At 39.7% G+C, this 1,127,500-nt stretch overlaps 11 protein-coding genes, 2 long non-coding RNA genes and 1 pseudogene across 16 annotated transcripts; 9 read left to right on the top strand and 5 right to left on the bottom strand.

Moving 5' to 3' along the window:
• Window positions 1–88,959: 88,959 nt before the first annotated feature.
• LOC135706971 (uncharacterized) lies at window positions 88,960–95,946 on the bottom strand. The gene is made up of 4 exons (XM_065228660.1): window positions 95,824–95,946; window positions 93,235–95,770; window positions 89,175–93,001; window positions 88,960–89,121 (listed from the first exon to the last, which is right to left on the bottom strand). The coding sequence occupies exons 2-3, from the start codon at window positions 95,552–95,554 to the stop codon at window positions 89,310–89,312; spliced, it is 6,012 nt and encodes a 2,003-aa protein (XP_065084732.1). The 5' UTR covers window positions 95,555–95,770; window positions 95,824–95,946; the 3' UTR covers window positions 88,960–89,121; window positions 89,175–89,309.
• Window positions 95,947–104,913: 8,967 nt separating this feature from the next.
• On the bottom strand, window positions 104,914–107,165 carry LOC135706970 (uncharacterized). The gene is made up of 3 exons (XM_065228659.1): window positions 107,106–107,165; window positions 106,428–106,453; window positions 104,914–105,935 (listed from the first exon to the last, which is right to left on the bottom strand). The coding sequence occupies exons 1-3, from the start codon at window positions 107,163–107,165 to the stop codon at window positions 105,317–105,319; spliced, it is 705 nt and encodes a 234-aa protein (XP_065084731.1). The 3' UTR covers window positions 104,914–105,316.
• Window positions 107,166–141,239: 34,074 nt separating this feature from the next.
• Window positions 141,240–173,853, top strand: LOC135706959 (NACHT and WD repeat domain-containing protein 2). Its single transcript, XM_065228652.1, has 16 exons — window positions 141,240–141,430; window positions 145,986–146,074; window positions 152,721–152,911; window positions 152,984–153,113; window positions 153,173–153,317; window positions 153,371–154,038; window positions 154,097–154,297; window positions 154,355–155,200; window positions 155,269–155,661; window positions 155,767–155,951; window positions 168,088–168,317; window positions 168,382–168,569; window positions 168,644–168,957; window positions 169,010–169,228; window positions 172,567–173,656; window positions 173,718–173,853. The coding sequence occupies exons 1-16, from the start codon at window positions 141,328–141,330 to the stop codon at window positions 173,850–173,852; spliced, it is 5,127 nt and encodes a 1,708-aa protein (XP_065084724.1). The 5' UTR covers window positions 141,240–141,327; the 3' UTR covers window position 173,853.
• Window positions 173,854–242,018: 68,165 nt separating this feature from the next.
• Window positions 242,019–254,549, top strand: NAT1 (N-acetyltransferase 1). Its single transcript, XM_065228646.1, has 4 exons — window positions 242,019–243,344; window positions 252,078–254,025; window positions 254,095–254,260; window positions 254,338–254,549. Exons 1-4 carry the CDS (start codon window positions 242,599–242,601, stop codon window positions 254,520–254,522), a joined length of 3,045 nt encoding a protein of 1,014 aa, XP_065084718.1. The 5' UTR covers window positions 242,019–242,598; the 3' UTR covers window positions 254,523–254,549.
• Window positions 254,550–262,883: 8,334 nt separating this feature from the next.
• LOC135706968 (SET and MYND domain-containing protein 4-like) lies at window positions 262,884–264,693 on the top strand. The gene is made up of 2 exons (XM_065228658.1): window positions 262,884–263,306; window positions 263,361–264,693. The coding sequence occupies exons 1-2, from the start codon at window positions 262,912–262,914 to the stop codon at window positions 264,691–264,693; spliced, it is 1,728 nt and encodes a 575-aa protein (XP_065084730.1). The 5' UTR covers window positions 262,884–262,911.
• A 791-nt stretch (window positions 264,694–265,484) lies between these two features.
• On the bottom strand, window positions 265,485–265,871 carry LOC135706966 (uncharacterized). The gene is made up of 2 exons (XR_010518196.1): window positions 265,645–265,871; window positions 265,485–265,574 (listed from the first exon to the last, which is right to left on the bottom strand). It is a non-coding gene; the product is annotated as an uncharacterized LOC135706966 (long non-coding RNA).
• Window positions 265,872–268,019: 2,148 nt separating this feature from the next.
• Window positions 268,020–274,061, top strand: LOC135706967 (uncharacterized). The gene has a single exon (XM_065228657.1). It carries the CDS (start codon window positions 268,020–268,022, stop codon window positions 274,059–274,061), a length of 6,042 nt encoding a protein of 2,013 aa, XP_065084729.1.
• Window positions 274,062–280,926: 6,865 nt separating this feature from the next.
• Window positions 280,927–756,800, top strand: Mob2 (MOB kinase activator 2). 4 transcript variants are annotated; one of them, XM_065228651.1, is made up of 6 exons: window positions 280,927–281,424; window positions 293,455–295,104; window positions 712,843–713,003; window positions 732,060–732,156; window positions 755,771–756,058; window positions 756,124–756,800. In XM_065228651.1, the coding sequence occupies exons 2-6, from the start codon at window positions 295,100–295,102 to the stop codon at window positions 756,668–756,670; spliced, it is 1,098 nt and encodes a 365-aa protein (XP_065084723.1). In that variant the 5' UTR covers window positions 280,927–281,424; window positions 293,455–295,099; the 3' UTR covers window positions 756,671–756,800. The 4 variants fall into 4 exon arrangements, with proteins under 4 accessions (XP_065084723.1, XP_065084720.1, XP_065084721.1 ...); XM_065228649.1 differs by lacking the exons at window positions 280,927–281,424; window positions 293,455–295,104 and adding exons at window positions 461,701–462,681; window positions 522,222–522,948; XM_065228648.1 differs by lacking the exons at window positions 280,927–281,424; window positions 293,455–295,104 and adding an exon at window positions 338,632–339,275.
• LOC135706965 (uncharacterized) lies at window positions 600,671–601,887 on the top strand. Its single transcript, XM_065228656.1, has one exon. The coding sequence runs from the start codon at window positions 600,943–600,945 to the stop codon at window positions 601,804–601,806; it is 864 nt and encodes a 287-aa protein (XP_065084728.1). The 5' UTR covers window positions 600,671–600,942; the 3' UTR covers window positions 601,807–601,887.
• LOC135706960 (uncharacterized) lies at window positions 756,651–758,690 on the bottom strand. Its single transcript, XR_010518195.1, has 2 exons — window positions 758,328–758,690; window positions 756,651–758,281 (listed from the first exon to the last, which is right to left on the bottom strand). It is a non-coding gene; the product is annotated as an uncharacterized LOC135706960 (long non-coding RNA).
• Window positions 758,691–784,604: 25,914 nt separating this feature from the next.
• Dhc62B (Dynein heavy chain at 62B) lies at window positions 784,605–826,691 on the top strand. Its single transcript, XM_065228644.1, has 9 exons — window positions 784,605–784,777; window positions 794,228–795,658; window positions 795,713–796,122; window positions 796,177–796,357; window positions 796,414–799,620; window positions 799,673–799,906; window positions 799,968–805,810; window positions 805,871–806,009; window positions 826,440–826,691. The coding sequence occupies exons 1-9, from the start codon at window positions 784,625–784,627 to the stop codon at window positions 826,632–826,634; spliced, it is 11,793 nt and encodes a 3,930-aa protein (XP_065084716.1). The 5' UTR covers window positions 784,605–784,624; the 3' UTR covers window positions 826,635–826,691.
• A 9,115-nt stretch (window positions 826,692–835,806) lies between these two features.
• Window positions 835,807–849,114, top strand: LOC135706964 (retinoid-inducible serine carboxypeptidase-like). The gene is made up of 4 exons (XM_065228654.1): window positions 835,807–836,008; window positions 847,661–847,890; window positions 847,952–848,516; window positions 848,582–849,114. Exons 1-4 carry the CDS (start codon window positions 835,948–835,950, stop codon window positions 849,064–849,066), a joined length of 1,341 nt encoding a protein of 446 aa, XP_065084726.1. The 5' UTR covers window positions 835,807–835,947; the 3' UTR covers window positions 849,067–849,114.
• Window positions 849,115–849,152: 38 nt separating this feature from the next.
• Window positions 849,153–849,605, bottom strand: LOC135706963 (uncharacterized). The gene has a single exon (XM_065228653.1). The coding sequence runs from the start codon at window positions 849,545–849,547 to the stop codon at window positions 849,179–849,181; it is 369 nt and encodes a 122-aa protein (XP_065084725.1). The 5' UTR covers window positions 849,548–849,605; the 3' UTR covers window positions 849,153–849,178.
• A 26,090-nt stretch (window positions 849,606–875,695) lies between these two features.
• LOC135706962 (uncharacterized) lies at window positions 875,696–876,839 on the top strand (annotated as a pseudogene).
• The last annotated feature ends 250,661 nt before the right edge of the window (window positions 876,840–1,127,500 follow it).

The raw sequence follows: 1,127,500 nt of genomic DNA, 5'->3' as shown, positions 1-1,127,500 counted from the left end.
TCCACTTTCGGTCACAAGTTTTCGTCCTCCGTACCGCCACAGTATTCCGTTGGCCGATGCCATATCGTATCGCCTGATGGTCGCTATGGGTATATCCTTCGCACACTCTCCAATCCATGTTTGCCATCAGCGACAGACTGCAGAAAGTAACGTCGATAATGGATTCTCGGCCATCTCTGCGAAAAGTGCTGCTGGTGCCTTTATTGGCCAGCATAACTTCCAGTTTTGCCAGAGCTTCCAACAGACTGTGCCCTCTTGCATTGGAACACCTACTTCCCCACTCCACTGCCCAAGCATTGAAGTCTCCTCCGATGACTACCGGTCGTCGTCCGACCAGCTCTTCGGTAAGTCCATCCAGCATCTCGTGGAACTTCTCCATCGTCCATCTGGGGGGTGCGTAACAACTACACATGAAGATTCCGTTGATTTTGGCGATCACGAAGCCTTCGTATGAGCTCGCAACCACTTCTTGAATGGGGTATCTGCCCATAACTTGTATAGCTGCCATCCCAGCTCTATCCGCAAACCAGTTACCGTTATCGGGAGGGACTCGATACGGTTCCGCAATGATTGCAACGTCGCACTTTGTTTCTGTTGTCGACTGCCACAACAGTTGCTGAGCAATGTCGCAATGATTGAGGTTTATTTGGGTTACCTCCATTACTGTTGGCCTGCCATCGCCTTTTTGTATGCTAGGCATTTGAAGCCTCCCGTCGTATGATCGTTACCGTCCTCTTTTTTGCAGAGCATACACCTCGGATGCTTCGTGCAGCCTCTTGCAATATGGCCTTTCTCTCCACATTTCCTGCACAGATCAGATCTGTCAGGGCCATTGCAGTTCCTCGCCTGGTGACCGAATCCCATGCACTTGAAGCATCGCTCCAGTTGCTTGGTAACCCGAGGAGTGGCTTTCAGCGAGCACAATGACCAGCCAACCTTGACCTTGCCCGTCTCCAACAGCTTATTCGCTGCAACTGTCGAAAGCCGTATAACCGCCGTTTGCATGCCGCCTTACGCGTTCCTCATGCGGATTGACATCGGGACATCTCCCAGATCGCAGTGCACTCTCAACGCACTTCTTAGCTCCTCTTCTGTGGTGATCTCGTCCAGGTCCCTGCACTCGACCACTGTCTCCTGAGATAGAGCTCTCACGCTCGCCCCTTCGCCAAGAGACTTTTTGACGAGCTCCTTGAAGGCTGAGCTCTTGATAGCAGGATCCTTCTTCAGCTCAAAGAGGATCTCGCCTTTCTGGGTTCGCCTGGTTTTCACCACGTTTTCCCCTAGTTGCTTCAACTCCGGATCCTCTCGTACCTTCCGGAGGAGTGCTGCATACGACGTTTTGTCCTTAGCTTCGACGATCAGAGCATCGCCCTTACTTCGCTCCCGACGAGTCCTGGGTATCTCCTTCTTCTGTTCAGCTTTCTTCTTCACGTCTTTTTCCTTCCGTTTTTTCCACTTCTCCTTCGGCTTCTCGACGGTACGCCAGCCTTCCTCCTTGTTGTCTTCTTTGTCGTTCTTGACTTTTTTCAACTCCTCTTCCTCTTCTGGCGTTTCCCCTTTCCTCTTCTCCGAGCGTGGATTTCGAGGTCCCTTTGGCGTCTCCTGTATTTCAGCTGCTGCTTTCTCCTTGGCCTCGATCAGTGCCCTTTCGGCAGTCACGGATCTCGTCCTCAGCGCATCCTGTTCACGTTTGGCAGCAATAATGGCGGATTTGATGCCCGTCACCATTTCCTTTATTGCCTTGTGGACGTTGCTCTTATCCTTGATGAAGTCATGGAGTTCATTGATCCTCCTCCTGACCTCCATCAATTTGGTCTTCCCAAGCTGCAATCCTTCTTGGGGTGTGCTACTGCTGGATTTCGGTGTGAACACCTGGCTTAGCATAAGACCTAGCTCTCCTTGGTGTCCTTGCTGCTCACCTTGGGGCTACCCAAGTAACAATTTCCAGTTGAAGAAACGCTTTCGTTTTGATTTTGTTCAGCTGCATGTTGAATAATAATTGCACAATGTGTTCACCACAACTTTTATAAAACCCTTGTTTACACTGGTTTGGAGAACCTATACAACTGCAACACAAAGGTGTTGTCTAACGTATTCAGTAAAACGTTTACCCAAAATCAATTTCTTGTTGAAGAAACGCTTCCATTGTGATTTTATTCAACTGCATGCTGAATAATAACTGTACAATTTGTTTATTACAACTTCTGTAAAACTCTTGTTTACACTGGTTTGGAGAACCTGTTCAACTACAGCATTATATATATAAGCGGTATAGTAGTAGAAGCAACTTTTATACAACGTTTATAGATACATATTTAAACTCAGGCTTTATTATTTTGGTGAAAGCTCTTATACAACGTTTGTAGACACTTTTTGACAGCTGCTTTGAAATTTAGTAGAGAGTAAACCTGAGAGGCGTTTGTTGCACTCTTTTATGACTCCTAAATAATCATTGTACAGCAAGCGGTGAAAAGCGTTTATAGCACTTTTCAATGACTCCTTAACAACCGAATAGAAGCAACTTTTATACTATTATTCAATGTTTGATCAACTCAGGTGTTTTATAAGAGCTTCCAATGGTTTGTTTTGATGCGTTTATTTCACGTTCTATATAGCTCTTGTCAATCAGTTTAACAAAGGTGCTATAAAAGTTATCGTAGGTCTTATAAAGCATATAGTTAAACCGAACGTAAACAATCATTTAAGAGTGCTCCAACAGCTTTTAAAACTTTTAATCAAATGGCAATACAACTACATTCTTGTTCAACTCTGGAAGCTATTATTCAACGTTTGATCAACTCAGGTGTTTTATAAGAGCTCTCAATTGTTTGTTGGCTACTGCTGCTGCTGGAACTCGCTGTGGCCTCCAGGTTCAACACTGGTGATCTCTGCAATATCCCGCTCCTTGCGAACACGTTCGCTCCTCCGTTTTCAATTTCTGGCGTCTTGCCGTCGTCCTTCATATTTTTTTGGGTTTTCTCATTTTCTTCTTTTTTGTTTTTTTTCTCCGTTTGTCTCCATTCTGTTGGGTCCCCCCTCCGGGCCGCTATCTCCACTCGTTGTATGTAGTCGCCTATCGTAATCCCATGGTTATCTATGCAAGCAGGGAGGCCATGCTAGGGTTGACACGGTCCTTCATGGGGGCCGTGTTCAGAGCCAGATCGGCGTAAGTCAGGAATGTTACATCTGAGCCTACAACTCACCAATCACCAATTGGTGACGAGTTTTGAACGTATCCGGAGGCCTGCCAAGGTTTTACCGGGACGGGGGCAGCCGCACTATTAGCCCACTCGCCATTTCAAGAAGGTGTCACCCTTCTTTACTTAGGGAGCAGAATAGCACGACTGTCAGCCCTGTAGCGTGGTATCCAATCCATTGTGCCGTGTCGTGTCCATGCCGTATCCAGTATGCCGTAATAAGGATCTTACTGGCGTCGATCCTAATGTGCCGGTTGGCACTCCTGCGGGTTGACGAAGCATTTCCTCGATCGCCGTGTTATGGTTACCGCGCCAGTGTTCGCGTCGCACCCCCTTACTTTGCTATTTTCAGAAGGGCAACATTGCCCAGGCTACACCACGGGGAGGTGTGAGGTAGGAACTTGTGAGGACCAGAGATAGGAAAAACGCTCTTCCCAGGTTGTCAACTCACCATTTGTAGCCCAGAGAGTGTGTGTGTGTGTATGTGTATGTATGTGTGTGTGTGTGTGTCTGTGTGTGTGTGTCTGTGTGTGTGTGTGTGTGTGTGTATGTGTGTGTGTGTGTGTGTGTGTGTGTGTGTGTGTGTGTGTGTGTGTGTGTGTGTGTGTGTGTGTGTGTGTGTGTGTGTGTTTGTGTGTTTGTGTGTGTGTGTGTGTGTGTGTGTGTGTGTGTGTGTGTGTGTGTGTGCGTGTGTGCGTGTGTATGTGTGTGTGTGTGTGTGTGTGCGTGTGTGTGTGGGTGTGGGTGTGGGTGTGTGTGTGTTTTTTTTTTTTTTTTTTTTTTTTTTATAGTAAGGTTTAGGAAAGCTTCAAGAAGCCTGGCCTGTAGTGAAGGTGGCACGGTGTGGTATCCACTAGTTGCCTAGTGCAGCTCCACTAAAACCCATTCCTTACTCTCTCCTCTGCCTGGATCCCCCCGGGACCACTGTGAAGCGACTACTTCGGGGGGTGGCTGTGCTCATGCACTTGTCGTACTCTCAGCGCTAGCTGGCGTTGCTAGATCGCTGCTCTTCTCTCCATTTACGCTGCAGCTCTGACATAATCTGCGTGACTGCCCTGCTGACGGCATTCCAAGAGTCCTCCTCTCGACACATTTCATCGACGACATTCTCCACGTTAAGGACGGGCATCTCCGTTCGCACTGCCTCGAACCTTGGACAGTCAAAGACCACATGCTCCGGCGTTTCATCGACGTTGCCACACTCCGGACAGAGGGGTGACGCTGCGTGTCCGAACCGATGCAGGTATTTCCTGAAGCAGCCGTGGCCAGACAGGAACTGCGTTAGGTGGAAATTGACTTCTCCGTGTTTTCTGTTCACCCAGGTCGAAAGAATCGGTATTAGTCTATGTGTCCATCTACCGTTCTCCGTCGTGTTCCACTCATGTTGCCACTTAGCCAATGACTCCACTCTCACAACTTTCCGTACTCTTCCGGCTTCTCTCTGCCTGTAGCACTCGCTGTCCTCCGCCAGGGTGATGCCGATAGGGATCATACCGGCGATAACGCATACTGCTTCCGACGAGATGGTTCTGTACGCACTCACGACTCGCATGGCCATGAGCCGGAACGTACTGCTCAGTTTCCTGTGGTTCTGCTTCGTTTCCAGCGCTGGAACCCAGGCTGGACCTCCATATCTCAGTATCGATGATGACACGCTGGCCAGAAGACGCCTCTTGCTACTGCTGGGACCAGCGTTGTTCGGCATGATTCTAGCTATCGCGTTGATGGCCTTCGAAGCCTTCTCACAGGCATATTCGACGTGGCTGTTGAAGTTTAGCCGGTCATCGATCATCACTCCCAGGTATTTTAACACACGCTTCGAGGCTATGGTGTGCTCCCCGACGGTGATTTCTGCCCGCTGTACCGCTTTACAGTTACTGACCAATAACACTTCCGTTTTGTGGTGGGCTATTTGCAGCTTCGCTCCTTTCATCCAGTTACCAATCATGTCGATTGCCTCGGTTGACAACACTTCCACCTCTTCCAGCGTCTCGCCTGTTACCGTCAAGACGACGTCGTCCGCAAAGCCAACGATCTCAACTCCTTTGGGCAGTTTCAGCGTTAGCACGCCGTTGTACATCCCGTTCCAGAGCGTTGGACCAAGGATGGAGCCTTGTGGAACTCCCGCTGTGATCCTAATCGATCTCTGTCCCATGTCTGTCTCGTAGACCAGAACCCGGTTCTGGAAATAACTCCTCAGGATCCTGCACAGGTAGTCAGGGACCCTCATTCTATGCAGTGCTTCGGTGATGGCCTCCCAGCTGGCGCTGTTGAACGCATTCTTGACGTCGATCGTTATCACGGCGCAATATCGATCTCCTCTCCGCTTCTGTTTGGACGCCTTTTCAGCTCTCTCGACCACTGTCCGAATTGCATCCACCGTCGATCTCCCTTTCCGGAATCCGAACTGCCTCTCCGACAATCCGTGCTCACTCTCCGTGTATTTCGTCAGCCTGTTTAGGATGATCCTCTCCAAGAGTTTTCCAAGTGTATCCAGCAGGCATATAGGCCTGTATGATGCTGGATCCCCCGGCGGTTTTCCTGGTTTCGGCAACAACACTAGCTTCTGTATCTTCCACCTGTCAGGGAAGTGACCCTCGTTCAGGCATTTCTGCAGCACCATCCTGAACATGTCCGGGGATGACTGGATCGCCGCTTTCAACGCTACGTTGGGGATTCCATCCGGACCGGGAGCTTTCTTCACCTTCAATCCTTTCGCCACTACTACGAGCTCCTCGTTGGTGATTTCGACGTTATCTCCCTCTCCTTCTCCGTACGGTGTAGGTGGCCAGGTTGTTGGGTCGTGCTTCGGGAAAAGTCCTTCCACGATGACTTTCAGCTTCTCTGGGCACATTTCAGCGGGCATCGTTGGACCTCTGATCTTCGCCATCACGACTCGGTATGCGTCGCCCCAGGGGTTGGCATCAGCGTCTCGACACAGCTCCTTAAAACAGTTCGACTTGCTCTGCTTAATCACTCGTTTAAAAGCGGCCCTGGCCGCTCGAAACACTTCTCTTCGTTCCTCTCTGTCTGCTTCCGTTCTTGCTCTCTGAACACGTCTTCTGGCTCTGAGACAACTAGCGCGGAGAGTACTAAGTGCCTCGTTCCACCAGTAGACTGGACGCCGTCTGTTATTTGGCTCCAGTTTCCTCGGCATGGTCGTGTCACATGCTCTCACTAACGTTTCTGTCAGCTCGTCCGCATTTAGATCTACGGGACTCCCGTCCACACGAAGTGCCTCAACGAACAAATCCTTGTCGAAAGCTTTCGTCTTCCACTTTCGGTCACAAGTTCTCGTCCTCCGTACTGCCACAGTATTCCGTTGACCGATGCCATATCGTATCGCCTGATGGTCGCTATGGGTATATCCTTCGCACACTCTCCAATCCATGTTTGCCATCAGCGACGGACTGCAGAAAGTAACGTCGATAATGGATTCTCGGCCATCTCTGCGAAAAGTGCTGCTGATGCCTTTATTGGCCAGCATAACTTCCAGTTTTGCCAGAGCTTCCAACAGACTGTGCCCTCTTGCATTGGAACACCTGCTTCCCCACTCGTGTGGGTGTGTGTGTGTGTGTGTGTGTGTGTGTGTGTGTGTGTGTGTGTGTGTGTGTGTGTGTGTGTGTGTGTGTGTGTGTGTGTGTGTGTGTGTGTGTGTGTGTGTGTGTGTGTGTGTGTGTGTGTGTGTGTGTGTGTGTGTGTGTGTGTGTGTGTGTGTGTGTGTGTGTGTGTGTGTGTGTGTGTGTGTGTGTGTGTGTGTGTGTGTGTGTATGTGTGTGTGCGTGTGTGTGTGTGTGTGTGTGTGTGTGTGTGTGTGTGTGTGTGTGTGTGTGTGTGTGTGTGTGTGTGTGTGTATGTGTGTATGTGTGTGTGTGTGTGTGTGAGTGTGTGTGTGTGTGTGCGTGTATGTGTGTGTGTGTGTGTGTGTGTGTGTGTGTGTGTGTGTGAGTGTGTGTGTGTGTGTCTGTGTGTTTTGCTATAATACTACAAGCATCCATGAAACTTTAAATCTCCACTAACCTCGAGTCGACCGCGAGTACTTGTTTCAATTTCTTTAACTCCAACTTTATTCGATTGTGCCTGTTTCAATTAATTTACAAAAAAAAATACATTATCTTGGTGCAGCGAGCTTTGGACATAACTTTTGATTTTTCTGGTTCTACTTCCCCCAGTGTTCAGTAGTTTGCGAGCTAGGAAGAATCTTTTATTTCCAAAAAAAATTCGTCCTTTCCAAATTTTATCCATGATTTTGTTTTCCTTTAATAGTAAGCTGAAATTGTCTATAATGGTGCAAAAGCTTGAGGCACCGGGGCAAAACTCAAGTCAAGTCTCAAACTCTCGTGAGCATTCATAAATGTCTGAAAAGTGTTTATTCCCTCTACACCAGGCCTCCCCAACAACGTACGGCCCGCGAGCCAAATCCGTCCCGCATCTTTGTTTTGTCCGTGTTGCGATGAGTTAGAAAAAGTAATCGTACCCTAGTGGACTGTTCGATCCAACTCATGTGAATCCTAGATCCTGTTTTCGCTTTTTTGAAAAAAAAAAAAAAAGAAAAAAAATAGGCCAGCAGGTGACAAAAATCAAATAATCGAATTCTTTAACCGTTATTCTTCGATGCAATCGATGTAAATATTTACATTATTTGACAAAAATTTAAGGTAATCATGACAGCAGTTGGTCTCTTTTCTTCATTCATATGGTTTTCAATAATCAAACGTCAAGATTACCTGGGTTTTGCCGAAAAGGTAAATATTTACATTGTTTGCACCAAAGAATGTACGTGAGGTTTTTGTTTTTGACTTCATGGTGATATTCAAGTGGGAGCTTGGTATCCGGGTACCCCGTCACGCACATAACGCTTTAGTTTTCTCAAACATGTTAAAACATGATCATTGGCTTGTTAGACAGCAATCTTGTTGATTTTATATTAATTCCACTATAATGTGCAAGTTCATGTTGAATTCTATTTAATGCATCAAAGACGTTTGAGCAAAAAATCGCTAAAAGTTGAAAGTTGATTAATATTTGCATGGAAGTGACATTAGCGTTTATTGGGTGATGTTATTCAGTGCGACTGACAAATTGAATAATAATAATGAAAAAGTTGGTTAAACCTTCTCCAAAACTATTTTGCAAGCTTCTGCTTGTTGCTGTATCTGCAGCTTTGTTTCAGCTACTTTACAGCACAAAGCTGGAAAAGTTGGCTTATAAAACTGAAAATGGTAGTTGGGTAACCCAACAGTGATAAACTATGCGCTTCAGAAGAGCTTATTTGGAGTTGGAAAGATTTTGATGCTGATGAAAAGTGTCAGCTTGTGTTAACAATTGATTCTTGAGTCAGTTTAGGCATCACTACAACTCCTCTAAAACTTTGTTTGACCATCATTTGTATAAATATAAACAGTCGTTATCTGTGATTTCACAGAATGAAGTGTTAAAATCACAAATTACACAGTTTTGCAATACTTACAATTTAAAATGAAAGGAATTCACCTGTAGAGTAGTTCCACACAGATTCGCAAATCGTTTCAGATCGATGTTTTTAGAATTACTTGTTATTTTACACAGTTGTTTATTATTGTCCAACATGTCATTTTACATATTTGGTTCCCTAGTTTTGAACACGACTAACACTTGAAAAAGTGCTTATGCAAAAATGATACGCATCAATAGAAAAACATTTATCTCGCGAACGATTTGTTCGATCGAGATGGTGTCTTCGGTGAAGTCGCGGACAAGTATTGTGCCTTTATGAAAAATATACACTGTAAACAATTATTTTATTACCCAAAAAAAAAATCTAATTTATAAAAAAAAAATAAAACTACTCAAATCGCATATTTTTTTTATTTTTTATTTTTTAAACTTATATTGTAGTTTAGATTAAGTGCTACTCACTGACAATATGTATTTTCTGGGCAATTCACATACAAAAAAGTTATAAATTATTGAAAAAAGTAATATTTTCCAAAATACTACATACAGTTATCGGATACCTTTAAAATTGTGTTTAATAATTAAATTTACAACAAAATTAAACATTAAATTTACAACAAAAAAGCTCTCGGTGCTTAATTGCCCAAAGTTGTTATTTTCGCGATACTCGTAGGTTAAAATTCACTTATCGTATAATTTGAGCAATTTTCACCATTTTGAGATGTTATTCGTGAGTGTCCAATCTTGAAAATATTTTTAACAAAAAGCCCAATTAATTTCCTTAAACTTTGTAGTTCACAGTTTTGCAATCATACGCATGAGTTAAGATATAATTAATTATAAGTAAGATGCCGTATGGGAAAATTATATTTTCCTATTTGGCCCCATATACGGCTAGCTAGTTTCGAAGGCCACGGTGGAATAAAAAACAACCATGAGAAGTATAAATAAAGAGAGAAGGATTAGTAATTTCATACTCGTATACGAGTATTAGTACAAGACACTGAAGAAGTCTGCACATTGCAAAATTGGAAGGAAATTAATTGGGCTTTTCGTTAAACATATTTCCATTATTGGACACTCACGAATAACATCTCAAAAGGGCAAAAAATACTCAAATTATGTGGTTAGTGAATTTTAACCTACGTATCTCGCAAATAACAACTTTGGGCAATTTAAGCACTAAGTGCTTTTTTGTTGTAAATTTAATGTGTTTTAATATTAACACTATTTCAAAGATATTCGATAACTGTAGGTAGTTTTGGGAACATAGTACTTTTTCAATCATTCATAACTTTTTTGTTTATGAATTGTCCAGCAAATACACATTGTCAGTGAGTAGCACTTTATCTAAACTACAATATAAATATAAAAAAAAATACTAAAAAGATGTATGCAATTTGAGTAATATTATTTTTTTTTTTAAATATATGTTTTACAGTGTATATTTTTGTTTGCTTTTTTGTTGTAAATTTAATGTGTTTTAATATTAACACTACTTCAAAGATATTCGATAGCGGTAGGTAGTATTTTGTAAAATAGTACTTTTAGTACTCTCGATCATACAATTCGTTCGTGAGATATACGTTTTTCTATTGATGTGTATCATTTTTGCATAAGCCCGTTTCAAGTGTTAACCGATACAAAACTAGGGAACCAAATATGTAAAATGGCATGTTGGACAATAACAAACAACTGTGCAATGTTTCAGCAAATCGTAGAAGGTCGATCAAAAAATTAAAAAAAAAATCGTCATTTGAAATGGAACTGCTGTGTAGTTTTACACGATTTCAATTTGTAGCAAACCCAACTGCGATTTAGTGAATGAGAATTATCTAGAATTATGACAAATTATGGTAGGGGAAATGGATGTAATGTCGGCCTAAATTCCCCTAATTTTGGCCCATACATAAATTCAGCACTCGACTACATTTTAAATAGCGTCCAAAAATACCCATTAGCACCGTCCTAATGACGACTTCATCCAGATAAAATTGATAAATAGCAGATTTTTAGTGATGGGCCCAATCTTAGATCCATTGGCCAACATTAGAGCCATTTCCCCTACATCAGATTGAAAATTGTGATTTTATACAAAAAGTATACGTATAACAGATTTTTAGTCGAATGGCAATTAAAAGTCAAACGTTCGGTTTGATAATTTCACAATTTACAACCGCACAAGGTGAAAGAAGCCAAACACCACTTTGCCAAGTAAATCATCCTAATCATATTGTTACACTCAGGAGAAAACTCAATTACAAGGTTCAAAAGTTAATAGGAGAAAATTAAACCATAAAAAGCAATATAAACGTCGCTATTAGAAAAGCTTTACACCTTCAATTTTCTCAAATTACATCGACGACGATGATAGGGAATATGGTGCCCGGCTGCTGATGAGAGGATCTTCGCCTTTTCTTTTGACGAGGGAATCCACAACCCTGTTGTTTTCCTTGCGGCGAGCCACGTCTTGTTCAGTTGAGGACAATGTCGGAGAGCTGCAAAACGAAGACGGTGGTAGGTACTACCAACAACAACGGTGTGAGTATGTTTCGGCTCACTTAACTTGTTTTGCTCTCACCCGACATTAACTTTTAAGTAAATAATGAGGCATAAATTTATCTTTCGGCTTCAACAAGGTTGTTCCTTTTGCTCTTTTCTCTGGCTGTTTCTCTCTGTCTCATCTTCTCAAGGATCAGTGCTATTTTATTTGCCGTAAGGATTTCACCTACCATGGAAGGCGATGAACGATTGTCGATTCAAGAATGCGAGTGTAGTATTGTAGGACACGCACCGAATTTTCATACAAACACGGAAAACTCAGAAGCGGAAACGACGAAATGGGATCGATATATTGAAATCATTGTGGTTTGTCGCTCGTCTGCCCGGGGCAAAGTATTAAAGTTTAGTTTTAAATATCTCTTGACTTTTCGGCTTCATTCGGAATGGTAAGAAGTCACTAGCGAGAAGGGGAATGAGGGGGTAATGTAAACGATGCGAGCCAAAATTAAAAAGTTCCAGCATGGTCATATTTCAAGCAGGGGAGAACAACCGGGAGAGAATGTCTTTTGTATTTCACGTAAAAGGTTCCGCGAGCCTTCCCTGATAGAGTAGACGATTTAAAAGCCGCATTAGCTATTTTCTCGTTGATTTTTTATAAAGCCGTATTGTATTGGAAATGATCCATCTGCTAGTAAATCTGAACAATATAAAATTCAGTGACACCGATATGTTTGTCCTATGAGGCATTTTGGCTCAATGACCACCATCCGGACGAATTAAAAGCACATCAACTGAATTTACAAGCAATTAAGATTTAATGCAGGCATTTTGTTTGTTGAACATAGTCAAACTAGTAACTTTTTCAATGTCGTACGAAGCTGCGTTTTGGAACTAAAATCCTGCACACTGCAATTCAGAAAATGACTGCATTATTGACGTAGGACTACGAGGTTAACTTTGGTGCTACATTCAATAAAATTATCAAAATGAATGATTCATATAATCAAGCAAATTTCAATTCATTATTCAAAGTTTTGAATTAAGGTGACATTCAATTTAAAAACAGGTAAACTTCGATATAACATGCATTTTGATTTCACGAATGTATGTTATATCGAATTGTATCATATATCGAAGCATGATTTTTAAATTAAGAAACACATTTCATTTTGCGTTATTTTGATAAATTATAAGAAAATATAGTATATTTTGGTAATATTGTTCACCTAGAAGTGCAAAATAGCCTTTCTTAAAAAAAAATCATATTTTTCTTGCACAAAAGGAAACCCCGCCGGATATAAGCTGCAGTACAGTCTCCTGTAGGAACAACAGCTTTGTTTTTTTCAGTTCACAATACAATTATTACCAATAAGGCGTGATTTAATGAATGAATCGGTAATTACCGTTGATAGAAACGCGAAATTGAGATATTAATGAAATATTATGTAAGCGGTGATTAGGGGTAAAGTGAAAAAAAAAAAAATAAAAATCAAAAGAGGCTTCTTTAGCAATTGTTGGAGGAGTAAGGCGAAATTTTTTTAAACATCACTATGAATCATACAAGATGCACACATTTAGCTTAGATGTAAATATATTCTTAGATGGAATTTACCAGTGGAATAAGCGTTTTAAATAACAAATGCATGGTCCTATTCAAATTTATTGATTAAGGTTATTGATAATAATCTATGATAAGCATTATACTTTCCTTCGAAAATATATATTTAGTAACATTCAACTTGTTGAGAATTCAATGGAATTTATCATATCGTGTAGTTTTTCGAGTTAAAAAAAATCAGTTCAGAAAATTAAATAAAAAGTAGAAGTGTCTGTGCCTAGGGGCACGAACGGAAGCTTGACGTAGGACCGCTAGTGAAAAGCATAAATGTGAAGAGCATTTAGTTCTTTTAATTGATCAATTATCTATTATCTCAACTCTTTCCGTTTTTGAATTGTAGGCGTACCAAATTTGTAGTATTTTTTTTTTCAAAGAGAAAGTTGATTAAGAGAATCAATCAAAATCACTTGCACCCCTGCTTCCAAGTTTGGTTACAAGATTACAACTCTGGAGAGAATTTTGTGTGGTCGTTGGGGGCTTGTGGTTCTGAATATGGACAAACAAGCACAGATAAATTCTATTCCAACTCTTTACTGATGTAAGCTTGATGGCCCTGAAAAGGACCGTTTTATTGAAGAGGACATCCATGGCCACTTACGCTTGGCGTGTTTAGTGTAGGTGACAGCATCACGGACCTCATTTTCCAGGAACACCTTCAGCACACCTCGTAGATCAGACCGGAGATATGTTTGACACCACCACGGCGAGCCAAACGACCGATGGCGGTTTTCTCGAAGAACTTTGCGATGACGCTTGGCGCCTTCTTTGCCACGGCCAGTCAATTGTTGTTTGTTAGGTGTGAAGGAGTGGACTAGCCACCACCTTTCTACTGCTGCTATTGCTGTTCACCACGCCGTCCGAAGCTTAAATGAGCTAATGCCACACAGCAGCGCTTTTTTATATCTTTTCAGGTTAAAGCAGAATGATGTGCAACCAAGACTCCTCCCATTATGAGTAGTTTGCTATCAAGTAGCGACACTGGCTCTTTTCCTTTTGCGTACACGGCGAATGAGAACGACCCAAATTTGACTTTAGTTCACTCATAATCGCCAAAAGTGCAGGAACTCAGCGATGAGTAAATTTTTCTCATGGTTTCTTGTGGAAAACCTAAAAAATCTGCCAGAAAATGAGGAAATTGACGAAAATTTGATTAAGTCTCGGAGTAGTACCAATAGAATGAGTGAATCCAATCTTTACTTTTCTCAAATTCGGGAATTTTTCCCTGGAAAACCCTGGAAAACCCTGGGAAAACATGAGGCAAATTTACTCATCGCTGAGTTCCTGCACTTTATTTCTTATTTCTGAGATAACTAAACGCAAATTTGGGTCGTTCTCATTCGCCGTGATATCACCTTGAAAGATATCGGCGCCGGTGGTTAGCATGATTACCTCTCACCCCAGCAGGCCTGGGTCCTATCTCAGTCGGCGCCACCGGCATGTTCTAAGGCATAACATCTCTGATCACGCCTTCCTTCGGGAAGTAAAGTCGTTGGTCCCCGGTTGAGTTGATGGGTCGATTGGTAGAGTCCAGGTGGCCTCCCTGGCGTCGGTAGCATTGGAGCTCAGTACGGAAAACAAATCTCGCGTCCCTTTTCAATAGGTCCTATCTACATTGATCGATTCTCTTCATCGACACTCTCTTTCGTAAATAACTCGGCTTCACAAATGTTTCCTGCCATCTTTGTCGAATAAGATGCTAGATTGTTGCTTCTTCCATCGAAAATATCCGGCCGTGGCGATTCAAAGTTGATCAAGGTTGATCAAAATAATTTGTACCCCTGCTTCCAGTTTGATTACATGGGGATTTTGTGTGATCGTTGGTTCTGAATATGGACAAACAGGCAGATGAATTCTATTCCTACTCTTTACTGTAATAAGCTTGGTGGCCCTGAAAAGAGCCGTTTTGTTGCCAAAGTTGGTGATGATTTAACCTCCGAAACCAAACAGAGTGCGTCTCTGTCACTTCAAAACGTAGATGACATCCATGGCCGCTTACGCTTGGCGTGTTTAGTGTAGGTGACAGCATCACGGATCTCATTTTTCAGGAACACCTTCAGCACACCTCGTAAATCATATCGGAGATACGTCAGACACCGCCACGGCGAGCCAGACGACGGATGGTGGTTATCTCGAAGAATTTGCGTTTGGTTCTGAATATGGCGATGAGTGTGCAAAATATTACGCAATTCCATCCTCCCTATTCGCACGCGCCCGAGGATCAGAGGCGAATGCCACTTCGACTTGTTTCGTCTACTTACTACTCTCTGACGACTGTGCTGGGGAAGCAGCATATGCATGTAGGTAATTGGTGGATTTGTTAGTTAATTCGAAACTTTTGGACAATGCTGGACAATTACCAGTTTTTCAATAGTTTCTTGTTGAAAATCAACATTCGTAGCCATATTTCTGATCGATTGGTGATAAAATTATTTAAATTGGACCAGGGGCAGCTGAGTTATTAACGTTCAAAATCTTTCTTAATTTGTTACATGTTCCATTTTCAGTTTTCACAAAGTGTACCCCCATATAGAAATCAAAGACGTAGTCCTACGTCAAAAACCATTCATGTTTACATAACAAGCAATACATCAAACAAGATATTCACTCTTGAGATTTCTCAAGTCTTTATAGTAACTATGTTGTTCAAGATGTCTTCTCTCATTTTACGCAAAGAAAACTGGGTGTTCAGCGACCAACCTTGCTCTTCCGCATACCTAAGCAGAACGTCAGCTCCATTCAAAGCAGCTTGAACAGAAACGTTAAAATTTTCAACTTCAGGATCATGAAGGCGAACCAGCCCAAGGCTGAAAGCCTCCCTAATAAAGATAAATAATAATAATAATAACTTCAGGATCAACCGATGTAGAAAGATGATGGTTATCCTCATGATCTTGGTTTGTTGTGTAAGAGAAGTCATCAACTGATGGGTTGAGTATTTTCTCAACGATTTCATCGTCCTTCAGGATCTCGAACTCTGCGTTTTCCTCGTCAATTGTTTCCAGCTGGTTAATATTATTCATTATGTTCCTCAGCCTTTCTTGCAATACGGACAATGGCAAGTCGTCCTCATCATCACCCGGTGTCTCCGTATACAATATTTTCCAGGACTTCTGAATGGCAGATTTCGGAACAGCTTCCCATGCTTGGGCAATCCAGAACATGGCATCTTTGATGTAGATGCGTTTGACGTTATCGTGAAAATCATCACCTCTTCCAAGAATCTCGTTTGTCATGATCTTCTTGTAACGAGTCTTCACCATCTGAATAACATGCTGATCCATCGGTTGGATTACAGCGGTGGTATTGGGTGGCAAAAACTTGCAAAATATGGCTCCGTCATCTGTTCGGAATTCCTCTGTACTATAATGAGCCGAACAGTTATCCAATACGAGAACAGCTTTCACAGGATGGCCTAGTCCTTTTAAAAAACCAGTAACTAGCGGGACGAATTGCTCAAAAAACCAATTTTTGAACAACTCCTTCGTCATCCACGTATTTTTGGATGCTCTGTAGTAGACAGGAAGATGCTTTAGGTTCTTCAGTGGTCGAGGATTTTTGTATTTTCCAATTAACATGAGTGGAAGCTTCAAAGAACCGTCCATAATTGAACAGGGCATAAAAGTTATGCGCTCCTTATTGACTTTTCTATCAGGAGCACTGGCAGAATTCCGGTCGACGTATGTTGTCGATGAGATTGCTTTGAAATATAAGCCACTTTCATCAGCGTTGAAAATTTGATATGGTTGCAAGTTACGACAACGCATTTCTTGCGAGAAATCTACAACATATTGGTCGGTAACCGCAAGGTTGCTGGACAGTTTTTCCCCAGTTATCTTAAGAAGGCGAATATCATGCCTTTTGATAAATTTGTCAACATACCCACGGCAACCATATTCACCTTCACCAATCATCTGTGAATAGAACTTCTGAGCCTGTACTTGAAGCATTTCGTGGCTTACAGGAACGTTAAGCTGCCGTTTTTGCAGGAACCAAACGTATAACGCCTCGTCTACCACTGGATATCGAGGCTTCTTGAAACGCTTTCGATTAGCTGTGAACCGATTGACACATGAGAAATTGTTTAGAGTTTGACATGAATGCACTTACCAATATTTCCTTGAACTTCCGCAATATTCGACATTATTTTCTCCTTCGCACGAATGATGCCACTAACTGTCGCCCGCGATTTTATGTTGTATTTATGCATTAGACGGATTCCATCCAAAATGAACTGAAAAAACCTGAAATCGTGGTCGACCATCTTCGATTTGGATGATACATTGCCCATATTTTCAGTATGATAGACCAAGTATTTTCCGCAGGAGAGGAAACCCTTTTGACTCAAGGGTAATTTTTGAAAAGGGCCTATGTGTTTTTGCACACATACTTTTAAAAAAAAATGTAGTTCGAAAACAGTTGGTTGTAGAAAAAAATTTACTAAGAAGGAGCTGTAGGAAACTAATAAGGCTTTATAAAAAAATATACACGGAATTCTTTTTTTCGTTTTTCTACAAAAAAAAATTAAAAATAAACCTCAAAATTCAAATAACAAAAATAACATATTTTTGATTTTTTTTTTTATATTTTTTTAATAAAAACTTGAATAGAAAACAGAAGTTTTGAAAACAACTCTAGGATGGACAAATTTCAATAAAAAAGTTTTTCTAAGAGCATCTTTTGAGGCATTATTGAAAATTTCATTATTTACGGCAAAACGTTCAGTTTGATGTTAGTATATGATTATAAAAATCATTTCAAACGATAGTGCTCATATCAATGAACTTCCTAAATATAACCGTTTTCGAGATATTTCAAATTTACTTTCATCAAAATCATTTCTTTTTTGTAGAAAATAAGCCATTTTCATAAGTTAATCGTGATTCTCCATCAGTATTGATAAGTTAAGCAAGATACACATATATTTACCTTCAATTTGTCTTTTGACGATTGAACGATCAGACAACCCGTTTAGAATTTACAGGGGAAATGAAAACACTATTATTTTAAATATAGAAACCAACACAAGTTAAGTTGCACTTATTTTCATTATCAAGCGTAGTATCCATCCAAATGAATATCCAAATCGTACCTACGTTTGTATATAAGCATGACCATCCTTTTGAAAACAGACATCACTAAAAAAATCTTATTGAGTGAACAAGTATAATTTGAATATGGAATTCAAGAAGGTCGAGTGTTGCAAGCCGTTTCCTAATAAACGGTGTTCGTCAAAGCTTCGTAAATTATCCGAAAATTTGAGTTCCTAGAGTGGAAATTTAATTTGGATACATCTCTATCAATCTGTGATACGTGTCGCTTGAATTTAGATAGAATCGAACCATGTGCTGAAAATCTGGAACTAGAAGTGCAACCGTCAGTCATGGACATCGCGGAGCCGCAGCCATCTACATCTCGACATGGCCTCGAAGAAATACCATCAACTACGTCAATAACAACAGCATCATCTCAGGATAGTGGAGAGCAACAATTTTCCAGGACGCATAATATTGAGCTTTTCAACAAGGGCATACCCTAGTGGCACGCTTCTCACAAATCAATTGTAGAAACTTATATACGACTTATTTCAGTCATAAACAAGTTGCTGTAACTGAAAGTGTGCTACTCGGGTAGCTAGTATCAACGTATCGCCAATATCGACAAAAAAATTCCAGAATGTTAACTATCCCCGGAGAAAGTATATGGACATTACCAATGGCAGTAAGAAACGCATCTTCGGTTTTCAAGCGGAAGAAGATGACCTGGAGCAACTAAAATTAAAAGCTGCGGAACACAATGAGATGATCGGACAACTGAAGGAGAGATTTGCTGATCCAGGTTCATCGAGAGACGATCAAATAAGGATTCTGACGATTTTGCCGAAATCTTGGTCAACGCAAACGGTAATGGACGAGTTTGAAACAAATAAATACATTGTATTGGAAGCTCGATGCTTGAAAAACGGGACAGGAGTATTGACCACCCCCAACGAAAGGTTAGTACACGGTTTGGATACCGAAATTAAAAACGAGGTATTGCAGTTCTTCGAAAGCGACCAGATAAGCAGAGCCACGCCAGGACTAAACGATTACTTTTCAGTGAAGAAGGAAGGTAAGAAGATTCATATTCAAAAAAGACTTTTAGTTTGTACATTGCGAGAAGCTTTTATTAAATTTCAAGAAGTTAGTAAAAATAGCATTGGATTTAGTTCATTTGCAGCACTAAAACCAAAGCATTGCAAATTACTTGGTAGTTCAGGTTCTCGCAATATTTGTGTTTGTACCATCCATGAAAATATTAATTTAATGCTTCATTGTCTTAGAAAATATTCATTCGAAAAAGATTTCAACCATTATTTTGAAGAAATATTATGCAGCTCATCATCCAGAACTAAACATTATTATCTCCGCGAATGCGAACGTTGTCCAGGTCTCTCAGATTTTGAAAGAAGCTTTTCAGAAAAATTCGAGGAACAGGGTATGTCTGGAATATGTTTTGAACAATGGGTTTCAACTGATCGATGTAGTTTCGAGAAACTGGTAAAACCAGTAGATGGATTTGTTCCTTATTTTTGAGAAAAGTTGGAAAAACTGGTATCCCATGATTATATTAAAACTCAGCAGTCTAGTTTCTTGAGAAATACAAAAAATGCTCTTAAAAATGGAAAAGTTGTCATAATTTGTGATTTTTCCGAAAATTATTCATTTGTTCTTCAAGATGCTGCCCAAAGTAGTTACTGGAATAATCAACAAGCTACTATTCATCCTTTTAGCATTTATTATTCAGAATCAGGTATAATTAAAAATTTAAGTTTGATCGTAATCTCTGAAGTTTTAAAACACGATACAATTGCGGTGCAAGTATTTATTTCAAAATTACTGACCTTTTTGCAAACAAAAATACACGTAAAAAAAGCGATGTTTATGTCTGATGGAGCTGCATCCCAATTTAAAAAATGCAAAAATGTTGCAAGTCTTTGTAAATTTCAAACGAAGTACAATATTGATGTTCAATGGCACTTTTTTGCAACTTCGCATGGCAAGGGACCATGTGACGCGATTGGTGGCACATTAAAACGAATGGCAAGGAACGCAAGTGTGGCTGTAGAACACGAACATCCAATCACAAGTGCAGCAGAGTTATATGCAGAAGAGTAATGATTATTTAACAAAACTGTCATTTTGTTTTGTGTCACAAAAGGAATACGAACAGAGGGCTGCAGAATGGAAAAGCATTTTTGAAAAGGCCAAAACGATCCCAGGTACAAGAAAATATCACTGCATTGTTCCGATATCCGAAAATAAAATATCAGCGAAACTATTTTCGAATGACGAAGAACGCACCATTCATAACATATAAAAACATGCCAATCAAAAGTTCATCAAATAAAAATATATCCAACGAAAAGGTTTATGTACAAATTATTATTATTAAAGACGAACGAAAGTAATAAATGTAAGATGCAAATAAAAACGCATGGGTATTTCATTTATTTATCTTATTTATCTTATAAGTTTAAAACCAATTTTCCAATAGTCTATTGGTGCAAGGGTAAGTTGAAGGTAAGTACATGCATATCTTGCAAAACTTATCATATTTGATGGACAATCAAGTATAACTCACGAAAAGGGTATATTTTCTACAAAACATTGATTATGATGAAAGTAAATTTGAAATATCTCGAAAACGGTTACATTTAGGAAGTTTATCGATATGAGCAATATCGTTTGAAATGATTTTTACAATCATATACTGACATCAAACTGAACATTTTGCCGTAAATAATGAAAGTTTCAAAAATGCCTTAAAAGTTGCTCTTAGAAAAACTTTTTTATTAAAAGTTTATCCATCCTGGAATTGTTTTCAAAACTTCTGCTTTCTATTCAAGTTTTTATTAAAAAAATATAAAACAAATCAAATAAACTTTTTTTTGTTATTTGAATTTTGAGGTTTATTTTTAATTTTTTTTTTGTAAAAAAACGAAAAAAAAATTCTGTGTATATTTTTTTTTATAAAGCCTTATTAGTTTCCTACAACTCCTGCTTAGTAAATTTTTTTTTTCTACAACCAACTGTTTTCGAACTACATTTTTTTTTAAAGTTTGTGTGCAAAAACACATAGGCCCTTTTCAAAAATTACCCTCGAGTCAAAAGGGTCTCCTCTTCTGCGGAAAATACTTGGTCTATCATACTGAAAATATGTGCCAAGTATCATCCAGATCGAAGATATTCAAGTTTGGTGACTGGCCGATTTGGCGTGGAATTGGTCATTATTGATTTTATGGAAATCCCTTGTTTTGCATCCTGAATTACTTTTACTTTGTCGGTTAAAACAACAACGGAACGTTTCCTTGTTTTCTTACAAGTTAATTCTTTGGGAATTTTTGGAGCCATTTTTGTGAATTTGTTTCGATCTGATTTAAACTTTGAATGAATGCGTCCTATATCAATAACTAAGAGGAAGAGGAGACAATTGCCTTCTTACTCTTTTATTTCTATCTCTATCTCTATCTATATCTATCTCTATCTCTATCACTATCTTACGCACTTCAAATCGACCAATCACGAGCTGGTTCGCGTTTGACAGAAACGTGGTTAGTTTTTGCCTCCGTATTGTCTCCTCTTCTCTTACACTGTACCAAAACATCATGCTCTGTTTGAATGAAACCTCAGACCATTCGAATATTGCTTTTTCGAATGATAGCTGCATACGGACGACGATTGTTGTGTAATCAGATGATGCTCCTCTCGAATACAGGATGAACATTGATACGAGAAGCGAATGGACCTCAGTTGAAATACGTAATGCTCTCTGTAGAATGATTGTCATCGCAAATTGAAATGCATATTGTACTGATTTAGCCCTATAACGCAAATCCTCCAAAACGATGATGAAAAGCGTAGGAACCGAAGATTGTCTATTTCGTGATGGAGGAAGTTTCCTCTACCAACAAAAGATTTTTGTATCCATGATGGAATGGCTGTTCCTGGCTATTCAATATGGAAATATAAACAAGCGAACTATCAACCCAATTTTAAGCATTTGCAAGGCATCCTATTATTAAACTGATATCCTCTAAGCACTGTATGTTGTTCCACCAATTTTCAAATAATTATCATCCTTTATTTAGAGGACAGTCATATGGATACTCGTCAGCCGATGACGAATTCAACCATAAGGCAATCATCCAAAATTCGAATGCATATTGCTAAAGGGCTCGACCAATGCAATAATCATTCGAAGTATTGCGGATGTTTTCGTTCAGTGTAGATCAATAACAGTGTTTGACAGAAGCTTTCATGCAAGGTGTATATAAAACTTAGTAGAGGTGGGAATATTGTAGCGCTGCCATTTATTTGTTTATTTGTTTATTTGTTCTTCGTCTTCGACAGTGTCGTACAGACTAGTTTAACTTATGCTATGTTTTTAATCCTATTTTTAAAACAATTTTTGGACACATTAAAATCGAACAAATCACTAACATTGTTGAAAGCTCTGAGGCAAGAACTGAGCGGGTTGTTATGACCATAACATGTTCTATGTGCGGGAACTGCGATAAGTGCTGAGTACCGCAGCTGACGCTGTGGAACGTTCAGTGATACTTGCAGGAGAAGATCCGAACAGTCGACGTTATTCTGGACGATATCGAATATAACCAGCCGCTGCAATTTCAGCCGTCTTGCCGATAGCAGTTCCAGATCAATTAGTTGACATCGTTCTGGATATGCAGGTAGATGGACAGGATCATTCCACGGTAGGTGCCGAAGAGCAAAGCGAATGAATGATTTCTGCACACGTTCGATGCGGATCACCTGAGATGTATGGTACGGTGCCCAAATGGGAGCAGCATATTCCAGGATACTTCGCACTAAAGCACAGAACAAGGCTTTTAATGTGTGCACGTCGGTGAATTGAGATGCATTGCGGCGAATGAACCCAAGAACGGAGAAGGCTTTGGCAGTAACGGTGGATATATGTTCGTTGAATCGAAGCTTACAATCCATGATAACTCCTAAATCACGGATAGACTGCACACGTTCCAGCGGAGCAGTGTCAATATTGTAAAGATGATTGATGGGAATCCAACAACGGCTAAAAGTGATCACCTTGCACTTATTGATGTTCACGCACATTCCATTTTCCTTGCACCATCGTGAAAGGGCATCGATGTCAATCTGCAGAGCAACACAGTCCAAAACAGACTTGATGACTCTGAAGATTTTGAGGTCGTCGGCAAAAAACAACTTTCCAGAAGATATTTGCAGGCACAAGTCATTGATGAAGAGCACAAAGATCAATGGACCTAACACACTCCCTTGTGGAACTCCAGATGGAATGTAGAAGGTCCTGGATCGTGCTGAGTTCACCTGGACGAATGCTTTCCTACCAGTCAGGTAAGACATTAGCCAGTCGGCTATCCAATCGGGAAAACCCATATGTCTCAGCTTTTCCACGGCATAGCTATGCGGAACAGTATCAAATGCTTTCGAAAAATCAATGTATACAGAGTCCACTTGATTCCGGCTTTCAATCTCACGAAACAAAACGTTGGTGTAGCATAATAAGTTGGTTGTTGCAGAGCGATGGGGAAGGAATCCATGCTGGTATTCCGAAATTATCGGTTTTGCTGCAGACAGTAAGACCTCGTGGACCAAGGATTCAAAGAGCTTTCCCAGGCAACAGAGAATCGAGATCCCGCGGTAATTTTCAACGTGCCGCACGCTACCCGATTTGTGGATGGGAATCATTTTGGCAGTTTTCCATAAACCTGGGAATGTTTTTTCATTTAACGATCGATTGAACAGTATCGTTGAAGGGTCCAGCGCTTGGGATTTCAATCCAGGGTCCAAACCAATTTTGAAGGAAATAAACGTTAGGTTCGATACGTCTTTTCCTTTGGGCACTAGTTTGACTATGTCAGGATTTTCACTGAGATTCAGGTTTGCCTTCACCATCCCCAGAACTGACTCGTTTGCCACGTCAGGCCTGATTCGTGACAGGTAAAGCCAGAATTTCTTCGGCTCCGAGTACGTTGGGACGCATACGACATCCTGGCACGATGCTTTGGATCCAGACAAACAGTTGTCAACGATGCGAGGCTTCTCAACTTGCGGAATCGGCCTAGGCGCAGGCGGCGAAGCGGTACTGGTAGAATTAGACGCCAACTGCTTGATTTCGGTGCGCAACTCACTGATGGCCTGAGTGAGAGACACGAGCGGAGCAGTATCGATGGGTTTGATTGCAATAGATCGAAGGTGAGAATTTTCGAATAATTCCACGCATTTGTCGCACATCCAATAAAGGTTGCTTCGGTGTGTGGTGAAGTATCCCAATAGCGCACGAGACACTCCGGCGCAGCCCATGTGGAACGATCCACCGCACAATCCACGACAAGCAACCTGCTCAATGCCAACGATGGCAGAGTCACATTTCGAGCAGTTTTTCTCCATCTCGATGTTGATCACGTCTGAATGCGCCTAATGATGTACTCTTCGCTGTCCTTCGATGAAAGATAATTCGAACGCTGGTTGCAGGAGAACAGGCGCCACAACCAATGTCGACTAAAGCGGCAAAATCAGTGACGTGGGTGGTCGATGAGTTACGTCAATAAATTTTGGATCACAACAGCGTGAAACAAAACCACACGAATTCACACGGGACAACTAGTGTTTGCACTGAACTTCACGTTGCTCTTGATGTTTATGGAGAACTCAAGCCAGCAAACGTTAACACAAGAAAAAAGTCACAAAATATACACGAGAAAAGCAATAAAATTGAAACAGCTAGTAAACAAACTTAACCGTAACTCAAGTGCGAGTGAGTGACTAAGATTTATCTGTATTATACAGATTTTTTTATCTTAATACAGACCCGATACAGAATACAGATTTATCACAGATTTTTAAATTACAATACAGATTTATACAGATTTTTATAAAATGCTTGAGAAAAAAAAAATTCAAAATTTATAAAAACAAAATACCGTGCCGATTCAAATTTCGGACACTTAAACTCGAATTTCGGACACTTTTAAAAGTTGATTATCTCGATCGAATATGATCCACATGTCTTGTAAATTTTAAATTTTTTTGATTATTGCCCTCCACGATCATCTAACATTATTACTTTGTTTCTAACTGGATGTAATATTTAATTAAAAATGAAAGTGTCCGAAATTTGAATCGGAACGGTAACTTGCTCGATTTTATCAGCGTACCCCCTTCTCTCCAAAATTAATTGTTGTGCTAAAAACCATATTTTTTGCAGTGGGATCTGCTCGAGGCGTTGCTGTTTCTTTTATGCTTCTCTCACTCCCTCCAACGGAAAACGCAGTTACGCCCGTCACGGTAGTTTCGTTGTAATACTTAGCTCTCATTTTTGTTCTGTTAGCCATCAACTCCATCAAAATGAAATCAATTTGAGTTATCAGGAATAATGAAAACAACATAATTTTTGTTTTCATTTTGTTCTCACCCTCTGCTCGGGAACCTATCAAATTTCCATCGACAATTAATCATGTTATGGTGTTTTTGACAGCATTCACAACCAGAGGACCAACCGCTTTCGGATGCATATGGAGCTGGTAGTAAACGATTTGAGATTGTATGGGGATTTACAGTATTAATTGAATATTTCCTATATAAGCATTAGACCTGTTCATTTTAAACGAAATGTTCGGAATGTAACGGGTCAACCGTGATTACTGTTCGTCATGTTAATTTGAACTTCTGTGCAAATTTTCAGCAAAATCGGTGATGATTTAGAGGTGCTTCAAGTTAATTTTATGTTTTTAAGGTAATTTACGGCTTACAATATTTGTATCTCGAGACTGAAACAACGACAGCTGCTGCAACAACTTTCATAGCAAAGTTTAATGTGTTATGTATCAACTTTGTAACCAAAGGTTGACTATTCGAAGTGATTTTATTGAAGTTTGACTTAGTTTCATGCTCGAAGATATCTTAAAAAGTGAAGAATTTTAAAGTATTTGTTCTACGAATTTTCCACCCATATGATATAAAAATGTGTAATGTACGGCATAATGTTCCTCATATTGTTCTAGAAGTTTCGTTCCAACATAGTTTTCGTGTATATTTCATAGATTGAGAGATAAAAATCAGAAAAGAGGCCGTTTAGCTAAAATTCACAAGACAACAGAACCAATAAAAGTCAATTAGATTGACAGAACATAGTTGCATTGCTTCCCGCATAAACGCGAACCATAAATTGACCTTACCTAAAATGGTTAAAAATTGTTTATAATCCCTGCTAAACTTTAACTGAAATGGTTATGGAACTTTACATGAACGTTTAATGATAAAGTTTCAACCTTATGTATTATGGTTTTTTGGAACTGGACCTTACAAATAATGGGTTGTTAAGAACCATTACCGTTCCAAATTCTTGTTTTCTCCATACATTTTCGGAAAGAGAACTATATTAGAACCTTTTAACTTATGGTTTGAGAACTTTAATGGTAATGGTTATGGTAGTCAGTAAGGTCCACGAATGGTTTTGTAACATCGATCAACTTTATGTGGAATATATCGCGAATTTGTTGCCTGTAATTTACTGATTACCAATTCACGATATATTCCACGTAAAGTTGAGCGATAATACAAAACCATTAATGGACCTTACTGACTACCATAACCATTACCATTAATGTTCTCAAATCATAAGTAAAAACGTTCTTATATAGTTCTCTTTCTGAAAATGTATGGAGAAAACAAGAATTTGGAATGGTAATGGTTCTTAATAACCCATTATTTGTAAGGTCCAGTTCCAAAAAAACCATAATACATAAGGTTGAAACTTTATCATTAAACGTTCATGTAAAGTTCCATAACCATTTCAGTTAAAGTTTAGCAGGGATTATAAACAATTTTTAACCATTTTAGGTAAGGTCAATTTATGGTTCACGTTTATGCGGGTTTTCAATGACGACCGATGACTGTTTCATTGATATATGATTTTTTCATAAATATGAATCCTCAGTAGACGTGTTTTTTTTTTATCAAAGGCAAGTGTCACTCGAGCCATTCAAATGTTCGTTATTTTATAAATTGCTGTTATGGTTCGAGTGACACTTGCCTTTGATAAAAAACACGATTTTTACGAAAAAATCATATATGAATCCTCAGTAGACGTGTTTTTTTTTTATCAAAGGCAGGTGTCACTCGAGCCATTCAAATGTTCGTTATTTTATAAATTGCTGTTATGGTTCGAGTGACACTTGCCTTTGATAAAAAACACGTCTACTGAGGATTCATATTTATGAAAAAATCATATATCAATGAAACAGTCATCGGTCGTCATTGAAAAGCAATGCAACTATGTTCTGTCAATCTAATTGACTTTTATTGGTTCTGTTGTCTTGTGAATTTTAGCTAAAACGGCCTCTTTTCTGATTTTTATCTCTCAATCTATGAAATATACACGAAAACTATGTTGGAACGAAACTTCTACAACAATATAAGGAACATTATGCCGTACACTACACATTTTATATCATATGGGTGGAAAATTCGTAGAACAAATACTTTAAAATTCTTCACATTTTAAGATATCTTCGAGCATGAAACTAAGTCAAACTTCAATAAAATCACTTCGAATAGTCAACCTTTGGTTACAAAGTTGATACATAACACATTAAACTTTGGTATGAAAGTTGTTACAGCAGCTTTCGTTGTTTCAGTCTCGAGATACAAATATTGTAAGCCGTAAATTACCTTAAAAACATAAAATTAACTTGAAGCACCTCTAAATCATCACCGATTTTGCTGAAAATTTGCACAGAAGTTCAAATTAACATGACGAAAAGTAGTCACGGTTGACCCGTTACATTCCGAACATTTCGTTTAAAATGAACAGGTCTAATAAGCATGTATGTTAAATACAAGAAAAGTGCCCGAGCACATTAAAATGGTACAAATACAAGTACTCGTAAACATTTTACTTGCATTGAAAATGTATTTCGTAAGAAATTGCGGATTTTCTGATATTCTCCATACTGCAAAAATGATTTTACCAGCACTGGCGAGGCGACATCTCTCGACTTTTCGGTGTAACTACCACACAAATGATGTAATTAATTGTATTCATCTATATTAAAAATATCAAATAGTAATGAACTCGTGCACTTTTTTGCATTTAAAACTGCTTATCAGGAAGATAATGAATAGAAACTAAAATCTCCATACATTTTCAAACGGCTTCATATCACTCTTATAAATAAGTACGGACAATATCACAAATGGCGCAATTATATCCCGTATGGTTAGTACGATAGCCCGAATAGGTGGTTAAGCACTTTTTATGGTTATTTTGTATGCACTGTATTTGTAAAACAACAAAACATGATTAATTAAGAAAAAAATCGTCAATACAGAAAATACAGATTTTTTAATAGAGTGGATACAGATTTTTTATAAAACCACCTGGCAGCTCTGGCTGATCTGACTATATTTAAAAAAAATCAGTGTCAACTTCAACTGCTAATTTCTCGTGAGTAAAAGCTCATACACATTTTATTTAAATGAACAGATAATGTTAATTTTGAACAATGTATCGTTTTTTATACATCATCTAAAAGAGCTTCGTTTTCTGAGCACAGCGATAATTTTTTCGAACCTATACATTTTAATCTCGATTTTTAAATCAAGATTTAAAGCAAAATAATAACTTCACTGTTTGACACTAGACTAACAAACTGACAGCTCGCTCCCATACAAAGTGAGGGGCGCTCATAAGGTGATTTTTGCAAATCTAATCATACTTATTTGAAATAGTTCCAGTGTATCAAAATTGATGAAATTTTGGGTTTGGTTTCCATTTTTAATGCAAATTACGAATATGCATTTTCCTCAATACCCTTAAAGAACCCAATTGAGGGACATCAAAACACGAAAACTCTTGCTTTCCTATATCCCCCCACCTTTCATATGTCACCATTTAATGTAGTCAACATGAGAATGACATTACTTCATAGGATGGATGTACCGTATGCTCGGTAATGACGGTCTTCGTGTAGGGGAGAATGGTATACAACGCACCCCCTGGGCAGAACGCACCAGCTGACTTTCATTTGTGTTTTTCATGGCTTTTACGTAACTTTTTTGCTGTCTTATCAAACAACACTTCTAGCATAGCATCTGAACTCAAAATCCTGCATGATAAATCCTAGAATTGGATTAAAAATTCCAAGAAAAACTCAAAACAAAATGAAAAAGTGCGTCTTACCCCGGGGGTGCGTTATGTACTGTTCTCCCCTATATGAAAAGCGTTCTTTACAATGTTTGACAGCTGCTGGTTAAAAAGCTTTTCTCCCCTCTTCACTTCTCAGTGGAACAGATGGAAAAGGACCACATTTCACCAGCGTATTCAGAGATGCCAGATTTACAGACATGTCTGTGAATTCACACACTTTTATTTTTTTCACAAACTTTTTTTTTTCGTTGCAGACATTTACAAACTTTTTAGTTTTTTCACAGATATTTACACACTTTTGTAATCAAGGGAAAATTTTAAAATTTTGTTATCTTTTTATTGTTAACTTTTAACGTATACAGCGTAAATGTTCAATGCTAACTCCAATTATGTTCAATTCGTTAAAAGCAGGTCGTTTTTGTTCGAACATGACTTTTACTGATATTTAAAATTTTGCATCTTTTTCATGACCACCACCACGCCCCGTCACACGCAAAACTGCTGCTAATTTTATACATTTCTGAAATTCACAAACATTTCTGAAATTCACAGATATTTTTCGCAGACTTCTTTAAAAAAAATCTGGCATCTCTGAGCGTATTGCATCCAGCAGCTGTCAAAAACCAATAATGAAGGGCCCTTTTCATGCACTCGAAGGCTGCCATTACCGAGTGTCCCGCATAAACGCAAACCATCACTTGACCTTACCGATAATGGTTATAAATTGTTTATAATCCCTTCTAAACTTTAACTGAACTGGTTTTGGAACCTTACATGAACGTTTGTGTGATAAAGTTTTAACCTTATGTATTATGGTTTTTAGGAAGCGGACTTTACAAATAATGGGCTGTTAAGAACCATTACCATTCCAAATTCTTGTTTTCTCCATGCATTTTCGGAAAGAGAACTATATTAGAACGTTTTTACTTATGGTTTGAGAACATTAATGATTATGGTTATGGTAGTCAGTAATGGTAGGACGCCGTGATCAATGGAACGATGATGCTCTGGGATTCCGCGAATATCTTGCGTCAAAGATAAATCAAAATTAACTGAATTGCCGAAGTCGGAGGAGCATACACGATAAGGGTTATGCTGTGACGGGCTGACATCCTGTGTTATGTATGTCATTGTACTGTAAAAAGAGTTTTAGAGTTTAGGTCAAGAAGCTTCTCAAAGTTTGCAATCATCACTGGGTTCATAATTTCACAACGGCTGAGGAGCCTGAGGGACAATTCCAAAAACCCATCAGATAGTGGCAACATGCCCGCCAACACTACGAGACATCACCGTCAGTTTTGCCGCTGTCAGTATGCCCAAAAGTGTCAGATTGTCCAAAAATGTCAAAATCATCTGAGCTATGGTGCATCTATGCGTGGTTGACAGGGGTAGGGTCCCCCTGATCCTAACGCGATACGAAGACAGCGATACTGGATACGTTCCAGTTTGATGATGTGAGTTTTAGTCGCCGACCGAAAACAAAAACTACCATACTCTAAAACCGAGCAAATCGTTGCCCGGTACAACGTTAGATGATCTTGCGGATGAGCTCCCACCACGTTCCGGTAATTGTTCGGCATTTCCACTTCAGATACACACTTAGAAAAAATCATGTAAATTTAGGTGCTCTGAGAGTGACATATACGAGCGTCAATTTTGACATAAATTTGAGTCATAACAAACGCAAAATCCAACTCAATCAAACGTACTTTCGAACATTTCAGTCTCGGAGCACTTAATTTTACATGACATGTTTGTTTACGTCTCATCCTTTATGTCAAAGATGGATTCCGTCACGTGTAAAATTAATTATATCTAAGTGTGTACTTAATGTGGGATCTCCAGGTACATTTGGAATCGAACCAGACCCCAAGATATTTTTTTCTTTCCTTTATTTAACGTCGGTCTCTGTTCCGTAATCTAGTGCCAATCACTGACGGACATCGATTGCCATCCATTGTCGGCAATCGAATGTGCAGGAAGGCAGCTTCCACACCTGCGTAAGATATCGCACCCATTCATCAACAAACATGGGCCGGGACCAACGGCTTTACTTCCCTTCCGAAGGAAGACGTGACCAGAGATTTTTATGCCTCAGAAAAATCCCACCGACCTCGACTGGGATTGAACCCAGACCCATTGGGGTGAGAAAGCAGTCACGCTTACCACAACACCACCGGCGCCGGCGCCCCAAGATATTTGAAGGACATAGAATGAGTGGGCGGGCCTCATAGCCTATTCAGTAGAGGCACGGTATTACCAAGCCGGAGGCGGCGGGTTCGATTCCCATCCAGTCGAGGGAATCTTTCGGGTTGGAACTTTTCTCGATTTCCCTGGGCACACACTTAGAATATTTCACAGATTTCGGTGAAATTTTACCGAAATCTCAACAGCTGAACGTTCGGTAAACAGTTCGGTGTTTTTTAAAATCACCGAACAATCTGTGAAATTGCAAAAAACTTATCTGTCAAAATTACCGACAAGTTCTGTGATTTTTCACAGTTTTTCGGCAATTTTCCACAGATGTACTGTGATTTTTTTGTTAAAATAAATTTACTGAACGATTCGGTATTTTTCACAATAAACTTAGAAGTTTTTTCTTCGAAGTTGTTTGGTTCTAATGAACTAAATACTTTAAATCTATGTTCTGACTGGTGTCCAAAAGTATACACACAAGACTTTTATTTGTGAAAAATTTGTGTTAAAATTTGTTTTAGTTTTAATAATGCATATTTAGTATACTTACGGAACATACCGATAAATTTTTCGTTGTTCTTCTGCAAAAAAATTCTTGCATATTATTTCATTTTGGATGACGGATGACTTTACACATTGTGTACAAAAACTACAAAAACTGAAACTGTTTAATATGGGACGCTTTCGACTGTCAATATGGCTGACAACTGTATTTACAGAAGTTCGGTGAAAAACACAGTATTCGGTAAAAAATTACAACGTCACCGTACGATCCGTAATTATTTCACAGATTTTTGCAGACCTGTTTGTTTTCACCGATCTTTCGGCGAGTTTATGAGAAAATAGTGGAAAACATATCGATTTTATAGAAAAGTCTTTGATGTTTTCGTTTACAGATCAACTTCGGTATTTTTTTTCAATTTTTTTTTTTTCATGTATTCTGCGATCTATTCTAAGTGTGCATAGAGTATCATTGTGCTTGCCACACAATATACAAATTTATGCATTGGTATTGGCATCAAAAGCTCTCAATTAATAACTGTGGAAGTGCATTTAGAACACTAAATTGAGAGCACGCACGGCCAACCGCCTAATTTATGCGCTAAGCAATAGCTTGAAATGCGAATAAGGAGAAGAAGAATGAGTGATCGGTTACCCAAAAGTTGTGCTGGGCTATGTTTCCTAGAAAAAACGACCAACTCAGTTTTCTCTGTGGAGAATTCGATACCTAGCTATCCTGAAAGGGTCCTTGCAGTTTGACCCTTTTGGGCCCTGCGACAGACACTACGCCTTCATCTGCAAGTTGTCTCAACGTGCAGTTGTCACTAAGACAATTATCAATTTCTCTGACGTAGAAATTATACAAAAGTGGATTTAAACATGAGCCATAGGGGAGACTCATGTAGCTAAATCGAAAAGCTGTAGGGTTTCCATGAGAAAAGCTCATATGTTTCTCTGACAGCAAATTGTACAAAAAGTTATTGATTAATAGAGAAAGACCACAAACGTGGAGTTTGTCTGAAAGGACTTCAACTGAAACTGAATCAAAAGCCCCCTTGATATCCAGGAAAACAGAAACCATTTGCTCTTTTTTAGCAAAAGCCAACTGAATTTCTGTGGAAAGCAACGCGAGACAGTCATTCGTGCCCTTACCCCTACGGAAACCAAACTGAGTATCTGAAAGTAGGTGGTTCCCCGAGCAAAGTCGGTTAACAAAATGAAAGCAAATCGATATTAAAGTGTGCAGTTCCTATCATAATGAAAACTCATTTTGATTTCAAATGTTGCGACATATTGTGCTTTCATTATGCAGTCAAGACTTTTTATATGAAAGCAACTTAACTTGAAGTTCTGCTGTTTACTTCTTGTTTAAAATTTAATTGAAATTTATCTGTCGTTGAACTAATGATTATTTGATTTGTTTAACACATTTTAGGTCATTCGTGACTTGCCCGGGGTGAGATTGGAGCCCAAGTCTTTCAGCTTGAGAAACATGAATGGTAATCATTTACTCCAGGCCCGTATTCAGTTAAACATTATGAATGCAAAATCAGTAATCAAATTGATTTCATTGAAAGCAGGATTAGTTTTCCGTTTGCTTCAACAGTGTAAAATTTTGCTCTCATTTTTGCTGTGTTAACCGTTAAGTCAACCAAAATGAGATCAACTGGAGTATTCAAAATAAGTTACATCATAACAGCAAATTTTGATTTCAATTTGATCTTCAGCTTTGCTCGGGTCGTCTCAACCCAGGCAAAAAAGGATGATTTTCTCCATTAATTTTCTGTTTGAGGCAATTGATAGAATAGAGTTTAATCTTTTTATAGATACGTAAAAAAAATGATATTTTAATTTTAGCATTAAACTGTGTTTGATTTCGCGTTGCAAAAATGAAGTGAGAAATGCTCGCTGCACATCTCGGATTTTAAGTGCAAAAATTGATTGGTGTTGAATCATATGATAAGAATTACCTACTCTTTGCATGTCTACAGTAAACTATGATCCTAATCTATCAATTACTTTAAAGAACACTAAATTTAAACAACTGAGTGAAAAGTTATTAACAAATAAGCAGTTGGTGTGTACAACTGTGCATGCCAAGCATGCCTGCCTCCAATCATCCGGAACAATATTGAGCTCCAGGAACTGACAAAACAAGTTCAACATGCGCCCCTTAGCGACGTCTGGGAGGTTCTTCAACAAGTTGAACTTGATCCTATCAGCCCCCGGAACCGAATTGCCACACGATAGGAGCACGAGTGAGAGCTCCAGCATTGAAAAAGGCTGGCTGATCTCATCTACCGATTGCAAGGTTTCGCGAGGAATCATCCGTGGCGGCACGGAATCAGGACACACTTTTTGCGCGAACTCGTGAATCCAACGATCTGAGTACTCCTCACTCTCGTTGTTTGAAGACCGGTTACGCATCCTTCGTGTCGTGTTCCAGAGCGTATTCATCGACGTTTTGCGCGATAATCCGTCCAGGAATTGCCGCCAGTATCCGCGTTTCATGGCTTTGATGAGGCTGTTGAGTTCGCATTCAAGAACCGAATACGCTTCGAAATGCTCGGGTTTTCCACGTTTCCGGAAAAGTTTAAACGCGTTGGACTTTTCACGATAAACCTCAGTACATTGCTGGTCCCACCAAGGGGAAGGAGGTTTCCTACGGAAAGACGTTCCAGGAACCGGCCGAGTTTGAGCTTGAAGCGCGCTGTACAAGATCAGATCGGAGAGGACGTTATATTCCTCCAACTGAGGAAGCCTTTCTACTGACGATATGGCTTCATCTATCGCGATCTTGAACGTTGTCCAATCGATATTACGAGTGAGGCCATACGCGACGTTAACGGGTTCCGATGGATTGAACCCACTGGCAACTTAAATTTTGACCGGCAAGTGATCACTACCGTGGGGATCTTGGATAATATTCCACGTGCAATTCAACGATAATGATTTAGAGCAAAGGGTGAGGTCTAATGTACTTCCATTCGAGGATGGACCAGCCAAACGTGTTACTTCTCCTTTGTTAAGAATTTTCATATTGAAGTTGTCACAGAAGTAGAATGGCTGTCATCATACAGTAACCCCCAGCCTGTACCGTGGGAATTAAAATCTCCCATAATCAACCGTGGAGTAGAAAGAACAGAACAGATATCTGAAAGTTGTTTTCGATTAACCGAAACTCGGGGAGGAATATACATAGCCCAAGCAACACACATGTTCTATAACAGTTCATATAACCTTTGTATGACTAGTTTTGGTTGTTGTTGTATAGTAGTTTACTCAACATAATGCTATGAATTTGAGTTACTCGGGAGAAGCAATACAAAGGCTCTTGCTTTTAATAATAACCTGACAGCCGACAACTTCAATACTGTAAATTGTGGAAGATTCACTCTATAGAAGGAATGTCTCTTTTTGATCCCCAAAAGTACCCCTCTTCCACGTGAATCCTCACGATCCAATCGAATGATGTTAAAATCATAAAAAGGAAGATCGATATCTGAAGAGAGCCAAGTTTCACAAAGAGCAAATGCAACACAATCATAATTTTGAACTAAAAACTTAAATGAGTCTAATTTATGAATAAGACTTCGACAATTCTACTGTAGAACAGTGATCAAATCCCCGACCTCGTTTGGAAAATCATCCATCGAAGGAAATGATTGCTGCAAGGAAGGGTCACTTCAATTTCAATTGCTTCAAGAGGGTCTTCACAGTAGGAAGCATTGCTAGAAAAATGCTTTTCATAGGATCAGGGGCCTCCATTAGCTCAGTCGGTAAAGGCGCAGCTACAAAGCAAGACCATGCTGGAGGTGGCTGGGTTCAATTCCCGGTCCGGTCTAGGAATTTTCCGGGTTGGAAAATGTATCGACTTCCCTGGGCATAGAAGTATGATTGGACTTGCCACACAATTATACCAATGCAAAAATGGTACAGGCATCGAAAAGCTCTCAATTAATAACTGTGGAAATGCATCTAGAACACTAAGTTGAGAGCACGCAATAAGCTAATATGCGAAATGCAATTGGCTTGAAATGCGAAGAAGAAGAAGAAAGATCAGAAATATCGAAATACTTGAGGATACCGTCCACAATGTCACCAAATGAGAACAGCCCCGATGAAGAAGGGGCTTCTGTTCTTAAAATTGGGGCATCGGGGGTTTTTGATGTTCCCGGGAGAGGTGGAAAATCCTGGGTATAGTCAGTTCTGTGGAATCCAGGAGGAGTAGAAGTCTCCTTTTTCCCACCACTTCTTGAATTGAGCAAGCTGATTTTGGGTTCTTGATTTGCAACTTTCCGCGAACGGATGCGTTCTTGTTTCCGGTGCAGAACCTTCCGGAAAACTGAAAAAAGATCCCTCCTCAACCAAGTCAGAGTCAGTCTCGTCATCTGACAAAAGAGAAAAGGGATTTTTGTCGTTGGTCGATGGCGTGGCCGTCTTACGCATTTCTGCAAAAGACCGCCGAGAACGTTTCTCAAGTGAGCGGTGTAGTTTCTCCTCGCGTTGTGTGTACACCGGGCACGACAAGAGACCATGAAGAGTTCCCTTACAGAAAACGCTTTTTTTTTTTGCAGTGACTGTGCAGGCGCCATCCTCGTGCTTCTACCCGCATTTGGAACAGCGTGCCTTGCTGCCACAGTGAGAGGTCGTTATTCCCAACTGCTTATAGTTTTGGCAGTTCATGACCCGGAGAAGGAACAAGCGCACAGGTAGTCGAAGTCGAAGGGCTGAACCAGAAAAGGTCACACGAAACGAGTCCTTGGGGGTAAAACTTTTTTAACCCTCGCTGACAGATACTGAGCCCAGTTTTTGGACATCCAGTATCTTCACCGGGGGAAGCAAAGGGTTCTTGAAACGGCCAACCGCCTGCTTCTCCAAGATCTCGGGGGTCAGACTCGTTTCGGTGACCACACCTTCAATCTCCACATCACGCGCTGGGATGTAAACTCTATACTCGAGCGTGAAGAGCTGGTAGGCAGCAATCTCGTTAGCCTGCATCAGGGTAGAAACGACAACACAGAAGCACAAACATAAAATTTAACTGATGGGCGAAAGAAAGAAACAAGAACAAAAACTTATCTGATAATCCTATACTACTACCACCAAGCGTTTACACAGCAGCAGCGGAGCGATGCGCAGCATGGATGATCTTCAATCCGCGTGTGTGGGTGGTCTTTGTTGTGGTGTGCTAGGGTCGGCACTCAGCTGAACAGACGAAGATAGATTGACGATAGATTTATTGACGACACTATGCTTGATGGGGCCAAGTCTTTCACTTAATCGTATTATCTCACTTACATAATTCATGCTTCTGCAGTATAGGTTCTATTTTAGCAACATGTCTCGAGTGTGTTTTATCTACAATTAGGGATCCAAACCTAGTTAACATTATTCTTTAAATTGAAGTTACAAATGCTCCTGTATAATATGAAATTAAATTGAATGTTTCCATATCGTATCCCATTGATATTAAAATTGCACATGAACATACCGATTCATGAGTCGCCTTATATGTGGATCCTGAATATTACTACATACTTCGTTATATTGTTTTACAACCTGTAATGTTTCTGGAGCGCGCAAGGCGTTGATTTATCTAATTGTTGCTTGATAACAATGCACTAACAGGATGAGAGAAGGAAGGCACCTTTTTTATTGTTCACTTTATTGTATTTTTATTGTATTGTATTACTCATCGAAATTAAAATTAAGCAGATGAAGCAGAGGAAGCAACAACAATACTTAACATAATATGCATATAATTATTATACAGGTACCCTTTTAGACTAGATGCTACCATCGACCAAAACTTGTTTATTTATTTATATTTTGCATTTCACTATTACTATTAGCCTAATATTTCAGTTTACCCAAGCAAGTCATCGAAATTAATATGAAGCTGATGAAGCAGGGGAAATAACAACATTAAATAATATTATATGTAGGGGAAATGACGGCTTCGGCATGACATGCTATTTTCGGCAACCCAAATTGAAACACTATTTTCACTGGATTTTCTTACGAAAACACTTCGCTTTATGCATGCAAACGATTCTTTATGCTTTCAGCTTCAATTTGACTATATTTTTACCACTGAGAAAAAGCAATCTAGCAGGGTTTTCTTGAAATGAAACACACGCTCTACAAATTGTAGCTGATTTCGAGTTGCCGATAATAGAACAGCAGATTTACATGCAGTTCAAATGGAACGGTTGCCGAAGAAAAACTGGTTGCCGACAATACTCGCTCTCACTAGAGAAGATTTGAGCTTTGTAAAAGCGTTTCAAAACAGTTTTTGACAATTCTTTCGACTGAAATTGTTAGAGCAGCTGGCAGCAAAAGATTGTAAACAAACCAATACTGCATATGTGTGCGTTCCATAGAGAAAAAGGCTATAGAAAGAAGGTCGCTGCTTAGGTTGCCGAGAATACGTAAATTCCCCTATATAATTATTAAGCAGGTTATTCATCACAATTTTTAGCATTATTGTTAGTATCATTCGAGCAAAATATATTTAATTGCTTAATATATCCTATACATTTCAGTGTTGCATCCACCTGCCATTGTGAGCTGAGGAGGTATAGAGCTGCATCTTATTATATGGAAAATACTTCTTCATTGCAGTAGCAACTATATTATCCATATAAATGTATTTCATTGTGTCATAATTTAATGTTCTGATATGTTTCATTTCTCCATTGCATATATTTTCATTATATAAATAAATACTGGGTTGGGAGGGAGCATCAGGGTATCATTCAAACTGAAACTGGACGATGGTATGATCGACAGCCGGAGTCTAGGAGGGAATAAACACTATCATTTTCTTTATCCTACCGATTCAATTGTGGTGGTGTGAATTCTACTTCAACAGTTTCAGGGCGATTGACGCGCCCTTCTTAACAAACCATCCAGTAGGAAGCTTAATAAGTATTGCGAATTGTGTTATTCGATTTGTTGAAGCGTATCGTTGGAAGAAGATTCTTAAATTCCCGTGGATTTCGTTAAGTGTCTCTGCTTACGGGTCCACCCTTCCGTTTTTGGCCCTTCATACAGCGATATTGTGAATTCAGATCGGTAGCTCAAATTGATCTTGCTATTAAGTGGAGCTGCATACAAGACAAGATCTATGAAGGAATGGTGGATACCTTACATCCATACATACAAAAGGGAAGATCTCACCCAAATTAGCTGCAATAATCCTGTATTTCCATGTTTTCGAAGCTGTTCCATGCATCATTTACACCGATGCATTGATGCATTGCGCCCCAAAAACAATTTTTTTTCGGCACGTTTTCATTTTTCCCAAAATTTTGGGAAAATTCATCAAAAATCCAAGAAAATTAGTTCCTTCCCTAGATTCTCGAGAAAATCCACATGCAAAAACACTTTTTCCATCTCATCATGAAAAAAAATAATGACCTCTCAGCAAAACCAAAAGGTTCATGATTTGTGGTTTTTTGAGTCCAACTTTATGCCATGATGGCCCACAAAAAACACCTTCGCATGCAAATACCCCGTGGTCAGCACTCATACTCTCATCACTAAACGGTTCTTTTCCAAAGTCGACGACGCATCGACCGAAAGAACTGCTGATGAAGAACAATGAGGAAGACCACACAATAGACGAGTGCGCGGGTGAACTTTTGTTCATCTACTGAACAAAAATTGACACAAATGCGGAGCCAATTGTTCACTAAAAATGAACACATGAATAATGCTCGCGTAACATTTGAAAAGGGCCTATCAACTTTTGTAAAAAACTTGCAAGGTCCTTTTCACCATAACCGAAGTACGCCCACGCAAACCAAGAGAACTATCGGGAATAGGAGAATTTTCCCCTACCCAATAGTGTTGTTAGTTTGCGTGGGCGTATTCGGTTCACGCGAAGAGGACTAAACAAGATTTGTGTACAAAATTTGATAGGCCCGTTTCAAATGTTATGCTAGTATTATTCATGTGTCAACACTTAAAGCGCTAGGAAGAAGAAGAGGACCAAGAAAAGTTCTTTGTATGCTTGTGCACCACTTCAACGGAAAGAAACCTAACCCCGTGGCGAGAGGAAGTTCATCGGAATATTGATAGGATAACGCTTACGAAACTGCTGGATCGAAATGACTCCATGTTGACATTCAACAACCTGCTTATGCAAGAGAAACCCATGGAGTTTTTGTTATTTCGTGAACTCCAAGCGAAAAGATAAAGTGTCACGTCACGGGATGTAAGATCTACCACGGATTCCTAGTCCTGACTACTTCAAACTTGGGGAACAGGAGACTCGGTTTGTCCACCGAGGATGATCTTGAAACAAGGAAAAAATTAGTTAGTCTTCATCTATGTGATTCCTAATATCCTATTCGTTGTTCCCTAGTTTGAACCACTTCAAAATTTTAAGCGGCGCCGGTGGTGTAGTGTTAAACGTGATTGCCTCTCACCCCACCAGGCCTAAGTTCAAACCCAGTCGGCGCCGTCGGGATGTTCGGAGGCATAACATCTCTGATTACGCTTTCCTTCGGAAGTAAAGCCGTTGGTCCCCGGTTCATGAGTTGATAGGTCGATAGGTGATAAGATCCAGGTGTGGGAGCTGCCTCCCTGGCGTCGGTAGCATTGGTGCTCAGCACGAAAAACAAGATCAACGGAAAACAAATCAAGAAAAAAAATCAAAATTTCCGAACCAAAAGCCACAATCTGTGTCTTCATCGATGCGATCTCAAGTGCACCTTCAGTGAAAATACTGGATTTAACGTAAGCATTATATATTAAAACATAAAAAAATCCCAAAAGAGCAATCTATCCCTGACTGTACTAGTGAAGAGGCACTACCGTGACACAAATTGTTTTCGGTAAATTAAATTACATCTAGAGTGACGCGGCGGCCCGGTGACTTTAAACTGTTTATAAACAATGTTTTACTGACTGTGAGTTGAGCGTGCGTTTGATTCCACTGTCACTGCTGTGTTGTTGAGAATACTTTTCTTCAACCGTATTGAACCACCCAGCAATTATTATTATATGAATAAAAATTTCACTTTGTAAACTCAACAAAATGATTAAAAACTTGTTTTATTTTTTTTTTATTAATTTTATGATTTATTGTTGAAAAATCATATTTTTTTTTAAATTTGCAAGACTTTCTGTCTTAGGCTGGTTCATCTCGGAGCTGAAAAAGAATGTTTTTGCTTGATATGCCGAATTGAGGCAACCCTTAAATAATTTTACAATGCACGATCATATCTAAAAGATTTAATTTACATTAGTCTAGACCGTTCAAGGATTTTTTCTGACTTTTCAGGGACTTTAAAATTTAAAAATTGATGTTTAAACCATGCAGAACTTCATTTCTCATGGGTGAAAATCAATAGATCATTCCATGGGATGGTTTCGATCTTTTGTCGCTTGGATAGCACCACAACATTAGAAAAGTGAAAACAAACATCATTTTGATGGACAAGTAAACAACTGTATTCTGCTTCTGAGCGGTCCAAACGTAACGCATCACAACTGGACTCTTCTTCTCAGGATGTTACACCATCACCGTGTGTGTCGACAATGCCCAAAACGGACAATGCGGCTGCGAAATACTTTCTGTAAGGAAGGATACGTAGTTACCTTCCAACAATCAACCACTAAGCGCCACCACTCCACGTGTGCTGATGAAGTGATGAAGAGAGCGACGATAGCAACGATGACGAAAGATAGCACAGAGGAAAGATAAAGTCCATTAGTGCTGGGTTTCGAAGAAAAAAGTCCTAAGAAAACATTGCATCATCATCGGTTGGACCAAACAACACGGCGCTTGAGATATACACAGTCGTGGTGAACTGATCAATGCAATCTCACGACGAGTGCAAAATTTGTTTTTAATCCTGGATATAGCTGCTGCTTTCGTAAACCAAACAATCTGCCAAGAACCGAGTGCTTGTTTAGGAAACACCACCGTGGAAAACCGCTAGAATTTGCAAATTACTTTTCTTCATTCGTGGCAGATGTGCACGGAGGCCATCGGTCGGAATGCTCTCCCATTATTGCTCACAACGGCAATGGAAGACGAAGGGCTATCATCACGTTTCAACGGTCTAAAAAAAAAGTTCATGTAAAGTAGAAACATCGTCTGGAAACAGTTTTCCTGATCTGCCCGTTTGAGATCCATCATACATTCCGTTCATAATATTGTAATATCGATTCTTGAAACGTAACTGGAATAGTAATCAATAAGTAATAAAATTACCATATTTATGCAATAAAAAAACACGTGACCTTTTCGAGCTTCCTGTCGTTTGAAATCCTAAACGAGTTAGAGTATTTCGAACAGTAGAAGTTCAATAAAAGAGAACATATTGAACTGATGAAAAAGCACATTGTTAAGGCAGGTCAATCTTGTTGACTCACCGGTTTACGCGAATTAGAAGACTGACCTACAATTGGATAAACGTTCTCCAATGCCTCTAGACTAGTAAAAACCACCTCAACAGTAGATAGGTCCAACTGGCTGTTGCAAGCAAAACAATTCCAAAAGCGAAAAGCCCCTTTTAAAACGCTTGATAATCGTTCAATCTGAAAAGCCGTACATGTACCGTTTATGGTGCACTCTGTTGCTCCAAAGTCGAACATGTTTTCCCCCGTGTAGCGGTGTATGGATGGAAGCGCGTCGTTCTACACGAAACGTTCTGCCCTGGGTTTCTGCATTTGTTTGTTTTATCGTGTCATAAAAAATATCCTTCCATCATTCAATGGATGCTGTACATCGGCTACGTCACTACGTGTACCTTTAGCACCACACGTGAACGGTGCTCCGCACCTAGGGGTTGATTTAAATAAATTTGATGTACCTCTTCAACGATATAGAAAAGTACAAAAGCTCATATGGCGTTTTTTTTTTTTAATTGGGGCTTGTGTTGCCGTTTAAAGCATGGACCAGTTAGAACCTGGTCGGCAGAAATCAGCTCTATCTCGGGATTGGTAAGACGTATGACAAATGTTTGGTAATATTTTTTTTTTTCATTTTTATTGTAAAAATTCATCAGAAAATTATTTTATTGAATTTATGAAAAATACAAAATTTTCATGAAATTTCCATCGCTATTTTCAGCACTCTCTGTTGGTCAACCTCAGAATGCCTCAGTGGCCAGTTTGTACCTGCACCTGTGTCTGCAAGTTACCTTGCCAGTCTTCTTCAACTTCCGCTTAATTTTTTCGAATGGAAGCGATTGTGTGGAAAAAATGGGGGTTATTCCGAGTCGCAGTGACACTCCTCCGGTAATAGTTCCTCCTCACAAATCTTGGTAATCTCGTGCGGTGCTGCAGCATTCTCGACCATGCTGCATTCTTTTCCTGCACGCTTGCATTCGTCGTCAAACCAGTAAATTCTTCAGTTCAGAGCCGTCGTACCTAGTGCCGCTACTTCAGTGTATCGGATGTTCCTCCAGCCATTTTCAAGAATAGCTTCGCCAAGCTACTTTTCTGTTGGCAGATGCTGCGTCCAGCTGCTGCACATATTCTTGGGTATTCCGCGTCCCGTAATTGCTCAATGTTGTTTCACAGCCTTTGATTTCGTCGCATGTTATACACCATCAAGAGTTTTCGATGTATACTGCAACTCGATAGTGATCCGAACCTATATTCGCACTGTGGTAGGTGTGAATGTGTGGGCAGTGCACGTTGATGATGCTGAAGCCAAAAAACGGCCCTTGATCCTCAGCTTGTACACCCTCGCATTGATCGGATACCACCCAATCACGCGTGGGCGTATCTTATCAAGCACTACAAAGCCGGTATCCAACTCGTTTGTGGTGCCACAGCTTTCCATACCTTCTGACCGTGGTAAGTCACAAACACATACTTTACAACCTCTTCTCGTATAACTTGCAAGTACAAAATATCATCAGGACAGGACAGTAAATTTGACAAGCTGAGTAGTATTTGAGAGTTGTTCAAAGGTATAGGGAGCATAAGGCCGCTTCTTTCTGTAAAAAAGTATTTGCAATCAATACGACCACCTCCAGTTTTTTTATTCTTTTTCTCCTCTGCTTGGGACATTAAACCGGAGTGACCAGTAATTTGATCTATTGCGTCCTTAGTTTAGTGAATGTTGTGCTACTCCACCATTATTGAGAAATTATGTAGTATTCGGATTTGACTCAATTTTCATTCTTGTTTGCTCACTAACTCTTTTTTATCTGTTTCTCGGTGGAGCAACCCGAGTCTTGTCACTTTTAACAAGGCATACAAAGTAACAAGGACGACGTGTTGGGAACTCGCGATATCTGCTATATGCAGTCGGTTTATGTGTTTCTTCAAATGTCTAGTACAAGAATTTAATTCCTTTGTCTTTTGTCTCTCTTTAATAGTTTCTGTTTGTCTTGTCCCCCCATCTCGAGCCTCATCGTCGCCCACTGGTCACCATAGCCGGTCGAACTCCAGACGAAACTAGAACCGCACTACATTCATACTGGCGACAACGCTCTGATGAGACAACGAAACCTTACCCCCAAGCTCCTCCCCTGATCCTATACTTCAACAATGTAGCTCTCTAACCTCGAGTAAGCCGCGAGTATTCGGCCCAACTCCTACTAGACATAGAATACACACTTATAAATACCTAATTTTACACGTGACGGAATCTATCTTTGACATAAAGGATGAGACGTAAACAAACATGTCATGTAAAATTAAGTGCTCCGAGATTGAAAAGCTCGTTACTCGACGAAAAGTACGTTTGATTGAGCTGAATTTTGCGTCTATTATGACTCAATTTTATGTCAAAATTGACGCTCGTATATGTCAGTCTCAGAGCACCTACATTTACATGATTTTTTCTAAGTGTGTAAGGTGAATTTTGTTACAAACAAAGAACAATGAACTATCGGCTCCGTAAAGTTAACGCGATTGAGCCTTTCAAATAAACGAACTAGTTAAAAAAATGTAACAAGGACTAAGATGTGTACCTTTGATTACTGAAAATTTCTGTTCCTCTAGTTTGAAGTTATCAGGACTAGGGTTCGGCGGTATATCTTATACCAGTAACGCATCATGAAAAGGTGATCTATCAGTGTTACTGGTTGCCCTCTAGTTTGATTCATAACCCAAAAATATGAGCAAATAATTGAATTTACTACTATCGCGTAAAACGGCTTGAAAATTAGTGCCAATGGTACTTCGCGTACCTGCCGGTGTTAAATAGACCCCAATGTGGTCCCGAGTCCACGCCTTAGCCTCTTGTCCATTAAATCGAATCCCTACCTCCCACGATGTCGGCTGTAGTACGAGTAATCATAGAAATTGCATATAATATTATTATAAAAATCATCCTCAGGCTTGGAAACAGTCAGAATCATCCGTTCTGTTTTAGATTCATCCGAAGAGAACCAAGTAGATATTGTCCAACTCGACCTGGTGCTTAGCAGTACCCTTTCAGAATCCAAATAACACTAATTACGTAACTGTGACTTATTAGATGTCTTTGCATACTTGTTTTCCGAAAAGAACATCAAGACAACTTTTTGGTACACACTACGAAAAAGACATGTAAATTTCAGTGTCCTGAGACCGACACATGCAAGCGGCCTTTTGACATAAGAATCAGTTGAAAAGGATGGGAAAATCAATTCAATCAAACGCACTTTTCGTCAAGTTGCATATGTTTCAGTTTCAGGACACTTAATTTTACATGCCATGTTTGTTTACGTTCCATGATTTACGTCAAAGCTGAATTACGTCTCGTGTAAAAATAATAATTTCTAAGTGTGTATGGTATTAGTTTTAAATTTGTTTTCACAATTTAATAAATTAAAGTAACCAAAGTACGCCCCCGGAAACAAATCTTCCGGTTGGAGAAGTTCTCTCCTTTCCGATAGTGGTAAAAATAAAAGCATTTAAAGATTGCATCGTATACCTCCCTTTGAGAATCTTCGAAATAATCATCACTAACGGGATAATTTTGTTTTCTTTGATTTGTTTTCCGTCGATCTTGTTTTCCGTCGATCTTGTTTTCCTGAGTATGAATGCTACACACTACGAAAAAGTCATGTAAATTTCCGTGCCCTGAGACCGAAACATGCAAGCGGCCCAAATGACATAAAAATCAGTTGAAAGAAACGAGAAAATCAATTCAATCAAGCGTACTTTTCGTCGAGGTTTAGGAACACTTAATTTTACATGATATGTTTGTTTACGTTCCATAATTTACGGCAAAGATGGATTACGTCTCGTGTAAAAGTAGTTATTTATAAGTGTCAGTATTCTGACGCCAGGCAGCTCACACACGTGGACCATACCTATCGCCCCATCAACTCATAGACCGGGGACCAGAGATTTTATGCCTCCGAACATCCCGGCGGCACCGACTGCACACTTAGAAAAATTCATACAAATTTAGGTGCTCTGAGAGTGACATATACAAGCGTCAATTTGGACATAAATTAGAGTCATAACAGACGCGAAATAGAGCTTAATCAGACGTACGTTTTGTCGAGCAACGAACTTTTCAGTCTCCAAGCACTTAATATTACATGACGTGTTTGTTTACGTCTCATCTTTTATGTCAAAGATGGATTGCATCACGTGTAAAATTAGTAATTTCCAAGTGTGTGGGATTGAACCCAGACCTAGATATTTAGCAGTTACATATTAAATGAAAGTAATAAGTAATGTAAGTAAGTAAGTAAGTAAGTAAGTAAGTAAGTCATGCTTTAAGCTGTGCCAATATGGTCTAGTTGTTGCACTACCAGGAAAAAACCACTTCAAAGGATTCAGAAGTTTTTGAAGAAGTTTTGAAGTTGCCTCCCTGGTACAGTTCTACCAAGGTACATATAATTTCAAATGTTGAGACTTTAGAACAAATGCCCAACAAAATAATTAATAATTTCAGGGAAAAATCGTTGAAATCCTCAATTGCAATAATTAATTCCCTCTACACTTAGATTATTTTTAGTTTCAAGATATTAATGTTTATACTGACATGCAGGTTTAAAAAAACTGTTTAAAATACTTAATTGACAAGGCAGGAATAATGTAAAAACACTTAGATATATATTATAACAATTAAGGCTGGTAAGTTACTGTAGTAACTGGAGCACCTAGGTTAAAATTAAATGCAATTTATTTTGAATCTGGAACAAATAAAGAGTTAAAAAAGGTCACTTGTTAAATTACTCATTCAGAAGAGAAATGAGATAGGGTAAATGTTGGCTTCGGCACCCATTGACTGTTTTCGGCAACCTAAATTTAAACGTTAATTTCACTATGTTTTCCCATCAACGCACTTCCCTGAATGTGTCCAAACGATTGTTTAGCCTTTCAGCTTCAATCTGATTATATTTGAACGATCGAGCAATCCAGTAATGCTACATTTTTCTTCAAATAAAGCATACGCACTACAAAATGGGGTTGATTTCGAGTTGCCGATAATAGAACAGCTGGTTAACACGCAGTTCTAATGGGAAGGTTGCCGAAGAAAAAGAGGCTGCCGACAATAGTCACACTCACCTGAGAAGTTTGGAGCGTTGTAAAAACGCTTTCAAAACGTTTTGAAAAATTCTGTCGATTGGAATGGATAGAGAAGCAAGCAGCAGATGAATGTAAACAAACAGACACATCATATATGTGCGTGACGCTGAGAAAATGCTAGTAGAAGTGCAGACGCTGCTTAGATTGACGAGAATACGTAAATTCCCCTATCTGTTGCATCTAAACTGTTTTTTTTTTATATTTTGGAAAATATAGGGGGTGTTCAATCTGCGCCGGGTGTTCATAATGCCCCTAGTTCTCTTACTATTTACAGAATGAACTGCCTTAGGAAGCATTCATAAAGGATGTCCACAATCAAATTGTACCACTTAGAAGTACTCGCCAAAAATAAGTCTCTCAACCGATTCTCATGAAATTTTCAGGGAATGTAATACTATATGAGGGATTCCATCCAGAATGAGCTGAAAAAACCTGAAATCGTGCTCGACCATCTTCGATCTGGATGATACTTGGCACATATTTTCAGTATGATAGACCAAGTATTTTCCGCAGGAGAGGAGACCCTTTTGACTCAAGGGTAATTTTTGAAAAGGGCCTATGTGTTTTTGCACACAAACTTTAAAAAAAAATATAGTTCGAAAACAGTTGGTTGTAGAAAAAAATTTACTAAGAAGGAGTTGTAGGAAACTAATAAGGTTTTATAAAAAAAAATATACACGGAATATTTTTTTCGTTTTTTTACAAAAATAAATTAAACATAAACCTCAAAATTCCAATAACCAAAAAATAGTATTTTTGATTTTTTTCATATAAATTGAAAATAATTAATAAAAACTTGAATAGAAAGCAGAAGTTTTGAAAGCAATTAGAGGATGGACAAACTTTTAATAAAAAAGTTTTTCTAAGAGCAACTTTTAAGGCTTTTTTGAAACTTTCATTATTTACGGCAAAATGTTCAGTTTGATGTTAGTATATAATTATAAAAATCATTTCAAACGAAAGTGCTCATGTCAATAAACTTCCTAAATATAACCGTTTTCGAGATATTTCAAATTTACTTTCATCAAAATCATTTTTTTGTAGAAAATAAGCCATTTTCATAAGTTAATCGTGATTCTCCATCAGCATTGATAAGTTTAGCAAGATACACATATATTTACCTTCAATTTGTCTCTAGACGATTGAACGATCAGACAACCCGTTTAGAATTTACAGGGGAAATGAAAACACTATTTTTAAAATAATAGAAACCAACACAAGTTAAGTTGCACTTATTTTCATTATCAAGCGCAGTTTCATCCTATTTAAGTTTCTTATTATTATCTTATTATTTTAGGTACATTATAATGTCTTCCATGGTATTTTTCATGAAAAAAAGAGCTTCTCTGTTAGAGTAGCTTCAATACCAAAACAATATTTGGATACCTGAATATCCAAATGGTACCTACGTTTGTAAATAAGCAGGACCATCCTTTTGAAAACAGACATCACTAAAAAAATCTTTTTGAGTGACCAAGTATAATTTGAATATGGAATTTAAGAAGGTCGAGTGTTGCAAGGCGTTTCCTAATAAACGGTGTTCGTCAAAGCTTCGTAAATTATCCGAAAATTTGATTGAAAAACATAAGTTCCTAGAGTGGAAATTTAATTTGGATACATCTCTATCAATCTGTGATACGTGTCGCTTGAATTTAAATAGAATCGAACCATGTGCTGAAAATCTGGAACTAGAAGTGCAACCGTCAGTCATGGACATCGCGGAGCTGCAGCCATCTACATCTCGACATGGCCTCGAAGAAATACCATCAACTACGTCAATAGCAACAGCATCAAGCAACAGCATGGAGAGCAACAATTTTCCAGGACGCATAATATTGAGCTATTCAACAAGGGCATAGCTGGTATCAACGTATCGCCAATATCGACAAAAAAATTCCAGAATGTATCCAGAAAGTATATGGACATTACCAATGGCATTAAGAAACGCATCTTCGGTTTTCAAGCTGGAGCAACTAAAATTGAAAGTTGCGGAACACAATGAGATGATCGGACAACTGAAGGAGAGATTTGCTGATCCAGGTTCATCGAGAGACGATCAAATAAGGATTCTGACGATTTTGCCGAAATCTTGGTCAACGCAAACGGTAATGGACGAGTTTGAAACAAATAAATACATTGTATTGGAAGCTCGATGCTTGGAAAACGGGACAGGAGTATTGACCACCCCCAACGAAAGGTTAGTACACGGTTTGGATACCGAAATTAAAAACGAGGTATTGCAGTTCTTCGAAAGCGACCAGATAAGCAGAGCTACGCCAGGACTAAACGATTACTTTTCAGTGAAGAAGGAAGGTAAGAAGATTCATATTCAAAAGCGACTTTTAGTTTGTACATTGCGAGAAGCTTTTATTAAATTTCAAGAAGTTAGTAAAAATAGCATTGGATTTAGTTCATTTGCAGCACTAAAACCAAAGCATTGCAAATTACTTGGTAGTTCAGGTTCTCACAATATTTTTGTTTATACCATCCATGAAAATATTAATTTAATGCTTCATTGTCTTAGAAAATATTCATTCGAAACAGATTTTAACCATTATTTTGAAGAAATATTATGCAGCTCATCATCCAGAACTAAACATTATTATCTCCGCGAATGCGAACGTTGTCCAGGTTTCTCAAATTTTGAAAGTAGTTTTTCAGAAAAATTCGAGGAACAGGGTATGTCTGAAATATGTTTTGAACAATGGGTTTCAATTGATCGATGTAGTTTAGATGTAGGTTTAGAAAGCACGAAACCACAATGATAGAATAGGACAGCTAGAATGCGGGTACGTAAGCTGTACACACAAATATTGACAAATCCAATATATCGTGGATGATGAAACATACTTTAAAGTGAACTTCAAACAAATTCCGGGAAACCAGTTTGTGACTGCGAAAGACGAGTTCGATGTTTCAAAGTCCCTTAGAGAAACTTGTAAAACCAGTAGATGGATTTGTTCCTTATTTTTGCGAAAAGTTGGAAAAACTGGTATCCCATGATTATATTAAAACTCAGCAGTCTAGTTTCTTGAGAAATACAAAAAATGCTCTTAAAAATGGAAAAGTTGTCATAATTTGTGATTTTTCCGAAAATTTTTCTTTTGTTCTTCAAGATGCTGCCCAAAGTAGTTACTGGAATAATCAACAAGCTACTATTCATCCTTTTAGCATTTATTATTCAGAATCAGGTATAATTAAAAATTTAAGTTTGATCGTAATCTCTGAAGTTTTAAAACACAATACAATTGCGGTGCAAGTATTTATTTCAAAATTACTGACCTTTTTGCAAACAAAAATACACGTAAAAAAAGCGATGTTTATGTCTGATGGAGCTGCATCCCAATATAAAAAATGCAAAAATTTTGCAAGTCTTTGTAAATTTCAAACGAAGTACAATATTGATGTTGAATGGCACTTTTTTGCAACTTCGCATGGCAAGGGACCATGTGACGCGATTGGTGGCACATTAAAACGAATGGCAAGGAGCGCAAGTGTGGCTGTAGAACACGAACATCCAATCACAAGTGCAGCAGAGTTATATGCATGGGCTAACCAGAAGAGTAATGATTATTTATTTAATTTTATTTTGTGTCACAAAAGGAATATATGGAAAAGCATTTTTGAAAAGGCCAAAAATATCCCAGGTACAAGAAAATATCACTGTATTGTTCCTATTTCCAAAAATAAAATATCAGCGAAACTATTTTCGAATGACGAAGAACGCACCATTCATAACGTATAAAAACATGTCAATCAAAAGTTCATCAAATAAAAATATATCCAAAGAAAAGGTTTATGTACAAATTATTATTATTAAAGACGATCGAAAGTAATAAATGTAAGATGCAAATAAAAACGCATGGGTATTTCATTTATTTATCTTATTTATCTTATAAGTTTAAAACCAATTTTCCAATAGTCTATTGGTCTATTAAAAGTATGTTTGCAAAAACACATAGGCCCTTTTCAAAAATTACCCTTGAGTCAAAAGGGTCTCCTCTCCTGCGGAAAATACTTGGTCTATCATACTGAAAATATGTGCCTAGTATCATCCAGATCGAAGATAGTCAAGTTTGGTGACTGACCGATTTGGCGTGGAATTGGTCATCTGTAAACTTGGTTTACGTATCTTTATTTCACTCTATTTCTTCACCAAATCCAAATGCCTAAACTTTCTTCTTAATTCCATTCATAAGGCTTTTTTTTACAACAGTTGAATCGACATTTATTTCTGCTTTCAATCATAATTTCAGCATTTCCTGCTTCGTAGTGACAATTTTAGGATGCTTACGGAGTTCGTGCCATTATAGCCAAGTATCTTCCGATCGGCCGCAACTCCGGTGTGTTTGGGGGATTGAGATCCTTCGGCACGAAATTGAGCCCATTCGTCTTGTACCACTCCAGAACGTCCTTAGAGTAGTGACAAGAGGCTAAATCCAACCAAAAAATTTTAGGAAAAAATGTATGATTTGACAAACGGAAGCAGTTGTTTCCTCAGGCACTCACTCATGTAGACTTGGCCATTTACGGTTGTAGTTGTTACGGAAGGCTTGCTCCGTTTTTCGCACGAACAAATCATCTGCCAAATCATGAATTTTTTGGGGAACTTCGACATTTTCTGTTTCCTGAGGGACTCTGAAACATCGAACTCGTCTTTCGCAGTCACAAACTGGTTTCCCGGAATTTGTTTGAAGTTCACTTTAAAGTATGTTTCATCATCCACGATATATTGGATTTGTCAATATTTGTGTGTACAGCTTACGTACCCGCATTCTAGCTGTCCTATTCTATCATTGCGGTTTCGTGCTTTCTAAACCTTGAATGAACGTATTCCTGCTCGTTTCTTGGCTTTCTGTCAGGTGCAGTTTTTTCGTGACCTACCGAACGGGATAGTTGGGTTTGCGTTTGAAGGTAGCAACCACTTGCTTGTGACCTTCAACGCAGTACCGAATACTTTTTCTTGCACTCACTAGCTTTCGATCGACAGTTAAACGTTTTATGACACGAGAAACAGTAGGTTGTTGGATTCGCAACATCTTTTCAATGGCTCGGTGTGAAAGATGTGGGTTGTTGATTTGCAAAATTTTCTCGCGTACGCACAGTTCCTTCGACTCCTTTTTCATAACTACTAGAAGTTTCACAATGAAACTCACGCACTGAAAACAATACACGCTGAGGCCTTCTTGCCCAAGATTTCGTTAAAATTAACCCAAAGGGCAAAATTTTATAGCCTTTTGAAAGTGATGCTATTTAAGTAGAAACCCCTTAGTTTTTAAGGAACGAATAGATTTTTACTGTTTTCGACACTTACCATTTTTTTTTTTCTTGAAAAAGCTTAATGTTTTAAAGGAAATTTCTTTTCAATCTTATCACGCTAGTTTGAAATGGTAAACATTGCTATTTAATGGATGGTTGAAATAATCTCTAAATTGTCAAGGGTGTGCTCATGTACTCTTATACAGCTTTGTATGTATGGATTTAAGGTATCCACCATTCCTTCATAGATCTTGTCTTGTATGCAGCTCCACTTAATAGCAAGATCAATTTGAGCTACCGATTTGAATTCACAATATCGCTGTATGAAGGGCCAAAAACGGAGGAGCGGACCCGTAAGCAGAGACACTTACGCGAAATCCACGGGAATTTAAGAATCTTCTTCCAACGATACGATCCAACAAATCGAATAACACAACTCGCAATACCTATTAAGCTTCCTACAGGATGGTTTGTAAAGAAGGGCGCGTCAATCTCACTGAAATTGTTGTAGTAGAATTCACACCACCACAATCGAATTAGTAGAATAATAAAATGATAGTGTTTATACCCTCCTAGACTCCGGTTGTCATACTACTCCATCGTTCAGTTCCAGGTCAAATGATACCCTGATGCTCACTCCCAACCCAGTATTTATTTATAGAATGAAAATATAGGGGAAATGGATGTAATGTGGGCCTAAATTCCCCTAATTTGGGCCCATACATAAATTCAGCAATCGAGTAAATTTTCAATAGCGACCAAAAATATCCATTAGTACCATCCCAATGACGCGTTCAACTAGATAAAAATGATAAATAGCAGATTTTTAGCGATGGGCCCAATCTTAGATCCATAGGCCAACATTAGAGCCATTTCCCCTATGGAATGGAGAAATGAAATATATCATAACATTAAATATGAAACAATGAATATAAATTTATATGGATAAAAAAGTTGATATTCTGCAATGAAAATAATAAGTATGTTACATAAAATAAGATGTAGCTCTATGTTTCCTCAGCTCACAATATCAAGTGGATATAACACTGAAATTTCAAGGTTATATTAAGCAAATATATATTTTTATCTCTAATTATACTTATATTCTATATTATATTATATTCTCTCCTTATAATAATGTAAGGATGTAGATGTAAAGTGTGATGTATAACTAATAGGACTATTAATAAAATGGGAATCTCATGTAAATTATGCTATGCACGACGAGAAATAACCTGTATAATAAATATTTGCATATAATGTTATGTATTGTTGTTGCTTCTTCTGCTTCATTCGCTTAATTTTAATTTCGATGAGTAATGCAATACACCATAACCACACTTAGAAACTATTACCGACCCCGACAATTTCCTTCGAAATCACGGATTTTAATTCAACAACAAAGAAAACTTCACCGCGATGGCAAGCCTCGTTTATTTAAACAAGGCTGACAGTGTTTTGAAATTAAAATCCAGTGAAACAGTTTTTTAAATCAGAGTCAAAGTTTTACCGAACGCGCAGCCACCGAAACCCCGACTAAAAACTAACAGTTTCCAAGTTTGAATATCCAGTTCCAGTTACTATTGGTTGGCTAGATCTTCTAGTAGTCTGCTGAAGGTTAATTATTAATTTTATGATTTACTCTACTCAATGACGTGTTCAGGGAATTATCTGTGCAATAGATCCATCAGTTTGGCTATCATTTGGGTATGGTATTTTTTAGGCTTCTAAAATCTGCTATTTCAAAATGTTATGTTAGTTAAATAATTATAATAAAAACGATACACCGCTTTAAACGCCACGCCGGATCATGCCGTGTCTGAGCACCGTAACCCTTAACCTTAAAGGTTAAAACTCTAAACACCAATTGAGTTCTTTAATTTTGAAAAAATATATCAGTTTTTATTTATCATCAGAAAAAGCTTCGTTTTCGTTCCACCTAAGATAAAATGCGGTTATAAATAATAACAAAATTGAAAGCACAAAAACCCAACTGTTCGACAAAACATAACTGACTACTTCAGGGATAAATTCTTAAACTGGCACATTCGACTCTGTAAACAAATACTCAAACGCCAATCTTCCGAAATTTCCAGCCCATCCATTTTAAAATTAGGAAGCAATCGTGTTAATATTCATAATATTCAAAATTTCATTTAATGGGTAGCAATGCAACACTTATCTTATTTATCCAGGTATTCATCATTCTGGCAACCTTGACTGGAAGTTTCACGATACCACAGCGGATCACAACCAATTACGTTTATATAAGGTCTGGGCCAAAGGGCTTATTGGTGTTAGTGAAATGTGCAAATGGTTAGTGGTGTTCGTATTACATTGCAATGTTTATCTTTTTACACGAAACAGCTGTTGGCAGTGACGTATTTCTATCTGGTCTCAGTATGTTGGCAGTGACGTATTTCTATCTGGTCTCAGTATGTTGGCAGTGACGTATATCTATCTGTTCGCAGATGTTCAGCAATGTTTACAACATTTTTGCTTCTAACACCAGCAAGCTGCCTGTTGGCCCAGACCTTATTTAAATGTCATTGGATCACAACCGAGCACAACGGTGTTGAAACTAATATTTCGACAGTGAGCATTCATAAGGTCGAATACGCGATGATCGATTCTCTTCATCGATTTTCTCTTTGCATTGCTACAGCTAGGCGAAACAATTTTCTAGAATTTGTTCAATGCAGAGTAGTAACAGGTTGTATTGGCTATCGAAAGCAACAGCAAACGCACCGAGAAACGTTAAATCTAGCGAGTTATTAACAAAAGAGAAAATCGACGAAGAGAATCGATCATCGCGTATAGGCCCTTATGCATGCTCACTGTCGAATTTCTTCTATTCAACTACTCACACACACACACACACTTATGTTCTTCGTGTTTCTACCCATACTAATTCATCTCACGGCAACACCATTTATACTCTCCTTCCCTCCGGTCATCCCTCGACCAAAAATCTATTGTCCATTTTATGAAATGACAGGAGCTGGTTTGCCTGCCAGAATTGGGTTCTTTAATTTTGAAAAATGTATCGTTTTTTATACATCATCTGAAAGAGCTTCGTTTTCGGAGCACAGCGATATTTTTTTCGAACCCACACACTTTCATCTCGATTTTTAAATCAAGATTTAAAGCAAAAAATAACTTCACTGTTTGACACTAAACTAACAAACTGACAGCTCGCTCCCATACAAAGTGACACCGAGGGGCGCTAATAAGGTGATTTTTGCAAATGTAATTGAACTTATTTAAAATAGTTCCAGTGTACCAAAATTGATGAAATTTTGGGTTTGGGTTCCATTTTTAATGCAGATTACGAATATGCATTCACCTCAATACCCTTAAAGAACCCAATTTGATGATATTGATATTGCTTCTCACAACCGTTAGGTAACCGCCTCCTGTCAAAGTTCATTCATGAGTTGAACCAGAAACGTCTCATAAAATGCTCTATTCACCAAACACAATATTGATTGTCCGAATCACAACCCTAAAGCGAACCCCACACGGTACAAAATATTGTCAATACTTACATGTATTGACAATAATATTGATGATGTGAATACATCAATATTGTCAATATCGATGTATTCACGTAAATATAGAATGTATTGACAATACGATTATTGTCAATAACAATTGTCGTGTGGGGTGCACTTAAAGCAAACCCCACACGCATCAATATATTGACGCGAAGGGGAATTATTGACAATAATATTGATGATGTGAATTCAGAAATATTGTCAATCTCGATGTATTGACGTCAATATAGAATGTATTGACAATACGATTATTGTCAATAAAAGTAATCGTGTAGGGTCCACTTAATAAACGGGTACCATACACTAGCGATATCATAGATGGTGCGACCATACCACATGAAGTTGGGATTATATCCCGAATTGGTTGTAAGGCGCTTCTTATGGTTATTGTTTATGTGGGAACGCTGCTTCTACATCTAATTACTTGTATTTTAACGTTACCACATCACATCACTTAATTAATTGGATCGTCGACATCGCCGACACCTTGCAACCAAAACATGACCTAAGGGAAAATGAAAATCAAATGGAGAGCAACAAGCACACGTCTACTTCCACACACCTATCGAACCGAACTGGTCATGTACCCTTATCCAGTTTTATTGATAAAATAACTATCAATTTACTCACCGTCCTATGTTGTCACTAGAAGTCTGCTTGTTTGGAAACATTCGGAAAACTTGATTATATACTTTCAATCTGTTTGAGTTATTTACTTAATTAACAACAATACCGTAGGGTAAAATCGGAAAACAAAAGAAACAGCACTGCATTGCTTCCGTTCGATGTCGCCTTTGCATGATATTAGCGTCGTCGTTGCGTTGCTCCCATTCAAATTTCGACGATGCTGACTGACGCCTAAACGGCGACGGAGTAGTCTTCAGCCAACAACGTTGCAAACACCGACACAGAACGACACCCCTCACTCCCATAGCTGGAACACGGTGCCTACGCAGTCAACATTATACTTCTCATAATTTCATCAAGAACATCTCATCCATAATTTATTCTCCGCGAGGAAAAATTTTCTGCTTGTGTATGCATAATTATAAATTCATCCTCAAAAGGTAGGTAAATCAACTTAGAATGTAGAGGAAAAACAGCGGTTTTACTTATTTAGCGCACCGCTTTTCCTTTGATTGCTGGAAAGAGATTATCCTAATTTCGAACCCACAAACACTGGCATTGTTTTGTGGTGGAAAATCGTTGGTGATAGGAAAAAAAATCGTACTCATCAAAATTACAAGCCCCTCGGGAACAGGATGGTGATTGTTGCTTGATTAAGGAAAGTCTCACCGCACAGCGACAGCTTACAAGAAGTGAATTAATAATGTGACAGATTGTTAGACGCGACTCACGAGGAAAATTATCAATAGGTAGGGTAGCCAATCGGACCTGTAAGAGTGGGGGGAGAGTGGACACACTTGATTTCCTGTTGATTCGATTTCTTATAACTGGGATTTGCCAAATAATTTAAATAGGAAATCTTCTCAGGTAAGCTGGCGGCCCAGATTCCCAAGAATACGTAAAATACTCTATCGTTCGGGAATTCTGATAAAAAACAAAAAGTGTATTAAGCCTTTTATCGACTAACTAGCAGTTGAGACTAATTTTATTGCATGCCTTCGGATCTGCTAAAAATGTTAAAGGGTTGTGTCCTAGACACGACCGCAGTATGACGTAGAACCACACAAAATTGATGTTTTTCATGCATTTTTGACTATTATACTTTATCTTAAAATTTTCAAGTATTTCAATGTTTCGGTTATGGTTGACTCAAAACAATTTACACATTTTTCTTGACAAATATCCATATGAAATTCCACATGATTTTCATTTGACCACACATAAACAGAATCCACTCAGAAGTACACATGAAATTTATACGCAAATGAATAGTATGTGTGGTCACTAGACTGATGCAAAATTTGAAATTTTCGCTCCACAGTGCTTAAACGATTCCAAATTGGGTCTGTTTAGCCTCCTAAAATTTGAACTACTTTAGTAAGAAACTGACTTGGCACAAACAATTTCAAGTTTATATGGGAATGACTATGGGAAAACTTATGTTTTTGTTCATATCTATCTAACAATTCACCACATCACTATGCTTTTAAAAATGATAGCTGTGATTGTTGAAAATTTTCTCAGCTACAACTTTGTTCAAAACTACTTTTCAATCAAAGGTAAGGAACAAAAGTTATTAATGATTCAAGTCACTGATGTCTTATGATTATGCTCGATCAACTGTTCAGCAGGCAACATTGGTGTTTCTGGTGCAAAGAATAGAGCACAAATATCATGGCTACTATGTCACACTGCAGAATACAGTGTTGCCCACAGAACAGCTGCTTGATCATGCCATAAGCTTAATAAGCAATCTCTTAAACAATTAATAACATTTTAATTTGACATTTGGCTGAAAAACTATATTGCGCAAGTTGTAGCTTAGAAAATTTCCCGTAAGAATAGTTATAGAAATGGGTAGAAGACAATGAACAAAAAGTTTGGTTTTACCATAGTAATTTCCATACAAACTTCGAATAGTTTGTGCCAAGTCAGTTTCTTTCCAAATTAGTTTAAATTTAGGGAGGCTAATCAATCACGGCTTATTTGAAACCGTTTGAGCACTGTGGAGCGAAAATTTCAAATTTTGCATCAGTCTAGTGGTCACGCATGGTTTTTATATGTACATATATTAAGTGTGTGGCCGACACATAGATATTGATTTGTTGATCACGTTGCAACAACTCATGTGTGGGATATGATTGGTGAGGGGGGGTGGTTAGGAGAGGTTGTTGATGAGTGGGGGGGGGGGGGTTAGGAAAGGTTGTTGATGAGTGGGGGAAGGTTTAGGAGAGGTTGTTGAGGAGGGGAGAGAGATTGATGTGAAGGGGGGAGGGGGAGAGGTTGTTGTGAAAGGGGGAGGGGGTTTACATCATTACTTTTCCTCATTGTGGTCACGCCGTGATCCACCTTTAGCCGCTGATGTGGTCCTGCTTACTGCAGGACGAAGTGCCACGCCGTCCGAAGCGACAATGAGCAAACGCATGACAGCAGCGCTGTTTTATATCTTTTCAGGTTCAGGATTTCCCGCCGTTTTTTATGAATGGGGCGGAGCAAAAAGTTTCTTTTGCTCAGAATATGTAAAAAAGGATGGACTTTGGATGTTAAAATAATTGCATATATAGAGGTACCAGATATGTTTTACAGTCAGTCATTCGCTGCCAGACTGTTGAGCAGTTCAGTCGATTTGAATTCTCTCTAGTTTCGTTCGTACGTTCGCAAGTCGAATTAGCTCCGCGTTGTATAGTGACGCTCTCGCTGACCCAGCCATGGGTAAGAAATCGCGCGGTAACGCGAGTGCCGGCTTACCGGGAAAACAGACTCTCCCAGGAGACGGCGTGACCACCGAGCCAGCTCAGAAGAAGCTGAAGAAAACCCCATTGCCCGTCCCGACAGGCGTTGCGGACCCGCAGCCGGGGCCTCCCGGAGCTAAACGACCCAGACCTGAAGACATCAGCGCCACCGCATCGGCAGCAAAAAAGCTGCTGAGCAACAATCCGTTCTCCGCCCTGCAGAACGGAGCCCAGCCGCAGTCGGACCCTGAGACGGTGCCTAAAAAAAGTTAAGTTGCCACCCTTCTATGTGAAGGGCTTCCCTCCCGGGCTATGGGAGCAGCTGGATTTCTACATTAAGCAGGGCCTTCGCTGCACCATTCAACGGTGCACGGAAGGCTACAAACTGATGGTCTCGGCCGAAAATCACTACAACGCAGTCCAGGCCCTCTTGGACAGGATGAAGCTGGAGTACTTCTCCCACGACGTCGAGGCCACCAAGCCGCTGAAAGTGGTGCTGCGCGGGCTCCACGACATGGACACCACCACCTTAATGGACGAGATTAAGGCGAACGGCCTCAAGCCGGTCGAAATCCACAAGATGACCCGCAGCAAGGCCATCAAGTATCGTGACCAGCTCTACTTGGTCCATCTGCAGAAGAACTCCACAACCGTGAAGGATCTCCAGACGACACGCACACTGTTCCACATCGTAGTGAAGTGGGAGCGGTATAAGCCAACCCACCGTGGCGTCACTCAGTGCTCGAACTGCCTATTGTTCGGGCACGGCACCAGGAACTGCCGCATGGCCAGCCGCTGCATCAAATGCGGCAAAAACCACAAGATCGACGACTGCGACAGCATCGAGGAAGCCGCTCCCACATGCGCCAACTGCGGTGCTGCCCACAAGGCCACGAGTAAGGCCTGTCCGAAGCGGGCCGAATACGCCGAGATCCGGAAGAAGGCCTCGTCCAACAACCAGCCCGGTCGCAAGAAGGTCCCGGAAAACAACGCGCAGAACTTTCCTCCGTTATCACCGGTCCAACCACGGCCAATTCCAGTGTTGGCGCCGCTCCCGCTCAACCAACAGTTGGCTGCTGCCCAGTCGGCTGCCGCTGCAGTACCCAGTCAAGCCTCCGGCCCATCGACGGATCCCCCTGCTCCGGGATTGGCCGGTACAACCGGTGAAGCTACAGACGATTCTCCGCTGTCAACGGATGAGATTGTCACACTGTTGGCCCAGGCCATCATCATCAAGCGCACCTGCGCAACAAGAACACAACAGCTCCAAGCTATCATCTCCTTCGTCGCTAATTATGGACCGTGAACCCATAAAGATCGCCAACTGGAACGCTCGCTCCGTAGGGGCGAAAAACATTGAGCTTGCAGACTTCCTCCGCAAGCACGACATCGACGTGGGCCTTCTCACCGAGACCCACCTCAAGACCGGTGACAGCTTCTGGCTGCCCGACCACAGCATTGTCCGGCTTGATCGCACCAGCTCCAGGGGGGGCGGTGTCGCGGTCATCATCAAGAAAGGCATCAAGTACTGCACCCTACCCCACTACCGCACCTTCATCATCGAGGCCGTCGGCGTTGAGGTGGAAACATCGACCGGAAACGTCCGGTTCATCGTTGTCTACTGCCCCCGGCAATGTACCGTTAGCAATGGTACAGCACAGCAGTTCAAGAACGACCTTGCCATCATAACCCACACCAATGCCCGCTTTGTAATCGGAGGGGACCTGAACGCCCGGCACGAGGCCTGGCGGAACTACCAGCAGAACCAGAACGGCCGCCTGCTATTCGACCATTCCCAGCATGGTCTCTATTCCGTCTGGTTTCCGGACGAACCAACCTTCACATCACCGACGGGCAACCCATCGACGCTGGACCTGTTCTTGGCAAACACCAGATTAGCCAAGCCGGTTGCCGTCAACGACCTGAGTTCGGACCACCAACCGGTGCTGACCGAGCTGGGCTACAACGTGGCCCCTGCACCGTGCCAGCGGAAGGACTACCATCGAGTCAACTGGGTCCAGTTTCGACGCGTGGTCGACCGCCACATCGACGACAACCCACCGCTCGATACAGTGGAGGACATCGACCGGGCCCTGGAGGGTCTCCATCAAGCCATATCCGTGGCTGACGAAGAGTGCGTTCGACGAGTTCCTGTGAGGGGTAAGTTCCAAGCAATTGATTCCCACACCAAACTCTTGATTCGGCTCAGAAATGTTCGTAGACGCCAGTTTCAGCGGACTGGGGATCTGCAGCGTAAATACGAAATGGTCGATCTGAATCGGCAGATCGCTTCCAGAATGGTCTCAATCCGGAACGAGAGTTTCGGGCGGCTCGTTCAGAACCTGGACGACCGTTCCAGACCATTCTGGAAGGTTGCCAAGGTGCTGAAGTCTCACCCCAAGCCCATTCCACCACTTAGAGTCAATGACGAACGGCTTATCACCAACGAAGAGAAGGCCAATGCAATTGGGGAGCACATTGCCCAGTCGCATTTGCTTGGCTCTACAATCCCAAGTCCACTCGAGAACCAGGTTGTGCAGTGCGTCCAGACGTTAGATGCCTCCCCTTGTGCCGTCCCTCCAGAAGAACGGATTACAGAGGAACAAATTTGCTCAGCGCTGAAACACAGTAAGAACATGAAGGCTCCCGGGTTTGACGGAATATTCAACCTAGAGTTGAAAAATCTCAGCGCGAGGGTGCACTCGCTGCTGGCTGCCATCCTCAACAGATGCTTGGAGCTGCACTACTTTCCAAGCATCTGGAAGGTGGCAAAAATCATCCCGATCCGCAAACCTGGGAAAGACCCTTCACTACCGTCAAGCTACAGACCGATTAGCCTGCTCTCAGCGTTGAGCAAGCTGTTCGAAAAATTGATCCTCAGCCGACTAAACAAGTTTGTGGAGGAACATGACATTCTTCTTCCGGAACAGTTCGGGTTCCGCAAGGGGCATTCCACCAATCATCAGCTAGTGCGGGTGATGAATAACATCCGAAGTAACAAAGCTGTATCCAAGTCCACAGCCATGGCCTTGTTAGACGTCGAAAAGGCGTTTGACAATGTCTGGCACGACGGACTTATATACAAGCTTTGTAACTCCAACTTTCCACCATACCTTGTGAAAATCACCCGTAACTATCTCCAGCAAAGGTCGTTCAGGGTGTCGTTGAATAGTTCCCTTTCGGGACAATTTCCGATCCCAGCAGGTGTTCCGCAAGGGAGTCTGCTGGGACCACTGCTTTACAGCATCTACACGTCGGACATCCCTCCTCTAGGAGACGGTTGCGTGTTCTTTCTGTTTGCAGATGACACCGCGATAGCCGTCAAGGGTAGGATGCCTCGTGAAATTACGAACAAGCTCCAACGATGCCTTGACACCTTTACTGATTATGCCACCACGTGGAAAATCAAAATCAACGCCTCGAAAACCCAAGCAATCATGTTCCTTCACAGACAATCGCCAAAACTTAAACCGTCTCCCTCCTGTACCGTAATAATGGATGGTACAAGGGTCGAGTGGTCCACTGATGTTACTTATCTCGGGATGTTGTTCGATGAGAAGCTCCTGTTCCGCTCGCACATAGAGAAAACCCTAGTTAAGTGCTCCGCCTTGGTTAAGTGTTTGTATCCGCTCATTTGCCGCAGATCCCGCCTCTCAAGGCAAAACAAACTGGCTGTTTACAAACAGATCATAGCCCCCGCGATCTTCTATGCCGCCCCGGTGTGGGAATCGTGCGCTCAGACCCACAGGAACAAAATCCAGGTTGCACAGAATAGAGTGTTGAGGATGATCCTAGATCGTCCATTCGACACAAGAATAGCAGACCTCCATCAAGAGGCAGAAATTCCCAAAGTAGATTCCAAAATTGATGATATGACAACTAAATTTATTCAAAAATGCAATCTTTCTGAACATGCTTTAATAAGCAATTTGTACATAGTAGGTTAAGTGTATATAGTAGAGTAGGTTAGTTTTAAGCTGTAAATAGTAGTATTAAGTAGTTTCTCTTCAAATTCTAAAAACAAAACAAACCGATCCCACCAAGGTGGTCGACCGTGTACTAAGTCTAGGACTAATTCTGTAAAACAAATTTTGAATTTTGCCCATACCTAAAGATGAAGAAAGCAATTAAATCACTTAGTAAAAATTTATATGGTAATCGTCCAAGTTAAACAAAAATAAAGATCATTTAAACTTTTACAGTCAGTTGTTGGTAATTCATCCAGTGTATGTCTCCTATTAAGCAATGTTTTTTTTTTGAAAATGTTGGCTCTGCATGTAAAAAATTAATTGTTCATACATCATTAGGGTTTGCTTAAAATTTATTTCCCGAAAAAAAAAATGATCGTCAAAGTCTATGTCTTTTTTGGGTTATTGTTAAGGGGGAGGGGGAGGGGTTGTTAAGCGGGAGGGGGTTTTACATGCACGTTTTTTCAAGTCTCATTCCTCATTGTGGTGGACACGCCATGATCCACCTTTAGCCCCTGACCTAGTCCTGCCTGATGCAGGACCTAGTGCCACGCCGTCCGAAGCGGTAATGAGCAGAGGCATGAGAGCAGCGCTGATTTATATCTTTTCAGGTTCAAGCAGAATGATGTGCAACCAAGTGGTATTCGTTTATGATGACTGGGTTTGGGAAAAAGGCTTATTTCATGAAATCAGTGATAAAATTATCATTTGTACAGTTTCAAAAGTTTAATTACAGAAAAATTGGAAAATTACATTTTAACAGGTTTGTAATGTAATATCCTATCGATTGGCGTATTTGGATTTTAATTTCATCTATAAATGACAAAGTTACAAGCGTTCAAAACCTAGCACTCCTTCACCACACATATTTTTTGATTTGCACCCCAGTATAGTCGACAAAGACGTAGTTCTACGTCAAAAACAAATTGAATGCGTCGAAAATTCCAAATCCCGCAATACACGCTAAAACAACATTACAACACTGTACCATCGCAGACAGTTTTAACTGTCCTTCTTCATTGGCTACCTTCATTTTTCGCCCAAATTGATTTAATTGAGAAACAGGTTCAGGAAAAAAACAGGCTTTGGAATTTTGTTTGGAAAATCAATTTCAATCTTACAACGGCCTCCATCACAACCATCGGCGAGCGGCAGTCCATCAGTGCACACAGAGTCTACCAAATTCCGTTGAGAAAACATCGCGACCTCCATCGAACAATTTCCGACTTCCGAAGCACATACTCACCACCCAAAAGCCAACCATCACCGCTGCTCTGCTCTTCCTACTAAAAAGTAAAAATATTTGCTTATCCATCGTATCGGTTGTTTATTTGCCTTTGTTATTTTGCGCCACGGACGGCTGTCCATCTCACTTACCTTTTCTCCGAGGCATTTTGCAGACCTGTTCCAATACTGCTCTGGACCTAAGGATGGGATGAGAACTCGTCTTTTGGTACACAACTCGATGGACGACGGCTGCCGACGGATGGATATCGTCAAGAGCACTTCTGCGAACGGCACTTTATGGCACATGCGGTTCAATGAAAGAGTGCTTATACTATCAAGCCAGCAAGAGAAGTGGATTTTGTAGAAACAACTATGTGAACGGTGTTACTGCTACGTTCTTTATCGAATATTTAAAATTTTTCAACACTTTCAATTGCTTCCCAATAATGAAATTCGCCCCATGGAAATAAGATGATAGCAGTATTTTAATAGGGGATAATTGATTTTTCCTATCTGTATGTTTTATTAGCATTGTAAATTTTCTAGTATTGAAATGTGACTCAAGGTAATGTGTTCCCAACAAACAATTTGAGTTGATTAAACAGCTGAAAAAGTTTTTTTTTGCTGAAGAAGTTTATTTATGCCTTAATAAGCTCTTATTCAACAAACAATGTTTGTTGGGTTTCGTCCATTGAGAAGGCCAGCAAGGGTTCGTAAGTAACTTGCCTTTCCCCATTTTATTTCAATTTTTTTTGGATTTCACCAATGTTTTCGTGTTTAGAATCCATTCATGTGCTACGTGGTCGTGCGGTTATTGTGTGTACCACTAAGTGCGGGTTCGATTACCTATCCAGCTTGTGGAACTTTCCGTAGAAAAGAAATTTCCCTATTGCATCTCCTTTTTTATTTCCAATATGAAATAGGGCTACCCCATTTGTCATAAAGTTGATTGACATAAATTAATTTGGCATGAGATTATTTTCAACAAAAAGATATTTTGTATCACTATCATACCGCATTTATTTTGTTATTTTTGTCGCTATCATACCGAAATGCGAACAAAATATCCGAACTTCTAATGTTATAACGAGGAAAGTAAACATTCAAAATGCGCTGTGTTATTTCCTGTTTACCCACGAAACATGTCCGATAACCGAGTTAAACCAATTGCACTCTTTCGATGCATGGGAAATGCAAATAGGTGGTACGGTAAATTCACCATTTAAGAAAATTGATAGCGTATGGAAAAAAAACTTATTAATGAACCATTCCATCATAATATTTTCTATAATGATTTTTAATGGTTTTTAAACATTCAACATTCAATTCGATTCCAAGACGATACCCGGATAAAACGCCTGATTCATGGTGCATTATGCACCACAACATTAGGGTAAGATGCACCGCTTGGAAGAGGTTAGCTAAAACCTGTTTATAAGGAATACAAATAATTATTCCTTTATTTTACATTAAAAATTATGTCGGAATAGAGAGTAAAACTGCAATTCACAAAGAAAAATATCAAAAATCCGGTGACAAGTGAATTATCTTCAAATTTTTTTGATATATGCTGTTAGAAGCTTAATTTTTTGTAGGTAATTTTCAAATTTGTGTCATATTTTGCACAATACCAATTTACAGAAAAATCAATGAGTTAATGCATGATTTCTTAACCAAGGCGTAGTACCCACAAATGACTCTCACGTATGGAAGCAAATGGAATAAATTGAACATTTCTCAAAGTTTGTAATAATATTCATTAAAAAAAAACTAATTCCATAGGCTCACAAAATGTATTAATCATTTTTCACATATACCACTACTCAAAATTCCTCCGTTTTAGTGCGACAACGTTCCGATGTCGGAACTCAGGCAAAAATTGTTCGACTACAAGAAGTAGTTAGAGTACTTAGAGTAATGGCATCTAAATTTAATTATTATTTTGTCGACAGCGTCGTTGATTCAATCAATTGAATATTCGATGATCCTGACGAAATAAAGCAGCCAGTTAATAGTAGTTGTAGATTTAAAGGCTTTCACCCAATTAGAGTTAGGGCTTAGATCTAATTTTGGGACAACTAAGCACAACCTGCCCTTTGCCTCTATTTTTGGAGTGGATTTTTTTTTTCACAAAATGGAATGTTGAAAGATGATTACTAAATTTATTTACCTTTCCGTACATATTGTAATATTTTCTAAAGAGAAACAAATGGTTGAGATATTGTTAAAAATTTACACTGCTTCTTGACCCCAAATTCGACCTACGGCCTACTATACTAGGCTTAAGCATTGAAACGCCATTCAAACGCCATTGAATTCACTTCGGCCTATCGGATGAAGATAAAAATTGTTTCGATCCTTCGCTTCTTTAGTGTGTAAACATTCATATAACGCGTTCTAATTGACTTCGTTCCGTAGCTTTTGAACTAAAGTTTCATACCAAACGCATAATTGACTTGTTAACTATGAAACATTGGATTTATTTGATATTTTTTGCTCGATAGGCCCAAAATCGACGAATTAGTGCCCTACACTATTGCTTTCCGTTAGGAAAATCGGCTGGAGTAAAGTTATTCAAAATTGCTTTCATGTCATCGGCCACATCTTGCTGAACCTTATTAATGAATAATTGCAGTCTGAACATGTGTCACACATTTGGAAGGAATCCTTAGTGGTTTATGTAGTAGATAGAGTTAGTGTTAAATAAATAATGAGTAGAATCGAGTGAGCGTGAAGCCTGATAGTCCATATGTAAACGGAATCTCATTGGTTAGAGAATTTTGATAGGTTAGCAGGTATAAATATGAAGTACCTAAGCTCGTTGAAGAGATTTTTGTAACGAATTTTGAAGGTGACGGACCACCAGCAGCAGCAGAAACAGCAGCAGCAGCAGCAATAGAAACAGCCGCACTCTTGGGAGCTGCATCGCTAATTTGCGTAACCGTGGCCGAGGCTGGAAACCTCGGTCCGGTCACGACAGTTTCTATTCAAAAAATTCTGGAACGATTAAACCAAAAGAGTTTCATCCCATCTACATGTTGTACACATTAGAGACAATTTTAGAACTTGTTGTTAAAAGCCAGCTGTTGGAGTATGGCGTATTTGAATAGCAACTCTTTGTTGATACCAGAATAATCAGGATATCGGAATGGTCATTCTTGTGAAACTGCGTTGAATTTAGTGTTAGCAAAGGGGAAAGAACTTGGAGCGTAAAGATACGACTATTTCTGTTTTTGACGTAGAACTACGTCTTTGTCGACTATACTGGGGTGCAAATAAAAAAATATGTGTGGTGAAGGAGTGTTAGGTTTTGAACGCTTGTAACTTTGTCATTTATAGATGAAATTAAAATCCAAATACGCCAATCGATAGGATATTACATTACAAACGAGTTAAAATAAATATTTTTCCAATTTTTCTATTATTAAACTTTTGAAAATGTACACATGATAATTTTATCACTGATTTCATGAAATAAGCCATTTTCCCAAACCCAGTCATCATAAACGAATGCCACTTGGTTGCACATCATTCTGCTTGAACCTGAAAAGATATAAATCAGCGCTGTTCTCATGCCTCTGCTCATTACCGCTTCGAACGGCGTGGCACTAGGTCCTGCATCAGGCAGGACTAGGTCAGCGGCTAAAGGAGGAACACGGCGTGTCCACCACAATGAGGAATGAGACTTGAAAAAACGTGCATGTAAAACCCCCTCTCCCTTAACAATAACCTGAAAAAGACATGGACTTTGACGATCTTTTTTTTTCGGGAAATAAATTTTAAGCAAACCACAATAATGTATGAACAATTAATTTTATACATGCAGAGCCAACATTTTCAAAAAAATATTGCTTAATAGGGACATACACTCGATGAATTACCAACAACTGACTGTAAAACATATCTGGTACCTCTATATATGCAATTATATTAACATCCAAAGTCTATCCTTTTTTACATATTCTGCACAAAAGAAACTTTTTGCTCCGCCCCATTCATAAAAAACGGCGGGAAATCCTATCAGGTTCTGAACCTGAAAACATATAAAATCGCGCTGCTGTCATGCTTTTGTTCATCAGTTGATTCTCTGCTTGAACGTCAAGCAGTACAGTTCGGTCTTTGCTCGCTCTGTCGAGTTGTTCTAAAGTTTCTAGTTTGTTCCAAACATTCGCAGTTTAATCGCGCCGTCAGTAGTGTCGGTCGCTTCGTGTGATGGGAAGACAGCGCTCCCGGAGCAGGCTCCGAGAGAAAACGGAGAAGAAGAACAGCGGTGAGGGTAGCTTGAGTGTACCTATTTCGAATAAGTACGCTACTCTTCCCACCGATGTAGGGAATCCCACCTCAGCCACGGTGAAGCGGTCTAAGAAGAGGAAGAAAAATCAAGGCCAGTCCGATGGTGCGAGTGGACGGGACGATGCCACCGCGACGAACGTCAGCGTGATTGGTGATTTCGGCGACGCCGTCGACAACGAAACTGCTGCCAGCCCGAGTGCAGCAAAAATGAAGCTTCCTCCACTGGTGGTGAAGCAAGTCCCACTCAACACGCTGATTGGCGATCTTTCATCGCTGGGCGTTGCAGCTGAGTTTAAGCTCGGCAGGATCGGCACCAAGGTGATGCTCCGAACCAAAGCGGAGTACGAAGTGGCCGTGAAATATCTGAAGGATACCAAGGCGGAATTCTTCACGCACGACATCCCCGGTGAGAAGCCCTTCAAGGTAGTCATCAGGGGTCTACCAAACTTCGACCCCAAGATGGTCGAAGCCGAAATCAACCGGTACAAGCTAGCCCCAATCGCTGTCTTCCGAATGACAAGGAGAGATGAAAACGTGAAGACGTACCCGGATTGTCTTTTCCTGGTGCACTTCCAGAAAGGGACGGTGACGCTCAATGCGCTACAAGCCATCTGATCGATCTATTCCATCATCGTACGGTGGGAGCCATACCGTGGTGGTCATCGTGACGTAACGCAGTGTCAGAGGTGCCTCAATTTTGGACACGGTACCCGCAACTGCAACATCAAGCCACGCTGCAGCAACTGTGCTCAAGAACACGCCACTTCCAACTGCCCTGCGGATGAAGCCGTGGCGATAAAATGCGCTAACTGTGGTGGTGCACATCAAGGCTCTGACAGACAGTGCTCCAAACGCGAGGACTTCATACGCATCCGAAAGCTGGCGTCAAGCAACAATCAACCAGGACGCAAGAAGGTCAAAACCCCATCATTCAGGACGGAGGATTTTCCGCCTCTTCGTGCTCCCCAGCAATGGCAAGCGAATTCGCGGGTGCAACCCGCCCCCCCTCAAGAAGCTTCCGGAGATTCTGCTGGTCAAAGCTCTCCATCCCCCCCTGGATTCTGGAGACAACCAACAGCGCAAAACAACAACCCCAATCTGTTCTCAGCGGATGAACTGATGGAAATTTTCGTCAACATGTCCGGTGCTCTTCGTAAGTGCCGCAATAAGCCCGAACAGATCCAAGTGCTCGGTAAGTTCATCATCCAGTATGGCGTCTAAACCGCTAACTATCGTCACCTGGAATGCTTGCTCTGTAAGAGCAAAAAAGATTGAGCTTGCCGACTTCCTCCGCAAGCACAGCATCGACGTGGGCCTTCTAACCGAGACCCATCTAAAGTCCGGCGACAGCTTCTGGTTGCCTGACCACAACACTATCCGGCTTGATCGCACCAGCTCCAGGGGGGGGTGGTGTTGCGGTCGTCGTCAAGAAAGGAATAAAATACCACACTCTGTCCCATATCCGCACCTCTATCATCGAGGCCCTTGGTGTGGAAGTGGAGTCGTCGACTGGATACGTCCAGTTCATCGCCGTCTACTGCCCTCGACAGTGTGCCGCCAGCAGTGGACTAGCGGCTAAATTCAAGAAGGACCTGTCCACCATCACCCGTACCGGTTCCCGCTTCGTAGTTGGAGGAGATATGAATGCTCGCCATGAGGCCTGGCGGAACTACCAGCAGAACCAGAACGGTCGTCTCCTGTTCGACCACTCACAGCATGGGCTGTATTCCGTTTGGTTTTCGGATGAACCAACATTCATCTCACCGGCGGGCAACCCATCGACGCTAGACCTGTTCCTGACAAATATCGGCTTGTCCAAGCCGGTAGCCTTGAACGAACTCAGCTCCGACCACCAACCGGTGGTGGCTGAACTGGGCTGCAACGTGACTCCTGCTTCAAGCCTGCGCAAGGACTACCATCGCGTTAACTGGGCCCAGTTTGGACGCGTGGTAGACAGGCACATCATCGACAACCCGCCGCTTGACACCGTGGAGGACATCGAACGAGCGTTGGAGGGACTCCACCAAGCCATAACCGTGGCTGACGAGGCGTGCGTCCGACGAGTTCCTGTGAGGGGTAAGTTTATTGCCATTGATTCCCACACCCAACTTTTGATTTGCCTGAGAAATTTTCGTAGACGCCAGTTTCAGAGGACTGGAGATCTGGGCAAAAAACGTGAAATGGCTGATCTGAACAGACAGATTGCTTCCAGAATGGACTCACTCCGAAATGAAAGTTTCGGGCGTGTTGTCCAGAATCTGGACGACCGCTCCAGACCATTCTGGAAGGTAGCCAAGGTCCTGAAAACTCATCCCAAACCCATTCCACCTCTCAGAGTCGAAAATGATGACGATCGGCTTTTAATCACCCCACAGGAGAAAGCAAATGCGATAGGCGAGCATGTCGCTTCATCGCATTTGCTTGGCTCGAATATCCAAAGTCCGCTCGAAGATCAGGTTGCGCAATGCGTTCAAAACCTAGATGCCTCCCCTTGTGTCGTGCCTCCGGCGGATATGATTACAGTACAACAAATTTGCTCAGCGCTGAAATGCACCAAGAACATGAAGGCTCCCGGGTTTGACGGTATATTCAACTTGATCTTGAAGAGACTCAGCATGAAAGTGCAGTCTCTTCTAACCTCTATCTTCAACAGATGTTTGGAACTGCACTACTTTCCAAGTATCTGGAAAGTAGCAAAAATCATACCAATCCGCAAACCCGGTAAGGATCCAACATTGCCTTCAAGCTACAGACCAATCAGCCTCCTTTCAGCGCTGAGCAAATTGTTCGAGAAACTCATTCTCAATCGTTTGCTCAAGTTTGTCGAGGAAAATAACATTCTCCTTCCGGAACAGTTTGGGTTCAGAAAGGGGCACTCCACAAATCACCAGCTAGTGCGGGTGATGAATAACATCCGAAGTAACAAAGCTGTATCCAAGTCCACAGCCATGGCCTTGTTAGACGTTGAGAAAGCGTTTGATAATGTCTGGCACAATGGGCTTGTATACAAGCTTTGTAACTTCAACTTCCCATTACATCTGGTTAAAATCACCCGTAACTACCTTCAGCAATGGTCGTTTAAGGTATCGTTGAATGGTTGGCTTTCCGACACGTTTTCCATCCCAGCAGGAGTGCCGCAAGGCAGTCTGCTGGGCCCCTTGCTTTACAGCATTTATACTTCCGACATTCCTCCCCTTGGAGACGGTTGCGTGTTCTTCCTGTTCGCAGATGATACCGCAATAGCCGTCAAAGGAAGGATGCCTCGCGAAATAACGAACAAACTTCAACGATGCCTTAACGCCTTTACTGATTATGCCACCACGTGGAAAATTAAAATCAATCCCTCCAAAACACAAGCGATCATGTTCCTACATCGGCAATCGCCCAAACTGAAACCGGCTCCATCTTGTACTGTAATCATGGATGGCACAAGGGTTGAGTGGTCCGCCGAAGTAACCTATCTCGGGATGTTGATCGATGAAAAGCTCCTCTTCCGTTCGCATGTAGAGAAAACTGTAGTCAAGTGTTCTACCTTGGTTAGGTGTCTGTATCCGCTGATTTGCCGCAGATCCCGCCTCTCAAGGGTGAACAAACTGGCCGTCTACAAACAAATCATAGCACCTGCGATCCTCTACGCAGCTCCAGTGTGGGAATCATGTGCTCAGACTCACAGGAACCAAATTCAGGTCGCTCAGAATAAAGTGCTGAGGATGGTTCTTGATCGTCCTTTCGACACTAGAATAACAAATTTACATGAAGAGGCAGGCATTGCCAAAATAGATTCCAAAATTAACGAAATTAAGACTAAATTTGCACAAAAATGTAATTTATCAGAACATGCTTTGATAAGCAATTTGTATATAGTAGGTTAGGTGTATATAGTAGTTGTAGGTTAGTTGTAGTTGTAAATAGTAGTTATAAGTAGACTCCTTTTTCCAATTCAAATCATACCAATCCCACCAAGGTGGTCATACTTTAAAATAGGCCTGATAGGACTAGAAACTGTAAATAATAATTAAAATCTCACTGTACTAAAGTTAAAAAGACGCATCTGTGTCACTTGAAAAATTCATACATGTAAACCACACAAACACAAGAAATAAAGATCATTTAACTGTTAAAAAAAAAAAAAAAAAAAAAAAAAAACTGCTTTTGTTCATTATCGCTTCGGACGGCGTGGCACTTGGTCCTGCAGTAAACAGGACCAAATCAGCGGCTAAAGGTGGATCACGGCGTGACCACAATGGGAAAAGTAATGCATGTAAACCCCCTCCCCCTTTCACAACAACCTCTCCCCCTCCCCCTTCACAACAATCTCTCCCCCCCCCTCAACAACCTTTCCTAACCCCTCCCCCCCCCCTCAACAACCTTTCCTACCCCCCCCCCATCAAAAACCTCTCCTAACACCCCCCCCCCATCAAAAACCACTCCTAACACCCCCCCCCCCCCCCAACCCCTTAACAATAACCCGAAAAAGGCATGGACGTTACGATCACTTTTTTCCGGAAAATAAATTTTAAACAAACCACACTTATTAGTAAAAACAAGTTTTTCCCTTAATTTCTTCCCACACCGAAATTTCAAATGTGAACAAAAAATTGCTTGAAAGACATGTTCGATGACATTCAGTTGGTGAATTACGCACAACTGACGGTGAAACATATCTGGTGCCTGTATATATGCAATTATATTAACATCCAAAGTCCACCTATTTGAGATATTCTGCACAAAAGAAACTTTCTGCTCCGCCCCATTCATAAAAAACTGCGGGAAATCTTATCAGGTTCTGAACCTGAAAAGATATAAAACAGCGCTGCTGTCTTGCTTTTGCTCATTGTCGCTTCGGACGTCGTGGCACTTGGTCCTGCAGCAAGCAGGACCAAATCAGCGGCTAAAAATGGATCACGGCGTGACCACAATGAGAAATGCGATACTATGGAAAAAGCAATGCATGTTAACCCCTCTCCCAACCCCCTCACAACAACCTCCCTCCCCGCAAACAATAACCCGAAAAAGACATGGACTTTGACGATCACTTTTTTCCGGGAAATAAATTTTAAACAAATCATAATTATTAGTAAAAACAGAAGTTTTTCCCTTAATTTCTTCCCACACTAAAACTTTCAAACTTTAACAAAAAATTGCTTGAAAGACACATTCAGTGATATTAAGTTGGTGAATTAGAGGCATAGTGAGCAGTACGACGAGCAACTCCGAGTGGCTGATGGCTACGGCGATATCTGTGCTGCTGAAATTGTTATAATGGGCACTCCAACATTGCTGGTATCGGTGTACATTATGCCAAGTAAGGTTTCATTAGGAGAAACGTAACTATTTGTCAAATAAACTATATATTTTCAACCGAAACATTGAAATACTTGAAAATTTTAAGATAAAGTATAATAGTCAAAAATGCATCAATTTTGTGTGGTTCTACGTCATACTGCGGTCGTGTCTAAGACACAACCCATTATTATTTATTTTATTTTTTGAGTCTGAAACGCACTTTTGAAACAATTGCTTAGCACTTTAAGTACAATCGCGCGCTTTGGAATTACGAGTACTGCATATAAATGATTCGAAAGCTATTTATCAGACAGAACTCCATGGACTGCACACTTAGAAAAATTCATGTAAATTTAGATGCTCTGAGACTGACATATACGAGCGTCAATATTGACATACAATTTAGTCGTAATAGACACGAAATACTACAGATCAATCAAATGCGTTTTTTCGCGAGCAACGAACTATAGCCTTAAAGTGACCCAGGGAAGTGTATTAGAGCTAATTTTATTTATTATGTATATTAATGACTTGCACTTGCGACGTTTTTTACGATTTTGCCACATTAATCTTTTTGCAGATGATACTGTGTAATTCATTGCAACTAAGGATTTATAAGAAGTTGCCGTCTCACACTTGAATGAAGATTTGAGTTATACCAGTAGATGCTTGAAGTGTAAACAGTTGAAATTGAATAGGGTAGAGCGCTACTTCGTCGTAATCGCCCATTTCCGTTCTATCGATCAGAAAAGATCAATTATATCAATGATTTCACCTTGCACAAATCATACAATAATACACAGATAAAAATTTTGTGGTGTAAACATTCACTCTCGTAAACTTGTATTTTATTTCACGCAACCGAGCAATTTGTAAACAGTGTTGTATACAATATTTGCTACATTACATGAAATGTATCAGAACAGAAATAAATATGGTATTATATGTCGATTGAAAATGATTTAACTATTACTGAGGGATTCCATCCAGAATGAGCTGAAAAAACTTGAAATCGTGCTCGACCATCTTCGATTTGGATGATACTTTGCCCATATTTTTAGTATGATAGACCAAGTATTTTCCGCAGGAGAGGATAGCCTTTTGACTCAAGGGTAATTTTTGAAAAGGGCCTATGTGTTTTTGCACACATACTTTTTAAAAAAATGTAGTTCGAAAACAGTTGTTGGTTGGTTTGGATCCCGAAATTAAAAACGAGTTATTGCAGTTCTTCGAAAGCGATCAGATAAGCAGAGCCACGCCAGGATTAAACGATTACGTTTCAGTGAAGAAGGAAGGTAAGAAGATTCATATTCAAAAGTGACTTTTAGTTTGTACATTGCGGGAAGCTTTTATTAAATTTCAAGAAGTTAGTAAAAATAGCATTGGATTTAGTTCATTTGCAGCACTAAAACCAAAGCATTGCAAATTACTTGGTAGTTCAGGTTCTCACAATGTTTGTGTTTGTACCATCCATGAAAATATTAATTTAATGCTTCATTGTCTTAGAAAATATTCATTCGAAAAAGATTTCAACCATTATTTTGAAGAAATATTATGCAGCTCATCATCCAGAACTAAACATTGTTATCTCCGCGAATGCGAATGTTGTCCAGGTCTCTCAGATTTTGAAAGAAGCTTTTCAGAAAAATTCGAGGAACAGGGTATGTCTGAAATATGTTTTGAACAATGGGTTTCAACTGATCGATGTAGTTTAGAGAAACTTGTAAAACCAGTAGATGGATTTGTTCCTTATTTTTGCAAAAAGTTGGAAAAACTGGTATCCCATGATTATATTAAAACTCAGCAGTCTAGTTTCTTGAGAAATACAAAAAATGCTCTTAAAAATGGAGAAGTTGTCATAATTCGTGATTTTTCCGAAAATTATTCATTTGTTCTTCAAGATGCTGCCCAAAGTAGTTACTGGAATAATCAATAAGCTACTATTCATCCTTTTTGCATTTATTATTCAGAATCAGGTATAATTCAAAATTTAAGTTTGATCGTAATCTCTGTAGTTTTAAAACACTATACAATTGCGGTGCAAGTATTTATTTCAAAATTACTGACTTTTTTGCAAACAAAAATACAAGTAAAAAAAGCGATGTTTATGTCTGATGGAGCTGCATCCCAATTTAAAAAATGCAAAAATGTTGCAAGTCTTTGTAAATTTCAAACGAAGTACAATATTGATGTTCAATGGCACTTTTTTGCAACTTCGCATGGCAAGGGACCATGTGACGCGATTGGTGGCACATTAAAACGAATGGCAAGGAACGCAAGTGTGGCTGTAGAACACGAACATCCAATCACAAGTGCAGCAGAGTTATATGCATGGGCTAACCAGAAGAGTAATGATTATTTAACAAAAATGTCATTTTGTTTTGTGTCACAAAAGGAATACGAACAGGGAGCTGCAGAATGGAAAAACATTTTTGAAAAGGCCAAAACGATCCCAGGTACAAGAAAATATCACTGTATTGTTCCAATTTCCGAAAATAAAATATCAGCGAAACTATTTTCGAATGACCAAGAACGCACCATTCATAACATATAAAAACATGCCAATCAAAATTTCACCAAATAAAAATATATCCAACGAAAAGGTTTAGGTATAAATTATTATTATTAAAGACGATCGAAAGTAATGAATGTAAGATGCAAATAAAAACGCATGGGTATTTCATTTATTTATCTTATTTATCTTATAAGTTTAAAACCAATTTTCCAATAGTCTATTGGTGCAAGGGTAAGTTGAAGGTAAGTACATGCATATCTTGCAAAACTTATCATATTTGATGGACAATCACGTATAACTTACGAAAAGGGCATATTTTCTACAAAAAATTTATTATGATGAAAGTAAATTTGAAATATATCGAAAACGGTTACGTTTAGGAAGTTTATTGATATGAGCACTATCGTTTGAAATGATTTTTATAATCATATACTGACATCAAACTGAACATTTTGCCGTAAATAATGAAAGTTTCAAAAATGCCTTAAAAGTTGCTCGTAGAAAAACTTTTTTATTAAAAGTTTGTCCATCCTGAAGTTGTTTTCAAAACTTCTGCTTTCTATTCAAGTTTTTATTAAAAAAATATTTAAAAAATCAAAAATATAGTTTTTCTGTTATTTGAATTAAAAAAACGAAAAAAAAAATTCCGTGTATATTTTTTTTATAAAGCCTTATTAGTTTCCTACAACTCCTTCAAAGTAAATTTTGTTATACAACCAACTGTTTTCGAACTACATTTTTTTTAAAGTATGTGTGCAAAAACACATAGGCCCTTTTCAAAAATTACCCTTGAGTCAAAAGGGTCTCCTCTCCTGCGGAAAATACTTGATCTATCATACTAAAAATATGTGCCAAGTATCATCCAGATCGAAGATAGTCAAGTTTGGTGACTGACCGATTTGGCGTGGAATTGGTCCAGGTAAAATTCAGCTATACAAATTACTCCTCTCTCCTCTTACATTTGCCCTTCCATTTTATTTTTGGCCAATGAAACACAAATATCGAGATTACAGCGCTTGCGTTTTATTTTAAGATATAATAGATTCACTTCCTTAATTTGCTGATTGCTTTAAAATGGTTGTCGGTGAAGCCATGAATTGTATATCTGAGCTGATGTTCATTTTTAAAGTAGTTAACGGTTTGCTACCTCGATATTTGATTATTGATACAATACTAGAAACACCAAATTTCTTGACTTGTGCTTCACAGAATTTGAAATTGTATGTCAAAGGAATATAAGTTTTCAATTCAATGCCTATACATATTAAACGTACAACAACACTGTTTTTCATGAATTGACAAATTATGTATCTTGACGCAGTTATCTCTAACGGTTTTTTAAGCTTTATTATCGAGATTTTTAGCTACATCTAACGGATTATTTTGTATGGACGAGTTTTTAAGAATTATTGTAGCACAGCAAAAACTATTTGTTCGCCACAATGGTATTTTTTATATTTGACTTAATGCTAGTAGTTTAAAAAAAGTAATTTTGAATAGTCTACATAGAATTGAGCCTCACGCGCATACCTATTACGGGTATAGAGGACTGAATTTAACATTTGATACGAAAAATGCCAGCTCAAACCTTTGTAGGGGTAAGAGGTGGGACCGTCATCATCATCAACATGCTCCAGGAACAGGCCCCATATTTGTAAATAAAATATCCAGCGACAATGGCTCTCGCTGGTCACAAAATTCTTCTACGAGGGATTGTGGCAGGTGTGTCTACAAGATTTACAAGTCTGATGAACATTGCCCGACTAGAAATGTTAAATCTCGTATTTACAATTACGTAGGTAAATGTTCAAGAAATGTACATCGATTCCCAAGAAGCATAATGTCGAAGCGCAAGAGTCAAGAAAACGGAGAATCGGAGTTCCGGTTAAGTACCAGAACCACCAACGTGTCCAGAGTCAACGCCATCGGCAATTAAGAATCTTCCGAGCGTCAAGGTTCAGATTCGTTCATTTATTCAAACAATCTGTCGGCATACGCTCAGCATGGCACTTTGCATATTATGTACACTTTCTTTGCCGATGTCACAGTTGTCAAGGGTAAGGATCACAGTTTTTCAACCAGCTTCTACACAGCAAAAAATAAATTTTAATATTACATCGAAGAGGATGCACTTCAATCATGTCGAAAATCTCATGTAATTTTTATGGCCACAACAATATACAAATGCAGTAATAGCAGCGTAGTGTCAGTTCATGCACTGTATTAATGATAATTATGTCCTTTTTGGCAAGTAATATTTCACCATATTTTCGACACGATTGAAGTGCATCCATTTTGATGTGATATTAAACTTAATTTTCTGCTGTGTACGTAGTCAAAGGTGGCTAGCAAAATTTGCTAGATCGAGATACATCTAAACAGTGGAGAATTCTGCTGATTGGATTACCAAGCGTCATTAACACCGAGCCCGTTCATAATGTGCCCAAGGAAACTGTCGAACAGTTCCCTGTATGTAATTAAAGCTAGTTACATTGAATGTTGCTAATAAAGATATCGGCTAATGGTTAAAAATCACTAAAATACGTAACAATTTCAATGAAAGTGTCACACCGGTGGCTCAGCACGTCTATTGCGTTCCAATAGCTGTTCGTTAGCGGCGCCGGTGGTGTAGTGGTACGCGTGATTGCCTCTCACCCTAGTAGGCCTAGGTTCAATCCCAGTGGGCGCCACCGGGATGTTCTGAGGCATAAACATCAAACCCGTTGGTCCCCGGTTCATGAGTAAAATGGGTCGATAAGTACACGCAAACCAAAAATCTTTTACAATGAATGTTAGTTCCGTTTCCTATCATCCTCTGTTCATGAACATCGCAACGAATGTTAGAGATTGACCATGCAGGCGATGTAATGGTTTTTTGTCTTTTTTATTTCGTGTTCTATCTACGCTTTGGACTATACCAGTAAGCTTGTAGAATGACGCATTTTTTAGCTATGTGCTTTACCTATAGGTGAGGCAGTGCCTCTTACGAATGTATTAGTAAGCAGGGCAAACTTTATGGGTGGTAGTGTGGTCCCGTGTACCCGAAGCTTCAGGCACCGGAGACAATAAATTTGCGACGTCACAATCACGATTTTTGTTCGGAGAGTTGGTTCTTGTGTCGTCACCACTTTTCATCTCCGAAAATGTTTCGTAGTATTGCTCTCAAAAACAAACAAACACTATCATCTCATTGATATTATAGAACATTGTAGAACGACGCACACACTTGCCTCGAATCGCTCCAGCAGAAAAAGCATACGAAGTCGAGTATGCGAGAAAATTAGCGCTTCGTGTTTGTTTTAAGGCTATCCATATTCAGAAGCATGGAGAGAGCAGTGGAAAAAGCACAGGTCTGCTAATCGCAACGTTCATGGTTCGAGTCCAGTCGGCGGCAACGTGATTCCTATTTTTGTCGACATAACTAATTTCACTCACTAATACCTCTACATTTTTCGGTCTCCAATTTTCTTGCATTGGACCGCAGCTAGTTATATCGCATCCTCGGTTCATGCGGTCTCCACTTGCATCCTCTGATGATGAATCCCACATAATTGTAAGCGAGTCTTACATCCCCCGGTTGGGTGTAGGGTCCAGGTGTGGGAGCTGCCTTCCTGGCGTCAGTAGCATTAGTGCTCAGCATGGAAAACAAATTAAAAAAATAAATGTCCGTCAGCAGGTTGAAGATCAACTTAACAGACTTCTTAAGTTAGGTATCATCGAAAGAATAGATGGACCCAGCCATGTGTTTGTTATCAAAAATAACGTTGATGTACGGTTATGTATTGACATGCGACGTGCAAACATTGCATTCCCAGTATACCGACGCTGGGCGATCTCCTTGCAAGATAGTAAAATCAACTTTGGTAAGGATGTAAAATAATATCAGGTTAAATGGTTCCAAATGGTTCTCCCGGCTCGACATCAAAGATGCTTATTACCAACTAGAGTTGCATATATTCTGCTAAAATCGTGGACAAGCATATGGGATTCCACGGCTTGGCCAAGATTATGTGAATTCACAAAGTGTTGACCAAAAGTATTGGCCTTTTCAACTGAGGGTAAGAGTAGGGGTGAATCTGTATTCTGATTAAGAGGGGAATGGGGAGGGATGGGCCACGGCTTAATTTTTTTTTAAATTTTTGATAGCTTCCAGAATGGCTTAGCACAATCTGGGAGAGCGAATCTTATTTGCAAAATCATTATTTCTTAGATCCACCATCCTGGTTTGGATGATTTTTGTTAAACTGCTACAATTGGTCTTCAAGTTAGGCAGACCCAATACGTTGAGTTACGGAGCCTAATGAGGTCTTTAGTTGAGCTGTCAAGGTTCAGAGTGTTACTCACCTGTCTGGATACTGACATGTTCTGTTCCCCGGTCCGGGAAATCACCTATTCGATGGTATGCACACACCGGAAAACATCGACTGATGTGTGAACGCAGTGTTGAAATCGATCCTTGTTGTAACGATAGTAGATGCGCCGAAAAGCATCGAATCAGTTCACGGAGTTGTTGCTGATGTATATATCGATGGTGGAGTGAGCCACGGACCTACTTAATCTCATCAGGCTTGAGGTTTGACGTTCAGGTCGCCAGCGATGATCTACTTTTTACGCCGTCGGGTTGGCTTGATGATATCTCTTAGTAGGTCTGCTGCTGAACCGTCCCAGATGTCAACTTGCTTGGGGCATTAAGCCATAATGATGGTGATGGAGCCAGCGACGTGCTGACCCAGATGGCTTCGGTAATCTTGAGTTGGAAATTTCCGTTTTTAAAACTTGAATTAAGAATGATGATTTTCAATTCGAGGGAAACACCCTTTGCTGAAACGAAAGTTCGAAGAGAAGGAAGCAGTTCCACACCAAATGATGAATCGATCAGACACAACCATCTCCGATTCACATCAAACTTTGCATAATTGTTTGTTATGGGCAACCTTTTGCGTTTGTGCTAAATTTTGACTGTTTTGGAATTTAATATTTTTTTTTTCAAAATGGTGTATTTTACATTTTTTTTCTAATAAATCGTAGCACGAAAACGTCACTTAAAATCACAAAGATGTCTGAAACAAAGTTATGTTTCGAACAAATATCATCAAAACAAATATAAAATAAACCCAATCAAACTAACGTAATATAAAAAAAAGAGAGAAGGATTAGTAATTGTCGTGACGCTTGGAGGCCATTTTTACTTCCGCGAAATAACTGTTCGCTCCAGAAATCGTATACAGAATGACTCGTACAACGAGCTGTCGATCAAGACCAGGCTTTGAGAATCCAGAAACTCTCTTACTCTCTCATTCTCTCTCGTTATACATACAATATTATCCGGCTCTCGCGGTGATATTTTTTTTTCTCTCGTGCGTAACTTACTTCGTATCCACTTCGGCAATCATTTATTAACTTGTGGTCTCCGGTAGCCATTGCGTTTGCATTTCACTAGACAACATTCCGTTTTATTAACACTGGTACCTGAAGTGATCAAGAATTGGGTTGTTTTTAAAACCAATAAAGCAAGTGAGTAGGTAATGGTGGTATATATTTTGAACATGTCCACTATAAATGTAACCCACTGGTGGTTTTCTAAACCATTTCGAGAAGTGGAATAATACATGTTAACCTCAGTTTAACAATGCTCATTATATATCCCACAATATTCCCCTTCTCTACTCTGACTTAATGATTTGCTTTTTTTTTATTCTGTATCTACAAATTTTAGTTGTTATATCACCACTGGAAGATTCTGTACATAAGTCTGATATTGGTTTTGCATGATTCTCATCTGACTTATTTTAGAAGATTCGAAGATTTATGAGTACAGTATTTGCTACAGTATATTTTATTATGTTTCAAATTACTTACATCACGCATTCGAACCATGAAGAGATAACGATAAATAAGTAAGCTAATAAACCCAGAAGCTGAAATATATATATATATATATTTTTTGTTATTTTGCTTAACAACGTGTTTGGGAGCTCTTCAAATCGTCCTTTAAATCTGTGCATTAAATGCACTCCTTGTCTCATTGTTCCCTTTATCTCCTTTTGTTCTAATTCGTCTAAATTAAGATTCGCTAGTCACTAGTCACTAGTCATGTTTACGTTTGCAAATTTATATGCCTATTTCGTTGTTAAAATCACCACGATTGTAGTGATTACACTAATAAATCACCAGAGACTCCATATTTCTGCTCTTAGAACGAGAGAGGCAACAGTAGGTACCTGACTAATTTGTTTTCAGCAGCAATTTCCTGATGCTGAGAAACCTCCATCTATCGTCAACGTCTTCATTTCGTCTGATCGAATACTTCAGCTACCAAATTTACCAGTCAACAGGATTCGGAAGGATGAACTTGAAGTAAATTGGACTGCTGGCCATGGCGATATCACGGTTTTAAATGGAGTACAGTAGAAGAAAACTGCTGGCCAGAATGGGCTCTTCAATCTCACTAAGTTTAACAAGGACCAAGTTTTCTATACGATTGTATAGGCTTATTGACTGGATGATACATAGTTGATATTTCGATGAGTTTCTCATCAGATCTCGGTTCTGGTAGTAAGTTCTTACTGGCATTACAAATTGATGTTTTCTCTTTTGTTTTAACATTATGATTTTAGAGTAATAATTTGGATATTTTCATTGGAAGATTCTGTAAATGAAGTCATTGTTAAATCTAGCAGGTTTCTTCCCCGTCTTCCTCGGACGCAGATTTGGTCGGACCTCACTGTTGTTCTGTTCTTGATCATCTTCTTTCTCAGCTATGCTGTTATCTGATCCAACATCCTCATCGAAATTCAACATTGCTGGAACATCTGTTGATGGAGAACACGGAGCTTTCTTGAGGTCGTTAACACTTCTTGCATACTGAACTCCGTTACTGCTAGCAATCACCATCTTCAAACCCTCCTGAGCCACAACTGTAAATCGCTCAGGGGAGAACGTAGGGTCTGACTTAGTTTTTTTTTTTGCTGTTTAATGAAGACCATGTCACCGATACGAATATCCGAGAATGTAGCTCTACGTACGCGGTCCGCATGCTTGGAACTGGTCAGCTTTTGTTCCGCGTCCTTCTCTCGAATGTCTTCCCTGTCTATCACTTTACCTACGTTGCTCCAGAGACTTGGAAATGTGCCTCTGAATTTCCATCCTACGAGCAACTCGAATGGCGTTACATTCAATCTGGAATGCGGTATTAACGTGTTGTGGTTGTGAACGAACGCTTCTAGTGCTTTTCGCCAATTTCTGCCCTCAATCTTCGCTGCGGATAATGTCTTGATTATAGGTTGATTCTGCCGTTCAACTAACCCATTCGTCTGTGGGCACATCGGGATCGATTTGCGCACATTCACTCCTTTTTCTTGCCAGTAATTGCAAAATGCTGAGCTTTGAAATGGAGGTCCATTATCACTCTGTATTACATGGGGAAATCCCCATTGCTTGAAGATGTCTTGCAGAGCGGCATTTGTTGCTTCAGCGTTTATACGATGCATCTCAACTACGAACAAGAACCTGGAATACGTATCAACGACCATAAGGAACTCTCCGGATCCAAATCCTGGAACCATGAGAAAGTCTATTTAGATTATATCCCATGGTCCATTAGGAAGTTCACGTGATACTAGCGGTACTGGTGAATTCTTCCTTGACAGTAATACACACGTCTCACAGTTTTTGAGGAACTTCTCTGTTTCAATGCTCATTCTAGGCCACCAAAAAAATTCGCGCATTATGCGCTTCATAGCAACTTCACCAATATGTCCACTATGAGCCGATTTCATTGCTCTTGTTCTCAATTCTTTAGGCAAAATGATTCTGTCTCCTTTGCATAACAATGCTCCAAGACTGTGAATGTTCTTCTTGTGCGCTTCATATTTACGTAATTTGTCAGGCCAAACGTCGTGCATCAAGGCAACTCGTAGATTTTCCATTTCCTCGTCTTGTTCTGAACTTAGCTCTATTTCGCTCAGCGTAATTTCCATGCAACCTGCATCCAAAGTGCATAATACATGGCATACATATTCGTCTTCAAATGGCACTGCATGTTGAGAATCACGGATCAATCTAGATAGCGCGTCCGCTACGTTGTCTTCTCCTCTGACCCTTTCCAAAACGTAATCATACGGTTGGAGTCTTAATGCGTAACCTTCAGCTCTTGTAAACGTTCGCTTTCCAATTCTATAGTTTGAATGATAAATAAACTCGTTTGCGGAAGCATCAGTCCGTACGACGAAAGGTCTACCGGTAAGATAAAACGTGAAGCGTTCAATGCCCCACACAACTGCCAATGCTTCTCTGTGAGACTGTGGGTAATTCTGCTCAGTAGTTTTGAGTGCTTTTGAAGCATAGGCAATTATCCTAGGGGTACCATTTGAGTTGTACTGGGCCAATACTGCCCCCAAACCTACAGTTCGGTTTTGTCGGTGTTGCTGAAGTACCCTAACGTCTTTATCGCTTCCAACATATCGGTCTGTAAAGAAGCGAATTCAGCTTCCTCCGTGTCGTTCCAGTAAAACTTCGCAGCGTTTGCTAAAATCCTCAGGTGTTCCGTCTTCGTTGCACGATGGACAAGAAACTTATCAACGAAAATGATTAACCCAAGGAAGCTTTTAACCTCTGCATACGATGTAGGTCATCTGAAATTTTTGATTGCACTTAGTTTCTCTTGCTCAATCCTCCAACCAGCTGCATTGAGTTCGAATCCCAGGAACTTGACTGTTTTGCTGCTAAAAACGCACTTAGATGAGTGGATCTTCACATTATGATCCTTGAGCCTGGTTTGCACTTCTTGAAGATTCCTATCGTGTTCTTCCTTCGTTCTTCCGGAAATCAGGATATCATCGAGGTAGTTACATACGCCTTCACATCCTGCTAGAATCGTTCGTTCCATTACCTCCTGGAAAATATCAGGCGAATTGCATAAACCGAATGGGAGTCGTGCATAACGGAACATACCAAATTCTGTCATAAAGTTTGTTAAATGCCGTGAATCTTCATGTAGCTCAATGTGGAAAAATGCACTAGTTAAGTCTATGGTAGAAAACCATTAAGCACCCTCTAGTTTTGCAAGGATTCTTTCTAGGCTAGGCATCGCATACGGACTACGAAGAATATATCGGTTTGGCCCTCTGAGATCGATGACCAAGCGAAAGTCGTTAGGTCCTTTTGGTATGACGAGCATCGATGAACAAAACGAAGTGTCCATGGAATTCGTTACGCGTTCAATGATACCTGCCGATGTAAGTTCATCAAGTCGCTGACTAACAACATGTTTCATAGCAACTGGAACATTCATAAAAATGTTACGGCATGGTGGTTTTGAAGAATCATAGCTTATCTTGATTGCTGGTATGTTGAACTTCGGGAAAGATTCTTCGGAAGTAACGAAGGCAATATTATGACATCTATTGCCGCTATCCGTAGAAACACTATTTAAGGGAACTTTTAATCCGAGGAGTAAGACGCTATATCGGATCACTGTAGCCCTGCTAAGCAGTGAACGCAGCTCTCTGACCACATAAAATTTCTCGAGCAAAACAGGGCGATCATCCGAGATGTGCAGATATGCTTCAAAGTTGCAGAGTACTTGTATGCCATCCGATGATGCGTATGCTATCAATGGTCGATCAGTTCCTTGTTGAATGTTGTATAACCCTTGACTGTACTGGTCATTTGCGATTAATAGTTCAAATACATACTCCGTCACTGTGTTGACCTGGGCTCCTGAATCGATCAGTAGCTCGCATGTCATTCCTGCTACTCTGGCCTTTATAATACCGTAAATCTCTTCACCCGGCACAATCAAAGTAGTTTCTGAACTTACATTTAGCGACATGGGAACCTATTAAAAATAAAATAATTAATCCAACGCTCAAAATATCACCTGAATGGGCTGAACTACGGTTAGGGATTGCCACGATATAATCTAAGGACAATATAATAAGTATTTGTGGAATTATTTCCTTTATTGATTTCAATTAGGTATAGAAAAAAGTCAAACAGAAGATCATTTAAAGTAATTTTGGCCCACTTCATGGCGATTTAGATGAAACGTCACTTACGGGTCTCTCGTTGTTGTCCTCGTCGTGTGTTGCTTCCTGTTTTGCGCTGAGCACTGCTACTTCCAACGAAGCGCTACCTGGCTTCCGGGAATCGAAATGACGGCTAGTTCTTGGTGCCAATGGTAACTTGCAGGCTCTTAGAAGATGACCCTTACCGCCACAGTTGTGGCAAGTCAATTGGATTGCGAAGCATCTTTCTACGGAATGATAGACGCTGTTGCATCGTGAACAACGTTCCGGAATCTTGAGAATTCGAACCTCGCCAGGAGATACCACCTCGGAAGGCTCCTCGTCTTCTTCCACCTCGAAAGTTCGTCCTTTGATTTGGAACTTTACCGTAGCCTGAAGATGGGTGACTAGTACCATAGTCTGATGGTCCAACAATAGCCCGAACAGCATTGACTGATGCTACTGATGTAGCTGTAACAGCTTGCTTTTTGGAAACATACTCTTCGTTTAGACGTATCGTTTTTATTTCGCGAACTTTGTCGACCAGGTCTGCTAGAGATGCTTTACGACTCATCATTTTCAGCGCTGCTATTCTCACTTCCTTGTGTTTCGCTTGCTCGGCCACAGTGCTCAATATCTCCTCCAACTGTTTCCCTTCCGCCCAGACAACCAGAAGTCGTATAACAATGTACAGACAGTATCGTAAATTGCTACAGTTTAAGTCAAAATCGCATATAAGAATGGCAAACCTCGCATTATGTTTAAGTTAAATCGTATAGAATGCAAATTTCCGACTTATATGCGATAAATCATTTTTCCGTCGTACTGTATCACAAATTAAATCGGATTACATCGTAAGACTTTTCAAAATGAGTATGTTATTACAGATTAAATCGTATATGATGTTAAATCAACTCGTTTAAAATTAAATTAAAATATGCACGTATATGGCCTCCACATTTGTGCGTATAAGCCATTTCTTTGCATTATATACGAATTGTTTGTTTGTATATATGTTTGTATATCACGAAAATAACTTTGAATATACGTGTATTCTGGTTGTCTGGGCGTGTACTCACACTGGCTTGTCGCTAATTCTACTCTTCGAATGAATACCAGGTCCGGCTTATTCGACTTCTGTGACATGAGTGTGAGCTTCCTGCGCTGAAGCATCACATCCGAAGTAGAAGCAAAGTACGTTTTTAGGTGGAACTGTGCATTTGAAAACGGGTGTGTTTCTTGGCTCAGGGCTTCGCCTGACGACTCGGTTGCTTTGTACACTTCCAGAAGTTTATGTCCGGCTTTAACCTTGAATACGATGTACTGTGTTGCCTCGTCATTGATACCTGCCAGTATCATCGTATTTGTTAACAGATCCATCCATGAGCTAAAGTCCAGTCTGGAGATGTCCTCGCCTTCAGCACTTGGCTTGCACTCTGGCACACTGATTGATGCCAAGGACATCTGGTTCATCGAGGAAACGAACCGAGATAATTCGATCGTGGGATCGCTCCGGTGCCCAGTCTGTTGCGTTGTGCTGCTGGCTGCAAGATCGTTCTCAAACTCAACGCTGTTGACTTCTCCGCATTCGCTTCTCGCGGAAGACAGACTGGTTTGCAACGAGCGGATCGTTTCCTGTGCTTTGACTAATTCGTCAGAAAGTACGGCATTACTGGAATTGGCTTGTGACAGTTCTTTTAGAGCTGCGTCGAACTTGGAGCTCTTCCTCTTCCTGAAAATTTGCACAATGTGTCATGAGCTTTGAAGCTTTTTTTTCTAATTCGCAGCCTATTTATGAATCCGATAAACGATAACAAAGACAGATCCCGCTATGTCTCAAATGGCTTACCTTCATTTTTTGCCATTTGTCTATTGCTCGCAGGCTTATTTTGCTTTTTTGCCTTTAGTCATTCGCTGTGATGTTCATCGCCATTTTCTAGACACTCGGCTTACTTTTTTTTTTGCCAAGAACATTTCATTTTGCCATAACCAAATCGGCTTATCTTTCTTTTCTTCTTTTTTTTTGTGTTAATAGCTGCAATGTTATCGTAATCGGTTCACAAAATTGCAACTTGTCACACAATCGCCTGCTTTTCTGCTTTCGACTTAATACTTACTTGGGGAGAGCGTCAACCACGCCATTGTCGTGACGCTTGGAGGCCATTTTTACTTCCGCGAAATAACTGTTCGCTCCAGAAATCGTATACAGAATGACTCGTACAACGAGCTGTCGATCAAGACCAGGCTTTGAGAATCCAGAAACTCTCTTACTCTCTCATTCTCTCTCGTTGTTATCAGAGAGAGCAGGGTATCCGTTTGAGCTTGTTCTGACTTTCGACAGCTTTATTATCGGTTGCTTCAAAACTAAAATAGGTGTACAATAATTAATAAACTGTTAATTTCCTCCATAACCTTACTTACGATTCAGTAGCCCAATTACTCGAATCCACTGCTCACTTCAACTATGCTTTACAGATGGTCCTGGACCTAAACATATTCAGTAATTGAGTAATATTTTTACGTTAATACCTATATATTACCTATTCCAAATTTCTATTTATCTGCAATAAACCGGTAATATTTTAATTCCAGTATCCAACAAATTTCACTAGTAAATTCAATATTTTCTCTTAGAACACGTTATATTAATAGTTTCATTGGCGTCTGCCCGTATATCATTGTTCGTCGTTCCTTTTGTCATCGTTGACAGTTAGTCCTACCGTCACGCATGGAGAACGCAGCTTCAATGCTCGGTTGCGTGGCCGGGCTCCCAGCTGGTCTGTCTTTGTGGCATCATTCTCCCCCCGGTGGAACCAGTGAGCCTCCTTGGTTCCATCTTCCTTGGCCACATCAAGAACTGCAAGCTTGGAGACCGGTCTTCTGAGTATACCTCCATTCGTTTGAACGATCGCCTGCCGAACTCTGCCATCCGCAGCAGTTATGGCTTCCAAAACGCGACCACGCGTCCATCCGTTCCTTCTGGTATCATCTATGATTATTACTAGGTCCCCTGCTGCAACATTCCTCTCCGAGCCAAACCATTTCGTTCTTCTAGTTAGTGTGGGTAAGTACTCCCGTACCCACCGCTTCCAAAACGAGTTCAGCCGTTCTTGGATCATGGCCCACGATCGCTTCAAGAGTGCGTTGTTATCTTCGTACTGCACGACTGGTTGCTTGACGCCGGCTGAGCTCCCTAGAAGGAAATGGTTAGGGGTGATTGCTTCCTGCTCCGCAGAGTCCAGCGGAAGGTAGGTCAACGGCCTGCTGTTGACTATGGATTCTGCTTCTACAATCATCGTGTGCAAAGCATCATCGTCTAGTTTTTCATTGTTATAGGCTGCCGTCAGCGCTGTTTTCACGGATCTGACCATTCGCTCCCAGGCGCCGCCCATGTGAGGTGCACCCGGGGGAATGAATCGCCAAGCTGTTGTTGAACTGGTGAACGTAGTCGCAAGCTTGGTATTGATTTGCTCACGTAGTAATCGCTCTGCACCTTGAAAGTTGGTGCCGTTATCGCTGTGGATTTCAACGGGAAATCCTCTACGGCACACGAATCGACGAACGCACGCTACACAGGATTCAGTTGTCAAGTTGCTCGCGATTTCCAGGTGGACGGCTCGTATCGTCAGACAAGTGAAGAGCGCAATCCACCTTTTCACTTTACTACGCCCAACTTTCACAAGAAAGGGACCAAAATAGTCTAGTCCAACGTAGCTGAATGGACGGGTGAATGGTGATAATCTGGCTTGCGGAAGTGGGGCCATCTGTGGAATGCTCGGTCGTGCTTTCCGTATCTTGCAAAGATTGCACCGAGCTGTGACGAAATTCACGAAAGAGCGAAGCTTCGGAATATGAAAACGTTGACGAATCTCATTGACTGTGGTCTCTTTGTTGCCATGCTTGAGTTGACGATGATAGTGATCCACCAGAAGCGCTGCCAGTCGATGTTTCCTCGGAATGATGATGGGGTATTTGGCATCAGTTGAAGCACATTGCGCTGCCGCGATTCTGCCGTTCACGCGTAGAACTCCAAATTCATCCAGCATTGGTGTGACCTGGTAGATAGTGCTGGATTTCTCTAACGGTCGTTGTTGCTCTGACGGGAGGAAACGATTTGTAGACAGGGTGATAATCTCGTCAGGAAAGGATTGCCACTGAACTAGTCGGAAAATTGAGTTTTCGGCCATTTTCAGCTCCTTCTTCGTAAGAACCTTGGTGTTAAGGCGAACATTGCGACAGTTGTTGGTGAAACGGTGAACGTATGCCATGACGCGTTGCAAATGCGTCCACTTCGAGAATCGTTCGATGTCTACAATACATTCGGGAACATGTATCTCCCGATGAACGTAACAAGCTCGTAGCTCTTCTTCTCCTGATTTTTCCGGATCACCTCTCTTCCAATCTCGCTCAGGTAAGTATAGAAATTCAGGTCCGCTGTACCAGATGCTGTTGGAATTGAAATACGGTCCAGCTCCCCACTTCGTAGCCTCGTCAGCTGGATTATCTTTCGATGCTACCCAGCGCCACTCGGTGCGGTCGGTCGCTTCCAATATTTCGGACACTCGGTACGCTATATAGGGACTGTACTTGTGAGGATCCGCACCAATCCAACTGAGGGCTGCACTTGAGTCGCTCCAAAATACCCGCTTTTTGATCGAGTAGGAATGGCCGTCGATAATGTATTTTGCGAGACGCGTTCCCATCACGCAGGCCTGAAGCTCCAATCTCGGAATAGTGACTGGTTTCAGCGGAACAACCTTCGTTTTTGCGGAAACTAGCGCTACTTCCACTTCTCCATCTTCGTTGACAACTCGAAGGTACGACACGCAGACACAAGCGTCCCGGCCTGCATCGACGAAGGTATGTAGTTGAACGTTTGCTAAATTGGTGGCCCCTGTCTTTCGAAAGTAGCATCTTGGAATCCGAACGCTATTGATGTGATCGATCATCTCAGTCCATTTGCGCCATTGCTCGAACAACCGATCGTCTACTTTCTCATCCCAGCCGATTCCTAAACGCCAAGCGCTTTGAATGAGTACCTTGCCGAAGACCAAATATGGGGCGAGGAATCCCAGTGGGTCGAAGAGAGACATCACACACCGAAGAATCTGTCTCTTTGTTGGCTTGTGGCCGTTCTCGATGATGGATGCGACATCTCCACGCATCGTAGCTGAAAAACATAACTCATCGGACTTTGTCATCCAACGCATTCCCAGGACGCGTTCAGATTGCTCCTTTTCATCGAGACACATTTGCTTCACCGGATGCTGTTGACTCTCCCCTAAATGCTGAAGAACCGTTGGGCTATTCGAACACCAATTCCGAATCTCGAACCCTCCTCGTTTGTGGATCTCTCGAACTTCAGACGCAACTTGTTTCGCCTTATTCTCGGTGGAGAAGCTATCCAGATAGTCGTCAACATAGTGATTGAAAACTATCCCCTCAACAGCTCGTGGTAACTCCTTCTCGAAAGATCTTGCGTTAGCGTTCTTGACGTACTGTGCGATGGCTGGTGAACACGTCGCACCAAATGTAGCAACGTCCATACGGAACACTTGAGGTTCTTCCGAAGGGTCGTCACGGAACAGGAAACTTTGTGCAGAACGATCCGCACCTCTCGTACGGACCTGATGGAACATCTCTTTCACGTCTGCACTTACGGCTACAGTATATTGTCGGAACCGAAAGACTACGAAGCACAGTGGAGTTACCATGTCGGGTCCTTTTAGTAGAACCGAGTTTAAGGATATGCCATCCACTTTTGCGGACGCGTCCCAGATTAATCGAACTTTCTCTGGCTTGTTCGGGTTGGTCACCGCTCCGAGGGGGAGATACCATGTGCGACGAGGGTCCGTTTCTGCTAATTCTTCCGCTGTCGCTCGGTGCGCATAGCCCTTTTGCTGATACTCGTCAATCTGCCGCAAGATGTTTTGCTTGAGCGACGGATCCTTAGCCATTCTGCTCTCGAGACACTGGAGTCGTTTGACCGCCATCGGGTAACTGTCTGGGAACTCAAAGTTATCATATTTCCACAGCAGCCCCGACTCAAACCTCTCGCCGACTCGTTTAGTAGTAGTTTCTAATATTCGGGCACATCGTTTGTCCTCTTCAGACATTACCGCACCCGTTGGTTTAATTCCGGCCTCCTCAAAAGAAAAGTACTTCTTCAAGGCTTCGTCAAAGGCCTCTTCTCCCCCACACTCACAGATGTGATAGCTGTATTCTGGATGTTCTTGAGTACGCTGACCTCCGTAGACACACCAGCCTAACCGTGTCTTGACGGCCGTAGGGCCACCCGTAACACCTTCCCGAGTTTTTAACGGAAGCGCCAGTCGCAGATTATCGACACCGATGAGCAATTTGGGAACTGCGTTGTGATAACCTCGAACAGGAAGTCCAGCGAGGTGGGGGTAAATATTCATCAGCTTGTTGATTGGTAGACTCTGCATAGGAAGATCCAAAGCTTGGATTGTGCGAACGTCGTTCACTCTGTACCGTTTAGAATTTCCGCAGTCGGAGATGAGGATCGAGATGCGCTGTGAGTCAAGTTCTTCCCTGGTCACGTCACCGGTCCACTTCAAGCAGAGTGGCTTTTTGTACCCGGTAACGCCCAATTCCTTTTCACGCTTTTGAGACCATTGTGTAATGTGATCGGAAGTATGCGGAAAAGTAAAGACGGTATGGATGCTTCGTTGAGGTGATACTGTACATGCGACTCGCTGGTTTGTCCCTTGTACTTCGAAGCGGAAGCATGTAAGAGTGGATTGTGCCGATATTGACATCCGTCGACCTCACAGCGTTTCGTACTGCGGCACGCTCTTCGCCCGTGATTCGACAAGCAGGTTCGGCACAATTGCAAACTTTGCACCTTCTTCCAGCGGTCGTCGACCGGTAAGGCGGAGAATATTTTGCAATCCTTTACGCGATGTCCTTCTCTTTTACACACCAAGCAATCCACCTTCCCCGCTTCAGTGTGAATTAAATTCCGATCTCGTGGCTTCGGGCGATCCTGTTTGCTGTATCGTTCGAAAGTAGTGGCTACGTTCGACACGCTGTAGGCATCGCTGACGATCTCCTCCATGAAATCGCTGAAGGTCTTCAAATTTACCTCCCTTTGCTGTCTACGATGTCCAGCCCACCTCATTCGATACTCGGCAGGTAGTTTCTCCACCAAATCTTTCAGCAAAGTGGGGTTCGCAAGATGGTCGTATAGATGTGCAGCGATAATATGATCGCAAAGTGCCTGCACCATAGTACCAAACTCGATTATCATTTCCAGCTTGTCTACCTTTGGCGAAGGTGCGGTTCTCACCCTTTCTGCTAGTGATTCGATCAGTAGCTCGGAACGTCCGTAGCGCATTTTGAGTGTTTGGATCACTAGGGGGACTGAAGCCGGTAGGATCAGACGACTGCGTACAGATTCCCATGCTGGGCCCTTCAGGCACCGTTGGAGGCGTACCATGTTTTCCCCGTCGCTATACCCACATGCATCGGTAGTGTACTCGTATTGACTAATAAAGACGGGCCAATCAGCTGGATTTCCTGAAAATGTTGGCAAGTCACGTGGTAGAACTTGCCTAGCAGCCAGTTGTTGGTGTGTAGGTCCAATATCGTAGCCTTCTTCTCGCAGGTTTTGTGGTTCCGCAGCTCGTGCGCGGGTCCTTCGCTGGCTTCCCACGAATACCGGATCGATTTCGTTTAGTTGCTGCTCATCGTGTATCGTGGGTATGATATTCGCATGTACGCTAGTTGGGTTCGTTGGGTTTCGTTCCTGACTCGTTTCTTTTGGTCTACGCGCTAGTGAACTCAGAAGACGAGGTTCTGTTTCAGTAATCCACTGCGGCGCATGAGCGCGTTGTTGCTGCGGTGCATTAGTAGCATTTCGCTGCTTTATTGGGGAGAGGTGTTCTGGCAGGATTACTCTGGGGTTTTGCTCTTTACGCTTAGTACTGGTTTCTCTATTTCCTTCTGGATTCACGTTCCCGGGGGCTGGCTTGGTTATAAATAAAGACAGCCTCTCCTTCGCAGGTCGAACCGATTTCGAACAGGTTTTAGGTACAGCGCCTTTGCTGACATCCGGCTCGCATGGTTTCAACATTCCGTACGGATTCGGATCACTTGCCGTTGGCTGTAGCTGCATTTTGCACCTCGCTAGATGGTCCTGCAAAGCTGCAATTTGCTCGAACGTTAGATCAGACGGTTTGTCTTCTGGGGGTTGCAACAATTCCTTTCTCTTTCCTAGATCCACCGAACCTTGTTCTCCGGAGGAAACAGGCGGTGGTGGTAGTTGAATTCTGGTTCCTACTCTGATATCGGCCGAATTACCAATAACGGCTGGTGATTTCCTGGAATGAGTACCAGATCCGGGATTAATTTTCGTCTTCTCTAACTTTTTCACCATCAACTTCACTGAAAGGCTTCTAATCGAACCAGACTCTTCCAAATCAGCTGATTGTTTCTCGACCCAATCTTCGATGTCCTTAGCCCGTTTCATGTCTTCTTGCCTAATGGTGTGACTACGAGCACTTTCTAGATCATCTTCTTCCTCCTGCAAGGATTTCTCCATCATCTGGTACTTCCGTTCTAAGAACTTGCGCTCGAGTTCCACATTCATGGCCATTCTCTCGAGCTCACGCATTTCAGTAAGCCGCCGCAGTTCCAGTTGCAGTCTGGCTTGACGCGCGGAAGAAGTAGAAGTGACGGATATCGACGGAGCAGGAACAGGGAGGCACTTGATGCACACCCACTCACAATCTTCTATAGAGTCCGTTACCCCAGCACAGGACATATGCCACCAGCCCTCACAACGATCACAACTGACAAAGTTGTCGGCTGAATTGGGACGGTCGCAGGCCACACAGCCGAGCATTGAAGCGTCCACCTCCGGTGTTCCCTGGGAAGAGTTTCCTCCTTCGCTCATTTTGAATCTTTTGAAGAATGTTATCAGAGAGAGCAGGGTATCCGTTTGAGCTTGTTCTGACTTTCGACAGCTTTATTATCGGTTGCTTCAAAACTAAAATAGGTGTACAATAATTAATAAACTGTTAATTTCCTCCATAACCTTACTTACGATTCAGTAGCCCAATTACTCGAATCCACTGCTCACTTCAACTATGCTTTACAGATGGTCCTGGACCTAAACATATTCAGTAATTGAGTAATATTTTTACGTTAATACCTATATATTACCTATTCCAAATTTCTATTTATCTGCAATAAACCGGTAATATTTTAATTCCAGTATCCAACAAATTTCACTAGTAAATTCAATATTTTCTCTTAGAACACGTTATATTAATAGTTTCATTGGCGTCTGCCCGTATATCATTGTTCGTCGTTCCTTTTGTCATCGTTGACAGTTAGTCCTACCGTCACGCATGGAGAACGCAGCTTCAATGCTCGGTTGCGTGGCCGGGCTCCCAGCTGGTCTGTCTTTGTGGCATCACTCGTTATACATACAATATTATCCGGCTCTCGGAGTTGATCAAGTGATCAAGAATTGGGTTGTTTTTAAAACCAATAAAGCAAGTGAGTAGGTAATGGTGGTATATATTTTGACCATGTCCACTATAAATGTAACCCACTGGTGGTTTTCTAAACCATTTCGAGAAGTGGAATAATACATGTTAACCTCAGTTTAACAATGCTCATTATATATCCCACAGTAATTTCCATTTAATTCCAAATACACTGTAATCGCTTCTTACGCGGGGGATACAGCTGCGTAAAAAATGGGTGAATTCCAAAATCCACGTAAAAAATTCGCGTAAAATATCTTAATAACACTTTACTCATCCTAACGCAAACTCGGACTAATAAATTCATAAAAAAAAGTGCCAAGGATCATTATCCGAAAACACAGAATTGTTCCTTTATAACTAAAATGATTTTTTTTACTGAGGTGACTATAATAAAAGAAGGTTTTTTTACTGACCCAATACTGTTGCACTTGTAATGCTACCCTTTCTCAGAATCGGCAATACAGTTATAAGATCTGTTTTGTTTCAATGTGCACCTTTTAGATCACCTAAACTGCAACCTTATTTGATTGAAGAACTAAAATCCTTATTAAACCGACAAGTTTTGCATCTCCAGCCTCAGCAGCCATCATAATCCGTCGTGGCGCCAGAGAAATCCTATAATACGCTTTCTTCCTCTGAGCCCTTAATAGCAAAAGTTCGATTTGAACCAATAAAATTTATTGTGCTCTAATATACCGGAGCATTGTTTTGATTTTCGTTGTTCTTTTATCGTTATTACTTTTTGTTTTCGATATCTCTCAGCTTTGCTTCGCCCCATGGCACCAATCATCAACATCAGCACAAAAGCAAAACGAAGGGAGACTTTCTCCAATAAGCAAATTTACCACTATCAGTGCCACCGAGGATATCGTCTATCCTGGACCGTCTATTGATAGTCGATATTTATGAGTATACGGAATGTTCGATTTTTGCTGTCGCCACTGGTCATAAAAGCAAAATTATTGAATGACCAAAGAAATGTATTCACCACAAATTAGATACCGACGAAGAACGAAACAGAAAGACATTTAATATGTCTAATATGATTCGCCGTCCCATAAAAACGTTTTAGCCAATATATTCTATTTCACGTAAGTGGTTAATACTTACACCGTTACTATCATCAATTGTGATAAAGCGATAACTTCGAAGTTGACTAAAATTCGCAGCAAAAGTAAATGAAGACAAAAGCCACCACAATAATACCAGAACTTGTGCGCGGTATGTTTGTAGCTAAATACAACCTTAATTGAGCTCAATTAAAAAGTTTTGAAATAAAAATATTATCCAACCGTAAAACGATTTTATCAGAAACTGTCTTTGTCTTTTCTTCAACGCTATCTAAAGCAGAGGTAGGTAAGACGATTTTCAGAATAGCCCCAAGTTTTTTACGTGAGCGTAATTTTACGACCGTTCTAGAGCAGACTGTCTCACCTTCCTCAATCGTTCGCATTCTCAACAATGGGACAAATTCGGTAGGGTGTCGAGCACCGGAATGACTTTATTACCAACGCTTACGCCATCGGTTTTCAAAATTTCGGGATGGCTAGAAGGTTAGCTGTTGGAAGGCCAAATATTTACAATTCCAGTGTCCAAACAAAATATTCATATTCATTCATCAGTATAGTGGGGATGAACCCAATTATCATATCGGATGATAGGTATCGGAATTATTCGATGCTAAAGTTTATGATCATAGGATACAGCAATTCCCCAAAGAGTACGGTGGGTTGTTTAGTCTATCCACCGATATTTTCAGCGATCTTCTAACTAATCATACTGATATTTATTTTTTTTATATGTCAATCCTATACTACTTAATAACAAAAAAAAAATACTCTATTGGTCTGAAAAAAGGCTTACCCACCTTTCTCTAAGCTTGATTGTTAAACGGCTGAACCTTTCATCGATAAACATGCTTCAAGTATTTTGTTTATTTCTTATTCAATCCATAATGATGAATAAAATTGGACTAGAATAATATCATTGTACCCCACAGTGGTTTTTAACTCGAACTTCGTCATTTTAATTAATAACACCATAACGTGTTTTTAGTAGCCTGACGTTGTCACCAAAGTTGATGGGCAATAACTTCTGTATTTAGTAGTCACTGTCTACGAAAAAACTTTCGACCAACTCAAACACGAAACTCTATGGGCGCACTAAGGCGCAATGGATTCCCAGATTAAAATCGTTAAGTCCAACGCAGAACGAGGCTTTCATGAGCAGTGTCCTGGATAATAAAACCTTGTTGAACCCTATTTGGGTAGTCACTGGTATGAGGCAAGGATGTATACTGTCAATGCTACTGTTCCTTATCGTAATAGACGACATCATGGTAAGTGAAATTGACCGTGTTCTGAACCGTGGTACAGACTCCTTCCGAAACCCGGTTTCTTTCGATCTGTTTCATGGCTAAGAACCAGTTTAAAACAAATTTTCTAAATTCGGGAATGGTCCCAGAACGGATACTCCCAAGTAACTGACAAAAATGTGACTTAATTACCTATGGAATATGGTAAGAATGTGACTTAATTACCTATGGTAATACTCTACTTTGATCATAGCCTACTTTGATGCAACGCTTGTCATTGCGTCAAACCGATATGCGCAGTGTATCAGACTTGATATAAACAACATAATTGTTGGCTAACTTTCGCTATGGGATGGGATTTTTGAAAAACTGATAAAATTTCCTTTTAGTTTTTTTTTAAACTCATTATTGAACATTGACGGTTACGAGAAATGATCAAAAAATATTTTTCTATTCTATTTTTATCGATCTGAAATAAGGTAAAAAAAACCTACCAACATTTTTAATCAAAGTTTTTTGTTACTTCATACGTAAAGTTTACGATATTCAAACATGGGAGGAAATGCAATAACAATATCAATATTAGAGCAATAAATTATTAGCTAGAGAAAGTTCTTAATAGTATAGATTGATAGTTCCGCTAGAGTACGGCAGTATAAAAATTGAACAGAAGTTGAAATTGAGCGAAAGGTTATTAATGCGACAATACTAATCAAATGCGCACCCCCTTTAGTATTGTCGACCAAAACCTTAAACAGTGAGCATGTTTTAAATTTTAACCGTTCGTGTAAGTTCCTGCCATCTATAGAGGACATGTTAACTGTGCTAAACAAAAATTCACTGTTAATATGAGCAAAATATTTCTAAAATCTATAATATTCCTTGTTAACAAATTCATTGTTTCTGTCGAGTTAAGGTAAAAATTCACACAAGGTAGATTTTAGGTGAAAATTAAAATTCAAAGTTTTTTGCTGTGTAATATATTATTCCTGCGCCTCGAATTTCAGCATTGTAGTATTCAGCATTTCAAGCAGTATGGAAAAACTAATTCCATTAATTTCATATCGCATTGAAATCAACGAATGAGTCAGACTAAAAACTGGCAAATACTGACCAACAAAGCAGTGAATCGTGAGATGAAAATCCGCCAGCCATCATCCCCACTAGGAACGCTAAAATTCGGGTTATTGAAGAGCAAGATACACAAACAAAATTCGGAAACATTGTTTACAAATCTAATGGAGATCATAAATTTTTCGTTCGCTTTTTTAAACGGAAACAACCGGAAAGGAAGAGGTTAGTTTTGAAACTTTTCAACGCTGGAGCTAGGCTAGCTTCATTTGCTCAGCCACTGACTGCCCAGAAGAAGAGGCAACGGAACGGCTCCCATCAGCGTCGAACAAATGTTGTTCACTGTCTGTACGAATAGCCGGAGAAATCAATTTAAAAATATGTTAAAACAAACAGAAACAACACTCTTTCAAATTGTTTTCCTTGTTTTCACTTTTACTCCTACTCCAGTTTCCTGGTACGATGGCGACTCATTGCCACACAGCTAGTGTCAGAGAGTTATGAATGGGTGTAAGGATTTTTGCTGGTGTAAGCAGTGAATATGGTTCTACCCTTTGCCTTATAGCTGGGGAAAACGATCGGTGACACTACAACCAGTTATGCAAATTGTAACCCGTTTTGCTTAATTATCTTAATTAATTTTAGCCATTTCTCACCATTTAGGTAGGTTTCGTTGAGGAATGGCAGAGATGTGTGAAATAATATATTGCGGGTTGAGCTTTTGGACTGCTCGTAACGTACAAGAAATTTAAATTTATGAACAAGGTCTGAATTTAGATAAAGTTGGTAACTTACTTAGGTAAGGTTTCTTTATGAGAAAAAAAATGCAGTTCAGGGCTTGTCTTATCATGTTAAGTTGATTTCTGGAGTCTATTTATACATAAATGTATGGTAGTTGACAGGAAAGAGTCACTAACAACTCTTCTAGGGTAATTTGCCGATTGTTGTACACTTAACATTGTTTACCGTGCAGCATTTATCTATGGCCATGACATGGTCATGGTGACATGCTAATCAATCATCAATTATTGAAAGAAAATATATGTTTTTTGATATCCAGTATAATAAATATTGTAATAAAACATTTTAAAATATTTTTGACATCACATCAAATGAATGCAAATGAATGCACGAAATAAATCAGAGTATGTAGTATGTACTGTCAACTGTCAACTTTCGCGTAATATTACCAAGACCAACAACCTTAAACGCAGTACAGACTGGAGAGTTATAACATGCTATAACGGTTGTCAAATAATTGCAACACAGAAACCTTGATGGTGGTTATAGTACGTTCAGACTACAGAGTTATAACATGTTATAGTGCTATCTTGATGGTGGTTTCTGTGTTGCAATTATTTGACAACCGTTATAACATGTTATTACCAACAATCAATACGAAACTAACGATTTTAAATTGGCTCACCACTTGACTAGCCTATTGGTCCCAAGCAAATGATTAACGTACCCCATTCTAGTCGAAATTCTAGTACTACGCAATGTTTGTTTTGATTCGCTATGAAAGTTTGACAGATAAAATGAGGGGTTCGAGGATTTCCCTATGTTTCGAGGGGTGAATCGATTAGCTTGGGACCGAAGAGAGTACCAGAGGTGAGCCAAAAAGTTGAGCACGTTATTTCGGGACCTTCTAGTCTTAGAGTTACCTCTATGTTATTACTCTGCAGTCTGTACAGCGTTTTATGCTTTGTTCAGACTACATACTTATAACATGTTACAATGGTGTTAAAATAATAATCGACAAGAACAACGTCATCAAGATAGCCTTGATTTCCACCCGTTATCGCTAAGTTTTTGAAGCGACTTGAAGACTGTGAAGATGGGAAGAGCGCGTAGACCCGTCACCCCCTCACTTTTACTAGATATCAGTTTTAGTGTAACTAAATAAACACAGGTCATCTTCTTATTAATTTGTTTGAACATCTCAAGACACATTCTAACTCGGAAAACGCCTAAATGTATGTATCACCTAATTAATCATCGCTGATCAACCAATGATTTTTTGTAATTTTCGATAACTTCTAGCGATTGGATCTGCTTAAAACGTTTCAGAAATTAAGTTTAATTATTACTTTAACTAACTATTTGGTTATTTTGGTGCTACAAGAATTGTTGACATGCTTAGTAATGTTTTGAAAATGACCAATTTCCCATACATTTTTTTATGTGTCTTTATATTTATTTCCGAAGGAGAAAATCACATTTCCATTTATTTCCCCTGCGTACATGATGCAATTGGTTATTTCTATGGGTGATATTGTAGCATGATAATGTGGCTTCCAAAAATACATGGTTTAGACCTCTGATTCTTATATTTGGTAGGCGCCATGCTTTTTTATGTGTCTTTATATTTATTTCCGGGAGTGTATTGTAATCTGTCGGTTAAAATCTCTTCGGTTGTCCGGAGTACCAAATCTCTTTAGGGAATAATTCAGACTCTCACTCCTACTGATCACTAGAGTGGTTCAAAATATAGATTTTCCTTCACCATGTTCTATTGATTTCTATTCGGGTTCTGTTAATTCTCCCAAAATTTGAGTTCATTTGGATGTTAACTCATACTGCACTCTTTGAAGTTTATATGAGAATTACAATGGAAAAAGTGAAATTTTGGTTCTCATCGTTCTAGACCTTCGCTGTAATGATCTAAGGAAAAGTTTGCTATCTGCACTAATGTGAAATTTTCTCAGCTGCAGCTGCAGCTAAGGGCCTTCCTTAGCTCAGTCGGTAAAGGCGCAGCTACAAAGCAAGACCATGCTGGAGGTGGCTGGGTTCAATGCCCGGTCCGGTCTAGGAATTTTTCGGGTTGGAAAATTTCTCGACTTCCCTGGGCATAGAGTATGATTGTACTTGCCACACAATTATACTAAAGGGTGTCCACGATGAAATTGCCACACTATGAAATGGCTCTAACTTTTTAACCGTTTGGTAGAATTTAATGAAAATTTGGGTGGATTTAGTTCATAGTGCATTATTTACATCCTGCAAGTTTTAAAGTCCTGTGATCAAAACTCGTGGAAATGGAGTCGAAAGAACAGCTCGTGCGTGATAAAATCATGCGCATTCATCACGAGAACAAGGATCTCTCGCATCGTTCCATCGCTAAAACGTTGGGAATCGCGAATTCCACGGTGTCGTGAGTGATTAAGCGGTTCGAGGAACGGTTGACCACCGATCGGAAGCCCAGAAGTGAAGGAAAAAGTATTCCGTACAACACCAAAAATCACAACCGCGTAGTTGGGGCCTTCAACCGAAATCCGAACGCCTCCGTTAGGGATGTGGCTAAGAAGCTGCACCTAAGCCGAAGTTTTGTCCAGAAGGCCAATACTAAGGCTAGGCTTCGAACGTCCAAGGTACAAAAGGCCCCTAATCGCGACGAGAAGCAGAACAAGTCCGCCAAAACCCGTGCCAGGAAGTTGTACCTCAACATGCTGACGAAAGTTGAATGCTGCATCATGGACGACGAAACATATGTGAAGGCCGACTTCAAACAGATCCCCGGCAACCTGTTTTTCACGGCCAAGGATAAGTTCAGCGTTCCGGAGCACGTCTGCACTCAGAAGATGTCCAAATTTGCGAAGAAATTCCTGGTTTGGCAAGCCATCTGCACGTGCGGGAAGCGGAGTGCACCTTTCGTGACCCAGGACACGATGAACGGACAGGTGTACATAAAAGAGTGCCTCCAGAAGCGGCTGCTTCCTCTCCTGAAGGCCCACAACGTCCCAACAATCTTCTGGCCGGATTTGGCCTCATGCCACTACTCCAAGGACGTGCTGAAGTGGTATGCGGACAATAAGGTCAATTTTGTGCCGAAAATGTTCAACCCTCCCAACACTCCGGAGCTCCGCCCCATCGAGAAGTACTGGGCGATTATGAAGCAGCACCTTCTTAAACGACCTAAGGTAGTGAAGACAGTCGAGGAACTGAAGAAAGTATGGGTTTACATGCAAAAAACGGTTGATTCACAGGTTGTGCAGAATCTTATGGCCGGGGTTAAGGCCAAGGTGCGGGCATTTGCGTATGGACTGTAAATAAAATACAAGTAAAATGGTAAACTGAAGTTTAATAGTTATTTCTCAATCCCTGAAAATTTGATGGCAATCGGATGAAAACTCGAATTTTGCGAATCAATTTTGTGTGTGGCAATTTCATCGTGGACACCCTTTAATGCAGAAATAGTACAGGCATCGAAAGCTCTCAATTAATAACTGTGGAAATGCATCTAGAACACTAAGTTGAGAGCACGCAATAAGCTAATATGCGATATGCAGTAAGCCTGAAATGCGAAGAAGAAGAAGAAGAAGCTTTTCTCAAGACCACATTTTAATTAAACGTTAGGATAGTTAGTTAATAATTAATATGAAGATGATCTTCTTCTAACATGCTCCATACACGTATCAACAGGTAACATTGGTGTGTTTGGTGGGAAGAATAGGGCAACAAATTCAGGCTACTAGGGGAAATGGATGTAATGTCAGCCCCTAATTTGGGCCCATACATAAATTCAGCAATCGACTAAATTTTCAATAGCGACCAAAAATGTCCATTAGTACCGTCTCAATGACGCGTTCATCTAGATAAAATTGATAGACATCAGATTTTTAGCGATGGGACATTAGAGCCATTTCCCCTATGTCATAAGTGCAAGATGTGGTGTTGCCTTAAAAGCATTCGATTAATCATATCAGAAAGTTATCAGCTTCGAAATCAATTAATAACTAATTGCCTTGACGTCTAATCAAACAGTGGTCTTGAGTAAAATTGTAGCTGATAAAATTTCACATAAGAACAAATATCAAACTTTTCCATAAACCATTATGACAAAGTTCCAGGACGTTGAGAGCACAAAATATATGGTTCCCATAGTAGTTGCCATACAAACTTTAAAGAGCCAATGCAGTAGGAGTTCTCAATCCATCATTCCACAAATTTTGGGAAAATGATCAGGATCGATTTAGAAACGATTGAGCCTGGTGGAGCTAAATCGATATTGCTACTCAGTATCATCAGTCGATTATGATAACACATCAGTATTGCCTCAACAACACCATTTATCCCACACGTACAACCATAAAAATACAAACAATAAATTTTAAAGCAGAAACAGAAAATCAAAATTACACTTAATTATTTAAAAAAAAAGCCAACTAACATTTCCGCGAAACATTAAAAAGCAACCAAGAAATAATTGACACTGTAACAATGTGAAGTTCTTTCGTTTCATTCCATAACCAAACAAATGTGCGTTTCAGAAAGCCATAAAACAGTTTTATTCTTCTAATCAAACTTTATTCAAGCCAATTTTTCATGGTTTCCGGAATTTCGTACATCGTTATTCAATACAAGACTAGTACATTAGTTTTTAATTTTTGCAAAAGAGTTTTATTCCCTCCTACCGATCGGATGCTCGTACACATTATCTAATCAGTCTAATCAATTTATATCATTTTTATCTCAAACCTTGTTTGCGATGGTTACGCTTCCAATGTTCAATGAACTGATAATTAATTACCCTTAAACATTTCATGTTGGCACTGATTTACATCCTAAATCTATGATTTCTTGTTTACTGGATTCCAAATGTTCGTCATAATTTTTGTTTGTTATATCCAAGAAGTTTAGATTTTCAATTCTATATTAATATTGATAACCTCATGCAAAATTTGATTAGCGTTTCCAAACATTTACCAAAGTGATGATTTTTTAAATTTGAAACGATGACTGACTAAGTCCCCATGCTTTATCAATTATTTTTGATTCATTGAAATGGCTTTTTATCAACATTATTGTTATCGTCATGAGCGAACGGAGGAGGTTTTATGTCTATATGCGGTGAAGTGATGGTAAATGGATTGTCATTGTAGGTGTTTCTTCTCATTAGCCAATCCGGATTAGCAGTACAGCATTCATCATTCGAAGGAGGTCTTGGCCGTTCAAAGCTTATCTGGGGATCTTCTTCCAACCCCAGTGTACTTCGAATACGCCTGTTGATTGCCTCTGCCGTTAAGGTATAGTTAATAGGGTTTATTGAACTTCTAGCATAACTCTCAAACGAATCCATCGGTTTCATCAACGAATCATCCAGGAAAGGATTGCGCATTTTCTTTTCAACCGTTGCGTATGCTTCATCGTAGTAATGCTGCATGGTGAGTTTTTGCCGCTTGCGATAATTTTCCAGGTCTTCCTGATGATAGTAAGCGTTGTTATCAACTGGATTCCTTGACCGTTTCCGGCTCGGTTGTTCCACTTTAAACTCTAGTGGTTGATTGTCTAATGAACCGACTGATGGTTGCTGACTTAGATCCAATGTTTCCGGTTCCTCAGTGTCCGTATTGGACGTATGAAGGTCCGGCAAATCTATATCGTTTTCATCCGAACTGCAAACGATATACTCGAATCAGATGGAGATAATCATCCAATCTTCTCACATGCAACATGCATAATATCATGCAAAGAAATAGATGCTAAAATGCAGATTTCGTTTGATAGATTTGGCTTTGGAATTTATTCTTCTTTTACGTAGTTATATCTTAAGTCTGCATACAGTAATGGTAAATTTCTAAACCAATTCCAAACGAAATCTGTAATACCCAGTAAATGTTTAAAAGATGTAAAATAAGTAAATATATGAAATTGTGATATTCAGCAAAATTACAGATTTGATAAATCATTTCGATGTTTTTTTTTTTTTTTAATATTTTCATTAAGGTTTATATTCCCCTAAAATGGTTATATTTCGAAGCGTCGATTGGTGCGTATTTCCAAAAAATATCTAAATATGTAAATGTTACCTACAGTGATATACCATTTTTATGTTTTAAAGATTGAGTACAAAATACATACCATTTCAGTCGTTAACGAACCCTTACCAGTAACACGAAACAGTTTTGATCAGCTGAAAAAAAATGAAACGGATTAGGAGTATTGGACTCCATTAAGCCTCCTAACTATTATTGATTAGATTTTCAAATATTAAATAAAGGTTTTTTTTCCTCTGGACATAACACCACTGCGACCAGTAATTTCATCTATTGTAGTATATCCCGTGTCCTTAGTTTAGTGCATGTCGTATTACTCCATCACTATTGAGCAATGATAAAGTATTCGGTTTTGATACAGTTGTCATTCTTGCCTTCATCGCAAGGAATCGATTCTAATTGAAAGGTCCCGCTATTTGTACCCTTCGGAGTGTTGAAACACCCTCCAAAGGCGCGCCCCTTTGTCAGTCAAAATTGGATTCCTTAGCAACAAAAACATGCAATGACACCGATAGTGACCATGCATCAGAACCCTAGTCTTAACCACTTCAAACTAGGGAACAACGAATAGAAGATTAGGAATCACATATGTGAAGACTAACTAGCTCATTTTTTCCTTGTTTCAAGATCATCCACTGTCCAAGCAACACGAGGACTTATCACTATTAACAAGTCATAAAAAAATCAAGGACTAAGATGTGTTCCTTTGATTACTGAAAAATCCTGTTCCCCTAGGTTGAAGTAGTCAGGACTAGCAATCGGTGGTAGATCTTACATACCGTAACGTACCACGAAAAGGTGATCTACCGGGCCCCATGGTCCATTCAAACCGGAACATGTTCCGGCCATATCTCCGCAACCAGTTGACCCATTCCAAAAATTCTCAAAAACCTGATATGGAACCATAATAGGGGAAATGGCTCTAATGTTGGCCTATGGATTTAAGATTGGGCCCATCGCTAAAAATCTACTATTTATCAATGGTATCTAGATGAACGCGTCATTCGGACGGTACTAATGGATATTTTTGGTTGCTATTGAAAATTTAGTCGATTGCTAAATTTATGTATGGGCCCAAATTAGGGACACTTAGGCCGACATTACATACATTTCCCCTACCTTTTATTTGCTGGTTGTTGCGTCCGATTTGGATCAATACTTGCAAACATACCGTTCTTTATATTGTTAAACACGCACACACACGTAGACACAGATATTTTCCGATCTCATCGAGGTGTGCCGAATGATATATGACACTCGGCCAGCCAGGCCTCGGATCTAAAGTCGATATTTATTCGCTTCTCTAAATGAAGAGTAAAAAAATACAATTAACAGATGGGAGCCGCTTCTGCCGGTAGTCACGAGTAGGACGCCACGCACCTTGAAATGTGTATGAGCATTATACTGATGTAAAATTTGAAATTTTCGCTCCACAGTACTCAAATGGTTTTCAATCGAGTACAAATTAGCCTTACACAATTTGAACTCATTTGGTAAGAAACTGACTTGGCACAGACCATTTGAAGTTTATATGGTAATTACTATTGGAAAACCAAACTTGTTCTTCATAGTGTTCTAGCCTTTTTCCATATTGCATTGTTAAAAAGTTATATAGGGGAATTTACGTATTCTCGGCAACCTAAGCAGCGACCTTCTTTCTATAGCCTTTTTCTCTAAGGAACGCACACATATGCAGTACTGGTTTCTTTACAATCTTTTGCTGCCAGCTGCTCTAACAATTTCAGTCGAAAGAATTGTCAAAAACTGTTTTGAAACGCTTTTACAAAGCTCCAATCTTCTCTAGTGAGAGCGAGTATTGTCGGCAACCAGGTTTTCTTCGGCAACCGTTCCATTTGAACTGCATGTAAATCTGCTGTTCTATTATCGGCAACTCGAAATCAGCTACAATTTGTAGTGCGTGTGTTTCATTTAAAGAAAACCTTGCTAGATTGCTTTTTCTCAGTGGTAAAAATATAGTCAAATTGAAGCTGAAAGCATAAAGCATCGTTTAATGCATTCAGCGAAGTGTTTTCGTAAGAAAATCCAGTGAAAATAGTGTTTCAATTTGGGTTGCCGAAAATAGTCTGGCATGCCAAACCGTCATTTCCCCTAGCTATTCTTATGCTAAATTTTCTCAACTTCTACTTTGCGGAATAACGTATATCAGCCAAACTTTAACTTAAATATTTATTAATTGTTTGAGAGAATGATAATCTTATGGCATGACCAAGCAGCTGTTTAGTGGGCAACACTGTATTCTGCAGTGTGACATAATAGCCATGATTTTTGTGCTCTATTCTAGGCGCCAAAAACACCAATGTTGCCTGCTGAACAGTTGATTGAGCATAATCATAAGATATCAGTGGCTTGAATCATTAATAATTTTTGATTCTTACATTCTATCGAAAAGTGGTCTTCAGCAAAGTTGTGGAAGAGAAAAAAAAATCTACAAGAACAACTTTCATTTCCAAAAGCAAAGTGGTTTGAAAAAAATGGTATTCCTATAGTAATCACCATATAAACTTTAAATGGTTTGTGCCAAGTCAGTTTCTTACTAAATGAGTTCAAATTTTAGGAGGCTAATCAGAGGAATTAGGAACCGTTTGAGCACTGTGGAGCAAAAATTTGAAATTTTACATCTGTCTAATGGACATGGCCGTTTTGAATTTGTGTATTCCTGGCAAAAGCGTATACTGTTTGCGCATCTGCCAGATAAATGCGAAGTTGCGGTGAATCTCATGAATCCACGATTTTTTCCATACAGAAAAAAAAACGGTTTGACTACCGGAAATGGAAGGGGTAGCCATCTGTGAGAAAAAAAAACTAGATCTAGCAACATCCCAGGAGGTACCTGGAACATGTCCAGATATGATCCTGAGCACTTATTATAACGTCCATTAAACTAGGTTTTGAACTCTCATGTGATTTGATGTATCGCATGATAGGATTCGGTGAGGGACACGCAATACACAGCACCGCGTCGGAGTTAAAATGCAAGCAAAAGTACTGAATGTAATTAATGCATTTTAAAGTTATTATAAAAGTAATGAAAGTTAATTAAAAGAACTGAAATGTAAATAATGGTACTGAAAATGTACTTAACAGACTTTAATTACGAAAGTATGACTGTAATTAATGGATTTAAAAAGTAATTTCGGGATGTAATTTAAGTATTTAATGCTGTTATTAATGGAATTCATCCAGAGCACAAATCACGGACATCGTTGTGACATCGCTCATTAAATTGGAACTACCTGTACCGCAGCAAGCATGTTGTATGTTTTGTGGGAGCTGATATTTGTGCTCTTGGAATTTCAAAGTGATAGTAAAATAAATCAGATTTAAAATTTCCATAGCGGGTTATTGCATCCCCTATGTGTTATCAGAATAAGTAAGAAATTGGCCACTTTCCGTGGGTATACGGAACATGTCCGGGTGTGGCCAATGTGGTCCTGGACGCTTAATATGACAACCTTGGTTCTTGGTTTTGAATTTTCATGTGATAAGATGTGTCGCATGATGTTTTTTTTTCTTTCCTTTATTTAACGTCGGTCTCTGTTCCGCAATCTAGTGCCAATCACCGACGGACATCGATTGCCATCCATTGACGGCAATCGAATGTGCAGGAAGGCAGCTTCCACACCTGCGTAGGATATCGCACCCATTTAACACACATACACATGGGCCGGGGTGTCGCATGATGTGTTTGGTACGTTTCAGGTCGCTTATCTAGTCTTAAGGCCCGTATTCAACGAAACATGAAACATGACCGATTCCAACAATATTCAATAGCGGTTCAAATTGCATGGATCACAAGATTTGTTATCAAGATAATTTCAATGATAACTAAATCAGTTATGTTTGTGATATCCATGGAGTATTTTTTGTTATAATTTGTGTTATGTTGGTTGCTTATTCAACCACAATGATAACATATTCAGTTATCAAATCTTGATAACCAGGTATCAGAACTTGTTATCAATTTGGAATAATCCTTTGCTCAGGATCCTATGCTCGGGTAGAGTTTCTCATAATAAAAAAGTATATTTTACTCGCTACACATCTACCCATCTAAATATCAATTTTAGATGCTCAAAAAACTTCACACTAGAGTAAACGCTCCTATAGTTGCGGTACGTTAGAAGCGTTAGGTTCCTATAGTTGTGTATTGAGTCTCCATGCACAACTATAGGAACCTAACGCATCTAATGTACCGCAACTATAGGAGCGTTTCCCCTAACGAATCAATCTTCGAAAAATCTTATTTCATTTCTGGCATCTACTTGCATCGTGCATCACCTTTTTGCAGGAAATCTTCAGAATCATCATCAATCTGCTTTCTATCTACAGCTAGACACAGAAAACAGACTTTTCATGCATCGTAGATAGAGTCGCCCCCTCGATTTTACTGCATAAATTTCAATCTTATTTAACTGACATTCTGTAGCATTCAAACAAACGGTTATATGCTTGCAACGATAGTTGCCATTATAGTTTTTTTTATTCTGATAAATCAGTGATTTTCTGTGAAATTTTAAGTGAATTTTAAATAAAGTGTCTACATTTAGACGCAAATTTGCATTTGCATCACCTTTCAAGAATGTCCGAAGAAAAGAATAAAAAACTCAATATGATAAGTAACCGTGCAAGCGGCGCCAGTGGTGTAATGGTAAGCGTGATTGCCTCTCTCCCCAGCAGACCTGGGTTCAAACCAAGTCGGCGCCGTCGGGATGTTCTGAGGCATAACATCTCTGATCACACCTTCATTCGGAAGGGAAGTAAAGTCGTTGGTCCCCGGTTCATGAGTTGATGGGTCGATAGGTAGTGTCCGGGTGTGGGAGCTGCCTCCCTGGCGTCGGTAGCATTGGTGCTCAGCACGGAAGACAAGATCGATGGAGACAAGATCGATGGAAACAAATCAAGGAACAAAAAAATAAACAGCAGTTTAATACACATCAGAATTTCAGAACCAGATATATTTTATAGCATCAGCATTTGTTGATAACATGTTCAGAAAACATCGTAAAAATGCTACCATTTTGTTGCTTTAGCCATAAGATCAAATCGAAGAAAAAAATGAATGAATTCTTCTCAACTTTCCGGCTTACCTGGTTTGCATTTATGGACAATTTAGCATAACCGGTTATTTCAAGTTTGAGACTGCACACATTTTTTTAAAGAACATTTTGATCGCTCGACTTTGGCTCGTGATAGAGCAACTTTCAGAAAAAAATCGGCCATTTGGTGTCATGGTAAAAAAGTTACAGCTGTATGAACAATTTTTCAACTAAATTGTTCACAGTTATGAACATGACTCGATTTATATATATATATATATATTTTTGTTATATGCATACATGTTCAAATCAATATTCTTCCAGCACATAAGTTCGAAGAAGTGGCGATTGTTGTCAGTAGCAGTGTGATGCACCTAATCAACACCGTGTTCGACCGGGTGGCCTAATCTAAACACTATAAACACTAGACAACAGAAAACACCAAACAGATCAGTATGTTTCTTTTTAACGAAAGGTTCCACTGCCTGAAGCGGGAATGCAAAACTCACTTCGTGACACACACAATACGCCTGAACGGCGGGTAGCTCCGTTAGCCTCACGAAAACGAAGGCCACCGAACGACACATTACATAATCATCAATATCTCTGAAGTATCGTAATGGGTGTGCATTCTTTTAAGAACTATGAAACACTGGTTCGTTCATAAGTACAGAAAATTTAATAACAACTAATAAATGAACACCAAAATACCGAAATAACATTCAAGTCAAACATAATTTAAAAATTAAACAATAACAACATACGTACATTGTACCCATAGATCATAAATACATTTTGTTATCAAAAACTTTGAAGTTTATGTTGGGAGCAAATATTATATTTCATTTATAGTGTGTAAAGTGTACAATGTTATATAACAAAGACATAAAAATGCATTAAAATTCAATCAAAAGTACAGTAAAAACAAAGGTCTAAAAAATGTTAAAACGACATTTAACTTATATCTAACTCCCTATCATAAATCCTATATTTTGAGGCAAGTGCGTCAATCTTGTCGATGTTTGATTCAATGTATCGCAAATTTGGATAAACTGGAAACACAACACCCAGTAAACACCTAGTAGAGAAATTTATGTGTACAAAACAAAATGTCTCACACTAGTGAGAATTGAACCCTCACGACTAATACCTCTAACCGTATGGCCAATTGCAAAAAGTCTCTATAATAAAGAAATCAATCAAATCAATCAATCTAACGTTATGTCAACGATGCCTACACAGATAAAAATTCTGAATTTTAATAATGATGCAAACATTCATTCACGTAAACTTATTTCATTTCACGCAATCGAGCAACTTGTAAACAATGTAGTTTGTATACAATATTTGCTACATTGCATGAAATGTCTCAGAACTTTACATGATACATAATGTAAACTTATATGATATGTGACGCTTCATTTATGTGCATCATACTGAACAGAAATTAACACTACTTTTTCGAACAGTGTAAATCCACTGCATCACATCTACGCGTCTTAATTGAATCAAGGTATCACTAAAGGATTAATTTTGATCATGACTGTGATAATGTTTGTTTAGCGGCATTTGGAAGTGCATCACTATAAAAGGAAAACACTAACCGTTTGTATCAATGAATCAATAATTGATATGGCAAGTAATAGTAATGGTACCACTCTTTTCAGTTGATTTGGGAAATAACTATTAGTGTAGTATACACGACACGCATTGAACATAGTCATTCACTTATAACTTAAATGTATACTGCATACATATAAACAACAGAAACACACTTTATTTATTGCACAATTGTAAATTTCTTAAATCACTTGTGTCATCTTGTTAACTGGACTTACAATGTAAAGCCTATTTCAATAACTGTTTGGATTGATTTGATTATTTAGATCCACCACGGTATGCAATCCATTTCGTATATCATGGTTTGACAGCATAAATTAACTCCTAACTTCTGCAGGTCTGCCTCATCTGTCGGCATGTTGACTACTGAGGACACATACGAATGAAGATCGGTTGCGCTTGTTCCCCAGTTTAACTAACCGTCGGCAGAGACTGCGCAGTTCAAACCGCACCACGTGCTGCACCCTCACATTGACAAGAAATGCAGCTCCGCCTGGAACCGAGAATACTAGAGAAAGAGCGAGCTTTCTCCACTGTGCAGGATTGTGCAATGATTTTAGTTTACAACATACCTCTGTGGAAGATGCACTCTCACATAAAGTATAGGGGTTTACACAAGTAGGAGCTATATGTAACAAAGAACCGTATTATTTTCGTTTTCGTATTTACCTGCACTACACCGGTGTAGTGCTAATCTGTACACCAACATTCTGCAAGATGTAGACATAATGTCCAGCTGTCAAAGATTCGCACTTATTGGCGCCGAATTTAAAAATTTCTAACTGAGGTTTCAATTTCAAATCGAACTGAACAAAAGACAAAAAGAAACAACACCAATTCAATGATTATAATTGATTCTACTTATTCACATCATATGTTGCCGGTGGTGTAGTGGTAAGCGTGATTGTGAAATGGTGGGAGTGAAGTATGCGATTGGATATGTCTTTTGCAATGGAAGTGTGAAACCCTCTATGGGTGGAATTTCTGGTTTCGAGAAGACACTGTGGATGCGAACCTCGTTGAAATATAAGCAACGTTCTGGATTGGGGAGGAGAATACGGTCTTTATTAAGTTGAAAATGGATAAATCAATGCAGCATGCATTCCTGCAATTTCTCGTTATGCTCATAATGGAAAGGAGGCGAAAGTACGCATGGCGCCTGCAGGGGGCTACGTTCAATACTTATAAATGTACGATCTACCACCAGAGCCTGGATCGCGATCTAGTGTTGGTATCAGGGAAATACGGAAAGGTTAAGCCAAGTAACAAACAAGCCCGCTAATTCACCTTTTTGCAATACCGTAGAACCCCGTTAGTTTGAATAGCTAAAATGGCAATTATACGACGCTCATACATAATGTACTTAACTGGTACCCCTACACAGGTGCGTAACGCCATTGGGCACCGGTGTAAGGGTACCAGTTAAACAAATCCTTATATTGCAAAAACGCGAATTTGCGGGCTTGCTGGTTACTTGGGTAGCGTGTCTTTAAGGAGAAATTTTCTACTAAGCTGGACCTCGACATGCAGGATGCAGGGGACGGCTCCGGCTTAATGGTTAACATCCATGTCTCTCACGCCAAAGTCACGAGTTCAAATATCATCTCCGGACAAGTCACGAATGACCCTAGAATGTTAAAGTGATAATATTTTGTTTAAATACGCGATACACATAGGTGAACGTGGTGTTTATATGGATGAGGAGAAAGAAATTCTATCAACGCTTCATTTCTATGACGGGATTAAAACCAAGTATTTCTTCTGCAAGATGGAGGGGACCCGGAAGCAGCCGAGGAATGCAAAACAAAAACCGGACGAAGAGCACATCGGTAGCAGTACGTACGCTGATGTGGTGGCAGGAAGTGTATCGTTGGACAACAACTACAAGGCAACAGAGGAAAATGTACAAGCGCTTGAGGACAAAGCAGTGAAAATGGGCGTGTCGACTCGGGAGGCCGAGGAAAACTGAAAAGAAAGCAAGCGTTACTCAGAAACAGAAGCCACCGATTACCGGGGATGCACGTTTCTTCTACGAGTTTGGTATAGGTGTAGCTTGGACTCAGTGGAGTGTGGGGATTATAGCAACAAAAAGGATTAGCATAATGTGCCGCTCAACTCCTAAATATAATATTTTTGAAATATATGATTTCTCAACAAAAAAAATCTATAGAATCGATTATCTTGCTTTTATTCTGCGCACACTACGATAAGTACGTGTATGATGCTAATTCCACCCCAAACTCCCTATATTGAAGGATGAAATTTAAACTTGTTTAGCGATTGTTTTTTTTAAATTTAGGTAAAAGTGGATTTACACATCATTTGGAAAAAAAAATAATATTTTGAGCTTGAGCTTGAGCTTGAGCTTGATTGAACGCCCACGGTTGCTACTATGTTATTGCCAGATCAGCTGTAATTACACAGAGAACCAATAGATAATCATCCTCAATGTGTAAAAACTGGTGATCTTAAATTAGGCAATACCAGCGCCGGCCGCGCCCGAACACAGGTCAAGAAAGGAAGGGGAAGGATTGTGTTGACATGACACTCGCTTTTATGGAAGCCGAGAACACCTCTGCACTTCCACGAGGAATCACTGGGATGTTGGATAAGAGGGTTGGGTTTGCAGCAGGGTTCGTTTTGGTAAACGATAAGCTGAATTGATGTCCTAACGATCATATAACGCGAAGGAGCTTGGGACTAAACCCACGGTCTTCTGCTCAGTAAGCAAAAACGTTTGCCACTAGGCAGACGAGCACCTTTTTAATCACCGAGTTGCTGTTATTACCATGTAGTCATATTAACAAATAAAACGATTGACGAATCTTGAATGTGGATGGGCCTGAGATTAGACTCATGATGTTCTGCTCAGTAAGCAAAAACGGTTGCTCTAAGGCCACCGAGCCCCTCATATCACATAATACCGTTGCTCAAATTTTTGTATCCATTCAAACCCGGACAAATCATCGTCAATCCCCTTATTCCAGGGCAGGGCCTGACGATTTGAATCTAATTTTGATCAGTGAACGGGCACCATATGGTACATTTTCTCACCATGAACCTATCATTTCCAGCCTATCTGAACTATTTAATAAATGGAAGCCATAACATGGGTTACGCTCCCCCTAAGCAGGCCCTCCGCATCCTGTCTCTGTCTTATCTCAAATACAAAATGCCAATGGTATGAATGTATCTATATATATAACTTGGAAATGACGTACAATCAAATAAACCCGTAACCCACTCACTTGGTCAGGCTTCAGAATCGTCCAGTGGGCAGTGCGCTCTAAACGCCAAGTTACCTTTTCTCAAATTTACCGTAAATTTGATATTTTACCCATTGAGTGTTGATTAGTCACAATGAAACATTGTGAGAGAAGTTGAGGTTACTAGTGTATTAAATAATCTAGGTCCTATTTAAAATTATATCTGAAAAATCCAAATCTGGCCAACGCCCACCCTAATCCTAAACCTGTTCTAATCCACCTGAAATGACTAACGAATGGCAGACTTTGACTACCCAGCCATGCAATAGTCTCATTCCGTGCCTTATGGCAACTTGATGATTCTATTGCGCTCATCTTCTGGCACCACCCAGGGGAGACTTAGTCCTGTACCCATTCCACTCAGCTACTCGCAATTTCTTGTGATATAGTGGGCGGAATATTATTATATGAGACAATTCAATGCAGACGTCTTTCCAAATTTGGCAGATCGACAGGTAATCGGTGAGTTACCACGATAGTTGCTATTCAACAACTCGACAACGTCCCATCGTCAACGCATGCTATGAGAATTTCCCATTGCAGACGCCAACGAAATGACGTCATCGAGCTATCGATCAACTACCCTGGTTATCGCCTGGTACCTTATAGCACGATGCTAGGAGGCGAACCGGAAGAATCGATGAGCTACCTCCCCCTTGGAAAAAAAGTTAAGGGTTGTGTCCAAAGCACAACCGCATTGTTGACGTAGAACTACGAGATTGTTTTTGATGCTCAATTCACGAATATATTAATAACAAAATAAATGGTTTAGAAACTTCACTCCAAAATAAACAATTCATTATTCAAATTTTTGAAATTGGGCGATTTTTGAATGAATCTTAAATTTAGGATTACCTTTGGCCGCTTTCTTGTTGGCTAGACACAATCGAACGCATTCAGCAACACCCCGCGTCTGTTTCGCCGGTTTCCCTGCCTCCTGATATCACACGCGCTTCTTATAATCGCGGAGATATTCTCAATAAATACTTATTTCACTTCGAATATTGTCTCTATCCAACGTGGAGTGTTAACACTGAAGCACTTACTGTACCAATTGGAATATACAGAGAATGCTACAACGCATAATCACAATGCTGTTTCAATATGATGTCTGAGTTTGGGAAACAATCACAACATTAAATTTTGATTGCCTTTCTCTTTGCAAACGCCGGTAAGCTACACATACTCCTCCCATCATGAGTAGTTTGCTATCAAGTAGCGACACTCTCCCTTTACATGTTCAGAGTAGGTGACAGCATCACGGATCACATTTTCCAGGAGCACCTTCAGCACACTTCGTGTTTTCTTGTAGATCAGACCGGAGATACGTTTGACACCGTCACGGCGAACCAGACGACGGATGGCGGTTATCACCAAGAACCTTGCGATGATGCTTGGTGCCTTCTTTACCAAGACCTTTTCCTCCTTTGCCACGACCAGTCATTATTGACGCATTTCGCGCCAAATCGTATTCGGAGCTGGCAGCACCCTCTCAGATTTCAATGAGACTTTCTGGATGTGTGGACCTTGACTAAATATGCCACTTTGCATACTTAGTTTTTCCAAAAAATTTCTAGACTAACATTTGAGAAGTGCCAAACTTTTTCTGCCGATTTTTTTCAAAAAAATATTATGGAAAAATGACAACTCCTACAAAAATGTGTTGTATGGATGACTTTTAGGAAATTGTCCAAGTTATCGAAAAAAAAATACTGGAACTGGAAATACTGGAAAGACAATTAACTTGAAAATGTTAGCTTCATTATCATATCAGAAGTAATGACTCACGATACAGTTGCAGTTCAGTTGTTCATCTAAAAAATGATAGATTTTATTAAACAATCGATAATTTTCTCTAAAATTACTTTTATGTCAGATGGGGCAGCATCACAATAAAAAAATAAAATAAACTTTGCTAGTCTGTGTAGATTTCAGTCAAAGCATGGATAAGAAGCAGAATGGCATTTTTTTGCAACGTCTCATGGAAAAGGTCCCTGTGATGCCATTGGTGGCACTCTCAAGCGAATGGCAAAGAGAAATAGTCTTGCTCGAGATTATGGAGACACCATAACAACTCCACGAGAATTATATAACTGGGCAGTTGAACAAACAGATAAAATATCACAAAACTACGTTTCGAGTATATATCCACTGAACAGTACATCGAAATGTCAGAAGAATTCGAAGAACTATATAACAGCACAAAGACAATATCTGGCATACATCAAAAGCACGACAGCAGCGCTGTTTTATATCTTTTCAGGTTCAAGCAGAACGATGTGCAACCGAACCTGATAGGATTTCCCGCCGTTTTTTTTATGAATGGGGCGGAGCAAAAAGTTTCTTTTGTGCAGAATATGTAAAAAAGGATGAATTTTGGATGTTAATATAATTGCATATATAAGGGTACCAAATATGTTTTACAGTCAGTTGTTGGTAATTCATCGAGTGTATGTCTCCTATTAAGCAATATTTTTTTTGAAAATGTTGACTCTGCATGTAAAAAATTAATTGTTCATACATTATTAGGGTTTGCTTAAAATTTATTTCCCGAAAAAAAAATGATCGTCAAAGTCCATGTCTTTTTCGGGTTATTGTTAAGGGGGAGGGGGAGGGGGTTGTTAAGCAGGAGGGGATTTTACATGCACGTTTTTTCAAGTCTCATTCCTTTACATGCACGTTTTTTCAAGTCTCATTCCTCATTGCCGTGATCCACCATTGCCACACGTCGTGATCCACCTTTAGCCGCTGACCTAGTCCTGCTTCATACAGGACCTAGTGTCACGCCGTCCGAAGCGGTAATGAGCAGAAGCATAAGAGCAGCGCTGATTTATATCTTTTCAGGTTCAAGCAGAATGATGTTCAACCAAGTGGTATTCGTTTATGATGACTGGGTTTGGGAAAAAGGCTTATTTCATGAAATCAGTGATAAAATTATCCTTTGTACATTTTCAAACGTTTAATTACAGAAAAATTGGAAAAATATTTATTTCAACAAGTTCGTAATGTAATATCCTATCGATTGGCGTATTTGGATTTTAATTCCATCTATATATGACAAAGTTACAAGCGTTCAAAACCTAACACTCCTTGACCACACATATTTTTTGATTTGCACCCCAGTATAGTCGACAAAGACGTAGTTCTACGTCAAAAAAAATAATATTTTGAGGCTATAAACTATTCAGTATGTGGAAGTGCATCTAGAACACTAAATTGAGAGCACGCAATAAGCTAATATGCGATAAGCAATAGGCATGAAATGCGAAGAAGAAGAAGAAGAAGTTTAAGATAGTTTAAAAGCATAAAAGAAGCAGATTCCAGTTTTCAGCTTATTTTACGTGGTTTATATATCTGAAAAAATATATATAACTATATACATACACACAATTTAAATCAATTGGAGTAGTTGAAGAGTACATAAGTTATTCATACGGTAAGATTGAGTCGGATACCAATAGTAAAAAAATCTTAGTTATTTGAATTTTTTATTTTATTTTATTTTTATGGGGCTATTTTGACGATATCAACTTTTTTGGCGTTTTAAAGCCAGTTTTGTGTTTTAATTTTTCAGCACTCGCGCCAACTTTTGCAACACGAGCACTCGCGCGTTTTATAAAATACAACAGCATGTTATGTTCACCATGAGGGCACTTCATGAAGCCTGATATTCTCCAAAATATTCTTCCAGTATTGGTCTATTAGACATGGCTATTGAATTACATGAAACATGTTGATTTGTTGTTGAGCAAGCTTCAAAGTTAGCAGGTTTTTTCTTGTTGTACAACGGCACGAGTACTGAAAGGATAAGGTCATTTTGGCATCTATGTTCAATATTGGTGGGTTGCGAGCTTATGGAATGTCTCCAAGTGAAACCGACAAATGTTCGAAAAAGAAATTAAAAAAATAATAAGACAATTACTAAAATATAAATGCATAATGATAGTAATAATTCAAAACTTGATGAGCGGTAGACATACCACCGGATATGGAATTGCAGCCACACTGCCTCTGCGTATTTATGCCATGCCTTTGCGGTGTAGGCTACCAGTGGTTCCATCGTACGCTGCATCAATCGCTTAAATTAGCAATATTTTATGCAAGCTTGTAAACGATTTCGTTGTTTATGCCAACTGTAGCACAAAATTAGACGAGGGGAGATTTTACGCGATAGTTAAAATTCAGAATTTTTTTCTGTGTTGGACAGTGATTGGACAACCAACAAGACAGTTGGTTGGTCAGTCGTGAGGTACAGAAGGCGTTCCAGCTCCAGCCCCAAGACGACGACAAACTCACGGTTGCACTAGGGCTCAGGCCAAGCTTTGTATTAGCTGCGGGATTTGACCACGCTTTAAGTCGCTGCTAACGGTAATGGATATCCTTTTATTCCATGCTCCTTCTTCGTTTGTTTTTTCATCTGTCTCACGTCTTCCAAAGTCTGCATTCAATTTGTGTTCTTTGAGCACTTTCACAGGTCATTAATTGAAAGCGCGTTCTAAACTAGTGCAATTATGCAAGCCACAAACCAACTGGACGAACTCACCATCTTCAAAATGACCATTTGCTATATAGCTGCACCTATATTGGCTGAACTTAGGGGCCCCAAGATTATTATACACTTCAATTAATAACCTGAATCTCATTGCATATCAAAGTACAATCAGAAAATCTGAGCAAACACGTTTCTTTCCCATAAACTACTGTTGCCCTACTTCATACTGCTAGGCAAATGTATGCATACGTAAAGTGGGTGATTTATTATCTAAATTGTTCTATAACCGACCGCATCTCGGCTCACTGCACTCAATGGTGTCCATCCATTTAACGCCAGGGTAGGCAAATTTTATTCGTATCGTGTCCGACAATATGTATGTCGATGTGTTTTTCACAATTGCAGGAGACATGAGGCTGGAAAAAGTCAGGGTGCATAAATTTCAATGATACCTACTAAACGGACCGATGTAACTTTTATTTGTTCTCCCTTTCGAATTCCAATGCATCATGCACTGATAATGCTTTCCGTTGAGTTCGAACAGCTTGCACGCGGTGGAAAAATGGAAAATCAACTGCAACCATATATGAATGGAAGGAACTCAACCAGAACTGCCAGGATAAAGGAATATGCTGACTTTTTTTCTCACCGGTGTTATTTTTCGATTTCCTATTGAATCCGGTGATAGCTCTAGGAGAAGGCATTGAACTGATGTGTCTATTGTGAAAATTGGCTCCCATCGTTCGTTTTGCAAATGACTGCGTACGATAGCCTGATGATTGTGAATGGAGATTTTTTTCGAACTGTGATTCGGTCCGTACGATGGAAGCATCCAGTTTTTGTTTCGTTCTTCGGAATCATCTTCTGCAGGTGCAGTATTGGATCGACCGGTACGGATGAGATATATGTGTGGACAATTGATTTTTAATATGGCCATATTGAGATTATGCATACATTCCGGGAGGTAGCAATCACAGGTTTGTATTTAAGTAATTTGTTATTCTGAAATTGATACACATACTGTATCACACGCATTCGAATGACAAATGTTCATTTCTTTAATATGATAAACAAATACGATACATTCGCGTAACAGAGAGCAAGGGAATTTTTGACTGCATGAACTCATCCGCTTGATAAAGAAGCTCATTGTAACATATTGAATCAAGCAAATTGAACTTTATTGTCGCTCTTTACTGTCTTCATAATACCGGATGAACTAATCAAGCAGCAAAAACGAAATGAATTGACATAAGATTGAGTTGTAGCTACCTACTACAAATATGAATCTGTTCGATAGAAATAATAGGCCAGTGACATTTCATCATTATAGATATCTTAATATTGTATTTTTCATTTGAAACTGAACTTCTCCAAAGTGTAGAATTGCTAATTAAAGTGCGCTTCTAAGTTGTATGGTCTTAGTGTCTTCTTCCCACTTATTCCTAAACATGATTTGACGTCAGTTTAATTTTTTATACCTTGTCGTATATACCTAAAACACAGAGCTTTTTCTAATGCCTTGTGCAGACTACAGAGTTTTACCATGTGATAATAATTAAGAAGCATGTAATAAGAACATCGTTTTCAAGAAAGGCTTATATCATGTTATAACTACTGAGTCTAGCCAGTATTTAAGGAATAAACTGGTTTTGACCACCCAGTTTGAGGAAAATTTAAAAAAAAATATATAAAAAAGTGTATACACATAATACATGCTTGGCATACACAGATTTGTTCCGAACTGCTCATTTGCAAATAACTTTGCTCACAATTTACGAAACATAGTTCTTTTTGAAGCAGTAGATAGAATAAAGTTAAAGATTTCTATAGTAAACTATGATCCTAATCTATCAATTACCTTAAAGAAAAACAAATTTCAACAACTGAGTGAAAATTTATTAACAAGTGAGCAGTTGGAGTGTACAACTGTGCATGCCAAGCATGCACATAAACAGCCACAGAAAAATGTTCGGATAGATATCGTTGTGAAATTTTTACAAGAATTAGAACAAATTAATTACGTTTGACGGCAATCATTAAATTCTGCGCAAACTTGCGCTATTGAGAGATTTTGAAATTTGAAAATCACCAATTTTCGCCTGTTTAGAAGAAAACATTGCTTAAAATAATAACGATATCTACAAAATGTTGTGTTTGGATATATAAAAAAATATGTTGTGAAGGTAAAAAAGCATTAGTTTTACGGTTTCGACGTCTTCATAAACTTTATTCAACGTAAACTCAAGGCCACATTTATCGAAGAAATCAAGTCGCTAAAATACTTAATTCAAAAGATACAAAACAGAACTGCTTAAACATGAATTCACTGAGCTGAATTTTTTATTCATAAAGTAGGCCTGAAGAACTATCATTTGCGCGAAAACGTGTTATTTTAGACACACTGTATGTATGGGAGAAGTTTGCGTACAAAACTCTTTTATTTGAACTAAACATTTACATGATTAATCCCTGCTATGTGGGAGATAGAAAAACATATGTTTCATACGAGTCGAGATAGCGAAAAGATGTCTTCCGTAAAATTTTAGATAATATTAAAACGAGCATTTTGGCAATGGGGAGCCGGAGTGTAAAACTGACCTACCATAATATGCAAAGAACGGCATCATACTGAGAATACCTTATACTTTAACTATTTTGTTTTATATAACTTCTGCGTGAAGTTAACGATTTACATAGTTGAAGATGCTTATGTCAAATAACAGACTAGAGTGGTCATTTTTATACGATAGACGAGGAGATGAAAGCATAGAGTTGATAGTTCCGTTAGAGTACGGCAGTGTGAAATTATTTATATAGAGAGTAGAAAGTGAGCAAGGACAACTTTTATGATTGCAGGTACAAATCGGTTTGATCATCTCTCTTTACCAAACTCCCCCGTTGAAGAGGGATGGTGAGGGGTAAAACTCGTCATTTGAAATCTAACAAATTAAATATTTAATTATAATGGCTACTTCCCTGGAGTATGAATGTACTTGCCACACAATTATACTAATTATACTAACCATTTTGTACAGGCATCGAAAACTCTCAATTAATAACTGTGGAAGTGCATCTAGAACACTAAATTGAGAGCACACAATAAGCTAATATGCGATAAGCAATAAGCTTAAAATGCTAAGTAGAAGAAGAATAAGAAAGACGGATAAATTACCACTTGTAAAAAAACAACGATAACTTTTCCTCAAATGCTTATTCCGGGTAACGGATTGAGTATGCTTACATCTGGATATTTCACAAATAATTCTGGATCATGAAATCATATATTGACATACTAATATATTAACTTTTTTAAATTGTATTTTGTGCAAAACAGTCGTTAAAATCACTGACTACAAATTAAGCTTTTAACAGCATATATCGCAACAGAATGGAACGAATGCTCTTTCCTTATATTTGTTAGATGTTTTATTTATTGAATAACAGTTTAACACTCTAGTGAGACCTTATTTCTGATGTAAAAAGGAATAATCATTTGAAATACCTCATGCCCTTTTATTCTCTACTTGCACCTTATGGATTGTCTCTATCAAGCGGTGCATTTTACCTCAATGTTGTTGTGAGTTTTGTCCATTGTTGTCGTGCCTCTTGCCCCAATCTTGTGGTGCATATTGCACCATGAATCAGGCGTTTTACCTCGCTATCATTTTGGAATCGATCTAAAAAATACTTTCAAAAATCATCATTTAGGAGTTCAAAACATTTTAATGGACCATACTCAACTACATTCTCCTTGATTTCCACTTCCATACCCAAGCATTGGACGATTATGCTTAAACGGTGCGTTTTGCATCATCCTACCCTGCACACAATTGGTTCTATTTTTTTAATCTAAGTCGTTTATTTAGAAGGCTCAATCTCGTTAACTTAACGGAGCTGATAATTCATTAAAACTAGTTTATTTTACATATTTTGGTTTAAAAGCTAAAAGTTGAATCCATGAATTTAGTTCATGATTTCAACTCCGATGATTCATGATTTCGGGAATCTTGGGTGCGTTACGCAAACATAGCTCATGATATCATGAATATAATTCATGGTGTATTTTCATAACATGAAAATACGCTATGTTCATGAAATCATAAATCTTTTTTCTCATTTCGGAGAAATTCGAAATTCGTCGATTTTAATGCGAAGAGAATGCGAAGAGAAAATCGACGAATTTCGAATTTCTCCGAAATGAGAAAAAAGATTTATGATTTCATGAACATAGCGTATTTTCATGTTATGAAAATACACCATGAATTATATTCATGATATCATGAGCTATGTCTGCGTAACGCACCCAAGATTCCCGAAATCATGAATCATCGGAGTTGAAATCATGAACTAAATTCATGGATTCAACTTTTAGCTTTTAAACCAAAATATGTAAAAAAAAATAAAGCATCAGACTGGAACCTTATGATCATTAAACCCATACTTTGACCACTAGACTATCAGTAGTTGTATAAAATGGAAGGCAAAAGGCGTATAAGAGATACCTATGTAGTGCGGTGAACACGGTTTTCCAGGTAAACGCTTGTAGCGGTCATGATTTCGCTGCATTATGAAATCATGAATTTCCATCACGAAATCATTGTTATGATTTCATGAGAAGATAGCAAGTTTTTTCATTTCATGATTTTTTATTCATGAAAATGGAATCGGATTTTTCCCGTGTATGATTCTGAACGCTCGATTTAATGGTTTCCACATATTGAGTCAATAGATTAAGACTTTACTTTCGTGTATTAAAAATTGATTTTTGAAATTTTATTTCTTAAACCCTACATACCATATAAACAAACAAACTCAGGTATCCGGTACTTGTCCAGGTGCGGCGAGTGTGGCAACGGTCACTTAATATGATCGGTCACTTAATGTGGTATATCACACATGATGGGTTTTGGCTCAGGTCCGATTTTAGTCATTTCATCAGGATTACAGGAATAAATGGTAAATGGTGGAACACAGGAATGTAGCAAATAAGGCTGGAGAAGTGAGCATAGAACTTTTTTTATTAGTAAATAAATTGCAAATTGTCGTAAAAATTTTGTATTGCTTTTTTAAGATTTACTGTTAGTGATGCTACGAAAACCAAAGATTTTCTGGCCAGATTTCCGAAACTGGGGAACCAATCACAAACATATTCGATAGTGTTGTATGGGCGAATTGAACCTTTGTTTCGGGGCCAGTTTAGTTCATTTATTTGCAGTGATTGCTGCGATATCAATCCTACAATGTTTTGACAAGCAATACAAATACCACCAATTCCACTTTAAGAAGAGGCTTATACCATTGACAGACATACAAAGCAGTACCGTTGTACTCCTTTAATCGAGTACTTCAAAAGGTACAATTTGAGGTACTAGCTTAAAGAAATACAACGGTAGTACAACAGTGTACTTTGTATGTCTGTACAAGGTATTATTGCAAAAAAAAATATTTTTTTATTCTGGCTCGTTTTGATTTTTCTAAAAATATGGGAAAAATATATTTAAAAATCCAAAAAAATCTTTTTGTTGCATAGATTCCTGAGACAATTTATAAGTAAAAACATGTTTTCTATCTCATCATGAATAAAAAATTAAACTCTAAGCAAAATCGAATTTTGCGGATTTTTCTTTCAACATGATGACATGAAAAAAAAAGTGTTAGCATGTAAGTTTTCTCATGAAAAATCATTTTTTTGGGGTGGTAAACTGTCCCTTAAATATGAACTCTGATACGCATATTATTATAAGTTTGCCTGCTGTTACCTAATTTCCTCTGCAATCATGGACGTACATTTCGGAGAGTTTTCTAAGTTATTATCGGTCATTCGTCTTTTTTTTTGTTGAAAATCTTCCAACTAACACTTTTCAATATATTTAGGGAATTTTATATTTGCATATAAAATCCCAAGGGTTAAGGATTGAAGGAACAGTAGGAAAGGTATTAATAATATTTAACACGTTCCGAGTGATTCGATGATTTCACACTTGCAGTTGTCCTCCACAGCACCAATCTGAAATGAAATAAATACTCACGAATCCACTACCAATTAGTGTATATATCCTGTGAAAGCGAACTGTATGCGCACGTCAATGCGCCAGCCTAGTCCAAAGGTATCCCAACTATGGAACAAATCTCCAACAAAATCGTAACGAACGATCTCGAAACCAACCAAACACAAACTGATCGCATATTCTACGAGTAAATGCTTTTATAACCTCAACTCGGCAACCATCACCATTCGAATAGTGCACATGTATTCAAACCGTACACCTCATTCGGCCAGTTAACAAGTCCATTACAGGTCCTCCTCTCATCTTATTTACAGCCGCAATCGTCAAAAATCAACTCAATTGAATGAACCTACCGTAGCCCGGGGACAAGTTGATACCATGTTTTCGATGACAGGACACCAAGTCAAAATTTTATACCATTTCATCAGAAGCCATCGAACGGTCTTGATCAGTTTTGATGGCATCAACAGTATCTGGATTTGCTAATTGGATTTTATTTAACAGGTGTTCAATCATTTAAACGTAAATTCAACGTGCTATTATATTATCACCACAGGATAGCAATGAATCACTGGCTTGAAAGCGACATTAACCAAACTCAGAGTCACTCATAACATCCACTGTAACCCATAATGGCGAATGTTTACGGTCTACATAGTGGGAGGGCGCTGAAATCTCTTACAAACTGTCTTCACGAAAATAAAAAAATATCTCAAAATTTAGTTCTTATCATTCTTATCCCAACTTCCGTTCAGTAAGCCAATTTTGAGTAAACAGTTTAAAAAAGTTTGCATTTTATGACGGCAAAACTTACTCACAAAGTTTATTCTTCCCAAAATTAACTATAATTGGCTTAAATTTTAGAATACGTACCTAAATACTAAATAGTGCTTATTGAACGAATCTCTCATTTCTTTTTTGACAACAATAAAGAGTGCGAGTGAGATGCAAAACTCAAAATTACCTAAAATGAAGTTAAAAGAACTCAACCATTGGTTGATTTTATTTTTCTGTGTATGTCATTTATGGACGGTTGTTTTTACAATACCGCTAATTGCTCTTTTTGAAATATAAGGCTGACATGGGACTAATATGAAATTTCGAAGCCCTGCAATTATCGCTGAAACCAGTACACTTTTTGCACGATGTTTTTTTATTCATTCAGAAGTTCTAGTTAAGGAACTACAAAAATCGGCCGACAAAGGTCAAATTGATGAACCGCTCAGTAAACATAGGAACTAACAGCGTTTAGAAAAGATCATATTTGCAAATTCTCGGAAAAACCCTAATATTTATATGCCATTGTAAAGGGGAAAGTTAGGGTTTTTATTTGGCATGTTCATAGATGTTGGTGTCCATATTGAATTTGGCCGCCATATTGGATGTTATCTTAAAAATACATTTTTCATGAGCTTACTTCTGTCAGAGCTAGTTACCGAAAGGTCCACAAAATACTCTGAGGAAAAATCGAACATTGTTTTCATGTTTCCACACATCGCTATTTGCATTAGATTTTTTTTTTCTTTATTTTTGTGATTTTTAGCCGTAGGCTAGTTCATCACATTATTTGCATTAGAGGCAATCAAATGTTTGCATTTCAATATTCAATGTGCTGGGCACATACATTCTATATCTGAACATCAATTAGACGTGTGATCACATATACTTTTCATGGTACTAATGAATTTCATGGGATTTCACTGTGCCTTTTGTTTATGTGAGCCAATGAATGTTACGAATCTTTGTACATGGAGATTTGCTTTAGAGTATGTGTACTTTTACCTGAGTGTACTGGTTTCAGCGAGAACTGCATAGATATTAACCTTATATTAAAAAACCCGAATTTATCCACCTATGGTGTGATCAGACCCTTCTTACTTATTCAAGTTTATTTATTTTATTGTCATTATCAGTGACCAAGACCCCACCCCCGTGTCATCCAGTGACGCTACGCCACTGCCTGGGGGTACCCGGAATATATCCGGGTGTAGTCTATTTGGTGAGGCTACCATCCTACCTACCTTATCATCGTATTTTAATGTGATTTAATGGGTTTTAATTCAATTCATATTCAAGCAACTTCCCCGGGGTACCCGGAACATGTCCAAGTGTGTCCAATGTGGTCTGGAACACTTAACACGACTTGCATTGATCTTATTTTTGAATTCTGTAGTAATTTGATGTGTCGCATTGTCGGTTTTGATACGTTTTCCGTTAAATCCAGCGTGAAGGCCCATATTCACCGGATCTTATTCCGGCCATATCTCCGGAACCGGTTCACCGATTCCAAAATCGTTCAATAACGTTCAATGGGACCCCAAGACCTATCATTTGGCGCCGAGTTTGTCCAAATCGGTTGAGCGGTTGCTGAGAAACGTGAGCGCATTCATTTCGTTACATACACACACACATACACACATACACACGTACACACACACACAGACATGTTCCGATCTCGTCGAGCTGAGTCGAATGGTATATGACACTCGGCCCTCCGGGCCTCGGATCGATAGTCGGTTTTTCAAGTGATATCTATACCCTTCTTTGTAAGAAGGGTAAAAAGAGCGATTAGCGGGCAATTAGCGGGCATGGTGGTTACTTGAAAATGTTTCATTTGTGTCAAGGTAAAGACTGATGTGAAATAAATTAAACAAGACTAAGGGTCTAACATGTTTAAGCAATGTTAAGCTCGTGTTAGACGAACGTTTTCTGTGGGAAGGGATTTGACAAGGAAATATTTCACTGCTTGGATCCAGATCAAAAACCAATTTCCTGTCATTTTTCAGTATTAGGTACATTATTCTGAAATCTGAAAAGGGAATCTAGTATCATGTAGAACAAATCGTCCAATGTAACACGTCCGAAGTACAATATGACTAGTCAAAACGTCCTATGTGATTGTTTTTCCATATTATAGCACGTAATTCAAAAAGAAGTGTGATTTTACCATTCCTGCCTAATGTTCACCATTATTTTTTTTTTTTAACATAATATTTCAAAACAGTTTAAAAATAATCTGTCGAATTTCAACTTAGTTTTTCTCAATATTGCGGAAATGTTACATTGATTCTTTTGAAAATTAACCGAAAAATGTAGTATAATTTTTAAAAAAAAGTGATGTTACAGTATTTTCAGCATATTTAAATTTTTGTGTTGCCAAAATTAGGCATGCCAATCGAAGTATGTCAAAATTGAGATCCATCTGTATTATAAATTACAACAGTCACACAATGCTTAACTATCTAATTTTAAGGTCCCAGGAAGAAAATTTTACAGAATGATGTAAGGGCACATCATTCTGTAAAATTTTATTCCTCGATATTTATTCTCGTTTGAAAACATTGATCAATTTGCCCCCGGATTACGGTACGTACAAATCAGTGGATGCATGACGTTGTAGTAGCAAACCAACGCCGCCCCATATTTATAACAAGCTTAATATGAAATTTGCTGGGGATAACTAACAACAACTCGTCCCCAACTGTGGGTGATATAGGAATCAATGCCAATGTTATCTGGCCTGGGTGTCGTTCACTTAATCCATCCTGTGTAGTTCACACGTATTGCTTTGCATGGCATATATATAAGGATAATTTTTGATGGTAATGATGTGCGGAAGTATAAATTGCATGATGATGACCTCACGTACTGCTTTGTAACTGGTGCAATCAACTGAACAGGTGGCTAACTATCGACCCACGATGCAATTACAACGAGGGGAAATCTTAAACCCCTACCCGGCGTGCGATGTATACCCACGTACCGTTCCAGCGCACTTGCATAACGGGATGGCTGCAACTGCATCATGCGAGGCGTGTGTATGCAGGAATTCGTGTTTTGTACGAAATTGACGCACCCCTTGGAGGAAGACAATGATCCGGCAGACCCCGACATTATCCAGGACTTGACGACTTCTCTACATCAAGGAGAGGCACTCGTTTTTTCTACAAAACTGACACACTCCATAGAGGAAGAAAATAACGAAGATCACGACACTTTGCAGAACGAAACAAATTCGGAACATGGATCAGGGGTAAATAATTTTGATAATAGTTTTATGAATGACAGGTTACCATCAACTTCTTCACCTAATCTTCAGACCAGTACAGAAATTTTGGTATATTGCCAAAATGTTAACCGCATGAGAAGCGCCGGTAAAATGAATGAAATTAACAAAAATATATTAAGTTCTACTTACTCTGTCATAATGGCTAGTGAAACAAGTTGGGATGATAGTGTGAGAAGTGAAGAAGTTTTTGGTAACAATTTTAACGTTTATAGAGACGACCGCAATTTTCAATGGTCTGGAAAAAAATCGGGAGGAGGAGTACACATGTCTTTGCTTCGGTATACTTTCCTCCAAACAATGCTCATAAGGACACGTATGATAAGTTTTTTGGAAAAGCGGAAGAAATTTTGTCTAGTTTACCCCCTGAAGTAAAAGTTCATATATATGGGGACTTTAACCAACGCAATGTTGACTTTATTTCTGATATGGACAATGAAAGCATCTTACTTCCAGTCGTTGGGGAAAATGAAACACTTCATTTCATTTTTGACAAAATTGCAAATTTAGGACTCTATCAAATTAACCATGTGAAAAATCAACAAAATTGTTATTTAGACCTTTTATTAACAAATACTTATGAAGATTTCTGTGTGACTGAATCGTTAAGTCCCATATGGAGAAATGAAATGTTTCACACAGCAATAGAGTATTCTCTATTCGTTCACATAAATGAAAGAACCAACGACTGCGAATTTGATGAAATCTTTGATTACAATTCAGCAAATTATGATAACATTAGAAATAGATTGAACATTGTCGATTGGCAAGCAATATTAAGAACTGCAGGAAATGTTGAATGTGCAGTTGACGTATTCTACAATGTGTTGCTTGAAATAATTCTTGAAGAAGTGCCAACTAAAAGAAGAAGACGTCAGAGTCATTCAAAACATCCAGTTTGGTACAACAGGGAACTGAAAAATTTAAAAAATCGAAAGCAAAAAGCGCACAAATTTTATAAAAAATATAATAGTGAAGAAACTTTGGCATACTATTTAGACATTTGCGATCAGTTAAATTTGGCCGTGAATATAGCATTTGAGGAGTATAATTTAAAAACTGAACTTGAAATAAAATCTTGTCCTAGAAACTTCTTCAATTATGTGAAAACCAAATAAAATCAAAAAAAAAAAAAATCTGATAATTTTCCCTCAAAGATGCATTTGGACGATAGGATAGGTGAGAACTCGGATGATATATGCAATTTGTTTGCAAATTTCTTCCAAGAAATATATACTACGTTTTCAGAAGAGGACCGTGACCGTGAATATTTTGAATCATATCCAGAATTTTCAAGTGACATCAGCGTAAGTCAAATCAAGGTTCATGATATCTTAAAGGGTTTAAACAATTTAGATGCATCTAAAGGTCCTGGCCCTGACGGTGTTCCGCCAGTTTTTATGAAAACTTTAGCAATTGAACTTACTGCTCCATTATTTTGGATTTTCAATATGTCACTGGAATCCGGAAACTTCCCTAAGATATGGAAAAACTCGTTTTTAGTGCCTATCTTTAAATCGGGTAAAAAATCCGACATACGTAATTATCGTGGTATAGCTATTATCTCTTGCATTCCGAAACTTTTCGAGGCGATTGTAAATGAAAAACTCTTTCTTCAAATTAAAAACAGAATAACTACTATGCAACATGGCTTCTTTAAAGGCCGTTCAACAACTACGAATTTGCTCGAATTAATTAATTATTCCTTGAATGCAATGGATAACGGAAACCATGTAGAAGTGTTGTATACAGATTTCAGCAAAGCGTTTGATCGAATTGACATACCCATGCTTCTTTTTAAACTTCAAAAAATGGGAATTCATTACGCACTCCTCAAGTGGCTTGAATCATATTTAACTGACCGTCATCAAATAGTAAAATACAAAGGAAAGATATCAAATCCCGTTGATGTCACTTCAGGAGTTCCTCAAGGCTCCCATTTAGGACCACTTTTATTTATTCTCTTCGTCAATGACATATCTTTCATTATTAAGAAATTGAAAGTTTTAATATATGCTGACGACATTAAACTTTTTTTGGAAATAAAAGATGCCAAAGACATCATCACATTCAAAGAGGAAATTCAAATATTCCATACTTGGTGTCAAAAAAGCCTGCTACAATTAAATATAAAAAAATGTAACTCAATTACCATTAGTAGAAAACAAAAGCTACCCGATATAACAGTCACTTTAGGAAACCAGATCGTAGAAAAATGTGATAGAGTCAGGGATCTAGGTGTTATTTTGGACTCAAAACTTACTTTCACCGATCATTATAACACAATTATTAACAGAGCTAACAACATGCTTGGTTTCATAAAACGTTTCTGCTATAACTTTCACGATCCGTATACGATAAAAACATTGTACATTGCTTATGTAAGATCGATATTAGAATATTGCAGCATAGTTTGGTCACCTTTTTCAATCACACACGAAGAAAGAATATAGTCCGTTCAAAAGCAGTTTCTATTGTATGCACTCCGCAAGTTAGGTTGGACTGTATTTCCTCTGCCATCTTACACAGCTCGGTGTATGCTCATAAATATCCAAACATTAAAAGAACGACGTGAATTTGCTATGATTTCTTTCGTAAACGATATCGTATCACATCGAATTGATTCAATAGAACTATTGTCATCCTTAAATTTATATACACCATCTAGGCATTTACGAAACAGAAATATATTTGCTACAAATCGTCATCGTACGAATTATGCCAAATTTGGACCCTTGAACCAAATGATGGATACATATAATAAGCACTGCGATAACATTGACTTTACAATGACAAAAACTAAATTAAAGCAATATTTTAATTCGTCGCATAACGTCAACTAGAAGTAATGTTTTAACTTTTTCTTAAGACATATTATAAAAAATATAAACAAAGACAAAATTGTAAAAATAGCACTTAAGACAACAATTGTAAAACGGTCTACACTGATTGACGACAAATAAATAAATAAATAAATATTTCGTAAAAGTGGGATATAGGGGAAATGTATGTAATGTCGGCCTAAGTGTCCCTAATTTGGGCCCATACATAAATTCAGCAATCGACTAAATTTTCAATAGCAACCAAAAATATCCATTAGTACCGTCCCAATGACGCTTTCATCTAGATAAAATTGATCAATAGCAGATTTTTAGCGATGGGCCCAATGTTAGATCCATAGGCCAACATTAGTGCCATTTCCCCTATGTTCATATTTACGGAGACTATTTAACTGAGACACAACAATTCTAAACTTTTTTTAGTCTTTTATACAAACATGTCAGATGCTTAAAAAAACCTTGATAAATCCACCAATCGGCGACAAGTGGCTTTCACGTATGTAATTTTAATATCAGATCCGTGACAGATGTTGGCCAGTGAAGATGATCCAAAATAGCACCGCAATCTTGGTTTTTTTTTTCAAATATAGTCACTAGACTGATGCAAAATTTGAAATTTTCGCTCCACGGTGTTCAAACGGTTTCAAATCGGGTCCTGATTAGCCCCCGAAAGTTTAAACTCATTTGATAAGAAACTGAGTTGGCACAAACCATTTGAAGGTCATATGGAAATTACTATGGGAAAACAAAACTTTTTGTTCATTGTCTTTTTGCCTTTTTACATATTGTACTGTTAACTAATTCTATTGCTATTTTTATGGGAATTTTTATCAGCTACAGCATTGCAGAAAGTTGTTTTTCAACCAAACGTCAAATTAAATAGTTATTAATTTTTTAAGAGATTGATAATCTTATGGCAAGATTAAGCAACTGTATTGTGGGCAACACTGTATTCTGCAGTGTGACATAGTACCCATGATTTTTGTCCTCTATTCTACGCGCCATAAACACCAATGTTGCCTGCTGAACAGTTGATTGAGCATAATCATAAGACATCAGTGACTTGAATCATTAATAGCTTTTGTTCCTTACATTTGATCGAAAACTGGTCTTCAACAAAGTTGTAGCTGAGAAAATTTTCAACAAGCGCAGCTATCATTTTCTAAAGTAGAGTAAACTGGAGAATTTTGAGATAGATATGAACCGAAATTATGGTTTCTCCATAGTAATTCCCATATAAACTTCAAATGGTTTGTGCCACGTCAGTTTCTCACTAAATGAGTTCAAATTTTGAGAGGCTGATCAGGGCCCAGTTTGGAACCGTTTGAGCACTGTGGAGCGAAAATTTCAAATTTTGCATCAGTCTAATAGTCACTTAAACGCTCTTGGGTCAACATTTGATCTTGTGACTGGCGTGAGCGGTATGGATGCTAACCATTACGCCGGGGTCGCCCCCTGAATCTTGAATGTACAGTATGGTTTACCGTAACGAATAAAATTTATTTTCCCTCCCAAAATCAGTTGAAAAGTTAAACTTTCTAACTGCTTGCCAGAATGCATATAGAGTGTCCCAGAAAGTACAAGCACAGTTTATTATTGGAATAAAACAATGTTATGTTAATGAACTCAAATTCTTATTTCATATATATGTTCCCTATAGTATTCTCTTTCAATTTGATGACAATAATCCGCAGCTCCTTTAATCGTATGCCAAGGAGCGAACTTTTGATGTGACGCTGCCCATGAGCTTCAGCACAGATTCCTTAGCGATAATTTTGGACACTGTTGTCTAGTATTTTTTTCAAATTCTTCGATTGAATTTGTTGTCTTAGAGATATCCCGACGTTAAATAAAGGAAAGAAAAAAGATATCCTTTGGAAAGGGCCCAAAAAGATTCGATTTACCGGGCCTCCGGACAATGCACATTGTTTGCTTTGTAGCAAGCTACCGTGTCTTTCGAATAGTGCATTGACACCAAATCGGACCAAAATAGTGCTGGGCCATCATGTTGACGGATCATGGGCCGCTGACGCCGATTCAAACGTAAATTTCAGCGTTCATCGTCTCCTTCGTCACATATGGCTTTGACAACTTGGCGCACTGATATATCGCTTGCCAAACCATTGCCTTCTTACTAAGTTTTTCGATAAAAATTGACTTATCGGCATCGTCAACTTCCTGACCATCCCGAACTGTGTAGTATTGGTCTCCTGGAAGCATATTGTAGTCAAATTTGACGTATGTTTCATTGTCCAATTTTCCACATATAGCTTTCGAGCCCTCGATTTGACGGATGTGGCTTGTTTCTGACTATGTTTTGGCTTCTTATGCTTCTTGAACGTTTTCAGCCCGTTTTTTGCCTTGCCACGTTGGACGTTACTCTTCGATGTTCTCAGATTTTCGGCAAAATCTCGAACAGAAGCACTTTTTTAATGACGAAAGCTTGATGATCTTCTGGTCGTTTTTTCGGAACACCGGTCCAGGTTTACGGCCAGATTTCGCTGTGTCCTCGAAGGTAACATTTTTGTTGATCTTCCGGATGGTGGTTTGGACTGCTCCGATACTTACTTCCTCCATTTTCGCCAATTTTCTTACTGATAGGTTGGGAATAGTGCGCTATTTGTGCACGATCTGTTTGCGCTTTTCCGGGGAAATGCCTCGCATTTTGATGATTTTGTAAAAAAAAAATCACTTTGCGAACACAAACTTGTCGAGCAATAAGTAAACAACAACACACTTTGATGTACAGCTGGTAAACTTCATCGAGGTAGAAATGGCGGCGAGTTGAAAGTGTGCTTATACTTCTGGGACGCCCTATAAAATCCCAAACTCTCATAAATCATCAACTAACATGATATTCTTGGCTTTTATTTTTAGATGAATTAAATGAAATAATTTATCCAAATTTGAGATGATGATAAAAGACAAATTTGCACAAATAGTACTCAAATATTGATCTACTCTGTAATTTACTCACTGTATCACTGACGACGGCTCACATACTTAGGTTTTGACTCATGTTAGACTTTGTTTATCTCAGACTATCATTGATACTAATCATTTTATGATTGCAAATGTTAGATTTAACTCATCTTTGCGTGTTTAATGTGAATTTTGAATCTTTCAAAGAAAATGAAGTTCCAACAAGTGAGTAAAAAATAAAAGAATGGGCAATTAATGGCCAATACTGTGTATGCGATTTTAGTGTGGTACCACTGTCATGTTTTGTGATGTAGAGTAGAGTTTTAGTTCGCTTTTTTGTTACTTGATTTGTTTTCCGTTGATCTTATTTTCCGTTCTGAGTACTAATGCTACCGAAGCCATGCTCCCACACCTGGACCCTATCTAGCAACCCATCACAACTCATCGACCAGGGACCAACGGTTTTACTTTCCTTGTGATCAGAGATTTTATGCTCCAGAAAATCTGCAGCTAAAAAAGGGCTTGTTCAGCTTTTAATCAGCTGCTAAATGTTTGTTGGGTGTTCCTTGGGTGAAGAATATATGAAAAAAGATCGAAATGACACCGACCATAAAGGGCGAACACGAAATTATTGCGACACCGAAAATGTCATGCCAATTTTCTTATAATGTTTAGAATCAAACCAAAATTTTAGGGTAGTTTTATACATATATTTACTTCAAAAATCAAAAGAAAAGTTAATCGATGGAGCCTTGAGTGTAAAATTGAACGCATTTTCGCTTGATGCCCTCCATCAAAGTCTTTACAGTGTCATCCGGTACCAGTTTCTCAGTTTTTTTTTCCATTTTCTTAACATGTCCTTCTCGTCTTTGACTGTCTTCTTGCTCTTCCGAAGTTCCCGCTTCATTATTGCCCAGTACTGCTCCACCGGGCGCAGCTCCGGACAGTTTGGCGGATTCATGTCCTTTGGAACAAAATGGACAGAATTGGCCTCATACCACTCCAGGACACTTTTAGAATAGTGGCATGATGCCAAATCTGGCCAAAATAGCGGAGCTTCGTCGTGCTGCTGCAAGAACGGCAAAAAGCGCTTCTCGAGGCACTCAGATTTGTAGATCTCGCCATTTACTGTGCCCTTTGTCACGAAAGGCTCACTCCTCAGTCCGCAAGAGCAGATGGCCTGCCAAATGAGATATTTGGAAGCGAACTTCGACATTTTCTTCTTCTTAAATTTGTCGTCCACATCGAACTTGCTCTTGCCGGTGAAAAACTCCAACCCCGGAATTTGCTTAAAATCGGCTTTTATATACGTTTCGTCGTCCATCACACAGCAGCCATATTTTGTCAGCATCTTCTCGTAGAGCTTCCGTGCCCGAGTTTTAGCCGTCGATTGTTGCCGCTCATCGCGGTTTGGGAAGTTCTGTACCTTGTATGTATGTAGCCCAGCTCTCTTCTTTGCATTCTGGACGTAGCTCTGCGACATGCCGATCTTTTTAGCCAAATCACGGCTTAAGACGTTGGGATTTGCTTTAATCATCCGCTTCACCTTTCCCTCCGTCTTTTTGTTCTCCGGTCCCGGTTTTCTTCCAGCTCCTTTGCCGTGGTCCAACGTCAACCGCTCCTGGAACCGCTTCAACACTCTGGAGTTGAATGGTGAATGTTCAACAGTTTTCCCAACTGCCGGTGCGACAGGTCAGGAAATTCCAGGTGTTTGGAAAGAATTTGTTCTCTCAACTCGCGTTGGTTCACCTCCATTTTTGTTGAATCGAAAAACACGACTTCGAGTTTGACAGCATGTACACAATACACATCAATGAGAAAGTGTGCAAAATTTGGTTGATTTTTACCCAATGGTAAAAAAGTTATGCCCTGTTGAATGTGTCGCAATAATTTCGTGTTCGCCCTTTATTTATATGTAACCACTGAAAATATAAGATTCTAATATCCTATCTAAGATTTTTTGAAATCGGGCTTTGCCGCTGCCGCTACCATTTCAAATAAACAAAACTAGCACTTGTATTCAAATCGATATTTGTTTATTTTTTTGACATGAAACCAGCGCCTTTTAGCAAACTACGTAAGTGACGCCTACACAGCAAAATTTTTATTTTGATATCACATCAAAGTGGATGCACTTCAATCGTGTCAAAAATATGTAGTAATATAATATATATTTTTGCCAAAAAGGAAAAAATATCATTAACACAGTGCATGAACTGACATTACGCTGCTTTTACTGCATTTGTTTATTTTTGTGGCCATAAAAATTACATGACATTTTCGACATGATCCAGTGCATCCTCTTGGATGTAATATTAAAATTAATTTGTTGATGTGTATTTATCAATTTAAAAAATCATTTTTTTTATTCTCAATATTTATTCACTACTATTAATCTTTCCCAGTAACGCCTGGTAGATCACCTTTTCGTGGTGCGTTACTGGTTTTAAGATCAACCCCCGAAACCTAGCCCGAACAACTTGAAACTGGGGGAACAGGATTGTTTTTGTAATCAAAGGAACACATTTTAGTCCTTTTTACTTTTTATGCATTGTTGATAGTGACAAGACACGGCTTTGTCCACCGAGGATGATCTTGAAACAAGGAAAAAATGAGTTAGGTAGTTATTTTTCAACTACGTGATTCCTAATCTTTTATTCGCTGTTCTCTAGCTTGAAGTGGTTAAGACTAGGATTGATTTTGTTGCGAAGGAATCCGTTTTTGACTGACTGAGGGGTGCGTCTTTGGTCCGATACTCCGAAGGGTATAAAGAGCGGGACCTTACAATTAGAGTCGGATCCTTGCGATAAAGGTAAGAATGACAGCTGTATCAAAACCGAATACTTCACCATTTCTCAATAGTGACGGAATAATACGGCATGCACTAAACTAAGGACACGGAGTATACCACAATAGATCAAATAACTGGTCGCAGTGGATTTATATCCCGAACAGAGGAAAAAAGATCTTTCCTAAAACATTTCAATAACATTCCTTTAGAACTGCTTAGAAAACCGCAAAAAAAAAACATTCTAAATTCAGATTATAATTTCCTTAGAATCCATTCCGGATTAGCTCGGGATTGTGGTGAGAATTCCATTGGAATTAATATTAAATGTTCATAGGATACTACCTCAGGGTTTCCTTTGAATTCTCGAGAATGAGAGGATTCTCAGAGTTCCTTTATTTTTTTTTTTTTAGATAAAGTCTTTTGTAAATCTCCAGTGATTGTAACAGCATACCTACTTGGGTATATTGGCAACCACTTATAGTGAATGTTGTCACATGATTCAGGGTAAAGACCAAGCTTGCTTCCACTACACTGCTTTAAAAAATTGTTTTTCGATATTATGAAATCATTAGATGTAATAATGATAATTAGTGCTTATAAGTTACATAAAACACATCATACCTGTCAATATTGCTTTCATAGCATTCTTCTTCTTCTTAGTATGTCAAGCTTATTGCTTATCGCATATTATCTTATTGCGTCAACTTAGTGTCCTGTTCTAGTCTAGATACACTTCCAAAGTTATTTGTTGAGAGCTTTCGATGCCTGTACCATTTTTGCTTTATTTAAGTTGTGTGGCCAGGCAAGTGCAAGTACTCTATTCCTATATATCATCGATAAGTGCATTAATTTGTGATTAATCGTCCATTACGAAAGTATAGGTGCATGATTAAACTTCACCTTATTATAGTTCAAAAGATGTGCAAGTGATGCTTTTGCTTTATAAAGTATACTGAATATGTACGTACACTGCTGATTCTACTCCGGAAATTATTTCCCTCAAGATTGACATTTCGACTTCAGAAACAAAACAAACTCCCCCAAAACTCCCAGTTGCTATACTTAATAGACCAGTAATCATGCAGTGCTGTTTTCACTTCAGTCTCTGCAGGCAATAAAAACCATGCAGCCACTAATTCCTATAACAGCGGCCACCCACAGAACGACAGACAATGCGGTAGTGACGTATTATCGAAAACAACAACTGTTGCGTCTTCGTCCCTCATCTATAGAGCAAGAGGTATTGAACCAGTCAGAATTCCCGGCAAACCTTCTAGTGGGACAATAGCCTCATTTCAGCAGAGCATAACACGGTTCGAATAGGTAAGTGGTTCCAATTTCGTTCCCCCAAAACAAGAATGATATGAAACCAGAATGCCTACCGTTTGCGTGTGGATAGATACGATCGTCGGCATAAGTGCACCATCCGTCGTCGGTTATGTGCTGTTTGCCGGCATTTTCCAGCCGCATGCCCTTGATAAAAAAAAAACAAATTCCACCAGGATCATTCAATATAAAACATCGACCAGAACGAAACTCGCATCCGAGACTGTGTGCAATTTTGTCCCACTAAAATCCATGTTTAAATTTTTTAACATTTTTATCACACTTTTCATATACTTTTTTGGTTTCATCATGATTAACCAAGAAAAACACTGCTTCTTCGTGGCGCAATTTATAACAATACCCAACAACCCGCTGCTCTCAATGCAGTTCAGAGAGCCTTCTAGGTTCACACAGGAAATTATCGACTAAACAAAACTATACATCCGTCGAGTTGTTAAAATAACAACTCCACAAAGGATTTTCCTGCAGTTCCCAGGAACCTTTCGTACACGAAACAGCAAACCTTAATTTTGCTCCCCGAGTGATAGGTTTTTTTACACCAAAAGTGGATAAAAAATCTCTTTTATTGAGAAGTGAAAGGATCAAAATCATCCAGCAAGATGGATGACCGCACTATTGATACGATTTTTGCGGGATCGCTGGAAAATTTACCCCCAGTGAGCTCCAAAATTGTACGGATTTTTACCAGCTCGACATTTACAGGTGAGTTATGTAACTGGTATATGACCTACAGTAGGTACATTATATGTGCCTTGAAAACAAACTTTCCGGAAGTTTCGAAAAGTTCAAGACCATTCACTGGTTAGAATCCTATTCGTAGTTGAAAACCGGATGCGCATTTAATAACTGAAAAAGCATATAGCAGGGCTTCTCAATCTATGGGTTACAGTATCGTGCTTAAATGGGTCAGGAAAATAATGTTGAAATGAATGAAAAATTATATGCATTTAAAACAATGTTGTGATTATCAGAATTCTGCTCAAATAACCTATAAACTTTGTGGAGATTGGAACTAGATACCGGAACAGAGACCTTTCCGTCGACTAGAATAAACAAAAAACCGATTAACCTTTCGTTTTCGCGATAAAAAATAATGTATTATTTTCAAACTAATAATAAGTTACTAACATATGTGAGTCAAAAATAATCCCAAATACTTACTTTATGCAGAGTAGTGTTGCAAAAAAAACCCAATTATTCAAATCACATGCTTGAGATTATTCGCCTACGAGTTATGCCTTGCAAAATTCAACTGCGCAATAATCACCGATGAGATTTCCGGTTCAAAAATGAAATGCAAATGGTGTAGTGTTTATTTTGAGCGTGCATGAGCTGAGCAGTTGTATTACTTCTACGTAATGTTAACGATTTACATAGTTGGAGATGCTAAGCATCAAATAACAGACAAAGTGGTAATTTTATATGATAGATGGAGGAGATGAAAGTGTGGAGTTGATAGTTCCGTTTGAGTAAGGCGGTATGAAAATTGTATATAGAGAGTAGTTGCTCGCTTTGAGGAAGGTACGAATCGGGTTGATCATCTCTCTTTACCAAACTTCCCTAGTGCCTCGTACTAACTATTTCAGTGCCAACATTTCAAAGGGGCGTAATTGCATTTGTAAACAATGGCTTTAGTCGTAGATATGTCACGAATAAAAGCTCACTAATGAAAATTAATGAACCAGCAGGTAGATGAATGTTTCCTCGAGTGTTTCCTTTACCAGCTATCATTGTTAATTTGAAGGTGTGGGCTTTTATTTGCGATAAACAAACGGTTAAAGCTATTGTTTACAAAAGCAATTACACCCCTTAGAAATGTTGGCCCTGATTTAACTTTCAAGATCACAGAATTAGATATAAAATCAAGATTAAAGTCCCAAATTTAACTTCAATTCTAATCGAAAGGAATAAACTCCAAATGTTTATGATTGTGTCCCTGTTTGTAACTAGATACTATTTGAAATTCTTTCTACGAACGCTTATTGGGTTATTTTTTTTTTTATTTGAAACGGAGTTAGTTGGTTGAACCCATTCGGTACCAATTTATTATTTACTCGTACTTTATACTTATAAAAGCTTTTTAGTGTTTTTATAATACAGGCATAGATAAACGGAAATTTTATGTAATGTTCTAAACTATCCTGGAGTGCTAATTCTTGACAAATTAGCTAAATCACCATGGTACGGGTTTTCCCTGTAGAAAATATGCAAACATGTTCATAAAATCTAGATTCATCATTCAAGATTCCATCAGATTCGATTATCTGGAATACTTTTGAAAACTTTCTGATCCACCTACAGTCTTCAAAGAATATGTGAGAGACGTCATTTGTACTTTCTAACAGTTGGAGATCTTCAGAACTTGATTAACCTGAAGTCTTTAAAAAATATCCAAGGAACTTTACTAATATCTTCATCTATCTGGAGATCGATTTATGAATATTTCCTGCTGTCTAGGAAAGATGCCTGAAAGAATATCCTGTAACCTATGCAACGTTCCCTAAACATCACCAAAACAAGGATCCCAAGTAACAATTTTGGTTTTATGAGGGTTCTGTAGAATATGATTTAGACTTGTAGAATGCTTTAAAACCTTGATAAAACTTGCAATGTTGCCTGGGATGGATGCTACTCAAATTTCTGCGAGTAAAACACACGGTGTTAGGAGACAGCACATGCATTTCGGAAGAGACGGTAAACTGATTTAATATTTAAGCGCAGCACGCAGTGTCCAAAGTGGTGGATTAACCAGCTTTATTGTCCCTCGGGGGTTTCTTTGCTTTAAGTTAATTTGGGTGCTTACATTCCTTAATCGGGTAATTTTAAAATATTCTATCGAAAAAAAAATTAAAGCATTGTTTTCCTAATATGTGTATGAAAAATTATGATATAACTAAATAATTAAAATTTTCCTCATTAGAATATTTTAAAACCAATCGATTTAGAAATATTGGCACCCACACTAACTTTTGTGATGAAAAAACGAGTTACATGAAAGTTGATTAGTTCCCCACTTCCAATTCAACGGGACCTCAGATAGCTTAGTCATTATAGCTGAAATTGTGTCAAACAACCTTTAATTTAATCGTAATTGCTGATACTGTTCTGTACGCAAAATTCCAAATTCATTTTTTAACCCTCTCTCTTAATCCTACGTAGATCTCTGAACATCTTCGAACTTCTGGAAAGACCCTGGAAAGATGCTTGAACATCTGCAAAGTTCCTTGAAATTTAACGAAATTCTCAAAACTTCCAAGAAGTTTATAGAGCTTTTATGAAGAAACTCTAAAACTGACAAACTGCATTGAAGATCCCTAAACTGAAGCAAGGAACTATTTTTAAATCTTCTACAAAATTCCCTACACTTATATGAAGTTTTCTGCACTTCTACGTTTCGCGTTGATTTTCCGCGAATGTTTCGCATATGAAATGTTTTGAACTTGTACTAAATTTTCTGAATTATTTCAGGCTCACGAGACTTCAGGACACTTAAATTATTTAAAGATCCCCGAATGAGTTTCCTTGAAATAAAATAATGTTTAACATAATTCTTAATAAGAGTTCACACTTCTGAGTTTCTACGAATTTTCCTGAAGCTCTATAAAGTTCCCAGAACTTCTACTAAGTTTCGATAATTTTTAAGATTTTCCCTGAATTTCTTAGAAGTCCTTGAAGTTTTGTGAAGTTCCCTCAGGTTAAAGAAAAATCCCGAACTTTTGGTCAATTTGTAGAGTCTGAAGACGTATTATTATGTTATCGATTAAATATCGTTATAATACTTATTGTTTTTTCTAGTCTAGAACATTAATAAAAGTAGACATTCATAAAAATCAATAAACAAACAATAAAAAGTAACTTCGCATCTGCTAAAACACCCAAAGTTCCTGAGAAGGGGAGGGGGGCTGGAGGAGTCCTACCCCCCCCCCCTAAGAACCCCCATTAGTAACGCAAATGATGCCTTCGTCTTGTTACTATGAAGGCTAATAGTTTTTTTTTTGTTGCGCTAAAATTCTACTAAAATGATAACATCTCATTTTTCCAACTAAAGAATGAAGCAATCGAGTCACTTCAAATTAACCGATGATTTTTGTGGGAAATGAAATTTTTTGATAAATCAGAACTGTTGGAGGGCCCCGAGTTCATATGATTTCTTAAAGTGGTTTGTAACCAACGGAAGTTTGAGAACTACTGGCATGTAGTATAAATAAGGTGGTTGCATTGCGAGCAGGAATTTTTGTATGTTTCAAGTGTCTTATGCACACAAACAAATATCTGGTTTTATATATTATGTTTTCATTAACTAGTCAATCCACCTTTGACCATTCTAGCTATAATATTGCGATTTCAGGGTAAAAGTAGTATTCAATGATAGATTATTAGAAAACCACAGCATTAACACTATACTGCGGCTGTGAATCACTGCATTACAATAATATTCTGGTGATGGGTCTTAGGCAGAATGCCACTACACTAACGCCATTACACCGAATATGTTATGAAGCGTATTACCGTATTACCCCGATACATGTCAAACTGTAACAGCTTCTGTTATACTTCATAAAGAAAACTTTCTATTTTACTCTGTAAGTACATCGAACAGACCTGTGTTTCCTTATAGGAACGTAGAAATAGCTCTAAAACAGTAAATGCCGTAAACACACATCAACAAATGCAGGCCGCCACCAAAGAACTCTGCATCAGTATTTTTTCAAGAATTGATTGTTTAAATAATCTAAAGAGTGGCCGTCCCATCGTCCCTTAACAGATTGACCAAAATAAAATAAAAATTCAAAACTTTCTGTTAAATAAATCTACTTTTCAAACTGTTAATTGAGAATTTTTAGAAAATCTTGAAAAAAGGGGAAAAAGGGGGCAGCGAGAGAGTTAGCGTTACATAATTTAAGGTGGGTTATGTCAAACGTAACTCATTGATACATAAAGAGGGGCCAATATCCAGATTTTTTGCGATTTTTTAATTTGTGTACCGTGCCTGTTATTGTAGTTTGCAGTTTAAACTGAACCATCGCTAATAAAAGTGCACCTTTACGTTGTATCGTCTTGGTATCTTCTGTGCACTTATTTCTTATGAACCAAGGAATAAGTGCTTCGAAGACATCAAAACGAGTTAACGTTAAAGCGTACTTTTATTATCGATTCCACACTTAAAGTCGCACTTATAATGTGTGCAACGCGTAATAATAAGAGATTTTCCGAAAATTTACATCCTTAAAAAACCATTTCTTCCATATGATTCCAGACACAACTATGGAACGAAACAACTTGATGGCTAAGTGCTACCCAAGAATAAAGGATTATTGTCGAGAAAAACATGGATTAGAATTTCAGGTAAAGTATATTGCTTAATTCATTGATACTTACACATGGCAGCATTCAGACTTCCGTAAGTTCTACCGTGAGAAGGATAAAAAAAAACAAACCAAAAAAGGTCTCATATTTAAATCTTTTTTAGTAGGGTAGGTGTACCAGTTATGGTTATACGTTCCTATCATGATGTGTTCCAATTATGGCCTATGGAATTCCCATACGCCATAATTGGAATACACCATAATAGGAACGCATAGCCTTACTGCTACATCAACCCTAGTGTAACAGTTACAAATATGAAGACGCACATAATCATTCTAGAATATACCGTTTGGACTCCATATTATAACGTCCATGTCCAACGAATCAAACGAGTTCAGAAACGCTTCGTCAGGTACGCTTTACGGGGTCTACCTTGGAATTATTCCTTCAACATACCACCTTACGATCAACGGTGTGCACTTATTAGAATGCAAACTTTAGAGCAGACAACCGATTCTCCAGAGGTTGTACATCTTCGACATTTTAACCGGCAACATCGACTGTATACTTCAGAATCAGCAAACCCTGTGGATTCTTAGTCACCGAACCAACTACGGCCAACATAATCCATAAGACGCGTGCTGCAGAGACTTCAATGAAGTCTTCCATGTATTTGATTTCATCATTCAGCCATTCCATAGCAAATGTGATGTAGTGGTTCTCGGAATTGCGTAAAAGTTGGTAGTTTTGTTTCTTATCGCAAAATATTAGCCCCGTATTTTTTTTGTCATTAGGGTTAGAGTGTTATGTTATGTTAATGTTAGAGTGATAAAAAAAATCGATTTTTGCATTGCTTTCAAAAATTACTTTTCATAACTTTTGTATCAAATATAAAAAAAGGTAATTAAAAATACCCTTTAGGAAAAATATAAAGATATTAAAATATTGTAATTTTGTATTGAAAAACATTGATTGTATTTGTTTGTCTTGGTTTTCATCGTTTGTACACAGAGAACGCAATATGTTTTTATATTTTTCCTTGAAAATTTATTGTCTTTCCTTTTTGAGTTAAATTTTTTGAAGTTATGGGTTTTCGCTCAATACTCCTAAGCAACTAGACATCACGAGAAGGAGGAGTATTGAGCGATATGGTAGTTTGTAAATTTTTTTCGGTATATTTATTTAAAAATATCAGCGGTGTGGTCTTAACCTCAATATACCTGTGTTGGTACCTCAAAACATAAACAATTTTCAAAATGTTGCTTGCAATAGATTGATATCGAGTAAACTAGAAAAAGCGAAGTGCATTTTCAACCGATTCGAGTATAAATATGACATTAAATCTGATTTTGAAAGGTGGCGCACAGCTAAAAAGTGAGGTTACGTGACACCACTGAAAAATATAGATTTATCTACAGATAAATGACATACAAACAATCAAACGTATTGTGTATTTTCCCTGTAAGACATCCGTCACTTAAACATTACCGCCATCTGGTGAGTACACTGTTATGGACAGTACGTTCTACAGATGGCGGTAGTGAGTAAACACCAAATGCAAGGGAATTGACTATGCGCGCTACAGATGGCGGCACTACCATGTAATAAAAATGTTAAATGCGTGTTCGATGGAAAACATGCTTGAGTTCTATTTGTTTGTCTGTGGTTAAATGTTTTAGCACACTTTTATTTTTACTAATGAAGTTTGCAAGAAGTAGCTGCTCCTTGATGTTTCTATTTCCTCACCGTGTTTGACTACCCCGAAATCGAGAAACAGCTAATGGCACATTTCGGGAATTCCTGTAAATCGGGAAATACTTTAGTCTTTTATGTCACCAAACAAGTCCATGCTTGACTGAATGAATTATGATTGTTACTATAATACTATGACATCTTTATTTGGAAGTTTTTTCAGCTTCCTTCAGAAGATAATTCAAACAACCTCGGAAAAAATTTCCGACTCTCCTGGAAAGGTCGGTCTTAAATAGGGGTATTACTCTAAGATTTTCCAAGCTAAACAAAACAGTCAAAGCCACTCTAATACGAAATATTCCTTTACAAAGTGTATATGTACATCCTTCACAAGCATCCTCAAGCTTTTGCAAGATCTTGCAAAGACTTGTGAGCGATTGTAAGGGATGTGATTGCGTAGAAAATGGATATTTCGTCTTGGATTGGTGAGGATTAGATTTTTTAGCTTCGAAAATCTTAGAATCACACCCCTAGCATCTTCGTCCAAACGTTTAAATTTTCGCCTTCGAAAAAGGCAAAAATATGATATTGATACCGATAAACTTGAAAACAATCTGGCAACGCTGGTTCAACCTAAATAATAAAAAAAAATCACTGTGAGTGTGCTTTGAACACTTGTTAATTAGTAGATTGTTAATGCATAGATTTTAAGCATGTATTTTTACATCCATATGTTGTGTAGCAACGTTAATTTATGCACAGGGAAGACAATACATTTCTGCATAGGAAAAATGTCTAGACTGGACCAGGAACCGAACCCACTGCATTCAATATGGTCTAACTCTAATGTGCAGTAATGTTGGCAGTAAATACCTATAACAGCGCACGACCCATCAGATAAGTTAAATATGTCGCGTGTCAAGATTGCTATATTTATTTCATTTCGTGTCTCCGTGGCAATCAAAAGTGCATAACACTATCAACCCAGCTTGAATGAAGACTAATCTAGGGTAGTTTGCTAATTGTTGCACACCACCCTATTGCTGCACACTTCACATTTTTCAATATTCAACATTTATCATCAGTGATCAATTGTTGATTGAAACCAAATATGTTTTTGTTACTCAGTATTAGAAATATTTTGATAAAACATGTTTTAGAAATTGTTGACATCGTTCATATAATTTCAGGAGATTTTTCCATTTTTTTTCTGCTATTAATCCTCAGATGTAAAATAAGCTATTACTGGTTCAAAATTCAACTAAATTTAGTAATATTTGAAGGAAAATGTTGGTTCTTCTTTCATATAACGATCAATGGCAATACATCTACCAGCCACGTGAAATTTATAGAAAAATAATAAATGTTCAACAATTGGATCACTTTTGGACTCTTGGTCCTAGATAATTGTCACATAGGATAACACCTAAAGGTATGCAACGTGTCATATAAAACAGCTGCTGCATATATTTTCCTTCTAATGTTGACCGATTAAAAATGCATTTAGCCATAGTTTAAGGGTCAGTAATGCCGGTGCCGGTTGTGTAGTGGTAAGCGTGACTACTTTCTCACCCCAATGGGTCTGGGTTCAATCCCAGCCGAGGTCGGTGGGATTTTTCTGAGGCATAAAAATCTCTGGTCACGTCTTCCTTCGGAAGGGAACTAGAGCCGTTGGTCCCGTCCCATGTTTGTTTGAATGGGTGCGATATCCTACGCAGGTGTGGAAGCTGCCTTCCTGCACATTAGATTACCGTCAATGGATGGCAATCGATGTCCGTCGGTGATTGGCACTAGCTTGCGGAATAGGGACCGACGTTTAATAAAGGAATGAAGAAGAAGAAGGGTATGTAATAATTAGATACAAAGTGTGCAATAATAGGATTTCATAGTAAATGATGCGTGAAACAAAGTGTTATTATATGGAAAGTTTTTACGAATATAAAATGCCGATGAGCTTAGGACATGCTTCATCAATCACATTCACAGTTTTCTTGAGTAATTTCTACTTCAAAAACGTTTTAAAGTTCGTAAAAACTGAATGGCAGGACGACCAATTATCACTGACTTTTATATCTATTGCTAATAATTCACAATGTATAAAAGGTCCAGCCCGTGCGTGATCATATTTTGGTGCTTAGCTGTGCAAGAATTGCAAAATTACCCTATCTTCCATGGCCCAGTGAACCCTTTTTTATTGATTTTCCATTTTCAACACCTGTCTCATTTATTCATGCCGCCGAAACGATTGACGCTGACTCGATTCCATCTTTTATGAATCGTTTTCCTATTGTTTCGCCCATATTGAATCCCTCAAAATATTTTCGTTCCTGCCTCTCTCTCTCGACGGACATATGGTATGCTAAAATCTATGAGATAATAAAAGTCTCCCCCAAGTGGATGGATTATTTTGGGACTATCTTCCCACCAAACATAACTGAACCAGAATGAAATTGTGCCACACTCTGTCTGTTGAAGAGCCGGCAAAACAATAACCAAGACACGCAGAGTCAATTCCCGAACCGGTAGAATTCCTTTTCGTTTCCCCCAGGCATAGTTGTCAAGGAGTAGCGAAATAAACAAAACTATAACGACCATGGCAGGAGACTAATCATAGCACATAATTGCCAATTCAGAGTGCAGGACTAAGTGAGAGAAATACCTTAGCACATTTATCGTATTACCGGCTGGGACTGGCATTTTTTCTTGCTTTCTATCACGTCTGGGTACCCACGTTAATATACAACACTTTCGTGAGACAGTTCGTCACAAATCAAGGGTGTCTAGTGGTAGGAGATGCAATGGTTACCCAATGAACATAGCAGGAAGATAAGAATACCCTTGCATAAAAGGATGATTTTCCTAAAGAATAATTGATTGAATCATACAGATATTTTTTTTAATTTAAACTTTAAAGGTTCTTCATAAATTCACAGCCATAGAGACAGAGTTAAAGGAATGCCAGCCTAATAACCGGACGTCATTATCGCGTTGGCAAAACATTTCTTACGTGACACTGGGCCCAAAACAGTAAAATTAAGGGTCAGGACATGCTGCCTATTGTCAAACTTTGTTGTCGGTATAGAACCTGCCGCTGGCCTGATAGTAGCTGACTATGTACGCCAATGGTGACCATACTACCAACTTAAGAAAATTCCAGTCAACCATTAAATCCGCTAAGGTGTACAGATTGTCAAATTTTATATCTGTTTGTATGTGCTAAATCTGTAATTATGGCTGGGTTACTGAGTAATGCAGTAACCATTTCTGAAGTATGATCCGTTTTTCTCCTTAAAAAATAGAAAAGAGGAATATTTAAAAAAAAAAACAAATTGCCTCTGTAAATTGCACCCTCCCACACTACATGCTTTGTGTTGTCCTAGTGTATTTTGTTGATAAGTTCCTAACTACATCCATGTGTTAAGAATCCGATGGCTGCAAGCAAGCAATGCGACACGAGAAAAGTTTATGCTTTTTTTACAGTTGTCGCAATTACCGACAAGGTTGGAAAAAGGGGAAGTTTTCCGGTTAACTTTTCATGTCTCGATGTATATACCTAGGGCAATTAGCTTGATTGATTCCAGTCCATAAATCGTAATCATTGGTACTTGGTCGTACAAACAGAAAAAGTTCCTGATGACCTCAGCTGGTGTGTTTGTTGGTAAATTGTTGGAGAAAAGAGTACTTCAATGAATCCACCATACAATAAAATATGCCTTTTTGTATCAATCGTTCGTTTAACCTTCTTATCTGAATTCTGATGAATGTGGGCGTCTTAGTGGAATACCTGTATACCTGTATCTCTTCTTATCTGTTTATCTTCTTCCTAACTTCCACAGACAAACAGACATTTCACATTGAGCACAGCCAAAATTTTTTGTCGTAAACCTGCAAAAGTTTGCTGGATTTTGCTGAGCTGGAAATCCAGCAAAAATAAATAATGTTTGCTGAATTCGCAGCTTTGGAAAAATATCACTTTTCTGTAATTTTCAGCGATTTTTATTACTCTTATTTTGAACCATTTATAGAAATAATATCGTACAATAATTATGCTATACAAAGTTATCAATTTGTTAAATAATTAATAATGTTACTATACACATTAATCAAAAACAATTAAATGGATAGCTGATTTATGATTTAAATTTATGAAGGGATAGCAGGATATTTCTGTTTTTAGACTTCGAACAAGTATCTCCTGGATTCAAATGAGGCTATAACGCAACAGGCAGTTATTAGTTATGATGAAATATAAGGACTGTTCAGTTTATAAAACGGACAAAAAAATTCCATAGCTTTTACATTGTATTCGTATTGTTTCTTCGGGACATAAATAGATTAAGTTAAAAACAAAATTGTTCAATGCTTAAATTAATGATAATCAAACGCATAACTTCAAAAATCACAATCAAAGCAAGGTTTAAAAAAATAGTTTTTACCCAATACCCTAAAACCAATATTTTGTTCTTCCATCTTGATGTTTTCTCGCCTAGACAAACAAGGTTTCTTTTTTAATTCCACGGAATCACACATATTCACATACTTACGTAGATAGGTAAACAATCTCGTATTTTATACTTGTCAGATCACTTAATTAGAACACAATGTGATAAAAAGTCTATTGACAGAGTTAATAATCAGAAATGTATATATATTTAGCGTTTCAAATGTGTATATTCAATTACAATTCAATACTTTAACTATTTATGTTTGTATTACTTCTGCGTGAAGTTAACGATTTCACATAGTTGAAGATGCCAAGTTTTAAATAACAGGCAGTGGTCATTTTATAGGATAGATGAGGAGATGAAAGTATAGAGTTTATAGTTCCGTTAGAGTAGGGCAATGTGAAAATTGTATAAAGAGAGTAGAAAGCGAGCAAGGACAACTTTGAGGAAGGTACGAATCGGGTTGATCATCTCTCTTTACCAACCCCCCCTCACCATCCCTATCCAAATCAAATCTAAAGTAGAACACAATTTATACATTCCTATAGGTTGTTGACATGAGATGGGGTGTACGAGATGAAGCTACCGATGATCATATGACTACTGAGCTGTGCATGCGAGAAATCAGAAATTGTCAACGTCTATCGATGGGACCGAATTTTGTAGTTTTCCTCGGTCAAAAGTATGGATACCGTCCAATTCCAACATACATTCTTTCGTCTGAGTTGCAACTTATCAGGTCGGTTCAAGGAAATTATAGTAAAATGGTTGTTAAAAAGAGGTAACAAAAGAATATGCATTTAACTTACAGAGATGATCTTGCTTCCATGGGCATCGATGTCTCGGTATTGGATTTATGGTACAAGAAGGATAGTAACGCTGTACCTCCAATATCTATTCTACAACCAATCTCGTCGATTTTGACCAACTTCAACAATAAGGTAAGCTCAATTTACAATTTGAAACAAAAATCAAACACAGGTTGTTTTTTTTTCAATAGCGTGTTCCAAAGCTACAAGCAGAAGATCAAGCCGTTTGGTGGGATACCATGACGAAGATGCAAAAACTGTTCCGCAAAGGCGCAGCTTCACTTTTTGGGCAGGGAAAGCTGGACAAAGATCAGACGCATAATTATTTCATGTCTGGTAAATTTATTAGACATACACATGTAATCGGTATAAAAACTAACTATTTCCAGTCACTGAGAGAGAAGTTATCAACGGATGTCTGAATGTTAAAAATACTAAAAACCACTGTTTGGCGTATATTCGATACATCAACAACATAAACCTGCAAAATTTGAAGAAAGCATCTCTCTACGTAGACATTCTGAACCGTAGCTTGGACACTGAAGCTTGCAAGCTTCTTGCTGATCTTCGAGATGCGCGCGTCCCGAACCGGATCGAAGTATCTAATCTTCAAAAATATACCATCGAATGGATTGGTCGAGAAGGACTGGATGTTGAAACTCACGAGGAGTATCTCAATCATTTCATTACGCATTTCTACAAAAATATTACTAAACTTGTAGATCGTGCCATGCGCAAGGAGGACTCAAGTGCTCAGGGTCAAATTGTTACAGAGATTCTGCAGCATTTGCATGCCAGCAACAACTCGGTTAAGGTATTCTATGGGCGTGAGGAACAACTGAAACGGATAAAAAATTACATGTTAGGAACATGTGAAAAACCGCTAGTCTTGTACGGAGAAGGCGGCTGCGGAAAGACATCACTGTTGGCCAAAAGTGCTGCCTTGACATTTACCGAGTGGTTTGCCAAAGTTCGACCGATAAGCATCATACGTTTCCTAGGAACAACTCCGGATTCTAGTGCCCTGACGCCTACTTTGATTTCAATCTGCCAACAGGCTCGTAATCTCATACAAAAAGTTTTCTCATCATGCTACAGTTTGTTTATTCTTGCAGATATCCTATAACTTTATGCTTCCTTTCGATCAAATACCGGACGATTTGGTACCGTTAACTGCACATTTCAAACAACTTCTGACTTATGCAAGTGAGCAACAGCCTTTGTTGCTTTTCCTCGACTCTGTTGATCAGCTAACAGGAACTCAGGATTCAAGTAAAGTGTCCTGGTTACCTACTCGCCTACCATCGCTTTGCAGGGTAAGATCCTAATCAAGTCTGCAATTTTTACTAAGTAATACTATTTTTCCAAACAAGATCATTGTTACTTGCGCTGCTGAGGAGTCCAACCCTGTGGTATCTCAGGAATATCATTTGCTGCGTCGAATGATCGACATTGAGGAAAACTTCATCGAAGTCACAGCATTGGGCGAGGACCTTGCAATGAACGTGATTAAAATGTGGATGGCAACTGCGTGTCGGGATCTCTCCAATTATCAGTGGCGCTTAGTAGCAAACGCGATTGGCAAATGCTCTCTTCCAATTTTCGTCAAACTTGTGTTTGCCGAAATTTGTCGCTGGAGAAGCTACACTCGGCCACAGGATACCCATCTTGCTTCGACTGTCATGGATAGTATTATGATGCTTTTTGAACGTATTGAAAAGCAGCACGGACGAATCCTAGTATTCCACGCTCTGGCTTATATCACTGCGGCAAAGTCAGGCCTTTCGGAAAGTGAGCTGGAAGACTTGATATCACTAGACGATCGCGTACTCGATGATGTCTATCAGTACCATTTGCCGCCAGTTCGGCGTATTCCTCCTTTACTGTGGACGCGAATTCGCAATGACCTGCCCAACTATCTCAGTGAACGTGAAGCAGATGGAGTTAACGTAATGAATTGGTACCACAGACAGTTCAGAGACACCGCTAAGGAACGATACTTTAAGAACATGAATATGGCAATCTATTTTCATTCAATGATCGCCGATTATTATCTTGGAATCTGGGGTGGTAAGCCGAAACCATTCAAATACACGGAAATTCAACGTCATCGCTTCGGTCTGACGGACAAAGAAGGTATCGCTGATAGGAAGGTTCCAATTCAACCCTTGGTTTTCACCAATAAAGAAGGAAAAGTCACTCGATACAATCTGAGAAAGGTAAGTAGACACAGAAACCTTTCTCTGATATTCTTTGCAAAATAAAAATAAAAATTCTGTCTTTTTAGTTTGGTGAACTTCCCTTCCATTTGGTCCGATCGCGTCGGTTTACCGATTTGTACGAAAACGTACTCTTCAACTATGACTGGTTGCACGCAAAGTTGTCCAGTTGCCCCCTGCAGGCCGTGTTGGCAGATTTCGAAGATGCTTCGGTGAATATTGACGATAAAGATGCCAGACGTGAACTTATGTTGGTTGCCGATGCCCTTCGGCTAGGCGGTGCCATTCTCGGTGTCTATCCAAACATGCTGGCGGCGCAGTTGATCGGTCGTTTGCTGCCGGAAATTGGTGGAAATCCCAACATTAAGATGTTGCTTGAAGCGTGCGATAAATCTGGCCCTAAAGACTCCGCTTTGATACCACTGAACCACTGTCTCCACACACCGGGTGGTCCATTAAAGGTAATCCTCTCGTTAGCGAAATGTGCCTTCATTTTCTCTATTTTTTTCTCTTTTTGTCTTCCTTCTATTTCCTCCTCCCTTTTCCCACACACACACACACTCCAGTACTCACTCGAAGGACACCAGTTTGCGGTTTTTGGGTTCTGTCTCACCAGCGATTATCGCTACATGGTGTCGATTTCAACTCGATTCATCACGTGGGATTTGTCCACTTCCGATCTGACGCGTGATGTCAATCCGGGTGTGGAAGGGATTATGCAGCAGTTGGTGCTTAGTCCCGACAACAAGTGGTGAGTACAATACAATTGTGAATGGATTACAATTATGTACAAATAAAATGCAAGGCAGACCAGAACTAAACAATTTGATAATTAGTAACAGTGATGAACTCATAGAAAAAAGAACAATCGAATTAAAAATAACATAGCTGATAACCTGCTCACTACAAATCAACCAAGGCAATTGACTAGTAAAAATCCCGGTATAGCTGGTATAGCGTTACACTGCAATATTGATCAGAACATTTACAATTTACTGTGATTTTCATATCTCATAACTTCATCGCCTTAACGACTACATTAACATGCTTGATTTTATTACTATTGAATAGTGAATTGCACTGCAGTTTAGTCAGTAATTTAGTCATTCGAAAAGTTACTCCCATACAGGGGAAAAGATGCTGTAATCCAAGGGCAAATTGATCAGCGGATGAAATTGATGCACTTTTAATTGTCACGTATAACAATTTCGGTGATAGATACCAAGAAAAATCTTAACAGAATTTCGTCATGAGACTAAAATTATTGCCTTCATGAGTTTTTCATAATAAAAAATTACATTTTAATGCATAAATTTCAATTTTATTGAGCTGACGTTCATCACCATACAATATTATCATTCAAAGAAACGATCATAGGGATAGGGCTGCAACGATTGATGTCATTGGCCTGCAAGTAGCATGTTTGTTGTCCATTAACGCAAATTATTTAATAAATTACGGTAGAATGTTTCCAAAATCAAGAAATCGAGGGTTTTTCGCAAAAAGTCCTGTGATTGTTAATCAAATTTCCTGCATTTAGGCACAATTGTGCATTTCAAGAAAGCTGTTTTAGCATTTCTGCTGAAAATACTCTTCGCACATGGGTTTAAGCATCGGATTCGGATTGAGGGAACCCAAATTTAATAAATACACTGGTAAGCCATTTGAGGGATTGATCAATTTCACCCCACGTCGATATTTTCCAATGACATTTGTAGTTTAACTCATGGTGAGCAAACAATGTTAGATGTTGCATCATTTTTTACACGTAAATGGGTCCATTATGCCGAAGTGGCGCTACATCCTACTTGAAATCGTGATATTAATTTCCTAATCAAACTTAGAGAAAAGGTTTCGTCCAGTCACTTCAAAATGTTTTTTAAGGATTATGAATTGATAAGATGTCATAATGATGTTTGTTCTTGTATGTTATACGAAGAGGTTGTAAAGTATGTGTTTGACACATAAAACCTATTACTTTCGCTTTTAATTTCGCTTTCAAAGCTCATGAATCATAAAATCGCTGATTTTGGCTGATAGGAACATACACACTAAGATTATTTTACCGAAATCTGTGAAATTTTACCGAAATCTCAACAGCTGAACGTTCGGTAAACAGTTTGGTGATTTTTCTCAGATTTTCTGTGATTTTTCGCAGATATTCGTTGAAAAATTACAGGAAAACTGTGAAAAATCACCGAACTGTTTACCGAACGTTCAGCTGTTGAGATTTTGGTAAAATTTCACAGATTTCGGTAAAATAATCCAAGTGTGTAGGCTTGTCATCCTTTGGCCTCATGGGTTTTCAAAACACGCTCTCTAGCAACGCCATTATCTGCACATTTCCAAACAGCGTGATCGATGCCATCGTAACCGTTTCCACACCGACAGATGTTGCTTTCCACGAAATTTATTCTATGGAGATGTTCATCACGCGAATCACTATCGCGAACTTTGATCAAAAAATCTAAAAATATCTAAATTTCATAGAGGTTCTCAGGATTTTCTTGAAGATATAAGTGCTCGGAAAAAGCTCTTGCATTTTTATTTAATTAATGGAACTTCGTTGATGATCTATAATCAACTTAGCAAAAATGTATGTAGTTCTTGAAATTCCCATGATACAATACCCTTGCTTTCCAGAAATTCATTGAACTGCCCTTTGATTCTTTGAGTAAACACCCTGTAAATAGAAAAGAGAAAAAACGTCAAAAATCTTTATAGATGCAGAACACAATACTTTAATTTTTCGAAAATTAGAACAAATTCAGATCCTACTGTTGCGGGAGTAAAACAAACACTGTTCCGATAGTTGCGGTGACTGAGCAACTTCAAAGCTGCAAATTTATTTCATATTAGGTTAATAAAGTTGTTTTAAGGTTTTACTTTTGAACTTACATTTTCAGTGTTCGCTCATCCGAAAATAAGGTTATGTTTTTCTCTGCCGCACTTCTCTCATCTAGAACCTGTCGTAAAAGCTTATTACATATCGAGTTACACAAGTTCATATGGCAATTCTTACCGTAGGTACTAATGCTAAGTTATTTTGAACTAATTGAATATAAACGGAATGATTTTACTGGGTATTTAGAGCAAAGTTATCAATTCACTTTTTTTCCTTGTATCGCGCACCAGGTGCTTTTTCGTTTTGACAGTTTCTCGCGCTAATCGTTCGAGGGAGTGGACGGTAGCTTCACGTCTGCGTACGCACAGTGGGCACGGCAACATCCCCCCACCCGTGAGCTTCCCCAGTCCCGGAACGGCCATCCTCTTCAGCGGAGATTTGATCCTTTCTCACGTCCAAGAGTGCCAACTTCACGGCTGGCCTTGACATGATTCCTCTCGCTGTTTGAACAGTGGCCCGTCTGACCTGGTTGTCAGCTCCCTTGGTAGTTTCAAGAATTCGTCCCCTCGTCCAGCTATTTCGTACGTTTTCGTCGATTACTATGACTAAGTCGCCAGGTTCCAACGGTTTCACCTTCTCAAACCATTTTGTACGCCTTGTCAGCATAGGAAGGTACTCGCGTACCCACCTTCGCCAGAATCCATCCACAATGTGTTGTGTTAGTTTCCAGCTATCACGAAGTACACCACCATCGCCTACCAGTGCCGTTTCCGGTTGTTTCACTCCGCTTGATCCGTACAGCAAAAAATGGTTCGGAGTCAGTGCTTCGTCATCGGCTTGCTCCAGGGGCAAATATGTTAGTGGCCGTGAGTTCACTACACCTTCCGCCTCCAACAATATTGTCTCCAAAACTTCGTCGCTAGGGTAACGTGGACTATCGGATATTGTTTTCATGGCCGTTTTCACCGATCTCACTAAACGCTCCCATGGTCCACCCATATGCGGAGCTGCTGGGACGTTGAAATGCCATGTGGTGTACGCGTTGGTAAATGTAGAAGCACATTCCTGGCTTATGTCCCGAATCTTCTGTTGCTCTTCGGACAGCTGGCGATTGGCTCCCACAAAGTTGGTGCCGTTATCCGAATACACTTCAAGGGGAGCGTGCCACGAATCGCCGAAAGGCCATGATACAGGATTTTGACGACAGGCTATGCGTTACTTCAAGGTGGACAGCTCTCACCGTTAAACAGGTAAACAGGGCTATCCATCTCTTCACCAAACTTCGACCTACCTTTACCTCCAATGGCCCAAAATAGTCCACACCAACGTATGTGAATGCTCGTACAAATGGTGTGAGCCGAACACTGGGCAGTGGAGCCATCATCGGGGGCTTGGGAACTGCATGGTTGACCTTACATAGCTGGCATCCCCGCGCAACTTTTCGAATCAAGGTACGAAGTCCGGAAATGTAATACTGTTGTCTCATTTCGTTGTGAACTGTCTCATGATTCGCGTGCAAGAAGCGTCGATGGAAGTTGTCGATAAGCAGCGTCGTAACGTGATGTTTCTTGGGTAGAATCACCGGGTACTTGGTGGAGTAAGACGCTTCTGGAGCCGCTGCAATCCTGCTTCCCATCCGAATTATACCATGGTCGTCCAAGAAGGGAGTTAGTTGGTAGAGAGTACTGGATTTGGCGATCGTTCCTTGCTTTACCAGCGATGCTAGCTCATCCGGGTACGCTTCGGCTTGTGCTTGGCGTAGTACTGTGTATTCGGCTTCCTGGATTTCATTACGTTGCAGGACAGAGCCTCGTCCTTCTGCTGGGATCCTTTTCTTCAGTACAGTAACTGCTCGATGTACGTAGGCCATAGCTCTGACCAGACGGTTCCAGTTGGAAAAACGGCATTCGTTTATCAGCTTCTCCATAACATTGTGTTGGTGCAAAAATACGGGACGAAGTTCTTCACTGGTGGTGGTTGGATTCTCCACTTCCACAGGCCATTCGATACCTTCTTTCGTGAGAAACTCAGGGCCCTTAAACCAGCGGCTATCGGGAGCAAAGGTGGGGCCGGAGACCCACTTAGTGGCTTCGTCAGCAACATTCAATCCTGATGGAACGTACCTACATTGATCCAAGCTGCTCAGGGAGAGTATCTCCCCCGCACGGAATCCCACGAATTGGTGATAGCGACGGCTGTCCGAGCGTAACCATGCCAGCACAGTGGTCGAGTCCGACCATAGGAAACGTTTATTGATCGGAAGTGTTAGCGAAGAACAAACTGTTTGCATTAGTCGTGCCCCAATCATGGCTGCCTGTAACTCCAGCCGTGGAATCGAGAGTGGTTTCAGGGGTGCCACCTTTGTCTTCGAAGCCACCAAAGCGCATCTAGTTCCTTCTGCGCAACGCAGTCGGAGGTATGCCACGCAAGCATAGGCTGATTCGCTTGCATCTACAAACACATGTACTTGGAGCTCTCGTAGGGATTCAGACGAAAGATTTCCGAAGTAACATCGAGGCACCTGAACTTCTCCAATGAGTGCCAATAGCTCCGACCAACGGTACCACATATCAAGCAAGTTCTCAGCAATCGGTTCGTCCCAATTGGTTCCGGATCTCCAAATCTCCTGCATCAATATTTTCCCATGGATGGTGTAGTGGGAAATGAATCCAAGTGGATCGAACAACTTCATTACCATTTGGAGCACCTGTCGCTTGGTGGGTATCACGGTTCCGTTGAATAGTTGTTGGATTTGTAGACCAGATGCGTCGAAAGTGAATACGTCCTTGATTGGGTCCCAAATCAATCCAAGTACTCGTTCAGAAGCACCCCCCGAGCATCTAGACAGAAAACCTTAGTTTCACGTACCCACTTGCAAATTGTAGATGTCTCCACCGTACGTAAACAATGGGGTCAGCCATCGCTGGTGGCACAACTTTTTTCACATCAGAAAACATGTTTTTGTTTCACTTCATGTGGACGTCGAAAGCAAACCAAGAATAAATTTTGAGTGAGATGTATTACTGGTGTTGCACATTTTAGATCATGATGCTGTCAACAACCATCGAAATATGTTGATCAAATTATGCATTGATTTCTATCTTAAATATCGACTGGAGCAGTACGCCAAAAACTTCGGTGGGATCAAGATTTCACTACGTAAAAAACTTACTAAACTGATACTGTTCCGTGGAGAATGAAGGAGAATTGATTACTGTATAGTTCAATTAGCGTCACAATAAAAAAAACTTTATTAATCCACCAGTGGTGTGATCTGGCACTTCTTATTTCTGTAAATTCTGATATTCTCTTTAAAAATTACCCCGACACATAGTTCGGAACCTGCACAGGTTTTTAAGCACTTTGTATGGTTATTTCCTATGTGGGCACTGGGCAGTAACCCGATTAAAGGGTTTCGTTTATTTCGGTTATGTGGTTGCCGACAAACATCACTTAGTTCCCGGATTTTAGGGTCTTGTTCCGTCCATATATCCGGAACCAGTTAATCGGTTGAAAGTCTATTAATTAACATTCTATAGAATCATGGTAGCTTTCATTTGGTTGTTGTTGCGTTCAATTCGGTAGAGTGGTTACCGAGAAATACATATAAGAAAATTGTCTTACGCGCTCTCTCACACACATAAATAGACAGACATTTTCCTATCCCGTCATGCTGAGTCGATTGGAAGACTATTAGAAAAAAATATCAATGTTTTTATAAAAAGTTAAAAAAAAAACAAAAAACTTAAAAACGGGAAAAAAAAAGTTGATAAAAAAATAAGACCAATTGTAAATTTACTCCACCATTATTCGATTTGACAGAACCAGAGTACCAAAATTTTCGGGGTACATTAGCATTACACTGGAGCTGTTTAGTTGCTCCCGGGGTGTTCAGAAGTGACTTGCTTGTCGGAATTGATCGGTTTGTCTGATGTCGATGCTTCAGGCTCTCCTAGAGCAGCTAGAACTTCGGGTACATTTGATCGGAATTTGTGGATTTCAAACCCTGCTGCTGCGTGAATAGTCTTCACCTCCACGAGCTGCACCGCTTCGTCGACGGTATCCATACTGTCCAGGAAATCATCTACAGTGACCGGCATAAAAAAAGATCCACCGATGTCGAATGTAAAAATGCATGTAAAACTCATTTATTTTTCAAAAAGTCAATTAATATGACTTATGTCTCAGATAACTAAATAACAAAAGTTTATTTTGACTCAACGATATTGGTAATTTTTATTCCAAAACTTAAAATAAACAACAAATTCAATTCGCATGACTTTTTGAGGTATGACATAAAAAAAGATCCATTTTATGTTTCATGTGTTATAATCATACAAAATTATGATTATGATCAGCTGGTCAGTAGTTAATATGACCTCCCTTCGCTTCGATAATGGACTGCAGTCGTTTCGGCATGCTTTCGACCAGGTTTCTGAGGTGCTGTGGATCCAGTTCATTCCAGGCCTTCTCCAGGGCAGCAAAATATTTCTGCTTGTTGGTTACGCCGGTCTTTTCCACTCTGTTATAGAGAATTGCCCAGAGATTCTCGATTGGGTTCAAGTCAGGGCTCTGGGGTGGCCATTCCAAGGGTTTGATGCGACAGGCTCGAAAGAATGCGAGCGTTTTCTTTGCCGTGTGCTTGGGATCGTTATCCTGCTGGAAGATGTAGTTGTCTTCCAATTCCATTTTTAGCAAAGACTCTTCCAAATTTTCGTTAAGAATGTCAATATAGCCTTCCGCTGTCATGATCCCATTGATCAGGACCAGATTTCCCACACCAAACCATGAGAAACAACCCCAGACCATAATATTTCCTCCACCGTGCTTCATGGTTGCTTGAAGAGGTTTGTCCTGGAGCCCTTCATCGCTTTTCCGCCATACTCGCAAACGTCGTTTTTTGTTAAAAAGCTCAAACTGAAGCTTCATCTGACCAGATAACACGTTTCCAGAATTCCAGGGGCTTATTGATGTGGGTTCTTGCAAACCTCAGACGCTTTTCCTTATTGACCTTGCTGATGAACGGCCGCTTCCGAGCAAAATAACTCTTTAAGCCGTGCTCAGCAATGCGGCGTCTAATTGTTCGTTCGGATATTGTTAGGTTCAACTTTTCTTTCACTCCGCGGATGGTAACAAACGGATCCTTTTTGATTTCCCGGATGATTCTGGAGTCCTCTCGGTGATCAGATTTACGTTTAAGTCCTCGTCCAGATCGATCTGCAACGCTTCCAACCCGTTGGTGCTTCAAAATTATCTTTTGAACCGCACCGCGACTCACAGAGTATTTTTCGGCAATTTTGCGCTGAGATTCGTTTTTCTCAAAGTCACGAACGATTAGATTCCGAATTTGATACGAGATTTTCTTTCCACCCATATTTGAACTTTCAAAAACTCGTTACTTTCGCACAATACGTTTACTTCTCAGCGCTGCAGCAGAGATTTGCGATGAATGTAAATAAACAAATGTCAACATTAGGAATTGTGAGGGGTATGTCAACGGAATTTATACGGCAATTTTTTTTTCTACAGGTGGATCTTTTTTTATGTCATACCGTAAACAAGGGGTGCGTTTGAATTTCGTTAGTGGTTGACCTGAACTGATTCGTATATTGAAACTCTTGCACGTACTATAACAAGTGGTACTAGAACAAGCTTAAAACGTGCAATAATATAGCTTTTAAAAAGTGCTTGGGAAAGAAAACCGATTTATCTAACAAGTGAGCCGGTGGATCTTTTTTTATGCCGGTCACTGTACATAATGGTTTTTAGTGATGGCCTCGACAGCTCTGGGATAGATGGTAGCGTACTCTTCTGCGTTTTTGTTTTTTATGAATTGCGCTGAGCAGGGCGAGCACATGGCACCAAACGTGGCGACATCCATAATGTAGATTTCGATGTTTCCATCCGGGCTGCTTCTCCAGAGAAATCGTTGGAACTTCGTATCGTTTACTCGAATCCAGATTTGGTGAAACATCTCACATATGTCACCACATACTGCAACATTTCGTTCTCTGAATCGGAGAATGACCGCCACTAAAGATGTAAGAAGATCCGGTCCTTTTAGAAGTAGGTCGTTGAAACTAACACCTTCCACCTTCGCGGCAGCGTCCCAGATCAGACGGATTTTCCCAGGCTTTCTTGGATTCACGACTACTCCTAATGGAAGGTACCATACACGTTGATGATCCGTCTGCTCGAGCTCTTCCTTTGTTGCCTTGTGAGCGTATCCCTTCTTCACGTAGCTTTCGATCTGCTCGTTCACTTTTGCAGCTAGTTCCGGATTTCGTGCCAGGCGCTTCTCCAGACTCTTCAATCGTCCTTTTGCCATGGGCAGGCTGTCAGGAAGCACGGGATCATCAACTCTCCACAGCAGCCCTGTTTCATAGTGTTTCCCTTTGCGGACTGTAGTTTGTTCCAAGATTTGGAGTGCGCGTTTATCTCCCTCGCCCTCAAGCTTCTTGGTAACGGCACTTTCTTCGACAGCAAAGTAGCTTCGCATCATGTCGTGGAGCGATTGATTGCTTACAGGTTGAACATAGTGAAAATTTAGGTTCGCTGATGTAGGGACGCTATCAGATTCCTTCCCAAGCGCACACCAACCCAGCCGCGTCTTGACAGCAATGAGCCCATCGTTTCTTCTTTCTCGTGTCTTCAAAGCAGTGAGCAGTCTTACATGTTCCAATCCTATGATCATACGCGGTACGATGTTCGAATAGCTTTGTAGAGGTAATCCCCTCAGATGAGGATGCTGATCGGCTAACCCTTCGTAGTTGAAAGTCTGCTTGGGTAGATTCAGCTCGTCGACGGTTTGAACATTCTCCATGGGGTACTTTTTGTGCGAGCTCTCACCGGCGATGGTCAAACTGACGCGCTTCGATCCCTTCTCTTCTCTGGAAATTTTCCCAGTCCACGACAGCCATAACGAAGAAGAAGGCCCATCAATCCCTAGCTGCTCGGCGACCTCAGCCTCCAGAAGAGTTAAGCTTGATCCTTCGTCCAGAAATGCAAAGATGTTCACAACTTTACCATTCCCAAACAGCTTCACAGGGAGATACCTGAAGAGAGAGTACGATTTACCGCAGTGATGGTTCTGGTGAGCATGCAATCCGTCGTTAGAAGATGAAACTTCCGACAAAACTTGATCCGTTTGCTGGGCGTACTGAGCGTGCAGAAGCTGATGGTGACGTGACCGGCAACCTTCGAGTCCACATTCCTTCTTCGACCGACACGGCCATTTTCGATGAGGCACCAAACAGGTCCGACAAAGGTTCTTCTGCCGAATGGCCTTCCAGCGAGCGTCGATGTCAAGTGCTTTAAAGGATTGGCAGCTCGCTATTTGGTGGTTTGCATCTTCACAGTAGGTACATCCTTTGAGTGGTCGATCCTGGGCAACTTCCGGGTTCCGTTCCTGCTCATTTGATGATTCTTGAGTGTGAATGAAGAGTTTTTCCTTGTGCTTGTCGGATCGACTCTCCTTCGTGTTAATTTGCAGAGATTCTGTATTGAGCATGAGATCAGAAGCCAGGCCCACTAGATTTGACATAAAGTGGTTGAATGTCGCCAAGTTGACATCTGTTTGTGATTGTTTATAACTACCCCACTGCAGTTTCATGTGGGTGGGTAGCTTCTCCACGAGCTCGTTCAGAAGCATTGGATTCGTGAGATGGTTTTGCTGTTCCGCAATGATCATGTGATCGATCAAATTTTGAACCGCCAGTCCGTAGTCAACTATTGACCTGAGGTTATCTGCCTTCGGGGCAGGGGCAGCTCGTACACGCTTGAGGAGTGAATTTATTAGAAGTTCCGGTCTTCCATACAGCATGCGAAGGGTTTCCATGACACTGGGAACCGAGGAAGGCAGCAGCAAGCGGCTTCTTACTGCTTCTAGAGCGTTTCCTCGCAAACATCGTTGGAGTCTGGCCAGATTTTCAGCGTCGCAGTAACCACAAACCTCTGTGGAGTTTTTAAAACTGCTATAGAAAATAGGCCATTCTTCTGGAACGCCCGAGAAGATAGGCAAGTCTCTCGACATGACCTGACGAGCGGCTATCTGAGAAGCATTGGGTCCAGGTGGCACTGAAACCTGTTGGCTATTTCCCGGTCCGTATGGGTTTATCCCTAGCGAAACAGGAGCTGTTCGGTTATTCGATAGCGTTGCTGATGGTAGCCCAACGTGTTCGAAACCCAGATGTACTGAATCAGGATTCCAACTGGGTACAGTTGACGGAAATGGATAAACGTTGGATCTGCCTATGGGTTCATATCCCATCGTTGTCATTGGGAGATTCTTTTGCATCGAACTTCCTTGGGTTGCAAATACTTCCGTAGCTACTACCGGCATCCCAGATGAAAACGTTGGAATTGTAGTAGTCCTCATGGATGTTCCCCAGGGAAATGTGTTGGCAGACGTACGTGGAAGGTAGCTCGTTGGTTGCACAGGGGGAGGATAATCAATCGGCTGCACATGTTGGTTGTTCGCTTGAGGTGCCGTCGTACTGTCGAACGTTCTCGACGAAAATGCTACCGCTGGAGGTGCTACTCTGGATAGTGCTTGACCGACCATGGAAACAGATGGATTCTTCAACTGTGCCGGAGTAGAAACGGTTTTCGGTCCGCTTCCTACGGGAGACTCTTCCAACTTCCTCGAAACTGACTGTGCTTCAGAGGTAGGAATTAAACGTACTTTCCCTTGCGTTGCTCCGGTTATTCCGCTGCTGTATGGTACACTAGGCAGTCTGGGATCCATATTGTTGATGGTGCTAGCAATCGCCTCGTCCTCCAACCATTTTTCCAACCTCTGCTGCTTCGACTTCGCGCTCACATTACTTCTGTTGCTAGCCAAGTCTTCTTCTTCCTCCAGCTGCATCAATATGTCGAACTTTTCCTTCAAATACTTTTCTTCCTCTTCTAGCCGCTTCATTTTCAGCTTGTTCTGTTGCTCCAGAAGCTCCAGCTGCAGTTGTGCCCGTCGAGACCTTTTGCTCGACGCCGATGTGTACGCCGTAACGGCAGAACTAGCTTTCTCCTCCTCCGCTACTGCTAATGCTGTGGGTCGGCATTTCTCGCACCTCCACGACCGATTCGGATCGGCAATCGAATCCGATACACCGGCACATCCGAAGTGTTCCCAAGTTTCGCAAGCGTCACATCCGACCATATTATCAGCAGTGTCGGGTTTATCGCACTTCTGGCAGTGATTTTCATCCTCCGGCGATACTAGCGGCATTTCGATTTCAATCCCACTCGGGAAATTGAAAATCTTTGAAGTTTGTTGCGGGAGTAAAACAAACACTGTTCCGATAGTTGCGGTGACTGAGCAACTTCAAAGCTGCAAATTTATTTCATATTAGGTTAATAAAGTTGTTTTAAGGTTTTACTTTTGAACTTACATTTTCAGTGTTCGCTCATCCGAAAATAAGGTTATGTTTTTCTCTGCCGCACTTCTCTCATCTAGAACCTGTCGTAAAAGCTTATTACATATCGAGTTACACAAGTTCATATGGCAATTCTTACCGTAGGTACTAATGCTAAGTTATTTTGAACTAATTGAATATAAACGGAATGATTTTACTGGGTATTTAGAGCAAAGTTATCAATTCACTTTTTTTCCTTGTATCGCGCACCAGGTGCTTTTTCGTTTTGACAGTTTCTCGCGCTAATCGTTCGAGGGAGTGGACGGTAGCTTCACGTCTGCGTACGCACAGTGGGCACGGCAACACCTACACATTGCAAGAAAATTTGAACAATCTTGAAATAAATTTACGCTAAAAACGTTGAAAATAGTGACTGATAACAAAAAAAATTACTTTAGTACCTTTTTAATCTATTAGTGACTGACTTGAAAAAATGAACATGTCACTAAAAAGTGGCTCACTACCAGCCTTGCATATATTTTCCCATGCAAATTATTATGCTCTCCTGCAAATCCAGACCGTAAACAAATTCGTTCGATCAATACGAATCGAAAAAGCTGGAGGGAGCAGGATCACGATTTCAAAGTTTGTCTTTAAGCCTATTTATATCCTTTATTTTCTTTCAACAGGGCGGCTGCGTATACAAACAACAGTCAAAGCGTGCTGCTGAACATGCTCTCCAGTGAATTCACAATTATAGACAACCCCTTCAATGAGGATGAGCCAATTACCGGTTTATATCTTTTGAACAAAAATCTTTTCTTACATACAAAACTACGTTATGCCTACTACGACATGCGAGGAACGCTGATCGAGAAACAGGAAATTGAGGATGTAACGGATGCGTGGGAATTATTATGTAAACTTTCTTTGATTTCTCATTGAATGCTTGAGTTGAACAAAGTCTTCCATTAATGTTGCAGTTATGGAGTTTACATCCTTCACGGATTTCTTCGCAGTTTTGTGGTCCGGAACAATAAACGATACCAGGCTTATGCTGTATACTAGCAAAGAAGAATTGAAAATACCACCAAGAACAATGCACAGCGTTATCACTATGAAGAAAGATAGAAATACAATGTACTGCTGTTACCTAGAAAATCTTTACCAGGTAGCTGTGCAGAACTTGCTCGACAACATAAATATAATTACAAAATTAAATAATCATCAATATTCGATCAAAAGGTTAGCGAATTCCAATACGAAGAAAACGAAGAAAATAAAACGGCAGAATGGAATCATGTGCGCGATTTGCCTCGCTATGAGAATGATGTCAAGGAAATGGCACTTCAGCTCAAGATGGATCAGAACGATCGTTTCTTGCTAGCTAGCACAGCTAACGGATTTGTCGTTTGGGACTTTGACACGGAAGAACCCATCTCTGAGGAAGCCATATATCTTGCATTACCTCATGGCGTACGCAATATTTCCACCAAGATGACTCAATCAAACTCCGTTATGATCAGCTCCAAAGTGGATTATGCGGTGGCCGGGGTGCGGTAAGGTAACGATAGCTATTCTTAAGCTTAAGTACTCAACTCTAGGTTTTAGGAAAAATTTGTACGTTTGGTGCGTCAAAACGAAGCAACTGATGAAGGTCTTGGATGCGCATTTTGGAAGAATCATGCAACTTGAAGCGCTGACTATTGGTACTTGGAACAGCGTTATTACATCCAGCATTGATAGGTCGGTTAAAATTTGGAACATCAACAATATTTTCGAACAAGTTCACGTGATTGACAGACATGAGCTGCAAATTGACAGCATCAGGTTTGTAACAATAATACATATAAACAGTTACATATAAACAGTAGATTGGGTTAAACAGTAGTGTTCTGTACAGCAAGTTATTTTTTCAGAAAACTGCGCACCATTTACAAAACCAGTAGCTTGAAAATCTGTGATATTAAGTTTCAACTAGGGACTGGCGTAATTTTTTTAATCACTGTAGAGTTTAACTGAAAAGTACAATAGCGTATAAATGATAGTACGGAAAAAATGATCATCGAATTAATAGTTTAAATTTTCTTTAACCGAAAAATCACCCAAGGTACATGAAATTTCGAATATCGAAAAAAAAGTGTCATGCCAAATGATATGAAACTGCGTGAAACGTCGAGATCTAGACGTCTTTCTAGAAATTTGTTGTGATCGGGATTATCATATTGAACATTGATTAACTGGTTTATAAAACTGTTCACTACCATCTCCAAACTACTTGAATATCATTTTAAACCGTCACTAGCATTTGATACGTGATACTTTACTAGGTTGATTAACTTATGTTCATTAATATAAAAAATGAAAATACAAGCAAAAATCATTAGTTTCTAGCATCTCAATTATGCAAAGTTTCACACAAATAGGAGAAGGTCGAGTCTGAAATCCATTTTTTATTTGCTATTTGGTCTGGAAATGCACCATAGGCTTAGTTCAAAAGGACTAGACCAAGAGGGTCACCCCAAATTTTCTCACTATGGGATTTGACAAATATGACAGTACACTCTTAACTGGACCATAATTGTATGGCCCATAACAGCTACAACAACAACACATATGCATTTTGCGTTTGCGTTGCGTATCTTACAGCTGTTGCTGCATGTGTGTGTTTTGTGTGTCCCTTGAGAAAATAAAATGTCGACACCTGGAAAATGACCACATCCCCGTGGACTAGACCTACTTACATCAGCGTTTCTCAAATTACGGGCCGCGATCCACCGATTAATCGTGGACTGCTCTCAGGTGAGTCGCAGAAATACAGACAAGTTGGATCGCTCTTTTGGGACTTTTTCATTACTTTTTAATATAGAATACTTTCGTTAAATCCAATTGAATTTTCAGTCAACCCATATTAAAAAAGATAATTTAGTACTATTAATCTCCCTATCAAAATTCAAAATATGCGCACCGTAGAGCCATACTCTTTGTTTACACTGAAGCTACTCGAGAGCGTTTTCAAGTGTACCTTTACTGAAAACACAGAGTGGCTCTACGGTGCGGATATTTTGAATTTAAATAACACTAAACTATCTATTTTAAGATGTGTTAACTAAAAATTCAAATGGATTTAACGTTGGCATTCAATATTAAAAAGTAAAGAAAAAGTTCCATCCCTGATCATATGTTTAGTTATTTGGAGTGAAGATACTGAGAAGAAAAGCACACATTATGAGCAGGACACGTTCGAGAAAGTTTGCGAACAAATTGAGATTTTATTATCGGTACACTTGAATGACAGAAAAGACCACAAACGACAATCGATTTTACTCTCGTTCTATACGTTATACAAAGTGTCAGGAGTAACTAGTGGGGTTTTTCGGTTTCCAACTGTACCGACAATACTAAGGGTACACACTTAGAAATTTTTACAGAAATCTGTAAAATTTTACCGAAATCTCAACAGCTGAACGTTCGGTAAACAGTTTCGCAGATTTCCTGTAATTTTTCACATATATCTGTAAATAGTTACAGGAAAACTGTTAAATTGTTTACCGAACGTTCAGCTGTTGAGATTTCGGTAAAATTTTACATAAATCTGTAAAATAATCTTAGTGTGTACTCATACTCGGCTAATGACGTATCACATCCGTCACTCAGGGTGCTACACTTAGGCTGTGAACCATTTGCAGAGTTAAATTTAACTCGTGGTTAAAAGTGACATTTCGAAAGTTATTCTCTATGTTCGAAAATCCCTGTGCTGTCGATCGATCGATTTTCGAGAAGAACTCAACCACGATTGTCAAAATTTTACTTCTTGTCTGTCAGAAATAACCACGCTTGGATAGCAAGGGGGGGAGGTGGCTGTCAAATACGAACAATCGTCGCCTACCTCGCATAGCTGGTTCCAAACGTAAACAAGCCATAAGAAACCTACAGCGTTTGTTTACGTTTGGAACCAGTTTCATACAAGAATGATCAGTAGGCTGATTTGACAGCACGTCCCCCCCCCCAGTTGGATAGCAGAGTTTAACGATAACTTTCCATCTGTCAAATGTTAACCAAAAGTTTAAAAAAAAACACCAAATGGTTCAGAGCCTTAACTCGCAAACGTTCTGCATACTCGTCTCCTGCTGATCATGCGTGCCTGTAACGCTCTAGCTACTCAGTATCAGTTGATGATGAACGAACACAGTAATAGGGGGAATGGCTCTAATGTTAGCCTATAGATAAAAACCTCCTGTTTTACAAAATTTTCTTAGCACAATGCGTCATCTGGATAATACAAATAGATAATAGGTTGCTAGTGAAAAATTTGTATAAAATGCTTTCCTTCGAAATTTATGTATGGGCTCAATATTAGTTCCACTCAATGCCGACAGTAGGGATATTCCCCCTATGTTTTCAAAATTGTATGCATTTAAATCCAGTTGGATAGACTAGCACCATTTTGATTTTTTTTTGTGTTCTTATAGGAACATTTGAACGTTTCAACATTATTTAGATTTTTCGTTTAGTATTATCAGTAGTATAAGTTCACAATGAAATCTCAAATCTAAGGAACTTGATTAAGTATAGGACTTTCGTAATACTTTCTAAACCAAAACGTCAAATCCCATAGAACCAGAAGTTTTAAAATCGAAGATATGTTGGATAGAAGCTAAATGTTAGGGGTTTGACAGCTGTAGTATAGAGTTCACCAGATGCACAAGATTGTGCGTGAGATCACATGAAGCCTTTTTAAGTTATTGTACACAGAGGCAAATAAACTTAAAAATTTCATAAAGCTCGACTTGTGAACGACACATATGAATTTCATAAGCGTGACTTATGAATGAATTTCTGTCTTACATGAGGTAGATATTATACGCCTTTAACCATTTCATTATAACAAGCGTTGAAAGACGAGTCAACACACGGACCTCTTAATCTCAACGTCCATGGTTCGGTTCGAATCTGCTCCGTTTTATTATTTTTTGTTAACATTATTTTGCACGGGGAGGGTGGGTTTGCTAAGCCGTTAGACACCCTACCTGAGCTAATATGGTATGGAAGGAAGATACTGGAATTTTGTACAACTAATATAATAAAGCAGTACACGGTATTGTAGAAAAAAAAACTTACTGTACACATTACATGAAAGATCGCTATAAAAAGGTGTAAATTTACAGTCTTTCAGAAAATGGTGAACTGGCGGTAACCGTCACAAGATGCTGCGTTGGTGTATGGGAAATAAGAACCGGACGGCTACTGTCCAAGCTAGCGGACAGTCCTTTGGGAGCTATTGTAACTCACGCGGAGATCACACCGGACGGACGATACATTGTATCATCAGAAACAGGAAAAATTCTCATATGGAACAGAGTGACAGAACAAGTACTTTCACGGGACTCTCAGCCGGGCATACAGCAGTTGAACTTTTTGGATAACGGAGAGAAATTTTTAGCCGTTTCCTGTCCGAATGCTACGAGCGCATCGGCTTCAATGACTGGCGGTGATGACCAAAAGCTAATGGCTCAAGTCAAAATTCGTAGTATTCCGGATGGACAAACGATTTTCAATTTCGAATATCCCGTTCGATTGGTACCAGGATTACCATTCCGATGTGCTGTGGTGACAGCTGATGGTCAGCATATAGTTTGTACTTCAGTGGATAAGAATAACAAGGACTCGGTTTGGGTTTACAATGCGACCAATGGCACCCACGAACACAAGATATCATTGAAAGGTTGCAATATTAAAGAAGTTGTTTCTCTGCTTCCTCTTCCGCACAAGCCCACACAGGTGGCAGTCATAACCAATGAGAAGGGAAGTATTATGGACATTAAAACTAGGAAACATGTCCGCTCTATTCCGAAATGGGGAGGTACAAGCACCAAAGATGGCAAGTTTGGTCTTTATGCGCCATCACGAGGTGGCCTAGAACTACTAGAGCTCAAGAAAGGATCGACAGTGAAGACTTTCATTCCCAAAGTCGCTGAAGGTGTATTTACGGTGATTTGTATGTTTACCGACACAGACGAGTACGTTCTTTACTACCACAGTGGTAGAAAAACTTTGAGAGTATTCCGTACCAGCGACACTGAAATGATCGCCAATTACCGTATGCAAGCCGAACTCACGGCCATCAAGAGCACCTCGGATGGTAAAAGCCTGGTCCTGGGCACTGTCGATGGTTGTATTTCCGTGCTGGCTATTGCTGATCAGGAAAAACCTGAAATGCAAGAATTCCTCAAGCAACTACCTTCACGTGATGCAAATGTAAATAGGTACACTCATGTCTGTCATGGCAGCTAATTTACACATTTTATTTCCTTTCCAGTGGAAGAAGAAACTTGCAAAACAGAAGGCATCTGCCAGGTTCAAAGCCGCGATGAGATTGGCTTCCATCTCAACTCGATTCGGAACACCGGCAGATGAAGATGAGGATGACGATGACAAAGACAATGAAAATTAAATGAGAATATTCTACAGTGATTTTAAACTATTGTTACCTTAATTCATTCCAATAAATCACATGTTATTAAAATCTATCCATCACACCATAAACTCGTGACTTGCCCCAATCCGAAGCATGAATGTTAACCACTACGATGAACCCGTCTCCATCCGAAGAAGATTGATAATTCTGACCAGAGTTATACAGTAATCCCTTAGTCCATCCACCGCTAATTTTTCGTATGTGATTAGTGTCATCCATAAACTAGTAATCTATAGAAAATTAGCTCATTTGGTTGAAGGACAGCACAGTGGACGGTACCACCAACCACATGAATGGAGGGATTACTGTAGTTATACGACCACTCCCGTTCATAGTAGTGGCTAAGGGAGGGGAGGGTGGAAATGAGGTGGAACTAACTCTAGATTACTCGATTGCTCTTAGGCCAACAAAAGTCGGCCCGCATAGAAAACAACCATAAAAAGTGACTAACAAGTCACTAACAAACAATAATGCCGACTAAAAGTGAAACCCTTGCTCCATTTCTGATATCGTTCATGCATGGGGCTCATTTATTAGGGGTGTGTATCGATTCAAGTTGCCCTAGAGGCCTTTGATAAGCTCTGCTGACACAAAATCACTGCCGATGCAAAATCTTACATATCTCATAGAAAACCATTACAATCCAAAACATACTTACTTACTTACTTAAGTATCCTGACTAGGGCACCAGGTCAATCCTGGAATTTCAAACGCTACCCCCTGGAATGGTTGTTTGGGCTTGAAGTTTGTATGGGAGAAATCGACAAATCTCGAGCAAACCGAGAAAACAAATCGACAAATCTCACGCAACACGAGATCGATTCTATCGATTTTCTCTTTCGCGAATAACCCGACTGCAAATATATTTCCCATTCAGTATGTTGTTTCAGGCGCTAGCTAACATCATCTTCTGTCGAACTGTGCTGCGAGCTTAGCGATAAATTTGTTTCTGCTGCCGTGGTAAACCAAAGAGAAAGTCGATGAAGAGAATTAATTTAGCTTTATTTAGGAGGCTTTCAGCCTTAGGCTGGTTCGCCTCGATGAAGAGAATCGATCAACGAGGATAGATCCTTTTCAAATATTACGCGAGAAATATGTATATGGGGGAACAAACCAGCATTCGGGCCTCTAGGTGGCGCTGTAGTTGGTCGATTTTCTTAGTGTGCAGAATTTAGAACCTCTTGAGTATTGGGAACATCTTGGCTGAAGACCGGATGTGAATCCGAGTTAACCCCGAAAAGTTATTAACGTTTCAAATGAACACCACGGACAGGCATACGAACAACAAAGTTTGTATGTGTATAACTTGGCATAACATGAAATTGGCTGAAATTTTAAGCAGTAAGTACAAAAGTATGCGAAATTTTGGTCTACTTCAAATTGGAACAGATTGCCTAGTGGTTCCGGTTTTATTCCGGATTTCCGGGAGGTGATCGGGTGGAGGGGGAAGGTTTCAGTAGTCTATAACAAGATGATGCAGAAAAGTCGCTAGGTAGTGCTGATTAATAATTTAACAAAACACAATCTCTAAATACCTGATGACCACCGGAAGGTCATCCGGTAGCCCGGAACAATCGTAATCTTGATTATTGTATATTTTTGATCAAAGTATGCCTTGATTTTTCTCTGCAACTATATGAAATGTAGTAAAATAGTGACTTTTGATAGAGTGGTCACCATATGGTCCACCTGAAGATCTGAAACATCCGTAAATTTTAATCCGTAAATTTGATCACGTAGCATTTGTTTATTCTTCTGCATCTATAAAAGATGCGGCAAAATGGTGATTGTTGATATATTAGCTGGTCATTAGCTCTGAGTGGTCACCAGATGGCCCATCGGAAGATCCGGAACATTCGTAAAATTGATTGCTGTACATATTAACACTCCGAATACGATGCCTCCGAAAAACGTGTAACGGCAAGTTTGTAATGGCTCAACTTAGCCATTTCTTAATGAATTTCAAAAATTTTGGTACCTTTAGAACTCTTTTGGTTTGTAGATAATTTTGATTGTAAAAAGATTGAAAAAAGAGTCGTCTACTTTTTTAAAATGCGAAAAGAGTTGTTACACATTTTTTGGAAAGGTGTGTTTGTAGGGTTTGCAAGTGGCGCAAGACCTGTAATTTAGATTAATGGACACAAATGTTCACAATTAACCGGAATATAGTCATGGTTTCTATACATGGATCCTGGAGACAACAGAACGGTCCTCGAAAAATCCGTAGCATATGTAAAAGTGGTCAATCCATGAACCTGATCCTAGAGCTCAATAGTACTTATTCATATAAATTCAAAATAGGATTCTTTTTGTTTTAATAAGCCACTTTTCAACTGCAACTATTGTAAAAATAACAATATTCTATTATTAAGCCAAACGGTTTTTTCGAAAGCATGTGGAACTGCGATATAAGAAAGAATTTGGGGTCATGACATAAACATGGACCCAAATGGCCATGGGGCCATCCTCTGGTAAGTCCAGAACGTCCGTAAAAGAAGTCAATCAATGAAACTGATCCTAGAGCTCCGCAGTTTTTTTTTTTCAAAAACATCAGGAACTGTGATATAAGAATGAATTTGTGGTCGTGACATAAACATATACCTAGATAGCCATGGGACCGTCGTCCGGAAGATCAAAAACATCCGTAAAATGGTCACTCCATAAAATTGAGAGGTGTAAGCAGTACTATGACGAGTACCTCAACGGTGATGCAGTAGAAAACAAAGGTGGCACGGCAACAGATCTTGGAGTACGCGCAGAAGACGACAGGCTACCGGCCCCTGGTCTTCAAGAAGTTGAGGAGGAGATCGGTCGGCTGAAGAACAACAAAGCACTGGGTAATTGCCAAGATTTGGGAGGAGGAGATATTACCGGAGGAGTGGATGGAAGGTGTCGTATGCCCAATCTACAAAAATGGCGACAAGTTGGATTGCTGCAACTACCACGCGATCACAATGCTGAGCGCCGCCTACAAGGTACTCTCCCAAATTATATGCCGCCGCCTGTCACCATTTGCAAGAGTTTGTAGGGCAATACCAGGCGGGATTCATGGGTTCATATTCGCGATTCAGCAGGTTCTGCAGAAATGCCGCGAATACAACTTGCTTACACATCATTTGTTCATCGATTTCAAATCCGCATACGACACAATCGATCGTGATCAGCTATGGCAGACTATACGCGAGTATGGATTTCTGTATAAACTGACGCGATTGGTCAAGGCGACGATGGATCGAGTGATGTGCGTTGTTCGAGTATCGGGAACACTCTCTAGTCCCTTTGAATCTCGAAGGGGGTTACGGCAAGGTGATGGACTTTCGTGTCTGTTATTCAACATCGTGTTAGAAGATGTGATCAGAAGAGCTGGGATAGACACGAGTGGCACGATCTTCAGAAAGTCCATCCAGCTTCTTGGCTTTGCCGATGACATTGACATCATGGCACGGAACTTTGAGACGATGGCGGAAACGTACATCAGACGGAAGGCTGAAGCTAGGCGGATTGAACTTGTCATCAACGCATCAAACACAAAATACATGAGAGGAAGAGGTTCTAGGGAAATCAATGTTAGCCTCCCGAGTTTAGATTGACGGTGACGAAATCGAGGTGGTCAACGCATAATGGCAGGGAATCGTGCCTACTTTGGACTCCGGAGAACGCTCCGGTCGAATAAAATTCGCCGCCACACGAAGTTGACTATCTACAAGACGCTGATTAGACCGGTGGTCCTATACAGTCACGAGACCGTGACTATGCTCGTGGAGTACAAAAGCGCCCTTTTGAAAACATTAGGAACTGTGATATAAGAATGAATTTGTGGTCGTGACATAAACATGTACCTAGATAGCCATGGGACCGTCCTCCGGAAGATACTGAAAATCCGTACATGTTGTCCAGTGGTTTCTTATATCACAGTGTTTAAAAAAGAACTGCAGAGCTCTAGGATCAGTTTCACAGTATGACAAATTTACGGATGTTCCGGATCTTTTGGAGGACATTCCCATGGCCATCTGGATCCATGTTTATGTCACGACCCTAAATTCTATCTTAAATCGCAGCTCCAAGAGTTTTCGAAAAAAAACTACGGGTTTTTCACAGTTTTATGGATGATCCACTTTTACGGATGTTCCGGATCTTCCGAAGGACGGTGCAATAAGACCATGATGCTTGGAGGTTTGAAATCAAAGTGTGTTTTATTTTTATTCTATCGTACAGAGGCCTCGCTTCGGTCACATCGCGGTCGGTGCCTACGTGACACTTTTTGCTGCACTCAGCATAAACAATAATCGTCCGTTCTACGAACTTTGGATCATTGCGCTTTATGCTGATCTTGCACACAGAAAGGCCCGTATCCACCACACGCCCTATCTAATAAAATTTAAAAATTTATGATCTAAGTATAATTTTTTTAAATCTATGAATGTTCTAAGGGTTTCGATTTGGATATAATGTTTGCTTATTTTATTATAATATGTTATGTTTTATTCTTATCGTGTAAAGTATAGTTTAAATGAAATGCTGAATATATAATACTGAATATAAGCAGTAATGAAGAAAACAGACAATTCTTGCCGTTTTCCAATTAACAATTCTTGTACATATGAAAGCGTATATGAAACTTTACCTATTTTATCATTAATGTAATGTTTAGTTAAGATAACAGACAATTCTTGTCATATTCGTTTAATAAATTCTTAATAAGTAAGTAATCTATCTATCCACCACATGCCCCTAACCTATAGGGCATATGTATTTAATCCTATTCTTCTCTTATTTAACTAACAAAGAAAGGTTTTACACGTGATTTGTGTATTGTATCGATGTTCTTATCTAGTTGTACTTCAACATTTGGGCCTTTATCTTTTATGATTTTATAAGGTCCCAAATAGATTTTATCAATTTTGGATCCAACTTCATTCTTTAGTAAAATTAGATCTCCTTGTTTATACAACTTTTCTACTGCTGCGTTGTTATATTCTTTTACGCGTTTTGCTTTCTCTTTCAACATTCGCTCTCTCACTTCTTTTTGAGAATATTGTAGTTTGTACTTTAGGATTTTCGAATAATCTTCCAAATTGTATGTTGGTTCTATTGCGTCAGGTTCAGATAAATTCGATGGTAATGTACATATTTTCCCAAAGACAAGTTCATAAGGCGTCTTATTTGTACTAGTATGCACTGTCGTATTAAATGCAAATTGGTAATACTTCACCCATGTATCCCATATCAATGGTGAATTTCCGCAGTATATGCGTAAGAAATTACCTAAGCTTTTATGTGAATTTTCAAGCGCACCAATCGTTTGATCATGGTATGCCGTTGAATGTAATTTATTTATTTTTAATAACTTACATATCTCTAAAAATAAGTCTGACGTGAATTCCTTCCCTCTGTCAGTTACTATTTTCCGTGGGACACCATAGTTTAGTATTACAGTATTTACGAAAGCTTTTGCAACAGTTTCTGTTGTCTTATTTTGTATTGCAGTAGCTGTAACGTATTTGGTTAAGTCACACTGCGTTGTCAAAATATATTGGTTACCTCCTGCGCTTGGCAGTAAAGGTCCGACTAAATCCAAGTATATGACTTCGAATGCTGTTGACGCGGTTGTTGTTACAACCATTGGCGTTTTATATTGATTTATCATTTTGTTCTTTTGGCATAGCTCACATTATTTGACAAATTTTTCTATATCTTTTCGCATGTTATTCCAATAAAATCTTTGTTTTATTGTCTTTAATGTTCGATCAATTCCCGCATGTCCTGCCGTTGGAAGTGTGTGGTAATCATTTATTATTAATTTTTGTTTCATTTCATCTGTAACGTGTTTCACGTTTTTCTTTAATATGTATATAGGTGGTATACCCTTGGTGAGATCATTCATTTGAATCTCATTATAAAATTTTAGCGCTTTTTCATCATTCTTTATTAATACGAGCTCCGTTATTTTATTATCCACACATATTTTCTTCAGTGTTTTCATTATCCGTCGTAACTGGACCAATGTTTTTGCTGTTTTTATTATAACTTTGTTTTTATGTAAAGCTATCTGTACTTCCGGCAGTTCATGTACATCTTCGATTACCATTTCCATCGCTTTTCCAGTTTCAAGTTGCTGGCCAGGCATCTGATCACTAGTGTCAGCAGATGGTTGGATATTCTTTGATGCTTTAGATCTTGTTGTTATCAGAACTTCTCTTTCAATTTTCTTATTTAGGTCTTTTAATTCAGTGATTGATATCCGTGATAGGGCATCAGCTACATTGTTATCTGATCCCTTTTTGTACATAATATCGAAATCATACTCCTCTAGGGCAAGTCTAAATTTTGTTAATCTACTCGAGGGGTTGTTGAGAGTAAACAAATAAACCAGTGGTCTGTGGTCCGTATACACTTCAAATTGTCTACCGTATAAGTAGGGTCTAAAGTGTTTTATAGCCCACACTACCGCTAGCAGTTCCTTCTCTATTGTTGAGTAGTTGGTTTCTGCTTGATTTAATGCTTTACTGGCATATGCAACAGCTTTGCCTGTTTTGTTTGACAACACGGCACCTATGGCATATCCAGACGCATCTGTATGTAGATTAAAAATGTTAGTTGTAGAAAAATCTGGATATTCCAAAACTGGAGGATTTATAAAGTGTTGTTTTAATGTATCAAAAGCATATTGGCATTCGTTGGTCCAATTAAAAATAATATTCTTCCTGGTTAACACATTTAATGGTCTACAAATCTTTGCAAAATTTTTAATATTTTTCCTGTAATAGTTTGAAAATGCAACGAATCGCTTAACTTCGTCCGTAGTTTTTGGTATTGGCCAGTTTTTAACTGCCTCTATTTTGACTGGATCAGTCATCACCTTAAACCAATTTCTATGTAAAGATCCCTTCAGACCGATCACGTTTGTCATAGTGGTCTTTGGTTTTTTGTTCATGATTCCGTTATAAAAAAAATCTGGGACTTTGAACAGTTATTTGAAGTCTATGACTTGGACAATTGGTAACTACACTGCAATGCTCATTTCTGTTTGTCAAACTTTGTAAACATATCAAACAGAAATGAATAAAAAAAAACGGCGCCGGTAGTGTAGTGGTAAGCGTGATTACCTCTCACCCAAGCAGGCCTGGGTTCAATCCCAGTCGGCGCCGCCGGGATGTTGTGAGGCATAACATCTCTGATCACGCCTTCCTTCGGATGGGAAGTAAAGCCGTTGGTCCCCGGTTCATGAGTTGATGAGCCGATAGGTAGGGTCCAGGTGTGGGAGCTGCCTTCCTGGCACGTCGGTAGCATTGGTGCTCAGCACGGAAAACAAGATCAACGGAAAAAACAAACCAAAGGAAAAAAAAAAGAAATGAATAAATAGTGTTTTACTGAATTATAAGTGGGGATGGGTGGCATTCACTAGCCCGAGAATATCCTCCACATGCTAGCCTCTTCACCAACCATACATCAGTACACACTTATCGAGTCAGTAATTTTTACCGAGTTTTTGAATTGCGGAACTCTTCGGTAAAATTTAAAAAATCGGTGAAAAATTCAAAGTTGAGAAATGTGTTACCAAAATTTACAGACTAACTTCTGTTAACCCCGCGTAATGATGAAAAATAAAAAAGTCGATTTTATCCAACCTTTACCAATAACAGTCATTTGAATTTTATCCGAGTCAGTAATCCAAAAATCCAGTAAAAATACTAACTCTTGTAAAAAAATCTAAGTGTGTATGCAGAAGCAGCGGAGCTCGGCACTCCTCCATCGAAACAGCACCGCAGCTGAGCTGCGAGTGCTATGAAATAAAAAGGACATCGACTTATTACCACTACCTACTTCTCTCCCTTCCGCTCTCAAAATTCGCCAATTCGGTGTCTCTCGTTGTGTTTTCTGCTGAGACTGAGCAATATTCGATACCGCGAAACATCTCCGCAGTTATGTTTTCTTTCGGCGCAGGAGATGTGCGGTAATGAAAAGTTAAGAATGTAGCTAAACATTTACAATAACATTCTACCAAATTTTCATGTGCGTAGTCCACTGCCGAACGTACGAACGAATAGGGTGACTATAGCGCATTTTAAGAAAACGTCACAATTTTTTATGGATGTTTTAAATCAATAATTACGAAGAAACCATAAAGCCTACAAGGTTACTACCAAAGACACAAATCTAGGGAACTGCATGGAGAATGTTTTGTAGAACAACTAAATAAACAGAAATGAAATTTTTCAACTTAAAAACACTAAAATGTATGAAATTTCACCAGTTTTTTCGGTACTTTCAGCATACTTTTCAATTTTAATGTATGATAACTAACTTTAATCGAGTTCTTTTCTAGGAAGCATTGATAGCTAAGACTTTAATCTTTCATTTGGTATGTTGAAATCAGAAAACCACATTAAGATTAAAAAAATATAGCTAACCAAAGTTGGCAATACAAAAAAACATAAAATGTTGAATAACTCACTTAGCAGTCATTTCCGACCCTATGTTTCATGGGGATTTTTTCATAACTTTTGGAGCCCTATCTACCCTGAAAATATGTAAAACCCGGAACCAAACACCCTGTATATATATATATTATTCGGCATTGTAGAAATATTCCAGACAGACTTAGCACATCAGCGGTTTTCGAACTAAATCGTGCTTGTACAAATTGATTCAATAAAACAAAAATCATGCCGCTCGAAATAATATCAGCTCAAATTTGCTGGCAACCAAATTTCATCCCATCCAATGCTCAACATACATTCGATGTGCTCGCTCTGTACATATACGAAGGCAACCGAAACGTGCACGATGGACGAGCTTACACACATAGATGGAACTAGTCCTCGAATCGAAGAAACCGACCAAGAGCAACATTGAGGAATGAGCGAGTTCAACTTGCCTACTCCGTCTCCGTCCTCGTTAGAGTGTATCTGTCCGACACACAGGAAAGAAGTCCAAGCGCGGAATACACGCGAGAAAGCTCGAGAAATTCGCAAAAGCAGAGTGCAAGTGTTTCCACTATACATTTTTTCCCCGTTTGAGTTTTCGATTTATCGATAGCCCATCGCGCACAGTAGTCGGTTGTTCCGGATAGTTTGGTTGCGGTCACAGTGTTTCCGGATTTGTGCATCATCACTGAGAAGAAGAAGCAGAAGGATACCTTAGGTAGTCCGGAATTGGAATCTTGTGACATCCAGGGCCAGAACGTTGTGCAACTGAAGAGAGCAAGAGGTGAGAAGTGTGGAAATGAATGATGGCTGACTTTGGCAGGAATTGACTTGTTCGACGAGTTCGCGGAAATTGGAACCCATTCTCGGTTGATTTCTCCAGGGAGCATCGATTCAAAACTTGATATTTAAGAGATGTATATAGAACGAAGACGACGAAAAAATAGGACACTCAAGTGATGCTTGCTGCAGGGACAGGAATCTGCGAAAATCGATCGATAAAATGGTGTACAACAGCTCAGAGCTCGGTATAGTGCTTTGCAGGCCGCGCTCTCTTACTGTGGGACGACGACCACTTCCGTCCCTCTGCACTGACGTGTGTCGTACACCACTGCCAACCAACCATCCTCCATGCCGTGTGCTCTTTGTATGTGCTCATTTTTTTTTTGTTTTCTGATTTCTCTACTGCCCCATCTCCATCGTCGTCGTCGTCCACTGTATAACGATGAAGATGCGATGCGGTGTGTATAGCTGTCAAATTGGGATGTTCCGAAAATATGCGTGTTGTGTTTGTGTGTTTGTATGTTGCTCTTCTGGATGTGTGACATACTAAACCTGCCGAAAGTTGGATTTTGGGTACCTTTGTAAGGTGTACAGATATAATTTTGGTGGATTGTAAAGTGTATCGATGTAGGATGTTAAGATCATAATGAATTTATGCATGCATAGTTTCTATATATCCCTATTATTAAGTTAAATTGTCTGTTCGAGAAGATTGCAGAGTTTGCATTAATTGAGATTTATTCTTTTAAACGAGACGAGAAACTGAGTGATCTAATTTGCTGGGTCATAGGGGCTAATTAAACAAAACTAAGCGCAAAACAACATCTACGCGGGTGCTTTTAAAAGTTTTCACAATGGTCTATAAGTTGATTGTCATAATTAATATCAATTTGTTTCCTCTATTTTCAGGTACGTCTTCCTAATACTGATACTAATAGTTATAAACAAGTAAGTTTACAATTGTTTGTGTGATATCACATCGAAAACGATGCACATCAGCCATGTTGGAAAAGTTGTGACCCGATGTATGGAAATGTAGATACCCGTCCCGTCTTTTAATGGTTATGATTGAAAGGACAACATGTTTCGAACAATTCTCACGTAACATTTGAAAATGGTTTTTGTCCAAAATGTAAACAATCCAGAAAACAATCCGCCACTATTTAATTCATATACACGCGCCGCGTAAAAAAAACTACCGAGATTTTGATTTTTCACATGCTTAAATATTTTTTATAAATCGGATTTTGATGCCATTCGTTATTATAGCATGCTATGGTCCATATAGACATATTAAAAAAAAAATTGTATGTACACCAAAAATTATGATTTTTTTTTTCAAAGTATGCCATTCGATTACCTACAGTTTGAAACGGATAATGTGATTGGAATCAAGTCGATAGGTCGTATCGTTGTCGAGAAATCGTTAAAAACGTACCGCGTAAATTGCGACTCAGCGGCACTAACCGTGTAAAAAAAAAACGCGTAAAAAGCGACTCCAGTGTACCTAGCTAGTCAGCGGTACCAATCTTGGCAATGCAATCAATGTGTTAACGGAGTTTAAATTTTGTAAGCTTTTAATCGATTTAAAGCAAACATTAGGTAGCCATATGGCACTCTTGTGCCGCCCAACTGAACTGTCCTCCATTGAACAGGCCTTGACCATCTGAACATATTAGCTGGTATTTTTTCCATTTTGTGGGGATTTCGATATTGGAACGAGTCATGTTAGTTCGTAACTTTGTCTTGAGTTTAGATCAAGAAAACAAAATGTTGTCTTAAACATGTTGTACAGTGGCATAAAACTGCATGCTGTTTACTTTTATTTATTTTTTCCAGTCCTTGTTCAATTTATTCACTGATTATGAATGTTTAAAGTGTGGCAGAAAAAAAAACTGGTTTTGTTTGGCGTTAAAGGATTGTTTTTTATTTGATTTTTCAAGTCAAAATGAGCCAAACTTTTGGAGTGAAATTTCAATTTCAGTATTTTCAATTATAATATTTTGCAAAAAAATAAAATCATTTGGTTAAGTGGCGTCGCGTAACCTCAGTTTTTACCTGGTAAAAAAATTTGAAAACGTTATTTAGGGTCATATTTACATTCAAATCAGTTTCAAAAGGCACAGGGAGGGTATTCTAATTTCACTGATTTGTATCCATTGGACCCAATATTGTTTTGTTTGTTTACGTTTTGAGAGTTGTTGAACAGGTAGATTGAGGTTAGGGCGACTCCACTGGTTTGGTTCCATGGTAAGAATTTCCTTGCATAAATACTTATTTTAAATATTGGACTGTACCAAATGTATTAGACAGCATGTTGTTTCATGACCACTACTCGAGTAAAAGCATCACAACATTTACATATGTACGTTATTGACTTATGGACTGTTAAGTCATTTGGTACAATAGTTAAAAAGTTACAGCTGTTCATGTGTGTGCCATTTTTCACGAATACACCCTTTATATAAAGTTTGTAGGAGCACTATGTCTAAAGTAATATATTAATAACTCTTTTGAAAAGAAGTCAGGTTTGGTCAAAATTGATCATGTTTTGAATTTTTGGCAAGTAACTGAAAAGTTCGTTACGTTTCTCATACATTTTCCCATACAAACTTTAATGTTCTCCCTCAAATGCAGATCGTAACTAAATTCGTTCATCTTTGGCACAATTGCTGGGAACCTCACAACAGATCGATCGCGCAGAGGGGTTCAGGGGCTTCAGTGATCCGCCATTCAAACTTTACCCACCCTAATGATCATGCTAACAGAGCTGGTAGAGAGTCACTTTTTAGTGAGTTGGTCACTTCTTTCAAGCCAGTCATTAAAAAGTCTCCTTTTTTAAGGTCAAGTCACTAAAGTCACTTTTTCTTGTAATCAGACACTATTTTAAACTTTTTTAGCGTGAACATCAAGACAGCTTCAGCAAAGCTCCGATAGAATTTCTGGAACATGATAAAAAATATATAAACTGGAACGTGATAAAAAGTTTTCAAGAACTTTAATAAATGCGAAAATTTAGCTTAGTAGATTAGAGAATATCAACGAAGTTCGATAAATTAAATTAAATGCTAGAACTTTTAGCAAGCAGCGATACATATCTTCAAGAAATTCCAGAGAACTTAGAATTTAGATAGTTTCATGATATTCAGCGAAGTTCCGAGTACTTCGAGGACGATCAGATAGCTTCAGAATAATCCCATTAACTTAAGCAAATTTGCAGCGACTTACAAGGAATTCCATGGAATTATGGGGTATTCCAAGAATTCTATGATTGATCCAAAAACGTCCATTTTGAATATTTATGTATCAGAAAATTTACCGGATTACTAAACAAATTAAGAGAACTTCAGGTAAGCATAGATAGGTTCAGGAAAAATAAGTGAGCGTTCATAATGGTTAGAACAGTTAAGGAAAATTGAAGGCAAATCAACTAATTGCAGTAAAGTTGCGGGTTCTTAAAATATACTGATCAATTCAGGGTTGTCTAGGCAACTTTAAAGAAATTCAATAATCTTTTAGGTAGTTTTCAAAACACCAGGAGACTATGGAAGAAGTTTTAAATTAGTGTTGATAATTTAATGGAAGTTTCATGAACTTCAGAAAAATCATGAGAACTTGAGTGAAAATCATAAAACTAATTATTTCGCTCTAAAAGGCCACCCACATTAGATCCGTTTGCGTTGCGTTGACGTAAATTTGTAAGTTAGACAATAGATTTAGCTGTCACTTTGCCGCAACGCGTCCGATCCGGATCTAATGTGCGTGGGCCTTAATTCCATGAAAATTGCGGGAGCACAAAAATTCCAGAAATTTAGAAAAACTTCGAAAACTTCACAGAAGGACAGTGGTCTTCAGAAGCATTTTTAGAACTTCATAGCACACACCACAACCACAACCATAATTTAAAACTTTGCATCACTCTATTATGCGCTACTTTTTTTTGTTTTGATTTTGTCTAGCGCCCTGAAGACAGCCCTTCCAGCTATCCAATGAAGATGTGTTCCAAGATCGACACTTTATCTCCAACTCGGATTAACTTTGAATACTGATCCTGTTTGGATGATCTGCATAATGTTAGCTTAGAGTCGTGCTGATTAACTCTGATGTCGACATCAAAACAGCAGGATATTCTTGATCGGGATTTAATCCGAGGATAATATCGGCTGGAGCTTGCCACCTTAACCCTTCGTTCCCATGGTAGCACAGGTGATCCATAACTTGTTGGACCGTCTCATGTTTGTCAATCTACCATTAAATAGTCAGTACTTATTTGAGCTTCTCCGTGAAATAACAGATGGATTTCTATAACCTTAGAAAAAATACAGCTAAAAATAAAATGTCAATACTTCAGTCATTTTGTTTTGTTTGTTCTTTATCTCTCACTGTTGAAGACGCTTATTTATAAAGCCGTTATAATTATTCGTCCTTATTTCAATGCAGGTATTATTTTTCACCATCGGCTGTGATTGATTTATAACGGATACCATTTCCCAAAAACTCTAAATCAGTTTCCCTATGTATGACGTTCGGCATATGAATTGTTTCCAACGAGTCTTCTTCCTGTAAATAGAGCTTGGATCAAACCTCGCGTGTACCTGCTGTTCATTCATATTCAAAGCTCTCTCGTATACATATACTTCTTGGCAAGAATCACACACTACACATACAACGTCATCTTCATTACCGTGTCTACACAGCTGTAACCAACCAACCCTCTCATTTGATTATATGATTCAAGGCTCAGCTTTCACGTTGCTTGCTTGCATCTCCTTCTCCTCTAACGCCGCTTTCGATCGGTTCAGTCTTTGGCACAATCATCCGAGCGAGTGATTGGACTCTCTGATGTAGGAGTTTTATACGTTTTTCACCTAGAGACTCCCCCTAAAAGTGTGTCAGGGTTTGATTTTCGCCCTCGTAATGACGTTGGAAATTTCCCTTAATTAGATCAGTGATATGTAACCAAATCTCTAGTCTTTCTCTTTCTTGCTCTCGATTGTCTTGTCGGGCATTTAGCATGACTACGACCCTGGATTCGATCTTCAAGCAAGTTCGATTACACAAACGGCCGTGAGCAAGCGTCTAACTGTAAATTCTCACGGTTCTCCAATAAGTACTGACCAAGAGGTAGCCAACTTCACTTTTGCTGTTTCTTTCTTCATTTTCATGTTTGCCTTAACGGCATTTTTATCGCTTTCTTGATTCACCACTCATTTTGGCTTGGATCGTTTTCCATTTTTATTCACCGCCGTCTTTGCTTGAGATTTTTCGTTTCCCAAGGCAGACGTGCAAATTCCTCTATACACTTGTGTAGCTCTATCGCTATCTGCGCTTTCACTTTAGCTTGGGGATGATCAGTTTGTTTGGTTTCGATGAAGGCTGAACTTTGGATCTACTGTGGCTTGGTTTGATTTGGTTTAATTACGTTGCTGTTGGACTCTCCAACGAGCTCAGTGTTATGAAACTTGCAGCTTGGCTTCAGCCGGACTGATTTCCGCAAATTCTTCTCAGATTCAAAGTGCCACACCCTGGTGCTCTGCTCCGATGTGCAAGTAACAACGATTGCGTTTCATCACGGGGATTATCTGCCTGTTTTGTCCGTTGATACTACAGCTACTAAAACTGGCGATATCAATGTGTGCGGACGAGATGATCGGTTTGTTTTTGTTTGCCCCACAATGACCTACTTTTACGTTATAGTCACTTGAGTTGAGATGTAGGTAGTTCTAGACGCTGTACAAACTAAATTCAGATCGTTTGCGATTAATTGCGTTATTGAATACACACAACCAGGGAGGGTATGATTTTCCTTAGGTATTGTTTAGATTTAATTATGTTAAATATTGTTGCTTCTAAACACAAATGATTTATAATTTCAACGATTCTTAAAATTGAGATGAGCAATGCTTTCAAACGTGTCCTCATATTAATTTCCACCAGTCTACGCGGTGATTTATTTTAAATTTTATAATAAATCACTGCGTAAACCGGTGTATAAGGACACTTTTAAAAGCACGTCATCTCTCAATGTTAAGCATCGTTTCAATTATAAATCATTTGTGTTTAGGAACACGGAAGCCATGGAAAGAATCAATTTCATCATGTCTGTAAGAGAAACAAATAAACATGTATTTTTCTCTATTGGAAATAAGTATAATCATGACATACAAAACTGCATGGGAAATTGGTCATTTTCGAATCATGATTAACTTATTGTGGAACCCTACTAAACAAAGAGATAGTAATGCGATGCGAAATCGGAGAAAAAAAATACTTCGTCCGCTCTCTAAAAAAATAAAGATTTCTGATCCTTGTTTACGAGGCCCTAGTACTGGATATAATTTTCGGTTTTTTTTTTAAATATTTTATAGAGATTTTTAGCTGAAGGCTAGTTCATTGCTTAGAATTTTCAGTATCACTTTGTAGAATTAAGAGCATTTAGAAGGAATTAAGGGATAACACCAAGCTATTACAGAATTAGCGACAAGGGAGTTATGCTTAGAACTCCAAGGCAATTGTGAAAAAAATCTAAGATGGTTGTGAGAAGTGCTCTAAGTGAAATTTAAGGAGAGTTTTGAGTAGAATTGGTTGGTTCTGAGGAGAATATCTTGACGACTGTAACGAAGGTTCCAGGTCAAATTTCAATGATCATCTTCTTCTATATATATAAAAACGAATTTCTGTCTGTCTGTCTGACCCCTATAGACTCGGAAACTACTGAACCGATCGGCATGAAAATTTGTATGCAGGGTTTTTGAGGCCGGGAAAGGTTCTTATGATGGTTCGAGACCCATCCCCCCTCTGTAAGGGGGGGGGGCTCCCATACAAATGAAACAAATTTCTGCATATCTCGAGAACTAATCCAGCAAATAGAACCAAATATGGCATGTGGAGGTCATAGAGGGTAGCCTCTTAGATAAGAGGGGGATGGGGGGCTACGTACAATATAGCATGTTTTTTTTTTTTTAACCGGCGCATAAACTCAAGCTAATATTGAATCCCGAGCAAGGCCGGGCACACTCAGCTAGTAGTTTATAAAAACAAAAACAATAACAAATTTCAAAAGAGTTCTGATGAGGGTTCCTAGGAAATTCCGATAAGAAAGTTGAGGCGGCTATTGAATTCTGAGGATAGATCATAAATAATTCTGGAGCAAATTCCAAACAAATTTGGAAGATCATTGGAAGTGGATTCTAAACAAATCTCCAAAAGACTTTCGAGACGAATCCTAAGGACTTTCGGAGAAGAATTTCTATATAATTATAAGGAGACTTCCAAGTAAATTATCAGAAGTATTCAGAGAAAAGCTCCACGATAACTCTGCGTAGAGTTTCAAGATACTTCAGATAATTTAATGGGAGTTTTATATAGAATTATCAAAGGAAACTGCAGCGAATTGCTTGTAGAATCATTAAAAAATCGAAGAGAATCTTAGGGTGAATTAATTTTTTTAGTGTTCAGCAGATAATTTTGGGTTTTATAACGAAATACAAGGGAATTTAAGAGGGAATCGTGTTTATTTTGGGGAAATTCTGAAAATTTGTCTGTAAAAGAGAATTATGCTAAGGAAAATCTTGAGACAATTCCAATGAAATCACGTTAGGAGTTCTGAGTAAACTATGAAGGTTGTTAAAACGTAGACACATGTTGCAGGTTTCGAACGCAAAACAAAATTCAAATTCCAGGACAAATTCTGCTGTCGTAATCACGACCCATTTAACCTGTTGACATCTTCGACTTGATCGACTTAATTTAAACCGTATAACTGCTAATTGGCTTTTACTACTCACCACTATTTTGTTAACTTGAAAACATAACCCTTTCTGATGGTGCTATTAGTTTGCGTAGGTGAGCTAAGAGTTTCGACAAATTGACGTTTTTAAATCTTTGTTTACAAAAGGAGATAGATCCTTTTGAAAAATCATCCTAGGAATAATTTCTGTTTTCTGTTTAGGGTAGAGCACTACTTCGTCGTAATCGCCCATTTCCGTTCTATCGACCAGAAAAGATCAATAATATCAATGATTTTACCGTGCACAAATCAAAAATAGGTTTGTTCCGATGCGTTAGTTCATAAGCTACAACATAAATCCTATTAGAGCGCGTTGTATGAATATTTGCGCTCATTGTTCTCAAAAAAAAGAAGCGCTCCTAGCGAATCCCCTTTTTTACGTTTATTAGTAGGACGAAGAAAATCTAATGGCATTTCAATGCGTTAGGACGGAATTGAAACTCGTAAGACGAATTTAGAATCAAGAAGCAGTGTTAGATTTTGAACAATATCTCAACAATTTGTGACTCTTTATCAAATCCAGCGGTACGTATGGAAAGGTGAATAAATTTAGAAGTCATCTTTGATGAAAACATTCCATTTTTTGTTCAAACCCGTTCAGAAAAGAGAGGTAAAGTGCGGGTTGTGCTTAGTAGGACAGAAATTAGATCACAAACCCTATGTGTATCCATCCCGATTACATTTGATTTTTTTATAATATGTACGGATTGTTTTTTTCTTCTTCTAAAAACAAGTGATTATTTGAAGCCAATTATTGTTTTGGTGCCACCATAAATTTTGACTAGAAAATGAATATTTCGCATAATTTGTCAACACAAATCGCAAAACACGCAAACGTTCAACGTGACCCTATTCACTAATTCATGAATTGGCGCTAATAAAACCTTCACTACTTTCTAGAACAAATTCTAAACTTTTAAAAGAGAACTTTATTTTGTCCCGGTTTACCACCTTCTCCCCTACATGCTGTAAAAAAGAGGGTAAAATAAAGTTAAAAAGTGCTAAAACTTTGCAAGGAATGTAGAAAATGAATGTAATGTCGGCCTAAATGCCCCTAATTTGGGCCCATACATAAATTCAGCAACTAAGTAGAAGTAGTACCAATAAGCTATGCACATTCAACTTCACCCTTCCCTCGTCCTATTTGAGTATGACAACAATATGCTTTTACATATTTTCTTGTTTTTATAGAAAACTAAATATATTAAACATTCGTTGCAATAAAATTATAGCTCAAAAATAATAAATTTAAAAAAGTTAAGTATGAAAAACTAAATTTAAGGGAACTTCCATAGAAAAAAGCTCCATAAGTCTGAAAATACAGGATTTAGAATTTTGACGTCTTCAGTTAAATTGCTTTTTTTTACATTGTCTACAACTTTGCTGAAGACATCGCTCCCCTATATCCTCGAAGAAAAAAGTTTGTGTTTTTATTTTTTGCATAGTAAGACATGACTAATTTTTGACAGTTTTACATTATGAAAGATATTCATACAAACATTTTTTTCGAAGACAGTATATGACTAAAATGTAAAGGCTAGGCTCTAGGAATAAAGTTCCACTTTTTGCCGTTTTGGAGCACAGTGCATCCCAATGACGCGTTAATCTAGAAAAAAGGATAAATAGCAGATTTTTAGCGATGGGCCCAATCTTAGATCCATAGGCCAAACATTAGAGCCATTTCCTCTATATAGCCAAATACTGTCTTCAGCAAAACGTATAGTTTTACTTTGTTCATATTTGTCTAGAACGTTATTAGCTTGAAAAAATATTATATAAAAAGTAAATAATTAAAAACTAAATTTAAATGGGTAACTATAGAAAACGGTCCATATCTCCAAAACTGTTGGATACAGAAAATTTATATTTTCAACAAAGGTTCATTTTTTGAATAGTTTTACAATTTTGCCCAAGAAAGTATCCTTCTATCTCTTTACTGGGGAAAGTTAAGTTTTCCATTTTTTTTCTCTCAGTAGGTAATAAATTTTTGGAAATGTAGGGTTTATGGGCGATATTTATGAAAACAATTCCTCTGAAGACACTTTTTTATTAAGTCAATAGTTTATACACAATTGAATTAAGTTCGTGATTTTGCAATCTCCGACCACTGTGTTATGGTGAGACCTGATTCTTCTTACTAATATCCACTTCTCTAGGGATACCCAGAACACGTCCAGCTATGGCAGTGCCTAACATTGAACTAGTTTATGAATTTTGATTTAAGGTCGCATGATCGATTTTGACCCAATTCAGAAACTTGCTGGGAGTACCCGGAATATAACCAGATGTGTCCAGTATGATCCTGGGCATTCCATATTTCTTTTATTGAACTGGTTTTTAAATTCACATGTGATTTAACGTATCGTATGTTGTATTTTGAGCTTAGTTAGAAACTGGCCACTTTCCCGTGGCTTTCCCAGAACATGCCCGGATGTGGCCAATGTGGTCCTTTGTACTAATTGAACTGGATTTTGAATTTTCATGTAATTTTAGGTATCGCATGATGGATTTTGCTCCTAATCAGAAACTGGACACATCCCCGGGGGTACCCGGGCTGGATGGCTGGATGTGGCGAAAATGGTGCTGGACACTTTAAATGACTACCATTGAAATAGAATTCTGGTGTTATTTGATGTGTCACAAGATGAGTCATATTCGTTTCAAGTTTGATTTAGTCTCATGGGTCGTACAATCCGGAACAAGTTCCGGACATATCTTCGGAACCAGTTGACCCGTTCCAAAAACGTTCTACAGCACTCTATGGGACCAAAATTCTTTTGATTTGGCGGTTGTTGCGTCCACTTCGGTTCAGTGGTTGATGAGAAATACAACTTGGTTCCCAAAATCCATGACCGATTCCAAAAATATTCAATAGCTTCTATGGGACATTGCACAGTGGTCCAGAATGCAGATTTGGGTGAAAGATAGGTTTTGAGCCTGACATTGAAACTTGACTAAAAGTCTCTTCTACAAAGTTGTTTTTATGACAATGAATTCTAGGATGGTTCTTATTATCATTAAAATCCAAAATCTAACTTTTTTGTTTGAAGGAATTAAGGTATACATTTTTCGGCAAACTTATAGCTGAGCTTATTTCAAGCAACTTTTTAAAAAAAGAACTTTTTTGTATCCCTTAAATTGACCGATTTAGAGCTATTTTCTAGACCAATGCGCCGCACAAAATAGTTTCGGCGGCGGCGTGATATGTTATTTTCTGCCGGCGGCGGCGTGGGTCGGCATGAGTTTATTTTTAATGATTTAGAAAAACAGAGTTTCGACTTAGAGTCACAAGAAAATTTCCCTGACTTTCCAGTTGGTCTCCAGAAAGATTGAAAAAAATAACAATTAATGTGATGTATTAAAGAAAACTAGATATCAATATTCCTTTTTTATCACCGGCAGCAAATCGAATTCAAAAGGATTTACTTCCATTTTATTTTGCCCGCAAACACAACTGTCAAATGGTAGCTAAATTCTGCGAATCAGTAAAGGAACAGCTACACTGACAATATCAGGGCAGACAGCTTATATTGCTAAACAAAAGCGAAAGAGAACACAGCCGAACACAACTTCACAAAATTTGTGTTGAAACTCGGTGGAAACGCGAAGTACTCAATTTGACTATTTTGTCTCGTTTCAATTTAAATACGAAATTGGTGAGAACAAATCAAAAATACATTTTTTTCCCTGACCAGCACTAAAATTCTCTGACTTTCCAGGTCACAAATTAAGTTCCCTGACATTCAATGACTTTGCAGATTTTTCCAGGAAGTCGACATACTTTCCAAACCAATAGCACATGGACAAAAAATGCTACCCACATTTTAGTCCAGATTACTCAAAATAGCTAAAACGTAGGTCACTGTTAGTTTGAGTAAATTTTCCGACACTTTCCCGAAGGAAACTTCTCGACTATGGGGAAAATTTAAGAAAATTGTACGCAGGTTAGAAGTGTACTAGTAGACAGACTAAAACCACAATCAGTTTTCCTCATATTCGAGAAGTTTTCCTCATATTCGAGAAGTTTTCCTCGGAAAAGCGTTGGAAAATTTATTCATTCTATGAGTGATCTACGTTTTCACCAATTTGCGTAACCTGAACTCAAATATGAGTAACTCTTACTCAATTTTGAGTCGTTCTCATTGGCCGTGGTAGGGAGTGGAATCGTATGGCAAAGTGTTACAACCCTTTTATTAAGTATAAGAAAAGTACGTTATGTAGGGGTGGATAGTATTAAAAAGCAATCTGTTGCATTACGTAACATTTTAATGGGCCCTAGGAATTCTTTCATTTATTATTCGCCCTTTTAAATACCGCAAAAAAAAATTGTTTGTTTGCCCCAACCAGAGATATTAACATTTGAAAAGGGCATATTTTTAGTACAAAAACGTCAATAACTCTTGATCGGCAAAAGATATCGACAAGCTCTGTGCAGTAAAAATTTAAAGATCTAAAAGTTATTGCAAGACACCTTTGCTGAAAAATTTGAAATGAGAAAACTAGAGCAAAACTACTGTTTTTTTAGAGACACCCTAACTCAAATAAAAAATAGCTCTAAATCTGTCGATTTAGGAGATACAAAAAAGTTCTTCCCTACAAAGTTGCTTGAAATTAGCTCAGCTATAACTTTGCCCAAAAATGTATATCTGAATTCCTTCAAACTTCCCTAGAATTCATTGTCATAAAAATGAGGGCCTAACCATAAGGAACAACTTTGAGAAAGAGACTTTTAACCTAAAGTTTCAATTTCAGGCTCAAAACATATCCTTCTACTACTGTGCATTGCTTTAAAAATATGTTCAAACATTTTACTAAAAGTTTATATTCTACGATTTAGGTCTATTTTGAAATGTCCATTTCAGAAAAGTTACTTTTTGTTTTTTAGTTTTTGTCGAAAATGTGTGGTTTTTCTTCAGTGTGTATTTTTTTTTTGTAAAGACCATCTAGTTTCTTACAACTTTGTCTCAGAAATCATTTAGATTAGAGAATGATTTTCATGCTATGATTCATTGAGAAAATATCTAATAGGGTAGAGAACTACAGGGTGCGTGACGAATTTTTGCAGTAAGTGGCATATTGAGAAAAAATACACCAGTTAGTTATTCTAGCAATGAATTTTGTGCGATTTATTTTCTTTCGCAACATATGGAAGTTGTAAGTAAATTTATTCAAAAAAATTGCCTTCCCTTTCGACGACTGTAGTTAGACGCTTCCGGAAACTGCAGTATGGACGTTTTAAAATGTTTCGTTCCATAGATGTCATCACTGCCTTGATTTTAGCTTTTAGCGACTTAAGTGTGGTGTGAGGGGTTCTATTGGTATCCCGTTGGACGACGCCCTATACAAAATAATCCAACGGATTGATATCGGGACTGCTTGGGGGCCAAATTTCTTCCTCCCAAATTTACGAAATATTTTCCGTAAGCCATTTCTGTGCTTTATTAGCAGTATGAGCAGGTGCTCCGTCTTACCACTTTCCCAAGCCTTTTTTAATATTATACACTGTTCTTTCAGACACATTTACCGACCGAATTATTTCTTTCATGCATACTCCGGCGCGCAACAAAGCGACAACGGCTGACAGATTGCTCTCTTGTTTCGACATCTTTACGTTTACTCAACATTGTTTGTTTAAATCTTGCACCTAACAGTATAAGCTATCCAGTGCTGCCAAATATATCTAAATCATGATGCACAAGCATGAGAAATTAGTATTTGAAATTTACTGCAAAAATTCGTCACGCACCCTGTACTTCGGCCTAATCGCCCATTTTGGGCCTATCGAGCAGAAAACATCAAATAAATCCATGATTTCAGAGTTAACAAGTCAATTATGCGTTTGGTACGATACTTTAGTTAATAAGCTACCGAACGAAGTCAATGAGAACGCGTGGTATTATTCCCAAAAACAAAAGAAGCGCTCCGACCTAATCAATTTTTATCATCATCCGATAGGCCGAAGTGAATTCATTTGCGTTTCAATGCGTTAGGCCGAGTTTAGAATCCGTAGGCCGAGTTTGGCGTCAAGAAGCAGTGTTAGAATTTTGACAATATCTCAACGATTGGTTTCTCTTTATCAAATCTTACGGTACATACGGAAAGGTAAATAAATTTGGAAGCCATCAGTAATAACATTCCGTTTGGTGCTAAACTGCGCTAGATTAAGAAAGACTAAGTGCGGGTTGTGCTTAATAGGCCGAAAATGGGGTAGTTAACCCTACGTCATTTTTTTTTAAATTAGGTGTGTGTCAAAATGGCTGAATTCCAGCACAAACTTGGTTCATTTGCTCTTGCGAACAATTATGCGAAGTTATGAGAGGTAAAATCTAAAATTTGTTTATTTCTTTGGTATTTGGCCTGGAAATCATGAAAATCGAAGATGCATTTTGTAGTATTAACAACCATCTAGCTTCGGATACATGTGGTCCAATCTGATCAACTAATCATAAAATAGACTATAGGAAAAAGAACTACTTCAGCATAAGTGTCGATTTCCGTCATTTTGTCGTGAACGAATCAAACATACATTTTTTGGTACGTTAGTTTAGTTCAAAAGGTACAACACACAAGAACGCATAATATGAATATTAACATCCATTACTATCAAAAACAAAAGAAGCAGTCTGCTGTCAGACTTATGCCGTATCCAATGACGTTTTAATATGTTTGGACGGAATTGGAATCAAGACGCAGTGTTAGATTTTTAACAATATCGCAGCAATTTGCGACTCTATTTCAAATCTAACGCTACGTATGGAAAGGTAAATGAATGTTGAAGCGATCTCTGATAAAAACATTCCATTTTATATTCAAACCCGTTCGAAAAATAGAGAGACTCCCCCTAAAAGTGTGTCAGGGTTTGATTTTCGCCCTCGTAATGACGTTGGAAATTTCCCTTAATTAGATCAGTGATATGTAACCAAATCTCTAGTCTTTCTCTTTCTTGCTCTCGATTGTCTTGTCGGGCATTTAGCATGACTACGACCCTGGATTCGATCTTCAAGCAAGTTCGATTACACAAACGGCCGTGAGCAAGCGTCTAACTGTAAATTCTCACGGTTCTCCAATAAGTACTGACCAAGAGGTAGCCAACTTCACTTTTGCTGTTTCTTTCTTCATTTTCATGTTTGCCTTAACGGCATTTTTATCGCTTTCTTGATTCACCACTCATTTTGGCTTGGATCGTTTTCCATTTTTATTCACCGCCGTCTTTGCTTGAGATTTTTCGTTTCCCAAGGCAGACGTGCAAATTCCTCTATACACTTGTGTAGCTCTATCGCTATCTGCGCTTTCACTTTAGCTTGGGGATGATCAGTTTGTTTGGTTTCGATGAAGGCTGAACTTTGGATCTACTGTGGCTTGGTTTGATTTGGTTTAATTACGTTGCTGTTGGACTCTCCAACGAGCTCAGTGTTATGAAACTTGCAGCTTGGCTTCAGCCGGACTGATTTCCGCAAATTCTTCTCAGATTCAAAGTGCCACACCCTGGTGCTCTGCTCCGATGTGCAAGTAACAACGATTGCGTTTCATCACGGGGATTATCTGCCTGTTTTGTCCGTTGATACTACAGCTACTAAAACTGGCGATATCAATGTGTGCGGACGAGATGATCGGTTTGTTTTTGTTTGCCCCACAATGACCTACTTTTACGTTATAGTCACTTGAGTTGAGATGTAGGTAGTTCTAGACGCTGTACAAACTAAATTCAGATCGTTTGCGATTAATTGCGTTATTGAATACACACAACCAGGGAGGGTATGATTTTCCTTAGGTATTGTTTAGATTTAATTATGTTAAATATTGTTGCTTCTAAACACAAATGATTTATAATTTCAACGATTCTTAAAATTGAGATGAGCAATGCTTTCAAACGTGTCCTCATATTAATTTCCACCAGTCTACGCGGTGATTTATTTTAAATTTTATAATAAATCACTGCGTAAACCGGTGTATAAGGACACTTTTAAAAGCACGTCATCTCTCAATGTTAAGCATCGTTTCAATTATAAATCATTTGTGTTTAGGAACACGGAAGCCATGGAAAGAATCAATTTCATCATGTCTGTAAGAGAAACAAATAAACATGTATTTTTCTCTATTGGAAATAAGTATAATCATGACATACAAAACTGCATGGGAAATTGGTCATTTTCGAATCATGATTAACTTATTGTGGAACCCTACTAAACAAAGAGATAGTAATGCGATGCGAAATCGGAGAAAAAAAATACTTCGTCCGCTCTCTAAAAAAATAAAGATTTCTGATCCTTGTTTACGAGGCCCTAGTACTGGATATAATTTTCGGTTTTTTTTTTAAATATTTTATAGAGATTTTTAGCTGAAGGCTAGTTCATTGCTTAGAATTTTCAGTATCACTTTGTAGAATTAAGAGCATTTAGAAGGAATTAAGGGATAACACCAAGCTATTACAGAATTAGCGACAAGGGAGTTATGCTTAGAACTCCAAGGCAATTGTGAAAAAAATCTAAGATGGTTGTGAGAAGTGCTCTAAGTGAAATTTAAGGAGAGTTTTGAGTAGAATTGGTTGGTTCTGAGGAGAATATCTTGACGACTGTAACGAAGGTTCCAGGTCAAATTTCAATGATCATCTTCTTCTATATATATAAAAACGAATTTCTGTCTGTCTGTCTGACCCCTATAGACTCGGAAACTACTGAACCGATCGGCATGAAAATTTGTATGCAGGGTTTTTGAGGCCGGGAAAGGTTCTTATGATGGTTCGAGACCCATCCCCCCTCTGTAAGGGGGGGGGGGGCTCCCATACAAATGAAACAAATTTCTGCATATCTCGAGAACTAATCCAGCAAATAGAACCAAATATGGCATGTGGAGGTCATAGAGGGTAGCCTCTTAGATAAGAGGGGGATGGGGGGCTACGTACAATATAGCATGTTTTTTTTTTTTTAACCGGCGCATAAACTCAAGCTAATATTGAATCCCGAGCAAGGCCGGGCACACTCAGCTAGTAGTTTATAAAAACAAAAACAATAACAAATTTCAAAAGAGTTCTGATGAGGGTTCCTAGGAAATTCCGATAAGAAAGTTGAGGCGGCTATTGAATTCTGAGGATAGATCATAAATAATTCTGGAGCAAATTCCAAACAAATTTGGAAGATCATTGGAAGTGGATTCTAAACAAATCTCCAAAAGACTTTCGAGACGAATCCTAAGGACTTTCGGAGAAGAATTTCTATATAATTATAAGGAGACTTCCAAGTAAATTATCAGAAGTATTCAGAGAAAAGCTCCACGATAACTCTGCGTAGAGTTTCAAGATACTTCAGATAATTTAATGGGAGTTTTATATAGAATTATCAAAGGAAACTGCAGCGAATTGCTTGTAGAATCATTAAAAAATCGAAGAGAATCTTAGGGTGAATTAATTTTTTTAGTGTTCAGCAGATAATTTTGGGTTTTATAACGAAATACAAGGGAATTTAAGAGGGAATCGTGTTTATTTTGGGGAAATTCTGAAAATTTGTCTGTAAAAGAGAATTATGCTAAGGAAAATCTTGAGACAATTCCAATGAAATCACGTTAGGAGTTCTGAGTAAACTATGAAGGTTGTTAAAACGTAGACACATGTTGCAGGTTTCGAACGCAAAACAAAATTCAAATTCCAGGACAAATTCTGCTGTCGTAATCACGACCCATTTAACCTGTTGACATCTTCGACTTGATCGACTTAATTTAAACCGTATAACTGCTAATTGGCTTTTACTACTCACCACTATTTTGTTAACTTGAAAACATAACCCTTTCTGATGGTGCTATTAGTTTGCGTAGGTGAGCTAAGAGTTTCGACAAATTGACGTTTTTAAATCTTTGTTTACAAAAGGAGATAGATCCTTTTGAAAAATCATCCTAGGAATAATTTCTGTTTTCTGTTTAGGGTAGAGCACTACTTCGTCGTAATCGCCCATTTCCGTTCTATCGACCAGAAAAGATCAATAATATCAATGATTTTACCGTGCACAAATCAAAAATAGGTTTGTTCCGATGCGTTAGTTCATAAGCTACAACATAAATCCTATTAGAGCGCGTTGTATGAATATTTGCGCTCATTGTTCTCAAAAAAAAGAAGCGCTCCTAGCGAATCCCCTTTTTTACGTTTATTAGTAGGACGAAGAAAATCTAATGGCATTTCAATGCGTTAGGACGGAATTGAAACTCGTAAGACGAATTTAGAATCAAGAAGCAGTGTTAGATTTTGAACAATATCTCAACAATTTGTGACTCTTTATCAAATCCAGCGGTACGTATGGAAAGGTGAATAAATTTAGAAGTCATCTTTGATGAAAACATTCCATTTTTTGTTCAAACCCGTTCAGAAAAGAGAGGTAAAGTGCGGGTTGTGCTTAGTAGGACAGAAATTAGATCACAAACCCTATGTGTATCCATCCCGATTACATTTGATTTTTTTATAATATGTACGGATTGTTTTTTTCTTCTTCTAAAAACAAGTGATTATTTGAAGCCAATTATTGTTTTGGTGCCACCATAAATTTTGACTAGAAAATGAATATTTCGCATAATTTGTCAACACAAATCGCAAAACACGCAAACGTTCAACGTGACCCTATTCACTAATTCATGAATTGGCGCTAATAAAACCTTCACTACTTTCTAGAACAAATTCTAAACTTTTAAAAGAGAACTTTATTTTGTCCCGGTTTACCACCTTCTCCCCTACATGCTGTAAAAAAGAGGGTAAAATAAAGTTAAAAAGTGCTAAAACTTTGCAAGGAATGTAGAAAATGAATGTAATGTCGGCCTAAATGCCCCTAATTTGGGCCCATACATAAATTCAGCAACTAAGTAGAAGTAGTACCAATAAGCTATGCACATTCAACTTCACCCTTCCCTCGTCCTATTTGAGTATGACAACAATATGCTTTTACATATTTTCTTGTTTTTATAGAAAACTAAATATATTAAACATTCGTTGCAATAAAATTATAGCTCAAAAATAATAAATTTAAAAAAGTTAAGTATGAAAAACTAAATTTAAGGGAACTTCCATAGAAAAAAGCTCCATAAGTCTGAAAATACAGGATTTAGAATTTTGACGTCTTCAGTTAAATTGCTTTTTTTTACATTGTCTACAACTTTGCTGAAGACATCGCTCCCCTATATCCTCGAAGAAAAAAGTTTGTGTTTTTATTTTTTGCATAGTAAGACATGACTAATTTTTGACAGTTTTACATTATGAAAGATATTCATACAAACATTTTTTTCGAAGACAGTATATGACTAAAATGTAAAGGCTAGGCTCTAGGAATAAAGTTCCACTTTTTGCCGTTTTGGAGCACAGTGCATCCCAATGACGCGTTAATCTAGAAAAAAGGATAAATAGCAGATTTTTAGCGATGGGCCCAATCTTAGATCCATAGGCCAAACATTAGAGCCATTTCCTCTATATAGCCAAATACTGTCTTCAGCAAAACGTATAGTTTTACTTTGTTCATATTTGTCTAGAACGTTATTAGCTTGAAAAAATATTATATAAAAAGTAAATAATTAAAAACTAAATTTAAATGGGTAACTATAGAAAACGGTCCATATCTCCAAAACTGTTGGATACAGAAAATTTATATTTTCAACAAAGGTTCATTTTTTGAATAGTTTTACAATTTTGCCCAAGAAAGTATCCTTCTATCTCTTTACTGGGGAAAGTTAAGTTTTCCATTTTTTTTCTCTCAGTAGGTAATAAATTTTTGGAAATGTAGGGTTTATGGGCGATATTTATGAAAACAATTCCTCTGAAGACACTTTTTTATTAAGTCAATAGTTTATACACAATTGAATTAAGTTCGTGATTTTGCAATCTCCGACCACTGTGTTATGGTGAGACCTGATTCTTCTTACTAATATCCACTTCTCTAGGGATACCCAGAACACGTCCAGCTATGGCAGTGCCTAACATTGAACTAGTTTATGAATTTTGATTTAAGGTCGCATGATCGATTTTGACCCAATTCAGAAACTTGCTGGGAGTACCCGGAATATAACCAGATGTGTCCAGTATGATCCTGGGCATTCCATATTTCTTTTATTGAACTGGTTTTTAAATTCACATGTGATTTAACGTATCGTATGTTGTATTTTGAGCTTAGTTAGAAACTGGCCACTTTCCCGTGGCTTTCCCAGAACATGCCCGGATGTGGCCAATGTGGTCCTTTGTACTAATTGAACTGGATTTTGAATTTTCATGTAATTTTAGGTATCGCATGATGGATTTTGCTCCTAATCAGAAACTGGACACATCCCCGGGGGTACCCGGGCTGGATGGCTGGATGTGGCGAAAATGGTGCTGGACACTTTAAATGACTACCATTGAAATAGAATTCTGGTGTTATTTGATGTGTCACAAGATGAGTCATATTCGTTTCAAGTTTGATTTAGTCTCATGGGTCGTACAATCCGGAACAAGTTCCGGACATATCTTCGGAACCAGTTGACCCGTTCCAAAAACGTTCTACAGCACTCTATGGGACCAAAATTCTTTTGATTTGGCGGTTGTTGCGTCCACTTCGGTTCAGTGGTTGATGAGAAATACAACTTGGTTCCCAAAATCCATGACCGATTCCAAAAATATTCAATAGCTTCTATGGGACATTGCACAGTGGTCCAGAATGCAGATTTGGGTGAAAGATAGGTTTTGAGCCTGACATTGAAACTTGACTAAAAGTCTCTTCTACAAAGTTGTTTTTATGACAATGAATTCTAGGATGGTTCTTATTATCATTAAAATCCAAAATCTAACTTTTTTGTTTGAAGGAATTAAGGTATACATTTTTCGGCAAACTTATAGCTGAGCTTATTTCAAGCAACTTTTTAAAAAAAGAACTTTTTTGTATCCCTTAAATTGACCGATTTAGAGCTATTTTCTAGACCAATGCGCCGCACAAAATAGTTTCGGCGGCGGCGTGATATGTTATTTTCTGCCGGCGGCGGCGTGGGTCGGCATGAGTTTATTTTTAATGATTTAGAAAAACAGAGTTTCGACTTAGAGTCACAAGAAAATTTCCCTGACTTTCCAGTTGGTCTCCAGAAAGATTGAAAAAAATAACAATTAATGTGATGTATTAAAGAAAACTAGATATCAATATTCCTTTTTTATCACCGGCAGCAAATCGAATTCAAAAGGATTTACTTCCATTTTATTTTGCCCGCAAACACAACTGTCAAATGGTAGCTAAATTCTGCGAATCAGTAAAGGAACAGCTACACTGACAATATCAGGGCAGACAGCTTATATTGCTAAACAAAAGCGAAAGAGAACACAGCCGAACACAACTTCACAAAATTTGTGTTGAAACTCGGTGGAAACGCGAAGTACTCAATTTGACTATTTTGTCTCGTTTCAATTTAAATACGAAATTGGTGAGAACAAATCAAAAATACATTTTTTTCCCTGACCAGCACTAAAATTCTCTGACTTTCCAGGTCACAAATTAAGTTCCCTGACATTCAATGACTTTGCAGATTTTTCCAGGAAGTCGACATACTTTCCAAACCAATAGCACATGGACAAAAAATGCTACCCACATTTTAGTCCAGATTACTCAAAATAGCTAAAACGTAGGTCACTGTTAGTTTGAGTAAATTTTCCGACACTTTCCCGAAGGAAACTTCTCGACTATGGGGAAAATTTAAGAAAATTGTACGCAGGTTAGAAGTGTACTAGTAGACAGACTAAAACCACAATCAGTTTTCCTCATATTCGAGAAGTTTTCCTCATATTCGAGAAGTTTTCCTCGGAAAAGCGTTGGAAAATTTATTCATTCTATGAGTGATCTACGTTTTCACCAATTTGCGTAACCTGAACTCAAATATGAGTAACTCTTACTCAATTTTGAGTCGTTCTCATTGGCCGTGGTAGGGAGTGGAATCGTATGGCAAAGTGTTACAACCCTTTTATTAAGTATAAGAAAAGTACGTTATGTAGGGGTGGATAGTATTAAAAAGCAATCTGTTGCATTACGTAACATTTTAATGGGCCCTAGGAATTCTTTCATTTATTATTCGCCCTTTTAAATACCGCAAAAAAAAAATTGTTTGTTTGCCCCAACCAGAGATATTAACATTTGAAAAGGGCATATTTTTAGTACAAAAACGTCAATAACTCTTGATCGGCAAAAGATATCGACAAGCTCTGTGCAGTAAAAATTTAAAGATCTAAAAGTTATTGCAAGACACCTTTGCTGAAAAATTTGAAATGAGAAAACTAGAGCAAAACTACTGTTTTTTTAGAGACACCCTAACTCAAATAAAAAATAGCTCTAAATCTGTCGATTTAGGAGATACAAAAAAGTTCTTCCCTACAAAGTTGCTTGAAATTAGCTCAGCTATAACTTTGCCCAAAAATGTATATCTGAATTCCTTCAAACTTCCCTAGAATTCATTGTCATAAAAATGAGGGCCTAACCATAAGGAACAACTTTGAGAAAGAGACTTTTAACCTAAAGTTTCAATTTCAGGCTCAAAACATATCCTTCTACTACTGTGCATTGCTTTAAAAATATGTTCAAACATTTTACTAAAAGTTTATATTCTACGATTTAGGTCTATTTTGAAATGTCCATTTCAGAAAAGTTACTTTTTGTTTTTTAGTTTTTGTCGAAAATGTGTGGTTTTTCTTCAGTGTGTATTTTTTTTTTGTAAAGACCATCTAGTTTCTTACAACTTTGTCTCAGAAATCATTTAGATTAGAGAATGATTTTCATGCTATGATTCATTGAGAAAATATCTAATAGGGTAGAGAACTACAGGGTGCGTGACGAATTTTTGCAGTAAGTGGCATATTGAGAAAAAATACACCAGTTAGTTATTCTAGCAATGAATTTTGTGCGATTTATTTTCTTTCGCAACATATGGAAGTTGTAAGTAAATTTATTCAAAAAAATTGCCTTCCCTTTCGACGACTGTAGTTAGACGCTTCCGGAAACTGCAGTATGCACGTTTTAAAATGTTTCGTTCCATAGATGTCATCACTGCCTTGATTTTAGCTTTTAGCGACTTAAGTGTGGTGTGAGGGGTTCTATTGGTATCCCGTTGGACGACGCCCTATACAAAATAATCCAACGGATTGATATCGGGACTGCTTGGGGGCCAAATTTCTTCCTCCCAAATTTACGAAATATTTTCCGTAAGCCATTTCTGTGCTTTATTAGCAGTATGAGCAGGTGCTCCGTCTTACCACTTTCCCAAGCCTTTTTTAATATTATACACTGTTCTTTCAGACACATTTACCGACCGAATTATTTCTTTCATGCATACTCCGGCGCGCAACAAAGCGACAACGGCTGACAGATTGCTCTCTTGTTTCGACATCTTTACGTTTACTCAACATTGTTTGTTTAAATCTTGCACCTAACAGTATAAGCTATCCAGTGCTGCCAAATATATCTAAATCATGATGCACAAGCATGAGAAATTAGTATTTGAAATTTACTGCAAAAATTCGTCACGCACCCTGTACTTCGGCCTAATCGCCCATTTTGGGCCTATCGAGCAGAAAACATCAAATAAATCCATGATTTCAGAGTTAACAAGTCAATTATGCGTTTGGTACGATACTTTAGTTAATAAGCTACCGAACGAAGTCAATGAGAACGCGTGGTATTATTCCCAAAAACAAAAGAAGCGCTCCGACCTAATCAATTTTTATCATCATCCGATAGGCCGAAGTGAATTCATTTGCGTTTCAATGCGTTAGGCCGAGTTTAGAATCCGTAGGCCGAGTTTGGCGTCAAGAAGCAGTGTTAGAATTTTGACAATATCTCAACGATTGGTTTCTCTTTATCAAATCTTACGGTACATACGGAAAGGTAAATAAATTTGGAAGCCATCAGTAATAACATTCCGTTTGGTGCTAAACTGCGCTAGATTAAGAAAGACTAAGTGCGGGTTGTGCTTAATAGGCCGAAAATGGGGTAGTTAACCCTACGTCATTTTTTTTTAAATTAGGTGTGTGTCAAAATGGCTGAATTCCAGCACAAACTTGGTTCATTTGCTCTTGCGAACAATTATGCGAAGTTATGAGAGGTAAAATCTAAAATTTGTTTATTTCTTTGGTATTTGGCCTGGAAATCATGAAAATCGAAGATGCATTTTGTAGTATTAACAACCATCTAGCTTCGGATACATGTGGTCCAATCTGATCAACTAATCATAAAATAGACTATAGGAAAAAGAACTACTTCAGCATAAGTGTCGATTTCCGTCATTTTGTCGTGAACGAATCAAACATACATTTTTTGGTACGTTAGTTTAGTTCAAAAGGTACAACACACAAGAACGCATAATATGAATATTAACATCCATTACTATCAAAAACAAAAGAAGCAGTCTGCTGTCAGACTTATGCCGTATCCAATGACGTTTTAATATGTTTGGACGGAATTGGAATCAAGACGCAGTGTTAGATTTTTAACAATATCGCAGCAATTTGCGACTCTATTTCAAATCTAACGCTACGTATGGAAAGGTAAATGAATGTTGAAGCGATCTCTGATAAAAACATTCCATTTTATATTCAAACCCGTTCGAAAAATAGAGTTAAACTGCAGGCTTTGCTAAGTATGACGGAAATTAGATCTTAACCCTATTTCATTTAAAAATCGCAATATTTTACAAAACTAGTATACAAGTCTTAGACACAATTGTACGCTTTAGTTATATGAATAACTTCCTAAAACATATCAAACTTGTTTAGACATCACAAAAAATGTTATGGTTAAAAATCTGATTTTTAGGGGTCATCCATAAAAAATCGATTTTTACTTACTAGAACGTGCATATGGCAGCTTTGTGCCTTCAGCAAACTTCCAAGTAAAAATATGTTCTATAATGTTCCTGGAGACACCGATGCATAATATTGAATGTTGGCAAAAGTTGCTGTTCCATTGTCAACCCATTAATTGTTTCACTGAGACAGACCACTCGGAAGTCGTTCTAATCGTAACCATTCGGATAGGAACTAAACGTCAATCAGAATGGCCGATTTGATTCGACTTCTTAGAATGGAAGCCGCTTCAAAATGGTATTCCCTCTTTCGAAACGATGGCCATTAATAGCACCATTTGCGCAACAGCTGGGACCAATTTTTGAAGCCTGTTTATAAACGTGTCTACCGTGCTAGTTATAATTTTCCGAAGAATTAGCCACAATAATTAATCCACTTTAGAAGTCAGCAGTGCTTCTCTGCTGTGACGCGACTGTTTAATTACGCAATCTGCTCAAGCATTTAGATGACAGTTGGATCGAATCTGCTACCTCTCAACCATGCCAGGCTCCAGCAGACGCAATCAATTTGTATTTCATTGATTTCGCAACCAAGCAGGAGTAGGTATAGGTAATTCTTCTACTAAGTATACATTCGAACAAAGAGAATGAATAATCGAGAACGACGTTTCTTTGTTCTTTGGGACTGGAAATTGCGTGGTAGTCTTCTTCATCTGACTGTGGCGGGCACCAAGAATGGAGTGTGGATGCAATTCAAATTAAATCAAAAAATATATGGCGTACGAACCGATTCTGTACAGCGGTCGTGTGCACACATATTCGTCGAATCACAAAGCAACTACTATGACCGTGAGTGGTTGAGCAAGTAGTGCCTACGCCTACTTTGACACACGCTAAAACTAGTCGCTCTCGACTAAAGGAGATCAAAACTAACTGTCTCGAAAATTAGTAACCAAGGAAACTCAGACGGTACATCGAGCCCCAGTCTCCTCTGTGCTACATCAGGGCACGTGTGTGCATCGTTTTATTGCTCCTCGCCAGACTGCATTCCTGTGTAAGCTTTGTTCCAACGACTACATTTTCAGTACACAGAATCCCTACTGGAATGCAGCACTAGCATCATCAAAGATTCAAACTGTGCATCTCGTGTGCTTCAAAGTATTATTTTTTTTTTTGTTAGCTCATTGGATTTCCCCAGTTTTCGCCCTATGTATTTCAAGGATCCTGTCTGTCCGTGGAATGGTCTGCCATCGATTTAATTCTATACCAGCAGTCAAGCTTGCACTTGTGCCAATTTGCTATTTCGCCTTTGTGTCCTAGGTAGGTAGTCGAGAGTTTGTCAAACATGCGCGTTCCAAGGGTCATAATGGGAACATAACCCAAAGCCAAAGAAGAAGACCGTCCTGGTTTATTTTGTTCGTGGCCACTGCAAGCCAGGGCGATGAATTCATTCGTCCTTTCTGGGGTAAATTCTGACGTCGTAGTTGTCGTTGGCTTGCATCTTACAAAGGACCACTCCCAACTTACTACGGTGCAGCCTGGCAGCTGGCAGACGAACGGAATATTGCACCCTGACCTAACCCTGTACATGGAGAAGCCAACGGTCTTTGTTCTAAATTCTGATAGTAAGAAAAAACAAAATAACTGGTCCACCCACTTCTACCCAGACAACATTCGAATGGGATCTAGTAGTGGAACAAGATTTTACTCGAGGAGATTTTGTTACACAGGAAATCGGTGCTGGGAATTGCTTGCTAGTTTTGAAATTTGTATGTTAGCTTTAAAATTCCACCGAATTCGTAGTAGTGTTTTTTGAGCACTTGCTACTAAACTAACATTACAAAAATCCCCAGAATAGTGCGGTCCACCTACCCCTATTTCTCGACTGTTTTACAATCTATTTAGCTGATTTTTCGTACGTTATTAGTGTCAAAGTCAATGACAAACTAGTCAACTTAAAAAAATCAGCGCAATTGGTTGATTGAACACACCCCCTCAATACGGGGCTAGGAATTATCCTCAAATATTCCTTTGAAACCTCTGTGAACTCTAGTTAGAACTCCCTTGGAAATGTTCGCTGAACTGTCTCAGAATTCAATTGCAATTCTCCTTAGCATTCACCTGGAATCAAGAGATCCGCAGAATTACCTTGGAGTTCTAACCAGAACTACCTTGGAAGTTATCATTTAATTTCGCTTTATAAGCTTTCTTCCCGATTTTGAGTTCTTCTCATATTGTCTGGCGGAGACAATGACGGGAGGCAATCGAGTATTACTTTTTCTTCATCGACCAATGCGGTGTTAGTATTGAAATCGTGACGATAATTAAATCGAACAAAAATCTTATAGACTCGCAAACTACTGGAACCGATTGGCGTAAAAATTTGTATGCAGGAGTTTTTGGGGTAGGGAAAGGTTCTTATGATGGTTCGAAACCCCTCCCTCCTATGTGAGGGGTGGGGGGGGGGGGCTCCCATAAAAATTAAACTTAAATTTCTGCATAATTCGAGAACTAATCAAGCAAATGGAACCAAATTTGGCATGTGGAGGTATAAGGAGATGTTCATAGGGGGTAGCCCCTTAGATAAGAGGGGGGGCTACGTACAATATAAAGGGTGTCCACGATGAAATTACCACACACAAAATTGATTCGCAAAATTCGAGTTTTCATCCGATTGCCATCAAATGTTCAGGGATTGAGAAATAACTATTAAACTTCATTTTACCATTTTACTCGTATTTTATTTACAGTCCATACGCAAATGCCCGCACCTTGGCCTTTGCATGTTTTTTGCATGTAAACCCATACTTTCTTCAGTTCCTCGACCGTCTTCACTACCTTAGGTCGTTTAAGAAGGTGCTGCTTCATAATCGCCCAGTACTTCTCGATGGGGTGGAGCTCCGGAGTGTTGGGAGGGTTGAACATTTTCGGCACGAAATTGACCTTATTGTCCGCATACCACTTCAGCACGTCCTTGGAGTAGCGGCATGAGGCCAAATCCGGCCAGAAGATTGTTGGGACGTTGTGGGCCTTCAGGAGAGGAAGCAGCCGCTTCTGGAGGCACTCTTTTATGTACACCTGTCCGTTCATCGTGTCCTGGGTCACGAAAGGTGCATTCCGCTTCCCGCACGTGTAGATGGCTTGCTAAACCAGGAATTTCTTCGCAAATTTGGACATCTTCTGAGTGCGGACATGCTCCGGAACGCTGAACTTATCCTTGGCCGTGAAAAACAGGTTGCCGGGGATCTGTTTGAAGTCGGCCTTCACATATGTTTCGTCGTCCATGATGCAGCATTCAACTTTCGTCAGCATGTTGAGGTACAACTTCCTGGCACGGGTTTTGGCGGACTTGTTCTGCTTCTCGTCGCGATTAGGGGCCTTTTGTACCTTGAACGTTCGAAGCCCAGCCTTAGTTTTGGCCTTCTGGATAAAACTTCGGCTTAGGTGCAGCTTCTTAGCCACATCCCTAACGGAGGCGTTCGGATTTCGGTTGAAGGCCCCAACTACGCGGTTGTGATTTTTGGTGTTGTACGGAATACTTTTTCCTTCACTTCTGGGCTTCTGATCGGTGGTCAACCGTTCCTCGAACCGCTTAATCACTCGCGACACCGTGGAATTCGCGATTCCCAACGTTTTAGCGATGGAACGATGCGAGAGATCCTTGTTCTCGTGATGAATGCGCAAGATTTTATCACGCACGAGCTGTTCTTTCGACTCCATTTCCGCGAGTTTTGATCACAGGACTTTAAAACTTGCAGGATGTAAATAATGCACTATGAACTAAATCCACCCAAATTTTCATTAAATTCTACCCAACGGTTAAAAAGTTAGAGCAATTTCATAGTGTGGCAATTTCATCGTGGACACCCTTTAGTTCATTTCAAATCTTGATCGGGATTTAAAAAAAATCAAAACCCTAAATTTTTCATATTTATTTTTGTTCCAGGTTCCTGGTAGGTATCTGTAATTGAAAAAAAAACGCCACCTAGCGACAAAACTTTGAAAATTGTGTTTTTTGTTTATACATTTTAAACTTCATCTCGGAAAAAAAATCGCTTCAAATAAAGTAAATGTTAACCAATTTGGCTCAATTTTTTTTAAAAGCCTCAGAACTGCATAGAGAACAAGTGGTTTTATGGCGAGAGGGAGGGTCATCTTTTGGTCACCCTAATGGCGTCTAAAATTAGAAAAATACTATTTGTTTGTATAAAAATTAAATTAAATTTGAAAAAATCTCAACGCTTTAGTAAAGTCACCCTAAATGTATATACAGTGGTAGCCTTTAAATTAGCACAATAGGCCGATTTTCATACAAACTAGCCTACTTTGGCGTGTTAGAACTATGTTTTGTTATGATCAATTGAGCTGAAATTTTGACTCAGAACTTGCTAAATTTTGCGTACTATCAAATTATTGGAAGCGCTTGTCGGAAATAGACGGGCTGGTTGAAAATGGCCAACTAATTAGCACATTTATAATTCGAAATTTTATGCCTCGGAAAATTCCGACGGCGCAACCTTGGATTGAGCCCAGACCATTTGTAGTGAGAGGATCACGCTTACCACTACACCACCAGCGCCGCTGTGATTTATAATTCACGGCTTCCGTTCACCAATATAGGAACGGATTTTTTCCGAGCGATATACCATTACTGCAATGGCAACAGAACAACTGCACATTAGTAAATTTGAATATCTAGTTGGCAATCATTTTTATAAAGTCTTGATTTACTACTTTGACTTTGATGTCTGTGTTAGGGACGTTTGCTTTCGCGACCGACATATATTCCTCTTATTCTTAAGCAAAAAGGCTTCTTTCCAGCAGTTTAGGTACTTAAAATCGGGGGCTGTGTTAGGGAGGTACGCCACCACGTGGATGCCATATTCTCATACAACTTTCTTGGATGGATTTTCGAGCTCGTATCAGTTAAATTTTGCAAAAGTATGGGCATTTAACGATATAAATGGGAAAATTAAATTGCCATCGGCGCAGCATTATTTTAGTGCAGAATACATTATCGAAGACTGGCAACTATCCGTATGGTATGAGACAGGCACAATCTCGTCATCTGTCGCTCAAAGGTAAATGCTCCGAACGAATTGGATAGCAAAGGTTCCATCCTCAAAATATAGGTTTGTGTACTTGCTAATTTTTGTATCCGTTGCTTCCATCTTCGCACGAGCGCAGCGCTATTGTGTCTGTCGCTTGGATTCAGGCAATGTTGCCAGTCCTCTTGATGTATTGTCTTCGTTATTATCTCAACCGTTATCAAAGAAAACTGAGAATACGAGTTTTTTTTTTTTCGAATTATGTATGTCATAACTTCAGGGTGACGAATAATCCGAGAAAAAGCCAGGAATTCGAAGTCACCGAGAGAACCCGATGACATATCGGGGAAAAATAGTTCATCTATTTTTTCGACAAATAATAAAATTTCAAGATTCTTGGATTGGACTACATTTTTTTAGACGGAGAATATTTTTTTCAAGAACTTTTGAGAAGATTTTAGAATGAATGTTGGTTGTTGATAACATCAAGGTATTTAAAACAAAAAATAACGGATGTTTTGGAAAGAACTTTAGCTTAGCTTTGTTCGACAGAAGATGATGTTAGCTTGCGCCTGAACCATCACACTGAATGGGAAACTCATTTACAGACGGGTTATTCGCGAAAGAGAAAATCGATGAAGAAAATCGATCAACAATGATAGGCCCTTTTCTCGTGTTGCGCGAGACTTGTCTTGTGTGAGTTCAGAGTAAAATTTTTAAGTAGATCTGAGGAAAATTCCAAGACGATTGTGAAGAGTATTCCAGGACCCGTGAAAAACACACGGTACAATTCCAAAAGAATTCTGAGAATAATTGTAAGGAAATTCCAAGGCTTACGGAAATTTCCTTGCCAAATTTCAGAAGGAAAACTCTACGATAATTCTGAAGAAAATGTCAAGACAATTCTTATTTGAACTGCTTGGGGATTATTGGAAAATCTATTGTCGCACAAATGGCGAACTATTTCGCATATCTCGGTTTGTTTCGGTTCAATTCCAGGCAGTAGCTTATTAAAGAGGATTCTTCTAAACGACGTGAACTGTTCAAGAATTGTACGTATGTTCTAAATAAAAGAAAGTGGAATGAGAAATCGGTGTTAAGTAAAAGCAGCAACAACAATTGCAATTAGGGGACGCACCGGTAAAATGAATACCCTAATAAAAAAATTACCATAAACGAACGATAACGCAAATGATTGAACTATTTCACACATGGTTTGGTCGATACCCCGAACACGTCGTTAAACAAATTAACCATAACATTTCTATTAGGGTAGGCGAGTGCAGTTTCGAACCCCTTTTAGATACGGTTGTGTTTTAAGTTTGTTATCTGTTTTGTGCGTGCGTTCGCTTTCATAGTTTTCGGTTGCATTTGCCGGATTAGCGCTGGCACTCTGCCTCCCGGACGGTTATACGTGTGTGATTGGTGGTTTTTTCGCTTTCCGGGAAGTTTTAGAATCGAGAAAGAAAGCGAATTTAATTTGAATTAGTGAACTGAGCTTCAGTGACGTCCTTGAAAAAATCAATAATTTCACGATTAATCTGCAGATAATTTTTGGACTGTCATAAAAAAATGGAGGATCTCCCAGAGAGAATCTTAAACTTATTTAAGTAGAATTCTGGAGTAAACTATGTGAAGGGGAAATGATTCTATAGGAAATGTTTGAGAGTACTCCAATAAAAGATTATTGAGTGAATTTTCAAGTTAGTTAAAACAGATAAATTTGAAAAAAAAATCGGCTTTCGGCTTTATGCTTTATTTTAATGTATCACAAAACCGGAAAATTCCTAGTCGAAATTATCTGGTCATCATTTAACTTTTTCGAGTCTGTCCGGAGCAGAGATCGTAAATGTAAATTTTTACTGCAGAAATGTCAAAACTACATTGTATGGGGGAAACTAATGTCACGACATTTTTCCCCATAACATTTTCATGACATTTACCACCACTGGAATCAGTAAGATATCATTTGCTAGTTGGTCGAGAGCAGACCAATAACGTAGTTAATCAGCCTTTCTACAGATGCAATATTCCTTAGTTTCATCGACCTGTTTAAAATGCATTGGATTGATCACAGACATTTTTTGACTTGAATGTAAACGAATCGAGGATTTGCTACCATTGATGGGATTTTGTCTACGGTATATCGGAATATTGTTTATTAGGCTATCAACTATCGATTACATTACGCAATTGTCCGTTTATGGATATTAATATTTTTTGCTGTGTGCTTGATGAATTAGGAGGGGGTGCTTCCATGTTTGGCCACGCGTATGTGCATAATCGATAAAATTGATATTTCAAAGCGGCCAGTAGAGCCACTTAGCTTGAACATTGGGGGGGACAGAGCCTCTTTTTACAAATAGTTTATATGGGAATCCGAACATTATTAGGGAAACAAAAGTGCTTCGCCCTTTTGATTGGCTCCTATGAATGCGACCGAGGCCAAAGGTCAATTGATCGATTCTCATCATCGACTTTCTCTTCCTTGTTTTTATCGTTAAGATGCTAGCTATTATCTATAACTGTGTGTCAAAATGAACAGGAAATGTCTTTACATGGCCGTAAAGAATCAAAGAAAATATCGACGAAGAGAATCGATTATTTGCATTGTTCGTATTCATATCTAGATGCACATTTCAAAAGGTCCCTTCAGCATTGATCGATTATCTTAATCGACTTTCTCATTTGATAACCGCAAACAGATTTCGTACTATCACAGACAAACAGACAACTCTTTGAATAAGTTTTTCTTGGAAACATTGTAAGGTACACCGGGCAAGTTGAAACGGTAAATGTATCTCTTAGCGGAAGTGAATATTCACTGTAATTATTTTTGAGAGGCATTATGTAGTACCACAAACTAAGGAGCTATTCTTAAACTACGTAGACAGTTTAGGGGGTCTACGCAGGGGGAGGGGGGTCAAGAATCCCAAAAAATTGTCTACGTAGTTAATGAACAGCCCTCTACTAGATTAGAAATAATCGCAGTGAATATTCACTTCCGGTTTCAACTTGCCCCGGTGTACCTTACCTCAACAAATAGGACCTCAGTAACGACACCTCTCGAGCTTCTTGCGGAAAACATGCTAGCTCGCTAAGTCGAATGCAATTTTGTATGCAATTTAAACAGAATATATAGAAACGTCAAAGTGATCCGATGCCAGTGCTGCGGTGAGTAGTTCGCGGAAATGATAATATTCAAATCAATCGTTAAATGCGTGAACGATGATCCAGGATGAAGTTTGTCTGTGGTACGATGCAGTGGCGTCGCCCTAACCTCAATCTACCTGTTAAACAACTATCAAAACCTAAATAAATTAAAAAAAAATGCTTGCAATGAATACGAATCAGTGAAACTAGAAGACCCTGTGCCTTTTGAAACTGATTTGAATGTAAACATGACACTAAATAACGTTTTCAAAGTGGTTGAACAGTTAAAAAGTGAGGTTACGCGACGCCACTGGTACGATGTTTGTCACACAGCTTGATAAAGGAGGTTTTATCTAGCCTAGAAAACGTCAAACACTACTGGGAATGTTCTCGTGGCAGCTGATTTATTAAAGAAATAGAAAGTCGATGAAGACAATTGATTGAAGTCTGTGTTGGGAAACGCGACTCGAGAAATGGCAAATTTCAAATAGGAAAACCATCACAGCACCACTCCATGATTAGCTAACACATTAACTGCAAGCTGTTTCATCACCACTTGGTTTTTCCAAGCGGTAACCTAATTTCCTTTGGCTCACTTTTTTCGCTTACTTTCCTCCGAATTTGTGCCACTTTTTTGCCCCTTTCTTTCACATCTACAGACTCGTTTTTCTTCTACAGAGGCGACGACGACCTAGAACTTGCCCGCGTCCATACAACAACAGCTAAGCAACGTCGTGAGGACTGAGGAACCAGTTTCGCTTTCTCCCAACCGAAGCGGTTTCCTCAGGTGATGAATCGAACATGGAAATTTTCTAACGGCGATCTACTACTCTGTTGGAGCATTTTCAGAGTCTCAAGGGGGGTTGGCAATGCTGGCTTTAAAACCTGTTGGAAGTTGGTGCGAGAGGAATTCGAGTGGTGGCGTTCAAAAAGCCTAAAACGTGGTTACGACTTAATTGTGCAATGTTTCTATGAGTTTGTGAGAAGTTTGGGGTAAGGGGCCTCGTGCAGATCTACCGTACAGTAAGTCGTGGTATGGTAGGTCGTTGCTGATACTGATTAAGTAATGTGCAAAACACAAACTGTTCGCACTGTTTTTAGCAAGTCACACTCTTTAATCCATTGTGTCAGTTCAAACTAGTTTTTAGTAGCCTGCTCCTAAAGCCTATGAATCAGAACCACATATTCTTGTTATGCGACTGTTAACTGCCAGAGCAGTATGGGAGTCCTACTGGAGCGTATCACTTACTTCAATAATGAATGACCTCGATAAAGTTGCTATTGGTGGCCACGAGTATTACCAGCACTAGCGAGTCAGAAGAAGGGCGCGGTATTTGTGAGACGCACTCCTCCCACCCACACTAACGGTGCTCGCGTTGCTGTCGAGTAGAACGGCACACGCTCGCGCCTGGCTGATTGACGTGGAAACCAGACCAGCTGATTGCGAGAAGGAATTTTCGTTTCAGCAGCTTTCCGGCAAGGACAACAAGACTTGCTGTTGGGTGTTGTTTTGCTCAAGTTTCAAGGTGCTGTTTTGCTCAAGTTTCAAGTATTAGTGTACCTCTAGCGTCTTATTCACACATTAACGATTTAGTCGTTTTCTTGCTTTTTCAGTAGACTATTAAAGCGTGCTAAACGTGTATTACATGAACGCCCGTTACCGACCGGGTGTTGGAGGTAAACCACACGCGCGCCTAGCGGGTCTTGAACAACACCGCCGCAATGTACATGTATCTACTTCTTTTAAATACTACTATATGACGCCCGTTTGTACCAGGAAGTGTGAAAAGTAATTTACTTGCTCGGCAGTGCATGCACAATGAACTTTTGGTGACTACCACTGCATCAGCAGCACTAACCGGGACGTGCACTGCATCATTTTGGAACTTCCTAGATTTTTTTCGATGCGCAAATTCGTTCAACTGGTAAACAGCACACATGACGTACCAAAACAAACAAAAACAAAAGGCGGAACTACGATTTGTGTGAGTTTTCGAAAAAGAAGATACCATATCAGGGAAAACAAAAAAATAATATAACCTAGATAAATTGAATCAAAACATATGGATGTCTCCGTCGTAGAATCATAGCAGCAGCAACAACAACAAGAGGAAGGTCACAATTTCGGACGTTTATGATCCGTTTAAGTGCCCTACTTTGGACGCCAACAACAAAAGGTGGACGAACATTGAATGTCACACTACACTGACTGGCGTGTGCCTAGGTGCCATGGTGACTAGACTAACAGTGATGAAGAATTTTTCATAGAAATAGATTGTCATTTTCCTGCTACTGTGCTGCTGCGTACGTTTAAAGATTAATTATGATAAGGTGAAAATAGGGGACATATGGGAAAGGGATTTTATGTTGGATCTAGTTATTGGATTCATTGATAAACCTGTTTTATTTAGATTTTGTTTGAAGATTTTTTGTAGGAAATGAAAATTTGGCCAAACAGTATAACAATGCGTAGAAATAAGCGTGAAACACAACAAATTGGGTCCAAATCGCATATTACAGAGTGACCAGTGAACCGAAAGATCTGGAAAATCTAAAGAAAAAAAAAACCGGAAAAAACCCGTGAATTTCGATGAAAAATCGGGAAAAGTATACTTTGTGTCCTTTCAACGAAAAAAAAAAATTGGACCTGAACATATTTCAAGACCCTCGGACTGGACTAGATTTTCAGGATACAATCACTTCGAAGAACTATTAGGAGAATAATTTTTTTTTCGAAGGAATTTTTAGCAGATTTTAGAAAGAATTCTATTGATGATGATAATACCAAGGTATTTCATAGAAAATTTCCCATTTGGAAAGAACTCTAACTTAATTTTGACTAGAACTCCAAGTCAATTGTGTGAGTTCAGAGCAGGGTTGCTTACACTCACTTGCTATAAAAACATATTTTTCGGAATTATGCAATCATTAGATGATATAAAGATATGCTGTACTTGTAAGTAACGAGAAGAGAGTTTAAAGTATGTGTTTGGCTCATAAAACCTGTCAATTTTGCTTTCAGAGCGTCACAATTAGCGATCTTATGATTCGTGAGCGTTCACTCAGAGTCAGATTTTATATGTCAAACACATACTTTACGTCACAGTGTTCACTCGGCTGTCGACAAAAGCAGGCCACTCTCGATGTGTGCTACGCGATCGTCTGTTTACTCGGCAGCAACCATTGTGTGGTCCTCCTCATTGTTCTTCATCAGCAGTTCTTTCGGTCGATGCGTCGTCGACTTTGGAAAGCAACCGTTTCGTGATGAGTGTGTGAGTGCTGACCACGTTTTGCGTCCATTGCTGCAATGGACGCGCTCTGACCCTCGTTGGCGTACAACAATTTGCCATACAATGAAACAACTGGAAGCGGCTCCAGTTCTGATGGAGGAGGCTTTTTGGATAGCGGAAGATAAAGTGTTTATTGTGTTGTACCTTTTGACTATAGCTTTAAGATGTATTGTATAGTGACCATGAATCCTCGGCTCTGTTAAGTTAATTCGGTTGAGCCTTATCAAATAAATTAATATACAACATACTTTACGTCCTCATCTTGTAACTTACAAGTAATAATTATCACTACCACCTCATGATTTCATAATTCTGAAAAACATTTTTTTATAGCAAGTGAGTAAAATATCGTACTTACCTTACCAATCAGGCTAAGGTCTTGTTGTCCTCTGCTGTCCGAAGAAGTCGTCTCCACTCTACTCGATCCATGGCCACCCGTCGCCAGCTTCGTAGTCTGCGAAGGGTCCGCAGGTCGCCTTCTACTTGGTCGATCCACCTTGCCCGCTGCGCGCCTCTTCTTCTTGTTCCTGTTGAGTCGCTTTCGAGAATCATTTTCACTGGGTCGTCGTGAGGCATTCTTTGCAATGTGGACGATGGATGGTTCTCCCAGCAGCTGGTGCAATTCGTGGTTCATTCGCCTCCTCCACGTTCCGTCATCCATCTGCACTCCACCGTAGATGGTACGCAACACCTGGTTCTCCACGAGCATAGTCCAAGTCTCGTGGCCGTAGAGGACCACCGGTCTAATCAACGTCTTGTAGATAGTCAACTCCGTGCGCCGGCGAATTTTATTCGTCCGGAGCGTCCTCCGGAGTCCAAAGTAGGCACGATTCCCTGCCATAATGCGTCTTTGAATTTCTCTGCTGGTGTCATTTTCGGCGGTCACCAGTGAGCCCAAATACACGAACTCATCGACCACCTCGATTTCGTTACCGTCAATCTGAACTCGGGTTGGGAGGCTAACATTGTCTTCCCTAGAACCTCTTCCTTTCATTATTTTGTCTTTGATGCGTTGATGGCAAGGCCAATCCGCGTAGCTTCAGTCTTCAGTCTGATAGCCATAGTCTCAAAGTTCCGTGCCATGATGTCGATGATGTAATCGGCGAAGCCAAGAAGCTGGATGGACTTCCTGAAGATCGTGCCACTCGTGTCTATCCCAGCTCTTCTGATCACACCTTCTAACGCGATGTTGAATAGCAGACAAGAAAGTCCATCACCTTGCCGTAACCCCCTTCGAGATTCAAAGAGACTCGAGAGTGTCCCCGATACTCGAACAACGCGCATCACTCGATCCATCGTCGCGTCAGTTTATCCGGAAATCCGTTCTCGTGCATAATCTGCCATTGATGATCTCGATCGATTGTGTCGTATGCGGATTTGAAATCGATGAATAAATGATGTGTGGGCACGTTGTATTCGCGGCATTTCTGAAGAACCTGCTGAATCGCGAAAATTTGGTCCGTGGTAGCGCGGACACCCATGAATCCCGCCTGGTATCGCCCCACGAACTCTCTTGCAAATGGTGACTGGCGGCGGCATAGAATTTGGGAGAGTACCTTGTAGGCGGCGCTCAGCAGTGTGATCGCGCGGTAGTTGCAGCAATCCAACTTGTCGCCCTTTTTGTAGATTGGGCATACGACACCTTCCATCCACTCATCCGGTAATATCTCCTCCTCCCAAATTTTGGCAATTACCGAGGGCAGCGCTCTAACCAGTGCTTCACCACCGTATTTTAATACCTCACTTGGTACTTCTTGAAGATCAGGGGCCGGTAGCCTGTCGTCTTCTGCGCGTGCTCCAAGGTCTGTTGCCGTGCCGACCTTCGTTTTCTGCTGCATCACCGTTTTGGTGCTCGTCATAGTACTGCTTCCACCTCTAAAATCACCTCACACTCGTTCGTGAGAAGGTTACCGTCCAAGTCCTTGCACATATCGGCTTGCGGCACGTAGCCTTTGCGCGAACTAGGGGAATTTACGTATTCTCGTCAATCTAAGCGGCGTCCGCACTTCTATTAGCATTTTGTCAGCGTTACGCACATATATCACGTGTCTGTTTGTTAACATTCATCTGCTGCTTGCTTCTCTATCCATTCCAATCGACAGAATTTTTCAAACCGGTTTGAAAGCGATTTTACAACGCTCCAAACTTCTCAGGTGAGTGTGACTATTGTCGGCAGCCTCTTTTTCTTCGGCAACCTTCCCATTAGAACTGCGTGTTAACCAGCTGTTCTATTATCGGCAACTCGAAATCAGCCCCATTTTGTAGTGCGTATACTTCATTTGAAGAAAAATCTGGCATAATAGGATTGCTCGGTCGTAAAAATATAATCAGATTGAAGCTGAAAGACTAAAGAATCGTTTGAATACATTCAGGGAAGTGTGTTGATGGGAAAACATAGTGAAATTATCGTTTAAATTTTGGTTGCCGAAAACAGTCAATGGGTGCCGAAGCCAACATTTACCCTATTTAGCTTCTCGTAGAACTTCCGTGTGGCGTTTACGCGGTACAGATTTTCCATCGCCTCGCGATCTCGGTCTTCCTGCTGACGCTTCTTTCTTCGGAAAACCGAGTTTTGTCTGTTCCGCGCTTCCCTAATAAAAAATAACCATAAACTAACGATAACCCAAATCATTCAACTATTCCACAAATGGTTTGGATGATACCCAGAACACGTCGTTAAGCAAATTAACCATACAATTTTTATTAGGGTTGTCTGTAACGCTCCACATTCAATCTCGTGCGGTGTTGCAGCATTCTCGCCCGTGCTGCATTCTCCTCCTCTACTAACAGTTTGCATTCGCCGTCAAACCAGTCATTGCTTCGGTCCGGGATAGCAGTATCTAGTACCGCTGCAGCAGTACTACCTATGGCGGAACGGATGTCCCTCCAGCCATCTTCAAGAGTAGCTGCGCCAAGCTGCTCTTCTGTGGGTAGTGCAATTTCGAGCTGCTGCGCGTAGTTCTGGGCAACTCCGGCGTCCCGTAATTGCTCAATGTTGGGTCGAGGCGTTCGACAAAATACCGAGGTAATCGAATTTTGAGGGTACAATTCTAAAGGAGTTTCGAGAAGAGTTTTAACGAAGTTCCAATAACATCTTTTTAAGGAATTTCTAGATTTCAAGTGATTTTTAGAAGAGTAAAGGAGAAGCCCAACTTAATTCTAAGCAAAATTTTAAGATAATTCTGAGGGGAATTGTAAAGAAAATTGAAACTAATTTAAATAGAACTATGGAAGGAAGATTCAATCACCCCTATTCTGTATTTCGTTTCGAACGAAATTCTCATACAAAAAAATATTTTTTTTGTATGAGAATTTCGTTCGAAACGAAATACAGAATAGGGGTGAATGGCTTCTTAGAGACAAAAACATTAAAATATAAATAGAATCTAAAGATGAATTTCATGAATTTTTTGGAGTGTTTTGCATAGAATCTCTGGACAGTTATAAATTGATACAGAGAGATGCTCTTAAATTTATTTTAGAAGAATTCTGAAAAGAACTCCTTGAGGAGAAATGACTATAGGAAATGCTTGAGAACATTCCAAAAAAATTCTATAAAGATTTTTAAGCGAATTTTCAAGGTACTTAAGGTGAATCGCTGCGGAAACCTTATATCTGATTGATCGTTCTATAATCTCGAAATTTCAAGAGCACTCATAGTTCAATGGGCCATTGCTCGAACTTTTCTTCGTACACGGCCCATCTTCTGGGCACTTGTTTGGCTGCCAAATCCCATTTTCGTTTGAAATCCTTCAGGTCAATTGCAGTTCCACCCTTTCATTCGTGATAAATTGGCGATTGACGTTTTTTGTTTACAAGCGCATTTACTCCCATATCTCGAATCACTCCGGAATTATGAGGTGAATTGGGAATTCTAAAGAGAATTCAAGTGAATTTTGAATAGATTTATGAAAGAAAGCTTCAGTGAATTCCTAGAAAAAGATAATCTAACGGTGAATTTCATGAGTTTTTTGGATTGATCTGCAGAGAATTTCTGGACTGTTATAAAAAAATGTACTCCCAGAGAGAGTCTCAAACTTAATTTAGAAGAATTCTGAAATAAAATCTGTGAATGGGAAAATATTATAGTTAAAGGAACCGATTTTGAATATTCCAATAAACATCATATAAAGCGTTTTGAGCGAATTTTTAAGGTAGTTAAACATAGATACATTTTTAAGTATCTGAACGCAGCACCAAATTTAACTCAGGAAAAATGCTACTATCTTAGTAATGACCCATTTAACCTCGTGATCTCTTCGACTTTCGATGTTATGCTTAATTTTAATGTATATCTCACAAGCGGGAAATTTTTCCAAAAATCCGGGAAAAAAGCCAAAAAAGTTGTTAATCGAGATTCACTAGTCAACATGTGTATAACAATCGGTTGAAACGAACGTCAAACCACAGACAAACAGGCATAACACAATATTTCTCACTGTAAATCATCGTCGCTAAAATATTACCGCCATCTGTTGAGTATACTGTGGTGGGCACTGCGCTGAACAGATGGCGGTAGTGTGTAAACGTCAAACGCAAGGGAATTGACTATGCGCGCCACAGGTGGCTTTTTTGTTTGTTAGAAGATCGTAACGACGTGTGAAGTGAAAGAAAGTCAAATACTCGTGAACTTAATTTAGAAGCTTGCAAAACCTTTGTTCATTGGCATTATTTGACAGGTATTTTACTTTTTCCGCTTACCCGTTGCTATGCTCCTCTAACAAATAAAAACTATACGAGTAGTGTATTAAACTTTTGTAGCTACGCACTCGCTGTACAAAATGGTACCAACGATACGCACGTTGACTAATTTAGCGATTTTCATAGGGAGCATTTCAGTGTTTCTGAGGTTCAACGGTGTAGCTTTGTATCCCAACTATGAAGGTCATCTCCGACCCACTGCGCAAGTAGCGTGCTTATAGTCATTGCAGTGTAACTTTTTCAACAACTCATTTCAGTCACGAGTCTCGGCAGAGTACCTGCGTCCGGGTGCCTCTCCATTGAGGCACGTGTCTACACTCTATGTCTTGAAAATGCTATGGCATCAGTTTGTGCTTTACTGTCGGTATCGTCGCCGTCGCCAACTGGCCAGTGCACGGACAATTATTTCCTATTATTTCATTTGGTATTCACTGTGCTCTTCTAACACAAACCAGCGTTGATGTTGCTGTCCCTTGTTTGCAGAGTGTTGAAGGTGAACCAAGAAATGGATTGCAAACGACGACCGATGCGCTGTCTGGCGCTTCACCGCCAGCACTCTGGTGACCTACTTCTTCCACGCCGAGCTGGTGCTTGGAGGCTGGCTGATGGCTAGCTAGAAACGGTAATATGGCCAAATTAGGCTACTGATTTCTGAAAACTGCAATTACTTATGCGCTCATTACCGCCTGATGCGGTAGCGTGGAATTTTTCAGACAGCTCTCCGTCCGACTGGGGTGGCGTGTGTTCTTCAAACGTTGATTTTACGACCTTATGTGGGGGGAAAACTGAATGGGTACGGGTTTTCCTCGGTTACAATGTTGTTGTATATTAGTGTGTGATTTTTGCTACTTTACTTGCACTACAGATGTAATTAAGTTATTTAAGATTCGGATATTTCGGAGACGAACCAGCGTTCGGCTGAAAGTCTCCTTAATAAAGATAACTAACTAACTAAAATTCGGATATGTCGATCCTGAGATATTACGCTTTTTGAATTAAAACACTTTCAGAAGTTCGGATTGCTCTACCCGGTGGATTATTTTATGTGCTGTTACTAATGAGCCTACCTCAGGTTCATTTGTTTCAAGTTTCGCTACTATATAATTCATTGGCATCAGTACGACTAGTACATATTTGCATACCTTCAGGTCATTATCTCAAGGCACGTTGTTGTTCACTGTAGATCCATCCTTTTCAGCAGGCAACAATGCGCAACAGCTCAAAACACACAATAAAATTCCAAACCTTGATTAGCAATACCCCTTAATAACCCGATTGAAGTCAACATACCGATTCATTGCGTCGTTCCATCGCCTATCTCCCTACCGCCTATATAGGGGAGAACAGTCCATAATGCATCCCTGGGGTAAAATGACCCCACGCGGTTTTTCGTTGATTCTCAAACGGCGAATGAGAACGACCCAAATTTCAGTTTAGTTTTCTCATAAATTTGCCTCATGTTTACCTAAAAAATCTGTCGATAAGTGAGGAAAATTGACTAAAATTTTATTCAGTCTAAGAGTAGTAGGAGTAGAGGCAAATTTACTCATCGTTGAGTTCCTACACTTTATGTGATTTATGAGTAAATTAAACCGAAATTTGGGTCGTTCTCATTAGCCTTGCAATTTAATTAAGGGTTATGTACCAAAATGTTAGTGCAAGTACTGAACTCCAGCAGTGCTGCTCTTTAAATTCGTGGAGGTGCGTTTTAGACTATCCTACCCTACTAGATTCAGTCATCTTTATTTAGCTGCCACCAGTTAACAGCACGAGCACTGACTGCAGTGCTGCTGGATGTCCTTGTCCATTAGGAAGCGACGATTACACCGTCTCCATGGAAGCCGACGATCGCCTTCACTCGGGCATTCAAGCTAGGCGCAGCGTCATTGAACTTCAACTTCACCGCACCGCTCCGTTGCCGTCGCGTTCTTGGTCGCTGGATGATAGCATTTTTTTTTCGCCGTTCAAATTGATCGAGTTCAAGGACACTAGCGCACAGTCAACGACGTCTCCCCGACCGTCGACGACGTGCAAGTATTCCGCTCACTCAAACCAACAGAAGCAACACATGTTTCATTGATCCACGTTTTTCAAGCTACGATGACTACCGTGTGGATTTTGGCGGTATTGGTACGGCAGCTATGCGTAACGTCTCCGAGGTACCCTAAACCCCGAAAAAAAAGAACTTCTTTTCAAGTGGAAAAGCGTGTTGAACATATGGTTGCTATACACAGAGCAGATCCCACGATCATGTGGAACCACAATGATGGCGACGCGCAGACATACCAATATGGACAAAGCGAAGGAAATGTGAAACAAAGCTCGAACCGGAGTCGACGACCACGGCACTTCGTGAGACAAGGGTACGAAACGTTGCAATGTCGACCAATTTTCTGTGTGTCATTAAACTCTTTCGATAGCGCTAGAATCTGCTGTTGCTTTTGCTGAGTGTGGCATTGACCGCTCGGTGATTTTCATATTATTATTATTTTTCCCTTTTCGCATTATTCATAAATACATTCTTCTGATTTTTGCTCATCGGAGTCAGGGGATGATCTCTGATCTCTGGTGAATGTCGCTGACCAGAACCAGACGGTCTATGCATAATAGCTGGGAGGGATTTTTTGCGTGTGGATGATTTTTTGCTCTGAAAACGCCTTCCTGTCTTAGCCGGGTCTTTCCAAGAAAGAGGTTAGTGAGCTCTCTGAATCGGTGATGAGCTTGTTCTGGTTGGACTGTCTGTTTTGGGGATATGCATTAGAAGGTCAAAGTCCTGTCTGCAGCTGGAACATGAGATGGTCATTCAATTTTTCTTTGCTATTTGGTCTGGAAGTGTGCTTTTTACTGCTAAAAGCGTTTAAAAATAATCACATTTTGGCATTATTATCATCACAGTTTGAGTAACGTTTGGCTTTAATTTTATTTCCTGAAACAGGAATGAAAGAATGAAGCTTTTGAGTTCCTTGAATTATTTTTGGTAATAGATCTGAAGCCATACTTTCGTATCAACGATGCCATATATACAGGCTTCTGTACACGAAAAAAGTGGTCACCCTTTCTTAATTCTATTCAAAAAGTATCAAATGAGGTATTTCCTGAAGCTAGAATTAATGCAATAACTAGTTAATATTTGTAACTATTTTTATGTCTAATGAGATTAGAAAAATCGTTATTATAAATAAAGTTTCAAGGGTTCAAAAAAGATAGGGTCCACCTTTATCGTGTACAAAAGTCTGTATATCTGGCATAGTTGTTTCGTATTCCTCGGTTGTGACTAAACTAAATGACAATTTTGTTAATTCTTCTTCTTTTCGATTATTTGCCCAATTATAAAGCTCTCTTTTATCTTTCTAACTTTTATTTGATGTTTACGTTCTTTGTCTAAACTTGCTCTTGTAGTCATGCGTCTTATTGTACATCCAATAGCGTCACAAGGACGTGTGATGTTGCAAAGAAATGCCATTCTGCTTCAATTCCATACTTTGATTTGAATTTACAAAGACTAGAAAAAAATCCGATGCTTGTACTGTGATTTATTACACTACACTCGCTTCGTTGTCGTGCGCGACAGTCTGTTTGTATTCGTACTTTCATGCTCTGCCGTCGTCTCTCTTACACAACATGAACGGTAGAACAACATTCGAGCAAAAAGAAAATTATCAAATAACTATCATATGACATGTGTGATTTTGTTCAAACTCCTCGAGTGAACTTCAGCGAGAGGATGATTTGATCGAGACGCCGGATGACTTTTTTGTTCGATGCAAGAAGCTTAGAGTTCACCCAGAGTCAGAGTAACAGCGTGTGATAGAAAACATGAACATGAATTGCAGCAAACCTGACTCTCATTTTATCCCCCTTCACTCACAAGCTCTGAAGCTCAGCGGAATCATTTGACAGTAGGCATTTTACTCCTCAGAAAAATGCTACGCTCGGCTCATTTGAAACTCGCGAGCGAGGCTCTATCAAGCTGCTGACATGTTTCCCCTGAAATGGATGAATGGTAGCTTGTTTCACATGCCAGTGATGAGATTGAACTTCATCCTGTAACACAAAGCTGTAGTTTTCGGAAAAATTGCAAATAGCTAAAAATTCACCTTCTTGTAAATTATTTCTTGTAGTTTTCGAAAATTTAGATTGTTCAATTCTTATAGAGTCGTGCGTTATCAAACTTGGCCATTTCAAGCAGAAAAATGAAACAAACTAATCTGCTGGCTTTGCAATAGTTCCTAAATCACATCTATCAGTGTTAATCCACTGTTCAAATGAAAGCTGATCGATGCATTTTTCCTCTAATTGTTTTAAAAAATTGTCTTCTAATCCAGAAGAGTCTGGACAATCTTTACAACTGGAGACGAACCAGCGTTCGGCTGAAATTCTCCTTAATAAAGATAACTAACTAATCTTTACAGCACCGTAGATCGCAATATATTGTCTTGTTTTCACAAAGTAGGCTGTCAGTGAACGTTTTTAAATCATTTAAAAGGTTAAGTTTTTTTTCAAACTGTGTAAAAAGAAGTTAACGACAACCTAAAGAAATCATTCATAGACTTTGTCGTTTATTTTTTTTCTGGGAGTTATTGTTAGATAAGCTACAATAAAATAAAAAAAAAAGTTTTTTCCCATGCCTTTTTATCGTTTTACTACCAGTCCCCAGAGAGCCAAAAAATTCAAATTTGAGAAAGAAAATTCTCTCTCTCTCTCACGAGCTCAATCTCTCGACTTGCCATGTATTTTGATGACACTCGATTTGTGACTTCCCTCTCACAGACTACAAAATTCAGTACCTGACACAGCAAAATATGTCTGGTTCCTCTATATATGCATGAAGTCCCTCCATTTTTTCCAAATTCTGCACACAAAATAGCTCACCCCTCACAGGATTTCCCGCCGATTTTTAAGAATGGGGCGGGCAGCAAGTAGCTAAGGGAGGCCTAATATATTGCAATATATCTACTAGCATTAAATTGATCCATAACTTTTTTGTGAAGAACATGACTTTGGCAACAACGATAAATTTAATGATTTTTCACTTCTTGCAGTGGTTGGATTTGAAAATGAGTCCTTCATGTTTTGTATAACTTCGTTGAATTCATTCACGTCATCTGCTTCAGGCTGCAATTTGAAAAGATTCTTCCGACGTTCTTGGACGTTGTTGAGCTTTCCCACGTCTATCGATAATACCTGGATTACTGCAATGCGTCGGTTGAATATTTCGATGTTGACTGGTTGAGTGAATTCCTGGTACGATTGAACTGTAGTTGCTGATGCCGCTGATGGTACAGTTGTAAGGCTTTTATAGCTTGGGGCGTCAGGTGCTATCGCTGTAGTTGGCATCTTTGAGCTTCCGGCAACAAGCTGTTCGTCGCTTGAGATGAACAGAGCTTGTTTATCAACACGAAAACGACCGGACAGTTGCCCTACAGCTGTCTACAGCAGCAGTCGATTTTTTATTTCGTTGTGAACCACACGATAGCCTGTTTTCGAGACTCGCTATTATATAGTTGCTCTTTGTTCGTTGCTAGCAGTTCAGTGCCTTTTGTTGCTACGGTGCAAGATGTGTGAAGTAAAAAACACCATCAAGTTTAGCTTCAGCCATTGTGATGCCAAACCAAACATCGGAGAGATAGTAAATTTCGCCAAAGCACTCGACGCGGATCCGGCTGAAATGGAAGCTGTTTATCGCATTGGTGAGGAAAGGGGAGTCTTCATGAAGTTCAAATCAGAGGAAGCGATGCTCCATGCTCTGACATTCAATTCGGAGGATTTAATCTTCCATTATGCGAATGGAACGACGGCAAAGGTACGCATGTCGCATGCTGGTGAATTCATTCAATATGTGCGTGTGTATGACTTGCCACCAGAGGTACCCGACAACGAGCTGGATAAAGTGCTGGGGAAATATGGGAAAATTAAACGCATCATCCGGGAGAAATTTCCAACTGATCTGTGTTTTGAGGTGTATACAGGGATACGCGGTGTATATATGGATGTGAAGAAGGAAATCCCCACGTCATTACATTTCTTCAATCGCAAAGGAAACATTTTTTATGATGGCAACAAAGACAAATGTTTTCTGTGCAAGGCGGACGGACACCGGAAGCTTTCCTGTCCCAAGCGGAAGGCTCGGAAGGAACCGGAGAAGCAACTGAAGGAAAAAGGAAAGCAAAGTGAACGAAAACAACACAGCAGCAGTACGTATGCTGGTGTAGTGGTGGAAGGTGCGTCGTTTGTCATTAGCGATCAGGAAACGGATACGGGGTTGGAGATGTTGAATGCAGATAACGAAATGGACGTGACTACCCCGACGACCGACGAGAGTAGCGGAGAGCATGCAACGGGAAACGATGTCCAGAAACAGCAGCAGCGATCACGATTCGGGTTCAATGAAAATGAGGAACAAATTCGGGAAAGAAAGAAGTTGCGTGCACGGGAGAAGATCGCTTTGTCGCCGCTTCGATCGCCACCCAGAAAAATTATATGATAAAATATATTTGTACATATTTTTCTTTTGTATTTTGAGTACCATAATTGGTATTCTATGTTACTCGGCTCCGCTAAGTTATTTTTATAACATTTGAGCCTGCCAAATAAACGAAATGAAAAAAAAAAAAAAAACGACCTGACGTGCAAATGCGAAAATCAGTACTCAATTCTGATGCTTTGGCATATCCAATGGATGGTACTATTCGATAGACTCCTGAGTTGTTTTGAGCACTTAACTTCCTCGAACGGCCGAATGCATCTGATTATGTATGCTCGTTTACTCATGTTGCTTCCTGGATTAAACCAATAAAAAATAACCAATGTTGAAAAACGATTTCATTCAAATACAATTATTATTAATGCTTACCTTTGTTACGAAATAGTGTTACACGTATTTTCTTTAAAATCGTTGTATATTTCAAGATGTATGTGGTAATAAGCAATCTTTGTGACCAACTGCTAGTTTTCATCATCTGAACTCCTTTAAGTAAAGGTACACTTTTGGAGCATTGGACTTATTAAGGGGAAGTTCACCGCTCCGAAAAAAAATATTTACGTTTCGATTTTTCTAAAAAATTTGAAAAAAGATATCAAAAATCTTAAAAATACACATTTTTTATTTTTTAAAGAATATTCATAAAGTGGACTCAAAAACCACAAAACATTGACTTTTCGGTTTTGCTGAGAGTCCAATTTGTTTTCATGATAAGATAGAAAACATGATTACATATAATTTTTGTCAAGAATCTTAGGAAGAAACTGATTTTCTTGGATTTTTGATAATTTTTCCCAGTTAAAAATAAAAACGTGCCAAAACTAAATTTTAATTTTCGGGGCGGTAAAATGCGCTAATGAAATAAACATAAATGCACTGCAAAAGCGGCTTGTTTGATTTTTATGATTCCTTCAAGAATGCTCTGCAAAATTATGATGTGGTTCTTGTAAAAATATACACAGTTAAAAAAAATGTGTTTTAAATAAAAAATTTAAAAACGTGAAATTTAAACAAAATTTAACATTTTTGTTTATTATTTTATCATAACCAAATTTTGCCAGTTAGTTGCAAACATTATAAACTTCAATGCTACAAAAAATAAAATTATAAAAAATGATTTTTTTTTTACGTAGGACTACGTCTGTGATTTCTATATAGCTGTACAATTTGTGAAAACCAAAAATGGAACATGTAACAAAATTATGAATTTTTTTAAACGTTAATAACTCAGCTGCCCTTGGTTCAATTTCAATAATTTTATCACCAATCGATCAGCAATATTTCTACGCATCGATAACAATGCTTCCGACTCTTGATTTTCAACACGAATCTATTGAAAAAGTGGTAATTTTTTAAGCATTGTCCAAAAGCGTCAAAACAACTAACAAATCCACCAATTTCGTACATGCATATGCTGCTTCCCCAACACAGTCATCAGAGAATCGTTCGTACACGAAACAAGTCGAATTGACATTCGCCTCCGATCGTGATCGGGCGTGTACGAATAGGGAGGATGCAATTGCGTAACATTTTGCACACTCATCGCCATATTCAGAACCACACGCCCCCAAGTACCACACAAAATGCTCTCCAGAGTTGTAATCTGTAACCAAACATGGAAGCAGGGGTGCAAGTGATTTCGATCGATTATCTTCATCGACTTTCTGTTTCGTTAATAACTCGACGACAAACACATTCATTGATACGTTTGTTGTTCTGAAGGATAGAAGAGCATAGCAGAAATAGTACGAAATAGGTTAGTGAAGCCATGGTCATCAAAAGAGGAAATCGATGAAGAGAATTGTGTTTCACCCCTCTGCTTCTAAGTCCCTTAATTCAGTCGTCGTCATAGCAATGAAAACTAGCAACGCACCACTTTTGGTTCTTGGGTTACACTTGCTTGTTGCAATTCTGCTGTTCGACATTTTCGAAGGACCACCAAAAAACATGAAATTACACTATTTTCTAGGGATGTCTAGAAGTCCAATTATTCGATTAACGATTAATCGTAAAGATTTTTCCAACTATTCGATTAAATATTTATCGAATTTTCAATTATTCGAGCACGTTACCGACATCCCTTCTTATTTCTACTCGTTTGATTTAGCGCAGTAGAGAAAATAAATAAAAGTACTAATTTATCTGAACAGGCATAGAGAAGAAGAAGCATGACGTGAAAAAAGATCATAAATTCGCCGAAAAAAAATTTTAAACGTCTTTCTGATAAAGGCTAAAATTTACTAACATGTTGAGAGAAGGAGTTTAACGAGAAAAACTTTAAAGGGGGAGCAGTTTTAGCTGGGTAGACACTGATATTCTGCGGCCTTCCAACCTGCCGCAGACACCAGTTCAACACCTGTCCAGCAGCAGACGGGCCGAAACTCTTGTGAGTGCCCAATCATTGAACCGAAGAATATGGGATTGTCCGGTCCGATTTGCTGATTCAGCTGCCTACACGTCATCATCATCTTCCAAAGGCTTTACTACCATTGGCCCTTTTCAGGGCCATTAACTAAAATTCATATCAAAAGGTTCTTTTCAGGGCAATCATAATCATACTAAGGAGTAAAGGGTGTCCACGATGAAATTGCCACACACAAAATTGATTCGCAAAATTCGAGTTTTCATCCGATTGCCATAAAATTTTCAGGGATTGAGAAATAACTATTAAACTTCATTTTACCATTTTACTCGTATTTTATTTACAGTCCATACGCAAATGCCCGCACCTTGGCCTTAACCCCGGCCATAAGATTCTGCACAACCTGTGAATCAACCGTTTTTTGCATGTAAACCCATACTTTCTTCAGTTCCTCGACTGTCTTCACTACCTTAGGTCGTTTAAGAAGGTGCTGCTTCATAATCGCCCAGTACTTCTCGATGGGGCGGAGCTCCAGAGTGTTGGGAGGGTTGAACATTTTCGGCACGAAATTGATCTTATTGTCCGCATACCACTTCAGCACGTCCTTGGAGTAGTGGCATGAGGCCAAATCCGGCCAGAAGATTGTTGGGACGTTGTGGGCCTTCAGGAGAGGAAGCAGCCGCTTCTGGAGGCACTCTTTTATGTACACCTGTCCGTTCATCGTGTCCTGGGTCACGAAAGGTGCACTCCGCTTCCCGCACGTGCAGATGGTTTGCCAAACCAGGAATTTCTTCGCAAATTTGGACATCTTCTGAGTGCGGACATGCTCCGGAACGCTGAAGTTATCCTTGGCCGTGAAAAACAGGTTGCCGGGGATCTGTTTGAAGTCGGCCTTCACATATGTTTCGTCGTCCATGATGCAGCATTCAACTTTCGTCAGCATGTTGAGGTACAACTTCCTGGCACGGGTTTTGGCGGACTTGTTCTGCTTCTCGTCGCGATTAGGGGCCTTTTGTACCTTGAACGTTCGAAGCCCAGCCTTAGTTTTGGCCTTCTGGACAAAACTTCGGCTTAGGTGCAGCTTCTTAGCCACATCCCTAACGGAGGCGTTCGGATTTCGGTTGAAGGCCCCAACTACGCGGTTATGATTTTTGGTGTTGTACGGAATACTTTTTCCTTCACTTCTGGGCTTCCGATCGGTGGTCAACCGTTCCTCGAACCGCTTAATCACTCGCGACACCGTGGAATTCGCGATTCCCAACGTTTTAGCGATGGAACGATGCGAGAGATCCTTGTTCTCGTGATGAATGCGCAAGATTTTATCACGCACGAGCGGTTCTTTCGACTCCATTTCCGCGAGTTTTGATCACAGGACTTTAAAACTTGCAGGATGTAAATAATGCACTATGAACTAAATCCCCCCAAATTTTCATTAAATTCTACCCAACGGTTAAAAAGTTAAAGCAATTTCATAGTGTGGCAATTTCATCGTGGACACCCTTTATAAACAGAGAGAACCACGCTAAAATTCCTATTCCTACACAAAACACAAACTCCTGCTGCAGTTAACAAATAACATTTATTATATAAGACCACGTAGTCCTAACTCACCACCTGCGTGCAACCACATAGGGCTGTCCCTTGTAGTTTTTCATCGAAATAAACAAAACAATATCACAGTCTATAAGTTATTACAGAATTGCCACATTAATATCTACTACTTTGCTGAAGACACCATATTAATCGAACAATCCGTTTCGACAATACACTGGAGTCGCTTTTTACGCGGTTTTTTTTTTACACGGTTTTTTTTACGCGGTTTTTTTTTTACGCGGATTTCGGAATTTACGCGGTTTTTTTTACGCGGATTCCGGAATTTACGCGGTTTTTTTTACGCGGATTTTGGTTTTTTTTTACGCGGATTTCTGAATTTACGCGGTATATCGCTTTTTACGCGGTTTTTCCTTACACGGTCTTTTTTTACTCGGTTTTTTTTTACGCGGATTTCGGAATTTACGCGGTTTTTTTTTACGCGGATTTCGGAATTTACGCGGTTTTTTTTTACGCGGGACGTATCACCCGCGTAAAAAGCGACTCCAGTGTACTTATATTTTTATTCATTAGTACTATTTTTATACAGGGCCTTCTGGAAAAGTAGTCGTGACCCAATATGAATAATTGATAACATAAAATGGCATCTTTACTAAAAAGGAGCAACTGTGCAAAATTTCAGCAAAATCGGTGCCTACAAATTAAAAAAAATCGTCAATTTGAATAAAGTTGCTGAGGGTAAGGATTCCTCATTATGAGTCCAATTTATATGAATTTTAAAGTTTCAAACTTTGTTTACTTTTAAGAATTGACTATTTTTAATGTGATTTCGGATATCCAGAGCCCTGGCCACCTCTTTGATAATGATTATATGTAAATTAGAAAAAATCGCGCATCTCTAGGTCTACTTTCTGGAATCGACTAATTTCCCGGTGATTCCGGACATCCAGAGGACCGTTTTTTGGCCACTTGCTTGCAAAATCGATATGGTGATGGTATATTTCCTCTACATGATTGTATGCGATTTAGAAAAAAAATCGCGGATCTCTTGGTCTACTTTCAGGAATTGATCATTTTCCCGGTGAATCCGAATTTCCACAAAGCTACCTTTCACGGGTTTTATCGTTCCGATTGGCCACCCACTACTCCAATCGGTTACTTGTCTGTTGCGTTGGAAAGTAGATAGTCATACCTTTCAAGTAGTGGCTCAATCTTAAGATGTGGTAACCAAATTGCCGGTCATGTCAACATGAATCGACACGCATTTTGCTTGGGACATTTCCGGGTTTTTCCGTTCCGGCTGGCCAACCACAGGTCCAATTGGGATTCTATCTATTCAAAATAAAATAAGATAGCCATATATTTCGATTGTTGGTCGAATCATAACGATTGGTCATTGCATTGCTGAGAACCAGCCATGTCAACATGCATCGACACGCATTTTGCAGCCTTGGGGTTATGTCAGTTAATACATTTATGCAGAATCATGCAAATTTAACAGAGCTCAATACATTGCAGTGGTTGTTTGAAGGTTATTATGAAAACAGAGTGATTTTTAAAAACTTATATATAATTTATCTGAATTTAAAATCATGCTGAGATCAAAATTTTCATTGTTTGGTAAAACGGTTTGAATTTCTAATGATTTAAAATTTAAGACAATTTAAACAAATTTCCAATCAAATCAGTGGCGTCGCGTAACCTCACTTTTTACCTGTGCACCAACTTTCAAAACCAGATTTAATGCCATATTCATACTCGAATCGGTTGAAAAATACACTTAATCTTCTAGTTTACTCGATGTCTATCCATGGCAAGCAATATTTTGTTAATTGTTTATGTTTTGAGAGTTGGTGCCCAGGTAGATTGAGGTTAAGGAAACGCCACTGAATCGAATTGATTGAAACATTTAAATATTTTTATAACAAATTTGCAATTATTATCTAAAAACCAGGGAAAACTTGGAATTTTAAAATGAAAATCAGTTGCAACCAGTCTTGTAAGCATTCACCCTAGTCGACGCATTTTCTGTGATAATCGACTGCCTTTGCGTCCGACACTTACAGAACAAGCTATAAAATTACAGTACCGAAGTAAAATGTCATATGACAGGCTCTGTCATACGACACTGTCGCCGAAGACCGTCACGAATGTATGTATTTTAGTTTTTATCATAACAAGAGCTGCTGATGTTGTGCTTGTATGAATTCTAATAATAGCAAGCAATGATGTCCTGACTAAATTTGTTTTTATCAGAAATGGTTTAATTTATACCAAATTGAGGAATAAGAACGAAATCACACATGTCATATGATAGTTATTTGATAATTTGCTTTTTGCTCAAATGTTGTTCTACCGTTCGTGTTGTGTAAGAGAGATTACGAATACAAGCAGACTGTCGCGCACGACAACGAAGCGAGTGTAGTAAAAAACGTCAACCGTTTCAACCTCTGGTTTCAACCCTGGATTTTTGTATAATTTCTAAAATCATAGACTAATGCTCCTTCCAAATGTCGAAGCCTCAGAATCTTCTCTTCGGAAATCTTCTCAATTCAATTTTTTTTTTGAAGATTTCTGTTAGTACAAACTACGGAGTGTTCAAACGTGTTATTGCTCCGAGATGTCCAATAATTTTCCTAGAACTCATATTTCTAAAACAATTTCCTGATTCAATCAGTCCAATTCGGTCTAATTCGAACCCATTCAACTCAATAGCGGTCGGCCTAGTGACCATGCAAATATTCCATGACTAAGCTGCTCAGTAAGTTCCGGGACTTTGCAATCATAAGAGGTTTCGAGCTTAGACAAGTCATGCAAATTGGAAACTGGTTCTATGGTGTTGGCGTATGGATATAAAGATTGGGCCCATCGAAATCGCTTGTTCTTCAATTTGTCTTCGAACTATGCGTCATCTGGACAATACAAATGGCTATTTTTGGTTGTTTACTTCGAAATTTATATAAGAGACACATTAACCCTATCATTACACATTGGGAACATTAACATTGGGAACATTAACCCTATCATTACACATTTGAGGATTACTTCCAGTTGAAAGGTTTCATTGCTCATGGAATGTTTTCTAATATTTTTGGAATATTCAAAATATTTCCGGAGATTCGGACATGAGTCCTTTTGCCGGAATTTCAATTGGTAAGAAGGGTCAGTTCTCACCATAGGTGGATTAATTCGGTTGTTCATTTTCAATTTTATCATGGTGAAACCTTCTACAAAGATGTAGATAACGTAGTTTAAAGTAACTTTCCTGAAAAAAAACTAGTGGTAAAACTTATGGCTATTTTTCTATAGCAATTATACGTGGAAGTTGTCTTCTACAACTTTTTAATATGTACTCTGTAAGTAGCATATTTTGCTCGTTTGTTCATTTAATAAAAAAGTTACGATGAAATTTACTCCAAAAATAAAGCTACCCGTTGGTGAGGCTTCATCTCAATCGTCTAACCACCTACGTTTGAACTTGTTGTTCCAAAGAATTAGCACTTGAATTGGTAGGTCATTGAAATGCTTATCACATAACAGCTGCACCAGCATGACTCATCGATCCATCCAACCAACCAACCAACCAACCAACAACATTTTTGAGTCATCTCTTTTGGACACCCCAAGTCCGACGAGTGCTACATATGGCTAGAGTGTCTGGTATGTGGAAAACTACTACATCGCAATCAAATTTGTATACCTGGGCTACTGCTGCTGCGTTGATGGGTCTGAGTCTGATGTTAGTCGTCGTCGTCGCAGTCGCCATCCATCGTGAACACTTCCTGTGTACAATACCGCTCGGGTACAACGTTCAACACAACGGTGTATTGGAGTGTTGGTAAGCACGCGCCGTCAAACCACACACTCTCTCAAAACAGTCCCATCCGATGAAGAAAGGAGGAACAAACGACGACGTAACAACCCAAGTCAGAGTAGAGAGACGTCCAGACAGTTTGCACAGTAGTTGAACAGTATTCGGCCGAGTAAGTCGCGACGGAAGAAGCGTATTGATTAATCGCGGAATTCCAGTTCAGGAGAGAAAGTGTCAATTATTGAAAGCCAGAGAAGCAAAAGAGACTGTGGAACAATTTTGTGAACAATTTTCAGACGAATAGTTTTGATTCGTGCGAAATTGTGGAAGAAATAGAAAAGGTTGGTGTGTGTATCTTGTAATGGCGACGCAAGCGAGTGGTGAATTTTGCAACCGCGTGAGCGCAAGGCAACCTTCATGAAAGTGCAATAATTTAACTGTGCCATTGTTCATATAACCTGCTGTTCTGCGTGGAGCTGAATCGATAGACGGTGGCTCGTGGCTCGATTTTTTTTTTCGGTTAGGTCATAAGTGCATCGTTCCATTGAAGGCGACTCCGTTGAACTCCGACTACATGGTCTTTGTCGTCTGTCCTTGGAGTGAAGAGCCCTGTAGTGTGGGCGATAACATTGACCTTCCGTAGGTTCAGATCTTCGGGCTGTGGGTTGTTAGAGTGAAACAATTTCGACATTTTAATGCTGAACTCCACCCACAAAAATGATGGTTTAGGAATTCTTCTGCCTTATCGATATCTACGTGACATCCTTCTAGAAGAACCCACGCAAAGGGAAGCATGTGAAGTGTGCTGATTTACTTCTCCATTTTATGCGCTCGGATGGTGACGCTGTTCGACCGATAATGGGACCATGACGTCGCGCACGTCTGTTTGGCATTATTAAGGCGCAGATAGCGGATACGTAGTAAAAACCCTATGGCGATGGTTCTGATGACTGCTGCTGCTACTTCTTCTTGTTAGCAAACAGCGGAGGAAGAGAGATAGAGGAATCGGTTGTTGCGTTCTTTTCTTCTTCTTCTTCTCATTTCTACTCTGCATTTTTCATTTCGAATTCCTTTGGATGTTTACGCCAACAATCCTAGAGCAACATGTTAAAAGGACCTATGTGTCAAATGTAGACTACGGTCTCGGGTTTATTCCGATAAACCTGCAGTAGCATTTGACATAGGAAGTTTACGCTATCACATATGGTGTAGTTAGCTTCCGTGGGTGTGTTGTCATTCGTGAGCAATCAAGGTCATTGTTTACATTTGGCTCATGAGCCCTTTTCACATGTTGCACTGGAATTATCGACTGTTAAAATTAAAAGTGTTGGGTAAACAAACCAATACATATCAACTTGTCAACGATGATGGGAAAATCCATTTGCACTTGCACTGCTCTCTCAGCTGTGCGTTTTTTTGCATGGTGATGTGTTTGACCTCCCTCAAAAATAAAATTAAAGCGAAAACAAAACTTTTCCCTTAGTCAATATTGCCGTCAGCGTGATAATACACCCGAAATTGGCACACCGAGTCAGATCAGGTGATTCACTGGTGAAGGCATTATTGTGGTGATTCTGTTTTTTGTTTACTTCGAAGAATGGGGTGAATCAGGATTCGCTTGAGCTATTGCGAGCGAGAATTGGAATCACAGATTGATTGCGATAGTACACTTGAACAACAACAACAACAACAAGTTCATTAAAAGTAGGATGTATAACAACCAACAAGTCCTGATCTAAATCATGTCATAATATCAATTCAGCATTTCAGTGGTCGTCCCGATCCTTATGTTGAGTCAGAATTTTATCCAAATCAGCGCTAGGTAAACTCAAACACGGTCGTCGTTCCTGGTCACAGAAGTACTAGTTGTCGGTCCCCCCCTCATTAATTACTCAAATCGATCGATGAGGAGCGTCATGTTGTTTTCAAATCGAGTGGTCCTCCCGAACCACCACCAACCGAAAAACTTCAGTAGACTTGCCGTCAAAACTTCGTTGAACTATTTTCCAATGCTTCAGTTTCTGAAGAGATCCTATTCCAAGCATGGGGTGTTTTTTAAGTCACCGTGAATTTTGATGACCAATCAGAAGAAAAATATACTTTCGCTCCAAGAAAAAAAAAAGATTTTGGACCTTGAAAGACCTTTGATCTTTCCTGGATACAGTTACTTCAAAGAATTATTAAGAGAATTTTAGACATTTTTTCCAAGGAACTGAAATGTATTCCAGGGTTAACACCAAGGTATTTGAGAGAAGAATTCTAATAGAGCTAGCTAAGTTCAGAGTAGATTTTTTCAGTAGAATTCTCCACAGCCATGGCGATTGTGAAGAGGATTCCAGGATACATGAAAAATATCAAGAGAATCGAATTTTTAGAGTACAAATTCCATAGGAATTCTGAGAAGAGTTTTAAGGGAATTCCGAGGATAAGGGCATCTCGGAAATAATTTTTAGAGAATTTAAAGGAAAGCTAGTTTTCAGAAGAATTTAGAGAGCTCCAAGATGATTCTGAACAAGTTTTAAGACATTTGTGAGGTGAATTTGCATGGAAATTTTAAACAGATTACAAGCGAATTTTAAATAAAATTATGGGCGGAGGCTTCGGTGAATTCTTAGATAAAAAAAAACTTTTAAATTCGACGACAATCTTAGGATGAATTTCATGATTGTTTTTTATTATTCTGTAGAGAATTTTCGAACTGTTAAAAAGAAATGTTCAAGAGACTCCCAGAGAGAATCAAATTTATTTTAGATGAATTTAAAAAAAAAACTTAAAGAAAGAATTACTAATTGAATATAGCAAGACATAAGAAGATTTGGGGGAACGCCGTTTGGCTGGCTTAATAGTCATTTGGCATAATGAACGTTTGGCATCACTATATCAAAATTTATTCCAGATATAAAAAAAAACATAACTATAATAAAATACGCATTTCCCCCCACTACCGCATTTTATAAATAACTACACGGGAACTTCCGCCACAATGGCGTACTTTTAATAGAGAATTTCTCTTCAACAAAAATACATTGTTCTTTCGAGTTAAGGTTAAAGCTAGGTATCTAAATTGCAGATACTTCCTATTTTATCATGTTTGTCAGGTTGGATTATTGAACCGCATTAAAATTTAAACGTTTCCATTGTTTTATGCCAATCGTCCATTATCATAAATGACTACTATGACAAGCGGGGTAGCTCCGCTGTACACAAAAGTCGTCTTCTGCACTCCACTCGACCCATAGCTGCAGGTCACCAGCCTCGCCTCCGTACACTGAACGAAAACATTCACAATACTTCGAATGATTATTGCATTGTTCAAGCCCTTTAACAATATGCTTATGGATGTTTGATGATTGCCTCATGGTTGAAATTGGTCACCAGGTGATGGGAATTCATATGAATGTCATCCAAATAGAGGATGATATTTATTTGAAATTGGCACTTAATTTGATTTACCGAGATTTGAAGCCGTGCTCCCGGCAAACATATTTTGCCAAGATCTTATCAAAAGTGGCGTTTAGTTGCTAGTGAGTCTCGGAATATGGCTATGATCTCGGCAATAAATTGCCGAGCTGGCGAAAACAAAACAAAGTGCGTAAGTTTCAGCTATGTGGCTAAAATAGGAACTGTAAACCCAACAAACTTATATAAAATGTATGATGGTGATGATTCATAGCTTCAACTTAACTCAAGTATAAATAGAACAAGTATATAAATTACGTCAACTTCCATACTAATGTTTCTTCTTTTTTCTCCTTCTCCTTTTCAGAATTTGTGTCGGTCGTAATCAAAATCTCCGTTGAGAACTAAATTATCCCCGTTCGTTCGTTGCATAGTAAGTTTTTATTTTATTTTTTTTGCGGCTTCCGTACAGTAAAGGGAACAAGAAAAAACCCGCATAGCAAAGTACTAGTGCTCGTTCGCTGCGAGTAGACTACTCGTCTGGTGCCAATCACTAGCCGCAAAACACACTAGGCGCGCAAAACCCGCAAGTGCGTGTGGTGCACCTTTCCTCGGAAGCAGGAAATTCGGGTACTTGGGCCCGAAACCGCCGTTAGGATTCATCGTTCAACGTATCACCAGTCCTCCTCCTTCGAACCGGGTCTTAAGCAGCCACTGAAGGCCGCCCACCGCTATCCGCCAGCACTGGTTGACGTTTTTTCCGGCACCATTCCGGCAACCATAGAAAAGATAGCGGTTCCGTCGTCGGTCGGGTTGCGGAGTACATATCCTGCTGCTGGTCCGTTGCCAACCTCCAAGACGGAAGACCCCAGGCAAACGGGGACAGAGTCTCGTGCCACGGGGAGGGAAAACCATATCCCCCCCGCTAGCCGACGCTGGGTCCCTCCATCACTGAGACCGCAACATGGACTCACCGAAGAGGCCAGAATTGATTCGATCTTTCGAAAAGTACGCGGTATTCTGAACAAGCTAACCCCAGAAAAATTCCAAAAACTAAGTGATGACCTGCTGAAGCTAGATCTGAACTCGTCCAAGATACTGAACGGTGTTATCCTGCTGATATTCGACAAAGCCTTAGATGAACCCAAGTACTCGTCTATGTACGCGCAGCTGTGCAAGCGCATCGAGAAAGAACTAGAGATCGACATTGACAAAACTAAATCGAACACCTTCCTGCAAATTCTGCTGAACGTTTGTCGCGACAAGTTTGAGAACCGGGTACAGTATAGTGAGAAAATCATCAATTCGGAACTCGCCCTCACCGATGATCTGGAGGAAAAGAAGAATGTGGCCAAACAGAAGATATTGGGCAATGTTAAATTCATCGGCGAGCTGTACAAGCTCGACATGCTCGGCGAGCCACATCTGCACAAGATGTTGCGCTCGCTCATTACCAGCAAGTCCAGCGCGTCGTCGGAGAAAAACTGCGAGGACATGGAATGCTTGGCACAACTCATCAAGACCTGCGGAAAGAATCTGGATACAGAGCTGGGAAAACAGCTGATGGATCAATACTTTGACCGGATGGAACAGTATTCCCTGTCGAGCAAATATCCGCCCCGGATCCGGTTTCTGCTGCGCGATCTGATTGAACTGCGCAAGAACACCTGGACACCGCGGAAGGTGGCCCGCGTGGAAGGACCGGCTCCGATCCAGGAGCTCACCAACGAGGACGACCTGGTGCTGCGGCCGCCGTTCGGCATGCGGAGCCGCGACTATCGCAACCAGGGCGACCGGGGCAACGAGCGGGACTGGATCAGCAAGTTTTCGCTGAACCCGTTGAACTTCAACGATAGCTTCAACCTGCTGAGCGCATCGAGCCCGACGCCCATGATACCATCATCGTGAGTATACCTTCTATAATTTTTGCATAACTTTTCGAAAGGTTCTAAATAACACATCTAAACAAATCGAGTTTAAAGATACAGACAATCACTCTTCAATCATGCGGTATGCGGTAAGAAAACGCTCATCCAAATTTAATTTCAGTTATTTTGTACCATACAAGCACCATATTTAGCTGTTGAAAAAAATATTTCTTCTTGCAGTATTGTAGAGTACATTATTGTAGAGTACACACATCTAAGTACATGCTATAAAATATAATAGTATAAAATAAATTTGAATGCATAATTAAGAAAAAAGAAGACATTTAATAAAGTGACGCATTGTTCGATATTCTGAACGCTCGATGTTGAATCCCACTCGGGAAAGCCTTTTGCGGAAGCATTTTTTTCTGAGAGATTTATATGAAATACTCGTGCAGCATAAAGTCTTGACATAACAGTCGTTTGGCATAATACTTTTAAAATTGTACTTGTTGCTGTTAAGCGTAATCACCTTTTTTTTTCAAATCCATAATAATTTTGAAAATCCGTAACTTTACGACATTTCACGCAGTATACGACATTTAGTATTGATTCGATTATATTAATAAGCTTGTAATTAATCAATATTTCTCAGAATGGTCCATTTCCCGAAAAGCAATTTTCCTGAATACAGTGAACTCCCTACAACTGAGGCATTCCACGAAGGTTCGCAAATCGATCCTGACCGATCATTTCCAATTACGCTGAAACTTTGCACAGTTGTTCCTTTTTAGTAAAGGCGCCATTTTGTGCTGTCAGTTTTTCATATTGAATCACGACTACTTTTTGAAATGGGCCTGTGTAAAAATAGTACTAATGAGTTTAAAAATATATATTGCCGAAACGCTTTGTTCGATTGATTTGGTGACTTCAGCAAAGCTGTAGATATTATTTTGGCAATTGTGTAAAAAATATACAGTGTAAAAAATTTCGTTTGCTACTAACTGGCACAGTTTGGTGATGGTAAACTCAAAAACAAAAAAGTTATGGTTTTTTGAAAATTTCACGATTTTTACTTTTTTATGTTTTTTAACCGTGTATATTTTTTCAAGAATCGCATTTTAATTTTGCAAAACTTGCCTGAAGACACCACAGCAATCAAGCAAGCCGTCTTTGCAATATAGGTATGTTTATTTCATTAGTGTTTTTCTACACAGGCCCTATTGAAAAGTTAGGATTCATTACATCTGATACCATGAAAAGGTATCGTTACTAACAAAACTAAAAAATTCATTTGATGAATATTGAGCTAGAACTAAATAAAAGTGATATGATGTTCAAACTAGCGACCCTTACTGAAGGAGCAATTCCATTCAAATTGACGATATTTTAATTTTCTTTTTTATTCATTGTCTTCAATTTTGCATAATTGTATCAGTGATCTTAACGGTAAAAAGTCAAATACTCTGTTAACCATCACCAAACTTTGCCAATTTGTAGCAAACATTATGCACTTTTTGAGAAATTAACTTTTTTAATAACAAATATAATTTTTTTCATTGAAACAAACGAAATTTTTTAACATTATTGCCAAAATAATATCTACAACTTTGTTCAAGACACCAAATCAATCCAACAAACCGGTTCAGCAATATATATTTTTTAACTCATTAGTACTATTTTTACACAGGCCCTGTTAGAAAAGTAGTCGTGATTCAATTGGAAGAACTCGACAGTGAGCATGCATAAGGGCCTATACGCGATGATCGATTCTCTTCGTCGATTTTCTCTTTTGTTAATAACTCGCTAGATTTAACATTTCTCGGTGCGTTTGCTGTTGCTTTTGATAGCCAATACAACCTGTTACTACTCTACATTGAACAAATTCTAGAAAATTGTTCCGCTTAGCTGTAGCAATGCAAAGAGAAAATCGATGAAGAGAATCGATCATCGCGTATTCGCCCTTATGCATGCTCACTGTCGAACTGATAACACAAATTGGCATCTTTACTAAAAAAGAACAACTGTGCAAATTTTCATCAAAATCGGAGACGACAAATTAAAAAAAGAAATTAAAAAATTCGTCAATCTGTAGAGAATTGGAGGGGCCATCACAGTAGCCAACATGTTTACATCGACATCGAGTTGGGGAGAGTTGACTGTATGCCGTTTTCCGGAAAACCATTTTTCGAAATCTACCAAGTCCAATATTTTTATAAACAATGGATTCCTTCTTTAAGTAGTTTAATAATGAAGAGAACATTTTCTAATTCACTAAAGAAGGGAATATGATCAATGTTCTTAATGTCGGCCTAAGTGCATTTTTTGACCATTTGTATATTTGACGCATTGTTCCAAGAAAAAAATTTGAATATTAGATTTTTAACAATGGGCCCAATCTTAAGATTCCATTTCCATGCCTATTTCTTTCTTTGAATACGTTTATTAAAAATAGTTTTTTATATCTTCATTAAAATAATAAATGGAACTCCGGTGAATGGCTCATTCGAGGAACATTAAAATTTCGGTAAATGTATCATTCCTGAAAATGACATTCCGGGAAATGTCACTTCAGGAAATTATATGTTCTAATATAATAATTATTGATTATTCATATATTTGAATGCCTAAAGGGTGTCCACGATGAAATTGCCACACACAAAATTGATTCGCAAAATTCGAGTTTTCATCCGATTGCCATCAAATTTTCAGAGATTGAGAAATAACTATTAAACTTCATTTTACCATTTTACTCGTATTTTATTTACAGTCCATACGCAAATGCCGCACCTTGGCCTTAACCCCGGCCATAAGATTCTGCACAACCTGTGAATCAACCGTTTTTTGCATGTAAACCCATACTTTCTTCAGTTCCTCGACTGTCTTCACTACCTTAGGTCGTTTAAGAAGGTGCTGCTTCATAATCGCCCAGTACTTCTCGATGGGGCGGAGCTCCGGAGTGTTGGGAGGGTTGAACATTTTCGGCACGAAATTGACCTTATTGTCCGCATACCACTTCAGCACGTCCTTGGAGTAGTGGCATGAGGCCAAATCCGGCCAGAAGATTGTTGGGACGTTGTGGGCCTTCAGGAGAGGAAGCAGCCGCTTCTGGAGGCACTCTTTTATGTACACCTGTCCGTTAATCGTGTCCTGGGTCACGAAAGGTGCACTCCGCTTCCCGCACGTGCAGATGGCTTGCCAAACCAGGAATTTCTTCGCAAATTTGGACATCTTCTGAGTGCGGACATGCTCCGGAACGCTGAACTTATCCTTGGCCGTGAAAAACAGGTTGCCGGGGATCTGTTTGAAGTCGGCCTTCACATATGTTTCGTCGTCCATGATGCAGCATTCAACTTTCGTCAGCATGTTGAGGTACAACTTCCTGGCACGGGTTTTGGCGGACTTGTTCTGCTTCTCGTCGCGATTAGGGGCCTTTTGTACCTTGAACGTTCGAAGCCCAGCCTTAGTTTTGGCCTTCTGGACAAAACTTCGGCTTAGGTGCAGCTTCTTAGCCACATCCCTAACGGAGGCGTTCGGATTTCGGTTGAAGGCCCCAACTACGCGGTTGTGATTTTTGGTGTTGTACGGAATACTTTTTCCTTCACTTCTGGGCTTCCGATCGGTGGTCAACCGTTCCTCGAACCGCTTAATCACTCGCGACACCGTGGAATTCGTGATTCCCAATGTTTTAGCGATGGAACGATGCGAGAGATCCTTGTTCTCGTGATGAATGCGCAAGATTTTATCACGTACGAGCTGTTCTTTCGACTCCATTTCCGCGAGTTTTGATCACAGGACTTTAAAACTTGCAGGATGTAAATAATGCACTATAAACTAAATCCACACAAATTTTCATTAAATTCTACCCAACGGTTAAACAGTTAGAGTAATTTCATAGTGTGGCAATTTCATCGTGGACACCCTTTAATAGAGGTAAATTTACTGTTATTGTTGTACAATGCTAATAACACGCCAAACGACTGTATGCTAAACGACATTATGCCAAACAGGGTAGATCCCTAAAATCATATATGTAGGTGGGAAATGTAGCTGTTGTTGGTTAAAAAATCCAAACTACAATGCGGTTTTCCTCATTTTTCGAAAAGATTTTTGACTTCCAGGACTTTCTTAGCTGACAAGTTCTTTAACCTAAAACTTCATGTACACACAATAACATTAGTAGAATAACCAAGGGGTAATCAACTCTGCACATTGTGCCGAAATACATCGTGGCACAGTGATCGGCGGATCCATGGCACACGATGACAAGTATGACACAAAATATAACATAAAATGGCATCACTGTTTTGTGTTGACATTTTGTCAATCGTTTACTTCAAAGTAAGGGAGAAAGGGAATTTTTTTTGTCAGTGCCATTTTCCAGCGAAATTGTCCCCAATCATAATAAGAGATTGCATAATTGACGAGACTCTTTGTCCTTATACCTTCTGGGGGATGAACCTCTACAGAAAGTCCACACGGCGTTTGAGAGATGTCTATACTTCAGGGAAGTCAAAACGAACTAGTCAGAGTCACCACGCCCCGCAGAATAGGCCAGAATTAACTGGAATTAAGTATTAATGCGATGGCCATAGGATTCGGACCGAAGCGATAATGTATGGTGTTAACAACACCCCGGTGCCGAACGATCCTACCATTCTTCAGATGTATCTGCAATCACAGCTGTTTCTCCCGCAGAACACCCCGGTTCGATTGATGGTTCACCAATCAGACAGCCGTACAGCTCGTTCTATGGACTGAACTCGGATTCTATTGACTGTGGAGGTCTCTCTACGCTGTTTCGCAACTGTTCGTATCACCGACGGCAACAGCAACATTAAGAAAGATGCTGCTAACATAATTGTGAAGGTAACCACACCGGAGGTAACAGAGCCAATCTGAATCGCGGTCTTAATGAACGCAATCGGAACCGGCAGCAGTTTCAGAGAGATTGATATGCAATTCCGGCATGACCAAGAATAGAAAATATGAAGGAACAACAACGTAGTCATCAAACGGCTGCAACCAGTATCGAGTCAGATTAATTTAGTAGGTACCTAACCACGGCTGCTGACACTGGGAATCTATTGTAGGTCTATTGCTGCTACTACTACCGCCGGTGGGCATTTTAGGTCGAGTCATTCCTATTTTTCAGATTGTTGCATTGGAGGTAGCATGATGATATTGCAAACAAGATTCATCTTCCACTTGCCGGTGGGGTACTTGGCTTTGGAAAACGTCTGCACACGGTAGAGAACTTTCTTCTCCTGAATGGACAGCTTCTGCCATCAGTCACCCTTCTCCTTCTCGCGGAGGGGTTAATCTTCGAGTGCCACTTCCTTGAAGCGGATGACCGGTACCCAGCTCGTTGAATATTATCTTGGGATTAGGTTTCATGACTTTTTTTCCGTCCTTGACTTGAAAATGTAAACACACAATCTCAAAAGTCATAAGTGCAGGGTTGCCAAACTCATGGGTTACTGAGACTGATAGCTTGATTGCCACACTTTGGCACGTTCGGCACAACGCTTGACCTAGCTTTCGGCACAGATTGTGATGTGCAGAGTTGAACACCCCTTGAGAATAACCCTTTCTGACCATTATAAGCGTCGTTTACCAGTTACAAAAAGTTGTAAATTGTACTCCTTTTATGTGGCCTTTCAATGTTGAGCATTGAGGGACAAAGTGATATCTAAAATAATTGATGAACTTTTTTGTAGAATTATTGTATACCTTAATACGTTGGTTTTCCTTTTAATTCTACTTTATCACTTTCATTTTCACTAATTCACTATTTACTTTCACTATCACTTGAAAAAAAGAAACTATAACACATAGGGGAAATGGATGTAATGTCGGCCTAAATGCCCCTAATTTGGGCCCATACATAATTTCAGCAATCAACTAAATTTTCAATAGCGACCAAAAATATCCATTACTACCGTCCGAAAGACGCGTTCATCTAGATAAAATTGAAAAATAGCAGATTTTTAGCGATGGGCCTAATCTTAGATCCATGGCCAACATTAGAGCCATTTCCGCTACGTATTTCTTCAGTTTTTTAGTCATAGACTTAAAGTAAAAGAAGCATTACTTCTATTATTTAGACCACCTGCACCGGTTGCTATTCAGGCTGATAGTTTAACTAAATCGTTGCTCTTTTAGTTAGCAACCAGGTTAACACTTGTTATGAAGCTATATGAATGTATTTTGATTTGAGACCAGCATTTCCACTCTGCTCTGCCACGGAACGGTCGTCCGGAAGATCTGGAATATCCTTAAAAGTTTGCAGTTCGTTAAAAATATTCTAAAGCTCCACTGTTTTTTTTAATGCACTCGTTGTGTTACTGCATGAATTCGTCTGGATCTAGAACTACTGCATGCGCACTTTGCCAATTCTTTGTGGTGATGCTACATGACTGACTTTTATTTGATTTGATATTTGTTTCAATCCTATTTACTTCCATCTCGATTGTTAAATCAAGATTTAAAGTTAAATAACCATTTCACTGTTTGATACAAAACTAACAAATTGACAGTACGCTCCCACACAAAGTACCACCGAGGGGCGCTAAGACCACCTTTACTGATGTTCAGGTGGACCGTCCCGTATAGCAACCAGAGTGCACATCCTGGTCTCAAATCCAGATTCATCCAGGCAGCATCACAACAAGTTAAAAAAAAACCCGGAGCTCTAGATTATTTTTTACAAATTGACTACTTTTAACGCTTCCCTGTCCCTGGTCCCAGATTCAAACTCATTCATTTAATCATTGCAAGTGATTTTTAACAATTTTCAATTTAAAAAAAATGACATTTACTCGCGTCACCTTTCAAATAGACCAATCTACATGAATAGATTCTCTTCATCGACTCTCTCTTTCGTTAATAGCTCGGCTCCAAAAACATGGTCAGCTGTTCTTATTGTCCAATACGCTTAGTAATACTTTCTTTCAACAGGCTATATAGAAAAACTAGCACGCAATATGAATGCAGCAAAGTTCTTAACGAAAGCGAGAGTCGATGAAGAGAATCGATCAATGTAGATTGGTCTATTTGAAAAGTGACGCGAGATTTCATAAATAGCAACGTTTGGATCGGTCACCCCGCTGTTCACCGAGAGGCAGGTTGTTATTTCCCGCACTTGAATAGCAACCCCCGGTGCGGTTGCTGCATTATGGTGGAGGTTGCTAAAATAGCTTCAGCAACGCATTGGTGTGGGTGGCCTTATAAACGTGTATTAGGTAGTGTGCATATATGTATGTTAAGCGAGAATCTTTGCCAATCATCCTAGAGTCCATTAACAGTGCACATAGGGATATCTAGTTCACTTCAAGCTGAACAATGCATTAGGTCCTAAGTAACAGTGATCGATTCTCTTCATCGACTTTCTCTTTCGTTAATAGTTTGGGTACAGAACCGTTTCTTGTTGTGTTTGTCGTATTAGAAGCTAGATAATAGCTTCTTTCACCGATCTGCGTGCTGAACATAGCTGGCAGTGTCTTAACATGGCCGTGGTGATGCAAAGAGAAAGTCGACGAAGAGAATCTGGCAATGTTACTTAGGACCTAATGCATTGTTCAGCTTGACTTGTGAACAGGAGAGAGATTGAGTGTTTTTGGATGTTATTAGATAATCTACTTCACTGACGTTTGAAATCTACAGAAACCGACAAATACGAGACGAGTTATACCAAACGCTTCCAACCATTCTCATGAACATAAATCACGTATATGGTCTACGGGCAACAACCCGCTTTACACAAATATTCCTAATATGAGGGATGATTAATATCAATGCAAAACACTAACAATTCCAAAGCACGCCTTAGGAACACACGGAAATACCATCAAAAAACACCTCAGGAACACGCGAAATGCCATCTTGCTTCACAATCCCCTAAAGGGCTAGAAACCTATATTCAAACATTTAAAGTATGTCCAAAGCTGGAACTATTCAACGCTGCTTGCATACTACTTAGATACTGGATTGTCTGGTCAGTTCATGGACCTAACCCAGCGTGGCTACTGAACCGGAAAAAAGGGAGAACTAGGAATTAACCGGGAAATAAGCGAAAATTTGATTTCAGCCATAAAATATTTTTGGTTTTGCCCTTATTAACCGAACTCTAAAAATTATGTCCGATAGCTAAACAAATTAGCAATGTCCCAGAGGTTCATTTATTTATTAAGTAAAAGATCTTGGCAAGTTCATTTCAGTTAGAATCCTAAACAAAATGCTAATCCTCTGCCACTTGAGTTTTGAATATCTTCAATATCTCAAAAGTTTTTTGATATCCGGCAGTCGGAATAACTTTGTGGCACCCTAACTTTAACCGCACCCTTTTTTTCATCCACGAGATCTGACAGTTCTGGCCGACTTTGTTTTGGCTCCTATTCTTTGAAAATGTCTTCTTTTTCACGGAGAAGAAGAAAGAGCAGGTTAACTTTTTCGCATAAACTGATTTGGACTTACTTGGTAATACTACTTCGTCGGTGATAATACTATGCCTCGCCAATGATTAATGTGATTCGAAATTCCTGTCATCAGTCATACTTTCATTAATCTTAGAAATCATTATGGAGAAGTTTGCATCATACCGTCGTCCTAAATTATAGCAACCCCGCCATGAATTTTTCCCTTCCTCAATTAATCCCGCTGCATTACTGCATTCCGAACGATACCGGAAGAACTCAAGAACTTGAGAATAATATCCTTGGCTAATCCAAATGTTGCCTTTCAATCTATCCACCGTCTCTTTCTGCCTAGGTATTCATCGTCGAACGGCTACGGCAACCGGGACCACCGGGATAACGGTGGCAATGGGGGTAGTGGCAGCGGCGGTGGTGGCAACTACCGGATGCACAACAATCGCAACGGTGGCGGTCAAAATCACCATCAGCATAACAACTACCACGGCAATGGCAATGGCGGTGGTAACATGCGCTACAACAACAAGCACAACAACCACAGTGGTGGCGGTGGCGGCAGTGGTCGGGATGGCAATGGCGGTCCGAGCAGCCAGCACCAACAGAATAGGGATGGACAGAATACGCACAATTCGTCCTACCAGAACCGGGACGGTATGATGAATAGCAAGGACTTGGCGCCGCGATTCAAGCGCAACCTGATGACACCCCAGAATCCCGTCGAGGATCTACAGATGCGTCCAACGCCGAACAGCTTACTGTTCAAAACCCAGAACATGAACATGAAGACGCAGCTGCCGATCTCGCAGGCGCCTTCGTCACAGTCCGGAAAAGGAACTGGCTACAGCGCACCGCAGCTGGGAGATTTCTCATCGCCACTGACCACCCGCACGCTATTGAGTGAACAAAGGGCAGCGGCCACCGCTGGTAATGGTTCCTTTGGGTCAAACGCAACCGGTAACAACCAATCGTCGGTAGTTGCCAACAACTTCGGACCTGGATTAGGAAACAGTGCATCTGCAGGAGGACCCAACGGAAATGGTCCTACCGCTACAGGACCAGCTGGTCAGCAGAACGCTTCCAATCAATCTAGTCCTAGCCAGCAGACTCCGTTGGCCCGGAACAGTCTGAACAATCAACAGAATCTATTGAATGGCAAATCTCCATCCAACCAACCTGCTTTGGCACCTATCACTCCCATCAACAACATCCTCCAGAAGGATCAGGTAATCATCAAACAGGCTTCCGCCGAGAAGGCCGAGAAGAAGAACAAGAAAGACAAGGGCCCGAACAAGGAAGAATTTATGAAGAAGATTTCCACCTTCGCATCCGATCTGTTGCTGGACAACCTGCAGAAGCAAATCGACGAAGATAAGCAGAATGAGTCCAAACCGCCGGTGGACAAACCTGCCGAAAACGGTGCCGTCAAGGAAGTGGTAGTCGAGGTGGTCGATCAGACCCCGATCCCAACCAATCTGGACACGGTGAACGAAGCTGATCTCAACGAGGAGAAATCCGAAGACAGCGACAAGTCCTGCGCCGAAAAGGCCGACGTTGGTTCGGAAACTGAGAAAATCGAAGAGGAGGAACCGGAAGAAACCAAACAAGAGATCCTATCGCTGATGGATGAGCTGGTGCATGAGTTCTGTGAGCTCAAGATTCCGGAAAAGTTCATGCGTGACTCGATCGGCAAAATCGTCAACGAAGTCCTGGACAAGTCGGATCCATTCCACGAAAAGATGATTGAATTCCTCCAGCGGTTGCGCAAGGAAAACAAACTCTCGAACGGAGCTATGCTGGATTCCTTCAAGGCGTTGGTCAATTCGATGAACGAGAAGGAGAAGACCATCCCGAAGATCACCACCATCGTGGCATCGCTGCTCTCGCGGGCAGTTTCTGTGCGCCTGTGCAAGCTGTCCGACATTTCCAACTACACGGACAACGGTCAGCACTATCCGCTGTTCCTGCTGGTGCTGCAGCAGCTGCACAAACAGCTCGGCAAGCAAACCCTGCAGGAGATGTTCCAACAGAACAAGGTGAACCTGATGACCAGCCTGCCCGAGAGCGATCGCACCAAGGACCGGATGGCGGAAATCCTGGAGGATCGCAACTTGAGCTTCCTGTATCCGCTACTGCGAGTGCAAGCCGAACTGTGGAAGCAGATCCAGGTCGATTCCAATCCACAGCAGTTCTACAAGTGGATCAAGGAGAACGTCGAAGCCGGCTGCTACACGGATCCGGGCTTCATTACGGCCGTCATGACCGTGCTGCTGAAGTATATCATGCAGGTTGGTTTCCGTGTTCTTTTGAGAATTTAGTTCCTATATTTATGGATTTTTTTCGTTCTTACAAAACAGGAATCGACCAAGTATGACGATGAGAAACTATCGGTGGAGAAGGAGATGGAAATCCTAAGGAAGTACTGCCCGGTGCTGAATGCGTTCCTGAATGGTAACAACGAGTTGCAGCTGATTGCAATCTACGCCATGCAGGTCTACTGGTACAGCATCGATTTTCCCAAAGGTTGGTTAACTTAAAAATCTCCAACGCGCATTCACAGTCATATTCACACTTCTTTTATCCTTTTTTTCTATTCGCAGGAGTCCTGCTACGTTGGTTCCGCGAGTTCTACGAGCTGAGCGTCATTGAGGAGGATGCCTTCCTGCGCTACAAGGAAGACGTCACCGACATGTATCCGGGCAAGGGTAAGGCGCTGTTCCAGGTCAACCAGTGGCTCACCTGGCTGGCGGAAGCCGAAGATGAGGACGAAGAGGATGAGGAGTAAGGTCTTCTCAGAAAGCAAACACACACACAGAACAAAAACAACAGGACAACAGTGGGCAAGCAAGTCTCACGAACAAGCGTCGTACAAATCGACAAAACCTTAAATGAACAATGGAACATAGGTCCCAAGTTCGAGTGAATATAGGAGCGACAGGAAGTGAGGACGTGCAAGAGCGAGTTGCAAGTTTCAGTTCACAGGAAAACTATATTTTTTTTTTTATTGATTGTAAATTGTCATGGCCTTAGTTTTTTTAAAGCAAAAATCCGGATTAAATTACGGCTCCCGGAGCGAGATTTATTTTTATACATGTAAACACACGTGTGATCAATTGGGTTTATAGAGATTTTTGTTTTGTTATTGTTCTTCCGATGAAAAATGTTGCGTTTTCCTCGCCAAAATAAATCAAGCGGAGCCAAATCATGTAACTACATTCATTTTAGCAGACATTTATTCTACCCACATTTACTCACAACCTGGTGCTAGACTGCATCTATCCTGCCCATCTCCCATGTGATCTGACATCAATCTTCTTTTTTTTTGTCTAGGATCTAAGTTTACTAGGATTATTAAAAAGGGGATTCGATACGGAAAGGACATTCTAAACGCTGTCGGTAATTTAAAAAGCCTTTTGTGGGACTTACGCTTTCGCAACCATTGATTTTTCCTGATCTTCGCAAGCAAGTCTTGTTGGTGGTATCGTGGACTGCGAAAGCTGAAGATGAGGTCCATCGAACTGCCATTAAGGCTTCTCAAATCAAGATGGAGAGAGGTAGTATAGTAAAGTTGTTGCTTGTCATTTTCCTCCTTGACTTCGGATTTTCGGAGCTTAAAACTCATGGTTGGCCTGAACATAGCTGAACAATCTCGGCATCGTGTGACAATTGTCCCAACTGGCTGGGGTTCTCGCCTAGGCGTGTTTATTGAACTTCTGAAAAAACATGTCCATTGCCGAAAAAATCATTATCACGTCTTCATCTCTGAAGACAGGTAAGAAACTCTGATAGACCTTCGTTGCCATACCTGACTCACAACCTGCAGTCGCTGCTTGAGAGCTGATTATCTCTTCAATTCGTTCGGAAGCTTTTGTCAAGCCAGTAAAAGCTTTTGTCAAGCCAGTGAGCAGAGTGACTATTGGTTTTGATTAATATTGTTTTTCTCAAACCACTCTAGCAAGTTAGACACTGGAGCAGTTGTGTTTACACTGAAATTTATTTTATTATTATTTATTTATTTATTAAATTTTTTACTTTATCTTCTCCATGGAAATAGACAGTCCCCCTTATTCTGCGAGTCACGTGACTCTCTGTCACCGGTGAGGTGAGAATTGTCACCTCGTGTGAGGTGACTCTCCATTTGATTTGCACGGAGAGTCACCTCACACGAGGTGACAATTGTCACCTCACCGGTGACAGAGAGTCACGTGAATCGCAGAATAAGGGGGAGTATCGGCCGTAGGAAGACGCTTAAACGTCTCAATTTTGATGATTTTGGGCCAAAGTTTCCCCAGTAACTGGATCCGCCATGATTTAACTGATAACTTAGGAAAATTGATTCATGTATACATCTGCTACCGTAGCATGTTCTTAGCTTCATTCCCTTACTTCTACTGGTAGCTGACCCGAGCTGCCTTATGTGGCGGAAAGCCAACTCATAATTGAGTTCCTCTTCACTGAGGTATAACTGTCTAAAAGGTCTTCAACGCGACAAAATGTAACCAAATGGACAAACCTTAAAATCCCCACAAATCTAAAATATTTTACGGGCTCGTTTTGGTTGGGCACCGTTATTAGACGCTCTGCGGAGCCAGCCATTAGGCGCGCGGCGACAGCATGTCTGTGTACGAGTGGTTTCGGCTGAGCTGGTGACGTTCAAAGGTGCAATCGTGAGTAGCCATAAGTAAACTTAGATCCTAAGACAAGAAAATAAGATCGATGTCAGATCTGCGAGTCACGTGACTCTCTGTCACCGGTAGGGTGACAATTGTCACCTCGTGTGAAGTGACTCTCCATGCAATCAGGGGGAGGATATGCGTAGGGACCCGAGATTCAGACCAGCTCAGGTTGTGAGCAAATGTAGGGAGAATAAATGTCTGCTAAAATGAATGAACTTGATTTGGTTTCGTTTGATTTATTTTGGCAAGGAAAGCGAAACATTGGCGCCCAACGTGGGGCTTTCGTGAGTTGTTTTATCCACACATTGTCGGAGTGTGTGGCTGTTTCTTGTTCTAGCGTATTTGGTTTTGCTGCTAACTAATATTTTGTGTTATTCTAATGAGTTAACGAACTAAACAGCAACAGAAATGTGATCTTTAGTTAGCTTGGTCCGAGATTGTGTTGTTTGTATGGATGGGTGCTTATCTGCCAATAAGCGCCAAGCTGAGGGCAGAGACGCAGCAGTAAACTTTAATAAATAGATCAATTTGTGCAGCAGAAGAAGCAGCAGTAACAAGATAGTAGCGGAATCAATTTAGTTTTTACTCTGAGAGAAAGTGGGAGATCCAACCTAATTCCCTTGTATGAAAGTGCAATTGATGATGTCCGAATGTCCCCCGAGTGTTTGTGGCTGTAGTAGTAGCGTTTAGTTTCTTTCCGTAGGCATGAACTATGCGTATTACAATATATCGTACTGTGGCAGTAAAACAGTCCCCCTTATTCTGCGAAATTGCCACCTCACCGGTGACACAGAGTCACGTGACTCGCAGAATGAGGGGGGAGTGCAATAGATTCTTAATTTGAATATAATTTTTGTCTGCACCGTTGATTATTAATCGTTCACTAGTAACACACACTCACACATAACATGAAAAGTCACACCCGCCCTTTCCCTCTTACAATAGTCCTATGACGAGACTAGCACGTTCTAGAACGAGGTCATTTCGTCTAACAACGGAGTCTGTTTCGTTCGGTTAAACGCCACTTTCGACGAAATGAGCTTCACTACTAACAAGCACATATTACAGCAGTATGGAAAACTTACACACAGTAGAGTTAATAGCAAATCAAAGCAAAATTTATCAGACGTGTCAAATTTAATCCGTGGCAAGCATGTATAACCACGGTTGAGATACAATACATACTCACACACACTGCTGATCCTGAAAAAAAGATTAATTCACCAAACAAAAGTCTTCTTTGTGTGAGGCATTTGTTCACCAGGCTAAACAAACAGAAACGAAGACCCCCTGAACATGCTCTCGGTCAGCCATTAACGAGTTTGTTGCTAAAAGAAGACTGATTCGATCAAGAAAATCCATTCAAGATAGGCAAACAGAACAACACGAGTGAGTGCGCAGAGAGGCGAAGAAAACGTAGCACGTAGGTAGATTAAAATATGAATATCTAGCTAATTAACTAAATGGAATTCACTCCCCCCTAAAAAAATTCCCCGGAAAATCACAACAAAATCGCCAAGCAAGCACACGCCTTCCTAGAAAAAAGAAAAAGCCGGAAAACCTCACAACTTTCTCCTTCACTTAAAGATTTATTTTTTTTCGATTGTCCCAATCTCCCGTAATAGTTATCTCGAAAAAGAAACACTATCAATCTCCCTGCTGTCCAAAGTTGACGATGAAACAATAGAATCGTTCGTCGGAGAACAGCCAGAGATAATTGCAAATGATAGTGATTTCATGCAATACAAAATAGAGTTATTAGAATGGAGTATATAAATAAAATTGGATGAAATTAAACATGTAAAACCAGATCAGTTAATTTTATTTAGTGTCATTATTTCCAAACTTAATAACACACACACATACACACTGAACCATGGTAGACGAGGAGAGGAAACTTTAAGTTTTCTGAATCTTATTGTGAGAAAAAAAAAAGTACACATCGCCTATAAAATATACAGAATTTAAACCAAGGTGTAACACAGTCAAACGAAACTCAATGCTGCTAATAAACAAACCTATTTTTCCCCATCCAATTCATCACTAGTAGGACCGCAAGGAGCAAAAAAAAAGAACATTTATCCTTTGAATAAAAGAAATCAGATTGATTCGAAACTGCTCGAATGAGAAAATGATTCCCCAACACTCGTATAGTGAGAGACGTACAGACGGATGCGTGAACAAAAGCATTGAACATCATCAGATTGAACGCAAATTGTGTAACAAAAAGGCAACACAAAAGAGCAAACTTCAGCAGAATAAAAGATTAAAAAGTGAAAGAAAAACTATAGTTGAACAGACATACATACGCAGAAGATACAGTAAAAGAGACATTCAAACTGAAAAATGAGAAATTCCTACAAGAAAAAATAATAAAAAAAAAAGTTGAAAAAACATTTAAAAAAATCTAAAAAAAATAAAATCACAAATTAAAAAAAAACCTCCAAACCATAGAAAGACATCCAGCGATTATTATTGGTGGAAAAGTTGAGAAAATTCGCCTAACTTTTCAAAAGGTCCTAAGTAACAAATGTAAACAAATCGAGTTTATAAATGCACATTGTAACATTTGTACCTAAGAACATTATGCACACACACACACATTCAGATTAATGTCGATTGAATTGAGAAAATTCTAAACTAACAAAACGTCTGAAGTCCAAATTTGCATTAACGATGTTTCACTGTTACATAAGACGTTTGACTATGTTCATCAAGACAAACGTCTGAAGTATCAGAAAAACCAAAACAATGCAGATCTGTACTTCGGTCCTTTGTGATTATAAAAAAAGTTGGAAGGGTTGTATACTAGATACGACCGCAGGGTTGGCGTTGGATAACGTCTGTTATGTGTTGTACTTAATTGTGTATATTATATTTTAGGAATATTCCTTAATAACTCTTTTGCGAAAGTTTGGTGGCCCTGAAAAGGGCCGTTTTGTTGGGCTGATGTTGTTGACAATGATGGAACGGGCGACCTTGTTGGGCGCTTATATAGTAGAACAGAAAATATCAGAGGTGTCAGATACTCGCATACGTACGTTAAACTCTTTCTTGATAATGTTTTTCCAACGCGCTCGGCGTAGTTGCCCTTGCGGAGCAGACGGTGAATACGACCGACTGAGAACTGCAGCAGCTGGGCATTCGATGACGGCGGCCCAGTATACCGGAGCACTGGCACCAACGCACTCGGCGTAGTTGCCCTTTCGCCCCCAGGCTCTGCTGCCGCTGCTGTGCTGCCGTTGCTCTGCTTCCGCTGCTCTGGTACTGCTGCTCTGCTGCTCTGCTGCTGGGTCGACGATCGGATAGACAATGATGGAACGGGCGACCTTGTTGGACGCTTATATAGTAGAACAGAAAATATCAGAGGTGTCAGATACTCGCATCTGATGTCTCGGTTGGAGAAAGTATAAGAATATAAAAAAATCAATCGATTTTCACCATCTTTAGACAATGGTTTACTTTTAACCATTTTTCAATAGTTTACAGAATGAAATCAATAGTTTTGAAACATTCAGCAAATTGCTAGAAATATTTCCAATCGATTGATGCCATTATCTCCGTAAATATATCGAGAGACGGTTGAGTTATTATCGTTCAAAATCTTTTAATTTTTTGTAACGCATCCAAAATGACTGTTTTCAATTTTGTACCCCTGTATGTTGCCGAAAGACGTTATCCAAAGTAAAAAAAAAAAAAAAAAAATAAATCAGATTGACCGCCCACGGTTGCTGCTCTGTTATCCAGATCAGCTGCAATTACACAGAGAACCAACAGATGATGTTTGGGACTAACATTCATCCTCAATGTGTAAGAACTGGAGATCTAATATTTAGCAATACCAGCGCCGGCCGTGTCCGAATGCAGGTCAACTAGGGATTGGGAAGGAATGTGTTGACGTGGTACTCGCTGTGAAGGAAACCGAGAAATCCTCTGCGCTTCCACGAGAAATCACTGCGATGTGGGGAAAGGTTGCACCACGCACACGCAGGGATCGTTTTTTGGTAGAGCGATTATAATACACAAACACACACACACACACACGCGCGCACTCATCCAATTTCTATTTTTAGATCAGGACCCAAAACTGTGGTAAGTGATGCGATCGGTGTTAAAGAAGAATTTGTTTTCAATAAAATCTAGTGGGTATAGAATAAGGCAAAGTGAAAAATTGCAAGGAAGGGGACGGGCCTGGGATTGAACTCCCGACCTTCTGCTCAGTAAGCAGAAACGGTAACCACTGAGCTACCGAGCCTCGTCTTGTACTTCGGTCCTTTGTGTTTATACGAGTAAAACGTCTAAAATGTTCAAACAAACCAAAACAATGTGATTGTGCACATCGGAATTTTCATGTCAAGCATTTTTCCACTATATCCGCGTGGGGGGTTGTCAATTATCCACGGCCGCACAAATTTTAAAATTTTTGTATGGGCAATTGTCTACGCATGGGGGGGAGGGGGTGCAAGAATACCGAAAAGCTGTCTACGTAGTTAATGAACAGCCCCTAAAATAACACTGTTATCAAATAAAAAGCAGCTCACGCGACCACCAACGATCGACCAAAACAATCTGTGGGCAGTGTTGCGATATACCGTTAAAAAAAAGTTGATGCATTGTCCAATACTCATATTGTTCGTTTAACTCGTATAACTTAAATTATGCACTCATAATGCTTAAAAACAAACAAATAATGTTGAAAACATAAATGACCTATGTAACTGTGATTTCAACAAAACGTCCCATATAACATGTCCAATGTACACCTGACAAGAGCAAAATGTCCTATGTAACATTTTTCAGGTTTTCAAAGAAAAAACAATGTATGAAACGGGTAGATTATAATTTCAATTTCAATTTTACTATCGCATTTTACTATTAAAGGTCTTAAAAATGTCAAAAGTTGATTTGGTTTAAAATAGTATCAAAAAGATTTTGTCAATCCTCGTGTCAATCATCAACCTCGTTTTTCTCGAAAAGAGTGAAATGTTAGATAGGACCTTTTGAAAAGTTAGGCGAGAATTTTCTCGATAATTTTTCAGACTGCAGTGAGATGTAAACCACACTTCTGCATTGTCCACGAGCAACATCCTTTCACCGCGCTGTTCCTCGACAATTTTCAAGTTAAAATTCTGAAATTTTAGAATTTGTTTTTTCGAAAAAACGACTAAGTGCTTGTAAACAGTACCACTGAACTGTCAAAAAGGTTCAGCCGGCTAACACTGAGTTCATTCGTGACGTCACGCTGCAGAACTTAATAAGGTACTGCAGCGTGACGTCATAAATGAACTCAGTGTTAGCCGGCTGAACCTTTTTGACAGTTCAGTAGTACTGTTTACAAGCACTTACACAGCAAAAAAAGTTGTTGAATATTACATCGAAACTGCTGCAACCAGGTCAATCCATCGGTTGTGTAATATCACATTGTACGATGTACATCGATTTTGCGAACAAAATTACATCCATTGATGTAATATTGTATCTGCTTTTTGCTATTACATCATTATTTCATACATCAGCTTGAATTACGTTGATCGATATTACATTTTTTTTTGCTGCGTAGTCGTTTTTTCAAAAAAAAATATTCAAAAATTTCCGAATTTCCACTTGAAAATTGTCGAGGAACAGCGCGTAGAAAGGATGTTGCTCATGGACATTGCAGAAGTGAGGTTTACATCTCACTGCAGTCCGAAAAATTATTGAGAAAATCCACCCAAGAAAAAATCGACTAGGTCCACGTAAACAGTACCACCATAGAGGTAACTCTAAGACCACTGGGTCCCGAAGAAAATCATTATTATTTTTGGCTCACTCAGTACCAGAACAACGGTCCCAAGCAGTCCCAAGCTATTTCACTCACCCCTGCATGTTCTGCATGAATCCACACACCCCTGATGTTATCTGTCAAACTTTCATAGCGAATCAAAACAAACATAGTGTAGTAATAGAATTTCAACTAGAATAGGGTACGTTAATCGTTTGCTTGGGACCAATAGGCTACTAAAGTGGTGAGCCAATTTAAAATCGTTAGTTTCGTATTGATTGTTGGTACCACTGAACTGTCATCAGATTGAGGTTAACCCCGACGGTGCAAAACCTAATACCGCACATAGCAGGCCACGCTAGACCTGAGGTAACCTGAGATAATTCCGGAGTGATTTGAGATTTGGACGTAATTGTATTTGTAAACAAACACGTCAATCGCCAATTTATCGCGAATAAAGGCTTAATTTTGAAAACCAATAACACTATGCGGTAGAGGTATGATTCCTCTATCATTTGGTATAGTTTGTTTATAAGATTGAGCTTTTATTCACGAGAAATCGGCGATTGACCTGTTTGTTTACAAATACAATTACGCCCAAATCTCAAATCACTCCGGATATCTGATAATAAGATTAGAGTGCCTGATATCTAAATAGATCTATAGTTATAGATAAAGAGGGCCAACAAGATAATAGTCATTCCCTCGGCTTCGGGTTTGTTGCATTTACCAAAACTATGGAGAGAGAAGGTATTTATAAATATTATACGGAAGGGTTTCCGAATGAGCGTTCGGAAGAAGCTCGGCACAAGCGCATCTTGGACTCGATCAAAAGGGCAATGCCTGTCAAAATGAGCTCTGAATTGGAGCAAACGCTAATGCAAACTATTGAGAACCCGAATATATTACTGACCAACGATGTTCAGGTTTATCGAGATCACATACAGCAGAATGGACACTGTTTCGACCAGCCAGATCTGCCGAAATGCAGTGCCCGAGCAGCAAAACACCGTTGCGACGGTAATTTATTGTACGCGAAGAAGGAATACGGCAATGCCCTCAAAAAATATAACGAAAGCATCTGCTCTGCTCCAAACGATTCCGAAGAGTTGGGCATGGGATATGCAAATCGGTAAGTTAGTTACCCATCAGTGTAACAATTTGGCTTACTACAATAATTTTGCAGATCGGCAATCTTCTATAACATGGAAGATCACGTGTTGGCTCTGGCGAACATCACATTGGCTAAGAATCACAATTATCCGGAGCGACTGATGCCCAAGCTATTGGTACGGGAAGCCAATTGCAAGCAAGCGATCGACAAGCACAATCACAATCGGAAAGCATTGGGTTCGAATTTGAACCTTTTTCTATCCGATAGAATCTGCGTTCGAAAGCTTCCCATCTACGGTAACAGCTTGATGGCAAGACAGGATTTTAAAGCCGGAGATGTGATCCTTCAGGAAAAACCATTGATGGTTGCCGTCAGTGAGCAACTAATATTTATCAGATGCAACCATTGCATGTCGGGAAATCTACTACATTTGATTCCCTGTCCTAATTGTGTTTCGGCGATGTTCTGTAACGAGAACTGCCTACAAGATGGTCAGACAATGCACCGTTTCGAGTGTGACATTACTGGGGAATTGAGTAAACTAAAGGATACTTGTGTTGCATCAAGAATGTTCTTCCATGGACTGGCTCTTTTCGATGACGACGTTAACAAGATGATGGCATTTTGCCGAACAGTCAAGACAACGGAAAACACTTTTCTAGACATAGATTATTCAAACTACGACCCGCTGAAGGAGTTTGAGATATTCCTCGCGGATAAACCAGGAGAGAATTCATTATTGGACTACTCGATGCGCCTCAATGCGGCAATAGTGCATGCGTTGCTCTTGAACGTTTCCTCGGTCCGAGCTCTTATCACCAACAGAGCGCAAGAAGATTTCATGCTGCAATGTTTCGTCGAATACTTGCAAAAGGTAGTCAGTATGTCGATCCAAAGGAGTCAACATACTGGCTTCGTTAGTGTACTATACCCGATGGCATCGCTGTGTAATCATTCGTGTGATCCGAATACGCTCGCATTAGACAACGGAGGCCAGTTGAAATTGATTACCCTGCGTCCCATTCGTCGAGGTGGACACATATTCATCTCGTATGGAGCTCACTATCAGCATGGCGCTACTGAACGGCAGCTTGAGTTATCGGCGCTGGGATTTAATTGCATCTGTGACGTATGCGACGAGCAAAAGCATCAAAAGTTATTAGCAAAAGCCAGACACAGCATTGCCATCGCTCCTAAGGACTGGGCTACCATAAAACAACTGATGACCGATACTGGATTCAACAATGCAGATAGGAAGAATGCACTGCAACAGTTTGTTCAGCGATATGCTTCGATCCATCCACGGAAGGATTTCGCGTCCATCCTTCAGATGTATTGCTTTTACCTGACAGGTACATATTCCCACGAAATGGGTGCAGCAATGCGAGCAAAGATTGCTGGTTAACATAGTGGTCATTGTGTCAAATCGTTGCTTTTCTTTTACACACATTCATTTGTTTTTACCACTAAAGGATTTGTTTTAAATTTAAATCCCCCTTATTCTGCGAGTCACGTGACTCTCTGTCACTGGTGAGGTGACTCTCCATGTAAATCAAATGGAGAGTCACCTCACCGGTGAGAGAGAGTCACGTGACTCGCAGAATAGGGGGGAATATGTACCTCTGATTTTTAAATGCACCAAGGACAAATTGGATTCGGAATACAGAACCGGATACGATTCTAAACATATTTCTTTAAAAAGTCACATCACGGTCTAATCGAAATGTTTTTATCCTCGAAAATTTAACCGGGGTGTAAATTATTCCCCCTTATTCTGCGAGTCACGTGACTCTCTGTCACCGGTGAGGTGACAATTGTCACCTCGTGTGAGGTGACTCTCCATGTAAATCAAATGGAGAGTCACCTCACACGAGGTGACTATTGTCACCTCACCGGTGAAAGAGAGTCACGTGACTCGCAGAATAGGGAGGATTGTAAGTTATAGGGTCATTTTATGCAAGCCGAGTCGAGCGTCACTGGTCTATTTTGGTCTTACAGAAGTAACGCTCAACTCGATTTACATATTATAGGGCCTATATATATCTTTTAGTGTAATTTGTTTTGAAAATGCGAATAAATACAACATCCGAGTTTGGGCTGCATTCTCAATGGTTGATACAATCTTCTTATCTGTTGTCACGCAACTATGCTGTGCTATGACTGTATTATGTAAAACGCAAAACATGAAACGCATGGTTCATTTTTAAAAGCCGTTTATTGCAGAAATGCCCTTAAAATAGCAATCCCACTTTTATACACCACTGGGCTGGTTGAGCAGCAGAGGAGCTAAAAGCAACAAAAGCATTCGTTAAAAGTGGTACAACATAAATACTACCGACCGAGTGTAGCTACTTACCAATCCGGATGGCAACGCACAGTGCAACGAAGGCAAACAGATTCTGCTGGACTGCTTTCCGTACCTTGCGCTTCTCCTCGGCGGCGTCAGTCGGGGGTAATTCCATTCGAAACATGATGAATTTTTTATTCTTTATACAATTTACAGCCTAAATACAGAGAATAATTATTGTGGAATTTTCTCAAGCAATTCGATGGTAATCTTTCTTGCAAGACACAATCTGCTGAAAGGACGAACACGATTTATCAAAAGTAAAACGTCAATTGGGTTGCCTATGTGGCATATCTCGCAAACAATTTAAGGACGGTGCCTCCAAGATAAGATTTTTCGTCACTAAAAGCCTGTATACACTCAAAATTATTACTATTCAAAGAAATATTATAATTTAATCTTTTTATGGTTTACCAATGTTTATACATTGGCCAGAATAAAATATGACTTCATAATTATACTAAGGCCGAATAACGGGGAGGAATTCATTCAATGTATACCAAAGTACGCACGTCATGTCAAACTCGATGGTACCGTTCTCACTTCAAAACATTTTTTTTAATTTTTCCGGTAGGTCGTTCGATAATCTAAAGAGCAGAGTAAATTTGCTGAATTATTTAGAAATAATATGAAAAAAAAACAGTTGAATACTGTGTAACAAACATCATCATAAAAATTAATAAAATTGTTGGCCTTATTTTCAAGATTTTTACAAATTGCTGCCAATGGAGGAGGCGCCTTCGGATGAGCCCGAACAAGAAGAACCGGGACGATCAGAACTAGCGGTAAATGCATCTATACCGAAGAAAATCACTGTCAGTTCAAACACCGGAACCAGTTGAATCAGAACAGCAGGAAGTGGTTGACATTTCAATAATAAGTTCGTTCGAATTAAATTATCCTGCACCTATTGCTGCGTCCCTACCGTTGCCACTGGGAGAACTCACTAGATTGATTAGCACGATTCTGCAGCATGGATCTTGGTGTTCACGAATGTGGAACCGACACGCATGTTCAGGTAGGGTGCATAATCAATGAACTCAATATTTTTCAAATACAGGTGAATATTTTAAACTACATGAAGCGGAGACGAACCTGCGTTCGGCTGAAAGTCTCCGTAATAAAGATAACTAACTACATGGAGGAGATGTCCGTGTGAAAAGAACCGAAATCACCATAACCAGTTTCACTATTATCAGGACCGATGCACATCACTACTTCGAGGCTGTTCGTTCGTGCAACTCCAATGTAACGTTAATCTTTTCCGATAAACACCAACCAATCCGGGAACCAGATCCACAACAAGAGGAAGTCGAAGAACAGAAACTTCAGCTTGTTTATTTAGTCAGAAGTTGCTAATGGAATTGGAACTCATGCCGTCCCCGTTAGTAATCGCAAAATGTTCTTCTATATCCATTGCAGAAACTCCTACTGGAGAGTTCACGATCAATTTTACTGTTAAGCTGTTATATTTGTTTTTATTTTATGTTAAATATATTAATCTAGAGAAAACTTGATAATTTAACATAATAATACTGACATGAAAATAGAACAAAAACAATCCCCTCTTCCATATAAATCAAATGTATAAATTGCAAGAATATTCCTCCTTTATACCACAAATGAAGTGACAGACGGAGCGGCTCGAAAACTTTGGTGACTAACCTGCTGTTCTGGCAACACGGACCGTTCCGCCTCGCGATCGGCCGATGAGGCGAGAAGCGGTTTGGCCGATGAGGCGTGACAAGGTGACAGGTGAAGTAGAAGTGACAGGTGAGAAAGAGATAGAAAAAATAGTTAGAAGTTGATCGGACAGAAGTCGTGCAGGGAGAAGTAAACAAATAGAAAAGAAAGATTGAAGTTTAGTTGAAAAGTAGATTGAAATTTAGAGCGTGTTTGTTAGAAAAGGAGTGAAATTTCGGTGCGTTTTTTTTTGAGAAGGTAAAATAATTAAACGACCGCAGTTTAATACACCAGGTTAGTTCAACATACAAAAATTGAAATACATTTAGAACAAAGAATCAAATTACAGTTTTTTACGACACAAAGAGGAGGTTAGTCGATGATAGACGAATCGACAAGATAGATTGGCAGACAGGTAAAACATGCAGAAAACGTTGGGAATAAATAATATTAATGCGCTTAATTGTGTCAGGCATAGTATCGGAAGCGAGGTTGGAAAGACAAGGAAAGTTTAGAGGAGGAAAACAAACTAAAATTGTGAGTAATACTAACACTAAAACTCATGAAAATACTGTACTAACTCGAATGAATTTCTCATAAAATTGCAGTTTGATCTACCTGCAAGAAAAGGTTGATTCAAGAACGGTTTGTTTATTCGATCCGAACAGAATCAAAAATTTTATAATCGGATTACCTTCGGAATGGCTTTTCCTCCTTCCAAGGATGAGCAATGTCTGTTTTGCTCCATGTCAGAGTCGACGTCGGAGGACGTAGATTGGGTCCAATGCGGAAAGTGTGAACATTGGGCTCATTTTTCTTGCGCGGGTGTTGACCAGGAGGTAGCGAAATCCAATTGGTATTGCCCACAGTGTGTCCCAACGAGTGTTCAGCAGTTGAAGATTCCAGACGCAGGAGGCAAGAAGCGAGGTAGCAAGAAGTCCGGCCAAAAGAGCGATGGAGGGTCTGATCAGGGAGCTGGTTCCGATGTTGATCCAGTTGAAAAGCAGTTGGAAGAGGAACAGCTCGCCAAGGAGAAGGCCTTTGCGAAGCAAATGGAAGTGCGGAAGAAGTTACTCGCTCGGCAGAAGGCGTGGAACGAAGAAAAGCTGAAGCAGGAACGGGAGATGCTTGAACTGGAATCCCAGGCCCGGCGAGAAATAGAGATGCAGCAGTTGGACTACGAGCAGAGAATGTTGCAGGCTCAACTGGCTGCGGAGCAGAAGTTTTTGAAGGAACGGGAGGCAATCCGGCTGCAGGTCAACAGCAGCATCAATAGAATTAAAGCGCTGAAGGATCAATATGGCGCTATTGGTGGATCTTCGAAGGACGGTCCGGAGCAGAAAAGGCAGCCGGAGCAGAAAGGGCAGCTGGAGTTGCAGAAACAGAAGAAGATAGCCGAAAAGCCAGCGGGTACGGATTCTCGAGGAGCGTACCCGAAAAGGGAGGACCGACATGGAATGGAGTCGGGTTCTAGAAAAACCGATAAGCAGAAGAAGATGAAGGAGGTGCCTGCTAAAGATCGGGAGGCCGAATCAAGTGATGAGGGTCAAATCCGCGACTCGTCGGAAGACCGTGCGAGCAGCGACTCGTCAGAAGATTGTGGAAGCAGCGACTCGTCGGAAGATCGTGCGAGCAGCAAGCGACCTGGCAGTGTGCGTGGTAACGGAGCTGGTGACGGGTCGGGGCGAACCGGCGGTCGAATCTCGAGGGATCAGCTGGCCGCTAGAAAAGCGATTTCGCATCACCTTCCAAAATTTCGTGGAGAACCGGAAGTTTGGCCGCTGTTTATTAGCAGCTTCGAATATACGACGGAAGCATGTGGGTTCTCAAACCTGGAGAACTTGAAGCGACTGCAGGACTGTTTGCAAGGTGACGCGCTCGAAGCAGTGAGGAGTCGGCTCGTTCTGCCGAATTCCGTTCCGAACGTGATTTGTGACCTACGGAATCTATTCGGAAGGCCGGAGAAGCTGCTGAAGTCGCTGCTGACGAAAGTGAGGAACGCTCCAGCGCCGAGAGCTGATCGACTGGAGATGTTCGTTAAATTTGGGATTACGGTGAAGCAGTTGTGCGACCATCTTGAGGCTGCGCGACTCAACGATCATCTTAATAACCCGATGCTGGTACAGGAGTTGGTTGACAAGCTACCACCGAGTTACAAACTGGATTGGGTGCGGTACAAGCGAGGAAAGGAAGATAGTCCGCTGAGGATGTTCACGGATTTCATGACTGAAATAGTATCCGACGTGTCCGAGGTGACGGAGTTTTCTACGCTGTCGGTGAACGAGCGAGCGTCGCATGGGCGAGAGAATCCTAGAAAGAAGGAGTTTGTGCATATGCACGACTCTGAGCAGAAGCAGAGCGAAGAACTACGCAGAGAGGTGGTCAGCCGTCCTTGTTGGATTTGTAGGCGGACGGATCACATGATCAAGAGCTGCGGTGAGTTCAAGCGGATGAATATCGCAGAACGGCTAAAAGAAGTGGAGAAGCAGAAACTCTGCGGAGTCTGCCTTAACAAACACGGTGGAAATCGATGCTTCTCAAAGATCCGATGTATGGTGCGGAATTGCCAAGGCAACCACCATTCGCTTTTGCATCGGGTTGAAGAATCGGTGCAATTGCAGAGAGCAAAATCAGATTGCATGGTGATTTTCCGGATGATGCCGGTGACACTTCATGTTGGTAAGCGGCAGTACGACACCGTCGCCTTCCTGGACGAAGGATCGTCTGCTACGTTGGTGGATGATGGGGTGGCCAAACGGCTGAAGGCAGAAGGGACTCTCGAGCCGCTGATAGTCACGTGGACCGGAAACATCAACCGGTATGAGAACGATTCCCGTAGTGTGGAAATGATGATGTCGGCGAAGGGATCTAAGGAAAAATTTCCGCTATTCAACACACGAACGGTGTCCGAGTTGCAGCTACCGCAACAGGATGTACGGTATCATGACGTGGTGAACCGGTATTCGCATCTTACTGGAGTGCCGGTGAAAGATTTTCCGTCCGGACTGCCGATGATTCTGGTCGGTTTGGACAACCTCCATCTTTTCGCGCCGTTGGAGTCACGGGTTGGGAAACCGAACGAACCCATCGCCGTGCGGTCGAAAATGGGATGGACAATCTATGGTTCCGAGAAGCTGAAGCCTAGCGTGAAGACTTACCTGAACCTCCATTCTGTCACACCGGTAAGCAATCAAGAGCTCCATGATTTGATGCGGGAGCAGTACGTGTTGGATGAGACGGCGATTACATCGTTTGCCGTACCAGAACCGGCGGAGGAGAAGCGGGCTCGAGAGATTCTCGAAACAACAACGAAACGAATTGGCGATCGTTTCGAGACGGGTCTGCTGTGGCGAGAAGACGTGCGGTGGTTTCCTGACAGCTATCCGATGGCCATGCGAAGAATGAAAGCACTTGAACGAAATCTAGAGAAGGATCCAGCGTTGAAACGAAATGTGTGCCAACAAATTAAGGACTATCAGCTCAAGGGATACGCACATAAGATCAGCGTAGCAGAACTTGAAACACCAAGCTCGGCGGTTTGGTATCTGCCAGTAAATGTGGTGCGAAACCCAAAGAAACCTGAAAAGGTTCGCCTGGTGTGGGACGCTGCAGCATCGGTTGGAGGAGTCTCGTTGAACTCGCAGTTGTTGAAGGGGCCGGATATGTTAGTTCCTCTTCCGAAAGTTGTCAGCTGCTTTCGGGAGGGTCCGGTTGCATTTGGAGGAGACATCCAAGAAATGTATCACCAAATGAAAATCCGAGCTGAGGACAAGCAAGCGCTCCGATTTTTGTTCGGAACAGACCCAACAGGGGCACCGCAAGTGTACGTGATGGACGTGGCCACTTTTGGCGCTACGTGCTCGCCTGCTTCAGCGCAATTTGTAAAGAATCTGAACGCGGAACAATTTGCGGAAGAATTCCCTGAGGCAGCAGCAGCGATTATAAAGAAGCACTATGTGGACGATTACTACGACAGTGTGGACACCGTCGAGGAAGCGATCCAAAGAGCCAAGGAGGTGAAACACATTCACTCGAAAGGAGGATTCCACATACGTAACTGGATGTCGAACTCGGAGAAGTTTCTAGAGGAGCTTGGGGAGCGCACCGCAAACGCAGCAATTCACTTGACCCGGGATAAAGACACGGAATACGAGCGTGTACTGGGGATCGTGTGGAATATGATCGAAGACGTCTTCTGTTTCGCAAAAGATTCGAAATTAGAGCAGCTGAAAGTCCTCCGAGGAGAAGAACGTCCGACGAAGCGAATAGTACTCAGTATCGTGATGGCGCAGTTTGATCCGGTGGGTTTCCTCGCACCAGTCACCATTCTGGGAAAAATGTTAGTACAAGACCTGTGGCGGATTGGTTGCCAGTGGGATGACATCGTGGACGACGCATCGTTCAAGAAGTGGAAACGGTGGACGAACATCCTGATGGACACTCAAGCCTTCAAACTACCACGCAGCTACTTCGGCAGTGCGCGATCAGATGAGATCGATGACGTGCAGCTGCATATCTTTGCGGATGCGAGCGAGACGGCCTACGGATGCGTGGCGTTTTTCCGAGCCGTTGTACGAGGAGATGTGATGTGCGCCATGGTGACGAGTCGAGCGAAGGTAACACCATTGAAACAGCTGTCGATTCCGCGTTTGGAGCTTATGGCAGCGGTACTCGGTGTACGACTATCACAGACAGTGCGCGAAAACCATACCTTCTCCATTAGTCGAGTGGTCTTCTGGGTAGATGCGGAGGTGGTGCTATCGTGGATTCGATCCGATCAGCGCCGCTACAAGCAGTTTGTCGGTTTCCGTATCGGAGAGATCCTGAGTTCGACGAGGATTGCAGACTGGCGGTGGGTACCGACGAGATTGAACGTGGCAGACCAGCTAACGAAGTGGGGCAAGGATCCGGAAATACATCCGAACAGCTCGTGGATAAAAGGACCGCAGTTTCTGTACAGCCGTGAGGAAGAGTGGCCGAAGAAGAATCTACCGCCAGCGAACACGACGGAGGAACTCCGGGTTCATCTCCTACTGCACGATGTGAAGGTGTCAGCGAATTTGGTAGATGCAGACCGCTTCTCGAAGTGGACGGTGTTGGTTCGGACGATGGCGTGTGTATTTCGTTTCGTGTCGAACTGCAGGCGAAAGTTCAAAGGGCTGCCTATCGAGACATTGCGGGCGACGAGCGAGCAGATGAAGGTGCAAAAGTCAACCACGATGGCGAGTATTCGCATACCGTTACAGCAGAACGAATACGAACAAGCAGAGCGGTGCCTCCTAAAATTGGCGCAGTCGGAGAGTTTCATCGATGAATTGAAGGTGCTGTCGAGAAACAAGGAGCGTTCGGTGAATCAGTGGCTGCCAATCGAGAAGTCAAGTCCTCTGTATAGGCTGACTCCCATGGTCGATGAAGATGGACTGATTCGAATGGAGGGTCGTGTGGAACGAGCAGAATTTTTACCGTTTGATCTGCGATTTCCAGTGATTCTGCCGAATGACCATCGGATTACGAGATTGATAGTCCAGCACTACCACGAGAAAAGTGGCCACGGGTACCGCCAGGCGGTGAAGAACGAACTGAGGCAGCTGTACTATATTCCACACATAGATGCAGTTGTCCGGAAGGTGTCAGCGTCCTGCGTGTGGTGTAAGGTGAATCGGTGTCGTCCTGAAGTTCCAAGGATGGCCCCGCTGCCAGTACAGCGAGTCACACCGAATCTTCGAGCCTTTAGCTACGTCGGTATCGATTACCTGGGACCATTTGATGTGACCATAGGACGCAGAACGGAGAAGAGGTGGATTGCGCTGTTTACGTGCATGGTAACACGTGCCGTGCATTTGGAGGTGGCACACGGGCTGACCACTCAGTCGTGTTTGATGGCGATATACCGGTTTATGGGTCGCCGGGGCTGGCCGATTGAATTCTTTTCGGACAACGGGACGAACTTGCGAGGAGCCAGTAATGAAGTGGTGGAGGCTGTGCACGGCATTACAGACGACTGTGCAGACCAGTTAACAAACGCGAGAACGAAGTGGACGTTTAATCCTCCCGCTGCACCTCACATGGGAGGTGTTTGGGAGCGCCTGGTCCGCTCTGTGAAGGAAGCGCTGACAGCACTCGACGATGGAAGGCGACTAACGGACGAGATCTTGCAGACAGCAATCGTTGAAGCGGAGGACATCATCAATTCCCGTCCGCTCACCTACGTGTCGCAGCAGTCCAACGAAGTAGAAGCGCTCACCCCAAATCACTTCTTGAGGGGAGCGTCACCAAACCAACCAAGTGGCACTCTTCCACCTCCCCATCCTGCCGTGGCCCTTCGAGATGCGTTCCAGCGTTCGCAGCAATTGGCCAGCGTGATGTGGGAGCGGTGGATTAAGGAGTACGTGCCGTCGTTGAACCAGAGGACGAAGTGGTTCGGTGAGACACGACCATTGCGAGCAGGAGACCTGGTGTACGTCGTGGAGGGAGCAAATAGAAAGTGTTGGATCCGCGGAGTGGTGGAAGAGCCCATCGTATCCGGTGACGGTAGGATCCGTCAAGCGTGGGTGCGTACCAGCACCGGACGATACAAGCGAGCGACAGCGAAACTGGCCGTGATGGAGTTGGTTGAGGGTAACCCTGAGCCGGACGTGACCCCTCGGACAGAGTTACGGGCCGGGGAATGTTCTGGCAACACGGACCGTTCCGCCTCGCGATCGGCCGATGAGGCGAGAAGCGGTTTGGCCGATGAGGCGTGACAAGGTGACAGGTGAAGTAGAAGTGACAGGTGAGAAAGAGATAGAAAAAATAGTTAGAAGTTGATCGGACAGAAGTCGTGCAGGGAGAAGTAAACAAATAGAAAAGAAAGATTGAAGTTTAGTTGAAAAGTAGATTGAAATTTAGAGCGTGTTTGTTAGAAAAGGAGTGAAATTTCGGTGCGTTTTTTTTTGAGAAGGTAAAATAATTAAACGACCGCAGTTTAATACACCAGGTTAGTTCAACATACAAAAATTGAAATACATTTAGAACAAAGAATCAAATTACAGTTTTTTACGACACAAAGAGGAGGTTAGTCGATGATAGACGAATCGACAAGATAGATTGGCAGACAGGTAAAACATGCAGAAAACGTTGGGAATAAATAATATTAATGCGCTTAATTGTGTCAGGCATAGTATCGGAAGCGAGGTTGGAAAGACAAGGAAAGTTTAGAGGAGGAAAACAAACTAAAATTGTGAGTAATACTAACACTAAAACTCATGAAAATACTGTACTAACTCGAATGAATTTCTCATAAAATTGCAGTTTGATCTACCTGCAAGAAAAGGTTGATTCAAGAACGGTTTGTTTATTCGATCCGAACACCTGCTATTGCAATTTTTCAGTGTACCTACCACATGGCAACACTACTACACACAAAGAAAATTCGTTGCTAAAATTAAAAAAAAAACCATGGGTGAAATTGAAAGTTTTCGTTGGTTCTTTTTGGTAGAAAGCTGTTAGTTTTCAACCAACTTTCAAATCAAAAGTTTCCCGATCATTACTTTTAAAAGTTAAAAATATCAAAATGAATTGTACAACTGTCAAATGAAAAGTTTGACAGTGTTGAAATTAAGAGCGAAGAACTTTTTATTCCAAATCAAAATTTGAGGTAAAAGTCTGGTATAGTTGAAATAACATGTGTCATTTTAATTACCAAATGAAGAAAATATTTTCAATTTAAATGTAAAAGTTTTCATTTTAAATTCTGTTGAATCACCTCCACCAGAGCACAAACTTCTAAGTCACCAAGAACTGGCAACAATAACCAGGTTTCAGGATGGAAACACTATAAAAGAACAGTTAGAAAGTAGTATTTAGGGTAAATATTGTCATTTAAGTATAAATATGTTGATTATACGTACCATAATCATTAAACGGAATGATTCCCTGTGGTCGCCATCAGTTCCTATTCGTGGCTGCTCCAGATAGACTCGGTTGTACCACCACTTTCAGTTCAGGGCAAGCAAGTGGCCAGCCGGTGGCAATGTCCCTCGATTAAGTAATGATTTTCCCCGTACTCCTGGAATCCTCTTCGTAGCCATAACCTTTCACTGGGCTGAGCGACTGTATCAAAATTCCCAGTCGCTACATCGAATGGCTTTCACCTAATGGTTTCCTCCTTCTGCTTCAACTTTTTCGACAGCATTCTATTGCTCGGCAAAGGATTCCATACTACACGAGTTTGGAAGTATGCGGACATCTTTTTCCGAGCAATAAAAGTCCGGATCGGGACACTTTTCGCGATAATAATCCCTTATCAACAAATAGTTGAAAATTTTGCCATTTTCACCACCTGCTTTTTCTAAACTCACGTTATTATTAACCTACCCAGGAATGAGTAGAAATCTCTCCACGAAGAAGGTGTTTTGACAGTTCAACAATATTCGATTTGAAAATATGCACATTTAAAACTACAAGTTAAAATCAAAACATTTACTTTTGGTTTGAAAAAAACCTTGGCGTATTAAATATTTTCATAGTTAGAACAACAAATTTTTGAATACTTTTAAATTAAAAGTACAATATTTTTACCAATACAATTTCCGTTTTTTGTGTGTACTGGATTGAACTAGCATTTTCACCAAATGTACTAGAATGTTTTGGTTCTATCTCTTTCACTCTACTCAAAACTGAAATGCATAAAAAAATGACAAAATGATACGCACTCTTTGCACACTGTCAAAGAATCATTGTACACAAAATCAACTTTGTGCAAAACCAAAACAAAAATACTATCCCATCTGGTGGATGATGGCACAAGCTTCTAAGAAAATTCTATTACAGCGAACCACATTATTTTAATTGATTTCTTCGCCAGTTAGTCGTCTGTCACTTCGTTCGTGTTAGTAGTGTTGCCATGTGGTGCAATCCAGTAGTAGTGGTGTTGCCATGTGGTGTGTGTGTGTGTGTGTACAATCTAACCCCCACTGTCCGGCAGCGTTATTATGGAAGAAAACTGCTTTTTATTACCCTTAAATTAAAGCAGGTTTAGTCCGGGAGTTAGAAGGTGTTAGCTCTATTGCAGCTCCAGTGACCCATTTCAGAATGCCTGGTAATTCACGACCACTCCGAGGTCACTTTTACTTACAATAAGCCCCGCATGTTCACTCTAACTTTATCAAAGGGTTAATGGTATCATAAACACACTTCCAGATTCAAAAAATATTATTTCCAAATCTGGCACGTATATAGTTTTGAAATTTGTTCAACTGTGTTAAATCGATTTGAAAGAACATTTATTACCAATTTTGTTTCGAATACCTCTTGATTCATCTGCTGGCAGCACTTACTGGCCCTTACCGGCGACCAACTCGTCTGCCCGCAAAAGCAACAACACCTAAATCTCAAAGCTCTCCGGACGTCCCCTCGAAAATGCAATTGAGATATGTATAAGAACAATCTTCAACTGGAACGTACTCACCAAATCAATACATCCGGGAGCACATTCCCGACGCTTATTTTTCTCTCGCATGCCCGTCGTCGTCGAACGGCAAAAAAAAGGGAACTCGGTGAGCAATTTTGTGATACGGAATTTTCACTGAACATAAACCGCGAATTTACGAATTTCACCACTCCCAACTGCAAAACACGTTCAAAAGCACTTTTGGTACACTTTCGATCAATTTCTTTCGAAAACACAAAAAAAAAGTTGCAATCGAGCCAACATCAACATCGATTGTGCCGAACTCATTCACGCATTATAAACTGAAATTAAAAATTATCACTAATTTCTGGTCCGGGAGAAAATCAAATAACGCAGATTGCGACATCTCTTCTGATGCTTGCAAACATGTTGAATCACGTTTTCTTTCGTAGTGGTGTTGCCATGTGGTACACTGAAAAAATGCAATAGCAGGTGCGTCACCAAAGTTTTCGAGCCGCTCCGTCTGTCACTTCGTTTGTGCTTTCACGCTACTCTAAACTCAAACTCTAAACTCTACTCATAAAAAAATGACAAAATGATACGCTCTTTGCACAATGTCAAAGATCATATTGCACACAAAATCAACTATGTTCAAATCAAAACAAAAATTTTAGCCCATCTGGTGGCTGATGGCACAAGCTTCTAAGAAAATTCTATTACAGCAAACCACATTATTTTAATTGATTTCTTCGCCAGTTAGTCGTCTGTCACTTCGTTTGTGGTTATACCAACAATCAATACGAAACTAACGATTTTAAATTGGCTCATTGCTTGACTAGCCTATTGGTCCCAAGCAAATCGATTAACGTATCCCATTCTAGTCAAAATTCTAGTGCTACACAATGTTTGTTTTGATTCACTATGAAAATTTGACAGATAAAATGAGGGGTTATTGGATTTTCCTATGTTTCGAGGGGTGATTCGACTAGCTTGGGACCGAAGAGAGTACCAGAGGTGAGCCAAAAAGTTGAGCACGTTTCTTAGGGACCTACTTGTCTTAGAGTTACCTCTATGGTTATACCAAGCACTTGTTCGAACATTTTTCAGGTTCTATAATTGTTTGTGTCTCCCAGAATCTCCGTTTTCGACATAAAATTTTTCACTTCTGAATGAAAGTCATTCGATACTAAAGCAAAAAATCTGGTTGTCGTTTACTGCCCATAATCGCATATCCGTCCCATATAGATAGGAAATCAAGCAAATATGCGATTATGGGCAGTTAAGTGTATCTGTCAAATTAAGACAAATCGACAGTGAGCATGCATAAGGGCGAATACGCGATGATCGATTCTCTTCATCGATTTTCTCTTTGCATTGCTACAGCTAAGCGAAACAATTTTCTAGAATTTGTTCAATGCAGAGTAGTCACAGGTTGTATTGGCTATCAAAATCAACAGCAAACGCACCGATAAACGTTAAATCTAGCGAGTTATTAACGAAAGAGAACATCGACGAAGAGAATCGATCATCGCGTATAGGCCCTTATGCATGCTCACTGTCGAAATATTTGTCTCGTGTAGAGTCAGTGTATAATGAGTCACGCCAAGAGTGAAGCCAAGTCTACCTATTGAACTGTCAAACCAGCTACCTATCGTGCAAAGTAAACAAACATTACGATGCTATGAAAGGTCCACGAAAGGTATTGCAATAAAATATAAAATATAATCGAAGAAATGATAATAAACACCCAGTGAGCATTCAATTGTCATGGGATACGTTTGGTAATGATCAGTAATGAGAATTTCTACTATTTTTGTTAAGATAATTTGACAAAATCACTGATATAATGATTTACTACAAAAACAGAGAAAAACAGTTGAACTCGCATCACGGTATTCGAAAGATTCCATTTCTTTTCACTTGGCAACAGAGGACTGCTACATCAACTTCAAATGACTTCCAGCGAGCAAAAAAAATAGCGGCTGTTGTAAATCATTATATCATTGATTTTGTCCAATCATCTCAACAAAAAGTAGTAGAAATTCTCATTAATGATCGCTACCAAACGTATCCCATGACAATTTAATGATCACTGCGTGTTTATGATCATTTCTTCGATTATATTTTAAATTTTATTGCAATACCTTTCGTGGACCTTTCATAGCATCGTAATGTTTGTTTACTTTGCACGATAGGTAGCCGGTTTGACAGTTCAATAGGTAGACTTGGCTTCACTCTTGGCGTGACTCATTATACACCGACTCTAGGTTTACCAATGTTTATACACGGTAACCAGCGTAAACACATAAATGAGTAAAAAAATACACATTTATTATATTTATATGAAGCTGTCAAAAAATGTGTAAATTTGAAGATCTTAAAATGTGTAAAAAAATACACATTTTAAGAATGTAGTACCAGTCAAAAAATGTGTATTTTTATACTCATTAATGGGTAAAAAAAACTATAAACTTTGCTATATCCTGCCTTGTTTACGCACGCCATTTATTTATATTTCAGTGAAGTACAACAGGAAAATGGAGGAACTACGGTCCAAGCTGCACAGTGCAACGATGGACATACTAGAGGGTAGGTGATTCATACGATTTTCATAGTTAAGTTTTAGAAAAAAAAATCATAAGCAATCACCGAGGCAATCACCCATATTCTTGTTTTCGTTCGAACCGTATTTTCCATAAAAAAAAGGTTTTTGAACACCACTGTGTTGAGTACTTGGCACTGATGAAGTCTGCAAGTACACAGAAAAAAAATTTGTTGAATATTACATCCAAACTGCTGCAACCAGGTCAATCCATCGGTTGTGTAATATAACGTTGTACGATGTACATCGATTTTGCGAACAAAATTACATCCTTTGATGTAATATTGTATCTGCTTTTTGCTATTACATCATTATTTTATACATCAGCTTGAATTACATTGATCGACATTACGTTTTTTTGCTGTGTAGTAGACGAAATACGCGTATCTGTCAAAAGATAAGCAATTTTAACGGAATTTAAAGGAAATAAACCAACCCACTCAAAGCTCTTCATACCTCTTGTTGTTCAGCGTTCAGCATACGATGCACTTGGTGTTGACGGCACCGTCCAAAAAATTGTCTCTTATAGAAAACATTGACAGTTTCTTATGGAATTTTTTGGTGGAGTAAAAGGATAGTACCATAGAGGTAACTCTAAGACTAGAAGGTCCCGAAATAACGTGCTCAACTTTTTGGCTCAGCTCTGGTACTCTCTTCGGTCCCAAGCTAATCGATTCACCCCTCGAAACATAGGAAATACCAATAACCCCTCATTTTATCTGTCAAACTTTCATAGCTAATCAAAACAAACTTTGCGTTGTACTAGAATTTTGACTAGAATGGGATACGTTAACCGTTTGCTTGGGACCAATAGGCTAGTCAAGTAGTGAGCCAATTTAAAATCGTTAGTTTCGTATTGATTGTTGATAGTACGAAGTCCGCCTTGTTTCACGCACAGTCTAACGTTTGCTTATGGATTTTACCATAGGAGTAAAGGCCCAAGCGCAATGACAGCGGAAGTGGAACAGCAGCGGCAATGGAAAAGCCCGATCTGAGTAAGCCTACTTGTCGGATTGAAAACTAGTTAGAACCAAATCGACATCGATTAGGCTTCTTGGTGTAATTTGTGACAACTGTCAAACTTTCCGTTTCCGTCCACATTGCGTTTGGGCCTTAAAGAGCTACAGAGTCGCCGTCAACGCCAATTCATCTCAGTGTAGGGATACAAAAAGTGGTTAAATTTTAAGCTATGATGACTATATTAATGTTTCCGTGTACTTGGGGATCAATAACGTTAGCATCTGTCATAAAAATATCGTTTTGTTCCTTGCATGAATGTGTACGTGCATTATTTTCAGTTTTTGAAGAGAAATCGGCACAACAAACAACGCACACACTCGCTATTGGCGACTGCGAAGCTTCTGTAACTCTTTACTCCTCTCGGGAAATCAAATAAACAAACGCCAGTCTGTGGGTGAAACTGGTGGCTTATTTCTTTTTCGGTCACTCCTACGAAAAATCTCATAAGGAAGTGTCAGTGGTGCTTGAAATGCCATGTCCGCCATGTTTCGTAACGCAAATTCTTGACTGTGTGCGAGCGAAATTACAACCGCATGACTTTGCATCAAACACACGACAAAAGAAGTTATGCGTGAGGTGAGTGAGCGAAATCCTTCCTATTCGTTCTCGCGGTGATAGTTTTGTCGTGCGTACGTCTTGGCTGAAATTCGCAGTGAAAATTGGTCCCAAATTGACCACTCCGGAAGGCTTCCGACCCGGTACGATTTAGCTTCCGTTGGTAAGTTGAATGTTGTGCGAAAGTGAACATGAAAATTTGCTACTGATAAAGGAAGCGGAATATCGAATCTCGCAACTTCAACCGTGATGACAGCAGATTGATCGTTTTTTATGCTCGTGTTTTATGCTCATTGTGTGAAGGAGAGAAGGAGAGGGGAACAACACACTGCTGTCTGGTGTGAGTGGAAGCGTTTTCTGTTTTGACTTTTGATGTTGCTATTATCGTCAGTACGAGGAAGTGTCAATTTTTTTCTGGAGTAATCATTGTGCAAAAGAAGGGAAGATCAATCTGTTTTCGAAATTTCCAATATTTTGGACGTGTTTTGCTGGAACCTGCGGTCGTAATTGCGACTAATAGGGTCTGAAATCCACCCAGGTAAGTTGCTATAGTTTAAATTTTGATTAAAACAATGCTTTAAGCTGGGATTGCTCGTTGGTGCAAAGAACAGACGTAGTGTAAATTGTACCGTTTTGAAACATATTTTTTTTTATTTGGAAACATTGAAGTTTAATAAATAATAACGTTAAATTCATTTTCTTTGAACAACATTTTAAGACTTATTACGAGGTTAAAATTCATTCTCGTTATTTATTCCCTCAGGCGAATAGAATTCTCTATAGTCACGGTGTCTGACGATGAGAAAGAAAAGATACATACAGAGAACACTATGGTGCGAATCGATTCAGAGTAAATATGATGAATCGTTGTAATTTTGCTCTTGTATAGAAGAAGTATTAGATATTAAGCTCTGCACGAATCGAATCAGCAGATTATCTTGCGACTACATATCAGGACAATATATATGTAGGTACATATATTTTGAACAGTTGAACGTTATTTAACCGATTTTGTTTAATAAATCCCTGTCAGAAAACTATATGAACTGTTGGCAACTCAATTTCATGGATATAAACTACCTGTTACTAAATTTTCAAGCCTTGAGGTCTTTTTTTTCTTGCTAAAGAATAGATGTTTATATTTTTCTTGTTTACTTGAATATTGTTATATTGCGTATTGCGTACATTTTAAGTGTGGAAACGCTAATAAAAGTGCGGTTTTATGTTAAATCGTTTTGATCTCTTCCTTGGCTCATCACGAAAAAAGTGTTAGAAGATCTGGGGTAGTCGTTAACATTCATATCTCTTACGCCAAAGTCACGAGTTCAAATCTCACCCCGGACAAGTCACCAATGGCACAAGAGTGTTTAAGTAACAACAACTTAAAAGAACACTATTAGTAGATTCCGATTCAGCACGTTGCAGTTTCATGTTTAAACCTGATCTTGACATGTTTACCATAGGGATCCCTAGTAACAATGTTGGTTTTCTGAGGCTTCTGTAGACCATGGTTAAGGCTTGTAGAATGCTTTAAAACCACAAAAAATTTAAAATGTTACTGTAGTCAAAATACGTATGTATCCGTCATGGATTAAAAATACTGAGCAAAAATGAACGGAAAATAATAACCTTTTTTGCTCTCAATAGTGCACCATTTGTGCAAGATCTGAAAAGAAGTTTTTTATGTCTGTGTAGTGGTAAACTTTGCATAATTCTTTGTTATGCTACACGGCCAATCATACCTACTCAGCGACTGAGAATAATTGACTCAGAGAATTTCCTTTCCATACGAAATTTACTCAGATTTGGAAGAAACTGCAGTTACTCATAAGCTATGAGTAACTACAGTTTCTTCCCAATCTGAGTAAATTTCGTATGGAAAGAAAATTCTCTGAGTCAATTATTCTCAGTCGCTGAGTTGGTATGATTGGCCGTGTAAATTCGGCCATTTTGGATCTTGTAAAAATGCCAAAATGACGTCTTTAGCATTTTTCAAAAACTTGTAGCACTGACTTGTGATCGAAATGACGTCTGAGACAAAGTTGTAGAGATTTTTTTTTTGTTTTTCTCAGAAAAATAACAAAACACGTTTTCAGTAATTCAAGTAAAAATTGAAAAAAAATGTTAAAAATCAAAATATCTTGATATTGCCCGTGTTTCGGCCAACCAATAAGCATTCAACCTGAAACGAATTAAAATGATTAATTTCTTAATACTAAAAAATCTATCTAGAATTAGTCTTACTACCAAGCGACTGCAGCAGCAGAAAATTAGATTTGTTTTGATTCTGCTGAGTTGACAGCAACAATATATGCTCCACAATAGTAGTAGTAGTTTAGTATTAGTAAAATAAGATGAATATCGACTGAGTTACATGGGTTAACAATGAGTTCACACTCGGTCAAACACTCAAAACTTGCATGCAAGTTATTAGAAAAGGAAAGAAGACAAGTTTAGATGTGTGCATTAAATTGGCAGTTGAAGAAGAGCACATGTAAATGGATTATAATTGTGCTTAAATTAGGGGACAGATGAAGGTTGAAAAACAACTTAAATTTGTACAATAGCTTAAAAAGCCACAAAGGCTTCCATATGAACCCTTGAGGAGAGAAATGATATAAAAACGGACCAGGATTGCAATATAAGATCAGTTTACAAACTATCTCCAAAAGTGAAATACACTGGAGTCGCTTTTTACGCGGGTGATACGTCCCGCGTAAAAAAAAACCGCGTAAAAAAAAACCGCGTAAAAAAAAACCGCGTAAATTCCGGAATCCGCGTAAAAAAAAACCGCGTGAATTCCGAAATCCGCGTAAAAAAAACCGAGTAAAAAAAGACCGTGTAAGAAAAAACCGCGTAAAAAGCGATATACCGCGTAAATTCTGAAAACCGCGTAAAAAAAACCAAAATCCGCGTAAAAAAAAACCGCGTAAATTCCGGAATCCGCGTAAAAAAAAACCGCGTAAATTCCGGAATCCGCGTAAAAAAAAACCGCGTAAAAAAACCGTGTAAAAAAAAACCGCGTAAAAAGCGACTCCAGTGTATATCTTTCAAACCGTCAATCAACGCGTTATTTCTTAACATCGAACCATAATCCAGTACCAGTGAACCATTACCGTAGTCTACTGAGTTGTATTCAAGTCAGTGTACCGACGTTGCAAGGTGAACATAAAAAGTTAACCTTTACCGCCCAGAGACCTAAAATTATACGTTGCAAGGTTACTGCGATAACAGCCCGATTTTTTAAATTTAATTTAAAAAAAATAAGAAAACTGCTTATTAGGTAACTTGAAACAAAAATCAAAATTATGGACACTTAAAAATTGACAAAAAATTGTAAAACAAGAACTTTTGGTGAAATTTTTAAACATTTTGTTAAAAGGTTTTTTCACGTAATTTATGCTCATAAAACAATGTTTGGGGCATTGTAAATCATTTTCTGTGAAAACATTATTGGCCATTGAACCAGGAAAACCGGAAGAACCTGGAGTCAACCGGGAAATAACCGCGAATTTGATTGGAACTAATGGTACATACCCTTTTTGCGAAGACTAAATACCAAGAAGACTGGCAACACTTTCATTATCTGATACCATCGCTTTGAGACAGCCACAATTGCATCATATGTCGCTCAAAGGTAAATGCTTCGAGCGAATTTGATAGCAAAGATTACAACCTCAGAAGAAATGTGTATGTATTTGCTCATTTTTCTATGCGTTGCTTCCACCTTCGTCCAAGTGCAGCGCTACTGTATCTGTCCCTTGGATTCTGGCAAAGTTGCCGGCTTTACTCCCCTTCCGATGAAAGGCGTGATCAGAGATTTTATACCTCAGAAAATCACGGTGGCGCCGGACTGGGATTGAATCCAGGTCTTTTAATTATGTCTCTTAAGATTTTCAATCCAGCGCCATAATCTTTGAACGTTTTTTTAAGACCAGGGGCCTCATTGAGAAGGTCGAAACGAAACATCTACGAAAAGCTGACGGCATGCCAGTCCCTTGGTTCTGAGGAATTTTAGATTTCATGCAAAGCCTGAGATAGTTTTGAGTAAAATTTCAAGAAAACCCTGAATTGAATTCAAAGTAAATTTTTAGGAAAATTCGTCGGATAATCAGGGGAGCAGATTTCCTATGAACTTCAGTGAAAAATTCTAAAGACATAAGGATATATTCATGAAGTTTGTGGGAGAAAACGAATCCGGAGTCCTTGGACATTTTTGGAGTATACTTAGGAAGTGAAGGGGATGCTAAAAAGAGGTTTGCAATTAAAATATGATAGGAGATCGTCAAAGAAATTCGGAAATGGAGTGAGTAGAATTCCAAGCGAAGGAGTGAAATTTAAAAGGAAATCTACTGTCTTACTGAGGAGAATTTCCAAGGAAAATTTAAAGAAAATTGTATTCGGAAGATAGTTTCAACAAAATGTTGAGGAATATTTCAATAGAATTGAGAAAAGTATTCTAAGCATATGCTGGTGATATTTTCAGAGAATTGGGAGAAGCGTTCCAAGTGAAATACTACAATAATTTCATGAGAATTTCGGGAGAATACAAAGCGAATGGTGAGGAGAACTCCAAGTGAGGTTTTATGAGGAATTTCCGTTGAATATGGAATGGACTATTCTGAGGACTTAAAAACTACTTCAAAGTTCCCAAAATTTTCCTGAAGTTAATGAAACTCCTTTGAAGTTATTTTGTAGTTTAAGAAACAAGCCTGATGCTCATAATACTTCTCATCAAAAATTTAAACTTCTATCATTCTGGACTGCTCAACCTCAGCGGCCTTTTTTCCGACATCGAGCCATATGTGCAGCGCCCTGAGTCGTCTTTCCAGTCTTTCTTTAACTTTCACTTGATAATTGCCCAATACTTTTCGATTGGGCGGAATTGCGGGCAGCTAGGTGATTTGATATCCTTGTCGACGAATTCCCGGCTGTAGTGGCAACTTGCCAAATCTGGCCAGCACTTCACTGAACTTTTGTGAGCCTTAATGAAAGGTAGTATACATTTCTCCGGGCACTCTTGCTTATACAGCGTCGAGTCCATCGTTTTGTTGGTGACGAAAAGCTTGGTTTTGAGTCCGCAACTGCAAATTTCTTGCCAGATCATCAGTTTCCGGGCAAATTCATCAACTTTTTCGCGATATTTCGAATTTACCTCATCGGGTTTTCGACGTGGGTGTGCAGGATCAATTTTCCTTTCTTGTATTCCATCTAGTAAAACTTTTTTTTAATACTGCGCGTATCGAGATAAAACTTTCACCACTGAAGCACGTGTACTTCGTTGTCATTCCAAATCCGTCCTCTAGAGGCGCTGCTGTATAATAAATAAAGTATCCGAATTCTAAAGAGCCACCCACATTAGATCCGGAGCTGACGCGTTGCGGCAAAGTGACAGCAAACGGATCTAATGTGGGTGGCCAAACTTGGTGAACTTCTGAACTTATGTGAAGACCTCAGTAATTTCAACAATAATCAAAGTTCTCTGACAATCTGGGAGCTTCTTAAAATTTCCCGTTAGTTTTCTGAAACTAAAGGGTGTCCGCAGTTAAATTGCATCACTTTCAAAAAGCTGTAACACATTGGCCTTTGGGTCAATTTTAATTAAATTTTGGGTGAGATGTTTACATCTTGGTAAAGTTAAAAAAAAATAGTTAGAATTGACATGACCTGATGGATGGCAGATAAGAATAGTCATGACCTGATGGATGTTAAAGTATGAAAAAATAAGTTAGAATTTCCATGACCTGATGGATGAAATTCCCCCAAGAGGAGGGTAGAGGAAAGTCCCCCGAGAGATGAAATTCCCCAAAATGGGTAGATATAATGCCCCCTTTCTCAATTAAGGAGAGTAGGAGAGTGGAAGAATGTAGTAGATAGGGCTAGACACACTGTTTCTCGTGTCATAAAACGTTTTGGAGAACGTTTAACTGCCGATCGGAAGCACGTGAATGCAAAAAAGTGTTCCGTACTGCTTTGAAGATCACAAGCGAGTGGTTGCTGCCTACAAATGCAAATCCAACTATTCCGTTCGGGATGTCGCAAAAAAAACTGCACCTGACAAAAAGTTTCGTGCAAAAAGCCAAGAAACGAGCAGGACTACGTTCATTCAAGGTTCAGAAAGCACCAAAGCGCAATGAACGACATAATAGGAGAGCTAGAACGCAGGCACGTAAGCTGTACACACATATGTGGACAAAACCACACTGCTGTATCGTGGACGATGAAACATACGTAAAAGCGGACTTCAAACATATTCCGGGAAAGACAAGTTCGATGTTTCAGAGTCCCTCAGGAAAAGCAAGTGCCGAAGTTACCGAAGAAATTTATGATTTTGCAGGTGATTTGTTCGTACGGAAAACGGAGCAAGCCTTTCGTAACAACTACAACCGTAAATGTGCCAAGTCTACATGGCTGTCTACAGTCAGTGTCTGCAGAATCGATTGCTTCCGTTTCTCAAATAACACAACGTTCCCGGATCTAGCCTCTTGTAACAGCTCCAAGAACGTTTTGGAGTGGTACAAGACGAATGGGGTCAATTTCGTGCCAAAGGATCTCAATCCCCCAAACACACTGGAGTTGCGGCCGATCGAAAGATACTGGGCTATAGTAAAGCACGAACTTCGTAAGCATCCTAAAGTTGTCACTACGGATCAGAAAATGTTGAAACCATGGTTGAAAGCATAACAAAATGTCGATTCAACCGTTGTACAAGCTTATACAGTGTATCCCAAAATTAAAAGTACAGATGTCCTTAAATTTTTGGAAAAAAAACAGCATAATTTAAAGAGATACGTTTCTGAATTTCTGGCTGCTATATTATTGGTACAGTGTTGGGCTTATTTGGTTGCGTTTATTAAAAGTAAGAGCTATTTGAGAAAATAGCTCTTTTCTTGAAAAACCTTAATATCTTGAAATATAATGAACTAAACTTTTTGAAATTTTGCTCATTTTTAGTCTTAATAAAGATCATTCATATTTCTTTTTTTTTAAATTCTTTATTTAAGAGATTTTTAGCCTTAGGCTAGTTCATCTCTAAATTCATTCATTCATATTCCTCTAATTTTACTAAAATTCGTCCACTAGGTAAAAAGTTGAAAATCGTGCGTTTTACTGAAATGAATCTAACTTCATACAGGACAGGTTATTCCAATAAAGTCCAAAACTAAAACGATAAATCATTAAACATTTGTTATATGTCTATTCAGAATGTTTAAAAAAAATGTTCCACTAGGATGTACGCTCAATTTTGCGATACACTGTATATAGTATTACATTCCCTGAATATTTCATAACAATCTGTTGAGAGACTTATTTTTGGCGAGTACTTCTTAGTGATGCAATTTAACTGTGGACACCCTTTAATAGAACTAAACTCCCCCTGAAATTCCCCCTATTTTTGGAGCTTACTAAATTTCTTTGAAATGCTTCCACTAATTGACACTAATTTATAACTTCTTTAACGGTCTAGACTTTCCTGATGTTATTAAAACTGCCCAAAAGATTTCTGAATTTTCTTAAAGTTCTCTAGACTGCCTGAATTTATGTGTATTTTTAATAAGAACCCGCAATTTCACTGCAATTAATGGAATTGTCTTGAAGCTTCCACAATTTTCCTTAAGTTTTATAGACTTTACAAACGCTCCCGGAACTTTGTGTTAAATTACTTATTTTCCCTGAACTTATCTGGACATCCCTGAAGTTTCCTATGCTTACCTGAAGTTATCTGAATTTGTTTCATGTTCAGGAAAATTTTCTGATACATATTTATAATTCCCTAAAGTTTCTGAAATTTTCGGATCAATCATACAATTCTCGGAATATCCCATAATTCAACGGAACTCGTTGTTCGTTGCTGGACATTTTCTTAAGTTAATTGGATTGTTCTGAAGTTAGCTGGTCGTCCTCGAAGTATTCGGAACTTACTTCGGAATTAAACTATCTAAAAATATCTAAATTTCTTAGAAGTTCTCTGGGTTTTCTTGAAGATAGGAGCTTCGTTAATGTTCTCCAATCAACTTAATTTTCACAATTTTTTTAAATTTCCATGATATAGGGGAAAAATGTCGGCCTAAATGCCCCTAATTTGAGCCCATGCATAAATTCAGCAATGGACTTAATTTTGAATAGCGACCAAAAATATCCATTAGTACCGTCCCAATGACGCGTTCATCTAGATAAAATGGATAAATAGCAGATTTTTAGCGATGGGCCCAATCTTAGATCCACATTAGAGCCATTTCCCCTAACATCCTTGAAATACTCTCAAATTTTCCGGATGTTCATATAATTTTTATTGCATTGTAGAAATTCTCTCGTAGCTTTGCTGAAGTTTCCGGAATTTCCCTTTAAACTTCCCTGAAATTCTCTGGCCTTCGGTGAAGTTCCTGAAATATTTCCGAAGTTTTCTTAAATTCTCTGAAGGTTTCTGTTCTTCCCTGACATTCTCGGAACATCTTAGGGGTAGTCGATTTTTTTTTCCAGCACATTATGGAACTATACTGAAGTTTTATATACTCACGTTTATAGATCCTTAAGCTACTCCAAAAGTCTGAACTAATGTTACGGGACCTGCCCTTAAGATCTCTGAAATCCCCAAAGATCTCTAGATCTAGCTTTTCTGAGGTACAAGGAACTTCTTAAAAGTTTCCCCAATTTTCCTCAAGTTCTATATATTTTTGAAGTTCTCTTGACACCGATGTAGTTCTATGAAATTCTAGGAGCTTCTAAAGAGTCCTTGCAGTTTTTCGGAAGCTAATAGAACCGCTTTGAGGTTCTTAAAGCTTCCAGTAAGCTCCCCATATTTTCAGGATGTAAACTTATCTTATGTTCCCGCATTCTGTTCATGAAGCAGACATTCTGAGCATCTCATTTAATTCATTAAAACTTCCTAAGTTCTTACAATTAATGTGAAGTCAATGGGACTTCACTGAAGATCTATAATTTTTCATAAAGTTAATTTCAAACTTAAAATAAATCACTCATAACTTTTTCCTTAATTCTGGCACTTTGAAAAGTTTCAATATCTTGAACTTGTGCATGGTATACGAAACGTCAAGACATTGAATATTTTGAGATCCTAGGCTTATTAAATTTAAGTAAGTGTTAAACTTCAACATTTAATGGATTTGATTGTAAAACTGATTGTCATGAATTAAAAACGTTTGCGTTAATTGCTGTTGTTGTTATTTTACAAAAAAAAATCGCATGTTTGTATCGCTTTTCTTCTCTTATTATAAACCTGGAAATTATCCGTTACAGTTCTAGAAAAAACTGGAAAACTCAAATACAATTATTTAGCCTAATGAGTAGATACCCTGTAGATATATATAGAAACACGATTATATGTCAAAAAGTTCTCAACACCTTCAAATTGTTCCTAAATTAGAACAAAATGTAGGTATCGATTGGACTATGAGATCCTACACACTGCAAGAAGAATGGTTAATCTTGAAATAAATTCACGCTAAAAATGACTAATGACTGGACCGAGGGGCACGCAATACAAAGAACCGGTGCGTTGAAGTTAAAATGCAATTAAAAGTACTTAAAGTAATTAATGCGTTTTGAAGAAGTACTGACGGTAATTAAAATTATCGATCCGTAATTAATGTAATTAAAAATGTAATTAATGTACTGTAATTACGAAATTTCAACTGTAATTAATGGAGTTAAAAAGTAGTTAATGTTCTACACATTGTGTAATTAATGTAATTAAATCAGTAGTCAATGGAATTAATTTAATTACAGCCGTTGCCTGCGTTGGAGTTAAAGGTTATTGCGTGCCCCTAGGACTGGACCTTTTAGTAAATGGCTTGACAAAAGTGAGCAAGTCACTAAAAGGTTATGCATTACTAATTCACGGGGACTTAATGGGGCTTCACGGATTCATATAGTGGGTCGGGACATCGTGCAGAACCTTTTTGGGCCTATTGAGCATTCAGGGTCTGGACTGCTGGATAGTTTGGAGATCTTGAGGTGTTTTCGACGTACGATTACGTCTTTCAGCAATATATTGGGGGTGCAATTAAAAAAAAAATCGGCCGCGTTACGAAAAGTGATCAGGTTTTGATCACATATAACTCTTTTAATAGCGGATGGATTTAATTCTAAACAAGCCAATCGATTGGAAATTTAAAATGAACACTTTATTAATTTTCAATAGGTCACTATTGAAAATAACACAAATGTCCAACTGGTGCAATGGTGATCAAAATTATCTTGCAAAAAAGCGCTTTCCCTAACACAGATTTCAAAATCGAATTCCGTCCGGTCTCACTGAACTGTGAAAGGAGGAAGAAGCCGCACCGCTATTGATCGCAAAATTTGGTTGATTTTTACCCAACACCATAAATTTGTAAAAGAGTATTTTTTTTTGACATTTGTTTAAGGTCATCAATCGGATGTCAGTTCCCATATCAAGATATAGCTGGAATTAGGGCGTAACAGCTTTTGTAAACAATGACTTCTTTCGATGATGTCATGGAAGTCAAGGCTCGCGTACGCAAATCAACATCACCATCAGGTAGGGTAAGACTTCCCCTACCCGACGGTAATGTTGGGTTGCGTGGGCGTGCCTTGAATTCCTTAAAATCATCGAGAGAAGTCATTGTTAACAAAAGCTGTTACGCCTAATTCCAGCTCTATCTAGATACGTTTAAATCTAACATACCATGTACTTTAAAGCAACATTGGGGTGCAATTTCAAAAACCAAAGTCGGTCGTGGTATGAAAGTGGTCTGATTTGGTCCAGAGATGTTGAATTTTAATTCTTAATGCGCCAATCGATAGGATTTTTTTCTACGAATCTATTTAAATTAAGACTTTACCAGTTTTCAAAATGTTACTGTTGAAAATTGCACGAATGTGTAACTGCTGCTAAGATAATTAAAATTATCACCGATTGCCTGCGAAACACGATTTCCCTAACCCAGATTTCAAATTTGAATTCCATCCGGTCTCACCAAACGGTGTTTATTCGGTGGTGTTCTTCAGTACACAACGAAAGACTGCCTGCAAGCAGTGAGCTGCAGCCCACATGAGCATCCATAGAAGGAGGAAGAAGCCGCACCGCTATTGATCGGAATCAGTAGCTCTTCGTGAGATCTATGTCAAGCGCGTCATACTAAAGAGTATAAACAGAGAGAACCCCGCTCAAATTTCTATGCCTACACAAAACACAAGCTCCTGCTGCAGTTAACAAATAAGATTTATTATATAAGACCACGTAGTCCTACGTCAACATTGTGTACAATCGTATAGGACTGTCCCTTGTAGTTTTTTTTTTTGATTTGTTTAAACCCAGCATTATATAATTTTCTAAGAATCAAATCTTAAAAATCTAAGCATCAGAATTAAAATTTTTCCCCAAACCTTGAATCTTGATCCTATTTGTGTCGAGGATCTCAAAATTTTTATGGAACAATTGAATTCTCTTATAATTTCCTCCATAATTATCTTGAAAATCTTCTGCAAACCACTTAGAATTCACTTTTCAATGCTCTTCATATTATTAATAATTGTAGCAATTTCCCGAAGAATACTCCTGAAAAATTCACTAGGAGTTTTCCTCAGCATGCAATTAGTAATCTTCTTAAGTTACCGTCGAATTACCATAGGAACACCTTTCTAGCTCTGCTCAGAACTCTCATTAATTCTTTGATATGCTCCTCATAACTCGAACTTCCTTTAGAACTTTCTAAAAAATTACCGGAATATCCTTGAAATACTCCTTAGAATTCATTAGAAATTTTCCTCAAAATTTTGTTGAAACTATCCTCGAAAATCATAATTCAATTCCCAATTCCCCAAACTGTTTTGAAATACTCCGTATTATAGTTCTTAAAAATGAACACCTCAATTTAAATTTATTATATGTTGATTCGTTCTATGCACCATTTTTCTTATTGGGATTTGACTGTTAATCGTTTTCAAGTTAATTTGCATTTCAAATTAAAATGCATAAATGTTTTAAAAGAATGTTTCAGTTTCAGACCGCTTTTATTCAACAGAATCTTATAATGTGAGGGTGTTTTATTACGCTCACTAAATACTCGGAATTTTTACTACCAAGAACATAAATAACTGAAGATTATACATTATTAATATTTTTCAAAAGGTACAAACGAGACCCCCTGCAGCTGGGCAGTTCTCAATTAAAATGTGGAAGTGCTTCAAACAACACTAAATTGAGAGCAGGCAAAATGCTAATATGCTCTAAGCTATAAGTTTGAAATGCCATGTAGTAGTAATACAAATGGTATTTTTAAGCAATGAATACAATTTTTAATTTGTCGCGGATTAGTATTTGAAGTCGCGGATTACTTTTGAGAAATTGCGGATTTCGCGGATCAAATTTCCCCTGCCCTGTTACTGTAACTGTCAAAACTTTGGCTTATGGCTCATTTGGCCTAGTGTGACCCCCTTTTAAACATTTTTCGTCGCCCTGTTTCCCTGTAGAACATTATTGGCAATTACACAAAAAACACCCCGCATTCCATTTTGAGCCATAATGACTATGACCCTGAGCGAAAACTTATTGACCATCACTTTTCTTTTCGTATGTTTTCAGATTCGGCCCACAGTGTGTGACATCGGTAATGCACGCGCAGTGCGAGAATTTTCCAATTTTCCCAAACGCGCTGCCAAAACTGCTCTCGTCCCGTGAGAACTGAGAGCCAGTGATTGCGAGAGGAAAACGTTGGTCAGCAATAATAGCAACAACAACAACAACAACAACAATAACAGTAACGCAATCGCGAGAGAGCGTGCTGAAAAATTCGTATGTTGTGTAAGTCCTACCCAAAACGACACGGGAAAACAAGGAGCACCGTAACAATAAAAAAAAAGAAACGAATCGGAAGCAGGGAAAATTTCCCGTCATCATCCCAGCAGACGACACTTGTGCCTAGCCTAGCTTTTGGTGGTGTTTTGTTGTTTCCCGACACAATTCGAGAAAACGAAATATAAAAAAAAATAACTAACGTAAGAGTGACATCCGTCGTTCGTCGTTGAGTCGCATTTCGAAAGAGTGCGTTCCAATTTTGGAAAATTCGACTGCTGCTAGTAAAGAAGAATCTCGATCCGTTTTTTCCCTTTTGCCTTGGCGTGTGAAGTAGGGAGAGCGCTACTATTTTTAAAAGACGCCCCACAATCGGAAAAAAAAGAAGAAAGCAAAAGTCATCCTCTGCTAAACTATTACAATAGTGTGACAGTAGTCGATCGGTTTGTTGGTGGTGGTAGTGGTGATTAGAAGTAAGGCGAACCAAACGAGGGGGGTGTTCTTCCTTGGGGCTTTGCCAGTGTGTGCGCTGGATTTCCTTCTACGGTATCCTTCTGTTTTACCGTTTCGTCCTGACGGTGCCACCCCCGAAAAAAAGCATAGAAGCGAAACTAGGCTACCACATTCCTCGTGTGGCTGGAGGCACATACCCGAAACGTCAAAAAGAAAAAAAAATCAATGAATCTGAACCAGCAGCGGCAGCAGTAGCAGTTCGGAGGAAACGTCCGGCGCTGGAACGACGAATCTCTCATCGCTCTCCGGAGGAAGAATCTTCTCGTGTTCTCGACCCAAGTCGATTTTTGTTGTTGCGTGGAAACACTTGCAATTAGCTGATGTTGTTTTCGTCCCAATATTAGAAGGAAAGAGTGCCGTTGCAGTTTGTGGCTAGATTATGAAATCGTAAGCGAAAAAGTGTCTACTAAAAGTGTCCGTGTGTGTAGAAGAACATCGGAAAAGGAAAATCGGTTGCACTTTTCCTCGATCAAACTACTGCTAGGCGAAGTAAAGTGGGAAAATAGGAAACGAAAAGTAGCCAAGTGGTGCGTTGTTATATAAGAGTGTATTTCTCAGCACTTTTTTTGTGAGTGGCAACAGCAACGAGATCCGACCGACGACGACGTCTGTGTTGTGACGACGCGACCACGACGACGTTGGTGTAAATTTCAGGCAAAGAAAGAAGAGTTGCGAAAGCCAAAATCGAGAAAAGCAAGTGATTTCTTAGGCAGCAGAATAGAAGAAGTAGGATAAGTGGTAGTAGCAGGAGGGTGAAGCACGAAGAAGGTGAACATAAAAACGTAAGCAAGCAGAAACGAATCTGCTGTGGTGGTACTGTTGGTAAATTGAGCCAATTTTCGCCGAGTGACCCGGAGAGCTAGAAAAAGCCGTCAAACTGGAGCGACTTCCAGAATATCTGCGCGACACCGTGGACTGGTTTATGGGGTAAGTGGCCTTGCATCGCTGTCCAGTTGGATTTCTCGTACCTGCTACATTCCTTATTAATATGTATCAATTTTTTGACGTCTATCAATTTTACCTCGTTTCGCTCCCATTGCTCGGAGAATACGAGTGAATCTCAATGCGTAATCATATGATCCAACGTTTTTACTATCGCCATCACCAATACCATCATCGTTTACCATCAGGACATTCGTCCTTCCGGTCCTGCTCTATGCTAGCGAGTTTCTCTCGCTCTCGGTCTAGAAGCTATTGGTGGTATTGGTGTCTTGTTTGTGTCCTGCTGCGCTATTTATTGTTCCTCGTACCTCTCCTTTTCTCTCTCTCTTGCTCTCGCTGGGAGCCGTTTAAATATCACCTGATTGTTTTCATCAGGCCAATGTAGGTTGCTGCCTTATATGCGATGGTATGTAAATTGAAGTTTGGTTTCAGTTTCTATAAAGGTTGGAGAGAATATGACGTGACAATCTGGGGGGTAGCAACAACGATGGGTATAATATTACAATTCGATGGAAATAATACCATGCGGTATGATTTTCTTCTTGTACATATCTTAATGAAACTTTAATTTTCGTTGACCGTTCCAGAGTTGTTGAATTGTTTATAGAACTTATACCTAAATATACTCTTGCTGAGGTCATAACTATCTCATGGGTACGTATGAGTCGGATAAAGTATTGAACATTATAATCTAACTCAGGGTTCGCAAACTTTTGTCGATTGTGACGCACTTTGATAAATTTCATAAGCCACCAATATGCACATGTGTATGACCTTAAAATCTCACAAAATGGCTTTGAAAAACAAGCATAAAAATGCCATAATTGGACGAACGAAAAAATAACAAACAAGTCTAAAAGATAAAAACGACAAAATTTCTCTAAAACAGCTTTGAATGTGCCAAAATTATCCGAAATTTCTGAAAGAATTATCCATGAGTAGCATCACAAAGATAGTTTATGGACTTCGGGCCAAAATACCTTTCAAATGCAGACAAAGGTCTAAATTCGCAAAAATGCCCTCAAATCGCTGAAATGGCTTTTTTAAAATGCTCTGACAACGCTCAAAGTATTCTTGAGTCCACCAATTATTTAACCTTTAAAACGAAAAAAAAATAAAATTGGCCCCACAATAGCCTAGCTGTCCTGTTATCAGCTGAACGGTTTTAAAATCATAAAATGGCCTGAAAAGGCTTCGAAAATAACCTAAAATCTAACCTAATCTAACCTAAAATCACGAAAACCGCCAGACAATTGTTCAAAATCTTGAAAACGACACCTCTCATGAACGACAAAATGGTCCTCAAACCACCAAAAAAGGATCCAAAAATGTCAAAAATGGCCTCGACATTCCTAACTGGATTTAACAATTGAGGAGATTAAGGCCGGCGCACAATAGATACGTTTTCAGGTTCTTTGACAGTAAGCCCATGTATTATCTGTCAAAAAACCCGAAAACGTATGCATTGTGCGCCGGCCTTTAGAAGGAAAGGGGTGTAAGTGACTTTGATCGATTCACTTCATCGACTTTCTCTCTCGTTAATAATTCAGCTGCAAACACATTCCTTGATTCGTGTGCCATTCTGGATGTTAGATGAGCACCTCCTTTATCAAACTATGTGGCAAAAATAGCGCAAAATCTGTTTATGTGGCTGTGGTCAAAAGAGAAAGTCGATGAAGAGAGTCGATCAAAGTCACTTACACTCCTTTCCTTCTAACCCCCTCGATTCAAAATGGTAGGAAACGCCAAAACTGACCTGAAAAAAGGCTAAAAATGGTCTGAATTTTGTACTGGAAGTTCGGAAAGTGAAGACCATTTTGACATTTTTGAGCCTTTTTTGGCTCAATTTTTCTCGTTTTCTCTCTTTGACATGGACAATATTCGGTGTTTTAAGCCATTTTGGAATTTTAAAGCTAGTCTAAAAAGTCCGTTTTGACATTTTTGTACCATTTAATTGGTTTTTGAGTTTTGCTCGATTTTTGGCGTTTCCTATAACTGAACTATCAACTCTATACTTTCATCTCATCAAGTATCGTATAAAATGTCCACTTCAAGTCCTTAAGATATTTGACGTTAAGCATCTCCAACTATGTAAAATCGTTAACTTCACGCATGAAGTAATAAAAATATGATTAGTTAAAGCATTTTTTTCGTTTTTTGAGTCAGCTTTATACGATTTTTGGCGTTTCCAGGCTACATTGAAATTTTAAAGCCAGTTTGAAAGTCTAGGCTCAAATCAAACTGGCTAGGATCCGAGAAAAATGGTGTAGGCTTGATCATTTTGGGACAGTTTTTGGCTTGTTTTGGGCAATTTTGATTTATTTCAAACACTCTGAAAAGTCCATTTTTACATTTTTGGACCATTTTTCTCGGATTTTGTTCCATTTTGGTGGAAAAAAAATAGCTCAAAACACGGCAAAAACTATCGAAAAATTACAAAATGGCCTAGACTTTTTAAACTGGCTTTAAAATTGCCAAAAAAGACTGGAAACGCCATAAATCGTAAAAAAAACTGTCAAAATAAACCAAAAACATGAGAAAAATTGACGAAAAATGTCAAAATGGACTTTCCAAAGTGTTTGAAAAAAAAAAATCAAAATGTGTTGGCCCGCCTAAAACTGTCTAAAAATGACAAAATGGTCTAGACTTTTCAAACTGGTTTTACAATTCGAAAATAGCCAGGAAACGCCAAAATTCGTGTAAAACTGTCTAAATGAACCAAAAACGGGAAAATGGTCCAAACATGTCAAAATGTACTAGCTTAAAATTCCAAAATGGCCTCAAAACCCCAAAAAAATTCCATGTCAAAATGGCTTAAAAGCAAGAAAAATTATGCAAAAAATAGCTCAAAATTGTCACAATGGCCTGAAACTCCAAAATGGTCCTAAACACGCCAAAAATTTCAAAGTGACCTTAAGAAAAATCTAAAACAAATTTGTAATAATGGCTCAAAACACACCAAATATTTCAAAATGGCTTTGATTTTCCAATAAAGTTCCAAAATAGCTCAAGAATCAAGAAAAATTATGCCAAAAATATTCCGAATATTTCATGCCAAAAACACAACGAAAATGGTAAAACAATGTCAAATTGGCGTACAGCTTTAAAATGCCAAAATTACCGTGAAATTACCAAAATATTTTGAATAGGCTGAAAAGTCTTGACATGGAATGATCGAACAGCCTTGAAATCGTCAAAGTAAACTTATAATCGCTCAAATAACCCATTAAGCATGAGCATTGACCGCCCACGGTTGCTACTCTGTGATTGCCAGATCAGCTGTAATTACACAGAAAACCAATAGACGATGCTTAGGACTAACAATCACCCTAAATGTGTAAAAACTGGTGATCTACAACTTGGCAATACCAGCGCCGGTCGCTCCCGAACGCAGGTCAAGAAAGGAATGGGTAGGAATGTGTTGACGTGACACTCGCTTTGATGGAAGCCGAAAACACCTCTGCACTTCCACGAGGAATCACTGGGATATTGGGTAAGAGGGTTGGGATTGCAGCAGGGTTCGTTTTGGTAATCGATAAGCTGAAATGATGTCCTAACGATCATATAACGCGAAGGAACTTGGGATTGAACCCACGGGATTGAATTCCTACGTGCAATATTTCAAAAGTTACAGTGATTTGAAGGTGTCCGGATTAATGTGGACAGACCTTATCGGCTATAACTGGTTTAGATACACTACCGGTCATAAGTAAGGACTCGCTTGAAAATAGTAATTCAACACTCATATTGAATATTTCATCACTTTGAAAAGTTTAGCATCACCCAAAGAGAATGTGAAAACGTGGGGTGATGCTAAACTTATCAAGGTGGTGCAATATTCAACATGAGTGTTGCAATACTTTTTTCAAGCGAGTCCTTACTTATGACTGGTAGTGTATCTAAACCAGTCATAGCCGATAAGGTCTGTCCACATTAATCCGGACACCTTCAAATCACTGTAACTTTTGAAATATTGCACGTAGGAATGAAAAATTTCGCTGAGGTATACAGCCGCTCTTCGCATGTCCGTCCTATAACGAAAATCAGCAAACCGAGAAAATCGCGTTTTAAGTTTTGAATCCAGTAGAAACTAACCGATCGTTTCAGCCTCTGGTGGTGAATAGGGGAACCATCAAAAAAGTGATGAGGGCTGAAATTTTCGCCATGAAGCATAGGAAGAGGAAAATATTTTTTACCTTTTTTGATTAATTTATCCATCGTAGGTGCTTGAAACCATCATCCACATGGAATATTTTGTTTTCTGTATCAATTTTGCAGTGATCCGGCTGGTGCTTCCACATCTTTTTGTTAAGAAAAGTGAAGATTTTTAAAACTTCCCCAGTTATGATTTTCCAGGTTTTTAATATGGTGTTATTTGAGCTGTACATCTGTTCAAATATGTAAACAATAATAAAATAAGACCCCTCCCGATGGAAATATGCAAGATATGCATGAAAATATGCATTAATTTGAGATGTAAAAAAATGTAATTTTGATGTAAACAAACGGTTTGGTTGACGTTTCCTCTCATAATAGCCTAGCGCCTCTATATTGGTGGTGCATAAAAACAGCCTATTGCTTCTTATGTGATGGGACAACCAATTTGACTGTCATTCCAAACTATTTGAGAATAATTTTTTTGAGTTCATGCAGTATTATGAAAATATAGGTAATTAGCTACCATTTGCATTGAAAAACTCAATTTTGCCAAAAACGACTATGGGACCGACATGCGAAGAGCGGCAGCATAGCTGGAAGTCATTGATGAAAAAGACTATGATTGGTGTTTACATTCCATGTTTAGTGTTCAAGATGGCGAAGAATGACAAAACAAGTGCGCGAGCCTATTTTGTACGGATGTAAGGCAAATCCTGACTTGTCAATAAAGGTCCAAGCGCAATGACAGCGGAAGCGGAACGGCAACGGCAGCGGAAAAGCCCGATCTGAGTAAGCCAACTTGTCGGATTGAAAACTTGTTGGAACCAAATCGACTTCGGCTAGGCATCGTGATGTCATTTGTGACAACTGTCAAACTTTCCGTTTCCTTTCCGCTTCCGTCCACATTGCGTTTGGGCCTTAAGGGAACTTTCCAAAAAAAAATTGGATTTACCTAAATCCATTGTTCACTGTGTGCTCAAATCATTTTCGGAACGTTTGACGGTCGAAAGAAAACCAAGAAGTGATAAAAACATTGGACGTGCTGGTCCTGTCATGGACCGAAAGGTAAAGAGGATATTGAAGGAAAACTCGAATCTATCTGTTCAAACGGTGGCTCGTAAAATAGGAATGTCGCATGGTTTGTCCAAAAATCAAAACAGCGTTTGGGGCTAAGTCGTATAAAGTAAAAACACTTCCAAATCGCAAAGACAAACAAAATTTGACAGCAAAATCATGGACTCGATTTGACGAAGTTTTCATGCGTTGTTATGGACGATGAAACTTATGTCCTGGAGGATTTCAAGCAGCAACCAGGGCTGGTTTTCTATTCTGCAAAAATGCTACAGCTGAGTATTTCAAGACGAAGAAGGCATCGAAATTTCCCAAAAAAAAAAACCTTATTTGACAAGCAATATGCACGTGTGGCCGAAAGAGTAAATCTTTCGTCTCTACAGGCACAATTAATTTACCTGAAAAAGTTCCTGCTGGAGCGAATGCCACCCTTCATCAAAAGCCACAATGCTAAAACTGTGATGGAGTGGTACGGAGCAAATCAAGTGAATATTGTACCAAAAACCGCAAATCCGCCAAATTGTCCATAGTTACGTTCAATCGAGAGATCTTGGGCTCTGATGAAGCGGAAGCTTGCTGGAAAGAAACAAGGAATCAAAGATATTAAACACTTCCAACAAATTTGGACAAAGATGGCCATCTGAGGAATCTGTACAAACCCTAATGGATGGAGTTAAGCGCAAAGTTTGAAAATGTTATGCAAATACCGAATAACTATATTTTGACTTCGTGAATTTGTAAATCATATCCCATGAATCTGAAATAAACAACTAGAATTGAAATATAATGCGAAATTTGTGTTTTACCTAAGTTTTGATGTGTCCGGATTATTGTGGATACAGACTTTAATGCATGAATACGCATTCCGGATAAACTAACGCAATTGGTCAAGACTAAGACGGATCGAGTGAAAGCCAATCATCACTCTAAAGTTGCCCCAAGAGATATCTGGGAATCACGAATGTTAGTCATAACATAACTCCTCAGAACTTATCCTTTTAATCTTAGTTGAGTTGACCTTTAAGTCTCTAAAGCTTATTCATAAAGCTTCTGAGCTTAACTCATGCGTGCACAAGAGCTGGTTGTTTAACCTTCTCTTCGTAAGAGCTTCGAAACCCTGCGTCAGAAGACTAAAGTTAACCTTGATATCTCTGAAGATAACTCATGAACCTTCTCAATCGGTAAGGGCTCTTGAGTTGATTCATAAGACTTACAATATTACCACATAAGGCCTCTAGAGTTGATCGAAAAAACATGGGGGGTTGACGCAATAGGTCTTTAGGCTTAGACTGTAAGGCCTTAGATCTCAGTTCGTTAAATCTCACCGAATTTCCTGGGAATGATGCTTATAACCCCCATAAGGGCTTGACCTTTGCTGATCGCTGATGTTCAATCATACATTTTAAAAGGTATTATTGATAAACTACAGATTAAGACCTCTGAATAGCGGCGCCGGTGGTGTAGTGGTAAATGTGATTACCTCTCACCTCAGCAGGCCTAGGTTCAATCCCAGTCGGCGCCGCCGGGATGTTCTGTGGCATAACATCTCTGATCACGCCTTCCTTCGAAAGGGAAGTAAAGCCGTTGCGTTGATCCCCGGTTCATGAGTTGATGGGTCGATAGGTAGGGTCCAGATGTGGGAGCTGCCTCCCTGGCGTCGGTAGCATTGGTGCTCAGCACGGAAATCAAGATCGACGGAAAACAAACCAAAGAAGACGAAAACCTTTGAACCTAATCCATAAGATCTCTGAGATTGATCTAAGAGGCATCTGGAACTGACCAGCCACAATCATATAATTGACTTATAACATATTATATGACGTACCTAGACTTAGCCCTTTGGCCTTTTTAATTTGGGTGTCTACTACCTTGACAACCGGGAATCCTCAGGGAATTTTTCTTTTCCCTGAAATAACCTGGCATTCTCAGGAAAGTTAGAAATTCTCATATCAAGCATCAAGCTATTCCTAAAAATAAGCAAAGAACACACGAAGTAGCGCTCTACCCTATAAGAACTTGCTAAAGTTTCAACTTAGATGTGAATTTTCCATGAACTCTAGTGATAATTTTAAGGGAATTCAGAGAAGAATTCCAAGAGTCGAACTTATCAGAAAACTTGAAGAGAAATCTGAGGATTTATTTAAAGTTAGCTCTGTTGAACTCCAGATTCCAGGAGTAGCGTTAGTAGCAGCCCAAGGTAGTTCTGAGCAGAATCCAAATATAATCGTGAGTAGGATTCAAAATAAATTCCCAACTGAATTCTGAGAAGGATTCTAAGGTAATTCCATAGAGAATTCCGAGAGAGTTCTGACTAAAATTGCATAATAATTTTAAGGAGAATTCTAAGGAATTTTTAAGGAGAACTCCAAGAGAATAATAAAAAGAAGAAAATTCAATTTTCAACGAGCATCGATTTAAATTTACATGCCCATGGTAATTTCAGGTTTAATTCATTGAATTCCAGATCGTTAAACATGTAATTTTATATATAAAATCCTGCTCCAGTTGGAAGTTGAAAATTACAAAACATTTTTATCTGTGTAGTAAAACAAATTATTGCCTTCTCGAATTAGATTTCTTTTCGTTTGAAATATCACCAGTTCCTTCAATACTGTGCACTCCCCTGCCTACGCCCTTGGTTATTCATGTTTGTTGTTATTAACATAAAATGTTGCTATAACAAATAATATATAAATAGTTCTTTTGTTGTAAAATGATGCCCCTGAGAATGGTTCTCAGCAATCCATGTAATGATAAAAAAATCAGTAGTCCATAACCAATATAATCTGAAAAATGTTTTCCACGAAAATTTTCACGGTGGAGGAAAATCCCAAGGAAAATCAGGACAAACCCATTATCAGAATAATTATTTTTTTCTTCTAATGATGAAGAAAACTTTTTATCTTTAGCCGATGAAAATCTCAGAATGGTGTCTGTTATCGTTTTTGAGATATTGTTGAAGTTCGTCTAGGTTGCCTTTTTAATAAAATATACACTGAAAAACAATCGCACATTTTTGTCAAAAAATGAAAAAAAGTTGTTTTTATTTTCAGTGCCAATAGAAGTACATTTTTAAGATTTTTTAACTCATGCTTATTTGAAAGCTTATTACAAATGCTAACTTTTGCGATATTGAACTTTTTTTTATTTTCATAAATTTGTCTCAGACGTCATTTTGATTAGATGATCCGTTTTCGTGCTATGTACGCCATTTTGAAAAAAAGATGCGTTAGCCAAATTGGCCAAATTTCAGCACAAACTTGGTTCATTGCCGCTAGTGAACAATTATGCGAAGTCTTATGTAATTCGGAGAGGGTAAAATTACCTTGCATTAATACATCAGAATCGTAATGTTTTCTAATGTTTGACTTCATTTGACTACGATGCTGATGTAATAAAAATGATGATAGAATGCCAAAAACGGTGGGACGGACCCATAAGCAGAGACACTTACGCGAAACGCGCGGAAGTGATAGAGAATCTCCGTCCAGAAGTAAGTTCATACAACCAGAAACCAAATCAAGCCATCGTGGGGAAGAACGTCCCAATAGATGGGGAGAAGAGCCCGCCCTCTATCCACGAAGTGTTTGCGACAGAGAGTTGGCAATCCCACTCTCCCCATCCAATCAGACTTCAATCAGGTGCCCTGATGGTCCCTGATGGGACCAGCCCTGATATATATATATTTTTTAAATAATTGATTGAGCAATATCTGTACCTAAAATTCAAAAAAATCATAAACTTACACTTCTCAAAACATTAATCATGTTTTTTGTATTCTATGTTTGATAGATTTTCGGTCATTGAACCCGACTGGGATTGAACCCAGGCCTTTTGGGGTGAGAGGCAATCACGCTTACCACTACACAACAGGCGCCGCCTTCTGTTGTTTGTGGCGACATATGTCTGAAATTAGGCATAAAATGCTTCCCGTTAGTTGTTGACAGAGGATAGTGCAGTCAACAATTCTAGAAATCCCTTTCATAGACTACAAAATAGCGTATCCGACACTGCAAAACATGTCTGGTACCTCTGGTAGTGGTTATGTGATGTATTAGTGACAAAAATAGTGACCAAATAATGAGTTTAAAACAATAAAAACGTGACCAATAGCGACTTTAATTGATCGGAATGATATGGTTCCATTCTTCCGTTGATCACAATTGCCACTTCGATAAAACTTATTCTCGAAAAATAAGTATGAATTGGATAAGCAAGAGCAATGTCCAATTCTAACCTCCATTTCCTCACTCTGCACTCTTTTGTTTACATTGATTTTTTTTAAACAATAAATCTTTAAAGTTGATATTTGATGCAGATCGCGAATTGGTGAGAACGCAACATTTAGGCACATAGAAAAATGTTCAAAGTCACGGATTTAGACAAATTTGGACAATTTTAGGACATTATAAAGATCTAGTGAATAGATAAAGCGATGCGTTTAGCAATGTGAAGAGTTGCAGACTAGAACTAAATGTAGACCTAAGTTAGCCATGAGTATTTCAATAAAATTATCGTTCTCTCTTTGAAGTCGCTATAACGGACTGATATTTTTACTTTGCTCCATTCCTCCCTAGAATACAAACTTCTGTAACACCTGAAACATAGAAAAATGTTCATAACTCTGGGACCTAGACAACTTTTCCAGATCGTAGTCTAAGAAAAAAAAAACTCATCATTCTGGAACGTGGGCAATTTTCCCACGTGGAAGGATCACGGATATAAAAAATAGAATGCGTCTAGGACTTAAAAACTCGATCGGGAAAAATTAGGGATCTAGGAATAACATACATGCTATTCCATAGCAAAACGAAACAGTGTTTCTCAGAATTTCGTAAAAATTGGAAGTATTGATCATTTTTTTCCTTGATTTGTTTTCCGTGCTGAGTACCAATGCTGGACCCTATCTATCGACTCCTCAACTCATGAACCGGGAACCAACGGCTTTACTTCCCCTTCCGAAGGAATGGTAGTTTTGTTCCTTATCGCAAAATATTAGACTCGTATTTTTTATTTTGTCATTAGGGTGACCAAAGAATGACTTTTTTTCGTTTTTGAGTTATATTTTTTTTAAGTTTTCATGTTTTGGGGTTTCCCTCAATACTCCTATGCGACTATGCGACCTACCATGCGTCTCCATAGATTTATAGCGACATGGTCACGACTAATTTTGTTTCATCGATTTTTTGGACCACATCGAACTGGTCACCCCAATGACAAAATATAATATACAGGTTTGATATTTTGCGATAAAGAACAAAACTACCAATTTTTACGAAATTCTGAATACCACTATATCTTTTTGCTATGGAAAGGCTGATAATATTTATACCTAACATAAAATCAAATCAAATGGTGTGATAATAATTAACATCTATTCAAATATGGCCAAAGCAATAACCGTTTAAAACCTGACACTATTTCGTTACTCATTTTTTTTGATTTGCACCCCAGTAAGACGTAGTCATACGCCAAAAATCATCGTTCAAATATTACCAGTTCCCTTACTGTTTGCATAACAGAATCCAATACTCCTCAAAACATATACAAGAACCGTTTACCCATGTCCTCAAATAAAATCATTCGTCATCCAGTATTGGTTTCGTGGTGTTGCTGTCCTGCAAAGCTAGTACCAAATTTATAGTTTGTCATCCTTGAATAAACTTTTACGGCTTCTTAGGGAAATCACCAATTGATAGGATTTTCTGACAAAATCCTGTCTGTTAGACCAAAAAACTAAAAACTAACTTTAGCCCATTCTTGCTCTCTCCGTTCGTTGTCAAACAAGGTTTTCAATTCCGGCAATTACGGCAGCCAATCCTACCGTTAAAACCACGCTGAGGCACTCCGAATCGACATTCTCCCACCCAGGCTTGACTTACTTAATATTCTGCACTGCATTTTCCGCATGCATCTTAAGCATTGCACTGTAGCAACAACTGTCACAAATGCAGTGCCTACATGTTCTGCATTCTGTTTGCTTCTTCTTTGATCGCGTCGCAGTCATCTCAAGAAAAAAAGGAATCCTTTCCAGCAGTCTCAGATGTATCCCGATAGCCGAATGCAACAGCATCAGATGGTTCCAACTGTCGAACGTTGTCGTTGAGTTACATACTGATGGGCCGAACTTGGTTCCGGAATGCATATCTGGGGGATGGAGTGTACAACAAGATGTCACTCTAAAGTACGTGACCTCTGCCACGAAACGGAATGTCAAGCACTTATGCGGAGGCATTCGATATAATCCTGATGGCGTGCAAAAAAAAATCGATGGCTGCCAACGTCAGGTTCGAGAAAATTTATGTTCGCTCCCACAGTCGGCAACAATTTAGCATCGAAATTAATTAGTTCCGTTTAGGAGTTTATGAAAGAACATTAATTTTAATAGATTTTCGTATACCCTTTTCATCGAACGGACGCTGACGATGATGGTGATGCTGTCTAACAAGTGCTTTGGATCATATTTTTTTTACGAGATCTTCCTTGGTGGTGAAACGTACATAAATCCATGATGACGTAGGCGACCACTTTGTAAACATTCAGGGCATCCAACACACCGGAGCGAACATCGTTTCTGGAGAGCTTTAGGATGTTTTCGCTAATTCAGCATGACTTTGACTTGGCGAAGGAGCCGAACTGAAAACATGTGTACAGCGTACACCCGGTACTTTTCTTAGGTATGTTGTGAGTGTGTGTCTGAATGTGTGATGTTGATTAATGATGTTGCGAATTTCTTCAAGGCTCCGTGAGAGGGCAATGATTTATCGTGATGCTGTCGGCACTGCTTAGCCGTTGCAGAATGTACCACAACCTCTGCGTCAGCTGCTCCATTTCCAACCGTTTCCGAGTCGTAGCAAATCCAATGTGAAGTCCGAACAGTTTGGCAACTCAATTAGAATCCGGAAGCGCGTCCAACGGCTTCTCCAGGTCGGAATTACGTAACGATATGGGTCTTCCGTTCAGGTCTTCGTCGTTGTTGCTAAGGTATTGCGAAATTTCAGTCCAAGTGCCATCAGTTGCATTTGCTTGCTGTCGTTGAATGTGTACCGCTCTGGGGGGCTTCTCGCCCCGTTCCAGTGTAGGTTTATATGGTACCTTTGTTTTCCTGTAATTGTGCACTGTGCCGTGGAGAGAAAAAGTCGTGTTTTACAACCGGTCAAAGTGGATTGTAATTGATGTAGTATTGCAGAGAACGGACATGATGCGAAACAACTCGATATTGAGGGGTGTGTGTAATGAAAAATTATAGTAGAGATTGCCGCCAATGAGAAAATATTGGGCAGGCAACATGAATATATAGGCAAATATGATTTTATGTAGCTTTTTGTTTATGATTTCAGGATCTGAAAAAATCACCTAAAATATTATATCACAGACAAATAGATGTATCTTTGAAAAGAAGAAACTTTTTCTCTAAAACATCATCACGGAACTCAGTAACGACACCTTGCCAGCCATTTGCTGAACACGAGCTTGCTTGCCAAACCGCGTCGCAAAGAATGTGAAATGCTTTAATCATTTCAGTTCCAATTTGTTTCTAAAGCATATTTTAAGGAAATAGGGGAAATGGATGTAATGTCGGCCTAAATGCCCCTAATGTGGGCCCATACATAAATTCAGCAATCGATTAAATTTTCAATAGCGACCAAAAATATCCATTAGTACCGTCTCGCGTTTATCTAGATAAAATTGATAAATAGCAGATTTTTAGCAATGGGTCCAATCTTAGATCCATAGGCCAACACTAGAGTTATTTCCCCTACTAACGATTTTCAATAGAATACGCCTATTTAAGTACTAATACCTAACGATACTCGGGAAGAAATTTGTTTAAGATATTCTAGGACGTCCACTTTATTTTGGAGTTCAGATCAAATATACATCAAATTGCAGACTTAAAGTGGACAGTTTACACGATAGATAAGGAGATGTAAGTATAGAGTTGATAGTTCCGTTATAGTACGGCATTGTGAAAATTGGATATAGAAACTAGCATTTCCTTTACCAGATTATAAGTGATGCACAAAAACTCTATGGACTTCAGAGTTGGTTGGAAATGCTATCGAACATGAAGCTGATAGTGATAATTTATTAGCTAGAGAATGGTCTTAGAAGGGGGTAGGTAGAGTACGGCAGTATGAATAGTAAATGAAAATGAGCGAATGTCATTAATGCGACAGTACAAAGTCAAACGCACACTTCTTTGTCTAACCCGTACGATGTACACGGAGATTTGAAGTAATATACTATTATCACACTAAAGCTTCATGTTTGATAGCATTTCCAACCAACTCTGAAAATCGCAAACCTCGCGTATAAAGTAACATAAAAACACTTTAAATCTATGCACTTGTTTGGACATGTGTCGCCACTGAGGACTTCCTGTAGATCAAATAGTAGGACAATTATGTAAAGGGTGTCCACGATGAAATTGCCACACACAAAATTGATTCGCAAAATTCGAGTTTTCATCCGATTGCCATCAAATTTTCAGGGATGAGAAATAACTATTAAACTTAATTTTACCATTTTACTCGTATTTTATTTACAGTCCATACGCAAATGCCGGCACCTTGGCCTTAACCCCTGCCATAAGATTCTGCACAACCTGTGAATCAACCGTTTTTTGCATGTAAACCCATACTTTCTTCAGTTCGTCGACTGTCTTCACTACCTTAGGTCGTTTAAGAAGGTGCTGCTTCATAATCGCCCAGTACTTCTCGATGAGGCGGAGCTCCGGAGTGTTGGGAGGGTTGAACATTTTCGGCACGAAATTGACCTTATTGTCCGCATACCACTTCAGCACGTCCTTGGAGTAGTGGCATGAGGCCAAATCCGGCCAGAAGATTGTTGGGACGTTGTGGGCCTTCAGGAGATGAAGCAGCCGCTTATGGAGGCACTCTTTTATGTACACCTGTCCGTTCATCGTGTCCTGGGTCACGAAAGGTGCACTCCGCTTCCCGCACGTGCAGATGGCTTGCCAAATCAGGAATTTCTTCGCAAATTTGAACATCTTCTGAGTGCGGACATGCTCCGGAACGCTGAACTTATCCTTGGCCGTGAAAAACAGGTTGCCGGGGATCTGTTTGAAGTCGGCCTTCACATATGTTTCGTCGTCCATGATGCAGCATTCAACTTTCGTCAGCATGTTGAGGTACAACTTCCTGGCACGGGTTTTGGCGGACTTGTTCTGCTTCTCGTCGCGATTAGGGGCCTTTTGTACCTTGAACGTTCGAAGCCCAGCCTTAGTTTTGGCCTTCTGGACAAAACTTCGGCTTAGGTGCAGCTTCTTAGCCACATCCCTAACGGAGGCGTTCGGATTTCGGTTGAAGGCCCCAACTACGCGGTTGTGATTTTTGGTGTTGTACGGAATACTTTTTCCTTCACTTCTGGGCTTCCGATCGGTGGTCAACCGTTCCTCGAACCGCTTAATCACTCGCGACACCGTGGAATTCGCGATTCCCAACGTTTTAGCGATGGAACGATGCGAGAGATCCTTGTTCTCGTGATGAATGCGCAAGATTTTATCACGCACGAGCTGTTCTTTCGACTCCATTTCCGCGAGTTTTGATCACAGGACTTTAAAACTTGCAGGATGTAAATAATGCACTATGAACTAAATCCACCCAAATTTTCATTAAATTGTACCCAACGGTTAAAAAGTTAGAGCAATTTCATAGTGTGGCAATTTCATCGTGGACACCCTTTAAATGGATAAAGTAATGAAATTGGGTTGTTAGTGGAATACTTAAATAAAACAGCAGTTATCTTCCATTCAATTCCACTTAATTAATTTTGGTACCCGAGCAGGAAAAAATAACTTATTAATACCAAATTTAGGTATGTAAATAGCATAACTGGCAACCTAAATATGGTATTAGTGAGGCTGAAATAAGATGTAAAATACCAAAAATAACCTCTTATGTTAATAAATAAATAAATTTTCTTCGAATAACGAACTAATAAATAATTTAGTTATTTCAATATCAAACGGATAACAGACGGTTTTTTAGATGCCACAATACCAAAATTTGTTATTTCGAAGGTCTTCTAATACCAACTCAATAACTCTTTTAGGTGTTTTTGTCTAAAAACTGAAAGATCACATTTTGTTATTATGGTATTCATTTGATATTTTACAAAAAAAATCGATAACTAATAATATCGAAACAAGGTTTATACCATAGGCATACCAAAATCTGGTATCATACCACATTAAGATATTAATTTGTTATTAAATTATTTAAATTTAAATTTTAAACATTATTTAACTTCCTGAATTTTCTTCCACCTTACATCATTAATTATTTTTCGAATCCTCTCGGAAACTTATTTCGACTTCCCTTGGAAGCTTCTTCAGCCTTCGCTAGTATGATTCTTCCATCTTCTCCCGCCAGTTTTTTCAGCTTTCCCGGAACTTCAGGGATGCTTTCAGATTTTGATTAAGGGTCCACACTAGCTGCAGGAACTTTTAAGAAGTTCTGAAACTTCAGAAAAGTTCAGACTTTTGAGTAAGTTTCGATAAATCAAAGAATGTTTCAAAGCTTCTGTTAAAATTCTAAAACCCGGAAATTTCAGTGAACTTAAGGAAACATCATAAATAATTTGGATACTTTAAAAGTCCAAAGAACTTCTGTAAATTTAATGGTTTTCAGGACAGTTTAGTTTCAGGAGAATTGAAAGAACTTTAGGAAGCTCCGAGATCATCAGGGCAGATCAATAAATTTCAAGGAAATCGCAGAAATTTTAAAGAAGTTCCACGAGACTCAGGCAATTTCCGAAAACTTCAGCAATGTTCACATGAACATTAGCTCATTGTGAGAACATTTTATGGGAAGTTCCGTGCTTATTAATGGCAGTGTCGATAACTTTTAAAAATTAGAAAAATCGGGAAGATCAGAGAACTTCAATGCTGAGAACTTCAATGCGAACTTCAGAAATGTTCCAAAAAACTTCAGGGGCATTGCGGGGTCTTCAGTTTCTTCCTTTTATGACCATTTAAAAAATTGTCTGGGTCATTATAACATCCCCCAAGAGCTCTTTCTTCCGGAATTATGTCCTTGTTTCTTTCGACTGTTCCGTTAGCGCTCTGGCTTCCCACTTCCTCCAAAAAAAATTCTAATCTACCTTAGGAAGTTTCTGCCAGCGTCTCCAGAAAGTTTCTTCCGTCTCCTCCAGGAATTTCAATTAAATTTCTCCCAGAAATTTTTTTCGTCTAGATCTAAAATTTTGTCCAGTTGGTTTTTTTTTACTTTTATTGGAAGGGTGTTTCGAGCTTCTTCTGGTTTCCCCTGGAAATAGCTATTTCTGGAATTCAATTCCGATTTCAGGAACTTTTCTGCCGAATGTAAAATCCAAACTTCTGAAAGTTTCTTTAAATTTTCACCAGAAGTTTCTCAATTTATGTCTTGGAAGTTTCGCGGATGTTTTTCCGACTTCTCTTAGAACTTTCCTAAAATTTCCTCCAGTAGAGCTTCTTTCTCTGGACGTTGTTGCTTCCTCCAGAAGCTAATTCAAAAATTCCCCGGAGTTTTCTTCCAGAACTTTCCGATCATAGTCCAAAAGTCAAAATTTTCGAAAAAAACGACAAAAATATAAAATTAACTAAAATAGTAAATACCGATAAATACCAATTTTTTAAATCTTTGATACCGATAAGCTTTAAAACATGCTGGTGCATAATCTCAATGAACCTGTTTGGAATGGTTTCGTTACTACGGATCTTGTATCAGTCATGATTTTTTCTAAACTCCAGGGTTATTTGAAGACCCTTGATCATCTTATGTACCTCAAAATAAATTATAAGTGATGAGCATGAGCATGATTGACTCTGCAGCTCTTTTATTGCCAGATCAGATGTAATTACACAGAGCATCTCTCTTAAGTAAATGTTGGACTAACATACCTTTCCTATCCTAACATACCTTTCCCAGTTGTAAGGACGTGGCCAGGACAATCCTTAACTGTTGAAAAGGGATATGTGTTTATCTGGGAGATAGTAATTATTTCCTACTTACTATCTGTCCAGTAATAGATATCCGTCTTGCTCTTAATAGTTTTGAATTAGTACCACCTACGATACTGTGCAACTTGTTCGATGCTAATGCTAATGCTAATGCTAATCAGATGTAATAACACAGAGAACCAATCGACATTGCTTGGGACTAGCATTCATCCTAGATGTGTAAATACTGGTCATCTAAAATTAGGCAATACCAGCGCTAGCCACGTATGAATGCTGGTCAAGAAGGGGATGGGTACGAATATGTTGACGTAATACTCGCTTTAATGAATGCCGAGCGCACCTCTGCACTTCCACGAGAAATCACTGGGATGTTGAATAAAAGGGTTGGGATTGCAGCAGGATTCGTTTCGGTAAACGATATGCTGAATTGATGTCCTAACGATTACATAGCGCGAAGGAGCTTGGGTTTGAACCCACGGTCTTTTGCTCAGTAAGCAAAATCGGTCGCTACTAGGCCACCGAGCTCCTTATATCACAAAACAATTACGAGTTTCCGTTCGATTTGTTGTTACTATGTTTCGATCCCGGCGATGATCTCACCGACGCTGAGGCGTCGCGTGCCTCATTTGTTTACCTGTGCACCAAGCTGTTTTCGTTATAGTATACCACCACATATCCGGAGAACTTTGAGATTTGGGGGGAATTGCTTTTGTAAACAAACACGTCCATAGCTGATTTCTCGCGAATAAAAACACAATCTCTCGAACAAACTATACCAAATGATAAAGGAATCATTCCTCTATCTGTTTGTGTTGTTAGTTTTATAGATTGAGCTCTGAGTCACGAGAAATCAGCAAATGACGTGTTTGTTTACAAAAGCAATTACGTTTTTGTTTTATTTTTCAATGCTCCGAGAATTCAAGGGACATATTCTCCATTACTATATTAATCACTAACTTACGTAACATTTGAAGGGCCTATCATCCTGTATAAACAAAACTTGTATTGCCCTTTTCGCGCTAACCGAAGTTGGAGGAATTGCAAAACTTAACTATTTCGAGTAATATTGATCGATTCTCTTCGTCGACTTTCTATTTCGTTAATAACTTGAGCACATATCCTGATGAATGTGGGCGTCTTAGTGGAATACCTGTATAATGAGAGAGAGAAGGATTAGTATTTTCCATTTAATTCCACTACTTTATTTGCTTATCCTTGACAGATACGCGTATTTCGTCTACAATGTGCAGACTTCTTCAGTGTCTTGTACTAATACTCGACTCTGTCGAGTATTAGTACAAGACACTGAAGAAGTCTGCACATTGTAGACGAAATACGCGTATCTGTCAAGGATAAGCAAATAAAGTAGTGGAATTAAATGGAAAATACTAATCCTCCTCTCTCTCATTATTGAGCACATAGCCATTTCTCGTTCTGTTTGTCGTATTAGATGCTAGATAAACGCTTCTTTTATCGATCGGTGTGCTGAAATTACCTGGGAATGTCTTTACATGGCCGTGGAGATACAAAGAGAAAGTAGATGGAGATAATCTTTCAATGTTACTTAGGACCTAATGCAATGTTTAGCTGAAATTGTCGTTTTTATCACAAGGCTAACTTTTTCGACATCCACATCAATCCAATAACAGTTCCGAAAACATTCTTTGATACAATCAGTATCAAAATCTAGAGAAAATGCATAGTCCCCTGGGTAGCAAACTTGAATTAATCAACTCTTTATTCATCAGAACAACACTATCAGAACGAACCAGGGGAAGCTCATCTGTTTTGAAAGGCGCACCGGCGCAACTATCGATAATTGGGAGATTTACAACTGACAAGAGAGTGAGAGCGAGCCTTTGCGCTCTCTTCTCCATTCATCTTTTTGCCTAGGTAATCAGATATCAAAGTGCACAGTAAGAAATGCACGCCTTAGGCACCCATATATCACAAATGTTCTTCTAATTTAAACTCACACATTCAAACCGGTCTGCAAGTATGATACACGTCCAAAGCGTACTAGACTGCTGTTTTCGTTTTGCTCCCGTTTGGCGCGTAACTGCTGAAAGGTTCAATTACAACTAGTGGTGCAAACCGCCATGTATTGTGGAAAATTTAGGGGTATGTTTCAAGAGGTGATAGAAGGTCTGCTTGACTTACATAAGGCATTTGACCATTCACAATCTTGCCCCCCGTCACCTAAAAAAGCTCGCTTTTAGGAGCACTATTTAACGAGTTTTGTCATGGTAGTGATATCGACATGCTTGGAAATCAATGCATTAGGAATTAGGCAGACCATCCGAACTGAATTTAATCATTTTTGAAGCAAACCAAGGTCGAAGATTTAATTGAACCACACTACAAAATAGTGTATTCATGGTCAAATGTGGTCTGGAGTAAAGAAGTACAGCTATAATGTGACCATACAATCTATAAAAATATGAACGCATTTAAAAAAATATATATTTACATCTGTGTAGTGCACAGGTTGCACATGTGGACGCGACGCCACTGCACCGACGAGAACAACTGCTCTTGAGAAGAATTTGATATCCAAAATATCCATATCCAATCAACACATCTTTCCTAAAACTCAAATATTACTTCTTTTACGTACCCGTTTTTTGAATCGAATTTCATTACGCTCAGTAGTGTAAGGAGCTTGGGTTCTAACCCACGATCATCTGCTCAGTAAGCAAAAATGGTCTCTCTAAGGTCACCGTGCCCTTTACATCACAACAAGCTACGACTGACGATCGTTCATTATCGGTTACAAGAAGCTATTACAATGAAATGAAATCCCTGAAAGTAGTTAACAATGTCTTCTGAATCAGGCGTAGGTCACATTTGCCAAAACATACGTATTACTTGCCGTATATCTTGACCAAATTCCCCCGTTGGAGAGGGATGGTGAGGGGTATTCCCCGCACCATCACTGGCAAAAAGAGATGATCACCGATGATACCCTACCCGTGTCCCTCAAAATCGTCAAGTTGACGATGACAGGAACACATACCGTGGTAGAGGTAATAATAGCTGCAATTTCCAAACCTACGACTGGATGCCTTCCTTCAGATAACAACTTAAGTGCGGTAAAAATCGATAGAACTTTTTCAAACACATCGGCGGTACTTGAGCGTGTCGGTGATCATCTCTTTTTGCCAGTGGTGGCGGGGGGATACCCCTCACCATCACTCTCCAACGGGGGAGTTTGGTAAAGAGAGATGATCAAACCGATTTGTAGCTTCCTAAAGTTGTCCTTGCTCACTTTCTGTTCTCTATATGCAATTTTCACACTGCCGTACTCTAACGGAACTATCAATTCTATACTTTCATCTCCTCATCTATCGTATAAAAATTACCACTTTAGTCTGTTATTTGAAATTAGCATCTTCAACTATGTAAATCGTTCACTTCACGCAGAAGTTATACTAAACATATAAAGGGTGATACGGTCAAAATTTGGTCAATATCAACTTGACGTATTTCTTTCAATTTTGCATTTAAAAAACCTGAACACCCCTCATTTTGAAGGTGTGTGTGTGTAGAATGTTGCTCCTATTTTGATTTTGGAATTCACTCTTCAGTTGTCAAAATGCCGTCCAAGCAAGAAGAGCAGCGTATCAAAATTTTGCTCGCGCATCGCGAAAATCCGAGCTACTCGCACGCAAAGTTGGCAAAATCGCTAAAAGTTGCCAAATCAACCGTTACAAATGTAATTAAAGTGTTTGGGGAACGTTTGTCGACAGCCAGGAAGTCTGGATCGGGGGGAAATCGAAAACCGGAAGCCGCTGAGACGACAAAGAGAGTTGCCGGTAGTTTCAAGCGAAACCCTAACCTCTCTCTCCGAGATGCCGCAAATAAGCTGGGTGTATCGTCTACAACCGTGCATCGAGCCAAAAAACGAGCCGGACTATCGACTTACAAGAAGGTAGTGACTCCAAATCGCGATGATAAACAAAATACGACGGCCAAAGCGCGATCCCGGAGGCTGTACACGACGATGCTGACGAAGTTTGACTGCGTGGTAATGGACGACGAAACCTACGTCAAAGCCGACTACAAGCAGCTTCCGGGACAGGAGTTTTATACGGCAAAAGGAAGGGGAAAGGTAGCAGATGTTTTCAAGCACATGAAACTGTCAAAGTTCGCAAAGAAATATCTGGTTTGGCAAGCCATCTGTACCTGTGGCTTGAAAAGCAGCATTTTCATAGCTTCCGGGACTGTCAACCAAGAAATTTACGTGAAAGAGTGTTTGAATAAACGTCTGCTGCCTTTCCTGAAGAAACACGGTTGTTCCGTACTGTTTTGGCCGGATTTGGCATCTTGCCATTACGGTAAAAAGGCCATGGAGTGGTACGCCGCCAACAACGTGCAGGTGGTTTCCAAGGACAAGAACCCTCCCAACACGCCAGAGCTCCGCCCAATTGAGAAATACTGGGCTATTGTCAAGCGGAACCTAAAGAAGACCAAAAAAACTGCTAAGGGCGAGCAGCAGTTCAAGGCAAACTGGCTTTCTGCGGCGAAGAAGGTGGACAAGGTGGCTGTACAAAATCTGATGGCAGGGGTCAAGCGTAAGGCCCGGCAATCCGGATTTGGAAAAGCGGAAGCCTAACTGAATATTTTTCCTGAATTTTATACTAATTGAACTTGAAAAAGAAATTTAATTTGATTTTTTAAATAAACGATTTCACCGATTTACACGCGTTTTCCCTTGACCAAATTTTGACCGTATCACCCTTTAGTCAAAGAACGAAAAGCAGTTTATGCTTAATTTCGACAGATGTCGCCACAGCCAACAGTAGTGATATCTGATGTTGGCCATCGCAGAAACCACTTCCATCGGCTCATTGTTTTTACTTTGAAATTTCTAGAACAGTCTAGTGACTCATTTGGCCCAATCTTGTTAAAGATTTCTTTGAAACGCGTTATTGTTCCCTAATAAAAATTGTATGGTTAATTTGCTTAACGGCGTGTTCTGGGTATCATCCAAACCATTTGTGGAATAGTTCAATGATTTGGGTTATCGTTCGTTTATGGTTATTTTTTATTAGGGTTGTCCAATGGTTTTCATTGGAAGTAAACCACAAAGAGAAGGTCACCGGTACCGGTGCTTTGTACTGTTATGCTCTATGCCATGGCAAGGTATAGGCAAACCGAGTATTTTTTCGTATCATTCAACGAGACCAAAAGTAGATAACACCGGGTCGGTACACACATGCATCCGATATCATCCTTTTGATCTTTCATGGAACGACCATGATTTCATTTCATGTCATCATAGTTTACCGGTTGTGTAGTTTATCGGCTGGTACTGTTGATGACAAGCCGCCACTGATGACAATATTGTGATAAAGGCACAGGAAATGACCTACCGCAGGAAACAAGCCAATCAAAAGCAACATGATGTGCTAGAAATTGTGTAGACCACTAAAATTAACTACTATATAACGCCATCAGGACAGCACTTGACTAACACAATTCCTCGCAAACGACTATTCTTAGCATCTTATGGTACAACATCAACAAAGCGTCTAATGAAACTTGACCTACGCCAGTTCGACAGGCCTATAAAAAGCGTCCTTCGCCTCCAACTTCACACCGCCTTCGACGATAATAATAATATTAATATCCTGCTAGGTTGTGCGCCCTCGTATTTGCTCCATTTCCAACGGCGGGCGCCGCCAGTATGTTGACGTCAACCGTCTCCTGGATCAGCCGAACGACGAAGACTATGCATTGCGATTGGATCTGCGAGGACCTTGCGAATCAACCGCCATCCGCCTGTGTCATGAGTCATGGTGGCATATATCATCAAAGTCGGATCGAACTACGAGTATACGGTTGATGGCGACAATGTGACTCATCCGCTTCATCCATCTGGTTTTCGTTGTCGCCATGCGTCGGTTGTCATAAAATCGAAGCAAACATCGTGAAAAGTTGTAATAATGTCACGACATAGGATATTCAGCACATTTCCCGAGCAAAGTTTTATATCAAATTGATAACAGGTTCTGATTCCCAGTTATCATTGTGCTTGAATAAACGGCCACCATAACATAAATTATAACCAAAAATGCTCGTTGGATAACTAAATTAGTTATGCAACAACAACTGAAAACATAATTATATCTGTAATAACAAGACTTGTTATCTAGATGATACCAAGTTGTTATTCTACTTTGCTCGGGTTTCTAGTTGACCTAGGATGAAGTGGGTGGATGAAATTTTATATCGATCAGACGTTTGGTTCCGAAGATACGGTCAAAACAGTGGATTTTGGCCACCTGTCTGAATATGTATACGTTAAAAAAAAGTATAACTGAAAGGTGGATTAATCTTTTTATTTTTTCTCCTAAAAACGTAATTGCACTTAATCAAACTTTGTCGACGATTCAATTGACATGAATTCTTTTTCAAGGTTTCCGGGTTTAACTGGAATAGTTTGGCCTATTGTTGAATGTCCATCGATCAGTCCAAATTGCTTGGAGCGCATGTTAAGTTGTCGATGTTTATGACACCTTTCCGGTTTATGAACGGTGCTAATTGCAATTGCTAGGGCATTCCAATTAGCACCCAGGTATATTCGCGCATTGGTTGTCATCCGGCTACAGCTGTCAGCAACACTTACTGTTCTAGCGCTAATCTCCTTCCTGATACGTCAAAAACTACTCAAATGGGAACACCAATAGGGGTTTAGATCCAATTTCTGTCCTACCGAGCGCAATCCGGCACTTAACCTCTCTTTTTCGAACGGATAGGAACCGAAAAATTGAGTGATTCCACTATAGATGAGATCCAAGTTAATTTGCCGTTGTCCGTTGCACTGCACAGTGGTCCAGAATGCAGATCTAGGTGGAATTATATGTTTTGAGCCTGAAATTGAAACTTTAGACTAAAAGTCTCTTCTACAAACATGTTCCTTATAGTTAGGCCCTCATTTTTATGACAAAGAATTCTAGGGTGGTTCTTATTACCAATAAAATCAAAAGTCTAACTTTTTTGTTTGAAGAAATTAAGGCAAAGTTATAGCTTAGCTAATTTCAAGCAACTTTGTATCTCTTAAATTAACCGATTTAGAGCTATTTTCTTTAATTGAGTTAGGGTGTCTCTAAAACAGTTGTTTTGCTCTAGTTTTCTTATTTCAAATTTCTCAGCAAAGGTGTCTTCAGTAACTTTTAGATCTTTAGAAGGCGCAAATAGCATTTTGATGTTTTCTAGAATGTTTCATCAATTTTGGCGTACTTTATGGTGAAATTTTTTGCTTAAGGGAGGTATACACTAAGATAAAAAAAAAATAACTTTTTTATGTCTGGTTAAATTCGATGAACAATCTATGGAAACATGGTAGATGAAGCCATTTTAAGAAAATTTGTGGAAGACGACAATATTCTATCTCTCAACTGGACAAAGCTTTAAGGTAAAAATGGACTACGAACGGTAACTTTTTTTTTAATTTTCCAATATTTTCAATGTTCTCCAAAGTTGTAAGTGCTCTAAAAATGGACATTTTTTTAAGAAAACAAATTGTTATCTCTTCGTTTTAAGGATTTACGTTCGTTTTTATAATTTTTTAACGCTATCTTGCAGGTGGTATATCTTGCGGGTTAGCGAGTATTAGCAGCTAAACTCAATGTTATTTCGCAAGATATACCCCCTTAATGATAGTGTTAAAAAAATATAAGTACGAATGTAAATCCTTCTAATGAAGAGATAGTGATTTGTTTCCTCCAACAAAAATGTGCATATTTAGAGCACTTACAACTTCCTATAACATTATAAACATTGAAAAATTCAAACAAAAAAGTTATGGTAAAAAACGGGCTTTAGATGGTACTACCGTTTGTACTTCATTTTCACCCATAACTTCGTCCACTTGAGAGATAGAAAATTGTCGTCTTGGATAAAGTTTTTTTTTTAAATGTGGATGTTCATTAATTTCAACCTGACATTAAAAAGTTTTTTTTTTATTATTTTAGTGTATATCCCCCTGATCGCGCACGGGCAGAACTTCAGAGGCATGCGAACTATTGAATTTATTTACGATATTACAATAGAACAGTAGGCATGATAACACCACGCTAGCGACACTTGTGTGTTGATATGTGTATTTGGGTAGGGTAGTTACACACTTTTTGTACAAATATCCCTTTAATCTAAACTTTTCACCATTCAAATAAAGTACTCAAAAATTGAAGAAACAATCTAGAAGACAGCAAAATGCTACACTCAATAGTTTCGTCGCAAATGGTACTGCCCCACTTTTTTTTTATTTCGTCCCACTGTGCGTTGGAGAGTCACAAATTATTGAGATATTGTTTGAAATCTAACACTGCTTCTTGATTCCAAATTCGTTCTACGAGTTTCAATTCCGCCCTAACGCATTGAAACGCGATGGTTTTTTTAGGTTTTTCTTCTTTCTACGAATGAAGGCAGAAAAATGGATTTTCTAGGTGCGCTTCTTTTGTTTTGAGAACAATGAGTGTAAATATTCATACAACGCGCTCGTATAGGCTTTGTTTTGTAGCTTATGAGCTAACGCATCGAAACAAACGTATTATTTATTTGTGTACGATGAATGATATTTTCTGCTTGATAGAACGGAAATCGGCATTTCCGACGAACTAGCACACTACCCTATTGGCTGTATTCTTTGCTATGCCAATTTAGCCCGGCGCTGCTGTCTGGTACAGCAGATTCGCTTCATGTAAATATGTAGAAAAAAAAAACGTGAACACGAATAAGGTGATTCACACCACTGTCACAGTCCTAACTGGGGACCTGTTGTTCTGCTTGTTACAACGTGCTATTAATTAGGGGAATTGGTGCTTACAATTTGCCATAGTACACGGCAAGTGACCCTACCTCAATAGAGCAGTTCCAAGTCAAATGACGAATCGGACTTCTCCGAGTGCCTTTTGCGTGCTACATTTTTTTAATTTCAAAGACGCCATTTAGAAGATTTTACAATATGGTAGAATTTTAGCATAAATTTGAATCATTGCCCATAATTACGCAAAGTATCATGCAAATCGGAGAAGGTCGATTAAAAAAATTGTTTTTGCCATTTTGCCTCAATAGAAACAACACAGGCTGCTGTTAAACAACTTGATTCTAGGTCAAGTCAGTTTTGCAGTGAGAGCCCCAGGTCAAACTGGACTCACGTTCAGTATCTCTTAGATCAATTCTGGACGAAATGGATCAAAGGATACCTGCCGACCCTCAATCGACGAACCAAGTGCACTTAAGTGGTTCAACGACATCAAACCAGTGACACCAGGAGATTTGGTCATCATAGTGGATGAAGGTATTAAGAACAGCTGGATTAGGGGAAAGGTTTTGGAAGTGCATCGTGGAAAGGACGGAAGGATACGCAGTGCAGAAGTACAGACAGCCAGAGGAATACTCCAACGGCCGGTTGCAAGATTAGCGGTGTTCGATGTGTTGAGAAGAGGTATGGCTGGAGAAGACATCAGCAATACGGGGCGGGGAATGTTGGCGAAAGTGAACCTTGGCAAGCTGTCCGTCTGAACTGTCTGCAAACGGCCACTACAGTTTCCATGGGGAAGCTATTGAACGTCAAGTTGACAGCGTTGGAATGTCATTGGTAGATGGTAGGGTAAAAGGAAGATGAAAAAATAGTATCTTATCTGGAAAATTTGTAGTCAGTGATTATTAGTTAAACGATTGTTGCAGTTTATTTTAAAGAACAAATTACATTAAACTAGGGGAATATACGTATTCTCGGCAACCTAAGCAGCGACCATCTTTCTATAGCCTTTTTCTCTGAGGAACGCACGAAAGAATTGTCAAAAACTGTTTTGAAACGCTTTTACAAAGCTCCAATCTTCTCTAGTGAGAGCGACTATTGTGGGCAACATCATTTTATTCCCTTTCTATTTGAGCTGCGTGTTAAACTGCTGTGTTTTCATCGGCAACTCGAAATCAGCAGCATTTTATAGTGCGTGTGTTTCATTCCAAGAAAACCCTGCTAGATTACTTTTTCTCAGTGGTAAAAATATAATCAATTTGAAGCTGAAAGTCTAAAGAATCGTTTTAATGCATTCAGCGAAGTGTTTTCGTAAGAAAATCCAGTGTAATTTGCGTTTCAATTAGGGTTGCCGAAAATAGTCTGTCATGCCGAAGCCGTCATTTCCCCTATCTAACATTTGAACTACACACAATTGTAAGTATACGACATGGAATTACATACATGGAACTAAATATTGTATTAAATTATTAGACAATAATCGAAGATATACACAAGAAGTTGCAACACGATAAACGAATTAAAATTGGACTAAACAATGTAAGATTTCTATATATTCTACTTTACACTTAAAACTAATTAAAATAAAATTTACAACTTAAAGCATATTCCCACAAAACAAACTGTGTTTGTTAAAAAGACTTCCGAACGTCTATGATTGTCGTGTGCCGCAACAGGCCTTTCGATGCCTGTACCATTTTTGCATTAGTATAATTGTGTGGCAAGTACAATCATACTCTATGCTCAGGGGAGTCGAGAAATTTTGGAATCCGAAAAGAAAAATTCCTAGACCGGACCGGAAATCGAACCCAGCCACCGCCAGCATGGTCTTGTTTGGTAGCTGTGCATTTACTGACTAAGCTAAGGGAGGCCCCTTTTCAATGTCCTGAGATGATTTTACTGATCAGCCTCGTGCCATGCAACTTGAGCGTTTGGAGAGTTTTCTTAGACCGGGATTTTCAGTTTTTTTATGTAAGTATGAAATCTTAAAAACTGTTCAGAGCCACAGAATTTTAAACATTCTATCAACTCTTAAATCTTGATTTTCTGTTTCCGGGAGACATATTTTCAATGCATTAATTACTAGACGATTTCTTCATTCCTAGAAGTCGGCTCTTCATAGGATATGTATGGGGATTTCTAAAGAATTTAGAAATTTCCATACATCCTTCATTAGAATCATCCCACGATGTTCAGAATCATTCCAAGAGTTACTCTCAGGATTCCCCTGGATAATATTGGTTGTCTATTGCATTATCTTGATTTATTTTTAATTCTCTGCATACCACTTGAGGGTTTTTTTTTATCTTTATTTAAGAGATTTTTAGCCATAGGCTAGTTCATCTCATAACCACTTAAGGAGTCTCCCTTAGGAAACTCCTAAAGTTTATTCTGCAATAATTCTCGCGAAAATGTGCTTACATTTCTTGCCATAATTCTCACAACAAGTTACCCTTTTGTAAATTTTCTATTGAAATATTCCTAAGAATTCCCTTGGTGGAGTCAAGGTTGTAAATACTCATTTCAGCTAAAACAATATTTTTCTAAATTATGAAATAATTAGATGCCATGATCAAATTTTGAAATGGTAGGATACAAGAAGAGTTTGCAAAGAATGTGTTTGACATATCAAACCTGTTTATTTCACTTCATGAGAGTCACAATCAACGATTTTTCACAAAGTCACTCACTCACTCACTCACTCACTCAGCGATCAGAAAATCGCTGATTGTGACTCATAGAAAGCAAAATTTACAGGTTTTATGTTTCCAACGCATACTTTGTAATCTCTCCTTGTAAGTTACAAGTAAAACATGCCATCATACCATCTTTTAATTTTATTATTCCGAAAAACATTATTTTAGCTGAAATGAGTATTTGCAACCTTGGGTGGAGTACATCATCTTGGAAATCTAAACAGATACAGTGCCTTCCCGTTTTTTTGCAACACATGATTTTTGTCTTCTTCACTTTCTGAAAAATCAATCCAACGCTTCCATTCCATTTCTGATATCACTAGACCCCTCTTTGGGGATTCTATCTACTTGAAATGTCATGAATTAATCCCCAGAAAATGCTAGCCCAAATTTGAAGAAAGAATTAGTTGATGGGGTCGTGTTGCCAAAAAACGGGAAGGCATGGAATTCTCGTCGGAATTTTACCATAACATTCTCTTGAAATTCAGCTCAGCATTCTCCCAAAATTCACTTTCAATTCTCATTTGGAATCCTTTAGATTCCCATATTGATATTCAGGAATCCTCCTACAATTCTCTTCTAAATTCCCATGTAAACTGCATATTTTGATAGCGTAAGTAATAACATATGTCCCAAGTAATAGTTTTGGTTTTATCATGCTACTGCAGGGTGGCCATCTAACCGGGAAATCGGGAAAAGCCCGAGAATTTGTAATCACCATGGTTTCCTGGAATTTTCATGACAAATTGGGAAAAAATATATAATTAGACACCGGTCCTTGGAATGTTTTCAAAGCTCCTTGGACTGGACTGAATTTTCCGGATTTTGTCACTTTGAAGAATTAGGAACGAGAAATTCTGGAGATAACATCAAGGTATTTGAGAATCAGCGACAAGTTCGTTTTGAAAAGACCTCCTAAGCAATTGACGTAGAACAATGACAAAATAAATGGTTTAAAACTTTAATTGAAAATTCAAAACCCTTGATATTTTTCACGTATGTCCCTTGGAACTTTCATTAGAATTCACTTGAAATTTTCTGTTTAATTCCCTCAGAATTCAATACCCTCGAAATTTCTTTGAAGTTCTCATACTTTCTTCTCGAAATTTATTTAGAATTTTCATTAAAAATTAACCTGTAATCCTCTTTACAATCGTCATGTTATTTCACACAGAACCACCTAATAATTCTACTTTGAACTTAAACAATTTACTTAGCGTTGTAGTCAAAACTCTATAAAAATACTTCCAAAAGCTCCATTGGACTTTGTATCTTACATACCTTATTATCTCTAGAAATAATTCTAAAATTTCCTCTAAATTCCTTTGGAATTTTCATCAAAATTATCGAATAAGTTCTTTAAAGTGATTATATCCGGAAAATCTAGTACTTGAGAAGATTATTATTTTCCCAAGACGAAGTATATTTTTTCTCGGTTCATCATCGAAATTCACGGACTTCGCCCGAAGATTTAGAATTTCCGGCATTTTCCCGATTTCCCGATTCACTGGCCACTAGACTGATGCAAAATTTGAATTTTCGCGCCACGGTGTTCAAACGGTTTCAAATTGGGTCCTGATTAGCCTCCGAAAGTTTAAACTCATTTCATAAGAAACTGACTTGGCACAAAACCATTTGAAGTTTATATGGAAATTACTATGGGAAAACAAAACTTTTTGTTCATTGTCTTTTGCCCTTTTTACATATTTGTTAATAAATTCTATTTCTTTTCTTATGAGAATTTTTATCAGCTACGACTTTGCAGAAAATTGTTTTTCAGCCAAACGTCAAATTAAATAGTTGTTAATTTTTCAAGAGATTGATAATCTTATGGCAAGATTAAGCAACTGTATTGTGGGCAACACTGTATTCTGCAGTGTGACATAGTAGCCATGATTTTTGTCTGCTATTCTACGCGCCATAAACACCAATGTTACCTGCTGAACAGTTGATTGAGCATAACCATAAGACATCAGTGACTTGAATCAGTAATAACTTTTGTTCCTTACATTTTATCGAAAAGTGGTTTTGAACAAAGTTGTAGCTGGAAATTTTTTCCACAGGCTCAGCTATCATTTTCTAAAGTAGAGTGAACTGGTGAATTTTGAGATAGATATGAACCGAAATTATGGTTTCTTCATAGTAATTCCCATATAAACTACAAATGGTTTGTGACAAGTCAGTTTCTTACTAAATGAGTTCAAATTTTGGGAGGCTATTCAGGGCCCAATTTGGAACCGTTTGAGCACCGTGGAGTGAAAATTTCAAATTTTGCATCAGTCTACTGGCCTCCCTGTGTCCAGTATACAGTAGGTCTTATCCCTCTGAATAACATTACTAGAGATAGCAATCTCCTATCTAGTCTAAACACAGAAAACGAAACTAACTCAGAGAGTGGGTAACTTTTTCTCATTCGTAAGGATACATTTCTAAAAGCGTTGGTCACTCAGCGCATGAGTGACTCTGAATAAGATTCGTTTTCAGTGAATGTAGACTGCTTAAGCAAGCCTTTTGAATCAAATGTTACTAGCGCTGCATGGTGAGTGAATTCTGAACTAAGAGGCCAATCATGCGATAGGTATTGTCCATGCGAATAACTTCACTGAATACAGAATCCTGCTTTCTGGCCGTGTTGTCAAGTTAAAACATGGAATTGATGCAAATTTCGCACTGAGCTTGACTATCCAATATCCAATTTCTAGCCGAGATGGCAAGCTAAATACATTGAAAACGAATATTACTCAGAGAATGAGTCTCTTTTACTGATTCGTTGGGAGAATTTTTTTAAATCGTAGTTTACTCATGCGTTGAATAACCTACACTTTAAAAAAAAATTCATACGAATGAGTAAAAGCTACACACAACTGAGTAAAAGTTATTCACTCTCTGAGTTAGTTTAGTTTTCAGTGTGCAACGAAAAGCCCTGTCTTCACTCGGCAGCCAAACGATGACTCCAGTAAAACTTTCTACGTTTCGCTTACTTAAGCATTTGGATTATCATTCTATGTCCCTCCTTTTTCTGTATTTAGCTGATGTAGGTGAGGTCGACCCGTCCAAAATACAACGGTGAATGGTTATGCGGCTTCCATGAGGCTGGCGCCGGTGGTGTAGTGGTAAGCGTGACTGCTTTCTAACACCCCAACGGGTCTGGGACAATCCCCAGCCGAGGTCGGTGGGATTTTTCTGAGGCATAAAAATCTCTGGTCACGTCTTCCTTCGGAAGGGAAGTAAAGCCGTTGGTCCCGGCCCATGTGTGTTGTTGTGATTGGGTGCGATATCCTACGCAGGTGTGGAAGCTGCCTTCCTGCACATTCGGTTGCCGTCAATGGATGGCAATCGATCTCCGTCGGTGATTGGCACTAGATTGCGGAACAGAGACCGACGTTAAATAAAGGAAAAGTAGAAGGTTATGCGGCTTCGGCTTGTTAGGGACCATCTTTCTGATGGCTGTGCTAGGGGTGAGCACTTTGTGGTCGAAGAAAATGTATAAGAAATTTCAATGTTTCCATATTTCTTAATTTTTAGCTGTTTAAATATTCAACATTTATAATGTGTGACATACCACACAAATCTTATAAGACTGCCAAATCGATCGACACACAAATCTTCAAAATCCATTGATTATTGGCTAAGTTATTAGCATTTAAAGTCTGACCAATTTTCGTTGCATTTCCCTGGATTGGCACCCTTTCCGAAAGACGTAGTCCTACGTCAAAAAATAAAAATGATTGGGGGAAGAATAGTTTTCTTAGGAGGTTCTGATAAGACTTTCATGACGATTGTGTGGAATGGGGTAAGTTATAATGAATATATTTTGTGATAATAAGTTAATAAGTTCTAAGAAGTCAGTGAAGAGCCTTGGACATTGACATCACCTTGAGGATTGCTTAACTGCAACCAGGTCCCAAGGCTATATCTCTGTATCTTTACATTTTGAAAGATGCACACTAGTGATGCCAGTTGTGATGTAGCCGACCAAAAGTACAAGCCTTCATTAAATAATTGTGTAGTTTAGTTTTGTGATTTTAACTATAAATTGTTTTTCTAAATAATTGAGTGTAATAACTGCAATTTTTTTTATGTATTTGGTTCAAAACTTTTGGAATGCGACATCATACAGGCAATACCTTTGAATTTGGTTTGATCGAGTGGAGATTTTATTTTCTTTAGATCAAGACGATGAAGCTTTGAAAAAGGCAACGATATTAACCATAAGCACGCTGGATCAACATATAGCCATGATAGAGGGATAGAACATCATTTTATTTCCATAAAAACAGAACCATCATAACAGATTTTAAGGAAAGCCCTTTAGTATGGGATCCCGGAAAAGAAGGAACATGGAAAACCAGCGCAAGGCACGATGTAGAAGGAAGTGGACGATCGGCGGATTATTGGCAAGAGGTGGCTAGTAACTGAAGCGAGTTTAAAACAGCCACGACAAGATTGTTCACTGAAATGGTGGAATCAGAATACGAAGACTCAGAAGTGATTCAAGTAGCGATGATGCTTACCCAGGATTCATCTAATCAGTATCATAATAATATACCATCGCACTAGTATATTATACTGTCATTATCATTGTAACTAATTGATTTCGGCATATTCAATTGACCTGCATTGGGTTATTATTTAACATGCAATGATATGGGAAAAGGGGGGATTCACTGGGGGTTGTTTAGGCTATGTGATTCATTTTAGACATTATAGTTTGACGTGATCACCATGATCCACTCACGTTCCGGAATGTAGCCGTGACACTTGAGATTTGGCCTTCATAGGACCCTCTTCTGTCCCACAAAATCAAAAATTAAAAATCAAAAGTTCTAAGAAGACAGATGAGGGTTCAAATAAAATTTTGAGAATAACTTTAAAGCTTTTGAATTCAGAGGATAGTATCTAAATAAATCTGGGGAAAATTTCAATTGAATTCTAAAAAACCTTCCAAGCGAATTCTGGGAAGAATACTAAAGGAATCGATCGTTTAAGGTCACAATTTCCAAGGAATTATGAAAAAAAAATCAAGGGAATTTCGAGGATAATACCAGGGACATTCGGAAAAGAGTTTCTTTAGTTTTTTGAATGTCAAGTGAATTTTCAGAAGAGTTCAAACATGAACTCTAAGATTTTTTATTATCTAGTTCGTTTATTTCGAAGGCTCTATCGCGTTAGATTTACGGAGCCGATAATTTATTTTCTTTGTTTGTAACAAAATTCACTTAATTCTATGTCTAGTAGGAGTTGGGCCGAATACTCACGGATTACCTGAGGTCAGAGGGGTACATTGTCGATGGATAGGAAAAAGGGAGGAGCTTGGGTAGGGGTTCGTTGTCTCATCAAAGCGATGTCGCCAGTATGAAAGGTATTGCGGTTCTAGATTAATCTCGAGTTCGACTGGCTATGATGACCAGTGGGCAACGATGAGACTCATCGAGACGGGGGGGTTGGGGGCAACACAAAAAAAAAACTAATAAAGAGATACAATAGACAAACGTATCAAATCCTTGTACTAGACAATTGCAGAAACTTACAAATCGACTGCATGGTAATTACAAAAAAAAAGTTTATTGAATTCTTGTAGTGTTGAGATTGCTATAAAGAATATTACAAAAGAATGTCGGAGAGAATCTCATGATTATTTAGGGGAGTTCTGAGAAGACTTCTGTAAAGTAAGTTAGTTCTGAAAAGACTTGTGTAAAGGGGAATAAAAGTAAAGGGGAAAGACTACCTTTAAAAATTATTACAAATTAGTACAAGGATGAGTTTAGAGTGAATTATCAAGGGGTTAAAACCTAGAAAAATATCTAAAATTTCGAACGTAGAATAAATAGACAAATTTAGTCATTTGCGACTTGTCTAACGTGAGAAACTTGCTAATCACTACACCGAAAATGTGGCTGTCGTAGTCAGTAACCTCTTTAAACCAGGACATTTTTTAAAATTTCGGGAAGAAATCGGGAAATTCACAATCTGAATTTCCTGGTCACCATGCTATTTTAGACCTCGCTCTTGTAGATAATCGTTAAAACTTGTAATGTTACTTAAGGTATTTTTACGATATTTAGGTTTTTTGAATAAAATCAGGAAAACTATGTTGGACATCTTAGGTCAAGACTGAGAAGGCCGTCTTGGAGTGAAACGGAACAACCTACTACCTTTTGATCATTACCCTCATAATCGTATTGGATGAAAAGGTGTAGATTGTTCCGTTTCACTCTCCGTTAAAACTAACCTAAATTACTAAACCAGTCGACCGATGATACATACGTTAGACAACCGGGAATTTTAATTCTCAAATCAAGTGGCCACCCTAAGTTGTTAATCATATTGCTAAAAATTCATGTATGTGCTAAATATAATTTAGTTCTGAATTGTGATTGACTTACCAAATTTAAGCGTGTACTCTCACGTTCCGAAAAGTTGATTACTTAAATATTTGAAAATGTTAGTCTGCTCGTGCTAAACCGTTATACTGATTCTAACGTTTATCATCATATACAAAAAAAAATTAAAACCGTTTACCTCACAGCTGAACCTTTCATCATCATGAGTTTGCAATTTCTTCCGAGCTGACATTTGCTTCAGCTGGCACGGAAGGAAGAATAAGCATTTCCACCATTCCGCCTTTGCCGGTCATGCGGTCGTCGTCGTCGTTGCTGTGCAGCGAAGCAAGTTGAGTGAAAATCCTCTTGTACACATAGCGACGCTTACGCACATGCACTCCATCCATATCTTACATACGTGTCGGCGAGGTGGTAGCATTCGCGAGTGAACGATGGAAAACCCTGAAAACCGCGCCGCGATCTATGGGCTGCTATATACAGCATTGCTTCATCCATCCAACCTAGCAAGGCTTGAAGTTCAGAGAAGCGGAAAAGACGGTAAATGAAAAATTGGATTTGCAACCTGCTACCACCACCCCGAACTCCCACCACCAGCACCACCAGCAGCAGCAACCCAGGGCTTCATCGTCCGTCTGGTTTCTTCAGATTTCGCCGAGACATTCGAAATCGCACCGCCTCTCGACTATTGCTGCTGTCGGTTATTGTGCTTCAACACCTATATGAACAATTTGTAAGGAAGATTGATGAAAATGTATTCCATCCTATGTACCTACTTGTGTAGCTTGGATTCTCTTATCTTGCTGCTTTGACGGAATTGCAACATGCTATTTGCAGCAATATTGCAGTTTCAGACAATCTTCGGTGAAACGACTACACCTATATTTGCATACTTTCAGGCGTTTTACAATTATAAGAAGAGTAACCCTTCAATATCTACGAATGCCACAAATTCCTTCGCCAATGACCTTCTCCCGATTTTGTATAACCCACAAATCATCGATGATACTAACATCGAAAGAAACTAATGGATGCACTCAAGTCGTCTAATTAGCGCACCGGTGATAATAAAGTATGGATGGAAAATATACCTCGCGGTAAACACCGCCAATGGGAAGGAAGAAGAATCTGTGCCAACACAACACAACAACTTTTGTTACAACCAATAACAATAATGTGTGCGAGCAAAACGTAGTGGCTGCCAGTCTGCAGATAGTGAAGTGGGGTACACGGTGAAAACCTCGCGATGAGTGGAAGGTAGAGCGCGGCGGGCGCGAACTGATTGCACGAAGAAAACGGCGAATAAGTCGATTTATACCATTTTCAGCGTATACGTACGAATACATACATACACATGGATGGGGATAGAAAACTTTTCCAGCCGAAGTGCAATAACTCTATATAGCTTTGATGGTAGGCTCTAAATAATATCGTCGGGGTGTAACAATGAGGGACGTTAGCGTGCGAGGGTTTTCGATGAAGGGGGGTTTGGGTTGAATGTAAGTCGTTGAGTGCTAGGATGACGACGAGTCAAAGGCAGCAAATTCATACATACCCAGATCTTGAGACATAACATGTGCAGGAAGTTGCGTCTTGTGATAAAACTACAAAACACAATTCATTCTATGTTTACCCTGTTTAACCTGATCGATATTCCTGAAGACGTGCGGTGGTTTTTCAGTTTCGATATCGTCCAAATATTACTGTTTTATGTATGGTCATTAGACTGATGCAAAATTTGTACTTTTCGCTTCACAGCGTTCAAATGCTTTTAAATCGAGTCCTGGTTAGGCTCCCAAAATTTAAACTCTTTTGGTAAGAATCTAACAACGTTGCCCACTCCCGTTATGTCTATTTTCAATCGATCGCTTAAGGGGGTATTCCCGATCTTTTTTTTTCAAAAAATCTAATTTTTTTTTTCACGTTTTTTTGTACTTTAGACTATATACTTTCATCCCCCCAAGCCGTTTTCCGATCAGCGAATTCGGTGTCCAGGCATAGCTGACTAATGGTAAGAACCCCCAAATGGTTTTAACTAAAGTCAAAACTTTAAACGCGTTTTTCTCGAAACCACATTTTTTTATCGGGCGAAGATTTTTCTCAGAAACTATAAGAGATATTGACTTGAATCTTTGCGCATTTTGTTCCTTATAAAATTTTTTGGAGCTTCTCCCACTTTCAGCCAAAAATATTTAACATTGTTTGAAGCACCTTAAAGCTGCAAAAAAGCGGGCTAAAAATCGCCTGTTTTTTCATATGGCCGCCATTTTGTTAATTTGCAAGCTTTTTTGCTGCCAACGGGAGAAGCTCCAGAGAATCTTATGCAGATTATTAATTTCATCACGAAATCTGTTTCAGATGAAGCCGTTCCAGAGAAAAGTCTTCGCCCGTCCAGGCGTTTGCGGCGAACAGGGGTCTGTTTGCCGCCATTTTGTGACGTCAATAATGTCTTTTTTTATGTCGAACAAAATTTATTTGTAAACTTTAATGTTCAATAAACAAGAATCCCAAAGAGTTAGGCGCATTACTATTCATTTTCCTTGAAAAAAAATTAATTGAAAAACAGGCCGAAAAAAGGCAAAAGATTGGGAATACCCCCTTAAGGATGGCGTTTTTCCGGATGCCTGGAAGCTCGCCTCAATTACACCAATCTTCAAGTCCGGTAACATGCACAAAGTGGAAAATTACCGACCTATCTCGATCCTGAACTGCTTGGCCAAAGTTCTCGAAAGTCTTCTGCATGAGAAGTTGTATCCAGCTGTTCAACCCATAATCTCAGAGTTTCAGCATGGATTCATGAAAAAGCGCTCGACAGTCTCTAACTTGATGACTTACACGAACACTCTTATAGGTAGCATCGAGAAGCGTCACCAAGTGGACTCCGTTTACATCGACTTCTCTAAGGCTTTTGACAAAGTCCCTCACGACCTAGCCATTATGAAGCTAAACCGCCTTGGTCTTCTACCGTGGATCGTTTGTTGGTTGAAATCATACTTATCATCCAGGAAGGCTTTCGTTAAGGTACGTGATTCCAGATCCGAGGTATTCAATATACCATCGGGGGTTCCACAAGGGAGTCACCTAGGACCTCTCATTTTCGTTCTGTTTATTAACGACGTGTGTGATATGCTAAGTTCCTGTAAGTTGCTATATGTGGATGATCTTAAGCTGTACCGTGTGATTAAATCGATCGTGGATTGTTACGCACTACAAGCTGATATAGAGCGATTGTCATCCCTGGTGTCAGATGAATGGGATGCAAGCCAATGCTGCCAAATGCAAAGTGATTACCCTTACACGCTCTCACTCTCCGATCATTTTTGATTACTCTATGAATCAATCGCCGCTAGAAAGGGTTAATGCCATTAAGGATCTTGGGCTCATATTGGACAGCAAACTACGGTTTAACGAGCACATATCCATGACAGTTGCAAAGACCAACTCCATGCTAGGATTTTTGCGCCGCAATACTGCACAATTCGACGACGTGTACGTCCTGAAAGCGCTGTACTGCTCTATGGTCCGCAGTGTTCTTGAATATGGAGTACAAATTTGGGCTCCATATCATGCTGTTCATGTACTGCGCATCGAGAGAATCCATACACAGTTTATAAAGTTTGCATTACGACGTCTGCCATGGACAAATCCAGATAGCTTACCTCCGTACGAGCATAGATGTGCGCTTATTGGACTGCAAACACTAACATATCGCCGAGTCTTTCTCCAGAGGATGTTCATATTTGACATGATTAGTAATCATACTGACTGCAGTTGTTTGCTCGGGAACATCAATTTCCACACTCCAGCTCGCCGTCTCCGCAACTATTACTTTCTGTGGACTCCCGGACATCGTACTGCTTACGGTTATAACAATCCTCTCGATAAATGTTGCAGACTGTTTAATGATGTGTGCGATGTTTTTGATTTTAATATAAGTAGACCAGTTTTTAAGAATAGGATTAAGTCACTTTAAACAGTCTGTATGGTTAAAATGTCAAAGATGGTGGTTAAATAAATAAAAGAATCTAACAAATTATTTGAAGTTTATATGGAAATTACTATGGGAAAACCAAAGTTTTTGTTCATTGGCTTCTAGCATTTTTTTTCCATTACTCTAAAAAAAACTCTATAACTATTGTTAAGGGAAATTTTCATAGCTACAACTTGGCTGAAAATCGATTTTCAGCCAAACGTTTAACTAAATAGTTATTCATTATTTAAGAGATTAATAATCTTATGGCATGATCAAGCAGCTGTTTTGTGGGCAACACTGTATTGTGCACTGTGACATAGTAGCCATGATTTTTGTGCAGATGCAAGGTGGCGAGTGGACTGGGAATTTGAAAAGTAGCCGGGAAAACCTTAAAAAAATCCTGGAAACTCAGCGAGAGAACCGGGAAAAATCTATAATCCTTAACATAGGCCATATTTGTAGGTCAGGTTTTCAGAAACAACTATTGAAACAAAGCAAGACTTTCTTTACCAAATGAAAGAATTACTCTTTTACTGCATAATTTCCATTCGTCTTTTTGATTACTCAACAATATTGCAAATTTATTGTGTCCCTTCTCCAATCCGGTTGAGTCTGGAAGTAAAATATTCAAGATGTCAGACCTTGAAAAAAGTGTGAAAACCGTATTCAACTTCCGAGATTTGATTTTTGACGGTTTCGAATCCAAATGACAATGCCATTCTTATTAGAATTGCCATGGTATTAATCCCAGAATTACCGTGGAATCCGGCTCAGAATTATCATGACATTCTTGTCAAAACTAACAGAAAACTATTCTCATTTTGGTCATTTTTGAAACATTTTAATTCGCTTTGGAATTCTTTTAAACTTTCAGATTACGATTAATTTAGTATTTTTCTCGGAATTTCCCTTGAATTTGTTTTTAACGATTTCTCAATAATGATATAACCTATCGACTTGATTCAAATCTCATTATCCATTTCAAGCCATAGGTAATCAAATGGTATACTTAAAAAAAAATCATAATTTTTGTTGTAATACATAAATTTTTAAAATAGGTCAAACAGAGGCGTCGCGTGCCTAATTTTTTTACCTGTGCATCCATATTTTGGTAGGCTTTTTTTGCACGGTACATATCCCCCATGTAAAGTAGACCTGAGTGTACAATTCTCAACAGATTTTCCTTGATATGTCCCTTAAAGTTCTCCTCACAACTCCCTTGGAATTATTCTTAGAATATTATAGTAATTCTATTCAGAACATCATTTTACATTCTCCCTAGAATTCCTCCGAATTCCTGAGGACTTCATCTCAGAATTATGTTCTCGTCAGCATTTTTTTTGGAAAACAACACTTAAATTATTTTAAAATTTATCTCATAATACCCCAAAATTCGCGTTTCTCTAAAAGGTTTGAATCCTGAAAATTCTTCCAAGTCCAATAGCTTTGATAATTGTCGATGGCTGATTATATTAATTTTTGTATTGTTCAGATCTACACCCTATGAAAAATCGGTGTAAATTTCTGCGATGCAAAGCGCACCCGTTATTAACGCTAGATTTGGTAGGTATTTCTAGATAGAGCTGGAATTAGGGCGTAACAGCCTTTGTAAACAATGACTTCTTTCGATGTTTTCTGGGAATTCGAGGCACGCCTACATAAAGCAACATATCCATCGAGTAGGGGAAGTCTTCCATTGTCATTGTTTACAAAAGCTGTTTCGCGCTAATTACAGCTCTATCTAGATTTCATGTAAATTTATATGCAAGCTTGTAAGCAATTTCGATGTTTATACCAACTATAGCTCAACATTAAACGAGAGGAGATTTCACGCGACAGTTTCAAATCCCTCAATTTGAGTATTTTTTTCAGTCCCAGATACCCAAAAAAAATCAAGCGATCTAATTAGTTGAATTAAAGTTTCTACTTTAAATATGTTTCCTATAGTTTTGCCACTATAGATAATTTCCCCACAATTACCTTCTACAATATGTATTTGATCACGTAAATAAAGTTATTGATCATTTTCGTTTCTTGCTAAATATTACGAACCGGAAAATTTCGAGATTTTAATCCGGAAACCGCGAATCACAAAATGAATGGTCACCCTACATATGGTGATTTAGTTGCTCAGAATTCTGAGTGAGATCGCCAAGTATAGCAGGGGGATCAAAATAGTAGACTATGTAATTATACCCGAAATACTTATCGGAATCCTAGACGAAATCACTCAAAATCCCGGATGTGTTTGTTTTAAGACAAAATCGTTGTAGAGGAAATGACTCTAATGTTGGCCTATGGTTCTAAGATTGGGCCCATCGCTTAACATCTGCTATTTATCAATTTTATCTAGATGAACGCGTCATTGGGACGGTACTAATGGATATTTTTGGTCGCTATTGAAAATTTAGTCGATTGCTGAATTTATGTATGGGCCCAAATTAGGGGTATTTAGGCTGACATTACTATTACTATTCCTTGAATCCTAAGCTCAATTACTCTGAAAAGGATTGCTCAGAATTCCAAATCAAATCAGATCGCTTAAAATCCCGGTTAGCACGGCTTACGATCCCAGAAAGAATGCTCAAAGTATTGGACAGAATTGCTCAAAATCGTAAGAGGGTTTGGTCAGAATCTCCAGCAGGCGATGACAGCTAAGATCCCAGACGGAATTGTTTAGAATCATTGGCATGATTGTGCAGAATCTAGCAAAGATTTGCTTAGAATCCCAAATCGAGATTGTTTACAATCCCAAACAAGATCACATAACGGATTGGGTTGTTCAAAATGCTAGACTATATTGATCAGAATACCAGAAAGAGGGGCATCGTCCAAAATTAAAAAAAAAAACTAGATGAGTTTGTTTAGAATTCCGGTTAGCATCACATGCGGAATTGGTCAGAATCTCTGACGTAGTTGCTAAGAGCCCCAGCAAAAATTTGTTAGAACGAGTTCGCCCATCTACTGGTGGGATTTCTCAGGATTATAGAAAATATTCTTCAGATGCCAGATGAAAAAGCTCAGAATCCTAGACAAAATCCCTCATAATCTCAGATGGATTTGTTTAAAATCTAGACAAAGTTGAGATGAAACCACTACATGCTTTAAATCCTAGATAGGGTTACTCACAGTACCAGTGGAATTCCTCAGAATCCCAAACGAGATCGCTTAGATGTTCAGACGTGGCTTTCCAAAATCCCAGAAAATATACTTGGAATTCCAGATGGAATTGTTCAGCATCCCCGCAGAGCTTTCTCAGATTCGGAGGAGAAAAAACACATGATGGTTCAGAATCCAACATAGGATTGCTCAGAATCCCAAACCGAGATTGTTTACAATCGCAAGCGAGATCGCCTAGAATTCACGGTGGGATAGCTCATGATGACAATGTTATTCTGAATTCCAGCATGAGATAAGGCTCAATCGAATTAACTTTACAGAGCCGAGGATTCTTGGTCACTATACAATACATCTGAAAACTATAGTCAAAAGGTACAACACAATGAACACTTTATCTTCCGCTATCCAAAAAGCCTCCTCCATCAGAACGAGAGCCGCTTCCAGTGGTTTCATTGTATGGCAGTATTGCCAACGGGGGTCAAAACGCTTCCATTGCAGGAATGGATGCAAAACGTGGTCAGCACTCACACACTCATCACTAAACGGTTGCTTTCCAAAGTCGACGACGCAACGACCGAAAGAACTGCTGATGAAAAACACAAAGGTTGCGGCCGAGAAAACAGACGATCGCGTGGCACACATTGAGAGTGGCCTGCTTTTGTCGACAGCCGAGTGAACACTTGATCCATGAATTTGAATTTTATGATTTTCCCTCTTAGGAGGAGTTGGGACAACTTTCGGTAAAATGTTGGATTTTAGTTTTTATATCAAGACGAGGTAATAATGTTTTATTGTGCCTACCGCAGACCCACCAGCGGTGCCTGATGTGTCAAGAACCGTTTACTGTGGATAGAAGATGGTACCACCCAACCCCCCTAGGCACGCCATCGCTGATAAGGAAAGTCAAGTAATACAGAGCCACCAATATGAGTGAGCGGAGGAGCGGAACACCCGTTGCTGGTTGGCTGGTTGGTTGGTTGGTTGGTTGGCTGGTTCGGCTGGTTCGGCTGGTGATTCGGCGGTTCGGGTGGTTATCATTGCCAACGCCATTTGAACAAACGGTTCGCTGTATTGCGGTGGTGCGGTATTGTGTGTTGCTTTTTCAGAAGGTTTTTGCGTGTTTTCGACGGCGAGTGAGTGGCGATTTCCCAGGTTCTTCCTCTTGGACGGACTCACGTGTTGTTCCTGATTATTCCCACACACTTCGCGCGCGTGTGTGTGTGTGTGTGTTCTCTGAATATCTATTATCTCCAGTCGAGAATACGGATCGATGTTGCGTTGTTGTTCTGTGCCTTTGTGCTTAGAGCATGTTCTAGCTGTTGGTGTCGTGTGTTCCGTTTCGAAAATTCAATTTAGCGGATTGCCACTTTGAACGTGCTGTTAGAATTCTTTTTTTCGTTTGTTTGTCACCGTCGGACAGGACACACTACACTGGTGGTCGGTGTCGGAGTCGAGTCACGGTGGAACAGTTTCTTTGTGACGAGCTCGGTGTGCCAAAGCTGTGGAACAGTGAAATCTGCCTTTGCTATCAACGGTGATGTTCCCATATGTGAAACCCTATCATTTTGCTGCGGAGATATCGAGAATGTTGTGTACCAAGTGATAAGAGAAGCTCTCTCCCCGAGTGTGCAATTGTGTCTTCCCAGGTGTATAATATTGTGTGCCTATCATATCCACTATATGTCGTTGGGAAACAAGTGCCTTGGATAAGAGGGTGGTAATTGGAGCAAAAATCCAATAGCTTCAAGATTGATTGCCGGTGGCAGCGACGGCGGTGTTGCTGCCCTGGAACCTCAGCGCACGGTTGCATCCGGTGGATTATGAACAGGGTCTCGTCCGGAGGTAATCGATTTTCCAGAATGTGGACCACTGCGGTGCTGAATGCAATCACCAATCGGGCCAGTTCGGCCTCGAAGAATCTCTCCGTGCGGTATTCGTCGATTCCGAACAACGACGGTGGCGGTGGTGGTGCCCCGTCGACGAGCAATCTGAGCAAGATTATGGGCGGTTCCGGTATCATTCTACCGTTGGACGTCGAGGAAACGGTTACGTGCTTCTGCAGGTTAGTGCAGCCAGGGTTGTTGTTGTTGTTATACGAAATGGCAGTGGCTTCTCAGAGTAGAGTGCTGCGCCAATCATTGGACTAGTAGATGTAGTTTCAGTAAGGATTATGGCTTTGGAAAACACGAAGATTTTCCATACAAACATGCCTCGTATTTTCTTATAGAATTTGTTCCAGCTTCAACAACAAAATTTAACTGGATTTAATCCAGTTTGCAGATTTAAAACTTTAAAAATGTAAACCAACCGATAAGTAACTAGATTCTCAATCTTTCGTTGATTGCGAATGATTGTAATGCCAAAATGATCTTGAAAACCGTAAAATTGTCAGAAAATGCAGGCAACCCGCAAAAATATATTTAAAACGTCGTAAAACATTACTTGTTTTTTTGTTCAGGCCATAGTCACTGGGACCAACAAATCGGTTTATCATTTTATGTCCATGCCCTTTGTATAATGCATGTTGAAGTACTTCATTACTATGGAAAAGTAATGACGAATATCATTCATACTTGTTCTTTTCACCTCAGTCTCAGCTCACCTCAGCCAATTATGAGGTTCCCATTAAGACTTTTCCCAGAGATGGCACTGTTTCCTTGGTAGGCATCGTTGAAATACAGTTTGGGAGAAGATAGACAATAATTTTTTTCCAATAATTTCAAGCAGAAGTCAAAAGTTCACGTTGCCAAGTACATAGAGACAGAAAACATCTACCTTCGTTTGAACTTTTACTTTAAAATCAATAAAAAATCAATTACCAAGAGAGTATGCTATTTTGTCTCTCAAACAATTCTCTGTCAACATGCCATATATTTTGATGACACCGGATTTTTGATTTCCCTCTCACAGACTTCAGAATAAAGTACCTAGCATTTAAAAAGTTGTTGGTACTCTCATTTATGCTCTTAGATTAACATCCGAAACCCCTCCTTTTGTCCACACTCGGCACAAAACATACTTCTTAAGCCCTGCCCCCTTCATAAAACGGCGGGAATTTATGTTAGGGGCGGGACTTAGAAAGTATTTTTTTGTGTCGAGTATGCAAAAAAGGAGGGACTTCGGATGTGAATCTATATACATATACAAAAGTACCACTGTAAGGTACTCTATTTTGTAGTCTGTGAAAGGGATTTCTAGGATTGTTGACTGCACTGTTCTCTGTCAACAACTAACAGAAAGCAGTTTATGGGTAACTTTCCGCAGATGTCTTCACAAACATCAGCAGTGACATCTGAAGTACCTAGCTCAAAACGTAAACAATGACTTGAATCGTCGCGAATCACAGCACACCCACGCAATCTAACTACATTGCCTGGTAGAGAAAACTCTGCTCCATCAGATGGTGTAGTTAGTTTGCGTGGGAGTGTTGACATTCAGGAGAAATCGACGTTCAAAATAATTGTTTACCTTTCGAGCTAGATCTTTCTTACCCGTTGTTCTAGAAATCGTCATTGGCAGCTATTACATCTCATGCGTTACATTTTCAGTGTTCTCGGATCATATTCGGTCAGAAAAGGTCGATTTTGGATTGATTTGGCGTTTAGCGCAATTCTGTCAGGTTCTTTTTGCGTTTTAAACTAATTGTTGTCTTTTTAAGACCATTTCGACTATACAAGATCTGTATGTATTTAATATTGGTGGGTCGCTAGTGGGTCGCAATCGAAAACAGTTTGAGAATCGCCCTCATCCCAAGGGAGTTCTAGGAAAAAAATCTTTGAGAGAAACATTAACTGCCTTCTGCTTTCGAGGTAGTTCTGAGGAACTAAGGTTTCATGTGAAGCATAAGATAGTTTTTAGTAGAATTGGAAGAAAACCCTAAATTGAATTCAAAGTAAATTTCAATTAAAACTCTTAGAAATTTCTGAGGAGCAAGATTCCTGTGAACTTCATAGGAAAATTCCAAAAGCATTCTGAAGTTAATTTTAGGAAATTTGTGGGAGAATGTGATTCCGGAACATAATTCCATGTATTTTTTTTTAAAGAATACATAGTGGGTGAGTGGGATGCTAAAAGAAAGATTTCACTTTGACTATATGTTTAGTTTTACTTCTGCGTGGAGTTTACGATTTACATAGTTGAAGATGCTAATTTCAAATAACACATTAAAGTGGTAATTTTTATACTTTTTTTGTTTATTAATTTATTTGATAAGGCTCAACCGAATTAACTTAACAGAGCCGAGGATTCATGGTCACTATACAATACATCTTAAAGCTATAGTCAAAAGGTACAACACAATAAACACTTTATCTTCCGCTATCCAAAAAGCCTCCTCCATCAGAACTGGAGCCGCTTCCAGTAGTTTCATTGTATGGCAAATTGTTGTACGCCAACGAGGGTCAAAGCGCGTCCATTGCAGCAATGAACGCAAAACGTGGTCAGCACTCACACACTCATCACGAAACGGTTGCTTTCCAAAGTCGACGACGCATCGACCGAAAGAACTGCTGATGAAGAACAATGAGGAGGACCACACAATGGTTGCTGCCGAGTAAACAGACGATCGCGTAGCACACATCGAGAGTGGTCTGCTTTTGTCGACAGCCGAGTGAACACTGAATTTTTATACGATAGATGAGGAGATGAAAGTATAGAATTGATAGTTGCGTCAGAGTACGGCAGTGTGAAAATTGCATATAGAGAGTAGAAAGCGAGGACAACTTTAGGAAGGTACAAATCGATTTGATCATCTCTCTTTACCAAACTCCTCCGTTGGAGAGGGATGGTGAGGGGTATTCCCCTCCGCTACCACTGGCAAAAAGAGATGATCACCGACACGCTTAAATACCGACGATGTGTTTGAAATAGTTCTACCGATTTTTAAAGCACTCCAGTTGTTATCTGAAGGAAGGCATCCAGTCAATTCTATACTTTCATCTCCTCATCTATCGTATAAAAATTACCCCTTTAGTCTTTTATTTAAAATTAGCATCTTCAACTACACTCCCGATCATAAGTTTAAGGACACCCCCAAAAAAACATGACACATTTGTTATGTTCATATCTCTGTCATGTTACGTCCAATTTTCGTTCTCTTTGAAAGGTATTGAATGGAATAATTTCCTCGTAGGCACATTGTTCAATATAATTTTCAAATTATGTGTGCTAAAAGTTCACCCAAAGTTACAATATTTTTCAAAATTTACTCTGAAGAATCGTGACTGATTTTCTCAGTATTGGGTTGGCCAAATTTTGAAATAAAAGTAGTAGTAGAACACTTATGCTATACCATTCATACCATTCAAATAACCTTTGGAGATCGAAAATTGAACGTAAAATGAGAGATCATTGAACAAAACATATTTGCATGGTTTTTTGGGGGTGTCCTTAAACTTATGATCGGTAGTGTATGTAAATCGTTGACTTCACGCAGAAGTAATACTAAACATATAGTCAAAGTACATAACTCTGGATGGGAGCATACCTTGAAAATAATTCAAGAAGAGTTTGCCAAACAAATTATGAGGAGAAATATAAGGAATTTTTGAGGATAAATGCAAAAGAAGGCTTTCAATGTGAGATTCAACGGGAAATCTGAAATGCATTCAATGAACATTCTGAGCATCTTTCCAAAGGGTTTCTTCAAAGTAATTCCGACGAAAATTCAACGAAAATTCAATTCGAAATGTTGCGGAATATTTTAATGGAATTGCGAGAAGTATTCTGAGTGGTCATATTTTTTAGAAAAGTCAGAGAAGCGTTCCAAGTGAATTTCTAGAATAATTCCATACGAGTTTCGAGAGAATGCAAAGCGAATGTTGAGAAGAGCTCCACGTGAAGTTTTATAATAAATTTCCATTGAATGAAACTGCCTTGACGTTCTTTTGTAGTCTGTGAAACTAGCCTGATGCTCATAATACTTCTCATAACATTTTTAAGCTTCTGTTAACTTTTCCGAACTTTCTAAAGTTTCTTCATTTTTCCAATCGATCATGGATCTTTTCTAAAGTTTTAACAATTCGGTGAAGTTCTCGAAACTTCTTTAATATTTATGTAATATCTCTAATTTTAACGAAACTTCTTTGAGGTTCTCTTTTCTTTCTTGAAGTTCTCGAAACTTCTTTAATGTTTTTGCAGTTTTCATGAAGCTTGTTGTACTGCCCAAAATTTAATTGCATTGTCCTAAAAATGTTTAAGCTTCCGTGAACTTCTAAACTTATGTGAAAACCCAAATAATTTTCTTAATATCTCGGAAGTTTTTCGAAAATCTGAGAACTGTAAGAAATTTCCTTGTAATTTTCTGAAACGAATGGAAATAAACTATCCTTATTTTTGGAGCTTACTAAACTTTTTTGAAATGCTCCCGAATTATGCTAATGTTTCTGAAGTTCTCGGATCTTCCCTTAAGTTCCATAGATTTCTGTGAAGTTCTCGAAAAGTTTCTAAAGATCTCTGCACTTCTGTGAAGTTTTAGAAGTTCGGTTTCTGGAACCTTTAAGCTCCCGCAATTTTCATGGAATTATAACGAAATAATCAATATAGTTCTATGATTTTCACTGAAGTTCTCAAACATTTTATGAAGTTCTTCGAACTGCTCTTAATTTATCGACACTAATTCATAACTTCTTCAACAGACTTTCTAGACAAGAAATTGTCTAGACTGCCCTAAATTTCTCTGTAGTTTTTATTAGAACTTGCAATTTTACTGAAATTAATTGAATTACCTTAAAGTTTCCACAATTTTCCTTGAGTTTTATCAACTTTATAAACGCTCATGGAACTTTCCTTAAATCACTAATTCTCCCTGAACTTATCTGGACATCCCTGAAGTTTTCTTTGCTTACCTGAACTTCTCTCAATTTGTTCAATGTTCCGGAAAATTGTCTGATATTTATTCATACTTCCATAACGCTTTTGAAGTTTTCGGATAAATCACAGAATTCTCGGAATATCCCATAATTCTTCGGAACTCCTTGTAGGTCGCTGCAAATTTCCATATAATAATCGTCCTCGAAGTACTGATCGCTGAATATCAAGAAAATATCATAAAATATCAAAATTTCTTAGAAGTTCTCTAGAATTTCTGGAAGATATTGGTGCTTGCTAAATGTTTTCGCATTTTTCTTTAATTACGGGAATTTCGTTCATGGTCTCTAATAAACTTATCTTAATCTTTGCAATGTTTTTAATTTCTTGACACATGTTATGACACATTTAAAATACTCTCACATTTTCCGGATGTTCATATAATTTTTATTGCGTTCCAGAAATTCTCTCGGAGCTTTGTTGAAGTGGTTGGAAATTCCCTGAATTTCTCGAAACTTCTTTATGGTTTCTGCAATTTCCTTGAGATTATTTGAATTGCCCTTTCATTCTCTGATCTGTCTTGATGTTCTTGACTTCCCTGAAGCTCTGAATTCTATTGAAGATCTCAGTTCTGCTCTGAAATAAATGGAATTCTCGTAAACACCTTTATACATCCCTGAAATTTCTCTGGGCTTCTGTGAAGTTCCTGAAATATTTCCGAAGTTTTTATGAATTCTCTGAAGGTCTCTGTACATCCCTGAAATATTCGGAACATCTTAAGGGTTCTCGATACTTTTCAGCACATCATGGAGCTATCGTGAATTTTTCTAAATTCACTTTTATAGATCTATAAACTGCTCCAAAAGTCTAGACTAAGATTACGGGAACTGCCCGTAAGATCTCTAAAATTCCCTAATGCTTTTACGGTCTAGCTTTTCTGAGGTACTTAGAACTTCTTAAAAATTTCCAAATTTTAATCATAATCTCGATATTGCTGAAGTTCTCTGAAATTCTAGGAACTTCTTAAAAGTTCCTGCAGTTTTTCGGAAACTTATAGAACCGCTTTGAGGTTCTTAAAGCTTCCAGTAAGTTCCCCATATTTTCAGGATGTAAACTTCCTTAATGTTCCCGCAGTTTGTTTATGATGGATCACTGAAATTTACAGCATTTACTTTCACTCCTCAGAATTTTTAAAGTTCCTAAAATTGTAGTGAAGTTAATGGAACTTCACTGAAGATCTCTAATCTTTCAGAAAAGTTAACTACAAACTTGAATTAAATCATTTAATTGTTTTTCCTTATTTCTGGCACTTTGAAAATTTTCAATATCTTAAGCTTGTACATGGAATACGAAACTTCAAGGCATTGCATATTTTGAGGTCTATGATCTATAATTAAGGAAGTGTTCAACTTCAACTGGATTCGATTGTAAAGCTGTTTCTTTAAAACTGATAGTCAGTTCTTAAAAACGTTTGCGGTAACTGCTGTTGTTGTTGTTTTACCAAATAAAAAAACATATTTTAAACGCATTTAAAAAATACCTTTCTTAATTATAAACCTAGAAATTATCGGTTAAAGTTCTGGAAAAACCTGAAAAACTTAGGGAATTTGATTTAGCCAAAAGAGCAGACACCCTGTAGATAGAGAAATTCTATTAAAAGCCAAAAATGAAGCACATCACCTTCAAATTGTTCAAAAATTAGAGCAAAATGCAGGCATCGATTGGACATCGATCATACACACTGCAAGAAGAATGATCAATCTTGAAATAAATTCATGCTAAAAAAGTTCAAAATAGTTACTGATTACAAGCAAAATTTACTTTAGTGACTGACTTGGAAAAAGTGACTCGCTACCAGCCCACTTCGTCACATTTTAGTTTTACAGTCACTATTTGGTCACTACTTATTTATGTTATTTTAGTCCAGTGACGTTTCCTTAAGCTCAATCTACCTGGGCACCAACTCTCAAAACATAAACAATTATCTAAATATTGCTTGCTATGGATAGATATCGAGTAAACTAGAAGATTGAGTGTATTTTTCAACCGATTCGAGTGTGAATATGACATTAAGGGGAAGCTCACCGCTCCGAAAAAAATAATTACGTTTTGATTTTTCTAAAAATATTGGAAAAAGATATCCAAATTCTAAGAAAATCACATATTTTTTTAATTTTTCAAAGAAAATTCACGTGCAAAAACATTTTTTATAAGTCATTATGGCATAAAGTTGGACTCAAAAAACCACAAAACATCGACTTTTCGGTTTTGCTGAGAGTCCAATTTTTTTTTCATGATGAGATAGAAAAAAAATTTACGTATAATTTTTGACAAAAATCTAAGGAACAAACTGATTTGCTTTGATTTTTGATATTTTTTCCCAATATTTTTAAAGAAATAAAAATGTACCGAAAATATTTTTTTTATTTTCGGGCTGGTAAGCTTCCCCTTAAATCTAGTTTTGAAAGTTGGTGCACATGTAAAAAGTGAGGTTACGGGACGCGACGCCACTGCTTTAGTAACTTAATTCACCACTATTATGGCACATATCGTCTACCAGTCCTGTTCTATATAAAATATGTAAAAATAATAATGCTGGTTAAACATCCATACCAGTTTTAAATATGAAAATGTGTGTTTGAACAAAAGTATCGTAGGGGAAATGGATGTAATGTCGGCCTAAATGCCGCTAATTTACATACATAAATTCAGCAATCGACAAAATTTTCAATAGCGACCAAAAAATATCCATTAGTACCGTCCCAATGACGCGTTCATCTTGGTAAAATTGATAAATAGCAGATATCTATGGGCCGACATTAGAGTCATTTCCCCTACCAAACGTATTATTGATTCGTTTACGGTAAAATCATAGATATATTTGATGTTTTCTGCTCGATAGGCCGAAAATAGGCGCTTTGTCAGAAGCAACGCTCTACCTTATACAAATTAAGATCCTAGAAGAACTAACAATTTGATCAGATGGAAATGCGTTGACGGTGCTTAACTCTATTCCCGTTGAAAGTTTCTCCGTGGTGAATGATCATGTAAAAAAAAACTTATTCGATATCGCGTTTAGCCTCATTTCAAAAGTCCACAGCCTGAGCCCACCAAGCAGCGAGTGAGTAAATCATTCATGTTTAATGGATTTTGGGGCTTTGGTGGCTCGCTCGTTTCGCCTCACAGATGTTAAGTATGAAGCTTCCGAATCTTTTCTTCGCCATCACCACCACCACCACCCAAAACACTGGAAATTTGGTAAAGTTTGTTTTCTGCGCCTTTCATAACACCGAATCGTTTGGGCCTTCTGGATTTAATTGTAACCACAAACAGCAATGTGCAATTAGAGGCTTGGTACCTTCCTTCCCCCGGGTACCAGCCAACAGACAATTGCGCGGTAATGAAATCTGCGGCGGCGTCTAAGCCTGTGTGTTCGTTTTCTGAGATTGAGATGAATGGTCTTCGCTGACTGTGGCACTTTATTGGCGCAAAAGCGGATGTAGTACACGGTCGATCAGACCGTGTCAATATTTAGTCGAGCCGACTCAATTTCGTCAAAAGTAGATTTACTCAAAACTGAGTTGAATATGAAATATGAAGAAAATCGATGGAGGTTTCACTCAGTCTGTTAGTATACTCCTAGACTGAGTGATATTTTCATGGTTTGTCTTGGTTTTCTTCGGCTTTTGTCCGGAAAATTCAACTCACTTTTGACCAAATTGCGTCGGTCTGAACGACCGTGTAAGGGGAAAAGTTTAGCAGCTGGAGATCGAAACACGATACCGTTAATGATATGAATTGTTGTGTGTAGTGGTATGTTCGCTGTGGAGGCGGAGCAGAAGGAGGAGGTGGAAGATGGGGAACACATAAAGAAGGAGGAAGCACCTTGTCGAACAAAGGTCATTTTGAAAGAGAAATTCTCTGTTGGTTTTACCTCAATACTTGGTAAGAGCTGAATTAGACACCTTAACGTAATTACCGCCTCTTCTCGGTCATTCGCAGAACCAACGCTTCCATCCACCCACCTTCGCACTCGTCAGCTGATAGCTGTCCAGAACAAAGCACCTCCCATAGTCTATCAAATGCAACGTACTAGCTGCAAGGCTAGCAGTGAAAGCGACAACCATAATGCAACCCAGCACACTACAATCATCATCGGTGCAAAACTAGTTCATATGCTCCAACGGTTTTTCCTTCCACTGTTTGCCATTGGGTTGAAAATGTTAGTGTTTAATTCAAACTGCCTTGGTGATTAAAAAGTTGCATAATTATGTGGGATGGTGTTTGAAGGAATAACTTAATATGATAAAATCGTCACATAAGTCCCTTTTAAAATGCGAATGTAGCACAACACGCAATTTTAATCTACAAGTGGATTGATTTGACTTTAATATGTTAATTTGATTTTTATAAGTTTCCGAGTGAAAGTCGTATATATTTGCGAATTGATTTAAATTAACCCGATTTTCTTTTGTAGCATGTGTCTTTTCAGCAGTAGTTTTGAAAACACATTTCGAATTAATATATGTTTATCTAAAGTCGCATTAAATCGTAATGGTTGTTAACATCGGGGCCTCAGATAGTATAGTCAGTAACGGTGTGGTATTACCAATGGCAGGTTCGATCAAGAAAATTTGTCGGGATTGAAATTTCTCGGCTTTTCTGGGCATAGTATCATGTGCTTGCCACACAATATTGTAAATTAATGCATTTATTGGCATGGAAAGCACTCAATTAATAACTGTGGAAGTATAGCGGGACCCAGAGGGCCTGGGTTCAATCCCAGTCGGCGCCGCCGGGATTTTCTGAGGCATAAAATCTCTGATCACGCTTTCCTTCGGAAGGGAAGTAAAGCCGTTGGTCCCCGGTCCATGAGTTAATGGGTCGATAGGTAGGGTCCAGGTGTGGGAGCTGCCGCCTCCCTGGCGTCGGTAGCATTAGTACTCAGTATGGAATACAAGATCGACGAAAAACAAATCAGCTAACACTAACTTGAGAGGCAGAAAAACACTCGCCAAGGAAGCCTAAAATGCTTAAAAGAAGAAGATGTTAACATCACATACCATTTTCAATCAATCCTCATACTAGTGTAAATTTCTATTTAAATAAAGTGGTGCTTTTCCTACAAAAGTTTGTTGTTTTTACTTTGATTTGTTTTTGTATGACTTAATTGTGCGTATAAAAGCCGTCTATACCTTCAAACAACTAGAATTCAACTCCAGTTCACAATTTTTCGACCATCATGTTAAATCTTGCTACGAAATGATATCGGTTCTATGGGGTTACTAGTGATACGGCGCTGCCGCACTGTACATAAATTTTTCAAACTACACTTTTTTGCACTGCATCGGAGGGGACTAACTGCTTCGCTGATAACTGGTGCACTTCGCATGGCCACCAAAGTGTGGAGGTTTTGTTTTGTGTATCCAAACTCCAGAGGATACAAACAAAACCGATGTACCGAGAGCACAGAGTGGCGTAACTGCTTCGGCCTGCTTGCATTTGCATCAGCATCAGCACCGTCGGTTTATTCCTCCCTCAGTGCATAGAGGTAGGTTAGTGAGAAAAATTATATCACGGGGAAAATGTGAGTGTGTGTGTGTTTGTGTATGTACGTGTACAACCAACTGACCGACCGTGTGCGCTGCGGTTGGGAGGTTGCAGTTTTATGGTTACTTTTTTCCGACTATATTGTTTCACAGTTCTGGTGGTTGGACACTGCAGCAGCGATGAGACACAATGGCCTGGAAACTTCTTTTCCTCGAGGGAAAGTTTGCTGTTTATTTGAGAATTATGGTCGCGATGATTGCTTTGCAAAGTGGTGGACCCCAAGCGCTGATGCATCATCGCTTCCCGGGATGTTTCCGTTTCGGGAAATGTTAGGTTATGTAATATTTGTTTACTAAATTGTTATAATCTTTGTTGAATCGAATTCATATAATATCTAATAAACTGTGATGTTTTCATTCCGTTGTAGCATTTGACTGCCTAGTTATTAATACGGCATACCACTGTGTTCTTTGAGCATTTTCACAGCGCTTTCGCCTGTACCATTTTTGTACAGAACTTGATTAAGGATGGATGATTGTTAATCTCAAATAGCCATCATCTCTGTACAACTACAGCTTGTTTGGCAAGAACGGAGTAGCAACTATGGGTGACCAATCAAGCTCAAGTTTTAACAAATTATTGAGTAAGTGTGTTTCATAGTTTCCCTTACTCAAACAAACAACAGCAACACATACGTATTTAAGGGCAGGTAGTGAGTCACTTTTTATTTGACTTGGTCACAATTTTCAAGCCAGTCCCAAACAAGTCTCGTTTTTTAAGGCCAAAACACTAAAGGCATTTTTTCTTTTGATCGGAATCAGTAGCTCTTCGTGAGTCGCTGTAGGCCATCTATGTCAAGCGCGTTATACTAAAGAGTATAAGCAGAGAAAATCCCGCTCACATTCATATTCCTACTCAAAACACAAGCTCCTGCTGCAGTTAACAAATAAGACCAGTGTTGGCAAAATCATCAATCGAATAATATTTTTTCGTTCTCATACGTTCTCAATATCACACGTGAAATTGGAACAAAATATCATGCTTGATATTGATTTAACAAACTCCTTTGATATTGCGAGACTATTCACAACGTGCAAAAATCAAGCTGAGCTGAGAGCTGACTCGACACAAAAATGATTCCGTTGCTCATCGTTTTCTTAGAAAGAGAAAGTATAGTCTACGAAAATCATGCGTGATCTTGGGCTTTGGTGAGATTTGATTTTTTGATGTTTTTCCAAGACCATTGCGTACAACCCCATAGGGCGGTCCCTTGTAGTTTAAAAACGCTCCTCCGAAATGCTTTGGAATTATCACTAGAAATCCCTTGGAGTTTCCTTCCGAATTTTCCTCAAACATTCCTAAGAATATAATTTAATTTGTGCTCTATTTTTTTAAACTATCTTAAGAATTACCTTAAAGGTCTTTTCTGAATCTTCTTCTGTATTAATTTTAAATTATCTTCAGAACGCCATGCAAATTATGTTTATAATTCTCTTTAAATTCTCCTTAAAAATCATCCTCACGATTCAAGTACAAGTCTCTTCTGAATAACCTAGGAATTCAATTCAGAACTTCCTTTCATCTCCCCCTTGGAATTAACCTCAGAATTTCTTAGAACTATAGCTTAAAATTATCCTTTAGAATTTGTCCATGATTTTTCTTAGGAATCGTCCACAGCGTTTTCTTTGAATGAACTGGTCAACTATTCTTGAATTTACCCTACATTTCCATAGGTATTCTTGGCAGAATTCTGTAGAAAATCATTAAATCGTTAGATACCTGAAAGTTTTTTTTCAAGATTCCAAAGCCTAGAAAATTTGTCAGGAGGGAAATGTGGGATCTTGATTTATTTAAATATAGCACATTACGAATATTCTCTTTGTCCCTAAGATAGCTCAGTGGATGCTTTTATGCATCGGATCAAGATAAGTATACATATGCACATTTTCTCAATTTTCCCAAATATACATTCCCAGATTTTGATTTTGACAGCGTTTGACTTTTGTAATAAAATGGCGGCTCTGCCGGATAGGTGAATCATTCCTATATGATGGTGTTTTTGGATGGTGTGGGTGGTTTTCGGTTAGGGAGAGAGGATGAGTAAGTTGGTTTAAATGTCTAAGGCCGGTGAAATGTTGACGCGAAGAGCGAAGTGATATTATCTTCCAGCAGATGCTCCGGACAGCGATTTCACCATATATTTAAAAAAATCTACATTTGCCAGCAACAGACTGGGTGTATCTTACGGCTTACCTTCCCTACTAACATAATTCCTAAATTCCCTGGACATTTATGAAGGGTCGTAGAGTTCTCTGCATATCTCTTAAGTAAATGTTGTACTAACATACCTTTCCTTTCCCTACCAGTTGTAAGGACGTGGCCAGGACAATTCTTACCTCTGGAGCGGGATATGTCTTTATCTGGGAGAGAGTAATTAATTCCCACTTACTATCTGTACAGTAATAGATATCCGTCTTACTCTTAATAGTTTTGAATTCGTACCACCTACGGTATTGTATAACTTGTTTGATGCTAATGCTAATGCTAAGACACTAAAGGCATTTTTTCTTGTGATCAGTCACTATTTTCATTAGTTTCAGCGTGAATTTATAGAGCATTTTGACGTTTAATCATCTTTCTCTATCTACAGGGCTTCTATTAATTTGGCTAAATAAAATACCCTCTAGGAGTTATCCAGGATTTTCAGAATTTTATCGGGATTTCAAGGTAATAATTAAGAAAGCAATTTTTTTAAATGCCCAAAAAAAACCGCGTAAATTCCGGAATCCGCGTAAAAAAATCCGCGTAAATTCCGAAATCTGCGTAAAAAAAACCGCGTAAAAAAAGACCGTGTAAAAAAAAAAACCGCTTAAAAAGTGACTCTAGTGTATAATGATAAACCGCGTAAATTCTGATATCCGCGTAAAAAAAACCAAAATCCGCGTAAAAAAAACGCGTAAATTCCGGAATCCGCGTAAAAAAAACCGCGTAACAACAACAGAAATTATCGCTACGATTTTAAGGCATTGCAATCCGTTTAAAAGATGGCCTAACAATAAAATCCATTAAATGTTGAAGTTTAACACTTACTGAATTAGAGATAAACTAGCCTTCGGCTAAAAATCTTTTAAATAAAGAATTTTAGTAAGTTTAATATCTCAACAGTTTCGTATTCCATGTACAAGTTTAAGATATTGATAATTTTCAAAGTGCCAGAAATAAGGAAAAACGCAATTCAATGATTTATTTCAAGTTTGTAATTAACTTAATGAAAGATTTGAGATCTTTAGTGAGGTCCCATTAACTTCACAACAAGTGTAGAACAACAATTACACAAGTTCTGAGGAATGAGAGTAAATGAACAGAAGTTATGAGGAATGAAAATAATTTCAATAAGGGAATCCCTTATGCGAACATAAGGGAAGTTTACATCCTGAAAATATTGGGGAACTTACTTGAAGCTTTAAGAACCTCAAAGCGGTTCTATAAGCTTCCGAAAAACTGCAGGAACTGTTAAGAAGTTCCTAGAATTTCAGAGAACTTTAGAAAATTGTGGAAATTTTTAAGAAGTTCTAAGTACCTCAGAAAAGCTAGACCTAAAGATCATTCATCAGAGATCTTAAGGGCAGTTCTCGTAATTTTAGTCTAGAATTTTTGATCAGTTTAATGATCTTTAAACGTGAGTTTAGATAAATTCAGGATAGTTCCATGATGTGCTGAAAAAAAAATTGAGAACCCTTAAGGGGTCATACATTATCGGAAGGTCTCTGTCTTCTCTGAAATCCTGTTGCAATCTTTAAAAATAGGGAATTTTTTGTATTTTTTGTAGAACATTAGAATAAATGCAATCACTTTGGGTTTTCAGCTTTATTTTCGAAAATTTTCCGCAACCAGACAAATGTACGATATGTTTTTGTCGCTTGCGGGACAGCGTTGTCAGCACTGAAACATCGGAGAAAAGAAATAATTAATGTTTTGAGCTTTTCATTAAAATATCTAAAATCTAACGTTTCGAAATTCGCAGAATTACTAAAACGGTGGCGTTTGAAAAAAAAACTTTGATTTTTCATTGAAAAAACCGCTACTCAAATTCGCGTAAAAAATCGAAAAGTTGGAATAACCGAAAAATCCTATGATAGATTTTAGATTAGAGATTCATGTTTACATCGCGGACAGAATATTCAGCAAAGTTGATCCAATAGTCTCCGAAATCCCTGTTTCGCAAGGGTGAAAAAATGTAGCTTCGAGAAAATGGCTGCCAACGGCGGAAAACATTATATTTTGGCCTGAACATTTTCGAAAATAATGCTGAAATGTTGCTTAATATCGTACTGAAAACCCGAAGTGATTGCATTTATACTAATGTTCTACAAAAAATACCCTTTTTTAGATATTTCAGGTCAATGTACTTCCCTGAAAATCTTTTAAGATTTCTGTCAAAAGATTTTCAGGGAAATACAGCTTCAGAGAATTTATGAAAACTTCAGAAATATTTCAGCCGTCCAGAGAATTTCAGGGAAATTTAAATGTGTTTATGAGAATTCCGTTTATTTCAGAGCAGAACCGAGATCTTCAATAGAATTGAGAGCTTCAGGGAAGCTCTGAGAATATTAAGACATATCAAAGAATCAAAGGGCAGTTCAAATAATTTCAAGAAAATTGCAGAAACCTTACAGAAACTCAGCAAATTTCCAGGCACTTCAGCAAAGCTTCGAGAAAATTTCTGAAACGCAATAAAAAAATTATATGAACATCCGGAAAATGTGAGTGAATTTTAAGAGTGTTATATCATGGATATTTCAAGAACTTAAAAAAATGCGAATATTAGGCTAAGTTCAGGGCTGTTACAACAGGCGCGGATTTCGCGAATTTCGCGGATTTCGCGATTTTCGCGGATTTGTCGCGGATTTGAACTTTCAGTCGCGAAAATCGCGAAAACATTTAATGATGTCGCGAAAATCGCGGAAACATTCAATGATGTCGCAAAAATCGCGAAGGGACTGATGTGCTGTCACAAAAATTGTGGAATTCATTGTAACCTTTCCGTCCCGGATTATTTTGCTGTCATCAATTTTGTTGTTCATTTGGCTCTCAATTTTTTACCGGTTCAAACCAAACACCCTGCAAATAATCGAGAAATGATCTCAATTCCATAAGTCACACCGGATTTACACGGACATTCCGTGAGGTCTGTCCAATAAAAGACATTTTCATGTTTTATTTATTTCCAATATGAACATAGCATTTTTCGATGTCAAATCATAAACGAATCGTATATATGCGGGTAATTACCATGTGTACCGGATATTATAGGTTCTCCAAATCGTCCTGGAGTTCAGTTGATTTGTTCAACTATATCAACCAAGACTGCAATAATGTCTGTAGTATCGAAATATGTCCAAACAGATTCAAAGTGTCTATGTGGATTGTTCCCGACCTATTGCTACGTATACAAGATGTTATAGGTTCTGAAATCATTCTGGAGATCAGATTATGTTTCTACTAAATCACCCATGCCTAATTCAATATCTATAGTATCGAAATATGTCCAAATAAATTTGCAGTGTCTATGTGGATCATGCCAACCTATATTCGTGTATGCCAAATATTTCCTAAGGATTTCCATATCGATATTTCGATACTACAGATCATAGATCATCTGGTATACGTGGAAATAATTAAACATTATCCATATAGCCACTACGAATATGTTTGGACATAATTCAATACTACAGACTGTATCCCAGTCATGGTTGATCTAGTAGAATAAATCATCTGAACTCCAGAACGATTTGGAGAACTTAAAACATCTGGTATACATGGCAATAGTTCATGCATGATTCACATAGACACTGTGCATCTGTCTGGAAATATTTATATATTAAAGACATTGTCCCAATCTCGGTTGATCTAGTAGATCAAATTATCTGAAATCCAGGACGATTTGAAGAATTTACATCTGGATTACTCGGAAATAGATCATGCATGATCCACATAGACACTTTGAAACTGATTGGACATTTTTCGATACTACAGACATTATTGCAGTTTTGGTTGATCTAGTAGAAAAAATCAAATTTGTAAAACCTATAATTTCCAGTACACATAGTAATAAGTCGTGCATGATCCACAAAGTCACATATACATATATGATTCGGTTATGATTTGGCTCTCGAAATACGAAAATACAATGTCTCATCATTGGACAGACCCCAAGGAATATCTGTGTAAATACAGAACCGCGACGTGACCAACAAGTGTGACTTATGAAACTTTGGTAATTTCTCGATTATGTGCAGGGTGTATGGTTTGAATCGGTCAAAAATTGAGAAAACTAGCGCCAAATTAACTACAACATTTAGGACAGCAAAATACGTCAGAGACGCAAAGGTTAACTTTCAAGATTTTTTTTTTAAATAATGCTTCATCAAATCTAGGCCTGTATTATTCAATAGAAACATTCATAAACTAGGGGGCGACCACGCCAAAGTCACGAGTTCAAATCTCACCCCCGGACAAGTCACGAATGACTCAAGAGTGTTAAAGTGACCATAATAATAATTAAAAAAAACATTCATAAATAACTGAATTTTTTTTCAAAGGATACAAACGATACTCCTTTAGCTCAGTCGGTAAAGGCGCAGCTACAAAGCGAGGCCATGCTGGAGGCGACTAAGTTCGACTCCCGTTCGGTCTATTAATTTTTCGGGTTGGCAAATTTCTCTACTTCCTTGGGCATAGAATTGTACAGGCATAGAAAGCTCTCAAATCAATGTGAAGGTACTTCAAAGAACACTAAGTTCAGAGCAGGCAAAATCTAATATGCTATATGCAATAAGCTTGAAATGCCATGTAGCGGCCATGTATACAAATGGTATTTTTAGGCAATGAAAACAGTTTTTTTTGTCGCGGATTAGTATTTGAAGTCGCGGATTTCTTTTGAGAAATCGCGGATTTCGCGGATCAAATTTTGAAAATATTGTAACAGCCCTGTAAGTTGATTAGAGAACATCGACGAAGTTCCATTAATTAAATAAAAATGCGAGAACTTTTAGCAAGCACCAATATCTTCAACAAATTCCAGAGAACTTCTAAGAAATTTAGAAATGTTTAGATAAGTTTCATGATATTCAACGAAGTTCCGAGTACTTCGAGGACGATCAGATAACTTCTAGACTAACATTTGAAAGGGGCGTAAGAGCCAAAATGTAAACAAACCATATTTTGCCACATATAGAGAGAATAGTTCACAAACTTCTCGATAAACACGAAAAAGTAGAAGAAAATATCACTTCAAATCACCAAAAACGTTTCTTCTTACATGGCGTATTTCCAACTTTCAAATCTATGATGAATATGGTTGTTACGCCTTGCACCAGAACAACGAATTATATTGTTTTAATATGCCAAACGTATTGACTCTGTAGTATCTAGTCACGCCCGATTCATTTGAAACGCATCCGATTGATATTTCACGTGTAAACAACGAACAAAAAGAAGACCAAAAAATCTCCGGGCGTAATTCCACTCTCACAAAATTTGCGAACGAAGAACCAAGGCGAAACAACAAACAAAAAATCCCGAGGGTGTACTTCCACGGCGTATCACCAGTGTTGGCAGTTCAAAGGGTGGATGATCTGGGGGGTAACAACATGTATGAAATTATCAGGGCGTATGATGTTTTCTTCTCAATTTCACGACAAAGAAAACTTTTTTTGAGTTTTTAGTGATGCACGATGATAGATTACACTATTAACTATATGTCAAGCTTATAAAATCAACCAGAAAATGGAAAGTCGTGTAATAGGATTAATTTTTAGGTCAACAAAATTCAGAAGCGATTTTCTCGATATGGTCATTTTGGAATTACGCCCTTTTCAAATGTTAGTCTAGACTTCAGCACAATCCCATTAACATAAGGAAATTTGCAGCGACTCACAAGGAGCTTCGTGGAATTATCGGATGTACCGAGTTGAGCCGAAAACATCAGAAGCGTCAGGGAATTATGAATATATATCAAAAAATTTACAGGAACATTAAACAAACTGAGAGAACTTCAGGTAAGCATAGAAAACTTCAGGGATGTTCAAATAAGTTCAGGAAAAATTAATGATTTAACGCAAAGTTCCGTGAGCGTTAAAAGTTTATATAGCTGAAGAATTATTGTGGAAACTTTATGGAAATTCAATCAATTTCAGTAAACTTGCGGGTTCCTATAAAAAATATTGACAAATTCATGGCAGTCTAGAGAATTTTAAGAAAATTCAGAAATCTTTTGGGCAGAAAAGTCTAGACTATTGAAGAAGTAATGGATTTGTGTCGAATTTTAAGGGCAGTTCCATGAACTTCAGAATAATCTTGAGAGCTTCCGTTAAAATCTTAGGACTAAATAAATTATTTTGGTTTGATTCCAAGAAATTTGCGGGAGCTTAAAGAAGTTCCAGAAATCTCAGACAAACTTCGAAAACTTCCCGGAAGTCAGGGCTCTTTAGAAACATTTCGAGCACTTCATAGAAGTCTATGGAACTTAAGGGAAGATGTGAGAACTTCAGGAAGTTTTACAAAGATTGACAAATTGCGGGAGTATTTCAAAGAAGTTTAGTAAGCTCTGGAATTTCAGTTCCATTTAGTTCCCAGATTTTTAGCGAACTTCAGAGATATTATGAAAATTATTGAGGTCTTCACATAAGTTCAGTATTCTACGGCAACTTAAGCATTTTTAGGACAGTTCAATTAAATTCAGGGCAGTACAAAAAGCTTCATGAAAACTGCAAAAAACTTTAGAGAAGTTTCGAAAGCTTCAGGAAAGAACAGAGAACCTCAGAGCAGTTTCGTTCACATAAGAGAAATTTCATAAAATTGATCGACATTCCCCTATTGATTTATTTGCGCATCGACAATATAATTTACATTTATTCTTTTTTCTCTTTGCAGGTATGTATTTGAGTCATCAACCCCATTGGATCATACTGTGAAGGTAGTTTGTCTGGATAAATATGGGTAGTGACGTAGAAACTACTACTCCATATTGTGTACCGATACCAACAGTTAACGAAAACGATAATTTAAAAGGCACTATTAACAAGTCCACAGTGAATGTTCATTAGGACCTAATGAGCAAGTCCGATTGATTACGGGAGCCCATTCCTGAGAGCTTTCATGAAGTTTTAGAAAAATCCAGTAGGATATAACATCAATTAAGAAGCAAACCTCTCATTAGGAAAACGTCGAAAAATACAAAACTAACCGTTTTATTACCCGAAAGACTGAGAAAGCCAAATTACATCGATCATAATACACACTAAGATTTTTTCACGGATTTCTATAAAATTTAACCGAAATCTCAACAGCTGAACGTTCGGTAAACAGTTTTACAGTTTTCCTGTAATTTTTTACAGATATCTGTGAAAAAATCACAGATATTTGTGAAAAGGTACACGAAATCTGTGAAACTTTTTACCGAACGTTCAGCTTTTGAGATTTCGGTAAAATTTTACAGATTTCTGTAAAAAGTGTGTACATACAAATCCCAGAACTCAACCGGTAGTCAACTTCGCCAACTACCTTACGTAGTATCGTCAGGAGGTTAATGAAGTCCACGAGTGCTCATTTTTGCATGAGGATGCATCATGTTTCAGATAATCATTTGTCCACAATTGAGCGCTCATGGACTTCATTTACCTACCCCCTGAACTTTACGAAACCGGCATTTACCCTATTTTATATATCAAGTCTTAAGACGAGTCAATCTAAGGAAATCCTAAAGATTATTGCAAAGTAATACTGAGCAGACGTTTAAAGGAATTACTAGGATGGTTAAAGTAATGAGAATAATTCCAGGAGAAGCAAATAACATGGGGTTTTTAAAGGATTTCAGAATGGGAATTTTAGAAAATTTCTAGGAGCATTTCTAGAGATCTCTTTAAAGAATTAAAGTGGTATTTTGAAAAAAAAAAATTACAGAGTGTTCTGAGAATAAGCTACACATTTTAAGGCGAATTTCCATAGATTTCTGAGATCATGTCACAGAGATTTATGAGAAGAAGCTCAAAGGAATTTGGAACAATACTAAGACGAGCTGAGGAGAAATTTGCGGTTATTTTTTGGAAAATTCTAACGAAAGTTCATACCAAACTTCAAAAGCAGTCCTATGATGAATTTCAAGGGGATTTCTAAAGAGTGTTACAATGTAATTCAGAGGACTTTACCATGAGAATTCCAAAGTATATTTCATTAAAATGTTTAGGGTATTCAAAATTGTGGAGGCAAACTGACTTATTTTTTACAAGAATTTTGAAGAATTCGACATAATTGCAGAATGAATTTCAAGGGTTTTATTTTGCAGAGAATTCCTTTCAAAAATAAGAGGGCGGATTTGAAAGGAATACCAAAGAGCATTCCAATTTTAAAGTAGAATTAAAATTGTTACCAATAGCAGATTCATCTTTTCAACTCCTAATTTTTTTCTAAACCATAACCGTTCTCTTTCTGAAGCAGGTTTGGAGATTCAACAAACGCCATCTTAGTCTGGGATCTATGAAATTTGGCTTCTTGGGAGTTCAAACTCCGCGTTTTTGCAATTTCTCCTTATTTTAATTTTAATCTGGATTTCACACTTTCGTCTTTAAAATATAATAACATAAATGAGATTTAAATGGTATATGAAGGATCTAAAATAGATAACAAATCCAGCTTTCTGAATAACAAATCTATGTATGCGTTTTGATATTGGTGTTTTCGTTAATAATAATCAAAAAAAAAATCAATTTGTTGTTACTACTTTGGCAGAAAGCAGAAAAATAGAGCAAAATTTGATATTATGTTAATATTTATATTATATTTGATATTATGTTAATATTTATATTATACTTTTACGATATTAAATTCCTAAACATCGAACATATTTTAACAGACATGAATGACGATACCTACTTTGTTGGGAGAGAGCTGATAGTTGATAATATGTATGACGACATGTTTAAATATGAACTAGGAAAGATAAATAGCAATATTCGACAATGTATTAGTATTCGAATTAAAGACGAACAGAACGGAACCAATTTCATATCGATTTGTAAATTCAATTCGCAGGTAGATTAATGTCAACAATAATAAATAAATGTTGCACAATAACTGTAAAAATCGTAATTGTCTTTGAGATGTTCATAAACAAAGCAGCAAGCATCCGGCTTTAAATCTCCATAGTTATTATTTTATTAAAATTCATTGCGTTATTTCATAACCACTAGATTTGATTAGATAACAAGTTTATTTTACTCTAAAGAAAATAAAAGTTTAAAAAACTAGCTTTCTGTGATAACTGTACATACTCTTTTCATCCAATATCAAATTTTTCTTTTAAGTATTATTTTTTTTCATAAATATCAAAATAATATCAAGCTATGAATTCAATCTAATTTAAAAAAAATAATATTATCAGAATATATTAAAAACTCAGCACAAAAGCTTATCTTCCATTTATTTCCACTTGTTGTATCACAGATATGAAAATGAAACTACAACGTGCAGAATTGGAACCTACCTAACTAACAACCCATCATTAAGTAAAGTAAAGAAGGAAAATCTAAACAACTCTTTAATAAGGAAACTCCCCAAAAACTTGGTAGCCATCGTAATGTTGTAATGAAATTGGGTTGCCAGAGGAATGCGTTATATAAAAAACAGCAAAACAGGTTATCTGATGAGAATGAGAATGGGGATGAGTACTTAAGGGGGTTGCAAACAATTAAATAAGTGGAATTAAACGGAAGACCTAACCTTTTTTGCTGTTTTTCTATAAAACGTATTCCACGAACAACCCAATTTCATTACTTCAATATCATAATATATTATCAACATGATTTCAAAAACATAATTTGATATCATTTTGATAATATTTTGATGTCCGAATTTGCTCGGGTACTACCTTAAAAACCCTGGAAATACCTGGAGATCCGGAAATCTTACCGTTACAACTTACCTGACCAATCAGGGGCTTTGAGTGGGTTGGTTTATTTCCTTTAAATTCCGTTATAATTGCTTATCTTTTGAAAGATACGCGTATTTCGTCTACTACTTGTAGACTTCATCAGTGCCAAGTACTCAAGTGGTGTTGAGTACTTGGCACTGATGAAGTCTGCAAGTAGTAGACGAAATACGCGTATCTGTCAAAAGATAAGCAATTATAACGGAATTTAAAGGAAATAAACCAACCCACTCAAAGCTCTTCATTAAGGGAAGTCCGTTGAGAGGTTCGACAAATTTAAAGGATTGACCAATCAGGCTATGGCCTTGTTGTCCTCTGCTGTCACTAGAAGTCGTCTCCACTCTATTCGATCCATGGCAAGCCTCGTAATCTGCAAAGGGTCCGCAGGTCGCCTTTTACTTGGTCGATCCATCTTGCCCGCTGCGCGCCTTTTCTTCTTGTTCCTGTTAGGTCGCTTTCGAGAACGATTTTCACTGGGTCGTTGTCCGGCATTCTTACGAAATGCCCCGCCAACCGTAGTCGTCCAATTTTTGCAGTTTGTTTTCCTCAGCAGCTGGGAGCATTCTCGTTTCAAGCATCAAATAATTCTTAAAAAAATAGAAAAAATATACTTCAGGAGAACTTTATGATACTTGTGAGTAGAATTCCACGAGAAGAAGTAGAATCCAAAGGGAATTTTGGAAAGAATTAAATGGAGATTTTGAGGATGATTCCAAAGGAATTCAACGGAATTCCCATCAAAGTTTTGAGGTAAATTTCAAAAGAATACTTAGGAAAGTTTCAAAGCTATTCCTGTATCAGATCGAAATTACATCTTAGGGCAATATAAACAAAACATTATTTTATTTACACTGACCCCACAATTATGGACCAGTCAGTCTAGTGTGTTAATTAAATGAAAGTGATACATATTTTTTTTTATTTAAGAGGTTTTCAGCCTAAAGGCTGGTTCGCCTCGATCCATAATTGTGGAGTCAATGTATTTTAAGTTAAAAAAAAATTAGATACCCAAATATCTCAAAAGGCTCTTGCCCGATTTTCGAAAAAGAAAAATTTCAAAATAAAGCTTATGAAAAATGCAAACTTACGGAATGTTAAAAACAAAAGACAAATCGTAGAAAAAAGAACTTTTTGGTAATTTTTTTTTGCACACTTTGATAGTAGAGCAGTTCCACGTCAAATGACGAATCGGAAAAACTCGACCGTCTCCGATATGTTCCTTTGCATAGTTGTGTGGCAATCATCCACATTTTTACAAAAATTCGGCCATTTTGGATATCGTAATTATTTTTAAAAATTGCGTCTATGCCATTTTTAAATAAATTGTAGCACGAGAACGTCACTTGGAAATTTTGCTCAGAATAACAAATATATCGTGTATATTTTTCCCAGAAAGTAAAGTTCTCAACAACTTTGCGTCGGACGTCATTTTGATCAGAAGTGCCATTTCCGTACTACAATTTTATGCAAAATTTCAAAGACGTTATTTTAAATTTTTTACTAGATACAAATGGCCGAATTTTTGCAAAAATGTGATTCATTACATATAAAAAAACATATATGCAAATCGGAGAAGGTCGAGTTTGTCCGATTCGTCATTTTTCGTAGAACTGCTTTAATAATTTTAAGATAAATAAAAAAAGAGTTCATAGGAAATTTTTAGGAGCATTTCAAGGAATTTACAGGGGTGCTCTTGAAGAATTCTGAGTTGAATTTAGAGGGAATTCCGAAGGAAATACCATGGGAATTACAGAAGATACAACAGGGTGATTCGGAATAACTGTCACTTTTTAAAATCGTCATAACGATTGAACGCTTGCCTGATTTTTGATTTTAGTATATTACAGATATACTACATTTGTCATGATAATGAACCCCAGCTGGCACGCACGTTTTAGTTCCAGCATTATTGGAGTCCTGGCGATGCGTCTTAGCTTTGATATTGACCGGATTTTCCAAGCATGGTTCCTTTGTACCTCTATAATGATGCGAAAATTAAATGTTTAATTTCTCGAAGAGAGTTCTGTTTCTTAAAGCTAACACACGAATTTATACAGATTTATGACATGCTCCATTTTCACGTCCTTGAAAATGCTTGAAATCGAAAACAAATGAAATTTCAAATCCTACGATTAATACAAGCTGATAGTTGTGCACACTTTAAAACAAAAATACCATTTTACCCATTGAGAATTGCATATTTGTGAAATTGGTGACAGCTGTTCTGAATCACAATGTACGTGAATTTTTAGTTTATTTCATGAGAATTCTTTGGGATTTTCTTGATAACTGAGCGAACCTAATTAAGGGGAAATTTAAAGAGAACTGTAGAGTAAAGCATTCTGAAGATAATTTCTAAAATATTATGGAGCAAATTGAAAGGGAAAGCCAGTGAGAGTTCTAAGACGAACTCTGAGGAAATTTTGAGATAATTCATCTTAGGAAATTCTAGGTAAAATCCTAATAAACTCCTGTGAAGAACTCCAAGAGTATCAAGATGATTCAAGCAATTTTGTTCCAAGATCACCGAAGATAAGTCATGGTAAAAAAATCAAATATCTGAGGTTTCGAAATTTGCATATTTTATGCTTACAAAAGGTTTCTTGATTCTTGGTTTAGAAAAGTCAAATCTCCAAGATTAGGGGAATTTTTGTTTCTTACATTCAGAACTTATAAAATGAAAATCCTACGATCAATATTCCGGGCTTGGAGAAATGAGAAGCTTTAAATATTCAAAACCGACAAAAAAATGTCATTTTTAATAACTCATTTAACTTAGTGATCCTTTCAGCTGATTTTTTTTCGGTTTTATGCTTCATTTAAGTATATATCTTACATAAAAAATCCGGGAAACAAACGGGACATAGCTAATTTGGATTTGCTGATCACCATGGAAATTTTAAAAACACTTACGCAGTTTGACAGAAATTTCAGTTTCGGTTAAATGACTAACAGCATTCGACATAATAACGTTCAGCATCTTCAAAAAAACAATGCTCTCCCCCACTCCCTATTTCAAAACCTGGCTGCGCCCTGAGGACAATTAACTGCAACATCTATATATTCTGTCTTCGTACGACTTCCGTTTTCGAGGTTTCTAAAATTCTCTCTCGTAAGCTCAATATCCCAACATGTATTTTAAAGACACTCGATTTGTGATTTCCCTTTCACAGACTTCAGAATAGAGTACCTCAATGTTCACTCGGTTGTCGACAGAAGCAGGCCACTCTCGATGTGTGTCACGCGATCGTCTGTTTTCTCGGCAGCAACCAGTGTGTGGTCCTCCTCATTGTTCTTCATCAGCAGTTCGGTCGATGCGTCGTCGACTGTGGAAAGCAACCGTTTAGTTATGAGTGTGTGTGTGCTGACCACGTTTTGCGTCCATTGCTGCAATGGAAGCGCTCGGTCCCCCTTTGGCGATACTGCCATACAATGAAATCACTGGAAGCGGATCCCGTTCTGATGGAGGATGCTTTTTGGGTAGCGGAAGATTGTGTTGTACCTTTTGACTATAGTTTTAAGATGTTTAGTATAGTGAACAAGAATCCTCGGCTATGTGAAGTTTATTCGATTGAACCTTATGAAACAAATTAATGATCAAAAAAATAGAGTACCTGGTATTTGTTGTCGGTGCCCTTACTAATGCACTTAGATTAACATTCTCATCTCTCATTTTTTGCATACTTGGCATACAAGATACTTTCTAAACTACGCCCCATATATAAAAAAAAACTGTCGGAAATCCTGTTAGGGGCGTGGCCTAGAAAGTGTTTTTTGTGCCGTGTTTGCAAAAAGGGAGGGACTTCGGATGTGAATCTAAATACATATATAGAAGTACCAGACATGTTTTGCAGTGTCAGGGACTCTATTGTGTAGTCTGTAAAAAGGATTTCTGGTTTTTGACTGCACTGTCCTCTGTTAACAACTTACGGAAAACAGCAGTGCCATCTGATAGAAAATTAATGCAGAAGCTTGATTGAATTGTCAATTGTCAGGTTTAAAATCCATCTCACTGCGTCCTAGCAAGAAGTACGGTAGACTTGTTTCGCGCTCCGTTGTTTTGGAAGTTTTCTCGGTATTCGCTTGATATAAATTATCAGTTTTTTTTCTCACTAAGTGACTCCTGGTATAGTTCCCGGTAAATTGATCGAAAAGTGAGTTTTTTTAGTAGAAAGTGCCATTTTCGGAACGATTAATCCGTGCTATTGGTATTTCGCAAACCAATTTGGGCATCATCGTTGCGTGGTCACGCATACGCGCTCGCGCATACCCGCTCACGTATCATCATCATCGAGTGTGAGCACCCGTTTCTACATCTACATCGTTTATCAATCATCGTGCGCCTGTGTGCGCTGAGTACCGTGCCTCGATCAAGTGCACCACAACGAAGGTCATCCACGCAGCGCGTCTCTTCCAGCCATCTGTGTAAACGCCTACACATATAACGCTCGGTGGTAGTAGTATAGGATTATCAGATAAGTTTTTGTTTTTTTCTTGTTTCTTTTCCTCCCCCATTAGTTAAATTTTCATTTTGTATTTCTGTGTTTGTAGTGTTTTCTGTGTATTGTGTCTGTGCGTTCAGTGGGAGAGCGTTTTGCGCTCCCACTAGTTGAACAAAATGGATGTTTTGTCAGAAGACGACATGGATGACCATTCATCTCAGAAAAATGATGATGTCATCCATGGTTCGTCGTCTCAGTCTGACAATGGGCAGGCTGAGAAAAGCTCCAGATTGCGGGCCTACCCGAATAACTCGACTGGCCCATGGGTTGTCTATTTTCAGCCCAAAAACAAACCCTTGAATGTTGTTCAGATATCTGATGATCTGACAAAGCGATTCTCTGCCGTGACCGAAATAACGAAGGTTAGGCACAACAAACTTCGTGTGACCGTCGCTAACCTGAAACAGGCCAATGAAATTGCTGTTTCCCAGTTTTTCACACTGGAATATAGGGTGTACATTCCAGCCTCTGATGTGGAGATCGAAGGCGTGGTCACTGAGGCGAGCCTGAACCCCGAGATACTGGAGAAGCAAGCGGTTGGCCGATTCAAGAACCCCTTGCTTCCTCCGGTAAAGATACTGGCCGTTCATAGAATGAAGTCAGTATCGCTCAGCGAGGGTAAAAAGAGTTTTACCCCCACAGACTCGTTTCGGGTGACCTTTTCTGGATCTGCCCTTCCTCAATACATCGAGCTGGGAAAACTTCGTCTTCCTGTGCGGTTGTTTGTACCTCGGGTCATGAACTGCCAGAATTGTAAGCGGTTGGGACATACGGCCTCCCACTGCGGCAACAAGGCACGCTGCTCCACATGCGGGGAGAAGCATGAGGATGGCGCCTGCGCAGCTACTGCACCAAAATGCGTGTACTGCAATGGAACTCCTCCTCATGCTCTCTCGTCGTGCCCGGCGTACAAACAGCTCGGGGACAAAATGAAACGCTCCCTTAAGGAACGTTCCAGGCGGTCTTTTGCAGAAATGCTTAAGACAGCCAAGCCATCGACCAACGAAACAAATCCCTTCGCTCTTTTGTCAGATGACGAGTCTGGCTCTGACTTGGCTGAGGAGGGAGTTTCTTTCAGTTTTCCGGAAGGTTCTGCCCGGAAACGAAAACGCATCCGTTCGCGGAAAGTTGCAGATCAAGAACCCCAAATCAGCTTGCCCAAATCAAGGAGTGGTGGAAAAAAGGAGACTTCTACTCCTCCTGGATTCCGCAGAACTGATTATACCCAGGATTTTCCACCTCTTCCGGGGACATCCAAAACCCCTGATGCCCCAATTTTAAGAACAGAAACCCCTTCTTCATCTGGGCTGTTCTCATTTGATGACATTGTGGACGGTATTCTCAAATACCTCAACATTTCTGATCCTCTGAAAAGCATTGTCCTCACATTGCTTCCGACTGTGAAATCCTTCTTGAAGCAATTGACTTCAAAATGGCCCCTTCTTGCAGCTATCATCTCCTTCGATGGATAATTTTCCAAACGAGGTCGGGGATTTGATCACTGTTCTACAGTGGAATTGTCGAAGTCTTATTCCGAAATTAGATTCGTTCAAGTATTTAGTCCATAACAATAATTGCGATGCATTTGCCCTCTGTGAAACATGGCTCTCTTCAGAAATTGATCTCCCTTTTTTTGATTTTAACATTATTCGATTGGATCGTGAGGATTCACGTGGAGGAGGGGTACTTTTGGGGATCAAAAAGTGCCATTCCTTCTATAGAGTGAATCTTCCCGAGTTCCCCGGTATTGAAGTTGTCACATGTCAGGCTACCATTAGAGGTAAGAGCCTTTGTATTGCTTCTGTATATATTGCTCCTAGAGTCTCTGTTAATCGCAAACAACTTTTCGACATATGTGCGGTACTTCCCGCTCCATGGTTGATCATGGGAGATTTTAACTCCCACGGTACAGGCTGGGGGGAGCTGTACGATGATAACCGTTCTACTTTGATTTATGATCACTGCGACAACTTCAACATGACAATACTTAACAATGGAGAAGTAACACGTTTGGCTGGTCCATCCTCGAATGGTAGCAGATTAGACCTCACCTTTTGCTCCAATTCACTATCGTTGGATTGCACTTGGCATGTAATCCAGGATCCGCACGGTAGTGATCATCTGCCGATCAAAGTTTCGATTGCCAGTGGGTTCAACTCGTCAGAATCCGTTAACGTCGCGTATGATCTAACCCGTAACATTGATTGGACTAAGTTCCAATCCGTCAGTGGAAAAGCTTCCGCCGTTGGAGGAATATAATTTCCTCTCTAATCTCATCGTCGACAGCGCACTTCAAGCTCAAACACGACCGGTGCCGCGATCGTCTATTCGTAAGAAAACACCATCGCTCTGGTGGGATCAACAATGCACGGAGGTTTACCGTAAAAAGTCCGACGCGTTTAAACTTTTTCGGAAACGCGGAACACGCGAGCATTTCGACGCATACATATCTCTTGAACGCGAACTCAAGAGCCTCATCAAGGCCAAAAAACGGGGTTACTGGCGGCAGTTTGTAGACGGATTGTCGCGCGAAACGTCTATGAATACGCTTTGGAGTACGGCGCGAAGAATGCGTAACCGGTCTACTAACAACGAAAGCGAGGAATTCTCGGATCAATGGATTCTTAAATTCGCGCGAAAAGTGTGTCCGGATTCCGTGCCGTCGCAGTTGATTCCTCGCGAAACCGCGAATTCGGTAAACGAAATCAGTCAGCCTTTTTCAATGGTGGAACTTTCACTCGCTCTCCTTTCGTGCGGCAATTCTGCCCCGGTATCTGATAGAATCAAGTTCAACTTGCTGAAAAACCTCCCAGACGTCGCTAAGAGGCGCATGTTGAACTTGTACAATCAGTTCTTGGAGCTCAATATTGTTCCCGACGGTTGGAGACGAGTGAGGGTGATAGCCATTAAAAAGCCTGATAAACCCGCGTCGGATCACAATTCGTATCGGCCCATCGCGATGCTGTCGTGTATTCGGAAATTGATGGAGAAAATGATCCTTTTTCGCCTCGACAAATGGGTTGAGACGAACCACCTTCTTTCAGATACTCAATTTGGTTTCCGTAGGGGTAAGGGAACGAACGACTGTCTCGCGTTGCTTTCCTCGGAAATTCAGTTAGCTTTTGCTAAGAAAGAGCAAATGGCTTCTGTGTTCTTGGATATCAAGGGGGCTTTTGATTCAGTATCCGTTGAAGTTCTTTCAGAGAAACTCCACGCTTGTGGATTGTCTCCATTAATGAATAATTTTTTGTACAATTTGCTGTCAGAAAAACATATGAGCTTTTCTCATGGAAACTCTACAGCTTTTCGATTTAGCTACATGGGTCTCCCCCAAGGCTCATGTTTAAGCCCCCTTTTGTACAATTTCTACGTTAGAGAAATTGACAATTGTCTTAGTGACAATTGCACGTTGAGACAACTTGCAGATGACGGCGTAGTGTCTATCACAGGGCCAAAAGAGGTTGACCTGCAAGGACCCTTACAGGATACCTTGGACAATTTGTCTACTTGGGCTATTCAGCTAGGTATCGAATTCTCCACGGAGAAAACTGAGTTGGTCGTTTTTTCTAGGAAGCATAGCCCAGCACAACCGAAGCTTCAACTTTTGGGTAAACCGATCACTCATTCCATGTCTTTTAAATATCTCGGGGTCTGGTTCGATTCCAAATGCACCTGGAGATCCCACATTGAGTATCTGAGACGAAAATGCCAACTAAGGATCAATTTCCTTCGATCAATTACCGGAACGTGGTGGGGAGCCCATCCACAAGATCTTCTGACGTTGTACCGGACAACGATTTTATCGGTTTTAGAGTACGGTAGTTTTTGCTTCCAATCGGCGGCTAAATCTCACATCATCAAACTGGAACGTATCCAGTATCGTTGTCTTCGTATCGCGTTAGGATGCATGCACTCGACTCATACTATGAGTCTCGAAGTGCTGGCGGGCATGTTGCCACTATCCGTCCGTTTTTCAGAGTTATCTCTGAGGCTCCTCACCCGTTGCGAAGTAATGAACCCACTGGTGATCGAAAATTTTGAGAAGCTTCTGGAGCTAAATCCTCAAACATGTTTTATGACTTTGTACTACCTATATTTAACACAGGATGTCAGCCCTTCAAGAAATATTCCCAATCGTGTAATCTTCTCCGATTTCGGCAATTCAGTGAATTTTGATTTATCTATGACGCAGGAAATCCGTGGAATTCCAGAGCATCATCGTCCTATGATTGCTCCGTCATTATACGCTGCAAAGTTTGGCCATGTTGATTCTGCAAGAACGTTTTTCACAGATGGATCTCTAATAGAGGAGTCCGCTGGTTTTGGTGTATTTAATGAATTTCATAGCGCCTCTCGAAAACTTGAAGCTCCTTGTTCTGTGTATGTGGCTGAACTGGCAGCAATTCACTACACTTTGGAAACTATTGCTTCACTTCTTCCAGACCACTACTTTATTTTTACGGATAGTCTCAGTTCTGTCGAGGCTATCCGTTCCATTAGGCCGGTAAAGCACTTCTCGTATTTTCTCTTGAAAATACGAGAACTGCTTAGTACTTTATCCGTGCGCTCTTTCATCATCACCTTCGCGTGGGTCCCTTCGCATTGCTCAATTTTAGGCAATGAGAAGGCGGATTCACTTGCGAAGGTGGGCGCTATGGAAGGCGACATTTATGATCGACAAATCGCCTATAGTGAATTTTTCTCTATTTATCGTCAGCAGTCGCTCGTTAGCTGGCAACATCAATGGAGTGAAGGGAGCTTGGGACGATGGCTACATTCAATTATCCCTAAGGTGTCGAAGTTTGCATGGTTCAAAGGGTTGGACTTGAGTCGAGACTTCATACGCGTGATGTCTCGTCTCATGTCCAATCACTATTGTCTAAACGCTCACTTGTTCCGTGTGGGGTTGGGAGACAGCAATCTCTGTGAATGTGGACAAGGTTACCAGGACGCTGATCACATCCTTTGGTCTTGTGCGGAGTATCGTGGAGTCAGATCACATTTTTATGATTCCCTTCGGGCTCGAGGTAGACAACCTAATGTTCCAGTTCGGGATATTTTGGCTAGACGCGATCTGGAGTTTATGAAACTCATATATGTTTACTTTAAGGATATTAACCTTAGATTGTAAGTTTGATTAACCTTGTGTTTAGTTTGTATTTTGTACGTGTGGGTTTTTTTTCAATGTTTGTTTTCAAGATGAATAGAAATAATTTCATGCTTTAGGATTAATTAAATAGTTGTATCATAAACCACATTTCAAACCTCCTTCTTCCCTTTTCCCATCCAAAAAATTGTAAATCTCCACTAACCTCGAGACAACCGCGAGTACTCGGTCCAGTTCCTTTAACTTTAAATTTAAGACAGTAATAATGTATAACGCAAAGGATAACTCGGCTCTGTAAAGTTTATTCGATTGAGCCTGTACAAATAAAGTAATTATATAAAAAAAAAGGTTTAAAATCCGTCGCAATTTCCACTGTTTCCAGTCATATCAAATGGAACCTCGCTGGCGCTACTCCATTGAAAGCTTTATGCAACCAGCAGTACATGTACACATGAAAAAGGTCAATGATTTATGGCACTTCCGGACACATTTTCTCCTAATTCGTTCCGCATTCATTACTCACGTTTAAAAGAGTGCCTATGTGTGTGTGTTCACGCGCGAATTTCATCCGCGACCATCCGCTGATAAGGGACAATTAGTTCGGCGTGAATTGTTTGGCCTTGTATTCTCCATCCCGCTGTGTTGTGTTTTATTGGCGAATAAAAAAAAAGAGTTGCTGTATGCAATTTTTCGAGGGGATGAGTGCAATAAAATTCACCGGACCTGCACTAACGATACCGAGTGGATTTGGTGATATGGAGGGTTTTGTTTTTGCAAGTCTTTGTGAAAATGTGTGCAAATTTAACTTTCAAATCGATTTGTTTACGAGCTCGCTCCGTTTGTTTTTTTTAGGTTAGGTGTAAACGGTAAGCCCGATGGGATGGAATTTTCCAGATAGTGTTTGTTGGCTGAATCAGATAAATGTAGATGTTCGCTTGGGCTAAGAAAAATGCAAATATCTTTTTCAGAGGAAAAGCTGGCATTCGAAGAAATCTCCCCCATCAGATTGGCCAGATTGTGTCCTTTGAAAGACAAAAGGCAAAAAGGCTTACGGAAAATCCCTTTTTAATTTGTTTGGCAAATTTTGCTCCTCCTCGTGATAACGAATGGACGATGACGACAACGATGGATGCCACTTGGCTTGATCCGATTGTCACACGATGATAAGTACACACATACACACAAGTTGCGATTGAGTCCTTTTGATTTTTTACAGTGAATGGAGGAAAGTGATTTTAAGTTGTTGAAACAATTCGGTTGCAGCTCAGTTCATGTTTGTTGAAGCGTCAAATTGGAAAAATAATTTGCGGGAGCCAAGTAAAAATGGTTCCAATTATTTCGATTAAATTGCATGATTTTTTTTTAAATTATAGTTGGATTATCGGAGTGAACTATTGAAATAATTTGGGCATCTGTACGTCACTGCACAGAATCTAATACAGCTGCTTCAACGTCAGTAAATTCAGTTATCTTTAATATTTATTCCGGTAGTGCCATTCGAATGCAACCAGTCACGTGAGTGGTATAGCACATGCACCAAGCACCAAGAACCTACTTTCCCAGGCAGGCGGCAGTCAGCAAGCACCCGTAACGTGATTGCGATTGGCTGTCACTTTGCGGTCAAAGCCATCAAAAAGTTGAGTGGAACAATATAACCTACTTCACCAGTCCCCAGTTCAGTGTCAACAGAAAGGAGCGGAGAAAAGTGAAAAGGTTTTTCATAGCTTTTCACTACGGTTTTCCACCCTCCCTTAATAGCCCATCACTTGTGGGGTTTCCATTCGGAAAAAGGGCTTACAAGGACAATGGTTCAGATTCAGAATGGAGAAATCGGGGATTGTTGAGACGTTCGATCGTTTTTGGAAAATGAGTGATGTCTTTTTATTGAAATGGGAATTGCATGTAAAATTCAATACAAGATTTTAAACAAGTTGTCCTAGCTGAAAGTAGATGTCACTGTTTGAATGTTGCAAAATAAACATTGATTCTAGCCCCAATCTCCCCTTTTTCCCATCAACTCTCCCTCGGAAAATCAGGTTAAGCATTGACTACGCGTTCAAGGTAGCATTCTGGGACACGAAACCCCTGCTGTCCATGTGCTGCCAATGCAATGCTACTCTTCGATCCGATTTCCATCACATCATCTCCGTTCCCAAACAAGACACACGTCGAATGCATTCGTTCCTACCCCCCCCCCCCCCTCCTGCAGCGTCAGCGGTCGTAGCTATCGAAATGGACAATATGGTAAAATATAAAATCGAAATTTCAATCCGCATTCGACCGAGAATCGATCGTCGGTGCAATGTAGTTGAAATTCCATCGACGAGGTTGTTCTGCCGCAGTTGAATTGCTGCTGCTTTTGGATTTCATTTACTGAGGATTGCTGCTGTGTCCGATTTCGTCGTTTCAGTTGGGCGATTTGTAAATGGATTCGAAGAATTTAAATTTCATAAACCGAGCGCATCATTCGTGCACGACTGTGTGGGAAATTCCATTGGGGAAAAATGTTATGAAAATGATTTTTCTCAGAGTGGTTGGGGTGGATCGTGAAATGGGGATTAAAAATGACATTCGGAGGGACTTCAGCGAATGGAAGAGATTCTGCTCATGTGTTTGTTGCAATTAATTTGGATTTTTGTTTTTCATTCGTTTGTTTAGTAAGGCTCAACTGTTTTAATGAAGCTTTACGGAGCCGACGAAAATATTGTAAAAACAATTCCACAATCAATATAAAATACTATTTCGAAGCAGTTTTGTAGGGGGCGGGGACATTGATGAGTACTTCTGATGTATCCTTATTGACTGATTTGAAATGAACCGACTGCGACTCCGATTCTTAGACTCCGAATTGTGTAATTGAATTATTTAAGAAAATTAAAATTTCAAGCACATTTAAGAAAAAAAATCTTGGGAATTCTTTGGAAATGTTTTGATAGTTTTTAGTAGATATTTCTTCTTCTTCTTCTTCTTCTTCTTCTTCTTCGTCGCATTTCAAGCTTATTGCATATCGCATATTAGCTTATTGCGTGCTCTCAACTTAGTGTTCTAGATGCACTTCCACAGTTGTTAATTTAGAGCTTTCGATGCCTGTACCATTTTTGCATTGATATGATTGTGTGGCAAGTCCAATCATACTTCTATGCCCAGGGAAGTCGAGAAATTTTCCAACCCGAAAAATTCCTAGACCGAACCGGGAATTGAACCCAGCCACCTCCAGCCTGGTCTTGCTTTGTAACTGAGCCTTTACCGACTGAGCTAAGGGAGGCCAGACATATAGAAATAAAATTTTGTACTCTCATTTAAATACTTGCTGTAAGACAATACATTGATAAAATTAAATTGCAAATAAATCCAGTAATCCATCTTACGTATTACGGAATATCATGAGAATATATTGGAATTAAATTGTTCCAAGGCTAGTGGTTTGAACCTTAATTGAATATCTACATTCAAATGGATCCATGTTCGCTGATGATACAAGTATTTGCTCGATAGTTATGCCGAGTCAAGTATTCTCTAATATCGTGGGAAGACATTTGAGCAATAATACCAAGTAGGTATTGCTTTTACGTGCTTTTGATTTACTAATATGAAAATTATGCCAATAGTTGCAATTTACTTTAGTGCGTTTTCCAATTATTTAATCCCAGTTTTTTTTCGATGCATTATTTAAGATTGCAAAAATCAGTCTAATCTTCTTGCCATTAAAAACTGTGTTTGGATTTATAGAAAACATACCAAAGTAAATTACATCTTGAAGCGCTTCAAGGGCCTTTAAATCGATATAATTAATGAGAACCTTTTACGAAATGAATATATTTTCAAACAATAAAGCCTATTTTAATAAAAATAGAAAACGAACACAACTCTAAACGATGTTAAAAAACAGGGTAGCCACTGAACCGGGAAAACCGGGAATTGCAAACAACATATTTTTTTTAAATATTAATAAATATTAAAAGTCCGGTATCGAATATTTCTCTAAGAATTTTAAATCTAGCCCCATAATCTTGAAAAGTTTTCTTAGACCCGAATTATGACATTTGTAGTCAACTGAAGTCTTCTATTCTAATTTATGTTAATCCTGGATCATTTTATTTGTGCGGAATCCAATTTATTACTAAATTATTTCTTTGAAACTTATCTCAGAATTAGCTTTGCATATTTCTCAAAGATTTCCCTAGGATCATTTTACTTTCAGGATTCTCATCAATAATCTTATGATGCTGTCCGGTATTCCCTAGCAATTGTCTCCCTACAAACTGAAATTCTTTGCAGAACACTTAAGAAATTCCTTCCTGTAAACTCTTCTAATTCAGTATACTTTGTATTCTTGAAGATTTTCGTGAGAATTTGTAATAATTTCTTTCCATTATATTCTTTTCAATTCGCTGGGTATATTCCTGGAAACAGCTCTTAGGATTTGAAAAAAAGTATTTTCCTCCGAATGTCCTTGAATTGCTTCTCAAAATGCTCTTGAGAAGGTACTCTTGGAATTCTCTTGAATGTCTCCTTTTTTCGTTAATTACTCCATTCGTACAGGCTCAATCGAATAAACATTACAGAGCCAAGTTATCATTTGCGTTATACACTATTAATGTCTTAAATCTAATGTTAAAATAATTGATCCGAATACTCGCGGTCTTCTCGAGGTTAGAGGATGACATTTGTATGGATGGGTAGAGGGAGAAGGAGATTTGAAATATGATTTATGATTAAAAAAATTCATTATTTCTAAAACATGTACTTTATCCTATCATCGTTATATCAGTTGTGTAATTATACAAATATTACATAAACAAATATACAAAAGCAATACAAACACACACAAACACAATTCCTCTACAATTATCCTCAAAACTCATTTGGTATTCCCATCGTAATTCTCTAGCCAATGCTTCGAAGTGTCAGAATTCTAAAATGTTGTCCGATTCCAGGTTACCAAAACTTGTTCCGATGATTGGTTCTTGGAATTGGACAACATTTTAGGATTCTGAAACTTCTTGTAAACTGAGGTCTCTAAAACACGCCATATTTGTAACCTGTTTTCCAATGGCATCAGTTGATAAAATCAATCATGCCGGTATTCCTTTTTAAACATTTAAAGCTGTTTATATGAATTCATGAAAAATAGGTTCACCACCAGGGAAAAGCCGGGAAAACCGAGATTCGAAATTCTTGAATTTAGTGGCCACCCTGAAATATCTTTGAAGTAAATTGATTTCAATCTTTAAAATAATCAATCCTCACTTCGGACGAAATCAGTTAGAAACTTTTGCAAAGAAAATATACACTTTTGACGTAGAACTACGTCTTTGTCGACTATACTGGGGTGCAAATCAAAAAATATGTGTGGTGAAATAGTGTTAGGTTTTGAACGCTTGTAACTTTATCATTTATAGATTAAATTAAAATCCAAGTGTGCCAATCGATAGGATATTACATTACGAATCTGCTGAAATAAATATTTTTCAAGTTTTCCATACACAAGTTTTTGAAAAATGTACAAATGATAGCTTTATCACTGTTACATGAAATAAACGTTTTTCCCAAACCCAGTCGTCAAAATCGAGTACCACTTGGTTGCACATCGTTCTGCTTGAACCTGAAAAGATATAAAACAGCGCTGCTGTCGTGCCTCTGCTCATGATCATTCTCTGCTGATCCGACAAGCAGTTCAGTTCGGTCTTTGCTCGCTCTGTCGAGTTGTTCGATACGTTTCCAGTTTGTTCCAAGCGTTCGCAGGTGTACTGCGCGTTTATTCGCGTCGTGAGTTGTGTCGGCCGCATCGTATGACAGTGTCATTATCTCATGCTTAATATGGACGAACATTGTAATACATGGAAAAATTAAGATAAAGTTTAATAGTGCCCCGTAACGTGGGTAGATCACCTTTTCGTGGTACGTTACGGGATGTAAGATCTACCACCGATTCCTAGTCCTAACTTCTTCAAACTAGGGGAACAGGATTTTTCAGTAATCAAAGGAACACATCTTAGTCCTTGTTACTTTTTATGCCTTGTTGATAGTGATAAGTCCTCGGGTTGCCTGGACCGAGGATGATCTTGAAACAATGGAAAAAATGAGTTAGTATTCATATATGTGATTCCTAATCTTCTAATCGTTGTTCCCTAGTTTGAAGTGGTTAAGACTAGGGTTCTGATGCATGGTCATTATCGGTGTCATAGCTTGTTTTTGTTGTTAAGGAATCCAATTTTTACTGACAAAGGGGCGCGCCTTTGGAGGGTGTTCCAACTCCGAAGGGTATAAATAGCGGAACCTTTCAGTTAGAATCGATTCCTTGCGATGAAGGCAAGAATGACAACTGTATCAAAACCGAATACTTCATCATTTCTCAATAGTGATGGAGTAATACGACATGCACTAAACTAAGGACACGGGATATACTACAATAGATCAAATTACTGGTCGCAGTAGTGTTATGTCCCGAACAGAGGAAAAAAAAAAAAAAAAAGTTGAATAGTCAAAAATGCATGACATACATCAATTTTGCGTAGTTCTACGGCATACTGCGGTCGTGTCTAGGACACAACCCTTTAATTTTTAATTCCAAAATTCGCCACAGTTTCGTGTGAAAACTAAATCTTTAAAAAGGCGAACATTCGTATAAATGTGATAGTATGTGTATTGGAATTTATCGCAACTTATAACAAAATTGGTCGCAACTTACAAATCACATTTTCCAATGAAAATGGTAAAACGTTTAAAAGAAATTTGCCCCTTCGTACAATGAAATGTTCATAATTATTAAAAGAAATTTAACCGCTTCAAGGTAAAATTTTAAATGCTATGAACGAAATTGATCACAATTTTTCATTATTTTCATCGAAAATGAACGCAGCTTTAGTAAAAAGCGGTCATAATTTTCATATAAATTAACTTGTTTTGTTTTACAAAGAAATTGGCCATTACTGTTAATGAGATTGATCAAAAAAATATCTAAATTTGCTCATAGCCTGCATTGGAATGCTGCACTTTCATAAATAGGTGTTTCAAAATCGATCACTATCTTTAACGAAATCGAAATTTATCACAACTTTCAACATATTGGAACGTAAATTTGGCATATGTTTCATAACTTTTAACCATTTCTTACGAAAATAGAAAATGGTTTCAAGGTTTAGAAGAAAATGAACACAATTTTATATTAAACGTGTAATATAAACATAATTGGTCTTGAGAACCAAAACAAACTTTCAATTAAATTACTGTTATAAAAAAAACAACAAAGTTTACGTATTCCGCATCGTGCTCGTTTGCCGGATCTATTTGCTTTTTACAGAAGGAAATGTGACAAATTTAAACAACACTTTTCAGTGCTAAATATTACCTGCAAATTTCCCACCTTTCTCGATTCTTATTCTTCTTAGATCCTTGTTTGAACCCTACCCGAAGTAATCCTGATTGGCCACCGATTTGGAAAATTCCACCCCGATCCTTAGGATTCTTATAGTAATCTGCTTGGAAGTCGATTTGGAGAGACATTCTTCTGCCGTCAGAGCTAAAGAAAAGGGCAATCTCTTGACCCCCCCCCCCCCCCGATGAAATTTATTTGAGCAATCAATTTGATATGCTCACGGATAATGAGAATGATCCATCATCCAGGCAAAATTCCATTAAACATTCCCGGCTTAATGCCAAGAAGAAAAAGGTCCCCCCTATTGTGATAACCACTTCCGATTCAAGTTTTCATTTCAAATTGGTCGTCAGAATGAATGCCGCGTATTGACTGAAATCTTGGACGGCTTCAAACCTTCAAGTATCTGACTTGAATACAAAATGGACACAACTTTAGTAAGCAGCGATCATAATTTTCAAATAAATTTACCATGTTTTTTTTACAAAGAAATTAGCCATAACTGTTTATGAGATTGATCATAAAAATATCCAAATTTGCTCACAGCTTGCATTGGAATGCCGAACTTGTATAAACAATTGTTTCAAAACCGATCACAATCTTTAACGAAAACGAAATTAATCACAACTTTCAACATACTAGAACGGAAATCTGGCGTCAGTTCTAAGGAAATTTTCACAATTTTTGACCATTTATTCAACAAAGTTTACGCATCGTGCTCTCTTGCCGTGCGGATTTATTTGCTTTTTGCTGAAGGAAGTGTTATTGCTACCTAAAGCTACAACAAATTAAAACAGCAGTTTTCAGTGCTCAATATTACCTGAAAATTTTCCACCATGTTCTATTCTTCTTCTTCTTCGATCCTTGTTTGGACTCCACCCGAGGTAATCCAGCTTGGACATCAATTTAGAAAATTCAACTTCTATCCTTCGGATTATTATAGTAATTTGCTTGGAACCCGATTTGGAGAAACTGTCTTCTGCCGCCATGGTGCCTAAACGCAAAAGAAAAGCGCAACCTCTTGATCCTTCTTCTGATGAAATTAATTTGAGCAATCAATTTGATATGCTCACGGATGATTCCATTAAACATTCCCGGCTTAATGCCAATCAGGAAAAGGTCCCCCTATTGTGATAACTACTTCCGATTCAAGTTTTCACTGCAAATTGGTCGTCAGGGTGAATGCTGTATCTTGGCTAAAAAATTTAGACGGCTTCAAACTTCTTCTCAAGTATCTTACTGAGAAAACACAGCTTGAGTACGCACCGGTAATAATTTTCAAATAAATTAACCATAACTGTTCATGAGATTGACCAAAAAATATGCAATTTTCCTCACAGCCTGCATTGGAATGCCGCACTTTCATAAACAGGTGTTTCAAAATCGATCACAATCTTTAACGACATCGAAATTAATCACAATTTTCAACATACTTGAACGGAAATCTGGCGCCAGTTCTAAGAAAATTTTCACAACTTTTGACCATATCTTGCAAAAACAGACATAACAGTTTGCGGAAAATAACACAATGTAAAATTAAACTCTAAATGTATTCATAATTGAAAACCATACCGAACTTTCAATTAAATTTGCCCAACTGTTATAAAAAAGAATTAAGTTTACGCAGTTTTGTATATTTCTATTGCACAAATATTCAAAGTGCCATTAAATGATGTTTAGTAATTTATTAAACTTTAAATTGTTTTGTTGTAAAGTTTTAATTTTTCAAACCAACCCGTGATTGGAAAAAAAAAAATCCTTTTTTCGCTTTAAATAATGTAGCAACTGAATGTTTTAGAAATTCCAGGGAAATCATTTCACAAATCTGAATAATTTTATATTTAATTTTTTAATATTCTATATTTTCGTTATAATTGTGCCTAATACACCGTATTAATTTGGAAAATATTTATTATTTTGTAACATGCCAATGTGCAACTTGAAAATAAAACAGTTGAAAGTTAACGTATTGAACTGTAGTTTGAGTATATTGGTTGGATCACAATCATCAGTATAGCTTAGACGGCCATGTTATTTTTCGAGATAGCCATTCGATTTCATTCGAATCGAACTCGAAAAAAAGTTGCACTCGGATCAAATTAGGCCCCAATGAAATAATAAAAATAAAAATCAAATTTCAGTTATTTCGAATATTTTTCTTCGAACCTTTAAGTACTGAATCGTCTTTTAAAAAATTAGCAATGTCCCAGAATTTCAAAAAATATTTCTGAGTCCCAGAACTTGAAAATTTTCTTAAATGTTTCAAGTGAGAATCCTAAAAACATTTTAATGTTTTGGTGACTTGGAAACCTCAACAATTTTTCTAAGTTCGGCACATTTCTGATAATCATAAAACATTGAACACGTAATGTCTACTAGAACTAGAACTAGAAAATGTCTCCATAATCCCAGCTATGGATTGATTTTTTTTTACGTCAGGTTTGTCGTAAATTTGTCGAAGTTTGTGATTCACTCACATTAATTTTTGTGTCTGAAAAAAAAAAACGACCTCCTCAAATTGTTGTAACAATAATAGGAGGTCGGGTCTGCATCTCCCTTAAGTAATTGTCGTATTTTAGCCTTTTGCCGCAGTATTCACAGATTAAACTAATCATATGGGGGAAAAGTTCAATTTTCAATTTGTCAGTAACATGATATGACGACTGAGCATCATATTCTCAATTTATAAATGAAACATAACTCCTTTATTGTATTGTTCATTGCTCATACAACATTCATATTTCATTACGCATCAAATAACAAACAATGCTGTGTTTGGGAGGGACCATCAGGGCACCCAATTGAAGCGATTTGGACGGGGAGAGTGGGAATGATAACATTTCGTGGATAAAGGGCGGGCCCTTCTCCCCACTCATTGGGTCATTTTCTGGTTTGGGGGCTCGTCTTTTTGACCAATTGTACTATCATGATGCCTTACTGTCCCGTAGATGCGTCCTTCATACAGGTTATTATGTATGATGACAGGTACAGTAGCAGCACCTCCCCTATGACAGGAGCTTATACAGTGGTAGAGGTAACAATAGCTGCAATTTCCAAACCTACGATTAGATCCCTCATTTAACGACTTGAGTGCGGTCAAACGATAGAACTGTTTCAAACACATCGTCGGTACATGAGCGAGTCGGTGATCATCTCTTTTTGCCAGTGGTGCGGGTGGATACCCCTCACCATCCCTCTCCAACAGAGGAGTTTGGTAAAGAGAGATCATCAAACCGATTTGTACCTTCCTAAAGTTGTCCTTACTCGCTTTCTACTCTCTATATACAATTTTCACACTGCCGTACTCTAACGGAACTATCTACTCTATACTTTCATCTCCTCCATCTATCGTATAAAATGACCACTTTAGTCTGTTATTTGAAACTTAGTATCTTCTGCTATGTAAAATTGTTAACTTTACACAGAAGTAATACAATCATAAATAGTTATATTATTTTATTTTTATTTTATTAACTTTACTTGAAAGAAGTATTTAAACAATAAGATTTGCTGTTTGCCTCTGATTTGGCTTTCATTCATTGCGTACATTGCAAAATGGTCCCAAAGCCGTATTTAGGAAGACAAAAAGGTTTGCGCTAAAACCGTTGATTTTAGGCATATGGTGTCTTACGGAAAGTTTCTTCTATTTTTTCATGAATCAATTTTGCTTGATGGTTTCAAAGATACCAGAGCTTGCTATTATCAATGCTTTATATGGACGCTAAGATTCAAATATACTGTGGTATGCTTTGGAAAAATCTGTCAAAACATTACCTAAAAATCACTTTTTCACAATTATCTTTTCATACACTGATTTCTCGCAAAAACTTTGTTCTAGACACTGAGAACTTTTCATGGCGCACATTTTTGCCAAAGCAAATAAGATACTATCTCCTTTGTTTGAAGAGTTATGGCAGTTTTTTTTGCATAAAAATATGATTTTTTTTTTTTAAATTAAATTATATGCTTTAAACAAAAATCGCTCTCAACAAAATAATGATCTTTCAAATGGAATTAAAAACTTGAAAATCGGTTTGCTCCTTTTAGAGATATTTACAATTGAAAAAGGCCAGTTTTTTGAAGAAAATCGCCTCTAACTTTCCAATAAAAAAAAGATAGCAACTTGATTGCTTCAGCAAAAATATTTGCCATTGAAAGTTCTAAAACTGTTTAGAACATTTGTTTTCCGAGAAATGAACGTATGAAAAGATATTCATAGAAAATCAATTTTTCAGGGGCCACCCCAACTTGCTTGTTTAAAAAAATCATAACTCATGAACCATAAGAGGTGGAAGTTTGGTGGCTTGAGCAAAGGTGCCGCAAATTGATTGTTCTACAACTTTCTAGAACAATGCACTGATCTATCTCACATAATAAAAAAGTTCACATACCCAATTCACCAATTTCATGGACCACCCTAATTTCACTAACATAAAAACATTGGTCAAAAATATGAAGAAACTTTCCTAACCTAACCTCCTTACCTAAAATCAACGGTTTTAGCGCAAACATTTTTGTCTTCCTAAATACGGCTTTGGCACCATTGTGCATTGATACGTTTGTTGCTCGTTTATGCAATATTCCCTAACACGGGCATCAATTTCAGATACCAAATCACTAACACTAACATAAACTATTCAACACATTGCTGTATGTGTCGTTCGTTGAACCAAGCTTCACCAACACGGCTATTAATTTTAGATATCAAAACATTAACTGTAACTTAAAACTTAGAACATGGGAATCCGCTAAGCTACATTCCAACATAGAGCCAACAGATTTTTTAAGTGTTTGATCTTTTTTTGGTTCCATCCTTCGATCCGCTTTAATTGTCAACCGTGAAAATAAAATGGAAAACCACTAAATCAATAACCGAACGAAAAATTTCCATAAACGGGACTGAATTTTAAATCCACACACAATAACGGGCAGATCTCGCAAACCCTTCCCATCATACACGTGGAGGCACGCATATGTGAAGAGGTCGGACCTTTTCCGGATGCGTCTAGGCATGAATTGATCGAAAGATTACATACTTTATATCCCCCCGGATGGGACAGGCACATACAAAACCGCCCTCAATGGGGATTTGATACTCGAATTGAAGGCTTCATCCCGTGCGGTTGACGCGATTGATCCATGTTGTAGCCATTAAAATATTCATGCACTCATCCTACTGCTCCTAGTCAGTCGGTAGCGGCAGCTGGTGTTATATATATATATATATAGGTTTCTGCTGTTATGTAGGGATGTAGGAAAATTTGATGGAGTGAATTGATCCGTTAAGTGAAATGTGACTTTCTTCGGAAAAAAGAACTGAATTTATCTACCTATGGTGACCTATTTTACCCTTCTTACTAAACCAAATGTTGAGTCACATCCCAGGTGGTACGGGGATTAACCGGGTATTGCAAACAACAAATATGTTGTTAATAGGGGAAATGGCTCTAATGTTGGCCCATGGATCTAAGATTGGGCCCATCGCTAAAAATCTGCTATTTGTCAATTTTATCTAGATGAACGCGTCATTAGGACGGTACTAATGGATATTTTTGGTTGCTATTGAAAATTGCTGAATTTATGTATGGGCCCAAATTAGGGGCATGTAGACCGACATTACATCCATTTCCCCTGCCCATTTTAATTAAATTCTGCTATATAGCAGATCCAGGTAAAATAGCGAAAACAAAATGAATGTTTTGATGAAAGATTTGTATTAAACCGTGTTGTTTGTTATGGGCAATGATTCACAGTTTTGCTGAAATTAGGCCATTTTGGATCTGGTAAATTTTTCAAAATGGTGTCTTTGAATTTTTTTTAATAAATTGTGACACGCTAATGTTGTTTCTGATCAAAATAACGTCTGAGTCAAAGTAGTTATTAGAAAAATAAAAACTTTTTGGGAACAATAAACATTTTTTTTTCATCTTGGCCAATTTTTAATTTTTTTTACCCAAAAAAAACCGCCATTTTGAAAATTTTACTTTGTCGAATCTTAGCAAAAATGTGAATCATATCAAGTTACAAGAAAATAACTTTTATAATATTTTCAGTTTCAGATAGAGATGGCAGAAGACGAGTTCCGGGAGGGTGAATTATTGCTTGTCCGGAATACGTTGATCATTGTAAAATTCCAAAATAATTCTGATTATAATTTAAAGAAAACTCCGTAGATAATTCCAAGGGCATCATGAAATGAATTTCTAGATAATTTTAAGGAAACTTCCAAGCAAAATTGCAGAAGAACTTAGAGGATTAATCCAAGATAATTCTGAACAAAATTTCAAAGCAATTTTAAAGTGAATTAAAGCTAATTTTGAGTAAAATTTTAACAAAAATCTTCAGCAAATTCCTAGAAAAGCTGCAAAATGTGTAGACTGTTATAAATATTTTTTTTATGGACTCGCAGAGAGAATTTCAATCTTATTTTAGAAGAATTCTGAAATAAACGTTGAGAAAAAATCAAAAGGAAATGTTTGAGAATATTATAATAAAATCCTGTAACGTTTTTTTGCACTTCAGGGAAGTTAAACTATAGACAAATTTTGAAGAATTCGAGCACGGGTCCGAATCCGTCTCATGAAAAATGCTGTTGTCTTAGTAATGACCCATTTAACCTAGTGATCCTTTCGGTTTTCGGGTTCATACTTAATTTTAGTGTATATTGCACAACCGGAAACATTTCCAAATTTACGGGTAAATATCGGGGAAAAAACCGGAAAATTGCTAATCGGAATGCAAGTTCGCAACCTTAAATTTCAAAGTTCGACGTTTCAAACATTGTTGCTAGTTTTGGAACTTGAAAACTAATCCCTAATCCCTCCTACATGACCGGAATATTTAATTTTAAATATACATCCTGAACCATGAAGGTTTTTCTAAATCTAGGATCATATAATTTTCAAAGCATAAAATCTTTAAAAATCTAAGCATCAGGATTTTTTCTGTGTCCAATTGAGTAAAAATTTAATTCTTTTATATATTTTAATATTTCTCCTCCACAATACGCTTGAAAATCTTCTGCAGAACACTTTCTAAATTCACTTTGCAATGCAACTAATTTTATTAATAATTCTAGCTATTACCTGAAAAAATTAACTTGAAGTTCTCCTTAGTATTCTCTTGAAATTCCCATAGGAATTTATTTTAAGTCCTGCTCAGAATTTCCATTAATTCTTTGAAATGCTCTTCATAATTTCCTTGGAAATCTCTTTTACATTTTCTAAAAAATATCACCGAAATATTCTTGGAATACTCCTCAGAATTCATTGGAAATTTTCCTTAAAATGTTGTCACAGCTTCAATTTTTTGGAATTTTGGTTTGAATAACCTTAAAAATTTCATCAAAACGCTTTTGAAATACTCCTAAGCAGTATTAATTTTCTTAAAAATGAAAACCTCTCAGTAAATTTATTGCGTCAAATTCGGTACTGTGGTTGGCGAGAAAGCGTATTAATTTCCTTACACACTCACACACACAGAGGTAATTTCCTATCTCGTTGAGCTGAGTCGATTGGTATCAAACGTGGCCTTCCGAGCCTCGGTGATCGAAAGTCGGTTTTCCAACCGATATGTATACCCTTCTATGTAAAAAGAGTAAAAAAGGATTTCACCTTTCAAATGCACGGATGAATAGGTAGCCAAGCCCACGAAGAACGGCAAAGAATGAATTTTCTTTTCCGAGGAAGATTGAACCCCAAAAGAGGGGGATTGTGTATTCGTTTTTTTTTCGGGTTGGCAACAACCGTTGTTTACTTTTGCTTTCAGCAGTTTAGAAAAAAACACTTCATTTATAGGTTAGGTGGTAAAATTCTACCCTCCAATTATGACCAGTTGTCGTAATACTAATGATGCCAAATGCTGGTACCGGTTGGCACATGCTCATTTGCTAGGTTGTAAACAGGCAAGCATGTTGCGTAATAAGCACTCGGTTTGCTACCGAGTCACCTTCACACAATGAAATGCCATGATTTTGCAAATTGTTTTTATTCTACGAACAATTTCTAAAGAGATTCTCCCGAAAATTTTCCTTTTCTAAACTTGAGAAACCGTTGTTTAAAGAGAGCCCTCCAATAATTCGTTAGAACTGAGTGGGAACACAATTTAGATCTGATGAGCGTTTAACACTCGTTGGCTATTGTCTTCGGGGAGGAGAGCACTTCAATCAACTTCTAACGAGTTTCCACTACTCAGCACAAATAGATTACCTTCATCTATTGATTATTCGCCAAATACGAGCTCTAATCACTTCTATCAATAACGAAAATTTCCTTCTCTTTCTCATCCCCAGGTAAGCAAATTGCGGTTATCATACTTGCTGAAAAAGTTCAAGGACGTTCACCCACCTTCCCGTCATCGCTATATGTCAGTGGAAGATTGAATTTCTGTTCCTACGTGTAAACGATTCCCAAGTAAAAGTAACCAAAGTAACTGCCCACCGCCACCGGCAGACCTTCGCGGTCCGTATCGTATATGTGTATCGTTCCGTTCTCTGAATAGCATTCTATCCGTCTAACTATGATGGTATGGCGGCAAAGGTACATACATACCTACCATCTATTTTATTGCTGGCGCTTTTTCACATTCCAACACGGACCAAGTGGCTGGTTGTTGTGGTTAGCATCGGCAATAAACCATACGGAGTCCGTGAGGGGTAGATAACCGCACCGGATCGGCAGAAGTTCTTTTGTAATGAGCCGAGTGTTGGTAAACTATCGTGGAGGTGCGAATGGTAGGAAGTAGCAGAAAAGGTAGCCGATCGTACACAATAGATAGCGATAATTGTCTGACGAAATTTTCCAAATTAAATTGTGATGAACTCGGTTGTTGTTGTTGATGATGATGATGTCAGATTAGAGCAGTGTGTGGCACAAGTGTGGATACGCTTCATCGGAGGATATGTTTTTTACCTAAAGGGTGTCCACGATGAAATTGCCACACTATGAAATTGCTCTAACTTTTTAACCGTTGGGTAGAATTTAATGAAAATTAGGGTGGATTTAGTTTATAGTGCATTATTTACATCCTGCAAGTTTTAAAGTCCTGTGATCAAAACTCGCGGAAATGGAGTCGAAAGAACAGCTCGTGCGTGATAAAATCTTGCGCATTCATCACGAGAACAAGGATCTCTCGCATCGTTCCATCGCTAAAACGTTGGGAATCGCGAATTCCACTTTGTCGCGAGTGATTAAGCGGTTCGAGGAACGGTTGACCACCGATCGGAAGCCCAGAAGTGAAGGAAAAAGTATTCCGTACAACACCAAAAATCACAACCGCGTAGTTGGGGTCTTCAACCGAAATCCGAACGCCTCCGTTAGGGATGTGGCTAAGAAGCTGCACCTAAGCCGAAGTTTTGTCCAGAAGGCCAAAACTAAGGCTGGGCTTCGAACGTTCAAGGTACAAAAGGCCCCTAATCGCGACGAGAAGCAGAACAAGTCCGCCAAAACCCGTGCCAGGAAGTTGTACCTCAACATGCTGACGAAAGTTGAATGCTGCATCATGGACGACGAAACATATGTGAAGGCCGACTTCAAACAGATCCCCGGCAACCTCTTTTTCGCGGCCAAGGATAAGTTCAACGTTCCGGAGCATGTCCGCACTCAAAAGATGTCCAATTTTGCGAAGAAATTCCTGGTTTGGCAAGCCATCTGCACGTGCGGGAGTGTGCACCTTTCGTGACCCAGGACACGATGAACGGACAGGTGTACATAAAAGAGTGCCTCCAGAAGCGGCTGCTTCCTCTCCTGAAGGCCCACAACGTCCCAACAATCTTCTGGTCGGATTTGGCCTCATGCCACTACTCCAAGGACGTGCTGAAGTGGTATGCGGACAATAAGGTCAATTTCGTGCCGAAAATGTTCAACCCTCCCAACACTCCGGAGCTCCGCCCCATCGAGAAGTACTGGGCGATTATGAAGCAGCACCTTCTTAAACGACCTAAGGTAGTGAAGACAGTCGAGGAACTGAAGAAAGTATGGGTTTACATGCAAAAAACGGTTGATTCACAGGTTGTGCAGAATCTTAAGGCCGGGGTTAAGGCCAAGGTGCGGGCATTTGCGTATGGACTGTAAATAAAATACGAGTAAAATGGTAAAATGAAGTTTAATAGTTATTTCTCAATCCCTGAAAATTTGATGGCAATCGGATGAAAACTCGAATTTTGCGAATCAATTTTGTGTGTGGCAATTTCATCGTGGACACCCTTTATAGAGCAATTCTCTGCCAAATGAGCTTGACCCTTCCCGATTTGGATGAAATTTTCAACTATTTTCGGTATGGGAGATCATGATTTTTCCCCAAGTCAAGAGACCTTTTTCACTCAAGACTATTTTTTCAAACGGTGTATGTGTTTCCACATATGTATTTTACAAAAAATCATAGCTTGAAAATCGTTGATAATTAAAGAAATTTGTGTGCTACAATGTTCACATTTTGGTCCATTACCGTTTATTTTATTTGTCAACGATATAGAACACATTTTGAAATCCCAACATGTTTAATTACATGTAGACGTCATAAAACTTTTCATCGAGATAAACCAAGCATCTGACATTCAAACATTCCAACATGAAATTGACGTTTTTTACACCTAACGTAAGAAAAATTGGTTAGAACTTAACATTATAACACACCATCGACTGGAAATGCTCTCGCAACTTGGAGCTTTAGGTAGTGATGAAACGTCGCTAGAACTATTCCACAGCCGCAGTCAGTAATGAGCAAAAGGAGGACGCACATCTTTTGCCTGTAGACTTGAAGACATACTTCAAGTCTCCGCGTACATCGTACGGGTTAGGCAAAAGATGTGCGTTTGACTTCATACTGTTGCATTAATGGCCCTTCGCTCATTTTCAACTCCTATTCAATTTTTATACTGCCGTACTCTAACGGAACTATTCACCTACCCTCTAGTAAATATCATTCTCTAGCTAATGAATTATCACACTAAAGCTTCATGTTAGCATTTCCCTTCCCTTCCCTTCGCTCATTTTCAACTCCTATTCAATTTTTATACTGCCGTACTCTAACGGAACTATTCACCTACCCTCTAGTAAATATCATTCTCTAGCTAATGAATTATCACACTAAAGCTTCATGTTAGCATTTCCAACCAACTTTAGAACTTAATGTAAAAAAAATGCAATTCTATATCCTTTACTAGAAAGCATGCTATTTTTCATGACACAATTACTCTAGGCCAGAAACCAGCTTAAAGATTAACATCAAGTTAGAGACATGGGTGTTGTTCTCGATTCGGTTTTATCAAACGATTTAGTATGCACTTTAAGGTGATACTCTAAGGAAGCCTTAGCGTGAAACTTCAAAGGCACAAATGTCAGCTTCCACAAAACATACAAATTTTAAATTGCTACTCTCTGTTTGTAGTAGCACAGCAAACAAGGAGTAGTAATTTCAAATTTGTATGTTGTTTGGAAGCTGACATTTGTGCCTTTAAAGTTTCACGCTAAGGCTTCCTTAGAGTATCACCTTAATGATCCTCACACAATCGAAGCACTGTACGTAGCATATGTGAAGCCTCTTCTTGAGTGCTGTAGCGTAGTTTGGGCTCCATATGATACACATGTTAACCGTATTGAGTCTGATCAAAAGCAGTTCTTGTTGTTTGCTCTGAGTAAGTTAGTAGGTTGGACGAGTTTTCCACTCCCATCTTATGAGTCATGTATGTTAACACTCCGAACACGATGTCTCCGGTAACATGTGTAACAGCAATTTGACAATGTTGGAAAAATAATTGCTCAGCTATTTATTGATCGATTTTATTGATACCGAATAAATTTTTAAGGTATGCAGTTTCAAATGGCATCAATAAATATAAAATAAATGGCAGAGCTATGATTTTTCAAACATTGCAAGTTTGCCGTTACATATTTACCGGAGACATTTTGTGGGAATGTTAATAAATTTAGATAAGCCCAAAAAGCGAAACGAGTTTGCAATGATAGCATTCATAACCGATATTATTTCGCAAAGAATAAACAGTCCAGAGGTTTTGAAAAATATAACTTATTTTATAACCAAAGAATGCCAAAAATGGACCATTAAATAGAATGATGTCTACCTGATTGACGACAAATAAATAATGAAGGGAAACAAATTGTGCCTTAAAAGAAGTTACCTTTAGACACCAAGAAGCAGTTTTGGGAAAATGTAAAGAAAAATCAAATTTCATCAATGACCATCAGACATGGTAAATCATTTACTTTGGTTTCGTGCATTCAGTTACGTTCATTTTCTTCTAATTTTTTTCATTAACAGAATTCCGTAAAATAATGAATGGTATAGGTTCTGAATCAGTTAATGATAATAACTATAAATTTTATTTGACTCAAATCTGTATCTCTTATGCATGCTGAACTAGAGTGGGATGAACATGTTATTAGTTTTAGCTAAAAACCTACAAAAGCTGCATATATCATTTTACAGAATTCTGATGATGGAAAAAAGCTAGAGGCAAATGAATGTAAATTAATGCACGAAATGAATGTAAATGATGTTCATGGCTGATTACCATTATCACGCTTGATTTTCGTAGACAAAGATCGTCAAGCAAGCAACTGAGGCATTCCACGAAGGTTCGCAAATTAATCCTGACCGATCATTTCCAATTAAGCTGAAACTTTGCACAGTTGTTCCTTTTTAGTAAAGATTCCAATTTGTTTTATCAGTTCTTCAAATTGAATCATGACTACTTTTTGAAAAGGGCCTGTGTAAAAATAGTACTAATGTGTTTAAAAATATATATTGCCGAAACGCTTTGTTCGATTGATTTGGTGTTCTCAGCAAAGTTGTAGATATTATTTTGGCAATTGTGTAAAAAATAGACACTGTAAAAATTTTTGTTTGTTTCAATGAAAAAAAATATATTTATTATTAAAAAAGTTAATTTCTCAAAAAGTACATTTTAAGCCTCATTGAAGCTCATAGAGTATGCTACTAACTGGCAAAGTTTGGTGATGATAAACTCAAAAACAAAAAAGTTATGATTTTTTGAAAATTTTACGATTTTTACATTTGCATTAAAAACACATGTTTTTTAACCGTGTATATTTTTTCTAGAATCGAATTTTAACTTTGCACAACTTTCTCCAAGACACCATAGCAATCAAGCAAGCCGTTTTTACAATGTATTAAAATGTTTATTTTATAAGCGCTTTTCTACACAGGCCCTATTGGAAAAGTAGTTGGGGTTCGCTATTACAATTTGTAATAGCGAATCCCGACTACTTTTTTTTTTAAATTTCAACTTAAATCCAAAAAATACATTTTTCTGCTCTTTTTTCCTTATTTTTTATTCGGAAACCTTATGGACAGATTATACATAATTTATTTTCATTGTAATACACTTACTTTCTATTTTTATTTACAGCACTTCTTAAATACATCGAATATTTTGGCATCATTATCATTACAGTTTGAGTAACGTTTGGCTTTAATTTTATTTTCTGAAACAGGAATGAAAGAATGAAGCTTTTGAGTTCTTTGATTTATTGTTGCATTATTATATTGCTCGTTGAGGTGTGAAGCCATACTTTCGTATTCCTCTGTTGTGGCAAAACTAAATGATAATTTTGTTAATTCTTCTTCTTTTTTATTATTTGCCCAATTATAAAGCTCTCTTGCATTTTTTATTGGATGTTCACGTTCTTTGGCCAAGCTTGCTCTAGTAGCACTGCGTTTTATTGTACCTCCTTTCCCATGTGATGTTGCAAAGAAATGCCATTCGGCTTCAATTCCATACTTTGATTTAAATTTACAAAGGCTAGCAAAATTTTGCCGGTTCTTGTACTGTGACGCGGCTCAATCGGACATTATAAATCTTGTTGATATTTTTACTTTGGTTAATGCGTAAAAAACTTATCATTTTTGAAATAAATAAGTTAACAGCCACTGAGTCATGCCTTAACTCTTCAGAAATTATAATAAAACTTAAATGTTTAACTTGCATATTTTCTCTAAAATATACAACAAATGGATGAATGGTAGCTTGTTAGACATTCCAGTGATGAGACTGTAAAAAGCTGTAGCTTTCGGAAAAAATCGCAAGTAACTAAAAAATCACCTTCTTACAAATTATTTCGTGTAGTTTTCAAAAATTAGATTGCTGTGTTTTTATGAAATCATGTGGTATCAAACTTGTCAATTTCAAGCAGAAAAATGAAACAAACTCGTCTGAAGGCTTTACAATAGTTTCTAAACCACATCTATCCGTGATAAACCACTGTTCAAATGAAAGCTGATCAATGCATTTTTCCTCTAATTGTTTTAATTGTTGTCTCAAAGTCATCATTAGTAATCTTTTTTGAATGGCTTGTCGTTTTCCTTCTTTCTGCACAGACACATAATCTTTTTGACCAGGCATTGCCCGGCTTATATCATCATCTTCAAAAAAAAAATATGACTGCCAATTTTGTTTCATCACTTAAGGCTGTGCCATATTTTGCGGTTTTTGACGAATTACCTTCCTTTATCAACTTAGCCTCTGTTGCAATATATCTACTAGCATTAAATTGATCCATAATTTTTTGTGTTGACCATAAATAAGGCAATAACGATAAAATTAATAATTTTTCATTTTTTGCAGTGGATGCATTGGAAAACTTTTCCTTCATGTTTTCTAAAACTTCTTTGAGTTCATTCACTTCGTCAGCCTCAGGCGCGAAGTTGAAAAGATTCTTTCTAATATCTTCGTTGATTTCACGGTGCTTCTTTTCGGGGTAGCGAACCTCGACTACTTTTCCAATAGGGCCTGTAGAAAAGCGCTTATAAAATAAACATTTTTATACATTGCGAAAACGGCTTGCTTAATTGCTATGATGTCTTCGAGAAAGTTGTCCAAAAATAAAATGCGGAAAATATATGACCATCACCAAACTTTGCCAGTTTGTAGCAAACAATATGAGCTTCAATAAGGTATAAAACGAAAATTTTCAAAAATGTACTTTTTGAGAAATTAACTTTTTTAATAACAAATATAATTTTTTTCATTGAAACAAACGAATTTTTTTACAGTGTATATTTTAAACATTATTGCTAAAATTATATCTACAACTTTGCTCAAGAAACCAAATCAATCCAACAAACCGTTTCAGCAATATATATTTTTAAACTCATTAGTACTATTTTTACACAGGCCCTGTTAGAAAAGTAGTCGTGATTCAATTTGAAGAACTGATTGGCATCTTTACTAAAAAAGAACAACTGTGCAAATTTTCATCAAAATCGGAGCCGACAAATTAAAAAAAAAATAAAAAATTCGTCAATCTGTAGAGATTTGCTCAACTGCGGATGATATTACAAATATTATTGTGATCTCGCAGCTCTGTATATCAAGCTAACAATACTCACCAGCTACAATTATCACCAAACTGTGGGGAGTTTTAGTTTCAAGATTTTTGCCTTACACCCGAACGCGACCTGAAACTTCCTGTGTGCCTTCGTGTCGGCCATCGGTGAAGAGTAAAGAGCAAACTAATTTCCGTTCTGCTAAGCACAACACGCACAATTGAGTGATTCTACTATATATGTCTTCCAAATTTATTTACCTTTCTATACGTATTGTTGGATTTGATGAAGAGTTGAGATATTGTTAGAAATCTAACACTGCTTCTTGAATCCAAATTCGTTCTACGAGTTTCAATTCCGTCCTAACGCATTGAAACGCCATTTGTTTTTCAAGGTTTTTCTTCGTTCTACGCATGAAGGCATAAACAATTGATTTGCTAGCAGCGCTGCTTTTGTTTTGAGAACAATGAGTGTAAATATTCCAACAATGCGCTCGTATAGGCTTTGTTTTGTAAAGGGTGTATTCGATAAAAATGGCACACCGAAAATCTTCTGTAACTTTTGAACCGTATGAGTAAAAAACCTGAAAATTTGAGTAAATCTTATTTATAGTGTTTAAATCTGTCAAGTTTCATAGTTATTCATACAGTAGTTCCAGTCATGTCGTCGAAACAAGAAATTGTCCGTGAAAAAATGTTGTGGACTTACAATCGAAATCCAGAGGCGTCCCACTGATGGATCGCCCGCATAAGCGCGAACCATAAATTGACCTTACCTAAAATGGTTAAAATTGTTTATAATCCCTACTAAACTTCAACTGAAATGGTTATGGAACTTTACATGAACGTTTAATGATAAAGTTTTAACCTTAAGTATTATAGTTTTTTGGAAGTGGACCTTACAAATAATGGGTTGTAAAGAACCATTACCATTCAAAATTCTTGTTTTCTCCATACATTTTCGGAAAGAAAACTATACTAAAACCTTTTAACTTATGGTTTGAGAACATAAATGGTAATGGTTATGGTAACCAGTAAGGTCCATGAATGGTTTTGTAACATCGATCAAATTTATGTGGAATATATCGCGAATTGGTTGCCTGTAAATTACTGATTACCAATTCACGATATATTTCACGTAAAGTTGAGCAATAATACAAAACCATTAATGGACCTTACTGACTACCATAACCATAACCATTAATGTTCTCAAACCATAAGTAAAAACGTTCTAATATATTTCTCTTTCCGAAAATCTATGGAGAAAACAAGAATTTGGAATGGTAATGGTTCTTAACAACCCATTATTTGTAAGGTCCGCTTCCAAAAAACCATAATACATAAGGTTAAAACTTTATCACACAAACGTTCATGTAAAGTTCCATAACCATTTCAGTTGAAGATTAGCAGGGATTATAAACAATTTATAACCATTATCGGTAACGTCATGTGATGGTTCGCGTTTATGCGGGCGCTAAAAAGCTTGGAATAGCAAATACAACTGTGTCTCGTGTGATAAGAACCTTCAAGGAGCGTCTGAGTGCCCGATGGAAGGAAGGGAGTGGTCGTGAAAATGCTCCCATGGACATAAAATGGCCAGGAAAGTGGTGCAACAGTTCAAGAACCATCCAAACATGTCAATTCGAGATCTCGCTAAAAAATCCAAGGTGTCAGTCGGTTTTGTGCAGAAAACCATGAAGCGTGTTGGGTTGCATGTTTACAAGGTGCAAAAAGCCCCAAATCGTCACTGCGAAAACCCGCGCCCGGAGACATTACACGAAGTGGCTCACCAAATCGTGTTGCATCGTGATGGATGACGAAACTTACGTCAAGGCCGACTTCCGTCAACTTCCTGGGCAAGAATATGTCGTTGCCAAGACTAAGTTTGATGTTCCGGAGGATGTTCGCAAGAAGAAATTATCGAAATTTGCAACGAAGTTCCTGATCTGGCAGGCGATTTGCGGATGTGGTGAAATAAGCGCTCCCTTCATCACGTCCGGAACAATTAACGGTGCGATGTTGGAGTGGTACCAAGCCAACGGAGTCAATTTGGTGCCAATATATATGAACCCATCAAATTCATCAAACTTCGCCCAATTGAAAAATTCTGGTAAATTTTGAAGACGGAACTTCTCAAACATCCCAAAACTATACAAACAGAGCTGTAGTTGAAGAAAAGTTGGGTAAAAACAACAAAAACACTGGGAAAATTGATTGTACAAAATTTGATGGGTGGAGTGAAAAGCAAGGTGCAGGCATTCGGGATGGGAGCCGAAATTGAATAAAACTAATTTTGTATTAGTAGTAGTTTTTCATTCACTGTAAATTTTAAGAAAATCCGATAATCGGTTTAATTTTGGTGAGAAAATATGTGTGTGCCATTTTTATCGAATACACCCTTTAATTCCAAAGCGTTTAATTTTGGTGGCTTTTTTTGGCAATGTTTTAATATAGAAAAACTTCATCTTGTTGTCAAAAAATAATTGTACTAAACTTGTACTAAACTGCTATTTAAAATGTATTTTTTTAACTATTCATTCTGGAGGTTTTGCTTCTTGGACAAAGTTGTTCATTAGTAAAAAATATGGAACTTTTACCAAGACGTCAACATTGTAGCTCCTTTAATTTATCAGTATCAAAGTATCAAACATTAGTTTTTTACACTTAACCGTGTTTTTTTCTTGTGAATAGTAATGATTTTTATATTTTTTACTGGCGTATTCCAACAAAATTTAAAACTTTGTCGAAGCTACAAGGGGAAACGCTCCTATAGTTGCGGTACGTTAGAAGCGTTAGCTTCCATTGCTTCCATTTATTAACGTCCTTTTAAACAAACCACCTTGAGGAGGTGGAGATAGTTCATTCAGGACGGCCAAGTCGTAACCAGACCCAGCCGGTTAGCATCCCCAGGTAGCGATAATCACAGGCTACTTAGAGATTTGGCTATAACCTTATTGCTCTGTCATCGTCATCACGGGCACTACCGATGTATTGACAGTAGTGCTTTGGTGATAACGATGATCCCCCGTTCTTGTTCGCATTACTGACGGCAAATATCACCGCCAGCAACCCCACCGGGCACTGCGTGGAGGTAAGAATCGGAGTTCAGGTGCACAGAGGTCGCAAATCGCCGGTCAGGGCAGAACCCAACAACCATTGATAGGCGTTCTTATGCACCTGCTTTACCCGGCGTTAGAAGCGTTAGATTCCTATAGTTGTGTATTGAGTCTTCATGCACAACTAGAAGCGTTAGGTTCCTATAGTTGTGCATGGAGATTCAATACACAACTATAGGAACCTAACGCTTCTAACGTACCGCAACTAAAGGGTGATACGGTCAAAATTTGGTCAAGGGAAAACGCGTGTAAATCGGTGAAATCGTTTATTTAAAAAATCAAATTAAATTTCTTTTTCAAGTTCAATTAGTATAAAATTCAGGAAAAATATTCAGTTAGGCTTCCGCTTTTCCAAATCCGAATTGCCGGGCCTTACGCTTGACCCCTGCCATCAGATTTTGTACAGCCACCTTGTCCACCTTCTTCGCCGCAGAAAGCCAGTTTGCCTTGAACTGCTGCTCGCCCTTAGCAGTTTTTTTGGTCTTCTTTAGGTTCCGCTTGACAATAGCCCAGTATTTCTCAATTGGGCGGAGCTCTGGCGTGTTGGGAGGGTTCTTGTCCTTGGGAACCACCTGCACGTTGTTGGCGGCGTACCACTCCATGGCCTTTTTACCGTAATGGCAAGATGCCAAATCCGGCCAAAACAGTACGGAACAACCGTGTTTCTTCAGGAAAGGCAGCAGACGCTTATTCAAACACTCTTTCACGTAAATTTCTTGGTTGACAGTCCCGGAAGCTATGAAAATGCTGCTTTTCAAGCCACAGGTACAGATGGCTTGCCAAACCAGATATTTCTTTGCGAACTTTGACAGTTTCATGTGCTTGAAAACATCTGCTACCTTTCCCCTTCCTTTTGCCGTATAAAACTCCTGTCCCGGAAGCTGCTTGTAGTCGGCTTTGACGTAGGTTTCGTCGTCCATTACCACGCAGTCAAACTTCGTCAGCATCGTCGTGTACAGCCTCCGGGATCGCGCTTTGGCCGTCGTATTTTGTTTATCATCGCGATTTGGAGTCACTACCTTCTTGTAAGTCGATAGTCCGGCTCGTTTTTTGGCTCGATGCACGGTTGTAGACGATACACTCAGCTTATTTGCGGCATCTCGGAGAGAGAGGTTAGGGTTTCGCTTGAAACTACCGGCAACTCTCTTTGTCGTCTCAGCGGCTTCCGGTTTTCGATTTCCCCCCGATCCAGACTTCCTGGCTGTCGACAAAGGTTCCCCAAACACTTTAATTACATTTGTAACGGTTGATTTGGCAACTTTTAGCGATTTTGCCAACTTTGCGCGCGAGTAGCTCGGATTTTCGCGATGCGCGAGCAAAATTTTGATACGCTGCTCTTCTTGCTTGGACGGCATTTTGACAACTGAAGAGTGAATTCCAAAATCAAAATAGGAGCAACATTCTACACACACACACCTTCAAAATGAGGGGTGTTCAGGTTTTTTAAATGCAAAATTGAAAGAAATACGTCAAGTTGATATTGACCAAATTTTGACCGTATCACCCTTTATAGGAGCGTTTCCCCTACCTTGTTTTGACACATCTTTTCAAAGATATTGAACAAACACCATTGAATTTGACATAACTTTCAAATGTCATATCTAATCGCATTAAACCGCAACCTAAAATTTTCAGGGTTAATAGCATTCAATACTTGATATTAATAGATAAAATTTAATGTTGGAACTCCATGGAACTTTTGATCTAAGGAAAATTTCGTGTAAATCTAGTTCATTTTAGAACTGATGTAATGTTTGTGTATAATACTCAACTCAATACTTAAACTCTATGAAATTACACAACATTTTCAATAGATCAAAAGCTCCCAGGAGTTCCGACCTTAAATGTTGCCTATACATAGTATTAAATTCTATTAGCCCTGAAAACTCTAGGGTGCGGTTTGAAATTTTAAAAATAGTGTCAAATTAAATGGTCTTTGTTCAATATATTTTAAACGATGTGTCAAAACAATGTGCGTATGTAACAATGTAAAAAACTGATTTTAAGACTTTTAATCTAAAAAAAATATCATGAAAACTAAGGCAGCTACGATTTAGACGTTTTCGTAAGAGTTTAATATTTTTGACTTATAAACAATTTATACCTTATAATTATAAACCTTCAGAATGAATAACAATAATGTTTTGACCAAAAGACGTCTTCTTCTTCTTCTTCTTCTTCTTCTTCTTCTTCTTCTTCTTCTTCTTCGCATTTCAAGCTTAATGCTTATCGCATGTTATCTTATTGCGTGCTCTCAACTTAGTGTTCTAAATGCACTTCCACAGTTATTAATTGAGAACCTTCAATGCCTGTACCATTTTTGCATTAGTATAATTGTCTGGCAAGTACAATCATACTCTATGCCCAGGGAAGTCGAGAAATTTTCCAACCCGAAAAATTCCTAGACCGAACCGGGAATCGAACCCAGCCACCTCCAGCATGGCCTTGCTTTGTAGCTGCGCCTTTACCGACTGAGCTAATGGAGGCCCCAAAAGATGGCGCCTTTTATATATAACAAAAGGTTACCCAGAAGAAAAAGTCACTAAAATGAAACGTTTTGCTGTTATTAATTTTGTTCCGCTAGATCGCATTCCTGGGCCACTTGGTGTGCTTGGCGCGCAGATTAGGGCAGAACATTCAGGCTGCTATGTCATCAGTGCAAGATGCAGTGTTGCCCTGAAGCAGTCGATTAACCATATCAGTTAGTTATCGGCTTCAAAATCAATTAATAACTAATTACTCGAAATCAATTAATGACTTATATTAGATAGACTTCAATAATCAAAAAGTAGTCTTCAGCAAAGTATTAGCTGATAAAATTTATAAGAGCAGATAGCAATCTTTTCCGTTGATCATTATGGCGAAAGGCTAGCACTTTGAGCACAAAAGTTCACTTTCCCATATAAAGGGCCAGTGCAGTATGAGTTCGCATCCAAATAAACTCTAATTTTGGGAGAATGATCAGAACCTGATTTTTAATCGACATTTCCCTGCCAGGGAACCGGGAAAACCGGGAAATATCCGGGAATTTGAAAAGTAACCGGGAAAAATCCGGGAACTCGACGAGAGAACCGGGAAAAATAGATTAAAGGGTGTCCACGATGAAATTGCCACACTATGAAATTGCTCTAACTTTTTAACCGTTGGGTAGAATTTAATGAAAATTTGGGTGGATTTAGTTCATAGTGCATTATTTACATCCTGCAAGTTTTAAAGTCCTGTGATCAAAACTCGCGGAAATGGAGTCGAAAGAACAGCTCGTGCGTGATAAAATCTTGCGCATTCATCACGAGAACAAGGATCTCTCGCATCGTTCCATCGCTAAAACGTTGGGAATCGCGAATTCCACGGTGTCGCGAGTGATTAAGCGGTTCGAGGAACGGTTGACCACCGATCGGAAGCCCAGAAGTGAAGGAAAAAGTATTCCGTACAACACCAAAAATCACAACCGCGTAGTTGGGGCCTTCAACCGAAATCCGAACGCCTCCGTTAGGGATGTGGCTAAGAAGCTGCACCTAAGCCGAAGTTTTGTCCAGAAGGCTGGGCTTCGCCAAAACTAAGGCTGGGCTTCGAACGTTCAAGGTACAAAAGGCCCCTAATCGCGACGAGAAGCAGAACAAGTCCGCCAAAACCCGTGCCAGGAAGTTGTACCTCAACATGCTGACGAAAGTTGAATGCTGCATCATGGACGACGAAACATATGTGAAGGCCGACTTCAAACAGATCCCCGGCAACCTGTTTTTCACGGCCAAGGATAAGTTCAGCGTTCCGGAGCATGTCCGCACTCAGAAGATGTCCAAATTTGCGAAGAAATTCCTGGTTTGGCAAGCCATCTGCACGTGCGGGAAGCGGAGTGCACCTTTCGTGACCCAGGACACGATGAACGGACAGGTGTACATAAAAGAGGGCCTCCAGAAGCGGCTGCTTTCTCTCCTGAAGGCCCACAACGTCCCAACAATCTTCTGGCCGGATTTGGCCTCATGCCACTACTCCAAGGACGTGCTGAAGTGGTATGCGGACAATAAGGTCAATTTCGTGCCGAAAATGTTCAACCCTCCCAACACTCCGGAGCTCCGCCCCATCGAGAAGTACTGGGCGATTATGAAGCAGCACCTTCTTAAACGACCTAAGGTAGTGAAGACAGTCGAGGAACTGAAGAAAGTATGGGTTTACATGCAAAAAACGGTTGATTCACAGGTTGTGCAGAATCTTATGGCCGGGGTTAAGGCCAAGGTGCGGGCATTTGCGTATGGACTGTAAATAAAATACGAGTAAAATGGTAAAATGAAGTTTAATAGTTATTTCTCAATCCCTGAAAATTTGATGGCAATCGGATGAAAACTCGAATTTTGCGAATCAATTTTGTGTGTGGCAATTTCATCGTGGACACCCTTTAACCATAGAACAACTTTTACACCAGAATTTCAGAATAAACCATAAAACAGAGTGATTATTTACCAAATAAATGTCTTGCTCTATTTGCTGCATACATTTCTTCAGTCTTTTCCCGTCTTATTTTTTTTAGAATTTAATCACTCAACAATATTTTAAATTGATTTTTGTCATTTAAATTTCAAATGTAAAGTGCATAGGCCTTAAAAGAATATATTGAAGATACTGGATTTTGGAAACAAATATTTGTTAAAACCGAAACTAAACTATTATTTTCCGGGGTTTTAATTTTTCGATATGATACGATATGAATTCCAGAATTAACTTAGAATTCTGCTCTGAATTATCATAGAATTCTAAATTAGCATGGAACACTCCGCGTAATACTTACCGTTGATTTTTGTTTAATTTCCTTGAAACCCCTTCTAAGAATTTGTTTGGAATCTTTCTAAAAACTCCCTTGAACCTATACGGGGACTTTGAAATTCTTTAAACAAAAAATCTGTTAACTATATTCAAAACAGCAGAAGTCTTTCGAAATTTTATTTAGAAACCCCTTGGCGTATTTTAAAGAATTTCATTCTAATTATCAGTAATTTTTTGCAATCCATTTTTTTGTAGCTCCGGAATGAATCTTTCACACTTTTAAAACTCTGTTTCTTATTGAACTCTCATCATAATTCTCTTCATAAAATTCATTTGTCATTTTCCTCACGATTCTCATAAAAATCTCCTTCGTAGGAATTTTCCTTAAAGTTTTTTGAAATCTTCTAAAATTGCATAAGAATTTAATTTAGAACTTGCGTGCTGCTCCGCAGAAATCACTCCAAATTCATCTAACAATTTCTAAGGACTGCATGTCAGAATAACTCTGGAATTCTGCTCTGAAATTCTCCTTCGAAAATTATGTGGAAATCCTCCTCAATATTCGTTTGAGATCAACACATTGAATACTATTGAATTTTACTAAAAATTCCAGGGTTGGTCCACAAGATTCTATCGATTGTTCTGCAATTTGTTATAACCTCTCAGAGCCTTGACAATTATGATTCAAATCTTGAATATTTTTGAAAATCTCACATTTTAATTTTTTTTTTACAAATCTTGCATCACGAAGATTGCTATTAATCACATATTTTGAAGAAAAGTTCTAGTTTCAGATTCTACAAAATTCTAAATTTTAAAATTCCAGAATCTTAGGAATCTTTATAAATAATTTTTTTTTATCATTTAAGTGAATTCCTTTCAGTGATAACCTTTCAGTAGTTTTCTTCAATTATTGGTCTATTGGACGTAGGTATTAAATTTAATGAACCATGTTTAGTTTCACGTTGAGCGAGTTACAACGTCTGTAGGTTTTACATATTTTTTTTTCGTGTTTAGCAAATTACAAATACTTGCTCTATTTTTGCTTTTATTTTTCCCACAAATAACCTGCAAAAATTTACAATTGGCCAATTTTTCAAAAATGCGTACAATTTAATTTTTTTTTAATTTTTAAGATTTGAACCGGAAAAACCCGGGAATTTCAAAATGAAAATTAACTGGCCACCCTGAATCGATTGAGCTTAGTGAATCAAAATCTTATTAAGTAATGAGTATTAACCGGGAAATTTTTCATATTTCTTCACTGTCCTAACCTAAATGATGAATGCAGAAAGGCTTACAAATCTCTCCTTCCGCAACTGTAGACGATCGCAACTAAATTGAGACTAGACATATAGTTCCAGTTGACATGTAAAATCTACCATCAAGTTTTTTTGTTTTGCGCACCCGCACCCCCAACAAAAACAACACAACCAACCGTCGGAAAAAAAAAATCGACTTGGCTTTAATTAATTTTTTTATTGTAATCACAGTCATCCAAATGTGCGGAATGAGGAAATGAAAATAATTTTCACTGATCACCGTCGCCGCCGTCGTCGTCTTCGTCTTTTCTCTTCGTTTCATTTTCTAAGAAAGTTTTTGTTTTGTATTGCAACCAAACGAGCTTTCCTCCACACCGAACACTACTGCACCATCAGGTGATGATGGCGTTGTGCTCTATTGTCTTCTGTTTATTGCTCAGAAATCCAGTCCATCGTGCCGCAGCGGCGTTGGTACACCCTTTTTTTCCCAACTTCCCAACTTGGAAAAGCTGAGAAAAGCAGTAGCATCAGCAGCGTGGCTTGTTAATTTTAATCTCTCTGCTGTGTATAATAACCGTAATATGTATGCTCTCGCAGGCCTTTTCTCTTGGAGTTGCTTTGTTGTGTTTTTCTTTCTTTACTCAGCTTTTTGATTGGCGAATGAAGGTCGTACAGCAAGTAAGCGGATGGTTGCGGTCGATTGTGTCAAAACAAAAAAGCAGAAAAATCAAATCAAATTAAGGTCGCCACGTTCGGTTAGTTTGTTGGACAAAAACTTTCTCGTGATGATTCATCTTGAGCTAGTCCAAAAATGATTGGAAATTCTTCCAAAATAATCCCATTGTTTGGGTTTTTCCTAAAATGAACTACTAATTAAGTTGCTTGAATATAGCTATCAAACCCACTGTGCGTCTGACCCGGGCATTCGAATTGGAGTACATCCAATTACCATTAGAAATGATGTCGCACCCCATCCAGAGCAAGCTGGCAGCCGTCCTGTGCAACGACAATATTTTATGACCAGCGAGATGGAGGCTAAGCTGCGAAAATGATCGGAATTATCATCCTTGAGTCTTGAAACTGCGCGAAATGTTGCGAACCATAACGGAATTGGCAATCATCTGCCGCCACTTTGGCAAGTGCACTTTCAGCAAACCGATTTCCAGAATCTATAACCTAAGCTCACAGCTCAATTAGCGCCTCGATGTTCGCTGGGTGGGGGTGTGGAAATCTCCACGAGATGCAACTTTTCGCGAAATTGGCACTAAATCTAGCGTCGAAACGACTCTCCGAGGGCGACGGGGCTTCCTCCTCTTTGGGGGAAGATAATTAAAATGAAAGCGTATTTTCCTCGCAATAATTGAGAGGAGGAAACCATCCACTGTCGGGTTCTTAAGTGCACGGCACACATCCTCCCACATTCGTGAATCTCTTAACTTAGATAGCAATTCCTGTAGGATGACGGCAACACATTATGACGATTTTGCTCCCGATATGAAAGGGGATGGAGCGGGGAATGAGGAACGCGAAAATGCATCCTCACACTCTCGTCCCGAACAACAGCGCAGCACGTGACTAAATTTAAATTAACTAACTTGGTGCATAAATTATCCGTCGGTTGTGGGATCGGGGATCGGAAGACGAGGAAGGTTAGCGGGAAGATAAGCGAAGGAAGGCATTAAACTATCTCGTAATCAAACTACGCGCAAGGAATTTCTAAGAATTGTTCAACACCGACGCAGGGAGTTGGAGCAAGATTCTTGCTCATTTCTCTGGTGGATAATAATGGAAGTTTTATCTACCGCAAAGATTCCCCAAAGAGGGCCGGGCGCGTTAGACTGGTTGTGAAGTTTTCGAGGATGGAAACCAAGATTTATTGAGTAGTCTATAGGATCGCCGATTTCGGTTCCAGAATTCATAGCTTAAGGAACCCTTGGCTTTCTAAATTCAAAGATAGCCTCATAGATTTCAGGATTCCTTAATGCAAATCTTTGTGGATTTAAAAGTTCTTGAACGGGAGAAATCTTCAATGTATAAATTTATGAAGCAATGGACTTAACGGATTTTAAATTCATTTAATCCTGTATCCTAGCACTAACAGAACTTCATGGATTCAAAGATTGATGATTTCATGGATTATTTTCGTGAATCAAAATATTGGCAAACTTTTGTATGCATCACACATTTGAACCAGCCAAATACAATCGATAACTAATTCCCCAAAGAATTCAAAACACAAAACGTGCAAAAGTCTACCCGAAACCCGAGAGAAAGCAATTTCCCTTCTTAGAGAATCTCGAAAGAATAATGTTTCGGAATTCTTTTCACCAGCCGCAGTCACAAAAGAGAAAATACGAAGACACACTTTCTGTCGCATTTCTGTTGTGAAAAGATGTGACATCGCTGCCGCGTCGGTTTGTCGGAGATAATAGCACGATGTCGCTCATCGCTGCACGTGATTTATTCGTAAGAATGTGGCAAAATATAATAAAAATTTCTTAAATTATCCAATGCGCCACGTTGTTGTCGGACGATGACGACGACGACGACTTGTTCACTGTCGATGCGATTCATTTGTTCTCGGGGGTTTAGGTGATTTGACGCAATTGTGTTGTAGACTGGATGTGAAGATTTCAACTAGTTTTCCAATCAAAATTAAGAATACAACCGAGCCGGAACGGATTGGAGTATCTCTAATCATTTGAAGTTCAACAGCACTTGGCTTTGCTGATTTATTTATTGGGTGAGCGGTAAAACGGCGGTAGTTACACCTACTAGAGAGAATAGAGATATAGTAGTTACAAACATCAATGTGTAGGTGCGCGGTGGCGAATGAGCGAAAACGGTAACGAGCAAAATAGGGGTTAGATCTAATTTTGGGCCTACTAAGCACAACCCACACTTATCGTCTTTTTTTCGAACGAATTTTAACATGAAATGGAATGTTTCTACTACCCGTGATTACTTCCAAAGCTGTTTACCTTTCCATGCGTACCTTAAGATTTGATAAACAGTCACAAATTGTTGAGATATTGAATCCTGATAAATGTGGGCGTCTTAGTGGAATGTATATCTAGCACTGCATCTTGACTCCAAACTCAGCCTACGGATTCTGATTTCGTCTTAACTCATTTAATTATAGACTTTGTAGGGAAAATGGATGTAATGTCGGCCTAAATGCCCCTAATTTGGGCCCATACATAAATTCAGCAATCGACTAAATTTTCAATAGCGACCAAAAATAGCCATTAGTAACGTCCCAATAACGCTTTCATCTAGCTGAAATTGATAAATAGCAGATTTTTAGCGATGGGCCCAATCTTAGATCCATAGGCCAACATTAGAGCCATTTCCCCTATGGTAGCTTTTGAACTAAAGTGTCGTACTAAACGTATGATTGACTCGTTATTGCCGAAATCATGGATATATGTGATGTTTTTAGCTCGATTGGTCCAAAATGGGAGATCAGGCCGAAGTAGTTCTCTACCCTACATGCCCAAATGTACGCGCATGTATATTGAGTATCACGCGATCGGTACAGTGACGCACACAATTGCGAGTGAGCTTACAAAACAAACGGTTTCCGAGCAAAGTCTGAGATCAAATAGAAAACTAAATTTGATGTTTTGATGTTCAAAACCGGGAGCTTTATTGGCACCTTGAAATAATGAATAAATTTATTTATTATACATTATAAGTTCGATTAGTTCTTATAAGTCCAATTATTCTTCTTAGAATCTTGAATATATCTGTAATGCCGGAATGTTTTACTTTTCCATAGTACACGATACCAAAAATTAAATCTGAGATCCAAAAAAATCAACAATGTCTCAGAGTCTGTCAGTTTGAATATTTTTGTTAATTTCGGAACCTTGAAAATTGTTCGTGCCGGAGAATATTGAAAATTTCTCCATTTCTGAAATATTGAATACACGTCCATAGAGAATTTTTCCTTATTTGAGATCTCACACACCTTACTTTTAGACTTTTCTTAAATTACTAGTCCCATAAGCTTGAACAAATTTCTAAGACCAGGATCTTGAAATTTGGCCTCAATCAAAGAATTAGAACCTTGGACATTATTCGGAAAAACTGGAAAACCTAAAACTTATGCGTAAGATTATATATTCCCCGACGAGCTTTTCAGCTGCACAAAATCGGTTCAAAAATGCATTCCTTTATACTTCGATGTTATTCATTGTCATTAGTTTTATTATTGCGTTATTTGTTAAAAAACTAACAAAAAATCCTTGCGCTCATTCTAGATGCTTGCCCATCGCTCTGTTCCTCTTACTAAAAAACTACTAGGGACAGCCCTATGGGGTTGTCCGTAATGGTGACGTAGGACTACGTGGTCTTATATAATAAATTTTATTTGTTAACTGCAGCAGGAAATTGATGGCCTACAGCGACTCACGGAGAGCTACTGATCCCGATCAATAGCGATGCGGCTTCTTTCTCCTTCTATGGATGCTCATGTGGGCTATAGCTCGCTGCTTGCAGGCAGCCTTTCGTTGTGTACTGGAGAACAATGTTCAGCGCCACGCGCCGAAAGCACTGCTGCTGCTGCTGCTGCTGATGCCGAAGACCGGACACCACCACACACGGCGATTGAAACTGAATCCGACCAGCGATTGAGGGCAGTCTTGATAGCTAGCTGCTTGCGGGGAGCCTTTCGTTATGTACTGGACAACTCCACCACTCACCACGCGGTGATTAAATAAACACCGTTTTGTGGGACCGGATGAAATTCAACTTTGACATCTGTGTTAGGGAAATCGCTTTATCAATTATCATAGCAACAGTTGCACATCAGTGGAATTTTCAATAGTGACATTTTGAAAAATGATCAATTCTTAAATGTAACATATGCATAGAAGTATTTCTGATCGATTAGTTATAAAATTATGGAAATTGTTCCAGGGCCAGGGTAGTTATTAACGTTCAAAATCTTTCATAATTTCGTTACATCTTCCATTTTTGGTTTTCACAAAGTGTACTCCCATATATAAATCACAGACGTAGTCCTACGTCAAAACGGGTAGGACAGTAAATCTGAGTAGTTACGCAGTAAAAGAGCATTTGCCCAAGGTTTCAGGAGCATCTCATCGATTAAAATTACGATTCCATGGCTGCCCAAAAGAATTGTGTGGAGCATTCCAATGCAATTCCAAAGGGAATTTAAAAAGAGTTCTGACTGCACAATAATTCTAATGAGACTTTTCTAAAGGATTTGTAAGGAAAACTGTAAGTGAATTCTACCAAGAACTCCAAGGTACTTGCGAGTAAAATTCCAAGAGATCAAGAAGAATTCAAAGGGAATTGTAAACAGAATTCAATGAAAATTTTGAGGATTATTCTAAAAAAACTCTTATTGTTCGAGTGGGTTAGGAAATCTGTTTTGTTGATATCGTGTAGATTTTGCATCACTAGCCTGTAGGTGTCATACCTCTCACTGTTACACTTTTCAGAAATTTCTAGTCCCATAACCTCGAAAAAAAAAAATCTTAAACCAGGATCTTCAAATTGGTTACCAATCAAAGTATCAAAATGTTGAGTAAAAATCTTTATCTTGGACTTGAATTTCTGTCAACGGAATCTTGTACAATTTACAATGTCTGAATAATACAAATTATTTCTTTGGAACGTTTCTCAGGAAACATTTGATTTTTTTTAAAGGATAATCTCCTTAGGACATTTTAATAATTACTTCAAATATTACTTTTTGTATTATGGTCACTTTAATACATTTTAGGTAATTTTTGCGATTTGAACCCGTAACTTTCACCGTTAGATCCGTTTGCATTGCGTTGAAGTAAATTTGAATGTCACTATGCCGCAGTGTGTCAGAACCGGTTCTAATTTGGTTGGCCCTTGAAATGCAATAGTTTTAGGATTTTCTCTGGAATTTCATAGAAAGTTTATCCATAACAGATTCTAAATTCTGCGCAGCACAGTTTTGGAATTCCCTCCAGAATACTATAGAAATTCATTCTACATTCATCTTATCTAGTTTTCGCGAGAATTTGCTTTTATTTCTCTTCATAGTTTCTCTTTAAATTCCATTACAATATTCCTCTTCAATCTCATGGTATGCTCTTTTTTAAATTTAATTGTCCTTGGATTTTACCTTAGAATTCCATGGGAATTTTCATCAGAATTCTCTTGGAATTCTTCTCAAAATAGCGTTGAGATAATCTCCAGGAATTTTCATTGAATTTTCTTTGAGATTCTCATAAAATTCTCGTTAGAATTGGGAGTTTCTTTAGAATCTGCTAGAATGCTATGTTTTTTTTGGGAAATAATGTTAAAAATTTCCTCTAGGGAACAGCCGGTGATTCCTTGAAACTAGCTATAAACTTCTTCAAATTGTGCAATTTTTTTTCTAATTATATTCAGAATTAAGTTCTTTGGGAATTATTATAGATATTCATTCAAAGTGTTTTTTATGTTACTTCATACGCGAAGTTAACGATTTTCAGAGTTGGTTGGAAATGCTAACATGAAGCTTTAGTGTGATGATTTATTAGCTAGAGAATGATCTTTAGAAGAGGGTAGGTGGATAGTTCCGTTAGAGTACGGCAGTATGAAAATTGAATGGAAGTTGAAAATGAGCGAAGGGCCATTAAAGCGACAGTTTTCAAGATAGACGCACATTTTTGCCTAGCCCGTACGATGTACGCGGGGACTTGAAGTATGTCTCCGGGGGGCTAGGCAAAAATGTGCGTCTATCTTGAAAACTGTCGCTTTAATGGCCCTTCGCTCATTTTCAACTTCCATTCAATTTTCATACTGCCGTACTCTAACGGAACTATCCACCTACCCTCTTCTAAAGATCATTCTCTAGCTAATAAATCATCACACTAAAGCTTCATGTTAGCATTTCCAACCAACTCCATAGATATTCATTTGAAGCCCTCCTCAGAATTCTATGATTGATTCAGTGGCTAGCCGTAACCCAAATTTACCTGTGCAGCAGCTCTCAAAACGATCGCAAATCTCAAAATATTGCTTGCAATGGATAATTATCAGTAAAACTAGATGAATTACGCGCATTTTGCAATAGATTTTAATGTAATTATTCCTAGATATCACGTTTTTTAAAGTTAGTGCAGTGCTAAAAATGAGGTTACGGGACGCCACTGGATTGATTGATTGATTGATTAAATTTTAAAATATTTTCAGCTGTTGGTCATTAAGGGTAGTGTCAGAACTGTATCCTTATCAGAATTCCAGGGCTGGTAGCGAGACACTTTTTAGTGACTTGGTCACTTTTTTCAAGCCAGTCACTACAAAGTCTCTTTATCATTCTTTGATTTATCATTCTTTGCTTTGTGACGTTTAATAGTCTTTCTCTATGTACAGAGTGTCTATTAAATTTACTTAGTTTTCCAGGTTTTTCCAGAACTTTAACTGATAATTCCAAGGCTTATAACAAGAAAGCTATTTTTAAATCCGTTAAAAATAAGCTTTTTTTTTGTAAATCAAAAACAACAGCAGTTAGCCCAAACGTTTTTAAGACATGGCAATCAGTTTTAAAGAAACAGCTTTACAATCAAATCCACTGAATGTTGAAGTTTATCACTTATTTAATTTCTCACTTTAATAAAGTTAAACAAAAATACCTAATTTCAGTAAGTCCAAGATCTAAAAATATGCGATGTGTGGAAGTTTCGTATTCCATGAACAAGTTCAAGATATTGAAAATTTTCAAGGTGCATGAATTATCGAAAAAAAAGTTCGTTATTACCTTTATGAAAGATTAGAGATCTCCATTGCAGTCTCATTAACTTCACAACAATTGGAGAATTTCTGAGGAATTAAAGACTGGCGGAACATAGGGGAAGTGAACACGCTGAAAATATGGGGAACTTACTGGAAACTTTAAGAACCTCGAAGCGGTCAAAAACTTTCAGGAACTTTTATGAAGTTCCTAGAATTTCAGAGAACTTCACAGGTATCAAGTGAAATATAGAAAACTTGAGGGGTATTGTATAAATTTTTAAGAAGTTCTAAGCACTTCAGAAAAGCTAGATCTAGAGATCTTTGGGGAATTTCAGATCTTGAGAGCAGTTCCCGTAACTTTAGTCCAGACTTTTGGAGAAGTTTAAAGATCAATAATCGTAAATTTGGAGAAAAAAAACAGGATATTTCCATGATGCGCTGAAAAAAAAAACCGAGATCCCTGTTGCGTCTTCGAATAAGTTCAGAAGTTCACTGAAGCTTAAGCATTTTTAGGACGGTTCAATTAATTAAGTCCTATAATGTTTAGAGAAGTTTAGGAATTTGATGAGAAGTATTGTGAGCATCATGCTAGTTTCTCAAACTACAAAAGAACTTCAAGGCGGTTTCATTAACTTTAGGAAACATTTGGGAACTTTTAACTAGTTCTGAAGACCTCAGAATAGTCCATTCCATATTCAAAGGAGATTTACATTGAAATATTCCTCAAAATTTCGATGAAGCTATCCCCATAATTCAATTTTCTATTAGTTTTCCTTGGAATTACCTTAAATTCTCCAGAATAAAAAACCCTTTGGAAAGTTTCTCCGAATATTAATTGAATTCATCTCACTCCTTCCCTTGGAATTCTACTCACATTGAAAGTCTCCTAAGAATTCATTGTCTCCTCACCAGTTCCTTAGATTTCTAAGGTTGTTAGAGTTGTGCTCGTCAGAAATTCCTAAGAGTTTTAATTAAAATTTACTTTCAATTCAATTCAGAGTTTCTTGAAATTCTATTCAAAACCATCAGGCTTCACATGAATTTTAAAATTCCTCCTTGAAGGCAGATTGCATTTGATGTTTTTTTCTGAAAGATTTTTTTTTCACAGAACTCCCTTGGAATGAGGCCCTTAGAAATTATAATAAAATTCCACGACGCAACTGTGCATGGAATTTGACTCCAGATTCTTGAAAATTTCTTGAAGTATTGTAGCTTTTTAGTCCAGAACTAGATCAAATTTAAGAAATATGCATGTTCCAAAACAAAACAAAAAAAAATCATTTCAAGTTTTTTATTTTTTTTATTTGCTACTGTAGATTAATCCACTTTGGATCTATAAATTTTAAAGTGTGAATGAAAATATCGAGGAAAATCAAATACTTGTATTTTAAAATTCATTCTTTTCTTTAAAATATCCTTAGTATCCTTATTAAATTATCTGAGACTTTCATGTATTTTAGGGAAAAATAAAATTTCCGGAGTATTCCCGGTTTTCCAGGTTTCTGCAGTTAGTAGACACCCTGACTAATACCGTGGGTTTGCATAAACTTTCTATTGAATCTTTCGCTTTAAAGGGTCATATCGTATATCAGTTTTATGAGATACTAATTGAATAAGTCTAAAACATCTAACATTTATATTCTCTTAGGTAACCTTTTAGTCACTATTTTTACAACTATAAGTCACTATTTGGTCACTTATTGCATCAACATGGTCACTAAAATCACTAGCAGTGATCGCAACCAGCCCTGTAATTCTACTTATAACAGTTCGAGTCCAAATAGCCCAGAATTTTTCGTTAGACCTCCAATTTGCATGAATGTTTGCATAATTGTTTATCATGGACAATCATTCATATTTGTGATTAAATCGGTCATTTCATCATTGCAATTGTCTTCAAAATGGCGTATTCAGGATTTTTTTTTTAAATCGTAGTAGGGGGCTACCCCGGCGTAGTGGCTAAGATCCATACCTCTCAAGTCAAAGTCACGAGTTCAACTCTCACCCCCGGACAAGCCACGAATGATCCAAGAGCGTTAAAGTGACTTTAACAAAAAAAATAAAAAATAAATCGTAGCACAAAATGTTATTTTTAATCGAAATGAGGCAAAATTGTAGCTGAAAATATAGTCTTTCTAGGAAAAATATATATGGTAAATTTTTGTTTAGTAATTTTCAGAACGAAATGAAAAAAGTGTTATCCTTGTTCAATATTTTTATATTTTTTTAATTAATGAAGAATGCACACTTTTTAAATATTGAAAACCATTGGCAATTAAAAAAAAAATGGAACAACAACTTTAATTTTGTGAGTATATAACTTAGTCTCAGACGTAATTTAGATTTAAAGGGACGTTTCTGTGCTACGATTTATTAAAAATATCTAATACGCCATTTTGGAAGAATTTGCTAGAATCAAAATGGCCGAATTTAAGGTGAATGATTGCCCATAATAAAACTATTATGCAATGTTTCATGCACATCGGAGACGATCGAGTCTGATTGATTCGTCATTTGGCGTGCCCCTGCTTTTATAACGAAAAGGTCAGCGCTCCGAAAAATGATAGCAGTGATTGTAGAAAATTTTCTCAGCTACAACTTTGTTCAAAACTACTTTTTAATCAAATGTAAGGAACAAAAGTTATTAATGATTCAAGTCACTAAATGTCTTATGATTATGCTCATTCAACTGTTCAGCTGGCAACATTGTTTTTTCTGGTGCGAAGAATAGAGAGCAAATATCATGGCACTATGTCACACTGCAGAATACAGTGTTGCCCACAAAACAGCTGCTTGATCATGCAATAAGATTATCAATCTCTTAAACAATTAATAACAATTTAATTTGACATTTGGATGAAAAACGATATTGCGCAAAGCTGCAGCTTAGAAAATTTCCCGTAAGAATAGTTATAGAATTGTTTGAAAAAGCAATATGGTAAATGGGTAGAAGACAATGAACACAAAGTTTGGTGTTCCTATAGTTATTTCGATATAAACTTCGAATAGTTTGTGCCAAATCAGTTTCTTACCAAATGAGTTCAAATTTTGGGAGTCTAATGTCTCAGCAATACTGATTTTGTTATTTTTTTTTTTATTTTTTTTTTTTCGAGAGTTGACCAACTGCAGTCTTAATAGGCTAGCATCTCGGTTGGGCTCTCCATGCGATACACAATACTTTCAGACGACTCGAGCTATGGTGCTCACTGCAGCTTTTAGGCTCGTATTGTGATCAACTGTGTGTATTAGATTACGACCATAAATCCGGAGAACCCCGAGATCTGGGCGCAATCGCCCCTGCCAACAAACACGTCAATCGTCGGCCTCCCGCGAACAAAAGAACAATCCTGCAAACAAACTATAACAAATCATAGAGGAACTATTCTTCTACCTGTTTGTGTTATTAGTTTTTCCAGACTGAGCCCCAATCCGCGAGAAACCGACAAATGACGTGCCCATCTACAAAAGCAACCACGCTCCAACCTCGAAGCTCTCCAGAAATATGTGATAAATCATGTAAAAGTAAATGGAATACAGTAATGTCCCGATTTTGTCAGCCCCCTTTTTTGAAAATATTTTCCAATGTTCTACAAAACCCATGCCCTTTTTCAGTAATCTTCTTCAAACCTATTGCACCAAAGTATACTTTAAATATCCCTCTTAACGAATGACGAATGAGAAAAAATTAGATTTATGATTATGTGAAATTATTGAAAGAAAAAAGTCTGAAGAGCGGAGGGGCTGACAAAATCGGGTCATTACTGTATTTAAAATAAATAAATTCATTCTTATCTTTTTATGGTTGTTTGATTATTAATTGCTATTATTACCTGTTTAGAGTTGGCTCCTTTAAAATACTGTGTAGAATTTACCTCATTATTCCTCAGTTCTATCGATTTGTGATAGAACCACGCTCAGCATATTATCCTGTAGTACGACTTGGGCATGCACCATGCAAGTAACTCATCTCTCGTCAAAATGATGGGATATGGGATGATGGTGAAGGGATATAGAAAACGAATAAAAGAACTGAAAGAAAGGTATTAGTATTGGTTACATTAACCCCCCCCCCCCCCCACACACACACACACACACACACACACACACAACGAAAAAGAAACATAGATGCACAGACAAACAGAAATAACACATTTAATATTTTTCTCCACAAAACATAGTCACTAAAACACTACTGCCATCTGTTGAGTATGATGTGATGGATAGTACGCTGAACAGATGGCGCTAGTGTGCAGACGTCAAACGCAAGGGAACCGACCGTGCGCGCCACAGTTGGCGGCACCACCAACCAAGAACACTCGAATTGACCGTCAAATGCGTATTCGATGAACAACCTGTCCAACCGAGTGTTATGTCTGTTTGTCTGTGATAGATGGGTTATTAGGAAAGTACAACTACATTATAACTATTAGTGCAATGGATGAACGTTAGTTTCGGGGTCATGTTAGTGTTAGAGTTATGTTAGTATTGACCCGTATTCAGCCCTGTCGGCCCCTCGAACACTAGTCGCAGGCAGTTGTTGTTAGGACATGCGACACTGTCACTGCTACTATGTTAGAGGTATGACCCGTCAAGTTTCGAAGTGCAAAAAAAAAACTGTTAGAACTTTCTTATAAATTAACTTTACACTCAAAGCAAACTATTTACCTTAGCATTACAAAAGCGAATTTAAAATTACTATTTTATTTTATGCTAATATTAAAATTATGATAAAACTACGGCTCCGTGAAATTAGCTCGCATGAACCTTTCAAATCAATAAACTGGAGAAAAACTACAATTTTAACAAATTGCAAAAAAAAATCATAGCGACACTTGACAAATCATCATCAAGCCCCTCATCCTTGGACAGGGGATACTGATTTTGTTATTATTATATTATCTTACCAGAGAATGGAATTTTCCTTTAGTTCTACTAACAATTATCTTGAAATGCTTCTCAAAATTAGAATTGTCCTCAGATTTCCTTAAGAAAGTGAATTGTAGAAGACTACAATTATCCTCAAAACTTTTTCGTCAAAATTATGCAGACAATTGTTCAATGTGTCGGAATCTTAAAACTGTATCTTTGTTCAAGATATACGTTGTTTGTTTAATATGAAATCTTCTAAATAGCGTAAGTGAGCCAGTTTTTGGCCCTAGTGATCTTCCAATTGTTCCTATCTTAATTTTCAATTTTATTCATTCTTTACTAAATGTACTTTCGATACATGGTTAGAATATAGATTTTGTCATATATCTACGCAAATAAAACCATGACAATTTATTTAAAATTTGAGTTAGGCCCTTGGTCCAAAAACTGGAATACTAATGCCATAATTGGCACACTTGCGCTAACGCTTGTTTTTGGTCTGAATCTCGAAAAGTGCACAAGCATGTAAGAAAGTCTTGTCGTCGTCGGTGTAACGGTATTATGTGATATGAGGGATGGGACCTTCCTTAGCTTAGTCGGTAAAGGCACAGCTACAAAGCAAGACCATGCTGGAGGTGGCTGGGTTCGATTCCCGGTCCGGTCTAGGAATTTTTCGGGTTGGAAAATTTCTCGACTCCCCTGGGCATAGAGTATGATTGTACTTGCCACACAATTATACTAATGCAAAAATGGTACAGGCATCGAAAGCTCTCAATTAATAACTGTGGAAGTGCATCTAGAATACTAAGTTGAGAGCACGCAATAAGCTAATATGCCATACGCAATAAGCTTGAAATGCGAGAAGGAAGAAGAAGAAGAAGTGATATGAGGGGCTTGATGGCCATAGAGCGACCGTTTTTGCTTACCGAGCAGAACATCATGAGTCTAATCTTAGGCTCATCCGCATTCAAGATTCGTCAATCGCTTTATTTGTTAATATGACTACATGGTAATAGCAACAACTCGATGATTAAAAAGAGCTCGTTTGCCTAGCGGCCAACTTTTTCGCTTACTGAGCAGTAGATCGTGGGTTCAATCCCTAGCTCCTTTGCTTTATATGATCGCTAGGATATCAAGGCAGCTTATCGTTTACCAAAACAAACCCTGCTGCAAACCCAACCCTTTTACCTTTTTCCTCGAGGAAGTGCAGAGAGGTGTTCTTCGACTTCCATCAAAGCGAGTGTCACATCAACACATTCCTACTCATTCCTTTCTTGATCTGCGTTCGGGCGCGGCCGGCGTAGGTATTGCCTAGTTCGAGATCACCAGTTTTTATACATTTAGGATGATTGCTAGTCCCAAGCATCGTCTATTGGTTCTCTGTGAAATATCTTTGAATTCTCGTCAAAATTCTGTTGAAATTATTCTTAAAAGTCACACGATCCCCATGAAATTTCATTGCCAAAATTTAAGAAATTATTCTAATTCTCATTCATTTCAGAACTTCATTTCTACTAGTCACATTTTTTTTTTGAAATTCAATTCAGTACTGGTTAGGAACATCTCTGAATTATCTCGGAATCCTGGTCAGAATTCCATTAAGTTGTATGCCATAATTTTGTAATTATTGTTCTCAGCATTTCTCTTGATTTAACTCTTTTATTTAATTTATATTCTCCTTACAAATTCTATAGTTATTCTCTTCAGAATTCTATAGTCCCTGAATATTCTTCAAAGGTGCGGAGCGCTGAAAGTTTTTCCACATCAAAATAATTATATTTTGAAAATCTGGGTTCTTGTAAATTTTAAGAAATGTATGTTTCGAATATTTTTCTCAATTCCATGTTTTGAATAAGGCCAGTTTATCAGTCTCATCTTGAAATCTTAGATATTGAAGTCTAGATTAACAAATAAAAAAAAATCCAAGCCTCAGAGTCTTGGACATTTATGTCAGTTTTTAATATGTTTGTTAGTATAGACTACCAAACCAAACCACCTATTTTCCTGAAAATTACCCTGGAATTCACCTTGAAGTCCTCTTCACAAAACTCTTAGGATTCTTTATTTCATAGGACACATTCGCAGAATAATTTTGGGATTTTGATTTTAATCAAGACTTTGTTGATTTGTTTTCCAAAATTTCCTCTGAATTTGTTAAAAATAATAATTTTAAATTATTGTAAGGAATTAAAAAAATATTAGCTCTTTAGACATTTTTCAAAGCCTTCAAGCAATTTTTTAAAGGGACTATAATTTTTGAAATCTTGCATTTCAAATCACAAATCAAGGAAAAATATGTCATATTTTAAGCCTATGTCAAAGCCTCAGAATCATTGAAATTTTTTTGCATTATTTTTCGAGACTTCTGACAATGACAATGTGTTGAAACATTTTATGATGCATTTTCGAAAAATTCACGCATCGTTTCAGATTGGAAAAAAGCTCGAGTCATTCAATTACTTTTGCTATTTTACGCAAAATGACGCAAACTTTTTGCAATCTGAAGGTTTTGAAAAATGTTTAGGGTTCAAATAATTTGTTCATGATTTAAATTATTTTAAAAATTCTTAGGAAATGCAGAATAATTTCTTACAAATTCAGAGAAAGTCTTGGAAAACAATTCAACGTAGTTTTGATTAAAATCAAAATCCTAAAATTATCCAGAGATTAAGTTCTATGTAATTTAGAAGTCAAAGCATTTTTGTAAACACATCTTTTGCTAAAATATCCTACCAAAGTTCCAGTATTCTGAAAATATGCAGATCAAAGTTCCAGAATAATTTGGACGTCCTAGATCATCCCAAAAAAGTGTCATTCAGAAAATGTCTACATGTTTGTACTTCTCAAGCCGAATTCTAACGAAAAGTTTTAAAAGTTACTTAAAATGAGCCCAACTAAAGCTTGGGACTCAAACGGTCAGAGCCATCTTGATGTTATGATGAAGAATTTAAAAGCAAAATTCCTACGTGCGTATAACATATCATTACCATTTGTTTAAAGCGAAATACAACTTACAAAAACTGTGCCCATCAGGTTGACCAGGAATCGCAGTGTGGTGCAACAACACCACCTACCCTTATAGAATTACGTCACATTTGCCTCAGGTTTCTTCCTTTACATGCAACCGATGCACATTCCAAGGACATTTTTTCGTTGCCTCCTCATCCTCGGCTTTTCCGCTTTCCAGGCTGCTTCTGCTGCATGAACAATCATTTTTCCGCGATCATGCCCGTTATTTTTAGATCCTCCTCTTGCTCCTCGTCGACGTCGTCGTCGTCGACGACGTCCTCACTGCCACTGCTGTTTATGTTTGCCGTGTACACGATGTGATTCGCTATCGATTTCTTGTCCATACAGTCGTCCGCTCGCTGCTGCTGCTGCTGCTACTAATAGCTTTTCCACTGCAAAAAGACGTTTCCGTCCGCCTTCAGCCGCTTACACATGTTCCAACACAGCGAGGTTCTTCAAACGGAGAGAGTGTACTACGCGCGCAAATGAATTCACGTTATTTTTGAGTTTCGTATGTGGCGATAGGTTTTTGGCCCAACATTTGACTGGGGTTTGATTTCCCGTTTTCCGATCAACACCCACCCCCAACACGTAAACGCGTCGGCACTCGCTCGCTCGCATTTGTTAGCACGCAAATTTTAGCTTTGTTTACAGGAATTTTCATCCCATCACGATTCACGGCCAATTTTGGAAGGGCAATAGTACGTCGTTGAGCAACGCAAGGCTGCTCATATGGCAAGGATAAGGGATCGTGTGATGGTTGTTGATTTTGCGCGGTGAAATGAGTTTGATATGTGGGATGATGCAACGACGACGACGGTGACGAAGAGTAAATTCCGTGTAAACAGGGACTGGCGTAGATTGACTCGGGGAAATGCGCAATTTTCGAACCATTTTAGATATGATGGCATTGAAAAAAGGGTCGAATATGTGTGCTGTTGTGGCAGTGGTTTCAGATTTCTGAATATGGATGATGAGGAGATTTAAAGCTTGGTTGGATCAAAATGATTTTTATTGTGCATTAACTTCGTGTTTTAACAACCTCTCGTTTTACAGCGAATATTATTTGCGAACATCTGAGTGGTTATAAACATATGATTCATAAACATTTTTGTAGAAAACAAGTAATATTTCTAAATTTATGAGTGAAAGTGATGGGCACTACACTATCGATTCTTCTTCCTTAAAGAGTGAAAGTCGTTATTTAACGACCTCCAAGGACTCATGAAGATATTTTTGCACTTGCTAGATTCTTGATTATTTTTTTCTAAGCCTGAGATCTTGAAAAAAAATATGAGGTCCCAGACCTCTCCAAGACCAGCGTCTTGATTTTTCTATGTCCAAATCCAGAATCCTGAAAAAAAAAATCCGCGTCCTTGAGTCATGATATTTTTTTTTTCTAAAGTCTGAGATGTTCATCTCATAAATCTTGGACTAAAAATTTCAGGGCTGATAGCGGGTGATGTTTTAGTGACTTTATCACTTTTTTGAAAGTGGTCATTTCAAAATCCATTTTTTCTAGGAATTCACGTCAATTCCGTTGCCATAAATTCCGTTTAAAATTCTCTTTAAATTCTCGTAAGAAATCTCAAGGGGTTCTCATTAAAATTAACCTGATTTTCTCCTCAAGATCCCCATAAAATTCTCATTAAAATCACCTAGGAATTATTCTTGAACTACTCCGCAAAGCTTCATTGGAAATATTATAAGAATTACATACGAATTCAATCCAGAACCTATTTTTTTTCTCCCCAGAAATCCCATGGATTTAATCTCCGAATTCCTTAGGAGTTCATCTCAGAATTCGATATAACAGCAGCGCATGCCGATTTTTATTCAAAATGGTCAACTTTGGCATTATGTAACATTGTTGTCTTATTGATTTAATTGATCAATTGAGCTGAAATACAAATATGTCACAGAAATACAAATATGTTAAATTGTTCGATTACAAAATACCAAATTTTTGGAAGCACCTGCCGGAAAGTATATATCTTGTAATCGTAAAATTGAACATATTTGTAGTTCGTAGTGACGTTTCAGCTCAATTGAACTTAAGTAAAAGTTGTAAATTTTGTATGAAAATCGGCATGCGCTGCTCGTTATATCGAACAGCATGATATGTTGGAAATTTGATCAAGATTTTGATGGGAATTCTCCTCTGCATTTCTATAAATTACACAATTTTTATATTTTCCTCATAGGTATTCGCGGCAGAATTCTTGAACCTGTTTGAATCCTGAAAGTTCTTCCAAGTCCAAGAGCCTTGAAAATTTTCCAGAACCGATTGTAATGATTTTGTTTTGCTCAAATCTTGGACCTTAAAAAATCCATCATATTGAGAATTTTTCTCAGTCGAATTAACCACACCAAATTTTAAAACTAAAAACCCATATTGATCCACCGGGCAGGTGAATTAGAACCTTTTTTACACAGTATAATCTCGTTTTTGATATTATCCAAATGAAAATCGATTCAATCGGTAGTAACAAAGGTAATAAGGGGGTAATACCAAACGGTATGAAATTTTTTCTACAGGTAGGTCTTTCCACTGTTGCAAATTTCATGTTGATGGGATATACCGTTGATTTTTTAAAAAATCGTTAACTAAAATCATTACACCCTGTAAATCTCCGGAATCGGAAGTCAGATAGGTTTGAATTTTTTTCACAAGTAGATATGGATGAGGTATGCTGTTAAAAAAATCATGAAGTGTACCGTTGATTTAAAAAAAAAATCATTCTGCCCTGTATATCTCCGGAACCGGAAGTCAGATCGAGAAAAAAATCAATAGCGATCAATGGCACAATGGGGGCTTTCAAACGAGATATCAACCATATTGATCGGATAAGCCATCTTGAAAAAAGCTTGCCTAGATGAAACGCGTCCACAGAGGCACATAAAGACATCAGCAAATTTCATCTCGCCGGGTCAATTTTTCATATTCAATTTGATTCTACGATGTCGTAATCAAACTGTCGAGCCAGATCGAGCCGAGTTCTATCGATTAGGAATGTTTTATACTGGCGAGATAGCTTGTGTGGATGGCTATCGGTCACAGACGGCAAGACGTGTGAAAATTAGAATCGATGTTACAGTAGTAACTAAAGTAACAAGTGTCAAAGCCTCAGAATCATAGAAAGTTTCTTAAATCCCAAAATTTTAAAATTGTTGTTAAAGGGTGATACGGTCAAAATTTGGTCAAGGGAAAACACGTGTAAATCGGTGAAATCGTTTATTTAAAAAATCAAATTAAATTTCTTTTTCAAGTTCAATTAGTATAAAATTCAGGAAAAATATTCAGTTAGGCTTCCGCTTTTCCAAATCCGAATTGCCGGGCCTTACGCTTGACCCCTGCCATCAGATTTTGTACAGCCACCTTGTCCACCTTCTTCGCCGCAGAAAGCCAGTTTGCTTTGAACTGCTGCTCGCCCTTAGCAGTTTTTTGGTCTTCTTTAGGTTCCGCTTGACAATAGCCCAGTATTTCTCAATTGAGCGGAGCTCTGGCGTGTTGGGAGGGTTCTTGTCCTTGGGAACCACCTGCATGTTGTTGGCGGCGTACCACTCCATGGCCTTTTTACCGTAATGGCAAGATGCCAAATCCGGCCAAAACAGTACGGAACAACCGTGTTTCTTCAGGAAAGGCAGCAGACGTTTATTCAAACACTCTTTCACGTAAATTTCTTGGTTGACAGTCCCGGAAGCTATGAAAATGCTGCTTTTCAAGCCACAGGTACAGATGGCTTGCCAAACCAGATATTTCTTTGCGAACTTTTACAGTTTCATGTGCTTGAAAACATCTGCTACCTTTCCCCTTCCTTTTGCCGTATAAAACTCCTGTCCCGGAAGCTGCTTGTAGTCGGCTTTGACGTAGGTTTCGTCGTCCATTACCACGCAGTCAAACTTCGTCAGCATCGTCGTGTACAGCCTCCGGGATCGCGCTTTGGCCGTCGTATTTTGTTTATTATCGCGATTTGGAGTCACTACCTTCTTGTAAGTCGATAGTCCGGCTCGTTTTTTGGCTCGATGCACGGTTGTAGACGATACACCCAGCTTATTTGCGGCATCTCGGAGAGAGAGGTTAGGGTTTCGCTTGAAACTACCGGCAACTCTCTTTGTCGTCTCAGCGGCTTCCGGTTTTCGATTTCCCCCCGATCCAGACTTCCTGGCTGTCGACAAACGTTCCCCAAACATTTTAATTACATTTGTAACGGTTGATTTGGCAACTTTTAGCGATTTTGCCAACTTTGCGTGCGAGTAGCTCGGATTTTCGCGATGTGAGAGCAAAATTTTGATACGCTGCTCTTCTTGCTTGGACGGCATTTTGACAACTGAAGAGTGAATTCCAAAATCAAAATAGGAGCAACATTCTACACACACACACCTTCAAAATGAGGGGTGTTCAGGTTTTTTAAATGCAAAATTGAAAGAAATACGTCAAGTTGATATTGACCAAATTTTGACCGTATCACCCTTTAGTACAGACTACGGAGTGTTAAAACGTTTTTTGGCTCCGAGATTTGGGGATTTTTTTTTTATTATCGGACAAAATGGGTCGAAGGGGCTTAAAATGTTATGAAATTTTGAACGCAGGTCAAGACACGACCGTAGATTTTACGTATCAATATTCGGTGACTGTGTTAGGGAAACCACTATTGCCCATCACAGAAACGCCTCGTTTTCTGATGTTAAAATTACGCCTTTTTAGAATTCGAAATCTGTGTTAGAGAAAGCGTTTTTCGCAGGCAATTGATGATAATTTTGATCACCATTGCATCACATTTGTGTAATTATCAATAGTAACCTATTAATATTTGATAAAGTTTTTGGTTGATTCGTTAAAAATTTTCCAATCGATTGGCTTGTTTAGAATTAAAATTTATCCGCTATTGACAGAGTTATAAGTGGTCAAAACCTGACCACTTTTCGTAACACGGGCGATTTTGGTTTTTTGAAGTTGCACCCCCAATATGTTGCCGAAAGACGTTATCCTACGTCAAAATCAATAAATTTTGGGTGGCTATTTTTCCCGGAAAATTTTAGTTGAAGTTGTCAGTTGGACCTCACATACTTTAAAAATGTATTACTCATGATCCAAGTACATCAATAAAACAAATTCCACAAATTACTGAGACCATGATTAAGACTTGTAGAATACTTCAAAACTCCATAAAACTTGCAATGTTACTTGGGTGTAGTCACGTTTTGTCGTAGTCAACATTTTTTCTGTTATTATCGTTAATAATAAACATTCAACAATAGATAATTAAGCCATATATAGTAGACCTGTTCATTTTAAACGAAATGTTCGTAATGTAACGGGTCAACCGTGATTACTGTTCGTCATGTGATTTTTTCATAAATATGAATCCTCATGATATGTGATGATATTTTCATAAATATGAATCCTCAGTAGACGTGTTTTTTTTATCAAAGGCAAGTGTCACTCGAGCCATTCAAATGTTCGTTATTTTATAAATTGCTGTTATGGTTCGAGTGACACTTGCCTTTGATAAAAAAAACACGTCTACTGAGGATTCATATTTATGAAAAAATCATATATCAATGAAACAGTCATCGGTCGTCATTGAAAAGCAATGCAACTATGTTCTGTCAATCTAATTGACTTTTATTGGTTCTGTTGTCTTGTGAATTTTAGCTAAAACGGCCTCTTTTCTGATTTTTATCTCTCAATCTATGAAATATACACGAAAACTATGTTGGAACGAAACTTCTAGAACAATATGAGGAACATTATGCCGTACACTACACATTTTTATATCATATGGGTGGAAAATTCGTAGAACAAATACTTTAAAATTCTTCACTTTTTAAGATATCTTCGAGCATGAAACTAAGTCAAACTTCAATAAAATCACTTCGAATAGTCAACCTTTGGTTACAAAGTTGATACATAATACATTAAACTTTGCTATGAAAGTTGTTACAGCAGCTTTCGTTGTTTCAGTCTCGAGATACAAATATTGTAAGCCGTAAATTACCTTAAAAACATAAAATTAACTTGAAGCACCTCTAAATCATCACCGATTTTGCTGAAAATTTGCACAAAAGTTCAAATTAACATGACGAACAGTAATCACGGTTGACCCGTCACATTCCGAACATTTTGTTTAAAATGAACAGGTCTAATATATAGTAAAGCGGAGTAAATTCGATCATTCGGGTGAGACCCTTCCTTTTTGCTTGTTTACAGTTTTATTTTAAACAGGATTGGAATCAAAATTGAGGAGCTCGGCTAGCTTGACGGCTACCGCTTTTGCTTACTGAGTAGAAGATCGTGGGTTTTATTCCCAAGCTCCTCCAAAACAAAACAATTAGTATGGTCGCATCGCCTGCTTAAGCGAATCCTGACCCATCTCCTACCAAACTATCCAAGTCCGTAGCATCTATGGCGGCGTCGGTGAGTAGCTGGCCTTCCGTTGAGTAGATGTTACATCAACTATATCCTTCCTTTCCTCCTAACGAAGAAAATGGGCGTGACTGGCAATGGTAATTGTCATGCTTTTCCTATTCTGAATTCTGATTGGAGAGCTTCCCAAATAGTTTGCCTTAAGCAATTAGAATACGAAAGTTAAAGTAGAAACATGACAGTTGCCAGTATGCTACCTACGAAATACTCTGTTACAAACGCAACGCAACGCAAAAACAAATTCATTTTAGAGAATGGAAATTATCTCAGCAATCCGAGGAAAAAAAATACAAAATTCGAATTTTTTTTACAGTTGAGGAAAAATTCAAAGAAAATCAATAAAAACCATTTTACCTTAAATGATTTTTTTTAAATAAATATATTCGTGTGTGAAAATTTCTTATCTTTCCTCACTGGTGAAAATTTCAGAATAGTACCTATACCGTATTTGAGTTATGACCGAGAAACTAACGGTCGATAATGCGCTAGAAACCGCGATTTTTTTTTATTTGAACCGGGAAAAAACCGAGAATTTCAAAATGAAAATTCACTGACCATCATGCGAGAGGGACATTGTACTGAATGGTATAATGTGATAGTTTGATTTTAGAAATTCAAATATAAAACAATGTAATCTACGGAATAACACTTGAGACCTCGAACTCAATTTTTTTGAAATATACATTAGAAAATATTTTGAGGTTAAGCCAGTTTATAATATTCTCTAATTTTTCGAAATTTCAAACTTGGCGTTATTTTTGAGATCTCCGATTAAAAAAAAACCTGATTCAAACAAAAATCTGATAAGTCTGACACACTTGTTGAATTATCTAGAAAATTGTGATTTTCTCTTGGGTTTTTGAGAAGAAATTCATCGAAATTATGGGGGAAATTCCCATTGAATTCCGAGGTGAACTGCAATAAAAATTTGGAAGAATAATTTTTACATTTTATAGGACATACCAAGATTTCGGAGAGAATTTTACAAGCGGGAAGAATTAAGAATACGATGATATATGCAGAGTGAATTGCATGAATTTTAGAGCTCTGCACATAATTCCAAGACTGTTGTGGAGAATAGCATTAAATTATTAAGGGAAATACTGGAAAGTTACTCTGAACACATTTTAGGATGATCCTATAGAAATTCTTGAGAACATTTGAAAATTATCTTGAGATTATTCCCAAAGAATTAATTTGAATTGCAAATTGTTCAAGATCCCATGCACAGAAATTAACGATAAAGGATTTTTTTTATCAAGATTCTGAGACTTCGATCAAGAACAAATTACATGAGCCTGGTCTAGGAAAACTGTTCAATACTATGGAGCTAGAAATCCCAAGTAACATTGCTAGTTTTATAGTGGTTTTAAAGCATGCTGCAAGTCTAAATCATGGTCTACAGAACCCTCATAAAACCAAAATTGTTATTTGGGATTTCTTCTGAAAAGTGTAACAGTGAGATAGAACGATGGTCTGAAAAGTATCTTATACTTGGGGCCTCCCTTAGCTCGGTCGGTAAAGCGGCAGCTACAAAGCAAGACCATGCTGGAGGTGGCTGGGTTCGACTTCCGGTCCGATCTAGGAATTTCTAGACTTCCCTGGGCATAGAGTATGATTATACTTGCCACACAATCATACTAATGCAAAAATGGTACAGGCATTGAAAGCTCTCAATTAATAACTGTGGCAGTGCATCTAGAACACTAAGTTGAGAGCACACAATAAGCTAATATGCCATAAGCAATAAGGTTTAAATGCGAAGAAGAAGAAGAAGACTTGTAGAAAATCTTCTGAACGTCGGACGTAAATTTTTTGAGATATCGAGAATCGTTCTAAATTCTGTAACATAAAACATTTACAAGTTTCTATAATTCTAGATAGAGCTGGAATTAGGGCGTAACAGCTTTTGTAAACAATGACTTCTCTCAATGATTTCTAAAAAGTCAAGGCTCGCCCACGCAAATCAACATCATCATCGGATAGGGGAAGCCTTCCCCTACCCGATGGCTATGTTGGTTTGCGTAGGCGAGCCTTGAGTTCCTGGAAATCTTCGAGAGAAGTCATTGTTTACACAAGCTGTTACGGCCTAATTCCAGCTCTATCTAAAATCAACCAAAATATGCAAAATGCTGGAAATTGGACATCGATAAGCTTTTGAGATTGCAAAGTTAACCAAAAATTACGTTGCTAAGGCTTAGAAATTAGTGACTGATTTTTTTTTATAAGGCCTAAATTGTCAAGCGAAATTTGAAAAACATAATGCGCCCTCTGTCTACAAATCATGAAAACGGAATACAATCAATGTTTTTCAATACAAAATTCCAATTTTTCAATATTATTATATTTCTCCTAAGCAGCATTTTTAATTACCTTTCATTTGATATTTTGATCTTTAAGCGGCTGGTTCAAAAGCTATTAATTTTTGAAAAAAACAATTTTTTGGACCACCATGGATAACATGGAGATGGTCACACTAATGACAAAAAAATGGGTCTTATGTTTTGCGATAACCACTATAACGTGATTTCATATGGTACAGTCATATTAATGAAAGGAATAATGCAAAATTGAAGAATTTAAGTTGAGATATTAGTAGTGCTTATATTGTACCGAATGGACTTAAGTAATATTTTGTCAAGAAAATCTTTATTCAAAACTAGGAAAAAATCGTGTCACTGACCATTTATAAAGCTGCTAAAGAAATATCAACGATAAGCTATAAGAAACTACTGATCGACCTTATTTTTTGATTCAGGAATCTTATAACAGTTTTGACATATTGAGCTAGTCTAATATTTTTCGAATATTTACTCTAGAGAAAAGTATTTTGTTAGACTTAAATGAAATGGATAGTTACAGTAGACTTCAAGCCTGCAACATATATTTGTGTAAAATATGTTCAATAAGTTGGTTTTTATGCGGGTGGCCACATTGCCCCACTTTCCCCTAACAATGTGTGAGAACAATTGACACACCTCAACAAGGAAAAGGCCAGACGTGGAGCAGATCATCATTGACGTCGAGACAGCGATTACCATGAAACTTCCAACATCATCTCAGAATACGTCAGGACACATCGAACATAATCAAGGACGGACAGGAACAAAGTCGCACCAACGAAAAGGCAATTCGGATTGCAAAGGAGCTGAAAAGTAAAGCAGTAGTGAAAGCTGACAAGGACAACACGGTCGTTATCATGGACAAGGACGAGTAGACCCCTTTCAATTTTGCATTTAAAAAACCTGAACACCCCTTATTTTGAAGGTGTGTGTGTGTGTAGAATGTTGCTCCTATTTTGATTTTGGAATTCACTCTTCAGTTGTCAAAATGCCGTCCAAGCAAGAAGAGCAGCGTATCAAAATTTTGCTCGTGCATCGCGAAAATCCGAGCTTCTCGCACGCAAAGTTGGCAAAATCGCTAAAAGTTGCCAAATCAACCGTTACAAATGTAATTAAAGTGTTTGGGGAACGTTTGTCGACAGCCAGGAAGTCTGGATCGGGGGGAAATCGAAAACCGGAAGCCGCTGAGACGACAAAGAGGGTTGCCGGTAGTTTCAAGCGAAACCCTAACCTCTCTCTCCGAGATGCCGCAAATAAGCTGGGTGTATCGTCTACAACCGTGCATCGAGCCAAAAAACGAGCCGGACTATCGACTTACAAGAAGGTAGTGACTCCAAATCGCGATGATAAACAAAATACGACGGCCAAAGCGCGATCCCGGAGGCTGTACACGACGATGCTGACGAAGTTTGACTGCGTGGTAATGGACGACGAAACCTACGTCAAAGCCGACTACAAGCAGCTTCCGGGACAGGAGTTTTATACGGCAAAAGGAAGGGGAAAGGTAGCAGATGTTTTCAAGCACATGAAACTGTCAAAGTTCGCAAAGAAATATCTGGTTTAGCAAGCCATCTGTACCTGTGGCTTGAAAAGCAGCATTTTCATAGCTTCCGGGACTGTCAACCAAGAAATTTACGTGAAAGAGTGTTGGAATAAACGTCTGCTGCCTTTCCTGAAGAAACACGGTTGTTCCGTACTGTTTTGGCCGGATTTGGCATCTTGCCATTACGGTAAAAAGGCCATGGAGTGGTACGCCGCCAACAACGTGCAGGTGGTTCCCAAGGACAAGAACCCTCCCAACACGCCAGAGCTCCGCCCAATTGAGAAATACTGGGCTATTGTCAAGCGGAACCTAAAGAAGACCAAAAAAACTGCTAAGGGCGAGCAGCAGTTCAAGGCAAACTGGCTTTCTTCGGCGAAGAAGGTGGACAAGGTGGCTGTACAAAATCTGATGGCAGGGGTCAAGCGTTAGGCCCGGCAATTCGGATTTGGAAAAGCGGAAGCCTAACTGAATATTTTTCCTGAATTTTATACTAATTGAACTTGAAAAAGAAATTTAATTTGATTTTTTAAATAAACGATTTCACCGATTTACACGCGTTTTCCCTTGACCAAATTTTGACCGTATCACCCTTTAGTAAAACGCGTAGAGAAAGCGCTGAAGGAGTGCAAATCAATATTAGGAGATGGAGCAGGTCGTTTACGGGAATCCAATCCCATTCTACCCAGGATCAAAGGTCTCCCCAAAGTCCACAAATCGGGGAATGAAATTGTGAGAGATCGTGTCTGCAGTTGGTTCCTCCACCCACAAACTAGCGAAGTCGCAGAGTTCTAGAGTATTCCCAATCAGTTCCAGAGTAAAGCAGTTAGTAACACCCAGGAGTTCGCCCAGCAACTACAATCTTCAGGAGACATCAACGAGGACGAGATTATCTTTCGACGTCACATCGTACCGGTCTAGGAGGCGATCAACCATTTGGAGGACTGGCTATTAACACAACGAGAGGGTGCAGCATGGAGAAACAAGGTTCAGACGTACCTAAAGCTGACCCGCCTTTGTATGGAAGAGAACTACTTCTCTTTCCGATGTAACTTCTACAAGCAGACAAAAGGAGCCCCAATGGGAAACCCTCTATCCCCCTTTTTGTGTGAACTTTTCATGGCCAACTTGGAGACAATCCTGAAGGAGAAAGGATTATTGCCAAACCGTTGGTGGAGGTTTGTTGACGATATCTTCAGCGTAGTTAAACGGGAAGCCCTTCAACAAATTTTAGATGAGATCAACAGAATTCCCAAGGATATCAATTTCACTCACGAGGTAGAGAAAGACGGGAAACTCGCATTTCTCGATCTTCTAGTCATCAGGGAATCGTCATCATCTTCTTCGCTTGAATAAGAAATTAACAGGAAACCAACAAGCACCAAAAGAGTTATCCCCTATACTTCCAACTATTCGTTCCAGCAGAAAATGGTCGCCATTCACCACATGATTCATCGGATGCAGACTCTTCCACTCAGCGATACAGGAAAGCTTAAGGAATTACAGTACATATTGGAAACTGCGAGACTCAACGGATACAAGTAGACCACAATCCAGGCAATCATCGCAGCACCTGAACCCTTGAAACGAGTGTCCGTTCCATTTGATCAAGATATTACTTGTAAACTAAGAGCACAGTTAAAACAATTCGGATTAGATTTAGTTTTCACCAGTAGACATAATCAGTTAAAATCATTGTTAGGCTCCACTAGAGACCCAGTTAATATCTTAGGTAAAGCAGGTGTAAAGAACATATAGCGGAAGTTGGTAAGGCCAAAAATCAAGAGGAAAAAGGCCTAACATATGATTTCAAATCAAAGGTTGCATAACACATCTTCACAGAGGACCACCAACTATCGACGGAGGACATCACGATCTTACGAACCGTATCTACACCATGGAAATTGAATGTTGCAGAGAGCCTCGAGATCAACAAACAACGGAATTCAACATTACTCAACAGGGATCAAGGAAACGGAGACACATGGCTTTGCATGTTACTACCTAGCAGCGTCCTATAGGAAATTAAATTTAAGGTTACCTAGCTTCTAAGTGAAAATGTACCTGTGTTAATATATATTCGGTAAAATGCGATGTTTTACTTCAGTACAAGACACTGAAGAAGTCCGACATTGTAGACAAAATACGCGTATCTGTCAAGGATAAGCAAATAAGGTAGTGGAATTAAATGGAAATTACTAATCCTTCTCTCTCATTATTTCCAATGCCAATTACTGAGCCAATAAATTCTAATTTGAGCTAGAAAATTCTCTCACTAGCTCAACAATCTCCCAACATGTCATTCATTTTGATGGCACTCGATTTGTGATTTCCCTCTCACAGACTTCAGAATAGAGTACCTAGCACTGAAAAAGGTGTCGGTACCGTTATTTATGCAGTTAGATTAACATCCGAAGTCCCTCCTGATTTACATATGCTGTACAAAAGATACTTTTTAATCAGCGCCCCATTAAAAAAAAAACGTCGGGAAATCATGTTAGAGGCTGAGCTTTCTTCTACGGTTGTAAATGAGGCCATAGAATTTAGTGATTCATTTCGGTTTCTTGCTTTTTTCGAAAGCAATTCCTACCTAGCATTTGTTGATGTTCCGGACAGATTCGCAACCGATTGCGAAAGTGTTCAACAGCATTCCGAGGAGACAGTTTATGTTTGGCCCAAGGGGTTGTATAATATGGTGCAGTGGTTACTAAGATTTAGATCCCGCAAATTTGTTGTCGAAGCCATTCTGTTAAAATTTAATGCGATCTTGCCAATATTCATCAGTGCAAATGCGTCGCGTTCACAATAATTCTAGAATAACATCTTAAACAGGGTTGTTGTGCAAAATTTAAACAATGACTTTAAAAGCCGGATTCCTCGTGGCATACTCATGCAAACCAACAGCAGTAGGAATTTTGTTCTATGAGATGGTGTAGAGGGACTGCGTGGGCGTTCTGTGATCCGTGAGTCATCAACGTTTGAATTCATTTTGGCACATAAGCCTTTTCCACATGTAGCTCGAGCATTGTCCTTCCATCAACGGTGATAATCCATTTGCAGTTGAAATCCACTACACTATAACAACGTTGTTGCACAAACAGTCAAATCCACTTTTGGGACTATTGAACCAACAGCATCCATCAATATTCACCCGCCCTGGTGGGGTTGGTTTTTGCGCTAAAAGCTTTCAGTTATCTACATATGTACAATGCATCTCATACACGGTGTTTAATATGAATATACGCCAACCCGGGTCTCTGTGACGCCAATCACCATTTGTTGAAAACATTTGTTATTTAGCTAGTCTGTCGTTGCAGACGTCGAAGGAAAAGGTGTCAATTCGTGACATGTTGCTTAGTGGTGCTGCCTGCAGTTGTTCCACTTTGCCGATAAGGAAAACTGGTACACAATGACGAAAACCATGGCCATAGATGGCGCTTTTTGCTTACTGCTCTTATCCGCTTTCTACAACACTTGATCCGACTACTTCACTATTTGAATGATGGAGAACTTTTTTTTCTCTCTCTCGCATCAAGTTTCCCGTGTTTGTGTGTTTGTCGGGGGGAACGACGATAAATGAAATGTCCTTGGGGAAGTTGACATTTCAATTTCAAGGTCGCCCCGCAGGCTATTGTGCAAGCACCACTTTTGCCATCTACCATTTCACGTGTTAACTCTGGTAGACGTTTTACGATGTTTGAATGAGCCATATTACCTATAGATATGGTTTGAAGATCTTGGCGAAACATTTCTCAGCTTGCTTTTCGCTTATTTTTTTTGCAATGCTCGTCATAACCAACCTCTCACATATGCTGTGATGTGCCTGGTGTGCTACTGGTTTACACTCGACTCGACGGTTGATGGATTGTTTGGCTGCGTTATGACTGAGGAAAATCTCTCCCAAGAGGAGGTTTGGTTATAGGGAGCGCATTGAGAGGTTGTTTATTTTTATGGCTTTTTAACGAAGTTGCAGATTGCTGGCTGGTGGCTAGATTTACATTTCAAAATGCCGTCGTACTTGCTCTTTAAGGTTGGGCTGGGGCGTGACGAATGTTGTGAGATATGTGAGATTAGACACGGAATTTTGCCTTTAATTTAGGAATCAGTGATGCTTGGAAAACGTTTAAAATCCAATTTTTCGATAATAAAGACAGCAAAGGAAAAGTCAAAGTGTACGATTAGATGTTCGATAACCTATTGCAAAATTAAGTTCACTGGTTATTCGAACAAATACATTGTAAAATTATGTCTCGAAAATGACGAATCTCTCATAGAGCTTTGTATGATGCCTCTATACTCATTTCCAGAAGAAGAAAAACACATTTTCATTTATATTTATGGTGGCTTATAATTGGTACGATTTTTTTTTCAATTTGGAAGACCCATGTTTAATAGGGTCTTCATACTTATTTACGGATGTAACGAGGAAAAATTGATCAAATTTATTCGAAGGAGATTGACGCTCTATTTTGTGGAAGAAAACGCTCTAGTGATTGACCTTCATATAATTGAGTGATCATTTTCCATGTCATAATAGTAATATAAACTGGGTTGAATTATATAAACTGTGGATTCTTCAAAGCACCTTCATTGAAGTTTAGAAAGCTTTTAGAGTTTCAAAATACTTTTAGAAAATTATTTTTTTGTGCTGCCAAAACTGAGGCATGCTAAAATCTAGATCTTTCAGTATAATGGAATTCTAATGGCACTAAAGTTACTATTTATTAGTCACTAAAGTAACTTTTCTACGACCAATGTTGATGCTTATTTCAGGGTTGGTCACTAAAAAGTCTCTTTTTTAAGGCTAAGTCACTTCAGTCACTTTTTCTTGCAATAAGTCACTATTTTAAACTTTTTTAAATGTGTATTCATTTCAAAATTGATCATTCATCTGAATAGGCCTATGTTTTGTTCTATTTTTTGGACAATTCGAAGTTGACGACCTTGTTTTTTTTTTTACGTTTAATCGTCCTTCTCTATCTACAGGGTGTCCACTCATTTGGCTAAATAAAGTTCCCTGAGATTTCCAGGTTTTTCCATAACTTTAGCGGATAATTTCCAGGTTTATAATAAGAATGCTATTTATGAAATGCTTTAAAAAAAAATGTTTTAACGCAAACGTTTTTAAGACATGACAATTAGTGTTAAAGAAACAGCTTTACTATCAAATCCATTGAATGTTGAAGTTTAACATTTACTTCATTTTAGCGAAGACAACAAATCAAGAAGACTGGCAACTCTTCCATTTTCTCATACGAACGTACAATCGCGTCATAAACCGCTCAAAGGTAAATGCTTCTAACGAATTTGATAGCAAAGATTACATGCGCAGAAGAAAGGTTTGTGTATTAGCTCATTTATCTATGCGTTGCTTCCATCTTCACTCAAGCGCAGCGCTATTGTATCTGTCGCTTGGATTCTGGCAAAGTTGCCAGTCTTCTTGATTTGATATCTTCGATTTTAGTAAGTCTAAGATCACAACATTTTTAATGTCTGGACGTTTCGTACTAACAAAAATGTGGAAACTTTAATGAAGTTCTATTGATCTCAGAAAAGTTAGATCTAGAGATCTTTGGGAAATTTCAGAGATCTTAAGGGGAAGTCCCCGAAACTTTAGCCCAGACTATTGAATTGGTTTAAAAATCTATAAGCGTGAGTTTAGACAAATGCAGGATAGTTCCATGATGTGCTGAAATAAAATCAAGAACCCCTAAGATGTTCCGAAAGATTCAGTACGAAAAAAGTCGAGAACTTTTAGTAATCACCGATATTTCAAGAAATTCCAGAGAATTTCTAAGAAATTTAGATATTTTTAGATTGTTTCATTATATTCAGTGAAGTTTCGAGTACTTTGAGGACGATCAGATAACATCAGAAAAATTACATTAACTTAAGGAAATTTGCAGCAACTTACAAGTAGTTCTTTAGAACTTTGGGATATTCCGAGAATTCTATGATTGATCCGAAAACTTTAGAAGCTTCAGGGAATTATAAATATAAATCAGTAAATTTAACTTCTGGGATGTCCAGGCTTTTCAGGGGAAAATTAGTGATTTAAGGCAAAGTTCCGTAAACGTTTATAAACTTTATAAAGCTTAAGTAAAATTCTAGAACCTTAAGGCCATTAAATCAATTCCAGTAAAATGGTGAGTTCTTTAAAAAAAATACTAAGATATTCTTCTTCTACTTCTTTGCATTTCAAGCTTATTGCATATCGCATATTAGCTTATTGCGTGTTCTCAACTTAGTGTTCTAGATGCACTTCCACAGTTATTAATTGAGAGCTTTCGATGCCTGTACCATTTTTGTATTAGTAAAATTGTGTGGCAAGTACAATTATACCCTTTGCCCAGGGAAGTCGATACATTTTCCAACCCGAAAAATTCCTAGACCAGACCGGGAATCGAACCCAGCCACCTCCAGCATGGTATTGCTTTGTAGCTGCGCCTTTACCGACTGAGCTGAGGGAGACCTCACTAAGATATTCAGGTCAGTCTAATTTTAAGGAAGTTGAGAAATATTTTGGGCAGTTTTAATAACATCAGGAAACTCTAGAACATTGAAGAAGTTATGAATTAGTTTCGATAATTTGAACTTCAGACAAACCTTGAGAACTTCAGTGAAACTCATTGAACTATATTAATTATTTCGCTGCGGAAGTGAAATAACTTCAAAAACTTCACAGAAGTACAGAGCTCTTCAGATACATTTCGAGAACTTCATGAAAGTCTATGGAAGTTAGGGGAAGATCCGAGGACTTCAGGAACTTTTATGGACATTTCGTGAGCATCTCAAATAAGTTTAGTAAAGCTCCAAAATCAAAGGAAATTTCAGGGGAGTTCTGTTCAATAGGTTTCACTAAATAAGCGGGAAATTTTAATAAGCTCCCAGATTTTCAGAGAACATTAGAGATGTTAAGAAAATTATTGAGATTTTCACATGTGTGCAAAAATTCACGCAAGCTTAAGCATTTTTAGAACAGTTCAATTAACTTCATGGTAGTACAACCAGCTTCATAAGAACTGCAAACACTTAAGAGAAGTTTCTAGAACTTCGAGAAAGATATTGATCTCGCAAATAAAGCTCTAGAAAAAAAATCAAGAAAGAACAGATATCCTCAGAGCAGAGATATTCCAGAGCAGGGAAATTACATAAATTTTAAAAAAGGTTCGAGAAATTCAGTGAATTTTTAACACTTTAGAGAAGATTCATGATGGATACGAAAATTGTGGAAACTTAAGGAAGTTCGAAAAAATTAAGAGAAGTTAAAAAAAATGATGAGAAGTATTGCGAGCATCAGGCTAGTTTCTCAAACTACAAAAGAACGTCAAGGCAATTTAATTAACTTCAGGAATATTTTGGGGACTTTCAAGTAGTTCTGAAAACCTCAGATTAGTCCATTCCAAATTCAACGGAGATTTTTCATGAAAATTCGCTTGGAGTTTACTATCTTAGGCTTAGGCTTCACATGTCTAAAATTCCTCAAAACTACCATGAAAACAGATTGCAGTGTCGAAGTGAAGTAAGGTATACCGAAATGGAACCACACCCTACCAATCAACCAATTTTTTTTCCACATATTCATAGACCATAGTGCAGGTACACGATTTTCATAAGGTCTCCTGATCAACCTACAGATGTGAGAATTTCTAAGAGACATGATTTGATTTATTGAACTACTAGAGGTCTTCAGAATAATTATTAACTAACCAAAAATATCCAGATGACCTTCTGAAGTTTATGGAAAAATTTTGATAAACCTTCTTTCTTGCGAGAACATCTAAGAGTAATGATTTCATTTATTGAACAGTAATAGATCTTCGGAATAATTATCAATCAATCAGAAAAATTTCCAAAATATTCAGAGTCCATAGTACTGGTCTATGATTTTCTGATGGTCTTTGGAAAAAAAAACTTGATCAACCTACTCTTGGAAGAATTTCTAAGAGGCATTATTTGATTCAATGAACAATTAGAGGTTTTCCGAATATTAAGTTACTAATCATAAAAATCCAGACATCATAGCGCAAGTCTAGGATCTTCTAAAGGTCATTCGAATACTTTTTGATCAACCTTCTTTCTTGCGAGAATATCTAAGAGACACCGTTTGATTTATTGAACAATAATATATGTTTGGAGTGATTACTAATCAACCGTAGAATTAAGCATGATTACCTCTCACCCCAGGAGGCCTGGTTTCAATCCCAGTCGACGCCGCCGGGATGTTCTGAGGTATAACATCTCTGATCACGCCTTTCTTCGGAAGGGAAGCATAGCCGTTGGTCCCCGGTTCATGAGTTGATGGGTCGATAGGTAGGGTCCAGGTAGGGTCCCTGGCGTCGGTAGCATTGGTGCTCAGCACGGAAAACAAATCTTCTGAAGGTCTTTGTAAATGTTTTGATCAACCAACTCTTGCGGGAAATTCTAAGAAACATAATTAGATTTACAGAACAATTAGAGGTCTTCAGAATAATACGTAACTAATCAGACAAATCCAGAGACCATGGTGCAGGTTGATTATTTTCTGAAGTTTTTTGGAATAATTTTGAAAAACCTTCGTTCATGCCAGTATATCTAAGAGTAATAATTTACTTTTTGAACAATAAGAGATCTTCAGAATAATTACCAATCCATCAGAATTGCCAATGTATCCAGGGGCCATAGTGTTTGTCCATGATTTTCTGAAGGACTTTGGAAAAAAAATTTAATCAAACTACTCATGCAAGAATATCTAAGAGACATGATTTGATGTTTTAAACCATTAGAGGTCTTCATAATAATAATGAACTAACCAGAAATATTCAAAGATTATAGTGCAAGTCTAAAGTATTTAAAAAAAATGTCGATCTTCTTTCTTGCGAGAATACATAAGAGTCATGATTTCATTTAAGTTTTATGATGATAAATGATGATATTTTGCACATGCAAGACACAAGAACTGTTCGTAAAGTATGTGTTTCACATATGACATCTGTCAATATTGCTTTCAGAGACACATAATTTGGTGACAAATAAAAAAAGTATGGGTCTTATATTTTACGAAATTCTGAGAACAACTATATCATTTTGCTATAGAATGGCTGTATACACAATACACACAATAGGACTGCCAGTTCTTGAAATTTAATTTGGCAAGATATCAAATATGTATATGGGGGCTACAACCATTCAAGGAACTCAAAAATACCACTCATTTATTCATATTTCTGAAACACAAATAGAAGTCAGACACTTTTAAAACTGTAATAATGAAAAGCAAATTGTTGATATTACTAAGAATTAAAGTATGGATTTCTATTACAACTATATTAATCTAACAATGTAAAAATAAATGAAATCTCTCTCGAAAAATCGTAATTATAAGTTGTTTGCATATACTTACAAGCGAAATATGTATTTGCAAGAAAATAAATTGTTTTAAAACATACACATTCCGGATAATTTAGATCATATCGATGAGTCATCAAGAGCATTTTCATTGTAAATTTTTCTGATCTTTCGGAAAAAAATATTATGACCAAAAAACATTTAAAATGGCCAAAAACTACCAACATTTTAAAAATATCTACTTTCAAACCGCTACATCTTGAAAACGATGCGACTTAGTAAAATTTTACTCAGGTGCTTTTTTACTGTAAATTTGGTGTACTTTCATTATATAAAGTCGAAAAAGTAATTGGACCAAGTTTTGGATATTTTCCAAAAACTTGAATTTTCTAAAAAAATCAGAACTTTTTTGTTCATCATTTCCCTATCTTGACCTATAGTGCAATGGATGGCATTTTTTGTCCCCTAAAACATATCAACAAATAAAAAAAATACAAAAAATATTTTTTTGAGACTGAAATTACCTTCTCACGTACAAAGTGTAAATTTGCGGAAGGTATGTAAAAGATGAAGAAATTTTCCGTAAAACCGATTATATATTCAAGACCATCTCATCTGAAATTTCGTTTTTCCACATAGCGAATGCATGGCAGATACTCATTTCAAGGACAAATCCGTGATATAAATCAAATGTTATTATAATCACATTTGTATTATCCTTACGGCTCTCTTCAATCATCATCATCACCGTCATCATCGTTGGCATAGTTATAATGAATGCCAATCATCGGCAGAACAGCCATCGGCAGCAAATTCGTCATTTGTGACGTTGTTTGATGACGCTGCACAATTCGCAATTTATCTTCTTCTTATTCTTCTTTCCCATCCCGATGTTCTGCTTCGGCTAATCATCATCTCATTTTCCCCTGACGTAGTTTGCATCAACACCTGACGTTTCGGAATAATTTTATTCTTCTACCTTGTTTTGATGTGGAAATCGCGAATGAATATATTCATGAACCAGTTTGAAGCATTATGTATTGATCCGCGTTAATTCCCGGAATTGATTACGTAAAACAGAAAGGCAAGCGCAATCTCTGTCCTACCTCGTGATCTCTAATCTATCGTTATAAAACAATCAATATTTACATTGATGCCTTAGCCATCAAAAAATATAAGTTATGTTTTACAACCTCTCATCAGCACACGACAAAACAGAGCGCATGCCCAGTCGCTATCAAAACAACTCAAGTGTCAACCCGTACTCGTTCTGCCACACAGCTCTCACAAAATATTTCTCCCACAATGTTCTAAATTAGCAGCGAGAAAATATGCTGGAATTCGGAAAGTCTCTCCTCCCTAGGTAGGAGTGAAAGAGAAAACCGAGAGCGAAGAAAATCAGCTGTTGTTTGTTTTTGCTGCCCCTCCCGGGCTGCTTTCCCTCTGTCGTCGCCCTTTGGAACACGTGTAACATAGGTCATAGCAAGAAACGAAGGTCGTTGACGGTGGTGGCAGCAGGAGGGTGCGAAGCAAACTCAATGAGTTGGAATGAGGATTAATCCTCCTGCTCTGGAAAGGAATAAGAAATTTTCGCTTGACTGCGTGGGAAAATGAAAATGACTGCTGCTGACGTCCTGAGTTCCTTGCCTCTTGACTGCCTATTTTGGTACATGGGCAGGTTCCTGCATACCTACTTGTTTTGGCTTGGACGAAAGATGACATCAGAAATTGGCACAGACAGAGCACGCACTCCTGTCGTCTGCCCCTTCGACACCATCCCCTTGAATGTTTGACATCTGTGCAAACGTATGTTTCCTTTTTTTTCGTTTTTGCTGCCTGAGTAGAATTTCGTCTCGTCAAGACGAGGAGATCTATTAGCCTCATTAGGATTACGCGCTTATTTTACATGAACCGTGCCCGTGCGTGACCGGAATTTCTTGCGGGAAAAGCGCTGCGGCGGATGCTATTTCGAGACGAAACGCACGAAAGATGGATTCGCAGATTCTCCGGGTTGCGAAACCACTGCGCGAACGGCGACGGATGACGGATTGAGATTTAATTGCATAACGGGTTTGATTTACGAGGGAGGATGATGTTGTAGATATGGCTGCTTTTGGTTAAAGACCCTGGCTGTTCCTTCCGGGCGTTGATCTTGATGGATTGACATGAAGACGCTGGGATTTGGCTGGAAGTCGACTGGATGTAAGTGAATGCGGCTGGATCAAATTAAAAAAATATATATATATTTTGAGATGTACATTTGAGTTTGGCCAATTGGATAGTTAAAAATAAATTCGAAAAAATAATGAAACTTGAAACATTTTCATTCATTTCCACCCTTTTGCATTTTTTTTAAATTGGATTAATTTGCATGCTTCCCAACTGCGCAATGCAAATACAATGTTCAGAATTTTCAAATAGGTTTGCAACATTAAAAATATAAGAATCTTATCTTTCTTTATTAAAGAGACTTTCAGCCATCGGCCGGTTCATCTCTGGTAAAATATAAGAAAACTTCTGTTTCAACTTTAAAATTTCAAATGTTTTCTAAATATCTAAGGATTGAATATTTTTAAAGGGTTTAAAAAATAAAATTTGAGACTTTCCATGGCAGAAAGGGATAATGGCATAATATCACTTTCCGCCATGGAAAATCGTTCATTTTTTAACTCTACACAAAGCAAATAGCATGACCATCAAATGTAAGAGTAGATTTCTTACCTCATCTATATGTAAATGTACTGTATGACTGTACTTATAGAGGACTGTAGCCTTATAGCAAGTTTTTCCAGAATTAATATTTTCGTATAAAATCTATAAAACGAGTTGATTTTCTAGCCACAGTGCATTTGGAGAAGGCAAGTATGTTCGCTCAGTCCGCATCGTGCTTTCTTGCTGTGCGGATTTTTTGCTTTTTGCTGAAGGAAGTGTTACTGCTCACCTAAGCTACAACAAATTTAAACAGCACTTTTCAGTGCTCAATATACCTGTACATTTTCTACCTTGCTTGATTCTTATTCCTCTTCGATCCCTACCCGAGTTAATCCTTCTTGGATATTGATTTGGAAAATTCCTCTTCGATCCTTCAGATCTTATAGTAATCTGCTTGGAAGTCGATTTGGATAAATATTTTACTGTCGCCATGACGCCTTAGCGCAAAAAAAGGGCAATCTCTTGATCCCCCTTCTGATGAATTTAATTTGAGCAATCAATTTTATTTGCTCACGAATGAAGAGAATGATCCATCATCCAGGAAAAATTCTAGTAAACTTTCCCGGCTTAATGCCAAGAAGGAAAAGATTCCCCCTATTGTGATAACCACTTCCGATTTACATGCTCTTCACACGGAACTTTTGAACTTAGTGAAAGTTTTCACTGCAAATTGGCCGTCGGGGTGAATGCCGTGCATTGGCTGAAACCTTGGGCGGATTCGAATGTCTTCTCAAGTATCTTACTGAGAAGCAGCATAAATTTTTTACTTACGACACCGAAACTGAACGTGTGTTCAACGTTGTCATGAAAGGACTGCCCAGTGGTGAATCCCTGGATCAGATCAAAGATGAACTTACAAAATTACAAGGAGTTGTGCCACTCCAAGTGATCAAAGTGAAAATGAAATCCCGTCCTGGCGGTTCGCGCAACGGGATTTCTAATGATTTTTATTTAGTTCACTTCAAGTCTAGTGAACTGAACAACCTTAAGGCCTTGGAAAAAGCTAGCCTTATGCTCCATGTCCGAGTGAAGTGGGAACACTTCAGGAAGACTGGAGGAAATTTCCAAAACCTCACCCAGTGCCGTAAGTGCCAGGGATATGGTCACGGAACAAAACATTGCTACATGCCAGCTAAATGCATGAATTGTGGTGATTCCTCTCCCGCAAAGGAAGATCCTAAGAAATTTAAATGTTCAAATTGTGGTGAAAACCACAAATCCAATTTTTGGTAAAGTAAGACTCGCAAAGCGATCCTACAATCTCGTTCTAAGCGACAGGTAGGAAACGCTCCACGTTCCTGGGTACAAATTCCTTAGCTGTTAACAACGGTCAGCGAGGAACAAATTCTATATTCGTACCCATAGGTACAAATATCACCCCTGCTTAAAATTCTTCATCTATACCTGATCTCCCTGCTGCTTACAATGTTCAGCCAGTAAATGGAGCTACCTATGCTGCTATTGCAGCTGTTAGAAATCAAAATACTAGCCAACTTAATTCTAACGAAAATTTTGAAAATTTTGACTTAGGAAGCATTACTGCTCCTAAAATGGAATTTTTACAGAAATCATTAATTGACATGATTACTGATATGCTTAAAACTAACTCCATGTTTGATGCTATTCAAACTGGAGTTAAATTTGCGAACAATATTGTCATGACTTTGAAAATCATTAATGGATTTTAAATCATTCAATATTTTAAATTGGAATGCTCGATCTTTTCAAGATAATGAAGACGAGCTTTTTAACTTTTTGAGAGTTCATAACGTGCATATCGCCGTTATAACTGAAAAGTTCTTTGAACCTGACCATAACCTTAAGTAACGTAAATTATTTCATTTATCGAAATGACCGTTTTGATGAAGCCGAGCCGGGTAGACTTCATTTGAAACTTTGGAAGTTTCTGTTGAAACAAAATTTGGACAACTTACGTTTATAGCTGCCTATTTGCCATTCCAATGCGTAGAACAGCAAAAGAATGTTCTCAAGGGTGACCTTCAGAAGCTTACACGTCATAGGTCTAAATTCTTCATTATTGGTGATTTTAATGCAAAACACCGCTCATGGAATAATGCTCAAAGCAATTCCAATGGTAATATTCTGTTTGATGATTGTTCTGCAGGTTATTACACTATTCAATGTCCAAACAGCCCAACATGCTTTTCTTCAGCAAGAAATCCCTCCACTATTGATTTGGTCTTGGCTGATGCATGTCATCTTTGTAGATAATTGGTAACCCATGCTGACTTCGGTTCTGATCACCTTCCAGTAGTTTTTGAAATATCCCAAGAGATAATTTCTATACCTTCAATTACCATAGAGCTGATTGGGAGCAATATCGAACATTGATGGAAAATAACTTCGATCCAAACATTCCTTTGCAAACTAAAAATGATGTTAATTATGCTCTTGAATCTCTGACAACTTCTATAGTTGAAGCAAGAGCTGCCTCAGTACCAAAATGCGAGGTTAAATTCGATTCAATTACATTAGACGGCGATCTTCAGCTCTTAATTCGTCTGAAAAATGTCCGTAGGAGGCAATATCAAAGAACACGCGATGCTGCCATGAAAGTTATCTGGCGGGATTTGCAAAAACAAATTAAAAAGCGATTCTCTGCCCTGAGAAGCAAACATTTTGAAAATAATATTTCTAAATTAGACCCGAGTTCCAAACCCTTTTGGAAACTCACAAAAAATTTGAAAAAACTTCAAAAGCCTATTCCAGCGCTTAAAGAAGGTGGTAAAATTTTGATCACAAATTCGGAAAGAAGCTCAGAAACTTGCTAAGCAATTCGAGAGTTCCCATAATTTCAGTTTGGGTCGTGCTAGTCCTATTGAGAATCAGGTTGCTCGGGATTATCTGAATATTTTCTCTCGGGAAATTATTTTTGATGATCCCTGGTGGGCTGATTTGAACGAAGTAAGATCTATAACTAAAAAGTTTCAAAATATGAAAGCTCCAGGTGATGATGGAATTTTCTATATCATCATCAAAAGACTTCCAGAGAGTACCTTGTCTTTCTTGGTAATTTTTTTTAACAGATGTTTCCATTTGGCATACTTTCCTGATAAAGGAAAAAATGCAAAAGTTGTTCCAATTTTGAAGTCGGATAAAAATACAGCTGAAGCCTAGCTACCGTCCAATAAGTTTGCTTTCTTCAATAAGTAAACTTTTTGAAAAGATAATTTTGAATAGAATGATGCTTCACATCAATACGAACTCAATTTTGCAGATGAGCAGTTTGGATTTCGCCATGGGCATTCAACTACTGATCAACTCTTAAGAGTTACCAATTTAATTCGTTGAAACAAATCTGAAAGCTGCTCAACTGGAGTTGCTCTTTTAGACATAGAAAAAGCATTCGACAGTGTTTGGAATGAAGGTTTGATTACTAAATTGAAAAAGTTTAATTTCCCACTATATATTATGAAATTAGTTCAAAATTATTTAACTGACAGAGCTCTGCAGTTGACATATCAGAATTCCTTTGCGTGGTGACCATGTTACAGTTGCTATAAATCTATGGAGATGCATGGTAGTCTATTCGCATAGGAGTATTGAGCGAAAACCCAGTTAACTTCAAAAAAATATAACTCGAAAGCGAAAAAAAAAACACATGGCTGATTTTTTGATATGTTGATGCCTAAATGTTCAAGAAAAATATAAAATCCTGCCCTCTGTCTACAAACCATGAAAACCATAAAAATAAATAAATATAATCAGTGTTTTCAATACAATATCCCAATTTTTCATTATCATTATATTGTTCCTAAAAGGTATTTTCATTTGAGTTTTTGGTCTTTGAAATTGGCCCAGTTGAACAAGTTCTTTTTAAAACATCGATTTTTCGGACCACTCTAACATGGAAATTGTCACCCTGATGATAAAATAACAAAATAGGGGTCTAATATTATGCGATAAGAACATTTTTTTTTTCGAAATTCTGAGAACCACTTCATCGTTTTGCTATGAAATGGCTGTATAGAGGTATTCTTCTTCTTCTTCGCATTTCAAACTTATTGCTTATGGCATATTAGCTTATTGCGTGCTCTCAACTTAGTGTTCTAGATGCACTTCCACAGTTATTAATTGAGAGCTTTCGATGCCTGCTACCATTTTTGCATTAGCATAATTGTGTGGCAAGTACAATCATACTCTTATGCCCAGGGAAGTCGAGAAATTTTCCAACCCGAAAAATTCCTAGACCGGACCGGGAATTGAACCCAGCCACCTCCAGCATGGTCTTGCTTTGTAGCTGCGCCTTTACCGACTGAGCTAAGGGAGGCCCTGGCTGTATAGAGGTACTAGACATGTTTTGAAGCGTCAGGTACTCTATTTTGTTGTCTGTGAAAGGGATTTCTAGGTTTTTTGACTGCCTTGCTCCCTGTGAACAACTAACGGAATGAAGAAACTAATGCAGAAGCTTGACTAAATGGTTAATTGTAGACGTGAATTACTTAACTGCGGTTTATATTTGTCGTGTCTTCGAAAGATTTTTACTGGATCTCTGGAAAACTTCAGCCCTTTAATGATGATGATGATGATGGTCCCACCTCTTACCCCTACAAAGGTTTGAGCTGGACGATTTATCTTTAAGATAATTAAATATGACATTTTAACCAGGTTGGCAAACAGAATCGAACTGGTTATAGTTACAGATACGAATTCCCTCTAGAGTTTACAGTTGCTTCACAGTGAAATAAATGTGGAAAAACTCAGGTCCACCTCTTAGTTCGCCTTTTTGTCCACGTAAAATATTCATAAGTACATAAGCAATCAAGAGTTAATGAACAATCAACAAAGCATCTTATTATTTTCAGCATTGTCAGGAATGCTCACGAACCCCCGACATTTTCCAGAAAACTTACCACTAACACAAAGTATCTTCCAAATAAGTTTCAAAATTGCATTTTTTTTTTATCAAATGTTAAATTCAGTCCTCTATATCCGTAATACGAGCGTGAGGCTTTGTAGACTACTTTTTTTTTAATTAATCTACTACTATTAAATCAAATATTAAAAATCCATCATCACAATCGTGGCGAACAAAAATAGTTTTTGCAGTGCTACAATAATTATTAAAAGGTCATTATGACAGCTATCCATACAAAATAATCCGTTGTAGATAACTTCGTCAAGATAAATAATTTATCAATTCTTTAAAAAAATCACTGGATAACTGTTAAAACGACAGATTTAACGTGTGAAATGCAGTGTCTTTTAAATTCTGTAAGTGTTGCTGAACGTTTGATATGCCTAGGCATCGAATTGAAAACATGTATTCCTTTAAATATAATGAATTTTGTGAAGCACAAGTCATGAAATGTGCTGTTTTTATTTCAACCGCGTTTCTAGTATTATATATATGAAAGTCACTTCCTCTTTCAATTCGATCACATAAATAACGAGGCAGCAAACCGTTAACTACTTTAAACATGAACACCAGAGTCAAATATACAATTATTGGCTTCATCGACAACCAATGTATGGCGTCTAGCATCAAAGTTGAGAAAGTGAATCTATTACATCTCAAAATAAAACGCATTATTTTATTCTGCAAGCGCTGTAATCTCGATATTTGTGTTTCATTGGCCAGAAATAAAACGGAAGGGCAAAAGTCTAGATGAGGAGAGATGATTGATTTGTATAGCTGTAGTTTACTGGCAATAGTTAAATCGTTTTTCAGTCGACATAGAATTCCATACTTCTTGGCATTTTTCTTGATGACTTTGTCAATGTGAGAGTTGAACTTAAGTTTTTCTTCAATAATCACGTCAAGATATTTAATCTCACGAACGCGATCAATAGTCTCATCTTCAATTACAACAGAGACGTTCTCATTTACTCGATTCCGCGAAACTACCATAAATTTAGTTTTACTTGTATTCAATTTCAACTGCTTATGCTTCAACAATCTACTTAGAGAAAAAGATTAATGTCGCAAAATCGTACAACACGTCGCCAGTAATTAATATACATAATAAATAACAGGGGCCCTAATACACTTCCCTGGGGCACTCCAAGGTTATTCCCCACGGGACTGGAAACAGAATCATTAAAAACAGTCAGTTGAGTTCTGTCAGACAAATAGCTTTCAAACCATTTATATGCAGTACTCGTAATTCCAAAGCGCTTGATTTATCTTAACAATAAGGGCCTAGACATTGTTTCAAAAGCGCGTTTAAGATCCATAAAAACAGTAACAATCGTATCTTTACACTCCAAGTTATTTTTTCCACTTCGCTAATACCAAATTCAACGCAACGGTTTAAAAAAAAATGACCTTTCCGATATCCCGATTGTTCTGGTATCATCACATGGGGGTAGGAATCACTTTAGCTGTTCGCTAATCGTCCGTGGGTTGATATATAACTTAATCGCATATCGTATCAGCGTTGGTTACTTGGGATTGCTATGCAAATTTCGGTCTAATGATTCATTAGCACTAATGGCGTTCGAATGGCCCATCCACTTTATTCGAAAGAGTAAATTTAATCATGCAATATCTTCCCTCTTATCAAGATGATGGAAAAGTTTCTAACAATATGCTTTTCGTCCTCTTCCTTTTCAGGTAAGTGCTATCCGTCAGCAATTAAGTTCATGCAGATTGTGGCTTTCCGGAAACTTTGTCGTCAACAGCTTACAGCAGTTTCATCACCATCATCATCATTACGATTATGACGAGCTAAAGCTTCGTGGTCATATGTACTTGTATTCATAATTCAGGTAACAAAGCAGCGAAGAAACACCATGAGATGAACGGTAAATGCCATTCCGTTTGCAAACAGTGACAGTTTGGTGTGAAATGAATTTTGCGCCGATCACTTCGGCACCCGCAGCAGCACCGCGGCACTGTTTACAACAACTGTGGGTGATTTGAAATTCAAACTTGCCCTGCTTCCGCGATGGTCCAGTCCGTACCAACCCCGCCCGTATGCGCCTAATGGTCTGTGCAAACGCGAAATCATTAGCAGCCTTGACAGGCTGAAAATTGATGATGGTCACATTTAATTCGCTGGATCTCCGTGTGTTTGCTTTACATGTTTCGTCGATTAGTGGGGCCAGTCATCGTCATCGTCGTCCTGTAATGCATTTTGCTCGAAGAAACGACCCGTGGCTTCGGGAAGACTATGGAGAAGACGTAATGAGAATTTGGAGTTTAGCACCGAGACGACGACGACGACGACGACGAATAAGGAAATGCACACAATGATCGTAATGCTGCTTGAAAGGTGACTGACTTCGGTTGGTTATGGTGCTTCACGTGAAGCAAGGTATTATCTGAGTAGCGAACCTCGATTGATGCGATATGTGCTGACGGCTGTTTTGGTCAGTCTAGCGGTGAAGGTGGAGAGGAAATATGAGACCGAACAAGAAGCGGTACTTACCGGCGACGGCGATGACTACGATGACGATCCAAACAGGGAGTAACGGCCATTCGCCATGATCCATCGTTGAAGAATGGAGACAAATTAGGCCACGCGTGCTGATACTTTTTTTTTTAACAAGAACCGTTGCTCACCTCGGTTCATGTTCGATGAGAAGGTGGTGGTGGCACAGGTGAGTTGAAACGAAATACCCAGTTGAAACCATATCAATTTCTCCTGACTTCAATCGAAGCGCATCAATTAGGATTGGAGGATTGGAACGAAAAGCAATCGAATTTCGGTCTCGGTTGCCGGAATTCCATCCTTTTCGTCTTTTTACAGGATCAGTTATCTCCCACACATGCGATCCCTTCGACGCCGGCGTAGACCCTCATGAAAGTCGTTCTCGGTTAATGGAATCAATTATGACACGACCGTGCGCCGTTTATCGTGCAGCCGGATAGCAGTGTATCTTTTAAGATAACATCCAATGTCCTTCGTCGAAGGTTCAATTGGCTGGAGAAAAGTCCTACGCCTAGGATACCGAACGGAATGGGTAGGAATCATCTCAAACCCACGTACGATGCTTTCGGTTCTACTACGGTGTGCGAAGGCACAGTGGGGTCGAATGGGAGCCTACCGATGGTGAATCTTTGAGTTGGGTTTTTTAAGTTAACTCAGAAACTTATTTTTATCTTAATTAAGGAGATTTTTAGCCATAGTTCATCTCCGACCTCAGCAACTTGATTGTAACTAAAATAAGTCACATACAAGATTCCATAACCGGTTTTGCATCAAATTAGTTTTTAAAGCTTTTATTGAAATACAATTTCCGGTTATGTTGATGAAATTCCCTTCGAGTGCAGAGTGATCCAGAATGCAGATTTAGGTGGAAGGATATGTTTTGAGCCTGAAATCGATATTTTTCGCCGATCAATAGGTATTTACCTTTTTCTACTAAAAATATGCCCTTTTGAAAAGTTAATATCTCTGGTTAGGGCACACAAAATAAAAAATGTTTTACGGTATTTAAAAGGGCGTAAGTTATTCTCAATAATATGTAAAAAATTAGAGGTATGTTATTTTTTAAACTCATATAAAATCAATTTGAATGTATTTATATTTGCTCATGAGAAATTTTAAATAAAAAATTAATGTTAAAAAACTATTTTTTCCAGGAACACCCTAAGTCAACTCCGAAAAATTAATCTAAAACGAGAACTTTAAGAGATAGAAAAAAATATTTTCGACAAAGTTGATTGAAATTAACAACTTTTTTAAACAACTCATGTCTTTATTTTGTAAAACAAAAAAGTTAGTTTTTAAAAATCCTTTAATCTGAGGACTAGTTTGACGTTTGTAAACACCAAAAGACGGAATTTTTTAAGCTCAAAAACTTCTCCGAAGGCACTTAATGTCCAAATATTGAATCAAAAATGTTCTAGCAAATTTTTATTAAAATTTGTTTTTAGAGTGGTCCTATGAAATCGTAAATAACTCTTGATCGGCAAAAGATATCGACAAGCTCTGTGTAGCAAAAATTTGCGCCTTCTAAAAATCTAAAAGTTATTTGAAGATACCTTTGCTGAGAAATTTTAAATGAGAAAACTAGAGCAAAACAACTGTTTTTTAGAGACACCCTAACTCAATTCAAGAAAATATCTCTAAATCGGTCAATTTAAGAAATACAGAAAAGTTCTTTTTTACAAAGTTGCTTGAAATTAGCTCAGCTATAACTTTGCTCAAGAATGTATACCTTAATATCTTCAAACAAAAAAGTTAGATTTTTAATTTTAATGATAATAAGAACCACCCTAGAATTCATTGTCATAAAAATGAGGGCCTAACTATGAGAAACAACTTTGTAGAACGAACTTTTAGTCTAAAGTTTCAATTTCAGGCTCAAAACATATCCTTCCACCTAAATCCGCATTCTGGACCACTGTGTGGTGTTTTTTAACCACCTTCCTCCCACCGTGCACACTGAATGATGCAACTCGTTCACAGATCCCTTCCCTGCAAAGATACGATAAGTACACAATCAAATTTACTTCGCTGTAGGTAGTCTCTCCCTCCCTCTCCATCCTGCGTTCGAATTCCATTTTCTCCTCGGTACGCATCTCGATGGATGTTGGACCCACACCGCATGACCTCCGTCACATCACGGGCCCAGTCGGGTTGGATCAAAAATTAGGATCTTCGGATATTGATTTCTGCTTTTTTTTGTTTTTCCTCCACTAGGTATCTCTGTACACTTTTTACTTCACCGTTTCGTTCCGTTCCGTTCCGTTCTGCTGACGATGCTACAAAAGAAGCCTTCTCGTCGAGGTCGTCCGACATGGCACAGCATGACGAATCACATTCTGTGTGCTGAATGAAATTGTTGTTGAAGTTACTTTTATTTGATTTGAAGCTTTGCTCAACAAGAAAGCCACACCACTTTCTTGAAGAGTCAATATTTTTCTTTGGCTCGTTTTTCAGACGAAAATCACTGAATTTTTAATCACAATTTGCCCCGGTTGGTTGGCTGGCTGGTACACAGTTAGCAATTAATAAACTTCTGATCGCAGCCACCACGTATGCGTCAAGTTTTTGGCTAACTCTTTCCTTCGCGGTCATTGGACCTTTGGGGGAATACATTATTCTCGCTTGAGTGGTTTGATGTACTGCTTTCTGGCGTGTGCCGAGAGTCAATTTTGAAGCGGAATAAGTAATCATGATTTTTCCACTGCGCAAAGGTTTATTAAGTTGCAGAACGAGGAAACCAATTGGCTTTAGGGATAAAATCCTCCAGTTTTGACTGCCCATTCGGTTCGGAATTTAAAACAGTGCAATTTTAGGTTCAATAAATCACGAAAATTCCAAACCCGTGCAGTGCACGGGTTGCACACCTTTAGAAATAAATACCTAACTCTAATTAATTTCAATGAAATTCATAGAAGCAACCCATTCCTGAACTATCGATTAGTGGGACGAGCTTCCTTCCGTGTACAGCTCGACCTTCCGCTTCATTTTTCAATATCACGTTTCATTAATTTCCATCGTTTCCCTTTTGTCTTCTCACCGAGTTTTGTAAGCCGACACTCATCATCATCATCATCATTACCACTCGAGCATACTGCCTACTACCGGTGAAGGTGTTCTTCGTTACATTGTCACACTGAAGAAAGCAGGTATTGGATTCATCCTATCTCATTCTCGATCCACTCACACACACACTACATGTTGTTGCTCGGATGCACTTCCTTTCGAAATAGGTCCGGCTCTTTTCCCCTGCGCCGTTCAAATATACAGTTTTATAGCTATCGTAATTTATCTCACACCTCACTCTTCCATTTACCTTTTCTTGTAACGACAGTACTCACCCAAAGTGCTAATATACAATCCAATCTGGCTCTCGTTACTGTGCCGTCTCCTCCGCTTCCCTATGTCAGCCTCCTTCCTTGGGCCGTCCTATCCGTATCGTTGTATAATGTTTGATGTTCTCATTGCTTACCTTTTTCATTATTTGGAACACTGTATTGACCGACCGACCGACCGACCGACGACAGAACAGCAGCATCCATCCTCATACTTTTTCTCAAGCCCCTTTCTAAAGCGAAGAGAGAGATGGAGATGGCATGGCAAAGGAGAGAGATTCATCACAGAGTTGATATTTTCGCTCAGCTCTTTTGCTCACTCTCGCACTGGCTCAGTCAGTGCTGGTTTTTGTGCTTGCGAATGGTTTTCTCAGTAATCACGCTCGAGAGGTGGATGGTGCAATCCCTGTATCGTGTGTAATTTTGATTGGGAAGAGCTATTCACTGTGCAGTGTGCAGAGGACGCGGTCAACAGCTGTATGATTGCCTATTTTGTTTTAGAATTTTAACGTACATAAGGAATGAGATTAACTGTTTCTTGATAACGTTTTTGGATTATTGAGAGGAAGTAAAACGGTCAGTTTTGCTGAGATGATGCGTAAAGCAGGATCGTGGTTGGTTTATTTGCTTGATAAGCTGGAAAGTGGATTCTAGACAACGATAGAAACGACAAATGGTTTCAATTGGAATGTAAGTGACGCGTTGTAACGGCTCTTACCGAGGCACTATGCGCCATGAATGCTATTCAGCGGGTCAAAACTATAACTCCGAAACGAAGCATTTCCGTGGTTTGGTGTCTTCAGCAATGTTGCATATTATAATGAGGATCATCAAGTAGTTCATATAAGTGGCGTCAAACTCTTACTTTTTACTTTAAAATTCTAGAAATTTATCATATTAAAAAAATGTTTATTATTAAAAAATAAACAGCTCTTCTTCAGCATTCCGGAGTAGTTTTCAAGATTTTTTTTTAAACATTGTTTTGTCATTCTTTTTTGATATTTTGAGCGATACTCATCGGCATTGTATTCCTTGGCCAAAGTTTTGGGTCAGGAAAAGTATAAACTTACATAAAAATATCGTAATAGATTGAAAAAAAAAAAAACATTGTCAACCATTTTTTTTTGTTTACCAAATCACTCGGTAACAGCAGGCTGTGGAATTAAGACGTCAAAACCAAAGCAACAGATGACTGTAGTAAACGTAATCGTTAAACGCAAGGGAATTGATTATACGCGCCACAAGAGTCGGTACTACCAACTAAGAAACATTTAAATTTACCGATAAAAGTGATTTCGATGAACATTTTGAGATTGTTGTATCTGCTTGCCTGTTATCATATCTTCACTATTGCAACTTCGGGTAATCCGTGAAAGTACTTGCATTTTTCTTAGGCACTTTTGATATAACTGCAATCACTCTCTCATACTCGAAATGTGCCACGACCAAATTGACACAACGACGGGGGCTTTGCTATTATTTTGCTATGTACCAAAAAGTCAAATGGTCAAATGGACAAAATTTTGAATGAACAAAAGGATGAATTGAACTTACAGGGACAAAAGATCGAAGGGATATAATGTCAAATGGACAAAAGGTCGAATTTCACTTAGAGTGACAACAGGTTGAAGAGACAAAAAGGTCGCAAAGCCTACAGATTTGTATAACAAATGAACGAAATTTGTAAGGATTCATAACATGACCACATATGCTGCAATGTGGTCATAGGAAGACTTATCAAAAAATCTTACATAAAATTAATCTTAGCTATTTTTTATCAAACTAAAAAAGCAACCTTTTTTTTAACTAGTTCGTTTATTTAGTAGGCTCAGTTGTGTGTGACACTTTGCGGAGCCAAAAAGCAGTAATGTTTGAATTTAAAATTTAAACAGGAGTAGATCTAGGTTAGTATTGGGTACCAATTACTCGTGACGGGCTCGAGGTTAATGGGTAACACTTTCGATTCGAAGGAGCTAGGTAAAAAAACTGGTTTCTGAAGCCTCCTTCATATACTTACAGTTAATCTTACGAAGGTTTGATACGATAAACTTGACCCTGGCAAAAGATGCTTGTTCACTACAGGCTGTAAAAACTACCATCATAGTTCTCCTAAAAAGTATCTATCAAGGGCTCGATAGCTTTGAACGTAGCATGAGCATGAGCATGAGCATGATTGACCGCCCACGGTTGCTACTCTGTTATTGCCAGACCAGCTGTAATTACACAGAGAACCAATAGACGATGCTTGGGACTAGCAATCATCCTCAATGTGTAAATACTGGTGATCTAAAACTAGGCAATACCAGCGCCGGCAGCGCCCGAACACAGGTCAAGAAAGGAAGGGGTAGGAATGTGTTGACGTGACACTCGCTTTGATGGAAGCCGAGAACACCTCTGCACTTCCACGAGGAATCACTGGGATATTGGGTAATAGGGTTGGGTTTGCAGCAGGGTTCGTTTAGGTAAACGATACGCTGAATTGATGTCCTAGCAATCATATAACGCGAAGGAGCTTGGGTTTGAACCGACGGTCTTCTGCTCAGTAAGCAAAAAAAAAAATTGCCACTAGGCAGACGAGGTCCTTTTTAATCATCGAGTTGCTGTTATAACCATGTAGTCATGTTAACAAATAAAACGATTGACTAATCTGAAATGTGGATGGGCTTGAGATTAGGCTCATGATGTTCTGCTCAGTAAGCAAAACCGGTTGCTCTAAGACCACCGAGCCCCTCATATCACATTATAGCGTTACTCAAGTTTTTATAACTATTCAAACCCGGCACCGACGACAACGATAAGTTTTACAAAATACACGATAAACAAGTGATCTTACCATACATTTTTAATATGAAAGGAACTGGGACCGCGTTTTTCTGCTCAGTAAGCAAGCCACTGCAACCGACGATCTTTGAAATCCTAAAACTAAAAGCTACGATAGAGTACTTAGGCCTTCATTAAGATCCACTTTCACGCGACGTTCAATGGTTCGATTTTCTCTTTACGCATGGTTCAGGCAATCATAACAAGCTATGACCGACGTGACGATTGTTTAAGACCTGGTTAAACAAGCTATTCAAATGAAATTACGTTCTCGAATTTCACTTGGCATGTAATGAACAACAGAAATACGCGAAAATTCGTATTTTCAGCGGTTGATGGTTAATTTTAAATATACTAACGGTACTGTCTGCGACTACGACGGCGATTACGACAGCGACTACGATGGCGCCTACGACAACGACAACAGCGAATTTGTATCTTACCATTTGTCTAGGATAAACACCTTTGCCCGGTACCTCCAATGGTTTTTCATGTCCGCTATCTGTCACTGTTCGCAAAATATCTAATAGCAATTACCTTTGTTGTAATACTTCCTGTATTGCCATGGCCATCTGGGAGGAGGGTCGCATCTAGTGCTTTCCCCGGAAACCGTTCACGGCCACCAGCTACCGCCCGTCCAGACTTGGGCATATCCAGCGAGACATCCTTCAGCTAACTCACAATCTCTAACACTTAAGCTAGTTACAACGAAAAAAAAAAAAACACCCGTGCAAAGAAACGGATCCAATAAACGTCACTCTTGCGGAAGCACACCCGTCGTCGTCGAACGGCAAAAAAAAAAGGAATCGGTGGGCAATTTTGTGATACGGATTTCCACAATGAACCGGGAATGCACGAATTTCACCACACCCAACTGCGAAACACGTTCAGAAGCACTTTTGGTACACTTTCGTTCGAAAATAGTTGCGAGTGAACCTACATCATCACCGTGTAAATAAACTAAAATTAAAATTATCACTCGCGATGCCACAAATTTCTGGACCGGAAGAAAAAATCAAACGCAGATAGCGTTAAATCTTCTGTTACTTGCAAACATGATGAATCATGTTCTCTTTCTCGATTCTAAAACTTCTCGGAAAGCGAGAAAAACCACCACTCACACACGTGTAACCGTCCAGGAGGCAGAGTGCCAGCGCTAATCCGGCAAATGCAGCCGAAAATTATTAAAGCGAATGCACGCACAAAACAGAGAACAAACTTCAAACACAACCGTATCCAAAGGCGTTCGAAACTCGACCCTCAAGGGCTCGATAGCTTTGAACGTAAGGGATTTTTTTTATTCTGTGTTGATTGGATTTGTTGTTAGGCCCAATTGTGAAAAGTGGGAGATTGATCTTAGAAATTGTTTTAGAAACCTTAAATTTCAAAAAATAGGTCTACTGCACAAAATCCGAGGTTTCACATAAAAATAAAAATGATAATTACGGACCAATATAAACCTTCAATATTTTGGGATTACAGAAAATTATTTGGATCAAACGTGATTTTGAAGAAAATTTCAAGAATCTAAGACAAAGGTTCTAAAGACGTCGGTTATTATGATTCCGAATTTCAAACGTTTGAGAGATTTTCAAATGTTCAAGAGATTAAGATTCCAGATTTTCAACTTTTCAGATATGAAAACAAAGATGAAGATTGAGTTGTGCTTTGAAGATATTTTCAGGATTCACGATCTAGATTAATACATTTTTTAGAAAATTTTGAAATTCTTAGGAGAATTATCTTCAAATTCTAGTGATAATTTCAACATAGTTCTTTTGAGGATTCTTAGAGAAAGTTATACTTGTAGGCAAAACTCCAACTTTAAATTTTGAATGAGATTCAGAGGAATATTTTATGAGGAATGAGAGTTAAACTCCTTGGAAATTCACAAAACATTTTCAAGGGAATAATACCAAGTGACTAATAATTCCATGGGAATCAATTTCCGAGGCAGTTCTAAGAAAACTCTAAGAAGAGTTCCAACATAATGTTGAAGAGCAAAACTGACTGAAAGCCTGAAAAGAGTGTATTTTCAAGGCAATTTTCAGGAGAATTTCAAAACCACTAAGTGAAGACTAGTTAGGTAATTATGAAGTGTATACCAAAAGACGTCTGAAAATTTTTCAAAGATAATTTGAGGGACGACAATTGGTAGAACCTGTGAGAATTATTGTGTGCATATTTAATTTGAAGAACTTCCACTTATTTGTCCAAACAATAGAATCCAAACTTTTATAAAAATGCAATTTTTTTCCATGAGCATTTGAAACTTTCTAGAAGTACATATCAAAGGGCCCACTAAACCGGGATTATCGCGAATTAACCGTTAATCTTAATCAACCGGAAATACGGGAAATGACTGGAAATATTATTTGAATTTTTAAATATAATATTTATGCTTTTATGAATCGAATTTTGTCAATACAAAACCTCTGTCTGATTTTTTTTCCTTGATTTGTTTTCCGTCGATCTTGTTTTCCGTGCTTAGCACCAATGCTACCGACGCCAGGAAGGCAGCTCCCACACCTGGACCCTACCTATCGACCCATCAACTCATGAACCGGGGACCAACGGCTTTACATCCCGGCGGCGCCGACTGGGATTGAACCCAGGTCTGCTGGGGTGAGAGGTAATCACGCTTACCACCGGCGCCGCGGACCTCTGTCTGATATTTTGAGTATTTCTTCAAGCTTGGAATTCTTAACTTAACTTTAACAAAAATTAAGCCATAAATCTAAACAAATAAGTATGATCTTGACACTTATTTCAAATGAGTTCAGTGTTAGTCCTAAAAAAATCCAAGCTTCAGTTGGTTGACTTTTTGTCAACTTACCTATTCAATTTTTTTTTTCGATGGCCGATGTCCGGCAGTTTGAGTAACGTTTTGTTACGATTTTTTAAATGGTCAGTTCCATCCTAGATCGGGTCTGCTTGTTTTCTGCCAAACGTCAGTTTACTCGTTTGTTGTTAAAACTTACCTTATGTTGAGATTCGCACTGACAAAAAGGTCGGTTCCGCATTGGGTTGAAACTGGTTCCAACCTGGTTAGTAAAATCATTCGCTATTAGTTTTTAGAACCTTCAAAACGAACCAAAAGCTATCCGTGCCAAAATCAAAAGTGTACTGTAATTGATTTTTTTTATTTTTTTTTTATTTTTGAAATCCTACAAAGTGGCTCATCTGGAGTGAAAGTATGTTGAAAAATATACAAAAACTTAAACTTAAAATAATGAACGAATTACAAAGATGTATGCAGAGTATATTTATCGTTCTAAATTATTATTAATGGTGATTTCAAGGTAAAATAACAGGGTGACCATTGAAGTGGGAAAACCAGGAATCAACCGGGAATCCAAAGTAACTAGGAAAATCCGTGAATTTTCATTGGATTCTTCAAATATTGTTTTCTACATTTATAAATGTACATTAATCAAATTCAGTTTTTGGGCTGATATCCCAAATATTTCACATACAATCTTGAATGCCTAAGTTTCGAAATTGTCAAGCCTCCGTTAATTTTCCTGTATGATTACGGTGATAATCCTGAACAATTTCTAAGGCTCAGGCACGAGATTTTTTAAACTTTGCAATTCCAGCAGTTTTTCGATATCCGATAAGGCATTTCGTATATTTTTGTATATAATCATAACAACTTTTCATGTCACAGAATCTAGAAAATGTCTCCATATATGGGATATTGCATTTGCGTTCGGTGTATTTAGGATTTGTCCATGTTTGATATTTTACACATCTTATAACTACGCTTTCAGACAATCACTCTATCTCACTGTTCGGAAACTTCTTAAACCAGTATCTTGAAATTTGTTCTCAATCGAAGTCTTAGAATCTCGAATTTCTGTGTAGGTACAGGATCTTAAAAAAAATCATTGCATAAATTAATTAAAATGTTTCTTTCGAGCATAACTCCAGAATTTTCTTAGAATCATTCCAAAATGTCTTCAGAGGCAGTTTCAGGGTTCACCGCAATTATAATATCTCAGAAATTTCATGTATATGAATCTGGGAAGTGCAAATTTTTTTGTTTTCCATTATTCGTGAGCCTTTTAGCCTTTTAGGGGGCGACCCCGGCGTAGTGGTTAGCATCCATACCTCTCACGCTAAAGTCACGAGTTCAAATCTCACCCCCGGACAAGTCACGAATGACCCAAGAGCGTTAAAGTGACTATAATATAAAAAGAAAAAAAAAAAAAGAAAAGAGCTTTGAGCTGGTTCGTCTCTTCTGTGTAGAGTACTTTAGAAATTTCGTCCATATACCTCTTAAAATTCACACCTCATTTATCTTCAAACTTAATTCGTTATAGTGCTAATTTGCTTTAATTTCTCTTAATAATTTTCTTTAACAAACCTTGGAAAAATTCCTCAGAATTTTCCTCAAATACACAATACCACAATACCCTTAAGATAATTTCTTGATTTTTTTCTCCTGTAAACCTCCCTGGAATTTCTTTAAACATTTCTTCAGAATTTTATTGAAATCTTCTGAGAATTTGTCTGGAAATATGCTAAAAATTCCCTGTAAATTCGCTTCTGTGGAATCTTCCCGCAAGTTGCTTCAAATTCCTCGTAAAATACTTATGTATTCTCATATTAATTCCCTTGAAACTGAATTTTGTTGAACTGTGATCAGAATTAGATTTTATTGGAATTATTATCGGTATTCCCATAAGCCCTCAGGGTCTCCTCAAAATTTTCCTTGTTTAATTGATTGATTGATTCATTAATATTCAATAAATTTTTAGCTGTAGGTAATCAGTAGCAGCAACGCCAATATTATACCCACATTGTGTTTTTTGTCGTTTTGGTTATTCACTTTGAATTCTCTTACGAGTTCCCGTAGAATACTCCCTGAAATTAAAATTGCTTTGAATTCCCTGAAATTCCACTCACAATCGCAATAATAGCATAGAGGTAACTCTAAGACAAGAAGGTCCCGAAGAAACTTGCTAAGCGTGATTACCTCTCACCCCAGCAGGCCTGGGTTCAATCCCAGTCGGCGCCGTCGGGATGTTCTGAGGCATAACATCTCTGATCACGCCTTCCTTCGGAAGGGAAGTAAAGCCGTTGGACCCCCGGTTCATGAGTTGATGGGTCGATAGGTAGGGTCCAGGTGTGGGAGCTGCCTTCCTGGCACGTCGGTAGTATTGGTGCTCAGCACGGAAAACAAGATCGACGGAAAAAAAACAAACCAAAGGAAAAAAAAAAGAAACTTGCTCAACTTTTTGGCTCAGCTCTGATACTCTCTTCGGTCCCAAGCTAATCGATTCACCCCTCGAAACATAGGAAAATCCACTAGCCCCTCATTTTATCTGTCATACTTTGATAGCGTATCAAAACAAACATAGTGTAGCACTAGAATGTCGACTAGAATGGGGTACGTTAATCGTTTGCTTGGGACCAATAGGCTAGTCAAGTAGTGAGCCAATTTAAAACCGTTAGTTTCGTATTGATTGTTGATAATAGTATATTCAGAACGACATTGGAATTACATTAAGTTCTCTTTACAATTTTCTTGAAATACTTCTCAAAATCACCTGGAACTTCTAGTTAAATTCTTTCGAAATTCTCCTCAAAATTGCATTCGAATCATCCCTAGAATTCCTCTTCAATTCTTATCAAAGTGTCAGAATCCTTAAGAGTAGTGTTTTTTCCGGTTTTCTGCGTTTAAAATGATATGTGTTGTGAATGAATTTTCACTCACGAAAAAATCAAAATTCTGCTATTTCATTTTGTGTCTATTATATTTTATTTTAGTGCCGTGTACTGAATTCCAGAGCGTAAAAATTGGAAAGGGCGTGGGTGGATACCAAATGCCAAATTTTGAATACAGAAACTCTGGCCTCGGGACATTTTCAGAATCCACAGAACCAATCTAGACGAAAAAACTGTAATTATTGGTAAAAATAGCAAAATTATTAAAACACATTTTCAAACAACTAAAATGTTAATAAACAATTTTAGAGTCCCTGAGGAAGGTCCTAAACGAACCAAAACGTTGAACAAAAATTATTTGGCAGTATTTTGATTTCGTTGAGACTGAAAAGCCATTCACAACACACATCAATTCCCAGTTCGTTTCCCAATTCACTTTAATAATGAGAAAGCGAAACGACGAACGTACACTTTTCACGGGTTTCTCAGCGCTGTTACTTAAGTCAAACGGCATCTCCATAGAAATTGGGTGACTTAAGTAACATCGAAAACTATTTTGATCGGAAGGTGATTACGTCAAAAAGCAATTTGACTGGTAAATAAATTTAAAAATGGGATTTGATCCTATATTCGGACAGTATATAGTGTAATAGCAGGAGAATCGATTGACACTGATAGCTCGACTTTGTTTGCCTTTGTTACATTCGACGTAATGAAAATTTGCTCTTGATATAGCAGTTTATATAAAACCGGGAAAATAAGTTGCTACCCGAAAAAAAACGGGAATTTAGTTTTGGTCACCCTGAAATAATCGAAGTTTCAAAAATTGGACTAGATTTTTATAAGCTCTAATGATGATAACCTCTTGTAACAAACAAAGTGCGATTGCCCCTACTAAACTCGATTACAATACCCTGCATCATCTCTTCAGCATAAAAACGATCAGGAAAAAAGATCCCACAAAGCAACCTGCTTTCCGTGCCTGTCCGCCTGCATCCTCTCTGTACTGTTGTTGTTGGCGTTTTTTTGTCCCCTTCATTATTTTGTTTCACCGTCGTGGATTGCAAAACAGCTGTGCGCTGCTCTGCTGTGGGAGAATATCTGCTGATTTTCCAAACAATCGTTTCCTCTCTTATTGCTCTCTTCCTATCAACAGAAAACGTGCCTTTTCCGAAACCAAGCGCGAGAAATGAGCGCAGAATAGAGTTGCTCATCTCTCCGATTCTCCCTACACTACTCTTCTGTTCAGTAGTTTCATTGACGTTGCACTGTTGTATCGCTGTGATTTGGTTTTGTTATTGTTATTGCGGTCCTTTTCCTCGGATCTACTTCTGACTTTGATTCAGCTGCATATAATATTATTATGTGGTGGATAAGCTGAACACTACTAGTTGGCAGAGAGTTCACTTGGTTGGACACTTTGCTGCTGTGAGAGAGAGAGAAACTTTTGAGGTTTTTTTCTTTCTCTTTCTCTCTCGCTGTGTCTCTCTCATTCGCGCAACCACGACAACGACAACGGTACGGGAGAAACTTCAGTTTGCGGTCAGCCTCTGTCGGGTTTAGGCAGACAGATACTCCTCTCGATTTTACCACGCTCTGAAAAGGGGACCCAATACCATCTACCAGTATTATCGTTTATGTGCTGTTCGTTCTCGTCCGTTTGACAGTTTTAGCATACAGTTTTGTTATTTTTTTCAGCGAGCGCAGAAACGGGTTTTGCGGGTTCAATGTTGCGGTATTTTTTCGCTGACGTACTAGAATAAGAAGAAGTGTCAATTCTACTACAACGTGGATAGCGTGTGAAATTTGGGATGATTCGCGAAAGTTGCGATGTTCGATAGTGTTAAGTTTCGATTTTCACTTTTTAGTTTTTGTGGAGTTTTGCTTGAATCAGTGAAAGACGAGGTATTAGAAGAAGAAGCATAAGCAGAAGAGACGGGAAGAGGTACGAAAGAGAGATAATTAAAAAATGGCCTATTGTTTTGGCGAGTTTGCCAGTGGTTGGAGAATGCATCGCACTGAGTGAAGCAAGAAAAAGAAGAGAAGATAAAAACGTTATGCAAATTACTCATCTCATGTGTGTTGTTACATGTTCGCGCGCGTGGATTGGTAAACAATCGGGCCCGTATAGAGTCACTACAGAAGGATAAGTGCAGTCATTTCCAGCAGTCAGAGTGTTTGGGATGCTGTACGATTCGCTTGGAAAAGTGTGCAACAAGAGTATCAATAGAGCCTATGGTACTGCAGAGGCTACGTAGTGCTACGATTGTTATGGTTACAGTTCCACAGGCGGAGTGAAAGAGCAAGAGCAATATCGATAAAATAAAGTGAGGAATAGAGAGCTGTGGAACCTTGTGCAATTGATTCGTTACCGATTGTGTCTGAGTGTACGATCCGAGAAGAAGAGATTGGAGATCAGCAAAGTTCATCCAAGTGAAACTGAAGCAGACGGGGAGACAGACAATTGGGAAATCTACCGTGCAGATATTGGATTATGATTCATATTGTTGCGTCCAATCTGGTATGTTTACAAGCGATTTAGTTCGTCTTCGGAAGGCTGATATCCATGGCAACCCGGCAGTAACGGCAGAGCAGAGTTGGTATTCAAATTCTATAGAGTAGAGCGTTCCCTATTTGCTAGGAACGTGCAATACCTCTACCCGTACACGTGTACTCATATCAGGCAGCAAACCTAGCCGACGCGAGAAAACACGAGACGAGCTGCAATGATAACAACAGTTAGACCGGAGATAACAGTACATTGGCAGAGTAGCTCTCGTTGATGATGATGGGATGGTTTTCTGGATTTGTTGTTGTTTTTTTGCTGTTCCCTGGATTTCCTGGAGAACGTCTCGGACGAGTTGGTTCGTGGCTACCAGTTGATGAGCACGCGCTTCGCTCCGAGCACGTGTGACGAGGGTTCTACACGATGTTTAATCGATGCTCGCTCACCCAGCAGCGTCTCGTCTAGCGCACACAACGGAGCGCGCGAGCTAATGAGCTTGAAGAGCCACCGGGAAGTTATTGCCCTCCCCAAGTTTGGTGGTCAGGTTAATTGGAGGTTTTCGAACCCTCGATGGGGAACAGTTTTTTGAGGCGTTAATTGATGGTGATTTTTTTTTCTTCGGGAATTGGGCTAGTTGATTCGCGGGTTTGAAGGAACTCTAGTTTCAATGGTTCAGTTGGCGCTTCGTGAACTGGATCTATGGGTTGATGGAGTTCTTTGGCTTATTAATTACTTGAGGATCCCGTTTGTCATAAACTTTCATTCTCTTTACTGATTTTGAATCATGAAAAAGAATGCTGTTTTTTCAGCAAGCATTGCATGAATTGATTTGAAGAAATCTTGTCTTCCACTCCCAAAATTTATCGCTTGGCCATTTAGATGAAAACAATAACGTGACAAAGATGTAAAAGCGACTAATAATGAATTAACCCATTAACGCCCAGTGATCTATTAATAGATCAGCATGTCTTAACAGAAATTGGGAACGTAAATTATGTTGTAAATGTCACTAGAATGATCCTTCGAATATCCTTAAAAAAATGTATTGTAATATTTTGCTAGCACCATTTTTCTACTACCCTGAAAAACATAGAAACACCTGGAAAACCGAGAATCCTCGGGAATTTAATTTTTTTTCCTGAAAAATAAAACTGTAATTCTTAGGGAATAGCTTCCACATGACCATCGAAATAAATCGTGCACTTGTGTCTCCATTGTGTTAGCTACACTTGAAAATGAGAGGAATGTTTTACTGTCACCAGTTGTTGTTTACAATTCTGCATTGCTGTATAATAGGGGAAATGGATGTAATGTCGGCCTTAATGCCCCTAATTTGGGCCCATACATAAATTCAGCAATCGACTAAATTTTCAATAGTGACCAAAAATATCACTTAGTACCGTCCCAATGACGCGTTCAGCTAGATAAAATTGATAAATAGCAGATTTTTAGCGATGGGCCCAATCTTAGATCCATAGGCCAACATTAGAGACATTTCCCTTACTCTTCCGGTTGCTGTTATTCAACTGCAATTTGACGTGTTTCAAGTTAATGATCATACATTTTGCCACACATATGCTTAAGTGGTCCAGTAGGTATGATTGATTTTCCTGTGAATCAGCGACTGACGGTTCGAATCCCGAAATGAAAAGTTAATTTTTAGACTTATAATAACAACATACCTAAATATGTAAATCCAATTAGGCAGCACCTTGTTGTAGTCTCTTAAAATTTATAAGATATGAAGCGGTCTTCCATTATTATTTTTTCTAAATAAAATTAGAAGGCTGAACAAGGGTTGGAGAAGCTTATAATTTTTATAACTGTTAAGCTTTCAGCTGATTAAAACAGGGTGTCCACTACCTGGAAAAACCTGGAAAACCTGGAATTTTCAGGGAATTTCGGTTCCACTTAGAGAATTTTCCAATTATCACTTCATTCGTAATTCAAAAAAAGTTTTTCGTTCAGTTTCTCGAAACTTTTCTTAAGGACACTGAACTTGACAAGCATCTGACAGCTAAGACAACGTGTGCGAACGAGACAAGTTCATTCAGAGAGTCTTGTCACGCTCGCTCTTCGCTGATTTGTATGTGGAGGATCAAAATCGTCGTAAAAAGGAAACAGCCGAAAAAGAGAGACCGGCAACCGTCAAAAGGAAGCATACGAAGCATGTATTGTATAAGAATAAGCATGCCAGACAGCAGGTCTGAGAGCCTACATAGAATTTTTTTGAGCTTCAGAGAGGGTCGAAGATCTACTGAGAAATTTGTAGATCGTGAGAACAGCACTACAAACAAATTAAAAGTAATTAACAGAAATTCATAAAAACAAAATCACAAGAGAGGTCGTAGATCTTCAGATAAATGCTCAAAGAAATTTTCAAAACTTCAAGCAAGCAAAAATAGTTTCAAATCAATCTTCAGGGAAATTTGCATAACTTCAGACAAGTCCATGAATCTACAGTGAAATATAAAGTATTTCACAGAAGTTTGGAGATCCTCGAAACTTTATACAACATCAGAAAAGTTCGTAGATCTTCAGAACAAAGCTACAGAACTTTGAAAAAAAAAAAATACTGGACTTCTGAAAAAATCACAAGAATCTCAGAAATATTAATTGATCTTCAGTAAAAATTGCAGAACTTCAGGGAAGTTCGGCGATTAAAAAAAAAAATATTTACACGATTTCAGGAAAATTTGTAGATCTTGAGAGAGACATTTAAAACTTCAAAGAAGCTCAAATATTTTCAGATAAATTTTGTCAACTTTAGGTAATCTTCAAGGAAATTTTCAAATCTTCAGGGTAACCCGAGAGGAATTTACAAAACATCAGAGAAGTTTGCAGATCTACTAAGAAATTTATGGAGCCTCAAGTTTTTTTTTGTAGATCTTAGGAATAGAGCTACGGAGCTTAAGACAACTTTACGGAACTTTAAAGATATTTGCAGGAATTTGACAGAAAGTTTCACACTTTCACATAAATGTGAGATCTTCAGAAAAATTCGCACCTCAATTCCAAAAACAAATAGCAGCGAAGTACAAAAGTACAATATTTTGCAGAACTCCATGGAAGTCGGAAATAGATAGATCTATTCAGAGAAGTCCGTAGACCTTAAGAGAAGTCTGTAGAACGTCAGAAAGTTCGCACGTTTTAAGAAAAATTTGCAAAACTCCAGCAAAACTCACAGATCTTCGGGAAAGTTCGCCGATCTTTAGATCAAGAATCCACAAAGAAATTTAAAGAACTTTAGAAAAGTTCGGAGATCTACTGTGAAATTTATTGAACTTCAGGGCAGTTCGTAGATCTTTGGAGTAGAAATACAGTACTTCAGAAAACTTTACAGAATTTGAAATAAATTTTAGGAACTTCAGAAAAGTTCAGAGGGTAGATCGTAAATCTACTCAAAAATTAGCAGATTTTTAAATAAATTTTCAGAATTTTACTGCGGTTCTTGAAATTTTAAAGACGTTTACAGAACTTCAGGTAAGTTCGCTGATCTTTGGAGATATTTGCACAGCTTCAGAAAAATTAGAAAAACTTTAGAATACTTCCTAAAACTTCCGGAAAGCTCAAAAATTTCTAGATAATCTTTTAATTCTTTAGAAAATTGTATAGATGTTCAGAGATATTTGCAGATATTCATTGAATCATGAAAATCTGCAGAGAAAATTACAGAACTTTCGAGAAGTTTGTAGATTATTAGAAATTTTGTGAACATCAGAGATAATTGTTGATCTTCAAGGATCTTAAATCTTCAGGAATTCAGGAACTTTGTAGATTTTTAGGAAAATTTGCAGAACTTCTGAAGAACACACATAACTTCAAAGAAATCTGTAGAACTACCGAGACATTTGCAGAGTGTCAGGAAAGATTGTTGATCTTTAAAGAAATTTTACCGGAGAACAGAAACAAAACTTCAGGGACGTCAGAAGGTTTGTGAAGACCTTTCAGAATTGAGTTGTTAACAGAAATTTTCAGAACCCAAGGAATCATGTATATCTAGTGAGAACTTTTCCCACCACCCGAGCAAAGCTGAAGATCAAATTGAAATCAAAATTTGCTGTTATGATGTAACTTATTTTGAATACTCCAGTTGATCTCATTTTGGTTGACTTAACGGTTAACACAGCAACGGAAAACTTATCCTGCTTTCAATGAAATCAATGTGATTACTGATTTTGCATTCATAATGTTCAACTGAATACGGGCCTGGAGTAAATGGTTGCCATTCATGTTTCTCAAGCTGAAAGACTTGACAAGACTTGTAGCAAAATTTCTAATCGATTGGTTGTTAGGAATTAAAATCCATCCGCTATTGACAGAGTTATATGTGGTCAAAACCTGACCACTTTTCGTAATGCGGTTAATTTTGGTTTTTAGAAATTGCACCCCCAATCTGTTGCCGAAAGACGTAATCCTACGTCAAAAATGTCTAAGGAGTTTATTTAGGAGAGTTTCAGTGATAAGGATATTCCAAGAATTCCAAGGGTATTGCATTCTGAGGGTAGTTTAAAAAGCAATCTGGGGCAAATTCCATGGAAGTTGTGAGGATAATTCCATGAAAATCCCAAGAAGAATATCAGGGAACTCGAATTTTGATGGTACACACCACACATTTCAAATAGATTCTAAGAAGAGTTTTATAGGAACTCCGAGGATGGTCCTTAGAAGCATTCTGAAAAGATATTTTAGAGAATTCCAAGCGAGTTATTGAAAGCGCTCAAAAGAGAATTCCAAGATAATTCTGCCCATGTGCAGAATTTAAGATGCATGGCATTTCTCAGAAGAATTAATTCTTCTTCGCATTTCAAGCTTATTGCGTGTTCTCAACTTAGAGTTCTAGATGCACTTCCACAGATATTTGCATTGGGAGCTATCGATGCCTGTACCATGTTTGCATTAGTATAATTGTCTGGCAAGTACAATCATACTCTATGCCCTGGGAAGTCGATACATTTGCCTACCCAACAAATTCCTAGACTGGACCGGGAATCGACCCCAGGCACCTCCAGCATGGTCCTGCTTTATATCTGCGCCTTTACCGACTGACCCAACAGAGGCTTCCAGGAGAATTCATACGAATTTTAAATAGAATTATAGTATGAAATTTCAACGAATTTTTGGGAGCATCACTAAAAATCGGAAGAGAATCTTAGGGTGAATTCCAAGCATTTTTTGGAGTGTTCTGTGGAGAATTTCTGGAAACATTGCGTTATGACCGAAATTCAGAAATAAACTTTACCTGCAGAAACTTGAGAAGTTTGCTAAGCTAACGATCTTGAAATGAGACCAAAATATGAAACGTTAAAAAAATTCTGTTCAAATCCGGGATTTTGTAATTTTTCTACAACATTTTCAGAAAACTTAATTTAGGATAGGTATCAAATAGATTTCGCAAGCCTGCGATATTTTCGTTCTAGTTTATTTTCGAGTCCAAGATTATGCAGCAAATTTCCTAGATTCTGAAGGGAATTTCAAAACATTTTCAAAGCCCGTGACTTCGATAATCATTTTGAAACTCTCATTCCAAAACGAAATCGGTTTTGGTCTAGTATCACGGAAAGAATTATTCAGATTCCAAATCTTGAGGGTCTTATTTTGTTGAATATTGATAAGCAAAAAAAAAAAAAATACACGTGCATTTCCAAGTAACAATTCAAGCTGAACAGTAAGATCAGAAGCTGATTATTGGTTGATTTAAGGTGTCTTTTTCTTCTTATTTGCATTTTCAAGCTTATTGCTTAGCGCATATTAGCTTATTGCGTGCTCTCAACTTAGTGTTCTAAATGCACTTCCACAGTTATTAATTGAGAGCTTTCGATGCCAATGCATGAATTTATATATTGTGTGGCAAGCACAATGATATTCTAAGCCAAGGGAAGTCGAGAAAATTTCCAACCCGAAAGATTCCCTCGACCGAACCGGGAATCGAACCCGCCGCGTCCGGCTTGATAATACCGTGCCTTTTCTGACTAGGCTATGAGGCCCCATGATTGTGTTTAAGGTGTACAAAGCTGATTAAAAGCAGGCTGATTAGTAGCGTATGAAGCTGATTGTTTCCCCATAATTCAATCTCAATAAGTTAGCTGATCTAAAGAATGAACAAGCCTCATTTAAGCTTAACACTATTCCACAAATCAGCAATGCACTACAAATATTTTGATAACCTAATTGGTTAAATATAGTCAGTGTCACTCGTTCCATTTCCGGCCTTTTATGCAGGGGTTTTCGGGGCCGGGAAAGGTTCTTATGATGGTTAGAGACACCACCCCCTCATATAAATGAAAAAGAAATTTCTGCATATCTCGAGAACTAATCCAGAAATTGGACCAAATATGGCATGTGGTGGTCATAGAGGGTAGCCCCTTAGGTAAGAGGGAGAGGGGACTACGTACAATATAGCATGCTTTTTTTTAACCGGCGCATAAGCTCAAGCGAATATTGAATTCCGAGAAAGGCCGGGCACACTCAGCTAGTAACAATATAAATATGTAAATCCAATTAGCCAGCACCTTGTTGGAGTCTCATAAAAATATGAAGCGGTCTTCCATTATTATTTTTTCTGAATAAAATTAAAAGGCTGAACAAGGGTTGGAAAAGCTTACAATTTATATAACTGATAAATTTTGGCTGATTTAAATCACCAGATTTAGATGTTTAAAAGCTGAACAAAGGTTAACGTGGTCTACGTACAACAATTATTCAAACTAAGTCTGAATTAAAATCGATTAAACAACACTTGTTAAGCATCAAATTGTTACCTGAGTTTCTTGCTAATGTTTTTGCTTAAATCAGACAACTTTCTATAAAACTCGATATGTTACTAAAAATTCCCAGCACAACAATAATGCACACAGCAAATCCAGAAACCATCGTCACTATTTATCAACAGTCTTAAAGTTCCAAATTAAACTCTGCCTTCCTACGGTGTACACATTTGTCCCCTCCCTGTACTGTTACATCCACTACATTGTATCCAAGTTGCTGCCTCGCTCATAGTGTTCTTACTGCCGTTACTGCCGCCGCCGCTGCCATTCCGAAAACCAGCTTTCATCTGTTTTACGATTCTGCCGTTACGATTTCCTGTTTCGGTTGCTGCTGCTGGCTACCAATCACCGTCCGATCGCCGCCCGGTATCACATCACAGGCGAACAAATACCCTCCGGGGAAATTTCCTGCTTTTCCAAGGATTCACACCGACCGACAACGACCGACAATAACTTATCCCATTTCGGGGACCACCGAACCGAATCGAAGGTGGTGTACCTTTCATCGGTTCTTTTGCGCTTTAATTTTTTTTTCAATGGGAATCCATAAAAGCAGGAATTCTTAAGGATGACATCTACCTGCATCCTACATCGACAGACATTTTTTTTCATCTTCTTCTGTGAATCACTATTGTCCAAAGTGGCACACTGCAAAAATCACGGTGAATGAAACGAGTTTCGCCGTCTGTTTTTTTCCCCTGTTTGAAGTTTACCTTTTCCTCGATATATTTTTTTCTTCTTGAGTTGACTGGAAAGTGGCAGCTTCTGGTCGAGTTGCAACGAACCGAAACCTAGTAGTTCGTAGTTAATTAATGCAAAACAAGAGTAAAACTGCAAATGTCATCGGAACACAGAAGACTCGGTCAGCGAAAGTCGCGGTTTGCAAATTCAGAAACTTACCTAACCTCGAAAACTGTGCGTGCGTGTGTGAGTCGATTACACAACGAGCCAGCGTCGTTTGTTGAACCGGTGCAGCGCGGTGTGTCAACGTACAGAGAGGTACCGTTGATTGCGGACGGAGCTTTGGTCGGTATTCCTTGAGACCAATTCCTGGCTGCCTGGTAGTACGAATACCGACCACAAATGGAATCTTCATTACCGGAAAACAGGTACCCAGGAATCCAGATAAAATAACACTCCATCCGCAAACAACGGTACCTCTCTGTATTTTGCCAGTTTGGGACTAATTTGCTGCTGCCGATCAACCTGATTTTATGTTTTACAATAATCAATCTGTGCATGTTACATCATCATCATCATCATCGATTATCATATCTCGTTTCCGAGTGGGCCTTTTGTGTTTTGATTGATTGATATCTGGGTGGGAGGGGTGCGACCGATAAGGGGAGGAAACTGGTCCAATTGATGGATCGGACAAGGTGTTGTACAGCGCCTATCGTGCTGTTGCCGGTGCGCTATTAATAGAAGTTGGTACCCCGCAATTTACCCCTCGATTGTATTATGCTCGCGGGAAATTGATGGGGGGAGGGAGGAGGAGGTCGGCAAAAAAGTGGCCACAACTTTCACAATGCATCCATCGAGTGACGATGATGATGGGTATGGTGATGGGTGGATTAATTAGTTATGCATCGGTGTGGCCCAGTTTTGGAAAGCGTTGGTTGTAAACAACAGTTTTTAAGTACAGGTGGAAAGGAGGAAACGGCGAAGAACTATGCTGCTCGATTGAAGTTGTTTGGTTGTTGTGCGTTGGTCCTTGGTGGGAAACTAGTGGCAGCTGTTGTACTCGTAAGTGATTACAAGGTCTTAAAATTCCAAGGGGCCCTGGCGATGCTTAGTATTGGCTTTGCAGATCACCTTGGTTTTATGTGATATATTTAAAATTTAAGGGGGTGCAGAACTAGACTCCACGAATATTTAGAATTTATTTCAAGCTTCATATCATTTGTTGAGCCTTGATTGCAGAATCCGTTGAGCTACCATGGACTTGCATCCGAATTTTTCTGGGTTTATACTCAAGCCTACCGGACTTATTCGCAAGCTTCAGATCTCAAAAGTTTTCTAAATTCGTTCAGTTGTAATTAACTGTCAACCGATTAATTCTGGACTTGATGTCATCAGCAAAGACCATTGTTTTGTTTTTAAACTCTAAACAGCTTTAAAATGCAATGTGGGGCAGCGTTTCCGGTTGCAAGGCCAAAATCTACAACACTGTGGAGCATTTTCAAGCCAAATAGCAAAAACAAAAAATGAATTTCAGACTCGACCTTCTCAAAATTGCATGCTATTTTGCATAATTGTTTGCTATGGTCAATCATAACAGAAAAAAAACTTCAATATGCCGGATGTTTTTCAACAAATCATAACTTAAAACCATCACTTCCAATCAAAATGACGTCTGAGAAAAATTTGAAGATTGCGGACTTCTTTTTATTGAATCCAAGATTCTAGATCATATGAGTTTCGACGATTTGCGGACCAGAGAAAGATTTACAAGGTTTTGTACTCACGATATTTAGACAAAAAAAAAATCTTATTTAGTTTTGTTTAAGACCCCACTTTTAAAACAAAAATCAAGGTTTCGGGTAATTTGAAATTTATCGGACTTGGAAACAGCTTAATTAGGGTTTTGGAATATGGGAAAAATCAAGGCCCACAGCAGGGTTGGTAGCAGGTCACTTTTTAGTGACTTGGTCACTATTTTGAATCCAGTCACTAAAAAGTCACTTTTTACACCAAAAAGTCACTAATTCCTTAAAAATAGTCGCTAAAGTCACTTTACACTACTAAAATAGAGCAAAATTTAAAAAAAAAAATCAACAAAATGTTGAAATTAAGTACTTGGCACTAAGAAAGTCTACAGTAGTTTTAACAAAATATACATATCTGTTAAAAAATCTAAAATTTTGACCAGGGTGACAAGTGAACCGCAAAACTTTAGAACACCAGGAAAACTATAGGGAAATGCCTTCAATTTCGATTAAAAATTGGGGAAAATATACCTCTCGTTTCTTCCTGTAAACCTTGGAAACTTTCCAAAGGTATTTGTCTGTGATAGATTTTCAAAAGTCTTTCAAGCATAATAAAGAACTTTAAAACATCCAAAGTAAATTTTAATAGAATTTAAAGGATTCTAGGGATGACACCAAGATATATCAGAGAAGAATACCAAAGTACAGACTATGAACGTCTAATGTAAAATTAAGTGTTCTGAGGACCGATTTCTTCATCTCCGCTTAAATCTTAAGCCAGGTTTACCTATACAGTTGAACTTGGCTTAACACATACGAGCATCGTTTTTGATTATTGTTTAAATTATTAGAGACGCAAAATTCAGCTCCAGAAGAATTTTGGAAATAATTCCAATATAATTGAGAGTGCATTTTATCGAGAGTTCTGACAAGAATTCTATGATGATTGGATGAGGATTCTAATAAGAATTTTAATAATAATTCAAAATTAGTTCTGAAATTTTGCCCAAGGGAGCTTTGATGAAAATTCCATGAAAATCCCGTGAACTCCAAAGATGGTCTCTACGGATAGTTCTAAAAGAATTCTAAAGAGTTCGAAATAAATTCCGAGAAAAATTCCAATGAAATCAAATTTTGAGGGTTCAATCTCAAAGGAATTCTGATAAGAGTTTCAAAGTTATTCCGTGGTGGATTTTTGTTTTGAGAATTCGGAGGAAATACGATGGGAATTTTGAGGCGAATGAAAGCAAAGGAGAAGTCCAAGATTATTCTAATTAGAAATTTATTAAACTTCTGACGTTTACTGCATGGAAATTCTAAGGAGCATTCAAATAAATTTAAAATAGATTTCTGGAAGTAGTCCTTCAGGAAGTTCCTAGAAGAATCAATAAAAAATCGAAAATAATCTACTTTAACTAATCATGTGTTATTACTTCATGCGTGAATTTAACGATTTACATAGTCGGAAATGCTTAACGTCGAATATCAGACTTGACATGCAGATTTTATACGATAGATGAGAACATTAAATTATAGAGTTGATAGCTCCGTTATAGTATGGCAGTGGAAAAATTGTATATAAAAAATAGAAAGCGAGCAAGGACAATTTTGAGAAAGGTACGAAACGGGTAGTTGTTTACGTCAGATGGCGACTTGAGTGTGAAACAATTGATAGAACTGTTTCCGCACATCGAAGGTACATGAGCAAATCGGCGATCATCTCTTTTGTCAGTGGTGGCAGGGGAAACACCCCTCGCCATCCCTCATTAACGGATGAGCTTGGTAAAGGAGATGCTCTACTCGATTCGTACCTTCCTCAAAATTGTCCTTTGTTTGCTTTCTACTTTCAATATACAAATTTCACACTGCCTTACTATAACGGAACTATCAACTCTTTACTTTCATCTCCTCATCTATCGTACAAAATGTCCACTTTAATTCTGATATTTGATGTTAAGCATTTTAAACTACGAAAATAATATATTTTCAAGAATTTTGTTGATTGTTCTGTAAAGAATTTCAAGAATGCAATATTTTTTTGTAAAAGCTTATTTGTCTCTAAGTTTAAGAGAAGGGAAATTATTCTAATAAAGTTCTTGAGATCATTCTGAAGAAATTCTGTGGTGAAAAGTTCTTAGCGAATTATCAAAGTAGATATATCAAAGTTTTAAGCATTTCGAACGCAAAATCAAATTCAAGCTCATAAAAAAAATGGGAATTACTATTTGCTAGGCATCATGTATAACGTAAGCAAAAGTAAATTATTCAAATCACTTCAAAAACATTTCGCATGAGATTCCGTTGTGAGATTCGATTAAATTAGTGGAATTTATGAAATTTGATTTTAAGTTCGATGACATAAAAAGTTTATTTCAATATCATACCGTACTTGAATTTCTAAGTTACCATATTTACAAGTCACTATTTGGTCACTATTTCCGTAATTTTATTCACTAAAGTCACTACTATTATATCGCATCAGCACTACCAGCTCTCTGCCGCAGTAAAACAAACTTTCAAATCAAAATCCTGGATTTAAAAAAAAAGCAAAATCACAGACGATAAAATAATTAAAATATTCCAGTCATAGCGCAATATCTTAAGCATAGAGCAATTAAAAAACGTATCCCAAAATTAACCCATAAACGCCCGAATTATTTCACATTCATAATAGTCATTGGAGCATTTTTATGTAACGACATTTAAATTAAAATCTACGGGGTAAATTTTCTATAAAACACGGTGGGTCTATGTATCTAAAAAAAATCACGACATTTGTTAACAGCAATTAAACTTTTGAGTGTAATGGATGAATATTTTCTGAATACTGGTATTTCTTGTGTTCTTAACAGCCCGATTAGGTCAGAGAAACAACTTAATGAGAATAAACTTTTTATTTTTTGGTTTCTTGGAGTAGCACTAGCAGCATTGCATCATAGAGTGGCTTTATTGAGTATTCTAGGTCGTCATTATAAACCTGGTTATCTCTGAAAATTAGCTTCTCTGTGAAGTTTTACTCTTGTGATGTTGCAACTATTGAGATGAAATTAACTTGCAGAATTTAGTAGGTTGAAGCAGGCATGGAAAATCATTTACATTCATTTGCCTCTTACTTTTTTCATCAACAGTATTCTGCAAAATTATATATAGAGCTTTAGTAGGTTTTGTTATTAGCTACAATTGCCCATAACTCAAATCTGTATCATATATGCATCACGAATTAGAGCAGGTCGAACTTGTTACTGTTTTTCAGTGAATGTAAAATACATTCATTGAAAAACAGTAGTGGCTTCTGTTCGCTCTGGTTCATCATGCATAAGAGATACATGTTTGAGTTGTTAACAAAAGTTGTAGTTAAGAATAAAACCTACAAAAGTTCCATACATTATTTTGCAGAATTCTGTTAATGAAAAAAGTTAGGGGCAAATGAATGTAAATGAATGCACGAAATGAATGCAAATGATTTTCCATGCCTGGGTGGAAGCGCTGTTTTTGGGGCCTCCCTTAGCTCAGTCGCAAAAGGCGCAGCTACAAAGCAAGACCATGCTGGAGGTGGCTGGGTTCAATTCCCGGTCCGGTCTAGGAATTTTTCGGGTTGGAAAATTTCTCGACCTCCCTGGGCATAGAGTATGATTGTACTTGCCGCACAATTGTACTAAAAATGGTACAGGCATCGAAAGCTCTCAATTAATAACTGTGGAAGTGCATCTAGAACACTAAGTTGAGAACACGCAATAAGCCAGCGTTGCCAGATTGCTTTCAAACTTATCGGTTTAAAATATTTTTTTTAAATCTGTATTTTTCGGTATTTACTAGGGGAAATGGCTCTAATGTTGGCCTATGGATCTAAGATTGGTCCCATCGCTAAAAATCTGCTATTCATCAATTTTATCTAGATGAACGTTGTCATTGCACAGTGGGCAAAAACTGACAAAACCGCGACTAAATTGAATATCTTGGTTGCCAAACGATTTCAGTCAACATGTTATACATATTCTCAAAGGAAAAACTCTGCTGAATCGATTGGTGGTGGTCGTCAATCCAGATTCTCCGGAGGGCCGCTTTACCCCAAAATTTCAATTCTTTGTTAAATTCGATTTGATCTCATGATTCTGAACAAACTAGAAAAAATCGCAAGGTTCTAGGATCATTTTTATAATGTGGCCACTTTATCGGTCAATACAGATTATCCGGGAAACCAGGATACGGCCACTATATTCCAAAATATTTATTCCAAGTTAAATGCGCTGTGATCTCTTGATTCTGAACAATATAGAATAAACCGCAAGGTTCTAGGACAATTTTTATAATGTGGCCACTTTATCGGTCGTTCCGGATCCTCTTTTAGGCCAGTAGAGTTTCCCTGAGGGCGTATATGGTGTCTTTACACCATATATACTTAGTACTATCAATTTCCAGTAATATACGTTAAGTAAAGTGTAAAATTATGTCGGTAGATAGTGGCATTTCCTACTTTTCCGGGAACTCGGGTTGATCCCGGCTCTCTATCTCGGTACGCAAAAGTCTCCGGCCAATGAGACTACCACCAATCGATTCAGCAGAATTTTACTTTGAGAATATGTATAACACTGAACATAATGGACTGAAATCATTTGGCAGCCGAGATATTCAATTTAGTCGCGGTGTTGTAAATTTTTGCCCAGTGTGCATTGGGACGGTACTAATCGATATTTTTGGACGCAATTGAAAATTTAGTCGATTACTGAATTTATGTATGGGCCAAAATTAGGGGCATTTAGGCCGACATTACATCCATTTCCCTATTCTTAATTAATTTTATATTTCTTTTCGATTTTGAAGGTGAAAATTCAAACACTTGGACTAATACGAAAAATTTACATCTCAGGAGATGTCGAAAGAAATTTCCGGAGAATGCTTGAATTAGCTTCTGAAGGAAGCCGAAAAACTCCAGAGAAATAGTAAAGAAGCTCTTCTGGAGGAAGTTTGAAGAAAGTTCTATGAGAAGTCGGGGAAACTTCCAAGGCAAATATTAAGAAACTTTCTGATGACACATCCACAGGAAGTCAGAAGTGTTTCGGAAATCTGAAGCAAATTTCAGGAGTAGCGATTTCCAGGAATGCCAGAAGTATCTTGTAAAAACCTTCCAATAGAAATCGGATAAAAAATCTACGGAGAATGGCTTATGGAGAAACTTCCAGATGAAGGCGAAAGAGACTTCTTGGGAGAATTCGAATGATACATCCGAGAGAAGTTTAATTGAACTTCCTGGAGAAACTTCCTAAGGTAAATTTTAAGGAACTTCTAGAGAAAGTCGGAGACCACAGCGCTTACGGTCTGTCGAATGAAACTTTATGGAAAAGAATCCAGAAAAAAAAGATTTCTGGGGATATATATAAATAATAATATTGAATGTGTTATTTATTATTTAAAACTAAAAAACAATATCTTTATAAAAAAATATCCCATAATTCCTTGAAAGTTCTTGCAATTTTTCTGAAGTTAATGGGGTTGTTTTGAAGTTCTTTGGTCATTCTCGAAATACTCAGAATTTCCCTGATTATAATAAAACTACCGGAAAATCTCTAATCTTCTTTAAAGGTCTCTGGACATTCTTGAAGTTTTCGGAACTTTTTAGGTGCTCTCACAAGTTTCTTTAAATTAATGAAACATAAGAGTTGGAATTCTCTGATCTTCCCGTTTTCTTTATTTTTAAAGTTCCGAACTTCCCTTCAAATGTACTCACAATTTTCTAATGTTTATTCCCGTGTCCAAAATTTTCATGAGTCTTTCGCAACTTTTCGGAAATTCCCTGAGGTTGTCGAAACTCCTTTAAAGTTTCAGCAATTTCCTTGAAATGAATTGAACTATCCTGATGTTCTCAAAGCTTCCCTAAAGTTTTCTCAATTTTCCCGAAACAAATGGAACTGTCCTGAAAACCATTTAATTTCCCTGAAATTCTTTGAACTTGTGATCTTTTCAAAATATCGTTGATGTTCTTTAAGTTCACGGAACACTGTCTTTAATTCATCTGAACTTACCCTTACAAATCTTCAAACATACCCAAAAGTCTGGACTTTGCTGAAGTTTCAGAACTTCTAGAAAGTTCATGCATTTTTCCTGACGTCAATAGAAGCGCAATAAAACTCTGGAAGTATCCCTAAAGTCCCGGGGAAGTTAAAACAAAAAAAAAAACAGGCGGGAGAAGACGGTAAAACCTTTCGAGTGAAGTCAGAAGAAGCATCCAAAGGAAGTCACCCCGCTAACGGGTAAGGAGGAAGAAAATTCCAGGCGTACTTCGGTTCGCGGGCAAAGGGCCTTACAAAGTTTGTTTTCAAAAGCTTTTGTGCCGTTATCAAATGTTACGCCTGAATTCATCTTTATATGGTGGTTTGTTTACCCATCAATGTGGGTATTTTTGGAATCGGAGCTACGTCTAGAGGCCGGTATTTGCGTAATCGGGGTGACGTCTAGTGATTGGAAATATATATGACACGCTATTTCAAGATGGTGGTTTCCAGTTCGAGAAAGTATTGGATAATACTGTCAACAATATGGGTATTTTTAGAATCGGAATGACATCTAGAGGCTGAAAAACAATATTCGACGCCATTTTAAAACTATTGAAATTTTTAAAAAGTGTAAAATTCTATCAAATACCCAAACATATGCTTTTTTTTTAGAATCAAGGTAATGTCTAGAAGCCGGAAATCGATATGCGATGCCATTGTGAAATCGAAGACGGCGGCTTCCGATTTGAGGAAAAGTGTAAATTTTCAGAACGGGGATGACACGTAGATGCCGAAAATCGATGTCAGACACCATATTTAAATCCAAAATGGCGACTTCTAGATTCAGAAAAAGTTGAAATAGTGTCAAAGACCCATCAATGCGGGTATTTTCGAAATCCCAGTAACGTCTAGAGGTCAGAAACCGATGTTCGACCCCATTTTTAAGATGGCGGTTTTTGTGAAATGCTGTCAAATACCGATCATGTGAGTATTTTTAGAATCTGTGACATCTAGAGGCTGGAAATCAATGTCCAACGCCATCTTGAAATTCAACATGGTGGTTTACCATAGAATAGGTTTAGTTTAGTCCATCTGAACAACTTTGCTGAAGACAGAAACTTTTTATCTAGTCAATATGATGACTCAAAGCAAATTTATAATGAATGGCACAGTAGCACTGCCTGGATAGTGAAGTCAGAACTAAACTGAGTTTACCTTAGAATAGGTCTCGTCCATTTGAACAACTTTGCCCAAGACAGGAACGTTCTATCTGGTCAAGATGATGAGTCAAAGAAAAATTAAAATTAATGGCACACTAGTGCCACCGGGTGAGTGAGTTTTGAATCAAAATATTTATCGTAGAATAGGTCTCGTCCAACTAAATAACTTTTCCGAAGACAGGAATCTTCTATCTAGTCAAAATGATGAGTCAAAGCAAATCTAAAATAAATGGCACACTAGTGCTACCTGGTGAGTGAATTCAAAACTGAACTGAGTGTACCCTATAATAGATGTCGTCCATTTAAACAAATTTTCCGAAGACTAGAATGTTCTATCTAGCCAAGATGATTGACTAGATAGAACATTCTTGTCTTCGGAAAAGTTTGTTCAAATGGACGACACCTATTGTAGGGTAAACTCAGTTCAGTTTTGAAGCAAAATTAAAATTAATGGCACACTAGTGCTACCTGGTGAGTGAATTCAGAACTGAACTGAGTTTACTCTACTATAGGTGTAGTCCATTTAAACAACTTTGCCGAAGACAAGAATGTTCAATTTAGTCAAGATGACGAGTCAAAGCAAATTTAAAATTAATGGAACACTAGTGCCAGCTGGTGAGTCACAACTGAACTGAGTTTACTCTACTATAGGTGTCGTCCATTTATATAACTTTGCCGAAGACAAGAATGTTCTATTTAGTCAAGATGACGAGTCAAAGCAAATTTCAAAATAATGACACACTAGTTTACGATACAATAGGTGTCGTCCATTTGAACAACTTTGCCAAAGACAGGAATGTTCTATCTAGCCAAGATGATTGACTCATTATCATCACTATAGATAGGCCGCAGGATACAGACAACGTAAGCTTTTTTTTTGTTCGGACGAAGAGTTAAACATGCTCTCATATGTTTCCAAAACTTTAGCAACCCTACGTACCCTCTATCAAACCTTATCAGAACCGTATTGAATGATTCCTGTATGTATGTATGTAAAGGAAACCACTCATTGTTACAGGCACAACCATTAGACAGTGGACTGTTCATCTCGTACGACTTGATCAAGTACAACACCTGATTGTATTCAATTTATCATTGTATGAAGGGCCAAAAACGGAGGGCGAACCTGTAATCTCCTTCCAACAATAAAATCCTACAACCTGGTAATGTACAAGCTATCACACGAGGGGATGTCCTAATGAGTGGGGAAGAAGAGCCCGTCTTCCATTCACGATCTGTTAACGACAGGAAGTTGGCAATTCCACTCTCCCCATCCAAATCGCTTCAATCGGGTGCCCTGGCTGGACCGTCCCATACCCAGCATATAATGTGTCATATAATAATGGAATGGATGTTAAGATAACAATAAAGGATAGATCTCACTCGATATGTTGCAAAGGAATCCATGACTTCACGGCGATTTTGAAGAGCCCCCATTGATTAGAGGACGATTTATATCCTTCTGCAGTTAAACAAAAACTACCGTCTCGGAAAGACTCTCGATAGAACTACACGATGAAAGCGTGACATCCGAACACGGTGAACCGGCCTCCCAGGAGGCAATGCAATTCGCAGGCACACTTACAACCGCTGGTTACAAAAAAAAAACAGCCATGCAAAGAAACGGATCCAATAAACCAAACGTCACTCTCGCGAAAGCACACCCGTCGTCGTCGAACGGCAGAAAAAAAGGAATCGGTGGGCAATTTCGTGATACGGAATTTCCACTGAAAATCAACCGGGAATACTCGAATTTCACCACACTCAACTGCGAAACACGTTCAAAAGCACTTTTGGTACACTTTCGATCGAAAACAGTTATTTTTTTTTTCAAAAATACTATATGATAAACTGAAATTAAAATTATCACTCGCGATGAACCGTATTGAAAGATTCATATCCATAAACCTATAAAATTTAGATTTGAAACCCTTCAAATCTGCCAAAATGCACTAAGGGCAAAAATGGGTCCAAAATTTCCCAAAATTCAATATCTCAACCGCACGCTGAATTCCGGCCATGGAAAATTACTTTTCCGTAGGGAAATTGTCTGGGGAATCGATTGCACGTGGTTCCATACACCAGAGAGCTTGTAGGTATGTTTTTATCATTTAACCCCATTTTTCCCTACTTTTTGGAGGAATTGTTTTTTCACAGCTCTATTTTTCGTAAAACATAAGCACTTTATACATGGGTTTAGAATAGTATGTCTTTAAATAACAGTTCATGATATATTAGAGGAATACGGAGTACACTATTTAAAGGAGTATGGGTTAAAAGTGAACCCTCGTTAAATTTATTTTAATTCAAAAAATTGCTGAACCATGCGATTGTTTGAATGACCCCGTGCAATCGATTCCTCAGACGATTTTCCTTTGGAAAAGTGATTTTTCATGGCCGGAATTCAGCGTGCTGTTCAGATATTGAATTTTGGGTAATTTTGTACTAATTTTTGCCCATAGTGCAATAGAACAAAAGCCGTTTGGCCAAGTGCCATTTGCAGGGCTGGTAGCGAGTCATTTTTTAGTGACTTGGTCACTTTTTTCAAGTTAGTCACTAAAAAGTCTCCTTTTTTTAAGGCCAAGTCACTAAAGTCACTTTTTCTTGTAAACAGTCACTATTTTCAACTTTTTTAGCGTGAATTTATTTCAAGATTGATTTAATCGTCTTTCTCTATGTATAGGATGTCTACTTATTTTTCTAAATAAAACTACCTGAGTCTTCCAAGTAACTAACTCCAAGATCTAAAAATATTCTATGTCTTGAAGTTTCGTATTCGTGTACAAGTTCAAGATATTGAAAATTTTCAAAGTGCCAGAATAAAGTAAAAAAATAATGATTTATTTCAAGTTCGTAATTAACTTTAGGAAAGATTAGAGATCTTCAATGCAGTACCATTACATTAACTTCACAACTGTAGGAACTTTGGAGAAGTTCTGAGGAATGACAGGCATGCTTAGAATTTCAGTGAAGCTCCATAAACAAACTGCATGAGCATAAGGGAAGTTAACACGCTGATAATATGGGGAACTTACTGAATCTTTTAGCATCCGAGACTTTTCAGGAACGTTTATGAAGTTCCTAGAATTTCAAAGAACTTCACAGGTGTCAAGTGAACTTGAGATATATAGAAAACTTGAGGTTTATTGTGCATTTTTTAAAGAAGTTCTAAGCACCTCAGAAAAGCTAGATCAAGAGATCTTTGGGTAATTTCAGATCTTAAGAGCAGTTCCCGTAACTTTAGTCCAGACTTATGGAGCAGTTTAAAGGTCTATAATCGTAAATTTAGATAAATTCTGGATAGTTCCACGATGTGCTGAAAAAATAAAAATCTAATCGAGAACCCTTAAGGGGGTATTCACAATCTTTTGCCTTTTTTCGGCCTGTTTTTCAATTAATTTTTTTTCAAGGAAAATGAATAGTAATGCGCCTAACTCTTTGGGATTCTTGTTTATTGAACATTAAAGTTTACAAATAAATTTTTTTCGACATAAAAAAAGACATTATTGACGTCACAAAATGGCGGCAAACAGACCCCTGTTCGCCGCAAACGCCTGGACGGGCGAAGACTTTTCTCTGGAACGGCTTCATCTGAAACAGATTTCGTGATGAAATTAATAATCTGCATAAGATTCTCTGGAGCTTCTCCCGTTGGCAGCAAAAAATCTTGCAAATTAACAAAATGGCGGCCATATGAAAAACCAGGCGATTTTTAGCCCGCTTTTTTGCAGCTTTAAGGTGCTTCAAACAATGTTAAATGTTAATATTTTTGGCTGAAAGTGGGAGAAGCTCCAAAGAATTTAATAAGGAACAAAATGCGCAAAGATTCAAGTCAATATCTCTTATAGTTTCTGAGAAAAATCTTCGCCCGATAAAAAAATGTGGTTTCGAGAAAAACGCGTTTAATGTTTTGACTTTAGTTAAAACCATTTGGGGGTTCTTACCATTAGTCAGCTATGCCTGGACACCGAATTCGCTGATCGGAAAACGGCTTGGGGGGATGAAAGTATATAGTCTAAAGTACAAAAAAACGTGAAAAAAAAATCTGATTTTTTGAAAAAAAAAGATCGGGAATACCCCTTTAAGATGTTCCGAGAATTTCAGGGAGACCTTCAGAAGTATATCAGAAGCTTCACAGAAGCCCAGAGAATTTCAGGGAAATTTGAAGGTGTTAACGATAATTCTATTTATTTCCGAGCAGAACCGAGATCTTCAATAGAACTAAGAGCTTTAGGTAAACTTCGAGAACATCCAGACAGCTCAGAGAATCAAAGGGCAGTTCAAATGATTGATGATCAGGGAAAATTAGTGAATGTTTGTAATGGTTATAATACTCAAGGAAAATTGTCGAAACTTCATGGCAAATTAATTAATTTCAGTAAAGTTGCGGATTCTTAAAAAATACTGAGAAATTCCGGACAGTCTAGAGAACTTTAAAGAAATTCAGTAATCGTTTAGGCAGTTTTAATAACACCAGGAAAGTCTAGACTATTGAAGAAGTTTTAAATTAGTGTCGATAATGTCGATAGCAAAAAAAATTCTGAGGATTCCCGGTTTTCCATATTTTTGAAGTTAGTAGAATTTCGGCTTGGCGTTTGGGTCTAAACTTTCTATTAAATCTTTCGCTTTAACGGTTCATGTCGTACATAAGTGTTAATGAGATACTAATTGAATAAGTCTAAAACACCAAACATTTACGACTACTTTTCTTCTCCTAGGTTACTTTTTAGTCACTATTTTTACAACTATAAGTCACTATTTGGTCACTCAATTATTCAACATGGTCACTAAAATCACTATTTTTGACAGCAGTGATCACTACCAGCCCTGCATTTGGCCGAATGGCTCGTTTAGCCGAATGCCGTTTGGCTGAATGCCTTTTGTCCGAATACTGATTGGTTTAATTAGATGATTGATAGACGAAGAATAATAAGAACTAAAGGAAGCTTCTAAAAAGATTTTCCGTTAGAGGCTGTTTGAAAAACAAGCTTTTAAACTCCTTTTACTAAAAAAAAAAACCACGGCATATCCGAAAATTTGAGGGTTACACAATTTATGAAACATTTCATCGATTTTTTTTATTTGACTTTATTATACTGTATTTTCTGACAAAATCATGGTCAGATTATCGGGTTTTGACTAGTTAATCCGACTGTCCATACTAAAAATCAAAACATACAGACAACATGCTTGCAGCATAAATCTGAAAACTGACAGCACATTGTATTCAATCCGGCATTATCCGGTTTAACGGGGTCCAGATTTTCGAGTCGTCGGATTGTCGAGTGTCGGATAAGCGGGGGGATAGTGTAGTGAATTTTCAGGTATGGATCGTTATTAGGGCTGCCATTTAGGAATCTAGTAGTGGTCAAAAATTGGAAATCTCTTTTCAAGTATTCGGCCAAACGGCATTCGACCAAATGGCCGGAAACCGCCACAATAGCCACTTCGAACTGGTATTTACCAAACCTTAGTGAGGGCTTCTGAACACGTCCCCCGAATTTGCCATCAATGTTAGTTGAACCTATCTTCAACTCACGGTCAAGAGTAGATCCTGGGTAGTTCCTTTGGATACCTAGGATAAGTTCAACGCATCAATGATTCGTTTGCTTTATACGAGAATTCAAGTCGAAACATTTCTGAGCCATAACAAATCTACTGATATTCGGAGAATCCAAGCAAGACATTCCCACTTCGCTCGAGTGATAATTCTCATCACATCATACTCGATATCCAACCAACCAAACCACCAAAGCATTCACACGAGTGAATAGGTAGCACAAGTCTTAGCGCAATTCCACCCATAGCAGTTATTTTTTTCCATCTGGTCTGTCTTCACACTTCGACAGAAACGTGCCGACGTTTGAGCCTTTGTTATTCCTCGCAAGTTTTTCCTCATAACACTCGAGCACATACATACACACACACACACACACACACACACATGGTCGTCTCGTTTTTCGTGCCATAAAACCGATTCCGCAAAGAGCATTCTTGTGTCTAGCATCGAGGTGATTGTAGGTTGTTTTCAGGAAATGGGACGTCCTAAGACAACACATTGGATTATTTTGGGATTCACATACAAAATTTCGATTTCAAGCTTCGATCGAACAAACACCAATTTTACACCAGGTTTAACCTTGGGACAAATCAATCATAATTGGCACGGGTGCAGAGACGACAGGTGGCTCCAACTTCGCAGTGCACTGCTTGCAAATCTTGGAGTTGTACCCGACTCAAGGCAGGTGCAGTGTGCATTGCAAGTTTACATAACAAACATAGCTCAGACAGCAACTACCGTCACCAGCGATGAGAATAGAGAAAAGTGCTTGGCTTTAGTTCCTCCATTGTTTGCCTACTCGCTATTGTGGTGATGTGATGTGGTTGTTTGGTGTTTTTCAAGATGCAAGAAGGACGGTTTCGTAAGTGTAGGTATAACCCAAGACATACATCTATGGGACAAGTTTGTGCACCGTATGCTAAAGTGTAACGAATGAGTACTGCTGCCATCGTCCGTATGACGTTGTCGTAAAGTGAATTTAGGTCAAGCCAAAATGCGCCAAAGTGGCTACTAACCATACCTGTTTAAGGTGCAAAACCTCGTTAGGCATTGAATGAAAAATTACACCAGAATAATTCTGCATTTGGATGGTGTAGGGCCATTAGGCCGAATGAGTTATTAGGCCAAATTTCGAATGGTGAAAGAGTCAAGTTAGAGTTTGCTTTGAAATATTTTGACATGGAAGACATGACGATTTTTACTAAAAAATATAAAAATTATAATCATCAATCAGTATCCTTAAAAAATGATGAAAATCTCATCGTAAAGAAAACAGCAAGAATCCCAATCTTAGTTCTATTTTTAAGATAGCTAACTTGGAAAACTTTCCAAAATTCAGGCACTTCGATAAATTTGAAGATCACAGGCGTAGAAATCGAATTAACAACTTAGACATGACCTCTCTTTTAAGCCGAAATCAAGGCACCAACCACTTGATCACCGAACACCTACAAAGTTGCATCTCTTCATCTTCGCTCACACAGCAGCAGACCGCAATGATAAATGACCACTCCAAAATGACTTGGAACATTTTCCACACCCCGTTTCATCTCAATATGTATATTCAATTCAAAACGCCTGCCCATCTGAGAGCACAGCTCTTACAGCGTTTTCAAGGTTAAGGCAGTGATCAACCGACATATCCATGTACACATATTTCCAGCGTCAAACAAAGCATTCATCACGCACGCCGGGCCGTTCGATTGTGGCCCCTCCAACGAAGGTCCGCCGTCGACACCGCCGATCTCGATCGATATTTATTTGTTGTGGTTAGATTGAACAAGAAAATCGTGAACGCAGCACAAATGGCCGGCTCGGGATGCGCCCAAGTCAGAGACAAAAAGTGCCCATCGCCATCAACATAACCCATTAGTCGCGGTTCGGGAAGCCTAATTGAAATCTTTCCCCGCTTTGGGTTTGGGTGGTATCTCCGCTGGTCCAGAACAACCCGCTGGAGAGAGAGAGAGGTATAAATCACCCAGCTGAGTGATGTGTAGTTAGAACAAGAATGCCACGGTGGAACATGCTTTTTGCTTCTTTCTACAACATGAGATCCAGTCTGGAAAGATTGCCCGGCGGAGATTGTCGGAGTCTGAGTCTCTGTGGAAACCGGTTTCTTGACTTTCTTGAAGGCGCAACGTCATCGTCTTCCACAGCAACAACAACAATAACAGAGTACTGCTATTATGAATGTGTTGGAAAGGTTCGAAACGAAACCGAATTCGAGTGAACGGATTTGAACTTTTGCACTGCTGAAGAAAGAGCGGATCTTGTTTTGGGGATTTTTATTTTCAGTCAGACTGGCTGGATAAGTTGCGAAATCGAACCTTTGCCTTTTTGAACGGCGCTCCCGGGGTGGACCGAATTTGCGTCACGAGTTGTGGAATTGTGATACGTGATTGATTGTTTGAGGTTTTATTAAATGCCGGAAGTTGTTGGTTTGTAGATTGTGACTTCAAATAGGGGTAGTAGGGGTCAGTGTAGGTAATCTTGGCATAGTTTTTCAAGAACTGGCCAAAAATAGTAAGCTCTATTATTGTCATTGAACTCTTAAACTGGAAGTTGGAGAACTTGTATAACATCTGGGAGTCCAGCGAACTTGGATAATTTAAAAAAAATTAAGGGGTATTGCGCAAATGTTTGAGAAGTTCTAAGCACCTCAGAAAAGCTGGATCTAGAAATCTTTGGGGAATTTCAGATCTTAAGAGCAACTTCCGTAGCTACAGTCCAGACTTTTGGGGCAGTTTAAAATCTATAATCGTGAATTTAGATAAATTCAAGATAGTTCCATGATGTACTGAAAAACAAATCGAGAACCCTATTAATATGATCCGCGAATTTCAGGGAAGTACAGAGACCTTTGGAGAATTTATGAAAACTTCACAGAAGTCCAGAGAATTTCAGGGAAATTTAAAGGTTTTTACTGGAATTCTATTTATTTCCGAGCAAAACCGAGATCTTCAATAGAACTAAAAGCTTTATGGAAGCTTCGAGAACATCAAGACAGGTCAGAGAATCAAAGGGCAGTTCAAATAATTTTAAGGAATTATTAGAAACCTTAAAGAAGTTTCGAGAAACTCAGTTAATTTCAGCAAAGCTCCGAGAGAATTTCTGGAACGTGATGCAAATTTTATGAACATCCGGAAAACGTGAGAGTATTTTAAGGGTGTTATATCATGGAGATTTCAAGAACTTAAAAAAATGCAAAGATTTACCTAAGTTGATAAGAGAACATTAACGAAGTTCCACCCATAAAAAAAAAGCGAGAACTTTTAGCAAGCAGCGATATCTTCAAGAAATTCCAGAGATCTAAATTTAGATATTTTTAGATAGTTTAAATGATATTCAGGGAAGTTCCGAGTACTTCGAGGACGATCAGATATGTTCAGAATAATCCCATTAACTTAAGCAAATTTGCAGCGGCTTACAAGGAGTTCCGTGGAATTATAGGGTATTCCAAGAATTATATGATTGATCCGAAAACGTCAGAAGCGTCAGGGAATTTTGAATGTCTACCAGAAAATTTGCTGGATTTTTAAAGAGATTTAGAGAACTTCAGGTAAGCATTGATATGTTCAGGGAATATACACGAGTGTTGATAATGGTTATAATACTTAAGGAAAATTAATTAATTTCAATAATGTAGAGAACTTTAAAGAAATTCAATAATCGTCTAGGCACAAGGAAAGTCTAGACTATTGAAGAAGTTTTAAATTAGTGTCGATAATTCAAGGGAAGTTTTATGAACTTCAGAAAAATATTGAGAACTGCATGAGTATGAGCATGATTGGCCCATTGGTTGCTACTCTGTTATTGTCAGATTACCTGTAATTACACAGAGATCCAATAGACGATGCTTGGTACTAGCATTCATCCTCAATGTGTAAAAACTAGTGATCTCAAACTAGGCAATACCAGCGCCGGCCGCGTCCAAACGCAGGTCAAGAAAGGAATGGGTAGGAATGTGTTGACGTGACACTCGTTTTGATGGACGCCGAGAAATCCTCTGCACTTCCACTTCAGAAATTTTTTGAGGACTGCAGTGAAAATCATAGAACTATTATTTCGTTCTAATTCCATAAAAATTGCGGAACCACAAAAGTTCCAGAAATTTAGAAAAACTTCGGATACTTCACAGAAGGACAGCGGTCTTCAGAAACATTACTTCATAGAAATCTATGGAGCTTAGGATGAGATCCGCGAACTTCAGAAAATTTTATGAACATTAGCTAAATGCGGGAGCATTTGAAAGAAGTTTAGTAAGTTTCGAAAATTGGAGCAATTTCAGAGGGAGGTCAGTTCCATTAGTTTAAGAAAATTAGTGGGGAATTTAAAGCAGTTCCCAGATTTTCAGATAACTTCAGAGACGTTAAACAATTATTTGAGGTCATCGCATAAGTTCAGAAGTTCTCTGAAGCTTAAACATTTTAAGGACGATTTAATTGAATTCAGCGCAGTACTATACAACAAGCTTCATGAGAACTGCAAAAACTTTAGAGAAGTTTATAGAAATTTCAGAAAAGAACAGAGAACCTCAGAGTAGTTCGGTCAATATTAGAGAAGTCACATAAATTTTAAAGAAGTTTGGAGAACTTCATACCATAACCGTTAGAAAAATTGAGGAAACTTTAGGAAGTCCTTTAAAGTTCAGAATTTGAGGAGAAGTATTGTGAGCATCAGACTAGTTTATCAAACTAAAAAAGAACTTCAAGTCCATTCCATATTCAACGGAGATTTCTTCAAAATCTCGAAGAAGCTATCTTCAGAATTAAATTTTCTTTTAGTTTTCCTCGGAATTACCTTGAAATTTTCCACAATTAGAAATCCTTTGGAAAGATTCTCCAAGTATTCATTGAGTTCATTTCAGATTTCCTTTTCAATCTTACATATTCCAAGGACTTGTATTCATTTTTTCCCACAAACTTTATGAAATTATCCTCTGAATGCCCTTGAAGTTCACAAGAGTTGTGCTCCTCAGAAATTCCTAAGATTTTTCATTAAAAATTACTTTTAACTCAATTCAGGGTTTCTTGTAATTCTACTCAAAACTAGGGCTTCACATGAAATCTAAAATTCCTCAGAACTACCTCGAAAGCATGAATGCATTTGATGTTTTTCTGAATGATTTGTTTTTCCTCAGAACTCCCTTGGAATGAGGTCCTTAGAAATTATAATAAAATTCCTCGAGTTTTTTTTTTAATTGAGCATAGAATTTGACTCCAGATTCTTGAAAATTTCTTGAAGTATTATAGCTTTTAAGTCCAGAACTAGTTCAAAATTTTTTTTAGGAAATATGCATGTTTCAAAACAATTTTTTTTTTTTTTTTTAATTTATTTGTTACTGAAGATTAATCCACTATGATCTTTAAAGTTCAAAGTGTGAATTAAAATAACGAGAAAAATTAAATGGTTGTATTTTCAAATTCTTTATTTCCTTCAAAATCTCCTTACTACGATTTTTATTAAATTCTTCGAGACTTCCATGTATTATAAGGAAAAAAATTCCTAAGGATTCCCGGTTTTCCAGAATTCGCAAGTAACAATTTTGGTTTCATGAGGGTTCTGGAGACCATGATTTAGGCTTGTAGCATGCTTTAAAACCACTATAAAACTTCAAATGTTACTTGGGTTGTTAAGTTAGTGACACCGGGACTAATACCGTGGGTTGGGTTATAAACTTTCTATTGATTATTTCGCTTGAAAGGTTCATATCGTACCTAAGTGTTTATGAGATGATAATTGAATAAAGTTAAGTCTAAAACTCAAAACATTTATTTGATGCGCCTTCTCTTAGGTCACTTTTTAGTCACTATTTTTACAACTGAGGCATTCCACGAAGGTTCGCAAATCGATCCTGACCGATCATTTCCAATTACGCTGAAACTTTGCACAGTTGTTCCTCTTTAGTAAAGATGCCAATTTGTGTTATCAGTTCTTCAAATTGAATCACGACTACTTTTTGAAAAGGGCCTGTGTAAAAATAGTACTAATGAGTTTAAAAACATTTATTGCCGAAACGCTTTGTTCGATTGATTTGGTGTTCTCATCAAAGTTGTTGATATTATTTTGGCAATTGTGTAAAAAATATACACTGTAAAAAAATTCATTTGTTTCAATGAAAAAAAAAATATATTTATTATTAAAAAAGTTAATTTCTCAAAAAGCACATTTTTGAAAATTTTCGTTTTAAGCCTCATTGAAGCTCATAATGTTTTCTACTAACTGGCAAAGTGAAATTTTCAAAAAATCCTAACTTTTTTGTTTTTGAGTTTACCATCACCAAACACCAGTTTGTAGCAAACATCATGAGCTTCAATAAGTTTTAAATCGAAAATTTACAAAAATGTACTTTTTGATAAATTAACTTTTTTAATAACAAATATAATTTTTTTTTCATTGAAACAAATGAAATTTTTTACAGTGTATATTTTTAACATTATTGCCAAAATAGTATCTACAACTTTGCTTAAGACACTAAATCAATCCAACAAACCGTTTCAGAAATATATATTTTTTAACTCATTAGTACTATTTTTACACAGGCCCTGTTAGAAAAGTAGTCGTGATTCAATATGAAGAACTGATAACACAAATTGGCATCTTTACTAAAAAAGAACAACTGTGCAAATTTTCATCAAAATCGGAGCCGACAAATAAAAAAAAAATTAAAAAAATCGTCAATCTGTAGAGAATTGCTCAACTATAAGTCAATATTAGGTCACTTATTTATTCAACATGGTCACTAAAATCCCTATTTCTGACAGCAGTGATCGCTATCATCCCTGAAATGGGTCTGGGTTCAATCCCATCCGAGGTCGGTGGGATTTTTCTGAGGCATGAAAATCTCTGGTCGCGTTTTCCTTCGGAAGAGAAGTAAAGCCGTTGGTCCCGGCCCATGTGTGTTTGAATGGATGCGATATCCTACGCAGGTGTGGAAGCTGCCTTCCTGGCTGTGTTTACGGGTTTTGCAAGTGGCTTAAGGGCTATAATTTAGATTAATGGGCACAAATGTTCATAATTTGCCAAAGTACAGTCATGGTTCCTACATATGGATCCAGAAGACAACGGAACGGTCCTCCGGAAGATCATAAGCATCCGTAAAAGTGGTTTATCCACGAAACTGATCCTAAAGCTCCGCAGTTTTAGGAGCGTGATATAAAAAATAATTTTGGATCGTGACATAAACATGGACCGGATGGCTATGAAACCGTAATTCGGAAGATTCGGAGCATCCGTAAAAGTAGTAAATCTATGAAACTGATCTTAGAGCTCCGCGGTTTTTTTTTCAAAAACACTTGGAACTGTGATATAAGATAGAATTGAGGACAGTGACATAAACATGAACCCAGATGACCAAAGGACCGTCATATAGAAGATCCGGAAAATTCGTATAAGTGGTTAATCTATGAAACTGATCCTAGAGCTCCACGGTTTTTCAAAATATTTCGATCTTTGATATAAGAATGAATTTGGAGTCGTGACAGAAACATGAACCCGGTTGGCCATTGGATGGAAGATCCGGAAGATCCGTGAAAGTAGTTCATCCATGAAACTGTGAAAAACGCGTTTTTTTTTTTCGAAAACTCTTGGAACTTTGATATAAGAAAGAATTTAGGGTAGTGACAGCTCTAGAATCAGTATCATGGCTGGACCACTTTTACGGATCATTCGGAGAACGGTCCCATTGTCATTCAGGTCCATGCTTATGATACGATCCCGAATTATTTCTTAGAACACAGTTCCACGCGTTTTTGAAAAAAAAAAAAAGTGGAACTCTCGGATCAGTTTTATGGATTGACCATGTTTCGGATGTTCCAGATCTTCCAGACGACGGTCCCATGGACATCCAGGTTCATGATTATGTCACGACCCCAAATTCTTTCGAAAAAACCGTGGAGGTCTAGGATCAGTTTTGTGGATTGACCATTTTTAAGGATGTTCCAGATCTTCCGGAGGTCCGATGGCCTTCTAGGTACATGTTTATGTTACTTGGGGGTTGTAACATTTATATATGACAGTGTCAAGTATCTTAGAAAAACCGCAGAGCTCTAGGATCAATTTCATAGATTGATTACTTTTACGGATGTTCCGGATTTCTCGGAGGACGGTCCGATGGCCATCTGGATCCATGTTTATGTCACGCCCCCAAATTCTATCTTATATCACAGTTCTTAATGTTTAAAAAACACGGAGCTCTAGGATCACTTTCGTGGATTGTCTTCTTTTACAGATGTTCCGGATCTTCCGAAAAACGGTCCCATGGCCATCAGGGTCCATGTGTCACGACCCAAATTCTTTCTTATACCACAGTTCCTAATGTTTTCGAAAAATACATGGAGATCTAGGATCAGTTTCGTAGATTGTCTACTTTTACGGATGTTCCGGATCTTCCGGAGGACGGTCCGATGGTCATCAGGGTCCATGTTTATGTCACGATTCCAAAATCATTCTATCATCACAGTTCTTAGAATTTTTAAAAAACTGCGCAGCTCTAGGATCAGTTTCATGAATTGACCACTTTATCGGATGATCCGGGTCTTCAGGAGGACCGGTCTCATGGCCAACCGGATCCATGTTTATGTCACGACCCCAAATTTTCTCTATCATCTCAGTTCCAAGTGTTTTCGATAAAAAAAAACGCGGTGATATAGGAACAGTTTCATGGATTTACCACTTTTACGGATGTTCCGGATCTTCCGGAGAACGTTTCCATGGCCATCCGGGTCCATGTTTATGTCACGTCCCTAAAATCTTTCATGTATCACACTTCATAATGTTTAAAAAAAAACCACGGAGCTCTAGGATCAGTTTCGTGGATTGACCACTTTTACGGTAGTTCTGGATCTTCCGGAGGACTGTTCCTTTGTCTCCAGGATCCATATATTGGAACCATTACTGTATTCTGGATAATTATGAGTATTTATGTTTAAATTATTGATCTTAAACCACTTGCAAAAACCATAAACACACTTTTTAAAAAAACGTGTAACGACTCTTTCTTCTTTAAAAAATGTAGACGACCCTATTTTCATAAAACTAATCTATAGACCCTAGCAATTCTAGACGTACTACAATTTTTGAAATTCATTTAGAAATGGTTAAGCTATGTCATTGCAAACTTGCCGTTACACGTTTTCCGGAGGCTTCGTAGTCGGCGTAAAGTTTTTTACCCACCGTATTCGGAGTGTTAAAACCTAGTAATTGCAAACCGCGGTCCATAACTTTTAATGGCACATTAGAACAGTCAGATCAAGTAATTGCAACTAAGTTTAATGATTGTTTTGTCGACAGTGTTCCATTGATTAATCAATCCATTGAATTGGTCGATGAACCTGACGAAATGAAACAGCCAGTTAATATAGACTGTTCCAGAAAGTATAAGCACACTTTCAAAATAACAAAAAAAGTCACGTTTTTCTAAGTTTTAATAATTTTCTTTGGCAAATGATATTTATCAAATATCAAATATCAAATGATATTTTACTCTCGTTTAATCAACATATTTAATCATAGCCAAGACTCCTAACTTTTCCTCGAACATGACCCATTAACTTCTGCACAGTGGTACTTCCCACCATTTTGACCACTTTTGGCCAATTTTTTTTGAATTTTTGGATGTCGTCCGCTGGTTTTATAAATTTTTGAAGTTTTGCTTTAGTTAAAGCCCAAAAAGTCTCGGTTGGCCGTGCCTCCGGGCAGTTCGGCGGATTCATGTCTTTCGGCACGAAACATACATTTTGACTTTTGTACCATCCTAAGGACACTGACATGACGCCAAATCAGGCCGAAATACTACTTGACCTTCGTGCTGCCTGATCATCGGCAACAATCGCTTCTGGAGACATTCCTTAACGTATTTCTGAGTGTTCATCGTCTCCGTTGTGATGTACGGACTAGATGTTTTACCACACTCGCATATTGCCTGCCAAACCATGACCGGTTTCACGGACGCTGCCTGTTTTGGGTTCCTTTTGGGTATTTTTCTGCTTCCGGTATGTTTTTAGCAGGACCGGATTTCCGGCCACTCTTCGGCGCATCTTCAAACGTACACTGTTCTCTATATTTTTTAATCGCAGTTCGTACCGCTCCGACGCTTACACCCTCTTCCTTGGCCAATTTTCTCAAGGAGAGTCCGCTCACAGTGCACCATTTGTGCACGATACTTTTTCGTTGTTCCGGAGTAAGACCACGCATTTTGACAGGAAACACAAAACTGAGCACTTTTTTGATGCTATGTCATTCAGAAATGAGCAGACAAAAGGACGCAGCCAAAACATGTTGAAATATGCCATTATATTCAAAGTGACCGTTAAAATAAGGTGTGCTTATACTTTCTGGAACAGTCTATAGTAGTTGTAGATTTGAAGGTTTTCACCCAATTACATTAGATGAACTTAGAGTTATTTGTTTTTCATTAGGAAAGTCGACTGGAGTAGACAATGTTAATGCTAGAGCTATTCAAGATCGCTTTCATGTCATTGGCCACATCTTGCTGGACCTTATTAATGAATCATTGCAAACTGGACATGTGCCACAAATTTGGAAGGAATCCTTAGTGGTTTCTATTCAAAAAAGTTGCTGGAACGATTAAAGCCGAAGAGTTTCGTCCCATCAACATGTTGCACACATTAGAGAAGTTTTTAGAACTTGTTGTTAAAGGCCAGCTGTTGGAGTATTTAAATAGTAATAGTTTGTTGATACCAGAACAATCGGGATATCGGGACGGGTCATTCTTGTGAAACCGCGTTGAATTTGGAATTAGCGAAGTGGAAAAATAATTTGGAGTGTAGGATTTGTTTTTTTAGGATCTTAAACGCGCTTTTGAAACAATTTCTAGGCCCTTATTGTTAAGATCAAACAAGCGCTCTGGAATTACGAGTACTGCATATAAATGGTTTGAAAGCTATTTGTCTGACAGAACTCAACGGACTGTTTTTAATAGTTCTGTTTCCAGTCCCGTGGGGAATAACCTTGGAGTGCCCCAGGGAAGTGTATTAGGGCCCCTGTTATTTATTATGTATATTCTGGCGACGTGCTTTACGATTTTGCGACTTTATACTGTGTTATTCATTGCAGTTAAGGATTTAGATGATGCCGTTTTACACTAGAATGAAGATTTGTGCTATCTAAGTAGATGGTTGAAGCATAAGCAGTTGAAATTGAATACAAGTAAAACTAAATTTATTGTAATTTCGTGGAATCGAGTAAATGAGAACGTCTCTGTTTTAAGTGATGATGAGACTATTGATTGCGTTGGGGAGATTAAATATTTTGGCGTGATTAATGATGACAAACTTAATTTCAACTCTCACATTGACAATTGCATCCAGAAAATTGCCAAGAAGTATGGAATTCTATGTCGACTGAAAAACGATTTAACTATTGCCAGTAAAATACAGCTATACAAATCAATCATCTCTCCTCATCTAGACTTTTGCCCATCCATTTTATTTCTGTCCAATGCAACACAAATATCGAGATTACAGCGCTTGCAGAATACAATAATGCGTTTGATTTTGAGATGTAATAGATTCACTTCCTCAACTTTGATGCTAGACGCCTTACAATGGTTGTCGGTGAAGCAAAGAATTGTATATTTGACTATGGTGTTCATCTTTAAAGTAGTTAACGGTTTGTTGCCTCGATATTTGTGTGATCGGATTGAAAGAGGAAGTGACTTTCATAGATATAATACTAGAAATGCGGATGAAATGAGAACACTACATTTCATGACTTGTGTTTCACAAAATTCATTATATTTAAAAGGAATACATGTTTTCAATTTGATGCCTAGACAAATCAAACGTTCAGCAACACTTACAGAATTTAAAAGACACTGCATTTCACACGTTAAATCTGTCGTTTGAACAGTTATCCAGTGATTTTTTTTTTATGAATTGAAAAATTATGTATCTTGACAAAGTTATCTCTAACGGATTATTTTATATGGATAGCTGTCATTTCAACTTTTTTAATAATTATTGTAGCACTGCAAAAACTATTTTTGTTCACCACGATGGTGATGATGCATTTTTAATATTTGATTTAATAGTAGTAGATTTAAAAAAAGGAGTCTACAAAGATTTGAGTCTCGCGCGCGTATCACGGATATAGAGGACTAAATTTAAAATTTGATAAAAAAATAAATTTTGAAGCTTATTTGGAAGTTACCTTGAGTTAGTAGTAAGTTGGGGGTTCGTGAGCATTCCTGACATTGCTGAAAATTATGATAGCATCAGATTGCGGGGTTGCTAATGTAATAGGATGCTTTGTTGATTGTTCATTAACTCTTGATTGCTTGTAATACTTATTTTAGGTGGGCAAAAAGGCAAACTAAGAGGTGGACGCCTGAGCTTTTCCACATTTATATCACTGTGAAGCAACTGTGAACTCTAGAGGGAATTTATATCTGTAGCTGCAACCAGTTTGATCCTGTTTGCTAACCTAATTAAAATGTCATATTTAATAATCTTAAAGATAAATCGTCCAGCTCAAACCTTTGTAGGGGTAAGAGGTGGGACCATCATCAACGAAATGGATAATTTTATCAAAATGTCACAAATTTTTCCAGGATGAATTATTCCACTGAAATTATTAGATTGGTTTTTAATACTCAAGGAAGCATGTTCAGGAGCACTAAAATTTCCAGAAAGCCCCACTCTCAGCCAATCAACACTCTACACTCCAACCGCCATAAAACCACACGATTTTAATGCGATTACAGCGTACACTGCTTTCCTAGTTCCCAAACAAGGTGTAAGTACCAGCGCAAAAGCAGGCTACACTCCCCCTATCAGGTGGAATGGATACCTCATAAGCACATACGAGATAGGTTGGGTCGGCTCTGGCTCAGGCTCAACCCACCGATACCCCATGCCAGAGCTTAAATTGGCAGGTACAACTTTTTACCTGTCCCATCGGCGAAGGGAGAAGCCAGCCGGATCGGACCAGTTTCTCTGGTTTTTACGATTTTGGTTTTAATTAATGCATGGGTCCACCAGCCGCGGGTACATATTGTGCAACAAACGTCAAACGGAAACGAAGAACACAAAAGTTCAGGAAGGCGATGGAGAATAAGAAGAAGAAGAAGTCGCTGCGGTGTCGTAATTGAGGTCAGTTTTTGGATGTTATAATACCCACCTAGTCTCGGCCCGGATGCGGTCATTTCCATCCTAATTGCAGGTTGTTATAGCGGCAGGCAAGTGGACATTACTGCCGACGTTCTATTCAGCTTCGAAATTTTCAAAGTCGCTAACGCCACGGTGCTAATCCCAAACACCTCCCACTTTCTTGGCCGTAGAATTTTGCCGAAGGATTTCAAAGGAAGCAAGCAGGAGAAGCGAGCAATCTGCCGTCATGTAATTAAGATTAATGCTTCCAAAGTCGCAGTGTCGCTTGGAAACGAGGAGGAGTTCGGAGTGAGTGAGTGTGTGTAGCGCAGATTCTTCGTTGGGGGCCTCTCGGTCACGTTTCTGCTTGCGAGCTTCTGCTGCTGTGCATTGCGCGCATGGTAATTGTGCGACGCGGTTGTAATAAATTAAAACTTTTACCCGTTTGCGGAATAATTTCCAGATGATGGTAATTTTTCATTGATGGTTGAGAATTTAGAAGAAACTTTCCGGTGGATTGGTAATTTTGCCGAAAATCGTTTCGACAACTTCACACCTTCCTACAAAAGGGCTGTGTGGCGCTTCGAGCTCGCTCCGTTATGAATAGAAAATTGTGCTGCTCACTTCCTACAACAGCTCACGGGCGAAGTTAATTATTTGCGCCGCGATGTGCTGACTGACTAGGCACGACCCAAACCGAACTAGACTTTGATGGTCTACACACACCCGGCTTTCTGAGTGGGGGTTTGGTCAGCCAACACTGGCCACATTGCTTCCATGGTAGGTTAAACCGCGAGCACTCATTTGCGCGATGACGATGATTGTGCGGTGAAAATGCAGAAAAATCCGTATCCGCAACCACATGGCCACCGCCGCGACGTCGGTAAGGCATCGCTCGTGGGAGTTTCAGTTGATTAAGGCAAAATTTTCATTTCCCTCAACCCCGCACCCCGCAAGTATAATACGGTATGGTGCAACAATCGACCAACCCAGGGGTGCTGTGAATTTTCCGATTCATGCTTCTGGCGAATTGGTTGAAAGGTGGTACCTCTACGACCATAGGGAAAGGAAGGCATTAATTCCAAATTAACGCTACCTCACCTTGCCGACTGCATATCTATGTAAGTATATATGGAAATGCGCCCATAGAAAGTCCAGCGTCCGCTGGAACCGTCTATTCCGCCGGCGCTTTCAAAGCTGATAATAGTCTGGTATCATCGTCGGAAACGACACGACTTCCTAGCAGATCTTCGGAAGTCGTCCGGTCGGTCCAATGACGACGACGGACGGAAGAATGACTGGCTGTGCAAAATTTGCAGGTCGATTAATTTTATGTTTAGAGTCGCCGCGGAGTTCGTCGTTGGAGTAGAGTGGAAAATTTCACGCAATTAGAAGGCCGTTTCTCGGTTCGATGGACCGAGGTATTGGAAAGGCACGGTACGGGTGCAATGGTATTTGCAATGCAAATTTGATACTATTTTGAAAATTAATACCTCAGGTCGGATGATTGCAGTGTTGGTCGAACTCAAGCAAGGCAATAATGAAAACGGTAATCTTGCTTGAAGACCGATCCTGGTACTTATTTTCCTAAACAGTTTCATCCACGTTCCACCACCCCTGCTCTACACCGAAAAGTCGGTATGTACTTGAATTTCATATCCACTCTACGCCACTGTCCGGCGATCACAGAGGTAAACATGACTCAAACCGGGATTAGCATTCCTTGAGAGCATTAAATTCTTGTTTTGCTCGTCCAATCTAAATACAAGACAATAGCAACAACAACCACCTTCACTAAGGCCCGGGTATTTACTGTTGTTTCCAGTCGGATTATAGCGGACCTTACTGCCCCGACCTCCGACCGTCTTTACTCCAGCAATAACACTTGCTCCCCGCGTTTCCCCGTTCTCTTCCTGCTTGTGTCGTTGCTATTTGTTGTTGGATTGTCAGGAAATTACACACATTTTACTTTCTGGCACACGACCCGGATCCCTTGACCTACCAACTCTCTGCTCTAGGCTGGCTACTTGTTGCTGCTGCTGCTGCTGCGCGCAGTTAAATTAGATTTACAAATTACCCTTTTTTTGTGCGGGGTGGTGGCGGTCGATACGCAGCACACTCCTACTACTGACTGATGAGAACCAAAAGAAGGTTAAGTGCTTTTAATTTCGGCTTTCAACGCATTTTGGTGGGCCTTGTAGCAAGTTGAGTACCGGCCTCTACCCCCTGGGCTCTTTTGAGCTCAAAGTGCCAAAAAGGTGAGGTTATTAGTGGATTTGCCTTTTTTCTCTCTTTTGTTTGCTGCTGTGTTTCCAAAGGGCCAAAGTCTATTTAGGGATTTTCTCCAGCGCTTCTGCAAGGCTAGGAAATTGAGGGAATCCGCCATGGCGAAAGCGTTTCTTTGTTCCACAATCGATGATGGATTTGTGCGCTTGGACGAGCTCGCGGATTGAATGGGGTTGGTTTCAGAGAAAGGGAGAGCAAGTCAGGGGGAAGATTCGTGACGCATCAGAGCTGGGAGATTTATGTCTCGTTTTGAATCCAACGTGGTGACTTAGGGCTGGGATCTAGAGCGTGATCGATGCAGATTCGATACGGTGACACAGCAGCAGGTGAAGCTGGCTGTGAATCTGTGCAAGATGGGAAATGGGTTGGTCGGAGATTTGCGGAAGTACTGATGGGATTTGTGCACGGCGTGCAACATTGTTGGACTCGTAGAGGATTGGCGTAAAGAATCGCTAATTGGGACCTGTCAGTGCGCGCCACGGTGGGTAATCGTTGTGGAATATTTGAAGAAAGGCAACTTGGGCCGTGGAAAACATTGATTGTTATAAGAATTATAAATTTCAAGAATATTCCATTGGATTTCTGAAGATTTGCCCATTAGGGTTTCAAGTGATGACATTTGGAGTCGATATTTTCAGGATTCGTTATGCTTTTCTGCAATCAGTGCGCCTAAACGCTACGACGTTTTATTTAAAACGTTTCGGTATTGGCCTTGATTCCGGGGACATAAAGTTACCTTCTTTCGTTCAGCGCATAAAGTTTTACGATTTTAGTATAAAACTAGCCCTGATAAATAGCTCTTATCTTGTCCCTTAATCTAATCCAATCTTATCTAACACCAACACAGCCAGTTCATGAAAGCATCCTGGAAAATGATAGATATACCTCCATCCTTTTTCTTGTCTATTTGGTATATTTTGTACATCCGAGATGCGCAAAATATATCAAAACGGCCAGGCTTACTGTGCAGCATTTAAGGGGCAAGATGATTCAGAAACATCGGGCCTGTTTGAATCAAAGATGTAAACACGATGCTTCAGAATCCAATAAATGGATAAAACGTGGACATCTCGTACCGTACGTTCCGTTGTTATAAATTATTGGTCGTTGGGAGCATCTAATCTAAAAAAAAAGTTAAATGATGCTCCGTTTTCCTCGAGTGGTTGGAACATGAGCACTAGCTCTTGTCTTAGCCCTATATGGCTTTTGATTATAGCGCCATTACTCGCTTTCTGAAAAGAAAATAATTGATTAAAAGGCCGTAGGAGAAACGAAAAGGAGGAAGGAACCCTAGTTCTATCTTCAATCTACAGGAAAAGTTCGCTAAAACTCGCAATGACTCGCGAACTTTTCCTTTTGTGTGCTTCATAAAACCTCGAAAAATTTCCAACGCTGAACACGAACAGGTGAAAGCTAGATATCAGTAGAAAGCAATAGAACGAAAATATATTATAAATTTAAAAACATATAAATGAAAATAAAGGGAAGATATCAGCAAGTTTAATTAATTTTGTACTCTTACTGTCCTGTTGCACTTCCAAGACTTTTCCGGGTTATTGTGAAACTAGTTCAAAAATTCTTCAGGCAAATCATGATCACAAAAATGGAACTTTAAGATTCAAAACATCAAACGTCTAAAACCAGAAAAAAAGCACTAGTACGACTCTCTCGTCGAATGAACCAATTGGCAAATCTATGTTGGAACTTGGCCATACCCACTCGTTCCCAATCTTTGCCAATAGCGCGATTTCTCATCAAAATACAGCACGAAAGGCGGCTCTTCGAAATGATGTGCAAGACAAAGTTGTAGAAACCGAAACATGTGAAAATATAAACAGGAACGATCTCTCCAAATGAACGATGGTTTGCCCGTGGAGCAAAAACTTGGAAGACTGTTGCATCTCCTAGTTCTAGCTCAACACATCAAACCATTCCATAGGATCTTCAAAGAAACTTTTGCACAATCCGCCTCCAATCCAATAAGAATCATCGAATCATCGCCTAATAACAGTTCTGACGAAAAGGATGCTGATAAAAATCGCTTTGAAATGCATTTTACCCGATCACTTGCACTTGCTTTGCCCTAAAGTTCTTTTCTAGAACTATGTTATCGAGGGGCACATTGTTTCGGGCTAAAACACGATGAAAAAATCAATGACAGAAAAAATTAAGCCTAAAATCTTTGAACCCATGATTTTCTGCTCAGTAAGCATAATTGGTCGCCACAAGGCCAACGAGCTCCTCAAATCACAGAAAAATTACGATCAAGCTCCCGTTCAACTTGCTGTCACTAGAATTCGATCCCAGCGGTGATCTTACCGACGTCGACAACAACTGCTCTTGAGAAGGATTTTATATGTTATTCCGATCAACACATTAGCGTTAGCGTTAGCGATGCTACGGTCTACTTTGGATACTAGTGACACTCACGTCTCTTTGGAAATTCTTAGTCAGACTGCGTTCAGGAATAATGCTAGGAAGTTAACATTATTTCCAATCTAAACAAGAATACCAAAAGCATGACTAACACTATTCCCGGCCACGCCTATATTTACCGTAACTAGGAATAGGAAAGGAAATGTTGATGTAGTACTTACTCAACAAGAGGCCACCGAATTAGTGACACTATCATAAGTACTACGGAGTTGGAGTATTGGGTACGGTATTAGGTCATGATACGCCTCAACCAGGCGATACAACCAAAAGCATATGATTGTTTTTTTTTTAGGAATTTGATATGCACAGTAAGCAAACGCAGCAGCCGCTAAGCTAGCCGAGTTCCTCAATTTGTTTTCTTAGTACTGTATTAGTGAAATTTATATGGAACATAATGTTAGGAACTAAATAAATAAAAAGGAAGGATCTCACCTGAATAATCGTTGAAGCTCCCGAATACAGTTCAGAAAAGTTTCTTGGATCTTGATTAAGGAAAACCGCTACTTGCAGGGCTGATAGCGGGTCACTTTTTAGTGACTTTGTCACTTTTTTGAAGGTGGTCACTAAAAAGTCCCTATTTTCGACAAAAAGTCACTAAAGTCACTTTTTTCGCCGTTCCCGCTTGAATTGCAATGTAAAATTCCTAGACGATACATCATCAAAGTACACTTTTATTTGCGATTTCGCACCTTTGAGGAGTCCAGATTCAACTGCAAATTTAAATAATCAGGGTGACCGGGACTAGATTTTCAGGATACATTTTTTTTTATTGATTTATTTGATAAGGCTCAACCGAATTAACTTTACAGACCCGAGGATTCACTATACAATACATCTTAAAACTATAGTCAAAAGGTACAACACAATAAACACTTTATCTTCCGCTATCCAAAAAGCCTCCTTCATCACAACTGGAGCCGCTTCCAGTGGTTTCATTGTATGGCAGTTACGCCATCGTGGGGCAACACTTACACACTCATCACGAAACGGTTGCTTTCCAAAGTCGACGATGCATCGACCGAAAGAACTGTTGATGAAGAACAATGACGAGGACCACACAATGGTTGCTGCCGAGAAAACAGACGATCAAGTGGCACACATCGAGAGTGGCCTGCTTTTGTCGACAGCCGAGTGAACACTGCAGGATACACACAGATAAAAATTCTGAATTTTGATTGTGATGTAAACATTAATTCACGTAGACTTGTATTTCATTTCACGCAACCGAGCAACTTGAAAACAATGTTGTTTACAAAGATGTACTTTTGTATACAATATTTGCTACATTGCATGACATGTGTCAGAACTTTACACGATATATAATGTAAACGTATATGATATGTGACGCTCCATTTATGTGCATCATATTGAACAGAAATTTACACTACTTTTTCGAACTGTGCTATTACTTTGAAGAACTATTAAAAGATTTTTTTCCAAGTAGCCCTGAGAACAATTTCTTGGGTACAAATTGGACTTGGAACTACTTGGAAAGCAGTTCCAGATAATTTTAAGGAGAAATCCATGTAAATTTTCAATACAACTTAGACGAGAACTCCAAGACAATTCAGATTTAAAATTTACAAGAACTCAGAGGTGAACAGTATGGGAACTTCTAAGGGGGTGAATTCTTTAAAAAAGTGTATACTTCAAAGAGAATCTAAGGACGAATTTGATGATTGTTTTAGTGTTCTGCAGAGAATTTCTGCACTGTTAAAAAAAAATTCAAGACACTCCCAGAGATAAACTCGAATTTATTTTAGATGAACTCTATAAAAATATTTTTTTTGAAAGAAATACTTCAACTTAAATATAATCCTGCTAAGCTCTGTAAAGCTCTGGAACTTCAAATACGGCAAGGTGGAATATAAATAACTGAACAGTCTCAAATACTCATGTTAAATATTTATTTCGTTACAATATATAAGAACCTTATGGTAACTAAAATCAAACACTTCATCAATAAGTAGCTTTTGGTTTTATATATAATTAATCTACTGATTGGTTTAAGTTAAATTTGAATCCACGTCTCTAAAATGTCACCTTTCGCCAAGTTCATGTACCTGTTGAGTTTAAATTTTTATTCTTGTCAATGTGCATAAAATTTAACCCTTGGATCATCTTCAATGTCCTAGAACTCTAGTTTTGTAGGCAATTCTGAGTAGAATTCCAATGCAACCTTGAATAGGATTCAATACAAATTTTAATGAAAATTCATAACAGCTTTTGACTCTAATTCTTAGGGAATTATGAGAAAAATTGGACGAGACCATGATCATTCTGAGGAGAACTTCAAGATAATACAAAAGAGGACATTTTGAGGATAATCTAAAGAAGATTCTGGGACAAAAGAATCCTAAGCATATTTCTATGTGAGTTTTCGGAGAAATCATAGAATTACAATTGAATATGAGTATAATTTCTATCGAACCTCAAATGAATTTGGTCAAAAATTTCAAGAGGGTTCTGACAAATTTTGTGGAGAAATTTAAGCAAAACTGAAAGTATTTTTTCAGGTGCGAATTTCATAGTTGTGAGTTGAATACCAAGGAAAGAAGCCAAATTCAACGGTAATTCCAACATATATTCAATTATAATTTTAAGCATACTTCCAACGGATTTCTTAGGAATATCCTTGAAAAATTCTGAGTTAAATTTCAAGTGAATTTCGAGAAGTATTCTAAAGATATTCCGGTGTTATTTTTTTCAGATAATTCAAAGAAGAATCATTTAATATTTTAAAACGCTGTCTTGCTTCCTCATTTCGGAAATAGTTCTAATTATTAGGCAATGTCTACTTATTAGGTAACTAAGCAAAAGCGGAGCACCTTCGTGATGCAAGTTAGCAGATCGCATAAAGATTATCATAGTTCATATCTAAAACGCGTAATGTGTAAGAGAATAGATTTATTCTAAACTTTAATTCAGGAGACCATTATAATTTCAAATATGGTAAAATATCTCTGTTATTGAAAGTCGTGTTACACAGTGTTGTTAGTTTTTAATCTAGTTGTGTAAGATCTTGCAATATAAACTTTTGACAAATGCGTACAGATAGGAAATCAATGTCTACCTTTTTTGGATGAATAACAAATCAATTTGCATGATACTATTTCTGGAAGTTTTCTGATCATGTTTAAGTCACATTTAGGTAACTTTTTAAAATGATTTTGGTCACTTTTAAGTCACTTTTTTAAATGATTTTAGTCACTAATTCACTATTTTTATTGCTTAACACTGCTATCAGCCCTGTACTTGTTGCCAGCCCGATCGGAAAGAGATGCATCTAATGCAACAGTCCGGCATCTCTCGGTATCACTATAAGCCTGCTGGATGCTGGGATATTTGTTGCCCATCAGCTAAGACAGCTCCCAACAAACACCGCTCCTGGATCTTCCTTTTTTTTTCTTTTTCTTTTTCACTTATCATTCGCCATGACCTGATCTATTTCGATCCCGTCCATGAGATTTTGAACAATTGAACAATCGGAAGTTTGTTTAAACATGATTAAAATGGTTGAAATAACCAAATGTAAATCAGCAGCAAAATAAAAAACGTGTCAACTTTCCAGCGCGACCTACTTCGATCTCGAATAGCTCTTATCTTGTCCCCTGGATCGAACCGTTGAAGTATTCGGTGCTTTCGTGAACTGCCCATAAAAGCATAACTGTCCCACATGTATAGGCCATTAAGTATGCTTTTATGGGTAGTGAAGTCAATGGAACTATTCTAAATAACTCTATTTAAAAGATCCCGCAATTTTCCTGAAGTTTTTGAAACACACCTACTTTCTTGAAGCTCATGAAACTTCCTTTAATACCTCTTAAATTTTCTCAACTTCTCTGCATTTATCAGGCTAGAGTTTTCGTTCCTTCACGAGGTTACCTAAATTTACAAAATCCAACAATTTTCCTAATATTCATGGAACTTCTCACCACAGTTTTCAAAATTTTTTCAAGATTGCTGAAATTCTCGTAATATTCTATAATTCCTCGGCACTTCTTGGAAGTTCCTGAAAATAATAAACGGACCTGCACGAAATACTCGGAACATCCGTGAAAATAATAAAACTGTACTTCTCTTGACTTCCCAGAAATTCCGGGAACCTCTTATAGTTTCTCAAAACATTCCTGAAGCTCAGGGCGCTGCCTTGAATTTATAAGACTTAACATTTACAGATCGTAGTACTACTTGCACCGAGAATTTCGGGAAAACCTGGAAAATCCCGGGAATTTTGCTCAAAGAATCGATATCTTCCCTTTCACCGCTTATACAACATGGTATCAGATTCAGTCTGACAAATTTGGACATTTTTGGGTGGTTTGTTTGGATCTCCCTATTCGTTATCTCTTTTACTTAAATTAAATGTATTTATTCACGATCTTCCGATGACAAATTTCTGAAGTAGTCCTAGTCTCTAATGCAGAGAAAAGTATTTTGTTTTAATCGTTCATAGATTTAGTTGAGACAGCATGCCTCGATTAATCTGTAGAATTTCAAGATCTGAACTCCAGGACAGTTTGGAGAATGCAACATATTTTATCAATACAACTGCTTATCTCACTTGATGTGATGAGGTCCCACGTAGCTTCTTGGATTCATATAACAAACCTGGTCATCATCACCTGGACCCAATTCTCAGAATTACTTGGAGACCCCAACATGTTTTATCATTACAACTACCCACATGATAATATGGGCCTCCACGAAGCTTTTTAGGTTCATAAAATTAGCTGAGGCAGCATAGAATTTAAAGATCTGAACTCCAGGATAATTTGGAGAATGGAACATATTTTGTTCGTACAACTTTTTATCTCACTTGATGTGATGAGGTCCCATTTGTGTAATAAATCTGGACATCATTCAACACTCTGTTGTGCCATCAAGACCCAATCCCTAGGATAACTTGGAGACCTCAATATATTTTGTCATTAAAATATATATCGCGCATGATAATATGGTTGGACCTGTAGGGCATCAAGACCAAATTCTCTGTATAAATTGGAGACCCCAACATATGTTGCCATTGAACATACATATCGCACATAGCAATATGGCACTCCACGAAGCTTTTTGGGTTCAAACATTTAGTTGAGGCAGCATGCAATACCTCGTTTAATCTGTAGAATTTAAAGATCTAAACTCCAGGATAATTTGGAGAATGGAACATCTTTTGTTCGTACAACTTTTTATCTCACTTGATGCCATGAGGTCCCACGGAGCTTTATGGATTTGTATAATAAATCTGGACATCATTCAACACTTTGTTGTGTCATCAAGACCTAATCCCTAGGATAACTTGGAGACCTGAACATATTTTGTCGTAAAAATACATATCGCGCATGATAATATGGGACTCCACAAAGCTTTTGGGTTCATAAATTTAATTGAAATTTCATATAATACCTCATTGAATCTGAAGAATTTCAAGTTCTGCACTCCAGGATAATTTGGAGAATGGAACCTATTTTGTTTCTACAACTTCTTATCTTACTAGATGTGATGTAATGAGGTCCCACGGAGCATTATGGATTTGTGTAATAAATCTGGATATCATACAAGACTTTGTTGGGCCTGTAGGACATCAGGACCCAATTCCATGGATAATTTGGAGACCCCAACATATATTGTGCAATTAAACATAGATATCGCGCATGGCAATATGGCACTCCACGAAGCTTTTTGAGTTGAGACAGCATACAATACCTCGTTAAATCTGTAGATTGTCAAGATCTGAACTCCAGGATAATTTGGAGAATGGGACATATTTTGTTCATACAATATCTTATCCTTATTGATTTGATGAGGTACCACAGTGCTTCGTGGATTTGTGTGATAAATGTGGACATTATACAAAACTTACTGTGCCTATAGGACAGCAAGACCCAATTCCCTGAATATCTTAGATATTCCAACATCTGTTGTCATTAAAAATACATATCGCGCGTGATAATATGGGACTCCACGAAGCTTTTCTGGTTCATAAAATTAGTTGAGGCAGCATACAATACCTGATTGAATCTGTAGAATTTAAAGATCTGAACTCCAAGATAATTTGGAGATTGGAACATATTTTGTTTCTACAACTTCTTATCTTACTAGATGTGATGAGGTCCCACGGAGCTTTATGGATTTGTATAATAAATCTGGACATCATACAAGACTTTGTTCTGCCTGTAGAACATCAGGACCTAATTCACTGGATAACTTAGAGACTCCAGCATATTTTGTCATTAAAATACATATCGCGCATCATAATGTGGCATTCCATGATGCTTTTTGGGTTAATAAATTTAGTTGAGACAGCATACAATACCTCGTTGAATCTGTAGAAAGTCAAGATCTGAACTCCAGGATAATTTGGAGAATAGAAATTATTTTGTTCATACAATTTCTTATCCTAATTCATTTGATGAGGTACCACAGAGCTTCGTGGATTCGTTTGATAAATGTGGACTTTATCCAAGGCTTTGTTGTGCTTGTAGGACATCAAGACCTAATTCCCTGCATAACTTGGAGGTTCCAACATATGTTGTCGTTGAAAATACATATCGTGCATGATAATATGGGACTTCACGAAGCTTTTTAGGCTCGTAAAATTAGTTGAGACAGCATACAATACCTCATTGAATCTGTTGAATTTGAAGATCTGAACTCCAGGATAATTTGGAGAATGGAACATATTTTGTTTGTACAACTTCTTATCTCACCTGATGTGCTGAGGTCCCACGGAGCATTATGGATTTGTATAATAAATCTGAACATCATAGAATACTTGGTTGAGCCTGTAGGACATCAAGACCAAATTCCCAGGATAAATTGGAGACCCAAGCAAATTTTGCCATTAATCACACGTATCGCACTTGGAAATATGGCACTCCACGAAGCTTTTTGGGTTCAAACATTTAGTTGAAACAGCATACAATACCTCGTTGAATCTGTAGAATTTCAAGATCTGAACTCCAGGATAATTTGGAAAATGAAACATATTTTGTGAACACCGTTATATGCCTCACTTGATGTTATGGCGCTCTATAATGCGGGTTGGGTTATAACAAATATGTTGGTACATCATGCGAGACGCCGTTGAGCCTGCAGTACTTGAAGAGCTTAGCTTCAGGATAAATTGTATGACTAGAGAAATTTTTTCAACATGATTATATATCCTACAGAATGTTATTGGGTTTAATGAAACTCTACGGGATCAACAATTCGATCCGGAAATTGTTTACTACTTTGGGACATCGTATAATACTTTGTTGAACCTGTAGAACGTCAAGATCGAATATCCAAGATGATCTGGAAAACCTGTTCGAACACGTTTATTTTTGTATTGAGATATCAGTGGCGTCACGTCAGAAAATTCACTAGTTGTGCACCTATTTTATTTATATTTTGTCTGTAATAGTAGAAGCCAATTTTGATGCATAATAAAAAAAATGGGATACAAATCTTTCGACGGGGGTACCTGCATAAAAAATAAACGAAATGATGATGGGAAACAGTTCTGCTACCAGTTTTGCTTACTCTTGCATAGAAACATTGATTTTCTTTTTAAGTCTCATGTTTATGATATTTGTCATCGTTACTCACCTTCTGGCAAACGGTCTTTTCAGGAGGTCATCAACAATATCCTGTTCCATGATTTCTATTTAATTTTGCACTATGCTATGAACAATATTCCATCAATGCTCTGAGGCCGACAACATAGTAGAAGCGATTCGAAGCGATTCGATGCGATAGCAATTGGCAAAGCGAAATGCAGCGGCAAGCGAAGCAACCTATGACATAGTGAAAGCGTTTTTGAAAACATTACAGTCGCGCGCGCAGTGCAAAATATTTGTTCAAATTTGTTATTCCTCACTAGAATCAGTCCACTTGCGTTCGAAGGCGTCAAAACACAACACGAACAGCTCTGTCGCTTTGCTGAACGCTTTACACCTCTTCGCATCGCTTTCACTATGGCTGGTTTGGGCGATTCCCATAGAACGCTCATAGAGGGTGCTTTCACGCAAGCGCTCCGCTTATTGCCAACGAATCGAATCGCTTCGAATCGCTTCTACTATGTTGTCGGCCTGAGGCTACTGAATGAAATGCAGACATGGTAGTGAGAAAATTCAAATATTTAAAAATTCGATGTGTGCGTGTAGGTATAGGTATGCAACGAATGACGGCTCTCCAAGATTTAATCAATTCAGAGAGATACTCAAATGCGACGTAGCCTATACGTGCCAATTTATTCTCTTCTCTTTAAACTGTGCAAAGATAGAAGTGCACAAAATAAACACTAACACAGCGGCAATTATGCTTACGGGACTTCAATACATATACAACTGATCTGGTTGTAAATACGAGCGTTTCTGGTGCACAAGCATAAGTGCTCAGACTGGGAGAACTTAGCATGCGGTGGCTTTGGTAGAACGAAGGCATATTTTCCTTGCTTGTTTTGTGTCGCTCATTCGCCATAGAAGCCCAAAAAGAGTGTTGTCTGCACGTGGTAAAATCCCAGCGTGCCCGTACGTGAAAACAAGATCGCTATGCCTCGCTTCTGTTTTACGTACATTTCTTTCAGTGGTGGGTAAAACGGAGGTTGAGCAGCGATGTGGTAAACAATTCAGCTACTATCCAGTGATGTGGTGGATAATTCAGTTACTATCCATATGAAACCAATAAATAGGGCGGACAAAAATGGTTTTAATTGAGCATTAAATTTTTGCCTCTTAATTTTTATGAAATATAAATTTTACTTTTTGAAAATTTGAGACTGTGCAGTGCACGAGGTGCACATATGGACGAGACGCCACTGTGAGATATATCTTTCTGATCATACTGATGCAACATTTAAGCACTTTATTTGAAGAAACACTTCAAATGTATGCAGGTTTAGCATCACATGAGACTTTGTAGATCCAAAGTGTTCATGGAAATACCATTATGTAAGTTTTCTGAATAATTTAAGTAGGGGAGGACAGTACATAACGCACCCCCGGGGTAAGACGCGCTTTTTCATTTTATTTTGAGTTTTTCTTGGAATTTTTAATCCAGTTCAAGGATTTATCATGCAGGATTTTGAGTTCAGATGCTATGCTAGAAGTGCTGCTTGATAAGACAACAAAAAAGTTACGTAAAAGCTATGAAAAACACAAATGAAAGTCAGTTGGTGCGTTCTGTCCAGGGGGTGCGTTGTATACCATTCTCCCCTATTGCTAAAGATACTATACGATTATCTTCAAACAATGATTGTTGACAACTAATTTCGTGTAGGGGTCCAAACTAAACAACTCAAGCGCAAATTCACAACCGTTCGTAACAGCAGAAACCTCCCACCGGGGGCGCCTAGACGCGCCTCGTCAAGAGCACGAGCCGACCTGATTTCCTCATTTTAAGTCTTTTCCTTTGTTCCTTCTGTTCAATTCCATCTCCAACAAAGCACCTTGATTTCGTTTCGATCAGCTAGCGTTATTTTTTTTTTACGGCCAGCCCACAGCTCATCCAGTGGACTGACTTTCCAATCAAAACGGTGACGCACGACCGCGGCGCATCAAGTTAGCTGAGCTAATCCATCTATTAGTGAAAACCGAAGTGGCTTTGTCTACCGGTATTTTGAAGTGGCTGACTGCTTCTTCTTCTTCTTTTGCTGCTGTTTAGCTCTGCCCCTCCCTAATTCAAGCCTCAATGTCAACATGCAATCGAATACGATCGCACGAAAGCGGAGCTACTTAGATAGGTAGTTTCAATACTGGATCCAACGCCGTAGGCGATGTGATCACACGAACGACGACGCTACCGTCAGCAGCATGTAACCGCATTGGTCACGTGATCTATGCGATTCAAGATTTACATCAGTCAGCGTTGTCTGTCATTGTGAGCAAGAATTTGCCTACACACAGACCCCGGCTAGTGGAGGTGACCAATTAACCTAGATTTGGTTTTCGTTTGGAAATTTGGATCATTGTTTCACCGAGGAAGTACCTATTATTCGTGGTGGGGTATCAGCTAGTGGTTGATCGCGCAGCGCGACGACGATGATCAAAACAAAAGGCAAAACAATGCCGTGCAAAGTTATGAATTCTCATGTTCTGTTTCCCACACCACCGCCACCAACTCCACCGTGAAGAATTGGAACAAAGCGGGTGGTATCCACTTTCCAGCCTCAGAGTGAGGAGCAGCCGTTTGATATCGTTTGAACTCTAGCCGACCGTCATGATCATGATGATCCTGCAAAGCTTCGGGACGGAAAACGAGACTCACGTTTTTCCATCATAGGACGATTACAAATTGAGCCACGATGATGGAGTCGCGTAACGCGCGCTCATTATCCAGCTGGACAAACAAAGCGGAAAATGCGATCCGTCGTGATTTGCCGTCCGTCCAGATTGACATGATTTCACGGATTTCGATTTTGTTTTCCCCTCCGTCTGAAGGATCGTGACCCTTCTGCGGTTTTATACTCGTATCTATCGCACCGCGTGAAATGCTAGGTTATGTAAGATCTCAGCAGTAGACCTCAGTAGCCGTCGGATAAATGGCGGAAAAATGATTATGAAAATGATTCCATGTAGCAATCCATTCATCATCATCATCATCATCAGCATGTACAGCACAAGCGAGACGGTCGTATGTGTGGTGTTGCTCTCTAATGGCGAGGGGGTTTCAGATTTCTTTCTTCTGAGCTGAGAAAATTGGCTATTGTTTTCCTCAAACGGCGTGCGGTTCGGTTTGTTGCAATGTTGTATGAGCGCAATACTCTGCAAATAGACATGTGAGTATGAACATTTCGTACTCCCCTTTGAATGGAAAGTGAAAGTCATCGTTGCAGCAATTCTACTGGTGTGGTGATCTGGCTGCTGGTATGTGATCGGAGGAGGTTTTTGAATTGCGATCATTTTTCTTTATGATTGGTAATGAGCTGAACTCTATGCATTTCCTGCTATGTGAAATTTGAAGTACTGTGCAGTAGTAGTAGTAGTAGTAGACCATGACTAGGGTTGAAAATTGTAGACCGATGCTGACCTGGCAACACAGGCACCCAATAGCCGTAAGTGCGAGGCAACGTGGTGGTCATAATGATCAGGATACTGTATTTTTTTGTGGATCTACGGTCTAAGTCTAAGAGCTCCGAAAACTGTCGGATGCCTCAAATCTGCGAGCACTTTTCTGAACTTTCGAACTGCGAGACCTCTCGAAGCTCCTGATCAGTTCCAGGCCAATGATATAATAGAATTGAGCAAAGACATTTTGAGATGTGTGGGTTTTTTAATATTGTCTTGGAATAGAGGAAATGGATGTAATGTCGGCCTAAATGCCCCTAATTTGGACCCATGCATAAATTCAGCAATCGACTAAATTTTCAATAGCGACCAAAAATATCCATTAGTACCGTCCCAATGACGTGTTCATCTAGATAAAATTTATAAATAGCAGATTTTTAGCGATGGGCCCAATCTTAGATCCATAGGCCAACATTAGAGCCATATCCCCTATTTACGTAAAAAAATGATTATTTTTACCACAAAGACATTATTGCAACTTTGTCTCATATGTCATTTCAATAAGAAATGATGTTTTCTTGCAACAATTTGTTTTTTAATTTTCAAGTATGCCATTTTGAAAATTTTACAAGATACAAAATTATCGAATTGTAGCAAAAATGTGATTAACTGCCCATAACAAACACTTATGCAAAGTTGCATGCAAATCTGAGTAGGTTTATTTTTTCTAATTCGTCATTTGACGTGGAATGGCCGTAAAAATTCAGAGGACTTTGTAAACTACCGGGAACTTATCATAGCTTCAGAGAATTTCGCAATCATTCAAGAAACTTCGTAAACATTCTGAAACCCTCATATAGCTTTAGAGACCTTCGTAAAAAATTTCACGAAACATCATAAATGTTCAGGAACGTCCTTCTAATTTCAAAGCATAATGAACTTAGAATAGTTCAGGAAACTCCATAGAAGTTCAGGAAACTTTGTGGAATTTCGTGGAAAATCAATGAGAATCGTAGTAGTGCAGCGATCCACGTAGCAGTGCAACCTTGTAGGAGTTTAGCTAATAACGTGGCAATTCGAGGAGCTACACTACCGATCATAAGTTTAAGCACACCCCCAAAAAACCATGCAAATATGTTTTGTTCAATGATCTCTCATTTGACGTTCAATTTTTGATCTTCATAGGTTATTTGAATGGAATGAATGGTATAGCATAAGCGTTAGTAGTAGTACTTTTATTTCAAAATTTGGCCAACCCAATTCTGAGAAAATCACACAAAATTTGAAAATTATATTTAACAATTTGCCTACGAGGAAAGTTCCATTTAATACCTTTCAAATGAACTAAAGAGAACAAAAATTGGACGTAACATGACAGAGATATGGACATAACAAATTTGCCGTGTTTTTTTTGGGTGTCCTTAAACTTATGATCGGGAGTATATGTAAAACTACATAGAAGTGCAGGTTATTTTGAGATAGTTGAAGATCAGTAAACTTTAACAAACTTTTAAGGATTTCAAGGATCTTTGTTTCAGTTTAGAGAAATTCGTAGCAGTTTGGCTCAATGAATTTCCTGGAAGCTTTTTGAACTTCGATGAATATCAGACCATATTGAGAATTATAATGAAATTCTCCCTAAACTTATCAGTAAATTCCCTAGTTACTTCTCCTCGTAATTACTTTGTTATTTTCTTTGAAATTCCTTAGAAATTTGTCCAAAGAATTATCTTGGAATCCTTCTTAAAATTAATTTGCAATTACATACTATATTTCAATAATTAAATTCCTTTGAATTCTTCTCATTTTTTTTTTTGAACTCTATACACTTCTTAGAAATCCCTTCTGAATTTTAGTGAATTTAATTTAAATTGGGCTCAATTTTTTGAAATTATCCTCATAATATGATCCTTCTAATATTCTTTCAGAATTCCCTTGAAATTCTTTTCTGAATTTTCTTCTGTAATCGTTTGAAATTATATTCAGAAAACCCTTTAAATTCTGTTTATAAATCTCTTGGAATTTTATTTAAAATTCCTCACGTATCTTCAGAATCTAGTAGGGTAAGTGCACTATAAGCCATAGGTTCCTATTTTGGCCATCCTCAGAAAAACGGTTGAATCACAATCTTCGTATGATATGAATCAACAATCTCAACAGAATGGAAGACCTCAAACTTGTAAAAGCGTTAAATATCGCCAAAATATGGCAAATATAGGAGCGTTTCCCCTATTTGAATTCAGAACTTTCAGGGATTCCCTTCAGAGTTCTCTCGGAATGCCAATATCTTCGTATTCTTTATACGCGTGAAATTCTTCTCAAAATAGTTTTGAGAGAATCTCTTGGAATTTTATTCGAATTCTCTTTGGAACTCCCATGAAACCCTCCTTAGAATTGAAAATATCTTGATAATCTCTTGGAACGCTGATCCGAATTTTTTTGAGATTATTTTCAAAATTTCATCTGGGGACCCGGAGTTATGTTCTTTTGAAATTATCATCGATATTTAAGTGGAGAGCCCTCCTTTAAGAGATATTCAGCCATAAGTGATCATTAAGGGTAGTGCCAGAATTTTACCATAAGCCATTAAGCTTGTCTGAATTCCTTCAGAGTTGCTTTAGAATTTCCTGAAATTCTACTCAGAATTCCGATAAGGGTATTTTTAGAACTACCTTGGAAAATTTTCCGCAGAACCGGTGGATCCTGCTGAACATTTTCTTCAAATGCTTCTCAAAACAACCGGGAACCTTCTAGTCAAATTCTTTAAGAAATGTGCTTTGAATTTCTACAAAAAGTCCATTCTCCTTAAAAAATAATTGAGCATTCCCATATCAAGAGAACTTGAGGAAAATTGTGGAATCTTTTAAGAACAGCTTGATCTATACTTCAGATATATTTCAGGAACTTCACATAAGTCCAGAGAATTTCAGGAAAGTTTAAAGGTGTTTCAGAGAATTCCTCTTATTTCAGAGCAGATTCAAGATCTGCAAAAGAATTGAGAGCTTCAAGGAAGCTCCGAGAACATTTGGGCAGATCAGAAAATCAAAGGGCAGTTTAAATAATTTAAAGGAAATTGCAAAAACCTTAAAAAAGTGTGACGAAAAACTCAGGGAATTCCCGGATCCCAGTGAATTTCTGGAACGTAATAAAAATTATATGAACTTCCGGAAAATGTGAGAGTATATCATGGAATTTCAAGAACTTAATAAATTAATTCGACAACATCACAAAGTTCCATTATCTAAAAAAAATGTGAGATCTTTTAGCAAGCACCGATATCTACAAACAATTCCAGAGATTCAAAGTCGCGAACTTTGCGATTTTCAGAGTTGGTTGGAAACGCTATCTAACATGAAGCTTTAGTGTGATAATTTATTAGCTAGAGAACGGTCTTAGAAGAGGGTAGTTAGATAGTTCCGTTAGAGTACGGCAGTATTAAACTTCTATTCAATTTTCATACTGCCGTTCTCTAACAGAACTATCTACCTACCCTCTTCTAATACCATTCTCTAGCTTCATATTAGATTGCATTTCCATTCAAATCTGTAATTCGAGAGAAGTTTTAAGAAATTTAGATGTTTTTGATAGTTTCGTGATATTCAGCAGTTCCAAGTACTTCTGGAACGATCAAATAACTTCAGAACAATCTCATTAGCTTGATGAAATGTGCAGCGACTTACAAAGAGTTCAATGCAATCATGGGATATTTCGAGAATTCTGTAATTGATCCGAAAACTTCAGAAGCGTCAGGATATTATGAATATATATATTAGAATTTTTTCCGGAACATTAAAAAAATTGGAGAACTTCAGGTAACTATAGAAAACTGCAGTGATATTTAGATAAGTTCAGGGAAAATTAATGATTTAAGGCAAAGCTCCGGGAGCGTTTATAACGTTCATAAAATACAAGGAAAATTGTGAAAACTTCAAGGCAATTCAAATCTCAGTAAAATTGCGAGTTATTATAAAAAATATGGAAAGATTCAGAGCAGTCTAGAGAACTTTAAGGAAGTTCATAATTTTTTTGGGAAGTTTTAATAACATCAAGAAAGTCTAGACTATTGAAGAAGTTATTAATTAGTGTTGGTAATGTAAGGACAGTTCCATGAACTGCAGAAAAATCTTGAGAACTTCAGTGATAATCATAGAACTATATTAATAAGTTCGTTTTGATTCCAAGAAAATTGCGGGAGCTTAAAGAAGTTCCAGAAATTACAAAAAAACTCTGAAAACTACAAACACAGAAATGCAGAGATCTTCGTAGAAGCCAATGGAACTTAAGAGAAAATCCGAGAAGTTCAGGAACTTTTATGAAAATTAGCAAATGCGGGAGCATTTCAAAGAAGTTAAGTAAGCTTCAAAAATAGGAGGAATTTCAGGGGGAGTTCAGTTCCATTAGATTCAGAAAATTTTCGGGAAGTTTTAAGAAGCTACCGGATTTTTAGTCCTTTTTCCTCCACAGATATACCTTGGAATTAATCTTAAAATTTCTTAGGATTATATCTCAAAATTATCATGGACTTCTGGACTGAGCTCCTTTAGAATTTCCTCCAGGATTTTTTAGGGAATCCTCCTCATCGTTTCCATTGAATTGACACTTTAAATCCTTTTAAATTTACCCTACATTTCCATAGGTGTGCTCGGCAGAATTCTATAGAAAATCTTATTAGATTCCTGAAATTTATTTTAAGTTCCAAAACCTTGAAATATTTCAGAGTGAAATGTTGGATCTAGATTTTTTTTTCAAGATCCCACATTTTGAATATTTTTGCGGTCCCAAGATTGTTTTTTTTTCTAAATCTAGGATCACAAAGATTTTCATAATGTACAAATCTCGAAAATATGGTAGTCTAAGACTGTAAACATATGTCAAAATTTACTGAATTCTTTCGTTTCTTACTGAATTTGAACAAGTGGGATTATTTTAGATTTGCACCGGAATGACCGGGAATTTCAAAATAATAATTCACTGGCTACCCTGATATCAGGGACCTTCCCAGATGGTCAGGAATATTCTTAGAAAAAGGTTAAGGCTTTTGTTCCGGAAGTTTTGAGATCTTGGTAGAATAAGGTAAGCTTGGAAAAACAATATGGAACTTGGACGAAGTTCAGGGAACTTCGCAGAAGTTGAGGAAATTTGCTCGGGTAATTTTTACGATGTTCAGGGAACGTTGTAGAAGTTAATGGATATTCTATCTGCTATTTTCCCATACGGCAGGTCGTTCAGGAAGTATCTTAAAGATCTCCAGGTAGACGGAGGTTTCAGTGAAGTCATCTGAATATTTTTTCAAGACTTCAGGTTGATCAAAAATAAAAATGACGTCTCTCAGATTCCAAGACGGCAAGTTGAAAGTCAGAAAGTTTTCTAAATATTGCTAGCTGATCGAAGACTTCAATTAGGAGGTTAAAATTTGATGTCAAAACCATCATTTCGATAGCGAAAATCTTCACTTGTCTGCTTGAAATGGAAAAAGCCTTCGGAAATCTTCTACAATTTCAATTTGTCTTCAAAAATTTCCACAACAATTCTTCAAATATCTGTGATTAAAATGTCTTCAAGATGAAGACATATCTGCGAGTATGGCATGCCTGCTCCAAATCACCTTTATAAAGTGGCTTAAGCCTAATTAAGCTAAAAAGTTGATATTTGATATTGGACTCCAAAACACCACTACCAAGTAACAATTTTGGTTTCATGAGGGTTCTGTATACCATGATTTAGACTTACAGAATGCTAGAAAACCTTTAAAAAACTTGAAATTTTAACTAGGCTATAACGCGGTTTAAGTCTTATTTAGTGAGAAAATCGCGATTTACGATATTGATCTCCAGAATATCCCTAAGCAAGCAATTTAGGGCAGGTGAGAAAATTGCGATTAAAGGTTTTGAACTCCTAAGCATCCCTTGAAACGTGATTTAAGTCTTATTTAGCGCCTAAAACGCGATTACCCACAATCAAGGATGTTAAACACGTTTAGATTTCTCGGAACATTTCTCCCATATTTGTAGCATTTTGAGAGCCTTTGCAATTCGAAAAAAACTGTAGGAACTGTGAGAAATTTAGGAATTCTCTAGAAACCATCAAAACATCAGGAAATTGTTCGTTCTCCCTGGCACCCAAATTTAAAAAACTTCCGGAAAAATTCTGGAGTCACTAGTGTTCTAAAGAGAGTTTCTGCTGTTCCGGGAGTTTTTGAAACTTATTTCCCGCAACCCTGGAGTTCAAAGAGTATTAAAAATCCCAATTGATCCATTTAATTGTGGATTTCACGGCCATGTCGGCCATTTTCGGAACTCCAGTGATTTGTGGAACTATTCAAATTCTTTGAACACGAACAATTCAGAAAATTCTGAACAGCTCTAAAGGTGACTACAATTCTCGGAATACTAATTGAAGGCAGAAAATCTGGACCCCCATGAATTTATGGATCCCCATTAACTGTCGGAATTGCGGGATCTCTTGAGACTTCGGCAACTTTGGAGTCAATTGAAACTACAAGAATTTCTGGAGCCTATGAAACATCCGGATAGCTTTCGAAACTTCAGGATTTCTGGCAACACTTAGATTTATTGGGAACTTCAGGGAAAATGCAAGACTCTCAAAAGCATCAACTAAAAGATCTATACGACTTCCGGAACGTTGAGAACCGAAAGAGCTATCTGAACCCCCGGAAATCCTGAGAATTGTTGCAGATTGCGGTATTATGGAATCTTTTAAAACATCCAGCAGCTCACAACAAACTTCTCGATATGCAGCAACCATTACAAGCTATGTCAAGAACGTCTGATTTTCTACAAGACTAGAAAAGCTAATGTACTCCCGAAACAATAGGAAAAGCAAGAACAATCAGGACTCTAGAATGCTTATCTTTAAAGTTCTGGAAGTCCACTCGATTTGCATCAGAAATCTTTTGAACTTACCCTTAAGCTCTCTTGATTTACCACTGGGCCCCATTTTTATCACCTTTAATTCTTTCAAAATGTACTCTTCTCTTCCTGTAATATTTTCTAAGATTTTCGGATTTTTTTTTACAATCTAGGAATTCATAGTTTAATTTTTCGGCCCATGTCAAGGCCATTTTCTCTTCACGTTTTGATCCATTATGAAAAATTCGATAAAATCTTCCGAATATGCTTCATACTTAGGCATTCTTCTTTTGCGAATACTGTTCGTCTGAGTGGTGTGGACTTATTCAAAATGGTTGTCAAAAAAAAAAATCCTACAGGTGCTGTCAAAAAGTATCCGTTATTCCATTTATCGTTATCGAGAGCAGTAGGTAAAGATAAAACGTTGCAATCAAAGATAAAACGTTGCAATCAATATTCAAAATACAATTCTTAAGTTTAATTAAGAAACAGTTATGCAATTCTATTTCAGGGTTTAACATATTTTATTATTCTTAATAAAATAATATAATTTAAATTTACCAATATATATTACTGGAAGTAAACATTCTTAACTACGAAAGCTAATTTGAATGGGAAGCGCTACAAACATATTCGACGGTTTTAACTTGTTCGTTTTCAAACAGTCTCGTATTGGATAACCATTTTAAGACTGGTTCCGCTCGTTACAAAATATTGCCTGGATAAATAAACAATGCGCGAGTCACGAACAAGATTTTATTTTTGATCTGAAAAATTTGTGCCAACCAGGGTACCCGATTGAAGCGAAATGAATGGGGAGAGTGAAAATGCCAACTCCCTGTCTTTAACATTTCGTGAAAAGAGGGCGGGCTCTTCTCCCCACTCATTGGGATATCCTCCTGTTGGATGGCCTGTTTTGTGACCGGTTGTATGATCCTGTTGTTGGAAGGAGATTCTCGTTTATCCCGTGGATGCACGTGGGCGATGTTCCTCAGGGATTCATCGAAACCGTTTTTAGCCCTTCATACAATGGCAGGTTGAGTACAATTAGAGGTTATTCAACTTGATCGAACAGCGGGGATTGTTCACAGTCTACCGACAGTTGTCTTGCTACAGTAAGTGGTAGTTCCATATCATCATCATTATCATGATGAAAAACTTGTGCCAACTTGTGAGGAGATGTAAAGATAGTCAAGAAAATTTTAACTTTTCAAGAGAAAATACTTGAAAGTTGAATGTGATCGAGTCCGAACCACTCATCTTTTCACCAATGAGGATCATAACGGGTCCAAAAATAAAAATAAAAGCAATGTTATATTCCAAATCGTCTCCAGTTTGCGTTTCAACATACTATTGTCTATTGTCTTTTGCATTTCTTCGCAATCTGCAACCCCGAAGCATCATGACCCACCCACCAGATAGATGTAGGCCAATGACATGACTTCATTTTTGCGCTCGTTTCAATATCGCGGCAGTTTTTGAGCCCCTAGCAACGAAAAAATTGACACGTGAATCCAATCAATTCAATCACGCTCAAATGACATCACCCGATCCAATTTACCGCCTTCACTATTAGAGTCACATACCTACAACACACATACGCACAAACACACAGTCAATCTACCCGTTGTGCTGTCACAGTAGTGAGGGTTGGGACGACGACGATCAAAGCCAACACAACAAGAAGCAGAAAAACGTCAATCGAAATCGAAATCGTTAACGGCAAATCGTTTATTAATCGTCTCGCTTCTATTCGTGAGGGTGTGTGTGTGTGTGTGATTCGGTTCACCATCAATACACACCATTCTGAATGGCAGTGGGCAAATCATTTTTGGACTGTCAAAAAATAACCATTGTTGGTGGGGTTGGGGGTTTGATTTCCACATTTCTACTTTTAGATCCAATCTCGCAATTTCCACGCCGTCTGACGTTGCTGCCGGTTGCTGCTTGTCTACCTGCTGCCACCGGCCTACACCATTTCTGACACTGAAAGTGAATGATAAAGAGATAATTTTTGGAGTGTTTTATTGTGTGATCTGGTTCATTACCGGTTCTGTTTTAGTTCGGAGGGAGAGTGTGCGAGCGTGAAGCGAGCGGAATAAGTTCAAATTCGATTAGCAAGAGCGGTTGAAAATTAAACGAAGAAGCGAGCGAAGAATGAGAGTGTGTAATTTGATGCTAAACGATTCGATCGAGTGTTTCCCAATTCAGTGATGGTTTCGTAAAATTCGAATTTTATCTGATCGATCGACACCGAGTGTGAAGAGTGAAGTGCCAAACGCGCCCGGGAAAGTGTGATGTGATGCTTTTTGCGGCGAAGGGAAATTACCGACGACCTTCCAACCGCGCAAAAGGGTGAAGTGAAGCGAAGAGAGTTGAAGAGTTGCGTGAAGAGAAGGCACCGGAAGTAGGCAGGGATTAGGGGAGTTAACCAGCGGCAATGCTACGCTCACCGGCCCACCTGATTGGACATGGACCGACCGGAGCCGGGGCCGGGGGTGTCATGAGTCTGCACAGCCATGCATCGTCGCCGCCGCACGCGCGGACGTCGCTGTTCGATTCCTGCCACCGGAAGATACGGCTGATTGGCGGAGGACCCGTGGCATTTCTCGGAGGACTAGTAGCGTGAGTATGATAGGATTGATTTTTGATGGAAGTTTAATAAACTTTAGTTAACGAATCGTGATGAAGGCAATGTTTAGGTGCTGAAACGTCGGTGGATTGAAATGTTCTGTTTTGATAAACGCTTTGAGTCGAATTTTTGGAGGGCTTTTCAAATCGTGTTCAGAGATCCACAAAGTGTCAGTTTTGGATAAAGGATAGTTCCAGGCCAGGATTTTACCTCTTAGAATCCCATCAAACTTCGCATCATTGTTCGCTAGGGGCAAATAATCAAGTTTGTGCTGGAGTTCGGTCATTTTGACTCATGAATAATTTCAAAATGTCGTATTCAATATTAATCAATAAATCATAGCACGAAAACGGCGCATCTAATCGAAATGACGTCTGACACAAAGTTGTAAGAAACTGGACTACCTTTTCAGAAAAAAAAAACACACACACACACTGAATTTAAATGACAAATCTTCTTCTTCTTCAAAAAAAAAACTGTTATTCTTCAATAACAAAAGAAAAGTACCCTTTGTAAGATTTTGAACTTATGTCCTTATGCTTATCAAAAATTGTAACTTTTCTGAAATGGACACTATGTATACTTCAAAATTGACCAAAATCGTAGAACATTAATTTTTAAATTTTGAATGGTTTTTCATAATTTGTATTTGTGGAAGAAAAGGTTAAAATTTGTACTAATAATTGATGTTCTATGATTTTGGTTAATTTTGAAGTGTCAATTTCAGAAAAGCTGGCATTTTTGTTAAGTTTTCAAATAAGTTTAAAAATCTTAAAATATACTTCTTTTGTTATTGAAGTTTTTGACAGTTTTATAGCAATGACATGATTTAGCCCCTCCTCGCATTAGACTTTAATGTATCAATAGATTCACATAATCGAAACTTCAAATTGCTATTATTGATCATCAAGATACTTTTGGTGCACTATGACCACTGAAAAAAACACATGAATTTCGTAGAACATAAGAAAATATTTTCAAAAAGTAGATAATCTAATCTAATAACCGATCTAGATTTTTAATTTTTGACGAAAATTTGTTTTTTTTTCAGCGTGTATTTTTTTTTTCTGTAAATGCAACCTAGTTTCTTAAGACTTTGTCTCAGATGTCATTTCGATTAGATGAGCCGTTTTGGGTTATAATTTATTCAGATTTTTCTGAATGATGCGAAATATCATGTTCACTAGGGGCAATGAACCAAGCTTGTGCTAGAATTCGACCATTTTTAACTCATGACTTATTTAAAAAAATGGCCTATTCGATATTAATCAATAAATCATGGTATGAAAGGGGCTCATCTAATCGTAATGACGCCTGAAGAAAAAGTTGTAGGAAACTGAATTGCCTTTTTCAGAAGAAAATACACACTAACATTTTCGTCAAAAAAGTAAACTTTTAAGATTTAAAATTTTTTAATTAGCATTTTTGATAAGCTTTCAATATCAAAAATGCTAACTTTTCTTAAATGAACACAATGGACCCGTCAAAATTCGCCAAAATTGTAGAAGATCAACTACAGGCTTGCTGAAACTCTTCAAACTCAGTGGAGGTTTTTAAAACACTCTTGTCCTGCGAGTTTAGCCAGCCCTTACCTCGAGTGAGTGGCGGGAGGAATATGGAAGAAATAAACAAAAACTCCTCGAGAGAGAGGGAGAGTGAACTTCAGCAAGAAGATGATTTGACGAGAGGTGTGCTTTTCGAGACTCCGGATGACTTTTTTGTTCGACGCAAGAAGTTTAGAGTTCACCCAGAGTGAGAGGAAGAGCGTGTGAAGGTGTATTCAGATTTGAGCGATATTTCACGCACGGAGAGAGATTTTGCGAAGGTATGAGAGGAATAAAAGTACTAGTTGTCTCTCTCATTCCAACACAAATTTTGCTCCGCTCCGCTAATGTACGCTCAGATCTGAATACACCTTGATAGAAAACATGAACATGAATGGCAGCAAACCTCGCTTTCATTTTATCCCCCTTCGCTCACAAGCTCTGAAGCTCAGTGGAATGATTTGGCAGAAGGAATTCTACTCCTCAGAAAAATGCTACACTCGGCTCATCTCAACCTCGCGAGCGAGATTCCATGAAGCCTGATCATCTGTTAGTACAAATTTTGAACTTTTTGTCCACAAATAATTTTTATTGTTTTAGAAGAAAACAGACCTTATTACCCAGAAAATGGTTTCCTATGCACAAATCTCATAAATAGTCATAGTCTAGTAATAGAAAATAACGTAATAAGGTATACATTTATTCTACTGAAACATGCATCAATCAATTTAACACAATTTTATTCAATTTTTGACGAAATTTTTTACATTTTTACAGTGGCTTTTTTTCTGAAAAGGCAAATCAGTTTCCTTAAAAATGTTTTCTGACGTAATTTCGATTAGATGAACGTTTTCGGGCTATGATTTATAGAGCAATATCGAATAAGCAATTTTGAAAAATTAGACGTTTGTCAAATGGCCTAATTCCATCACAAACTTGGTTCATTCCAGCGAACAATTATGCGAAGTTTCATGGAATTATGAGAGGTAATGTTTGAAATCTGCTTATTTTTTTCGCTATTTGACCTGGAACTACTCACGTAAATTACATTCAAAAATTTAGTAACAAAAAAAAATCAAAAATTTTACCAAAAGTTGTTGGTTTTCGGGCTTGGTCTACTGTGTGCAAAATTTATAAATTCCAAAAGTTTGTATTTTTCATAAGCTTTTTTATAAAAAAAAAAAAATCATAATTTATTGACAAGTGCATTGTGATACAGTCAACCATTCACAAGCCAATATTCTATAACTCGATATTTTCTATTACTCCGTCCTCTCATTTTCCCATGTATCGTACTCTCCATAAGTCGATATTTCTACTAGTCGATGATGCCTCCTTTGGTCGATGATCTATGTAGTGTTATTTTGATTCTATAAGGCTATTTCATACTGGACTCAAATCGCCAACAATTACTCCTTTTCATGTCAGGAAGAATAAGAGGAAGAAGAAGAAGAAGAAGAAGAAGAAGAAGAAGAAGAAGAAGAAGAAGAAGAAGAAGAAGAAGAAACTATAGAAATTCAGAGTGTCTACTACCTACTAAGACCTGAAAAAGCGGGAATCCTCAGGAAAAAAAAATATGGAGAAACCTGGAATTCTCAGAGAATTTCATCATTACTCAAAGAATTTTAAATTTCTCGTACTAAGCATATTTTTATGAATATAATACCTTTTATTATGAAAACATTTAATTTTCCTCGTTAGTTTTCTTTCACTCATTAAATTTAATAGATCCTGACTGGATTCAGTAACTCTGGTAATTCTGGTCTTAAAAATAATTATACCTGGTGAAATGTTCCAGAACCTATTTCCAAGGTATTTTCCAAAATCACAGATGGGTCATTCCAGCTCAAGTGGGTACACCACCTGTGGTCGATGTCACCGATTTGAGCCATACTTGGCCAAAACGCTTATTTTGGCATTCTGAACAAACGCTTTTTGATTTTGCTCTAAAGTGCCTAGATCCTTCCGGGCTACAACCCTGTATTTTCGAATTTTTTAAAGATTTCAACATTCAGAAGAGATTACTCCTAAACCAAATAAGCTATTCGCGATCTTAGAACGTCAATTTGAAGGTTTTATAATTTAGATTCTTATAAGTGTACAAACGTTTTGTTTTTATTATAGTGACTACAATAAACAGACTGATTACCGGCAAGTATCCAAATTGTCAAAAAACGGTCTATATTCACCATGGGTGGGTTTTTTTATTTCTTAATATTTTGGGCTTAAATTTTCACCACACTTTGGAAAACTCTTCTAAAAAATTAAAAATATTAAATAGCGTTGATTTTCCTCCAGAAAAGCTCAAAACTGCCACACACTCATCTGGTCATATCTCAAAAACTATTTGTCCAAATCATTTGCCCTTGGAAAAAAATCTGGTAGAAGAGTTTTCCAAAGTGTGGTGAAAATTTGAGCCCAAAATATTAAGAAATAAAAAATGTGAAAGTAGATCATTTTTTGAACATTTGGATACCTGCCGGTAATCAGCCTGTTTACTGTAGTTACTATCACAAAAACAAAACGTTTGTACACTTATAAGAATCTAAATTAGAAAACCTTCAAATTGACGTTCTACAATCACGAATAGCTTATTTGGTTGTGGAGTAATCTCTTCTGAAAGTTGATATTTTTTTTTAAATCTCGAAAATCCAGGGTTGTAGCCAAGGTTGCAAAGACTCATTTCAGCTAAAATAATGTTTTTCGGAATAATAAAACCAAAAGATGGTATCATGGCATGTTTTACTTGTAACTTACAAGAAGAGGTTACAAAGTATGCGTTGGAAACATAAAACCTGTAAATTTTGCTTTCTATGAGTCACAATCAGCGATTTGCTGATCGCTGAGTGAGTGAGTGAGTGAGTGAGTGAGTTAGTGAAAAATCGCTGATTGTGACTCTCATGAAGTGAAATAAACAGGTTTAATATGTCAAACACATTCTTTGCAACCTCTTCTTGTATCCTACCAATTCAAAATTTGATCATGGCATCTAATTATTTCATAATTTAGAAAAACATTGTTTTAGCTGAAATGAGTCTTTGCAACCTTGGTTGTAGCCCAGAAGGATCTAGGCACTTTAGAGCAAAATCAAAAAAGGCATTTGTTCAGAATTCCAAAATAAGCGTTTTGGCCAAGTTTGGCTCAAATCGGTGACATCGACCACAACTTTTTAAAATTCTGTACCCACTTGAGCTGGAATGACTCAGATAAAAAAAAAAAAAACATCAAGATTAAGGACCTTGTAGGCACGTGAATTGGATGATAATTTCTAAAGAACTCATTCCAATGGAGTTCTGGGAAGAACTGTGAAGAAAACATCAAATGAAATATGCTTTCAACGTAGTCCTGAGGAACTCCAGATTCTATGTGAAACCTGAATACCAAGGTAGTACTGAGAAGAATTTCAAGTAAACCCTGAATAGGATTCGAATGAAATTTTAATGAAAATGCATACGATATTCTGAAGTTAATGCCTAAGGAATTCTGAAGAGGACTGCAAGGAAATTCGAAAATGAATTCCTATGGAATTCTGATGATAATTTGAAGATGTTTCACGGAGAAAAATAATCCTTGGGATTTTTTGCAGAATACTTTGCGAGTAGGTATGCTAAAAGGAGGATTACAATTAAATCTGAAAATAATTCCTGGAAAACTTCAAAGGAACTCGGAAAAAAATTACAGGATAGTTCCGACTTGAATGCCAAATAATTTTTAATGAGAAATTCATGGAATTTGTTTCTTCACTGCAATCGAATTCTTAGGAAACTTTCAAAGTGAGTAGAATTCAAAGGGAAGGAGTAAAATTCGAAGGGCATCCTAAAATGAATTATTTGAAAATTCTGAGAATTTAATTCCGAGGATGATTCTTACGAAATTTCAAAGATCATTTCAAGGGAACTGCAATCATGTTCCGGTGATAAATTTTAGAAAATACCAAGAGAATTGTTAGGAGTATTTCAAAGAATTTATGGGAGTCCTGAGCAAACTGAAAACTAATTCCTAGACAAATTCCATTGGATTTTCTAGAGAATACTGCTGAGAAAAACTCCAAAACATGGTCGGGAATTCCTAAGTAATACTATATAAATTATTATTAATTTCAAGAGCATTGTAGATTGAATTCAAAGAGTGTTCTGCAGATGATTTTCAAGAGTATTATGGAGCAAATTATAAGAAAGTGGTCAAAGATAAACGGTAAGGGTATTCTTGAGGCAATTCATGCAAATTCTTCAGAAAATATTGAAGAAATCCTGTAAATATTTCCAAGGGTATCAGGATAATTCCAACATAGATTTTTTTATTCGAGATATTGGCCAAAAAAAGAATCAAAATCCAGGGTATTAAACATTAAAAAATATATAAATTTTGAGATTTCATGTTGTGAAAATGATCCTAGATTAAGTAAAATCTTCGAGACTCAGGTTTTTTTATCAAGTTCGTTAATTTTGAAGGCTCAATCGTGTTAGCTTTACGGAGCCGATAATTCATTGCTCATTATTTGTAGCAAAATTCACTAAATTCTATGTCTAGTAGGAGTTGGGCCGAATACTCGCGGCTTACCCGAGGTTAGAGGGGTACATTATCGAAGTATAGGATCAGGGAAGGAGAGGGGGGGGGGTTTGTAGTCTCATCAGAGCGTTGTTGCCAGTATGAACGGTAGTGCGGTTCTAGATTCGTCTGGAGTTCGACCGGCTATGGTGACCAGTGGGCGAAAATGAGACTCATCGAGACGGGTGGACAAGGCAAACAAAAACTATCCAATAGAGACAAAAGACAAAGGAATTAAATTCTCATACTAGACATTCGCAGAAACACATAAATCGACTGCACATAGCAGATATCGCGGGTTCCCAAAAGGTCTCTGATAGGGATATAGGGTTGTCTTCCTTGGGCCTCGAGGGTATTCAAAAGTCGCTCTCTGGCGGCGTCATTATCCGTACATTGTCAAACTGCATGATCGATGCCATCGTAACCGTTTCCACATCGACAGATGTTGCTGTCCACGAGTTTTATTCTATAGAGATGCGCGAATGAAGTCACAACTTAAGTCCAAGCCTTTAAATTACGCTCTTGAAGAAACATTAGGAAGAATTGAATGTAACCACTGTCCAAGATTTCCATTGTTCCAATCGGTTTGCCAACTCGCAAGGGTTCTCTGACGCACTAAATGGTAAAATTCATTGTGTGAAATTTGCCTGCCATACAATTCGCCTTCCTGCGAGCCCACCTTTGCCTGGGATTGAGCAATGTGAGGGGACCCGTACAAAGGTAATCATATCTTTCGACCAGCACACTATCTGCTCCCTTAAATTTGAAAGGAAATAAGGTGAGTGCCTACCTGGTTTCATCGACCGAATAGCTTCAATCGATCTGAAACTATCCGAGAAGATGAAGTATTGTGTTTTCAGTGTTTTTTTTTTTTTAATATAGACTTAACGACGCCAAATAGTTATTTTTTAAATAAAGCTTGAGTCATTAAATATCTGGACGCACTGTTTATTTTACTGCAGTGCTCCTAGCGGTGGGATCTGGAATGTGTTGACAACAATTTTGTTTTGAAATGTTTCTTCTTTCAGTGCTGAAAATTTCGTCACTATTCATTTAATTTGAAAAAAAGTTATACTTGATGAAAGCCGCGAAGCGAAAATTACTCTTGGACACCTACTTGGAAAAGCCGACGTTGGTCAGGTTCAAAAATCGCGAAGTCGTTCAAATTGGCTAAAGTGCAGTGTTCTCAAACGTTTCCGTGAGCGGCATACTATCGATCGGCAGGATCATAGCAAGCGTCGTAGTGGAACTAAGGATCGGAAGCTGCATTTGAATGTGTTGAGAACGATTAGGGCAAACCCAGGGCCTGTCGGATTATGATATCGCCAAGAAATTCAATGCTAGCCAAAGCACCGTCAGAAGGATTCATCAGCGAGAAGGATTTCGATCTTTTTGGGCCAGTAAGCAACCAAACAGGACACTGAAGCAGAATCTAGTGGCCAAAAGACGTGCCCGGAAGTTGTACAGTGAGGTTCTTACAAAGTACGAAGGATACATCGCCATGGACGACGAAACGTACGTGAAGATGGATTATGGGAAGCTTCCCGGACAAAAGTTCTATAAAGCCACTGGTCTAGGTGGTGTCCCTAGCAAGTTAAAATTCGTAGGTTTTCGTGACAAACAAGACTGTGGATTCCGAAATGTACAAGCAGGAGTGCCTGAAAAAAACGTATTCTTCCGTACATTAAGGCTCACAATGGACATGTAAAGTTTTGGCCTGATTTGGCAAGCTGTCACTACAGCGGAGAAGTTCTACAGAGGTATCGAGACAACGAGATAGATTTCTTCTAAAAGGACATCAATCCACCCAACTGCCCTCAATTCCGCCTCAGTTGAGAAATATTGGGCAATTGTCAGACAGAAGTTGAAGAAGAGTGGAAAGGTGACTCAGGATGCGACAGAGATGAAGAGATGGTGGAACAAAACGGTCGCTCAGGTTAGCCAACAGAGTTTCCAAAATATATTGAGTGGTATTCGAAGAAAATCAAAAATATTTTTTTCGCTATTTTTCTGCGATGATCGTTTCTCTTCATCGATTTTCTCTTCGCATTACCACAGTACAGTGAACCAATTTTCCGAGATTATCACAATACAATTTTTTTTTCCTTTGATTTGTTTTCCGTCGATCTTGTTTTCCGTGCTGAGCACCAATGCTACCGACGCCAGGGAGGCAGCTCCCACACCTGGACTCTACCTATCGACCCATCAACTGATCAGAGATGTTATGCCTCAGAACATCCCGGCGGTGCCGACTGGGATTGAACCCAGGCCTGCTGGGGGGAGAGGTAATCACGATTAACACTACACCACCGGCGCCGCTACAATACAATGTTGTGAAAGGTTGTATTAGCTAGCAAAAGCAACACCAGACGCACAGAGAAAAGTCAATCCAGACGAATTATTAACAAAAGGGAAAATCGATGAAGAGAATCGATCCATCGTAGCTAGGCCATTATGATTCTGATCGCTAGATATATATATTTTTAAGCGGTGAACTTGGAAGAGCGATTGATTTTAAGCTTATGAGACATGGAGGGCAGCTAAATACAGATCATTCGGATGAGATCCTTTTCAGTTATTTGTTTAAATTTATTTCAATCTTCACCAAATAACGTCTCAAAAAATTAATTGAGGAGCTTGGGTAGCTTGATGGCTGCCACTTTGATTACTGAATAGAAGATCGTCTGTTTAAGAAGTGTTGATCAGAAATTCATGTAAAATTTTTCTCAAGAGCAGTTGTTGTCATCGTCTGTGAGGTCAACACCGGGACCGAAATCTAGTAACAAGTTGAACGAGAACTTGATCGTAATTGTTTTGTGATATAAGGAGCTCGATGGCCTAGTGGCGACTGATTTTGCTTACTGAGCTGAAGACCGTGGGTTCAATACAACGCTCCTTCGAGCTATTGAATCGTTAGGACATCAATTCAGCATATCGTTTACCAAAACGAATTCTGCTACAATCCCAACCCTTTTATCCAATATCGCAGTGATTTCTCGTGGAAGTGCAGAGGTATTCTCGGCTTTCATTAAAGCGAGTATTACGTCAACATATTCCTATCCATTCCTTTCTTGACCAGCATTCGGACGTGGCCGGCGTTGGTATTGCCTAGTTTTTACACATTAAGGATGAATGCTAGTCCCAAGCAACGTCTGTGTAATTACAGCTGATCTGGCAATAACGGAGTAACATCCTCGGGCGGTCAATCATGCTCATGCTATTTTGGAATTGTTAATGCATTTTGGCATACCATGAAGCCAATTCAAGTCGACCTTTGGCACTTTGATTTTTCTTCAAATTAAGTGAGCCGCGAGTTTACGGAGTTTCTCAAAGTGGATCGCCATCAACGAAAGTTTGGAACATTTTGATATCTTGTTCAAAAGCAATCTTCTTTGGCACTTGTAAAGCTTTCTGATTCCGCTCGATAAAAAAATATGTCATAAGAAAAATGAGTCGAAATGCTTTATGATTTGTTTTGCTTGCGAGAATTTCCAGACTCCCTTACAGAACCGATCGTACAAGCTACGGGGACCTAACCAAAACAAACCATGCAATGCCAACCAGCCAGTGCAGACATCCGATCCGATCCCATGCCTGGCGTGGAGAAATGATCTTTATAATTATCCCAGTTCACATTATTACATTATTTATTGATCCAGATTACGTTCGCTCTCACACATCCGCCGCTGCTGACGCGCGCAGATGATGCTGTCTCTTCTTCTTCTCCGCTTGTCCATTGGATTCGATCCAGAACAAATATCCACAGAGAACCGTATTCACCCCACGCCAGGGAGAGGAAGTGGTAGATGCCGGAAAAGTTCCGATGGGAAACTTCGAGATCTAGAGCGCTGAAGCCGATTCGATCGTTTATTGACTTGGGGAAACAGCTGCCACTGCTGTTCCCGGACAGCAGGGTTTATTATTTTGATAAAGTCGGACCGAGTTCACAGAACTTGCATCATCATCTCGTGAGGTCGAATTTTTACTCTTGATCGGAAGAGAAAAGTTCCAATCCTGGTGCAGCCGATGACGGGCGGGATTTCTTGCTGTGGGTCTGTAATCTCTGACGCGGGAGAAAATGGGTCATTTCGTCGAAAATTGTCGGTTCTAATAATTATTCGTCTTATTAATGCATTTGTGTCTTGCTTTCGATTTAGGTACGCTTAAATATTTCTCTGATTTTTTCGAATGTTTCGGTGGATTAGTCTTTTTATCAAATTGATTGTATTTATAGTTTTGTTTAAAGCTTTCCATGTGTCTTTAATAATTCAGTTAATTAATCGAAAATCAGTATTTAAACAGAAATATAATGACAATCGCAATTCGTAATTCCACAACATTATTGTTAAAATACAGCTTTCCACAGTTTTTGGTTAAATACTAGTGGGAATTTCCGCTATATTTATATCACAATGAAACACCACAAAATATTTACCTGTTTTTACTAATCACGAATATCGATTGTCTTCTGGTGAGAAAATCATTTGACAAAGAAACTTTCACAGGTTAAAATTTTCATCAAGTCTTGAAGCCACAATCTACATTCATATCTGCATACATTTACCGGTAGAACTATTTGTTCTCTCCACCAGCCTTAACCAAGAGTAAGACCAGTTTTACTTATCAATTTTTTTCCCTTCTCATTACAGGTAAGTGTTACCATCTACGCCACCCGCGCAAGCCACTGAGCTGCAGCAAAACATGTACGTGTGCTATTGCGTGTCGTGTGCCCGTGCGAGATCACGGATTCTTGCTGTCAACCAACCAGCCAATGCCACTGCCAGTTTCTGCGTTGTTTTGCATTCTTGCATCTTGCCTGTAGCCAGGGAAACATGTTCTGGTGTGATTATCAATGCGACATAGTGGGCGCCAACGACCAACCGGTTTGATTGCTTGTTTGGGGTTTCAAGTTGACGATTAATTGATGTCTTTTGTTTTCCGGACCCTTTCGGTGAAATGACCTTTGTATGGTAATAGTTTATTTCTAGAGACTTCCAGTTTATAAAATTTCGGTGAAATGACCGACTTGAAAGTAATGATGTTTATTAGAAAGCATGCAGAAGAATTATATTCATATTAAACAAACTAGCTTCTTTAGTAGATATCTTACCTATCTTATCTAATACGCCATTTCGCCGGAAATAAGTGTTTCAGATGAAACTGCACCTCTACCGTATGCAAAATGTGTTTGAACTAAATTTAACCATTTGGACAGTGATTTCTAAGTTTTCGGTGAAACAGCTAATTTAGAACTCGTATTACAAGTATTTTTTTACTCATAGTGTCCGTTTACTATCCCACAAATAACACCCCTCTTATTTTTCCGTAACAACAGAACAGATTGTATCAACTTGCTTCCTTTTTCATCGGAAATCTGTCTCGATACGATCAATTTTGTTGCTTCGCATAGTGCAAATAGAAATGCTCCCCAAAGTAATGAAACCGAAAAATGACAAACAGCAAAACCCTTCCCGGAAGGATGCGCTTCGAGCCGTCTGATCAATGGGAAATCCGATAGTCTCGTTCGACCTTCCGGCCGGGTTTGATTGTGTGCCATTGCGGAAAATGCGACCCTCTTGAACTACTTACAAGAACCGTGATGTTTTTTTTTGCGATCAAACGACTTCAATTCAAGATTTGAAATTCTAGCACGTGCTACCGCAACCTTGTTCCATGTGGGGCGGAAGGGTTGCCTTTCAAGTCCGGGTGGCGGAATCTGATACCTCCGCCGGAGGAAAATGCTGGCTCGTGGAGCAAGAGTCTGTTCCAGTTTCGTGGTTTCGCATCGGATCGGATGTCAAAGCGAGTACGATTAAAGCACAGTTCCGGGGAATGGAATGGGATTTTGATGTTCTATGCTTGAGAAGTTCTTTGCGGCGGTGTTCCACGTGAGAGATTGCAGTAACAGCTTTGTCGTTCTTGTGAGAGACATGCATGCATGATTGTAATTTATAAAAGTGTTTTTCATAATTGTGCCCGTTACCGGAAGTCAACATGTGACACCGCTGCCTGGTTGCTTGCGATAACTATTGTGTTTTTTTTTCACGCCAAATAAGAAGGTGACGGTGATTGCGCACAGTCATAACACCAGTTCAAACTATGGCATTTGAAATCTGTCTGTCCATTTTTTAATTGAACAAAGGAACTCGAGATAACCAGAATACAGGTACACAAAGTTGTTTCTGTGATATAAATTGGGAAAAATAAACAAAAGTATAAATCTAAAAAAAATTAAAACCCAATTTAGTTTATTAAAAAAAAAATTATCAAACAGACAGACAGACAGACAGACAGACAGACAGACAGACAGACAGACAGACAGACAGACAGACAGACAGACAGACAGACAGACAGACAGACAGACAGACAGACAGACAGACAGACAGACAGACAGACAGACAGACAGTTTTTTTTTTAATTTGACTAAAATTTGTAGTTTTTTTCCAGTTTGTATTTTTTTTCTAGGGCGGCAATCCAGTTTCCTACAGCTTTGTCCCAGACGTCATTCCGTTTGAATAAGCTGATTTCGTGATATAATGTACTGAAACATATCGAATACATATCGAAAAAAAAAATTAGGCTTAAGTCAAAATGGCCGAATTGCAGCACAAAGTTAGTTAATTCCCTTTAGCAAACAAATATGCAAAGTTGCATGAAATGTTGAGGTAAAATCTAAATTATGTTTAGTTTTTCGCTGTTTGGCTTGGAACTGATCTGTTCGTAAAAGCTTTCTATAGTAGTCTTACGATCTTCGAAGTTTGCTGAACCTCTCAGAACTGCTATGACGTTTTGGAGACATGACATAAGTTTAGTGAACTTAAGAGACATTATATGAAGCCATGAAAGCCTCTAGAAACTTCATACAAGTTTATGGGAACCTTTTGAAAGAGTCTTCTGAAGGAAATCTTTGAGAGATCCGATCAAAAGCTCCGAGAGCTTGGGAAGGGCTCAGGGTGCCTCAGAAGTTCGTTTAACTCCAGAGAAGTCCACCGAGCTTTAGAGAAAAGCTCTGAACTCCATATAAGCTCAGGGTACGCTTAAAAAAACTATGGGAAACTCAGAGAAAACTTATGGGAACCTTGGAAAAAACTCTTCAGAAGGACATCTGAATGCGAAATATGAAGAGAAACTCAAGGAGACTTCATAAAATAGGCCTCCTTTAGCTCAGCTACAAAGTAAGACCATGCTTCAGGTCGCTGGGTTCGATCCCGGTCTGATCTAGGAATTTTTCGAGTTGGAAAATTTATCGACTTCGCTGGGCATAGAGTATGATTGTACTTGCCACACAATTATAATAATGCAAAAATGGTGCATGCATCGAAAGTTCTCAATTAATAACTGTGGAAGTGCATCTAGAACATAAAGTTAAGGGCACGCAATAGGCTAAAGTGCGATAAGAAGAAGTCAAGCCACCAAGCTTCACAGCTGATGTTCTTCAAAAGCTCGCTGATTCTCTGCTTTGCTTTGAGAAGATCAAAAAGGGTTTGGAAACATCAGAGAAGCTTAGTGAAAAGTCCAGTAAACTTTAGAAAAATGCTCTGAATTTCATAGACAGTCAGATAGATTCTGGGAACCTCAGCAAAGCTTATAGGAACCTCAGAAAGACTTCAGAAGAGCATCCAAAGAGAAACGCAGGGGAACTTCCAAGAAGTTCGAGGAACTTGCAAAAAGATCGAAGAATTTGCAAAAAGTTCGAGAAACTTGCAAGAGGTTCGAGGAACTTGCAAGCAGTTCGAGGAACTTTCAAGAAGTTTGAGAAGCTTGCAAGTAGTTCTAGAAACATGTAAGAAGTTTGAGAAACTTGCAAGAAGTTCGAGAAACATACAAGAAGTTCGAGGAACTTGCAAGAAGTTCGAGGAACTTGCAAGATGTTCGAGAAACCTGCACTAAGTTCAGGAAAATTTGGAATAGTTCGGAGAACCTCAGGGATGCTTCAGAAGCCTCAAGAGATACGATCAAAAGTTCATAAGAGCTTTTAAGATGTTGAGAGAGCTTCAGAATAGCTCAGGGTGCCTCAGAGGTTTATTGAACTTCAAAGAAGTCCGCTGAGCTTTAGAGAAGTTCTCTGGACTCCATAGAAGCTCAGGAGACGCTTAAAAGAACTCTGGAAACCTCGTCAAAAACTTATGGGAACGTTAGAAAAACTCTTCAGAAGGACATCTCTGCGAGATATGAAGAGAAGCTCAAGGGGACTTCATGGATGTTCAGAGAACTTGCAACTTCGGAAGCTTCCAAGCTTCACAGCTGATGTTCTTCAAAAGCTCGTTGATTGTCTCAAAAGTGCTTTGAGAAGTTCAAAAAGGGTTTGGAAACATCAGAGAAGCTTAGTGAGCTTAAGAGAAATCCAGAAAACTTTGAGAAATGCTCTGAATTTCATGGACAGTTAGCTAGATTCTGGGAAGCTTAGCAAAGCTTTTGGGAACCTCAGAAAGACTCTTCAGAAGAGCATCCAAAGAGAAATGCAGGGGAACTTGCAAGAAATTCACCGCTGATGTTCTTCAAAAGCTCGCTGATTCTCTCAGAAGTGCTTTGATAAGTTCAAGGAGGGTTTGGAAACATCAGAGAAGTTTAGTGAACTTAAGAGAAATCCAGCAAACTTTGAGGAATGTTCTGAATTTCATGGACAGTCAGAAAGTTTTTGGGAACCTCAGCAAAGCTTATGGGAACCTTAGAAAGACTCTTCAGAAGAGCATCCAAAGAGAAACGCAGAGAAACTTCCAAGAAGTTCGAGGACCTTGCAAGAAGTTTGATGAACTTGCAATAAATTCGAGGAACTTGCAAGAAGTTCGAGGAACTTGCAAGCAGGGTTACTTCCACTCACTTGCTATCAAAAAATGTTTTTCAGAATTATGAAATCACGAGATGGTGTAGTGATAATTAGTATTTGTAAGTTACAAGATGAGGACGTGAAGTATGTGTTTGACACATTAAATCTGTCAATATTGCTTTCAGTGAGTCACAATCAGCGATTTTACGACTCGTGAGTGCTCACTCTGAGTGAACGCTCACGAATCATAAGATCGCTTATTGTGACGCTCTGAAAGCGAAATTGATAGGTTTTATGAGTCAAACACATACTTTACACCCTCTTCTCGTTACCTACAAGTACAACATATCAGTATATCATCTAATGATTGCATAATTCCGAAAAATATAATTTTATAGCAAGTGAGTGGAAGCAACCCTGCTTGCAAGCAGTTCGAGGAATTTACCAGCAGTTCGAGGAATTTACAAGAAGTTTGAGAAACTTGCAAGAAGTTCGAGAAACATGCAAGAAGTACGAAGAAGTTGCAAGAAGTTCGAGGAACTTGCAAGAAGTTCGAGAAACTTTCAAGAAGTTCGACAAACCTGCACTAAGTTCAGGAAACTTTGGAATAGTTCAGAGAACCTCAGAGATGCTTCAGCAGCCTTAAGAGATCCGATCAAAAGCTCATGAGAACTTTTAAGAGGATCAGAGAGATTCAGAATAGCTCAGGGTGCCTCAGAAGTTTATTGAACTTCAAAGAAGTTCGCTGAGCTTTAGAGAAGTTCTCTGGACTCCATAGAAGCTCAGGAGACGCTTAAAAGAACTCTGGAAACCTCGGAGAAAACTTATGGGAACGTTAGAAAAACTCTTCAGAAGGACATCTCTGTGAGATATGAAGAGAAGCTCAGGAGGACTTCATGGATGTTCAGAGAACTTGCAACTTCGCAAGCCTCAAAGCTTCACAGCTAATGTTCTTCAAAAGCTCGCTAATTCTTGTGCTTTGAGTGCTTTGAGTGTGCTTTGAGTGCTTTGAGAAGTTCAAACATGGTTTGGAAACAATTAGAGAAGCTTAGTGAGCTTAAGAGAAATCAAGCAACTTTGAGAAATGCTCTGAATTTCATGGACAGTCAGAAAGTTTCTAGGAACCTCAGCAAAGCTTATGGGAACCTTAGAAAGACTCTTCAGCAGAGCATACAAAGAGAAACGCAGGGGAACTTCCAAGAAGTTCGAGGGACCTTGCAAGAAGTTTGAAGAACTTGCAATAAATTCGAGGAACTTGCAAGAAGTTCGAGGAGCTTGCAAGCAGTTCGAGGAACTTGCAAGCAGTTCGAGGAAGTTGCAAGAAGTTTGAGAATTTGCAAGAAGTTCGAGAAACTTGCAAGAAGATCGAAGAATTTGCAAGAAGTTCGAGGAACTTGCAAGCAGTTCGAGGAACTTGCAAGAAGTTTGAGAAACTTGCAAGAAGTTCGAGAAACATGTAAGAAGTTCGAGGAACTTGCAGCTTCACAGCTTCATAGCTAATAACAAATCTCTGATACTCTTAGAAGTTTTCTGAGAAGTTCATAGAGTGAACTGCACAGGAGTCCTGTGAATTTTAGATATATTCTCTTGTTCTAGTAAAAGCACAGAGACGGTGAGAAAGACTATGGTAACCTAAGAACGACTCTTCAGCAAGACATCTCTATGAAATCCGAAGAGAAGTTCAGGGGAACGTCATAGAAGTTCAGAAAACTTCAGAAGATGTCGGGGAGGCTGTGGAAGTCCCGAGCTACATAGTTTTTGTTTAGAAGCACCTGAGACGAACCAGCTAAGAACTGAAAGTTTCTATGATTAAACATATGAATAAGACGAAGATGAAGACGATGAAGAAGAAGCTCCTTAATCATCTTGGAAATTCTCTAAGAGGTTCATAGAGGTTTTGCTATATTCAGAGAAGGTACGTGAACTTGACAGAAGTTCAGTGAACTTTAGAAAATACTCTGAGACTCAAAGACCTTCGGGAAAACTAGATTAAGGGAACTTTATGAAGGGTCTCCAATAGGTCATCTCGGAGAGATTCCTAGAGATACTCAGGGGAATCCAAAGATGAACTTCGAATTTGCTCAGGGATGTTTTGGAAGCCTTCAAGCTTCCCAGCTGTTTATGCTACAATCTCCATAATTCTTTAAGAAATTCCCTGCGAAGATCATAGAGTTTTGCTATTTTCAAAGAAGTTAACCCTCTACTGGCCAAGCCTGCCAAAAGAACTGGGATAAAATATTTTGTTTAGCAAATATTGTGCCAATGGTTGGAAAGATACACTTTTCATCTAACGAGAAGTTATGTTGGAAAAATTCTCAAAACTTCAAAAAGAAAATTTCATCGTAGGGTAGTGTGCCAGTTACGGCACTAGTTATTCAGGTCTAGTGCCTAAATCAAATTTGATATATATTTTCATGATTTGATTTTCATATGTTCCAATTTTGTATTGAAATAAATTTTGTAAATAATGGAAAATTTTGAAATTTGAGATAGGGTCAATTAGAGGATCACTATGGACAAAAACTGACACACTTACCCTAATTAGGTTTAGACTGAATAGATTTTTTTTTTGAAATTTGGATTAAAATTTTCCTGTGAGTTCTAGTCTCAGCTGGCCAAGTTTGGTTAAAATCGGTGCAATCGTTCACTACAAAATTAGAAGAATTAAAAAAAAAGTTTGATTTTAAACTGCTGTAGAAAAGCCTGAGTGATCTAAATAAAAAAAAATCCATTATTTTTATCATATTGCCTTTGGAAGCCTTTCGATAGAAAGCAAGCAGAATCAAAATAAAAAACATGGACAAGAGGGTTAAGTAAATTTCATAAGAGTCCAGCGAATTTTAGAAACATGCACTGAATTTCATAGAAAATCATTAAAATTCAGAGAAGCTCAGAAAAACGCTTTGGAAGCATATCTCTGAGCGGTCATCCGAGTTGCTCTGGAGATCTTCTGCGTAGTTGAGGGTATTTCAACGAAATTGTGAGAACTTCTTAATTTAACCTTTCAGAATTTCTATGCGCTTATAGATTCTTCTTTCAAAAAGCTTCCTGATCCTCCCAGAAGCACTTTGAAAAGTTCATACAGGATTTGTTGACTTCAAAAAAGTTTGGTGAGTGGAGGCGAACCAGCCCAAGGCTGAAAGCCTCCCTAATAAAGATAAATAATAACTAATTAAAAACTTTCGAGAAATGGTTTGAATTTCATTGAAGTAAAAGTAATATTAAAAGAACCCCACAAATACTCCAGGAGCCTCAGAAAAGTTTAGTAGAACTTCGGCAAGACTCTTCAGATGGACATCTCTGAGAAACCCCTGGAAGATGCTCTGTGTGTTTATTTCATAAGTACGTAGGGAGCCTCAGAGTTACTTTGAAGGCCTTAAATAAAATCAGATAGACTCTTAGAAGTTCTTCGAGCCTCAAAACGTTTTATTTCAGATGCTACCCGATCCTCTCATAAGTTATGTAAAAAGTTAAGTAAACTTCAGAAATGGAAAGGAAACGTTTTGAAAAATCTTAGGAATCATGCGCAAGAGCCCAGAGAGCTTTGGAGATGTTCTGGGTATTTCAAAGCTGTACAGAAAATTTTAAAAGATCTCAGAGAAGCTCAGACTAACAGCTCTGTGAGAACCTTGAGAGATGTTCCGGAGAATTTTAGAAAAGTTCATGATATTTCAGATGAACGAAGGAAGCTTCAGCAAAGCTGGGAAGTTTTTAAAACCTTAAATTAAATCAGGGAACCTCTCAGATGTTCTCCGAGTCTCACAGCGTTGTATTTTCAGATGCTCCACTGATCATCTGAAAACTTCAAAGAAGTTTTTGAAAACTTCAAAGAAGATTGGGAAAACTTCCCGAAGAGTCTTCAGAACCGTCCAATAGAGCTCTAGGGAACTTTAGAGAAGCTCGGGGTACTTCAAAGCATTTCAGAAAATTTTAAAAGAGATCACGAAATCTCAGAGCAGGTTGTGGAGCTTCCGAAACAATCTGGAAAATATGGGGAAGATCAGGAAGCAAATCTGAGAAACTCAAATACATTTGAGAAATCACATGGAAGCTTTGGGCAACGTAGAAATTCAAGGATCTCTGTGATGTTCTAAAGAGAGCCAGGTGAGACTTATAGATCATTAAAAAAATTTGATGTCCAGGATGCTTTAAGGGGGTAGTACACTTTGAACGTCCAAAAAGTAAGGCATTTTCGATAATTTTTTTAAGCAATAAAACACTCAGGGAGGGCAAAAATGTTATAACCCATTTATTAGTCATCCTTCGAACTACAATTTGTATTTTTTTTGAACTCGATTGGCGTCTCCCCGTGGTCGGTGCACCAGGTCGCGCGGAAGTCGGAAAACGGCGTGGGAAAATACTCCTTTCCATGTGATCCTGGAACATAAATCGAACAAAAATCCTGATTAGAAATGAAATTTGGGTTAGAAATACGTATTCCGATTTTTTTTTTAAATTATTTTTTTCAAAGTTGTGGCCTTAGGAATTTTTTTTTTTATAAAATCGAAAATGTGGATACGTATTTCTAAGCAGAATTTAATTCTGAACAAGAAAACCTAGGCGATATACAAATTTGATGATAACTGGTTAGAGTTACGGCAGTTTGAAAAACCCCGTTTCGAGATAAACGCGTTTAAAGATAAAAATGCTCTCTCAGCGCGCCGGTACATGTTTTAGGAAATCGCTTCGTAAAGCGGTAAGGAATATTCTGGCGGACTTGGAGTCTTTTCTAAATTAAAGTATACATCCCAAGGAACATTTTAAGCAAAAAAAAATGCATTTTTATGAAAAATCAAAGTGTACTCCCCCTTAAAGAAGTTCAGAGAACTTCAGAAAATTGTAAAGAATGTCGTAGTAGTTCAAGGCAATCATGAAGCCGTAGGGAAGTTCAGGTGAATTAAGGATGTTTTTATTTTTGTTTTAGAACATCAAATGAGCTTTGAAAACATTCGAAAAGCTCTAGGAATTTTAGAGAAGTTCAGGGAAACTCATAGAAATTAAAAAAAAAAGACCTTCATTTAAAGTTTATTGCTTATCATATATTAGCACATATTAGTGCTCTCAACTTAGTGTTCTATAGATGCATTTCAACAGTTATAAATTTAAAGCTTTCGATGCCTGTAACATAATTGCATTATTATACTTATGTGTGGCAAGAAATATCATTATCTATGCCAAGGGAAGTCGAGAAATTTTCCAACCCGAGAATCGACCCCAATCACCTCCAGCATGGTCTTGCTTTGTTGCTGCACCTTTACCGACTGAGCTAAGGGAGGCCCTCATTCTAGAAGTTCGGAAAATCTTTTGTAATTTTAGGTGACTTCTTGGAAGCTTACAAATCGCTGGGAAAGTTCAGTAATAGGCGCTAAGGGAGTCTCACAGAATGTCAACAAATTTTCGAATCGTTTAGGATGCTTCTCTTCAAATTGTTCTACTGAGTGTACCAAACTTCCTCTTTTGGATTACAAATCAAAACATCATTCCAAGATCTCTTGAAAACAAACCCTCTCCATAGACGTTTAAGAGCACCTCACAGGAGAAGCCTATGGGAACTTTTTAGATGTTCAAAGCGTTTTGAAGAATTTAAATACATTCCAAAAAACTTTAATGAACTTCAGAAGAGTTCAATTTGCTTAAGGGAAGTTTTATAGACCAAATAAAAAATCGAATATTCAAAACCAGTGGGGTTCCCTTAAACTCAATCTACCTGTGCAGCAGGTCTCAAAAAGTTAGCAAATCTTAAAATATTGCTTGAAATGGATAAATATCAGAATAACTAGAAATTTTTGGGCATTTTGGAGATTTCCGTCGAGCGGTAACCAGGCCCTACGTTGTGTTTTAATGTTTTTCCGGATCCACACACGTTTCAAAAACCAACCGAATTTTTGATTTCTTCCACTAACAGAAACATTTCATATTCCATGCAATGCTTTTATTCCATGCAACGTGACGATCAAAACTGCGAAAGTGAGGTTACGAGTCGCCACTGCTTAAAACACTTCAGGAGGGAACCTCTGAGAAATTGAAGGGATTTATAGAAAATACCCAGTTGACAGCAGGAAAGTTTAGGGTATCTTACAAATGTTGGGAGAATCTGATTTGTATAAGTTTGCAATAGTAATATATTAATATAATACGTACTATATATTGTATAATATGAGAAGATCTAGGATTTTCAGAAAAGTTAGGGAAATCGTATATAAATTTAGAGAAATTTATTTCAGAAAAGTCTGGAAAGCTCTAACAATTTAACACTTCGAACACGATGCCTTCGGTTAAATGTGTACCGGCAAATTGGCATTGTTTGATAAATCATTTCTCAGCAATTTATCGACAGATTTTAAATCTATTGATACCGAATAAATTCTTTAAGTTTGTAGTTTCAAATGGTGCTACTAGAATTGAAATACGCTAATAAATGTATGTGCTTGGATTTTTCAAACATTCCAAGTTTGTTGTTACACATTTTACCGGAGGCATCGTGTTCGGAGTGTTAAGGCATTCCAATACGCTTTAGAAGATCTATAATGTTCTGGGCACTTCGATGCCTCGATAAAATACTTATCCTCGAAATTTGCTAAATTTATTTACAAAGTATAACAAACCTCCACTTCTCAGGTTACAAATCAAGAACTCTCGGAAGATCTTCTAAAAAAATGGTCCAAGAGAACTTCAAAGATGCTCAGTGGAACTTTTTAGATGTTCAGGATTTCTAATAGTTACGGAAACCTAAGGCACACTGGTTGGTTGGAGGCCTTAATAAATCAGAGAATAACTGATAAAAAGCCTCAGGGAAGTTTAGGGTACTTTAGTAAAACCTGAGGGGTCTTAACTAAGGCTTGGAAACATACGAGAAGGTGGGTAATCAAATATAAATTCTATCAAATCCTGTAAATCTTAAGCATTTTTGGGGCACTTTGTGGAAGTTGGGAGATCTCTGCGAAACTGCAGGAAAGGGCTCAGGAAGCCTCACAGAATGTCAATATACTTTCTTGTTTAATGCTCAGAGGAATTAGATGTCAACACATTTTTTCCTTAAGTTTTCCTAAACCTTCCTAAACTGGTTGTCTGGAATATAAACTGAATTGAAAGCATTCCAAAAAATGGCGAACGATACTGCCAACGATGGATACCCTTCCTCGAAGCATCCCCAGCAGTGGTGAACGGGAATTAATTCAATTTTTAAACAAAATAAAATCCTTCCGCTTTTACTGCTACACACTAATTTGGAAGCTGCACTTTGCCAACAAAAGACCCCGTGTTGAAACGAGAAAAAAAAAGCGTTAGGATAAAAAGCCAATATTTGCTTTCGAAAAAATGCCGATTTCGGAAGTTGAGCGAACCCCACTGGGTGGGATGTTTGTCGATGTGATGAGATTTTTTTTTGGCTTTTGGTTTCCGTTTGTTGGTTCTGGTCGACCATTTCTGTGTGAATTGTAATGCTGGGAAAAGAGAGGCGAACTGTGGCGGATGTGTGATACAACGGGAAGGATGTTGAGGTTATTATGACGCTTTTTGTAAACATATTTTGATTTTTATTTGGGTGATTTGAAGGATGAAAATTAGGCGTAGAGCAACGGGATGTAATTTCGGTTTATTCTTCTTTATTAAGGAATTCTCATAAGTGGAACATATGTTTACTATATATATAAATAAATACTGGGTTGGGAGGGAGCATCAGGGTATCATTTGACCTGAAACTGGACGATTGGAGTGGTATGACAACCGGAGTCTAGGAGGGAATAAACACTATCATTGTCTTTATCCTACCGATTCGATTGTGATGGTGTGGATTCTACTCCAACAGTTTCAGTGAGATTGACGCGCCCTTCTTAACAAACCATCCTGTAGGAAGCTTAATAAGTATTGCGAATTGCGTTATTCGATTTGTTGGATCGTATCGTTGGAAGGAGATTCTTAAATTCCCGTGGATTTCGCGTAAGTGCCTCTGCTTACGGGTCCACCCCACCGTTTTTGGCCCTTCATACAGCGATATTGTGAATTCAGATCGGTAGCTCAAATTGATCTTGCTATTAAGTGGAGCTGCATACAAGACAAGATCTTCGAAGGGATGGTGGCTACCTTACATACATACATACAATTCTCATAAGTGGAACATATAGCCATGACTGGTGGTACATCTGCCCTAGATGAAGAACTATTTCTCGAAGCCATTACACAATTTTTGGAAATCTCTTAATTCTAGCCATAGTACAATTATATTTATTACGAAAGTTCGTTACCCCCTATTGAGACCTCCAGCCACCGCGCATCAATCCGATCCAACATTGTAAATAAAACAATTAACCATTCAATTTGCGTGCTAGCACACGTTTGCCATCCCACCACACGGTCGGACATTAGACCATACCACACCACACTCTGCGGTGAAGTGAGAATTAATAGGAAATTATTTCCACTACAAATTACAGTGGTGGTAAGTCAGGTTTGTTGTTTTGCTTTGCCTTTTTAGACTAGCGTGTCCAGAGGACCAGGTAATTTCAATGCCATGTTAAGGATGTATGGGATGTTTAGACTTTTTCGAAAAGGCTCTTCAAAGTTCAGGAATCTTCAGATAATGGAAAGGAAACCTTCGGAAAAATTTCAGGGATCGTCCGAAAGAGCCCAGGGTAGCTTTAGAGAAGTTCAGGGCATTTCAAAGCTGTTTAGAAATTTTTAAAAGAGTTCAGCAAACCTCAGACCAACAGCTCTTAGAGAAGTTCCGAGGAATTGTAGAGAAGTTCAGGGTATTTTAGATCAACGAAGGAAGCCTTAGCAAAGTTGGGAAGCTTTGAAAATCATAAATTAAATCAGGGAACCTCTCATATATTCTTCGAGCCTCACAGCGTTGTATTTTGAGATGCTCACTGAGCATCTGATTTTGGCGGTTATAATGCCGTTTTTGACATTTTTGTTTGTGAGATTTTACGGTTATTTAGAATCTTTTAAGGTTATTCTAGGGCGTTTAAGCTTGTTTTGTTATTTCAAAACAGTTTTAACGTTATTCAAAACCACCTTGTTATCTTTAATATAAATTTCAGCTTTTTTTTTATGGTTTAAGGCCATTTTTACTTTGAGTTTTTAAACAGAATTTTGACGTGTTAAACGACTTTTTGCTGTTTTAAAGGCTTTTTTAACGAATTCGTTTTGGTGTGTTTACTGTTAAGCCTTTTTTCAGCCATTCAGGTTAATTTTTGGTGTTATTAAAAGTATTTTTTAAAACCACTTACTTTAGTAACGTGTGACGTTTTCAACGTTTTTAATTTTATTTAAAATTATTTTCATTTTGGTCATTATTGGCGTTTATAAAGGGGTTTCAAAGTCGATTTGGTGATTTGACGTAGGACGACATCTGTGATTTCTTTATGGGGGTACACTTTGTGAAAACCTAAAATGGAACATGTAACAAAATTGTGAAAGATTTTGAACGTTAATAACTCAGCTGCCCCTGAACTAATTTCAATAATTTTATCACCAATCGATCAGAGATATTTCAACGCATCGATAGCATTGCTTCCGACTGTTGATTTTCAACAATAAACTATTGAAAAAATGGTAAATGTCAAGCATTGTCCAATGTACAAATAAAAAGTGATAAGGACTGTTCATTAATGAAAGTTTACACCTGTTTCTCCAACGGAAAATATTTATTTTCGAACAAATTCATAAATTTACTTTATATAAATGAAAATCAATATACATATGACCGATTTCACGTGAGCTTGAATGTTTACTTCTCATTTCTGAAAACGCTCGGACATTTCTCTTGATACCGCCCATTAGATTCTGCACAACTTTTTTCTTAACTTTTCGTTGTGCTGCTGACCAAATTTTCTTGAAGCAGACAACAGAGCTTGCTTCTCTTCCATCTTTCTAAACCCTCCGTTACTCGCGCTGTTGTACTTTGTACAACACACATGAGTTTTCCATTGCCATTTTGTTGCTGAGTTACCAATCGATCTGAAACCAACGAGTATTCCTCAAAAAACTTGTTTTGATCTAAACAAGCTAAACTTTGATTACAGTAAACACCTAAAAAATGCGGATAATAGGGAAAATGTAAATGGAAACCGCGTAAACTTTGACCATACTACGTGGGATTTGACATAATTGATTGCAACATGGATTATATCGAGATCCTGACCAGATAGAAAGTTACTGTCTTGGACAAAGTTGTTCAGGAGGTCAAAGCCTATTGTTTGGTGCTCAATAGTTCAGAATTTTCTCACTACACGACGCTAGTATACACGTGAAATTCTCATATAAAATATCTCGAGTTCCCAACCAGATAGAAAGGTACTGTCTTTGACATAATTTTTCAGGAGATCAAGGCCTTTTCGCAGGTGAACAGTAGTTCAGAGTTTTCTCACTTCGCGTCGCTACTATACATGTGAAATTCTCACCTATAAAATATCTCTAGTATTATGACTTTTTACAAGTATGCAGGCTCGCGGCATAATCAAGGAATGGATGCGGTGTCTTCATCTGTTTATCCCAGAGGGCAGAAGAGGATCGCAGAACCTTGGGGAATTTCTTTTCCTTTTAGCGGTGTCCAAACCTGTGTATCCCAAGTTGGGCAGGAGAGGATCGCAATCCAAAGTGATTCTCTGATCGAAAGTATCTGGCTTTATTAATCAACTGCTTGGGTTTATATACGGAGTTATTGTCATAATACATTTTACAATTTGTTGCATTGGCATGGTGAGATTTATATTTAATTACTGTTGGTAAAGTGAGATGCCTATAACGGTGTGACAATTCTATGTTTGTTTCATTGATGTCAATGTGCTTGCTAGGCTATTAGCGTATTGAAAGATGTAACATGATCCGCGCATTCGGGTTCGCTGTTCTGGGCGTAGGAAAGGTAAATTAATAATTCTGTTTGGCAAGGCTATGGTAGAAGTGGACGCTACTGACGTGAGTGCAATTGCATGATATGCATTTTTCTGTCTTATCGGCAAATTTAGTAATTTCAATTCTTACAGTGGCGTAAATGATTTTAGCTACATATGACACTAGATCCAGATAGAAAGTAAATGTATTCGGTATAGTTTTTCAGGAAGTCAAGATCTTTTTGTTGGGTGACAATAGTTCAGAGTTTTCTCACTATGCGGCGCTAGTATAGAGATCTTGATCAGCTAGAAAGTTGCTGTCTTCGGCAAAGTTGTTTAGGAGGTCAAGACTTTTTGGCTGGCAGACAGTAGTTAAGAATTTTCTCACCACGTGGCAAATTTTTCGTTGAGATCCAGCAAAATAAAATACCGAGCTGCTCGGTGTTGCTCATCTCGGCAAAAATCTAAGTGTGTAGGTACATCCAAAGTCATAAAGAAAAGGCCTGATAATATGAAATTATCATCTCTTTCATTATACCGTTATTCCTACGCTGCTAGGAGTGTGATGTCGAATTTATGGTTACATACACTTATCCTACATCTAAACGAGAAGAATCTACTCAGTTCGTCTAAAATGTGTAATGTAATGTAAAATGTATAAAATATACACACACAAGTTAGCCAGTCGAGCCATAGGACTATCTCAGTCGTGAGATTGTTTTACTCAGTTGTCTGGAGAAATTTCCAAAAATCGTAGTGCACTCAGCGCTGAGTAACCTACTCTCCCGATCATAAGCTTAAGTACTTACATAATACAAATGTGTTTTTTTTTAAATCTCTCTCATTTTTTGAAAATAATATTGACCAATTTGCTTCTTCGTATTTCCATTCAAAATCTTTCAAATGTTCTAAAAAATGAAAATTGGACGTAAAATGACAAAGATATGAACATGTTTTTTGGGGGTGTCTTTAAACATAATAAAATAATCGGAAGTGTACGATTTTATAAATTTCTCCATTCAACTAAGCAAAATTGCCTGCCTCTCTGAGTTAGTCTCGTTGTCCGTGCACACGTAAATACAGGGATGTTTTTTGTTCTAGACCCCTCGATAAGACATTTTGAAATTAGCCTAAATTGAAAGGGAGACTCTAAACATTCGTAAGAGATGAACTAGCCTCAGGCTAAAAATCTCTAAAATAAAGAAAAAAAAAAAAAAAAAAAAAAATCTAAACATTCATTTGGTGGAAGTTTCAGCGATATTGATCTTTTAAGATACTGTTTTCCATCTGAGATACGTGTCACCACTTATTTATCAGAGGTATACAAGTGGAACGACTCACCCCAATTTATGTGTCCACAAATCTGCATGAAAATCTTCACCTGTAAAAGAAATCCAGAATTTATTTGTCTTATCCCACTTAAGATGATGTAAACTTTATTTTTATTATATGATATTTGATATGGGAGAATCGCCCGCCATGTTTTGAGAAATTTCTGAACTACTTTTGATCAGCCAAAAGATCTTTATATCCTTAACAGCTTTTCTAAGAACAGTAAATTTCTAGCTGTTCAGGATCTCGAGATATTATATATGCGAAGATTTCACGTATATCTTAGCACAGCGTAGTGAGAAAATTCTGTACTGTCGACCAACGAAAAAGTTTTGATCTCCTGGACAACTTTGCCGATGACAGTTTAGTAGGTATCGAAATATATCTAATGCGAGAATTGCACGTGTATAACAGCGCAAATACAATGATGTGAAAAAAATTGAATTTCTGTACACCAGCCAAAAGGCCGTGGCCCCCTGAACAACTTTGCCCAAGACAGTAATATTCTATTTGGTCAGGATCTCGTTATATTTTATGTGTGAATATTTCACGTGTATAATAGCGCCGCTTAGGAAATTCTCAACTATTGTACTCCAAGCAAAAAGCAAGGTCAAAGTCTAGACCTCCTGAACAACTTTGTCGAAGACAGTAACTTTCTATCTGGTCAGGATCTCGATACAAACCAAATGCAAGAATTTCACGTATATACTAGCGCTACGTAGTGAGAAAATTTTGAACTACTTTTCACTATCGAAAAAGTTATGACCTCTTGAACAATTTTTTCGACGACAGTAACTTTCTACTGATCAGAATTAGAGATATTTAACATGCGAGAATTTCGCGTGTATACTAACGCCACGTAGTGTGAAAATTCTGAACTATTGTGCACCAAGCAATAGGCATTGACCTCATGAACAACTTTTTCGAAGACAGTAATTTTCTACCTGTTCAGGATCTCGAGCTATAGCATACGCGAGAATTGAACACGTTTACTAGCACCACGTGGTGAGAAAATTTCGGACAACTGTCCACCAGCCAACAAGTCTTGACCCCCTGAACAAGTTTGCCCACAACAGTAACTTTCTATCTGCTCAGCACCGCGTAGTGAGAACATTCTGAACAACTGTCCACCAACGAATAGATCTTGACTTCCTGAACAACTTTGCCAAAGACATTTACTCTCTATCTGGTCAGGATATATCACATGCGAGAACTTAAAATGTATACGAGCGCTACCTAGTGAGAAGATTCTGAACTACTGTTCACCATCAAAAAGTTTATGATCTCCTGAACAGCTTTGCCGAAGACATTAACTTTCTATCTAGTCAGAATCTAGAGATATTAAATATGAGAATTTTACGTGTACACTAGCGCCGCGTAGTGAGAAAATTCTGAATTACTGTCCACCTGCGAAAACACCTTGACCTCCTGAACAACTATGCCGAAGACAGTACCTTTTTATCTGGTTGGGAACTCGAGCTATTGTATATGCGAAAATTGCACGTATATACTAGCACCACGTAGTGATAATTTTCTCAACTACTCTCCACCAGCAAAAAGGTTATGATCTTTAGAACAATTTTGCCCAAGACGGTAATTTTCTATCTGGTCAGGATCTCGAGATTTTCCATGTTGTAAGCAATTAAGTCAAATCCCACGTAGTACGGACACCGTTTACGCGGTTTCCATTCCCATTTTCACTATTATCCGCATTTTTTTGGGGGTAAACTGTGATAAAAGTTTAGCTTGTTTAGATCAAAACAAGTTTTTTAAGGAATACCCGTTGGTTTCATATCGATTGGTAGCTCGGCTGCAAAATGGCAATGGAAAACTCATACTGTTGTACAAAGTACAACGCACGAGTACTCGTGTTACAAAAGTTGGCGCGAGTAATGGAGGGTTAATTAATGGAATTTAAACAACTTACCTAAATTTCCGTATTTTTTAAAGTTCTTGAAATTCCCTTAAATTACTCTCACACTTTCCGGATGTTCATATAATTTTTATCACGTTCCAGAAATTCTAATAAGGTTTCTACAATTTTCTTGAAATTATTTGAACTGCCCTTTGATTCTCTGATCTGTCTTGATGTTCTCGAAGCTTCTCTAAAGCTCTTAATTCGATTGAGGATAAATTTCCCTGAAATTCTTTGGACTTCTTTAAACTTCCTGAAATATTTCTGAAGTTTTCATAAATTCTATGACGGTCTCTGTACTTCTTTGAATCGCGGAACATCTTAAGGGTTCTCATTTTTTTTTCTAAATTTACGATCATAGATATTTGAACTGCTTCAAAAAGTCTGAACTAAAGTCATGGGAACTGCTCTTAAGATTTGAAGTTCCCCAAAGATCACTAGATCTAGCTTTTCTGAGGTGCTTAGAACTTTTTAAAAATTTGCACAATACCCCTCAAGGTTTCTATTCTTCTCAAGTTCGTTTGACACCTGTAATGTGCTCTGAAATTCTAGGAACTTCATAAAAGTTCCTGAAAATTTTCTGATGTTAAAAGAACCGATTTGAGGGTCTTAAAGTTTCCAGTAAGTTCCCCATAATTTCAGTGTGTTAACTTCCATTATGTTACAGTAGTTTGTTTATGGAGCTTCACAGAAATTCTCAGCATTTCCTTTCATTCCTCAGAACTTCTTCAAAGTTCCTACAATTGTTGCGAAGTAAATGAGACTGCAATGAAGATGTCTAATCTTTAAATAAAGTTAATTACGAACTTGAAATAAATCATTTAATGTTTTCCTTAATTTAGGCACTTTGAAAATTTTCAATATCTTGAATATCAATATCGAAACTACAATACATTGAATATTTTTAGATCTTAGACTTACTCAAGTTAAGCACGTTTTTTTTTTTTTAAATTTATTAAAGTGAGAAATTAAGTAAGTGCTAAACTTCAACACTCAATGGATTTGATTATAAAGTTGTTTCTTTAAAACTGATTGCCATGTCTTAAAAACGTTTGGGTTAATAATTATTGTTGTTTTTGATCTTCCAGAAAAAGCATATTTTGAACGCATTTTAGAAATAGCTTTCTTATCATAAGCCTGGAATTTATCCGGTAAAGTTCAGGAAAAACCTGGAAAACTCAGGAAATTTTATATAGAAAAATGAGTAGACACCCTGCAGAATGATCAACCTTGAAATAAATTCACGCTAAAAAAGTTAAAAATAGTGACTGATTACAAGAAAAAGTGACTTTAGTGACTTGACCTTAAAAAAGAGACTTTTTAGTGACTGGCTTGAAAAAAGTGACCAAGTCACTAAAAAGTGACTCACTACCAGCCCTGTTCTTAGAAGAATTTCAAAGGAGGAGATTTCCAGGTGAATTTTAAGGAAAACCCCAATGAGGAAATCGACGCCAATAATTGGTAATGCTCCCGTGTACTGAATGGGAAATTGTGGGTTAGAGTCCTCCGGTGCCCGTGGATTTTTTTGCAAATTTTCTCACACTCACATCTCTTTTGATTTAAATTAACATCCGAAGTCTCTCCTTTTTTGCATACTCGGCACAAAGGATACTTTCTAAGCCCCGCCCCATTCATAAAAAGAGCGGGAAATCCTGTTAAGGGTGGGGCTCAGATAGTGTTTTTGGTTCCGACAATGCTAAAAGGGAGGGACTTTGGATGTGAATCTAAATGCATGTGTAGAGGAAACCAGACATTTTTTGCAGTGTCAGGTACTCTAGTTTGTAGTCTGTGAAAGGGATTTCTGATTTTTTTTACAGCACTTTCCCCCTACGAACAACTAACGAAAAATAGATTATGCATAATTTCCGATAGATGTCAACAGAAGATCGATAGAAAATGAATGCAGAAACTTGACGAAATGGTTAATTGAACGAGCTGAGTTGATTCAGTGGGGCCTCATAGCCTAGTCAGTAAAGACACGGTATTACCAAGCCGGAGGCGGCGAGTTCGATCGAGAGAATCTTTCGGGTTGGAAATTTTCTCGACTTCCCTGGGCATAGAGTATCATTGTGCTTGCCACGCAACATACAAATTCATGCATTAGTATTGGCATCGAAAGCTCTCAATTAATAACTGTGGAAGTGCATTTAGAACAATAAGTTGAGAGCACGCAATAAGCTTGATATGCGATAAGCAATAAGTTTGGTATGCAAAAAAAAAAGAAGAAGAAGTAGAGTCGATTTCAAAACCGAAAGATTCAAGCAAAAGGGTGGTTGTTGCGTGAACACAAAACTATCACTCCCGAGCGATGAATCGTATGACGACTATTTTGCACACTCGTTGTCTTGATTTTTAACTCGTGATGGATGAATAGTTTATTGCTGTGGAGAGAGAAGTAACGCAATAACTCTTTCCATGTGCTCTAACAAGTGTGTACGCATTAATTGAGAGGGAGGCTCGTTCGTTTGAAATTTATTTTTTATAAATAGAAACATGTTAGTGAGACTTTGCTTGGTATGATTGAGTGAAAGGTTTGTTGGCAAACATAATGGGGATAGAAGTTTACGTACACACAGAGAAATACGCATAAAGTAATTGTTTTGAAAACAAACACATCACAATCGAACTCGAAGTAGGGGAATTTACGTATTCTCGGCAACCTAAGCAGCGACCTTCTTTCTATAGCCTTTTTCTCTAAGAAACGCACACATATGCAGTATTGGTTTGTTTACAATCTTTTGCTGCCAGCTGCTGTAACAATTTCAGTCGAAAGAATTGTCAAAAACTGTTTTGAAACGCTTTTACAAAGCTCCAATCTTCTCTAGTGAGAGCGAGTATTGTCGGCAACCAGTTTTTCTTCGGCAGCCGTTCCATTTGAACTGCATGTAAAGCTGCTGTTCTATTATCGGCAACTCGAAATCAGTTACAATTTGTAGTGCGTGTGTTGCATTTCAAGAAAACCTTGCTAGATTGCTTTTTCTCAGTGGTAAAAATATAGTCAAATTGAAGCTGAAAGCATAAAGAATCGTTTGCATGCATTCAGCGAAGTGTTTTCGTAAGAAAATCCAGTGAAAATAGTGTTTCAATTTGTGTTGCCGAAAATAGTCTGTCATGCCGAAGCCGTCATTTCCCCTATGTGATGTAATCAAAATCAATTGGTTTTTCTTTACAGTAGATTTTGTAGCAAAATTTAGCTAAGTTTGGGCAGGAAATGTCCTTTTTGAGATCTATTTTCTCTTCAAAACCTCTTCAAAACCAACCAGCAAACTCCTCATCAAACCATCACCATAAATCATATGCTCCAATTGCATATTCTTTCGCTACTATCTAACACCGAGTTGACAACTGCGCTTCTAAAACATGCCGCACCGTGCATCAAACCGGTCGTCCTTCACAGATAAAATGAAGATTGAACAGCTCTGATACCCTCAGAGGCAGTCTGGTCATATGTGTGTAGTGTAGGTAGATAGATGGTCGCACCAACAAAGTAAAACCTGACGGACATGGTGTGAGAAAACAGCTGATCGCCCCTTACAGGTCGGCTAAGCGAGCTCAACCGAAGTGGGTAGGTGTGAAGGTCCGTCACTTTGCCTATGAATAAGCTGAATAAGTTGTTGCCGAGTGACGACGACGACGACGGTGTGGAGAATCCAATTGCCAAGGTTCTATTAGCAATTAATCTTTCCTATGGTAAATAGAAAAAAAAAATATACTAGGTTGTAAACAATCCGTCGTCCGTCTGTCGGTCAGTCGGTTCTTGCGCGAAATGACAAATGTGTTGTTGCTGAGCTGTTGTAGTACAAATTCGAGTAGTATTTGCATTCACTTTAGAACTTCTTGTTTAGCTGATAAAGGTTGAAGTGGCCGGTTGTCTCGAGTACACTCGTTGGGCTATAAATAATTCACCACCCCGCAACTAAGGACACCCCCTCCCCCCCTGGCACTAATGTAGCAGAGACGCCCGTCCGTATTCATTCCATTTGACGAAGTGGGGTGTGGGAATTCTGCGAACTGGTTGTCGTCGTATCGCGAAAACGAAAGGGATGTCGCTATTGCGCTGGGTTTAATTATTCAAGCAAACAGGATAAATCAATTTGGTATTTGCTTGCAGTGGGAGTTCGAACGGACGAGTAAGCGGGAAATAAGGTCGAACGTCAAGGTTTGTCAAGATACCTACACTTTCAGTGTTTGTTTGGTATACAAATTGGCTACTTTTTAAAGTCGTGATGTCAGCCAGGGAGGTGACGAATCCACACCTAGAGATCCTAGATATCGAAACGATCAACACATATGGGTCGGAATGTACCAGGAATTGTTCACTCCGAATTGAGATGGGATTGAACCTAGACTCACTGGGATGAGAAAGCAGACACGTTCAACCACCAAGTTCACTTGTTTCCAAACAACTGGGTCATCGCCTTCCTACTTCTCTCCAGTTCGCTGAAAGCCAATCGAATCAACAAAATTTCAAAATTACCACTTCGCACTGGAATTCATTCCAGCTCTCTCGTGGCGGCAAAAATGCCGATAGTGGGTGAAAATTTAATTTTGGATACGGTGTCAACACCGAAGTCAGTACCTACGTAGGCCCCATCGTCCACACTGGCAATCAATTTCGTCACCATCCACTAAATTATACAAGTTGGAGAAGGGTTGATTACTCTCGCTCCGTGTCGTCCAACCTCAGCGTAGCAGAAATTCGACTGCCCGAGTGGGAAAGTGTGAAGTTCCAATGCATGACGGTGGGTCGATGGTTGTCATCGAAAATGACATGTTGTTACTAGTTTTCCAAGCGTGCAACATGGGAGTAATTTGTTCGTTAATGCTTCACAGCTTGGATCGGGTAAAAGGATCCAAATTGGAGGCAAAGTGTCGTCTGAAAAGTTTGTTTACGAGTATTCTGAGATTATTAGGAAGAGTGCGGAAAGTTCCGGTAAGAGCTTCGGGTGGGTAATCGATTTGGATTCATTCCACGCAGTGATTAGTCTAATCCCCATATAGCGAAGAGCATACAGCAGACCCATGAGGTCTTAGGCCCCATCAAATCCTCTTAATCACAAAACTTAACGATCTAAAAGTGCTTCCCACAATCCCACATCGGCTGACTCACACCGACTACTTTGAGAAAGAAACTGCTATCTTCTTTATATTAGGAAATAAATCTTCATTGTTTATCACTCGCTTCCGTATTTCTGCGTTTAACAGTCGTCGACGGCCAAAGGGTACAATACGTCTTCAAGTCATTTGAATAATTGCTCGTGACGTGAATCAGTGGCACCACTTTCCTGTCCCAGCTTCTAATCTCAAGAGAGAGAGTTGGAGATTACCCCTGAAGAGGCCGGCCTTCTTACTGCTGTGACTAAACGGCGGAACGGCCTTACGCCAAATTGGCGCGCCAATTAGTTAGCGTTTCACTCAAAGCTGTTGTTGCTGGACATGGCTTCCTCAATGTTTGCATCTCGTCAGCAGTAGGGTTTCGTTTAGCCGGAATCCACCAGGAACCGACAACTGCATAAAATTCAATTGAAACAAAAGAAAACACACACAAAGAGAGCTTGACGTTATCGGAAGAGCTCTTATCTGTCATCATCCTAAATTGAAATGGGTGAAACAAGAGGTTCAGATATTGGAAAGTCATTCGGTTGAATCAACCTTCTTTGGCAAACAAAGATGACAGTCTCGCTCTCAGACAGTCCAAAGCTAATGGCTGATTTGCCATCATTCGATCAGATCTCGTTTAGTTAGAAGCACGTGATATTTGCGACGACGACGACGACGACGACGGCGACGCCAATTGGGAAATTGAAATCAATATTGATCTTCAATTTGCGGCACCATTTCACTCCGAATGGTTGTGACAATTTGTAAGGGAAATATTTTCGCTACGTTCGTTGGATGCTGTTCGGGTGTTCTTTCCGCACCGGCGTGCCACGACGATGGACGTCGGAGGTTTGGTTAAACAATATTTTATGCTCCCGGCGGCGCCGACTGGGATTGAACCTAGGCCTGCTGGGATGAGTGGTAATCACACTTACCACTACACCACCGGCGCCGTTGTCTACTTATTTTAATATTAATTTATTTTGAAAATTTATCTAGCTCTAGAAAATTTTATATTTTGCTATAGTGAAGTGACTGAATGTTGAAAAGTTTTGAAGAATCTTAAAAACTTGTCAAAATCAGATATCTCAATAAAAGTAAGAGGTTGTATCCAAGACACGACCGTAGATGTGACGTGAGATTACGTGCTCGGTATCAATATTCGGCGGCTGTGCTAGAGAAACCACTTTTCTTGCAGGCAATCGGTGGTAATTTTAATCATCATTGCAACATTTGGACATTTGTACAGTTTTCAATAGTGACCTACTGCATATTGATAAATTGTTCATTTTAGCAGATTTGTAGAAGAATTTCCAATCGATTGGCATGTTTAGAATTAAAATCTATCCGCTATTGACAGAGTTATAAGTTGTCAAAATCTGACCACTTTTCGTAACGCGGACGATTTTGAGTTTTTTTGAAATTGCACCCCCAATATGTTGCCGAAAGACGTAATCCAATCCAGGATGGGATGGCATGAGGATTGACGACCTTAAATATTTGTCTTAATTCATGACATCCGAGATCTTGTAAAAGAAATGCTTAGCCCAAATTATAGAATCTTGAGAGTGTTTTGAAGTCCAAAGTTTGGAATAATTTCCCATCCTCTAGATCTCGTCAACTTTTAAGAGCAAGATTAATTCTTTTTCATTAAATCTAGTTGATTTTATCTAGCATTCTAAACATAGAACCGGTGGTCCAAACGCCTATCAGCGCCTTTGAATTCGTGCAGTACACTTCTATTGCTAATATTTTAATATACAAACAAGAAAGCTGATTCGAGTCTTCAATAAAACACCTGAGCAATGACCTTCTTTGTTCACATCACCAACCATGCTTATTTAACCTAGATTCATCATTCAAGAATCAAGATCCATTCATTCGATATGCAAAAACACATTCAAGCTGAAGTTGTTGCATCAAAGAGATCCAAGCACCACGGCCGCACTTTTGCCGTTACTGGTCTAGTTAGTCTAGATGGTCTAGGTAGTCTAGATGGTCTAGATAGTCTAGATAGTTTTTTTTTTAATTATAAGGTTTAGGAAAGCTTCAAGAAGCCTGGCCTGTAGTGAAGTTAGCACGGTGTGGTATCCACTAGTTGCCTAGTGCAGCTCCTCTAAAACAATCCATTCCTTACTCTCTCCTCTGCCTGGATCTCCCCGGGACCACTGTGAAGCGACTACTTTGGGGTGAGGCGTGATTGCTCTGTTGACGGCATTCCAAGTATCCTCTTCTGGACACATTTCATCGACGACATTCTCCACGTTGAGGACGGGCATCTCCCTTCGCACTGTCTAGAGCCTTGGACAGTCGAATACCACATGCTCCGGCGTTTCATCGACGTTGCCACACTCCAAACAGAGGGGTGACACTGTGTGTCCGAATTGATGCAGGTATTTCCTGAAGCAGCCGTGGCCAGACAGGACCTGTGTTAGGTGTTCACCCAGGTCGAAAGAATCGGTATTAGTCGATGCGTCCATCTACCGTTCTCCACCGTGTACCACTCCTGTTGCCACTTAGCCAACGACTCCGCTCTCACAACTTTCCGTACTCTTCCGGCTTTTCTCCGCATGTAGCATTCGCTGTCCTCCGTCAGGGTGATGTCGATAGGGATCATACCCGCGATAACGCATACTGCTTCCGACGAGATGGAGCTGAGAATGGTTCAGATTCGTTTCCAGCGCTGCAATCCAGGCTGGCCCTCAATACCTCAATATCGACGACGATACACTGGCCAGAAGACGCTTCTTGCTATTGCAGGGATCAGCTTTGTTCGGCATGATTCTAGCTAACGCGTTGATGGCCTTCGAAGCCTTCTCACAGGCATATTCGACGTGGCTGGTATTTTAACACACGCTTCGAAGCTATGGCGTACTCCCCGACGGTGATTTCTGCCCGCTGTACCGCTTTACAGTTACCAATCACGTCGATTGCCTCGGTTGACAACACTTCCACCTCTTCCAGCGTCTCGCCTGTTACCGTCAAGACGGCGTCGTCCGCAAAGCCAACGATCTCAACTCCTTTGGGCAGTTTCAGCGTTAGCACGCCCTTGTACATCCCGTTGCAGAGCGTTGAACCAAGGATGGAGCCTTGTTGAACTCCCGTTGTGATCCTAATCAAATCTCTGTCCCATGTCTGTCTCGTAGACCAGGACCCGGTTCTGGAAATAACTCCTCAGGATCCTGCACAGGTAATCAGGGACGCTCATGCAGCGCTTCGGCGATGGCATCCCAGCTGGCGCTGTTGAACGCATTCTTGACGTCGATCCTCTGCGCTTCTGTTTGGAAGCCTTCTCAGCTCTCTCGACCACTGTCCGAATTGCATCTACCGTCGATATCCCCTTCCGGAATCTGATCACTCTCCGTGCATCCGTGTTCATTCAATCCGTGTTCACTCTCCCTGCATTTCGTCAGCCTGTTAAGGGTGATCCTCTCCAAGAGTTTTCCGAGTGTATCCAGCAAGTATAGAGGCCTGCATTTCTGGCATTTCTGCAGCACCATCCTGAACATGTCCGGGAATGCCTGGATCGTCGCTTTCAACGCTACGTTGGGGATTCCATCCGGACCGGGAGCTTTCTTCACATTCAATCCTTTCGCCACTACTACGAGTTCCTCGTTGGTGACTTCGACGTTACCTCTCTCTCCTTCTCCGTACGGTGTAGGTAGTCGGTCTGGTGGTTCTGGAAAAGTCCTTCCACGATGACTTTCAGCTTCTCTGGGCACATTTCAGAGACCTCTGATCTTCGCCATAACGACTCGGTATGCGTCGCCCCAGGGGTTGACATCAGCATCTCGACACAGCTCCTTAAAACAGTTGGACTTGCTCTGCTTTATCTTTCGTTTAAGTGCGGCCCTGGCCGCTCGAAGCACTCCTCTTCGTTCCTCTCTAGATAGTCTAGATAGTCTAGATAGTCTAGATAGTCTAGATAGTCTAGATAGTCTAGATAGTCTAGATAGTCTAGATAGTCTAGATAGTCTAGATAGTCTAGATAGTCTAGATAGTCTAGATAGTCTAGATAGTCTAGATAGTCTAGATAGTCTAGATAGTCTAGATAGTCTAGATAGTCTAGATAGTCTAGATAGTCTAGATAGTCTAGATAGTCTAGATAGTCTAGATAGTCTAGATAGTCTAGATAGTCTAGATAGTCTAGATAGTCTAGATAGTCTAGATAGTCTAGATAGTCTAGATAGTCTAGATAGTCTAGATAGTCTAGATAGTCTAGATAGTCTAGATAGTCTAGATAGTCTAGATAGTCTAGATAGTCTAGATAGTCTAGATAGTCTAGATAGTCTAGATAGTCTAGATAGTCTAGATAGTCTAGATAGTCTAGATAGTCTAGATAGTCTAGATAGTCTAGATAGTCTAGATAGTCTAGATAGTCTAGTTAGTCTAGATAGTCTAGATAGTCTAGATAGTCTAGATAGTCTAGATAGTCTAGATAGTCTAGATAGTCTAGATAGTCTAGATAGTCTAGATAGTCTAGATAGTCTAGATAGTCTAAATAGTCTAGATAGTCTAGATAGTCTAAATAGTCTAGATAGTCTAGATAGTCTAGATAGTCTAGATAGTCTAGATAGTCTAGATAGTCTAGATAGTCTAGATAGTCTAGATAGTCTAGATAGTCTAGATAGATAGATAGATAGATAGATAGATAGATAGATAGATAGATAGATAGATAGATAGATAGATAGATAGATAGATAGATAGATAGATAGATAGATAGATAGATAGATAGATAGATAGATAGATAGATAGATAGATAGATAGATAGATAGATAGATAGATAGATAGATAGATAGATAGATAGATAGATAGATAGATAGATAGATAGATAGATAGATAGATAGATAGATAGATAGATAGATAGATAGATAGATAGATAGATAGATAGATAGATAGATAGATAGATAGATAGATAGATAGATAGATAGATAGATAGATAGATAGATAGATAGATAGATAGATAGATAGATAGATGGATAGATAGATAGATAGATAGATAGATAGATAGATAGATAGATAGATAGATAGATAGATAGATAGATAGATAGATAGATAGATAGATAGATAGATAGATAGATAGATAGATAGATAGATAGATAGATAGATAGATAGATAGATAGATAGCTAGATAGATAGATAGATAGATAGATAGATAGATAGATAGATAGATAGATAGATAGATAGATAGATAGAAAGATTAAATTGGCCACCAATTCTGAATAATGTTGTCATTTTATGGAGATTCTTATCAATCAAAACCCTAGAATCTATCCACGCTTGTCCGAAAATCTTCGGGCACATGTTTGATCAATGTCCAGAAGACTGCTTGCTTCAAAGCCCAAGTCCAAAGTTTGACCTAAACTTTTACTCAAAGTCCATTGACTAGCCTCCGCAATTTCATACTCTCATTATTGAAGACCTTCCGACCTAGTCTGAACTCTAGAGTAAAGGCCATTGGATTCTCCCAATTTCACAAGTCCTGCTTGAAAAATCCTTTGTTAATCTGTTAAGGGGCTGTTCATTACCTACGTAGACAGTTTTTTGAGAGTTGAGTTAAAGTTTGCTCCAGTTAAAAACAATCTGTTTGCTGGACTGTGGGATAACCTCGATCGCGTGTGATCTTTTGTTCGGTTTTAGTTAGAATAATCATATGGTTTTTTTGACGTTCCTAGTGAAAAGGATGATAAGACTGCTGTAATTTTAATTCGTTGTGTTTGAATGCAGGCTTGGCGCGTGGCTAAATGCGTTGTGTTTGAACAATTCGTCCGTACTATTCTGATGTTTTATTAAATAATGTTATGCACAAGGTCGCTTTTTAACGTGCGGGTTCTCAGAACTTATTATCGTGGTCGCCGTCGCCGTTGGTACCGGGTTTGAATGGTTACGACAACAACTCGATCATAGATGGTATGAGTGATATGAGGGACTCGGTGACTTTAGAGCGACCACTTTTGGTTACTGATTAGAACATCATGAGTTTAATCTCAGGCTACTCCACATTCAAGACTCGTTAACTGCTGTTGCAATATAAGGAGCTCGTTTGCCTAGTAGCAGAAATTTTTGCTTACTGAGCAGAAGTCGGATTGTTAGTATATCAATTCAGCTTATCGTTTACCAAAACGAATCCTGCTGCAAGCACAACCCTTTTATCCAAAATTCCAGTGATTTCTCGTGGAAGCGCAGGGGATTTCTCGGCTTCCAACGGAGCGGGTACCACGTCAACACATTCCTACCAATTCCTTTATTGACCTGCGAATGGACGCGGCCGGCGCTGGTATTGCCTAGTTTGAGATCATCAGTTTTTATACATTGAGGATGAATGCTAGTCCCGAGCATCGTCTATTGGTTCTCTGTGTAATTACAGCCGATCTGGCAATAACAGAGTAGCATCTGCGGGTGGTCGATCATGCTCATGCTCATGCTATAAGCAAAAATTTTGCAAATCATCCAAATAGGCTCGGTATTAAAAGTTAATCCGAGTTGGAGCTTACCGACATTAGAGAGTTTTGACTGGAACTTCAAGTCAATTGTGTGAGTTCAAATTATTTTTTTTAGGTAGTTCTCTAGGAAATTCCATGATTACAGATTTATTTTTTATTGATATTCTAAATAAGTTCTGACACAAAATTAAGAGAGTTCTGGATGAAAACTTCAAGGAAATTCTGATGTTATTGAATTCTGTGAAAATTCTAAACATAATTTCAAGTGAACTCATAGGAATTCCGTGAAGAATACCAAGGGTATCGTATTTTGAGTAATTATGCGAGGAGTTTTGTGGGAATTCTGAGCACATTTAGGAGGATTCCTAAGGAGAATTCCAACTGAATTTTCGGAAGAATGTAGAGGAGAACTCTGAGATAATTCTGAGCAGAAATTCAAGACAATTCTGACAATTATTTGCATGGAAGTTCTAAGGAGAATAAGAAAGGACTATTGAAGGATGCTTCAGTGAACTCTTGGATGAACCATTAAAAATTCAAAGAGAATCTTATGTAAGTAATTTATTGAGAGTTTTGAACCATGCGTACGTGGAATTCTATAAAATTCGAGGAATTTCCACTCAAAATGTCTTCTGATGAGAGCAATTCTAGTTGCAAACCGACTGAAGCATTGAAATTTAATTCTCGCCTTCCTTACACACAAGTGGAGTCTAAAACGCTTTCGAACTTACCAACAACTTCGACCGACTCTGGGACCAGGTTGCGCTGAAACTGCGAATGTTATCGACCAATCAATTTCCAACCATTCAGATTTTATCTCTAGAGCAATAAAATCGTACCCGGTTCCAATCAAAGCCAGTAAGTTCAACCACTCTTGGTGCTCTCACTCGATTGGAAAGTCATAAACCCACTTCTTTCTTTCTCCTTGGTGTGTTGCTTGGTGCTATTCTCGTCGGACTGCTACCGAATTGTCTCAATCTCTGAGACTCGGCCCGAGAGAGTGAGTGACGTTTCGTTGATCGGAAAGAGAACTTTCGCCATGCTACCTATCACTGTTTGCAACTGTTCGCGAAATCATATAACCCATAACATCGTGATGTTTGTCTGAATTCGGAAATTAATCTTAAATGATTGATATAGTGCTATTTTATCCGTATATCAGCCATTGGTTGGCAATCAATTTCGTCGTAAAACTGAGCAGCGCAACGCTTCAGTGTCACACATCACGGGTGCGAATTTCGCTCGTTCGGAACGACGACGACGACGACAAACAAAAGGAGAGTTGCATTTCATCAGAATCTCAATTACCGGAGCGGCGGCAGTTGACAGTTTTGCCGGTGCTGGTGCAGAAGCGCGGTTTTCTACTATAAAATTGCCGTCACGTTAAATTTACAGTTAGGGAGAATGTAATTACGCCAATTAGGCATTTTTTTTGCTGCCGTTGTTTTTGTTGTTGTTGCTCCAAGTGAAACAGTTTAGCGTTCCGTTTAGCGGTGTGCGTTGTGTTATGTTTGCGCTTGTTTTTTTTTTAGTGGTTTGCTGAAATAAGGGCAAACTTGCGCCGAGACCCATGGCTGATGCGAAGACAACGACGAGGACGACGCGGGTGATGTGGATTGAACGTGATTGAAATTTAATCTGTTTATGAGAAGCTTCCAGCTGGTTGGTTGGTTGGCTGCCTGACTGACTGACTGAAGGGAGCGATCGCTGTGGGAACGCGGGCTCTCCAAACGGCGGGGATCAAACGTGTTTGTTTGGAGGGAAAATGAGCGACGGTGACGGCGGATGTGATGAAATTCATGAGAAATGTTGAAGCTGTTTTCGGTGGAATGATGGTTTTGGAGTTTCCTCCGGTTGAATTCACGGAAATTGGATTGCATTCTTTTCTCAGGACCTTTGGTTTTCGCCAGGTACATTCGTTGATGTTATAATATTTTGATCGGGTTTGAACATTCTTCGTGTTAACGACAATCATGTTACAAAATCGTGGAATGGGTTTCCCACTTCACGAATTTGAGAGTACGGTAAAACGGGGTATCTTTGATAATGTGAGTAACTTTGATAGTAGAATATAATGATTAAATTTACTCTCTGTGCTTTTCCGAATCGGAAACATTGGTTGCATATTGTAGCTTAAAGCATTTCTGTTGATATGGTATATAGTGTTTATGTTGCATGTGTTACATATTAAAATACATTTTTTTTTGTTTTTCGCCTGTTTGAAAAAGCACTAAAATCATCACTTATAAAATGTATTTCCAATTTAGCCATCACAAATACAATGTTGTATTCTTATTATATATGATGTTTTCTGATGAGGTACTCATTCAAAGTTTCATATTTCAAGATCTAAAGTATTTGAGTTTCACGCATTTTCTTCTATATTCAACGAGCATAATCAAAGTAACCCCAAATCAAAATACTGATGTTCGGACACAAGACTAAAAAAATAGCTTCAATTTTCGTTAAGCATATTACTAACGGATTAACTCTAGGAAACTCAGTATTTGTTTTAAAATCATAAAATTAGAAAAACATGAATTGCCGTAAAAAATATTTTGAATAACCTTCAAAAAACTATCAATGTTACCCCGTTTTCAGATACTGATTTAAATTTTCTTGAGCCGCTTTACTTTTTATTTGTATTTTTTAAATTTTCAATTCACTTTTCATTCAAATGTTTATTCCTGCTATTAAAAACTTGGCGTTAAGCAAGCTTCAGATAAAAAGAAAGTATAATATACTTGGATCTGGAAGTCCGCAAGTTGCTGTAAATCCTGGAAACACAAGAGTGTGCACAGCAAAAAAAATGTAATATCGATCAATGTAATTCAAGCTGATGTATGAAATAATGATGTAATAGCAAAAAGCAGATACAATATTACATCAATGGATGTAATTTTGTTCGCTAAATCGATGTACACAATCGATGGATTGACCTGGTTGCAGCAGTTTGGATGTAATATTCAACAACTTTTTATCTGTGTGCGGTGTACAGAGATAACCTTCAGTTACCAGAGCCAGTGGAATTTTGTTTACTTACCTGCATTTCCAGCAGTTTTATGGACCTTCTGAACATCCGTAAACATACCTAATTCTTGAAATTGGCCGTAGAGTTTTTAGATTTGTTCAATATCGCTTCTAGTTGTTATATAAGTATTAACCAGAGCTGTAGAATCGGAATCTGACACCGACTTTGATGATAGTAGACCGTCCTAAAAGTTGGTCTATGGACAGGTAACAGTTTTGGTTTTCTAAGTTTTTTGTAGACCATGATTTAGACTTGTAAATAGCATGCTCTGAAACATCGATAAAACTTGCAGTGTTGCTTGCACTTTTAGGCTCATGATCAGTTTCATTGAATTTAAATGCTGTAAAAAGTGCTGTAAAGTTAAATGGCATAAATAGTAGCATGCCATGTCATACCAACAGAGATGCCAGATTTACAGACATGTCTGTGAATTTATAGACTTTTATTTTTTCTCAGACACATTTTTTTCGTTACAGATATTAACAGACTTTTTAATTTGTCACAGATATTTACAGATTTTGTAATTAAGGGAAAATTTTAAAATTTATTTGGTTACACTGTATTACATCTTTAATAAAATTACACATTTTGCAACACGCATTAGAAATTCGCAAGTCCACCACACGAACGAGCTGTCACTGTTATAAACGGTCATAGTTACAAATGAGACCAATTACATTGAAAGTTGTGACTAATTTCGAAAGAAGCTGTGGTTAATTTCATTAAATATTGTGATCCGTTTCAATCGAAGTTGTGGTGAATTTTTGTAACTATGCCCAATTTTGTTTCATAGCAATTATGACCAATATAATTAAAAAATTGGAGTCTGAGTTGTATATCTTTTTAAATAAATCTCATCGACAGTTGAGGTATTTTTTGATTAAAAACATCATCAGTTTATTCGAAAATTGTGGCAGGTACTTATAAAAACTGTGTTCATTCGCGTTGAAATGGGTGAAAAGTTGGGTTGATTGATGACCAAACCGGTTGGAAGTTGTGACCGATTTTGTTATAAGTCAGGTCAAATGCCTGTACCAGTGCTATAGATTTTGGTAGAAATTTCGTATGTTTTTCATTCGAAGCTTGAATTCCACAAGAAACTCTTAGAAGTTTTGATTTAATATGTAGGTATCCACAGGGCTGGTAGCAGGTCACTTTTTAGTGACTTGGTCACTATTTTGAAGCAAGTCACTAAAAAGTAACTTTTTACACCAAAAAGTCACTAAAGTCACTATTTCCCTAAAAATAGTCTCTAAAGTCACTTTTTCACTACTTAAATAGAGTGAAATTTAAAAATATTCATTAAATGTTTAAATTGAGTACTTGGCACTAAAAAAGTCTACAGTAGTTTTAAAAAAATTAACAATTGAAAATTTAAATCAGGGTGACCAGTGAACCGCAAAACATTAAAATACTAGGAAAACTAAATTGCCTTCAATTTCGATTATAAATCGGGGAAAATATATTATGAATTTTGTATACTTTCCAAAGGTATTTGTCTGTGCATCAACAATTTTGGAAATAATTCCAATATAATTGAGAGTGCATTTTGACGAGAGTTCTGAGAAGAATTCTATGACAATTAGATGAGGATTTTAGGTCCAATTCTAATAAGAATTCAAAATTAGTTTGAAGTTAGTTAGTAGAAATTTTGCTTAAGGGAGCTCTGATGAAAATTCCATGAAAATTCCGTGAACTTCAAAAGATGGTCTCTGCGGATAGTTCTAAAATAATTCTGGGGTGATTTCTGAAGATAATTCCTAGAGAATTTTAAAGAGTTTGAAATAAATCCCGAGAAGAATTCCAATAGTATCGAATTTTGAGGGTTCAATCTCGAAGGAATTCTGAGAAGAGTTTCAAAGCTATTCTGTGATGGATTTTTGTTTTGAGAATTCTAAGGACAATACGGATTGAATTTCCAATTGAATGCAGGGGAGAAGTCCAAGATTATTGTAAGCAGAAATTTTTGATATTTCTGAGGTTAATTGCATGGAAATTCTAAGAAGAATTCTAATAAATTTAATATTGATTTATGGAAGGAGCCTTCAGGAAGTTCCAAGAAGAATCAATAAAAAACCTAAAACAATCTAATTTAACTAATCATGTGTTATTACTTCATGCTTAAGATGCTTAAAGTGGAGATTTTATACGATAGATGAGGAGATTAAATTATAGAGTTGATATTTCCGTTATAGTACTGCAGTGTGAAAATTGTATATAGAGAGTAGAAAGCGAGCAAGGACAACTTTGAGGAAGGTACGAATCAGGTAATTGTTTACGTCAGATGAGACTTGAGTGTGAAACAATCGACAGAACTGTTTCCGCACATCGGAGGTATATGAGAAAATTGGCGATCATCCCTCTTGCCAGTGGCAGGGGAAATAACCCCTCACCATCCCTCATTAACGGATGAGCTTGGTAAAGGAGATGCTCTACCCGATTAGTACCTTCCTCGAAATTGTCCTTTGTTCGCTTTCTACTTTCTATATACAAATTTCACACTATAAAGGAACTATCTACTGATATCTGATCGCTCTTTACTTTCATCCCCTCATCTATCGTATAAAATGAAATGTCCACTTTAATCCAGATATTTGATGTTAAACATTTCCAACTACGAAAATAATCTATTTCCAATAATTTTGTTGATTGTTATGCTAAGATTTCCAAAAATGCAATATTATTTTTGTAAAAGCTTATTTGCCTTAAAGTTTAAGAGAAGGAGAATTATTCTAAGTTCTTGAGATCATTCTGAAGAAATTCTGTGAAAAGTTCTTAGCGAATTATCAAAGTTAAATTTTAAAGATTTCAAACGCAGAATCATTGGGAATTACTATTTGCTTGTCATCATTTATAACGTTAGCAAAAGTAAATTATAAAAATCACTTCAAATGCTCTTCACAGGAGATTCCGTTGTGAGATTCGATTAAATTAGAGGAATTTATGAGATTTGATTTTAAGTTCCATGACATAAAAAGTTTCTTTCAACATTAAACCGCTTTTGAATGTCTAAGTTACCATATAAATGGTTTCTTATTTAGTATTTACAAGTCACTATTTTGGTCACTATTTCCGTAATTTTAGTCACTAAAGTCACTACTATTTTATCGCATCAGCACTACCAGCCCTGTATCCACTATCTTTGCAAAAGTTTATAATCGCTTCCATAAGAAATGGTTAATGATTGAACTAATGATTGAGGGATCAGTTTAGTTCAAAATTATTCAGTATAGTTTGAAGTTGTTTTAAACATACCAATGTTACGACTATTTATCGTTAGAAAATTTTAACGGAATCATCAACAAACATTGATCGCTTTAAATTTGTTTACATTATAAAAAATAGCCAATTTTAATTTTCACAACATTCAAATATATTTTTTTTTCTTTGATTTGTTTTCCGTCGATCTTGTTTTCCGTGCTGAGCACCAATGCTACCTACGCCAGGGAGGCAGCTCCCACACCTGGACCCTACCTATCGACCCATCAACTCATGAACCGGGGACCAAAAAAGAACTACTCTACTAGCAGTGCCAGTTTCATAAATTGACCACTTTTAAAATTGTTCCAAATCTTCCATTTCCAGGGTCAGAGACAAAACTCCAAGTTAAGACAAGGGCTGTGTATTCATTCGGATCTAAATCAACCGGACTCCGAGTCATCAGATATCAAAAGGGCCGACTCCGACTCCGATTCGAACAAAATATAATAAAAATGTACTTCAACAAATTTCGGTTGATAAAGTATTTAAGAAAAGATTGAAATTTAAAGAAAACAAAAAATCTATTGGATATGGCTAAGAATCTGATTATGATATTTTCAAAGAGATCCATGTTCACTGAATCAAATATTTGCTGGAAATACATTTAAGAAAACAAATTGAATATCAATACAGTAAATCATGCTACGTATTTTGGGAAGTCATGAGAATACATTTGAGAATGTTTTTTTTTGTAATATTTGAATGTCAGTGGCGCCGGTGTTGTAGTGGTAAGTGTGATTGCCTCTCACCCCAGCAGGCCTGGGTTCAATCTCAGTTGGCACCGTCGGGATGTTCTGAGGTTTAACATCTCTGGTCACGCCTTCCTTCGGATGGGAAGTAAAGCCGTTGGTCCCCGGTTCATGAGTTGATGGGTCGATAGGTAGGGTCCAGGTGTGGGAACTGCCTCCCTGGCGTCGGTAGCATTGGTACTCAGCACGGAAAACAAGATCGACGGAAAACAAATCAAGGAAAAAAAGGTAATTTTAGTAAAACTGTGGGTTCTTATTAAAAATACTGAGAAATTCAGGGGAGTCTCGACTGTAAGGAAATTCAGAAATCTTTTGGACAGTTTTAATAACATCAGAAAAGTCTAGACTTTTGAAGAAGTTACTCCAGGAACTTTCATGATCTTCTGAAAAATTTCTAAAAATTCATAGAAGTCGATGAACTTCAGGAACTTTCATGAAAATTAGCAAAATGCGGGAGTATTTCAAAGAAGTTGAGGAAGCTCCACATATAGTGGAAATTTCAGGGGAATTCAGTTCCGTTGGTTTCAGAAACTTACCGGTTAGTTTTAAGAAGTTTCCAGATTTTCAGAGAACTTCAGAGATGTTTAGCAATTTATTGAGGTCTTCACATAAGTTCCCGGAAGCTTAAACATTTTAGGACAGTTCAATTCAGTTCAGGGCAGTACAACATGCTTCATGAGAACTGCAAACAATTTAGAGAAGTTCGGAGAACTTCAGGAAAGAACAATGATGCTCAGAGCAGTTCCGTTATCGTTAGAGAAGTTCTTTAAATGTTAAAGAAGTTTCGAGAACTTGAACTTTGAAGTTTAAAAATTTGGTGAGAAGTATTGTAAGCATCAGGTTAGTTTATCAAACTACAAAAGAACTTCACGGTAGTTTCATTTATGTACTTCAGGAAAATTTGGCTGCTATCAAGTAGTTCTGAAGATCTCAGAATAGTCCATCCCATATTCAACGGAGATTTCTCCTTAGAATTAACTTGGAGCATTCGCTTTTTATTCTCTCAAAACTCTCGTGGAATTATTCTAGAAAGTCATTTGCAGCACTTCTCTGAATTTTCTATAAAATATCACCAGAATATACTTAGAATACTTCTCGCCATTCCATTAAAATCTTTCTCAAGATTTCGATGAAACTATTCTCCGAATGCAATTATCTTTGAATTTTCCTCAGAATTACCTGTAAGAAACCCTTTGGAAAGATTCTCAGATTTTTCATTGAATTCATTTCAGATTTCCTTTTGAATCTCACTCCTTCCCTTGGAATTCTACTCACATTGAAAGTCTCCTAGGAATTAATTTGCATTTCTCCTCACACATTCCTTAGATTGCGGCATATAATTTATTAGGCAATTAGGAGTTTTCATTAAAATTGACTTTGAATTCAATTCAGGGTTTCTACTCAAAATTATCTCAGGCCTCACATGGAATCTCAAATTGTTCAGAACTTCTTTGAAAGTAGATTGCACTTGATGTTTTTACCACAGATTTTTTCCCCAGAACTCTCTCCTTACAAATTATAATAAAATTCCACGAGCCGTTAAAACTGTGCACGGAATTAGGCTCCAGATTTTTGAAAATTTATTTTTGAAAAAAATGATGATGATCTATGATGATTTTTGAAAGTTTATCTTAAGTCCAGATTAAAAAAAAAAACATGTTCAAATTTAAAATTTGTGGAAAAAATGCGTATTCCAGAACAAAAAAAAATATTTCAAGGCTCTGAAGATTATTCCACTCTTGATCTATAAAGTTCGAGAAAAATTAAACGTTTGTTGTATTTGCAAATGCATTTTTTTAGTAGTCTTTGTAAGATAATTATTAAATTCCCTGAATGTCGATGATAGGGAATGACTTTCAGGTATTTTCAGAAAAAATAAAATTCTTTGTGGATTCCCGGTTTTCCAGGGTTTTTTCAGGTAGACACCCTAGGCTTATACTATATCTTTCGCTTTAAAGGTTCATATCGTACATAAGTGGTCATGAAATACTAATTGAATAAGTCTAACCTTTATTTGGTGTGCCATCTGAACAACTGCTTTTCTTCTCTTAGGTCAGTTTTAAGTCACATTTTTTACAACTATAAGTCACTATTTGGTCACTTATTTCTTCAACATGCATTGACAGCATTGATCGCTACCAGCCCTAATTTATTGAACTACCTTGATTTTAAAAGCGCTGCACGAGTAGCAAACAGCAAGTTCATCAAATTTAAGTACCTTACGAGAAATGTAACATGGTAGTACTTACAACAAATTGCAGCGAACAAGCAACTTTTTCCTGAATCAATATTTCGGTTCAATCGATAAGTCTTCCGAGGACTACACTGCAACATCTGTATAAGCAGCAATTCATTACATTACATTCTGTAAAGTAATCCTACATTTTCCGGTTGGCACTGGTGGTGGATTCGACACTCAGCTAACAAGTGATGTAAGTGATTACGCCATACTGATTATGATGATGACGACGATGAAGATGCATCTCTGGACGTGGTCTCCCACCACCGTCATCATTCATCCCAAAATAAAAAAGATCCGTCTCCCTATCATCATCGCTGTGCTCTGTATGTGCCCTGCTGCAGCTGCCCCATGGTGGTCGTGGCGTGTGGTGTGGTGACGATTTGAAATATGATCCCCGGGTAATTTTTCATTTTTTCGCCATCCTAGCCATTACCGGCTGGGTTGTGATGGTGGGGGGCACTGCGCTTCCGGTACTTTGTCCGCCCGACCGTCTGACCGAAATCGGTTCAGCACACAGTGGGACGTCTTGGTCCACAAATGGATTTTCGCCATTGGCACCGCCGTTAACTACCCTCTTCGCCTTTCATTGCGGTTGGAGGGGGGCAGTTTTTATCATGATTCGGAAGCTGAGAGTGAAATGGACGGAATGATGCATTGCATTGGATTGTATGGAAAGCTGTCTCGTTTCATGGTTGGTGATAAATCAAGTCGTGTTTTGGGCTGCGGACCTTGACCGTGCCATGAGTTATTCAATATCGTTCTCATCATTTTAAAGTTCGGTCGGCGTTGCACTCATTCAGGCAAGTTCATTTTGTTGAAAATCACGGTACCCTTGAATTAAAATGTTGTAGAGATGCCGGTGTTGTGGGAAACCGTTTCCCACAGCTTCCTGAACGAGGGAAACGTGCTTCAGTGGTAACACCCAGGTGAAATGGGAAACACACAGTGCACTAAAAATAAACCCTGGTAATGAGCGCGAGTTGATCTCCTTCTGCACCTCGTTTTATGATGCCTCGCTGTGTTGTTCACAGTTTGGCTGTGGTCTTTGTCGGGCAGGTGTGAGTTATATATTTCATCCGTTGATGGATCGCTGTTGGGATGAAAACGAAAATTTGGATGCTCGGAACAGATTAATTAAAATTTTATTAGCTGCTTAGTAGTTATGATTACGACGATCAAGGGTTGTTTCTAATGTAAATTCTCTCTCTTTCTACTTTCAGGTAAGTTTCGTTTGAAGCTTGGAAGCTGTTTTGGAGCAGGATGATGGAGTTGTGCAATTGAAACAACAAACCAGAGGGGAACTTTCATCTAAACCAAGGAAATGCAGTAAGGGTTAAACAGTTAAACCTTAAATTCGTTGATGAGCATCGTTAGTGCTTGTTTAGGGCAGTAGTTTCAGTTGAACATAATTACATGGAACGATCCATCCATAATCGAAAACAACACGCAAATCACCAGGCAGTAATTTCGGACAATTTAAGTCAATATAAATCATTCCCACCGTTTATACCTTCAACCGTCGAAATGCCATCTTATTGTTTATCTTGTTTACAACCCGGGCGTCTTCTCTGCTGCGCGTCCAAAAACGTAACGCAGTCGCGTCCTAAAGCGGAAATTCGAACAATGGAACACAAACGCACAATACACCATAATCGTCTTTTTTTTCCGCATTCAACAGATCAAACCACCTCCTGTCAAAACAAACCATTTTGTTCAATTACGTTGTATACACACACACAAACAACACATTACTTGTTGGTGCGGCTATTACGAGTTACACTTTCGGGGCACGATTACGATCGGGAGTAGCAACCATAATGTGCTTCCTTTATAACTTGAATTCCGTTAAGAAAATCAACAGTAAATCATGATGACGACGACTACGACGATGATGATTTGTTCCTGACCACACAACAAAGGCGCACTTGTTATTTTTTTTTTGAAGTACTTTTTGGCATCATGCTCCAACAGAGGAGTCTTTTCTGCTTCTGCCTACGACGTCGTCGTTCAGAACAGAGCACAAGCCGCGGCCAAGAGGCTCTTTACAATCTTTGTCAACCTACTCTTTGATGTTTGTTCCGGTCTGGTTCCGAGCCGAAGAAACGGAGAACAAATTTAAAGTTTGCTCTGCTTATGTCAGGTCAATGTCAATAAGAAGCTGGAATTGGATTACGTAAGTTTTAAATTGTTTGTTTGTGAGAGACTCATGGAACGTGGTTGTGCGAGGTCACGATCACCCGGACGAAATTTTCCAAACAAAGGAATTTGTTGTGTTTGAAAAAATTAAATCTTTGAATTCATTATTCCCACTTCTGATGAGCAACATTTTCCACCCAAACACTAATTAGGACTATACCTTCACTGACGCGGAGGAAAGCTTAACCCCAACAGGAATATTTTTATCCCGCATCATACATGCACCCATTCTGTTTCTACATGACACTCAACTTTTAACATTTGTTGGAGGGTGCAACAGCACAAGGTGATTAAAAATTATAAAAAGATGAGGTGGTGGTGGCGACACAATTATGAATGTGCACGGACGTTTTATGATCGGAATGCATAATGCAGGGTAGGGTGGTAAGTCAACCGGGAAAATCCGGGAAAAGTCGGGAATTTGAAAAATGCACCACGATTATGCAATAATTCCCGAATCTCACATGAGCAATTCCACGCCAAATGACGTATCCAGGGTAACCAACGAAGCGGGAAAAACTCGGGAATTTGACAGCAGAACCGGGAAAAATCAATAAACCTTAATATATGGTCACTTAAATTATAAGTTTTTTTTGACGTTGGACTACGTCTGAGATTTCTATATGGGGGTACACTTTGTGAAAACCGAAAATGGAACATGTAACAAAATTATGAAAGATTTTGAACGTTAATAACTCAGCTGCCCCTGGACCAATTTCAATAATTTTATCACCAATCGATTAGAAATATTTCTACGCATCTGTTATGTTGCATGTATATGCAACTGTTGCTATGATAATTGCGCAACTGTTGCTGCAAAAAGCGATTTCCCTAACACAGATTTCAAAGTTGAATTCCATCCGGTCTCACCAAACGGTGTTTATTCAATCACCGTATGGTGAGTGGTGGTGCCCTCCAGTCAGCGTTGCCAGTATTCCAGATTTATCTGGATTTTCCAGATTTTTAGTCGTCTTGCTAGATACACAGGCAGACCACGTATATTTCCAGAGTTTTTTTTAATATGTTCCAGATTTTCCCAGAATTTTTTAAACATGTTGCTTTTAAAATATCACTGCAATTGATTTACCCTCTAATCAAAATATGAAAAGCCAAACTTGCTACTTTAATTATTAAAGGCCATTAAAGTTGGACATTATTGGAATTTTAAGGTAATTCTGAAAATAGCTCACAGGAAGTGTGAGGCGAATTAATTGTGAAATCAAATGAGAATTGCAAGCTTATTCTGAGTAGAGTTCCATCCATCTTTGTGGGTGTTCAGGCGTATTGTGAGTGCCACGAAGTGAGCGTTCGATTCCCGCTCTAGCCGGTGCACATTTTCAAAGAATTGCACCTGAAAATTTCCCTACTGGTCTACTGGGTGTGGTGTGTTGTGCGTTGTCTAGTGTTAAATATGCAGTCTGTGCAGCCTCTTGTCAACTCTGATGACAATTGCATGGAAATTTTGTGAATAAAGGAAATACAATCCGGAAGAGAAATCATAGAAAATGTTTCTATGGAGATTCATTTTAATAAAATTTTAAGACATTTAAACGGAATTAGAGTGCAGTTTCTAGGAGACTTTCAAAACCATTTTTGGATAGTACTTGAGTAATTAGGGAATCCTGAAGAGGATTTCAAACCAATCCTAACCTCACCTACAAAGCAGTTCAAATGGAATTATCGGATGAGTCTGAGAAGAGCGTGCCGGTCATACTGAAGAGTGTACCAAGGAAATTATTAAGAATGTTGTAAGAATTTCATAGAGAAAAATGGACAGAAAATTGTGCTGATTCTTGGGAATTATAACCAGTTTTAGGGAATTGTGGAATTGGAGAGTGATTTATAAGAGATTACAAGAGGTAATGCTTAGAACTCATAGAATGTTACTAGAAAAGTTTGGATATAATCAAGATTATTTTAAGGGAATATAGAAAAGAGTATGATGGAATTCTAGGATGAATCGAATGGAACTAAAAAAAGGGCGAACATATCCTGTGAAGAGTTCCAAGTAAATTCAGACTAACAAAAAAAATCATGGAATTTAGAATCATTTCAAGATCCTGTGACCTTAAAAATGAAGCTATAAGACTTTCATTTTAGTAATATAATAAAATTATTCTTCGCCGAGCATGTCCCTTTCTAAGAAATCTCTGGTTCTAAATTTCGCATAGAATACGAACTTTTTTGTATGCCTCAGCTAGAAGGACGAATCTCTCTGATTTGGTATTGTGTACATAGAATGACTACCAAATTAGATAGAAATATCTCTCTTCAGCTATCAGTCAATAATTGACGTGATAATTATTATCCGCTCTTTCATTCATACACAGTTGCAGATATTCTAGAGGCTAAATTTTCTGTTTTTTCAATGTCCCAATTGCGGGAGTGAGTGCTACTTCCATGTCCCGATCTGTTTTCTGTGGAATCCTCGGTGGAGTCCCACCGATTGCTGAAGGGAGATGTCTCCTTCAGAAAAAAAATCAACAAAAACAAAAAGGGCACCAAACGAATGTAAACATTCTTGGCTCTGGGCAGTGCTGTAAGAAAAGATCGAAAAATGTGTTCTCATGGTGGTTGAAGAGTGCTTCAGTGTGTCGAAGAATGTTTTTGATGTGTTTAACACAAGGTGGCAGAGTGACTTACCCCCTGAGTAAGGTCTACATCGACTATTAGTTTAAAAAAATCCATCCCATCAAATTTGCTTGATTCTTTACTTCTCATTCTTTTAAAAAAAAAGTTACAATTAAAAAAAAAAACAACGCTAACAATATTTTCTTCAGTATTTTACCCACATTGAACTCAATTTTTGAAATGCTGCGTAATGGATATTTTAACTTTTTGGGCACACTGTGTCAATAATTTTCAACTTTTGCATGATTTTAGCAATGCTAACAAGTTATTTGCTTTATATAATTTATTTAAACATGTAATTCATAATCATTCTATGTTATTCATGTCACACATTAAATAAATTCCAGATGATCATACTGACCGACTTGTACAGGAGATGGGCACATCACTTTGATTTCAATAGCATTATGTTAAAAACTGGATTTTTTGGAGCACGCCAGATTTTTCCAGATTTTATTTTTTAACTGGGCCAGATTTTTCTGAAAATGACCTGGCAACGCTGCCTCCAGTACACAACGAAAGGCTCCCCGCAAGCAGCTAGCTATCAAGGCTGCCCTCAACCGCTGATCGAATTTCGTTCCAATCACCGTGTGTGGTGGTGGCGGTCGTCGGCATCAGCAGCAGTGCTTTCGGCGCGTGGCGTTGAACACTGTTCTCCAGTACACATCGAAAGGCTGTCTGCAAGCAGCGAGCTGCTTGCCCACATTAGCATCCATAGAAGGAGGAAGAAGCCGCACCGCTATTGATCGGAATCAGTAGCTCTTCGTGAGCCAAGCGCGTCACCCTCATTCCAAACAACATACAGCTCACCAGCCTCATCTGTGTTTAACAACCTAATAGCTCAGCAGTATTCAACCATAACGACAAATCGGTCCTTTTCATGAACACCATAAATTTGTACAAGAGAATTTTTTGGACGTTTGTCAAGGTCATCAATCGGATGTCAGTTCTCAAGATAGAGGTGGAATTAGGGCGTAGCAGCTTTTGTAAACAATGACTTCTTTCGATGATGTCTTGCAAGTCAAGGCTTGTCCACGCAAATAAACATCACCATCAGGTACGGTAAGACTTCCCCTACCCGCCGGTAATGTTGGTTTGCGTGGGCGTGCCTTGAATTCATAAAAATCGTCGGGAGAAGTCATTGTTTACAAAAGTTGTTACTCCTAATTCCAGCTCTATCTAGTTATGTTTAAATCTAACATACCATGGTCTTGAAAGCAACATTGGGGGTGCATGAAAGTGGTCTGATTTTGATCCAGAGACGATGGATTTAATACGCCAAACGATAGTTTTTCAACGAATCTTTTAAAATTAAGACTTTTTCAAAATGTCACTATTGAAAATTGCACGAATGTGCAACTATTGCGAAAAGCGATTTCCCAAAAACAGATTTCAAAATTGAATTCCATCCCAACGGTATTTATTTAATCACCGCGTGGTGAGTGGTGATGTTTTTCAGTACACAACGAAAGGTTCCCTGCAAGCAGCGAGCTGCAGCCTACATGAGCATCCATAGAAGGAGGAAGAAGCCGCACCGCTATTGATCGGAATCAGTAGCTCTTCGTGAGTCGCTGTGGGCCAGCTATGTCAAGCGCGTCCTACTAAAGAGTATACACAGAGAGAACCCCGCTCAAATTCCTTTTCCTACACAAAACACAAGCTCCTGCTGCAATTAACAAATAAGATTTATTATATAAGACCACGTAGTCCTACGTCACCATTGCGGACAACCCCAAAGGGCTGTCCCTTGTAGTTATTTATTGTTTATGAATGCTCAAATTTATTCTTACTGATGATGTGGTTTTTGCGCCAACTTATAACTTGTGAGAAATATATTTCTGAAATGCAGATATCTAATTTAATAAACATATGACTTACGTTTCGAGATGGTTTAATATTAACCTATGAGTCACTACTTTCTTTTATCTATATCTCCGGAACGTATAAAGCAACAATTAACATTAAAAAAAAATCATGACCAAATTAGAGAAAGAATCTTTGAATTTGTTATTTTTGTACAGTGTTGCCAAATATTTTAAATTTATGTTTAAAAACATAAAACGCAATTTTCTCAGAATGATTATACTTGGATTTTCAATCTGAAAGCACCAATCTTGTTCCCAATCTTTTTTACAAAAGAAATACTTAAGGGCTGTTGATTCTTGACCCCCCTCCCCCTGAGTAGACAATTGTCCATACAAAAATAAAATAAAATTTGTATGCGTCGTGGATGATTTTCAACCCCGTCTCCCGCTAAACTGTCTACGTAGTTTATGAACCGAAATAATTTGCGTATTTCCTGCGACGAGATATAGCATTTTGAAACAAAGAACTTCAAAACTTATTTGACAAAAACACATTTTCAATTTTCTTTTCGTCCACTCTTCTAAGTAAGTAAACTCATTTTGGTCGCCAGCTGGTTCAAATTTTTTTGTAAAAATCATCAAATCCAGAAAATAATTACAGTGTTGCCAAATTTAAGTTAAATCTCCCAACTAATGGGATTTTGTGTGAATATATTTGATTTGATAGCACCAATGTGGTCCTCAGTCTTTTTCTTTTTTTTCATAGACAACAAAAGTTTAAAGTATAGTTGCTGTAACATCGAATTTTGGAAGGACAAATAAAACATTACACGAAAGTGATTTTTTGAGGCATTTTTCAAAGCAGATAGCATCCCTCTCCAGATTTATTCTTTTCAATGTTTTTAAAAATATAACTGCCCAATGAATCTAAAATTGATTTTGTGGTACACTCTAGTCTTTTTTAACACGGTTTGTTTTACGGAGATTTTGAAAATAACGCGGTTATAGAGCCAGACAATTCCAAGTGTTTTTTTGGAAATATTAATGTCCAAAAATCAAACTTGGAAGTGTACTTCGAGTGGGTTTAACGGAAAATATTTTCGGAACGGGGACGATGCGTAGTGGCCGGAAATCGATGGATCACGCCATTTTGGAATCCAATATGGTGACTTCTGGTTTGTGAAAAACTATCAAATGCCTTACAATATAGGTAATATAGGTGGGGCCTCCCTTAGCTCAGTCGGTAAAGGCGCAGCTACAAAGCAAGACCATGCTGGAGGTGGCTGGGTTCAATTCCCGGTCCGACTTTCCCTGGGCATAGAAGTATGATTGGACTTGCCACACAATTATACTAATGCAAAAATGGTACAGGCATCGAAAGATCTCAATTAATAACTGTGGAAGTGCATCTAGAACACTAAGTTGAGAGCAGGCAATAAGCTAATATGCAATATACAATAAGCTTGAAATGCGAAGAAGAAGAAGAAGGGGTGGTTGACGCCTTTTTGGAATCCAATCCGTCTCCTCCATGATGCGCTTGATGTTTTTGCCCCCGCGACCGATTATGAACGAGTAGTCCGTCGTCTATTTTAATGATGAGTTCCCCCCAGGAATCCAATCAAGCCATCATTTCATCCTTGACCTTCAGAACATCTGCCATTTTTCCGACGATGAGAATGTGGTGATCTTTCTTAGTTTTCGCACCGATTTTTAACGGGCACGGCCAGCTGACTTATGTGATGGTGTCCTTCATGATATTTGTGAAGAGCTCTTCAGGGCTATTAATTCTTTCTGAATACATTTCAACTTTGGTCACTTCCTCCAGCTTCTGGCGATTGTCTTCTTCTTCTTATTCTTTTTCTTTATTCGTCTATTTAACGTCTTTCTCTGTTCGGCAATCTAGTGCCAATCATCGACGAATAATCTAGTGCCATCCATTGACGATAATCGAATGTGCAGAGAGGCAGCTTTCACACCTGCTCAGGATATCGCACCCATCAACACATATGGGCCGGAACCAACGGCTTTACTTCCCTTCCGAAAGATGACGTGAAAAGAGATTTTTATGCCTCAGTGAAATCCCACCGACCTCGGCTGGGGTTGAATCCAGACCCATTGGGGAGATAAAGCAGTCACGCTTACCGCTACACCACCGGCGCCGGTTTCTGGCGATCGACCTTGAACGACTCAACATGCAAATCAGTGTTTATTGTGGAGATTGTTGAAAACTGCCCGTGGTTTTGAGAGCGGTCAATGTGGTCAATGATCGTTCGAATCTATAGAAAGCCTATTGACGATAAACCATAAAGGACGAGCTACCGCACTGGATGTTTTGGTGTAAAAATGCAATTGATCCCTGCTACAGGTGGCTCCGGGAGTATTCTGGCAGTTCAAAGAGCGGCCAATGTGGTCAATATCTGTGAAAAGCCACTAAGAAATTGCTGTCGTACGGCATGATTTGATGTAAAAACGCAATTGTCTCCTGCTTCATGTTTCCTCGGGGCATCCCGGAGGTTCCGAGAGCAGCCAATGTAGTCAATGATCCATTCGAAATTTTTGGAAAACCTATTGATGAACAAACATGAATAAAGAGCTGTCGTAGGGCATGATTTGGTATAAACTTGCAATTGTTCCCTGCTACAGGTTCTCCCGGGGCATCACTGAGGTTCCGAGCGCAGTCAATGTGGTCAATGATCCATTTGAAGCTTATGGAAAACCTATTCATGAAAAACCACGAAGAACGATTGCATATTTTTGTGTAAACATGCAATTGTCCCCTGCTATAGGTTCCCCGGGGCATCCCGGAGGTTCCGAGATGGGTAAAAGTGGTCAATGATCCATTTAAAGCTTATGGAAAGTCTATTCTTGAAAAAAAAAAACATGAAGAAAGAGTTGACGAACGGCATGTTTTGGGGTAAACTTTGCAGTTTCCTCCTGCTACAGGTTCCCCCCTGGGATTACTAGAGTGGCCAATGTGGTTACTGATCCAATTAAAGCATATCAAAAGCCTATTCATGAAAGAGAAGAAAGAGCTCTCGCACGGCATGTTTTGGTCAAAACGCAATTGACCGCTGCTACGGGTTCCCTCGGGGGCATTCCGGAGGCTCCAAGAGTGGCAAATGACCTATTTGAAGTCTATCAAAAGTCTATTCATGAAAAAAAACATGAAGAATGTTTGTCGCACGGCTTGTTTTGGTGTATAAACGCAAATGACCCCTGCTACATGTTCCCCCGGGGTATCTCGTGGTTTCGAGAGCGGCCAATGTGGTCCATGAAGCATTTAAAGTTTATGGAAAGCCTATTCATGAAAAAATATGAAGAATGAGCCATCGCATGGCATGTTTTGGTGTAGAAATGCAATTGTCCCCTGGTTCAGGTTCCCCCGAGGGAATCCCGGAGCTTCCGATAGCGACCAATGTGGTCAACAATGCATTAAAAGTCTATCGATAACCTACTGACGAAAAACCATAAAGAATGAGCTGTCGCACGGCATGTTTTGAGGTATTAAAAGATCTGCCCGCATTCAGAACCGATTCCAGCAAAATGGCCACATCTCTGTTGGTTATAGGTTGATTCCAGTTCTTGGCATATTATTCGCTTTGGAAGTGGTTCTTCTTTCTGTATATTTAAAAAAATATATATAGATTTTTACCCGGTATCCTATATAAAGTCTCATCCAAAATTTGGCAAGTTAGACAAGTCCTTCGGAAACCCGGAATATCTCCGGTATACGGTGACCATGCTTGTGTTTGTGGCTGCATCATAAAAAAAATTTTGCGATAAGGAACCTTTGTGTGTCTTTTGCTTGCAATTCTTCTTTTTTTATGTGTCTATTATACCTAACAGGGTGTTCATTGTGAATGTTGTTGATTTATGGCTAATTACTGCATTTGATGTTTATTGCATGGAAGTAAACGATCAGAATGAATACTAATCACTCATAAGCATAGATGTTATAATTATGCGTAAATAAGGGAGTTGATAATTTACTGTCTCACGCAAGCTTGCAGCTAAAATTTATGTACAATAAACTGTTTTAAAGAGAATGGGCTGCGACATTTTTCCTATTCTCTATCTCCACCGTTCGCTTGAAATGTACATATACACGACCATCCTGACCTGCTGACTGTTTTGTGTTGCTCTGGACGATGGTTTTGCAAAAAAATGTACATTTGCCACCACTGGCTTCATACCGATAAGCGACAATAGAGCTTTATCATGAAACTACGCTTATTGTTGTCAAAAAATAACTTACAAATCCACAACACAAATCTTCTGAACTTCTCACGCAGCTACAGTACGGGAACAAAACAAGGTCAGTGCTCAATGTTCACACATTTCCCCCTTTCCTCCACCAATCACTTTCGGCCGTCGGCATTGAAGGTGGGTTTGGCTTTTGGCTTACATTTTATTTTCAATGGTGCTTAATTGTCAGTTCCTCCCTCGGAGAGAGAGCTCCACTCCCTGTCCGTCGTCGGGAGGTCGGTCGATGGTTGGTCAGTATACACGCGTGCTAGCACAAAAGGTCGCTTGAGGAAACAAATAGCGAAGAGAGAGAGAGAGAAAAAAATGCATACCCAGCAAAATACAAATAGTGAGAAAAAATTGCTGCACTCAAAAAACCTCCACCAGAAAATGAATGGGAAATAATAACATATTTTTTCGGTTTCGTTGCCGGCTGCCTCGGTGATTGGTTGGTGGCGACCGCTGGTTGGGCTGCGGTGCAAGAGAAACAATGGAAAATAACATTATGTTCTCCATCACACCCATAGTTTACCCGGGCGATGCGACGACGACGACGACGACGACGATTCATTTCATTGGTGAGCGAAAACGACGAAGGCCATTCGCAACCAGCCAGCAGCGCCTCCATTGAGCCTACAACAAGACGGAGGGAAAGTTGTTTGCCAGAAACAATGGACAATTATCCGTTTGGAAGAGTTGAATAGAAGCGTGCTCCACTTTTGAAAGTTGTTCAAATCCTGCGGTTTGGAATTTTAAAATGTGACGCATGAATATTGATTTTCGCCATTCTCAAGTCCTAGTTTACGGTTCATCTGCATAATGGGTTTTGCAAACAGATCTGCAGAACATCTCACAGCTCCGTTAAAGTTGCATTGTCACACCAGAGAGGTTCAATTGATCCGGGTAACTGCATTTAAATTTATGTTTATTTTTCAAATACAGAGATCTGTCCCGTTCGGTCGTGTCGAATCAGCCTTGTCAATATCTGACTGTATCTGGGTCAGTTTTGCGATCAGTCGTCGTCGTCGTGCGTTCGTACTTTGCAGCTCTGCTGAAACGTTGGACTCGTTCGACCAACTTAAAATGAAGTCATCGTTGACTATGGTTTGACCTTTCCGTTATTGCCATTTAAACGTCACTTTTTTCCAACAGCTGGACCGAGCCAAAGTTCTTTGGGGTTGACCTTTTCGATATCCAAATAAATTTCATCCCCAAAAAGATACTTTTAGAGCTTATTACGGGCATTTTCTTAGGACCAGCCCAGTCACAATTTCTTAAAATACGTATAGAGCATTTTCAGCTTCAAACGACAAAACCTTGGAAACTTTGTACACATGTTGGGTTCTACCCAAGATGACGTTTTTCATTTTCAATTTTTTCGAACTAAGTTTTTATCAATCATACTCTAGAAAAATTAAATACAGAACAGTTATGTATAAAAAACTGAAAATATATAATAAAATATATGAAAAAAACATGAATATATAAGGCTTCTGTAGTCAAATATGGATGGAAAGTGACAAACTAAACCTTCATAAATAAAACAGCAAAAAAGGTTACCTTCCATTTAATCCACTTAATTAATTTTGGTATCCATGACAGATACGTATTTCGACTACAATGTGCAGTCTTCATCGGTGTCATTCCCACTAAAGAACTTATCGAAATCTGGCCAGCAAACCGGGAATACCGGGAAATATCCGTCTTATTGTTTTTAGAATTTAATCACTCAGCAATATTAAAATTTGATTTTTGCCGTTTCAATTTCAGAAAAAAAAACCTGGAATTTTAAAATAGTAACTCAGGTGCCACCTTGTTAATTCCGCTGCTTTTAATTTCCAATATGGGGACAGTGGAGTCAGTGTGTGATACGTTTCAAAACTTTTTTAATTGCTTCTGGGTGTTCTGGCAGGGGAAGGAAGGCTTATTAAATTCTAAAGCCTTACCTGTTCCGCAAATAAATCCATCATGTATGTTTAATGAAAAAAAAAATGCCATGTACGTCTAATGAGAAGAGCTCAATTAAATAAATGCACAACTACCAGTATGCGACACTGTCCTTGATCAAGAAGCGTAAATGGTTCCATTAAAGACTGTCCACGAAAAAATATACATACAAGAATATTGTTGTTACTTTCACAACTAGAGTCCTCGAATATTTTGAAATAAAGATTTTTGTGTGTGTATTGAACATGTGCCCGTTACTCTTAGAAACAATCACGATTTTCTTTGCATAACATTTGACCCAACCAGGATATGTAAGATTCGATTACAGGTTTGCATGAAAAGCATACAAACATTGTATTGTTTCACCGCATGAAGAGAATCTGTAATGTATTCGGCGGAACGTTTTTTTTTTTTTAATAATTTGGTTATTTTAATGCATGTTAAATTTTCGAGCAAAGTTTGTTTTCCGAAATGCACTGCGGCTATAAAATCATCATTCTGGAAATGTTGTATGTACGTTCCAGTGCATTTTAACAACTGAAATAACATTTGTCGTAAGAAAACATGCAGAGGATGTAAGAAGTCCATCCTTACATTGCCATTTGTTTGTGTTGATTTAAATTTAAGAGCGGTATTATTTTCATACAGTCGAGTTCGGATCAAACTTCTATAAATTTTTATTAAAAAAATAAGATTTTTCTCTATCAAATTTTAACTTAGTTTATGGGTGTGCATTTTTTTCCGTGAACAGCCTTTAGTAAAAACTTTGCAAAAAGTAGAACACATGGTGACTTGGGCATCTCCGTTAACATCAATTCCCACACCGTAACTTTGTGTTCTGTCGAATTAAGCTGCATGTTAAAAGAATCCTCGTCGATTACTGAAAGGACACGTCGCCTGTGTCATTATTCCCACAGGGGGTGTAATATTTGCAATCTTCTTGAAGCAACCATGCACCACTTAGTCATGAGGTTCACTTTCGCCAGGATGGTGGTAACCTGGAGGAGTCTTCTTGTTCATTGGAACAATCTACGCCGATCGGTGCAGCCCTATCTCGACTACGACTACGACCGATGTCTGGATCTAATCTTGATTGGTGCCGCAATCCGTCCGGTGGCCGGTGCTGAGCCTTGGAAGCGCAACTGTCTAATCCTGTATCGGCTGCTCGGATTTTACCAGCTCATTATGGGTATGGCAAAGGTCGGACTCAGTATCGAGAGCGGAAACGATGATACGTTAGGACTTTGCGCGTCCATCGTTTTATTAGTAGCTCAGATAACAATCTTCGCCAAAGTATACATCCTCGGGCACCACGATGAAGTCGTTCGGCAAGCAAAGATTTTCGTCAACATTAACTGTAGCTATTCGCGTGATCCCGATTACGACGCCACCGTTCGGCGAGGTCATGCGAGAGTGCCCGGAAAAGTTACTTTGATCATTTTGGGTATCCTATGCTGTGATCAAGTTATTTTGTCGATTCCGAACTCAACTCGGGATTATATCTTTGGCATACCGGAACAGTTTCACGTGTTGGGAGCTACGGCTGCTCGTTTTCTGCAAGAGACGTACCTTTTAATGATAACCATCTTCTGGGGCTGCGGATATTTCAGTGGCTCACTTACGATCATGCCTCTGCTCAATGGACTCAAACATGAGCTGATGATTGTTGCCCGTGGTTTTGAAATGGTTGCAGCTTTGGACGAGCAGAACAACGTGCCGGGAACATCCGGAGGACTTTCTGACAGTGTATTGATGTTGCAGCATTTGAAAAAGATGTTGGGAATCACCGTGAAACAGCATGTTGAATTGCTGAGGTAGGTTGTTTCGCTGGTTCTCTTGAACTGTTGATCGTAGTTGACATTTTATCTTTAAGGATCATACACCTGTTGCAGCCCGTTATTAGCTACCTTTACGCCATCATCTATTACAGTGTTATGATCATTGTTTCACTGCTTGTATTTGTTGTGATTAGAAGTGAGATTACATTGGTCACTCTAGTGGTTCTTGGAAATACTGGTATATTAGTAGTGGTGGAGTGCTATTTGTGGTGTCGCATGATTGATTCCTTTCAAAAAGCAGTGAGTGTCGGCGGAAGTTGGTCTGATCTCAGTTGTTCATAGCTTTCTTTACATTATAGATGGAGATGATTGCTGGTTGTGTTGCTCCACTAGGTTTCGAATTGCAACATTCAGTGGACAACCATTCCGAGTACATCGAGATGCGAACTTCGATCATGATAGTACAACTCAATGCGTCCCAATGCAATTGGTTCAGCTGTGGGGGAATTTTTCCCATATCCGTGGAATCGTACGGAAATCTGTGTATGATTATATACAAGTTCGCCACTTTCCTGTTGGAGTTTGTTTGAGAACGCCGTACCAGTTATCTCTGACTTTGAAGTGTTTCAATCAAATTTAATATATAGGGTATATCTGTGTAGTTATTTGTGGCTTTGAAGAATCGTAGTTGGTAGTTAGTATTACCGACAGCCTTTAATGTGTGCACTGCGTCATTGAATTCTAGAGCTATATTTGGTGTATAAGTGTATGTGCATGCACAATAAGCTTAATTTGATCGTCGTATTGAAGAAAATCATCGTAGGGAAGAACGGAAGAAGACGACCACCCGGGGTTAGACAGCTAGGATTATTTAAATAATCAACTTTTGACAAAATTAAATAATTTGGAGTTCTTTGAATTACCATTTTCGTGAAGCACATTTCCGGACTGATTTTAGATTTGGTCGTAACTGTGTTTGTAAACAATGACTTCAATCACCGATATCTTGTGAATAAAAGCTTGATCTTGCAAACAAACAACTTAATCATGTAGGTAGTTTCAGAAATCATTGAAGTCATTGTTTACAAAAACAGTATAGGCGGAATCATAACAAATCAAAGCCTTAAAATTTTGAACTCAAAATACAAGATCTAGAAAACTTTCAGAATCCCAGAATCCAAGAATTAAAAGAATGGAGTCTCAATTTAAGTTCGCAATCTTAAATACATTTGAACTTCTCTAACCTTGTAAATTCCTCCGTATCCGAAATATTTAATTTTGAAGAAAACTCCCTGAATTTAATTTTTTTTTTCCAAATCTTGCATCTTGATTGTTTTTTCCTTTGTCCTGAATCTCGACATTTTTTTTATGGAAAAATTGTATTCGCTTATAATTTGCTCCATAAATCGCTGCTAAATATTCTGCAATGCTCTTCATGTGATTAATAAATCTTGCAGTGTATTACCTAGAATTTATCCGAAAAATACTCACTTTGAGTTCTCTTCAGAATTCACTTAATATTCTGCTGAAATTCCTATAGAAATTCCATTAATTCTTTGAAATGCTTCTCATAATTTTCCTGGCTTTATCTTTTTATTTAAAAAAAATATCGCCGGAAAATCCTTGGAAAGCTCCTCAGAATTCTTTAGAAATTTTCCACAAAATTTTGTGGGAAATATCCTCGGAATACAAATCCCTTGGAATTTTCATTGGAATTACCTTAAAATTAACCTTAGAATTATTTTGGAATACTCCTGAGAACTCCATTGGGATCATTTTCAGAATTTTCGATGAATGCACTTAGAGTTCCAACTGGAATTATTCTCATATTTAATTGTAATCCTTTGTTTTTAGCATACCATAGCAGCATAGCATCGTGAAATAATCCTCAGATTTCTCATCACAATTTTCTCAAAATTCCTATTGAATCCTTGGTATTCTCCTTAGGTTTCACATGGAATCAGGAGTCCCTCAGAACTACCTTGAAAGCAGATTTCACATGATGTTTGCCTCACGTTCTTCCAAGCACTCTCTTGGAATGGGTTTCTTAGAAATTCTTATCAAATTCTCTCGGTTGGATGATTTTTGTTTTCAAATCTGTGATCTCGGTAAATGTTCAATGCCCAGCTTCATGAATATATATCTTGATTCTTGAAAATGTCTCCAAGTATAATTATGTTTAAGACCAGGATTAAAAATATTGTTCAAGTATAAAATCTGTGAAAATCCATGTTCCAGAACTCCATGTATCCATTTTCTAGAACATGACAAAAAAAAATCATGCCTGTAAAACTTCAGTAAATTGACTTGATACTGAAAACACATCTGTTCCGGTTCAGAGTAATTCTCCTTGCAACCAGGCCGCCATTGACGCAAGTCTTCAAAATTGTAATTTATTTCTGAAATTGAAATCGGTGGTTGCGAACAAGGGGAAAACTCGTTTTTCTGATAAAATCAAATATTTTTTTTCACTAGAAATGAAAGCTCTAACAACCTTCCTCTTTATCGGTGCTGGTGGTGCAGTGACTGCCTCTCACTCCAATGGGCCCAGGTTCAGTCCCAGTCGGCGCCGTCAGGATTTTCTAAGGCATAAAATCTCTTATCACGCCTTCCTTCGGAAGGGAAGTAGAACCGTTGATCCCCGGACCATGAGTTGATGGGTTGATAGGTAGCCCTCCCTGGCGTCGGTAGTATTGGTATCCAGTGCGGAAATCAAGATCGACGGAAAACAAATCACGGGGAAAAAAACCTTCCTCTATATAATAACGTGCTGTTTACAAGTTTTAGAGATTTAACATGATAAAAATGTTTCAAATGTCAACTTTTCTGTAAACTATGGGGACCCTCGGCAATTGAGGCGTCCATCAATTCGAGTTTAAGAAAATTGCATTTTAAATTTTTCGATCATTATCAAGCGCATGAATTTCACTTTTTAAAGACCTTCCGTCAATGGTGCCTTGGTTTCAACGAGAATTACTCTCCTGTAGTTCCTCGGAAGCTGATGGGGCCACCTTGAAGTTCTAGAAGCTGCCTTAAATTTTGGTTCCCTTAGACCAGTTCCAGACCAAATAGGGTAAAAACATGAAAATTTGCATAATTGTGCACACTTAGAAAAACCTAATCTTACACGTGACGGAATCCATTTTTGACATAAAAGATGAGACGTAAACAAACATGTCATGTAAAATTAAGTGCTCCGAGACTGAAAAGCTCGAAAGTACGTTTGATTGAGCTGAATTTCGCGTTTATTATGTTTCAATTTTATGTCAAAATTGACGCTCGTATATGTCAGTCTCAGAGCACCTAAATTTACATCAATTTTTCTAAGTGTGTGTGTTAAGGGTTATCTTTCACATTTTTCCAAAAATTCAGTCATTTTGGAAGTGTTATTTTTTTTTCAAAATGGCGTCTTTGTCATTTTTTAATAAGTTTTTTTTTTTCATAATTACTTTATTTGTACAGGCTCAATCGAATAAACTTTACAGAGCCGAGTTATTCTTTGCGTTATACATTATTACTGTCTTAAATTTAAAGTTAAAGGAACTGGACCGAGTACTCGCGGTTGTCTCGAGGTTAGTGGAGATTTACAATTTTTTGGATGGGAAAAGGGAAGAAGGAGGTTTGAAATGTGGTTTACGATACAACTATTTAATTAATCCTAAAGCATGAAATTATTTCTATTCATCTTGAAAACAAACATTGAAAAAAAAAACCCACACGTACAAAATACAAACTAAGCACAAGGTTAATCAAACTTACAATCTAAGGTTAATATCCTTAAAGTAAACATATATGAGTTTCATAAACTCCAGATCGCGTCTAGCCAAAATATCCCGAACTGGAACATTAGGTTGTCTACCTCGAGCCCGAAGGAAATCATAAAAATGTGATCTGACTCCACGATACTCCGCACAAGACCAAAGGATGTGATCAGCGTCCTGGTAACCTTGTCCACATTCACAGAGATTGCTGTCTCCCAACCCCACACGGAACAAGTGAGCGTTTAGACAATAGTGATTGGACATGAGACGAGACATCACGCGTATGAAGTCTCGACTCAAGTCCAACCCTTTGAACCATGCAAACTTCGACACCTTAGGGATAATTGAATGTAGCCATCGTCCCAAGCTCCCTTCACTCCATTGATGTTGCCAGCTAACGAGCGACTGCTGACGATAAATAGAGAAAAATTCACTATAGGCGATCTGTCGATCATAAATGTCGCCTTCCATAGCGCCCACCTTCGCAAGTGAATCCGCCTTCTCATTGCCCAAAATTGAGCAATGCGAAGGGACCCACGCGAAGGTGATGATGAAAGAGCGCACGGATAAAGTACTAAGCAGTTCTCGTATTTTCAAGAGAAAATACGAGAAGTGCTTTACCGGCCTAATGGAACGGATAGCCTCGACAGAACTGAGACTATCCGTAAAAATAAAGTAGTGGTCTGGAAGAAGTGAAGCAATAGTTTCCAAAGTGTAGTGAATTGCTGCCAGTTCAGCCACATACACAGAACAAGGAGCTTCAAGTTTTCGAGAGGCGCTATGAAATTCATTAAATACACCAAAACCAGCGGACTCCTCTATTAGAGATCCATCTGTGAAAAACGTTCTTGCAGAATCAACATGGCCAAACTTTGCAGCGTATAATGACGGAGCAATCATAGGACGATGATGCTCTGGAATTCCGCGGATTTCCTGCGTCATAGATAAATCAAAATTCACTGAATTGCCGAAATCGGAGAAGATTACACGATTGGGAATATTTCTTGAAGGGCTGACATCCTGTGTTAAATATAGGTAGTACAAAGTCATAAAACATGTTTGAGGATTTAGCTCCAGAAGCTTCTCAAAATTTTCGATCACCAGTGGGTTCATTACTTCGCAACGGGTGAGGAGCCTAAGAGATAACTCTGAAAAACGGACGGATAGTGGCAACATGCCCGCCAGCACTTCGAGACTCATAGTATGAGTCGAGTGCATGCATCCTAACGCGATACGAAGACAACGATACTGGATCCGTTCCAGCTTGATGATGTGCGTTTTAGCTGCCAACTGGAAGCAAAAACTACCGTACTCTAAAACCGATAAAATCGTTGTCCGGTACAACGTCAGAAGATCTTGTGGATGGGCTCCCCACCACGTTCCGGTAGTTGATCGAAGGAAATTGATCCTTAGTTGGCATTTTCGTCTCAGATACTCAATGTGGGATCTCCAGGTGCATTTGGAATCGAACCAGACCCCGAGATATTTAAAAGACATGGAATGAGTGATCGGTTTACCCAAAAGTTGAAGCTTCGGTTGTGCTGGGCTATGCTTCCTAGAAAAAACGACCAACTCAGTTTTCTCCGTGGAGAATTCGATACCTAGCTGAATAGCCCAAGTAGACAAATTGTCCAAGGTATCCTGTAAGGGTCCTTGCAGGTCAACCTCTTTTGGCCCTGTGATAGACACTACGCCGTCATCTGCAAGTTGTCTCAACGTGCAATTGTCACTAAGACAGACATCAATTTCTCTAACGTAGAAATTGTAAAAAAGGGGGCTTAAACATGAGCCTTGGGGGAGACCCATGTAGCTAAATCGAAAAGCTGTAGAGTTTCCATGAGAAAAGCTCATATGTTTTTCTGACAGCAAATTGTACAAAAAATTATTCATTAATGGAGACAATCCACAAGCGTGGAGTTTCTCTGAAAGAACTTCAACGGATACTGAATCAAAAGCCCCCTTGATATCCAAGAACACAGAAGCCATTTGCTCTTTCTTAGCAAAAGCCAACTGAATTTCCGAGGAAAGCAACGCGAGACAGTCGTTCGTTCCCTTACCCCTACGGAAACCAAATTGAGTATCTGAAAGAAGGTGGTTCGTCTCAACCCATTTGTCGAGGCGAAAAAGGATCATTTTCTCCATCAATTTCCGAATACACGACAGCATCGCGATGGGCCGATACGAATTGTGATCCGACGCGGGTTTATCAGGTTTTTTAATGGCTATCACCCTTACTCGTCTCCAATCGTCGGGAACAATATTGAGCTCCAAGAACTGATTGTACAAGTTCAACATGCGCCTCTTAGCGACGTCTGGGAGGTTTTTCAGCAAGTTGAACTTGATTCTATCAGATCCCGGGGCAGAATTGCCACACGAAAGGAGAGCGAGTGAAAGTTCCACCATTGAAAAAGGCTGACTGATTTCGTCTACCGAATTCGCGGTTTCGCGAGGAATCAACTGCGACGGCACGGAATCCGGACACACTTTTCGCGCGAATTTAAGAATCCATTGATCCGAGCATTCCTCGCTTTCGTTGTTAGTAGACCGGTTACGCATTCTTCGCGCCGTACTCCAAAGCGTATTCATAGACGTTTCGCGCGACAATCCGTCTACAAACTGCCGCCAGTAACCCCGTTTTTTGGCCTTGATGAGGCTCTTGAGTTCGCGTTCAAGAGATGTGTATGCGTCGAAATGGTCGCGTGTTCCGCGTTTCCGAAAAAGTTTAAACGCGTCGGACTTTTTACGGTAAACCTCCGTGCATTGTTGATCCCACCAGAGCGATGGTGTTTTCTTACGAATAGACGATCGCGGCACCGGTCGTGTTTGAGCTTGAAGTGCGCTGTCGACGATGAGATTAGAGAGGAAATTATATTCCTCCAACGGCGGAAGCTCTTCCACTGACGATACTGTATCGTCTATCGCGGATTGGAACTTAGTCCAATCAATGTTACGGGTTAGATCATACGCGACGTTAACGGATTCTGACGAGTTGAACCCACTGGCAATCGAAATTTTGATCGGCAGATGATCACTACCGTGCGGATCCTGGATTACATGCCAAGTGCAATCCAACGATAGTGAATTGGAGCAAAAGGTGAGGTCTAATCTGCTACCATTCGAGGATGGACCAGCCAAACGTGTTACTTCTCCATTGTTAAGGATTGTCATGTTGAAGTTGTCGCAGAGATCATAAATCAAAGTAGAACGGTTATCATCGTACAGTTCCCCCCAGCCTGTACCGTGGGAGTTAAAGTCTCCCATGATCAACCATGGAGCGGGAAGTACCGCACATATGTCGAAAAGTTGTTTGCGATTAACAGAGACTCTAGGAGCAATATATACAGAAGCAATACAAAGGCTCTTACCTTTAATGGTAGCCTGACATGCGACAACTTCAATACCGGGGAATTCGGGAAGATTCACTCTATAGAAGGAATGGCACTTTTTGATCCCCAAAAGTACCCCTCCTCCACGTGAATCCTCACGATCCAATCGAATAATGTTAAAATCAAAAAAAGGGAGATCAATTTCTGAAGAGAGCCATGTTTCACAGAGGGCAAATGCATCGCAATTATTGTTATGGACTAAATACTTGAACGAATCTAATTTCGGAATAAGACTTCGACAATTCCACTGTAGAACAGTGATCAAATCCCCGACCTCGTTTGGAAAATTATCCATCGAAGGAGATGATAGCTGCAAGAAGGGGCCATTTTGAAGTCAATTGCTTCAAGAAGGATTTCACAGTCGGAAGCAATGTGAGGACAATGCTTTTCAGAGGATCAGAAATGTTGAGGTATTTGAGAATACCGTCCACAATGTCATCAAATGAGAACAGCCCAGATGAAGAAGGGGTTTCTGTTCTTAAAATTGGGGCATCAGGGGTTTTGGATGTCCCCGGAAGAGGTGGAAAATCCTGGGTATAATCAGTTCTGCGGAATCCAGGAGGAGTAGAAGTCTCCTTTTTTCCACCACTCCTTGATTTGGGCAAGCTGATTTGGGGTTCTTGATCTGCAACTTTCCGCGAACGGATGCGTTTTCGTTTCCGGGCAGAACCTTCCGGAAAACTGAAAGAAACTCCCTCCTCAGCCAAGTCAGAGCCAGACTCGTCATCTGACAAAAGAGCGAAGGGATTTGTTTCGTTGGTCGATGGCTTGGCTGTCTTAAGCATTTCTGCAAAAGACCGCCTGGAACGTTCCTTAAGGGAGCGTTTCATTTTGTCCCCGAGCTGTTTGTACGCCGGGCACGACGAGAGAGCATGAGGAGGAGTTCCATTGCAGTACACGCATTTTGGTGCAGTAGCTGCGCAGGCGCCATCCTCATGCTTCTCCCCGCATGTGGAGCAGCGTGCCTTGTTGCCGCAGTGGGAGGCCGTATGTCCCAACCGCTTACAATTCTGGCAGTTCATGACCCGAGGTACAAACAACCGCACAGGAAGACGAAGTTTTCCCAGCTCGATGTATTGAGGAAGGGCAGATCCAGAAAAGGTCACCCGAAACGAGTCTGTGGGGGTAAAACTCTTTTTACCCTCGCTGAGCGATACTGACTTCATTCTATGAACGGCCAGTATCTTTACCGGAGGAAGCAAGGGGTTCTTGAATCGGCCAACCGCTTGCTTCTCCAGTATCTCGGGGTTCAGGCTCGCCTCAGTGACCACGCCTTCGATCTCCACATCAGAGGCTGGAATGTACATCCTATATTCCAGTGTGAAAAACTGGGAAACAGCAATTTCATTGGCCTGTTTCAGGTTAGCGACGGTCACACGAAGTTTGTTGTGCCTAACCTTCGTTATTTCGGTCACGGCAGAGAATCGCTTTGTCAGATCATCAGATATCTGAACAACATTCAAGGGTTTGTTTTTGGGCTGAAAATAGACAACCCATGGGCCAGTCGAGTCATTCGGGTAGGCCCGCAATCTGGTGCTTTTCTCATCCTGCCCATTGACAGACTGAGACGACGAACCAGGGATGACATCATCATTATTCTGAGATGAATGGTCATCCATGTCGTCTTCTGACAAAACATCCATTTTGTTCAACTAGTGGGAGCGCAAAACGCTCTCCCACTGAACGCACAGACACAATACACAGAAAACACTACAAACACAGAAATACAAAATGAAAATTTAACTAATGGAGGAGGAAAAGAAACAAAAAAAAACAAAAACTTATCTGATAATTCTATACTTCTACCACCGAGCGTTATACGTGTAGGCGTTTACACAGATGGCTGGGAAGCGACGCGCAGCGTGGATGACCTTCGCTGTGGTGCACTTGATCGAGGCGCGGTACTCAGCGCACACAGGCGCACGATGATTGATGAACGATGTAGATGTAGAAACGGGTGCTCACACTCGATGATGATGATACGTGAGCGGGTATGCGTGAGCGCGTATGCGTGACCACGCAACGATGATGCCCAAATTGGTTTGCGAATTACAAATAGCACGGATTAATCGTTCCGAAAATGACACTTTCTACTACAAAAAAACTCACTTTTCGATCAATTTACCGGGAACTATGCCAGGAGTCACTTAGTGAGAAAAAAACTGATAATTTATATCAAGCGAATACCGAGAAAACTTCCAAAACAACGGAGCGCGAAACAAGTCGACCGTACTTCTTGCTAGGACGCAGTGAGATGATTTCAATAAGTTGTATCTCGAAAACCTAATTTCTTATCTAAATGACGTCTGAAAATTCCAAAAAAGTGTTCAAAACTGAAATATTGTGAATATTTATAATCAATTTTTTATATGAAGTTCATAAAAATGCAAACTTTTGGAGTATTTTAAACCATGGACACTACTTACCTAGGACGGCTGCTCCTGGAATTTTCCTTCGATTTCTGGAACTTTTCTGGCTTCCACTGGATGTGATTTTTTTCCGAAAGTTAACCATTATTTTTCTTGGAAGCACCCTGAACTTTTATTTTTTGCGCCTTAGCTTTCAACATTCTTTAAACTTCCTCCAGAAGAACTTATTTATTCGCTCTCTGGATGTTTTTTCGGCTTCCCGCAGAAGCAAATCCAAACATTCCCAGGAAATTTCTTCCCACTAAAGTTGTAAATGTTCCGTTCCTAGTCCAAAGACCGATAGCGATAAATTTCGATTTTTTTTTTTAAACATTTGATGCCGATAAGCCTGAAAACAATCTGGCAACGCTGGCAGTACTACCAACTAAGAAAAATTTAAATTGATCGTTAACCTTTCGGCTGTGTCAAAAAAAAAAAAAACTTACGTTGTCTGTACCTTGGGGTCAAATTTGACCGTCATATCTCAGCGAAGGTTCAACGGATTTTTGAAATTTCGAATAATTTGGAAAGTAAATTTAATGTAGTTTCAGTTTAAATTATCAAAGTTTATTTAAGGAGGCGCACCTTTCATACGGAGGGGCCATTGTAAAAATACAACTAAGAAGTGGCATATTTTGATGTTAGAGATGTTTATATCACGAGATCCCAACCAAATAGAAGGATATTCAAGAATACAAGGTCTTCAAAACTATGCATTGTATATGAAAGAATTGACTCACTAGATGAAAATGATCAAGCTCCGCCATCTTTTCTACACATTATACAACGGTATCTACAGATTCTGCTCATATGGATTCCTATCCCCAGGGTACAGACAACGTAAATATATAGGGGAAATGACGGCTTCGGCATGACATACTATTTTCGGCAACCCAGATTGAAACACTATTTTCACTGGATTTTCTTACGAAACCACTTCGCTGAATGCATGCAAACGATTCTTTATGCTTTCAGCTTCAATTTGACTATATTTTTACCGCTGAGAAAAAGCAATCTAGCAAGGTTTTCTTGAAATGCAACACACGCACTACAAATTGTAGCTGATTTCGAGTTGCCGATAATAGAACAGCAGATTTACATGCAGTTCAAATGGAACGGTTGCCGAAGAAAAACTGGTTGCCGACAATACTCGCTCTCACTAGAGAAAATTGGAGCTTTGTAAAAGCGTTTCAAAACAGTTTTTGACAATTCTTTCGACTGAAATTGTTAGAGCAGCTGGCAGCAAAAGATTGTAAACAAACCAATACTGCATATGTGTGCGTTCCTTAGAGAAAAAGGCTACAGAAAGAAGGTCGCTGCTTAGGTTGCCGAGAATACGTAATTTCCCCTATAAAAAAAATCCAATAGCTTTCTTTTCAAGGTTTTTTGAGCAGATTTCATCTAATATTACAGAGCTCTGGTGGACGCACCTTGTTACGAAAGAATTAGTAAAATCCATCGACAAATAAAAAAGTTACAGACATTCAAAGTGGCCTGGGGTCAAATTGACCCCAAGGTACAGACAAAGAATTAAATCTCGCGCAACATGAGCAAAGGGCCTATCATTGTTGATCGATTCTCTTCATCGATTTCTCTTTCGCGAATAACCAGATTGCAAATGAATTTCTCATTCAGTGTGGTGTTTCAGGCGCAAGCTAACATCATCTTCTGTCGAACTGTGCTGAGAGCTTAGCGAGAAATTCGTTTATGTTGCCGTGGTAAACCAAAGATAAAATTGATGAAGAGAATCGATCAACGAGGATAGGCTCTTTTCAAATTTTACGCGAAAAATGCATGTTCGATGAACAACTGGCGAGTGCTATGCCTGTGGTTATAGCAAGCAAGCCCGTGAATGGTTGATTACGGCCAAAAAGTTTGATAAATTTTCAATAGTTTACTTATGCGAGCGGCGCCGGTGGTTTAGTGGTAAGCGTGATTACCTCTCATCTTAGCAGGCCTGGGTTCAATCCCAGTCGGGGCCACCGGGATGTTCTGAGGCATAACATCTCTGATCACTCCTTCCTTCAGTAGGGAAGTAAAGCCATTGGTCCCCGGTTCATGAGTTGATGGGTCGATAGGTAGGGTCCAAGTGTAGGAGCTGCCTCCCTGGCGTCGGTAGCATTGGTGCTCAGCACGGAAAACAAATCAAGGAAAAAAAATACTTATGCTATACTACTATAATATTTTTGACAGGCGAATCTTACATCAAATCTGAATCAAATGGTGTGATAAGAATTGTAATTTATCCACAAAATGGCCAAGTTATAAGCGATTAAAACCTGACACTATTTCGTCATACCATTTTTTTTATTTGCTCCCCCCCAGACCAGTATATTCCACAAAGACGTAGTCCTGCGTCAAAAAAGGTGATTGTTTTTCATTTAATTCCACTCATTTTGTATCCAGGACAGACATGTATCTCAACTACAATGTGTAGCCTCATTCCCAGTGCCATTCCCTCTAAAGACCTATTACAATCCAACCCTCTTAACACATCAGGTATAAAAATGAAACTGCAACTTGCCGAATCAAGTAAAGAAGGAAACTCTAAACAACTTTTTGTTTTCAAACAATGTATTCTGTTTTTGTTCTCTGAAATATAACCGTTGGTTATTACGTTATTGATTCAAGCATGATTATTCCCCCTCCACTTCCACCCATAAGTTTACTCACGGTTATGCATTTTTCATTAAATGCCATCTACGTATAAGAATAAGAGCTCAACCACCTGTATGCGAAACCGACCTTCGCCAATGAATTTACATTGTTGACATAAAGACTGTCCATGAAAAAAATTGCACACCCATAATTCTATTGTTGCTTTTTACCGTTAGAATTTCAAATTTCAAAATGTCAAATTTACGTCAACGCAACGTAAACGAATCTAATGTGGGTGGCCCTTTAGGTTCCTAACAAACATGATTTGGCACTTGACAATCTTGAGTGAATGTTGTTTGGCGTTCTGGCTGATGTGTTTTTCTCGGACAGCCTTTATCTAAAAACTTTGCAATAAATGTATCACATGTGGGTGGCGCCGTAGCTTTGCACACTTGTCCGTCATATGTTTCACTTGGGACCTCCCGTTGCTCAGTCGGTAAAGGCACAGCTACAAAGCAAGACCATGCTGGAGGTGGCTGGGTTCGATTCCCGATCTCGTCTAGGAATTTTTCGGGTCGACTTTTCTGGGCAGTATGGAGAGTATGATTGCACTTGCCACACCGTACGTACTAATGCAAAAATGGTACTGGCTTAGAAAGCTACCAATTAACAACTGTGGAGGTGCTCACAGAGAAGTAAGTTGAGAGTCGGCGTAAAGTCCCAGTAGGGACGTAATAGAGCCAAAGAAGAAGGAGAATGTTTCACTTAGCATTAACGCAAATGTATCGGTATATTTTGAGTAAAACCAGGTAAAGGGTAAAACACACGACTTGTGTGTTCCTGTTCCCACACTGCAATTTGTCGTCAACCGAAAGGACATGCCGCCAGTGGAGTTTTTATTTATTATTATCGGACAGCTTTGTGCCGGAGGGTCTCAGAAATGTATGAAATTTTCCCCACAGGTAGCTTTTATGATTATATGTCCGAAAATAAATTTCCAAACATTTTAGTTTCGGTGCCGGATTTTCCCGGACGTACTTTGACTATTAATAACTTATGTAGTTTTCGGTCATATCTCAAAAACTGTTACAGACACAACGCTGAACGATAAGATGTCCTCATGCATGAAACAAATCATTAGAAGAATTGTCATTGCCCTGACATTGGTTTGTCCTGATTTTCCTTGCGATTTTCCTCCACCGTGAATATTTTCATCATATCATATTCAATATGAGTTATTAATTTTCAATGTCCGAAAAGTTCAATCAAAATTTTCCGGTGGAGTGAACCACACCGAATTGTTTGAAATTGTTTTTCTCATTCATATAACCCCAAACACTCTACCTGTGGGCGAAATTTCATAAAATTCTGAGACCCTCCGGCCTATTTTGTTCGGTAATAAAGAAAAATCCCCCAGTGTCATAATTCCCACCGGGGGTTTAATATCTGGAAACTTCTTGAAGCAACTATGCACCACTCAGTCATGATGTTCAGTTTCGCCAGGATGGTGGTCACCTGGAAGAGTCTTCTTGTTCATTGGAACAATCTACGCCGATCGGTGCAGCCCTATCTCGACTACGACTACGACCGATGTCTGGATCTGATCTTGATTGGTGCCGCAATCCGTCCGGTGGCCGGTGCTGAGCCTTGGAAGCGCAACTGTCTGGTTCTGTATCGGATGCTCGGATTTTACCAGCTCATTATGGGTATAGCAAAGGTCGGACTCAGTATCCGAAGCGGAAACGATACGATGGGACTTTGCACGTCCACTGTTTTATTAGTAGCTCAGATAACAATCTACGCCAAAGTATACATCCTTGGGCACTACCATGAAGTCGTTCGGCAAGCAAAGATTTTCGTCAACAGTAACTGTAGCTATTCGCGTGATCCCGATTACGACGCCACCGTTCGGCGTGGTCATGCGAGAGTGCCCGGAAAAATTACTTTGATCATTTTGGGTATCCTATGCTGTGATCAAGTGATTTTGTCGATTCCGAACTCAGCTCGGGATTATATCTTTGGCATACCGGAACAGTTTCACGTGTTGGGAGCTACGGTTGCTCGTTTGCTGCAGGAGACGTACGTTTTAATGATACCCATCTTCTGGGGCTGCGGATATTTCAGTGGCCCACTTACGATCATGCCTCTGCTCAATGAACTCAAACATGAGCTGATGATTGTTGCCCGTGGTTTTGAAACGGTTGCAGCTTTGGAATACCAGAACAACGTGCCGGGAACATCCAGAGGACTTTCTGACAGTGTATTGATGTTGAAGCATTTGAAAAAGATGTTGGGAATCACCGTGAAACAGCATGTTGAATTGTTGAGGTAGGTTGTTTCGCTGGTTTTCTTGGACTGTTGATCGTAGTTGACATTTTATCTTTAAGGATCATACACCTGTTGCAGCCCGTCATTAGCCACCTTTACGCCATCATCTATTACAGTGTTATGATCATCGTTTCGCTGCTTGTATTTGTTGTGATTAGAAGTGAGATAACGTTGGTCACTCTAGTGGTTCTTGGAATAACTTGTATGTTATTAGTGGTGGAGTGCTATTTGTGGTGTCGCATGATTGATTCGGTTCAAGAAGCAGTGAGTGTCGGTGGAAATTGGTCTGATCTCAGTTGTTCACAGCTTTCTTTACATTGTAGATGGAGATGATTGCTGGTTGTGTTGCTCCACTAGGTTTCGAATTGCAACATTCAGTGGACAACCATTCCGAGTACATCGAGATGCGTACTTCGATCATGATAGTACAACTCAATGCGTCCCAATGCGATTGGTTCAGCTGTGGGGAAATTTTTCCCATATCCGTGGAATCGTTCGGAAATTTGTGTATGATTATATACAAGTTCGCTACGTTCCTGTTGGAGTTTGTTTGAGAACGCCGTACCAGTTATCTATGGGTTTAAGTGTTTAAATCAAATTTTGAAGTATTTTGAAGAGAGTTTGTCGTGGTAGTAGTAGCAAGCGTTTTGTCTTCATCGTTGGTTGCTTTATGTGTTTGGATTTGCTGTGTGTAGTTTTGTGCCTTAACGCAAAATTTTAGACCCATATTTTTTAATTCATCATTAGGGTAACCATTTCCATGTTAGGGTGGTCCAAAAAATCGTTTTTTTTTTCCAAAAATTACTTTTATTTAATTCATAACTTTTGAACCACTGAGTCGATTTCAAAGATCAAAATATCAAATGATATAATTAAAATCATTTAGGGGAATTTACGTATTCTCGGCAACCTAAGCAGCGACCTTCTTTCTGTAGCCTTTTTCTCTAAGGAACGCACACATATGCAGTATTGGTTTGTTTACAATCTTTTGCTGCCAGCTGCTCTAACAATTTCAGTCGAAAGAATAGTCAAAAACTGTTTTGAAACGCTTTTACGAAGCTCCAATCTTCTCTAGTGAGAGCGAGTATTGTCGGCAACCAGTTTTTCTTCGGCAACCGTTCCATTTGAACTGCATGTAAATCTGCTGTTCTATTATCGGCAACTCGAAATCAGCTACAATTTGTAGTGCGTGTGTTGCATTTCAAGAAAACCTTGCTAGATTGCTTTTTCTCAGTGGTAAAAATATAGTCAAATTTAAGCTGAAAGCATAAATAATCGTTTGCATGCATTCAGCGAAGTATTTTCGTACGAAAATCCAGTGAAAATAGTGTTTCAATTTGTGTTGCCGAAAATAGTCTGTCATGCCGAAGCCGTCATTTCCCCTATTAGTTTAAAAAACAGATTTCAATTATTTACAAAAGTTGTAACCTACAAAAGCTTAGTACGTCATTTTATAAAATGTTGTTGATGAAAAAAGTGAGAGGAAAATTAATGTAAATGAATGTCTACACGGCACTCCTGTAGATTTTGGAATTAAATTTAGAAATCAATAACTTTGTAATTATTATTGATTTGGGTATCAAAAACAATCTCGTAGTCCGATGCAGGGCCCAACAAAGTCACGATAATCGTCAAGCGACGACGATTCTGACAACCATCACTTTCAATTGAAAGTCATTCTGTCTTCTCTTCGAGCAGATGCTCTTCAACATCAACAGAACCACTTTCGATCAGTTTTCATGCTGTTTGTATAGCCTTGACTAGTGTTCATTTCGACCTTTCATTGTCAAATGAACTTACTTGCGTATTGAAGCGAAGCTGTTCGATCTAAATTCACGCAGTTTTTCTGACTTTTGTTGATTGTTCACTCGGTTAATTTAAACGCATGCTCATAGATCTGTGCACGTGAATGTAAAATTTATCATATGGTTTGTTTACCCATCAATATGGGTATTTTTGGAATCGGAGTGACGTCTAGAGACCGGAAGTCGATGACCGACGCCATTTTGAAATCCAAGATGACGACTTCTGATTCCAGAAAAAGTGTGAAATACTGACAGCGATGTATCAATATGGGTATTTTTGGAATCGGGGTGACGTCTGAAGAACGAAAATCGATATGCGACACAATTTCAAAATCCAAGATGACGGCTTCCACTTTCAAAAAGATGATGACGTCTAGAGGCTGAAAATCGATATCCGACGCCATTTTGAAATCCAAGATGACGGCTTCCGACAACAGAAAAAGTGGGAAATACTGTCAAATACCCATTAATAATGGCATTTAAGGAATCGGCATGCCATCTAGAGGCCGGAAATGGATGTCTGACGCCATTTTGAAATCCATGATTGCGGCTTCCGATTTAAGAAAAAATAGGAAATACTGTCAAATACCCATCAATATGGGTAGTTTTTCAATCGGGGTGACTAGAGATTGGAATTAGATATGCGACGCCAGTTGGAATCCAAGATGGTGGCTTCCAGTTTTAGAAAAATGGGAAATACTAACAAACTCTCATCAATGTGGGTATTTTTGGAATCGGGATGTCGTTTAGAGAATGAAAGCCAACATCCGATACCATTTTTAAATTCTTGAAATTTTGAAAAAATGGAAAATACTATCAAATATGCAGTTATTTTTTTTATAGAATCAGAGTAATGTCTAGAAGCTGGAAATCAATATCCGATGCCATTGTGAAATTCAAGATGGCGGCTTCTGATTTGAGAGAAAGTGTCAAATACCCTAAAATATGGCAATTTTCAAAACGTAGATGCCGAAAAACTATGTCAGACGCCATTTTTAAAACCAAGATGGCGACTTCTGGTTTCAGAAAAAGTTGGAAATACTGTCAAATACCCATCAATGCGGGTATTTTCAAAATCCCAGCAATGTATAGAGGCCAGAAACCAATGTTTGACGCCATGTTAAAAGCTAAGATGGCGACTTTTGTTCAGAAATAGTGTGAAATACAGTCAAATACCGATCAATGTGGGTATTTTAGGAATCGGGGTGACATAAAGATGGCCGCTAACGATTTTAAGAAAAGTGTCAAATACCCTACAAATGGCGTGAAATCGATTTTCTGCATGCACGCGTCATCCCAGTTCCGAAAATACCCATATCTTAGGATATTTGACATTTTTCTGAGCCCGATGACCGGCATATTGGATTCCAAAATGGCGTCAGACATCGGTTTTCGGCACCTTTGCGTCGTCCTCGTTCCGAAAATACCCATATTTTAGGGTATTTGAGACTTTTCCCTATCCCGATGGCCGTCATCTTGGATTCGTTAATTTAATTTTCGTTTAATGTAAAATAACATTTTATTACTACATAACCCAGATGGCATCCCTATCGGCAACCGATATTGTGTGGATACTATCTGGATACTATATATCGATGCCTGACGACGCGACGCGTCACAAGTCGAATGATCCCCGAATTGAAGTGAAAGTGGAAAAAAACGAAAGAAGCAGATTTCAAGTCATTCATTGCGTCAATTGAAACAAGTTTTTGCTTCAAATGAAATGAACTGATGCACTTGACGAACGAAACAAGCGATAGTCAAGTCATGTTTGACAGGAGGAATGTTCATCGTGACTCGGTAACAAGGAACACAATGACTTACACGAAAATGAAATTGCTCGAAATGAAGCGATTCTGCGGAGAGTTCATTTTCTTTTCTTTGTTTCGAAAATGCAGAACTCTGGTCCGATGTGAATAAAGCGGTTGTGCTCCAGCCAGCCTTATCTCTTTTATTTATTTTCCCTCAAATTATACACCAAACGACCCCCATTAAGCCCAAAGCTATACCGATAAATCAATTCATCAATACGATCAGGCAGCAGTCACGATTTTAGAAAACTAATTATCTAAAATGTATCAAAATGTTGTCCGTGCAGCTGTCCTTAAATTATCGAATGACAGTGGTACGGTTAATTTTTTAACATACTTGAATACCAGCAGAATCAGTTGATTGAGTGCTCGCGTACCCCGTCATACCGAGGCTATGGCAAGGAAAAACGCAGCGCACACCAAAGGAGGACATTTTAATTACAGTCCCGATGGCACCAATAAAATAATATGTACTTAGTAGCCAGCACTGCTTTCTCGGGCCACCCGCACCTCGCTGCATTTCACAATATTTTAAACGTTACATTCGCTCGACTGCATACGCGGTTCCAAGTTAACCACAAAGACCTCCAGCTAATACCAGCTCCTACATCGCAATTTGGTTGTTAATTATGCAAAAAATAAACCATTGTCATTTACTGAAAAGACACGTTGCTGTTAACCTTTTTGAAGCAACCATGCACCACCCGCTCTCAGTGGTGAGGCTCACTTTCGCCAAGATGGAATACCGGAGGAATCTCAAAATCCATTGGAGCAACCTACGTCGATCGGTGCAGCCCTATCTCAACTACGATTACGACCGCTGCCTGGAACTGATCATGATTGCCAGCGGAGTTCGCCCGGTACCTGGTGGCGAACGCTGGAAGCGCCGCTGTCTGATCCTGTACCGGCTGATCGCCTTCTACCATTACATCATGGCTCTAGCAAAGGTTGGATTCAGTGTTCGAAACAAAGACAATCCGGTAGAGCTTTGCGCCTCCATCGAGATATTGGCAGCTTTTACAGCCATCTACGCCAAAGTATACATTCTTGGGCACTACGATGCAGTCGTTCGGCAGTTAAAGGTTTTCGTCAACAGCAACTTTAGCTATTCGGGTGATCCCTATTACGACGAAACGGTGCGGCGAGACCGTTCCAGGATGCCCGGAAAAGTGATCAAGTGATTTTCTCGGTGCCTAACTCTGCTCGGGATCGTATCTTGTGCATACCGGAACAGTTTAACGTATTGGGGGCCACAGCTGCTCGTTTGCTACAGGAAGGATTCGTGTTCATGATAGGCATCTACTGGGGCTGCGGATATTTCTGTACCTCACTTACGCTATTGCCTCTTTTCACGAGACTAAGAAATGAACTGTTGATTGTTGCCCGTGGTTATGAAACGATCGCAGAACGAGGACAAGCTCTGGCTTTGGCCGATCAGAACAATGCGACGGGGACATGCTGGAAAGTGTCTGACAGTGTGCTGATGTTGAAACAAGTAAAACAGTTGTTAAGATCCACCGTGGAACAACATGTTGGTGTGCTGAGGTAGGCTATTCCGTCGGTTCTCTTGAACTGTTGATTATAGTTGGCTCTTTATCATTTAGGATCATACAGCTGGTGCAACCTCTCGTTAAGCACGCATACGTCATCGGCTATTACAGTATCATGTTTATCGTTTCGTGTCTTGTGTTTCTGGTGATTAGAAGTGGAGCAACATTGTTCTCACTATCGGTTCTGGCAGCTACCGGTGGTTTCCTCTTGGAGTGCTATTTATGGTGTCGCACGATTGAATCGATTGAAGGTGCCGTGAGTATCCTTCGATAGTGCTCTGATGTCTGTTTTCCGATTTTTTTTTTATAGATGGAGATGATTGCCAGCTCCGTTGCCCAGGTAGGTTCCGGATTGCATCATTCGGTGGATAATCATTCCGAGTACATAGAGATGCGAACTTCGCTGATGATAGTACAACTTAATGCGTCCCAAATCGACTGGTTCAGCTGTGGAGGGGTCTTTCCCATCTCTGTGGAATCGTTCGGAGATTTGTGTATGGTTATATACAAGTTCGCCACGTTCCTGTTGAACTTTGAATAAGCACGCTGCTGTGTTGGGAGCGTATCGAGTTTGACGACATCATTCGTGGAGTGTTTCAATGTTCAATTGGGTGCAGTAGCTTAGTCACACCATAATTGATAACTGGTTTACCATAAGAACCAAACTGGAGATAGAGTGGCACTTCGTTAAACGTTGTTTATGAGCAGATTCTGCACTATTGTAGTACGAAGCTTCGAAGAATCGGAGTTAGGTTTTGCAGCGTTAGGCTTGTGTATGTGTTGTGTGTGACGATATTCTAATTCATAGACCTATGATTATTATGATGGTTCAAAATATCGATTTTACTCCACCCCGCTCAATCAATTCTGAATCAGCTCTTGATCATTATCCCAGAATTTAAGCACATTTGGATGTGATCTCATACTACACTGGTCGTTTGTAGTTTGTATGGGAATTACAATAGGAAAAAATAGCTTTTTGTTCTCATCGTCCTAGCCTTTCAGCATATTAATTTTCGGGAAAATTGATCAATTTCTACCAAAGTTCTTAAGGGAAATGTAATCAGCTAAGCAGTTCCTGGCAAAAAGCGTCAAATTTTTGTTTTAATTAACCTCCGATTTACATGAAACTTTGCGTAATTTTTTGTTAATGATTCACATTTTTCCTAAAAATTTGACCAGTTTGAGTCTTGTAAAATTTTCACAAAAAATTGCTGCTCGGAAATGGCATTTCTAATCGAAATGACATCTGAGATAAAGTTGTTGAGAAAAAAAAATCATTTTGGGAAAAAAAAACAAAACATGTCATTATTTATTTTAATTAAGAATTTAAGAACACAATTAAGAACCCAAAAATCTCAAAATGTCCTTGTCCGATTTTCGATTTTTTTTAATTAAAAAAAGCTTATGAAAAATTCAAACTTTTGGAATGTCAAAACCATGGCCACTTGTAAACTGACAAAAATCGTAGAACATGATGTTTTGGTAAAAATTTTGAACTTTTTAACACAAATTTGACCAAAAGTTCTTGTTTTTACAATTTTCAGTGTCTTAAATTTAACATTATTAATGGCCTTTTTTCAATTAAATTTGAAAGTTGGACTAGGATATTTTGATTTATTTATTTTTACTTGAAATTACACAAAATTAATATTTTCTATATTTTCCCAGAAAAACAGTATTTTTCTCTACATCTTTGTCTAAGAAATTATTTCGATCAGAAATTCCTTTTCCGAGCTAATTTTTTTTTTATTTCAAATACGCCATTTTGAAAATTTTACAACATCCAAAGTTGTCGAACTTTAGAAAATATGTGAATCATTGTCCATAACAAACAATTATTCAAAGTTTCATGCAAATCAGAAAAGGTCGAGTTCTTCCGATTCGCCATTTGGCGTGGAACTGCCAGTACAGTATGAGATCGCAACCAAATGAGTTGCAATTTTTGGAAAATTATCAGGACCTGATTTCAGAATGAATTGAGCGGGGTGGGGCAAAATCGATATTTTGACCCACCCCACAGTGGCTTAAAAGTCCATTTTAACGCCGTTAATTAATAATGAATAGTACCTTTTGAGCTATGATGTGTGCCCACCCACTTTGAGCATGACTTGCTTATTTGATTGAAGATATGAGTTTTGTGATTAAACCTCCTAAAAATAAGATGCACCCTATTGTTTAGTGTTACGTTAACTCATAAGTGTCTTAGTAGTAGCTTTCCAGATATAAAAAAGTTGGGGTTTTTATGCCTTTCTGAGTCCGGTTAAAATTGAAAGGGCGTACTCAAAGAGGCTTTTCCCCTTCGCACATTTCACAGAAATACACATTCATATAAAATCATAGATGTATCAGTGCGCAATAAAAATGTTTTGATCAGCACAGGGCAATTGTACAGGGTGCTTTGGATAATTTACTTCAATCAATGGCCATTTATGGGGTGTCCTACGAAAGGGCGAAACACGCAAGACGAAATCACAAAAATCAGAATTCATAGGGATAAATAGTCAAATTACGACGAAATTATTGAGTGTAGAATTGTGTGTGTGTGTGAGTGTCTGTAGATGTCTTCTAGAATGTTTCTTCCTTTTTGGAGTACATAACATGAGTAGTGAAAATTTTAGCACTCAGATAAAAATAAATAACTTTTTAGGTCTCATTAAAATTAATAAAACATGGTAGATGACGTCATTTTAAGAAACTTTGTTCAAGACGATCATTTTCAGTCTCTCAAGTGGACGAAGTTATAGAGTTAAAATGGAGTATAAACCGTAGTACCTCCTTAAAAAAAGTTTTTTTTTAGCCATACAATTTTGACGTAGGACTACGTCTTTGATTTCTATATGGGGGTACACTTTGTGAAAACCAAAAATGGAACATGTAAAAAATTAAGAAAGATTTTGAACGTTAATAACTCAGCTGCACCTGGTCCAATTTAAATAATTTTACCACCAATCGATCAGAAATATGGCTACGCATCGATAACAATGCTTCCGAATGTTGATTTTCAACAAAAAACTATTGAAAAACTGGTAAATGTCCAGCATTGTCCAAAAGCGTCGAATTAACTAACAAATCCACCAATTACGTACATGCATATGCTGCTTCCCCAGCACAGTCATCAGAGAGTAGTAAGTAGACGAAACAAGTCGAAGTGGCATTCGCCTCCGATCCTCGGGCGCGTGCAAATAGTGAGGATGGAATTGCGTAACCAAACGCAATTTCTTCAAGATAACCACCATCCGTCGTCTGGCTCGCCGTGGCGGTGTCTGACGTATCTCCGGTCTGATTTACGAGGTGTGCTGAAGGTGTTCCTGAAAAATGAGATCCGTGATGCTGTCACCTACACTAAACACGCCAAGCGTAAGCGGCCATGGACGCCATCTACGTTTTGAAGTGACAGAGACGCACTCTGTTTGCTTTCGGAGGTTAAATCATCACCAACTTTGGCAACAAAACGGCTCTTTTCAGGGCCACCAGGCTTCAGTAAAGAGTAGGAATAGAATTCTTCTGCCTGTTTGTCCATATTCAGAACCAACGATCACACAAAATGCTCATGTAATCAAATTGGAAGCAGGGGTACATTGATCAACTGTGAATCGCCACGGCCGGATATTTTCGATGGAAGAAGCAACAATCTAGCACAGACAAACAGACATAACACATTGAATATTTCTCACTGTGAAAAATCGTCGCTAAAACATTACCACCATCTGTTGAGTACACTGTGGTAGGCACTACGCTGAACAGATGGCGGTAGTGTGTAAACGTCAAACGCAAGGGAATTGACTATGCGCGCCACAGGTGGCGGTACTACCAACTACGATAAATTTAAATTGTCAGTTAAATGCTTGTTCGATGAACAACTTGCAAGTGTTATGTCTGTTTGTCTGTGAATCTAGCATCTAATTCGACGAAGACGGCAGGAATCATTTGTGAAGCCAAGTTATTTACGAAAGAGAGTGTCGATGAAGAGAATCGATCAGCGGCGCCGGTGGTGTAGTGGTAAGCGTGATTACCTCTCACCCCAGCAGGCCTGGGTTCAATCCCAGTCGGCGCCGCCGGGATGTTCTGAGGCATAACATCTCTGATCACGTCTTCCTTCGGAAGGGAAGTAAAGCCGTTGGTCCCCGGTTCATGAGTTGATGGGTCGATAGGTAGGGTCCAGGTGTGGGAGCTGCCTTCCTGGCGTCGGTAGCATTGGTTCTCAGCACGGAAAACAAGATCGACGGAAAAATAAATCAAGGAAAAAAAAGAGAATCGATCAATGTAGATAGGACCTATTGAAAAGTGACGCAAGATTTGTTTTCCGTACGTAATGCTACCGACGCCAGGGAGGCAGCTCCCACATCTGGACCCTACCAATCGACCCATCAACTCAACCGGGGACCAACGGCTTTACTTTCCGAAGGAAGGCGTGATCAGAGATGTTATGCCTTAGAACATGTCGGTGGCGCCGACTGAGAGGGGTGAGAGGTAATCACGCTAACCACCGATGCCGATATCTTTCAAGGTGATATCACGGCGAATGAGATCGTCCCAAATTTGAGTTTAATTATCTCAGAAATAAGAAATAAAGTGCAGGAACTCAGCGATGAGTAAATTTGCCTCATGTTTTCACAGGTTTGTCCAGGATTTTCCAGGGAAAAATTCCAGAATTTGAGAAAAGTAAAGATTGGATTCACTCAGTCTATTGGTACTACTCCGAGACTGAATAAAATTTTCGTCAATTTCCTCATTTTCTGGCAGATTTTTTAGGTTTTCTACAGGAAACCATGAGACAAACTTACTCATCGCTGAGCACCTGCACTTTTGGCGATTATGAGTGAACTAAACTCAAATTTGTGTCGTTCTCATTCGCCGTGTACGCAAAAGGAAAAGAGCCAGTGTCGCTACTTGATAGCAAACTATTCATAATGGGAGGAGTCTTTGTAGCTTTGGGATCGTCCATTAATTATGTCACACTTTTAGAGGGGGGGGGGGGGTTTGGATACTGTGACGAGCCATACAAAAAAAAAATTAAGATCCATACAAAAAATTTGACAAAGGGGGAAGGGGGGTTGAAAATGGGTCAAATTTGCGTGACATAATTAATGGACCATCCCTTTTATACAACTTGGTTGCACATAATTCTGCTTTAACCTGAGCGCTGCTGTATGGCTTTAACTCATTTTCGCTTCGGACGGCGTGGTGAACAGCAATAGCAGCAGTAGGAAGGTGGTGGCTAGTCCACTCCTTCACACCTAACAAGCAACAATTGACTGGTCGTGGCAAAGGAGGAAAAGGTCTGGTAAAGGAGGTGCCAAGCGTCATCGCAAAGTTCTTCGAGAAAACCGCCATCGGTCGTCTGGCTCGCCGTGGTGGTGTCAAACGTATCTCCGGTCTGATCTACGAGGTGCTGAAGGTGTTCCTGGAAAATGAGGTCCGTGATGCTGTCACCTACACTAAACACGCCAAGCGTAAGTGACCATGGATGTCCTCTTCAATAAAACGGCCCTTTTCAGGGCCATCAAGCTTACATCAGTAAAGAGTTGGAATAGAATTTAACTGTGCTTGTTTGTCCATATTCAGAAGCACAAGCCCCCAACGACCACACAAAATGCTCTCCAGAGTTGTAATCTTGTAACCAAACTTGGAAGCAGGGGTGCAAGTGATTTTGATTGATTCTCTTAATCAACTTTCTCTTTGACAAAAATTACTACAAATTTGGTACGCTTACAATTCAAAAACGGACAGTGTTGAGATAATCCCCCCTATTCTGCGAGTCACGTGACTCTCTCTCACCGGTGAGGTGACAATAGTCACCTCGTGTGAGGTGACTCTTTATTTGATTTGCACGGAGAGTCACCTTACACGAGGTGACAATTGTCACCTCACCGGTGACAGAGAGTCACGTGACTCGCAGAATAAGGGGGAATAGATAATTGATCAACTAAAAGAACTAAATGCTCTTCACATTTATTCCGTCCACTAGCGGTCCTACGTCAAGCTTCCGTTCGTGCCCCTAGGCACAGACCCTTCTACTTTTTATTTGAATTTACTGATGTTTTCAATGTTCTACAAAGTGTTTTAAAAATGCAAATTTTTGCTCAAGGAAGCAAATCACTATCTCTTTGTTTAAAGGAGTTACGACCGTTTTTATAATTTATTTTTTAACTTAGTGTTTTTCGTTTTGTTTCCCCTTGAGCAAAAATTTCCTCTACTCATATGAAGTACTCAAATATTGAAGAAACATTCTAGAAGACATCAAAATGCTACACTCAATATTTTTGTCGCAAATAGGCATTCCCCACTTTTTTGGTTTGTTCGCCTTTACTCAATGATATTATTCCCCTGAAGGAGGAGCTAGTAGCTCACAGCCTTGCCCAGGTGGCAAAACACCAAGTTTGTGCTATTATCCACTACATGAAAAAAAAAAGAGTTTTTACTCGGCTGTCGACAAAAGCAGGCCACTTTCGATGTGTGCCACGTGATCGTCTGTTTTCTCGGCAGCAACCATTGTGTGGTCCTCCTCACTGTTCTTCATCAGCAGTTCTATCGGTCGATGCGTCGTCGACTTTCGAAAGCAACCGTTTAGTGATGAGTGTGTGAGTTTCGACCACGTTTTGCGCAATGGAAGCGCTTTGACCCCCGTTGGCGTAACTGCCATACAATTAAACCACTCGAAGCGGCTCCATTTCTGATGGAGGAGGCTTTTTGGATAGCGAAAGATACAGCGTTTATTGTGTTGTACCTTTTCACTATATTTTTAAGATGAATTTTATAGTGACCAAGAATTCTCGGCTCTGTAAAATTACTTCGTTTGAGCCTTATCAAATAAATTAATAAACAACAACACTACATGAAAGCAGATTCGTTTGTATTGACCTCAACCACGCACTTCACTCTCGGATGCTACCTACCATGGAAATGTGTTGTATCGATGTTGAAATATCAATGTTTTTCTTAAAGTAATGAATACGAAATGTGTAATCGGAAGAAATTTTAATATCTATGTACAAATTTATAGTCGTTAAGCTTTGTTGACCTGATATTACGATTTCACTGAAGCTGAGCCATCCAGTGCAATATAACTCTTTGGATCATATCTAAAGGCTGACTAAAAGTAAATTGGTACGCCCCTCGCGCGCCGCTAGCACGCCTCTAGTGTTGAGAATCGAAAATCTTTGACAGTGGTTTGTTTACAGTTCTTTAGAGAACAACTGGTGCAAGTTTGATCAAAGTAGTCGATCGCGTTTAGAAATAACGTCAAAGAAGATAGAATACACCTGGTAAATCCGGAGTGGTCCGGTTCCAAGCTGGCTAAAGTGCTGAAGATGCCGAAAACAACAGTTTGTCGAGTGCTCAAAACCGACAAGGAAACCCTGAGTGTGGAAAGGAATCAGCGGACCTATGAAAAAACTGGAACCAGGCATCGTCAGCTGCGCAGCAAGGTGTTGAGGTGCGTTTAAGCCAACCCCGGTCTTTCGATCCGAAATGTGGCCAAAAAGTACAACGACAGCTTTTAAACGGTGCGGAACATCCTTTCCAGGGAAGGATACAAGTCGTGCAAAGCCAGTAAACATCCGAACCGGCACATGAATCAGAATTTCGTGACCAAAAAGCGAGCAAGGCTCTTTTACGACCGTGCTGAAACACAAGGGCTGCCCTTTGATCGACGACGAAACATACGTCAAACTCGATTTTAAGTAGCTTCCCGGTCAAAAGTTTTACATCGCGACTGGACGTGGGAATGTGCCGGGAAGATTCAAGTTCGTATTTGCCGACAAGTTCGCGAAGAAGGCCATGATTTGGCAAGCGATTTGCAGTTGTGGCCTGAAACGGAACCACTCATCACATTCTCGACGATGACATCCCAAGTTTACATCGAAGAATGCCTGAAAAAGTGTGCATTGCCGTTCATCCGCAAGCATAGACGCAAAGTCACCTTTTGGCCCGATTTGGCCAGCTGCCACTACTCCAAGGTCGTTCTGGAGTGGTATGCTGCCAACACGATCGATTTTGTCCCCAAGCTAATGAATCCTCCGAATTGCCCGGAATTTCGACCAATCGAAAAATACTGGGCAATTTCACAGCAGCGACTTCGACGAAGCGGCGGGCAGTCAAGGACATCTAGCAAATGCGGGCAAAATGGAAGAAATGCGCTGATTCCGTGTCCGTTTCCACTGTGCGGGTGCTGATGGGCTCCATCCAGAGAAAGGTTCGAGATTTTGTTAGAACTGGAGAAATGTAACCATCTAATGCTGTAACTTTGAAGATTTAATAAAAGTACTGTAAAGCAACCATTAATGGACTTCATAAACTTATTGAATAACGAATTACAGATCTCTTTGTGCGTACCAATTTACTTTAAGTCAGCCTTTAGTACATCTTTTAGATGCAGAGCAGTTTTCTTCAGTTGATTTAAATAAAATCGCTGCATGAAGTTATAAATCTTGCAAACTTGCCCGTCGTTATGCATCTCTAACTTTAAAAAAACCCCGGGCAAGACAGTAAATCTGAGTAGCTCCTCCTCTAACTAAAAAAAAACACTGGCTTTTTTTTAACCAGTCCATCCTTTCAAACGTTGAAAACTGCGTACTTCCTCATAAGCTTTACTTAAACGTTCATTACAAAAAAATAGAATTAAGAAAGTTCTGAAAATATACAAGCAATACAAGAACATTCACTGTCAAATGCACTGTCCACTAGACCAAAATCGGTAAGATCAAAATTCGATGATGGACGTTTGAAAGGATGGACTAGCAAATGTTAAAATACAAGGAACAGATAGGAAATGGGTACTCCCTCGGGGCAGACCAGTAAATCTGAGTAGCTGCGCAGTAATTCAGCGTTTTCTGAAAGTGCTTTTAGATACTTGCCCGTCGCTATGCTCCTCTAGCTAAAAATAAACTTGGACAGGACAATAAATCTGACAAACTGCACAGTCATTGACCATTTCTAAAAGTATGTGCGTCGCTACGCTCCACTAACTAAAAAAACACACAAGCAGTGCAGTAAATTGATTATTCCCAGAAGCTTCTTTAGAAGCTTGTCTGTCGTTACTCTCCTGTAGCTATAAAAAAACATGAGTATCTGAGTAGCTACGCAGTAATTGAACGTTTCCAGAAGCTTCTTCCTTCTTCTAGAAACTTGCCCGTCGCTACGCTCACCAAAATTGGCAAAACCAAAATTCTATGATGCAATCTGTCATAAAACATACAAAATATAGGAAATGGGCACTCCTTCGGGCAGGACAGTAAATTTGAGTAGCTGCATTTGAGCATTTGGACTTGGACAGGAGAGGAAATCTGACTAGCTGTACAGTAATTGACCGTTAAAAAAAAATGCCCGGCGCTACGCTCCTCTAACTACAAAAACACAAGTAGGGCAGTAAACCCAAGTAACAATTTTGGTTTTATAAGGGTTATGTAGAGCATGATTTAGACTTGTAGAACGCTATAAAACCTCTATAAAGCTTGCAATGTTACTTGGGAATTGATTGTAGCTTATTTAAAAGCTTGTCCGTCGATAGGTTCCTCTAGCTTAAAACACACAAATGTATCTGAGTAACAACGCAGTAACTGAACGTTTTCAAAAGCTTCTTCTAGATGCTTGCCCGTCGCTACGCTCACTAAAATCGGGAAGTTCGATGATGGTATCTGTCAAAATTCAGCAAATGGGCACTTCCTCGGGGCAGGACAGTAAATCTGAATTGCTACGCAGTAATTGAGTGTTATCTGCATGTTCTTTTAGATGCTTGCCCATCGCTATGCTCTCCTAACAAAAAATAAATGACAGGACAGTAAATCTGAGTAACTGTACAGTAATTGACCGTTTTTAAAAGCATGTTCGTCGTTACGCTTCTCTATCATAAAAATACAATCAGGACAGTAAATTGAGTGTTTCCAGAAGCTTACCCGTCGTTACGCTCCTCTGGCTAAAAAACACACGAGTAGCTAAGCTGTTGAGAGCAGTTTTCAGAAACTTCGTTCAGAAGATTTCCCGTGGCTACTAAAACAACACGGATAAAACAGTTATTCTAAGTTGCTGCACCCAAGTAACATTGAAAGCTTTATAGAGGTTTTATAGCATTCGACAAGTTTAAATGATGGTCTACAGAACCATCATAAAACGAATATTGTTACTTGGACACAGTAATAGAGCATATAAAAAGATTGTCTGTCGCTACGCTCACCACAATCGGGAAGATCAAAATTCAATGATGGAATCTATCAAACTACATGGAACTGATAGGAAATGGGCACTTCCTCGGGACAGGACAGTAAATTTGAGTTTCTGCAAAATAATTGAGTGTTATCTGAATGTTCTTTTAGATGCTTGCCCGTCACTATGCTCTCCTAACAAAAAATAAATGTCAGGACTAAAAAACACACGAGTAGCTAAGCAGTTGAACGTTTTCAGAAACTTCGATTAGAAGTTTGCCCGTCGCTACTAAAAAAACACGGGTAAAACAGTAATTCGTAGTGGCTGCACCCAAGTAACATTGCAAGCTTTATAGAGGTTTTATACACTCCCGATCATAAGTTTAAGGACACCCCCAAAAAAACACGACAAATTTGTTATGTTCATATCTCTGTCATGTTACGTCCAATTTTCGTTCTCTTTAGATCATTTGAAAGGTATTGAATGGAACTTTTCTCGTAGGCAAATTGTTCAATATAATTTTCAAATTTTGTGTGCTAGCTCAAAGTTACAATATTTTTCAAAATTTACTCTGAAGAATCGTGACTGATTTTCTCAGAATTGGGTTGGCCAAATTTTGAAATAAAAGTAGTAGTAGAACACTTATGCTATACCATTCATACCATGCAAATAACCTTTGAAGATCGAAAATTGAACGTAAAATGAGAGATCATTGAACAAAACAGATCTTAACGGCGCCGGTGGTGTAGTGGTAAGCGTGATTACCTCTCACCCCAGCAGGCCTGGGTTCAATCCCAGTCGGCGCCGCCGGGATGTTCTGAGGCATAACATCTCTGGTCACGCCTTCCTTCGGATGGGAAGTAAAGCCGTTGGTCCCCGGTTCATGAGTTGATGGGTCGATAGGTGGGGCCCAGGTGTGGGAGCTGCCATCCTGGCACGTCGGTAGCATTGGTGCTCAGCACGGAAAACAAGATCGACGGAAAAAACAAACCAAAGGATGAACAAAACAGATTTGCATGGTTTTTTGGGGGTGTCCTTAAACTTATGATCGGTAGTGTAGTATTCAACAAGTTTAAATGATGGTCTACAGAAACATCATAAAACGAATATTGTTACTTGGAAAGCCTTTTTTCGGAGATAGAAAAAGTACGATTGTGTAGCTTGCTGTATTTCAAGAATGGGTCATTACTAGGAAATAATCAGGGAGGCCAGCAAACCGGAAAATCTGGGAATTGGATGGAAAAATCGAAAAAAAAAACAACAAATCACTTAAATTATAGGTTTTATTTTCATTATTCGAAATCCATATCAAATCCTTCTCACGAGAAGTTGTTACCGTCGTCGGTGAGATTGCCGTCGGGATCGAACTTTAGTAGCAGCAAGTTGAATGGTAACTTGATCGTAATTGTTTAATGATATAAGGAGCTCGGTGGCCTAGTGCAGACTGATTTTGTATACTGAGCAGAAATTTATATGTTCAATCTCAAGCTCCTTCACATTAAAGAGTTGTAGTGCAAATCGATTTTTTTTTCTCAATATGCAACGAAGCGTAATGAAGTTTGGTTGAAGGGACGGGTACGTAAAAAAATAATATTAAAGTTTTAGGAAAAACGTGTTGAACGGAAATCGATATCAAATCCATCTCAGGAACAGATCTTGTCGTCGTCGGTGAGGTCAGTGCTGGGACCGAAATCTAGTTACAGCAACTTGAACGGGAACTTGATCGTAATTGTTTTGTGATATAAGAAGCTCGGTAGCCTAGTGGCGACCGATTTTGCTTACTGAGCAAATGTCCGCGATTTCAAAGCCAAGCTCCTTCGTACTATTTAATTTAGCAGAGGACATCAATTCAGCATATCCTTTACCAAAACGAGGTGTTCTTGGCATTCATTGCAGCGACTATTACGTCTACATATTCTTACACATTCCTTTCTTGACTAGTATTCGGATGTGGCCAGCCCTGGTATAGCATATTTTTAGATCACCACTTTTACACATTGAAGATGATTGCTAGTCCCAAGCAATGTCTATTGGTTCTCTGTGTTATTACAGCTGATTTGGCAACAACGACCGGTGAATTGTCGGGCTCATGCTCATGCTCATAAACATCTTCTCTGTAGACAGCAAGTTTCTAAAATGTCTGAGTAAAAAAAATAGATAGTTTTCTTTACAACGAGAAACTTTTTTGAAGGTTCCAACCCTCGGAAATGCTTCGTTTAAAAGATTTCGGGTCTGTGGCAGAGTGGTCAGCGATCCGAGAAAACCAGGATTTAACAGGGAATTTGAAAGGTAGTCGGGAAAACCGAGAAAAATCAATCAACTTTAACATACGAGCAAACTGTTACGCTTCTTTTTCAAAATTAATTGGTGAAACAGAGCAAGTCTTTGTCATGTTGAAGTGAAACATATATTTTTTTTCTAAAACTTTCGATCAGAACTGTCGTTTCCATGCTACAATTTTTTTTGGAAAATTTCAAAGGTGCCATTTTGAAAGTTTCACAAGATCCAAAAAGACCGAATTTAGGCAAAAATGTGAATCATTGCCCATAACAAACAAAGTTTCATCGTCTTCGTGCCAGCGTAGAATTGTATACCCAAGTAACAATTTGCGGTTTTATAAGGGTTCTGTAGACCATGATTTATACTTTAAGCATGCTTTAAAACCTCCATAAAACTTGCAATGTTACTTGGGTACAGAGCTGTACACGATGGTCCTCCGGAAACATAAAAAAGGACTACTTGGAAACTCGAAACATGGAACTGCAAATCGCGTTGCTTCCCGGTTTGAAATAGGTTGTATATGTATATGACGTGCTTTCTGGCATTTTTAAACCATGCTAGATTTTCCAGAGTTTAAAAGTGATTGCGTTTTTTAGGTCTTCTTAGGGATTTTGACGACTAATTTTTAGACGATTTTCGCTGATTATTAGGCGATTTACAATCGCCAAAATCATCAAACTATATTTACTACACATTGGCGTAGCTAATAAGGGTGTCTAGGGTGCTTGGCTCCCTCCAGAATTGATCTAGACTCCATCCAGATTTTTGTTTTGAAATTCTTATAACGACAATTTAAATTATGTAAATCTTCAAAAAATTCTCGAGGGGGGGGGGCAGGGACCCTAAGCATTCCCATTAGCTACGCCGATGCCCCTGCATCGGTCGTCGAAAAAGATTCCCATATTCAGTGCAATCATCCGATTCGTGACAAACAAAACCCTGACAGGCGTCTAAAAACCATGCGAAATTTATTGTACTGCTATTGGTGGCGTTAGCTGGTGCTCGATAATAAATTTATTTGCCCCCCTCAAATTTTGCGACGAACCAATAAATGAAGAAAGACCTCGTCCAGACAATCGGAGACGAATAAAAAAAAACTAAACTGTCCGAAATCCCCATGTGTCCATTCCGTCCCCTGGACAAAAGCAGCCTGCAGATGAATTTATGACACCCACCGAAGTCAAATGATTTGTTTTGAATCGATTCCGCCGATTTGACCTTCAAACTTGGCGTATGTTCGAATGATCACAGCCACGTGCGACTCATTCCCGTTCCCGGTCCCGTTTAGGGGCAGCTTCCTTATTATCGCATAAATTATCGCATTGCAATGACGGCGACACCCGTTAGCTAGCTGTTGCTGCCTCAGCTAGATTCAGTAATGGCACGTTTGCAACTTGGTAAAAACCAAATGCGGAACATCACCGAAGAACCAACCATACGCCGCAGACAGAGCGAGCACAAGTTCATGACGATCGTCGTAAAAATAAACTGCAAACTATGTGCGATTTATGACGGTGCTTGCTGTCCGGTTTGTTAGAAGGCAGTTGGTCCAAGAGAAGGAAAAACACTAATCGTAACAAGGAAACTGGCTTTGGCCGTGGTTGGGGGTTATTTGTCATTTGTCAAGGTTGATCTTCAAGTAAAGCCGTTTAACGGTGTATGGTAAATGATTTTGAAGGTTGTGGTTGAACCATTTGGCAGAATCTTAACTAAGTTTTTAAACGATTCCGATTGTTTAGGAAGGATTCAGCAAAATTTTGTCTGGAATTCGTTAATGTTTCGGTTGTTTTGACTTCAGAACAATTCTTGCGGAGAATCAACAGGATCCCATTTGAAATTATTCAGTGTTGCAACTAGTAGCCCTCAGAATTCCATCTGGATTACATCAGTAGCTCAATCAGAATCTTGTCTAGAATTTATCAACATTTTACCAGAAGTTCATCAATATCCAAATAGAGATTAAAACATAAAATTAAAAAAAAAGAATCCTGTTTGGAATTTGTTATTAATCCTCTGTGTGATTCATCAGAATCCCATCTGGAATACATCAGAATCTCATCTAGGATGAATAAGCATTTTGCCTGAAGTTCATCATATTCCTGAACATACATATGATTACGACTAAGATTATGTTTGCGATGTCTAAGAATTCCATCTGTAAATGATCATAGACCCTTCTAGAATGCATCAATATTTTGCCTGTAGTTAATCATATACCCAACATGGCCGGCATATAATTCCCAGATTGGAATGTAATGTTATTGCGTATGGAATTCTTCAGAATCACGTTTGAGATTTACCAGAATCCTGCCTAAGAATTTCATCTGGAATCCATGGGTCATTCCAGTTCAAGTGGGTACACCACCTGTTGTCGATGTCACCGATTTGAGCCTAACTTGGCCAAAACGCTTATTTTGGCATTCTGAACAAACGCCTTTTTTGATTTTACTCTGAAGTGCCTAGATCCCTCTCGGCTACAACCCTGGATTTTTAAGATTATCAAAAAATTAATTCTTTCAGAAGAGATTTCTCCACAACCAAATAAGCTATTCGTGATCTTAGAACGTCAATTTAAAGGTTTTTTATACCTTCAAATTGACGTTCTAAGATCACGAATAGCGTTTTTTGTTGTTGAGTAATCTCTTCTGAAAGTTGAATTTTTTGAAAATCTCGAAAATCCAGGGTTGTAGCCCAGAAGGTTCTAGGCACTTCAGAGTAAAATCAAAAAAGGCGTTTTTTTCAGAACGCCAAAATAAGCGTTTTGGCAAAGTTTGGCTCAAATCGGTGACATCGACCACAACTTTTTTAAATTATGTACGCACTTGAGCTGGAATGACCCACATTAGAATAGATTATCGTCTATAATGTAGTAAAATTTCGCCTGAAGTTCATCATATTATCATTTGGGTATACAATTCCTATTGAGATTCATCAGAACACTGATTGGATTGTATGTATTATTAATGCACCGGGAATTCATGAGAATTCCTTTTGCTATTTGTCTGAATCCTTCCTGGGATCCATCAGAATCCTGACTGGTATTCATTAGAATCCCGACTTGAAACGGATGATTCCTGAAAATTTGGATTGGGACTCACCCGAATCCTGCTTGTAATTTAGTAGGATTCCGCCTAGGATTCATCAAAAATCCTTCTGGCATTCATCAGAGTTCTGCTTGGCATTTATTATAAATTTGCTTTGCACAGGGTTTCCTCTGATGATATTCGATGGAATCTCTTCTAGGTGGCCCGGGATTCATCATAATTCTGTTTGAGATTCATCAGAATTCTGATTGGGATTCATGATAATCCTGTCCAGGAACTCAACCAAATTCCCGGGTTCACCTGAAATTTATCATAATATCGACCATGATTCATCAAAAGTCTTTCTAAGATTCATCAGAATTTTGCTTTGGAATTATCAGAATTCTGTTTGGTATTGATCAGAAACCTGTCTAAGAATCATCACATACTCGATTGAGGTAGAATCCCGTCTAGGATTCCTTAATATTTCGCTTGGAACTGGTCTATGTTTGTACTGTTCTGATTATAGGACAATTCTCAAGGGAACTCAACAAAATCCCGTCTGAAATTATTCAGTGTTCCATCTGGTATTCCTCAGAATCTGTTATGGATTTAATACATCAGTATTTCGATCAGAATCCCGTCAATGTTTGCTTAAATTCATCGTAATTCTAATTGAGAATAAAAAAAAAAAAACTGCATGGAATGAATCATTATTCCGACTGGGATTCAACGATAGTTTGGCTGTGATTAGCAGAATTTCGACTGGCATTCATTAGAATCCCATCTGAAAACTAAGTCTGAGATCTGAAGTAAAAAGCAATGTCTCAGAGATTCGGAAATTTATCAAGTCTAAGATCGTCCAAGATTTTCTTAAATTATTCAAGCAAGAATTCAAAACAATTCTTATGCCTCAGGCTCGTGTGAATATTTTTGTTAATTTTAGAATGTAGAAAATTTATCCATGTCTGGGATTTGAAATTTGCAAACGACGTATAGAGGATTTTTACGAGCTTGATATCTCAAGATCTCATCTTACTGTTACACTTATCAAAAATCTCTGGTCCCTTAACCCCCAAACAGTTTTCTTAGACCAGGATCTTAAAATTTGTTACCAATCAAATACTTAGAATCTTGAAGAAAAATCTTAATCTTAAACTTGAATTTCTGTGTGCGTGATCTTGTACAATTTTCATAGTCTGAATTAACTAAATTATTTCTTTGGAACTTATCTCACAATACCTTTCGAAGTTTGTTAAAAATTTCCTTAGGGTGATTTAAAATTTCTTCTAAATTTTTGTTTGTTTAATAATCACTTTAATACATTTTAGGTAATTCGTGACCGCGATCCGCGAATGAAATTTGAACTCGTGTCCTTTAGCGTCAGAGTGCCTTTCAGGAGTATCATAAATATTTTTATGATTCTCTCCGGTATTTCTGGAAAGTTTTTCCATAATAGATTCGGAATTCTGTGCTTTAGGGATTCCCTCCAAATTTCTCTCGGAATGCCAATATCTTCGTATTCTTTATACGCGTGAAATTCTTCTCAAAATAGTTGTGGAATTTTATTCGAATTCTCGTTGGAACTCTCATGAGACCCTCATTAGAATTGGAAATATCTTGATAATCTCCTGGAACGCTAATCCGAATTTTTTGGAGCTTGTGTTCAAAATTTCTCCTTGGGACCCGGAGTTATGTTCTTTTGAACTTATCATCGATTCTCTGATTGATTAATTGATTATTTTTTAAGAGATATTCGGCCATAGGTGATCATTAGGGGTAGTGCCAGAATTTTATCCATAAGCCATAAAGTTTGTCTGAATTCCTTCAGAGTTGCTGTAGAATTTCCTGAAATTCTACTCATAATTCCGATGAGGGTATTTTTAGAACTACCTTGGAAAATTTTCAGCAGAACCGGTGGATTCTGCTGAAAATTTTCTTCAAATGCTTCTCAAAACTACCGGGCACTTCTAGTCAAATTCTTTTAGAAATGTACTTAGAATTTCTACAAAAAGTCCATTCTCCTTAAAAATTCATTGAGCATTCCCATCAAAATTCAGTTCGAAGAATTTCAGAGAACTTCACCGGTAGCAAGAGAACTTGAGGAAAATTGTGGAATCTTTTAAGAACAGCTTGATCTAGAGGTATTTGGGGAATGTCAGAGATATTAAGGACAGTTCCCGTAAGTTAAGCCCAGACTTTTGGAGCTGTTTAATGATAAGTGTGAGTTTCGAAAAATGCAGGATGGTTCCATGATCTGCTGAAAAATATATCGAGAATCCTTAAGGTGTTGCGAGAATGTCAGGGAAGTACAGAGACCTGAAAACTTCAGACATATTTCAGGCACTTCACATAAGTCCAGAGAATTTCAGGGAAGTTTAAAGGCGTTTAAGACAATTCCTTTTATTTCACAGCAGATTCAAGATCTGCAAAAGAATTGAGAGCTACAAGAAAGCTCTGAGAACATTAGGATAGATCAGGAATCAAACAACAGTTTAAATAATTTAAAAAAAATGCAAAAACCTTAAAAAAAGTGTCGAGAAACTCAGGGAATTTCCGGATCCGAGTGAAAATTATATGAACTTCCGGATAATGTGAGAGTATATCATGGAAATTTCAAGAACTTAAAAAATTGCAAAAATTTAGCTAAGTTGATTAGAGAACATCAACGAGGTTCCATTATTTAAAAAAAAAGTGAGATCTTTTAGCAAGATCTTCAAACAATTCTAGAGATTCAAAGTGATTTTATGTTACTTCATACGCGAACTTTGCGATTTTCAGAGTTGGTTGGAAATGCTAGCTTTAGTGTGATAGTTTATTAGCTAGAGAATGATCTTAGAAGTGGGTAGTTAGATAGTTCCGTTAGAGTACGGCAGTATGGAACTTCAATTAAATTTTCATACTGCCGTTCTCTAACAGAACTATCTACCTACCCTCTTCTAAGACTATTCTCTAGCTTCATGTTAGATAGCATTTCCAACCAAATCTGAAATTTAAAAGAACTTTAAAGAAATTTAGATCCTTTTAGATAGTTCCATGATATTCAACGAAGTTCCAAGTACTTCGCGGATAATCAAATAACTTCAGAACAATCTCATTAGCTTGATGAAATGTGCAGCGACTTACAAAGAGTTCAACGCAATCATGGGATATTTCGAGAATTCTATGATTGATCCGAAAACTTCAGAAGCGTCAGGGAATTATGAATATATATTAGATTTTTTTTTCGGAACATTAAAAAAAATTGGAAAACTTCAGGTAAGGATAGAAAACTATAGAGATACCCAGATAAGTTCAGGGAAAATTAATAATTTAAGGCAAAGCTCCGGGAGCGTTTATAACGTTCATAAAACATGTGAAAAATTGTGGAAACTTCAAGGCAATTCAAATCTCAGTAAAATTGCGAGCTCTTATAAAAAAATTTGGAAAAATTCAGGGCAGTCTAGAGAACTTTAAGGAAGTTCAGAAATTTTTTGGGAAGTTTTAATAACATCAAGAAAGTCTAGACTATTGAAGAAGTTATTAATTAGTTTCGGTAATGTAAGGACAGTTCCATGAACTGCAGAAAAATCTTGAGAACTTCAGTGATAATCATAGAACTATATTAATTAGTTCGTTTTGCTTCCAAGAAAATTTCGGGGGCTTAAAGAATTTCCAGAAATTACAAAAAAAAATTGAAAACTTCACAGAAATGCAGAGATCTTCGTTGAAGCCAATGGAAGTTAAGGGAAAATCCGAGAAGTTCAGGAACTTTTATGACCATTAGCAAAATGCGGGAGCGAATTTCAGGGGAAGTTCAGTTCCATTAGATTCAGAAAATTATCGCGAAATTTTATGAAGCTATTGAGGTCTTTACATAAGTTCAGAAGTTCTTGGAAGTTCAAACATTTTAGGACAGTTCAAGAGCCTCCAATTAAGACTTGTCAGAATATCGCCTGGCATTCATCAGAATCACTCATTAGATTTAGGTTTACTCTGAATTTTACCTGTAATTCATTGAAATGTCCACTGTGATTCTGCTGTAATGCCAAACAAAGGCAATTCATACAAAAGTCAAAGTGGCATCGTTGAATTATTCGGTATATAACTTCCACCTATATAGCATTTGTCCTCGGATCGTGATGAATCATTAATTTAAACCTAAAAACCATTCCTAGCAGCGGTATATTGTTCTATCGCCATTGTTTGCAGCTTCCAAAAACCTCATCTCATCCCCACTCTTCAGACCGTGAAAGATTCTCCCAGCTGACCATGGATGGGAGGAAGAGTCGCCTTACACTCTTACATCATGTTCCAAGCTTATTTGACAGCCGACAATGAGGTCAAAACCATCGGTCCGAAAGCTCCGGTGCTCCGGTGTCTGTCTGGCGGCATATCTGTCTCAGGACAAAAAGATAATTTCCTTTCCACTGTATTAATTGGAATGGAGAGAGGGGGATGTGGAAATGTCTTTGAATAATATATTTTGGCATCCAAACCTCCAAGCGCTCGCCAATACTTCTTGTTCCTTCCCAGCCAGGATTGAACTTGAATGAGAACGTTGTTGCTATATATTTAGCAGTTATGATTTAGTGTGTGACATCGCTAGACTCAGGAGGGGAGGAAGAAGGCTGAACCCAAAATGTGCTACCCGAAGGACAATCCAAGGACATTGAGAGGGAGAGACAGCATCGAGAGGGAGAGACAGCATCGAGAGCAATTTCCAAGTCTCGGCTCGTTGCCAATCGAGCCGGCGGCGCCGGTGTGGTTGACTGGAATGTTTGTCTAATTTTAATTTTGTACTATATTTCAACAGTTGTTCCGACAAATCGAGCAAAATTTTTAAATCTTCAAATAAGCCATCGATTCTTAACGTTGCCCCACCGTGCGATCAAGCTCGCTCTACGTCGCTTCTTTGAATGTGCTTTTATATTGCTTACAAGTTGCTCGTTAGCGTGAAATGAAATACAAGTTTACATGAATGAATTCAAATTTTTTTTCCTGTGCTTCTACAAAATGTAATGACATAGAGATAACCAAATAACATCAAACTGACCAACATTTTAACATTTAACTGAGAAGAGTGTTAAGAGAGTTCTGATGATAATTTTAAGAAAATGCCGTGAACTCCAAACGATAGCATCCCATGAATCTTTGAGGATCATTTTTAAATTATTCCTGAGGATAATTCCTAGAGAAATCATAAGAAAGACCCAATGGAATCAAATTTTGGGGGAACAATTCTGAAAGGATTCTAAGAAAAATTTAAAGGTCATTTCAAGATGATCTTCCGAGAGTTCGTAGGAAATTCCATGTGAATTTTGAAGGAGAATTTCAGTTGGTTTTTTCTTAAAATTCAGAGGTGAAATGGAAGATTATTTTGAGCCGAATTTTAAGGCATGGTATTAATTGCATATGCATTTTAAGAAGAAATCATGTGAATTTAAAATAGAATTATGGAAGCTATCTTCTTTGGACAATAATTAAAATTTAAATACAATCTTAAGATCTCCAAGAATTTTGTGGAATGTTCTGCAGAGAATTTTTGGAGTTATCTAGAAATTTTCAAGGATATATTAGAGATAATCTCAATCTATTTAGTGGTGCATCCAGGATTTCTGTCTGGGGGGAGGGTTTGTAAAATTTTTATCATCCAGGGAAACGACTCCCGCGGATTCTATCAAAAATCATATTCAAATGCTAGTTAATTTTCCTGAGAAACGGCTGCAAACGTGCTAAATATACATTGAAAATAGAGTACACGGACCAGGACATCCCTGGAAATTTTATATATCAATGAATCGAGAGAAATTACCAGTGTAAGCGGTGGATTTTTTTAGAGATTTAACGGCAAGTCAGTAAGATCTCTGGAGGATTCAGAAAAAAAACTTCCAAGATAAGTTGCAAGACTCTCCCAGTAGCAGCCAGGATAAACTTAATAAACTTTTTTAGCAAGTCTCCCAAGTAATAGTTCTGGTTTTATGAGGGTTCTGTAGACCATGTTACTATATATATCAAAGGTTCGGGATGAGGAGGGCCCATCAGGACACCCAATTGAAGTGATTTGGATGGGGAGAGTGAGGGTGTCAACTCTCTGTTGTAAACATTTCGTGGATAAAGGGCGGGCTCGTCTCCCCATGCATTGGGGCATCTTCCTGTTGGATGACTCGTTTTCTAACCAATTGGCTGATCAAGTTGTTTAGAGGACATTCGTTTTTGGCCCTTCATACAGCGATTTGCTGATGACAAGCTTGATCAAGTTCAACAGTGAGGAAAACCCACAGCTATCGGACTAGTTTACGTGGTCGACCACTATCATCATCATCATCGTCATCATCATGAGGGTTCTGTAGACCATTTTTATTACACTTGTAGAGTGCGTTAAAACCTTGATAAAACTTGCAATGTTCTTTGGACTAGAACAAACTAACAGATGATGGCGGATGAAGCGGAAATATGGAAGAAATTTCTGGGGAAAGAATAACATGGGATTTGACAGAATACAAGTTTCGTCGTAATAACCCATATAACCTAGTGGTTTCTTCGGTTCAATTGTAATCGATTACAAATACTTAATTTTAATGTACATCGCGCAACAAGTAAAATTACTAAAGCCCACAAAAATAAAAACGGAACAAATCCGGGAAATTGTTAAAACATATCATGTTATAACGTAATTAAAAGGAATTTACTAAATCCATGCCGTAACCTCTTTATAGAGGATTCCGTTAAAATTTTTGATAAATCTAGGGGAATTTATGATTCTGTGACAAAAAGGTATTTGTACCGCAATATCATTAACACCGTTTCTTGAACTTTTACAAATTTCCTTTAACAATACAATGATGATGATGATAATGATAATGGAACTTTCCTTTAACAATACAATGATGATGATGATGATAATAATGGAACCACCATTCACTGTAGCAACACAGACTATCCTCGTTGTTCGATTTGATCAAGTTTAATAACCTCTAATTGTACTCAACCTGCCATTGTATGAAGGGCTAAAAACGGTTGGGGTGAATTCGTGGGCAACACCATCCACGTGCATCCACGGGATAAACGAGAATCTCCTTCCAACAACAGGATCATACAACAGGTCAAAAAACAGGCCATCCAAAAGGAGAATATCCCAATGAGTGGGGAGAGGAGCCTGCCCTCTATTCACAAATTGTTAAAGGCAGAGAATTGGAATTTCCACTCTACCCGTCCATTTCGCTTCAATCGGGTGCCCTGGTGGACCCTCTCGTACCCAGCATTCAATGTTTAATGGAATGAAAGTTAAGAGAAAAATAAAGGAATGGTCTCACTCCATATGTTGCATAGATATGCTGCCGCTACTTTTTCAACTGGTGTTAAAACAGCTCTCTCGCCGTTCCTTCGTCATACAGCAGCGGTAACCCCCAACAACCATTGAACATACTCTAGCTGCTCCGACTATAGGGATCTCAGCAGAGGAAAAAGGGACTGCGACCACTTTCCATCACCAATCACTCGCGACACAACGACTTCAGTTCACCAGTATACAGTCTGGAAGATGCAGCACCAGCCTCTCACCGGCCGAATCAACTCGCGACGAACGCCGAAATCAGAACCGACTTCGATTGACAAATTTCCTTTAAGAATACAATGTTCATTAAACTATAAAGTTCCTTTATATTTGCTTCTAGAAAATTTCCTCGACTTCTACGGAGTTTTCTAAGCCTATTCCTAGCTCCAGAATAATAGTTTTTCCAAGCTTTCTTTATTTGACCATGATCTCCATGATCTTGAATTGCGGCGTAGTTCCGTTTAGCTTCTACCAAGTTTGCTGAACTACTATGAAGTTAAATTTAATTTCTGCGAAGTTCCGTGAAGTTCTACAAAGTTTCCTGAACTTCTACAAGACCATTAAACTTTAACGAAGTGCCCTGAAGGTAAAAAAACTAGTAGGGACAGCCCAATGGGGTTGTTCGCAATGGGGACGTCGGACTACGTGTTCTTATATAATAAATCTTGTTTGTTAACTGCAGCAGGAGCTTGTGTTTTGTGTAGGAATAGGAATTTGAACGGGGTTCTCTCTGTTTATACTCTTTAGTATGACGCACTTGACATAGATAGCCCACAGCGACTCACGAAGGGCTACTGATTCCGATCAATAGCGGTGCGGCTTCTTCCTCCTTCTATGGATGTTCATGTGGGCTGCACCGTTTGGTAAGACCAGACTGAATTCAACTTTGAAATCTGTGTTAGGGAAATCGCTTTTCGCAGGCAATCGGTGATAATTTTAATTATCATAGCAACAGTTGTACATTCGTGCAATTTTCAATAGTGACATTTTGAAAAATGATAAAGTCTTGAATTTAGCAAATGCGTCGAAATATTTCTGATCGATTGGTGATAAAATTATTGAAATTGGTTCAGAGGCAGCTGAGTTATTAACGTTCAAAATCTTTCATTATTTTGTTACATGTTCCATTTTAGGTTTCACAAAGTGTACCCCCATATAGAAATCACAGACGTAGTCCTACGTCAAAAGGTCCCAGAATTTTAACAAGTTTCTTGAAATCAAACAAAGTTAACTTCAACGAAGTTCCCTAAACATGTACAAAAGTTCCCACTTCTACGAAGTTTTCCCGAATTTTCACAAAGCTCTCTGAATTCCTACGAAATGTTCTGAGTTCTACGAAGTTCCCAAAATTTCTATAAAACTTCTACAATGTCCCTGAACATCTGCAACAGGCCTGTCCAACCTTTCAAAACTTTTTTTTTTTTTTTTTTTTAGTCTGTATTATAGAGATTTTTAGCCTGGGGCTAGTTCATCTCTTGCCTTTCAAAACTTGTTTTTTCTTAAATAGCTGTATCTATTCTCGATGAATATGTTTCAAGCTGCATTTTGTTTCTTTCTCATTCATGCTTGGCTGAAATTCATAGTGATGAATACAGTTGGACTAGAATGATGCCATTGCTGAGATCCAGAGACCACGTCCGGCTCGTGGGCCGCACTTTGTAGAACTTCATCAAACTTTGTAGAAATTAAGCGAACTGTAGAGAAATTTAGCGCATTTTGGAGGAATTCAGGAAGCTTCGATTTTTCTGTAAGAGGACATCCACAAATGACGTACAATTTGAGAGGGGATGGGGAGTATCAGAAGTTGTGTCCAGCAAGGTACACGGCGAATGGAAACGACCCAAATTTGAGTTTAGTTAATTCATAAATCACATAAAGTGCAGGAACTCAGCCATGAGTAAATTTGCCTCATGTTTTTCTTGGTGAGAAAAGTAAAGAACGGATTCTCTCAGTCTATTTTTTAACTAGTTCGATTATTTGGAAGGCTCAATCGCGTTAGCTTTACGGAGCCGATAGTTCATTGTTCTTTGTTTGTAACAAAATTCACTTAATTCTATGTCTAGTAGGAGTTGGGCCGAATACTCGCGGCTTACTCGAGTTAGAGAGGTCCATGTTCGAAGGATAGGATCAGGGGAGGAGCTTGAGGGTAAGGTTTCGTTGTCTCATCAGAGCGTTGTCGCCAGTATAAACGGTAGTGCGGGTCTAGTTTCGTCTGGAGTTCGACCGGCTATGGTGACCAGTGGGCGACGATGAGACTCATCGAGACGGGGGGACAAGACAAACAAAAACTATTAAAGAGAGACAAAAGACAAAGGAATTAAATTCTTATACTAGACATTTGAAGAAACACATAAACCTACTGCATATAGCAGATATCGCGAGTTCCCAACACGTCTCTGATAGGAACATAAAGTTGTCTTCCTTGGGCCTCAAGGGCATTCAAAAGTCCCTCTCTGGCGGCGTAATTATCCGTTCATTGCCAAACTGCGTGATCGATGTCATCGTAACCGTTTCCACACCGACAGATGTTGGTTTATTCTATTGAGATGAGCATCTAGCGAGTAGTGGTTGGACATAAGTCTACTCATCACGCGAATGAAGTCACGACTTAAGTCCAAGCCTTTAAACCACGCTCTCGAAGAAACATTAGGAATAATTGAATGTAACCACCGTCCAAGATTTCCATTGTCCCAATCGGTTTGCCAAGCTCTCAGTCTATTGGTACTACTCCTAGACTGAGTAAAATTTTCAACGATTTTCCTCATTTTCTGGCAGATTTTTGAGGTTTTCCACAGGAAAATATGAGGCAAACATACTAATCGCTGAGTTCCTGCACTTTTGGCGAATATGAGTGAACTAAACTCAAATTTGGCTCGTTCTCATTCGTCGTGTACCTCATACATGGCCAGACACAACTTCTGATACTCCCCATCCCCTCTCAAATGATACGTCATTTGTGCCTCTTATAGTAAAATCGAAACGTTATTGAATTCCTCCAAAATGCGCTAAATTTCTCTAAAGTTCACTTAATTTCTACAAAGTTCGTTGAAGTTCTACAAAGCTTGATAAAGTTCTACGAAATTCTTTGAACTTTAACAAAATTTTCGAAATTCTTGAAATATCTCTGCACTTCTATGAAGCTCACTGAAGTTCTACGCGAAATTCGATAGAGTGCTACAGTGTTTTCTGTGCTTTTATTAAGTCAGCTGAACTCTCATAAAATTTGCTGCACTTCTAGAGTGCTTACAGAATTTCTATTAAGTTTTTAAAGATCTACAAAATTTCCTGAAGATCCATGAAGCCCCTTGATATTGTACAACGTTCCCTGTACTTTAACGAGATTCCCCGAAATCAAGTGATGTTTTCTTAACTTCTACGCATTGCCCTTGACTTCTAAGAAGTTCCCTGAATTTATGTAATTCAGTAGATTCAGTTTTCTGAATCAAAAATATGAAACACCTTCCCCTGCTTGCAAATTTTAAAAGTAGTGGTGAAAACATGTGAAGATGTTTCATACTTTGTAAAATTTGGTTCAATTCAGGACCTCATACAAATGCGAATACTTGGTATCAATATTCGGCGACTGTGTTAGGGAAACCACTTTTTCCCATTACGGAAACGCCTCGTTTTCTGATGACAAAATTACGCCTTTTCATGCACAAAACGCACGGATTTTTTGATTTATTCAATAGATAATAAAAAAGCAAAAATTGATTGGAGGAATTTCTTGCTCAAATTGTCCAATCGCGAGATATTCGCGATCAATCATGTGAATTCGAGATTTTTTTTTGCTTTTTTCTAGCGTCCTGGAGAAAACCTTACCTTAATTCGAAGTGTTTCTGATTAAATGACAAGTTCATGTGGTATTGGGTCATTGCGAGAGTTTGTATGTACCGCTTTAATACTGTGGCTGGCAGCAAAACGAGCGAACGTTCATTGAAAATTAACTCGTAAACAACAATCATTTATGGTGGTCTTGAAAAGAATATTTTTGTCGTGATGGTTGAGTAATGCTGACCTATTAGGGTGTTCAGGCTGGTGAGCTGTATGTTCTTTGAAATAAGGGTGACGCGCTTGGCATAGATGGCCCATAGCGACTCACGACGAGCAACTGAATCCAATCAGTAGCGGGGCGGCTTCTTCCTTCTTTATCGGTGAATGGACGTTGCGAGCAGCCTTTCGTTGTCTACTGGAGAATAATGTTCAACGCCCCGTGCCGCTGCTGATGACAACCAACCGGACACCACCACACACGGTAATTGAATTCAATTTTGAAACCTGTGTTTGGGAAAGCACTTTTTTCAGGCAATCGGTGATAATTTAGATCACCATTGCAACAGTTGGACAGTTGTGTATATTTCAATGGTGACCTTTTGAAAATTGATAGTGTTCTATCTAGAAGATTTGTAGACCAATCGATTGGCTTGTTAAGAATTAAAATCCATTCGCTATTGACAGAGTTATAAGTGGTCAAAACCTGACCACTTTTAGTAAAGCGGTCGATTTTGTTTTTTTCTTGCCGAAAGACGTAATCCTATGTCAAAAAGTGATTTCTCTATCACAGATTACAAATGTCAGTACCTAGCACTGAAAAAAAACTGGACGGTACCTTTATGCTTTGAAATTAGCATTGTTAGTCCCTCCTACTTGGAGAATTATGCAATGAATAAAACATCAAACCGGTCAATACCGCCGATTTATCACAAGAATTCTGGTTCGTTCCTAGTCAGAAGGCTCCATCTTCTACCGTTGGAGATACTGCTGCTGGTAGTTCCTCGGGCGTATGTGCACTACGTTGTCCGATGCGAAATCGGGCTTCGGTACGACATCGTTCTTAAATTAAAGCTCATCCCACACCAGACCGATATCAACCGATTAACTCTCCACAAATCAGAGAGCGGGAAAATCGCCGAAAATTTGGATAATATCGGGTAGGTGCGGATTGAGCCTAATTCAAAAACAGCTCGTTGAAGAGGTGAGTGTTCTTCCACCCCAACGCTGCTTGTCAAAGTGATGCGAGGAAGTTTTTTTTGCTCGACGGCAGAGAAAGAGAGAGAGAAATTTCAACTTTTACCGCTGACTTCCTACTGCTGCTGCTGGTACCTGGTCACAGCGGAGCGGAGGAACGACAGCAGCGTTGTTTTATAACTTTTCAGATTCAAGCAGAACGATGTGTAACCAATTGGTACTCGATTATGACGACTGGGTTTGGGTAGAACGTTTACTTCATGAAAACAGTGATAAAATTATCACTTTTGATTTGCACAGTTTTCAATACTTTTTTATTATTATTCGTAGAGTTATTTCCTATCGATTAGTGTATTTGATTTTCAATTTCATCTATAAATGACAAAGTTATAATCGTTCAAAACCTAGCACTTTTTTGTGATGGTTTTTGTGTATCATCTGGCTTATGTTTTATTGTAGTGCTTAAACTCCCTGAGCATTATTGAAAAAAAAAATACTCGCATTCTGTAACAAATTTCAAACCGAGCAGCTCAGCAATCAGTTTACTGAGATCACAGAAAAGGTTATGTTTGGTTGCTGACTCTTGGAAAATGATTTGCTGAATCCCAGTAACATTGTTGACAAGCTGCTTTGTGGTGCCGGAATTACCAACACTCGGCAAACCAAACTAAATGTGTATGATACTTATACCCTGTTGATCACACCTCAGACCACAGCCCATCAATGTACCGTGCTCTAATCAATATTTTCTTCCTCCTATCTTTTCAGGTGAGTGTCAACCCATCCTATAACGAACGAGGACATTTGCGAAAGTTCAAGGCAAACAATCTATTCGGTAAAAAGGACTAAAATTAGCAACCCTCTAATCTCCGCCAACCACTACCGCAATTAATCACCGGCAACCATTCGCTGTCGGTGCTGCATAGAATTTATCTCAATTAGACTAATTACCACCGTCGACCAACCACAGCACTCGTTGCCAATCCCACAGTCAACCACCGACAGAGATTAACTATTATTACTACTATTATTATTTGCTATTTGACATTCATATAAGACCATTATTAGTGTAAATTTAATTAGCTGACCACAGCATCGCTGCCACCGGCGGAGAAGGTCACGGTGTCGCCATCAAACCATGGAGATCCTTCCTCGGAGCTCAGGGCGGCCAGGTCCATTCATCCTTCAACGAAAATCTCCGCATTCCCACACCTTGTGGTGGCCAAAAATTCGAGAAGCTAATTAATTAGCAAACTCAGCCAGCCTGGGGCGTTGTTTACTTCTCGGCTGTTCACTAATAGAAAGTGCATTTACCGCCCGCCGACAAAACAAATTAATCACCCACTTGATATTTGATGGGTTTGTTTGGGGCTATAATAAGACCGATGAACGTACACATTCGGATTCAGGTAAAATTCGGTCCAAAAACTACGCCAGAATCTGCCCGGTTGGAACTTTCGGAAAAGGCCAAGTTCAAACACGTGCCGGCACGTGTGGGTTTGCTGAAACATTGCCAAACTATATGGCATCGTGGTATTCATATTTAGCCGAACGATGAAAGATGGCTCGGTTGCCCTTTGGTTCTTGATTTGAGTTAGCAGACGTTGTTTGGCGGAAAGGATGTAGCCAAAACCTAACACAAAATTAGCATGCAATAGCTCACGAATGCGACCCTGGAATCAATCCCGGATCAAATGCAAACGTCCCGAGCAAAGCTGGAGATCAAATTGAAATCAAAATTTGATGCTATGATGTAACTTATTTTTAACACTCCAGTGGATCTCTTTTTAGTCTACTTACCGGTTAACACAGCTAAGAGGAGAGCAACATTTTACACTGTTGAATCAAACGCAAAACTCACGGTCACGAATGACCTAAAATGTGTTAAACAATAATCGATAGTTCAACGACAGAAGGAATGGAAATACATGTTTTTTTAAAATCCGTTTTCAGCAGAACTTGAAGATACATTGATTTCGCTTTAAAAATTTCTTGACTGCATATTGAAAGCATAATATATGATCAGACTTATGTAGACACAGCCCAAATGAGTTTTCATAATGATAGGCACTGTAAACTTTAATATCGATTTGCTCTTATTGTTGTTCAGCGACTTTTCTCGGGGTACGCTTCATCTGCGAAGTGCATATTATTATTTCTGAGCTGCAGCAGGTTGCCAACCAACAACGGCGCGTCGTCGTCGACGTTCTCGAATGTCAAATCAATTGGCGGACGCTCACTCTGCTGCGCGCTAATGGATGCCGATGGATTGATTGCTGCCATAAACAGCAATATCAATCAGTGCCAAAACTGATCGTTACTGTGAACGCCCGGTTTGATGGGGAATTATTGATGGTTTTCTTTTACGAACGAATTTTGAAATCGATCTAATGTATTAATTGGTGGAAATGTTATTTGGGAAATGTCCGATGGTAGAGAATTAAATGTCGGAGCATCTATTTATATTCTTCCTCGGGCGTTCACGAAACCCTCACTAATCGAAAAGCACATGAACAGAATGTTGAGCGGTTGGGGAACGTCGAGAATCGATGTTCTGGGGGTAATTATAAAGTTTTAAAGAGTACTTCTTCTAGGATGAAAAAAAAAAAGACTGGACAAAAGTGGCCAATAAATCTGTGCTGAAGCTCATGGACAGCGTCAGATCAAACGATCGTTCCTTGGCGTACGTTTAAAGGAACTGCGGATTTTTTTTTCGTCCCATTGCATGTACATGAAAAAGCAATTGAAGTTTCTTGAACACCAAGTGTATTTATATCAATGATAGTAGTTTGTAGCAATATAAGGGTTTCGGTGGCCTAGTAGTGATCGGTTTTGCTTACTGATCAAGAGATCGTAGGTACGGTAGCGCTCAAAAGTCATTTGACAACAAGGTTTTTGGATCATGTTTTTGACGTAGGACTACGTCTTTGTGGACTGTACTGGGGTGCAAATTAAAAAAAAAATGTGCTACGAAATAGTGTTAGGTTTTGAACGCTTATAACACGGTCATTTATGAATGAATTTCAATTTAAATTACGCCATTTGATTCAGATTGGATGTAAGATTTGTTTAGTATAAAGATGACAGTTGTCTATCATTGGTTTACAATTGAAAATTTATCAAACTTATTGGCCGTAATCAACCAATCACGCACTCGCTCGCTATGACTATCGAGAGAACAGAAAGACGAGCCGATTGCGCGAGGTTATAAAAGAGTTTACCAGCAGTGATGCCACATTTATAGATTTATCTGTAATCATACAGATTGTTCTCAATGTTTTGATACATATATCTGTAAAAACAGATTACAGATTTTTGAAAAATTACAGATTGCTCAGATGTTCTAAATAAATGCAAATTTTTTTTCATATGACTTTATAATAGGGGAAATGGATGTAATGTCGGCCTAAATCTCCTAATATGGGCCCATACATAAATTAAGCTATCGACTTAATTTTCAACAGCGACCAAAAATATCCATTAGTACCGTCCCAATGACGCGTTAAAGATTAAAATTGATAAATAGCTGATTTTTAGCGATGGACCCAATCTTAGATCCATAGGCCAACATTAGAGCCATTTCCCCTATGTATACAAAAACAAATAACAGGGCTGGTAGCGAGCCACTTTTTAGTGACTTGGTCACTTTTTTCAAGCCAGTCAATAAAAAGTCTCTTTTTTTAAGGGCAAGTAACTAAAGTCACTTTTTTCTCGTTAAACTTTTTTAGCGTGAATTTATTTCAAGATTGATCATTGTTTGTTTAGCGGCGTTTATTCGTCTTTCTCTATCTACAGGGTGTCTACTCATTTTTCTAAATAGAATTACCTGAGTTTTCCAAATTTTACCAGTACCTTAACAGTTAAATTCCAGGTTTATAATAAGAAAGTTATTTTTTAAATGCGTAAAAATATGATTTTTTTGTAGATCAAAAACAACAACAATTTACCCAAACTTTTTTAAGACATGGCAATCAGTTTTAAAGAAACAGCTTTACAATCAAATCCATTGAATCTTGAAGTTTAACGCTTACTTAATTTCTCACGTAATAAAGTAAAAAAAATCTCACTTAATTTGAGTAAGTCTAAGATCAAAAAATTTTTAACATCTTGAAGTTTCGTATTCCATGTTAAAGATATTGAAAATTTTCAAAGTGACAGAATTAAGGAAAAAAAAATAAAAGAGAAGTTCTGAGTAATGAAAAGAAATGCTGAGAATTGCAGTTGGGAACATAAGGGAAGTTAATACGCTGAAAACATGGGTAATTTACTGGAAGCTTTAAGAACCTCAAAGCGGTTCTTTTAGCATCCGAAAATTTTCGAGAACTTGTATGAAGTACCTGAATTTCAGAAAACTTCACAGGTGTCAAGCGAACTTGAGAAATATAGAAAACATGAGAGATATTGTGCAAATTTTTATGAAGTTCTAAGTACCTCAGAAAAGCTAGATCTAGAGATTTTTTTTTGGGGAATTTCAGATCTTAAGAGCAGTTTCCGTAGCTTTAGTCCAGACTTTTGGAGCAGTTTAAAGATCTATAATGGTAAATTTAGAAAAATTTAGGATAGTTCCATGATGTGATGAAAAAAGAATCGAGATCCCTTAAGACATTCCGAGAATTTTAGGGAAATTTACAGGTGTTTACGGGAATTCCATTTATTTCCGAGCAGCAGAACCGAAATCTTCAATAGAATTGAGAGCCTTAGGGAAGCTTCGAGAACATCAAGACGGATTAGAGAATCAAAGGGCTGTTTAAACAATTTCAAGGAAATTGTAGAAACCTTAAAGACGTTGCGAGAAACTAAGGAAATTTTCGGAAACTACAGCAAAGCTCCGAGAGAATTTCTGGAACGTGATAAAAATTATATGAACATTCGGAAAACGTGAGAGTATTTTAAGCGTGTCATACTATGGAGGTTTCAAAAACTTAAAAAAATGCGAAAATTTAGCTAAATTGATTAGAGAAAATCAACGAAGTTCCATTAATTTAAAAAAAAATGCGAGAACTTTTAGCAATCACTGATATCTTCAAGAAATTCCAGAGAACTTATTATAAATTTAGATACTTTTAGATAGTTTCATGATATTCAGCGAAGTTTCGAGTACTTCAAGGACGATCAGATAGCTTCAGAATAATCCCATTAGCTTAAGCAAATTTGCAGAGACTTACAAGGAGTTCCGTGGAATTATGGGGTTTTCCATGAAGTCTATGATGGATCCGAAAACGTCAGAAGCGTCAGGGAATTATGAATATCGATCAGAAAATTTTTCGGATTATTAATCAAATTTAGAGAACTTCAGGTTACCATAATTAGCGTTTGAAATGGCTATAATACTTAAGGAAAATTGTCGAAACTTCAAGGCAACGTTAAAAACATTGAGGAAACTTTAGGAAGTCCTATAAAGTTCTGGGAAGTTTAAGAATTTGATGAGAAGTATTGTGAGCATCCGGCTAGTTTCTCAAACTACAAAAGAACTTCAAGGCAGTTTCATTAACTTCAGGAAAAATTTAGGATCTTTTAAGTATTTTTGATTTCCACTATATTTCTCAACATTTCAATAAAGCTATCCTCCTAATTCAATTTTCTTTTAGTTTTCTTCGGAATTACATTGAAATTCTCCACAATAAGAAACGCTTTGGAAAAATTCTCCGAATTCATTTCAGATTTCCATTTTGAATCTCACTTCTTCCCTTGGAATTCTATTCACATTGAAAGTCTCCTGAGAATTCAGTGGTATTTCTCCTCACAAATTCCTTAGGTTTCTTCTCATAATTTGTTTGGAAAACCCACCGGAATTTATTTTCCGAATTCCTTTGAAGATGTTCTGGAGTTATTCTCAGATTTAATTGTAATTCTTCTTTTAGTATTTTCAAAAAGATTCCAAGGACTCATGCTCCGTATTCGTTTTCTTCCACAACTGTATACAATTATCCTCAGAAGGCCCTTGGAATTTTGCCCTGAAGGAGTTGTGCTCGTCAGAAATTTTCAGAGTTTTCATTAAAATTTGCTTTTAATTCAATTCAGGGTTTCTTGAAATTTTACTCAAAACTTGTAAAAAGAAATCTTAAATTCTTTAGAACTACCTTAAAAGCAGATTGCATTTGATGTTTTTCTGAAAGAGGTCCTTAGAAATTGTAATAAAATTCCACTAGCTTTTAAAACTTTGCATGGATTTTACTCTAGATTCTTCAAGTATTATAGCTTTTAAGTCCAGAACTAGTTCAAATTTAAAATTGCTAGGAAATATGCATGTTCCATGCATATGGAATGTTTTTTTTAAATTTATTTGTTACTGCATATTAGTCCATTGTAGATCTGTAAAGGTCAAAGTGTGAATGTAAATAACGAGAAACATTAAATGGTTGCATTTTAAAATTCATTCTTTTCTTTAAATATCCTTAGTAAGAAAACTATTGAATTCTCTGAGAGCCTTCCAGAAAATTTCCTGAGGATTCCCGGATTGCCAGGTTTTTACAGTTAGTAGACACCCTTACTAATACCGTGGGTTTGGTCATAAACTCAGGGTAGCAAGTGAACCAGAAAAACCAGGAAAAAGGTCGGGAATTTATTTTCACCAGGAAAAACCGGGAAAAAACCAGGAATTTCATAAGTCCACCAGGAAAATAATCTTGTTTGTATAATTTAAATAGGTTTTAAATTTTATGTATGTCAAAGTTTCTTTTTATAATCAGGTCAAAACTAACCATTTTGTTCAAGCTAAATCTTTTAAACCCTGAGAATTTTGTAAATATATTTCGTATTTATTTTTAATTAAATTTTTTTCTCGAATCAATGATTTGTGCTAAATTGATAGCAGACTTAAGCAGTGCCGACGCGTTACTACTTTGAAATACCTGTTCAACATGATCAATAAAAACTTCATGCTATTTCTAAAAACTTCAGATAAGGCCTTCGAACTTCATGCAAGTTCTACAATATTCGGGAAAGCCTTACAAGTTTTTTATCCTGTGAACTACTGTGATGACCTACGACGGTCAGGAAATCTCTCCGAACCTTCAGAGAAGTTCTACAAATTTCTGAGAAGTCTTACGAACTTCAGGGAAGTCCTTTAATCGTTGGGGACTAACTACGAATTTAACAGAATTTTCTACAGATTTAATGTAACTTCTACGACGTTTAGGCATTGCTTAAAACTTAAGGATAATCCTATGACAATTATTCATTTTTTCCGAGCTTCAGAGAAGTCTTCAATACTCTTGGGAAGTCCTCTAACTTAAAATAGTTCTCCAAGCTCAAAAAAGTTCCTAGAACTTCTGAGAAGTCGATTGAACTACAGGTAGTCCTACGAAATTCATGGAAGCTCTCTAAACTTCAGGGAATTTCCAAGAAATTAAGGAAAGACCCACAAACTTTTGGAAAACCTTATGAACTTTAGGGAAGCTCTTCTAAATTTAGGGTCCTCATATATTCAGTTAAGTCCTGGGAAGTTCAGGGAAGTCCTCAGATCTTCGAGAAAGTTCTTCGAACTTGAAGGAAGTCTTACGAACTTATGAGAATTTCTACGAACTTCGTGGTACTTCTACGATATTTAAGAAATTCCTATAAATTTAAAAAAAACTCTGAACTTCAGGGAAGTCCTAAGATCTTAAAAAAGGTCCTTCAAACTTCGGGGAAGTCCCATGAAATTCAGGCAATACAAACTTCAGTGAACCCTTCAGGAAAGACCTTAACGCTTCAGGGAAGTTCTACGAACTTTAGGGAGTTTCTATGAACTTCAGCAGTCAGTCTTTTTAATAATAACCAGCGTTGTTTATGAAATCTATCATATGATTTTGAAATCATGTTGTAATCAAAATTCCGCTAAATAAGATCCTTTATCGTTGACAATTTGCGGAAAATTTAAACAAACTGGAAGTCCGTTAAATTGTAAGAAGCAAAGGTTTGTTAAAAGAGTCCTCATTCATATCACACTTCGCAATTTCACCTTGAGATAAACTAAAAATCGCAGTTTCAAAAACAGGAATATCAAGATTTAGGGGCTTATAGATCTCTAAATTTCAGACATTAGATAGAGCTCCGCGCTAGTCCGTCGTATCTCAGCTTTTCTTCGTCATACACCCCTAAAATCGCTCATTTAACGGGTTATCGCAAATGTTTCAGTGTCAATCGTAATTAATCTTGTAAGCAAAGATATTTTTGCAAAAACATAAGTGAAAACGCTTTGCTATTATAGTTTTAGCACATAAAACGGCAATAGGCGCCATGATACGACGAAGTAGCGCGGCTCCCTACTAGCTTCTTTACAGCAAACAATCAGATAAGGATTTCATGTGCATTCACAAGAACCTTAATACCTGTTTTGGTTTGTGAATTTCCGCGTTGCGCAAAGAATGATGGCACAAGAATTAACTTTATTTTTTTTATTAAAAATTGTTTTGCAGGAAAAAACCAGGAATTTCAAAATGGAAATTCACTTGCCACCCTGTAAACTTTCACCGGCGTCACTGAGCTCGTTGCTTCCGAACCAGTTTTTACTGTGTAAAGAATCATTAAAAGAGGCTCGGTGGCCTAGTGGGGACCGTTTTCGGTTACTGAGTAGAAGATCGTGAATTTCATCCCAGATCCGTTACATTACTGAATAAATAGGGTTGCAACATTTTCTTAACAGTAAATCTGATCATGCAGTCACTCCGACACCGATAGGCAACAGTTTATTTATCGTACTGATTCTGATCGACCGTTGATATGAGCAGTCAGTCATACAGCACTAAATAATAACCAGGATGAAACTTTCAACGTGAAACTGTTAAAAAGTGATCTAAAATTTAGTTGAAACCAAAAGATGTGTAGCGGGTGAAGTGCATTCAACTTTCGTCAACTCGAACGCCAAGTTAGTAAATGAAAGCTCGTAAAACTTTACAACCGTTTCACCCAGATCCTATTAAATCACAGTTGCAAAGTTCACTCGAACATAAAACCGGGCCCGAAAGCCGTCAGCTTGGCACGTGTGACCCTTTAGTGCTGCTTGCTCGACTCGTTGCCGCTCGTGGTCAAACTGCAGAAGCAATAAACTACCCCCGAAACCTTCCCGGTTCCCCAAACAGCAGACCCCTGAGTCGAAAATTTCAAATGAAAAATTCAGAAACAAACGGGAGCGTTCATATTTGCTTTGATTTCCATTATTTATTACCCCGTGAGTGTTTGTGTCAGTGGGCTGGGACCGGGAGATTGGAACCGGACGAATCACGTTCACTTAACGTTTCGAGTGTTGTGAATTCTAAATAGTGGCAACTTTAGTGCCGGCCACGACAAACGATGAAGTCATCGATTCTTCGCGTTCAGTGCAATACAATAAGTGTCGCAATGCAATTCAGTAGAGTTCTTTTTCCCGTTGCTACCACGCCTCTCGGGTTACATCATGATGATATCGTAAGAAGTGTAATCAAATAGTGGATTTTTGTGCCTTACTGTGTGTGCACACAGGAAACCTTAAAAACGGTTTGTTTGCGCTGGAAACGGGGAAATCAAAGCAGTTATAAATTTCCCTTACGACTCAACCAACAGAAGGAAGGAGTACTTGTGTGACCTAGATGCTTCGAATCACCAACAGTGGGTCAATCCAAACAGCTGATGCAGGATCAAAGCCAGTTGGTAGATCAAAGGGAAGTTCAAACCGTCTATTAAACGGGTTCCGGGAGGTGCGGGCGAAATTGGAGGAAATGCAATGTAATCCATCACCCAACAAACACACACATTGTAACCAGATGTGTCGCACAATTTGACCTACTTGATACCACCGATCGTCGTGTAAATATAGGAGGACACCGTTGCGTACACAAAACAAACATACAAACAAACAAACAACTACTGTTTGTGTACATTGGCAGAAGACAAATTTATGCTTTGCGCCAAGAATGTAGGTTCAGGCCTACAGTCTACAGTCGGTCGGTCGGTCGGTCGGCAGGTTGGCAGCTGCCCAAACTGCGATAAAACTTATCGATAAATTAGCATAATTAAAACGAAACATCGCTTCATGCTGCGCTTATCGTCGCCGGGGAGCCCCCAACCGGGACCTGGGCTATTACTGGTTCGAACATGTCGCTTCTTGTTACATACTGGTAAATTGGAAACCTGATGGTAAAAGAAGACACGACGAGCGAGGGGACGACGACGTTACGGCTAATTAAACTTGCAGCGAGCGATTTTACACACTGAGTGCTAGTGTGCATATTATAATACGACTATGTTCCGCGTTCTGCAACATTGTGTACGCTGCTGGAGTGGCCCCATTATTCATCAGTGTACGTATAACTATGTAGTACTGCCGAGTTTACAAATACGCTTCACCTTTGTCGGATCGATAGATGCGCGTATTTCATTTACTTTATCGATGTCGTAATAATTGACCACATGAAAACTTTAAACGGACTGCTATTTAGAGGCACTCGGCTCGTGGACAAACGCGTTAGGTGCATTTGATGTTGGTAAACAAGTAGGTCAAATGATGATCACAGTGTGATTTAGCCGACATTGATTGCCCCAAACGTTAAAGGAGAAGGTCATTGGTTTCACAAAGGTTCAATTTTGTTCATTTGCAAAGTCATCTATCTAGTCAAGTTTCTGCATTCATTTTACATCAGATGTCACTGCTGTTGTTTGCGGTGATATCTATCGGAAATTACGCATATACTGTTTTCCGTTAGTTGTTCACAGAGGGCAGTGGTTTTAAAAAAAAACCTAAAAATACCTTTCACAGACTACAAAATTCCTGACACGGCAAAACATGTTTTTTCATGATTCGCATCCGAAGTCTCTCCCTTTTCGCATACTCGGCACAAAAATTACTTTCTATGCCCCGCCCCTAACTGAATTTTCCGACGTATGGCTGCTCGAAATTTGCGTACCTGGATTTTCCAGTATTTAATATTCCAAAAAAATTTCATTTGTTGGCGGTGGGCCTTCCAAACCTTTCAATCGATTTATCTCCGTAAATATGGCTCTAATCGCAAAAAGAGGAGTGTTCAGATGCTCGAAATTTGCGTACCTGGATTTTCCAGTATTTAATATTCCAAAAACTTTCATTTGTCGGCTGATGGACCTTCCAAACCTTCAAATCGATTTATCTCCATAAATATGTCTCTTATCGCGAAAAGCGGATTGATCATATGCTCGAAATTTGCGTACCTGGATTTTCCAGTATTTAATATTCCAAAAACTTTCATTTGTCAGCTAGTGTAGTGTTTAATATGTTATGTATGAAAAGCTTGTACATATAAGGATGTTGCTGTGCAATGTGAGGACAGGAACTCGATCGATTCGAAGAAATCGATTTCGGACGCCATTTTAAAATCCAAGATGGCGACTATCGGTTCAAGGAAAACTGCCATATACCCTAAAATATGGATATTCCTGGAGAGGGGACGACGTGTAGAGGCCGGAAATCGATGCCAGACGCCATTTCGGAAACCAAGATGGTGGTCATGAGTACAAGAAAAAATCTAACATACGCTACAATATGGATATTTCCGGATAGGGGATAGCGTGTAGAGGCTAGAAATCGATGCCAGACACTATTTTGTAATCCAAGATGGCAACAATCGGTTAAAAATTCTGTAAAATTCCACAATATGGGTATTTCCGGAAAGGGAACGACGTGTACAGGCCAGAAATCGATCCCATTTGATCGTTGGTAAATAAATTAAAGTGTTCAGTACTGTCTTGACCAAGTGTTCAACTGCGATGAAACAAAAATGTTTTACAAAAAAAAAAACACCTCAAAGATCTTATGCCTTAGAGCATCTAAAAACAATGCCGGGATTGAAAGGAGACAAAAAAGGGTTCGCGAAAGGGTCCCTGATGATGAAACCGTTCGTTATCAACAATGTCGCGAATCCAAGGGTCATTAACAATTTACAGAAAGTGAATCTCCCTATTCATTATCGTAGCAACAAGAAAGGTTGGATGAGCCGAGAATTATTTGAGGACTAGATTAACGACTGCTTCGTACCAGAGTTGGTGGAGTTTTGCGCAGCCAAGAACACTAGTTTCGAGGCTTTGCTGCTCCTTGATAACGCTCCGTCGCATCCGCTCACCATAAGCAATCCCAACATAATGCTTCTATAGATGCCATCGAAGATCACGTCTTTGATTCAACCCCTTGATCAAGGCATAATCAAAAATTTCAAGCTGAACTATGTCAAGAGAAGCTACAGTTTTATTCTGGAAACAGCCGAGAATGAAGGCCTTTCACTAGCGGTTACACAAAAGTAGTTCAGCATCAAGAATTTTTTCGATTACTTGGATGTGGTTCTAAAGGACATAAAGCAATGAAGACGATGACGAGGATTTGCAGATCATGTCCGAAATTCAACAAATTCACGTAAAATTTGGTGCGTCGGGGATAAAAAAAACACAGTGAAATCAACGAAATCATAAGAGATGAACCGGCTACAGCAGATGAAATTGTTAGCAAACTGGACCCATCTACAATGAATATGGATTATATTTTCATCCCACCACGGCAGAAATCGGGTTCAAAATAAAGCAACTCTCGGAGTTCGAAAACTTCTGCACATTGGACTGTAATGTCGAACAGAGTGCAAAAGAGTACTAAGGGAAGTCGAAACCCTTCTCAAGGAGTGAATGAACGAGGGTGACTAGAATGCATACAACATGCATTCCGGAAATACCCATTTTGTAGGGTATTTGACAGTTTTTCTTGAACCGATGGCCTCCATCTTAGATTTAAAAATGGCATCTGGCATCGATTTCCGACCTCTACACGCCGTCCCCTTTACAGAAATACCCATATTGTAGGGTATGTTAGAGTTTTTCTTGTACTCATGACCGCCATTTTGGTTTACAAAATGGTGCCAGGAATAGATTTCCGGCCTCTACACTTCATCCCCTTTCCGAAAATACTCATATTGTAGGGTATTTGACAGTTTTTCTTGTACCGATGACCATCATCTTGGATGTCAAATTGGCGTCTGGCATCAATTTCCAGCCTCTACACGTCATCTCCTTTCCGAAAATACCCATATTGTAGGGTATATGACAGTTTTTCTTGAACTGATGGCCGCCATCTTGGATTTCAAAATGACGCCTGGCATCGATTTCTGGCCTCTACACGTCGTTTACTTTCCGGAAATACCCATATTGTAGGGTATTTGACAGCTTTTCTTGTATCGATGACCACCATCTTGGATTTTAAAATGGCGTCAGAAATCGATTTCCAGTCTCTCTACACGTCATCCCTATTGTGTTTCGTGTCCTCACATTGCACAGCAACATCTTATATGGGCAAGCTCTCCAGGCATAACATATTAAGGAAGTTCATGTGCACACTAGCGCCGCGTAGTGAGAGAGTTCTGAAATAATATGACCACCATCCGTAACGACTTGGTTACCTGAACAACTTTGCTGAAGACAGCAACTTTCTGTATGACCAGGTTCTCGAGATACAGTTTATATAGGAAGTTCACATGCACACTAGCGCTGCGTAGTGAGAGAGTTCTGGTTTAATATGAACACCATACAAAAAGAAATGATCACCTGAACAACTTTGCTCAAGGCAGTAACCTTCTATATGGCCAGTATTTTGATATACAGCTTATATACGAAGCTCATGTGCACACTAGCGCTGTGTAGTGAGAGAGTTCTGAACTAATATGGTGACCATCCGAAAGGACTTGGTTACTTGAACAACTTTGCTGAAGACAGTAACTTTCTATATAGCCAGTATCACGAAATATTCTATGTTGGACCTAAGATCCATATATTAAAGCGCCCGTCATAAGTAACATAAAAGTGTAGCGCCTCTAGCGACGTAGTTCCCAATTAAACCTGAATCCAATGACACAGGCCAACCCAAGTACAACAACTTTGTCCAAGATAGTATAGCTCTATATATTGAAACAAATGAGATAATCCTCTAGAGCCCCTATTAGTGCAAATCCCATAAGCTGTGGGTATCCTTATTCGCGGATAGCCCGGCAATAAGGATCCGGCAATAAGGGATACCGACAATAAGGAATCCGGCAATAAGGATTCCTGACTGTAATAATGCAATTTTTCAGGATCTCCATGGTATTAATCCCACAATTCCTTCATAATTATCATGAAATTCTCCTTAATCTTACCAGAAAATTCCTTTCTCGTTATTAACCTGGAATTTGAATCTCTTTAAAGGATTAGACCCATTTCATTTATTTTTTATTTTTTTTTTAAATCTTGCTCAAAATTCTTCTCAGATAACCTTCGAAATTCTCCTCTGCATATCTTGGATTCCAAGCCTGAATTTTAATTTTTTTTTTAATTCTCTTAATTTTTTTAGTTAACCTCAGAATACGATTCTTTTGGTATTTTTCTAGGAGTTTCCTTGATTATGATTTGATTCTGAACCTTTCTCAGTATATATGGAAACTATTGTATTCCAAATCCTGAATCTTATTTTTTTCTGTGTTCAGGATCTTGAAATAAAAAAATATTTTGGAGACGTCGTGATGCTCTTGGAACTCTTTCCAGGATTTTTACTGTATTTTCTGGAGAATTTCCTTAGTATCATTTCAGAGCACTTCCTTAAAAAGTTCATCTTGGACCTCTCTCTGGTATTCCCATATCATTTGCTCGATAATACACTTGAAAATTTTACGCAGTCCTAACGATTCAATAGCGCGAAGGAGCGTGGTATTGAACCCACTGTCTTCAGCTCAGTAAGCAAAATCAGTCGCCACTAGGCCACCGAGCTCCTTATATCACAAAACAATTACGATCAAGTTCCCGTTCGTTCAAACGGCGCCGGTGGTGTAGTGGTAAGCGTGATTACCTCTCACCCCTGCAGGCCTGGGTTCAATCCCAGTCGGCGCCGCCGGGATGTTCTGAGGCATAACATCTCTGATCACGCCTTCCTTCGGATGGGAAGTAAAGCCGTTGGTCCCCGGTTCATGAGTTGATGGGTCGATAGGTAGGGTCCAGGTGTGGGAGCTGCCTTCCTGGCACGTCGGTAGCATTGGTGCTCAGCACGGAAAACATGATCGACGGAAAAAACAAACCGGAGGAAAAAAAATCGCTCTGCACTTCTTCTTATTCTTCTTCGCATTTCAGACTTATTGCTTATCACATATTAACTTATTGCGCTCTTAATGCTCTGAAATGCTCTTAAATTTATTGCCATCGTATATAATAATATCGTTGAAATACTCCACGGAATTACCTTGAAATGTTCCTTAAAGTTTCATTTGAACTATCCTCGGAATTCAATTCCCTTGGAATGTTCCTCGGAATTATCTGGATTACGTCTTTCGGCAACATTTTGGGGGTACAATTTAAAAAAAAAAACTAAAATCGACCGCGTTACAAAATGTGGTCAGGTTTTGACCACTTATAACTCTGTCAATAGCGGATGGATTTTAATTCTAAACAAACCAATCGCTTGAAAAATGTTCTACAAATTTCCTAAAATGAAAACTTTATCAATTTTCAATAGGTTGCCATTGAAAATCACACAAATGTCCAACTGTTGCAATGGTGATCAAAATTATCACCGATTCTCAGAGTTGGTTGGAGATGCTAACATGAAGCTTTAGTGTGATAATTTATTAGCTAGAGAAAGGTCTTTAGAAGAGGGTAGGTGGATAGTTCCGTTAGAGTACGACAGTATAAAAATTGAATAGAAGTTGAAAATGAGCTAAGGGCCATTAATGCGACAGTTTTTAAAATCAGACGCACATCTTTTGTCTAACCGAGACTTGAAGTATGCCTTCAAGTTTACAGGCAAAACTTGTGCGTCCTCCTTTTGCTAATAACTGACTGCGGCTGTGGAATAGTTCTAGCGACCTAAAGCCCCACGTTTTGCGAGAGCATTTCTAGCCGATGGTGTGTTATAATGCAATTCTTCTTTACCCAACTATTGTTCATCTCGTCATGACCAACATGGTCATCTCAGAGGAAAAGCACATGTAGACTTGAAGACATACTTCAAGTCTCCGCGTACATCGTGCGGGTTAGGCAAAAGATGTGCGCATTAATGGCCCTCGCTCATTTTCAACTTCTATTCAATTTTCATGCTGCCGTACTCTAACGGAACTATCCACCTACCCTCTTCTAAAGATCATTCTCTAGCTAATAAATTATCACACTAAAGCTTCATGGTATCATCTCCAACCAACTCTGAAAATCGCTAACTTCACGTATGAAGTAATGTAAAAAAAACACTTTGAATATCACTGATTGCCTGCAAAATGCGCTTTCCCTAACACAGATTTCAAAATCGAATTCCATCGGGTCTCAACGAATGGTGCTTATCCAATCACATTGTGTGGTGGTCTCCATGGCGTTGAATAATGTTCTCCAATAATAATAATGTACTGATTTGGTCTCACTTCTAAAAATTTTAAACCAATTTTAACTCGGAAATTGTTGAATCACTGTAGAAAAGAAGTGAATCATTAAGTATCATTGTAGAAGGTTTGTAAGTTAAGAAATGTAGATCGAATGCAAAAATCTGGCGACTACGGTGGGCTGGGCACATCATAATAATGTCGGATAACGACCCACTGAAAATGGTTCTTTGTAGTGATCCGTTTGGGACAAGACGAAGATGTGCGCAACGAACAAGAGGGATCAATCAGATTGAAGGTGGCTTACCTAGTGAGTTGCCAAACAAGATTAGGAACGATGTTCGATAAAATCCGTTTTCAACAACTGAAATCGGCTGATCCGATTTGAAGGACCTGTCATGCCGTACTGGCCAAGTAGCAATTTATGTGAAAATTCTTTAAAAGAACAATGTGATACAACAACAACAACAACAACAACAACACAATAAAATCTAGCAAGCGAGTATCCATACCCAAATGAATTTGCGAAAAATAAATATACACTGAAAGTTTTATTTTATTTCCCCCTTGGTGATATTCCAAAATTTTGAAGGTGGGGGGGGGGGTGACAAAAGAAAAACTTGATATTTGTTCCGGCCTTATCAGCGGCTAGTTAAAATAAATCCATCAGCGTAATAAGTGAATACATTTTCATCAACGAAATGCCTGCTGATTAATTTTTGAAAAATAACCATCTTAAACTATTTCACTTCAAGGCACGCTTCCATCGCAACGCAACTCGTCACCCGTTCCGGTACATTAACCTTACCGCTCCGTGTGGAAAGTAGTTCACCGGATCAGTAAACCGCCGATGAAGACGTCGACGTCGGCCACCATATCTACTTGAAGATATCTCCCCTGCCACGAATGTCTCTCCAAACTCCCATAAAGTACGTATAGCAACGTGAGGCGCCAACGACTTTCGTTCGACCCTTATCTGGTCATCGGACCGTCACCGTCAATCTCTTACCTCCACCGTCTCCAGGAGGGTTTGTGTAAAAGTAATCCGAATGGCTTAATTAACAACAGACACAGACCAGAGTGCATCCCGAGCATAAGTAGTTGGTGTTCGTCTCTCGATTGGGAGTGGATAGTAGAGATGAACTACTGAAACAGTTGCAATTGCAATTAGCCAAAGTACGTCTACATTCATGGCGACGAGTACAATAAGTTCTTTGTAGTAAGGCAGCGGCTTCGTTTCTCCGGTTGTGGTGAATCTTGTTGCAAGATCGTCAACGTTTGAAGGTAAATAACCGAAGCATAACTGACTGGCAGCGACGGCGGCGTCAGTAGCTAATATGCTACTTTGTAATGATGATGGATTCTGCAGCTCCGACCGACGGACGACGACGACTACGACGATGAGGATGCTGTAATGTCGATCGGACGGATCAATCAGAATGTGATTAACACATTGCTCCTTCCGACAGCGGAGACTGAGTGTGGCGCTAAGATTGAATCCGATGGTGGCGTCAGTCTAATCGGATTTATGGAATCAGTTGGTCGGGATTATGTCATTATATCAGTTTAAACAAAGTGTTCTTCTTGAATTGCAAAAATTCACCAGTCAACTATTGACGCAAATTCAAGTAAAAGCCTAAACAAACAACTCGGCTGAAAATTTCTTGGTTGATAAATAAACCCACATCTTGCCATGATTGAGAAGCCAAATCTGAGCCGCCGGGAAAGCTGGCAGCAGAAATTGATCTCTCTGACGGACGCTCCAAACTTGAGTTGAAACTTTGTTTACTTTGTGACTCGGAAATATCGCTGATTTTGAGGTTATGTAAACCATCAATGTATCGCGGAATCGAAGGCGACGTCTAATTTTCGAACGATTCAATAAACACATAACCTCTGGAAGAACGAGTGAAGTCAATGCAATGTAGTCAGCAGTAGATATGACCTCATCCGTCGTCGAAAAGGAAAGATGTTGTTCTTCGTCAACGTGCGTGCGACTGGCATTGCGTATGTTTGATTTTGTTGACATCATGCGAGTTCGTTTGTTTTTGGATTTGTACGAGGTTAGATTGATTCTGCAAGCTTTTAAGCCCAGAAGGTTAACACCATTCCCCACCACTAAAACGTTTGAAATCTGCTGCCCGAAGTCAAACAGTACGATGAGTCACACGACAAATTTCACTTATGCAAATTTACCGGTTGAGTAGCTGGTTGCTTGGACAATTAACGCCTTTCTGTTTTTCGGGGTTTGTTTATTTTTACACAACTGCTGCCCTGAAAAGCAGGAAAAAAAAACGTGACGATCGAAGCGTGTCACACTGGGTCCAAGTGTCATTTGGCGGTCAATTGTGGTCACGCTCGCACGGAAAATGACCAACAGCAGTACGTCAATGGCATGCTACCGAAAACGGAATGGGATGGAGAAGGAGGATGCTTGTTAGGTGTCAATCACCTCAGCTGCTGTGTAGTACCAATAATTGACAAGTGCTTCTAGTCGAAATCGATGGAAGCCATTTTTCTGTGTCAATTGTTTTGCAGTTTGTCAAGAAAGATGCAGAATGATTGATTAGGGCTTTTGTGACGACGGTGTTGTTGGACAAAAACAAAAACAAAAAACATAGGGAGATAACCAGAGGCGCCAATTTTATGAAATTATTGAAGGGGCAAGATATTTATGAAATTAGTTCATTTTAAAAAATGGCAGCAACTGACAGGAAGGTTGCAAGTACTCATTTCAGCTAAAAAATGTTGAGTTACAAGAAGATGTTACAAAGTATGTGTTTGACACATAAAACCTGTCAATTCAGGGGAAACATGTCAGAAGGGTATAACTCGAAACGTAAACAATGACTTTGAACGTCGATTTCTCTTGAATGACCACACACCTACGGAATCTGACTACACCAGCTCATAGAACGAACATTTCTCTGTCAGATGATTTAGTTAGTTTGAGTAGGTGTGTTGTCATTCGTAAGAAACCGACTATCCAAGTAATTGTTTACGTTTCGAGTTTGACCCTTCTGACATGTTTCCCCTGAATTTAGCTTTCTATGAAGCTTCCCATGAAGTTAAATAAACAGATTTAATGTGTCAAACTCATTCTTTGCTACCTCTTCTTCTATCTTACCAATACAAAATATGATCATAGCCTCTAATTATTTCATAGTTCAGAAAAACATTATTTTAGCTGAAATGAGTATTTGCAACCCTGCCTGACAGAACACATCGACAGCCTGGTGGCTCCTCTCTGCCTTCTGTTCGAAATGTCCCTCTCCAGTGAGGTCTGGAAATCAGCAGGAAAAATTGGGTAGAGTCTACTCAGTTCGGTCAAAACTGAAACTACCCAAAAATGGGTAAACATAGATTTACCCACGTATTTGTTGTTTTCAATTCAGAATATGTTCGCTTCTCTGATGCTTATTTATGTTTTAAGATTGTATGTTTATTGGAAAACCGAAAAAAAGAACTTATCAGATTTTTTGCTTATTATTCAGCATGTTGATATATACTCAACATGGGGTAAAATGAACGTGGATGCTTTTACCCAACAGTGCACTATGAGCTATTAACCTAATTTTAGGTACTGGATTTCACGTACACTCTAAGTAAGATTACCAGTTTTTACTCATAAAAATCTTTACTTTTTTTAACAGTGCAGTTTCGAACCCCTTCGGATACGGTGGTGTTTAAGGTTTGCTCTCTGTTTTGTGCGAATTCCACCCGATGTCCCTTCCCTCCAGATCAACGATGCTCTTACCTTCCGGTAGCATCAGTTTGCCCTCGGCAACAGTACAGGTATATCTGCCGGGCCGGACGAGATTGGATACCCGGTGTTAAAAAACCTCTCCCTCGACCGAAAAACGAGGCTACTCGCCCTCTTCAACGACCTATGGCTCACTGACTCGTATCTGGACCTCTGGAAACAAAGCCTGGTAGTGCCCATTTCGAAGAACAACGCGGCGAGTGGAGAATCCTCCTCCTTTAGGCCGATTGCGCTCACTTGCTGCGCGGCAAAAGTGATGGAGAGAATGGTAAATCGTCGACTTAGGCAATTCCTGGAGTCTAACAGTCTCCTTGACGAACGGCAGCATGCATTCCGGCAAGGACATGGCTCCTCCACTTACTTTGCAGCCCTCGGGAATGTACTCAAAGAAGCCCAGGACAACGGTCACCATGCGGAGTTAGTATCCCTTGATATTTCTAAGGCGTTCAACAGGACGTGGACGCCTGGCGTCATCAGGCAGCTCATCGGCTGGGGCCTTAAAGGCCACATCACGCACTTTTTACGGAATTTCCTCCTTGATCGTACCTTCCAGGTGACTGCCGGGAACACTCGATCGGATCCGTTCCCCGAGGAAACTGGAGTGCCCCAGGGATCCGTCATAGCGGTTACGCTATTCCTGGTGGCAATGAACGGGGTGTTCAGCCGACTGCCCAAGAACGTGCACGTAATCGTCTATGCCGATGACATACTCATCGTCGTAACGGGACGAACGACTAAACGGACCAGGAATATTGCCCAAGCAGCTGTCTCCGCCGTCTGCAGGTGGGCGCTTTCAGTTAGTTTCCAGCTCTCCGCTCCAAAGAGTGTACGGTGCCATATCTGCCACTCGGGTCATCTGATTCGGGGACCACCGATCACCATCCAGGACCATCCAATGCCGCTTAAGAAAACAGTACGTGTTCTGGAGGTAGTTCTGGATCGGACTCTAAGTTTCGACCAGCACTTCAGATCGGTGAAAGAAAACTGTCGTAGCCGCATCAACATCGTCAGGACAATCTCCCACCCGCACCGCTCCAGTAACCGCGAGATCCGCCTTCGTGTCGCCCGGGCTGTTATCGACAGTCGACTTTTCTACGGCATTGAAATTACCTGCTTAGCCACCGAGAAGCTGGACCGCATCCTCGCTCCGGTATTCAATACCTACGTACGCATCGTATCCGGCCTTCTACCTTCCACGCCTGCAGACGCTGCTTGTGCGGAAATCGGAGTCCTCCCTTTCCGCTATCGATCTGCTGCAGCTACTGCTACGAAAGCCGCTGCCCTCGCTGCTAAGACATCCGGGAATGATAGGGTCTTTCTCCTCAACGAGGGGAACAGAGCCCTCCGCACTGCAGCTAACCTTGACCTCCCCCCGGTGGCCAGGGTCCACTGGCATGGAGAGCAAAGTTGGCGATCTAACGTTATCAAAATAGATAAACGGATTAAGAGAGGATTCCAAGCCGGAGATAACTCTGTAGCGTTGAGGCGTTCAGTTGCAGAACTTCTTGGGTCGGTCTATCCGGGGCACGTTCATCGCTTTACGGACGGATCGCGATCACGGGCTGGAGTGGGACTCGGAGTGGCAGGACCAAACTCCGCAACAAGTCAAAGTCTACAGGAGGAGTGTTCCGTTTTTTCCGCAGAAGCCGCTGCTATTCTTGATGCAGCCATCACTCCTGCAGATCAACCGATCCTTGTGGTAACGGACTCACACAGCGTCATTCAGGCGCTGGAAGCCGAAGCCCCGAGCCACCCCTGGATACAAGCCATTACACGATATGCCCCACCCTCAACCGTTTTTACGTGGATTCCCGGGCACTGCGGTGTTCCTGGAAATGAGGCTGCGGACAGGCTGACAGGATCCGGTCCATCTGGTCCCCGCTTCACCAGGAACGTACCACTCCTAGACGTCAAGCGTTGGATCGCGAATATTATCATGGAAGCCGGGCAGGAGGAATGGTTTCAGTCGCGGACCACTTTCCTGAGAAAGATCAAAGAAACCGTACGACCCTGGCTAGACAGCCACAAGTATAAGGACCAACGGATCATTTCAAGACTCCGGACCGGCCATGCGAGGATTTCCCACAATTTTGGTGGGACACCCTTCCACAAGGTTTGTCCAATCTGCAGCATCCCTGCCTCGGTGGAACACGTGCTGTGTGTCTGCCCAGAGTTTCAGAGGCTACGCAAACAACACCGACTCCCAGAGAACAACGGCAACTCGGCGCCGGTTGCGCTTATTGCTTTCTTGAAGGACGCCCACCTGTACAACCAAATCTAGCACTCTCGTCGTTGGCTGCGCTGTCCGTGTTCTTCCACCTTCCTATTTTCCTGCCGTCGGGGTATCTCTGCCGGACTGGGCCACTGTCTCTTACGGTGGAGCTCTACCTTGTTCGCGCATCCATTCCTCACCACAGTCCCGATGTAACTCCCATTTTACATTAATTTTTTTTTTAAATGTTGTCTCAGAGCCAGTTTTACGTTACGTTAATGTTAGACTGAAACGTTTCCTTAGAGGCAGGACCTAAGCCTGACCTTCTACTATCAAATGTGATGAACTAGCCTACGGCTAAAAATCACAAAAAAATAAGGAAAAAAATCTGTTTTGTGCGTGCGTTTGCTTTCATAGTTTTCGGCTGCATTTTCCGGATTAGCCCTGGCACTCTGCCTCCCGGACGGTTATACGTGTGTGGTTGGTGGTTTTCTCGCTTTCTTTTAGAATCGAGATAGAATACATGATTTATCATGTTTGCAAGCATGAGAAGATTTGGCGCTATCTGCGTTGTTTGATTTTTTCTCCCGGACCATACATTTTTGGCATCGCGAGGGATAATTTTAATTTCAGTTTATGATGTTGGTTCGTTCGCAACTATTTTTGAAAAAAAAATAACTGTTTTCGATCGAAAGTGTACCAAAAGAGCTTCTGAACGTGTTTCACAGTTGGGTGTGGTGAAATTGATGTGGTTGATTTTCAGTGGAAATTCCATATCACAAAATTGTCAACCGATTCCTTTCGCGAGAGTGACGTTCATTGGATCCGTTTCTTTGCACGGGTGTGCTTTTTTGTAACCAGCGGTTGTAAGTGTGCCTGCGAATTGCATTGCTTCCTGGGAGGCCGGTTCACCGTGTTCGGATGTCAGGCTTTCATCGTGTAGTTCTATCTAGAGTCTTTCAGAGGCGATAGTTTTTGTTTAATTGCAGAAGGATATAAATCGTCCTCTAATCTATGGGAGCTCTTCGAAATCGCCGTGAAGTCATGGATTCCTTTGCAACATATCGGGTGAGATCTTTTCTTTATTGTTCTCTTAACTTTCCTTACATTATTATATGACACATTATATGCTGGGTATGAGACGGTCCAACCAGGGCACCCGATTGAAGCGATTTGGATGGGGAGAGTGGAATTGCAAACTTCCTATCGTTAAAAGATCGTGAATTGAAGGCGGGCTCTTCTTCCCCACTCATTGGGACATCCCCTCGTGCGATGACTTGTACATTAGCGGGTTGTAGGATTCTATTGTTGGAAGGAGATTGATCCCACGGACTAAGTGTAAGTGTCTCTGCTTACAGGTTCGCCCTTCGTTTTTGGCCCTTCATACAATGGTAAATTGAATACAATCATGTGTTGTACTTGATCAAGTCGTACGAGGTGGACAGTCCACTGTCCAATGGTTGTGCCTGCAACATTGAGTGGTTTCCTTTACATATATAGATACATACACAGCAAAAAAATAATTTTGATATCACATCAAAGTGGATGCACTACAATCATGTCGAAAATTTCATGTAATTTTTATGACCACATAAATAAACAAATGCAGTAAAAGCAGCGTAATGTCAGTTCATGCATTGTATTAATGATAATTTTGTCCTTTTTAGCAAGTAATATTACACCATATTTTCGACATGATTGTAGTGCATCCACTTTGACGTGATATCAAAATTATTTTTTTGCTGTGTAAATACAAATCTTTACTTTTTACTATAAAAAAGGTTATTTTTTACTATAATTTACGATAATTTACTATAACGTTCATTTTTGGTAATCCATGATTACCGTTGATTAAGGTTAGGTTCATTTGGATTTGGCCGAAAATCGTGCAAACTTTGCGATTTTTTTGTGGGAAAACGAAAAGACATACAAAGTTGTGCTATTGAGTTTTAATGCGTTATACATTGATGACTACATTTGTTTTTTGCTTTTGAAAAATTCAAAATGGTGGCTTCAAAATGACGGCTTCAAAATGGTGGATATCGTCGGCCTCTGCGCACGAAACAATGTCCTCTGCTGTCAATTGTAGGGCCTACCCTGGTAAACTCATTTCAGTCATAACTGGTAAACTCATTTCAGTCAAAACTGTTATATATTATGAAAATAAATAAAATTTCCTACGGCATATACCTAACCTAAACATATTTTTAACAAAAAAAAAAACCTAACTTTTTGGACATTAAAAAAAAAAGTTATTTTTTTCTCTTTTTTTTACTTTGATCTCGTTTAAACATTAAAAAAACAAATTTTCATGCAAAAAATAGGTATAAGCCGTATTCTACACATATAGGGGAAATGTCTCTAATGTTGGCCTATGGATCTAAGATTGGACCCATCACTAAAAATCTGCTATTTATCATTTTTATCTAGATGAACGCGTTATTGGGACGGTACTAATGGCTATTTTTGGTCGCTATTGAAAATTTAGTCGATTGCCGAATTTATGTATGGGCCCAAATTAGGGGCATTTAGGCCGACATTACATCCATTCCCCTATATAGTTTTCATTTTATGTAAAAAAAAAATCGATTTTTTCGACAAAATCTAAATGAACCTCTCCTTAAGGTATATACGGTATATACAGTTTCTTCGATTGTCGGCAATTTTTACCGATATCTAGGTATTGTTACCAACACATACACATACTTCAAGGTGCATCTATGATATAAAAAGCTAGTAACTAGAGCAACATGTGAAAAGAGCCTATGTACCAAATGTAAACAATGACTTCAAACGTTGATTCCTCGTGAATATAGACTCATTCTGGTAAACTGACACCAGAATCTGAGAGATAATTGGCTCTATCATAAGATATATGTAGTTCGTTTGAGTGGACGTGTTGTAATTCGTATACAACCGACGTTTAAATGCATTGTTTACGTTTGACGTGTATGCCTTTTTCATATGTTGCTGAAGAACGTTCTGGAGAACTCAAATCTGCACTGTAAGAAAAAAAGTACCTAAAATTGAGTTTACTTTCTCTCAATATGTGGCTTCTATGGGTATGAGTAATCCTGATCAATAATCCATTGAGTGAAAATTATCTAACGATCAATTGAATGCAGCACGAACGAAGGCGATGGACCACACAAAAATGACACCATCGACGGCAGTGCAGGTGCTATGACTTTCATCAAACATAAGTTAAAAGTACTCAACGGTAAAAACATGACGGTTGAGTACTTTTCAGTGGCGTCCCTTAACATCACTTTTTACCTGTGCACCAACTTTCAAAACCAGATTAAATGCCATATTCATACTCGAATCGGTTGAAAAATTCACTTAATCTTCTAGTTTACTCGATATCTATCCATTGCAAGCAATATTTAAATAATTGTTTATGTTTTGAGAGAAACTTGATTCCAATTTCTCATGTGATTTGAGGTGTTGCATGATGGGTTTTAGCCTTTTTCAGAAATTGGCCACTTCCCCGTGGCCACACGGAACATGTTCTGATGTTGCCAATGTGGTCCTGGACTGGAACTGAATATGGCTACCATTTGATTTTGAATTCTCATGTGCTTTGATTTGTCACATGTTGGATTTTGGTACAAGCTGAGCGCTTCCCCGGGGGCACCCGGAACATGTCCGGGTGTGATCAATGCGCCGATGGGCACTTGTTTTGAGTATAAATTAACTGGGTACTGATTTCAGTACCTCAACTTGAACTATTCATTTTCCACTTTCTTCAATCTAAACAATTGAAACCCATTTTCCATCGATCATTCACACATTATAACCTCACGACGAAGATTGATTAGTGTCATTAAGAGTTAAACCCACTACAAAAACAAAGCATGCAACCAAAATCAAAGAGATGGATCACCTTCCCTATCACGGACATGGAGGCGAAAACTTAGCTGGCAGCGCTTCGCTTCAGCGATAATCACGTGCGTGTGTAACACTGCTTCCACGTGCACTCCAAATGCGCTTCTTCCTTCTCGCCCATCGACCGGCCACTAAAAAGCGAAAAATTTGCATTTTTAATTTATCACGGCCCTATACATACCCATTCGGACGTGCGACCATCGAAACCATTATTCACCGGGTCGGTAGCTACCTTTCTCTTGGTGTGCAATTGTACGTGCTCGAACAATTATGCAAATACTGGGCCGCTTTCTAGGGCACAGCGCTGAACCCGATGGGTGCGATGTTCTAGTTTTCCGGGTTGGGTTTAAATTTGAGGATTTATTAGTTGAGTTTTATGCGATAACATTGTTTAGAAATATGACCAACTAAAGTGTCTCCTTGTCCGGTAAGAGCCGGCATAATTGAAAAAAAAAAAAAAACAACAACAATGGTATGCCCACAAGGAAATCGACTGGTTTATAATTAATATGCATCACGCATCGTATCGTTTTGCTATAGGTATACTTGAATGCAGGGTGGTCGAAGTTTCTTGAGCTTGACAATGGGCACAATTCAACCTCGGCTGACAGGTTTCTCTTTTTTTTTGTTTTCAATTATGATTGCACTGCAAGATCTCGTTCTTTTGCGCACCTACGCAACCGGACTTTCGATTTGGCTGAATGTATCATCTCGAGTTCATCACTTGACTGATGGTGTGGTACTGTGATGAATGACACGGTGGCGGTACGGGGAATCTTCGGTTCATTAACGCGAAAGATATTATTGGGGTAGTCCGAAAATGATGAGTGTGATCGTAAGGATGATTCGGATTCGTGGAGCTTGGATAATTGAGCTTATCAGTGTTGCCATCGTTGTCTGTTTACAATTTTAAGTGACTTTAAACAGCTATACCGGATGTAATTTTTGCTTAGTTTTGAATCCGTCAAATTGATAACAAATAATCTAATGTCATTTTTTTTCTATCATTCCAGGTAAGTGTCACAGATGGCATCGATTTCCTATATGTGTTTATACTAGTAAGTACAAAATTCAGATAACAATCTTCCTAGTTTCCAAAGCTGTGTACAACCTATTATTACAATCACCAGTTGACTCACCCCCTTCAAAAGCTTTCTCTATTCAACTCCCCTTCCCAATTAGTCCCGCCAATGATGTCATTCATTTTCTACTGCCAACAACGGCAACCAACGCGAAGAAGACGTGACAATCGAGAAGCTCCAATATGTTTCACATTGTGCAAGTTTGTTTTGCACATTTGCAAAGGCTTTGCCACACAAATTGCCCTCGCCAACTTCCTAGTTGTGGAAAGTAAACAATCGCTCGCCAAACAAATGCATCGGCACAGAATGCAGCTTTCGCCTAATCAAATCTATTTTGATCCCCGATTCAATATGCTGTGAAAAACAACTAAACAATAAACAACTTCCCACTGATTCCACCAACACTTAACCGAGAATCGATGACAAAGAATCAACCCCGCTATCCACAATCCATCAACATAAAAAAAAAAAAAAAACAGAAACCGTTCAATCAAAACATGCCGTTGTCGAGTATTAGTTTCATTTTGTGCGAAGAGAAAAAAAACGTGACACAATATGTAGGCATATTATAGCAGTGCGCGTGTGAAACTTGATAGCACTCGCCCACCCCCGCCTCGGCCACCGACGTTGCTCACTGTGTTGTATTTTATTTTTATAACTCATTTATTTATTTTGATTCTGAGAGTGCGGCTCGAGAGAGATACTTCTGTGCTCTGCTACAGCAATCGTCCGGACATGGAAGGGGCTGGTCCGGAGATCGTGTCCAGTAGGTGCGTGGAGAAAAAAAATATTGCTTGTGTATGACGCGGTGATGTGGAGATTTGTTTGACCATACATAGCTGTAGTTGAAGGATGCAGGGGGCTGTGTTCTGAAATGTTCCAACTAAGTTATTCAAACTGTTTGTTGTTTTGTGACGTACACTACGTCTTACGGGAAGGTACTAGGGGTTAATCGAAAATCTAAAATTGCGACCGTCACGAAAAGGTGTAAGGTTTTAAACGCTTATAACTTTGTCATTTATAGATGAAATTGAAATCCAAATACACCAATCGATAGGAAATAACTCTCACAATCTGCTTCCATTAATGTTTTCTAATTTTCTAAAAAAAAAGTTGAAAAATGTACACATACAAGTGATAATTGTATCACTGTTTCAATGAAATAAACGTACTCTTCAAACTAAGTCGTCATAATCGAGTATGCTTTCTGTCATGCCCCATTCATAAAAAAACGGCGGGAAATCCTTCCAGGGGTGGGGCATATACAAATTACAGATGAATTACTGTAAGAACAGTTACTGTCAAAATCCTATGAATTTACACGCCAGTATTCGTGAGATTCTGCTTTGCGAACTGAATTTTGATGATTTTGGGCCGACCCTGTGTTGAAGTGGGATCCAGAGGGACGGTAAAAATTCATTTACATCTTTAAGTAGAGCTTTACATTGTTGTTTGTTACAAAACTCATGCACCAACTGGATTAGTGAGTTCCTGGGTGGTGCTGTGTAGTTCGGTCCACCAAAAATTAAACCTCTGAAAATGGGTTGGAGCGTCTTTGTGTAAATGCAGGAATGGCAAAAAGTTAAGAGATATATTTCTGAATAATATATTTTAAAGCGGAGGATAAAAACAAGTGTGTCATATGCGGAAATATCCCTCACGGAAAGTCCATTAACAGTCAGAAAAATAACTAATAAGGGTGAGGAAATTGTCATGTCAAGGAGAGGAAATGGAGTAAATTGAGGAAATAAGTTACTTCTACTGTATTTTAAATCAATATCAAGAAAAATGTAACTGTCTTAATCTAAAGGTCTAAAACCATGTTTAAATATTACAAGTTTATTCTTCAGACAAAGTTTGGATTTCCTGTTTATAAGATTATACACATATTTTATATATTTATTACATTTGGCTTTAATGTGATCTCTAAAAGTTAATTTTTGGATCAAGTACTAATCCAGGATATTTTACTTGACTTGACCAAGAAATTGGAACCCCGTTGGTGATAGTTCGAAAAAAAGAGGAGGATATTTTGCAGGCTTTAAAAAATTTAGACGCATCTAAAGGTCCTGGACCTGACTGAATTCCTCCAGTATTTAAGAAATGTCTAGCAATGGAACTCACTGCTCCATTGTTTTGGCTTTTTAATATGCCCCTGGAATCCGGAACCTTGCCAAATTTTTGAAAAAGCTCATTTCTACGTTTTTATTGCAAAATATGAAATTGAGTCACGACTCCTGAAATGGCTTGAATCATATTTAACTAACCGACAATAAATAATTAAATTCAACGGAAAGAAATCGAGCCCAATTCAAGTCACTTCAGGCGTCCCCAAGGCTCTCATTTGGGACCTCTTCCTTTTATTCTTGTACCATCGACGTACACATCAGAAGAATATGTTGCCTGGTAGGCCATGATTTGTAGCCATGGTACGAAAGTAACAAACTGAAAATATTTTGTCAGTTTAGTTCCAACCACCGAAGAGACAAGTCGAAATATAATTAGCTCCTAAACCTAAAACTAGTTTTCTTTCTCTTCGAGAACACAACATATTTTTGGCGACGAGGTAAAGTTCCTGCGATTTTCCGGAAGTAACATCAAGCTCTGTTCCTGTTTTACCGTTGAAGCCCTCAAATCACTACGAAATCAAGAATGTCCGACAACGATCTGAAGCACGCAATTCTCCGGCTGATCGCCAACCACCAGCAGCAGATTGGAGCCCTTCAACAGGTCAACGCCAATCAAGTTGGAAGCGAGAAGATTATCGAGTCACTCTCCACCGGAATTGACGAGTTTCGTTATGATCCAGACGGAGGACTATTTTTCGAATCGTGGTACGCTCGATACGAGGACGTATTCAAGAAGGACGGGAAGCACCTGGACGATAAAGCTAAGTGTTCGAAGAAACCGTCAAGAAGCTTAAGAAGCTCTTCGGACGCCAAAAGTCCCTCTTCAACGGACGTTATCAGTGTTTGCAGAACATCAACAACGACGCTGATGATTTTTCGTCGTATGCAGCGTCGGTGAACAAGCAATGGGAAGCGTTCCAGATCGAGAAGCTCTCCAGCGACCAATTCAAGACGCTTAGGTTCGTATGCGGTTTCCAGTCACCGCGCGATTCGGACATCCGGACCAGGCTGATTGGAAAGCACCGCCGGCTGACGATGCAACGCTGAAGCTTGAAAACCTTGTTGAAGAGTGCAACCGCATTATCAACCTCAAGCAGGATACGAAGATGATCGAGAAAGGTTGCGCAGATAGATCTATCGTTAATGCAATATCTCGACATTCAACAAGTAGGAAGGAGAAATTACCAAAAACGCCTTGCTGGTTCGGTGGGGATTTACACTATGTGAAGGAGTGACCCTACCAGTCTCATACCTGTGTGAACTGCAAGCGGAAGGGCCAAAAGGAAGGTTACTGCTCATCATCCGAAAAGAAGCCAGCAAAGAAGGTCGATAAACCGAAACCTAAAGACTTCGTCAAGTCTAAGGGTATTTCGGTCAAGCGAATCGACCTAACGAAGAACCTGAAGTATTCCAAGGTCAAAAGCAGCTCGATTGTGCTTCCGACATCACCATTATTTCCAAGCAGACTTGGATTGCCGTGGGTAAGCCTGTCATCAATTCTACGGAAGTCATCGCCGTGAGTGCATCAGTTCAACGCTGAAATCACCGTTCAAGACATAACAAAGGCCGCATTTTGGTTACAATAAACCCGTATCTCAACGTTCTCGGTATCGAAACAATCGATCAGTTCGATCTCTGGTCGGTTCCATTCGATTCGCTAGTGAACACCATACAGCACAACTGAAACGCAACCATGCAATCCTTGCAACTCAAGTTTCCTGAAGTGTTCCAGACCTCGCTCGGATGCTGCACAAAAGCACAGGTAACGCTCTACCGGGAGCCAGATTCTCGTCCTGCGTATTGCCCTAAGAGACCGGTTGCCTACGCTGCACTTCCGAAGGTTAATGCTGAGCTCCAAAGCTCCAGTGAAGTTCTCCGATTGGACTGCTCCCATAGTTGTGGTTCGCAAGTCCGATGTCTCCGTACGCATTTGTGGTGACTACTCTACAGGTCTCAACGATGCCCTCGAGTCAGATCGCCATCCACTGCCACATCCAGACGATATCTACGCCGAACTAGCCGGATGCCGTTTCTTCTCCAACATCGATTTATCGGATGCCTACCTGCAGTTCGAGGTTGAAGAAGCATCTCGAAAGCTGCTCACTATAAACACTCATAAAGGACTTTTCCAGTACAATCGATTGCCACCAGGAGTCAAATATACGCCTGGAGTGTTCCAGAGGATCAGTGTCAAGCCATACCTGGACGACATCTTGATCGCTGGAAAAACTCAACAAGATCATGATCGCAGCCTGAACGCTGTGCTTCACCGGATTCGTGAGTATGGCTTCCACTTACGCATCGAGAAGTGCCGGTTCTCTCTTCCACAGATCAAGTTTCTGGGTCACATAATCGATAAAGATGGTCTCCGCCCAGATCCTGCTAAAACCAACGCTATCTCCGAGATGCCACCACCGATGAATGTATCGTAACTACGTTCGTACCTTGGTGCGATCAACTATTTACCGCGGTTGGCACGGAAACTGAATCCGATCAGTAGCGGTGTGGCTTCTTCGTTTTTGTTCGGTGAATCGAGGGCTCTTGAGGGCAGCCTTGATTGCTAGCTGCTTGTGGGCGTGTGATTGTTCAACGCCACACACACCACCACATACGGTGATTGAATAAGCACCGCTCGCTGAGACCGGATGGAATTCGATTTTGAAATCTGTGTTAGGGAAAGCACTTTTTGCAGGCAATCGGTGATAATTTTGATCACCATTGCAACAGTTGGACATTTGTGTGATTTTCAATAGTGACCTATTGAAAATTGATACAGTTTTCATTTTAGCAGATTTGTAGAAATTGTTTCAATTGATTGGCTTGTTTAGAATTAAAATCCATCCGCTCTTGACAGAGTTATAAGTGGTCAAGACCTGACCACATTTTATAACGCGGACGATTTTTGTTTTTTGAAATTGTACTCCCCCCCCTAAATTTTCCGAAAGACGTAATCCTACGTCTTTAGTATACTAGAATTGAATGTAAAAAACGCCTCACCAACCCACGATCGCTTATGATATCCACATGAAGCAAAGCAGTTCATCGGAGTCAGAATACACGAGCTCGTGTTTAACGAAGCAGCCAGCTCGTGGTGTATCGCTCGGGTGTTGACTCAACACTGTTGAAGCAAGTTACGATGACACGCCAGCGCTTCTCATGATGACGACCTACAACGACGAAGAACGGTCCGAAGAAGTCCACACGAAAATGGGCGTGCGAAAGCCGCCAGTCGTCCTTTTGGTAGTGGTGCCATCGCCGTTGTCTTCTTATCAGAAGTTCATCCTGTGTAAACGGTCCGAAGTACGGTTGTTCATCACCCTTCTTCAGTCGAATATTATTCACGAGCCCTGACTTCCGAATGGTGCAACACGCTTGCACGGATTTCTTCGATGGCTTCCACGACATTCAGTGACAACTCCGGCCATTCGTCTTTGGACTTCCACAGGTAGTCCATTGAACCAACGGCTCGACGATGAGAAAACCGGGTTGTTCTTGCACCATCGTCGGCAACGTTCGCCTTTGTGCCCAGCCACCTCCATTCCGTAATATCCGTCGGTTCCAATATTTCACCCACGCGGAAGGCTACGAACTCGGGAGTACCGTCGGTGATCTGATTGAACCCAGGACATAACGTCCCGAGCATCTGTCTAGAAATAACGGCAATCGACTTTAATAGAATCGCCCACCGCAATACTCCTAGCGAGGCGCGTTCCGATGACCGCTACATGTAGCTCCAGGCGAGGAATGGAGACGAACTTGAGAGGTGCTACCCGAGTCTTGCTTCCGACGAGGTGGAAATAGGAAACGCCAGCGTACCCGAGATCACTAAATAGTATCAACGAATGTACGAAGCTCGATCCTTACTTCGTCAATACTAGAATCTGCCCTATAGTAGCAGCATGGAATTACTATCCTCCTTTTCTCCGATTTCTTCATCGCATCCAGTTTTCGCTTTCGCAGTAATATCTTTAGAAACATCAAGTAGTGCGCAATGAGGCCTAACGGATCTTAGATACCCATCAGCTCACAGTGGGACCATTCTGAAAAAAAGACGGTCAAAACCCTTTTATCGCTTTTCTCGATGTTTTAGTGTTTAGATGTCTTCGAAGAAGTTTCTTCAAATGTTATTCTGCATCTTCTGAAGAATCCATATGGGTAATTCCTGCACATTTGGTCGACGTCACCGATTTGAGCCAAACTTGACCAAAGCACTTATTTTAGCATTCTGAACAAATGCCTTTTTTGATTTTGCTCTGAAGTGCCTAGATCTCTCCCGGCTACAACAGCTACAACAACGAAGAAGTTTCTTCAAATGTTATTCTGCATCTTCTGAAGTATCCATATGGGTAATTCCTGCACATGTGGTCGACGTCACCGGTTTGAGCCAAACTTGGCCAAAACACTTATTTTAGCACTCTGAACAAATGCCTTTTTTGATTTTGCTCTGAAGTGCCTAGATTTCTCTCGGCTACAACCCTGGGTTTCGAGGTTTTTAAAAATTAAATTTATCAGAAGAGATTACTCTACAACCAAATCAGCTATTCGTGATCTTGAAACGTTAATTTGTTGGTTTTTAATGTAGATTTTTATAGGTGTACCCACATTTTGTTTTTGTTATAGTAACTACAGTAATCAGGTTGATTACCGGCAGGCATCAAAATTATCAAAAAATATCAAAATTTAAAAATTATATTAAATATTTTGACCGTCTTTTTTCAGAATGGTACTTCTGTGCACCGTCCACAGCATGTGGGGTGCTTGGCTCCATCGACTTTTCAGGCTGCGGGTTCTCTCCATGGGCATGCAGGACTTCATTCGAGTTCGACACCCAATATCTCATGTGGAATCTGCCTTGTTGGTGAATGTCGAGAACCTCGTTGGCCAACTCGTTGGCTTCCTCTTCCTTCCACGTAGTGCCAACGATGGATAACGTCAACAAGATACTCGCTTTCGAATCTCAGCTCGAATCACAACCGTTAGACAGTGGACTGTCCACCTTGTATGACTTGATCAAGTACGATACCTGGTTGTATAAAGGGTCAAAAACGGAGGGTGGACCCGTAAGCAGCGAGACACTCATGATCCACGGGAGCAAGAAGAATCTCCTGCCAATGATAAAAAATGTTCCAACCCGATACAGAACAAGCCATCATGGGGATGTCCCAATGAGTGGGGGAAAAGAGCCCATCTTCAATTCACGAAATTTTAACAACAGGGAGTTGGCAATTCCACTCTCCCCTTTCAAATCGCTTCAATCAGGCTCCCTGATGGTCCCATTCCTACCCAATGAATTTATATATTTTTTTTTTATAATGAGTTTGTTTTTCCAGGCTCATTTGCTGTACATTTGCGGAGCCAATGAATTTATATGAAAATATGTAGAATATAAGAATATAATACTAACCATGATTTTCAAGCAGCAAGCAAAAACGATCCCTTCAGGGTCGAGTATCTCAAAAATATCCAATAGCAATTACCTGTGTTGTGATACTTCCTTCAACGAAAACAAATTTTCTTGCATTGTCATGGTCATCTGGTCTGAAGTAGCAGGTCGACCGAGCACTCGGAATGAGCGGTCCGTACATCATGGAATCAATATAGAGATTAGTATGTGATGGTGTTATATGCAAAGTGCGAAAAGAGAATGAAAGAAATACGAAAGGGATTAGTTTCAAGAAGTTACAGTTTCATCGGATTCTAACTACTTCTAACTTCAACTAAACATTCTCAAGCAAAGTAAGTATACATATTGCGAATATATGCTTACTTGGAAACTAATATTGCCTTCAGAATGGTTCATCTGTTGCGAAGTAAAGTATTTCTTTTAGTGATGCGTTATATTTCTCAATGTTTTTAATTTTATCCTAACGTTACCTCAATATTATAACACAGACAAACAACACAATACATTGAACATTTCTCATTGTTAATACTACCGCCATCTGTCGTATAAAGTAAAATAACAACCTGATATCATCTTGAGAACAAGTCTTGTTATTGCAGATATCATTTTGTTTTCAGTTATTATCGCATAACTAATTTAGTTACAACCTCGACTAATTTTGTTATCAGTTTATGTCATGAAATAATATGAAATGATGTAAGGTTATAGTTCTAAACTTAAGATATTATCCACATGGTGAGAAAAAAAAACACTATCAATCATATTTCAGTTATCAGCGTAAGGCTTTAATACCAAATCGATCACAAGATTAGTTATGAAAATGTTTTCAATGATAACTAAATCAGTTATTTTTGTGATATCCCAGAAGTATTATTTTGATATATTTTTTGTTATGTTGGCTGTTTATTCAACCACAAAGATAACATGTTCAGTTATCAAATCTTGATAATCGGGTATCAGAACTTGTTATCAATTTGGTATGATGTCTGTAGTGTGTAAACGTCAAACACAAAAGAATTGATTATGCGCGCCACAAGTGGTGGTATTACCAACTAGGAAAATTTAAATTTTCAGCTAAAAGCGATTTCGATGAACATTTTGAGAGTGCTACGTCGAGCAAAATAAAATATCAAATTGATAACAAGTTCTATTACCCGGTTATCACCTTTTGATTACTGAATATGTTATCATTATGGTTGAATTAACAGCCAACATAACAAAAATGATAACAAAAAATTGCTCGTTGGATATCACAAAAATAACTAATTTTGTTATCATTGAATTTATTCCATAAATTTCAAATCATGTTATCATTTTGATATAAAAGCCTTACGCTGATAACTGAAATATCATTAGGGATTAAAAGCACTATTTTTTATTGTTTCAATGCGAGTAATATTTAAAGTTTTGAACTAACCTTGCATCGTTAATAAATATATAGTGAATTTTTCAAGATAACAACTGATAACAAAATGATATCTGGGATAACAAGACTTGTTATCTAGATGATATTGGGTTGTTATTCTACTTTGCACGGGACGTCTGTTTGTCTGTTATCATATCTGTACTATCGCAACTTCGGGTAATCCGCGAAAGTACTTGCCTTTTTCTCAGGCACTTTTGATCTAACTGCAATCACTTTCTCATACTCGAAATGTGCCACCACCAAATTGGCATAATGACGGCCTATACGCTCTCTGACCAAAGCGCAGGGAATAATTGTCCAGGTAAGTATGGTACCAATACTGTGGATTCATGGATGAAACTTTAATCAGTAAGTTGCATTTATTTGATTTTCTTCATTTCTATCAATCCTGGAATTTTTGAGATCAGAGATAATCAGGGAATTTATTTTTCATCATTGAATCGACACCCTAAAATTTCAAGACAATTGTGAAGAGGATTCCAGGAATTTTGAAATATCCAGAACAACATATGAAAAGGGCATACAAGCTTTTTGTAAATAAACCTTCTTATGCCCTTTTCTCGCCACCCATATGACGCCAACGCAAACCATCAACATCATCGGGTAGGGGAAACTTTCCCCTTCCTGATGATATTGTTGGTTAGCATGGCCGGTTGGTGAGAAAAGGGCCTACAAAGGTTTGTTTACAAAAAGCTTGTATGCCCTTTTCACATGTGGCTCTTGATATATCAAGGGAATCTATTTATAAGGGACAGTTCCAAATGAATTCTGAGAATAATTTTAAGAGAATTCCGAGGATAATTCCAAGGGCATCACGAAAAGAATTTGAAGAGAATTTTCAGGAAATATTCAAGCAAAATTTCAGTAGAATTCAGAGAAGAACTCCAATTTTTAATAGAATACAATACAATTTTAAACTGAATTATGGAAATTATGGAGCTTTAAAATTCGGAGAAAAGCTATGGATGAGTTTAGAAGAAATCTGAAAACTCTGTGAAGGGAAATGATCCTAACGGAAATGCTTGAGAATATTTCAATAAAATCCTTGGTTGTCCGTTGTCTAGTCATGAGCCCATGCATTAATTATGTCACGCTCTATCGAGGAGAAATATACCCCCCTCCCCCATATCGTGACGTTTTTCCTATACCTAATGCATTGCTTGTCACAAAATCTTTAACCTCCCTTCCCCCTTAGAGCGTGACATAATATCCCAAGTAACAATTTTGGTTTTATGAGGGTTCTGTAGACCATGAATTGGACCTGTAGAACGCTTTAAAACCTTGATAAAACTTGCAATGTTACTTGGGATAAGCATCAACCCTAACTGTTCAGTCTGTGCAAAATCTGGTTGTGAAGACGGTGTCAATTATCATCTTTTCTTTAATCCTGTGAATAGTTTTGAGTTAATTTTCAAGGTAGTCATAGACATAGACTAATTTTAAAGAATTTGAACGAAGAATCAAATTTTACCCAAGAAAAATGCTGCTGTTTTAGTAATGACCCATTTGACATAATGATCCTTTCGGTTTCCAGTGTTATGTATAGCGTCCAACCGGGAAAATCGGGAAAAAAGTTTAACTCTTAATCTATTTCCTCTTCGCTGTCTGAAAAATCTAACAAAAACTGTGCATCTTCGGAAAACTCTCTATCCTTCTTGTCAGATTTTACACGCAAACCAGTCAATAAGTGGATCTTCATATCTTCACAAGTATTCGTCATAAAAATTTGATGCCTTGAGCAAAGTTTCATATTTTTGTGAGTACTACAACTTTGCTCAAGAAACTACCCTTCTATCTCTTTTGCAAAAAAAGTTATGTTATTATTTTATTTTTTCCTAGTATGTCATGACAAATATTGGTTCTGAAGACAGTTTTTGGATTAAGTCAACGGTTTGACCACAAAACAATTAAGTTCACCGAATTGGCATCTCCGACCACTGTGCCATGCTGGTGGTAAAACACAATAGTCGAAATCCCCCACTGGCTACACCACTGCCCACGATCAACAAACTACAGCTACCACCAACACTGCCTACCCCGATTAAGACGACGACTCAAGGAAGTTTTCGCGCAGCGTCACGTCGCCGGTAGGGAACAACACTCTTGCTCGTATCTGATTGGTTCATATTCGGTACTGCGGCAAAACGTTGAGAGCGGACGTCTTGGCTTGCTGTCCACCCTGCGCTGCTGCTGCTGCGGTGAGAGAATATCGGCCTTTGTATTAACGGTAATTGAGCTCACTCCAATAGTACGGTATCAACACTTCGCCGGAACGAACGCGCGAGTCCACACAAGAGTGGGCGAGCGAGCGCGTGTTTGTCTTTAAAGTACACGTTCTTTTCTGTTTGGCTTGCATAAATGAACTTTTTGGAATTTCGCAATCGGGTCGGAAAATTCTTAGTTCTGAAAATGACCAGTGAAAAGGTGAAAATTTACTGACGAAAGCACATTTCGTCAACAGCAAAAAGGTACACCATCCAAAGTGTAAACTGAAGGAAATCGAAGATAAAGCTGATTGTGTGTTGCAAAATTGCAAAAATCCCTCGGTTTGCGTGGGTGCGCGGACAACCGGATCCGATGGGAGCGAAGCAAAAAAGAAAAGAAAAGGTTGAAGGTCACTGTCTGTTCACGACCCGGGGGGAAGCTAATCTTGATAGCAAAAAAGTGCACAACCCGGATCCGAGTGAGCAAGCAAGCAGCGGCGAAAGTAAATCATGCGTGAAAGTGAATTGACGCGTGAAAGCGAATTTGGCGAATCAGCGGCTGCCGAAGGTGGTGGCTCGATCGACCGGATTGACTCGGTGCGGGGAAGGCGCGGATGGATAATGGATCGAAAATGAAAATAATACCGCCACGGCCTGAGAGTGCCCTGAGTGTTGCAGGGGTGTGAGCAGTGAGAAGTGAATGATGAATGTTGCAAAATAATTGTTGCAGTGTATTTGTGTAATCGGAGGTGTTCGTCCCAAAAGGGGCTCGGACTAGATTGGCCGATCGTTTCAACCGGATGGCAATGCAGTTTGTGTCTCGTGTGGTTCGGGATTCCAAAGGGAGAGGGTGGTTTGTTCTGGTGCGGTGAGGTGGGGTGGCAGGTGGGTGTCGTTGTCGCAGGAAAGGTTGAGTCATCGCTTTTGGGGGCATCACCTGAAATCGTGAACATGGGTGGTTGCGAATAGCATATCAAAGAGTGGCAGAAAAGTGCTACGTGTGTGTGTGTTTAGAAGGCAAATGATCAGGTGAAAAGAAAGATTAATGATGAAGTAGTTTGGTGTTAGCATGTTTATAGAATTTAATGCCAGTTTCTTGAATGGTAGCTAGGTTGTGAAGAATCATTGCAGATTTTTTGTTTCACCATCCTCGAACCTCGCCGCCGGGATGTTCTGAGGCATAACAGCTCTGATCACGCCTTCCTTCGGATGGGAAGTAAAGCCGTTGGTCCCCGGTTCATGAGTTGATGGGTCGATAGGTAGGGTCCAGGTGTTGGGAGCTGCCTTCGTGGCACGTCGGTAGCATTGGTGCTCAGCACGGAAAACAAGATCGACGGAAAAGCAAACCAAAGGAAAAAAAAATCCTCGAACCTCTCTGCGATCAGTTTATAAGGTGCAAATTTGATAAATTTTGCGCTAGTTGTAAACAAGCTAAATAATTCAACTCTAATTAAAGAATCGAAATGAAGGTCTGTGAAGACGAAAGTTTACAGGACTAGGTAAAGCCAAAACATTTCCAAGGAAATCGTTATAGCGTCTTTATCACGTCAGAAGATTTTCTTTGAGACCTCCCTCAGGATATCCAAAAGAAGATTAATTAATTAATTAATCATTTTCAAAGGCGAATGCGTCCTGAATAATTGTTTACCAAACTTTATTAAACATCCATGTCAAGCACAGCAAACCTCCCTTCGATGTTCGTTTTTCCACTGCAGATAAACTAACCTAGCAACGGAACGGATGCGATGACCTTGCACTGGTACCAGCTAAGCGTTGCGCTTCTCTGCAACACGCTACCCTACTGAAGTAAGAGCTTTCTGCTGCCGTAAATTTCACATTTCATTCACCAGTACTCCAGGCGAGCGTGTGGTCGGTCGGAATGCTGCTGTAGTTCTTCCTCCCCCTGTGGGGCATGGTGCGGTGGCTATTCGGTACAACACGCCAAACCAGTGCCAAGCTGTGCCTGGAAAACCTCGCCATATTTTATTTCGGTCGCTCGCACCATATGGCAGCTAGTGGCACAACAAAGTCCCTGGTGGCTTGTGTGGTTTGAACTGTGCAGAACGAGTGACTAATAGTGTCCCCACCTGATCCCCCCGTAGAAGAAACCCAAACAACTTTCATTCAGAACAACCGATCATCATATGTTTTGTATATTCTACTCGAATAATGATGCGGCAATAAAATGGTTGTTAAATATTCAATTTGGTTGGAGATTTATTTCGGCTTTGTCGGTGCAGCCGGAGGTGGGAACCGGTTTTGGCTAACAAGGCGTCACAACACCGCAGAAAGTGACATGCTTTTGTTTGTCCGTTGAACGTCTGACCGCCACCGAAGAGGAAATGAGTCTTTTCTTAGCAGCACACCGTTGGTCGGCATTGAATCTCGTCTCGGCGGATTCGGAGTGAAAGACGTCACATGAATACTAATGAGGCGCAGCGGTACCAAAGTGATGGTGCCAGAGCGAATTCATCTTGTAAATTCTCAAAACCTCTCATTCTCAATCGAATTAGACTGCTTCTTATCCGGGACATTTTAGCAAAGTAGTTCGAAAAGTCTAGCTTCCTCAAAAATCAATTTCCATTACGCTAGCAGACGTGCCAAGTTCCCACCGACTGCTACCGATGATGATACAACCTTATCGACACCGACACCAAGAGGGCGGTGCTGGTGCCATGTCGTTCGGTGAAATTACACGGGAGACCTGGTTTTCACCCTGCCACTGGCATTCTACACCCGGGTTTGATCCAAACAAAAACGACAAGGCAAGCTAGGTGGCACACAGGGCAGATCTCATTTCGTATTCAAGTGGCGTGTGTTCCCACCTTCCCAACTTTCAAATAGGTTCCGAAGAAATTGGATTACGATAATTTCCCACGGCGTCGGTGGTGGCGGCATCGCGTCAACCTCTTCTCTCACCCTCCCCCCTTTCACCATGGAAGACGGATGAGAAATCGGCACAAAACGAGAACAAATTGAACTAATTAACATTTATCGATGGAAAGGGAAATGGTGTTTAGCTACCGCAGAAGCCGATACCGATCTCCGATGGTGGTTGGAAAGCAGCTTGGAAGAAGTTCAAACCGAACGTCCTTGGCCTTTGGATTTTTTGGCACTCGTTACGGGTGCGACAATGTGTTCAAATCAAACAAATTCTCACTCGATACATATAGTTCGATCAACGTTGCGGTTGTGTGGTTGAGCCGGCTGAAACAGTGCCGCATTTAGTAATTACATTCGTGAAACCGTGAATTCAATTACGATGGCAAAGCCCCCCCGAGGCAGAGATTAATAATTGAGTGGTTGTAGCTGCACCGTCGACTTTGATGATTGGTGGTGTAGTAGATTTGCATAATGCAGCAGCGCGGACAATTCAGCGGTGTCTGCCAGCAACGGCAGTCGAACCTGCTTTGTCAATACGAGATGTGGCAAATGGGCAACAGGTTGCTAGTTTGAGGTAGTCGATTTGGAGAACAATGGGAAGTAATTCGATTTAATTGGACTTTTTTTCTAGAAGAATTCAAGTAGCGCACGAATTGGCTTTGATAGGCAGATTAGGTGTATTTTGTTTCCTGGATATCAAGCTGATATGCGAAATAGTTGAGAGTGTGTTACTGGGGATATGATTTCGATTTTCAATCGTTCCAAGTTCTGTGGACTCCGGTGATCGTTCGCAAAGGTTCATTAAATATGCTTTCTAAAATGTTTTAACCTGTCATTGAAGTATACTTTACATACGCTTACAGTCTGAGTCTATTCTGAAACCTGTAACATTCTCCTTTGATAACCACGGCTATGCAACACATTTCTTGCTATTTCGCCACGCAGTTTGATAAAAGAAGTTATTATCTAGTGCACAATACGTCAAACACAGCAAGGATATTGTGCAGCGAACGAAAGAGAAAGTCGATGCAGATAATCGATCAAAGCAGTTAGGGTCTTTGGATATGCTCATCTAGATTGGCCCCGGAGATTTACCAGACTAGAAGCCCACCTTCAACTTTCGATATTTTGTTCTTTCGATCTTTTTTTCTTCGACCTTTTAATCCTACAAAAAATCTTAGGGACGATGCATAAATGACTTGACTTCTTCTTTAACATGAGTAGTTCCGTTTAGTCTATTCAACCGTTTGATCATTTCGATCTTTTGTCTATTCAACCTTTTGTCATGGAGTGACATTAACTTCTCTAACAAGTAGGTCCTGCAGACTTGGGTCAATATATCTAGTGGATTGGTATGTTTGTCAAGGAAGTTTTGTGGAATTGTCCCTTAGGTTAGTCCGGTAAAATTGGCCTACAAGAAAATGTTGTGTACTTGTCCTACAACAAGTCTTATAGAAGTTTGTTGTGTAGGGATGGCCCATTTCGGATAAAAACGCTTCGCATAATGGACATTTATCATAATGGACATTTGGCATACGATTAAACAAAGTGGATCAAATGTTTCGTTTAGCATGGGACAAGTCCCTAAGCTATTTTTTTTTAAATCGCATTAGATGAGCCATAGCCATAGAGATGTTCAGCCATAGGCTGGTTCGTCTCTTAGAAGCTCCGGGAAAGAGCCTCCTGAATTGCAGAGTTGAGAGGTGCTCCCATAGTATTAAGCTATGTTGAAATTTTTAACTGACGAAGTTTTTGAGCGAGAACTAGAAGCGAACTCAAAATGGACTGGGATTTTTGTTTCTGATCCGTTTCCCTGAATATCATTCAGTAGGATTGCAGAATTTTCCCTAGATCTTTAATTCGTTTCTTCGTTCAAAGTCTTCAAAATTTGCATGCATTCGCTCAGAACTCTAAATAGAATTTCCTTTAGAATCATATCCCTTCACAGAGTTCTCTTCAGTATTCCTCTAAAATAAATTTGAGATTCTCTCTGGCTCTTTGAAAATGTCTTTATAATAGTCCAGATATTCTCTAGTGCACGCTCCGAAAAATCAATATAATTTATCCTAAGATTCTCTTCGAATTGTTGATGATTCATTCAAGAATTCCCTGCAGTTTTTTTTATAAATCTATTTGAAATTCGCTTGAATTCTTTTAAAATTTCACTTAAAAATTTAAATTCTGCACAGAATTATCTTCAAGCTCATCTCTAGAATCTTCTATACATTGGGCCTTATGAATAAAAAGAGTTTATTTTACTTTCCCGTGCTTTTCTTACGGGAAAAGTAAAGTAAACGCTTTTATTCATACGACCTATTCACCTGGAATTCTGCTTGGAATTTTCTAGAAATTCTTCCCAATATACCCTACTCGGTCCAAATAAAATAACAACCTGATATTATCTTGAAAACAAGTCTTGTTATTCCAGATATCATTTTGTTTTCAATTGTTATCGTATAACTAATTTAGTTATCAACATCGACTTATTTTGTTATCAGTTGTTATCGAGAAAGAATATGAAATGATGCAAGGTTACTTTAAAACTTCATATATTATCCGCATAGTAAGAAAAAAAAAACACACACACTGCCAAACATGTTTCAGTTATCTGCGTAATGTTTTCTTTTATCAAATCTTGATAACCAGGTATCAGAACTTGTTATCAATTTGGTATAATCCTTTGCTCGGGTAGGAACTATCCTCGGAATTCCCATAAATCTGTTCTCAGAATTCCTTTGGAACTATACCCAAAAAACTCGATAACCGTGGAATTTTTCACGGAATACCCTTATAACTTTCTATAGAATTCTATAGAAATTATCAGTCTTATTTCCTCCATGGAAATATTCCACAGAATTATCAAAAATTCTTCTTTGAACTCACACAATTGATTTGGAATTCTAGTCAAAGCTCTGCAAGAGTTCTTCCAAAAACTGCATTTGATTTTTTTATCTGACTTACCTAATTCACTCTAAGATTTCCTTAAAACTACTTTGAAATTTTCATCAAAATTCTCTTAATAGTTCTTCAAAGTTCAAAGATTGTATCCGGAAAATCTAGTCCGGTCCAAGGGTCTTGAAATGTTTCAAGGTCCAGAATCATATTTTTTCCGAAGAAAGGACGAAGTATTTTCTTTCTTTCTTGTTTTGTCATCGAACTTCACGGGCTTTTTCCCGGCACCCTCAGGGTTGCCAGTGAATTTTCATTTTAAAATTCCCGGTTTTTCTGGTTGACGAAGTCCAAAAATGTATGGAGTCCGCTTTGAGAAGCGTCCGAGAACGGTTGTGTGTTTTTGCTCCGCTGCGTGCTTTTTTTTTAGAGCTCGGGCTATCTTTGTGCTGCCGTGTAGTTTTTCGGTGCTCGCATTTGAATAGTTTTATGTCCCGGACGCGATAATTCTATTTAGAATGATTTGTGCTGATGTTTTTCCCCTGTTGCTTTGGTGCCTGGTGTGCTCTCGCTCCCTTTGTTGACGGTGTGACTCGACCGCGCTGATCTATTATTAGGTTTTTGCGGTGTGCATTGCTTTTGTGCACAGAGTGACATGAAGAAGAAAAGTGATATTTAGTTATTGTGTGTTTGGATTCGCTGGAGGAGGAATTGTTTAAAAATGACTAGAGAAAATTAAGCATCGAGAATGCGCTCCCGGATGTATTGATTTGGTGAGTACGTTCCAGTTGAAGATTGTTCTCTCTAAATATCCCTTTTTTGAATACGTTTCATCAATCAAACATTATTATATGTTGGGTTTGGGGGGGGGGGGGGGCAGCCTAAGGGTTTCAATGGATTTGTAGACTGGACAAGTGTTCGTGGATTTGCCAGTCCCTTGTCACGTGTTGATAGACGTACATCTTGTCGTTTGTCTTCCAAAGGTCTTCAATGAAGTTGATTCACCCAGCTGCAACAAACCATCAGGCAGAACTTTACAACCAGTGAAGTATCTGCAGTCATATGTAATCCTTGCACTGATGGTGGGTTCTATTCACATCACATGTTCCCCTATAAAAAAAGTGAATTTGTGTCGCATATATTATAATCTCATCTGATTCTGGATTTTACAGTCAGCTTCACAGGTGTCAACCTCCTGCCCAGGAATAAGGAAAACTTCGTTAAAGTCTCTTATTGTGTTTCCCTTCCGACTGGGGGACTTGTAGACTTCGGGGCAAACTTTCTTTGACGGTGGTGGATTATTCCCTTCGTTCGCCTCCGTATCCGAAACTGGCTACATCTGTTCCAATTCTGCTTCAGCCTCCAAGCGAGTCTTGAACTCTCTTTTTTTCACTCAATTGATACGTTCCCACATTGGGTTTGGCATGGAGAACTCGTCTTGAGAGAGTTTCGCTACCGCGTTTTTTTTCCGGCCAGTGTAGGATTCCAGCTTCTTTCCAACCAGAAAGAATTACGGTTAGGCATGTTTCGCATCTTTCAATTGTTTGTACCACTTTAAATGGCATTTTTTCCGCACTTGAACTTGGACGACACTAGCTGACTCCCTTCCGAAACATTTTGAACTGTCACTTTTCTCCAGGCAACTTTGTCATCATAAAACTGAACGGTACCAAGTCAAGTCAAAATGGATAATAAATAAACAATAAGGTATTCAAATTTACTTTATAAATGCTATAATAAACCATTGTGCAGCGATGATCGAGACGTTTCCGTCGGATAAGATTATTTTGCGGCCGAGTGTCTAGGAAGCTATGGAAACCGAAATGGCTCTTGATTTTGTTTTATGCCCTTATAGTATAAACCACCATCGCACTTTGTGAGTTGCCCCAATAGAACCCTTGCTTTTGGTTTGAATCAGTACAAATTCGTTCTATTATATAAAAAAAAAAAGAAGTATACATATTCATTTTCTTCCGAACTAAATAAACCACCATCACACTTTGTGAGTGGCCCCAACAGTATCCTTGCCGTTGGTCTAAATCGGGTCAAATCGGTTCTAATAATTATTTTATATTCAATCAAGTAAACCACCATCACACTTTGTGAGTGGCCCCAACAGCATCCTTGCTGTTGGTTTAAATCGGTTCAAACCGCTTATAATTAATTATTTTGGTCATTGATAAAATAAAATAAACCATCATCACACTTTGTGAGGGGCCCCAACAGTATCCTTATTGTTGGTTTAAATCGGTATACACACATCTAATAATGATCTACATCTCTAGACAGCCGGCTGTTTAGAGCATAAATCGAAAACACTTATAAATAACTACACAAAACAAAAGATCGCATCACTTATCAAGGTGAATCCTGATCCAACGAACCTAACCCACTAACAAAACCTCCTTCCTGTGACTTTTGTGGGATGCAGAGGTAAACACGGTCCCAAAACAACAAAAGTCACACACTAACATTCCTTCCCTCTCCCACCTGATTGCAAGGACGTGGCCGGTGACGTTATTGATCTTTAAAGGTAGGAGTCACTGGAACATGTACACTGAGAATGGCAGGTTACTACCAAGCCCCATTCAGTTGATTCTTTGTACAATTTCACTGGTTCAGATCAATCACGGAGTGCAACTATCGATACGTGCAGTCAGACTAAGCTAAGCTAAGCTAAGCTAAGCTAAGCTTGACGAAGTCCAAAAATGTATGACATTCAATGTTAGTTGCATTTCCTATCATCCTCCACAGCGATTGGGATAAGTTGATCATGCACGATTATCTCCAATTCCCGTTCAGCAGAAAAAAGCATACGAAGTATGAGAGGACATTAGCGCTTCTTATTCACTTTTAGCGAAGACAACAAATCAAGAAGACTGGCAACTCTTCCATTTTCTCATACGAACTCTATGAGACACGTACAATCGCGTCATCTGCCGCTCAAAGGTAAATGCTTCGAACGAATTTGATAGCAAAGATTACATCCTCAGACGAAGGGTTTGTGTATTTGCTCATTTTTCTATGCGTTGCTTCCACCTTCACTCAAGCGCAGCTCTACTGTATCTGTCGCTTGAATTTTGGCAAAGTTGCCAGTCTTCTTGATTTGTTGTCTTCGCTTTTAGCCTATCCATATTCCGAAGTGGAGTTCGCTTTGGGAATTCTTCGAGAACGGTTGTGTGCTTTTGCTCCGCTTCGTGCTTTTATTTTATTTTATTTTTTTAGCTTGGGCTATCTTTGCGCTGGCATATAGTTTTTTGGTGCTCGCATTTAAATAGTTTTGTGTCCCGGGCGCGATCCTTTGATTTGGAATGCTTTGTACTGATGTTTTCCCCCCTGTTGCTTAGGTGCCTGGTGTGCTCTCGCTTCCCTTTGTTGCCGGTGTGACTCGAGATGTGCATTGATTTTGTGCACAAAGTGATTTGAAAAAAAAAAGAAGTTATATTTAAGCTGGGTTTAGACTAGGCAAGTCAAATGATCAATTCAGTTGAATTCAATTGGCTTGAAAAGTTGAGCCTGGTTCAACTTTTTTTCAATTCAAGTAAGTTGATCAAGTCAGTTGAATGGCATGGATTACACGTTCAATTTGCGTTCAAGTCAGTTGAATTCAACTGACTTGATCAATTGACTTGCCCTGTCTAAACCCAGCTTTAGTTATTGTGTGCTTGGATTCGCTGGAGGAGGAATTGTTTAAAAATGACTAGAGAAAAATATGCGTTGAAGCATCGGGAATGCGCTACCGGGTGTATTGATTTGATGAGTTAGTTCCAGTTGAAGATTGTTCTTATACATTTCTCGATTGCATTTTCGAGGGGACGTGTCTTGCTTTTGTGGGCAGCGCGTTTGATGGTTGGTTTATGCTGGCGCCCCTATCGGGTAGAAGAAAATTTCCCCTATCTGGTGGAGGTGTTGGCATGCGGTGGGCGGGATGTCAGTTGCGCTGGATTGAGGACAAATTCGTTGTTTCCGGGAGCAGATGCGTCCCTTCGGGGGAGTAATCGTGACTTATTTTCATCGTTTCCCATTTGCCAGAGGGATGACCTCGATCGCGTGAGGCTTGTTCCTCGGTTTTTACGGTTAGGTGCCTACGAATAATTTATTATATTTTTTTCATGTTGAAGCATGATTCGTTAAGAAAATAAATGTCGCGATCAAACATGAAAGCTTGGAACTTGACCGATTAGTTTTTGATGTATTGTTATGTGTGGCCTTAACACGATCATGAGGGCGGTGGATGAAGACTGACGGTAGTCACGGCGGGTCGTGTTTGATTATCTGGTTTGGTGGTTTTGATGCGGTAGTTTGACGCATAATCGGGCGGTCCGGTAAAATATGAAGAAGAAAACAGTCGTTTTAAAACGAAATAGAGTTCAGTCGAGATAGCTTAAAAGACGTGCAATATTTGTAAGCTGGAAAAACCATCGCGTCAGTCGTTATTTACTTTGTGAAGGAAGGGGCACGGTAGCAAAAAAAAAACAAAATGTGAAAGTTTTCTGGATTTTGTTCCCGTCTTACGTAAGGACCAAATCGAAATAACTAACGTCGCTTAAAAGTAGAATTTAATGAAGGCATAAGCACTTTTTCGTAGCTTTTTTGTCTCCAGGTTTAAAAGATCATCGGTCGTAAAGGTTTATTCTTGTGTAAAGGGCACCGCCGTCGAGTTTGAGTTTGAGGTCCTATCATATTAAGGAGGCTTATAGTAACATTGCTTGATTATCGTGTGTTTTGTGAAACTTAACATCGTCATCAACGTCACCGTCAGGGTCGGTTTTGAATGGTTGCAATAACAACGCGATTGCAACTTGTATGATGTGCTATGTGGAGCTTGGTGGCCTTCATCAGCGACAATTTTTGCTTGCTCAGTAGAACGTCATGAGTTTAATCTCAAGCCCTCCACATTCAAGATTCGTTAATCGCTTTATTTGTTAATGTGAATACATTGTAATAACAACAAATCGATCATTGGTGTGCTCATATGCTCGTTAGGACATCAATTCAGCTTATCGCTAACCAAAACGAATCCTGCTGCAATCCCAACCCTTTTATCCAACATCCCAGTGATTCCTCGTGAAAGTGCAGAGGTGTTCTCGGCTTCCATCAAAGCGAGTGTCACGTCAACACATTCCATTCCTACCCATTCCTTTCTTTGTTTAGTGTTAGATTAATAATATTTTTGAGATTTGTGACTTATACAAAACATCGTGATCCTTTATGTAGATGTTTAAATAAAAAAAACAAACAAATGGAAATGATTCCATCAATCTGGGGCTGAGAAAAATACTCAAAATGTGTTATTTCCAAAAATTTCCATGATCCCAGATTTGCCCTGAAAAAGAAGTCCCAGGATAATTCAGGGTTATTTTTATTTTCGTAGAATTCTGCCGAAAATACCTGTGGAATTTTGAAGAGGATTTAAAGTGTTTATTCCAATTATATTTTGAAGAAGATATGAAAAATTGTGAGGGAGTTTTGACCAACATTTCACGACAATTTTGAGATAATGTCCTTAGAAATACTGAGATGAATTCCGGGAAATGTCAGTGTACAAGAAAGGAAGCGCTGAATTGAATTCGTAGGAGATTCTGAGCAGAATTAATTGAGAATGGTGATGAGAATAGCAGAATAATTTTAAAGAGTATTCCAAGAGAACTCAGATGGGAGTTGAAAAAGAATTATAAGCAGAATAAAAAGATTGTTCTAAGGATAATTCCAAAAGAATGGTTCAGAAAAGACGTTCAAAAAATATCAATGGAATAGTATTCTAAGGATGATTTAATAAAAAAATGTTAGGGTTTTTGATCTAATTTCCGTCCTACGAAGCACACCCCGCGCTGCACCTCTCTTTTTTGAACGAGTTTGAACAAAAAAAGGAATATTTCTGCCGTTGGGTTTGATAAAGAGTCACACATTGTTGAGATATTGTTTAAAATCTAATACTGCTTCTTGATTCTAAATTCGTTCTACGAGTTTCAATTCCGTCCTAACGCATTGACACGCCATTGGATTTTCTTCGTCCTACGGATAAACGTAGAAAAAGGGGATTCGCTAGGAGCGCTTCTTTTGTTTTGAGAACAATGAGCGTAAATATTCATACAATGCGCACTAATAGGATTTATATTGTAGCTAATGAACTAACGCAAACAAACCTATTATTGATTTGTGCACGGTGAAATCATTGATATTATTGATATTTTCTGATCGATAGAACGGAAATGGGCGATTACGACGAAGTAGCGCTCTACCCTATTGGGTTTCAAAAAAATCGATTTTTTTTACATTTTCGGCATCCTTATACCTTCTAGGATTTTGTGTCAAAATGCCAATGAATGCAGAATGAATGTAAGTCGCTGCTTGTCTTGTGTTAAACGCACTTAAATATAACTCAAATCTTTCAACCCGTTCTTCTTGAAGCCACATTTTGTACCCCACAATACAGGGATCTTGCAGATTATTCGACAAATTTTGCTGATTCTTTTGTCCGCGATGCAAAAATGAATTCTGTTAAATCTAACATAAGATTTATCGCATATTCCAATTTTTAGATTTTTACGCGCATTTGGGTAGCGCTTTTTCAACGAAAAATCAAATCTTTTTAGTTTATTTCGAACGCTGCCATTATGCCAATTTTGCGAATTCCGAAAAATCCTACGTTAGATTTTAAATAATTTAAGGAAGAACTCAAAACACTAATTATTCTTTTTCTCCGATTTTTCAGTGCTGACAACGCAAGGGACAAAAACATCGCCTGCATCTGTCTGGTTGCAGGGCTGCCAAATAATATTTTAGACTGAACATTTTCGATAATAAAGCTGAAATGTTCCTCAATAAAATACTGAAAACTCGAAGTGATTGCATTTATTCTAATGTCTAATGTTCTTCAAAATAAAATATCAAGCGATTTCTGATGAGAATTCTAAAAAAATCTGATGAGAGTTTTAAGTTCAAGGAAATTTTGAGATCAGAAGTGACGTTCCGTGCTACAATTTATTGAAAAACAAAAATATGAATGTTTGCTCATAACAAACAGTTATGCAAAGTTTCATGCAATTCTGAGAAGGACGAGGCAAAATCTATTATTTTTTTAGCTATTTGATAAAAAGCCAAAAAAACTGCATAATTGCCTACAAATCCAAAGCTCCAAAATGGTCAAATTTTTGCAAAAATCTCCAGTGCTGTGATCATTTGTTGTGTCCTCTTCCATTTCTAACACTGCCTGTGCCTTCTTCATGAGGGAAACGGCCTTCACGTAATTGACGGTGATTGAGTACAGTTTCTCGATTTCCAGACTAAATCGTTACAAAAGGCTGAATACTTCGTCACGAATGTTTTCCGCGATATGAGCTACCTTCATATCAATTAAACCGAGGGTCCTTACTACAATTGTTCCTATCTTAAGGAACTGCTTCGTCATTTTCTTGATGCTGACTCCAGCATCTAGCACACAAACTTTTCTTCCAAATCCTTCGTGATTAGGTCTCGGAACATTTTAGCTACCTCTCCAATTCTTCCGCAAATATTCTTCCGGGTAACGGGATTCGACTTGAGAGCTCCTTAGATTCATAATGTTGGAAATCCCTGGTTTTTCGAATACTTACAATGGAAATCCACCTTCTGTTACCAGTTTTGATGCAGGAGGTCATGTAGAAGTTTTAGTCCAGACGGAGTTATTGTGGGACCACTGTTACTGAAATTGTTCTTAAAACAATCCATAATTTATCATTAAAATCATACACACCATACCTACACGGGAGCTCGGACAATTTTGACAGTATTTGTTTTGTGAATTTATTGTTTCCGCGTTTAAGCACTCGCTACACTAGGAGACACGGATGGCGGGGATTTTTTTTAACTAACAACGTATTTCTGTTTCAGAACATTTTTAGATATACTTATTCCTTCAACATCCTTATACATGTAATATTCACATCATGGTAATATTGCTTTAATTTTTAAACAGTTCTACAGTTTTTCTGCGCCGTAAATCAACGACATTCGAAAAAATGCACGCACCGTTCGTAAGTTTTGACAACGGAAAAACCTACACGAAGCGTTCGTTTCACCCATTCGCTCGGTCCGTTTGCACTCGTTAAACACATAGTTCGGTTACGTTCGCAACACGAGAACCGAACGAATGGTGTGCAACAGTCATCTTTCGGTTCGGTTTATACATGCTGAACGAATAGAAGTGCATCACAACCGAACGCAGGGTGCTCGTTCGTTGTTCGCTTTCGTTCGAGGTGACATCACTGAAAGGAGGTACTTCGGATGTTAATCTAAATGCATATATAGAAGGACCACACATGTTTTGACCGCACTGCCTTCTGTTAACAATTACCGAAACTAAGTGTATGCGTAATTTCTGATAGATGTCACCATTAAGAACAGCAGTGACATCTGAAGGAAAATTAACGCAAAAGCTTGGTAATATGATTAATTGATAATGATTAATTCATTTGAAATTTACCAGACTGGGCTGGGCTAATGATTGAAGAAAATATTGCGGAAAGGGACAAAAGCGATTAAATAATTAAATAAGTACGAGTGACTTCTCGGCTATCAGTGTTAAAGCGTTGGTTCATATCACACTTATGTGCTTTTTTCTCTTCTTGGATGCGTCATGAAATCTAGAGTCTGTTCACAAACTACATAGATGGTCTACTGTGTGCCGACACCGCCTCCTCCCCATCTTGTTGTCTGCATGTTTTATGGACAGAGTCTTATTGGATAGCGAGAGATAAAGTGTGTATTATGTTGTACCTTTTGACTATGATTTTAAGATGATTTGTATTGTGAACAAGAATCCTCGGCTCTGTAATGTTAATTCGATTGAGCCTTATCAAATAAATTAATGAACAAAGATTAAATATTGCATTGCAATGATTTTGCGTGTAGCTACCAGCCTGTGCAATCACTCTCCTGCAATGTACGTGCCATTTACAACTGGATAATAAAGGCATATGTCTGCTCCATTGTTACCGACAGGGTTGACATGCTCAATTTATCGCACAAATAGCTCATTTGTTAAGAACTCTGCACTATCCTGACGAAACATGGTTTTTCTTGAAGCAACTTTAAAAAAAGAGTTTGAGGTTCCTATGGGCACGTAGATTTGTATTTTGGGCTGGAAGCTGCGTGACAAAAACGAAAAGCTAAAATCGCTAATCAATTCGGACTTTCAATGAAAAAACTCATTAACTACTTTATGCGTGTGTCTACAGTCAGTAAATTCTGACTTAAAGTAGAACTAAGTTTCATCAACCGAGTGAAAAGTTATAAACAAAGGAACTATTTGTGTGATAAAAAGTGCATGCCAACCCTGGTTAGCGATATGTGTTTATCACCTCCCACATTAGTTGGCTAATTCCAGCCAAATTTCGATAATTTCACAACTTTGATAGCATGTTATACCATTATCATCATCGTCATCGTCGCCGTCGTCGTCTTCATCACACTCGAGCAATATTGATTAGTCATTGGGCGTTGATTGCCTTTACTAGGGGTGGAAGGATGGTGTACTTCACCCAATATGACATGACGATATTGTGTTGATATCGTGCAAAAATTATGCAATACCGTGACCAATTACGAAAGTAAATTTGGATTGTGGGCATGTGTGAAGTTGGAAGCTCCCCCAAAATATACCGCACCATTATCAGCTCCTGATCCAAACCGTGATACGTGTCCTGTTAACTAACATCGAAACACATACGCTGGAACAATCCTTATCAGTTGTGCGCTACTTGCCTTATCAAACACGAAAACATCGAATCATTCACGTTCTCACTCACGTCTCGCGATCCCGGCGGTCGATTCAGTCAGTATAGTCGCCACCGCACTCGAGGAGGGACTCACAATCAGCTTCGGTCGAACTAGCACGCAACGCATCGCGACGACGTATGAACATAAATCTATCCAATCAACAGGTGCCTCTGGTAGTGAACTGAACAGTCTAAGTAACAACGCAACTCTACGGCGGCGTGGGACGAACGTGGAAAATCTCCTACACTTTGCGAGTATGTCCTCGGAGAACTTTCGTGAGCGTCGTGTGAATTGTCATCAACCTCACCAGTGGTCCAGTTGCAAGTATCTGCATTTGGCGATCAAATCCAAGAAGAGAAAGTGCGGATAAAGAGAGAAGAACTTTGAAGAAATCAAGTCGGTGCTTTAGTCTGTTATTATCTGTGATATCGAAGTGGAAGAATAGGAAGAAAAAGAAAAGGCATTAAGTGCAAAAAAGTGAAACGTACCAGTTAAGTTCTAAAGCCCAGTTAAGCCCAGCTTTGGCGATTAAGTGCTATTATTAAGCGCAAGCGGTCAGCACAACCAAAGTGTGCGACTGACAAATCGAAACGAGTGCAAATCTAGATCCAACCGTTATCACATTGATAACACAGCTGGGAAGGGTTTATCAGCAAGCAGCTAGTTAGTCCCGCTAGTCAGGTGTTGTCTTTGCAGTGCGCAAATTATCCACCCAAAATACCTAGTTGATCCCTATGAAAAGTGTGTGCGAAAAATCTACCAACCTGGGTTTAATCGAGTGCATACTGATCCTGAGGAAGCCCATGTGGCAGGTGGGCATCGTACCAGGCAAACTGAGTGACACCATCGGTTCGTTGGTTCGGTACGCGCAGGAATCGCTCAATGTGTTCTTCTGTCCCACGTAAGTTTCGTCGTCGGGGATTTTGGGGCTGGGTTTTTACCGCCAAATTTGGAAGAGATGATCGTAAACTAGCTATCTAGCCAGCCGGAAGGGGGGGGGGAGCGGCGCTTGGACGAGACAGACGCTTAGAGAACCGACCTTGATGGTTGGTTAAAGGTGTTGAAGGAAATAAACGGCTATTGTGGACGATGGCTTCGTCGTGATGAGTTTTGCCCATTTCAGTTCCTTGTTTGATTCGGATTGTATAATTTAGTCATTCTGAAGATTAAGCAAATGGGACAAAACAATTAATTATGTTTCATTTTTTCTCGTTACAGGTATGTAGCAATTCGTCATCATCCGTGCAAAGCATCCCGTACAGTTTGTTGAATATCAGCCTTGGTGAAGTATTCTTTGATCATATAACATTTAATCAATCCTGAGGAGACATCAAGACTTCTATTTTTGATCATCCTGAAAAACGTTGGTTTGAGATGAAACCTAGAAAATCTCCAAGACCATGGTCATATTTCGAAATGAGGAGGAGTGTCATTTTTTGGTGATGGAATGGATCATTAGGCCAAAATTTACGATTCTCGAATAATCGTTCCAACTAAAAAAATTATATTCTACTATGTTTCGATGCTGATTGAACGAACTAAAATAAGTTTGTTCTACACACTTAGTTTTATTTGCCGAATCTCGTTTGTTTGCTGAGATTCAGCAAAACATATTCCGAAACATCACTTTTGCTGAGATCTCGGCAAAATATGTTTGTTTACAAAATGGAGTTGAGGCCTTTTCAATTGATGATCTTGAATTGTGACTTTTTCCGAAGGTATAGGATGCATTTCAGCGAAAAAAAAAAAGTACAATTAGTCTGGGTTAAAGGATTGATCATGAATTATTCTGAGGACCATCAACTGCTCAAAAATGCAAAAGAAATCCATCTCTCAATCAATTTGGGATGATGAGGGTTAATCTGACGACCTTCAAACCGTCAGTTTGGTAAGGAATTATTCTTAAGACCGCCACACCTTCAGCATTTTTTCTGAAGACCTACAACTAATCAAAAACTCAAACGAAGTCCTTTAGATATTCACCCATATTCTCGCTTTCATGCGATCCGTTTGGTCATACAAAAAAAAAATTGTATGAAAGATACGGTTCGAACTAAAACTAGAATATGGTTGATTATCTCATCGTAAAACGTTGGTATGGAATTATGCTGAAGATCTTCAGTCCTTCAGATATTCTTTCATCAAATAAGGTCGATTGGCAACTATTCTGAGGATTTACAGCTCCAGAAGTCTGCCGAAAGTATCGACATCTTGTACAAAACAAATTTCGATCATAATCACATCTTACTATGGTGCAATATACACAATATACAATATAATAATAAATTTCTGCATTTAACGAAATTGACAAACCAATGCACTATGGGTCAGGAATGCACTCTAGCTGGACAAAATTAATTGGTCCAAAAAGGTGCATTTCCGGGACTTGGTGTCTACAGCAAAGTTTCGCACAGTAACTAATCATATCGTCCGGCCATTTTCCACAGAGATGGCGCTGTTACGCTGGTAGGAAGTGATAAAAATCCCCATATAGAAATTGAGAGAAATGGGAATAATTCGCTTTTGGTGCATATTCAGGTAAAAAACAACGAGCAACAACATAAGGAAATAAGTCAAGGACTTTGTCGTTCAGTTTTTTCTGGAAATTATTGTTAACCAAGCTACAATTAAATAAAAATGAATTTTCTCCATACCGTTTTACCCACTTTACTACCAGTTCCCAGAGAGCCAAAAAATTCATATTTGAGAGAAAAAAATTCGGTCTCACTACCCTAGCAGCACACTTGTCACTGAAAAGTCGTGGCAACTTGATTGGAACTTATTCCAGTCACAAACAAGTTGCAGCAACCTATTTTGATGGAAGTGTGTTGCTTGGGTAGCTCAATTTCTCAACATGACATGTATTTTGATTACACTCTATTTGCGATTTCCCTCTCACAGACTTCAAAATAGTGTACCTGACACTGCCAAACATGTCTGGTACCTCTATACATGCATTTAGATTAACATCCCAAGTCCCTCCTTTTTTACATATTGTGCACAAAATATACTTTCTGCCCCGCCCTATACATAATAAACGGCGGGAAATCCTTCTTCTTATTCGCATTTCAAGCTTATTCCATATCGCATATTAGCTTATTGCGTGCTCTCAACTTAGTGTTCTAGATGCACTTCCACAGTTATTAATTGAGAGCTTTCGATGCCTGTACCATTTTTGCATTGCTATAATTGTATGGCAAGTCCAATCATACTTCTATGCCCAGGGAAGTCGAGAAATTTTCCAACCCGAATTCCTAGACCAGGCCGGGAATTGAACCCAGCCACCTCCAGCAAGGTCTTGCTTTGTAGCTGCGGCTTTTTCTGACTGAGCTAAGGGAGGCCTTTTAGCGGGAAATCCTTTTAGGGGGCTAAGAAAATATTTTGTGTGCAGAGTATGTAAATATAGAGGTACCATATATGTTTTGCCTGCACTGCCCTCTTTTAACAATTAACGGAACTAAGTGTATGGGTAATTTCTGATAGATGTCACCGTTAAGAACAGCAGTGACATCTTAAGGAAAATTAACGCAGAAGCATGGTAACATGATTAATTAGGACCATCTATTGGCATTAACAGATAGTTAACCGCATAGATAGTGCCAAAATCTATCTTTTTACTCTGACATTTTGGAGAATCGATGTCGTAGACAAAGTTATTCATCTTAACAACATTAACAACTCTCCTATAGACGTCAAAATTCCATTGCCTACTGTTTTCGAGTTATCTGTAAAACAAAAAAATATTTGTTGAAAAAACTATTTTCCAATCTATGAGAGGTTTAAAAAAAACCGCAGAGGCCTAGGATCAGTTTCATAACTTGACCACTTATAATGTTCTCGATCTTCCGGTGGACCATACCGTGGTCCCATGGGTCCATATTTAGGTTGCACCTACGAGTTCATTCTGCTAAGACGTCCATGAGTGATTTAAAAAAAAACCGCGGAGCTCATCAGTTTTATTAATTTACCACTTTTTCGAATGTTTCAGATCTTCCGGTGGACTATCCCGTTGTCCCCAGGGTCCATATTCTGGTCACAAGTCTTAACTCATTCTGATAAGACGTCAATTTTTTTTTTTTTTTCCTTTGGTTTGTTTTTTTTTCCGTTGATCGTGTTTTCCGTGCTGAGCACCAATGCTACCGACGTGCCAGGAAGGCAGCTCCCACACCTGGACTCTACCTATCGACCCATCAACTCATGAACCGGGGACCAACGGCTTTACTTCCCATCCGAAGGAAGGCGTGATCCGAGATGTTATGCCTCAGAACATCCCGGCGGCGCCGACTGGGATTGAACCCAGGCCTGCTGGGGTGAGAGGTAATCACGCTTACCACTACACCACCGGTGCCGTTATAAGACGTCCATGAATGGTTTCGGAAAACTAGCGGAGCTCTTGGATTAGTTTTATAAATTGACCACTTTTACCGATGTTCCAGATCTTCCGGTGGACCATCCCGTTGTTCCTAGAGTTAAAATTTAGGTCACAGTTCCGAATTCATTCTGATAAGACGTCTATGAGTAGTTTCGAAAAAACCACGGAGCACTAGGCTCACTTTCGTGAATTGACCACTTTTAAACATGTTTCGGGTCTTCTGGTGGACCATCCCATAGTCCCCAGTGTCCATGTTCAGGTCACAACTTCGAATTAACTCTGATTATACATCTATAAGCGGCACTTTTACGGATGTTCCGGATCTTCCTGTGGTCCCCGGTCACAACTCCGAATTCATTTTAATGAGACGTCTGTGAGTAACTAAAAAACGGAGCTCTAGGATTAGCTTTATGAATTGACTACATTTACGGATGTTCCAGGTCTGCCGGTACACCATCCCGTAGTCCCCCGAGTTCAAATTCCGGTCAAAACTCCGAATACATTCTGATAAGACGTCTATGAGCGGTTTGGAAAAAAACGCGGATCTCTTTTTTTTATCTAGTTCGTTTATTTGGAAGCTTCACGGAGCCAATAATTCATTGTTCATTGCTGTGGCGTCGCCCTAACCTCAATCTACCTGTTCAACAACTCTCAAAACTCAAATAAATTTAAAAAAAGGCATCCAATAGATACAAATCAGTGAAACTAGAAGACCCTGTGCCTTTTGAAACTGATCTGAATGTAAGCATGACCCTAAATAACGTTTTCAAAGTCATTGAACAGGTAAAAAGTGAGGTTACGCGACGCCACTGGTTCATTGTTTTTAACAAAATTCACTTATATCTATGTCTAGTAGGAGTTGGGCCGAATACTCGCGGCTTACTCGAGGTTAGAGGGGTACATTGTCGAAGGATAGGAAAAGGGGAGGAGCTTGGGATAGGGTTTCGTTGTCTCATCAGAGCGATGTCGCCAGTATGAATAGTAGTGTGGTTCTAGATTCGTCTGGAGTTCGACCGGCTATGGTGACCAGTGGGCGATCATGAGACTCATGAGACTCAGCAATGTGAGGGGACTCATACAAAGGTAATCATATATGATCTTTCGACCAGAACACTCATCTGCCCCCTTACCTTTGAAAGGAAATAAGATGAGTGCCTACCTTGTTTCATCGACCGAATATCCTCAATCGAACTGAGACTATCCGAGAAGATGAAGTAATGGTCTGCGGGCATGTTGGAAATCATCCCCAATGCGAAGTTGATTGCTGCCAGCTCAGCAACAAAAACGGAACAAGGTTCCTGAAGTTTGCGGAAGGCGCTTGTACGTGGATCACTTGGATCTCTTAAAGTTACCCTACAATAAGAGTTTGTCCCCAATTAGCTATATTCCCATATGGTAAGTGGATTCGTTAATGCCGGTTCCCATAGTGTGGTCCCTATTAACCGTACTATAGAAATCTTGACTGTGAGTTGGAAGCAGTAGGCTTTGAAATTTTTACCTCTATTGGAGATTTGTTTATTTTGATAGGATAAACCCTTATAACTCCCGATGGCTCCTACCATTGTGAGAAAATCCACTGAAGAGATAAATCACGGAACAGCTTCGTTTTGGAGTTATCAATTTTGTCCCGCTTGATTGCAGTACAGGTCCACTCTGGTGGTTTATCTTTAATAAAAGTCATGCATTTTTGTATCCTATATGTATTTACATTATTGATGAACATATCTAAAAATAACGGGAAACAAATTTATGCACACATTTTCTTGTTTTCCAAAATACTCGAAAACAGTAGGCTGCGGAATTTTGACGTCTTGTGAAGAGTCTTTTATTTTTAAAAGATAAACAGTTTTGTTGACGATGTACAGTTTCAAGAATGTAAGAGTTAAAAGTTAGATTTTGGCGCCATCTGCCGATCAGTTTTGAACTATTTATTTATACCAAAAGATGGTCCTAATTATAATAAGCAAATATGCTAAAGACACCAAGTCTCGCAAATGCCTAATTTAGGAGTTATTGATGCTATCCCGTCAGATTGCATCCCTGTTCCAAATGGTATTAATATTAGTAGCTTGACCAAAAGTTCTTGTTCTAAAGTTTTTGTTAGTTTTCAATTGTCATTATTTTAAACAACCACGAGAGCCGCCACCGATAGAAACAAATTGTAAAGCTCTTCTTTTCTGCTTATTTTTCGTTCCAAACCCAATCCGATGTAAGAGAGATGCCAGATTTTTTTCTTTGCAATTCCGTAGGCTTATTCAAATCTACGGATTTCTACGGTTTTTTTGTCGAACTTTTGATAGGTGATATTTTACGTTAAATGATAAATCGATGAAGGAACTTTTTAAAAAATGGTTTCAAATTTCGATTTTTCGGAACCACTCTTACTAACACGTGCACACTAAGGTGTTTCATTCTGGAAAAATATTGATATTTGTGATAGGCCACCCCCTACTTCAGTTCATAACACAAAAAAAAAATCTGTGCAAATAATCAGCTGAATTGGTCAAAGTTAAGAGGTCGTGCCAACGATTTCAATTTTGTTCAGGATTTTCGTCAAATTAGTATTGGAGAAAATGATGACCGACTTGGTTGGTTGTCGGTTAGTTGTCTTTATTAAGGAGATTTTCAGCCTTAATAAAGACAACCAACCATCCGGGTCTAACATCAAAAGTTGAAATGAAATTAGCATCTTCAACTATCAAAAGTTGGTTTTACAAGTGCTATGTATACTTTTCTTTAAGAAATATTAAACAGCAGAAAAGGATATCATCCATTTAATTCCACTTAATTAATTTTGGTATCCATGACCGATACGTATTTCGACTACAATGTGCAGTCTTCATCAGTGTCATTTCCATTAAAAAAATTATCAAAACCTAACCCCCTTAAGTTCTCATCCCCAAGGTAAAAATGTCAAGATCACAGGTATAAAAATGTCATGGATACCAAAATTTATTGAGTGGAATTAAATTAAAGATAACCTTTTTCCCGGTTTATTTAAATCATTCCGATAACAACCCCATTTCATTGCTTCATTTAATCATGGTCCCCAGAACCCTCATAAAACCAAAATTGTTACTTGGGTTGTCTTCATCCGTAACGCCGATGGCTTTAAAGTCGAAAACTTGCAGCTCACTGAACTCATTATCGACTTGCTGCCAGTCTTCTTTGTCAATTACGTCGTTGAAATGACCGAGTAGATGGCCCAAACTAGTGGATTGCTTCAGTTTTTTCGGCTCCAAGAGGGTTAGATTCCTGAATACCACGTTATCCAATTGTAATCGTTTAAGTATTTGCTTAACCAGCTCCACATTTAAGCATAAACACCGGTTTTGAAATTCTGTAATTCTTCTTCTGTCGTATTCTACGGAGCTGATGAGGACTGATAGTTTAACGTCAAAGTATATTTCACCCAATGGTTTGAAATCGTTGTTTTCAAATCTAAGCTCTTTCGGATTGGAAGCAGCGAGCAAAACTTGAGGTTTTACGAAATAGCCCAAGATTTGGTTTACTTTTCGTGTAAAAGTAGAGTGCATGGATATGATTTCTGGCTTGTTAGTTTTATCGACAATTGGCCGAATTAAATTAAGCAACTCCAGGTACAGCTCGGTAATTGGGTCTTGTAGCACGTTTCTAATTTCGTTGCGCTGGAAAGCGAGCAAGAAAACGGTTGACAAGTTGCAGGGGTGTATTTTACTTTATGCTTCTTTCCCTTCAGAATCAGATTATACTCTAGATCGTAAAATTGGATTCTGAAGGGAGGAAACTACACTCAAAAAATTCCACATGTTTGATCGAAGCGTTTAAACACTTGAGTTTTTAAATGCACAATCACATTTACTTTAAGTGTATTTCACCTTGGTTCAATGGGTTATACACGTTAATTTCTAGTGTTTTAAACTTTGAAATGTTGAAAATCTTTCACTATCTATTCAAGTGTATTGCACATTGAATCATGTGTATTGCTTGCTCAGAAAGGTAAACATCGAAACCAAGACTTGTGACTTTATCCTATCAACCCGCACATCAACCGTGGCACAGTGAGATCAAACGAAGACTGCGGCAGTAGCACACCCCAACAACCCATCATCGAATCCCAAATCAGACCCATTAAAAAGATATGTGAAAGCTCTGGCCTCTGGCAGTTTTGTTTATATATTTGTCGATTCATTTTAAGAGTCGGCAACGTGGAAGTCGATAAAGTAGAATATTGTAGAATATTGAACTATGATGTGCAAAGTTATTGATATCACCATATGAGGCACATAGAATCCAAGTGTGTCACAATTCAAATCCATAGTGTTCAGACATGATTCATAGCATAAGATTCACACATGAAATGGATGTGTTTCACAATAAGCGCAAAATTAAGAGTGAGATACATGATGATGACGTGTAGAATTTTTTGAGTGTAGTAAACTGACGTACACTGAATATTCGATCCGTGTTCCGTATTTCCGAAAAAATTTGTCAAATCCGTAGATCTGGTATATCTGCCGACAACTCAAGTTACCGAGAACAAACGCCTCTAATAGCGGCTATGGCACCCTTGGATTGTATTTTTGAAACACAACCTCAACGCACAAACTCGACGATGACAACGTTTAGCAAGGGCCTTTCGTCCGGGAGGCGGAACTCCAGCACACAGCAAGCGAAGGGGAGAACAAAAAAAAATGCACAGACAGCTCGAGCTGAACTACTAACGTTGACATACAAACGCGAACTGGTCAAGTCGCATAGGAGTATTGAGCGAAAACCCAAAATTTAATAACTTTAAAAAATATATAACTCAAACACGAAAAAAAAAACAAACCGCTGATTTTTTTTATATATTATGTAAAAAAGCCTAAATTTTCAAGGAAAAATTTAAAAACATATTGCGCCCTCTGTCTACAAACAAAAAAAAAAACAAAAAACAAAAAACAAATACAAACAATTTTTTCAATACAAAATCCAATTTTTTAATATCATGATATTTTTCGTAAAAAGTATATTTAATTAAAACAGCAAAAAAGGTTATCTTCCATTTAATTCCACATTGTAGTTGAAATACGTATCTGTCATGGATACCAAAATTAATTAAGTGGAATTAAATGGAAGATAACCTTTTTTTCTGTTTTATTTAAGCATTCCGCTAACAACCCAATTTCATTACTTCAATATTTAATTAGCTTTCATTTGATATTTTGAATTCTTGAAAAAAAGTAGTTTTTGAAAAAAAAAAAAAAGATTTTTTGGTCCGCCCAACATGGTTACCCTACTGACAAAATAAAAGACACGGGTCTAATATTTTGCGATAAGAAACAAAACTAGCAATTTTTACTAAATTCTGAGAACCACTATATCGTTTTGTTATGGAATGGCTGTGAAGGGACCAAGTTGTAGAATTATCTTTGTTATACAATAAAAATCCAAAAAGAAATCTTATGGACATAGGACCTATTCTAAAAATAAATCGACAATTGATATTTTTATCAGAAAATGAAGTTGGAATTTGTACAAGCTATGACAGGCTTTACAGATTTTCATCTGAGACTTTCAAAAACAATCATCTGGCATCCCTGTTCAAATGACCGTCACAAGTAAGAAATCAGTGAAATCGACAATTTTATTTGTTTTTAATTAAATGGGGTTCACAAAGCCTGTACAAGTTCTGAATAAATTTACTAATCTTTGAATTTTTAGCAAATTTTTTAACTTTTACCGAACAGTTTCGTAGTTCAAAAATTACCGAACAGTGGAGGCCTGAATTAGTGTGTACAAGGGTTTTTCAGATGAATATTAAAGGTTTTCAAAAAGCGATCCTTTTAAAGTTAAAATAGCTTTAATTTATGATCGGGTAGATGTACCAGTCTAGGCCATACGTTTGCATAACGGTCAATTGCCATATGCCATAATAGGAACGCACTGTGATAGAGACGTAGAGCCATGACTGGTACGTTTGTCCTAGTTCTATTTGTAGAACATTTCTGCCACAAGAAGAATCACAAATTCAAGTTTCCCGTAGCAAATGACCTACAAATCTCCAAGTTCAAATGCAAACTTAATCAATCTACGAATGTAGGAATCGTAGTGTAAATATACACAAATATGTTTCATGTTGATATGGCCTTGATCAGATCATACCATCCTCCTCACCCAAGGGAATAGTCGTAAACAAACCAACTCAACTGTATAATCGCTTGTTGGTAATTGAAAGGTCACGGTGGAGGCAATGGTTTTCCCGCGTTGATTGTCCACAATGACGAAGTTCCCGTTACCATCCCCGTTCACTTGATATCGCTTAAATTTCGATGGTAACCCTATCTTGACTTTGTGTCGTACGATGTTGCTATTTACGGCCTACGTACAGGACCGCTCGGGAATAACCACTATCATCATCGGAAAGTTCTACGCGCAGCAAAGGTGGATGCCTACTCAAACAGACGTCACTTTACGTGACGTCGTCGTATGATCTTGTTTTGCAGTAGTACGACGGTAGTCAGTGAACTATGGGCAAGCAAAGTGGCGGATGTTATTGTAGCGAAATTGCGAAAACAAAACACGGCGCAAAAAGTTGGATGGCGATTTAATTGAAGACCTTGACGAAGCTGGGGGCACGACTGCGATGATGCGTAATCGGGACTACAAAGCGAGATTGGCTGTAATGGAGTGTTAATTGGTTGATTGAGGTTTCGTTTCGGTGGTGGATCATTATCTGCGTAGATTTCTACGAATGCGATGAAATTTATGATCGATTTGCAAAAAAAAAAGCAACATCAAATCAATCTTGAATGTCAAGTTATGATTTCATCAATCTGACTGTCTCGTGCAACTCATTAGAGTGCGGCTGTATGATTTGCAAGCCTGTTTTTTTTTCATTTTCCTTACCATATGGAAATCTGATAAACATCAGCAGCAGCCGCAGAGGCAAAAAGCTTATTTGATCGCCTTCATTTGACACAGCACCATCACCAAAGTCACGTTTCTTCTTCCCAGAGAGCCCGGGGAAACGTTCCGACTGTCGTCTAGAGCTGGTCGGAGTTTGTTTCCCTAATGAGCAAGTGTAAACAAATTTGAGTGTAAACAAACCGGCCTTTGACGAGCAGCCAAGTGAGCGATCCGACACAGGGGCAAATTTATGTAATATAAAACAAACGTGACAAACGGTGAGATTTATGAGCCGCGGCTACAGCTGTCGGGATCTGTCATCAATTGAATAATTAAGATTTTAGATTCTAATTACAGGTCTACTGGCAGTGTAGTTGATTATTGTTATTACCTAATGACTTTAGGTACCTGGTGATTACTCTATGAGATCACACTGCACTGGCCTAACATCTTGACAACAAGCTCCTCGATTTCCCAGAAAAAGATTTGTATGTCACGAAATAAAGTTGGTTGACTGATACGGGCAATCGATTTCCGGTACTCGAACCTACCATAAGCCAAAAGCGAATCAATCCCCACCCCTTGAACCAGAAACTGATAACCAACTGGCACTGACAGGGTACTACTAATCTGTTTTCCAACCGGTCGTTGCTTATCTTTTTTTCGATTTGGCACAACCCACAACAACGGGGTGTCACTCACCATTGCTCTGATAACACTCAGCAAAATTGCTTGCAGTTCGACGGTGTCGTGTTTATCATCTCATTTGGCAGCTTTGGAAAGATTTCGACTTTTGATAAGGTCAAGCTACCTGTAACCGGGAAAGTTGCGTCGGGTTCTGCTAGGGAAATTGTTTTGACGGCGAATTTGAAGACGATATCGATGGACCGGCTGTTCCCGGTGTGGAACTGCACAGGCAAACAGATATAACTCTCAGAAGGAAATTATTCAAAGAATATCGTCAAGCGTATTTTGCATGCACACTAGCACCCTCTATCATGCACATTCCGAAGCATTGTTTAGCAACCGGAGCATCCCTCGTACATGCAATGTGATCACTAGTTGCTTTTCCCTCGTTCTGTCTCCGCGTCAGCTGTGTTGAATAAAAACAAAACAGATGGAAGTCAGTGATGTCGGTTCTTGGGAATTTCCCCCAGATCTATAGAATTGATTGAATTTTGCAGAAATACAGATCCGTAGGAGAAATTCACAGAAGCTCAGTCTTTTTTAGAGATTTGTTTTGAATGTTTAGTGTGATTTTTGTTTGGCTGGAAACAAGTTTTTAAACGTGGTAATGCATCACTAATGAGTGCCCTTTCTACCACCGCTCATCACTTTAATGTGTACAAAGCTAAACAATATGTATCAACCAAGATTATTCAAGATGTATTGAACACCAGTTACTAAAAGTGAATACCATATTACACTCATTAAAATGATTTGTTCACAAATTCTGTGTACATCGTACAGCGTAATATTACACAACAGGCGGAATGACAAATCCACTATTGCATCTTCAAGTTGGGTGTTTAAGGTACACTTTGGTCCAATAAGAGCACTGAAAAATCGCATGGGTTACGTAGAACATAAGAAAATATTTTCAAAAAAGGGACTGACAAAATCGGGTTATGTCGGGTTATGTCTCCAGTAGGATCCAATGGTCCCCTTATCATTATCAAGAGCTGACATATACTAAATTGACCTGAAAAAAAACGGCATCACTGATAAGTTTGGAATGTAGTGGCTTGCTTAACGCTTCAGTGGCGCCACCATGACAAATTCAAGCACATTCCCAACTATAACCTTATTTGCGAAGAATGTGATGGTGAGTGTTATGTATGTTTGTCTGTGGTTTAGGATTTATTGTCAAGAGCTGACGACGACTACGAAAGCTTCACGCCAACTCGAGATTTCAATGAAACTTCATGGATGTAAAGATTTTGTCTACTTAAACAACTTTTACATTCCATATGGTAAGTGCATCAGTACTGACCATAGTTTCCTATTTTGACCATACCTCAGACACACGATTGAACCAAAATCTTCGTGCGTTTTGTGGACCTCACAATTGTAAAAAAAACGTTAAATATTGCCAAAATATGGCTCAATAGGAACATGACCAATAAAGGTGCGTTTCACCTACTTATTTTCTTTAAACAAAATTTAGACTGCCATTTGAAAAGGGCAAATTTGTTGTTTAACTTATTCTTCAGAAAAAAAAGTTATCTAAAAAATAATAACACCTATAAAACTGTTGTCAAAGACTAATTTGTAGAAAATTGCATGGGATTAAAAAAAATTAAAAATATAATTCCTACACTGAAAAAAAAAGTTTAAATCTTCTACTTTATTTTTCTAAAATACTGCATATTTTGTATAAATCTGATTTGTTTACAGAACGGCAAACTATTTATCTGCAAGTCGTTTATGTATCCCAGGATGGGCACTTTTACAGGAAAAAAGTTAGTCAATAAACACTTTCCGTATTCGCACTGAATGAAATCTTAGCAGGTGAAATTCATCCCAAAGTGAATAAATTTCATCCGGACCCCTCCTAAATTAGAACAAAATAATGGTGGTGCGAAGCCTTTGACCAATAAAGCAAGTTAAGCTAAGTGTCTAATGATATTTTTTCAGTGCAGAAATGAGAAATTATATATTTTGCTTGTTAAATACTTGTTTTATTGTAAAAGTTCGCATTTTGGTATGTATGAACGAGTTGTAGAGAAATAGTCTGTGTTTTTTTCTGTAAAAACTCTTAGAATTTTTAACATTTTTTTTCTCAGTTAATATTTTTGATATTTCTTTATGGAAGCTCAAACAATTTTCTACAAATCATTCTTGGAAAACATTTTTGTCTTCTTCTTATTCTTCTTCGCATTTCATGCATATTGCTTATCGCATATTAGCATGTTGCGTGCTTTCAACTTAGTGTTCTAGATGCACTTCCACAGTTATTAATTACAGGGCTCATAGCGGGTCACTTTTTAGTGACTTTGCCACTTTTTTGAAGGTGGTCACTAAAAAGTCCCTATTAAACAAAAAGTAACTAAAGTCACTTTTTTCGCCATTCCCGCTTGAATTGCAATGTAAAATTCGTTTAAAAAAATAAATACAAATTGTTACAGTGCTATAGTATGCTTAGTTCTTAGTTGGAAGTTCATTAAATTAACGAACGAAAAAGTACGCAGAAGAAACCAAGGCGATAATAAATCATCAAAGCACACTTTTAATTGCGATTTCGCACCTTTGAGGAGTCCAATTTCAACTGCAAAATTAAATAATCAGGGTGACCGAGAAATCCGGATAACCGGAAAATATCGGGAATTCGATGTCACCTGGATAAACTCGTGAACTTCGATGCCAAAAATGTGCTTTTTCCTCTCTCTTTAAAAAATCTCAAGACCCTTAGAAAGGACTAGATTTTCAGGATACAGTTACTTTGAAGAACTATTAAAAGAGTTTTTTTTTCAAAGCAGTTTGAACAGATTTTAAAATAGATTCTAGAGATATGTAATACCAAGGTACTTCGGACAAAAAGTTCTAGGGAGTTCTGGGTTATGACTAAAGTTCCAAGTGAATTGTGTGAGATCAGTGATTTTTTTTAAGTAGCCCTGTGAACAATTTCTTGGCTACAACTTGGACTAGGAACTACTTGAAAAACATTTCCAGATAATTTTAAGGAGAGCTCCATGTGAATTTTCAGTAGAACTTAGAGGAGAATTCCAAGACAATTCAGATTAAAATTTTATAAGAACTCAGAGGTGAACAGTATGGAAATTTCAAAGAAGGTGAATTCTTTGAAAAAAAGTTTATAATTCAAAGGGAATCTAAGGACGAATTTCATTATTTTTTTAGTATTCTGCAGAGAATTTCTGCACTGTTATAAAAAAAAAATCAAGGCACTCCCTTGAGCTTGACCTTGAGCTTGATTGACCGCCCACGGTTGCTACTCTGTTACTGCCTGATCAGCTGTAATTACACAGAGAACCAATAGACGATGCTTGGGACTAGCAATCATCCTCAATGTGTAAAAACTGGTGATCTTAAATTAGGCAATACCAGCGCCGGCCGCGCCCGAACACAGGTCAAGAAAGGAATGGGAAGGATTGTGTTGACATGACACTCGCTTTGATGGAAGCCGAGAACACCTCTGCACTTCCACGAGGAATCACTGGGATGTTGGATAAGAGGGTTGGGTTTGCAGCAGGGTTCGTTTTGGTAAACGATAAGCTGAATTGATGTCCTAACGATCATATAACGCGAAGGAGCTTGGGACTAAACCCACGGTCTTCTGCTCAGTAAGCAAAAACGTTTGCCACTAGGCAGACGAGCACCTTTTTAATCACCGAGTTGCTGTTATTACCATGTAGTCATATTAACAAATAAAACGATTGACGAATCTTGAATGTGGATGGGCCTGAGATTAGACTCATGATGTTCTACTCAGTAAGCAAAAACGGTTGCTCTAAGGCCACCGAGCCCCTCATATCACATAACACCGTTGCTCAAATTTGTGTATCCATTCAAACCCGGAACCAACGACAACAACGAGTTTCGCAAAATACACGATACACAAGCGATTTTACCATAAATCTCTTTGATATGTGAGGACCTGGGACAGCGTTTTTCTGTTCAGTAAGCAGGCCACTGTAACCGACGATCTTTCAAATTCGAAAACTAAAAACTACGAAAAAGTACTTAGGCCTTCATTAAGTTCCACTTTCACGCGACGTTAAATGACAGGGTCCTATCCAGGATTACATCTGAAAAATCCAAATCTGGCCAACGCCAACCCTAAACCTAAACCTGTTCTAATCCACCTGAAATGACTAACGAATGAAAGACTTTGACTACCCAGCCATGCAATAGTCTCATTCCGTGCCTTATGGCAACTTGATGATTCTATTGCGCTCATCTTTTGGCACCACCCAGGGGAGACTTGGTCCTTAACTTATCTCCATTCCACTCAGTTACTCGCAATTTCTTGTGATATAGTGGGCGGAATATTATTATATGAGACAATTCAATGCAGACGTCTTTCCAAATTTGGCAGATCGACAGGTAATCGGTGAGTTACCACGATAGTTGCTATTCAACAACTCGACAACGTCCCATCGTCAACGCCTGCTATGAGAATTTCCCATTGCAGACGTCAACGAAATGACGTCATCGAGCTATCGATCAACTACCCTGGTTATCGCCTGGTACCTTATAGCACGATGCTAGGAGGCGAACCGGAAGAATCGATGAGCTACCTCTCCCCCTAAAGAAAATTCAAGGCACTCCCAGCGATAAACTCGAATTTATTTTAGAATAATTCTGTAAAGAACTCTATGAAGGGAAATTCTTTTGAAAGAAATACTTGAACTTAAATATAATCCTGTTAAACTCTGTAAAGCTTCTTTGGAACTTCACATACGGCAAGTTGGAATTTAAATTGTTACCGATAACTGAACAGTCTCAAATTCTCATGTCAAATATTTATTTCGTTACAATAAATATAAGAACCTTATTGTTACTAAAATCAAACACTTCATCAGCTTTAGGTTTTGTATATAGTTTAAGTTATTATTGATTAGTTTAAGTTATATTTGAATCCACATCTCTAAAATTTCACCAAGTTCATGTACCTGATAATTTAAATTTTTATTCTTGTCAATGTCCACTAAATTTAATCCTTGGATCATTTTCGTCAATGTCCTAGAACTCTAGTTTTGTAGGTAATTCTGAGTATAAGTCAAGGCAACCTTGAATTTCAATAAAACTTCATAACAGCTTTTGACGTTAATTCTTAAGGAATTATGTGAAATTTTGGACGAGAAGGAGGATTACACCATGATCATTCTGAGGAAAACTTAAAGATAATGCAAAAGAGAAATCTAAGGACATTATGAGCATCGGAATCTGTAGCATATTTTCATGTGAGTTTTCGGAGAATTCATAGGATTCAAATTAAATATGAGTATAATTCCTATCGAACCTCAAATGAATTCGGTCAAAAATTCCAAGAGAATTAAATAAAAAAAATATATTCAATTAGAATTTTGAGAATAATTTCAAAGGATTTCTTAGGAATATCCCTCGTCAATTCTGAGCTCAGTGGATTTCGAGGAGTATTCTAAAGATATTCCGGTGTTATTTTTTCAGATAATTCAAAGGAGAATCCCAGTTGCATTTCGAAGAATTTTGGGGATTTTTTTTCCTCTGTTCGGGACCTAACACTACTGCGACCAGTAAATTGATCTATTGTAGTATATCCCGTGTCCTTAGTTTAGTGCATGTAGTATTACTCCATCACTATTGAGAAATGATGAAGTATTCGATTTTTTTTACAGTTGCCACTCTTGCATTTATCGCAAGGATCCGACTCTAATTGAAAGGTCCCGCTATTTATACCCTTCGGAGTGTTGAAACACCCTCCAAAGGCGCGCCTCTTTGTCAGTCAAAATTGGATTCCTTAGCAACAAAATTAAGGTATGACATTGATAATGACCATGCATCAGAACCATAGTCTTAACCACTTCAAACTAGGGAACAACGAATAGAAGATTAAGGGGATTTCCTAGCACAACTAAAAAGATATTCCTGAGATAATTCCATGGGAATTTCAGGATAATATTAAGTAACTGCTGAGGTAAACTCCAAGTGAATTTCCAGGAGAATTCTTCAGGCAAACCCTAGCAAGAATTATTAATAATGTAATGAGCATTGCAGAGTGAATTAAAATAGTTTTCTAAAGGTGTTGTAATATTTTTAAATCATATTTTTCCTTTACACTAGTCAATAATGCCTATCAGAATTTCTAGCTCATTTAAAATATTTCCATTATACATTTAGATTGTATTTATTCAAAAATGCGTGAAATTAGGATCTTAGGTTAATGAAACTATGATACTTTATAGTAGAAACATTTGAAAAAACCTGGACAACTCATGGAATTTTATTAAGAAAAATGAGTAGACAATAAGGTATAATAATTATCAGCAATATAAAAAATCGTCGGGAATCTGGAAGTCATTTCCATCGTTTTTTTTTTTAATTTCCCACTTTATAGGGGGATTGGCTCTAATGTTGGCCTATGGATCGAAGATTGGGCTCATCGCTAAAAATCTGCTATTTATCAATTTTAACGGGTACGGGACGGTACTAATGGATATTTTTGGTTGCTATTGAAAATTTAGGCCGACATTACATCCATTTCCCCTAGTGCTGTATTTTGTGCGTTTAAGCTCTATGACCCTTTCCTTTCCACGGTAGCACAGGGGCTCTATCTATCTCAAATTAGTCAGCATTGATTTAAGTTTATCTTGTTGTGCTCAATGTTCCCCTTTATATATTTTTCTCTCAAAATTTCTAGAAGGTTTAAAAAATAAAAAAAATATTCACTTCGGAACTTATAAATTGAGCTTGATAACATCAAAAGAGTCTTAGTCCTATGATTTGTAAATTTCCCAGTGCAGTTCTTTTTGTAGAATCATTTTTCTAATATCTTGTTGTTAGAGGTATCGCAAATTAAGCGGAGACTATATCCCAACCTATTATTTTAAAATGCAATTGACAAAAGAGTTTAAAGATTAAAAATATAAATAATCTGAAATTAATTAAAACTAAATCCAAAATATTTCAAATTTCCACAAAGTTTTTGCTTGAAAATATTCGAAGAAAATAAATAAATATCCACAGACAAGACTAAGAGATTTTAAAACAAATGGTTCATTCAGGTACTTGTTTTCCTTTCTTTAGTCTGACACCTCTCAAGTTAAAATGTATTGAAAAGTTTATTTTCAAAATTTTAAGATTGTTTGTCAGTCTGTCAATTGTCAAATGATGTAAAATCTCGTCAGGGATCTTGCGAATTGAAGTTCAAGGATTTTATGAATTCCAGGGATCTTTCATAAACAATTCCGATCACTCGATATTTTACTCATCATGTCTTATTCTATTTTCACCAGTTTAAAGCAGTTTATAAGCTTAAAGGTTGAACACAAAAAATGCGGACGCATAAAAAACGTTGCCATAAAGGCATTTTTTTGTGATTTTGTTTTCAAAATTTCTCAATCAAGCTAAGAGGGTATAGAATCACAGTAGGCATTGGTTGTCAGGATAAGTTAATTTGTTTACATCATGACTTCACCGGAACGATCAAATTCCTGAGCAGACATTTCATACCTCGGTTGACCGGAAGAGTGAAAAGTTCCTTGCCTGGCAAGCAATCTGCAGTTGTGGGATTAAAAGTGAAACTGGGACCATGAACCAGCAAATTTACCAGGAGGAGTGCCTACGGAAAAAATACTGCCTTTTCTGGAGCAGCATGAGGTGGATTGCCTATTCCGGCTGAACTTGGCTGCCACTACTCAAATTTCACCAAACAGTGGTACAGCGAAAATGGCGTCACAGTGGTTCCCAAGGAGATGAATCCGGCCAATACATACATAAGCACATAAAAGCACATACTGAAGAAAAAGGGTGGAACTGCAATTGGCCTGAAAGATTTCAAGAGGAAATGGAAAGTGGCAACCAAACAAGTGGGAACAGGGCTCGTGCAAAGGATGATGTACAAAGAAAAGTTTGAGAAATGGCATATGGTAAGAAGGAAGACTGAAACAAAGGTCTTACAATAAGCATAATACTTACAAATGTATAGCTGCTACATTGAACTATGAAAAATAGAACGTACAGGGTGCGTGACGAATTTTTGCAGTAAATTTCAAATAGTAATTTCTCATGCTTGTGCATCATGATTTAGATATATTTTGCAGCACTGGATAGCTTATACTGTTAGGTTTCAAGATTTTCATGTCAGGATTTTTTCGTGTTCAACCTTTATAATGTCACTTTCCCAAGTCGACCTAATGACTCATTCAGCCTTGTTCGGTCCAGTAGATGTTAAGCCCAGTAGAATGAATAGCAACTCCTGTTGTACCCCGTAACGTGGGTAGATCACCTTTTCGTGGTACGTTACGGGATGTAAGATCTACCACCGATTCCTAGTCCTGACTACTTCAAACTAGGGGAACTGCATTTCTTAGTAATCAAAGGAACACATCTTACTCCTTCTTACTTTTTATGCCTTGTTGATAGTGACCAGACTCGACTTTGCCCACCAAGGATGATCTTGCAACAAGGAAAAAATGAGTTAGTCTTACAGTCTTCATCTATGTGATTCCTAATCTTCTATTCGTTGTTCTCTAGTTTGAAGTGGTTAAGACTAGGGTTCTGATGCATGGTCATTATTGGTGTCATTTCTTAATTTTGTTGCTAAGTAAGGAACCCAATTTTGAATTAAAAAAAAAAGGGGCGCGCCTTTGGAGGGTGTTTCAACACTTCGAAGGGTATAAATAGCGGGGCCTTCAATTAGAGTCGGATCCTTGCGATAAATGCAAGAATGACAACTGTAAAAAAAATCGAATACTTCATCATTTCTCAATAGTGATGGAGTAATACTACATGCACTAAACTAAGGAAACGGGATATACTACAATAGATCAAATTACTGGTCGCAGTGGTGTTAGGTCCCGAACAGAGGAAAAATAATAGTTGTCAATATTTTTAGAGGCCAAATTATCAATGTTCATCCCAGAAAATCGATTATTGACAAACAATTTTTTTTCGATATGTCACCAGATCTCGACGTTTCATGAATTTTTATGTCATTTGGCATTACTCCCTTCGGAGATTGTCAATTTTCAAAAAACTCACAGCTGACTTTGCACCTCTTCAAATCACGTCCGATTGAGCCCAAATTTGGAGCTAGTCTGTCGTTTGTTCGAGCCATATTAGGTATTGTTGCGAATTTTTTCGTTTTTAGTCAAAATGGTTTTATAATTTTAGGAAATTTTCACGGTTATTTTGGCCGTTTTGGCCTTTTGAAGCATTCTAAAATGGACGTATTACTCTTTGTTTTTATCTTAATCTCTGATGGTATTTTCAATGCGGTCTTTTGACGGTTTGAAGCTTTTTGATGCTGTATTTGTAGACCATTTAAATTTCTTTGAGATCATTTTAGCCTTAACAAATCTGGCTTCAATATGGATCGATTAACGAGAGATTTAAAACCATTGATTTAATAAATCATTGAATTCTTCAGAATTTTTATTTATTTTATTTTTTATTTTTATTGTTATAGTGCATCAGTCTTGGTAGTCTCAATGAAACACTTAAATCTAAATGTAGTCACTCATTAAACATTAAAAATTGTCCGACAGCAAACGACGACGAAATCTGGATGCATTGATGTCAAAGTCAAATAGGTCAGATACTTCGTCGAATTGATGAATCATGGCGACAAACGAACTGTTTGCAGCATAGTAGGTTGCATGTACTTCTTCCTGTAGCAAGGCTCTCGGACGGAGTGTTCGGGCAGGAGCATACAGATTAATTTTGACCAGTAACTCAGGAACATCAAACGACGCAGACGACCTGCGATATGTTTCGTCGCTTAACAAGAGTATCCAAACCCAGTAAACGATAGCGGTCAGCATACGGTGGTAAATTCAGCGGGTCACTCCATGGAAGATAGCGCAGTGCGTATCTGACGAATTTGCGTTGAACAGCTTCGAATCGTCCACTCCATACTGCTTGGTAGGGTTTCCAGACAACACACGCGAATTCCAGTAGTGAGCGTACCAATGAACAGTAAAGGACTTTAAAACACAGAGGATCATGAAATGCCTTAGATATCTTGAACATGAATCCAAGCTGACGATTTGCTTTGTCGATCGTGGATGAGAAGTGGCGAGTGTATGTGAGCTTTTCATCACGTTGACCTGCAGTCCCAGCAACGTTATAGTCAAACAAAACGGCAGTCCTAGTTCGACGGAAATTAATTACGCAGCACTTTGAGACGCACAGGACCATAAAATTACGTTCACACCAATCATTAAAGATTTCAAGAAGGTTTTGTAGTTCTAGACAGTCAGCATAGCTTCGAACGACTAGGTAAATCTTCAAGTCATCGGCAAAAAATAATTTACCTCCACGTAGTAGAATAAACGTTGCATCGTTCACAAATAAAGAGAAGAGCAGTGGTCCCAAAGTGCTACCCTGTGGAACTCCTGATCTGTTCGAGAAACAGTACGATGAGTAATTTCCAATGCATACAATAACTTCACGTTGCACGAGGTACGATCTAAGCCAGCTGCAGAAGGAAACAGAACATCCATTTTTTTCAAGCTTTGATAGCAGAACGTCGTGCACAACTCTATCAAACGCAGCTTTAAGATCAGTGTAGATGACATCCACTTGAAGTTTCTTGCAAATATTTTCCATATAGAACGACATAAAGCCGACGAGATTAGTTTCCACGGATCGGCCAGGAAAGAAACCATGTTGACATGTACTTATGTAATGCTTGCAGGAAGCAAACAATCTTTCATTTATCAGCGACTCAAACAACTTAGATTCAACCCCAAGCGAGGTAATCCCACGGTAGTTTTCCACATTGCGTTTGTCTCCTTTCTTGAAAACAGGGAACATAGTAGAGCGTTTCCATAGTGCGGGAAATTTCTGTTGACGAAGTGCAGAAAGTTCCTTAAACAATTGCTTTAACATGCTCAAACATATAGAGGTTAATTGAAATAAATCGGCATCGAAACTGGACGACCAGGAAGTGTCACTATTTTGTTCAAGGCAGATTCTTAATTAAACCACTGTATTGTGCGAATGCCACACGACAGTCCACCGGCGGAAAACTTTGCACATAATTTTAATTTCCATACACACACACATACATCCTTTACTTGGTATTACATATCAAAGCCGTGCCCCCAGTTTCTGTCAAGGTCTGCACGACCAACGACCACCGACGTGACAGCGAGTCGTAAATTTACTTTTAATTCGCAAATCGCACTTCTAAACAAAGCTCTCGTTTGACTCAAAACACCATCTCGTACGACGTCACAATGAATGTCGTCCGGTAGAATCGCGCCACCTCCGGACCTATTTACTATTTTGAATCAATTAGCGAGAGCAAGAGTCTGCGTATTAGCCCGTATATTCTTACAAGCATTTTGAGTGTTTTGATTTCGAGAGTCATCGTCGCATGATCTACTGCGTTCTACTGGTCCAATTTTCCTGTTAGCTTCCGATAACGCTCGGATGACATTGCTTTATCAATTGTTTACCGAGCTGATAACGATGAGATTAGAGCACGCAATTCTGTACCATATATTTTAATTTGAATCTCCATTGTCGGGATAGGTGACCTAATTGGATATCTGCGTCGAATTAAATTTAGCAGCCTCTAGTTGCTTCTTCTAGATCGTAAATCAGCGATTTTCCGAAACTCGTTTAGTGTCGCAAGCGGATAGAGAACAACGTTCATAAATTTCAGTTTTTGAAATCTAAACCACCCGCAATCATCAGTCAATTAGGCGCTGTTGCATTCAGAACGAGAGACGCAAAACATCCGCGCAGCATATCAATTCGCTACCGTGCCAGCAGTCGTTAATTAGTTTACTTAATTTGCCTTAACCCAAATCGTAATAATCCCTAAACCCAAACGATGGATATTTCCCAACGTTCTGATGCATCGTCGTAAATTTGGTGAGTGTGCATTTGCCTACTCTTCTAACAATCAAGCATCTGTGGCAGCATTGGCCGCGGGCGGATTACAGCCGTATACCGTATTGCCCAATTTTTCTCTCGCTTTGGATTCATAAACGTAGCATTTTATTTCCCTCCACTCCAAGGCTACTGCCGAATGCCGCAGCTCAGTTTCGTAAACGATTCCATCACAAGCTGGCCTCGATTCTTCTGTAGCAGGGGGGGGGGGGCGATTTGCTCCACCAAATTAGGTCAACACGGTTCGAAACGTTCTTGGGTAGAACTAATCTCAATCGCACAAGAATCATATTTAATCGGCTTGATTTATAATCCAGCCTCCTCCCGCTCCTCCTCCGTTCACGGCTGATGGAAGATAATCTAATTGGTGTTTGTTTCTTCTCCTCTTCTTGACATTTACAGAAAAGCCCGACGCAAGGAACGAGACGGCGATTCGAATCAGAGCGACACAAAGCTATACCTGGAGGAGGGCGTATTGGAACGGAAGCTGCCCGATGCCGATCTGAGGTTACTGGTCGATCTACCGGCCGGTCTAGACTATAATGAATGGCTTGCCTCGCACAGTGAGTACACAGTTCTTTTTCTTTTTTTGGTGCTCGATTGCTCGATTGCTCGATTGAGTTAGGATTGAATTTAGCCACCCGGAGGTCACAAACTGCACGCATAAAAATGAAATATTAGGTTAGATGATATTTACTTCGAAAGGTATGGTTCAAGGATTAGGCTATGGCTGTGAGTCAGCGTTTTGAAAGCAAGCATCCAATAATTAGATGACTAGAAAGGTAAAATGAGGGTCAATTTTCAGCTTATTGTCCGATTTGTTTATGTTTAATTGGGTCGCATGGCTTGTCAACCTCAATTCATTATTATATTTCTAAGGTTGATCAACTGTAAGTCATGTAATTATTTGCTGGTTGGGAAAAAAATATTTAGAAGATACTGAGAAGCATAACAAACATGATCGAAAAGAGCCGTTCGTATTGAGAAAATTTGCGAAACGGCAACGGGTGGGATTTGAACCCACAATTTCCAATTTAGTTCAGTACTCGCGTGCAATGCCAATTTTATACTACAGGTACCGCTTGACGGCTAATGAAAACTTTAAGTTGGAATTTTGCACAGTTGTTTGTTATTGGCCAACATGCCACTTTACACATTTCGTTACTTAATATTGTACCCGACTAGATTTTTAAAAAGGCTTATGCAAAAATGATATCCATTAAATAAAAAATACCTATCTCGAGAACGATTTGTTTGATAGAAATGGTGTTTTTGGCAAAGTTGTGGAGCAGTATTGTGCCTTTCTATTGAAAAAATACTCTGAAAAAATTACTGTGTATTTTCGTAAAAAAATTGAAATTATTAAAATCTTAAAATATGTCAAATTGCATATTAAAAATATATATATATTTAAAAATGAAGCTCTGATAACGTGTGAATTACTGACAATGTGTTTAAGTTGTTCAATTAATGAACAAATTTGGGTTGTATTTTTGAAAATACTGCCCACAGTTAGGAAAAGTGTAAATATTAAAATACATTTAATTTAAAATAAAAACGCTCATAACGCTGAAATTGCTCAATGTTGTTATTTTCGATACATTCATAGCTTGAAATTTACTAATTGTGTAATTTGGGCAATTTTCGCCTTTTTAGAATATTATTCGTGAGTGTCCAATCTTGAGAATATATTTAACGACAAGCGCAATTGATTTCCTTGAACCTTGCAGTTCCACAATGTCAGTAGTTTACACGTTATTTGAACTTCATTTTCAATTTGATTAGGTTAGATTGGATTTCTTTATTAAAGAGACTTTCAACTGTGGGCTGGTTCGTCTCCGCATAAAATTTGAGATTTTTTCAGTGTTTATTTAATTTTCAAATTTTTTACCAATATGCACAATATTTCTTTTCAGTGTATATTTTTTTTAGAAAGGCACAATACTCCTACACAATTTTGCTCAAGATACCATCTCGATCGAACAAATCATTTTGGAGATATGTATTTTTGTATTTATGCGTAAACTTCTGCAATACTTCCGGGACTTAGGAGAAGTTTCGAAAAATTCAAGGCGGTTTCGTTAACTAAAGAGAGTTTCAGGAAGTTTCAGGGATATTTGGAGAAATTAAAGGAAGTTCAGAAAACTTGAGGTAAATTGTAGGGAGATGAAAAAAAGTTCCAAGAGCTTCAGGATGATCTTTAGGGCAGTTTCGATAACTTCAGGAAAGTTTACAGAGCTTAAGAGATGTCTATACTTTTGGAGTTGTTTAACCCTCCGTTACTCGCGTCAACTTTTGTAACACGAGTACTCGCGCGTTGTACTTTGTACAACAGCGTGAGTTTTCCATTGCCATTTTGCAGACGAGCTACCAATCGATATGAAACCAACGGGTATTCATTAAAAAACTTGTTTTTAACTAAACAAGCTTAACTTTTATCACAGTTAACCCCCAAAAAATGCGGATAATAGAGAAAATGTGAATGGAAACCGCGTAAACGGTGTCCGTACTACGAGGGGATTTGACTTAATTGGTTACAACATGGAACATCTCGAGATTCTGACAAGATAGAAAGTTACTGTTTTCGGTAAAGTTTTTCTAGAGATCATAATCTTTTTGCTGGTTGAGAGTAGTTCAGAATTTTCTCACTACGTAGCGCTAGAATACATGTGAAATTATCGCATGTGATATATCTCGAGGTCATGACCAGATAGAAAGTTACTATCGTCGACAAAGTTGTTCAGAAGGTCAAGGCCTTTTCGTTGGTGGACAGTAGTTCAGAGTTTTCTCCCTTCGCGGCGCTAGTATACATGCAAAAATTCTCGCAAATATAAAATATCTCTTGATCCTTACCATATAAAAAGTTACTGTCTTCGGCAAAGTTTTTCAGGAAGTCAAGATCTTTTCGTTGGTGGGGTTGTTTCAGAAAATTCTCACTACGTGGCTCTAGTATATACGTGCAATTTTCGGATATACAATAGCTCGAGATCCTGAGCAGATAGAAAGATACTGTCTTCGGCAAACTTGTTCAGGTGGTCAAGTATTTTTGGCTGGTAGACAGTAGTTCAGAATTTTCTCACTACACGGCGCTAGTATACACGTGAAATTATCATATACAATATCTCGGGATCCTGACCAGATAGAAAGGCAAAGCTGTTCAGGAGATCATAGCCTGTTTGCTGATTAACACTAGTTCAGAATCTTCTAACTAGGTAGTGCTTTGGAGGCGAACCAGCCTCAGACTGAAAGCCTCCTTAATAAAGATAAACCAATCAATCCACTAGGTAGTACTCGTATACATGTTAAGTTCTCGCATACATCACTAGATCCTGACCAGATAGAGAGTAAATGTATTTGGCAAAGTTTTTCAAGAAGTCAAGATCTTTTCGTTGGTGGACAGTTGATCAGAATTTTCTCACTACTCGGTGCTAGTATACACATGCAATTCGCGCATATACAATAGCTCGAGATCCTGAGCAGATGGAAAGTTACTGTTTTCGGCAAACTTGTTCAGGGGGTCAAGACTTTTTGGCTGGTGAACAGTAGCCTAGAATTTAGCATATACGAGAAGTGTACATGTATACTAACTCCACGTGGTGAGAAAAATCTTAACTACTGTTTACCAGCCAAAAAGTCTTGAAACCCTGAACAACTTTGCCGAAGACAGCAACTTTCTAGCTGATCAAGATCCCGAGCTATTGACTTCCTGCTATTGACTTCCTGAAAAACTTTGCCGAATACATTTACATTCATGTGTGTTGTACAAAGTACAACAGCGCGAGTAACGGAGGGTTAAAGACCTATAAAAGTGAGCTGAGAATTTTTGAAATTTTCAAAAAATTATCAGGAATTTAACAGTAGACTAGGAAACGGAACTTTTAAGATTTTTAAGACAGTTTTATTAGTTTCTGGGCAAGAGAGTTGCGAGAACTTCAGGAAAGCTTCAAGAGCATCAGGGAACATAAAAAACCCTCAGGGCAGTTCCATTAGCTTCAAGTAAATTGCAGGAACTTTAAAGTAGCTCCGAGGAGCGTCTGGAAATTAGTGAAGCATTGAGATAATTCAGGAAGAGTTTGAGAAAAGTTCCGTAAACTTCAGAGCAATTACGGGGTTTCCTCCTTCGAAGTTACCTTTAGAACAACTAGCTTCGCTATCGGTCTGACCTTCTCACCTCTGCTTGTCTGAACGGACGCTGAGCGAACTCTTCCGTCATTCCTTACGAACACCTTTATCCACGTCTCGCTCCCAGACGTTCCACTTATCTCCATCTGCCACGATCAGCAAATCTCCAACAGCCACTTGCCGCTGATCCACGCACCACTTGGACCTCTTGTTTAACATCGGAACGTATTCCGTCTGCCAACGATCCCAGAATTCATCCGCCAAGAACTGAGCGCGATTGTAGCTACTACGCAACGTGTTGACCAGATCAACCGGATTCCTCGACGGCAGACGCTCGATCGATGAACGACCGCACAAAAAGTGGTTCGGCGTCAACGCGTCCTTGTCTTCCTTCACTTTGGTGGAGACGTAGATGAGTGGACGAGAGTTGATCAGGTTCTCCGCCTCGATCAGTGCCGTCAGCTTCCGATCACCGGTGAACGTTCTCAGTGTCTCTTTCACCGAGCGTATCCGCACACGCTAGACTGATTTCCTTCAGCAGATCTCGACTGGCACCGACAAAGTTCGTGCCGTTATCCGAAAGGATTTCGATCGGACTGCTGCGCCGCTTCACGAACCTCCTGATCGCCAGGCTCAGGCTGTACTCCACCTCCAAAGTGTCACCCATCGTGTTTCCTTCCTTCGGCCAATAGACACTTCCAGTGGACAAAGCTAGTCTATGGCGACGTACGAAAACGGATCGACCATCCCCACCAAACGCTGCCCTGGTAAGGGTGCCATTCTCGGATCAATTGGCTTGCACCACACACAGGCTCGCATTACTTGATCTACTAGCGCATTTGGAGACACGGAATGTAGAACCGCTGCCGAACTTCGTTCACAACGGTTTCACTGCTGCTGCGCACACACTGGCAATGGTAGTGTTCCATCAACCTTCGGGTCACCACCTTCGGCAAAATGATCGGAACCCTCGCATCAAACGCCACATATTCCATCACTTCAGTATGACCTTCCATCCGCACGGCACCATCCTCATCGGGGAACGGCGCAAGACTATACGGCTTACTCGACCTCTCAAGTGACATTTCCTGTGCTGTCGAATCCTTGTTCTTCACCAAACTCGTCTGCCTGAACCGCCTTCCAGAAAATTGTTCCCGCAGCTTGGTACCACACCTGGACCCTACCTATCGACCCATCAACTCATGAACCGGGGACCAACGGCTTTACTTCCCATCCGAAGGAAGGCGTGATCAGAGATGTTATGCCTCAGAACATCCCGGCGGCGCCGACTGGGATTGAACCCAGGCCTGCTGGGGTGAGAGGTAATCACGCTTACCCCTGCACCACCGGCGCCGTTTGGTACTCCTCCTGTCGCAACGGCAGATCCACGGCGGGGAATGCTGATCCTTGCTTGACACCTTTCCTAACGGCTTTGATCGGCAGCTTCTTGACGCGTCGAAGGCAGTTGGACACGAATCGGAACGTGCAATATGCTGCGACCTCTCCGTAAACCCCTCGGGTAACACGATGTGATGCAGCAGCACGCTCGCCCGGAGCGCTTCGGCAACTTCCACCTTTGGACGCTTTTGCTTCGGCCATTCTTCCACTCCGCGATACAGAAATTCTGATCCTTGGAACCATCGGCGATTCGTGATGTTGAGGATCTCGCCAATACGACGATAGGCAACGAACGGCTTATTATGTTGGTCCGATTGATCACCCATGATATTGGTCACCCATGATACTACCGTATCCGTGTATCACCAACGTAGCCAGGAACTGCTTCGGATCTTACTTACTTACTTAACGATCCTACGCACCTCCAGGGGTGCAAAGGGCCTTTGTGAAAGATTTCCAATCCTGGGCGATTACTAGCTTTGGCCTTGACCTGTGCCCAAGTCAGATTTCGGTCAACGTTCTTAATTTCACTTTTTAGACTCCGCCGCCACGAGCCTCTGGATTTGCCTCTGCTGCGATCTCCTGCTCCCACTTCCTGCGATCTCCCACCTCCACTTCCGTTCACGAATTTCTGTCTCTATCGGCTTCTGATGGCACATACGATGAAGCTCGGAATTTGAGATCCAATTGTGGGGCCACCAGGCACGAATTATGTACCGCAAGCATCGGTTGATGAACACCTACAGCTTCTGAGTGTTCTCCGCTGATACACACCATGTTTCACTGGCGTATAACAGCACAGACTTCACGTTCGAGTTAAAATTCGAATTTTGGTGCGTCGACTGATCGCTCTCCATACATTTCGCAAACTGGCAAAAGCAGCCCTCGCCTTCTCAATCCGTGCACCTATGTCGCTCTTGGTGCCGCCATCCGACGCTATCTGGCTGTCAAGATATTGGAAGCTTTCGACTTTCTCCACTGCCTGCCCAGCTACCGTGAAATTGGAACGGTTTTCCGTGTTGACATCCAACGATTTGGTCTTGTTGACGTTGATGGTTAGACCTGCTTCAGAGGAGCGTTCCACAAGGTCGAGCATATCAGAACGCCGTTGTGCTAATAACGCAACAGCATCAGCCAAATCGAAGTCGTTGAGATGCTCCATGGTAATAGGCTGCCACAGCAACCCACTGTTCGGTACACGGTCAACGGCTCCAACCATGATCTCGTCGATTACGACGAGGAACAGTAGCGGTGATAATATACATCCTTGCCTCACACCTGACAAAGCTCCGTTGTGCAACACTCTGCATGAGAAAGCCTCGTACTGTGCTTCGATGAGGTGGACGATCTTATCAGGGACTCCCTTGCGTTTCAGAGCGCCCCACAAGTTTTCGTGGTTTAGTTGGTCGAAAACTGAATACCAAGTACAGGGACTCTTGGAACTCATTGACCTGCTCCAAGATGATGCGGAGCGTGACAATATGGTCCACACAGGATCTTCCAGCACGGAATCCTGCCTGCTGTCGTCGGAGAGTCGCGTCGATCTTCTCCAGTATCCGATTGTGGATAACTTTACACAGTAACAATACACAGTAACATGATGCCTCGCCAGTTGTCGCATACAGTTGGATCCCCCTTCTTGGGGACTTTTACCCTGCATCCAGTCGGCCGGAAAAGTCGCGGTGTCCCAGATATTGACGAATAGTTGATGCAACATTTGTGAGGATAGCATGGGGTCAGCTTTGAGCATCTCTGCTGATATGCGATCGACCCCCGGGGCTTTGTTGGACTTCATACTTCGGATGGCTGCTTCTATCTCCTGCAATGATGGAGCTTCAGTGTTGACGCGAGTAACGCGCCTCACCCTTGGCGGATCATGCCGAGATGTTGAAGGTTGGTTGACCGTTGAAACTTCGAGAAGTTATTCAAAGTGCTCAAACCAACGTTTCAACTGGTCAGTGGGGTCGGTGAGCAACTGTCCAGTCGCGTCTTTCACAGGTATCCTTGAGTTGATCCTTGAAACATCATAGAGGAGGCGGATATCGCCAGTTACTGCGGCTGTATCGGCACTGTCGAAATGGTCTTAAACATAGTGCTTCCGGATACTGCTCGGCATGTTCCCGCGCGTTCAACTTCTTCATGTACTGTGAATCACAAAATGTCTAAAAATTTGTTTGCGTTAACAATGATGATATCGATGAGAACATCTCGGTTGTAAGGATGCCCGAGGCCTTGACTTTGTGTGACTTTAAAGATTATTCCATTACCACCACCTAAGTAGGGTAGATCATTTATTACAGTACGTTTCTATTATGGTGTGTGGAATGGCCTATGGAATTCCCATATGCCATAATTGAAACACATCTTAATAGGAACATACAGCCAAGACTGGTACATCTATCCTACTTGGGTGTTGGTGGTAATGGAATGATCTTTATTTGTAGCTGTCACATAAAGTCAAGGCCTCGGGCATCCTGACAACCACGATGTCCTCATCGATATCATCATTTACGTTAATCACTACATCCTATAATATTGGGTCAACAATCAAGCGGAATGAAATATTTCAGAGGATTGCACCCAAATCCCAGATAAGGTTCGGGTGGAATGGAATGGAAATTGCAATAATTTTTTACACTGTTCCTCCTCCATTTTCACCGGTCGGTTGTAACTGCTGAGTAAATATTTATCGTCAACAATTGGAGCACAAATATACCTGAAGTCACTAAAAGCGTTCAGTTCAAATATTTATGCTAAATCCACCTATACAGGTTTTCGAACTTTTTATCTAGTTCGTTGTACAATAATTCATATCTCCGAAACGTTTTGTCCTACTGGCTAGTGTCGAAATAAATACAAACCTCTCAAACGATCGCTTAACCTTTCTTGCATTGCAAACTCCGCAAATTATGCACAGACCACCCGTTTTCGACCTTTCGCCGCTATAAAAAAAAAGCAAATACCAAAAGCGATGCAATTAGCCGCAACCGACAGGGCACCTCCGCCTTGCTTTGCATTGTAGGTACATAGGTGCGTGCATATTTGCCTTGCTGCACCAAGAGCCTTAGAGGTCGGAACATAACAATTTGTTCTTTTTTTTCGTGAAAAAAATGTAGGCAGGTACATACATTGTTTATTGTTGCAGCTCACTCCCCTGTTCATCTGACGCGGTGTGAACCGTTGAATGGCTGTCTGCAGTGGGAAATGCTGATGACCCTTGTCGTTCAGTGTCAGTGGTTACAATGGCTTCCGATAACGTCACAATGAACCATTGTGACTAAATGACATTTGAGGCTAACATGGCTGACCCCTTAATTGCAGTGCGTGTAAAATGCAAATTCAATTATCAATTTCTAGCTTTGAATGCACAATGCAAACAACACTTTCGCTTTTCGCTCTAACAGTAACAAACTGCCAATTGACACGAATGACAGCTGAGTCATTTTACATGTCTTCTAGTCGTGTTTGGTGCCAGTTAACACTTCATCACCAAAAATTGGAGGTTCATTGTTCAGCTTTCGCGGAAATGTTAGTTCATTATTCAACTTGTCTTTGTCTTCCCACCTCTGGCTGACTCCTGATTGTCAAAACAATTTCGTTTTTCGCGTATAATTAAAATTTATCAACCACCAAAACCACCACCACCACCACTACAATGCACTTGAAAAACAGCGCTAACAGATAAGTCGCCGCCCGCATATGAGCGTCAATTTATTATTGTCATTGTCACCCGCTCTGTCAGTCAGGGGATGGCGCTGAAGTGATTTGCATATTTTCACTGCGAAAAGTTTCCCATCCATTTTAAATTTTTTTTTGTCTAAAAAATGTGCAAGAATATCGCAAAAATTTAAACCCAAAAAAAAAATGCAACCATCGAGGAGAGTGATGAGCTTCCCGAGATGCGTTACCAACGAATCGACGACGAGCGAAGACGGCGACGTCGTGTCTAAAGCAGCTGAAGTGCTCCATTGTTGGTGGGTTGGAGTGCCTGTCGTCGTCGCTGTTTTAATTTTTTTTTCTTATTTATTTCGCCGATTATAATGGCAGTGACAGCGGCGCCGGTGGTGTAGTGGTAAGCGTGATTACCTCTCACCCCAGCAGGCCTGGGTTCAATCCCAGTCGGCGCCGCCGGGATGTTCTGAGGCATAACATCTCTGATCACGCCTTCCTTCGGAAGGGAAGTAAAGCCGTTGGTCCCCGGTTCATGAGTTGATGGGTCGATAGGTAGGGTCCAGGTGTGGGAGCTGCCTTCCTGGCGTCGGTAGCATTGGTGCTCAGCACGGAAAACAAGATCGACGGAAAACAAATCAAAGAAAAAAAAAAATAATGGCAGTGACTTTCATTTGATGGGTGAGAGCATTCGGGTGGGTTTATTTTCGCTGCCACTTGGTGGCCCCCCCATTTGGTGGAGCGCCTCCTGTTCGTGCCTGTTAATTTTTGCGCTGGATTTTTTTCCCTTATGGTATCAGTTGCTTCACGGAATAATGAAGCGAGGAAAGTGGAGTTATTTTTTTTTATTTCTGCTTGAAGTGCGGCTTGATGATGAGGTGACAATGAAGGATGATTTCATTATTTTTTTTTGGCAGCTTGTTTCTGGTGGCTTTTGTTTCATTTTAAGACTGTTAGTGAAAGTAGGGGGTCGGTTGGATAAAGGTTAATTGCGGGTGGTTTGTTGAGTAGTTAAAAATTGAATGAACTTTTTATTTAGATTTAGGAAAACGGATTCAATTTTCGAGACGGTCCAATTCATGGAGCACAATTGTTCATGCCGTTACTCATAATTTTACCAGTTTGATCAATTTTTCGCACACTAATGGAGACCTATTTTGAGTATCGCTCTATTTTACAATTGACCTCAATCTGGCAACACTTTCAATGCAAGATCACTTGGATAGGGATGTTTATGACAAATTGGTCAATATAGGAAACAAGACTCCTGCTTCGTTCTTCCTTGGCGGGACAGTAGTTATTTGTGGAGGTAAAATTGGCTTATTTGATTGAGCCTCCGCAATAAGAACGGTTGATATCAGTTTGGAGCCTTCATCAGCGCTGCTTAAAAAATTGGTTTTTAAGACTGGAAGATATGAAGGACTTTGAAACTTTTTCTTTTCGAATAATTCGATTTTGACGTAGAACTACGTCTTTGTCGACTATACTGGGGTGCAGCCCCGTAACGTGGGTAGATTGCCTTTTCGTTGTACGTTATGGGATGTAAGATCTACCACCAATTCCTAGTCCCGACTACTTCAAACTAGGGAAACAGGATTTTTCAGTAATCAAAGGAACACATCTTAGTCCTTGTTACTTCTAATGCCTTGTTGATAGTGACAAGACTCGGCTTTGTCCACCGAGGATGATCTTGAAACAAGGAAAAAATTAATTAGTTAGTCTTCATCTATGTGGTTCCTAATCTTCTATTTGTTGTTCTCTAGTTTGAAGTGGTTAAGACTAGGGTTCTGATGCATGATCACAATCGGTGTCATTCTTTAATTTTGTTGCTGAGGAATCCAATTTTGCTTAGCTTAGATTGACTGCACATATCAATGGTTGCTACTCTGTGATTGATCAGAATCAGTGAAATTGTACAATGAATCAATTGAATTGGGCTGGGCTGGGAGTGACCATCCATTCTCATTGTACAAGTTTCAGTGACTCTATATTTTGTAGATCAATAACGGCGCCGGCCACGTCCTTGCAATCAGGTGGGAGTAGGGAAGGAATATTAGAGTGACCTTTGTTGTTTGTGGGCCGTGTTTACCTCTGCACCCCAACAAAAGACACAGGAAAGGAGATTTTGTTAGTAAGTTGGGTTCGTTGGATCAGGATTCACCTTGATAAGTGATGCGACCATGGTTTTAAATGAATCAGTGTTATCATGCATTATTCTTGGATTTGCCCGAAGCCAAAACCAAATGGTGTATCATTGGGCCTTATTACGGGTGTCACTACACGGTGATAAGCAAGTGATACTCAGAATAAGAGCCGTGATTACCGTACAAATCAATTGGGAATCACTTCACCGTGACGACAAGTGACAACTTGTCACCGTGATGTGACATCCGTAATAAGCCCCATTATAATATAAATCTGAAGACGTTCCATCATCGAACTGCTGAAAATAAACTTAGAGCATGAGCATGAGCAAAATTGATCGCCCGCGACTGCCAACACCAAAGAGCTGAAAACCAATTCAAACAAATCAAATCAACAGACAAAACCAGGGCGAAAGCTGTAAGAGTGAATCATTACAGTATAAATCTAATGATGTTCCGTCATCAAAGAGCTGGAAGAAAACTCAAATAATTTAAATCAATAGATCCAGTCTGAATGAAGGCTGCAAAAAGAGAATAATTATACAGCAATGACCCCATTTTGTCAGCTAGCAAAGTATGTGTACCTTAAACATTCATCTTGAAGGAGGAAGGTATGAAATTACAATTATGTGGAATTATTGAAAAATAACAGTCTGATGCGCGGAGAGGTTGACAGGATCGGGTCATAACTGTAATGTGAATATTAGGAAGATTTATCATCATTAATTTTTTCTTGAATTAACCTGGAAGAATGCTTGTGAATAATTGTTATACAGATAAATTAAATTGATCAACTAAATGGTTCAAACAACAACTCCAGCCTGTAGAAAAGCTGAAAATAGGGAATCTTTACAATGTGGATCCCCCACGGTCTTCTACTCAGTAAGTAAAAGCTGCAGCCACCAGGCTAGTCGAGCTGCTCAATTTAAATATTGGGACCTTATTTTGTGAAGTTCTTAAGAATACCGATTGAAACACAATGTAAAAAAAATAAAAGTTAATGAGAGTCTCATCCGAATCAAATGATTCCAAACGATAAGCATTCATAGAAATTAAGTTTAAATAGACAAAAGTAGAAAAAAGGAACAATCTCACCAAATCAGTCCAACTGAATCCCTTGCAAGCATCTATGTCACGCTTGGTGTAGTAGCTCCGATCATAGACCCGCCCTACGGGGATCAATCCTCTGGTCGAATGTAGTCGATTGCTCCATGACGCGAACACGAAGCGACCGCTCAAAAAATCATACATCGCGTAAACAAACTGAAATCAAAAACTATGACCCGCGACGCCAAAAATTTCTGTACCGGGAGCACAAGCGAAGAAAAAACAAACAACGCAGATAGCGACATCTCTTCTGATGCCTGCAGACATGATGCATCACGTTTTTTTTCGATTCCAAAACTTCTCGGAAAGCGAGAAAACCACCAATCACACACGTATAACCGTCCGGGAGGCAGAGTGCCAGCGCTTATCTGGCAAAATCAGCGAACGCACGCACAAAACAGAAACAAACACAACCGTATCCGAAGAGGTTCGAAGCTGAACTCCTTTGTTGCTGAGGAATCCAATTTTGACTGACGAAGGTGCGCTTATTTGGAGGGTATTCCAACACTCCGAAGGGTATAAATAGTGGGACCTTTCAATTAGAGTCGGATCCTTGCGATAAATGCAAGAATGACAACTGTAAAAAAATCGAATACTTCATCATTTCTTAAAAGTGATGGAGTAATACGACATGCATTAAACTAAGGACACTGGATATACTAAAATAGATCAAATTACTGGTCGCAGTGGTGTTAGGTCCCGAACAGAGGGGAAAAAAGAATGCTGTCAAAATTGGATATGTGGTTGCCATGACAACGCCTGTCAATATTGTGAAGACATTGGTGATGGCGTTTGGTGTTCTATGAGCTTATCAGGATCATTAATTTCATCTTAGAGAAAATTTCAGAACTTGGTGTGAAAGGCCAGCTGTAGGAGTATTTAAATAGTAATAGTTTGTTTCAAGATCATCCTCGGTGGACAAAGCCGAGTCTTGTCACCCTTTTTTGACGATGACCTTACTCCCCTATAAAGTGTACCCCGTATACCCCTAATATCTCATGAACTGTTGTTTAAAGACATAGTATTCTAAAACCATGCATAAAGTGCTTATGTTTTACGAAAAATAGAGCTGTGAAAAAACATTTCCTCCAAAAAGTAGGGGAAAATGGGGTAAAATGGCCCAAAACACATACCTACAAGGCTCTCCGGTCTATGGGACCACGCGCAATCGATTCCCCGGACGATTTCTCTTCGGAAAAGTCGTTTTTCATGGCCGGAATTCAGCGTGCTGTTGAGATATTGAATTTTGGGTAATTTTGGACCCATTTTTGCCCATAGTGCGGTGGTGGCTGAACTGAGCTGCGCAAGGACTACCATCGCGTAAACTGGGCGCAGTTTGGACGCGTGGTAGACAGACACATCAACGACAACCCGCCGCTTGACACCGTGGAGAACATCGACCGAGCGTTGGAGGGACTCCAACAAGCCATAACCGTGGCTGACGAGGCGTGCGTCCGACGAGTTCCTTTGAGGGGTAAGTTTATTGCCATTGATTCCCCCGCCCAACTCTTAATTCACCTGAGAAATGTTCGTAGACGCCAGTTTCAGAGGACTGGAGATCTAGCGAGGAAACGTGAAATGGCCGATCTGAACAAGGATATTGCTTCCAGAATGGTCTCACTCCGGAACGAAAGTTTCGGGCGGTTTTTCCAGAATCTGGACGACCGCTCCAGACCATTCTGGAAAGTTGCCAAGGTCCTAAAGACGCACCCCAAACCCATTCCACCACTTAAAGATGAATATGATGACATCAAGAGAAATCAAATGCGATTGGTGAGCATATTGCCAAATCACACTTGCTTGGCTTCAACATCCAAAGTCCGCTCGAAGTTCAGGTTGAGCAATACGTACCCAACCTTGATTCCTTCCCTTGTGCTATCCCTCCGAAGGATAGAATCACAGTGGAACAGATTTTTTCAGCGCTGAAATGCCTTAAAAAACATGAAGGCCCCCGGGTTTGACGGAATATTCAACCTAGTGTTGAAAAATCTCAGCATGAAGGTTCACTCTCTGCTGGCTGCTGTCTTCAACAGATGCTTGGAACTGCACTACGTTCCAAGTATCTGGAAGACAGCGAAAATCATACCTATCCGCAAACCCGGGAAGGACCCAACGCTAGCTTCAAGCTACAGACCGATCAGCCTCCTTTCAGCGCTGAGCAAATTGTTAGAGAAACTTATTCTCAATCATCTCCTACCGGAACAGTTCGGGTTCAGGAAGGGGCACTCCACAAATCATCAGCTAGTACGGGTGATGAATAACATCCGAAGTAACAAGGCTGTATCCAAGTCCACATCCAAGCTTTGTAACTTCAACTTTCCTTAGCATCTTGTTCAAATCACTCGTAACTACCTTCAGCAAAGTTCGTTCAGGGTATCGTTGAATGGCTGCCTTTCAAACACGTTCTCCATCCCAGCAGGTGTTCCGTAAGGAAGTCTGTTGAGCCCTTTGCTTTACAGCATCTACACTTCTGACATTCCTCCCCTCGGAGACGGTTGCGTGTTCTTCCTGTTCGCAGATGATACCGCAATAACCGTCAAGGGTAGGATGCCTCGCGAAATAACATACAAGCTCCAACGATGCCTTGACGCCTTTGCTGATTACGCCACCACGTGGAAAGTCAAAATCAATGCCTCCAAAACACAAGCGATCATGTTCCTCCATCGGCAATCGCCGAAACTGAAACCGGCTCCATCTTGTACTGTAATCATGGACGGCACAAGGGTTGAGTGGTCTGCCGAAGTAACCTATCTCGGGATGTTGTTTGACGAAAAGCTGCTATTCCGCTTGCATGTGGAGAAAACCGTAGTCAAGTGTTCCGCATTGGTTAGGTGTCTGTATCCGCTGATTTGCTACAGATTCAGCCTCTCAAAGGGGAACATACTGGCTGTCTACAAACAAATTATAGCACCTGCCATCTTCTACGCAGCTCAGGTGTGGGAATCATGTGCACAGACTCTCAGGAACAAAATCCAGGTCGCTCAGAATAGAGTGCTGAGGATGGTACTTGATCGTCCTTTCGACACTAGAATAACAAATTTACACGAAGAGGCACTTAAGACTAAATTTGCACAAAAATGTAATGCATCAGAACTTGCTTTGATAAGCAATTTGTATATAGTAGGTTAGGTGTATATAGTAGTTATAGGTTAGTTGTAGTTGTAAATAGTAGTTATAAGTAGTCTCCTTTTTTGAATTCAAAACAAACCAATCCCACTAAGGTGGTAATACTTTAAAACAGGCCTGATAGAACTAATTAAATCTTCAAATGTACTAAAGTTGAAAAGATGCATCTGTGTCACTTGATAAGTAATACATGTAAACCACACAAATACAAGAAATAAAAATCATTTAAAATTAAAAAAAGGCATTAGCTCATTTTTGCTCCGGACGGCGTGGTGAACAGCAATAGCAGCAGTAGGAAGGTGGTGGCTAGTCCACTCCTTCACACCTAACAAGCAACAATTGACTGGTCGTGGCAAAGGAGGAAAAGGTCTGGTAAATGAGGCGCCAAGCGTCATCGCAAAGTTCTTCGAGATAACCGCCATCCGTCGTCTGGCTCGCCGTGGTGGTGTCAAACGTATCTCCGGTCTGATCTACGAGGTGTGCTGAAGGTGTTCCTGGAAAATGAGGTCTGTGATGCTGTCACCTACACTAAACACGCCAAGCGTAAGTGGCCATGGATGTCCTCTTCAATAAAACGGCCCTTTTCAGGGCCATCAAGTTTACATCACTAAAGAGTTGGAATAGAATTTATCAGTGCTTGTTTGTCCATGTTCAGAACCACAAGCCCCCAACGAACACACAACATGCTTGAGTTGTAATCTTGTAACCAAACTTGGAAGCAGGGGTGCAAGTGATTTTGATTGATTCTCTTAATCAACTTTCTATTTGAAAAAAAAATACTACGAATTTGGTACGCCTACAATTCAAACACGGAAAGAGTTGAGATGATAGATAATTGATCAATTAATCATTTTGTTCGACCATTTTCCACAGAGATGGCGCTGTTCCGCTGGTAGGAAGTGATAGAAATCCCCATATAGAAATTGAGAGAAGTGGGAATAATTCGCTTTCGGTGCATATTCAGGTGAAAAAAAAGTGAACGACAACCTAAAGAAATTAATCAGGGACTTTGTCGTTCAGTTTTTTCCCGGAAATTATTGTTAAACAAGCTACAATTAAATAAAAATGATTTTTCCCCATACAATTTTACCTGCTTTACTTCCAGTCACCAGAGAGCCAAAAAAAAATCAAATTTGAGAGAGAAATTCTCTCTCACGAGCTCAATCTCTCAACATGCCATGTATTTTGTTGACATTCGATTTGTTATTTCCCTTTCACAGATTACAAAATAGAGTACCTGACACTACAAAACATGTCTGGTACCTCTATATATGCATTTGCTTTAACATTTGAAGTCCCTCCTTTTTTACATATTCTGCGCAAAAGATACTTTATGCACCCCCCCCCCCCCCCATACATAAAATTCGGCGGGAAATTCTGTGAGGGGTGAGCTATTTTGTGTGCAGAATGTGTAAAAAAGGAGGGACTTCGAATATTAATCTAAATGCATATATAGAGGTACCAGAAATGTTTTGCACTGCAGTGTCCTCTGTGAACAATTATAGGAAAACAGATTATGTCTAGTTTCCGATAGATGTCACCGCAAACAACAGCTGTGACATCTGATGGAACATGAATGCAGAAGCTTGACAAAATAATCAATTAAAAGAACTAAATGCTCTTCACATTTATTCCGTCTACTAGCGGTCCTACGTCAAGCTTCCGTTCGTGCCCCTAGGCACAGACCCTTCTACTTTTTTGACCTGAATATGCACCGAAAGCGAATTATTCCCACTTCTCTTAAATTCTATATGGGGATTTTATCACTTCCTACCAGCGGAACAGCGCCATCTCTGTAGAAAATGGCCAGAAGATATGATTAATTTAAAAGATGGAATGAAGTGAGAACAAAAACTAAGAAAACAGAAACCGTCAAAAGTTGGTCCTTTTCTTAATCTTTGTAAATCTGTAGGAAATATGCCCACGACGCTAGAGATTTTGGACACGCTACCGGCTTAACTGCCCTAATGTTCTTCTGTAATCTGACAGTATATGTGAGAGTTTTTATTTGTCTTTTCATGTTATCAACTTGTATGTTTTCAAAGCTTTAGTGTTCGATACAAATGCAAAACTAACCGACGATTAATTTCTAGAAAATTATTAAAAAGGATATGATTGATGCCCAGCCCACGGCTAAAAGCGTCTCTAATAAAGGAAAAAAAATCATTGATGCCTCTGAGCCGGGGCCCCTTCCAAAGTGGGGGCCCTGACTGTAGCCCACCATCGCCCTACCGCTAATACGGCACTGCTCGGAACTTTCCTGAAGTTTATGAAAGAACTATCTTTATCAAATCCAACCATCAAAACATTCCAATTTATCTTCAAACCCATTCGAAAAATAGAGGTTGAGTGCGGGCTGTAATGACTGGGTGGACAGAAATTAGATCTTAACCCTATATGTATGTACATATATCACAGAAACAACTTTGCTACACATGCCTGTCGCCTGTCTAGGAAACAAACTGTAAAATCACCCTCACTTTGTTCACAAAAATCCAAAAGTAAATTCACGGGCACTTTGCTTTCAATCGAGCAGTTTACCTTCGATCAATATCGGTGACACCCATCATGTCAACTCCTTTAAAAATACCAGTCAGTAATCGCTCGCCTAATTGTTAAATATTTACATTCGAAACAAGCACAATCAACAACCTTAGCAATTAATTTCACGAGGCAAACAATGCACCTTCGGTGGAAAAGTGTTTACGGTTTGCGTTTAATGACAGGTCTCTTGTTTGTTGTTGTTGTAGTTGTTTTTTTTTTGCGGCGATCACAAATTGCCCCGCCGTCGTCGGTCGCAGTGAAAGTAACAGGTTCAATTATTTCCAGTTCAATCAGCTGCTCAGCTGCTGAGCTGCAGCAATAACTTTTAACAACACGCCTTACCCCATCCCGCGCAGAGGGCACATGTGCGTTTTGTTTTCTCCTGATGTTGAATTTATTTCTCGTATTTATTAATGTTCAGTGTTCAGTAGTGGCATTTGTGTTGTGAGTGCGCAATTGAAGGGGATGGAACACTGTTTTGACCTAAATGTTGGGTGAAAAAATAAAACCTGCTAAAAGGTGGCTGTTGAAAAATGAATGATGTGTCTTTTCTTTGAGTGCCGGCTTTTAGCAGTTCAGAAACAATTTAGTCGCCCGAAACAGGTCATTCGAAGAAAAATTTAAACCGAAAGAGGCACGTGCCTTGAATCACTTTTGTTTGTGTCGAAACACGAAAATTGACGCATTTTAGTGATCCCTAAATGGCAGTGCCGCTAAATCTCACTCATTGAAGATGAAAATGACAGTTTTTGTTTTCGCTATCACTAGATCCAAAGTTAGGTAGGTCATGTCGTTTGTCAATGTGACACCGTTGGGCTTTTGTTTATGTTCAAAATGACATCACAACCGCCGAACTGACTAATGTGCTTATCGGTCTTCCCAGCAGGCGTAACAATTTCCAAACTCAAACATATGAAATTCAATTTGACAGCTGAGGGTTAGCATCTTTCGCGAAAAATTCTTGAATGTTCACCATGAGTGAGAGCTCAGGTTTTTTTCTGCTCGCTAATGTGCAAAAATTGAAACATGGATGATTGATCACGTACGCCATCGTCGTCTGAGGACAGTATTTTTAGGTTGGGCACGCATTGCGAAAAAAAACTCGCGACTGTTTTTGTTTTACCGCAGCTCCATCTGTCACCGGCATTTCACCGGTCGTCGTCGTAGTCAGTCGTTTCGTGATTGAGATGGATGTGAAGGGATTTGTTTTAACCTGCCATGCACGTTTTAACGGAAAATCTGACAGGTCAGCAGGGAGTGTCATCGCACTGTGAGTTGAGTGAGGTGTCACCCGTTCCGTGTGTATTTTGTCTGTCGGTAATTACTCGGGTCGTTGGAAATGGATAAAAAGAATTCAATTACCCGTGGGATGGAATCATTTGTCAGATTTAGTTGAATTGAATGGATGATGCAGTGTGACAGTTTGTGCCCTTCGGCTAATTTTAATTGTTAAATTCTCATATTAACTTTGACGTTTCCTCTTTCTCTCTCTGTCTCTTCTTTCAACAGCGTTAGCGCTTTTCGAGCACGTGAACCTAGTATACGGAACAATCAGCGAATTCTGCACCACATCCGGCTGTCCAGACATGACCGGACCAGGAACTAGGTAAGTTTATTTAGCAATTAAAATATACGGACACGGACGCAGACCTTTTTATTGTCAATGGACGGGTGGACGCAAACGAAAGGGAGATATGCAGTAACCATTCGTCGTTGACTGACTGTATGAATAAATGAATCATCATTAATCATGACATAAGCGAGCTTTCGAGGTCACACTAGTCAGTGAGTAAAGTTTGCGTCAATGTGTGGCAATCAACCACTATGGAGCGATGACAATGGATAATGACAGATCCGTAATGTGAGCACAGGCTAGGGAGGTACAGATAAAGCGTGTTGTCATTTGCTTAACATTTTTGAATGTTTGTTCGATTAGTAAATAGAAACTCTTTTCCATCAAATAAATTATGGATTCGTACCATGATGATTTTTTTTTAATAATTATGAGTCATATATCAATTCTGTCGAATTTGAATTGACGAGGTGGCAAAATATCGGAAATTTGTTGATGCATCAGGAAAATCAACAAACTATTTAAAATTTAAAAATTTTGAAGGTACAAATCGGTTTGATCATCTCTCTTTACCAAACTCCCCCGTTGGAGAGGGATGGTGAGGGGGGATTGGGATTTTTTTTTTATTTAAAATTATGTTAGTTTTGTTTAAACCCATTTGGAACCAATTAATTATTTACACGAGATTTTTCAAAAAGCACGTATTTTTTTTATGTGCTAAGGCATTTAAACTATCCTGCAGCTGAACTCCGGGCATGCATTTCATCGAAAAGAAAGAAATTTATACATATTAGATACATGTAGAAATTTCCACTCTTCGTTAAAATGTATGTTCCGCTAGAGTGCTAATTCTTGACAATATAGCTCCAAGGCACGGGTCTTCCCTATAGAGAATGTACAAACATGTCCATAAAATCAAGATTCCATCAGATTCAATTAGCTGGAACACTTTTGAATACCATAAAACGGGGATAATTGATCGCTATTTAACGTAAATAAATAAATTTCTACAATAAACTAAATTAAAAAACGTCAAAAAAGATGCACAGTTGTGCCTAAATGTAGGCAATTTCATTCAAAATCACTGGTAATTTTGCGATAAACTCTGTATTTCTTGATATTTGAAACACTCTACGGCAATTTTTAAAATAATTCGGATTCATTGACACTTAGTTTAGTAAAACATGATACTTGAATGGTAATGACATCAATCGTTGCAGTCCTATGATCGTTTGTTTGGGTGTTGATATTGTATGCTACTTAACGTTAGATCTATAAAATTGAAATTCATGCAATAAATTTTTCTTTTTGTTAGGGAAACACATCAAGGCAATCATTGGAGTCTCACGATACTTACCTTACCAATCAGGCTAAGACCTTGTTGTCCTCTGCTGTCCGAAGAAGTCGTCTCCACTCTACTCGATCCATGGCCACAGCTCGCCAGCCTCGTAGTCTGCGAAGGGTCCGCAGGTCGTCTTCTACTTGGTCGATACACCTTGCACGCTGCGCGCCTCTTCTTTTTGTTCCTATTGGGTCGCTTTCTAGAACCATTTTCACTGGGACGTCGTGCGGCATTCTTACGACGTGCCCAGCTCACCGTAGTCGCCCAATTTTTGCAAAATGGACGATGGATGGTTCTCCCAGCAGCTGGTGCAATTCGTGGTTCATCTACACTCCACCGTAGATGGTACGCAACACAACACCTTCCGTTCGAAAACACCAAGGGCGCGTTGGTCCTCCACGAGCATAGTCCAGGTCTTGTGGCCGTAAAGGACCACCGGTCTTGTAGACAGTCAACTTCGTGCGGCGGCGAATTTTATTCGACCGGAGCGTCCTCCAGAGTCCAAAGTACGCTCGATTTCCTGCCATAACGCGTCTTTGAATTTCTCTGCTGGTATCATTTTAGGCTGTCACCAGTGAGCCCAATTACACGAACTCATCGACCACCTCGATTTCGTCACCGTCAATCTGAACTCGGGGTGGGAGGCTAACATTGTCTTCCCTAGAACCTCTTCCTTTCATGTATTTTGTCTTTGATGCGTTGATGGCAAGTCCAATCCGCCTAGCTTCAGCCTTCAGTCTGATGTACGTTTCCGCCATCATCTCAAAGTTCCGTGCCATAATGTCAATGTCATCGGCGAAGCCAAGGAGCCGGATGGACTTCCTGAATATCGTGCCACTCGTGTCTATCCCAGCTCTTCTGATCACACCTTCTAACGCGATGTTAAACAGCAGACACGAAAGTCCATCACCTTGCCGTAACCCCCTTCGAGATTCAAAGGGACTCGAGAGTGTCCCCGATACTCGAACAACGCACATCACTCGATCCATCGTCGCTTTGGCCAATCACGTCAGTTTATCCGGAAATCCGTACTCGTGCACAATCTGCCATAGCTGATCTCGATCGATTGTGTCGTATGCGGATTTGAAATCGATGAACAAATGATGTGTGGGCACGTTGTATTCGCGGCATTTCTGCAGAACCTGCCGAATCGTGGCATAGAATTTGGGAGAGTACCTTGTAGGCGGCGCTCAGCAGTGTGATCGCGCGCTAGTTGCAGCAATCCAACTTGTCGCCCTTTGTGTAGATTGGGCATACGAAACCTTCCATCCACTCCTCCGGTAATATCTCCTCCTCCCAAATCTTGGCAATTACCCAGTGCAGCGCTCTAGCCAGTGCTTCACCACCGTATTTTGATAGCTCACTTGGTCGTTGATCTACACAAGTTGCTTTGTTGTTCTTCAGCCGACCGATCTCCTCCTCAACTTCTTGAATATCAGGGGCCGGTAGCTTGTCGTCTTCTGCGCGTGCTCCAAGGTCTGTTGCCGTGCCACCTTCGTTTTCTGCTGCTTCACCGCTGAGGTGCTCGTCATAGTACTGCTTCCACCTCTCAATCACCTCACACTCGTTCGTGAGAAGGTGACCGTCCAAGTCCTTGCACATATCGGCTTACGGCACGTAGCCTTTGCTCGAACTATTTAGCTTCTCATAGAACTTCCGTGTGTCGTTTACGCGGTACAGATTTTCCATCATCTTGCGATCTCGATCTTCCTGCTGACGCTTCTTCCTTCGGAAACCCGAGTTTTGTCTGTTCCGCGGAGTCTCACGATGCTATACCTTTAATATATCTCTTGATATCACCGACCATGTTATACGTGACAATTAAAAATGTAACGCATTATGATCAATTTCACCCCGGTATCAATTTTCCTCCGGATTACGGTACTTCCTGAACAACCTACAGTCTTTAAAGAGCATAAAAATTTTAAACAGTTGGAGATCCTCAGAACTTGATCAACCTGAAGTCTTGGAAAAATATCCAGAGAACTTCACTAATATCTATATGGAGATCTTTTGAATATTTCCTGCTGTCTAGGAAGGATGTCTGAAAGAATATCCTGTAACTTAACTCCCTTAAATTTTACTAAATTTCCTCAACTTCTACGAAGTTCCCTGAACTTATTCCAAATTCCATATTTTTTCAATCTCTCTTAATTCTACGAAGATCTCTGAAAATCTTTGCACTTCTGGAAAGAAACCTAAGACATCTACAAATATTCTTGAACATCTGGAAAGTTCATTGAAATTGAACGAAGTGTTCAAAACTCTCCAAGAAGTTCATTAGGCTTTTTCGAATTCAGATCTCTGATAATCTGCAACGAAGTTCCCTATACTGAAGTAAGGATCCCCAAAGTTCCTAGAAGTTTATTGAACTATCTTTAGATTTTCTACAAAATTCCCTGAACTTTTTCAAAATTCCTTACACTTATAAGAAGTTTTATGCAAAACTTTTGCAAAATTCGCAAAACTTCTACATTGTTTGTTATACTTCTACGTTTCTCGATGATTTTCCGCGAAGTTCCACGAAAGAAATTCAAAAGGCTTCAAAAAAAATGGCCGGAAATTATATAGAGGTTCCCGATCAAAAATGAGCTTCCCTGAAATAAAATAATGTTCCGGTGAAAGTTAATGCTTTTCCGTTGATACTGAATCCACACCCGTTTCAACCACACCCAAATTCGAAATGCACCAAAACCAACAAGCATGGCAAATTAGAAAAATGGGAAGTATTGAAATTTTGAACATATTCGTGAACACAATATTATTGTAAAATAATAATTCTACTACTGAAATGACAACTTCAATTCCAAGATTCCAAGTTCAGGGTAGTTCTTCCGAAGTTCAGGGAGCCTTGCCGAAGTTCAGGGAAGTCTTGCTGAAGTTCAGAGAAGTTCTGCGGAAATTCAGAGAAGTTCTGTTGAAGTTCAGGGAAGTTCTGCCGATGTTCAAGGAAGTTTTTCCGAACTATAGGGAAGTCCTACCAATGTTCAGAGAACTACTGCCGAATTTCATAGAAGTTCTACCGAAGTTCAGGGAAGTCCTGCTGAAGTTCAGGGAAGACCTGCCAATGTTCAGAGAAGTTTTGCCGAACTTCAGGGAAGTTCTACCGAAGTTCAGGGAAGTGCTGCTGAAGTTCAGGGAAGTCCTTTCATTTCAATTCTTGGAAATCAGGGAAGTCTTGATGAAGTTCAGGGAACTCATGCCGAAGTTCAGGAAAGGCCTGCCGAACCTCACACACTAAGATTTTGTTTCCGTATTCGGTAAATTTTACCGAAATCAGAACAGCTGAATGTTCGGTAAAACTTTGACCTTCATGCTAAAGGCTATTGAGTTTGAAAATAATATCAAAACATGTTCAACCTTGTTTAAATTATCAAATCTTGTCATTTTAGTGGAGATTTAGTTTCAAAGTAGCTGAAAAGCAATTGAATTGAATTGCATAAATTTTACCGAAAAGTTCAGCTGTTCAGATTTCTGTAAAAATTACCGAAGTCGGCGATAATTTCTAAGTGTGCAAGGAAGTCCTACCCTAGTTCAGGTAAGGCCTATCAAAGTTCAGGGAACTCCTGCTGAAGTTCAGCGAAGTCCTGCCGAAGTTCAGTGTTACGAAAAAAAAGGTTGAAATAATGCATTTTACAAGTATGTTGTCTTCGGAGGAAATGTTCCTAACAATATTTTGAAACAATCTACGGGAGTGAAATATGACCTTTCATACGAAACATTTGTGTAATTGATGAGCAAAGTTAGCGACCACTATGATTGTGGTCCAAAAATTGAACTTAGAAAATGGTTTACAGAAAATTTAAACAATAAATCAATCTTGTAAAAATTGCTAGAGATAATTTTGCACGGAAAAGTTTTTTTCGATTGAGCGCTGCGTTATTTTGTAAAAAATCGATGAAGTGAGTCATTCTAAACCGATCCACTTTCACCTTAACTTCTACGAATCTTCTCAAACTCAAATAAATTTTCCACTTCAACGCAATTTTAAGAACTTTTCCAAGTTTCTTGTTTCTGCGAATTTTCTGTAGATCGATGAAGTTCCCAAAAATTCTAATAAGTTTCCTCAATTTCTAAGATGTTTCCTGACCTACTTAGAAGTCATTGAAGTTTCACAAAGTTTCCAGAAGTTAAAGAAAAATCCCTGGGCTCATTACCAATTTGTAGAGCCTGTAGACGTATTATTATGCCATCGATTAAATATCGATATAATATAATTTATCAAAATTGCTTCTTCTAGTCCAGAACGTATGAAAAGTAGTCAACATAAAGGACTTTAAAAAAGATAAGTAACATCGATCTTAACAAGCTTGAAAAAATACCGGTGAATAAAAAAAAACACCAGCTACGCCAATGTAAAATCGATGCGACGAAGAGACTGCTGGCCTTTTTTTCTGTTAAAGTCGAATAGCTTCGCAGCATTCTAGAACCTCAGTCGGCGTCCACAAACAAATGTTCAATCGCTTGTCTCTCTTTCTCCCGTCGCTCTATTGGTCTTTCTTTCAAGCTTCGGTGAAACGAACGAGCGAAAGAGCGCTCGGCTTTGATAGTTTCGCCTTTCATGAAGCACATTTACAGAGGTTTCACTACGTATAGGACGGAAAATGAAAATATATATTTGAAGCATTTCTCACGTGAAAACACTTGAATATTATACGTGATATGTTTAATTTATTTTCCATCGACATAAATTAACGGAAACGGGACATAACGCATTTTAAACAAATTAAAAGAGCGGTGATAGAATGTTCGTGAAAGGGATTGAAAGCCAGACTGAGGTTTTTTTTTTTGTTCATTGATTTATTTGATAAGGCTCAATCGAATTAACTTTACAGAGCTGAGGATTCTTGTTCAATATACAAAACATCTCAAAACTATCGTCAAAAGGTAGGGTAAATGTTGGCTTCGGCAGCCATCGACTGTTTTCGGCAACCACAATTTAAACGTTAATTTCGATGTATTTTCTTACTAAAACACTTCGCTGAATGTATTTAAACGATTCCTTAGTCTTTCAGCTTCAATCCTAATACATTTTTACGACTGAGCAAACCTGTTATGCTAGGTGTTTCTTCAAAAGAAACATAAGCACATCAAAATACGGCTGATTTCGAGTTGCCGATAATAGAACAGCTGGTTAACACGCAGTTTAAACGGAAAGGTTGCCGAAGTAAAAGAGGCTGCCGACAATAGTCACACTCACCTGAGAAGTTTGGAGCGCCTTAAAAACGTTTTCAAACCGTTTTGGACAGTTTTGTTGATTGGAATGGATAGAATAGCTAGCAGCAGATGAATGTAAACAAACAGACACGTCATATGTGTGCGTGACACTGAGAAAATGCTAATAGAAGTGCGGAAGCTGCTTAGATTGACGAGAATACGTAAATTCCCCTACAACACAATAAACACTTTATCTTCCGCTATCCAAAAAGCCTCCTCAATCAGAACGGCTTCCAGTAGTTTCTTTGTATGGCAGTATCGCCAACGAGGGGCAGAGCGCATCCATTGCAGCAATGGACGCAACACGTGGTCAGCACTCACACACTCATCACAAAACGGTTGCTTTCCAAAGTCGACGACGCATCGACCAAAAGAACTGCTGATGAAGAACAATGAGGAGCACCACACAATGGTTGCTGTCGACAGCCGAGTGAAAACTGAGAATGAGGTTTCATTTAATTAGAAAATCGACGGTACTTACATTGAAAGCGATGAGCAAAGTAACGACGAGAAGATTCACAGCCTGCCTTTCCTTCTAACCGTGCTTCTTTTTCATTTTCGTTTCTTGCTGATAGTCTAGCTAGGCGTTATAGAAATGAAGCGTTGAACTCGTTGTATAAGAGAAACAAAACTCGAGTTCATTTCGAAAGTGTGGAGCCTTGGCAAGAACACTTTTAACACCAGTTAATGTCACCTCGGGAGTTCCACAGGGTTCTCATTTAGGACCTTTATTATTTATTCTATTCGTAGATGATGTCAAGCTTGTGTTAAACCGCCTCAATGTGCTTATATATGCTGACGATATGAAACTATACATACAAATCTGTAATCGAAATCGTCGGTCTTTTGTCCCTCTAAACTTTTGTCCTTAAGTCCTTTTTTCATTGATTCTTTGCAGACAAATTTAGATGCTTGTTTTGATATTAGATTGGTAAAATACATACTACATTACCATGACATGTCCTCTTTTAGGATGCCCAATAAAGACTGTGCTTGAAGAAAATGTAACAGACAAAAATGATTACCAACAATTCATTTTAAGTCGGATATGTTTGAAACTCTCAGGGAACAAATAAACACATATTAGCTATGTTTTTGCAAATTTGGTTTATTCAACCTCCTCTTCTAGGCTAAATGTCCGCACCTTGAACTTAACGCTACCCTTCAAATCCTGTGCAACACTTGCACCATCTTTCTTACACACTTTCATCGACTAATTCTTCAAATCCTTGTCGTTTTTGAAGACCTTCCCTGTTATCCGGAGCTTGCCCTTCATAATAGCCCAGAATTTTTCTATTGGGCGAAGGTCTGGTGAGTTCGGCGGATATGCCTCCTTCGGCATAAAAACAACATCGTTGACCTCGTACCACTCCATCACCGGTTTCTCGTAATGGCACGATGCCAGATCCGGCCAAAACAGAGTGTTACCTTCGTGGGACCGGAGGAAGGACAGCAGGCGCTTCTGGAGGCATTCTTCTTTATATCTTCGGCCGTTGATGGTGCCGGTCGATATGTACGGCTTGCTGAATTTGCCGCACCCACAGATCGCCTGCCACACTAAGTACTTGTTGGCAAATTTATCGACCTTGTTCTTTCGTAACTTCTCCGGAAAATCCAGGCGGGACTTACCGACGAAAAACTCCAGGCCGGGGATCTGCTTGGTGTCCGCTTTAATGTACGTCTGGTCGTCCATTACGATGCATTTCGGCTGCACCAACCACTCGCGGTACAGCTTCCTGGACGCGGGATTTGGCCACCGTATTCTGTTTATCGGTTCGGTGTGGCGCCCTCCTTACCTTGAAGACATGAAGTCCGGCCCGCTTGATTGTCTGCTGGACGAACCAGACGGAAGAATTGACCTTCTTGGCTACCTTTCGAATCTAAAGGTCCGAATTGCGCTTGAAGTAATCCCTCGCCTTTCTTGCATTCACGGGGTCGGTCGTCTTCGCTTTTATTCCGCTGCCAGCTCGTCACTGGGGTCTAGGTCTCCTTGAACGATTTTACCACACGGGATACGGTCGAATTGTCGATTTCAAACTGTTTCGCGATCCACCTGTGGGGCTGGCCTATTTGATATTTTCTACGACCGCTCCCATAAATTTTTGTCGAAGCACCTCTTGCTTGGAAGCCATCTTGATGATCACTTGACAGATTTTGCACTTGTAAACACAACACTCTAAACTAGTTTTTCTTAAAATTGTTGGGCACAGCCAACAGACACGAACGAACACGAAATTTCTTGTTGGCTCACTGCCAACGAGATCGATGGACAGACTGATTGTTGGCCACTGCCAACGATGAACACGAACTATTTCTCGATGGCCCACTGCCAACGACAAGCGATGGACGGATTGCTGCTCCTGGAACGGAGTGGGCACTAGTTCTGCTGGTGAAGCCACTTATCACACGATATAGGAAGTTCTGAAAAGAACTCCGATGAAATTAACTCTTTTGAAAAAGTGATAATGTGGAAACACGCAGTAGAAAACTAGTAGCTCCATCTCAGAGCAGAACGCCGACGACCGGAACTTCAAACAGCAAGCAGACGAAACAAATCAACAGCAGGAGCAAGCAAACTGGAAGACGTTTCTTCTTTGAAATAATACTGCGAAACCTTTTTACTTGTTTACGGCTGATTTATTCTCCAGGATTCAAGAAAGACTTACAAAGTTTTGGGTGCGTACTCTACTTTTAAACATTTTAATATTTCATCAGCCACTTCTGATTGGCTGTTAAGCTGGGTTTAGACAGGGCAAGTCAATTGATCAAGTCAGTTGAATTCAACTGACTTGAACGCGAATTGAACGTGTAAACCATGCCATTCAACTGACTTGATCAACTCACTTGAATTGAAAAAAGTTGAACCAGGCTCAACTTTGCAAGCCAATTGAATTCAACTGAGTTGATCATTTGACTTGCCTAGTCTAAACCCAGCTTTACTGCGCAACGCAAAAAGGAAAGAAAAGTGTACATTAAAATACAATCTTGATTGTGATTGGTTGTTGTCATGTTAGTAGGGAGGCCGTTTTCCCGCGGCTATCTCGGGGTTAGTAAAAAAAGGATGAGGAGGAAGGAAGGGACATATTTTCTGCTGCTGAAGCGTTGACGGTCGGTAAACCCAGGACGTTTACAGTGCCAACGGCGGTGCAGGATCGTCTCGAAACTTATTCGCTGTTGCGAACATCCTCCCCCACGCGATTCGATGTTTCACCAGGAAATTCCTGATTGTTGACCTTAGGCTTATTGTCATCATGGGTAGAATAGAATTTTTTGTTATTGGGCGTCGGTAAACTGTATCTCCCACTTTTACATAAACAACTCTCACTAAGTTGTCTTCGCCAGGGTGCGAGTGGACAATTCTTCCCAATTTCCACTGCTGTGGTGGCAATTTTTTATCTTCGAGTAAAACGACTGAACCGGGGTTTACATTGTGCTGACGAATCTGATTTTTACCCCTCAGTTGCAAACTAACTAGGTAATCATGGACCCAAGACCTCCAAAAATGCTCTCTCATTAGCTGTAAGTGCTGCCACCTGGACAACCGATTTTTACTCAGGCCTTCGTATGACGGGCTCAGGAACAGCGGTAAGTGGTCTTCCGATGAGGAAGTGTGCAGGGGTAATTACTTCGCCTTCAGTTGGGTCATCGGAATGGAAAAACAAAGGTCTTGGATTTAGAATTGCTTCCACTCGAGTAAGCAACGTGTAGAATTCTTAGAAAGTCAACGGAGTTTCCTTGAGTATTCGTCTCATCGTTTTTTTTTTTTTTTTTTTTTTTAACTCTTTATTTGTTCCAAATTCAAAATAAATTACATTTCATTTTAACCTAGGTGCTCCAGTTACTGCAGTAACGTACCAGCCTTAATTGTTATGATATATATCTAAGTGTTTTTACATTGTTCATGTCTTGGCAATTCAGTATTTTAAACAGGTTTTTTTAACCTGCATGTCTTTCGTCTCATCGTGATCACATCATTTGCTTGGACACAACGAACATAAAGATAAGCTCCATAGGCGATCCCTGAAGCATTAGCGAACCCATGTAATTCAACATACTCGAAATGAGGAACCAATACATGTCTTGGAACTCGAATGTTTCTAACCTGAGCCAAGGAGGAACGGAATTGCAACCAAGAATGAAGAATTTCACCTTCAAGGGGCGTGTCCCAACCAATCTTCAGAGTCCATGTTCTCTGCATTAGGTGCTTAGCAAGCACGATAACTGGGGACACGAGGCCGAGTGGATCAAACAGTTTCGCGATTTCTGAAAACATACTTCGTTTTGTAACGGGTGACATCTCGGAAAGATCAGGATTGATCGCAAAAAAAAATTTCATCGCTATTTGGACACCAAAGAAGACCGAGGGTTTGTATGACTTCATTGGTGGATATTTCGTTCAATTGGACAAGAGTTTCACGCTCAGATTCGGGAACACCTTCGAGAATCCATCGATCATTGTCACATCATTTATGCACTGGGAAACCTCCTTTCTGCAACAAATTCCGAATTTGTTGACGACATTCGATGGGCTTCTCGATACTGACAGAACATCGTCAACGTAGCAATCCTCTCGAATAATATGCGCTGCCAGCGGAAACTCGTCACCTTCATCAATATACAACTGAAGCAACGTTCTGGTTGCAAGAAACGGAGCAGCGGAGGTACCGTAAGTCACGGTTAGTAGCTCGAGAACTCTGAGAGCTTCCGATGGCTTTGAACGCCAGAAAATTCGAAGGAATGCGACCTGTGAAGGATCAAGAAAAACCTGTCTGAACATTTTAGCTATGTCAGCAGTGAACACGTATGTGTGTTTCCGAAATCGCAAGATAATTTTCTCAAGATCAGATTGGACGACTGCACCAACCTGCAAAACGTCGTTTAGTGAGGTTCCGGAGGGGAGCTTTGTCGATGCATCGAAAACAACTCGTAACTTGGTACTTGAACTCGACGGTCTAAGGATAGCATGGTGTGGCAAGTAATACTTCAACATGCTGGGAGGATCATCTGACTCACGAACTTCTCTGCAATGCCCTAGGCTTTCATATTCCTCGATAAATTTCGAGTATTGCGCGTGAAGCTCAGGCTCACGATGGAGACGCCTTTCAAGAAAGTCAAAGCGACGAAGAGCCAACGAACGATTATCATCAAGCCTAGAAACATTTTCACGGAATGGTAACTTCACAACATATCTACCGGTAGGATGAATTTCAAATGAATCGGGCGTGACTAGATACTACATAATCAGTACGTTTGGCATATTAAAACAATATAATTCGTAGTTCTGGTGCAAGGCGTAACAACCAGATGCATCATAGAGTTGAAAGCTGGAAATACGCCATGTAAGAAGAAACGTTTTTTGTTCTCTCTATATGTGGCAAAATGTGGTTTGTTTACATTCTAGCTCTTCCGCCCCTTTCAAATGTTAGTCCTGAAATAATGCTTCCACAGCGATTCACTTTAATGAAAATCAACAACTTGATCGCATATCCCAAAACAAGCCGTTGATTACTCCTTTGACGTTGCAAACCTTTCTCTCACGCCCATTGGATTGGTACCAACACCGCATGACTCTTCCTGCTTGATTACAAATTCACCGCACCACACACAGCTCTGACACAACTACCTATAATACCTACTAGGCAGGCAGTGTATCGGTCAGCAGCGTGAGGTGAAGGGAGTGCCGTTGTTTACTGTTTTCGAGGTACGACTTTACTCTAGCAGTACGTTAACAAGCCTGCTTCGAACTAAATCTACTACATCATGACAACAGTACCACGTGCTTCAGCTTAAGGTTCAACTTCAAAAAGAAAAAGTACACCGATTGAGTCATGTACGATGAAGAAGGAAATCGGTTGCAAACACTTCAAATTGGCACACGGTGGTGCCTTAAGCCGATGGAACAGAGGTGTGCTGCTCTCCACAGCGCAAGCTTCTGGATTTGGTATGGGAGACGATCAACGTGTGTTGTCATACTGAAGCAAGTCAAAAAAGGCAGTTGATGATATCATTCTGCACGGAACATGGGGGGAATTGAGCTCATATTTATGATTTCAAACCGAGATATACAAATCGGCACTACACGTTGATTCAGTATTGCTGAGGGAATTTCACATCACGCAACTGTCTGCCATAAATACATTACCGTCAAGATTCATCCCCCTAATCAATCACCTGACTCTGGACTCTTGGGGGAATCGACTTACGGTTGAAATCATCATCCACAACACAAGGAGCTCAATTTACCGTTGCTGCGTGGCGTAGAAGGCGACGTCAATCGATTTGGCACAAACCATCGGTACATGTCAAATCCGAGCACGATTGACATCTCCGACTGTCGTTTCTGTGTCGTCCCATGGGCAATGGGATCGCACATACCTGGTATGTCTCAAGATGGTTACTCTCTCTCGCTTATTTTTTTTTCTTGCAACTGACATGAGTCATGAAAAATTTATTACAATTTCCATATTAATTGCGAGAAATTGCATTAATTTTCATTAGATATGACGTTCGTTCGTTCGTTCGTTCTACGTTAAGAGAATGACTCACTTCTTATGGTGCTACTACACCCATTGGCCATGGATTTTTACTTCTCAACGGTCATAAGAATAATTCAATTCCATATGGGCACGACCACGTGACGATCGTCGGTACTCACAGTCAGTACTCATAACCACGTCCTTACATGGAAGGTGTACTGGACCAGACCAGACCGGGCAGAACAACTGTTGCTGGTTGCTGTTGATGAATTTTTAACTCAAGAACAAAGCTTTAGAACACGAGGTGCGTGCCTTGGGGAAATAATCCACTCCGACTGAAAAAAGCAGACCTTGAGTCAGGCGGTGGTCGTGCCTACTGTGATGGTGGTCCAAGCAAGCGGTAATCAGTCAACTGCTGCCCGTAGTGGTAAACCGTCACTATAATATGATAATGGCTATTTCGCGGCTTATTTTATGCTAATCTGCACCGCGGCTGGCTGACCAGGTATGAATAAAGAACCTTTGTGAGTTGGCAAAGGTTTCGCTACAGAAGAACTGCTAGCAACCGGTTGCAAGTGACACGGGTGAGCAAGGCCTTGAACTTCGACAGGCGGCGCGTTGTTGAATGGGGCACACTGAAAGTTTCACAATTGCAAGGTGGCAACTGAATTTCTCTTTTGAAATGCACGGTTTTCTCGTTTTTTCCTTGCCAATATTTCGAGGAAACAATCGGTTACGGTACGATTCAGGAATGAGAAAATTTCGCGGAAGTGTACTCGCAAATATTTCCTAAATTTAAAGTTGTAATATTTTTTTACGTTGTTTTAATTTTGTGTGAAAATATAGGATTCTGAGAAATTTATTTTTTTCGAAACTGTTGTGTGCCCTCTATGGCCGGACACCATACTGTCCTCTATGTTTGGACAATAAAGTTGTCAACATAAAATGTGGATAATATAGAATTTAAGTTTTTTTATTGTTACAGGAAGTAATGACGTTGAGTAGTAGACATGGAACGCATAAAACAAAATTCGTGGTCTCTGGAAGACTTGAGAACTTCTCTTAATAAAATATGTTCAAAGCAAATGAGTATACGAGAGGCCGTCGTAAAATATGGCATACCTAAAAGCACACTGCAAGATCGTATTAGCTGCCTCTAAGCCGGTAAGGATATCGTTCTGGATCACAAAGCCGGTGGATTCAAGAAGACGTTTTCAACTGAATACGAGGAGCAGCTTGCGCATCACGTCACGGATTTGTCGAATAGATGTATGGACACTTACCAAGAAGGAGTTTTTGAAACTGGTCTATGATCTCGCGGAAGAGCTGAAGGTTCCTCATCGCTTCAACACCAAAAAAGGCACAGCCGGGAAAAAAAATACTACATTACTACAGAATTAAGGAGCCCATGCAAGATCTTCGTAAAGAGCGGAATCAAACCAAAGAAAACCACTTGGCAAAAAACCTCTTAAGCGCGTTTGCCTAGTCTGCCAGAAATCGGATAAGGAAGGCTTCATAAGGTGCTCAACGTGCAAAGACTGGACCCACAAGATTTGCGCAGGAATATTAATATTGCAGGGTGGCCAGCTAACCGGGAAAACCGGGAAATATCCGGGAATTTGAAAAGTAACCGGGAAAACCGGGAAAAACCCGGGAATTCGACGAGAGAACCGGGAAAAATAAATCAACCATACCATAGGAACAAATTTTTACACCAGAATTTCAGAATAAACCATTAAAACAGAAGTGATCCTTTACCAAATGAATGTCTTGCTCTATTTGCTGCATAATTTTCTTCAGTTTCCAGTCTTATTGTTTTTAGAATTTAATCACTCAGCAATATTGCAAATTGATTTTTGTCGTTTCAATTTCAGATGTAAAGTTCATGGTCCTTAAAAGAAAATACTGAAGATGCTGGACTTTGGAAACGAATATTTGTAAAAACCGAAACTGAATTAAACTTTTCCGGGGTTTTAATTTTTCGTTGATCAAAATTCTCATGATATGAATTCCAGAATTAACTTGCAATTCTGCTCTGCATTATCTTGAAATTGTTATGAAATAAACCAGAAAACACTCTGCGTAATAATTTCCGTTGAATTCTTTTTGGAATTTCCTTGCAACCCTTTCTAAGAATTTAATTGGAATCCTTCTTAGAATTCCCTTGAGCCTATCCGGAGACTTTGATTTCTTTGAAAATCTTTTCAAAAATTTCTTAAGCTATATTCAAAACAGCAGAAATCTTTCGAAATTTTATTTAGAAACCCCTTGGAGTATTTAAAAAAATTTCTTCCTAATTATCAGCTAATTTTTTGCAATCAATTTTGTTGGAGTTCTGTGATGAATTTTTCGCACTAGAGTTGGAATTATTGTCAGAACACTCTTAGAACTCTGTTGCTTGTTAAATTCTGATCATAATTCTCTTGGAATTCTTCTTCAAATTCATCTGTCATTTTCCTCACGATCCCCATACTTCTTTATTTAGGAGATTTTTAACCGTAGGCTAGTTCATCTCCGACGATCCCCATACAAATCTTTTCAGAATCACGTAAGAATTTTCCGTAAAGTTTTGTTTTTCACAACCCCTTTTTAAATCTTCTAAAATTACCTAACAACTTAATTAAGAACTTGCATTCTTCTCCACAGAAATCCCTCTAAATTCATCTGACAATTTCTAAGGATTTCATGTCAGAACTTCTCTTTCGAAAACTGTGTGGAAATCCTTCTCAATATTTGTTTGAAATCAACACTTTGCATTCTCTTAAATTTTACTAAAAATTCCTGGGTTTGCCCGCTAGATCCTATACATTGTTCTGTAATTTGTTACAACCCTTAAAATGCTTCCAAGTCTCAGAGCGTGACAATTATAACTCCACGACTCATAAGTATGTTTTTTTTCAAATGTGTGATCTTGAAAATTTTTACAAAATCCCACATTTTAATTATTTTTTCTCCAAATTTTGCATCACAAAGATTGTTATTAATCACACATTTTGAAAAAAGTTCTAGTTTCAGACTCTCACAAATTTTAAAACCCCAGAATCTTGTGAATCTTCTTTAATCATATTTTTTATCCTTTCAGTAAATTCCTTTCAGTACGTTCTTAAAAATGCGTCCAATTCGAGGTTCAATTTCGTTTTGTTGTTGAATATTAACAACCGGGTTTTTTTTTAAAGATTTTAACCGGGAAAACCGGGAAAAACCGGGAATTTCAAAATGAAAATTCACTGGCCACCCTGCCCTTGGCCTTTTTGTGTCAAAGCACAGTGGTCCAGAATGCAGATTTAGGTAGAATGATATGTTTTGAGCCTGAAGTTAGGCCCTCATTTTTATGGCAATGATTTCTAGGGTGGTTCCTATTATCATTAAAATCAAAAATCAAACTTTTTTGTTTGTATAAATTAAGGTATAGCTGAGCTAATTTCAAGCAACTTTGTTGAAAACAACTTTTTTGTATCTCTTAAATTGGCCGATTTAGAGCTATTTTCTTGAATTGAGCTAGGGTGGCTCTAAAAAAAACAGTTGTTTTGCTCTAGTTTTCTTATTTCGAATTTCTCAGCAAAGGAGTCTTGAAATAACTTTTAGATCTTAAGAAGGCGCAAATTTTTTAAAAAGTCTAGCAATGGAACTCACTGCTCCATTGTTTTGGCTTTTTAATATGTCACTGGAATCCGGAACCTTCCCAAAAATATGGAAAAGCTCATTTTTAGTACCTATTTTTAAATCTGGCCGAAAATCTGACGTACGTAATTATCGTGGAATAGCCATTATCTCTTGCATTCCAAAGCTTTTCGAGGCAATTGTAAATGAAAAATTATTTCTTCAAACCAAAAATAGAATTACTGACATGCAACACGGCTTCTTTAAAGGACGTTCGACCTCGACAAATTTACTTGAATTTATAGACTATTCATTAAATGCAATGGATAATGGAAACCACGTAGAAGCTCTCTATACAGACTTTAGCAAGGCATTTGACCGAATTGACATACCAATGCTTCTTTTCAAATTGAAAAAAAATTGGAATTGAGCCAGGACTCCTGAAATGGCTTGAATCATATTTAACTAACCGCCAACAAAAGAAATCGACCCCAATTCAAGTCACCTCAGGAGTCCCGCAAGGCTCTCATCTGGGACCTCTTCTTTTTATTCTGTACGTAAACGACATTTCCTTCATTCTCAAAAAAATAAAATTGCTAATCTATGCCGACGACATGAAGCTCTTTTTGGAAATAAAAAATGATGAAGACATCAATATATTCCAGAGTGAAATACACATATTCTACACATGGTGTAAAAAAAGCCTATTAGAACTGAATGTAAAAAAATGCAACTTAATATCATTTAGCAGAAAAAGAACACCATCAAACATTTCAATTGCATTAGGAAATCAGAATGTAGAAAAATGTGAAAGAGTCAGGGATTTAGGGATTATCTTAGACTCCAAACTAACTTTCATAGACCATTACAATACAATTATTCACAGGGCAAATAACATGCTAGGCTTTATCAAGCGCTTTTGCTATAACTTTCAGGACCCATACACAATTAAAACACTATATATTGCCTATGTGAGGTCAATACTGGAATATTGCAGCATTGTATGGTCTCCATTTTCAATCACGCACGAAGAAAGATTAGAATCAGTACAAAAGCAATTTCTATTATATGCCCTTCGTAAATTAGGTTGGACATCATTTCCTCTTCCATCATATGAAGCACGCTGCATGCTTATAAACATACAAACATTAAAAGAGCGTCGTGAATATGCAATGGTTTCGTTTGTAAACGATATCGTTTCGCAGCGCATTAACTCAGCAGAACTTTTATCAAAATTAAATTTTTATGTACCTACTCGACAACTCAGAAATCGAAATTTATTTGCCGTAACCCATCATCGCACAAATTATGCAAAATTTGGGCCATTAAATCGCATGATGGCGTCTTACAATCAATACTGCGAAACCATTGACTTTTCAATGTCTCGGCATAAACTAAAACAATATTTTAACTCCATACGGAATCATAACTCGTAGGAAGTAAAAATATAATAGCTGACAATATATTTTTTAATATTCTTAAGAAAAACAAATTTGTATATGTATTTGTACTAGTCTACATCGGTTGATGAAATAAATAAATAAATAAATAAATAATTTTTGCTGCACAAAGCTTGTCAATATCTTTCGCCGATCAACAGATATTGACGTTTTTATACTAAAAATATGCACTTTTCAAATGTTAATATCTCTGGTTGGGGCAAACAAAAAAAAAGTTTTTTTTACGGCATTCAAAAGGGCGTATGTTACCTCAATAATATGGAAAAATTGGAGGTATGTTATTTTTTAAACTCGTATAAAATCAATTTGAATTTATTCATATTTTTACTATACTTGGGTTTATCTTTTTTATTAGAAGATGTACAAACAACAGATTTGGCTATAAAACATTCGTCTTGAAGAGTTTTAAAAGTCTCTAGAAGATGACTGTTATGAGAAATTTCAAATAAAAAAGTTAGTGTTAAAAAACTATTTTTTCCAGGAGCACCCTAAGTCAACTCCGAAAAATTACTCTAAAATGAGAACGTTAAGAGATGGAAAAACAATTTTCTTCGACAAAGTTGCTTGCAACAACTTTTTTAAACAACACATGTTTTAATTTTGTAAAACATAAAAGTTAGTTTTAAAAATTCCCTAATTTGAGGACCACCCTGACGTTTGCAAACACCAAAAGAAGGGAGTTTTTAAGAACAAAAACTTCTTCGAAGATACTAAATGTCCAACTACTGAAATAAATGTACTAGCACATTTTATTTAAATTTGTCATTAGAGTGGTCCTATGAAATCCATCTTTTGCCAATAACTACCACTAAAACTCTTTAAGTGACCTGCTTAAGTTCAGTAATTCAGAAGACGAAGTGGTAGTTAAAATGAATACTTTTCATTATAAGTGTATAAAAAATTTGCCGAAATTTTACGGATACTAACAGAAATTGGTTGATCTGGGTTTTTCGGAACAGAACAAACTTAACAGTAAATTAAAAATGTGTGATTCTTGTCGTAACGTTTGCATTAAAAAATGGACTTTTTCGGATGGTGATAAAAAAAGCTAAAACAGATAATTTCTTTTGATAAATTTCCCATGGAAGGTAATTATTTAAGCTTACTTGCAAAAAAATTCTACGCCCTTGCGAGCGGCCTTCCGGTCCATTAACCGGAATATTTGCCATGGCGGACGAAAACATGCGTGTAGGAAGGTTTTGAGTTCTTTCTTTGTTTTATTTATCAATTCCTCCTCAGTTTTCGCGACAAAATTGTTGGAGTAGATCTTACGCTTCAGGTTGGCCCAGAAATTCTCGATGGGACGCAGCTGGGGGACGTTGGGCGGGTTCACCGACTTGGGTACCACATCGATATTCAGTCGCTCCATCTCCTCCAACGATCGCTTCGAGTAGTGGGCTGACGCCAGATCCGGCCAGAACACCGCGTCTTCGCCCTTATGGTATTTCTTGATGAACGACGCAACTTCCGGCAGGCATTTCGTACTATAAATTTCCCCGTTCACGGCCAGTCCGGAGCGAAAGAAGAGCGGCTTTGACATCCTCTTCTCGCTGATTGTCAGCCACAGCAGCACCTTCTAGGGGAACTTGGTGTGTGAAATGAACTTCACCTCGGAGCTCACTTCCTTCGTGGGGGAAGAAAAATATGAAGTGCCCTGCCAGTCGTTGCCATCCAGGGTGAGATATGTCTCGTCGTCCATCACCACCGCCACGTCGCGATTCGCTGGGAAAAACGAGTTGACCATCTTATTCAGCCACAGCCTGCAGCTCCGAAACCAGTGGACGTGACTTCCGCTTCCTGACATGTATGTTCATGTTCGCCAGGTACTTTTTCACTGTTTGGCCGGTTGCACCGACCTCCCTGGCAAGCGCACGCAGCGATGTAGCCACTTTTCTCTCGGTCTTCCTCTTCAACATCCTTTGGAGCTTCTTGTTGCTTAGGGTCGTCGGCTGTCCGGAACCGGGCTTTCTTTCGATGCTCTGATTGTTGTCTAATAGTACCAAGATGTTGTAGATGCCGAAACGGGCGTATCCAGCGTCCACAAAGTGCCGCACGATGTCCGTTTTCGACGCGGCGGGGTGCCGTTCTTTGAACGCGCACACTTCTGAACGGAGTTGCTTCACTGTTTTTGCCATCACGGTTAGAGTTCGACTGATAGAGCTGTCAAATATTGTCTGCTGACTCATGGGTTACTATGATTGATGCTGCATGGGTAGTTTCGTCAGTGCGGGTGAAGGTAAACCCATGAAAAATCGACAATTTGTGTCAATTTTTTTTTAAATTCAAACGTTATACAGCTTTCTAAATGTACCGAACTATCAAGTAGCGACGAGTTATCGAACTACGATGAACAAGATATCAACATGAATGTTTCAAGTCAGGAATCTTTAATAACTCTACTATCATTGACATCGGTAGAAACAATCGCCTCTAATGTTCAATGTGGCGTTAATATTGAACTTTTCAACAAAGCTATATCTAGTATTTTGACATCACCAATTGATATGAAAAAAAAACAAATTGTTGTGTAAATTATGCTGTGAGGAAATATCATGAAATTAATCAAAGAATTAGAAAGCACATAATTGCACTTAATGCAGTAGCAAACTTAGATGATAACAAAACTGACGATTTTAATGAAATTATTGAACAGCTAACAGAAAAGTTTTCGAAAGAAGATACAACGAAAACTGAGAAATTTCAGCTCTTGACGGTATTACCTAGATCATGGACAGTTCAGAAAATTATGGACACATTTAACACAACCAGGTATATGGCAACACAATCTAAAAAATTTTTAAACGATAAAGGTGTACACTCCACTATTACTTCGAGGTTAGGCAGTGGATTGAGTGATGATACGAAGGAACTTGTTCTGCAGTTTTTTGAAGACGATGAAACCATCAGAGATTGCGTAACAATAAGAAAAGATGGTAAGCGTCAGTCAGTTCAAAAAAGTTTAATGACGACCACTTTACGGGAGTCCTACAACCGATTCAAAGAATTAAATAGTGAAGTACAAGTTGGGTTTTCAACCTTTGCGAATCTCAGGCCTAAGAACTGTAAATTGATAACTAGTTCAGGGACACATAATTCACAACTTAAAGAAATTTGATTTGTCCATTGATTTGAAGTAGATTACAGATAGTTTGTTATGTGAAAGAAAAGCAATAGATTGCTGCCTACGATGCTGTGAAAACTGCATGGGTTCATCTTTTTTCGAACAAAAGTTATTGGAAGAAATCGTGGAAAAAGGCATTAAAGAAATACAATTTTAACAACGGGTCACAACCGACAGATGTGATATAGAAACATTAGTTAAAAAGCCGGATGAATTGTTTCCTATTTAATTGGAAAATTAGAGAAATTAATACCTCATGATTTTATAAAACAACAGCAGACTATCTTTTTGCAGAAAACAAAACAAAATTTACAGAAAGGTGAATTTGTAGTAATATGTGATTTTTCAGAAAACTACACATTTGTATGACAAGACGAAGTACAAAGTCATCACTGGAATAATCAGCAAGCAACTATTCATCCATTTATCATTTATTTTAAACATGAAGGAAAAATTAATTTTTTGAGTTATGTAGTAATTTCAGAAAATTTACGCCATGATTCTTTATCTGTAAACTTATTTATCTCAAAAATGATTGCTTTTCTACGTACCTTATTAATGATAATGTTTGCACTATTGAGCAATGTCTAAATTAAAACAATTCTCAAAAATTTCGTTTTCGAGTTTTTTTTTATTTATTCAAAGGGGGGATGTTTCTCAGAGTCTTAAACTATGTTAATCATCGATCGAGTTTCCACTTGCTGCTATTATGGCCTCCACACACTTCCGGAATGCACGACAGGTTCTAATAATGTAGTCTGGATCCATTTATCTCCAGGTACGGGTCAATGTTTGTCTGAGGCTTGCTGTACTCGGGTGGCGTTTAGAACAGGCCTTGGCCTTCATGACGCGCCATATTGAGTAATCCAGCGGATTAAGATCGGGGCTGGGTGTTCCTGCAACCACTTCTGAGTGTTCGAGGTGTGGCACGGAGCCCTATCTTGTTGAAATACAACATTTGGCTTCGGACCATACTGTTCTTTGATCCACGGAAGAACATACTTACTTAAAATTCCGATGTAGACCTCCGTGTTGACCTTGTCGCCTTCTGGAATGAACAGCGGGTCCATTTTTTTTTGCCATCGGAAGCCACTAATTCAAACACCATAACTCTAGCAGGATGCTTGGTCAGATACACGTTCTTGTGCTCGCCGGCCACGTCTTTTATCGGAAGAGAACTAATATACCGGTCGGTTCAGGAATTTGATACGGGATCGACGGTAAACATGGTCTCGTCGGTGAACAGGATTACCGGATTTTTTTCGCCTAAGGAAGTTCAAGATTTTCTTGCATCGTTCGACTCGTAGCTCCCGGATGCGGTTGGTAATCCTGTGAGTTTTTTCCGTGCCCTCGACTTCGCCCCGCAATCTTCCTTTACGATCTTGCGTGCCGTAAAGTCACTGATCCCGTGTTCCTTTGCCATTTTCCTTATTGAACGCACTGGATTCACCGGAATCTTCCTTTAAATAGCAGCGATAACCCTTGGAACCCGAGCTGACCTCGGACGACCTGTGACCACCTTCGCGGATAGTTGTCCTTTCTTTTCTCGGTCTAAAACCCTTTTGAAGGTCCACCGGGACACTCCCACGGCGATTGAAATGTCTTTTTGCGACATTTGCGCGTGGGACAAATTACGAATACGCTGCCACTTTGTTATGGTGCAACTGTCAAACTAAGTAAATCATTTTCTTTTATACACAGCCTACTACGGTATGAGCTATAGGTTACGTGCATGCAAAGAAAACCAAGGCATTGTATGCACAGGTGAAACGGGAGCCTTATTTGTACGATGGTGCAAACATTATCACGCATACGGTATGTATGGGTAAATTTCTGAAATTCCGGGAATAAGCCGGCAAATTTCTAATCTGGTTTTGCTGGTCACCCTGTAACATGAAATCTGAAAAGACGGATATGTTCAATTATACGTAAGTTATTCGTCATATGAATTAATCCACGTTGCGGTGGCTGCCTGGATGCTTAGATACTACCATCAACTCTAATTGCCTCTTCTTTTCAGTTGAGAACACATATGAACAAACAAAGCCAAAGTTATTCAGATATTTAAACGCTCATAACATAACAACGCCTTGCCTTCTCTAAATCCATACTTTCCGAAACAAAGACCTATTTGTATTTGTCGTTCCTAATTCCAATATAAACGCAGTGCACGCCGAAAGAAACAAGCACATGCAAATTGCTACTAATTTGAATACATATGACCACATATCGAACAGCCGTTTAATCTCTGTTGCCTGCCATGCACATACACACAAACACACCCTCTCTCCGTACCCATCTCATCGTTCAAGCAAAAATGCGGAAGCTTTCTTTTTGGGTCGATTTTCCCAAAAGCTTTAGAATAAAGTCGTAAAATTTAATGCATTCACTAATAACCGTACCTTCCTGTTATCTCTTTGAATACTTGCAGAATGTACCTATGGTTCGACGAGAAGGGCAAGAAGACGCGCGTCGCGGCGCCCCAGTACATCGACTACGTGATGACGTTCACGCAGAAAACCGTCAGCGACGAGTCGATATTTCCCACCAAATATGCCAATGAGTTTCCTAGTTCGTTCGAGAGTATTGCTAGAAAAATTTTACGTTTACTGTTCCATGTGATCGCGCACCTGTATGCGGCGCACTTCCGCGAGGTGGCCCTGCTCGGGCTCCATGCCCACCTCAATCTCACCTTCGCCCATCTGACCGCGTTGCATAGGTAAGGAAGTAGAAGATTAGGTCATGGCGAAAAGCATCTAACGCACTGTCCCCTCTTCTTTTCAGGCGTTTCAATCTAATAGAACCCAAAGAAACCGAAGTTTTACGTGATCTAGAAATTGCTTTACGTTTAACCGACGATCCAGTACCTTTGTCCGCCAACAGTAGCAGCAACAGCAGCAGCAGTAACCAACAGCAGCCCAGCAGTAACAGTGCGGACAGTGGCTCGGTATCGGCGACGTCCACCTCGACGGCATCGATCGGTGTGAGTAGTGCGTCGGTGACGGCGGCGTCGGCGTCGGCAGGAGGACCCTGTGTGGAGAACAATAATAGCAGCAGTAGTGATAGTGGCGTCGCGACGATGCACTCGCTCATAGATGGCGATGCGACGGCGCAGCCAATCTGTAAACAACCGTTAGAATCGGGCAGTGTAAATAATAGTCATAATGTTTCTAGTAGTAATAAAGAACAAATGATGCAGACGTGTGGTCCGGGTGGCGGCGGCGGCGGCAGTGGCAGCAGTACCGGAAGCGTCGGTGTGATCGGTTGCGGCGTCGGCTACGGCGGTGGTGGCAGCACCCAGCAGACTTCCAACACCCAGACAACGGCATAGTGGATACGTTGGACGGCTAGTGTTGGCGCCGGGGCCGGTACCATTTTCCTGCTGGGCGGGGCTGCGTGCTGCGGAGCCTTGCAGCTTCAAACCAATCTCTGACCAAAATGTGATTTATCCCCTAACAAAAGAGAGAAAGAGAAGCAAAATGCAAAACAAAAATATAAGAATCCAACAGAATTCTAATTCTATAAGAGTAAAAAAAAAACTACAAAGATCGAAACTATCTAAGGCAAAGCAAATCCCATAATCCAAAAGAAGAAAGAAGATGAAAAAACCACTGACAGCACAGCAGCACATGCTAGGCCTCAAACCAATCCAACAAACAACAGACAAACAATTACATAGAACAAAAAAAACAACAAACAACCGTTTGATGCGTGAAGCAGCCTTCCTTTTTCGAGCAAACCTAATTGAACTACCTTTAAACGAGTAGGATTGACTATAATTTATGTTGTGTTTAGTAAATACATTTAGTAAGGGAAAGTGAGATAGTGAAACGCGAAAAGGCAAATCGTTGTTGAAGGAACATGTTTTAAATTTTAGAACCAACGAGCAAATTCAGCACCAGGACGATCTATTCTCGGAGGAAGAAAATCAAATTTTCCCCCTCTCCGGGAAACGGGATCACACGAATGCAAACCAGTTCGATGATGTAGTTTGGCAAGTTTTCCTATGACATCAACAACAACAACAACAGCAATAATAATTCAACAAGACACATCCACACATGCACCGTGCCACCACTATGCCATGCAATGTGTGTGTGTGTGTGTTTTCCTATTTCGATATAGAGTTAAAATTGTGATTCAGTAGCTATGTTTTACCGAACAGCACTTGTGTACTGCTACTACCTACCAACCTTCCTTAATCTATTTTCCCTAACCCGTCTTCTCAACCGCCCTGTCCCCTCTTCTTCCGGTTCGTTCTATTATCTTTATTATTATTTTTAAATTAATAATTATTATTGTTGTTTATTTAGTTTTCCACAATGAATTTTTTTTTTGTGCGGGTTTCGCGTTTCTTGTTAGTGGTTTTTAAGTAGTTTCCCGAGGAAAAGGCAGAAAATGAAAAACACGTTGTGAAGTTTGGCTTTGTTTTTCCCTTTCTCGGTGGAAATTACTGCATAGAGAGAACAGTGAAAAGCAGCAACGATTGTTAGAAAAAAAAAGAAGAAGAACAAAAGATACCTAAAACAAACACGTAGAATCGTAAAAGCTAATGATGACGATGAGATGATACCTACTAGGAGAAGAAAACTAATGTAATAACAAAGTTCGTACCAATCACACATGAAATGGTTTTCGTTTTACGTTTTTTATTATTTTGACCGCGGTAGTTGAAGAAGAATCCTTTTTATGTTTACCTATGTTAAAATTTGCGGACGTCGATTTTTTTCATTTGAAAATGTTTTGTCGTTTTTCGCTTATTTATTTATTTTTTGTTATGATGGGAGTGGATACAGATTGCGTGGAACAAAGTCATGGTTCTTTTCAGTTCTTACATTTTTGGTTGCGTTGTACTCGCGTGACATTCCTCCTCATACTACGAGTCACGTGACTCACTGTCAACGGTGAAGTGACTCTCCGTGCAAATCAAATGGAGAGTCACCTCACACGAGGTGACAATTGTCACCTCAGCGGTGAGAGAGAGTCACGTGACTCGCAGAATAGTGGGGATTGTATAACAGGATGTTTACTGCCGGTAACCGCAAGTCAGTCCCATCTGTATTTTTTATTAATTTTCAGTGAGCACCATTACTCAGTTTATCTGTCTATGTTTAGGTGTGCTATTGAAAAAAGGTGGTTTGTTCAAGAATAATGAAAAACAAGATAGGCAGCATGATAAGATAGTTTCAGTTGCGCATAGAAAGTCCGCGTGGAACGCTACCACAAAACATCGCTTGTTGAGCAGAAAAACGAACCACTTTATGATTCACCGATTTGTTTGCACTTCCCCTTCGGTTCTGTGTTTTTAGGCTTGCTTCTATAAAGTTAAGAATGTTAGACAACATGTTAGATGTGGCCAATATAGTTCTTATAACCCTCAGTATGACCGCCAATGGCTATGGCTTTGGAATCTAATGTGTCGTATCATGGATTTTGATTTAAAAAGGTTTTACCACTTCTCATGTGCGGATGTGGCCAACATGGTTTTGGTTACTCATCATTACCATGAGTCTTATTGATCTTATTTTCATGTAAACTGACATGGTGGGTTTGGCACGTTCTTTTTTTCCTTTGATTTGTTTTCCGTCGATCTTGTTTTCCGTGCTGAGCACCAATGTTACCGACGCCAGGGAGGCAGCTCCCACACCTGGACCCTACCTATCGACCCATCAACTCATGAACCGGGGACCAATGGCTTTACTGATCAGTGATGTTATGCCTCAGCTGGTACTTCTTTAAAATTATTGATTTCAAGAGCCATTACTCGCCAGCATATGTTCCGTCCATAGCTTCGAAACCAGCGGAAAGATTCCAAAAACATTTAACAGCGTTCTATGAGACCATGGTATCACTCTACTGTTCAATACTATGCTAAACTAATGCAGCATCGTTATGACAAAATAACTGACTTGCGGTTATTTTTCTTATTGACATTAAATGTAATTTCAAGCCAGTCCCACTTTTATCATTTTTTTACTAAACATAGATGCAGACTATCAGACTGCAAGTTTATTTTTAAAACTTACTTACTTGATACTTCATGGGCTACGAATCGCCTTGGTGATTCTGCGCCGAACGAAGTAGTTTTCTCCACTGAACTCGGTCCTGAGCCAATCGCTTCCAGTCGCCACGAACTTTTAGCGACCTGATGTCCTCCTCAACTAGGGGCCGCTCTTAGCTCAGTCGGCAAAGGCGCTGCTACAAAGCAAGACCATGCTGGAGGTGGCTGGGTTCGATTCCCGGTCCGGTCTAGGAATTTTTCGGGTTGGAAAATTTCTCGACTTCCCTGGGCATATAGTATGATTGTACTGCCACACAATTATACTAATGCAAAAATGGTACAGACATCGAAAGCTCTCAGTTAATAACTGTGGAAATGCATTTACATTACGGAGTCGACGACCTCTACCGGGTTCTCTGCTGAATATAATATTTGCTTGTCGTTCTTCCGGCATCCGCACTACATGCCCAGCCCATCGTAGTCTGCCGTGTTTTATAAGCTTCACTATATCCGTGATTCATGCGACGCCGCCAGATGCCATTTTCTTGTTTACCACCGAGTATTGTTCGCGGCACCTTACACTCGAAGACACCAAATGCTCTCCGGTCAGTCTCCTTTAACGTCTACGATTCATGGCCGTAGAGGGCCACCGGAAGTATCAGTGTCTTATACAAAGAAAATTACGTTTTCGTTTGCAAGCTACGGGACTTCACTTTCTTCTTCGCATTTGAAGCTTATTGCTTATCGCATATTAGCTTATTGCGTGCTCTCAACTTAGTGTTCTAGATGCACTTCCACAGTTATTGATTGAGAGCCCCGTAACGTGGGTAGATCACCTTTTCGTGGTACGTTACGGGATGTAAGATCTACCACCGATTCCTAGTCTCGACTACTTCAAACTAGGGGAATAGGATTTTTCAGTAATCCAAGGAATACATCATAGTCCTTGTTACTTTTCATGTCTTGTTGATAGTGACAAGACTCGGCTTTGTCCATCGAGGATGATCTTGAAATGAGGAAAAAAATAGTTAGTTAGTCTTCATCTATGTGATTCCTAATCTTCCATTCGTTGTTCCCTAGTTTGAAGTGGTTAAGACTAGGGTTCTGATGCATGGTCATTACCGGTGTCATTCCTTAATTTTGTTGTTAAGGAATCCAATTTTGACTGACAAAGGGGCGCGCCTTTGGAGGGTGTTTCAACACTTCGAATGGTATAACCTTTCAATTAGAGTCGGATCCTTGCGATAAATGCAAGAATGACAACTGTAAAAAAATCGAATACTTCATCATTTCTCAATAGTGATGGAGTTATACCAACAATCAATACGAAACTATCGATTTGAAATTGGCTCACTACTTGAATAGCCTATTGGTCACAAGCAAACGATAAACGTATCCCATTCTAGTCGGAATTCTTGTACTACACTATGTTTGTTTTGATTCTCTATGAAAGTTTGACAGATAAAATGAGGGGTTCGTGGATTTTCCCATGTTTCGAGGGGTGAATCGATTAGCTTGGGACCGAAGATAATACCAGAGCTGAGCCAAAAAGTTGAGCACGTTTCTTGGGGACCTACTAGTCTTAGAGTTACCTCTATGGTAATACCATAGAGGTTACTCTAAGACTGGAAGGTCCCGAAATAACGTGCTCAGCTTTTTGGCTCAGCTCTGGTACTCTCTTCGGTCCCAAGCTTATCGATTCACCCCTCGAAACATAGGAAAATCCACTAACCCCTCATTTTATCTGTCAAACTTTCATAGCGAATCAAAACAAACATTGTGTAGTACTAGAATATCGACTAGAATGGAGTACGTTAATCGTTTGCTTGGGACCAATAGGCTGGTCAAGTAGTGAGCCAATTTAAAATCGTTAGTTTCGTATTGATTGTTGGTAATACGACATGCACTAAACTAAAGACACGGGATATACTACAATAGATCAAATTACTGGTCGCAGTGGTGTTAGGTCCCGAACCGAGGAAAAAAAAATAATTGAGAGCTTTCGATGCCTGTACCATTTTTGCATTAGTATAATGCAAGTACAATCATAACTCTATGCCCAGAGAAGTCGAGATATTTTCCAACCCGAAACATGTCTAGACCGAACCGGGAATCGAACCCTAGCTACCTCAAGCATGGTCTTGCTTTGCAGCTGCGCCTTAACCGACTAAGCTAAGGGAGGCCCCAACTTCACGTAATCCTTAAAAGGTCCTGTTTGCAGCTGCAATACGTCGCGGGTAACATCATTATCGCATGTCACTAGTGTTCCAAGATACACAATTTCTTCCACTACCTCAAATTGTTCACCATCTAGCACAAGTCCCCGGCAAGGTGACAGATAACCTTAGTTTCACGTACCCACTTGCAAATAGTAGATGTCGCCACAAACAAATAAAGGATTGTCCTTCACCGCGCAACGGTATTTCCAACAATCAATACGAAACTAACGATTTTAAATTGGCTCACTACTTGACTAGCCTATTGGTCCCAAGCAAACGAATACCGTACCCCATTCTTGTCGAAATTCTACTACTACACAATGTTCGTTTTGATTCGCTATGAAAGTTTGACAGATAAAATGAGGGGTTAGTGGATTTTCCTATGTTTCGAGGGGTGAATCGATTAGCTTGGGACCGAGAGCTGAGTACCAGAGCTGAGCCAAAAAGTTGAGCACGTTATTTCGGGACCTTCTAGTCTTAGAATTACCTCTATGGTATTTCTCCATGGAAAACCAACCTTTTGTGTCACAAGAATGCCATATGAAAAGAGCTAATTTATAATTTTCGTGGTGAAATGAAATAAATAAATCCATACAAATTGAACCGAGTTTCATCTTCTTATATCATCGAATGGCAATTAAAATACTTTGGTTTCTTCAGTTATTTTTTGCTCTTGAATTTGATTATCTTCCAGATTATTGCTTTGAGCATAATTGTGCAATGAAGGCTTGTCCTGGACCAGTAAAAAAAAAATGTTTACTTTCCCGTGTTTTTCTTATGGGGTAAGTAAAGTAAACTTATGAAATTGAGAATTACTCAAATTACATGATATATTACATATTTAGCTTAATGCATTTAAGGCCTTCGAAAGACGCACAAAGTTCACCACTGTACCATAGAGGTAACTCTAAGACCAGAAGGTCCCGAAGAAACGTGTTCAACTTTTTGGCTCAGCTCTGGTACTCTCTTCGGTCCCAAGCTAATCGATTCACCCCTCGAAACATAGGAAAATCCACTAACCCCTCATTTTATCTGTTGAACTTTCATAGCGAATCAAAACAAACATTGCGTAGTACTAGAATTTCGACTAGAATGGGGTACGTTAATCGTTTGCTTGGGACCAATAGGCTAGTCAAGTAGTGAGCCAATTTAAAATCGTTAGTTTCCACTGGTTGACTGTACTCTAGTATCTCAAATTGTACATTTTGCAGTACTAGTATCTCCATAGAGGTAACTTGAAGACCAGAAGGTCCCGAAGAAACGTGCTCAACTTTTTGGTTCAGGTCTGGTACTCTCTTCGGTCCCAAGCTAATCGATGCATCCCTCGAAACATAGGAAAATCCACAAACCCCTATGTCACTAACAGTGTTGGAAAAATCATCAATCAATTGATATTTTTCCGCTCTCATACGCTCTCAATATCACGTGTGATATTGGAACAAAATATTATGCTTGATATTGATTTTACCAGCTCCTTTGATATTGCGAGACTATTTCACAACGTGCAAAAATCAAGACGAGAGTTGACTCGAAACAAAAATGATTCTGTTGCACATCGTTTTCTTGGAAAGAGAAAGTATGGCTTGCTATCTCTTTTTAGTCTTCACCGATGGCAGACACGAAGTAACTGCTGCTGCCAGCCGTTATTGAAGTTTCGGTTGCGTTCGGGTGTAAAGCAAAAATCATGAAACTCAATCTCACTACAGTTTGTTGAGATTTGCAGCTGGTGAGTTTTGTTAGCTTGATATTCTGAGCTGCAATATCACAGCTTGCAAAATCAACCACAGTTGTTTGCTTTTTGATTTTAGTTTTGCTTTTTGAAGCGTGATCTTGATTTTTTGATATTTTCCCAACACTGGTCACTAATGTTTATTTTGACGTCAGCGTTCCGGTTTGGTGGGTGCGCGACAATGATATGAATTTCAAGCTTGGATTTTATTTATTGTACATCATTTCCAAAATCGCCCTATTCAGATAACCCTTTTGAAATCTGTGAGTTTGACAGAACCACCAGCACCAAATTGTCGGGGCTCACTGGCAATATACTGGAGTTGTCAAGTTGCCCCCGGGTTTATCTAGCACCACTTCACTACCAAAACCATTATTGCTGCCATGCTGTCTACCGACTACCATGTACTTCGTTTTGGTAGAACCTATCGTGAGCCCAATCCTCTCCGTTTCCTTCTTAAAAGGCACAAATACCTCTTCCAATCCAGTTTTTCATGCTCGGTAATGGCGGCCAGTTTGTATGAATAAATGTATCCTTCACTGTGCTTTTTGACACTATCTGGATGTTCGGATTTTGATCCCTCCCTTTCCCTCTCCCAGGAACAGAAGAAAATGGAACAACATACGCCCTCCAGTTAGTGTCAAAAAGTACAGTGAAGGATACATTTATTCATACAAACAGGCCGCCATTACCGAGCATGGAAAGCTGGATACTCTACGGTCAATTCCGATGATATCGATGTCGTCCGCAAAGGCAAGGATCATGTTCCTTTTGTACCGTTCCTCTGCACACCAGCTCTCCTAATCTCTCCTTCAAGAGCAAAGTTGAATAGGCCTTTTTAATACACCACCAACGTAGAGTGCGCCAGACGAGTTTGAGAGGAAACGTCAACCAAACTGTTTGTTTACATCAGAATAAAGATTTTACATACGCAAATTAAAGAATTTGTCTTTGAAAATTCTGCCAATTTCCATCGGTAATTGCCGTATTCAACGATTTTCCACCGATCTGAACTGAATTTCATCTAATCTAGTCACACACTAGAAATCCGGAAGATCATAAGCACTAAAACACTATTCTAATCTTCCATTTTTCACAACAAAAATATTCCTGAACACCAGCAGGATCCTCTCAAAAACAATGAAGAATCAATTTTTTCAACTGTAGATCAGGTTTTGGAGCATCTCAGAAGAATCAATTGATCAATTTATCGCTTCGTACGTCTCACGGCAAAAAATTCTGCTCACAACACTATTTTTGATGTTCTATTATTCATAACCAGAGGTTGAAGTGATCGCTTAGTTTCTATTAAAAAGGCGTATCCAGCTTTCCATGCTCGGTAATGGCGGCCTGTTTGTATGATTATGTATCCTTTACTGAGCTTTTTGACACTAACTGGAGGGCGTATATGTTGTTCCATTTTCTTCTGTTCCTGGGAGAGCGAAAGAGAGGTGTCAAAACCGAACCTCCAGATTGCTAGATAGAACTGGAATTAGGGCGTAACAACCTTTGTAAACAATGACTTCTCTCGATGATTTCTAGGAATTCAAGGCACGCCTACATAAAGCAACATATCCATCGAGTAAGGGAAGTGTTCCCCTACTCGTTGATGATGTCTATTTGCCAGGGAGAGCCATGGCTTTCAAGAAATCATCGAGAGAAGTCATTGTTTACAAAAGCTGTTTCGCCCTAATTCCAGCTCTATCTAGGTTTTTTTTTTAAAAAGCACAGTGAAGGATACATTTATTCATAAAAACAGGCCGCCATTACCGAGCATGGAAAGCTGGATAGTAAGTTTGAAAGTGCTTCGCCCTGCTTCAACCCATCTAAGGTCACGAAATCTCATCTCATCTGCAACCCGCACACTTGATTTCGATCCATCCAGCGTTGCGCGAATCAGTCAAATCAGTTTCGCCGGAAAGCCATGTTCTAGCATAATCTGCCAAAGCTCATTTCTCTTCACTGAATCGTACGCTGCTTTGAAATCAATAAACAGATGGTGAGTCTGCAAGTTGTACTCCCGGAATTTATCAAGGATTTGACGCGGGGTATGAAAACCAGCCTGGTATTTACCGACTCCTCAAGCGGTCTCAATCTGTTGAACAGAACGCGTGACAGTATTTTATACGCCGAATGCAGAAGAATTATTCCTCGATAATTGGCGTACTCTAGTATGTGCCCTTTTTTGAATAATGGGCAAATGAGACCATCCAACCAGCTAGCAGGCAGTTTTTTGTTCTCCCATATCGTCATTAGAATACGGTGGATTGCTTGATGTAGCTGTTGACTTCTGTGGTTGAAAAGTTCAACCGGGAGCTCGTCCTTCCCAGCAGCCTTATTGTTTGTCAGCTCACGTATTGCCTTTTTAAGCTCGTCTAGCGTTGGAGGCTCCACAGCATGATCGTCGTCTGCGATGTGTTTACTCTGTTTCTTGATACTCCTTCACTCTCTCCATTCAACAATGTCTCAAAGTGTTGCTTCCACTTGTCAACCACAATTGTATCTATCAGCAAATTTCCTTCAAGATCACTGCATATGGCGGGAGATGGCGCTGTTTTACTCCACACACCATTGACAGTGGCGTAAAAACAGTCAGCTGCCCTTGCTACCTTGTACCGCTCTCTGTTCAGCCGGGTACCAGACACTAACATCCGGCTTCTGGCAACGTTCTTCTCATCCGTGAACCTCTGGCACTCCTCATCAAACCATCCATCATCCATCGTCTTTGAGCTGTACCTATCACTTCTTGTGCTGTTGTGTTCACCACTCCGTGGATTGTGTTCCACAGATTGTTGAGGTCCTCGTTCACGTTGATTTCGGTAATCCGCTCATTGAGCTTCTGGCGATACTCTGCAGCAACACCTTCTGCTGACAAGTGATGAATATTGAAATGCATCGATCTCCAGTTCGTTGAATGCGTAGCGGTCGACAGACACGCTCGAATTTAGCAGACAACAAGATAATGATCTGAGTCAATGTTAGGCCTCCTGAAGGTCCTTACATTGATAATATCAGAGAAGTGCCGGCCATCCATCAAAATGTGATCGATCTGAGTGCAAGTTTCGCCATTTGGATGTGTCCAGGTGTGCTTTCGGATATTCTGGCGTGCAAAGTAGGTGCTACTGATGGTCATACCTCTAGCAGCAGCGAAATTTATTAGTTTCGGGCCGTTATCATTGGTTACTGTATGTAGGCTCTCTGTACCAATGATTGACCGGAAGAAACCTTCCCTCCCGACCTGCACATTTGCATCTCCGATTACAATCTTGACGTCGTGTTCTGGGCACTCATCATAAGTTTTATCGAGACTCATAAAACGTGTCCTTCACGTCATTGGATTTATCATTAGCTAGCGCATAGATGTTGATCACACTGTAGTTGAAGAATTTGCCCCGTATCCTTAACCCTACTCCATGTTTTGCCCTACGCCAACGCTGTGATAGATATATGAAGGAAGTGTTGGCGATGGGATCCACCGCCCTTAATTCCCGTTCTCCAGATCTAGGCCACCGTACTTTCTGAATAGCAGCTACGCTCACATTCACTGTTTGCAGTTCACGAGCCAAAAGGTCCATTCGTCCAGGTTCATTTAAGGTTCTGACATTCCAAGAACCGAGTTTCCATTAATTGTCCTTATTTCGTTGTTTTCTCTTTCTTCGTTTCTCTGAGTAAAGGTAAGGTTTCGCTATGCTAGCGGTCCGTACATCATTGTGCGAAAAGAGAATGAAAGAAATACGAAAAGGATCAGTTTCAAGAAGTACCAGTTTCATCAGATTCCCTAACTAACCATACTCAAGCAAAGTAAGAACAAACTATATTGCAACTATATGGTTACTTCGGTACTCATATGACCGTCAGAATGGGTTCCTCAAAGTGATGCGTTATATTTCTCAATGTTTTGATTCTATCCTAACGTTACCTTAATGTTATATCACAGACAAACAGACACAACACATTGAACATTTCTCATTGTAAACCCTACCGCACTGTGATGGGCAATAATCTCAACAGATGACTGTAGTGTGCAATAGTCTAAGGCAAGGGAATTGATTATGTGCGTCTGTGATTGTACCTTCACTATCGGAACTACGGGTAATTTTTATCTAACTGCAATCACTCTCTCATACTCGAAGTGTGCCTCGACCAAATTGGCACAACGACGCCCTATACGCTCTCTGACCAAAGCGCAGGATTAATCTTCTACACCGAATACAAAGAATCTTCTCGCTTGTCTCTCTTGTCACAATATATAATCCCCCTTATTCTGCGAGTCACGTGACTCTCTCTCACCGGTGAGGTGACAATAGTCACCTCGTGTGAGGTGACTCTCCATGTAAATCAAATGGAGAGTCACCTCACACGAGGTGACTATTGTCACCTCACCGGTGAGAGAGAGTCACGTGACTCGCAGAATAGGGGGGAATGACTTCCTGCAGAAACTTCAGCAACTGCTTTTCCTTGTCATCGTCGTTGCATAACGCCGCATGTAGGCTGGTTGATTCAATCCCCCTTATTCTGCGAGTCACGTGACTCTCTCTCACCGGTGAGGTGACAATAGTCACCTCGTGTGAGGTGACTCTCCATTTGATTTGCATGGAGAGTCACCTCACACGAGGTGACAATTGTCACCTCACCGGTGAGAGAGAGTCACGTGACTCGCAGAATAAGGGGGAATATCGTATTTCACTCTGGCAGTTTCAAACTTCCTGCAGTGCAAAATCACATGGCTGCCATCCACGGCAGTCCAACAGCATTTGCAAACCGGGTGGTGATGATTTTTTTCAGCAAAAACTCGTGTCCGAGAGTGTCGGCGGAATTTTGCTGGTCGATTCACTTTTTGATTCCGCGTTTAACCTGTGGACTTCCGTCAAGTGCGCCCAGCGTTCTTCCCATAACAGACGAATGAATAGCATGGTTCATTACCGTGATGACAGGCTTCACCGGGATGGCGTCGTTGAGTGGCGGACTGTTGCGTGCTACGCCGGTGAGCCGATCTGTTTCTTCGTTGCCATGGATGCCAGCGTGACCGGGAATCCAACAAAGTTGTATCGGGCGGTTTCGTAACAGCCCTTCGATCTCTTGGATCCAGGGGTGCTGTAATTTGCCACTTTCTGTGGCCAAAAGGCAACTTTCAGAGTCGGACAAGATGATCAACTCGTTTGATAGGTTCGTGTAGAGAGTCGATTTGATCGCAAAGGCCTCCGTCGAAAAAACGCTACACTGCCACAGAACATACCTGCACTGCGTTGTCACACTTTGGCCCGTCAGTGTAGACAACCGAGGCACGCTTGAACCGGTTTGAGAGTAATTCAGCCACACAATACGTGGCTTGGGTTCATTCTACGATCGGTTGGTGAAACGCGTCGGGTTGGTTGCTACAACAGGAAGGTCGACATTTCTGTGATCCTTCTCCAGCATGCGGATGGCAGTGCGATCTAAAGCCTGAAGAACCAGGAGGTCAAACGGTAAGGTACCCGTTTCAGCCATAATCGCTGGAACCGGGCTGGTGACGTACGCTCCAGAGGCGAACCAGACCATCTGGTTGTAGAGAAGGCGCGAAGTGACGATTGCCGAGCCGATACACAACAAAGAGTCACGTTGCCCACGCGGAATCTTAGCCCCGATCATTTTCATGATTCGCAGCCTTGATTCGCATGTAGTTTTAATTGTCATGCAAATGTTGTTTGAAAGTCAGTGTCCGGTCGAGCGTAACGCTGATGATCTTCAGTCGCGTCGCCTTCGGTACAACTACCCGATCGGTGCCGTTTGCTGGGCTCCCGGCGGCTGTTTGGACTGCCGTAGAAGATGCTGGATTTTGTTGAGGAGATTTTAAAACCGACGCTTTCACGATACAGAGGTTGCTTCTTATTCCTCCGTACTACCAGCAAGATATCGTCTGCATACAGGAGTACGGTAACTGTATGGGGCACCATTCTGAAGATCGATTGTACTGCTACCAGAAACAGGGTGACCGAAAGTACTGACCCTTGAGGAACGCCGTTCTCCAATGGCATTTCACCGTATGAATGTCCTTCCACGTTCACCCGGAATGATCTGTCGGCGAGGAAACTGTTCAGTACGTTGAACATCCGCCCCCCGATCTGCCATTTTCGTAGAGTACGCAATATGCCGAATCTCCTAGTAGTGTCGTACGCCTTGGGGAGATCGAGAGATGCTATCAAACAACGTTGATCTCTGTTGGGCAGTGACCTATCCAACTCCGCCAAGTAAATATCGGTGCCCCGGCCAGCTCTGAAGGCGTGTTGCCTTTTGTTGAGTCGTCAATTCGACTCTAGCTCGGTGGTTAATCTTCGCTTCACGATTTGCTCGAACAGTTTCACAATACAGTTGGTCAAAGTGATGGGTCGGAAAAACACCGCTATGCCATACTCTGTTGAGCAGCTCCAGTAGCGGATGGAGGAAGTTTTCGGAGTCGGGACCTGTAGTTCCGTTCCACTTTTTTCCTCGCCATTTGAAACAATGGAGGATAGCTAGAGGTCGCCGATCTCATACAGTAGTGCTTCGTTAGTTCTTCTGCAACTTCTTCCGCATTATTCGTGTATCCGTCGGAATGTTTGATAACAGCCCTGCTGTGCTGCCACTTGCTCCTCAGAGTGTTGAACGTCTGCCACCTTTCTGCCGTACGATGAATTCTTCCCATGATCGACACTTGGGTTCCTTCTCTTCCTTCTTGGCCGTTGCCTTCCCTTCTGGAACTTTTGACGTAGGACTACGTCTTTCAGGAAGGGTGCCAATCCAGCGAAAGATAACGAAAATTGGTCAGACTTTAAATGCTAATAACTTGGCTAATAATCAATGGATTTTGATGATTTGTATGTCGACCGATTCGGCAGTTTTATAAGATTTGTGTGGTTTTTCAAACATTATAAATGTTAAATATTTAAATAGCTAAAAATTAAGAAATATGGAAACTTTCAAATTTTGCATACATTTTCTTCGACCGCATGGTGCTGACGCCTAGCACAGCCATCAGGAAGTTGGCCCCTAACAACACAAGCCGAAGCCGCATAATAATCATTCAGTTCGCTGCAGCGTGGACATCGTAGTATTTTTATCTATTCATTCACCTACATCACCTAAATGCAGAATAAAAGGAGGGGCATAGAAAGATAATCCAAATGCTTAAGTAAGCGAAACGTAGAAAGTTTAGTTGCAGTTATTGTTTGGCTGCCGAGTGATAAACCGGGTGTTTGTTGCGTTACTGAAAACGAAACTAGCTCAGAGAGTGAATAACTTTTACTCAGTTGTTTGTCACTTTTACTTGTTCGTATGAAATTTTTTCTTTAAGCGTTCATTATTCAACGCATGAGCAACTCTCCCTACGAATCATTCTCAGAGTAATATTCGTTTTCAATGTAATGCTTGCCATCTCGGCTAGGAATTTGGAATATTGGATAGTCATCAAATTTCATGTTTTAACCTGACAGCACGGCCAGAAAGCAGGTTTCTGTATTCAGTGAAGTTATTCGGATAGACTATACCTATCGCATGATTGGCCTCTTAATTGAGAATTCACTCACCATGCAGCGCTAGTAACATTTGATTCAAAGGATTGCTTAAGCAGTCTACATTCACTGAAAACGAATCGTATTCAGAGAGTGAGCCACTTTTTCATGCGCTGAGTGACCAACGCTTTTATAAATGTATCCTTACGAATGAGCAAAAGTTACTCACTCTCTGAGTAATAGTTTCGTTGTCTGTGTTTCGACTAGATAGGAGATTGCTATATCTAGTAATGTTATTCAGATGGATAAGACCTATGGTATGCTGGACTATTGTATATCGGGAAATCGGGAAAAAGCCGGAAATTCTAAATCACCTGGAGAAGTCCGTGAATTTCGATGATGAAGCGGGAAAAAAAATATACATCGTCCTCTCTTTGGAAAATAATAATCTTCTCAACTACTAGATTTTCCGGATACAATCACTTTGAAGAACTTTTTCGATAATTTTGATGAAAATTCCAAAAGAATTTAGAAGAATTTATGAATGAATTATAGAGACAATAAGATACAAATTACAATGGAATTATTGGAAGTATTTTGAGTTTTGACTACAACACCAAATTCAATTATTTAAGTTCAAAGTAGAATTATTAGGTGATTATGTGGGAAATTACATGACGATTGTAAAGAGGATTACAGGTTAATTTCTTATAAATATTCTAAATAAATCCCGAGAAGAATGTACAGAGAGTTCTTAGAACTTCAAAGAAACTCGAGAACATTGAATTCTGAGGTAATTTCAAGATAATTTCAAGTGAATTCTAATAAAAGTTCAAAGGGACATCCGTGAAAAATATCAAGGGTTTCGAATTTTCAATTAAATTTCGAAACCATTTAGGGGAATTTACGTATTCTCGTCAATCTAAGCAGCATCCGCACTTCTATTAGCATTTTCACAGCGTCACGCACATATATGACGTGTCTGTTTGTTTCAATTCATCTGCTGCTTGCTTCTCTATCCATTCCAATCGACAGAATTCTTCAAAACTGTTTGAAAGCGTTTTTACAACGCTCTAAACTTCTCAGGTGAGTGTGACTATTGTCGGCAGCCTCTTTTTCTTCGGCAACCTTCCCATTAGAACTGCGTGTTAACCAGCTGTTCTATTATCGGCAACTCGAAATCAGCCCCATTTTGTATTACGTATGCTTCATTTGAAGAAAAATCTGGCATAAAAGGATTGCTCGGTCCTACAAATATAATCAGATTGAAGCTGAAAGACTAAAGAATCATTTGGATACATTCAGGGAAGTGTGTTGATGGTAAAACATAGTGAAATTAACGTTTAAATTTTGATTGCCGAAAACAGTCAATGGGTGCCGAAGCCGACATTTACCCTATGTTGTCAATTATATTATTGAATGGAACAGCAAAATAAGGTCGTAGTTCTACGTCAAAAATGCGGTCGTGCTTTGAACACAATCCTCAACTTTTTCAGGACATCCACTGTATCTGCACCCACTGCTCTGGTGCGAATCAGTGCTCTCAGCAAGGGGTAAGTCACTCAGCACATTATGCCAAAATTAGATTCGGCACTGCTTGGGCACATCCATCGGCAGACCTTCGGCACAATCTCGTAGGCATTGGATTGTTGCAAATAAAATGCGAGCACTGCTGGACAACTGTCCTTGCACATTACGTGCTGTTTGACTGTATGTTCAGGAACATCCTTTAGTTGAATTTACCAAAGAAACTCAGACCAGCAGTTCACTTATAGATCTAAATACGAAATGTAGGTTCTAGAGTGAGAACTCAAGAGGACTTAATCAGGACTTCATCATCCTCTATACAACAATGTTCTCCACCGGTTTCGGCCGCTGTTTTTCACATCACAAAAGGCTAGGCTTCTGGTCTACCTTTGAGGGCATTATAATACCCTATAACACAGGACTTTTATTATCCTATGAACACAAAACACTAACATTTCCCACTCCTGCCACTTCCCGTGTCATCCTCAATCCGATTTATGCTTGCGATTTCAAACCAAAACATTCAAGGTGTCAAAATACCGGGTTGCCGGGATGGGTATTTTACAAACAATTGCAGCTTGCTCTATGACCGGCAACATCGGCACATCTGCGGCGCACATGCGGTACACTGACAAAAAAGATGACGAAAGATTGGTGTGCGGAGTGACCTACCCCTTGGCTCTCAGCTATTTGCGAAGCTGTTTAGCTGTCATTTCCACCTCCGGGCACCACCATGGTACCGATTTAGGACCGACGCGATCGGATGTTCGAGGTATGCTAGCTGTTGCTGCTAACAGTATCCGGTTGACGAACTCTTCCACTCCAACTTCAGCGCCCGGTTTGATGCTGCTAGCAATCCACCGTGCAAAGGATGTCCACTACGCTTGATCATAGATGGAGGGAGGGGGATGTTAAATTTTGTTTTCAATCCCAGACCCCTTAAATTTATATCTAAGAGAATAATTCAGAAAGTCTTTACTTTTAGAAGAATTATGGCTATGGTGACTGAAGGGACTTGTAAAACTTTCTCTTTTGTTTTAGTTTTGATTTATAGTAGGTACTTTTAATTTGATTCCGTTTAATAGGATTTGCTTTGTGTCGCTTCCTTAATAAAATTGTTACGGTTATTTTGCTAAACGACGTGTTCCGGGTATCATCCAAAACATTTGTGTAATAATTCTATGATTTGGGATTTCATTCGTTTATGGCATTTTTTAGGGTTACTACTAGTATTTTGCTTCACTACTCTACTATTTTGCAGAACCCTTCCTAAAACAGCTGCTATCAAGCTACCATACAGAGAAAAGTATCATTCAATAATAGGGAAAAAGGTTGGACGGTCACAAGAAAGCAGTTGGTACAGATTATCACAAATACTCTTATATTCACATTCAGAAAAAAGAGCACCCACAGCCCTTCCCTCTCCTTCTAGGAAAAGGCACCGTTTTGATAAACCATACAACGGAATGAGTCAAACTAGACATCTTAAGGACAACAGAAAAGAAATAGCAAACATAATGAATTAAAATATCTATTAAACTAAAACTAAAAGAGAAAAAAAAAACATTGTTGCTGCAAAAAGATACCATACAGAAGAAACAAAAAAATAGTAGAAGAAAAACAGAGAAAAATCTAAGAAAACTGAAGTCTATATATTTAATACAAAAAATACAAAAAGAAAAAAAGAAAATAAAGAAAAAAATATATTAACATATATTGTTGTTGTTGGCTATGCCATATTGAATCGGAAAGAAACTAGAATTTCTCAAATCACAGAAGACAGTGAAAACTGAAACAAGAAACTTTAATAAGCAAATTAAAGTGTTATAACAAAAAAAAAAGAAGTGAAAACGAAGCAACAGAAACCGTTTGTTGTTAGTAGATTGCACCAGTGCAAAGTAAGAATTAATATTGAAACAAGACTTTTGCTTTGATGTACAAACAAAAAACGCCCACATTGCATTGAAGGTCTTCTGTTTGAGCTTAAATTCGCCTCAGTTGCCAAACCCGAGCCCTCTAATAGCGTTTCGTTTATTTCTTTTCAGGGAACATTACTTTTAACAATCATCCATCCACCATCACCACACAGTTCATCATCACCATCACCACGAACCACCATCATCACCCCTTTGTTGCTGACTCTTGAGTGGTCGGATCCATCGGTTAGTTTGATTTGTAATATCGAAATCGAACAGAAAAAAAAAAAATGATACAACAATTGTAAAAGTGCACACTCGTATAAGACAATATCGATAATCAATTAATCAAGTTTAGAGATGGCAAGAAACAACAAAAAACGCAAGCAAAACGAAGTCGAAAAATGAATATAATCAGCTGTAACGTTACGTTTGTTGGGCAAGACAAAATGTTATGGAATGGAGGAATCGATCAAGTCTGAAGAAGGGAAAATCGACAGATATTATTTTCCTTAACAACACACACTCACACATGCACTCACAAAAGTGGAAATGTGCTGCTAAACTATTTAAATGTGATAACTCCGAACAAATTTCGTTGAATGGATTGAAGTCCAACAGAAGCAGAAGAGCGAAACTGCGGTTTAATTATCTATATATTTGATGCACTGAAAACAGAAGAAAACGTAATAACTGTCGCAAAAAAAAAAAAAATATGTTAGAATTAAGTCGTTTTTGGTTTAGTGTTGTAGTTGTAAAGTTTGTAAAGAGAGAGACTGATCGATTGTGGCTAGTAAAATGAGAAAATGGTGTTGCACTTACACAAACATAGAAAATTGCAGCGTAATGTTAGGCTGATTAACAAAAAAGTGGCCTTTAGAAGAAATATTTGTCTATTGCGTCCTGTTTCCTCCCTATTTCCTTGTGACACCCTCACACTTAACACAAGCCACACAAGCACTCACATTGAACAGCTGTAAACACATGACATTTATATGATTAGCTTCTGGAGTTGATTTAATGGTTCAAAATTCAGTTCTGAGTCTGTAAAAGGGAAAGTTTGTAAATCATTTTCGTTTTTTTTTCCTTGATTTGTTTTCCGTGCTGAGCAGCAATACTACCGACGCCAGGGAGGCAGCTCCCACACCTGGACCCTACCTATCGACCCATCAACTTATGAACCGGGGACCAACGGCTTTGCTTCCTTTCTGCAGTGAAGGGATAAAACTACTACGGCCAGATGGTGGCCTTTGTATGAACACCGATCCCCTTACGACCTTCTGTGCGGCTTGGATTCCATAATCAATTCGTACCTCATAGAGTTCGAAAAGCTGCATTAGGATCAGTTCTACGAGGATTATTGCAAACATCGCGATGTTGAAATGCTTACCGAACTGCTCCAATCGCTGGGCACCATGGAAAACACCGGTTTACACTTCGCCGGGACTTCTTCTCTGCCAAGCCTATACCTATTCTATTTCAAGCCCAACAACTGACCAATCACCATCTTACAATTCCACTTAACCTCCTTCGGCTGTGATTTCAGCTCCGTCACGAATCTCCCCGACCCAAATAGATCTACCAACGTCTTCAACGTTCCCTTCACTTGCTCCTTCAGGGTCTCGCTCTCCCCACTAACCAACTAATCACATTCCGAATCGGCATTATGACCAGTAGCAGTCCCTTCATGGTCATATTTTCAATCTGCTTCCGGAACGATGCCACCCCCTTCCCAACTTCGATCAAACTGTTTTGAAACACCAAAGCCTTCCGCACCAGATCCTTGAACAGTTCGATTGCCTTGAGTGTGGAGGTTCTCCGATCTCGAAGCCTTCCGGTAGCGACTCCAGCACCATCCGGAAGAATTCCAGCATGACCCTCAGATTACAGTTGTACTTGGCCTCGCTTATCCTAATATTTTGAAAATATGTGCGCTGTGAGGAATCCATGGCGGATCGTAGTAGGCCGCGCTGCGAAAATGACGTGTTTTTGTTTTGCTGCGTCGTTTTCGTTCTAGTGAAAATGTTATAAATTTACCATTTCATTTTTTAAAGTGTTAATTTGAAAGTACAGAAGGGATGTTGCATTAAGTGAAAATTTTCAAATTCTTATCCGTTGCATGTGGTGCCGACTGTTTTAACCTACGCGTAGTTACGCTCAGCTAAGTTTATTTACCTTTTCGTTCCTCTGTCATCGACAGGAAATATCCATCTAATTAAAAACGATCATTTCAAAACTTACTAATAAATACGCGTCAATCAAGTATTGCAGTACTGCTTGATTGAAAGTTTCAGTACATTATCAATGGTGAATATTTGCATCGATAATGTATTGGAGCGAACTTATCATGTGTGAACATAGTTTCGGAATGCTTGCGTTCTTGAAATGGGCTATTTTAGCTGAGGTAGAGCTGTCACCTTTTAACTCCCGGGTTCAAGCTTCTTGCTTTCATAAGAAATGATTGCAGGCAGATTTTATCCATAATGCCACTGCCAGACAGTGGGAGTTAGGCCAAGGGCGAATCTTCATTCTAATCTACGATTCCACATACTATTAATAACCTCTTACACATGAGAACCTCCTATCAACAGGATCGAGCTGATAACGTTTCTCAATTCCAAAATCTGAAGAATGTTTTGAATAATATGTTTAGGTAATGGGCAGCAACAATGGACAGATAAACTACTTACAACTTCTATTTATTAAAAGCTTGATATAATGATTGCCAGCAACGCCGCCTGGGCGTATCCTATGGCTTACCCTCCCTACTAACAAGAATCCTCCCTTCCCGTGACACTTATGAGGGGTCGTACACTCAAAAAATTCTACACGTCATCATCATGTGTCTCGCACTTAATTTTGCGCTTATTGTGAAACACATCCATTTCATTTGTGAATCTTATGCTATGAACCATGCCTGAACACTGTGGATTTGAATTGTGACACACTTGGATTCTATGTGCCTCATATGGGGATATCAATAGCTGTGCACATCATAGTTCAATATTCTACTTTATCGACTTCTACTTTGTCGACTCTAAAAATTAATACATAACACTCTAAGTACACTCTAGTATTACCCAAAATTTCATTAATTTTTACCCACGCGATAAAAAGTTACACCCAAAACAAAGTGTCGCATATTTTTCGAGTCCAGTCTTTATATGAAAGTTGATAGGATAAAGTCACAACTCTTGTTTTCGATGTTTACCTTTCTGAGCAAGCAATTCACATCGCATTGAAATGCAAAACAATTTAAATCCATCTGTTTTGAACAGTAGTGTGATTCAATGTGCAATACACTTGAATAGATAGTGAAAGATTTTCAACATTTCAAAGTTTGAAACAGTAGAAATTAACGTGTATAACACATTGCACCAAGGTGAAATGTAAATGTGCATTTAAAAAATCAAGTGTTTAAACACTTCGATCAAACGTGTGAAATTTTTTGAATGTAGAGTTCTCTGCACCTCTCTTAAGTAAGTGTCGGACTAACATTCTTTCCCTTTTCCCACCAGATGCAAGTACGTGGCCAGGACAGTCTGGTCTGTTGGACGTAGATACATCCTTTATCGAAGAGGTAGTAATTAATCACAGATTACTATCTAACAGCAACGGATCAAGGTGGGCCTCCTTCTTAACATCAGTTTTGAGCTCGTACCACCTACGACATTGTGCAACCTGGTTTATGCTATGCTATGCTGTTAGGAATCCATGGCAGAACTTCCCCGGAAATTCACGGTTGAAGTTATGAAATCAAAAATTGTGTTTGTGTCAACCAGAGATGCACAATATCATGACACTCACTCGACACTCGTCAACGCATCAACCGACTATCGCTGATAGAACGTTTTGTCAAGCAGTGAGAGGTAGGGCCATGGCAAACAACAATCACCAGTAATGGTCGCTGCTCACAGGCAAAACGTAACACTCGCTGCTGATGATGTAAATCACAACGAAAACAGTGAAGACTTCTGCAGTACGATGATGAGAAAAAGGGAAACGACAGAAGAAGATGAAAACACTGAATACGAATGAATAGAGTTCTCCAGATGCACAAAAGTGTGCGTGAGACCGCGCGCTACCTTTTTAAGTAGTTGTGATATCGCGATACCTTTTTGTTTCTTCTTCTTCTTTATTTTTATGTATGGATGTTGGATTTTAGTGTTCGTGAGATTGCGCTTGGAGATCTCTATACGGAAGCTGTTGGGCTCACTCACCAACACACTCACATAAGCAAGCAAAACAGTAACTGATTCAAAAAGAGCACAAATGAGTGTCGGGAATGACCAGATCGGTGATTGATCAACACCGAAGACGACCTTCATCAGTTACTTTTTACTTCTTTCGTCAACTTGATGGATGGTCATGGAGAGTGCTTCGACAAGCACATTGATAGGATTGAACTAACCGTTAATACCATCAGCTGTTTGACGATCGTGATTGTGATAGCTCGCATCTCTGATGTCAACAACAATGATTAACATTTTGACACGTGCACAGAGCAGGCGCAGATACAGTACAGTGTTGAGAGTAACTTTAAAAATCATAGAAATTTATAACCATGGGTTCCAATGAAAGGGCCCAGGCGTGCCCATCTGTATTTTCGGCCCACTGTGTGGAGTGATCAGCACCTTGTTAGAAGCTGTTGTTTATTTTTGCGACTTAGGTCCTTTTGATAAGTTTGATAACGAATGAACAAAGTTTGCACTTGTTGATATCTTTAAAAAAAAAAGTTGCTAGGGTAGTGTCTCCTGATTACTTCCATCTTCAACAATTTCCATCTTGGTATTGCCTATTCAGAGAAAAATTAGCATTTAGCGTCAGATTCTAGGGGAAGTACAACTTGATCTGAAGTAATATTTGGTGTAAAAAATGCTCAAACTGGTAGTTATTATAATGTTTAATATAAATATTAATGATATTAACTGTCAAGCGAAAAGCTTCAAAGTAAAAAAAAAAATAACAATGTAACCAAAGATGAATACTAAGATGAAACTGTCGGAATAAAAACTTTCTATTTTAGTGTCTTTTTCACGGTCCCTTTCATCCAATGAAAAACCCTCGTATGCAAGGTAATTTTGTGGTTTTGCTGCCCCCTCGGTAGAGATGAAATTTTGCGCACTTTTTTATCAAAACAATCACACCAAAATCAGAGGTGTCCCATTTTTGAATTACTCGATTAACAACTAATCGATTATTTTTTGCTTTGCTGTGCTGCCATTTTTCCACCAATGAGAGTGCAGCACATGTTTGAAACGATCGGTGATGATCCTCTGGAGATGTTAATGCTTATATCGACATGATATAACCGATTACAAATATTTTACTTTTCGGTTCGTTAATCGATTAATCGATTATTCGAATGAAAATCGGCCATCACTAGATGAATGTGAAACGTCATTTCAAATATAAGGACCGTACATAAATAATGATACAATTTGAAAGGGACCGGGGCTAATCACAAATTACGTCCCCACGGTAACTGAAATAAACACGAGTGTTCACCGGTTGGTGTAACCACCGATGAACCAACGTGACAGCTCATACATGCTACTTTTAAATTTGTGCCCAAGACGCCATATTTAAAATACGTTAAACATTACCGACATCTACTCATACGATCGCGTCATACCATGAGCAAGGACACGAAACCACGTATAATTTATATTGCCTTGGTTTGCGTCTCACCTCGTTTGACAGATCTGATCGCCCGTTTGAAAGGTCGAATCGCTCGTTTGACAATTCGAATTGTGGACAAACGAAATGCTCCTGTGGCATGTCGGTTCGTCGGTGGTGTAACTTTAAAGCATACACTCAATGACGTTTCACCGTTGTTGTTTATGTTTACTACAGCTTTCTGTTTGTCATCATGTTTGCCTAGATTTTCGTTTTCGATAGCTCTGATCGTTTTCGACTTCGGCTTTTCATGATAAAAAACGGCACTGGACGTTCCCCCAGCAGCAAATCTCTCCAAGTTGTAGGCTCATGGCGAATCTAACGTAATACGATCACGGAACTATCACTCTGGGACTCCGTTTACAGGGGCGGCGTAGTCAGTCGATTCCCGTTCCATCGAAGGACAGCACATTGGTTCGCGGACGATGAGTAATTCGTGGACATTAATGACTATTACCAGGGAACGGAAGTGCACTGAAATCAGCTACCAAATAATGCCGCATTTTTGAGAACAAGGAGCGGATTTTGGTGGCAGTGGCCAGCAAGATCATCAAGGAATGACTGCCTCTCGTGAGAAAACCATTTTTGATTAAACGAATGTGAAATGTTAAAAAAAAACAACTGTCAGACTAAGAATAAGATTCGCAAATATCACACATATTAAAATATTTAATATTTTCACCATCGGTATTGATGCTGGTACTTGGAGCTGTCCTAGGTCAGATTATCAGCTTTAATAGCATGCTGTGGCTGTCAGTTGCGTACAATTATTTTCCCTGAAATGGCAATATTCCTATTTATAAGGTTTGTACAAGGGGTAATCAACTCTGCACACTGTGCCAAATCACAGCATGGCACACTATTCGGCACTTTAGGACAGACGTTGAAAAGTAGGATACAAACAATATAATATAAAAAGGCATCACTGTCGAGTGTTGACGTTTTGCCAATCGTTGCTAAGGTTGACTTCTTCATTTACTCTATTGAGCTTCAAATTGGGTTCGAGGATCGTATACCATGCCAGTTTTCCAAAACATTCAAAGGAGCAATTCTGTGAGTATTGTCTGCACCATGAATCTCTTATCTCTTCAAAACCAACAAAACTTAATTTATCTCATCCGACTCGTAGCGAAAATCCCAGCGGTTTGAGGTTTCGCCCAGAATAGCTTCTATTCGGGTCTCAAGCCAACAGAGTTCTTCCACACCACGGTTGGTCGAGAGGGTCGATATGTCAGTCAAGACGGCCAAAATGGGTTCCCTCCAGCGACGGTTGGTCAAATGCCTGTAAGATTGTCCAATACGACGGTTCGGTGCGAAATGTGATCGGCGAACTTAACGGCCAAAAATCCTCTGAACGACGCAAATATTGTGCCAGAAACGGAGGATTTTTGTTTTGTTATGTAGAACGAACGATAAAGAAAAATACTACATCATAAAGGGTTTGCATCCCGGTCTTGCCAGGGGTCTTCCAGGATGGAAATTTTCTAGCTATCCCCTGCGTTTTTCCTCAGGCATTCTTGGTTTCAATTGGTATGGAATTCGATGGGAAATGGTCAGGACTTTAAAGGGATGTCCATACAAGTCCCAGTACTGCTAAAGGATGTCGATTCGTTTTAACTCCAAATATTTCATCAGATCTGGTCAGATTGCGTTAGCGAAACAGTATAGGATTTGTAGGAACAGATCAATGCAATCAGAAATGCAATTACATTCTATTCCGTAAGTACACCCCATCATCAACGATCCAATCTGCACTCGTTCCGAAGTATAAGGAATATGAAGTTGCGGGACATTTGATGGTTTCCACTGGTGGTACATTAGCCATTGGTTTTGATTGGTGGTACATTGTGGAAGGTACCACAACCACCGACAAACCGACATGAATGACCATAGCTAAAACAATAGAATTTCTGACCAAAGCACACTACTGACATCTGGCTCCGAGTTCGCGGGAAATATTGAGCTAAGCTATGAACCCGCATCCAAAAGTTATGAATTGGTTCGTTTCTATTCTGGGCAAATTATTTTTATCTAGATCAAAAAATCGTATGGTTCTGACAGTTCGAATCACTGCACATTTAAATCGGCCGGTTACGATTTTCGGGCATAATACCCCGTTCACATTACAGTGTATATCACGTGATATACGCTGTCTTGCAATGAGCACTCATACATCTAGTTTTCACTGGAAATCCTATGTATGAGTGCTCAATGCAAGACAGCCTATATTACGTGATATAGACTGTAATGTGAACGGGGTATAAGTCTGAATTAAGTGTCATGTCGGTTTGTCGGTGCCACAACTGCAAAGGATCGTGAACTTGGCAGACTTGAACGTGTGTGATTGAGTGGTGGTAGGAGACATCATAATCAGCGATACGATGATGCCTTCGAGGTCACATCTGAGTCGATCAGATGAACTGTTTCGAGGATGTTGTTCCTAGGGTGGGATTGAACTTTCGCCCGTTGGAATTATGGGTTTGATTTTGTCGGGGAGCATTTCACTGGCATCTGGTGGAAATTTCGTCCTCCAGTGATCAGGCTAAACCTTCGTTTCTGCACACGTTCCTTGTGGACGGGTCGTATAGGTTGGATTGCTTCCAATTCCTCTTCCATCGCCCATTCCGCTCTCGTTCTAATGAGAATGAAGCTTAATGTTTGCCATAAACCATGGTCATGAATAAGGGAAATTGAAAATGTAAACACAATCACAACAGTCTAACTTCAGGGCTGCCATACTAATGGGATATTGACAACTTGATTGATACACTTCGGCCTACTTCGGAACGATCGGCACAACGCTTGACACAGCTTTCGGCACTGCTAAATTTCTTGGCACAGATTAAGTTGAATACTCCTTGGGTTTGTATTATGTGGACGCTGAATAATTTGATAATTCGATCGTTGCGTTGCTTTCAACAATTTCCTTATTTACAACTTGTCCCTAAGTTCATACCCTAAGTTACCTTCAATCGACAAACTTCCCCTTTTACGACCCAGATATTCACGCAGATATGTATATCATCAACAGTAACGAAAGGCAAACCGCAAATCAGTATGAAATTAGCACATGAACATCTACTTCATAAATTTTCCTAATTCAAACAACACATACACACAAACCTACGTCAACATCGACAAGCAGACATGCTTCCTTGAGAAAAATCCAACATTATGCGCAAAGTTGACTTCCTGAGTTGTTTATTTTCGTCAGTGAAAAAAGATTTCGAAACTTCCATAAGACATTAGACGAAATACACACGAAAGCAAACCATCAGCTGCTGATCTAAACTGTAAAAATCGTTTCCATCGATGATGCATTCTCATCTTAGACAGCATCAGAGCATTTTCCACCATTTGGTAGCAAAAGAAAGAAAACAAAAATTAGAAGCAATGCCTTAGAATGGTTCTGATTAGAACATTTCCTTTACGACGAATTAGCCTTTTTTCTAAATTGTTTCAAAAACACACAAAAACACACTTACAAAACCTAACCGATAGTCTCTAATCGGAAAAAAGCAGTAAACTTTTTATAACTAACGCAGTAATCTAATTACTAAATCCCTACATTAAAAAAAAAGCCGTGAGTATCTTGTAAATAGAACTGTATTATAAGCTTTAGAAAGAGAGAATTAACCTATTTGCTAATAAAAAAAGAAGATGAAACAAGTTTATCTGTAGAGAAAGTTTGGAAGCTCTTATTATTTTAACTCTAATGCAACTTTATCAACCAAGACAAAGTTCTGAATAATTACACGATAAACTTGCAGATACAGCGGGAGACTAAACGACCTACGAATCCGTGCTACGGAGAGAACACACCCAATGGTTATCGTTAAAATACAGGATTGCAACTATTATTATTATTATTACTTATAGTAGAAACCGAGTTCGAATAAACAGTAGCGAACTTCCTCTTCGAGGGGGTCGATCAGTGGAAAAGCGTTGAATTTGTTTAAATGATTTAGTGTAGAGACTTGAAGAACGCATGAAGTAAGGTAAATACTTTTGATGATTAGCAAGAGATGATAAAATATTACCGTATTTAATTTACCAAAAGTAAAAACACACACACACACAGGATTCCCAACAGACAGAGAGAGTATCTCAGTAGGTATAAACTAAAAAAAAAACAGAACGAAATGTGAATAATTACCTAAACCTAAAAAAAATGACAAAAAATAAAAAGATACCTTATCCGCCTCACTTGATGAATTGAACAGCTGTTGTTTCATTTGACCTGATTTGTTTTCGACCGGTGCCATTCGATGTCAAGGTTATGTTCTCCGTGAAAAGTTGGTCAAGTTCTAAGAGGAAGAGGAGACAACTGGCTGCTTTTTGTCTGTGACGTGTTCTTTTTCTCTCGCGGAAACGAATAGAAAATAAGATTCCCTGTATAGTACAAATTCTCGCGTTTCTATACGTTCGTCCAACCAATCAGGCACTGGTTCGTGTTTGACAGAAAATGGGTTCATAAAAGTCCCCCTATGGTGTCCTCTTCCTCTTAGGTCAAGTTCAACCCGAGCACGTGTTTGTCAAAGGAAAACACTTCACGCAACAGGTGGCCGCGGTTCGGTGGTCACCCGGGGCAACCGCGTTGACCAGGTTGCAAAATTGGACCGCTGTTTTCCGTTTGTAAACAAAGTGAAAATTTCTACAGCTTTCCAAACGTGTCTGCAGCTTTGGGCGGTCTGCAGTTTCGTCGGGATTTTACAGTGGAAAAGATGTGCAAAACTCACTGAACCGCGATGAGTCGACGGTTGGCCAAGTTGCACAAACCGTGCGCCAAGCTGGACAAGTACGACAATGAACCGTACATGCAGAATCCGCTGTTGAATCTGTTCCTCTCGGAGGTGAAGGAGCGACGCCATTATAGCTTCATCCAGCGCAAGGCTGCCGCGGTGAGTACCTGTGTCGGATTTCGGAAAGAAAAAGGGGCAAAAGGGGGACAATTGTTAAAAAATGTGTGAAAATAGTACATTAGAATGAAGTTCTGATTGAAATAAGTATGTACAAGCATGTTCAGTGTAGATTATCAAGACCAACTGTGAACCATCAGGTTTTGACAGATTGAGGTTATGGTTCACTGCTCGGTTCACTGACCTGCCTAGTAGTACTGTTGGTGTAAAATCGATCAATGATTTACGTCGTTTCCGGAGTGATTTGAGCGTAATTGCTTTTGTAAACAAACACGTCAATCGCCGATTTCTCGTCAATAAAAGCTCAATCTCGTAAACAAACTATACCAAATGATAGAGGAATCATGCCTCTACCTTATAGTGTTGTTAGTTTTTGAAATTGAGATTTTATTCACGAGAAACCGGCGATTGACGTGTTTGTTTACAAATGCAATTACGTCCAAATCTCATATCACTCCGGGTTTTCTTTTTTGCGGTGTAGCACCGGTGTAGTGTAATACCACAAACGAAGTGACAGGCGGAGCGGCTCGAAAACTTTGGTGACTAACCTGCTATTGCAATTTTTCAGTGTACCACATGGCAACACCACTACTACTGGATTGTACCACATGGCAACACTACTATTGGATTGAACTAGCATTTTTACCAAATGTACTAGAATATTTTGGTTCTATCTCTTTCACTCTACTCAAAACTGAAATGCATAAAAAAATTACAAAATGATACGCACTCTTTGCACATTGTCAAAGAATCATTGTACACAAAATCAACTTTGTTCAAATCAAAACAAAAAAACTAACCCATCTGCTGGATGATGGCACAAGCTTCCAAGAAAATTCTATTACAGTGAACCACATTATTTTAATGGATTTCTTCGCTAGTAAGTCGTCTGTCACTTCGTTTGTGGTAATACCCCGTTCAAATTACAGCATATATCACGTGATATACGCTGTCTTGCAATGAGCACTCATACATCTAGTTTTCACTGGAAATCCTATGTATGAATGCTCATTGCAAGACAGCCTATATTACGTGATATAGGCTGTAATGTGAACGGGGTATAAGCAGGATTAAGCGCGAGTCTTTGACAGCTCAACATCATTTCGACAGTGAGCATGGGTCTATACGCGATGATCGACTCTCTTCGTCGATTTTCTCTTTTGTTAATAACTCGCTAGATTTAACGTTTCTCGGTGCGTTTGCTGTTGCTTTTGATAGCCAAGACAACCTGTTACTACTCTGCATTGAACAAATTCTAGAAAATTGTTTCACTTAGCTGTAGCAATGCAAAGAGAAAATCGATGAAGAGAATCGATCATCTCGTATACGCCCTTATGCATGCTCACTGTCGATTTGTTTGTAAACAAAGGTGCATCCTATATCTACTCCCTAAATTATTTCGGTGTACGGCAGTGTAGCACCGGTTTAGCTGCACCTCTAAAACGAAAACGACATGTGAGTAAAGTTATAACCGGCTCTACTAACGCGAGAATTGTTGTTTATTAATTTATTTGATAAGGCTCAATCGAATTAACTTTACAGAGCCGAAGATTCTTGTTCATAATACAAATGAGCATGAGCATGAGCATGATTGACCGCCCACGGTTGCTACTCTGTTATTGCCAGACCAGCTGTAATTACACAGAGAACCAATAGACAATGCTTGGGACTAGCAATCATCCTCAATGTGTAAAAACTGGTGATCTCGAATTAGGCAATACCAGCGCCAGCCGCGCCTGAACGCAGGTCAAGAAAGGAATGGGTAGGAATGTGTTGACGTGACACTCGCTTTTATGGAAGCCGAGGAGTCCTCTGTACTTGCACGAGGAATCACAGGGATGTTGGGTAAGAGGGTTGGGTTAGCAGCAGGGTTCGTTTTGGTAAACGATAAGCTGAATTGATGTCGTAACGATCGTATAACGCGAAGGAGCTAGGGATTGACCCCACGGTCTTCTGCTCAGTAAGCAAAAACGTTTGCCTCTAGGCAGACGAGCTCCTTTTTAATCATTGACGAATCTTGAATGTGGATGGGCTTGAGATTAGGCTCATGATGTTCTGCTCAGTAAGCAAAAACGGTTGCTCTAAGGCCACCGAGCCTCTCATATCATATTATAGCGTTACTCAAGTTTTTATAACTATTCAAACACGGCACCGACGACAACGAAAAGGTTTACAAAATACACGATAAACAAGCGATCTTACCATGCATTTTTAATATGAAAGGATCTGGGACCGCGTTTTTTTCCTCAGTAAGCAAGCCACTACAACCGACGATCTTTGAAATCCTAAAACTAAAAGCTACGAAAGAGTACTTAGGCCTTCATTAAGATCCACTTTCACGCGACGTTCAATGTTTCGATTTTCTCTTTACGCATGGTTCAGGCAGTCATAACAAGCTATGACCGACGTGACGATTGTTTAAGACCTGATTAAACAAGCTATTCAAATGAAATTACGTTCTCGAATTTCACTTGGAATGTAATGAACAACAGAAATACGCGTTAATTCATATTTTCAGCGGTTGATGTTTAATTTTAAATATACTAACGGTACTGCCTACGACTACGACGGCGATTACGACAGCGACTACGACGGCACCTACGACAACGACAACAGAGAATTTGTAACTTACCATTTTTCTAGGATAAACACCTTTGCCCGGCACCTCCACTGGTTCTTCATGTCCGCTATCTGTCACTGTTTGCAAAATATCTAATAGCAATTACCTTTGTTGTAATACTTCCTGTATTGCCATGGTGATCTGGGAGGAGGTTCACATCTAGTGCTTTCCCCAGGAACCGTTCACGGCCACCAGCTACCGCCCGTCCAGTCTTGGGCGTATCCAGCGAGACATCCTTCAGCTTACTCACAATCTCCGTCACTCGATGCAAATCGCAGGCACACTTACGCCAGCTAAAAAAAACACTCCCGTGCAAAGAAACGGATCCAATAAACGTTACTCTTGCGAAAGCACACCCGTCGTCGTCGAACGGCAAAAAACGGTGGGCAATTTTGTGATACGGATTTCCAAAATCAAACGGGAATGCACGAATTTCACCACTCCCAACAATCGTTCGAAAACACTTATTTTTTTCAATAATAGTTGCGAGTGAATCAACATCATCACCGCGTAAATAAAATAAAATCAAATTTATCACTCGCGATGCCACAAATTTCTGGACCGGGAGAAAAATCAAACAACGCAGATAGCGTTAAATCTTCTGTTGCTTGCAAACATGATGAATCCAAGGGGTTGGTCACTCCGCACACCAATCTTGGGTCATCTTTTTTGTCAGTGTGCCGCAAGTATGCCAATTGTGCCGGTCATGTTTGTAAAATACCCATCCTGGCAACCCGGTATTTCTGACACCTTGAATGTTTTGGTTTGAAAACGCAAGGATTAATCGGATTGAGGCTGACGCGGGAAGTGGCGGGTGTGTGAACTTTCGGTGTTTTGTGATCCATAGGGTAATAAAAGTACTGTGTTTTAGTGTTTTATAATGCCCTCAAAGGCAGACCAGAAATCTAGCCTTTCGGCCGGAAAGAGTTGGTACCGGTGGGAAGCATTGTTATAGACCGACTATAGAGGGTGATGAATATACTTCTTTAGTTTGTATTTTGTGATTTGCCACATTATTTGATTAAGAGTACTAATGAGGTCTGATTAGCTGCCTCTTCCTCTTTAGTCCACTCTAGAACCTACATTTCGTATTTAGATCTATAAGTGAACTGCTGCACAGTGATGCCAAGGGTATCAACACACGCGCTTTTTTATTTACGTTGAAATGGTTGAGTAAAGGTACTAGGTGTCTTGTGAGAAGTTTCTCAGATTACAACACTTCTTCTTATAGTAAAAGAAAATTAAAGATTAATCCACTTAAAAGTGAGATGCACTTTTCAAATATTAATGATAGCAATTTGAAGTCTTCTGAAAAGATATGTAATTTGCTATTTCTAACATCTTTGTAGAACATGCCGGACATGTAGAAACATTATAGAAAAAGTTACAGATACAAAGCTGATTTTAACAATGTCTCCACAATATAACATGCTGAGATATAACAGTTATAAGAGCTAGAAAGTTATAGTCTTCAGCAAAGCTGTTCACAGTAATGTTTTCTACAGCTTTGCCGAACATAATTATTTTGTATCTTATCATATTAAAAAAATAAATTCTGCATCTCACTTTTAGGTGGATTAATCTTTAATTTTCTTTAACCATAAGAAAGAGTGTTGTAACTCGAGAAACTTCTAACAAAACACCTTTACTCAACCATTTCAGCGTAAATAAAAAAGCGCGTGTTTTGATACCCTTGGCACCACTGAGTTCCTCTGGTATTGACCACTTTGTCTAGCAGTTATGGCGTGACTTTCTATGAGTGATTACACAAAACTGGACCAACTTATTTCTATTTTTTCATGAAACGCACAAATATAAGCTACTTTTCTCGTGGTTCTAGAAGAAAAAGTCTCAAAATAATGTTCAATTTCAAAGTTCAAGTGGTAGTAAACGTCGTTTTAACTGCTCGAATGAAGTGGTTAATAAGAAAATGTTCCTGAACATACAGTCAAACAGCACGTAATGTTCTGAACAACTTCAATGACAGTTGTCCAGCAGTGCTCCCATTTTATTTACAACAATCTAATGCCTACGAGATTGTGCCGAAGGTATGTCGAAAATGTACCGATGGATGTGCCCAAGCTGTGTAGAATATAATTCCGGCACAATGTGCTGAGTGACTTACCCCTTGGATGAATCATGTTTTCTTTCTCGATTCTAAAACTTCTCGGAAAGCGAGAAAACCACCACTCACACACGTATAACCGTCCGGGAGGCAGAGTGCCAGCGCTAATCCGGCAAATGCAGCCGAAAATTATGAAAGCGAATGCACGCACAAAACAGAGAACACACTTAATACACAATCGTATTCAAAGGCGTTCGAAACTCGACTCCCCGATTCTTGTTCATAATACAAATCATGCCAAAACTATAGTCAAAAGGTACAACATAATAAACACTTTATCTTCCGCTATCCAATAACCCTCCTCTATCAGAACGGGAGCCGCTTCCAGTGGTTTCATTGTATGACAGTATCGCCAACGAGGGGAAGAGCGCTTCCATTGCAATGGACGCAAAATGTGGTCAGCACTCACACACTCATCACGAAACGGTTGCTTTCAGCTGGGTGATATGCCACCATGTTATTGAAAACATCATCTGAAACGTCACAATTCAAGTGTGAACTGCAAAAATGGCGTGACAGAATTGTCTTATTTTTTTTTCAAATTAAATTATTTTCCCTTTTATGCCATATAAATAGTTGACTTCGTGGTAGAAAATCAGAAAATAATGTTTTATGAGTTATAAGTTTATTTTTCACAAAATGTAAGCAAAAATATTCAGAATATCTAAAATATCCGAGGGGGGCGACACATCTAAATCTCAATTCTAGATGCTCCGAAAATCTCACACTAGCGAATGAATCTTCGAAAAAACTTCTATCATTTTTCGCATCTACTTGCATCGAGCATCATCTTTTGGCAGGAAATCGTCAGAATCGGTAATCAATCTTCTTTCTATTTAGTCAGCGTGTGCGCAGCTAACCACAGCAACTCAAAAACTTTCCTGCATCGCAGATAGAGTCGCCCCCTCGAAAATATCAGTCACGCCTATTTTGAAATTATGGCTTAAATCTTCTATTTGTTTACAAATTATGAGCTGTCATTGGGGCCCACAATTCGCGGGCCCGCAGCGATGTTAGCTCTTGTCAAGGCAAGGCAAACAAGATAGGGTTGCCACCTAGCTGGTTGCTTTCCAAAGTCGACGATGCATCGACCGAAAGAACTGCTGGTGCTGATGAAGAACAATGAGGAGGACCACACAATGGTTGCAATTATCGCGTGCCGTGTATGTAGGTCGTTTAGGATTGCCTGACGAAGAACAGCTAGTATGACCACTCGATGTTCGAATAGAAAGCAGTTGGCAGCTATTGAATATCTGTCTTCCGGAGCTTTTGAAACCTGCCTGTTCAAGATTCCGACCAAATTCCAATTCTCGAACGATTTTTCCAAGCTGAGAATCCGTCCATGTTTCACGTGCTATATTTTCGGCTCGCACTGCCAGTTGCTGTATTTGAAGAAGAGCAAACAGTTCGAATTCATCCTCGATATTTTCTCCCTCGGTATACATAAGGCGTTGACCTCGGATTGAGTTGTTCTATTCGGATTTGTTGTTCAGGTTGGTTGGCTTGTATAGACTTCTCTGATGTTTGTGAAATGCACAAGTATTAGTGCGAAACTTGGGGTAAGTCATTCAGCACAATGTGCCGAAAATAGATTCGGAACAGTTATCGGCACATTTCCGTATTATCAGTTTATAATTAAAATAAACTGGAAGCACTGCCTGGATTATTATTAACATCGGTTATTGATGTTGCGTGTACGTAAACAAACGTGGATCGAATTATTATCGTTAGATTTTTTTTGCTAGCAAACGGTATTTATTAATTAAAATGGATAATTCCAATAAAAATGTGGTAAGTAACTGACTAAAAATAGTTTCATGTTTATGTGTCTCCATCGGCTTAAGATTTTTTCTGAAGTAAGCTGGAGGAAGAGTTCGGTGCGATAAACTTCCACCTAAAAAATATCCTCACGATTCCAAATTTGTGTAGACAGTCTCTGGGGAGCTGACAAGCGACAACAATAAAATCATGGAGGAGGACATGCACGGTATGGCTGATTTCCTGAGAGAAGAAGCAAGCTTTCGCTGTCCTCCAAAATTCTCAAAATCCTCAAAAATTCTGAAAATCCTCCAAAATTCTCAAAATCTTCGCTAACCACTCGTTCTTCCACATTCGGATATGCCCAGAATGCCCATTCGCTCAAGGGGCTGTCCACATTTCCCGTAAACAATTATTGAGAGGTTTCCCTAATAAAAATTGTATGGTTAATTTGCTTAACGACGTGTTCTGGGTATCATCCAAACCATTTGTGGAATAGTTCAATGATTTGGGTTATCGTTCGTTTATGGTTGTTTTTTATTAGGGTTAAGACACTGATCGCTGTCAATGTGGTAGCCCCCTATTAAATTTAACGTTACCCCCGGCATGTTTTATCCTCTCCAACTCACTGATATTTTTCGGATTGTGATCGATCGAAAGTGTATCACACAATACAACTTATCATTCATTACCATAACGGTAACCGCCGTCGACCCGGCTATCCGATCATTCCTTGACGAGATTCAAGGCCGACGTTTTCCACCACAGGAGCGAATCTCGAAGCGAATTTGTACTTAGTAAATAAACAGCTGTCAGAATCACAGAAGCACTGTTGCCAGATATACCAGATCAATTTGTCCTTGACCACTCATACACTTCGAATACATAAAGGCACAAATCAGGGCACAAATATACTCGTTCGGCACAATACCGGCACAATGCGGCAAACTACACATTGATAACAGCGTTAATACAAAAGCAGCTGTGCCGAGTGACTGACCCCTTGGCACTAATACTTGTGCAATTCATAAATGATGGAGAAGTAACCGATGAATAAGCAACAAGCTGTAGCATATCATGATAATATGTAGTAACGAATAAATTTAGTTTTAATTCATCAATCACACCAAGCAGTCCTATTCATTCAATTGTCAGTACGTGAACGAACTTTTTACGACCTATCGACCAGCTATCGGAGGTCGGTTTCGAAGTCGACGATACTTGGCTGGCGAGTCTGCTGATGAAGGGTCTACCGAAGCAGTACGAACCAATGATCATGGGATTGGAGTCGTCGGGTATGAAGCTTACGGCGGACGTTGTCAAGGCGAAAATTTTGCAAGATGTGAAGATCAGCAAGAAGCCAAGCGAAGATGGAGCCTTCCACACAAAAACTGAACAGAAGAAACCTACCGATCCATCGAGCGTGAAGTGCTTTCGGTGCAAGAAGTTGGGACACTATGCGTCGCAATGCCAGAATAAAGCCAGTGAAAGGAAGGAAACCCGTGGGAAACATAGTGGCCATGCTGCATCATCGCGGCGTTTAATACGGTACAGTCGACCAAGGACGATGTTGACTGGATTTTTGATTCCGGAGCTACAACACATCTGTGCCGAAACAAGGACTATCTGAAGGCTGCAGAGGATGTGTCAGCAAGCCTCAACGTTGCGAATGGCACTGCAGCTGCTGTTGTTGCCAAGGGCGCCGTCAATTTGGAAGCCGACATTGGATGTACGTCTTGTGAAATCACCATTAGTAATGTTCTGTGCGTTCTAGATTTGGCGTTAAATTTGTTATCCGTTAGCAAGATGATCCAGAACGGGTATCAGGTCATGTTCGACAAAGACTCTTGTAAAGTTGTCAGCACTACAAACGAAGTTGTGGCGATCGGACAGCATTCGGATGGATTCTACAAATTGGCGTTGGCTAAAAGTTCATCAGTTCACTTGGCTCAAGGGCAGAACAGCTTCCAGCTATAGCATCAACTGATGGGGCACCTATCGGCTGGCTGCATGAGGAGACTCAGAAGCATGGTAACTGGAATGGAGTTTGAGGATACAAATTTCTTTCAATGTGTGCCGTGTATCCAAGGCAAGCACCAACGACAGCCGCTTAAGGCGAAGGGACACAGGACTGAACGTTTGCTTGAGCTGATTAATTCTGATCTCTGTGGGCCTATGGAGACAACGTCGATAGGAGGACGTCGATATTTCCTAACGTTTATGGACGATGCTAGCAGGAAGGCGTTCGTCTAATTTCTGAAATCAAAAGCTGGCTACCAAGCCTTTGGGATTTTCCTTATTAGAGAGTTGAATAGATTTTTCTCCTTTAGTTTACTTAAATCTTTGGTTTTTATTAGTTAGGTAGGTTCCGATTCAACACATTGTACTTTCATTTTTATACCTGTGATCTTGACTTTTATACCTAGGGGATGAGTACCTAAGGGGGTTAGATTTTGATAAGTTCTTTAGTGGGAATGACACTGATGAAAACTGCGCATTGTAGTCGAAATACGTATCTGTCATGGATAAAAAAAATTAATTAAATTGAAGATAACCTTTTTTGCTGTTTTATTTAAGCATTCCGCTAACAACCCAATTTCATTACTTCATCAGGTCCAATCAGTTGTTCTAGAACATCATCGAAGATTTCTTCGCAGTTGCCTAAGAAAATTTGTATTTGAAATATTCGGGATGGAGTCTTCAGATAACTAAATTTGATCCTTAGTTGAATTCAGACTATTTAAGTAGATCTAATCGCACCAGACCAAATCTGAAATGCTAATTTTTTACCAATTCGTAAAAATTGCAAAAATCACAAAAGTCACGGTGGATTCGGTGGTTCCTTCATTTTCCTATGTATCGTACTCTCACTCCAACAGGTTATCTTTTTTAAACACTTCCATCAATTGCCACCTCACGAACATTTCAGGAAAAGGTGAAAATCTGCCGCCGCAAGACCGAGGATCTGGACGATGTCATTCCAAAGCCCGAATCGTACTATGCCGATCAGCTCCGGGAGCACGCCAAACGTGCTCCGGTTCCCAAGATGCTCTCCAGAACCGAGGAGAAAATCCTATCCTATGTGCCGAAACGCCTCCGGCAGCAGTACCCTACCGTCCTGGCGTCCTACATGGCAGACGTGCATGAAGATTTCGACAAAGTTATGAAAGCCTTCAGCTGCCAGAAGATCTTCAAGCCGGCACCCGATGACTATGTTCCACCGAGGGAAAAGTTCGAATTCAAGCGTCTCGGACGTACGGCAAATTACAAACATTTTCTCAAGCACAAGGCCGCTATCCAGAAGAACCTGCTGATTCCGCATCCGTTCATACGATGTATTATTCACTACTCCTATACTGACCTTCCACCGGTGCTGAACGACTACACCAAGTATAGGATGGAAGAGGAAATAACCTTGAATGAGCTTCGCGACATGGCCAAGAAGGAACTCCAGGGCTGCAACAATTTCATCGCCCAGGAATGGTATCCGAAGATCACTCGGATATTGAAGAAACACTATGATCGTCGAACGCTTCCGAAGTCCATGTGGCTGAAAGTCATCAACTGCGCATCGGGCCTGATCAATCGTCAACTGACCGAGCTGAAGCTGCGAACCATCGAGCACCTCCGCCTGACCGTACTCAATGTTCATAAAATTCCACAGATGAAGATCATCGCCATATGTGACGACGGGATGGTGGATCTGTTTCCAAGCCTGAACGATATCTACAGCGTGTATCAGAATGCGATCGAGGACATTGCTACCGTGGGTTCACGCTTGGATCCACTGGAGAACATGATCGATGCTCAGGCATTTGTGACCAAGGTCAATTTTATGAAGATTGGCATCGGTGAGATTTCGCTCCGGGAAGCTCACGACGCACTGCAATTGGCTCTGGAAGAGACCTTCGAACCATTGACTGCCTATTTGAAGGACTTCCAGGAGCAGTTTGTCGGGTTAATCAGCCGGGAGACCCGGGACGAGCTGAATGAGTTTCTGAGTGAGCCGCGTTCGTTCGAGGAGTATCTGGAGAAGATTGATCAGTTCCAGGTGTATAACGACAAGATCAAGAACATGGTGATGAAGGAGTACTTCTATGTGGCCATCGTGAATCAATCGGATGCGATCGGTAGCGTAAGGAAGATGGTGCGGGAATATATAGAGCGTATTGCGTCGAACATTGCGGTGGAACATAGGAAAGAGAGCCAACGGATCTGCAGGGAGTTTGAGGAGATTAAGGATAGGGCATTGGAGATACCGTCTTCGACGGAACAGCTGATGGCCAACGGGGAGTATATGAACCGAGCCAAGACGGAGGTAATCGAGGAGCTGAGAGAGAAGATCCAAGAGTCAATGCGGGTGAGACTTTGATGTTTTGATGATGAGGTTTAGGTTTAATTAAGTTTATTTCAGATTGGTGCTTACTTGGTGGAGTTGCTGGAATTGCCACCCGATCACATGGACGTCCAGGTGGAGAGCATCAACTGGTACTTCCGAATTCAGGCTGTTTTCGATATCAATTCGACAAACTTTGAGACCTACAAGTTTCAATTTGAAGAGAAGCTACAGGAAGTGACCAAGCAGCTGAACGAAAAGATGGAGGAGATGATTCCAAACATCGCGATCATAAACGATATGACGGAAACTGAAAAGTTCAGGGACTACGTAATGCTGTTGCAGGGTTACATCGATCAGATCTTCGTCTTTGAGGACTATGTCAAGTGGATCAACAAGGAGGAGGTGTTGTTCAAGTTTCCCAAGTCACAGTACGCGGTGCTGGAAGCGATCAAGACGTTCATTGTGCCATTCTACAAATTAATTAGGTAATTGTGACTTGAATATCTGGCTTCCTATTCTGTACCCAATTGCATTTCTAGGTTATGCATGCGTTGGCTTCGATACTACAACGTCTGGATGGACGGTCCTTTCGAATATCTGGAGCCACACTTTGTGGAATCGAAAACGGAGGAATTCCTCAAGGAGTTCCAGAGGACTCAGAAGTACTATCGAAATCGCATCAAAGCAGATATGTTGGAGAATACGCTCTGCAAATTTAAGGTAAGTTTTCGTGTTTTCTTTTTGAAAAATTCCTCCGACTGACAGTCCACTATTAGGGTCAAACGGAAGATCCGGATCCGGAGAAACATCCGTGCCCTTTGAAGCTTTGCGCCCGGATGACACAGTCTATCAAAGACTTCCACCTGGGAGTCTACATCGTCAACATTATGTGTAATCCGGCGCTAAAGGATCGTCACTGGGACGAGATGTCGGAAATTGCCGGTTTCGATTTGACCCCGGACGCTGGAACTACGCTGCGGAAGATCATCAACCACAAGTTGGACAAGGATCTGGACAAGTTTGAAATCATCAGTATCGGAGCCAACAAGGAACTGCAGCTGCAGAAGAACCTGGTGGCAATGATAAAAGAGTGGGAGACGATCGAGTTCAAGCTGAATCCTTTCAAGGACACGAACATCAACATTCTGTCCGGGTTGGATGAGATCCAAGCGGTGTTGGATGATCACATTATTAAGACGCTGGCCATGCGAGGTTCAGCGTTTGTGAAGCCATGTGAGAAGGAGGTCAAGGAGTGGTACAAGACGTTGACCAGAGTCAACAAGACTATTGAACAATGGGGAAAGGTACAGGGTACTTGGTTGTATCTGCTGCCGATCTTTTCGTCGGCGGATATCGTAGCGCAGATGCCGAACGAGGGAAGGATGTTCCAACAAGTCGATAAAACCTACCGAATGTATATGAAAGCCGTCGAAGGGAATCGATCGGTCATGAATGTGGCAGCAGCTAAAGGAGTTCAGGAAGCGCTGGAGCAGTCCAATGAAATGATGGAAGAGATCACCAACGGAGTCAATGAATATCTGGAGAAGAAACGTTTATATTTCCCAAGATTCTTCTTCCTGTCCAACGATGAAATGTTGGAGATCTTATCGGAAACGAAAGATCCACTAAGAGTTCAACCGCATTTGAGTAAGTGCTTCGAAGGTGTTAATCGGCTGGAGTTTGATCAGGCCTTGGATATTCGTTCAATGTTCAGTATCGAGAAGGAAAATGTCCATTTCGTAGAGAAGGTATCGACTGCGGAAGCTCGTGGCAGTGTGGAAAAGTGGTTACTTCGTGTGGAGGAGGAGATGTTGAGGGCCGTTTTACATCAGATCAACGGAAGTTACGAATCGTATAAAGAGAAACCACGTCACGATTGGGTACTGGATTGGCCAGGCATGGTAGTGCTTTGCGTGTCGCAGATCTACTGGGCAGCGAATATACACGCATGCTTAGGAAGGAGGCTAGAAGCTATCGTTGAATACCATGATCAGCTTCAGCAAGAGCTGATGGATGTTGTAATGTTGATCCGTTCTAAAGAGATCACCAACTTGGATCGCATTACAATCAAGGCCTTGATCGTTATCGATGTCCACGCGAAAGATGTCGTAGATGATCTGATCAAGCAGCAAATCCACACGGAAAATGACTTCCAGTGGTTGGCACAATTGCGCTACTATTGGAGCCAGGACGAAGTGACAGTTAAGATTATCAATGCATCGGTGCGGTACGCTTGTGAATATTTAGGAAACTCAGATCGATTAGTTATAACTCCCCTGACCGATCGCTGCTACCGAACGTTAATGGGAGCGTATCAACTGCATCTGAATGGGGCTCCTGAGGGTCCAGCTGGAACGGGTAAAACAGAAACGACCAAGGATTTGGCGAAGGCTTTGGCCGTTCAGTGTAAGGTGTTCAACTGTTCCGATGGACTGGACTACAAGGCTATGGGCAAGTTCTTCAAAGGCCTGGCGTCTTCTGGAGCATGGGCTTGTTTTGACGAATTTAACAGAATTGAGCTGGAAGTCTTGTCGGTCGTCGCTCAACAGATCTTGTGTATCATCGTGGCTGTCCGAGCCGGAGTGCAGAAGTTTATCTTCGAAGGAACGGAACTGAATCTAAATCCTGCATGCTACGTCTGCATTACAATGAATCCAGGCTATGCCGGTCGGTCGGAGCTTCCGGACAACCTGAAGGTGCTCTTCCGTACCGTAGCAATGATGGTGCCAGACTACGCCATGATTGGAGAGATTTCCTTGTACTCCTTTGGATTTACCAATGCACGATCCCTAGCGGTGAAGATCGTCACAACCTACCGGCTCTGCTCGGAACAACTGTCATCACAGAATCACTACGACTACGGAATGCGAGCCGTCAAGACTGTACTGCAAGCTTGCGGAAATCTCAAAAAGGCCTTTCCAGATGAGGACGAGGAAATACTACTTCTTAGATCCCTGTTGGACGTAAATCTACCAAAGTTTCTGAGAAAAGACGTCCCGCTTTTCGAAGGGATCATCTCCGATCTGTTTCCGGGAGTGGCGCTTCCCCAAGCAGACTACACGCTGCTGACCCACGCATTCAACGATGTCTGCAAGGATATGAAACTGCAACCTAAGGATACCTTCCTCACCAAGGTGATTCAAACGTACGAGATGATCATCGTACGTCACGGGTTCATGCTGGTGGGACAGCCATATTCCGGAAAGTCGATGACCCTGAAAGTTCTCGCCGAGTGTTTGACAAAGTTGAAGGGAAAAAGTGACAATCCGTACTTCCATCGAGTGCGCTATGAAGTGGTGAACCCCAAAGCGATTACCATGGGTCAGTTATACGGAGCATTCGATCCTATTTCATATGAGTGGACCGACGGAATTGCTTCGACTATTTTCCGAGGATTCGCTAGTGATACAAAGTCCGATCGAAAGTGGCTGATCTTCGATGGACCGGTCGATGCTGTATGGATTGAGAACATGAATACGGTTCTGGACGACAATAAGAAGTTGTGTTTGACTTCCGGGGAGGTCATTACGATGACTGGGGAGATGTCTATGATATTTGAGGTTATGGATCTGGAGCAGGCATCCCCGGCAACGGTCTCCCGCTGCGGAATGATCTTTATGGAACCGACACTGATTGGATGGGAGGCTTTTGTGAAGTCGTGGATTCAGCGCTGTAACAAGCAGTGGACAGCGGATTGGGAGGATTTGCTGTTGGAGATCTTCCGTTGGGTGGTTACGGACTGTTTGACATTTATTAGAAGGCAGTGCAGACAGTATCTCCACCCGGGAGATATCAATTTGTTGACATGCACGATGAACATCTTCCAAATGGTGATCGACGAAGCGGTTCACGAGAGTCCGGATGAGTACGGGAAGTATCTCTTCACATGGTTCCAGGCAGCGTTGATGTATTCGGTCGTTTGGGGATTGGCAGGTATTTTGGATATGGAGTCAAAGGTGAAGTTTGATGAGTTTTATCGAGAGGTGAGGTATTAGGTTTTGGGTTAGGATTGTTGAATACAATTGATCGTTTCAGATTTGGAAGGGTACTGACGAGAACCATCCAGTTCCGGATGCTTTGGGGAAGATCGATGTGTCGATGCCAGGCGAGGGCATGATCATGGACTATGTGTACTATTTCAAACAGAAGGGGAACTGGCGTTATTATCCGGATATGGTACGGCAGATGAAGAACGAAGTTGGGATCACCCTCCTGGTTCCTACACTGGATTCCGTGCGTTACATGCACATCTTGGACATTCACGTGAAGGTATTACATATTGCAAAGAAGTGTCTTATAATTTCTGGAATAACTTTACCCGTATTTTCAGAACAAGAAACCGCTTCTCTTGGTAGGGCCAACCGGCACGGGAAAGACCTACTACTTTCAGAACTATCTAATGAGCAAAATGGACCAGACGACCTTCCTGCCTACTCTCATAACCTTCACGTCCCAGATTACAGCGAACCAAACACAAGACCTGATAATATCCAAGTTGCTTAAGAAGAAGCGTAGTCACTACGGACCTCCGGATAACAAGACTTCCGTCCTGTTCATCGACGATATGAACATGCCGGCCAAGGAGATCTACGGAGCTCAACCACCGATCGAATTAATCCGTCAATACTTTGACTACAGCCATTGGTATGACCTGAAGGATGCCTCCAAGTTGCATCTGCAGAAGATCCTCATTATGGCTGCCTGCGGTCTACCGGGTGGAAGCCGTCAGAACGTCTACGAACGATTCCTGTGTCACTTTGACATCTTTTCCATCAGCAACTTCAACGATGAGACCATGTTCAAGATCTTCAGCAACGTGCTGCTGGATGGCTACAAACGGGGAGGTCACGCCACGGATGTTACAACGATGGTCAATATGATCGTGACCGCAACGCTGGATGCGTATCAGTTTGCGTGTGCGAAGCTGCTTCCAACTCCGGCCAAGTCACATTACATCTTCAACTTGAGGGACGTTTCACGAGTCATTAGCGGTTGCTCCATGCTGAAGCGAGAATCGGTGGAGAGTAAGAAGGTTTTTCCGCGCCTGTGGATGCACGAAGCCATGCGAGTATTCTACGATCGACTGGTTAACGATGCAGATCGATTGTTCGTGTTCGACAAACTGAATCAGAACTTGAAGAGCTTCTTCAAGGAACGTCCGGAGATACTGCTACCGGATTTCTTCGACGAGCAGACTGGTGCCGTTCAGCTTGGTAATTTGAATAACTTGATGTTTGGAAGTTACTTTGATGCGGATGCCGAACCGGAAGATCGCAAGTATGAGGAAACTCAGCAGGTGGAACAATTCAAAGATTTGGCCAATCGGGATCTTGTGGAGTACAACAGTACGCACAAAGCAAAGATGGATATCGTGCTATTTCAGTATGCTCTGCAGCACCTGAACAAGATTTGTCGGGTTATGTCCATGCCGGGAGGAAGCTGTATGCTGGTCGGTATGGGTGGCTCCGGGCGGCAGTCCTTGACGAAGTTGGCCGCTCAAATGTGCGGACAGTCACTGTTTCAACCGGAGATTACTAAGTACTACGGGCTAAACGAATGGAGAGAGGATTTGAAGAAGGTGTTAAAGGAAGCCGGAGGAATGGGCCGTGATACTGTATTCTTGTTGACGGAAGCTCAACTTAAGGAGGAGATCTTCCTTCAGGATATTGATTGCCTTTTAAACATCGGAGAAGTTCCTAACATATTCCCGGTTGACGAGAAGCAGGAAATTCTGGAAATGGTTCGGCTAGCCGCTCAAGGTGGTAATCGAAACCTGGACATCAGTCCACTGGAGGTGTTCCAGTTCTTTGTTAATCGTTGTAAACAGAAACTGCACATAGTCATCTGTTTCAGCCCGATTGGATCTGCCTTGAGAACCCGTATTCGTCTATATCCATCCTTGGTGAACTGCTGCACCATCAATTGGTTCGACGCATGGCCGGAAGACGCACTGGAGAAGGTCGCAGAAATGTACATGAAGGAATTGAACGTTGCCTCCTCGGTGAAGGAATCGATTGTGGTGACCTGCAAACATTTCCACGTAGTGGCACGAGAAGTCTCTACAGAGTTCACCACAGCCACTAGTCGAGTCACCTACATCACATCTGCTTCCTACTTGGAGTTGATCAAGTGCTTCCGTAACCTTACCAAGAAGCACCAATCAGAGATCATGCAGAATAAGATGCGCTACCTTGGGGGTTTGGAGAAGTTGGACGCTGCAGCCGATGCCGTGTCGACGATGCAAAAGGAGCTCAACGCTCTACAACCGACGCTGATCGTGATGGCTGAGCAGTCTCGGAAGATGACCGAGGAGATTGAAAAGGAATCCATCGAAGCAGCTGCCGCTACGGAGCAGGTCAAGAAGGATGAAGTAGTGGCAAACGTCCAAGCTGCCGAAGCGCAAGTATTGAAGGCAGATTGCGAAAAAGATCTTGCTGGAGCGATTCCAATTTTGGAAGAAGCGATCCAAGCGCTAAATACTTTGAAACCAAACGACATAACGCTGGTGAAATCAATGAAGAATCCCCCCGAAGTGGTCAAACTGGTTATGGCAGCAATTTGCGTCATGAAGGGCATCACACCGGATAAGGTCACGGATCAGGCAACCGGGAAGAAGATGCTGGACTTTTGGGGCCCCAGTAAGCGATTGCTGGGCGATATGGGTTTCCTTCAGACACTGAAGGACTATGACAAAGACACCATCAATCCGGATATTATGAAGAAAATTCGAAAGGACTTTATCCCTCACAAGGACTTCCAGCCTCACATCGTAGCGAAGGCATCCAGTGCGGCGGAGGGTCTGTGCAAGTGGATCATTGCGATGGATTTGTATGATGCCGTGGCAAAGATTGTGGCTCCGAAGAAGGAAAAGCTGCGACTAGCGGAGAAGGAATACGCGGAGACGATGGCGTTGCTTAACGAGAAGCGACTACTGGCGGCTAATTTGGAGAGGAAAGTAGCCGAGTTGAATGATAACTTGGAAGAAGCGAATCGAAAGAAGCAGGAAGTGGAGGACGAGGTTCAGATGTGCAAAGATAAGTTGCAACGAGCGGAGACATTGATTGGAGGCCTTGGAGGAGAGAAAACTCGATGGACGGTTTCAGCAGAGAGATTGCAACAGTTGTACGACAACTTAGCTGGAGACATTTTGGTATCTAGCGGCGTGATTGCCTACCTAGCTCCACTGACGGCGACGTACCGAAATAAGTGCATTGAAAATTGGCATGCGTTTGTCATGGAGATAGGGATTCCTTGCTCGGAAAAGTATAGCGTGGTGGATGTATTGGGGTCGATGATCAAGATCCAGAACTGGAACATTTCCGGTTTGCCGACCGATGCGTTTTCTGTGGAAAACGGGATCATCATGGACAGTTCCAGCAGGTACAGCTTATTCATCGATCCGCAGTTTCAAGCGAACAAATGGATTAGAAACATGGAAAGGAATAACCATCTGCAGATCTTGAAGTTTTCGCAGGCGGACTACATGAAGCGGTTGGAGTCCTGCATCGAGCACGGTTATCCGGTGTTGATCGAGAACATCTTCGACGAATTGGAAGCACCTTTGGATCCACTGCTGAATAGGAATACCTTCGTTCAGGGAGGCGTCGAATATCTCAGCTTGGGAGACAACGTTATTCCAATTTCAGCGAAATTTCGACTGTATTTGACATCGGGGTTGCGAAATCCTCACTATCTACCAGAAGTATTCAACAAAGTGACGATCATCAACTTTGCGCTGACCATCAAGGGTTTGGAAGACCAACTTCTCGGGATCGTGGTTGCCAAGGAACGTCCGGACCTCCAAGAACTACGCCAGAATCTGATCCTACAAGGTGCAAAGAACATAGCTATGCTAAAGGAGGTTGAGGACAAGATTTTGAAGACGCTGTCTGAGAGCAAGGGAGACATTTTGGAGGATGAGAGTGCCATCAAGATTTTGGATGACTCAAAGCGTATTTCGATCGATATTGTCAAGAAGCAGGAGGACTCAAAAGAAATCGAAGCCAAGATTGAAGCGTTCCGTCAGAGCTATCGTCCTGTCGCCGCACACTCTTCTACGCTGTATTACTGTATCACAGAGCTACCGAACATCGATCCAATGTATCAATTTTCGTTGTTGTGGTTCATAAATCTGTACATTTACTCGATCGAGAATGCCAACAGGACTAAGGATCTTCTCCGGCGATTGAAATTTCTGATGGATGCTGTCACCTTGAACCTGTACAACAATGTCTGCAGATCGCTATTCGAGAAGGATAAATTACTATTCTCATTCGTGTTGACTACGAAAATTATGATCTCCTGTAATCAGATCGACACGAAGGAGTTTGAATTTCTTTTGCTCGGAGGAGAGAAAAGTACCATCGATCTACCAATTCCGGATCCCAGCTGGATAACTGATAAACTCTGGGAGGACATCCGTCGCTTAGAACAACTGCCGGAGTTTACCGGATTCGTGGAAAGCTTCCGTGAGCACAAGGACTCCTGGAAACGTTACTACGATGTGGAAGACACTCACGTGGAAAAACTTCCCACTCCTTGGCAGGAGAAGACCAACCGCTTCGAGAAGCTTATAGCTCTACGCACGTTCCGACCCGACAAGGTCGTTCTAGCAATCACCGAATTCGTAGCGTCAGAGATGGGTCCAGCTTACGTACTCCCACCCCCATTTGATATTTCCAGGTCCTTCGAGGACTCCAATTGCCTAACACCATTGATCTTCATCCTATCGCCGGGTGCAGACCCAATGAACGCCTTGCTACTATTCGCCGAAAAAATGGGGTTCGATGAAACCTTCCAAGCGATCTCGCTAGGTCAAGGACAGGGCCCGATTGCCCAAAAAATCATCGAACGAGCTCAAGAAGAAGGCACCTGGGTGTGCCTTCAGAATTGTCATCTAGCCGCTTCCTGGATGCCAACGCTGGAATACCTTTGGGAAAATATGGATCTCTTCAACACCACGTCCTCTTTCCGTCTGTGGCTGACGAGCTATCCTTCGGAACAATTCCCATCCAGTATTCTACAGAACGGAATCAAAATGACCAACGAACCACCCACGGGTCTCCAGCAAAATCTGCTACGATCGTACAAATCTGAACCCATGAACGACGACGCCTTCTACACCGGCTGTGCTGGAAAAGACCGCTCATTCTCCAAGCTTCTCTATGGAATCTGTTTCTTCCACGCGGTCGTCCAAGAACGCCGGAAATTCGGTCCCCTCGGATGGAATATCTCCTACGGTTTCAACGAATCCGACTTCCAAATCTCCGTCCTTCAACTGCAAATTTTCCTTAACCAGTATGAGGACATTCCTTACATGGCGATCTCCTATCTAACCGGAGAATGTAACTATGGAGGACGCGTTACTGACGCCTGGGATCGACGTGCAATCGTAACCATCTTGGCGGACTACGTCAACGACCGAGTCGTAAATGATCCAAACTACCGCTTCTCCAACCAAGGCGATTGCTATGGGGTTCCACTGAGAAACGAACATCGGGAGTACGTTGCCCATATCAAGAATAACGTTCCAAACTATCCCAGTCCAGCCGTGTACGGATTGCATCCGAATGCGGGCATTACGAGGGATCTGAATGCTTCCAAAGTGCTGCTCGAGTCGATGATGATGACTCTAGGAGGATCGTCGGAAATGAGCGATGCCGATAAGGAGAAGAACATTTTGGTGGTTATTGAAGGGATTCAGAGTCGGTTACCGGCGGATTTCGATATTGAGCTGGCTAAGGCGAAATACCCGGTGGATTATAGCGAATCGATGAATACGGTGCTGGTACAGGAGATGGAACGGTTCAACAATCTACTGCAGGAGATCCGAAGCAGTTGCGTTAATCTGAAGAAGGGTATCGCGGGATTGGTTGTGCTGACACCGGAGTTGGAATCGGTTTATAGTGCCATTAACTTTAAGAAGATCCCGGACAGTTGGATGAAGAAGTCGTATCCGAGCTTGAAACCGATCGGAGCGTATGTAAACGACTTTTTGGAACGTTTGGCTTTCTTGGAGACGTGGTATCAGACGGGAAAACCGAATGTGTTCTGGATATCTGGGTTCTACTTTACGCAGGCTTTCCTGACGGCGGCGATGCAGAACTACGCACGGAAGTACAGTATTCCAATTGACGTTCTGACGTTCGATTTTGATGTATTGAAAGCGACGACGTGTGTTTTGAATTTCGGTTTAAATATTATCAAAGATTACTTTATATTCTCGTATTGTAGGGTTAATTCTGCTCCGGAGGATGGCATCTATATTGAAGGGCTATTTTTAGAAGGAGCTAAATGGAATCTTAGGGGAAGTTACCTCGAGGAACAGCTACCAAAAATGCTGATTGATGTGATGCCGATCATTCATATTATGGTAAGTTCCTTGAGATCTATTTAAACAAAGTGAAACCCGTTTCAAAGGAAAATTAGACGTTCGAAAGGATGTAAGGGGCTACAGAGTTGGAAGGAAATGCTATACTCAATTAGCTAGAGAAAGTTCTGAAGAGGATAGGTTAATAGTTCCGCTAGAGTACGGCAGTGTGAAAATTGAATAGAAGTTGAAGTTGAGCGAAGGGCCTTTAATGCGACAGTACTAGTCAAATGCACACTCCTTTACCTAGATCATGAATTAATGGATGAGGGGACCTCAATTTCCTCAAATCCACAAGAAAAGGGTGTGCGTTTGACTTGCTCATATACTGCCTGTGGCTGTATATGCCGAAAGCATTTCCATTCGATGATGTGTCATAATGCAATTCTTCTTTACCCAACTATTGTGTTGCTTTCGGTAACTTGGGGCTTTAGGTAGTGATAAACGTTGCTAGAACTATTGTACAGTCGCAGACCTTACCACGACAGTATATAAGCAAGTCAAACGCGGACCCCTTTCCTGTGGATTTGAGGAAATACCTCAAGTCTCCTCATCCATTAATGTATGCGCTAGGTAAAGGGGCGTGCATTTGCCTAGTACTGTCGCATTTATGGCCCATCATTCAACTTCAACTTCTCTTCAATTTTCACACAGCAGTACTCTAGCGGAACTATCAACCTATCCTCTTCAGAACTTTCTCTACCTAACAGCTCTGAAAATCGTAAAGTTCACGTATGAAGTAACAAAAAACACTTTGAATGTACTAGGGGCTGTTTTTCTGTTCGGGACGTAAATCCATTGCGGTCAGTTATTTGATCTATTGTAGTATCAAGAACAGTGTTCCCCCAAAAAGAGAGATTAATAGCGACCATGCAAATGGAAACCGCAACAATAGAGCACACCTAGCATGTGCAATTTTGCTTAAATGGTTAACAGATCAGTTCGTAATTTTCTTACAACGTGGCGCTAGAGTATCGTTAGATCCTGGGCATCGATAAAGATGTTGTTTTTGGCAAAGTTGTTCAGTGACCAAAACCTTCTAGATGGCAAGCAAATAAATTCCGATTTCTTTCACTAAAGGATGTCCCACATCAAATTGCATCACGGAAAAAACTCTGTAGCAAATTACCTAGTAGACCGATCCTTTTCAAAGTTTCGGGCAATAAAATATAAACCATTAGTAAGCTTTTGGCATATTTATTTCATTCAACTTCAATACCATAACCGTACGCTCGCACCTTACGCTTAACTCTACTCATTAGGTTCTGTACAACATCTGGCTGCAGCTTCTTTTATACGGAAACCCACTTTTCCTTCATGTCTTCCTTAGATTTGACCTCCTTGAGATGCTTCCTTAGTGCCTGCTTCATAATAGCGCAGTATTTTTCGATGGGTCTTAGTTCTAGTGCGTTGGAGGGTTTCATATCCTTGGGTACAAAAGTGACCCCGTTGGCTGCACTTTATACGTATGCAGTCCCTCCCGGTCCTTGGCTCTCTGAACGAAAGACTTGGACAGATTCAACTTTTTGGCCACATCCCTGACCGAAGCATTGGGATTCCGCTTAAAAGCTTTCACGACACACTTGTGATCCTGACAAGGGGTTGGTCACTCTACACAGTGAGCCAAAATCAAACTTGGGCACACCCGGGTGCAGTCATTGGCACTGTTTGGCACCCATGGTTACAATTTTTATGATCTTTAAAGTTACTGGCAACGCTGAACTTTTTCTGCGCCTGCTTACTTTGCATGTGTCAAAATTTGTTATTGATGTTGCCACAACATAATCAAATTATTTTCAAAACACAACCGTGAATCTCAACCAAGTCTCGCCATGGATTCTCACAATCGTGACACCCGTGACGGCAGTCGCGTCCACATTTTCTTGACCTGACCGAGGTTTCCGGCCATGGCTACACGAACTAGCGATGCAGCTCCCACGGCTGCGGCGGCTTCCAATACTGTCCGTCTTTTCTGACGAATTTTAGAGGAGACGGACGAAGGAACAGCAGCAGCAGCAACTAAAGCAGCAGCAGCTTTGGAAACAGCCGCAGCCGTGGGAGCTGCATCGTTAATTCGTGTAGCCGTGTCCGAAGCTGGAAATCTGGGGCCGGTCACGACAAACGGTGCTTGAGTATTAATCGGAAAGTCAACAACCAAACAAAAACTATTCCATCCGATCATTCGAACTGCTCGAATACATCCATGGCGGTGGCTGCTACACCAACCACTTCAAACTTTTTTTTTTTTTCAAACTTAAAATGATCTTTATTTCTTGTGTTTGTGTGGTTTACATTGATGAATTTTTCAAGTGACACAGATGCGTCTTTTCAACTTTAGTTCCTGTGAAATTTCAATTATTATTAATTACAGTTCCTAGTCCTATCAGGCCTGTTTTAGAGAATGACCACCTTGGTGGGATTGGTTTGCTTGAAAATTTGAAAAAGAAGACTACTTATAACTACTATTTACAACTACAACTAACCTACAACTACTATATACACCTAATCTACTATATACAAATTGCTTATCAAAGCATGTTCTGATAAATTACATTTTTGTGCAAATTTAGTCTTAATTTCGTTAATTCTGGAATCTATTTTGGCAATGCCTGCCTCTTCGTGTAAATTTGTTATTCTAGTGTCAAAAGGACGATCAAGTACCATCCTCAGCACTCTATTCTGAGCGACCTGGATTTTGTTCCTGTGAGTCTGTGCACATGATTCCCACACCGGAGCTGCGTAGAGGATCGCAGGTGCTATGATTTGTTTGTAGACGGCCAGTTTGTTCACCCTTGAGAGGCGGGATCTGCGGCAAATCAGCGGAAACAGACACCTAACCAAGGCAGAACACTTGACTACTGTTTTCTCTACATGCGAACGGAAGAGGAGCTTTTCATCGAACAACATCCCGAGATAGGTTACTTCGGCGGACCACTCAACCCTTGTGCCATCCATGATTACAGTACAAGATGGAGCCGGTTTCAGTTTGGGCGATTGCCGATGGAGGAACATGATCGCTTGTGTTTTGGTGGCATTGATTTTGATTTTCCACGTGGTGGCATAATCAGCAAAGGCGTTAAGGCATCGTTGAAGTTTGTTCGTTATTTCGCGAGGCATCCTTCCTTTGACGGCTATTGCGGTATCATCTGCGAACAGGAAAAACACGCAACCGTCACCGAGGGGAGGAATGTCGGAAGTGTAAATGCTGTAAAGCAAGGGGCCCAGCAGACTACCTTGCGGGACTCCTGCTGGGATCGAAAACGTGTCTGAGAGACAACCATTCAACGATACCTTAAACGACCTTTGCTGGAGGTAGTTACGGGTGATTTTAATAAGATGTAAAGGAAAGTTGAAGTTACAAAGCTTGTACACAAGTCCATCATGCCAAACATTGTCAAACGCCTTTTCAACGTCTAACAAGGCCATGGCTGTGGACTTGGATACAGCTTTGTTACTTCGGATGTTATTCATCACCCGTACTAGCTGATGATTGGTGGAGTGCCCCTTTCTGAATCCAAACTGTTCCGGAAGGAGAATGTTATTTTCCTCGACAAACTTGAGCAAACGATTGAGAATGAGTTTCTCGAACAATTTGCTCAGCACTGAAAGGAGGCTGATTGGTCTGTAGCTTGAAGGCAATGTTGGATCCTTACCGGGCTTGCGGATTGGTATGATTTTTGCTACTTTCCAGATGCTTGGAAAGTAGTGCAGTTCCAAACATCTGTTGAAGATAGCGGTTAGAAGAGACTGCACTTTCATGCTGAGTCTCTTCAAGATCAAGTTGAATATACCGTCAAACCCGGGAGCCTTCATGTTCTTGGTGCATTTCAGCGCTGAGCAAATTTGTTGTACTGTAATCATATCCGCCGGAGGCACGACACAAGGGGAGGCATCTAGGTTTTGAACGCATTGCGCAACCTGATCATCGAGCGGACTTTGGATAGTCGAGCCAAGCAAATGCGATGAAGCGACATGTTTGCCGATCGCATTTGCTTTCTCCTGTGGGGTAATTAAAAGCCGATCGTCATCATTTTCGACTTTGAGAGGTGGAACGGGTTTGGGATGATTTTTCAGGACCTTGGCTACCTTCCAGAATGGTCTGGAGCGGTCGTCCAGATTCTGGACAACACGCCCGAAACTTTCATTTCGGAGTGAGTCCATTCTGGAAGCAATCTGCCTGTTCAGATCGGGCATTTCACGTTTTTTTCCCAGGTCTCCAGTCCTCTGAAACTGGCGTCTACGCACATTTCTCAATCGAATCAATAATTGGGTGTGGGAATCAATAGCAACAAACTTACCCCTCACAGGAACTTGTCGAACGCATGTCTCGTCAGCCTCGGATATGGCCTGTTGGAGTCCTTCCAACGCCCGGTCGATGTCATCTACGGTGTCGAGTAGTGGATTTTCATCGATGTTGCTGTCCACCATTCGACCGTACTGCACCCAGTTGACATGGTGGTAGTCTTTACGCAGGCAGCCTCTAGCAGGAACCACGTTGACACCGACTTCAGTCACCACCGGTTGGTGGTCGGAGCTGAGATCGTTGTGCGCCTCCGGCTTGGATAGTCCGATGTTTGACAGGAAAAAGTCTAGCGTGGAGGGATTTCCCGCTGGAGAGATGAAAGTTGGCTCGTCCGGAAATTGCACTGTGTACAGTCCATGTTGTGCGTGGTCGAACAATAGACATCCGTTTCGATTCCTCTGGTAGTTCCGCCAAGCTTCATGGCGGGCGTTCAGGTCGCCCCCAACGATGAATCGGGAGCTAGTACGGGTGATGGCGGTCAGGTCCTTCTTGAATTGGATTCCTAATCCGTTGCTTGCGGTACACTGGCGTGGGCAGTAAACAGCGATGAACCGGACGTTTCCAGTTGGTGATTCCACCTCCACACTAATGGCCTCGATGATAGAAGTGCGGATGTGGGGCAGAGTGCAAAACTTGATTCCCTTTCTGACGATGACCGCTACACCACCCCCCTTGGAGCTGGTGCGATCAAGCCGGATAATGTTGTGGTCAGGCAACCAGAAGCTGTCACCGAACTTTAGGTGGGTTTCGGTTAGAAGACCCACGTCGATGCTATGCTTGCGGAGGAAGTCGGCAAGCTCAATCTGTTTAGCTCTTACAGAGCAAGCGTTCCAGGTAGCGATGGTTAGCGGTTTAGACACCATATTGGATGATGAACTTACCGAGCACTTGGATCTGTTCGGGCTTATTGCGGCACTTACGTAGAGCACCGGTCATGTTGATAAAAATCTCCATCAGTTCGTCTGCTGAGAACAGATCGGGATTGTTTGTTTGAGCTGTTGGTTGCCTCCAGAATCCAGGGGGGGATGGAGAGCTTTGTCCAGCAGAAGATCCAGACGTTTCTTGAGGGGGCGCGGATCGCACCCTGGGATTCGCTTGTCCACGAAGAGGTGGAAAGTCCTCTGTCCTGAAAGCCGGGGCCTTATCCTTCCTTCGTGCTGGTTGATTGTTGGTGGACGCTTGATTTCGGATGCGCTTGAAATCCTCGCGTTTAGGGCACTGCTTGTTGGATCCTTGGTGAGCACCACCACAGTTGGCGCTTTTGGACGCCACAGCTTCATCCGCAGCACATTCGGAGGTGGCATGGTCTTGAGCGCAATTTCCGCAGCGTGGCTTAATGTTGCAGTTGCGGGTACCGTGTCCGAAGTTCAGACACCGCTGGCACTGAGTCACATCGCGATGGCCGCCACGGTATGGCTCCCAGCGAACGATGATGGAATTGATGGACCGGATGGCTTTCAGTGCGTTGAGCGTCACCGTTCCCTTCTGGAAGTGTACCAGGAAAAGGCTATCCGGATACGCCTTCACATTCTCGTCTCTTCTTGTCATTCGATACACGGCACTTGGGGCCAGCTTGTACCGGTCCCTGATTTCTGATTCGATAAACTTCGGGTCGAAGTTTGGTAGGCCCCTGATGACGACCTTGAACGGCTTCTCACCGGGAATATTGTGGGTAAAGAATTCCACCTTGGAAGTCCTCAGGTGGGCGACGACCACGTCAAACTCCGTTTTGGTACGGAGCATCACTTTAGTGCCGACTCTGCCCAACTTGTATTCGGCTTTAACACCCAGCGTCGCTAGATCCACAATGAGCACATTAAGATGGGCATTTTTCACTACCAATGGAGGTAGCTTCACTTTTGCCGTGCTCATTTCGGCAGTATTCACGGTTTCGGCAGCGTCACCGAAATCTCCAACATCGCTGTTGTTCGTCGCAGTGATATCGGACTGGCCTCGATTCTTCTTCCTCTTCTTACTGCGGTTTTTCCAACACAGCTGGCTGGATATTCCCATCCATGGGGAGAACAGCAAACCTGTTCGAGGTAGGCACACCGGAGCTTCCTTCTCCGGGGTTCTGGACCTTCGCCGGGCTTCGCGACCGATGCTTCCCCATTACGGGGCACACACACACGCACGACAAACCGCGAAAGAGAGAACACGAACACTATCGCAATGAACTTTTCAAACAACTCGAGAGAGCGAGCTAACACCGAACTGAACTGCTTGACGATCAAGCAGAGAATGTGCGATGCTACACCAACCATTCCATCGTCCAACATATAATGTTGGAGGACCGTCTTGGCATCTCAAATAGTTCAACAAATTATTTTTACTCTCCTGCCTATTTGCACTTCCAACTAACACAATAAGAAATTATAATTACGAATCATAACATTAACTACACAGAAAAAGGAAAATCCTTTCTTTCTTTTCTCAGGAAAAGAAGCTTCCGCTCTTTCCAAGCTTACGTGTTTTCGATGTTCTCGTTGCTCCACGCACCGGAGACTTGGAGGAGGAAAAGCACAGCTTCATAATGAACGGGAATTTTGTGCCTTTGTGATCGATCGGGCTGTGATTGCACTTCATGATGGCGTACACCGCCAGGGCTTCACTCGGGAACGCGATCAATCCGAAGGAGGAACGTTCCGATTTCAGCGGGAACATTCGCAGTTGCGACGGGTGGCAGTCCTTGGTGGGGAATTCTGACTGCAGATCCTCGGCCATACCGGGTGGGGTATTGAAGAAGTGGAGAAGCTTGCTCGGGAATGGAAGCGATTGTTCTTGGAGGTACTGTACACCTTGAAGATGATCGAATTGTCCGGCAGAGTATAAGGGTTGGTGGACTCTGACAAGTAGTTCTGCTTGGAAAATGCAATTTGAATTTTGATGCCATCATTTCCATTAATTCAATGTTGTTCAAGTGCTGGATGCTGCTTTCGACTGGTTCGACTGCCATGGCGTCTCCCATCTGGACCATGGCGGTACCGAGTCCGTAGACCATCATCACTGCGCCCTGTTGCTGTACCGGTTGAATGAAGTTGGCTGGTCCGTTTCGGGTCATCGGGTCGGGCCCTTCATCAGTCCGTCGTGTGGTCCGGCCGGTGTTGGTTTCCAGTTTTCCGACGGATGATACTCGGGTGGTAAAAAAAATCGATGCAATTCCGTTTCCTCCGCCGGCTCCCAGAAGGGCTAGTTGACTAATGATTGACGTTTAGTTGTGCGGGGTCGGCCTTCCGCCGAAGATGGAAGGATCGTGTAGCAACGGAGCTCGTCCGTTGCAGGCATTTTTGGGGACGAATGCATTCAGTGTATAGTCCCAACTGAAGTCCGTGTCGTTTTTGAAAACATTGAAAAACAAAACAAAAACAAGAGCTGTTAAAATACCGGGTTGCCAACCAAGGCATTATTCACAAGCAAACAAAAGTCAGTTCAATGATTTCTTGGCACTTCCTTTGCAACTGTGGCACACTGAGTAACGCTTGTAGCGGTCTTGATTCCTCTGCATTATGAAATCATGAATTCCCATCCCGAAATCATGAATCATTGTTACGATTTCATGGGATGGTAAGTTTTTTCATTTCATGATTTTTTATTCATGAAAATAGAATCGGATTTGTTTCCGTGTAATAGAACATCCATTCTGACCGCATTTATCCTTCCGTTCGATGATCAGAGTTTCGTGGTAACGTTTAATCACACGCTTACCGTTGCACGCCGTGTCCTAAGTGGCGGATTAATCAACTTTCATGTACCTCGGGTTTTTCTCCACCAAAAGTAAGTTTGGGTGCTTACATTTAAAAATCGGTTAGTTTTAAAATATTCTATCAGGGGAAAATTGAATGAACTTGATTTGAAATTTTTGATTTTTTTTTACCGTTTCCATACATTTCATGGAGACGCAATACACTTTATAATTTAGGCATATGTTTATAAGTTAAATTTTATACATTCATATGTTTCTTAGAACAGTTATTTTTCATTTGCTTTTTTTATTTTTGTTTTCATTTACATCACACACGAAACGTGACGTCTATTCTCAACTTTGTGGTTTTAGCACTTGCACAGTTGTACGATTTTTGCATTCGTAGAGTTAGACAAATATAGTGATACTCTATGACAAGGGAAGTCTTCTAACTAAATAGCCGCGGTTTTACTGTAGACAATCATAAAAAAATACATGTATTTAATTTTTGATTGTTTATTATATCGAACATTTGATTAAATTTAAATTATGTAAATTGTTTATACAGGTGCTGCGAACAAAGTATAATTCAATTCATAATTGTTAGGAAAACTTCATTCCTAGATTGGTCTCAAATGTGGCTACTATTGTATGCGATGACTGCCTTAAGCAGATTTCGTTGATAGCTGTTGTGGCTTTCAGGAACTTTATAGTGCATCCATGTTTTGACGAAATCGTGGTGAATTGCTTCGATTGTCTGTTCTGAATATCGTCCAAGTCCTTCGTTTGCATTACTGCAAAATCCAGTTACGTGGAATCTAATGATGTGAAACTTCGGTTGGAAGTCTTAAAGCTTCCCAACTTTCACAAAATTCGTCGATAGATTGACGATACCCATCAATAAGTTCCATGCCAAAACATTTTTCAATAACCGAGCCAAGATTTTGCATCTTAAGGGCATATTATTTTAGACCAGCATCAAGTAAAACTTCTTTTTTGGTTAGTAAAGCACGACAATGTCTTCCAGCAAAACCAAATTGCGCATGCCGAGTTGCATTTGCAGCCTTAGCCCATAATTCTGCAATGCTTGGATAGTTTTTAGCTATGTTTGTCGTAGGCACTGTTCATTAGACCCAAAAACAAGTGCAATGATGACGGTGGACATACATCCAATACTTTCGTGCAGTCATTACCGCAAAACAAAGGTTTGTTTACACAATTGAAGAAGTCTCTAGCTTCCTTCTCTTTTCCACCTGATGCCATACAACGTTCTGCAAATTGCTTTATCGAACCAAGCGTTCGTGGTTCACTTGTGGTAGTAGCTAGATCTTTCTTATGCACCGTGCACATGGATCAGTCGCACTATTGCCCATTACACCAGTGTGTTGATTACTTTTAGATCACCTGAAAATATATTTTTTATCAGTATCATAAAAAAAATGGCAATGATGTTACATTTAATCTTATGAACGCTCACCTGCGACAAAAAATTCAAGCGAAGTCAAATTTAGATGTCCCCAAAATTTAGATAAGTTTCCATAATTTTCTTGCATATCAGGAGCAAGAGCAAGGATCATGGCTTGAGTCCTTGAATCCTTGTTTGCATTGCTGCCTCTGCTTATCTTAAACACACAATACTATTTGAATTCAAGGGTCAATTAAAATAGTATTGTGTGTTGAAGAGCATAAATTCCTATCTTCAGAAAACAATCATCCACATTTCTTCTAGCCTTAATGTATTGGATAAGACCTTCAACGCTGTTACACATAACAACGGGACGTTTTTCGGCAAGATAAGGTTTCCCTTTGGTGGAATTTGAAGAAATCTTCAAGCTCACTCATTCGGTTTTGAAGTGGTTGAATTGCCTTACGGTTTTTGAGACGAATGTTATGTGCCAGCTTCAGGAACCAACATAGGTTAACAAGTATCTAGTATTAATTTCTGTACAACATACCTTGCGCGTGCTAAAATCCAGGTCAGCTTTCCAATTAAACACATCCTCATGAGAAATTGGCACCGTGTTTTCCTGATCTTTTGTATTTATAACCTTGATACAACTAGGTTTTACTCTTTGGTTGGTCTTTTGATAATTTCTCTCGTGTAGCCGTTGAAACCAAATGATCTTGGCTTCCTTCCGCCCTAACCGAAAGATTTTGAAGCTTAGTGTACGTGTTGCATTTATGTGGTTTTCCAAGATGAACTTGTGTCAAGCAAACATTACAAATTTTAGAGCTAAATTAAGTAATATGCAATTCAAGTCAATTTTTTCAAATTTTTCCTCGACAGATTATTTTCAATCTAACCGATTTTAAAATGTAAGCATCGAAACTAACATCTGGTGAAGAAAATCCGAGGTATATGAAAGTAGATTAAACCTACTATAAAAACGGTAAAAAGTTTAAAATTTAAAATCAAGATTTTTCAAATTTCCCCCGATTGAATATTTTAAAACCAATCGATTTTTAAATTTAAGCACCCAAACTTACTGAAGAAAAATCCAACGTACTTGAAAGTTGATTAATCCGTCACTTCGGATACGGCGTGCGTTGACTGCGCGATTCCGAGTGGTTTTTCGATGTTCCGATGAGGGAGTTGAGGATTTTCCAGGTGCTTGCGCAAACTCAATTCGCGACGTTGCTTTTCGGGTGACGCCATTTTTGCCAACTTTGGAAAAACTGACAGCGATAAAAATAGCGTAAACAATACACTCTAAACTACTCCTACCAAAATTTTCAAGAGAAAATACCCAATGGGTAATTTTCTACAGCGTTTTTTTTCGTGATGCAATTTGATGTGGGACACCCTTTACGTGGTCCTGGGCTATTTGCGGCATCTGTTAATAAGCAGAACCGTATGCTCTAGAGGTTGGTTTGAAAAAAACAAAGAGGAATGATATGATATATAAATCGAACCCCACACGTATCAATATATTGACGCGAAGGGAAATTATTGACAATAATATTGATGTTGTGACCACAGAAATATTGTCAAAATCGATGTATTGACGTCAATATATAATGTATTTTTAATACGATTATTGTCAATAAAAGCAATCGTGTAGGGTTCACTTAAGGAATAATATCAATATTGGAAATTTCCGTTAACATTCGTCACACTATGGCGGAGGCCTTATTATCGCATCGGTTCCGGTCATTGAGCGGTAAGCTTGATTGCTTTCTCACCCCATTGTTGAGCAGATTGTTTGTTTTTGTGGTGGTCATTGGAATATTCTCCAAACCCTTTTGATGAACGGTCAACAAAGCATTAACTATTATGGAAATCGAAGATCTCGGACAATCAACCTATTCTAGAAAATACACCCACCATGATAGTGTACCCTTTAGAAGTCCATCGTCCCAATTCAGTTGTTCCTGCCACTGAACGAACAACTTTGCACTGGCAACCACTGAACTGAAAATATCCAAGGGGTCGAAAAGAAGTGACATCTCCGACAGAGAACAATGCGTTTGGTGACGCGTTGTAGCAGGAAATTTGAACTCAAAATCGTCGTTCATTGGGAACCACATAAGGCACATTGGACTTTTTAGCGACATCTCGAATTGACATGTTTGGATGGTTCTTGAACTGTTGCACCACTTTCCTGGCCATTTTACTGTCCATTGGACCACTTTTACGACCACTCCCTTTCTTCCTTCGGGCACTCAGAAACTCCTTGAAGGTTCTTATCCCACGAGACACAGTTGTATTTGCAATTTCAAGCTTTTTAGCGAGCGGCGCCGGTGGTGTAGTGGTGAGCGTGATTATCTCGCAACCCCAGCAGGCCTGGGTTCAATCCCAGTCGGCGCCGCCGGGATGTTCTGAGGCATAACATCTCTGATCACGCCTTCCTTCGGAAGGGAAGTAAAGCCGTTGGTCCCCGGTTCATGATTTGATGGGTCGATATGTAGGGTCCAGGTGTGGGAGCTGCCTCCCTGGCGTCGGTAGCATTGGTGGTCAGCACGGAAAACAAGATCGACGGAAAACAAATCAAGGAAAAAAATAATAATATTATTATTAAGCATGTACTTTGTGTCTAGTTTTTAAGCTGATGTATGAAATAATGATGTAATAGCAAAAAGTAGATACAATATTACATCAATGGATGTAATTTTGTTCGCAAAATCGATGTACATCGTACAACGTTATATTACACAACCGATGGATTGACCTGGTTGCAGCAGTTTGGATGTAATATTCAACAACTTTTTTTTTCATTCCTTGTCTGTCAATTGACAAGTTGTCTGTCAGAAATAGCTCTGCTGGAAAAGCAGGTTTATTTGAAAATGGTATCCAACGGCAGTTCAAACACGTGGACACAAAATACCACTTCATCAGAGATCGGATTAGGAAGAATGCAATCAACCAACAGCCGAGATAGTAGCTGATATTCTGACACTATCACTATCACTTGTACTTCGCGTTGAGGAGGAGTGATCGAAGAAATAACTTGAAGTAGCAAGCTATGACAATTATTTTATAATTAATAAATTAATCTTGAACATTCGCTACTACCAAGCAGCCGTGTTTCTCTGACTTTAACACAAACATATAGTTTTGTACGATCTCTCGAGATCGAGATCTTGACCATATTCATGATTTAGACAAAGTTGTGCAACGGTGTAAGATCACTGTGATGTTGATAAGATCAGTTCATAATTGGTGAGCAAAAATATTTATTTACTGTAATTCATCTGACAGTAGTTATCTTAATGAATAAAACTTAGATAATAGCAACAGATACAGATTAAAAAAATATCGGTTGGTTGGAAATTGGTTCGATGTTTCTCCGAATTCAAATGCTTCTTCCACGGCGGAGAATGCACGAATCATCGCATACATTGGCTCATGGTATCCATATGCAGTCCGATGGAATCTTGGTTGTAGTAAGGATGATTGCCGCAACATCCTTTGAGGAACATGAAAGTTTAATTGTGAAAGCAGTTAAGGGCAGTTAACCTCAATAAGGTTTGTTGCATTTTTCTTCTGTCCAGGTCCAATAGCATGCATCGGTCTGCTTATGGTGGTTAATTCATTGGATCGCGCCACGGCAGGCTGCGCAAAGCCAACCTCAAAAATCTTTTCTGAACACGTTCTATTCGGAGATTTCACAATAGCTCATATGGAGACCAGACCACAGATGCATTCTCTAGCATGGGCCGAGCTAAAGAGCAATATAGTGCCTTCAAGCAGTGAGGGTCTTTGAAATCTCGTGCAATCTTCGAAATAAATCCCAGTTGACGATTCGACTTAGAGATGATCGAGGAGTAGTGAAGATTGAAGGTCAACTTTGGGTCCAAAAGAACACCAAGATCAGTCATACGTTCTACACGGTAAGAAAAAAGTACCCAAAATTGAGTTCCTTTCACTCAACACGTGGCTTCCGTGGGGCTAGGTAAAATTAAGTTAAAGAAGAAAACTCAATTTTGAGTAATCCTGATCATGAATCCACGTTGACAAAGTTGACAAAAAATAATAAAACGGAGCAGACTGGAACCGAACCATGGACATTGAGAATACGGGGCCCGTGTGTTGACCACTCGTCTATCAACGCTTGTGAAAATGAAAAGGTTAAAGGCGCATAAGAGCAACCTCAATGAAAATAAACTTATATTTGAGTTCATTTATTATTACTCAATAGTTAATTTTAACTAACGCCGCTTTTCTGATTTACTCAACGGCGGACCTCAAATGATAGAACCCAACGTTGAGTTTTTTTGAACTTAATTTTGAGTATTTTTTTCTTGCCGTGTACTCTGCGAAGCGTTACATTGTCAATCCAGTAGGCGTAAAAGATTGAACTCTTAGAGCGGTGAAACGTCATCACTGCACACTTTGGAACGCTTTTTTTTTTTTTTTTAACTCTTTATTTGTTCTAAATTCAAAATAAATTACATTTCATTTTTAACCTAGGTGCTCCAGTTACTACAGTAACTTACCAGCCTTAATTGTTAAGATATATATCTAAGTGTTTTTACATTGTTCCTGTCTTGGCAATTCAGTATTTTAAACAAGTTTTTTTAAATCTGCATGTCAGTATAACAATTGATAGCTTAAAACTAAATAACTAAAACTAAATCTTATCTAAGTATAAAGGGAATTAATCGTTGCAATTGAGGATTGTAACGATTTTTGCCGGAAATTATTAATTATTTTGTTGGACATTTGTGCTAAAGTCTCAACATTCGAAATTCTATGTACTTCGGTAGTACTGTACCAGGGAGGCAACTTCAAAATCATCTTCAGAATTTTGTTCTGAATCCTTTGAAGTGCTTTTTTCCTGGTAGTGCAACAACTAGACCATATTGGCACAGCGTAAAGCATGGCCGGTCTAAAAACTTGTTTAAATATTAGAAGTTTATTCGTCAGGCAAAGTTTGGATTTCCTGTTTATAAGAGGATACAAACATTTTATATATTTGTTACATTTGGCTTGAATGCCCTTAATGTGATCTTTAAAAGTTAATTTATGGTCAAGTATTAATCCAAGATATTTCACTTGGTTTGACCAGGAAATTGGAACTCCGTTCATAGTGACTATGTGACTACTACTAGGTTTCAAAAAGGAAGCCCTGGGCTTATGTGGAAATATTATAAGTTGAGTTTTGGAAGCGTTGGGAGAAATCTTCCATTTTTGTAAATAAGAAGAGAAAATATCTAAACTTTTCTGAAGTCTGCTGCAAATAACACGAAGACTTCTTCCTTTAGCGGAAATGCCTGTGTCATCAGCGAACAAAGATTTGTGGCAACCCTGAGGCAAATCAGGGAGGTCCGAAGTGAAAATGTTATACAATATAGGCCCAAGAATGCTACCCTGAGGAACTCCTGCTCTAACAGGTAGTCGATTAGATTTGGAATTTTGATAATTTACCTGCAGAGTTCTGTCAGTTAAATAATTTTGAACTAATTTCATAATGTAAAGTGGAAAATTAAACTTTTTCAATTTAGCAATCAAACCTTCATGCCAAACACTGTCGAATGCTTTTTCTATGTCTAGAAGAGCAACTCCAGTTGAGTGGCCTTCAGATTTGTTTGAACGAATTAAATTGGTAACTCTCAAGAGTTGATGAGTAGTTGAACGCCCATGGCGAAATCCAAACTGCTCATCTGCAAAAATTGAGTTCGTATTGATGTGAAGCATCATTCTATTCAAAATTATCTTTTCAAAAAGTTTACTTATTGAAGAAAGCAAACTTATTGGACGGTAGCTAGAAGCTTCAGCTGGATTTTTATCCGGCTTCAAAATTGGAACAAATGGAAACATCTGTTAAATAATTTTACCAAGAAAGACAAGGTACTCTCTGGGAGTTTTTTGATGAGGATATAGAAAATTCCATCATCACCTGGAGCTTTCATATTTTGAAATTTTTTAGTTATAGACCTTACTTCGTCCAAATCAGTCCCCCAGGAATCATCGAAAATATTTTCCCGAGAGAAAATATTCCGAAAATCCCGAGCAACCTGATTCTCAATAGGACTAGTAAGACCCAAACTGAAATTATGGGAACTCTCGAATTGCTTCGCAAGTTTCTGAGCTTTTTCCAAATTTGTGATCAAAATTTTACCACCTTCTTTAAGCGCTGGAATTGGCTTTTGAGGTTTTTTCAAAATTTTTGTGAGTTTCCAAAAGGGTTTGGAACTCGGGTCTAATTTAGAAACATTATTTTCAAAAGTTTTGTTCCTCAGGGCAGAGAATCGCTTTTTAATTTGTTTTTGCAAATCCCGCCAGATAACTTTCATGGCAGGATCGCGTGTTCTTTGAAATTGTCTCCTACGGACATTTTTAAGACGGATCAAGAGCTGAAGATCATCGTCTATTATAATTGAATCGAATTTAACCTCGCATTTTGGTACTGAGGCAGCTCTTGCTTCAACTATAGAAGTAGTCAGAGATTCAAGAGCATAATTAATTTCATCTTTGGTTTGCAAAGGAATGTTTAGATCGAAGTTATATTCCATAAATGTTCGATACTGCTCCCAATCAGCTCTATGGTAATTGAAAGTAGAGCTGTTGGGATTACAAATTATTTCTTGGGATATTTCAAAAGTTACTGGAAGGTGATTAGAACCGAAGTCAGCATGGGTAACCAATTGGCTACAAAGTTGACATGAATCAGTTAAGACCAAATCAATAGTGGAGGGATTTCTTGCAGAAGAAAAGCATGTTGGGCTGTTTGGATATTGAATAGTGTAATAACCTGCAGAACAATCATCAAACAGAATATTACCATTGGAATTGCTTTGAGCATTATTCCATGAGCGGTGTTTTGTATTAAAATCACCAATAATGAAGAATTTAGACCTATGACGGGTAAGTTTCTGGAGGTCACCCTTGAGAAAATTCTTTTGCTGGCCTACGCATTGGAATGGCAAATAGGCAGTTATAAACGTAAGTTGTCCAAATTTTGTTTCAACAGAAACTCCCAAAGTTTCAAAAACTTTGGTTTCAAATGAAGAAAGAATTTTGTATTTGATTCGTCTATGAATAATGATGGCAACGCCACCACAGGGTCCATCAAGACTATCATTTCTATAAACCAAGTAATTTGCGTCCTTCTTAACCTTATGGGCAGGTTTAAGGAACGTTTCAGTTATAACGGCAATATGCACGTTATGAACTCTCAAAAAGTTAAATAGCTCGTCTTCATTATCTTTAAGAGATCGAGCATTCCAATTTACAATATTTAATGCTTTAAAATCCATTACTGAATTTTAAAGTCATGACAATATTATTAGCAAATTTTACTCCAATTTGAATAGCATCAAACATGGAGTTAGATTTAAGCATATCAGAAATCATGTCAATTAATGAATTCTGTAAAAATTCCATTTTAGGGGCAGTAATGCTTCCTAAGTCAAAATTGTCAAAATTTCCATTAGAACGTTGGTTAGTATTTTGATTTCTACCCGCTGCAATAGCAGCATAGGTAGCTCCATTAACTCGCTGAACATTGTTAGCAGCGAGGGGAGTAGGTACAGATGAAACATTTGAAGCAGGGGTGATATTTGTACCTACGGGTACGAATGTAGAATTTGTTCCTCGCTGACCGTTGTTAACAGCAGAGGAATTTATACCTGGTCGGAAACGTGGAGCGTTTCCTACCTGTCGGTTAGAACGAGATTGTAGGATCGCTTTGCGAGTCTTACATTCCCAAAAATTGGATTTGTGGTTTTCACCACAATTTGAACATTTAAATTTCTTAGGATCTTCCTTCACAGGACAGTCGTCCTTTGCGTGAGAGGAATCACCACAATTCATGCATTTAGCTGGCATGTAGCAATTTTTAGTTCCGTGACCCCATCCCTGGCACTTACGGCACTGAGTGAGGTTTTGGAAATTTCCTCCAGTCTTCCTGAAGTGTTCCCACTTCACTCGAACATGGAGCATAAGGCTAGCTTTTTCTAAGGCCTTAAGGTTGTTTAGTTCACTAGACTTGAAGTGAACTAAATAAAAATCATTAGAAATCCCGTTGCGCGAATCGCCAGGACGGGATTTCATTTTCATTTTGATTACTTGGAGTGGCACAACTCCAAGTAATTTTGTAAGTTCATCTTTGATCTGATCCAGGGATTCACCACTGGGCAGTCCTTTCATGACAACCTTGAACACACGTTCAGTTTTGGTGTCGTAAGTAAAAAATTTGTGCTTCTTCTCAGTAAGATACTTGAGAAGACATTTAAATCCGTCCAAGGTTTCAGCCAATACACGGCATTCACCCCGACGTCCAATTTGTAGTGAAAACTTAACTTTCACGAAATTCAAAAGTTCCATGCGAAGAGCATGGAAATCGGTAGTGGTTATCACAATAGGGGGAATCTTTTCCTTCTTGGCATTAAGCCGGGAAAGTTTACTAGAATTTTTCTTGGATGATGGATCATTCTCATCATCCGTGAGCAAATCAAATTGATTACTCAAATTAATTTCTTCAGAAGGGGGGTCAAGAGTTTGCCCCTTTCTTTTGCGTTTAGGCGCCATGGCGGCAGTAAATTTTGTATCCAAATCGACTTCCAAGCAGATTACTATAAGAATCTGAAGGATCGAAGAGGAATTTTCCAAATCGATATCCAAGAAGGATTACCTCGGGTAGGGTCCAAACAAGGATCGAAGAGGAATAAGAGGAGTTGAACAAGGTAGAATTTTTTTACAGGTTGAGCACTGAAAAGTGCTGTTTAAATTTGTTGTAGCTTTAGGTAGTAGTAACACTTCCTTAAGCAAAAAGCAAATAGATCCGCACGGCAAGAGAGCACGATGCGGACTACACTTTGGAACGCTGATGATGAGCTTATTGCGACGGCACCAATCCACAAACAAATCTAGCAGAGCTTGAAGACGATGACAATCCTCAATCGAGTGAACTATGACGTATAGCTTAAGATCATCTGCATAATCGAGCTTGCAGTTAACTCCCAACAAAGCTGCTACATCGTTGAAGAATAACGTAAACAAATGTGGAACCAGGTTACTTCCCTGAGGTAAAGGGTGATACGGTCAAAATTTGGTCAATATCAACTTGACGTATTTCTTTCAATTTTGCATTTAAAAAACCTGAACACCCCTCATTTTGAAGGTGTGTGTGTGTAGAATGTTGCTCCTATTTTGATTTTGGAATTCACTCTTCAGTTGTCAAAATGCCGTCCAAGCAAGAAGAGCAGCGTATCAAAATTTTGCTCGCGCATCGCGAAAATCCGAGCTACTCGCACGCAAAGTTGGCAAAATCGCAAAAAGTTGCCAAATCAACCGTTACAAATGTAATTAAAGTGTTTGGGGAACGTTTGTCGACAGCCAGGAAGTCTGGATCGGGGGGAAATCGAAAACCGGAAGCCGCTGAGACGACAAAGAGAGTTGCCGGTAGTTTCAAGCGAAACCCTAACCTCTCTCTCCGAGATGCCGCAAATAAGCTGGGTGTATCGTCTACATCCGTGCATCGAGCCAAAAAACGAGCCGGACTATCGACTTACAAGAAGGTAGTGACTCCAAATCGCGATGATAAACAAAATACGACGGCCAAAGCGCGATCCCGGAAGCTGTACACGACGACGAAGTTTGACTGTGTGGTAATGGACGACGAAACCTACGTCAAAGCCGACTACAAGCAGCTTCCGAAACAGGAGTTTTATACGGCAAAAGGAAGGGGAAAGGTAGCAGATGTTTTCAAGCACATGAAACTGTCAAAGTTCGCAAAGAAATATCTGGTTTGGCAAGCCATCTGTACCTGTGGCTTGAAAAGGAGCATTTTCATAGCTTCCGGGACTGTTAACCAAGAAATTTACGTGAAAGAGTGTTTGAATAAACGTCTGCTGCCTTTCCTGAAGAAACACAATTGTTCCGTACTGTTTTGGCCGGATTTGGCATCTTGCCATTACGGTAAAAAGGCCATGGAGTGGTACGCCGCCAACAACGTGCAGGTGGTTCCCAAGGACAAGAACCCTCCCAACACGCCAGAGCTCCGCCCAATTGAGAAATACTGGGCTATTGTCAAGCGGAACCTAAAGAAGACCAAAAAAACTGCTAAGGGCGAGCAGCAGTTCAAGGCAAACTGGCTTTCTGCGGCGAAGAAGGTGGACAAGGTGGCTGTACAAAATCTGATGGCAGGGGTCAAGCGTAAGGCCCGGCAATTCAGATTTGAAAAAGCGGAAGCCTAACTGAATATTTTTCCTGAATTTTATACTAATTGAACTTGAAAAAGAAATTTAATTTGATTTTTTAAATAAACGATTTCACCGATTTACACGCGTTTTCCCTTGACCAAATTTTGACCGTATCACCCTTTACTCCAGAGGTGCTGGTAAACGTAGAAAAGACACAAGATCCTAGCCGTACTCGAAGAGTTCGTTCAGTCAAGTAGGAATGTAACCAAGACCTAAGTTGCTCAGATGCTCCTAGTCGGGAAAGCTTGCATAACAAAACCTTCTGGTCGATTTTGTCGAATGTGGCTTTCAGATCAGTATATATGACGTCGACTTTTGCCTTATCCTCCATCGCAGTGATGCATGTACTGGTGAAATCCAAAAGGTTAGTAGCCACCGACCTACCGGGAATAAATCCATGCTGGTCAATTGAAATGTAGTTCTTCGAGCGATTCAGGACAAATTCGCTCAAGATGACAGTTTGGACGCAGCCGAAAGACTGGTGATACCTCGATAGTTCCTAATATCCCGTTTATTGCCAACAGCAATGTATTTAAACACATCGGCCCAGTCTTGATCAAAAAGATACTGCAGTAATGAGACATAATAAATTTTCTTGAAGTCTAGAAGCCCTGCTCCACGTTGCAAGCTGGGTGAGATGGCCAGTCAAGTGGAGCAGGTAGCGACATCATTAAGGAAGAAGGCAGTTCTTGATTGACAATAGCATAGCATAGCATATTTTTTAACCTACTCCCTCCTACTTATTCAGTTTTTGAAAACTTTAGCCAGTGTACTTGGTTCATAATCAATTTTCCCATTTCAGCCCATCAAGAGCGCTCAACTGGAGGAAGGCAATCGCTACAAGTGCCCGGTGTACAAGACTGCCGAACGGAAGGGCACCCTTTCGACGACCGGGCATTCAACGAACTACGTCATTCCCATACTACTCGGAACTAGACTGAACAGTGCCCATTGGGTCAAGCGAAGTGTGGCACTTCTATGCCAGAATTCAGAATGAAGACTTTTTTTTGGAATCATATTTTTCAGATAAATTTACAACTACGGTTCAATTGTGAGTGAGACTTTAAAAAAAATGGCACGGTAATTGTACTTAGCAATACTTTTGACTACAGGAAGCACCTCATTTTAAAGCAACGCTACGTATTTACTACCCGTAATCGAAAATATCACATGCTCCCATTTTCTTTCCTCTGTACGGGACATAAAACCACTGCGACCAGTACTTTGATCTAGTGTAGTACATATATCCCTTGTCGTTAGTTTAGTGCGTGTCGTATTACTCAATCACTATTGAGAAGTGATGAAGTATTCGGTTTTGACATAGTTTTCATTCTTGCCTTCATCGTAAGGAATCGATTCTTACTGAATGGTCCTGCTAGTTATACCCTTCGAAGAGTTAGAGCACCCTACAAAGGCGAACCCCTTTTGTCAGTGAAAATTGGATTCCTTAACAACAAAATTAAGCCATGCATCAGAACCCTTTTTTACCTAGAGAACAACGAATAGAAGATTGGGAATCACATAGATGAAGACTAGCTAACTCATTTTTTTCCTCGTTTCAAGATCATCGGTGGGCAAGGACTAAGATGTGTTCCCTTGATTACTGAAACATCCTGTACCCCTACACACTTAGAAATAACTAACTTTACACGTTACGGAATCCATCTTTGACATAAAGGATCAGATGTAAACAAATATTTCATGTAAAATTAAGTGCTCTGAGACTGAAAAGTTCGTTACTCGACGAAAAGTCTCAGAGCACCTAAATTTACATGATTTTTTTTCTAAGTGTGTAGTTTGAAGTAGTCAGGACTACACACTTAAAAAAAATCATGTAAATTTAAGGTGCCGCCACACGGCACATTATAATTATGTGATAGTTCTCTATGACATAGCCGATTTAGATTTCTATATCATAGTTCTATGAGATTTGGGAAACCATTTTCAAAAAATATGAGCTATAACGTAATAGTAGCTACACAGACAAACAGACATAACAGATTGAATATTACTCACTGTAAAAAATCGTCGCTGAAACATTACCGCCATCTGTTGAGCTCACTGCGGTGGGCAGTACGCTGAACAGATGGCGGTAGTGTGTAAACGTCAAACGCAAGGGAATTGACTGCGCGCCACAGGTGGCGGTACTACCAACTATGATACTTTTAAATTGACCGTTAAAAACTTGTTCGATGAACAACTTGCGAGTGCTATGTCTGTTTGTCTGTGGTAGCTATGTAGTAGAAAACTATGACGTAGTGCTATAAAATAGAATTTTCGAGCGTACACACGATTGAATTTTTTGTGCATTTATATTCACTTAATGAACCGGTGCGAATCATAAAAAAATAATTGCAGGAAGCAAAAATGGGTACTTCCGATAGCTTTAGAAAAAAAAGAAAAGAAGAAGAAGTCGTACAATCTGGATTGCTCGGCGTGGAGGCTTCGTAATCGAGACTAATCTTCTGATGAAGTTGGGCGATGAAGATCCTGAATACTACCGTAATTTTGTCAGAATGACAAAGCAGTATTTTGTTTATGTTTTGGAGAAAGTTTTACCGGTTATTACCAAGCAGGATTACAATATGCCCAAAGCTGTAACTCCAAATTTTAAAATTATGATTAAATGAGATAGTTACACATCCTTGATTTATTGGTTTCGCTTGTGAAGATCGACTATAAGCAAAATAATAACAGAGACAGTGGATGCTATTTATGTGACATTGAAGGTGAATTCTTAAAGGTAAATTTAAAGTTAAGTAATGGTAAGTATCATGAAAGAATACCACTGAAGCTTGTTTTTTTTTAAAATCCAATAAAGTAAAGTCTCCTACAGTACGGTTAATTGAAACCTCACTACAGGAACCGGCATTAACGAATACAAGTACCATATCCGAAGTGATTTGAGATTTGGGCGTAATTGTATTTGTAAACAAACAGGTCAATCACTGATTTCTCGTGAATAAAAGCTCAATCTTATAAACAAACTATACCAAATGATAGAAGAATCATACTTCTACCTCACAGTGTTATTAGTTTTCAAAATTGAGCTTTTATTCGCGAGAAATCGGCGATTTACGTGTTTGTTTACAAATACAATTACTCCGGATATGAGATTATAGCTAATTGGGGCAAACTCTTATTGTACTGTAATTTGAAGAGATAACTTCCTGGCAGTGCTGAGATTTGTTATTGCCATTGACAGACTTTCGCGCGATATTGACAACATTGTTTTTCACATAGTCACTGATAGACATGATCCTCAAAAAATCCTTCGTCAAAATCTCATTCATTTTTTCTTCAATGACAAAGATTCACCTGGTAACAAAAAGTGAGGTGAAGTGACAGTGAAGTGATGGTGAAGTGACAATTTTTACCTCGGATGAGGTGAGTCTCTGTGCAAATCAAATGGAGAGTCATCACACCTCACACATCGCGCAGAATAGGCCTACTAGGATCAGTTTCATGAATTGACCACTTTTACGGATGTTCCGGATCTTCCACAGGACCAATCTTGTGACTTGCCGGAAACTGACTCTTCCCAAAAGGTGGCCATCTATCTGATTAACAACTTCATCAAAGACATCAGGAAGTTATCTCTACAAATTGCCGTACAATTAGCTCAAATCCCATATGGTACATGTATTTGTTAATGCCGGATCAACCGTATTATAGTAATTCGGCAAGAACGAATCCGTACTATAAGAATCTTGAGTGTAAGTATTTCAGATGCCGTCAACGGAAGAGGAGTGGCTTAAAATTGCCCAGGGATTCGAAGAAAAATGACAATTCCCGAATTGTGCAGGAACGTTCGATAGACAGCACGTCAACATAAAAGCCCCTGCAAACAGTGTCAGCGACTACTTCAATTACAAAAAGCAATTCAGCATCGTTCTGATGGCGTTGGTAGACGCTGAATACTAATTCACCTATGTCAATATAGGAGCAAAAGGCCGGATCAGTGACGGCGGGGTATTTGCTGACTGCTCATTCGCCAAATCGTTGTATAGGAATGAGCTACATCTCCCATCGCCGAGACCACTTTTCCAGAGGACCACACCCTGCCATACGTAATTTATAGGAACCGGTAACAACGAATTCACATAGTATATGGGATTAGAGCTAATTGGGACCAAACACTGATTGTACGGCAATTTAAAGAGATAACTTTCTGTTGTCTTTGGAGAAATAAGAAACAGTCAGTTTCCGGTAGGACACAAGTCTGGTCCTGTGGCAGATGTGGAATATCAATAAAAGTGGAAGATCCGGAAAAGTGCTCAATTCATAAAACTGATCCTAGAGTTCCGCGGTTTTTTAGAAGCCACTCATAGACATCTCATCAGAATGAATTCAGAGTTGTGTTAAGAATATGGACCCTGGGGACTACGGGATGGTCCACCGGAAGATCCGGATCATCCGTAAAAGTGGTCAATTCATGAAACTGATCCTAAAGCTCCGCGTATTTTTCAGAACCACTCATAGACGTCTTATCAGAATTAATTCAAAGTTGTGACCAGAATATAGACACTGGTGACCACGGGACTCATTAGAATAAAATAGAAGTTTTGACCGGAAAATGGACCCTTGGGACTGTAGCATGAGAACAAACCCATAGCTAATTTACATACATATCCCACAGGCAGCAAATTATAATTACGCTTAAAGAAGCACACCTTCAGTGTCTCTACTTCAGTCTCTCTACTCGTTACCACTTTTTACCTCGCACAGCGAAACCCGTACCGGCCGCAGTGCTTTATGTTTATTAGGCGAAAAAAACCCAATTTTGTAAAACTGCAAAGGATGCATTTATTGATGTCGCCCCAGCTGTCTCATAGGAAAACTGTATTCGATAACCCCTATAAATAAGAAACGCTGAAATATACGAACAGGATTATTCGTTCTGAGCTCGACCCAACCGGAGGTTCTCCGATCTTGGCCAAACGACTACTCTGAACAAAGTAATAAGTATTTCTTACTCCTACGGGTTAAGACCTGTAGGTTGGCAAAGAAAGCCCAGGCATGAAGTCTACACGATTCTTTTGAAACTACAACGAAGCGTAGTTTAGGACCACGAGATAGTTCACGATTAGGTTCGCTTTTTTTCAAAATCACTCATTGGCATCTTATCAGAATCAATTTGAAGTTATGACCAGAACTTTTACCCTGGGGACCAAAGTCGTATTTAGGAAGACAAAAATATTTGCGACCAAACCATCACTTTTAGGTACATAGTGTCTTGCGGAAAGTTTCTTCGTATTTTTTGGCCAATATTTTTATGTTAGGGAAATTAGGGTGGTCGACAAAATTGGTGAATTCCAAGAACTCCGTATTGTTCGAAAACTCTCATAGACGTCTTATAATTATGAATTCGGAGTTATGATCGGAAAATAAACCCTGGAGACCATGAATGCTCCTCTGGAAGATTATAGACGTCTCTTCAGAATGAACTCGGAGTTGTGATTGGAAAATAGACCCCAGGGTCCATTGGATGGTCCTCCGGAATATCCGGAACATCCGTTAAAGTGGATTGTGCAAGAAAATTGATCTCAGCACTCGATGGTTTTTAGAACTGCTCATGGACATTATTTTTCAATTTATTATCATGGATGATTTCTAGGTGGTATTTAAGTGTTTAATAACTTCTAGGCACTTTTAATGGAATTTTTGAATATTATTCCTTGGAATTCTTGGATTTCTTTCTCTTGACTTCTTGGAGATCATTCTTTGGAACTACAAGTTAACGAGTGACTATCTTTAATGTTTATAATTTTAATTCATCACATCAAAATTGAATCAATAAGCCATCTTATTGCGTTATTATTCATATTAATTTATGAGTGGTTACAAAAAACCGCGGAGCTCTAGGATCAGTTTTATGAATTAACCAGTTTTACGGATGTTCCAGATCTTTTAGTGGACCATCCCGTGGTCCCCATTATAAATTTTCTGGTCAAAATTCCGATTTGATTGTGATAAGACGTTTATGAGTGATTTCTAAAAAACCGTGGAGCTCTACTACCAGTTTCATGAATTGGTCACTTTTACTTATGTTCCGGATATATAAGTGGTCCATCCCGTGGTCTCCAGCATCCCTTCACTGGTCAAAACTCCAAATTCATTTTAATAAGATGTCTATGAGTGGTTTCTAAAAAAACACGGAGCTCTAGGATCAGTTTCATGAATTGACCACTTTTACGGATGTTCCGGATCTTTTAGTGGACCATCCCTTGGTCCCCAGTATACATTTTCTGATCACAACTCCAAATGTATTGTGATAATACAAGACCAACAATTGAAATGGCCTTAACTCCATTTTGTAAACAAACCTTGTAAGGCCATTTGCTCACGAACCGGAACCTTCATTCGCAAACCTAAACCCTCATCGGTTAGAGGAGAATTTCCCCTACCTGTTCATTATGTTGGTTTGCCTTTGCGCACTTCGGTTCGCGAGAAAATGGCCTTACAAAGTTTGTTTACAAAATGGAGTTAAGGCCATTTCAATTGTTGGTCTTGAATACGTCTATGAGTGGTTTCTAAAAAACCGTGGAGCTCTACGATCAGTTTCATGAATTGAGCACTTTTCCGGATCTTCCGGTGGGCCATCCCCTAGTCTCCAGAGTCCATATTCCGAACACAACTCCAAATTTATTTTGATAAGATGTCTATGAGTGGTTTCTAAAACATACAAAAGCACCGCGCTGTCAAAAAACTATGACCAATAAACTATGAACTATTCCGGTTTGATGGAATAGTTTATAGCTTGCAACTATGATATAGAAACTATCGCTAGAGTGTACACACGACCATGAATTCGGGTCTATGTCATAGCTCTAAACTATAACTTGCAATTCATAACTATGAAACTACTGTTGACGTCTTCTACAAAATAATATTTGAAGAAGTTCCATTAAAAAGAAGAAAACGTCATCCTGTTTGGTATAACAGTCGAATTATAAACTTAAAAAATCGAAAGCAAAAGGCACATAAGGCTTATAAAAAGCAAGGCACCAATGAAAATTTGGCAAACTATTTGCGTATTTGCGATGAATTAAATAGGACAATTGATATTGCATTTGAGGAGTACAATTCAAGAACCGAACTCGAAATAAAATCTAGTCCAAAAAAATTCTTCAATTACGTTAAAACTAAATTAAAATCAGACAATTTTCCATCAAAAATGCATTTTAATGAAACGGTTGGTGACAACGCAGCCGATATCTGCAATCTATTTGCTACTTCCTTCCAAGAAATTTACACCTCTTTTTCAGAAGATGATCGTGATCGTGATTATTTTGAATTCATCCCAGAATGTATTAGTGATATACAAGTTAATCAAGTTAATGCGCAGGATATTATGGCAACTTTGAACAATTTGGATTGTTCCAAAGGCTCTGGACCAAACGAAATTCCACCAGTATTTATGAAGAGCCTGGCACTGGAACTTACAGCTCCATTATTCTGGCTTTTCAATATGTCACTAGATTCTAGAATCTTCCCAAAAACATGGAAAAGCTCTTTTCTAGTGCCTATTTTTAAAAGTGGCAAAAAATCTGACATACAAAATTACCGAGGAATTGCTATTATTTCCTGTATCCCAAAGCTTTTCGAAGCGATCGTCAATTCAATCAGATCAAAAACAGAATCACTAACATACAACATGGTTTCTTCAAAGGACGATCAACTAATTCAAATTTACTTGAATTCGTCAACTATTCTTTGGTTGCAATGGATAATGGAAACCATGTAGAAGCACTCTATACCGATTTTAGCAAAGCATTTGATCGTATTGATATACCCATGCTTCTTTTCAAATTACAAAAAATAGGAATTGAACCTGGACTTCTCAAATGGCTTGAGTTATATTTAACTAATCGCCAACAAATAGTTAGATTCAAAGGTGAAAAATCAAACCCTATTACTGTTACTTCTGGAGTCTCCAAAGGCTCGCATCTAGGCCATCTTTTGTTTATTTTATTTGTAAACGACATCTCCTTTATTCTTAAAAACATAAAAGTTTTAATCTATGCGGATGACATGAAGCTCTTTCTAGAAATAAGAAATAAAGAAGATATACAGACATACCAGATTGAAATAAACTTATTCTATGTTTGGTGTAACAAAAGCCTCCTGCAACTAAACGTTCAAAAATGTACATCAATAGCTATTAGTAGAAAAAGAAACAAACCAGAAAATACAATTGTATTAGGAAATCAGGCAGTAGAAAAGTGTGAACGAGTTAGGGATTTAGGAGTTATAATTGATTCAAAACTAGCATTCACTGATCATTATAATACAATTATCAACAAAGCAAATAATATGCTTGGCTTTATCAAACGATTCAGTTACAATTTTCATGACCCGTATACAATAAAATCACTGTACATTTAATATGTAAGATCAATATTTGAATATTGCAGCCTAGTTTGGTCACCTTTTTCATTCACGCATGAGGAACGATTAGAATCAGTGCAAAAGCAATTCTTACTATTTGCTCTTCGTAAATTAGGTTGGACAAGATTTTCTCTTCCATCTTATGAAGCACTCTGCATACTCATCAACATTCAAACATTGAAAGCGCGCCGTGAATTTGCAATGGTTTCGTTTGTGAACGATATAGTATCGCATCGAATTGACTCAGTAGAACTGTTATCAAAGCTTAATTTTTACATACCTTCTCGGCAACTGCGAACTCGAAATATATTTACTACAAATCACTATCGCACAAATTATGCCAAATTTGGTCCACTAAATCAAATTATGACTGCTTACAATAAACATACACAGAAAAAAAATCTGAATTTTAACTATCGCGTAAAATGTCACTTCGTTTAATTTTGAGCTATACTTGGCATAAACAGTGAAATCATTTACAAGCTTGCATACAATATTGCCAATTTATGCGATATTGCGCTTAAATTTACACGAAATATCGCGTAAATTTACGCCAAATCTTGCGTTAATTTTATGTGCACTATATCTCGCAGAAATTTACATGAATTTTTTAAACGGTGTAGTGAAGCTATTGATTTTATAATGACAAAAACCTGATTAAAGCAGTACTTTAATTCTATTCGTAATTTTAACACATGACTTGTAACTTGTAAAAAATGGTCTACATTTGATTGACGACAAAATAAATAAATAAATAAATATCACGTCATAGTTTAGGTGTTCCTATGGGCTATAGTATAGTTTTCTATCACATAGCTGGCTATGTACTAGAAATAGCCTCCGTGTGGCGGCACCTTTAGGTGCTCTGAGGCTGACATATACGAGCGTAAATTTTGACATAAAATTGAGTCATAATAGACGCGAAATTCAGCTCAATCAAACGATCTTTTCGTCGAGTAATGAACTTTTCAGTCTCGGAGCACTAAATTTTACATGACATGTTTGTTTACGTCACATCCTTTATGGCAAAGATGGATTCCGTCACGTGTAAAATTAGGTATTTCCAAGTGTGTAGGAATCGGTGGTAGATCTTACATCCCGTGACGAACCACGAAAATGTGATCTACCCACGTTACGGGGCATGCTCCCATTTACTGCTTTCGCCGAACTAAATACTAGCATTCAAAATGACACACACAAATTAGCAATTTAATGATCACATTACTGTTACAGCTATGATCGCCGGTGCAATAAGCATCCAAAAACGGCAGCTTTCAAAGCTTATCTCACAATGGAGTGGAACGGTTCAATTGGTTGGATACACTAAGCTTCAAAACCCGGGACTACCGACGAGAGTATCCCGCTTCTTGAGTGCCAGCAGAAATGTGATAAGTAGTTTGTAGCAAGTAGGCTCAAACCTACACACAATTGGATTCCATATGACTGATAACGGGAGTCGAATTACCCACCACCATCATCAGTACCATCCATCCTCCGAGAGTCGCGCTCACACGAAGAACTTATTACAATTTTTCGACAAACGGTACGCCACCCGTTTTTCCTCATAAAACAATTAAATGGGTGTATAGAAAACAAGCCCAATAAGAGGACGGACGGACGGAGCCGTAGCAGATAGGCCTGTAAGCCACCTGATGATTTTTGATGAATAGCGCTACCGAAAAGCTTCGCTGCATGTATTCACTTCACTACGAGGGATTGATTGGGTATAAAAACAATTATCACACCTCCCGGGAACTCCAGTCACCTGCCGGCTTCGGTGAACGGTATCGAATATCTCCGAGTTGGGTCGTTTGACAGACCTGCAGCAGACAGTAACAGGACTTTTCAAGTGCTCTTCACGTAGATAGTAGCGGTTTAAGTGTTTGGAATTCTCTATAGTTAGTGATAAAGTGTGGACAATGTGGTCGCTGAAGAACGGAGTGGTCGTTCTGTTTCTGGTGCTCGGAACCTGCTGGGGAGGTGATTAAGTGACTATTATGTTTGGATGTTCTATTTGTAATTTAACGGGGTGTATCGCCTAACTAGCATTGAAGTGTTAATTGCAGGGTGACGAACTTGAATTTTTTTTCTTAGCCAAATTGCAACGAGTGAAAGTTCTTGATGGTACTGTAAAAAAAAACAACCAAATATTTTCTTCCGGTTTGTTTCTTTTAAATCTGGTTGAGGATCTTAATGAATTATGAAAAGGATTTTTAAACATAAGATCACATCATTCGAGCAGTTGAAAATGATGTTTCTTACCACTCGAACTTTGCCGTGGATCAATATTTTGATAATAGGATTAATTCCAATTAGATCCAATTCCAGATATAAAAAATTATTTTTTAAATTAAAATATTGCAAGTAGGTACGTACTAGAGAGGCTCTAGCATAAGAGAGGAGCTGACTGGCTGGTATTGCGCCAAACGAACTGTCAAAGCCAGAGCCAATCGACCAGCAGCTATCTTGATATCACTGGCAGTGTTGCTAAAACTTACCTAGGCATAGGTTGCCAAGGCACTTTGTTTTGAATCCGCTCCTCTCTTATACTATAGACCCTCTCTAGTACGTTCCTATTTTTTAACTCACTCATGTATCCTGAGTACCCAAAATGGAACCAACTTGAAAGATTTTGGGTCGAATACCTAGGGGAAATGTTGGCTTCGGAAATACCTTAAGGGGGTAGTCCACTCTGGAAATTTCAAAAATCTTTTTTTTGGCTTAAAAAATACTTTGGAATGTCTACTTTGACATAGACTTGACCGCAAGTCCGCAAGTGACATTGTTCCAAAGTTATAGGCCGATTAGTGGACTCGTGTCCAGACGCTCCAAGCGCGCTCAGGTGAGCGCTCGGAGTACCCGCCCGTTACCGGCGAAACGGCGTGTCTTAGTAGTTCCAACTTTAAACGCAATTATCTCTAAACGATGTTTTCAAAACTCTCCTCTAGTTGCGGTACGTTGGAAGCGTTAGGTTCCAATAGTTGTATATTGAGTCTCCATGCACAACTATAGGAACCTAACGCTTCTAGTGTACCCTAACTACAGCACAGCGAACAAAAAATAATCAATTACAGTCAAATTTCGCTGGTTGGGCTATGTTTAGGTGCGCTACGTTTTAGTTGGGCTACGTTTTGGTTTGGCTTAGTTGGGCTGTAGACCACCTGAATCGAAGTCAAGCGTGATTTTTGACAGTGCTATTTCTTTTTCGAGGGGCTCATGTATGAACAATTTGGATAGTTGCTTGTGATGATTGTGATGATAATAAACAATCGGTGTATCCCTCAACCAATTTTCAGCTTGACAGCTCAGCCCAACTAACGAAAGTTTTTCACTTAGTGGACTACAGGTTTAGCCCAACGAGCGAAAGTTGACTGTAGTTGTTAATTGAGTAATTAAAAAATGGGAAATCTCTGATTTCGGTGTGATTGTTTTGAGAAAAAAAGCGTGAAAATTTCAAATCTACCGAGGGGGCAGCATAACCACAAAAACACCTTGAATACGGGGGTATTCATTGGATGAAAGGGACCGTAAAAGAGGACACTTATATAGAAAGTGTTTTCTTCTGACTGTTTTATCTTAGTATTCTTTTTGGTGTGATCGAACGGTAGTTGCAGCAATCCAAATTGTCACCCTTTTTTGTAGATTGGACATACGACACCTTCCATTCACTCCTCCGGTATTAGCTCTTCCTCCCAAATATTGGCCCAGTGCAGCGTTCTACCAACCGGTGAACACTCGTGTTTATTTCAGTTACCGTGGGGACGTAATTTGTGATTAGCTCCGGTCCCTTTCAAATTGTATCACTATTTATGTATGGTCCTTATATTTGAACTGACGTTTCACATTCATCTAGTGATGGCCGATTTTCATGCGAATAATTGATTAATCGATTAACGAACTATGTGTAATCGGTTATGTCATGCCGATATAAGCATTAACATCTTCAGAGGATCATCACCGATCGTTTCAAACATGTGCTGCACTTTCATTGGTGGAGAAAAGGCAGCACAGCGAACAAAAAATAATTGATTAGTTGTTAATCGAGTAACTAAAAAATGGGACATCTCTTATTTTTATGTGATTGTTTTGATTAAAATGAGCGCAAAATTTCTTCTCTACCGAGGGGGCAGCAAAATCACAAAATTACCTTGAATACAGGGGATATTCATTGGATGAAAGGGACCGTGAAAAAGGACACTAAAATAGAAAGTTTTTCTTCCGACAGTTTCATCTTAGTATTCATCTTTGGTTCTACCAGTGCTTCACCACCGTATTTTAATAGCTCACTTGGTAGTTGATCTTGCTTGACCAGTTGCTTTGTTGTTCTTCAGCCGACCGATATCCTCCTCAACTTCTTGCAGATCAGGGGCCGGTAACCGTCTTCTACGCGTTTTCTGCTGCATCACCGTTGAGGTGCTCGTCATAGTACCAACCGGTGGAAACTAACGATTTTAAATCGGCTCACTACTTGACTATAGGCTATTGGTCCGAAGTAAATCGATTACTTACTTACTTATCCTGGTCCGACATCCCCCAGGATTGCACCTGCATCACAATGTTGCGCCAATACACTCGGTCCGTGGCTGCTTGTCTCCAATTTCTTGACCGTTCCACACTTCCAAGATCCTGCTCCACTTGGTCTAACCACCTTGCTCGTTGTGCTCCTCTTCGTCTTGTACCGGCCGGATTCGAGGCAAACACCATTTTTGCGGGATTGTTGTCCGGCATGCTTAAAACGTGTCTCGCCAATCGTACCCGTCCAGCTTTCGCAACTTTCTGGATGCAGAGTTCGCCATAGAGTTGCTCCAGATCGTGGTTCATCCTTCGCCTCCATACACCGTTCTCACATATCCCGCCAAAGATGGTCCTAAGCGCTCGTCGTTCGAAAACACCCAGTGCTTGCAGGTCCTCCTCGAGCATCGTCCACGTCTCGTACCCGGTCTTATCAGCGTCTTGTACATGGTACATTTAGTACTGAAGTGAAGTTTACCCGACCTCAGGGTCTTGTGGGGTCCGTAGTAAGCACGACTTCCGGCAATAATATGCCGATGAATTTCTCTGCTGCAGTTGTTATCCGACGTCACCAATGATCCGAGGTACACAAATTCATCCACCACCTCGAACTCATCCCCGTCGATTGTCACGCTTCTGCCTATGCGAGCCCTATCCCGCTCGGTTCCTCCAGCTAACAGATGCTTTGCCTTCGACGTATTCACCTTTAATCCAACCTTCTCTGCTTCACGTTTCAGCCTGGTGTACTGCTCCGCCACGGCCTGAAACGTTCTTCCGACAATGTCCACGTCGTCAGCGACGCAGATGAACTGGCTGGACTTATTGAGACCATCGCCTTGTCGAAGTCCTTCGCGAGTTTCAAATATCTTCATATCTTCACGCAGCACCATCGTAGCCCTGACCAGTCTGGTCAGCTTCCCGGGAAAACTGTTCTCGTCCATAATCTTCCATAGCTCTTCACGGTCAATAGTATCATAGGCGGCCTTGAAATCGATGAATACGTGGTGCGTAGGGACTTGATATTCACGACACTTTTGGAGGATCTGCTGCAACGTAAAGATTTGGTCCGTTGTCGATCACCCGTCCACAAAACCGGTTTGATAACTCCCACAAATCTGCTTTCTAGCGGCGTTAAACGGCGAAAGATGATCTGGGAAAGCACTTTGTACACACTTAGATTTTTTTGCCGAGATGGGCACCACCGAGCAGCTCGGCATTTTATTTTGCTGGAAATTCAGCAAAAAATATGTTTGTTAGCTGAGATCTCGGCAAATTTCTCGTTTGTTAGCTGAATCTCGGCAAGTTTTTCACTGAGATCCAGTAAAATAAAATGCCGAGCTGCTCGGTGGTGCCCATCTCGGCAAAAAAATCTAAGTGTGTAGGCCGCGTTAAGAATAGTGATCGCTCGATAGTTCTCACATTCTAGTTTGTCGCCTTTTTTATATACTGGGCATATTACTCCCTCTTTCCACTCTTCCGGTAGCTATTCTGTATCCCAGATCTTGACTATCAGTCGGTGCAGACAAGTGGCCTACTTATCCGGGCCCATTTTGATAAGTTCCGCTCCGATACCATCTTTCCCAGCTGCTTTGTTGTTCTTAAGCTGTCGGATAGCGTCCTTAACTTCACCTATCGTGGGAGCTGGCATGTCCCCCTCATCCGCTGTACCGACGAAACCATTCCTCCTGCCGCCTTGGTCCTCCACCTCTGCGCCGTTCAGATGTTTATCGTAGTGATGATTCCACCTCACGTTCGTCCGTTAAGATATCCCCTTCCTTATCCCGACACATTTCACCTCGCGGCACAAAGCCTTGGCGGGATGCGTTGAGTTTCTTGTAAAACTTGCGTGTTGCTTGAGAACGATACAGCTGCTCCATTTCTTCGCACTCCAGCTCTTCCAGACGGCGGAAAAGATGGGTTTACTGTCTTTGCTTCTGTTTATATCGCTCCACATTATGACGGGTTCCTTGCTGTAGCATCGCCGCCCGCGCTGCGTTCTTCTCGTCCAAAACCGTCTGACACTCTTCGTCGAACCAATCGTTCTGTCGATTCCGCTCCACGAACCCAACGGCGCCTTCAGCAGCGCTGTTAATGGCTGCTTTCACGTTGCTCCCGCAGTCCTCAAGAGGGGCTTCGGTGAGCTCTCCCTCATCCGGCAACGCTGCGTCGAGTACCAACGATCCTTTCCAGCAAACCTACGATGTCGAACTTGCGGACCCTCAATAAATCGGAAAGAATGCGGGTACTTTCCAAGAAATTGAGAGACTTACAGTTCCATGTTCCGAGTTTCCAATCGTTAAGGCCCAAATGCAATGTGGGCGGAAGCGGAACGGAAACGGAAAGTTTGACAGTTGGCACAAATGACAAGAAGCCTAACCGATGTCGATTTGGTTCTAAGGCTCTGTTCCATTTGGCGAATTTTCACTTAAACTTGACAGATGGAAAATTTCCAAATAAACCTGCTATTCCAGCAGACAGACAAGGAATCAATTTTTGACACACACACTTCGGAGACGAGCCAGCCAACGGCTAAAAGTCTCCTTAATAAAGATAGCTGCACCTCCAAGGTGAACAGACGCTCGAAGACTGCACTCTCCGGAGAGAGAAGTCCCCCCCCCTTCCCTGTCAGCATACGATCAAGGTCCCATCGGGGTTGGTTACCCGATCTTCCCTATGGTTACTCGTACCCCAGCCGGCACCGCGCGGTGGTAGGGATACTGGACAAGAGGTTAATGACCGCTAGTGGGGTCTATTTTATACCTGCAGATACGCGAAGTATCAATGGTACGCATTGTCCAGCCGTTTACCAGTTAAGCAAATCGATTAACACTCCGAATACGATGCCTCCGAAAAACGTGTAACGGCAAGTTTGCAATGGCACAACTTAGCCATTTCTTAATGAATTTCAAAATTTTTGGTACCTTCAGAATTCCTTGGGTTTGTAGATTATTTTTATTGTAAAAAAATTGAAAATAGAGTCTATTTTTTTAAAAAGCGAAAAGAGTTGTTACACGTTTTTTTGAAAGGTGTGTTTGTACAGTTTTGCAAGAGGCGCAAGATCTGTAATTTAGATTAATGGGCACAAATGTTCACAATTAACCAGAATACAGTCATGGTTCCTATATATGGATCCTGGAGACAACGGAATGGTCCTTGAAAAATCCGGAACATCCGTAAAAGTGGTCAATCCATGAAACTGATCCTAGAGCTCTGTGATTTTTTTTAAAAACATTAGGATGATAGAAAGAATTTGGGGTAATGACATAAACATGAACCTGGATGTTCATGGGACCGTCGACCGGAAGATCCGGAACATCCGTAAAAGTGGACATTCCATGAAACTGATCCTAGAGCTCCTCGTTTTTTTAACATTAGGATCTGTGATATAAGAATGAATTTTGGTCATGGACCCAGATGGATATCGGACCGTCCAGCGGAAGATCCGGAACATCCGTAAAAGTAGTAAATCCACGATCCTGATCCTAGAGCTCCGCGTTTTTTTTATATAAACTATAGCAACTGTGATGATAGAAAGAATTTGGGGTTGTGACATAAACATGAACCTGGATGTCCATGGGACCATTCTCCGGAAAATCCGGAACATCCGTAAAAGTAATCAATCCATGAAACTGATCCTAGAGCTCCAAGGTTTTTGAAAAACACTAAGAACTGAGATGATAGAATGAATTTGGGGTCGTGAAATAATCATGGACCTTGATGGCCATCGGACCGTCCTCCGGAAGATCCGAAAAATTCGTAAAAGTGGTCAATGTATGGAACTGATCCTAGAGCTCCACGGTTTTTTTTAAAGACTTGGAATAGTCATATCTAAATTCATTTTCGGTCGTGACATAAACATGGATCCGTCCTCCGGAAGATCTAGAACATATTTAAAAATGGTCAATCCTCGAAACTGATCCTAGAGTACTACTTTTTTTTCGAAAGCATGTGAAACTGCGGGGTCATGACATAAACATGGACCCAAATGGCCATGGGGCCACTCTCTGGTAAGCCCAGAACATCCGTAAAAGAAGTCAATCAATGAAACTGATCCTAAAGCTCCACAGTTTTTTTTTTTCAAAAACATTAGGAACTGTGATATAAGAATGAATTTGTGGTCGTGACATAAACATGTATCTAGTGGGACCGTCGTCCGGAAGATCAACAACTTCCGTAAAATGGTCACTCCATAAGGTGAGAGGTGTAAGCAGTACTATGACGAGCAACTCAACGGTGATGCAGTAGAAAACGAAGGTGGCACGGCAACAGATCTTGGAGCACGCTCAGAAGACGGCAGGCTACCGGCCCCTGGTCTTCAAGAAGTTGAGGAGGAAATCGGTCAGCTTAAGAACAACAAAGCAACAGGTGCAGATCAACATCCAAGTGAGCTATTGAAATACGGTGGTGAAGCACTGGCTAGAGAGCTGCACTGGGTAATTGCCAAGATTTGGGAGGAGGAGATATTACCGAAGGAGTGGATGGAAGGTGTCGTATGCCCAATCTACAAAAATGACGACAATTTGGATTGCTGCAACTACCACGCGATTACAATGCTGAGCGCCGCCTACAAGGTACTCTCCCAAATTATATGCCACCGCCTGTCACCATTTGCAAGAATTTGTGGGGCAATAACAGGTAGGATTCATGGGTTCATATTCACGATTCGGCAGGTTCTGCAGAAATGCCGCGAATATAATACAACTTGCTTGCCGAAAATGATACCAGCAGAGAATTTCAAAGACGCATAATGTCAGGGAATCGGGCCTACTTCGGCCTCCGGAGGACGCTCCGGTGGAATAAAATTTTCCGCCACACGAAGTTGACTGTCTACAAGACGCTGATTTGACCGGTGGTCCTGTACAGTCACGAGACCGTGACTATGCTTGTGGAGTACAAAAGCGCCCTTGGTGTTTTTGAACGGAAGGTGTTGCGTACCATCCACGATGGAGTGCAGATGGATGACGGAACATGGAGGAGGCGAATGAACCACGAATTGCACCAGTTGTTGGGAGAACCATCCATCGTCCACATTGCAAAATTTGGGCGACTACGGTGGGCTGGGCACGTCGTAAGAATGCCGCACGACGACCCAGTGAAAATGTTTCTAAAAAGCGACCCAACAGGAACAAGAAGAAGAAGCGCGCAGCCGGCAAGGTGGATCGACCAAGTAGAAGCTGACCTGCGGACCCTTCGCAGACTACGAGGCTAACAAATTCTGGCCATGGATCGAGTAGAGTGGAGAAGACTTCTTCGGACAGCAGCGGACAACAAGGCCTTAGCCCGATTGCAAGCAAGCAAGCCATAAAATTGATCAAAGGACAAAAAACCGTGCAACTGTGATATTAGAATGAACTTGGGGTCTTAACGTAAACATAGACCCGAATGACCATGGGACAGTCCACCGGAAGATCCGTAAAAGTGGTCCATCCACGATACTGTTTCTAGAGCTCCGTTGTTTTGTTGAAAACACTTCGAACTGTGATATATGAAAGAATTTAGGGTCGAGACATCAACATGAACATGGATGGCCATTGGACCGTCCTCCAGAAGAATCATCCGTAAAAGTGGATCATTTATAAAACTGTGAAAAACCGTTGTTTTTTTTCGAAAACTCTTGGAACTGCGATTTAAGATAGAAGAGGGTCGTGACATAAACATGGATCCAGATGGCCATGGAAATCTCCTCCAAAAGATCAGGAACATCCGTAAATTTGTCATACTGTGAAACTGATCCTAGAGCTCTGCAGTTCATTTTTAAACACTGTGATATAAGCAACCACTGGACCACTTGTAAAGATTTTCCGTATCTTCCGGAGGACGGTCCCATGGCTATCTAGGAACATGTTTATGTCACGACCACAAATTCATTCTTATATCACAGTTCCTAATGTTTTTGAAAAATAAAAACTGCGGAGCTTTAGGATCAGTTTCATTGATTGACTTCTTTTACGGATATTCTGGACTTACCAGAGAGTGGCCCCATGGCCATTTGGGTCCATGTTTATGTCATGACCCCGCAGTTTCACATGCTTTCGAAAAAAAGTAGTACTCTAGGATCAGTTTCGAGGATTGACCATTTTTAAATGTGTTCTAGATCTTCCGGAGGACGGTCACATGGCCTTCTTGGTACATGTTTATGTCACGACCACAAACTAATTTATATATGACTGTTCCAAGTGTTTTCAAAAAAACCGTGGAGCTCTAGGATCAGTTCCATACATTGAACACTTTTACGAATTTTTCGGATCTTCCGGAGGACGGTCCGATGGCCATCAAGGTCCATGATTATTTCACGACCCCAAATTCATTCTATCATCTCAGTTCTTAATATTTTTCAAAAACCTTGGAGCTCTAGGATCAGTTTCATGGATTGATTACTGTTACGGATGTTCCGGATTTTCCGGAGGATGGTCCCATGGACATCCAGGTTCATGTTTATGTCGCAACCCCAAATTCTTTCTATCATCACAGTTGCTATAGTTTATAAAAAAAAAAAACGCGGAGCTCTAGGATCAGGATCGTAGATTTACTACTTTTACGGATGTTCCGGATCTTCCGCTGAATGGTTCGATGGCCATCTGGGTCCATGACCCAAATTCATTCTTATATCACAGATCCTAATGTTAAAAAAAACGCGGAGCTCTAGGATCAGTTTCATGGATTGACCACTTTTGCGGATGTTCCGGATCTTCTGGTCGACGGTCCCATGAACATCCAGGTTCATGTTTATGTCATTACCCCAAATTCTTTCTATCATCACAGTTTTTAATGTTTAAAAAAAAAACGCGGAGCTCTAGGATCAGGATCGTGGATTTACTACTTTTACGGATGTTCCGGATCTTCCGCTGGACGGTCCGATGGCTATCTGGGTCCATGACCAAAATTCATTCTTATATCACAGATCCTAATGTTAAAAAAACGCGGAGCTCTAGGATCAGTTTCATGGATTGTCCACTTTTACGGATGTTCCGGATCTTCCGGAGGACGGTCCCATGGCCATCCAGGTAAATGTTTATGTCACGACCCTAAATATTTTTTTATATCACAGTTCCTAATGTTTTCAAAAAAAAACCACAGAGCTCTAGGATCAGGTTCATGGATTGACCACTTTTACGGATGTTCCGGATTTTTCGAGGACCGTTCGGTTGTCTCCAGGATCCATATATAGGAACCATGACTGTATTCTGGCTAATTGTGAACATTTGTGCCCATTAATCTAAATTACAGATCTTGCGCCTCTTGCAAAATCGTACAAACACACCTTTCAAAAAAACGTGTAACAACTCTTTTCGCTTTTTAAAAAAGTAGACGACTCTATTTTTAATCTTTTTACAATAAAAATTATCTACAAACCCAAGGAATTCTAAAGGTACCAAAAATTTTGAATTTCATTAAGAAATGGCTAAGTTGTGCCATTGCAAACTTGCCGTTACACGTTTTTCGGAGGCTTCGTAGTCGGCGTAAAGTTTTTTACCCACCGTATTCGGAGTGTTAACGTACCCCATTCTAGTCGAAATCCAGTTTTGATTCGCTATGAAAACTTGACAGATAAAATGAGGGGTTCGTGGATTTTCCTATGTTTCGAGGGGTGCATCGATTAGCTTGGGACTGAAGATAGTACCAGAGCTGAGCCAAAAATTTGAGCACGTTTCTTCGGGACCTTTTGGTCTTAGAGTTACCTCTATGATAGTACTGCTTCCACCTCTCAATCACCTCACACTTATTCTTGAGAAGGGTACCGTCCTAGTCCTTGCACATATCGGTTTGCGGCACGTAGCCTTTGCGAGTTTTGTCAGAACCAGAGATCTGTATCGCTCCACATTCAATCTCGTGCGGTATGGCAGCATTCTAGCCCGTGCTGCATTCTTCTCCTTCCATTAACAGTTTGCATTCGCCGTCAAGCCAGTCATTTATTCAGTCCGGGATCGCAGTACCTAGTGCCGCTGCAGCAGTACTACCTATGGCGGAACGGATGTCCCTTCAGCAATCTTCAAGAGTAGCTGCGCCAAGCTGCTCTTCCGTGGGTAAGGCAACTTCGAGCTTCTGCGCGTAATCCTGGGCAACTCCGGCGAACCTCCGAGAGTTTTGAGAGCATGCATACTGCAACTAAGTAGTGGTCCGAATCTATGTTGGCACTGCGATACGTGCGGACGTTGATAATGTCGGAGAAGAGTTTTCTGTCGATTAGAACGTGATCGATTTGAGTTTCTAAGTTTGAGTTAGTCACTAAGATTTAAAGTGAGTTAGTCACTAAGATTTAAAGTGTGTTAGTCACTAAGATTTTAAGTTTATCTTAATTAACTTGTTTCGAACCATTAGAAATCCAAGGCTAAAGCACAGGAAGCTCACTTGGCCTTCCTTCCCCTATGGACCTTTGAAATATTCGATTTAACTTAAAAAATGCGGAAAGAGATTTGTTGAATATGACTTAGTCTGTTTGTTGAATATGACTCACTTGAAGATTTTTTCGTCCATTTCGGTGAAGATTTTTTCTTCTTCTAAATACACTTGACATCCCTGATTGCTCCACAACCTACTGGAGGGTAAGATCATCCTCTTCATTCAGCTCATTCATTAGCAAATATAATGAAATACCAGAGATAAACGCTATACAATTCTAGGGGCACTTTGCTCAAGCTTTATAGAACTAAGGATGACTATTTTTAAAATGGTTGTAATGTTATCTCAAGTACCGAGCAGTTCAAAATCCCGTGTAGACAATCACACTTAGTTATTGTCTGTTAAGATAAAACCCGTAACGCTTCGCTAGTCCACACTAGCGCACTTCGGTGTTGTGCTTTAGCGACAATATTAGAGTTGAATCGTCGCTGCAATCAGTTATCAGTACGCATCATGTCATATAATAGTACCAGAGGGATAGGTTATCTCAGTGCTGTCGAAAACGTCCCACTTTGTTCAATAATCTAAGCACATATATAATGCAAATGATAAGCAAAACAATGTGAATGTTTTTCATCACATCCAATTGATGAAACGAATGGTCATCATCCATACCTATTGATGCTGGCTGCTGATTGCGAAAAGTTGCTCCACAGCTAAGATAAGAAATGGAAAACCGCTCGAAACTTTCATAAATTTCCATTCTAACTTCTTCGATAGTACCCCGCGAAGGCTATGGCCCCGGAATGCAGGACTGGGGCTTCGTCGAGGTTCGCCCCGGAGCGCACATGTTCTATTGGCTGTACTACACCACGGCCGAGGTGGAACAGTTTACCGATCGCCCTCTGCTGATTTGGCTTCAGGGAGGCCCGGGAGCCTCCTCCATGTATGGCAACTTCGAAGAACTTGGCCCGTTGACCCTGGAGGGTGAGGAACGCAATCATACCTGGGTTGGTAGCAAAGTAACGTCGTTCCCCTCAAATGGCGCCTTTTCAAATGGTTCAATTCTAGGTCAAAAACTATAACGTCCTCTTCATTGACAACCCAGTCGGAACTGGGTTCAGCTACGTGGAGAATCTGTCGCTGCTGACGATTGACAATGCCCAGATAGCTGACGATTTGCTCACGTTTACCAAGGAGTTCTACAAACGGAATCCAGAGTTCATGACCACCACGCTGCACATCTACGCCGAAAGCTACGGAGGAAAGATGGCTCCGGAGTTCGCGTGGGTATTAAATAAAGCCATCAATAATGGAGAACTGGATATTCAGCTTGAATCGGTAGGAATTGTTGCCCCATGGGTGTCGCCAATCGATTCCGTCCTGTCATGGGGTGAATTCCTGCTCAACATGGGATTCGTGGATACGAAAGGTTACAGGGCGATTCAGGCTGCGGCCATCGAAACCGAACATATTTTGAACGAGGGCAAATACGAAGAAGCTACCTGGCAGTGGGGTAGCACCGAGGATGTTATCTTGCGGGAGACATTGGGAATCGATTTCTACAATGTGCTGTTTACTCAGGACTTCAGAGCCACGCAGTCTCGATTGGCGATGTTTGCCAAGGATATGAAACGTAAGTTATTGGTTGTACATATCTTGTAGCTTTAGAACTTACATAACTTTTCTAATCCATTCCAGAGGCTACCCTCGACAGTGCAGTTCGCCTGGCCTCCGAAGATCGCGACCAAATGTTGAAGGATCTTATGCGTGGACCAGTCGCCTCTACCCTGCAACTCCCGGAAGAATCCGTCTATAACGCCCAAGGTGGAGCCGTATTCCAGAGCATGGCTGGAGACTTCATGAAACCGGCTATGCATGTTGTAGAACTTCTACTCAACAGCACCAGTTTGGAGGTGATGGTCATCACCGGGCAGTTAGACTTGATTGTGGCCACCGCCGGAAACGTTGTTTGGTTGGAAAAGCTCCAATGGGAAGGACGCAACGGTTACTTGGCAGCACCTAGGAATGGAGTCGGTCCGCATGGAATTCTCGAAGGATATCAAAAGAGCTATGGTAAACTGCACATGTACTGGGCTCTACGTGCCGGACACATGGTACCCGCCGACAACCCCGTCCTAATGGATTACATTCTCAAGAAGCACGCTGGCTTTCCAGAGGATTGATCCTAATTTACCAAAAATAAATCAATGGGTGTTTCTCAATCAATATCATCGAAACCTGCCACCTTAATAATTAAACAATGTTTTATTCGAAAAACACAAACACCTACCGCCCCTAAACGATTCGCCTTAGTTGCGCCCCAATCTGATCCAGCGAAGCTTTATCGATCTCTTTCAGACCAAGCGTAATCACAATCTCGTCGTCCTTATTGATAAAATTCATCAAATACCTAATTGCCGCTTCCGCTTCGTCAGAAGCCGCTCCGAATGTGTGCTTTATCGAGTAGATCCGGCCAACTCCTCCTCCTCCTCCTCCACAGGGCTCGTTGCTTGCCTGGTTCCGTACCGTGTATACATTGGTCACCTTCTGTCGTTGGGTGATCAGCAGAAAGGACTTGTTCGCGAACCGGTGGTAGACGATGTCCGTTGGGTGATCACCGATTAGAATAGTTTCGATGTAGTCGAATGCTTTTTCCCCGGACATTTTTCTATGCTCACTCGCACAAACAACTGTAACCTACTTATTTAACGATTACGCGAGAAAAGTGCGATTCATTGATGAATGGGCGTAAAATCGAACGTGAGCTGCAGCAGAATTTTGCGCGAGTAATCGAATAAACAAACTCCGGTGGTTTGTTTACAACGGAGCTGTCAAAATACGATTATCCACTGAAAAAGATAAGGGTGCATCCGGGGTGCATCAGCAGAATCCGCCTACAGTCAGCACTGTGCTGCCATCTGCCGAGCAGTAGCGTTACGATGATACACACTTAAAATAATCGACGCGTTGTAGTTACGTGAAAAATCACGAAGGGTAGTTCTTTTTTCTTTGCTGTCAATTTTACGTGGCCCAAGTAAACTCTACATGATACTCGACATGATACCACTTATATGTGAACTGAAACTCCTTTCGAAACCGTCAGATTGTTTAGTGAACTTTACGTGAATTACACATACACAGATTCTATGGTCGTTTCACGTAAACCCTAAGTGATTTTCACGTCTGAAAAAATAAATCAGTGATTCACTCATAGTGCTACACAATAGGCGAATCCAAAAGAAACTAAGCGATCGTTTCATCCTCTGGCCGTTAATAGGGGAACCCTCAAAAGAGTGATGACGGTGGAAATTTTCACCGTGAAGCATAGGAGGAGGACAATATTTTCACCTTCCTGATTAATTTATCCACCGCAGGTGCTTGAAATCATCATCCACGTGGAACATTTTGTTTTCTGTATCGGGTTTGCAGTGATCCGGCTGGTGCTTCCATATATTTTTGATAAGAAAAATTAAGATTTATTAAATTGTCCCAGCGGTTATGATCTTCTGGATTTTTAATGTGTGGTTATTTCAGCTGTAAATCAGTTCAGATCTGTAGATAATCGAAAAATACGACCACTCCCGATGGAAATTTACAAGTTGTACAATAAAATGTACATTGTTTTGAGTTTTGAAAATCATCATTATGATGTAAACAAATGGATTGGATGACATTTCCTTTCAAAATCGGCTAGCGCACTCTACATTGATGGTGCATGAAAAGAGCCTATATGGCGCTAGTTTATTGTGCATGTTTACATGCCATAGGCCTTTTTAATAGAAACTAAACGATCGATTCAACCTCTGGTGGTGAATAGGAGAACGTCAAAAAGAGTGTTGTGAGCATAAATTTTTGCCTTGAGACATTGTCCAATCCAAGTTTCAATCGGCCACCGTGGCGCTGCAATCGCAGCGGTGATAAGTCCGAAATAATGTGTCAAACTGAATACATTTTTGAAATTTCAACCAAAAAACTATTATTTTGCATTTATTCTAGCGAGTTTCTGTGGGAGTCAAAACATGATCCGAGCAAAAAAGTAGCACTCGTAATAATGGTTTATAATTCTGAATTTTATCGTGCTTTGTTTCGAAAATATCTTCCAAATAAACAAACATCATCCAGATCACCCGATTCGTCCACCGACTAAATCTATTGCCACTTAAAAATTAATTTCAGTCGGGGTATTAATCAGCAGATTAAATCGTTTTTTGTCTGGTGCTACACCGAGCAATCGGCCTATTTAATAGTTTTTCGTCGATGGATTTAGTCGGCCAACTTTGTCTGCTGTTTAATCGGCAGATGATTTCAAACCTTAACATGTTTTCTGTAATTTAACTGTCTTGAAGTAGCTTTTTTATTTAGGAACAATGAATTAAAAAATAATTTTATGCATTTTGTACAAGGTTCATCCATGCTGACAAGAAATTTGCATGAAATTACATTGAAATTAAACAATTTTGCAAACAATCAATGAAATTGTCAAGGGCTGTCACAGACTTATCACCGTCAGTTAGTGCTTATTCCTGCCACCAGGCGCGCAGGAGTTTAAGTTTAAGTTTTACCTTTCCTGATAAATTGATTCATCTGAGATTAATTAATTAATTTATCTTTATTAAGGAGGCTTTCAGCCTTGGGCTGGTTCGCCTCCACCATCTGAGATGCTGCAAAACTTAATCTACAGTTGAAAAATTTAATTCTGTAACGTTTTGGAAAAGATCCTGCTGGTGTTCAGGAATATATTTGTTGAGAAAAATGGAAAATTAGAAAAGTGCCTTAGTGGTTATGATCTTCCGGATTTCTTGTGTGTGAATAGTTAAGGTGCAAATCAGTTCAGATTTGTGGAAAATCGTACAATAAGACAATTACCGATGGAAATTGGCAAGATTTTGAATGAAAAATGCTGTTATTTGCGTTGGGGAAAATACTTATTCTGATGTAAACAAACGGTTTGGTTGACGTTTCTTCTCGAACTCGCGTGGCGCACTCTACGTTGGTGGTGCATTAAAAAGGCGTATAGAAACTTAGCGATCGATTTAACCTCTGGTGATGAATAGGAGAACGTCGAAAAGAGTGTTGTGAGCAGAATTTGTTGCAGTGAGACATAGGAAGCTGGCTCCGGTGGTGTAGTGGTAAGTGTGACTGCTTTCTCACCCCAATAGAGATCTCCAAGCGCAATCTCACGAACACTAAAATCCAACATCCATACGTAAAAACGAAGAAGAAGAAGAAACAAAAAGGTATCGCGATATCACAACTACTTAAAAAGTTGGAAGGGTTGTATACTAGATACGACCGCAGGGTTGGCGTTGGATAACGTCTGTTATGTGTTGTACTTAATTGTGTATATTATATTTTAGGAATATTCCTTAATAACTCTTTTGCGAAAGTTTGGTGGCCCTGAAAAGGGCCGTTTTGTTGGGCTGATGTTGTTGACAATGATGGAACGGGCGATCTTGTTGGACGCTTATATAGTAGAACAGAAAATATCAGAGGTGTCAGATACTCGCATACGTGCGTTAAACTCTTTCTTGATAATGTTGTGGCCCTGAAAAGGGCCATTTTTCCAACGCGCTCGGCGTAGTTGCCCTTGCGGAATACGGCGGTGAATACGACCGACTGAGAACTGCAGCAGCTGGGCATTCCATGACGGCGGCCCAGTATACCGGAGCACTGGCAACAACGCACTCGGCGTAGTTGCCCTTTCGCCCCCAGGCTCTGCTGCCGCTCCTCTGCTGCCGCTGCCGCTGCTCTGCTGCCGCTGCTCTGCTGCCGCTGCTCTGCTGTCGCTGCTCTGCTGCCGCTGCTCTGCTGCCGCTGCTCTGCTGCCGCTGCTCTGCTGCCGCTGCTCTGCTGCCGCTGCTCTGCTGCCGCTGCTCTGCTGCCGCTGCTCTGCTGCCGCTGCTCTGCTGCCGCTGCTCTGCTGCCGCTGCTCTGCTGCTCTGCTGCCGCTGCTCTGCTGCCGCTGCTCTGCTGCCGCTGCTCTGCTGCCGCTGCTCTGCTGCCGCTGCTCTGCTGCCGCTGCTCTGCTGCCGCTGCTCTGCTTCCGCTGCTCTGCTGCTGGGTCGACGATCGGATAGACAATGATGGAACGGGCGACCTTGTTGGACGCTTATATAGTAGAACAGAAAATATCAGAGGTGTCAGATACTCGCATCTGATGTCTCGGTTGGAGAAAGTATAAGAATATAAAAAATCAATGGATTTTCACCATCTTTAGACAATGGTTTACTTTTAATCATTTTTCAATAGTTTACAGAATGAAATCAATAGTCTCGAAACGTTCAGCAAATTGCTAGAAATATTTCCAATCGATTGATGCCATTATCTCGTAAATCTATCGAGAGACGGTTGAGTTATTATCGTTCAAAATCTTTTAATTTTTCGTAACGCATCCAAAATGACTGTTTTCAATTTTGTACCCCCGTATGTTGCCGAAAGACGTTATCCAACGTCAAAAGGTAGCGCGCGGTCTCACGCACGCTTTTGTGCATCTGGAGAACTCTATGGGTTCAACCCCAGTCGAGGTCGGTGCGATTTTTCTGAGGCATAAAAATCTCTGGTCACCTCTTTCTTCGGAAGGGAATTGAAGCCGTTGGTCCCAGCCCATGTGTGTTTGAATGAGTGCGATATCCTACGTAGGTGTGGAAGCTGCCTTCCTTGCACATTCGATTGCCGTCAATGGATGGCAATCGATATCCGTCGGTGATTGGCACTAGATTGCGGAACAGACACCGACGTTAAATAAATGAAAGAAGCAGAAGAAGAAGAAGAAGAAGATACATACGAAGTGGAATACTTTTTAACTTTCCCTCACAAATAGATTTATCCGAGATGCTCCAAAACTAGATCTACAGTCGAAAAATTTAATTCTGTATCTGCTGGTGTTCAGGATTATTTTTGTTGAGAAAAATGTAAAATTAGAATAGTGCCTTGTGTGAATAGTTGAAGTAGGCTCTTTTCATGCACTATCAATGTAGAGTGCACTAGGCGATTTTGAGAAGAAGTGTCATCCAAACCGTCGTTGTAAAATCGTAAAGTAAGACCACCCACAAACCGACATGAATGACCATAGCAAAAGCAATAAAATTTCAGACCAAAGCACACTACTGACATCTGGCTCCGTGTTCGCGGGAAATATTTAGCTAAACCATGAACCACCATGCAAAAGTTATGAATTGGTTCGTGTCTGATCTATTCTGGACAAATTATGTTTATCTAGATTAAAAAATCCTATGGTTTTGACAGTTCGGGTCACTGAAAATTAAAATCGGCCGTTTAAGATTTTCGGGCATAAGTCAGAATTAAGTGTCAAGTCGGTTTGTCGGTGGTAAGACTATTGATCAATTTAGATGGTCAAGTTTTGAACTCACCACAGCATGCTTTTGGCGCTACTGTATATGGACGATCAAATGTTAAATACTGTGGTATCTAATTGGTGGTACATTAAAAAAGCCTACACAGCAAAAAAAAAAGTTCAGAGTTGGTTGGAAATGCTAACATGAAGCTTTTAGTGTGATGATTTATTAGCTAGAGAATGATCTTTAGAAGAGGGTAGGTGGAGACATACTTCAAGTCCCCGCGTACATCGTACGGGTTAGGCAAAAATGTGCGTCTATCTTGAAAAACTGTCGCATCAATGGCCCTTCGCTCATTTTCAACTTCTATTCAATTTTCATACTGCCGTACTCTAACGGAACTATCCACCTACCCTCTTCTAAAGATCATTCTCTAGCTAATAAATCATCACACTAAAAGCTTCATGTTAGCATTTCCAACCAACTCTGAAAATCGTTAACTTCGCGTATGAAGTAACATAAAAACACTTTGAAAAAAAAAAGTTGTTGAATATTACATCGAAACTGCTGCAACCAGATTGATGTAATATTGTATATGCTTTTTGCTATTACATCATTATTTCCTACATCAGCTTGAATTACGTTGATCGATATAACATTGTTTATGCTGTGTAATATAAATAATTAAATTTCTTTTCAGTTTTTTTAGTTGTTTACAAAACTTTCAAATTTTCTACCATCGTAGTAGCAACACAGAGAACAGACATTGAACACAGAGAACAGACGTTGGGGCTCGAACAAAATATATTTTAAAACTTGTGAAAAGATTCCTATGGTATTAGGACAGACAAACAGACATAACACTCACAATAACATTCATCGCAAATAATGTTATAGTTGGGAATTTGCTTGCATTTGTCATGGTGGCGCCTTTGAAGCATTGAGCAAGACACCACATTTCGAACTTATCAGTGATGCCAGTTCTTTTTCACACCTAGTTAGTAGATGTCAACTCTTGAAAATGATAAGTCAAGAGCAAATTTTCATTACGTCGAATGTAACAAAGGTAAACAAAGTCGAGCTATCAGTGTCAATCGATTCTCCTGCTATTACACTATATACTGTCCGAATATAGGATCAAATCCTATTTATAAATTTATTTGCCAGTCAAATTGCTTTTTGACGTAATCACCTTCCGATCAAAATAGTTTTCGATGTTACTTAAGTCACCCAATTTCTATGGAGATGCCGTTTGACTTAAGTAACAGCGCTGAGAAACCCGTGAAAAGTGTACGTTCGTCGTTTCGTTTTCTCATTATTAAAGTGAATAAATCGAACTGTTTGTTGCTAAGATGATTTCGGTGGTCCTAAAATGATGAATGGGCTGCACGTAAGGAGACGTAATTGATAATTCTCCCGAATATCCTGGTAAATACACTTTGACTTAAGTAACAATAGGGGCCACCAAACGACGTATAATAACTTTTGACTCAAAAACCAGTATTTTTTAGCATGAAAGCTAGCGATTTGCATTTGTATGATTAAAACCCGGCTAAATATGTTAAACATTGCTATCACTATGAGATTATATGTGTTTACTTGGAAATAGGAATAACTTTTCGGTCATCAAAACAAAACTTTATTTTTCTCGGATTGGTGCGAATGTTACTTACGACATAATGAAAATTTGCTCTTGAAGTGGTCAAGGCACTGGAGACACATACCACATCTGACGAATACAGAAAAAAAGTTATTGAATATTACATCAAAACTGCTGCACATTACACAGCAAAAAAAAATTTAATATCGATCAACGTAATTCAAGCTGATGTATGAAATAATGATGTAATAGCAAAAAGCAGATACAATATTACATCAATGGATGTAATTTTGTTCGCAAAATCGATGTACATCGTACAATGTGATATTACACAACCGATGGATTGACCTGGTTGCAGCAGTTTTGATGTAATATTCAACAACTTTTTTTGCTGTGTAGTCATTCCCTTCATAATATTACGCCGTACGATGTACACAGAATTTGAAAACAAATCAATTGGATGACTGTAATATGTACACATTAAAGTGATGAGCGGTGGTAGAAAGGGCACTACTTAGTGATGCATTACCTCGTTTAAAAACTTGTTTCCAACAAAAGAAAAAGCACACTAAACAAACAAAACAAATCCCTTAAAAAGTCTAAGCTTCAGTGATTTTTTTCCAAAACGGAGAAAAATACCACCCAAAATATGAGTTCTTTTTACTTAATATTGACTTGAGCCTCTCACTTGCACTCGTTATTGTTGTCAAAAAAAAAAGAAACGAGAGATTCGACCCAACGATATAGTTCAGCCCAATAAGCTACTTTTGAGTAAATTGCATATTCTCAAATTTACGTGAATTAAACTTAATTTTGGGTAGAATATACTTAAGAGTAGGTATTTTTTTGCTGGTGTTAAATAGAAACTACTATATGCGATTTACTTAAATTTGGGTTATTGGGCTGAGGCCCGGAATTGAGGGAAAAGTACTTAATTTTGGGTAGTTTTTCATCTCCGTGTACGGATCCGTATTTCCACTGAATTCAATTGGCAAATCAAAGTTGGCACTCGTGGAGAATAGAAGAACTATAATAGTGATGATGGTTTCAAAATTTTCCACGGGGAAGTATACGAATGCAATATTAAAATGCTTTTATTTTGCAAATGGAACATTTTATTTAAATCTGGTTGCTGCTACAGTGGTAGAAAAGCTCAAATCTATGTGTACACCTGAAAAGAAATTAATTTTTCTGTATTATTTGTCTATTGAGTAGTCCTTAAGTTTTCTACTAACATAGCATCAACCAGATTTAAATAAAATGCTCCATTTGCAAAATAAAAGCATTTTAAGATTGCACTCGTATACCTCACCGTGTAAAATTTTGAAACCATCATCACTTTCATAGTTCATCTATTCTCCACGAGTGCCAACTTTGATTTGCCAATAGATCTACGGAGAATTTCGTAGAACCGCCATCACTGACTTCCATCTGTTTTGTTTTTATTCAATACAGCTGACGCGTTGACACAACGAGGGAAATGTAACTAGTGAAAAAATTACATGAACGAGGGATGCTCCGGTTGCAAAACAATGCTTTGGAATGTGGATGATAGATGGTGCTAGTGTGCATGCAAAATACGCTTGACGATATTTATCAAAGAATTTTCTTCTAAGAGATATGTCTGTTTGTATGTGGTATAAGCACAAACGAAGTGACAGACGGAGCGGCTCGAAAACTTTGGTGACTAACCTGCTATTTCAATTTTTCAGTGTACCACATGGCAACACCACTACTACTGGATTGTACCACATGGCAACACTACTACTGGATTGTACTAGCATTTTCACCAAATGTATTAGAATGTTTTGGTTCTATCTCTTTCACACTACTCAAAACTGAAATGCATAAAAAAATGACAAAATGATACACTCTTTGCACACTGTCAAAGGATCATTGTACACAAAATCAACTTTGTTCAAATCAAAACAAAAAAACTAACTACAGTGAACCACATTATTTTAATGGATTTCTTCGCCAGTTAGTCGTCTGTCACTTCATTTGTGGTATAAGCATAAAGGCAACTCTAAGGTCAGAAGGTCCCGAAGAAACGAGCTCAACTTTTTGGCTCAGCTCTGGTACTATCTTCGGTCCCAAGCTAATCGATATAGGAAAATCCACTAATCCCTCATCTTATCTGCCAAACTTTCATAGCGAATCAAAACAAACATAGTGTAGTACTAGAATTTAGACTACAGTGGGTCGATAGGTAGGGTCCAGGTGTGGGAGCTGCTTCCCTGGCGTCGGTAGCATTGGTGCTCAGCACGGAAAACAAGATCGACGGAAAATAAACCAAAGGAACGTCGTCCAAGTTCGATCAGAAACTTGTGTAAAGTTAAGTGGAAACGTCGCCGTTACGTACTGCTAGCATCTCCTGATTTCCTCTATACATTTATCACTTTCGACCAATTGGGCGCTAGTATCGATAAATTATCTGTTGAAAATTGCCACTTGGCGCTACAAGCATTTAGTGTCTAGTGTAAATTTTGCTAAGCCAGCGTCATCATGTTGTCAAAGACGGTTTTTAAGTGGGGAAGTCACCGTTAATGGCGCTTAAGTCCAATAGGAATCTTTACACAAGTTTTTAGAGAAATTTTGTTCGAGCCTCAATGTCTGTTCTCTGTGGCACTAGCATCTCCTGATTTCCTCTTTAAATTTTCCACTTTCGACCAATTTGGCGCTAGTATCGATAAATTTTCTTTTGAAAATTTCCACTTGGCCCTACCAGCACTTAGTGTCTAGTGTAAATTGTGCAACGCCAGCGCCAAAGGTTGTCAAAGAGGTTTTTCAAGTGGGGAAGTCACCGTTAGTGGCGCTTAAGTCAAATAAGAATCTTTGCACTAATTTTTAGACGTCTGTTCTCTGTGGTGCCGTTCAGATAAGCGGAGGTTTCCGTAGATATAAATTTACATTAAAGTGATTTCAACCTCGAATCTAAAACAATACTCTCTTCGACCAATGACTGCCAGTATAGGAATGTGATATATCAGCTGCTATCCAAACAATGAGCCCAATTGGTTCTTTAATACATAGGAAGTTGATAACCTTCCGCCGGTTCGTCACTTGAAATAAAATCCCTGGTCTGACCTTCCAGGACACTATCGTGTCTCTTCGAGTTTTCACTGTTTAGCACACAATCTCCAAATATATCTATCACGCCGTACTTTTTGCATTGCTCCGATTTCCATTCCATTCCGTCGACAACCTGATGATTAATCACCGGTAATATCCGCACGCAATATTCACTCAAGTATTATTAATTTAAGCCAGGCACGACTTTCTTCTCAAATCAACGGACCCATCACATTGCCCACCCTGGTGGTCTGCCCAAGGAAGGTATTAAATATCAATGGCCTGTTGTTGTGCTTGTTGTTCCGTCATCATCATCGTCGTCATCGTCGTCGTCGCCGTCGCGCCTTCGACGGTTGGTTGGTTTAAATTGATTGAGGCGTCTTTTTCGGTTTGCTGTCGAGAATTTCAAATGCCACCGGCAGTAAGCGGAAAAAGACAAATCAATCAAAATTTTGCACTGGACCCATAGCTGCGCAATTAGTTGACAAGCCAGCGACCGCATTATAGCTATTGCTCCGTTGAGTGGAATCTGCAATGGGAATAAAACGAACTTTGATTAGATTCCGTTGAATTTTGTATCATGGGGACGGATGGTAGATTGAAAATGAGAGCGATTTCTTTTCATTACATGAATTCTCAGGTGGTTGTCGTCAGCAGCTTCGATGCATTACTGCCATGCGGTTCTGGTGGGAAATAAGCTAGACTGCTGACTCTGCAGGGGGAATTTGCGGTTTTTGGGGGAGAAATGTAGTACCTTTTGACCCGGTGACCCGTAGGTTATTTTTTCCACAGAGAACAGACGTTGGGGCTCGAACAAAATATCTTTTAAAACTTATGTAAAGATTCCTATTCGACTTAAACTCCACCATCACCGACTTCTTTGACATGGTGCTGGCGTTGCACAACTTACACTAGACACTAAGTGCCGGTAGCGACAAGTGGTAATTTTCAATCGAAATTGTATCGACACTAGCGCCAAATTGGTCGAAAGTGGAAAATTTAGAGAGGAAATCAGGAGATGCTAGTGCCACGTAACGGCAACGTTCCTACTTATTTTTACACAAGTTGGACGTCTGTTCTCTGTGCTTTTTCCTGCATCGAACAGGTGTGTTTGACATAGGATAATGGCTGTTGGTTGTTGTTGCTGTTCGGACGAAAGGCTGAAGAAAGTAGTGACTGAGATTGGTACGGGACCAAAAGGGTGACCCGAACAGTCGCACAGTCTGGATCCGCCTGAGGAGCAAATAAAAGTTTCGATATAAATTTCTTAGGTTAAGACAGGTAAATACCGGTCAACTAGTAAGCACTTTATCTTCAGGGCTTTGATTGTGGGATTACTCTGTTGTCGGTAGTCTATCTCTCCTGGGTAATGGGTGAAGTTTAAGCTTGATGAAGTATCTGAATGGTATTGATTAGATCTACAATTTTGTGTGTTTTTATAGTGTATCTATTCCAAAGACATCGGCAGGGTAAATCCACAGAGAACAGACGTTGAGGCTCGAGTAAAATTTCTCTATAAACTAGTGCAAATATTCCTATTCGACTTACGCGCCACTAACGGCGGCTTCCCCACTTAAAAACCCTCCTTGAAAACCTAATGCCGCTGGCGCTGGCGTTGCACAATTTACACTAGACATTAAGTGCTGGTAGCGCCAAGTGGCAATTTTCAACAGAAAATTTATCGATAGTAGCGCCAAATTGGTCGAAAGTGGAAAATTTATAGAGGAAATCAGGAGATGCTAGCGCCACGTAACGGCGACGTTCTCACTTATCTTTACACAAGTTTCTGACCGAAGTTGGACGTCTGTTCTCTGTGGTGTAGCGAACTCAAATCTGGGTATACTGATTACGTAAATTTGGGTTTTTCTGTTCTTAGCGTGTATGGACATTTACGAATACCTTAAATTTCACTTGAAACTCTGCTTACATTATCTATTGTTGTTAATATAATATTAATATCTACTGTTATGACGGTGTTGATTGAATTACTGGTGATTACAGGAAGCTGATGTGATGTGATGCATAATTGTTTCACCCTCCATTTACCAAGAACAATCCAATCAACGCTCGTTTGTTGTTTCAGCATTCTAAAGTACTGCATTTAGCAGCCTCCAGACCAGACCTAAATTCAATGAATAGTTTAATCCTTCCGCCGGGAGTCCAATCCCAAAGGTCCACTTTATCACATCTAATATCACACTTCATTCGAGTTCGCTTCACTCTCAAAAGAAGACACAGCATCGATGTCCTAACGACGATACACACTGAAACAAATCGACATATACCTTTTACTGGATCCATCTTATAACATAGCAATGTCAGCAGATTTATTCATTCTACGTGATGATTGATAGATTCCATTGTATTATCACTTAAAAACTATGACTGCGATATGGAATGATTTCTATCGTAATTTCACATACTTTGTACTTGATAATACTTTGCTTCGAACGTGGTTAGCGATAGGTAAAAAGTATATGAATATTGTCTGATATATTTCATGGTGAAAAATTGTTGATATGTCATGTTGATATATGTGGGAACAGACATCTAGAAACTAATGGAAAATCATATAAGTTTGCATTATGAGAAAATTCAGTACAATATACCTGTTTTCATGATGAATATTGCTCACTAAAAGATATATCTTATAAGATAATCATGTATATTTTATTGAATTGCTTTTAACGATTTTTGAAGTTTGTTGATATGTCGCGTGTAAACAGATATGTAGAAACTATTGGACTGTCATTTAACTTTGCAGTATAGGAAAACATGTATATCTCATATCTCATTGGAATAGCTTCCTTTGATTTTTGAGGTTTAAAGATTGTAAACAGATTTATCCCAATCATTATATCAAGAGCAAATTTTCATTATGTCGTAAGTAACATTCGCACCGATCCGAGAAAAATAAAGTTTTGTTTTGAAGACCGAAAAGTTATTCCTATTTCCAATTAAACACATATAATCTCATAGTGATAGCAATGTTTAACATATTTAGCCGGGTTTTAATCATACAAAAGCAAATCGCTAGCTTTCATGCTAAGAAATACTGGTTTTTGAGTCAAAAGTTATTATACGTCGTTTGGTGGCCCCTATTGTTACTTAAGTCAAAGTGTATTTACCAGGATATTCGAGAGAATTATCAATTACGTCTCCTTACGTGCAGCCCATTCATCATTTTAGGACCACCGAAATCATCTTAGCAACAAACAGTTCGATTTATTCACTTTAATAATGAGAAAGCGAAACGACGAAAGTACACTTTTCACGGGTTTCTCAGTGCTGTTACTTAAGGCAAACGGCATCTCCATAGAAATCGGGTGACTTAAGTAACATCGAAAACTATTTTGATCGGAAGGTGATTACGTCAAAAAGCAATTCGACTGGTAAATAAATTTAAAAATGGGATGTGATCCTATATTCGGACAGTATATAGTGTAATAGCAGGAGCATCGATTGACACTGATAGCTCGACTTTGTTTACCTTTGTTACATTCGACGTAATGAAAATTTGCTCTTGATATAGTCATATAGATTTGCCTTTTAAGAAATCCAACAGCAAACATTTGTTTTGGCATGTTTTTCTGGGATGAATATCGCTCAAAATAAAATACATCTTACATGATTGCTCTTCATAAATTATTGAAACAATTTTCAACGATGTTATCGTACACTCATTAAAATGATTAGTTGATATTGTAAATATTGCTAACAACAATGATACTGTATTGAATAATCTTTGTTTGTTATTGTTTCATAAGATAAGGGGTTCCGGAAAAGAATGTATTGAGATTGAAAAAAAAAATTATTCTACTGCAATATTTACTTTGCTGTGATTCTAATTGTAAGCCTTCTACACGGCTAATTCAGATTCCAGCCCTAGTACTCGAACTTCATGAACCAGTTCCATCAACTCAAATAATTTAGTCGTTGTTTTATTGCACACAGGCGCATTAAGAAAGATTTGAACAAACGACACCACCGAAACGGAACATAAATTTGTCAGTGCTATTTGACTTCACTCTAGCAAAACGAGCATAAAGTTGCACTACATTCCATGTCGGGAGAGCTGTTCTTATTTCATGCTAATTGAACGAGCTCAATCTTGAAGTCAGCCGTGTCCCAGTGGAATCGAGCGCAGAAACCGAAAGCATCACACCTCAACAGTTCTTGATCGAATCCCAAATCAGCTACAATAAAAAAAAAGACACAACTGTGAAAGCTCCCACTGCCTGATGTTTATTTTTCGATTTATTTTTAGAAATCGATTAAATATATGTGTCAAAAGAAGAAGTAAATTTCATGTGATTTTCACATAAACTTTACTTCGATTGATTTATGACACATATATTATATTGTGGTGAAACGTAAAGCTTATGCTTATGGGTTTCAAATCCATTTCAGTTAATTATTATAATTTGACTGATTTTCATTTATCATATGACGATCATATAAAAGTTACCAAATTATCAGCATTGTAAATGTATCAGATATTCATATAGAATTTACCTGACACATTTTCAATCATATCATTTTCAATGGATTATCTTATAGCGCAAATTTATTAGATTCCCACATAACAGGAATATGTCAAATTGGTTCAGTGCACACCACATCCAAATCAATTAACCCTACCTGAACGTGGATACCGACGAGACGAGAATAGCACCTGGAGGGGGTGGGGGTTGCGGAACCCTCACGGGAAGCATTTTAGCCATTATACGCCCGTTTAGCGATGCCAACTATTTGACACACATGCCGCCACCATCATACCGGGGCCATTACTGTGACTGTGACTGGGATGACGACGACAACGACGACGGTGACACCTCTACAGTGTGACTTCCTGTTACAGTGTACATGTGTTATAATAGCATCGAGACGGGTGCGGAAGAGGACTCATTGTATGACATTTATCTGCTCTTCAACCCGGTTTCCCGTGCGTGACGTTCTCACTAGGAACTATGCACTGTCTGTTGAAGGGTAAATACCTTAGCCAGGGGGTGATGCATATATTATGACACGTTCTAAGGCTGTGTGCCATAGACGAGTGCACGGATGGATTGGAGCCACTCACTCGAGAAAATGTGGCACAAGCTACGGGCAATGTTTACTAATGATGAATACTAAATGTTCATGAATCATGAATAATGAACATTTACTGTTTATGATTAATCCGCAGCTTGTGTCAGTTTTTATCGAGTGAGTGAGCTCAAATCCATACGTGCTCGCCTTAAATTTTGACCGAGGGGCACGCAATTGCCATTTTGACTGCGTTGGATTTAAAGTACAAGGTGTTCAACTATGTAATTAAGTAATTAAAAATGAAAATTAAGTATTTCATGTAATTAAATATAATTTCGTGTAATCTAAGCAGTGGCAGTGCCAGTGTAATTACTGTAATTTAAACACGTGCTTCGATTTGATTACGTAATTAATGTTATTAAAAATTATTTTCTGTAGTTAATGTAATTAAAGTAACACAAAAATAATAAAAAACGTACCCAAATCCTTATTTATGAACTATTTAAAAAAAATTAAGAAAACCCTCAACACATAATTGAATTAATCAATTTATTGAAAAACTATTCTTACACCCCGAAATACGCCCATATATGTCTTACTAGACTACAAACATGACTAATTCTGCGAATACTTATACTAAATTTATTGAAGCACCAAGCTAGAGTTGGAAACTGAAATAATCCACTCGCGACAATCGATTTCACTCTCGTTTTGTACGTTAAACATAATTTAGTATCTAGTGCACTGTATTCGTCGAATAATGCGCTTTATTTAATGCGCACAAGATGCGACGCTATGTTTAACACATAGTAAAGAACGAGAATAAAATGGATTGTCACGAGTAGGTTATACCGGTTTACAACTCTAGCGACAATATACAGTGATAAGGAAGTGATACTCATAATGAGGGCCGTGATTGCCGTACAAATGATATGGGGATCACTTAATTGTGACGAGAAGTGACAAATTTTCACCGTAAAGTGACATCCGTTATAAGGCCCAATATCAGTTTTAAAATGTTTAATTAGAACCTGATCTTTGAGTCTTCAAATTTTACATGATCTTGAATCTTTTTTACCTAGGGGATGAGTACTTAAGGGGTTAGATTTTGATAAGTTCTTTAGTGGGAATGACACTGATGAAGACTGCACATTGTAGTCGAAATACGTATCTGTCATGGATACCAAAATTAATTAAGTGAAATTAAATGGAAGATAACCTTTTTTGCTGTTTGATTTATTATATTTAAGTGACATTTAAATTACGTAGTGCTGGGTAAGATGCGCCAACGCGTGATTGCTTGGCAGCCGATCAACGCGAGGATGTGCAAGTTGAGGATTAAGGGCCGTTTCTTCAACTACAGCATCATCAACGTGCACTGCCCACACGAAGGGAGAACCGACGACGAGAAAGAAGCGTTCTATGCGCAGCTGGAGCAGGTGTACGACGGCTGTTCGCAACGGGACGTCAAAATCGTCATCGGCGACATGAACGCTCAGGTAGGACGGGAGGCAATGTATAGACCGGCAATCGGACCAAACAGCCTGCATGCCGTATCGAACGACAACGGCCAACGATGCGTGATCAAGTTCTAATCGACGGGAAATTCTTCTCCGACATTATCAACGTCCGCACGTACCGCAGTGCGAACATAGATTCGGACCACTACCTAGTTGCAGTATGCATGCGCTCAAAACTCTCGACGGTGCATAACACACGTCGAAGTCGAACGCCACGACCCAACATTGAGCAACTACGGGACACCGGAGTTGCCCAGGACTACGCGCAGCAGCTGGAAGTTGCACTACCCACGGAAGAGCAGCTTGGCGCAGCTTCTCTTGAAGATGGCTGGAGGGACATCCATTCCGCCATAGGTAGTACTGCTGCAGCGGCACTAGGTACTGCAATCCCGGACCGAAGAAATGACTGGTTTGACGGCGAATGCAAACTGTTAGTAGAGGAGAATGCTGCAACACCACACGAGATTGAATGTGGAGCGTTACAGACAAGCGCGGAACAGACAAAACTCGGTTTTCCGAAGGAAGAAGCGTCAGCAGGAAGACCGAGATCGCGAGGCGATGGAAAATCTGTACCGCGTAAATGACACACGGAAGTTCTACGAGAAGCTAAATAGTTCGCGCAAAGGCTACGTGCCGCAAGCCGATATGTGCAAGGACATGGACGGTAACCTTCTCACGAACGAGTGTGAGGTGATTGAGAGGTGGAAGCAGTACTATGACGAGCACCTCAACGGTGAAGCAGCAGAAAACGAAGGTGGCACGGCAACATACCTTGGAGTACGCGCAAAAGACGACAGGCTACCGGCCCCTGATCTTCAAGAAGTTGAGGAGGAGATCGGTCGGCTGAAGAACAACAAAGCAACTGGTGTAGATCAACTACCAAGTGAGCTATTGAAATACGGTGGTGAAGCACTGGCTAGAGCGCTGCACTGGGTAATTGCCAAGATTTGGGAGGAGGAGATATTACCGGAGGAGTGGATGGAAGGTGTCGTATGCCCAATCTACAAAAAGGGCGACAAGTTGGATTGCTGCAACTACCGCGCGATCACACTGCTGAGCGCCGCCTACAAGGTACTCTCCCAATTTCTATGCCGCCGTCTGTCACCATTTGCAAGAGAGTTCGTGGGGCAATACCAGGCGGGATTCATGGGTGCCCGCGCTACCACGGACCAAATTTTCGCGATTCGGCAGGTTCTGCAGAAATGCCATCATTTGTTCATCGATTTCAAATCCGCATACGACACAATCGATCGACATCAGCTATGGCAGATTCTGCACGAGTATGGATTTCCGGATAAACTGATGTGATTGGTCAAGGCGACGATGGATCGAGTGATGTGCGTTGTTCGAGTATCGGGGACACTCTCGAGTCCCTTTAAATCTCGAAGGGGGTTACGGCAAGGTGATGGACTTTCGTGTCTGCTATTCAACATCGCGTTAGCAGGTGTGATCAGAAGAGCTGGGATAGACACGAGTGGCCTCAGGAAGTCCATCCAGCTTCTTGGCTTCGCCGATGACATTGACATCATGGCACGGAACTTTGAGACGATGGCGGAAACGTACATCAGACTGAAGGCTGAAGCTAGGCGGATTGGACTTGCCATCAACGCATCAAAGACAAAATACATGAAAGGAAGAGGTTCTAGGGAAGACAATGTTATCCTCCCACCCCGAGTTCAGATTGAGGGTCACGAAATTGAGGTGGTCGATGAGTTCGTGTATTTGTGCTCACTGGTGACCGCCAAAAATGATACCAGCAGAGAAATTCAAAGACGCATTATGGCAGGGAATCGTGCCTACTTTAGACTCCGGAGGACGCTCCGGTCGAATAAAATTCGCCGCCGCACGAAGTTGACTGTCTACAAGACGCTGATTAGACCGGTGGTGCTCTACGGCCGCGAGACCTGGACTATGCTCGTGGAGGACCAACGCGCCCTTGGTGTTTTCGAACGCAAGGTGTTGTGTACCATCTACGGTGGAGTGCAGATGGATGACGGAACGTGGAGGAAGCGAATGAACCACGAATTGCACCAGCTGCTGGTTTTTGCCACATTGCAAAAATTGGGTGACTACGGTGGGCTGGGCACGTCGTAAGAATGCCGCACGACGACCCAGTGAAAATGGTTCTAGAAAGCGACCCAACATGAACAAGAAGAAGAGGTGCGCAGCGGGCAAGGTGGATCGACCAAGTAGAAGGCGACTTGTGGACCCTTCGCAGTCTACGAGGTTGGCGAAGTGTGGCCATGGATCGAGTAGAGTGGAGACGACTTCTTCGAACAGCAGAGGACAACAAGGTCTTAGTCTGATTGGTAAGTAGGGTAAGTTAAATTACGTATTTGATTTATACTTGGAATCGGATAGCAGAAAACTTTTATTGATTTACCTGAATTGATTTAATTTTTGATCGATTTAATTATCGTGACGATCACAATACTTCAACCACTTTGATCTAAAGAGAAACAGTTTTGCTCGATAGACTTCTCTGCCACCGTTAGTATTAGTGAGCAGTTTCACTAATACATGCGTTCTACTGGTTGAAATTAAAAAACAAACCACTGTCAGGTCGAACACTTTGACAGTTGATTTTGTGGTTGAAAATAATAAACAAATCGTTTTTACACTGTTAGACCAGCACGGTTGGTTTAGTGAGATCTTGCGGCAAGAAGTCTATTGGCTCCCGCAAGTGACAGATCGAATACGCCTTTTTAATAGAAACTAAGCGATCAATTCAACCTCTGGTGATGAATATGAGAACGTCAAAAATAGTGTTGTGAGCAGAAATTGCTGCCGTGAGACGTAGGAAGCGGAGCACTTTTTCACTTTTCCTGATAAATTGATTAATCTGAGATGCTCCAAAACTTGATCTACAGTTGAAAAATTTAATTCTGTATCGGTTTTGTAAGGCTCCTGTTGGTGTTCAAAAATATTTTAGTTGAGTGTTGTTAGTGGAGAGTGGTTATGATCTTCCGGATTTCTTGTGTGTGAATAGTTTAGCTGCAAACACAGAGAACAGACATTGAGGCTCGAACAAAATTTTCGTTTTGTAATATTTTTGAGTGTAGATTCATCAATAGTGACTGTAATTCGCGTATTATTCAAAAGCTGGCACCGACATGTAGGCGGTGCTTCCGTCCTTGTGATGATACTTATGCCACAGAGAACAGACGTTCAAGTTCGATCAGAAACTTGTGTAAGGTTAAGTGGAAACGTCGCCGCTACGTACCGCTAGCATCTCCTGATTTCATCTATAAATTTATCACTTTCGACCAATTGGGCGCTAGTATCGATAAATTATCTGTTGAAAATTGCCACTTGGCGCTACAAGCACTTAGTGTCTAGTGTAAGTTTTGCAACGCCAGCGCCATCATGTTGTCAAAGAGGGTTTTTAAGTAGGGAAGTCGCCGTTAATGGCGCTTAAGTCAAATAGGAATCTTTACACAAGTTTTTAGAGAAATTTTGTTCGAGCCTCAATGTCTGTTCTCTGTGCTTATGCTTAAATCTGTCATATTCTTTGGTTGCATGTAAATTATTAAATTTTATTTTCTAAATTTCCCGCTTAATACTGTAAAACCGTAAAGTTTATCACGTTAAGAAGGGGAAAAAACGGATAAATGTTGCCTTAGTTCCGATAGTTGAATAGTCCGGAAAGCGAATAGAAAAAAATTGCAACCTACTTTATTGTCATAGAGCACGAGGTTAATTCTACTCTGTGATTACAGACACCCGTATGAAATTAAAAAGGTATGCAATCGCCACATTAAAGATCCGAAAGTTGCGTACTGGAAGAGTATGTAGTGTCGTAGGATGCAAGACAAAAAAACGAAAAGGTAAGTTTGTGTGAAACTTGGCCCGGAGTGGAGCTTTGTGTTACGTATCCGGTGATATGAATACTACTCGCAACATATTTCCAGTATCCCAGGAAAATGACGTCGTTGGCGTTAAAAACGGTGAACCTTTCTCTGATTGGCCGAACCAATCCTTCCACGAAGTCCAAGATATCGACTATGGTAATATCCACATCAGGATCTTGAGCAGCTGGAACACATTCACTTTAAAGATGTTTTTCAATCTGTTTAGATTTGTATCGCTTACGTTTTGCTACATTCAGTACGTATAGATTTTAACCTTAATCAAATGCAAATGTGAAAACTGCTTCTCAATTTTCGATCAGATTATTCTTTAAAATACATATCAAATGTGTTGGATAGAGTAGGTGATATGTTTTTTACCATTTTCGCCTTGTTTCATTATAGAAATCCGTGGAATTCGCAGTGATTAACAAGTATTTTTCAGTAGCTCCGTATCACCCTCGGTATCACCTCCATTCAATAAAAACAAAACTATCATCACGTTTTTAGTTACTGAGCCAGAACGTAGGTGACTTTTTTTTTCTTCCGTCGATCTTGTTTTCCGTGCTGAGCTCCAACACCGAGCTACCGACACCAGGGAGGCAGCTCCTACACCTGGACCCTACCTATCTACCGGGAACTAACTACTCATGAACCGGGAACCAACGGCTTTAGGAAGGCGTGATCAGAGATGTTATGCTTCAGAACATCCCGGCGGTGCTGACTGGGATTGAACCAAGGCCTGCTGGGGTGAGAGATAATCACACTTACCACTACACTACCAGCGCCGCTAGCGTATACATTTTGTTTTACATTTGATCTCCTATTGGCATTGACGGCACCGTCGAAAAATTGTCTCTTCTAGAAAAGATTGACAGTTTCTTATGGGATTTTTCGGTGGTGTGAAAGGATAGTAAAGACTGAACTCGGAAAAAATGCGACACTTTGTTTTGGGTGTAACTTTTTATCGCGTGGGTAAAAATTAATGAAATTTTGGGTAATACTAGAAGTACCTGTTGTAGCAGGCGATCTGCGAATGCGGACGGTACAGCAAGCCGTTCGTTACAACCGGCACCATAAACGGGCAGCTTTATCGAGAGAAATGCTTGCAGAAGCGCTTGCTGCCCTTCCTCCGCTCTCACCGTGGTCCCACGCTGTTCTGGCCGGATCTCGCTCCGTGCCATTACGCCAAGCCTGTAATGGATTGATACGAAGCGAAGGGCGTAAATGTGGTCCCGAAGGAGGCGAACCCGCCAAATACACCAGAACTTCGTCCGATCGAAAAGTTTTGGGCGATAATGAAGAAGTCGAAGAAAAGCGGAAAAACATTCAAAACCGATGAAGCTTTGAAGAAAAACTGGGAGAAATTGTGTAAGAAAGATGGGCAAAGCCTCGCCCAGATCTCATAAGCAGTGCTAAGAGAAATGTACTAAATTGTGTCTTGTGTGTCTCATTTTTTCCGAGTCCAGTCTTTACGAAGTCCGACATGTTTCACGCACAGTCTGACGTTTGCTTATAGATTTTACCATAGGAGTAAAGAGCTACAGAGTCGCCGTCAACGCCAATTAGGAAGTGCAATTTTTCCTCAACTTAGCGTGACATAATTAATGCATGGCCCTCTATGTATGTGCTACGATGACAGCTCACCTGTGCTGCCGCTGGCTGCTGCTACAGGTATGTATAATAGTTCTCCTTCACAGGTTGCAATCAGGCACATTACAAACGAGCAGGGTTGGTTATCGTTATACCAGTCACGATTGCACTCGTGTCTTAAAGTTTTTAATGGAAAAAGTTTACCGTACACACACAGGTTAGCAACGGATCAGCATGTGTGACTAATAATGTTCTCGTCATGGAACGAAACTCTTCAAGGAAACCAGTTCATGAGTCTTTCATCTTCACTGCCTGGAATGGGGAGGACGAGTTCCCGGCACGTAGAGATTAGATTAATCGAACGAATTTGAAATCAATTAATCTGGAGTTGTGAATAATTATGAGAGGTTTTGTTTCAGATCAGATCAGATGGTTGAGTGGTATACCACGCTCGTTTGCGCTTGATGCAAAAAGTAATCCAGCTCCCAATTAAAGTTAATTGATAAGTACGCTCTAAACAAGGATAGGAAAAAGTTTCCTGCTTAATTACTATAATTTCCACCTCAAGTAGATACACAAGCTACGAGCTCAATCGTCAACATGTCAACGACAAGCACACCCACACACACACACACACACACACACATTCTCCCGTAATATAATGTTATAATGTTCATCACTTTCAGGCTACAGGATCAGGCACCAATTTAACATCATCTCCTCATCAGTGAGCAAAGGAGCAACAGTTGGTTTGGACTTGCGCGTCTTTCGTATATAGCCCTTTATACTCACTCTTACTCGACTGCAGCAGACGAGGATTGGATGATTTTCAACTTAACAGATTGAGGATAAAGCTCCTGACCTCCCATCCACCAGGAGACTCCACCACCAACGGCATCATTGACGAGTGCACGGATGGATTTGAGTTCACTCACTCGACAAAAAGTGACACAACAGCGGGGCCCTGTTTACTAAAAATGAACACATATATGTTCATTTTTAGTAAACAGGGCCCCGCTGTTGTGTCACTTTTTGTCGAGTGAGTGAACTCAAATCCATCCGTGCACTCGTCAATAGTAGGGTAGCTGGGTTGAGTCGTTGAGTGTGTAATGTAACCTTGTATTTATCCTTCAGGGCAAGTAAAGTACCGGCACACGGCCGATGAGATCGACTCAAATTTGAGTTTCGTTCACTGAAAATCGCTAAAACGTACATGCTATTTCAAAACTACAAAACAACATTTGGGTAGAATCCACCCATATCGGTCAAAACTGTACCTAATCAAAAATTGGTAAACCATGTTGGAAGTGAAAAGTTGACAAATGAACAAAGTCGATCGGATTCCTGTCGATGTTGTCCATTTGTCAACTTGTCACTCCCAACATAGTTTACCCATTAGTGGAGGCGAACCAGCCCAAGGCTGAAAGCCTCCTTAATAAAGCTAAATAATAATAATAGTTTACCCATTTTTGGGTAGGTTCAGTTTTGACCCTTCTGGGAAGATTCTACCAAAATTTGCGTAGTTTTGAAATAGCGTGTAGGTCACTCATAGACTGAGTAACATTTTCCTCAAAAATCTGCTCGAATATGAAGAAAATTGATGAAAATTTTACACAGTCTAATACTAATAGACCTCTCTAGATTTTCCTCATATTCGAAAAGTTTTTCTTGGAAAATCGAGGAAATTTTTTCTCAGCAGTGAACGAAACTCAAATTTGAGTTGGTTTAGTCGGCCGTACAAGTATAATCTTGGCCAGTCCAGTGAACAAACAAAGGGGAGAAATACTTAATTATGGTAAAACGGGAAGCTAGTGCTAGCAGCGGTATAATTATGAATCCTGATATCCGGTTCGCCAGAAGTGCAGGAAACGTTTTTTTTGTTTGCTCTATTCGTTGCATGAAAAATACATTGTTACTTACGAATGCACGACGGTGCTGGCTTTTTTTTATAAGGAAAAAAAAATCTACAGATCATTTCAAATCATTTCTGGGAATCACTGTCAAAGGCAGGGTCAACTGTTAAGGTTGAACGCATGGACTGTAATTAATTAACATTTGGAATTGTTGGACCCGAGGTTTATACATTTACAAAACATTCAAGAAGATTGTTGCGATCGAATTTGAAATCTGATGTCATTTTACAGATTGTGTCAGCTCGTGATGTCCGGTTCGGCAACGAATATCCGTTTGAATCGACACAGCACATAGAAGCTATCACTGACCGGAAGATTCCTTTAGTGATTACTCAAATACACGAGCAAGAGGGGAAAGTAGAAGCCGGTGATAATCCAGACGGCCCGGAGGAAGGAGCTATGGTACTTCCACCAAAACTTGAAAGGGGTAACTCCCAGAGCGGGACTATTCCAAGGAATTCACATCAATAAATAAATTTTAATATTGCATCCAAGAGGATGCACTTCAATCATGTCGAAAATCTCATGTAATTTTTATGGCCACAAAAATAAACAAATGCATTAAAAGCAGCGTAATGTCAGTTCATGCACTGTATTAATGATAATTTTGTCCTTTTTGGCAAGTAATATTACACCATATTTTCGACACGATTGAAGTGCATCCACTTTGATGTGATATCAAAATAGTTTTTTTTGCTGTCATTGAGTGGGGTCACACAGTGGTCGGCGAAATTCCAAATCGTGGCGTAAATTAATAGCTCCTTCTTAATGCAAGAAGCTTTGTGTCATCAGCAAAATTGATCCTTAGTAGGGTAGAGCGCTACTTCGTCGTAATCGCCCATTTCCGTTCTATCAATCAGAAAACATCACACAGAAAAAAATAAATTTTAATATTACATCCAAGAGGATGCACTTCAGTCATGTCGAAAATCTCATGTAATTTTTAGGCCCACAAAAATAAACAAATGCAGCAAAAGCAGCGTTATGTCAGTTCATGCACTGTATTAATGATAATTTTGTCCTTTTTAGTCAGTAATATTACACCATATTTTTGACACGATTGAAGTGCACCACTTTGATGTGATATCAAAATTAATTTTTTTATTGTGCAATTATAATCATTGATATGCATGCATAAATCAATCATTAGTTTGTTCCGATGCGTTAGTTCATTACCTATAACATAAATCCTGTTAGAGCGCATTGTATGAATACTTACGCTCATTGTTTTCAAAACAAAAGAAGCGCTCCTAGCGAATCAACTGTTTTCACATGTTTATCCGTAGGACGAAGAAAATCTAATGTCGTTTCAATGCATTAGGACGGAATTGAAACTCGTAGAACGAATTTAGAATCAAGAAACAGTATTAGATTTTAAGCAATATCTCAACAATTTGTCACTCTTTATCAAATCCAATGGAAAGGTGAATAAATTTAGAAGTCGTCTTTGAAAGAAATATTACATTTTTTGTTCAAACCCGTTCAAAAAAGAGAGGTAAAGCGCGGGTTGTGCTTAGTAGGACGGAAATTAGATCAAAAGCCCTACACTCAACTTCCAAATGCAGCATTTCAGGTTTTTTTTTATGCATTTTTAAGAGAAATACACCAATTTGAAGTTGACAAATTTTTGCGCGTTCCAGACTTTATGTGTGTGTCTAACGCATGCAAATTGATTAAGTCCAATTAGTTTAATGCGAAATCACCGATCACATCACCCACGACAATGAATCCGTCGATTTGTAGTTATTATCTTTTCCTTGGTAATTGTAGAAGTGAAGATCTCCAGTAAAGCAATAATTGCTGTATAAATCATTTCCAAAAGACCGTGTTAGGGCTACGGTAGTTCAGATAGCTATTCTGTGACAGGCAAGCCTTTATTGATTATTGAGCTGGCCATATGCTGTATTCTACGTTAGCTCAGATGACACGGCAAGCGGCTGGTTATCGGAAGGTACATGGTTCGAATCCCACTCAGCCGAAACAGTTGTATTACATTTTCTAATATAATCCAGTGTGCGTGTGTATGTGCTCTTCATCAGTATCAACAAATGAAAAAAAAACAACTTAAAGCCAGTCAGCCCTTGCTTTTGCTTCCATTCTTATTTACCGGTTAATTTGTCCCTAGATGAATAATAAATTAATAAAAACTGAACAGTATCTAATTAAACGCTACTACACTTGATACTCAAGCGTTTACAGCATTGCTGTGTAAGGAAACCATGAAGTTTAATAAACGCTGAACGGAGGCACCCCGAACAAGTCACGAATGACACAACGGGGCTCATTTTTAATTTGCACTTCTAGAAGCTCAATCAGCATCAGAAATGCAAGTGTCTAGTAGGGTAGGTGTTCCAGTAATAGTGGTGTACCTATAGTTGCGGTATGGAGGTTGTGCTGGAATAGACAGGAGGACACGGATAAGATTATTTTTCATCTTTAGCTCTCCTAAAATAAAGCATATTAGCATATTTCAAACTTAAAATTAGCCCAAAAATTTCGGAAAATCATCAGTTTTTTTTTTAAGATTTTCACTCCTTTGCACCTATAGTTGCGGTAGTGTAAGAAATAAGAAACCAACGCATTCCACTATTGGGTCATTCTCTGAAACTTGTTCACCGCACCAAAGAACACAGCTTTGAAACCAAGCACCGCATCAAGGTTGCCGGATTGTTTTTTTGTCACCAGTACAATTTATTAAGTAAATATAAAATATTTCAGAGTCACTGGCAACCCTTGCTTCGATGCTGAGAACCAAAACAAACAGTTGTCAAAAATGTAAAAGGAAATCTGATTCGATCTCGGTTTCGAATGTTTTTGAGGAAAATTATCTCATTGAGGCTGGGATTAACGGTAAGATATTAATAAATATTGCTCTCTATCACATATCACATAGCTCCCGTATTTAATTCACAGTTTTATACATTAGACAGGACGTTAGCAATGGACCAGCGAGACGAGGATTCAGATGAGGAAGTAGACCAAGAAGTGGAATACCTAATCGAGGACCCGCTGTATAATGCTGGCCAGGATGAGGACCCATTTGCCGAAGACGAACTTTCAAACAAGTCGGATGCTCCAGACTGCTCAACACTTGTCAACTATACGATAAACCCATTTTTGAATCAGAGTGAATTCGCAACTGATGATTCAACACGAGAGGCAGGAGATTTAGCTGTGGAAGCAGTAGAGCAAAAACGATTCTACTTTCTGGCCAATTATTTCGTGAAGAAGTACACGAGGCAAAAAAATGGTGTATGCATCAACGAAAAAACAAACGTTCAAACGTTCAAACAAAAGTATCCGGAGACAGTCTGTCAGATGTCTTTGAGTGCATATGGAGCTTCGTCAAACCACATCTCTGCCGGGAAATTGATGTGAATGAAGTTGACGTTTCGTGGTCTGCGAATGAAGATCCGGATATTCGCGATATTAATAACTTCGTCTACCTACGGGATGCAAAAAGATAGACCATGATTAAATTGGACCAGCTAGGAGAGGGAAAAATCATGCTAAACTGGAGAAAGAAAACTATCAATGTGTTTGCATCTGGGCTATCTGGGAAGAAGTCAACAAATGCCGTTTTCAACCAAGTGAAACAGACAGAGCTGGAGCACCAAGCAACGTAAACCTCGATGAGTTGGTCCAACATTTGAAAGAGCAAAACTCCCACTTGAGAAGCCTTGATTCTGGATGGATTCAGTGGGCCAACTGGATTCACGCATCTCCAGCTCATCTTCAGACTGGGTTGATGACACAGTTGCCACCAGCGGAAATGAGGGGTATGTTTTCGTCCCTTCCTATCTCTGAAGGAAGCCGATCAGCATGTGTGCGTGAAGGTCTGGTGGTTGCTCAAAACATCGTAGACAATCTCGCCCCCAGTGTTCAAGTGTTGTGTGATAAAGCGGAACAACTTATGAATTTCGCTTTTGAAGTGAAACTGTTGGCTCAAGGTTTAAACGAGAAGCTAAATATGTGCCGAGACATGCTGAAGAGTATGCAAACTTCTTTGGCACCCCAGGAATCAACTGTAAGTCAAAGAGTTGCAGAAGAAGTTGGGGACGTAATGGATGTTGATCATGCTTAGTTGAAATAAAGTTTGGCAGAACATGTGTTTTACTGCAAATATTCACAGAATGCGTTTATTTCTTGTCTTCAAAGCCAAATGCGCTCAGTGGCTGATCAAGGCCAATATTTGGGTCAATGTTGCCTCAGAAAATGTACCCACATTTATGAAAAAGAGTTTTGTCCACGAATAGTTTTCAAACTTGACGAATGTCTACCCCCGATTTTATCTAACCCCGATTTTGTCAGCTTTTTTCCCCGAATTTGTCACCCTGAAGATTTTGCTGAACTTTATGATTTTTAAGCATGAATTCTCAAGCATTTCGCTCCAAATGATACAATTGTTTTGTCGCAACAATAACATAGGAAACTCAAATAAACCTCATTTATTGCGACACTGCACAGCTGTATCGATTCCCTCCCGATAAAGATAACTAGGTGGCGGATAGAGCTAGGATGGCTGCAATATAAGTTATGGGCAGATATCCCATTCAAGAAGAAGGTTTCGTGATCCCCAAAATTACGATGATGTATGCAAGACTGCAAGAGGGCACATCCAACAGATGTATCAACGCAAGAGGGCACATCCTGCTGGAAGCTCTGCCGAAGCTGGAAATTACGCTGTTCAATAAAGGCACCACCGGCACTTTTCGCAGAGATGGCCGGGAATCCATTATCGACGTCACTTTATGTGGACTGCAGTCCGTCGCTGGTGGAAACATGAATTGGAGAGTGTGTGAAGGATATACCAATAATGACCATCAGGCAATCCGATATGGCATCGGCCAACGGAATCCTGTGGCAGTACAGAGGACGAGAACTTGCGGCCTGAAGTGGAAGACGACTTGACATAATCGTTAGGGAGAACATGTGACACGACCATGCCGAGGAAACTGGAGCTAAAGAACAGACGGCCTCCAGCTTACTGCTGCAACGAGGCAATTAGCACCCTCCGCGCTAGTTGTCTCAGAACCAGAAGACGTGTTCAGAGAGCAAGAACAGAAACAGACAGAGAGGAACGTAGAGGAATGTCCCGAGCACATAAACGAGAGATAAAGCAGAGAAAGTCAAACTGTCAACAGGAGCTGGGTCGAGACTCTGCTGCCAACGATGCACACCGTGTCGGGATGACGAAGATCAGATGTCAAGTCATGGCCGCTGCTTATTTGCTTAGAGATCCTGAAAGTCATCGTGGAAGGACTTTTCTCGAGGCAAGATCCAACGACCCGGCCACCTACATCGTACGGAGACGGAGAGGGGGGCGGGCCAGCTGGATACACTCGGAAAACTCTTGGAGAGGATCTTCCTAAACAGGCTGACGAAATGCACGGAGAGTGAGCAAGGATTGTCGGAGTTCGGCTTTCGAAAAGGAAGCGCAAAAGTGGATACAATTCGGACAGTTGTCGAGAGAGCCTAGAAGGCGTCTTAACAGACGTGGAGAGGAGATCGATATTACGCCGTGATAACGATCGACGGCAAGAATGCGTTCAACAGCTCCAGCTAGGAGGCCGACGCTACTTCCAGAACCGGGTTCTGATCTACGAGCCAAATATGGGGCAGAGATCGATTAGGATAAAGGTGGGAATTCCACAAGGCTCCATCCTTGGTCCAACGCTCTGGAACGTGATTTAAAACGGCGGTCTAACACTGAAGCTACCCAAACCAGTGAAAGATCGTTGGCTTTGCGAACGACGTCGTCTTACGGTAACAGGCAAGACGCTGGAATAGATGGAAATGTTGGCGACTGAGGCTGTTGACATGATTGGAAACCTAATGCATGGAGCGAAGCTGCAGATAGCCCACAACAAAAGCGAGGTGGTATTGATCAGTAACTTTACACTGCTGCAGCGGTCAGAAACGCAATAAACTAGAAGTGCGTGTTGAAATGCCTGGGAGTGATGGTCGACGACCGTTTGGCTTCAATACCCAAGTAATAATTTTGGTTTTATAAGGGTTCTGTAGACCATGATTTAGACTTGTAGAATACTATAAAACCTGGATAAAACCTGCAATGTTACTTGGGTAGCCACGTAGAATACGCCTAGAAGGCAGCGAAGGCCATCAACGCGGTAGCCAGAATCATACCGAACATCTCGGAACCAAGCAGTAGCAAGAGACGGCTCCTGGCTAGTATATTTACGTTGATACTGAGATATGGAGGTTCAGCCTTGGTTGCAGCACTGAAAACCAAGTGGAATTTAAGGAAACCGAACAGTACGTATCGGCTCAACAAACCGTACGCAACTTTTCGAGACGTTTGGTGTACCCTTTGTTGTAAGAATTGTAAACATTTATCAGTAATTCCATTAATAGTGGATAAATCGAGATTAAACTTGATTTAAAAATCATTTTGATGGAAACGGGAAAGTACTGTATTTCAACATTCCTAAAACATGAACTTATCTCTATTCAACTTGATATCAGCACAATTACTACAAAAACAACATTTAAAAAAACACACATACTCACAAAATACAAACTAAACACAAACTTAATCAAAATATAATCTAAGGTTAATATTCTTCAAGAAAACATATATGAATTTCATAAACTCCAGATCGCGTCCAGAAAAAATATCCCAAATTGAAACATTAGGTTGTCTACCTCGAGCCCGAAAGGAATCGTATAACTTGGCTGTAACCCGAAAGGAATCGTATAACTTGGATCTGACTCCATGGTGCTCAGCACATGACCAAATAATGTGATCTACGTCCTGGTAACCTTGTCCACATTCACAGAGATTGCTGTCCCTCAGCCCAACACGGAACAAGTGAGCGTTTAACGAATAGTGATTGGACATGTGGCGAGACATCACACGAATGAAGTCTCAACCCACCTCCAACACTTTGAGCCAAGGACACTTCGACACCTCAGGGATGATTGAATATAGCCATCGTCTCAAAATCCCTTCACTCAATTTATTCTGCCAGCTGGCGAGTGACTGTTGACGATAGGCGATTTGTCGATCGTAAATATCACCTTCCATAACATCAAATATATCATATTAACAATATGATCCATTCATGCCTTCTCCAAATATTGCAAAGGTGACCCACAAAATATTGCTTCACGCACCATCTAGCGTTGAAAAAGGTCAGCAACAATCATTCAATTACAATCGAGGGGTGCGAATATAGCACTTATTACAAAAGTAAGAGTCACATTATTTTCATAAGCTACATTGTGTATATTACTTTAAAATTTGTCTGACATGTCACTGTTGTCATCAAATAAAATAATATGCTGAAATACATTCATTTGAAATATTAAACAAATTTTCATTTGGTTTACCCCTCGTGACGATAAACAAATACATTGGTAGCCTTTTTGGCCACAGAGGTGCTTTCATCGCTAAAAATTTGGTTCGCCAGCTAAGCGAAAGAGTGGATCATATTGTTAATATGATATATTTGATAGCACCCACCTTAGCAAATGAGTCCGCCATTTCATTGCCCGGAATTGAGCAGTGAGATTTAACCCATGGTGATGACAAATGAACGTAGAGATAAATTACTTAGAAGCCCTCGTATTTTCATGAGCAATGGAATCATTGAACGAATAGCCCCGATAGAACTAAGATTATGCGTAAATATTAGATAGTCATCGGGTGGAAGGGAGGCAATAGTTTCTAGCGTATGATGTAATAACGCCAGCTCAGCGACATATACGGAACAAGTAGATTGAAGCTTTCGAGGGGCGCTATTAAGTTCATTATAAACACCAAAACCAGCTATTCAGGGTATTATAAAGCAATATTCAGTTCAATGATTGGATTCCAATCAAAAACAGGTAGTTTCAAAGTCCTGCAATCATGGGTCCCATTTTCCGAAAACTTACTTTCAACGCTTTTAATGAAAACGAACCAATGCCAGGAACGAATCAAATTTTCCACCTCGTTGCATTCGATATGAAAGTGAGCAAGTGCAGCAACAATCATGCACTCAAACGGCAACAATGTTTATAATTAAATCTCACCCCACCCAAGCGCGTTCGCGTTCTGACGCTTCCATCGTTGAATATATTTTAATGAAATTGTTTGCCTTCCGTTAGCGCCATCAGTTTTCCATTCCTAGGCGATTGTAAGGTTTTCATTTCTGGCAGAAAACACATTTGGGTGCTCTATCAAAAAGGTTGAGGGATTAATAAGCATTTCCAGTAATCCAACAAGCAGCTGAACCGGGACAATCTGTTTTCGGTCCAAACGCAAAAGGAATCCACGAAATGTGACTATTTCCATTAATTTCCTGTCAAGCGGGATTAGCAATACAATTGTCAGGGTAAAATTAAACCTTCCATCCTATTGCTTGACATATCACCACAGCCGGCCATCCAGAGAGACCAAAGCTTCAACTGTTTCCGGCAGGTGTTCTCCGATCAAAACTCGTCATCCACCGAACCGAACTCGACGAGAGCGGGGACGCGCACCCGCAAATACACGTGCACAATCTATTTTAAATTGCATCCCGTATTTCGCCCTTCCCCGATCCTACCGAATATAACCTACGTCAAATTTAAATATAGGTAGGTACCCGATGCAAAGGACGCTTCTTTGTCGCCGCATAATTTCCTAGAAAACCCCCGCTCACTTCGGTTTCTATGATGCAGAGATGCAGTTTTTCGCAACAACCGTGCAGTGAAGCGAACATACTTTGCCTGGTAACGATGTGTGGCTTGCCGGTCTCCAAGTAATGCGTGGATCATCTGAGGTGACTTGAATTTTCATCGTTTCATTCATAAAGTGCAGCAAACTTTGGTTGAATAAGAAAGACCTGTGGAAGCGTAATCCAATTCATTCATTAATTTCTGCAAAACGACGACGAGATGGCGATGAAGTGCCATGCTTGGATGGTAATTGCTAGTAGGGCGAAAGGGTTGTGAGCTAACCGACAGCGTCGACGACATAAAACCCCAACAACAGCTAAGTAAAAAACATTGCAGTTTTAGCAGAAATATTTACTGACACGCCAAAGAATCTCCGCTTTTATAATGCTAAACTGCTGCCGCAGTGCGTCGTTGGTTGGATGATGATGGTGACAAAATTAATTTTAGAATCCATTTACGAGGAGTAACGTGTATGTTCGGTTCGGGTTAAGATTGAAGTTGTCGAGAACTACGTGCGATGGATGGGGAAGTTCCTACGAAGACACTATAGGTATATATAGCTTAATTTAATTCAGAAAATGACAGAACTTGTTATGAAGTGAAACAAAGGAATGGCAATATGAAGTAGGACGTGCTTTAGAAGGCTGCATGCTACTTAACTTGAATTCTTTTAAGGGCATTGATAACTTATGAACATCATAATTGAATCATACACGGATAGAAATCTCCTTATACCTTTTGGCAAATTTCCATTGCTGATTATTCATAAAATGTATAAGTCAACTAATAAGCAGACGCCTTGCAAAAAGTTAATAAAGATCATGTGTCAAATGAAATGTATAAGCGGTCACACATACCTTTTATGCATTCTAATAGGACCTATGTGGTTTGTCTTATGGAATGTATATGGCTGATACTTTGGCAAAAATGTATAAGTGAAACACATGAATTAAATAATTGATTTTCGTTTCGTGTAGTTACCTTCAAATTGAGGCTAAGGCTCGAGTGTCCTTCGCTGTACACAAAAGTTGTATCCATTCCACTCGGTCCGCCACGCTCTCTTCAACGACTCCACATGTCGCCATCCGTCTTTCCCGCTGCGCGCCTCTTCACCTTGTTCCAGTCGGGTCGTTATCGAATTCGTTGTCGTCCGACATTCTTACGACGTGTCCAGTCCACCATAGTAGACCAGTGGAGATGATGGAAGGTTCACTCAGCAGTTGGTTAAATTCGCGATTCATTCGCCTCCTCCACGTAGATCCGTAGATGGTACGCAAAATCTTTCGGTAAGGGTTGTGTCCCAAGCACGACCGCATTATTGACTTCGGACTACGAGATTGTTTTTTTTTGTTTAATAATTTAATTGATAGTTACACAATTATTGATTTATATATTTTATTCTAAAATAAACAAACATTCAATTCAAAAAAAAAAAAAAATAAAAAAAAAATAAAATTAATAAATAAATTCAAAACATTGAAATTAGGGGACATTCAATATCCTCAATGGAATTCAATTTTCATATTTCAAAATTCAGTTAATATCTCATTCAAAATTAGGTTTCAAACATGTTCAACCAATGTTCAGGCACCTACTGAAAAATGTTTTTTTTTTACTGTAACCGGAGCTAAAATTTCGCTATTTAAAATGCATTTCATATAACAAACCGGTTTAAAATACTTCAAAGTACGTCACACCATTACATTTAATGTTGCACAAATTATGACAGATAAACTGAATCTCATTTGAGTGTGTCCTTTATCCGTGTTAAACAAAGGGATGGTCATTCCGCACAGTGTGCCAAACACAAGCTTGGACACACCTGGGCACAGTCATTGGCACTGTTTGGCACCAATGGTTACAATTTTTCTGATCTTTAAAGTTATTGGCATCACTGAACTTTTTCTGCGCCTTCGCAGTTTGCATTATAGTCGCTATATTCATAGTCTAGCGGATAGAATCTCGGGAACCAATTCAGTTGTCAAATAGCAGAAACAATCGAGCAAATTACGACCAACAACAGAAAAGAGCACATCAGCTATTGCGAACAAAACTTCGGAAACCGTTTTCTCAAGGCTCGCCTATGCAAACTAACACCATCTTTAGGTTGTGGAAAGTTTCCCCTATCCGATGATGCTGGTAATTTACCTTCGATTGGCGAGGAAAGAATAATCAACGTTTTGTTTATAAAAGTTGATAGTACCTTTACAATTGTTGGTCTACGATATATTGAATTGGTTCCACTTTTTGATAGATCGAAATTCTAAACGTCAGACTATAAATATAGCGTACATGTGTCAAAATTTGTTATTGATTTTTTTTTTATTCTTTATTAAAGAGATTTTTAGCCTTAGGCTAGTTCATCTCTAATTTGTTATTGATGTTGCCACAATATAATCAAATTATTTTCAAAGCACAACCGTGAATCTCCACCAAGTCTCACCATGGATTCTCACAATCGTTATACCCGTGACGGCACATTTCCTTGCAGACGAAGAACAGCTGACAGCGGTATCTTGACCTGACCGAGGTTTCCGGCCATGACTACACAAGCTAGCGATGGAGCTCCCACGGTTGCGGCTGCTTCCAATACAGGTAGAACAGATTGAACAGCTCATCGGTGTTGGCTGTGTTGTTATCGAGTCTGTACACCATCATCACTGCGCCCTGCTGCTGTGCCGGTTGAATGAAGTTGGCTGGTCCGTTTCGTGTCAGCGGTGCGTCCTTCATCAGTCCAACGTGTGTTCCGGACGATGTTGGTTTCGAGGGGGGCGACACATCTAAATCTCAAGTCTAGATGGTCAACAAATATCACACTAGCGAATCAATCTTCGAAAAATCTTCTTTCATTTCTTGCATCTACTTGCATCGCGCATCATCTTTTTGCAGGAAATCTTCAGAATCTTCATCAATCTTCTTTCAATCTACTCAGCGTGCGCACAGCTAGCCACAGCAAAACACAATCTTTTCTGCATCGTAGATAGAGTCGTCCCCCTCGGTTGGTTTCCAGTTTTCCGACAGATGAAAGATTGTAAACATTGAAAAACAAAACAAAAACAAGAGCTGTTAAAATACCGGGTTGCCAAACAAGGCATTATTCACAAGCAAACAATAGTCAGTTCAATGACTTCGTGGCACTGCCGGCACAGCTGCGGCACACTGAGGTACACTGAGAAAAATGTTGATGCAAAATAAGTACGTAGAGTGACCACCCCTTGGTGTGGCCAATAATTTTAGATCCATTTCTCGAATGGGAAAATAACTCCGAATAAAACGTGGAATGCCCTGGTCATTGTTGAATGGCTAGACGAAGAGTGTCAACATATGGAACCCGTTGAGAACAATGTAGGGCAGGTAGCGAATCAAGAAAACGATTCAAGTCCAATAGAAGTACGTTTACGAAGTAAGATTCTCCGTCTACGCCAGCAACTGATTAAGTTTAAAAGGTTATTGATACGCAGTTTCAAGTAAAATTATTCATATCAGTAAGGAAATAAATTCTATGCACACCCAGAACAACAAAGGAAAAATCACAATTTTACACATAATAGCCACTCATAGCTGATGAAAAAATTATGATGTTTTAATAAACGATTCTCAGATCCGTTCCTCATATTAGGAGAAGTCGAAGTGGTGCGTTGTTAACCCAGAAGAAGAAAAACTTTGAGAGCTCAGTCGACTCTGGCATACAGAAACTTTTCAATGTGGATCAATTGAGATTGATAACTGCCAAGATACGCCAAGTGAAGCAATGGTCAGAAGCAACAATAATTGACAGTCTTCAGATCTGGTTTGCATGCCAGGGAGGATACGACAAGCTTATCAAGCGAGGGTTTCCATTTCTATCAACCAGGACTCTACTGCACCGAGTTGAAGGCATTAATTTCTCCGCTGGTAATAAACAAGCTATTCAAGGAACTCACTTGAACTTTAATCACTTTTTCATTATTGGCATTCTTGACGATATCTTTGCTTTACTTTGCTTTACTCAAGTACAAGATTTCAAACATATCAGACGTCGAAAGAGATTGTAGGTTGGTGCTTGATGAAATGAGTATCGATGAAGCTCGAGAGTTTTGTTCTACCACTAAACGTTTTGTTGGTAACACAACGCTCCCTGTTTCAGATTCGTTAGCATCTAAAGGCTTAGTACTGATGCTAGTTGGAGTAGCGCAGCGATGGAAGCAGGTTGTAGCCTGTGAGCTCACCGGATGTTCTATTCCTCATGACCACCTGAAGCCATTGGTGCTATCGGTTGTTCAGAGAGCAGAAGAAATTGGATTGCGGGTGCAATTTATCACATCTTATTCGGGATGTGAAAACCAACGAATGTGGAGAAGAATGGGTCTTGCTTATGGGTGTGAAAACGTCATGAACAATTTATCTTTGGTTCATCCTGTTGATAAGAACCGGATAATCGAAATTGTCCCCGATCCGGTACATATTTTCAAGAATTGCGCCAACGGATGGATTAGTAATGATTTTTTGCGGTTTCCGAAATGGTACACCGATGAAAAAGGCCTGGAGTTTGATGTAGTGCACAGGGATCAAGGGTAATACACATTTACTAACACTTCTCTCTCGTTATCACCTCAAAGTGTCAAGAGATGAACTAGCCTCAGGCTAAAAATCTCTAAAATAAAGAAAAAAAAAAAAAAAAAAAAAACCTCAAAGTTCTGGTGCATTGCGAACACGGAAACCAGCTTAGGATGGTTGACCGATTGTCTCCAAACAACGTAGCATTCAACTTGCCAGTGTCTTCGGTGGACAAAATGAAAGTTTCCACTGCCACCAAGTTTTAAAATCGAGCGGTTGCTGGTCTGCGAGTGGTAGCATCAGAAGCGAATCAACCAGAGTTGTTTCATCAAGACTTAACAGCGTGGTTTGAAATAATCAACAACCGGATTGAAGATCATGCTTTGCAAGCAACGGATCTCCAAAGCACCGCTCGATTAGTGTATGATTTAGGTGTTGGTGATGGTGATTGGTGATGTTGTCACCGTGGAAGTCCGAATTAGGTATGTGTACTAATGTCATCATCCGACTCGTTGAATGGTTCTTTGCGAATGGTCACAAGAAAATATTCACCACACACTTTGTTCAGGACTGTTTGGAAAGCTTATTTTCACTGATCCGTTCCAAGCAACGTCGCCCAACAGCGTTGCCATTCGGACGGAACTTAAAAATAATTACCATATCCCAATAACTGGCACCAGTTCAGATTTCGTCGTAGGATTACGACGATCAGGAGTATTTGCTTGGTATGATTGATTTCCTTGCTCAGCGTCACGAAGATCAAAAAAGCACCGGAATAGAATCGTCATCTGCTACCGATTCCAACAACACTATCGATGTAGATTATGAAGTGCTCCAGGAGATATCCCACGATGTACTGGACAGGGTTGAAATAAACTCTCTGTTTCACATATCGGGATACGTTTTAAAAAGCTTAAGTAACAGATCCATTACTTGCAAAACATGTTTACGTATGGCGATCAGCCGGGATGTATTTGAATCAGAATACCAAAAGTTTTCGTATTACCGGGTGAATGATAGTAGGATTTATATAACCCATCGATCGAAACTTTTGAGTTCTTCAAAAACATGGAAGTCGTGCTTCGGAGTTCAATCAGTATGGTCTGTATGTTGCAGGAAAATTTGCAGGAGAAACTTTCGCAACTCGTGGAGCTTCTTCCGCACGGTTTTCATTGTCAGAATTTCAAGTTTGCGTTAATAAGGAAATATGTTATGTTCCGTCTGAAATCGGGGCAAAAGCGGAAGCAGCGTAAAAGGAAATTCAATAGCAGGAGCATGATGGTAAGAATTTAATTTCATTAATAATATAGCTAATAAATGATATGTTCGTTGTTTGCAATTGCCCAATCGGGTAAAATAATCGTTTAATTTTGGGGATATTGCATTTTATACAAATCTAAAACAATATCTTTTAAATTATCATAAAATATCTTGAGGATGAATTTACGAGATTTCAAATTTTCGAACAGATTAAATAATGTCAATTTTTAAAACAAAAAATCAAATTGAAAATGGTGACCGATTTTGGCACGGGTTCGTTTTTATCAACTCTATTCTTGTTACCCACCACTCTATCTGGAAATATTATTGATGCCCATCTCGCTTTTTAAATATACTGCAACAAAAAGAGGTTTTTTTTTCTCTTTCGAAACAAACCAAAACTTTGCCAACGCTGGACGGGACTACGAGCCTCAAAACGTTAAACTACAACATGGATGTTACATTTCAGCTGACGCGCACTGTCCTAGATTTTAAGCGGATCCAAAATCTTGCATCGTAGTGTGCTGTGCTCGAAGAGAGACATGGAACATTTTCAGCCGTCATTTTTTTGCTCTGTTTTTATCGAGTTTTGTGAAGTTTTAATTAATGTTCCTTCAACCAGGCTTTGATTGCTCTATTTGCTACCTGGTGTAGAGTTAATAATATCAGTTATGACTACCTCCCTGGAGGAGAGCACGAAGAGAGTAGTAACTCGAGAGAGGAAAGAGCTAGGAGAACAACGAAGTAGTATACTAGGGAGAAGAGTTGCTATCACCGTGGTGTACGGACGTATAATAAAGTATGGATATTGAACGTGTAATAATTGTGAGTTGTGATTGTTTTAGAAAGCCATTCCCTGTCTTCCCTTTGGATTCTACACCTGGGAGTTCTTCAACCTCCGATCATCATTACCGATCGGTTCGGTCGCCCTCTCGGGACCTAACACCAACAGCCAGCCTTATTGGTTGTTCTTTCCGGCTCTTTGTGATTCTTGCGAGTGGTTCAGATTCTCGGATTAGCAGCCTTAATTAACTACTTCATTCGAGCAGATAAAATGACGTTTACTACCACTCGAACTTTGAATTGAAACATTATTTAGAGATTTTTTCTTTCAGAACCTCGAGAAAAGTAGCCAAAATTTATGCGTTTCACAAAAAAATAGAAATTAGTTGGTCCAGTTTTGTGAAATCGCTGGTAGAAAGTCACGCCAAAACTGCTTGACAAAGTGGTCAATTCATTCAACCACAACTCACCTTTGTTGACCATTTTTGCTGGCATCATCTGTCCGATCAACTGCTTGGCCACACAGGTTTTTTGGTTCGCTTGTATTAATCATTCGATCACAGAATCACCCACACATAGGCAAATAGGAAAATAGGCAAACCTATTTTCGTGCCCAGCCATCCAATCCTTGACTATGGAGATCACTGTAATAAGACCTCGTTCATGGATCGATTTGGCGAGTCCGTTCCAATTGATTCTTTTAATCATAATATTTTCCTTATACAGGTATACCTCGATATAACGTAACTGTCACTTTTGACTTCAAAGTAATAACACCTTCGGACAGATGAGATAATCTCCCATCTATTGGTAATATTAATGTGTATGATTCAATAGTTATTAGCAAGATTTTGGCGATGGAAGTCAAAAGTGACAGTTACGTTATATCGAGGTATACCTGTTAAACTGTTACGATAATCGTCGAAGGTGCCAATAATGCAGGTTTATTCCCAAGCTCTTCCACAACAGAATATATCTCTATCGCCGGGTTTCGAGAGCATAAAGCTGTTCCTATTCCTTAGCTATTTCATCAATATATTTTTGGATAGTCGGCTGTCGGGAGATTAAATGCACAACACAAAAATCAACTCGACAGTAAGCATTCATAAGGGCGTAACCGTGATGATCGATTTTCTCATTTGGTAATTACTTGCTTGGATTAACATTTCTCGGTGCCTTTTTTTGTTACTTTTGATAGCCAATACAACCTGTTCAGCACTGTATTGGACAAATTTCAGCAAATTGCATCCCTTAGCTGTAGCAATTTAAAGAGAAAATCGATCATCGTAGTAAAGCCCTTATGCATGCTCACTGTCGAACTTATGCTTTTCGTCGAACCGCCAGCTTGAGGCGAATGAATTCAGAAAAGTTCAAACAAATTAATCGAAGTTTCAAAAATTTCCATGTAGTTCAAAGAACGCATGCAAAGTTCCAGTTACTTCGGTAAAGTTTTGAAAAAAAAAACAGTGACATTCAAAACGCTTCAGCATGATTCAAAACACTTCAGTGAAGTTCCATGAACCTCGGAGAAATTCCGAGATCATCGGAGAAATTATTAGAAGTTCAAGTACTTGAGACAAGCTCCGAGAGCTTCAGTGAAGGTCCAAGAAATTCAGCATTGTCCCAAAAGATTCAGCAAAGTTCTATAAATTTGAGCAAAGTTCCAAAAACTTCTAAAAAGTTTCAATAATTTCAGTGAAAACTTGAGCACATAACATGTGTATAACTTCATGCAAAAAGCTGACTCAAAGCTGACCCCTTTTTTGTTTTGCCTCAGTGGTATAACCGTATAACTGGCATATAGTTGGACATCGATCTGTCAAAATAAAATGTTCGTGATATCGACACTGTGCCAATGGCCGAAAAATAAATGATGGCTTCTTTCGTAAATGTCTCGTACGTCAAAGTCAATCCATGTAAGTCACTAATTTTATCGGATAGGAGGACTCTTTCTCTACACAGTCATGGTGTTGGTTTCCTTGAGTGAGTTTTCATTTCCGAGAAATTCACGCAAAAAGTAATTGTTTACGTTTGCAGCATTGGCCCTTACGAAAGTAAGCATTGACGTTACTCCTAGTAAAATCCCATAGACCTGTTTGACGTTTATTCGTCTTTCTCTATCTAGCACACATGGATGAATGCACGGTTTGTTTTCCCACTAATCTGTTTCCCTCTTGCTCGCACTTGTTCGATTTAAATGGTGCAGTAGTGTGCGTCGATTAAACGTCAAAAAGCTCTATAAGCATCTGACAATCTGTGCATGAAATCTAGTGGACTTTGTCTTATCTCTTCATTCCTCCAGCAAGCCCCGTTTCTTCACGCAAAGATTGACAGAAACATATGGGATTTTCATAGAAGTGAAAGGGCAAGGAAATGTTCACCAAGTTACACGCACAGACTGATGTTTGCTTATGAGATTTTACCATAGGAGTGTAGAGTTACAGAGTGACCGAAGAGGCGAATTGTCAATAGTCACGGCAATGCGTAATGAGATGTAAACGGTGAGGCCCAGATAATTTGTCGTCTCTTTTGTTCCTCCGCTGTTTAAATGATTGAAGGAGTTTGACGTGTGGTCGAATTTTTTTTATTACGATTGTGTGTAGCTCCTCTTTTGCCTTTTAGATCAACAAGGATTAACCTTACCACGTTTTTTTTGAAGAAATTGTCAATTGACAGCAATTGAGAAACATAGGGAGTGTTGAAATCTTGGATATTGCAGGTACTGTTAGCGCTCGATATCATTTATCGTCCTGCTTGCAAAATTCTTACGAATGCAACGATGCAAAGTCAGCTCAAAAAATTGTTTATTTTTCAAATGGGACCTCTGACCCTTGTTCCAAATTTTGCTGCTTCTCTTTGGACTTCAAAAGTCAGCACTTCATTCCAAATTTACGTGGTCGTGTTTCTCATTCTACAAAACCTAATGAAATCAAAGTTTGATGCAATTGATTCCAAAAAATTATAAAATGTCAAAGGAAGAAAATGTTACATACATGTTTCTTCTAAGTTGACCACAGTTTGGCTGTGTGAACCAAGGTGATGAATTTGTTACATAAATGGTTAAGGAAATAGTAAGACATGAGTTCAGGAGTGCTAGGTACGCATAGAATTATAAACCACGGTAGAATTATTTAAAATTATTGACAAGCCCCGGATCCCCTCTCTCATTTTACAGCTGGTATAATCAATTTGACAGATCGATGTGCTTCTATACCACTTGAAATCACTGAAATGGGGTCGATTTTTGATGATCGAGTTCTACATATGTTATGTGAATTGAGCAAAGTTTGTATATCATCAGTAAAAAGTCCCGCAGTTCTCCGATTCGCAACAGCCTCTGAAGATCCTCATAGGTTGGAAAGCGCAGATATTTCTCGATAAAGAAGCTATCAATTGTTTGGCAGAATACTAGAAGATATTTTCGCGCATACGACTCTCATATCCGAACATATACTTTAGTACTATCCTAAGAAGATCCGTATGCCAATGGCCGGATTGCTGCCGTGCATTTGTGTAGATTTGTCAATCCCCACGTTTGGCAGTTTTCTAGGACGAGATTTCAAATTTTACATCAGGTTCACCATTGAATGAGCATGAGACATTTCTTTCTGGACGAATATCAGTTCGTCAAACTTGTCTTCACTCGAGTCCAGAAACTCCACAAACATCTCAGTGTAATTCATGTTGAACAAATGAACGGTTCTGATTCTATTCGCAATTTTGGCAGCAAAGATGTGTTGGAATTAATTTTATTTTACTACGATACGAAGTACTTACTAACTTGGTGTCAACAACAACCGGTGCGGAAGCGAGTGGCTAAATAAAATGGTAACACCTTGCGTTATCATAATAGACACCAACCCTAGTAGCACGCTTTTCACAAATCAATTGTAGAAACTTATATACGACTTATTTCAGTCATAAACAAGTTGCTGTAACTTATTGTGATGAAAGTGTGCTACTCGGGCATCTAGCAACGCTCCGGTGGGCTTGGTCTTACGAGGGTATATTTTGGAAATTTGTAAGGGAAAAGTGCTCGATGTATCGTGGACTTCCATCGAGTTAGGGGAAATACCCCTCTTCCCTTCGCTGTGCCATTGAGTTGAACATGTAACCTTGATACGATGATTCAAATTTGACTATATTTTGCTGACACTGCACGATAAGCAAGGTTTTTTCAGCTATACCAGCTGCGTTCTTTTTTGAAACGGTTTTTTTCAAAACTAGCGTTTGGTGTGTACAACCTTTACATTGAAATAAGTGATAGAAGATCTTCTGAAGATATTACCAACAATCAATACGAAACTAATGATTTTAAATTGGCTCACTACTTGACTAGCCTATTGTTCCCAAGCAAATCGATTAACGTACCCCATTCTAGACGAAAATCTAATACTACACTATGTTTGTTTTGATTCGCTATGAAAGTTTGACAGATAAAATGAGGGGTTCGTGGATTTTCATATATTTCGATGGGTGCATCGATTAGCTTGGGACCGAAGATAGTACCAGAGCTGAGCCAAAAAGTACTTTTCTTCGGGACCTACTAGTCTTAGAGTTACCTCTATGATAATACGCTCTTATTACATGTTTGGATTTCTGTTTGGTGTATGTAAGAAATACCTCGATTTACAGTTCGATGATCGAATTCGTTTGTGGATTTTGTCTCAGCTGTATCCGTCATCCTGAAAGTAAAGTAAGTTTAAAGAAAATTAGTTGGCACTCACCGTGAGTTCTTAATTTAATGATATGAAATTCGATCCTGACGTACATTAAATCCAACGTTGAAATTGATTATTTATAGGCGATGAGTTATGTTAAACCTGGCTCTCATCCGCTTTCCCCATAAATATGCATCAGAAAATGAATTATGTTGTTATTCACCCGACCATCTTCAGTTTTTCTTTCGGCCATCTGTTCGATACTACTTCATAAGATACGGCATTTAGCATCTCCCATATGCCTACACTTGAAATCTGGTGCGTCATTCTGAGTCCCAAAAGTGCCATTCGCAATCGCCATTAGCAAAATATCATTCTCCACATGTGCTTGCCTTTTTCTACGACACACTTCGCAATTTTTTTTATTTGATTTAAAGCAAACCCTTAATACGGTCTAAAAAACCTTACATCACAATTCAATAAACATTTTCTGGAGCCAAAAGCCAGGCCAAAAAAATAAATCTCGACATCAAACGTGCGATGAAAGAAATATAGAGTGAAAATTCCAATCGTAAATTGGACGACCGTAAAGGCAGTAGCAGCAGCAGCGGCAAATCCGATCCAAACTGATCCGAGTGTTTCCTCATTTATCATTTTTCACCGAAGTGGATATAGACACAGACATCCCCAGAACGCAAAGGATGCGCAAAAACAAGCATCTTTGGAAAATTGAAAATGGAATTCGGGGCAGACAACCGGCGGCGTCATCGTCGTCGGTCGAGTCCCAAAGTGATTCGGTTGTGTGTGGAGAGGGCATTGATTTCATATGTTGGATAGATTGGCTACGAGTAGAAGAAGAAAAGACAAATGGAGTCAGAAATGGAGAAATTTGAGCATTTCGATTGGCCTTATCGAGAGTAGACAAGATTTTCTGATTCAATTTTGGCTTTAGCGGAAGACGCGTGAAATCCTACTGTCGGTTAGTGTGCGGCCAATGCCCCCTTGTTGCCGAGTGGTGTCGTTGGCGTTTTCACGGAAATCATTTTTATTTTAGATCGAGAATGGATATGAGGATGCTTCTTCTCATATGGGCTGGGTGCTTCGGGTCAAGCTGGAAATTTGAATCTGATTTGGTTTTTTTTTCGACCGAAAGATGTACAATCTGAAAGCTTCTGGAATTTTAAGATTGGTCGGACAGGATGGGGTTGTCCATGGACGAGGTTCTGTTGAATCCCCGGATAATCAAGGGAATGTTTCATTGTCGCATATTTTTTTTCTTTGGCAATGAGGGATTCTATGAAATTATTTTATATTATTTTCTTCATTCGTCATTCCGTCCCCTTAGGAAAAAAACTAAGATCCCTCCATCTGTCACACTGCTTTACTTATTTCTGGCAAAGATTTATCGCTCTACGGAAGCATCAATTTCCGAAGTCACAATCCATTAATTAAAACTGATGCACTGGTTGCCGAAATCAAACACCCATATTCCAATCATTTCCAATGAAGTGTCTTTCTTCTTGTGACAAATTTACGACCTTTGAATCACTTCCCTTTTTCGAGAAGGAAAAAAAAGCAATACAAAACCGTAAAATCCATGCCGCACGTGACGAGCGTGCCGAACACATTTCGCTCCATCATTATAAATTTACACCAATGAACCGGCGCGCATCAGAATGTGTTTCCTTCGTTCAACATTCAACATTCAACATACAAAGATGCGTGAAGGAGGCAATTGTCACACGACGGAATGAAAACCGAGACGCATTGAAATTTGACCCGGCTGGGGGCTGGTTGCTGCCAGACCGAGGAAAATTTTGAAAAATTGTCATTTTTTGTCTCTCTTTGTTGTCGTTGCTGCGTCACATAATGACAATCTATTATTGTATTCTTCGCATGCCACACGACCGTTCAATCTATCTTAGTGACTGAGTAAAATTGTATTACTATTTTTTTCTCTCTCACGGAGATATTGGTCAATTATCGTAAAAACTGGAGTTAAACGGAACTTATCGAAATAACGATCACCGTGAATGCTGCAGTGAAGCATTGTATGCCAAATAGCGAAAAATAACCGATTTCACCTATCCGAATTCTATGAAACTTCGAATACAATTGTAATTGTTGGGTAGGGACAAATAAACCAGGATTCATTTCATCTCGCATGCTGGAATCTATTCCAGATAATTTGGAGCGATCACATCAGTTTTTACGGAGATCAGCCTACGTATGAAGGATTGTTCTTTGAAGACAATCAATAAAATATGCAAGCTGTGAAAGTTTCGCTTCTAAATCCTTAAAAAACGGAGCAACCTATGATTTTTGGGCATAATTAATCAACTGCAGAAACCGATAAACGTCAAGACTTGAGACAATTTTATGCAACAAGTTATTAAATAACGTTTACTTTCGATAATCTGTATTGTGCATTTTCAGCAAAGTAGACTCCTGCGCTAAAAATAATCCCTCAGAGTTTTTATGCTCAGTCTAATAAATATTAATATTTGCCATTTCAATGTAAGAAAGTGTTATACACTCAGTTCTTTTTTACACGGGGGATACGTCTACCGTGTGAAAAAACCGTGTAAAAAAAACCTACGAGATTTTCATTTTTTACATGCTTAAATGTTTTTTTTTTTTAAATCGGATTTTGATGCCATTTGTAATTATAGCATGCTATGGTCCATATATAGACATATTTTAAAAATTTCTGTATTTACACCAAAAAATGTGATTTTTTTTTAAAGTATGCCATTCGATTACCAATAGCTGAGTATCATATCGACTTACTAGTGACAATAGAACTTAGATACTTAATAATTTATTGTTTTCTAGTATGAGCCAATTAAATTTTGAAGGATTATTTTATAACAGCACACCGTTCGAAAAATTCATGTAAATTTCTGCGAGACAAAGCGCACATAAAATTATCGCTACATTTGGCATAAATTTACGCGATATTTCGTGTAATTTTAAGCGCAAAATCGCTTAAATTAGCAATATTGTATGCAAGCTTGTAAACGATTTCGCTGTTTATGCCAAGTAGGGAGCCGCGCTACTTCGTCGTATCATGGAGCCTATTTCCGTTCTATGTGCTAAAACTATAATAGCAAAGCGTTTTCACTCATGTTTTTGCAAAAACATCTTTGCTTACAAGATTAATTACGATTTACACTGAAACATTTGAGATAACCCGTAAAATGAGCGATTTTAGGGGCGTATGACGAAGAAAAACTGAGATACGACGGACTAGCGCGGAGCCCTATAGCTTAAAGTTAAACGAAGGGAGATTTTACGCGATAGTTAAAATTCAGAATTTTTTTCTGTGCAGTCTACTTTAGTACGAAATGCGCAATAACTAATCTCACTCAAGGGGTAGGTTACTCCGCACACCAGTGTTCGGTCATCTTTTTTGTCAGTGTGCCGATTGTGCCGGTCATAGAGCAAGCTGCGACCGTGGGCCTCGACGAAAAATTAAGTGGAGACGGGGAATTCTATCTCCTTACCAAGGGGAAACGAATCCTCCAGGAAATCTCTCACCAGGAGCTCCCCCCGGTGCACAGTGGGCAAAAATTGACAAAACCGCGACTAAATTTAATATCTCGGCTGCCAACGGTTTCAGTCAACATGTTATACATATTATCAAAGGAAAAACTCTGCTGAATCGATTGGTGGTAGTCTCATTGGCCGGAGACTTTTGCGTACCAAGATAGAAGGCCGGGATCAACTCGAGCTTCCGGTAAAGTAGGAAATTCCACTTTCTATCGACATAATTTTACACTTTACTTAACGTATATTACTGGACATTGATAGTACTAAGTATATATGGTGTAAAGACACCATATACGCCCTCAGAGAAACTCTACTGGCCTAAAGGAGGATCCGGAACGACTGATAAAGTGGCCACATTATAAAAAATGCCCTAGAACCTTGTGATTTTTTCTATGTTGTTCAGAATCAAGAGATCAAAGCGTATTTGATATGAAAACTATATTGGAGTATAGTGGCCATATTCTGGTTCTCTGGATAATCTGAATTGACCGATAAAGTGGCCACATTATAAAAATGATCCTAGAACCTTGTGATTTTTTCTATGTTGTTCAGAATCAAGAGAACAAAGTGTATTTAATATGGAAACTATATTTTGGGGTAAAGTGGCCATATCCTGGCTCACCGGATAATCTGGATTGACCGATAAAGTAGCCACATTATAAAAATGGTGAAGCGTATTTAACTCTGGAGATAATCTAGATTGACCGGATAATCTGGATCCCCTTATCTTCTACACCGCTATCCATATAATATTGTGCCACTTCCTCCATGTATTTCACATCCTTACTACCAAATGCTACTTTCGAACCTTCATTGTTATATGTTAGATACGATAACTTCGGATTGGACCATGCTAATGCCGTTGACATCCTATCTGATAAATTTGCCTCGGGAGACATTTTTCTAGCAAGGTTTGGCCTACAAAATTTATGGCGCTTGTGCCCCGGATGGGCCTAGATAAGTCTTTTAATTTTACACGTATCACAATACCTAAATTGATTTTTTTTTCCAACTTGTGCGGTAGACAAATGCTGAACAGTTTAGATTATATGACCTGCTTTATCGGTCTATTCGGATTATTCGGAGGACCAGGATATGGACATTGGATCCCAAACTATAAATTTCATATTAAATACGATTTCATCTCGTGATTCTGAACAAACAACATTTCTAGAGCAATTTTCATAATGTGGCTACTTTATAGGTCAATCCAGATTATCCGGAGAACCAGATATGGCCACTTGATCCCAAAATTTAAATTCTTTATTAAATTCGTTTTGATCTCATGATTCTGAACAAACATAGAAAAAATCGCAAGGTTCTAGAACAATGTTTATAATGTGGCCACTTTATAGGTCAACCCAGATTATCCGGTGAACCAGGATATGGAGACTATATTCCAAAATATGTATTCCAAGTTAAATACGCTTTGATCTTTTGATTCTGGAAAAAAAATGCAAGTTTCTAGGACATTTTTTATAATGTGGCCACTTTATCAGTCGTTCCGGATCCTCCTTTAGGCCAGTAGAGTTTCCCTGAGGGCGTTTTTTGTGTCTTTACACAATATATACTTAGTACTATCAATTTCCAGTAATATACATTAAGTAAAGTGTAAAATTATGTCGATAGATAGTGGCATTTCCTACTTTACCGGAACTCTATCTCGGTACGCAAAAGTCTCCGGCCAATGAGACCGCCACCAATCGATTTAGAAGAGTTTTTTCTTTGAGAATATGTATAACATGTTGACTGAAATCGTTTGGCGTCAATTTTTGCCCACTGTACGGTGTCCCAGCTCCACTGGAACGGAACCAGAGAGTGAGATGATATTAATATCATATGTCAATATGAAATGGATTTTAATTCTAAACAAGCCAATCGATTGGAAATTTATCTACCAATCTGCTAAAATGAATACTTTACTAATTTTCAATAGGTCACTATTGAAAAATACACAAATGTCCAACTGTTGCAATGGTGATCAAAATTATCATCGATTGCCTGCAAACAGCGCATTCCCTAACAGATTTAAAAATCGAATTCGATCCTGTCTTACTGAACTGTGCTGATTCAATCACCATGTGTGGTGGGGTCCGGTCGTCGGAGTCAGCAGCAGCACTGCTTTCAGCGTGTGGCGTTGAACATTGTTCTCCAGTACATAACGAAAGGCAGTCTGCAAGCTGCGAACTGCAGAGCCCACATGAGCATCCATAGAAGGAGGAAGAAGCCGCATCGCAATCTTCGTGAGTCGCTGTGGGTCATCTATGCGAAACGCGTCACCCTTGTTCCAAACAGCATACAGCTCGCCAGCCTGAACCGCGTTGGACACCCGAATTGCTCAGCATTACTCAACCATTACGACAAAACGGTCCTTTTCAGGACCACCATAAAATTGTTCAAGAGTATGTTGGACATTTCTAGACCAACAATTGAAGTAGGCGGAACAACCAAACGTAAACAATGGCTTCAAACATAAAATTCTCGAGAATCGATATACTCCCACACTGGTCTATCAGATGATCGTTCCAAACAACATACATCTCGCCAGCCTCATCTGTGCTGAGCACCCAAATAGCTCAGCATTACTCAACCATTACGACAAGACGGTCCTTCTTAGGATCATCATAAATTATTGTTGTGTTAGAGTTCATTTTCATTGAACGTTTGATCGCCTGGCTGCCAGCCACATCACCCACAAAGCTATTTGATAATGTACCCAGCAACCAAACGTTTGTCGTCAAATGCGTAACAGTATTGAAGTGGTACATACAAATTCTCGCAATGACCGAATACCACATGACCATGTCAATTAACCAGAGACACTTCTCGTAAGGTTTTCTCCAGGACGCTAGAAAAAGGAAAAAAAAATCTCGAATTTATATGATTGATCACGATTGGAAAATTTTGATCAAGAAATTCCTCCAATCAACATTCGCTTTTTTATTATCTATTGAATAAAACAAAAATTCCGTGCGTTTTGTGCACGTAAATGCGTAATTTGGTCATCAGAAAACGAGGCGTTTCCGTGATGGGAAAAGTGGTTTCCCTAACACAGTCGCGGAATATTGATACCAAGCACTGAGCATGCCAGACCGTACCGATCTTTATGCCTTTTGGTGCAAATTTAAGCTCCTCCTATTAAGAGCATTATGCCAAAAAAAAAACCTTGCCGAATTCTCTTAATAGAAGGGGCTTAAAATTTGCATCAAAAAGAACAAACGTAGGTACCGTCCGTACCGAACCCTGCTGCACACCCAACTCTCTTTTCCAACATCCCAATGATTCCTCGTGGAAGTGCAGAGGTGTTCTCGGCTTCCATCATAGCGAGTGTCACGTCAACATATTCCTACCCATTCCTTTCTTGACCTGTGTTCGGGCGCGGCCGGCGCTGGTATTGCCTAGTTTGAGATCACCAGTTTTTACACATTGAGGATGATTGCTAGTCCCAAGCATCGTCTATTGGTTCTCAGTTTAATAGCAGCTGATCTGGCAATAACAGAGTAGCAACCGTGGGCGGTCAATCATGCTCATGCTCATGCAGCACGAGCTTGTGTTTTGTGTAGGAATAGGAATTTGAGCGGGGTTCTCTCTGTTTATACTCTTTAATATGACGCGCTTGACATAGATGAACCACAGCGACTCACGAAGAGCTACTGATTCCGATCAATAGCGCGGCTTCTTCCTAGTTCTATGGATGTTCATGTCGGCTGTAGGTCGCTGCTTGCAGGCAGCCTTTCGTTGTGTACTGGAGAACACCACCTCTCACCACGCGGTGATTGAATAAACACCGTTTGGTGAGACCGGATGGAATTCAACTTTGAAATCTGTGTTAGGGAAATCGCTTTTTGCAGGCAATCGGTGATAATTTCTATTATCATAGCAACAGTTGCAATTTTCAATAGTGACAATTTGAAAAATTATTAAATCTTTTTTTTTTTTTGCTTTATTATAGAGACTTTTAGCCTGTAGCTGGTTCGTCTCTTTAATTATTAAATCTTAATTTTAACAGATTCATAGAAAAAAATCCTATCGATTGGGGTATTATGAATTACAATCCATCATCGCCGGATCAAAATCAGATAACGTTCATACCTCGACCGACTTTGGTTTTTTTTTTTAATTGTCTTAAAGTAAATTGTATGTTAGATTTAAACATATCTAGATAGTGCTGAAATTTGGCGTAACAGCTTTTGTAAACAATAACTTCTTTCGATGATTTTTAGGAATTCAAGGCACGCTCATGAAAACTAACTAAACCGTCGGGTAAGAAGTCTTGGTGATGTTGGTTTGCGTGAGCGATCCTTGACTTTCAAGACATCATCGAAAGAAGTCTTTGTTTACAAAAGCTGTTACGCCCTAATTCCAGCTCTATCTTGATATGGGAAATGACATCCGATTGATGACCTTGACAAATGTCCAAAAAATACTCTTTTACAAATGTATGGTGGTCCTGAAAAGGACCGTTTTGTCGTGATGGTTGAGTAATGCTGATTGTTGAGCTATTAGGGTGTTAAACACTGATGAGGCTGGTGAGCTGTATGTTGTTTGGAATGAGGGTGACGCGCTTGGCATAGATGGCCCTCAGCGACTCACGAAGAGCTACTGATTCCGATCAATAGCGGTGCGGCTTCTTCCTCCTTCTATGGATGCTGATGTGGGCTGTAGCTCGCTGCTAGCAGGCAGCCTTTCGTTGTGTACGCTGTGCTGTTGATGCTGACGCCCGGACACCACCACACACGGTGATTGAAACTGAATCCGATCAGCGGTTGAACCAGCCTTGATAGCTAGCTGCTTACGGGGAGCCTTTTGTTGTGTACTGGAGAGCACCACCACTCACCACGCGGTGATTGAATAAACACCGTTTGGTGAGACCGGATGGAATTCAACTTTGAAATCTGTGTTAGGGAAATCGCTCTTCGCAGGCAATCGGTGATAATTTTAATTTTAAAGTTGCACATTCGTGCAATTTTCAATAGTAACATTTTGAAAATGATAAAGTCTTAAATTTGCGTCGATGGCGATGCGTCGAAATATTTCTAATCGATTAGTGATAAAACTTATGAAATTGGTCCAGGGGCAGCTGAGTTATTAACGTTCAAAATTTTCATAATGTTGTTACATGTTCCATTATATTCTTTTTTTCTTCTTTTTTTGTCGATCGATCGTCAATTGGTTTGGACGCGTTTTTTAATCGTTCCTAGCCACGTGCGTTCTGTACTTTTTTTGCGTACGTTTCGTTCTCGCTGTAGTAATTTCGCGCGATAGCTGTTGGTTCCGTTCATTTCAATATGAATTGTGAAATTTGTTCATTTGACTCTTCCGTTGATTTGCTGATGTGAAAATGCACTGGCTGTATACGCACATTTCATGCAGCCTGCGTAGGAGTGACCGTGCAGATGAATTCACTACGCAGGAAGGACAATAAAAAGGTAGGGTATTTTAATTCTTATCTTCTACCATGCTGCGACTCGTGTCAAGAGCATCTGCAAGCTAAGGCAGAATTCAATCAATTAGCGGCTCAACAAAAACTTCTAATGGAGCAACTGCATGCCAACACAGAAGTGACACATCGTTTCGCGATGCAGCAAGGCCTGGAGGTACTGCTGGTAGGCATGAACTGTCTGCAATTAACAGAAACAGCACCTTAGCTGGCAGTGTCGTTGCCATCAAAAATTACAATACATCGATACAGCAATGATGGCAACGAAAGACAGTGTGTCTACGTCATTGAGAACTGTGACTTCAGATATATCCACCGAGCTCCGAAATATCAGTAATGAAATAAATCAACTGAACCAGCTGTCGCTCAACATTGCGGCCATTAAAAGTGAGGATTTTTTAGGCAGTGATTATAATGTTTTCAGAGAAAATCGTGATTTAGTTTGAACTCAAAGAATGTCAGGTGGTGAAGTTCTTATCGCAATCTCATCAAAATTTAATTAGGAAGTCATTGTGTCATTGAAATCTAAAGAAATTGAGCATGTGTGGGTGAAAACAAATATAGCTGGTGAAACTCATATCTTCGCCACAGTGTACTTTCCACCAGATTATGCTTGTAAGACTTCTTATGAAATATTTTTTTCCAAATAGCCGAAGAAATAGTATCTCAATTTCCTCCTGAATTTAAAACTCATATCTATGGCGAGTTCAATCAACGGAATGCTGATTTCATTGATGATTCAGAAAATGAGAGTATTCTGCTCCCAGTCATTGGTGAAAATGAGACATGGCAATTATTTTTTGAGAAAATTGCTTTCTTAGGCCAAAACCAAATAAATCATGTAAAAAATCAGCAGAACTGCTTTCTGGATTTTTTACTAACAAATACGCATGAAGATTTCTGTGTAAGTGAATCTGTTTCTCCATTATGGAAAAATGAAGTGTTTCACACAGAAATCGCGTATTCTATATTCGTGTCGATATATGTCTTTGGTTACGATAATGCTAATTATGACAATATTAAGTATAAATTGAGTACAACTAATTGGCAATCAGTTTTGAGAAATCAAGAGAATGTCGATTGTGCAGTAGACGTTTTTTTTTTTTAATTTTAATTGAAATTACACAAGAGCAAATTCCTTTTAGAAGAAGACGACGTAGTTATCGCTCCAAAAATTCGGTTTGGTTCAATAAGCTAATCATTAATTTGAACAATCGAAAACAAAAGGCTCACAAAAAATATAGAAAACAGAATAATCAGGGTAATTTGGAAAGGTATTTGAATATTTGTGACCAGCTTTGCTTTGCTGTTTCTGTTGCACTTGATGAGTACAACATAAAAACTGAAAATGAAATTAAATCATGTCCAAAAAACTTCTTCAATTACGTTAAAACTAAAATGAATACGTGCAACTTTCCATCAAAAATGACTTTAGACGAAAAAGTAGGAAATAATTCAGAAGATATATGTATAATGAGAGAGAGAACAGGTATTCCACTAAGACGCCCACATTCATCAGGAGATATATGTAATCTTTTTGCAACATTTTTTCAAGAGACGTACTCCAATTTCTCGGATAATGATCGTGATTATGAATATTTTTCATACTTTCCTGACTTTTCGAGTAATGTTGGTGTTAGAAATATTTATGTTCAAGATATTTTGACTGGTCTAAAAGATTTGGACGCCACTAAAGGCTCAGAACCAGATGAAATCCCACCAGCCTTCATGAAAAATTTAGCAATTGAGCTCACAACCCCTTTATACTGGCTGTTTAATATGTCACTTGACTCTGGTACATTCCCGCAGGAATGGAAAAAATCTTTTTTAATACCCATTTATAAATCTGGTAAAAAATCTGATATCCGAAATTATAATGGGATTGCCATCATCTCGTGCATTCCTAAACTATTCGAATCAATCATAAACAAAAATATCTTCAGTCAAATAAAACATAGAATAAATGATGCACCACACGGCTTTTTTAAAGGTTGGAATTTGTTGATTACTCATTAACTGCAATGGACAAGGGAAACCAAATAGAAGCTCTTTACACTGACTTCAGTAAAGCGTTCGATAGACTTGACATTCCAATGTTGATTTTTAAATTAGAAAAAATGGGAATTGAGATAAAACTCCTCACCTGGATTAAGTCATATTTAACGGGCCGTTGGCAAATTGTAAGATTCAGCGAGAAAAAATCTAACCCAATTCAAGTCACCGCAGGAGTTCCACAGGGCTCGCACTTGGGACCTCTTCTTTTCATTTTGTACGTTAACGATATCTCCCTTATTTTGAAAAATCTCAGAGTGCTTATTTATGCTGATGACATGAAACTATTTTTAGAGATAAGAAATGATGATGATATGAATACGTTTCAGAATGTAGTTCATGTTTTTTATATGTGGTGTTGTAAAAGTTTGTTGGTACTAAATGTTAAAAAATGTAATCTTATAACTTACAGTAGAAAACTAATAAAGCCAGATATTCGTATTACATTAGGTAATCAAATTGTTCAAAGTTGTGATAAAATAAGAGATTTAGGAGTTATTCTAGCCTGATTGTTAAGGTATGGAGCACCTAGTTTAAAATGAAATGTAATTAATTTTGAATTTGGAACAAATAAAGCGTGAATAAAAAAGTTATCCTCGATAAACAACAAACAATTAAATACCGGCTTCGTAAAGCAGACAATGAGCAAAAGCTAAAAACCTGAGTATTACATTTTGTCCCGCTAGATTGCAGTCCAGACCCATTGTTCAATGACGATTGTTCCAGATTTTTTAAAGCTGTCACTTTTGAAGATATGAAACATACGTCTCAAATTGTCTGTTTGAACACGTGGTCCCGAGTGCTATTACTGCTGTTTAACAAATTATAAAGTAAAACAGCCAATTTATCACATCTCCTACCGAAAGTTTCTCCCCAAGTCACGGTGCGACCAACGTTCTCTTGCATCATAAAAATTATTTAAAAATCATCAGCCCTCATTATTAGTGTTTTCACAAGTTGCTCTACTCTCCACCTCCGCATGAAAAAAAAAAATTCCACTCGCATAAAACTGCTGCTAAAATTCTATAAACAATTCCATTGTTCGCACCCAATTTGCACGACAGGGGGTGCCGGGTGTGGTCGTCCGAGTTGACCGAGGACAGAAACGACAACTACGACCATATGGCAACGGCCTGTCTTGTGTGACTCTTGGTTGTTTGCTTGTTTGTTCATAGCTTGTAATTAATTACGCACATCCAGGCCGTGCACGGGATCAGATCTCTTTTGATGGTAGCAAGACAGAAAAATAAATTAAATTTTTCATCTTGGCTGCTCCTTTTGCTTTTACCTCCCCAGGCTCAAACTCACGTGTACTCGCCATAGAGTTATAATTAATCTCTCATCACCCATTCTAGTCATGTCTTCGGCTTGACCAGAGTTGAGCACAGTCGGAACAAACAACACACCGGTCAACTATTGCCTTTGCTACACACTTTGGTGTAGTCCACCTGTTGGAGTGAAAATACCGCACCTGGATCGCTCGGAGCCAAGACATCTTATAGCGTCTATGTCTATGTTAGGGAAATGGAAAACTTTCAGATTCGTCGGACAGCTGCCCATTGCTGTGGTTAGTTTAGTTAGTTTGTCATCTCTGGCATAGAGGACACAACGTGATTGAAAATTCAATCGTCTCCTTCCTGGCTAATTGAGATCCTGCGCTGTATTCAATGCTCTCACGAACACTAGTTTGTAAGTAACACACAACTTTTTGAAATGTTTGGTACGGTTGTTGCTTGAAGTGCAGCAGACATGGCCGTTAAATACCGGAAGATGACTACGCACGTTCCACTCTCCCAGGATGCCGGTACGTGACTCTAATAAAGATTATCAATAAGGTGGAAAACATGAACGTAATTAAACGTCCAGACCAGACCATCGATGCAACACTATCCACATTGAAGGAGATGCTCTTGCGTTATAAGCTTGATTAGACCTGGAGCTTTCCCCTAGCGCTCTATTTTCAAAAAACCAATTACTGATTTTCAGCAAACATCTTCGAACAAAGTATCTCAATGTCCATTGCTATATTAATTAAATTCAAACGCACTGAACAACACTTAAACTGCTTCCCCAATATAGCTCATCATCATAAACCATGTCACTGCGACAAGTGTAACTGAAGTGTTCCTCTGGCTCCGCGATGTAGGACGTAGACTAAGACTTAAACATTCAAAATCTGCTCCTGCCGGCATAAAACAACCATAAACCACTTCCGGGTTATTATGCGTGTATGTATACGCTTAAGCATTCATTCTTTTAGGACAAGACAATGACACCCATCCTAGAGAGGCCATAAAATAGTGCATTAAAAATACATAAAACGAACATAAACGGCACCTCGATCCTATGCGTATAATACCGACTAAGTTGTCGCAGACTTTCCTGCTTTCGTTTCGGTTTTTCACCGTTCTTCTCACTGTATTTAGGTAGAGGTGTGGGATGACGACGAAAGTGCCCTTCGCGGTTTTTATCGCTTTCCCGCAGGCGTCGTTAAGTCGAATGTAGGACAGTTTTTTTTCCCCTGTCAACTAGACTAGGTAGGATAGGGAATAAACCGAATAATTGGCAATAATTGAGTAGAGCAGTTCCAGGCTCAATAGCGACAAAAATAAACAATTTTTAGATTCTACCTCTCAGAATTCCATTTCAGCATAATTGTTGCCATTTTGACTCACACATACTTTTCAAAAACGGCTCATCTAATCCAAATGATGTCTGAGACAAAGTTGTTGGAAGCTGGATTGCTTTTGCCAAGGGGCAAGTAAGCTCTGAATTTTGAGTAACTCTGAGTAGCTCGTGTTGCTCAATATTTAAAATTCACAGCAAACTGAGCTTTATGTTCAATCCTATGACAGTGTAAAACCAGAAGGTTGGCAACCCCATATCAATCACTAACGTGCACAGGAATCTTGTTAAGGAGAAGCATTTTTTCCAAAGTGCGTGGTGGATGGTGATGTCAACCAACCACTGTTTCTCTACTGTTCAATTTATCTAATTTTATTTATTTTTTGCTCCAGTGGTTCATCTTCTTCAATGCAAACTGCTTTTAGACAGCCTATGGAATTGGTAATTTAATCCCATCATTATCAATATACCTGATGACAATCACCAACTGCTCGTGGTGGCCACAATCGCTCGTCTTATCTGCAATGATTGCCACTACACCAGGAACACCTCCTCACAAGGTTTTCGCAATGTTCCGTAACATTACATTGTGCAACGACATAATCAAGTCATTTTCAATACGGTTACTTGTGTACTGGCAATTTCTGGCATCTTCCGTCTAATGTTTTTCCAGCACAGGATCGTAGTTAGCCACCAACTGGGTGGCACACTTCCCGCTCCTTCCGAATATTCATGAAGTGGTCGGCCACCTTTGCAAAGTATGCGCACAATATCGATGAAACGTTCCATCATATAGCGATTTTGTAGCCGCTTTGCCTCTCTAGCAGCAATCATAGCTGTTTTTTGGTGGTCCAGTTCTTCGTCGATACCCTTCCTGGTTTTGAAATTCTTCCACGCTTCCATACTACCAACATGGGTATCACTGCGGTTCTGTTAGCCCAGCAACGCCGTCGCTTTCTTCCTTGAGCTATTTTGTGTGCAGAATGTGTAAAAAAGGAGGGACTTCGAATAATAATCTAAATGCATATATAGAGGTACCAGACATGTTTAGCACTGCAGTGTCCTCTGTGAACAATTATAGGAAAACAGATTGTGTCTAGTTTCCGATAGATGTCACGGCAAACAACAGCTGTGACATCTGATGGAACATGAATGCAGAAGCTTGACAAAATGATCAATTGTAGTATCAAATGGGTTAATCACATACATGTCTGCATATTTTTCTTTTTTCAGTGTTCACTCGGCTGTCCACAGAAGTAGACCACTCTCAATGTGTGTCACGTGATCGTCTGTTTACTCGGCAGCAACCATTGTGTGGTCCTCTTCATTGTTCTCCATCAGCAGTTCTTTCAGTCCACACAGTCTTCGTCGTCGACTTTGCAAAGCAACCGTTTTGTGATGAATGTGTGAGTGCTGACCACGTTTTGCGTCCATTGCTACAATGGAAGCGCTCTGACCCTCGTTGGCGAATCTGCCATACAAGTAAAACACTGGAAGCGGCTCCCGTTCTGGTAGAGGCGAATTCGGCGGAATCCTTGTAAGTCTGGGCGTAATATGGCCAAAGAAATCGCAATGTCGCAGCCAACGATCAGGAGTATTTTGAAAGATGATCTCGGATTGAATGCTTACAAAAAACAGCGGGTGCATGGTATGACCGGCAAGCAAAAGATAGCTAGAGTCGACAGATGTCGGAAACTGCTTTCGGTAATTGCGAAATTCTGTTTTCGGATGAGAATATGTTCCTGCTACAATATCACCACAACCAGCAAAATGATCGGGTATATGCTGCATTAGAGTGATGCAAAATTTGAAATTTTCGCTCCACAATACTTAAAAGATTCCAAATCGGATCCTGACTAACCTCTCAAAATTTGAACCCATTTGGTGAGAAACTGAGATGGAACAAACCATTTGAAGTTTGTTTGGGAATTATTATGGTAAAACCAAGATTTTTGTTCATGTTGAAACTCTTTGCTTGTTGGACCCCGGGAGATTCTGCGCCGTCACAGAAGGGGACGTGCCTAGACCCCTAGCTGCTGGTCTAAGCCTGTCGGCAGCCACTGGGGTGGGCACCAAAGGCCTCTTTTGTTCCCGGGTCCCAGGATTTGTCGGAGGGGGGGGGGGGGAATTTTCGGTGTAAGCTGTCCTAAATATCGCAATGAATTAATTTACCTTGGTGATGTTTATTGGGTGGATCTATCTGTTCTAGTGTACGAGTCGGCGTGGGCTGTCCCGATGGCGAAGTGGAACAGCCAGAGAGCAATGGCTGGATGGTGGTGGCCGGATGGTGGTGGCCGGATGGTGGTAGCCGGATGGTGTTGGCCGGATTGCGGTTGCCGGATTGTGGTGACCGGATTTCGGCGGCCAGATTGCAGCGGCCGGATTGCGACGACCGGATTGCGACGGCCAGATTGCGACGACCGTATTGCGGTTGCCGGATGGTGGTGGCCGGATTGTGGTGGCTGGATTGCGGTTGCCGGATTGCGGTTGCCGGATTGTAGTGACAGGATTTCGGCGGCCGGATTGCGACGGCCGGATTGCGACGACCGTATTGCGGTTGCCGGATTGCGGTGGCCGGATTGCGGTTTCCGGATTGCGGTTGCCGGATTGTAGTGACAGGGTTTCGGTGGCCGGATTTCGGCGGCCGGATTGCGGTTTCCGGATTGCGGTTGCCGGATTGTAGTGACAGGAGTTCGGCGGCCGGATTTCGGCTACCAGATTGTAGCGGCGAGATTGCAGCGGCGAGATTGCAGCGGCGAGATTTCAACACGAGGCCAACAATGGAGCACCGCGATGGCCGAAGGGTGATAGCCGAAGCGCGATGGCCAAATCTCGATGGCCGGATAGGGTTGGCTAGCTGGCGTCGGCCAGATGATGACGGCCGGATCCTGATCGGTTAAGTCATCTAACACCGTGATCGACGCACTTTCACCTCTTTTCCGGGCACGTTTTTTTTCCAGTCTCTCAACACTCCTCGTATATCTCCAACTATATCGTACCACAGTCAGCAACACACTGCCTCTCCACTCTCTCACGGCCGAACGATCTCTCACCTCCTCATCGACTCTCAGCTTCACCGTAGCTAGTTTCCGTCTCTCACTACGCTATGACAGGTCGGTGGTGGTTCAGTGGACAGTGGTCGCTTCGCCCATGCAGCAAAACACCTCCATCATCGCCCTACCTTATCGGTCACTTTACACGCTAACTTGAAAGTACCCATTAATGGTTGAAAAAGACCCATTTTGAAGAAAAGTGGCTTAACTCATTAAATGAGTAAATTTTTTACCCATTAATGAGTATCTGTTACCCATTAATGAGTTATTGTTAATCATTAATGGGTAACAAAATGGGTCTTTTTTTTTACTCATTAATGAGTACTTTCAAGTTAGCGTGTAGACGTGACGTTATGGAGCTATCTCTCCTAACAACACTGACCCTACTCTTACACCAATTGAATCAAATTGTACCAACCGGTAACAATGTCTGTCTTATAATTCACCATATCGGTCTGCTTCAAAAGTTTTCAACTGTACTTGTAGGAAATTTTCCCAGCTACAACTTTGCTGAAGACCACTTTTTGATTAAATGCAAGGTTATCAATGGTTCAATGCGCTGATGTCTTATTATCATGCTCAATCAAGTGCTCAGCAGGCAACATTGGTGTTTCTGGGGCGTTGAATAGGACACACAAATCATGGCTACTATGTCACACTGCAAAATACAGTGTTGCCTACAGAGCAGATGCTTGATCATGTCATAAATTTACCAATCTCTTAAATAATGAATAACTTTTTCCTGTCTCGTTTTACACAGAAACAATCTTGAGCAAAGTTGTAGCTGAGAAAATTTTCTACAAGAATGGCTATCGAACAACTTCTCAGCTCAATATGGAAAAAGACTGGAAGGCAATGAACAAAAAGTTGAGATTTCCCATAGTAATTTACATGTAAACTTCAAATTCCTTATGCGAAGTCTGTTTCTAACCAAATGAGTTGTAACTTTGAGAGGCTAATCAGGACCTGATTTGAAATCATTTAAGCACTGTGGAGCGAAAAAGTCAAATTTTGCATCAGTCTAATGCTGCATATCTTGCTGATATTCCTCGTGACAAACTGGCTGTTCAAAGGTTCCAGAATGTTCAGAATGTTTCCAGAGTGATGGTTTGGGGATGTTTCTCCAAAACATTGAAAGTTCCATTGCTGATCATTGAACCTGGTGTTAAAATCAACAGTAAATATTACATCGATAATGTTTTGAAGAACCACTTGCTTCCCTTTGTCCAAAAACATTATATGAATGCACCATACTGCTTCCAACAAGACTCTACACCGTCCCATCAGCCAAAAGTTACAGAGGCTTGGTGTGAAGCCGATTTCCCGGATTTTAATTCGTCGAAAGAGTGGCCTGCCTCCTCAGCCGATTTGAATCCTCTCGACTTCTTTGCATGAGGCTACATATTAGGCGAACTAGGGAATACCAAGGGACTAACCGTGGAAACTTTTAAGCAACGTTTGGTGAAAATATGGGACGAAATGCCTCAAGATATCGTGCGTGTCAGGTGTAACGATTTTCAAAAATGGATGCGGCTCGAAAGTTAGAAAGATTTGAGTTGGACTAAGCTAAGACAAATTTTATAGATACATGAAACAGGAAATACACTGAAAATTAAATTTCACATCATCTTCTCATTTTTATGATCATATACTTTACTGACGGGAATTACCTTTCACCCTATGCAGGCTTAAAGCCTTTGAAAGATGATGATAGGCAGCTGGATCAGCAAATCGGACCGGACAATCCCACATTCTTCGGTCCAATGATTGGGCACACGCAAGCGTCTCGACCCGTCTGCTGCTGGACAAGGGTTAAACTGGTGTCTGCGACAAGTTGGAAGGCCGCATGATATCAGTGCCCTCCCAGCTAAAGCTCCTCCCCTTTTTTGTTTTTCTCGTTAAATTCCTGATCTCAACAAGTTGGTAAATCTTAGCGTTTATAAGAAAGACGCTTAACACTTTTTTCGGCAACTTTATGATCCTGTTCCACGTCATGGTTCTTCCACAGACAAACAGACATAACATCCCCAATCACCTTCATCGCAAATAATGTTTTAGTTGGGAATGTGCTTGCATTTGTCATTGTGGCGCCACTGAAGCATTGAGCAAGCCAAAACATTTCGAACTTATCAGTGATGCCAGTTCTTTTTCACGTCTAGTTAGTAGATGTCAGCTCTTGAAAATGATAAGTGATCAAGGCATCCCACTGGTCTCCAGTGTGTGTCTCACATACCACATCTGACGAATACAGAAAAAAATGTTGAATATTACATCAAAACTGCTACACATTAGTCATTCCATTGTTAATATTACGTTGTACGATGTACACAGAATTCGAGAACAAATCATGTTGATGACTGTAATATTCTATAAACTTTTATCAGTTATTGATGTTCAATACTTTATCATGAATATCATTGATTGATACATATTTTTTTTTTCTTCTGTGTGCACATTGAAGTGATGAGCGATGGTAGAAAGGGCACTAATAAGTGAAAAAAACTTGTTTCCAGCAAAAGAAAAAGCACACTAAGCAAACAAAACAAATCCCTAAAAAAAAGCCTTAGCTTCTGAGAATTTTTCCTACGGATCCGTATTTCTGTAGAATTCAATCAATTTCTATAGATCTTCTGAAAATTTCATAGAACCGACATCACTGACTTCCATCTGTTTTGTTTTTATTCAACACAGCTGACGCGTTGACAGAACGAGGGAGAAGCAACTAGTGAAAAAATTACATGCACGAGGGAAGGCTGCGGTTGCAAAACATTGCTTGGGAATGTGGATGATAGATGGTGCTAGCACAAACGAAGTGACAGACGACTAACTGGCGAAGAAATCAATTAAAATAATGTGGTTCGCTGTAATTGAATTTTCTTAGAAGCTTGTGCCATCATCCACCAGATGGGATAGTATTTTCGTTTTGGTTTTGCTCAAAGTTGTTTTTGTGTACAATGATTCTTTGACAGTGTGCAAAGAGTGTATCATTTTGTCATTTTTTTATGCATTTCAGTTTTGAGTAGAGTGAAAGAGATAGAACCAAAACATTCTAGTACATTTGGTGAAAATGCTAGTTCAATCCAGTAGTAGTGTTGCCATGTGGTACAATCCAGTAGTAGTGGTGTTGCCATGTGGTACACTGAAAAATTGCAATAGCAGGTTAGTCACCAAAGTTTTCGAGCCGCTCCGTCTGCCACTTCGTTTGTGGTGCTAGTGCGCTTGCAAAATACGCTTGACGATATTTTTTGAAGAATTTTCTTCTAAGAGTTATGTATGTTTGTCTGTGGTTCTTCTCTATGCCTGTGTAACGTTGTTTTGAACCCTATTATTTTTCTATTAATGTTTACCCGTTCGTTCGTACTACCTATACAAGAAAAGATGAGCTTCATGAAAGCTTTGGATGTCCATGAATTTTCAGAGCATGCTGTCAGTCTGTATGCTATCTTATACACTTGATAATTGCTGATTTAAGTTGAAGACAATAGATTGAATTTTCTGCGCAACATCTAAACTCGAAGTAAGTTCGGGCGGTTTGTGAATTTTGATGATTTAAATCCATTTAAATAATTTTCCACAGTTTTGAATTTGTTGAGTGCAGGATCATATTTTGATCAAAATAGAAATTGATATTGAATATATATTGTAAAGTTGGTGAAATTTAAAATTCAGGTAAGCCTAATTAGTTAGTAGTAAATTGGTGAGCAAATTATGTGAGATTTCCGCGTTAACAGGCCCTCCTTGCCCAGTCAACGCGCGCGGCTTGTATCGGCTTGTATTGGATAGTGCTAGAATTGGCCAATATCGTCGAAACTGGAGCGGGCTGTTTCAAGCAGCTAGGATATCCATCGTCTTATGCTGGCTGTTAGTCGGATGGCCATTACGCCCACCCGTTACTGCTACTGCGCATTTTCTCGTAGCACAACCGTTCGGCTACGACGCACTACCACTGCTACTGCGCAATTTGTAGCCTTTGTTGGAACGACTCGTCTCGCCAAGTCGTGCGGCGTAAACTGCGTACCGCTACTACAGCTCATCACTCCACTACGCTTGGGGACGCCTGCTATACCCCTTACTTGCCCACGCGCGAGTCATCTTGGTGCGTAAGCTTTTGGTGACCAACTGATCCTGTTTGAGTTCGCGTACTAGAACGTCGCGGGACATCCGATGAGGTACCGGACGCTGAAGGAACCAGGTCAGATCTGTCCGAAAACTGCTCACATTAGTTTTATTTGATCTTGAATGGATATGCTAACATAGGGTAAATTATGGCTTCGGCACCTATTGACTGTTTTCGGCAACCGAAATTGAAACGTTATTTTCACTCTATTTTCCCATCAAAACTCTTCGCTGAATGTATTAAGCCGATTCCTTACCTTTTCAGCTTCAATCGGATTACATTTTTACGACTGTGCAATCCTGTTATGCCATATTTTTCTTTAAATGAAATATACACACTACAAAATACGGCTGATTTCGAGTTGCCGATAATAGAACAGCTGGTTAACACGCAGTTCAAATGGTAAGGGTGCCGAAGAAAAAGAGACTGCCGACAATAGTCACACTCACCTGAGAAGTTTGGAGCGTTGTAAAAACATGTTCAACCCGTTTTGATCAATTCTGTCGATTGGAATTGGTAGAACAGCAAGCAGCAGATAAATGTCAACAAACAAACCTGTCATGTATGATACTAAGAATAGGAAAACCTATTTTCGAGCCCAGTCAACCAACCCTTGAGTATGGAGATCACTGTAACAAGACATCGTTCATGGATCAATTTGGTGAGTCCGTTGCAATTTATTCTGGTGCTAATAATTGGCAGGATCCAATATTGGACAGTTTGATGTTTATAAAGTACTATCAGTTAAAACTGTGTTTTTGAGATTTGTCTATATATATTCTTTGGTGCTTCCTACATCGGTTGCAGGACAGTGTTACCGATTTATATTGAATAATCCAAAGCTATGTTGATCATTATAACATTAAATTTTGAATAACAACCCTAATAAACAAATACCATAAACGAACTGTATCTCGGATAGGTAAACCATCCCACATAGGGTTTGGATGATACCCCGAACACGTCATTAAGCTCTCTTTTATGGTTATTTTTATTAGGGAAATGATAAGACAATCTTATTCAAATGTCGTAATAATACCTCTGACCAAGGAAGAATGATTTATATAGTTTTCATAAAAGTTGACGATACAAATACTAATGAGGAAAGGAATTCCGCATTTCCTTTTCCCAAGTCCTTTTCCTCTCCTTCCCTTCCCTTCTTCTCTTTTCAGAAAGCGAGTAATGGCGCTATAACCATATGCCATATAGGGCTAGGACAAGAGTTAGTGCTCAGGTCCCAACCGCTAGAAGAAAATGGTAGCGAGCAAGGGCGCTATAACCTAGGCGAACACAGCATTCCCTCCGTATAGGTTACGTCCGCACACCGCTCTCTGTTGTCCTTCGACTGAGGTCGGCTGGATCGATTGAGGGATGGCAGTGGGTTGGCGGTGCCGTCCACGCTTGTACGGAGGGAGGACTGTACGCTCGAACACAAGGGGTAAATACCTGTGTTCCATCCCAGGAGATCGGACAATCAAGGAGTGTACATTAACTTTCTTAGCTCTGTCACTCCCAACGATTTATATAGCCCTGCATACGGAGCGGTTGGTACGGTATGTCCCCGCTCTTTGATTACCTGTGGATTAAATGTTAACCACTGTCTATACTTATTAAGTAGACATGGTAAACATTCACTTCCACAAAAATTAACTTAACGCTACACAGTAGGCCTGGCCGCTTTATTGTTTGTTTCACATCCTTGATGTGCAGCAGGCATTAATAATGACAAGAAAAATGATAGATGTATCATTTTCCAGGATTCTTTCAAGTACTGGCTGTGTATGTGTAGACTAGACTAGACTAGACAAACAAACCTGTCATGTATGTGTGTGACGCTGAGAAATCGCTAATAGAAGTTCGGACGCTGCTTAGATTGACGAGAATACGTAAATTCCCCTACATGAAATAGAAACGTGACGTCACGGTAGGAAACTGTTAAGTTTGCCTTAATTCAATAAATTTCGATTTCCCTTGAATTTTAATTAATAAATCGCCAGCTCGATAAATTTAGGTTTAGTATATTCGGGTTTCGTCCAATTAAATTGAATAAAATAAAAATTACTTCTAGTTTAGATTAGTTACTCCACTCAACTTTTGCGTTACGTTATTTGTATATGTTTATATTTGTTTGATTGGTTTGGGTTTAAATAGCTATTGCATTGGTTGATTTTAAAGAATTATTTCATTTTCGCGGTTTGAATTGGTCTTTTTAAATTTGAGTATCCTAATCTGATTGGTTGGCTTTAGACGTTTGGGTCAAAATAAGTAAGTTCGTTTGTGTCAACATATGAGTGACCTGCCCTGAGAAGGGAAGTTTCTTGCCGGGTAATTAAGAACGAGTTGACGGTCCTTCTTTGAAAGGTGGCGCTTAAGCCGTCAGCTTAGCGTTACACGGAGAACGTTACACCTGTTCAGATAAATTAGTACTTTTATTTATTTTCTGTACTGCGAGTAGAAATAATATTTAAACGAATAGCTGGAAAAATCTTTACGATTAATTGTTAATCGAATATTTGAACTTTAAGGCATCTTTAGAAAAAAGTGATATTTTACGTTTTTTGGTCGTCCTTCGAAAATGTCAAACAGTAGAATTGCAACCAGCAAGTGTAACCCAAGAGCCAAAAGCGGTGCGATGCTAGTTTTCATTGCTATGATGACGACTGAATTAAGGGGCTTAGAGGCAGAGGGGTGAAAGTCAATTCTCTTCATCGATTTCCTCTTTTGATGACCACGGCTTCACTAACCTATTTCGCACTATTTCTGCTATGCTCTTCTATCATCCAGAACAACAAACGTATCAATGAATGTGTTTGCCGTCGAGTTGTATGTATGTATGTAAGGTAGCCACCATCCCTTCAAAGATCTTGCCTTGTATGCAGCTCCACTTAATAGCAAGATCAATTTGAGCTACCGATCTGAATTCACAATATCGCTGTATGAAGGGCCAAAAACGGAGGTGCGGACCCGTAAGCAGAGACACTTACGCGAAATCCACGGGAATTTAAGAATCTCCTTCCAACGATACGATCCAACAAATCGGATAACGCAATTCGCAATACTTATTAAGCTTTCTACAGGATGGTTTGTAAAGAAGGGCGCGTCAATCTCACTGAAACTGTTGGAGTAGAATTCACACCACCACAATCGAATCGGTAGGATACAGAAAATGATAGTGTTTATTCCCTCCTAGACTCCGGTTGTCATACCACTCCAATCGTCCAGTTCCAGGTCAAATGATACCCTGATGCTCCCTCCCAACCCAGTATTTATTTATATAATGAAAATATATGTAATAGAGAAATGAAATATATCAGAACATTAAATATGAAATAATGAATATAAATTTATCTATATTGATGAAATAGTTGATATTCTGCAATGAAAATAATAATTATGTTTCAAATAATAAGATGCAGCTCTATGTTTCTTCAGCTCACAATATCAAGTGGATGTAACATTGAAATTTCAAGGTTATATTAAGCAAATATACATTTTATCTCTAATTACTAATAATGTAAGCATGTAAATGTAAAGTGTAAAGTGTGATGTATAACTAACATAACTATCAATAAAATGGGATTACGAGAAAAATTAAGGAAAGATCTCACCCGATATGTAGCAAAGGAATCCATGACATCACGATGATTTCGAAGAACTCCAATAGTTATGCTGGCGCTACTTCTTCAACCGGTGTTAAAAACAGCACTCTCGCCTTTCGGTTCTCACACAGCAGCGCAAACCCCATCAACCACGAAATACACTCTAGCTGCTTCAACTAGAGGGATCTCAGCAGAGAAAAAAAGGACTGCATCCACTTTCCATCACCAATCACTCGCGACGCCAGCTCCTCATCGACCGAATCAACTCGCGACCAACGCCGAAATCAGAACCAAAATCTCCAGCGACCGAAAACCCACGCGTCTAACAGCGGCCAAGGCACACTTCGATTGCATTTCTGAAACACAACCTCAACGCACAAACACGACGATGACAACATTCGTCCGGAAGGCGGAACGCCAGCACGCACAAACAAAGGGAAGAAAAAATGCACACACAGAACACGGCACGGCTGAACTGCTAGCGTTGCAAGCCAAACGCGAACTGTATCTAAGTTAATGAATGTGTTTGCCGTCGAGTTATTATCAAAACAGAAATTGGTGAAGAGAATCGATCAAAATCACTTGCACCCCTGCTTCCAACTTTGGTTACAAGATTACAACTCTGGAGAGCATTTTGTGTGGTCGTGGCGATGAGTGTGCAAAATGTTACTTAGCTGCATCCTTCCTATCCGCACACGCCCGAACATCGGAGGCGAATGCCACTTCGACTTGTTACGTCCACTAACGACTCTCTGATGACAGTGTTGGGGAAGCAGCATACGCATGTACGTAATTGGTGGATTTGTTAGTTATTTTGACGCTTTTGGACAATGCTTGACATTGACCACTTTTTTTTTAAATAGTTTCTTGTTGAAAATCATCAAACAGAAGCAATGTTATCGGTGCGTAGAAATATTTCTGATCGATTGATGATAAAATTATTGGAATCGGTCCAGGGGCAGCTGAGATATTAACGTTCAAAATCTTTCATAATTTCGTTACATGTTCCATTTCGGATTATCACAAAGTGTACCCCCATATAGAAATCACAGGCGTAGTCCTACGTCAAAAATCTGGAACAATCTGGAAATAAACCTGATATGTCTGCGTATCTGGCAAGACGACTGAACATCTGGGAAATCTAGAATACTGACAACGCTGTAGGTAGTACATTGTTCTCTGTCTCTGTTCCAATCATTCAGCGGGTACCCTTTCTATGGTTTCTTGTTTTGGCGGCTGCGGCCAACATCGACCGACGTCACCGACAGTGATAGGCCACAGGATTTTCCCGAAACAAAATGTGCAGCCAAACAACAATGCTTTCACTCGGGCAAATACGTGGACCAAAAATGGCGCGCAGCAGTCAGTCAGCCAGCCACTCAGGTCGCCCACGGGTGACGAACACAACAGTTGGATGTAAATTGAAAATGTTTCCCTTTGTTGTCGCTTGTTTCCGCGGCGTAGTTTGAGACATGGGCGTGCTGAGTAGTGATTGAAACTTTTGTTTTGGGAAATGGCGGGCAAAGGTGGATCAACCGAGTGGAGTGGAGACAGCTTCTGTGTACAGCAAAGGACACCCAGGCCTTAGGCTGATTAGTAAGGTAAAGTAAGTGATCTGCATAATATTCACGGAAAGGGCAAAAATTGTTGATTTGAATGGGTATTGAACGTGGGCCCATACTGGCGTTTTTGAAACCAACGTATTCGTATATTATACATATACCTCTGAGTGATGAGCTCGCTTAAAACATTATGCCTTTACTGTTTTAAAAGAAATGAAGATGCTTCAAAAATGTCTCATACATCATACCTAAATGCAATAAATATAAACCTGTGCACGCCTACGCGCAGTGCCATGCCGTGACGGATTAAAACGGTTGGAATTATGCTGAGTTTCCCACTTTCCGCGAGCAAGTTCCATTGGAATCCCACGGAGTGGTTATTGTTTTTCAAACGGTGGCGTCGACGACAATGTCACTATTCCGTTGTCAAAGAGAGAGAGAGGGGGAGTTAATTAAATTTAGAGTCGATCTGTTTGTGTTGTTGAAATTTTTATGTTAACTTGGTCGCGTGCAGTGAATTCTTCTAGTTGTGAGGCATTTCTTATGCCCTGAGATTATCGATCTCCTCAGTAGACATCTGTTGTAGGAATTACAACGAAAAATAGGCAGTGTGGCAGCCGATGCGTAAAATTTATAGCGTCTCGAGACATTCGTTGAGCCGAGACTAATCAAAATAGCTTGTCGGAGCGTGATTTATGGACTTGCAAGCTTGGCTGGTTCACTGACTGACTGATGGACATGTGGCACAGATTTGTAGCAGTTTTGTAGAGGTTAACATTTTTGTTTTGAGGAATGCATTTTTAACCTAATTGAATGCTTTTGAAGATTGATGATTTTTCTTATCTACAGTAAATGGTCGGAAGAGTTCACCCTTAAAAGCTTTTAAACCATAGAGCAGTATGATTTGCAGAACGACGAATGCGATGGGACACCCAATCGGAAGATTTGTCGAGTTATCTGGGAGCTGGGTCATTCTAGTGTGCGGCTAAATTGCATTTTTTGTAAAAACGTATGTCGATGGTGTGATGATGTCAGGTTCTGCTTGAAATGAAACATACGGATTACAAAATGTTGCTGATTTCGAGTTGCCGATAATATATCAGCACATTAAATTTAAAGGTTACAGAAGAAAAAGAGGTTGCCGACAATAGTCACACTCACTTGAGTAGTTTTGAGCTTTGTAAAAGCGTTCTATCAAATGGAATGGATAGGGCAGCGGGCAGCAGATGAATGTAAACAAAAAATAAATAAAAAAACAATGCATATGTGTGCGTTACTTTGAGAAAAAGCCCATAGTAGCAACCGGTAGAAACTAACGATTTTAAATTGGCTCACACTGGACTAGCCTATTGGTCCCAAGTACATCGATTAACGTACCCCATTCTAGTCGAAATTCTAGTACTACACCATGTTGTGGAAGGGGTCTTCCAGACTTCAATACTAGGCAAGTACTCGCAAAATTCACTCAGCCACGTCTTTACTGATGATATTTCCCTTAGCAGTGCTTCTACGACAGCCAATGTGGTCGCTCTGGTTGCACCGGAACGCATTTCAGAAACTACCACGCTGGTCCCTATGCCACTGAACTCTGCCGCGCCGGTTCGTGTTGTATGTAGTTAAAGTCATCTTGATCCAGCAATCGAAAGTTTCTCATCAATGCAGTCAAAGTCGTCCTGGCCCTGTGTCTGGAGTGCGAGAAGAGGTCTTCCAGCTTGCTCATAAAGACAAGTATCAATGTAATAATGTGTGTTCCCTGTCTGAAGATTTTTCGCCCCACAGTTTGACTATTTGTTCTGCCACTGCGCACTGTACCTGCCACATTGAACTTCATTCTGAACACGCTTAGGATGCTTCAAACACTGGATTCTCGGGACGCGTCGTGGAAAGCACTTTGGAAGCCCTCGATCTCTCCGACACGGTCCTGCATACCGCTGCCTGCACTCTTCACAGTCGTCCCAGACCCGTTGTTGGATGTAGAGAGAGGGTCTTCCAACCTGCTCTAGTAGGCAAGTACCACGTTAATGTTGGATTGCTTCTTCCTGATGTCTGTTAGAATTCCAGTGGTATGGTATGCAGCTCTTCATCTTCCACCACGGCTCCATCGGCCGACAACGTATCTGTTGCAGTTAGCGCTGTAAACGTAGCTCACACTCAAAAAATAAATCACATTTCCAATGGAAAATATCCATTAGAATGTCACATAACTTTCATGTGATCTCACAATTGGGAATCGCACCACGAAATCACATGAACCTTATGTTTGAAGTTTATGTTTATATGATTTATCACATAGAATTCAGGTGATCATCTGAATGTTATGTGAATTTGAGATAGAAATCATTAGTTTTGTTATTGGAAAAATATCATTTGCGTTCCCAATGGAAACTATATGAAAACTTTTTTCAGTGCATCTCCTGCCTCATCTACTTCCAGAATGTTCGAGGACTACGGACCAAGGTAGATTCGTTCTTTTTGTCCGCTAGTGGCTGCGATTATGATGTCATTGTATTGATGGAGACATGGCTCGATGACCGTTTATACAGTGCTCAACTGTTCGGAAATGCCTTTTCGGTTTATCGCACAGAACGTAATGCCTCCAACAGTGCAAAAACCCGTGTTGGAGGTGTCCTAACCGCTGTTTCATCTCGTTGGAACAGTTATATCGATCCGACACCTGTTTCCAATGCTCTAGAACAGCTGTGGGTTAGAATCACTACGCCAAGTTGAGTTATTAGTGTAGGCGTGATCTATTTACCTCCTGACCGCCGCAACGATGTCATTGGTATTCAGGATCATATGAACTCCATCGGTACTATTGTTTCCAATTTGGAATTCAATGACTATGCTCTGCCGCTCGGAGATTATAACCAGCCTTTGCTCCGGTGGAGTAAGTCGTACGATGGGTCTTTCCAGGTTGAGCCTCAATCGGTTCTATCGGCTGCTAGTTCAACGCTTATCGACGGTTTTGCTTTACATGGCCTAACGCAGATCAATGGTGTATTGAATAGGAACGCTCGCTTTCTAGACCTTGTTCTGTCTAACGAAGCTGCAACTCTGGCATGCACCGTTTCGGAAGCCATAGAACCTCTGATCTTTCTTGATGCAGACCACCCTGCTTTAGACGTACTGATGAACCTCCCAGCGCCAGTCGTTTTTGAGGACTGTTCCGTAAATGATCGTACACTGGATTTCCGTCGAGCCGACTATGTTGCGATTAGCGCTGCTATTTCCGGTATCGACCATTAGAATTAGCTGGATGTGTTGACGATGCCGTTGAATATTTCAGTCAAATGATTTGGGATATCATGGCTGAATTTGTACCTATTGCCCGCCCCGCACCAAAGCTACCGTGGTATAACGGTCACTTGCGTCGACTGAAACGGTATAGGGCTAAATCGCTACGAGATACTGCCAAAATCGTTCGTACATTACGAAGCAGGAGTTCAACCGCACAAGTAACGACTATAGGAAATGCAACAGATTTCTCTATCGACGATATGTCTTCGCAGAAATCCAAAGCGTTTCTGGTCGTTTGTAAACTTTAAAAAGAACGAAGTCGGTTTGCCATTGTCAGTTCATCTCGGTGAGCAAACCGCTGAAGCGGAGAAATGCCGCCTTTTTTGCTCAACATTTCATGAGTTCGTTCAATGAATCTTCAGCCTCACCAAATCAAGTCACGATTGCTATAAGCGATTCTCCAACAGATGCATTTGAGCTCCGTCCGTTTCACATCAGTGAACATAGCGTCAATCTAGCTCTTCAAAGGTTGAAACTCTCGTTTGCTGCCAAGCCAGACGGCATTCCTGCGTCCGTTCTGAAGCTGTGTTCGGAGTCGTTGCTCACTCCCTTGGCGAAGTTATTTAATCTGTCACTACAAGAGAGTACATTTCCTGAGGCGTGGAAACTTTCGTACACGCAAACCAAAAATCTATTACAATGAATGTTAGTTCCGTTTTCTATCATCGCAACGAATGTTAGAAATTGACCTTTCAGGCGATGTAATGGTTTTTTGTCTTTTTTATTTCGTGTTCTATCTAAGCTTTCAACTTTATCAGTAAGCTTATAGAACGACGCACACACTTGCCTCGAATCTCTCCAGCAGAAAAAGCATACGAAGTCGAGTGCGAGAAAATGAGCGCTTCGTGTTTGCTTTTAGGCTATCAATGTCCAGAAGCATGGAGAGAGCAGTGGAGAAAGCTCAGGTCTGATAATCGCAACGTTCGTGGTTCGAGTCCAGTCGGCAATCTGTTTCCTATTTTTTTCAACATAACTAATTTCACTCACTAATACACTCTACATTTTTTGGTCTCCAATTTTCTTGCATTGGACCGCAGCTAGGTATATTGCATCCTCGGTTCATGCGGTCTTCACTAACATCCTCTGATGATGAATCCCACATAATTGTAAGCGAATCTTACATCTCCCGGTTGGGTGTATAATAGACTGATGCAAAGTTTGACTTTTTTGCTCCACAGTGCTTACATGGTTTCAAACCGGGTCCTGATTAGCCTCCCAAAGTTACAACTCATTTGGTTAGAAACAGACTTCGCACAAGCCATTTGAAGTTTACATGTAAATTACTATGGGAAATCTCAACTTTTTGTTCATTGCCTTCTAGTCTTTTTCCATATTGAGCTGCGAAACAGTTCGATAGCAATTCTTATAGAAAATTTTCTCAGCTACAACTTTGCCCAAGACCGTTTCTAGGTAAAACGAGACAGGAAAAAGTTATTAATTATTTAAGAGATTGGTAAATTTATGATATGATCAAGCAGCTGCTCTGTAGGCAACACTGTATTTTGCAGTGTGACATAGTAGCCATGATTTTTGTGTCCTATTCAACGCCCAAGAAACACCAATGTTGCCTGCTGAGCAGTTGATTGAGCATGATCATAAGACATCAGCACATTGAACCATTGATAAAATTCGATCCTTGCATTTAATCAAAAAGTAGTTTTCAGCAAAGTTGTAGCTGGGAAAATTTCCTACAAGTACAGTTGAAAACTTTTGAAGCAGACCGATATGGTGAATTATTAGATAGACATGAAAAAAATCTTGGTTTTACCATAGTAATTCCCATACAAACTTCAAATGGTGTGTGCCATCTCAGTTTCTCACCAAATGGGTTCAAATTTTGAGAGGTTAATCAGGATCCGATTTGGAATCGTTTAAGTATTGTGGAGCGAAAATTTCAAATTTTGCATCACTCTAGTGTATATGTTCCCCGTCCATAAGAAAGGTGATAAAAGGAATGTCCAGAATTACAGAGGAATCACATCACTATGTTGCTGCTCCAAAGTATTCGAGATTATCATGAATGAGGCGCTCTTTATTTATTATTATTATAGTCCATCTGACTTGATAGTCTCAATGAAACACTTAAATCTAAAGGTAGTCACTCATTAAAAATTAAAAATTGGCCAACAGCAAACGATGACGAAACATCGAGGCATTGATGTCAAAGTCAAATAGGTCAGAGGCTTCGTTGAATTGATGAATCATGGCGACAAAGGAACTGTTTGCAGCATAGTTGGTTGCATGTACTACTTCATGTAGCAAGGTTCTCGGACGAAGTGTTCGGGCAGGAGCATACAGATTAATTTTGGCCAGTAACTCAGGAACATCATATTCTGCGAGTAAAACTTTAGCAACGAAGACGACCTGCGATATGTTTCGTCGCTTAGCAAGAGTATCCAAACCCAGTAAACGACAGCGGTCAGCATACGGTGGTAAATTCAGCGGGTCACTCCATGGAAGATAGCGCAGTGCGTATCTGACGAATTAGCGTTGAACAGCTTCGAATCGTCCACTCCATACAGCTTGGTAGGGATTCCAGACAACACACGCGAATTCCAGTAGTGAGCGTACCAATGAACAGTAAAGGGCTTTAAAACACAGAGGATCACGAAATTCCTTAGATATCTTGAACATGAATCCAAGCTGTCGATTAGCTTTGTCGATCGTGGTTGAGAAGTGGCGAGTGTATGTGAGCTTTTCATCCAACATGACATCGAGGTCTTTAACGTGATCGACACGTTGAACTGCAGTTCCAGCAACGTTATAATCAAACAAAATGGCAGTCCTAGTTCGACGGAAACTAATTACGCAGCACTTTGAGACGCACAGGACCATAAAATTACGTTCACACCAATCATTAAAGATTTCAAGAAGGTTTTGTAGTTCTAAACAGTCGGCATAGCCTCGAACGACTAGATAAATCTTCAAGTCATCGGCAAAAAACAATTTACCTCCTCGTAGTAGAATAAACGTTACATCGTTCACAAATAAAGAGAAGAGCATTGGTCCCAAAGTGCTACCCTGTGGAACTCCTGATCTGTTCGAGAAACAGTACGATGAGTAGTTTCCAATGCATACAGTAACTTCACGTTGCACGAGGTACGATCTAAGCCAGCTGCAGAAGGAAACAGAACATCCAATTTTTTCAAGCTTCGCTAGCAGAACGTCGTGCACAACTCTATCAAACGCAGCTTTAAGATCAGTGTAGATGGCATCCACTTGAAGTTTCTTGCATATACTTTCCATACAGAACGACGTAAAGCTGACGAGATTAGTTTCCACGGAGCGGCCAGGAAAGAAACCATGTTGACATGTACTGGAAGCAAACAATCTCTCATTTATCAGCGACTCAAACACCTTAGATTCAACCCCAAGCGAGGTAATCCCACGGTAGTTTTCCACATTGCGTTTGTCTCCTTTCTTGAAAACAGGGAACATAGTAGACCGTTTCCATAGTGCGGGAAATTTCTGTTGACGAAGTGACAGGTTGAAGAGCAAGGACAACGGAGCAGCTAAGATATCGGAGCATTTTTTTAGGACTGCAGATGGAATAACACTCGGACCTGGTGAAAATGATGATTTGGTTTTACTCATCACAGAGAGAACCATTTGTACATCTACGACAAAAACATCCATGTTTACGACGTCGGTTGGCACATCACAGACGGCTCGCTCAATTTCTGCTTGCGATGGGGAGTCATTCGAGAAGACGCTTAAGAAGTGCCTAGCAAATAGGCTGCATTTGTCCTCAGTTGTCAATGCTACGTCATTGCCGAGAAACATTTTTGACGGCAGTCCAGTTTCCTTCCTCTTAGTATTCACAAACGACCAGAATCCCTTGGGGTGGCATTGCAGATTATGTTGAGTACGAATTACATACCTCTTGTAAAGAAGCTTGTTGTAGAGGCGGTAATCATTGCTGGCAATTGAAAAATTTCGCTTGGTAAGGGTACATCGTCGATGAGTGAGAGCACGGAGAGCTCTAAATCGCACTCGTTTCAGGTTGCGGAGAGTAGCGTTAGACCAAGGCGGTTTTCTTGGAGGTTGGCACTTCGGTATTGTAGCACAAACACAGTCGCGCAAAAGGCTATTATGGCGAGCGGCTGCTGTATAGATATCAAGGTCATTCAGCTCTTGTAAAAATTACATCTCCACGGCTCAGCATGGATTCTACCCAAAACGGTCAGTTACAACCAATTTGACCGAATTCGTGTCGCTCTGCGTCCGGACAATGGACTCTGGCGGACAAATCGACGCGGTTTACACTGATCTCAAGGCTGCATTTGACCGAGTAGACCTCAACATTCTTTTGAGCAAGCTTGAGAAACTCGGAGTGTCTGGATCCTTCATCTCGTGATTCATATCTTACGTTACGAAGTTCGCTTTGCGTTAAGATTGGAGCTTCTCGTACTGAAGTGTTCACGAACGTTTCCGGTGTTCCCCAGGGAAGTAATCTGGGACCCCTTCTGTTTTCGCTTTTCGTCAACGAGCTTTCGTGTCTACTGCCACCTGGATGCCGGCTAATCTACGCTGACGATGTCAAAATGTATGCTGTTCCCAATTAACATTTTCAGCTTTGTAAGCCAACTTTTCCAGCGTTGTGCTGTAAAGTAGCTGAAAAGAAGCTGCAGATACAGCTACAAGCAAAAGCTAGCAAAATAGTTTTGGAGAGCGTTTACTCAACTTTTTCACAACCATTATTCAATTTGTCAGTCGCACTGAATAACAACAGCCAAAAAACGCTAATGTCTCTTTTATACACATACTAATCAACTTTCAACTTGTTACTGCAAAACAAAGCTAATAAAGTGAATATATTACTCATTTGGTGGCTTTTACACAACCAACCACTCTCGCTGAATAACATTAACATCAAAAGTGCTTTTTCAACAACTAAACATCCTGTACTCAGCTAATAAACTGTGTTAGAGCAACTTCGGAAGCATTTTCTCAGTCTACTAGGTTTATTTTTAGACGTGTGCAGTTTTACAGCTTTTACTCTGCTCTTTTACAAAGCTGAAGTAACTAGTCGAGAAAAGTGATTCATGTGCACTATTATAAAGCCTCTACTCAGCGATTTGGTTGTAGAAGGGCATGTTGATTTGTTTACATCAGTTCAAAGTGTTGGCGTAGCACAGTTGGTAGTGTCAAGGTTTGCCAATGAGGTCGTCTCGAGTTCGATTCCAGGTTCCGGTGCAGGGTAAATAATTTGGTGATGATTTGTAACTAATTTCGATTAATTGGATTCACAGCAAAATAAACTCAATAAATTCCTTCATAAAAAAGCGTAAACAGTATTTAACCCGGCTTCAAGAGAAAGCTGTGTAGTGATTATTGGATAACCGGGAAAAGGTTGAATAAGCGCCTTTCAAGTTCACACACAACTAAACAGCAGGATAACAGCTGTATAGAAGCGTTAATGAATAATGCAATAAGAGCTTGTCCCAACCGTCCCAACAGCCATAAGTAGCTGACTAAGTTCGCCAGATTTGCTTGTATAGAGGTTGAGTAAAGGTTTCCTCATATCGTATAACGTTTGAATACAGCTTGCGACTGTATAAATGAAATGAGTAAAGCGTTTACATTGTGAAAATTGTTAGTTGGGTTATCAATTGCATCGCTGATTGTGAGGAGTTGCAGCTGATTGTGGATCGTATGCAGAGTTGGTGCTCCCGTAATTTCTTGACGCTCAGCATCAACAAGTGCAATGTGATATCATTTCACCGCAAACAAAACCCGATTATATTTGATTATTCCATTTCCGGGCAACCATTAGAGCGGATTAGCCAGGTCAAAGATTTGGGAGTAACACTCGACTGTCAATTGACCTTCAAACCGCACTACAATGACATCCTGACTAAAGCTAACAGGTAGCTTGGCTTTATGTTCAAAATATCTGAAGACTTTCGCGATCCGCTTTGCCTGCGGGCGCTGTATTGTTCGTTAGTACGTTCAATCTTAGAGTATAGTGCTGTCGTCTGGTGCCCATACCAAGCATGTTGGATAGCCAGATTTGAGAGTGTACAGAGAAAGTTTGTTCGCTACGCGCTTCATCATCTGTCTTGGCACGGCTAACTTGCCGTCTTACGTGGATCGCTGTCGTCTGCTTGGAATTGACACTTTGGAACAAAGAAGACGGAACGCTAAAGCTGTGTTTTCTGCTAAAACCGTTACCAGCGAGATTGATTCCCCCGAATTACTTCGGCAGCTTTTCTTTTATTATTAATTATTATTATTATTATTATTACTTTGATATCTTCATCCGACAATTTGTTGTCTTAATGAATAATTCTTAGCATCAACATCAATTCATTCTTCTTAGCCTTGAGCGAAATTGAACAGAGTTTTCATTGAAGTCGAACAAATTATAAACATCGTTGAAATTGCGCATGACTGCACGTACTGGCTCGTTACCGTCGTAGTCCTGTCGCCAGCGTGGTAAGCGGAGAAATTCGGTATTCCTGAGTGCATAGCCGGGAATGTTAATGTCGATCAGAGCAAGAAGATTCGGTGCATCAAGTTCGGCATTCAGTAGTTTCGCTACAAATACAGCTTTCGCGTTCTTCCTCCTTTGTTCCAGCGTTTCCAATCCCAGTAGTTGGCATCTATTCTCGTAGGGTGGCAGATTAACCGGGTCATTCCACGGTAAGTTGCGAAGAGCGTATCGCACAAATTTGCGCTGAACGGCCTCTATGCGATCGATCACGGTGATATGAAACGGATCCCATATAATACAGCCTGTCTCGAGAATTGGACGAACAAGACTAACATACAGCAATTTCAATGTGTAAGGATCTTGAAACTCCTTTGTCACCTTTCCAATGAAACCAAGCTGCCGTCGTGCCTTCGCAATAACATCTTCGTGGTGGTTCCTGAACGTGAGACTTGAGTCCAATGTAATTCCAAGATCACGCACTGTCTGCACGCGTGATAGGGTGGTTCCGTCGATGACATATTCATATTGAAGGAAATTTTTCTTGCGGTGGAAGCTAATGACGTGGCATTTAGGTACGCTGAGGGTCATATTGTTGGCACGACACCACAATGCAAACTTGTCCAGTGCCTCCTGGAGTCGCAGACAGTCGTCTTCGTTTTCAACGATCACATAGATTTTTGTATCATCAGCATAAATAAAGTAACATCCATTTTCCAGAAGCACAGTTGCGTCATTGATGTACAGCGAAAATAGCAACGGTCCCAAGTTACTTCCTTGAGGTACACCGGAGGTATTGCAGAACCAGTCAGAAGTTGAAGATCCAATCTTTACTGCAAGAGTCCTGTTGCAGAGATATGATTCGAGCCATTGAACGAAATTGGCAGATGAGCCCATCTTGCGTAGTTTAGCCAGAAGAATGGAGTGGTTGACCCGGTCAAATGCAACTTTCAAGTCAGTGTATATTGTATCTACTTGCTTTCCCTGCCCAATATTTCGAAGGCAGATCGAAGTGAACTCAGTGACGTTTGTGGTTACACTTCTTCCGGGGAAAAACCCATGCTGATTCGTAGAAATGTAACTTTTTGTTCTGTTGAACATATAGTTGGAGACGATAATTTCGAGCAATTTTGAGCAAGTGATTAGGTAGCGTAATTTTGTACATCTCGCAGCTCGTAATCGGCAATATGGGTTGAATGAACCTATCCGAGCCGTCGCTAATGCGTTTAATGACGCCTATGCATTGTTTGACTTTAATGTGCCGTTAACTGTTTTTATTAGAAGACTGTCCTGAATTAGAATGTGTCCTGTTTTTGTTTTAATTATTCTTCTTTAATTCATTAAGGCAACCATATGTCAGATTAATCATTGGAACAATAAATATAAATAAATAAATGTTTGTTTTGATTCGGTATGAAAGTTTGGCAGATAAAATGAGGGGTTCGTGAATTTTCCTATGTTTCGAGGGGTACATCGATTAGCTTGCGACCGAAAAGAGTACAAGAGCTGAGCCAAAAAGTTGAACACGTTTCTTCGGGACCTTCTGGTCTTAGAGTTACCTCTATGATAGTAGCGCGGACGCTGCTTAGATTGATGAGAATACACAGTTTGAAAAAGTAGTGTAAATTTCTGTTCAATGTGATGCACATAAATGGAGTGTCATATATCATTTACATTATACATCGTGTAAAATTCAGAGACATTTCATGCAATGTTGCGCATATTGTATACAAAAGCCCATATTTGTAAACAACATTGCATACAAGTTGCTCGTTTGCGTTTAATGACACACAAGTTTACATGTATGAATGTTTACATCACAATTAAAATTCAGATTTTTTTTTTTGCTGCGTACGTAAATTCCCCTACTCACATTTGTTTTGTCAGTTGGTTTTCGCGTCAGACTGGAATAAAAGAGAAAATAAATTTTATTTGTTAGAAATGTTATCAAATTGTGTGCTTCATGGATGACTTTATGACATAGATTTATAAATATATGAAGCTGTCTATGAAGCTTGAAAAATATAGTCAGAAGACAATGAGCAGGATAATTGTGGGTAAAGTAAAATAAGTAGTAAAATTACGTTTGTTTCTACATAGATTTAAAGCCTCCTAAATAAAGCTAAATTAATTAAATTACATAGATTTAACATTTTTCCCTTCTTTGTTTTCCGTCGATCTTGTTTATCGTACTGATTACCAATGCTACCAAAGCCAGGGACGCAGCTGCTCCCACACTGGCCCCTACCTATCGACCAATCAAATCGTGGACCGCGGAACAACGGCTTTACTTCCCTTCCGAAAGAAGGCGTGATCAGAGACGTTATGCCACAGAACATCCCGGCGGCGCCGACTGGGATTGACCCAGGCTTGCTGGGGTGAGAGGTAATCACGCTTACCACTACAACACCACCGGCGCCGCTGTTTTGATTCGCTATGAAAGTTTGACAGATAATGTTTCGATGCGATTAGCTTGCGACCGAAAAGAGTACAAGAGCTGAGCCAAAAAGTTGAGCACGTTTCTTCGGGACCTTCTGGTCTTAGAGTTACCTCTATGCTATTACCTACACTATCGTCAAAATACATATTGGATGGGAAATTGTCAGATTTTAATTTGGTCTTCACATAATTAAAAATTTTTTTTGGACAAGATTTAATTTCATGTTCAGTTTTTAAATTATACTCCTCTTCTGTGTGCCTACAGCAAAGGACAACAAAGTAAAAATATTTTTTTTTATAGATGAAAAAATACTTTTAAATTTTTTAAAAATGTTACGAGCACGAGGAAGGAGTGATCTATAGTCCCGGTATCGCCGATTAACCGTAAGTTCCAGAAATCATGTTTTTACACAAACCCAAAACTTTAAATGCGTTTTTCTCGAAATGGTGTATTTTGTTTTATAATCCATTTATTTGTCAAGGCTCAAATGCGTTAGCTTTGCGGAGCCGAATATTTTTACATAATTGTGTGTGAATATCATTTTCTTACAACTAATGTTAGTAGAACGGGGGCCGATTACTCGCGGTTTACTCGAGATTAGGGATTACATTTATTTATCATTTGGAGGGAGGACAAGGGAAAGCATTTTGAACTAATTTAAAACTTAAACGTAAAGGATGACTAAAACACAAAACAGCTTTAAGAAAGTCGTAAATAAGCTTCATAAAGTCGATATCACGGCAAGCCAAGACGTCTCTAATTGGCTTAAAGGGTTGTTTTCCTCGGACCCTAAGGGAATCACACAGAACGGATCTCGCCTCATGATGCAAGGAGCAGGACCAAACAACATGCTCGATGTCGTGATAACCGTTTCCACAGGTGCACAAGTTGCTGTCGGCAAGCGTAATACGGAAGAGGTGGGCGTTTAACGAACAGTGATTGGACATGAGCCTGGACATTACACGAATAAAATCACGACTCATATCCAACCCTTTGAACCAGGGTTTGATCGACACCTGTGGGACAATAGAATGTAGCCATCTTCCCAGATCACCATCATTCCACTTTTGTTGCCAGTTGGCGAGGACTTGCTGACGAGAAATCGTGAAAAATTCGTGGTAGGCGATTTGTCGCTCGTAAATATCGCCTTCCATAGCGCCCACCTTGGCCAGCGAGTCCGCTTTCTCATTGCCCGGGATAGAGCAATGAGAAGGGACCCATACCAAGGTGATAACATGTGAGCTGTTTGATAAAGCACTCAATGACGATCGTATTTCCTGGAGGAAATACGCCGAGTGCTTCATCGGCCTCATTGAACGCATAGCCTCCAGGGAGCTTAGGCTATCCGTAAAAATGAAATATTGGTCAGGTGGAAGTGAGGCAATACGCTCTAACGTGTACGATATAGCTGCTAGTTCAGCAACGTATACCGAACACGGCTTTTGAAGCTTGTATGAGGCGCTATGAAGATCGTGGAATACTCCAAAACCAGTGGACGCATTTATCACCGACCCATCTGTGAAAAATCTCTTCTCGGTGGGGACGTGGCGGTATTTGTTCGCAAAAATAGTTGGGACAATCAGGGCACGGTGAGGCTCTGGAATTCCTTGAATCTCCTGCCTCATTGTGAGATCGAATCTCACGGAAGAACCACTGAAATGATGGGAGACAGCGCGATTGGGGTTGAACGAGGAGGGGCCGATGTCCAGAGTCATGTACTCGTAGTACAAGCTCATGAATCGTGTTTGAGGATTCCGCTCTAGCAGCTTTTCAAAGTTTTCGATCACCAGCGGGTTCATGACTTCACAGCGGATGAGGAACCGGAACGATAAATCCGCAAAACGATTTGTTAAGGGGAGGACGCCCGCAAGAACTTCAAGACTCATGGTATGCGTCGATTGCATACAACCTAGCGCGATTCGAATGCAACGATATTGAATCCTTTGGAGCTTCAATATGTGCGTCCCCGCCGCCGATTGAAAGCAAAAGCTACCGTACTCCAAAATCGAGAGAATGGTGGTCTTGTAGAGTCTTATCAGATCTTCCGGATGGGCTCCCCATGAAGTGCCGGTAATGGAACGAAGGAAATTGATTCGCTGTTGGCATCTCTGCCTCAGATACGCTATGTGTTTTCCCCAAGTGCACTTGGAATCGAACCAGACACCTAAATACTTAAACGACATGCTGTGAGTGATTGTTCTACCCATAAGTTGAAGCTGAAACTGTGCTGGATAAAGCTTCCTAGAAAAAACAACCATCTCTGTTTTCTCCGGAGAGAATTCGATACCCAGATTCATTGCCCAAGTAGACAAATTATCCAAGGTATCTTGCAATGGTCCTTGCAGGTCCGGTGCTGTTGGTCCAACCATGGAAACCACGCCGTCATCTGCAAGCTGCCTTAGCGTGCAATTTTCGGCCAGACATTCATCAATGTCTTTGACATAGAAGTTGTACAGGAGGGGACTTAAACATGAGCCTTGTGGAAGACCCATGTAGCTGATTCGTGCAATTTCCGTGTTGCCATGAGAGAAGCTCATTCGTTTCTCGGACAACAAATTAAACAGGAAATTGTTGATAATCGGAGAAAGCCCACTCGCATGGAGTTTGTCCGAAAGGATGTCGATGCAAACAGAATCAAACGCCCCTTTAATGTCCAAGAAAACTGAACCCATCTGCTGTTTTTCAGCATAGGCTAATTGGATTTCAGTTGAAAGCAACGCAATGCAGTCGTTCGTCCCTTTGCCCCTACGGAATCCAAATTGCGTATCTGAGAGTAAGCCATTCGCCTCGACCCACTTGTCCAGACGAAGAAGAATCATTTTTTCTAACAGCTTCCGAATACACGACAGCATCGCGATGGGACGGTACGAATTATGATCCAAAGCGGGTTTACCGGGCTTCTGGATGGCGATAACTCTCACTTGTCTCCAATCATCCGGAACAACGTTGAGCTCAAGGAATCGATTGAACAAGTTCAACAATCGCCTCTTTGTGACTTCTGGGAGGTTCTTGAGCAGGTTGAACTTGATTCGATCAATTCCCGGGGCTGAGTTATTGCATGAAAGAACAGCAATTGAGAATTCTACCATCGAAAACGGGGAGTCTATGTCATCGTTTTCCAGCGGCGGATCGCGAGTGTTGCATCGGACCGGAACCGAATCGGGACAAACCTTACGCGCGAAGTCGAAAATCCACTTGTTAGAGTACTCCTTGCCCTCGTTGACCGACGATGCCGCGTTACGCATTCTCCTGCCGACATTCCAGAGCGTTTGCATGGAAGTCTCTCGCGATAGCCCTTCGACGAACCGACGCCAGTAACCGCGTTTTTTGGCCCTGACCAAGCTCTTAAACTTTTCCTCTAGCTCCGTATACCGCTCAAAGTATTCGCGGGAACCGTATTTACGAAACTGTTTAAACGCGGTAGACTTCTCTTTATTCACGTCGGTGCATTCCTGGTCCCACCACACAGTGGGAGGACGTTTGCGAATGGTAGTGCCAGGAACAGGCTTCGTTTGTGCTTGAAGCGCGCAATCCACTATGAGCCGCGATAGGAAGGAGTACTCATCCAACGGAGAGAGAACGTCGACCGATTCTGAACCATCACGGACCGCGTTCGCGTATTCTTCCCAATTGATGTTTCTCGTGAGATCGTACGCGATGTTGATTGGACACTGTGAAGATGAACCGTTGGAAATCGAAATTTTGATGGGCAAATGATCACTACCATAGGGGTCTTGGATTACCTCCCACATGCAATCCAATGATAGTGAGTTCGAACAGAGTGACAAGTCTAGTCTGCTCTCTCTTGCAGGAGGTTTGGCTATTCGAGTTACTTCACCGGTGTTTAGAATGGTCATATTGAAATCGTCGCATAGGTCATAGATGATGGTTGAGCGGTTGTCATCGTACAGCTCTCCCCAGCCTGTACCGTGGGAATTAAAATCCCCTAAGATCAACCGCGGCTCAGGTAGCACTGAGCAGATGTCAGATAGCGCTCGCCGAGAAACAGCCGTTCTCGGAGGGATGTATAACGAGGTAATACTGAAGGTTTTACCTCTAATATTCACCTGACATGCGACAATTTCAATACCTGACACTGGAGGAAGGTCGATTCTGTAGAATGAGTGTTGTTTGTTGACCCCTAGGAGCACCCCACCGTACGAATCTGCACGATCGAGACGGATAATGTTGTAGTCGTGAAGAGAAAGGTTAACATCTGGAGAGAGCCATGTTTCGCAGAGAGCAAACGCATCACAGTGTATGTTATGCAGTAAAAATTTGAATATGTCTAGTTTTGGTAAAATGCTTCTACAATTCCATTGAAGGAGAGATACCGTATCATTTTTTGGAAAATTATCCATCGAAGGATACGAATGAAGCAAGGAGGGGCCACTTGGAAGCAAATTGCTTCAGAAAAGGTTTCACGATTGGAAGCATCATGTTAATGATGCTCCGAAGAGGGTCAGTGATGTTGAACAGATCGAGAATGCTGTCCACAATTCCAGAAAGCGTGAACATGGCGTTCTGCTGTTCTGGTTGCAAAACTGGGACATCTGGGGTTTTAGATGTTCCCGGAAGCCCCGGAAATTCTTTGTCATAATCGACAGGCTTAAAACCCGGTGGATTGGGTTTCGGTTTATTTCCGTGACCTCTTGATTTATCCAAGTGGGCTTGGGAGTCAGTTTTTTTAGTTTTCTGCGAGTCATTCTTGGATCGCTTCCTTGAAGGACCTTTGAAAACAAAAGGACTTCCGTCATTGCCCTCTGAGTCAGTGTCGTCCTCGTCAACTGGGAGAAGATTGAACGGATTATTGTTTTCTTTTTCCGGAGTGATTTTGGGAGGAGGATTGAAAGTCTTCAAGATCTCCGCAAAGGAACGCTGAGAGCGCGCCTTCAGAGACCGTTCAAGTTTTTTTCCTTGCTGTTTATACTTCGGGCAATCTGCGAGAGGATGCGGAGATGCCAAACAATAAACACATTTAGGAGGAGCACCACAAGCACCCTCCGCATGCTTCTCGCCGCACTGATCGCATCGTGGCTTGTTGCCGCAGAAGGCGGCGGTGTGGCCTAATTGTTTGCACTTGGTGCAGTTCATCACCCTTGGTATAAACAACCGCACAGGAAGTCGAACCCTCCCAATTCGGACGTAATCTGGCAGAGTCGATCCGGAGAAAGTCACTCGAAACGAGTCAGTCAGCGAATAGATTTTTTTTGTCCCGTCGAGGGATGCTGACTGCATTTGGGTGCAGTCAAGAATCTTGACTTCTGGAAGAACGGGGTTCTTGAAGACACCAACCCCCCTCTTCAAGAAGTCATCGCAGGTCAAACTCGCTTCGGTGACCACTCCTTCGATTTCCACGTCACGACTGGGAATGTAAACGCGGTACTCTAACGTAAAAAGCTCGCAGGCAACAATCTCATTCGCCTGCTTGCGGTTACCAACAGTGACGCGCAGTTTGTCTGGCCTCACCTTCAAAATGTCGGTCACTGACGAGAAACGTTTGAATAGATCTTTTTCGATCTGGTTAACGTTAAGCGGTTTTTGTTTGGGTCGGAAAAAAACAACCCATGGGCCTGTCGAGGCGTCTGGGTATGACTTATGGCGGGGGGCAGTTTTTGTTTTCTTGGCGGGGTTAGGCGGAGTAGGGGGAGACGGTTTTGGCGGTGTGGGGGGAGAGGGATTAGGTGGGGTAGGGGGAAACGGGTTTGGTGGTGCGGGGGGTGACGGTGCTGGTGGTCTTGGTGGCGATGGATTAGGCAGGGTAGGAGGAGATGGGGTAGGCGGTACGGGCTCCGGTGCTCGTTTTCGCCTGGGCCGCTTCGGGATGGTTCCGGTGTACTTCTTCACCGTGGCTGACGTTTCCACGTCGGACAGTTCGTCTTCAGTGGGAAGGGCAGGAAGGGTATTCCCCCCGCCATCACTATTACCATCCATTGCGGGGCAACTGCCACCGCAATAGATACAAAACAACTACACACAGGGAACACACAGGGACAAGAGAAAAAAGAAGAAGAAGAAGAAGAAAATATTTGCGTGGGATGGGAGAAAGGGGAAACTAAAACAAAGGGGCAATAAATAAAACTTATTCGCTACTTAACTACACCGGCACAAAGCGTGTGTGTGGAAACGCTGTTATCACGTGGTGCGTTGGTGTTGGTCCACGCTGCTATCCGGTGGTGATGGTTGGTGTTGGTGGGTCAGCAAGCTGGTGATACGACACGCTTCACTATCACTTGCACACCCTCGCGACGGCGTGAAAAAATGATGGACTTGACGACGCCGTTAACTCCGGTGATGGATTACCGGGATGAATTAAAGCTGGATGGTAACTCCAAGGGGCTCGGCCGATGGAATTCCACTTCCTCTGTTGGACACTGGTCACTTGGGGCACCCAATGGGGGGTGAAAAAAACCGCTCGGGCGGAAAAAACACCGAAAAAAAACTAGATGCCGCGCAACTGAAACCGGGACGTTGTTAACCGACTGAATGCTCAACTAGGAATGAAATGGTGTATTTAAAATTGGCGGGAAAGATAACTCAAAAAGTTCTCATCCAAATGACTTGAAACCTGGCGCATCTTAAAGGAAATAGATTTTTACTCTATGTGAACCACTGATATCATGAAAAATTAACAATTAATAATATTCAGATCTGCCTAAAGTGGAAAAAAAACAGTGAAAAATCAACTTTTTTTTCAGAAATTTTTTTCTTATTTTTAAATTGTTTTTTTTTTGGGTTTTAGAGGTTCACATAGAACAAAAATCTTTTCTGAATAAGGTCAAATTGGTAAAAGTAAGTTTTGTCCATTTTTCAGGTCTCTAGAACGCCCGCCAATTACCAATCCCCACCGAAGGCGACCTCCTTCCGATGTGACCCCAAGGAGCCACAGAGGTCATACACCAATGAAAAAATCTCAAATGTAGAGGAAGATTTCAGCAATTTAATGCAAAAATCCCAAACGTTTGCGTTGTTTCATTTGCTCACAAAAAAATTCCGAAAATCGTAAAGTTTGTCGAGGTGAGTAAGTTATGGTAAAGAATTTTGGACACCATCTCTATATGCGGTTGAAAATTATCCTCAAATCACCCCACAAATCTTCCTTTCTTGGTACCAACTTAATCCCCTTTCCCCCCAACCGGGAAACACAAACACCCTCGATTAGCATAATTTTTAGCTCCTGATGCTGCTTCTGATCTTACATCTGATCCGCAAGGCCAGCTGAAAACATAGGCGGTCATTTTTCGTCGTTAATTTTCAGTGCGTGGCCATTTTTTTTGTCCGGTCACCCTTAATTCTAGTCTAGACGCTTGCCTCCTATGCAAAGTTGACCGACGACAGCGATTAGATGATGTAACTTAATCTTTTGCCTTGGTCCTTCGTCGCAGTCAAATGGTATGACGTAAATTCAACTTTTGAAGGTTACGTGCAGAAGCGACGGAGTTTCCTGGAAGATGGTCGATTCTTAGACGGGGTCGCCAAAGCTGCCGATGATGAATTGAATGAGTGGGATGAGAGGCGAAATTGTAAATTTTAGCCTGCAAGGAAGCTATTTAGCGAAAATGTTCTCAAGATCCTGCACTAGGTTTATAAGAATCATCGTTAAAGGAAATCAGTATACATAACTGCATAACATAAGCTGATTCAATCTTGTTATTTCCTTCTAGTCGGGTTTTCATATTTTCCAAACAACTCCCACCATAATTTGCCCAAAGTTCAAATGGCATTCATTTCTTCAAACGGTAAAGCAAAACCGTAAACATTTGCTGAAGTTCGCTGTTCTGGCACATGAGTTTATGCTTGTTTATTATAGCTGGAGGGCGTTAGTATAGAAGCGTTCAGAACTTTCGATTCAACCGTTTTTGTGACTATCAAAAAGCAGGTTATGGCATATTTTCCACCGTTGAAAGTTTAACGTGGCATACAAAATTCGCAGAATCAACTCTCCTCCAGTATTATTAAGGAACAAACTCGCTGCTCATTACGAGCTGCTTTCGCGAACAGAGGGTAAAGGCGACGAAGTATGAAAGTGCAATCACAAATTTCCACCAGATGAGCAAGTCGAGTTAATTGTGAATTCACAAGCACGGACACGGCGACAAGTTTCTCAATGACACAACGGCTACCGGTGGTGGTTCTGGTGCTTTTTTTGTCTTGAATATGTAGGTACACTGAAATAATATGGCACATTCCCGTTATGTTGAAGTTTAATAAATTTGCGCTATGAGAAAATCCAATGAAAACGCTATGATTGAAAATGAGTCAGGTAAATGCTATATGAATATCTGATTATGGTTGCTTCCACTCACTTGCTATAAAAAAATGGTTTTTGGAATTTTTAAAATCATTAGATGTTATTATGATATTTATGTTGCACTTTTAAGTTAAAAGAAGAGGTTGTAAAGCATGTGTTTGACACATGAAACTTGTCAATTTCGCTTTCAGAGTTTCACAATCAGCGATTTTATGATTCGTGAGCGTTCCGAGTGAGCGCTCGCGAGTCGTAAAATCGTTGATAATGACTATCTGAAAGTGAATTGGACTAGTTTTATGTTTGGTCAACGTCTTCTTGTATCTAACAAGTACAAAATGTGATTGTAACATCTAATGATTCAAAAATTCCGAAGATCATTTTTTTTATAGCAAGTAAGTGAAAGGAAGCCTGTATCTGATACATTTACACTACTGATAAGTAGATTGCTTTTATATAATCGTCATATGATAAATGGAAATTGGTCAAATTATAACAGTCAACTGAAATGTATTTGAAACCCTTATACCGTAGTAGTGACAGACGGAGTGTGATAACCTCTCACCCCAGCAGGCCTGGGTTCAATCCCAGTCGGCGCCGCCGGGATGTTCTGAGGCATAACATCTCTGATCACGCCTTCCTTCGGAAGGGAAGTAAAGCCGTTGGTCCCCGGTTCATGAGTCGATGGGTCGATAGGTAGGGTCCAGGTGTGGGAGCTGCCTCCCTGGCGTCGGTAACATTGGTGCTCAGCACGGAAAACAAGATCGACGGAAAACAAATCAAGGAGAACCTGCTATTGCAATATTTCAGTGTACCACAAGGCAACACTACTACCAACATCAGTACGAAACTAACGATTTTAAATTGGCTCACTACTTGACTAGCTTATTGATCCCAAGCAAATCGATTAACATTAACATTAACATTCAAGGTTAACAAGAAACATTAACATTAACAAGAAAGGTTTGTGTATTTGCTTATTTTTCTATGCGTTGCTTCCACCTTCACTCAAGCGCAGCGCTATTGTATCGGTATTGTAGATGCCAGTCTTCTTGATATGATGCCTTCGATATAGTGCAATGTTAAATGCTTCTCTAATAGTTTTTACATGTTCTTCACTATAAAATATATGGGAAAATATTCATTTACATCTCACCAATCACCAACAAGGAATACCATATGTGTGCATATTATAAAAGGGATCCAAAAAACCGTACATGCCGATTTGTTTCAGTGTACATTTAAACTGCAAAAAAGTGCTCCGTCGTGTTGGTTTTGTGTGATTTTTTAAATTTTATACGAACTGGTGAGATTAGAACTAAAGGGTTATACCAACAATCAATACGAAACTAACGATTTTAAATTGGCTCACCACTTTAGTAGCCTATTGGTCCCAAGCAAACGATTAACGTACCCTATTCTAGTTGAAATTCTATTACTACACTATGTTTGTTTTGATTCGCTATGAAAGTTTGACAGATAACATCAGGGGTGTGTGGATTCATGCAGAACATGCAGGGGTGAGTGAAATAGCTTGGGACTGCTTGGGACCGTTGTTCTGGTACTGAGTGAGCCAAAAATAATAATGATTTTCTTCGGGACCCAGTGGTCTTAGAGTTACCTCTATGGTTATACGGTCAAAATTTGGTCAATATCAACTTGACGTATTTCTTTCAATTTTGCATTTAAAAAACCTGAACACCCCTCATTTTGAAGGTGTGTGTGTGTGTAGAATGTTGCTCCTATTTTGATTTTGGAATTCACTCTTCAGTTGTCAAAATGCCGTCCAAGCAAGAAGAGCAGCGTATCAAAATTTTGCTCGCGCATCGCGAAAATCCGAGCTACTCGCACGCAAAGTTGGCAAAATCGCTAAAAGTTGCCAAATCATCCGTTACAAATGTAATTAAAGTGTTTGGGGAACGTTTGTCGACAGCCAGGAAGTCTGGATCGGGGGGAAATCGAAAACCGGAAGCCGCTGAGACGACAAAAAGAGTTGCCGGTAGTTTCAAGCGAAACCCTAACCTCTCTCTCCGAGATGCCGCAAATGAGCTGGGTGTATCGTCTACAACCGTGCATCGAGCCAAAAAAACGAGCCGGACTATCGACTTACAAGAAGGTAGTGACTCCAAATCGCGATGATAAACAAAATACGACGGCCAAAGCGCGATCCCGGAGGCTGTACACGACGATGCTGACGAAGTTTGACTGCGTGGTAATGGACGACGAAACCTACGTCAAAGCCGACTACAAGCAGCACATGAAACTGTCAAAGTTCGCAAAGAAATATCTGGTTTGGCAAGCCATCTGTACCTGTGGCTTGAAAAGCAGCATTTTCATAGCTTCCGGGACTGTCAACCAAGAAATTTACGTGAAAGAGTGTTTGAATAAACGTCTGCTGCCTTTCCTGAAGAAACACGGTTGTTCCGTACTGTTTTGGCCGGATTTGGCATCTTGCCATTACGGTAAAAAGGCCATGGAGTGGTACGCCGCCAACAACGTGCAGGTGGTTCCCAAGGACAAGAACCCTCCCAACACGCCAGAGCTCCGCCCAATTGAGAAATACTGGGCTATTGTCAAGCGGAACCTAAAGAAGACCAAAAAAACTGCTAAGGGCGAGCAGCAGTTCAAGGCAAACTGGCTTTCTGCGGCGAAGAAGGTGGACAAGGTGACTGTACAAAATCTGATGGCAGGGGTCAAGCGTAAGGCCCGGCAATTCGGATTTGGAAAAGCGGAAGCCTAACTGAATATTTTTCCTGAATTTTATACTAATTGAACTTGAAAAAGAAATTTAATTTGATTTTTTAAATAAACGATTTTACCGATTTACACGCGTTTTCCCTTGACCAAATTTTGACCGTATCACCCTTTATACGCTGGGCAGTACTGTGAAATTTTTTTGAGCGTTTATTTAGCGTAATTCCAAGACCAGTTCTAGATAAAGCCCTACAGTAAAAGTATGGACGTCTGTCAAAAGTTGTTCCAATCAAACCGTCAAAATGCACCGCTTTGCTCGATTGGAACAGCTTTTTTCAGTTTTGTGGTGACAGTCGTCCATACTTTTACTGTAGGGCTTTAGTTCTAGAGCTTTTGGCTTATGCTGTGTTTCCATTATTGTGTTGGTAGTGGTAGTCATTCATTTAATCGACGATGCCGCGCCAGTACTGATATAATGAACCTTTTGAACAAGGTTGGTTTTAACACATATAGGATGCTGCACGCTGACGTGACGAATGAACGTGATGAACCCGCATTCATCAGTTTGACATCCAGTGGTGGTTTGTTTACCTATGCTTTTTAGGCTATTCAAGTGGATTTTAGGTTTTAAATATAAAGTACTAAAACATATGACATCCGACTATGTTCCTTTGAAAAATATTCCACTCCAAAAAATCTAAAAAAAAAACATTTAATAAATTTTTAAAAAAATTTCTAAGTCCTTGTAAACAAACCACTGCCAGATGTCAAAAAATGTGAAGTTAAACCGACGGTGCAGCTCTCTATAGACCAGTGCACAGGTGAACTTTAGTGAAATGAACACATGAATAATGCTCGCGTAACATTTGAAAAGGGCCTATCGAGCCTTACGAAGTAAATCCCAAAGAACGAGTTTTCTGTTTTACGAAGTAAATTCCAAATAACGAGTTTTTCGTGTGATTTTGTGAAACTGGGATATACTGTGAAATACCTCACAATATGGGTCTTGTTGGAATCGGAGTGACGTGTAAGGACCGGAAATCGATGTGTGACGCCATTTTGAAATCCAAGATGGCGGTTACAGGAAAACATGGAAATTCTGTCAAATACCCCATAATATGGGTATTTTTGGAATCAGGGATGCAGGGACCTGAAATCGATATCTGACGCCGTTTTGAAATTCAAGATGGTGGCTTCCGGTTACATAAAAACTTGGAAATTCTGTCATATACCCCATAATATGGGTATTTTTGGAATCGGAGTGACGTGTAGGGACCGGAAATCGATGTGTGACGCCATTTTGGAATCCAAGATGGCGGCTTCCGGTTACAGAAAAACTTGGAAATTATGCCAAATACCCCACAATATGGGTATTTTTGGAATCAGGTTGATGTGCAGGGACCTGAAATCGATATCTGACGCCATTTTGAAATCCAAGATGGTGGCTTCCGGTCAGTGCTGAGTTGCATCACGGTACTGACAGCCTTTAGATTGACAAAAGAGATTCCTACGGTTAACAATCAAAGGAACTGAAAACCCTCTCTCCGTAAAACTTCTCACCAGTATGACACAACAACCGTGAGATATCGTTGTTTTGCTTTTCTCACTCATTCGCAATATCACTAACATCTGCCATGTGTTACCATCATATCACCGAGTAAAAATGAACAGACATATAAATTGACCGTCATCTCATTTCGAGCTAAATACGGTTATGACGGTCATTCCCCTTCCAAAATCACGGCGATAGCTGTGATGTATCAAGGAAAAAGTCTTATCCTGCGTTATACAATCGTATCATAACCAGTAATTATTATTGTGATAATTCATATCTGCATGAACACGTACTACCTGCAGTCACGAATGCTTATTCATGGATAGAGATTTTGTAGCTATTCATTTTTTCGGATACCGTGACGCTTGAGCTCCAAGAATAAGGATGCTGACCGCATATCGTATCCACATTACCGAAACCCAAGTATCAAGGGATCCGTAAAAAGCAAAACCAATAAAAAATCCTTGCGTAAATAGGAATTCACCTCTAAATATTGGAATTGTGGCTAGGAATCAAAGCAACCATTGGTATCCATCAACAAAGAAAACTTCAAATCGTTACAAATTCGTTTATTATTCAGTTCCAACCTGGATCGGGTATCAAGGGCAGTTTGATCGTTTGCTTTTAAAACCCAGCTCAGGTTGATGTTTACACTTACAAAAAGTTCGGTTTCGCACTGATTTGACGAAGTTGGTTCTATGATGGTCTTTGCAATTTTTCGGAGCAATTAAAAAAATTAAGATTTTTCGCTTCACTTTTCACATGAAATGTAATAACGTTGAAAAGATATTTGTTTTGACAGTAAAATTCTCGTGAGCTTGTCAATTGTAAGTTGTGCCAGTTTTGAGATTTATTTAGCATCGTAAACAATGACGCGTACATAAAAGAGAATTGATATAAGGTGATCCAAGAGACGTTTCTCAGTGGAACTGACAGCTAGAAATCTAGAGTGTGTGAGTGATCTGGTGTTAATGGTGCTGAATTTAATCATAAACAAAGCAGAAAATAATATGATAATAAACTGCCAGTTCTGCTGTGATCTGTCAAAAGTTCTTGGTAAACAAAAACGTCAGCTGATCGCAAGTGTCTCGTGGACAGCCTTATTGCCGATGGATCTTAAAAAAAGTGAAAGTGGCTTTAATTTGCATGTTAAGAAATGGAATTTTTTGAAGATAAACGGATATTTTTCGACATTGTAACGTAATAACACCCACATATTTATTTGTTGCAAGGAAAATGAAAATCCAACATTTTCTTCAAAATGTTTCGTATGTTCTGAACTCAACAACTTTTAGCAAGAACAGGAAAATGAGGGAGCATTATTCTCACTTCCCACTTCCCACTTATAAATGCCCAACAGAGATGATCAGTGAGTGAATGATTTTGCTACTCTCTCCTTGTCATTTAATCTCACTGTCATGGATGGCTTTTATGAAGACGATCTAGTGAGGTAGAGGTGTTTCCAAGTGATATGCTAGTTGACCGTCATTTCTGAGATGTGACGGTTATGCGAGGATGACCGTCAAGGTACAATAACCGTTATGATAATGCACAGCACTGCTTCCGGTTACAACAAAACTTAGAAATTCTGCCAAATACCCCCCAATATGGGTATTTTTGGAATCGGAGTGATGTTTAGGGACCGAAAATCGATGTCTGACGCCATTTTTAAATCCAAGATGGCGGCTTCCGGTAACAGAAAAGCTTGGAAATTCTGTCATATACCCCACAATATAGGTATTTTTGGAATTGCAATGACGTGTAAGAACCGAAAATTTATGTTTGACGCCATTTCAAAATTCAAGATGGCGGCAGACATGAAATGGTGTCAGACATGGGTTTTCAGTCCTAATAAGTTACCCCAATTCCAAAAAAACCCATATTGTGGGGTATTTGACAGTATTTTCCAGTGTTTCTGTAACTGGATGTCACCATCTTGGAATTCGAAATTACGTCAGACATGGATTCCCGGTTCTCACAAGTCACCTCGATTTCAAAAATATCCATATTGTTGTGTGTTTAACGGTATTTTTCTGTTTTCCTGTAACTGGAAGCCGCCATCTTGGATTTCAAAATGGCGTCACACATCGATTTCCGGTCCCTACACGTCACTACGATTCCAACAAGACCCATATTGTGGGGTATTTGACAGAATTTCCAAGTTTTTACGTCACCGGAAGCCGCCATCTTGGATTTCAAAATGGTGTCAGACATCGATTTCCGGTCCTTACACGTCACTTCGATTCCAAAAATACCAATATTGTGGAGTACTTGGCAGAATTTTCAAGTTTTTCTGTAACCGGAAGCCGCCATCTTGGATTTCAAAATGGCGTTAGACATCGATTTCCGGTCCCTACACGTCTCCCTGGTTCCAAAAATACCCATATTGTGGGGTATTTGACAATATTTTCAAAAACCTCTTTCTACGAAGTAAATCCCAAATAACGAGTTTTCAGTTTACAAAGTAAATCCCAAATAACGAGGTTTTTTTACGCATTAATTCGATTTACGAACCCCCGTTTTGGTTCGTAAATGGAGGTTCCAGTGTACTGGTTTTTATACTTTCATCATTTGTAAATTAAGAATGAGTTACTGTGTTTAAAAAAAAAATGTGTTATCTTGATGAGATTACAGTGCTTGACGATAGATAAGAACAGCAACTGCATTTGTTGCTTCTGAATGAGTGGCTCCCGTTTGACAGTTTATTCTTTCTGTCTTCGAATCAAGAAAAGTGCGAACGCGCCCGCCAGAAGGTGTCAGTGTTGTTTGGGTATGTTTTCCCCCCACTGTTATATCTACTTATTTTCGAAATGTTTACATATTTCCCAAACATGCATAGTCGCCCCCTCACCCGAAAATAGACACCTACAACCAATGGCAAGCATGGCATAACGGGAGACGGCAAGCCAAGCCATGTCCGAGGCGATCATTTCGGTGCATATTTATGTCCCAAGCGCCGCGCACGCCAACAACAATGCCATGCCAGACAATCATCGTTGGAAAGTTGTGAAATTATTGGAGAAAGGAAGCAAGCGACGCTGGCTGGCGAGACTTAGAAATTGTGCCGCAACCCATTCGCTTCACAATTCCAGACCGATTTTATTTTTATTCTCTCGCGGATTCAAAGTCAGACACCGTGACAATACCGTCTTCTTCGTTTTGTTCCAAAAATAGCACAAAATTTCTGAGCAGCGGCAAGATCGCGGAGCATGACGAGCGACATCAATGACGAAAGATGAGCTGAGCATCGATTGATTTCAGGCTGTGTTTCCGGACAGTTTGTGGGTGGTCACTTTTTGTCTGTTTAGGTAATGTAGCAGACGGGCTTGGTAGCTTAGTAAAGGGCGAACACGAAATTATTGCGACACCGAAAATGTCATGCCAATTTTCTTATAATGTTTAGAATCAAACCAAAATTTTAGGGTAGTTTTATACAAATATTTACTTCAAAAATCAAAAGAAAAGTTAATCGATGGAGCCTTGAGTGTAAAATTGAACGCATTTTCGCTTGATGCCCTCCATCAAAGTCTCTACAGTGTCATCCGGTACCAGTTTCTCAGTTTTTTTTTCCATTTTCTTAACATATTCTTCTCGTCTTTGACTGTCTTCTTGCTCTTCGGAAGTTCCCGTTTCATTATTGCCCAGTACTGCTCCACCGGGCGCAGCTCCGGACAGTTTGGCGGATTCATGTCCTTTGGAACAAAATGGACAGAATTGGCCTCATACCACTCCAGGACACTTTTAGAATAGTGGCATGATGCCAAATCTGGCCAAAATAGCGGAGCTTCGTCGTGCTGCTGCAAGAACGGCAAAAGGCGCTTCTCGAGGCACTCAGATTTGTAGATCTCGCCATTTACTGTGCCCTTTGTCACGAAAGGCTCACTCCTCAGTCCGCAAGAGCAGATGGCCTGCCAAATGATATATTTGGAGGCGAACTTCGACATTTTCTTCTTCTTAAATTTGTCGTCCACATCGAACTTGCTCTTGCCGGTGAAAAACTCCAACCCCGGAATTTGCTTAGAATCGTCGTCCATCACACAGCAGCCATATTTTGTCAGCATCTTCTCGTAGAGCTTCCGTGCCCGAGTTTTAGCCGTCGATTGTTGCCGCTCATCGCGGTTTGGGAAGTTCTGTACCTTGTATGTATGTAGTCCAGCTCTCTTCTTTGCATTCTGGACGTAGCTCTGCGACATGCCGATCTTTTTAGCCAAATCACGGCTTGAGACGTTGGGATTTGCTTTAATCATCCACTTCACCTTTCCCTCCGTCTTTTTGTTCTCCGGTCCCGGTTTTCTTCCAGCTCCTTTGCCGTGGTCCAACGTCAACCGCTCCTGGAACCGCTTCAACACTCTGGAGACGGTTGAATGGTGAATGTTCAACATTTTTCCCAACTGCCGGTGCGACAGGTCAGGAAATTCCAGGTGTTTGGAAAGAATTTGTTCTCTTAACTCGCGTTGGTTCACCTCCATTTTTGTTGAATCGAAAAACACGACTTCGAGTTTGACAGCATGTACACATTACACATCAATGAGAAAGTGTGCAAAATTTGGTTGATTTTTACCCAATGGTAAAAAAGTTATGCCCTGTTGAATGTGTCGCAATAATTTCGTGTTCGCCCTTTAGTTATCGTTTCTGTTTACTGAGCAGAAGACCGGCAGTTCAATCCCAGGCCCCGTTCCCTTCCTTGCAATTTTTCAATATGCCTTATGCAATATATATATTGCATATGTATATGAGGGGTTGAATAATTGCTTGCTTACTAAGCAATTGCCGCAAAAGTTCTATGCAGATGTCACCACTGCATGATGATGATAATATTGACAGGCTACAGAGGAAATTCATGGAAGTATTAATCGAAATTTATACATTGCTAAGATTGTTCGTCAAAATTATACTAAATCTGATTATCGGAGTGGAATTCGGTCAGTGTATACTAAAATTTCGTTTTTCTGTTGGTATTTATTTTGTTGGTGCTATTATTTCGTGTTGGCGCACGACCTTAGTGTTTTATATAAATACAATTACAATTATAAATGTTTGCCTATTTCCAATCCTGCTTGTTTGCATGGATTGACTTGTGTACCAGGATAGTTGAGTGATTGATATTTTTGACGTAGGACTAAAGGGTGTTCACGATGAAATTGCCACACTATGAAATTGCTCTAACTTTTTAACCGTTGGGTAGAATTTAATGAAAATTTGGGTGGATTTAGTTCATAGTGCATTATTTACATCCTGCAAGTTTTAAAGTCCTGTGATCAAAACTCGCGGAAATGGAGTCGAAAGAACAGCTCGTGCGTGATAAAATCTTGCGCATTCATCACGAGAACAAGGATCTCTCGCATCGTTCCATCGCTAAAACGTTGGGAATCGCGAATTCCACGGTGTCGCGAGTGATTAAGCGGTTCGAGGAACGGTTGACCACCGATCGGAAGCCCAGAAGTGAAGGAAAAAGTATTCCGTACAACACCAAAAATCACAACCGCGTAGTTGGGGCCTTCAACCGAAATCCGAACGCCTCCGTTAGGGATGTGGCTAAGAAGCTGCACCTAAGCCGAAGTTTTGTCCAGAAGGCCAAAACTAAGGCTGGGCTTCGAACGTTCAAGGTACAAAAGGCCCCTAATCGCGACGAGAAGCAGAACAAGTCCGCCAAAATCCGTGCCAGGAAGTTGTACCTCAACATGCTGACGAAAGTTGAATGCTGCATCATGGACGACGAAACATATGTGAAGGCCGACTTCAAACAGATCCCCGGCAACCTATTTTTCACGGCCAAGTATAAGTTCGGCGTTCCGGAGCATGTCCGCACTCAGAAGATGTCCAAATTTGCGTAGAAATTCCTGGTTTGGCAAGCCATCTGCACGTGCGGGAAGCGGAGTGCACCTTTCGTGACCCAGGACACGATGAACGGACAGGTGTACATAAAAGAGTGCCTCCAGAAGCGGCTGCTTCCTCTCCTGAAGGCCCACAACGTCCCAACAATCTTCTGGCCGGATTTGGCCTCATGCCACTACTCCAAGGACGTGCTGAAGTGGTATGCGGACAATAAGGTCAATTTTGTGCCGAAAATGTTCAACCCTCCCAACACTCCGGAGCTCCGCCCCATCGAGAAGTACTGGGCGATTATGAAGCAGCACCTTCTTAAACGACCTAAGGTAGTGAAGACAGTCGAGGAACTGAAGAAAGTATGGGTTTACATGCAAAAAACGGTTGATTCACAGGTTGTGCAGAATCTTATGGCCGGGGTTAAGGCCAAGGTGCGGGCATTTGCGTATGGACTGTAAATAAAATACGAGTAAAATGGTAAAATGAAGTTTAATAGTTATTTCTCAATCCCTGAAAATTTGATGGCAATCGGATGAAAACTCGAATTTTGCGAATCAATTTTGTGTGTGGCAATTTCATCGTGGCCACCCTTTACGTCTGTGATTTCTATATGGAGGTACACTTTGTGAAAACCAAAAATGGAACATGTAACGAAATTATGAAAGATTTTGAACGTTAATAACTCAGATGCCCCTGGATCAATTTCAATAATTTTATAAACAATCGAACAGAAATATTTTTACGCATCGATAGCAATACTGGTACTAGTGGTAAGCGTGAATACCTCTCACCCAAGTAGGCCTGGGTTCAATCCCAGTCGGCACCGCCGGGATGTTCTGAGGCATAACATCTCTGATCACGCCTTCCTTTGGAAGAAAAGTAAAGCCGTTGGTTCCCGGTTCATGAGTTGATGGGTCGATAGGTGGGGTCCAGGTGTGGGAGCTGCCTCCCTGGCGTCGGTAGCATTGGTGCTTAGCACGGAAAACAAGATTGACGGAAAACAAATACTAAATTTAGACGTAGTACTAAGTTTGCATTCTCTCTCTTTATACCGATCTTTGCGTAGGCACAAAAGTTGCGATTTAACGTAACTTTTATACTATTTAGCTTTCAATACATCCTTCCAATACAAGCTTAGAATTGTGTAGGAAAACGTCATTCCAACAGACTCATGTGCATTTATGATTTTTCCAGTTGGATTTTCATTTCATTCCACGACACCGTCAATGCTACATCGCACGAAAGATGTAAACAATAGAAAATTTCTTAAATTGCTTTAAATAAAGATGATTTGCTACTACCATATCACCAACCGGTGGAAACTAACGATTTAAAATTGGTTTACTCAAATCGAATAACGTATCCCATTCTAGTAAAAATTCTAGTACTACACTATGTTTGTTTTGATTCGCAATGAAAGTTTAACAGATAAAATGAGGGGTTAGTTGATTTTCCTATGTTTCGAGGGGTGAATCGATTAGCTTGGGACCGAAGATAGTACCAGAGCTGAGCCAAAAAGTTGAGCACTTTTCTTCGGGACCTATTAGACTTAGAGTTACCTCTATGGTATCACTATGAAATCCAAGTAGAATCATTTAAGAGTAGAGTGCCTGTTGATTGAGTGAAGTTCAGTTTAATTTTCTATTCTCTAAGTTTGTGAGTATCTAAATGTTTGCCTAATGGATTATATTGAACTATTATTGAATAATACCTTTCTACACTCAAAAATTTTACTAAACAAAGAGAGATTTCAATTTTATCGATTTATGATCAAGCTATGTTTATGCATTGGTTTGGTTAAAGTTCACTTTCATTTTTATACTAAGTTGGAATAAAGGCGTGGAGTTCAACCCGTGTATAATAAAAACTACTAAATTATACCGGTGAAGGAAGTCTGAATTCAGTCTGGAACATTCGAGGGAATTTTTGATTTGGAGGAAAAATATCAACTGGATCAATTAGTAGATAAGATGACAACTCTGCAGGAGGATCGAAAATGGTGGAAGCTCGATGGATTTACGGATTCAAGATACCGAAAAGAGGATCGATGAGCGTTCATGTGTTGAGTTTACGGTTGACGGTTGACAGGAGGGAGAACAACTTAAACTTGGCTACAACTCCCCACTGGGTGAGGAGCAAGTTGACGAAGAGTAAGCTGGATGGATTTTCTTGAAGTGTTATTTTCCTGATTTTATTTTGCATTTAAGATGGTTCAGAACGAGCCCAGTTCGATCAAGTGAAAGTAATTTGCAGTACAGGAAGACGGCGAGAACGATAATGAGCACGACGTTCAAAAATGTCCACCTTCCATTGGAAACTCTCAACAAGACGTACAGACTGAACATCGATCAGCTTAAGGTGGAGTACGACGGCCAGAAAGGTTCCAGCGATAATGACAGGAAAGCTTTGCATCAGGCCTTTTCAAATTTGCTAGTAACGGATAACATTCCGGCGGTTAAAAGGGTTTAAATTAATTTCCTTTGGTTTGTTTTTTCCGTCGATCTTGTTTTCCGTGCTAAGCACCAATGCTACCGACGTGCCAGGAAGGCAGCTCCCACACTTGGACCCTACCTATCGACCCATCAACTCATGAACCGGGGACCAACGGCTTTACTTCCCATCCGAAGGAAGGCGTGATCAGAGATATTATGCCTCAGAACATCCCGGCGGCGCCGACTGGAATTGAACCCAGGCCTGCTGGGGTGAGAGGTAATCACGCTTACCAGTACACCACCGGCGCCGTTTAAATTAATTTCGCAGTTGGCACTTGTCACAGAAGACCTGTTGTGCTGCTGGGGAATATTTTCGATGCCGTTACACTGGCCAAGTGCGAGGAGATTTTTACCTACGTGGAAAATAATAGTGTCACATGGAAGGAGCGCTGTTTTTCACGGCTTGCAAGCACAATCTGCTGCGGATGGGCAGTGATTTGCTATGAAGATTGTCAACGCGACAATACGGTTTGATTTATGGATGGATTTTGCTGTTTTGCTGTTTAACCATCATTTCGGAGTGTTCAGCATTAGTAGCATCTTAGCAGATCTTTCAGCATTAGCAGCGCCTAGTAGGGCAAATTTTGGCAGCAGATCTGGTCCCATTTCATGAACATTCCACCGGTGGAGCTAATATGCAATTTGGGTCGAAGGATGACGACAAGATCGACGATGACAACGACGAAAAGGAAGTGGCGGCCAAACCGAAACGTTCCACCATTCGTAATTTATAGCTTGTACCAGTATTGATCTCCAACTGTTATATCACAGACAAACATACATAACACTCGCAATTTGTTCCTCGAACAAGCATTTATCGGTCAATTTAAAAGTATCGTAGTTGGTAGTACCGCCACCTGTGGCGCGCATAGTCATTTCCCTTGAGTTTGACGTTTACACCGCCATCTATTCAGCGTACTACCCACAACAAATGGCGATAATGTTTTAGCGACGATGTTTTACAGTGAGAAATATTCAATATGTTATGTCTGTTTGTCTGTAGTTATGTTGAGAATAAACTGTTCTTGATGACTAGTTTTTATTTATATAGGGGAAATGACGGCTTCGGCATGACAGACTATTTTCGGCAACACAAATTGAAACACTATTTTCACTGGATTTTCTTACGAAAACACTTCGCTGAATGCATGCAAACGATTCTTTATGCTTTCAGCTTTAATTTGACTATATTTTTACCACTGAGAAAAAGCAATCTAGCAAGGTTTTCTTGAAATGCAACACACGCACTACAAATTGTAGCTGATTTCGAGTTGCCGATAATAGAACAGCAGATTTACATGCAGTTCAAATGGAACGGTTGCCGAAGAAATACTGGTTGCCGACAATACTAGCTCTCACTAGAGAAGATTGGAGCTTTGTAAAAGCGTTTCAAAACAGTTTTTGACAATTCTTTCGACTGAAATTGTTAGAGCAGCTGGCAGCAAAAGATTGTAAACAAACCAATACTGCATATGTGTGCGTTCCTTAGAGAAAAAGGCTATAGAAAGAAGGTCGCTGCTTAGGTTGCCGAGAAACGTAAATTCCCCTATGTAAACAAAAATTAAGATCACGCACTAAAAGAGAAGCCATAAAAGCATTCTGAATATACCGTCTTCTTTCTTCTTCTTCGCATTTCAAGCTTATTGCATATCGCATATTAGCTTATTGCGTGCTCTCAACTTAGTGTTCTAGATGCACTTCCACAGTTATTGATTGAGAGCTTTCGATGCCTGTACCATTTTTGCATTGGTATAATTGTGTGGCAAGTCCAATCATACTTCTATGCCCAGGGAAGTCGAGAAATTTTCCAACCCGAAAAATTCGTAGACTGGACCGGGAATTGAACCCAACCACCTCCAGCATGGTCTTGCTTTGTAGCTGCGCCTTTACCGACTGAGCTAAGGGAGGCCCTGAATATACCGTACGAATGCATTTCAGGTATATTTCAGTTTTATGCTACATTAAAGTGATGCAAAATTTGAAATTTTCGCTCCACAGTACTTAAACGATTCCAAATCGGATCCTGACTAACCTCTCAAAATTTGAACCCATTTAGTGAGATACTGAGATGGCACAAACCATTTGAAGTTTGTATGGGAATTACTATGGTTGAACCAAGATTTTTGTTCATGTCTATCTTATAATTTACCATATGGGTCTGCTTCAAAAGCTTTCAACTGTACTTGTAGCAAATTTTCCCAGCTACAACTTTGCGGAAGACCACTTTTTGATTAAATGCATGGATCTAAAGTTATCAATGGTTGTCTTATGATCATGCTCAATCAACTGCTCAGCAGGCAACATTGGTGTTTCTGGGGCGTTGAATAGGACACAAAAATCATGGCTACTATGTCACGCTGCAAAATACAGTGTTGCCTGCAGATCAGCTGCTTGATCATGTCATAAGTTTACCAATCTCTTAACTAATTAATAACTTTTTCCTGTCTCGTTTTACATAGAAACGATCTTGAGCAAAGTTGTAGCTGAGAAAATTTTCTATAAGAATGGCTATCGAACTGTTTCGCTCAATATGGAAAAGGACTAGAAGGCAATGAACAAAAAGTTGAGATTTCCCATAGTAATTTACATGTAAACTTCAAATGGCTTGTGCGAAGTCTGTGTCTAACCAAATGAGTTGTAACTTTGGGAGGCATATCAGGACCCGATTTGAAACCATTTAAGCACTGTGGCGCGAAAAAGTAAAATTTTGCATCAGTCTAATGCTACATATGTCCCGTATAAACCGTTTTTATACTAAATGTGCATTCTTTCTCTTTAAATCAAGCTATGCTTCGGTCAGGAGAGTTGCGATTTAGCGTAACTTTTAATCTATTTAGATTTGAAAATCCTTTGAGTGCATACAACAATTTTTCCAATATCACCAGCATGATAAAGGGTGTATTCGATAAAAATGGCACACACATACTCACCAAAATTAAAAAGAAAATCGGATTTTCTTGAAATTTCCAGGGAATGAAAAACTACTAATAAATTATGATTAACAACATTTGTTTTATTAAATTTCGTCTCCATCCCACATTCCCGCACCTTCCTTTTCAGTCCACCCATCAAATTTTGTACAATTGAATTTCCCACTTTCGACAACTCCAGCTCTGTTTTAATAGTTTTGGAATGTTTGCGAAGTTCCGTCTTCTGAAGCCTCATTTATCCATATCACCGCTATTTATCAATGGCTTAGCGATGGAATTTCCTATCAAACATTATCAGACTTCAGCTTTAGTCAGCTTTGTTGCGCCGTCGTCGTCGTCTAATAACAATAAATTGTCTTTTATTGTCTAGAAATAAACCTCCTCATATTATGGCTTCCATTGTTTTGTTTTCACTTAGTTCTGGGAACAGCACACTTGACATTGAACAAATTCGAGACATTCACAAAAGCTACAACTCTGGCTTCGTTTGAATAAGCTGTTTCTACCTTCCTAGAACCATAGACAATTCATGCTGTTGTCAGAAAAATAATTTATGCTGCTCTGAAGCATACCATTCTCCTCCTCACAACCGTTCGAACGTTGGTAGAGCACTCAAGGGGTTACCACCGAAAAGTCAAACCAAGCAGCTGATGTACGTACCTACACAGCCAATTTGGTGATTTTGTTTTGTTTGTCACGAATGCTACATCTCCCACGCACTTTCTTTACAAATGCCATGTGCCAAATGGCTGGAGGAAATGCGGGCCATAAACGTGCGTGCGAGGCGAAACCATTTTCAGCTGAACGGAGACGCTAATAAATTTTCTTATATTTTATTCATAGATGCGTTCACCTCTCGCGAGACGCATGCACAGAAATGGGTGTGGCGGCATCTGTTCGGTGGGTGTATGCCAATTTCAGTTGAACTCCGCACTCAAGAGGATACAGCAGAACAATCGGTAAAGATAATCTTTCTCTATCAATTTAAGTGTATTGCACATTGAATAACACTACAGTTCAAAACAGATGGATTTGTAGTGTATTGCATTTCAATGCAATGTGAATTACTCGATCGAAAACATGAGTTGTGACTTCATCCATATCAACTACCTTCATATATGAGACCAACCGCGGCCCAGTGAGATCGAACGAAGACAACGCCTGTGGATTATGGTTGCAAAATTTGGCATTTATCTATGGATTCAATGATTTGTCTATTTGTCATTGCCTTCGATAGTATCGTACAGACTGGTTAATCACATGCCACGTTTTTAATCCTATTGTAATACCAATTATTGGATACATTAAAATCATACATTTTTATTAGGTTACAAACGAATAGGTTAGTTGAATTGTTTTTTAATATAAAATATCGATAAAATGCTGAATTAGTGACAAGATAGCGAAAATTAATCTATACATAATCATAGTATCTGAACTGCACCATCCCCACAAAGCCTTTGCAACCGTCTGAGGCTTTTCCAAAACTAAATAATATAAATCAAATGGCTTCCACGTATATTGCATATCTTTTTTCCATAGCTACCATCATCAACCGAGCTCAGGTGCACAACGACCATAAACTATCCAATAGAGCACAACTTCTCTTACCGGAATGAATCTGCATGAAATTACCGTACATATCTCTCGGCCCGGCCCTGCCAACAGTTTCCACTTGATTAGAACAAAAGTTCATGCTGTGACTAGCTCAAGTTACCTTCATCTGTAGGTAGGGTGGGGCACTACTTTGGCATAAACGTCCATTTCCGTCAAATCGATACGAACGGCCAATATGAATATTTACATCCATTATTCTCAAAAAACAAAAGAAGTGCCTTCATCCTTATGCCATAGTGAATCCACTGACATTTCAATGTGTTTGGACGGAATTGGAATCAAGACGTAGTGTGGGATTTTTAACAATATCTCTACAATTTGTGACTCTTTATCAAATTAAATTGTTCATTCATACTCGTTCGAAAAAGAGAGGTGAAATGCGGGTTGTGTATAGTCTGTCGTTAATATGATCTTAACCCCACCTATGTGCGTACACCAGATGCAGAACCCGTTTTGATGAAAAACTTCCAGCTGGGAAAGTGAGAACTCCCCCCTCCCTCCCACAGCTCCCCATACTCGAAATGGTTTCTTTTATCCTCTATATATGAGCAGGGTTCTGAAATTGCTAGCGACAGGGAATCTCCGCCCACATTCAATCGGAAACGGAAATGGGTGTGTGTGTGTGTGTGCTTGTCTTTCGAAAGGTCGACGAAACATTATGATTGCTCAGATTTCAGTTGAATATCGCTAGAGCTGTTCGATGCAACTTAAGTGGGCTTGGGTGCTTGTCAGCTTGTAATTATTGGGAATTTATACGAATAGTAAAAGGGCCTCAGATAGTGTATTAGTCCAATGCACACCGTTCTTCCGGATCTTTAATGTGCGAAACATCTAGAATCCTATATCGGCGCTGATCAAGCTGCTATCACTTTCGCTGTGATTTATACATGGGGGACTTAGTGAAAACCGAAAATGACATGTAACGAAATTATGAAAGATTTTGAACGTTAATAACTCTGCTACACCTGGATCAATTTCTAAAATATTATCACCAATCGATCAGAAATATTTCTACGCATCGAGCAATTCTTCCGAATGTTCATTTTCAACAAGAAACTATTGAAAAAGTGGTAAATGTTAAGCATTTTATAAAAGCGTCGAAATAACTAACAAATCCACCAATTACGGACATGCATATGCTGCTTCCCCAACACAGTCATCAGATAATCGTTTCTAGACGAAACAAGTCGAAGTGGCATTCGCCTCCAATCTTTGGGCGTGTGCGAATAGGGAGGATGCAATTGCGTAGCATTTTGCATACTCATCGCCATATTCAGAACCACACGCCCCCAACGACCACACAAAATGCTCTCCAGAGTTTTAATCTTGTAACCAAACTTGGAAGCAGGGGTGCAAGTGATTTTAATCGATTCTCTCCATCGACTTACTGTTTTGTTAACACTCCGAATACGATGCCTCCGAAAAACGTGTAACGGCAAGTTTGCAATGGCATAACTTAGCCATTTCTTGATGAATTTCAAAAATTGTGGTACTTCTAGAAATCCTAGGGTCTGTAGATAATTTTGATTGTAAAATGATAAAAAATAGGGTCGTCTACTTTGTTCAAAAGCGAAAAGAGTCGTTACACGTTTTTTTTAAGGAGTGTTTATGGGTTTTGCAAGTGGTCTAAGATCCATAAATTAAATCAATGAGTACAAATGTTCATAATTAAGCAGAATACAGTCATGGTTCCTGTATATGGAATTGGTCAATCCACGAAACTGATCCTAGAGCTCCGCGGTTTTTTGAAAACATTAGGAACTGTGATATACGAAATAATTTGGGTTCATGACATAAACACGGACCAGGATGGCCATGGGATCAGTTTCATGTATTGAACACTTTTACGGATGTTTCGGATATTCCGGAGGACGGTCTTATGGCCATACAGGTTCATGTTTATGTCATGACCCCAAATGATTTCTAATATCACAGTTCCTAATGCTTTCGAAAAAACCGTGGAGTTCTAGGATCAGTTTCATGGATTGACCATTTTTAAGAATGTTCCAGATCTTCCGGAGCACGGTCCTATGGCCTTCTAGGTACATGTTTATGCCATGACCTCTAATTTATTTATATATAACAGTTCCAAGTGTTTTCTAAAAAACCGTGGAGCTCTAGGATCAGTTTCAGAGATTGAACACTTTTAAGGATGTTCCAGATCTTCCGGAGGACGGTCCGATGGCCATCCTGGTCCATGTTATTAATCTAAATTATAGATTTTAAATCACTTGCAAAACCCAAAAACACATCTTTAAAAAAACGTGTAACGACTCTTTTCGTTTTTGTAAAAAGTGGACAACCCTATTTTAAATTTTTCTGCAATTTAAACAATTTACAGAGTCTAGGAATTCTAGAGGTACCACAATTTTTGAAATTCATAAAGAAATGGCTAAGTTATGCCATTACAAACTTGCTGTTACATGTTTTTCGGAGGCTTCGTAGTCGGCATAAAGTATTTTACCCACCGTATTCGGAGTGTTAATAACTCGGCGGCAAACACATTCATTGATACGTTTGTTGTTCTGGATGATAGAAGAGCATAGCAGAAATAGTGCGAAATAGGTTAGTGAGGCCATGGTCATCAAAAGAGGAAATCGATGAAGAGAATTGACTTTCACACCTTTGCTGCTAAGTCGATCCCTTAATTCAGTCGTCGTCATAGCAATGAAAACTAGCATCGCACCGCTTTTGGTTCTTGGGTTACACTTACTGGCTGCAACTCTGCTGGTCGACATTTTCGAAAGACCACCAAAAAACTTTAAATTTCTCTAGTTTCTAGGGATGCCTAAAAGTAAAATTATTCGATAAACGATGAATCGTTAAGGTTTTTCCAGCTATTTGATTCGATTCGATTTCTACTCGTTTGATTTAGCGCAGTGGACAAAATAAATAAAAGTACTAATTTATCTGAACAGGCATAGAGAAGAACCATGAAGTGAAACAGGATCATAAATTCGCCGAAAAAAGTGTTAAGCGTCTTTCTGTTAAAGGCTAAGATTTACCAACTTGTTGAGAGAAGGAGTTTAACGAGAAAAACTAAAAAGGGGGGGAGTTTTAGCTAGGATGACACTGATATCCTGCGGCCTTCCAACCTGTAGCAGACACCAGTTCACTTGTGTTTCGTCAAAACACGATCATACAAGAGCCTTGCACGCTTTTTGGCCACGGAATTCTGCTTCGAATTTTTACTGGCTTTGTACGACTTAAATCCTTCCCTGGGAAGGATGTTCCGTTTGAAAGTTGACGTAGTACCTTCTGGCCACATCTCGGATCGAAAGACCGGGGTTGGCTTTCACGCACCTCGCACCTTGCTGCGCAGCTGACGATCCCTGATTCCAGTTTTTGCGTAGGTCCGCTGATTCCTTTCCACACTCAGGGTTTCCTTGTAGGTTTTGAGCACTCGACAAACTGTTGTTTTTGGCATCTTCACCACTTTAGACTGCGTGGAACCGGACCACTCCGGATTTTCCATGTGTTTGTGCAGAATATTTTTTTCGTCTTTCGAGTTCCATTTGACTGTATTTCTGAACGCGATCGACTACTTTGATCAAATCTGCACCAGTTGTTCTCTATAGAAGTGTAAACAAACCACTGTCAAAGATGTTCGATTCCGAACACTAGAAGCAAAGATGAATACTAAGATGAAACTGTTGGAAGAAAAACTTTCAATTTTAGTGTCCTCTTTCACGGTCCCTTTCATCCAATGAATACCCCCGTATTCAAAGTAATTTTGTGGTTTTGCTGCCCCCTCAGTAGAGATGAAATTTTGCGCTCATTTTTATCAAAACAAACACACCAAAATCAGAGATGTCCCATTTTTTAATTACTCGATTAACAACTAATCGATTATTTTTTGTTCGCTGTGCTGCCATTTTTCCACCAATGAGAGTGCAGCACATGTTTGAAACGATCGGTGATGATCCTCTGGAGATGTTAATGCTTATATCGGCACGATATAACCGATTATAAATATTTTACTTTACGGTTCGTTAATCGATTAATCAATTATTCGAATGAAAATCGGCCATCACTAGATGAATGTGAAACGTCATTTAAAATATAAGGACCGTACATAAATAATGCTACAATTTGAAAGGGACCGGGGCTAATCACAAATTACGTCCCCACGGTAACTGAAATAAACACGAGTGTTCACCGGTTGCTAGAAGCGTGCTAGCGGCGCGCGAGGGGCGTACCAATTTACTTTAGTCAACCAGTTCTTGAAGCACTTTCAAATGTTTAATTCTTTCTATGCTTATATGTACACTCCTATACCCAAGGAAGTCGAGAAATTTTCTATCCCCAAAAATTAAATTACTGTATGGGAATAGAAGTCAGTCTCCTCCATCATAGACTTGCTGTGTAGCTGTGTCTTTCCGACTGAGGGAAGACAGTATCGTTTTAACCCCTTGAAAAAAAATGTCTCATCTTCAGTTTTTGTTAGCATAACTTCTGAGTATTTAGAAAACGTAATAAAACACCTTTACATTATGAGATTCTATTGATTAAAAGCAGCGTAGCTTGTCTGAAACATTATTTTAAAACATTTATGCATTTTCATTTGAAATGCAAATTAACTTAATAATAGTTACTATCCAAATCCCAATAAAGAAGGGTGTATAGAATGAAGTACCCAACAGCGCCGGTGGTGTAGGGGTAAGCGTGATTACCTCTCATCCCAGAAGGCCTGGGTTCAATCCCAGTCAGCGCCGCCGGGATGTTCTCAAACATAACATCTCTGATCACGCCTTCCTTCGGAAGGGAAGTAAAGCCGTTGGTCCCCGGTTCATGAGTTGATGGGTCGATAGGTAGGGTCCAGGTGTGGGAGCTTTGGTTTGTTTTTTCCGTCGATCTTGTTTTCCGTGCTGAGCACCAATGCTACCGACGTGCCAGGAAGGCAGCTCTCCCACACCTGGACCCTACCTATCGACCCATCAACTCATGAACCGGGGACCAACGGCTTTACTTCCCATCCGAAGGAAGGCGTGATCAGAGATGTTATGCCTCAGAACATCCCGACGGCGCCGACTGGGATTGAACCCAGGCCTGCTGGGGTGAGAGGTAATCACGCTTACCACTACACCACCAGCACCGTTTTCCCGACTGAGATGCGATGAATCATTTTTCCACCGTACTGAATCACAAATTTAATCGTAAAACTTTTCAAATTGAATTTATTATTACAGATTAAATCGTGTATGATGTCAAATCAACTCGTTTAAAAAAAATTAAATTTGCACGTACATGGCCTCCACATTTGTAGGTATAAGCCTTTTTTTGCCATTCTATACGATTTGATTGTTTGTATATTACAGAAACAACTTTAAATATACGTGCATTCTGGTTGTCTGGGTCGAGGTCTGGGTATTAATAATCTGCAAGATTTAAAACTTTAACTGTTCGACTGGATGCGTCAAAAAACTGGAAGAATCCAGTTTAATCTGAAATGTTGGCATCACTGCTCTGTACATCAAAATACACGATAAAAAAGCATGATAGTTTTTCTTTGAAGTTAACCATAAACAATTAATCATATAGTCAGGCAATTTTCCACAGAGATGGCGCTGTTCCACTGGTGACCTTCTTATAGACTTCAGAATAAAGTACCTGACACTGCACAACATGTCTGGTACCTCTATATATGCATTTAGATAAACATCCGATGTTTCTCCTTTTTTACATATTCTGCACAAAATATACTTTCTATTCCGCCCCATTCTTAAAAAACAAAAAACTGCGAAAAATCCTGTTAAAGGTGGGGCATAGAAAGTATATTATGTGCAGAATATGTAAAAAAGGAGGGACTTCGGATGTTAATCTAAATGCATACATACATATATAGAGGTACCAAACGTTTTGACAGGACTGCCCTCTGTTAACAATTAATAAAACTAAGTGTATGCGTAACTTCTGATATATGTAACCATCAAGAACAGCTGTGCCATCTGAAGGAAAATTAACGCAGTTCCTCCGTGATTTTCACGACTAAAAATTCAAATCTTTTAATAATCCGCGAAAATCGCAAAATCCGCGCCTGTTGTAACAGCCCTGTCTTTGTCATTGGCGAACAAATGGACGAGTTTTTGCCAAAGGTTTAGGTTTGCGTGAAAACTTTCAATGACAATGCCAATCCTCAGCACTGCCTGTAGTTCCTTGAATAAGAAGATTCGGCGTGTCTCCGCTCTAAAATCGATAAACTCACACAATAATTACTGAAACTTCCCCATAATCCATTCACAACAACACCACCGATGAGTGCCATTCCGAATTCCCTAATTACTCACTTCGTTTAATCCCGGCTAGCTATTTCAGTAAGCACGAAATTGCTCGTCGGAGATACTTCAGAAACCGTTTCACGCATATTTCACACCGCGGAGCCATTCTTCTTCCCTCCACCTTTGCGGCATTCGGAAGAGCCAAGAGGGAAGGAGTTAAAATCAAAATAATAACACTACCAACGAGCTGAACTAGCTACTAAACAGAGACAAGTGGGTCCTATACGAGTCGGGAAACTGTTTTCACAAGAAATGCTTTCCACTTTTTCTTTCTCTTTTCTAGAGAGGGAGGGATTCAAACCGAAAATAGCCGTATGCGACGCACTGTCGCAGCCAATAAATTTATTTTATCTCGCCTAGATTGAGATAGATGTCATGTAGGAAGATTTTTATTTTAATTTATGGATGGTATTCCGTCTTTGTTTCAGCCAGTGTCTCCGCTCTGGTCTTTGCTGAACGATTCCGAAGACCGGCCGGGCGCGAGAGCGCGCGTACCATCCGAAATGCCTTTGATGCCTGGGAAGGAGGAAGGAGGTGCGCCACCTCGCGGAATTTATGATGATGTGGTAGCATATTATACTGACGAGTAGCGTGTCTGCGAGGGAGAGGAAATGTTCGGGAGGACTTGCCGAAGGAAAACAATGCGGCGAAGATTGTCACTTGGATGAGCGACTCTGCGATTGGGTTTCTGCCGTGGGTGGTTCTTATGGGGGCAGAATCACGCACACGGTGTGTGGGGAGTGGGATATATTTATAATTTTATGGAGTGACAACATTGATGGATATTAGCGGAGATCATCAACTTCATTCGATTAGGAAAATTATTTTTAATTCCCATGCTTATAGAAAGCTGACTTTGGAAAACTTGAATTTAGGTTGTTATCGAACATTAAAATTAACCGTTTCTAGAATACACTTAAAGTTCGATAAATGAAAAAGACTGACTCCTAGCTCCTGCAAGGCTTAAGGCATACTCGTAAATAATCAAAAGATGCATGACATAAAGTGCCCGGTGGCGCAAAGAATCTCAAAAATGAAACATAATAATTTTTGTGTTGCTCGTTTCATGTGTGCTTGGTGTGTACAGGAAATTTATATCGCGAACGTTGGTTTGACAGGGGGGAGGGGGGCGGTGGCTTGTAATTTATGATTTTCTCTATTAATTTTGATTGCCACATTCAAAGCGCTTTTAATGACCCATAATTAAGTGTTGGTATGTGCGGTGGTAATACAGAGGATGCGATTGTGTTTGTGCTGGTGTGGTGCTCTGTGGCCTTGCCATCACTCGGCGGTCGCTGGTGGGTGCCGAAGACCGCCGCCCGCAGCACCTGTCCAGGGATTTGTGACGTTGGAGCGGGCGGTGAATGTGTTGACAACTGTATTGAATTACACACAGTGGTACCTGCCTGGACGGCCTTTTGATGATAATTTCATGGGTGCCCTGTTGGATGACATTGGCAATTAAGAAAACCAACTATTTTGATGACTGTGCAACTTTTGAAATGATAGATGGGGCAATTTAAAAATGTATTGCGGTATGATGAAATACCTGAATTAATTATCAATGTAGGTATGACATTTACTGTAGCTTAACGAATGGCAGAAAGCTCCATATGGAATTTTCACATGATTCTTATATGGTTTATTGTTGTTAACAATTTAGAATTCGTCTGAGCCTCCAACAAAACAATTATCAAGTAAGTACGAATAATATCAAAAAATGACAAAACTGCTTCTCAACGTTTACTGCAGTGCAGCAAATATGGAGAAGCTACTTTCATGAGTGAAGTCGCAATAGTTTCCGGGAGTTGTACTCTATAAAATTTGACGTGAAAGTGGAATCAAGCATCTTGATGGTCATTTGTGAACTCTGTTTTGTACCACCTTAACCGTACCATGAACTTGTGTGCCAAGCTCCGTTTTATTCAAAATTGAGAATGAGGGTGATAAAGATGAGATCAGTGGTGGCCTATTTGAATACCAATGCATTGCAATGATGTGAAATGGGAAAATACTAACATCTAATATGATCCAAATCAAGCACATCTGAACAGATGAAATTTAAGCACAATATTACTTTCATCGTAGCTCGTCGCCGGCCTGCCGTACACACTTAATTTTTTTCGCCGAGATTCCAACAGCCGAGTGATTCTGCAATTTATTTTGCTGAGATTCAGTAAAACAATTGCCGAGAATCAGCTAACAAATAACATTTTGCTGAGATATCAGCTAACAAACAGATATTTTGCAGCGATATCAGGAAAAGTAAATGCCGAAGTAATCGGCTGTTGGAGATTTTACCGAGCTAGATTAAGTGTGTATCCCAAACACCGCTGATAAAAATAATTTCTTCTACACTCAGCTTAGCTGACAATGAAGACAACCTTAACAGATAGACCAACTACCTGTATGAATATGAGTTTCACATAATCAAAATGGATGAGTGCACAGATGAATTTGAGTTCTCGAGAAAAACCAACATAAGCTACGGGCAATATTTACTAATCATTAACACTAAATGTTCATTATTCATTATTCGTGAAAATTTAGTGTTCGTGATTAGTAAACATTTCCCGCAGCTTGTGTCACTTTTCTCGAGTGAGTGAACTCAAATCCATCCATCGTCCATTTCTTGATCAAGGCAACCCCTGAGTATCGAAACCAACATTTTTGTGTTTCTTCATTCATGGCTACACGGAGAAAAAACACTACCCAGCATTTGAGGCTTACTTAATTTTGAGTTGAGCCCCTCACTTGCACTCGTTATTGTTGTCAAAAAAGGAACGAGAGATTCGACCCAACGATATAGTTTAACCCAATAAGTTACTTTTGAGTATATCGCATATTCTAAAATTTTCGTGTATTAAACTTAATTTCTGGTAGAATATACTTGAGAGTGAGTATTTTTTTTGCTGGTGTTAAATGGAAGCTACTATATGCAATTTACTCAAATTTGGGTTATTGGGCTGAACCCGGAAATTGAGGAAAAAGTACTTAATTTTGGGTAGTTTTTCATCTCCGTTTAGATGATCATTATCGCCTTTGTTGTTGTCAATATATATTCGTCTTCATCTTGGTGGGGATGTTTTTGAAGATCAAATGCAAAATGATTATTTTAATTTTACACAAATATAGCGCTGAAGCACGTATCGTGTTGGATTTTGCACACAGATCGATGGAAAATTATTGTTTCTCGTTGAATTGATGATAATGTCGAGGATTTAGGTTCTGGGGTCAATACAATTCTAAATAATAATTTTGTACAAAATTGATTTGACTATTTTGCTTTTGAGGATCGCTTCTGATTTTGACAATTTTGGGTTGGATATTCATGCACTGCACGCGTATTCGTTGATGTATAATGAACACATTTTTTTCATTTCGCTCGTTGAAGCTGGGTTGAAACACTACGCCTTACGTGTGATGGTAAGTGATAAAAACAGACACTGATCCCAGAAGGTTCCCATTCCTGCTTGATATTGAAACTTTCTGCATAAGCACTTTAGATGGAATCAAGTTTCAAGAACTTTGATGATATGTTGAAGCCCTGAAGTATCTTTGCAGTTCTCTTATACGCCTTACTTAATAATAATGAACTCACCCTGAGGTTCGCCAAAGCCTTAGTAAACAACAGAATCTTCTATGGGATAGATCTCTTCTGCACAGCCGCTGAACTCTTCATCACCAGACTGACTGCCACCTACACCAAAGCCATCAGCACTGTGGCAGGGTTACTTTCTTCTCTCCCGCAGACTCGACGAGCTTGGAGTTTTACCCTTCAGGTATCAGGTGGCATAAACACTAGCGTCGAGGACAATCAGAGAAAACAACCGAAACTGAAGAGATCTACCTCCTTAGACAGGGAAACCGACTTCTTAAGAACCTGGCGCTTCAGAAACTCCCCCCAGCGTCCAGTGGACCGGAGCCAGGGGAAGGAGAGTACTCTTCACTTGGTGTCGATTTCTCTGTAGCCAGGCGTTTCAAATACGGAGACAACTCTCCGGAGATGCACGCTTACGTTGCCGAAATTCTAGGGACTAAGTACCACTATTACCACCACCGATACCCGGAATTCTTTAAACCTAGAGGAAAAGTCGTATTTGGTATCGCAGACCCTAAAGATGGCCATTTGTTCAGGCTCCTTGAACAACGCTTCGTTTTCTCCGAGGAATAAGTATGCAGCCATTCTCCACGGTGTCCGCATGTGCGCCAACAAACCCATCTGCATCTTATCAAACTCTGCCAGTGCCCTTTTGGCCCTTGAATCCCAGTTCCCGAGGCATCCTTGGATCTAGGAGATCCAAAAACACTCACCATCGAATACAGTTTTCCTCTGGATACCGGGTCACGGTAATTGTGAAGCAGATCATCCGGTCAACTTCTGGTCCCAACATCTGCGACTTCTGGAACCTTGAGGGCACACGGGCTGCTTTCGTTTTAAAGCAAAATTGTTGTTTGTATCTCTTCTAATAAAAAATATATACCTGTTTATATTAAAAATATGAATAAATTCAAATTGATTTTAAACGAGTTTAAAAAATATTATACCTCAAATTTCTTCATATTTTTGACAACAAAATACGTCCTTCCAAATGCCGTAAAAAAACTTTTTGTTTGTTTGCCCCAACCAGAGATATTAACATTTGAAAAGGGCATATTTTTTTTAGTAGAAAAACGTCAATAACTCTTGATCGGCGAAAGATATCGACAAGCTCAGCGCAACAAAAATTTGTGCCTTCTAAAGATCTAAAAGTTATTGACTAACACCTTTGCTGAGAAATGTGAAATAAGAAAACTAGAGCAAAACAACTGCTTTTTTAGAAACACCCCAACTAAATTCAAGAAAATAACTCTAAATCGGTCAATTCAAGAGATACAAAAAAGTGCTTTTAACAAAGTTGCTTGAAATTAGCTCAGCTATAACTTTACCGAAACATGTATACCTTAATTTCTTCAAACAAAAAGTTAGATTTTTTATTTTAATGATAATAAGAACCACCCTAGAATTCATTGTCATAAAAACGAGGGCCTAGCTATAAGGAACAACTTTATAGAAGAAACTTTTAGTCTAAAATTTAAATTTAAGGTACAAAACATATCCTTCCACCTAAATCTGCATTCTTGACCACTGTGCAGTGATCAGCTATCTAAGAAGTATCTAAGGAGCGCCCTATTGCATGACCCATCAGCCAAAGCAGCAGTCATCTGCTTCATTAAAGACGTCAAACTTTACAAAAGCATCTAACCCGAAGGACACGATCACCACTGAAGTTCCCTCAGAACTTCGTTGAAGTTCCCTCAGAACTTCGTTGAAGTTCCCTCAGAACTTCGTTGAAGTTCCCTCAGAACTTCGTTGAAGTTCCCTCAGAACTTCGTTGAAGTTCCCTCAGAACTTCGTTGAAGTTCCCTCAGAACTTCGTTGAAGTTCCCTCAGAACTTCGTTGAAGTTCCCTCAGAACTTCGTTGAAGTTCCCTCAGAACTTCGTTGAAGTTCCCTCAGAACTTCGTTGAAGTTCCCTCAGAACTTCGTTGAAGTTCCCTCAGAACTTCGTTGAAGTTCCCTCAGAACTTCGTTGAAGTTCCCTCAGAACTTCGTTGAAGTTCCCTCAGAACTTCGTTGAAGTTCCCTCAGAACTTCGTTGAAGTTCCCTCAGAACTTCGTTGAAGTTCCCTCAGAACTTCGTTGAAGTTCCCTCAGAACTTCGTTGAAGTTCCCTCAGAACTTCGTTGAAGTTCCCTCAGAACTTCGTTGAAGTTCCCTCAGAACTTCGTTGAAGTTCCCTCAGAACTTCGTTGAAGTTCCCTCAGAACTTCGTTAATGTTCCCTCAGAACTTCGTTGAAGTTCCCTCAGAACTTCGTTGAAGTTCCCTCAGAACTTCGCTGAAGTTCCCTCAGAACTTCGCTGAAGCTCCCTCAGAACTTTACTGAAGTTCCCTCAGAACTTCACTGAAGTTCCCTCAGAACTTCACTGAAGTTCCCTCAGAACTTCGTTGAAGCTCCCTCAGAACTTTGCTGAAGTTCCGTCAGAACTCCACTGAAGTTCCCTCAGAACTCCACTGAAGTTCCCTCAGAGCTTCGTTGAAGTTCCCTCAGAGCTTCGTTGAAGTTCCCTCAGAACTTCGTTGAGTAGGCCACTTCTAGAGTAACATTTGAAATGGGCCTATGTCCAAAACGTAAACAAACCAGAAAATGAATTTTAAATTTTTCCGCCACTATTCAATTCATATTTAAGAAAATTGAAGAATTTTAGGCATTTATATAGTTCACAATAACAATAGCAACTGTATCTCAGTATACAACATCTAAAATATGCGAAAAGCTTTTAAAAATATATGAAAATCGATAACAATTTAATTTCATAAATTAATAAGCCTTTTTGTTAATCTTTCAATGGATATGCCCTTTTTTTAAGCCGTTGTGCTTGTCATCAGAAATGGTACGCCCTTTGCTAAGCCTTTTCGCAACGTCAAATAAATTCAAAACAAATCATCGGCCCTGCCTCAACCAGTAGCACCTAGCTTCGGTTTGAAAATTTTCAATCATCGGCCCTTCTACGTCGCTAGGCTTATCAATGAAATGAAATAAATGAATAATTGGCCGTTTTAGCGTGCGGGCCTATTAATGAATCGAAAAATTTCGTTGATCGGCCGTTTCGAAAATCGAGTTATTTTTAATGATTTTTCTCGATTATGCGGAACTATCCTACACGATTAGTAGCTATCAAGCGGTTCTAAAGAATGGTATCAAAACCCGATTTGTTTACGTTTTGGACATAGGCCCATTTCAAATGTTACTCTAGTCTTCACGTTTAAAATCCTTATCTTGTTCTTACACCAAATTGAAGAAATGATGGTATTACTTACTTAAAGAATTTGAAGAAGTACATAGGACTTCATATAGATTCACCGATCTTGAGGGAAGTTTACGGAGTTTGTAGGAAGATCACGGAACTTAAGAGCAGTTCTCGGAGCTTGAGTAACGTTCCCAGAACTTGGGAAAGTTCATGGAACATGGGAAAATCTCACGGTGCTTTGAAGAAGTTCACGGAGTTTGGGAGAGGTTTACAAAACTTGAGTGAAGATCACAGATTGCTATAGCAGTTAACGAAACATGGAAGAAGTTCACGGACGTCGGGAAAAGTGCATCGAAATTAGAAGAAATTCACTGAACTTCTGTCCCTTGGCAAATCCGAAAGGTTTTCATGGAACTTTGACAAGTTCCCTTGGATCTTGCCAAAAGTTCCCTTGGAACTTGCCAAAAGCTCCCTTGGAACTTGCTAAAAGTTCCTTTCGAACTTGTTAAAAGTTCCCTTGGAACTTTCCAAAAGGCCCCTTGGAACTTGCCACAAGTCCCTTTGGGACTTGCCAAAAGTCCCGTTGGAGTTTGCCAAAACTCCATTTGGAACTTGGAAAAAGTCTCCTTGGAACTTGGCAAAAGTCCCCTTGGAACTTGGCAAAAGTTCCCTTGAATCTTGCAAACAGTTCCCTTGGATCTTGCCAACAGTTCCCTTGGAACTTGCCAAAAGTTCCCTTGGAACTTGCCAAAAGTTCCCTTGGAACTTGCCAAAAGTTCCCTTGGAACTTGCCAAAAGTTCTCTTGGAACTTGCCAAAAGTTCCCTTGGAACTTGCCAAAAGTTCCCTTGGAACTTGCCAAATGTTCCCTTGGATCTTGCCAACAGTTCCCTTGGAACTTGCCAACAGTTCCCTTGGATCTTGCCAAAAGTTCCCTTGTTAACTTGCCAAAAGTTCCGTTGGAACTTGCCAAAAGCTCCCTTGGAGCTTGCTAAAAATTTCATTGGAACTTGTCAAAAGCTATCTTGGAACTTGCTAAAAATTTCCTTGGAACTTGCTAAAAGTTCCCTTGAAACTTGCGAAAAGTTCCTTTGGGACTTGCCAAAAGTCCCCTTGGAGTTTGCCAAAACTCCATTTGGAACTTGGAAAAATTCTCTTTGGAACTTGCCAAAAGTCCCCTTGGAGTTTGCCAAAACTCAATTTGGAACTTGGAAAAAGTCTCCTTGGAACTTGCCAAAAGTCCCCTTGGAGTTTGCCAATACTTCATTTGGAACCTGGCAAAAGTCCCCTTGGAACTTGGCAAAATTCCCCTTGGAGCTTGCCAAAAGTTCCCGTGGAACTTGCCAGAAGTTCCCTTTACAGAATGTTCCCTCGGAAATTCCTTGAAGATTGAATCTTTGCATATTTGTTTGCTAACATTTTTGCTAAAATCGGTCACCTTGGATCTTGAAAAATGTTCAAAATGGCGTCGTTGAAATTCTTTAAAAAATTGTAGCAAGTAAACGGTACCTTTTACCGAAATGACGACTGAGACACATCTGTCGGCTCGGTTTTGTTGTTGTTGGCCCTCCAGCGTAGAAACGAGCGATCATGTTATAAATCGTGGATTTCTAGTGGCCCTCCGTCAAAAAGTGCGTCGCCACCTCTGATTTCGGATGTTGCATCCAAGCATCCGAAAGACGCGCTCCCGAAAAAAAAACACTGTTCGGCGACCTTCATCGTAAACAAACGATAACACACTGAGCACGAACAACGTCCACAAAGAGGAGAACAAAACCACACACAGCTGTTTGTATCTCTCACTAGCGCGTGTGGCGGAAAACGTGACATGAATTTAGTTCCGTTACTTATGACTCACCGGTAACAGAAGCTTCTTAGAAGTCCTGAACCTAGTTTTATGAATTGACTACTTTTACGGATGTTCCGGATTTTCTGGTGGATACCCCGCCTCCATATCACGAATAATTCATACTAATGACAGAAACGAAATATTGTTATTTACGCATCCAGTTTCAACCAATCAAAGGTGGCCGTCTTACCCCGATACATGTCAAACTGTAATAGCTTCTGTAATGCATGATTTAATGAAAACTGTATATTTTTCACTATAAGCAAACCGAACAGACATGTGTTAACGTTACTTTTACAAGGTAAATTATATGATAGCTCTGAAGCAATACATTCCTGCTGACTCAACAAACACCGAACCGGGACGCATCATGGAAAGCACTGTGGAAGCCCTCGATCTCTCCAGCCCGGTCCTGCCTATCGCTGCCAGCGCTCATCATAGTCGTCCCGGACCCGTGGTTGGATGTAGAGAGAGGGTCTTCCAGCCTGCTTCTTCAGGCAAGTACCATGCGAATGTGGAATTTCCTCTTCCTGAAGTGTCTTCCAATTCCAGCGGCCCTAGTTGCAACGTTCCATCTCCCACCTTGGCTCTCTCTCCTGTCATCGAGTCTGCTCTAGTTGGCAATGAAGAAGCAGTTAATGGTATGCGGTTCTACTACCAAAACGTGCGAGGACTACGAACCAAGGTGGATTCCTTCTTTCTTGTCGCAAGCGAGTGCGATTATGACGTCATAGTGCTGACCGAGACCTGGCTCGACGACCGTATATACAGTGCGCAACTATTCGGGGACACCTTTGCTGTATATCGCACTGATAGAAATGGCTCTAATAGTGCGAAGACCCGCGGAGGTGGTGTTTTGATTGCGGTTTCTACCCGTTGGAACAGCTATATCGACCCTTCACCCGTCAGCGATGGTTTGGAGCAACTGTGGGTTAGAGTGACTATGCCGAGCCGAGTTGTCAGCGTGGGCGTAATATACCTACCACCGGATCGTCGTAACGATAGCAGCAGCATACAAGACCACGTGGATTCCATCGGTGCCATTGTTGCTAACTTGGGATTCAATGATTTTGCTCTACTGCTTGGAGATTACAACCAGCCTGCTCTCCAATGGAGGAACTCAGACGATGGGTCTATGCAAGTTGAGCCTCAAACTGCTTTGATGTCTGCAAGCTCGGCGCTTATCGATGGCTTCTCTCTGCATAGCCTCACGCAGCTCAATGGTATATCGAACAGAAATGCTCGCTTCCTAGACCTTGTTCTGTCGAACGAAGCTGCAACTCCAGCATGTGTTGTTTCGGAGGCTGTTGAACCTCTGACCACACTAGATCCTGACCACCCTGCTCTGGATGTAATGATGCAACTTCCGCCGCAGGTCGTTTTTGAGGCGCGCACCGACGATTCTCGTACCTTCGATTTTAGACGAGGTGATTATGCTGAACTTAGCGCTGATATCTCCAGGGTCGACTGGCGACCAATAGAATTAGCTGACTGTGTTGACGATGCCGTCAATTACTTCAGGCAAACTATTTGCGATATCATGGCTGAATTTGTTCCTCTTTCACGACCTGCGCCGAAGCCCGCATGGTCTAATGGTCACCTGCGTCGATTGAAACGGTACAGGGCCAAAGCGTTACGAAGATACTGCCGAAATCGTTCATACATCACGAAGCAAGAGTTCAACCGTAGCAGTAATAATTATAGGAAATACAACCGATACTTGTACCGCCGATATGTGCTCCGTACACAGGCATCCCTTCGCAGGAACCCAAAGCGTTTCTGGTCGTTTGTTAACTCAAAAAAGAACGAAGTCGGTTTGCCTTTATCAGTTCATCTCGGTGAACAATCCGCCAGCTCTGAAACAGAAAAGTGTCGTCTCTTCGCTCAACATTTCATGAGTTCTTTTAATGATATGTCGGCATCACCTAACCAAGTTGGAATAGCAACCCGCGATACTCCAAGAGATGCGTTTGATTTTCGTTCATTCCAAATCGATGAGCATACTGTTGAATTGGCTATTCAAAGGTTGAAACTCTCGTATGCTGTTGGTCCGGATGGGATTCCCTCGTCCGTCCTAAAGCTGTGCTCTGAATCGCTACTCACTCCCTTGGCAAAGTTGTTCAACTTGTCTTTGCAGGAGTGCAAATTTCCTGAGGCATGGAAATTTTCGTACATGTTCCCAGTGCACAAAAAAGGTGACAAAAGGAATGTCCAGAACTACAGAGGGATCACATCGTTATGCTGCTGTTCCAAAGTGTTCGAGATTATCATCAACGAGGCACTTTTCAGTTCCTGCAAAAACTACATTTCCACGGCTCAGCATGGATTCTATCCAAAGCGGTCAGTTACGACAAACTTGACTGAATTCGTGTCACTTTGCGTTCGGACCATGGATTCTGGTGGACAAGTCGACGCCGTTTACACTGATCTGAAGGCTGCATTTGATCGAGTTGACCACTGCATATTACTGGGCAAACTTGAAAAACTTGGCGTTTCTGACTCCATGATTTCATGGTTCACGTCTTATCTCACAGACCGCTCGCTCTGCGTTAAGATTGGCGCCTCGCAATCTGAAGTATTCACGAACATCTCCGGTGTTCCACAAGGAAGTAATCTGGGACCGCTTTTGTTTTCGTTGTTTATCAATGAGCTTTCTCGTCTACTGCCACCTGGATGCCGACTATTCTACGCCGACGACGTTAAAATGTACATGATCATCAATAGCATCGCTGATTGTGAGGATTTGCAACAGATTGTGGATCATATGCAAAGCTGGTGCTCCCGTAACTACTTGACGCTTAGCATCAATAAGTGCAATGTGATATCCTTCTACCGTAAGAAGAAACCGATCAGATTTGATTATTCCATCTCCGGCCAGATTTTGGAGAGAGTTAGTCAAGTCAGAGACTTAGAAGTTACTCTTGGCTGTGCATTGACGTTCAAGCCCCATTACAATGACGTCCTGAACAAAGCCAACAGACAGCTTGGTTTTATATTCAAAATCTCCGAAGACTTTCGTGACCCGCTGTGCCTGCGGGCATTGTATTGTTCATTGGTCCGCTCTATTTTGGAGTTCAGTGCTGTCGTTTGGTGCCCTTATCAGGCCTGCTGGATTGCAAGGTTTGAGAGTGTACAAAGGAAGTTTGTTCGTTACGCGCTACGTCATCTACCCTGGCGTGATGCATCTAACTTGCCTTCATACGGGGACCGCTGCCGCCTGCTTGGGATTGATACCCTGGAAACAAGACGACGTAATGCTCAAGCTGTCTTTGCCGCTTAGATTATTATCGGTGAAATTGACTCCCCACAACTACTTCGGCAGCTCTACTTCTACGCACCTGAGAGAGTAATGAGACAACGTAACTTCGTTCATCTTGCGACTCGTAACCGACAGTATGGGATGAATGAGCCTATCCGCGCCGTGGCTAATGCGTTTAATGATGCTTATGCTTGCTTCGATTTTAATGTACCGTTAACTGTTTTTATCAGAAGAATGTCCTGAATGTATAGATTGACTAAGCATCCTTTTAAACTTAGATTATTCATTAAGACAACCAAAAGTCAGATGAATTAAGATTATAATAAATAAATAAATAAATAAATAAATAAGCTAACTTTCACAAAATGCAGACCGCCGTCGTGCGCAATGTTTGTTTTTGTTTTTTTTTTGACGTTTCACTTGTTATCAAGCTAGAATGTGTTTTACAACACAAAATATACTAAAGCAGAGAACTCTGCATCATTATTTTTTTTTTTCAAGAGTTGATCATTTCAATAATCTAACGGGTGGCCGTCTAACCTCGTCATCCCCTACTTAAAGCTTTCGAAAGACCGCCCTAAGTTTGATGTCGTTATCCTGGTTCCACAAAATTTCCATGAGATCGGCATGCAGCTCAAGGGGAAATTCAGTCCTCCTCAATTGAAGAAATTCATTAGGAAGGTGGCCATGTTCCGTTTCTGAAATTTCCTATTCCTCGGAATTATGAAAGCAACCTTATTTTGATGTCCTTATCCAGGGCCATCGAGATTCCTGTATGATTGGCATGCAGCGTTAGGTGAATTCTTGTTTCATAAGAATTCTATCTCAATCGAAATTGTTCAGACATCCGTAGCCGTGTTTCTTAGCAATACAGAGTTAAACACTGGTTATGTGAATTCATAAAATCTGTCCTTCGCAGACCCTCTTCAACTTGCCAATATTTAAGCTGTCACCGGGAGCTTCTACCATCACGAACCATTTTGATTGATTTTGTAACGTGTACATTTTTCCCAGAGGAGTTGTTTTGCAGGTGCCAAAAAGGACAAACGATTCGAGTTCAGTGGAGCTGATTGAATTCCCTTTGCACATTTCCGAGTATTGTTTACTCAATTCATTTCAACCCCAAAATCCAAACAACTCACACGTCACACTCCCGTCCTCACACGTCGATCTAATTTCACAACGGATGCCAATCATGGAGTGAGCTGGCTGGCGCCCACAATCCATCCATCGCACTGTCATCGTCGCTGTACCTCAATCATCCAGCTATGTACTAATATTTGTTTGAATTGTGCAAAACTGCATCATGGCTGTAACGCGATCCTTTATGGCAATTTGCCAACAGTATTTTCCATGAATTGGTGCAATTGTATCGGATTTGGTTGCCAGCTTTTCAAACAACCGAGAATCAACGGCTCTGAAGCCGAGTTACGACTTGACTATCTGGTGGCAGCAGGCCGCGGCTAAATGTTTGCGTCGAAGTCGTGTTTTTTAGATTCACGTAAACACTGACGAATGGAATTCGCTTGGCCCTACCACGGGCGTTAACCAGTTAGTATGTAACAGAAAACCGCCGTTCAGTCGATACAAACGCGTCGAAAATGGAGGCGCGTGGTTGTTGACATGCGGTGCTGAAAGGGAAATCAACAACGAACCTCTAAGCACTCGGATGACAGTTCGAAAAAGCGTGCCCGCATGTGTGCGTCGCCAGCTGTCCCAGACAAACGGAAGAATGCAGCGCCTCCATTCAACATAGTAGCATGGTGCTAATTTACCTCCTCACATGTCATGAGGGGTAACAATACAGTAATCATTCGCTGGTTGGGACGTTGGACGGTTGGAAGTTCAACCTACCCACAAAATGACATTCGGTTTTTTGGACGGTTTTGAGACTGTCAAATTCCGTGTAGCTCACTATATAATTTGACGGATAAAAACTTTCTAGTTACCGCGTCACCCGATTAGTTAATCCCCAGCTGAAAAACCTCCTCCTCCACCAGCGAATGATGACCGCCATTGTCTAATTCAGATTTCTCAAAATATGCCTTTTGATTAATCAAATTGTTTGCCCCCGCCAGCTTCAATCAACAATCCATTACATCAACAAATTGTTGAATATCCCCCTAATCAACAGGTCATGCTAACAACCAAGAAGCGAGAGGCATAGAGTAGACCTTGAAAAGAGCCCCATCCCGTGGCGACGGCAGACTGTGGGAGGCGTCACGTCGACTAGGATGGCGTTGCCGTAGGCCATCGACCCAAGAAAGTCGACCGGCATCCGATGAGCATGACGGTGGTGGTGCCAAATCCATCACAAGGCGAACAATGAGTAGCAATAGCCGCAAAATGGGATCATCTGTCGTCTTCCTCCCCACAGAACCGTGACCAAAATTAATGAGACAATTACGGTGAGTGAAAGGATTTCAGCGCCGGCAAGGTGAATCATTTCGGCACGGCTCATCGTCTTACACACCTGTCTGTTTGGGCGTTAATTTAGAAGAATTTAAGGTAGAACGTGAAGATGAAATCTTCACTCCCACACACTTTCTGCTTTGAAATGAAACAGAACGCGGAAAGAAGGAAGTTTGAAGGTTGTCCATAGAAACTGGTAATCAATTATTCTCAGAATACTGTTTTTAGCTTTCCAATGCTTAATAAACTTATGCGAAAGGCTTCAACTCTGAAGATGACTTTAATTAGGTGAACGTGAATTTCTTGTTTCAATTTCCTTTCTTCGAAACTCCATTCGAAACTTACTTACGAAGTAAACCATATTAATTAGTAAGGTATTTATAGTGCTGCATTAAGGTTGTCTTCCATTTGGTGAATTTTCACTTAAATTTGACAGATGCATTTGTATCAGACATATTTCTTACGGACCAGGAATCAATGTTGACAAACACCATCTCGAAAATTGGTAGATCAACAACAGAGGTATTTCCGAACATTATAGTTTATTTTCGAAGTGTCAAATTTAAGTGAAAATTCACTAAATGGAACACAGCCTTACTAGTTTTATCCTTTATTTTTACGCATCTGGCAGCGGAGTAGGCTATGTGTGTGATCGAACGTGACGTTTGTTTTTTTCCGTAAAGCTTTGTTTTTTTTTCTAAAATCAGTTGCTGATCCGGTCAAAACCATGCTCAGGAGACGGTTTGTAGTTCCTCGGAGAGCATCTTGTTCTATGTAGTTCTACGTCCCTGTTGTTTGCCGCCGACAACCTGTTCCGAAGTCAAGTAGAACCAACATGGGGCCCTCAACGACCCTAATTCGTCCCATCATTCGTCTCATCGTTGAATCACAGCGCTGAACCTGACTATTGACCACAAAAAGGCTTGCCAATGCACATCATAAATCGACTACATTCGAACATATTTTATCTCAAATCGAGGGAAGACAATCCGTGCAAGATTTACTACAAACCGGACTAGTTCATGTTGGTCTTCGTCAAGTTTTTTTTTTACATTAAATTTATTTTTAATCAGTTGTTTTGTTTTACCACAGTTTTACATTGTAAGTGATCAACATTAGTTATTCATTCTTTCCTAAAATTACTGAAAACCATTTGCTAATTTCTGCTAATTGGTATTTATCATTTTACAGTGTGAACATTTGTTCTATTTTAAATTTTTAAATTTCCTATCTAACTACATTAAATTTTAACTAAACCTACTATTTACAAAATTATGGGTAAAGATTTCTAATTTTTTCTAATCTTAATTAAGAGTCCTAGTTTGGTGCCAACTGGCGAGCGCAGTCATTCTTTGGTCGATTTGATCGAGATTTGCTAGCCGATGAACGTCGGCTATCCGTGCGCGCGGAGGCAGATTCAGAATCATCTTCAGGAACTTGTTCTGCAGGACTTGGAGCTTCTTCTGATGTGTTTTAGCGCAACCCTTCCATACCGGAGACCCATACTCCAGCATAGGCGCAACAATCTGCCGGTTGATGATCGGATACAGACGTTTCAGCACCGACAAACCGACATGACACTTAATTCTGACTTATTTCCGAAAATCGTAAACGGTCGATTTAAATGTGCAGTGATTCGAACTGTAAAAATCATGAGATTTTTTGATCTAGATAAAAATAATTTGTTCAGAATAGATCAAACACGAACCAATTCATAACAACATGCGCGTTCATGGCTTAGCTAAATATTTCCCGCGAACCCGGAGCCAGATGTCATTAGTGTGCTTTGGTCAGACATTTTATTGTTTTTGCTTTGGTTATTCATGTCGGTTTGTCGGTGGTTTCAGCATGATGGTGCCTTTTTTGACTCAGTCTATCACGAGCGACCGGAAGAGGAGCTTACTGTCGAGAATCAGGCCAAGGTAGCGTACCTCGGGTGACCACTCAGTTTCAGCGTTCAGAACCTTTATCTTTGATGACGGTTTGAGCCGGTCGGTGTTGCTATGCGGAAACACAATGGTTTGCGTTTTGGCCACGTTCACACATATCTTCCAGTCGGTGAGATATCTGGTGTAGGCATCCAATCCGTTTTGGAGCTTCGATACGAGAGCGCGCATTACTCGTCCCTTGCAGCTGATTGCCTAATCGTCAGCAAACAGCGACAGTGTTCCACCTTGCGGCAGTGTCGGTATGTCCGATTGTACAATATGGGTCCCAGGATGCTTCATTGAGGGACTCCAGCAGGTACATCATACGGTTCCCAGCACTACCTACGCATACTGCTGACGTTGGTTGATGGTTTGATTCATCTCGAAAACCACCGGTAGTTGGTCGGATGACAGCTCGGTAATGGCACGGGACTCAGAGAAACCGTCCGCCATGTTGGTGAGAAAGATGTCGAGGGTGGATCCGACACCGGCTGGTGAGTAGAAGGTAGGCGAGTCCGGATGGAGGTCTACGTAGTGTCCCGCCTGCAGGTCCGTGGCCAGCACTGCTCCGTTCTTGTTACATCTTGCATTGCCCCACAGCGAGTGGTGTTCGTTGAGATCACCGGCGAGGATAAACTTACCCTTCCGACGAGTCAACTTCTGGATGTCATTCTTTTTTTTTTTCCTTTGGTTTGTTTTTTCCGTCGATCTTGTTTTCCGTGCTGAGCACCAATGCTACCGACGTGCCAGGAAGGCAGCTCCCACACCTGGACCCTACCTATCGACCCATCAACTCATGAACCGGGGACCAACGGCTTTACTTCCCATCCGAAGGAAGGCGTGATCAGAGATGTTATGCCTCAGAACATCCCGGCGGCGCCAACTGGGATTGAACCCAGGCCTGTTGGGGTGAGAGGTAATCACGCATGTCATTCTTGAGACGATCGATTGTTCCATCCGACTCCTTACATTGGCCAGGACAGTAGATGGCAATGAGTGTGATTAGACCATCCGGCGATGCCAGCTCGACTCAAATGGCTTCCACGAACGATAGACGAAAGTCAGGCAGCATCCTGTACTCCAGTTCTCTCCTGATGGCAATGGCAACGCCACACAGTGGCACGAATATGAATAAAGACGGTCAAAACTATTTTCTACCCTTTTTCGACGTTTTAGAGACTGGGTGTCTTGAGAGAAGTTGCTCAAAATTATAACTCGCATCTTTTGAAATACACACCTGAATAATCTTTAAGCTAGTATTACACATCCATATTCTAACTTTTTCCAGTTACGAGATAATGGTTCCATGTCTTGGACAAAGTTGCAGAGCAGTTGATTTCATGAACATTTGCTAAAGACACCAAATTTCTACATCATAACTCTGTAGAGCTATAATAGATTTTCTTTTAAGACCACCTACCATCTTTTCGGGCCGTTCAATATGGCGTCACAAAACCGTCCGATGGGCTGTATATAATATTGACATTTTCGAATCGAGATTTGGCTAGGTACCCCTCAGTACCCAACGCTGAAATTTTCAGAAGTATTATTTTATAAGGTAATCTTCAAAATACAACCAGTTTTAGACCCCGCCAGGGCCCGCCCACCCTCTTTTCAAGCCGTTGAATATGACGTCACAAAAACGCTTGATGGGCTGTATATCACATGGATGTCAATGAAAAGCATTGGTGTATTCAGCAAAGTTGTATATTTTAATGATGCCAACAATTTCTTAGAACATGATAAATTGATCAAATTTGAAAAAAGCACTAATTAACTTAAAAAACCAATATTAAGGTAGTCTTAAAAGAAAATCTATTATAGCTCTACAGAGTTATGATGTAGAAATTTGGTGTTTTTAGCAAATATTCATGAAATCAACTGTTCTGCAACTTTGTCCAAGACATGGAACCATTATCTCGTAACTGGAAAAAGTTAGAATATGGATGTGTAATACTAGCTTAAAGATTATTCAGGTGTGTATTTCAAAAGATGCGAGTTATAATTTTGAGCAACTTCTCTCAAGACACCCAGTCTCTAAAACGTCGAAAAAGGGTAGAAAATAGTTTTGACCGTCTTTATTCATATTCGTGCCACTGTGCGCCACCACCCCTCTGTGCTCGAACTCAGTCCAGTCTAGCAATTGTGTGATTTGGCAGGCTAAAGTTGACCTCCGGCTTGAGATACGTCTCGTTTAGAAGTCTACGCCACTGAATGGGCGTTCCAATTAAGGGCGTTGATGGTGAACGTGAAAGTTCGTCATGAAGTGCATCATATGTACCATCATTTTTTACATTTCACTGACAAGAGTTGTCAGATGACTGATTACCTGTGTCAGACCATCGGTTGGAGGGACCAACGGAACAGCGCCAGGCTGGGTTCCCCAGAATCCTGGAGGAGTGCTGCTTGGTTCGGCTTGTGTCGAATTCCTATACTGCCTTCTGGGCAGCGGAAGGGGAGGAAGCGGTGAAAAATCATAGTTGGGTAGTTGCTTTTTTTCTGCAGTCTCGGCTGGCTTTGTCTCTACCGCAGTGCGATGAATTCGGCCCGCTTGGGACACGATCGACTAGTCGATGTGTGGGCATTTCCGCAGTTGACTCAGGTTGGCTGCTTGTCCTTCATGCCCACGATGCATTGGGCAGTGACATGTAGTTGGCCGCATTTGGAGCAACGCGATTTCATATGGCAGTTGCCTGCGCCATGTCCAAAATTCAAGCAGCTGGTACACTGCGTCACTTCACGGTGGACCGGCTTGTACCATTCCCACTCGACAACGACACTGAGCAGCGTTCGGATGCTTTGAAGCTGCCTCATGTTTGTGGATCCGCCAACCATATGTAAAAGGTACAGTTGGTCGCGATACTTGATCGCCTCGTTGTGGCATTTGATCACGAAAACCCTCACGGGTTGAAGGTTGAATAACCTTGCGTAGAATGACCTTGAAGGGCTTCGTCGACGAAACGTCGTCGGTGAAATATTCCACCTTCCAGAGTTGCAGTGTCTCCGCCACGGATTCATAATGTTCCGCCGGGGGGACGGTGTTTTTCACGCCATCAAGCGCAGAGACGGAATTCGGCCCGTAGCCCTCTACGGACTAGAACATTCAGATTATCAAGCAGCTCGCGTGGCTGTCCCTTGACATAGAAAGGAGGCAACTTCTCCGTTTTTTCAACGATTTCACGCCTTTCGCCATCATCCTCCTGGAGCAGCGATAACTGGTTGAGGGCTAGCACCCGCTTCGTAAGTCTGGCATCGACATTGCTATCCCCCGGTCGCTTACCGCCTTGCTTCTGGCTAACGCTTGGGCCCGGCTTACCCATATTTGGGTTGACCGTAAAAACGTTCGACAACGCGCGAGAAAAAACTTGCGAAAACACGGGAGAAAAGAATACTTGCGTTGGACCACACCGAGTGCTGATCGTAGTATCAACAATCAATACGAAACTAACGATTTTAAATTGGCTCACTACTTGACTAGCCTATTGGTCCCAAGCAAATCGTTTAACGTACCCCATTCCAGTCAAAATTCTAGTACCACACTATGTTTGTTTTGATTCGCTATGAAAGTTTGACAGATAAACTGAGGGGTTATTGGATTTTCCTATGTTTCGAGGGGTGATTCGACTAGCTTGGGACCGAAGATAGTACCAGAGTTGAGCCAAAAAGTTGAGCACGTTTCTTCGGGACCTACTTGTCTTAGAGTTACCTCTATGGTAGTATGATCTGTGATGGGTCTTCGTCAAGCGGACCGTCTACAATTTATACTTCTACTAGTTGGGGTGAAAAGTAATCTCCTTGACGCTGCGCTGCCAAAAAGGTTTTGGTGCCTTGTAGCCCGTTCATATTTATGCAGACATGCCAAATTTCAGTGCAATACTGTCTTTAGTTTTGTTTTGACAGCTGATTGTTGTTGACGTGTTTGGCATCATGTTGAATATGGATAAACACGATTTTCGTTCTCTCATAAAACATTATTTTTTTAGAGGCAAGACGACGAAGGAAACAAAAGAAAGGTTGGATAAATATGATGGGGCTCCGTCAGATTACACCGTCAAATATTGGTTTCGAGAGTTTCGTTGTGGCCGAAACTCCACTGCCGATCAAGTCCGCAGCGGTAGGCCCTCCAATGCGGTTACAGAGGACAACGTCGAAAAAAAAAAAAAAAATATGAAATGGTGTTGGTTGACCGGAAAGTGAAGGTGCGCGAGCTAGCAGATACCGCAAAGATTAGTACCATAGATTTAGCTCTAAGACTAGTAAGTCCCGAAGAAAAGTGCTCAACTTTTTGGCCCAGCTCTGGTACTATCTTCGGTCCCAAGCTAATCGATGCACCCCCCGAAACATAGGAAAATCCACGAACCCCTCATTTTATCTGTCAAACTTTCATGGCAAATCAAAACAAACATTGTGTAGTACTAGAATTTCGACTAGAATGGGGTACGTTAATCGGTTTGCTTGGGACTAATAGGCTAGTCAAGTAGCGAGCCAATTTAAAATCGATAGTTGTTAGTACTGAGCGCACACGCTATATTTTGGGCGAGATTCTGCATATGAAAAAGTTATCCTGTCGCTGGGTGCCACGCAAGCTCACTCCTGACCAAAAACTTGAACGCGAGAGCACTTCGAAAGAGGGTTTGGACTTGCTGATGCGGAATCGGGTGGACTTTTGACGTCGATTGCTAACTGTTGATGAAACCTGGATCCACTATTACACCCCAGAGAACAGAATGAGTGCCCGGCAATGGATTGAAGCCGGCACGAGTGCTCCGAAGCAGCCGAGGGAGGCTCGATGGGTCGGAAAGGTTATGGCGTCGGTTTTCTGAGATTGTCATGGCCCCTCCCCATGGACATGGAGGTTGACGGTACTGAAGCAAAGGGTTATGTTTAATTTCTTTATATTTGCAACGATGATGATTTCCTATAGTGACACATATCACCTTCTTAATGCTTCAGTATGCCTCAAACGATTAATTCTTGGTTGTTAATAGAACTTCCTTGATGAAATCGGCTGCTTCATGCAGACTGAGCAATTCTGATTATAGTATCAGATTTGTTCTGTATACAGAGGAACTGGGAGGGCTTATTAGAAACTTCTCACCAATAAAGTAATGATTTTCTAGTAAATTTTGCATTTAATTATATTAATACTTTATTTTAAGCATACGATACAAAAATGCTCGTTTTTGCGTAAAATAATCAATATTTATTTTGTAATTACGTTTAAAAGTTTTTTTTTTGTGATCTGAAAATTTTCCCAGTTTGGTTTGAAGTTTCGAAGCTAACGCATGTCCGCAGGCCTAATAGAAAGATAGGCAGAAAAAGTGATTTTCGGAGTTTTATTCGTTAGGTGTTGTAGTGGAGATTTGTGTAGTTGGATGCGGGAGAAGATTGGAGGGCGGGTGTTTGACGCATAGAGCCTGTCAATTTCGCTTTCAGAGTGTCGCAGTCAACGGTTTTATGATTCGTGAGCGCTCGCGATTCGTAGAATCGTTGATTGTGACTGCAAGTGGATTGGGCAGGTTTTGTGAGTCGGACGTTTGCTTTTTGGCCTATTCTTGTGTCTAACATGTGCAGAGTATCATTATAGGGTCTAATGGTTTTGAGATTCCTGGTTGCATGAAATATATTTGTGAGAATATCTTTTTGAGATTTTAGTAGTCACGTTTTGTTTGTAGTTTATATTTTATTTCTTTCATGTAATTATCGTAAATAATAGTTATTCAATAATAGATTGTTAATCCATATATTCGGACTTTGACGCGAAGCGCTGTGGGTTATGAGATGCTTGATGACCCTGGAGGGATCGATTTTGCTTACTGAGCAGAAAATCATGGATTTGATTTCAAGCTCTTCCACAGCACAATAAATCGCCACCATCATTTGTATATTTGATATTGAACCTTGGAAACTATTTGCATATCAAGCGAAAACGTAGTCCTGTATTGTCGCGAAGCGTTATGGTTCTGAGATGCTCGATGACCCTGGAGGGATCGTTTTTGCTTACTGAGCAGAAAATCATGGGTTTAATCCCAAGCTCTCCGTCATGACTCTTAAAATTCATGATCACTAAACAAAATCAATATGTTTTTTCGATAGCCGGCTATCGATAGATTAAATAAACAACAAATAAACAATACATACTTTTGGTTGCATCGCCAACTTGAGGTGAATCCTAACCGAATACCCTACCCAACCATCCAACTCCGTAGCACTTATGAGGGTGTCGCTAAGTCGGTGGCCTCTCGTTAAGTAAGTACTACATCAACATTTCCTTCCCTATCCCTAGTTATGGTAAAGATGGGCGTGGCCGGGAATAGCGACAGTCTTGCTTCTGTTACTCTTGTTTAGATTGGAACCAATGTTTACTCCCCAGCATTATTCCTGAAAGTAGTCTAACTGAGAATTTCAGAAGAGACGTGAGTGCGCTAGTATCCAATCTACGAAGTACATCATAACAACGCTAACGCTAACGCTAACGCTAACGCTAACGCTAACGCTAACGGTTTTCCGAGATTGTCATGGCGTACTCTTCGTGGACTACCTCGAAAAAGGAAAAATCATCAACAGCGACTATTACTGTGCATTATTGGAGCGATTGAAGGCCGAAATTGCTGCAAAACGGCCTCACATGAAGCGAAACAAAATTTTATTTTTGCAAGACAATCCAACGCCACTATGGGCAAAAATGGGTCCAAAATTACCCAAAATTCAATATCTCAACAGCACGCTGAATTCCGGCCATGAAAAACAACTTTTCCGAAGGGAAATTGTCCGGGAAATCGATTACACGTGGTCCCATAGACCTAGGGTTACCATAACAAAAACATGAAAAGAATGACAGTTCATTTGAGGTTTGGAGATAAAGGAGGACAATGTTTCCTTTTCTTAACATTAAAGGAGGACAATGAGTTGTTATCAAACGTTTTAATAATATGTGCGCTATCACAAAATTCATGATTTTCAATGATTCACTTGAGATTGTTCATAACTTGTAGTCGTTATCAATTCAATTCATCTTCGTGTTATACTTCTGAAAAAATGCATCAAACTAGCCTTCATAATTTATTTTTAATACTACAAAATGATCTTATCTAGCTGTTTTGCTTATAAACTACAGCTTTACAGCCTTATCCTAACTTTTATCATGTACAAAAACCAAGATACATGTCATCGCTGATTGAAACCAACATGAAAAATAAATAACTGAGAAATCTGTTAATATTACGATTGATTCAGCATTGGATTTTAAACCAATAGGGTTTTTGGTCTAATTTCCGTCCTACTAAGCACAATCCGCGCTTTACCTATCTTTTTTGAACGTGTTCAAATAAAAAATGGAATATTTCTGTCAAAGATGACTTCTTAATTTATTCACCTTTCCATACGTTCAATGGATTTGATAAAGATTTACAATTTTTTGAGATATTGCTTCAAATCTAATACTTGATTCTTAATTCATTCTACGAGTTTCAATTCCGTCCTAAAGCATTGAAACGCCATTAGATTTTTTTCGTCCTACGAATAAACGTAGAAAATAGGGATTCGCTACGAGCGTTTCTTTTGTTTTTAGAACAATGAGCGTAAATATTCATACAATGCGCTCTAACAGGATTTATGTTGTAGCTAATGAACTAACGCATCTAAACAAACCTATTATTGATTTGTGCACGGTGAAATCAATGATATAATTGATCTTTTCTGATCGATAGAACGGAAATAGGCGATTACGTTGAATTAGCGCTCTACGCTACCTAAAACCCCATAAAACCAGAACGTCAAAATCGAACACATGTTGGATTCAATCTAAGGCTTTGATCCATTTGGTAAATTTTCACTTACATTTTAAAGATGGGAAATTTTCAAATAACCCTGGTATTGCATCAGACTTATTTCTGACCGACAAGCAATCCATTTTGATGTGTGTGTTAGTATGCGTGGGCGAGCTACCAGTTACGCCAAAATCGACAATCAAATGCATTGTTTACAAAAGCTGATACGTCCTTCTGAAAACGCAATCGAGAATTGTTTGGCTGTTCACTTACATCCGAATTTCGAGGAATTGTTTGTTCAAATTGATCCCAGTCTGGTAGAATAGCAGGTTTATTTTAAAATTTCCCAACTGTCAAATGAAAGTTCACCAAATGAACCACAGTCTAAATGTAGGGGGGTTGACAGCTGTAGTATCCTGATCCCACTATCGAATGGAATTTGCTATATAAAATGAGGTTGCGACATAATTAAAAAAATATGCTCTTAAAACAACGCTTTTTGAAAACAATTTGATGAATATGTTACGGGAAAAAATGCAAAAGGAGGACATTTTCGGGCTAAAGGAGGATGTAGAAAAATTGTTGAAAAAGGAGGACATGTCCTCCTTTAGGATACCATATGGTAACCCTACATAGACCGGAGAGCCTTGCAGGTATGTGTTTTGGACAATTTTACCCCATTTTCCCTTACTTTTTGGAGGAAATGTTTTTTTACAGCTCTATTTTTCGTAAAACATAAGCACATTATGCATGGTTTTAGAATACTATGTCTTTAACCAACAGTTCATGAGATATTAGGGGAATACGAATATTCCATCAAACCTGGATAGGTGTAAGATTGCCTTAGTGCAATAGTATAGGATTTATAGGAACGGATTATTGCAGTTAAAAATGCAATTAACTACATTCTATTCCACGAGTCCGACAGCAAGCACATCCCCGTCACCAGATCTGGTTATTTTGCAGAAGCTTCTCTGCTGTCTTTCTTCTGTTGAACTAGCTCGTATCAAGGTACCCCAGAGTGAGCCAACTGTAAGGCCTTGCTCATAACTGAAAATTTTATTTGAGGTTTTATTAAAAACTGGCTCGAGGATGTTGCTCCTAGTGTGGGATTGAATTCTCAACCGTTCAAATGGATCAATGGAAATGCTGAGATTTTGACCTAACTACCACAGCATTTTACATTTGATCGTCCATATACAGTAGCGCCAAAAGCATGCTGTGGTGGTTTCAAAGCTTGACCATCTAAAGTGATCAATTCTGGGTCACTTTAGTGGGTAGAATTTGACAGGGAGCAGGTGAGAACTTCATCCATCATCGATCGGACTACGCCTTCGTTTCTGTATCAGTAGTTCAAAGGGACATCGAGTCGGAATCTGGTGGACGGGTTGAACACCGTACAGGATTGATAGCTTCCACTTCCTCTTCCAACTTTTAAATCCGATCCGAAAACGCTCTATTGAGAATGAAGGGAAGCTGAATGCTTGTCTTGATCGATTAGAGAAATTCAGAATGTAAACACAATAAAAATAAGTCATAATTTTCGACGTTGCCAAATTTATGGGATATTGACACATTGCACTATGGGCAAAAATGGGTCCAAAATTACCCAAAATTCAATATCTCAACAGCACGCTGAATTCCAGCCATGAAAAACCACTTTTCCGAAGGGAAATCGTCCGGGAAATCGATTGCACGTAGTTCCATAGACCGGAGAGCCTTTTAGGTATGTGTTTTGAACCATTTTACCCCATTTGCCCCTACTTTTTGGAGGAAATGTTTTTTCACAGCTCTATTTTTCGTAAAACATAAGCAGTTTATGCATGGTTTTAGAATACTATGTCTTTCAACAACAGTTCATGAGATATTAGGGGAATACGGGGTACACTTTATAGGGTAGTAAGGGGTAAAAGTGAAAATACAATCAACGTTTTTTTTTTTATACAAAATTCGTTTTTTTTAAATATCGTAATATTTTTTTCTTAAAAAAATTTTTAATTAACTTTTTTTGGTATTTTGAGTTTCGTCATCAACAGTTCAAAAGTAATAATTTTTTGAAAAAAAACCGAAAAAAAAAAATTATTTTTTGACCGCCTTAATATATAAATAGTCACCCTAATGACAAAATAAAAAAATACGGGTCTAATATGTTGCGATAAGGAACAAAACTACCAACTTTTACAAAATTCTGAGAACCACTATATCGTTTTGCTGTATGCAGACAAAAAAAGTGAAAACTCTTTTAAAACAGATAGCAGTAAATTAAAACTTATTTAACCCCAATTAACCTTAACATTTAGAAAAAAAAATCTCATTATTGCAGGCAACCTTTGGGGTCATTCAAACAATCGCAACGTTCAACATTTTAATGAATTAAAATAAATTTAGCGAGGGTTCACTTTTACCCCTTGCTCCCCTATAAAGTGTACCCTGTATTCCCCTCATATCTCATGAACTGTTGTTTAAAGACATAGTATTCTAAAACCATGCATAAAGTGCTTATGGTTTACGAAAAATAGAGCTGTGAAAAAACATTTCCTCCAAAAAGTAGGGGAAAATGGGGTAAAATGGTCCAAAACACATACCTAAAAGGCTCTCCGGTCTATGGAACTACGTGCAATCGATTCCCCGGACGATTTACCTTCGGAAAAGTCGCTTTTCATGGCTGGAATTTAGCGTGCTGTTGAGATATTGAATTTTGGGTAATTTTGGACCCATTTTTGCCCATAGTGCATTGATAGGCACACTTTGATTGAAACCTTGATAGGCACAGCGCTTGGCACAGTTATCGGCACAGCATAATCACTAGGCACGGATTTAGGTGTGCAGAGTTTAATACCCCCTGCACTCTTCTTAACCAATTTTGTAGTCCTTTGTGACCGCAAAATGTCTTGACATATTTGTTAGCACTTTTGATGCGATAAAAAAACAATAAAAACAAGAAAGCGAAAGCTCTAAATTAAGTGCATCTCCCCCAAGTGTCATCCGTTTTCTGTTGCAAAGTATATTGTATTTTTATTCACCCTAGACCAACCCAAAGAACAAAAAATGTGAAAGAAACTTTCTCTGCTGGCATTGTTTCAAAAAAGTTTCCAACCTCAGCCAAGAGCCAAGTGAAAATAAGAATTCTTTAGCGTCACCATCAGAGGGTAGCCGACGCCGTTCGACTACGACGATGACGACTATCCATAAGGAATAAAAACAAAGTGTTGCATATGCGTTTGAATCGCCTTCCACTCTACTGTTGTTTGAGTGGATGGGTCCTTTTAGTGAGATACAAAACCGTATGACACGACACACGGCATTATTCTCGTGGGAGCTTCATCATCGGTCCTTCCGGGCATTTGCCGGTCTCCTGAGTCTGAATTAAATACACACCAACGCGTTCGGTTTCATGCACTTCAATTGTTTTCCTATCAATTTAAGCTTTTCTGGTAGAAAAGTGACTGACCATTTTGCATTCTAAAATGGTGTCTAACGACAATTTCCATGATGTACTATAATTCAACGAATCAAATCGAACCGAATTAAGTGAAAGTTTGAGGAAAATACAACAAATGAAAAATAACCTTAAAAATGAGAAAATGAGGATGCGTTCCCACGAATGCATCGCACTGTTGACCGACCTCCTAGCGGGACACAGTTTGTTCTCCAGATAAGTATGTACCTACGTATATGCTTTTCCCATCCACTTTATCATGCTCTTCGGGGGGGAAAAACAAATAACAGTAAATTTTAAGTGTTGTTGAGGAAATTCCAAATGACGCTTGGTGTGCCACCACAACCGACCTGAATCCCTGAGTGTGTGCTGCCGATGGCATGTCTTGGGTGAGAGAAAAGGCCCTTTTGCTTCCCGAACATATCCTCAACAGTGGACTAGCAGGTCATAAGGCTCTGCACCTACCCACATAATATTATGTACCTTGTGCATCACTGGCTTGGATGCATGCAATGGAATCTGAAGAACGAGCACCCTTTCCTATGATATTATGAGTGTGGGCTAAGAAGTTTCCTTTTCCACCGACTGAACACGTAAAATGCATGCACACATACACAACATGAATGGTTACCGTATGTTGGTCAGTCGTTGGAAAATTGTTCCCTTTTCACATTCCGTTTAACCTTTGTAAAGTTGGTCAGCTAAACCCACTTGATATTTGCTTTGACGGATTGTTTACTTTGTGTAGATGTCGATGGTTGAGCAAGATTAAAGGGAACGCTGCGCGGTGAATTACTGCCATTCAAAGTCCCACAAAAGTCACTCGAAGCGATTAATCACTGACGAATGGAGCGTCTTCAAATTCGTGATTAATGATGGGTACATTCCCTACGGCGTGGCGGAACAAATCCGAATCAATAAAATTAATCAGAATCCCGGAACAGCTGCGCCCCAAAGAAAAACCAAAGTAGGTATATGATTTACTGTCTCGGGCGAAGCATTTATTTGCAAATCAAATCATTCACAGATAATGGATTGCCAGCCATCTACACTAGTATTGATAGTGGTGCGTGGCGTGCGTTTTCGGCTGCTTGCTTGAAGAAGTGGCACGTGTTGCGTCCACTGGAAGATCGGTCCCCTGATGGGATGGGGAAACCCTTTTCGTTCCCGGAACAAATCGACTACTGTCGAAACATTCACACGAATATGGACACATTTGCGGGCCAGAGTATTTTTAGCAATTATGGAACGAAGCTGGCTGGCAAAGACCAGCAGATTAGCTTCGGTTCGTGGCGATGGTGGTGGTGTGCAGCTCATATGATTACCATCCATCAACACCTCGGATCTCATTGTGAATGCACTGCACTCGATGCGTATGTGTGTGTGTGTGGATGTCTAAACAATTTATCAGGAGCAATGAAGTATGCTTGCCAGCTCGTAGTGAAGTAGATTTTGTTTGATTTCGTGGGGAGGCTATTTTTGAAACGGGGTATGCTTTGTGTTTGGAAATTGTTTTTGAAATTTCAAATCAAGAGCCTTCTGATCAGCAGTGATGCAATGCGTTGTAGAAGTAATTGAATATACCCCTGAACACCGGCAGATACGCATTTTACACCCTTGGTATTCTGACTGTTAATCCACCTAGGGACGATTTAAATATAACGACTATTCAGAATCAGCAAAAACTGGACTGAAAAAGCTAGGCGAAGAAAGCATAAATAAAGCACGAAATATTATTACCATTAACAACAACAAAAACAACAACAGCATCAACTCACGTATTCATCACATCAACAGTTTCAGCAATGATGTCAGCAGCAACACCAATTGCAATAACTTTTTCGGCAATCGCAACATCGCTCATAATAACCGCCATGACTGTCCCGGAACGTGGGTAGACGAAACCACCTTTTCGTGCAACGTTATAGGATGTAGGATCTACCACATCGAACTCTGGCCCTAAGCTCTTCTTGTTGACGGTTATGAACTTCGGTTTTGGGATTGGAAACTAGAAAAGATTTGGACCAGGATTCTGGTGCATGTTCAAATATCAGTATCATCGCTTGTTTTTCTTACTAAGAAAATCTATTTTGATTGCTGAGAAGGCGCATATTTGAAGAGATCCCAGAATTTTCCAAAGATACGAAACATCAGAATTGAATGAAGATTCACGTGAAACCTATTTTGATGGATGAGATAGCACGTCTTTGGAGAGGTCCCAGAATTCTTCAAATGATACGGAACATCTCATATGAAATAGGATTCCAATTAAAACTATGTTGAATGATAAAAGGACGCAGAGAATCACAATTGAATGAGAATTCTTTTGAGAAGATCAAGTATGTAGGGTTACGGGATATAATGTCAGCCTAGCCCTTACTTCGGCCTATCAAGCAAATAACTAATATATTCAGCAATAAACACAGAATAGTAATGAAAAACTAATACCACATCTGCTGTGAAATTTTAATCCGTAAATGAATTGCCTATTTTTGGGACAAAGTTTGTACATTTATTGCTCTTTTTTAGAGAAAAAGTTGAGTAAAACTTTCATATTTTTCCATATCTAGGCGCCATGATCTTGCTGTTTTATTGCACTAACGAAAATCTGTGGTAGTCATAAAAAACCTAAAAATTTCATTTTTGTAACATTCTACCCTAATAAATCGATATCACAGTTATCGCTTGCACCGTTCATTCAAAACATTTAACGCAATTTGCGCTTTAAAACTATGAGCCGAACTCTGGGGACGTTACTTTGAGACGTGTTTTTAGTTATGGTCTATGAAATTTATATGACTTTATATTGGTATTGGTGAATCCTTTTGCGTCTGCAAATCTTTCCTCCTTTAGGAAAATCCCATAATCAAATGTCAATTTCGAGAAACATATCGGATAGTTTCTTTACCTTTTCACTCCACTGAAAAGTCCCGAAGGCAAAACGGGTCGAAACGGTACGTCAATTCGCGTCTACAAAGCTTCTGTAACTCTTTACTCCTATGGAGAAATCCGGTAAGCAAATGTCACTGGATGCGTGAAACTTTTTTCTCATTCTTATTTCGGTGACTATTTTCTTATTCAGTCGCTCTACCGAAAAATCCCGTAGCCAGGGGTCAATCTTTGCGTGAAAAAGCCATGTCCGTAAGCGAACTAGTTTTCTTCTAAGTGGAGACAACTGGCTTCTTACTCTTTAATCTCTATCTCTATCTTTATCTATATCTATCTCTATCTTATGCACTTCAAATCGCCCAATTACGAGCTGGTTCGCGTTTGACAGAAAAGTGGTTCGGTTTCGTCCCCGTATTGTCTAGAGTCGGTGTATAATGAGTCACGTCAAGAGTGAAGCCAAGTCTACCTATTGAACTGTCAAACCGGCTACCTATCGTGCAAAGTAAACAAACATTACGATGCTATGAAAGGTCCACGAAAGGTATTGCAATAAACAATAAAATATAATTGAAGAATTGATCAAAACCATGCGGTGAGCTTTAATTAGTCATGGGATACGTTTGGTAATGACCATAAATGAGAATTTCTACTATTTTTTTATAAGATAATTTGACAAAATCACTGATATAATGATTTACTACAGCAGCTATTTTTTTCTCGCTAGAAGTCATTTGAAGTTGATGTAGAAGTCCTCTGTTGCCAAGTGAAAACAAAGGGAATCTTTCGAAAACCGTGATGCGAGCTCAACTGTTTTTCTCTTGGCGTGACTCATTATACACCAACTCTAGTATTGTCTACTCTTCTTTAAGGTTCTCTTCAAAGGGTGTAAACACAGAGAAAAAAATACTCTTAATTTAAGTTCTTTTTACTTAATTTAAAGTAATTTTGAGTTTTGCATCCCACTCTCACTTTTTGTTGTTGTCGAAAACGGAACGAGAGATTCGACTTTCTCATGACTATCGTTCAATAAGCTACTAGTGAGTATATGAGATATTCTCAAATTTGAGTAAATTGAACTTAATTTTGGGTAGAAAATACTCAAGATTACTCGCGGTAATTATTTTTGCCGTAGTCAAATGTAAACTACTATAAAGGGTGATACGGTCAAAATTTGGTCAATATCAACTTGACGTATTTCTTTCAATTTTGCATTTAAAAAACCTGAACACCCCTCATTTTGAAGGTGTGTGTGTGTGTAGAATGTTGCTCCTATTTTGATTTTGGAATTCACTCTTCAGTTGTCAAAATGCCGTCCAAGCAAGAAGAGCAGCGTATCAAAATTTTGCTCGCGCATCGCGAAAATCCGAGCTACTCGCACGCAAAGTTGGCAAAATCGCTAAAAGTTGCCAAATCAACCGTTACAAATGTAATTAAAGTGTTTGGGGAACGTTTGTCGACAGCCAGGAAGTCTGGATCGGGGGGAAATCGAAAACCGGAAGCCGCTGAGACGACAAAGAGAGTTGCCGGTAGTTTCAAGCGAAACCCTAACCTCTCTCTCCGAGATGCCGCAAATAAGCTGGGTGTATCGTCTACAACCGTGCATCGAGCCAAAAAACGAGCCGGAATATCGACTTACAAGAAGGTAGTGACTCCAAATCGCGATGATAAACAAAATACGACGGCCAAAGCGCGATCCCGGAGGCTGTACACGACGATGCTGACGAAGTTTGACTGCGTGGTAATGGACGACGAAACCTACGTCAAAGCCGACTACAAGCAGCTTCCGGGACAGGAGTTTTATACGGCAAAAGGAAGGGGAAAGGTAGCAGATGTTTTCAAGCACATGAAACTGTCAAAGTTCGCAAAGAAATATCTGGTTTGGCAAGCCATCTGTACCTGTGGCTTGAAAAGCAGCATTTTCATAGCTTCCGGGACTGTCAACCAAGAAATTTACGTGTAAGAGTGTTTGAATAAACGTCTGCTGCCTTTCCTGAAGAAACACGGTTGTTCCTTACTGTTTTGGCCGGATTTGGCATCTTGCCATTACGGTAAAAAGGCCATGGAGTGGTACGCCGCCAACAACGTGCAGGTGGTTCCCACGGACAAGAACCCTCCCAACACGCCAGAGCTCCGCCCAATTGAGAAATACTGGGCTATTGTCAAGCGGAACCTAAAGAAGACCAAAAAAACTGCTAAGGGCGAGCAGCAGTTCAAGGCAAACTGGCTTTCTGCGGCGAAGAAGGTGGACAAGGTGGCTGTACAAAATCTGATGGCAGGGGTCAAGCGTAAGGCCCGGCAATTCGGATTTGGAAAAGCGGAAGCCTAACTGAATATTTTTCCTGAATTTTATACTAATTGAACTTGAAAAAGAAATTTAATTTGATTTTTTAAATAAACGATTTCACCGATTTACACGCGTTTTCCCTTGACCAAATTTTGACCGTATCATCCTTTAAGCGGTTTACTGAAAATTAGCTTATTGAACGGAACATGGGAGATGAGTGAAAAGAACTTAATTTTGGGTAATTTTTCGATCCCGTGTAGACTTCTCTGCCGTTTGTAAATTGCACAAGTATTAGTGCAGAACTTTGGGTAAATTCAAAGGTTTTCTTGCACTAATATTTATAATTTACCCCGCAAAAAGGCAGGTCACTCAAAGATTTAGTAAAATTTGCCTCAGTTTTCCAGGAAAAACGTTTCAAATATGAAGAAAATTGAGAGAGATTTCATTCAGTCCATTAGTATACTCTTAGACTGAGTACAATTTTCGTCTATTGTCTGACCTATATATTTGCGATTATGAGTTTATCCATTCAATTTTGGGTCGATCTCATTGGCCATGCATTCAAATTCCGATTAGGCCCTTCGAACTATTACTTCTAAAGCAACATGTGATAAGGTCCTATGTGCCGAATGTAAATAATGACTTTTAACGTAGATTGCTCATGAATCACAACACGTCCACGCAAACTAATAACACCATTTGATACAGCTTTTTTTTTTCTATCAGAGGCTGCTGTTGGTTTGTCTGAATTAGTCTTTTTTATTATTAATTTATTTGATAAGGCTCAACCAAATTAACTTTACAGAGTCGAGGATTCTTGTTCACTATACAATACATCTTAAAACAATAGTCAAAAGGTACAACACAATAAACATTTTATCTTCCGCTATCCAATAAGCCTCCTCCACCAAAACGGGAGCCGCTTCCAGTGGTTTCATTGTATGGCAGATTTGCCAACGGGGGTCAGAGCGCTTCCATTGCAGCAATGGACGCAAAACGTGGTCAGCACTCACACATTCATCATGAAACGGTTGCTTTCCAAAGTCGACGACGCATCGACTGAAAGAACTGCTGATGAAGAACAATGACGAGGACCACACAATGGTTGCTGCCGAGAAAACCGGTGTTTTCCATGGTGCCCAACGATTGGAGCAGTTCGGTAAGCATTTCAATATCACGATGTTTGCAATAATCCTCGTAGAACTGATCCGAACGCAGCTTTTCGAACTCTATGAGGTTTGCGGACAAGTGATTTGCAGTTGTGGCCTGAAAACAGAACCATTCGTCACATACTCGACGATGCCATCCAAAGTTTACATCGAAGAATGCCTGAAAAAGCGTGTATTGCCGTTCATCCGCAAGCATGGGGGCAAAGTCATGTTTTGGCTCGATTTGGCCAGCTGTCACTACTTCAAGGTGGTTCTGAAGTGGCATGCTGCCAACAAGATCAGTTTTGTCCCCAAGCTAATGAATCTTTCGAATTGCCCGGAATTTCGACCAATCGAAAAATACTGGGCAATTTCAAAGCATTGGCTTCAACGAAGCGGCGGGGCAGTCAAGGACATCCAGCAAATGCGGGAAGAACGGAAGAAATGCGCTGATTCCGTGTCCGTTCCCACTGTGCGGGCGCTGATGGGCTCCAACAAGAGGAAGGTTCGAGATTTCGTTCGAACTGGAGTAATGTAACCATCTAATGTAACTTTGAAGTTTTAATAAAAGTACTGTAAAGCAACCATTAATGGACTTTTTAAACTTATCGAATCACGAATTACAGGTCTTTTTGTGCGTACGAATTAACTTTTAGTCAGCCTTTAGCTACTATAACTCTAATAATCTCAACTTCATCAGGAGTCATAGCAGCTCTAATTTCCTTAAACTGGATCAAAAGTTTTTTTGCAACAGCCACTGTTCGGAAAATCATTCTGTGATGAATACCAAAATTAATTAAATGGAATATCTATGGTTAATTCATATACCTCAAAAAGTTGATTTGAAATCCTTGAAATTGTGAGATGTAGCTGTTCTATCAAAACGAATCATTCTGCCCCATTCGCTCAAAACCCATCCTAATCCAACTATTAACAGCAAAACTTTCTTCAAGATTTGTCCTGATGCAATAACTGCCACCGGGCGACGACAATTTCTTCCAGGAAAAAAGTAAGAACTCGAATATAACAGTCACCAGCTGCTGTCGCTCATTGAGGTACTTTTCCCAATTCGTTTCTTTCTTAGCAAACTTCCTCGTCATCTTTTTCACAAGCACCAGACTTCTTTCCTCCATCTTTAAAACTTATTGTTCCACCATCAACTTTTTCCGCTGGCAAACGTTGCTCTCCAACAACTTTGGTCCATAAATCGTCCAAGCTGGGTCATCATAATGTCCACCGAATGTCATCTCCATGGCGTGCCTTCCTTCCCCCTCGAATGGCAATTTTCCACCTCGTTACCGTCAGTCAGCTCTTTAATGTTATAGGAACATTTAACGGTTTTCCTCGTTTATTTCCCAGAGTCTTATTTTTACGATTCACTTGAGGTCAGGAGATTTCATTGCTCCCCCGGGATGGGGAACCAAGAAAATTTATGATTGAATTTTTAAAGATTCCTTTTCGTTAGCCCAGTTCGCTTCAACCCCGCAATCTGCTTGGTCCGTGATTTGATCTTTCGTGGAGGACGAAATTCCGGCCTAATTTGCATACATTTTCAATTCCGGACCACTTGGCTTACCTTATCACCGTGGGATTTGGCGGCTCCATTCTGGGATTGTTCTGAAATGTGAAGAAGAATAAGAAACCGAATGAAAATATACTTCCAAATGGATTGATCTGGGATAAGTTCAGCGCATCGCCTATCGAAGGCAATAAAGCAGTAACACAATTGAGCGGGCCCGGAAAACAAAGTGGAATAAATTGGTGCCAATATAAAGAGGAAAACTTTATTCTCCAATTTCCATCCGAAAAAATACAGCAGCAAAGAAAAGGAAATCCATTCTTGGAAAATGTTTCAAAGTTGAGGCGATTGATGTTCCCTCACCCCAAGAAGAACAAGCCAGCCGAATCAGCGCCAAAAGGACGTCAGACAAATCGAAGCGGCTTTGGATGATAAAGTCCATCATCGAATATGGCCGTCAATTTGTTTGGGAATTCTTTTCTGCCTTCGGGGCATTCTGCTCAAATGATTAGTCTTTTTGTGTGTTGTTGGGTGTTTTGATTGGTGACACGAATCTTCATGTCTCGGCTGTTGCGAATCAGTCGAATGTTTGGTCAGTAGGAATGGAGCCGGCACTTGATGTTTCTGGGGATTGGCTAAATTGATTCCCTGTTATCTGGGAGCGTATCTGTGGGGACGAGTGTGCGCTGCTGCGGGTTGATGATTTCCGTGTAATTGGATTATGGGATGTAATGTCAGCCTAGCTCCTCATTTTGGCCTATCAAGCAAATAACTCATTCATTCAGCAATACTACACAGCGGCGCCGGTGGTGTAGTGGTAAGCAGGCCTGGGTTCAATCCCAATCGGCGCCGCCGGGATGTTCTGAGGCATAACATCTCTGATCACGCCTTCCTTCCGAAGGGAAGTAAAGCCGTTGGTCCCCGGTTCATGAGTTGATGGGTCGATAGGTACCCGACCAGAAAGTTATAACAAAATTATATCATGATTATATCTACTTCTGTTATACATAACAACCGTTAATATAATCTTGTTTTAAGAGCTCTGTGGTGTGAGGAATAAAAAATTATCATGATTTTTGAAATAAAATTGTTACACAATTTGTTAGAATAAAATTTAAAACAACATTTTAACTAAGTTTGTTAGCATTAGTAGCACGAAAAATTAAACGGTTTGTTTTATTTTAATTTTTATTTTGTTTTAGTCTTGAGCCGGTAGTAGAATTTAAATTTATTTAAGGGCTACGGAAAAGTTTTTTTTTACTTGGAATTGGGCTAATAGGGTTAATGTCCCTAATGTCAGCCTAAGTGTCCCTAATATTAAGCCCATAATTTAATTTCGAAGGCAAGCATTTTTTTGATAATGATAAACTAAAAATCAAACATATTCATTTGTATTATCCAGATGATGCATTGTTCTACGAAAAATTGAAGAACGGGAGATTTTTATTAGATCCATAGGCCAAAGTTAGTGCTTTTCCCCTATTTTTTTTCAGCATTCTCTTCTGATTGGGATGCTGAGAATCAAATAAATCATTAAAGTCAACTCTCCCTTAGTCGATCTCTCCTTAACTCGATTCTCCCTAACTCGATGGAAATCCAGGGGCCTCATTTCGCAAGTCGAATCAAACAACCTATCCCAAAGCGACTAGGCTCCTATATATTGATTCTGTAAAACCTGAAAACGTTACGTTGGTGATTAAGAATGCACAACTAGCATTATAAAATTGAAATTGTCACTTCAAGACGCTTCAGATCAAAAGGCTTATCTAGATTTTAACTATCTAAGAATGATTGCGCAATAATAGTGTGCACCAATGATATGTTTGCTCATGAACGGAATCCAAAAACATAAATTTTCAGTTCAGTTGCGTTCTTTGAATTTTGGCGTGCACCTTTTCAAATAAATATTTTGCAATTTGTGAAAATCAATATGTTTTGATGATATACAAATTAAAGTGATCAATGGAAAATTGCAACACTAACCGTCGAATATTAGCAATCAAAACTAACTTCGAATATATCTTTAATTTGCAATGGTGTCGGAGACAGATCTCAACTTATAAACAAATAAAATGTGCAACTAACACTGTATTAGAATTCTAATAGTGCATATGCAATCAAAGAATCGCTTTCATCTTATTTTTGTTTTGTTACACATACTTAAATTAATTACTTTCATATACCTTATGCTACTTTATAATCAGAAAAAAAATAAAATTTCTTTTTAGCGAGTGCAATGTAAACGGCAATATTTGAGAATTATAACAAACTTTGTTACACATATATTTAGCCACCCTCCGTTTACGTCAGTGCAGCAAGAGTGCAGAGAGTGAGAGGTGTTGGGAACACACGATTTATTTTTAACTCAGTTACCGGCGCCAGCGAACTAAGAAGGCATACACAAAAGGTTAGCTTGCATCTACTCCTTCTTCAACAGTAGATTTAGACTAGATGGTAAAGACACCAGACTTCCCACTAACCAAGAAAGTTAAACGTCTGGGTTCAAATCCCATAACTCTGGGTGATGGCAAACAGTGTAGTTCAATTTGTTATGCAGTGAAAAATTATTTTTAATTACGTGTGAAATTGTGTTGTGTGCCGCGATTGATTAATTGCAACGCGTGCCCAATTGTAGTTAATAACAGGATAAGTAGGAGAACAGGTTACAAAAGTAGCCGTTCTCGTAAAATTTTGCTTATTCTTCGATCCCCCCGGTGCACTGAAAGGAAGCAATTGCTTTCCTATAGAAGCTGCGGCGGTGAAATCGATATTAAATATTATTAATTTTATTTATTTTTTATTTTTATTTTTATTAAAATTTAATTGTCTCTTCTGTACCCTGTGTATTGTTGGAATGTCCAAAATGCGAGTCGGGGGTAATGGCAAGCGATCTGCCGTTAACCTGTAGTGGTAAGTGCTCTCGTGTGTTCCACATGAGATGCACTACACTTACAAGGAGTACGGCAAAGGTTGTCATGGAGAATGTTAATCTTCTATACAAGTGTGACGATTGTCTGTCTAGTTGTGACGAGCCGAGTGATTCGATCTCGCATGTTAGAAATATTGAGGAAGAAGTGAAGAGATTATCTTCTATTTCGGCCTCGATCACAAACATGCGAGATCAGATTGCTGCTCAAATTGATAACGCGTTGAAAACCGGTATGGAAGCTATCCGTTTAAATGTAAATGGTACCCTGAAGGAAGCCGTTGGCGGACTTTAAATATCATTAAATGAAAAATTGGAAAATATGACTAGTTCATTTTCGAGAATTATTGCGGACAACAATTTAGTTGCAATAAATAATGGCAGTGGATCTGGGCCGATTCCCTCTGAAGCGGTTCAAATCCCCGATGGTAATAGTAATAGTCATGACGAAGAGAATTCTACTAATGATAAAGTTAAATGTAGTTTCGCGGATGCTTTGAAAAACGGACAAGGGGACGGTAAAAGTAAGGATACGAATAAAAATAAAGTTGAAAATGATAAAAGTAAGGTTGAAAGTAAATAACTGAACAACCGTAAGGCTCGCCCGGTTATTGTGATTAAACCTAAAGAGTCCAAACAATACTGCGAGGAAACTCGCAAGTTTTTGAAAACAAACCTGGATCCAAAAACACACAAAAGCAGTAACTTTAGAAACGGGAAAGATGGCTCCATTATTGTTGAGCGTGCAACAGGATACAATGTAAATGAGGTGAAAAAGGGCATTGAAAGCATTTTGGGTGAAAACTACAACGCTGTTGTTGCGACGAATGCATATATCGACGCGCCCCCCGAAAGCTTCAACCGTTTGGACACGATAGTGTGAGTAGGACGTATACATGCAAATACGAATTGTCAAAGTCGGTGATAAGCATTGATACGAATATTATTGTTTTGAAAGCAACGTGAATTGAAGAAAATTGAAGTAAATTAAAATTTGTTTGTTTTGCCATTATAAATACTAATTAATCTACTAATTACAGCTTAAATTCTAAATTACATAAGTATAAACCTAAATTTGAAATTAAATAACCAATTACGAGACCAAATGTGAGTAAACTTTGTTATTCTACCATGCAACTTTTCTTACCAATAAATTTGCAGCTTTGAGCTGATTCTTACCGGCAAAAGGGTGAATTTGCTACAGAGATTTCCGAAAGGTTACCCTGACCGCAACATTCTCAAAGATTTGAGGCCATTGGCATCAATATGCAGCAAGGATCATTTGTTCGCCAAACTCGGTCGAAGACTCGAGCAACCCAAGATGCAGCTACCAGGGGTTCTCAACCTCCTTCCAGTGACGGTGCATGGACACGGTCTCGCGATGACGAATCTACCGGGGAATTCCAACCTTCGGTGATTGACGTAGAACACGGTGAGGAATACGATTGTGTGGAATGTAAGCGGCCCAACAATGCCGAGTTATACATGGTACAGTGCGGGAAATGCAAGCACTGGTATCATTTCTCGTGCGGAAAGGTGGATATTGCTACAGTACGATCCAGTGATTTCATCTGTGTGAAGTGTGTACCGAAGGTCCCTCCACTCCCAGCTAGTTCGAGAACTGGCCGGTCTAACACTTCAAGTTCTCGGCGTGCCCAGATGGCATGGGAACTGAAGAAGTTGGAGGACGAAATGCGTTTAAGGGAACAGCTGGAAGAAGAGCGGCTGCAAAAGGAAAAACTGCTGATCGAGAAGACGATGAACGAGAAGCTGCAACGAGAAAAAGAATATTTGGTACGGAAGCACGAGCTGCTGCGCCAACACGACGATGATTTGGCAAGCGTGCGAAGTGGACGAAGCAGTCGGAGCCAGACAAGCAGCCGACAGAAGGTTGAAGCGTGGTTCGAACAACAAATATCCATCCACGGTGACCCCACTATCGACTCACACTCTACCCGATCAACACCACAAGAACAACGACAGATTCCATCAGACCATAGACCATAGTGGGCCTATCGGATCATCAACGCCCATGGAAATCAACGAATTTCCCGAACGTAGTAACCAGTGGGTCCCAGCTGGAATAACGGAATCGATCCCTCGCACCACGGACAGTATTTCCATTGGGTACAGTCCGGGGATCGAAGACGATTTCGCGAAGGAACCATTCGGACAGCAACAACGGCGTGCCGATAGTGAAGCGAATGTCCCTCTTCTACCGTTAGTTAACATCCAGCCGTATGTTCGCTTTCTGGACGAACGGAAGAGAAGCAGTCATTCCTGGTAAAGGAGCAGCAGTTGATCGAGTGGTTGGAAGCTCTACGCCTGAACTACAGCATATCTGCAGCGGAACAGCGCTCAGCGGCCGGACAGATCTCGGCGGTGGAACAGCGCTCAGCAGCGGAACAGCGTGTAAGTGTAGAAGAGCGTCAGGTGACGCAACAGCATTCTGCGGCGGACAATCATCACTCGGTGGTGAACCTGTGCGCTTCAGTGGAACAACTTAGGAGCTCCCGAGGACCAACCCAGGAAAGCGTAGCCGTGAGTACAAACTCTCCAACGGCTTCAGATAGTGGTTCCCATGATGATCAAAATACATCTAACCAAAACTTTCTCGATAACGATCGAAATAGATCGACACCTAGTCCAAGTGTCACTAACCAGGATAGGATATTAGGAACACCCCCTAGAACATTTGTACCATCTTTTATAGGGCCTCCTTTAGTAAATCCGTTAGGGCAGTCACAATTCGTACCGAATTCCGCGGATTTAAACCGATTCGCGCCCGTTCAACACCAGTCGGTAATGCAGGGACCGACGCCTCAACAGTTGGCAGCGAGACAAGTTATCTCCAGAGAGCTTCCGGTGTTCAGTGGTGATCCCATCGAATGGCCACTTTTTATTAGTAGCTACAACCATTCCACCATGGCGTGCGGCTACACCGACTCAGAAAATCTGCTTCGTTTACAACGGTCACTTAAAGGAGCCGCTAAGGAAACCACCAGCAGTTTTCTTCTCCATCCATCCACCGTGTCAACCCTGCACACGCTGTACGGAAGACCAGAGCAGATCGTACACAACCTAGTCGCCAAAGTTCGAGGTACGCCCGCTCCCAAAGCAGAAAGGCTGGAGACGTTGATCCATTTTGGTTTGGCGGTCCAAAACTTGTGTGGCCACCTGCCAGCTGTTGGAATGGACAACCACCTCTCCAACCCCATCCTTCTACAAGAGCTCGTGGATAAACTGCCGGCTAACATCAAGTTCAACTGGGCGCTGCATCAAGAGAACCTGCCTGTGGTCGATTTGAAAGCGTTCAGCGAGTACATGAGGAAGGTGACAACCGCTACTAGTGGTGTTACGACCTTCTACATCGCATCGAAGCTGGTGAAGGAAGAGAAACCCAGAACCAAGGAAAAGGCGTTCGTGAACGCTCATGCAGCCCAGGAACAGAAGGATCCAGGAGCAGCTAACTATCCATCTGGTGATCGGCGAGGACAGAACAAGAGCACTAAAGGCAAAGGAGAAGAAACCAAAATTTGTCCAGCGTGCGGCGCGCACGGCCACACGGCTGCTAGCTGTGTAACTTTCAAGAAGCTTTCGATCGACGGTCGGTGGAATATCGTCAAGGACAACAAACTCTGCCGCCGATGTCTCATATCGCATACTCGTTGGCCATGTGAAGGCGAGGTTTGCGGTATCAATAACTGTGAGAAACGCCATCATCGTCTTCTTCACTCGGAACCCACTAAGAAACAGCCAGTCATCGATGCCACGGTAACCATCCACCGTCAGCCCGTTTCTTCGACGCTGTTCAAGGTACTGCCGGTGACATTGTACGGGAAAAACGGGTCGGTGAACACGTACGCGTTCTTGGACGACGGTTCGTCTATAACAATCGTCGAGCAATCCATTGCAGATGAACTGGGAGTGAACGGGCGAGCACATTCTTTGTGTATCCATTGGACCAGTGGGATTAACAAGAAGCTTGCGACTACAGAGCTAGAGACGTTGAGCATTTCTGAACCCGGATGCGACCGGCGATTCAATCTGTCTGAAGTGTACTCCGTCGAGAGCCTGGGACTACCGGAACAGTCGTTGGACGTTGCAAAGTTGTCGAAGAAGTTCCAGTTCTATAGTTTCGTGGATCAAGTCGGATACCCGGCGATATCGACAGTACGTGGCGTTCAGAGTCAACGAGATCCTTAGCCTGTCGAAGATCGAGGAGTGGCGCTGGTTGGAAACCAAAATCAACGTTGCTGATGAAGCCACAAAGTGGGGCAAAGGCCCGAACTGTAAGCTTGATAGCCGATGGATGCGTGGACCGGCATTTCTGTACAGCGATGAGAAGGATTGGCCACAGGACAAGCTCGGGATAGCGGTGGAAGCATCACAAGAAGAGCTGCGACCGAATCATCTGAAGCAATTAGCTGATTTCTTTAATTTAAAACAATTAGTAAGTGAATATACGCGTTTTTCCCGGCACAGTAGAACTTTGATTGACCATGTTTATTCTTATTTTGATTCTGTCAGTTCAGTTACTCAAGCTGATTTGAAAATAACCGATCATGAAACTTTAGTAATTAATGTCTTAGACCATGTTAACGATAACGAGAATTTTGTAAAATTGAAGTGCTGGAGGAAATATTCGAAGCAAGCTGTTTCGAATCTTGTTGAGAGAAGCGTGGATTTTCCATTAGTTACCGGAACTTTAGATGAAGATGCAGCTGTTCCTACTAACGTTTTGAAAACTTGTACCAATAAATTAGTTGAACAAAAGTTTGTTTCTTTGAAAAACTCGAACAGCTGGTACAATTTGGATCTTTTGCGCCTTAAACGTAAACACGGACAAATGGTACAAAAAGTTTTGTAGATCTAATAGTGATAATCATTGGAATAGGTACACGGTCGCGTGTAAAAAATATTCACAATCGATAAAGAAAACTCGATGTGAATATATTCAGAGGAAAATTGATCAGCATCAAAACAACTGCAAAGAGTAATGGAAAATTTTGAAATCTTTGATGAAGCCTAGTAATTGTAAATCGCGGACCATAACTTTTGATGGCATATTAGAACAGTCAGAACCAGTAATTGCTTTTAAGTTTAATGTCGTCGAGAGCGTTTCACTGATCAACCAATCTATTGAACTGGTCAATGAACCGGACGAAATAAAACAACCGATTAATAGTAACTGTAGATTTGATGGTTTTCACCCAATTACATTATATGAACTTAAAAATATTTGCTTTTCATTAGGAAAAACGGCATGTTAATGCTAGAGTTATTCAAGATTGCTTTCATGTCATTCGACACACTCTGCGGGACCTTATTAATCAATCATTGCAATCTGGGCACGTACCGCATATGCTCTCCCCAGATGATGTTTTAAATATTGTAACTAAAATCTAAAAATAGAAAACACTCAAAAAATATGTTACCCAAAAACCATGTCCAGTTCATACCCTTTTTATTTTTTACCCTAATGGGTTATTTTGTAACAAGGTGTGTTAAAAATATGACATAACCCTAACAATAGTTGTTATATTCTTCCTCCCTGGCGTCGGTAGCATTGGTGCTCAGCACGGAAAACAAGATCGACACATCAAGGAAAAAAAAGCAATAATACACAATAGTAATGAAAAACTAATACCGCATCTGCTGTGAAATTTCAATCCGTAAATGAATTGCCTATTTTTGCGACACATTTAGAACATTTATTGCTCTTTTTCAAAGAACATTCCATTAGGTCTCAAATAACATTGATCGCTTCTCTTCATCGACTATCTCTTTCGTTAATAGCTTGGATCCAATATCGTTTCTTGCCGTGTTTGCCATAATAGATGCTAGATAATAGCTTCTTTTATTGAACTATGCGTTGAAATGAGCTGGAACTGTCTATACATGGCCATGCGGAATGCAAAGAGAAAATCTTTCATCAGAATCTGTCAATGTTACTTAGGAGCTTATGCATAAGCAGTGAAAAAGAAGCGCGATTTCACATGCCGAACCTTTGTAGCCGGCGCAAGTCCTGGAACTGTGTGTGGGCTTGGAGAAGGGGTCTTCCAGCCCGCAACTCAAGGCAAGTATGTTCGTGTCATCACCAGTTCCGCTCCTGATTCGTCCGTTGTTTATTAAAGTTGAGCACGTTATTTCGGGACCTTCTAATTAAAAAGATATACCCAAATATAGTAAAAAATATGAATAAATTCAAATTGATTTTATACGAGTTTAAAAAATAACATACCTCCATTTTTTCATATTATTGAGAATAACATACGCCCTTTCAAATGCCGTAGAAAAACTTTTTTTTTTTGTTTGCCCCAACCAGAGATATTAACATTTGAAAAATGCATATTTTTAGTATAAAAACGTCAATAACTCTTGATCGGCGAAAGATATTGACAAGCTTTGTGGGACAAAAATTTGCGCCTTCTTAAGATCTAAAAGTTATTTGAAGACACCTTTGCTGAGAAATTTGAAATAAGAAAACTACAGCAAAACAACTGGTTTTTTTAGAGCCACCCTAACTCAATTCAAGAAAATAGCTCTAAATTGGCCAATTTAAGAGATACAAAAAAATTGGCTTGTACAAAGTTGCTTGAAATTAGCTCAGCTATAACTTTGCTGGAGAATGTATACCTTAATTTATTCAAACAAATAGATTAGATTTTTGATTTTAATGATAATACGAACCACCCTAGAATTTATTGTCATAAAAATGAGGGCATAAGTATAAGGAACAACTTTGTAGAAGAGACTTTTAGTCTAAAGTTTCAATTTCAGGCTCAAAACACATCATTCCACCTAAATCTGCATTCTGGACCACTGTGCAATGGTTGTAATCAAATGTTCCTTTCAAAAGACGACCAATTTCCCCAGTGTAACGCAGTCCAGAGAAAACTACGTCACCACAAAACAGCTGACACGAAGCGTGACTTCAAGTGTGCCAGTATCGCTTACATTAAACTTAACAGTGCCTTGTACAAATCACACGTCCACAGAGTTTAGCGGAATTTGCGGCGTAACCCCCGAAATTTTTGGAGCTTTGTCAACAGCAAAAGGAAAGATTCGAGTATACCGTCCAACATGCTCCTCGTTGGGAAAGAGTCCACTTCTCTGAGCGAAGCGTGTGAGATGTTTGCTAAACACTTTGCATCTGTCTTCGATAAAAAGCTGAAATTTGCTGCCTCTGATACGCTCAGTGACTTAGTAGAACTGAGCACATTCGAAGTAACTCGGGATATGGTACTTTTGGTCATCCAATTAAAGGATGATATTCATTTGAAAATTGGCTGCACAACATACAGTGCAAATCTGCAATTCAAAATCATTCAAATGTCCAAGGATTTTGACTTATTTCAAACCCTTATATAATCACTAAATCAAAAGCCAAAACTTGAAATCTTGAAAATTAGGGAAGCCCCAGAATTTTGTAAAATGGTCTATGTCCGGGATCTTAACCCTCTAGCGCTCATCCCAGGCACCACACATCGGTCGGTAAATGAGTCGAAGAAACCTTGCTTTAAGAGAAACAAACATTTCTGTGTAATTTTTTAGAAGTATCTCCAATTTTTTGGTGAAAGTGTGACTCCAAAAGACTTTTCAAACAAGTGTTGAAACATTGAGTAATATTTTTCACAGGCTTCGAAACGAACTTTTGCCCCACTTGGTCTCAGTTTTCTCACATCTATTTAAAAATGCCGCACCCAAAGAGCCATTCTATCTATCTCGTAAAAGCATTGATTTACTTCCTCTTCAAAAGCCCAACTTTGCATACACCCACCAATAACTAAATCTCATTTTAAACTCCACATCATAAAACCTTAGCTTTTTTCCCCGAATCACGCTCCATAGAAATCCTTGGCACAAAGGGAAATCCTATCTACCGCACCGGTTCCCTCGAAGCGTAATGAAGTTTTATGGCATTCGATATGACACCCGAGCCCGTAAAAATTCCAACACCCAAACTCGCTTCATGGCTGCGAATAGCATATGTGTCCCTTTGCCACACCAAGCGACATCCTCTTTTCGCGTTCCACACGAGGTTGCGCGCGCGATGCAATACTGGTGACGTCCGCTTTCACAAATGCGCTGCCATCCCGAGCAAAGCTTGACGACGAAATGAAATCAAAAGTTGATCTCGTTTTGTATGGATTATCGGTTAACACCGACAAACTGAGAGCATAATTTTACACAATATGCAATAATCAAGCGGAATTGCTAAGGAGTAAATCAATTTTATTACTGATTTTGATTTCATAATAAAGTCAAGGTCTTATTTCTAGTGTTATGCTGATCTTTTTCAATTATCAAGTTTTTTTTCATGAAAAATATAATCTTTTTTGTCATTGTTTACATCCTCTCGCTACCACTCACAACCAGAGTAAAAATGAAACGTTGTTCGTGATTTGCACATTGTTCGTTTACATTTGATTGGCAAATCAAAGTTGGCGCCCGTGGAGAAATGAAGAAAATTCTTGCAAGTGCAATATTAAAATGTTTATTGTTTATTGTTGTTTTACATCAACAGGCTGGATGAAGCCTCAATGATGTTAACCTTATCAACTCTAGTAAAAAAAAATACATTCAGGCATTGTCATACAGGGTGTCCCAGAAAGTATAAGCACACTTTCAACTCGCCGCCATTCCTACCCCGATGAAGTTTATCAGCTGTTCATCGATAAGTTGTTGTTTACAGTGCAATTTTTTTTTTACAAAATCATCATAATGCGAGGCATTTTCCCGGAAAAGCGCAAACAGACCCTGTACAAATGGTGCACTATTCCCAACCTATCAGTAAGAAAGTAAGCGAAATTTGAGAAATTAAGTATCGGAGCAGTCTAAACCGCCATTAGAATGTTCGGTGTGGACCATAAGATCACCAAGCTTTCGTTGATAAGAAAGTGACTCTGTTCGGGATTTGACCAAAAAAAACTGAGAACATCGAAGAGCAACGTCCAACGTGCCAATGCATGACACGGGCTGAATACGTTCAAGAATTAGAAGAAGCCGAAACGGAGTCATAAACAAGCCGTATCCGTCAAACCGAGGATGATATGATAGCCTGCTGTGTGGAAAATTGGCTTGTGTTATCATGGACGATACGGCAAATTTGACTACAAGACGCTTCCGGGGGACTATGGGTCACATTACGAATCTCGAAACAAAAGACTTTTTGTACGAACGCTTGTATGAAAAAGTTTTCGTTTCGAGATGCGGAATTTGGCCCCAGTACTACACAGTCCGTGATGGTTAGGAAGCTAACGATGCTGATAACTCAATTTTTACATAACAATTTGGTACGAAGGCCATGGTTTGACAAGCGATATGTGAGTGTGGCATGTTGTCAAAGCCATTTGCGATGAAGCAGACGGTGAACACTGATATTTACGTTCGGGAGTGTTTGAATCTATGTCTGCGACGAATGACCCGTCAACATGAAGGTTAGAGTGATGCAAAATTTGAAATTTTCGCTCCACAATACTTAAACGATTCCAAATCGGATCCTGACTAACCTCTCAAAATTTGAACCCATTTGGTGAGAAACTGAGATGGCACAAACCATTTGAAGTTTGTATGGGAATTAATATGGGAAAACCAAGATTTTTGTTCATGTCGATCTAATAATTCACCATATCGGTTTGCTTCAAAAACTTTCAACTGTGCTTGTAGGAAATTTTTCCAGCTACAACTATGCTCAAGACCACTTTTTGATCAAATGCAAGGATCGAAAGTTATCAATGGTTCAATGCGCTGATGTCTTATGATCATACTCAATCAACTGCTCAGCAGGCAACATTGGTGTTTCTGGGGCGTTGAATAGGACACAAAAATCATGGCTACTATGTCAGACTGCAAAATACAGTGTTGCCTACAGAGCAGCTGCTTGATCATGTCATAAGTTTACTTATCTCTTAAATAATTAATAACTTTTCCTGTCTCGTTTTACATAGAAACGATCTTCAGCAAAGATGTAGCTGAGAAAATTTTCTATAAGAATAGTTATCGAACTGTTTCGCAGCTCAATATGGAAAAAGACTAGAAGGGAATGAACAAAAAGTTGCGATTTCCCATAGTAATTTACATGTAAACTTCAAATGGCTTGTGCGAAGTCTGTTTCTAACCAAATGAATTGTAACTTTGGAAGGCTTATCAGGACCCGATTTGAAACCATTTAAGCACTGTGGAGCGAAAAAGTCAAATTGTGCATCAGTCTAATGAAGGCCCAGTACTGTTTTGGTCCAATTTGGTGTCAATGCACTACTCGAAAGACACGGTAGCTTTTTACAAAGCAAACAAAGTGCAATACGTGCCAAAAGAGATGAATCCTCCGAATTGTCCGGTGGCCCAGCCATTCGAAGCTTTTTGGGCCTTTTCCGAAGGATATCTGCGGAAACACTTTTAGGCAGCGAATTCAATTGAAGAATTTGAAAAAGACTGTTGGCCAAAATTATCGCCAAGGATTGTGTGCTGAAGCTCATGGGCAGCGTCAGATCAAAAGTTCGTTCCTTGGTATACGATTAAAGGAACTGTGGTTTATTTTCAACAACTTGAAAGAGAATCCTACAGAGAACTAAACTGTGCTTATTCTTTCTGATACACCCATCAGAATAAAACTTCAGCAACTTTAAAAAGTTCTGAGAACTTCCAGAAAGTCGATCAAATCCATCGTTTCTACTTGGAACAAACTGAGCTACCCAGAGTGGAACGAAACCATCCAGGCATCAATCGGAAAAAGATCTGGATGAACATATCATCGAGAAGGCTATCGTCGAGCCAGCGTACTGATCTCTACCTGCTAGTGAACGACGGAGCACCGTAGACTGATGAACGTCATCGGCCATGCAAACGACCCAAACTGTCAGCACTGTGCGGTAGGAATCGAGACTTTGCCACATAAGTTTTGCGAGTGCCCTCGAGTTGCTGCAGCTTGGGCACACATCCAGCAAAAAATGACGACGACACTCCGCGGCTGGCAAAGGCTGAGCTTCGACGATCTTGTGCGGCCAATCTTGGGTAACATGACAACAGCGAGAAGAAATTATATTTTAAAAACGTTCATTAACTACATCAGCTTTGTTAATGTGAATATTAATAATAGAATTGATGTAGGCGAGCTAGATTTCATTTTAAGTCTATGAGATTGATATATTTTTAAAATAACTTGAATTATTTATTGCAAGACCTAAAAAAAAAAAAAATTAAATGAACTGCGGTTTATTTTCAAGAACTTGAAAGAGAATCCTACAGAGAAGTAAACTGTGCTTATACTTTCTGAGACACCCATCAGAAAAAAAAACTTCAGCAACTTTAAAAAGTTCTGAGAACTTCCAGAAAGTCGAAAATACTTCAGAGGCGTCCTGAGAGCTTGATGAAAATTGTAAAAACTTTAAAAAAGAGGGAAAGGGAAGCTAGGGATGCTTAGAGGTCTTAAGGTGATTCCCTGTAGCGTCCTTTTTCGTGTTACACTTCGCAATTTCACATGTAAAAATAATAAGGTTTCTGTGAATGCACGTAGCTGAAACTACTACTTGTTGTTTGCTGCGGAGAAGCAAGGAATGTGTGAAATTTTCAGATGTATACACCTCGTAGATCTTGAGATGTGTGCTCTTGAAATTGCGAGGTGTGATGAAAAAACGGATGTTACGAGGAAACACCTTAAGGGCAGTTCCAATAACATCAGGGATATTCCGAGAATTTTAGGAAATCCGTTCTTGGAGAAGTTCAATGATCTATATATTTTCTCAGTGTGCCACGCTGTGCCGAGAGTGCCACTCATCTGACTGACTATGTTTGTGAATAATTGTATATTTGGCAACCCGGTATTTTGACAGTTCAAATGTTTTGCCGAAACCGAGTGATCGGAATATCGTACGTGTTGATGTTCTTCGACAATAATCGGAATAAATCAGCGAATAATTGGAGAGTGTTGTTTTCGCTGTTGGACTAGAACCCCAAAACTCTGATCACCATCCAGGGGCTACTGGAGACGTAATGGATAACGCAGGAAATCAATTCACCACATTTGAATTTGGCCAAAATCACCCCCTGTGAATTGTACGAAACCAATCCGAATATCTGCTCCAGCCAGACGGGACTGTCCACGTCGCCGCACAGCCTTTTCATGGTTAAGATGACGATGAGCATGCCCATGAAGTTTGAAAACAAATAAAAGACTTCAGCAAACACTCCAGAAAAAAAAAACATCCTAGATGATGTTCGGTAAATTTGATAGCAAAATAAACAAATTGTTTTATGAATGCAGACATTTCATTGCGAACACTTTTGATTGCATAATGAAAGCATAATATTATATCAGACTCATTTTGTGTGACAATTTAAATCAAACTGAGCTTTTATTTCAATAGGAATAACAACCTTTAAAATAAATTTGCTATCATTCTGCTACCCACCTTTGCTCGGGATGCTCATTCTCCGGGCCGGGAATGATTCCCCTTTTCGCAATATGCCAGCGAGAATTCGTTCAAAATTTATCACCTCTCTGCTGCAAGGAAGTGGAGCATTTCGTTGGTATTTAGTCAACGTTAGCCGTCCCGTGCTTAGTGGAAAATTGTACACGTGGAGATCATTACCACTCAAGAACGCATTCATTGGACACGTTGAGTCGGACAGCATAATTAGGTTTGATTGAACATCACACCACCCAGTATGTAATTGTTGGAGACATCAACTCTTGGTAGACGATAAACCCTAATATTTCCCTTTCCGGAAGCGTAATTTTCTTGAACATTGAACCGAACAATAAGCTAATGGATCATTGTCATAGAAATAGAGAGTGAGAATGCCACCACAAAAACGACACCGTACGTCGAACGAAAAGACGAAAATTCTCCTCTTCCGGCCTAGGCCTGCCGGTAGCTCCAGTTGATGGCATTCATATGCGAGAACATGCGATGTTTATGTGGCAGAATTCTCGTTCGCAAACAGTCAACCAGCTGGTTACGGTCACATACTCACAGAGTGGTCGCTATCTTCGGATGGTGTCACCGTTTGCCATTGCCGTCCTCCCAGACGTAGCCGTCGGCGTGTTAATAGAGCAATAGATTCAATAACATTCAGCCCGTAATTTATATTTATTATCCTGCTTCGTATCGCTTGACGGTGCTGGCTGGTGTCAATGATATATCACGGGACGGAGCAATGGCGGCCACGGAAATGGTGTGCCTCCAGGATGTGGGTGATAAACCGGCCGGGATTAGGCAGCACATGTGCCGGAATAAATTTGACTGCCGGAGCTCATCTGAGGTCAAAGTTTGGAGAATTATTTCGCGATTCCGTGGTGAAACTACAAGTTTAGCCGTGCAGGATAAACTGATCGATTGTGATGTTTTGATCAAAATGATGGGAGGGTATCAAATTTTCTGTTGAATTATCCTCGAATTTCCTAACCAGTAGTGATGAAGGTAAAATTTGTTTTGAAAATTGATTAGATTAATAGCCATTGTCACCTCTGAGCTCCTGGATATACGTCAGACTCGATTATCCGGAGGCTCGATTATACCGGGTTCGATTATCCGGAATTTTAGACGCGATTACCTGGAGTATTTTTTTCCAGAATTTTTGAAATAATTTAGTATTTTAATATACAATATGATTATTTTAATTTTATTGGACGTTGCAAGGAGGAGGTTCAGCCCCCAGAAGAGGGGTTGTTTTGTAACGGGTGTTCAATAAAAAATGAGAATTGTTTCATTTTTTTTTTTTTCCTTTGGTTTGTTTTCCGTCGATCTTGTTTTCCGTGCTGAGCACCAATGCTACCGACGCCAGGAAGGCAGCTCCCACACCTGGACCCTACCTATCGACCCATCAACTCATGAACCGGGGACCAACGGCTTTACTTCCCATCCGAAGGAAGGCGTGATCAGAGATGTTATGCCTCAGAACATCCCGGCGGCGCCGACTGGGATTGAACCCAGGCCTGCTGGGGTGAGAGGTAATCACGCTTACCACTACACCACCGGCGCCGCTGAGAATTGTTTCAGTCATAGCTATAACACATAGAAATACCTAATCTTACACGTGACGGGATCCATCTTTGACATAAAGGATGAGACGTAAACAAACATGTCATGTAAAATTAAGTGCTCCGAGACTGAAAAGATCAAAATTACGTTTGATTGAGCTGAATTTCGCGTCTATTATAGCTCAATTTTATTTCAAAATTGCGCTCGTATATGTCAGTCTCAGAGCACCTAAATTTACATCAAATTTTCTAAGTGTGCAGTAGAAAAAAAAAAAAAAGTTTTTATTAAAAACATAATGTTTATTCTTCAGAAAAACGTCAATGAATATTGGAGAAGGGGCCCTGGACAGCCGTATGACGCCACTTAGTCGCGATGCTCTCACAAGAGCGCTGGACGGCACTGCAATCATTCTAATTTTTTATTGAACACCCGTTATATTGAATCTCGTTTATACGCGGTGTATATCATATTCATTAATTCAAATTAATATATTTATTTTATATTCATTCATAATATGAATACAGTGGTGACCCGAATTTGTCAGCTCCCACAATTTTGTTGACTTTTTAACCCGATTTTATCAGCCTGTAAAGTTCAATTATTTCGTTTGAGGTGAACTGTTTTCTATACTTGTTGATGGTATTTTATTAATCGCTGTACACTACAGGATGACCTTCTGGAAGATCCGGAACGATCTTAAAAGTGGTGAGTTCATGAAGTTGTTCTTAATGCATCGCGGATTTTTCAAAAGCATTTGTTGATGTGTTGCAAGAATGAATTCTAAGTTGTGTCAGGAATATGGCAAGTAAGAGCCTTAAGATTTTCTTTCTAAACGCGAAGCTTAGCGCCGCGAAAACATTTTTGTTTTCGCACGTTTTGATTTTTCTAAAAATATTTCTTTACTAGGGAGGTTCGCCTCCGTTGGTAAAAGATATCAAAAATTCAAGAACATCAGTTTTTTACTATGATTCTTAAGAAAATTTACGCCCAAATACATTTTATTCTTTTTCATCATAAAAAATAAAAATATTAGGTCTGTTTTTTACGTATTCCATACCCAATTTTTTTAATGATGAAAAAGAAAAACATGTAATTTTTTCTCAGGCGGCAGAATGACCCTGCGCAAGAACAAAAAAAAAAAACTCAAAATTGGCACTTTTACGATTCTTTTGGATTCTCCTGATAACATATCAATAAGACCGGAACAAATCACAAGTTTTTCTTGTGTCACTCGATGCTCGCATCAGTCGAGGGGGGTGGGGGGAAAAACATAAAAAAAAACATTCAAAATGCGTTTTTCATCACATCTAAACCCTATATTTCAAGCGTTTACATTACTTCGCTTAGTCTTATACCTTAGCTTTAGTCTTATACTTCTTTGAAGCCGTGATTTTTGACAATAATGCATAACAGGAGCCACAAATGTTAACTTTATTATGTGTAACACTCGGGTTATCAGCAAGACATTTCGCGCATAAGTTTTTGTATCCTTTCAAGGAAGAACATTGGGAATAATTGAGGGGGTTAGAAGGAAAGAGGTGTAAGTGACTTTGATCGATTCTCTTCATCGAGTTTCTCTTTTGATAGCCACAGCTTTATAAACAGATTTTGCGCTATTTCTGCCACATAGTTTGATAAAGGAGGTTCGCATCTAGTATCCAGAATGGCGCACGAATCAAGGAATGTATTTGCAGCTGAATTATTAAGAAAAAGAGAAAGTCGATGAAGATAATCGATCAAAGTCACTTACACCCCTTTCCTTCTAAGCCCCTCAATTTAGATGAATAGGATCAAAGCAACTGATGTTTGGGCTTTGATAAATTTCGGGTAAACCATCAAGCGGAATGCCACAAACGTAATAGTTCTTATAAAAAACTATCTGTTTTCGATAGTTTCTTTTTATTCAAATATAACATGGCAGAGCAGGAAACCCAAATTAATATGAAAATACACTTAGTGAATTTAAACCCAGTTTTCTCAACAATTGTGCGTTCTTAAAAAAATATAACTAGACGTATGGATTCAGGAAGGTCTATTCAACAAAATCCAAGCCAAAGGAAGAAGCCAAAATCCATCTTGGCTGAACATAAAAACCAAACATTAACAAAAATATGCAGTTTTTTTTTTTCATTTTAAACCTGACTTTGTATGTGATTAAAAAATAATCATATCGTTTGAATTCAGCAAGGCTCATTCTTAAAATCCAAGCATAACTTTTAAATGACGGTATCAAAATCCAACATAGCAGGAAAGGAAACCTACATTTCTAAAAAAAAAACTTTTGGAATTACAAACGTGTTACGTATGGATTCAGCAAGGTCCATTCTATAAAATACAAGCCTACACACTTAGATTTTTTGCCGAGATTGGCACCACCGAGAAGTTCTGCAATTTATTTTTACTGAGATTTTAGCAAAATTCCTGTTTGTTAGCTGAATCTCGGCGAGTTTTCCACAGAGATCCAACAAAATAAAATGCCGAGATGCTCGGTGGTACCAATCTTTGCAAAAAAAAAATCTACGTGTGTATTTGTCAAAAATTGGATCCGAATTTCAGTTGGGCAGAACAGAACCCAGTTCGTCCTTCACGTATGGATTCACCATGGTCCATTCAATAAAATACAAGCTTATTTTTCAAAGATGTGAGGCGAAATTCAATTTGGCAGATTCGAAAAACCAAATATCTTTGAAAATACGTATGGATACCGCAATTCTATAAAATTCATGCCTATTTTTCAAAGGAAGGCGCCGAAATTCAACTTGGTTGCACAGGAAACCCAAATTTCTACAAAAATATGTTCTTTTGAGAATTTATACCTGGTTTTCTAAAAAGTTGTGCATGTTATACTTATTAATAAGTTTCTGTTATAAAGAAATATTTCCCAGAACTTGAATGAAATGCCCTGATTTTCCAGATCCAAAATTAAATTCCCTGATATTCCCCGATTTTCCAGGTTTTTTTTCAGGTAGTGGACAGAATCCACGAATGGTCGTTCTTATGACTGACACTTTGAATCTTTGATGGCACGAATATCAGAAACTATAAAGATTTTGAGTGCGGAATTATAATTAGACCTGTGCACCGCCACGCCACGCCGCCGCCGCCGCCGACACTTTTTCACACGGCGCCGCCTCCAATGATTTAGAGTCAACGCAGCGTGATCAATTTTGACACGCCAATGTTATAATTTTAAATACACCGATGATGTAATGGCTTTTAACTGTTGCTAAATTTAAGAAAAAATTGTTATCACAAACTACTCATAGTGTGAATAAATTTTGCGACACGTTCCAGGGGAAAACTTCATGAATATGGTGAAAATTTAAGAAAATTGTACACAGGTTTAGAAGTCCGCTAGTGGACAGACTAAAACCAGATTTTGAGTCGTTCTCATTGGCAGTGCATGCAGTTTGTTTAGAAATATATGCCAAGTGCTTATTAAAATTGCAGGGGATGGATTCGTATGGCAAAGTGTTACAACCCTTTTATTAAGTACATATAAGAAAAGTACGTTATGTAGAGGTGGATAGTAGTGAAAAGCAATCTGTTGCATTCGGTAACAATTTAATGGGCCCTACGATTTTTTTTTTCATTTATTGAGCATTACACGTCATTAATATGTTGATAGCGATAAAAGATGTGCTTTTGTTACTTTGATACATAATTGAATGTACGCGCATTGTAGTCACATAACTATTTGTTTATGTATTTGAAGATGATGTCTTTCGGATATACGTAGAATTTCGCACAACTTGGACCTGTAAAAGATTGACAAAAGGTCAAATTTCAGCATGTTGTTAATAGTCCCTTGTTCACTTTTATGTAAATCCGATCCTCGTCAGTAAACCAGTGCTTATTGCAAAAATCTATTGTCATGTCATGAATTAAGATTGATTTATCCACATTGTTAGGGTGGATGCTTGACCGATGTGCAGATACGGTCGGCCCAACTTTGTTAAAAACTTGTTCGATTGGCGAGTACACACAATAACTTGCGAATCAAAGCTTCCAAGCTGTCTAATTTTCTTAAAGCAGAGAATATCTCCATCTACGGGTATGACGTAGCCAAATATGCGGTGCACTCTTGCTCGATGACAGAGGTCGCACTATCTTCATCGTTTGAGTGCTTCATAGCAAGACTGAGCAACGAGGAAGATGAGTTAGAAGGAAGTTCATCGCATTCATCTGATGTAGCTACCAATTAGAAACCCATTTAAATATCGGTTTTTTAATGTCCTTGACTTGACTGGACTGTCCTAGACAGTAAGTACACGAAATTCATATCATACCTATAGTACGTACAATAAATTGGTAATCGAGCGTTCGTCCAAAGCACTTTTAATGCATTTCAGGTTCATAAATCGAGGGTCAAGTAAATCCGAAATCAAAATTAGGTCCTTAACAGGAAATCTTCGATTCAGTTGCTCCTTCAACCACAGCTTCATGTGTGTGATGGCAAGCAAGTCCTCATTTTTTTTCACTAATACAAGCTTCGATCTCAGATCGCAAGAGCACGGCAATGTTAACTGTTGCATTCTTTTCAGCAGACAACAGGGTTACTATAATCTGTAAACCAAAACGGAATTTTACTATAATATTTTCACCACCACTATGTCACCATGTCTCAGAAACAGACTAGAGTAAAATCACATTGGAACTAAAATGAAGCTTTTCACACTAGACGTTCGCTACGTGATCGACTTTTAAATGGCACATTTTTAACTTGTCCGCTAACTGAGAAAATTTTTCAGTTTAAGTAAATTTTCTGCCAAAATGATGCAATTTCAAAATGTCATGATTAACTGCATGAACACTGATGCTTTTTTAATGTATTTATATTAGTGAATTCCGTTCGCTAGGTGAAAATCAAACATTATTTTCTCAGCTGTCGAATGTCTAGTGTATCAGTAAACAGACAACTGATCTTCAATGCACTGGTTGGATATTAATTTTCAAACCTATATGGTCACTAATCGGTCAGATGGAACTCATTAGTAGGCTCAGTTGCTCGAGATACAGCCCCAAGTAACAATCTAAATGATTGGAAGATTTATTCTTATTTTATCATTGTTTTATCATAGCATCCCTTGCAGCCTGTGGTTGTATTACGGTTTTGTGTGCTTGTCATAAAAACAGGCCGTCAAGTTGTCTATAAAACTGTTTTATGACTACTAAATTAAAACTCAGCCTTCATAGTTTTAACGGTAGATGTAAGGTGGTTCTGTATCACTACTAATAACTGCAGAATAAACCCGAAACAAACCATACAATTATGTTTTATGGCATATATTTTATGACCGATATAAAACTTGAAGCAGTCTTAGACCTTCATTAAAGCCTCATCACAACTATCATCTTTATCAGATGCCTAAGATTCACAGATAACAAATATACTACAACAATAACAAAAAACACTCTAAAAATTGTTATCAACATAAAAAAAAAAAAAAAAAACAAATCTGTTCAGATACATTAAATGAAAACCCCTTCAGTGCTTTTGAACAAGATGAAGATGAAACGATCGCCAATATGAAACTCCTGAAGGATCAGTAGTTATGGGCTCCCTCATATAACATAAGGCACAGTGCCGTAAAGGAGCTCTTAAAAATATTAAACAAGCGGCTTTCCGATACACTTCCGAAAGATCCACGAACCCTTCTTAAAACAACGCAGACAGTTGCACTGAAAACCGGATGGAGATGGCCAGTATTGGCATCACGGCTTTACACCTTGTATTGAAAAAGCTGGTGGATCCAATATGCATTTCTTACATCTTGATTACAAGAAAAAAAATAGGAGGATCACTTGAAATGTTGACTTTTTGACAGGTTGCCATGGTTTTTGTTTTGTTTTGATTCGCTGTACCGAATAAAACCTGCAAGCTAGTTATAGAGCTTAAATATAACTTAACGCTTTCAATTTGGACTGCGAAATGCTATGATAAAACCATTAGGTATATTTTATGCTACAGAATTCCAATGTTGAAGAATATGTTATATTGAGGTATTTTTAAGAAGTAGCAAGTTATAACGAAAAAAATGTCGCCCTATGAACAAATTTCACATGAAACATCGAAAGAATAAAACCACAATAAAATATTTCTCAGTATTAACTATCATCCAAAAACCCCAACCTTCAATGTTGTCAAAATGTTTTGCGTATCATTTTTTATCAACTTCTTCAGGAGCGATTAATGCGGTTGTAATGTAGTTTTATGGTAGTCATCAAGAGGTTGTTAAAACTTTCTGACCTGGAGGAGGTTTTATGTTTTCATTTTTAACAACCACATAAAACCTATGCTCCTAAGGTAGTTCGCATATCAAGTTGTAATGGTTGCATTAAAACTGTGCCGATTGGCCATGACATGGCTGTATAGCGGTTCTCAGGAGGTTGTTGAAGCAATGTGGTCGTCAGTGAAGGTTTTATAATATGGTTATATCAACTGCTATAAAACTTCAATAAAACAAAAATTATTGCTTAGGTGGTTTCAAAACCACGACTTTAAAAAAAAACTCACCTCAAACGGCTCAAGAAAGTTTCGCAAGTCTTCAACTAGCACCCACTCATGTGCTGTGAATATGAGATCGTGCTTATTAAGACGGTTCAGTAAAGCATTCACGCCAGCTCTATTTAGTTCGAGACTTTTGATCATCTTAAGTAAGTAATGCCAACCTCTTACGCTGATTGTTTTAAGTGTTGGGGCTTATTTAGGTCCACTGTCAAATTAAACATTGATATTCGTTTCACACAAGCTCGCAGGTTGAGCATCTAGCTTCTCCTCCATACTAGATAACGAGTGTTGCGATTCTTCGATATCGGTTAAGATTTGTCTGTTTATTTTATCCATTTCGACTTACAATTCCGGACCTCAGTATCACCTGACCTCTTCATAGCCTTTGACATGCATATATGTCACTATATGTATTTTCACGTCACTCTTAGTATACATCATTTTTCCAAAGTATTGCCACGAATTACTTGAAAGTTTTTTTTTCCTCTGGAAGTATCTATCGACATAAAATTCAAATGAATTTTATTTTAATTCAATTCGACATCGCGAAAGTCGTCGTGAATGGGAAACAAAACCTCAGAAATCAAATGCGTAACTTCGTATTTTTACATTCTCACAACCAGGGTTGAAAAATCTCATTACAGCTAAAATGCTACTTTTTGAAATTATGAAACTATGAGATATTATAAAAATAATGTGTTATGTAAGATGCAATAATATGAGGTAAAGTTTGTGTAGGACACAAACTGACAGGTGTGAAAATAATAATGGTAATTGTTTTACATTCTGTTTTATTTAAAATAAAATGCTTAATGCTCTTCAGTAATTGGTTTATTAATCATAAAGAAAAAAAGAAAAGAAATGAAATATTTGCTCATTTGTGTATTTTTAACTCATTTCCCAGTATTTTGGATTGTATGGGAATGAGTAGAAATAATCATCACCTACCAATACCTCGCCGTTTTGCTTAAAATTTAGTTCTGGCTATGTTACTAAATTTAGAGTAGATCCGGTTTTAATGAAATTAAGTGGTTTTTCACTCAATATTGAGTAGCGTGCACACAAGTTCTAATTTCAACGCGTTCAAGATGCATTTTACCGAAAAGGTGTTGCGGATTTTTCATCGGCGTGGCATACATTTATTCGGCGGCGTGAACGATTTTACTGCGGCGGCGCGCCGGCTCAATTTCATCGGCGGCGGCGGCGTATGAAAATCGTCGGTGGCGCGGCGGCGCACAGGTCTAATAAGAATTCAAAAACAATATTTTTCATTGGTGGAAAAAGTTTCTAGGATCATAATGCTTAGATGTTCCATTTTCATGCTGGTTTAAAACGCGTGCTCAGTAGAGTGCTTCATTTTGAAAAAAAAACAAATATAAATCATTGATAGGCCACCCTCTAGTTTGATTTAATATCCCAAAGTAAGAGACTATTAAAAAATTGTAAAGATTAAAATAGCAAAAAAGGTTATCTTCCATTTAATTTCACATAATTTTGGTATCCATGACAGATACGTATTTCGACTACAATGTGCAGTGACACTTCATCAGTGTCATTCCCACTAAATGACTTATCAAAATCTAACCTCCTTAAGTACTCATCCCCTCGGTGAAAAAGTTAAGATCATAGGTATACAAATGAAACTACAATGTGTTGAATCGGAATCTACCTAACTAATAAAAACCAAAGATTTAAGTAAACTAAAGGAGAAAAATCTATACAACTCTCTAATAAGGAAAATCCAAAAGGCTTGGTAGCCATCATAATGAAGTAATGAAATTGGGTTGTTAGCGGAATGCTTAAAAAATTAAATTTTACAACTGAGAATACGCATTTTACCAGATTTTTCTCGAAATTAATTATACACACTCCAAACTGTGGCTGTTTTCAAGTTGCCGATAATAGAACAACTGGTTAACACGCAGTTCAAATGGAAAGATAGCCGAAGAAAAAGAGGTTGCTGACCTACGTAAATTCCCCCATATAAAAATTGATTTCTGTCTGTCTGTCTGACCTTATAGACTCGGAAACTACTGAACCGATCGGCGTGAAAATTTGTACGCAAGGATTTTTGAGGTCGGTAAAAGTTCTTATGATGGTTCGAGACAATATATATCATGTTTTTTTTTTCAATCGGTGCATAACCTCAAGTTAATATTGAATCCCGAGCAAGGCCGTGCACACTCAGCTGGTATCATCATAAGGACCGAGCATTCATCCAAACAACCTAAGAAATAATTTCGATACTTCGGGAGCGACCCCGGCGTAGTGGTTAGAATCCATACTTCTCACGCCAAAGTCCCGAGTTCAAACCTCACCCCCAGACAAGTCACGAATGACCCAAGAGCGTTAAAGCAACTATAAAAAAAATCGACACTGTTACGAAAGATGCGATGGTGTTTTGGGTAGTTAATTTCAAATGGTGTTGTCTATAACATGTCACAAAGATCAATACAATATTTATGTTTATTTTTTGTGACCTTACTAAGTAGAAAATGCGATATGTTTACGACCACCAAAGTGATACGCCGATACACGCTGCCACCGCCGCCACCGCCGGGGCTACCCGAGCAGGAGAAAATAACCAATGATACCTGAAATACCAAAGAATAATATCAAGAAAATACATGAAAAATACTTAATAAATTGATATTTGGATACCAAAAGAATACCTGTGTGTGGTATTGTTTTGGTATTACAATTTCAAAATTTGGTATTGGGATGGTATTGTGGGAACATTTTTTTTGTATTCTTTTTGGATATTTTACCTCTTATGTCATGCTCATCCATACCAACTAAAGGTATATCGAGATATTCGTTCCTGCTCGAGTAAAACAGCTTTTACGCCGCCGCCACCGATGAAATTACCGGCGCACAGGTCTAATTATAAACCCTGAGCTTCTGAGATTCGTGCCATCAAAAATTCGAAGTAGCGAGGTAAATCTGCCATGATAATGATCATTTTTGAATTATCTCAATCTTGTCCTTTGGATAGTCTCAGTTCGATTGAGGCTATTCGGTCGATGAAACCAAGTAGGCACTCATCTTATTTCCTTTCAAAGGTAAGGGAGCAGATGAGTTTGCTGGTCGAAAGATCATATATGATTACCTTTGTAAGGGTCCCCTCACATTGCTTAATCCTAGGCAATGAGAAGGTGGACTCTCTCGCAAAGGTGGGCGCGCAGGAAGGCGAATTTTATGACAGGCAAATTTCACACGATGAATTTTACCATTTAGTGCGTCAGAGTACCCTTTCGAGTTGGCAAACCGATTGGGACAATGGAAATCTTGGACGGTGGTTACATTCAATTATTCCTAATGTTTCTTCGAGAGCGCACAGTTCGAAAAAGTAGTGTAAATTTCTGTTCAATATGATGCACATAAATGGAGCGTCACATATCATATACGTTTACATTATATATCATGTAAAGTTCTGTCACATTTCATGCAAAGCAGCAAATATTGCATACAAAAGCCCATATTTGTAAACAACATTGTTTGCAAGTTACTCGTTTACATGAAATGAAATACAAGTCTATGTGAATGAATGTTTACATCACAATTACATTTCAGAATTTTTATCTGTGCGTGGTTTAAAGGCTTGGGCTTAAGTCGTGACTTCATTCGCGTGATGAGTAGACTTATGTCCAACCACTACTCGCTAGATGCGCATCTCAGTAGAATAAACCTCGTGGACAGCAACATATGTCGGTGTGGAAACGGTTGCGACGACATCGATCACGCAGTTTGGCAATGTACGGAGCGACTTTTGAATTCTCTCGAGGCCCAAGGAAGACAACCCTATATCCCTATCAGAGACGTGTTGGGTACCCGCGATCTCTGCTATATGCAGTCGATTTATGTGTTTCTGCAAATGTCTAGTATAAGAATTTAATCCGTTTGTCTTTTGTATCTCTTTATTAGTTTTTGTTTGTCTTGTCCCCCGTCTCGATGAGCCTCATCGTCGCCCACTGGTCACCATAGCCGGTCGAACTCCAGACAAATCTACAACCACACTACCGTTCATACTGGCGACAACGGTCTGATGAGACAACGAAACCCTACTCCCAAGCTCCTCCCCTTTTCCTATCCTTCGACAATGTACCCCTCTAACCTCGAGTAAGCCGCGAGTATTCGGCCCAACTCCTACTAGACATAGAATTAAGTGAATTTTGTAACACACAAAGAACAATGAATTATCGGCTCCGTAAAGCTAACGCAATTGAGCCTTACAAATAAACGAACTAGATAAAAAAATCTTGTCCTTAATCGCCTGTAATTATGTTATGCATTCATTTTTTGATTTTGGATTATTCGATGCAACATTATTCGGTTATTATTTGTTGTGTTCGATTATTTGAACTAATCGTACACAGTTCGAAAAAGTAGTGTAAATTTCTGTTCAATATGATGCACATAAATGGAGCGTCACATATCATATACGTTTACGTTATATATCATGTAAAGTTCTGACACATTTCATGCAATGTAGCGAATATTGCATACAAAAGCCCATCTTTGTAAGCAACATTGTTTAAAAGTTGCTCGGCTGCGTGAGTTGAAATACAAGTTTACGTGAATGAATGTTTACATCACAATTAAAATTCAGAATTTTTATCTGTGTACGATTAAACACAATCCCTCTGTTTCGTCCAGCCGTATATTAGGACCCTACGTTGTGATTCATTGGCGGTTCGATGGATCTACTCCGAACAGGGTGACGGCGACGGATACTCAACTGTGTGTATTTTCAGTTTGTCTTGAGGTTTTTGTACTGTATCTTAATAATCATCTTTTATCTTAATAATAATTACAGCTTACAAAAAGGAACACAATTACTATCAGTGCTCGCAACAATATTTTTGTGAGACGTTCAGAGACTTTCTCGGCTCTATTTCTCTCTCAAGGCCCACGCACATTAGATCCGGATCGGACGCGTTGCGGCAAAGTGACAGCTAAATCGATTGTCTAACTGTCAAATTTACGTCAACACAACGCAAACGGATCTAATGTGGGTGGCCCTTCACTCTCCCTCGTTTCCGCGTTATCGAAAGACGGGCCTGGACAGCCTGCTGCCCACGGTTCAGCGAGGCAGTTTTGAAAACGATCTTGAAGTATAAAGGTTTGCGCTAAAAAAATGTTGCGCTGGGATTACGGTCCATTTTCGAATGGCAGAAATCGCGGAAATTACGGACATTTGTTGCAATTTTAGAGCATGAATTTTCCTTTCTTTACACTAAGGTGGAGTAAGCTTTCTGACTAATGTAGCGTCTCAATGAAATGATTCAATGGACTGAAAAACTTGCCGATTCAAATATAAACAACTTTTCCTGTTGATTCAATGTTTCCATGCTCTATGCCATCCCCAACGGTCCTGCTTTCAGTTCCGAACGGAGGAAAAAAGTGCAAATCGATTTAACTACTCCGTCATCATGCATAATGGCATTTATATTCTCCAGTTGGAGACCATCCGTACCGGGAATGCTATATTGACCATCAATCGCTATTCAAAAGCATACCGGACTTGGCTTCGAACGTCGTCATCGTCTTCGCCTCGCTGATAACACATAAACTTAATTGCATAGAAATGATTTAATACCCATTCCGATCACGTGGCCATCGAGTGAGTAGTGCACTATTTCCAGAGAGAGAGATAGTTATATCACCGACAAACCGACATGAAACTTAAGCTTAACTCTTGATCTAAAATCCTTAACGGCCGATTCAAATGTGCAGCGATCCCATCTGTCAAAACCAAAGAAATGTTTTATCTAGATAATAATAATTTATCCGAAATAGATTAGACACGAACCAACTCATAAATTTTGTACGCGAGCTTGTGGCTTGGATAAATATTTTCCGCGAACACGGCGGCAGATGTCAGTTTTGTGCTTTGATTAGAAATTTGTTTGTAATTTGTATGACCATTCATGTCGGTTTGTCGGTGGTTATATCCTATCGCCACCCGTCGTTGGCTTCGCGATTCGATGGACTTCCACTAGCTGCGGAGAAAACATTCGCGTGTTTGCCATCCACGAGTTCGTTCGATTGTTTGTTTGTGCTTTTCTTACAATTTCCCAGAGTGCACGCTGCTGCTGTAACTGTGTCTGCGAGCACTGTCTTACACAAGGCAGGCGACCTACTTCTTTGCTCGGACTATTTATTTACGATCCGATTCGATTCGCTTGATGGACGGTGTCGGTTTGCTGCACCGGATGCTGGGAATTGAGATCCAATCAAATCGTGATCCGGACTGCAATCAACAACCATCAAGCTGCGTTGGCATGGGAGGAATCGGTGGATTGAAGCAGTAGATAGTTAATGAATCTGAAGGGTTCAATACTAATGTCAAATTCAAGAAAGGGGTAAAGAGGCGACATCTTATCCATTTGACAGGTCTTCTGCTCGATTGGAATAACTTTTCCTATGACTTTGACAGATAATCGATGGTTCAAATTTTGATATGTCGTCTCTTTATAAATTCAACCTCTTTAGGGGGGGATGTACGCTGAGCGAGGGGAAAGCTTGGATATAATTTAGTTTACATATATAAAACAACATTTAAGGGTACTACGATCAAAATTTGGTCGACTTAAACTTGATGCATTTCTTTAAATCGAGCATTTAAGGCTGTGAGCCATTTGCCGAGTTAAATTTAACTCGTGATTAAAAGTGACATTTCGAAAGTTATTTTCTATGTTCGAAAATCCCTGTGCTGGCGATCAACCAGTTTTCGCGAAGAACTTAGCCTAGATTGTCAAAATTTAGCTTCTTGTCTGTCAGAAGTAACCACGCTCGGATAGCAGGGTTAATCGATAACTTTCCAATAATTTCCTTCATTTTGTAAATGTTTGCGTGCAGAATGGTACCTCTATTTTTAATTGTGACGTTTGCTCTTCAGATATGAAAATGGCGTCCAAGCGAGAGGAGCAACGCAACAAAATTTTGAACGCGCATTGCGAAATTCTGAACTACTCGCCCGCCGAGCTAGTGAAATCGTTAAAAGTGGCCAAATCAAGGGAAAGGGAAAGGTAGCAGTCATTTTCAAGCATATGAAACTGTCGAAGTTCGCTATGAAATATTTTGTTTGGCAGGCTATCTGTACCTGTGGCTTGAAAAGCGACATTTTCATTGCAACCGGGACCGTCAACCTGGAAAAACGTCTTTCCTGAAGCAACACGATTGTTCCGTGCTGTTTTGGCCGGATTTGGCCTCCTGCCATTATGAAAAAAAAGGTTATGAAGTGGTATGCCACCATCAACGTGCAGATGGTGCCCAAGGGCAAGAACCCTCCCAACACGCCAGAGCTCAACTCAACCGAAAAAAAAATTAGGACCATATTCAAGTGCAATCTGAAGAAGGCCTTAAGAACTGTTGGAAGCGAGAAGCAGTTTAAAGCCAACTGGAGTTCTGCGGCAAACAAAGTGTACGAGGTGGCAGTACAGAATCTGATGGCAGGAGTTAAACGAAAGGCCTGGCAATTTAGATTCGTTCCAGTGGAAGCTTAGCTGAATAGTTTAGACGTAAAACTACGTCTGTGGTTTCTATATGGGGGTACACTTTGTGAAAACGATAAATGGAACATGTAACAAAATTATGCATGATTTTGAACGTTAAAAACTCAGCTGCCCCTGGAACAATTTCAATAATCTTATCCTCAATCGATCAGATATATTTCTACGCATCTGTTAAATTTAAGACGTTATCATTTTTCAAAATGACACTATTGTGCAACTGTTGCTTTGATAATTAAAATTATCACCAATTGCCTGCGAAAAGCGATTTCCCTAAAACAGATATCAAAATTGAATTCCATCCGGTCTCACCAAACGGTGTTTATTCAATCACCGCGTGGTAAGTGGTGGTGTTCTCCAGTACACAACGAAAGGCTCCTCGCAAGCAGCTAGCTACCGAGCCTGGCCTCAACCGCTGATCGGATTCAGTTCCAATCACTGTGTGTGGTGGTGTCCGGTCGTCGGCATCAGCTGCAGCAGCAGTGCTTTCGGCGCGTAGCGCTGAACATTGTTCTCCAGTACACAACGAAAGGCAAATGCGAGCCGTGGCCCACACGAGCATTCATAGAAGGAAGAAGAAGCTGCACCGCTATTGATCGGAATCAGTAGCTCTTCGTGAGATTCTGTGGGCCGTCAATGTCAAGCGCGTCATACTGAAGAGTATAAACAGACAGAACCCCGCTAAAATTCCTATTCCTACACAAAACACGAGCTAATGCTGCAGTTAAAAAATAAGATTTATTATATAAGACCACGTAGTCCTACGTAACCATTGCGTACAACCCCATAGGGCTGTCCCTTGTAGTTTTTTAGTATTTCATTCTAATAGAACTTGAAGAAGAAAATAAATTGATTTTTTTTAATAAAACAAAATCAATTTACACGCATTATTGTTTGGTCAAATTTTTATCGTAACACCCTTTAGTAGGGGAATTTACGTATTCTCGTCAAACTAAGCAGCGTCCGCACTTCTATTAGCATTTTTCAGCATCACGCACATATATGACGTGTCTGTTTGTTAAAATTCATCTGCTGCTTGCTTCTCTATCCATTCCAATCGACAGAATTTTTCAAAACGGGTTGAAAGCGTTTTTACAACGCTCCAAAATTCTCAGGTGAGTGTGACTATTGTCGGCAGCCTCTTTTTCTTCGGCAACCTTCCCATTAGAACTGCATGTTAACCAGCTGTTCTATTATCGGCAACTCGAAATCAGCCCCTTTTTGCAGTGCGTATGCTTCATTTGAAGATAAATCTGGCATAATAGGATTGCTCGGTCGTACAAATATAATCAGATTGAGGCTGAAAGACTAAATAATCGTTTGGATACATTCAGGGAAGTGTGTTGATGGGAAATCATAGTGAAATTATCGTTTAAATTGTGGTTGCCGAAAACAGTCAATGGGTGCCGAAGCCGACATTTACCCTATATAGGAAAAATATAAATTTTGAAAATGTACACAATACAATACACTACAAATTATTGGTGATCCTCTTTTTGCTGATCAGGAAAAAGATGAACTTTTCGCACAGCACCGTAATCGTATTGGTCAGCTCGTATCCCAGCAACCAGGTCTGCAGCGAAGTGGATTTGCTGGTTTCCTCGTCTACACCGGCCGCCGTCAGAATGCAATCCACCTTCTGCAGTGAATCATCATGGGAAAACTCTGGTTCCTTCCAGTTGGCGTAGAGGCGTTTTATTCGTCGGTAGGAGGAATCCTTATCGTGTACGATATTCGACATTTTCGGGGCCGTTCAATTATCACATCCAACGGTTTTGAAAAGACACCTCGCACTATGACAAAAGCCAACTCACCCGAGAGCAGGCTTTTTTTTTTTCCTCTGTTCGGGACATAACACCACTGCGACCAGTAATTTGATCTATTGTAGTAGGGGAATTTACGTATTCTCGTCAATCTAAGCAGCGTCCGAACTTCTATTAGCGATTTCTCAGCGTCACACTCATACATGACAGGTTTGTTTGTTGACATTTATCTGCTGCTTGCTGTTCTACCAATTCCAATCGACAGAATTGATCAAAACGGGTTGAACATGTTTTTACATCACTCCAAACTTCTCAGGTGAGTGTGACTATTGTCGGCAGTCTCTTTTTCTTCGGCACCCTTTCCATTTGAACTGCGTGTTAACCAGCTGTTCTATTATCGGCAACTCAAAATCAGCCGTATTTTGTACTGTGTATATTTAATTTAAAGAAAAATATGGCATAACAGGATTGCACAGTCGTAAAAATGTAATCAGATCAGACAAGGCATAAAAAGTAACAAGGACTAAGATGTGTTCCTTTGATTACTGAAAAATCCTGTTCCCCTAGTTTGAAGAAGTTAGGACTAGGAATCGGTGGTAGATCTTACATCCCGTAACGTACCACGAAAAGGTGATCTACCCACGTTACGGGGCAAGAGCAGGCTTTCAAATAGTACAGCCTCCTTGCGACAGTTTGTTTATACATGAATTGACTGTTGCTTTGTGTGCTTTACTACCGCTTGCTACCGTACGTTCAGATCTGAATTCGAAGTGTATTGGCAACAGCGCACGCACGAACGAATGAAAGCTGTATTAGAACAGTCGCATCTATACCCGCTTTGCTAAAATCATCGTGCTTGGAACGTAGTGAACCGAATGGGCTGTATTTATACATTTCCAGGTTCCAGGTTCTCAATGTTTCTGTCGTCATAACAGCTTCAAAAACCGACGACATCCCTCAGCTTACCCAAGTAACTGTCACGAAAAGGCTGTCACGAGACGTTATATACAATTGATATACGGCAGTAGAGTATGGAAGAAACCCAGAAGAATTATCCCGAACAGATATATCGGCCCGATGTCGGATCAATGTAAGGTCAATTTATGGTCGACGTCGGCCAAATGTCAGGTCGATGTCGGGTAAATTCTGTGTTTATGTCGGGTCAATGTCGGGCCAACATCGGGTTGGGGTTTGGTAGAAGTCAGGTTGGTGTCGGGTAGGCTTATATTTTTCGCCGGAGACCGCGCGTTTTAAAAAAAATATCGGGTGAAAATTTTGCAATGGGCAGCACGAACGTGATAGCAACCGAACGAGCTCCTTCGCCACACTGGTAGTGTAGTAGCAGTCTTACGACATACAAACAAAATTTCAAAGACAGCAGAAACAAATCGGCAGTTTGACGGACTGCTTGTTGTATGTACGAAGAACGTTACGAATGACCATCCGAGGCTGTCATAGCCGAACGAACAAAATATATGACTAAGAACGAGCTGTCGTGTACTGCACAAGACGGCAACGTTGCATGTCGTATAACAGCCTCACTGTGGGCTGTCGCTTATAGCTCAATCTCAAGGCTGTCGTAGAAAAAAGAATGCGACAGCCGTTGGAATACTGTCATGAGGCGGTACTTTTGGTATGCCTGCCCGAGAGATCTCTATTTTGTTTTCAGTTTCTATCGCTTCTCCCACTTCGCAAACAAATAAGTACAGTTTCTGATCTCGCACCTCCACCAGTCCAACACACCGGAGCGTATGAGTGATCACTAGGGAGCACCGTAAAGAGTTCGTTTGCTTCACCGGGGAGAATCACCTCGGTGAAGACTTTGGTTGTTAATTTGTTGCTAAGAGGAAGAGGAGACAACTGACTTCTTACTCTTTTATCTCTATTTCTATCTTACGCATTTCAAATCGGCCAATGACGAGCTGGTTCGCGTTTGACAGAAAAGTGATTCGTTTTCGCCCCCGTATTGTCTTCTCTTCCTCTTAGGTTTGTTGCATACAAAGATTTCTTAAAGGTTACTTTTTCTATTAACGTACAGTAGTCAATTATTTTAAAATTTGGTGTACACATTTTGGAAATGCGAATACGGGAAGTGCATCAGCGCACCATTTTTGAAATTTGCTTCAGTTTAGTCGACAGACAGACATGGGACTGAGATCGATTAGGATCACAGCGGGAGTTCCACAAGGCTCCATCCTTGGTCCAACGCTCTGGAATGGGATGTACAACGGCGTGCTAACGCTGAAGCTGCCCAAAGGAGTGGGATCGTTGGTTTTGCGGACGACATCGTCTTGACGGTAACAGGCGAGACGCTGGAAGAAGTGGAAGTGCTGGCGACCAAGGCGATCGACATGATTGGTAACTGGATGTAAGGAGCGAAGCTACAGATAGTCCATCATAAAACGGGAGTTCTATTGGACAGTAACTGTAAAGTGGTACAGCGGGAAGATATCACCGTCCGGGGCATGCCGTAACCTCAAAGTGGAAGACAGCGAGTGCTACAGGCGGAGGGAAGCCGGAAAACTACGGAAAGATGTGAGAGCGGAGTCGTTGGCTAAGTGTCAACAGGAGTGGAACACGGCAGAGAACGGTAGATGGACACGTAGACTAAAAAAAAAGATGAACCAGCCTCTGGCTGAAAGTCTCGCTATTAAAGATAACCTAACCTAACCACGTAGACTAATACAGATTTTTTTCGACCTGGGTGAACAGAAATCACGGAGACGTCAAATTCCACCTAACGTAGTTTTTGTCTGGCCGCGGCTGCTTCAGGAAGTATCTGCATCGGTTCGGACACGCAGTGTCACCCCTCTGTTCGGAGTGTGACAACGTTCGACTGTCCAAGGTTCGAGGCAGTTTTGTGAAGGGAGATGCCCGTCCTTAACGTAATGAATGTCGTCGATGAAATGTGTCGAGAGGAAGGCACTTGGAATGCCGTCAGCAGCTGCAGCGAAAATGGAGAGAGGAGCAGCGATCTAGCCACACCAGAACACCCGATGAATATTGACGAGATGCCGCTTCAAGTTGAATACCGTGACCACTTTTAATGTTTTTCCATTTGCCCTGCAAAGCACAACATTCACAACCACCTTTTCGGTACCGTCCTCAAACCGCACTAAACTCTGCAACAGTAAGGCTTTCGGTGAAATGGCGTTCGGTGAAATGGCATTCGGCCAAATTTTCCATAATAAATTTTGTTCGCCCCTCCTTAGCTCAAAACCTGGCTACGCTCTTGTCTTTGTATACGTTTTTCAGCCATTTTATTGATATTTTCACTCACTCACGTCAAGCTCTGCCGGAATCTTTCGAGAAACAATAACGCATTTGCGCTGCCATCTTTCTCACGGAAGTGAGTGTATAAACAGACAAAAAGTGAACTGTCAACATTCTCACTCTCTCGTGCTGTGTCTGAAAATCTCTCCAGTGGTGCCAGGAAAAATCTCCGAGGAGACAAGCAGAGATTCACCCCCAGAGAATGATATCTCTTGCACCCGGGTGATTCTCCCCAGATAATTTTCAACTCTGGGTTTCGATACAGGGACACTTCCGGTTGCTCTCCGGCTTGCTTTTGGTGCAATTTCAAAAAACCAAAATCGACCGCGTTACGAAAAGTGGTCAGGTTTTGACCACTTATAACTCTGTCAATGGTGGATGGATTTTAAGTCTATACAAGCCAATCGATTGGAAATTTTTCTACACATCTGCTAAAATGAACACTTCGCTATTGAAAATCACACAAATGTCCAACTGTTGCAATGACCTATTGCCTCCAAAAAGCGCTTTGCCTAACACAGATTTCAAAATCGAATTCGAACCGGTCTCGCCGAACGGTGCTTATTCAATCGCTGTTTGTGGTAGTGTCCGGTCGGTCGTCATCATCATCATCAGCAGCAGCACTGCTTTCTATGCGTGGCGTTGAGCATTGTTCTCCAGTACACAACGAAAGGCTGCCCGCAAGCAGCGAGCTGCAGCCCACATGAGCGTTCATTAACCGAATAAGAAGGCAGAAGCCGCACCGCTACTGGTCGGATTCAGTAGCTCTTCGTGAGTTGCTGTGGGCCATCTATGCCAAGCGCGTCACCCTCGTTTCAAACAAATTACAGTTCGCCAGCCTCATCTGCGTTGAACACCCTAATAGCTCAGCATTACTCAACCATCATGACAAAACGGTTATTTTCGGGACCACCATAAATTTGTTAAGAGTATTTGACATTTGTCAAGATCATCTATCGAATGTTAGTTCCCTTAAGTTTAAATCTAACATACCATGTATTTTCAAGGCAATATTGGGGGTGCAGTTTAAATTCCAAAGTCGGACACGGCAAAAAAGTAGAATGATTTTGATCCTGAGATGATGGATTTTAATTCTTAATACGTCGAAATTTTTCTACAAATTTGTTAAAATTAGGATATCCGGAGAAGAACCAGCGTTCGACTGAAAGTCTCCTTAATAAAGATAACTAACTAACTGACTAAAATTAGAACTTTAACAATTTTCAAAAGGTCACTGTTGAAAATTGCACGAATGTGCAACTATTGCTATGATAATTAAAGTTATCACCGATTGCCTGCGGAAAGCGCTTTCCTTAACACAGATTTCAAGAGTTCTCAATTCACCGAAGAAGGAGGAAGAAGCCACACCGCTACTGATCGGATTCAGTTGCTCATCGTGAGACGCTGTGGGCCATCTATGTCAAGCACGTCACCCTCGTTCCAAACAACATACCTACAGCTCGTCGGCCTCATCCGTGTAGTAATAGCGCAGCATTACTCAACCATCACGACATAATGGTTCTTTTGAGGACCACCATAAATTATTATTGTTTAAGAGTTAATTTTTATTGAACGTTCGCTCGCCTTGCTGCCAGCCACATCACCCCCAAAGCTCTTTGATAATGTACCTAGCAACTAAACGTTTGTGGTCAAATGCGTAGGGTAAACGCTCCTATAGTTGCGGTACGTTAGAAGCGTTAGGTTCCTATAGTTGTGTATTGAGTCTCCATACACAACTATAGGAACCTAACGCTTCTAACGTACCGCAACTAAAGGGTGATACGGTCAAAATTTGGTCAAGGGAAAACGCGTGTAAATCGGTGAAATCGTTTATTTAAAAAATCAAATTAAATTTCTTTTTCAAGTTCAATTAGTATAAAATTCAGGAAAAATATTCAGTTAGGCTTCCGCTTTTCCAAATCCGAATTGCCGGGCCTTACGCTTGACCCCTGCCATCAGATTTTGTACAGCCACCTTGTCCACCTTCTTCGCCGCAGAAAGCCAGTTTGCCTTGAACTGCTGCTCGCCCTTAGCAGTTTTTTGGTCTTCTTTAGGTTCCGCTTGACAATAGCCCAGTATTTCTCAATTGGGCGGAGCTCTGGCGTGTTGGGAGGGTTCTTGTCCTTGGGAACCACCTGCACGTTGTTCGCGGCGTACCACTCCATGGCCTTTTTACCGTAATGGCAAGATGCCAAATCCGGCCAAAACAGTACGGAACAACCGTGTTTCTTCAGGAAAGGCAGCAGACGTTTATTCAAACACTCTTTCACGTAAATTTCTTGGTTGACAGTCCCGGAAGCTATGAAAATGCTGCTTTTCAAGCCACAGGTACAGATGGCTTGCCAAACCAGATATTTCTTTGCGAACTTTGACAGTTTCATGTGCTTGAAAACATCTGCTACCTTTCCCCTTCCTTTTGCCGTATAAAACTCCTGTCCCGGAAGCTGCTTGTAGTCGGCTTTGACGTAGGTTTCGTCGTCCATTACCACGCAGTCAAACTTCGTCAGCATCGTCGTGTACAGCCTCCGGGATCGCGCTTTGGCCGTCGTATTTTGTTTATCATCGCGATTTGGAGTCACTACCTTCTTGTAAGTCGATAGTCCGGCTCGTTTTGCGGCATCTCGGAGAGAGAGGTTAGGGTTTCGCTTGAAACTACCGGCAACTCTCTTTGTCGTCTCAGCGGCTTCCGGTTTTCGATTTCCCCCCGATCCAGACTTCCTGGCTGTCGACAAACGTTCCCCAAACACTTTAATTACATTTGTAACGGTTGATTTGGCAACTTTTAGCGATTTTGCCAACTTTGCGTGCGAGTAGCTCGGATTTTCGCGATGCGCGAGCAAAATTTTGATACGCTGCTCTTCTTGCTTGGACGGCATTTTGACAACTGAAGAGTAAATTCCAAAATCAAAATAGTAGCAACATTCTACACACACACACCTTCAAAATGAGGGGTGTTCAGGTTTTTTAAATGCAAAATTGAAAGAAATACGTCAAGCTGATATTGACCAAATTTTGACCGTATCACCCTTTATAGGAGCGTTTCCCCTAACAGTATTGAAGTGGTTCATAAAAATGCTCGCAAGTACCAAATACCACATGACCTTGTCAATTAACCGGAAACACTTAAAATTAAGGACGTTAGAAAATAGCTTGAATTTATATGATTGATCATGAATATCTCGCGATTGGAAAATTTTAGCAAGAAATTCCTCCAATCATTTTTCGCTTTTTTTAATATCTATTAAATAAACCAAAAATTTCGTGCTTTTTGTGCACGAAAATGCGTAATTTTGTCTTCAAAAAAACGAGGCGTTTCCGTTATGGGAAAACATTCGCCGAATATTGATATCGAGCAGGTAATCCTACGTCAAATTTACGGTTGGGTCTTGGATACAACCTCTTACTATTTTTCTCTCTGTGGTGTCCTGTTGCCGTCCGGGCTGAGACCGCTTATGGTCCATTTCGCCAGCATTCCTCCTTTGTTGTCGCTAGACCGATGCTAGCCTGGCGTTTGCAAACCAAAACATTCAAGCTGTCAAAAATACAAGGCTATTACATTGAAAATCACGGAAACAACAATCACGGAAGGGGACTGATGTGCTGTCACAAAAATTGTGGAATTCACCTTTTCGTCCTGGATTATTTTGCTGTCATCAATTTTGTAGTTCATTTGACTCTCAATTTTTTGCCGGTTCAAGCCAGACACCCTGCAAATAATCGAGAAATGATCTCAATTCCATAAGTCACTCCAGATTTATACGGAAATTCCCTGGGGTCTGTCCAATGTGAGACATTTTCGTGGTTTTTTAATTCCTATATGAACATAACATTTTTCGTTATCAAATCATAAACGAATTGTATATATGCGAGTTATTGCCTTGTATAACGGATATTCTAGGTTCTGTTAATCGTTCTGGAGTTCAGTTGATTTGTTCTACATGTCAAATAATAGCAATAATGTCTGTAGTATCGAAATATGTCCAAAGAGATTCAAGATGTTATTGGTTTTGAAATCATTCTTGAGATCAGATTAGATCATCCAAGACTAATTCAATATCTGTAGTATCGGAATGTGCCCAAACAAATTTGCAGTGACTATTTGGATCATGCCAAACTGTTTCCGTGGATGCCAAATGTTCTAGGATTCCCAAATCGATATTTTGATGCTACCAATATTATCCCAATCTTTGTTGATCTAGTAAACAGATCATCTGAATTGCAGGACGATTTGGAGAACCTAAATCGTCTGGTATACGTGGAAATAATTAAATATTATCCATATAGACGGGAGCTGCATCCTTTTCGGAGGATGTGGCTTACAAAACCCGAGCGACTGTTCTCCATGTTAGGGGCGCCTCAAACAGTGTCTGACTGGCATTCAGCGGCTGAATAGGAAATGCTTCTCCCCGAAAGCTATATCCAAGATGGCAGTCCCATCACGGCGGATAGGAGATCTTAGGCCAACCACCTACTGTCTTCGAAACCTTCAAATTGTTACAGAAACCTATTGTGAAAGATTACGAAGTGATTTTACGGCAACGACTTTTAGCGCTAAACAACGGACAAGAATTGAAACATGGAATGTACTGACGCTAGCCCAACAAGGTAAACTGGCACAACTCGCCAGTGAGGCCCAGCGTATGAAGCTAGAAATCCTGGGACTTAGTGAAGTCCGCTGGCCGAACTTTGGAGAACACAAGCTGCCTTCGGGACAGGTACTTTTATATTCTGGTATGCGAGGTGAAAACGCTCCGCGACATCGTGGAGTTGGCTTTCTGCTTAGCGCCCAAGCACAGGCTGCTCTGATCAAGTGGGAACCTATCAATGAGAGAATTATCGTTGCCAGATTCAGAACACGGGTCCGAAACCTTACCATAATCCAATGTTATGCGCCAACCGATGCTGCCGAATTGTAGGACAAAGAGAACTTTTGCTGTCAACTGAATGCTGTCGTGGATAAGACTCCAAGGGTGATATCAAGATCTACACAGGCGACTTCAATGCGGCTCCGACAACTCGGACTATGAGCGCATTATGGGACGCCATGGTCTCGGAGATATGAGCTAGAACGGCGAGCTGCTTGCAGAATTTTGTGGCAACAACGACATGCTGATCGGGGGTTCGCTCTTCCCCCATCGCCCAATGCATAAAGTCACATGGGTCTCCCGTGATGGATATACAGAGAATCAAATTGACCATATCTGCATCAACCGAAATGGAGACGGAGCCTTCTTGATGTTCGGAATAAACGCAGCGCTGACATCGCGTCTTACCATTATCTCCTAGTCGGTGAGATCCGCCTACGCATTGCGCGGGTTCAACGGCGGGAGGAGAGACTCGGGCGGTGATTCAACACACGCCGACTGGAAGACCCTCACGTAGCTAATATTCCGGAAGGTGGCAGCGTAGAAGAACAGTGCATCAAGAATGCCTTTATTGAAACAAGCGAGAACAACCTGCGTGAGCTGCGCACTCAGAGGAAGGAGTGGATCACCGAGGAAACCTGGAGGAAGATCGAGGAGCGGAAAGAAGCAAAAGCCGCGATAGAGCGAGCCAAGAACGAGGCCCGTCAGCGGTATTCGGCTCTAGAGAGGGAAGTTAAGCGTTCCTGACTACGGGACAAGCGAGCGTGGGTGGCCTCCCTGGCTGATGAAGGGGAGACATCCGCAGCAACTGGCGATATCCACCTCCTCTATGATGTTTCACGACGCCTGAGCGGAGCAAGGATGAACCTAAGGATGCCTGAGAAAGACGCGATTGGACAGTTGCTCACCGATCCCACTGACCAGTTGAAAATTTGGTTTGAGCACTTTGAACAACTTCTCGAAGTTTCAATGGTCAACCAACCATCAATATCTAGGCATGATCCGCCAAGGGTGAGGTGCATTACTCGCGTCAACACTGAAGCTCCATCATTGCAGGAGATAGAAGCAGCCATCCGAAGTATGAAGTTAAAGAAAGCTCCGGGGGTCGATCGCATATCAGCAGAGATGCTCAAAGCTGACGCTATGCTATCCTCACAAATGTTGCATCAACTATTCGTCAATATCTGGGACACCTCGACTTTTCCAGCCGACTGGATGCAGGGCGTCTTAATAAAAGCCCCCAAGAAGGGGGATCCAACTGTATACGACAACTGGCGAGGCATCATGTTACTGTGTATTGCTCTCAAAGTTCTGTATAAAGTTATCCTCAATCGGATACAGGAGAAGATCGACGCGACTCTCCGACGACAGCAGGCAGGATTCCGTGCTGGAAGATCCTGTGTGGACCATATTGTCACGCTCCGAATCATCTTAGAGCAGGTCAATGAGTTCCAAGAGTCCCTGTAGTTGGTATTCATGGACTACGAAAAAGCTTTCGACGAGGCTTTCTCATGCAGAGTGTTGCCCAACGGAGCTTTGTCTGACCCGATTCGGGTAGTCGCGGATGTGATGCAAGGATGTATATTATCACCGCTACTGTTCCTCATCGTAATCGACGAGATCGTGGTTGGAGCCGTTGACCGTGTACCGAACCGTGGATTGCTGTGGCAGCCTATTACTATGGAGCATCTCAACGACTTCGATGTGGCTGATGATGTTGCGTTATTAGCACAACGGCGCATTGACATGCAGAGTAAGCTCGACGACCTTGTGGAACGCTCCTCTGAAGCATGTCTAACCATCAACGTCAATAAGACCAAATCGTTGGATGTCGTCAACACGGAAAACCGTTCCAATTTCACGGTAGCTGGGCAGGCAGTGGAGAAAGTCGATAGCTTCCAATATCTTGGCAGCCAGATAGCGCCGGACGGTGGCACCAAGAGCAACATAGGTGTACGGATTAAGAAGGCGAGGGCTGCTTTTGCCAGTTTGCGAAATGTATGGAGAGCAAATCAGATCAGTCGACGCACCAAAATCCGAATTTTTAAGTCAAACGTGAAGTCTGTGCTGTTATACGCCAGTTAAACATGGTGTGTATCAGTGGAGACCACTCAGAAGCTGCAGGTGTTTATCAACCGATGCCTGCGGTACATAATTCGTGCCTGGTGGCCCCACAATTGGATCTCAAATTCTGAGCTTCATCGTTTGTGCCATCAGAAGCCGATAGAGACAGAAGTTCGTGAATAGAAGTGGAGGTGCGTCGGCCACACACTACGACGGAGCGGAAACGAAATCTGCAAGCAAGCACTGGACTGGAATCCAGCAGGACATCGCAGCAGAGGCAGACCCAGAGGCTTGTGGCGGCGGAGCCTAAACAGGGAAATTTGAAACGAAATTTGACTTGGGCACAGGTCAAGGCCAAAGCTAGTAATCGCCCAGGATGGAAATCTTTCACAAAGGCCCTTTGCATCCTTGGAGGTGCGCAGGATCATTAAAAAAATATAGACACTATGAATCTGTTTGGATATATTCCGATACTACAGACTTTATCCCAGTCCTGGTTGATCTAGTAGAATAAATCATCTGAGCTCCAGAACGACTTGGAGAACATAAAATATCTGGATACATGGTAATAGTTCATGCATGATCCACATAGACACTGTGTATCTGTCTGGAAATATTTCGATACTAAAGACATTGTCCCAATCTTGGTGGATATAGTAGATCAAATTATCTGAATCAGTTATCGTTCAGGCTCTGAGACGTGTAGATGTTTTTTTTTTTTGTTATCAACTGCGCTTATAAGAGAGTCAGGCATTTTTGACTATTTTTCGTGTGCCGTCGAGCCAAGTCGTGTGCAGTTTTCCGTGATGAGGCGAGAAAACACCTTTTGAATCGATTATTCGAACCTCCCTCTGAAGCCATCGTACGAAATAACCTACGTTTTTTGCCGTACTGTTCAGAGGGAAGATGTGAAGAGACTACAGTGCCACAGAGATGAATCATGCGCGTTCGTAAAGGTCGCTGACCTAGGTTTGGCCCAAAAAGTCGTCGATGAACACCACGAAAAGCACGAAGTGTGTGTCGGAAGAGAGGATTGTTGAGTTCTTCAGTGAGTATGGCGAAGTGCTTTCGATCCGGGAGTTAATGTTTGGCGAAGGGCACGAGTACGGAAGCGCATCTGGTCTGCTCGAATGGTGGTAATACAAAATATCGAATCGTGGGCCACCATCAACGGAGTGAAGGCATTCATTGTCTATTGGCGTTGACGGCACCGTCGAAAAATCGTCTCTTCTAGAAAAGATTGACAGTTTCTTATGGAATTTTTCGGTGGAATGAAAGGATAGTACGAAGTCCGCCATGTTTCACGCACATTCTGACGTTTGCTTATGGATTTTACAATAGGAGTAAAGAGCTACAGAGTCGCCGTCAACGCCAATAAGCGACAACTGCAGTCGTGTCGTCACTCGTCACTGTCACAAGCAGACACCAATAGCAAAACCAGCCGGACCGAAGCCCGATGTGTCACCGTCGTTAACGTTGGACAGTTTCCCCGAACGATCACCGGCTTCGGGCCCGGGCCAGAACGAACCTTCCGGCTCGAAAACGCACACCACCATCCAGCAAACAGCGATGGTAGTACTATGCCAGAATGCAAGACCACAATGCACGACGAAACCAAAACAACCAGCGTCGTCGAAAACACTCACTGAAGTGCTCGATACGAATACGGATTCGGTGGAGCTGTTCAAAAAGCCTGGTGATATACTTCCACGTAGCAAATCAAACGGAAATGAGACGGACGAATCATCAACTTCCACGCGCAGCAGGCGACCAATCGTCAAAACGCCCCGCCGTGATGGCGAAGACGACGGGAAGGCTGAGTAAAATATTTTATAATGTCTCACGTCCTACAAGGTAGCTTCCATCAATATCACCACCATCACAAGTCCGACGAAGCTAAACGCTTTGCGAGCCTTTGTCAGCAGCCAAAGCCTTGACATTGTGTGTCTGCAAGAGGTGGAGAACGAGCAGCTCTCATTGCCAGGTTTTGTCTTCGTCACTAATGTGGACCACGCGAGGAGGCGATCACACTGAAGTCGTACATCCAGTATTCTCACGTCGAGAAAAGCTTGGACGGTCGGCTGACTGCTTTACGAGTGCAGGACGTCACTCTTGTCAACGTCTATGTCCCCTAGGTTACTACGCAGCGTGCTGCTCGGGAAGAATTTTGCAACGGCACTCTTGCCTACTATATCCGCAATCACACCGAGCACGTAATTCTAGTGGGCGATTTCAATTACGTGATTGGCCCATGTGACTCATAAAGCCCGGACACAAGTCCGTCGCTCAGAACGACCGTCCAGCTACTTAAGCTTCTCGAAGTGTGGTAAAATCTGTGTCCACGAGATGCCGGCTTCACCTTCGTCAGCAGAAATTCAAGATCCCGTCTTGATCGTATTTACGTGAGCACCGGGTTACGCGATCACCTACGAGCGGCTCATACTCACGTGGATTCTGGTCCGTTCGCCTTCACCTGCTGACCGACGAAAATGTGGCGGATTTCCAATACCGGGGGCAATATTGGACCCGTCAGCGCCGAAACTATGCCTCATGGATGGAATGGTGGCTGTCGTATGCTAAGCCCAAAACCAAAACAGTTTTCAAATGGAAATCGCGAACTGCTTTCGACGAGTTCTATTACGAACACCATCGACTCTATGTTGAGCTACACGAAACGATGTGAAGGTACTTCAAAGAACACTAAGTTGAAAGCAGGCAAACATACAATATGCTATAAGCAATAAGCTTCAAATGCCATGTAGTAGTATACAAATCGTATTTTTAGGTAATGAAAACAGTTATTTTTTGTCGTGGACTAGTATTTGAAGTCGCGGATTTCACGGATAAAATTTAGAAAAACTTGTAACAGCCCTGGAAATACCGGGTTGCCAAATATACCATAGTATTCGTATTTTACTAAAAATCGCAGCCGGCACTGCCAGCACAATCGGCACACCTTCGGCACACTGAGAAAATTTTTAGCCAAGATTGGAGTGCGGAGAGACCTACCCCTTGAAATAAACATTATTCAGTAGGTACATGAAAATTGGATGTACATGTTTGGAACCTTATTTTGAATGGGGCTGAATTTTGAAATAAGAAAATTGAATTCAATTAAGAATATTAAATGTCCCCTAATTCTAATTCTGTGAATTAAATATTAGTTTATTTTGTAATTATTAGTTAAATTATCAAGCATAAATACAATCTCGTAGTCACACAACTCTTAATTGTTTTTTTTTTCGGTTCTGAACCACAATGCAGTAGCCTCTTCCTGAACAACTAATTTCCCTCTTGATTGACCGATTGCAAATCGATCCGCTAAAACTACTCTCCATGTACCATTTCCAATGCGTTCAAATGAGGACAGTCGGAGCAAAATGGGACGGGACGGGATTTTCGTGGAGATGGGAAATTTAGCAAATCTTGCGTATTTGAATTGCCATGCTTGGCAACTATTTGCCAACTGCAGAATGAAGGGTGCTAAGTGCAGGGGAAGGTTGCGGGATCAGACGGAACCGTTGAAGATGGAGATTAAAAATTCCCCTTTTAATTGGCAATAAAAGCGGAACGCTGGTCCCGAAGAGCGGTTGATGGGGAATTTTTACTACTGTCATTTGTGGGAAGATGGCGGAAATATGGGAAAACTGGGTGGGATGCTAGAGTTACAGTGTAACATTGGTGCATGTAGCGTTGCAGCAGAATGATTATTTTCAAGTCCGTCGTAATTGTCATCCATTGGTGCGGGAAAATTCCAATTACAGCGAAAAGTGTGGGTGGTTTTAAAGTGGGATAATTGGCCGTTGGAAGCGAGGATGTCATTTGTGAATCTGGTTCATTTAAATTTTAACAAACTAGCACAATTAAGGTGTCATAGTTTCCGAGTCTTGTTTGGCTGGTAAGACGGTCACCTTGGATTTGACTCTCGCAGATCTTGATTTACAGATACCTAACAAGAATCGATGGCCAACTTTGCGTGGTCTAAATTTGGCGTTTCTGAATTTCACCGAAGATGAGTGTTTGTATGCTTCTTTCGGCAGATGGCAAGCAAACAAATCCGGCGAAAGTATAGTCTATAATTGGCCGATTTTAATTGCCAGGAAACAAGGAAGAGTAATGATTTGTTTAGTGAGCAATCTGTGGAAGATCTAAGATTTACCACTGACCCGACGAAGATGGCTGGCGGCCAATGAAGGAGAATTACTGTGTTTGTAAGATTAGGCATTCCACCTGGAGGCGGAGGAGTGCTGCGGTGATGGCGAGTCTGTTAATGGAGTATAAACAGGCTGCCGATGCCGACGTCGATGAGGGTTGAAGTCTGTGTCGGTGTTGATTGTTGACTTTTGTTTGATGCTCTCTAGACTCGAGATCGCTGCTGGTGATGGACTGGGTTGGTTTTTGTTTATCTAACGTGTGCAATCAAACATCACCCACCACGCGTCTCCATCAGCTTGCTCACGAAACGTGTTTAATGATAGCTTTCAAGCAGCGCTGTAACATCCAATGACTATACTTGGAAAGCTCTTCCCAGAGATCTAAACAAAGCGTCACGTATCACCAATTTCCAACAACTGACCCCATTCGATGATCCTCAGTTTTCCGAAAGCATGCAAATGCCGCCATTTCAACTTGGAACATTATCCTTTTCCGATGGCTCTCAGCGAAAATAAAAGCATTTATTTTTATCTGCCGCCAATCTCGTTCAAAAATCTGCAACAGCGGCATCACAATTCACTTTTGGACAAAGCAAAAATGCAACCACAAAGTCAAAATAGCCCCACATCCCAGAACAGGCCAGGGAGAGAGTGAGAGCGAGAGATGCCATTACTGATGCTAATTTCGTCCGTGAATTATGGACTGAAACCCATTTTCTTTCATCGTCACGGACGGCGGCTGCGATCCCATCTGTGCACGGTTCATCGGTTTCCTTGGATTCGGGCAAGTGCGGCCAGTCTGTGTTACGGTGGAATTTATGGGACAAGTTAATCCACCGCGTCCACTGCGTTCCGAGCTTCGTTTTGTGTGCCATGGCAAAATGGGAAATGTTTGCATTTATTGGCTAGCTTGTAGGAGGTGGTAGGTGAACCAGCACACATGACCGGGTGGATTTCGGAATAATTTTCCTTGTCGCCAAGCGGTGTTGATGGCATGTCCATCGAAAAATGTCCGACGGTGATTTGCTACCGAGTGACGATGGACAGGAAATTGAACTTGGACGACGACGACGATGCGGTCAAGTTGAGGATTTGAGTGCGGAACGTGACTCGGAGTTTAGCGTATTCAAATAATGACCAAATAAAATTCAATTCCTCACATATTTAGCCCCAGGGAAGAAAAGGGACCCATATTTGCATTATTCAAGCAGACTGTTCAAGGGAGAAAATTGAAAGTGAAAGAGAGATGACAAGCTGCAGCAGTGGGCAGTGGGCATGACTTGGACTTATTCCAAGCAATCAGAAGCGAGCACGTTTCCTAGGTTTCCAATCCCCAGGGGGTAGGTTGATAGATGTAATTTTTAGGGTGGTGGATATTTTTGGTGCGGTTGGCACTCTGCGTGCGTGGGAAATTCATTGCCATCGTTTCGGTTGTCACCGTCAATATCTCTCCGGTGTCATTTGGGTGTATTTTGATAGGATCATTCACCATAACTTTATTAAGAAGAGGTTTTCCAGAAGGCCCTCTGGCATCATGTATTAATAGAAATCATACATTATTTATGACTTTAGTTTGAAATACAAGCAAGCATGATGCTGTTAAGACAGTTGGGAAAGGGAGTATGAGCCTCAAAGTAAACTTATTCAAATTAAGAAAATTGTTCAGGAGGATCGTAGATTCTCAAACATTACTATCTGTAGAAGTGATTTAGAAAAAAAAACATTGATAGGGGAAATGTCTTTAATGTTGGCCTATGGATCTAAGATTGAGCCCATCGCTAAAAATCTGCTATTTATCAATTTTATCTAGATGAACGCGTTATTGGGACGTTTCTAATGGATATTTTTGGTTGCTATTGAAAATTTAGTCGATTGCTGAATTATTGTATGGGCCCAAATTAGGGACACTTAGGCCGATATTACCTGTATTTCCCCTATTAAGGGAAAATTAAATACAGGGTTTTCCATTAAGCGTTTCCTGTCTTTAAAGTTGAATAAAACAAACTGTGTGTGAGATATTGACGAAATTCGGCCGGCTTCGCTTCGTTTGGTGGCGTGCATCCGAGAGGTCGAATTTTCCATGACTCTGGCGCACAAATCGGGATGATTCTCGTTGATGGCTTAAGTAATGTTGGCTTTGAGGGCATCGGTGGTTGGCGGCTTATTAGCATAGACTTGCGACTTAACATAACCCCACTAGAAAAAAAGACTAGCTGGGTTAAATCACACGATCTTGGTGGCCTTGGTTGACATCGCCTTCGCGCGAAATTTCCATGCCTGGAAATCGCTCATGCAGAATATCGATTATTTCGTGCGCAATGTGGGACGTTGCACCGTCCTGTTGGGACCACATATCGTACACATCCATATCGTTCACTTTATGCCAGAAGAAGTCGGTAATCATCGACCTGTAGCGCTCTTCGTTGACGGTGATGGCCTCACCAGCGTCGTTTTCGACCGATGACGCCTCCGGCCCAAAATGCACACCAAACAGCGACTTTCTGGGGATGCATTACCACTTGGTGGACCTCGTGTGGATTGGTCTTGTCCCAAATTCGACAATCCTGCTTGTTCACATACCCGTTCATCCATGAATGGGCCTCGTCGATGAAGAAGATTTTTCGGACAAAATCGGGGCCTGTTTTCAATTGCTCCAAAACCCAATCAGCTGTCTATGATCGTTAAGCTTGAGCTCCTGGGTCAATTGAATCTTGTATGGGAGCAGAACCAAGTCTCGACGCAGAATTCGCCAAGTTCTTGTGCGCGGCGCGGAATTGACTGCCACTTTCGTGTACAGCGGCGATATTCTCGGCAAACCTTGCGTTCCGTTGACGTACGGGTGGTGGTTGAGCGTTCACCGAACCAGTTTTCTCGAATTTGTTCACCACATTTCGAATAGTCCTCTCGGTAGGACGATTATTGCGACCGTAAAATGGGCGAAGCGCTCAGAACGTTTCTCGCAAAGAACACTTACTTTGATTAAACAATTTTATCATTTGCACGTGCTGTTGGACGCTATAATCATAGAGGTAACTCTAAAAGCCCACGCACATTAGATCCGGATCGGACGCGTTGCGGCAAAATGACAGCTAAATCTATTGTCTAACTTCAAATTTACGTCAACGCAACGCAAACGGATCTAATATGGGTCGTGTTGAATTCATCTCGTGTGACTCAAAAAACCATGTTCTGTTTATTTTTAAATGTTTTTTTTTTATCTAGTTCGTTTATTTGGAAGGCTCAATCGCGTTAGCTTTACGGAGCCGATAATTCATTGCGGCCATATTGTTGAAGGTACAAGTGTCAAATTAGCTGTCATTTATTGAGTGTGTCTTGCCAAATTACCATGGAGAGTTATAGCAACCGGTGGAAACTTACGATTTAAAATTGGCTCACTACTTAACTAGCCTATTGGTCCCAAGCAAATCGATTAACGTACCCCATTCTAGCCGAATTTCTAATACTACACTATGTTTGTTTTGATTCGCTATGAAAGTTTGACAGATAAAATGATGGGTTCTTATGTTTCGAGGGGTGCATCGATTAGCTTGGGACCGAAGAGCGTTCCAGAGCTGAGCCGAAAAGTTGAGCTCGTTTCTTCAGGACCTTCTGGTCTTAGAGTTACCTCTATAGTTGTACGCAATAGTGACGTAAGACTACGTGGTCTGATATAATAAATCTTTTTTTTTTCATTTAATTCCAATTTAATAATTTTGGTATCCACGACAGATACGTATTTCTACTACAATGTGCAGTCTTCATCAGTGTCATTCCCACCCTCCTTTTTTTTTGCTGTTTTATTTAAGTATTTCGCTAACAACCCAATTTCATTACTTCATTAAATCTTATTTGTTAATTGCAGCAGGAGCTCGTGTTTTGTGTAGGAATAGGAATTTGAGCGGGGTCTCTCTGTTCATACTCTTTGGTATGACGCGCTTGACATAGATGGCCCACAGCAACTCACGAAGAGAGACCACACACAATGATTGGAACTGAATCCGATCAGCGGTTGAGGCCAGCCTTGGTAGCTAGCTGCTTACGGGGAGCCTTTCGTTGTGTACTGGAGAGCACCACCACTCACCACATGGTGATTGAAAAAACACCGTTTGGTGAGACCGGATGGAATTCAACTTTGAAATCTGTGTTAGGGAAATCGCTTTTCGCAGGCAATCAGTGGTAATTTATATTATCAAAGCAACAGTTGCCCATTCGTGCAATTTTCAATAGTGACATTTTGAAAAATGATAAAGTCTCAAATTTTGCAGATGCGTAGAAATATATCTGATCGATTGGTGATAAAATTGTTGAAATTAGTCCAGGGGCAGCTGAGTTATTAACGTTCAAAATCTTTCATAATGTTGATACATGTTCCATTTTTGGTTTTCACAAAGTGTACCCCCATTTAGAAATCACAGACGTAGTCCTACGTCAAAACGATTTGTCTGCGAGTTTGTTCCTTAACAAAGTCAAACATTATTAAAGTTAGATTGAAGGTGCTGTTATAGGTGATGAGCTTACTATTCAACATTTCTCTTAAAGTAGATATTACGCGAGCTGGTGTGCAGTGAAAACTAACAGTTGCACATGCTTTTTGGCTATATGAGGATGCTATCAAAGAATATTGAATTGATGCGTGAAGCATTGTAAAAAAACTTATAGATAAAATAATATAGTTTTGGAAAATATGAATCTCTTATGCATGACGAACTAGAGCTGGCAGAACAAGTTATTGGTTTTCAGTGAATGCAATTCACATTCACTGAATATCAAAGGTGGGTTCTGATTACTCTGGTTCATCATGTATAAGAAACTCATATTAGAGTTATTGCCAAAAGATGTAGCTAATATCAAAGCTTACAAAAGCTTTTTACACTATTTCACGAAATTCTGTTGATCAAAAAAGTTAGAGACAAATGAATGTAAACCAATGCACGAAATAATTTTCCATCTCTGGACATAGTCTAAGAATAGCTTTAACGACATTGAAATTAAAATTTTCGGTCACCGTTTTTTATAGAACATGGAGAGTGGATATGAACCCAAAATATCAAAATTTAGTTTTAAAACCTTCTTTCTTCTTATTCGCATTTCAAGCTTATTGCTTAGTGCATATTAGCTTTTAACGTGCTCTCAACTTAGTGTTCTGATAGCTTTCAATGCCAATACCAATGCATGAAATTGTATATTGTGTGGCAAGCACAATGATTCTCTATGCCCAGGGAAGTCGAGAAAATTTCCAACCCAAAAGATTCCCTCGACCGGACCGGGAATCGAACCCGCCGCATCCAGCTTTGTAATACCGTGCCTTTACTGACTAGACTATGAGTTTTAAGACAATTACTGCGAAATTACCATAGTTTTAGTTTTACTTGTATTCAATTTCAACTGCTTATACTTCAACCATCTACTTAGAGAAAGCAAATCTTCATTCAAGTGTAAAACGGCATCATCTGAATCCTTAGCTGCAATGAATAACACAGTATCATCAGCAAAAAGATTATTGTCGCAAAATCGTAAAACTCGTCGCAAGTCATTAATATACATAATAAATAACAGGGGCCCTAATACACTTGCCTGGGGCACTCCAAGGTTATTCCCCATGGGACTGGAAACAGAATCATTAAAAACAGTCCGTTGAGTTCTATCAGACAAATAGCTTTCAAACCATTTATATGCAGTACTCGTAATTCCAAAGCGCTTGATTGATCTTAACAATAAGGGCCTAGAAATTGTTTGAAAAGCGCGTTTCAGATCCACAAAAAACAGCAACAATCGTATCTTTACACTCCAAGTTATGTTTCCACCTTGCTAATACCAAATTCAACGTGGTTTCACAAGAATGACCTTCCCGATATCCCGACTGTTCTGGTATCAACAAACTATTACAATTTAAATGCTCCAACAGCTGGCCTTTAACAACAAGTTCTAAAATTTTCTCTGTTGTGTGCAACATGTTGATTGGACGAAACTCTTCGGCTTTAACCGTTCCAGCAACTTTTTGAATAGGGACCACTAAGGATTCCTTCCAAATTTGTAGCACATGTCCAGTTTGCAATGATTAATTGATTAATAAGATCCAGCAAGATGAAATGACAATGAAAACAATCTTGAATACCTCTAGCATCAAGAGGCAACTAACCGTCACTCGATTTGCTTATGCTTTTTCTATTTGTATTCCTAAATCATCACTATCTAAAAGTATTGGTACAATTTATTGGTAGCGTGGGTTCAAGTGTTTAATTTATTCAAAGTGCATCATACATAAAGAGGTGATGTTAGTATCATTTGTGTGTTAGATAGACCACAGATAACTCTAGTAAAGACGTCCCACCACATCTCTCCTTCTTTATAAGATCTAATGTCACTCGTGGTCAATGATCTAGAACACAATCTTCAAAACGACGTGGCTTCCTAATCACACGTTGTAATTGGGTTCGTTCCGATGCCGGTTCTTCGTTGATCACCTCAGCTTGAGCTAGTTGGTCACTCATGGAGCTTTCTGGATATCAGACCGTTGACTCTAAAGTGTCCTCAGCAGTGTCTGTTTTTATCATTTACATGAATCGCAAGAAGTAGCGTTTCAACGCAGGGTAGATAAATTGCGTTCGTTTTGAATATCTTCGCTGTCAAGTACGAGCGAAATGAACAAATGAGTTCATTATACATTAACAAATATGCGTTTGTTAATATTCACCGCTGCTTGATTATCGAACCCAAGCTTGTCTAAATCAGAATCGATCCTCAAAAGCAAAATAATCAAATTCATTTTGGGCAAAATGATTATTTAGAATTGTCGATTCCAGAGCCTAAAATCTCGATATGATCATCAATTCAGCATGAAGCAAAAAATACCCATCAATCTGTGTATAAAAACCAACACAACACGTTCTACAGCGCTTTATTTGTGTAATATGAAAATAATCATCCCACCAAGATGAAGATGAATATTGATATTGACAACAACACAGGCGATAATAAACTTCTAGTCACGAATGAACAAAAACAAATCTCGATTACTTTTTCAAAACTGATACGTCCCGCTTTTGTAAACCATTTGATCGTCGATCTGGCGTAACTGGTAGCTTGCACACGCTTACTAACACCACTAGCAGATAGGGGAAAATTTCCCCTATCTGATGGTAGTGTTAGTTACGCCAAATCGACGGTCAAATGCATTGTTTACAAAAGCAGATACGTCCCTTTGAAAAAGTTATCGAGAAATGTTGACTCCGATACTCAGAGATTGCCCAAGTAACATTTCTGGTTTTATGAGGGATCTGTAGACCATGATTTAGAGTTGTAGAATGCTATAAAATCTCGATAAAACTTGCAATGTTGCTTGGGTGCTTTGATCAAGAGAATGTGTTTATGTCAAAATTCAAATTCATGCAGGTAGTTGGTCTATCTGCTAAGGTTGTCTTCATTTTCAGCTAAAATTAGTGTAGAAGGAATGATTTGTATCAGCACTGGTCCTCAGTTTGTTGGGTACCCACTTCGAATGATACCGACTGATAGGTCCATAGGCCAACATTAGAGATGTTTTTCAGAGGATGTTTTTCAGAGGATGTTTTTCAGAGGATGTTTTCAGAGGATGTTTTTCATAGGATGTTTTTCAGAGGATGTTTTTCCCGTGGTACAATGTGACGTAGAATAGTACATTGAGAGTTTGACTAATCTTCAAGCTCTTCATCAATGACAGATTTTAACGCTCCACCAGTCCATTATCTTGAGGCCAGTATGGAGTAGTCCGGTTTAGAACAATTCCACGGTGATTGCAGAACTCCTCAAATTCGCGACTGACGAATTGTCGTCCATTATCCAGGGTTATTGTTTTCGGATACCCAAGTCTTACAAAGATTCTGTCCAACCGCTCCATTGTTTCTTGCGCCGTAATCCTTCGGGGAACCTCAACCTCCTTGTATCTACTAAAACAATCGTTGACAACAAGAAGATAGTCGCCAGAGGACAGAGGGGCCAGAAAGTCAATAGCCACGTCTAACCACGGGGCCTCCATTAACTTCCGTCTCTGCATAGGCGATGGGCGCTCAGGCGGGCTCACCAGACGACAACTTTCACAAGCATCTACGACAGTGTTCCTCAATCCCTGTTGCATTTTGGTTTTACCTGGGTGACCTTCATGTCCTTACTGCAACAAACGCTTTCACAAAATCAACGGTACGATCAATTTACTAAGCGTGATAGGGCTTAATGATCTCAACGGTGTAGTTCCAAGTCCGTTGATTTAAACACTCCCTCAAAGCTGATAACTACGGGTCTTCTTTGGACGCTTCTTCTATTTTGCAAATCTAGATAGAGCTGGAATCAGGGCGTAACAGCTTTGGTAAACAGAGACTTCTTTCGTTAATTTCTAGAAAGTTAAGGTTCGCCAACACAAATCAACAACACCATCGGGTAGAGGAACACTTCCCATACCCGACGGTTATGTTGGTTTGCGTGGGCGTGCCTTGAGTTCCTAGAAATCGTCGATAGAAGTCATTGTTTACAAAAGCTGCTACGCCCTAATTCCAGCTCTATCCAGAAATGTCGACCGCAGCAAGTTCTGTGACATTCCTTATGTAGACTTCCGATTCCGCATCGAATATCTCTTTATCAGTAGGCTGAGAAAGTCGATTCCATAGATAAGCTGCGGAATAAAAAGTTGTTTTGGCAACTCTGTTAAAAAACAAATGATCTTACTGGTATCCGTGAAAAAAGTTCATGCCATCATAGAGCTCTTCGTTGGGCAATTTTGTTTTGTTTCGTGCGCAAAAGTTCAAAATGAAGTGCTAAGCAAATCTTTACAACAATGAACCGAGGAATGGTTTGCTTTATCTTTCGTTCTTCCGTTGTCCGCGAAATACATCGGAATGTGGAGTATGGAAAAAGTTTTGTGCTCATAATATTACAACACTTCTCCCTCAAACAACACCATGATGACGTCATGCTCGTTTGGCTACACTAACTGACAGTTCGTTTGGCTACATTATGCTTTGCCTCCGCATATCTATGGAATTTATAATATCTATACGTTAGATAATGCCCGCTCAATGCGTAGGCAAGAAGAAGACCTTGGAGAAAAGATGGTTTCCATAGGTTTATGGTCCGTTTTCCATTTCGAACCGAATACCAAGGAGATATATTTGGAACCTCTCAACAGACCAAACCAGAGCAAGGGCATCTTTGTCAGTTTGTGTGTAACGTTTCTCAGTATCCGTCAAGCTTTTGCTTGCGTAGGATACTACCCTTGGTTTGCCATCAAGGAACTGCTTGGAACTATTGCTCAATAACGGCGCCGGTGGTGATTACCTCTCACCCCAGCAGGCCTGGGTTCAATCCCAGTCGGCGCCGCCGGGATGTTCTGAGGCATAACATCTCTGATCACGCCTTCCTTCGGAAGGGAAGTAAAGCCGTTGGTCCCCGGTTCATAAGTTGATGGGTCGATAGGTAGGGTTCAGGTGTGGGAGCTGCCTTCCTGGCACGTCGGTAGCATTGGTGCTCAGCACGGAAAACAAGACAATCAACAGCTAGGTGGAAATCGGGATCTGTTTCGCAGAGATGGAGCTTTGAACACAAGGCAAAATCCTTGCTGGCGGTGTCTCAGAAGATTTCACCCGCCTTCCAACTGCCCAATATCGGAGATGGTTTGTCGAGATTGCGTACACAAGGGACACATCGCACGAGCATGCACTGCATCAAGAGTTCCACAGAAACGCAAGTCTACCAATCGACAATGATCCGCAGGAAGGACCGGCACCAAAGAAGGTCGTAATGCTTTCGGAGGAAGAGCTAGTGGAGGAGAAAACCGTAAGTTCCCCTTCTACGAAATAAGTATTATAACATTCTTACTAACATTTTCTGAATCGACTAAAGCATAGTTGATTTATACTTCAAGTGCCTTATTTTATACATCAAAACGTCCTGTGAATTCGTTTTTTTGTTTTGTTATTATATTTTTCAACTGATTTTTTAATTGATGATAAATAAAACATTGCAAAATACTATTTTATAATAGTAGTTTTTCTAATGAAGTTAGCTGGTTAACTTCTTAAAATACCTAAGATTATTTGTTTTCTTCTGTTGTTTCAGGCAACGCACACTGGGGACAAAATCGAAACAATGTGTTAAAATTCAATAACTTCGGTGCTCGCTGGAACAAGAGACTAAAAAATAGTCATTCTTATAGAAAAAAGTCTCAGGAATCGATTGGAGTGGGTTTCATCTTGGGCACGATAGGGTAAGTTGGGGTTTTTCACAGTTTTGCCCTAAAATCTCCTATTTTGCATGATTTGAATGCTGTATCTCAAGATACCGATGATATAGACGGATGATTTCTTCAGCAAAGTTGATCAGGAGGTCAAGGACTGTTGGATGATGGACAGAACAATTTGGAATTTTTCCGCTAGGCGGCGCTAGTGAGCATTCGAAGTGTATATGTGTGTGCTGCTGTATCTCAAGATCCTGACTATTAAGACGGATGATTTTTTCGGAAAAGTTGATCAGGAGGTCAAGCACTGTTGGATGATGGACAGAAAAATTCGGAAATCTTCCGCTAGGCGGCGCTAGTGAGCATTCGAAGTGTATATGTTTGTGCTGCTGTATCTTAAGATCCTGACTATTTAGACGGATGATTTTTTCGGAAAAGTTGATCAGGAGGTCAAGGACTGTTGGATGATGGACAGAAAAATTCTGAATTCCTCCACTAGGTGGCGCTAGTGATTATTGAAAGTGAATATATTTGTGCTGCTGTATCTCAAGATCCTGACTATTTAGACGGATGATTTCTTCAGCAAAGTTGATCAGGAGGTCAAGGACTGTTGGATGATTGACAGAAAAATTCGGAATTCTTCCGCTAGGCGGCGCTAGTGAGCATTCGAAGTGTATATGTTTGTGCTGCTGTATCTTAAGATCCTGACTATTTAGACGGATGATTTCTTCGGCAAAGTTGATCAGGAGGTCAAGGACTGCTGGATGATGGACAAAACATTTCGAAATTTTTCCGCTAGGCGGCGCTAGTGAGCATTCGAAGTGTATATGTTTGTGCTGCTGTATCTCAAGATCCTGACTATTAAGACGGATGATTTTTTCGGAAAAGTTGATCAGGAGGTCAAGCACTGTTGGATGATGGACAGAAAAATTCGGAAATCTTCCGCTAGGCGGCGCTAGTGAGCATTCGAAGTGTATATGTTTGTGCTGCTGTATCTTAAGATCCTGACTATTTAGACGGATGATTTTTTCGGAAAAGTTGATCAGGAGGTCAAGGACTGTTGGATGATGGACAGAAAAATTCTGAATTCCTCCACTAGGTGGCGCTAGTGATTATTGAAAGTGAATATATTTGTGCTGCTGTATCTCAAGATCCTGACTATTTAGACGGATGATTTCTTCAGCAAAGTTGATCAGGAGGTCAAGGACTGTTGGATGATTGACAGAAAAATTCGGAATTCTTCCGCTAGGCGGCGCTAGTGAGCATTCGAAGTGTATATGTTTGTGCTGCTGTATCTTAAGATCCTGACTATTTAGACGGATGATTTCTTCGGCAAAGTTGATCAGGAGGTCAAGGACTGTTGAATGATGGACAGAAAAATTTGGAATTTTTCCGCTAGGTGGCGCTAGTGAGCATTCGAAGTGTATATGTTTGTGCTGTTGTATCTCAAGATCCTGACTATTTGGACGGATGATTTCTTCGGCAAAGTTGATCAGGAGGTCAAGGACTGTTGGATGATGGATAGAACAATTCAGAATTCTTCCGCTAGGCGGTGCTAGTGAGCATTCGAAGTGAATATGTTTGCGCTGCTGTTGGTAGTTTTTGTTTAGGATTTTTATAAAATATTCATACAAATATCAAAGGCAAATCTTCCTCTAATCGCGGTTGATGCTATTGATTATTTAGTAACATGAACAAAAACAGATTTCATCAGTAGTATGTCTTGCTTTACATTAACGCATTTCCACGCTTTTACTAATTTTCATTCAAGTTCAATTTAAATTGGTTTGGAATCCGTTGATTTTTGAAAATTTAGCAATTCGCTCAACAGGTACAATTTTTCCGAACTGTTAATTTTTTTAATGTTCGACGGTATCGTGTTAAAATCGTTTCTTCGTTAATTTATACTGCTTTCTAAAATTAAGCACGCCCAGCAATTCTTACCTCGAATATGCTTTCAAGCCACTCTGAATTCTTCTTAAAGAACCGATCTTTACTGTGGGTTTTTTACCATCGCCGATTAAATTGACCAATCCAGTTTTTAACACCTTGCGCAACAGCCGCAGGTGCTTTCGACAGTGTCCTAGACACAAAGTCAAGTAAACGGTTTTTATCTCGACCAGGCGCAAAATATTCCTCAACGATATTTTTATTTGACAGCATTTTGCTTAATGAAATTCAGTGGAACACACTTAACACCACGTAAGAACTGCACTACACTGAGCTACTGTCACGCAAGAAACAAGAGTAAACAAATAATTCTTTTGGATTCGGTTCCGATGACGACATTTCACATTTTCGCGTCAAAGTGGTCTTCGTGGTCGAGTGGTTAGCGGCGTTACCCGTCTAACAGCTATTTTGCTTGTGCCATAGAGTGAGGGTTCGATTCCCGCTCTAGCCGGTTTTTTTTTTAAAGATATAATATATACAATAATGATCCGATTTTATCAGCCCCCTTTTTGAAAATATTTTCTAGTATTCTACGAAATCCATGCCGCTATTTCAATGGTTTTATTGCACCAAAGTTTACCCTAAACATCGATCAAGAAGATTAATGGAAAAGATTTCGAATTATGGATATAGGAAATTACTGAACATTAAAAGAATAATGCGTGAAGGGACTGATAAAATCAGGTCATTACTGTAGTTTATATTTTAATGGATATTAAGAGACAAAACTTGCTTATATGTATAGGAAAAATCCCAATTTATTCACCTATGATCTGACCCTATTTACACTCAATATGACTACCAATGATCTTATTTAAAATTTCTCACGTCATTTGATGTGGCACATGATTGATTTAAAAAAAAGTCAAAACTGGCCACTACCCCGGTGCAACCCGGAACATATCCGGATTCAGTAAATCTGGTTCAGGGTACTAGATATCATTGTTATTGAACTTTTTTTCGAATTCTGATGTAATTTATTGTGTCGCATGATGGGTTTTGAACTTACTCATAAGCTGGTTATTTTTCCTGAGACACTAAGAACTTGTTCCGGCCGTATCTCCGGAATTGTATGACCAATTTTGAAACTATTCCGTAGCGATCTATGTAATCATAATCCCGAGCAAAGTAAAATATCAAATTGATAACAAGTTCTATGACCCGGTCATCACTTTTTGATAATGTCCTGCAAAATACCTCAGCGGCGAAACCTGCCCAAACATGTTCAAGGAGTTACTGCGCATCGTTCTTGATCTATTTGGATGTATATAAGAAGCTCAAGTGACGTTCTAGGTCATCCAAAGCATTCTGTAGTTTAGAACAATTGACAACCAAAGCCTGCACAATGTCCTCAGCGTCGAAACTTGCTCAAACATGTTCAAAAAGGTTCTGTACATCGCTCATGATCAGTTTGATGTATATATGATGCTCAAGGTTCACCAAATTGTCCTTGAGCTCAGATCAAATAATGTACCAGGTCAGTCATAACCGGTACAAGGCCCTTACAACCGTGAGATGACAAAGTGACTAAACGCCATGGTCAATTTTCAATTTTCTTCATATTCATAATCTATACCCTAAGATACATCAGAAAACACTCTATTCGTGATAAAAATGTGTTTTGGAAGTCTGGAGACAGTGACGTAACCATACATTTTCGGAGAAAGAGTAATATGTTTTCACTGTTGCTACGGATAAGTGACGTCCACCATATAATGTTGAAAATTCAAAAGAAATTTTAAACAGTGACGTTCATATTTTCCGCTTAATTTTGACATTTTATAACAGAATGAAAATTTTTTTTGGCAAATTTTTATAATTATTGCAAGTTTATGCACCCAGGTCCATGACTATAATGCACATCATTTTCGTTATAATTGATGGTGTATGAGATGTTCTGGGTTCTCCAAGTTGCTTTGGAGTTCAGATTATTTGATCTACTGGCTCAACCATGAACTGCACGATGTTCTCAGCGACAAAATCTACAAAGACATGTTCATAAAGATTCTGCGGATCGTTTTTGATTTATTTTGATTTATAATCAAGATTCTCCAAATTGTCTTGAGCTCAGATCAAATGATTTACCTGATCAACCATAACTGATACAAGGTCCTTAGCAACTAAACATCTTCAAACAACATCAATTTAAGGTGTATTAGAAGTTCTAGGTTCTTCAGGTCAGATTATTTGATCTACTGGATCAACTAAAATCTGCACGATGATCTCACCGACAAAACTTTCCGAAACACGTTTATACAGTTTCTGCTCTTCGTTTATAGTTGATTTTAAGGTGTATAAGATACTCACGGTTCTCCAAATTGTCCTTGAGTTCAGATCAAATTCTCATCCAGGTTCACTGATTCTAATCCCTTTGTATTAAAACATCTCCAAACAGGGTTAAACATATCATGCACATTATTTACGTTTGAATTCGATATGTTTATGACGTTCTAGGTTCACCAAATTGTCCTCAAATCTTGTTAATTAGGCTACCATCTCGCATTTTAGTTTAATTACATTTATAGATTAGGGGGCCTCCATAAGCTCGGTCGCTAGAGCCTGCGACTATAAAGCAAACCATGCTGGAGGTGGCTGGGTTTGAATCCCGGTTGGTCTAGGATTTCAGATTGGAAAATTTCTCGACTTCCCTGGGCATAGTATATTATTGTACTTGCCACACAATATACACATGTAAAAATCGAACAGGCTTGGAAAACTTTCAATTAACAACTGTGAAAGTGCATCTAGAGCACTAAGTTGAGAGCAGGCGTTAAGTTACAGTTGGTACGTAATAGCCAGAGAAGATCATAGATAGCACTAACTAGCGGAGGAATTCCGAATTGTTCTGTCCATCATCCAACAGTCCTTGACCTCCTGATCAACTTTGCCGAAGAAATCATCCGTCTAAATAGTCAGGATCTTGAAATACAGCAGCACAAATATATTCACTTTTAATAATCACTAGCGCCACCTACTGGAGGAATTCTGTCCATCATCCAACAGTCCTTGACCCCCTGATCAACTTTGCCGAAGAAATCATCCGTCTAAATAGTCAGGATCTTAAGATACAGCAGCACAAACATATACACTTCGAATGCTCACTAGCGCCGCCTAGCGGAAGAATTCCGAATTTTTCTGTCCATCATCCAGCAGTCCTTGACCTCCTGATCAACTTTTCCGAAAAAATCATCCGTCTAAATAGTCAGGATCTTGAGATACAGCAGCACAAACATATACACTTCGAATGCTCACTAGCGCCGCCTAGCGGAAGAATTTCGAATTTTTCTATCCATCATCCAGCAGTTCTTGACCTCCTGATCAACTTTGCCGAAGAAATCATCCGTCTATATCATCGGTATCTTGAGATACAGCATTCAAATCATGCAAAATAGGAGATTTTAGGGCAAAACTGTGAAAAACCCCAACTTACCCTATCGTGCCCAAGATGAAACCCACTCCAATCGATTCCTGAGACTTTTTTCTATAAGAATGATTATTTTTTAGTCTCTTGTTCCAGCGAGCACCGAAGTTATTGAATTTTAACACATTGTTTCGATTTTGTCCCCAGTGTGCAACGGGGGAAGCTGTCAATTGTCTACCTGAATCCCATGGACGTACTGATTCTGATACATACATTTGGGGGTACATAGCAGCCTATCCATTCAATTCTTGATAGCTTCGGGAGCGGAGGTGAATACAGAAACATGGAGATGACAATTCCGAGAATTGGCGAACAACGATCGGTTTAAGGCAGAGGTTTTTGACCTGATAAGTCGTTAAAAGCTTACGCTACTGATCACTGATGGGTAGAATACAAATATTAACGATTTCAATCCGCTTCCTGGAGACATTTTTCGATGTCTGGCGCTAACGAATTTCCAAAGTTTAATGTTGAACCCGTAATTCTTACGTATGATCATGAAAACTCTCCATCAAGAAACACATATACTAATATACCACCAGCATTCAAAAAGAAGGCACAGCGGAGACTAGATGAACTACTGATAGCAGGAATTATTGAAGCGGTAACAGACACAATGGAAAAATCATTTTGCTCCTCGTTACTCGTTGTCTCGAAAGGGAGAGACGACATAAGATTAGTGGTGGACTTGAGAGTTCCAAACAAGTGCATCATCAGAACCCCCTTTAAGATGCCAACACTGGAAGCAAGATTAGCTGAGTTGCATGGATCAACGGTCTTCACAACGCTTGACTTAAAAAGCGCATGCTTCCATGTAGTCCTAGATGAACAATCTAGACACCTTACCAACTTTTACGCGGGTGATGCCACATACAGGTTTAAAAGACTTCCTTTCGGCCTATGCAACGCTCCGTATATTTTTCAGGAGATCTGCCAAACTGTGATCCTTTCCGGATGTCGAGGTGTCCGGAATTACTTGGATGATATCCTAGTTCACGGAAAGACGAAGAAAGAGCACGATGAAAATCTGCAAGCCGTGTTTCGTCGTCTAGAAGAGCATAACGTAATCCTTAACGAAGAGAAATGCGTGGTTGGTAAAACATCAGTTAAGTTCCTAGGGCTCACTTTGTCTTGCGATGGCCTTAAAATTGAAGAAGAGAAGTTGAAGAGTATCCAGAGTTTTCGCAGACCGGAGTCGCAAACCGAAGTGAAAAGTTTTTTGGGGCTTATTAACTTCGTGGAATGATTTATCCCAAGGCGAGCCGATAAAACTGAGCGACTTAGAGAGTTATCAAAATTGGATCCCTTCTATTGGACTGGCAAAGAGGAGGAGGAGTTCCGTTTTCTCAAAGACGAAGCTCTGACTGAAGTTTTGAAACTGGGTTTTTTTCTCGAGTGACGATAAAACCGATCTTTTTGTAGATGAGTCTCCCGTTGGACTTGGTGCAGTGTTAGTCCAATACAATCAAGACGGCATGCCTAGAATTATTTCATGCGCTTCAAAAGCTTTGACAGACTCGGAAAAGTAGTACCCGCAGACTCAAAAGGAGGCTTTGGCCATTGTGTGAGGAGTGGCGATGTTTTTGTTTTTATTAAACGAGTAAATCTTTTACCATTCGGACTGATTCCGATGCGAATGAATTCATCTTTGGCGAGGGAAGAAAGGCTAGCAAACGTGCTATATCTAGGGCTGAAGCATGGGCGTTGAGGCTTCAACCTTTCGATTTTACAATGAAGCGAGTTCTGGGCCATTTAAATGTGGCGGATGCCCTATCTAGGCGGATGCCCTATCGACAAGGCACAAATAGATGCGCCCTTCGATGAGAGTGACGAGAAACACATACTTTATGCTCTCGATGCAGGTTTGATGGATATCTCTTGGAGTGACATTGAAATAGTTTCAGAAAATGACAATGAGCTCTCTTTAGTTTCGATAAGCGATGATATATAACAAATGGCCGAGGTCTCTGCGCCAATATGAACCACATAAACTCGACTTTCGCTGCCTGGGATTGACAGTGTTCAAAAACCATAAAATAGTACTTCCAAAAAACTTACGGAACAGCGCCTTGGAATCAACCAGCTACATTTGGGCATAGCTGCAATGAAACGCATTATTCGCGAATACTTTTGGTGGCCTGGTATTAGCAGTGCAGTTGAACAGTTCGTTAAATCGTGCGAGACGTGTTTGATTATTACAAGACGGAACCCTCCGAATCCTCTTTCAAGTCGAACTCCTCCAGATGGACCGTGGGAAATCTTGCAGATGGGTTTCCTTACAGTGCGTTGATGTGGCTCCGGTGAATTTATGATAGTGGTTGACACTTACTCGAGATTCTTGGCAGTTGTGGAAGTTAAATCCATAGATGCAAAGTGCACTAATGCAGCTCTGTCAAAGGGTTTTGAAACGTGGGGCCTATGTTATAGGTATGTTCACGTGCACAACACAATTAAGCCCCATTCCAGACTCGGTATCGCACCCTTCGAGCCCTTTGGGAGTCAAAGTCTGACAATCAGCTAGATCGTCACAACGTTAAGGAACATGACATTCTATCGAAATTTGTGAGCAAGGCCTATGCGGACAACCGTTGAGGAGCTAAGCCTTCCGACATCAAGGTCGATGACAGGCTCTTAGTTGCGGTCACAAAATCAAACAAAACTGATCCATTATTTTCGAAGGAGAGGTACACTGTTTTGACTCGGGAAGGTGCCAAAGTCGTCGTTCAGAGCACAGTATGCTAGAAACGTGCAGGATCAAAATGGGCAAGGCTCCCAATGTGCGTCTTTTGCTGTTGCTGCCAACAGACCACTACATTATGCTTTGTAAGCTCACGAAACGGAAATGAAATTGTTGCAATGTCAGGAATAATGGCACCAACGTAGTTTACTAAACCGAGAAAGCTCCTCACTTCTTCAGCAGTTGATGGCGCTCTAAAGCTTCGGATTGCCTCGATTTTAATCGGCGACGCTGCCATTTCATCCTTATTAAAGCGATGTCCCGAAAAGTCTATTTCAGACAGTTTAAATGTCCCATCACAGATGGTATTATTCAATAATAGTTCTTTTCTAGGCAAACATTAAAAACCCACAAATTTCGATGGAAAATACAACTGAACTTCATTTAATCAAAAGAAACTCTACTCCAGAATGATTCTAGATGGTTTTTTTCAGTGATACACGGGAACAAATCAAAAATCTGAAATGAGATAAATGACTCATGATTTCATGAACATAGCGTATTTTCATGTTATGAAAATACACCATGAATAATATTCATGATATCATGAGCTATGTTTGCGTAACGCACCCATGATTCCGGAAATCATGAATCATCCGAGTTAAAATCATGAACTAAATTCATGAGTTTAACTTTTAGTTTTTAAACCAAAACATGTAAAAAAATAAAATAAATCATCAAACTGGATTCGAACCAAGAACCTTACGATCACTAAACCCATACTTTGACCACTAGACTATCAATACTTGTATCAGAAGGAAGGCAAAAGGCGTATAAGAGATACCTATGTAGTGCAGTGAACACTGTTTTTCAGGTAACGCTTGAAGCGGTCATGATTCCGCTGCATTATGAAATCATGAATTTCCATAACGAAATCATGAATCATTGTTATGATTTCAAGGGTTGGCAAGTTTTTTGATTTCATGATTTTTTGATCATGATAATGGAACCGGATTTTTTCCCGTGTACCTAATAACCTAACCTAATTTGCCAACGTATAATTTTAGGTCTCTGGGCGGTAAAGGTTAACTTTTTATGTTCACCTTGCAACGTCGGTAAACTGACTGATACTGGATTATGGTTCGATGTTAAGAAATAACGCGTTGATTGACGGTTTGAAAGATATATTGCACTTTTGGAGATAGTTTGTAAACCGTCAATCAACGCGTTATTTCTTAACATCGAACCATAATCCAGTATCAGTGAACCATTGCCGTAGTCTAGTGAGTTGTATTCAAGTCAGTGTACCGACGTTGCAAGGTGAACATAAAAAGTGAACCTTTACCGCCCAGAGACGTAAAATTATACGTTGGCAAATTAGGTTACTGCGATAACATTTGGCGCTGTAGACAGGATGTCTACCTCGTACACCATGGACCAACTGAAGCTACGACGATCTGCGGTAGATGGGAAGCTGAAACGCTCGGCTTACAGGGTCAGCAAGTTCGATGCCGGAGCGGTCTCCATCGACGACCTCAATGCCAAACTCGACCACCTGCACCTACTTTGGCAGGATTTCCGTGAAGTTCATAGCGGTATTCTGGATCTGTGCATGGATACCGAATCCATCGAGCCTTATCTCGACGAGGAAACGGCTCTGGAAAGGCGCTACCTTTCGCTAAAGGCATCGATCAACCAGACCGTACGAACGGTGGCCATTCGAGACAATCCAACTTCACCGTCGGTCCCCGGACAGAGCATGATTCCCGCAGCGGGATCAACTGCTACGCTAGTTCCCCCCGAGCTACACCTCCCGAAAGGAATACTTCCCACATTCTCGGGAGACTACGGGGAGTGGAATTCATTCTACGATTTGTTCATCAACTCCGTACACAACAATCCTCGTCTGACGAACGCTCAACGGTTGTTCTATCTGAAAACCTACACAACGGGAAGAGCAGCCGCCCTTCTAAAGTACATCAAGGTCGATGACAACACGTATGAAGGAGCCTTGGACATTCTCAAGAAACGCTTCGATCAAACACTACCGCCGACTTCGACCGCCGACGATGTCAAGCGAGCTTTGCAGGCCATTGAACGAGAGGACCGAGACTGTTGGCTACTCTACCTTCTCCTGGCAAAGGTGGATTCGGAAACCAGACAGCAGTGGTAAGACAAGATCGCCACGAACCAGGATCCACCCAGAATTTCTCGAACAACGCACTTATTCGCTGGAAACCGTCCAAGCTCAGACTCCAAAGTCCACTATGAGGCATGTAATAAGACCGCAACCACGAAGTTCAAGTTTCGTCACCACCAACGAACAAGCTAAAAATCCATTACCAGTGAACCATTGCCGTAGTCTAGTGAGTTGTATTCAAGTCAGTGTACCGACGTTGCAAGGTTACTGCGATAACAGGCCCAATCTTAGATCCATAGGCCAACATTAGAGACATTTCCCCTACATCCGAAAATCGACGGAAGACATTTCGCGCAACTACCATAAACCGGACCAGTTCATGTTGAACTTTGTTAAGCTTCGTCTACAATTTGGACTTCTACATCAACACATGTCAAGCGGTTCAAATGGCTAAACTTGGTGAGTTCGTTCCATTTTGTAAATTGTTATCTTTTGTAACCAGTAACGTTGGGAGATCACCTTTTTGTGGTGCGTTACTGGTATAAGATCTACCACCGAACCCTAGTCGTGACAACTTCAATCTAGGGAATCAGGATTTTCCAGTTATCAAAGGATCACATTTTAGTCCTTGTTACTTTTTATGACTTGTTAATAGTGACAAGACTCGGGTAGTGACTACCGCCGTTATGCATTTCTATATTGTATATTTCAAATAAAAAAAAAAAATTTATGTTCATAGATTTCACATAATCCTTTTCCCTTTGTCCTTCTTCTTTTCAGAGGGAAACTTCTCTTTTCAGAAAGCGAGTAATGGCGTAAGTCATAAAAGGCTAGGACAAGAGTTAGTGGTCACGCCCCAACCGTTAGAAGAAAATGGAGCATCACTTAACCTTTCTAGCTTTGATGCTTCCAACGACCAACCAATCACCAAAATCGAAACGTACGGTACGAGATGTCCACGATTCATCAATTTATTGGATTCTGAAGCATAGTGTTTAAATCTTCGATTTAAACAGGCCCGATGTTTTCTGAATCATCTTGCCCCTTAAATGCTGCACAGTAGGCCTGGCCGTTTTGATATGTGTGACGCATCTTCGATATGAAACATATATCAAATAGACAAGAAAAAAATGATGTAGGTAGGGGAAATGTAGGTAATGTCGGCTTCATGTCCCTAATTTGGGCCCATCGCTAAAAGTCTGCTATTTATCAATTTTATCTAGATGAACGCGTCATTATGACGGTACTAATGGATATTTTTGGTCGCTATTGAAAATTTAGTCGATTGCTGAATTTATGTATGGGCCCAAATTAGGGACATGTACGCCGACATTACTTACATTTCCCCTACACGGTAACCGCAAATTACCCTATCATGACTACAAAGTAAGCACTTTCGAGGGAGACTGGGACTACCCATTAAATGAGTAAAAATATTACCTATTATGTCTAATAGACAATTCTAAGGTTGTTTTGGAAGGATGTTTTGTGTGTTTGTTGAAAATTATGTTTTGATGGTCAAGAATTTCCTATGTCCCTTGTCAACATTATCATCATCATGCAGTGGCGACATCTGCGTAGAGCTTTAACGGCAATTTTCCAATTGCCATTTCAGGGAAAACATTTCAACGCAACTGACAACCGTAGCATGCTATTAAAGCTGCGGTTTTCAAACAATTTGCCGCCTAATGCTAATTAAAAAATCAGCCTTTGACCAGTTGGATTGAACAAATATCCCTCCGGGCGATGACGCGGATCCCACTTAAAACCGTAATGACTTCATTTATTTCCAAGACCGTCGACCTGCATTTTTAATCATCCGTACGATACGACGACGTCAGAGCTTGTCCTATAATTCACAAAACTCTAAACTGTAACCGTTCGAGAAATTTCGCTGAGGTTTTGTTCAAACTCAGTGGCTTAAGCGCCACTCTCGATTAGGAGAGACCACTGGTCGTGTTGAAACTTTGCCCGACAATTGAGACTTTTCTCTCAGAGGACCTCTTGAACGGTCGTTGGTTACTAACGGTAAAAAACTACTAACTTTCTGGAAATGCCAAGTCCTTCAGTAGTACGGGAATGGAGCGCATGGACCAAATAAATAAACCAAAGATATTACTCTGACTCACCCACGAAACGAAACGGAAAGAGAACGAAGGAATGCTTACTCAACTGAGCGGAAACGAAAGAAAACAGAACGTAACGTAGTAAGTGTGTTTTATTCAGGGAGTAGCATTCAAAACGTTCTAAAACTAATCTTCAACTTTTTCTTTAAACTATATTTTAGCATTCATTCGCATTGGATTTCTGAGAGGGGTGTACGGAAAAGAGCAAATCATGGCCATGAATTAAACATGCTCTGACATACCTGCGCAGGTGTTACTGGACGAAGCGATGAAACGATGACTGCTGACCGATGAGGGCTCGACGACTCGAAGATGGCGGCGATAGACGACCTTCCAGACGGTGTGGCGATGGCGGCGAAAACGTGATGGTGCCGCTCACGTGCTGCAGTATGGCGCGCAGCAACGGAGGGTGACTCGTACGCGGTATGGCCGAATTAGAGTTGCGGAGGGAGTGGCGGCTGGACGGAAGACTTCCGATTTGGAAATCGAGAGCTGAGCTACGACGAGAAGTCGTGCTGTCCCGGGAGATTCGCTCCGCAGAGATAAGAGGCCAACGTACCTTCGGACGGCTTCGCGTACTTTGTTTCCGCTATGACCGCCCGCGATGGAATGAACCCCCTCTCCCGTTGGTTTGAATCCGGACCGCGGCACGCTTTTGGCGACGCACTCACACGGTCCGAGCTCTCGCAACAATGGTCCACAGGGGTTGTAGTGGAAGGGACCTCGTCGACGGATGATTGGCGACCGTCGGAAGATATTTCGCTTCGAAGGTTAGCGAACTTCACCCACCTCCGTTTAGCTACCTTCGAAAAGGCGGGCCTTAGCAGGGCGTACGAGTCGGAGGAAACGTCCGTCTTCTACGAACGATGATGGCGATGCCACAGATGGAACCCCCGATCCGGCGTTGACGATAGCCGAACGGAACGTAACGTGTTTCCAGCCCGTACAAAAAAAGCGCAACGCGCTAGAAATCCAACGCGAACTCACATTAATTATACAATTCTAAATTTGAACAAAATTGAATAAAATTACCTTTTTTGTACAATTTCACTAATAAACGCACTGAACAGACTACGCGGAACTTAATTCGGACTTATGTCCACTGTACAAAAAGAAAGGAAAACGTTTAAAAAACCACTGGATGATAAAAACTCACTCACTACTATTTAATACCTTTTTAGAAACTTAACGCACAAAATCAATTTGATTAAATTTAACTCGAGAACGTAAAGTAATTCGCGCACTTCTGTTCACCAGCCGATTCGAAAACGAAATGGACGAGTCAGAATAATTTTGCGAGCAGGAAAATTCCTAACGACCTTTTCCTATTCAAATAGGTCATCTTTTAAAAACTCCCTCTTTATTCGAGAGTTGCGCCAAATCTTTCGAATGGCGACGGACTTCATGGCGCCTCCAGAAAGCATGCACAATATAATACAGCTCACTATAAGTTGAGCTTTTATGGCGAAGTTGTAGCCTAGACACAGTAAATATAGCAAAGTTGTAAAATCGACACAGCAATGGTCTGATTTTATTTCCACGGTTGAAATATTTCATTTCTAAGCAAACTTGAAATAAAAAATGATTTAATTGTTAATTAAATTAGATTTAATCGAAAAACTATAAACAAAAAACGTAAAACGTTACATCACACCACCCAGTTTTATGAAAATTTGATCAAAGGAATTGATCAAATTTTCATAACTTAAAAAACACTATAAACGCAAACGTTGTCAACAATTCTTTCATTCAGGTAAGTCGCACAAAAACAGCCAAATTTAAAGTAACATAAACTACAATCACTTGTTCATGAACTTATCAAATTCTGTTCAATAATAAACCTACTGAACAACAAACCATGATCAAAACAACGGAACATTCTCCGTCCTAAATTTGATCACCAACGGAAACTGCAATCAAATGCAACATCAAAACATTATTCGACCCAATCTGCATTTAAATTGCTCAAACGGACTCCTCTATTCAACGATAATCGAACTTCTACTCATCAAATTCAAATTTGACTAACTCATAGAATTCGAACTACGAAAATATCGAACAGACCTAAAACATCGCATGAACAACTGACAGCATATCGTTCTGTCACTCGAGCTACCAACCTAACCGAAAAAAAAAACCGTTTTGACAAACGTCATCCTGAACTTGGACTGAACGCGTGAAAAGGAAAATCGACGGTGCAATATTCGCGAATTTAAAACGGAACGGCGATTTTCTACTGAATTTCAACGGATCTCATCAAAACCGGGGGAGTATTTTCACAATATTGTTTTCAATTATGGATTTAACTGTTTTCTGTTCTTTTCTTTACAGGTACTAGACACCGCAGACGGCAATGCCCTTGAATCAATTGAAATCGGAACAATTGATGGATGGAAATCAAAGGATCAATGGACGGAAATAAAGCTATTGGAACAACAAAAGAATGCTGATCATGAAAAACTAAAATGGACGGAAATAACTATGGATGTAAAGATGACCCGCTTGGAACACTACAAACGAAAAATTTTTGGAATTAATTACCGTATTTACTATGGAACCGACTAACTGGAATGGCACCGCGACAAATTTCAAACAAAATTTCAAGGAATTCGAGAGAAGCTATTTAAAAATCTGGAGTAAACTAAACTGATACTAAACATAATGGTGAGCGTTTTAAATTCTTATTATTTCAACCTTATCTAAGTAAACTAACATATATTTAAGTAGATTTTAAAAATTTTGTACCGACGAAAGTCGCTAAGGCTAGGCTATTTACATTGTATATACATTCACTAACACTAGTGTAATATAGACCCTTTCTTTACCATCATTGCTGGGGGATTTTCCTGATGTGTTTTCTATTTATTCTGGTACATTTCCTTCTTTATGGCTTATGTCATAGCTGTAACACCAAAACTTAAAATCTCTTCAAAAAATTTGCGTGGAATATTCCTAAATTGTTGTCGTATTTGTCCACTAGTTCGTAACTGTCTCCTAAGGTTCTTTTTACAAATGCTTCTGTGTATTTTGGTGCTAGTTTAGCACAGTAGTCCTTCGATTTGTCTGATTGGATCGTACACTTCTTCATAACCTTCTCTCCAACTTGATAAGTCGGTGCATTCTTATTGGAACGCAAATTATAGTATCTAGCTTGTTTTTGATAAGCTTCTGCAAGGTTTTTTCTTACTTCTTGATATAATTTCTCCCGTTCTTCGTTGCTCAGGATATCCGTAGATGACGAGTTTGTGTTTCTGATCCTCTCGTATTCGATCCCATTCGAAACCATCTCTCGACCGAACGTGAGGAAGTAAGGTGTGAATTTCGTTGATTCATGCACTGAATTTCTAATCGCACATGCGATTTGTTGTAAATTATCGGTCCATTGTTTGTGGTTCCCCTTCAAGGTAGCTCTTATCGCTGTTGTCACCACCTTGTTTACCCTTTCAGTATTGTTTACTTGTGGGTGGTACGAAGGTGTTAACCAGTGCTTTACTCCGTACTGCTTCAATAGTCCTGCGAATTCCTTAGATGTAAATTGTGAACCATTATCGGTTAAAATCATCTCTGGTACTCCAAGTAACAAAAATATGGCCTGTTCTAGAAATTGTACTAATGATGAAGCAGTGGCCTGCCTAAATGGTTGGACCAAGATGAATTTTGAGAAAACATCTGTAACCACCAGAAGGCACGTAAATCTTCCTTTTCCGGAGGAAGGAAATGGGCCAACATAATCTAATGTTAAAAACTGCCACGGAAAATCACAATACTTTTTCTGTGATCCCATTGACGGAGTGGGGTTGATGTTAATTCCTTTTGACGTTTTGCAAGCCAAACAAGTTTTACAGTAAATTTTGACTTCTGAGGCCATTTTTGGCCAAAAATACTTCTCCTTAAGTGTGTTAACGGTCTTATCGTACCCAAGGTGAGCTGAATCGTGTACAGATTGTATCAATGGAAGTCTCTCTACCTCAGGGGGGTAGTATTTCCATTCAAACCGTTTGTCCTTGAATTTTCCTGATTCTTCTACGAATTTATAAATTCTATTTCCTACAACTTTGAAATTTTTGTAGTCATGAGGCATTTTAGAGATTTTGTCAACTAGTTCGATGTAGTTATCATCCGCTATTTGTATAGAATTGATGCGTGACAAGCAATCTGCTAACACATTATCTTTTCCTTTGCGATATTGCAATACAAAATCGTATGATTGCAATTTTAGTGCCCAACGAAGCAATCTCGAGTTAGCGTTCGCAGCCGAGATGGTGAACAACCAGGTGATGCTCTTACAGTCCGTAATAACTGTAAACGTTGATCCTTCGATGTAGTGTCTGAAGTTTTCAACCGCTAATAATACTGCTAAGCACTCCTTTTCCGTAGCTGAATATTTCCTTTGTGTGCTGGAAAGTTTTTTGCTGTAGTACCCAATTATTCGCTTTCCTTCATTGAACTCCTGCAATAAGGCAGCTCCAACTGCAAGTTGCGAGGCGTCAGTTTCAATAATGAAAGGTCGTGTGTAGTCTGGATTCGCTAAGACAGGTGCTGAAGTTAACACTGACTTCAGTTCATCCAACGCTTTTTCTGCCTCACCTGACCAATTGAATTTCTTGGATTTCTTGAGTAAATCCGTTATCGGTGTTGTCAAGTGGCTGTATCGAGGAATAAATTTTTGATAAAAACCCATAAGGCCCATTAATCTCCTTACATCCCTTATGGATTTTGGTCTTGGGTAGTTTAATATCGGCTCTAGTTTGGCACTATCGATTGATAAACCATTTTCCGTTAGTATGTATCCAAGATACCTTACTTGTTTCCGGCAAAAACGACTTTTTTCCACAGAAATCGTTAAACTTGCTCTTTTCAACCTACGAGCCACTTCTTCTAATAGGCGAAAGTGTTCCTCAAGTGTTTCGGTGGCGATAATAATGTCGTCCAAATATACAAAAACGAAAGGCTCCAGATCAAACCCAATGGCAAGGTTCATTAGTCTGTTCATTGTGAAGGGAGCATTCTTCAAACCAAAAGGAACGACTTTGAATCTGAACAGACCTTTCGGGGTCCTGAAAGCTGTATAATTCCTTGATGATTCCTTCAGTGGAATTTGAAAGTAGGCATCTTTTAAATCCACTATACTGAAATACTTCGCCTTTTGAAGACGATGAAATATTTCAGACATGTTTCTCATGGGATAGGCGTCCTTTTTGGTTACTGAATTAATTCTTCTGGAGTCCAGACAAACTCGTATCTTCCCGTTTGCTTTCTTTACTGGCACGAGTGGGCTTGCGAACTCCGATGTGCATTCCTCTATCACACGTAAACTTTTCCATCGTTCCAGCTCTTCCTCGATCTTCTCCCAAATCTTCGGTGAATAGCGATACATTGGAAGATCCCTCATTTTTCCTTCTGTAACGAGTTCGATTTCATGTTCGATGAGCGTTGTTCTTCCTAGACAGCCTGAGCTGGTGCAATCAAAGTTTCTCAAAGTATTTTTGAGCTTCTGTTGCTCGTCAGGTGTCAAAACATGCTCAGTTTCCACCGTCTCGATTGCTTTGGCAGGATCTTCAGGTAGTTCTAAAGTTGGAATATCCAACGAATCATCTTCTTCCGGTTTGGATTTGAAAGCTATCTCTGGTTCTAGCGGTTCGACAAGTTGAACTGAGAGTGATATAAAATCTTCATTTCCGACGATCGAGTCCGTTTCTACTCTCAGGCAATTAATTTGATTATCTGCTAAACTTGAAGTCCACGTTAGCTCTAAATCTTGAATTATGTTGTCCGAAGCAATCATTGGACGTATTTTAAAGGCACGCCAGAAATCCATTCCTAAAATAAGCGGCTTTCGAATTTCCGGAACGACCAAAGTTGGTATTACTTTTGTCTCATTTCCAAGTGTGTATGGGATGTTTACGTAACCCAAACACGTATGTTTAGTATCGTCTGCGGTACAAATTTTAATATTTGATTTAAGTATAGTCAAACCATGGGATTCTAAAAGGCCGACTGAACTCATAACGCTGACCGCAGCTCCTGAATCCAATAATGCAGTTATTTCTGTACCTAAAACATTAACTTTAATGTGAGGGCATGAACCAGGGTTCACGCGAATTTCAAATAGTGAATAGTTGTCGGTTGTTCGGTTTATAGTTCCTTGATCGGGAATCGGTCCTACAGGCGAGATGTTCGGATTCCCAGGCAAGCATCCCGCATTCAGTTTGTTGACTGTTGGCGATTTTGGGCATTATTTCGGCCCGTACTAGGATGGTTGTTCTCACAAGTCCTTGTAGTTCTGCCTAATTTCCCGCAAGCGTAGCAAAATATTATCTTACGCTCTGTGCAGTCCCTCCAGGTATGACCAGGTTTCTGGCAATTCCAACAGGCCATTTTATTGGGTTCTGTCCGTCTTTGTCCCGTCTGCTGGTTAGAAGACGTATCCTGCTGAGTCCTTCCAGGCAAAGTCGGTCGACTATTCTTCTGCGATTTCTGGATCTCTTGGACAGGAACATCCTCTTCTTCTGTGTACTCACAGCAAGAACCCTCAGCCTCAATATGATGTACATCGTTTCTCATGTTGTTGGGTGACCTATAGAAATTAGGGTCACTTGCATCTATTTTATGATTAATTTCAATCAGATGCTCAAGATCGTATATGTCCATTACTGATAATCTTGATCGGTAGTGGGCACGCATATTTTCCCAAACGAGTTCGAATAATGTTCTCGACGAGAAAGGGCGCTGCAAACATTGGTTGAGTTTTTCAACCTCCGTTACGTACGCAACGAACGTTTCACCTCTCCGTTGTTTTAAGTCACGAATTTGGGCCTTGATTCCTCTGTCACGATTAGGATTTCCATATCGGAAGCGAATTTCATCTTCAAATTTACTCCACCGAGTGAATCTATCCTCCCTAGTAAACCACCAATCATACGCCTCTCCTTTTAGGCGATGATGAATGTTCTTCAACAACTCCTTATCCGATACATCTTCGTGTCGAGCCAACTTCTTGATTTTATACAAAAAATCTTCAAGTTGCATCGATCTGTTGTCTCCAGAGAACGAAAGATTCCAGTTCTCAACTCTGGACTTCCTATAATGATTCCTTCCACTATTCGATGTTACGCTGCTAGCCGATGTTGAACGTCGTCGATGTCTTCGACCGCTACTTCCTTTTCTACGAGTTCTTCTCTCTTTTCTCGTGTAACTATCTTCCGACTCTGCTTCTGATTCACTGTCGTATCGTTTCTGTCTGTGGTTTCTTGAATTCGTCTTTCTGACTTCTTCCTCTGAGTTACTATCATCGTTTGAACTTGGAGTTCTTTCGCGACGCGATCTATGGGTTTCTTTTCCCTTTTCATCACGATTGCTAGTGTGTTTACGATTCCTCGAATTTCTATCAGGCTTCCTCGTATCTTTATCCCTTTTATGTTTGTTATATCCATATTTACGCCCTTTTCTTTCTTTATCGACTCTATTTTTACTTGATTTCCTGTCAAAATCTGAATTTTCCGAATCTTCATCCGAATAATCTTCATTCTGTCTATGTTTTGAAACCTCAGGTTTCTGATCGTGGTCTTTCTTCCTTGCACCTGTACCTTCACACCACGCGCAATTACATGCGATTCCTTTAGCTCCTGATAAGCATGCTGGTTCGGAAACTTTGAATGTTTCCTTTTGATCTCCTTCCTTGGATTCTGTAACCTTTCCTCTCCCTACCTCTTGACTCTCTTCTCCTTCATCTTCCCGTATTTTCAACCCTATCTCTTCTAAAACTCCTTCAATTTGAACACAAACATCTTTTTGTGCCATTTCCTCTTCCTTATTATCAACAGACGCGCTTGCTATGCGAATCAAATAGTGTCGTATTCTTGAGATTTGCACCCGATCTGCTCGTTTTCGCAAATTTGATATTAATCCATTGACAATTTCTGAAACCTTTACGATTTCATCTGAAAATTTATGAGTTCCTGAATAATTAACTTTACTACACCTATCATCCTTAAACAATCTGCGTAACAACCTCTTTTTATCCTCCAACGTTTCTCTTCGATCGACTGATTGCTTCCGTAATCTCAATTCATCGTCTACTTCATCCTCCAGCAAATGCTCAACAGCTGGTAGTATATATCGACCGCTCATTTTAATTGATTAGAATCAATCACCAAATTCCAATAAAAATTCAATTACAAAATACGAATTCAAACCGAAAAAAAATAATGCTTATGCTATTTAGATTTAATATACCGATTTAATAATAGTGGAAAAAGAAAAAAAAAAATTAAGAATAAAATGTAAATTCAAGAATGCAAAATAAGAAAAAAAAAAAAAAACTTAATCTATTATAAAAGAAAAACGAATTCAATTCCAACTTAACACTAGAAAAGTTCAGTTCAAATTAAATACTAGGCGAAAATTCAATTCAAAGATAAAACTAAAATGTAAATTCAAAATATTATATGTAGGAATAAATTAAAATTAGAATGAAAATGCTGTTTTTGTTCAAGTACGAATGAAAGAAATGAAACGTTATAATTTTTTGCGTTGGGCGCCAATGTCACCGTTCGAGAAATTTCGCTGAGGTTTTGTTCAAACTCAGTGGCTTAAGCGCCACTCTCGATTAGGAGAGACCACTGGTCGTGTTGAAACTTTGCCCGACAATTGAGACTTTTCTCTCAGAGGACCTCTTGAACGGTCGTTGGTTACTAACGGTAAAAAACTACTAACTTTCTGGAAATGCCAAGTCCTTCAGTAGTACGGGAATGGAGCGCATGGACCAAATAAATAAACCAAAGATATTACTCTGACTCACCCACGAAACGAAACGGAAAGAGAACGAAGGAATGCTTACTCAACTGAGCGGAAACGAAAGAAAACAGAACGTAACGTAGTAAGTGTGTTTTATTCAGGGAGTAGCATTCAAAACGTTCTAAAACTAATCTTCAACTTTTTCTTTAAACTATATTTTAGCATTCATTCGCATTGGATTTCTGAGAGGGGTGTACGGAAAAGAGCAAATCATGGCCATGAATTAAACATGCTCTGACATACCTGCGCAGGTGTTACTGGACGAAGCGATGAAACGATGACTGCTGACCGATGAGGGCTCGACGACTCGAAGATGGCGGCGATAGACGACCTTCCAGACGGTGTGGCGATGGCGGCGAAAACGTGATGGTGCCGCTCACGTGCTGCAGTATGGCGCGCAGCAACGGAGGGTGACTCGTACGCGGTATGGCCGAATTAGAGTTGCGGAGGGAGTGGCGGCTGGACGGAAGACTTCCGATTTGGAAATCGAGAGCTGAGCTACGACGAGAAGTCGTGCTGTCCCGGGAGATTCGCTCCGCAGAGATAAGAGGCCAACGTACCTTCGGACGGCTTCGCGTACTTTGTTTCCGCTATGACCGCCCGCGATGGAATGAACCCCCTCTCCCGTTGGTTTGAATCCGGACCGCGGCACGCTTTTGGCGACGCACTCACACGGTCCGAGCTCTCGCAACAATGGTCCACAGGGGTTGTAGTGGAAGGGACCTCGTCGACGGATGATTGGCGACCGTCGGAAGATATTTCGCTTCGAAGGTTAGCGAACTTCACCCACCTCCGTTTAGCTACCTTCGAAAAGGCGGGCCTTAGCAGGGCGTACGAGTCGGAGGAAACGTCCGTCTTCTACGAACGATGATGGCGATGCCACAGATGGAACCCCCGATCCGGCGTTGACGATAGCCGAACGGAACGTAACGTGTTTCCAGCCCGTACAAAAAAAGCGCAACGCGCTAGAAATCCAACGCGAACTCACATTAATTATACAATTCTAAATTTGAACAAAATTGAATAAAATTACCTTTTTTGTACAATTTCACTAATAAACGCACTGAACAGACTACGCGGAACTTAATTCGGACTTATGTCCACTGTACAAAAAGAAAGGAAAACGTTTAAAAAACCACTGGATGATAAAAACTCACTCACTACTATTTAATACCTTTTTAGAAACTTAACGCACAAAATCAATTTGATTAAATTTAACTCGAGAACGTAAAGTAATTCGCGCACTTCTGTTCACCAGCCGATTCGAAAACGAAATGGACGAGTCAGAATAATTTTGCGAGCAGGAAAATTCCTAACGACCTTTTCCTATTCAAATAGGTCATCTTTTAAAAACTCCCTCTTTATTCGAGAGTTGCGCCAAATCTTTCGAATGGCGACGGACTTCATGGCGCCTCCAGAAAGCATGCACAATATAATACAGCTCACTATAAGTTGAGCTTTTATGGCGAAGTTGTAGCCTAGACACAGTAAATATAGCAAAGTTGTAAAATCGACACAGCAATGGTCTGATTTTATTTCCACGGTTGAAATATTTCATTTCTAAGCAAACTTGAAATAAAAAATGATTTAATTGTTAATTAAATTAGATTTAATCGAAAAACTATAAACAAAAAACGTAAAACGTTACAAAACCCAGCAATAACATCATTATCGCTTTATTAATTCCGCAAAATTACCCATCTGCCCAAGAACCGGACCAGTGATATCGCTTGTACTTCCACGAAATGGGGCATTGTACAGTGCTCTTAGCAGCCAAGTAGCACTGCATAATACATAATGCGACGTCCGGACGGATCAAAAGGCATCCCACTAAATCTTCATTGGACAGCAATTCCAGACGCCACTTTAGATCCTTAAATCCTCTTTCTCAGCCTAGAGCTCAAGTTGGCTGGCACCCATCGCGCATCAAAGCGTCTTTCTCCCGACCGTTATTTACGTGCTGCCCCAACGGGGAAATTATTACTTACCGCAGGTCATAAACGTCGTTCAGGGGGAATCTATTTCTGCCGCACACCGCCGCCGCCGCCGCCACCAGCCTATCATAAGTGTCTGCCCGGCCTGTCTTCATAATTCCCTAGTAGCACCATCATCGACATCACCATTCACCATTCACCATCATCTCGCACCCATTATTCCTCCCAGTTGTTGGAACAAGTCACTGTGCTGTCTCAAAGTGGTCGAGTGTGAAGATGAGTTGGGGGGAAGGCCAGGAGTACCCCATTATTATCCGGCCATATAGCAGCACATTTTCACTTACAAAAAAGAACAGAAAAAAAAAACTACGCACGCGTCTCTTGTGGCTCGTAAAGCTGTCACTTTCGAGTTGCCACCCGCAAACTGCGTTCCTTATTTTCCTCCTCATATCCCACTTTTGTCGCGTTGCACTTTTCACCGTCTGGCACTGATTTTGCCCGCTCCTTTTCACGTTGTGCTGCGTCCTATTTTCTTCTTTATTGTTTATTCGTTTTTTTTTGTCCACGCATCGGAGTTTTTTTTTTCTCAGTGGCACGTGCATTTTGTTTTCCCGCTTTTCCATTACTTACTTTGCTTTCGTGAAAAACCGTCGCACATACCGGTGCGGCCACGGGTTGGCACCGACCAGAAAGTAATTAAAACGATGTTTACGCGCTCTAGATAGTTTTACAATTAGGTTTTTCTTTGCACTTCGTTAGCAAATCTAAACTAGCATGGGAAATTATCACATTCTAAAAAAAACATCCCCGAACAAGAACGGTAGGAATCGCGACAAAGGGTTCGCGATCCTGCACTCGAAACAGGATTCGGAATCGAGAAAGCGGAGGCACGACAGAGAGCACTATTTTCCACGGCGTTTTCGACGGGACTGATCCCCACCGATCGCCGGCGATCGACGAAACACGGAGAAAATCCATCGGGGAGTAGATTTTCCGAGCGTCCATCCAGCTGCTTTGAATGTGCTGGTGCGGAGGAGTTGCCACCACAGTCGTCGTCGGCGGCTTGGTAGCGATCGTGTGTGGAAAATTGCTTGCCATGGCAGAACTTGGGGTTCATTTGGAAGATCTTAGGGGAGAGAAGGGTGGAGATTTTCCCTCCCATCTGTGGATGAATGGAGCACGTTCGCGTGTGTTTATTAATAAATGAATGTGCACCGACACATACAGTACGAGAATGTGTGTGTTTGTATAAATATCGAGGAAGTAGTTACAAGCGGCGACTGGTGTCTTTAACGGAGATATGTACTGCCTATTCGCTTGAACGACGAAGGCGGAAAAGTATCGGAAAACGACATGTCAAACAGTAGTAGAGTGATGGTGAGGTGGCAAGTGCATGTGCATGGTTTGGCAGAATGCTTAGTAAATTGTTGGATGATTAGAAATTTGAGATGCAGAAAAGAGTGGGTTTTTTTCGAAAATTCGATAATTCCTTGACCCTCAATTTGCTGAATCTAGTAAAAGCCGTTCAAAAATAATAGGGTAGTGCTCAATAAATTGAGTGCATTTTCGACGAATTGAAACTGTGTCACTGTTGATGAAGATCAAAGGATTTGATTTTTGACGTAGAACTACGTCTTTGTGTAGTAGCAGTAAAATTATGTTTATTTCTGTTGATTATGATTGTACATTGATTTAACATTTTCATTGATTAGGGTAAACGCTCCTATAGTTGCGGTACGTTAGAATAGTTAGGTTCAGGGTTGCTTCCACTCACTTGCTATAAAATCATGATTTTCTGAATTTTGAAATCATTAGATGTTTTTATCATGTTTCGTACTTGTTAGATGCAAGAAGAGGTTAAAAGGCAAGTGTTTGACACATGAAACCTGTCAAATTCGCTTCCAGATAATCACAATCAGCGATTTTACAACTCGCGAGCGCTCACTCTGAGTGAACGCTCACGAATCATAAAATCGCTGATTGCAACACTCTGGTAGCGAAATTGACAGGTTTTATGAGTCAAACACTTGCCTTTCAGCCTCTTCTTGTATCTAACAAGTAAAAAATATGATTAAAACATCTAATGATTTCAAAATTCAGAAAATCATGATTTTATAGTAAGTGAGTGGAAGCAACCCTGGTTAGGTTCCTATAGTTGTGTATTGAGTCTCCATACACAACTATAGGAACCTAACGCTTCTAACGTACCGCTACTATAGGAGCGTTTACCCTACCCTATATGGCTCTTCATCTTTCTAAGTGTTTTTGTGTTACTTCATACGCGAAGTTTACGATTTCCAGAGCTGGTTGGAAATGCTATCTAACATGATAGCTTATTCTTGTGAAGATCATAAAAAAAACTATCTCTCGGGCATGGATGCCTTCAACAAGCGTCCTTGGATCTATCTTGTTCTACCTGTTCACCTCCAATATGCCGGCTCTCCCTGATGGTTGATCGTTGTCCCTGCTTGCAGGGATGGTCTAGGGTAAGTAGATTATTCCATTATAGTACAGCAGTACGGAACTATCTACCTACCCTCTTCTAAGACCATTCTCTTGCTAATAAATTATCACACTAAAGCTTCATGCTAGACAGCATTTCCAACCAACTCTTTATTTTTGTTTAATTAGATATTCTTATTTAATATTTGCGTCTTTCAACTAGTTTACAGAATACCTTTTGGAGGGTGTGTTTTTATTGAAATGAAAAAAAAAATGATAACCTACCTAACAGCTAGTACAACTTAAGCTAACGTGCTAGATCACGTATGATCTGATGATCTGATCTCAGACAGGTGTCTCTGAACCTTTCCAAGAAGACCGTTCTTCGCTTCATAGAGGACTGTTTAGGATCATTTTAAGGATCTTGTTCTGGACCCTAGAGTGTATCTTCTGTTGATGAGCGGATACCGGGATCTCATCAGGATGTTTCATTTGGTTTTCATTTTTTCATCGTGTTCCCTGAAAAACAGCTTGCTGTCGAGTGTAAGACCGAGGTAGACTCGAGGGGCGACACAACCAGATCATCGCCTTTTTACCATAAATCACGCTCAGCCTTTATTTATCAAATCACTGTGTGCTATCTGTTTTCATCTGTGATATCTACTTCCATCGACTCTCGCAACTTTCATCTTTTTTCACATCGCTTGCATCTTTTCGAGAACGAATCAATCACCGAACGAAAAAAAAGCAGCAAGCCATGTTGTTTGTTTACATTTTGCTTTGCTTTTTTTCACAAGTTTTCATCGAACTTTTTGCTGCTCAAGTGATAATTTCATGTGTGGAAAATATATATTGCGGTAATACTTCATAGGTTTAAGAAAGAAAAAGCTTAAAAAGCCCCTTTGTGCATTGACCATTGAGAGGCGACATGGAGAAAGATTTCTAAATAATGTATACATTTGTACACCGATTTAGCACATAATTGATAACAAAATGAGACAGTTAAATCGAGTCACTTTATTTCAGCATTCGTAAGTAACTTTGTAGTTTTGTATATAAGAAGTTATTGTATTGTATTGTACTTATGTCGTATTCGTTTTTGCGGTGTTGCTACACCGGTGCTACACTAATAAAATTCCACACATTTTATTGACGAATTTCCATGTGAAATTCCACATGATTTTCTTGTGACCACACATAAACAGAATCTACCCAGAAGCACATATGAAATTTATGAGTCAAATAAATGTATGTGTGGTCACACATGGCTTTTATGTGTACACATATTAAGTATGTGTTCGACACATAAATATCATTTGTTGATGACATTGCAAAAATTCATGTGTGGGACACATAAAATCAATGTGATCAACAATTTTATCAGTGTACACTGCCGTACACTGCAAAAATGTAGGGTGTCGATATAGGATACACCTTTGTTTACAAACAAATGATGTTAAGCTGTCAAAGACTCGCGCTTATTCCTGCTTACACTACACCGGTGCTACACTGCAAAAACGAAAACGAAATTAGAAATACCTAATTTTACACGTGACGGAATCCATCTTTGACATAAAGGATGAGACGTAAACAAACGTATCATGTAACATTAAGTGCTTCGAGATTCAAAAGTTCGTTACACGACGAAAAGTACGTTTGATTGAGCTGAATTTCGTCTTTGACTATCTACACTGACTCTATTATGACTCAATTTTTTGTCATAATTCACGCTCATGTGTCAGATTCAGAGCACCTAAATTTACATGAATTTTTCTAAGTGTGCAGAATTGGATCTGGAAACTGGCAGCATCAATTTCGAAACCTATCTCAATACATACATCTGCATTGGAATATTGAAGCAGTAGATCTCGGTCCTGAAGGAGCGTAGCCTTAATACAATAAGGCCGGAACAAATCACAAGTTTTTTTTGTCACTCGATGCTCGCCAATCAAAGGGGGGGGGGGGGATAAAAAATAAACCAAAAAAAAAAATAAAACATTTAAAATTCGATTTACATTATATCTAAACCGTATATTTCAAACGCTAACATTTTTTCTAAGCCTTCACTTTAGCTTTAAACTTCTTTGAAGCCGTAATTTTTGACACCCCTCACCATCCCTCTCCAAAGTTTGTTAAAGAGAGATGAAAAAACCGATTTGTACCTTCCTTAAAAGTTGTCCTAGCTCGCTTTTCTAATATCTATATACAATCTTCACACTGCCGTACTCTAACGGAACTATCAACTCTATGCTTTCATCTACTCCATCTATCGTATAAAAATTACCACTACAGTCTATTATTTGAAATTAGCATCTTCAACTATGTAAATCGTTGATTTCACGTAGAAGTAATACTAAAAACATATAGTCAAAGTATATAAAAACTGTCTACGATATCAACGGAAATACCCTAAACTACAATATCGAACCAATGTTTCTAGGTTGCAAAAAGCGCAGCGACTAAATTTAATCTTTTTATTATACCATCAAAGTTACCCGCATTATCAAAGATACCCCGTTTTACGGTACGTATTTACGTACTTTTGTGGATGTAAACCCAGTTTTCTCAACAATTGAATGATATGAACACACGAAGGTCCATTCTTTAAAATCTCAGCCTAATTTTCAAAGGATGTGAATCTCACAAGAACGAGGATAGGATCTAAGGTAGCGGAATCTACGTTAAAAGTTAGGTAAAACACTTCAGAAAAGCAGAAGAGGTTTTTTTTTTTATATAATTACTTTATTTGTACAGGCTCAATCGAATAAACTTCACAGAGCCGAGTTATCCTTTGCGTTATACATTATTACTGTCTTAAATTTAAAGTTAAAGGAACTGGACCGAGTACTCGCGGTTTTCTCGAGGTTAGTGGAGATTTACATTTTTTTTTGGATGGGAAAAGGGAAGAAGGAGGTTTGAAATGTGGTTTACGATACAACTATTTAATTAATTCTAAAGCATGAAATTATTTCTATTCATCTTGAAAACAAACATTGAAAAAAAAACCCACACGTACAAAATACAAACTAAGCACAAGGTTAATCAAACTTACAATCTAAGGTTAATATCCTCAAAGTAAACATATATGAGTTTCATAAACTCCAGATCGCGTCTAGCCAAAATATCCCGAACTGGAACATTAGGTTGTCTACCTCGAGCCCGAAGGGAATCATAAAAATGTGATCTGACTCCACGATACTCCACACAAGACCAAAGGATGTGATCAGCGTCCTGGTAACCTTGTCCACATTCACAGAGATTGCTGTCTCCCAACCCCACACGGAACAAGTGAGCGTTTAGACAATAGTGATTGGACATGAGACGAGACATCACGCGTATGAAGTCTCGACTCAAGTCCAACCCTTTGAACCATGCAAACTTCGACACCTTATAGATAATTGAATGTAGCCATCGTCCCAAGCTCCCTTCACTCCATTGATGTTGCCAGCTAACGAGCGACTGCTTACGATAAATAGAGAAAAATTCACTATAGGCGATCTGTCGATCATAAATGTCGCCTTCCATAGCGCCCACCTTCGCAAGTGAATCCGCCTTCTCATTGCCCAAAATTGAGCAATGCGAAGGGACCCACGCGAAGGTGATGATGAAAGAGCGCACGGATAAAGCACTAAGCAGTTCTCGTATTTTCAAGAGAAAATACGAGAAGTGCTTTACCGGCCTAATGGAACGGATAGCCTCGACAGAACTGAGACTATCCGTAAAACTAAAGTAGTGGTCTGGAAGAAGTGAAGCAATAGTTTCCAAAGTGTAGTGAATTGCTGCCAGTTCAGCCACATACACAGAACAAGGAGCTTCAAGTTTTCGAGAGGCGCTATGAAATTCATTAAATACACCAAAACCAGCGGACTCCTCTATTAGAGATCCATCTGTGAAAAACGTTCTTGCAGAATCAACATGGCCAAACTTTGCAGCGTATAATGACGGAGCAATCATAGGACGATGATGCTCTGGAATTCCGCGGATTTCCTGTGTCATAGATAAATCAAAATTCACTGAATTGCCGAAATCGGAGAAGATTACACGATTGGGAATATTTCTTGAAGGGCTGACATCCTGTGTTAAATATAGGTAGTACAAAGTCATAAAACATGTTTGAGGATTTAGCTCCAGAAGCTTCTCAAAATTTTCGATCACCAGTGGGTTCATTACTTCGCAACGGGTGAGGAGCCTCAGAGATAACTCTGAAAAACGGACGGATAGAGGCAACATGCCCGCCAGCACTTCGAGACTCATAGTATGAGTCGAGTGCATGCATCCTAACGCGATACGAAGACAACGATACTGGATCCGTTCCAGCTTGATGATGTGCGTTTTAGCTGCCGACTGGAAACAAAAACTACCATATTCTAGAACCGATAAAATCGTTGTCCGGTACTACGTCAGAAGATCTTGTGGATGGGCTCCCCACCACGTTCCGGTAATTGATCGAAGGAAACTGATCCTTAGTTGGCATTTTCGTCTCAGATACTCAATGTGGGATCTCCAGGTGCATTTGGAATCGAACCAGACCCCGAGATATTTAAAAGACATGGAATGAGTGATCGGTTTACCCAAAAGTTGAAGCTTCGGTTGTGCTGGGCTATGCTTCCTAGAAAAAACGACCAACTCAGTTTTCTCCGTGGAGAATTCGATACCTAGCTGAATAGCCCAAGTAGACAAATTGTCCAAGGTATCCTGTAAGGGTCCTTGCAGGTCAACCTCTTTTGGCCCTGTGATAGACACTACGCCATCATCTGCAAGTTGTCTCAACGTGCAATTGTCACTAAGACAATTGTCAATTTCTCTAACGTAGAAATTGTACAAAAGGGGGCTTAAACATGAGCCTTGGGGGAGACCCATGTAGCTAAATCGAAAAGCTGTAGAGTTTCCATGAGAAAAGCTCATATGTTTTTCTGACAGCAAATTGTACAAAAAATTATTCATTAATGGAGACAATCCACAAACGTGGAGTTTCTCTGAAAGAACTTCAACGGATACTGAATCAAAAGCCCCCTTGATATCCAAGAACACAGAAGCCATTTGCTCTTTCTTAGCAAAAGCCAACTGAATTTCCGAGGAAAGCAACGCGAGACAGTCGTTCGTTCCCTTACCCCTACGGAAACCAAATTGAGTATCTGAAAGAAGGTGGTTCGTCTCAACCCATTTGTCGAGGCGAAAAAGGATCATTTTCTCCATCAATTTCCGAATACACGACAGCATCGCGATGGGCCGATACGAATTGTGATCCGACGCGGGTTTATCAGGCTTTTTAATGGCTATCACCCTTACTCGTCTCCAATCGTCGGGAACAATATTGAGCTCCAAGAACTGATTGTACAAGTTCAACATGCGCCTCTTAGCGACGTCTGGGAGGTTTTTCAGCAAGTTGAACTTGATTCTATCAGATCCCGGGGCAGAATTGCCACACGAAAAGAGAGCGAGTGAAAGTTCCACCATTGAAAAAGGCTGACTGATTTCGTCTACCGAATTCGCGTTTTCACGAGGAATCAACTGCGACGGCACGGAATCCGGACACACTTTTCGCGCGAATTTAAGAATCCATTGATCCGAGCATTCCTCGCTTTCGTTGTTAGTGGACCGGTTACGCATTCTTCGCGCCGTACTCCAAAGCGTATTCATAGACGTTTCGCGCGACAATCCGTCTACAAACTGCCGCCAGTAACCCCGTTTTTTTGGCCTTGATGAGGCTCTTGAGTTCGCGTTCAAGAGATGTGCATGCGTTGAAATGCTCGCGTGTTCCGCGTTTCCGAAAAAGTTTAAACGCGTCGGACTTTTTACGGTAAACCTCCGTGCATTGTTGATCCCACCAGAGCGATGGTGTTTTCTTACGAATAGACGATCGCGGCACCGGTCGTGTTTGAGCTTGAAGTGCGCTGTCGACGATGAGATTAGAGAGGAAATTATATTCCTCCAACGGCGGAAGCTCTTCCACTGACGATGCTGTATCGTCTATCGCGGATTGGAACTTAGTCCAATCGATGTTACGGGTTAGATCATACGCGACGTTAACGGATTCTGACGAGTTGAACCCACTGGCAATCGAAATTTTGATCGGCAGATGATCACTACCGTGCGGATCCTGGATTACATGCCAAGTGCAATCCAACGATAGTGAATTGGAGCAAAAGGTGAGGTCTAATCTGCTACCATTCGAGGATGGACCAGCCAAACGTGTTACTTCTCCATTGGATTAAGGATTGTCATGTTGAAGTTGTCGCAGAGATCATAAATCAAAGTAGAACGGTTATCATCGTACAGCTCCCCCCAGCCTGTACCGTGGGAGTTAAAATCTCCCATGATCAACCATGGAGTGGGAAGTACCGCACATATGTCGAAAAGTTGTTTGCGATTAACAGAGACTCTAGGAGCAATATATACAGAAGCAATACAAAGGCTCTTACCTTTAATGGTAGCCTGACATGCGACAACTTCAATACCGGGGAATTCGCGAAGATTCACTTTATAGAAGGAATGGCACTTTTTGATCCCCAAAAGTACCCCTCCTCCACGTGAATCCTCACGATCCAATCGAATAATGTTAAAATCATAAAAAGGGAGATCAATTTCTGAAGAGAGCCATGTTTCACAGAGGGCATATGCATCGCAATTATTGTTATGGACTAAATACTTGAACGAATCTAATTTCGGAATAAGACTTCGACAATTCCACTGTAGAACAGTGATCAAATCCCCGACCTCGTTTGGAAAATTATCCATCGAAGGAGATGATAGCTGCAAGAAGGGGCCATTTTGAAGTCAATTGCTTCAAGAAGGATTTCAAAGTGGGAAGCAATGTGAGGACAATGCTTTTCAGAGGATCAGAAATGTTGAGGTATTTGAGAATACCGTCCACAATGTCATCAAATGAGAACAACCCAGATGAAGAAGGGGTTTCTGTTCTTAAAATTGGGGCATCAGGGGTTTTGGATGTCCCCGGAAGAGGTGGAAAATCCTGCGTATAGTCAGTTCTGCGGAATCCAGGAGGAGTAGAAGTCTCCTTTTTTCCACCACTCCTTGATTTGGGCAAGCTGATTTGGGGTTCTTTATTTGCAACAATCCGCGAACGGATGCGCTTTCGTTTCCGTGCAGAACCTTCCGGAAAACTGAAAGAAGTTCCCTCCTCAGCCAAGTCAGAGTCAGTCTCGTCATCTGACAAAAGAGAAAAGAGATTTTTGTCATTGGTCGATGGCGTGGCTGTCTTAAGCATTTCTGCAAAAGACCGCCTGGAACGTTCCTTAAGGGAGCGTTTCATTTTGTCCCCGAGCTGTTTGTACGCCGGGCACGACGAGAGAGCATGAGGAGGAGTTCCGTTGCAGTACACGCATTTTGGTGCAGTAGCTGCGCAGGCGCCATCCTCATGCTTCTCCCCGCATGTGGAGCAGCGTGCCTTGTTGCCGCAGTGGGAGGCCGTATGTCCCAACCGCTTACAATTCTGGCAGTTCATGACCCGAGGTACAAACAACCGCACAGGAAGACGAAGTTTTCCCAGCTCGATGTATTGAGGAAGGGCAGATCCAGAAAAGTTCACCCGAAACGAGTCTGTGGGGGTAAAACTCTTTTTACCCTCGCTGAGCGATACTGACTTCATTCTATGAACGGCCAGTATCTTTACCGGAGGAAGCAAGGGGTTCTTGAATCGGCCAACCGCTTGCTTCTCCAGTATCTCGGGGTTCAGGCTCGCTTCAGTGACCACGCCTTCGATCTCCACATCAGAAGCTGGAATGTACACCCTATATTCCAGTGTGAAAAACTGGGAAACAGCAATTTCATTGGCCTGTTTCAGGTTAGCGACGGTCACACGAAGTTTGTTGTGCCTAACCTTCGTTATTTCGGTCACGGCAGAGAATCGCTTTGTCAGATCATCAGATATCTGAACAACATTCAAGGGTTTGTTTTTGGGCTGAAAATAGACAACCCATGGGCCAGTCGAGTCATTCGGGTAGGCCCGCAATCTGGTGCTTTTCTCATCCTGCCCATTGACAGACTGAGACGACGAACCAGGGATGACATCATCATTATTCTGAGATGAATGGTCATCCATGTCGTCTTCTGACAAAACATCAGTTTTGTTCAACTAGTGGGAGCGCAAAACGCTCTCCCACTGAACGCACAGACACAATACACAGAAAACACTACAAACACAGAAATACAAAATGAAAATTTAACTAATGGAGGAGGAAAAGAAACAAAAAAAACAAAAACTTATCTGATAATTCTATACTTCTACCACCGAGCGTTATATGTGTAGGCGTTTACACAGATGGCTGGAAGAGACGCGCTGCGTGGATGACCTTCGTTGTGGTGCACTTGATCGAGGCTCGGTACTCAGCGCACACAGGCGCACGATGATTGATGAACGATGTAGATGTAGAAACGGGTGCTCACACTCGATGATGATGATACGTGAGCGGGTATGCGTGAGCGCGTATGCGTGACCACGCAACGATGATGCCCAAATTGGTTTGCGAATTACCAATAGCACGGATTAATCGTTCCGAAAATGACACTTTCTACTACAAAAAAAAACTCACTTTTCGATCAATTTACCGGGAACTATGCCAAGAGTCACTTAGTGAGAAAAAACTGATAATTTATATCAAGCGAATACCGAGAAAACTTCCAAAACAACGGAGCGCGAAACAAGTCGACCGTACTTCTTGCTAGGACGCAGTGAATTAGCAGAAGAGGTTGGAAACCATTTGAAAAATTTAAGCTAAAAAAATTGTCAGTTCACTTCGGAAAACTTTCTAAGCAAGATTGTGTCCTTGCCAAATGCCAAAACAGTTAACAAAAATCTGGAGCTCACTTAGGAAAATATCAAACTCGTTCTGACTAGTTTGGTTTCAGTTCGTTGTTGTTGTTAATGTTGCCTCACTTCAGAAAATGCGAACCCTATTCTTTAAAGATTGGATTTGGAATATGTTGAACCACTTCAGGAAAATTTTGACAACTTTAAAAAGGATTGAATAACATAACAGAAAAGTTTAGACTCAGTTAGAAAAATATTGATGACTTATTCGAAAGTTTGAACTCACTTCAAAAAAGTTCAGCCTCAGTTTTGAATCTGCTTTGAAAAGTGTCACCTCAGTTAGGAATTTCCTGAATCGTTTTGCTATGGTCTCACTTCTAAAAATTGGATTGGATTTAGCTCGGAAATTGTTGAATCACTGTAGAAAAGAAGTGAATCATTAAGTATCATTGCAGAAGGTTTGTAAGAAAAGAAATATAGATCGAATGCAAAAATCTGGCGACTACGGTGGGCTGGGCACATCGTAATAATGTCGGATAACGACCCACTGAAAATGGTTCTTTGTAGTGATCGGACTGGGACAAGACGAAGATGTGCGCAACGAACAAGAGGGATCGATCCGATTGAAGGTAGCTTACCTAGTGAGTTGCCAAACAATATTAGGAATGATGTTCGATAAAATCCGTTTTCAACAACTGAAACCGGCTGATCCGATTTCAAGGACCTGTCAATTATCAATTTATGTGAAAATTCTTTAAAAGAACAAGGTGATATAACAATAGCAACAACAACAACATAATAAAATCTAGCAAAACGAGTATCCATACCCAAATGAATTTGCGAAAAATAAATATACACTGAAACTTTTATTTTATTTCCCCCTTGGTGACAAAAGAAAAACTTGCTATTTGTTCCGGCCTAATTGAATAATTTTAAAAGAGAAGTTTATGAGTTCATGTTCTTACACCCCATAACCTTTCTTTCCAGAAAAAGTTTTACAATTGAACAAACTGCCAAGAAGCTGATTCGTTTGGTGCTCAACGGTCATATCCTGCAGCCGGATTCCAAGTCATTGGCTGCATCTGGACTGTTCGCCATTTGTGTCGTGCAGTCTGATACACAAGCTAAAATCTAAAATATGAAGTAGGCACGGGAGACAGCGCTAACAGTTTTACGGGCTCGGCAAGATAGTAGGGAGCAACCGATGGAGGCTGATATGCTTCCGACGGAGAACGTGCTGGGGGAATCATAGGGCCCTATTATGTAAGACGTGATCACACCCACAACACACTTAATCTACACACTACTAAAAAGTCATGTAAATTTTGGTTCCCTGATACCGACACATGTAAGCGGGCCTTTTGACACAAGAATCAGTTGAAAGAAACGTGAAAATCAATTCAACCAAACGTTCTCTTCATCGGCTAGCTGATGTTTCGGTTTGAAAACACTTAATTTTACATGAAATGTTTGTTTACGTTCCATGATTTACGTCCAATATGGATTACGTCTCGTGTAAAAGTAGTTATTTCTAAGTGTGCAGCTCGGTAAAATCTACAACAGACGATTACCTCGGCATTTACTTTTGCTGATATCTCTGACAAATATCTGTTTGTTAACTGATATCTCAGCAAAATGTTATTTGTTAGCTGAGTCTCGGCAATTGTTTTACTGAATCTCAGCAAAATAAATTGCAGAATTACTCGGCTGTTGGATTTTCGGCGAAAAAAATTAAGTGTGTACAAACTTAGAAATACCTAATCTTACACGTGACGGAATCCATCTTTGACATAAAGAATGAGACGTAAGCAAACATGTCAGGTAAAATTAAGTGCTCCGAGACTGAAAAGTTCAAAACTACACACTTAGAAATTATTATTTTTACACGAGACGTAATTCAGCTTTGACGTAAATCATGGAACGTAAACAAACATGGCATGTAAAATTAAGTGTCCTGAAATTGAAACATGCAACTTGACTGATTCTTATGTCAAAAGGGCCACTTGCATGTGTCGGTCTCAGGGCACTGAAATGTACATGTCTTTTTTGTAGTGTGTACGTTTGATTGCGCTGAATTTCACGTCTTTTATGATTAAATTTTATGTCAAATTGACACTCGTATATGTCAGTCTCAGAGCACTTAAATTTATATTAATTTTTCTAAGTGTGTATGCAACAAATTGCATCTACACACTAATTTTTTTCCGAGATGGGCACTGACAAGCAACTCAGCATTTTATTTTGCTGGATCTCAAGGAAAAACTTGCCTAGATTCAGCTAACAAACATAAATTTTGCTTCATTTCGGCAAGTTTTTCACTGAGAACCAGCAAAATAAAATGCCGAGCTGCTTGTCAGTGCTCATCTCGACAAAACAAAATCTAAGTGTGTACATCGATATGATCATCTTTTGTTTGGCTAAGTTTGTCAATACAGCACAAAATAGTATGCATTGATTTTAGTTTGTATATATTCAATTAACTATTGTAAAACGGTTGAATTTTAATTAAAAAACATTTTAAAAATAAATACCCTCCCCTTGGCTAGTTGTTAACCTGGACGTTAGTGGATGGGCCTAATATTATGCTTCATAGTGGAGCGTTGGAGACGGTTGGTTTAGGTCCGGCATTGTTGGCTCATGCCGGGGCAAAATAGCGTCATGAGCATGCGATGAGGTTTACTGAGCTTCCCCTCTCTGATGAACCATTGCATGAGAGAACCAAAGATCTAGTCCAGCAGTGATAGTATCACACTTGTTACTCCTTTGTTTGAGAGCCGCGTCGGAGTACGCTAACGTATAGGCACTGACGTTGGGTGCAATACTGGCGGATTTTTCCGCAAATCACTCTTATTTTTTTACGCGAATAGATTTTTTTGGGTTTGCAAGGGAATTATACAATTGAAATATTTCAGAAAGTGCCCAACAATGCCCCTTCTACTTGCGTGACAAGCTTTCATTTTTGTTTTCATTGGGGTATTACTCACTTATTGTTAAACACCATTTTTGTACATGGTATTGTAGCTAATCTTATATGTGCTTCATTTTGATCTGGGATAAGTGTTTGAACTATAGCTCGGGATTTCCACTGTGGCGTGCTTCTATTGTGACATACCCATACATATTTTTGTGGTGAAACATGGTGGAAGCATTTTTTTTTTATATAGTGGGAATCTGCTCATAGACACCTGAGAAGGAACTCAGGGTGTGGGGATGGGAGAATTTCACTCCTGACCCACTAAACCTTACCCTGTACGCTTGGTCCTTGACCTCCCCGGAACCGCCCGAAGGCATTACTTCGTGGGAGGGGCCACTGTAGGGCTTTGGCACTTCTCTAGCAATACTCTATCGATCTAGCCGGGCAGTAGGCAACTGCTGCTCGGCACGCCACTGTCGTTGTAGTTCCGAAACTTTGTGGGTGACCGCAGTCACCACCGCGCTCCAGTTCTCGGTGGTACCACACATTCTAGGAACGATGTTATCCGGACTGGCTAGCATAGCGCTCGATACTGGCTCGAAGCGTGGACAGGCGAACACAACGTGTTCGGTGGTCTCCTCGACGCCAGCACACCCCCAAGCAACACGGCTTGTCATAAAGAAGTTGAAAATACTTTTTAATTACTTACGTAAAGAATCAATAATACTGTAATATACGTCATTTAATACATTTATATAACCAAAAATGCGCAAGACGCAGAGCTTATACAACTAAATACTGGTCTGGAGCACATGATCTTTATTCCAACGCTACAGATTTTGAATCGCGAGAACAATTTGCATTTTGCCAGCTCATCCCTAAGCTGGGTGACGTCCTTCATCGGGGTAAAAAGCGGGGGAATCAGCTCCTTTTTTGAAATTTCAGCGGCGTCACCACCGCCATTTTCTACTCCGATGCAGGAGCAGTAGTACGCTTGCGTACCATGCTTTGTTTATTGGCAAGTGCAATTAGACTTGCCAATGCGCCTGTCGATGACGGCACTTCCACGTCGCGAACGTAGCAATAAAACGACCTAGAAAAAACTCGATAGCGTAGCGAACGAAGGAACGAACGAACGAACGATACTGCTAGACGGTCTAGCAACGAATGCCTTGAGCAGAGACACGACGACAGTAGCGCTGTTTTATATCTTTTCAGGTTCAAGCATCAGTTGCTATCCATCTCTCGAACCGATCAGTCGCTTTATCCCCAGACACTATATTCGAGATTCTTTTGTGCGGCGTGCGAGCGTGTGCTTTTTACTTTACTATGAAAGTGTTACGAGAAAACTGTGTCGTATTAGAAACATCGATCCTTCCCAAGCGACCGTGTATTTCGGTCATAAAAACATTCTTGGACAATGAGCTGCAGCTCGATATGTCGCTTGTGACAAGTATCCAGCCTCACAACGTAAAGAACGTTGTGTACCTGGGTATGCGAGACAAGGACGTGGCCGACAACATTGCTTCAGCCCATAATTTTAAGCATTGTATTGAAAGTGAGGGGAAAAAGTTTCCATTACCCATCTACGTCGAGAGCAGTGCTGTTGACGTACGGATTCACGATCTCCCGTCGGATATGGATAATGTGGTTATCGTTAACCTTATGCGCCAGTATGGAGAGATAATTGCAATCAGAAGTGAAGTTTGGAAAAGCTACTTTCCAGGCTTCATTAATGGAGTTCGCGTCGTAAGGATGAAGCTTAATCATCCGATTCCCTCCTACATTACTGTGGACGACGAAGTGACTTTGGTGTCATATAAAAACCAAGTCAAAACTTGCCGTAACTGTGACCGAAAATCTCACCCGAAACAACGTTGCTCCGAAGTGGCAACAGCGGTAGCAGCAGCAAAAAAACAGAATTCACAATCGGAGATGGGGAAAAATAACACCAGCAGCGATAAAAATCACAGCAACAGTAACATCAACAACAACATGAAGACCAACGGCAATAGCAAGCTTGCGGACGCACCTAAAGATAAGCAGTGGCCTTCTCTTCCTAAACCGGCAACTGATGCAGATCTACACATAAACAATAGAGCAGTGATGAACAAGCGACAAAGATCCGTCGAATCGGAAACAACAATCAACCATACGAAAAAAGTTAACACGAACGAACCAACTTCCAGTGATAGTGATTGCAGCCTGACCACCGTGAGTTATATTTGTCCCTACACGCAGCGACCATACAAGATCCCTTCGTTTGAGTGGATTGAAGATGAACAGCAGAAACGTGCTTTGATCGAGGATTACAAGCAGAAAGTGGATGCTTTGTACCTAGCGCAGCAAAATGAACGAGACAAAAATATTTGAATTGTTTTTTTATGATACTTGGCTCCGTTGAGTCTTTTTAGACATATGAGCCTTACAAATAAACAGATTGAAAAAAAAAAAAAAAATAAATAAAAAAAAAAAAAAAAGGTTTAAGCAGAACGATGTGAAACCAAATGGTACTCAATTATGGCGACTGGGTTTGGGGAAAACGTTTATTAAATGAAAACAGTTATAAAATTATCATTTTTCAACAGTATTTTATGGAAAATTGCAAAAATATTTATTTCAGCAGATTTGTAATGTTATATGCTATCGATTGGCGTATTTGCACAGCTAAAAAAAAGGAGTGTAAATTTCCGTTACTATGATGCACATAAATGGAGCGTCATATAGCATACAAGTTTAGATTATAGATCGTGTAAATTTATGAGACATGTCATGCAATATTCCATATATTGTATGCAACTGTCCACTTTTGTTTGCAACATTTCTTGCAAGCTGCTAGTTTACGTGAAAAGGAAGTTTACATGTACGAATGTTTGCATGCATGGATGTTTACATCACCAGTAAAATTCAGAATTTTTTGGTGTGTGGATTTTAATTTTATTTACAAATGACAAAGTTGCAAGCGTTCAAAACCTAACACTTTTCACCATACATATTTTTTTATGTGTACCAAAGTGTAGTCGACAAAGACGTAGTTCTACGTCAATAAATACAATTTTAGACTATATGAAACATGTTTTGTTCTATTGTGTATAATAAATATACCTTGTATCCGCGACCCTTTTCTAGTTTAACATAGCATAATGCATGTAAAAATAGACGAGTTCATGTTCCTCCGGATACAACGTATCTACATTCATTATATGTCAAGTAACACAGTAGAACTTTTTCAAAAACCCTCTGGCAAGGAAACGGTTTAAGTTCGAGCCTCATCATAACTCTTTGTAGTCAGACAAACAAAATGAAAAGCCATGTATTTTTCTAATTACAAATTATTATTTGTTACTATGAATAGGTAACCGTTATTAAAGGGTGTCCACGATGAAATTGCCACACACAAAATTGATTCGCAAAATTCGAGTTTTCATCCGTTTGCCATCAAATTTTCAGGAATTGAGAAATAACTATTAAACTTCATTTTACCATTTTACTCGTATTTTATTTACAGTCCATACGCAAATGCCCGCACCTTGGCCTTAACCCCGGCCATAAGATTCTGCACAACCTGTAAATCAACCGTTTTTTGCATGTAAACCCATACTTTCTTCAGTTCCTCGACTGTCTTCACTACCTTAGGTCGTTTAAGAAGGTGCTGCTTCATAATCGCTCAGTACTTCTCGATGGGGCGGAGCTCCGGAGTGTTGGGAGGGTTGAACATTTTCGGCACGAAATTGACCTTATTGTCCGCATACCACTTCAGCACGTCCTTGGAGTAGTGGCATGAGGCCAAATCCGGCCAGAAGATTGTTGGGACGTTGTGGGCCTTCAGAAGAGGAAGCAGCCGCTTCTGGAGGCACTCTTTTATGTACACCTGTCCGTTCATCGTGTCCTGGGTCACGAAAGGTGCACTCCGCTTCCCGCACGTGCAGATGGCTTGCCAAACCAGGAATTTCTTCGCAAATTTGGACATCTTCTGAGTGCGGACATGCTCCGGAACGCTGAACTTATCCTTGGCCGTGAAAAACAGGTTGCCGGGGATCTGTTTGAAGTCGGCCTTCACATATGTTTCGTCGTCCATGATGCAGCATTCAACTTTCGTCAGCATGTTGAGGTACAACTTCCTGGCACGGGTTTTGGCGGACTTGTTCTGCTTCTCGTCGCGATTAGGGGCCTTTTGTACCTTGAACGTTCGAAGCCCAGCCTTAGTTTTGGCCTTCTGGACAAAACTTCGGCTTAGGTGTAGCTTCTTAGCCACATCCCTAACGGAGGCGTTCGGATTTCGGTTGAAGGCCCCAACTACGCGGTTGTGATTTTTGGTGTTGTACGGAATACTTTTTCCTTCACTTCTGGGCTTCCGATCGGTGGTCAACCGTTCCTCGAACCGCTTAATCACTCGCGACACCGTGGAATTCGCGATTCCCAACGTTTTAGCGATGGAACGATGGGAGAGATCCTTGTTCTCGTGATGAATGCGCAAGATTTTATCACGCACGAGCTGTTCTTTCGACTCCATTTCCGCGAGTTTTGATCACAGGACTTTAAAACTTGTAGGATGTAAATAATGCACTATGAACTAAATCCACCCAAATTTTCATTAAATTCTACCCAACGGTTAAAAAGTTAGAGCAATTTCATAGTGTGGCAATTTCATCGTGGACACCCTTTAGTAAGTATAGTAGAAAGTATAGTACATTGCTCGTTCATTTTAACATTTTTAATAATGATGTTTGTGAGGTGATATTCGAGATTCTATATGCTCGTTTTCGTTTCATATCAAAGCGCAGTAAAATACTTCAACCAAATCGTCCATTCTATGACAACATTTCATAAGGGCAAAATGCTTTTTATAAACATTGACTTTAACCGTCCATTTATCGCGAATAAAAGTTGACTCATGCAAAGTAATGACACGTACAGATAGAGGAATGCTTCCTCTACCAGCTTGCATCGTTAATTTACAGGAGTGAGCTTTTATTTTCGAGAAATTGAAGGTTGAACTTATTGTTTTCAAAGGTTTACAAGAACAGTTTCGCTCTAATGAAATGTTAGCACTGAATTATCTTATATTTTTCGAAAAGATCAGAATTGGACGCCACTCCGCATAAATGTTAACCATTGCTTGAACTTACCAAAAATGGTTAAACATTGTCTATAATCCCTGCTAAAAAAGAACTTAAATGGTTATGGAACTTTACATGAATGTTGGTGTGATAAAGTTTCAACCTTATGTATTATAGTTTTTTGGAAATGAACCTTACAAATAATGGGTTTGGTAAGAACGAATTCCATTCCAAATTCCAGACTCAAATGTATTTTCCTGGAGAAATCCCAACCATTGTTCTGTCATCTACCTTGAAATCGGCTTTAATCATCTAAATCTATTGCAGCATCGAACAAGTAGATGCAGCGAACGCAGCAAAAGGTAGGAAGTGAAATCTGTCAAAAGTACACTGATCTAAAAAGCGAGGTTCATCATGTCAGTAATCTACATGCCATTTTAGATGTGTCGCCCCCCTCGATTTTGACAGTTAGTAATTCTGAGGAAAAATGATGTTAGTCTCAAAATTTAGGTACCATTCCCAAGATCTTTAATAACGATTTTATTTGGGAGTCCGGGAGATTCAAAGCTGGTCCATGAGCTGTAAACTTTTGGTTAATTAAATAAATTAATAACAAATTTGGTCCAATATTTTTCAGGTTTATTTATTTTCTGGTGTTTCAATGAAACTTGAATATTTGATTAGTTTAAACATAGTATAATTCAGCCATTCCATAGCAAAACGATATAGTGATTCTCAGAATTTCGTAAAAATGGTATTTATGTTCCTTATCGCAACATATTAGACCCGTGTTTTTTTTGTCATTAGGGTGCCCATTTCTATGTCAGGGTGGTCAATTAATTGAGCAAAAAACCAAAACTTTAAAACTTCAAAAAAATATAACTCAAAAACGAAAATAAACTTCATTGCTTACATTTTGACATGTTGTGTAAAATGTCGAAATCTTTAATGAAACATATAAAAGCATATTGCGCTTTCTGTCTAGAAACCATGAAAACCATTGAAACAAATACATTGAATGTTTTAAACACAAAATCCCAATATTATATTATATTTTATATTATTTTATTATTATATTTTGTGTTAAAAATTGTTTTTATTTACCTTTTATTTGGTATGTGAATCTTTAAAATTGGCCCAGTAATTCAAAAGTTATGAATTAAAACAAAAATTGAATTTTTTTTTGACCTCCATGGAAATGGTCCTAGAGTGGGTCACTGTTAAATGAAAAACGCAAACTTTACCTCACCAAGTGAGAAGAACCCTCTTTGTCGTTAATAACTTGAGCACATAACTGTTTCTTGTTGTGTTTGTCGTAGTAGATGCTAGATAAAAGCTTCTTTTATCGATCTGTGTGCTGAATGTCTTTACATGGCCGTGGGGATACAAAGATAAAGTCGACGAAGAGAATCTATCAATGATACTTAGGACCTAATGCAATGTTCAACTTGATTTAGGAGCTGAAGAAAGCATTTCGTTGATCAAAATGCAATCCGGGTGATATAAATAGTGTCCTTCGACTGGGAACATTATCCCTTTGCTCCGGAAGATTTCGGTGGTGATTTTCTGTTCTGAAGGTAAGTTCTGTTAGATAAAAAGCAGCAGGTAAAGGGTGTATTCGATAAAAATGGCACACCGAAAATCTTCTGTAACATTTGAACCGTATGAGTAAAAGACCTGAAAATTTGAGTATATCTTACTCATAGTCCATAGTCGTGCCCGGAAACTTTACACAAAGTTGCTCACCAAATTGTGCTGTATTGTGATGGATGACGAAACTTACGTCAAGGCCGACTTCCGTCAACTTTCTAGGAAAGAATATTGCGTTGCCAAGTCTAAGTTCGATGTTCCGGAGCATGTTCGAAAGAAGAAATTATCGAAATTTACAAAGAAGTTTCGAAATAAGCGCTTCCGGGACAATCAACGGTGCGATTTACACGGAAAAGTGCCTTAAGGTTCAATTTACTTTGATGCTTTTTGGAAAATTTCAAAAGCAGTTTTTTCCGACGCGTTATTTCAGATTGCAAAAAGCCCGCACTATTCGATTCCTTTTGATATTTTACACAAAATGACGCGAGATTTTAGCAATCTAAAATAATGCGTCGAAACAAACTGCCTTTGAATTTTTAAAAAATGCATCAAAGTAAATTGAACCTTAAGAAGCGTCTCTTACCATTCATAAGGAAGCACAAATGATCAACTTTTTTTTGGCCTGTTTTAGCAACCTGCACCTAGTGGCAGAAAGTATTAGAGTGAGAAAATCATGCCCAATTATGAAGACGGAACTTCGCAAACATCCCAAAACTATTAAAACAGAGCTGGAGTTGAAGAAAACTTGGGCAAAAACTACAAAAACACTGGGAAAATCGGTTGTACAAAATTTGATGGGTGGAGTGAAAAGCAAGGTGTGGGCATTCGGGATGGAAGACGAATACATATTTTGTAAATCATAACTCATTAGTAATTTTTCATTCCCTGCAAGTTTCAAGAACATCCAAAAATCGGTTTAATTTTAGTGAGCAAATATGTGTGTGCCATTTTTATCGAATACACCCTTTAGATTAATATCCTGATGTTTGCAGTTCCAATCGCACATCGCAAATATCCCAGTGAGTGCTTGAGCTGATTGAAACCAGTTTCCTACCTGAGTGTTTGTCATATAAAACCTGTAAATCTTATTACTAACACAAATATGCCAAATAAGCATTTGCAACTTGAGCCTTTTCGCTAGATTTTGAGTGAAACTTCAACAGCATGATAGAATCTTGACGCAGATTGAAAGGTTTACCAATGTTCCATCAACTCAATGGTTTCCCAAAGGCAGCTGTTCCATTAGAACATGGTGTCGAGGGCACACCTCGCACGGCAAGATTCGGTCGAAAGCCTCGCTAAATCGCACGTCGTCTTCGCACTGCGGATGTCCACCGAGCGGGAACGGGACCGAGCGGATATAAAATGTAAATTCTTCGATAATTATAAATGAATCAAACCGTGCACAGTTTGTGGTCTTGTGCGACACACTTGGTGGACAATTTTTCATAAATTCGTGCGATTTTCCCTATGGCCGAAGGAAAACGACGAGGGAAAGGGAGGGAGGGTGGAGGCTGTTTCGGATTTCGATTCCGAGCAGTCAGGAAGCCAGATAGATGGCCACATATAGCAACGATTTGAAGTGGAGTGACAGAGAGAAAGCCGAGGCCGTAGCTGAATGCGATCTAGCTCTGAGGAACGGGAAGGCTGAAATACGCGTATAACATAAATATATGGATGGTATTTTTAGAAAAGATTTAATAAAATGAAATTTAACAGCCAGTTGCTATGTGTTGTATACACATTGGCCGGTTTATATTCCTCGGTACGGCTGGCACGGCATGATCGTATCGCAGAAAGGGGAACCGACCGACCGACCGGCAGACCATCCAGGCATCCAGCAGAGCAGCTAAGAGGGTGGCCCGAGTTCAAGATACATTTACATTACAGCCTGGCTTACACTTTCTCGGCTCGGTTGTCGGCCAAAGCAATATCACTAAATTTGCTACTCTCGAGTGAGCGGGCGAGATTGGAATGGTGTCGATTTGATCGAGCTATGCGAATTTTGTTCAAACTGTTTGCTGATGGTCACTGGAGTGGGGAATCCGTTTTATACGAAGATGTGAGGCACTGGAGCAAAACGGGTTTAAAGTGGATTTGGATCAAATTGATTTTCTATAAATACTAATGTCATCTTCGCGATTATTAAGGCATTATTCATGTCTTCAACATCATCTTATGTAGTGTCACTATCTTTTCCGGTGATCGTAGATAACGTTAAAAAAAATTACTTGTGTTGTTAAATCAAGCGTAACTATTCAAATCGACTTATCTGATTTAGTAAACAATCTTTTCAATCGACGATCTGTCTTAACTGTTAACTCACTCACACAAAAAAAAAACACCATCATCAGGTAGGGAAATCTTTGTTAGTTTCTGTGAGTGAGCTAGCAGTTGCCACAAATCGTCGCTTGAAGTGATTGTTTACCAAATCAGATACGTTGATTTGAATAGTTACGCTTGAAATGTTTCCTACTACTGACATCAAGGAAAACGATCCCGGCCCAAAAATCACGAATCAAAATTCTAAAGAAGCTAGTTTTATATCGCAGGAAATAGCCTAAAACAAAGAGGGGCAGGATCTTTGGCATAAAGACATGTGGCCGAATGGATGTTTCGCCCAAAAATTGTTTTGACACATGTTTGTCGGAATTGAAGAATTTTTTTAAAAAATTCTCGGGATTTCTCGAGAGCTTCCAGACGTCGTAGTTTTTGAAGATTTATCCCGCATAAATCACAACCATACGATTACCACATTGAACATGGTTTATCTTCATGTAAAAACCATAATGAGAATGGTTCAGTCAACTTTAATTGAACATTTCCTGGATAAAGTTCTAACCATCTTGATTAAGGTTTTAGAAGACTCAACCATACGAACAATTAGTTAAGAACGTGCACCATATGAAGTCTCATTTTTTCTCATCATTTTTTTTTTGATAAGGAACTAAAGCCTAACCACATCAGAAAAAGGTTAAAGTTGGGTATGTGAAGCCTATTTCCCTTAACGTTCGAATAAGTTAGTACGGTTTAGAACCAACCATTGTTGTTAACTTCAAGATATACTATGAACGGGTATAAATGACCATACCTATTGTCGTAATAATACTGCCGTAGCTTATGCGGAATACAGCAGATATGGATTTGTTCTTTAATTTTAATGTATTTACAAGATTTATTTTTGTGGATACCTCCCTTACTCTTGGTAACATTATTTATTGATCCTAATATAAAGGAATAAATAAATGAATGCACACTGCAAAACAAACCTATATTCCATTTCTGGAAGATAAAAATGCCCCGGCAAATTGAACATGCTTCGATTTCATTTTTGGTTGATGTGAGCCAGAAGAATCAAACTCTCCTTCATATGTAGACCGCTGCTGATGACTGGAATGATGCATGATTGCTGAAATTGTCAAAATCCCTAAATATGTAAGTAGAAAATGCATGCATTTTTAAAAATTCTTCATACTTTAAGCTACTTACGATATTAATTGTACTCGGCGTTAAAACAGTTTTTTTATGTATGCTTTTAAAAATAAAACTACACAACAAAACAACACAATGAACTCACGAGCACCGTTTCAAACAGAAGCGTTTTCTTCTGTTTGTACTAGAAATACTCAGAGGGAAAGATGGGCGGAGAGAATGTTTTGAGCCAAATGAACTGTCTTACTAGAATAAATTTGAGAGTATTGCAATCGAACAGAAATTCACTCACCTTTATGTTTTGTGTGCTTCTCAAATTTAACTAATTTTTGGAACCAAAAACAATACTCTAACTCTATTGATTAATTGATCTTCGTTGGTTAATGAATGGAACCAAGAAATGCGCAAAATATTGCGATGCAATCAATTATTATTTTGCACGCAAATCTAGCAAGAGTTGCAAGATAATTTAGGAACAAATCCCTGCTGCCGAATTGTATTTTGTTTTCTCCGCCTATCTCTCCCTCTGAGTATTTCTAGTTTGTACCATCGAATTCAAACACATAAAGTAACCAGCGATACAGACAAAGCGGTTGACTACCATGACAAACTCGAACTGTAACATAGCTCGATCGAAGTGGTGAAAGGATAATGATATATTGCTTGCCTGCTTTGATGCAATATACACTGATCTGAATCGAGAAAAGACGTTATCAGTCGGTTCGTTGATAGCTTGTCATTTTGTCATTTGGAGATATTGCTGATTCATAGAAATCTTAGCATGCATCGACATTTCACAAATAAGAAGAAGCAAAAGCCGCAGCTGTCAACCATAAACACAACACAAAACAAATCACAACCGAATAATAACTATCATTCTTTGAACCATCGGTAGAAGACGGATCCCACAGTTTGATGCATACGACCCGATCCGCTGGATTATCAATTGTATCACTCAGGCTATACTGGTAATAATTGTCGAGACGGGTGTCCTCATGAAATGAAGTAGTGTAGTAGTCCATACACATCAAATATAAATCGCTAGAAATCAGCAAAACTGTGCCGATTTTGGACTTGACAAAAGATCAGCAAACCTTCCAACAAAATAATGTTCCTGAAACTTCCAGCAATTCAAACTTCTCTCAAAATGACAACGTTTTACTGAATATTCAGTAAATTTGTTATTGACGTAGGACTACGTCTTTGATTTCTATATGGGGGTACACTTTGTGAAAACCGAAAATGGAACATGTAACAAATTAAGAAAGATTTTGAACATTAATAACTCAGCAACCCCTGGTCCAATTTCAATAATTTTATCACCAGTCGATCAGAAATATGGCTACGCATTGATAACAATGCTTCCGAATGTTGATTTTCAACAAGAAACTATTGAAAAACTGGTAAATGTTCAGCATTGTCCAAAAGCGTCGAATTAACTAACAAATCCACCAATTACCTACATGCATATGCTGCTTCCCCAGCACAGTCGTCAGAGAGTAGTAAGTAGACGAAACAAGTCGAAGTGGCATTCGTCTCCGATCCTCGGGCGCGTGCGAATAGGGAGGATGGAATTGCGTAATATTTTACACACTCATCGCCATGTTCAGAACCAAACGCAAATTCTTCGAGATAACCACCATCCGTCGTCTGGCTCGCCGTGGCGGTGTTTGATTTACGAGGTGTGCTGAAGGTGTTCCTGAAAAATGAGATCTGTGATGCTGTCACCTACACTAAACACGCCAAGCGTAAGCGGCCATGGATGTCATCTACGTTTTTGAAGTGACAGAGACGCACTCTGTTTGGTTTCAGAGGTTAAATCATCACCAACATTTGAAACAAAACGGCTCTTTTCAGGGCCACCAAGCTTATTACAGTAAAGAGTAGGAATAGAATTCATCTGCCTGTTTGTCCATATTCAGAACCACCGACCACACAAAATGCTCATGTGATCAAACTGGAAGCAGGGATACAAATTGTTTTGATCAACCTTGATCAACTTTGAATCGCCACGGCCGGATATTTTCGATGGAAGAAGCAACAATCTAGCATCTAATTCGACGAAGACGGCAGGAAACATTTCTGGATCAACACGGCGAATGAGAACGACCCAAACTTGAGTTTAGTTATCTCAGAAATAAGTGCAGGAACTCAGCGATGAGTAAATTTGCCTCATGTTTTCCCAGGATTTTCCAGGGAAAAATTCCCGAATTTGAGAAAAGTAAAGGTTGGATTCACTCAGTCTATTGATACTACTCCAAGACTGAATAAAATTTTCGTCAATTTCCCCATTTTCTGGCAGATTTTTTAGGTTTTCCACAGGAAATCATGAGACAAATTTACTCATCGCTGAGTTCCTACAGTTTTGGCGATTATGAGTGAACTAAACGAAAATAGCCAGTGTCGCTACTTGATAGCAAACTACTCATAATGGGATGAGTCTTTGTAGCTTTTATACCACTTGGTTGCACATCATTCTGCTTTAACCTGAAAAGATATAAAGCAGCACTGCTGTCTGGTATCAGCTCATTTTCGCTTCGGACGGCGTGGTAAGCAATAGTAGCAGTAGGTCGTGGCAAAGGAGGTGCCAATCGTCATAGCAAATTCTTCGAGATAACCACCATCCGTCGTCTGGCTCGCCGTCGCAGTGTCTGACGTATCTCCGGTCTGATCTACGAGGTGTGTTGAAGGTGTTCGTGGAAAATGAGGTCCGTGATGCTGTCACCTACACTAAACACGCCAATCGTAAGTGGCCATGGATGTCCTCTTCAATAAAACGGCCCTTTTCAGGGCCATCAAGCTTACATCAGTAAAGAGTTGGAATAGAATTTATCTATGCTTGTTTGTCCATATTCAGAACCACAAGCCCCCAACGACCACACAAACTTGGAAGCAGGGGTGCAAGAGATTTTGATTGATTCTCGTAATCAACTTTCTTTTTGAAAAAGATTACTACAAATTTGGATCGCCTACAATTCAAAAACGGAAAGAGTTAAGATAATAGATATTTCAGGCATAACATTTGATAACGGCATAAAAGCATTTGTAAACAAACCTTCTAAGGCCCTTTACACGCAAACCAACAACATCATCGCATAGGGGCAACTATTACCTTTCCGTAAGAGGTATTGGTTTGCGTGGGCGTACTTTAGTTCGCGTGTAAAGGGCCTTAGAATGTTTGTTTACAAATGCTTTTGTGCCGTTATCAAATGTTATGCCTGATTTGATCAATTAAAAGAACTTAATGCTCTTCACATTTATTCCGTCCACTAGCGGTCCTACGTCAAGCTTCCATTTGTGCCCCTAGGCACAGACCCTTCTACTTATTATTGCGAAGCTGGAGCACAAGGATAAATGATAGCGTTTAACTGATTTTCCAGCAAATTTCAACGAAATATTACTGAAACAACAGTAAATTTGTGTATGTCCGTTTCTACTGATTTTTCAGCAAGTTTCTGCTTCCTAGTTCGGAACCCGCTGCCAAATTATTTTCTTTCCTTGATTTCAATCACAATCACACAAAAGCACGTTTAAAAGTACACTAACGCAAATAATAATTTTATTGATAGATTATTAAACAATTTCAGCGTACTTCTCGTATTCTTGGGGCCCATGGGTATAATTCCACTTGTGCAAGAAAATCAACTTTCCTTCTATCCTCCAATTATAACATAGATAGAGCTGGAATAAGGGCGTAACAGCTTTTGTAAACAATGACTTCTCTCGATGATTTATAGGAATTTAAGGCACGCTTACGCAAACCAACATTATCATTCAGTAGGGGAAGTCTTACCCTACTTGAAGATGGTCCTTTAATTATGTCACGCAAGTTTGGCCCATTTTCAAAACCCCACTCCCCCCTTTCTCACATATTTTGTATGAACCTTAATTTTTTTTGTATGGCTCGTCACAGTTTTCAAAACCTCCCTCCCCCTAAATGCGTGACATAATTAATGGACGATGATGGTGATGTTGATTTGCGTGGGCGAGCCTTGACTTTCAAGAAATCATCGAGAGAAGTCATTGTGAACAAAAGCTGTTACGCCCTAATTCCAGCTCTTTCTTAATATGCTTACAAAAAATCACTGATAAAGCAACTGCAAAAAACATAGGTCAGTTGGAAGATCTTCTAGTGCCAATGCACTTAAATGCAGTTTTCATTTACTTTTCTATTCAAATAGCTTCAGATTTCTTCAATTTATCTTGCGAACTTCCATCTCATTTGATGGAAGTTTGAGTTTTAAATGTTGCATTGAATGTTTTATGTGTTGTCATCAGCGAATCCAAACACATAAAGCAACCAACGATACAGACAAAACGGTTGCTACGACTACCATGACAAGCTCGCTCTGTAACATAGCTCGATCCGAGTGGTAGAAGGATAATGATATATTGCTTGCCTGCTTTGTTGCAATATACACGGATGAGGACATAGCTTGATATGAATCGAGAAAAGACATAACAAAAAAATTCCCATTAACACACGTGTATCATCTTCGGCTTTACTTCGTGAAGCAGCTTGCCAACAATTTGCTCGTTTCCATCTACCGCCCCGAATGAGTTGTGTCGCACGGGCTGCTTGTCATGAAAAAGAACGAAGAAGATTATATCATTATTGCTTTCCACTTCTGACATAGCGTTATTATTCGGTTCGTTGATCGCTTGTCATTTTATCATTTGGAGATATTTTTGATTCCTTGGTTGTCATACGAACAAGATCTCCAACTCGATCTTCAATAAAAGATTTCGGTTAAGTGTTCGAAAATCCTAAAAACAGCTGTCAGTGACGATTTTCAATTTCAGTTGTCAAATCTGACACCAAATTCTAATTTTTCTCTGAACTGGCAATATGTTTGATTCCTGGGTTTGTACCAATTGTATAAACATAAAGCAACCGTACTCGAAACAAGTAAATGTTTTACAAGTTGTTTACAACTTTTATTCGTAAGTTTTTTGAAACAGTTCAGTATAGTTGATCAACCGTAATAAAATTTAGCTGGAACATACCAGAATATTTTAACAGTAGAAAGTAGTGTTTACGTTCTAAAAACCATAGCAAAATTATTTTCTATAAAGTTAACATAGCTAGTAAGGTGTCAGTGAAGTTTTAACTGTTCTAGAATTGGTATTTTTCTATGCGGGATGTTGTCCGGATAATTTGAACTTGGAACCAGCTTTGAAGACTAAGTGAAATATTTAAGCTGGACTGCGATTTTGAGTATTTCTTGAATAGATAACAGAGATAGGGTTTTCGATCGAATTTCTGTCCTGCTAAGCACAAGCACTTAACCTCTCTTTTGTAACCAGTTGGTTACAATCCGTGGATTTTCGTTTGTATGAGTTGCTGTTGTTTGGAAAATTCACGTATTTTAATATCAAAGACAGAAGACAACACACAGCCGCGAGAGGGTTAGTACCGCTGCAAAAACACTCGAACGATACTAAAGGGAGAAAAATCGTAGTCTTAAGCTAAAAATGGAGAATGATCGGCAAAAGGCATGCGAGTGGCCATCTTCTAAAAGAAAAACCTTCTAATTGGCAGAAGTAATCAGGCGTCCGTGTAGACCGGTATCGTAAAGTGCAGTGCCATTTAGTGTACCCCCCCCCCCTTGTGGGGTTTCTGGGATGTTGGACTGCCTCCGTTCAGGACCTTTTGTGCTTTTGTACATTTTGTACACCTCGTACCGTAAACAAAACGGTTTTACACGGCTCGGCTCGGAAGTCAAGATGGCTTCCGAGCCTAATAGTAAATGATCCTCGATCGTCCGTCAGGGACGATTCCCTCAGGCCGGTGGCCTTAATTGCCAAGGAGGGTCCCGTCTCGGCTCGACCAAGGTGGCCATGCCACGGTCAGCCGATTTTGTCAACGACGGAAGACGCCTGCCAGCCAAACGAGCCAGCAACGCCTGCTGAGCCGTATGTGGCTGATGAACGCCACCAGATCTGCCATTCTCCCAAAGCTGCAACAACACTGTCTGCAGCCCGCGCCGCAAGTTTCCGGCCACACGGTAGTGCAGGAGCAGCCGTGTGGGCCAACGCCAGCGTCGCGACGCCGTAGGAGATCCCGCTGCAGCAGTGAGTACAGTGCAAATTTTAAAACCCTCGCATACACGCCACATAAAGCTTGCTGCAGATAGAATTGGAACAAAAACAATTGCCTGTATTTCAGTTATTTATTATTGAATTCAAGATCTTTTTTTATACAAATGTAGCGTTTTCTTCATACTTTTAAGAAAAAATACGGATAAAATTATTCGTCACGCTTTCGAAGGAATTCTCGAATTTTTCCTGTAACACGGCTCATTAGGCGGCGCACACCTTCTTCGTCCATCGTTTCAGCTATCTTATTCCACCAGGTCTTTTTTTTTTTTTTCTTCTGTTCGGGACCTAAAACTACTGCGACCAGTAATTTGATTTATTGTAGTATATCCCGTGTCCTTAGTTTAGTGCATGTCGTATTACTCCATCACTATTGAGAAATGATGAAGTATTCGATTTTTTTACAGTTGTCATTCTCGCATTTATCGCAAGGATCCGACTCTAATTGAAAGGTCCCGCTATTTATACCCTTCGGAGTGTTGGAACACCCTCCAAAGGCGCGCCACTTTGTCAGTCAAAATCGGATTCCTTAGCAATAAAATTAAGGAATGACACCGATAATGACCATGCATCAGAACCCTAGTCTTAACCGCTTCAAAATAGGGAACAGCGAATAGAAGATTAGGAATCACATAGATGAAGACTAACTAACTAATTTTTTCCTTGTTTCAAGATCATCTTCGGTGGACAAAGCCGAGTCTTGTCACTATCAACAAGGCATAAAAAGTAACAAGGACTAAGATGTGTTCCTTTGATTACTGAAAAATCCTGTTCCCCTAGTTTGAAGTAGTCGGGACTAGGAATCGATGGTAGATCTTACATCCCGTAACGTACCACGAAAAGGTGATCTACCCACGTTACGGGGCCACCAAGTCTTCATCTGATTGATGTCTTTGACAACCTTTCCCTTTACCTTGAGTCTCTTCTTCATGATTGCCCAGTATTTCTCAATAGGGCGGAACTGGGGGCAGTTGGGTGGGTTATGGTTTTTCAGATCAAACTGGACCCCTTTCTCTGCATACCATTCTTTAACGACTTTGCTGTAATGACAGCTTGCCAAATCTGGCCAAAACATTACGGGGTGGTCGTGGGATCGAATGAACGGCAAAATTCGTTTTTGGAGACACTCTTTTTGGTAAAGTTCCGACGTCATTGTCTTATTTGTAACGAAAACTTTCGTTTTTTTTGCCACAGCTGCAAATGCCCTGCCAAATCATAAATTTTCGTGCAAATTTGTCGGCAAAAACAAATTTAAATTTGGCTGGAACATCCCCCCGAGCCGTTGCCAAGTAAAATTTTTGACCTGGGATTTGCCCGAAGTCAGCCTTGACATAGGTTTCATCGTCCATCAGAAGACACCCGTCGAACTTGGTCAGCACCTGGTCGTATAGCTTCCGCGCACGGATTTTGGCCACATTATTCTGTTTTATGGTCCGATTTGGCTGTTTGCTAGCTCGGTACGACTTGATTCCTTCCCGGAGTCGAGTTCTCCTCACGGTACTATGGGCAGCACCGAAATTTCTGGCCAAATCACGGTCCGACAGATTGGGATTCCTCTTAATCGTCTTCAAAATCTTACCACGCAGTTTCCGGTCGACAGTTCCACTCCGACGATTGGCTTGAGGCTTCCGAACCGTCGTCAATGTTTCCTTATACCGTTTGATAACGCGCCATATGGTATTTCTGGGCAATTTCAGCTGTTTAGCTAGCCTAGATGCAGACCACAATGGATTTTCCAAATAACTGTGCACTATTTTTTCCCTTCTTTCGGCTTCCATGTTGATTGTTTACAAAGTACAGTCGATTTGCGGAATGTCAAAAATACATACGTGAAGCTGACAAAATTCCCGACACGTGGGCGCCAAGAACTTCCAAATCCGTCCACCAGGAGCACCACAATATGAGCAAAAGTTTGTTCCAATTCTAAATGAAGCAAGCTTTATATGTGAAAACCCACACCCACACGCCACAGAATAGGGCAAATAAATGTGTTATAAAATGTGAATATTCCTGTGTTTCATACTTTGTCCGCGTAGCCCCTCCGAATACCCAGTAACATGCCGGCCCTGCGACACAGTTAAGGGGTATCATACTACTGAGCTAGTTACCCGGGAGTGTCTGGTCATGCCATAGTCACACTTTTTCAAACAGATATTAACCTACGTACCGTTAGATTTGATAAAGATTCGCAAATTGTTGTTAGAAATCTAACACTGCTTTTTGATTACGAATTCGTTCTACGAGTTTCAATTCCGTTCTAACGCATTGAAATAGGGTAAACGCTCCTATAGTTGCGGTACGTTAGAAGCGTTAGGTTCCTATAGTTGTGTATGGAGACTCCGTACACAACTATAGGAACCTAACGCTTCTAACGTACTGCAACTATAGGAGCGTTTCCCCTACCACTGGTTTTTTTTTCTAGCGTTCTACGAATGAATGCAGAGCAAATAGATTTTCTAGAAGTTGTTTTTTTTTTGTTTAGAGAACAATTAGTGCAAATATTCATGCAACACGCTCGCATAGGCTTCGATTTGTAGCTTATGAGCTAACGCATCGAAAAAAATGTATTATGGATTTGTTCGCGGTGATTGATAATGTTCATGTTTTCTGCTCCATAGAATGGAAATGGGCGGTTATGACAAAATAGAGTCCTACCCTACCCTTTCTAGAACTCGATCAACCAGATTTCCTGGTTGACGGTCCCGGTTGCAATGGAAATGTTGCTTTTCAAGCCACAGACCTGTACTGATAGCCAGCCAAACCATATATTTCTAAGCGAACTTCGGTTATGCTCGATAATAAGCTCAGCTTCGGCTGCCACGTCGAGTACGCCTGCAAGAGAGCGTCTACGGCTGTGGGGCATTATCCCGCATGATGTCAAACAGCTCGGCAGTGAATGCCAGTAAGCGCAGGCTCGTCGCTGGGGTCGTAGTATCTATCCTCAGATACGGCGGCCCTGCATGGGCTGCGGTACTGGATATTGACTTTCACAGGCGGAAATTAGAGAGTACACACAGGCTAATGTGCTTCAGGGTGGCCAGTGCATACCGCACCATCTCGAGGGAGGCCGTCTGTGTCATAGCAGGGATGATGCCAATCGGCCTTATCATTAAAGAGGACGTGGTGTGCTATGACGCGAGGACCGTTCGAGGGGTGCGCAACAACGCACGAGCGGTGTCGATTGCGAGATGGCAGTCGGAGTGGGAAAATTCCACAAAGGGGAGGTGGACCTACCGCTTGATACCTTCCGTATCAAGCTGGGTCAACAGGCGCCACGGGGAAGTAAACATCCACCTGACACAGTTCCTGTCAGGCCATGGCTGCTTTAGGAGTTACTTGCATAGGTTCGGACATGTAAGTACTCCAACCTGCCCCGCGTGTGCTGGCGTCGAAGAGACGGCCGAACACGTTGTGTTTGCCTGTCCACGCTTCGAGCCAGAATCGGGCGCCATGCTAGCGATATGCGGAGCGGATACCAGTTCGGATAACATCGTCCCTAGGATGTGTGGTACCACCGAGAACTGGAGTGCGGTGGTGACGGCGGTCACCCACATAGTTTCGGAATTACAACGGCAGTGGCGTGCCGAGCAGCAGTTGCCTACTGCCCGACTAGATCGATAGAGTATTGCTAAAGAAGCGCTATAGCGGCCCTTCCCACGAAGTAATCCCAAGAAACAATTAATAGTCACAAATAATCATACACATTGAATAAATGCTGTATAACAGTGTACAATGCTGAATAAAACAGGATGTCGAATTATGTGCTGAAAAAAGCTCATTGAGATCGATAGATGCGCCTTTATTCCGCCGTTTGCTCTGATATGATTAATTTACTTACTAAAAGCTTTATAAACGTTGACAGTCTTCCTGATTCAGAACCAGAAGTTTGATCTAATAACAACACAGCAAAAAATAAATTTTAATATTACATCCATGAGGATGCACTTTAATCATGTCGAAAATCTCATGTAATTTTTATGGCCACATAAATAAACAAATGCAGTAAAAGCAGCGTAATGTCAGTTCATGCACTCTATTAATGATAATTTTGTCCTTTTTGCCAAGTAATATTACACTATATATTCGACACGATTGAAGTGCATCCACTTCGATGTGATATCAAAATTATTTTTTTGCTGTGAAGCTGAATAAGTGCTGTTTGCATATACATTGGCGCTTTGATTCAACTGTTTTCAATTGCTTTAATAAAATGCTATATTAGACGTCTTATAAATGTTTTCTAGCTCCATTATTAAATTTCATTACATTGCTTTACAATATTGCTGAATAAATGTGAATACAGTTAGCAAAATAGCTCTTATACCACTATGCGCCCATGTTTTAATTGAATGTTTTTTAAATGCTTTATAAACGACGTATTAGATTCATTACTCTACAACACTGCCCAACAAACAATTCAGAGTCACAAATAAGCATATAGATTGAATAAATGCTTTATAACAGTGTACAATGCTGAATAAAACGGGATGTCAAATTTTGTGCTCAGAAAACCTTTTTGAGATCGATGATGCGCCTTTATTCCGCTGATTGCTCTGATTTGATTAATATACTTTTTAAAATCTATACAAACGATGACTGTCTTCCTGATTCAACACCAGAAGTTTGATCTAATAACATACTGAATAAGTGAAATTTTCACATACATTGACGCTTTAATTTGACTGTTTTAAATTGATTTAATAACATGCTTTATTTATACGTCTACAAATTGTTTTTTAGCTTCAATATTAGATTCCATTGCATTGCTTTAAAATATTACTGAATAATGGTGAATACAGTCAGCAGAATAGCTCTTATACCACTATGCGTCCATGTTTTAATTTCATGCTTTGTAAATGCTTTACAAACGGCGTATTCATTCATTATTTCACAACACTGCTTCAGGCTAACAACAAAACGAAATTGGTAGCATAGTGGTTACCGTTTCCGCTTTCCAAGTAGAAGGTCGCGAGTTCAATCCCAGCCTCGACCCTTTTTTTTATTTATTTTCTACGCCTAATTAATTTAAATCGTAATCATAGATCGTATAACTCACGACAACCAATTCATAGATCTATCGAAACAACTAGCATCCTTTCCATCGAAATTAGAGAGATGGAGAGGTAAAGTTGGTCTCATGCAACTATGAATGAATGAATGCAACTATGAATGAATTAATCATTCACACATCTCCTTGAATTAGCTATAGTTACGGCTGGGAGTGCTGATATGTATTCAGATTCAAGCTTTTATTGCTTATTTAGCTACCCATATGATGTATTCTAGGATAGCTAAGATGGCAAGGCAAGCGGCTGGTGATCGGAAGGTCATGGTTCGAATCCCATCTAATGATATGTGTGTGTATGTATGTATGTATGTAATGAATTTTCTAGTATCTATGTGGTGGTGGGTGCGTGCTTCTACAGAAATAAATGACACAACAATCACTAACGAGAACAATCCTGCTCTGTGCCGTTCTTATTTTCGGATTAATTCTCCTGTAGTTGAATAATCGTTTAATAAATGTATAATAGTGTCTAGTTAAACATTATTTCACATGAGAATCAAGCGTCTTTATATACTTTTACATCATCGCTGTCTAAGGAAGTAATGATGTCTAATAGACGCTGAATAATCAAAAATTTGATCGAATAAGCCCTGTTACAACTTTTGTAAGTCGAATAATAGCTTCTCGACATACCTTATTCAACAACAAATATTTCAATGTTGTGGTTGAACAAATTCTCCAGATTTGTGTGAACAAAGCCTGAACAGAAGTTATTATTAAAAATAGTACAAGTATTATTAAGCATGAAGTGGAATAAAATCGTCAAGAAGTCGTTTCTTCAATAGGCAATTTTTTGTTGGGATGCCTTCGAGCGGAGGTCAAGGGCAAAGCGCACAGGGTAAGGTTTAGTGGGTCAGGAGTGCAATTCTCCCATCCCCACACCCTGAGTCCATTCTCAGGTGTCTGTGAGCAAATTCCCTCCTGTATAAAAAAAAAAGTGAAGCCAAGTCTACCTACCGAACTGTCAAACCAGCTACCTATCGTGCAAAGTAAACAAACATTACGATGCTATGAAAGGTTCGCGAAAGGTATTGCAATAAAATATAAAATATAATCGAAGAAATGATAATAATCACGCAGTGAGCATTCAATTGTCATGGGATACGTTTGGTAATGATCAATAATGAGAATTTCTACTATTTTTTGTTAGGATAATTTGACAAAATCACTGATATAATGATTTACTACAGCCGCTATTATTTTTTCCCTCTAGAAGTCATTTGAAGTTGATGTAGAAGTCCTTTGTTGGGAATCTTTCTAAAACCGTGGTGCGAGTTCAACTGTTTTTCTCTAGGCGTGACTCATTATACAACGATTCTAGTTAAGCTGAGTCAAATGGCAGGCCCTCCAGACCTCGTATCGAAAGTCTGTTGCCCAAACGATATAGGCGAAATAGTTCTAATGTTGGCCTATGGATCTAAGATTGGGCCCATCGCTAAAAATCTGCTATTTATCAATTTAATCTAGATGAAGATTGGGACGGTACTAATGGATATTTTTGGTCGCTATTGAAAATTTAGTCGATTACTGAATTTATGTATGGGCCCAATTAGTGGAATTCAGGCCGACATTACATCCATTTCCCCTATGTATACCCTTCTTTGTATGAGCGGAAAAAAGACAGCTTATAACCTCAGCTAAACGGCTCATTCTATTCTACCCGTTGATCATGAAGCTACCCAATTCGCACCCAAGCATGACGGTTAGGGCATACTTTTCCCATCTCTCGTCGGAACAATTAAAGAAGCACGGTATGGATTCCTCTGCCAGCGAGCAGATTGAAAATCAACTCAAAGTGAAGCAAAAATTGCACACCGCCAAAATTTTTCGGACCAGATTTGTAAACAAACATTCCGCCGACTACAAGGACCGGGCAATGGTGCTGTTGACCAGTCAGTGGCATGACTAAGCCGACTCGAACACCGAGATCAAATCCAGATCACACTTGCGTTTTCCTTCTTCTGAATACAGATTGGAAAGCAGACTGGGAATTTGAGGCCGCGCGGGTTCGGAGGAGTGACGAGGGTGGCATTAGGAAATAATGATTGCTCCGGATTCATTTTCGGCTCGCTGGCAAGAAATTTCCAATAACTTGAACGCGAACAGTCTGCCAGCGAGCGGGAGAAAGAGAGAGACAGAGAGAGAGAGTTTTTGCTTTGGTGAAATCGCTTCGATAAACAAATGCCGAAATAATAGATTTCACATAAATAATCAAAATTGCCCCGACTAGAAATAGCATGGCCAGCGGCGTAGATGAGATCCACATTGAGAGAATCCTAGGCTTGAAATGTATTGCAATTCTGCCGTTTGAGTTGAAAATTAGTTTGCTTTGAAGGTATAGTTAACCAAGCAATTTATGGAATATCATATAAACTGTATAAGTTCTGCATTTATGGTCATATTGAAAAGCTTTTAGCAGAATAGAAAACAAACAGTGCTGATAATTGTTGGAAATATGTCACAGGTATATTTTAACATTATAAGTCAAGTTTTTGATCATCCTGTTTAATGGCGCACATAATCTTTTAAAGAAAGTATTCTATCAAAAAATAAGTTTTCCAGCATTTAGAAGGCTCAATCGCGTTAGCTTTACGGAGCCGATAATTCATTGTTCTTTTTTTGTAACAAAATTCACTTAATTCTACAAGGTTAGAGGGGTACATTGTCGAAGGATAGGAAAAGGGGAGGAGCTTGGCGTTTCGTTGTCTCATCAGAGTGATGTCACCAGTATGATCGGTAGTGTGGTTCTAGATTCGTCTACGTGACCAGTGGGCGACGATGAGACTCATCGAGACGGGGGACAAGACAAACAAAAACTAATAAAGAGATACAAAAGACAAACTAATTAAATTCTTGTACTAGAAATTTGCAGAAAACATAAATTAACTGCATACAGCAAAGATCGCGGGTTCCCAACACGTCTCTGACGGGTATATAGGGTTGTCTTCGTTGGGCCTCGAGGGTATTCAAAAGTCGCTCTCTGGCAGCGTCATTATCTGTACATTGCCAAACTGCGTGTTCGATGTCATCGTAACCGTTTCCACACCTACAGATGTTGCTGTCCACGAGGTTTATTCTATTGAGATGACGAATCTAGCGAGTAGTGGTTACGCGAATGAAGTCACGACATAAGCCCAAGCCTTTAAACCACGCTCTCGAAGAAACATTAGGAATAATTGAATGTAACCACCGTCCAAGATTACCAGTGTTCCAATCGGATTGCCAACTCGAAAGGGTACTCTGACGCATTAAATGGTAAAATTCATCGTGTGTAATTTGCCTGTCATGAAATTCGCCTTCCTGCGTGCCCACCTTTGCGAGAGAGTCCGCCATCTCAATGCCTGGGATTGACCAATGTGACAAAGGTAGTCATATATAATCTTTCGACCAGCAAACTCATCTGTTCCCTTACCTTTGAAAGGAAATAAGATCAGTACACAGCAAAAAAATAATTTTGATATCACATCAAAGTGGATGCACTACAATCATGTCGAAAATTTCATGTAATTTTTATGACCACATAAATAAACAAATGCAGTAAAAGCAGCGTAATGTCAGTTCATGCATTGTATTAATGATAATTTTGTCCTTTTTAGCAAGTAATATTACACCATATTTTCGACATGATTGTAGTGCATCCACTTTGACGTGATATCAAAATTATTTTTTTGCTGTGTACCTATCTGGTTTCATCGACCGAATAGCCTCAATTGAACTGAGTCTGAGACTATCCGAGAAGATGAAGCAATTTTCTGTGGGCATGTCGGAAATCATCCCCAATACGAAGTTGATTGCTGCTAGCTCAGCAACATAAACGGAACAAGGTTCCTGAAGTTTGCGGAAGGCGCTAGAGTTTTCATTGAAGACACCGACGCCAGTGGATCCATTGAGACGGGACCCGTCTTTAAAATATCTTTTTACACAATTAACGTGTTGGTACATTTCAGTAAAAATACGTGGGATAATAATATTTCGAAGTTGATCTGGAATCCCATGAATAACTTGTTTCATGGACAGATCATATTCAATTGAGGAACTACTAATGGTGAAGTGAGCACGGTCTGGAGTATACCAAGGAAGACACATATCTGAAGATTTGTAGTGAAGGTAGATTCTCATAAATAGAAATTGTGTGTTCAGCCCAAGAATTTCTTCAAAATTTGCAATTATAAGTGTGTTTGTCACTCCGCATTTGATTAGTATCCTGAGAGAGAGAGCTCCCAGAAACGGTTCCTGCCAGAACCTCGAGATTCATGTTATGCGTTGAGTGCATACAGCCGAGAGCAATACGCATACAACGATATTTAATGAATTCGTTCCAATTTCATTAGGTGACTTTTTTGTCGAGAGAAAGCAGAAAGAGCCCTACTCAAAAACAGAAATAATTCAAGCTGAACATTGCATTAGGTCCTAAGTAACATTTCGTTAATAGCTTGAGAACATTACCGTTTCTTGTTGTGTTTGTCGTATTAGATGCTAGATAAAAGCTTCTTTGATCGATTTGTGTGCTGAAAATACCTGGGAATGTCTTTACATTGCCGTGGAGATACAAAGGGAAAGTCGACGAAGAGAATCTTTCAATGTTACTTAGGACCAAATGCAATGTTCAGCTTGAATTGTTGTTTTATAAAGCGTTATGAAGTCTCCCGGATGAGCACCCCACTATGTACCGCAAATTGTACGGAGAAAGTTGATCCTCTGTTGACATTTTTGTTTCAAATACGTAATTTGGTTATTCCAAGTCCTCTTTAAATCAAACCAGACCTCAAGGTACTTGAAAGACAATGATTGAGTAAAGGGCGAACACATTATTACTTTGCGGAAATTAACCAAATAGTTTCTCTTTGAAGTGTATTGTGTACATCCTGTACATTGGAATATTGTCTGTTTCGATGGGGCTAAAATGGAAGTGAGTCAAGTGAACACTTGTGAAAAAATGTCGGACGCTCACATGTAAAATCAGGAGCTGTCCCATCGTGCTTAAGGAAAAATACTGTATATCATTAATACAGCATAATCAAGAGCTATAAACAGGTTCAAGGACCGGTTGACATTGGATCACAAGCAGAGTTGCAAAATCTCACGATTGTCACGAGAGCGTACGTAGCCAACACGGTGTTTCGTGAAAACCCATTAATGGGTAAAAAAATGCCCATTTTCAAGCCATGTATGCAGCTGTCAAAAAATGGGGGAATTTTGAAATCATAAAATGAGTGAAAAAATACCCATTTAAAGAATCAGTTCACGGTTGAATAATGGGTATATTTTTTACCCACTAATGGGTGAAAAAAAACTTCGAAATTTCATCGTCTCATTTCCGTCACCGATTCATTGGGAATGCAAACATATTTAGCGAAAATAGACGATGTCCGGAAAATGTTAGAATCCGAAACGTTGGAGAGGCTTACGGATAAGTCAATACAAATTATCCAATATGGTATTATAATATTTCGTGTAAAATTTGAGCGGAACACCTGCATTTGTTTAGAAAGTTTTTACATCAACGAGCGCTTGCAACCTCCATTTGTAAAAATGGGTATTTTTTCACCCATTTTACGATAAACACAATTTAAGATAATGGGTGAAAAAAAAGTAGAAGGGTCTGTGCCTAGGGGCACGAACGGAAGCTTGACGTAGGACCGCTAGTGGACGGAATAAATGTGAAGAGCATTTAGTTCTTTTAATTGATCAATTATCTATTATTTCAACTCTTTCCGTTTTTGAATTGTAGGCGTACCAAATTTGTAGTAATTTTTTTCAAAGAGAAAGCTGATTAAGAGAATCAATCAAAATCACTTGCACCCCTGCTTCCAAGTTTGGTTACAAGATTACAACTCTGGAGAGCATTTTGTGTGGTCGTTGGGGGCTTGTGGTTCTGAATAAGGACAAACAAGCACAGATAAATTCTATTCCTACTCTTTACTGATGTAAGCTTGATGGCCCTGAAAAGGGCCGTTTTATTGAAGAGGAAATCCATGGCCACTTACGCTTGGCGTGTTTAGTGTAGGTGACAGCATCACGGACCTCATTTTCCAGTAACACCTTCAGCACACCTCGAAGATCAGACCGGAGATACACGGCGAGCCAGACGACCGATGGCGGTTATCTTAAACAACTTTGCGATGACGCTTGGCGCCTCCTTTACCAGACCTTTACCTCCTTTGCCACCACCAGTCAATTGTTGCTTGTTAGGTGTGAAGGAGTGGACTAGCCACCACCTTCCTACTGCTGCTATTGCTGCTCACTACGCCGTCCGAAGCGAAAATGAGCTAATGCCATACAGCAGCGTGCTTTTATATCTTTTCAGGTTAAAGCAGAATGATGTGCAACCAAGTGATATAAAAGCTATAAAGACTCCTCCCATAATGAGTAGTTTGCTATCAAGTAGTGACACTGGCTCTTTTCCTTTTGCATACAAGGTGAATGAGATCGACAAGTGCAGGAACTCAGCGATGAGTAAAATTTGTCCCATGGTTTCCTGTGGAAAACCTTAAAAATCTGCCAGAAAATAAGGAAATTGACGAAAATTTTATTCAGTCTCGGAGTAGTACCAAGAGACTGAGTGAATCCAATCTTTACTTTTTTCAAATTCGAAATTTTTTCCCTGGAAAATCCTGGAAAAACCTGGGAAAGCATGAGGCAAATTTACTCATCGCTGAGTTCCTGCACTTTATTTCTTATTTATGAGATTATTAAACTCCTATATACTAAAGGTCCTATCTACATTGATCGATTCTCTTCATAGACACTCTCCTTCGTAAATATCTCGGCTTCACAAATTTTTCCTGCCGTCTTCGTCGAATTAGATGCTAGATTGTTGCTTCTTCCATCGAAAATATCCGGCCGTGGCGATTCAAAGTTGATCAAGGTTGATCAAAACAATTTGTACCCCTGCTTCCAGTTTGATTACATGAGCATTTTGTGTGGTCGTTGGTTCTGAATATGGACAAACAGGCAGATGAATTCTGTTCCTACTCTTTACTGTAATAAGCTCGGTGGCCTTGAAAAAAGCCGTTTTGTTGCCAAAGTTGGTGATGATTTAACCTCCGAAACCAAACAGAGTGCGTCTCTGTCACTTCAAAACGAAGATGACATCCATGGCCGCTTACGCTTGGCGTGTTTAGTGTAGGTGACAGCATCACGGATCTCATTTTTCAGGAACACCTTCAGCACACCTCGTAAATCAGACCGCAGATACGTCAGACACCACCACGGCGAGCCAGACGACGGATGATGGTTATCTCGAAGAATTTGCGTTTGGTTCTGAATATGGCGATGAGTGTGCAAAATATTACGCAATTCCATCCTCCCTATTTGCACGCGCCCGATGATCGGAGGCGAATGCCACTTCGACTTGTTTCGTCTACTTACTACTCTCTGACGACTGTGCTGGGGAAGCAGCATATGCATGTAGGTAATTGGTGGATTTGTTAGTTAATTCGACGCTTTTGGACAATGGTGGACAATTACCAGTTTTCCAATAGTTTTTTGTTAAAAATCAACATTCAGAAGCATTGTTATCAATGCGTAGCCATATTTCGGATCGATTGGTGGTAAAATTATTGAAATTGAACCAGGGGCAGCTGAGTTATTAACGTTCAAAATCTTTCTTAATTTGTTACATGTTCCATTTTTGGTTTTCACAAAGTGTACCCCCATATAGAAATCACAGACGTAGTCCTACGTCAAAAACACTCATTTATTGACAGACCACCCATTTACCCATTTATGAGTAAACCATAGTTTACCCATTAAATGAGGAGGGGCACTTTTAGCGGAAATGGGTTTTTTTTATACCCATTAATGGGTTTTCGCGAAACACCGTGAAAGGAAAAGACCAAAGCATAATTAAACGAATCTCACAGATGACACTCACCACACCAAACCCCAACTGACTTGTTGAGCTATCTGACAATCCTTCGAAAGAGTGACGTTCATATCTGACATTCGGAACCTGAGTGTCGACTGAGTGACTATAGATGACGAGACGTCAAGACTGAGTGTGACACAGACAACAAATTAGGATTGTTGTTGTTTTGATGATCGTGAGCTTCGTTTTTGTGTTAAAAAATCTGGAGAACTATGAGATTTGGACGTATTTACCTTTGTGACAAAACAATCACCGATTTCTCGCATTTAAAATCTCAACCTCGAAAGCATACACCCCAATCAGGTAGAGGAATGATTCCTATTTCATTTGGTATTGTCTCCTTGCGAGATCGAGGTTTTATTTGCGAGAAATCGGTGATTCGCGTGTTGGGTTACAAAATCAAATACGTCCAAATCACAAAGTTCTCCGGATTTATTGACACAAAAACGATCCAAGCTTCAACATTATCCGGATAGACGAGTGCACGGGTGAACTTTTGTTCATCTACTGAAATAAAATTGACACAACAGTGGGGCCCTGTTTACTAAAAATGAACTCAAGAATAATGCTCACGTAACATTTGAAAAGGGCCTATCAAGTTTTTTAAACAATTAGTTAGGTAATTTTCACGAGAACCGAAGTACGTCCATGCAAACCAAGAGCACTATAGGGAAGGGGAGAAATTTCCCTACCCGATGGTGTTGTTAGTTTGCTTGGGCGTAATCGGTTCGCGTGAAAAGGGCTTAACAAGTTTTGTGTACGAAAGTTGATAAGACCGTTTCAAATGTCACGAGTATTATGCATGTGTTCATTTTTAGAAAACAGGGCCCGCTGTTGTGTCATTTTTTGTCGAGTGAGTGAACTCAAATCCATCCGTGCATTCGTCTATAGACATTGAGATTTTCACGTCCGGTTGTATTGGTGCGATATGTGAGAGCGTTGTAGTGAAAATTCGAGGAAAATTCATAACAAATCACTGTCAAACTCATTTTGACAGATATAATTTCATACATTTTCTAGGCTAGCCAGAGGAAAATTATAAAAAACTTTACACGGCGTGCGTTAAACGTCACTAATCTCTATAGATAATGTAATTATCCGGATAGACCTATCCAGCGGATAGAAATCAACGTAGTCTATTCTTATGCACATTTCTTTCCCTCCGGATAATATCCACACACTTAGAAATACCTAATTTTACACGTGACGGAATCCACCTTTGACATAAAGGAAGAGACGTAAACAAACATGTCATGTAAAATTAAATGCTCCGAGACTCAAAAGTTCGTTACTCGACGAAAAGTACGTTTGATTGAGCTGAATTTCGCGTCTATTATGACACAATTTTATGTCAAATTTGACGCTCGTATATGTCAGTCTCAGAGCACCTAAATTTGCATGAATTTTTCTAAGCGTGCAAGTTAAAAAATTATCCAGATAATTTTAACTTGGATATTATCCATTAAATATGTATCCATCAATATGCAAATTTTTGCAATCGAGGTGATGTCTAGAGTCTGAAAATTGATATTCAACACCATTTTAAAATCCAATATGGCAAATACCTTACAATACGGGTATTTTCGGAACGGGGACGATGGGTAAATACTGAAAATTGTTGTCACACGCCTATTTGAAATCCAAGATGGCGACCATATCGTATAATATTTAACACTTTTTTTTCTAAAACAGGTGGCTACCAACTTGCATTCCAAAATGGCGTCGAACATCGATTTTCGGCCTTCACGGGTCGTCCCCGTTCCGATAATACGATATTTCACAGGTTTTTATAAACCAATGGCCGCCATCTTGGACTTCAATCGGACATATCCACAATTGTAGGGTGTTTGTATCTTTTTGAAATCAATGGCTGCCATAGTGGATTCCAAAACGGCGTCAGGCATTGATTTTCGGTATCTACACGTCGTCTCCGTTGCAGAAATACCCATACTGTAGGGTATTTTCCACTTTATCTGAAACCGATGCCCGCCATCTTGGGTTCCAAAATGATGTCGGATATGGATTTTCGGAATCTACCGATCGTTCCTGTCTCGAAAATACCCATATGGTAGGCTATGCCACTTTTTCTGAACTCATTGGCCACCAATTTTCGGCACCTTTATTTCAGTTACCGTGGGGACGTAATTTGTGATTAGCCCCGGTCCCTTTCTAATTGTATCTTAATTTATGTACGGTCCTTATATTTGAAATGACGTTTCACATTCATCTAGTGATGGCCGATTTTCATTCGAATAATCGATTAATCGATTAACGAACCGAAAAGTGAAATATTTGTAATTGGTTATAACATACCGACATAAGCATTTATTTCTTCAGAGGAACTAAAACCGGAGGCTACCATAGGAAAATTGATTGTCACGATTATCATCAATGATAGGTAAACGAATGTCAACAATACTGATTGATAGAAAAATTGCTGCTGAGATGATACTCACTATGAAGAAAAGTGTTAACAGTACGACTGATTGAGTGCAGCGGTGAGTGACCAACTTTCATTTTCAACTGTCAAAAGCAACTAGATGAGTTACTTGAGTGAGCGTTCGATTCGCGAGTTAAAAAAAAGGTGTCTATGATCAGTCATTTCGTGACTTCTACAGTGACAGTTTTCAAGACTGATCACAAGCTCGGAGGAGGAAGAAAGCTGGGAACAGCATGTAGGAAGATGGAATGAAAGGAGATGGGTAATTTCATCCGAAATCCCAACATTTCAACAAGTGGTGTTACCAAAAAGGTCGGCATTTCGCAAAGTTACGTGCATAAGGTCGAGGCAAGAGATGTATTACATGCATTCAAGGTTCAAAACTTCCCAAACCACGATGAACGCCAGCAGACTGTTGCCGCGCATAGAAGTTCAACACGGATATTTTGATCAGATACAGTTGCTGTGTGATGGATGATAAAACATACGTCAAAACTGTCTTCCAACAAATACTAGGACAGAAGTTTTACACCGGAAAAGATAAGTTCCAAGTGGATTATTGTTTCAGGAAAAAGAAAATGCCGAAATACCTTATTTGGCAAGAAAAAAAAAGTAACATAATCGAAATAAGTAAAATATTTGCATCATACATTGTGAAATTTACTATAATGAATGCCTCTAAAAAGGTCTGCTGTCATTTTAGAGGCAGCACAGTGAAAAATAATTGTTTTGGCCAGATTTAGCTTCATGTCAGTATTCTAAAAGCGTGCTGGAATGGTATGAGGCTAATTCGGCGCAGTTTGTCCCCAAAGACATTAATCTGCCGAACTGTTTAGAACTACGCCCAATCAAAACCTATTGAACCATGATGAAGCGGGAATCCAGAAAGACCAAGGAGAAAGTAAAGGATGTACCTGTATGACATGCGGAAGAAATTGATAAAAAATGAGAAGACGGTACCGGATACGACTGTACAAGCTCTTATGGATGTCATGAAGAAAAAGTGTTGGTTTCACCAAACAACCCCCAATAATTGATCCAATATATGAATACTGAACTTAATACATGTATAGAACCACCTTACAAATTTGGATATTACTAATTTGAGAGCAAATAAAATGTGTTGCAATTATTTCGTGTTCGCCCTTTAATGTTTCTGCCCAAACGATTAAGCTGCATTTGGGCTCGGTACCGCTTTCGAGTAAACACTACCAGTTCAGTTTTCTGCCCAAGAAGACAAGTTATCTAAGGAACTTTGTAATGGTCCTTGCAAGTCCACGGCATGTGGACCTCTTACGGAAACCACACCGTCATCTGCAAGTTGCCCAAGCGTGCATTGTTCTGCCAAACAGTTGTCGATATCTTTGACATTAAAGTTATAAAGAAGAGGGCTGAGACATGAGCCTTGGGGCAGGCCCATGTAGCTAATTCTGGAAGTTTTCAGTTATCCAAGGGAAAAGTTCATTTGCTTTTCTGACAAAAAATTGTACAAGAAATTATTTAAAATTCCAGAAAGTCCACATGTGTGCAGACTATCTGACAGAATTTCAATGGAAACTGAATCAGAAGCCCCCTTAATGTCCAAGAATACTACAGCCAATTGCTCCTTGTGCGCAAAGCTCAGTTGAATACCGGTGGAAAGTATTAGAAAAGATTAAACCAGGATAGAAAAATTAAAAAAAAAAATGATAAAACATCATTACGATCTCTATGAATCTAATGGGCTAATAGTGGTGTTTTTTCGTATCAGATCGTTAGAAATCAAAAACTCTGAGCCTACAGTGAGGTATGTATTTTTCTTCTTGTTATTATTCGCATTTCAAGCTTATTGTTTATTGCATATTAGCTTATTGCGTGATCTGCTCTTAATTGGGAGCTTTCGATGCCTGTACCATTTTTGCATTAGTATACTTGTGTGGCAGGAACAATCATACTCTATGCCCAGGGAAGTTGACAAATTTGCTAACCCGATAAATTCCTAAACCAAACCGGTAATCGAACCCAGCCACCTCCAGCATGGTCTTGCTTTGTAGCTGCGCATTTACCGACTGAGCTAAGGGCGGCCCTATACAGTGGAGTATGTCCTCTTCGTGCCGAAATCTAACTACTTTATAGAGCCTTGACTACGGGACAGAAATCATCCTGGAATCAAGTCACACTGCTTCAGTCACATTATGCTAATCCAATGGCGCCTAAGTCTGGCACAATTAAGCAAAAATCTTGCATCCATTTGCAGTGATTTTCCAACGAATTTCCTCATTTGGCACTTGAAGAAGGGACCACTCGACTTGCTTCGAATCCATAAGGTCCGCATAAGGGGATACACACACCTACCAGTTACAAACTCACACTTACCGGGGACCGAAGAGTTTCCTAATGGCGTAATAGAGCGATCATTTCCATGCAAAAATATGCAAATGAACGTTTTGTATGTGGTGGACATTTGGCGTCGCCGGCCGCGAGCCATTTTCCCCATTTCCCCGCTGCTCCGGTCGGCAACTACTGAAAGTGAGAAGCGTTAAATGAAAGAGAAAATTTTCAGCTTCACGCTCGAATGGGCACAGCTTTTGGAGGAAAATTCTGTGGTAGTGGGAGGTGGGTGGGACGACTGCAAGTAGCAAAACTAGAAAATAGCGAACCTAAATGATACAGGAGGGAAATTCAAGCTATTTTGCCGTTCAGGAAGCGAAATATAGAAAATAATTTTCCCACTGCTCACTTCAGCTTGGGCGAACTTCTTGCTCGTTGGACTGGTTCATTCTTAGTTTGCCCGCTGACTTTAGTCAGGGTTTCCCCAACCAGCCTATTGCTACACTTGTCATGTAGATCATACGAGTAGCGGAACCCTCCGGGCAAAAAATGACACTTGTACCACAATCCGACTCGTCTTACCGGGAACCCGAATTCCGCTGAAGCGTGCCTTCCCTGCGGTGCCGAGTGCTCATCCTCATCCTCATCCATCAGAAGAGATATTTGATTATTAGCCGTTGGGGAGCGACAGGTAGGCAGACAGGCAGGCAGGCAGGAAGCGCTAGCAGAAATGGATTGCAGCTTTTCTGCTCAGCTGGCAGTTGACAGGATGAATGAATTGGAGATTTGTGACTTGCTGCTGCCCACATAGGAGCTGATGGTTGCAATTTCAGTGCTGCATTTGCAATTGCATTCGGGCATTAGCTGCACTCGGTCTTGACAGTGGACAGGCACGGCCGACAACCCGAGCTGAGTCCAACAGCAAAATGATAGCAAATCCAAATCGAATTCAGAAACGTCAAATTGAAATATTAAATTGATATAACATTTTGTTTTCATGATTCTGTACTTTTGATCTACATCCAACTTTGCTGTTGTTTTCAGTAGTGTCAACAGGAAAAATGTACATCAATGTGAGTTTTCAGTTACTGATAGCAGAATTGGTTTTCAATTTGATGTTAGAGGAAGATTTTTTAATTTTGATATTTTAAAACTTCCAAAACAACAGCAGCCTGAGTAATCATTATAAGCATCATCACAATATCAAATTTAAGTTTCATTTTGATCTCCGACTTTGCTCGGGAAGTCGTGCACAACAATAACCGGTGAGTTATGAAAAAGACATCACTGTTGAATGTGCAATTCATTCTGGTTTGGACATGACTAAAATGTGATCAGTCATTTCCATGAAGCGGGCCTGCTGGCAAAAGCAATGATGATTCTAAATAGCTGTAATTTTTAAATTGAAATTATCCGGTCACGATAGTTTCAGAGTGCGTTTGCT

This window comes from Ochlerotatus camptorhynchus, unplaced genomic scaffold (assembly GCF_037179485.1).
Source record: "Ochlerotatus camptorhynchus isolate MF236.1 unplaced genomic scaffold, CSIRO-AGI_Acam_v1.1 ptg000299l, whole genome shotgun sequence".
In the NCBI taxonomy this organism is placed as follows: domain Eukaryota; kingdom Metazoa; phylum Arthropoda; class Insecta; order Diptera; family Culicidae; genus Ochlerotatus; species Ochlerotatus camptorhynchus.
Note: the sequence above shows the minus strand (reverse complement) of the source record. Positions and strands in the feature narration are given on the sequence as shown.

Bases quoted from the DNA above. Each gene is read 5' to 3' on its own strand.
- LOC135706971 (XM_065228660.1), bottom strand. From the start codon at position 95,554: ATGAGCGAAGGAGGAAACTCTTCCCAGGGAACACCGGAGGTGGACGCT. The intron at 93,002-93,234 runs GTACAAAAAGCC...ATCACAACGCAG, and splicing joins AAGGAATTGGGCGTTACCGG to TTCCCAAATTGCTCATCGGT.
- LOC135706964 (XM_065228654.1), top strand. From the start codon at position 835,948: ATGTGGTCGCTGAAGAACGGAGTGGTCGTTCTGTTTCTGGTGCTCGGA. The intron at 836,009-847,660 runs GTGATTAAGTGA...CTTCTTCGATAG, and splicing joins GCTCGGAACCTGCTGGGGAG to TACCCCGCGAAGGCTATGGC. The intron at 847,891-847,951 runs GTTGGTAGCAAA...GTTCAATTCTAG, and splicing joins AGGAACGCAATCATACCTGG to GTCAAAAACTATAACGTCCT.
- LOC135706959 (XM_065228652.1), top strand. From the start codon at position 141,328: ATGGATGACCGCACTATTGATACGATTTTTGCGGGATCGCTGGAAAAT. The intron at 153,114-153,172 runs GTAAGCTCAATT...TTTTTTCAATAG, and splicing joins TGACCAACTTCAACAATAAG to CGTGTTCCAAAGCTACAAGC. The intron at 168,958-169,009 runs GTAAGGTAACGA...TCTAGGTTTTAG, and splicing joins TATGCGGTGGCCGGGGTGCG to GAAAAATTTGTACGTTTGGT.
- LOC135706968 (XM_065228658.1), top strand. From the start codon at position 262,912: ATGGAGAGAGAAGGTATTTATAAATATTATACGGAAGGGTTTCCGAAT. The intron at 263,307-263,360 runs GTAAGTTAGTTA...ATAATTTTGCAG, and splicing joins GGCATGGGATATGCAAATCG to ATCGGCAATCTTCTATAACA.
- NAT1 (XM_065228646.1), top strand. From the start codon at position 242,599: ATGTACGCGCAGCTGTGCAAGCGCATCGAGAAAGAACTAGAGATCGAC. The intron at 254,026-254,094 runs GTTGGTTTCCGT...CTTACAAAACAG, and splicing joins TGCTGAAGTATATCATGCAG to GAATCGACCAAGTATGACGA. The intron at 254,261-254,337 runs GTTGGTTAACTT...TTCTATTCGCAG, and splicing joins CAGCATCGATTTTCCCAAAG to GAGTCCTGCTACGTTGGTTC.
- Mob2 (XM_065228648.1), top strand. From the start codon at position 339,034: ATGAACAGGGTCTCGTCCGGAGGTAATCGATTTTCCAGAATGTGGACC. The intron at 339,276-712,842 runs GTTAGTGCAGCC...TGACATTTACAG, and splicing joins ACGGTTACGTGCTTCTGCAG to AAAAGCCCGACGCAAGGAAC. The intron at 756,059-756,123 runs GTAAGGAAGTAG...TCTTCTTTTCAG, and splicing joins CATCTGACCGCGTTGCATAG to GCGTTTCAATCTAATAGAAC.
- LOC135706965 (XM_065228656.1), top strand. From the start codon at position 600,943: ATGCACCACTCAGTCATGATGTTCAGTTTCGCCAGGATGGTGGTCACC.
- Dhc62B (XM_065228644.1), top strand. From the start codon at position 784,625: ATGAGTCGACGGTTGGCCAAGTTGCACAAACCGTGCGCCAAGCTGGAC. The intron at 799,907-799,967 runs GTATTACATATT...CCGTATTTTCAG, and splicing joins TCTTGGACATTCACGTGAAG to AACAAGAAACCGCTTCTCTT. The intron at 806,010-826,439 runs GTAAGTTCCTTG...TTCCCATTTCAG, and splicing joins TGCCGATCATTCATATTATG to CCCATCAAGAGCGCTCAACT.
- LOC135706963 (XM_065228653.1), bottom strand. From the start codon at position 849,547: ATGTCCGGGGAAAAAGCATTCGACTACATCGAAACTATTCTAATCGGT.
- LOC135706967 (XM_065228657.1), top strand. From the start codon at position 268,020: ATGGCTTTTCCTCCTTCCAAGGATGAGCAATGTCTGTTTTGCTCCATG.
- LOC135706970 (XM_065228659.1), bottom strand. From the start codon at position 107,165: ATGGCCGGAACATGTTCCGGTTTGAATGGACCATGGGGCCCGGTAGAT. The intron at 106,454-107,105 runs GTACGTTACGGT...ATTTTTTTTCAG, and splicing joins CGGTAGATCACCTTTTCGTG to CTGATCAAAACTGTTTCGTG. The intron at 105,936-106,427 runs GTAAGGGTTCGT...TATCGTTTGCAG, and splicing joins AAAACTGTTTCGTGTTACTG to TTCGGATGAAAACGATATAG.